Source organism: Prionailurus bengalensis, chromosome A1 (assembly GCF_016509475.1).
Source record: "Prionailurus bengalensis isolate Pbe53 chromosome A1, Fcat_Pben_1.1_paternal_pri, whole genome shotgun sequence".
NCBI lineage: Eukaryota > Metazoa > Chordata > Mammalia > Carnivora > Felidae > Prionailurus > Prionailurus bengalensis.
The window spans coordinates 78961948-80115380 of record NC_057343.1 but is presented as its reverse complement, the minus strand read 5'-3'; the positions used below and the strand labels follow the sequence as shown (position 1 = coordinate 80115380).

The following is a 1153433-nucleotide window of genomic DNA, read 5'->3' as shown; positions in this document are numbered from 1 at the left end:
GAAACGGAGCAGCAGAGCCTTTCTTACCTGTAGATCAATGTAAGTAAAACTTTTAATTTGAAAAAGAAAATGCGACATCAAAATGAGCCAAGTACATTTGGTTTTATGTGCATATATGCTAATGTTTTATGGTTAAGAACCACAGCCAGAACACAAATTCCATCCGGACAGTTTTACTGATATTTTTGTTATAAATTTAGAAGCGTAGGGCATACTATACTTTTCATAAACGTCACAGCTTATAAAGTCACTGGAAAGCTGGCGACAGTCCACAGCTCTTCCGTATTTCAGTAATAATTCCCATGCTGTTCTTTTGTGTTTCCCCTTCTGCTGCCAAATGCCTCCACCAAACAATTCATTTATTTTGCATTAACTTCAGTCGTGCTCGGCTTGTTACTTTATCCACAACCTTAAAATATGCAGTTCGGCTCGCCAAGTATGTTTGCATGTTTCTGCTTTTTATGGCTTATCTCCTCGGTTCTCCAGCTTTTGATTCCAGATGTAAGTAACACAAGAAACTAACTCTCAGCTGCGCACTTAATACATGTTCTCTACAGACTGTCTCTTTGGAGGGGTGTCCTGCCCATACAGAATTCTTCTCTGACGGGGTTATTGAAAAGTCTTCCCGATCAGGAAAATTGTTTCCCCAGGGAAATCACAGCTTTGTGCCAATAGATCCGACATACAGCCTGGAGGGTCCCTATCTGTGATTCAGGAGTAACGTTTGATGTTTACAAAAGTGGCTTCATTTGGCCATAAGCCTACCATGCCCTGAAATTGCCAGAATATTACTAAGGATGATGTCTTGGTAGGAAATCCTGTGACTTTTCGCAAGAAACACGCTAAAATCACAGTATCTTCTACCTGCCAGAAATATAATTAATTAGCTTTAAAGTTACAACGTGTACCTTTTTGTCAGAAATTGTACTCACGAAGGAATGAGAGTTGATGGCTTTTCATGTCAGCCTGAGGATCTATGAGCAAGTCATGGCCCCCAGAGTGTTTGCAAGACATCGGTCTAAATACCATCCTAATTAACATCGCTAGACAAAGATTAATTAGTTTACCATGGATTCACAGGGCACCTGGAATATGATTGTTCATTATGAAGGGGGGAAAATTCCACTACATTTAGATGAAGTGCTAATTCTGGAGTTTATATAAGACCTGACAAAGCTCAAACAAGCTAATAATATTTTAACAAAGATTTTAATAACCCAGTGATGAATAAGGCCAATGGGAGAGCGTTTTCAATTATGGTATGACACACTCTTGTCCCTCGGACTATAAATACGAGGGTCACGGACAGTCACTCACCCTGTGGTGTGCCGGAATTATTTACTGACTGAGGTCACTAATGCTCATTCTGAATCACAGGTTAATGACCCAACATTTTTTTCTAGAAGGAATGAGGAGAGTGTGTCTGTGTGTGTGTGGGTATGTGTGTGCTAATTATTATGTCAGTTGCTAATTCGGTTTCTCTCTTCGTTAGGTCTGAGTCTATTTTCAGCAAATGATATCAATAAAGTTGATAGAAAGGGCACCCAGCATCGCCCATGACACCTGCATGTGAGCAGGCTGTTTGCGGTTTTCTGTGCCAAGCAAAGGACTTTGGCCTTGGTAATGAGAAATACACAATGACTTACAGCAACACAAGGGAAGCCCACTTATTAAGCACCAATGACCTAAGAGAAGCCAAGCAAACATGCTGTGAGACAGGCCTTAGAGGGCCACGAAATTCAGAAAAATCCAGCTGTATCATGGCAACCTACCAAAGTCAGTCATAGTTTAATTTTACGTTCCCTTGGAGGCTAACGACAGATAGTGCCTCTACGTGGAGACAGGGAGACGTCACAGAAGGGGACGGTCAACGCTCGTCTTTCCTAATAACGCCTTTCCCATTCTGGAGGAATTTTAAGGAACGTGGAAAATTTTAGAAGAGCATAATGGCTTAGTGACACGGCATCCTTCAAAACTTTCCTTCTTCCTGAATTGTTTGCAAGGCAAAATGTAGCTCCGATGGTGGGGAAATCTGAAATTGTCACACGTTGATACTGACACTCACCTCGAACCTCTGAAGCGCCACAAACTTTACTGGCAGTATGTTGTCATTTAAACCTCCTAGCAACACACATGTGCCATTACTGTCTCTATGAAACATGCTACTCGTTGAAAAAAGTACCAGGTCCAAACAGTTTCACGGGTGAATGCCTCCCAAACTTCAAGGATAGTGTCAGTGCTATTTAAAACCATTACCAGGTTTTAAAAAGTGTTCCTTTTTATAAAGGCAGCAATGCTACAATCCCAAAATGTGATGAAGATATCACCCTGATACACACACACACACACACACACACACACACACACAGAGCTCAGCCTAATCTAAATCCATAAAAACCCTACTTGAAACAATAGCAAACAGAATGAAGCAGCGTGGAAAATGTAGTTCTCTGTGACCAAGTGTGATATGCCGGACATACAAAGAAAACTTTCAGCTAAAACATAAATAATATACATATTCAGGTGCGGGAGTGAGGAAGAGTGCTCCAGCTCACGTTTTGAGTTTAGCTCTTCATATCTTTTGTTTAAAGAAAAAATATGTTTATGTATATTTATACTGCATAAACATACAATAAATGAATGTTTCCATCTCAATATTAAGAAGATAATCAACCCAACAGAAAACACCAGATTTGGGGCACCTGCCTGGCCCAGCTGTTTGGGTGTCCAATTCCAGCTTGGATCACGATCTTATAGCTTGTGAGTTCAAGCCCTGCGTTGGTCTCTGTGTTGACGGTGGGGAGCCTGCTTGGGATTCTCTCTCTGCCCCTACCCTCCCCCCAAATAAATAAATAAATAAACTTTTCTTTACTGTAAATACTGCATGAATGTGGTTCTTGTTTAGAAAGAGCAGAATCCGGGGATGCGTGGGTGGCTCAGTCGGTTAAGCCTCTGACTTTGGCTCAGGTCATGATCTCATGGTTCGTGAGTTTGAGTCCCGTGTTGGGCTCTGTGCTGACAGCTCAGAGCCTCGAGCCTGTTCAGATTCTGTCTCTGTCTCTCTCTCACTGCCCCTCCCCTGCTCACATCCATGTTGTTAACATGTCCCCTTTTATCGGGGAGTGGTGCTCTGGGGTACGGTAAGTCTATGTTTGTTTGTCCTGCTGGGAGGTATCTCAGTTGTTTCCAGTTCAGAGCTTATACAGATGAAGTTGCTGGAACATTTGTGTGCAGGTGTTTGTGGGGGCTTTTCACTTCTGGTGGATAAATATCTGGGAGGGAATAGCTGGGTTGCATGAGAGAGATACTTACAACTTTTGGAGAAACTGTTACAGTTTTGCAAGGTGTAGGGTTGAATGAAGCCAATTGAAATGTTTTCACCCAATGAAGTTCGACCTCTCTTGAACTGCTTAAACAAGCTCTCATTCCCAACACTTGAAGTTGTCTTGTCGAGACATCTGTGCTGACAGCTTTAACGTGTGATCCTTGGGGCCTCTGGGGGGCTCCATTGGTTAAGCGTCCCACTCTTGATTTGGGCTCAGGTCGTGATCTCACGGCTCGTGGGTTCAAGCCCCGCGTGGGGCTCTGCGCTGATGTGCGGAGGCTGCTTGGGATTCTCTCTCTCCCTCTCTCTCTGCCCCTCCCCTGCTCGTGTGTGCTCTCTCTCTGTCAAATAAATAAACATTAAAATAAATAAATAAATAAATAAATAAAGGGCGATCCTCATACTTTATCTGACTCCATCCATCAGATGTCTCTGATGCAAATGATGCCGCCTTTGCTTTTGCCCCTCTTTTCCTTCCTCCCAAGACCCTTCCTTTCTTCTTCCTTCCTCTTGCTGTCCTGTTTATTTATTGCCAGTCTGCCCAGCAGGATCCCCCTCCTCTTCTAAAGGTCCAAATTCAGACCGCAATAGGACTGGAGGCTTGGAGCTCTGGCCTCCACATCTATCATGTGGTGGTTTTCTCACCCATCCCTGTGCCTTTAAATGCTGTGGCTTCTGTGATCTGTCTATGCCCTCCTCCATCTGGCTATGTATCCACCTCTCCTCCCCCTCCTTCATTTTTTACCTTTTCTGTCTGTCTCCAGGCTTAATCTCTTCATTTCAGCCCCAGAGTCATCTACCCATGTGCCTATTCAATCGGTATCCAGAGGGAACATCTAGGAGAAGGTGGGTATTCAAAGAACACTGGATTTCTCCCCCCACTCTAGACCCCCAAACCTGTTCCAGTCTAGACCCTCCCTTACTTTCAAAAATCACAGCTCCATCCACAAAGTTGGTTAGATCCAGAAACTACAAGCTGGTATTGATTTCTCATTTCTCCCCACACCCTAGAGCCAAGGGGTCAGCAAGTCTTTCAAGTTCAAAATAGAGTCGGGGGTGCGGTGCTTCTTACCATCTCCACCTGCTCCTCTACTTCACAGCATTGCTGACATCCAGAAGGGTCTCCCGGGCCTTCTCGTGCATTTTTGCTCCTGGCTGGGTGTCCTCCACCCAGTGGTAGGACTGATGTCCTCACGATATAATTGGGTCACCCCACTCCCCAGCATAACAAGCACAAGTCACTCAAAATCTCCACTGTTGTGGAACCAGGTCCTGCGTGACCTGCCCGCCTCTTGGGCCCCATCTGGTCCCGGACGTGTCCCCAGCCTTGGTTTGCTGGCTGTCATCTGCCCCTCAAGGAAACCATGCCTGTCTGGCTGCTGGGGGTTTGCACCTGCCCTTCTCCATTCCTGGAATGCTGGACTTGAACCTCCTCATGAACCATCTTTCTTGTCTTCCTTCAGACATCTGGACTCTTGAATAGACACTCCCCTACGTCACCTACTCAGCTCTCCTTGAAGCTTTCCTTCAGGGCATTCTCCCACATGAAGTGACCCAACACTTGGCCGATTCTTTCTTGTCCATCTCTTGCTGGGACGTACACCCATGTGGCCATGGACCTCATCTGTGGTTTCGGGCAGATGGTCTAGGCCCTGCCTACAAATCACCTGAAGACCCATGCCCTTGATGACACACACACTTGTCTCTCCCTCACGACGAGCTCACCGTGGTCCCGATGTTCTTGGGGCCGCAGTCCTGTGTGCGTGGATGCAGCCGTCCCAGCTGTCAAGACTCTGGAAGAAACCCAATGGAGGATTATGCACTCGATCTCGAACACTTTTGCCTAGAACTGACACAAGTTACTTCTGCTCAGACCTCATTTGCAAAACGTGCCCTGTGACCACATCCAGCTCCAGGGCGTGCGGGCCGGAGAAGGAATGGAAGCACACCTGGGCTCAGACCTCAGACCCTCTGTTTCACCTGTGCCCTCCTGTTCCTGCCACCCCGGCACCTGGGCCTTGGCAAGCGGTGCTTGGCTTAGAGCAGATGCCTCCACAGACGTGTGTTCAGGGAGATGAGCCACGCTCACGTCCTGGTTCCTCTTGCCGTGGTCGAGGGCCCTAAGAAAACAAACGACCTTGTGGCCGCACCTGTGGTCTGCCCCAGCTCCCCACTTCCGGCCTCCTCCGTCAGACACGCAGTTCTCTCGTGTGCACTCACCTCCTGGGAGGGCCCTGGTCGCTGATTCATTAACACGGTGGTGTGGGTTAGTTGTGGACCCTCCCGCCAAGGAGAGTGGACGTTACGTGCCTCCAGTCTGGGAAGAGTGCTTTTTGTGGGGAACACTCTTCGCTGCTTCCAAACTGCAAAACAGCGGCAACTCCCTATGTCTACCAGGATCGCTTTCTCCAATGCTTCTTGTCCTGTTAGTTTTAATTGCTGATCATGCCACCTACTGATACTGTGCAGTTTATCAGAGCTCAGCACGACGACTCAAGTTAAAAAAAACAAACTCACCTGTTTCTGAATGCTCCTTAATTCTTATTGTCATCAAACGGGTCTCGTCTGTGCACGGAATGAGGGACTCTGCATGCTGGAGGCCCGAGAGATCGTCTACTCTACTTACAGACCAGCGAGGCGGGAGCAGGGGTGCTGGCGGGGGGCTGCCTAGGGTCTCACAGCTCATCAGGAGAGTTATGCATGAGAAGTTCGAGTCCATTTCTAGCCAAGAGCCAAATGGTACAAAACACAAACAAAACACCATATAATTTTCTGTGTACTGATCCTTTTTTTTTTTTTTTTTACTAATTCTTTTTTTCTTCTTTTTTTCTAAATTCTTCTTCAAAGGCCATTACACTGTTGATAGCATTATCTGCTTAAGCAACACACTCCAGACAAAAGCAGTCATGTGTGCAGCATGGGGGATGCGTTCCGCAACCAGACTGTACGTGTGGATCCCACCAGCTCTTACCAGCTGTGAGGCCCCCACAAGCCGCTCTGTGCCTGCTTCCCCACCTGTAAAATCAGGATGCTAGAAATAAGGACACCTCCCCGCAGTGTTGTTCGGAGGTGAGGCTAGGGGTCAGACCCCTGCCTGCCACTGGTCAGGGCTCTGGCAGCTTTCTGTAGTCTCTGGAGCCACTTGACACTGCTCGCGTCCCATAAAGCCCTGCCGGCAGGGCCACCCCGTGTTCTGTGGCAGGAATAGAATGGCCATCCTCCCAATAAATGGCATTGGGTGCCCACAGCCACCATCACTGGGTGGTGAAGCCTGGCATCTCAGGCTTCAATTTCATGCACGTGATTTCATGCCGGCTAATGTTCAGTGAGCACAGAGGTCATGGGGGCCACCCCCTGCCAGAATCCTGAAAACCCATGGTGTCTAAAGTGGAGTGTGTGTTATTTCCTTAGAAATGTCCTCATGCTCTGTCCTCTGTGCTCCCTGGACGCCTGGCCTATCTGACACGTGCCCCTGGTGCTGCCTTGTCTGCAGTTCTCAGCATCTACGTGGATGAGTGTAGAAGTCCCTCCACCAACAAGGTCCATGTGCCCCAAGTCCAAACACCAGCAGGGCTGAGCACACCTGCACAGATGTAAAACAAGGTAAGATCATGGGGCGCCTGGGGGGCTCAGTCAGCAAAGCGTCCGACTTCGGCTCAGGTCACAATCTCACAGTCTGTGAGTTCGAGCCCCGCATTGGTCTCTGTGCTGACAGCTCGGAGCCTGCAGTCTGCTTCGTATTCTGTGTCTCCCTCTCTCTCTGACCCTCCCCTGTTCACGCTGTCTCTCTCTCAAAAATAAATACACATTACAAAATTAATAAAAAACCAGATAGGATCATGAAAGGCTCCCCATTTTCCCCAGGTTAAGGCCTTTTGCCCTCCAGCCCTGGCATGGCTGACCTGCCCACCCCCTTCACAGGGGATTGTCCGTGATCCTGCAAACCTGGGCTGCAGCCTGACGCACACTCTGTCTGCCACTTGGAACACCCCATCCGCTGCCGTTCCCCGGTTCCTGCGGAGCCCTGAGGAACGGATACCTCTTGTTTTCAGCCGTTCGGTTGGCGCCACGGCCCTGGGCTCACAGCTCTGCAGGCACAGGCCATGCTGCCTCCTTCCCCAGTCAACTGGGAGCTGCTTGACAGAAGCCAGCACGTGTTCACCGTCGTGTCCCCGGGGTCAAAGCTGACACACTCTGAAGCCTCAGTCGACATTGTTAACGGGACCATCATCACGGAGTCAGGCCGGAAGCAGCCCTCACTCCAGGGCCTCTGCTCACCAGACTGCCCCAAGAGCCCCAGCCGAGCCGACCCTTTGTTTCAGGGGTTTGTCATCCTCAAGTGCGGCAGGAAGTGCGGCCTTCGGAGTCGGGCTGGCCGGCGGCACTCTTGCCGTTTGCTGACCCCCAGGGAAAGCCCTGCTCAAGTACAAGCACGTAGTACAGACAGGCTGGCCTACAGAGAACGTTCCAGCACTGCTTCCCAAGCTGGTCTGCACGTTGAGGTCATCTGGGGGCTCCCGCAAGCCCTGGGCTGCCGCCTGCAGTCTGATGGAATCCCCGTGCGTTCTGACTGGCACACATTTCAGACCGGCTGGGGTAGTTACTTATTGTTGCTGCTGCTGCCATGATGATTGCTTTAATAGTATATATCAATTTCGCATAAAATAGGTTTAATATACATGATACGATCTAATTGTGTCCAGAGACCTCAGATGTGTTTAATGCAGATTTTGCTTGGAAAGACGGATTTATTAAGGCAGTTGTATTATTTGTACGAGTCTGGATTAGCACATAAGATTGTTTCTATCCTCTCTGAGGGAGAAGGATCTAGGCTGCATAAACTGCACCGAGTGAAGGGAAGAGAAAGATCTAGGCTGAGTAAACCACACCGAGTGAAGGGAAGGGAAGGATCTAGGCTGAGTAAACCACACTGAGTGAAGGGAAGGGAAGGATCTAGGCTGAGTAAACCACACTGAGCGAAGGAAAGGTCAGAGCTGGGGCACAGGGTGGCCTGCAGCCCATGTCCTCTGGCAGTGGTAGGCTCATCTAACAAGGGCCAGGGGACCACAGGATCTGCAAGCAGAAAACAACAGATACTGAGGGAGAACACAGGTTTCCAAAGTGTCGCTTCAGTTCTGTTTGCCCCACAGTTCTTTTTTAATTTTATTTGAGAGAGAAAGAGAGAGAGAGAGAGAGGGAAGGCGTTGAGGGTGCGGGGGAGGGGAGATGGATAGAGGGAGAGAGAGAGGATCCCAACCAGGCTCTACACTCAGCACAGAACCCGACACGGGGCTTGATCTCATGACCCTGGGATCATGATCTGAGTAGAAATTAAGAGTCAGGTGCTCAACTGAGTGAGCCACCCAGGCGCCCCACCCCTCAGATCTTTACAATCAGACGGCAGAGTGTTGGTGTGGAACAGCTGAAACCAGGCCAGCCTTTTGCTGAAGCGCCATGCTAAAATGCGTGTGGTTTATACCCAAGAGATGAGTTCCAATCCTTCCGGTGCATCCCAGCTGAACCCCTGACCAGGCTGAACTTTTGAGTTCTTGTGTTTGAAACGGCTTCCTTTCCTTTCCTATCACCCCCCTTTGTACAGATTGTATGTTATCCGTCTTTTATGAGCAGAAAGCTTTCCCCATCTTCCAGCCATCGTGCTGGCTATATTAGTTGGACCATCTTCATTAGAAAAGAACCCACACTAAGTATTTATTGTTCTTTAAAAGGGTAGAATATTAGTATTTATAATTGTAGGAAGAAGCACCTACATACATGTTTTGTTTACATAATTATAGTTTCCAGACATATCTTCTATAGAATAAACAGAATTGCTATGGTTTTTCTGTCAGTGTGCTTGTCAACCTAAATTATGTGATAGGCAATTTTGAAAATCTCACAATAATAACAGTAAAATCCCAGAGAAACTGAGAAGCATTCAACAATCAGTTGATAAAATGTTTGTCTTGGAAAACATTTGTGAAAAAGAGGTATAGTGGGGCCATTAAATGCACAGCCAAACTCCAGGTACAACCGGGTGGAAATGTCACGTTTCAATGGGTTTTGTCTAATGAGACACAGAAGTGGGGGAGGGCAGGTCTGGAAGTGGAGTGTCCCCACCCTGTGAAGCCTGGCCTGGGGCAGGGAGCAGGAGTCGTCTCGTGCATACGAAGATGTCCCCACTTCCGGATTCCCGAGAACCTGATAAGTAGGAGGATGTGTAGGCTGGAATCCTTCTTTAAAAAAAATTAAATATCTATTTGGAACAACACGAACTGGCAAGGCTGCTGGGAGGACACGATCTATAAATAGTGCCTCTATTCTTGCTCCCCACCACATCCTATCTGTGACATTTGGATGCCTCTTAGGGACAGAGCACTGGCCGTGGCTGCCTTCTTGGTCACATGCAGGGCTGGGGGCGTGTCCGGGGCAGCCCAGGGGTGCCCCCATGACACCAACACCGCAGAGTAAGGACTCGCTCCCCTGTCTGGCTGTGTTGACATTTGCTGCCCCAAAAGTCTTCATGGCGAAGACACAAACCTCAGACCAGCTTCTCATGCTCTTGCTGTAACCTCCGTGCCCCTTCGTGACAACAGCGAACTCAAGATATCAAAATCGTCTGCTACTGAGTGTCCCTTGAGGGCAGGGACTGGGTCTTGTCTCTCTCGGTGTGGCTGGCTCTGAGCTTGGCACCAGGGGGCACAATGAGTGGGCGATCTGTGTTTCTCGAACACATAAATCCTTTCAAGGCTTTATTTCTCAACCCATGTGAGGGCACTGGCATCCCCTGAACTTGTTAGAAATGCAGAATCCCAAGCAGAACCCCAGTGCAGAGCTATGGACTCAGTCTACGTGTTGGCCACATCCCCGGGGACATTGGAGAAGCACTTTCCTAGAAGCGTGAGGGGTTAGCCGGACCGCACCAGGTGAACCCTGTTCAGGAAGGTCTTTGCTCCCCCGGCACATTTTAGATAACGGACTCCCAGGGGGGCATGAGGACAAACAGTAAATCCGTGAATCTCTTGTTCCTGCCTCTGATGTCACCCTACCATCAGCTGAGAAACGAGGTGTCCTGACGTGAGCGCAGCTATTTCTGTCCACGTCACTGAGCGTTTCCATTTCAAAGAAAGGACACCAAGCTTCCGTGTGTCCCCCTCTTCAGCTGACTGTTGTGTTCAGTGCTAAGCCTGAGTCTCATGAAGGGAAGGGAAGGACTATTCTCTCCTCCGATGGGAAGGGACAACAGAAAACTGGCCACGCGGCCTCGGCTGCGAATTTCACTTGCAACTTGACCCACTTTCCGGACCCGTGACCTCCAGTTCTGCTGATTTGTTCGCTCACACTTGACACCATCCCAAACTGCATTTGGGTGGTCTTACACACACACGTACACACTCACAAGTGCGTTCTCACCACACGTTCGGACAAAAACTAAGGATGCGATACCGTCCACTGTGTGTGGTACTGGTCTGGAACGATTCAATTTTGCTACAACTGTTTGCGAAATTGGAGCTGCATTTCAAGCTAAACCCCTAGGGAGGCCAAGCGGTGCGATTGTTTGTGTTGTCCTTGGAATGTCTCACGTTCCATGACCAGGCGGGACCTGCTGGCATCCAGTGTGCAATTCTGCACACACCTGGCCATGCCTAAATGTGACACGTGGGAGTGTGAGGACCAACACGCCCCGTAACCCTGCCCTTCATGCGGAGAAGAGGAGCCGTCACACGGGGGTCTCAGTTACCTGCGGTCACCTGAAGCCCCAAACAGATGATCATCCTTCTGACATGTTCTCAGGTCACTAAGAGCCTGATGCAACATACTATTTGGAACCTTGATGTCAAATGTCAGTGCAGGTGAAGAGGAGAGACCTGGTTTAATTAAGAACAGGACCAGGGGTGCCGGGGCAGCTCAGTCAGTTGGGCATCCGACTTTGGCTCAGGTCATGATTTTGTGGTTCATGAGTTTGAGCCCCACGTCGGGCTCTGTGTGGACAGCTTGGAGCCTGGAGCCTACTTTGGATTCTGTCTCCTTCTCTCTCTGCCCGTCCCCACTTGTGCTCTCTTTGTCTCTCAAAAATAAATAAATGTTAAAAAAAAAAAAAAAAGAAGCAGGACCAGGAAGAACAGGTCTTAAAATACTGAAAACATTGAAGGGATGAGTTTTTGAATTTTATTTAAACATGCCTAAAATTTCATTCTTATTTTTTAAAGTTTATTTATTTACTGAGAGAGAGAGAGAGAGAGAGAGAGAGAACACACTCATGTATGCAAGTGTGGGAGGGGCAGAGAGAGGGAGAGAGAATCCCATGCAGGCTCAGCTTTGTCAGCTTGGAACTGGATACGGGGCTCGAATTCACAAACTGTGAGATGGTGACCTGAGCCAAAATCAAGAGTTGGATGCTCGGGGCACCTGATGGCTCAGTTGGTTAAGCACCCAGCTTCAGCTCAGGTCATGATCTCACGGTTTGTGAGTTCAAGCCCCATGTCGGGCTCTGTGCCGACAGCTCAGAACCTGGAGCTTGCTTCGGGTTCTGTGTCTCCCTCTCTCTCAGCCCCTCCCCTGCTCACAGCCCATCTCTCTGTCTCTCTCTGTCTCTCAAAAGTAAATAAGGATTAAAAGAAAAGAGTTGGACGTTTAACCGACGGAGCTCCCCAAGTGCCCCTAAAATTCCACTCGTAGGAAGCATGACACCTGCTTCCTGACGTGGTAGGTAGGCACCAGGTATGTTTCACCTGCCAGCATCCATGAGGTCAGGAGCCCTGTGACCCCTGCTCCTCTTTCTTGGGGAGGATAATTAGGAAACAAGCATTAAACTAATTTTACTCAAAATCCAACTCATTCTTTTAACCTCTGACCCTCTGACCTCTGGGACGGCTGAAGTGACCCACCCCCTTATGGGGGCCTGTCTTTGGCCTCCTCACCTGCCTACCTTGTCTGGTGTCTGGGGCAGGGCCTCCCTCCCAGTGACCCTGGGCTCTGCGTGAAGGTGGTCCTCTCCCAGACCGGAATTCTGTGGCCACGAAGGAAGCTGGAGGGGCGCCTGAGCTGAGCCGTGTCTCTCCAGTGCCCCCACACATGGATAAATAAATACACACCTATTTTAAAGCCTTTTAGGCATGAGCAGTAAATCACAGACCTCGCCCTTTTTCCGTGACCTGCGTTTGGAATCACGTAAACGGCCTGCTTCCTGCTTCGGGTGGAGGGTCCTTCCCACCACTTGCACCCTGGGCCCTGACTTTGACATCGACCAGCCTGTCCCGTGACACCCCCTTCTGGCCGTTCTGGGATGTCGTAGCTCCCGTGAGCTCCCACAGCCGAGCGGCTTCCACAGCCCTGGCGTGGTGTGTCCCCGTGAGCCACGTGCTGGGACGGGTGGGCGCCTTCTGTCCGTGTCTCGCCTGGACGAGCCCGTTTCACACGTGCGTGCGGTCTCTGTCCACCTCGCATGTGGCAGTGGCAGCAGACGGCCTGCATCCCACTGTCTGGGTGTCACTGTCAGGTGTACCTTAGCCCTGGAAGAGGCCTGCGGTCTGAGGTTAGACCCGGAAGGACACCTCAGATCCATCTCACTGACCCTTCCCTTCACAGCCCAGTTGGCTTCCAACCGTCACAGCCAAACCTCAGCTCAGACCTGCTCGCCCTTTATCCAAGAGTGACTGAATATGACATAAATACCGGGGGTCAACTACGTCACGCCACAGTAGCAGAGTAGAATGGTAGCAAAATGCAGCAGAAGGAAGCATATCTGTGTTCTTGGTTTTGTTCCATAACTTAGTCGCTGTGATCTTTGAGCAAATGTCTTCGTGCTTCTGACACACGGTTGCCCCCTTGGGCAGATGAATCTAATCTCCCCTTACCTGCCTGTAAGGGCAGAGCTGGATCCATCGATGTGTTTCGGTTGCGTGTGACTCAGACTGATGACTCATGGAAAAGGGCGTTCTCTGCTGCGTCCAGACAGAGCTCCTGGCCAGCGGGTGTGCGCTCGTGCCACATGCTGGCCAGCCTCCTTCCTGAACGCTCAGGATTTGTTAACTATTTGGGTATACTTGTCCCCTCCAAAGTGCCTCACACTTCCTGTGCTTTCCTTTAAAGGTGTGTGAATTTGAGGGAAAGAGTTTCCCTTCTAATTAATTTGATCGGAAGCCTTAAGCAGCTTCTTTTTTGGGTAGTTCCGGGACTCTCGCGAGTAACGTCTGCTATAGAAGATCATCAGCTTGTTACATCTGTTTTATTTCTTACTTCTCTCCAGCAATATCCTAGATCTCTGTCCAGATTTTTCCAAGATGCATCCTAAAGCTTTTCCAATCCATACATTTCCCTGTTTGTGCTACATTCCTTCAGAAAAGGAATAATGCTAAAGTCACTCCATACATGTGCTTTTTTGATTTTCTGGATTTTAAAAATATTCTTGAATTGTCTGCTGTGAGAATTTCATCTTTAACTGGAACAAAAAGTATTTAACCTTTATAGAAATACATTTCTGCAGAATAGGAAATGTCATAAAATTTAGTTGGTTTAATAATAGAAATACACTGCCCCCAAAAAAGAATTTAAAATTCTAATTATTTCAAGAAAAGATGATAAGTAGCGTATTGAGTGTTTGAAATACCTAATGTGTGTTCTCAAGTAAGCGAATAGCCAGACTTCGGTAGGCTGTATATTCCAAAGATGGCGACACTGACATGTTTCCCAACCCCCATGGCTTCGCTGTGTGATGTTGATAGCCTTCCCCTGAGGCGTGGGCCCTGTGCCTTCCCACACTTGTAACTGCTTCAGGCAGTAGGGGGCGGTAGAAGTGATGGTTTTTAAGGCTACCGTGGGAAAAAGCAATATGGCCTCTTTCTCTTTCTTTTTCTCAATGGTGGCCCTTGGAATCCGGCCACCATATGGTGAGGAAGCCCTGACCACACAGCGAGTCCATGTGTGCAGAAAAGGGCTCTGCCTCATCTATCCTGCATCTGAGGGGGTAGTCCTCTGGGGATTCCAGCTCCTGCCTTGGGGTGTCCCGGACGACCTCCACATATCCAGGATCTGAGATATGCCACACCCCCTGTGTCCTGTCTGAATCCCTGACCACAGAAAGCATGGCGGGTACCTGATTACTGTTGTATCAAATCACTAAATTTGGAGTAATGTAGTGTTATAGATGGCAATAGATAACTACAACAGGCTTTAAGCGTTCCTTCCCGAAGTATGTCAGTTACAAGTGAATGTAATGTGTATGTAATTAAATGTGAAATACCTACAAACTCCAAGTATGTAGATTCCTTATGGTCACAGAGGTCGGGATAAACATAGAATTTGCTTATTTACACACCAGTTTGTTTCATGTCATTGTAATTCCAGTTCTAAAATACGTGTGTATTTAAACACAATTACGAAGTTTTAAAATTTAAACACAATTTGGGGGAGCATTTGTCTTATTGATGCTTTTGTTTATAAATTAACCTTGTTCTTTATTTTGCATTTGCATGTCAAATGGCTAAACATCTAATTAACTAAAAATTCGTACCTGACACTGATAAAACGTGCACTCCAAGGATAAATAAATATTCATGCTGTGGGAGCCTCGTGTGGTTTCTTGAAGATTTATTATGTCCATGCTTAATTAGGGTTTAGTGTGATTTTTGTTTCACATGGACTTTATACATATAAAATATACAAATATATTTATACTATATATAATATCTATGTAAAATACGCTATATAGATTATACTTACATACATAAACTATATGTAAAATAAAATGTATGTACATATGTGTGTGTGTGTGTTTATATCCATGTGAAATGTGGAGGGTAACCAGGTTATCGCTAACCAAATAATGATCCAATAGAATGACATATATTGTCATATATACTAACATAATGTCGTTATTTATTGTAAAATTCAACCCACAGAGATTTCCAATATATATGTAAATTTAAACCACAGATGATGGTCAGAAATTGATTTCTAACATGGCTAATTCAAATTAACTTTGCAAAAATGTTGACCAAAATGTAGGGTTATTTTTTGATGAGTCTGGGCCTCAGACACATTCTGAGATTCCATGGAGCTGAGGACACATATCCTTCTTATATTTATGCTTTTTGTGTGTGTGAAATCTAACTCTCAAAACAGTATTTTACTTAGTTTCTATGGGTAAAGTATTTCTATTTCTTCTAAAATAATTCCTTTGAAAAATGTTTATTTATTTTGAGAGAGAGAGCAGGGGAGGGGCAGAGAGACAGAGAGAATCCCAAGCAGAATCTGAGCTGTCAGCACAGAACCTGACACAGGGCTTGAACCCACGAATTGTGAGATGATGACCTGAGCCGAAGTCAAGAGTTGGACACTTAACCAAGTGAGGCGTCCAGTGCCCCTAAAATAATTAAGTTGATGAAAATTTAAGGATCCAATCGGAATAAATTTCAAGACCCTGGTATGACTGCGTGACTGATATGCACTGTGAAAACCTCAAGCCCCCAAACCATGCCTGTGTAACACGGGTTATTCCACTAGCACGTGGGCTCCACTTCTGGGCCACAGGTCCACCCTGAGACTTGTACTATTTTAAAAATTAGTATGTCCCAGAGGCTCTCAAAATTTTGTTTTGGGTTAGTTCGGGACACTGTTGTTTATCCCGGAAAGAAACTAGGAAAGTCACAGGTGCTCTGCTTCAAAGCTCAGCTTTCTTCTATTTCTCTACCTAAAGACCCTGTCCCTGCAGAGCCTGGGGTCCTGGGAGGAGATATGGATTCGGAAACCCCGAGCAGGAGCATGGAGGCCACCATGTGGCAACCACTCTGCTCCAGGGTCCTCACAAGAAGCCCTTCAGGTGACTTTGCAGGGCTGTCCTTCCAGACGGGGTGGGAGGGTCGAGCGCTGCCAGGGGCGGGGACCCCCACTCATGGATCAAAGATGGGAACCCCCAGCTCAGGGGTTGGGTCGCCTGGGTTCGGGAAAGGATACTGCTAGGTCACTATTCAGAAAGACAACGTGGCATCCCCTCCCCTGAATCTCACAGGAATCCCGTTTGCACACGAAAAATAAAAAGTGATGGAATTAATGACAAAATGCACTATTAACCAGAAAAAGATCTGTTAATTCTCTGCCAGTTGGTAGATACTTGGGCTGGAGAGGGGCCTGGAAACACACAGAGAACCCAGTCTGGCCCCCAGTCCTGGCCTCTTGCATGGCCACTCTTGCTCTGCACCAGGATGTCCCGAGGCAGGCATCCCCGGGTACCCCTCACCCTGTGGGACACGGTGGCTGTGCATGTGGGAGCGCTTGCAAGCTCAAGAATGACAAATGTGAGCCTTCTGTTTGGAAACCCAAATGTCCATTCTTAGTGATCAAATCCTGGCACCTGTCCCAAAGGGAAGCGACCTGAAGGAAGGGAACTAACTTCCTGCCTCCCTCCCTCCCTTCCTTCCTTCCTCCCTTCCTTCCTTCCTTCTTCCCTTTCCTTGCCTTCCACCCTTCCTTCCTTCCTTCCTTCCTTCCTTCCTTCCTTCCTTCTTTCCTTCCTTCTTCCCCTTCCTTCTCTCCTTCCTCCCTGCCTCCCTTCCTTCCTTCTTTCCTTCCTTCCTTTCTTCATTCTTCCCCTTCCTTCTCTCCTTCCTTCCTCCCTCCCTCCCTTCCTTCCTTCCTTCCTTCCTTCCTTCCTTCTTTCTTTCCTTCCTTCCTTCCTTCCTTCCTTCCTTCCTTCCTTCCTTCCTTCTTTCCCTTCCTTCCCTCCTTCCTTTTTCCCTCCCTGCCTTCCTTCCTCCCTTCCTCCCTTCTTCCCTTCCTTCCTTCCTTCCTTCCTTCCCTCCTTTATTCTTTCCCTTCCTTCCCTCCTTCCTTCCTCCTTTCCTTCCTTCCTTTTCATGCTCCCTCCCTCCTCTCTCCCTCTGTCTCTCTCTGTCTTTCTGCTTTGCTTCCTTTTCTCTTTTTTATTATCTTTTTAGTCAAAGCGCTCACTGTCTCCATTAAATGCATTCCAAAAATGTTATTTTGCGACGCACGATGCATTAACTCAGCTCTGGTCTCTAACTAGGGCAGGCTGTCCTGTGCCACCAGCATTAGGTTTCTGCTCAGCAGGCCACCGCAAAATGAAAAGGCTGTCCGCAGACAATAGTCTTCATTTACTGGTGTAGAGATGAACCGGTCTCTCTTTTTGACATCTGTCAAAACCTTGCCAGAAACCAAGGACAATCAGGCCTGTTGTGGTTTTATTTTATCCATGAATCAGTATCGAAAAGTACTGGTGTGGTTGACTCTTGAGTTTCTTGGATTTTTGAGATGTTTCTCATACCAGTTAAAAAGATTATTTTATCAGTGACCTTTGTAGACTAGCTCTGTAGTAAACAGGAAAATATTCAGCCACTATGAATTATGTAATACTTTGAAATTGTCTAGACAGTGTTAGGAGGGTAACAGATGGAGTAAATTCTTGGAAATGAAATGCGATTTAGCAACAGAATTCCAAAGCGAGACGATGTCCACCTCTCCCTCGGCACCTCTCATCTCCACATTTGCTCCTCAACCCTCTGGCCCCAGAACACAGAAGGATTTATTTGGAGTCAGCCACACTCTACCCTTTCCACTGACTTAGTAACGGGTACAATGTCAGCTATGTGCTCATCTGCCCTATTTCTTTCCAGTCCTCTCGCTGCCTGGTGAAGTCGTAAGTGGACAAGAGCAGGGTTTTACACATGGTAGAATCCACAGCCGCGGAAGTGACAGCCATGAGCCTTATGTGCATCATGGGAAGACAAGGGAAGACGGCGGCGGGTGACTGCTTCGGGTCATGTTGCTGTTTTAACAGGAACATCCTCCTCCTCGCTCCAGTGCTTTACTCTTCTTGTTATAGAAGATGGAGTGTGTTGGTGGCTTGTCTTTGAGAAAATTTACGTGATGGGAGTAAATTAAAAGATAAGAAAAAGTCAGACCTGGGGCATATGGGTGGCTCCGTTGGTTGAGCATCAACTGTTGATTTCAGCTCAGGTCATGGTCCCCGGCTCGTGGGATAGAGCTGCGCATTGGGTTCTGCATTGAGTGTGGAACCTGCTGGGATTCTCTCTCTTCCTCTGTCCTGCTCTCATTCTCTCGAAAGAAAGAAAGAAAGAAAGAAAGAAAGACGTAAGAGATCAAGTTCCCTCTGTGCCCAGGTTGTTAGAGGGAGACTTGTGGCCAGTTGGAATGGAAACTGAGCTGGCCACTGAAAGAGGTAAAGTCTATGAGCACATTAATGAAGAAGTGCCCAGCTTTGAGACTAGGACAGAGATCTGAAGGTAGGAGATGATGGTCAACAGGAAGGAGGAAGGATGGCAGAGGAGAGGGGGTGAGGGCAGGCTGGGATCAGAGCCCCGGCAGAGCCAGGGTAAAGGGTACGGACCAGTGTCCCGTGAGGACACCCCCCGGGATTGCTACACAAGCTGTGTGAGCTCACGTGTGCAGGGTGTGGGGTCGGTACCCCTGTGGTCCCCTCCCTCTTCGTAGCCGCCTGGAAGGCAGTGTCTCCCGAGGCTGTCCCTAAGCGGACCAGGAGACGGGCGTTTGTGTGCAGATAGTTTCAGTGGAAACACGACAGCAGCTGGGGGTAAACAGTGGATTCTCCAGGGACTGAGGCTCATTTCTACACATGGCCAGGGTGTCATGGCCTCAGTGGGTCAGGAAGACAGTTATATCCCGCAGGCTGGGGACTAGAGGGCCACCACATACCCACTCCGTTCTCTAGGCTCCTGTGCTGTCAGGGGGCCTCTGTGCAGTGACAGCCTGCGGGATGGAGGTCGGTCTGCAGGTGCTCTGGGGGAAAGGCCCCGAAAGCCGAGTCCGGACATGAACGGGCTGGGAGTCCCACGCCCCTCACACAGTACGGGCTGCAGGAATCTGGCAGTGTCCCCCAGTGAGTGACTGTGGCTTTGCCCGCAGCAGTATTCTTCCTCCTGATGGAAGCAAAACAACACACGGCAAAATCACCATTTCTATAGAGCTTCTCTTCTGGAATTTTTTCCCCCAACTGAGTATCCCTGAGGTTTGCCACCGGCTGGCACCACGGACTACCCGTGCCCTGGGGTCGGCGGCTGGAGGTCGGCCCCTCTGTGGGTGGTGCCACCGTCTCCCCCTGCCTGAGGGAGTCTGAGTCAGAGCAGGGGCAGAGGGAGGCGAGCAGGGCCTGCCCTGTTCCTTGTTCCCAGTTCTCCCCCAGAGGCGGTAACGAGAGTTGGGTATGAAAATAGCTGACAAGTGTGCAGGAGGTGACCGGGGATGGGACTGGAAAACTGAGTCTTTGGGTAACTGTCTCTCTCGGAAACCTTCGTAAGAAACGTAATGACATATTACCTCCAGGTAAGCTCTGTCTCCACCAGGAGGAAACTCACAGTTTTTGTTTTGCTTTGTTTTATTTTGTTTTGTTTGTTTGTTTCAGGAAACATACGACTTGATGCTGATACGCTGTGAGAATGGACAGCGTCATTTCCATGCCCCTTCTGAAACGATGTGGGTGATCCCATCCATGGAGTCAATTAAAAGGGACCGAGAAGCCCCAGGCACTGCAGGTTCAGATGTCTTTCCAGCCTCTCACCTTTCCTGGACTGGAAATCAGCCTCCTTGGGGCTGTAGTGCCAGAAACATTAGCAGGGTCTTTATGCCATCATTGGAGGGAACAAACGCCACCAGTTTTTTCCATCGGCCTTTAAAAAAACAACCTTCCCTCTTAGCGTCTTCAAACCAGGCAGTGCATCCCCTCCCGGTAAATTGCTTTTTTGTCAAAGCTGTGACTGAGCCAACGGCATTCAAACAAGGCTGCACGTGGGACAGACGCCGAGGAAAAGGAGGTGAAGGGGTCGCCTCATCCTCTCTGGTTACCTCTTAGTCCTGACTTTCAGGGATATGTGAGTGTTCCCCAGGCAGGATGCTGATTTACATACACAGCTACAATTCACCTTGCTGACCTCAGAATAGCAGTTAAGAGAAAAATGGGGGCGTGTATTTCTGATCTCCTCTCTTGGCCGTTTTGAATATAAATCTGCAAGGTGTCTTATTGTTGCAAATGGCCATCGCGTTCAGGATTGCTGCCCTTCACCCTTCTCGGTGCCAACCCGTGACACACCTGGCAGGTTGATTTTGCACCTCAGTCCCCACGTCGAGGGCCTGGACCGATGGAGGATGCGATCCACATCTTCTCCTTGGTGTCCCAGATTGCGGTCGCGAGCGTTGCCACGGGACGGCTGGCCATCCACACTCCCTGCTCTTTTGCAGGAAGGACTTTTGAATCTGAGCTACAAAATGAACAGGAAGAAGGAGTCTCTCCTGGGGCCCTCTCAGCCATGCTGTATGCACCCCTGCAGCTGCACCCAGGGTTCATTTAACCACTTGCTGACTGCTCGCCACAGGCCGAGAGGCAGGACAGATGAACACAGTTGGCTTTCTTGAGCGGCTCAGGGTCCACCGGAGGGGACACCAGACTGTACCCAGGCTCTTCCCTCGAGTCCCCTCCTCCACCGTCACCTGGTTTGGGGGGTCTTATGTGAGGCATCACTTCTCCTGGAGCCCCTTTGGTTCTCATGACGCACACATGTCTCCTCGTGTTCTTGGGATCGCCCTTGACCTGTCCAAATTCCTGTCCTACTTCCTTCACTGAGCAGGGGGCGGGGGGGAGGGTCTATCCTGTCCTGTACCCGGCCCATCGCAGAAAACCCATACGTGTTTCATGACAGGGAATGAAATCAGCAAGCACAGCTCGCTGTGTCAAGCCACGGGATGGGGTGTGCGTGCCGTGGAGATTTCCAAGCCCAAAGCAGCACAGAGTTTTGAGGCTAAGTAAGAGTTTGTCCCACAAAGAGCAGAGAATGGCCCCAAAGGCAGAAAACCGCTATACGCAGAGACACTACCCTGCCACACTGCCTGCCGTGGACGCCATGGGCCCCTGAGCAAGACAGCAAGGTGGGCGAGGAGGGCTGGCGGAGGGGGAGTGAAAGGGTGTGGCAGGGTGGGGTGCGGGGCGGAGGTCCTACTTCTAAGGCGGTCACCGATGAGTGGAGAGACTTCGGGCAGTTCGCGTGATCCAGAGCTTCTGAAATGAGAGTCTGGAGCGCTGTTCCCTCAGGGTCTCCTGGGGGCTCTTTCTACAGCGGACATGCAGGTGGCCCCCCACGCAGTCAGTGCACTGACCAAGCAGTTACTAGCTCTCGGGCGCCGTTTAGCCCCTTGTCGCAATATTCAGTTTAGCCCTCCCGACTTCCCTGGGCGGTGGTTCTGTGCCATACGGTGTCCAGTCGGGGAGACTGAGGCCCAGGGGTGATGTGGCTTCTATGAGGTCGTGGAGATGCTGAGTGGGCTGGCACCTGCCAGGGCACCTCGAGGTCATTCCCAGCAGCAGCCGGGTTTGGGGACAACGGTGACCCGTGGCTCTTCCTCCAGGGCACAGGCAGTGCGGTGAGGGGCACGGACGGAAAGATCCCCACTCTTTCCTTTCCCTGCAGACGCCTGCTGACGCGGTATCACTTGTATGAAGCGTCACAGTTGTGCACCTGCTGATAGTTCCCTACTGGGTGGAGTCATGTGGGACCCTGGGGAGTGAAAGGAGACATTCTGGTTCCACTCAGCCCAGCCCTTCCTTTCTCGTTCCAGCAGATACTTCCTGGTGTCTCTCGTCCGGCTTCTTCTTCATGCAGTGTCTCAGAGTTTGTAATTTACTCTCTAAGAGCAAAGAAAGGCCTCCTGGAGACCAATGAGAGATGGCAGTCCCTGCTTTGCGGGCCTCCCTCTGGGGCCACACCTCTGTCCTCATCTCTGTCCTCCCCTCGTCCACGCCTCTGTCCACGCCTCTGTCCAACCTCGGTCCGCACCTAGGTCCATGCCAGGCCAGAGAGATGACAGAGTAACTCTTGAGATGCCCGTCTTCTCCTTCGTGGCTTTTCTTCACCCGGCGGTCTATGTGCCGCAGACAGCTTATGTGGGGCTGATGCCTGATTGTTTTTCAAGTGACCGTTCATTTCCAGAAACGTGGCCTTTCTCCTTCCATCTGGAAGGAGACCGCAAGGCCTGCCTCGGGGAATGAACGAGAGGAGAGGCTTCAGAAGAATGGCATTTTCCTCGGCTTCTCGGTGACAGAGGCCATTGGGCAGATGTGTCCCCCTGTCTGCCCCGCGTCCTGCACCGAGCCTCCCTGACTAATGGGGACACGGGGTGAACGGGACAAGCCCGGGCTGGGGTTTCATAGAAGTTGTGATGGTAACTGGATTTTTTCCTCGTGTGTCTTCAACAGGTGCTCACGTGACAGTCCATCCAGCGGGCTGACAGGGGTCAGCCTAAAGCCAGAACGCTGCTTCTGTGGGGGTGACCATGGTTTCTCAGGATTTGTAATCCTTTGCTCCAGTATTATCAAGGCAATACGAGGTACGTCTGAAATCCGATGACCTAAAGAGTCACAATTCCTTCTGGGAATTTTCTGAGCCATATGATCTTGGGCAGGTAATAACACTGAGAGTCACTGTAAGGTCACCACAGAGAGGAACGCCGTCTGTGTGCCCAGCACGGTGCTAAGTGCATCCAGGGACCGGCAGGTTCAAACCTCACATTGAACGTTGGGAGGCACGTGAGCCACTCCCCTTCTCTCTCTTTTTTTAATGTTTTTTTTTTGTTTGTTTGTTTTTGAGAGAGAGACAGAGCACAAGTGGGGAGGGCAGAGAGCGAGGGCGACGCAGAATCCGAAGCAGGCTTCAGGCTCCGAGCTGTCAGCACAGGGCCCGACGCAGGGCTGGAACTCACGAACCGCGAGATCTTGACCTGAGCTGAAGTCGGACGCTCAACCGACAGAGCCCCCCAGGCGCCCCTCCCCTTATCTCTTTAATGCATTTCAATACAGGGATGACGAAAGGGTCCTACTAAACCAGGAGAATGTCCTAGAGACCAAAACAAATGGCCTGTGTGAAAGCTTTGTTCTCTCCAAAGCACCTGCAGACGTGACCTGCCCTGGGTCCCATCCGGACGCGTCACTGACGCACCATCCGTGGTTCCAGGACACAAGGGGATGCTGCTGACAGCAGGGCAACGTCGATGCTACAGAACCAAGCACACGCTCCTTGTGGGGTCTGTGCACCCCTGGGACCATGAACCAAGCAGGCAGCTTGGGGCACGAAGGGAGCATGGTCACCCTCGAACCGGTACCGCGAAGACCCGCGGCCGCGAATCAGAAATTCCACCGCCCGTGGCCCATCCAAAGCATTGATTCCAGCAATGTTTTCTCAGTTTTTAATCAAACGCTGGCACGTCTCTGTAAAACTATGTCTGAAACAGCGATGGAATCAAATTATAATTTCTACCAGTGACACCATTTCCTCCACTGAGTAATTTTTGATTAAGGACCAATAATTCCACTCAAAAAATTATGTTGGACCATTTTCAACGTTTTAGTCATACATCTAGAGCTAAATTAGCGTGGCTGCATTTTTTTTATTGTCCCAGGTTGTGTGTTAAACACAAAATGTATATGTATTCTGAACTGAGCTGTAAAAATTTGCCAGTATGTGTTGGAATAAAATCGTATTTTCCACGAACAAGCTTTGATCAAAAGGCAGGATTTCTTTAAAGGACTGCAGATATTTTATAACATTCTTAGGTGTGTGCCTACGTGTGTATGTGTATCCACACAGATAGGTAGTGTTACTGGCTGAATGATGCTTCCCCCCAATTCAGATGTTGAAATCCCTACTCCCAGAACCTCAGAATGTGACCTTATTTGGAAATACGGTCTTCACAGATGCAGTCAAGGCAGGATGAGGTCATCACGGTGGGCTCTAATTCACTGTGACTGTGTCCTTATAAAAAGGGGAAACTTGGACACAGAAGCACATGCACCGAGAACACCGTGTGACCAGGGTGATGTGTCTACATGCCAAGAAACACCCCAGATCGCCAGCAAGCCACCAGAAATGAGAGAAGAGGGATAGATTCTCTCCCAGCCGCAGAGGGAACCAATGTGCCCACGCCTGGATCTCACTTCTGCCTCCGGACCCTGAGAGGACAAGTTCCTACTGTCTCAGCCACCCAGGCGGTGGTGCTTTGCTGTGGTAGCTCTAGGGAACTAATGTGAGTTTATAGATGATGCAGAGACAATCGAGAGAGGGAAAGATAAACGATAGACGATGGCCGGATGACAGGTGCAACAACACATTTTATATCCACAATCTTTTTCTTATCTGTTTTAAAATATATTTTTCTTTTTTTCTCTTTATTAAAAATTTTTTTAATGTTTATTTTTGAGAGAGAGAGAGCACGCACACAAGCACACGTGCAAGAGTAGGGGAGGGGCAGAGAGAGAGGGAGACACAGAATCTGAAGCAGCTCCAGACTCCGAGCTGTCTGCACAAAGCCTGACTCAGGGCTTGAACTCATGAACCGTGAGATCATGACCTGAGCTGAAGTCGGACGTTTAACCGACTGTGCCACCCAGGCACCCCTAAAAAAATTTGTTTTAATGTTTATTTTTGAGAGAGAGAGAGAGAGAGAGTGGGAGAGGGTCAAAGAGAGAGGGAGACACAGAATCCGAAGCAGGCTCAAGGCTCTGAGCTGTCAGCACAGGGCCCGATGCGGGGCTCGAACTCACAAACCGTGAGATCATGACCTGAGTCAAAGTCAGACACTCAACTGACTGAGTCACCCAGGCGCCCTTATATATTTTTATTCTTGAAGTTAATATACATTCTGACAACCGCATATATCACAAATGCACAGACTGATAACTTTCCCAAACTGCACACACTTGTCTCCCCCTATCCAGACTGAGGAATAGAACATGGGCAGCCCCTCAAGAGGCCGTTTTCTTCCCCCCCACCCCACTCACTAATCTTCCCCCTTCCCAAAGGCCACCACTAACCTGATCTCTATCAACATTAGATTAATTTACTGGCCTGGAAAGTTATAAATATGGAATCATATAAAATGTAACAGTGCGTGTCTGACATTTTCTCTAATATCATGCTGTGAAAGGCATCCAGGGTATTGGGCATGCCTCCCTTCCATCCACTTTCATTGTAGGTAGTGTTCTGTCGTGTGTCTACATCACAATTCATTTATCATTTTACTATTGAAGGACACAGGAGTTGTTTGCAGTTTGGGACTCTTACAAATAATATGGTTAGAGATATTTTCATTGAAGGCTTTGGTGCACATTTGTATGCATTTGGGGTGAACGTATATAAGGAGTAGAATTGTGGGATTGTGGAAGACACAGTGTTGAGGTTTAGAAGATATCACCAGCTCACGGGAGCCCCAGCCCTCCTGCACGCTCCCCAACATCGCAACTGCCATTTGTTTTTTCTTTCTCTCTCTTTTTCTTCTTTGCTTACTACTTTCCTTCTCTTTTCTCTGTCTCTTTTTTCCTTTCCTTCTTTCTTTTCCATGTTTTATAACTGTAGCCACTCCGGTGACTAGGAACTGACATCTTACTTAATTTTATTTTCATTTCTCTGCTGAGTTGAGCACCTTCTTATGTGCTTATTGGCTATGTGGACAGACTCTTCCAGGAAAGACCATTTCACGTGCCAGCTTTTTTTTTTTTTTAATTTTTAAAAATCTTTTTTCCTGATAGATACATAGGGATTTTTCTTTAATTCTGACAAGTCTCTTGTTAGCTATGTGTATTTCAAAGCCTCTACCCACTGGGCAGTTTGCATTTTTTGAGTTGTTAATTGTGTTTTTTCATGAGCAGAAGTTGTTAACTTTAATGAAGGAAAGTTTATCTTTCTCCCTCCTTTCCAGGCAGCACATTTTCATTCTGTTTAAGAAATATTTGCCAGGGCGCCTGGGTGGCTCAGTCCGTTAAGCGTCCGACGTCAGCTCAGGTCATGATCTCATGGTTCGTGAGTTCGAGCCCCATATCGGGCTCTATGCTGATGGCTCAGAGCCTGGAGCCTGCTTCAAATTCTATGTCTCCCTCTCTCTCTGCTCCTCCCCCGCTCATGCTCTGTCTCTCTTTCCTTCAAAAATAAATAAAAACATTTAAAAAATTTAAAAAAAAAGAAATATTTGCCTACTCCAAGGTCATAAAGGCGACTTACATTTTATGTTCAGATCTACAACCCACGTAGAATTGACTTCTGAGTACGGTGTGCGGTAGGAGTCAAATGGCTTTGCACAGCAGGGGTGTGCCATGGATTCTCAACGTTTATTGACAAGAATATACTTCTCCCACTGCAATATGACCTCCCCAATTTTGTGTTCAACAGATGCACGTGAGTGGGTCTATTTATTTATCCTGTGATGGCAACACACTCTGCTCATAATTGTGGTGTAGTACGTCTTGATATCTTTTAGTAGTTCTCCATTTTTTATTATGAAATATAATCACCAGTGTTCTCTTAGTGTCAGGTGTACAACTTCGTGGTTGGACAATTCTGTCAACTGCTCAGCACTCATCACCGTAAGTGTAGCCGCCATCTGTCACCAGACAACACTATTACAATATTATTGATGGACTTCCTATGCTGTACTTTTTGTCTCTGTGATTTATTTATTCTACAACTGGAAGTTTGTACCTTGTAATCCCCTTCACCTATCTCACCCCACCCCCCACCCCTCTCCCCTGAGGCAACCACCAGTTGTTCTGTTTGTTTTTGTTTGCTCGGTTGCTCTGTGTTTCAGATTCCACATGTAAGTGAGATCATATGTTATTTGTCTTTCCCCATCTGATTTATCTCATTTAGCATCATACCCTCTGGGTCCACTCATGTTGTCACAAGTAGCGAGATGTCATTGTTTTATGGCTGAGTGATATTCCATTGTGTATATAAATCACATCTTTATCCATTCATCTATTAACAGATGGTCGGCTTGCTTCCCTGTTCTATATTCCATGGCTATTGTAAATAATGCTGCAATAAACATATATGCATATATTTTTTCAAATTCATGTTTTCATTTTCCTTGGGTAAATATCCAGTAGAGGAATTACTGGATCATATGGCATTTCTGTTTCTAATCCTTTGAGGAACCTCCATACTGTTTTCCACAGTGGTTGAACCAATTTACATTCCCACGAACAGTGTACGAGGGTTCCCTTTTTCCATATCCTTGCCAACACTTGTTGTTTCTTGTCTTTTTAATACTAACCATTCTGACAAGGGTGAGGTGATATCTCACTGTGGTTTTGATTTGCATTTCCCTGAGGATTAGTAATGTTGAGCACCTTTTCGCCTGTCTGATGACTAGCCATCTGTATGTCTTCCTTGGAAAAGTGTCTGTTCATGTCTTCTGCACATTTTTTAATCTGAGTGTTTGGGGTTTTCCATTTGTCTGTTTGTTTAGTGTGTTTTGTTTTTTTTTTTTTTTTGGTCTTGAGTTGTATAAGTTCTTTGTTTATTTTGGATGTTAACTCCTTACTGGATATATCATTTGCAAGTATCTTCTCCCATTCACTAGGTTGCCTTTTTGTTTTGTTGGTAATTTGCTTGGCTGCACAAAACTTTTTTTTTTTGGTGAAATCCCAATAGTTTACTTGGCTTTTGTGTCCCTTGCAGGAGGAGAAATATTCATAAATACATTGCAAAGACCAGGGTCCAAGAGATTACTGCCTAAGTTTTCTTTTAGGAGTTTTATGGTTTCAGGTCTCACATTTATGTCTTTAATCCATCTTGAGTTTAGTTTTGGGTATGGTGTAAGAAAGTGGTCTTGTAAGAAAGTTGTTTTGCATATAGCTCCAGTTTTCCCAATACCATTTATTGAAAAGACTGTCTTTTCCCCATCGTATATTCTTGCTTTCTTTGTTGTAGATTGACTATATATATGTGTGTGTATATATACATATATATACATATATATATATACTGTATATATTCCTAAAATATACATATACATATACATATACATACACATAAAATTACATATATATACATCTATACATATATACTGTATATATTCCTAAAATTTGTATGGAGCCAAAAAAGACGGCTAGTAGCCAATGCAATCTTAAGAAAGATGTATGTCTATGTATATATGTATTATATGTATGTGTATATACATGTATAAGTTTATTCCTGTTCCATAGATTACTATAGTTTTGTAGTATATCTTGAAATCTGGGATTGTGATACTGCCAGCTTTGTTCTTTCTTAAGATTGCAGTGGCTACTCGAGATCTTTTTTGGCTCCATACAAATTTTAGGATTATTTGTTCTAGTTCTGTGAAATATGGTATTGGTATTTTGATAAGGATTGTATTGAATCTTTAGATTGCTTTCAGTAGTATGGACATTTTAACAATATTAATTCTTCCAATCCATGAGCATGGTATATCTTTCATTTATTTGTGTCATCTGCAATTTCTTTCACTGTTGTTTTATAGTTGACAGAGTATGGGTCTTTCTTCTCCTTGGTTAAATTTATTCCTAGGTATTTTATTCTTCTGGTGCAATTATAAATGGGATTGTTTTCTTAAAAAGACTTTTTGATGTTTATTTATTTTTGAGAGAGAGACAGAGCATGAGCAGGGGAGGGGCAGAGAGAGAGGGAGACACAGAATCCGAAGCAGCCTCCAGGCTCTGAGCTGTCAGCCCAGTCAGCCCAGAGCCGGATGTGAGGCTTGAACCCATGAACTGTGAGATCATGACCTGAGCTGCAGTCAGACACTTAACCGACTGAGCCACCCAGGTGCCCCAAATGGGATTGTTTTCTTAACCTCTTTTTTTGCTACTTTGTTATTAGTGTATAAAAACTCAACAGATTTCTGTATGTTAATTTTGTATCCTGCACAAGTTCTCCAATTTTGTAATTCTTTTTAAAGATTGTTGTAAGTATTCGTATTTTTTGAAACACCTGAGGGTAATTTTGATTGTAGAATCTATAGATCAAACCACAGATCACATGAACCTAGTGTATGCCTCTATTTACATAGATATTCTTTGATTTACTTCTATAAAATTTTTAACTTAATTACTTTTGTTAGATTAATTCTTAGTTGATGTTTTTTAATGCTATTATATTTTGTATCATGTCCTATTTGTTTATTCCCAGTATATAGATATACAACTGATTTTTGTATGTGAACTTTGTTACCAGTGGACTTACTAAATTGGGCATTAACTTTAGTCATTTGTCTGTAGACCCTTTTGGATTCTCTACACGTATAATCATGGTGTCTGTGAATAAGTACAGTTTTATTTCTTCTTTTCTAATCTTCATATATTTTCTTCCTTTCCTTACCTTAAAACGTTGATTAGGAACTCAAGCAGAATATTCAATAGAAGTGGTGATAGCAGGCATACTTTCTCATTTCTGGTCTTGGGAGAAATATTTCAATATTTTATAATGAAAAACGATGTTTTCTGTAGATTTTACTTGTAGTTCATTTTTATCAGGTGGAAGAAGTTTTTTTTTTTTTCCATTCTTAGTGACTTTAAAATCCTGTATAGATGTTGGATTTTATCAAGCAATTTATTTGTGTCTATTAGGATGACCTGATTTTTCTTAATATAGTGAATTACCATGATCGATTTTTGAATGTTAAACCAACCTTCCATCCCAGGAGTAAATCACAGCTTACTTGATGGATTATACACTTCATACATTGACTGATTCAGTTTTCTAATATACTGTTCAGGATTTTTGCATCTATATGAAAGAGATAGCTTCTGATTATCCTTGTTTGTAATGTCTTCATCAGATTTAGTATTATGATTATGTTGGTTTCATAAAAAGTTGAGAAGTACTCCATATATTTCTATGACCTGGAGTAGTATGTCCAAGATTGGTGTTTTTCCTTCCTTAAAAGTTTGAAGATTTTTGCCAGTGAAGCCACATGGCCTGGATTTGTGTGCCCGTGGTGGGGAGGGGAGATGAGCGTTTCTAATTAACAAATTTATTTGTAAGATATAGGATTCCTCAAATTTTCTGTTTATTTTTGTCTTCATTTTGGTAGACTGTGCTCTCTAAGGACTTCATCATTTTTTACATAAATTTTCAAATTACTGGCAAAAGAGTGATACATAATATCTCTTACAATCTTCTCAATACCTGTAAGGTCTAAAGTGATTTTCCTTCTTTTATTCCTAATTTTGGTAATGCTAGTCTTGTCTTTCTCTTGCTTTCCTATTCTCTCGATCTTTTCAAAAGCTTAACAATTTTATTATTCCTATGAAAACACTGACTTTTTGACTTCCTGCCATCTTCACTTGGTTCTTATTCATTAATTTCTACTCTTATTGATATTATTTCTTTTCTTCTCTTTTTTTGGGGGGGCAGGGTGGGTAATTGGTTTGGGTTCTCAAACTCCTTGAGAGTTTACAGAGACTATTTAATACTTAGCCTTTTTTTCTTATCTAATATACAAATTCAAAGGCATAAATTTCCTCCTAAGTACTGTTTTCACTTCACCCCACAAGTTTTATTATGTTGTATTTTCATTATAATTAGCCAAAAATATTTTCACATTCCCTTTGAGACTGCTTATTCAACTCATAGGTGTTCTACAAGCATATTGCTTAATTCCCAATAGCTGGAAATTCCTGGTTATATTTTTTATTGATTTCTGGCTTATTTCCATTTTGGCCTCAGAAGATAAGCTTCATAATTTCAGTGTTTGAAGTTTGTTGAGACACGTTTTATGGCTCAGCGTATTTTTGGTTTTGGTAAATGTTTATATTTGCTAAAAAAAAATTTTTTTTTATTCCTCACATTCCTCATTTGTTGGTTGGTGACTGCTAATTTATTTTTGGTGCAATTAAAGAACACCTGTGTTCCTTAATTTACTCCCTTGGCTTCCTGGAGAAGAAGAAAAGAAGTTTGAAGTTCTGAAAGCGGAATTGGCCATCAGCTAACAGACATGCTCTTCTAACGGGACATGATGGTGGCCAAGCAAGGTGGTGGCCCCATGTGTGGACCATCGGTTTGCTGGTCACTGGAGGTGCTGTACATCACCGAGGGGCATACAGTTTGAGACAGACTTTCTCTTTGTGGAAGAGTGCAGAAATATCCCAGGGTATTCGAAACGTGTGCTCTCTCTCTTGTGTTCCAAAGACTTTCCATGTATCCTTCCTCTCTTTCCCTTTTGCCTTCATGTTCTTTGTTCAGATGCTCATCAACCCTTCTCAGAAAGGACAAGCTCAATGCCCATAGCTCTATTTTTCACCTCTGCAAATAAGATTGTTCTTAAAATCCAGGTAGGGAAGCATCACCCCTAGCCTTACGCTCCTTCAAGTGGCTTTGTTCAATCTACACAATAAAGTCGAAACACATTATCATGCATATGATGCCCCATGGCCTGGCCCTACCCTTATGTCCTACCTCATCTCCTTGTGCACAACTCTGCCTGGACGCTAAATATTTAACACAGCTCATGCGCTCTTATGGTTTCATGGTTATTCCTCCAGCTTGTGAAATGCTTGTCCCTTCTCACCAAGCCTATTTCTTCTTTATGCTTCAGCTCAGTCTTAGCATCCTTTCTGAAAAATTTCCTAAATCCCTTCACAATCTCATATTCTGTCCCTGCTCTGAGATCCTATCCCATTTTGTCCCTATTGTTCTGGTTTCTTTTCGTGCCCAGTGTCTTGTGTCTTTCTCTACCTGACTCCCTGGAGGTACAGTTTCTAAAATACAGAGCCCTTGCGTAAAGCATTTTTGGTATCCCCACCAGTATTTTACATGGGTCTTTGCCGACTCACTCAGTAAATGAATGTGGAGTTGAATCCCCCAGAGTCTTATGGGAACTTGTAAAATATATGCACTTCTTAGAACCAGTTTTTCAAGTGAACTGAGTCATCTGAAGGTCAGCCTCTATCAGTGTGATATTTTGTAAGTAAATCTAAAGCAGGAAGCATTAAGAAGGCAGCAACTCAGAGTTGGGGATAAACAAGATTAAGTAGAGAGGGAGGCATGGGTCGCCTTCTAACTCAGAAGATTAGAATTTCCACTTTCTGTGCATTAAAAATAAACCTACCATCTGAAATCAGAGGATGTGGTCGAGAAGTGTTCCCTTTCTGCTCTCCTCGAGGGGCTGTACTTCCCGACGGCCAGTGTCAGATGTGCCCCCAAAGTCCTGAGTTCAGATAGATCAGCTGTAGCTTGGGTTTCTTGAGATGGGAGTTATTGCATTGCCAAGAAATATTAAAACCAAGAAAGACTTGAGAAGATTCTCCTGATTATATGTCATGTTCTTAACTCTTTGTGGAGGGAGAGGGAGAAAACTATTCTACTGCATATTGCATGTTGCATACCATCATTCAGTGGGCTTCTCATCAGCCCAGCACCTTGCCTATGTGGTTATTTCTTCCTCTGTAATGGACCTCAAATTGTTTATTTTCTTCCTGTTCTGTCCCTTCTAATCCCTCCCACCCCCGCACCTGCACTGTTTCCTGCTGGTTCTCTCGCCTCTCAAACTGTGTGTCTGCACTTATCTTCTTTAATTAGGCTTTAATTGGGTCATTCTGTTCCAAAGAGCACATAATGGATCCGTATCACCTGTGCAACCATATTCTGTTTCCTCTGCCTGTCAAATCCACTTCTCACCTGGGTCCGCCTCACTCATCCAGCTCTTGTCTCCAAAACACAAAATCTAGTTCAGACATCGCAGGACATAATGGTTGCAAATGTGAATTTGGCTCCATCACTTACAGCTGGGACACCTACATACCCTCTACCTGCCTCAGTTTGCTCACAGGTAAAGTGGGTATAATCGTATTGCCTTACAAAAGCATGGTGAACATTAAGCAATTCCTTATATGAGTAAGGAACTGAGGATAGTGTTTGTCAACGTTACCAAAATGAAGAAGATGGTATGCACTACAATCCAGTAGGTCTACTTACTTTTATCTGCCCTGAATTTGCTCCTCTCTCTCCTTTTTTTCTTTCTTTTTTCTTTTCTTTTCTTTTCTCCTTTCTTTTCTTTTTCATTAAGTAAGCTTCACACCCATGAACTCACAACCTTGAGATCAAGAGCCACATGCTCCAATGACGGAGCCAGCCAGGAGCCCACTGCCCCACCTCCCCTTTTCTACAGAACTTCTCCTTGTCTAGAACCTACCCTTTGGAGACTGACCACCGCCCACAACACGCTGCTTCACTTTTCCATTTTGGTGTTGGCATCAACTCTTCAGAGACAGACACACCACCAGATTCTTTTGTTAAGGGTTCATTTTATGTGTCAACCTTGCCAGATGTGAGCCGCCCAGCCTAAACATTGTTTCTGGGTGAGACCTTGAGAGCGGTTCTGGATGACATTAGCAGATCTTGGAACTTCTCAGCCTCCATAATCACATGAGCCAGTTCCTTGTCTATCTGTCTGTCATCTTGCTGGTCGTTTCTCTGGAAAATCCCAACTACTACATCTTTCAGTAGGTTATGTTGATCTCCTCAGTTAAATTTTTATCTCCATTCACTCATTTATTAATCTATTTTATTAAGAAATATTTTTGAGACCATGTGCCTGACTTCACAACCTTCTGTTCAATAAATACGTCCTTGCTTTACCTGTCATCTGTGACTTTATGATATGACAAGAAGCCACTTTGTAAAATGTATTGTTGCCATTTTTATTCTAGCAAATATTTACAAGCATTAGATATGCAAAGACAAGACAAGGTCCTGCCCTCAAAGAGCCCACAGTTGAGCATGAGATACAAACTTATAAACTTATCATTTTAATATCATGTCTTCAGAACTTAAATTTAATTATGCCCTGGGAATGTTTGAATTTGTATATGCTTTCTTTTTTTTGTAAAATATCCTGTGTGTGTGTGTGTGTGTGTATTCATCCACATATAAATTCCTTAGTTATATAGCTCTGTCATGTATTTTAGGCTTTCCCACATATTCCTTCCAGTGAAAAATGCTCATTGGCTAATCCTGTACTGTTTTAGAGTGCAAGGAGGGGCTCCCATTCAAAGAAGTTTTCGACTAGTAGCCTCTTTGAAATTTACAAGGATCATCAGTAAGTCAAAGTTCTAAGCAAGGCTTCAGGAAGAAAAAATGATTAACTATGTTTAACCTAACATCTTCCACACTTAGACGACCTTAGACAGTTTTTTTCCTGGGAAAGGGAGTGCTAGAGTAATTATGACTAAAATGTTATCTGCTAATGAGGAGTTATCATGTGATTTCGTAGAATTGAATGTACTCACAATGGACTGAAAAGATCAGATATTAAATGAATACCCATGCTACCGTGGTAATTAGACTGTTTGTGTAAACATATGCATGCATCTATGAAAGTTAATTATCTGATTAAGCTTTTTATCTAATATTCTGTTTATTCATTACCTAGCTGATAGAAGTTAAAACCACAATGGTGTGTTAAAATACATTCCTCGAATATCCAAGTTTACCTTTTTTACTATCTGTCTTTTCTGAAAATGTTAGGAGCCTATCTGATTTGGCTGTAATTGAATTTGAACGGCTAATAATTCACCCCAAAGTGTCCATCGTTCCCCCGTGGTAGCTCTAGTTATATTTTACTTTGAATTCTTATAGGAAGTGAAGAGCCCATCCTTGGATTTTTAGCTGATTAAAGTAATCTACAGGCTTTTACCATAAATTCGTACACAAAAAAATGGCCTTTGAGAGGTGTGGAAGTTTGGAAAGACCACTTTCTTAGGAAATACTTAAGTAGCGGGCAGAATAGTGGACCCCCAAAACATCTCTGTCTCCAGAACGTGGGAGTAAGTTACATTACATGGTGATGTAAGGGGAAAGGGAGTCGGGGTTACAGCTGGAATTAGGGGTGGGGAGGGTATCCCACGTTACCCAGGTGGGCTCAGTGTGACTGGGAATCTCTTTAGGCCAAACGGGGACTCGAAATTCAGAGTCTCAGCGATGCCACCACAAGCCAGGGAATGTGGCCCTGCTGGCTTCTTGACTGGGCCCATTTTGGACTTCTAGCCTGCAGCACAGTGAGGTGAAACCAGGTTTGGATGGTTTCTTACAGCAGCGAGAAGAAAGGGGGAGGCTCTCGGTGATCTGTGGGAGGGTGGTTGGAGGACAGCGATTCTCCCAATGGTCCCTTCCCTGTTCACACAGAAGGTTCCCGAGGCTCTGTGCTTATTAAAGCGAGGGAAATACCCGTACGGGAGGCCAGGAAGTGCGTTCAGGCAGGACTGGCCCTACAACCAGGCCGCACACCTGAGCTGCTCAGGCACAGTCGGGGCATCCTGTTCCCACCACGCAGCCGCCTTCCCACCTCAGTCTGGGAGACCTGAACCACCTGCGGAAACTCAGGGAACCCCCCCAAATCCCACCTGCTCCTGTTCAGCACCCTCAGCCAGGTGCAAAGAGGTCGCGGACTTACTTTGTGAGCCCACCTCTGCGTTTACAAGGTGACTGCGGAGGCCTGTGTCATCCGCCTCAGTGGGGTCATCCCTCCCAGCGCTCCGGCTCCATCCCTGACGGTGGCCTTCACCCTCCCGCGAGCCCTCTGGACGCAAACACCCGACCAGGTGTCCCACCAGCCTGCCTGCGCCCTTCCGTGTCACTGGGGCCTATGGCCAAGCTGTCTGCCCGAAGTTCCAGTTGGCCCTGCAGCTGGGGATTGCCTTTGACAATTCGCTTTTCCTAACCTGCAACCCTGACCCCAACCCTCCACTTTCTCCGGGATCCAAACGTCTTCTTCCTAGCAGCTGCCCCCTACTCCCTCACCAAGGAAGTGTGCACCTGACCGCTGAACCCTCTCACTGCTCAGAAAGCTTCATCTCCCAGCTGATGGCTGTGAACCCACGTCTCCCTCCTTCCTCCATCCCTGCAGACCCATCAGGCTGTTCCACTGCCCCTCCTGCACAGGTCATGGCCCTGGGACTTTTCTGGGTCTCTTGATTTTTCTTTTTGAAGAGGGGATTTTTTTCTGTACATTCTTCCTTTTTAAATTTTTGTATTATTTAAAATTTTTTAAAATTTATTTTGAGAGAGAGACAGAGTACAAGCAGGGAAGGGGCAGGGAGGGAAGGAGACAGATCCCAAGCCAGCTCTGAACCATCAGAGAAGAGTCCGACATGGGGCTTGAACTCATGAACCTGACATGGGGCTTGAACTCATGAACCGTGAGATCATCACCTGAGCTGAAGTCAAGAGTCAGAGGCTCAACCAACTGAGCCACCCAGGTGCCCCTTTGTCTTTTTTTCCTCACTAATGTTTATTGGAGTAAAATATATATAACATAACGTTTGTAATTTCAACCATTTTTAAGAGTGCAGTTCAGTGGCATTAAGGGCATTCAGTGTTGTGTGGACGTGTGCATTTTTACAAGACCCCAGGTCCTGTTCTATGCACATCAAAGTTCAAGAAGCATGGTGCTATGGGATTTTAGCCCATGGACAGCCTTTCTTTCCCGCAGCAATCTTGCCCCTGGGCGTTTCCAAACACCATCCTCTTGGGACACACATCCTGAATCTCTGCGTGCTGCTCTGTACGTGTTTGCTTTGTATCCTCCTGGGTTCTGTTCTCAGCTTTCTTCCTCCCAAACTCTAGTCTTCTTCCAACATCATGGCTTCCTTCCACTGTCCCTACATGGCCATGAACCCTGATGCTGTGTGTCCAGCTCAGGGCTCTTTCTTGAGCTCCAGGTCTGCCAGCCGGAGCTCTCCAGCCTCACACTGTGCGGAGCTCACAGGGCAGAATCACGCCCATCACCAGGCTGTCACTGCCCCTTCTGAAGGGACATTACTGTCTCCCCAGGCACCCTCCAGTCCCCTGCAAGCCTTTGTTACCTTATTGCGGTTAGTAACCAGGGCCCGTCGGTTCTAACAACCTGATCCTGTCAGACTACCCAGAGAGCTCCAAACCTCCTCCCTCCCCACCTAAGCTGCATGGTTTCCGAGGGCCCTCTGGGACCCTTCCCCACCCGAGGAGTGTCTCTCGTGCCTTATCATCTCCTGGAGCCAGAAGGCACTGCTGTGGTGCAGTCACCTTCTGTTATCCCTAACTGGATTCTCGCCTCTAGTATGTCCATTGCTATCTGCTGTTTTTCAAAAATATATATAATCCTGTAATTCCCTTAATTAAAAACATGCAGTGCCTCCCTATGACCTATCAACCAAGGTCCAGCTTCTTAAGAAAGACACTCACGGTCCTTCACAATCTATTGAAATCCCATAATTTTTCTTGGCCTTGTCCCCCAGGTCTGTTCTGGATCGGCGATCCTCAGTGCTGTCTGTCTGTTAGAATCACCTGTGGAAATTTAAAACACCAAAGCGTCAATGCCCGAGACCCGCCATAAATCAGAAACTCCGGAGTGTTTCCTCCAGGCGCTGGCGGTATGAATATGAGAACGGGAGCCAGAGTTCCTGAGTTTCAAAGACGTGCTGCTTCCCGTGGCCTTCTGGCAGATGGCATCTTCAATCCCACCCGATGGCAAAGAGCCACCTCTATTTGTGGGAAAAACAAAAGAGAGAGAGAGAGAGAAAGAGAACGTTCTTCCTTTTGCAAAGGCAGCCCTTCTTGTAATGTCCATAATGGGTTTCACCTCATTCCACTTGAGTAAAGAGGAAAGCAAATGTAAGAAGTCCAGTAAAATACGATCTTCCAGGAATTAAGACCTGCCAGGGGATGCATTAACTTCATTGGTCTATATTAATAGAATAAATGAAAGTAACAAATGGTCTTCATGATGTATCATAAAACATAGCTGTTGTCTAGATTTAAGAGAAAATCTTACGGCGTGTGTGTGTGTGTGTGTGTGCACATGGGCATGAACATGTGAGCGTGGCAGTCTGTGAGCATGTGTGAGTGCACATGCATGAGTGTGTGAGCATCGGTCTCAAGCTCCCTTTTTTAAATTTATTTTGTCTCTCAACGCTGACGCCACTGATGTTTTAACTTGGAAGTTTTCAAATCTTTAGTGTTACTAAGACTTAACTGATGTTCTCAATGGTGAAGATCATTTAAAAAAAAATCCCAGGGGCGCCTGGGTGGCTCATTTGGTTGAGCGTCCGACTTCAGCTCGGGTCATGATCTCATGGCTTGTGAGTTCAAGCCCCACATTGGGCTCTGTGCTGACAGCTCGGAGCCTGGAGCCTGCTTCCGATTCTGTGTCTCCTTCTCTCTCTGCCCCTCCCCCATTCATGGTCTGTCTCTCTCTCCTTCAAAAATAAAAATAAACAAGAAAAAAAATTTTTTAATCCCAAACAAGTAAAAACAAACAAGAAACAAGTTTTGCCTGATAATTAAGGTCATCTTTAATTTTGCAAGATGTACTATTGCCTTTTCCATCATATTTTATATGATGATTTTTTTGACTCTTTCAAATGGTAAAGTATGTTACGTTCAGTATTACCATTTTGCTAGATTACCATCTACCCCAATAAACCAGCGGCTGGCTGAAAAAATATTCCTTAGCCTTTTATTCCAAAGGGGGGTGTGTGTGTGTGTGTGTGCGTACATATATATGAATGTGTATAATGTATGTGTATACACACACGTATATTCCAAAACATTTCAAAATGATTCTTTTGGAAGATGGTTGTGGCAGTATAGTTAGTGAATCATCTGAATTTCTACCCACTCCCTGGAGAAAACTCCCAATACAAAGCTCCCAGTACCACATAACAGAAATTATACAATGTTCACCACAAACTAGGACTCCCATGCCTCTCAACATGCCAGAGCGGGAGAGACCAAAGACAGCCCCAGACCTGGGTGGAACCAAAGTCTGTTTGGGGCAGGTGGGGGGGAAGCAGAGGACAGAAGACAGACGTGAAAACAGGACAGCCAGCAGCAGCCTCGGGGTCCTCAGTGGAAGCACAGGGGCGGGTCTGAGGGCAGCTGAGCACACAGGAGACGCTCTGCAAACTTCCCCTGATGGGCCAGCACAAGGGGTCTACTCTCAGACTGACTAGCCAAGGTCCCTTCTAGGACAATGTCCCACGTAGAGGACAATGTTCTGGGCATAGAATCCAGAATGAGCAGGACAGAGACAACCAGAGAGAAGGGGAGAGGGGATGGTAGTGAACGCGGCCAGGACCAGCCACCCTGGTGGGTCCGGAAGGCAACAGAGGGAGCTCTAGAGGGAGCAAGCCGGAACAGCTCTCGGAACCCTCTCCCTCCCCAAACCCAGATAACCTCATCTCAGGTAAAAATAAGCAACAGCCCAATGCTGTACAAAGTTACTCCCAGAAGAAAGAGAATAAGGGACAGAGTGAAGTTCCTGCAGTCATGAGGCTGTACCTGAAAGTCACGTCCACGGACGCGCCACTGCACGTGAACTAAAAGAAACCGGGGCAAGTAAAAAAGGACGTTAAAGATCAACACAATCAGAATGCAGAACATCCAGGAGTGTGGTGACGGTATTCAGGGAGGGATTATAATCAAGAGGAACATTATTTTAGAAATGAGATCCAAATGAGAAGAACGGCGATGACGTCACAGAAGATGAAAAGGAGGAAAAGTGTGGCATCGAAAGAAAGAGATCCAAGAGAAGGTGGGGGAATGTGGACCACAGGCAAAGAAGTTTCTAACGGAATTTCCCAAAGAAGGAAGCAATGCGAGGCTAAAAACCATCGCTCCATCCATCTTTCCTAGAATAAAAACAAAGACTCAGCTGAATGGAGAGTTGGGCACCACAGCCCTGAGCACAGGGAACCAGCAGGACAAAACGGGCAGGCAGGGAGAGAGCGGGTGGCTGTCCGTGTGTCTGACCCCGTGTGTGAGGACACTAGAATTTGAAAACCAACGAAGAGAATTAAAACAGCAAAAACCTACTTTGTTTTGAAATGAGGAAGCGTAAGGTTCCTGTGGTTTCTATCCTTAGGAATTCATCCAGACCCTCCATCCAGGAAAGAAATCACGGCGATAAGTCGGTATTGCCCATTGAGCACATTCACTTTCCAAAAGCGGTGTCCAAAGACCCATCAGGAGAGGAAACAGACACGGTAAGATGGGCTGGCTCCCACGGCAGTAAATTAAGAAGCTCCCAGGGCAAGCCCGGCTGAGTGGTAAGACTATTTTCCTCCCTTAATTAAAAGAAAACAAAACTGTGTGGGTTGAAGTGTTTACTTATGGCTATTGACATTTATTTCCTGTTTGGAAATGTCATCGGATTCAGGGAATCGATAACACTCTCACCTACCCTCCTTTCCTGTGACAGCTATTTGACAGCCTGGTAACAAGTAAGAGCATTTCCAGGTCACAGCCACGTTCACTACAGCACTTGAGAACGTTCCCTCATCCTTTAAAACAAAAACAAAAACAAAAACAAAAAACAGTAGAACCAAGGGATCCAGTCGGTGCAGAATTGCAAATTTCTTTCGGGTGCGAAAAATAAAGAATGGGGATGTTTTGAAAAGTGCCTTGCAGGCACAGTTTCTCTAAAAACAGGGAAGACACTGAGGCCGGTCACTTAGTGAGCTCTCTCTGTGCAACACCAAACAACAAATGAATTGATAAGGACAATCAAAAATGGTAGAAAAATAAGTTTTCCACCTGTTAGATCAGAAAATAGACAAGGTCTAACTGTATGCATGTTTCAGTATAAAATTCCCCCAAGAAGGGAACTTAACAAGAGAAATAACTTTTTCATACTAGAAATAAGATTGGGAAGAAATACACAAGATTTATTTACTTTATTACCTAACAAGTAAGCAAACTCTGAACCCTACAGGTAACTTTCCAGAAAGGACATTCTAGGTAAGAGGATTACCAGAGAGGATAGTACAACTAAACCAAATGAGGAAGGATTTGGTAAAGAGGGTGTGTAAAATTTTCCCACGACTTACTAGTCCACAGAACATAAATGGGTTCTTATGAAATGATATAATGTATCTCACTGAAGTCATATACTAATACTGATTTTAAAAATTTTGTAAATGTTTTATTTATTTTTGAATGAGGGGGGAGGGGCAGAGAGAGAGGGAGACACAGAATCCAAAGCAAGCTCCAGGCTCCGAGCTTTCAGCACAGAACCCAACACGGGGCTCGAACCCACGAACTGTGAGATCATGGCCTGAGCCAAAGTTGGACGCTTAACCAACTGAGCCCCCCAGGTGTCCCCTAATATCGATTTTTAAATATTAGATTTAACTTTAAAAAAAAAAATTTTTAACGTTTATTCATTTTTTTTTTCAACGTTTATTTATTTTTGGGACAGAGAGAGACAGAGCATGAACGGGGGAGGGGCAGAGAGAGAGAGGCAGACACAGAATCGGAAACAGGCTCCAGGCTCCGAGCCATCAGCCCAGAGCCCGACGCGGGGCTCGAACTCACGGACCGCGAGATCGTGACCTGGCTGAAGTCGGACGCTCAACCGACTGCGCCACCCAGGCGCCCCTAACGTTTATTCATTTTTGAGAGACAGAGAGAGTATGAGCGAGGAATGGGCAGAGAGAAAGGGAGACACAGAATCCGAAGTAGGCTCCAGGCTCTGAGCTGTCAGCACAGAGCCCGACGTGGGGCTCGAACTCATGAACTACAAGATCATGACCTGAGCCGAAGTCTGACGCTCAACTGACTGAGTTGATATTGATTTTTAAATATTAGTTTTAACTTTTGAACTTTGTAGGTAGATGCTAAGTTTTAGCACTATCATAATGACTGATGTTGCTTTTATGGAAATGGAAGAATAGGAAATAAGGAACTGTTTTTCATGAATACCCATGGGAGGAACAGTCTGATGCCTTCTCATTAATACTGTCTTTGCGATTGGGGCGCCTAGATGGCTCAGTCGGTTGAGCATCTGACTTCAGCTCAAGTCATGATCTCGTGGTTGACGAGTTCCAGCCCCGCGTCAGGCTCTCTGCTGACAGCTCAGAGCCTGGAGCCTGCTTCGGATTCTGTGTCTCCCTCTCTCTCTGACCCTTCCCTGCTCATGCTCTGTTTCTCTCTGTCTCAAAAATAAATAAACATTAAAAAAAATTTTTTTAAACACTGTCTTTATGATCTCGGGGCACCTGGGGTAGGGGGGGCTCAGTCGGTGAAGTGTCCAACTCTTGGGTTTGGATCAGGTCATGATCTCACAACTCGTGAGTTCGAGCCCTGCATCAGGCTTGCTGCTGTCAGCACAGAGCCTGCTTCAGATCCTCTGTCCCCCTCTCTCTGCCCTGCCCCCGCTGGTGCTCTGTCTCTGTCTCTGTCTCTCTCTCTTTCAAAAAAAAAAAATAATAATTAAATAAACATTAAAAAAAATGCTGTCTTTCTGATCTCACCACCATCCATCCAGTTGTGGGGGGGGGGGTGATTAACCCCCAGGACAACTCTGTTTGTCTTCTCAATGGGCCATATTCACCTGGCTGTGTCCCTCCCCCTCCAACCACGTGTGCTACTCTGTGGCCGGACCCATCTTTTGTCAGGAGACCTGAGAATCTGCATCCCACTCAGGTTTGTATCCGTCGGGGTGCATCATGGCATTTCAGCCTTTTTCTAGAGCTATTTGAGGAAACATAGCTGGGTCTTGAAGATCATCCGCTGAGTGAGATGTCAGGCAGGCACACCATAGGCTCTCACATGTGGAATCCAAAAGAGCCGAGCTCGTAGCAAGCAAGACTGGGATGCTGGTCCCCTGGGTGGAGGTGGGAGAGATGAGGAATGTTCGTCAAGGGGGCCAAATGTGCCACCAGCAGATGAGTTAGTCCTGGAGATGCAGCGCACAGCACAGAGGCTACAGTCAACCATGATGTGCTAGAAACTTCCGAGTTGCTAAGAGACTAGATCTTAATTGTTCTTGCCACGGAACAGAAATGTGACAGAGGCGTTAGCTAACACTCTGGCGGTAAAATCATTGCGACACATAAACATATCAAATTGGCTCTTATACACCTGAAACGTACAGTGTCCTCTGTCAGGTCTATCGCAATAGAAATAAACAAAGACAGCGAGTGGCTTCTGTCCTGGAAGTTACACCCAGGTTGATCCATCCGTTACCTCCCGAGAGAAATGATGACGTTTCAGTAAAAGGTGTCTGTTTTTACTAAAGAATGTGGAGCCGGGTCTTTGCATCTGGAAATTACCTGCTGCTTGGCAGGATGCTTCCCGCGGAAGGATCACCCACACCTGTGACCTCGGGGCTGCTGCCCATGTGGGGTAACTAACCCTTGGAGCGCCCGGCTGGGCTTAGATGCGCTGAGTTTCAGTGGTTATCTACCAGGGGACTTTTGTTTCAGTCGCAAAGGGAACCCATAACTTAAATTGGGGAGCGTCCTACACCGCCTTGGACCCACCAAAAAAACACCAGGGTTGAACAAGAGGGCAAGAACAGGTGCTACGAAATGTGTTCTCAGCTGGCACACCGCAGAAGCAATTAGATGGTAAAGAATTCTTGGTATTTCAGGGAACACTTGTGCGGTTTGAAAATTTTGTTTGGTTTTCTTTTGCTGCCTGAGTTTGCCATCCCTGAGATCGTTCTGCCCTTTGGCCAAACATTCAGAACAACAGGGGGAAAAAGTTGCGGTTCTGGCCTTTTTCTTCTTTTTTTTGTAAGAGATTTGCTCTAGGTTAGACGCACTGTAATAATGGGCTATCACGAGGCTGTGCGGGGCCTGGAAAAGAGAGCAGATTGTGGGCCAACAAGCCTGGATTGAAATTGCAACGCTGGCGTTTATTGGCTGTGCCACCTTCAGTGGGTTAATCGACCTCTCTGAGCTGCGATCTCGTTCTCTGGAAAAACAGGGGTGGCTGCAGCCCCCTGCCGATTCGGAGACGGAGAGCACCCAGGGAGACGCAGGAAGTCTTGGTTTCCTTAAGCTCGGCACCTTTCACTCAGCCTTGCTGCCTCATTACCACAGGCAATTAAACGTGGGCTGGGGTTTTATTTATTTGAAGACTTTCATGGCCCTGCATGACTCTCTGGTCAAATATCAACTCCCTCAAAATCTTCTCGCTCAGGAATGCGCGGCCGTGGCACCTCGCACGGTGGGGCTGGGGGGCCGGGCCCGGGCTTCACCCCTCGAGGCCCGCTGGACCAACCTGCTCCGCCGAGTCAACAGGTGCTGGGGGAACCGCGCTCCTTCCTGCTATCCCCCTCCCCCCAGGTTCCTGAGCCCCGCCACCTGCCCAGTTTCCCCACTGCGGAAGGTTTCTCTCTTCCTGCCTTGGGTTTCATGCCTGTCAGCCGGGGTGGGCCCTCAACCACCCAGTGGTTTCCCTCCGGGCACCACGCATAACTCACGTCCTTCCCGAATATGGCAAAGGCTGAATTCCTTCCAAAGCTCCGGTGCCGGCTCATTCTGGTATAATTGGCACATGTTTTGTGCCCGTTTTGTCCCTTATGAACTAGCTGGCTAGCATTCACTAGATGAATTTCATTCAAGTGGCTTTTACCAAGGGCCCTGGCTTTTTTTTTTTTTTTTGTTCTTAAATAACAGAACAGAGTATTGGACATTTTAAACTACGAACCTAACACGAGATAGAAAGTGGCTGAGGGCTGGCCGGGTAGGTGCAGAAACCGGATGTTACTGAGCAAGCCCCTGAGGGCACCTCGGTGTCTGAGATTTCTTTAGGGGCTACAGTTGTGTCTGTGTAACTTTAGGCCTCGTGTCATTGGGGGGGATGGGGTGAACGGAACGATTCCAGCGATTTATGCCCTGGAGCCCCTGTGCTCAATGAAAAGCAGCAATTAGAGGTAGTGTTCCAAGCCGTCCCTGCGAGAGAGCAGTTGGGACCTCACTCACCACACTATTTTTAATAAATGAGGTCACAGAGTATTTATACGCACTCTTGGGGCAGGCCCCGGATTGAAGCAGAAACCAACAGCCTTATACTTTAGTGACCCCGCCACTCATGAACTTTCGGTCCCATGACATTCAGAACATTGTGCTATCTGGGGGCAAGGCAGTGCAGAAATGAGGCAAGACTGAGAAAATTAATGGCCAAAGAAAGCGTTTTCTCTTTGCCTTCCTCCAAGAGTGTCGTTTTCTTCACTTAAAAAGAGAAGGCAGACAAGCAAACTGTGGTATATCCAGGCAATGGAATATTATTCGGGGATAAAAAGGAATTAGCGATCCGCCCCCCCAAAAGACACACGGGACCCTTAAATGCACATCACTGAGTGGAAGAAGCCAGCTTGGAAAGGCCACATGATGTATGATTCCAGCTATGGGACGTTCCGGAAAAGGCGACATTATGCAGCCAGTAAAAGATCAGGGGGTGCTGGGGCTCGGAGAAGAGCTAGGGATGGATGGGTGGAGCACAGAGGACTTTCAAGGCTGTGCAAGATGCTGTTTGCAGCCATCATGGTGGATACATGTTATCTTGCATCCGTCGAAACAGAAGGCCCGGCACTCGGAGTGAACCTTAATGCACGTTACGCGCGTTAGCTGATGGTAAAGTATCAACATCAGCTCATCAACTGCCACCAACAGTCCAAGATGCTGCCCATAGGGAGAGGTACGGGGACTGTAGGGCGGTCGGGGGATGTATGGGAACTCTCTCTCTGGTTTCCAGACAGTTTTTCTATAGACCTAAAAATGCAATCCATTAAGTTTTTGAAAACAAAGACAGCTATTGGCAATTTTGGAATTTCTCAGGGCCGTCCTCTGTGCTCTGAAGGGCAGCCCTGGGGCCTTTGGCTTCTGCCCCCCACGCCTGATCCCCCATGTCCCGGCCCCAGGCTCCCTGCAGCCAGTCCCGGGGAACCGCGATGCGCTGAACTTAGCAGCACCTTGGCTCCTGGGTGATTGCTTGCCTGGTCCAGTGCTCACCAGGAAGACGAGGGCCAGGCCGGAGCTCAAACCCGCTCGGGGAGCTTCAGGCCCCTTCTCCACTTGGCTTTCTAGTGAGAACGTGCTCCCCTTTCTGGCGACTTTGGTGGAAAAGCAACATCGTCTGCTGCGAGTGGAGCACGGGCTGTTTCTGTTTTCCTTCGAGAAGACGCGCCCTGGGATGGGTGTGAAGCACGGGTGTTTCCCACTGCTGTGTCTGTGCTGTTGTGTCCTCGGCCCTGGCGGCAGGTGCGTGATAAGCACCTCTGGCTGCGCTCTGGTGGGCACAGCCTGGCTGACACCGACAGGGCCCCAGGGCAGGAGTGCTTCCTGCCATCTTCAAAGTGCAAGCCCCGTGCCAGGCAGGGGACGGACACACGGGGAGTTAAGATCTACCCCCGGGAAACTGGGTAGAAAGGATGAATCCAGGGGCACGGGAAGGGCTACCCAGAGAAAGGGGGTCTGCATGCAGGGGTGAGCGGGGCCAGCCCTGGGGGCATGGGAGGAGCCAGCCAGCCCCAGGGAGCGGCACAGATGGAAGCTCCGGCCCCTCAGATGCTCCCCCTGCAGCACTCACGGCAACAGGTAGCTGTTCTCCCGTTCCGCCTGCTCCCCCAGCTCAGACCAGATGCCCCGGCAGGACCTCGGGGGACACTTCCCAGCAGGCGAGGACACTGCTTTGCCCTCTGGTCCCCGCCCTCTGAGATCTTCCATGGAATATTCTTCAAGGGACCTTTTCAAAGCTCTTCGGGGTGGTCACATTACATTCCCACTTGTAACTCATCTCCTCTCGTAGTAGTAAAGCTGGAAGGAATCTCTGGAAACTTCCTCACACCTAAGGCTTAGGGGACGGAAGCCGAAAGAGGGTAAGGGTGGGTAGGGTTTTCCCTATGCCACAGACACATTTCTCAGAAGCACGGCAGGAACAGAGAGGAGCTGTGGAAGCATTACCTCACTGGGGCACATGAGCCTTGAGCGAAGATGTATTTATCATGTGGAGGGCACAGATCCTCTATTGGGACAAGCCCACAAGCTACCACATATGCACATGAGCCCAGACATCCTCCAGATGCTGTCCACACTTCCTTATTCCTGATTCCCCTGGGCAGAGAGCGCAGGTCCGGGGGCTTTTCCTGGCAGGGGACATTTCCCACACAAGTGACTCTAGGCAGGTCACCACCCCTGCCCCATCAGCAACGAGATTCAGTGGTGCTGGCCAGAATCCCAGGGGCCGGTTCCAATCGTCCAGCAATTATGGGAGCAGTGTCCACTGAATCAAGCCTTATTTTGCCTGGATTTGCCTCTTGGGCTCCAGCCGTTGCTTTCTGTTTGTTTCGTTAGCTTCCACTTTTCTTAACTGAAGATCAGTGCGTCACAGCCCTGAAGACATGGGGAAAGGCTGTGCCGCGTGGCTGTAGCAGGAGCAAAGCTGAGAAAAAATACCGGTCATCACATCCCGGGGTGGGTGGGACAGTACAACCTCTTCAAGCAAAAGGGTCTACAGAGGGCAGATCTAAATGGTTTTTTCCAAGACAGAAAAACCAACAACAACAAAAAAACCCTGTCATGTAAAAAATATAAGTTTTATGATTCCAAACTTTTAGTTTTTCTAATGTTTATTTATTTTTCAGAGAGACAGATAGACACAGCATGAACAGGGGAGAGGCAGAGAGCGAGGGAGACACAGAATCGGAAGCAGGCTCCAGGCTCCGAGCTGTCAGCACAGAGCCCGACGCGGAGCTCAAACTCACGGACCGTGAGATCGTGACCTAAGCTAAAGTCGGACATTCAACCGACTGAACCACCCAGGCACCCCTATGATTCCAAAATTTTCAATTAATTTTGTAATTGTGAGAAAGGGAAGTTCTATCGTGCTCTGTGTGTGTGTGTGTGTGTGCACCAAGCTTGCTATCACTAATGTCATATTTTGGCAATAAATTCCATGGGTTCTTGATCTTGCCTGACTCATTCTAGTAACATTCAGAAAGGGTTTGCACAGCCAGTGGGAAGCAGGAGCCGGGCGGCCGTGCTGGGCAGGCCTGACTTACACCCCTGGGGACTCCCGAGCCACCAAGTGCCCAGGCCAGCTGCGCATCTCAAGTTACAGCCGTGAAGCGGCTGTGGTGTAAACGTCACCACCCAGAGGAATCAGGGACTTTTCTGGAGAAAGTGAGACAAAACAGGAGGCCGTTGTCTCCACGGACACCAGATTTGCAAACAGGTGTGTGTGCAGCCGAGGTGGCCCTCATGTGCAGGCTCGCTCCTGCTCTTTGGCCTCCGGGAGGCCCTTCCCAAATGGTGACGATCACCTTTTTGAGAAGAAAGTGGGGCGAGGGGCTGGTGAAGCCTCAGGGGTGCGGCTCAGTCATCCCGGAGACGAGGCTCAGCGTCTGTACTTGTCTTCTGTCCTCTGGAGTGGAAAGGACAGACGCGCCACGTGGGGTCACTTGGCGTCTGCTGCAGTCTGACTTTCCCCAGACTGGCCTTGCCTCTGCTTGCCGGGACGCGCAGTTCCCCTTTCTGGGAGTCAGCTGGGATGCGGGCTGTGGGAAACACGTCTATCCCTAAGACACCCTGTGTGCTATTCCCTCCGTGAGCCCCAAACCTTCCTGCAGGGTGGCGACATCACCATGGGTGTCTGACCTGTCTGTGCCGCCACACCTGAGCCCTGGAGAGCAGAGATCGGGTCCCACGTCCCCGTGTCCCCAGCACCAGCACGAGCCTGCTGCATCTACAGGTCCAAATAAATACCCTTCTTCACGAGGTTCATCTGACACAAACAAGAGCCCGCGGACCATTATCAGGGTATCTGTGCTGACAGCCAGCGCCTGGCCTCACGCTCGCTCTCGGGCCCCCCGTGAGGCTCCAACTCCCAGACCACAGGAAGCAGCTCCCAGGCACGAGGGTGGCTTTATTGGCTCCACTCTTAGACTAATCATCCCTAAACATTCTTCCTGTTTCCCCTTATACGCTTCTTGTCTTCCCCAATTATATTTTTTAAGATGCTTCCTGCGTCTTTGTTCTATTGACATCAGTTCTCTTGATCACAAAAGGAGGCTGCCTTTTTAGATTAAGTTTTGTATTAGCCTGTATGGTGTCTGAGTTACAGAGCGGATATTGTTTGAAATTAAATGGCAATGGAGGTTTGCCCCCGCTGAATTTCATGTTATACCACAGGCCATTTGCTCAGGTTAACTGATCCACGGTTCAGTTACTTATTCAGGACAAATGCACAAGTTTGTATTTTGGTCTCTCATGATTTCAGTAAAATGTCTTTTATTTTAGTGTATTCCCTTCCCAAAATGGATATGTTAGGCTCCAGCCACTAAGGAAGGATATCGTAGAACAATACCTAATCACATAGGAAAAAGCTGGCCTTACATTGTCCATGAAATAGATTCTCTTCCACATTATGATCCCAAATGTGAAAAAATTAGCAGTGATCCTGGGTTGGTAGGATTATGGATGATTTTAACTTTCTTTAGGTTTCTCTGGATTAGGGAGGTTTTTTGTTTTTGTTTTTGATGAACAGAAAATTCTTTGTGTTGAGGCAGAGAGAAATTTAAAAAAATTTTTTTTAATATTTATTTATTTTTGACAAAGAGAGAGACAGAGCATGAGCGGGGGAGGGGCAGAGAGAGAGGGAGACACAGAACCCGAAGCAGGCTCCAGGCTCTGAGCTGTCGGCACAGAGCCTGACGTAGGGTTCGAACTCACAAACCATGAGATCATGCCCTGAGCCGAAGTCAGACGTTCAACCGACTGAGCCACCCAGGTGCCCCGAGGCAGAGATAACTTTTAAGAAACCTTTGGCATTTTAGAAAGTATAAGCTCTCCTTTTCCTTGACTACCCAAAGTGTGGGGTCCCTGATTCGCAGAGAGACGAGAAGATTCCTGCTGGTCTCCAGGGGTGTGGGACATCGCAGGTGTCACCGGGGTCGGAAGGCTTGTGAACTTGGATTTGGGAAAGACAAGAGCTTGAGAAGTGGTCTGAGGTTTTGGCTCAGGAGGCAAGAGCGTGAGAAATGAGTTCGTGATAGCTTCCAACCCAGCAAGGTGACAAGCAAAATTCTGTGACTAGACAGGTCACTGATGAGCAGGAGAGTCCATTCACGGGTTCAACCGTGGGCCAGGAACTCACCCATCCAGTTGAATCTAGGGGATCAGCCCTCCAGGAGCAGTGGCTGGGCCAGTCCTGGCCTGTCAGCCCCCTCCTGGTGGTCACCTGCTACCTCACTCACTGGGTTCTGAGCTCACCACATGTGACGGTGCTGGGGTCATCCAGGGGAGGGTGACACAGCTGGTTGGTACAATAGGGCGATTGGAGGTTGAAGCCAGGTAGACTGTCCATCACACGTGTCAGCTCAAGATGCCTTTAGAAAAGGAGAAAATAACATTTCCATGTATCTCCTTCTATAAACCGGGCATTTTACCCACAGCATTCTGTTTAACGTCTGTGAAATAATCTCTTCCCTCTGCCGATGGGGAGGTGGGGGGTGACACCCTTAGAGCTAGAAGGAGGCGATTATACTTCACACCTGGGTTCCAAGTCCATCCAAATTCCATGCTTCCCCCGATCTCGTGCCCCAACGAGATGAGGTGAACCCCTTGAACACAACAGCGTCTCTGAGCTTCAGTTTCTGTCTGTAAAATGCGGTGAGTGAGTTGAGTGGATTTTGAGGTCTTCTTGGGCCCTTGCATTTTATGATTCTTTCCCGATTTTACTCATACTAGAGCGACAGCTTAGTACAGTTTTTAATGAAGTGCCACATTCTTTCTGGCATCAACTTCACACAGTCCTAAGAGCAAAGCGCATCAAAGTTAGGTGTTCAGAAACATGGAGGGTTCTAGAAAGGTCACAGTTAGAACTGCGTTCCAGGGGCACCTGGGTGGCTCAGTCGGTTCAGCCTCCGACCCTTGATTTTGGCTCAGGTCATGATCCCAGGGTCATAGAATCGAGCCCCACATTCGGTTCCACACTGAGTGCGGAGCCTGCTTAAGATTCTCTCTCTCTTTCCTTCTGCTCCTTTTCCCTGCTCTCTCTCTCTCTCTCTCTCTCTCTCTCTCTCTCAGATACAAACAAAAAAGGACAAACTGCATTCTGGAGACCTGTGCCCTCCTCTGCCATGCAAGATAAAAGCATTGGTGAAATGGAGTGTTCCCTACGGTGCTGGGAAGGAAGTCTGTGGGTCTACAGTTCATCAGGCACGTTTACCACCCCTTCTCTCCCCTTGTAACTTTCACCGGCTGTGTCCAACCTGCGAGACACATATGAACTTTTCATTTGGAAATACTAATTTCCTCGAGGTTTTGACACACGACTTCCCAAAGGCAAACGGAATCACGCACATCTCCACGCTGACACGAAGCTATGACCAAAAGGAATGTGTCGGTCCCACAACCACCAAATAACAAGTGATTCCACGAGCTGCCGGGTCTGGGTCTGTGACACTGGGGCCACCCCAGCAAGGTGACAAAGGTGACGCTTCAGGGAAATTTGCTCAGTAAGTGCCCTTTTAGGCTTTTGTTGTTCAAGTTCTGCATTTCTGTGGACTCGAGTTTCTCTGCTTGTTGTCACTACTAGTGTGTGAAAAGAAGGCTTGGGTGCAAAGATGTCAAGAGAGGTTTTGTTTTTTGTGGATCCAACAACAGAAAAGGGAAGTTCGGTTCATAATTCTTTTTGAAACTGTGTTTTTAAAGGCATACAAACTATTTTAACCAATTGCTGAGTATTGTTGAGAAATAGAGCAGATTTGGCTTTTCCGGGTGAAGACGGTGAGGCAGAGTTTGTAGACCGTATTGTGATCCGGGGTCTCCAGAAAGTACCTGGTCTGCTGGAGCCTTCGATGGCCAGAGGGTTGGTCTGGGGGCGGGGGAGGCTCTGTGGTGACCCCAGAGGTCGTGGGGAGAGGCCATCTGGGGGATTGTTTGGAATCCAGCTCTGGGCTCAGACGGACCCCGGTTTTCACTGGTTCTGCCCCTTATTTGGGTTCTATGACCACAGATGTTGCAGACGCCAGAACCTCCATTTCCACTTCCGCGAGGCTGGATCACTGACTCTGCATCTTGGTGAGGTGGGAGTGTGGACATCATTGGTCAAGGTAGGCTGCCTGGCAGGGGGCGAGCGTCCAACAAATGCTGGCGTTGGTGAGGACCAAAGGGGACGCGGCATGAGTGTCCCTGTCCTGGGAAGCAGGGTGAGAGCAGAAGCCCTGAGGCTGGAACGCAGGGGTGCAGGGGGGAGGAGCAGGACGCAGAAGACTGCGCTGCTCAGAAGGTGGCTGAGATGTGAGGCATGGAGCTGGGCTTTGCCGGTAACACGGCTCTCTCACTTTCTCGCTCTCTCGCTCTCTCGCGTGGGTCATTTGATGGCTCTTGCCGATTGCTCATTCTCACCTCAAGAAGTAACTCATTTTCTTTCCTTGGTTGAATCAGTCCTTGGTCTGGGGTTTGCAGGAAATCAGGTTTAATAGAAGCCTCTCTCCACCTGCTACAGGTCAAAGGTGCTGTGTCTTCCTTGGTCTGGGCCAGGGACACGTACAGGCTGGAAGAGTTTAATGGACCAGCTGAGGCTATTAGCCCAAAAGGCTGCTGCTGTGGTTAAGGCAGGCCTGTGGCTGTGAGGAGGCCCAAAGCCCAAGAAGCTGCATGGGCTCCTGGGCTCAACAGGCCATGGGGTAGAGCTGAGAGAGCAGTGGTCACCAACGACACGGCAGAGGGCATGCTGAGTCCCATGGCCAGCCCTGCCCAATTACAATTTAATCTCTCTTTCCCACCACTGGGTCACGGCTCTTCCCTGATTGGATGGCTAATCTTTGATGGCTGTCAGGAAGCTTCTAGAACGATTTTGTCACTTATAAATCTGAAATAACACACATGACACCAAAGATACTCTTTATAATTTGAGGGAGGAAGAGGATGGATATAATTGCGAAATTCCTTTAACAGTGTCAGACTGGATTAGATTGTGAGTTCCATCATCCACAGATGGGCTCAGAAGGTGGACAGAGGAATTTTGGTAAAAGGTCTGAAGTCTTGCAATACTAATGAAAGGAGGTTAGTTTGCAAAATTCTGCTTTTACAAGGGTGGAATGGTCATGGAAAGCCATAAAGCAACAACTTATGAGTCTAAAAAGTTAATCATTTTAGAGCATCCGAAGACGTCTCCCCAAACCCATTTCCTATTTATTTATTTATTTATTTATACTTGAGAGAGAGGGCTAGAGTGTGAGCAGGGAAGGGGCAGAGAGAGAGGGAGACACAGAATCTGAAACAGGCTCCAGGCTCTGAGCTGTCAGCACAGAGCCCAATGCGGCGCTTGAACTCACGGACCGCAAGATCATGACCTGAGCCAAAGTCCAACACTTAACGGACTGAGCCCCCTGGGCACCCCATCCCCTGAACCTATTTCTTATTGAAGATAAGCAAAAGGACAGATGGGCAATGTGTTTTTCTGACTGGTTGTGCCATAATTTCACTTTCAGTGAACGTTCAGGTCAGGATCAAAGGCTCACCTGGTAAAAATAAAGCGATCAGGTGGGTACTTTCTTAGAATGGTTCCATTAACTGATTTCCCTGGCCGTAGTATTTTCCCGTTGATTTATTCCTGGGGCGAGAGTGTTATGTGGAATCTGAACTATCACAGAAGAGCTCTCATAAGACATACAACCATATGATCCATTATCCAGGGAGTGTGCCTGATTTATAAATCTCATTATAACATCAGAGATATAATTTTTAATATTATGTATGCCTCGGATTCTGTTAAAAATATAACATCCAGAACAATTTGGATTAAACTGTGCTTTGGTATTTTGTCCTCAGGAGTATGATGAGTTTTTGATGACAATGGGGAAAAAAGTGTGGATTTTGGAGTAAATTGCCCCAAAAGCCTAGTTAAAAAAAAAACTTCTTGAAATGATTAGGCATATGGCTCATTTCCACCGCATCAGCAAACAAGGAAACTGAGCTGCAGGAGGGGCCCAAGCTGTTCCATTCTGTTTAAGAAAAGAAAGAAAGACCCAGGTGTTGATGTGAACAGTGCCGGGGAGTCGGGGGACACAGGCCCCGTCCTGCAGAATGAGACGGTGGGTCGAAAGAGCGTTCCGTCAACCGCTCGTTTGTTAATGAATTTGACAGAAAGCCGGTGAAGTTTCCTTACCCTGAGCAGCCATGGCCGTTCCTCATTCTGCCGCCCCCTGACGTGGGGGGTTTTTCAAAACCCAAATCTTGGATGCTTCTTGACTGTTCATTCAAGCTCTTCGTAGTTGGACGCCATTGATTTGAACCGCAGCTCCCGTTGGTCAATAGGCCTTCACTTCCTTGTGATGGGAGTTTTGCCTTCCACCCCAGTGAGATCTGCAAGCAGGGAAGAAGAGGCCAGAGTGTTGCCACCAGGAGCGGAGAACCCATGGAGGAGGCGTGAGCTGGAGTGTCTACTGGGCCATCTTTAAAAGCCTGGGGAATCCCAGTGTTCTGGTTGGGAACCCTGCCCTGCGGCAAAGAGAGTCACATGCTCGTAAAATTGTCCTGTGTGTTGGATAATATTTCAAAATTTTTCTTTCTTTTCCCAAAACTGTTTATTTATTTATTTTTGAGAGCAAGAGAGAGACCGAGGGAGAGAGAGAGAGAAGAGAGAGAGAGACAGAATCCCAAGCAGGCTCTGAACTGTCGGCACAGAGCCGGACGCAGGGCTCGAACCCACGAACTCAAGACCTGAACTGAAGTCAGATGCTTAACCGACTGAGCCACCCAGGTGCCCTCGTTTTCAAAATATTTCTTATCAGCAGGGCTTGCCCTCAAACAAAGTCCTAGACAGGTCTCTAATGCTACAAAACAAACAGTGAAGTTACAGGAAGTCCTGCTCTAGTGAGAAGGGTAGGGAGCCCAGGGGGGCTCCATCAAGACGGTTCTAGATGCCTCTCGGTCAGCGTCGCACCCTCAAACAGCAAGGAGGTTGCTAAAGCACTATTTTGTGGTCTAGCTCATTGGAAGCAAAAGTGCTCCTACAACCCAGTTCCTTTTACAAACTCATGGGGGTGATGTTCTTACGGGGACACATTGTGTGAGGAAAAACAGGTTCAGTTACCCATGGGGTATATAGTGTATAAGAGGCCGGGAGCTCTGCATTTCAATTTAGAAAACTTTCCAGTAAGTGGCAGGAGTAATACACCAGAGGCTGAAGGATGCATTTTTACTTACTCAGACAACTTATTCTCACGTGGGGAAAACCTCACTTACTGATGCTGGGTAATATGTAATTTGGTACACGTGTTGATAAAAATACAAATGGATTTGCTTGTGTTTTTTTTTTTTCCAGGGGCTGGAAACCCCCAACCAACTGAAAGCTCCCTTTCCCCATATCCTCCCCACCAGCACCACGGCTGCCTCTCGTGGGCATCCCTGGGAAGCCTCCCGTATTGAAGGTCCTGTGTTCAAGCCGATGCATCACCCACCAGCTTCTCTGCAGGTAGGGAGACTTCTCTGTATGATTTTTGCAATGCGATGCCTTGATTCTCTCTATAATTACGTCAAAAAAAAAATTTTTTTTTTTAAAGAGCCCAGGAGTCTTCTAGTTGGGATTTGCCTCTTGTCTCCACCTTTCTCAGGGACCCCCACCTCCACAGCCCAGGTGGGCTGGCAGCGGTCGCCAGCTCTGCGGGGAGCAGCCTGGGTCATACTGGAGCCCAGAGAAGCCCGGGGTGGCCAGAGGCACTCTGTCCCTGCACGTCAACCATATGGCCGGGACACCCAGGACTTCACAACATCTTTTGCCATTTTGCATGCGGTACCCATGTTCAAGTACGTATGTGACAGACCTCTTGAGATGGATTTCTTGTTTTTTTATCAGAGATTACCTTGGAGCAGAAGCTTACAGTATTCCGGCTTTTAAAACAACATGGCTTTCTAGGTACTTTGCAGTGTGGCACACGGGGCCCTGTCGCGATAACACAGCTAATCAGGGGACGCTCCTTGGGTTCACGGTGCGGCTACGGGCGGGAGCTGGTGCCCCTCCTTCCTCATCCATTTGATTGGAGGTGTAGGAAATCCAGGTACTTTTTTCCACTAGCACTAAAGTCCTGTGCAAAATAAGCAAAATCACATGACAGTGGGAAAACCCAACCAGAAATTTTCAAGTGTTTTCCTAAACACTACTCCTCCATAAAGTATTTGCTGACAGTGGTCACATTGATTAGAATATTTGTGCCCATGCAGCGGTGTGCACACAGAGCTCTTCCCTCTGAGACACGCGGGCCAGGAGTGTGCAACCTCAAAGCGGGGCGAGAGCCTCGTCCACACTGCAAGGAAGACACGGCAGGTCTGACAAGTGGTCACAGCCACTGTTACTTCTAACCCTGTGGTCCTTCTCATCATTGTCAGATCTGCTACTTAGAAAGGTTCAGCATTGGTGCCTGGGGGGCTCAGTTGGGTAAGCATCCGACTTCGGCTCAGGTCGCTGTCTCGCGGTTTGTGAGTTCGAGCCCCGCATTGGGCTTTGTGCAGACAGCTCGGAGCCTGGAGCCTGCTTTGGATTCTGTGTCCCCCTCTCTCTCTGCCCCTCCCCTGCTTGTACTCTGTCTCTCTCTCTCAAAAATAAATAAACGTTAAAAAAAATTAGAAAGGCTCAGCATTAAAACTGTTTTGGAAAACAGTGCTTTTAAAATTCTTAAACCCCCATTGGAAATGAAGTACATTTGAAATTTTCTTGCAGGGTGTGGGGGGCACCTGGGTGGCTCAGTCGGTTGGGCGTCCGACTCTTGATCTCTGGCTCAGGTCATGATCTCTTAGTTTGTGGGTTTAAGCCCCGAGTTGGGCTCTGTGCTGACAGCATGGAGCCTGCTTGGGATTCCCTCTCTGCCTCTCTCTCTGCCCCACCCCTGCTCATGCTCTGTCTCTCTCTCTCCCTCTCAAAACAAATAAACATTTTTAAAAAATAAAAATGTCTTGGGGATTTGAGTAAATTATTACTGGAGAATTGAGAGTAAAGGGAAATGACTAATCCTGGCCTTTGAAGTCCATTTGAAATTTAATTGACCGCTAGGCCAACAGCTGTATTGGCAGAGGACCGCTTAATAATGAGAAGCTCAACCTCACATTAGGAAAGGGAGTGATGTGATCCATCAGAAGCTACACACCATTTACAGTGTTTTCCATGGAGGTTTCTTGGGGAAAGTGCAGAACGCACAGTCTTAAGTGATTTATGGGCTTCTTAGTACTATTACAGCAATCGAGTTCTGGCAATAATGAAAATGTTTGTCAACAAGTTTGCTTAAATTTTATTTGACTCAGGCCATAATGGTACCTTGTCTCCTGCCTCAGAAGCTCAGGCTCCAATTAATGAAGTCACGGGGGGGAATGTTTTGTAAATATTTAGTAATACAGATAAACGTAAACATCGTAGGTGTTTAAACCAGGATAAAACTACCATCTTGTATGCAAACAAAACTAATTTGTTAAATTGCGTTGCTATTCTGACAAATCTCATTTGATCCGTATGGACCCAGTTATTAAAAATATCAACTTAACAGTTAATTTTCAGACTTGAAAATTACTCTCACATTAACCCTATGATGTGCTTACAGTAAAAAGTAGGATCGATGCCGTTGTTCGAAGTTTGGATCTGAGAACGACCATGACCCTGATCACCAGTGGGCTCTCTATGGCAAGGACACTGAATCGATTCCCCAATCCTCTGCTCTGAGAGGCCCAGTGAGATACAGCAAAGTGGGGATTCTGCAGGCTGGACACTGACCTTCCCTCTGAGGAATGCCGTATGTCCTTGGCTGATACATACATGTCATTGGGACTTGTGGTAAGTTTACGTGTAATGCAGTAATCACAATACCATCTGAAAATTCTGAGATTACCATCGGACATATACGAGAAATGGAATTTATTCAGTCTATAAAACCATAAGAGCTTTGGCTTACTGAGAACGTAAGGGGTAGGCATTGTGTTAGTTATGTGCTTGATGTTATAAAGGTACACTATTAACACACTTATTTTACAGATGAAGGGACTGAGGCTTTGAGAGATTAATTAACTTACCCAAAGTCACAGAGCTAGGAAGATGTGGACACACTGAGCCCTTGCAGATTACCCCAGACTCCCGGACCCCCACACGCCCAGCCCACGTGTTGGTGTGGCCTCAGAGGACAATTCCAAGTTCCATCATTCCATTAGTATGCTTGACTGTAATCCCTCTTCCAATCGCCATGTCAGATGACAAGACCATGCCTGTTTTATTTATTCCAAAGCATTTACTTGGTTTGGTGCAACGACAGATTCTGGATATAAACACGACATAAGACATCAGCAGTTTATTAAGTGCATAGGGGAGCCTGTCATTGGCCCGTAACGTGTTTCTACCCGATTCTGTGTCTTGCGCAGAACACTTTGGATGAAAATTTTTTGGAGAAACTGGCTTCAGGTGAACAAGCAAAGATGTCTTGAAACTTCTTATCACGGATGCTCCTCTATTATTTATCAAGTGGTGCGAGTGCTCAAATTTAAGGAGCTTTCCAAGGAAAACAAGAGCCAAGTCTTCCCGCTTGCCCTAACATTCAACAAGACATTTCCCGTGGATTCTAAGTTATGGGCATGTTGTCCTCCCACAACCACGCGAGTATACTCACGGTGATGTAATTAAACACGTCTGATATGATTTTAAATGCCTCTTTAGGACAGAGGCTTATTTTCTGCTGTAAGCATTGGACAGAGGGAAGACACTGCTCTTAAACTTATACCAAGAGAAACACCCTCCCTCTGATAATGTTTGTGTCATAACTGGAGCTCTGTTCCCTTGAAGCAGGTTTGTACTTGATCGATCCCACCTATGACTCAACAGGACTGTTTTAACTACCGGGTTAAGTGTTGTGTTGGTGGGGGGAGGGGGCAACAACCACAAATACAAATAAACCAAAGGCATGTGTTTGACCTCATTGCTATTCAAGGTTGACCCTTTGTCTGATCAGTCAATGCCTTCCTAATACCTACGCATAGAATGGTTTTCTAGACTGAAAAGTCTCCGCGCACACATCATCCTCACTATGAATAATATTAAATCGTTCCAACTTGGAATATTTTAAGGTACTTATATAAATCTACTTATGGAAGTTATTTGCATATGGAATGTTATTTAAAAGAAATTGTCATTCCTAGTTATTTTTGCAACCACATCCTTTATTTGTTAAATTGAATATTTACTTCAAATGGCCCACAGAGACACATTTTCCCTACGGGAATCCACGCACTCTGGAATACTTTCATGTGATAGAATCTTCGATGCCGAGAGCTCCCCATTTCCCAAGTTCTATTTCCTATTTGAAATCTGACCAACAAATATTTACTGCCACTTCATGTAATTTAACGCGCTACAGAAATTTTCCTAACTATGCCTTTAATGAGCGGGAATATTGTCTCAATGGTACTCAGATTGAAAAATTGATAAATGCTTGAGGAAAGTGTCTTGAGATGCATGAATATTAGTGACTTCACTGAAAACACAGCAACAAAGCCCCTCAACCCCGTGTGTTGTTTCTAGGGACAAAAAAAAAAAGAGTAAAATGTACCTTTAAAACTTTTGAATAACTCCATATTTCACTTGCAAATTTTACTAATGAAATCCATCAACTCTTTTACTCTTGACCAAAATAATACATTCTCAACATTTTACATGTATGTTATTATACACACATGCACACACACACACATACATATTTTCGAAGTGCTATACTTAACTTGTGGCTCATTACATCATTTTGAACAAAAATAGAAACCAATAATTTTTTCCAAGGGGGTAGGTCCTCCAAAGTTTTTGATCAATTCCAAGAAATGTTGGAACGAGTTGCCAAGTACATTGGTAAGTTACATGGCTACTGAAGGCCACTAGACTCCAGACAATCAGCGAGTTGGTGAGCACAAAAGATGTGGAGTCTCTCTTCCCCGTGGGAATGCACGGCCAACAGTAGAGATCATCAATAAACATATATTACAAGGTACAAGGTGACCTGTGTTACGAAAGACAGAGCAGAAGATGGTACAGAGAATCAGCGAAGGTGGAATTCTGTCAAAGCTTTCAAGGAGACAGGAAGATGTCAGGGTAGGGTCAGCAAGGCGCAGTCATGGCCCCCCGGGGTGCCAAGACACCAAGTCTGTGGATGTAGCAGGAGCAGAGAGGGGAAGAGTTAGAAGACATGGGGGAAGAGGTCCTTGTAGGCTACTGCGTAGCCCTTGGATTTTCTCCCCAGAATGAAAGAGAGAGCCAAGTGGAGATCTGAAAATAGTCTATGCAGGAGGAACAAAAAGGCACCATCTTGCTTGTAGGGGATTGAATTGTGTCCCTCAAAAAGATACGAGGAAGTTCCACCCCCCAGTACCTATGAATAGGACCTTATTTGGAAATAGGATCTTGGCAGATGTGATCAGGTTAAGGTGAAGTCATTAGGGCGGACCCCAGTCCAGTGTGACCAATCACCTTCCAGGAAGAGACACGCAGGGAGAACTTCACGTGAAGACAGGCAGGGGTTGGGACACTGGATCTTCACACCAAGGATGGTGGCAGGAAGGATCCTCCTCTGGAGCCTTCAGAGGGAGCCATGGCCCTCCCCTCATCCTGATGCAGACTTTTGGCCTCTAGACTGCGAGAGAACACACGTCTTTTGTTCTAAGTCCCCCCGATGGCAGTGTGTTGGCACCACAGGCCTGGGGAAACTCACACATGATCCAAGAGTGAGGGTGGTGGAGGGGTGTTGGGGGTGGGCGGAGGGGACCTGGATCACAGGGACACCGGACAGCTAGCGGTGCAGCCGCCGGGGCTCCCGTGCTGTCCGTGCTGGGGAAGTTGGTGAGAGACCCGGCAGTGTGGTCTGTGTGTTCTCTGGACGCCCTTAGCTATCGGGTGGAGCTTCCCAAGGGTGGGGAATTGCACATATGCACAGGTGGGTGTGTTACGGGAATTGCATGTATGTACAAGCGAGTGAGGGACAGGGCACAAGGCGGTGGGCAGTAGGTGCGAGGCCGTGCTGGTCTTATGTTGACTGCAATTTTCCAGTTGGGTGCAGAAGCCATGGCTTGAGTGATGATGAGGACCTGGGAGCAGCAGTGAATGCTGAGCCCCACTAAGTTGCTTTTCATTTTCCAATTCCTGGCAGAGTACCCCACGTATAATTTTTGCCTAGTAACTCTGAAATGGAAATAATAACAGACCCAAAGCTACAATTTCTTACAAAATTAGAGCTCTGGGTTTGAACACTTTAGGGGAATGTAATTTTCCCGACCAGGAAAAAGCCTTCGCCAGCGTCTGTGCGTGTGTTTAGATGAGGAAATACTTAGCGTGAGCGTGCTGCCTGTAACCACACAGCCGTTAGATCGCAGAAGCAAAAGTAGAATTCACGGCCTTGCTTGTTGGCTGGTGTCGTGCCACATCTCTGACTCGCTGGACCTCAGCATCTGTCACACACGTGATGGAGACATATACATCCCCATTTGAAATGCAGCTCCTTTAAGGCGTCTGTGATCGGTTGTTGGGACGGTTTGCTTCCCAGAACACATTTTAATAACCAAATAATATTAGAATGAAAAGGAACCATATTGTTGTATCTACGTTCTATTTTGACCTATTTGCTTTTCCCACTAAGTCACACCTTTATACAGAAGGGGAAAGACAACCATCATGATTGCGTCTTCCGGTAATATCCGCAAACGCAGAGCTGCGAGGTGGTTTCTGGAAGCAGGATGGGTGTGGGCAAAAGGGCTGTATCTCATGTAGTCATTTGCATTAAAATGTATGCCAGCTGCCTGGTGATAATTTATGGACCGTGCGTTCCCTTGCGTTCCCTGGGCTGCCGCACACGGAAGAAAAATATTCGTCATATGTGGGGAAATCTGCACTATTGGCCATAGAGAGTGCACGGTTCTGTTTCAGTAAGCGACTTTGGAGTGGGCTGGAATTTCCAGCCTGGCTGAGCACCTGTATTGTCGACCTTCAGTTCACTGTTCTGGGCAGTTTACCTATTTTGAGAATGTTAACGTAAACTCAGTACTTCTAGTTGCCCCCCGTCGGCATCTGTCAGCTCCAGGCTCCATGGTTCCCAGACTGGAGAGGTGGGAGCTCATTTCTGCTCCAGTGACGATGGCGGTCACATTGAATCTGGAGCCTCTTGTGTCCTGTGACCTCAGACTGCTCCCGTGGCACTCTGCTTAGGCCCAACTGTGCTTTCACCCACCAGCTCTCCAAACAGGGGACAACTGTTATTTCGTTGGCCCTCACATGTCTCTTTCTACTGGATGGTTAACTCTGGGGCCACAGTCCCCGGCCACTGACTGAGGCTGGCCGTCCTGGTGTCTCACTTGCCCTCTGCAAGGACGGGTTCAAGGGGCAGAGACAACACCAGGCAGGTCCAGGGAGAGTTCTTGTGTGACAAATGGCGCACACGTGGGAAGAGAGAGGCGCCTCCCCCTTAGAATCACCAGCCTTAAAGGCAGGAGGCTGTTGGGACCTATCCTTCCTACACTGGGAGAGCCTCTTTGCAGCAGGAGACAATAGAGCCAACCAGAAAAAATGAGAGGAGCGGGGAGGGAGGCAAGAAGAGAGAGCAGATTGTACCATGCCACGCAAGCTCCAGATTCCAAACGTGTGCTTAGTCCGTTCTAGCGCTGGGCTTAGAGCCGGAGGCCAGGCAATCCTGCTGCTCATTAAGCCAGTGCGGTCAGGGGTACCGCTGATCTTGAACACCTTCTACATCTTTTCCCATCTCTGCCTCCTAAAGATACCTTAACCAGGTCCCATGTCTCTTCTGTCACTCTTGGTGATTGGAAGGCTCCCATTCGCAGACATCAAAAGTCTTACCCCTGGTCTAAAACCAAACCTTACTGTGCCTTCCTGTTCAGACACTTCAGCTTCCCAACGCAGGGACCCCTAAAATGCTGGGCTCGGCACTTGTCCCTCCACTCCTGGGGTTCTGTCTGTCTTGCCCCTTGCTACTCTGGCTGCTTTGGAAGAGAAGGGGGAAGTCCTACTTGGACATAGTTCATAATCTGGTTGCTTACTCTTTCTGTCTCCGGGTGTCTCTCTGGATTCTGGATTTAGGAGAACCCACCCTCCGCTGAAGACGGTCTCCTGGCACTGCTTTTCCTTTGCGGTCCTCCTGGGAGAAGTCTTTTAGTCGGGCTCCAGCTCAGTGACTGACCCTGGTATATCCATCTGGACAAGGAGGAAACTCGGCTCACTCCCCCAGCCACCACCAAATCTGGGAAAAGCAAGTGTCTCCCACATCTGCTCCCGCCATCATGGGCTGCTCTAAGCATTCTGCCTTCCTGCTTGTTGAGTTAAGAGTTGACCTCTTTGTTCGAATACGCCCGCCAGTTCAAGGCGATGGTTCTCAGCCCCCCAGAAGATCCTGGCAAGCACCTCTTAATGCCACGCCCACCTGTGAGATTTCACAGAAAGCCTCCCCTTCCTGAAAGTTCATCTTGTTGCTTAAAGACTCCTCACTGGACTTGGGGGAACAAAGGCGGTAAAACCCAAACCAGACCAACCACTCTCTTCCAGGAAAGCAAGCTCCCTAGCCAGTCCTCGAATGTCCTGTCTTCTTTTACAGTGGCTGGCGGTGGGCAACGGGCAAAGGATCTCAGAAAGGACTTTTGGCAAGTCCTGTGGTTTTTCCCATTAGCAATGAAGGCAACCCTGCCCGGCCGCCCTGAATCTCCAAGACCCTGGGGAAGTTCCGTTTCATATTCCATTCCAGTGACTTCAGCTCGAGTTGGGTCAGCCGCAAGCCAAGGAGTCGTGACGTGCACACCTCCTGTTTCTCATTCATTTCCAAGACCTTGGGGTCTGCTGTTTAGAGAAACTTGCGCCTGCCCTGGTACGTTCCTGTAAATGCCAGGCTTATTACCGCTGTTTCAATTCCTTCCCATTCATTTGGCAACCCCTAGGAATTCCCCTCCGCTTACACAGAGGCCCTGAATATTCTCTTTCCCATTCCCTGGCAACAAGTGCTTGATGAATGCGCACACAAGCAAGTGAGCACAGGAACCCATGCACCGCCATCATCCTGATGTACTCAGGCCAGCAACTTTCCACGTGAAAATTCATGACCCATTTTCAGTACTACCGACTGGGGAGACCGTTTTCCCACCCACCGAGAAAAGTGTGCACCTGTCTCTATGGACACAGAAAGGTAAACTCTATCGTATGGTCAAAAAGACAATAGGACTCTCCAAGACAGCATAGTGAGTTTCCACCAGCTTGAAAATAACAAGAAAATCAGAGCATCCTTTGGGACAAGCCCACAAAATGGGTGCCAGCACACCGCACAAATATAGAGCTCTGTGAATTGTAAAGCCAGCCCGTTTGTCACAGCAGCCAGGTCGATGCCCACAGCTGTGTCAGCCTCCGCAGAAGCCCTGGGTATGTCCTTATCCCAATCATAGACTCTGGCCCACTCCAAAGTCACCAATATCCTGACTTTGAGAGAGAGAGAGAGAGAGTGCGCGTGAGCGTGGGAGGGGCAGAGGGAGAGACAGGGAGAGACAGAATCCCAAGTGGGCTCCAGGCCCAGTGCAGACCACGATGTGGGGCTCCATCCCATGACCGTGAGAAATCCCATGACCTGAGCCGAAATCAAGAGTCAGATGCTCCGTGGACTGAGCCACCCCAGCGCCCCAATCCTGACTTTTATATTAATTACTTCCTTGCACTTTTTATTGTTGTACTGAACTTGATATGTCCTAAAACCTACGTGCTCCCCTCACCCGTCTCATTCTTCTTCTTACGGTGCACCTGTTGAAGAATGTGGGCCAACTGTCCTGTAGATTTTCCCGCAGACTAGGTCTTCCTGACTGTTGACTGCACATGGCAGTTACCTGTGTCTTCTGTGTGAGGCTGGATTGGGAGGTTTGATCAGATTTGGGTCTGATTCCTATGGAAAGACCCCAGGTGGTATTGTCCTCTATCATCAGGAGGCACTTTCTGTCTGGTTTTTGCTCCTTTTCAACAAAAACAGCCATTAGCGCTCAGTGCCTCGGTCCATAGAGCCTTTGGGGCCTGGAAAATAGTTACCTTCCTCTATCATTTTGTTTTCATTTATCGGCTGGAATAAACCTCTGAGAAGCCCTTTCCCTTCATCTGATTTTTAGTTAGGTATATACAGTTGATTAGGATAAGCACAAGACGTGCTTGATTCTTTCCTTTTATTTACCGAGGTTTCAACATGATGGGTGCGTTAATCGGTCTCTTCAAAAAGTGACCAATTTGGTTTTTAAAAATACCATTATAATCACAAAGAGGTAAGGCCGTGTGATACATGTCAATTTTTGCCATTTCTACCCATTGAAACCCAAATTGCACCCTTCTGGACGGTGGGAGATCTGTCAAGCTGGCTTCGTCAGTTCTTCTGAAATCAGCCTTCACTGCCTCCTAATTTTCTGGCATTACAACATGTTTCAGGCCAACTGTATGCATTTCCCAGGGCTTCCACAACGCAGCATCATAAACTGATGGTTTGGAGCAACAGACATTTATTCTCTGAGCTCTGGAGCCCAGAAGTCTAAAGTCAGGCATCGGCAGGGCCGCCCTTTCTCCGAAAGTTCTAGGCGACAATCAGTTCCATGCTGTTCTCTCAGCTTCCGGTGTGGCTGGCCATCACCCCAACGTCTGCCTCACTGTCCTGTGGTTTGTCCCTGGGGGCTCACATCACCTTCCTTCTGTCAGTGTCCGTCTCTGTGTCTCCTTTCCTCTGGAAGGACACAAGTCGTGCTGCGTTCACCCAGCTGATACTCTACGACCTGGACTGTGGTTTCAAAGGGAGAGGCGTGTACCCACCTGTTCTCACCCTCCATGGCTTGGGAGTTGCCACAAGGTACGCTGACGCCCTTGAACATCCAGGGGGTACAGGCATGAGTGTGAGGAAGACATTTCCTTGTGTCTTCAGTCTCAGCAGAGTCCAGGGAGAGAACAAGAGGGGAGTGGGGCGCCGTCAGCGCGAGAAGGCTGCAGCCTCACTGCACTGACAGTGCCGCTGTGGCTGGGGTCAGAGATGAGGCTGGGGGCTGAGAGGCTGAGAAGCTGAGAGACTGGGAGGCTGGAGGTTGGGAGGCTGGGAGGCTGGGAGGCTGGAAGGCTGGGAGGTTGGGAGACTGGGAGGCTGGAGGCTGGGAGGCTGGGAGACTGGGAAGCTGGGAGGCTGGGAGGCTGGGAAGCTGGGAGGCTGGGAGTCTGGGAAGCTGGGAGGCTGGGAGGCTGGGAAGCTGAGAGGCTGGGAGGCTGGGAGGCTGAGAGGCTGGGAGGTTGGGAGGCTGGGAAGCTGGGAGGTTTAGAGGCTGGGAGGCTGGGAGGTTGAGAGGCTGGGAGGTTGGGAGGCTGGGAGGCTGGGAAGATGGGAGACTGGGAAGCTGGGAGTTTGGGAGGCTGGGAGGTTGGGAGGCTGGGAGGCTGGGAAGCTGGGAGGCTGGAGGTTGGCAGGCTAAAAGGGTGGGAGGCTGGGAGGCTGAGACACTGGGAGGCCTGGAGGCTGGGAGGCTGGGAGTCCGGGAAGCTGAAAGGCTGAGAGGTTGGGAGACTGGGAAGCTGGGAGGTTTGGAGGCTGCGAGGCTGAGAGGCTGTGAGGTTGGGAGGCTGGGAAGCTGGGAGGTTTGGAGGCTGGGAGGCTGGGAGGCTGGGAGGCTGGTAGACTGGTAGACTGGGAGGCTGGGAGGCTGGGAGGCTAGGAGGCGTACCCACAGCAGGGGCCCAAGATGGACTCTGGGTCAACCCAGAAGTAGGTGGTGAGGCACCAGGGAGGGCAGCTCTACCGTCTTCACCACAAACCTTTCACCTTCATTTCACTGCGGTTCCTCCGGCTGCCGAAGTCTGGGAGTACATGTCCACTCCCTGCAAAGGTGCGTCTGGAGAGTGGCAGCCGTCACATCCCGTCAGCTGGCACTGAGTGACTCACATGCAGATTGGAAAGTCCTTAGTGGACTCGGTCAGCTGGCCCAAAGCTTCCCCCAGTCACCATGAGGGGAGGAAGAACGGAGAAGGGATACGGGGGACACAAGTGGCAGGACCTGTGGAGAAGCAAGACGGAGGAGCCGGGCTGGACAGGGGAGCCGGCCCTCCTTTTTCTCATGTGCCAACCTCTTCCCCGGGGGCTCCCTTCCCCTCTTGGCCAGCACTCCTGTTGGGCTCGTCCAGGATGGCATGGTAACTCTCTCCCAAAGGGCCCAAGGCGAAGTAGACAACCACTGCTCCCAAGCTTTCCAGACAGAGAACAGAAACTTAAAGACAGTTATCCCCGGGCCAAGTTTGCAGATAAATTTGCAGGCAGGTATCCCAGGAGCAGCCTCAGCCTCGTCACATTGGCGGGCGACACTGGGAGCCCAGAGCTCTGCTCCGGGGCATATTCGATGATATAGGGAGGGTCGTTCAAGTCTGTATTTGCAGTCAGATTCCAGATACAGGACAGGCTTTTCCCCGGAGCGCCTTCACCAGGAGCCCATTGGAAGCAAGCAGCCACCTGTGGACGGGAGAGGCAAGCTAAGATCTGGGGTCTCCCTGGGGGGTTACGCGAATCGCTCTGCTGGCAGAAGGGTAGATAGGTCATTCTCTGAAACTCAGAGTCTTCCACCAACGAAACCAGTTCCTTCAGGAATTTTAAGGTGCACAGTGGCCTCAGGGCCGCTAGTAACTGCTCTGTCCCGTGTGTCTCCGGGGGTGGGGGTGGGGGCGTGGGGATGGAGGCAGGTGCAAACCCAAGGATGCTAACCTGAGCTCCTGGTGCATAGTAAAAGCCTAGTAAATGTAGCCATTCCAATTTTGTCTGTTTCCTCTCTAATTTGTTTTAAATAAGATTCCCCAGGGCAGAGCCCACAGGACAGGCTTCATCGCTCCTCCCCACCCAGCTGGAGGCACAACGCTTCGTGCACAGGGAACCTTACACAGTGCTTTTTGCTTAGCTGATGAAAGGAGCTTACAGAGGTGCACAGACACACAATTTATAGATGAGGGAATCAAAGTGAGAAGCAAGGTGACTGTTTTTGAGCAAGGACCCAGATTCTGTCCATCCCGAGCCAGGCTGCCCGGGGCTGTCTCTCTCCGAAGGGCCTCTTTGCCCCTCTGCTGCACGTGCTGTGCTCTCCCAAGCTTTGCACAAGTCGCTCCTTGGGCCTGGGGTGTGATTCCAGATACCCCTCGCTTACGTTGATCCAGGCTCCGACAGGTTTGTCCTCACGACACAGAGAGCCCTTCTCTGGGAAGCGCGTTGAGCCCCCTAAATGCTGGCGAGGACTCCCCCTTCGCTATCCACAGCCCCCTCCTAAAATAGAAAAGCCCACACTGATGTGCGTTCATGCATTAACTTCTCTACAATCTCAAACCAGTCAGAGGCCGCGCCTGTTTGCTCACTGGCAGCCTGTGGCCTGGCCCCAGCACCTGCCCTCGGCGGCCGTCCCGTGGGTGTTTGCAGATCGAATGCACGAAATATTACAGCTTCCTTTTAGTAAGTGCTTCTCAAGTGCCAACTTCTGCGCCTGCCTCTTCACAGAAGGACCCCAATTCTGAAGACAAATTTATAAGGTAGATAGTAATCATGTCATATTTAAAGAACAGGAAAACATCTTTGAGTCTAGAGCGATGTAAGATCTAAGATTTAAGATTTAAAATTTAAAAACATCCTTTGTTTAAAAAAATGTTTTTTAATGTTTATTTTTGAGAGAGCAAGTGAGACAGAGCGTGAGCGGGGAGGGGCAGAGACAGAGGGAGACACAGAATCAGAAGCAGCCTCCAGCTCTGAGCTGTCAGCACGGAGCTTGACGCGGGGCTCGAACTGACAAACGACCTGAGCCGAAGGCGGACGCTCAACCGACAGAGCCACCCAGGCGCCTCCAAATGTAAAAGCGTCCTTAATCCTAGAGAGATTAAAAACTGACCTAAAGTCCCACAGGCAAGAAATGGTGGAGACTTGGTCTCACGCCACCAGCTACGGGCCGCTACGCAGAGAGCACATTGTGCGCGGCCGAGATGCTGCCCTGGGAGGCGGGCCTGGGCCGCCCGCAGTCCAGCTGAGGCTCCCGGAACGTGGACAGGGAGTTGAAGGAGGCCCAGGGCTCACATCGTATCCTCCATGAAGCCGTTCCGGGCCCTCGCAAAGCACACTGGTTTCTCTCTTTTTGAGTGTTGGTAATTGACCTTCCTCGACTCCTGGTTTTGCAATTGGTTGTGTCCTGTGCTAACTGGGCTACACCCATTTCTAACTCACAGAGCTCACATCCACCGGGCGTGGCCGGCCGCCTCCTGTCCCCTGTGACTCAGGCACCCAGCGGGCTGGTGGGGACCCAGGGTCGAGTGCGCACAGTAAGCAACCAGGCAGCCGCCCAGCTTTCTCCCACCCCACCCCTCCCGCCAGCCCCCGCATTACGTTTAATCCTTCTGCAAATGATTCAGTTTGCCTTCTTCACATGCACTTTGGGCTGCACTTTGGGCTGGAGGAAGGGATCCCCGAGGAGAAAGAAGGTCTGAACCAGAAAAGAGCCCCTGTGCTTGGGCTCCCTGGCTGTTCAGGGAAGGGGCAGCCGCAGGCGGCACCAGAGCTCTCCTTCTGGGGCAACCGTGGGTCAGGGACGTCTCAGGAGCCTGAGCGCCTAACAGGGAGCCTGTGGCCGCGACCCAGGCCAGCCAGGGTGGGACGTGCTGGGCTCCTGGGAATCCCGCCGAGGGCCGTGCACGCTGCCTTCAGCATCACACTGTCCCCGGGGGATGCCAGGCGTGTCTACCGTGGGGGCTTCTGAACAACCCTCTGAGGTAGGAAACAGGATTCCAAAGATTCAAATTTCACCTGTTTCTATTCAACACATATCTGTTTAATACCAAGCAGCCAAAGGCAACCTACCTTCCCCAGATCTGACCCTTCCACTGCCTTTCTGCCAACCATGAGCTCCTGGCCTGTGCATTGACCTTGGAGGTGGAGGGCCCGGTGGCCACGCACTTGAGGCAGGAAGGGAAGGGACTCTTGATGCCCGTGCGTGAACACCTTCCAGCACCCAGTTAGGATCCACAGAGGTGCTAACCTGCCTGGATTGCAGGAAAGGTCCGGATGGTACACACTCTGGGCTTTGTGGGCCCTGTGGTTTCTGCCGTGACTACAGGCAGGAAGGTTGGAGCCAGGATACGAACTGAAGGTTATCTGAACCTAAAGCCCCTGGGCTTTTCCCTCGCCTCCCCCCCAAAAAAGTGACTGCTTACACTGACATGTGCACTAATGCCAGACCTTGCTTCCGCATGTTTTGAAATGATCATATGTGGGGACACCAGGGTGGCTCAGTTGGGTTGAGCATCAGACTCTTGATTTCCACTCAGGTCATGGTCCCAGGGTTGTGGGATTGAGCCCTCCAGTGGTGCTCTGTGCTGAGATTCCCTCTCTCCAGGGTGCTTTCTTGGTTCAGTCGGTTAAGCGTCTGACTTCGGCTCAGGTCACGATTTCATGGTTTGTGGGTTCAAGCCCCGCATCGGGCTCTGTGCTGACAGCTCAGAGTCTAGAGCCTGCTTCTGATTCCGTGTCTCCCTCTCTCTCTGCCCCTCCCCAACTGGCGCTCTCTCAAAAAAAGAAAGATTCTCTCTCTCCTTCTGCCCTCCTCCCCCACTCATATGCCCTCTCTCTCTGAAATAAAATAATAAACAATTTTAAAAAAACAATTAACTATTTGATCCCCACATGTCAAGAGTGTAACTTATTTGACCCTCCCTATGCTGTAAGAATTACCTTTACCTCCAGTTTAGAAATGAGGAAACCAAAGCACAGAGAGTACTAGTTACTTGCCTGGGTAACACAGCTGACCAGGGGAGCTGGGATTTGAACCCAGGCAGGCCGCTCAGAGAGTCTGGGCTCCTTAACTGCGATGTTAAAATACAGGTGAACCCAACAGCCGTCATCAAGATGTTGTGTAAGTCAGCATTAGCTTGGGTGATAAGGACCCAGCGACCTCAGAGTTTAGCGGAAACCCCATGAGGGACAGAGCTGTCAATGCAGTCCTCTTGAATGAGGGGGCAGGTGTGGGGGTGGAGGGCAGCAGGGGACAGGGACAGGCTCTGTGGAACTGAGTCATTCGTTCCTGATCCAGACACCTTCTGTCTACCCATAACCAAAATTTATTGAGCACTTACAAAGTGACTTACCTCATTAAGCACTTTCACTGTCCTAAAAGACAAATTAATCTGCTTTACTACTTAGATGATCCGAGAATATGAAAACTAAGCATGGCTTGAAAAACCACCCAGAGAGTTCCAGCTGCCGTTCCTGAAGGAAAGGCTGGCTCAGGATGCCGCAGGAAGCCTGACATCTGGTCTCCCACGCTGTACTGTCATTTTCTGGGACGCTTAACAGGCAAGACTTTTCCTTGTTCAGGTGGCAGAGCATCCCATTCAAAGTGGCCCAGGCCACGAAAGGAGAGCTTACTGGCCTCGCACTGGAAGGTCTAGAGCCATTCCCCCAAAGCGAAGTCAGCCCTCTCCATGAGGTGGGAACAGGCACTGACGTCCTGAGGGCAAGTGTGTCCGCCCTTCTCAAAGGTCCTGGGTAGGTGCCTCATCCTTAATTGCCACCATTTCCTCATTACCTCTGCCCCAAATGACTTAGCGCCCCGATGCAGTGAGTGTAAATCCTCTAAAGTGAGTAGTACTTTTATCCCCCACCTGAGAACTCACATTCCCGCCACCAGCTCCGGCAGGGGAGTCCTTCTGGACCCGGCCCAGAACCTCAGAGGGCCTCCCTGTCAGCTCGGGCTGAGCGGCATACCCCTGAGATCTGCACGCCCCCTTTTCAAATGTGTTCCAAAGACTCTGGTCTTGGCGGCCAGGGTGGGGTGAGGGGCAGGGGGCGAGGGGCAGGTGCACAGGGCTGCCTAGTGCTGGGAGGGGGTGTCCGCCTCACGTGCACACGCGAGGCCCTCCGGGTGCAAGACAGAGCCCGGGTGGGAGAAGGCGGGGGGCCCGCTGCAGGCCAGGCGCGGGGACCCAGTCTCCCCTAGGGCTGACACGCACACTGAGAAGTCTGGGAATCCTGAATCTGAACCTGGACGTGTACCCCCTAATAAAGGTACATTTGTTTCCAGGGGCAGGGGGACAGAATTGACTGTATTTGACCACTTTTTGGCTTGGTTTCTCCCTGTGGTGTTCGAGGCTCTGTGCTCTTCGATGAATGCAGTAACCACTTCTTCCTTGCGAAACGTGGAGACAGTCCACAGAGCAAAGACCAAGCAGGTGTATATGGGAAAGAAACAGACCCAAATCTTGAAAGAATGAGACATGTTGGTAGAGAAGGAACCAGAATGGAAGAGAGGAAGGAGGGAGGAGGCGAGCGGTCATGGATGAAGGGTTGGGGGTGGCAGAGAGGACCAGGGACCAGAGTGGGGAGGGGGCTTCCACATCACCATGGGGGGGGACAGGTGGTACACCGCTTCTGATGTTCCCTGGGAAGCACAAGAAAATTTAACACTCACTGTGAATGTCATGTGGTTAATATTCTGTTTTCTTTGAGGGCTAGTCCAGTGGTTTCCAAGCTGTGGATCCCTGCCCATTGGTATTTACGTTAATAAATAACTACTGTTTCCAATAGACAGGATAGATCTGTAAAGAACAGACAATAGCCCATGGTAAGTATTGCTTCAAGAGATTTATTTCCGTCAGGTGCATGTATATGTATATATATGGGGTCATGATGTAAAATGTTTTTCTTCCTTGGGGCTATTGTCAAAAAGCTTGGAAGTTGCTGGGCTCTCCTAGATGACACAGTCATGTTTATGTGTGTTGCATGAACATTAAGTGGAATAATATGCCCAGAATGGTAGTCATGCCCGGCATACAGCTGGCACTCATGTCATTTGCACCCCCACCTACACGATGTGGAAATGGCGTCTTAGAGGTTAATTCTCAAGGACAGATAGCAGCAGAGATAAGCCTGGAATCCAGATCCCTGTTCTCGGTCTGAAGCGATGTACCCCTCTGAGGGAGGTATGACCAGCTAAGAAGAAGCTGACACTACATCCTGTGTGATTTTAAAGGTTTACCTCAGTACGTGGCACACAGCAGAAAAATAGTTCTAAGCTCTAAATGATTCCATATAGGAACACTTTTCACTTTTTTATTGAGGCATAAAGTGCAAACCTTTTAAGTAGACAGCTGGATGAATGTTTGCTTTTACAGACTGCTGCATAGCCACCACCCGGATCTGTCAAATCTAGAAGCATCTCTGATGCCCCTTTCAGTCAATGCGCTTTACTACCAAAGTTCAGTCTTGCCTGCTTGTAGCTTTACATGCGCGGATTCACACCGTATGAGCTTTTTCACTCAACGTTTTGTTTCTGAAATTCATTTGCGCCATGGTCTTGCACAGTGCTTCCTTCTTTTTCATTGCTGTCTACTGTTCCATTTCATGAATACAACCTAATTTATTATCCATTATCACCTTGATGGATATCTCGTTGGTTTCTAGTCTTTGCTACTATTTATCTAGTCTTTCCTACTAAAAGAGCTTCCAAGAATGTTCTTGTACCCATGTTTTGGTGGAAACGAGTACCCACTTCTATTGGGTATTTACCCATGTCTGTAGAAGAATTGATATAATTACAGCTTTATATATAACAGAGTTCATCAATGTATTATTTGCAATACAGAAAAAGAAACAACAGAAATCAACAGGGAATAAACAGATCATTAAATATGTAGTCTTGGGCTTCTAGGTGGCTCGTCGGTTAAGCATCTGACTTCGGCTCAGGTCATGATCTCACGGTTCAGTTCATGGGTTGGAGCCTCGTGTCAGGCTCTGTGCTGACAGCTGGGAGCCTGGAGCGTAATTCAGATTCTGTGTCTCCCTCCCTCTCTGTCCCTCCCTGCCTCATGTTCTTTCTCTCTCTCTCAAAAATAAACTATTAAAATAAATAAATAAATAAATAAATACATACATACTACATACATACATAGTCTTGGAAACCAATACTTATATATGGATAAGTGTCAATTTTTATTTTTATTCACACCATTTACAAAATGAAAGCATCAAATCAATAAATAAAACCATAGCAGAGTACAAGAAAACATAAGCAAATACTTATGTCTGGGCAAGAAAAGAATTCTTAAATATGAATACTGTTTCTTAAATAAGCCACAATGGAAAATAAAGAAAATGTCTGGGCACATGGCAATTTTAAACTTCTTAAGATCTATTTGATTCCCGGTCAGTGAGCCAAACCAAACAAAAACAAAACAAACAGACAAACAAAACTTCTTAAGATCCAGAGACATAATGAACTAAATTAAACTCACATAATAATTCAGAAAAAAACATGTATACATGTATACATGTGGTATACATCACAAATGGGATAACCTTACTATAAATAGTTCACATAAAGTTTGGTGAGAAAACATTAGCAACCCAAGAAAAAAGTTAGCAAAACCGGAGGAATGGATTTATAAGATAAAATACATGTTTTTTTTTTAAGTTTATTTATTTGCTTTGGGGGGGGGGGTAGAGAGAGCCCAGGGGAGGAGCAGAGAGAGAAGATGTAAGGCTTGATCTCACTACCCTGGGATCATGACCTGAGCCAAAATCAAGAGTCTGTTGCTCAAGCAACTGAGCCACCCAGGCGCCCCAAAACACATGTGTTTAATGAACATGAAGACATTCCAACCTTACCAGGAATCAAAAGAGCAAATTAAACCATGGGGACATCATTTTTCACATACCACAAGGTACAAATACTTAGCAATCTTAACACTGAGAGCTGGAGAGAAAGCAGAGAGAGAGGCATTCTTGGAAGCTATCAGGACGGCTTCTCCGGGAAGCAACTCAGCACCAAACTTTAAAACATTTAGTCCCTTTGGACTTGCATTTCCACATTCAGGAATCCATCCCTTGGGAATAATGCAAAATGGAAACAAAAATATATGCATAACACGTTCATCAGAAGATTGTTTATCATGGCAAAATACAAGGGGAGAAGTGATACCTGTCAATCGGAAACAGAGAAAAAGGACTGTATGACCTTATGGTGACTTCATGGAGGATGAGGCAGCCATTAAGTGACACTGTCATGCAGAGGTAGGGCAACTGGCCCAGTGGCACTTCCATCACACCCTGAGGACCAGTGTGAGTAGCCTCACTGGGCAGGACAGACTCAGGACAGCAGGTGCAGTGCAGGGCCCCACCATCCATCCATCACCCTCCAGAGCAGAAGCAGCCGTCTGACCCACGCGGATGGTGGCCGCAGGACCTGTAGACCACGGGACTGGAGAATCACCACTGTGGAGTCTTCAGGACCCTGGATAGTCCCAGGGTGGTGCTGAGGGTGGAGCGAGGAAACAGCCGGGTGTGGTCCTGCCCCCTGCACTTGACACAAGGAAGTTTCTCATGGCCCCCAGGCAGTGAAGGTTGCTGTGGGTTCATCAAGCTGAGTTCCCGATGGAGGTCTGGGGGTCACACTTGCTGGGGGACAGGAAGAGCTGGAGAAAGACACAGTACATATCAACAGATAAACGAAAGTCCTTAAGGGACCCCCCCCCCAAAAAAAAGTGTCGGACCAAACACAGCAAAGGGCTAGACATTGTTCTTTGGCAGGTGGGAGACCAAAGTGAAGTGAAGTGAAGGGTGGTCACTGTTCCTGCACTCCTCTCTTGAACTTGGTGTTGTGCTGAGCTAAGAAAATGCTCTTGGTACCCAGGAGAAAGAGGATGGAAAAAATGACGCTCCCTAGCTCACGGTCAGACGAAAGGGAACAGCAGGAAACCAGCTTGCTCTTGTCCGCGGGTGCCCTCAGCTCGAACCCGGCTGTTTGCGTGACATGATACCGTCACTTGAAGTTCTTCACAGAGTTGAGTCGACGGCAGAAATCTGGCAGACTTCCCTTGCAGCAGCTTTGTACGTTCTCCCAAAGATGTGCCCAGAGGTAGCAATAACGTGTGTGGAGTCACTTCGTGCGTGTTACCATCTTTATCCACGGCATGAGCCCTATCATCACGGCTCGCATTTCACCGGTGAGTCGCTACATGCTCAGGGATGTCATCTGCCACAAGACCAGAGCCACCATTCTGCCCGAATCCAGGGACAGTGGTCCTGATGTTGTGTGTGGGCCTCTGCGGTAGTTTCCACCAACCAGAAGTGGATGGTAAAAAGTGGATGCACCTTCTAGATTTTCCACACATCAAACCTACGTTCTTTGTCAGCTTATTCCAGAGCGTCACCTGTACTTAAATCTGGAAGGGAAGGCAGATTTCTGTTCTATCCTCTGTCTTCCCACATCACAAAATATAATTTATGTGGCAAGTAAGTTTCCTTTCATGTACATGCTCAAGCAATAAGTCATTCTTTGAAAGTTTTGTTTATCATTATTTACTTTTGAGGGAGAGAAAGAGAGAGCATGAGCAGGGGAGGGGCAGAGAGAGAGAGGGAGACACAGAATCGGAAGCAGGCTCCAGGCTCCGAGCTGTCAGCACAGAGCCTGACGCAAGCCCTCAAACCCACGAACCGCAAGATCATGCGTGACCTGAGCCGAAGTTGGGCACTTAACCGACTGAGCCACCCAGGGCGCCCCTTAAGGCTTTACTTTTTTTTAGAGCACTTTTATGCTTATAACAGCACTGCACACACAGCCTCACCATTATTACCATCACTCACCAGAATGGTACACTTCCTATCCAGGATGCATCTTGCAAAGGAGATTTCAAAATATGAGAAGTATGTTTGCATCGAAATAAGAGCTATCTGCTACAAAGACACCGAGATGACTCTACCGCAGGAGAGTGACAGGGCAGGGGTGGGGGGGGGGCGGGGGCGGTTAACCTCTCTCTACCTGTTGACCCCCAGATGGCAGATTTGTCCCTAGCTCTAAAAAATACACAGGCTCTAGCTACCTGGACTTTAAATAAAAACTTAACAAACACATACACGCTTCGTCCTGAGCGGTTTCTGGAATTAAGAATTAGAATAAACAAATCCTACATTGCCGTAATAGCACATGAGAAATAGACTAAGATTTTATCTATTAATCCCCTTTTTTGCAAAATTACATTTTGGCCCCTAGAGATCCTCAGCTTTTTCTTTCTGATTGGCTCCATTCATTTTTGCCCCTCTAGCGATGGTTAGAAAATAAACCATCACTTTTCTGGAACTATACATAGAAATATTTATTAAAAACCTACTAATTTGTACTATATACCCACTTCATGCATGTTTTTCCAGAATGCACAATATAGCACAAGAAGTAGCGAGGGTTTAGTCGTAAACTTTGACTCCTCCTCCAGAAGACTCAGATTCGCCAGCCTCACCCCAATCCCTTCATCAGGAGGTGCTGGGATGGATTCTTCTAGAAACCTTGAGGTCAGTGAGTTCCTCTACAGCTCATAGCCTTGTAACTTGGGGTCGCACTCAGAATGTAGGTTTCCCGGATCACCTCTTTCTCCTCCTCACTCCACCCCCTCCCGGCACCCAAATCCACTGCTCCCCTTCCTGGGTCATTTGATGCCCCTTCTAGATTTTCCACACGTCGACCTAGAGAAACAAGCCTGTGTATATCCTCAGGTGTCAGCCCTCCACTCCCTAGACAGAAGGTCCACAAGGTCTCTGAGTCTGTGGCCCACAGATGGTATGACACAGAATACAAAGTCATAACAAACCTTAATGACTATGTATAATGTGCCGGCCCTTTCCCAGGTCATGATCTCACAGTTCATGGGTTCGAGCCCCGCGTCGGGCTCTGTGCTGACAGCCCGGAGCCTGGAGCCTGCTTTGAATTCTGTGTCTCCCTCTCTCTCCGCCCCTCCCCTACTCACACTCTGTCTCTTTCTGTCTCTCAAAAATAAATAAACATTGAAAAAAAAATGTGCCCGCCCTTTATGATTCAAAGGGCTTAATGTATCCGTTCATTTGCGCCTTCCTATAATCGCAAAAATGTTCCAGTAGAGGAAAAAGTATGCAAGTATAGCCCAAAAAGGTAGAATAGGCGGGACAAGAATGTGTCGAGCATCAACCGTGTGGTTCCTTGACAAAGCGGATGCAGGGTAAAGCGGGAATCAACAGCGGCCCAAGGCAGGATGGAGGGGCCACGAACGGAGGTGCTCTGAGGCCATGGGTTGAAGAAAGCCAGCCAGCCTGCAGCGGCGAGGACGGGAGGAAAGGTCGGGCACCAGTTTCCATGCCTGTTCCAGAATAACCTCGACATTAATCACGCGTGATTGGGGCCACCTGACAGTTGTCTAACGGCACGACCTCTGGAAATTCTTGACCTGAGCACTCAAAGGGACCTGCTGGTATAAACAAGTTGCATCCGCCACAGGTACTATGTGAACAAGTTCTAACAAGCTGTCAGCTTGAGTCGAGGAAAGGGATTCTGACCCATGTTCCTCTCTGCCCCTCCCCCACTCGCACTCTGTCTGTATGTCTGTCTCTCTCTCAAAAATAAATAAACATTAAAAAAAAAGAAAGAGCAAGACGACGTTGACTTTGGGGGAGGGTCGGTAATGGGGGCTCTAAGATTCACAACAAGACAGCCATGAGACGGAGGGGACAACGGAGACCCATGTCCAGACATGACAGAGGCCCACACACAACCATCAGGGGCACACACGGATCTCTCTCCGTCCCTGTCCCCCACGAGGTACCTCCTGGCTGGTGCCTCTCTGTGCACCCATGACAGCTCGTGCCGCACCCATCGTGGGTGCCAAGCAGAAGCAAAACCAAGAGAAGGGGACTCAGGTGCCCTCCCAGAGGCCAAGCCTCACTCCCGGCCACACAGTTCAATAAGCATCTTCACAGACACTACAAAAACTCAACCTGTCATGCATCCCACCCCTCCCACCATCCACCTGCTCCCACGGAGTCATGCTAAGTGGTCCTTGCTTTTTGACCAGCCCCATTTTCCTCCTTTGTTTCCCGAACACTTCTAGTCCATCCTTCTAAGAGTCACCCCACTGTAAACCTGAGTGTGTGTCCTATGGGAACCCAAGCTCTTGCCCTTGGTCCCCAGCTCAGCTCTCCCGCATCTGCACCTGCTGTCCTTGTTGACGCCCATGGCTTTGGCCGCACAGACCTTCCAACGCAGAAGGGAAGTGTTCTGTCCCTTGCATTTCCTCCTCAGGGACCCTGGCCCGTTTTACGTGCGTCTCTGGATTCCAACCCCTCCCTCTCCACAGATGTCCAGGACGAGATCCAGGCCTACCTCACCGGATGACTCCTCGTGGTTGTCATGACTGTGCCTGCTGCCACCCCCCGCTCCCGCTCTGCTCACACCCGTGACCCCCATCCTGCTGGTCCCCCGCCTCCCGTTCAAAGACTGCTTCTTCCCTGGGCCCCCAGTGGGCTCCTCCTTCTGCCCTTCCCAATGCCAGTGTGATCTGGGCAGCTGGGCCTTCCTCTCACTCACCCTCTTGGCATGGCTCTAGCAGCCTGCCCGGGCCCCCAAACTCATCTCCTATCCAAACCCCTCCGACAGTCTGCCAACATCTTCCCTTGGGTGGATGGGTCACCTCTCCATTCTCCCTCTGCCACCTTCTCTCAGGAGAGGGCTCTGTGGGTCCCAGTCGCCCCGCAAGACTTTCCAGTAGCCATTTCTGACTCTGCCCCTCCTCCCACATGCCCAAACTCTCACCAAGGTCTACTGAGCCCTTAGTTAAAACTAAAATTAATTATTTTCACCCCTTTGACCATTGAACAGATTCTTGTGTTACAAAATTCAGAAAACCTGTCTTCCACCCTGCCCCAGCCCAGATCCGCACTGGGACTTACATGCCCACCTTACAGCATATCCTCAAATGTGATTATGGGTCACTGTAAACAGAGCTGACACGTTCCTGTTCCCGTCACATATATCCTGCTATTCATTTACACCACTCTTACACCTACTGGGTTTTAGATGGGTGTGCCTTGTTTATAAAAGGGGCACTTGGTTGTTAGCACTATAATGTTTTAATTATTTAATTTAATGTTTGAAATTGTAATCCAGGGGCGCCTGGGTGGCTCAGTCGGTTGAACGCCTGACTCTTGATTTCAGTCATGATCCCAGGGTCATGGGATCGAATCCTGAACTGTGTCTCTCTCTCTCTTTCTCTCTCTCTCTCTCTCTATCTTTTTCTCTCTCTCCCTTTGCCCCTACCCCCTCCCTCTCCCGCTCTCTCTAAAAAAGCAAAACAAAATAAATGCTTTGAAATTGTAATCCAGTCATGATTCGGAGCACCATCTGTATATTTCCTTACAGGCTAAGATGGATAGATAGGTAGGCAGGTAGCTGGAGGCATAGATAAAATTTGATCAGTTCCAAATTGTTGGCATTCAACTTGCTTCCACATTTTTCTTATTCCAGGCAAGACTGAAATGAAGATACTTCAATACATATCGTTTCACATATGAGTATTTGTCTCTATTGCAATCATCAATGCGATAAATACCCTCATAAAGAAATCACTTCGCACATGCACAAGTAATTCCTAGAAGCTAAATCATGGGTCCAGGCATGTGGGCATTTGCCACTCTGATAGATACAGTCAAGCTGCTCAGCACACGTGTTTCTGTTGGTACCACCACAGCCCTGTGTGGGAACCTTGCCCAACATTCTGGCAACCACACTGTGTTATCAAATTCTCAATCTGAGCCAATCTGATAGGTGAATGATTGTACCACTTTGTGGTTTTAATTTGCATTTATCTTATTATGTGAAAGGTTAAGCAAACTTTCATATATTTAAGACTTTCTTGCATGTACTTATGTTATCATGACATCTGTGCTCAGTTCCTTCACCCATTTTTACACTACGATTTTGGATTCTTTATTAAATTGTCTTACAGGAGCCCTTAAGGTATTATACAAAGACATAAGAATTAGCACTTTATCTGTGATGCTGGCTATGCTTTCTTCCCAGTTCACTTTCTGCACTTTGACTTTGCTTTTACTGTATTTTCTCCCTGCAGGATTGTTTCAGAAAGTCAAAGTCATCAATATTTCTTTCATTTTCTCCTACATTTTATGGTTTTGTGTTTTAATGCTTAAATCCTCAATTCAACTGACGTTTTAGTGAAAGGAGACAGGCATTCAAATTTAATGTGTCTGCAGGGGCGCCTGGGTGGCTCAGTTGGTTGAGCGTCCGACTCTTGATTTCAGCTCAGGTCATGATCTCACGGTTCGTGAGTCGGAAGCCCGCGTTGGGCTCTGTGCTGATGGCTCAGAGCCCGGAGCCTGCTTCGGATTCTGTGTCTCCCTCTCTCTCTACCCCTCCCCCATTCATGCTCTGTCTCTCTCTGTCTGAAAAATAAATAAACCTTAACGTGTCTTCAGATATATTTTCCAGGTATGCAAACCCTGTTTGTTGGATAATCTGTCTTCTCCCCCAGTGAGGTAAAATGCCAGCCTTGTAACGCACTCACTCATTTCCCCTGTGTCATTGGATCTTTCTGCACTTAGTTGGCCCTTTGATTTAGCCATTTGCATGTAGTTTCTCTTCTTCGGTGAGCTTCCAGAGGGCGCTGTCGGGTCTGAAAGTGCATTTCCTCTTCCTGATGAGCTCATTGGTTAGCCTCCCCCGTGCCATGCGTGCCGGCAGAGGATGGGGGCTGCTAGGGTCAGAGACTCGTGACACAGACAACAGTGTGACTGGCTTCTTGTTCCTTCCCCAAGTACCACGGGGGTGCCATGGAGAAGCCCGGTGCATGCTACCTGTGCAGAAGGTTGTCACAGCTCACTCAACGGGCTGGGGGAACCCACCTCTTTTGTAGCAGGAAAGAAGCAAGCCTGCCGATTGTCCTGGAAGGCGCCATCGCTTCGTATCTCAGGGCGGCTGTCTGCAAACACACTCCTAGAAATGGCTTGAGGGAAGGGAGGTCGCCATGTTTATTTCTCTAACCCAGCCAGCGGTGTGGGAGCCCAAGAGACCCAGGGAACGAGCAGGCACCACCGGGTGGCTGGTGTGGGCTTGCACTTTTGTGCCCACGGGACCACACACGGTATCTGGCACAAAGGAAATGCTTGAAATATATTGATAACGTTGCTCGAATCAAATATTTCACCGGGTTAGTATGAATTGGGCACCAGATAGCATAACCAGAAAGCACGTACCCGTGTTATTTCATACTATGCAAACAGTTCCTTAGCCCACAGACTGAGGTGGGATCAGAACATGGGCTTTTTAAAAAATCAACCTAACACTGGACTTAACAGAATTAGTAATGTTTGACTAATTACAACTGATTTCCATGGAAAGAAATTTGGAGAGTGTGTTTACTAGTTTAATTCCCTAGGATGTGTTCAGTTTGGAACAGGAGGGTAGGAGGGTAGCTTTGAAAGGCATGTGCCGGTTTCAGTGCCCTTAATTTATTTTAAACGGATGGGCCTTATTTGTAAGATGGGCTCTTGGTGCTTATGGCCAAAACGTTTTAATCATGCATTTTCACGTTTGAAATTGTAATCCAATCATAACGGGGAACACCATCCGGTAAACAAAGCTGGGGAAACAAAAAGGGGTTTGGCCTCCTATGGAATGAGCTCGAGACTGCAAACACCATTCAGAAGGCGGAAAAGGGAACTGGGTTAAGAATTCAAAGGGAAGAGAAGGACCAAGGGGACTGGCAGCGAGATGCCACCGCACACCAGCTCACTGTATTTAAGGAGCAGTTTGAGACGGGGACTTGCACGCAGGGACCATGGGGCTATGGCTCTCTACCTGAGCACTGAATCAGAACGGGGGCAGGGCAGACATGCTTCTGTGGGAGCGAGGGGAACTCCTGATGGTACAGGTGCAGGAACCAGAGGCCCTGGGAGCTGTGGTCTTGACCAACTCTCTCAGGGTCACGTGCAAAGCTATTCCCATGTTAACTGCGCAACGCCTAACATCAGTGGAACCAAATCAAATCAAATCAAAAGACACCTTAAAAAAGATTCATTTTAAAGTTGCCTCGATTCACCTTGTACTTTTCTGATGCATCCCTCCTTCCTCTGAGTGCAAACAAAATTACAATTGGAAGATCGTTTTATTTACCAAGGTGAAGTTCCGTTCTTGTTTTCTTATTTCCATATCCGCTTGTCCCGCAATTTTCCTGAACATGTAATTTGATGTGAGACCGTTGGTAAAAGTTTTGTGCTCGGAGATGAAAATCACTTTCTCCGGCACATATTCTTGGCAAGTAGAGGCTAAGATAGCAGCCTTAAGAATTAATATAAACCACTAAGAAAATGCTGGATGATGGTCATAATAACATCTAACAATTTTTGTGTCCAAGTTGTGAGACAATATTGAATAAAAGCTACAAGAGAAAAAAGAAACTTAAATGTTAATCACTTAAGGAAACAGTGCCGTATTATTTAGATAGAAAACGAAGGGCAAAGACTTACATTCTAGGTAATTCCTAAAATACATTTGATGCTTAACAAATACTGGACACATGCTTAGTAACTTGGTGATTTTTGTATTTTGGATTGAGGAAGATATCAATTCACCTGAGCAGTGAAGGATATTCCTATTTTTCTATTACTTTATAATGAAAACATAGAGTGAGTTTACCCAACGAGGTTAAGTTACTGCATGCATATTGGTTTCCTTTCTAACTCATACTATAAGGGATGTTGGTGTCATCTTGAAATTGTAATACACCTCTACGGTGTAGAAATTTTAAAGTCAGGTACCAGTTTCCCAAAATAAAAACAGAAAAATGTCAACTCTCAAAATAGCAATATATTCCATTGTCCGTTTGCTTTTCAACAGCAGCCGTAAATATGGCTTTTTAATTCTTAGTATTTGCTACATAAAAAGGAAGTCTTGCAGTACAACAAGTAATTTTAACAACATTTTTAGGGGCACCTGGGTGGCTCAGTTGGTTAAGCGGACGGCTTCAGCTCAGGTCATGATCTCATAGTTTGTGAGTTCGAGCCCTGTTGTCGGGCTCTGTGCTGGCAGTTCGGAGCCTGGAGCCTGCTTCGGATTCTGTGTCTCCCTCTCTCTCTCTCTCTCTCTCTGCCCTTCCCCTGGTCATGCTCGGTTGTCTCTCAAAAATAAATATAAAAATTTTTAAAAAGAAAATTTTTATATGGAATTCTTATTTTTGTCCTCTTTTAGCAAGAGGCTGGGCTGACATGTAAAAAAGACCTGGCAGCTGCGGAACACTGGCTGGTGTTTGCAGTGGTCATTCTGAGAACCAGCTTATCTAAACTGACTATCTGCAATTAACACCCATCCGGGAGCAGAAAACGGCACTAAACGCACCTGCATTATTTTCTTGTGAACCTCACTAATTCGTATTTCCTCAAGCTAGTGCAGTCGATATCCTCTGCTATACATGATCTAAACAAGGTAAACAGTACAATAATAATATATAAGAAGTTAATCGTGCTTCTGAAACATTGTATGTGGGTGCACAGGACAGGTTAGTGAAGCTTGCCCAGGGGGGGAATGAAAAGAACAAGATTCTATTTCCACTTGCAATGGAATCATGTATTTACAGTATCAGCATCATGGGAGATTTGTGTATATTTTACTCGTCCCACAGACTGGTGCGGATCGCATTACATAACATACGTGAGTATAGGGATGAGCTATCCTTACTAGTTATTATTATTGTTGTTTTACATATCACCACCTTTTGTCCAACCACAGAGAAAGGCACCAGAAAGGCTTGCTTGGCAGTAAAGAAAGCAAATCTTCTCATTTCACTCTACGTAGATAACTCACCTCTAAACGCCATTTCCTACCTTGAGTACCTCTAGTACTTACCTTCCCTAAAGACGATGAAAACAAGTAAAAAGAAAATGTAATTTTTACATTTAGAGTTGGTAAGTAAGTCGTGAGTGCGTAAGTTCACGTTATCTTAATAAAAAATAGCCACATTTGACATTTATTCACTGCCACTTATTATTTGCAGTTTAAAAATGATTTTGTTATTCTTGGCTTTTAAGATACATTTTCTTTCCCATCCGTACTTTTTCAAACGTTGCTTTTCAATATCCCTCAAGACGACTGGCTTATTCTAAAAACAAAAATTTGAGACTGACAAGTCGACCTAGTGAAGAAATGCCATAAAAAGCTTGCTTGCAAGACAAACCAATCTTGACTGTAACTCACGTTTACTCCACAATAATCCTGACTTCAGATCCTTGTTTGTTTTCATTGTGTTGCCTACGAAGTTTTCCAAAGTCTTAAACGAACATTGATACTCAGTTTCATACAGTAACTGCTCTTGGTAAGTAAATATGCAAATTGAGCTAAAATATATCAGAAAATGTGAACATATGAGCTTGATACTTACCCAATCGTAAAAAATAAGCTTTTAAACTGAATGTGTCCTTTCATTTGTCCTCTGATTGTGCCCTGAGTCGCTCATTGTCAGATTTATCCCAAACTGCTTCTACCCACCTATTTAGAGATTTGTGCACAGCAAGTGTAAGGTAGGTTAGGTTGTAACCAACTTTCGGCCACCTCCCTGGCTGCAGCGTCTTGCAAAAAAGGCTGTTCTGCCTTAGGAAGAAGCACGGCCGGGTGGTGGCACTCTTCACAAGAACGGGTCACATTTCGCTGTTATCTTTAGGTTGGATTTCAAAACAACTCTAGAAAACAGACTCAAAGGCAAGCCTGGGACAGCACGTGAGCTGCAGCAAAGGGGAAGGTTTGTGACTACAATCCAGTTCCACAAAACGCCGGAGCAGCTGGCAAAAAGCAGGGTGGCTTGTGTCCTGCTCACCACCCCCCCACCCCCGCAGCAGTTTACAAACAGGGCGAAAGCTCGCTCCTAGAGCAAACAGTGGGATCAATGAACACGGGCGGATCTTTCCTCCCTAACATTTGCTCTGTTCAAGGACACATGGCTCTCCTCACCGCTCATGCCCCCTCCCTTCTAGAAAATATAGCTGTGTCATTTTAGAGACTCTTTTTTTTAATGTCATCTGCTTGTGATCAACACATTGAGAGGCAGACAATTTTGCTTTGCTCTGACAGAAAACCACAGTAACACCAACCAAACAACGTTTTAACCCAGCAGCTAGAACGCGGACAGCCAATACCTACCCAGGGCACCAATCTGGTCGTGCAAAACGTGAGTTTTGTTATAGGGCCAAGCATCCCAAGAGGGTTATTCTAAGAAGAAACCCTTTTGGTTTGTTTTTGTTTGTTTTACGCTTCAGTAATGTTAGGCAGTCATTCATGTAAAATTTTAATTTCTATCATGGAAAGTCTGTGGGGGGAAGGTCTGTTTCGTTTTGAATTTAGAAATATAGTCTCAAAATTCAAACACCACAAAATCCAGAGGTGAATTAATAAAAATGTTAAGTTACTAACCATAGTCACTTTATAATTGCTGGTTTATACATTTCTTCAACATATTTAAAATGAAAATGTTGCGAGTATTGGGTTAGCTGTGCTACTACATGAGCATTTTCTCCAAGGAGTTTTGATTCAGTGCATACATTTTCCAGAAGAATTCTCATGTTTAAAGTTATAGTAGTTTGCTTCACCTTACGTGTACATGAAATAGTCATTTATTTGAGAAAATCCCTTCTCCCCAGTGAATATTTCAGAAAGACACAAATTAAGATACACAAGTACTTACAATGAGCAAAATAAATACTAAAGTGGAAACCTTCACAATGTCCAAGGAACCAATACAATCCATTAAATCTTGGTGCTTTAGATATTTGAAAAGTCATGCACAGGTAGTAAGGTATCCAAACAGCAGTTACATTCTCTCTTGTAAATCATTCTGTTGCACAGAATTAGCATGTTACAAAATTCTTGTGAAATTTCAGTTGAAACATATTAGCAAATATATTTGTGAAAAAAAAAAAAACCAGCTTTGAAAGTGCAGGAAGTCCCCTTATGAATTCTAGATGGGGAAAAGTCTGTCTCTTCCTGGTTCATTCATCAGAGAAAGAGAAATTTATTAAATGAGCTACTGAACCACATTATTTAATACGGCAAAATGTGATGAAATGCTCTACTTTTTAAAAAGACTGAACATGTCCTCCGACATAAGCCTCTGAACTTAAAATCTGTACCTTCTAAAGCACATTTTATTTTACTTTATTTTTTTCCTCATAAAGCACATTTTAAATTAAATTTAAATTTAAAAGGACATTTTAAATTGAAGCTATTCTAACTGGTCGTATAGTATGCCACTTAACTATCTGCTCAGTTAGTTTTTAGATACAGTTCATCTAGATAGAAAATACTGTCAAACAGTTACACAGGGTTAAGAATTAAAAAGAAAAAAAAACTCACAAGCACTAAAACGTTATCTACTTTTCTCCTCCTTACGTGTGCCTTTGTTACAGGAAACAGAAAAGAGAATTAACAATGCTTACTATTATTTGCATTGTGGATTTGTGGTGCGTTTTCAACATCTACATTTTAATGAAATTGACTGCTTTATAATAGGTAATTAAATTATTCCAGTAAGGACTTTTTGTTTTAATAAAAGAGTCCTCGTGTACGATTTTATGTAAAGAAAGCAAAACAAGCAAACAGTAAAACACTCCTTGCTAAAAGATACGGCCAGTTAGTTATCTGTAAAACCAAAGAGAACTTCCAAGGGAAGGTCTTGGACCCTGAGAAAAACTTTCATCCAGGCTGCTTGTTGGCAACAGACCATGCGTGGAGAGCAGCTTGGCAGATGTTATTAGCTGACTTTTGCTGAAAAAGTATGGGGGAACAGTTGGAAAATCACAAGGTGTCGAACAAGCTTTAAATAAATAAAGCGCTTATTTGGCAATGGGAAGGGAGGAAGGCAGGGATACCTCTAATGACAGAGTTCCTTACTGTCGGTTTCATGGGCTGACTTCTTAATGAGAATGGAAATTGTACCTCCCACACTTGTATTTCGAGGTTCTAGGACTTCAGAATGACAATTAGTTTGCAATTTTGTACGAAAAGCCACAACCAAAAAGGAAAGAACGGAACAATTGCAAGAAGTACTTTCTTCGAGGAGCTCAGTGGAGCTCAGTATCCCGTTAGGCTGAGTTAGAGGTTGTGCCACGTCCCCGTCTGCTAGTTAGGGTTCCTGGACACACAGGCAGACCCATTCAGACCCTTCCTGTGGGGAGGCGGAAATCATCACAAAGCCAATAAAACTGGGCCACATTTCCCTTCCACTCCCAGATAAGAATTCCTTCATCCCTCCTTTCCCAGTAGACCTATTGCTAGGCAACATTTGCTAACGGAGGAAGGACAAGATCTGAAAGGAACAGGAAGCCGGACTACCATGTTCACGAAGGTGCGCCCAACAGGTGCACACACAGGACACACACATGCATGCAGGCACACACGTGAAACGACATTCCCACAGGTATTATTTTTTAAAGCATGACTGAAAATGGAAGATGGACTCTAAATATACTTTTTATATATCAAACCCTCCTATATGCCTCACCGATTATTCTTCCCAAATTTATGCGACTCATCGAGAATCATAACGGTGTACGTGCTGAAGAGTAAAAACGCTGTTTTTTGGGGGCACATAACATTAACTAGCAGGATCTTTAAGTCACATGCCTACAAGTATGTTAACATATTTATCACCGTTTCAAAACCTACATTTTCCTTAGACTTAAGACTTCATTGCATTTGAAATAAAGACTCTTATAAACTATAGAGGGCATTCAAAGGCAAACTTCCAGGACTTAATAAAAAATAACCAACGTTATTGTTTCCAATTATCTCATGAAGACACACGAATTAAAGAAAGAAAACAGATGAGGGCCTGTTTTGTTAGCCTTCTCAGTTCCTGCGAGACCCGGAGCCGGCTGCGGTCTGAACTCAGGGACACACATCCTCACCAGCTGCCCCCACTGTGACATTTGGGAGACGCGACCACGTGGGTTCTTATTTGCAATCGACTTTGAAAGTCACAAAAGCCGTCACAAAAGCCATGGAGACGGGGATATCGGAAGCACTTCTTCAAGGGCATCTTCAACGGCAGCGACTGCCGGCGAAGGGCGCGCAGGTCTGGAGCCGCCCACCGCCGTCCGCGCCAACGCGCGCGGGGGCCCGGAGGGTCGGGTGGGAGGCGGGCACCCGCCGCGGGCACCCGGGCTGCGGGCTGTTTTCTCGCTGGAGCCCGCCCTCTTTCCGGCACTATGGAAACTGCATTTTTGTACGCCCGCTCGTCCTCCTTCTCTTTCTCTGGTTCCATCCCAAACAGACGATTTCAACTTCCCGAGAACCTGACAAGTGAATGGCGCTGATGACGCCCCGGAAGAGCCCACGACCTGGGTGCGGGGGAAGGGCGCCCCCGAGCGGGTGGGACCCTGGGAGCCGCCCGAGGCGAGCGCGGCCCCGGATCGGGGGCGGCGGGGAGGGAGGGGGCGCCGCGCCCCTCCCCTCCTTCCAGGAAAGGGCACCGAGCTGCTATCGATCCGGCGCTCACCGGTGACTAATGTGATGCTCGTAAACAAGGCGCGGGCCGGGCACCCGGGAACCACCCAGGCGCAAACCCGCCGCGGCGGGGCGGGCGCGCGCCCACCCCGAGTTTGGGCGCCAGATCCGCTCGCCCAAGCGTGCGTGTGGGTGGGAGGGGGTTACGAGAGGGCGGCCAAACTCATTGCCCCTTCTTGCCCCCGCGAGTGGAGCGGCAGCAGGGCGACGCGGGGCCCGAGGGAAGGGTGCTGCCGCCCCCCTCGCCGGCGCCCGGCCCCCGGCTCGGCGGTCTCGGCCCTTGATCTCCGCCGGCCCCCCGCCCCCTGGAGTGTCCCCTCCCCCGGTCTCCTCCCCGGCGGAAGCTGCGAGCCCAATTAATTGAGTCAAAGGCGGGAGGGAAGGGCCCTCCGCGCGGCGGCCGGCCCCCGCCCCTCGTGCGCGCCCCTTTTCCCGCCCTGGGTGGCATCTCCTCCGCCGGCATCCACAACGAGCCTCTGATTAATGAGGCCGGGGCCGGCCCCCACCCCGCCCGGGCCCTGGCCTCCGCGGGAGGGGGAGGGGACGGCGGGAAACGCAGCCCGGGGAGAAAGGGGGGCGGGGCGGGGGCGCGCGGCCCGCCCCCCCGCGGCCCGCGCCCATTGGCCGCGCCGGCCGTCCGTCGGGGGGCGCGGCGCCAATGCGGGCGGCGGGGCGGGGCGGCCGCGCCGTGTGTGCCTGCGTCACGCCGAGTCACATGTTGTTTTGCTCTTAGTTCAGTCACTCGGTGCGCGATGTGTTACTCGCTGTGCGGCGGGGACCGCGACGATCCCGGGTCGCCGTTGGCAGCGGCGGCGGCGGCGGCAGCAGCAGCAGCAGCAGCAGCCCGGGTGGCGGCGCGGACCCCGAGTGCCCGGGCGCACCCCGGCACCCCGGAGCGCGGCGCGGCGGCGGGACCGGTGCGGCCGCGCGCGCCTTAAGCTCGGCCCCGCGGCTCGGGGACCCCGACTCCCGGCCCAGCCAGCGAGTCCCCAGGCGCCGCCCGAGAGCCCGGGAGGCAAGCGGCCGCGGGGAGCCGGGCCAGGGGGCGGCCACCGCCCGCGCCGGGCATCCTCTGGGGCCCGGGAGCGCGGAGGGCGCTGCGCCACCGCGCGGTGCCGGCCCCCGCGGGCCTCCCCCGACCTTCCCCACCTCCTGGGCCCGAGGGACGCGGGCTCGGGCGGGCGAGCAGGGGGTAGGGTGGGGGGGCGGGGAGGGAGCCGCCCCCGCCCGCGCCCCCTCCGCTGTCCCGCGGCTCCTCCACGGCGGGCCGGGCGGCGCGGCCTGAGACGCCGGCGATGGCGAGCCCGCCGCTGCACGGGCCCCCCGGGCCGGCGGGTGGCGACGGCCCCAACCTCAACAACAACAACAACAACAACAACCACAGCGTGCGCAAGTGCGGTTACCTGCGCAAGCAGAAGCACGGCCACAAGCGCTTCTTCGTGCTGCGCGGGCCCGGCGACGAGGCGGCGGCGGCGGGCGGGGGGCCGGCGCCGCAGCCGCCGCGGCTCGAGTACTACGAGAGCGAGAAGAAGTGGCGGAGCAAGGCGGGCGCCCCGAAGCGGGTCATCGCGCTCGACTGCTGCCTGAACATCAACAAGCGCGCCGACGCCAAGCACAAGTACCTGATCGCGCTCTACACCAAGGACGAGTACTTCGCCGTGGCGGCCGAGAACGAGCAGGAGCAGGAGGGCTGGTACCGCGCGCTCACCGACCTGGTCAGCGAGGGCCGCGCGGGCGCCGGCGACGCGCCCCCCGCCGCCGCCGCCACCGCCGCGTCCTGCAGCGCCTCCCTGCCCGGCGCCCTGGGCGGCTCGGCCGGCGCCGCCGCGGCCGATGACAGCTACGGGCTGGTGGCGCCCGCCTCGGCCGCCTACCGCGAGGTGTGGCAGGTGAACCTGAAGCCCAAGGGCCTGGGCCAGAGCAGGAACCTGACGGGCGTGTACCGCCTGTGCCTGTCGGCGCGCACCATCGGCTTTGTGAAACTTAACTGTGAGCAGCCGTCGGTGACGCTGCAGCTCATGAACATTCGCCGCTGCGGCCACTCGGACAGCTTCTTCTTCATCGAGGTGGGCCGGTCGGCCGTCACGGGCCCAGGTGAGCTGTGGATGCAGGCCGACGACTCGGTGGTGGCGCAGAACATCCACGAGACCATCTTGGAGGCCATGAAGGCGCTCAAGGAGCTCTTCGAGTTCCGGCCGCGCAGCAAGAGCCAGTCGTCGGGCTCGTCCTCCACACACCCCATCAGCGTCCCCGGCGCGCGCCGCCACCACCACCTGGTCAACCTGCCCCCCAGCCAGACGGGCCTGGTGCGCCGCTCGCGCACCGACAGCCTGGCCGCCACCCCGCCGGCAGCCAAGTGCAGCTCGTGCCGGGTGCGCACGGCCAGCGAGGGCGACGGCGGCGCGGCGGCGGCGGGGGCCGGGGCGGCGGGCGGCAGGCCCGTGTCGGTGGCCGGGAGTCCCCTGAGCCCCGGGCCGGTGCGAACGCCCCTGAGCCGCTCACACACCCTGAGCGGCGGCGGCGGCGGCGGCGGCGGCCGCGCGGGCAAGGTGGCGCTGGCGCCGGCAGGGGGCGCCCTGCAACACAGCCGCTCCATGTCCATGCCCGTGGCGCACTCTCCCCCAGCAGCCACCAGCCCTAGCAGCCTGTCGTCCAGCAGCGGGCACGGCTCCGGCTCCTACCCACCGCCTCCGGGCCCGCACCCGCACCTGCAGCACCCCCTGCACCAGCCCGCGAGCCAGCGGCCCTCCAGCGGCAGCGCCTCGGCCTCAGGGTCCCCCAGCGACCCCGGCTTCATGTCTCTGGACGAGTACGGCTCCAGCCCTGGGGACCTGAGAGCCTTCTGCAGCCACCGGAGCAACACGCCCGAGTCCATTGCCGAGACGCCCCCGGCCCGGGACGGCAGCGGGGGCGAGCTGTACGGGTACATGACCATGGACAGGCCCCTGAGCCACTGTGGCCGCCCCTACCGCAGAGTCTCCGGGGACGGGGCCCAGGACGTGGACAGAGGCCTGAGGAAGCGGACGTACTCCCTGACCACACCTGCCCGGCAGCGGCCCGTGCCCCAGCCCTCCTCTGCGTCCCTGGACGAATACACCCTGATGCGGGTCTCCTTCTCTGGCAGCTCCGGCCGCCTCTGCCCGTCCTGCCCCGCCTCATCTCCCAAAGCGGCCTACCACCCCTACCCCGAGGACTACGGGGACGTCGAGATCGGCTCCCACAGGAGCTCCAGCAGTAACCTGGGTACGGACGACGGCTACATGCCCATGACCCCCGGCGCGGCCCTCACGGGGGGTGGCAGTGGCAGCTGTAGGAGTGACGACTACATGCCTATGAGCCCCACCAGCGTGTCTGCCCCAAAGCAGATCCTGCAGCCTCGGGCTGCCGCTGCGGCCTTGCCCCCCGCGGGAGCGCCGGTGTCCACACCCGCAGCCAGCAGGGCCTTCCCGGCCAGCGGGGGCAGCTACAAGGCGAGCTCCCCGGCGGAGAGCTCCCCCGAGGACAGCGGGTACATGCGTATGTGGTGTGGCTCCAAGCTGTCCATGGAGAACGCAGACAGCAAGCTGCTGCCCAACGGGGACTACCTCAACATGTCCCCCAGCGACGCGGGCGCCTCGGGGACCCCTCCCGACTTCTTCTCGGCCGCCTTGCATGGCAGCGGGGAGACGCTCAGGGGAGTGCCCGGCTATTGCCACAGCTCCCTGCCCCGCTCCTACAAGGCTCCCTACACCTGCAACGGGGACAACAACGACCAGTATGTACTCATGAGCTCTCCGGTGGGGCGCATCCTGGAAGAGGAGAGGCTGGAGCCGCTGGCCAGCCCGGGGACGGCGCCGTCCAGCGGCTGCGGCGGTGGCGGCCACGCCCAGCCTCCTCACCCAGCAGTGCCTTCGCCTGGCAGGCCAGGTGGCAGCGTTGGCGGCCGCCCAGAGGGCTTCCTGAACCAGCGCTGCCGGGCCGTGCGGCCCACGCGCCTGTCCCTGGAGGGGCTTCAGACCCTGCCCAGCATGCACGAATACCCGCTGCCGCCCGAGCCCAAGAGCCCCGGCGAGTACATCAACATTGACTTCGGCGACGCGGGAGCTCGCCTGTCGCCTCCCGCGCCCCCGCTGCTGGCCTCGGCCGCCTCGTCGTCCTCGCTGCTGTCCGCCAGCAGCCCGGCCTCCTCCCTGGGCTCGGGCACCCCGGGCACGAGCGGCGACAGCCGACAGCGCTCCCCGCTGTCCGACTACATGAACCTCGACTTCAGCTCGCCCAAGTCACCCAAGCCGGGCCCCCAGGGCGGGGACCCTGTGGGCTCGCTGGACGCCCTCCTGTCCCCCGAGGCCTCCTCCCCCTATCCGCCGCTGCCCCCGCGCCCTGCGGCGTCTGCCTCCGCCCTGCAGCCGCAGCCGCTGCCGCCGCCCCCTCCAGGCGAGCTGTACCGCCTGCCCCCCGCCCCCGCCGCCCAGGGCCCCAGCGCTGCCTCCTCGTCGTCCTCGGAGACTGGGGACAATGGTGACTACACCGAGATGGCCTTCGGCGTGGCTGCCACCCCGCCGCAACCCATCGCCGCCCCCCCGAAGCCGGAAGGTGCCCGCGTGACCAGCCCCACGTCCGGCCTCAAGAGGCTGAGTCTCAGGGATCAAGTGTCGGGAGTGGAGGCCTTCCTGCAGGCCAGCCAGCCCCCGGACCCGCACCGGGGGGCCAAGGTCATCCGCGCAGACCCGCAGGGGGGCCGCCGCCGCCACAGCTCCGAGACCTTCTCCTCGACCACCACTGTGACCCCCGTGTCCCCGTCCTTCGCCCACAACCCGAAGCGCCACAACTCGGCCTCCGTGGAAAACGTCTCTCTCAGGAAAAGCAGCGAAGGGGCGGGCGGCGGTGGCCTGGCTGGGGGCGACGAGCGCCCCACGTCCCCCCGCCAGCTGCAGCCACCGCCCCCCCAGCAGGCACGGCCGTGGCTACCGAGTCAGCCGGGGGGCTTGGTCGGGTGCCCCGGGGGCAGCGGCTCTCCGATGCGCAGGGAGACCTCTGCCGGCTTCCAGAACGGCCTCAACTACATCGCCATCGACGTGAGGGACGAACCTGGGCTGTCGCCCGGCCCGCAGCAGCTTCCGCATCCGCAGCCGGGAGACAAGAGCGCCTGGGGCCGGACCCGTAGCCTGGGGGGTCTCCTCAGCGCGGTGGGGGGCGGCAGCACCGGTGGGGTGTGCGGGGGGCCCGGCCCCGGCGCCCTGCCCTCCGCCAACACCTATGCCAGCATTGACTTCCTGTCGCATCACCTGAAGGAGGCCACCATTGTGAAAGGTGAGGCCCTTGGAATCTTGCTGATGGTCAGCGGGAGGCAGGGTGGGATGGCCCAGGAGAGGGCCGCTCTGGCTTCACCACCATCCGCTCCTTTGGTACCTGGACACAAGCGCCAAAATACTGGACGAGCCGCCTTGTTTTGCTTTCCTCTTGGCTCCCCCCGGCTTCCTTCTTCGCCAAACAGCCGCAGCGGCCCAGTGGTCTTTGAGTTGAATGTGCAGCTTCGCACCCAGGAGGCTGGGATTCGTTGTTTGGGCCCCGCCCCCTTGTTCTTTTCCCACCGCCTCTCTCCTCCTCCTTCACAGGGCAGGGCCAGTCCCGCCCCCCCCCCCCCCCCCGCCCAGAGTGCCCGCTGGCGGTTCTTGACCTGGAGTCCTGACTGCTCCCTCACCTTTCTCTTTGTTTTCCTGAAACCAGGTCCCCCCTGATTTCTGCTGAGCCTCAGAGTTTGCAAAAACAAGTCTGAAAGTCATTTGGAAAATGAGCATCCATTTTGGTGGCTGCAACAGGGAACAGTTAGTTAACTGTTTCAGTTTTACAAGTAAACTGCAGGGCTTTTCCTTAAGGGAGACTCTCTCTCCTGAGGGTCTGCAACGGTGACAGTGTTTAAATACCACACCAAGGCAGTGGTTCTCAAACTTGAGCCTGCCCGGGGGTCACCTGGTCTGTGTTTGCTAGAAACCTGGAGGGCTGGGCCATGTCAAGCCCCAGAGATTCTGATGCAGCAGGTCTAGGGTGTGGCTTAGAATGTGCATTTTTAAGAAATTGCCAGGCTATGCGGATGCTGTTGGGGGGATGCTGTGTGTGTGTGTGGGGGGGGCGTCCTCTGAGAACTCTGTTCCGTGTTCGACTCACCTGAGGAGGTTCAAGGAATGGGCCTCACCCAGGGCGCACTCAAGCAAAGCACCCAGTGGGCAGAGCCCAGGCACCAGTTCTCAGAGTTTGCCCAGGGGATGTTACCCTGCAGTCGGGCTTCAGAATCAGTGCTTTAGAGAAAACGGGCGGGAGACAACAGCACTGGTGTTTTCAAGTCCGAGAGCCTGGTGTCCCGTGGTGTTCACAGTCCATTAAATATCCATGAGGAGAGAGCGGTGTGTTTGCTCTGCTGCTGGTGGTGTAGACTGGGCTGGGGGCAGAGGGGGTGAATGTTCAATTCACAAGTTTCTAGTTATGGATCTTTCTGCAGGGCGGGGAGGTTGCTGCTAGGAAGGTGGAAGCTGTGTGGGAACCCGGGAACCAAAAGCCGTGAGAGTGGTGTTAGGTAGATGCTGGCCTGAGGTCAGCAGTCTGCAGCGGATCCAGGGTGATGGTCGAGGTGGCTTGGGAATCCGTACACCTTTTGTCGGTAAAGTACACAGACCGGCCGAATGCTAAGTCCGCCATAAGGCTTGTAACATGCCTGGGACCTGTAGTCCATGGGATTTAACAGCACGGCTACGGAGTAAATAGCCTGTTCTAATATAAAAGGAAGAGCTCTTTACTTTTTTGTTAAAACCATAGAATGAAAGGTGGAAAGAGTCCTAGAGAATTGTCAGGAATATGGTGCTTGAGCGTGGAATTAAATCAGTTGGAACTTGTCAGACTGTGCCCCGTCAACGACGACTCTCAACTAAAGGTCACTTTGTTCGCAGTTCAGTTAGGCAGTCCAGGTACTTCTGAAAAATTGCTACTGTGCCCTGAAGTTGGAGGACGAGTAAAGTCTAGGACCCAGACCATAGAAACACACCAGCGTGACCGGAATTGAGTGGAAAAAAGAGACAAACACACAAAAGTTATTGTCGTGTGCCCAAATGGGTCTATGCCTTAGTGAACACGAAAGCACATTTTGCTGAAATCTGATTCTCATCAGAAAAGCAGCCTGAGAACCTAACACCTTTTACTGCTTTGGGTGAAGTAGGCGTCCAAAACCCGGCCTGGAGTCGGAGGGCCCCGGAGCGGGCTTCTGCAGAAGCAGGAGTGAGCAGGGGGTTTGTGTCTGCAAGCTGAAAAGGATTCAAGGCCTTTCTGATAAAGGAGATACATTCAGAAACGTGATTCATGTATGATATAATGCCCTTTCCAGACTCGGGATCATTTTAAACTGTGGGAGATAAGTCAAGCCAGAGACCTGATTTTAGCTTCTTCTGTGTTCCCACCAGTATAAAATTCCTTTCAACCTATAGGATTCAGGACTGAAGCCAGAACCGCAGTTCAGATACCCCGGAGTGGCTGAGCAAAGATGAGATCCTATTTGGTTGCTGGTTTTCCAGAGTCTCTGTGAGCACTGTGGTCAACACCCTTTTAAGAAGGAAAAGGACTATTTTTAAGCAAAATCGAGAGCTGCAGTTGACCCATTGTGCCCAAACCGGTCTGTGAGGAGCACCCCATGATAAATGGATTTCTAGTAAGCTCCTTTGACACAGAGAACAGGAGGCTAGGAAAGACAAAGATGTGGGCTTAATTCACGTGGAACCTGAACTGTGGTCTGCAGAGCCAGGAGGGAAACGTTTAGAAACTCCAGATGAACGTCCACTGTTATTTAACTCACGTGTGGCTGTAGAAATTTTGTGCGTGGTGCTCATAAATACGAAGTTCACGGGGGATAAGCGTCCTTTGGGAGAATGATTTATAGCAGGAGGACTTGGAAAGCATTTCTTTGAAGATGAAGTGGGAAAAGAGCTCCCGGGTCATCGCATGAGCTGGCCGGGCTCTGGGAAGTGGTGTGTGTGTCCCTGCCGAGTTCCTGGAGCTCCACACGGAGACACGTCGTTAATTATGCCAGAGCAGAATAGTCTGGGGTCATTTGCATAGGGGTTGGCATTTGCATGAGTGGTAACAAAGAGGTAAGGTTCCTGCAGCCAGCCTTTGGTAGTTGTTTACCATAGAATTGAGGATGGGGGGATTATAGTGCTAGAACCAAAGACACTGTTAATGCACCCTCGGGGTATGTGTGTGTGTGTGTGTGTGTGTGTGCATGTGTGCATGTTCTGCATTAACACATAATGATAGCATGTATAATACAATCGTTGTGTATTGATCCAGAGCAAGTAAAAACTGAACTCTAAATTCTGCGTCTCACTAGGGAGCAAGGGAGGGTACTTACCGTGTGTTTTGTGTGTGTATGTGCAGGAAAGTCTAACCAATCTGTCAGAGTGTTGTTGTTTGGGACCTGGAAATGTAATACTGAATCTATGCTTTAAAACAGCATGTAAAAACTCATTTTATACATTTTTGTGCTATGATGATAGATTGGTGTGTATTATGAAAGGTGCTGTCTTAGTGTTCCTCTTTAGCGGGATTTTTATTCTAAAATTGGTTTTTATGTACGAGTAAGGCAGATTAGACAAGAATGACCACTGAAAGCATCTGCCATTTAAATTTTGTTTGATATAAGGACCATATATTCATGTCCTAGGGTCAGAGAAGTTGGGGGTAAGAGGAAGGTTTCCAAAGGTACAGTACAGTCCCAATTTATGTTTAAAAAGATTGCCTGTTGAAGTCTTAAAACAAAGAACTTGAATATTTTTAGCACTCCAGTGAGATTGCTTGACCACATGCCCTTTATTTTTCTGTCGGGCGTGCTTTCCCTGCTTCGGTCGGCCAGCTCTTGTCGAAATAAGATAATAAGGAGCACCGCTCCTGCCCTGTTCCCAGGAACAGACAGCCAAGGTGCTTATGAAAACACACAGGCTTTCGTGAATGAAAGTCACGTGACTTGTTCTATTTCCTTTATTGAAAGAGAAACCTTTACGAAAATAGTACTTCGTAGAAGGAAGCATAGTATGTGGAACATTAAACCAGGAATCAGGAAACCAGGTTTCTGGTTGCTGATCTTAATGAGTCATTGTGTGACAGAGGGAAACCATTTAATCCCTGGTTCTCACTTTCTCTGTCTGTAAAATGGGGCAATTATAGCCCTCTCCCTCCTGTGTCCTTGGCTCCTGGGAGGTCCAGGAGATCATAAAAATCAGGAACAGTTAAAATGCTCTTCCAAAGGATCGTGCTGGTAAATCCAATGATGTTGTTGGTGCTACCTTGAAACCATGAGTATTTATAGGAAACTCACTTTTGTCAATGAGTGTTCTTAAAAAAACAACAACAAACAACAACTCCTAGTCCTCTGAAAATGGAGCAAATACCTTTTTAAGAATTGCATGCCTTTTCTGCTTGACTGCCGCTTCCACTCCAGTCTCCAAGAACCACGTTTTCGCCCTCTTTATTTAACTTGAGATTTTGTTCGCAGATAATTATCAATTGCAATGGAGTGGCGTTTTAAATTACATCGCAGAATAACAACTGAGGAAAATAGCATCCTCCTGCTGAAACTCCATGAAGACCGTACTTTTGATTACCTTCTTTCTATGACTTGTTTACATACCAAGACATACTGTCACCATGAAAATTGAGAACTAGAATGAACCTAGTGTTTTAATTGATAGTGTGGGCTCTTCGCGCGGGATGTATCAAAAGAAACACAGAACCCGTCAACTTGCAGCTGCTGAATCCAGTGCTGGGCCTGGGGCTTCGGTTTTCCGGTTGATTCGGTTAGGGTGGCCACTGCTGTGTGCTTTGGATTCGTTTGGTCGTCAGACACGGTGGGAACACCTCCACTGTTTGATTCGTTTACTCTTCTGCGGCCTGTGCCTCCTGAAGAGGAATTTTAATAGAGAACTAACGTGCTGTTTTCTTTAGAGTTCTCTGTATCAAGTGAATCTGTGTCTCTTTTTCTGAAGAGGAGAACTTCAGCAGTTTTAGTCACAGCATGGGCAAAGTGGGCTTTCTGTTAGAATTCCCACTAATGCGTTTTCTGTAGAGGGTAGTTCCAGGAGCTAGTTAACTAGGGTATCAGAGTTGGCAAGTGGAGAGGGTTTTGTTGTTGTTGTTGTTTTGGTTTTGGGGGTAGTGCAGAATCCAGTCGTCCTGTCTCACCTCAGAAACTTAAGGGAAAATGTAACTTTACTCTTTTATCTTTACTCTTTTAACTTTACTCTTTTACTCTTGGCCCTGCCAAGTAGAGTGGGGGAAAAACTCAGAGGGAAATAACACGGGCCAGGTCTTGAGCAAGTCCACGAATAATAGGGGAATTCTCTGTAGATTTTCTCTCCTGCAGACATGAATAGAATGCATATTTCTGGACAAACTGAGCAAGGCGTTGTCACGTTGGCATTTTAATGAGCAAATGAAAACAAAGTGTTCTGAACCTCTAAAGTGATCAGTTACAAGCAAGCATGTTTATTGATCAGGTGGTCGGTTTCGTGAAAACAGCACCAGCGGAATCTAAAGGGGGAGGCGCCGTGTTTGTTTTATTCACCCGAATGCGTCCTTCCAGATTGCAGTGTTCTTGGTTTTGTTTTGTTTTGTTTTGTTAGTAGTTGTTCAAGGTAGATCGGTGGAGACCGGGTTCAGTGGTTGGTTCTTTTCTGACAACCGTTGAAGGGAAATGCTTCGGTCGGTAATTGCTATGACGATTCGAGTTCTTTCTAGAGAGCCCCAGAGACGTGTGTGTTGACTGCACTGAAACAAGAGGCTCAGAGGGAAGTTTGAGGAGAGGCAGCTGAACTGCATGTTGTACGCTGGCATCTCGCTCCGTGAGTGTGGATGACACAGGACCCTTCTGTGCGCGGTGCTTTCGCTGCTTGATTGAATTCATCGCATGCGGACGCTGAGATGGAGTTGGGCTAAAATTTCAAGGCTGCGTGTTTACCAGAGATAAAATACAGTCCGGTCAGCGGTTCCGATTTCTTGGACTAGAAAATTATAAAATTGGCACGAGGTTGCTTTTACGTGCGCGGGGACATTGTGAAACTTGACGGCGTAAATGTGCCTTCAGATGTGGCCCTGTTTTCTTGTGCCGCACGTGATATTCGTGCCCCACAGACAAGATTTAAAAAACACTCCTTCCTTATTGTGTTTTTACTGAAATTTGCAATATCTGGTCAGATACTGGGGTACATCATATACTTTCAAGATAAATGACCACATGTGTAGCACTTTGTAAATACTCGCGGGTTTCTTAGTATTGATTGTAAGGAGTATCAAATTTTCCAGAAGTAAATATTGGGGGGGGGGGGTCCATTTCTCATGTAGTCATGTTCCAAGAGGCTTGGCGTGAATTTTTTTTTTAATTGAGATTCAACTACTGAATAGTGATGTGTACTCTAATCGTGTTAAAACTTTATAACCTGAAGTATAATTATAATCTTACTGCTGCTTTGATCCATCCATATGGTAGTGGTATAAACGCTTGAGTGGATTGTTAGAGTCTAGTATTAAATTTCAGTGTTTTCAATGGCTAAAAATGGGGATTATGGCAGATTCCGTTACATTATGTGATTTTAATTGTTACCTTAGGTTCCATGTTTAGCTGAGGATGATTTATGCTTTTACATGGTATTAATGCATAATCTTTAATACTTATGAACGTGATACCGAGCTCCCTCTATGCAGATTTAAAAGGAGTTACTTAAATCAGATCATCTTTTGGCTCCAAATTGCGTGTAACGATACCAAAACTGATGGACAATGAATGAATTTGAAAGAAGGTAGCTGGGGTTGGAGATGCTGAATTGAAAATGTATCCGTTGTCGTGATCAATACCGAAAGATTAATGCGTGCCCCATCCCCTTTTAGGTCAAAAGAATTGTGTAAAATCCAGAAAGTGTTTTTCTTCGCTTCATAGCATGGAGACATTTTCTTACCTATGTTACCACATGGTATTTCATAACCCGGTGACGTGGGCTGGGCCACTTCTTGGGAATGCGGAATGTGCAGCTTCGAGAGGCCGGGGGACTCACCCAAAGGTTCCCTGAGCCACAAGGTGAACCGCGGAAGGGTTCTGATGGACCAGCATTGTCTTGCGTTCTGCCTGGGAGCACCTGATCCCCAGCCAGTGCTGTTTACATGAGGTCAGGTTGTCTCCAAGTCCTACACCCCCGGCTGTGCTTTGGAAGCTCCCAGCAATTGTTACATTCGGGTTTTATGTAGACCAGCCTCAGCGCAACTTTCAAGGTAACATTTTGTTTCTGATTGCACTTGGGTGATAGTTACTTAATTTCTCTCTTCTTTCCTCGGGGCATTTATCCATCTGGAGTACAATGCTGGCAGTCAGGCAGGAAGGGCATGGAAGGAAAGCCCCCTAATTGTTTTAAACCAGTTTTAACACCTGGCGGTGAGAAGCGCTTAGAATTGGATAGGACTTTGACGGCTGTCATTGTGTCTGTGGATTCTCGAGTTGTTGCCAGTCGTTGGCCGCTCTTCTGTTCTGGGGGTTTCCAGTCTCCCTTTCTCGTCGTCTGCACCCACAAGACTCCTGTTCCTCTAGCTGATTTCATTTCAGCAAAGCCAACTGTGGATTATGCTTGATAAGATCCCGCCCCGCCCTGCCCTCCAACCAAATATGTTAAAAGTCTTTCCATGCAGTGTGGACACAATCAGAAGAAAATACAAGGACGCTTTGAGTGAGGGAGAAGGGCTGGGAACCATGAGTATCCTGTAACTCCCTTAAGGTTGTGAGCACAGAGGCCGAGGGAGGTCAGACGTCTTCTCCAAGGTCACCATTTAATTGGTTGGTAGAAATGTGTGTAAATATTATCAAGAAAGAACAGAGTATGCTCTGTGTCTGTGGTCCTTTGTGTGCTGATGAATAACTTTCTCCCAAGATACATCCCATTCCCTCCAGAACAACCCAGCCTCTATGGAAGTGGTATTCTGTCTTTTTTACTTTAGGACGTCTTAGTAAACTGCTTCATACACAGCCTAACGGGTCCACAGGCAGACAGAGAGACAGGCTGAGGCACCTAAATAAGGAAGTGTGGTGGAAATTAGGGAAACACCGCGGCTCATGGCCATGTGGGCAGTGTTTACTGGTGAGGTAGAAGGAGCGAAGGTTTGGCAAACATTCAAGATCATGTGCTTGCTTGTTAAAAAAAAGAAAGAAAGAAAAGAGAAGAAGAAAATTCTTGGGGTGGTTCAAATGGAGAAGCCTCTATTATCTGGGAAAATGTAAGTTGCTCTTTGTGTTTGGTCCCGCCTGGCCCCGCGGATCCCGTCACCGCTTGAGATGTCTTTGTGATGTATTTATTCTAGAAGTGAAATATCATGTACTCCTCATCATGAACGAGTCCATTAGTGGTTTTCTGAGAAACGGGCCATGAACCTACTTGATGAGTGTGGATGAAAACTAACCGGTGTAGAATTTGCCTAAGGACGGACACGTCAGCCCCTCGGGTGTTGCGAGGTGGTCGGTAATCTTCCGGGCACTGGATACTTTCACCAGTGCCCCTCTTGTTTTTCTCAGAAAAAAAAAAACCATGTAACTGGATTTTTATACGAGGAGAAAGGGTTCTTCTGCCTTCCTCACGAGGCGACTGTAACCCCGCTTTCAAAGGCATGAAGGGAAGGTGTAGACAGACAAAAATTCGTAAGCTGTGCGTGTTTTTTAAAAAAATGTCATCGGGATCCGCGGGCTTGTGCTCTAGCGGGTGACTCAGGGTTTTGTTGACGTGAGCCGTCAGTCTCTCCGGCATCCTCGGAGAGACGACTTCCTTCCTAGCAGATGGCAGCCCCGGGGCCACGCGCCTGCCACTGTGAGCGGCGGTGCATCCGTACTCCACCCGGCCTCGCGGGATCCGGGCCACCTGCTGCCCCGGGGCCGGCCAGACCGGGAGACGCTGCTTCCTTCCTTGCCGGGTTCAGGGGGGAGCAGGGTCAGAGCGCCCGGTGTCCGGCTTCTGGCCCTGCGGAGCGCTTTCGGGGTCGAATGAAGAGCTGGGAAGCAAGATCCTGATGTTCCGATGTTGCTTGTAGGGAGTCCTGGTGAAGGAAGCCAGCGGTCTTTCCCCGGGGGCCAGGTTTGGATCCCTTCCGCAGCGCAGCCTGCCCGGTGCGGGTGGAGGGAAGCCACCCAAAGCGGGGACGACTGTCAGTGGCCCAGGCCTGCCGTGGAGGCCACGCCCACGCGCCCCGGGTGAAGGGTGAAGGGTGGGCGGCGAGTGGGGGGAGATTGAGACGTGGGGGAGAGGTTTTGGAAATAGGCCAGGATGTTCTTACTCAGTCTGAAAACTCTGCAAATCATGCTTTAGAAACTCTGAGCAATAAACGGGATTAAACAAGGCAGGGATTAGCGGGCGCACGGCACTTTGATTTTGTGCGAAGAAAATGCGTGGAGGAACCGGGGCTTGGGGAAACCGACAGCGTTCTGGAGCTCCTGTGCTCCTGAGAGGACAGAAATTGCTAGAAAGGGAGAGTCCGGTGGTCAGTTTCTTACACTACAGCCTGGATGCTTTTTTTTTTAATTAAAAAAAATTTTTTAATGTTTATTTGTACTTGAGAGGGAGAGAGAGAGAGACAGAGACAGAGACAGAGACAGAGTGTGAGCAGGGGAGGGGCAGAGAGAAAGAGAGAGAGGGAGACACAGGCTCCCAGCTCTGAGCTGCCAGCACAGAGCCTGACGTGGGGCTCGAACTCACGAACCATGAGATCATGACCTGAGCCGAAGTCAGACGCTCAACTGACTGAGCCTCCCAGACACCCCTCACTAGTATTTTTTTAATGTTTAATTATTTTTGAGAGAGAGAGAGAGAGAGAGCACGCGAGCACGAGTGGGGGAAGGGCAGAGAGAGAGGGAGACACAGAATCTGAAGCAGGCTCCAGGCTCTGAGCTGTCAGCACAGAGCCCGACGCGGGGGGCTCGAACTCATGAACCCTGAGATCATAACCTGAGCCGAAGTCGGACGCTTAACCAACAGAGCCTCCCAGGCGCCCGTGGATGCATTTTTTTAAAAGATAAATTACTCAGGTGATTTGTGGCAATGCGTGCTTCTGTTTTGTTTTTATACGACAGTAGGGTTTTCATAAGTTGTTTTCTGGCATAAAAGTGACCTAAAATAGCACTTTGCGATGCAAATGAAACAGAAAACAAATCCGTTAGCTACTCATACTCTCTGCCAGTTAGATTTATGAAGTAAGTTTGATCAACACTTTTCCGAAGCCCGTTTCATTAGTTTGCTCAATCAACTTCTAATGCACATACAGTTCAGTTGCAAACCTTTAGGTATGATTTTGCTATTACTTGCAAAACTGAGAATTCAATATTTCTTCCCCCTGTAGGATTATAGGGGAATGTTAGTTTACACTCAGCATCAGAAAACTAACTTCAGCTGGGTCAGTAAAAAAGTTAAAACTTGAATAACGCGTGTTGTGGAAATACTAGATAGGAAAGCCTGACAAAGTTACAAACATTAATGAATCTGAAAACATTCTTCAGAGTTTTACCTACTTAGACATTTCTTTCCAAATGAGCATTGTCGTTGAAAGTTTATGCAGGTTCCAAATGCAATGACGTTTTGGTATGGAGGGTCGTAGCAGAATTTTAAAGATACAGTAGAACTGACTCACCTTAATTCCATTTTACTTCTTATCATTATTTGTAGCTTCGCTTATCAGTACGGCCGGTTTATTAGCAGTCTTTGTTCCAAATGAAATAACCACAGCAGTAAAATACCCGAGTTTCTCCAGCTTGAAGGATTTAATTAAGTTCCTAGAATAACTCTGGGTGATACGCACCCAATCCCCACGACTCTGGAGTCTGTCTTGTGTTGCTGGAATGTTCAGAATTTTTCGGGTCTTAAGCCATTTCCTAAGGTTGAAGACGGTTCAGCCAGTCTGACAGAGGTTCCGTGTGTACCAACCCCCCAGCAGCCACAGGGGCCATCTGAACCCCTCACAAAGGCTGTCTCTGGGTGGGGCCGGGGGGTGTTGTGCCCACCCTTCACAGTGGGGTGGCCTTGCTGGAAGATTCTGAAGGAGCCGTTCCAGCGTTGAGTCCCGTCCCTCCCACACTCTTGGGGTACGTCCCATCAGGCACCATTTCTGGATCAGTTTACTTCTCAGAAACTATAGGTTTGGTTTTGCTGGATGCAAAACCCACCCAGCTCCTGGATGCGGCTCTCTAGCCTGCCCTGTAACCGTCCTGGGATTTCTCTTTGTGCCCAGTCTTTGCGTTCAGGGGTAGTCTTCCAGAAACTTCCCAACACGAGGTTATGACCTCCCTTTCCTGTGCCATCTGATTCTTCTTGGCTCACCATCCACTCCTGCTTAACAAAGATGTTGTCTCTTATTTAAAAATGTTTATTTATTTTGAGAAGGAGAGAGTGAGAGTGGGGGAGGGGCAAAGAGAGAGAGGGAGAGTGAGAATCCCAAGCAGGCTCCATGCTGCCAGCGCAGAGCCCGATGCGGGGCTCAAACTCCTGACCGTGAGATCATGCCCTGAGCTGAAATCAAGTTGGACACTTAAGCGACTGAGCCTCCCAGGTGCCCCAAGATGCTCTCTCTTTGATTGTCTGAAGCGAGTTCTTGCCATGAACTCATTCTTTCTTCAACAACCCCGGAGCTTTCTTTTTTTTTTTTTTTTTTAATTTTTTTTTTTCAACGTTTATTTATTTTTGGGACAGAGAGAGACAGAGCATGAACGAGGGAGGGACAGAGAGAGAGGGAGACACAGAATCGGAAACAGTCTCCAGGCTCTGAGCCATCAGCCCAGAGCCCGACGCGGGGCTCGAACTCACGGACCTCGAGATCGTGACCTGAGCTGAAGTCGGACGCTTAACCGACTGCGCCACCCAGGCGCCCCCTCCCCGGAGCTTTCTTAGCTGCCTGTAGGAAGCTCACATTTGAGATGTTGACTGCTGCTGCTTGTCTGCCGGTGGCCCCTCCGTAAAAAGTGAACATGTAGATTTTAGTCCCAGTCCTAACAATTTCCAACTAGCGCTGTATTTTCTTACGATACACCTTTAATGGTGTGCAGGAGGATCTGAAGCCCTTTTGAAAGCATAGATCCCGTCCTTTTATAAATACCCATGACCTAGCCAGGGATGCCCCCTCCCCTGGTTACCAGCGGCTTCCTGGGAAGTTTTCTGTCCTTCTTACATCTTCCTGCCTTTTAACTGTTCTTTCCGGAAAAAACAAACACACACCAATAGGAACTTCGCTTAATGGCTGCTTGGGAGAGTGGAAAGATGGGCTGTGGGCAGGAGAGACCGAGGCAGAAAGGTTAGGTCTCCCTTCAACTTTCAGATTTAATCAGACTGCTAAATATGTTTTCATCACAAAGATGCCAGTTGTCAGTTGTTAAATACTTATCAAATGTTTCGCTCCTTTGAAAAATATTAGAGTGTAGGCCAGAAAGAGAGAGGTTTGGTTTCCAAGCTAAAAAGAAACACAAAAGGTACTCAGTTCAAATACAAATGTAACTTCAGGTTTATATTTGAAACCTAGGAAATACATTTAATTTTTAAATGTGTTCAGATCAGCAAGTTTTGTAGGTGGTGATAAATGCTCCAGAAAATATAGCTGGGAAGGGAGAGAGGGAAAAGGTGCTGACTTGAACGTGATGAGGAAGCAGGTCTTGTAGATATTTAGGGGGAGAATCCATTTGGCAAAGGGAATGAATAGCCGTGCAAAGGCCCTGGGGCAGAAGTTTTGCTAGTATGGTCCAGAATAAGAAGTGGATCAGTGTGACTGATGACAAGGGACATAGGGAGAGTAGTAGGTGAAGAGAGGGACATGACCAGGGACAGTGACCTGTAGAGTCCAGTCAGCCATTGTAAAGACTTCATGTCATATTTAACAGGCATGAAGTGGAACAGTCTTTGAAACGATATATAGAGCATTTAAAAGCTTTTTGACTGGAGTCATCTAATTCTGCCATTGTGTCTTTTTCTGCCTGCCACTCCTGAGTTTCCTTCTCAAAAGTAGCATGTAGACTGAGCAGCCCTGCAGGTGGGTTGAGGCACTGAGATGTGATGGGGGGAGGGGCACCGGCAGATGATGAACAAGATAAAAGCACCCGCCTATTGGCGGAATTGCATACTTGATTACACAGACATTTGTAAGGCACTTTGTAATCTCTAAAACGTTTCTAAATGTTATCGAGTCCTCAGAATCTCCTTTTGGGGGCGGGGGGGGGGGGTGGTTAAAGGAAACCCCTTATGTTTTAAAGGAAAAAACACCTGAGGGGGCTCCTGGGTGGCTCAGTCATTTAAGCGTCCAAGTCTTTTTTTTTTTTTAACGTTTATTCATTTTTGAGAGACAGAACATGAGCGGGGGGAGGGGCAGAGAGAGGGAGACACAGAATCCGAAGCAGGCTGTAGGCTCTAAGCTGTCAGCACAGAGCCCGACGCGGGGCTCAAACTCATGAACCGTGAGATCATGACCTGAGCCGAAGTCAGACGCTTAACCGACTGAGCCACCCAGGCACCCCTAAGCGTCCAAGTCTTGGTTTTGGCTCGGGTCATGCTCTCACAGTTTCTTGGATTTGAGCCCTGCTGACGGCATGGAGACTGCTCGGGATTCTCTCTCTCTCTCTCTGTCTGCCCCTCTCCTGCTCATGCTGCCTCTCTCTCTCTCTCTCTCTCTCCCTCTCCCTCTCCCTCTCTCTCTCTCTGTCAAAAATAAATAAACAAACTTAAGAAGCAAACCAGCCTGAGGCTGGAGAGACTGTCTGGGCCTGGGGGGAGCTGTTGGCCTGGTAGGTTTGCTCCTGCCTGGTTCTGTGTCTTCCTGGTGAGGCCGCACCTTCTTTGGGGGGATAAAGGCCCTCAGCCTGGATGAGCCGTGGGTGCGTCTGGACCTGGGTCAGTGTGCACGCGGCCACTTACCCCCGAGCCCTGGTCCCTTGACAGGAAGGCGCTAATGGAGTGAGCCAGTAGCCAAGGCTTCCAGAACGTGAGAAAAGCTGGCGTGCCGCCCGCGTCCAGGGACCCTGCCTCCTTTGCTGTGTGTGTGAGAAGCATGGCCATCTGGCAGATGGCCTTGTGGGCAGTTCTTTGTAGCTGATGTGGTCTTAAGAACTTGGCACGGTGTTTGGGTCTGTCCTCAGGATTCAGGGTTAGTTTTACTTAGTTTTTCTGAAATAATGTGGGGGAAAAAAAAAGTCAACATACATAAACTGGTCCATTTTACCAGGACCGGTGACCTCACCTAACTACCTGCTTACCTGTCCTGGCCATCGTCGCTCCTGCTGCTCAGGGGTCCCTCCTGCCTCTTCCAGACCAGAGATGGAACATTTAGATTCTCCAAGCGCGTGTTCTAGAAAATATGCGTGTGCCTGTTGGCCTCCTTGATGTCTCTGTTTCCTAAGGTAACTCTAGAAGCTTGATGGGTGAGGCCTGGTGGCAGCCAGCAGGAGTGGGGGCAGCGGGTCTGGGGTGGGGAGGGTCCGGGCTCGCATCTGGGCCTTCGTGGGGTCCGCCCTTGTCCGTGCAGCCCCCAAGGTTCCCACACCCCGACTCACCGGCGGTCCTGCGCTCCCCGTGCACAGCGGAGCGAATGGACTCACCCTGTTCCCCTTTGCGTAGGTCGCTTGGAAGCCCCCCTCGTGTCGCCCCAGTACATCAAGTAGAAATTACAAAACGGCCTGTTGTTGTGTGAGGAAAATGGAGAAACTAAGAATTACTCTCAATGAATTCCTATGTGCTGAGTGTCACAAGGTGACAGAACCGGTAGCTGTTACCTGGTGGAAACGATTCCCTGGATGTGACACCCTGCTGGCGGCCGCACTCTGGAAGGGAGAGCACGGAGCCTGTGCTGTGCAGGGGTGGGGGGGAGGGGGTGATGCTGTGTGTGCAGCTTACGTCTGCTGTCGTCTTCTGGCCTGGTGGTTCCAGAGAGGTGGTCAGGGAGGCCCGTCTCTTCTAAATCCATTCTTTTTTAAAAGTTTGTTTTTAAAGTCTATTTATTTTTGAGAGACAGAGCATGAGCAGGGAGGGGCGAGAGAGACAGACACACACAGAGTCGGAAGCAGGCTCCAGGCTCTGAGCTGTCAGCACAGAGCCTGACACAAGGCTCGAACCCACAAACCTGTAAGATCGTGACCTGAGCTGAAGCCGGACGCTTCACAGACTGAGCCCCCGGGCGCCCCTCTTTTAAAGCCATTCTTAAAAGCCCTAGAAGATTCTGTCCGGGAAATGTGACGGGCCGGTGAGGCTGACAGTGCAGCCTTCTTTGAGTGCCACGAGTGATGTCTTCATACCGATTTGACTGTTTCCCCCTCCCGGGCGTCAGCAGCTGGGGAAGTTTGTCTTTCTGTGGTTGGATATTTTGCCCCTTCGTGCTTTCTTCTCTCGGGAGACAGGGAAGGGTGACGCACGTGTGTGATCACATGTGTCTCAGTGGTGTCTCCCTGGACCTCCAGGAGGGGTGGGGGGGCCAAGGTGTCCAACTCACCTGCTCTGTCCAATCTCCCAGGAGGCCTTGGGAAATCCCAGGTTGGGAGCCTGACCCAGGCATCCTGGGGTCCAGAGCCGCTGGTGCGTGAGGTCCCCCCCAGCACTTGAGCCTTTGAAATGTCTGCCAGGTGCTGCCACTAAGTTCTGCCAAGTCCGCAGAGGGGAGTCGGCAGCCTTACTCTGTTGAGACTCCAGTCGTGAGTGACCGGGAGACCCCTTGTCGTTCTGGCTGGAAAAGTGCCTGTAGGTGTTTGTCCTGCCCCGGGTGCTGTCTGGTTGTGAAGTGGGGGCTGGGGGGGCGGTTGAGGCGGGAGCAGCGCCCTGCTGTCTTACTCGGTTTTCTTTTCCAGCAGCTGAACTTTATAAAGACGGTTTGTAGCTCAGCACTTCGCGTTTGTCATTACTGGAAGGTTAACCAACAGCGTTTCACTTGGATGTGGATCTTAACTCGGGGGCAAGGGAGTTTGCACGTTGCTCTGTAGGCAGGTGCACTTGCGTGCGTGAGGCCGCGAGAACGGAACCCAGCCCAGCTGGCTGGTGGCATCGTGCTTGCGGGCACATTCGGCGCGGAGGGGCATTTGTGCCCTGGTGACGGGGCAGCTGTCTGCACCGGGCGCACGCGGCCCCTGCCCGGGCGTCCTGTCCCGCCGGCAGGACATGAAGAAAGCAGCCAGGCCAGGCGTGCTGTGCCGCCTTTGGGAGCTATTAGCTTTAAATGGCCCGGAGTTACCCCCGGAAAAACAATTCTGCTTCTGTTCCGCTTCTGTCCAATTAAAACGAGCTGATTCATTTCATTCCAGGAGCTGTTTGCCGTTGTGTTTGTGCCTTCATCGGTTGTTTATTTGCTGCTTCAAGTCGCACTTGCTCGTGACGTCATTCGCGGGTATAGTTTTGAATGAAGAAAGGGCCGCGATGGCAGGCGCGCTGGGCGATGCCACAGCCGTGGCCACGCACATTAGCCCGGGGAGGGGGCGGGAGGAGTCAGGCTTCCTCTGGCAGCGAAGGGCCGCCCGGGCTCATTAAGACGAAGCCTTTGTAGTTCAAAACGAAACATGTGGCTACGTGTATACATCATTTAAAGGAGCTGGAAGAAAGTGGGGGGGGGGGGGACCCAGCTGCCTGGGGGCAAGCGGTGCAGGAAGCAGGTGTCCCTGTGCATGAGAAAAGTCCCGTGTGTCTCTAGAAGGTGTTCCACTTCCTGGTTTATAACTCCCGTACATAGAGCCTCCTTGGGTGGTTTCACGGTGGCCCAGGGAGCAACGCCAGGCGAGGCGAATGACATGCCCATTTCTGGAAGGAACAGATAGGTAAATGTTGGCTCCTGGGCCCCAGGACCCCTACTCCTGCGGGGAGGGCCAGTGACCGTCCTCACTCACATCGCAGTGAGCCCTTGAAATGGCGTTTGGCTTAAGGCACAGGGACGGCTTCACCTGAGTCATTCCTGAGCTCCTGGGATGCCTTCGAGATGAGTGACCGTGGCGGGAAGTTGCTGGGGGTGGGCAGGGTGCGACACCCAGCCTTGGCTTTGCCGGCTGTCCCTTCTCACAAGGGCTGTTCAGTGAGATCGATTCTGACCCCCCAGTGGACAATGTGGACATCCTGTACGATGTGGACATTCTAGACAGGGAGGGGGTGGCCTGTAGTTCAGGAGCAGGGACTGGTCAGGCCACCAAGCGCTTATGCACAGTGGACACTCTACCTGAAAAAGAGGTGGCTGGGCAGGGATGGGGTGGGGGAGGGGGGGACATGGTGGGTTCCAGAATTTCCCCCTGTTCTCTTTAAACATTTTTTTTCTTGTGATGAAAGACAAGCACTTTATTGATTATTACGCTCTATTTTTAACACATTTCCAAATTATTGTATGTTAAATGTGAAAAACAGAGTATATTTTAGAATTCTGAAGGCGTACCGTTTTAACTATACTCACGGGTCTGTTTCCTATTCAGTGATATTATAGTGGGATTTGAGCTGTATTTGGCTTAATTTCAGACTTCCAGAAAATGCCTATTTCGATTTCAATAATAAAAACAAAGGAACGAAGTCATAAAACTAAAATAACCCCAGTAGCAAGTCTTAAATATTTAGATATTTAAAAGAAAGAAAGGTGCATTCGAAGTGGTCTGTAACAATAGGGTTTTGGGAGGTGGATATATTTTGAATAAATTCTTATACATTCCTTAATTCTGCAGGAAAAACACAATATTTAGGTTTGAGAACATCAGATACAAACAATATAACATTGTTATAGGATACGTAAAATACGTATTTTTTACATCAGTGTAAACTCCTAAGCGTAATAATGCATGAAATCCGAGGAACGAATCGCACTGCTTGTAGGATATTTGCAATTTTACTGCACGTCCTATCGCCTGGCTCAAGTATCCGTACTGTTTCTCGGTGCAGAAACATAACACTTACATTCACATTCGTAAGCGACCCGAGAAAGAGAAAAGGGTTATTTGGACCCCTCTTGGATTTCAGGTCCAGTGTATTATAACTTCACCTCTGTTAATGTTGAAAGAGTCGTGCCACAGGATGTAGTAATAATCATACGTGCTTAGTACTTTTGCGTTCCGTATGAAACACCGAGTAAAAGAGCCGTAGGTGAGGGAAATTACTCCCCAAAGGGTGCTGGCTTCCTAAATGATTTGATGGCTTCCTTCCTCGTTTTCAGTAGGGCCTGTAACAGGAGAGCATGGTTTTCAGCAGACAGCGTTGCATTTCTAAAGGATGCAAGTTCACAGATAATCTTCCCGGGGACTCGATGAGTCTCCGGGTGTAACCCACAGATGTTGATATGTGGCCCTGTCTTGACCACTTCAACCTTCTTCCTTCTCCTGGGTGCCTTCCCCATGCTGGGGGTGGGTGGGGGGGAAGGTTGCTGCCCAACCACAGGCCTCTGCTATTGAAATGCAGAAGCATCATATGCGAGTGAATGAGCCTGGGTGCCAATAAAACTTTATTTACAGAAACAGGCAACAGGTCGGATTTGGCCCTACCTTGTTGACCTCTGGCTTAGAACCCACTCTGTTGTGAGGTGAGAAGGGTTTTCTTTTCACTTGGGCCTCAGACAGTTCTAAAGTTGCCTCCTCCTTTAGAAGATTTTTTTTTTTTTTAAGCGTTTCTGCCTGTGAGACATGGCATCAACCACATGGGTTTTTATTTCAATTTAATTCATCAAAGCTTTAGAAAGGCTCTAACAAGCATTGTGCCAGATGCTGGGGACGGGCAGGGTTCGAGTCCTCAGCTCACTGGGGAGACAGGTGCATGTGGCAGTGAGCCATTGCCTGTGTGGTATTTTGTGTCACTGGGGAGTTTTGTAATGAGTTAATGGCGGTAAAGTGTAAACTCCCGGGGCCCAAGTGAAAGTCAGAGACCTCCTGTCCCCCTTCCCAGCCCCACCCCTCTCTTGTTACTTGTAGAAATGGACAGTGATGGCCCTAGTGGAGGGGTGCGTGCAGAGCCCTGGGGGACGGGCTGTCCTTTGCTGCTGACCTGTCACTGATGCTCCCTCACCTGGTTTCTACCTGGGAGGGTCCAACATTTCATAACTTAAGAGCAGGGTCCCCCAGCAATGCAGGGAGCACTTTTTTCCTTCAGGGGTCTGGGCTGAAGAATAATCAGTAATATTTCTCCTATGCTGTTGGACGTTGCTGCTACAGGGATGATGGAAAACTCTCACCATAGAAGCATAGCTTGTGGGATGGGCGCGTCCGGCTTTTTAATAACAAGCACAGAAAAGAAAGGAAGGCTGGAGGGTCGGGTGGAGGTCTGCTGAGGCCAGGCATTGGAGAATTCACGCAGGCCCCCGTGGGAGGCTTGGCTCAGTGGAGGGAAGGTTCAGTGCAGTAGCTCACAGGCCAGGACACCCGACGGCTCTGATGTTCGGTGATTAAGACAAGGTCTTTCGTGAAGGATTAAACAGGAGCTGAAGGAGGACAGCTACCTTTTATGAACCCCAGCCCCATACCAGGACTCGACCTTTTCCCTCTGACCCCCTGTCCCCTCCCCCCACCCCCTCCCGTCTCCTGCTGCGTCATTGCCATCAAATTGCAACTTGGTGCTGGGAAATTTCTTCAACAGCGAGCACTCAGGATGAAATGACTTCACTTGTCAGAGGAAAGGGTGATCTCAGGGCGCCTGGGTGACTCAGTCAGTTGAGTGTCCGACTTGATTTTGGCTCAGGTCGTGATCCCAGGGTCGTGGGATCAGGCTCTGAGTCAGGCCCTGCACTGAGTGTGGAGCCTGCATGGGATTTTCTCTCTCTCCCCCTTTCCCTCTCTCTCCTCTCTCTCTCTCTCAACCCCTTCCCCACTCACTCACTCTCTCAAAAAAAAAATTAGAAAGTGGGATCTCCTATAAAAGACATTTTTACGTCTTTCACAAGGAGAGTCGGTAAAGTAATTTACTGCCGGGAACTTCTTCCCTGTCTCTTATTTATTTTTTTCCTATTTAAATGAAAAGTTCGAGTAACCGTTTTTCTTAGAATCTCTGGCTTGTTGGTTATCACACTTAACCTTACTTTATTACTTTTTTTTTTTTTTTTGGGTGTATTCACGAGTGTTTTGCTTTTAGTCAAGTAAGGAGATACTGAATTATCAGGTTTATTTTTCTAGAAATTTCTCACGTAACTGAAAAGTTTATTTTCTTTAGTAATCCTATGTTTAACATCAAAGGTTTAAGTGGGCCACAGAGTGACGTGTCTGGGCTCGCCGCGGGTCTCTTTCTTCCTAAGCGTAGTTTCCACTAGAAATAGAAATTTCGATTTGAGAAGCATGTTGTTTTATTTGTCATGCGGCTCGGTACCCGCAGCACCCCTAACTCCCATGTGCCTGAAAATGTTATGTCGTTTTTACCTGCTAAGTACGGATATGCTTTCTTCGGTCGGGGGGCTGGTCACCAGTGGAGGGGGGGAGGCTGTTCTGTGCAGCTGTGTTGGGAGCACCCTTCCCCCCCCCCCAACACACACCGTAGAGTCTGCAAAGTCCTGGGGCTTGCGTGGAGCCCTGAGTGAGGCCTTGCGGGGCCTTACGCAGATTTCCACATACGGCCCTTCCTGGGGCTCCACGTGGAATCTTGGGGGGCACCCCACGAGGCTCTCTGCAGAGAGAGAACCAGGGGTCTCTGTGGACAGCATTGTGCCCTGAATTCTGGCCACTCAAATATTGACCATAAAGCCAAGCACGTCCAAACCCACATATTCATGAGAAATCAGAACGAGGAAGCAATGGGTCAGAATGTGTATCTAAAACGTTGCTTGAATTTATTTGCCCTGCTGCCGATTTCCCTGATTTGTCTCTAAAACATTCTAGACCTGATGCTCACTGTCCTTTCCACAAATGTGTTTGTAATCACGGAGCCCAGCTCACCAGTGGCATGACGGGACCGTGTTCCAACATCTGTGCTGTCCATGGCAAAGATGTTCTGCAACTTGTTTAGTGATGTACTATTTAGTGATTTGTTTTCTATGTCTTTCCCTTTTTTTTTTTTCGTAAAGTAGCCCAGATTGAATTGAAGGTGGGGCCTTTAATGAGGGTGCTTTGCTCATTTGCATTCCGATGCTCTTTTAAATGGAAGAGAACAGGCAGGGAGCCACAGGCCCCCACCCCCCCATCCTCAGGAGTGGTGGTAACCAGTGCATGGAACTGTGTCCTTCCTGTGAACATCATTTGTCATGTGTGATAGAGCAAAAACAAGATGGAGAAGACGTGGCCAGTGTGGCATGTCATATGGAACGAGTGTGAGAGTATTTTTCCCTTAAATCAACGACTTAAAAAAATTTTTTTTAACGTTTATTTATTTTTTTAGGCGGGGGAGGGGCAGAGAGAGGGAGACACAGAATCCCCGGCAGGCTCCAGGCTCCGAGCTGTCAGCACAGAGCCTGACGTGGGGCTCAAACTCACAAACTGTGAGATCGTGACCTGAGCCCAAGGTCACTTAACCGACCGATTCATCCAAACATCCCTCACTAGTATTTTTTTAATGTTTAGTTATTTTTGAGAGAGAGAGAGAGAGAGAGCGAGCACAAGTGGGGGAAGGGCAGGGAGAGAGGGAGACACAGAATCCGAAGCAGGCTCCAGGCTCCGAGCTGTCAGCACAGAGCCTGACGTGGGGCTCAAACTCACAAACTGTGAGATCGTGACCTGAGCCCAAGGTCACTTAACCGACCGATTCATCCAAACATCCCTCACTAGTATTTTTTTAATGTTTAGTTATTTTTGAGAGAGAGAGAGAGAGAGAGCGAGCACAAGTGGGGGAAGGGCAGGGAGAGAGGGAGACACAGAATCCGAAGCAGGCTCCAGGCTCTGAGCTGTCAGCACCGAGCCCGACGCGGGGCTTGAACTCACGAACCGTGAGATCATGACCTGAGCCGAAGTCGGACACTTAACTGACCGAGCCACTCAGGTGCCCCTCAATCAACTACTTTAGATCAATGCTGCTGTGAGTGGGTTTCTTTACAAAGTAGTGTCTAAGCTACAGAATAGCACAGCGTGTGATCATATGACAAATTCAGTGAAGGCCGATAAGTTTAGGCTCTCTTTAGATGCGTTACCTCCGGAATCCGGCATCCGGGTACGTTGGTAACGCCTGCACAAGCAACACGTGGGTCCTCATGTATTTTGTTTTGTTTTGCCACTACACTTGACACATTCAAGGAATATCTCCCATTTTCACAAATGTTCAGGGTGGATTGATGGTACAATGAATAATTTGTACTTTGCTTCTACTAGAATTAACACAGATCATACGGTATGGAAATTTTGCTGGAATCACCATTAGGAAGCATAAATATTTAAAAGCGAGGATGTCAGGGGGCACCTGCGGGGCTCAGTTGGTTAAGCATCTGACTCTTTGATTTCTGCCCAGGTTGTGATCTCACAGTTCCTGGGATCGAGTCCCACTTCCAGCTCTGTGCTGACAGCACGGAGCCTGCTTGGAATTCTCTCTCTGCCCTTCTCCCATTTGAACTCTCTCTCAAAATAAACAAACATTTAACATAGAGTAAAAGTCAGTAAACAAATGGAAAGGCAAGTGTGCTCGGCTCTCAGGCTCTAGCTCCTGCTTCCCCTTCCTCCAGGGCTGGGGGAGCAGGGTGGAGGGGGTGGGCGGGTTCTGGCTGGGGCTCGGGGAGCGGGGGGGGGGGGGGGGGCGGGTTCTAGCCCTTCCTCTGGGGCTAGGGGAAGCAGGGCAGAGAGAGGGGGTTCCAGTCCTTTCTCTGGGGCTAGGGGAGCAGGGCGGAAAGAGGGGGTTCCAGCCCTTCCTCTGGGCCTGGGGGAGCAGGGTGGAGAAAGAGGGGGTTCCAGCCCTTCTTCTGGGGCTGAGAGAGCAGGGCGAGGGGCAGGGATTTCCAGGTGGCCTGCTGGCCTGGGCTCCATGTCTGGAGCTTGCTGCCTGTGGACCCTGCAAGCCCCAGCCTCCTTCCAAGGCGACCTTCAGGTGGCCACCTGTTCCTTTGACTGCTTCCCTCCCGAGACCGTGGTTCGGGGCCCCCACTAGCTTTGGGCAGCAGCCTCAGGTTGGGAGGGTGTCTCGGGTCTCAGTTGAGGCAGAGGGCTTCTGCCCAGGCCTTCTTTCCATAACAAATTAAAACTTACAATTAGATTTCTCAAACCGATCCCCTTTTTCGAAACTGTGTGTGTTCTTGGTGGCACTTGCCTCTGGTCCATTTTGTCCGTATCCTTTTCCTCAGCAAGCCATGGGCCTTGTGACCTGATTGGGGGTGTCCCCAGCCTGCTCTCCGCTTCCCTTCCTTCTCCTGCATCCGAACAAGGATGCTAGATGAAACCAAGCTGTTTTGTTGGGCACGAGGCCTCCGCCGGCTCCTGGGACCGCAGCGGGTGGTGGGGGACCCAGGCATGAAGGTGGTACACCGAGGGGTGGGTGTTTGGAGCGATGCTGGGTGGCCGCGTGGACCCGGGGTCCTCAGCCGTGGGGCCCTCAGTCTCAGCCCTCCTGCTACCCCACCGGGGTGTGTGTGCACGTGTTTGCTCTCGTGCACATCTGTGTGCGTAAACGTGCTCGGAGCTCTGCGTACTTCGTGCCGACCTCGGTCTCTGCGCTGGTGGCTGGTGTCTCTCCTCTTCCTGCAGTTCCCGCATCCTTCCCATGGCCAACAGCAGATACCTGTCGCTGTGACGGTGTGTGTGTGCGCTCGGGGTCACCTCTGCAGTCGTCAGGGGCCCTCCCAGCCCAAGTGTGGGATCACAGGGGGCAGCCCAGGGCCTCAGTGTCCGAGGGAATCGTGTTCCTTGCCACCCCCACCCCGCCTGGCATGCCCCCAGCTCTCTCCCTGCCGGTGACCGCGGCCTGGCCACCCTTCGGCGCCAGGCACAAAAGCTGCTTCCTCTCCCTGCCCCGGGAGGTCAGAGGCCCATGGGGGCTCCCCTCCACCCATCAGCACCCGGGGGCCTCAGGGAGGCCCCGGCCCCGGAGAAATCGCCGTGCGCCCAAACGCGCGAGCCAGGATCGCCCTGCCTGTATCCAAACTTGCCCGCGACGCTCAAGCATAAAAGTGAGGTTTTGATACTTGCACGTCACAAAGAGACAGTTACCTGTTCGCCCCGATTCGGGTGCACGGCGATCTCATGGTAGGAGTTGTTTCATGACGGCGAAGCGTCCTGACGCACGGGGTGAGCTCGGCGGCTGCCCCACAAGCCTGCTGGTCGCAGTGGAAGGTGTGTTTCTCAGTAACTGTCACCTGCATTTCTAGGACTGCACTGAAGTCTGGGAAAGTGAGGAATTTACTGGCTTAGCTGTTTTCAAGATAATGGATGTAAGGCTAACAGGGGGATTCAGCCGTGTTTAACTAATCATTAGTGTAAAAAAATAAATAAACTGTGTTCGGTCAGCAGACTGACTGCATCTTGGCCACGTGCTCTGGGGTGGCTGGGGGTCCGCCTGGCACTCGGCCTCGGCGACGAAACGCATACTCATTTGGGGAGACGTAAGTCCGGGGTGGATTGTAGCAAACAGCCACTCTTTAAAGGACTCAAGCAGCTGGGTGTGGGTTCTCACGCGGTCTCTCACGGGGACAAGGACGAAATAGCCAGCTACAGGGCGCATCTTTCCCCAGGACAGAGTTTGGCCCCTGTTTCCACTTTAGGGAAGAGTTTACCTGTTTTTTAAAGGCCATAGGGCTTTGTGAAAATAGTAAAATATGGTAGCACTGCCCCAAAAGATCACATTGTAGGGCATGTTTAAAAACACGGTCATGAAAAAGATACGTGGATGTTGGGCGTTGAATGTTGGCAGTTGACAGTGGCCTGTGTGTCCAGGCCTTTGTTTTTTGGCTGCACTCAGGACACGACTCTGGGAGCTGGTTCCAGGCCTCCAGGGCTCACTCCTGGCCACAGGGTGCGCTGGGAGTTTCCTCTTGCTGGGATCAGCCCTCTGCACTCAAGGTGAACAGAGAAGAATTAGAGCCCCCCAAAAGTAAACTGAGAGTCTGGGAGGGGCTGTAATGATTTTAGAGCAGCGTTCCAAGTGCAAGTGGGTTAGTACAACCGCAGGGCAAGGTGTGGCCAGCAGGGCCTGTGGGTGACCCTGGGGGTGGTGCACAGGGCCACTTGGCATTTTGATCAAAAACCCAAGAAGCCTTGAGGCGTCTGGGTGACTCAGTGGGTTAAGTGTTTGACTCCTGCTTTCGGCTCAGGTCATGATCTCACGGTTCATGGGTTTGAGCCCTGTGTCTGACTCTGTGCTGACAGCTCAGAGCCTAGAGCCTGCTTGGGATTCTCTCTCTCTCTCTCTCTCTCTCTCTCTCTGTCCCTCCCCTGCTCATTCTCTCTCTCTCTCTCTCCTCTGTCTCAAAATAAATAATCTTAAAAAAGCAACTAAGAAGCTTAAGAAGACAATTTGCTATGAAATGTCAAAGTCTCCCAAGTTGGTCATTTTCTTAAAGAGGAACATGTTAAGTAAGAATATGCTGGAAATGATAGAAATGGGGAACAGGTTACAGAAGCTTGATCCTCGGGCCTGGAAGGGAGTGCGCAGTTAGAGCTGTTGGCGGGTCCTAACACCCTGTCGCCCACGGGGCTCCTGGGAGCACATGGCGTAACCTGGACCCGGCCGCCTGGCCAGGAGGGTTTGCGGTCAGGGTGTCTCTGCAGGAGCTCGTGCAGCGTGGTCGTTTCCGGGACAGGCGATCCTGTGCCAGGGTCCCCCGAGGCGGAGTTCAGCTCCCTTTCTCTCCCCAAGGGCAAGGGCGAGGGGGCCCCCCTGCCTCCGCCTCCCACTCGGCCCAGGGCCTCACGAAAGCACACTCACAGTCACCCTAACCTGGCTGTTCCCCTTCCTCGGACACTTGGTGGGGGGCCAGGGGTTGGGGGGGTTCCCCCTCCAAGTTGTTTCTGGAAAATGGAGTTGTGTTTGCCAGAGACACGGGCGGTGAAGGCGGCTTGAGAGGGACCTTTTCTCTCACTGGAGATTGCACTGTGCCCTCGACAGTCACCGCTGACTCTTTTCCTTTCTTTTCCAGAGTGAGGATCTGTCTGGCTTTATCACCGTGACGTCACGCATCAGAGAATGACTTTCAAAGAAGATGCTCACTATTTTGTTTTTGTTCTTGTTTTTTTAAAATCTGAAGCTGCTTACAAATTTTCTTTTGGATCTGAGCAATGACTACATTTTGGAACATCTACGACTGTATTAGACTCTGAACCCCCCAGGCGAGGACACCTGCCTCTCCCCCTGGTTCCCACAGGGGGCATTCGTCATTCTGCTGCTCGTGCTGTGTTTCGTTTGTTTTTTTAACAAAATTTGCCGAAGAAGGTATTCTCAAGAAAATCGGATGTTTCCATTGGCCCTTTAAATTGTGGCCGGTGTCTTAATTTCTTCTCACTTTCGTTTTGGCAAAGCAGATTTATCCCTCAGCATGCTGGGAGATGCTACCAACACCCATGGAAGTGGGGCAATCTGGTATTTACTGGCATGCACTCAAAACTACCACAGTCCTACCTCAGTTCCAGGTGAAGCCGGATTTGTGTGGCCGGGGGCCGGCAGGACCTCCTGTACATAGATGTCTGCTGAGTGTCTCGAGTGCGGCCTTCAGCCTTATTTAACTGGTCCCAGGAAACAGCGGCTCCGTGGATCCAGTCCAGGTACCTGCGTGTTTACTCAGCCAGAGCCCAGCGTGGGACTGACACTTCTCAACGGAAATGCAATTTGGGATTGGACTTTGAAGATGGATTCATAAATAATAATAATAATAATTATATGTAACTGAAGCAACCTACTTTTGAAAATCATCAACTGTATTGGGTAGCGGGGGGGTGGGGAGGGGTTTGGGGAGGGGGTGAATATATCTTTTTACCTTTAACAGACTTGTTTAATCTTCTCTGCGTAGACGTTTATGTAGGTACATCAGATTGCAAAAGCCTTTGATCCTATTTATAAGCTCAAATGTCTCTGCTACCCTGACTCTCGAGCCTGCGTTTCCTTAACCAAAAATTCACGTAGGCATGCTAGCGATTCACGGGTGGTCGCGGCTTTGGCAGATTTTACAAAAATGTGTTATCTTTACTCCACGCTACCGTGTCGGCCAACGAGGCTGCCCTGAGCAACAATACAAAAAAAAAAAAAAAGAAAAAAAAAAAAGAAAAAAATTAAAAAACGAAAGGGAAGGAAAGAAATTGATAAAAGAGGTATTCCGGCCCCTGTGTCGTTAAGGGAAGAAGAAAGAAAAGACGACAGAGAACGTCACGTTTCATGTGACTTGTCGAGAAAACTTCCTGACGAGACTACCCTCATTTTATATTTTCAGTGTTCTGAAAAGATCGGTGTTGCGGTAATCATTGCAGGGGTCATCCGAAACTGCTAACCTTGACCGGCAGAATGTCCCGTCGTCTTGCTGCCCCACGTGACAGAGGGCTATAGACCTTCCTCCCGCGGGCACGTCCGTGTCCGTGCTCCCCGTCTGCTCGGATGGTCCCGGAGAGGCTACACTAATTCATTGGAGATGTGAGCTTTTTTTTTTTTTTTTTCTTTTTGGAGAAAAATATATATAAATATATAGATATATATCACTATAGAATAATGCATTAATAAAATGAGGCTTTTTTAGAGGAAGACCAAAAAATTCAATGTCTTAAAAATATATTTAATGGCAATGCAAAAGTCTTCCTGCTTCCGTGCTGAACTTTTAGAACAGAGGATTGTATTGCAAGACAAAGTTGAATGTAAAGTGACCCCCCCGAACATTTTTAAAGTTTTACTTTTCTAAAATTACACATCACAACAGTGTATAGACCATACGATGTTAGTTTGAAGGTCAATTTCAGTGTATAATACAGATACTTTATTAAAATGTATAAAAACGCCCCAAAGTTTGGATTTCGTTTTGGGACTCGGGATCGATGGGTGGTATTTGCTATGTAACCCGCCCCCCTCCACCCCACCCCCTCCCCCGGGTACAGTGGGACTGACTCTGGACCCTGCTGGATACAGTGTATGATGTGTATTTAAGTAGTCCTCTATACTTAGAGTAGTCACGCCTCTATACAAATGGTTCACGTTCAGACTGCCGCTTACAACAAGCAAAATAAAAAGTTGATAATATACTAAATTTTCCTCCATCCTGTACATTTCAAAAAGAAAAAAGGCATATGCAATATTTACACTTTTAATTTAGTTTACAGAATGGAACCAAAATGTATAAATGTTATGTTTGCTAAAACTTCGCAATGTATATTGGGTCTTTGTACATTTTGCCTGACTTACCTTAAATTTAAAATATTTTTTGCTATATAAACTTTAACAGTTATTAAACAGTGTTTTCTTTTTGGGTACGTATTGTTTCTGGATATCAAGATGTTAAATATATTTCTTGCTATTGTGATATGACAAAAGACTTAACCTTGGTCTGTCTTCCATTGTACACGCTGTATATAAGGGTCGATGTGACGTTGCTGGAGACAGCAATAAATGGAATTAGAATAGTGCACTGTATTTAGTCTGTCTTGATCATGGATGCTCTCCTTAACAGCCATATGCAATAAAATAAAATACGTTATTTATGAAACGGAGAAGGCCTCGAGGAGGTTTTTTTCCCGCGGGAGGATTCTGAGTTCAACATAAAGCCACTCACCTCCTGGTGTTTCAGAGTACAAACATGAAGCTCTTGAGATACTTGGACGCCTCCTCTCATTTAAATATTTTCATTCTGGCAAGCCGAGAATATTCCCCAAGTCACAGAATTAATGAAAAGTAAGCGTACGAAGGAAACATTGTACAGGATGTAGGATGCTCGCGGTTGCTGGACGGGCGCTGTCCCCAGCGCTGTGCTGACGCGAGCTCCTTTACCGTGGGCAACAACCGCGGGCGGTGGGAATCGCCCTCCAAAGGGTACAGATGGGGCGGCCGGGGCGCAAGAGATGAAATGACTTTGCCAGAGGGCACATGGCTCTGAGCGGCAGGAGCCAGCGTCCAAGCCGACCCGCAGCCCCCCAGGGGTGCACACAAACCATCCACACAGAGTCATCACGGCCGGGAGGTGCGCTTCCGGGGGCAGCAAATAATGGAAATGATGACTGTAGACTTTCATCAAGGATTGCTTCCCCTCCTTGTTAGAGATAATTCCTCTGCGCCTGCACTTTATCCTAAAATTAAAGTAGCGCCATAACATGGGTGTCCCCTCTTTTGAACAAATGAAGCCAGAGCAGTTTGGAAGATGGTTTTCAATGTCGGCTTTTTGTTTGTTTTTTTAACATTTATTTGAGAGAGAGAGAGAGAGAGACAGAGTGCGAGTGGAGGAGGGGCAGAAAGGAGACAGAATCCGAAGCAGGTTCCAGGCTCCAAGCTGTCAGCACAGACCTGACATGGGGCTCGAACCCACAAACTGTGAGGTCATGACCTGAGCTGAAGTCGGACGCTTAACCGACTGAGCCACCCAGGTGCCCCTCAATGTTGGCTTTTAAGGCATGAGACTGGCAAAAGTTGTGTGGTATCGGGGGGGGGCCACACAGCCTGGTCGTGCCAGGACAGATTCCCCTCAGGGGTCCTGTTGGACACAGAGGAGGAGAAAGGCCTCCAGGCTGGATACCCCTGAAATCTAACTATTTTAATGGAAGGGCAGCTAAAAGCTGCCATTCTAGGGGAGTCGTACAAGGCAGAAATCAGCAAATGTCTTTACCCAAAAGCCAGTTGGAAACGAAGAAGTGTGGAGTTGTCGCAAAGGTCCACAAATGCCACGAATGTTCGCCCGAGCACCATTTGGAAACTTTGAAGAGAAGGCTGAGTCCCATATGACCCAACGATGGGGAGGGTGGGGATCCCCCTCTGTTGATCTTGGAAGAGTGCAGTTCTCACCTATGGATGGTCTCAGTAGCCAACTTGGAGGACACAGACTGGCTTCCGGCCTCTTGCTGTGCCCAGTGTGTGAGCTGTCCTGCAGGACCTGGGGTCCCCGGTCCCACATCCCTGAACGGGTTTCCCAGCGGGCCCCGGCAGATGGGCCACTCGCTTATGCGTGGATATTGGACGGGGCGTGCTAGCTTCTGAGTGGAGCTGGCGTGCCACGTTTATCACAGCCACGCTTGGCCCCCCGTTGAAGGGCGGAGGGGTCATAACTGCTCCTTTGAAATGGGTGGTGTGTCTTTTCCACCACGTTCCCTGTGCGGGTCTCCCACATTTCTTTGATTTCTACGACTCACTGTGGGGTGGAGATGGTCCTTGACACAGACCTGTGTGGCCTCGTGCCCTTGGGCAACGCCAAACGTCCCTCCAGGATCTGGTTGGGTTTTCTCTCCTCTGGCCGGTGTCTCTTCTGCTACTCGGCTGGCTTGCACTGCTCCATAGGGTGCTGTTTAACTCTTGGGTGGTTCCGCACCTGCTTGCCGTTAGTACCTCCTTGATTTGGGGCTAAAATGATTTCCTTGAATCCAGCTCAACTCTCAAGTGACCCATGGCCTTGGCCACTACACATAGAGAAAGTTCTGGGCTCTTATGGGCACTGGCTCCCCTGACCTGAGCTGTACCTGCTGGGTTTTCTTTTTCTCTATTCCAGAATCGCCTCCTTTCATCTGGGACAGGAACTCTAAAACCTCTAAATTGTCACAAAATCCCTTGCACCTTAAGGAACCTACCTTGAGCCAAGCAGCCTGCCTGAGCTCAGCCCTCCCTTCTGAGACACTGCAAGTTCCCGGATGACTCCCACATGAGACATAAGACAAAAAGATCAAATGGACCGATAGCGTTTCCCGGAAAATGCGCATATTCATCAGGATGGTGTTGGCTGCAAACAGTAGTCCAATTCAGTGGTTTAAACCAGTCCTCCAGAGTGCAGGCTGATCAGAATCTTCTGGAATGCTTCTTAGGCCAGATCGCTGGACTGTCCCCAGACTTCCTTTTCGGTGATCTGCGGTGGGGCTCAAGAATTTGTGTTTCTAGCAATGTCCCAGGGGATGCTAAGGCTACCGGTCTGGGACCAAACTCTGAGAGCCTCTGGACAGTAAAGGCATTTATGATGTCACAAACAAGAGTTCAGGGCGGGGTTATGTAGGCAGCTAAATGGCATCATCAGGGCCCCAGGACCTTGTCACCTTCTATCAGCTGCCCTCAGCAGCTTGGCTTTTCTCTCTCAGACCTGTCTCCTCATGTTTATAAGATGGCCGTCGCGGTCCCCAAAGGCATATCGTCCCATAATAATATCCCATAAGACAATCTGTCCTCTTTGGGGACTTTCTGAAGGGACACAAACGGTCCCAGAGCCACCCACGCCCAGCCAGCTGGGCCTCACTCCCACTGACCGAGTCTGGGTCCCTGCCCACGGGGATCCTGGTCACTGGAGAGTCTGTGGTTGGTTTGCACTGAACGAGGCTCGCCCTCTGGGCCTGGGAGCCCTCAGCATCCTGTGAAGTGTGAAGCTGCAAGACGGTGAGCGGAGCCGGGTGCTGGTGACAAACACTGAGGTGGGGTCGTGTCTCGCAGGGAGGGGCCGACAGTGGCTGTACCAGCAGCAGGCAAGGGACTCGTGATTGGAACCCTTGCAAACGCCAAGTACGGGAAAATCTCGGCTTGCGAGCATAATTCGTTCCAGAAACACGCTTGTAATCCAAAGCACTTGAATATCAAAGGGAATTTCCCCATGAGAAATCATGGAAACTCAGATGGTTCGTTCCACAACCCCCAAATATTCATATAAAAATGATTACAATTGTAATCTAATACAAAATGAAAGAGAGAACACAAAATATAAAGAAAAATAAAGTAACCCGCACTTACCTTTGAAAACCTTTGTGGCTGGTGCGAGGGAGACAAGAGAGAGGAGGGTTATTGCGTAGGACGACTTTCACTGTCACCAGTGGATGTTGACTATGGTTCAGTATTATTAAACGCTTGTCATATGCTGTATTGAATGTAAGTGGCAATAAGGCAGCAGAGGAGAGGGTCTGTATCTGCAGGCAGCCTGACCTGGAAGGAGGGAAACGTTCCTAAGCTTATTCTTGTCTGGAAAAGCAAAGGACTGTCCCTGGGTGCCTCTGAAGTGACAAAAAACACACCAGTGCCAGTTGGGGGCACCTTCCAACGTCCTGAAAAATCACGGATTTCTGCCAAACACTGCGCCCTGAGACCGAGCATCCGAGCATGGGAGACGATCACCCACAATCTTGCAGAGAGAGAGAGAGAGAGAGAGAGAGGAGAACCATTGGCTCGGTTGTGATCGTGTGACTTTCAGCATCACGTACGACTCGTATTGCAAGACATCCTTCTTTTTCCAAGTTAAAATTTACAAGAAATGTTTGCTCGTCTTGCAGAACACCCGCAGGACAAGTTACTCGCGATCTTGGGTTTTCCTGTGTACCTCAAATGAGCTATCTCCACTCCCGTTACACATCCCCCCACCTCCAGGGACTTCGAAAAGGGGTTCCTAATAAAGCACAAGTGGAATGAAGTGACAAATTTCACATGATCAAAAACATAACAGCGAAGCCGGCCTATATTTACAGAATTGTTGTGGCCAAGAGCCTGGACATAACTCCAACACCATGTTCTTTGAGTATGTTTGTTTTTGGTACTGATTTCGGTCACACTGGAAGCTATTTCATGCAAGATCAACATACAGAGGATGGAAAATTGGACCTTTGAAGGGGCATTAAAAGCAAACACTGTTTAGGTTGCAAAAGAGACAGCTGCAGTGATTTATCCCCATTGGTTACATTAGAGGCTATGATAAGAAAAGAGATTTGTCACCGACCTTCCTGAAAGAAGGCAGAACCGGAAAAAGGGACGGAAGGCTATGGAAAAACTACGTTCATTTTCCACAAGGAATAATTTGATAATGGTGAGGATTATTGAATGCCAATATTGACGTCAGAAGAATTTTCGATTACACCGTACGGAGGCCTGAAAAAATAAGACTTTTCGGGGAGAAGGGCAGGTGGGCCGTACAAACTCAACCGGCCCTTCCTGCCGGGGCCCGGCCGTCCTCAGCTCGGGGAGGGCGGGGGCGCCCCCCACGCCGGCGCCCTCGTCAGCAGCGCCCTGGACCCGTGGGCACAGCTTGCAAGCCCCTGGAGCCTCCTTCCTTCTTTTGTCTGGCGTCTCTGAAGATTAGGACACGAGTTAGCACCGGATGTAAGCAGGACATAGAGAACGATTGTGCCCAGTGTAGTTTGTGGCGAAAGCACGAAGCCGAGTGGCGTTTAAGGATCTGACATAAAGATCTAGAGACCCGAGGGGAGGATCAGGATCTTAGGGGGGTCCCGACCATCACCCACCTTTGTCAGGCCATGCTGAGGGAGCCCCTCCAGTGGCAGGCCATGCTGAGGGAGCACTTCCGGTCGACGGGTTATAAAACTCGGTGTAGCCAAAGTGACGGAGGGATCCTTACAAAATCCACACGGGACCTTATCTCCGCCTTGGCGGAAAAAAAAAAAAAAAAATCCCCGGCCCCTCCCCCACCCCACTATCTCATAGGAAAAGTCAAACCTCCTCAGCCTGGCGGACACATGCGCTTCATGCTGTGGCTTCTTTGGCCTTCCTGAGGCTCATCGTGGCCCCCGGGCCATGCCCAAGCCTTAGCCAAAGTCTGGGAGCTGCACCCAGCTCACGCACAGACAGACACATAAAGACACCGAAGATCAGAATGGCTGGGCTGGAAATAAATGTTTAGTTGCCAAAAGATGTTACTTCCTAAAATATTAGAAGTCAGAAGAATTTTTAAAGACATACATACATGAGGCATCACACTTTAGTCCTTCACATCCTTTGAAATCTGAGACCATTCTGAACCTCATTTCCTCCCAATGACCCTGTCTTCTTCCCCTCCCCCCTCCCCTCCTCTTCCCTCCCCTTCCTGTCTTTTTGGTTTTTATGATACTTTATTGGTTTTACACTCTCAACATGAAGAGATTACATTTCCTCCGTAATATAATTCGCATGACTTTTAAAATATTCAACCTTTCTGTAAACTGATTTTCTGCCACTGGACCTTTGGGCATGCTTATGTTTTAATCCATTTGTTAATTATCTGGATTTGGGACTTAAACAGAAAACTCAAAAATTTCTTCAAGAAACCTTTTCATTTGCTATGTTGCCTGAGTTTTCTCGTATAGGAGAATATTTGCCTCTTGTCTTTACAGATGAACAACAAATTGGGTCAGGTAGAATGTTTTCAAGTCTTTTCTCAAGGACTTTATATGCATTTCTCCACTGCCTCCTGGCATTAAATGCCGGTGCATAGAACTCTTGCCTAACCTAATTTCTTACTCTTCCAGTGTTTTTCTTTCTGTTTTGATGCCTGAAAAGCTGTCTTTATCCTTGAAATTCAGAAGCCTCACCAGTATTGAGCATTGTTTTTCAAATGCTCTGGGCAGTTCAGTGAACTCTGCATTTTCAGACACTGATCTTTCTTTATGTCAAGAAAACATTCTTGTATTATGCTGTTAAAGACTCTTTATTCTGAGCGTATTGAGTTCTACTTTAAGGGCAGCGATTATGGGACGGGCCTTACTTCTGACACATGTCCGTATTCAGATCATTAGCTTCGCTGTACATGTCTTCATTTCTCCTTTTTATCTGTGTGTGTTCACTGTGGTTGGTCGGACTTTCCTCCATGTCGGCAACTCCCAGTTCACCCACGTCCAACCTGCCGTGTATGTTCCTAACACGTTCGTGCTGTGTTAGTGCCGCTTTAGGCCTTCATTCCCCTTTTGATCGGATTCTGATTTCTGTTTACAGAATCATTTCTGAGCTCTTAACTTATTGAATCCAGAATGTTTCTGAGTTTGAATCACTTCTGGGGAATTGGCCTTGTACAAGTTGGCTTATACAGTCTGCCCCCACACGCGTCTTTGTCCACGCTCCCCGTGCCGGGGAACAGTCAACACTGAACTCGTTACTGACGTGAAGCCTTTTACGCCTCTGTGGCCCTTGCATAAGAAATTCCCTTGGCCCGAGAGCGTTGAGGGCTCCTTCTTTACCTGGACACCTGTACTCGGTCTTCAAGACAGGTAGCATCACCTGGATCAGTCAGGATAAGTTAGGTGACGTTGCCATGATGAGCAAGCCCCACATCTAAGAGACCTATTTCTCACAGTAACATCTCCAGTGTGAGCGGGGGGGAGGGCGGAGGGAGGAAATCCAGAAACACGCGGTGAGCTGTCTTAAGGACAACACGACCCATTTTCCATTCGCCTCACTTCGCATTCACTTCTCTGGATTCCAAGGCTCACTGCTCTACTCTGCCACCTTCCACACTCCACCGCGGCACCTGCTTATGTGCGTTTTTCTCCCACGAGGGAGCTCCCCGAAGGACAGGACCACACTGAGGACATAGGGGCTGTCAAAACTCCGTTTCTGTGACTGCCAAGCCACTGTCCTAGGACATTTGCCTCCATTTTCACATTCACCTGTCACATTCACAAACCCCAAGGGTTAGGTGTCATCCAGAGCGCCGAAGCTCAGAGATCACACATCTTGCTCGGGGTCACGCGGCTAATAAATAACGCATCAGAATTCAAAGCGCTTGTTCCGAGTGTCGGCGCGCTCCCCCTGTGCTTTGGGAGGGCTAAGACAACACACGGCACATAGTAGGTACTCAACAAATGTTTGCTGAGTGTTTTGAATGGACGCACTTGTCTTGCGTACTACTCTAACCACCAGTCTACGTGAGTTCATTGTTTTGAAGATTGTACCATAGACTTACATACCTCTCAATGTTTGCCTCGTTTATTGGCTTTATGAGTGCATAACATTACTCAGGGGATTAAAGTACATCTTCTGAATTATAATAAGTGACTGACATCCAATCCCAGTGCTTCATCAATACCAAGCAGATTACATGTAGCTCCCTATAACAGAAAAGCCAAAACAACAATGGTTCAAACATAGAAGGGTTTATTCTCTCAGGTAAAATGAGACCAAATGTGGACACCTCGAGGCCAGTACAGTGTCTTCACGAAGTTTCTCAGGACCGAGGCTCGCTCTGTCATTAGGCTTTGCCATCCTCCGTGCACGTCTTCTGTCCTCAAGTTTTCTTCATGGCGCAACGTGGCTTCTGCAGCTCCAGCCATCACACGTGCTTTCCCAACCAGGAAGTGAAGGGGACGTACGAAACAAATCAGCTGCTTTATAAGTGAACTTTCTGTGTAGGTCGCACGGGCTGGACTTTAGACACTTGTAAAAAGTTCCAGGAGAAGCTGGGAAACAGACTTTGAAGTGGAAGCTTGCCCCCCACCCCCCCTCCAGAACGGAAGCAGGCTCTCGGTCTAAGAAAGAGGGGCAGACACATCACGTTTGGAGATCTGATTTCAAACACAGCTGCTTCTTTTGCATTCACGTGATCCTTATGTTTTGACTTTTAAAATCTATACCTTTTACTGGACTTCCTTTTATCTCAAGGGTTTTTAAAACAGCATGACTCTGAACTAAACGGAGGACTGAGTGCAAAGGCTCACGGTGCCCGTGGACAAGTGCCAGAAGCATCACACACAGCAGAGTGACGGCTTAAGGAGCGCATATTTACTGTGGTGCATGCGATGCTGGAAAGGAGGTACCTGCGTGGATATGTCTGTTAAAAATCGCACGGTGACCACACCCCAGCTTTCTCCGGGAAAAGCGCGCACGTTTAAAAAGACTAAGATCCCATGTGAGCCCCCGTTCTGGCGGACGCCCTTAGTTCCGGTCCCTCCCTCAGCTCCCTGGAGGCAATGGGGAGTTTGCTCGACACCAATTCACGGCGAGAGTCCCTGGACCTTCCAGAATTCGCTCCGTTTTTCCCACTCAGAAGATGTAGGCGAGCCCAACCATCCCTGTCCGATGGTGACAGTGATGGTATAGGCCTTGGAGCAACTGAAAAAGCAAGAGGCTATTTGTGCTTGAGTTTTTAAAAAATGTTTAAAGTTTATTTATTTTGAGAGAGAGAGAGCAAGAATGAGAGAGAGAGAGAGAGAGAGAGAGAATCCCAAGCAGGCTCTGCATTGTCAGTACAGAGCCCAATGTGGGGCTCGAACTCACAGACCGCAGGATCATGACCTGAGCTGATACCTAGAGTCAGAAGCTCAACCGACTGAGCCGCCCAGGGACCCCGTATGTGGCTGCATATCTGAGACAAGTCACTGAGCATCTTTCCTCTTTTCCCGCTTTGTTTTTTCGACAGCGTTTATTGTGTATCTCTCTCCTCCACGTCGGGCAATCTTACAGGTGCCGGGGACAGTGTGGTGAGGGAACACGCATCCTGGCACTCACAGAACTTCTTCCGTTGCAAAGAAGTCAACACACACAAAACGTGACATGAGACAAACAGGACAGGGAGTCCTAGAGAGAGGGCTAGGTTGGGGGAAATGGCGGGACCATGGCATTCTATGGTGGTCAGGAAAGGCCTCTGTGTGGAGGAGATTCAGAGAAAGAGCATTGAAGGCCTAGGGACCAGCATATGCAAAGGCCCTGCGGCAGAAACATACTTGACAAATTGGAGAAACAAGGAGGCCATAGTGTCAGTTCCTGCTCTACTATTTCACTTTCTCAACTGACTATTGAAGTCTAATGTTTATTTTTATTTTATTTTATTTTATTTTATTTTATTTTATTATTTTAGAGAGAGACAGAGAGAGGGAGACAGAGAGAGTATGTGCACAAGCAGGGGAGGGGCAGAGGGAGAAGGGACAGGGATGTTAAGCAGGCTCCACGCCCAGCCTGGAGCCTGACTTGGCGCTCGATCCCACCACCCTGGGATCATGACCGGAGACAAAATCAAGAGCTGGATGTTTGGGGCGCCTGGGTGACTCAGTCGGGTAAGCGTCTGACTCTTGGTTTCAGCCCAGGTCATGATCTCGCAGTTTCGTGGGTTCAAGCCCAGTGTCTTGAACTGGAATTCTCCCTCCCTCTCTCTCCGCCCCTCCCCTGCTCATGCTGTCTCTGCCTCTCTCAAAATAAATAAATAAACTTTAAAAAAGGAAAAGTGTCTGATGCTCAACTGACTGAGCCCCCCAGGCGCCCCTTAACTCCCATGTTTCAATGAGAATCAATTATGCAAATTGCCCAGCAAAGTTTATTGTGTTTCTTGAAAGCTTTGCTTTACTGCCTGATACACAGAACGGGTGGAACAGGAGGATGAACAGCATTAAGCAAACGGCGGAAACTTCCATCGGCTTCCAAGGGCTGTTCGTTGGGGGTGACGGGCCGCTCCAAGTGAAAGGGAGGGACATTTCCGGAAACAGCAGGTCGCCGCGGGTGGGTGCGTGCTGATGCTCTGTTGTCTCAGCCCGGGCTCTGCCACGGGCACATGTGACATCTCCTCCCCAGGCGGTCACCCGGGGGCCTCCAGGGAGGCCCAAAGTGGACCTGAGGCGGGCGCCACGCCTGCCGGGCGTTGGTGCTGTGTCCATCACCCCACGTTGAAGGTGGTTAATTTCACGAGTAGGCGCAGTCAGAAATCGCCGGGCGTGTAGTGTCTTTATCCACTGATGTAATTACTGTCATCGCATTACCATCATCAGTGACATCTGTTGCAAACGTCCGTGCTGCCCAGAGAAAGCAAAGCCCAGAACACCGTCACGATTCCGTTCTCAAGGGGCGGCGGGCATTTGCTGACACGCCGAGCCACGGGGGCCGGTATGTCCGGCTCAGCTGAGCGAGGATGGGGTGTTGGGAAGATGCCCTCTCCCCAGCTGTGTTTCCTTACGGGGAGTCTCACTCCACCATCCGGTGCCGCCTGAGGCCGCCCAGAAAGAGTCACTCCCACGGCAACTTTGTAAGGTTAGAGGTTTGGTGTTCAGCTGCGTGGTGCTGGGTGGGGGCGAGCAGGCTTCCCCGGAAAAGCGACAGAGGCCGGTTAACTTGCGCACACGGGTGTCCATCTCCGCAAAGCTCTCTCCTCCTTGGAAGAGGTGTTGGTGCGCCTCTCACACTCCTTGCAAAGGAGGAGGGGGGCCCTGGGATGAGAGCCCGGGTGGTGAGGGGACCCAGGCGAGGAGGGGTCGGCGCCCGCTGGCCAGAGCTGGGGACGCTGCCGCCTGGCTCTGCTCTGCTTCCCCGTCTCTGCTAGGGCTGCGTGCCACGTCTGGTTTACCCCAAACCGGACCCGCCCTGGCCGCTACCTCCCCACGGGGCCCGGGAAGGGGAGGGATGCCCACCGCCGGCTCCCCTCAGCTGCCGGAGCTTTCGAGGACCTGCCGGAGACATCTCCTCCCAGGCAGGCAGCCCAGACGTTGTTTACGGCTCTCAGAGCAAACTCGCACTCCTTTCTGCCGTCCGGTCTATTCTCTGGAAACACGAAGCTCTTGGCTCCAAGGTCTTGCTTCCTGCTCTCATCTGAACCCACGACATCCGGCCAGCACCAGAGCCAGCCCCCTTTGCGGGCAGTGCCACTGTCCCGGCCGCCGGTGCCCAGAGGCTGCGGCTCAGCAAGGGCGGGCTTGGCCTTCAAGGAGCTGTGTGCTCCCTTTGCCCATTACAATCCACCAGGACTTCCTCAAAGTCTTTTTTAATGTTTATTTATTTTTGAGAAAGAGACAGAGAGACAGCGTGAGCGGGGAAGGAGCAGAGAGGGAGACACAAGATCTGAAGCGGGCTCCAGGCTCCGAGCGGCCAGCACAGAGCCCGAGGCGGGGCTCGAACTCACGAACCGCGACATCATGACCCAAGCGGAAGTCGGACGCTCAAACGACTGAGCCCCCCAGGCGCCCCAAAGCGAGTACACTTTTGAAGACTCAGGATGAAGGCAGTGTGTCTAACTCGGACCCTGGTGACAGATAATAACACATCTGTCTCCAGTTTAATCGTGTTATCCAATCCTGGGTCCCAGCATGCTTGCAAGGTAGCCTTGTCCCTGGGATTTGTCCCCCAAGATCTCCTGGATGCTGGCTCTGGTGAAGGAGCCTTCTTTCCAGCCTCCTCGAGAGCTAACTGAATACAGCAGGCAGCAGGCACGGGGGCCTTCGGTGTCCCCTCCTCCTTTCCAGTGTGCACCTGTCCAACCAGAAGCCAAGCTGCTCCATTCCAAAGACAGTAAGTAATCGCCTCCCTCTGCGTACACATTCCGATTATTCACAGGTATGCGGTTTCCCTGCCACTGAGAGTTTTCTCCCGGTTACCTGCAGGCATCCAGGTGTGGCTGAAAACATACTCAGGCCAGGGAGTAAATATCTACACCCGAGGGCAGCCATGGGCAGAGCAAGGAGGCTTGTGCCCCAGGCTGATGCCCGCAGCACCTGCCGCTATTACCTGGTGACTCAGGCAGGATGCAGGGGCTGGACGGGGGGCCAGACGGCACGCTGCACTTGAGTTTGATTGCTGGAGAGCAGGTTCACCAGAAAGGGGACCTCGTGCCATCACCCTTCCTGCAGTCCCAGAGTCCGCAACACTGCTCTCTAGGCTGCTCTCTTGAGGGAGAAAACAAAACGTTTAATTGTGTTTCTCTTGCATCCAAGGTCAGGTAGCAAGGTGTGGCTGTAATTTTTGAACTGCACCAAAGCGCAGTAAGTTCAAAGTAGCTACTGAAGTCGTTTTTGTTTCGTTTCCTATAAAATCGCTTCTCAACTTTGTCGCTGTAGACTGAACGTGTGTGTCCCACCCCTGTGCCCCCCACCCCCACAGATTAATTTGTTGAAACCTCAGCCTCGAGGTGATGGGACGGGAGGTGAAGAGGTCCTGAGTGGGACTAGTGCCCTTAGGAAACAGGCGGAGGGGGCGCCCTGGCCGCACTCCCTGCATGGAGACCTGCCTAGTCTGCACCCCACGAGAGACCCTCGGCCGAGCCTGGCTATGCCGGTGACCCAGTCTTGGAGCACCAGCCTCCAGAAGCGTGGGGAGTAGATGTCTGCCGTGGGGAGACCACTTGGTTCCCAGCGACTTTGCTCTAGCCACACGAACAGACCGTGACATTTGTAAGTGTCCACCTGGGACCAGTGTGCACAGGTGCTGAGAGGAGGCACACAGTGGCTCACAACTGGGACACAGAGATGATAGGGAACGACCCAAGAGCGCAAGGCATGAACCCGAAGCCTCTGTCCGCGCCCTGCACTGCTGGCTTTGACAGGTGCCACCACCTTCCCGAGCAGTAGGCAGAGGGGAAGAGCCCCAAGGTCCCTGCTGTGCCCACACACAGTGATGGTGCCCGAAGCCACTCTTTAAAGGGTGAACGAAGCCACGTCGGCCACTAAGGTCACGGTCAGCATCTGCACAGCTTCCCTTTGAGTCTTCAGGGCACCCTCAAAATAAGTCAAGCGAGCCTTTTATGAAAAGGGAGGAGTCTCATTAGTTCCTCCAAAAGCTTTTCTTTGGAAAACCTCTAGCGAACGTCATTTAACAATGTATGATAATGCTTCCCAAATGTTAACGTGCACACAGAGTCTCCGGGGATCGTGTTAAAATGCAGATTCTGGGGGCGGCTGGGGGAATCAGTCGGTTGAGTGTCCGACTTCGGCTCAGGTCACGATCTCGCGGTTTGTGAGTTCGAGCCCCGCGTCGGGCTCTGTGCCGACAGCTTGGAGCCTGGAGCCTGTTTCCGATTCTGTGTCTCCTTCTGTCTCTGCCCCTCCCCTGTTCACGCTCTGTCTCTTAATGATAAATAAACGTTAAAATTTTGGTTCTGCCGTCAGCCTGTGGCTCTGCGGGTCTCACAGGCTCCCAGGTAAGGCTGATGCTGTGGGTGCAGGGACCATACTTTGGGTGCAAGGGCAGATAATGTGTGAGCGGGAGTGGGACATACATGCTGGCAAGAGGAACGAACCCTTGAGTAATCTCTACCCCCAACATGGGGCGCAAACTCACGGCCCCAAGATCAAGGGTCCGATGCTCCACCAGCCGAGCCAGCCAGGCGTCCCAAGGGGCTAACTCTTAAAAGTCGTGGTCCCCCACATTTCCATTCTCCCTCAAGCCCTGCTGTCCTTAGGAACAGGGCTAGCGAACAGAGTAAGAGGGTCAGTCATGACGTGGTCGTTGGCTCTCCAAGTGTCCTTGCCCGGAGACTGAGGTGAGGAGGGCCGTGGTCCCTCCGGACAGCTTCCAAGGTGGGATAGCCTGGATCCTCCTGGCAGGAATCATTCGGTTGTCCCACCAGTGCCACCGCATAGCGGGAATGACCTCTGTCCAGCCCTGAAATAGGACGAGGTCCTGTTATTTTGGAACGCGTGGGGACCAGCATTCCCGTGTTGGGTAAGGAAGGACAGCGACACTCACCCAGATGTGAGGAAGCTCTCCCTCCAGGTTAGACTTTTGTGATGCGGCTCCTTTCACAAGTGCGTCTCCTCTCCCCGTCCTCGAACTCCGTGTTCCTCTCCGTCCCGATGCTCGTCACCTCGACCCCTTTGCCTGGACACCTGCACGCGCCCTCATCACTGCAGGTGCACACCTGTGTGCTGGGCACTGACCTCCCCTACCTCAACTTCTTGGACACGACTTCCGGCTGGGACACCTCACCGGACGTGCCTCGGGCACCCGTGCTCAGTGCCTCGGAAGAGAATCTTCCTGCCGAGGCCTGCGGATCCCCTTGCGTCCCCCATGCAGCCGTTCTTGTCAAACACTCTCTCCGTCCTCCTCACTGCCACCTCCCTCCAAAGCAGGAAATCTGGGATGGCAATCTCACAAGATCACAGGGCCCCACATCCAGTCTACATTCCAGTGACTCACACCCACTGAAGCTCTCCACCCGGATGTCTAGCACCTGCCTTCAAATCAACACGATCAAAGAAAGACCTCTTGGTTTACCGCAGCCCGCCCGGCCCACCCGCGTTACCCAAGAGCAGCCCTGCCCCCTGAACACCGGGGCCAACAAGCTGGGAGCCCTACCCCGCATTCCATCCTTCAGCAAATCCTGGTGTTTTCACCTGCCTCTAAGCCAACACCTTCTCACGGTCCCCTCATAGCAGCATCCACGTCCCTTTCAGTGGCTGACGAATGGCGGGGCCTCCCACACGCCCATCCGTACGAGCACAGGTCAGCATCCCGATACGTTCACTCCCCTCGAAAGGTTTTGGAGTTACGGAAGCAACTGAAAAAGAGAAAGGAAAAAGTAAGTATCTAACCACTATTAATTAGTATTTACCCATTAATTTGAATTAAAAACACATACATAGACGTGCATCTGAATGTCCACACAGACACGAAAGTTTTAAATACAATCAGTAGATGAATTTATATAATCGACACAGAAGAACGGGATCCTTTATTGGGTAAATAGGATCCGTGTGTTCCCTTATAATGTGATGCCTGTGGGTCCTGTTCCAGCTGTCACATGCTGATCGCTCCTGCTAGATGCCACAGGTGTCCCCGAGTCAGTAGTCAGATCACTCGGGGACCAGGCACTTCTTTGTTTTGGTGTCCCAGCCTGTGTCTGGGCCACCTGCTGCAGCCCGACTGTGCTCTGAAATTGTTCTTAGCCGAGGGCACAGTTTGGGAATGGCATCCTCACTTGTTTCTTTTTTTTTAATCCTTATTTATTTTTGAGAGAGAGAGAGAGAGAGAGAGAGAGACAGATCACAAGCAAGAGAGGGCAGACAGAGTGAGGGAGACAGAATCCAAAGCAGGCTCCAGGCTCTGAGCTGTCAGCACAGAGCCCGACGTGGGGCTCCAACCCACGAACCGCGAGATCGTGACCTGAGCCCAAGTCGGACGCCCCTCCCCACTTGGTTCCCGACAAAGGAAAATACTGACAAACAGGTGAAGAGTAAAATCGCAAGAATCCTCTTTTAGTGAAGTCCTTCTTGAATGCTGGAACCTGACGATAAGACCCGAAGTAAACATGGCATTCTGAGGCTGAAATAAATCATGTGTGAAAAAAGAAACGAACAGCATTGTGGGGTTGGAGTTCCCAATCCATGGTGCCAAGTCCCTGCATAGTATCCACCTCCTTATATCACAGGCGAATCCATTTCATACCATATTATAGGTCAGGGAGCCACAGTACTTTGGGGGGAAGGTAAGTTAAATAAAGAATAATAAATAATTAATACGTGACTTAATGTTACTGTGTCTTCAATCAGTTTCTTTTCTCCATCACTTATAAAGAAAAAGAACTATAACAAAGAATGAAAAGGAGAAAGGACAGACAGACTAGGGTTCAAGGAGATCCTTCTCCTGTGTGATGTGGGGTGAATTGTCTTACCTCTCTGGGCCGCGCCTTCCTTATATGGGGAGTATCTCATTGAATTAGATTCATTCAGCAAATGCCCTCTACTAATCACCTCGACTCAGGCACAGGCCCCTCATTACACTCATTGATTTTATCAGAAGTGACAGGGGCACTGAAGATCCCGTCCCCGGTTCACGACGCGACATTCCGAATGACAGAGGACAGGGTAACTAGCGCTTTAGGAGCCACTCGTGAGACCCTATCAGGAGACGGAACTGGTCCCGGGTCGGGATCTCCAGTGTCGAAGTCCCCTGCCTGGCCCTGCCATGGCCCTGCCACCATCCTTCCTTGTCCCCTTCCTGTCCTCCGGCCTCCAGCGGGCCGGCGAGGGACACGCGGGACAGACACCGGCCAGTCCCAAGATACGACAGACCCCGGTCCCGATGAGGAGTCGGCCGAGTGACTCACGAGCTCCGAGCAATCCGCTTGGAGCAAAGGTGAAGCTTTACTGTCGTCTGCCATTGCGATGCTGCAGCTGTCACCTTGCAGCCTTCTGTGGCCACGGGTGCGCCCCTGAACCTGTCTTTCAGCCAGCGGGACCCTCTCTCTGGTGTCCTGGGCCCTCTTCCCCATTCTGTGGTCTCACCTGCCTCCCAGCCACGGTTGATTACCCTAAAGCAGACGGTGTGAACCTGAGCAGGGTCAGGAGACCAGCCAAGAAAGGCCCAGCAGATTTCAAAGCCCAGGCCCCGGGTGGCCCTGTGGTCAGGCGTCTTGCTGACTGCCCCCAAGCTAACCCCCAAGTCAAATCTGTAGTTTCGAATCTCAGTCGAGGCCTCACTGATGCTTTGTTGGTCCCCTCTCTCTTGTTGACACCCCAGCACGTGTGTGACTTGCGCCTCCTCGGCCCGCACTCCCGCCCAGCCCTAAGCGGGACCCTGGCTCCGTGCAGCGGGTCCCCGCCTCTACATGCCTGCGCCCCTCTCCACTCCCATGACTGGCCCCAGCTTCCCTCCCGCCGCGTCCACAGCGGTTCAGCTGTGGGTCCGGCACCGGCCTGCACCTGTCACGGCACAAGGACGTCTTCCTGCCTGAGGCTCCGCCTGGTGCTGCGGGCCAGCAGGTGGAAAAGGAGCCTGCGAGCAAGTCGATGGCTGGACTGCGTCCCCGGGGCCCGACAGAAAGAGCAAAGACCACGGAGATACCGGGGGCTGGGGCCCCTCATTCTGTTTGGAAGAGTCAAGGAAAGCTTTGGGGAGATGCGCCGCCAGCTACAGCCTGGAAGGAGGCAGAAAGATGTTTTCCAGGTCGAGAGGGGCATCGCTCTGTTTCCTCCCCGTCGCTCTCGCTCTCTCCCCCTCTGCAATCTGGCCTCCGCCCTGAGATGGCTGTAGTGACAGCCTCTGAGTCACCCACACAGTAACTCATGCCCCCCCCCCCCACCCCACCCGGAGCAGGGGGAAGGAAGAGACCCCTCCCCTCTCAGGAGGTTCGAGAAGCTTTTCGGAGCGCCAGCGAGGGCCAGGGCTTGCCCCTAACACCCGGCGTGCCATTTCTCCCGGAGACGCCTCCCAGTGACCGCACGGTGGGCGGGGGGAGGAAGGGGAACGAGCCCAAGAGCTGCCCCGATGGCCCAGGACATGGAGCACAGTGGAGAGGACGGGCTCAGGGCTGAGTCTGCCCGCTCGGTGCCCTGGCCTCCTCTTGTGGCCTCTGGGGGCCGAGCCACTGTCATCCTTCGCCCCTTGCTGCCTCCGCTCCTGAAACCTCATGCACCCCGGGCTCCAGCAAGGACCTGCTGAGCCCTTCATTTCCTTCCCTGCGACCTCCTTCTCTGGCTTGTGCTTGTCTCTCTTCAGCTGCCTCTCAGGTCCTCAAGCCTCCACGTCGCACTTGCTCCAGCCTGCAGGACGCATCGATTTGGTTTCCCTTCCGCATCTTGGATCCAACGCGCCCAAAAACGGACCGCTGTCCTCTCAGAGTCAGTGAGGCCACAGCTTGGAGAGGGCGGCCTCTTTCTGCAGCCCCCTGGGCCTTCCCACACGCAGTCCGTTCTGTCTTCGAGGCGTCACGGGGACCCTTCCCTTCCTTGCCATTCCCGCTGGCAACACGCGGGACGTGGCAACGTCACGTGGGGCTTTCTGTCCTACTCTCCCTCACGGCTGGTCCACCTCTGCCGCGTGGCCAGATGAATCCTTCTGGTGCTCGGCTTGGATTAGGTCACCGCTCCAAACACTAAACCTTAACAGACCCCCTTATTACTGACATGAAGTCCAAACGCTACGTTTGAGTGATGCTACGGCACGGCCCCTGAGCTGCAGCAGCCAGCCTTCACGCACACTTACGACCCCGTGTCGCCAGGCTCCTGTGTCTCCAGTCCCCTAGCTGTGCCTGGTTGAAGCTGGCCCATCCTCAGGGGCCCTTCTCCACCGTTGCCTCCACCATGAAGACTTCCCCCATCCCCTCTCAAACCCGTCGCTGACACGCTGCCCTTCTTTTGGCCCCAATTTGCCTCCGTATCGGGGTACCCGTGTTACCCCTCTACTTTGAGAGCAGGGTGAGCGACAGCCCCACCTGCCGTGAAGCTTGACTCTCATGGATGGTACACATCTAGAGAATTGACTCAAAATAATAAGTTACGATTATGAGTAGGGTGGTAACTATGTTTTTATAACTCGGGGCTAATCCTTTTAGAAATGTGCAAATACCCTAAAAGAGAAGACCGGAGAGGTGTGCCGTGTGGTTGCTAAGGAGCAAACAGCTTTTAGGGAGCTTAAGTCTGGCGGGATGGCGTCGTCTCACCGATTAAAGTGTTTGCACCAACCCTGCAGGGTTTCGCAAAGAACGTGAATGTTTGGGCGTTCGAAACCGCTGTTTGTGGAACGGTGGGTTGGTATGAAGAGGCAGTGCCGTGGGGAACTAACTTCGGATTTTGATAAATGACTTTTGCGGCCAGTTTGGGGAGCCCAGCTGTCCCCTGTTCAGTGTGTTTTGGCGGCTCTGTTCTTCAAAGATACGATTGTGGTGACACGCGCAAAGCTAGCAAAGCGTGGGTCACTTTTTTCTCGCCTCTCGGATTTAATAAACCTGTTCGTCAGAGGAGCCTTGGAGGTGTCCCTCGAAGATCCAACCAACTGATGCCGCAGGCACTTTGAGAAACCCGCACCTGCATTCCCTGGCTCACTGAAAATTATGGCGCGCCCATGATACGCGCACGCATTTATTTTTCACACGTGAAGAGTTTGTTGACAAGAAATAAAGTAAACAGTTTAAGTCTGGGGAGGCAGGCCCGGCTTTCCCTCCTCAGGGCCAAACATCGTCAGGAAAAGGAAAATTAGCCCCCAAGCCCACCCTCCCCAACAGCGGCAGCTACAAAGGTGCCCTCCCTCCAGTGAGGGGTGTGGCTCCCCTGCTGCCTTGAAGGTCTGATTTGGTGTCATAAAGGCAAACACAAGGGGATTTGTTTGTGCTTCCTTTTCCTCTTTTGCCCCTCCCCTCATCCCCCTCCCTTCCCCCCCCCATCTCTCCCCATCTCTGTCCTGTCTCCCATCTCTCCCCCTTCTCCTCTGTCTCTCCTGTCTCCCTCCATCTCGCTCCCGCCCGCCCGTGGGGTTCCCTCCAGGCAATGTCCTAGTCAGGTAGATTAGACCTGGTGGCCTTCTCTGACGCCACTTGGTCTTTCCTCCTTACGCAAGTCTGCGCTTGCTTTCCAGAATACCCTCGCGGCTGTCTCTGCTTCGCCCCTGCCCACTGTGTTTAGTCTCTTGGGCTGGTCCCTTCACTGACCACACCTCTGCAGGCCGCTGGCCTCGGCTGAATTTGTGATCTGGGTGCACCCGCCAGCGCGGCTCCCTGCGGACTCCTTGAACACGCGCTGGGGTGGCAGGCGAGCACTGAAGTTCAATGTGCCCAGAACCGAGCCCCTGCCCTCCAGCTCTCTGTCCTGCCATCACCCCTGCCCACTCGATGGCAGTCCGGTTCTTCTTGGTGCTTGGGACAGCAGAGGTGGGGGGCCTCCCGCTGGCCCTCCCCCAGGCAGGACGCTGTGGTGGGGCTCCTTTGCCACCGCCTGGCTTCCTTCCTCACGGGTCTCCCTCCCCTGCCTTCCTTCCCTTCCGATGATTCTCTATTCAGAAGCGCCGTGATCCTTTAAGAAAGTAGGTCAGATGTGTCCCAACTTCACTCGGAGCAGAAGTCTGTGTCCTGAAAACCGACCTGGTTTGTTTCCCGCTGCCTCTCTGGAAACGCCTCCTGGCCACGCCTGGGTCCACTGTGGACAGGGTTTCCCCGGTCCCCCCGTGGCCCACAGCCCGGTGTCACCTACCCACATCGCCACTGCATTGCCACCAAGCGTGGCTCCCCGTGCGTGGCCACACTGCCTCCCCGCATCCTGGGGAGCCCTGGGCTGTGCTCCCCACGGCTGACCCTCCCCTGGGTGCTCAGTCACGTGCAGCAGCCCGGCCCCCCATGCTCCCTCACTCACCCACACACCTGCCCTTGCATTTCTCTGCCTGGTCTGCCTCCTGCTTCCCCTGGGCTTTGGAGCTGCATCCCACATAAAGGCTGTGAACCCCAGTCCCTGCTGTGTGGACTGTCACAGGGGGAGGAGGGCATCCTCTGTCGTGACAAAATGGGACATTCCTTTTCTGTCGTAAACAGGACTCGTGTTACAGAATCTTGCAGGGGGAAGCGGCCCCCCCATGGGGCTGCCCCCCATCCCCTTCTCAGAGCCGAGCTCCCCGAGGACACTCCTACAGGCCATCACTTCCCTCTCCTTGAGCTAGTCTTGCCTTGCTGTCTTGTGACTGTAGGAGCCAGGCTCTCTGGCAGAGGTTAGAGAAACATCTCTAGGAGAATGCCGATTCTGGCGCGAAAGATGGACAGAACCCCAAACTGAAGCTATCAGTGGCCCGAGTCCCCCAGCGCTGAAGCCAACTCTATATCTCAGGACGCACCGTAGCAGACACGTTTCCTTGTCATGAAACTACTTGGGTCCCGGACTCCTGCCCTCCTAGTTAAACACACAGGCTCGCGCACACGATATTCAGGAGGGACGTCCCGTAGACATGTCTCCAAGGAACAAGGCAGCCCTGATGATGTTTCTGATGACACAGTGACCGATGGTGTGGAGGCCACACCTTTCACAGCACCCGAAACCCTCCTTGCGCTGAATCCTGGCCTTCCCTGATCTCTCCTGAATTTTACAAATGCTAAGTAGGGGAAGAAAGTAGCTGGATTTTATTCTCAGTGACTCAGCCGATTCCTTTACGAATTTATGAATTTACTTATTTATACTGCTATCTACTTCCATGTGTAAGTGGTGGGGTAATCTACCCTTTGGTGGAGAAACATAATCGCCTTCATCAGAGATTACCAATCGTCGCTATATTTTGCGTTTCATAGGTTAAGCCCCTATACACTTGAATTTACAGGAAACAAATGGATTTCCTAAAATCATAAAGAAATATGTTTATTTAACATAATCCAAGAAGTTCATGGATACAGTCCAAATTATAATTGAAAACTGAAACGGAAGCTTTGAACTAAAATGTCCATGAAACCAAGGAGGTAACTATGACTTAACTCTATTATTTTGGGTCTCAGATGCATTAACCGTATGTACTTACCCAGAAAATTAATCTTGGCCTTAGTGAATATCTTAAATACCACTACGATTCGTTTTATTTTTATTTTTGTGGGGGAGACAGAGTATGAGTGGGGGAGGGGCAGAGAGAGTGGGAGACAGACTCTGAAGCAGGCTCCAGGCTCCCAGCTGTCAGCACAGAGTCCCATTCGGGGCTCGAACCCACAAGCCATGAGATCATGACCTGAGCCAGTCAGACGCTTACTTAACCCACTGAGCCCCCCAGGCGCCCCTCTGATTCTTCAATTTTTTTTTTTTCAACATTTATTTATTTTTGGGACAGAGAGAGACAGAGCATGAACCGGGGAGGGGCAGAGAGAGAGGGAGACACAGAATCGGAAACAGGCTCCAGGCTCCGAGCCATCAGCCCAGAGCCCGACGCGGGGCTCGAACTCCCGGACCGCGAGATCGTGACCTGGCTGAAGTCGGACGCTTAACCGACTGCGCCACCCAGGCGCCCCTGATTCTTCAATTTTTAAAAACGAAATTCAAAGTTGTGAATCAGGGTCCCACGTGGGAACCCTCGGCAGCATGATCTTTGGTGGCCTTCAACTTTCGGCCACCATGATTCTGCAAAAATATATGAATTAAAACAAGTCTCAGCGTGTGAGTTGTTTGCACTTGTTCTCAGCACGGTGAGGGGTGGGGGTGGGAGTGGGAGGCGGGACGAGAAGAGAAAGGAACAGGTTCCGGATGGAGGTAAGGAGGGAGGAGGAGATAGTGGGACCTTGTCCTCCGTGATGTCTTCTATCCCACACGACCTCCCTAGATCAGCTCCGCACAGTCGTTTGGGGGGAAGAAGCCACGACTTCTTAAAGGCCTTATGAAAGTGTGCGTCCGTATAACAGAGCCGGTGGACGGGGGAGAGTGGCTGCAGGCCTGGGGAGACTGGAATCCTTGAACTCTGTGCCACTGTGGCCGGGGAGGGGGCGGGGGATGGGGAACGCGGGGCCTTTGCAGAACCCAGCCAGCCGGCAGGCATTCCTGAATCCGAGGAAAACACTTTAATTAATATGTAAAACAGCAGTGGGAAGAAAAGCTAGGTTAATTTCCAAACCACATCACTCCGGGCAGCAGCGTTCAGGTTATGAAACCCTGGGACACTTACAGGAGTTCCTGTTTAAAGGCACAGAGGTGCTTTTGTGTGTGACCGGCTCCTGAGGTGCTCCGAGGCCCCTTTATCTGCCCCCCACGGTGGGACTCCTCTTCCTGTGCTTCAAAACACTGCCTTTGCCTGGCAGGCTGTTGTTTTTTAATTTGCAATGCACCCTCCGCTCTGTGAAACCACCACAGGGGCTCCTGGGGCTGCCCTGCTGTTGTTTGGGACTGGCTGAAAGCAGCTGAAAGCGGGTGTAGACTGGGGGGTGGGGGGCGGCTGCTGGCTGGCTGGCTGTCTTCTGCTCCCCTGTGTTCCCTCTGCCCACCACCTTCGGAAGGTGGGGAGCAGGCCCTCTCACTGCTCGGGAAGCTTGCTCTGTGTTTGCCTGAGGTGAGACCTGGGCTCATGTCAAACCCTGGCCCCGGGCAGGCCGGGTCGCGTTCCCACTGTGCCAACACCACCAGCTTCTGGCCGAGAGAAGGATCCTCCAAGGGGATGGAAGGCTGACAAGCCTTCCCTAGACTGGACTCAAACAGAGTCATTCAGTGCTTGAACGGTTAACCCAACTAAAGCTGCTCAAGGACCGGCCAATCGGTGAGGGACTCCCGCTGTCTCCGTGGCCCAGAACTCCGCCCCCCCCCCCCAACCCGTGTCCCTCAACTGGTCCATAGACACCCTGTGTGGGTGGTGGGGGGGGCAGCCAGGAGCTTGGAGTGCTGCTGCGGCCTTCCTACTCCTCGGGGCATCCAATAAGGACATGTTCTTGGGTCACGCACTCAAACGTGTCCCAGAGGAAAGCACGTTTGCACACACACGCAAAGTTTGCACGTGTTTCCAGGATTTCTCGCACGCCCGGCCCAGCTCCGGTGTCTCCCCTCGACTCTGCCCCTCACTGCCTCTTGCCCCGATCATCTCTGTAAACCCCCCAGCATCCAACACTGCTTCCTGCCCACCCACCATGCTGGTGGGCTTGCCCTTCTGCTTTCCCGAGCGAGGGCTTCCACCCGGCCACAGGAGGAAGGCCCAGACACAGGCTTGGCATCGCATCCCTGGGGAGCGTGTGCCTTGCTCCGGGCCTGCCCAACGCTGTGGGTTTTCCTGAGCCCATGCCCCTTGCTTCTGCCCATTCACCCTCCTCTCACACCCTCTGGGAACACTCCCTGATCCTTCCATGGAATGTTCTACCTCCAGGAATCTGCCAGGAGCCCCCGCGTTTCCCTTCCTGAGCACTGGATCCGGCTCAGGGCCTCACCTGACTCTGAGCTTTTGCAACGACAGTTTCCACCTCCTGTGTCCTTGTGTCTAAACCCCCAACACAGTGGCAGTCCCCGGTTTCCACAGGGAGGGCGCCTGTTTGAAGCCGGGTTTCAGAGAGTACAGTGTTCGAACCTCATTAGACACGTGGGTGGGGGGTGGTTTGAAGGGTTGGCGGAGCAGGTGCAGGGCGGGAGCTACAGGGGGGTGCCCCTCCCCCCCACCCCCGGGAGGTGCCCCCATCCCAAGGACCGCGGCTTTCCCATCAATGTCCTCACTTTCCAGCTTAGCTAGGCCCCCGTGGCCCCCGTGGCCCCCTGTGCAAGAGCGACTCGGCAGCCTCTGGATCAGCAGGTCCAAAGGACACTGGTAAGCCCACAGCCCGTGACCTCTGGGCAGTGCCTTAAACTGCTGGCCACGTCCTGCTTCTCTGGGAATGCCACGAGGTGGACCACTGGGGGAGTGAGCAGGACCCTGTCCTCTGTTCCCTTCACTCTGGTCTCCGGGGCGTCTCTCTGGGGCCTTGGCTCATTGAGGATAGGTCTCATTTCCAACCCTTCTTCAAACACCTCACTTTCTATCATTTTCTTTTTGCTGGAGTTTCATGTCATTTCTTTTTTTTTAATGTTTATTTATTGTTTTGAGAGAGAGAGCAGGGGAGGGAGAGAGTGAGTGAGAGAGAGAGAGAGAGAGAGAGAATCCTAAGCAGGCTCCTCACTGTCAGCCCAGAGCCCAATGCGGGGCTCGAACCCACAAACCGCGAGATCATGCCCTGGGCCGAAATCAACAGTCGGACGCTCAACCAGCTCAGCCCCTGGGTGCCCCTGAAGTTTTATGTTGTTTCCGTGATGGAATCATCCGACGGCCAGACCAGTTCTGCCCGCTTCTCTGTGGCCCAGGCTCCTCGATGGCCGTCTTCTGGGAGTGCTCCCGTGTATATGCAGGCAGTGGGCACTGCACATGCCGTGGGCCCCACCATGCCACCCCCACGGGGTCTGACAGTGCCTCCACCTGCATGGCTTCCGGCCGCCTCTTTCTTGCAAGCATCGAGGGCATGCCTTGCCTCCCATATAAACAAAACAAACCTGGACACAGTCTCAAAGGAACCCCTGCACTGAAAACGTATCATTATGAAATAATTAACTTCCCTTGCAACTTATAAAAAGCCTTTAAGCTCATTTTGTTTTTCATGAAAGTGACTCAAAACTATCTTGGTTTTTTCTTTTTTCTTTCTTTCTTTTTTAATGTTTATTTTTGAGAAAGAGACAGAGGGCACGATCAGGGAAGGGGCAGAGAGAGAGGGAGACACAGAATCCCAAGCAGGCTCCAGGCTCCGAGCTGTCAGCACAGAGCCCAACATGGGTCTCAAACTCATGAACTGTGAGATCACGATCTGAGCCAAAGCCTGACGCTCAGCAGACTGAGCCACCCGGGTGCCCCTGTTTTTCTTTTCTTTTTCTTTTTCTTTTTTTAATTCCAGAGAAAGAGAGAGTGCTAGTAGGGGGAGAGGCAGAAGGAGAGAGTGAGAGAATCTCAAGCAGTCTCCACACTCAGCACGAGGCTCGACGCAGGGCTCGATCCCGGGACCCTGGGATCATGACCTGAGCTGAAATCAAGAGTCAGACACTCAATCAACTGAGCCACCTTAGCGCCCCTTGTTTTTCTTATTATAATCAGAGTCTAAGCAAAAAAATAAAAAATGAGGAGTTCGTTGGCTCATGAAACAAAAGCTCCATGGATAGGTCTAGAGTGGCCGTCTTTCAAACACTGTGAGTCGAACTCCCCTGGAAGGCTCAGGAAGAGACGTGGCTGAGTCCCGTCCACAGACTTTCTCATTCAGTGAACCTGGGGTGGCCAGGAATTTGCCCTCCCAACGAGGTCCCTGCTGTGCTGCGTTACCTGCTCCCGGGACCCCCACCTCGCCATCCAGGCCCTGCCGGACGCCCCGTCCCATGATAATCCCAGGAACTGCTCTGCCCTCTTCCCCTCTCCACGTGGGGCTCCTCAGTGCTGATGTCCTGACCAGTAAATTCCAGGCCGTCCTGGCCCTACGTCTCCTTCAGAGTTCACAATTTCAGGAAGAGATTTCCCCGGCATCCATATGAAATTTCCCAGAATGACACTGGCTGTGTGTGGATCACACGCTCATTCTGGGAGCAGTCGCTTGGGCACCCTGGGGGGTAACCTGACTCTGCAGCTTGGCCCCAAGTCTATGCTGAGGCGACAGCTTCCTTCCTGGCAGCTCTCAAGTGCACCCGCATTCGGAAGCCTGTTTACGGGAGAGAGTGTAGAGCAAACAAAACGTGCTAAGCACCAATGCATACTGAGCTGGGCAAGGTACTCGTCTCTCGGAACTGCCTTTCCCTTCTCCAGGCAACTGGTTCGATAATACCCACATTTCAGGATCCTTTGTGGGGAATAGAAATATCACGTGCTTGGGGTGCCTGGGGGGCTCAGTCGGTTAAGCATCCAACTTCTGCTCAGGTCATGGTCTCATGGTTCGTGAGTTCGAGCCCCGTGTCGGGCTCTGGGCTGATGGCTCAGAGCCTGGAGCCTACTTCGTAATCTGTGTCTCCCTCTCTCTGACCCTTCCTCATGCACGCTCTGTCTCTCTCTGTCTCAAAAATAAATGAACGTGAAAAAAATTAAAAAAAAAATCACATGCTTAAAGCAGCCAGCGTGCTGCCTGCCACATAAAATATACGGAATAAAGGAAGTTAGATGTTAATGGAAAATGGCTCTGTCCCGGACTCCCACCTCTCCCAGGAAAGGAGGTCCATTAGATGCCTGGTAACAGACGGTGGGGTGGGGTGGGAGGGGGGGAGGATGATTGAGGAAACCCCCCTGTCATTGGTCTTCACCCATCTGTCACTCCCCGAGCGTTGACCATGCCCTCTGCGACCATGCGTGTGAGGGCTGGGGTTCTCCACTGGAAAAGAATTCAGGGGTTTGAGAAACACTCCTTCGGTTAACACCTGTCAAGTATCTGCGTCCCTTTGGCCAGAGATGCTGGGGTCACAAAGGGGCTGCCGCCTGCTGCTAAGGTCCATTTTTGTGCGGCTCTCACCAGCTTTTCCTTGCTGAAATTTCTGCGTGCCTTCGGGTGTTCACGCACGTCCTGGGGTGCTGCGAGGGGAAACCTTCCCTCCTGTGTCAGCTGATCATTACAGCTCTAGAAATCTTTCTTCCAGACCTCTCCACTGAGCTCCAACATGGAGAGCTCCCCCGTGGGGCTTAGACTCTGGTCATTAGGGCACCCAGCTGTGGGGTGCAGGGATGTGTCCCCTACCTCCATAGCCTTTGCTTCTCAGTTATGAACTCCCATCTGTCGCAGGCAGCGGACTGGAGGAGGGTGACGGCCATACCTGCTGTTTACTGAGCACTTACTGTGTGCCGGCACTGAACCCGGGCAAAGCCTATGAGGTAGGTGCTCAGATTCAGATGAAGAAGCTAAGGCTTGGTGGGGATGCCGCCTCCTCGGTGAAGCCCACCTCGCAAGGTGCAGTTTGGAGCTGGAGACCCAGGGGCTCCCTCTGGGAGGCGCTGGGCTGGGTCCGTGAATGCCCACCTCGTGCCCCCAGAGCTGGGGCGTCAGCTAGCTCCAGCCCCGGGCTGGGTCTCTCTCTCTCTCTCTCTCTCTGTCTGTCTCTGTCTCTCTCTCGTGAAGACCTTGGAACATGACGTTGTTGATGTTGTTGTTCTGAATTGGGTAACATGTAAATTCCCTCTCCCTCCAATATTCACAGAGCTTTCTGGCAGGCGCCGGGGACTCACTGCCTGGTTGTTGCCATGGGTGATTTCCTCAGATCCCTGCTCTGGGCCCAGGGCCATCGCCCGATTCACCACACTCAAGAGATGCCTTTGTTAGCGCAGAGGCAACCTCAGGTGATCCCCGTGTTGGCCCACCTCTGATGCTAAGCACCAAAGTAATTTTAGAAGTTGCATAGGGGAAGGCCCACCCGTCTGTTTTCTTTGGGAGTGACGGTGGGCAGCTGGGTGGGGGCCCTGCTTCACCCCCCTCTGCTCTCATCAGACTGGAGGTACGTTTGCCTGGATGGGGGGTCCCGCCAGATGTCATTGGTAAGCACGTGACTTAGAAGAGCCTGAAGATTTAATAGTGGCCTTCAAAGCCGGGAGACCCGCCATTGCTAATCGGAATCCGTCAGGAAACTCAGAACACCACTTCCTCTCCTGGAAGATGTATTTATGTGCTTGAGTTCCAGGTTGATGCCTTAGAAAAGTTAAAAAAAAAAAAAAAAAAGCAAGTCACAATGCGGGGGGCCCTCCGTGGTTTCATGCCTTCCCTGAAATTCTGCTATGGCTCTGTGTATGACTCCGAACCAAGGGAATGAATGAACGCGTGATCCGATCTTGATAAAATCAAACACTCGAGAAGAAAAATGACAGTCCGTATGCAATCGGATTTCTATCCGGGGCCAATCTGAGCTTCTTAAAATTGGGGGACTAATTGGAAAACCTTCGCAATGTAAGGAGAAAGTAAATCACAAAGTTTTGGGTTTCTGAGCCCACCGCGGAGGCAGCACATTACCCGCCTGGGAAGACTCCAAACGCTAGCTCTTCTGCAACCAGTGCCTGCGTGACCCACGGAGGTCGAGGCCCCGTCTGGACCTGATGGGTTCAGGTGAGTGACGGCCGATCGGCTGACGCTTCGCTGGACACCCGCGGGGGAGAACAAGGCCCGCCTTACACCGCCACCGCAGACCGTCTCCTTAGGCCACCTTCCTTCCTTCCTTCCTTCCTTCCTTCCTTCCTTCCTTCCTTCTTTTCCCTTTCCCTTTTCCTTTTTGGGAAGTATCCCCGAGGAGGGGAGAGAGCCCACTGCCATTTGACGGGGTGTTGAATTTAAGGAAGCCTGGACAGACTAGTGGAAGCCTTGTGATTGAATCTTGCCTATTAATGAAAGACCATATAAATCAAGGCTCACCCGGCTCTTTTATGAATAAAATATTACACCTGGAGGCAGAAGGAAGGTGCTATATTTTACTATCTTCATTAATTTGCAAGTTTGCTGTTCAAGGCAGAGGCCAGCCATCGCCGCCAAGAGCGGACGTTTCCTTCTGGAGTGCTGTTTTTCTCAGATCAAGAGGATGTTCTTTCTTTCCTACAAAGAGACTCTTTTCTCTGATAAACACCTGACTTCACGTTTTTGCGCATTTACAAACCTACTTAAGCATACTGAGGCTCAGGGGTTGGCTGAGTGCCTGCACCCTACCGTCAGGCGCTCCGTATTTTATCACGATTATGTTTTCGTCAGTCGTCGTCAGGTCAGCCACGTCGTCATGAGAAAGACCATCGTGGGGTCCTTGTAGCAGCTGGCCAGGTCCACAGGCACACTGCCCAGGCTACTTGTCACGGTCCCAGGCCAGGCTTTATAAACAAAGGGATGAAAGAGACATCGGGCGTGAGGTCCGGGCTGCTGTGGCCGTAGTTGTTGTAAACTCTGGGAAATTCAATTCGTTAAATATTTTGGCACGGTCCAATCAAACATGGTTCCTGACCTAGTTTGACAGTCGTTCAGGATGTGATGTGCAGTAAGGTGATTTCTCTTTTAAACTATCTTATCATCCAAGCAGATTCTTCCATGTGGCCATCTGCACGGTTTTGCAGTTCTCAGCTGTTCTCGGAGCTGAAAAAAAAGTCCTGCTGTAAAAAAAAAAATCAATGTACTTCTCTCACAGAGACATAGATTTAACACGTCACCCGAATAGAGGCCACAGAAATACCTAAATTGATAACACTGATTATATCTCCATTTGACTGAGAGATCTTCGGGTAAATAAAACATGGCCCGATGTAGGGTCAGGTGACTGTTTGAATAACAAACTCAGCAATTTTTGCAAGTAGAGTAAGAAATAGCATTTTCTTACTGAAAAAGATTTTAGACCTCTTTCCTATAGTAACGTCTCATTGGGACGATTCTCCTGGTGTTTCTGAAACCGTGGTTCTGTTCATAGTTTCAAAAATAAAAGCTCTGAATTTGGGTCTGCTTGGGGCTCTGCAGATCAGCGCAGTGTGTTTTGGTTTGTATTTGAGGTTCCGTCTGGTACGTGCCCCGGGAGTTGGTGCCACGTCTGTGGGCAGGACCCACGTTCATCGGAGCAGGGGAACAACAGGAAAGGCTGGAGTGGGGCACGCCCACCATGCTGGCATCCACACCGCTGACCCTGCCTCGGTGGCTGGAGAGGAGAGCAGGGTTCTCCACTCCTCATTTTCGGGGGGAACCTAATGAGAGGCAGTGTCAGGCGGTGGAATAAATACGGGGATCAAGACACCGACCTTCACTCCCAGCCTCAGACACACCTGCACATGGGCCTAGACATACACCTGTCACTGCGTGCTCAGCCCTGGAGCAGTGTGGGGGCTTCCCACGGGTGAGGGGCTGACCGGGCTCAGCTCAGTGTCTGCCTCCAGCCAGGCAGCCCTTCCGTGTCCGTCCTCCGTCCGTGAGCTCAGCAGTCACGAGAGCTCTGGTGTTGGGTGTATTGTCCCCTGTGTCCGCATATGGGGAAAATCAGACTCAGAAAGAACTCTGATTTGAAAGTCTTACTACGACGATAACAGGTGGAGTTCATTCAAATGCTCCTGGGTTCCCAAGGGGCTCTTCTGCTTTCCATCTTGAGGCCTCCGTAAACACAGGTAGAAGGTAGCATATAAAGTGTAAGCGTCAGCATTTTTACAGGCCAAACATCTGTAAAAAACACAGCAGTGTAATCACAAAAATCTCCTGTAAATCAAATATTTTGATGCGGTGAAACCAATTAACAGCAACCCTTTTTCTTCTGAAGACAGCCACGTTGTTGGCCTATCAACACAATCATACCCAAGAAACATGTTCTTTCTTGAAAACGTGTTTCCTCATTGGTCCTCCAAGAATGGTTCTTTTTTTTTCCCCTGGATGAAAAACAGACTCCGGGGCCACTCTAGTTTTTTTCACGGGAAGTGGGGTGACCCAGAGGAAAGGGGAAATGGGTTCATCCAATCAAGTAAATCCCAAGTGCGAATGGAGACTCCATCATGATCTATGGATAAAACGAAATTTCTCTAAGTCTGCACTTTTCATCGGCTCTGGATTAGTTAAATCAAGCAGGGGACTGCTTTAAGCTGTCAATGCCAACCGATGAAGAAAATAAACAAAGGAAGTAATGAAAACTGCAGAGATTTAGAGGATGATAACACTCTTAAGAACGTAGTTCGCTGTAGAATTTTTTGGTGTTTCGCTTTTGCTTTTAGACGTTCTGTTTTGGCTTCTTCATTGTTTCTTAATCAATAAAATTAAATAAATTTAAACATTCAATCACTTTTAATCATGCTTTGATCTCTCTCTCTCTCTCTTTGTATTTTGCAGTGTATTTTGCTACCAGTTGGACCCACGGTTCTGACTCACCTTCCTTAGCCACATCTTCATGGATCATCACAGTGATGCCTTAAGTGAACAAAATGGTCCCTTTGAACCGTGGCATAGGTGAACGGCCTTTTGAAATAAACACACACTCTGGCACAAGTGCAGCCAGAAATAAACCAAATGAATTGACAGCCAAATAAAAAGTGATTGGTTCAATTGAGGTACATTTGCCAAATCAAGACTGCCAGCTGGGAAATTCTTACACGTTTTCCGAAGTGACTGTTCTATAACATGTTGAGGCTGTGTGGATCTGTAAGTAACCATTGCTCTGATATTTAAAGAGGCTTGTTCTTTTATTTTTCCTTCCTGGAACAGAGGATCAAGAGCCCAGGGTTTACAGACTGAAAACGAGAAACCAAATCAAACAGTGGCTTATTCTTTAAAGTAAACAGAGCAAAGGCTATCGGTGGCGGATGGAACCAAGAACTAGTTCCACACAAAGAGGAGATTATGAAAACAAAAATCTCTCCCACTGAAAGAGTTACCTTTAATTACTGAACTGCTTTTAATGTTTTTTATTCGCACAGAATTTTAAGAGTCCATGGTGCTGACAAGTGCTAATAAGAAAACGGGAAAGACGGATGTATAGATTTGGGGACGCCCTGAAAGTCAGCCCTATTTCCCCCTCAGAGGAAACCCTGCTGAGAGCCCTCCTCTTCAGGGTAGCCCCCATCCCTCCCCGGCCATCCCTACCCTCCTCTCCTCTGTATCCCTGAAACCCACCAGGACGTGCGGTCAGTGCAACATGATGCCGCTCAGTGTAGCTCTTTCTCTTTAGCTGATAACTTGACGGACAAAGACAGGGTTCATATTTGAAAAAAATGAAATAACAAAAACCAGAACAATATAAATACATTTTATAATGTTTACCCATTTTTGAAGGAGAGAGAGAGAGAAACAGAGTGTGAGCAGGAGAGGGGCAGAGAGCGAAGGAGACACAGAATCCGAAGCAGGCTCCAGGCTCTGAGCTGTCAGCACAGAGCCTGACATGGGGCTCGAACTCACCAGCTGCGAGTTCATGACCTGAGCCGAAGTCGGACGCCCACCTGACTGAGCCCCCGAGGCGCCCGAACCGGAACAATTTTGATGAGCTGTGTTCTGTTTTGTGTGTTGTCCCCGTCGCCCCATCTGGGCTGAAGGGAGCGGGGCGGGTTGGGGGGGGCTTTCTGGCTGTGTCCTTCCCCATAGCCCCCAGCGCCATGCTGAGTCAATAGTGAACGACGGATGGATGGTTGTGGAAATGTGTCCAGGTGATTGCACTCTGGCTTTAAAAGTTTATTCAGGTATTTGGAACAAGATCACAGGCTATCTCCAACAGGTAGTAAAATTTGATCCTTGAGCCAACTAGCCAAGGGTGAGCAGGCTGTCAGAGTCATGCCTGCGGGCCAGTTGTCAGAGAACGTGAACCCTGTTCTGGGTTACTGTGTGTTTCAGATGCTAGGGCTGATCTCTGAGTGTTGTGAGTCTGACTCTGGCTGGAGCCCTTCTGGGTCTTATCAGGTTCTGAGCTCTCCAGCACAGGATCCGTGAAACATGGCGGAAGTGTGTTGCAACGGGGACTGGGGGTTTTCTGGTGAGATCCCGTTGACTGTCCCTTACCAGAAGTCCTTAAACGAGTATGGCCGAGGAGCTGATGACCCTTTGTTAACAAAGGTACTGCTGACTCACTGTTCACCCTAAAAGCAAATTCTCGCTTTGAAGTCCAACAACATTTCTCGTAAATATCATGCAACCTACTAACTTTCTTCCTGTTCGAAAGCAGTAGTCTCTCTCTTTTACTGTTTTTTTAATGAAATTCTAGTGACATACTCAATTTCAGTTGTACATGGGAGACCAGCTATGAATTCTAAGTGTAAAGCTGAACTTTCATGTAATATAAGCATAGTCTTTGGGCCCTGGCGATAAGCACCAGGATAATACATCCCCATTAGATGATGGCCACGTGAGGGTGGTATCACAGCATTAGAAAATAGATTTGCGGGGCGCCTAGGTGGCGCAGTCGGTGAAGCGTCCGACTTCAGTCAGGTCACGATCTCGCGGTCCGTGAGTTCGAGCCCCGTATCAGGCTCTGGGCTGATGGCTCAGAGCCTGGAGCCTGTTTCCGATTCTGTGTCTCCCTCTCTCTCTGCCCCTCCCCCGTTCATGCTCTGTCTCTCTCTGTCCCAAAAATAAATAAAAAACGTTGAAAAAAAAATCTAAAAAATGAAAATAGATTTGCTATAAATACTTATTATTTGTGTATATATTACATGTATTTAGTGTATATGTGTGATACAAGGTATATGTCATACATGATATTATATACGTAATTATTATATTGTTATATATGACTATTACTATATAAGTATATATATATGTGAATGTACATATGCACACACACGTCTATTTCAGTCTGTTCAAATCAAACGCAAATGGAGAACAGATCTGAAAGTTCTCCGAGCAGACAGAAGCAGTTCAGTTCTATAAGCAAAGCTTCATTTATTGTATTTTACAAGAAAAGTGAGGCTAACTTGACTTGGGTCTTGGTTATGGTCTGCAATTATAAGCACAACTTAAATTGTTCCCCCAAACTGGTATGAACTAACCACTAACTGATTTCCGCTGACTTAAGAAAATGCTAAGTTTGCAACCAGTCCCTGTGAAGAATAAACACCGCCTGCACTCTGGATGAGCTGCTTCATAACGAAATCCCTCGAGCCTCACCCCGTGTTTTGGTTTGAGGGTTGTGTGCACAATAAACTTTTACTGATTACTGTGTCAGTGATTCCCTGGTTTTACTTTTTTTCTTTGCTGAACTTTGCACAAGTCCTGTTGGATATATTCCTTTTTTTTTTTTTTGATGTTTATTCATTTATTTTTTTGAGAGAGAGAGAGAGAGAGAGAGAGAGAGAGAAATTGCAAGTGGGGACGGGGCAGAGAGAGGGAGGCAGAGAATCCTAAGCAGGCTCTTCGCGGTTAACACAAAGCCCAACTTGGGTCCCGAACTCACAAATTGTGAAATCAAAGTTGGACACTTAACCGGCTGAGCTACCCAGGAGCCCCGGATATATTCATTTCTTTGGAAAATACGTGAGTTTTTCATCCCCCCAAAACATTGGCCTCACACAAGTGCCCTTGAAATATTTAGGTTGTTGATTAAAAAATAATGAGCCGTGAAAAAAGCACGATTTGTGTTCAGTTTCTCAGTTGTCTTTAATTCCTTTCTGTGTCTTAAAGAATTCGATTTTAAAACATTTCCTCCTTCTACCCCTCCCATAAGTCACCATCAGCTGTGAATCAGGTTCCAGGAACAAGAGAGGCTGTGTTATCAAGTCAATAGGAGACTTTCACTGTCTTTTTTGCTGGGTTTCTTTACTTTCTCCTTTTCCAAAGTCCTGCCGGGGAATCTCTTGTAACAATCAGTCAGAGTCCGGGTATAAGTGATCTGTTCCCCTGAGTGTGCTGTTTGCCCAGAAGAATTTCCAGGAATTCCTTCAAAAAATAAAAAGAAAAGCTGATTTTGTAGGGAGCAGAAGTAGCTCTTGGGCCACATACAATCATATTTCCAATCAGCACGTGGTATTGGCTACCTTGAATTGGATTGTGTGTGCATGTGCGTGTGTGTGTGTGTGTGTGTGTGTGCGTGTCCCATTGATGTTATAAAAAGACATTCTGATTTCTCATTTTTTGAGTGGTAATTCGATCATAGCTGGCTAATAGGTGTGTATGAAATAATAGGTTCTTAGGAAAATGGGTTTGGCCTTCAAAATACAGCAGCTTCTCTTGCATTAAAATCAAACAACATAGGACACAAACAATGTTCTAAGCATGACCAGGTGTCCACAGAGTGTCTCCCACCCCCATGAAGCTTCTGTTCCCCCATGTGGCTATGCACATGGCGACAACGTAACCTGATTCAAAACCGATGGTTTCCTCCGGGTCCTCAGGAGGTCCTGAGGAGGGGAGTGCCTACAGCAAGGTTGGGTCCTACATGGTCAGGTGGCTTTTCAGCCTTCTCAGGGAGAAGCGCCCATCTCCTGCAGGTCCCTAGAATGCCAGGGGATGTCCCCAAGGGTCCAGAATCATGCCTGGGACTCCACACAACTGCAAGAAGCAGAACACCTTAACGCTTTCCTTATGCATACGATGTGTGGGCTCTGAGCAGGGTTCTTTAGGTACATTACCCCACTGAGTCTTTATTCCAGCTCCAGAACATTCAGCCTTGGCCAACCTTGAGCTTCAGAGAGGTTTTAAGCTGGCATATGGGGGAGATGGGAAGGGAACCCAAGTCAGTATCTGTAACTTGCCTTCTGAGCTTAATTCCTCCGTGACTGAAGTCCTTGCTTTGTCGTCGCATTCCCATGGGGCTGGCCTGGGGACTATTGACGGATTCTCTTGTTCACACCTGCAATTTACTCCCTTCCTCGCACCCCCCCCCCCCCCCCCGCAAGGGGCTGGGAGCTCTGTCAGCCCAGCCCTGCTGGGTACCAGCCCTTAGCAATACTTATACCCTGCCCAGCATTCATGCATTCGCTCCTGCACATTCCCTCTCCCCCCGTAAGTCACCTGTTACCCTCAAAGATGTCATGCACTTCCTTGTAGTGAATGACCTCTGCTCCAAAAATAGTCACAATAATAATGGTAATAATAACAATTGCTATTATTATTTATGGCATCAGTGTTATGGGTTGAATTGTGTTCTTTCCAAATTTGTATGTTAAAGTCCTAACATAGGAGATAGGGTCTTTGTGGAGGGAATCAAGGTGAAATGAAATGGAGGGTGGGCTCTGATCCAGTATGGCCGATGTCCTTGTAAAAAGGGGAAATTTGGGCGCAGAAGCTGCACAGAGGAAACACGATGCGGAGAGATGGGGAGAAGACGGCCGTCTGCACGCTAAGGACAGAGGCCGGTGACACATTCTCCCTCTCAGCCCTCATCACAAACCAACCCAACCCAGCACCTTGATTTCGGACACTGAGCATCTCAAAATGTGAGTGAACATATTTTTGCTGTGTAAGCCTCTTGTCTGTGAGGCTTTGTTACCATAGCCCTGGCAATGTAATAACAACAGCAATAACTAAAAACGTTGTATGTATGTATGTATACGGATGTGTGCACACACATATATATGCATATGCCATGTACTCTACATCTGTAGTGCAAGGTGCTGGGCAAGATTCTTTTTATTTTTTAATGTTCATTTATTTTTGAGAGAGAGAGAGAGACAGAGCAGGAGTGGGGACAGAGAGAGAGGGAGGCACAGAATCCGAAGCAGGCTCCAGGCTCTGAGCTGGCAGCACAGAGCCCGACGTGGGGCTCGAACTCACAAGCCGAAGTTGGCCCCTCAACCGACTGAGCCCCCCAGGCACACGCCTGTGCAAGATTATTTTAATGCAGCATCTCCTGAAATCCCCCCAATGATCTAATGCCCTAGGTGATGTGGAGATTTAGAGTTTAGGAAACTCGCCCAAGACCACACAACCAGTAGGCGGGCAATCAGGCCAAGCCCGCAGTTTGCATTCGAGAATGCTGCCTGTCACCAGCATGGCGGGCCATTCTCTGTTTGCCGGATCTGAGCCCCGGGTGTCCCCACCGTGAACTGCTCCTCTGTCTCAAATGTCAACAATGTCGTCAAAACAACAATGATTTTTTTCAAATCACTAATGTTCAGAGGACATTAAATTAAGTAGGGGTTCTCATATTCCCGGTCTCCACATAGCATAAAAATCTGTTAGGATGAAGAAGGTAATCTCATTAGTAAGCCGTTACCTTGGAACCGAAGGGCAAGTGTGGTTGCTGTTGTTTCTGGAAACAGAGGGGTTTGGTCCTGAACAAAAGCTAGCCTGGTACAATGTAGTATAGATGCTTTATGAATAGGTCACTGTTTACAACGCACAACTCAGTGTTGCTTCAGAATCGGCCTGGTTTCCCGTCCTGCAGGCCGGGGTTGGCAGTGGGAAATTTGCGTGTGACAGATCTCGGGGAGTTCATGTTGAAGTGGAGGGTTTCAGCCCCCAGTCCTCATGGGGGCAACTGAAAAACAGCTTTTTCTCTTGGCAGGTCAGCCTAGAAATCGCTGTGGGGGCAGAAGGAGACAGAGGCTTTGACCATCAGAGGCTACAGATTATACATCATATATTTTGATCGGCACGTGTCGGCAACATACCTTCCAAACACACCCGTGTGGGGTTGAACCGTGTCCTTGGTAAGTGGGTCTTCCTACTGTTCCACATTTATGGCTTTCTGTAAGACTTACTGATCTCATACACACAGATTTTGATGCAGAGATTCGGGGAAATCAGAGTAGATTTATAGTATTTATACAGCTAGCTAATAGAACCTCCTCTAAAGTCTTACAGCGAAATCTTACAGCAAGAGATTACTTCTCATTTTCGGTGGCTTTCATCAAACCAGATCAATTGAATTATGATTCTTGTTGGTTTTGTGAAATTCTGGTACCAGCAGGGTAAAGCGGTGAGACCACGGGTTGCGCTGGTCCTCAGAACATACGTATTTCCCTTGCCTGACGTAATATTTTGAAATTTTTTACATAATGAGAAGTCGAGCCCCCCTAAAATATGGCTGGTTTCACCAACTGGTTTATGCATCTGAAAAATTATTCTTTCCCAGCAGTTAAGATTCCACAGTGAGGCCTTTGGGCAGAGAGAGGACCTGGTGGAAAGGCGCGGAGCATTGTGGGAGAAACATGCCCAGGGCGGGGAGGGGCGGGGATTTCTGTGATGGATGTTACCCCTCTGGCAAGTGAGAGGAGCACCAGCCATAAATGCTGCTTCCTCCTCAACGGATGTGAGCCTCCTGGGCAATCAGACAACCCCGGGTAGAAAGGAACCATTTCACTGGGGCCAAAGGTCACATTCTGTGGGAGAGAAACCAACGAGAGAGACTGCGATTGGTCCAAGGCCACACGACCAGTAAACAGCGACACAGAGATTCTACATCAGGTTTCCTGATCATCAGTTCCGTGTTTTCAACAGAATGCCACCGTCACTAGTCAGTTCCTAGTCAGAGCCGGTGAGCGAGTGCCACAGGACGCCATCTTGAAGGGCGGTGGGCGGTGCCTGACCGCCGTCATCTTGTCCCCAGTGCCTGCCGTAGGGTGGGAGCCCCACCACGTCTGTCAAATTAAAGCTCGAAAGAGTAAACACATTTTCTCTTCATGATTATTTTTAAGTAATTCTGATATTCCTTTAACAGTACTAGTAATTTTGGCCTTCCTGTTGTTCGTGAATAAGGTCGCCCCAAGTAGAAAATAAGGAAAACGAAGCAAAACCCACCTATATTTGGCTCCTTGTTATTCGTGAGATGAAAGTTTTGTGGCAGCGGAAGACACAAATCTGTGGGGAAATGGAGTTGGGAGGTCACCCTGATGTCTCCTCTCTGTGCCGTCAGGGCTGTCCATCAGCACAGATGAAGTGGTAATATTAACAAAAAAACAGGTATTTACAAAGCCCATACTCAGCAACTTTTGAAAATCTTTTTAGAAAAATGTTTATTTATTTTGAGAGAGAGAGAGAGAGAGAGAGAGCAGGGGAGGGGCAGAGAGAGAGAGGGAGAGAGAATCCCAAGCAGGCTCCGTGCGATCAGTGCAGAGCCTGATGTGGAGCTCGAACTCACAAACCATGAGATCATGACCTGAGCTGAAATCAAGAGTCAAATGCTTAACCGATTGAACTACCCAGGTGCCCCTTCTACTTTTGAAAATCTTTTTTCTCTTTGAATGTTTATTTACTTTTGAGAGAGGGAGAGAGAGTATGAGTGAGGGAGGGGCATGGAGGGGCAGAAAGAGAGGGAGACACAGCATCCAAAGCGGGCTCCAGGCTCTGAGCTGTCAGCACAGAGCCAATGTGAGGCTTGAACCCACCAATGGTGAGATCATGACCTGAGCTGAAGTTGGACGCTCGACTGACCGAGCCACCCAGGCACCCCTACTTTTGAAATTCTTTTTTTTATTTAAAAAAATTTTTTTTTCAACGTTTTTATTTATTTTTGGGACAGAGAGAGACAGAGCATGAACGGGGGAGGGGCAGAGAGAGAGGGAGACACAGAATCGGAACCAGGCTCCAGGCTCTGAGCCATCAGCCCAGAGCCCAACGCAGGGCTCGAACTCACAGACGGCGAGATCGTGACCTGGCTGAAGTCGGATGCTCAACCGACTGCGCCACCCAGGCGCCCCTACTTTTGAAATTCTTAAAGCCGTTAGGATCTACCAATATCCTTACAGACCCAAAGAGGCAATTAAATTTTGAAAGGTTTGTTCAACCCAATTGCCTCTGAGAAGTCAAAAAGGCAAACATGAAAGAAAACGAAACTGAAGAAAAAAACCCAACAAATTATTTTTTCTGTGTGGTTTTTGTTCCAAGAAAGCAGCGAGACAGGTTTCTGTTCCAAATTGATCAATATAAGTAGATACTTGAGGGTAATAAATAAATACTACATCTGGGGCAGTGACAAACATTAAAAAATAGAACTCTGGGGGTGCCTGGGGGCTGAGTCAGTTGAGCATCCGGCTCTTGATTTCAGCTCAGGTCATGATCTCATGGTTCGCGAGTTCAAGTCCCAAGTCAGCTTCTGCGTGGACAGCGTGGAGCCTGCTTGGGATTCTCTCTCTCCTTCTCTCTCTCTCTCTCTCTCTCTCTCTCTCTCTCTCTGCTCCCCCCCACCCCAAATAAATAAGTAAACATTAAAAAGAAAAAAACAAGTCTGGAAACATGAGGATGTGCCATGCAGTGTTGTGACTGGGGTTCCTGTCACTGCATTGCGTGTTTGAAAGTTGCTAAGAGAGTAGACCTTACAAGTCCACGTCATCATGAAAAAAAAATATGTTTGTAACTACATAAAAAAAGAAAAAAATAGACTCCTGAGGCAGAAGAGAAGGCGATTTCTCTATTCCTGCATCAGTGCGGTTTTGTGGGGGGTCTTAGCTGTGTCACTGGAAGCGTGAGGGGTTTTCAGCGGGCAGATTTCTGTTGACCGCATCCCTCACCTTAAGACGAGCTTCCCGTTCTGTCAAAATCCGACCTCAAGGGCACAGACGCCCTTCAGGGATGGTCTAAATGGGTTTGAAGCAAAAAGTCAATAATTCTCAACGGTGTTCGGGTTAATTTTGTTTCCCTCCCCTCCCCCCACGCTCATTCAAATTGCTGCCAAGATGGGATAGGAGATTGCATTGAAGTGGTTAATGGACCAACTGGGGAGCCAACGTTTGTCTTCTTGGTCCAGTGATGGCGGCACCCAAGGTCGGGAGCGTCACAATGAGTCAGGAGTAGGTGAATAAGTTGGTGGTGAGCTAATCAACAGATGGGTGGCCTGGTTAACCTTTCTCCCCCAGGCCCGGGCACTTCTGCCGAGCCCTTCTCCCTCTCCCGGGCTGTCTGCTGCTCCCTCAGCAAGTGTTAGCTGATAACTTAAGCTGTGACCACTCCCAGGAGTATTGCCTTTCAAAAGCGGCCTCCAAGATAGAAAATGCTTCAGTTAAAGGAGCAGGAGAAGGGAGGACCGGTTGTTATTTTCTAACTTGCTTGCAGGTAGAGTTCCAGGCCATTTAGCGCCATTTTTAGCCAGAGCCCCTGCGCATAATTCCCTCCAAATCCGGAGAGCCAATGACTCCGAAGTGGTGTTTCCTCCCTTTCAAGCATCACGTTACAATCGTTTCAGCCACACATCTCCTCTTCTCGCCTGTGTCTTAGCTACAGATGGTACCTGAGTGGGGCTGATCTCATCCAGAACAGAAACAGTAAACCTATTCAGTTCTGAACAACATCTTAACAGCATGTGAACGAAATAATTCGTATTTCCAGGACCCCGAACCCGCTGCAGCTCACACGTTCATAGACATACTGATGTATTTTGGGCTTTGAATTTAAAATGCAATTACGAATCTGGTTCCCTCCCTCCTGATATCTGAGCACGCCGACACGTGTGTGCCAGGGGGTTACTCGTTATGGTCATTTTCTGCCCTTGTCTGTATGAACGATACGTATATGATATGTCACAACGCGTGTTGATACGTATGTAGGATGGGCCCATATTTCCAACTTATTCTCCTCTAATGAGAGCTGCAAGAACTGATTTCTGTGCTCAAGAGCAAACATTTCTGGAGTTCCTTCCATGGGACGCTGACACGAGACACGGGATATACAACTGGGAAAGTGCATATAAAACGTTACATATCATCTATCAAAAATAGCGAATGATAAAAAGAAGACACACAACCTTGCTTCTGACTTAGGGAGCTAGGCTCAGTTCTAAGTTTCCGGAAGACCTGAGAGTTACGACTGTCTCCTTTTGATTTGGATTGGCCGAGGACTACAGCCAGCAACATGAGAATTTGCCTCGTCATGTGGTCTTGTCTCCTGTATTTAATATTCACATGCACGTGTGTACTGTAGATGTGCAGACACAGAGGGTCAGCTTTACGGAAGGCACCGGACGGAGCGAGGGCGTTCACAGGGCACTGCGTTCCCAGCCTGCTCCTGCTAATTGGTGTCTGTCATCTGTGTCCATGGGTGAATCTGAGCAAAAGCAAAATCAGTACTCGTGATTTGTAAAATTTAGTGCCTGCTTCCTACGAGTTTAGTTTGCAGATGGCCTCTGGACGTTTCTTTCATCTTTTCTGAATCACAGTATTGTTTTAGGGTTTGGGTTAAAAAAATGGCTTTCTCCCTGCAACAAGACAGCTATCTGTGTAGCAGACAGTTGTGCCACAGGGTAGAACGTATTGCTGTCTCTTCCTGCTCCTGGGTAAGGTCATCAGTTGGCAAAATACCTAGGGTGGTTCCTGCTCCTGGACACCTGCCGCCATCTGCTAGCAATCAATGCTAAAGGTGGCCTTTTCACCCAGATTTCACTTCCCATTGTTTTCTTCTGAATGTTACTCGGTAAGCTGATCTTGAAGGACACCTTCACTGGTGGAGGGATATTATCTTTCCACTGTCACTTAAGAAATAGTTTTTAGTTGGAAATATTTAAGAATTTACCAAGGTAGAGAGCACGGTATAAGGAATAGTCACGGACTCATCACCTACTTTCTTTCTTTTTTTAAAAAAAATTTTTTTTAATGTTTATTTATTTTTGAGACAGAGAGAGACAGAGCATGAACAGGGGAGGGTCAGAGAGAGAGGGAGACACAGAATTTGAAACAGGCTCCAGGCTCTGAGCCGTCAGCACAGAGCCCGACGCGGGGCTCGAATTCATGGACCGCGAGATCATGACCTGAGCTGAAGTCGGACGCTCAACCAACTGAGCCACCCAGGAGCCCCATCATCACGTACCTTCAGTGATGACACAGTCCTGACCTATCTTGCTTCATATATATCCCTCGGCCCAGGGCTAGAGCCGACAAAGTGCCTGGAAACGTGGAGAATTAATGAATTAATTGTCTTGGAGAGCAATTAGTGGGGGTGGGGGGGGAAGGGTATTTTTAGGATTAGTGCTTTATACTCTCTTTATTTGTATAGGTAATAATGTAGTTTGTAGACCTTTTTTTTTTTAAGTTTATTTATCTGAGAGAGAGAGAGAGAGAGACAGGGTGAGTGGGGGAGGGGCAGAGAGAGGGAGAGAGAATACCAAGCAGGCTCCTCACTGCCAGTGGAGAGCCTGACATGGGGCTCGAACCCACGAAACCGTGAGATCAGGACCTGAGCCGAAACCAAGAGTCGGATGCCTAACTGACTGAGCCACTCAGGCGCCCCAGCCTGTAGACCTTTGTAACATGAGTCTCAAAAGTATGGCTTCAGAAAGCGTTAGGCTACATTTTAATTTTAAACTTTAAGGACTTAATGCATGTATTTGCAAGACGTGCATGTGTAAACAGAAACCGAGCCTGCTTTCTGGAAGTTCACGTATCCCGATAGCGATCTTTGCGTAAAACATCTGGGTTAGGTTGAACAATGAATGAGGCGAGAATGGGTTCTGGTCAGGGACGATCAGAGAACCCAGGGTCTGGTCGCTGCAGGGTGACCTTAGACAAGCCACTCAACCCGTTACTCTGGGCCATACTTTCATTTCATGAATGAAAGGCCATATTCCTTTCATTTTTTTTTTTTTTAATTTTTTTTTTTTTAACATTTATTTATTTTTGAGACAGAGAGAGACAGAGCATGAACGGGGGAGGGTCAGAGAGAGGGAGACACAGAATCTGAAACAGGCTCCAGGCTCCGAGCTGTCAGCACAGAGCCCGACGCGGGGCTTGAACCTGAGATCTTGGACCGCGAGATCATGACCTGAGCCGAAGTCGGCCGCCCAACCGACTGAGCCACCCAGGCGCCCCTCCTTTCATTTTTAAACTAAACCTGGACTGAGCAATTACCTTCTACCAGACACTGGGGACATGGGGGTGACATAAATCACCATTCTGGCCTTGAAGGGGCTGGAGTCTGGCTGGATATTCTCTGGGGACCTTTCCAGTTCTCACAGTATGCTTTTAATTATTTGTTTTATGTTGATATTTTTTCCCCCAGGCATTCACTATCCCTCCTTATTTACAGGATACACCACCGAGTCTAACACTTGAGAATCACCACACTCTGACCCAAATCTGCCATTCTAAGTTACATTCCTACTTCTTCCCAACTAACATCGTTCTCTCCAGTTACAACCATCTCTGTCATTATCGTCACCTGGCCATTGGATCACCAAGGTGTCCCCTCTGCTTCCCTCTGAGCATCCAATTCCCACCTGTTGTCTCACAGCCAACATGCATCTTACCTTGTCTGTGGATCCTCCTCGCCACTCCCATCCGTCCTGTGCATTCCCAGCAATCACAGTGTCCCTTCTGATTCAGTACGGAACCAGGTCCCCCCGAAGACTCCCTGAGCAGCTCTGGGTTCCCCCGGCCACCACTGCCCTCCTCCTCCTCACCTCGCCTTCCCACCAGGAAGCTTGCAGACAGGAAGTTCTCCCTTTCATCTTTTTTTTTTTTTAATGTTTATTCATTTTTGACAGAGCATGAGTGGGGGAGGGGCAGAGAGAGAGGGAGACACAGAATCTGAAGCAGACTCCAGGCTCGGAGCCATCAGCACAGAGCCCGATGCGGGGCTCGACCCCATGGACCATGAGATCATGACCTGAGCCGAAGTCGGATGCTTAAGCGACGGAGCCCCCCCAGGCGCCCCCTCCCTTTCATCTTTGAATCCCAAACGCCTAACAAGCGCGACACTTGGCCGGGGGTACAAGTTCGGTGAATGAGTGGCGGTGAGGATTGGACACCTCTGCCCAGCCTCATCGGGTTGTTTCACCTTGGGTGTGTGCAGAAGAGAACCACAGAGCCGTCCTCTCTCCGGCACCCAGGGTGTCACTCACATGGAAGGACTTCAATCAACCGGAGCCCATTTTCAAATTACAAAAGCTACATTTTTAGGTTTTCCTTAGGGGAGAATAATTTTCAAACATAACTGATTCCTTTGCTGATGATTCTATCAGTCATGATAAAGGCTTTCCGTGGCACATTCTAAAAAAATTTTTTTTAACGTTTATTTATTTTTGAGACAGAGAGAGACAGAGCATGAATGGGGGAGGGTCAGAGAGAGACAGAGACACAGAATCTGAAACAAGCTCCAGGCTCTGAGCTGTAAGCACAGAGCCCGACGCGGGGCTCGAACTCACATACCGCCCGATCGTGACCTGAGCCAAAGTCGGAGGCTTAACCGACTGAGCTACCCAGGCGCCCCGGTGGCACATTCTAATTACACACAATTGCGAATGGTTAGCTCTCTGGGAACACCTGGATGTCCTTGGTAAGCACGCCCAATTTGTTTCACGATGTTTTTGCGGTCTTCCGGGAGAAAAATTTCCCCGAAAAAAAATTTTTTTTAACGTTTATTTATTTTTGAGACAGAGAGAGACAGAGCATGAACGGGGGAGGGGCAGAGAGAGAGGGAGACACAGAATCGGAAGCAGGCTCCAGGTTCTGAGCCATCAGCCCAGAGCCCGACGAGGGGCTCGAACTCATGGACCGCGAGATCGTGACCTGAGCTGAAGTCAGACGCTTAACCGACTGAGCCACCCAGGCGCCCCATTCCCGAAAATTTTTAAAAAGAGTATTATTATTTTTTACTGAGTCTGCTTCAACTGAAATCAAATCTTGAAAAAAGAAAAAAAAAACCCAAATGATGGTAACCTTTGGGTTCAGAGCCCCTGAAAGGCATTCAGAGCACATCACGGATCCTGTCTTGTTTGGGCTTTAACGAGCAAATCACGGATCCTGTTTTGTTTGGGCTTTGACGTGAACAGTGAGCGAGGAGGCTTCCCAGTGTGGATGTTCTGTCGGGTTCAGTGACGAGACAAACGGGCAGACACCGTCTCCGAAGTGCTGTATGGAGGGCGTCAAACAAGCCACAGCTGGTTCATTCGGGCTAAACTGGTACCCACATAGCCTCAAAGCTTGAACGCATCTGGAACGTACATCATCTGAACGAGACAAAAGGAAAAGCGAGTGTGACCGCCAAGGAAGGAGAGGGATTCTGGTAGCTGTGACCGGCTGCATGCTGCCCAGAGCCCTAGACGCCGAGGCCCCGCCCTGTGCCCTGGGAGCTCGCAGCTGCACCTACTGCCTGACTCCCGGCCTCAGCCTCCTCTTCCGTGAAATGGGCGTAACGTGTGGGTCCACACGCTTCGATGCCCGGGACGCTCCTAGGTTAGTGCCTGGTGCACCTGCATGGTCTGTGCTTGCTTGTTTTTCGTCCACAGCAAAAATGTGATGGGCGCTGCACGTGTGTGAGCCAGAGAACCCGTCCTCCACCCGGACCCGGCAGAATCGTGGGCGGGCCCTCCAGCCTCACCAAGACCTCTCTGGGGGCTGCGAGCTGGTACCCGCCCCCTGCCCCCCTCACCCCCACCCCCACCCCCAGAGGAGGCACCAGCACCGAGGGACACACTCTCTTCTCACTGTCACTCCCGCTGGCCTCGGCGTGACTCTCACCAGGCTGCCCCTGCTCCTTGGGAAGCAGGGAAGCAGGAGAAGATTCTCCCAGCCTGGAGAGGGCCACCAAGGACCACTGGTCCCCTCCTAGTGGATGCTCTTTCCATGAATGCCCTGGAAGCTTCCGCCTGCCACAGGTGGACTGCTCACAGCCGGTCTGAGATGAGCACTGCCTTTTCACCCAGGGACGTGTGTCCTGATGTTTTGCCTGCAATTATTTCCACTCTTTTCTTCAATGGCTCGGAAACAGCATGTTTCCCACTCTCCCCCAAGGACCCTGCCTCTCTGTGACGGCTCTGCTCCCCCTGCCCGGGGGTCTCTGGAGACTTCCATCACCAGCTGCAGAACTGCTCCCTCCTGGCTGACCTTCTCCTGTGACAAGATGCCTATCGCTCTGCGCCATGTTGCATCATATGATGTCAGCAAGCTGGAGGAAAACAAAGTCCCTTCCCCGGGGAGCGGCTTCTGCGACAGCACAGTGGAGACCTGGGAAGGGGGTGGGGGTGTCTTGGGTTTCGGTTCAAGAGCATCTCCCTCTGCTTTAAAGGATCATCCTTCAGACCCACCTTCTCTATTGTGGTTTTCATGGGCGTTAAAAACACATTCTTAGTTCTTACGTGTTTTCTGAGCCCTGAAATGCCTTCTGCTTGTGTAACAGCATTCAGGGTTCAGTACACTCCTTGATTTCGTGTTCATTCTAGTCCAGGCCTCGGTGATTAAAACATCATCAACGACATAGGGGCACCTGGTGGAAAACTTCGCTCCAGAACTAATATCCTATTGATGACTGTCCTGATTTGCTAAAAAATCACTTACTGTGAACGACTTCCTTGGGATCAGATGTTTTGAACTAAAAATTTGTATGCGAAGACCGTGTGTTGTTATTGTGTTTAAAACAGAGGCAATGGTGGAATTTGAATTCTACTTATTATTATTTTTTTTTATCATGACGTCTTCTGCTGGTGCATTTTAACTAAACTTCGGAAAAGGGCCTTGAACTCGTATCGTTACTGACTTTTCCTCTAAGGGGACCCCGGTGCACAAGCCAAGGTGAGATTTGCAGGGGTGCGGGCCCTGCGGGGAATTGGCGGGATCCGATCCCCGGGACTGAGGCCATGGACCTGCCCCACCACACGTGTGGGGGTCAGTCCACGGGAAGGCTTTGCCGTGTTAAACTTCTCTGATGACCAGAAATGCACAGATGTGGGAAAATACATTACACGCCATGAGTCGTGCCTCTCAGGGTTCTAGGGTGAGGATAAGTGAGGTAAGATTAGCTTACTTTCCTTCCCTGCCCATAATTTCTCCACTGGAGAAGGCGGGACGGGGTCCTTGAAGCCCCTGGGGCTGTGGTCACCGGAATGCCTTCCCTTCCTTTCCCTTCCTACCTTGAGGGACAGTCTGGAGGCAGAAGGCCAGGAAAGTGTGGAACTGGGAATTCTCTATTCTGCAATGTTCTCCCAAGAGTTTTGCACTGTGTTTGAGCACATTTTCTCTGCTGCATTTCAGACACGGGGGAGCTGGGGGAGAACCACGGAAGGTCCACGGAGTAGAAGTGGTTGTGGATGATACTGTCACCTTGCTCGCTTTGGTCTGACCATGTCTTCGAGAGTTTAGCTCCCCGGCTGGGGTGGTGCCGTGTGGAAGACCCGGGGGGCAGGGCGGGGAGCATTTACGAGGACCCCAGTGACCCAGGCTCTCCTTTCTTGCCCTCTTCATTCTTCGGATGATCAGTGAGCCTACCAGGGTCAGAGCACAGACCCTTCCAGAGATGGGATGATTCTGTGTGCTCCATACTGGGGCTGTGTAGTCAGGTCTTGCCCACTGCCCGCACTCCTCCCATCTCTGTCCTCTCCGTGCTCCCGCAAAGCGTGCACCTTCGGTCCCGGCGCTGCTGCAGCTGTGGAGCAGCCTGGGGTGCCTGTGCCCCTCACCTGTCATCTCCTTCTCTGTTCTCCGGCCACACAGACTTCCTTCACCTGCCTGAGCCCACCATGCTCTGGCCGCCCCCCGTTCTCTGCACATGCCAGTCCCCCTGCTGGAAACTCTTCATTTCCTCTTTGACCAGCCGACCGTGGGTCCTTCAGAACTCACCTGTTTCCCACTCCCTCCCAGATTAGGCAACCCCCCCCCCCCCCGCCGTTTTACAAGGTCACAGTGCCATGAACTTCTTCAACGGTTACAAAAGAGGCATGTATGTTTGAGATACACTGATGTGACCTTATGCTTGGTGCTTCCTGGCCTATGGCCCCCTTTCTCCCCAGCCTGGGCGGCAGGGGTTGGGGCGGGGGGGGTCAGTCACCTGCCCTGGATGGAGGAGGGTGTCAGCAATAATGCCGAGAACACATTTATTCACAGACGTGAGGGTGAGCCCCTCCAGGCCCGCCAACTAGGATATGGGGGCACACGGAAACACACGGAGCCTGAAGGCCCAACTTCACGGAGAGAAAGACCTTTCCCAAGCATGGCTTCTCGTCTTCCGACAGATTCCAAACTAGGTAAAAGTGCATTTGACCCTGGAGTTTTGTGCAAGGTGTTGACGACACAGAGAAGGAGGGTGGTGGGTCTGGTGCCTGCAGACAGTGGGGCAGAGAAGGTAGGGGTGAGTGACAAGAGGCCCCGCCCCCCTCACCCCGATCCTCAGCCGGGCCGATTCGCACACACAACAGGGATGAGCACGTATTTGTCAGACAGGCGTGTAAGTGAATGGCGGTAGAGCTTTAAGCTAGAACAGGGTGAGTTTTAAAAATGCCACGTATCTGTGCTCCTACCAAGGGAGAATACCAAAGGGAGAAAACAAGAGAACAGAACGATTCCCAAGTATTATCACTCACTCACCACACACGTACGAAGGGCACAAAAGGGATTGAACACCTATCAAAAAAAGATAAGATTCTCATATTAAATTTTACACACACGCATGTTCTAAAACAAAGTGACAGAGAAAGAATGCAAATAAACGGGCGAACAAAGAAATGTAAGACAAATAAAAAGTGAAAAAAACCCCAAATAACAATATCATTATCAGATGAAAAGGAAAAATAAACAGTAGGGGATAAAGTGGACTACCTTAAAATTTGGTTTTGGGGGCGCCTGGGTGGCTCAGTTGGTTAAGCATCTGAGCGTCTGGCTCAGGTCCTGATCTCCCGGTTTGTGAGTTCAAGCCCCACGTCAGGTTCTGTCCTGCCAATGAAGAGCCTGCTTGGGATTCTCTCTCTCCCTCTCTCTCTCTCTCAAAATAAACAAATAAACATTAAAATAGTAAAAATTGACTTAGGAAAGTATAATTCATTACAAGAATATAATGGCCAGGAATACTTGTGAGCCCAATAATATAGCCTCAAAATACATCAGATACAAGCTGCGAGAAATACAATAAGAACTTGGCAAAGCACCCTCTCGTGGTACATTAATAATATGTTAAGTAGAAAAATGTTAAGGAGAAAAATTAAATAATGTAATTAATACATTTTATTTACTCAATATTTGTGTCAAATTATGTTCTCTTCAAATGTCCACGGTACAGGTACACTGACCATAGTCTGTGTCTCATAAAAGAGGCCAATAACTTTCACAGGCCGTATACGTTTTCTGACAACGACAAATAGAATTAAAGTAATAACAAAAGTTCAGCATAAAAACAACGCGGAAATTAGCAATACTTCCTACGTAGCTCTTCAGTGGCAAAGAAAATTAAAACTAGATAGATCGTTTAGAAAATGGTAATGGTGAACGTGTCATGTACCGTAATATTTGGGACACCAGAACCAGGACTGGGCTAGGAAAGACTGTAACTCTTTTTTTTTTTTTAATGTTTATTTATTTTGAAGAAGAGAGAGAGAGAGAGGCAGACTGCGAACAGGGGAGGGGAAGAGAGAGAAGGAGACACAGAATCCGAAGAAGGCTCCAGGCTCCGAGCTGTCAGTACAGAGCCCGATGCAGGGCTCGAACCCACGAACCGTGAGATCGTGACCCGAGCCGAAGTCGGACGCTCAACTGACTGAGCCACCCAGGTGCCCCGAGACTATAAGTATTAAAGATTTTTATCTTCAAATAAGAAAGAACGGAAATAAACTATCCCCTCCACTCAGAACCCAGACAGCCACCACGAGAACAGACAACAACCAGGCGTCATGACCCGTAACAGAAGCATGAGTACAAAAGTAAAAAATAGACAGTAGAAATTAAGGAACAAAACCTGAAAAAATAGCGTGAATAAAATAACTCAAAACCTGATTCTTTGGAATGAAATGTCAACATTGACAGATCTTGGGTGAGGCTATGGAAGAAGAGAGAACGGGCAAATGGTGGGCCCGAGAAGGAGAGCTTGGCGGGGAGGTGCCCATAGCAGGGAGGGCACGGAGCTGACTGTCCGCCCGGACCCCAAGATGGTCACCTAACCTTCTGGGCCTCGGACCCCCTTCTTCACAGTCAGTTACCATTTGTAAGGTACTCAGAAGGGGATTTTTAAAGGAAAATCTACGTTAAGCAAGCAAAGCATATGGACGCCAAAAGTTAAATGATACCATTCACAGCCACGTGATACTACATCTTGAAATCTAGCTGAAATGAATGAATTCTTAGGGAAATCTATTTGGTAAATGTCACTTACAAGAGACAGGACACTTGAATTTATCAGTGCTGCAGGAGACAGGAGAGGCATTCCAATGGGAATACTCTTCTGCTGGTAGAAAATATGGTTTTCTTCACTCTTTTGTTTAAGAAATACTGATTAATTATCTACGATGGGCCTCCTGCTGCTTTCATTCTAGGGATGGTACCATAATTTCCTTATCTCCATTTTTAAAAAATGTCAAAAGTAACCTGTGCTTCTTAATAAAAAGAGAGAGAGAGAAAGACTATCTACTGGTAGAGACAAACCTCCAAGGGCGTCAGGTGTTCCCCTGGTCCCACCTGTCTGCCCTGTGTCCTTATAAAGGTTTACCCACTTATCTATGTGTCTGTCATCTCTCTGTGTCCCATTTCTGTGTGTGTGTGTGTGTGTGTGTGTGTGTGTGTTTAGTTCCCATAGGATAAAATTATCCATTGTTCTGGCTGCTTATCTTCCACAGTATGGACGTTCCTCCGCGGTGGCACACAGTGCCCTAATTATGCAAGTTTTACTGTTCTCCACACAAGGTGTGTGACTGAACCACCCCAGAGGAAAGGTAATCCCAGGTCGCTCGCTCCTACCGCTTGGAGAACAGCGGTCCAAGGTCAAGGTTGTGTAGAAGGCCAGGGTGGCGTTTCAATTGCACGCTGATTACGCAATGCTACTTGAACCGCCGGTGCCCCTTTCTGCTCCCGGAGTGTTGTTTCCTCCTCTTAGCTGCTCTCCGACTTCCTTCTTCTAATGCACGGGTTCTAATGTCACGGGTGCCAACTCTGGAGCCTGTCAGGAGCCTGCTGGGTTATTGTTGTTATTATTATTCCGGTGTTCTCTGAGGGGGAGCTGTTCTAGCCGGCCCTCATCACCATTATCGTCCACGCTGGCGGCTCCCTTCTGTCTCGGGTGGCCCCTGGCTTGGTTCATTTTTATGAATGAAGGCCTGGGTTGGGTTACGTGGGCGCTGATTGTGGGTTTCCTCTGCAGCGCACATCTGTTTCCTGAACAGGCCTCTCCCTTGAATGGCTAACTACAGGCCCCGCCAAAGTGGGGGAGGCATCGACAGCAGGAAGAGTGGGGCGGGCATCCTGGGGACCTCCTCCTTCCCACGCCCCTCCCGGGCCGAGTGCCAACCGGGGAGGCTTTTCCTTGCGAGCTGATAACCCGGCACAGACACTTCCTAGATTCTGGGTTCCTGGCTCCTGTGCCGGCTCGGTGATTCTCCCGCGGCGCCCCTAAGCCAAGAGACCTCCTAACGGTCCTGTCTGGAAGCAGTCAGGGCGCTGCAGCTTATTAACTCTTTGCGTCCTTTTTGTAAAACTAGTGTCTAGGCATTAAAGGAGGAGGCAGGGTTTCTCCCTCGTGCTTGAAGAACCCCGCTGGTGAGTAGTAGGCTGCCCGTGGCTGTCGGGAGCATCGCAAAGTCTCGGGTACCTCTTCCCATGGTTCCTGGCCCACCTGGGTTTTCCAGGAGCTGCTGAGCATCTCTCTTCTCGAAGATAAGCCGCACGGGAAGGAACACAGCGCGCTATCAAGGTGAAGTGGTAAAGTGCCCGGAGCAGGCGTGTCTCTTGGCACGTGTTAGCTGCACAGGCCCCCTGAACTGTGAAAGCTCCACCCAGGCCCCAGGAGGGTGCTCCGGCGGCCCGGGGTCCCTGCTGAGCAATCCCACGCAGGTGTGAGGGTCTGGGGTTGCTTGGGTCTGATCTGCACCTTTTATGCATCAAAACCTCCCCGGGAAATTTGTTTCCTTTAGGAAACAGTGTTTGGGCTCTACCCTTGGGAGGAAAGTTTCCTCTGACTGCCGCTTATAGACTCTATTTCTGGATGAGTGACGGGGGCGAACTGACACCTGCCCCCCCCATAGTTGGCTCGGGACAAACTGTCTATGCCCTGGACTGTGAGCGCGGACCTTCCCCGAGGCTCACGTGGGCACGTCTCAACACGTCTCTTCCACTGCCCCTCCGCGTTTTCTTTTCCCGCACAGTGATATTTTCACATCAGTGTTTATATCTATCGTTTGTTTAAACACAGACATTTGAGAAATAGGAAACATAGACAAATTGGAAGCACTCTATCACTCTATTTAGTGTGCCTGTTGAATTGCTTCGAGATTCTGATGGGACTGCCCAGCAGTTAAAATTTCTTAGAATTTTATTTGAATGAGAACAGAGGATTTTGCATCCTAGTGGGTCTTTTTATATTCCACACCGTCTGCTATTATTTAGCTTGAGCCAAAATTGCCAAAAAATCACAACCCCTTTGGTTTCTACATCTTTAAAGAAAGATGTTTGAGGTTCAAAGGTAGCCAATAACACGATATATTTAGGAGTTAGTGAGAATGGACATGGGAAAATTACCCTTTTCTGGTTTAGGGATGATCCAAGCAGAACCGCAAAGAGCAGGTTTTCTCTAAAACGAGCTCCATTTTGGTGCCTGGGTGGCGCAGTCGATCGAGCGTCCGACTTCGGCTCAGGTCATGATCTCACGGTTCGTGCGTTCGAGCCTCGTATCGGGCTCTGGGCTGACAGCTCGGAGCCTAGAGCCTGCTTCAGATTCTGTGTCTCCCCCTTTCTCTGCCCCTCCCCTGCTCACACACTCTCTCTCTCTCAAAAATGAATATTTAAAAAAATGGAAAAGGGGCGCCTGGGTGGCGCAGTCGGTTAAGCGTCTGACTTCAGCCAGGTCACGATCTCGCGGTCCGTGAGTTCGAGCCCCGCGTCGGGCTCTGGGCTGATGGCTCAGAGCCTGGAGCCTGTTTCCGATTCTGTGTCTCCCTCTCTCTCTGCCCCTACCCCGTTCATGCTCTGTCTCTCTCTGTCCCAAAAATAAAAATAAACGTTGAAAAAAAAATTTAAAAAAAAATGGAAAAAATATGAGCTCTGTTTTAAATGAGAAAAGAGCAACACACCCTCATTCTTCCCCACTGTCCCGAACATGATTTTATTCCCTTTAAGAGTCTACACCTTCAGCTCTAGACCATTTATTCTTTTGCTGCATTTTTGGAGGCACTATGCCCCCTCTTTCAAAATTTACTAAGCAAAATACATTTTTTTTTCATTTTTATTTATTTAGTTTGAGGGGGGTGGGCCGAGAGAGAGGGAAAAAGAGAGAATCCCAAGCAGAGCCCGATATGGAGCTTGATCCCACGACCCTGGGATCATGACCTGAGCCGAAATCAAGGGTCAGATGCTCAACCAACTGAGAAACCCAGATGCCCTGCAAAATACAATTCTTAAGAAATCTATAAACCAGGGAGCAAGTTTGGCATATATATATATATATATACACACACACACACATATATATGTATATACACATATATACGTATATATATATGTATATATATGTATATATACACACACATATATATACGTATATATGTGTATAATATATATACGTATATATGTGTATATATACGTATATATATTCTTATATACTCTTTCTTTCTGGCGTATATATATATATTTCTTTCTTTCTTTCTTTCTTTCTTTTGTTTTTCATTTGCTGAGATTTACCTAGAAGGAATTGAGGGAGCTGCAAATCTGAGGCTCTCATGCCTGGCAATTGGACCCTGGAAATAATAATTTCAGTTGCACACTAGATTAGCTGTACATTTTTGAAACATGTATTATAGGGGGATAGTTTTCAAGTGGTTGGAAGGCTTGGATAAGGGACCTCAGTTTGTAGAGAATCTCCTGTGGGTCAGGGTTTTGCCATACTCTGGCCGGATATCAAGCGGCCCACTGTTTTGGGAAGGAAAAGGGAAAAGTCAAGGCTGGGATGAAATGAATTCGGTTCATCAAAGGCAGCTTCATCCCATGTGTAAATTCAACCACCAGATTGTCACTATTCGCTCAGACCTCTTTCCGGAGTCTCTGACTCCTGTCTTCAGTGCCCTGGAGACGTTTTTGCTTCAATGTCCCGTAAATGTCTCTACCTCAGTATGTCCAGAGCTGAATTAATTATCCCTTGTCCTTAATTGATCTCTCTTGCAATGGAATACTAATTCTCTTCGTTGTAACCCTCTTGGACCACTCTTCCATACCGTCTGCAGAATGATCCCAGTAAAACCCAAACCTAATCGTGTTTCTCTCATGATTAAAAATCTTTAATTTCCCCATTGCATTTGAAATTCATTTAAAGTCCCTTCGAGTTTTTCACCGTCCCATCTTTGCCTACTTTTCTACCACTCAGGCCTTTCAGCCACATACTTAGGGTGACGTTTTCTTTTGGTGTGCCATTCTATCTGTTGTCACATGTGTCTAGACTCTTGGGACCACCCCAAACACTCCCCCAGCTGTCCCCTCTCCCTGGCCACCGCTAATCTATTCTCCACCCTGAGGGTTTGTCTTTTCCTTAATGCCCTACAAATGTAATCCTACAGAATACAAGCTTTCAATATTGGCTCCATTCGTTCATCACAACGCCTTTACGATTCATCCACGTTGGTGGGGGCGCTGACTTCGGCTCAGGTCATGATCTCATGGTTCGTGGGTTCAAGCCCTGCATCGGGCTCTCTGCTGTCAGCACAGGGTCTGCTTTGAATTCTCTGTCTCCTTCTCTCTCTGCTCCTCCCCAGCTTGTGCTGTCTCAAAAATAAATGAACATTAAAAAAAAATTAACCCATATTGGTGAGTGTGTCAAGTTCCTTCTTTCTATGGCTGACTTAGATTCCATTGTACCCAGGTGCTGCTGTATTCACTCCCCTGTTGGGGGACATTTTGGGTGTTTCCAGTCTGGGACAACTATGAGTGGAACTGTTATAAACAGTCATGCACAGGTTTTTGTGTGGACACACATTTTTATTTCTTTAGGGCTAATGCCCCGGAGTAGGATTGCTGGGTCATATGATAAGGGCATGTTTAACTTTATAAGACTTGTAGTTGCTTCTGATGTAGTCTTAGTCATGTGGGCTGTTATAATAAATAAACCCCAGAGGCTGGAGGGCTTATAAATGACACAAGCTTATTTCTTGAAAAAAAAATTTTTTTTTAATGTTTATTTTTAGTTTGGAGAGAGAGAGAGAGAGAGAGAGCGTGAGCAGAGGAGGGGCAGAGAAACAGAGACAAAAACCAAAGTAGGATCCAGGCTCCGAGCTGTCAGCACAGAGCCGGACGCGACGCTCGAACTTGTGAACCGCGAGATCATGACGTGAGCTGAAGTCGGGTACTTAACCAACTGAGCCCCCCAGGCGCCCCCGCAAGCTTATTTCTTACAGTTCTGGAGGCTGGGAAGTTTCAGATTGGATGTCTGGTGAGGAGGGGCCACTTCCTGGTTCACGGACAGCCTTCTTCTCCCAGGGTCCTCACCTGGCATGGGGGGGCGGGGGGGGGGTGGGGGGCTTGTGTGAGGACACTCATGCCATTCATGGGGGCTGCCCTCTCCCAATCCAGTCACCTCCCCAAGGTGTGATTTCCTGACCCCATCACGCTGGAGGCTAGGTGTCAACATACGAACCTGGGAGGAGACCCAAGTGTTCCGTCCACGGCACACACACAGCCAGGTTTGGAAAGCGTGACTGTGCGTATCATCATCTCCATGTTAGTGTCTCCCATAAACGACAGGCTGCTTGCAGACAGAGACTACACGTGTTACTTTTGTAACCTCTGTATCCCTAAAACCTGAGTGCCACCATGTGCTTCTTTACAGTCACATAGATAAGAGATGTCCTCCACGGGGCTGATACGTGGGGCGTCTGCAGGCTGCCCCCCTCAGCGGCACCCCCAGAATATTCGACACACCTGCAAGGTGATTCTAACCCCCCCTCCTCCATGCAACACAATTATTTTTAGTGACAATCGTGTAACAATTGGTAATAATCGTGTATTCTTGATTTGTTCTTTAATCTTAAAACAAACAAAAAATAGCAGTTAAGCAGTACAGACTCAGTAAAATATTTCATGAACTAGAATTTGCATCTGCCACACAAAAAAATATTCCGTCTTGCAATTTGCTCTGTCTCACTGTTTTAGATTTGAACCATAAATAAAAGCTCAAAAACGATCACCTTGAAAGACAGCATGGAAATAACTCAAGCCGTGCTTGCTTCTATAGTTACTGGACTGTTGGTCCCTATTTAGAACCTAGGGTTCAAATGCAAGCATCTGTCTTAGCACAGAGGCCGGAGAAGTACCCGGTGCACGCTTGAACAGGTGGGTACCACCAGGATCCCCCCTCCAAACGGAGGCAGGTAGCTGAGCCTGGAGCAGGGTCCCCCCTACCCCTAACCTGAGTTCTCTGGATGAAAGTCCAGGTAGCATCCGATGTTTACTAAATATAAATGTATTAACTGACGCGGGCATACCTGCACTGGTCCCCTAGGGCTGTAGGAACAAAGGTCCCACACACCGAGCAGTTGAAGGCAACAGGGTTTTATTCTGCCCCTGTTCAGGGAAGACGGAAGTCCAAGATTAGGGTTCTGGAGGCCTGGGTTCCTTCTGGAGCTGCACCGGAGAATCTACTCCAAGCCCCACTCGTGGCTGTCAGGCTTCCGGGCTGTCATAGCCGCAGCCGCTGGCCTTGCCTGGCTTGTGGGGATGCGGCTCACCCTCCCGCATCCATCCTGCAAACTTCTCCCTGCCGGTCTGTTTCCCTTCCCATAAGGACACCGGTCAGACTGGATTAAGGGTCCACCCAATTTAGCCTGAATACATCTGCAAAGACGCTCTTTCCGAATAGTCACATTCACAGGTACCAGTGGTTAGGACTTGAATGTCAGCTTTTGGGGGGACACACAGTTCAACACAAAAGCACGCCAAACTCAACCGTGAAGCAGCCGCTGTTTGGAACTTGGATCAGCGAATGCTTTCCTGTGCTTGGATTTCATCACTGGGTTTACGGTGGTTAGCTTTGGTGACAATAAAGGCAGATGTATTTTAGTGGGTTTTGTGGTTGTGCTTAAGTTCCTTACTAAGGGGACTTAGTGCGTTTGTCCCCAGCCCAGCCCTTGGGAATCCTGTGCTTGAAATTCCTGACAATGGTCCTTCTGCCTTAAGGCCCTGCTTTCTAAACAGAGGTAGGACACCAGGAAGGCAACATGATGGCCTATTGTTACAGGGTCCTTGAAGCTCTGGAATAAACATCACTTTGCTTCCAGAACGAGTGTCACTGGGTGGCAAGCCATTTTAATATAATCATGAATACGGTGTAAACTAGGTTGTGAATTCTTTGTAGACTTTAAAAATTAGGTCAAAGACAACCAAACAGACCATAATCCCAAATAGAGCCCACAGTTGCTTTCCTGTGTCATTAGGTGAAACTAAGACACGGCGGGACGTGTCATCTCACACGGATCAGACACGGAGCGTTTCTAAGCATGACTCTACCACCTCTTTGCTCTAACTCCTAAATGGCAACGGAAATAATCCCACCTTCTCATTATCTCAGTAAACAGTTTGTGAGCACGCATCACACGGGGAAAGAGCTTCTGAGTCCTTGGAGACGTGTTTCCCAAGGGCTTGGAGCCGGCTCACGGCAGGGTGGGTGTTCTCCACCTCCTGCATGGAGTCAGGTAGTAAATATTCTAGGCTTGTGGGTCAGACCTCTCTGCCCTAACTGCTTAGCCCTGCCATTGTAGCCTGCAAACGTCCATAGATAACACAGAAACCAGTGAGCATGGCCCTGTTCCAACACGACTCTACAAAAACAGGCGTTGGCCAGATTTGGTCCCTGGGCCGCGGATTGCCGACCTGTGACTTAGAGGAGACATCGCTGGGCGGACAGAGCAAGCAGTGACAGCGTGGAGAGGGCAGGGGAGTTTTCTACGTGTTAATCTTCCATCTTTACAGAAACTTGGGGTTTTTTATGCTCTCACAAAACAAAATTGCCGTGGAGTCTACAAGTGAGGCTTTGATTTCGGCAGCTCTGACCCTTCACGCACGTGCTGCCTGTCCTCTGAGATGCTGAGACGTCACCCAGCGATGGGGGACAGGGAAAGGGTGGGGTGTCCTCTCCATCCCTCACCCCTGTGCTGAGCTGGAAGTTTTGGAACCAGGGTTCCCCAGGCTGTGGGGTCCTGACTCTCTGCAGGTCATTACAATCAACTCAGTGGGTCATAAGCCACATTTAAAAACAGATCTGGGGGCGCCTGGGGGGGGGGGTTGAGTCGGTTGTGTCTGACTCTTGGTTTGGGTCATGATCTCACGGTCGGTGAGATTGAGTCCCAGGTCCGGCTTTGCGCTGGGAGCTCAGAGCCTGCTTGGGATTCCCTCTCTCCCTCTCTGTGTCCCTCCCTCCTCTCGTGCACACGCTTTGTCTCTTTCTCTAAATAAATAAATAAAATAAAACTTAAAAAAAAAATAAAAATAAGAAACAGACCGGGTTTGACAGTGTGCGGCCAGCGTGGAAAATAACGAGGCGCGTCATTTACAGGGCACAGCGTTTCGTGACTGCGGCTCACCTGAGCTCAGGTGCGAGAGGCTTCGCCCGTCATCACGCGGAACGAGCGGTAGGAAAAGAAAGTCGTTCCTGTGAAGTGAAAGCTTTGCAAGGGGACAGCCAAGTCACTGACGGTTTTGCTGTTCCGTTCCAGGTGGGGGTGGCAGTGGTGAAAAATACAGAAACCCGCGGAGAAAGATCTCGCCCTTGGATGGCTTCCCGAGGGCTTCTTAAGTACTTTAAAGAAGTCCTGGGGAGAATTAGGGAGAGGCACTAAGGTGCTGTTTGCTTTCTCTTGAGAAATGCTCCGGTCCATCTGCAAGATCTGCCTCTGTCTCCGAGCACACATTGGCCCAGGAGAGTGTAACGTACGCACAGGGGACGTTGTGACTGCTGCTCACACCGGGCAGGTGGCGGGTCCCAGCTCCTGTCTGTGGAGACGCTTCTCCATTGGCAGGGGCCCTCCCCTCCTACCTGGGGGCTGATGTCAAGGTAAGAACCACGTTAGGAGAATGATAAATGGTTGGCTTTTTTTTTTTTTTATGTTTATTTTTGAGAGACAGAGAGAGAGAGAACACGGTCAGCTCGGAGCCTGATGTGGGGCTTGAACCCACAAACTGTGAGATCACGATCTGAGCCCAAATCAAGTCAGATCCTTAACTGACTGAGCCCCTCAGGCGCCCCAAGAATGGTTGGCTTTGGTCTCCCCTTTCCACTGTCCCCTGGTCACTGCCAGGACCGACTTGTGGTGCAGGGCACAGAAGACTTCAAGGACAAGCCCCCGGCCTCCCCACGGCCTCCTTCTTGGCAGCCAAGCGCCGCCCTCCCGCACTAGCTCTGCAAGGACTGATGGACCTGTGCTCGCAGAGGCCTCTGCTCACCTGCCCTGGTGGGAGCTGGGGCTCTAGCAGCATCAGCCGGCCTCACTGCTCCAGCAGGGCTGGGAGAAGCCAGCAGAGGGTAATTCACACAGCGGCAGGTGGCCTCAGTGGTCATGCTAAAGGCAGGGGAAAAAATCAACGTTCGGAAGAGCACACCACAACCCAGAATTCTGCTTGCAATGTTGAGGCAAGCAAGGATTTACACTGAGCGCACAGAAGATGATAGAAATAACAAGGCAGGAAATGCCAGGCACCTGACTCGTGCCCTGATGTCTGAGGCCTGAGCAGTGCCTGCAACCCAGGCCAGGCTTCCAGCAGCTCTCAGCCACGGGGCCTGGGGCCTGGAGGCTGGGGGCTGGGGGCTGGGGGCTGGGGCCTGGGGGCTGGGTCCGGGGCCTGGGGCTGGGACTTGGGCCTGGGTCTGGGGACTGGGGGCTGGAGGCTGGGGGGCTGGGGGCTGGGGGCTGGGGCTGGTGGTTAGGGCTGGGGCCTGGGACCTGGGGCTGGGGCCTAGGGGCTGGATCTGGGACTCGGGGCCTGGGGCTGGGACCTGGGTCATGGAGGCTGGGGCCTGGGGCCTGGGAGCTGGAGGCTGTGGCTGGGGCCTGGGGCCTGGGGGCTGGGGGCTGGGGGCTGGGCCCTGGGATCTGGTGACTGGGGCTGGGGGCTAGGGCTGGGGCCTGGGGGCTGGGGCTTGGTTTGGGGGCTGGGTCTGGGGGCTGGTGTCTGGGGCCTGGGGGCTGAGGGTTGGGGGCTGGGGCTGGGGGCTAGGGCTGGGGCCTGGGACCTGGGGGCTGGGGCCTGGGGGCTGGGGGCTTCGTTTGGGAGCTGGGGCCTGGGGGCTGGGTCTGGGGCCAGGGACCTGGGGGTTGGGGGCTGGGGCTGGGGGCTAGGCCTGGGGCCTGGGACCTGGAGGCTGGGGCCTGGGGGCTGGGTCTGGGGCCTGGGGTTTGGGGCTGGGACCTGGGGCCTGGGGCCTGGGGCTGGGGGCTGGGGCCTGGGGCCTGAGGGCTGGGGTCCGGGGCCTGTGAGCACATGTCTGCACCACTGGCGAATTCTAGCGCAGAGGAAGAAATGTCTTCTCCCAGAAGGGTGGTGGGTTGGGATGGCACTCTGGAACTTTTAGTTACCTTCTCTTCTAATATCCATTTATGAGAAATCAACGCAGTGACTGAGGTTGTATGTTGTCTGCTTTTCGAGATCCCCTGGGCAGAGAAGGGAGGGGTCTGCATATTCACCCCAAACGCTGTAGATCAACAAATGCTCAGACAGCTTAGCCACCTGAAGGAGTGAGCTCAAAGCACCTGGCGGTCTTTTATCAATGTATTTCATTGTTACTATCACTCACTATTTATTATATTGTAATTATTAGATACATATTTTATTAAAAGTATACACATGAAAGATTAGTACTACAAGCACTCATATCCTCACCACCCAGCCTCGCATTTCCCCCCCCGCACTGCTTTGGATATTTTTTTTAAAGATTTAATACATCCAGGTCCGTGGGGGCCCATCCTCCTTACCATCCCCTCTAACGTACTGTGAGCGACCGTTTCTGTCGGGCAGCAGGGGTGAAGGCCTGGCTGTGCTGCCTGTCACTTTCCCTGTGCGAGCGACGCACAAGCGACAGGTCACAGGGTGTGAGGGAGGAGAGTTCCAGAATAACGCCCCGTCTGCATCAGCCTTGGTGTTGGTTTTGCGGCGGAGAAGACATACCTTCTACTATAGGGGTCCGTTCTTCCCCGGGCAGCAGTTTCCGTGGCGGGGAGCCGGGACGCCCGGTCGTGGAGTAAACACGCGGCTATAGGGTGAGGTGGGAGCCCCGTACCTGCCTCAGTGTCAAGGTTGGCACTCTCTCAGCTGCACGGGGAATTACGGTTATGTTTTCCGCATTTCTGCACAAAGGTAGCTTTCTAGTAATGGCCACGGACTGCTTCTGGTTATGAGGACAGAGGGAGTTTTTCCGTTGTGGTGCAGGGGTCGGTGCCCTGCTGTTAGTGAAACTTCCACGAGCGTGCGATCCCCGACAGACTGAGGCCTGGCCTGGGACAGGGCGAGGTTCCTCCTTGCCATTCCCAGTGAGCGAGGACAAGCATTCTGGAGAAGCTGTTCCAGAAAGGGATCGGGTGGGACCAGGAGGCCAAAGGCAGGGTGTAAACCTTTTGCGAGAGGGGCTTGGGGGGAAGGTGGGTTTTCCCGGGGCCAGTCACCCTGGGCAGGTGCCTGGGATGTTGCCAGTGCCGTGGACGCCAGGCCTTCTGCGGAGAAGCCCACGGGCAGGTGTTCTGAGTGCAACGGAACCACGACCCTGCTCCCCTTCATTTACGTGCGTTCCTGGCGCTGGTTTCAAGGGAGCCTAGGTGAGGCCGGGAAGCTCTGTGACAGTTGTCGGGGCGGCAGGAGCAAGATACCTTCTCGACACAGACGTGCTGCACCTCTGCGGTCTCTGAGCTTTCCAGCCGCCAAGCAGTGCACGTCAGTCAGTGGAAACCATACAAGAGATGCCAGAAGCCTGCGTCTGAGGCTGCCCATGAGGCATGTCTGGTGGGAACAGCATGGGGATTCCGGAAAGACAGAAATGCAATCCTAAGGACTTTGACTTTATACTCATCTCAGAAGGGAAGCCATTTGGAGGCTGTGGAAATGTATAAAGCTCCAAAGGCTTTGGACCCAACATTCCAGGGGGGTTCAAGTCCGGCCCCCGGCTGGACACCTGCCAGCCCTTCCCGCCATGCCCTTGTCCCAGGTAGCACATGCCCTACCCTGGGTTTTCCTTTCAGTTCCCTGTTTAAACGTCACCTTATCTTCGTGTCTTCCCTGCCCGCCTAGGCAAGCCCTCCCTCTCCATTCCCGATGTCCTGCTTGTTTTCCGCCATTGTCCTCGCTGCCATCTGCCACACCGGATTACCAAGTGCAGCCTCATGGCCTCCTGTTTCTCCCTCCCGAATGTCGGTCAGTTCCGTGGGAACAGGTACTCGGTGTATTTGACGTCCTGCATTATTACTGGCCTGGAGCAGCATCTGGCACAGACAGAATAAGTCCCCACAAACCGGTCGCTGAATGGATGAAAGATTGACGGGTGGCTCCACTCTGGATTCCTGGACACCAAAATCCGTGTCTTCCCTCATTTGTTTCTGTTTGTGTTTCATCTAAATAACTCGTTTATATCTCTTCCAAAAATGATGTACAGTGTCTCACAAATGCACAGGGAAAAGGTAAAAAATAGGTAATGAGATCAGAGCCAGGTGAGAAATCAGGGTGGCCTCCCTCTTGCAGGCAGACAGTGCTTATTCTGAAAGGTACATTCTAGCATATCCTCAGACAGAACGCAGGAAGTGGGGGATGTCTGAGGACAATGGTTCCCCAACCTCTTTGGTGGCCACTGCACGTTCTATGGGCCCGACCAAGGTCCTTCCACTGTGGCTAGAAAACAAGGACGACTCCCACTGCACACATGTAGTTGAGAAAATGGATACAATCTTCTCGATTGGAAAAGTTCCCTCGTAACTTTTTCTTAAATCTTTGGCACATTCTACTGCTGATCTACCACAAAGCACAGAAACTGATGAGAGGTGAGTGGCCAGTACTAAGCCCTCGGAATACCTCGGAGACAGCTGGCGTACTGGTGTGAGGGAGGGATCCGCAAGGATATGTGTCCTTTACTGGTCGTGACCTTGTATCAGCTGCTCTCAATCTTGACACACTAACAAGAAAAATCCTGGTTTTGAAAGTAGAGTTACATATCAGCGTTTTATTATGTTTCTTAATTGTAACATTCTGATGTTTCACCTAAATTTAAGAACCCGTGCTTAGACCTGATGGTTCAGTTGGATTGTCAAAATCGTGAGGTGAAGCATTTTCCCAAGACCATTTATGCCCAGAGATGGGTTACTGCAAATGAGGAGGGATGGGTTTTACTCGATTTTGTTTTTGTTTTTCTCTGTGTATTGAAGATTCACTTTTTCCATTGATCAAAGTGCCCCAAATAATTGTTCAATGCTTCAGCTGGTGTTGGCTGTTCTGTCACACCCCAAAATGTCAGCTACGACATTACCCTTTAAATACAGAAGTTGGGATTTGCCCCAGTGCCTTTGGTCCAACATCTCTTATATTTGGCCTCAAATAGTTCAGTTTGCTCCAAGAGATTTATAAAGACCTGGCTGCAATTATTTAACAAACAGCAAATATCAGGAGCATAAACTAAAGGAACGTAGGAAATGCACTGATCACCCTTATAATAGCATGTGGATTTATCTATACGGCCGTCCTCCCCTCCCTCCTCCCCTCCCTCCTCCCCTCCCTCCTCCCCTCCCTCCTCCTCCCCTCCCCTCCTCTCCTTCCCTCTTACCCTCCCTCCTACCCCTTCTCCTTACCCCTCCTCCCCATCCTCCCTCCTCCCCTCCCCACTCCTCCCTCCTCCCCTCCCCTCTCCTCCCTCCTCCCCTCCCCCTTCCCCCTCCTTCTCTGCTCCACCCCCCCCCATTCCCCCTCCCTTTCTTGGTCCCTCCCTCTCCTCTTTCCCTTTCTCCCCTCCTCCCAAGGTCATGAGATACTGCCCTGGGTATTCATTCCCAGTGGATTCCAGCATATTTAACCAACACAGAAGGCGAATCTAAGCCAGTGGGACCCCTTCTCAAGGAGGGACTTTCGGGCAGCCCTGCCTGGTCTATTTTCTCAACCCTTCCCTTCATTTTCTCCTGTTGACACAGGCTCCGTGGGCTCCAGATATTAATCTTCTATTTTCTCAGATGCTTGCCTAACTTTTCCCTTTGGCCTAAAGGTAGCAGAGCCGTCCTGCGGGGTGATGGCAGGGGCTCTGAGCAGTCCGCTGCGCTTCCAGCCCCCAAGGAGCAGAAAACTCACGGTCCCCACCGGAGCCTTGCAGTAAACATCACCTTTTCCCCAGTCGACCTGCTGGCTGTCTCGCTGGAAGCACACCCGCCCCTTCCTGCTCCTGTTACAAACTTAGACTTGACGGCGGGCCAAGCGCCCTTTCACACAGGAGCAATTTCTCTGTGCACTCGGTTTTCCACCCGGCGGGAGGGGGGGGGGGTACTGAGGCCCACAGGGGCAGTACCCAAGCCCCTTTATCCGCAGGCTTCTATCCTGAGTAAGTGAAATCTAATGCGAGGACGGCACATTGTGCCCCATGTTCTGAAAGCTGTTGGGTTTCTCTCCAGCCCCACGTCCCTCTCTTCAGGCAGCTTTCTGAGATCTGACGAGGTTGCTCAACCCTCACGTGTTCTGGGATGTTCCGTGTCCCAAGAAGCCTCAGCATGTGGGGGTGCTCGCAGGTTTGTGCCGCAGTGGGCCCTGTCCCAGAGCTGGATTCTCCCCGTTGCTGGCAAAGTGAGAAAAGTCTGGTGCTAACGGGTTCGTTATGCCCTGGAACCTATTAGAGAACGTTTTTGACACAGAGTAAAAACACAGCGGAGACAAAGCTGCTGGGTGGGGCTCAAGTGTTCTGGGAATAGGGTCAAGTCATCTTACCTATTCGCCAGATTTTCTATAGTTCGAACTGACGAATCTTGTTTGCTTTACGGAGCAAAACCTCCCAACTGCATTGTTCCTCCGGCGCTGACCCCGCCCCCCATGCATCACTAGACAGCCCACGGGGATCACTGGGGGGCTGGTGACCTGGGTGGGCTGCTTGCAGTCAGGACAGCAGCACCTGCTGGGGAAGAGCCTCCCTCTCAGCCCCCGGCCTCTCCCCCGCCTCTCCGGGCTCCCCCGGAGCTCCCTGGAAACCGTACAAGGACGTGAGGGGCTGTGGCTGTGACGGATGGTGTTCAAGCAGCCGGGCGCCGGTGCCCCCTCCCCGTTCTTCTCAGGGGTCACTTTAAACCCATAGTGATTCTCCCCCTGTCCCTTCCCCGACCTCCACACCAAGCAGCTAAGCTTGACTTCGACTTTCCAAGAAAACAGAAATCATCAGGCCAAAGTCCTCAACTTGTGGGTCACTTCGCCCCCAGATCTGCCTCCACCTGTTCCTGTTCCTCTGTCATGGACTCAGTGTTTGTGTCCCCCAAACCGATCTGTCGAAGCCCTAACCCTCAGTGTGGTGGTATCGGGAGGGGGGACTTTGGGAGCCCACGAGGGTCGGATTAGGTGACGAGGAGGACACGTGGTGCTCTGCTCGGCCAGCGAGGAGGCAGCGAGGAGAAGGGAAGAGTTTCCTCTCAGAACCGCCCCTGGGGCACCCTGGTCCCCAGCCTCCAGCCCCTGGACCCGAGGAACACGTCCCAGCTGCACACCCGGCGCCCGGTGGTGTTTTGTTAGCACAGCCCGGGCTAAGACAGACAGATGGAACTCTTCATGGAAACTCTCAGGCTGGCCTTTTTTTTCATCGGCTGGTCATCAAGAGGGGAGATGACGTCCCTTGTGTCTCTGCCGTCTCTTCACCACTGTGTAAGACAGACTAGAGCCAGCCTTCTGTGCACCCCCAGTACTGACTTTTCCTGCCAGCCTCCCCTTGTTTTCTCCCCGCCTGCCTCTTGTGCTTCTATAGGGGGCCCCCGTGACCACGGTCATGACCCATGCAACAGATTTATCGGGGATGCCCTTTATGTCAGAAACTAGGTTGGCTGGGGAGGAGTAGAAAAGAAAAGCTACCTACGACGTGACGCCCCCATCATTCTCAGAAACAAAGCTGCTGGTTTATTAGGCACCAAAATTCCGGAACCTGTGCCTTCATGCTGCACGCCTGGCCTGGTGAATGCCTGCTGTGCGAGAGGGCTGAGTGAATGGCTTTGCATGAGCGACCGAGGCTCCCTCCAGGAGGTGACAGAGCTGGGCCCAAGAGGAGCAGATCACAGCACAGCCGTGCCTGTGAGGCAGCCTCACGGACGTCCTCAGGGTGTGCAGTGCCAGAGAGGGCTCCCAATTCTGGCTGGGGGGGGGGGGACGCGTTCCGTGAGCTGTGTCCAAGGATGAAAAAGAATGGGTCAGACGAAGGAGGAGGGACAGGGTGGGAATGTTCTGGGCAGAAACAGAAGGCAGCCCAGGGAGGAACAGAGGCTGAGAACAGGTCCAAGGACTTCATGGAGATCCTGGCAGAGAGTTTCAGAGGACAAGACCGACCAGGTGCACTCTGGAGGGCAGGGAGGTCACCGAGGTGAGTGGGGGCGCTTCGTAGGGGTCGCCTGCCTGGGGAGAGTCACCCAGAGGGGATGCTCCAACTGACGTTTCTAAAGAGCCTTGACTGTGGGGCGAGGCAAGGCGGGAGCAGAGAGGCCTTTCTAGAGACCCAGGTGAGGACTGCCTAGGGCAAAGAAAGGATGCTCACGCGTGGGGGAGGGGAGACATCTGGCAAGTTCTCCGTGGGCTTAGGACACGTTTTGCTTCACCATCAGTTGATCCTGCACTATTTTGCATTCAGTTTCCTCAAAACTCAGCTGCTGTGCTGTAGACTCGGAAGACCGAGTCCCCTACGACACGAGGGGCTGGTGTGAGGGCCCAGAGCCCCAGGTGCCGGCACGGGGCCTCCCCTTTGTCCGGCTGCCCATGTTCCGGTTCCGAGGCCCGGTCCGCTGGCTGCTGCTGTTGCTCAACGTGCCACTGTCTTCCTCCTTAGCTGGCGTGGCTCCCGGGCTCTGGCAGCGGGCTGGCGGGCAGTCCTGTATTCTGTGCTGCGTTTTTATCTTTTTCTGTGTTTTCATAGGTATTCTTGTAGGAAATTGGAAGTGTATGAGTCAGGCTCAGTTCTAAAGATACCCTTTTAAATCCTGTAGAACCCTGTGCTTGAAATCCCTGCTTGGGGGGAAAAAGTAACTTTTTGGAAAGGAAAAAAAAAAAAAAAAAAAAAAAAGAACAGTGAAAAAAAACTACTTGGTATTCAGAACTTTCCAGGCAGTGCCTGTGTGTGCGTGTGCGCGTGTGCACGTACTTGTCTGTGTGCGCAAGCTCTAGGAGGGTTCTGGAAAAAGCTTAGAAGTTGGAATCACACATCACAAGCTGTGTGACCTTAGATGCTCTTTAACCCCCCCTGGACTTCATTTTCATCACCTGAAAAATAACTAATAAACCATCAGCCCTGGAATTCTGTGAAGAATAACCAACATAATTAGTACACGGTGCGTGTTTCCTTCAGCGGAAGATGATCATGACGTAGGATTACAGAAAAGGCTCTTCCCGCAAGAAAGCCCCAAAGATACGTTGTTATAATATGAGCCTGCTTCCTATGTTCCGTATGGGTTTATTGTAAAGAAGCAATTTGGACATGCTTTTCTTTTTTTTTTTTTTAAATTTTTTTTTTCAATGTTTATTTATTTTTGGGACAGAGAGAGACAGAGCATGAACGGGGTAGGGGCAGAGAGAGAGGGAGACACAGAATCGGAAACAGGCTCCAGGCTCTGAGCCATCAGCCCAGAGCCTGACGCGGGGCTCGAACTCACGGACCGCGAGACCGTGACCTGGCTGAAGTCGGACGCTTAACCGACTGCGCCGCCCAGGCGCCCCTGGACATGCTTTTCAAATTAGAGGTATTTCTGTGATTTTGTAGCTCCATTAAAAAAGATTTTTTTAAATGTTTATTTTTGAAGGAGAGAAACAGAGTGTGAGTGGGGGAGGGGCAGAGAGAGAAGGAGACACAGAATCCGAAGAAGGTTCCAGGCTCTGAGCTGTCAGCACAGAGCCTGACATGGGGCTTGAACTCATGAACTTCGAGGTCATGACCTGAGCCAAAGTTGGGTGCTTAACCGACTGAGCCACCCAGGTACCCCTCCCTAGACCTCCATATTTTCTAGCTACCAGCGCACCATCTCAGCTCTTCATGAGTCTTTACTTGGCCTCCACATGCTCATTATCTGGGCCCACAGCACCTCTGCCCTTCTCTCCGCAGCCCTGCCTCACGAGGCAAGCACAGCTCCCATCCCAGCCCTGCAACCACAGCGGGGTCTCCCGCAGAAAGCCCCATTCCGGTGCCGAAGTCCCAGGCCCCGTCCACAAGGCTCCCCTCTTGGGTGGAGAATTATGGAACTATAACCTCCATACGTTGTCTGGCAGTGGCCAGTTCCTGGTCGGCTGGGTCATCACTGGCAGATGTGATTTTGCACCCCTGTGAGACTGGACACTACTAAGGACGTGGCCATCTCTTGGCCACATTTTAACCCCTTCCTGCATGCATCACAATATTCTGCCCACAGTCGCTGATCAGTATACTGCTGCAGGACGGAAGGTGACCCCGCTGTCCTTGCCTCGGTTCGGGGTCTCGCCACGTGTCTATGTCCATGCAGCAATGCCCACAAGAACAGACCTTTCTTTCTCTTTTCTGCCTCCACCCCAAAAGTTTGGAGTGAAAATTGCACCATTGAATGCTTATAATTCATTGATTCAATAAACAAATATTTACTGTGCCCTCACTGTGTTCCAGTTACATCAATATACACCCTTCCCATTCCCCAGAAATCCCTGTTCTCATTAAAGCTTCTTTTCTGGAAGGGAGAAGGCAGATAACAAACTAGAGATACAATAAGTGTGTTACAATATAATATGTTAGGATATGGTAACTGTGGTAGAAATAACACATAAGTAAAGGTAGGTGTGGGGGCAGGGAATGTACCCGGGGGGGTTGAGAGTCTGCAGTTTTATAAAGGGTGGTCAGGGTGACCCTTATTAGGACAATGTAAAGACAGTCTGACAATTCAGAGAGAGACAAGTTAACCAAGTTTGCATTTAATGTTACAATTGTTCAGGGGAATGATAATTTCTATTTTTAAAAGATTTATTTAATTTAAAAATCTTTAATGTTTATTTATTTTTGAGAAAGAGAGCAGGGAGGGGCAGAGAGAGAGGGAGACACAGAATAGGAAGCAGGCTCCAGGCTCTGAGCTCTCAGCACAGAGCCCGACGCGAGGCTCGAACTCATGAACCGCGAGATCATGACCTGAGCCGGAGTTGGATGCTTAACCTACTGAGCCACCCAGGCACCTCAGATTATTTTATTTTTTACGGAGAGAGGACAGGGGAAAGGGGCAGAGGGAGAGAGAGAACCCCAAACAGCCTCCACACTCAGCATGGAACCCACTTCAGGGCTTGATCCCATGACCCTCGGATCACATGATCTGAACCCAAATCAAGAGTTGGTCGGTCAACCGACTGAACCACCCAGTTGCCCCAAGAATTTCTATTTGTGATGTAATTAATCAATAAAGCTTGTGTAGATTTTGAACACAATTTAACTGTATTTTTAGCTCTACATTACAGCTCTCCTAGAGATGGTGAAGAAATTAATTGAATAATGTAGTAGGGTTTTTATTATAACACTGAAAATAAAGGGCTTTGAACCAATCTTAATTTTCAAGCAAGGATCCAAGTACCTAACATTAATCTAATATATGTGTCTGGATGGATTCTCCTTTTTTAAAGTCATCTTTCTCATTCATTAGCTCATCCATCTGGATGTTGTTTTGCTATTTTAATTTCACTAATTTTCCCTTTGACTTATCCTTCTAACTGCTTGTCTTTGTGGTGACTAATTAATGTGTTAGGAAATGGCATTTATATTCATTGCATTGGATACGGCCACAGCTCTGTAGTTAAAAGTATAAAAATTTGATTTTCAAAACAAATAAATTTAAAAATATGGAAAGCCACGACTTTCCAGATCACTATTTCTCATTGCCACTTTTATGCAGACAATTATAGATTCCACGCAATTAATTGTATGAAGTAACACGGAGAGACCCTGCAGACCCTCTACCTCGATTCCTGCAGTGGCGACGTTTTGCAAACCTGTAGCACAGTATCAACCAGGATGTCAGCGTGGACGCAATCCACCGAGAATGTTCAGATTGTCCGTTTTGCTTGTGCCCCTCTGGACAGCACACAAAGAGACTATTTTGCAAATATCTATAGTTAGTCTCAGGACCAACAGACTGTGAACACCATTCATTCACTACTGAATTTGTGGTAGCCTTCTGTTATATGTTCTCTCAAAGATTTTTAATTTTTTTAATGTTTATTTATTTTTGAGACAGAGTGACAGAGCGGAAGCGGGGAGGGGCAGAGAGAGAGGGAGACACAGAATCTGAAGCAGGCTTCAGGCTCTGATCTGTCAGCACAGAGCCCGACGCAGGGCTTGAACTCACAGACCACGAGATTGTGACCTGAGCCAAAGTTGGACGCTCAACCGACTGAGCCACCCAGACACCCCTCACTAGTATTTTTTAATGTTTATTTATTTTTGAGACAGAGAGAGACAGAGCATGAATGGGGGAGGGGCAGAGAGAGAGGGAGACACAGAATCAGAAGCAGGCCCCAGGCTCTGAGCCATCAGCACAGAGCCTGATGCGGGGCTCGAACTCACAGACCACGAGGTCATGATCTGAGCCGAAGTTGGATGCTCAACCGAGTGAACCACCCAGGTGCCCCTCAAAGATTTTTTTGCAAACAGAAAGATTCCCCCTCCCTCATCTCACACCCACTCTCACACCCACATGCACACACGTACACCCACACCACACACACACACTTATACACACACGAGTTATCCCGCGCTGAGATGCTGACTCAGCGGGTCTGGGTCAGGGCCTGATCACCTGTGTTCCAACAGTTTCCCAGCTGATGCTCTGGTCTGTGGAACACACTTTGAGGACCAGGGCAGTTCGGAACCACAGACCCACATTCTGCTTCTTGACGTCCACTCATCCCACGTTGTTCTCCTGAGCGTCAGCGTCACTGAGGACCACTCGGCTGCCTGATCTGAAGGCCTGTCCTTCGTCCTGCTGTCCTGCAGCACTGACCCAGGGACAGCTCCGACCTTCTGGAAGTCCCCTGACCCGGCGGTTCCTGATAATCTGAGCTCACCAGGGAGATCACTTGGTTCCAGTGATCCCCCCCAATCCTGGCCCCCAGCTGTAGTTGTCCTCCTGGGCTCCCCCTGTGACCCTTGTCCCTCACTCTTTCCCTCCTGGACATCACATCCATTCTTAGGGTCTCATCCTTCATTTCCTTCTGGTTTGATATCTCTGACTGCTGAATCTAACCCGCTTTTTCAAGGGCAACGCATCCACCTCCACCTGAACATGGGCTCTTTCCTGTGACATGAACCGCTCAAAACATGAGTCTGATCCTGCTTTCCGATGATGATGAGCTCCCCACTTTCCCAGTTATGCCCCCTGCCTGGTTTGGAATCTGAGCCCTCCTAGAAGCCTCTTTGCCCTGACCCTTCCTGACTCTGTACTGAGCCCTGTTCCTCCCTTCTCTCCCTCCCACGTGCTGAGCTCTGTTCCTCCCTTCTCTCCCTTCTGACCTTGTGCTGAGCCCTATTCCTCCCTTCTCTCCCTCCCACATGCTGAGCCCTGTTCCTCCCTTCTCTCCTTCCTGACGCTGTACTGAGCCCTGTTCCTCCCTTCTCTCCCTCCTGACCCTGTACTGAGCCCTGTTCCTCCCTTCTCCCCCTCCCATGTGCTGAACCCTGTTCCTCCCTAGTTTCCCTCCCCAACCTTGTGCTGAGCCCTATTCCTCCCTTCTCTCCCTCCCATGTGCTGAGCCCTGTTCCTCCCTTCTCTCCCTCCATGTCACCTGGGGCTGGTCACTGTCACTGCCTCCTTGGGCCTCCTGGATCCTCAGAGGGATGGAACTGTCCACCCAGAAATCTTATCTGCCTTCAGGTGTGTGTGTCTTCACTGCACCTCTGCCAGGCTGGCTTCCTGAAGGCACCTCACCTCACGATACTCCCCTTCCAAACCTTGGCTTTGAGCCTGAACTTCCGGTTCCAGACCTCTCCTTCCAGATCCGGTAAGATTGTACCCCACGCGCTCTGGGCAGGCAGACCTATGCAATCCGCCTCTTCTCAGCTTGCTGCTTTCCCAGGCTCGTCCTTTCTCCAGCCCAAAATTGCCACAAGAATTTACGGTTAATTGACAAACACCTTTAGGGCCCTTTATCATAAGTCAGACACTCTCTGAAGCACGCAGCAAGTACCAATTCATTAATGTTCACAGCTCTCCATCAGCCTACATCAGCCCTCTGTCGCAGAGAACACGACGGGTCAGAGAGGCCAAGGACTCGGTCGAGGTCATCCAGCTCGTAAACGGCAAAGCTGATGTTCGAGAGGCGAGCCCGTGTCCGTGGGCACGGCCGTGATGGAGGTTAGCTTTGGCGTTTACTCTGCCTGAGGCATTAAAGGCTCAACATGCTGGAGTGTGTAAGAAAAAACTTTCCCCCTAACTTGCCATGTCTGACAGCTGTGCTGGGTTTACTGGGGCAGCGGTTGAAGAAGGGGGGAGATCACCTCGCTGGGGGGGGGGGGGCGGGGGGGGGAGGGGAGCGGCGTGAGGCCGGGAAGGAGCTGCACCTGTACGTGGCATAAACACATTTGTGATCATCGTTGCCCGGCCTTCAGTCTCGCGAACCAGATCACTGGGCAAAGTACAGGGAATAAAATAAAGTGAACGCATTTTGCTTATAATTTTACAAAAATATTTGAAGTTATTATTCCCACTGTGAGTCAAGTCTGTTTCCCTGGTGTGCTTGCGGTCTTGCTGTATTTTATTTTATTTTTTAAATGTTTATTCATTTTTGAGAGACAGAGAGAGAGCGGGGGGAGGGGCAGAGAGAGAGGGAGACACAGAATACGAAGCAGGCTCCAGGCTCTGAGCTGTCAGCACAGAGCCTGACGCGGGGCTCGAACTCGCAGACCACCAGGTCTTGACCTGAGCCAAAGTCGGACGCTCAACCGACTGAGCCACCCAGGCACCCCGTAGTCTTGCTGTTTTAATATCACGTAGCATTCCCTTCTTTACTTTTAATTTTGTAATCGGGATCCGTGGACTTGGATTGCCAATAGTCTTTACCATGGCATCGTGAGCTTTCTGGAAGTAATCTGGGGATTTCTGAGACGCCCCAGTAGAGAACCATAGCTGGATTATATACACGGGGATTTTTGTTAATTCCATTTATGCTGGAATGGCAGGGGCCATGGCTTCCCTGGCACACGATCCTGAAACACTTTTTTAAAATGTTTTCAAAGTTTATTTATTTGTTTTTGGGGGAGAGGGGCAGAAAGAAGGAGAGACAGGAGGCCAAGCAGTCTCCACGCTGTCAGCGCACAGCCCGATGCAGGGCTCGAACTCATAAAACTGTGAGATCATGACCCGAGTCGAGATCAAGAGGCACATGTTTAACAGACTGAGCCACCCAGGCGCCCCCCGTCCTGAAATCCTTTTACCAAGTAAGATGTGATTTTGAACAGGAGACCAGTGACACTAAAGGGGCTGACTCAGACTCTGCTCTTTTCAGATGGTCTTGGAAGTTCAGTTCACTTGAGAGGTTGCTGGCCACAGGCTGCCTGCTACGTGCCTGGTGGGGGTGGGGAGGTGGGGGACACCTGTGATGGGAGGGGCTCAAGCTGGGCTGGAGAAGCCAGGCTCACAAGGAGACCATGTCCTCGGAGCATGGGGAGTACACACCCTTCCCTCGGGAAGAGCTCACCCCACTGTCCCTTGTTTTCTGCGCACCTTTGCACACCCCCTCTTAAATCCCTTGTCTGTTCTACCTCCCCTTGTCTGATCCCTTCCCTTAATGCCCAACAATCTCGGCTTTAGAGACGGCATCCCCTGCTGGGACAAGCCGCCTATTCCTGGCAGACGAGGCTACAAGCCCAGATCTCCCGACTCCCTGCCACGGGGACACCATCGTGGGGGGATCACGGGCATCAGAAGAGGCCACAGTTCTTGGCATTTAAGAAGCTTGGGGCCTACAATTTAATTTTAGGGAAGTCTCAGATTTAAGCTTTAAAATGCTGTCAACCTTCACTCGTTTCTTTGGCACGCACGTGTTACATTTCTACTGTCTGGCAGGTGGTTTTTCTAGGTCCTTGAACTTCGGGGAGGGGAGGAATGGACCCTCAGAGACGGCCGAGATACAGATTGGCCAACCAACCAAACAAGGAGCGAGCGGAACCCTCCACCAGTCCACACTGTTCTTGTCGTTTCTCTCAGGGGTTGTCATGCGAGTAACTTCTGTGGTTTTGGTCAACAGGATGGGGGTGGGGGGAATTCCTTTGTTTCCTCTAGGGTCTGAGTGTTGACAATCAGCTCCTCTGAGAGGCACGTTGGGAGCGAACAGGGCAACGTGCTGGGTGAGCACAGTCAGTAGGGACAGGTGAGGAGGAGAGACACAGGCCTGAAGTGAAGAGGGCCGTGCGCAGGGATCACGGGGTGAGGACAGCAGACGCTTGTGTGAATAACACGAAACCAGGGGTCTGACTGAGTTCTAACACGGCACTGTGGCCCTAGCTACTGTGTTTTTGTTTCTGCCACTGTAGAGTGGGGTCCCCTGAAATGTCGGAGGACCGGGGAGAATGGGGTCTCGTCTCCTTTCGGTCCACTTCACGTCTTCAAGATCTGTGGTTAGGGGGATGCCATGCCATTTCCCCTGTATGTCTGTCCTTGGAGTCGAAGCAATTAAGAAATAGAATTTCTTGCTCAACATTTGCTGATGTGGAAACTGGGGATCCGAGCCAGGGGGGGTGTGGGGAATGTGCAGAATGGAAGACAGACTTAGCCTACCTGGGTTGGGAAATCAGCTTGCCTACAAATCCAGCTCAAGCTGGCAAGGAAGCCCTCTCCCGTACACGGCAAAGTGGGTGAAAATCCCCAATCCCCGGACACTAGTTAACTGGAGACTCATTTCATTGAGTTTGGGACCTGTAATGAAACAGACGAATGTGCTTGGTTTCCAGGCCAAAGTTATTCAAGTAGGCTAAGGTCTTGCCCAAGTTGGCCGTTCCTTCCAGATGCCTCTTCACTCCTCTGCAGGTTCATGAAAACTGAAACTCAAAAGGGACATGTGTGTTGGCCAGGACGCTGAGCAAACTAGGTCCTCTAGAAAGTTTTATTGTGACACAAGGTACTTGTCCAAATCTGGGACCTTTGCCCCGAAAAGGATTATTGCACAAACGTGGTGTGGTGTTTCAGCCTTGTGTGAAGGTGTGATGCACAGGGGGAGTCATTTCTGTTTCCACCTGCCATTGGCTCTCATTTTTTAGTTGATCTCTTTCGATACATAATTCAGATATCATAATATCCACCCTTTTAAATTGTGCAAGTCCGTTGTTTTGTTTTGAAGTTTATTTATTTATTTTGAGAGAGACAGAGGCAGCACCGGCGGGGAGGGGCAAGAGAGAGGGAGACGGAGAATCCCAAGCAAGCTCTGTGCTGCCAGCACAGAACAGGACGCGGGGCCGAAATCCACAAACCCGCCAGATCATGACCTGAGCCCAAACCAAGAGTCGGACGTTTAACCGACTGAGCCGCCCAAGTGCCCCTAAGCCCATTGTTTTCAGTATGATCACAGAGTTGTGCGTCCATCACCAGTATCTAATTCCAGGATATTTACATCATCCTAAAAAGAGGCCCATTTGGCTCACCTCCCTGTTCCTCCATACCCCCACCTCCTGGCGCTCATCTGCGTTCTGTTTCTATTAATTTGGGTCTTCTGGGTTACTTCAAGTAAATGGCACTATACGCTATGTGGCCCTTGTGTCTGGCTTCTTTTCCCCGGGTTCCTCCATGTTGTAGTACGTATCTAGACTTCACTCCTTGTTTTTAACAGTTGGGTAATATTCTAGCGTACAGTATACCACAGCGTGTTTGTTCATTTTTATAATAAGGAGAACTGGTTTAAGCATACAGATGCAACGTACTGTTTTTTAACGTACTAAATCCTAAGTCAGTAATGCCTGGGACTCGCCCACCAGTGCTCCTGTGTTTCTTTGGTGATTCATCTACTTACTCAATACTCCGTGCTACCCTGCTGTGTCTCATCCTGCCCCGTTCTGTCTGTTCCGTTGGCTTGAAAATGGCTTTGACCGTGCCTTTGCGATGGGTGCCTGCCCGTGTGAGGGCGAGGGGTTCTCACTTGGGCACGGGGCTCAACGGGACCTACTCAGGGCATCCTCCCTGCGGGAGATGATCACAGCACATCATCGAAGGGGGTGAGCACGGGGAGGGTTGTGTCGGGTAAGAAGAGGCAGGCACGTCAGAGCCACTGTGTCAGTCGCAGCTGGCAGAGGTCCCGTCACCCGTCAGTTGGAGGACGCGTCACCATGGACTGCAAGGTGAGGGCTCTCAGGGGGTTTACGCAGGAGCAAAGTGTCCACCTTCCGCCCCCAGAGTGATGCCCCAGCTGGCTCCGCAGGCCTCCTGACGCAGCCCGAAGCAGGGAACTGGGAAGGAGAGTGGAGGTCTGCGAGGTGGACAGCAACCTACCCAAACAGCATAAAGGAAAACCCGTCCCCTTACGGGCCCGGGTTTGGGCTGCATGGAGACGCTGCTGACCCAGTGAAGAAACAGCCAACTAGCGTTTGGCCTCGGATGGCCTTGCGGAGGCTCTCTGGCACAGTTTCGGATGTGAACTCCCCCCTCGATTTCTGGGTTTATTTGGGATAGATAACTGGCTTGGGGAGGGTCACAAGAAGCTGAGTCTGGCCCGTCCCGGAGATTCCAGCAGCTGCCAGACAGATACAATTGGGGCTTGCACCCACCCCAGACCCTGGTCTCCCCGGGAGAGGGAAGGAGGGAGGAAAGGCCAGCCAAGCCACTATTATCCAATCCTTCAACAAATCCTAGACGTAGGAGTGTAGGAGTGTTCGCAGCCTCCCTGACCCCCAGCAGGGCCGAGCAGGTGGGCTGAGGTGGGGGCGTCTGGTCGGTGGACCTTTACCCGAGCTTCGAGGAAGGACGGCATTGAGCACAAGTAGAACATCCGTTGAAGATCTGTCCTTGGGAGGGAGCCCTTTCGAACTTTCCGATACGGGCAGCACAGCTTGGACACGTGGACCCAGTGGAGAAGCCAGTACTGTTCCCTGAGCCCCGAGGAACAGCATCTCGGAACCGGCAGGGGCCTGTCTGCCCCTCAGAAATGGAGGTGCAGGTCTGGACCCCTCCCATCTGCTCTGATTCCGCAGCAGTCCAGGGGGGCTGTGACAGCACCCCGGAAGGCCCCTAGGCAGCAGCAGGTGCTGTCCTAGGTCACAGAGGGCAACAAGCCCGGAGGGGCCGGGGGGGGGGGGGGTAGTTAGCTCACTCAGGAAACGTTCCTGGGGCCCTTTCTACGTGAGGACATGTTCTCACCAGCCGTTTTACTACGTAAAAGTGTTGCACTTCCCGAAGAAATTAGGAAAGCACATGCCCAACAAGGCTCTCCTCTGCCAGGAAGGGGTGGGGAGGAGGGGCTGTTTCCCTTATTCCCGCACCCCTGCTTAGCCCCTCCTGCCTGAGCGGAGGAGTGCGGGGGGCTCGGGAGACAGGGGGGCGCCAGGGCCTCCGCCGAACGGAGGAGGAGGGGTCTCCCGTAACTCGCTGCAGATCTCGGGTGTAATTAAAAATTGAATTACAACCTTTCGTGCAAAAGCACTGGAAAACCGGATCCAAATACTTCATCTGCTACTTGCAGGGCCTAATTTTACCTGACAGCTTTAAGCCATTTGAAAAAAAAAAAAAATCTCAAAAGGGAAAAGGGAGGGTTCTGTTTCTAACGCCGCCGCCGCCGCCGCCGGGAAGGCTCGGGTAAGGAAGGTGGATTCTGTCCCGAATGCCTTGATAAGGTCTGCTGCGTCCCACCTTCCTGCTCCCGGGAACTGTGTGTTTTCAAAGGATCACACACTTCTTTTTGTTTTAAACTGTCAGAAGCTGCTGTTTTATTCCCAAAGGTAAAATTCTAGCTTCAAAGGGAAGACCTGGCCAATCACCACCGCATAAGGCAGACCAACCCAAAACAAGAAACAAACCCTCACCAACCCCGGATTGCAGGGGCTTCTAATCCCCGTCAGCAACTCCAGTAAAAACGGGCATTCCTAACATATTCCAGGCAGCCCTGACCTCCAGGCGTCGGCATCCTGCAGCCTTTTGAATTCGCTTAAAACTATTAAGAAGTGATTAAGTTGTTACAGGGTCTTTTCCAGCCTGGCTTGCCGCTGGGGCGGTGAGGGAGAGGAGAGAAAAGCAGTCACGGGCCTGTCTTCCTTTCGGCTGACCTTGCACGCTAATAAATCCATCCTGTATTTTCTGCCACTGCCCATTTACGGCCTACAGGAAACTAATCTTGTACAATAACTACCTTCCTGTACTTAGTGCCTAAATAGAGCCAAATGGATTTGGCGGCTCCGGGTCCTAGGCGGTTCCTGTGGAGCGAGGCCCAGCCCGCGGAGCAGAGTCAGGCCCCGGATGCGGGGCCTCCCGCGGGGTCCTGGGGCTCGGGTTGGGGCTGCCGGCCTGCTTCACAGCAGAAAATCAAAAGCAATCCTCTGTGCCACGCGCCCAACAGCGATCCCAGCTGCAAACTGGAGGGCAGATGGGTATCTGACACCAGCCGGATAGACTCCAGGTTAAGGTGGCGAATTTAGGGACTGAGACAGGCGCAGATCAGCATGGCACTGAGGTCCTGGATAAGGGAGACAGTACCATCCGCTCAGCAGGTTTTAAAAAGTCATCACAAAGGAGCGAATTTCATAATGAGGTGATGGAAGAATTTTGTTCTCATTTCAAAGTCAAATGTGTTACTTAGGAGAAGGGGGGTGGGAGGGAGAGAGGGAGGGAGAGCAATGGGAAGGAGGGAGACGGAGGAAGATGATGGGAGGGAGGCAGGGAGAGGGAGGAGGAGGGAAGGGGAGGAGAAGAAGGAGTGGGGAAGGAGGGGGAGGGGGAGGGGAAGAAGGGTGGGAGAGGGAGGGAGGGGGAGGGAAGGGGAGGGGGATTGGAAGAGGGGTGGGGGAGGGAGGCAGGAGGAGGTGGGGAGGGTGGGAAGGGGAGAGGTGCAGGTAAAGGGCTGAATTCACACTTAGCCCCATACCCAGCAGTGGTCTCCCCGCAGCACTAAAAGGGGTGAATGTTGCCGAAAGGCAGGAGGGCCCAGTGGTGTCTTCTCAGAGCCGCCAATAAGGGAGCTGGGAAGATTCAGAGTCTGTCCTGTAAAGAGTCCAAAAGCACTTCCTCTTTGACAGGCCAGGGGCTCTGCAGGGGTGCTATCTAGACCTCCATCCACGCTGATCTGCTGACTGTGTGTGCACATCGATCAGCCGTGCTGGGTGGACAAAGTCCACTTCCTGGGCTAATGTGGAAGGTTCTGGAACCGCAAAGAAGCCGCTAATGGGAAGGGAAGTGGAGCCTTCCGCACAGGCTGGAAAACATCACTGACCCAGAGGGAGGGTGGAGGAGGGTATAAATTCTCCCTGCCTGGGGTGGAGGGCTCTGGACCCCAGAGAGCAGGCTCCCCACTGAGAAGGACAGGATGGGATCCCCTGGGGCCGCCTGGGGCCTGTCTCTCCAGGAAGTGGGAACACTGGAGGGTGGGAAGGATCACCCTCGCCCTTAAAGATTTCGGATGTGGGAAGTGACCTGTGGCTTCTGCGGAAACTCTTGTAGGGATAGGGGAATGTGAATGACAAGTGACAAAAGTGCCTGTTATATATAAACAAGATGGCATCTTTATTGCGGTCACTCGCCAGTATTGTCACCATCACCGTTGCTAATATCAGGAGGGGCTGTATGATTCCAGGGCTGCCTGGGAGCTGTGGCCGTCCCTAGGGGTTGTGGGGGAGCTCAGAGGACTGCAGGTTCCAGAAGGCCTGAAATGACCCCAAAGGGTTACTGGAAGTGGCTACTGTGGGGATGAAAGTAACTTTGCTCCTGATTATTTATTCCCCTTCATGCTCCTGCAAGTAACTAGGGTAATAGTATTTATTTGGGTACTGTAGAGCTTATATATTCCTTTATATGCCTCCTCTACTTCTAGCATCTGAGCCTAAACATGTGGAAGGACCCCTTCCGCTCCCCGGAGGCCACCATCGGAAAGAGAGAAGCATGGAGACGTGGTTCTGCTCCCTCTGGAAGGCTGCACTGGGAGGAGGCCGGGGCGTCGGGTGGACCAGGGCTCCAGAACCCTGGAGTGCTGGGCTCCAGGCTGGGTGTGCAGGCTGCAGACTGGCCCGTCCGTCCCTTCTCATCTTCGTCTTTCAGTCCCTGTCCTAAGACAAGTGAAAGGACAGAAGGCAGCCCCTTGCAGAGGCCGTGGGCCTGGGCCCCCTGCCTCCTTCCCTGTCACACTCGTGGGGGACAGGAGAACATGGTGGGGCTGTCCCCAGGACCCCAGCCCTCCCCAGGCCCACGTGCGTGGGACAAGGAGGCCTGATGTAAGCCCACAGCCCAGAGCCCCTGATCCGAGGGTCCAGATGGGACTGTGCCTGCTGGCCCTGGCCATCCCTAGTCCCCTGTGCCAGGGAAGGGCGGTGGGGACCTGGGGGGACAGGAAGGAGGCTGTCTGCTTCCAGGAGGAGCAGAGAGGGGAGGATTGTGCAGGTGGCTGTGAGCCCCACGCTGAGCCAAGAGCCTGTCCTGCCACCTTGGGCCACTAACAGTAACTAGTGCCTGTGGTTCATCCTCAACCGATGCTGTGGCTCCCACATCCGGGAGAAGTGTGTCCGTGACCTTGGCCCTCAAGGACCCAGGCCGTGGGGCTCAGGCAGGCAGGAATGGATGTTCCAGAAGGCCCAGCTTTGGGCTTTCGGTGGGGGTCCAAGTCTGGCCCGGAGCCCGTGTGTCTCAGCTCCCTGGGCTGCCGGCCAGAGAACCGTCCCCTTCCTGTGCGGGTGAGGGCCGGACCGCGCACCTTTGCCATGTTGTTTATTTGTTATTTATTTACACTTTATTTTTTTTATTGAGGTGTAATGGACACACCATGTTATATTAGCTCCAGGCATAGAACACAGACGCGGCATTTGTGTGCACTGCAAAGTGACCATGTGGGGGACATCGGTCACCACAGGCCCTGTCGTGTGACTTTTCTGGGCCTCAGTTTCCGCCTGTCCCACGGGGGCACTAACTGCCCTCGCCCCACGGGGCGGTTGTGACAGTCACGAGAGAGAATGTGAGGAGAGGATTTCACGCACAGAGTAAACGGCAGCTCTGGTTATTTTTAGCCTCGCCACCATCCCAGGTCCTCAGATTCTCTGATGTCCTCCCACAGGGTGTCAGTTGGACTAGAGTCCCAGGACACACATCTCCTGGCCCTCCCCACGGGAGCCGGTCAGCCTGCCCCATCCCCCTGTATTGGCATCATCTGAGGTCTCCCTGTCCTTTATTTAGGATGCTGGCACACCACACCGGCCTTCTAGAACGTGCCTGTGTCACTGCAGCTGCCACACCTGTGACCTGGAACCCCTCCAGTGGTAGAGAGAGCAAGAACAGTACTCCCCAGGTGGATACACCTGCTTCCTCGGAAGCTCCCATCCCCCTACTGCAGGGAGGCACCCCCCCCCCCCCAGGAAGTTGGAGAGACTTTGTAATCAAGTATAATCTACCTACAGGAAAACTACAAGCGCAGCACAAATAAATCTTTCCTGGAACCTTGGAGAATAAGTTGCCCAAATGATGTTCCATACCCCTAAATATTTCAGGGTGTATTTTCTTTTCTTTTTTTAAGTTTATTTATTTTTGAGAGAGAGAGAGAGAGAGAGGAGAGCTGAAGAGGGGCAGAGAGAGAGGGAGACACAGAATCCGAAACAGGTTCCAGGCTCTGAGCTGTCAGCACAGAGCCCGATGCAGGGCTCGAACCCACGTATGATGAGATCGTGACCTGAGCCGAAGTCAGACACGCAACCGACTGAACCCCCCAGGTGCCCCAGCCTCTCATCTGACTCCTGATGTATTGATTCTTGTAGTTATTTCTCTCAGTGTGGACTCTTGGTTGTCACTTCACTCAGTGGATCCCCATCCGTTACCATCGTCACCTCTCCTGATGCTCAGAGGTTTCCAGATGTCCTCAGATTTGGGAGCTTCTGACAGTGGAGCCCTTCAACGGGCCTGTGTGTCACCACTGCTCATCTGCCGGCTCTCGGTGGCTTCAGGCTCACCTCAGCCAGTCTCTGAGGAGTGCCGTCTCTGCAGGGAGAAAGGATTTAGAAACCAAGGTCCAGGCAAGGATCTCAGGGATGAAGCCAGAGGGCACGCACACATGCACACACACACACACACACACACACACACCCCTCTATTCATCGAAAGCCACCAGGTCAAGCCAGCATCCCCAACTCAAATCCAGGACCACAGTCTTAGCTTTCACCCCATCTGCATTCGTGACTTCCGTCCCCAGCCCTGAGCCTCCTAGCTGCCTCCTCTCACCCTTGTACTGAGTTCCCAAATGCTGCCGGCCTCTCACCAGACCCCACCCCCACACTGCCTTCCTCCCTCCTCTCGGTAGGTGCTCTGGCATCGGTTTCTGGACTGCCCCCTCCTTGCCTCCCTGCCACCCTGACTCCACTCCCTCACCCTGCCCAGGCTGCCAGTCCCAGACACACACCCCCACACCTCAGTCCCCATCCCACTGGGCTCTGACGTTATGGCTGCACCACACCCCCTTGGATGCTCCCCCCACCCCCGCCACCTGCTTGGGCTCCGGGAGACCCCCCAGATGCCACACTCACCTACTGTGCTCCTCCGTGGTGCCTTCCTCCTGGCATGGACATCCACCTTGCTTCAACCCACTCCGTGGCTTCAGGATGGAATTTCTGGGGAAGGAAAGAGTAGCAAAGAAGCCTCCATTTATGGGTATCCGTGATTGGACGCAGGCTACCGCGTCCCACTATTCTGTGGTCCCCTGGCTTCTTTCCTGCCCTTCTCACCGAGCCATCAGGTGCATTCTGGAAGCCCGCCTGGGCAGCTGAAGGCAGTCTGTCAGTCAGGGCCCAGAGCCATCTCTCAGGACTCTTGCAGAGTCCCGTTGTATCTAGAGGCTGGACCCCCTGTGTTGGGGGTGTTTGCTCTGGCCCAGGCTGTGCCTTTGCCCAATACTCCAATATGCAGCCGCTTGTTTAGTAAGCTGTAGTGGGGATTAAGGTTTACTCAGGAAGGGCCAGTGAACCAGCAAAGGAACCCTGGGCCCAGCACCTATTAGCAAAGAGTCAGTGCCCAGCCAGGGCTAGGGGGCAGCCGTGGGAAAGCCTGGTCCCCCAGTCATTGCCTCGATCCCTGTCCAAGCCTGGGAGTTCTCCACATTTTCTACCTGATCTGTGCACCTTTCAATCATTTAATGGGCAATTTCAGGAAAGACTACCTGTAGACGAAGTTTATTAACCAAGTGATCAAGCCTTCATTTCAAGCAAAAAACAAAACAAAAACCCCCTACATTTTAAATAAAGAATGCTGGGATATAAGCTGATATTTGTAAAAAAAAACACAGCAAAGCAATAGACAAAAATAGTTAGATTTGTACGTCAAATCAAATAAAAAAAAAATCCAGATGGATTAGAGAGTTAGGAAAAAAGGATCTAAATTCAAACATCAGTAGAATTATAACCAACCTCAGAAGGCTGTTTTCTAAGCATAAATCGACTGAAGAAACTATAGAGGGAATAGCCATGGATTCGATTATGTAAAAATGAAGCGAGGGGCCCCTGGTGGGGCTCAGGAGGTTAAGCGTCCGACTTCGGCTCAGGTCATGATCTTGCTTTTCGTGAGTTCGAGCCCTGCATTGGGCTCTGTGCTGACAGCTTGGAGCTTGGAGCCTGCTTCAGTTTCTGTCTCTCTGTATCTCTGTCTCTCTGTCTCTGCCCCTCCCCCGCTCATTCTCTCCCTGTCTCTCTTTCAAATAAACATTTAAAAAATTTAAACGAAATGCAACAAGGTTAAAGGAATACACACCCAAAGCAGGAACATTAAAAGGCAAATACAGATAGGGTAGACTGTTGACAAATGGTTACTGAATTTAATTTATGTAGATCTTTGCTAATCATAAAAAGAAAGAAAGAAAGAAAGAAAGAAAGAAAAAAAGATGACCCCAAAAGAGAAAACTCCCAGGGTGAGAACGACAAAAACACACTTGGAAGCGACCTCCATGAATTTTGCTCACCTGCAGAACCAGAGAAGGGATGGACTGAGCTGCTGTACCAGGCTGGGGTGAGGGCACCTTGGGGTGATGCGGCTCTTTGCGACATGTGCTAGGATGACTGACCAATGAGGCTGAGGACGCTGTTCCAGAACAATGTGCAAGAAACGTTCTTGGGTCCAAGAAGAGTTTTGCTAACCATCCCCCCCACTGGACCCCCCCTCCCCCCCGCCCCCCGCCGGCAGGCTGTGGAAACACAAGGACTCCACTAAGGAATCCGAATTATATTTCGTTTCATGACCGCACCGAGTTATTCTTGGGTAAAACGTATCATAAATTTTTCCAATTAGTTTTCTACCACAGGTGTTCCTTCCCTATCTATCTCATAAACATAAAAAGAATACTAAAAACGGACTAGTTAACATTTACTAAGTGCATCCCAGGCACGGTGCTACATATACACAATTTCATTCGATTGTCACAATAAAGCCTGGGAGTTAGGTTTGAGTGTTTATGAGGAGGAGGGCCCCCACTTATGAATGAGGACATTAAGGGGTAGGGGCCTGACCCTGGGCCTTGCAAGAGTACTTGTGCAGTAAGGTTTGCCGGATTTCTGCCATGCACGCTGGGCTGTGAGACCTGTGCATGCATTGATCTTGGAAAGAGATCACGCTTCGAAGAAACGGGTAATCTCTTAACAATGAGGTCCCTTCAAGAGAAGAGTCACCCAGATGATCTGATCATTTTGCCACCTTTAGGAAGTTTTAGTAAAACCTTTCGCTTCCCAGTGCCAGAAACTACTGGCCTCTGGACAGTCAGCCTGGTAAGAAGGGCAGAGCATCTGGGGGCCTCGGCTGGCTGCAGAATGGAGGCAGAGCACCCCCCCCCCCCGCCCCCGGGTCAGCAGCGGCGGCTCCCCCGGGACGCATCCCACCGCTGCAATGTCCCGGCAGGCCGTTGCCTACTCCTGGGCCAGCTGCATACTGTTCCCCAGGCCCCAAATTTCCCCAGCCCCTTGACTCTCGACCTCACCCTTTGGCTGATGAAAGAGGTTTTTCTCTCAAGGCGCCTACCAAGAGCCCCGTCTCTACAGACCTTCTCCCAAGCTCCATACCTTCAGTGCCGCTGAATGGATCTGCCCTTGTATTTCCTCCTGTCACTCCCCTGGGGCTGCCTCACAGAGCCCCTTAAACCCGGAGGCTAATACAGCAGGAGGGCCCTCCTGGCTCCGGAGGCCCGAAGTCCAGCATCAAAGTGCTGGCGGGACTCAGAGGGAGGGTCTGCTCCTGCCCGCGTCCGAGCTTCTGCTGGGCGAGCCTCACCGTCCTTGGCTGGTAGATGCGTCACTACAGCCTCTGCCTCCTTCCCCACGCTCTCCCTGTGCCCCCGCTCTCCCCTCTTCTTATACAGACCCCAGGCATTGGGTGAGGACCCACCCCGATCTAACTTGACCTTGTTTTAAAGTTTCATCTGCCAAGAAGACCCTTTCTCCAAATCAGGTCACCTTCTGCGGTTCTGGGTAGACCTGTATTTGGGGGGGGGGACGCTGTCCAACCCCACACAGGCCCCACTCACACTTACCCAGGAACGTCATCCTGTCCTGGTGCCAGGTCCTTGTGTCGAGAAATGCTTACGAACCCCAGGCGAGATGGGAAGATGATGAGTACCCTGGACTTTGAGAATGATGGGAAGACAGAATGATGGGTCCGAGGAGCTCTCTTGGCCAGGACTGTTCTCTATTCTGAGATGATGTTCTTCCTGGCTTTTTTCATATTAAAAAATATTTTGTTTTGTTTTGTTTTGTTTTTAATGAGATGATGGTAGGATTTGGCAAGAAGGGTATAGGGAATTGTTATTTTGAAAATTGTCCTTAACTGGCACCTGGAAATCTATCCCCCTTTTTTGGTCTTTATTGTCTGTCCCTCACCCCATTTTGGTTCACTCACCTGTGAAACCCAGGTCTGGGAATCACACTGCCTGGAAGAATTTATTTGCAATCTGCCCCCCTCTACCTGATCAGAATTCCTTATTTGAACAGACCTGAGCCCAGGGCCAGCGGACATTGGATCTGACGTATGAAGTTCTCCAGAGAGGAGTGGGCAGCCTGAGTCCAGAGGGTCATTTCTTCAGGGACGGTGCTCAGAAATCAGGCGTAATGCACCCAAGCGTGCCAGCTTGCTGCTGCTGGGGACTTGGGCCGCGACAGGGCATCTGGAGAGAGCGAGACCCTGGTTACTAACTTGGTCATTTGTGCCCCAAAGTATTTTTCCTAAACAATTGACTCAGTCTTTTTTTTTTCTCCTAAGTATGTTTTTTTTTTTTTTTTTTTTTTAATTTCCCCGAAGAACTCGCTGGTTATACAAAGAACTCTCACGGGTCCCTGGTAGCTTTTAGAATGAAACTTTCTCTTTCTCCACACCGAAAAGGCAGAAGGAAGAGAGGAGTGAAGGGCTGAACCAACCTGGCTGATGGGGTGCCGTGTCCCAGAACCATAAGCTGCAGGTGTAAGTAAGGGACTCCTGGAGAGCCAGGATCCATGACGGAGGTCTGCCTGGAGGAGGGGATTGTCCTTCATCGGCACATCCTCCCTGAGGATGTCCTTCAGAAGAGAAAGAGTCTCGTGGTTTTCACTTCAACTTCTGCAATTTTCTCTGTTTTTAGAGGCTCACTGGGAGATCTTCAGCTGCTGTCCTGGGAGCAAGCTGCCCCCGGCCTGGCTCCCACCCTGAAGGCACACTGACGCTCCTCAAAACTCCAGACCCTTCTTCTTATGAAACATGTCACTTAGAGACAATACACATCAAGCACAAAATGCAGAAACCTAAAGGAAGGAAAAAACATTCCGTAATTCCCCTGCCCAGGGATAATCACAGCTAAATGTGATTATCGGTTCAGTGTTTCTTCTGCACACTTATTTTTATAAAAAGACAATCATACTTTGCAACCTGATTTTCTTATCTTCACTTAATATCATTTGGGGAACATCTTTCCCCTCATCAAATACAGAGCCACCAGGCCACCCCAAGACTATTTAAATGAGCTCTGTAAAGTCACTCCTTTCAATTTTTGGCAAATGTTTGACCTTTGTATTTGGTTGTGTGTGTGTGTATATATATATATAGAGAGAGAGAGAGAGAGAGACATATGATGTAAATTTAAGAAATTTGGGGGCACCTGGGTAGCTCAGTTGGTTGAGCGTCTGACTTCAGCACAGGTCATGATCTTGTGGTTTGTGAGTTCGAACCCTGCATCGGGCTCTGTGCTGACAGCTCAGAGCCTGGAGCCTGCTTTGGATTCTGTGTCTCCCTCTCTCTGCCCCTCTCCTGTTTTCATTCTCTCTCTCAAAAATAAATAAACATTAAAAAAATTAAAAATATTATAGTTCAGTCTCGCTTGGAGTTCCAGCACTATAAAAGACGGCAGGTTATGGGTACGTAGAAACATTGCACATCCTTCCTATATTTGTATCAAATAATTTGGTTACGTACTTGAATTGGATGAACCCCTTCCGGCCCTGGATGCTCCTTCTGGCCCCACGATTTACCACGCAAACTGCAGCCACCCCCACTGGGCTCAAGATTGCAGCATCCCTTTTGCAACCAAGATGGTTGATATTTGATATCTAAAATGGACTGATCGCTTGGGGGAGAAAAAAAATCTAAGTATATTTATTAGATTCTCTCCATTTTGTCTGGAATTTGACTCTTTTTCATATGCCCTTTACTGAAAAGGTCAAACACTAAGTATGCTTTAGAGATCTGTCTCCTCAGAGTAGTGAGCGAGGCTTCTGAGCTGTGGCCATCATTGTTTTCGAGCTAGTCATTGGAAGCGGACGTGTTTATCTGCACCAGCGCTCATCAGGGACAAATACCAGATACACTTGTGATTTTTTTCCCCTACTGTTGGCAAGGCATTATCAAAATCAAAATTGAGCTGAAGTGAATATATATATATATATATACACACACATATATACACACACACATATATATATGTATATACATATATATATGTGTGTGTGTATATATATATATATATATATTTGTTTTAAAATGATGTTCTAAAATCATAGCTGAAATGTATGGGCACTGGTCCCAGAGCACATTCCCTTCCAGGACAGCACTGCTAGAGAGAAAATGTGTTTGCTCTCGTAAGATTTGCTTTTAGGATTTCTGAATCTGTAGCTCACAAGAGCCCATCCAGAAAGATGAACAGCTTTTAATCCAGTCTACCCCAGTAAGCAAATATATATACCACTGCGTTTGGAACAGATTGATATTGCCAACTTAGATAGATGCCCATAAATATGAAAGGAAAAGCTTTTGTTTACACTCTTTGATACAGGGTTGAAGATAAGAGAGATTAGAGGAAATGTGCCAAGCCCTGCCTGCTTCCCTCTGAATCTCCTGAGACTCATTTCTTTGTCAAATTAAATAATTTCATCTTTAACAGAAACGCTTTCATGGGGTTCAGTTCTTTTAAAAGCACAAACCAAAGCTTAGCCTTGCACATCTGAGACTCAGGGCCCTGTGAGAACGCGGTGTTTGGATGCCGACTGCACAACAGCATCAGGCATGGGCCACAAGCCACATGCACCTCTTGGATGTTCGACTCCACGGGCGTCTGATGACACACTGGGAGACAAAGGCTTTGCTGGTACGTTCTGGTTGTCACCAGTAAACGTGGACAGCCATCTGTCCTGGGTGGTTTTCCTACAAAGATGGGAGAGTGGGAAGGAGGGAGAAGAGGCAGAAGAGGAGAGGTCATCACCTCACCCGGTGGTGGGGGGGGGTTGGGGGACTCCAAGACCCCGCCAGGTGAGGTGGTGACCTCGAAGGGAAGCCTGCATAAGACACGGGGCAGCTGAACTTGCAGAGGACGTATTCTCTGTGGATGTGAGCTTCCATGCAGCTCGCGTGGGGTGGAGGGGAGGACAGGATTATCAGATCACAACTAGCGAAGACGGGACCCAATGGCAGAGGGAATTTTATCACTAGACCAGCTTCTTGTTCCTGTTGTCTAGATTAGCAGAAGTCTCTCCAGACACATTTCAGCCTCCACAGTCTGAAAGAAAATGCAAAAATAACATAAAAACAGAGAGGGAGACAAACCATAAGAGACTCAAATACAGAGAACAAACTGAGGGCAGCTAGAGGGGCTGTGGGTGGGGGGACGGGCTAGATGGGTGACGGGCACTGAGGAGGGCACGTGTTGGGATGAGCACTGGGTGTCATATGGAAGTGGTGAACCACGGGCTTCTACTCCTGAAGCCAAGACTACACTGTAGCTTAGCTAACTTGGATTTAAATAAATAAATTTTTAAAAGTAATAGAAAATGCGGAAGAGAAAGTATGAGTGCTTGGGAACAGCCACGTCCCCTGTCCTGTCTGGATTTTGGAGAAGTCTGGTGAACTCTGGGTTTCTGAGTGGACATCCATGGTAACCTGCTACCTCCCGCCCTCTTCCACAGTGGACACTCACCCTCTGCCATCCACCTTGCTCTCTTCTTCCCCTCAAGGGACGCACAAGCCCCCTGGCTGACAAAACTCCGGCCCCGGCTTCCTTCTGAGAGGTTTAGATGGACTGTGTGATCCATCACAAGGCACTTGTTAGTTTTCCTAAGTGCTAAGCTCTGCCCTAAGCTTTTCCATTCAATTCCTTATGTGTTCCTCACAATTGCTCTGTTTATCCCCCTTTTATAAATGAGGTAAGTCCTAGAAGGGTCAAAATTTACCCAGCTCTCTCCGTGGGAGCAGCCAAGACTCACACCGCAGAGCTCAGTCTGAGCCAAGTGAGCGGTCTTGAACATTCCGCGAGCAGGTCTTCTGAGTTATGGTGAAGCGGTTCCCACACACCAAGCCTGGCATCCCAGAGCACCTGCCCCAGAACTACCTGGGTCCCCAGGACCCACCCACCGCCTATGATACCCCTGATTCTCATGCTGTCTCCAGCCCGTGGCAGGGCCTGGGATCCAGGGGTCCCCAGTGGACCCTCAAAGGGGTTGTTTGGAAGGCCCGCATGGCTGAGTGGTGATGCCTCAGATTACACCCATGGAAGCTTCTGCAGGGTTGCTGTGGGAGTTGTTCCCACCCTTCCTACCCCTGATGCTTGCCTTCCTCCTGTTAACCATCACTGCTTTGGGAGAATCCATTGAGAAATCCCTGTCTGTGATTCGATTGCTTGCTATTTCTAAATTCAGGAGGAAGAGGAGGAGAGAAAGAGAAATGAAGACATCCTTGCTCTAGAATTTAACTCTTCCCCTGAAATGGAAAACAAGCATGTCATGTATGCTGAAACTCCAGCCTGGCTCAGCTCACAAAACACCATCTATCAAAATTCCTAGCTCACAGAGTCACGGCGTCAGACTCAATTATAGAGTTAATTCCACTCTGACTGGAAACGGGGTTCTGGTTCATTTCCTCCAAAATCTCTGGGATGCCTTTCGTACAATTCCAGTGTGTCCAAGTTCAAGCCAGTTCAGTTCGAATCAATGGACACTTTCTGGCTCGTCTTCTATGAATGTAGAAACCCACACGCACACATGCTCTCCCCCCAACCCCACCCCAGCACAGGCGCACGCACGCACACACAGCGTCCCACGGTCCCTTCTAACACTCGGTCAGCACGGCACATCTTCAAGAAGATATGTTCTTATTCTCCCTCAACATAAATGTTTACTTCTTGGCGTTGGCTCTCATAAATTATTTTCGCAGCTTGCTACCTCCATGCTCGTTCTCATTGCAAAAGTTACATTTAGCCGAACAGGAAGTGACAAGAACAGAACATTGTGTCTTAAGAGAACTCACCACAGACTGTATTACAACATTGCTATCATCAGATCGCTTCCTTGGACTAGAACTCCTGCCAGTTCTGATATGCAACCGAATTGTGGCTTTCACTCTTTATGCTCAGAATACCACGGGCAATGCGTCCTTGTAGATCTACTCAGACGCATTCAGAAAAATATGCTTTTGCACAAATACAGAAAATGCGACTCCAGCACGCGCATTACTTCTCATTCCTTAGCTTCAAGGTCATATTTGCAAAGCTTTCTGGTTTGCGCTCAACCCGAGACGTTGGGTGAAATTGTATAAAATTATCACTTCAGCTTGTATCAAGCTATCATTTCAGTAGGTGAAAACGGTTGAATGTCGTCAGCTTTGTATCTCATCACTAAAGATAAGTTTACGTGATTGGAAAGTTCAGATATGAGAAGAGTCTGACTTTTGACATTATTGTAAGATTGCGACTAGTAGCTTAAGACAAAGCGCGAAACTTCAAAATGTATTAATTAATGCTTGCTTCAGCAGCACGGACACTAAAATTAGAAAGATAAAGACAGGACTGGCTTGGCCCCCGGCACAAGGATGCCATACAAATTTGTGAGGCGTTCTGTAAAAAATTACAAACTATTAATTAGTGAATGAAGCTATGGTAATTTTCAAACACAAGAATTCATAAATACCTGGACTTTCGAAACAAAAGCCTATGTTTAATGACAACCCTTTGCATATGGCACAGGTAAGCATGTACCTCAGTGGAAAAATACAAAAGTACAGGATGTAATTTGAGAAGAGAGTCGCCTTTAGTGAAATGGGGGTATAGTTAATTTTATTAGGTGCTTAAGATATTAACAAAAACAATCGCAATGTGGTCATAGAAGGCCAGCGCAGGAAAAGTACTTTTGTAAATTATATATAGTGTTACCATCACAGACCCAGAAAAGTGGATTAAATCAGAACCACGGACAAAGCAGATGCATATACCTATAATTTGATAGAGAAAATTGTTAGTTTTTCTAACAAGAAGATGAACCACTTTGATTTTAGATGTAGCTCCATTACCAAATCTCATGTGAATTTTTTTTCACATTTATTTATTTTTGAGAGAGAGAGAGACAGAGAGACAGAGACAGAGAGAGCTAATGGGGGAGGAGCAAAGAGGGAGACACAGAAGGCGAAGCAGTCTCCAGGCTCTGAGCTGTGAGCACAGAGTCTGATGTGGAGCTCGAACTCATGAACTGTGAGATCGTGACCTGAGCTGAAGTCGGATGCTCAACCTACTGAGCCAGCCAGGCGCCCCTAAATCCCATGTGAGTTTTGCTTGTAATTGGGAATTATGGAACATTTTTTAACCCTGGTTTCCAAATGGCTGGCTGTTTGTGAGGTCAAGTCATGAGGAAACACCCAGTGCTCAGAGCTGGCTGTTCTGAGACGGGCCAGTTGGCTACTGACCACACCCGAGGGATCCCGTGGGTCAGAGGAACCCCAGGCCTCAGCTTTCGAGGATGGTGCTGAATAAACCCTACATTCGTCTTAGTCCTAATTTCATTTCTGAGGAGGAAGGTAGGCAGGCCCCTTCTGGACACTAATTGTGGCCATTCACACCCCTTGTGTTCCGGTTCCAGGTGGGGTGTTAGTGGTTAAGAGTGTGGACCTTGGTGTCTGGGGCCCTTTTTAGAGGAATGACCCCGGGGCAGGTTATTTCCCATGAGAGTCAGTTTCCTCCGGCGTCAAGTTGGGGTAATAGCACTCTCCCCATCACAGAGTCCACGTGGGGGTTAAACCAGGAAAGATCTGTGGCCTGTCACACGTGGTCAGTGTTTTCTGGGGCAAGCCACGAGCCCTTGAATTACTTTTGGTACTGGGACTTGTAACTCCGTATCTCAGGCCCTTGGCGATCAGGAAACACTTCATTTCCAGCTCGGGAGAGAAGAGCCTGACTGATGGAATGGCAGGAAGTACAATCCAAACAACACCATTGCCCCCCTAAACTCACATCTCCTTCTGGGGGACCCCACAGGTGCCTTTCCTGAATCACCGTGGCTGCTGTAACGGTTTCCGAAGGCTGGACCCTGAAGAAGCCCTATGCATTTCAGCACATGGATGAGCTCAGAGTCACCTTGCCCAAATACCCGAGCAGGGACCTCTGCTGGAGGAGACGTCCCTGAGGCGTCAAAGGGAGCGTCTGCATGCCAGAGGTCCCTGCCCCCCCCGCCCCCAGGACCTGAAATCTCCGAGTTGAAGTTCACTGTTGTTATTCCAGGCCCTTCAACTTTCAGGGGGCGGAAGTGAGACCGAGACAGAGGGGGCAGACGTGTGTGGTTGCTGAGGGGTTTACCAGATGGCCTGGATCTCTGAGACACGGCAAGTGGTGATAGGCTGGTCTTTAGTGCGGTGGGTCCTTGCAAGGGGAGGCGGCCCACCTGCCACGGTCAAGCCCATAAGTGTGGACGTTTCCTTAGCGAGAAAAGGGGAGGCGTATCTTCCTTCTTTGTGCAATTGACAAAATGAAAATACCCCCGCCCTCCCCACCCCGGGACTCGGCGGAATCCGCACCCATGGGCTTCTGCTTCCCGCTCAGTGCGGTTGCCTGGGCCTCCTCCGTCTGACCGGCTGGGGGGCAGGTGGGAGCTCCCCTGTTCCGTGAGCCCCCTGTGCCGAGTTTCCTTCCCACTTCGGCCTTTTGAAGTGTCTGGCTCCCAGTCATCCAGAACACCGTCTGAACGCAGCGTGATCTTTCTGTCCGAGTTATAAACAAGTTCTCTCTGATCTGGTGTCACAAAGCAGCCGAAACCCAGACTGGCCCCCAGCCTGGGTAATTCGGGTTGACTCTAGGTTAATGTCTTCCTGGTGCTCAGATCTGGAAGGCATCCAACGGAGGAGACCTACTACCCGTGTGAGCAGCAGATGTTCAAAGATGTTTTTTAACTTCTCCTCTCATAAATACTTTAAGGAAGTATTCATTTCATACTTCTTGGTTTTTTTTTTTTTTTAATCTTCCTCTGGGAAGATTAAAAATGAAACCCTTTATTTGTTTAGTCTCTGAATTAGCTGTTACCCATGTATTTAGAGGCATTTAGACTTACCTGTCCACAATACCCTTGGAAGAATCTTCTATTCTACTTCCTTTACTTTAAAAAAAAATGTGTATTTATTTCTTTTGGGGAGGGGGGGTAGGGACAGAGAGAGAGAATCCAAAGCAGGCTCTGAGCTGTCGGCACAGAGCCCCACGCAGGGCTCAACCCCACAGACCATGAGGTCGTGACCTGAGCTGAAGTCGGACGCTTAACTGACTGAGGCCCCCAGGTGCCCCCTCCTTCCTTTACTTTTGATATCATTATCCGTGTCAGAAATATTTTTACAGGTTCCAACATTTAGCTTGGATGCAATTACCAAAATTAGGAAAGCATGCTGATGTTTATCTGTATTTATGCAAAAGAGGCTTTTTGGGGGGAGGTGGGGTGCCGGTGCAAGTTCTTAAACGCTTGTTGGATAAATGAATGGATGACTCAGAGCCACATCGCTCCTCAGTTTGGAGATAGACTTCATTTTACGTTCCGAATGCTTACGTCGAATGTCTATCCACGGAGACTCTTTCTTTAACTTTATTTATTTATTTTTATTTATTTATTTTTTAATTCTGGAGTAGTTTTAGAATTTGAGAACGGTTGCATGGATAGTACAGAGAAACCCCCTCCTGTTAGCATTCTAAGTAACCACCTTGCGAAGACCCTGAAATTAACATTGCTGTATTTCTTCCTACAGAAGCTACGTAGACTCCGTTCAGCTTTCACCCGGTTTTCAGTTAATGCTCCTTTTCTGTCCAGGATCCAACGCAGGAGACCACACGGCATTTAGAACGGGTCGTTTCTTTTCTCTCATGAAACTCAAAGAGAAAAGCTGCCCCGTGAAAAATAACGGTTGATGAACTTTTTCAGGAGTTGGCAGGATCGTTCTACCAAGGGCCAGTCTTACAGTCAGTCTTACAGGATTTGTGTCCAGATGCCGTGAGTTGTAGTTGCCTTGGTTGTACCAAAGCAGCCATCGATGATAAGTAAACAAATGGGCTATAATACTATTTCAATGTTACTGTCTTTGCAGAAACACGTGGCGGGCCATATTTGAGCCTTAGGCAATAGTTTGCGAACCTCTGATTTTATTGAACTATGCTCCAACATCAAGCCTGGTGTAACAGCACTAAAATCTACCTTCTCTCATTGTTACCAAAGCTTTTAGGGCCTTTCTAGGCCCCGGCGTGAGCAGGCTGTGTGCTGAAGTGCGGGCCTTTAAAAGGGCCCCCTCCTACTGTCTACACAGGAGGTGACAGAATTGTCTTGACTGAAGATTTTTCTGTCTACTTTTGTCTACACCAGAAACTCTCATCGGTGACAATGATAGAATAATCACCATATGGTGATTGGCCAATCACCATATGGCCAATTTAGGCCAATTTAGGACTATTGTCATATGATAAGGGGATGAGCTAATACCTGTTCTGGGTGGGACGCTTTTGAACAATTGTCTGGTAAATCTAGCTAATCAATTCCTTTGTTTTTGTAAGATTCATTCCCCTTCCATATAGTCAGAAGTTACTTGTTTGAAAAGTGTGCTGTTCATTCTGAGGTATTAGTCGTTTTAAAAAATACGGATATTAGGGGCCCCTGGCTCAGTCAGTTGAGGGTCCCACTCATGGTTTCAGCTCAGGTCATGATCTCACGGTTCCTGGGTTCGAGCCCCATAATGAACCCCTGCTGACTGCACGGAGCCTGCTTGGGATTCTCTCTTTCCCCTCTCTCTCTGTCCCCTCCCCCACTCATGCTTGCTGTCTCTCCTTCTCTCAAAATAAATAGATAAACTTAAAAAAAATACAGATTTTACCTTTTAGAGCAGTTTTGGGTTAACAGAAAAATTGAGCAGAAGGCACAAACAGTCCCCAGATACTTCGTGCCCTCACAAGCGTACCGATGGCCTCAACATGATGGCTGCTTTTGTGTGTCAACTTGCCTGGGCCAGAGTGTCCAGATATTTGGTCAAACGTTGTTTTGGGGATTTCTGTGAGGGTGTTTTAGGATGAGATTAACAATTAAGTCAGTACACTGAGTAAAGTGATTGCCCTACAGAATGTGTGGGGCTCATCCAATCAGTTGAAGGCTTGACTAGAACAAAGGCTGACCTTCTCCCAAGTAGGAAAGAATCCATTCTGCCCAACTGCTTTTGAACAGGGATATTGGCTTTTCCTGGGTCTCAAGTCTGCCATCCTTTGGACTGGAATTTACGGCATCTGCACTCCTGGGTCTCTAGCTTGTAGACTTCAGGTCCTGTGATTGTCAACTTCTGTAACCATGTGAGTCTATTCCTTATAATAAATCTATCTATCCACCTGTATCTGTATCTGTATATACACACATTCTATTGGTCTCTATTGGTCTTGTTTATCTGGGGAATCCTGGCCAAATACACCTGCCATCGGAATCCTCCACCAGAATGATCAATTTGTTACATTTGATGAACCTACATTGACCCATCATAATCACTCAAAGTCCATACTTTACATGAGGGGTCAATCTAGGTGTTGTACGTTAATGGGTTGGGACAAATGTATAATGGCATGTCTCCATCATTATACTATCAGACAGAGTAGTTTCACTACCCTAAATATCCTCGGGGCTCCACCTTTTCATCCCCACCCCCCCACTCCCCAACCACTAGCAACCATTGATCTCTTTACTGTCTCCATGGTTTTGCCTTTTTCCAGAATGTCACAGTTGCAATCATATAGTATAGAGCCTTTCCAAATTACCTTCTTTCGCTAAGTAATACACATTTAAGTTTCCTCCTTGTCTTTTTGTGTCTTAATAGAGTAGGTTTTGTTTGTTTGTTTGTTTTTTACGACCTTATAGTCCATTGTCTGGATGCACCACAGTTTATCCACTCATCTACTGAAGGACACTTTGGTTGCTTCCAAATTTGGGCAATTAAGAATAAAGCTGCTGTAAACCTCTGTGTGCAGGTTTTTGCATGGACCTAACTTTTCATCTCATTTGGGTAAATACCAAGGAGTGTGAGTACTGGGTCATGTGGCAAGAGTATATTTAATTTTATAAGAAACTGTCAAACCATCTCCCAAAGTGGCTGTGCCATTTGCATTCCCTCCAGCCATGAACGAGAGTTCCTGTGGCTCCACCTCCTCCTCACTGACATCCGGTGATGTCAGTGTTCTGGTTGGGCCATTCTCATAGGCGTGCAGTGGTTTCTCCTTGTTTTAATTTGCAATTCCCCGATGATGTATGATGCTGACCATCTTTTCATATGTTTATTTGCCTCCTGTAAATCTTCGGTGAGGTGTTGGTTCGGGTCTTTTGTCCATTTGTTAAGTAGGGTGGTTCATTTTCTTATTGAGTTTTAAGAGTTCTTTGTATATTTTGGATACCAGTCATTTGTCAGATGTATCTTTTGCAAATACCTTCTCACAATCTGCCATGGTTTGTCTTGTTCTCTTGACAGTGCTTTTACAGAGTAGAAACTTTTTTATTTTTATTTATTTTTAATTTTTTTAACGTTTATTTATGTATTTATTTTTTGAGACAGAGAGAGACAGAGCATGAACGGGGCAGGGGCAGAGAGAGAGGGAGACACAGAATCCGAAGCAGGCTCCAGGCTCTGAGCCATCAGCCCAGAGCCTGACGCGGGGCTCAAACTCATGGACCGCGAGATCGTGACCTGAGCTGAAGTCAGACGCTTAACCGACTGAGCCACCCAGGCACCCCCAGAGTAGAAACTTTTAACTTTAATGAAGTCCAGCTTGTTTGTTATTTCTTCCATGGATCATGGTTTTGATGTTGTGTCTAAACATTCATCACCAAATCCAAATCATCTGGAGTTGCTCTGATGTCATCTTCTGGGAACTTTATAGTTTTCCCTTTTACATTTAGTTCTATGCTCTATTGTGAGTTAATTTTTGTGAAGGGTATAAAGTAAATGTCTGGATTCTTCTTCTTTTTTTTCTTTGCGTGTCGATGTCCAGTTGTTCCTGTGTTGTTTGTTGAAATGACTACCCTATTTTCGTTGATTTGCCTTCTCTTCTTTGTCAAAGATCGTTTGGCGATATTTGTGTGGGTCTCCTTCTGAGCTCTCTCTTCCGTTCCACTGATCTAGTTGTCAATTCTGTCACCAATACCACACTGTCTTGATGCCTGCGGCTCCACAACAAGTCTTGAAATCAGTGTCAGTCTTCCAAGTTTTCTTCTTAATATTGTGTTGGGCATTCTTTGTTCATCTTTAAAAATTTTCAAGTTTTTGAGATATGGATTTTTTTTTGGAGATATGGATTCCTTAACCCTATCTCTGTTTTTGTGACAAATCAAAATACAGATGGCTTTTAATTAAGCTTTTATATATAAATTCTTTCAAAATCTTTACTTGTAGACCTTAAGGCTTTCCTCTATTTGGAGACTCTTTGACATTCAGCTAGCCCTTGGTTGTGTTTTATTTTTCCTATTGGGGTAATCATGTGCACAATGTTGGTTTTTGTTTTTTAAAGTTTTTTTTCTGTAAGTTTTCAAAGCCCCAGTTTCATCTGTAGAAGTCATAGTTTGGGGATTAGAGACCTCCTCTACATAGCTGAGGAAAATGAATTTCCCAGAGTTACAAGGTGTGGTTTTTGGCATATTCAGTAAAAAAAAAAAACAGGCAGTAAAAAGGAATTCCTAAGAACATTTCCCTACCTATGAGTAATCTGGTTTTGCTTCCTGCTTGACCTGTCTGAAGGGAACTGATCCTCCTGGGAATACCCCTGGGTTTCATGAGACCTTGACAGAATTGCGGTTTATGGGCAGAGCTAAAAAGAGTTGCTATTACGGAAGGAGGAACTGACAGCTTTGCTTTGTGACGAAAGACTGCTTGCCTTCTCTATCCCTTGACTCATCCGTGAAGTTTTTTGGGTTCAGGAATGTGAGTTGGGAATGACAAGAAAATGGCATCACTAATGGTTCAACACAGGCTCCTCTGGATGAGTGTTTGATACAGAAAATGACACAATCGTTAATAGAAACAAAACTGGAAATTGTCCATTTGAGACCGATGTTTACTCTTAAGCCCATGGTTTTTTAGTCTTTATTGTTAGTTTTGAATACTTTGGGAACATCTGAGCAGTTATGGATTGGGTCCCCTAGAGAAAGAGATACACCAAATTTTTCTTATGGTTTTCAAGGGATTCAAAGACTGTGTGCCTTAGAATGGAAACCTGTGGTTTAAAATTCTACTGTAGAACTTACATTTTGAAAGGCACACCTCATATGTACTATATAAGTTCTTCTGAGTCCTATTTCATGGATGAACCCTTTGCCGACCATGACAGTTTTGTTTCAATGCTATAATGCAAGAGTGAGTAAACTGTGGTCTGGGGCCCTGATACAGCCAGCCACCTGCTTTTGTAAATAAAGTTTTATTAGAACACGGCCACGACCATTTGTCTATGCGTTCTTTATGGCTGCTTTCAAGCTACAAAAACCAAGTGGATAGTTGAGAGAGAGACTGTATGACCCACAAAACTGGAAATGATATTTATCATTAGAAAAAGTTGTCTGACTCTTGCTATAGAAATGGCATTTGGGAAAATGGCATTTATGGCTTTATATATATATTTTTTTATTAAAAAAATTTTTTTTTAACGTTTATTTATTTTTGAGACAGAGAGAGACAGAGCATGAACGGGGGAGGGGCAGAGAGAGAGGGAGACACAGAATCGGAATCAGGCTCCAGGCTCTGAGCCGTCAGCCCAGAGCCCGACGCGGGGCTCGAACTCGCGGACCGCGAGATCGTGACCTGAGCCGAAGTCGGACGCTTAACTGACTGAGCCACCCAGGCGCCCCTATGGCTTTATATTTAATACATGTCAATAATTAACGATATTTGAGACATTCTCCAAATCACATGATCCTGGCAACCATGTGGCAGGAGGCTCCACCGGCCCTTCCCTGTTACCTGGGAATGTGGTCCAAGGCTCCAAGTGGAGGATGATTCTCACCCCCAGGGTGGCGACAAGGCCCTCCCAGGCCCCAGCCTGCCTCTGCAACGTCATCCCTGCACCACCGGTCACCTGGCATTGCACAGGCCGGCCTTGCCTGGCTGGTTCCTTCCTATACTCCAAGCTCTTGAGCACACTGGTGCCTAAATGCATGTAGGAAACTCCAAAGGTCACCGTTTATTTCATATTAATGAGGTGTGAGGTCTGCTTGCCCTCCTCGAGCAGCCAATGCCCAGCCCTTGCTCCTTGCCAATGTTGCCACTTCTATTTCCTGTAAAAAAAAGTTACAAACTCTGAGGCCTTGAGTTCCACGGGGATAACACAAGGTGGTTTTGAGCACCTCATCCATTCCTTCCCTCCGCCAGCTTCCCCCGCTGGCAGGTATGAACACCAGGCGGGAAAGAGAGACAACGCCTCGGGTGCTGAAGGCGGGGCCCCTGGTGGCAGAGACAGGCTCCAGTTCCCGCCCCGTCGGCCTGCGAGGGTTGGGTCCTTCCTCTTCCTCCCGACCGAGCACCAGGATGGTGCTGCCCTGCTCCCTGGGTTTGTGCCAGTCTAGGAAAGAAGAAAAGATCTCACAGAAGTCGTGTGAGATCTGCCAATCTTCGTCGAGGGTAAATACAATCCGATGAGCGGGGCCTAAATGGGAACCCAATTTGGCACATAGGCCAGGCTGCGCACTCATCATGGGAGAGGCCTGGAAAGGCAAGACAGTCCAGGTCCAGAGCCCCGCTTCATGGCGGGAAGCGCCTGAGGGGGTCTGTCACCCCCCACCGCCCACGCCAAGAAGGAGCCGGGTGTGGGAGGGAGGCAGACTGCACCTGCTTGGGCGCGTGCACCTGTTTTGGGCGCGTGCACCTGCTCTGTGCGCATGCACCTGGTTTGGGCGCATGCACCTGTTTGGGCACGGGCACCTGCTTGGGCGGGTGCACCTGCTCTGGGCGCGTGCACCTGTCCGGGGCGCGTGCTGGGAAGGGCCGTCTCGGGGCGGGGAGGGGGTTCCACAAGGCTGAGCCTTCCTCCAGCCCCACGGGGCGCGCGAGCCGCACGCAGGGGGAGCTTCGAGGGCCTCGTCTGGCCCGCACAAAAGGCTGCCTGCTCTGATTAATGCTCAGAGGCCGCGCCTGTACCTGTTACCGGACATATGCTTGTCGTTACAGCCATCTGCCACGCTGGCATCTGGCCCGCTCGCGCACGTTGGTGCCAAACGCCGACTTGAGAGGCGCGGACCGAAGGTAGGCTGCCCTGGGCCGGCTGCTGGCTGGCGTCCTCCGGGGCACCAGCCAAGTGGGACCTGCTCGCTCCTGCAGAAGGCCGGGCCCCTCCTCATCATGCGGGGTGTGCAGGCACTTCCGTTTGTGATATATAATAATACATTTTCTCTTTCCTACTCATAACCCCTAAGACATTTGAATATTCTCCCAATGCGCTGGGTAGCGCGGTTCCCTTCTTGCCTGTGATGCAGACCCCTCCCTGGGAGTACTTGTCACCTGGCGTCCCTTCAACATCACATTTCCTGCCCGGTCGCCTCCCTCGCTCAGTCCCCGGTGACCTCAAAGGGAGACACAGTGGGTGGGACAGCATCTCTCAAAACCCTCCGTGGGAAGAAGCTGTCACTTCTACACGTGGGGCAGTGCCTGCGAGTATCGGCTTTAAGGTCAGGATGGCCATATGTTAAGAAAACGCAAAAAAGATTTCAAAAGCCACAGCCGCCCTCTCTGCAGGGAGTGTTTCCTAAAAACGGGGCGGGGGAGTCACGGGATATGCGGAAATGCGTTCTCAGCAGCGCGAATCCTCTTGAGGAGGTGACCGCAGATCCTTGGCGGTCCCCAAGCCCTTGGCTAGGACAACAGTCTGTGTGCCTTCAAATGGCCGCAGGACACACAGGTCTACAGTGTGTGTGACATAAAAGTTTTATGGGAAAGGATCAAGAAAGAAACGTCAGGAAGGCTCTGGAAGGGGCAGTCATAGCGAAAGTCCGAGGGTTACTGAGGTGGGGAAGGGGGTGGCCCACGGATGCTGGGGCCACACGCACGGCTGCAGTGACATCGCAGGATGGGCTGGGCAGGAGACAAAGGTGGTAGCGGTTTACAACGGCGAGCTCCCTGCTCTGGCCCTGAGCCCGCTGCCCAGTGAGGCACACCCCAGTCTACCCCCAAGGAGATCACCTTCCAACTGGAAAAAGGAGACAAAATAACAAGCCAAATATCAATTGAGATCCAGAAGGACCCACTCAAATAGGTGACGGGGACGTCTTCTCTGAAGAAGGGCCATTTCGGTCAAAACCTGAGCAATGAGAAGGAGCCAGCGCCCCAGACGGAGGAGGCTGCAAACATGTTGAGGGGGGCAGTGGGCAGAGGGGACCGAGAGGGGCCCAGTGCACCCCAGGACTGTGAGGGGGGTTTGCATGCGACTCTGAGATGGGCGGGTGCTGTGCTTGTTTGAACAGTTTCCCAGGAACTCATGTCCCTCCAGAACCTGAGAACGTGGCCTTATTTGGAGATAGGGTCATTGCTGAGGTCATCAGGTTAAGACCAGGTGGGTTAAGATGGGCCCTAATCAGTGACCGGCCTCCTGTAAGAAGCAGGAGGTAACACACACACACACACACACGCACGCACACACACACGGACAGGGAGTGGCCATGGGAGGACAGGGGCGGGGGAGCTCTGAGTGCACCTGGGGGTCCCTGCTGCCACCAGAGTCAGGAAGAGGCAGGAGGGTGTGGCCCTGTTGACACCCATGATTTTGGACTTCCAGCCAGAGGGAATGTGGGAGAACACTCTGTGGCTGGGAGGCAGCCCAGGAAAAGCAGGTGCCAGTCAGCAGCTCAGCCGGGGCCTGGGTGCCATGGGGGAGAGTTTGGGTTTCACTCAGCAGGGAAAGAGGAGCGGGTACGATCTGCCGGTAGTGTGGTCCTATGATGGGGTTTCCACATAAAAAGGCGTCCACGCTGGGTGGCAGCTGCGAGGACAGCAGGCGGGTGGTGGCCGTGGAGGTTCCGGCGAGGTCCAGGGGTCCCGGCCAGGGGGCCGCAGTGGGACAGGTGGGCCACAGAGACGGGGACAGCCCAGCGTGAAGCCGGTGGCGGGAAGGTGGCATCCAGGCCACTGGGGAAGTGGTGGCAGTGGAGGGAGGGGTGGGGTGGGGGAGCTGGGCTGCAGGGGGTGAGCCGGAGGGAGGGCATTCCTGGGTTCTGGCTACAGACGCTGAGATGGGAACGAAGGGTGAGGCCAGGTTGCAGGGAGGGACAGAGCCCTGCTCTGGGCAACTGTTTCAGACGCCTGCAAAGTCTGACTGGAGAGGTGACCTTTCTTTCTCCCTCAGCCCTCCATTTCCGATCCTTTTTTTTTTTTTTTTTTTTAGTTTCCTGGAGAAAGTAACTTTTCTCTTTGGCCCAGCATGTGCATCTGGTGGGTTATATTTGCTTTTCAAGGCCGGGAACATCTTTCTGTGATCTCAACCCTGGGGAAGACACTCATGCTGGCGTCCTGGTGACATATGTTGGACTCCGGAGCCTCCCCGCTCTGAAGCTCCCCCTGGAGCAAGTCAGTAGGTCAGGGAGACCTTCCAGCTGCAGAAGGTGCTGGTGATCTTGGTCCCCGTTCCAGCGGGTCCCGAGAACCGCCGTGCCTCCCTACGTCCCTGCCAGGGCCAGACCCCGGGCTCTGCTCACCTCCTCTGGCTCATAATCACTTCTGTGTCCCCTGGGTCCCCTGCCACCGCTCCGTCTCAGAGGGGCTGGGGCCTGTGTCCTGCCAGCCTCCTAACCCTGGGGAGCTTTCCAAATGGGGCTTGCTCTTTTCTTCCCTGACACTTTAGTGTGACACAGGGGATTTAATTTTATTTCCCTTGTAGTGTCTTCTAGTTCTCTGTCTCAAGGGACTTGGGCCACTTGACCAGATGCTTGTTTTGGGGGGATGTTTGAAGAATCCACTTGTAGCACCCCAACACCTGCTTCCCGGTGACGTCAGCCCAATCCCAGGGTGGGCGCTAACCCGGGAACCTCCTGTGCTCCAGACCTTCAGAGGCTGTAAATAAACTGTTCCCTTCTGTTTCAAAAATCCCGGCTTCAGCTGCCTTTTCACGCTTGCGCTGTGCGGCCTGGCCGCCTGACTCCGGGCCTTTCCTTGTCAAGTGAGGATTTGCGTGCAGGACATAATCACCAGGAGGACCCTTCCAGAATCTTCCTGATGCCTACCAACATGTTTCAACTCTCTCGTCACAATTGATATTCTTCTGTGTGGAGGCAAATAAAGAAAATTTATGGCTCCTGATACACGGATTTTCTCCAGAAATTTACCGATGACATAAAAGGAAGTCGAGCAAAACCTGTTGCATTTTACAACTCTTTTTAATATCTTCGTGAAATCTTCCTCTTTAAAGAGATGGGAACGTTTTAGGGCTGAGGCATTCTGCAAGGTGCCAGGTCCCAATTCCCATGTTGGTGTGACACAGGTCTCACAGCGCACCTGTCCTCCGGAGATCGTCGTTTTCCACGTGGAGCAAAAGCCTGGAAATGTCAGAAAATGAAGGGTCTTCTCACTTTCTGACCAGGAAGGCTGATCCAGACTCATTTGTAGTGACTTGAGTTGGGTAAGTTGGCGTGTAAACAGAGTGTTCAGAAGTGTTTAGCCTGGTGGCTATTGCGCAATCAAAACCACAGTATCCCCACAAGCAAATGGATAAAAATACTGTTTTGGGGCTTGTGGGAACCTAAGACACGATTTGAATTCGTTGCCCTTATCATACAATTGGTTGTGAGGGCCCCTGAGGCAAAGACGCCGGGGTGGGTGGGGGGCGTGGCCACAAAACAAACAGATTCTGGCTTCTGCATGACGTCGCTTTGCGTGTTTCTCCCAAAGACTTGTTCATTTGGACAAACGATGTCCCCAGTGTGCAAAACCTGAGTTTGCAAAGTCACCGGAACTAACAAAGATGAACGGTTGGAGGAGACAGAAAGCCTAAATCAATTCAACAAAGTGAAGAGGTGGGAAAAAGGACCAGCGATGGGAAAAATGTGAATTTTTCAATGTGACGGTGAATTTCAGTGTCGACGTGAGAAATAATGACATGGGAGACCCCCCCCCCCCCCCCCCCCCCCCCCCGCCTTGGTCAGAACGCGACAAGTGCCCTGGACATAGGAGGCTGAAATGCGGCAAATTGTACCCTGCCTTGTCTCTGCTTCTGAACGGCACGGACTTTTTGTTTATGATGGAAATCAGTATGTGAAAAGAAATCAATCTGCCAGCATGTTCTTGTTTTTCTCCCCCAGCAAGGAGCTCAGCTTATTTTGAAAAGCCAAAAGGAACACAGGCTGCCTCTTATAATTAAGTCCCCCCAGGAAGCCTTAGCCTCTGGAAGTCACACTTTCTCAAGGGACAGTCGGAACTACTTGGCTTGTATGACCTTGCAGGGACTTGAAAGCAAGCCTGTGAGATGATGTGCCCTTTCGGAGGTGCCTAGGGAGACACGCTGTGGAGAGTGGGTCGGGCAGGGGGATCCACAGGGCCCCGTGTGGTGGGGACGAATGTAAACCCCGGCACAGTATGGGAGGCCCTTCTGCATTAAGGGGCTGCCTGCCAGCAGAGATCCGGGCACCTTCCTAAACTCCTGCACGGAGCGCTGTGACTGCCACCTGGCTTACCTACACAAGTCCTCTTTTCAACAGGTACCAAGACCCCGAGAGTTTAGGGAGCAGAGGGATGACAGGCTACTCTAACTCCCACGTAGTGGCTTATCTAAAAAAAAAATGTGGCCTTAATCTGTCTTCTGCCTATGATCCCCTCTCCTCCTGAGTCCGATTCCACCCTGGCCTTCTCATCTTGAAGGAAGGAAAAAATAAATTTATATCAATCTTAGGATATTTTTGCCAGGCCTACTCAAGGCGATTGTTCAAAGCTCTTGGATTTGTGTGTGTATACACACACACACACACACACACAGCAAAGCCCAAAACCTCAAACAATTTGAAATACACAGTTAAATGAGTGACAATATTTATCTTTTGGAAACGGCCTTTAAATAAAGACTCAGAGGAAAAACAAAAGAAAAATAATCATTTGGTATATTTCCCCAACATATTGGCTTTTTAATTGTCAGTGTATGTATTGCAGCTTCCGCCAAGAAATCTGCACCCGTGCTTATTACTAAGGATTGAGCATCACCAGGAAATTCTGTTACTATGGCAAACGCTTTTATGGGAAGAGTAATGAAATGAGTGTAACTCACAAAATGTGCGGCTGAAACCCGAAGACAGGAAGACGCTCTTTGCTCTTGGGCTTTAGCGTTTTGGAGGAAATGGCAACAATTAAATCAAAGATTTAGCAATCACTTGCTAGGTAAATAACGCTATTTTGAGAGCCGTGCGAGAAACAAAGGCAGATGCGAAGTCGGTTTCCTGGTCTCGAGGACCTTTCTTTCTAATGGGGAAAGGCAGACGTAATCACAGGAGAAGTTCAAGATAAGCTCCAAGCAACAAGCAGATGCTTACCTTAACATAAGACATGCGTGTTTAACGGAGAAATAGATTAGACAGTGGCTTCGAAGGGAGTCCAGGTGAGGGAGACAGGACGGGCAATGTTTGCTCAAGGAAGGCCTCGCTGGGGAAGGGGTCTGGGAATTGACTTTAATGGCGGAAGGTGTTGGGACAGGTCAGAGAGAGTAAGGATTGTGGAAAGTTAAATTATATATTTGAGGGCTTAGAGGATTGACTAAAATAGGGCATCCATAAAGTTAGAGGTTGAGATCCTGGATTAAAAAGATGAATGAGTCTACATTCTGCAAGGGAGGGAGGTTCTTTTTGAAATGCTAAGGGATCTGGATATTATCCTAGGGGAGTGGAACGGAGGCACAAGATTTTTGATGGGTTTTGGTTTCCTTCTTCTTCCCAAAAGATGACAGCTGTCCAGTGATGGCAGTCAGTCTTGGCGGTGGGGAGCAGAGGAAGTCCTAATCCGGTAGTTTGTTCGCTCGCCCTCGAGTCTCGCTCTAGTTCCTGCTCTGAGGTTGGCAAACATGTTCCTGAAGTGTGTTACACTTTGCGTTTCCAGGCTTTGCGTTTCCTCCCCAGAGTTTGGGCTTTCTGCCAACAAGCCCCAGTCTGTCCATGAATCAACTTTGAGCATCTACAGCAGCGTCTCCCCAAAGCTTACTGCCCACCTTCTTGAACCCGCTGGTTTCCAGGGATACAGACGCCGCCCGCCCCTGCTCCCACCAGGCTGCCGCCTGTCATGGGCAGTTCCGGGCTTTTGTGTAGAGAGCATACACACTCCCCACATCCTTGACCATCTTCAGACAGTTTCCTGGTTGCCACTCACCTCTCCAGACTCACGTTCCCACATGCTTATCGCTAGAAAGTCAAGTCTTGTCTTGATTATGCCGCCGTAGCTGGATGCTTAGACCTAAGGAGTCCTCTATTTCCACCCGGGACTGTGGCTCAGTACTCGCCCACCCAGTGCCTCCCATAGCTAGCCAGGCCAGGCCAAGGAATAGAGGTATAGAGCCAGGCGTTAAGAGTATTAAATTTGCTATTGTGTAATATATATTAGAAAGTAAAAAAAATGGTAGGAGGGGAACTAGTCAAGATGAGTTAATTGTACCATGAAGGAGAAGGACCTGGGCTCTGGAGGTCAAAAAGGGACAGAAAAAGAAGTGAGAGAAATGAAAGAGGGGAAAAAAAAAATAGGGAAGGGGCTGGGAGCTTCCTGGCCCCGAAGAAGAGGGAAGAAGGGTGTCAAAGGGGACTGGAGAGCTTCTTGTGTGGAGGACCGAGGGAGGGAACGAGGGCACCACCAGCAGAGTTGGGGAAGTGGAAGGGACATTGAGCATTCGGACGTTGAATTTAATTCCACAACATCGTAAAAATGGGACTTTTCCTCAATGCCTTACAGTGAGAGAGGTTGCTAGTGGGTGGTTTTGTCAGTGAAGAGAACATAGGAACAAATCAGTAAGAGACAAAAGAATGAGTTTAGAGAGCTGTTACTATTTAAGTAGAAGTGGAGGGAGGGAGAGGAAGAAACGCCAATAAAGAGAGAAGCAAAAGCCAAAGAAGGTTGCAATTGAACCAAGTTGTTTTAGGGTCACAGAAGTAAAAAAAAAAAAAAGGCTGAAAACTTAAAAGGAGATATTGCTACTGTCAAATGCTCTCGAGAGGTCACTGTGAATGCAGAAAACACAGAACACGGCAGTGAGGAACTCACTCATGCTCACTGGTGCAATCCCTCTCCAGCGGTGGAGACAGAAGTGAGACTATGCTACCCAAGAAGTCAGCAATTATGAACAGTCCTGCAAGTTTGCAGCTAGGTTTGGGTAAGGATAAGTAGTAATCATTGGGAGATTTGGTGGTGAAAAGCGTGAGAATTTCTGCTCTGTGTGTGAGGACAGAGAAACCAGTCCCTACATTTGTAAAGGCTGGAAAGACACGGGATAAAGGAAGCACCTATTTAGAAAGGGGGAAAAAGAAGATAGAGTGAAGCCCTCCTGCCTCTTGACCTGTTTTGTAAATCGCAGTGAAATCATTTATGGGGGAGGGGGGAATATGAAAGATTGAGTACTTAAGGAGAGGAGAAATGATGGGGACGGTCATTACAGATTATGAGTTAGGGGGGAAAAAAACAAGGTGGGAAAGAAACCCTGAAGAAATCATAGGGGTACAGCGAGAAGGGCCAATTAAGAGTAGAGAATATATACGTTCACCGTGAGCTCAGGCAGCTTTGCGAGAGCAAGGCTGTGGAGCCCAACTCCAGGGGAAGAAAGAAACGGATGAAGATGAGCTCAAGGCAGATTCTGCCCGGTAGAGGTGGCTGAGGTTCAGACGGTGAAGGGAGTCTGTGTCAGTACAAGTTGAAGTTGCTGACCATTGAGTCTAGTCCGGACCAATTTTGAAGTTCAGCGTTATCCACGGGGGTGTGGAGAGTGAGTTGAGAGAAGGCACAGGTGCACAGATCGGCTGTGGGGTAGACGGCAGGGAGGAGGAACCAGTGGAGGTGAGGGTGGTTCGGGGGAGGGTGCGCTGTTTCTTGGCTGGTGTGGTCCGTGGAATCACGAAGCAAAGAGACACATAGGATAAGGCACTAAATAATCCAATTTAAAATAGGGATCTTCTAGATAGGATTTCTGGACTCTGAATTACGACAGTCTGGGCTGGATCATTCTCTGTTGTGGGGCTGTCCCGTGAAGCATCCCCGGTCTCCACCCGCCAGGGGCAACAGCGTCACCCTCCGTTTGGGCAACAAGAAAGTCACCGGACATTCCCAAGTGTCCCCTGTGGGGAAGGGGGTGTGCAAAATCGCTCCGAGGTTGAGAGCCTTTGGGGTAGATGGTAGCAGATTTTAAGGAACAAGAGAAAAATAGCAAAGAAGTCCTCTGAATATGAGAAGGGAGTTAACAAAGACAAGTGGCTCGCTGAATGGTTGCATATGTAATGGGATGTTATTCAGCTTTAAAAAAGGACTTTCTGATACATGTTACAACAGGGATAAACTTGAAGACTTTCTGCTAAATGAAAAAAGCCAGACCCAAAAAGACAAACATCGTAGGTTCCATTTATATGAGGTCCCCGGAGCCATCAAATTCATACAGACAGCCAGTAGAACAGAGGTCACCAGGAGCTGGGGGAGAGGAAGAGGGCGAGTTAGTGTTTCCTGGGGACAGAGTTCCAGCCAAGGATGATGGAACCGTTCCTGGAGAGGATGGTGGTGATGGGTGGCCCACGACAGTGCACTTAGTGCTGCTGAACTGAACACTGAGAAATTGTTAAAGTGGTAAATGTTGTGTGGTGTATATTTTACAATACAGAACGGTATCCACACATAGTGGTCAGGCACAGTGCGTGCTGGTGGTGACCTCCGGTTTTCATTGGCTCCAGAAGGGCATTTAACAACCATAGCGGTGATTGAAAGAGAGAACAGAGGGGCGCTGGGGCAGGGGAGGGGCTCAGTGAGTTGAGTGTCAGACTTCGGCTCAGGTCGTGAGCTCACAGTTCGTGGGTTCGAGCCCCGCGTCGGGCTCCGTGCTGACAGCTCGGAGCCTGGAGCCTGCTTCCGATTCTGTGTCTCCCTCTCTCTCTGCCCCTCCCCCATGCTCTGTCTCTCTCTCTCTCTCTCTCTCTCTCTCTCTCTCTCATGCTCTGTCTCGTGCTGGCCTGAGCAGTAAGTGGCAAGCAGGCACGTGTATTCGCTCGGGTGCGTAACATACCGCCACGGACTGGGGGTTTCAAACAAGAGAAACCCGTGTTCTCAGAGTCCTCTAGGCTGGAATGTGAGATCAAGTGCCTCGCGGTCACTTTGTGGCGAGGACTGTCCTCCTGGCTTGCAGACGGCCGGCTCTTTGCTCATCATCCTCACATGGCCTCCTCCCTGTGCACGCTGACTCCTGGTGTCTCCTTCTCTTCTTATAGAATCCAGTTCTATGGGATTAGATCCTCATACGTGTGGCCTCTTTTATCCTTGACTGCCTTCCAAAACGCCCTGTCTCCAAATACAGTCACACAGGGTTAGGGCTTCAACAGGTGTCTTTTGAGGGGGGGGCAGAGTTGGGTCCACACCGCTTCCTTCTTTCCCACTTAGATGGGGCGGTGGGCGAGGCCTACGTGAGAGGACAGGGAGGCAATGGCTTCGGCGTGATCCCCACCCAGGCACAGGCTTTCCTCCAGGCCAGGAGACGCCAGAAAGCAGTGATGGAGAGGAGCGCCCCGCAAGGAAAAGCGGCAGCCGTCTATGGGTGCAGACACAGCAGACTTGGACGGGAGCAGTCCTGAGGACTCAATGTCACTAGTAAAAGACACACATGGTTTATGGCCTCGGGAATAAATGACGGCCATTGCACTTGTTTACAAGGCAGAGAACCGCTTAAAACCATGGATATTTACAACACTCTAAATATATAATTCCTTCGAGGAGAGCAAAATAACCCACTATTTTCCAAGGCTATTAAATATTCATAAGGAGGAGATGGCCTTCCCTTTAAAAGCACTCACGGAGTTTTCTGTAGAGCAGGTGACAGACTTGCGTTAATCTCTGACCAGGGAGACCAAGAGCATTTAAAGTAACAGGCTTTCCTGGTCCAGTGCTTTCCCCCTATTTATTTCTAAAGGCCTCACCTCTCCGTGCTTATGTTCTCACGCAGCTACGGCCAGGTAAGTGGCATTTAGCTGTTCAACATGATGAAACGCTAAATATGGTTTATGCCGGACCTAATTGCCTCTACAAACGGCATGGAGACTCTGTGCCTGCGAATGGAATTGGACTGCAGCTCGGCTGATCTGTCCTTGGCCACTCCTCTGACGGATGCAGATTGCTGCAAGATTGATTTGCCCATTGGATGGTGGGGAGAGCTCGAGTGAGCAGGCGGGTGGCACCAAAGTCCAGTTCAGAGGGCCCATGTAGATACAGCCCCGGTCTAAATGCACGTTTAAAAATGCAAATTACAAAAGGGAGAGAACAACTAACTAGGGGAGCGCATGGTCTAGAAAAGCCTACGCAGGTCAGATAGGTTGTAGCAGATCAACATTCTAGAATGTGCAGGACCTTCTCCAGTGAGAGACTTGCAACCAGGAACTCTCCTTTCTTCATTCCATCATGAAACGAGCTTTGGTGATCCACCTTGGACATTTCCTCTTTCTTTTTTTTTTTTTTTTTTTAACGTTTATTTATTTTTGAGAGACACAGAGAGACAGAGCGTGAGCAGGGGAGGGGCAGAGAGAGAGGGAGACACAGAATCGGAAGCAGGCTCCAGGCTCTGAGCTGTCAGCAAAGAGTCCGATGCGGGCCTCAAACCCACGGACCGTGAGATCATGACCTGAGCCGAAGTCAGTTTCTCAAATGACTGAGCCACCTAGGCGCCCCTCCTCTTTCTTAAATAAGCTACGAAAGCTTGTGTGTGAGACAGTTGGTCTGGCTTCTCCCACTGTCTCCCCTGCCTGCACCCCAGGGTCTTCCCCCCTCCCCCGCCCCTCTTCCTCCGGTCAGCCTTTTGGCCACGTGTCTGTAGACTTGTTCCCATTCAGGTCGTCTTCCACAACTCGTTGCTCACTGACTCAGGAACATCCTCTTCCCTCACTCTTCACGCCTGTGCATCCTGAACGCTGGATTCTCGGAGCTGAAGACCCGTGTCTCCTGGCCTGTGACCCCAGAGAACAACAGTTACCTACGCCGCACCTGACTGTTGGCTTTCCAGACTTCTTCGTTTCGTCAGACAAGCACGTCTCCACAGCCTTGCTACCGTCCTTCTGTGTTCCTTAACTCTGATGCTGGGAACACAGTCAAGGTACGGATCCCTGGGGAAACCTGTTGGTGACACAACTATAAGCTCGCTGTAAGCACAACATAACCGCGCTAGCTTATTCACTCTCTCTTCCTAGCAAATCACATCGTGATGAGCCAGGAGCTTCTACCTTCGTCGTGACATCATTTACGCCTTGTGCAGTGGGGGTGAAGGGCAGCAGCCATGTGAGCCCACGGGCACGGGCCGTCACATCGGCCCAGTGCTCCCCCGGGTGCCTCTCCCGCGGGCTTGGCTAGGACACAAGACAAGGCTGGTGCGTTCCTCAAGTTCTAGATCTGTGTTTGTCTTCCGGTTTAAACCCATCAAATCCATCAGAACTTTCATAGAGAACTGCTTTTCGTCGCTAGTGTGCCATTGAGATCAGTCGGTTGCCATCATCCCTCCGGAGGGAGCGCCCGGTGCCACTGCGATCCACGAGGACTGTGGCTGTCAGGCGGTTGTTGGCTTGAGAGGAACGTGGTAAAGAGTCAGCAGGAGCATTTCACATACCTGACCCCCCCTCCTGCCCGTTTATGTTCTCTTTCCTGCCTCCCATGTTCTCCTGCAAAGAGGAACCATATCCAAAAGGAGCCAGCTGGTACGAAGGACACACTATCAAGGAATTCTTGAGGGTCATTGCACAGTTTTGGAAGTTGGCCTTGAGGCCATGCTGGCCCCTAACGACAACCTGTCGCCCTGTGGTCTCGCTTCCGCCCGGACACTGCTACCTGCTGGGCCATGGGCGGGGAGCCCCCAGGCACGCAGACCCGCAGCTTGAATGCTTAAGGGACAGCGGAGAGAACAGAGGTCGGATGTGCAATAAGAACGGTGATGAACCCAGGTAGGAGGAGACGACACGATGGCGGCATCGTCCAGAGGTCCCTAAGCCAGCTGGAGCGGCCAGAGAAAGCCGTCCCCGGGAAGGGGCTTCCCAGTGGCCCTCGGAGCGCCGGAAGGGGCTAGCTGGGTGAAAGGGGCAGGGGGCTGGTGGACACGGGGAACCATAGCGCCTGCCGATCTGAGACCTGAAACGCTGTGGAGCTCAGTTTCAGGACAGTTAAAAAAAAAAACAAAACACACACGATTGCTTGACGCAGCTAGAAAAGGAGAGGCGTGAGATCGCAGGACAGAGGAGTTGGGCCCAAGATCCTGTGGGGACACGGCAGCCAGACTACATGTGCCAGGTGTTAGTCACCCGGGGACGCCTGGGAAGAGTCTCAAGCAAGTCACACTTGCATTTCACAAAGACAACTGCAGGCAGGGAAGCTGGCCGGCCAGGCAGGCAGGCAGGCGGGCAGGACGCAGTTGCCAGGCAGGAACAGCAGATGCCAGTGGTGTGGTGTGGGTGGGACAGTGTTGCCCACTAACGAATCCTGGTGGGCGGGTGCCAGGCACCTTGTGTCCAGTCAGGGTCGTGGCCGTGGAGTCCCAGCGACACGGACACAGCTGGCTGCGTGAGGTGCTCCAGCAGGCTCGATCTGTCGGCGCCGGTGCAGATGGGCTGGAGATTTTGAGTCCTGCCCCCTCTTGTTTCTAGACAGACCCGCTGGACCGAAACGGGCAAGGGCCTAGGTTATTTGGAAGAGAGCCGCTGAAGTTATCGACAAGAGCTTGTATGCTGGGAAAGTGGGTAAGCACAGAGGGAGAGAGATGATGTGAGGAGAAGAAGGGCGGAGGGACTGATGGGGTCAAAGTGAGGCTGAGATCAGAGAATAATGTCTGATTTTCATGGTAGAGCCTTTTCTGGTGGGAACTGGTAAAAACAGAAACCATTAGGGATGAGTGAAGAGACCGAGTGGCCCAAATACGACGGTGCGTCTGCACAGACGCCGAGCCCTGCGGACCACGGCAAGGTTAGTTGTGCAGAAGACTGACTGGATCAGAGACAGCAGCTCCAATGGACCCGTCAGGGTGCCACCAGAACCAGGGTAAGTTGCCATGGCAACCATGACAGGTGCGCTTCTGGGAGCTATGAGCAGGCTCAGAGCAAGGCAGCCACATCCTAGGCTCCATTCCCATGGGGAAGGTGCTTGGTGCTCAGTATGCTACGTGCAGAGCAGCACAGACTGGTGGGAAACTCTTGTACCCGGAAGTTGTCAGCCTTCTCTCAGGCTGAGCTGCCCCTTCAAACTGTGGGGAGCTTGGCTTGTAGCCGTTCCTCTCCCACATCAGGACGTCCCTGATGGGGACTCCTGATATGTCACCGGGGCTTAGCACCTTATTGGCCCAGATCTTCCGTGTGCAGATGACCCCTACCACCAGGCCCGACCTCACACCTGAGAGCAGGAAGGGGACTCTGGTCATCCCTCTCCATGTCCTTCGTCCTCTGGTAAAATGGGCTAGAAAATAGGTCCAGGATAAAAACGGCAATGGCAACCTGCGTGTGTACTTAGATACTCACCACTTTCGAGTATCTAAAAAGATCCTTTCTGAGAGTCAAAAAAAAAAAGTGCAGGTGTAGATTTTATTCATCATCCCGTTAAGCGTTATCTTTCTAGAAAGTAAATCTAACTCCGTTGCATCCTTACTGATTATAGCACCAAGTCCCACCCCCACAGCATGGCATCTCCAAAATCTCTGGCAGGTCCCATAAATCTTCCAACTACTTCTTACCATGGACCCTAAACCACTAGCAGTCCAAGTGCACATCAGGGCTCAACATCTAGTCGATGAATTAGGAAATCTGGCCCCATGGCTGGGCTACACACTCCTCTCTCCCTTCTAGTGAATAGAACTCATCCTTTCGAATGAACTGGAACATCACAGCCTCTTGGGAGCCTCCTCTAGACCCTTCTGCAGTTTACTGTGTCCTCACTACTCTTCTCCATATACACAGTCCTGTATCACATCATGCGTCAAAGACCACTCATAAGATGACTACATGTAACTGATTTTTTATAGAGCAAAAACTGTCAAATATCAGCAGTTTCATACAGTTCAACCAAATGGTTGTCCCTCATTGTATGTGTGTGTGTGTGTGTGTGTGTGTGTATTTAATAGAAATATAACCCTGCATTATATATCTGGGCCAGTTGCTGCTGATAAGTAAGATTATATCTCGCAAGTGTGGTCATCTGACTGAGTTCTGGCCAATGAAATGTAAGCAGATGTACTGACCGACAGCTTCTAGGAAACTTACTTAATAGATAACTTGTGTATACCCTTTGTGATTTCTTCATACTCCTTCATCCATCCTGCTTACTGGAATGTACTTAAGATTGCTGGACCTCTTGCAACTCTTCGGGAATACGAGGATAAGGGATGCACCCTAGAGTTTATGGAGTGGTGAACTTCAAGTAGGTTGAACCTTTGATGGCAAATTGACCACATCAGCTCTGAACAGCTAGAGAATTTCTACTTTAGTAGGCCATGTTATCTGCAGCAGAACTTTCTTCTTGCTGATGCTTAATGATTTGAATTATTATTATATGCTCGCTTTCTCACTAGACTGTGAGTTCCTCAAAGGCAGGGGTTATACTGGTAAATCTGTGTCCTCAAGCATTCAGTAGCAAGCACTGGGCCTGGAATATGCTCAATAATCTTTGCAAAGTATTTTGGTGTTGTTTTGAACAGAGTGATTCAGGAATTGCTTATGTGAACAAAAGGCAACATTTAAATATTATCAAAGTTAAAGGCAAAACAGACTCCCTCCAAGCATATCAGTAAATGAACAGGAAAATAGATGTAAGTATGATCCAGAGGCGTTTTTCACAGAAACAATGTCAGTGCATGGCAAGCCTGTATTGCTATGTCAAAACATGACAATATGTATCCAATTTGTGGAGAAAAACTCACGTCAGGCACCTGACACACTATGGGATTCAAAGGGTTGAGACCAATGAATAATAACCAAAGCAAATGGTCAGTAGACACATTTGAAGAAAAATGGAGGAAGGGAAGGAATGATAATTGGCAGAACGTGGAACTTCCTCCAATAATTGGCTTGCATGGGCTTAAACCCAAGTAAGAGCTGCACACCTAGCTTCGGTGGGAATCCGATCTGAATTTAGAGAGAGCCAACCCCCCTTTCCAAAATTGAAAAGTTAGAAACTCTAAATCTTCCCTCTGTAAATTATGGCTTTCCGTTTAACTGCCAGGAACAATATAAAGTGTGCAAATAGCAGGCTATGAAATTGTTATAAATCAGAAATCAAGCACCCAGCTTCTCCATGACAACATGTGATTGTATGTTGCACTCTGCTCTCAATGCGGTCCACCGGGCACAGGCTTCGTAATGAGATCATGGCAAGCGTATTTTCACTCGATGTGAAAAGTTTATTAGTACAACTCCAGCTATCAAAATAATCGATTTCTAAATCTAAACAAGCCGTTAGGGTGAGGGAGTCCTAGTAGATACAAGGGTCAATGTCTAAATCAATAAAATTGTACAAGTCCAGTGACAAGTCAGATGTGCACAAGAGCGTCAGTTTTGCTGTTGCAAATGAATCACTAGCAATCAAATATAATTTTGCGTCATAAAGACATGTGGCCGGAATCATAGATCTAATTCCCCTCCTCTGATCCAGGAAGAGACGGGAGTTCAACGATTGCTCTGCTCCCCAGAAAACAACTTGCTAAAGGAAGGACATTTTCTGGGCTCCTGGGTGGCTCAGCTGGTTAAGAGTCCAACTCTTTTTTTTTTTTTAATGTTTATTTTTGAGAGAGAGAGGCAGAGTGTGAGCTGGGGATGGGCAGAGAGAGAGAGAGAGAGACATAGAATATGAAGCAGGCTCCAGCCTCCACAAGATAAACATAGAACCCAACGCAGGGCTCGAACCCATGAACTCTGAGATCATGACCTGAGCTGAAGTCGGACACTCAATCGACTGAGCCCCCCGGGCACCCCAAGCGTCTGACTCTTGATCTCAGCTCAGGTCATGATCTCAAGACCATGAGACCAAGCCCCGTGTTGGGCTCTGTGCATAAAATGTAGATCCTGCTTGGGATTCTCTCTTCCTCTCTCTCTGCCCTGCCCCATTCGTGTGCTCGTTCTTGCTCTCAAAATAAATAAATAAACTAAAAAAAAAAAAAAAAAAGACATTTTCACCACAAAGGAGACAGAAATGCAGAGGGCACAGTGGCAGTGCAACCTGATGGAAGCAGCAGTTGATGAAGGCAGGGATTTCCGGGATTATAATGTGGCCCCTGGTTCCCCCCAGCTGGCTGAGCTTGTCCGGGGTTTAGCGTCTTCCTGTGTAAAATCAGAGTAGTGGTTTAAGGGCAGGGAGAGTGCGATGAGCTGTAACATGGTTGGGGAAGTGGTCAATTTGGAATCGTGGGGAGAGGGGAAAGGTGGTGTAGACAGATTCCACGGCACAAGCAGTCAGTGGAAATGGACACCTGGTTTTGGACAGCAGGAAGTAAACCAAACTGGTGGGGGAACAGGCTGGGCCCTGGGGCGGGGGGGTGGAGCCGCTGGGACCCATCGCAGATTTCTCACCGGCAGCCACCTGCTCCGCACAGTCCTCAGGTGGCTTCGAGAATCTGTGGGCAGCCAACCCGCAGTCCCCATGTGGGGTCCTCATCATGTCTGTGATTTTCCTAGACCTCTGCTGTAACTCCAGATCGGGCAGGGGTGGACCAAAGCCTCTCTGCCTCCCCCTAGCTTCTGGCATGGGGGCAGTTGGGAGTCTGGGCTCTAGAGACCCCCCCGTGGAGTCTGCCCCCTGTCTCCATGCTGCTTCCCCTCTGTGTCTGTGTCCTCTTCTTATCAGGACACTTTGGTCTAGGGCCCGTCCTCCCCGCTATGACCCATCTTCTTCTACCTAATTCCATCTGCAAAGATGCTATTTCCAAATAAGGGCACATTCTGAGGCTACCGGTGGATGTGAATTTTGTAGAGACACCGTTCCCCCATGACATCACGTACTTCTTTCCTGCCCAGGGGCTTCTCTGACTCGCGTGGGGTGCCCTCAGGAGTCCCGGCAGTCACGTGTGCGGGTGGCAGGTGACCCGCCAGATCCCGAACACGTGGACCACAGATTCCTGCTTGTGCCCCAGCAGAGGCGACAGATCGCAGGGGCCACCAGGGCGAAGCTGTGTGTGGAACCGAGCTTTTTTCTGAGGCCTGAAATTCTCAGGTTGTGGCTGCCTTGGGTGCCCGTGAATACCTCCACTTGGCTCTTTTTTGGCAATTTATTCAGCACTGGTGGCTGTTCTTGGAAGAGTTGCGCCCGCAGAAGCTCCTCTTGCAGCTGAGAGCTGAAGTCCGCTCGCTCTCCATGCTCCTGTCAGTCACCTGCTCCCTCCTGGTGGGAGAGAAAGCAGCAGGGTATTAAATGTGCCGTCTCTCCTCCCGCTACCATCATCTCAGCACTATTTCTAATCTACGAAATCTGGTCGTTTAAAAAGCTCCTTCAAAAAAAAAAAAAGCTCCTTCATACATGCCATCCTCACAACCAACTCTGTGAAGTCATTAATGTGGATATTATGTCCCCACTTCACATATGGATAAATTGCGACACAGAGAGTTGGATGATCATCCCAGGGGTGTATCTAGTGAATGACTGGAAGGACAGGCACACACACGTGTTTCCTAACCCCAAACGTGGTACTGTGGGGAGGGGGGAGGATTGTTAAATGACCTTGTCAGGTGCCAAATGAGGACCGGACCCTACAGACAGATCCTAATACAGGCTTTATGGGAAATAAGTTAATCACATGTGCTTCTCCTGTGGCCTTTCTTCTGTGCCTATGCGTTTCTATTTTGTGTAGGAAGCATGTGAACTAATTAAGTAATATTCATCCCTTCAGTTAACTTTCGGGATATGAGCTTCCATTGCAAATCCTGATTTATTCCTCTCAATAATTGCATTGATTTAAGTCTCATTTACGGTGTAAGGAATCCGGCGTGTGCTGGGCTCATGGCGCCAGCATGAGCCTACGGTTCCCGCCACGTTTGCACATGTCCTCCCAGCAAAGTGCAACATCAGCCATTCGGCCTTTTTTGCCTCAGTTACTTGCAAAATAGTGATAATAAGGCCTTTATTAGAAAAGAAGAAAGAAAGGAGGGAGGGAAGTCGACAGAATATTTAGCATTTTGATCGTTTAAGTTAGTATTGGTTAACGTTAACTGAAGGCACACAGAGTTTTGCGGTGTACTTGTCTTTTAAATTCTATTTTTGCTGTTTGTCTTGCTATAGTGGAGAGCCAAAAACTGTGCTGGGAGTCTTCCTTATATTTTTTCCCTCAAGAGTGCTGTTTCTTCACTAATACCCAACGAGCCAGGTTTACCACCTGTGTTATCGATCTTGTGTACTGAATTATGGAATGTACTGGTAATGGAGATATAAAATAAATGAAAAACATAAAATATATGAAAACAATGAAAAAGTTTGTGCATTCGGTGTGCATAAGCTGCTTTTGGATTAATGTGCAAATAGACACCAGGAAAAGTGACACATCATCACTGGATTCAATACCAAGTTGTGTGAGGAAGCTTCAAGGCTATAGAGAAGAACTTGGGTTGTATTCAATGGGAAAGTCCTACTGCAGGGAACAGAATGAAGCTAGTGTGCATTTATTTATTTATCTATTTTTAACTGTTTTTCATTTAAATAATTTCTACTCCCCACGTGGGGCTTGAACTTACAACCCTGAGATCGAGATTCTCATACTCTTCTGACTGAGCCAACCAGGTGCCCCCAGAATGAAGCTAGTATTTAAATGCACGCGTTTAATTTGGTAGATGCTGTGAGCAAAGAATTTGAGCAATAAAATTGCTCAGGGAAAGAGCAGGATGTCTGGGTGTGACAGTACTGTTTTTGAAGGTCCCTTTTTGAAAATTGTTAGAGGAAACCTTTTAGAAGAGACGTGTCATCCTAAGGGGTTCCTGCTGCCAGATTGAGGGCTTAGATCCGCATGGTTGACAAGAAAGACTGGATCTTTACTGTACAGGTATTTTCTGATAGGTGATACCGATCTTACTGCAGAGAATGTGGAAAGCTCAGGAAGGTGTAACGGAGAAAAAAGACACTTGTGATCTTGCTACTGGGAGAAGGCATATAAGTCTTTGTGTGTGGTTATGTTGGCCTTGTAGGGGGCTGCAAAGAGATACATATTTTTCTGCATAAAAATGGAATTATTCTCCATAGTCTGTTATTATCCTGATTGTAATTTTAATTTTTAATTTTTTATAATTTTTAAAGTTTATTTATTTTGAGAGAGACAGAGAGAGTGCAAGCTGAGGAGGGGCAGAGAGAGATGGAGAGAGAGAGAGAGAGACAGAGACAGAGACAGAGGATCCTAAGCGGGCTTGGCAGAGTCAGTGCAGAGCCCGACGTGAGGCTCAAACCCACGAAACTGTGAGATCATGACCTGAACCGAAATCAAGAATCGGATGCTTAACTGACTGAGCCACCCAGGTGCCCCGATATTTTGATTTTTAAAATTGATATTATCTTAGAGTTATTTTCAAGTTGTCACTCTTTGAAACATGTTCAATAGTATTGATATGGTCCCTAATATTAAACAATTCTTGTATTCTTGGAATAAATTTTACTTGATGATGTGTTACTGGATTAAATAATACTAATTTTTTTAAACTTTATTTTTAATGTTTATTTATTTTTAAGAGAGAGAGAGAGACAAAGTGTGAGCAGGGAAGGGGCAGAGAGAGAGGGAGATACAGAATTGGAAGCAGGCTTCAGGTTCTGAGCTGTCAGCACAGAGCCTGATGCAGGGTTTGAACCCACAAACTGTGAGATCATGATCTGAGACAAAGTTGGACGCTCAACCAACTGAATCACCCAAGCACCCCTAAATACTAATAATTTTTGAAAAAATCTCTATTCATAGGGAAAATTGGCCCTGTTTTGTGACTACAATTTTATTTTTTAATACACCAAGCTTATATAAGTGTCACTGAATTAATTGGGAAGCTTCTTATATTCTGCCATGCTCTGGAAAAATTTAAATACTAGCTAGACAGACATTGCTGCTTCTGGGACTTCTGGTTCCAGCAACGTGTTTGGCAAAATAGGAGTGTAGAACACTCCTATTACAAATACCTAGATGTGCTAGGTAAAAATAAAAAGGAGAACAAAAATTAAATAGACAGCCAACCTCCTGAGAAAAATAAAACTCTGAAGGTTCCAGAACAAGTCAGTGTTGAAAAGCTTGAGCATTGAGAGGGTGGGCCCATGCCCTGTGGTTGTTAACAGAGGCAGGGGCTCTAAGGCCTGGCCTTCGTGTAAATACAGGGATCTGAGATGGGAGGAAGGGCGGTCAGGGTCAGGGTTTGAAGTTGTTTGTCTCCTGTAGCACTGGGGCCATGCAGTACTGGTACCCTCGTGGAAAGGACAGCAGAAAAATCACGTAACCCTGGACTTCAGGTTCAAGTTATACAGCCAGAGGAATGACAGAAGTACTTCCGTTGTATCAGCAGTAATAATGGGAGGAAGATAATGGAATGTCTTCAATGTTTTGGGGGAACGAATACTGCCAGCCTGTAATTCTGATCCAACAAAACGTCTTAAGATTATAAAGACAAAATAAATATATTTTTAGAAAAACAAATGCTGAAAGATTTTGACTCCAAGACGCTCTAATTAAGGGAAACTCCAACAGATATACTTTAAGCAGCAGGGAAGGTATTCCAGATGGTATGTCTGAGATTAAGGAAGGAATAAAGAGCAGAAAGTGGTAGAACAAATAGGTTAGAAGGTACGGGTTAACCTAGACACATACGGCATATATAAAACGATAAAGATGGTTTCTTAGGGGGTTCAGGACACGAAGAAAAGTTGCTCGGTCAACTTCAGATGGAGGGTAAAAAACTCACTGTTTTGAGGTCTGTATATGATCCGAATATTTTAGTTAACTTTGAACTTGAATAGATGAACCCTACCTGGTGCAATTGCTAGAGTATCAGGAAAAGAATGGAGAATGCGTAATTCCAGACGAGAGGAGAAAAAAATGGAGGGAAGTAGAAGACAAGGAGAAGACAAGACATAAAATTAAATAATAAGTATACATCAAAACACATCAGCCCTTCCACTAACTATAAAGGGATGACATGCCTGGTTAAACCAGGATGATTTCAGTCTGAATGCAAAAAATAAATCTAACAGATAACAGGTAAGCATTCCGAGAGATTTAATGTTAAAAGTTGGAAATGATACTTTGAGAGATTTCACCAAAGAAAGATGATGCTGGGGTGCCTGGGTGGCTCGGTCGGTTAAGCCTCCGACTTCCGCTCAGGTCATGATCTCACAGTTCGTGAGTTCGAGCCCTGTGTCGACAGCTCAGAGCCTGGAACCTGCTTCGGACTCTGTGTCTCCCTCTCTCTCTGCCCCTCCCCTGCTCATGCTCTGTCTCTCTCTCAAAAATAAACATTAAAAAAAAAAAAGAAAGATGATGTTGCAATATTAAAATGAGATAAAATACATTTTAAAACAAAAAACATTAACAGACATAGAGGTTACGTGTGGTGATAAAGAGTTAAATACATCTGCCCACTCCCCAAAAAACCTACCCAGGATTTGCACATGCCTAATGATTTGTATGTACCAAAATCTGTAGAGCAAAAATTGATAAAAACAGATAATCACAGTGGGTGACTTTTAACACATGTGTCACAGTAACTGTGATGAAGCAGACAGGTAAACACGGATAAAATGATACAGAAATTCTGGACAACATGGAGAGGAAAACAGGCTCAGCAGTCACATGCAGAACACCACATCCCTGAGCCACAGAATATAGATGAGATATTGATAAAAAGTGGATCAGGTTCTGGGCCATTAAGCCAATTTTCCTACATGTCAGAGGACTGAAGTCACACCGGGTGTGTTCACTGAACACAGTGCAGTTAAGCTAGAAACCAGCAACTGAAGAAAACTCAGGCAGGTTCAGAAGTGATCAAGTACATTACGAAAGAACTCACGAGTCAAATGAACTATCTGAGTTGGATAAGAGACAGTACGATACTTGCAAACACTGGTGAAAAACACTAAACGCTAGTGAAGGGGGAAGAAAAGACCCAGACAAAGCTATCAGGAATGAAATGGGGGTTTATAACCATGGCTGGTGTAGACATTAAAAAAAAACATACTAAAACAATAAGAGAATCTTATGAATAACTTTATGACATTACTTTTTTTTTTTGGTTGAAGAATGATTGACATATAACATCATATCGGTTTCAGGCGTATAACATAGTGATTTGGTATTGATATACATTATGAAATGGTCACCCCAGTAACTGTAGCTACCACCTGTCACCATGCACAGTTGTGACAATAATACTGACCATATTCCCTACACTATACTATACATTGCGTGCGACTTACTTATTTTCTAACTGGCAGTTTGTAGCTCTTAACCTTCATCAGCTCTTTCGTACTTCCCCCCACCCCTTTCCCTTCCTACAATCACCAGTTTATTCCCTGTATTTATGAGTCTGTTCCCATGTTTGTTTGCTTGTTTGTTTAGTTTTTTAGATTTCACATACAAGTGAGATCATAGGGTATTTGTCTTTCTCTGTCTGACTTGCTTCACTTAATATAATGCCTCCAGGTCCAATCTTGTGAATGGCAAGACTTCATTCTCATGGCTGAGTAATATTCCATGGTGTGTATGGATTTATATATCGTGTTTGTGCATGAGGATTCACTTTGAAAGATGTGTACAAAGCAGTGTTTTTTTATAAAAGCAAAACTTGGAAATAACTTGGATGTCCACCAACTGTAAATGGATAAAGTTATTTAGATATGCACAATGGAATTCTAGACAACAATCTAAAAGTGCTTCTGGCAGATTGGGCAAACTCCACAAATATAATATTAGGGTGGGGGAAACTTTACAAAAGAATGTGTTACGGGCTGAATTGAATTCCCCACCCCCTCACCATTCATATGTTGAAGTGTTACCCACCCTGCCCCCGGTGTGACTGTATTTGGAAGTAGGGCCTGTAAAGAGATAATGAAAGTAAATTGAAATCATTAGGGTGGGCCCTAATCCCACATGACTGGTGTCCTTATAAAAACAGGAAAAGACACAGAATGTGCACAGAAAAAAGGCTGCGTGAGGAACCCGCCAGAGGTGACCACATGCACCCCGGGAGAAACCAAACCCACCAATACCTCCATCGGGGATTTCCAGCCTCCAGAACCTCGGGAGGGTGGGGGGAGAGGAATTCTGTTGGTTAAGCTGTCCAGCCTGTCATATTTTCTTAGGGCAACCCTACCACACGAATATAGAATATTCACTTGAAATAAATGATTCCATTTATGCAAGTGTCAAGGACAGGCAAAATTAAACCGTATACATGATGGAATATACACGAAGATGATAAGACTGTAAAGAAAAGCAAGAAAATGATTTTCATGAGAAGTCTAGACCGTGGTTGTCTGTAGAGGAGGGGGCCGAATGCCACGAGGGAAGGTTCTGGAGAATACTTCTAGGGATCGACACTGATCACATTCTTGCCTGGGTGGTGGCTCTACAGGTCTCTCTGTGTAATTCCTTATACTGCACGTGTGTTTTATGTATTACTGGGTGTAGATAGAGCACTAAGGTGGCGTGTGATAGGAGGAGCCTGGGGCGGGGCGGGGGGTGGATGGGGAAGGCAGAAGGGGCTTCCCAAGTTATGGGGAGTATTCTTACCCTGCTAACTGGTGAGCATGAGGGCATTCATTCACCACCGTTCTTTGTAACCTACTACATATACTTTGGAGTCACCTTGTGTCTACTCAATATTTTAGAAGAGCAATTTTTTTTAAAGGTAAAAACCAATAGCAGTACGTGGCAGCTTCAGAAATTCCACTAGTATTTTGCTTGTAAAGGTGCCTAACAGGGTTGTTAGAAAAAATACAGGATACCCAGTTAAATTGGGAAGTCAGATAAACAACGAAACATTTTTAGAATAGATTGTCCTAAATATTGTGTGGGATACGTTTATACTAAAAAAAAAAAAAAGAAATGTTCACTGTTTATAGGCAAATTCAGATTTAACTAGATGCCCTCCATTTTTATTCACAAAATCTGACAACCCTGTTCATATCACTGCCGGAACAATACCCTCAGGAACACCCCCTCCTAGAACTTTATTTCAATGAAAAGCATCAGTACCCAGCCTAAGATTTATATCCATTTTTCATATCATTGATTCCTCTCTGTCTTAGCAAAGGGCTGTTATACAAATTTCTTCATTCCTCGGGCATCTCCAAGGAATGTATCCAAGAACAAGCTAATTATCTTGTCTCTAAAACAAGATAATGATTCACCCCTGAACTTTCCTGTTTATGTTAAGGATGCTGTCTTAGGATTCTTTGTTGTAAGTGGCAGAAACTCAATGGGGCCAAATGTAGTCAAATGGCAGTTGATGGCCTCCTGGGGTTGACCTGCTTGGAGGGCAGGACACCACTGGGCCCCAAGGCCAAGGGGCCCAGGACTGGGACTGCCTCAGCGCCCCCTCTCTACAGGGTGGCCCCGTTCCCTCTCAGCTCTCAGAGCTTCTCCCTGGACAGCCTGGGCTGGATTTGGGCTGTCGCTTGAGAGCTGGGCTCTTGCGATGCCTGTGTTCTTGGCTAGAGTAATGGTTGTCTGCTCCTGTGGGGGCTTCTGGAAAGTGGACTGCGGTACAATGTGGGTCCCAGCTGGAGGCCCGGAGCTGGCCTGTGTGCCCCTGTGTGGCTGGCTGCAGGCTACAGACTGCCTCACTGGGAGGCAGGGGCAGGAAGGAATAACCTGTGGCTCCCAATTGGTCAAGGCCAGTTGAGGCGCAGGGCCCACCCCTGGGCCATTCCCAGCTGTGATGCCTGCCAGTAAAGGCGGCCGGGGTGGGACACCAGCATCTTCCACTGCACAAGCAACCACATCTTGCTGTCAGTGGGACCCACCTCAGGGGTCTGTGTGTGGCCGAGTGGATGGACGCATGTGGCGTGCGTATCCCAATAGCTGGCGTGCTATAGGCACTCCACGCATGTGCTGTTAGGATTATAGTTAATTTTGTTTTTACTAGTGGCTCACAAGGGGTATTATTTTGGGGGAAAAAATAGAAAAAAATACAGATACCAGTTTTTTTTCCCCCAGGAGTCCAGAATCCGAAATTTGAAAATATCATTGTTTCCATCTTCTTTGTCTATCAGACCCTCTGGCTGGATCTGGAATGTTCGGCGTAGGAACCCCGTGTGGTGTCTGGGCCCTCACTGCTGAAACAGTCTGACAGACTTTTCTCTCAACAACACCCTCCCCCAAATACATGATGTATTTCTCTTGTGAGTCTGTCTCTCTCTCCCTCTTCCTCTTTCTCCCTCTGTTGTTTTTTTATTTTTTCTGTCACAGGTAGGCCTCGATGTCTGTTCTAAATGTTTATTTGTACTCAAATAATACCTGCATATTTAAACCAAATCAAATAGGAGGAAAGATGTATAACAAACCCCAGAAACTCTCTGCCTCACCCTTCCTGGCCGGTCTGTCCAGTCCCCAGAGCCAACCTTCCAGCCCTTATAGATATGTTTCATCTGGGTTTTTTCTTATCTCCTCCATAGGTTTGTAATCATGATAATCATTTATCAATTTTAAGCCCGATCATTTTCTTTCTGGTAGGATGAATGCATGCCACAAGGAGCCCTTCACTGACATGGCGTCCCCACGTCCGGCTTGTCCCCGCACTGACACTGTGTCCCATGTCCGGCTCGTCCCCACACTGATGTTATGTCCCCAGGTTTGGGTAGGCGGGAACCACTGTTGACATCTGCACATATACATCCTTTGCAAAGCCAGGAAGTGTGTTATGATTGCATTTCCTGGTGTATTAATCCCTTTAACTGGACAATGCATGCTTCGTTTTCTTCCTCGTATGCGTTGAATTCTGTCCCCAGGCCTTCTCATGTCTTAAAAGGTCATTCCTCTTCCCTCCCACTTGATATTTTGACTGATGTTAGAATTCTAAATTGAAAATGTCACTTTGTGTTCTGTCATACCCAACGTTGTAGTTGGGAAGCCTCGTGGTTTCTGATTTCTATTTCCTGGTGTGTGTCCAGTATTGTTTAGTTTTGTGTTAGACTTCACCCACATAGGCACGTTATGAAGTGAGGTGACTGATCACGGAAGACATTGTTCCCTCACTGGACACACACTCACTACAACAGGGACCTTTCCTAAGCCACTCACACTAGAGTTTCTCTCTTACTTCCCTCTCTGCCCTGAAAGTCTTGGCCGTTTCTTCCCTTGTCCCCAGAGCATGTGTTATATTTCACTTTGAGTCACTTCTTAGCGACTGCCTCCAAGACATCAATTAGACTGTCCTCAGTTAGAGCTCCAAGGGCACACGCCATGCTTCTTCATATCAGAGCTTTTACACAACTTTTAGTTTTTGCTCAGGAAACTGTGGTTGATGATCTGTAGTCCTATCAATTTTTGGCACGATTTCTGAAATTCCAGATATTCAACAAGGTCAATACGTGTGACAATCTTTTGACTGTTGATTTTTAAACAGATATTCAACTCAGACTCAAAGGTCATTTTTGTTGTTGTTTTTGTAAGTTAGGGTTTAAATATGGAGTGAGAAGACAGTACTGTCTGTTCCTACTCGTTTACTAGCACGTTCTGCCTGGTTTCTGTTCTAGTGATGGTCCCGATGTACACAAATGGATTTTGCAAGTGGGATTTTGTGCAATACTGTATCAAATGTATTTTAATTGTCATTCTAGACATATTACATCAACTACATTGCTTTCATCTTTAAATCTTGTAATTCCATCAAAAAAGCAATCAGGTTGTCTATAGAATGATTTGCTCCTCACAAACACCTGGTTGATTATGGCTCCTGGTTCTATTATCCTATGGATGCCTTCAGATTTCCACCTCCCTTTCCTCTATTACTTACTGGAGATTCAAGATGTATGCAGATAATTCAAATTTACCATGTTTCGCTGATTATTTTATAATGCCATTAAGTAGAAACATGGTACTGTATCTCACAAGTGAAGAAGTTAAAACAAAGACATGCATGAATTGAGGTGCAAAGATGCAAACGAGATTTTCCCTGGAACTGAAAATTGAGTTTTGTCAGAGACAGCTTTGCCTGTCAGTTCCTTTGAGGCCTCTCAAGCCCTCCCAAATCTGTAAGGTTGTAAGTGACCACCACACCTTATCTGCCCACCTAACACCAAATCCTTGGGAGTAAGCTTCTCTCAGTATACTCACTTAATTCACACCTTTTTTTGGTTTTTGTTTTTGTTTTTACGCTTTCTCCACCTTGCACAATTTGAGTACACATCCAAATATTGTAATTTGCATGATCACGGCACCAAAATGTATCCATGAACATGGGATATGTGTAGCTCTCGGTCCAGACTGTAAAGACCATCAAGCTGCTGACCAAAGCAGACACTCCATGTGGCCAGCTGTGCTATCCTTGCCCAGGGGCAGAGCACTCTGAGCCATGCACACCCACTCCTCCCCTGACAGATAATCAGGCAGTTTTACTGGGGCTAAGAAAAGAAAATAAGGGGAAAGGGATGGGGGAAAGAAGTGGTCAAAATATTTTTTGGCTTGAGTGGGAAGTGGCAAGCAGGATGTGCACATAGCAGTGGCTGTCAAATGGTGTGGACACTGAGAGGTGTCCGAGAGGAACAGAAGTGTTGAGTTGTACTAGTAAATGCAGTTTTGAGATATCATTCAGAGGCTAATGGTGAAATTTTAGCCAGAGCAATTCTACAAAACTATTGGCACAATTGCTGTATGATGTATTTTCTTGAAAGATAAAGGAGAGTCTGGGGACTCTGCAAAGACATCTAAGAAACTGGGGGATTGGGGAACGTTACCTCCATCCACCGGCAAGGCAGCTCTCCCCCTTTTGGCGCCAGAATCGGTGAGAGGGAAGTACAGCGTCTTGCTGCTGGGCTCAGGTCTCGCAAGGTGTCAGTTTCTGAAGACAAGGCAGAGCATACACAGGACCTGGTGTTCATTGGCAAGGAGAAGTGAGCAAGGCTCCTTGGTCGTGTTGTTTTTACATTTGGTGACTGCATTTGCAAGTCAAACATTTGACTTGAATCCCAGAGGAGGTTTATAACTGGAGTTTATAGATATATATTTGACCTCATTTGCCTTTGGTCTTGTAGAATGATGCCCCGTAATTTATCTCATCTACACATTGGTCACCAGACACATGTGCCATTTGTGAATTGAGAACAGAGCAGAGTTCCAAACACACTGGATGAAAGAGACACCATGAATAAATACTTTGTGTATGGATGCCAGTGAGGTTGCACCAAAAACTCTGCCATCTGTTGGGTTTTATTGGCGCATTAATGGTGACCTGTGGGTCACATAAACACTTCATATATTTATAATACAAATGCTTTGGACCAAATATGCCACATTTACTGTGGGGCCAAATATTTCCAGCTGTATGCACTCCACAGCCTGTACTTTCCACATAATTTAAGCCATGTGCTTTGTAGTGTGTATAAAGTATAACATATTTATTCTCAAAAACAAGTAAGACTTGCTCCTCTTTACTACGATTCACCGAAGGACAAGTTAAAGATTGTGAAACTGGATGTTCCAGATTCACCCTTTCCCATCCACAGGGATGACAGTCCTGCTGAAATGGAAGCTCTCTTCCAGAGAGTGGAGGGCTGTGGGTTGAGCACAGATGCCTTCTCTGACGGTGTCTAGGCAAACCTAGGAGGCTGCCCAAGGCTTGCATATGGAGTCTCCTGCTCTTAGGATAAAACAATGGCTGTCACTGGCAATAAAACTCCCAGCAACTAACTGCCACCGAGAATGGGGAGGCCAATTGGTTTTGTTCTGTGTCTGCCCTCAGGGTATCACAGATTGTATGGGATTGGGAAGTCCTCATGAAGGATATGAAATGTTGCCTTGTTTGCTATAACTACAGTTTATGGAAACCATTCTCCATGTATTTCCCTAACCCCACTCCTTCATGAATAACACAGTAAAGTGAAAATAGTACGACTTTGAAGTTCAATAGATTTGAGCTTTAATCCTAGATTTGCCTCTGTATGATTTTAGGCTGCTCTTAATTTGTGTGAATACTCAGTTTCCTTCTGTGGAAAATGGCAGTCATGATCTACGTTGCAAGATCATCAAAGACTTTATCACTGATGTATAGAAGCAGTCGGCAGAGAGTGGCCATTCTAGACACTGTACTCGCCCTTACTTTCTTTATCACAGCAGGTAAATAAATGAGACAGAGCTTAGATCTTCCGGATCTTTTCTGCTTTGCTTTGATCTTTAGCACTGGGTACAGATTATCCCGAACAGCAAAGACATGGAAATGGCTTTGCAAAGCTGAACAAGTTTGTATTACTTATAAAACCATCTAATCAAGAGGCTGTAGATTAGCTCTGATGACAAATGACCTCTGATTTCCAAATCAGCATGCTCTGCCTCATTTCTTTATCAAGATTTCAGTTCTTTGGCCAAGGTCAAGCATGAAAGGGAGAAAATATTTCTTTAGTGGAAGGTAATAGGGAAACGTTTATTTATATAGAAAATTAATGTTTATTTTCTTTTTGAGAGAGAGAGAGAGAGAGAGAGAGAGAGCCAGTGGGGGAAAGGCAGAGAGAGAGGGAGACACAGAATCTGAAACAGGCTCCAGGCTCTGAGCTGTCAGCACAGGGCCCAACGCAGGGCTCAAAATCACAAATGGTGAGATCGTGACCTCGGCTGAGGTCAGACCCTTAACCAACTGAGCCACCAAGGCACCCCAACAGGAAAACATTTAAATTAATGCTCCTAAAATATATATATATATATATATATATATATATATATATATATAAAAGAAAAGTAGAAGTTGTCCCAAATACATACAGGATAATTAGAAATTCCAGAACATAGGAACACTGTGGCTATTAGGCTATTAGGTCATTGATCAGGATCTAAAACTTTACCTGCTAAATTTCTCTTCCATTTCACTAGTGCTAGGATGATAATAACAGCCATGATCTGGTAGATGTGTACATTTCATCTGTGACTCAATTCGAACATCTAATTATGAGATGTCTACTGGTAACATTGGGTAGTTTTAGTCTACACAAATGTGTCTGTAAGAAACAAAAAGCATCCATGCTTTCTTGAGTTCATGTGGCTTTACCATTGGATAAGGGGGAATCTCACAGCAACCAACTACGGGCAGCAGAGCTACAGTGCACGGGGATAAGAAAGTGAGGAGCAAGAAGTTTCCTATGCACATGGTCCTCTCCCTTAGATTTCAGTTCCTCACCTACCCCCTCCATGAACAGCTGCTCCTTAGCACACCTTGCAGACCATGTGGCCTTGCTTCAACCTGGCCTGGCCAGACACTGAAGATCTTGGTGCCCTGTTAATCGTTGATTCTGATTATTCTTGGTGGTTATGTTCTATGAAAACACCACAAACACTGAACTGGTAAACACTGACCCCTTGCTCCTAGAGGAAAGACAGAGTTAGGTTCCTGTGAGCTCCTAGTGACCACATTTTCATCAACTGGTCATAACCTTGCTTTGTGTGTGTTTCTGTTTAAGGATAACTTCTTTAATCTGTTGATTCATCAACAGTCCATCAACTGTTCATTCATCAACTGTTGACTCATCAACATTGGATGCATGGCCATCAGCTCTACAACACATGCCTGGAGGAAGCTCATCTGAGAACCACAACCCAGACTTCCTGAAGTTAGAAACAGCACATCACTTCATCACCATATGTGGGAGCCATTTTAATTCTTAAAAAAATTTTTTTTAATTCTTTATTTATTTTTGAGATTGAGACAGAGTGTAAGCAGGGGAGGGGCAGAGAGAGAGGGAGATACAGAATCCGAAGCAGGCTCCAGGCTGTGAGCTGCTGGCACAGAACCTGACATGGGGCTCTAACTCACGAACCGTGAGGTCATGATCTGAGATGAAGTTGGACACTCAGCTGACTGAGCCACCCAGGCGCCCCATGTGGAAGACGTTTTAAACACTGAAATCACCAACAAAAAGCATAGAAAGGCATAAAACACAGCACTAAATGGATTGCAAAAAGGCACTTACAGTATGAGAGATGAACCAGGAAGGCAAAGTGTGGCCTTGTTGGACTCATGTGGGTCAAGAGACTCAGAGATTTGCTCTGTGCACGTCTGTGCATGACTGCAGAAGCACCACTCGTACTGATTTGGGGGTTACACATAAATTTGCACACACAAATCTCTGAATAATGAGGATCAACCATCTATGACTTTGTAGGTTTAGCAGCCCTTGGCCTCTGTATTTTGACACCAGTCTTGTGGGAGAAAGACAGTTGGGATCAGGCAGCTGTGCCCTGCTCTAGTCCCCTGTCTGGCTGCGCACCAGGACAGGGGCAGGGGACCTCCCATTTTCCTTCCAGTGCACTTGACACGTGGGCTCCTAGTAACATCCTTTGTCTCCTTTGTATTGCTGCAAAGAGGAACTTAGCATCCCTAAATTCAGTGAATGTTTCAGGCCAGAAGTGCAAGGCTATATTTATGTAACTGACTGTCCTCTTCTCACTTCTTGTTCCATATGTTGTCACGGCGTCCCACAGAAAGGAGGACCGGACCAGCTGAGTGGGGGCGGGGGAGGACTTCTGTGGCCCGCAAGTGGATGGGCTGCACTTCACTCAACCTCTTTGGGCTCTAAGTCCCAAGTCCCTAAGATGATGATGCTGTTGCCACTCAGGATTACTGCTGTGATGATCAACCCAGAGCCCTACACTGTTCAAGTTATACCAAAATAATACATGGCACTTTGGAATCTTGGGCATATGACCGTGTGACTGTGCTCATCATGTCTGCTTGTGCCTATGGCCCAGCAAACAAAGATACTGAGGATGCTTCCACCCTGACTCTACCAGATACTTTCATAGACAGGAGGACAGCCAGGCCATACTGTGTCTGACCCTGTCTTCCTTCATGGGAGTGTGGTTGATGGCCTCCAGGGTACACTCTGAACCCGGAGGGTGGGGTGATGCATGAGTCACCTCTTAACACAAAGTCACACAAACACAAGCCTTTCTTTCACTTTCATGGGCAAAGGGCCAGGAGTCACTCCATCTTGCACGTATGTCTTTGTCTTCGACCAGGAATAAAGAGGTTTTTGCATTTGTAGAATCTCTTTCTTTTCTTTTAATGTTTTTATTTATTTTTGAGACAGAGAGAGACAGAGCATGAATGGGGGAGGGTCAGAGAGAGAGGGAGACACAGAATCTGAAACAGGCTCCAGGCTCTGAGCTGTCAGCACAGAGCCCGATGCGGGGCTCGAACTCATGGACTGTGAGATCATGACCTGAGCCGAAGTTGGATGCTCAACCGACTGAGCCACCCAGGCGCCCCAGAATCTCTTCATAGACTGGGAAGGTAGCAGTGGAATGAAGGGTCTTCCTGGGGATCCCCCAAGTCCTCAGTTCTGATTTGAGCACATGGGCACAGATATAAACACACACAGATGAGAGAAGTCAACCACAGTGGCTGTCTGCCAGCTTGTGTGCAGGTGGGTGGTCTGAGGCAGGAGCCCTGTTGGGGGTGGGGTGGGGTGCTCAGCTGCTCGCTGAGGTGCTAAAGTGGTGGGTTTGCAGCGGAATTTCGTTCCAGCACTGAGAGCCACCCCCCCCCCCCCCACCTCAGATGAAGTCATAAACGACAGCAATAACATACCGACCTAGACATAAGTCAACAGGATTGTGTTCATTTTACTTATTTGAGTCAAATACTGGTCTCACCAAAATCTGAGATAGGGCAACAAAGGGAATCAAAGAACTCAATTCAGATAGCTGTTCAAAATCTGGAAGGTGGCACCAACTGTTATTTCCCCCCTGGTGATGGGGACAGTCTTCTAGTTCATATGCGATGTCTTGTCCAAAACTGTGTTTGATGGTTGCTTATCCAAATGTCGACTAGACCAATATGTTATCATCAGCAAGAGGGCCCATTTTCACAGAGCGAACGCTGTTTGTTTTCTTCTCTCAGGCCCTAGGCGGCCCCATTGCTGCACCAGGGGGGAGCCCAGATTCCCTTGTCTCCCCACCCAGGTGGCCACCGTCTCTGTCTCTCTTGGGAGACCAGTCAGGCACCTGCATTTTCCAGAGACTCTTGCTTCTCCCTCAGTTCCTGCTAATGTTGGCTTAGCTTCTAAATTCTAAACTTTCCTTCCAAAATCACTAGATACCTGAATTAAGAGCGCATTTTTTTTTTCTTTCAAAATGCAAAGTTCATGCTTGGGCTCCAAAAATCCCTACAGGTCGGCAGCCCACAGCCCACAGCCCACAGCACGCTACTGAGAGCAAGGACAGTCTGCACAGCTGGGTATGGAAAGACTCTGTGGCTTGATAAACACCGGCCCCCACCTTGTTCAGGAGTCTCAGTGAGAAAACAATTTCTAGCCCAGGATTGAGTCAGTTAAGAGGCTAGAGAAGAGGGCAATGGATGCTGATGAGGCCAAGAGAGCCAGTGACAGCCTTTCCTGCCACTGAGAAAAGCACTGTCCCCACGTGTCTTGTGTCCCTCACTGCCGTGTCTCCGTGTTCTCTCTCCTTCCCCAGAGTCTCTGGAAAACCACGATCCAGTAAGTAAGGGGTTAACAGGGATGCGGCAGGGCCCGCCTCCTTCTCATTGGTCTCCTGGGCATTACCAGTTAACTATTTTGGATATTGCCCTGGCGTCCTGCACAGCACTGCTTTGGAGGGAAGAGGTATCTGTTTCACCCGGGTCGTAGAAAGAGAATTGTCCTAAGTCAAAGGAAGACAAGGCTGGAAATAAAGGAGGATCAGGGACACCATGGGGATGGGAGTGTGGCATCGCCCTAATTGAGATGCCATCTCAGCTTCCCCTTCCCCCACGGTCCTGCTTAGGGGACTGTCCCCTTGTGAACAGAATGGGAAACAGGGTGGAGGCACCTCGAGTGCTTGGCAAGGAAGGGAGGTGGAGGGAGCAGGAGTGATTTATAAATCCTCCTTAGAGCGGAGAAGCACCTTGCTATCAGTTTTATAGCTGACTCTCCCAGCGCTTACAGACAGACCTGTGATATCTGCATTATTACAGCTTCCCCACACCCATCCTTCGCACTTTTGTAATGTAGGGAAGAGAGAGATTAATTGTATGGTGAAACTCTTCAACAATCTGCGGAAGCTCTGCATTCCTGACATTAATCTTTCCCCAAGTGCCCTGTCATTAACTTGAAAAATCAACCGGGCAAAACCTTAAAGAAGGTTCATGCAAATGGAAACACATAAATAGTGTGCAGGATGAGATGGGGCAGGGCTGTCTGGCTGCCTGAGGACCTAGCAAGATGATGCATAAAGCTTTTTTCCAGAATGCTCCATCCATGGAACATGTCATTTATCCACAACCCTGGACTGTTGAGTTAGAATCGCTTATTTTGGGCTTGGGCCTGGTAAGAGCATGAAAAACATTTCCATCTTCAAGTTGGTTTTTTTTTTTTTTCAAATTATGCAAATAAAAAATCACTTTTCTCCCTCAGTCTCCAAAAGAAAATCTCATTCCCCTCTCCATTTGTGGAACCAACCAGCTGCCTTTACCTAAATTGTCTCCGATGTGAAAAGAGAACAAGCAGAATGCGTTCATTTGGAGATTTTCCCCTATGATAAGTGTTCCGTGATGCCAAATTTGATTAGTTTGATCGTATGTAAAATTGGCTGGGGCGCTCTATTGATGTATTAATTTTGGAACTTTCGGATCTGCTTTTCCCGATAAGACTCTTCCACTCGTGAATGTGCTCTTATGTAAATAGAGCTCTCCATGCTGGCAAAATCATGATGACAAGCCAGACGAAAAAAAAAAAAGAAGTTTCTACCCAGGAGAAATGGTCCTCAAGTGGGGTTTGGTGGGTATGGATTTCACCACAGAGGCAGTCCGGGGTGGCGGGTGCAGATTGTACGTCTCTGAACCGGCCACTCCTCTGTGTGTTCACACTTTAAGTTTCTTGCTGCAGAGTTTGACGTGACACGTTGGTGGCTTGAAGATGAGAAGTACGGAGGCACCACTATTTCATCTGCTGCTTGCAAGGCATCTCTGGTGTTTGCAGGGAGCCGAATCTCCCCAGCGCGGAGTGCACTCTTCCAAGGTCATGTTGACCAGTCACCTGACGTAGGCAGAGCCAAGGATACACGACTGAAATACAACCAGGCTAAATGAACAGACATAACTAGAGATTCTTAAAAAGGGAAACTTAGGGATTTGCTCAGTTTCTCTAGGTTTAGTGGAAAGCTAACTACATACATCGCATCAAACCTGTCATGTGTGTGATTGAAACCCAGAATAGAGTAGAATTTAAGATAAGAAGTGACTCAGCACTGACTAGATTTTGCCCTTTGTGAATGGTAAGTGATCACAAAAGTTAAAACTTAGCAGAGGCTTAGATTTAAGGGTTTGTTTTCAATTACTCATTCAATTAATGTTTATTGAGAGTCTCTGGGATGTGGATGTCACTATTAAATGAGGCAAATGGTCAAGAAGCTTATAATTTCAACAGCCTAAGAAAAATACTGGGATAACAGATAATTTAATCACATATAAACAGGTCACATGTGGACTCTCCCGAAAAAACCCTCTTGTCTCTGGTCTAGTAATGTCTGTAGCTGGGAAGAATAAAAGAATGATTTGACGTCATGATTAGGGATTTGTTTGGACTTTGATTACTAACTAAATTCATAGTTTATTTTTATTTATTTTTACTTTGTTGTAAGTGTATTTATTTATTTTGAGAGAGACAGCGTGAGCGGGGAAGGGGCAGCGAGAGAGGGAGAGAGAATCCTAAGCAGGCTCCCCACTGTGGGCATGCAGCCCGATGGGGGCAGGAACTCAAGAGACAAGTGAAATAGTGACCTGAGCCTCCAAAACCAAGAATTGTACGTTTAACCTACTGAGGCACCCAGGTGCCCCAATAATTTATTTTTACAAACTAGATGTTCAACCGAAGTCAAAGTCATTTGTGCGCAAAGTAAACATGTTTGAGTTTTCACACTTTTTACAAAGAATGTCAGGAAGGCAGGTTGGACTAAAATTTGGTGGAACTTTACCTATTCCGATCATTTCCTTAAACTAAAAGTAGTAATTAACACTTGTGTAGCACTTATTAAATGCCAGGCCCTGTTCTAAGACACAGACACGCACACACTTCATTGATTTCTCTAAAGCAACCGTATGAGGGGCATATAGCCATCATCTGCATAAATGAATGAGGGGCGGCAGAACGTGTCACCTGAAAACAGGACGCTTTGGTGTAAGGGTTATTTTGAGCACAAGGCAGTTGAAAACAGCAGGTGCAGGAAGGATGCTTACCCCTCCTCTTTCTTCCTAAAGCAAGAGCTAACCCCCCTGTGAAATGTGCCCTCCCTGAACCGGGAAGAAAGAAACATTCTCAATACCAGGGATGAGAGTTGAGGTGGACAGAAATCCTTACAACCAGACCTTGTTATGATAACCACTTCCTTTGGTCTCCCCTTAGTTTTTAGTCACTGTCCCTCAGTTGCCTTTGTTCAACCTACCCTATGGCTTTGCCACTTCTTTGGGTCTTCATTTTCCTGTAGGGCCTCCTGTGTACGTGTCCGTATACAAACCCGTGTGTGCTTCTCCTCTTAACCTGTTTCAGGTCATCTTAAATCTCAGGAGCAGCCATAATAGAATACTTCATTAGGCACAGGACTCAGGATGATGGTGGTCAACCCCACAGATGGTCCCACATTCATCAAATTCATACCACAGACCCTGGAGATAGAAAAACAGCCAAGACCTGACCCTTGCCCCATGGCATACCTTCTAGAAAATGGATACCGTACGGACACAGAGGAGCCCGGGGTGGTGGCCTCCTTTCATGGAGGATGAAAGGCCCCGATGGTGGGCGGGGCGTACGATTCTGCCTGGAGCCTTCACCAAGCATTCGACACATTGAATTCTTGGGTTGTCAGTTCCTGCAAGGTGGCTTGGGCAAGCTGAAGTCATGTGTAAAGATTCCCCAAATTCTGACCATGGACTTGAGGCAATACAGTGGTTCCAGCTGTGATCTTTTTCCAAACAGAGCAAGAATCAAGGTTACAGTATCCTTAGAAGTAAGAAAGTGCATTGCTAGGTTTATTGCATCTAATGTGAAGATCTTGGTCAGCACCAGGAGGAGGGAGTGGAGATAATGTCCTTCGTGTAAAAGTAGAAGAGATTACAGGTCTCTGGGGATTGCCTGAGACCCCCCACTCCCCCACATGCCCCTATTCTGTTCATGAGACAGTTCATCAGCAACAGTCCCTGACCTCGACTCCATATCCGGAGTAATAACAGTATGAAAGGTAACAATAAAAGGAAATTAATACTTTTGAGAATTGCAGAATCGAGTGGTTTTAGCAGCAACTTTACATTACTTCGCAAACATTTTTCAGGGCCAGGGCTCACAAAGAACTTCATGACAGCAGTGTATTGGTAGCACGTTTGCTTGGATGGTGTGGTACAATAATATGTGTGTGCTTGTGTGTGTCTGTACGTGGTTTACCAGTCTCAAACAGCCGTGTGTAATGTGTACATCCCAACAAAAGCCACCTGAGACCCTTCACCTAATCTGGTTAGATCAATCTCACTTTCACGTTCACCGCTGTGTCTAAAAGAATCATGCACATTCTACGGTTATTTACGTATGCTGGCTCCATAAAGGGTAAGGTTGAACTCTTTTCCTAAAGCACCCTGTACATTTTCACATGCTAGCACTGTAATAGAATTTCAAGTATTTTCCGGTCACTAGCAATCTGTTCTAACTTCTAAAAGGTGAGGAAATTGAACGTGGTATTCAAATCAGGAATTCCTGAAGGCTCGCTGAATTGGCTGCTCCTGGCTGTCGTCTTGCGGCCATGCTGTGCACCTTAATTTTGCTTCAAGAATGTGCCTAAGGGAAGCATTTAGCCACTGACACTTCGAAACCTTTATCGGATGACTGGGCACTGGCTTCATGAAAGATACATGGTAATCATAAGAAAAGTCAAAAGTTCCAATTAGAAAGTATAAATCATCTCTACAGCATGAGAGGCAAACCATGAGTCAACGCTTGGAGTTCACAGCCTTGAAAAACAATGCTCTCAGCCTGCACACTATAGTTTGTCTGCGTTAGGGAGATGCTGAAGTGATGCTCCTTCCTCCACCAGGGTAACGGCCAAGTCCCTCAGCACTCAGCACTGTGGTTGTGAGGGATTCACTTCCCAGAATCGTGGAATCCTGGCAAACAGAGGCACAGGGATTCTAGAAGCCGTCAGTGTGAGAGAAAGTCAGCATTCTCACCTCCTCTAAAGAAGATTGTCACAGTGTGCTTTCATCATATTCTTTGTTTTATTTTATTTTTTTTAAAGTTTATTTACTCTGAGAGAGAGAGAGGGAGCAAGAGGGGCAGAGAGAGAGAGAGGGAGAGAGAGAGAATCCCAAGCAGGCTCAGTGCTGGCAGCACAGAGCCCAACACGGGGCTCACCCCCACGAACAATGAGATCATGACCTGAGCCGAAATCAAGAGCCAGATGCCCGACCAACTGAGGGGCCCAGGTGCCCCTTTCATCATATTCTTTGAAAGGGAATATGAGAAATGAAGACACTTTATTTGCATGCGACTGCAAAAGTCTTTCTGAAAGAAGCGTTGGTGAGGGTGTGGAGAAATTAGAATTCCCATCATTGCTGGTGGGAATGCCACACGGTGTGGTCCTTTCGGAAAACGCTTGGACACTTCCTCAAAATGTTAAATGTAGAGTTACCATATGATGGGGAGGTTCTACCCAGACCTACACACCAAGAGAATCGAAAACTCACGTCTCTGTGAAAACCTGTGTACCGAAGTTCTCACTGGCATTTTTTCATAATAGCCAAATTGGAAATAGCCCAAATGTTCATCAACAGATGGATGAGTAAACAGAATGTGGGTTTTTGCGCAGTGGGCTATTTGATATTTTGTTAAAAAAAAGAATGAAGTTCTGATATACTTTACAACATGGACGACCCTTGAAAACACTGTGCTCAGTGAAAGAAGCAGTAACAATAGGCCACATATTGTGTGATTTCTTGACACGCAATGTCCACTCGAGGCCAATCCAGAACCATAGACGATGGATCAGTGGTTTCCAGAACCTGGGGTGGGGAGGCCTGGAGGGCAGAGCTGAGTCACCTGAAGTGTTTGTTTTGGGGTGATGCCGATGACACAGTGGTGATGTTTCACAACTCTGTGAATACATTAAAAACCACTGAACTTTAAAGAGTGAATGCTATGTGGATTATAGTTCAGGAAAGCTGTTATAAAATTTTTATTTTGAGCTGCGTTAGATGGTCCAAGCCTCTGTCCCTGCAAATTCCTGTAGATGATCAAGATTTAGCTGGTTATTTCAAGACGTATTATAGCCTGAAGATAAAATAAAGCCGCCTTTGAAGATAAACAAAGACAACAAAGCAACAAGAAGTTATTTTTTTCACATGTGCTAGGATTTCATGTTTTCAAACATCTGAAGGGAATCATCCATAAAATGAATCAGAATGATAATAGATATGTTTTTGCAATACTTTCCCAGATGGTTTATTCAAACACATTCCGGGCGATGATAAATACAGAAGCTTGTGGAGTTTCGTACTACGAGACTCAGTTGGAGATGAGGCCAGAGAGCAAGTCCTCGGAGGGAGCATTTCCTACTCGTATTTTCTAGGCTGTGGAGCATGTGTTAGTTGAGGGAAGGATTAAATGGTTTATTATTTTACGGTTGTTCCTCGATGGAGGAAGTAGTAAACTCACGAGTGGATAAATATGGGATACGTACAAGCGGGTGTCATTGTGGAGCCCTGACTGTACTTCCGAAGTCGGCTTCTTCCTTTGGCTCCAAGAAGAACTTTGGAATTTTGAAGCGCTTTCAAGAAATGAAATGATCCTAAAATATTTGTGGTCTGGTTTATGTGCAGAATGCGTCCCAGAGGGTTCTCTGGTTTCCTAACTACATGAGCAGCGACGTTAAGAACTTTGAGCATAATGACACAACACGCCATAGTTCTCCAAACCAAAATGAGAACAATGTTTCCTGAAAAGTGTCCTGAAGAGTAATTATTTTGGAGTGAAACCTCATTCTCAGTTACATCATGTAATCCTAAAATACTTTCAAAGGAATTAAAGCAATATTGAGACGACACAGGACTTTTCATCAATCTTTAACTATTGGTTTTCCCTCCTGAGCCCAGGAAAACCAAGACTCCCTATGAATACATGTGCTGTAAAATGTCCCCAGTAGAGAACCCACAACCCCAAGGTCAGGAGTATGTTCTACTGACTGAGCCAGCCAGGTGCACCTAAGCATTTGAAAAGTTAAAATAAAATAAAATAAAATAAAATAAAATAAAATAAAAAAGTAAAAATAAAATAAAATATACCCAATAGAAAAACAATTTATAAACATACTGTTTGCCAAGGGTGAAGGGAACCGAAGAGAATACTGTTTCTGAATGTTATCACACTCTTTGAGTCCTTTCACATGGGGTCACTTGCCATTTTTGAAAACATTTTTAAGCAAGAGTTAGCAGTCTTCCCTCAACAAACAATCAAATTGGCAGAGTTTATAGTTGTTAGAATGTGATAATTTATTGATTGAAACAACATTTTTGTTGTTGATGTTGTTGATGATGTTGATGATGAAGGTCATCATTGGACTTTCTCTAGAATGCCATTGCTTCCATCAACGTCTCCTTATGAGGTTAAGAGCTCACAACCCAGGAGGGCAGAAACCTCAGGTCCAATCATTGATGTTTAAACATTTTGAGAATTCCTTACTGATTTATTAACATGAACTTGCACACTCTTGAGACCACGTAAGAAGTAAGTCCATCAGAATTCTCCTGGGGAAATTCTTTGGTTAAAGAAAATGCTATGAAAATATTAGTCAATATCACGGTGTTTTACACATGGAAAAATGTGACGCAGTCTGCCAACTCTCTTAATTCTGGAGTTTGAACAGTTATTCTAGTTTCCTTGATTAAAGGGCTCCTTCTTCCCACCCTCTGACAGCTGTTATAACTCATACAAAATAGAAGACCTCCATGACATTCATTGGCAGTCACATGTCCACCGCCCCTGTTCAGAGACCAAGCCCCCTCCCATCTAGCCAAAGTCTCTAGATGAATTCTTGACTCCTTGGCTTCCCTGCCTCTCCTTCCTCTTCCTGGCATTTTCTTCTTATCAACATCTTGCTAGCCATTCCTTCACCCCAAATCTATTTATTCTGTAAAATGGTCTCTGAATGACAGGTTAACAGACTACAAGTATATAGCCCTACTCCCAACCCTTATCAGTGATCATCTGTATCAGACTCGTGGCACACACATTTACAACTTTGTTTTTAAGTTAATTCGGGCACATTATGACCAGTGCAGATTGTGCCGTCTCGGAACCCACAGACCACCCTGACTTGATTTTTGCAAGGTACCTCACACAGCCAGCCTTGCAATGAATGTCCGTCGACCGCACGAGCAAAGCGGGGAGAGACGAAGACTCAGGCAGACGCTCATCAAAGAAGCATCTAAACGGTGAATGATTACCAGTGCAACAACACGCCGTTCTTCCTCTGACCTGTGACATTGTTCTGGAAGTCAAGATCCTCTGGTCACTGAGTAATCAGATGTATGGATTTACTCCCTTGAGCTGTACTTGAGAAGAACTTTGATCGTTACACTCACAGCAGAGACGAAAACAGATTTGACTCCAGCTCACTCCAGTAGTTTGCAAAGAGGCAGGCTTCACAGACACACTTTGGTCACAAAAGTGGGCATCGTTGCTCAAAATAGTGTTTAAATTTTCACTTCAGAGTGCTTAGAAGTAACCCAGGGTGAGTATGTTTATCTCAGGGTGACAATTGGATTTTGTAAATGGAACTGTGCTTTTGGTCTCTCTTACGTGGCAGGATGTTATAGGAACAGAGCCATAGGATTTCAGTGAGTGCTGTTCGCACGTTCAGCCAGCTAGATTGTTCTTGAGTGGCTCCAACACAGACCACTTGGGTACAAAGGGTCAAACACAGTCCAAATAAATGCTTGACAATAATAGGTACAAAGGGCCTCGTGTCCTTGGTGAATGATTAATCATAAGCTATCATAAACAAAAGTGTTCTATACATTTGATAAACAGGTTTGTAAAAGAGTACAGGAAATACAGAAGAAAGTCACAGCTTTCAAAATTCAGTGCCAGCCATAGGTAGCTGGGCGATATTTGGGGGCATTAATCTTTTTGAGGATTCTCATTAACACTTTGAGTCAGGCTAGGGTGACTACGTCTGCGGCCCCAAGTGGGTAACATAAATGCGTCCGTAGTCAACAAGCACCCTGAGCATTTTCACGTAATTCTTTCTTTCTGTTCTCCATTCAGCAGATTATTTTATGCATATTCACTCCCAGAAGCCGCTGTAAGGGGACATCACTTTTTTGCGCCTATATATTTCATCTGCTTGTGAGAATCAGGGAGCAATTAGCCATGACCACCACCAAGATGAAAAGGCTGCTAAACCCTTCTCACAAAAATAAAAGGGAAACATTGCCACGTATTGAGAACAGTAGAAGGATAAAATGAGACTGTAAAAAAAAAGAAAAAAGAAAAAAGGGAAAAGATGGATGTTTTTTTGCAGATGTGTAGAATGTATAGAGCCAAACACACGTGGCCCTCCCAAGTGGCCTGCTTGGAAGATTGCACAAATCTTTTCCAACTTCCCAATAACTTGCTGTAGCTCAGAACACTTCTGAAGTTTACCCGCTAGAGCTTATACTGAGGCTCACTTTGTAAGTCACGTAAGAAAACGGTTTGCTCCCTCAGCGAGAGGGTCAACCTCGGTAGGGGCAGGGTTATGAACACCTTTCTTGGTCCAGAAGAGTGGGAAGTGAGCCCACTGTACTGGCAAAGAAATGATTGCAGAAGGAAATCACAGGCCAACCAGGAGCTGGGCAGGCCTCAGGGACTAACGGAAATTATAGCGAAAATGCGAAAGGAATGGGGTCAGTCCGTCCAATGGAAACGCTTGAGAAATGGCTCTGAGCCTCCTCAGTCCCTGGGGGAAGAGAGGACAGGTGCATCTGTCAGCTCCTTCTCCTGCCACACTTCCCTCTCCCCCAATACCACGGCCCACGCCTCACGCTTGTATGGACAATAAAACCAAACAACACAACACATTAATTCCAGAACCTTTTGGTCGTGAAGGGCAGCATGGCTGGTTGACCCACAGAAAGCAAAGGGAAGGCAGAAAATATAGCCCCAAATGTCTTCTACGTTCTTTCTTTCGTATGTCACAACCATTTAAAAAAATTCTAGAACCTTTATTCTCTTCCCTCTCCTCTCAAGAAGATAGGTCTGTAGGATCCATAAACGAAGTTTCTCATGGATTCATGTTGTCTATACTTTATGTCATGGCCCCTTCTGTAGGCAAGAGCCCTGAGTGAGTATGTCCCCCCCAGCCTGTCCCAGGATGCTCCACTCCTGCACTGGCCTCCTCCCGTGTCCCCAGTCTCTGGGGGTCCCTACTAGTGATGGTGCTTGGTTCTCTTCTGCACTCTAGGGCAAGGTCATGGAGACCATAGCCCAGGGATATTACACATTCTATGATTTTATTACCATTTTGTATCAAATTCACTTTATCCTATTCCTTTAAGAGGGCGTCCAATCCTCTGGAATTCTGTTGGAGAGAAATCTCAACCCCCCAAAGTGGTATAAGGATTAAAGGAGGTAATGTGTGGAACTTGTATGTGCGGGGCTGGGGCATGGTGGCAACTCATTTGATGAATTATTTGTCCTTCAGAAAGCTCCGGCAAGCATCGAGCGGTGGACCTCACTGATCAGAAGTTTGTCCCTATAACTTCTACCCACCGATTCCAGATGTATTGCGGCAACCACATGAAACCAGGATGACCCTTGAACATCTCTCCGTGTCTACTTTTATCCATGCCCAACAGCCTTATTTTTGACGGTTTTTCCTAAGAGGTGAGTGTTCTTCTCCTCTTATGTTCCAGTTTCTTTTTACGTGCCAGACGAGTATTTTGAAATGACCTTTCTGCTGGATATGCTAGAGTACACGTTCGTCAAATCATCAAGCTGTAAGCCTTAAATATATACAGCTTTCTGACTGTCAACTCTATCTCAATAAGGCTGGGAAATAATTTTTACATCCGTCTCCTACGGCGACACTGTTTTATAATTTATTTTTTATAAATGCATGCTTCCCTTTCTTTTTTTTTTAATTTTTTTTTCAACGTTTATTTATTTTTGGGACAGAGAGAGAGCATGGACGGGGGAGGGGCAGAGAGAGAGGGAGACACAGAATCGGAATCAGGCTCCAGGCTCTGAGCCGTCAGCCCAGAGCCCGACGCGGGGCTCGAACTCACGGACTGCGAGATCGTGACCTGGCTGAAGTCGGACGCTTAACCGACTGCGCCACCCGGGCGCCCCATGCTTCCCTTTCTTAAACGTTCTCAAGCTAAACTTTATCCTAATTGGTGTTGGCGATAGGAGCAAATCTGTACTGAACTCTCGTTGCCGGCCACACGCTGTCGCGTAGCCTGTTTCCCTCCCATCAGTCTCTGAGGTAGCACACTTAGCGCCAGCAGTTTGCAAACGAAAATCGCAATCAAGTTCCCCCGAAGGCACGTCCGAAATCCCCCCAAGGTCACCTGGAAGGAGAAGGATAAAGCCAGATTCAAATCCAGATTCAGACCCAGACCTGCCAGAGCCCACACTCCCTTCTCCATTCCTCTCTGTCTTTCTGGCTCTCCTTTAGATTTTGAATATGGCTGCAAGGTCCTTTGTGTTGCCTGTTTACACTCTGTGAGTCTAGCTCGTTGGAAGTTCAGCCTCGTGGCAGTACTTTTGGAGCCCCACCTCTCTCTGCTATCCTTATCTTTGGTTAGATGCCCATCTTTTAAAATTATGTCCGGGAACTTCGAAGCACCCATGCCTGTAGATTATCTCTCTGACCACACCAGTCAGTCAAACCTCCTGTTGTCAGGTATGTTCCCTTTTCTTCATCTGAATTGGGATTCCCTTTCGAGGGATCTCCTTACCTTTCCTCAGAAAGTTTGAATTGCCTTGTTGATGCCAAGGTTGTATGTGTGACTTTGGAAAGCCTTTGCTCTTTGTCTCTGTCCCCCAGCGTACCTGTTTCTTCCCCCTTTTCCATTAGTTGTCAACATCAAAGCCTTTTCCATTTCAAGCTCCCAGGTCGTATGGTCTCTGTCACAGCTGCTCAAATCTGCTGTTGTGTTGCAAAAGCAGCCAGAAGCAACGTGTAAATGAATGGGCAAGCCGTGTTCCGGTAAAACTTTATTCATAAAAGTGTTCGGCATGCAGGATTTGCCGGTAGGCTAGAGTTGGACCCCCCTGCCTTAGACTATAAAATTTCCGTTGGAAAATCAAAGCTTTGATCTAATATGAAACCATTGTGGATTTATGATTAAGTTCACCGTAAAAACCAAACTCCTTTCCCATTAAAATAGCTCCTTTCCTAGATTTCCCTATTTCTGGCAACAACGGCCACATTTTCCTACTCATACACATTTAAAAATGTAGAGCTGAATATTTGATTCCTCCTTTCTGTTCACTGCCATATATCCCACATCTGTGTGTTTCCATTCTCCTAGCTGCTGGGACTTTATCACTTCGCATCTGTATTTGTACTCTTGGCTTCGAACCGATAGACCTGCCTTCAGTTTTTCTCCCCAACTCGTCCTTACCATGGCTTTTGGATAATTATTTTGAAAATATTGCTTTTAACAATCCTTTACTCTTCGTCCTTGAAAACCTACCAGACTCTGACCTCAGTCTGCCTTTTTCCTTCTCTTACTCTGCACAGACACACTAATGCTGCTGCTTGCTTTCTCGTTCAACGCTCTGTTGAGGTGGGGCTGACATTTAAAAAAGCTATGTTTATGTAATGTATAGAACTCTGAGCAAAACCATTGTCACCGTGTCACCACCAGGGCCATAGACAGATACATCATCTCCCAAATTTCCCTTCTGTCTCCATTAGTATTCTTATCATCATCATCATCATCAGTGTGTGTGTATGTGTGTGTGTGTGTGTGTGTGTGTGTGTGTGTGTGTGTCTAGTAAGAACGCTTAAAATAGGAGCTACCCTCTTAGCAAATTTTAAGTATACAGAACAGTATTGTCAACCACAGGCACCATGCTGGACAGTAGCTCACCAGAGCTTTTTATATTGCAGAACTGAAGCTTCATACCTTTGACCCTCACCTGCCCATTTCCCCCGCCCCCAGCCCTTGTCAACCACCTTTCTGTTCTCTGCTTCTCTGAGTTTGATTGCATAAAATTTGTCTTTTATTTTTTTTGTGTGTTTTTGTTTTAGAGACAGAGCACAAACAGGGGAGAGAGGCAGAGGGGGAGAGAGAGAATCTGAAGCAGGCTCCATGCCCAGTGCCCAGACCAACACGGGGCTCAGTCTCCCGACCTGGGGATCGTGACCTGCGCCAAAACCAAGAGTTGGATGCTCAAGCAACTGAGCCACCCAGGTGCCCTGAGTTTGATTATTTTAGATTCAACCTGTAAGTGAGCTCACGTGCTATTGGCCTTTCTGTGTCTGGCTTATTTCACTCAGCCGACTGTTCTCCACGTCCCTTTCTGTTGTTGGGAATGGTAGGATTTTTTTAAACCAACGGCTGAGTAACATTCCATTGAATGTGCACGCCACAGTTTTTAATCCATTCCTCCGTGGATGTACACTTAGGTAATTTCCACGTCTCGGCCCTGGTGGATAACGTGGCAGCGAACTTAAGTGCAGATGTTTCAAGATCGGGATTTCACCACAAAATAAAAAGACAACATACAATCGGGGAAAATATTTGCAATGCGTATATCTGGCAAGGGGTTGATATACAAATTATAAAAGGACCTCACACAACTCAGTAGCAGGGGAACAAATGCTATTTTCCTCTGCTAGGGAGCCTGCCTTGATGCATTCTCCTGCTCCTGTTCTTTCGCCCACTCTATTTCCTCTGTTCAGAATACCATTTTATCTGGGAAACACCCATCCACATTGTCTCTGCTTTCAAAAGGAAAGCTCGGCTCTTACCTTTTCCATGACGCCTTCTTTGTCTCCTCTATCCCATAACGCTGTCTCCAGCGTTCCTTGTAGGGCAGGCTGTCTCTAAGGATCATCTGTCGCCTAGTCATACCCTGCTTTGCATCGTTTTCTACTGTTTTGGAAGAGTTTGCTTTCTCTCTCTAATTAAAGCCCCATTTGCGAAGGTCAGCGGTGTGTCCGACCATGCCGGATGTCATATTGATGGGGGAGTCACTCGACATCTTTGTTGAATATATGAATGAATAGATGAATGAATGAATGGATAGATGCATGAATGAATGAATACTGATATTCTTTCCTGCCCCCAGTCTCCTGTCTTATCTCTTATCAGCTATTGGATTTCAATGTGAGGTAGCTCGAGAAAAGAAAGTTAAATGAATTAATCCTTATAGGCCATCCCCAATTTTCAAATTAGCTGTGTTTTAGATGTTCATTTGTCAACAGAGAGCCAAAATTCAAAGGACTTTATCATAGAGACGCTATTCAAACCAGAGGTTATAATAGGATCCCAGATTGCTACATCCAAGGCCATTGTTTTGTAAGTGGTTTGAAATCCAGGCAGATGAAAAGGCACACATAACAAAACAGTGCTGTGCAAGGCCCCTGATTAAAACAAAAACGAATTAGAGTATTTCCCTCTCTATTTTGGGGGGGGGATGGGGTTGGAGAAGGAATAATCATGCTTAGGATAAAGCAGATTTTATTATAGGAAAATAAAATGATAGGCAATTTCATGGATTTGCTAAAGGGGGCCTTTATGTTGCTTTAAAGATACTAGATGTTGATAAAAAAAAGTGTTTTTCCCCCAAATATACAATTTCCTTCGAAATTAATGGCTTTCATTTTCTTTTAGACGTAGGATTATCGTCGCCACGGCTTTTATGTGTATCAGCTCTAACTGAAATCTTTTTGTTCTGGATCAGAAACAGAATGAAAATGTTCATGAAGCATAGAATGCATAAACGAACGCCGTCTGCTTCTTACAGCCTGTAAAACATTTTTAATGTAAAATATTTTGAAAAAAATAAAAGAAGAGAAACGTTTCATATCATGGGAAAAGATACCGAACTTGAATTTCAGTGCCCATAAACCAAGTTGTATCAGAACATGACCAGGATCACGTGTTGACAGACCGGCTGCGGCTGCCTTTCCCGCCACGATGCCAGAGTCGAGGAGTCAGACAGGGACCCGTATGGCCTTTTTTACAGAAATGTTTGCGGACCCCTGCTGTGTGGCCATGGGGTTGGTGAACAAGGAGACTTTCATAAATACAATGTGGAGAGAAAAGAGCTAGCCTCCAGAGTGCTTGCCTGTAACCCACGCAAAATTAATCTATGGGGAGAGGAGTCTGAAGGCAGTGACCTCCGTTGGGGGGGCGGTGAATGGGTTTCCTGAACTAGGGGGCATTTTCTGGGTGCTGGAAGGATCTGCTTCTTGATGTAGGCTCTGGATACACAGATGTGTTCCCCAAAATTCACTGGACACTTAAACGATTTGTTCTCTTTCCTGCATCCGTGTTAGACCTCGATATTAAAAGTTTACTTTAAAATTTAAAGAAAGAGGGGTGTCTGGGGGGCTCAGTTAAGCGTCAGCCTTTTGACTTCAGCTCAGGTCATGATCTTATGGTTTGAGGGTTCAAGCCCTGCATCTGGCTCTGCACTGACAGTGCAGAGCCTGCTTGGTATACTCTCTCTCTCTCCCTCTCTCTCTTCCTCTCCCCCACTGGTGCTCTCTCAAAATAAATAAACAAACTTCAAAAAAAAGCTTTAAAAAAATGAAACAGGAACACCTGGGTGGCTCAGTCGGTTAAGCGTCCAACTTTGGCTCAGGTCATGGTCTCACGGTTCGTGGGTTCGAGCCCTGTGTTGGGCTCTGTGCTGATAGCTTGGAGCCTGGATTCTGCTTCGGATTCTGTGTCTCCCTCTCTCTCTGCCCCTCCCCTATTCATGCTGTTTCTCTCTCTCTCTCTCAAAAATAAAACATGAAAAAAATAAAAAAAATATGGGGCGCCTGGGTGGCTCAGTCGATTAAGCGTCTGACTTCGGCTCAGGGCACAATCTCGTGGTCCATGAGTTTGAGCCCCGCGTCGGGCTCTGTGCTGATAGATCAGAGCCTGGAGCCTGTTTCCGATTCTGTATCTCCCTCTCTCTCTGACCCTCCCCCGTTCATGCCCTGTCTCTCTCTCTCTGTCAAAAATAAATAAACGTTAAAAAATAAAATAAAATTTAAGGAAAGAGTCAAGGCAGAGCAAACAACAACAAAAAAGAACGATAAGACAAAAGTGAAAGCAGAGGGAGGAGCAGAAGGGCAGCCCCCCCTTGGTGTGGCCATCGCTGTCACCCCAGGGCCAGGGGCAGGTGATCCTGTCTCTGTTTGATCGGAAAGGAAACCGAGGCTGAGAAAGACCCAGCATCCTGCCCAAGGTCTTCTAACTGATGTAGACAGCACCTATTTTAATTCAATAAGAAACCGCTGTTGGTCCCTCCTTTTTCTGAAGAGAAGGAACGACTCCCCCAGCCACAGCCAGAAACCTGAACTGGCTTTTTCCCACCTGGGGATGGGGAGGCTGGAGAGTCCTGAGGGGGGGGGGGGAGCCATGGGACCAGAGCTTTGGAGGACAGAGACCCTGGCTGTGTCTGCATGCTTATATCACTCCTGGGCACTTGAAAATATACAGTTTCTCATTTCTTCCACATTTGGTACCGCTGCCTTTCCAGTCTGGAGGTGAGATGCTTTATCCATATGTAATATCCAGATGTAAGCTGCACAACCCTTTCAATGGCCTATAACGTGAAGACCAGTTTTCAGCAAGATGAAATATACTGCTGAAAACCCGTGGCGTGCAGATATTTAAAATTATCGACAGAAGAAGCAAGGAAAGTTTTGCTCTCCTGGAATGGGATACGGTCTCCAAAATTCCATTTCAGGATCACGTCTGTGTGGGCCTGGATGTATGCTGCTAAGTTGAGTGAGTGAGCAGGTGAGGAGCGAGTCTCAACGCGATGCTGATTCTGATTTGGCTTCTAGGAAATGCAAGTGGTTGCACGGAATTCAGTGTCATAAAAACAAAACGAACAAATAAACGTCTGGGTAGGTGACTGCTGTCTGTGGGTGAGTCTACAGTGACCGTTTACGTTTATTTCTTGCTCTTCACGCGTGTGTGGTCCTTTTCGGCGTGGGGCTTGGACTTGCGTTTGGTACAAAGCCCCTGTGGGGATTTGTGCCCTCAGAGCCAGCTCGGAAAAGAGTCCCAGCAGCCCGTGGATGTCCAAGCATATCTTCTCATTGCAAGGACAGGTAAGGTGCACTAGCCCAGTGGAGCCCTCCTCGGATGCTGGCTTTAAGTCCCTTGACTCTGAGGCACCTGGTGGCTAAGTCCATTGAGCGTCCAACTCTTGACCATGACCTCACAGTCATGAGAGATCAAGCCCTACATCGGGGTCCGTGCTGAGCACAGAGACTGCTTAGGGTTCTTTCTCTCTCTTTCTGTCCCTCTGCCCTTCTCCCTCGTTTGATCACGCTCTCTCCAAAATAAACAGTCCCTTGACTTTATTAGGAAACAACACAACAGAACGCTCTCCTTCATTTACTCTTCTGCTCATCCTCCTTCTGTTTCTTTCCTTCCTAAGCTATTGGGTATGGCGTGCTTACCACATGGCGTGCTTACCACATGGCAAGACTCAGAGCCATCCCCGGGTTATCCGTCCCAGTTCTGATCTCCTCACCTCCTTCCTGCGGGCAACCTCACGTCTGCACGCATGGTCTACACATGCAATGCCTTCATGATTCTTCACTCACTGCTCTGAGGATGTCGCAGTGGATGCAACACAACCCATCTCATTTACCACGCATCCACAACGTTCCATTGTTCCCCTCCTGGGAGATCAGTCACACAAATCCAAAATGTTATTTCTTCCCCTTGGAAAACAGTTCCGTAACTCTGTATTATGGAAGGACACGCTCCCAGGCACCTCTGAAGACAGACCCGAGAACCAGATGAGGAAGTGGCATTAAGCTCACCGGGGCCGGCTCTTCCGGAGATGGAGAAAATCTTACCTGTGCGCTGGCAGGCGGCATTCATCCACCAGCTGCGACACTGGCCAGGGACAGACTCGTGAAGATGTGTGTCTATTATTGCTGAAGGGCGGCCAGCACTGACTGTAACCGGAAAGACCTTTCCTTTGATCCCAAGTAGGTCAATGCAGCAACCACACCGTGGTGACAGTGACAAGTGAATGGCAAATTACTGGTTCCAGACGTGAGTACCCAGGAAGTGACCTCCGAAAGGAGGCAGAACCTTCCAAAATCAATAAACTAATGCCAGAAACGCCACACGTTTTTCTCTATATTGCACATATCAATGATAAAGTGCTATTCTGGTGAGAAAGATCCGTAGGTATCACACATTCAGGCTCACATACCAACTTTTTCTAGCACTGGAAGATGACAGTATGGACGTCAATGAACTCAAGGGTCCGGGGATGTCTCCGAGGCACCTGCAGCCCTAACAGGTTACAGGGGCAGCGGCGAGAGCTAGTATCTGCAGAGTTCAGTTGTCGCATGACTCTGACTCACATTTTCAGCAGAAAATGGACTCTACCCCGCACCCCCCCCCCCCAAACAGGTGTTCTGGGTACAGAGTGAGGCGTAGCATAGTAATGATTGACCTTCGTGTGGGAGATTAGACTGAATGCATTTCAATCCAAATTGGTTATTAAGATGTAGACACAGGAACATTGAAAAAGAGAGAGGCCACAGAGTATTAAACGGCTGGCTCATCCAAATCAACACTCTCTCCTCTGCAGTAATAGAGCATTTGATTTAGAACCTACCCACACATCCACCTCTGCTACAGGCCTACCCCCACCCCAGCCCACCCCACCCCTACCCCACTCTGTTCCACCCACCCCACCCCACTCCACCCCTATCCACACCCCAAACCTACCCCACCCTACCGCACTCTGTTCCACCCCACCCCACACAACCCCTACCCCACTAAGTTCCACCCCATCTCACGCACCCCACCCCACCTCTACCCCATTCCGTTCTACCCTACACCACCCCACCCCTACTGCACTCTGTTCCACCCCACCCCACTCCACCCCACCCCCCACCCTACCCCTACCCCACTCTGTTCTACCCCAACCTCCACCTCACCCCACCCCACCCCTACCCCACTCCGTTCCACCCCAACCCACACGACCCCTACCCCACTAAGTTCCACACCTACCCCCACCCCACCCCACTTTACCCCTATCCCCACCCCACACCTACCCCACCCCTACCCCACTCAGTTCCACCCCAACCTCCACCTCACCCCACCCCACCCCTACCCCACTCTGTTCCACCCTACCCCACCCTTATCCCACTCTGTTCCACTCTACACCACTCTGCTCCATCCTACCCCACCCACCCTTACCTCCACCCCACCACACCCACCCTTACCCCTACCCCCAATCATTGTCTCCGGCTCCGGTGTTGCCTGTCAGGTTGCTCCATTCTTCACTGTTTTTTCTCTATGTGCTTTCCTTGTAGGCTTACTCCATTCTTAGACAAGAACAAGCTTTCTTTTTATTTTTTAAAATGTTTTTTATTTTTGAGAGAGAGAGAAACAGAGCACGAGTGGGGGAGGGGCAGAGAGAGAGGGAGACACAGAGTCCGAAGCAGCTCCAGGCTCGGAACTGTCAACACAGAGCCCGACTCAGGGCTTGAACTCACAAACTGTGAGACCATGACCTGAGTTGAAGTTGGATGCTTAACTGACTGAGCCACCCAGGCGCCCCTCTTTTTTAAAGTTTATTTATTTATTTTGAGAAAGAGAGACCGAGAGAGAGAGAGAGTGGGGGAGGGGCAGAGAGAGAGGGAGGGAGAGACAGAATCCCAAGCAGACTCTGCACTGTCAGCGCAGAGCCCAATGTGGGGCTTAACTCATGACCCTGAGATCATGACCTGAGCCGAGATCAAGAGTCGGGCACTTAACCGACTGAGCCACTCAGGTGCCCCAACAACAGGCTTTCATAAATAAGAGGTAGTTTGTTATATTGAACAAAAGCTTTACTCAGAAGAGGGTGAAGGTCCTTGGGGTCTCATCAGGTCCTCATCAGGTCAGGGACCATCAGACAAGATGTCAGACAAAGGATGGGGGAATGCACGGCCCCTGGGAGGTCACGGTGGTCTGTCCGCGCCCGGGCCCTGGACTGGGGAAGGTGGCAGACTGTTCCAGGGCAGCTGAAGAAGGGAGGTCACACATTAGACTGATCCACTAGACCCCTGTGCACGAGGGGTCTTTGTGTGTAATTTTGAGTTATCACTGAGTTTGGAGCAAAACGAGCCAGAGAAAAATCACTTTTCTCTGGCATCTCCCGAAAATTCCTACGACCCCCACTTTCTAACGACAATCTCCTGTTTGTCCTCATCCCCTGATAGGACAGGGCCGGGGTGGAGGCGGGATCTGCTCTACTGCCCCCACTGACCCTGATGTTAAACTCGTCCACAAACACCCTCACAGACACCCCAGAAGAAGCTTTGGCCAAATGTCCGGGCACTCCGTGGCCCAGACAAGTTGACACATAAAATTAACCATCACGCATCCCAACAACCCCAATTCCTGGCCCCTGTAAAGATATTTTAATAGTGGAAAAAGAGGGTTCCCCCCGCCCCCAGCCTCTTGAAGCATCTTAGGTGTGTGAGGGAGTGGGTGATAACCATCCGCAGTGTAACAGTGTGAGTCGCAGTGCATAATGTGTGTGTGTGAGATGAATGGAATCTGTAATGTCGACAAACAAGGTGACAACAGGCTTTCACAGTGTTTCGCACACTAACTAGCTGCTAGCACATCACATGTAATTTGCTTTTCCAAATAAGCTGACACACAGGTCTCCATGCAACCCGAACGCACAGATTTCTCTCTGAAACAGCCTTGGGCACATTCTAAAATCTCAGCGAGCCAAGTGGTGTTGAAATTATTCTTCATACCGGCTTTCCTTTCTGGGAGTCAGTATCAGAGGGGAAGGTGATTTGCAATTAAATGTCTGTCCATCTTCCCAAGACAAACCTCAGATGTTCCAAAAGAGGGATGGGTCTAGTATTGGAAGGTGCTTGCTTCAACTCTCCAGCCGATGAAGGTCATGGCCTACATTTATGAAGGATTTTTCATGGAGGCACACACACATATGCACGCACATGCACACATGCACGCACACAGGAACACACGCACACACATGCACATGGACACACATGCACACATGTGCACACATGTGCACAACGCACACACACTTCCGTATACACGCAGGCACACGATGCCTGCGCGTGCACACACACATGTACACACACGCACGTGGACACGCATCACACACACAGGCACACACATGCATGCACATGCATGTGGACACACATGCACGCATATACACGCATGCACACACGTGCACACGTCCACCCACATTCACACACGTGCACACATGCACACGCACATGCACACAAAGCATACACATGTACACATGCACGTGTACACACACATTCCCACACACACATGCACACGCACACAGGGCAACTAAAACACGAGAAGCAAAGGGAAAGGAATGAGTTGAAGAGGGAGGTACCCCCGGGATTTCTATATTTCTTGGGCAATTTTCATGTTGATGGGAAAATAGGAAATGTGAACAAGAGCTTGTTTCCTGAGGGAAGATTCTGCCTTTACCCCCAATTCCAGCGTGTACTTGGTGAGAGCCGCCAATTTGGGTGAGCTTTCAAAGCGAGACTCCCGGCTCACCCTTCCTTCTGGTGGGGGAAGCCTCCCCATCACCTACATAACAGGATGTCCCTGTCCCCGTATCTTCAGAGCTATAGAAGTCTATGGCACTCTTATCTTAAAGTTAGAACTGCTACCCCAAACTCAACCTTTTTCTGCAGATAAAACAAGTTCTCGGTCTCATTCTGACAATTGCTTTTCTCATCCCTGCATCTGATTAGAGGGATCCCCCGGGATTGTACTAACTTAAATTAATTCTTTTGTACCGAGAGATATTGGCCAGGTTCTTCCTCTTCATCATTTCAATGGTTTCTAAATTTTACTTCTCCCTCAGCCTCTAGTGGCCACCAGCCAGCTTCGAGGCAGAGACTCCTCACCCACTTACATGAGGCGAGAATGGCCACCCGGGGCCCTCTGGGGTCCTCCCCTGCCTCCAATGCCCCCCCTCAAATTGTGTCCATGTTACGGAAGTTGGCTTTATATTTTATGATCTGGGATTACTCCGAGCTGGGGGGGGAGGGGTTCTGTTTCCACATGTACCTTTATTCTGCATTCCCGAAAGTTCTGTTTTACATGGGGAGTTTCCGGGGTGGACCTTGACTCACCACTTTGAGCAATGGCTTTCATTGGAGTCACAGAGCCCCCTCTAATATTTCCAATAAATGTCGATTATAGTAAAATGGAATTTTGAAGCGAGCTTCGGCTTAACAGACATCCACCCAAGTTGTCAGCAAAGGTTGTAGTATCACATTCAACCACGAACTCAGTCATTACTTGAACGAATTGTTGTGATATGTGGCTATGATTCCCGCTTAATATCAGGCAGTGGGTGCAGTGACGTCACAGCATGCACACGGCTCCTGCTCACAACAGCAGATGTGCCCTGGAAATAGTTCTCCGTGTGCCCTCTCCCACGGGGTCTGCAGGTATGGAATTGGGGTACTCTGCACAACAAGGAGGGGGGCTTCTTCATCAAGCTGTTAGCAGCTTTGGGATTTCTCCACTGGGTTGGTTTAAGCGATTGCTTTGCTTGGTTCCCTTCTTTCCTGCGCAGCCCCACTCAGACTCTCTGTGTTCGTGAACGTGGTGGTGATGGGGGTGTGGAGGGAGACGCTATTTCCTCGCTAACTGTTGTAAAAAAGATTGCCATTGTCACCAGCCAAAATGCATGGCACCCATGCAACAATGGAGCTAACCTGTCAGCCTGTCAGGAGAGGTGCTTAGGGGAGGTGCAATACTCCCATCAGCAAGGCACGTCTCTCTGGACAGACATCTTCCGGTCATTTCCAACGCGAACCCCTTTCTGTGTTAATTATGCTTCCTTTAACATTATAAGCAATATGATTTCGCTTCAGAAGTCATCACATTCGCTGGAGAGCCTCAAAATATTTATTGTTTCCCCAAATCAAGCCTCCCTCAACGCTTGAGGATTTCACTCACTCAGGTTATTCTGGAGTCCCTGAAAGAGATTCTTTGCGTCCCCGAAAGAGATTTTTTTTTTTTTTTTAATGAGCACCAGGAAATGTTTTGAACAAACGAAGGACTTCAGTGAATCACAAGCATGGTGTACCAGGTCATCACAGGGCTGTTGACCCACGAGGTTGGAAGTGTCCGAACTTCTAGGTTTATATTTTAAAAAAAAGATATTCTACTCCGTGCAACTGGACACAAGGTGTGTAAGGAGACACAGATTGGTAGCCAGCACCTGAGATCCTCCTTGAATCATCCACCCTCCTCTGTGGCTTGAAAAGGCACATGTGACTTTCACCATCCTGCGCTGTCATGGCCGCTACAGAAAGATCCAGAGCCCGAATCTGAGTGCCTGCCTCCTCCCCAGTGTTCATACATGGAAGGAAAAATAAACCACAAGCCTTCTGGGGTAGCCTCTCTGCGGCGGTTACCATAAACACTAACACGAGGGCCGCCTGGGTGGCTCAGTCAGTTAAATGTCCAACTTTGGCCCAGGTCATGATCTCGTGGCTTGTGGGTTCGAGCCCCATGTCGGGCTCTGTGCTGACAGCTCAGAGCCTGGAGTCTGCTTCAGATTCTGTGTGTGTGTCTCTCTCTCCCCTGATCCCCACCCCCCCAAATAAATAAACATTTAAAAATTAAAAAAAAAAACATGAATGGATAAAGAAAATGTGGTATATATATCATGGAATATTACTCCGTGATCAAAAAGAATGAAATCTTGCCATTTGCAAGACGTGGATGGAACTGGAGGGTATTATGTTACGCGAAATATATCCCTCAGAGGGACAGATATCATATGATTTCACCCATGTGTGGGATTTGAGAAACTCAACAGATGAACGTAGGGGAAGGGAAGGAAAAATAAGATAAAAACAGACAGGGCGACAAACCATAAGAGACTCTTAAACACGGAGAACAAACTGAGGGCAGCTGGAGGGAGGCGGGTGGGGGATGGGCTGGATGGGCAACGGGCACTGAGGAGGGCACCTGTTGGCAGGAGCCCTGGGTGTCGTATGGAAGTGATGAATCACTTGAATTAAAAAAAAAAAAATCTAGCACATGCTTCCGTAAGGCTGTGAATGAAGTCAGTTTGGCTTAAGTAGGAGCAAACACAGTGACCCTTGAGGAATCGTATATCCTCTCCCGCCCTTGTTTTCCTTTTGGCACGTTTTCATGGGAATCTGTGTATTTGCTGAGGGCAGGTTTTTGTGCTCAGAGTTGAAAAGGAGGAGGAAGAAGCAGGGGACTCGAGTAGCAAGTCTCATTGACGAATGTGGTCGCGTCCAAAACAAATTCTGATTTTTTTTTTTTTTTTAACTTGTGGACTCGAAGCCCTTTCAAAAATAATTTTTAATCTCATCGGGCTTTTCAACTCCTGCTAATAATAATAATACGACGATGCTGCTGCTGGTAAATCCAGGCCCAGAACGTCAGGATGATCACTTTCAAAGCGGGCTGCCAATTCACGCCTTTGTATGTCTTCCCTTGGCTTTTCAGACTTGGGTGCGGTCGGGGCACAGCTGCTCACTTTCAACACAGGACGGGGAGGAGAAGGTGGGACACCTATTCCCTGACCGAAGAAGGAAACAGACTCAGAATCTCAAGGACTTGCCCGAGACCTCCGGGCTGAGAGCTGGGTCTGCAAGACGAATCATGGCCACGTGGCCTCTGTTCTCTGGAGACAGAGGTCACCTCGTGGGCTTTGCCAAGTGGAATTTCCTAAATGACTCTGGTCCGCACACAGATGCACTATGTCAAGTCAATGACGTGTTTTTCTTTTAAAACAGAACAATGAACCTCACAGTTGTCCCCTTGTGCGTAGATGGTGGCAAATTATTGTTTGCCAAGCCTTCTATCTCCTCCCTTTCTGTGTTCCATTGAGATCATGGAAATGCAAAGTAAATAACCATGGAGTAAAATGCCTCGGAGAGTATTTATTTAAGAGTATTGTTCCAGGATGTGCACAAAGATAAAGACTTTGTGTAATGAATGAGTGACTCCAGAGGCCAAATAGCAAGAAGTTATATTCTGTACCCAGTGCGTCCTGGCCTGGGTGAGGTCACCACGGGCTCCCCGAGGACATGCCCTTACAAAGGGGGTCACCTTGTCCCGTGAAAACCAGTCCTCGGAATCCGCAGGGGCAGGCAGGAAAATTCTCGGCCGTTGTCAGTGTGTCAAAATGTCAAGGTGGAAAGAGGCCCACCGAACGATACGGGTTCGAGAGTGGGGAACAGGCAGCGTGGGCCCCCAGAGCCAACTGTGCGGCACGCAGACATCAGAGAGAGGCCATCCGGAGAGGGCAGGCCGGGCCCCGGGAAGGAGGTCTGGGCCACGCACAGTGGGCAGCGTTCTCTTCCCCCGTCCTTCAAGGGCCCAACGGGGAAAGAGCAGTTTTCATGTAACGTCTGCAAGGGAGGCGGGGGCGGGGGGGGGGAACCATCGGCGTTGGGGGATCCAGCATAATTGATTTTGACATCACCCCGTTCCCCACAGATGCAGCAAACAAACAGACAGACAGACAAAACACGGATGGCCTAATTTGGAATGAAATACGACGCAGGAAGCACACAGATGTCTCTGCATATTTAATGATTATTGACTTTTTAAATTGGTTTTAAAATAAAAGCTTTCTAGATGAAATACAGATTTGGAAGGATTACTAGAAAGAGTGGCTTGAGCACCCACAAATTTTACATTAATTTCTTGCCCGTATGCATTAAAGCTCCACCATTTGCCTAATTTCCCGTAAGCGTGTATCTGCTGTGCAAATTGTTTCGCCGTTGAAAATGCCATCCAGGCAATCTAGTGATGTGATGAACAGACTTTTCAGAAACAGACCTGTTTATTCACTAATTGCGTACGAAGTAAGCTGTAAGGTATCCCCGAAAAAGCACAACACAACAAAACAAAAACCCACAGCAGGGCAAGGCGCTGTCTTCTTCGGGGAGCAGGGTGTATTGATTTACATAATAAGAACATAGAGAATTGAGTTTTATTGATATGGGAACACATTTTATTGCTTTCTCTGATGTAGTGGGTTGGATTCCCCATTTCATTAAAGCCAGATTACTGGCCCTGTTTCATTATCACTGTTCTGATTCTCAGGGAAAGTAATCTTCCCCATAGCTTTTTGTTACTTAATTATTATAGTGCGTAACAATCATAAAATTTACACAGAGCAGTCTTTGTAGAAATACGCGGAAAGCACGGTCTTTATGTGAGCGGTATGGAGAAAATACCTTTGGTCTTTTTCTTTTTCTTTTTTAAATTAGACCGTCCTAGTGGGAGAACCCCCCAGAAGCTCACACACCTTTCTCGAGATTTTACACTCGGTGTGCGTTATATGATGGCTCCTATCACACAGAGTCTCAGGTCAGATGGATACCAAAGAAATTCCCCTTTCATAGATGGAAAGACTGAGAACATCAGCATCAGTAACTCGCCCGGGAAGAGGACAGGTGAGAGTTCAAAAGTCAGGAGGAGAATTCGAGATGCCCCAGCATCAACTCCTCAATCCAAGACACACACACAAAAAATGACCACAAGTTGCAACCAAAGTTTTTGCTAAGTGACGGCACATCCAGTCTTTTCAGCTTCCCCTGTCTTGTGCTAGACCCAAGCAAACCCCTTGTCTCTCTCTTGACTATTCTGTTCCACTAGGACGCTTGCCTGTTTCCAGTAGATGACCCCCCACCTGCAGGTGCCGGTTCTGAAGCAACCCCAGTCGCTCCCGGCCGCCAACAAAACCCCCAGGCCCTACTGCTAGGAGCACAGATTGATAGATACCAGCACGAGAGGGCACTTGGTCTCCAACCTTGGGCTCTTGAGCAGGAGGTCGGCCGGGAAGCTTCACGAACACTGAAGCCTGGCTTTGCTGGCATACATTCTGACTCCGCTGGGGTGGGGTCTGACCCAGGCAGAACCTCCCAGATGATTGTGAGAGGCAGCCTAGTTTAAGAACCACTGCTCCCATCCCTGGGGCGGAAACGATTTGTCCCCTAATTTCCAGAGGTGAACACAGAGGCCCAGAGATGTGGACTCATGTGTCGAAAGTCACACAGCAGGGTGTTGGAGTCCTAGGTTTTCTGAGCCCAAAGCTGATACCCTCCAGACAGTCACCTCAGACGTGGGCTGAGCCTGGGGATCATGGAAGAAGATTTTATAAGGACTGATGCCTAGACCCCATCTGGCAACCAACCCCCTTATCGTCAGAGTTCCCTGGAGGAATCTAGCATGAAACATGGATCTGGAGACAATTTTACTAACCTGAAAGTGAACCCCTGTAGGTAGGTTCCCTGCAGGGCGTGTGAGCCGGGTCGGTTCCAGGACGCCAGCCCAGGTCCCCCAGGACGCCAGCCCCGGGTTTCCCAGGTCAGAAGACACGGGGTGAGGGACAAGGATCTGGGTTCAAATTGACATAAAACTTCCCTGACAATGTTTTTTACAGACAGGATTTTGGGAACTAGTGCCATCCATTATGCACCACGGGTTTACATTCAGCTGGATCTCCCTGCTCGTCCCTCCCTCTCTCCTCCCCACCTCCTGCCCTCCCTCTCTGTCCCTCTTCTCTTCCCCACCATCTCCGCTTTCGGTTCCTATTGTAATAATATGAAAAATAATTTCTAAATTATGCTTTATTCTACCATTGCAGCCTGCAAGTATTTTTTAGTCAACAGTAGTTTACGGAAAAAGATTTCACGCATACACGCGTGCGTGTGTCCTCGGCACTTGGTCTGTGTATTAACAGGAAATGAATCTAGCTTCTTAGGATAAGCTTATTTTACTTAAAAAAAAATTTTTTTTTAATTATCTAGTTTTGAGAGAGAGAGAGAGAGAGCACGAACGGAAGAGGGGCTTAGAGAGGGAGACAGGGAATCCGAAGCAGACTCCAGGCTCCGAGCTGTCAGCTCAGAGCCTGATGCAGGGCTTGAACTCACGAACTGTGAGATCATGATCTGAGTTGAAGTCGGCTGCTTAACCTGCTGAGCCACCCAGATGCCCCAGGATAAGCTTACTTTAGGCTGAAAACATTTAGTGCACCTGGGTGGCTCTGTCGGTTGAGATTCGATTCTTGGTTTAGGCCCAGGTCACGATCTCATGGCGGGTGAGATCAAGCCCCGCATCGAGCTGCTCGCTGACAGTGTGGAGCCCGCTTCGGGTTCTTTCTCTCCCTGTCTCTCTCTCTGTCCCTCCCCCACTCGTATTCTCTCTCTTAAAAAAAAAATAAAAATAAAAAAAACAAATAGACTGAAAACGCCGAGCAGAAAGTCACACACAATTCTCTCATCTCTCAGCAAAGTTATCGGAGCGGTACAGTCTCGTCCTTCATTGTCTCTAGCAGGCAGTGATCGTGTGTATGTTAGGAACATTTCTAATTTAGATGCATCTGGTTCTAGCCCTGTTTTCTTGCCAACGAGGGTGAAATGGTAAGGTAAGCTTTTGTTGACATTTTCTGAATTCCCTGGTACAGAGGAGAGAGAAAGAGAACACAAAAATAGAGACAGAAGGGAGAAAAGCTGGTAAAAGGAGAAACTGAAGGCAATAAGGGATCACTGGTGAGGACAGAGCGGAGGAGAGCTGGGCAAAAGTAGCTGGGGAAAGATCTAGAAGAAATGGAGTCGCAAAGAGCGGACGAGCCCCAGGCAATCCTTTCAGAGTTCCGTCAAGTGCTTTCTTAGGGGATCCTCAAACACCCTGCGGGGGGCAAACCCATCTGGCGCTAAGGGGACTCTGAGGTTCAAAGCGGTCAGGGAGGAGGTGGCAGGAAGCCAGAACCTTCTTCTGATCACTATTCCCGCCTTGCCCGCAGGCCCCCTGTGTCTTCCCGCCAGGCAGGAGGGGGCGAGCGCAGAGCAGACCAGGCCCAGGCTCCCCCCCTGCACCTGCATTGCCCGGGAGGGACCTCCTGACTCAAAGCACGAGTCAGATGTACGGGTGGGTATTTTGTTTTCCTTCTCTGCCTAACGGGGGCCAGTTCCGGTCAGATGCTGGGCCTACAATTTCCTTCCAGGGAGCTGGTTGATCCCACTGCCCCGAAGCTTGTGGGTGCCCCTGCATCACGACAGCAACTACACCTGCACAGTTGTGGGGTGACGGCCAAGCTCCCCACGGTGTCAGTGCACACTGAGGCCTCGCTGAGCCGCATGACCCGTAGGACATTGGTGCTCCATACTTACCACTCGCCAACAATGCCTTTTTCTTTTCCAAGCTTGAAGGGAGAGGTGTTTAAACGTCACTGGCCCTTATCTCTCCTTTACTGCATAGAAATGCAGGGACTGGGCCTTCTAGCTGATTTGCATGGCAAACCCTCCACGCGGTTGTGTTCCTACGAGTAGAGGCTAGGGAGCAGGTTCCTGTCTTTCCACTGGAAGATGTGGCCACCTGCGTTTAGAGCTCAGAGCAGGTGGCCGGCTGGGAGATAAGGGGACAGTAATTTTAATCAACCGGAGCAGAGGCAGAAGACTCCAGCAGGGAGCCAGCACCCAGCAGAGGATGAACTGAGCAGTTGGAGGGAGCCGCTAGGAAGAAAACAGGAAGAAGTTGCCAATGGCTGGTATAAATGTATCCAAATGTAACAGGCTGGCAGGTCCCGGCAGGCCAGATACACAGGGCAGAGACACCTCTGGGAGCCGGCAGGGTGGGGGATTTTAAGCGTCTCTGTCCCTCGTTGCTGGGTCAGTTTACATGCCTGCCCTTGTCCTCTGCTGGGGACGGTGTGTCGCTGGAAAAGACCTCACAAGATTATCATGTTTTTCTCCGTTTGCCTCGCGTGCATGTTTCATGGGCCAAAAGTCACGTCGTCTGAGCCACAGAGGAGTAAAAACAGGGGCACAAGGATCCTGCTCTGAGCGCAGGGGTTGGGAATCTGTTTTCTCAGACAAACAAGTTAGCCTGAAGGAACAAAGTCTGAAAGTGAATCATAAACTCTTGTTTTGTTCGAGAACAGAAACTGTTCTCGAAAACATCTCTGTTGGATTTGGGGGCACAGACCGGCGCTGGGGGGCCAAAAGTAAACTAGAAACTTCTAAGAAGGAGCAGACCAGCTGAAAAGTCCGTTCCGTCTTTTTTTTTTTCTTTAATAATCGAAAGGCAAATATAACACACATTTTTCAACACACTGAAAACATGATAGCCTGTTTGAGCATTCAACAGCTTTTGTTAACTGTCACATAAGTGAATTTAATAAATGAAAAAAACAAAACAAAACAAAACAAAACAAAACAAAACATCCTTACCATAAAAGCTTTGTCAGAGGCCCAAAATGAATTTTGAACGTGGCTTTACAAGAATTAATGTAAGCAATCTGGTGATGACTCTTTCTTTTAAAATAAATCCTGAGGCATTTATGAATTATTGAAAATTATGTAGTTGAAATAATTCCTCCGAATTGTATTACTTTCTTTACTGGAAGATGGTTAACGCTCTTTTGAATGGGAAAGCAAGCAATATTAAATTTAAAAATCCACATACGTGACCTTGAGGCAATACATTCAGATTACTTTCTCTTCAGGACATTAACACACGTATTGGGACAGCTCTGGGCATCTGCAGAAAATGTATACGGCTCCTTAGAAGGTAGACCTACTTGTTGAGACTTCGAAAACTACTTAAAATTTATCCTTAACATTATGATCTGAGGAGGAAGCCCGACGTGTGCAGCTTCTATTTATATGCACACTGTGCCTGGGGGATGTTCGTCCATTTGTAAAAGCCGACTGACTTTGAAAATGTCCGAGATTCCAGCAAAAATAAAATATCAATCAGCTTAAGCATTAGGCAAATTATTTCACAAGCTGAACCGAGGAGATTTTCCCAAGTTTAACGATGAGTAGATTAAGAAAAGTTTCCCGTTTGGGGATAATACATTAAAAACCAGGGCACTTTGATTGTTTGGAAATACCTGAATGAAGGTCTCCGTTCCTGTCCTCCGGCAGAGGGGAGGACTGGATTTGACTCGAATGAATGAATAAAAGTATGAATTCTCCCCTCTGACCATCTGCCATTTTTATTTTTTTACCGATTTCCAAAATACTTGATCAATGTTGTTTCCCATTCTCGGGTATGGCCGTAATTCAAGGTCAAGGTCATGAAAATGCAATCTTAGTTCAGTACATGCTGAGTTTTCAGAGTTATTTTTTATCAGTTTCTCATTTGGTCTCGATCTACCAGTGTAAGCTTAGGGAAATTATTTCTTTTGCTTCACACTACTGAGAACCCAGAATGTTCTAGAGAGCAGGGGCCAGGGTCCTGGCAAACATTTGCGGAATGCCCGGGCCCTGCCCTGGCCAGGGCTGGCTTGCAGGCACACAGCCCTTTAGAACATACCGTTTAGGTGCGGCACGGATGCGATTTTGTTTACAGGGCAATGGTCCTCCCGGTTACCCTCTGCCAGGAATCCAGGCTCTTTTCCCAGAAATAATGCTCTTCCAAAGGGTAGATAAATATCCCCTCCCATTATATGGAGAGTTAATAAGATAACCTGAGAACTGCAGGCACACACCCAAGGGCAGCGCATGGCTGGAGCATGACCCTGTCACGGGAAGACTGAGGGCGTGGACGACACCAGACAGGTGACCCGAGAGCAGCGTACAGACCTCGGCGCCAACCGGGACTGGCTGTGGCACAGGCGGAGGAGGGAGGAGCAAGGAGGCACCTGTGAGTTTCCCCCGGGAGACTGGAGGAGGCCAGACTCCGGATGGGGTCTGTAAGAGTGGCAGAGGGTAGGAAGCTGTCTCACGTGCAGCCTTCAGCTGACAGGTTGAGGCGTATGACAGACAGTAGAGGAGACGTCGTTAACAAAATAGGTGATGTTTCCTTAGAACGCAGCCCCAAGGAGGAGCCGGAACGGTCAGCCAGCACCTGAGCACAGGTATGAGTGGGGAGAGGGCACAGATGAGAGGGAGCGGCTAACTGTGCCCTGAGACCGTGGGGCGTCCCTGCTGAGGGACACACTTGGAGCTGTGTCAGTGGAGAAGAAATAATTTTCTAGATGTAAATTTAAAAGTTAAGTGTATTCTTGGCACAAATCAATGAAGGGAAAACGCACGCCCGAGGCATAATGGGGATTTGAGGGCCGCTGAAGCACAGGTGTGATGTGGGGAAGGAGAGAGGGAGGGAAGGGATCCAGGAGAGGTGACAGGCACAGGGACTTCGGGGCAAGAGCATAGCGGGCAAAATGAATGGGGATCACGGTGTGTGTGTGTGTGTGTGTGCGTGTGTGTGTGTGTGCGTGTTGTGTGCACACACACGCACACACATGCTGGCATGCATGTGACCATATCCACATTTATTTCATTACCCGGTGTAGACACCGGGGAGCGTGGGGGAAGACAACGGTTTCCATTTGGGGCGTCTTCCGCGTGCGGTGATGGCCAGAATGCAGACAGACTTACAAGAGTAAGGAAATCTTTCACAAAATAACGGGCACAGGCAGGATAGTATCCCCGTGAGGAGGGCAGCCCGAGCCGAGGACTTCGTGACTGTCCCCTCAGGGAGAAGCAGAAACAAACATTCCATCTTGTTTTTCTTTTAAGTTTATTTATTCATTTTTGAGAGAGAGAGGGAGAGAGGGAGAGGGAGGGAGACAGAATCCCAGGCAGGTTTCACACCGTCAGGGCAGAACCTGAAAGGGGTTCAAACTCACGAACCGTGAGATGATGACCTGAGCCCAAACCAAGAGTCGGTCGCTTACCTGACTGAGCCTTTCAGGCGCCCCGCCCCCCACCTACCACCTTTAACAGTGTGCCCAAATCGATACTTTGCCTCTATCACGTCACTGTATAGCACTGCTGAAAAGAGTTTGGACTGTCGAAACAGCAACCCAAGGTGAATGAAGACTTGCCAGAGAACATTCCTGCGAGATTTCCGTTAAAAAGAATCAGTTTCACAACCGCCCTGTAATGTCCGTGTATCACCAGTTCTAAGCATACATTGATGTTGTGCATTGTAACATCCCTGAAATCCCTATGCACCTGCTAAGCACAGGTGGCCAATCTGCCATTGCCCTAATGACATGTGACTTAGCTGTAAATCCTACAGCATGAGGGGGTAGTGAGAACCCCTCGATATTTCAGTCAACAAAACACTTACAGGATAAGAAAGTTCATTGGATAAAGGCAAAGGAATCGATTCGCCAAGAGAATACAGCATTTCTGAAGGTTTATGCACCAAAAAGAGCTTGTAAATACCTGAGATAAGAACCGAGAGATGTGCAAGAAGAAGCAGAAAACCCAGAGATTTCAATACCTGTCTCTCAGTAATTGATACAAAAAGATAAAGAGATAGTCTGGATGGCTCAGTTGATTAAACATCCAACTTTTGATTTCAGCCCAGGTCAGAATAATCTCACAGTTCATGGGATTGAGCCCTGCATCAGGCTCTGTGTTGATGGTGTGGAGCCTGCTTGAGATTCTCTCTCTCTCTCTCTCTCTCTCTCTCTGTCCCTCCACTCCCCCCCCTCAAAAATAAAGAAAGAAACATTAAAAAAGATAGAAAACCGATAAGAACATAGAAGATTTGAACAACGCTCCCAACCAACTTGACCTGACAATTGTAGACAAAGCAGAATACACAGTGTTTTCAAATGCACACAGAATATTTACCAAGATAGGCTGTATTTTTGGTCATAAAACCAAAGAAATGAAAGCATATTTTCACATAAGGAATGAACGAAAGTATTTATAGCAGGTTATTTTGTAATATCCAAAAGGTGGAGACAACCCCAACCCCCATGAAAGGTGACCAGATAAACAAACCAGTCTATTCACACAATGGAACACCATTCGGCACTAAATAAATGAACTGGTGATATTTATTCTAAGTAGATGACTCTTAACTCTGCTGCAAGGAAGAAGTAGGATACAAAGAAGAATCTGTACAATTTCACGTAAATGGAATTCTAGCAAAATGTTGTGTAGAGACAGGAATCGGATCGGCATTTCCCTGGGGAGAAGGGTGGAGGTGGGAGGGAGGGATAAGGATGTACGACGAAGGGGCAGGAGGAGACATCTGGACGTGGCGGGTGAGTTCATTTTCTTGATAGTGGCCATGGCATCGCAGGTAAACACACACAAAAACTGAACAGTAGATATGCAGTTTGTTGAGTGTCAGTTATGCCTCAATAAGATATTGAAAACCTCAATCGGTAGAAATCAGAAATCTGAAATGAGAAGAAAGCCTTGTCTCACAGTTTTATGGGCATTATTTTTCTTCCTGTCCTGGTGGCACATGAAACAACGGTGCATCTTACAATGAAGAACACACAAGACTCAGTACGTTACAAGTATACCTTCCCCCGCCCCCAAATCCCCTGTAACAAGTGTCTCCGAGAAGACGAGGGGCTTTGCAACCTATTTGCCCGGGGAATGGATTTTTCAAGTAACAGGTAGAAGCCATGGGCAAGAGGGATAGATAACCAAGGATCTGCGCGGAGAAGTAAGGATCTAGATAACCCACATTACAGAGTAGAGCTTTCTATCAAGGCACATGGGTACTATCCCAACTTGTGCTTTTTCGTCTTCCTTGAGAACAGTGAACTCTCCAAATGCAATCTCATGCTCTCGACGTGTGTAGTATTTACCCACTTTCACAACAGTAGCAGGGTGTTATTTGGTTGTGGCGGGTTCCGGAACTTGAAGAGATTCTGTAGCTGGAAGTTTGGGTTGAGAGCCGTGGGCTCAGAGGCAGGTGAAACCTGCCAAGAGGTGAATCCATGAACTCAGGTGGGGAGAAGTTGGAAGAGGGCAGCTCAGAACTCCACAGAGGATGAATAGGAGAACCTTCTGGGTCCCTTCTGAGAGAAGAGGGTGGGGAGGAAAGGACGGACGTGAGCAGTACAAGCCGGGCAGTGGCCGCGGGGGCCACACACGAGGATCGTTCGTGGTTACCATGGGCGACTATTTCATCGTGTTCATCGTAATAACCGATAATAAAGTAACATTGCACACATTTGCTGTTTATCACAGTAACACTGTGACTTCGCGGGAACCCCTATCTGTCCTCTCTCTAAAAGGGAGTTCAGGCATCTTGCAAACAAAACAGAAGAAAACAAACAAACACCATGTGAAAAATTCAGTGCATCAGAAACAAAGCAGGCTACAGTGGCGAGGTGCATAAAATAAACCCAAACTTTGAGCTTCCTGGCAGCCCCGGGGAGCAGGAAACATAGCACGTGAGAGGTAGCAGCTCCCGGTAACTCACAGAAGGGAAGATCGCTCTCCGCGTGGCCTACGCCCGGCTGGCAAGATTCAGACACTACACTGCAGTCTTATCACCACCATTTCACGGCAAGTACATCGATAGTATTCATTTACGTATAGCTTGGGGCAACTTTTAGTAAAAATCAGACATGATATTGAGGTATAATTTCATGAACACGTTTATTTTTTCCGGCCATTAATTGGGTCCAAAGATGGAACTTAGCATATCTACATCACAGCCTCCCTTAGATTATCTTCCCCAGTATTATTTCCCCGAAAGCAGGCTGTGGATGGCAGCTGGACGGCCGGAGATAACAGTGACGGTCGTTAGCATGGAAACGGATCGCCTTAATTGCTGAGTGGGGACGGACACAGGAACCTTGGTGGCCAGATAAACAGGGACAGAGTTAATTCTTCCCTTAAAAAATCAAGAAACCCGAAGGGAAGGCTACCCCACTCGGCACAGAGCGGGGCTGTAGGGACAGCTGCATGTAAAGTTGTAGTCTTTCTCAGGAAGCAGTTTGGGGTCTGTGCCAGAGCTTGAACCTGTGCTCCTGGGAGCCGGCGGTTCTCTGTCCCTGTTGATCCCCGGGCCACCCCCATCACTGGTACCCAAGTCTTGTGAGGAGGGCAGAGTCCCAGCCCCCACTCCGGACCTGCTGAATAGGAATGTTAACAGCGGGTGACGGAAAGACTCCGGGGTCTGTGGTTTAACAAGCTGCTACCCACGGACCCTCTGAAGTTCGGGAACCCTTGCCCACAAAGGTCAGAGCCTGAAAAAAGTCTCAGAGTTGGCGTTGCCACTTAGGCAGGGCGGGAAGCAGACCCTCTGGGTTCATGCCTGATTTCCATTCCTTCTCTTCTTTCCTTTATTACATTTCTTTCTTCCCCGTGCATTTATTGAGCAACTACTATATTTGAGGCCCTGCATGAAGGCCTTAGGCTCAGAGACGGATGGAATTTCTAACAGTACACGAAGCCCTAGGAACGTACCGGAATAAACCGGTCTGTGGGTTTTTTTTTTTTTTTTTTGAAGCTTTTTAATTAAATGTTGGAGATCATTGCTTTGGTGTGGTGAATGTTCAGCCCATCCTTCTGAAAATAGATGGAAAATAGAACTGTATGTCTTCTATGACCCTTGCTGGTCCCCGATAATAAAACTCTGGGCTGTTTCTGATTCAAGTTCGAGTTTAAAGGCCTTAATGTAATACAGGCTGTATCAAAATAATTTAAAAAAATTTTTTTATGTTTGTTTATTCTTGAGAGACAGAGAGACACAAAGCGCTAGTGGGAGAGGGGCAGAGAGGGAGGGAGACACAGAATCCAAAGCAGGCTCCAGGCTCCCAGCTGTCAGCACAGAGCCTGACACGGGGCTCAAACCCACCAACTGCAAGATTATGACCTGAGCTGAAGTCGGACGCTTCACCGACTGAGCCACCCAGGCGCCCCAAAATAATTTTTTTCCAAAAAAAAAAAAACAGTACCTGGGAGAGGTGAACCGCACTCACTGAGTCATCTAGAAATTCTGCCTATTTGGTATAAAAAAAAAGGAGGGGGGAACAAAACTGAAGCTCCAGGACATGGCAGGCGTGGTGAGAGCTTAATGCAGAACTTGTGGAAGGTATAGAGAATCAGTCAACTGCAGGCATTTCTTGCACACCTGTTATGTTCCAGGCAGGGTGGGAAGCTCCGAGAATTCAAAGATGGGAAACACAGAATTTCTTCCCTAGCGCTGCTGAGGACCCAGCGGGGAAGGCAGGTGTGCTCTGGCCAAATAGATACAAACGTGGCTCTTCTGCGATCCCCGTAGGTTGTGACCGCATAGGAGTGTTTGTTTTCTATTTACAGATCAATTCTGGTTTCTTGACCTCATCTTGCTTTCTGCTCCCTGCCTGCACCTGTCGCCCCTCCAGAGTGAGAGAAGCCCTCGCCGCTTTTGGAGCGGAGGACAGGTTTAGGCAGGAGCCCCTTTGTGAGGGGTGGTCATGATCACTGTTCTGTCTTCCTGTTTTCAGCGGGGCGTGGGAATACCATAAGGCCAGCCTCACTTTCTGGCTAGATTCTGGGATTTCTCTTTGAATTTGCAAAGGAAGCATTGAGATTTCGGAAGCAGAGCCTCAAATTGTTAACCAAATGTGTAAAAGTTGGCCATGGTTATAACCAGACAGCACTCAACGTAAACAGGCGGAACCCCCGGCCTGCTTAAGATCCTGTCGCTTCGTAGGGACAAAATGCCTGGTGGTCAAGTCCAGAGAGGAAAGCTCACCTTCCTTGGGAGGTGGATTTCTTTTCCTCCAGTTACCCCACTTCCGAGACCCTTCCCCAAACTGCCACGTCTTTGCTGATGCACCTGTCTGCCTTTATGGCAAGCATGGCTTTCTCTTCATTTTTCCTGCCTTCATTCATTCGCTCATCACCCACTTAATAAATATTCTGAGGGCCTTACAGGTGCCAGGCAAATGTGGTCATCAGCTGGCTCCCGATGGCATGGCTGGACAGTTGTTCAAGTCGCCCCTTTCTTACTTCAGCCGGTGCCCAGCTCCTGGTCAGCTACCGTGGCTGTTAGTGTGGTCTCGGGCAGCCCAGAACCCTAAATAGCTCATCGGGGAGCACGGTGCGATCCCCAGAATTCCTTCTCCGCACCCATCGCTATGACCTTGACATGAGAGGTGACTAAATGGGGGAAGGCTTGCGTTGAGCCACCAGCATGGAAGGTGGGGGCTGGGTGTCAGCTCAGAGGGAGTGTGAGTCAGAAAGACTGAGGTAAAAGAAAAGACAAATTAATTAGCTTGTCAAACCCTTCTTCTCAGAGAGCATGGATGCTACAGACTCTTGCATAATCAAGTGTCACTTCCCAACAACGGGGAGATTCCACACCTCGCTTCTCTTCAGGTATCAGTTTTTGTTTCAAAGGTGTTTGTGAATTAGTGCAGATTTCACAAAGGTGGAGAAAGATGCAGAGAGGAACATTTTGCAACATTGAATAAGTCCAGTTGGATCTTAAATCTGTATACATGTAGGTCTAGATGTTACAAGATTGAACATGATACTCATTTTTTTACATGGGAACTCAGTGGTTATTGAACACAAAATTGTGAATTGTTTTAATAAAAGTAGTTAATGAGGGGCTCCTGGGTAGCTCAGTCGGTTGAGCGTCCGACTTCGGCTCGGGTCATGATCTCACGGTCCGTGGGTTCGAGCCCCGCGTCGGGCTCTGTGCTGACAGCTCAGAGCCTGGAGCCTGTTTCCGATTCTGTGTCTCCCTCTCTCTCTGACCCTCCCCCGTTCATGCTTTGTCTCTCTCTGTCTCAAAAATAAATAAAACATTAAACAAAAATTAAAAAAAAAAAAAGTAGTTAATGAGACTTCTATGACATTTTCAAAAGCACTTTTCAGCTTGTTTGAATATTTCTATGTGCTTTCTTGCCATTCATTAATGTATGGTTTGTATTTTGCAGGACTAACATAAGGAAAATTCCTGGGTACATCACCCCCAGTTGAATGTCTAAGGAGATTGTTCTGACCATGAACGACATATTCCAATTTGGGGTTTTATTTAAAATTTCCCTGCATTGAAAAACCTGAAAGACTCAAGAGATACTTTGTGGGTCCAGCTACTGATTAAAGAGAAAATTGCTATGTTAATAATAGTCATTTATATGACAAAATTATAATATTTCAATATTTTCTGCAATAATGATTCATCCCATACAGCCGCATTGGAATGTTCAGATATGACATGTAGAGCTCATGCTTTATTTTCCAACCTGTGAATTGCCTTAAGAATTTTATTTATCAGGGATGCCTGGGTGGCTCAGTCGGTTAAGCACCCAAATTTGACTCAAGTCATGATCTCATAGTTCGTGGGTTCCAGCCCCACATAAGGCTCTCTGCTGTCAGCACAGAGTCTGCTTCGGATCCTCTGTCCCCCTCTCTCTGCCCCTCCCCTGCTTACATTCTCCTCCCCACCCCCGCTCTCTCTCTCTCTCTCTCTCTCACAAAAATAAATATTAAAAGTGTTTTTAAAAATATTGTATGTATCATTTCCACTTCCGTTGCTTCGGCGGCGTGATATTTTTCCAAATTGAAATAACAAAACCTTGCCTACAAAGCTCTTAAAACCATGACCCAAGAAAGATTGCTTAACCTGCCATTTTCATCAGTAGAACACAAATATGTGAAAAATATCCTCATTATACGACCATAATCAGTGATTTTTATTCAAATAAAGGCAAGGAAAATTGCATGAAATAAATACATGATAATTTATTAATTTTGTGTGTGAATATTTTATTGCCTCCCCAAACATGTCTACCCCACCATCAGAACATCTAGACCTAGGCACGTTTAATTTATTTTGTAATTATGAAGATCCATTTGTCAAGGCAGAAGACAGAGTGCATTTTACTCAGCAGTTTGCTAGCGTCTAAGTTGTTTGGGCTGCTCGAACTGGATACGCCAGGCGGAGCGGCTTGTAAACAGCACGGCGTTATCACTCACAGTTCTGGGGCTGGATATCTGGGACTGGGGTGGCAGGCTGGGCGGGTGAGGGGTCTTTCCCGGCTGCAGGCTTGTCACTTTATGTCCCCACAGGGTGGAAGGGGCGAGGGAGCTCTGTGGGTTCTCTTTTCAAAGGGCACTAATCCTGGGCACCTGGGGTGCTCAGTCGGTTGGGTGTCTGCCTCTTGATTTTGGCTCAGGTCATGATCTCACAGGCATGGGATTGAGCCCTGCGTCCGGCTCCAAGCTGATAGTGTAGAGTCTGCCTGGGATTCTCTCTCTCCCTCTCTCTCTGCCCCTCCCTCTGTTGAGTGCTCTCTCTCTCTCTCTCTCTCTCAAAATAAATAAATAAACATTAAAAAAAAATTTAAAAAAGGGGCTCTAATCCTAATTAGGAGGGCTCTGCCCTTATGACCTGATCATTCCCCAGTGGCCTTACCTCCCCATACCATCATCTTGGGGGGTTAGGATTCCAACACATGAATTTGGTGGGGGGCACACACATTCAGTGGTGCCTCCCATTGGCAGGGGCGAGTTTGGAAGAAGGCACAGCCTTCCACGAGATGTTGGCATCAGTCTTTGGCTTGTTTCGGGGGAATTATCAGAGAGGGTGCTTGAAGAACCCGTAAGTCTGTTGAACTTTCCAATGGAGGACTTAGTTCTGTTGTTGCAGGAAATGTTGGGCGTCCCACAGTCTTTACCACCCCTTCTCGGGTCATGGTCCGCTGTTCTCTTGGTGAGTTTACAGGTGTTCTAGTGTTGCAGGCAAACCAAAACAGCACGCCTCTAGACAGCTATTATCCACAGAACAGGTGCCCAAATGCTGAGCTTCCCCTTTCCCCATTTTTATAGAAAGAAATCAGGTTGTCAAAGGCAAGGCCCACTTAGCAATTAAGCCTCAGAAACTTGACCTGAGAAATACAGTGTGGGTAGAAAGGAGAAACACACTTCCCCAGCCTTCAAGGAGGAACCCTCTCACACACCAGCCCTACCACAGGGCACAGTATCTGGGCACACAGTAGGTGTTCAATGGAGGAGAAAGGAATGGGTGAAGTTATGTGTGTTAAGTTATGTGTACGAAGTATGTGTGTTAAACTCATTCAGTAACTAGAATAAATTATGACAAGAGCTTGAAATCAGCTTCATGTTAAAAGTCAAGGGAGAAGCTATGTACTCAGGGCAATTTGGCAACTCTCAAAATAACAAATGTTTCTTTTGGACCAACCGATAAGAATAACCCCTTCCTCCCAACAGTTACTGGTGCTGGATGGCCACAAAACTCCTGAAACAGAGGAGTTGGTGATGCACCTACAATTTTTTTTTTCATTCTTTTTTCTGTACCTTCTTAGAGTATTTGGTTGTTACCCATACCTATGTGGCCATGTTTAAATTTTTTTTTAATGTTTATTTATTTTGAGAGGGGGGAGGGGCAGAGAGAGAGGGAGACACAGAATCTGAAGCAGGCTCCAGGCTCCGAGCTATCAGCATAGAGCCTGACACGGGGCTCGAACCCATGAACCCTGAGATCATGACCTGAGCCGAAGTTGGCGGCCACCTGGGCGCTCCCCTATGTGGCCATGTTTAAATACTTTAAATACTACTTTGATTCTGTGAGTCACGTGTTCCAGAATTCAAAGGCAAAAAGAGAGGGATCTGCACTGTTCTGTTTGGGCCTCGTCAGTTTACAACAGTGCAACAGTGGACGCAGAGTAAAATTTGCCCAGATTTTCCAGCGACTAAGCGTTTCTGGTCTGAGGAATGCTCTTTAGAAAGCCTCCTTTCTAGGCTTCAGATCACGGGGATTCTACGTAGCACCCTGGCTTGCAAAGTTGCAGAGTCATTTACAAACGAACTCTGCTAACTTGCAAAAACTTCAGTGGACTAGGAACAAGGAGAATTCAAATTTTATTTTTTGAAACCACTGAAATGGGCATACCTACGTGACCAGCACTCATTAGTGTTAATAAAGGGTAACCTGTTAAACTTTAAAAAGGGGAAGCTCAATTGTGCACGGGCAGGGGGCAGGGGGCAGGGGTGCTATCAGCATAGTCATCACCCAGCATCCTTAGAATCAAAGCCGCCCTGGCGTTTACTCCAGGGTCCCTGAATCCGCATCTCTTCAGCTTTGTCCTGTGCTCAAGGGCGCTGCGCTGCCCCAAAGTCTTTTTCCTTCAACTGGTTCCTTTGCCCGGTATTTTCGTTGCCCCCTTAGAAAGTTCTAGAACAATTTTGACAAATCCCTCTACTTAAGAAAGGAGTTGTAGTGTGGTATTTCCATACTGTGTGAAAGAAAAAAAAAAGTGCCAGAGTAGCAAATTGATGACTGAAACGAGTATAAACCCAGGAAGCCTCGTGCCAGTGGCAGGACCAGATTCTGAGCGCTTCTGTGAGCTCCCAGCCCTCTTGGTCTCCTCTCACGTGCGGCTCGGTCGCTGCTGAGTCTTTCCTTCGTCTTAAAAACAAAACTACTCTACGGGGTCTGAAGCCTTGATGAACATTTACTAACGAGCTTATATCCCAAAAAGTAGATTTCAAACTTTAATCTTGACTGACTTCTAAATGGAACCTAAGCCCAATAAGGATCCCTATTAAAAAAAAAAAATACAATTGAAAGCCTTACGAAGCTCTGGAATAGTGGGGGAAAGTGCTGATTTCCTATGCCATTATGAGCTCCCATCCCCCCCTTCTTTCAGAGAATTAACATATTATGCAAATTATTTTACAAATATGGTGCAGATGTCATTAATAAAACATGGCAGTGGATCTGAGCCTCCCATTAGCATTTTCATTGTGTTTCCGTCCACTCGGCTGCCTACAGCTTTCTCTGCCTTGTGAAAAGCTCTGTTGCTGTCATCAGAAGGTTCTGTTCGAAAGAGCATCAGAAGCCTGTGTGCTCCAGAGCTGGTGGAGCTCCGCGGACCAAGAAGGGGACAGAGGGAGGGAAGCCCGGGTGGAGTCAGCCCCACGCCTGCTAGCCGAGCACCTACGCTCTTCACAAAGCCATACTCCCTGCCTTCCACCTGTTTTCCTGGGGATGACATCATAGGCTCCTCTATGGATGCCCTCGACGCAGAAGGTCAGATTAGACACGGTCAAGTTTACAAGTTTGCTCTCTTCCATTAGGTGGAAATATTGTTTGAGGGCTGGATCCAGAGCCGTCAGCACAGCACGGTTTGACCTTCAGTGATTTGTTCTTTGATGTTTGTTCTGACTGGGAGATGCAAGGTCTCTGCGTCTGTGCTGAGGTTTCTGAGTGGCCATTTCTGAGCAAGCATTCATTTCTGCCATGGTGGACATCGAAAGCCCAACACACTTTAAAGCAACCCCCATCTCTCATTCGATGGGCACGTGCTATTTGCAAGGAAAAGAATTTTTTTAAACGTCAGTAGTGTAGTAATTGCCATCAGTCTTCATAAGGTGTCAGGGAGAGGTAGCAGTGCTGATAGCCAGCTTAGAAACCATCCGAGGAAAATTACCCTGGAAGTTATGTCCCAAGCACACACTCTAAAATTAATTCCTCGGCCGACTGGAAACTAATACTGCTAATAATGAAAAGGGTGTGTGTTGTCAGGGGGCCAGATAGGAAAGGCATTTACATCTCTTAGCTCGGATCAACTCAGGTGAAATCATGTAGATGATTCAGCAAGAAAGGGACCCTGCTGTTGCCTCAGTGAATCAGATTGGGGGCAGGGAATGTGGTGACCCCCCAAGTGAGTGAACTAAAGCTGGGGGACGGATAACCCCGCGGCTGAGCTGACTGCGTACGGGGAGTGCCCGCACTCTCTCTCTCTCTCTCTCTCGGAGCTGAGTGGGCCCAGCCGCTGATAACAGGTACACATCCTCCTGTGTTTCAGAATCCTCGTTTCTACCATCAATCTCAGGTAACGGGACGCTGGCAGCCGCTCAGAGGTTGGCATGCACGCGTGGGTACCCACGTCGCTTGCCCCACAGGGAAGATCCAAGCAAAGGACACATCTGGCCCACAGAGGCCACCAGCACCCGTCACCGCACGTTACAAATGCTACCAGGAGGCAGCCGCACTAGGGCGCCTCGCCTGGACCTTCTCTGAGGGACTTGAGCTGCCCCGAGTTTTCAAATATTTAACTTTAACCTGTTTAATATTTAGCAAGGCTAAAGAAATAAAAGATGAATTATTGAAGAGACTGATGTTTTTAAAACAAAAAAAAAAGTCACAGGCACACGGCTTTGTATCAAAAACTCATTTCACAGGCATTAATTTTTTAATAAAACGCTGATTGCATGATGAAGTGGTGTTTCTAAGGAGCCCAGTAGCCACCAGGAAGCGTGTCCTTGTATTCTCGGGTTACACGCACTCTGAGTTGAATTCTGTCTGAGGTGGGTTCTAGAAACTGTTGAAAGGAATCAGGAAGGATAGGACCCTTGATTTTTCTCCTGATTTGTGACCTGAACCAGCACTGGAAACCTAGCCCGGGACGAAGGGGGGGGGGGGGGCAGCGCGCCTTTTCAGATCATGACTCTGTAGACAAAGGGATCAGCATTAGGGAATCGTGTTTTCTGGGGGCACAAAGAGAGGGAGGGGGGCCGGGGTGGTGAATTCAAGCAGAATCACTAGGTGGGGCTTTGTTAATAGAGAAATCTAGTGCCAGAGCCAGCACAGATGGTGGCATGGGGGAGGGGCGGGCATCTGGGAGGGGCAGAGGAAGGACAGTGGCTAATTTCTCCCTCTACCTTTTTTTGGGGGGGTGGTAGACGTAATTTGCAATATCACTTTGCATCTCTCTATTGTATCTGTAGTTGAGAAAATGCAGGAGCCTTACATCTATTGTTAACAGCTCACAGAAACTCCTCAGTAATGCTTGGCCGGGAGCAGATATTTGCAGGGGTGTATGAAAGTCATGCCGCGGACAACCCTGCGTTGCGAACTGTCTTACGATGAATATTGTAGACAGAGGCATAAACGGAATGTAGGTGAACGGACTGGGGTCTGGGGAACATTGACAGGATGTAGGCTAAAAGATAAACAAACAAACAAACAAAAAACCACACTGTCACCAGGAGAAAATTTCCAAGGTCATAAAATCAAATTGGAAAAGAGGGAGAGAGAATCTCAGACTCCAAAAACAAAAACAAAAACAAACACAAAACGTTAAGTTGTTTTAATTGGAGAAGCAGAAAAGAGTCGGTCTTCGTGGCAAGCACTGTAAAATTTACTTTCTGCATGGCGACAGTTTATGGGGATTTATGTCTGCCCCACCGCAGGGATGCATTTGTAAATGCATATTTATAAGTCCTCCTGAAGCTCAGAAGCAAAGCAGTGTGACAGTGACGCTCCGTTCAGGAAGTGACTGATTCCTGCACCCCTGGGCTGAGGGAGGCTCCAATGATCAGAGACCGGGGCCCCTCTGTTCCCTCTGTTCCCCGGGGGAGGCCAAGCCTGCACTGCATTTAAGGATCTTTCAGAAGCTCTAGAACCAAGTGCGTTATTCCAAAGACAGCACGGCTTTGGGCGTTGATGGCCACATGGGTCGGGGGAGAGAGAAAAGACGGGGTGCCTCTAAAATAAGTGGGAAGGCACCCCCAGGAGACGCTCTTTCAACAGGCTGGATGCATTCCTTTTGTGTTTTATTCTTTTGAAGGAATGGAAACTTGATTCCATGGTGAGGGCAGTTGTCACTGTAGACAGAAGCACACTTAGCTTTTCACCGAGAAAATGCAAGACAGTGAACAGCCCTCTGTAAAAACATCAATACTTTCTATTTATAGAGCTGGTAAAAATGGTTTGAGGTCAAACGCAGTGATGGCCAACGCTTTCAAATTCTACACATGCAAACCACACTCACAAAGATCTTTAAAAACGTCAGGTCAAAGGTCCAGAAATGCGACTCTGAGTCTGCCATGTTGATTTCATTTCCAACACACAGAGGTGGGTGTTTAAACTAATTCCAGAAAGAGGGTTTTAGGGCCGCTCTTACCATGTGATCTGACGTACCCTGCACGTTTGCTGGGGATAGATTTCTTTTTGGAGGTTTGTCTGATGGTTTTTGTAAGGTCGCATGTCCCGAGGTACAACGGAGGAGTCATTCATTGCCAGTGCGGGGGACTGACCAGATTTGGGTCTGCATAAAGGTTTCCAAGCAGCATCACTGAACTTGGAGATTCTCTAGCCTTTCAACCAAATAAAAACTTTTCCCAGTTTTGGCGGGGAAGAAGGGTGGAAAGATTGGGGGGAGATAATCCACATACAGCCCTTTTTACATCACACACGCACCTGCACACACACCTGCTTGTTTTTGTAAAATACTTGATTTAAGAAACTCTTTGGGAAGCCTTAAGGTGCCTTCTCTGGATGAGCCCTCTCTGAACGTGCTCGTCAGCCCTGTGCTCAGGAGCTGGTGCTCATCCGCAGAGCCCTGAGGGTCTTTGCCAGAGACACAGAGACCCCCGCATGCTTCCCCTCCCGCAGGCTCTCCACCTAAACCCTGAGCTCTCAGCAGCTGGCCTCGGAATTTGCGAGACGAACACACCGGGTTACTGGCTATTCGCGGTCCTCCCCCACTGGTGTTCGTCTTCCTTGCTTGCCCCCACTTCCCCTGCCTTCCTGTGCTCTCCGGTGACTTTCTCCTGCAGGACTGCGTGCCTCTTATCTTCAGAGGGGGGCACTGCGACCCCCAGCCCCACACGTGATCGTCGATGTGCGTGAAATCCTCCGTGCTCTTTCCCTCTGTCTTTCCTCCGGCCCCGGGATCCCTGGCTGCCCCCACAGCTTCCCTGAAGCCTCTCAGGGCCCCAGAAGCAGCGGCCCCTGTATGACAGGTGCCCAGGGCTGGGAGCGGGCAAGGAGCGGGACACACAGAGGCCCGGGGTGGTCCCCCCACACCTGCCAGCAGCTGTCTCGGGATGCTCACGTCCACAGGGCTCGTTCAGTCTGCTGGCCCTCCCTGGACCATAACCATGAGTGCTCCTGGGACTTCACCCCTCGCTCCTCAAGCTGCAGGTTCTCGGCCATCGATGAGGAGCTGCTAACCGCAGGGCACTTGCTGGGCCTGATGCTGATGTGGGACACGTGGAGCGGGGGGGCAAAGTGTGCACTGAGGCCACCCAGGACAGTGTGGTCGCTCACTGCAGAAAGATGGCACGGCTGCAGCGAGAGGGGACAGGGCACCCAGGAACCCCAAGCCGGTACCGCCGAGGGGGAAAGGACAGGGAGACAGAAAAGCACAGTCTTCCCAGATCTGCAGGTGGCTGGGTGCGGCTGGAGCAGGAGCACGGGTGGCTTGTTCAAGGCTCCAGCCGGTGCACACAGACCGGGGTGCACTTTACAAACCTCCGGGACCTGGCACTTTAGCCTGGGGCCCTGAAGTTTCTTAAGCAAAAGAGTAAAAACAATCATTTGCACTTTAGAAGCCGACTGTGACAGCTGTGTGGGGAGCAGGCTGGAGCCCGCCAGGGAGAAAGCAGGCGGACCAGTTAAGGGTTTGTGGCAGAGCCGAGGGAGATGGTTTACGTGAAGGAGCATCTCGGCAGCCCGGACGGGCAGAGGCCAAGATTACTGGCAGGCGGGAGGCCCCGCATCAGTTGTGACTCACTACTAGCTTACCAGTGCTCGCAAAATTGGTCAGCCTGGTAGCTTCGGTATTAAAGTCCTTGCACACACTCTGGTCTGCCCGCACTTGGCCCGGAGGCAAGGGTGTGGGTTGCATTGATGGGATATCGTGTGACAGCGGTACCTTCGCATTGAAAACGGCGGACGCTTTCACTGTTCGGAGCAGGACGTCTCTGACTTCCGAGGTCCTTCTAGAAACATAGACCTCTTTCTCTCCAATCTCTTCCACCTTTAGATGAGAACGTTACCTTCATCAGCCCTTAGCCATCCTGTTATGTTTTGTGATTTGCTTTGTAAGTTCCCAAACCTGTACACAGGGTAACCGCGGAGGGAGTACGCGGAAAGAAGGGGAGAAATCTTCGCGAACAACGGTTGTCTGCAGGTGTGAGCTTACGGCGGTGGTGGCTTACCTTCAGTCCCCCAGGAAGAACGAGCCCCCCGTCTGTTCCTGCACCGCCGAGGCTCCGGCAGAAACTGGTCGGAGCTCACCTGCTGTTGTGAACCTCACGTCTAGGGAGACAAATCTATCCATTCCTGATGAGGGTGCCTTATGTCAAGTGCTTTGGCAGAGCACCTAGAAAGAAAAAGAGCCTATGAAAAGTGTTGGCAAGCCTCAATCCAGAAATCTGTTTACTATCCACATCATTTTGTGCCGTGGGAGAAAAAGCAGCAGAAGGTATTTCAAAGAAAAGTATAATACTATCTTACATTATGTGGGGGACCGATTATTTTAAATTAACCTGTTTCATCTGGTTGGTGCAGGTGTGAGAAAGGACAGCTTTGGTGGCCGTCACTGGCCGATTCACTCACTTCCCATATCTGCCACTGGGACAGATGTTGATATGACAGGAAAGCATCGGTTGTGATTTGTGCCATCTGAGAGAGCACAGCTGAGACAGAGAGAGAGACAGAGAGAGAGAGTTAAAAAACTCATAACACAATGTAACATGTATGGGGACAGACAAGTGCAGGAACGTCCTGGGCCCCAAAGGGGAGAGCGCCTGCCTTTGTTTACAGACACGGAGAAGATGCTCCAGTGACGTCTGACCTCAAAGACGGAGTTACTGTTTACCAAATGCTGCCTCGGCTTGAACAGGGGGAACACAGGCCTGACACCAGAAAACACCAGGACCCACCTTTTGTGGAGACTCGATGGATGAGAAATCTTCAGATACGGGGACCTCCAAACACATCAGCTGAGAACATGCTAGTTTTCTGATCATTTTAATTTGAAAGCAGATCTTCATTTCAACCATATTTATGAAGCAGAAGTTTCCAGAAATTTGGGGTGGGCCTCAGAGGCAGGTTTTATTCTTGCCCTGGCCGCCTGGAGAATCCCTGCCGGGGTTGCCGGGCTCATGAGTGTCTACACCCAAGAGCAAATGAATATTACTTTACAAACAGCGGGCACCCCTTCGACGCCAACCCCCACCCCCGGCCTCCGATGTCTGGTGAATGCTCGGTTCAACAGTTTGGGTTAATGACAAAGCCAGGTTACAGGACCTAAGCCTTATGCTCCCTTCTCCTTCCTCCGTGGCCTCTGCGTGGACTCTGTGAGGCCACCGCCACCTAGGGCATCACAGCCATTTGGGTGGGGAGACTGGGGTCCGTCGGCACAGTATGGGTCTTCTCGTCTGTCGATGCCCAGCCATCCAGCCACCTTTCAGGACTTCACAGAAGACAGGAGGCAGAGGAGTGGCTGACGGCTGGCTGTGTGCTGCTCTAAGATGCCGTAGCCCCGCCCACCAGAAGACCCAGGTCCAGGGGTCTAACCCCTGGGATAGTGTCCTCCAACTGTGGCACGAGGTAAGGTGGCTCGGAGGGGCGTGTGTGCGTACGTGTGCATGGGCGTGTGCCGCAGAGACAGAGAGAGAGGGACAGTTTTGAGCCAGGGTTTCATACCCTTCTGGGCGGGCCCAGAGCAAAAGCCTCAAGCCACGCTGTGGCCACGGATGATGGGGAAGAAGGAGATAGCATGAGAGCCGGATTCCTTCCAACACGTTACTCTCCTGCCAGGGATCTCACAGTCTCCGCAGGAGCAGTGATTCCCAAGCAAAACTGCTCAGGAATGATTACACACTAGCCCTATAGACGAATTGGAGAGGTTCCAACAAGATCTGCTCGAGTTCCCCGAGCTGGCGTCTCTTTGGAAGGTTTTAACTAAAATTTGGATGATGGATTCTGTTCCAATAAATGAAGTGATGGTAGCATTTTATTTATTTATTTACTTACTTACTTACTGAGACAGAGAGGGAGAGGGCACAAGCAGGGGGAGGGGCAGAGAGAGAGAGAGAGAGAGAGAGAGAATCTTAGGCAGGGGCTTGATTCCGCGACCCTGGGATCATGACCTGAGCCAAAATCAAGAGTTGAACACTCAACTGACTGCACCACTCAGGCATCCCAGGAGTGGCCTTTTGTTTATTTGTTTGTTTGTTTGCTTATTTGTTTGTTTATATTTATATAGACAGAGAGAGAGTGCACAAGGGGAGGGGTGAGGGAGAGAGAGAGAATTCCAAGCTGGTGCCACACTCAGCACGGAGCCCATTGTGGGGCTTGATCCCACGACCCTGGGATCCTGACCTGAGCCAAAATCGAGTCAGACGCTCAGCTGAGCCACACAGGCGCCCCAGAGTGGCATTTTAGATAGATGAGCCAAAAGCAATATCAAACGTCCAATTTCTTGACTAGTTATTCAGTAAATCCTTTGAGTTTGACATTACAAAGTGGTGGCAATGACCAGGTAGCCTGATAATTTCACATCAAACACTCGTTCCTGTTTTACAGACAAAAAAATGTAGCTTTTACGGACGCGACCAGGGAACCGGCCCTCACCCAGGGCTCCTCCTCCTCCACGTGACGGCTCTGTACGTGACAAGTCACGGCCAGCACGTCAGCCGCTGCACACTAGTGAACACTTCCCGTGTCTTCAATCACTTTACTTCCTGGAGGTGAGGCTGGGACCGCAGGTGCAAAGTAACGGTGCCCCCAGCACTGGAAGACTCACCCACGGAGGGGACACGCTTGCCCTTCGGAGCTGGGTCCCCTTGTCCCACTTCAGGTAGGGCAGTTGCTGATGCGCTAGAGCCTGGGGGGATCGGGTCCTGTCGCACAGCGCACAACGCGATCCCGCAGCCAAGATTCTCATCCATCGCCAAGACTGCCGGCACGGCTTTGGGACTGTCCTCGCGTCACAGCAATGCCTGGGAGCTGCGTCCAACTCGCCTCCCGAACTTCCTCTCCTCCCTGATTTGTGATCCTGATATTTCTGGTGGAGATACTGACATCTTTATGGAGCTTTGGGAAAAACGCTTTCCCAGAAATCAGTTATTAAGAAACCGTCGTCCAGATATCCCCAGACTTCTCTCAGCCCCGGCTTCTCCGTCCGCACACCCTGGGAATAATAACATTTATCCACTTATCCGGCATGGCATTTTGAGGATGTGTAGGTGGATTGCTTCAACACGCATTTTCCAACGCACTGGTCTACAGATCAAACCTATTTACAGAGTGCCTAGTGTGGACCGGGAATAATGCGAGCCGAGGCGTGAGGGTGAACACAACCCACGTTCTTTGTCTCTCACGGAGCTCAATTAAGTAGAGGAGATGCACACTGTGCTTTTACACGGCCGCACAACACAGGCACGTTGTGAATGGGGCGTATGGAGGAAGTTCAGCACGAGCGTCGCATCTGATTTTCATCCTCAGGATACTGAGGACGCTGAGAAAGTAACCTTTAAGCCGAGATCCGAAGGGTGGTTTGAATGAATCCAAGCACAGCACGTCCCAGAGAGATGGGAACTGTGTGTGGTCGACGCGGAGCAAGGGCAGGTATGGGTGTGATGCCTATCCTGAGGGGTCACGAGGAGAGGACGCGTTTTCGTTTTAGAAGCAAAGGGAAGCCACTTAATGATCCTGGTGTGGCCTCACATGTCTCTCCTACCAGACCATCAACTCTTTAAGGCCAGAAACCCAGATGAACCTGTCGTGCCTCCCCCACAGCAGCAGATACTGTGACTCGTTGACTAAATATTCACTAAGGACAATGTCCCACGTTACAAAGGTAGCAAAAGTGCTTCAGGAGGTAGTTTCCTCCAGCTTTGCCGCCACTTGAAAGGTCCTCATGCCGCATGAAGAGCGGAATGTGAGCTGTGTTCCATGGAGCAGGGTAGGTTTTAAAATTAGAGGTAAGTACCGCACCCCGTACCCTCCACACGTATGTGTGGGTGACGACGAGTACCTCAACACGTTACACTTCCTTTCTTCTGAAGAGGTTCGGGGTGACCTTTGCTTGTTCCCTTTGGGGCTTTCAGGCTATTACAGGGAAGCTGGGGAAGGTTTCACACAGCTCTTGGCTGACACTTCCCGGAAGGAAACACACATGGAAAGACCTCGGGGTACGCGTCCCGATGCTCTGGATGAGGACCAGCAGCCTCGTCTAGCAGGTGGGCGTCCCCTCCCGTGGCTCAGGTGGGAACAGAGGGGCGTCCCCCCAAACGGTTCTGATGCCCTTGCCTGGCCACCTGCACATTCAACATTTGACACTCGGGAAGGGAGACATGCTATCTCCTTCCACAGAAGGTTCCATAAAAGGGAAAAACTCAAGTTCTCATCATGTTTTCCGTGTGCCTCCCAAGGTGTTTCTTGACGTACACTTCCTTTTGTAAATTCATTATTGTAACAATTAGGGATAAAAATGGGTTGGACTTAAATGCTCTCTGAACAGTCTGAGTCTGTTCTCTGTCTTGAGTTAAAAATGCTGAGGGGTTTGTTTTGTTTTTGCCCCCAGGGGAGAAATGCCTTATTATACATCTGTATTGAGGGGCTCCTGGGTGGCTCAGCTGGTTGAGTGTCTGGCTCTTGATTTCGGCTCAGGTCACGATCTCATGGTTCGTGAGTTCGAGCCCTGCATTGGGCTCTGTGCTGACTTCGTGGAGCCTGCTTGGGATTCTCTCTCTCTCTCTCTCTCTCTCTCTCTCTCTTTCTCATTCTTTCTCTCTCTTTATCCAAATAAATGAACATTTCTTTAAAAAGACTATTTTTAGCATTATCATTTGGGGAAGCAAACATTAGGGTGATATCAAAGAAGGGGCGCCTGGTGGCTCAGTCGGTTGGGCATCTGACTTCGGCTCAGGTCATGATCTCGCGGTCTGTGGGTTCGAGCCCCGTGTCGGGCTCTGTGCTGACAGCTTGGAGCCTGGAACCTGCTTTGGACTCTGCGTCTCCCTCTCTCTCTGCCCCACCCCCACTGATGCTCTGTCTCTCTCTGTCTCAAAAATAAATAAACATTAAAAATTAAAAAGAAAACAAAGAAAACTGATCCTTCTACGGTGCTAGGAATCCAGTTGACACACAGACCCTTCTGTGTCGAGAGAGCACAAGGCAGAGCATTGTTCATGTCCTAGGGATGGACAGGAAGGTGATGAAGCCGCAGCAACAAGCATGTCCTAACGGGTGGTCAGCCTCTGTGTATGGACGCTGGGACCCCTATGAACGATTTTAAGGCATTTTGGCTGTTCAGCTTGTCAGGTTCTTACAGTGACCAGACTGGGGCTTCCTCCCCAGCGATATCACCACCAGGGACACGGCAGCAAGAAAGCAACTTGCGGGCCTAATGGAAACTTTTCTTCTCTGGTAGGCACAGAAAGCAGCGATACAGTCTTTTCTGTGCATCCGGGGTTCTCTTCAGGCGACCCCGCGGGACTTGTGCGTGGAGAGCAAGCTGCTCCAGCATCTGAGGACAGGATCAGAGAACCTGGAGGCTGCACACATCTCTGGTCCTGTGGCTCCTCAAGGAATGTGGGACAGCGTGTACACGTTTAAGTTGAAAACGAGCATTGTATCATGTTTCACAGCTGCATGGATTCACTTTCCGTTAGAATGTGCATTGCGGTGTATTTGTTCCAGAGGTAGTTTTGTAAACAGTTTGGAGTTGAAGGGGCACCTGGGTGGCTCAGTCGGTTGAGCATCTGACTCTCGGTTTCGGCTCAGGTCATGATCTCACGGTGGGCGAGTTCGAGTCCCACGGTAAGCTCTGCACTGACAGCACAGAACCTGCTTGGGATTCTCTCTCTCTGCCCCTCCCCTGCTCCATTCTCTCTCTCTCTCTCTCTGAAAATAAACAAACAAACAAGCAAACAAAAACTATGGAGTTGAAGGTTCCCCCCCCCACACTCACGTAAAATGAGTATCGCATACTCCAACAGGATGAGCCAATCTCCAAGGTCAAACCAGTTGGCGAACGTGGGCTTATTTTTGACAGACTAAGTCTATCTTGGTTTCATACTTTGACTAAACACGCTCCTGTGACAACCGTGTTGTTCTGAGTCCATCACAGGTGGGCTGGCAGGTGCAGCCAGCACAGAGCCGCCATGAGTTGTCACCCACCTAACTCGGGGCGCTGCCCCTCGGCGCCTCCTTCCTAGGCTTCCTCTGCTTGTGGTCAAGGACTCTGGCTGCCCTGCGCCTGGGGGTTCTCCCTCCCAGCCCAGCACCAACGCAGTCAGGGCAGGCGTGTGTGCACCTCCAGTGCAGTGGGAGAGGAGACGGGCAAATGTGAGGGGGTGATTATGGAGAGGGGCTTCCAGGGTGCCATTTTGAGCCAGAGGAAAGAGTCCATGCAAAGCAAGGATTTGGGAAATTACTCCATTACGATCAGTCCTCCCCACGGACTCCTGGTCCCTCTTTCCACCCAGGGCACGTGCCCTCCTAGCTGATGTTGCCTGCCAACCATGGCTCTGGTGGGGATGGTGAGAAGGCATCTTGGTGAATGACAAGACCCAGCAAATGCACGAGAGGGGGTGGAGTCGAGAAAAATGATTGAGGATGAGTTTGATTTTTGCTATAATTTTCATATGTGACTTTCACCGCTGGAGGGGAGACGTTCTTTTGCTCCTGGATGCTGGGCTTGGCCTCCTTTCCCACCTGAGCCTCCTCCCTGCTGCCTCCGCGGTGACTTCCAGCCCCCTCGTGACTCTCAGCCCTCTCCCCCTTCTTCCCAGGGCCTCCCCGGCAGCTTCCCACGGTCTCCATCACCCCACGGTCTCCATCACCAGCTTACTCCTCTCCACTGCACCAGTCCCATCGCCATGGAAACATGCAGGCATCTCTCTGGTCTTAAGCTGACCGTCTCCTGACTCCATTTCCCCTCTGGCTTTGCTTTGCAGCAAAACTCTTCGCAAGAGCTGCCTCTGCTTTCTGGGTAAACTCCCCCCGCCCGTCCTCTCCCAAACACGGCCAGATCGTGCCCACAGGTCAGTTTCTGCACGAAGCTGCTCGTACCAAGACCCCCAGGACCACCCCAGTCTCAGTCTTCGGCTCTCTTGACCCGAATACGTAACACATTTGGTCTTTGTCTCCACCTTGCTCGTTCCAGGACACTGCACCTTCTCATCTGTCTTCCGATGGCACTGGCTGTCCCTTCTCTGTCTCTTCTGCTGGCAATGTCTCATCTGCCTGCCTTCCTAGAGTTTGAGTGTCCAAGGACGGATGTCTGGCCCTTCTTCTCTCCCAGATCACCACGCATTTTCCTGGGGATGCTCCTCCAGTCTCGGGGCCTTAATTATCCACCCCCAGTGTGCTCGGGGCTCACACGTGTACGGGCCTGACTCAGACCACATTCCCGAGGCCCACCCTCGCCCGGCCACCTCACTTCCCACCATCTCCACTTGTCTGTCTGGTAGCACCTCAGACTCAACACAGCCAACTCTGACTTCTGGTCTGTCCGTCCTCAGCTGCCACACAGCCTTCCCCATCTTACCGTGGTGGCAGCGACATTTTTTTCCTGATCGTTCAGGCCACACAACCATCTGTCACATTGGGTTCTGCTCTCAGAGGACTACATACCCAGTATCCAATTGCTTCTCCCCCTGTTCTGCTGTCCCTGCTCTGAGCATTTGTAAGCTCTTGCCTGGACCACCGTAATAGTCTCCTGACCGCTCTGCCTCAGTTTCCTCTTCTTCTCTTTATTCTCAACCCGAAAATTAGAATGACCTTTTGAAAACAAGGCACATTAGGCCCTTCAATTCCTTAAAACCTGCAGCACTTTGCCATTTTAGTCGGAATAAAAACCAGAGTTCTTTTATAATGGCCACAAGACCCTAAATCTGACTTCATTCCAACAACACTCTCCCTCCTGCTCTGTCTGCACTGACTTCCTCCTTTTTCTTTAAACATACCCAGAGTTACTTGCCACAGGGCATTTGCACTGCAGGGCTCTTAGGCCCGAATACTCTTCCACCAGATTTCCTTCACATCTTTGCCCAAATCTTACCTTCTCAAGGTCACCTATTCAGATAAGTCCGTGTAACATTATGATTTGCTGTTAGTATTTCTGGGTCCCTTTTGTTCTGTTCTCCATTTTTTTTCCACTGTATTTCTTAGCACTGTATAACATGCTCTATCATTTAGTTACCCATTATGTTTGGTACTGATTGTTTGCCTGCCTTGGGATAGAAGGTCAGCTCTGTGAGGGCAGGGCGCTGCGTTGATTTTGTTCAGTAGTGTTTATCCCAAGAAGCTAAAATAGTGCCTGGCTTATGGGCAATTAAATAAAGCAGTCATCAGCATCAAAATGAGCACCAGGGTAGGGACTACAAGAGGAAAAGGTGAAGGCTTAACTGTGGAAACAGACCTGTTAGATGTTGGATGGAGAGGGCATGCTGTGGTTAACAATGGAAAAGCAGTTCTCTGCTTCAAGTGGGTAAGAAGGCCTTGGAAGGAGTTTCTGGGGCTCCACAGAATCAGCCACGTCTAGGAGCAACGGGAGAGCTGGGGAAGGAGATGTGACGCATGGCAGGGAGACTCCGAGCCTCTCAGAGAGTTAAGTGCAGACCCGAATGAGGGTTACGGCACAGGCCGGCTCTCTAAAGAGCAGAACACAATCTGGAAACCAAGAGTTGGAAATGAACACAACTGGGTTGTCAGTTTCTAGAATGAGGGACTTTGCCCCTCTCTGCCGCATGTTCCCAATGGGTACAGCGGGAGTGCTCTTGGTTTCTGATGGCTTCCGGAGGACACCGAGTTTGAGAGTGACAGAGAGCAGTGTGGTGTCTGTCCCCACGTGAGGAGCCCTAGAAACAGTTTTGTTCTGACGCTGGCCGCGCCTGCCTGTCAGGCCTGTTTTCGCTTTGACCCATCACAAAGCCTAACCATCAGCAGAACCTTCTCTATTGCCCTGTGTCTGCCGATTTGCATCTTATAATGTCACTGTCCCTCTTACGACAGACTGCCAAGCAATTAGAAAGCTTAATGTGGAAAAATCTCAGATGCGGTCAAGACCTAGCTTGAATTCAGAAAGTTCTTGAAGATTTTTTTTTAAGTTTGTTTGTTTATTTATTAATTTATTTTGAGAGAGAAAGCATGAGCAGGGGAGGAGCAGAGAGCGAGGGACAGAGAGAGAATCCCAAGCAGACTCCTCACTGTCAGCGTGGAGCCCCCTCCCCCCTCCCGGACGCAGGGCTCAAACCCACAAACCATGAAATCATGACCTGAGCTTCAGTCAGACTGAGCCACCCCGGCGCCCCTGATGATTTTATATTCCAGAAGAATCTTGAGGGTAAGACTGAGGAAAGTGTTTTTCTTCCTACAGGGGAAAAGAAGGCAGAACTTTCCCCAGATTCTTAGTGTTAATGCCTCCTGAGCTATTCTATGTAAAATGCTACTGGGTTAAGAAGAGTTGCATATTTGCAAATATTTAAATACTGCTCCTTTTCCATTTTCAAACAAGTTTTGTTGCCATCTGATTGTTGATAGGTATCTGCTGAATTTCTAGCCTTTCTTGTCCAGTTGGAGATGAAAATGCCAGGAGACAACTCTTTCCACACCAGGGTTTATGTTTTACTAGAGAGACAAGGACGATTCCTTAGTATTTTCCTCTGGCATCAATTCATCAATTTGCTGTTATCAAAAGCCCTACCATATGCAGGATGTTTTCTCAGTGCCCTGGGCACTTTAGGGAGGGCAAACTCTTGTGCTGTCTCCGGAGGTGGTAAAGAAATTACGGGAACAACTTTGAGGAGACATCAGAGGGCAAGACACAGGCTCCTGGACAAACCAGAGGAGGCTTCCTGGAGGAAGGGAGACCGTCACTGCTCATGCATCTGAAAGCCATCACATAGGAAGTCCCCGAAGTGGAGAGAAGGTAAAGGATTTACCCAAAACGGAGTGAATAGAATCAGGAGAGATGTGCGGAAAACTTTCAGCGTGCCTTGTTTTTTTTTTTTTTTTTTTTTTTTTTTTAATGCTATTGAAAACTAAGAGATTGAGAAGAACCAAAAAGGAGCAGCTAAGGTCATGTCCTCTAACAGCCCAAGTGAAGGCGTGAAGGTCAAACGGGCAGGTGGGCCCGGCACCACCTCTCTCTCTGATCCGAAGTGTCAGGGTTTTCTGTATTTTTCTTCCAACCGTTCGCCTACCTAGATTCCCTTTTCTCTTTTCATCCACTTTTGTCAAGATTCTACGGCCCTTTGAGCCACGACACAGGCGGCCGCCTCCTCCGGGACCCTCCCTGCATCCCTGCCTCCCTCAGAAGCATGACGGACTGTACTCGTACCCGTGTTGCTGTTGGCCGCTGAACACAGCCACCCTGCACGGGGACTGCACCTTAACTAATCTCGGGGACCACCCCGGAGGTGGCCGTACTGACACAGCACGTAGGCCCCCAGTGGAGAAGTGCTGGAAAGACTGATTAAGCGAACAAGAAAGGCGCCCCTCCTGTGCTCCTGCCTCACAGGGCAAAGGGGACTCCGGGGGGAAGGAGGGGCCCCGTGAGGGGGATTCGGGTCCTCCTGTGTCATGTCGCCCTGGATCCAGGCGCACTTGTCCTGAGGACTAGGCTTCCATAACAGTGCGATGGCTCAAAAGTGTGTTGTTCTTTCTTCTGGACACAAACTTGCAAAATGGAAGCCTTTATTATTTTTAAAAAAAATTTAAAATATTTATTTTTGAGAGACAGAGTGCAAACAGGGGAGGGGCAGAGACAGAGGGAAACACAGAATCGAAAGCAGGATCTGGGCTCCGAGCTGTCAGCACGGAGCCCGATGCGGGGCTCGAACCTACGAACCATGACACCTGAGCTGAAATCAGACGTCTGACAGAGCCACCCAGGCATCCCTATTAATCTTTTGTAAATCCATTTCAAGGCAGGAAAAAGAACCACTTTTTCACTGATTTTTTAAAAACTTTCTTTTTAAAACCTGCGTCAAGAGTTCTAATTGTGGTATAGAAAAAGGGCACGAAAAGAGCTTGTGATAGCCCAAGGTAACACCCCCACGTTTCACGGCCGCTACCACGTTTCACGGCAGATGCCGGTGACTGGCCTTGCCTTTACCAGTCAGTAGCAAAGAACATGAGTCAAAACCACGCTGGAAAGGAACCAAATGTTCTATCACTGGAAATCACCTTTTCCATGAAAAAAGAAAATAAAAGCGTATGGGTAAATGCATTCCTCATCTCAAGAACTAGAAATCCAGCTTCAAATAGACTCGGTAGTTTCCTGCTCTGCTGAGCCAGAGCTATCCCATTAATTATGGATGACATTATGTTTTAAACAAATACAAATTGTTTCGCTCTCACCTTTAGAACCTCCTGAAGGAAATGTTTTATTCCCACTGAGAATCATTTTGCACAGCTCAGGTCCTTGGATTATTAGAAAAGCTGCAGTAATATAATGCCATCCAAAAATATAATGTCTTGTTGATACCTGACTTCCGTTGTGCTGTGTCGTTTCATGGGAGGAGGCAGAGGAGAGGAAGACGCAGTCCTCTCTCCGGTTACCGGTGATGACTCACTCACTCAATAGGCAGGATGAAGGGGGAGACTCCATCCCCAGGCCGAGGACAGTGCACATTCCGAAGTTGTCCCCTATTTTCGGCTCGTGGCAGACATCACTGATGGGTGGAAGTTTTCCACGTGGTCCAAATGCAAAGTTAGAATTTGTTCTGGCCCAGGGCTCCAGTTACCCAATGATGGAAGAGGCTGGCGTGACCTTATCTAAGTCAGTAAGTCTTTCTTTGGGTCACTATGGACTTAGAGGGCTTGATCTCTCCTCTCCTCTCCTCTCTCCTCTCCTCTCCTCTCCTCTCCTCTCCTGTCCCCTCCTTCTAGTCCCCTCCTTCAAGTCAGTGTTTGGAAACCTTTTCTAGACCTTCCTTGCTGGACTGGCATGTGGCCTGCAGACAGCAAGACTCCAAGGGTCATCCTTTCCTACAACCCAGTGTCCGTTCTGTGTGACAGCTGCCCAGTATGGGTCTGAAATACCAACGTTCAGGGGCTGCCCCACAGGAAGGAATGTGTTTTTCCAGCCAATTGTTCACATGAGATATCACCAGATCAGAGGCTCCATTTGGGGAAGTGAGGCGGAGTCATTTACCCATTGCCTACATGGGGTCAGCTGACCCGGCTTCTGGTTTCACTCCTTGTCACCCACCTTTGGGTCTTCTCCACTGGACTCGCAAATCTCTCTTGACCACCTCTAGACGGAGAACATGTTTTCATAAAAAAGGATACCGGCTCTGGAATCAGATCCTAGATTCAAATCCAGTGTTTTATTTATCTTTAAACAAACACCCAGTGAGAGTTTACTTTGCTTTAGGCGCTGAGGTCCAGCCTTTTGCATTCATAATCTCGTTTGACTTCACAACACCTCTAATGCAGATTCATTCCTTATCCACCTTTACCACCATGAAAATGGAGAAGCTGGGGAAGAGGGGAGGATTTGAATCCTGTTCTCCTCCACCCCGGAGAGGATGTCCTCAAACCAACTGCCTGCCCCTGGACAAGTAAAGCATCTCAGACCCAGGATTTTCCCACCTGAGCTTTACCTTTGCCATGTGAAAGAGTGAGGGTGAAAATAAGGGTGAAAATAAGGGTGAAAATAAGGGTGAAAGTGTGGCACCACTGTGTTTGCCAAAAGAGATGTGAACGTTCTCGTAGGCATTCGTACCCTGTAAGAAGGTTTGGTGCTATTCTTATAAAGGAGAAAGAAGAACACAGTTTGCAAGTAGGGAATTGGTGAGAAATAAGGAAGCCTTCACTGTGCCTGTCCTGAAAGCATCCCTACTGACATAGAAGCAGCAGCGAGAGCTCAAGTTTTCTCTCCATTTCTGGGCCCTGTGCATATGTGGCCGTCTGGCAGAGCTGCGGTGAGAGGAACTCAGCTTTAAAATATATAAAACTGACGTTAGAAGAGAGAAATTTGGGTCCCATATAAGCGACTACATAAACCAGAAAGAAAGGAAGAAAGAAAGAAAAAAGAAGAAGGGAAGAGAGAAAGGGAAGTCTTCAGTTTCCTTTAGTAGCAGATTATATTCATTGTAGTAACAGACGGTATGAACATGAAGACTTAAAGGAAAAGTTTTATCAGTCCCTTATTCATTATGCCGATGGGGAAAGGCATATAGAGTGAGGATTTAGGCTTCAAAAATTCATCTGATTTTTTAAAACAGGTTTACAAATGCACGTAGAAGACAAATTGGGTAAAATCAAGAGTTTTGGTGACCAGAACAAAGAAGAAAATAGGACAAGGTAAGGAGAGGACCCAGAAAGGCAGACATTATGGCCCATATGGGTGGGCCTCCACGTAGCCAAATCAAAGACAGAGAAGTGATTCACAGTGTGTTGAGACTAAGCGGACAACAAAGAAACATCCAGGCAGGTGCAACACATCTTCTGAAAGTTATATACGAGTAGGGGATTTTTCCTACTGGTCCTCAAAACCAGTACCTGTGAACATATGAACATTTACACATTAAATAGCTTAAGTTTGGGGAGGGTGGTTCTTAACACATCCATCAATGAAGTTCTGTAAAAAATCAAAGTGTTCTGTGTCGGGTTCCGTGCTGAGCGTGGGTCCTGCTCTCTGTGCCCCTCCCTCATGTGTGTGTGCACCCGCTCTCTCTCTCTCTTTTAAGATAAATAAATAAATATAAAAATAAAAATAATCAAAGCCACATGGGCCAGATGTAGAGCCCTTGGTGGTGCGACTCGATCCATGTGGGCAACTAAAACCGTAGACTTTCCGGCATATCAGGGAAGTGAGTCAAGGGTGTCACTGCCTGTTCCTGTGCACCTGGTGATGGGAAGGTGGGAGCAAAGGTGAGTCCTAATGATCAAACTTGGAGTCAGAATGCACGGGGCTCAGGGGCCCTGACAGAGCTCGGAGCCAGACCCCCAGCAACAGCAATGACCCCCCTCCCACCCCACTGCCATAGTGCCACCATCCTGCTGGGTCGGGTTCCACAGGGGCCACTTGGACACGGATGCGGAGACCATGAGCTGACCTCAGGTACAAAACAAAGCCAGGTTGAACCAAGATGAAGCTCGTACAGCAGAAAGACTGCTGCTCCTTCCTCCGATCTTCAATACTCTGTTGGCTGGAAGGGCATCTGGCCAATTAACTATTCACGCAAGTCTTCCGCAAATCTGTCCTGATCACGCTTTGTCCCAGGAACCACGCTACATGCCTGGTTATGAAATAATCCCTAACCTCATGGGACTTCTTCGGTCACAAAGAAACTCGACACAGTGCGTAATCCTATCGGGTCGGGAAGCAAAGTTTGCCGGGAACGGAGGGCTGAGGACCATTTCCCAGGGCTGGGCCATTCCAATGAGTGTCAAAGATGGGTCTGAAGTCCAGCAAAGGCACCGAGAAGGACGTGAGAGGAGAGGGTGCCAGACGGAAGGCTGGAGAGAACATGCGGCTTTCATGGAAGGAACAGTCGTGCTGGCTGGAATGTACTGGGTGGGGGGAAACCGGGGAATGGAGACGAAGGTGTACAATCTAAGAACGGGCACAGAAAACAAGATAATTGATATGGAGCTGCTATTCCTTTTACAAAATGTAACAGGGGTGGTTTAAAACGCCTTATGAACAGGTAAACTAGCTCAGATTTTCCGTATACAGAGGAGTAAACTCCAACCATCTGTCACTAAGTCTAAAAATAGGGAAGTGGAAAACACATACCTGGGAAAGCGGGCAGAGGAAGGCTGGAGGGAGGAAGGGAGGAAAAGGAAAGAAGGGGCATAAAGAATACTCAGCCAAGGTGGGATTCCAGGTGTACAGGGACAAGAAAACAGACTTGAAACCTGGGCCCGTAACAGGAAGATCAAACGTCGTAGACGTTCCGAATGTATTCTTGCCCCCAGTCCTGCGGGGGGACGGCGACCTGGTGCCCAGTTCACACCCACCAGTCCCATGCCTTCGGGCGTCAGAGGTGATGCTTCTGGTTTCGTGTCACTGGTGCCACTGCAGTGGTGGCGGCCATCCAGCCTGGGGGATTTCTGTGCGGCGCCCTCCCACATGCACACAGGCAGGATACCTGACGGCCCAGATGAGCGAAGGTGTTTGTAAAAAATACGACGTAGTCAGAAGTCTTCCTTACGCTCACTGAAGCCACAGGACCTAGAAAGGTGCTGGGGACTCCCCGCTTGGTTGTCTGGAGAGGCGACGTAGCCGCTCCTATGGGGTCCTCTGCGGACACCTTGATCGTTGTGGATGCATTCCGCTGACTGGAAGCCGGTGTGACGATGTGGGAATTATATGGGGGCAGGGAGAGCGTTTCCATCAGGAAGACGGAGGGCGAGTCAAGCGGAGATGATTCACGCTGGGAGAACAGAGGCGACACCAGTGAGGGGGAGCGTGACGGTGACTCAGTCGTAAAAGGTGAAAAAGTGGGCATGGTGTGGGTGGGATCAGCTTGTGACCCACGCTCCACCTCATGGTGTTCCCATGGGGGCACATTCACACACACAGCTCAGAAGAGAGCAGAGCTCAGGACGGTCGAGGTGTTGTGTGAAGAGGTTGTCTTGTGGGACAGATAGTAATGAGCAGGCCAGGCAGGTCCGTGCAGGCGGACGGACAGCACCACGCTGGGCCAGGCGCCTGAGAGCAATATGGTGGCAGGAGAAACAGCAGCCGGAACAGTCGGCCGTCCGTGCAGCTGTGTGACCCTGGGCTCGGTGTCCCCATGTGTCCCCAGGCATCGGTGGCCTGGAATGGCGAGTTGGTTCCAGTCTCCTGCCATGCACGGAGAGCAAGCATCCCCTCTGGTCTTTGTACGAGGGGTGGGGGGTTCTGCTGGTTCCATCCAGTGCCAGTTGCACACCACGTATGGATCTCTGCCCCGCACGCCAGAAGCGAGGATGTGAGTGCATTTACAGGGGGCTCAGGACGGAGACAGACAAGGGCCCCCCAGCCATGCAAGGAGACTCAGATTCCACTCCCCACCCAGGCAGGCGGCTCCAAAGGGATCCAGAAAGCTGTCCCATTTTATGCCCTGATGGAAAGCTCTTCCATGGCTTCCCAATTGCCTTACAATTGATGAGGTGAATGAGAAAGTCTTGGTCTTGGTCGCTGGCTTTTCATGCTCCTTCTTACCTCAGGGACAGGGCAAACTCTAGTCCTTCCCACTGGGAGGATCTCAGCATCTCCTTCACCCCCAGCGGTTGTGAACTCTATTCCCCTTTGAAGGCAGCTCAACTGTCTCTAACCTGGGAGGCCATGCTTGCCCCGTTTCCCCCAGATTGAGCACTAATAAACTAATGGGTGCTCTATCTGTCGTTACAGACTAGTTATACACAAACACGTGCCATTATGTATTCCTCTTTCTCGCTGTGCTGGAATCACCGTGAGGCAGGTACCGACTTTACTTCCAGATGGATTCCCAGTATCCAGCCCGAGACTGTACATAATAGGCATGCGAGCCTGTGTTACATAAATGGATCTATGCAATCCAGACATCACTGTATTTGAAGGGCTCTCTAGCCTCCTGTTACGGATCGAATGATGTTCCCCGAAAAGGTGTGTTGAAATTCTAACCCCCCAGTACCTGTGGACGTGATCTTATTTGATGAAGTGTTGTTGCAGATATAATGGAGTTAAGATGAGGTCACTAAGGAGGGGCCCTGATCCAGTATGACTGGTGTCATTACAGGAAGAGGAAATGCCATGTGAAGACAGCCCCACGGGGAGATGACCACGAGGACACAGAGGCAGGGGATAGAGGGACGCAGCCACAATCCCAGGAATGCTGAGGATGGTCACCGCCACCACCATGAGCCAGAAGAGACAAGGGAGTGCTCAACCCGGGGTTTCAGGGAGAGCACGCCTTGCTGATGCGGTGACTTAGGACTTCTGCCCCCAGAATTGCGAAGTTCAGAGCTAGATTTCCATTGCTTCAAGCCACTGGGGTTGTGGTGCTGTGTTTCAGCAGTCCCGGGGAACAGGTACACCTCCCAGCGCGTATGTACAGGGAACACCTTCAGGTGAAGAGTCTTAGGAAAGACTCCCTGAATCAAACAAAGTCATTTGAATGACAAATGCCAAAGTGACAGGAATGTTCTCTTCAAGTTTGAAACCGCTGACGGAGACATGATCTGGAAAGCAGACCAACACGTCCACGGTGCAAATATTTCAGTTCCTTCAAAGTGTGCCTGTTGGTGAGGAGAGAAAAGATGCTACCGTGGCATCAGAATTTCTAGAAAGCTTCCACTTCTAAATGCCATCCCGTGTTTTTGTTTTCAGTCGTACAAAGAAAGAGGACATCTAAGTGTTAATATATGTTCTGAAATTGGTCACTTATTAACAGGAATGCCCTTGGAAAAGTTATTTACCATGGCTCTGTTCCCATTTCATCACATGTAAGCGGAAATAATCAAGCCCATTTATAGCTTATTAGCATCAAATGAGATAATATGTGAACAATTCTTAGAAGAGTGTCCAACATATATTAAACCCACTCTTATTTGATTGCTAATTATATTGCTAAGCGCTCGACTCCAGAATCCGGTTTGGCATTTCCTTTTTCCCTGCCTGTTCTGTGTTCTGGTGTTTTCATCCTGTGGTTTGGTCCTCTCACAGGTTCTTGCTGGAGCCCTGACGTGACCCTTCACATGTATTCTGGGCTTTGCACTCTGTCTAATCAGTAACGTCCAGCAGCCATATGTTCCCCCCCAAAGAAAGACAATTTATATAAATATATAAAACTTACAACTAGAAGAAATTTGTCCTGGCTCTTTCCAGACTGGGAGGGAGGTACCAGTGGGACTGCGGTGCCTGAGACTATGTGACAAGGAGACTCAGAAGGCTCTGCCCCCTCACGCCCCACCCCAAAGAGTCTGGAGAGCAGCAGAGAGTGGCCGGTCACTGGGGGTCCATCCGGCACAGGCTGTTGAAGGCTGAGCATTCCTGGGGCCCTGCCCGTGGATCCCTCCTGTGCTCTGGGCTGCCGCGGTCAGGGAATCCGGGGGGCCACAGGCGCCCCCCCACCAGCCCCTGGGCTCTCTGACACGCATGGGCCTCTGGGGGCTGGTTTCCCACAAGTTGAGTGCAGGCTGAAATGCAACAGAAGAGAGAAAAGCAAAGCAGTGTTGAGCAGGACTAGGGAGTAAAGAACTTGGCAACGTAAAACACTGAGTTTTTTCAGTTCCTTGTCGAGTATAATAACCCCCTGAATATTCATATGTAACCTTTTCTAGCGCTGTGTTCGGTGCTTATTCATGCACCGAGAGTGGGTGCTGGTGACTCACGGAGCCTGTTCCGGGCTGTTGATGTTCGTCTCCAAGCCCCCACCCCACGCTTACCCCACTGTCAATTCTGCACAGAAGGCTTTGTTGGTTGGAGCTGTGGCTGTTGTTGCTATGTTATTTCTCTAGGACTTTGAAAAGACATGCATCCGCCCGCACCCCAGCCCTGGACCGGCTCATCTGCAGGCGCCTGTGGTGCCCAGAATGCCCTCTCTCCACCCCTAAAATCCGTGTCCTGGTCCGCAGAACCTGTGAACGAGTGAACTCACATGGCAGAGTCTCCTTTGAGTAGGTCCAGATCTTCAGGTGGGAGATGATTTGGGATCATCTGAACAGGCTCAGTATCACCACAGGGGTCCCCGTGAGCACAAGGGGGAGGTACGAGGTACAATGTCACAGTGGTGAAATGGGGAACACCCCCAACTGGCCACTGCCGGCTTTCAAGGCGGAGGAAGGGGCTGTGAGCCAAGGAACACGGTAGCCTGTAGAAGCTGGGAAAGACGAGGGCTGGGATCCTCCAGAAGGAACCAGCCTGCCCACGGCTTGGTTGCAGCCTGGGGAGATCTGTTTCGGACTCCCAACAATTGCAAGTGTAATTGGATGAATTTTCGTTGTTTTCTGAGCTTCGGATTGTGGCAGTCGGCTACAGCAGCAACCGGAAATGAACATATCCCCCCGCCATCTTGAAATGCTGCAGCTTAAGTGGGCTTTTCTTCACAGCTGAGGAAGTATACAGCCAGTGTCATGATACAATTTCTCAGGCAGACCAGGACCCTTTCTTGGGAGTGAAAGAAAGTGGCATTAATGAATACAGGGAAACAACGGGCATGACTGAGAATATCTGCCCCAGCCGTAATGTGGTGTTGTCTTCTGAGCATGCGAGACAAACATCCTGACTCCGTTGCTGATCGGTTCTGAGCTGAAGGAAGTGGCCAGCCGGGAAGCAGTCAATGTGGGTGGGTGGTCTTTCCTCCTGCAAAGTCGTGTCTCCACACAGGGACCAGGGACGCTTGTGATTCTAAAACCAGATTTCTTTGTCCCCGCCTGTTTTTCTCCTTCTGGTACCCTCTTCCTGATACCCGCCTGCACGTGCCGGGGGAAGTGACATGCAGTTTGGGGCAGAGGTGGGAGGAAGGGAGTCGAGGAGGTGCACGGAAGATTCGAGGGAGAATTATGACGTTTAAGGGGGAGGCATTCCCCACAGCTCCAGATCCACACTATCTCATCCCTCATCGCCTCCCCTGCCTATTATTCTGGAATTCCACATTCTTTCTTTCCTCTTTTTGTTCAGGTCAATAATTTAAACAGGAAAATAAAGCATCAGTAGATGCCTTACAAGAAAAGAAGGATAATTAACTGGGGATGCTCTCTCTGAATCCACCCTGGGCCACAGCAGAGAAGTCAGAGTATCAATGGAAATCAGAAGTCAACAAGGTGAGAAGCCCCAGGTGGTTAAGAAGCTGATTGTGTGTTCGTTGGATATGTGTTCCCAGAAAAACCAGGCATCTGACCACTGGCACCCAGTGGGAGAAAAAACAGGGACTGAATAACTTTTTGAAAGGAGAGTAGACTTAATGGATGATGCAGAGGTTAACTTAAAATAATACTAATTGCAAGGACGTGGAGAAAGAGGAACCCTCGTGCACTGTTGGTGGGGATGCAAACTGGTGCAGCCGCTGTGGAGAACAGTGTGGAGGCTCCTTGAGAAGTTGAAGATGAAACTACCCAACAATCCTGTAATTGCACTACTGGGTATTAACCCAAAGGATACAGAAACACTAACTTAAGGGGATACACGCACTCCTCTGTTTATAACAGCATTATCAACAATAGCCAAATTATGGAAAGAGCCCACATTGTACACCGACTGATAAATGCATAAAAAAGGGGTGATATATAGCACCTCTTTATATATATCTACATATATGCATGTATATATATCCATGTAGATACATACACAATGGAATATTACTCAGCCATAAGAATGGAATCTTGCCATTTGCAGTGACGTGGAAGGAGCTAGAGAGTATAACACTAGTGAAATTCATCAGACAGAGAAAGACAAATACCTTAGGATCTCACGCATATGTGGAATTTAAGAAACAAAACAAAGGGGCAAAGAGATAAAAAAAAAAGCCAAGAGAGAGGAAAACCAAGAAACAGACCCTTAACTGTAGAGAATAAACTGATAGTTGCCAGAGGGGAGGTGGGGAAGGCAAGTAGGGGATGTGGATTAAGGAGCGAACTTGTCGTGATGAGCACCGGGTGATGTATGGAAGTGTTGAGAACTGTATCCTGCACCTGAAATGAATATAACACTGTATCTTAACCAACTGGAATTTGAATGAAAGCTAATATTAATAATAATCGCTCACATTTATTGAGCAGCTAAAATGCATCAAGAACTGTTCTAAGCAGCTTTCCGACTTTATCTCACTTGCTCTTCCCCATGTCACCATTTACCTCTATTCTAAAGCAAAGGGCAGTTTAGCATCTTGCTGAAAACCACACAGTAGGAGGCGGAGTTCAATTCAGACCAGCCCAGTACCGGAGCCCATAGACTTGAATTCAGATACAGGAGAACGTAACGGAAGTCTGAGCTGGGAGCAAGCCATCACCATGTAAAGCAAATGGAAATATTTTGTACGGAAGATACACTAATAAAAACAATGAAGTTAAGAGACATGGAGGAAAGAAGTTGAACAGGAGAAAGACCCGTAATGTAGATGGACGAGTAGGAGAAAAATAAGGAACAGAGAAGGTGAGATACTTTAATAGACAAAGACGGAGGCCTCCCGGTATTAAAGGGAGATTAAGACCAAAGGCTGAAAGGATGCGTAAGGCACCCAGCAGAGCAGAGAAGAGAAAACCCACACCTGCTTATGTGAGAAGAGATTTAAGAACATGAAGAACAGAGAACACTGTCAGAGAGAATAAGCACGTCACCCACAGAGGAAAGAGTCAGGCTGGTGGGCGGCCAGCTAACGGCAAACCGAATACAGGAAGACAACAGTCAGATTTCCCCATGTTGGAGTGAAGAGAGCCACAGGCGTCCATCTGTGTCCACATAAACACACGAGGTAGATAAGCTCTCTGGCACAAAGGACCACAGGACGTTTGCACTCAAATTCGTCTTTGGAAACATATTTGGAGGCTGTGAACTTCTACAGAGCAGACGTAAACTCAGGAGCACACTATGACATACGGGCAGCAAGGGAAGTCAATAAATTAGTACATTATGTTGTTTTCTCAGTCAGCGGTGACCCAAACCCACACCGCACGGGTGACCACAGCAAGAAGGAGAAGCAAGCCTGTAGGAATCTAAAACCCCAACTGTGGGTGACAGCCGCGTGGTGGGGGGCATGGGCGGGTGCCTAGACAGGTGGAGGGGTAGCTGGAGAGAGGACAGTGCTCAGTAAGAAAGGAGTAAAAAAGTAAAATTACAGGTCTTAATAAAATAAAGAGAAATATAACAAATTTAAAGGTAGAATAAATCACATTATAAGGCACCAGAAAAAAAAAACAAACACCTACCCAGTTAGAAATAATGAGGAGGAAAAAAGAAATAAAAATAAAATTTAGCAAAGACAATAAAAAGAAGGTATCAGTAATGTCTGTAAGGGTAAACAAATTAGCTCACCAACGGGCAGGCTGCTCAGATTTGCTAGATGAGGAAAAGGCAAACACGGGAAGTGATCCTGCGATGAGATGTTACAAAAGACGCATTGAAAACAAGTATATGCTGCATTTTCTGAAAACAGATAAGCCATCAAATATACGCCAATAAGAAACTTAAGATAGTGATTTTGTCAGTAGGCAAAAGAAAATTCAAGGCAAAATACTTATAAAGGATATAAAGGGGACACTTCATTTGACAAAGTAGGGAACAGTGATGCTGGGCATGACACGACCCCATAGACAGAAGACATACTGTCCAGGACGCAGGGGCCAGTGGTGGGGACCCACCCTGATTTCCTCTATGAATACAACCTCAGGGAATTCTCAGCTGCCTCCGGACATGATTCTCTGTCCATAATTCATTAAAATTGTAACCCAATAAAAGAATAGTTTAAAATTTAAAAATATTTTTTAAAATGTTTATTTATTTTTGAGAGGGAGAGAGAAAGAGACAGAGCACGAGCTGGGGAGAGTCAGAGAGAGGGAGACACAGAATCCGAAGCAGGCTCCAGGCTCTGGGCTGTCAGCACAGAGCCCGACGCGGGGCTCAAACCTCATGAGATCATGACCTGAGATGAAGTTGGAAGCTTAAACTTGACTGGGCCACCCAGGCATCCCGGGAAAGAGTAGTTTTAAAATTCCACAGATGAAGAAACAAACAAAAAAATGTTAAACAAGTCTTTTGTTAAGACAAATACAGAATGAATTCGGGAAATGCTTACGAATGAGTAACAGTGAGAGCAGATCATGTCAGATTTTGTGGAAAACTGCTAACGTGCCTGAGGAAGTTTATAGCTGTGATCACATTTATTAGACAAACAAAATTTAAAAAAAACTTAAAAAGACAGGAGAAATCAGCATGCAAATCAAAAAGCTGGACAAAAACAAATAAGAACATAAAAATAGGCAGAATCAATGCAACTCAGCAACAATCGATAACACAAACATCAACAAATTTTCCTCCTCTGAAATGTTAGTACAAAGATACGCTCTGGCAAAAGAAAATTCAAAATAATGTTGGAAGTAAAGGGGGGAAATAATAGCAGATATAATTGATTTAAAAATAAAAAGAATATTGGGAATAATACACCTTAAAACCTGTTGAAAGGGTGAATTCCTGGGGAAAAAAAAAATCATAAAATGTCCAAATGGTCAGAAGTAATAGAAAAATTGAGTAGTCAGATCACCATTAAAGAAATTAAAATGATAATCAAAGAGTTTCTCAGGCCAAATAAAAAGTGGGGGGGAGCTATGAGTAAAGTGAGTTCCATCCGACTCTCGAGAACATCTCTGTCCTCCCAGGAGACCCCCCAGTGTTCAAGAAGGTCAGGAGAGCTGAGAGCCAGGGGCCGCCATGAAAGGAGGCTGCAGGTATCTCCCACACCCGCCTCTGAGTTGTTCCCCTCTCGCTGCAGATTTTCACCCTCAAGGTCAAAGTCTAGCTTTGTCATTGCCAACAAATGCCATTTCACCTTCATCTCAAATCTGTGTCTGCTGTACTCTGACCACCACCTCCCCTCTTTCCAGAACCCTCTCCCTGGTTCCCTGACCCTCCCCCACCCCCCATGGGCATGGGTCCACCTGCAACCACACTCCGTGGCCTCATTTACTCATCCCTCTGTCCGCAGAGGCCCTCTCTTTCCTCACTATCCCACAGAATTTCCATGGCCAACCACAACTGCCACGCCCTTGAGTACATGTCAGCCCCTCTCCCCTTTCTTGTTCCTTGATGCTCACTTGTCAAAATCACAGACTAACTAGGACTTTCCACCGAATCCTTGCTGACATCAATTCAGCCTAAATTGGGGTAGAGAAAAAACAACCGTGATTCTGGTCTTGTGTTAAAGGTCACAGACCTCGAGGGGGTCCTTGATGCTTCCGGCATTTGCCCTGTATTTCTGTAGTTCATCTGTTTGTTGGCTCACCTCAGTGGCTGTTCCTTCCTACCTGTCTCTGTTGCCACCCAAGTCCACACCCTTTGCATGGCCCCATCTCCCAGATAGTGTCCCAGCCTGGACTCCTCTTTCCCATACCCCTGAGTTTTCCCTCTCCTGGACCAGTTCTGTCACCACATCAATGTTACAAGTTTCCCTGTCTGAAAAAATAATGTACAAAACACTGGGATCTCGGGCACCTGGGGGGCTCAGTCGGTTGAGCGTCCGACTTCGACTCAGGTCATGATCTCGCGGTTTGTGAGTTCAAGCCCCGCATCGGGCCCTGTGCTGACAGCTCGGAGCCTGGTGGCTGCTTCGGATTCTGTGTCTCCTCCTCTCTCTGCCCCTCCCCTGCTCATGCTCTGTTTCTCTCTGTTCCTCAATAATAAATAAATGTTAAAAAAAATTAAAAAAAAAAACACTGGGACCTCTCTATCCTCACAGACATGGCTTTGAAAGTAAAGTGTCTTAAAAACATGGTCTATATTGTCTCCCATTTTCACTTGAACCCAATCCTACAATATAGATGCTTGGCGCCCCGAGCAGCTCCCGTCCACTAGTCACCGATGGCCTCCTTCTAGCTATTCCAGGCGGCGGGTATCTTCATTCTCATGCTTGACCTTCCAAATTTACTGAGCAAAGCACATTCCTCCCCCCTCCTTGATATACGTTCTTCTTTTGACTTCCAGGGTGACTTTTCTGTCTTCTCGGATCTTTGCGTCTCTGGCCTCGTCTTCCTCCCGCATCTCGTCCTCGTGCGATGATTGCAGCTGCAACAATTTTAGGGTCTCGGTTCCGGTTACTTGAGTTCCCCTGCTCCCCGTCTCTCTCACACCCCTAACTGGTTCTGCTGGAAATGCTTTTGAGGTCCACTTTCAGAATATACCCATAATCTTGTTTCTTACCCCTTCCTTGCTAGTGCTTGGTCCAAACCTGATCCCTAGTCCTTCTACTAATTATGAAACAGCAAATGGGCTCCCTGATTCCTTGTAGGGAGAGAAGTCAGATTCACTCATCCTGGAGAGCTTCCTGTGGTGTTCGTGAAAGGCAAGTAAGTATGCATGTACCCCATGAATCGGAGGAGTTCACACAGGTCCATATGGAGATGTGTGTGTGTGTTATTTGTGGAAGGAGGGTTTGGAAGAAACACAGGTGCCCATCACTAGGTTAACAGAGAAGTGCATTTGATGAAAGCATATGGTTGCGTTTTACGCCACATTGTGAAGCAAAATTTAGCAACGTGGAGAGATCTTGAAAACATAGCATTGAGTGGAGAAACAAAGCAGGATCTGTACCACAAAATTATTTGTGTGCTTTAAGATCACATTTATACTGTGTGTCTTTCAAGGATGCATTTGTATCCAAGGACATTTAATAAGCACATCTGAGTTAGTGCCTTGGTGTGGAAATGGTTGTGTCCATGGTGAACAATGAAGAAAATAAAGCGGAGGGTCCTTGGATAGACCAGGAATTACAGTGTGCTGTGACTCACCTGAATCTCTTCCCTGGTGGGAGAGAGAGGAAATTAGGCAAAAAGTTTTCTCAATTACCTTAACCTAATCTCTGCTTTAGATACACGTGTGCTATCATATCTTGTCCTAACAGTGCTTCAGACATTCTCTAGAAAGTAGAAACTTAAGGGAATCTGATTGTCAAAACTCCTCTTTTACAGAAGAACACATTTTCCAAAATGTCATCATCCTGAATAAGTTACAAAAAAAAAATACCTGTTGCTCACCACACATATGCACGTATGCACACACACACACACACACACACACACACACACATGGACACCCAGACACACACATCCCAGAACTCTTTAAGGGCTAGAAAAAAAAAACAATGGATAAAATGAAGCCAGAGCCCAGTCAAAGTAAGTCAATGTGACACATTGACGGAAGTCAATGTGACAAAGTTGAAGACAAATACCAAAGTGGTAGCCTAGTTCTGGGATTAATGGGGTCACTTAGTGGGAAGAGGTTGGGCTTTGGGAATGCTTGAGAAGTGTCCTCCTTGAATTCCAGCCGCTATCCAGAGCTAGGGCGACTGAAGGAATTGTAGCTCAGAGAAGTGAAAAAAAAAAAAGCCTGATCACCTTTCTGCAAGGAAACCCCAAACAACATCTCTAACCCTGTTCTTTTCCAGAAGGAAACAGTGCCCTCTGAGAATATGGGGGCAGAAGCTTGGTCTCATGTGGATCGGGAGTCTAACTGTACACAACCCTGTACTCAAGGAAACTCCAGGCTACGGCATTTATGTGAACATCCTTCTGGAAGGTGGCATCTAATATATTTTAGGGCAAATCCCCTCTGGAGCAAACAACCCTCAACCTTGTTCCCTAGAGATTTCTATACATCACACTTGGCCAAGTATTAGCTCACAATAAAAAAGGAAATAACCAGGGGCGCCTGGGTGGCGCAGTCGGTTAAGCGTCCGACTTCGGCCAGGTCACGATCTCGCGGTCCGGGAGTTCGAGCCCCGCGTCGGGCTCTGGGCTGATGGCTCAGAGCCTGGAGCCTGTTTCCGATTCTGTGTCTCCCTCTCTCTCTGCCCCTCGCCTGTTCATGTTCTGTCTCTCTCTGTCCCAAAAATAAAAAAAATTAAAAAAAAAAAAAAGGAAATAACCATACTGTAAGGAAACAAGTCTCTACAAGGGAGACTAAACAGAAGCCACAAGTAACTTACTGCTATTCTCAAAGATTTCACATACCATAAGAATCAGACTCAAAATGTAAGATGGGCGAGAAAATAGAAGATGAGGGAGGGAATAAAAAAGAGTTGATAACTGGGAATTTTTCAGAGCTGATTAAAATAAATGAAATCAGAAGAAAGTAGAGTGACACCTTTAAAGAAATGAGAAAAGTAAATGTCAGTCTAGATTGCTGTACATGACAAAATCATCTCTCAAGATCAAGAATGAAATAAGATTTTTCGGACAAAACGAAACCTGTAAGCTCACATTTATACTGTCTGTCTTTCATATAGTAAGAACGCCCAAGCCCAGATCTATCCTAAAGGATCTTTGGCAGGAATACTTCAGAAAGAATAAAAAGCACCCTCCAAAAAAGTGCACCAAGCCATTGGCCTTGGGAGCGCGTGGGAGCACCTAGCTAACATTGGCTTGTGACAGAGTAATTGAAATGTCTCATCAGTTGGGGTAAAATTAATACTGAGATCGTATGGCCAACATAGCACATAAGCATCATGGGGTAAGAGGAGAGATGCCAAGGTCTTTGTCTCATTCATGAGAAGAGTAGATATACTGAATTAACGTTAGGCTTATTATTTTAAATGGAAGTATACAAAATGCATACAAAATTATATATATATATGTATATGATATTTTATCATATACATGAATTAAGTGAAAGGAGAAAAACAAAGCGATATGGAAAACAGAAGAACAAACAGCACGCAGGGCGATGGTGGAAATAAATCCAAATATATTAGTAATCACAAGGAATACGTTTGTGAAGTGAAAGAGATTTCCAGATGAGACTTTAAAAATCAAATTATAAGCCCTTTGCAAGAGATAAGCCTAGAGCACAAGAGCATAGAAATGCTCAGGTAATTAACTGAGAACTGTGTGCCAGGCAAACAGCGGCCAAAAGAAATCTGACATAGTCATATCAATATAAGGGGAAAAAAGGCTGAAAGGCAAAAACCATTATTACAGATGAAGAGGGTCATTATATCTTAATTTAAGTTTAAATTGCCCAGGAGGGCATAAAAATTCTAAATATTTATGGATGTAATAAAACAGCTGCAAATATAATAGCAAACAATAGACAGAATCCCGTGGAGACGTGGGCAAAGCCTTCGGTGGAATGAGACCCACTCACCTAACTTGGTGAGCGACTGACGGGTCAGGCGGAAAATGTGTGGCTCAGGGCGGGAGATTTCAAGAACACAATTAACAGGCTGGATGTAATGGGTACATAATGAAACTTCTGGTCAACAATTGAGAATTCTGTTATTTTCATTACTATAAGGAATATTGACGTAACTCTCATGCACTGTGCTGCAAGGTAAGTCTAAATGAATTTCAAAGAAGCAAAATAGAGCAGGCCGCGTTCTCAGATTACAGTGCAACCGACTTATAAATCAGAAAGGGGAAGAGTACTTGAAAAAACAGAATATATTGAGAAACTTTTAGAACTTCTAATTCACGGGGCGCCTGGGTGGCTCGGTCAGTTAAGCCACCGACTTCGGCTCAGGTCACCATCTCACGGTTGGTTTGGGAGTTCGAGCTCCACATCGGGCTCTGTGCTGATGGCTCAGAGCCTGGAGCCTGTTTCGGATTCTGTGTCTCCCTCTCTCTCTGCTCCTCCTCCACTCCTGCTCTGTCTCTCTCTGTCTCTCAAAAATAAATAAACCTTAAAAAAATTAAAAAAAAAATAAAACTTCTAATGCATATACCAAACAGGAACTAAAGAGACGCCAGATGCAAAGGGACAGAGCACCAATAAGCGTTAACAAAAGTTGCACGGATCCGTGCACGTGGGGCAGCATAGGAAGGCTGGAAGGGACATTCCGGGCTTTATACTAGAAAATAAAATCAATGAAATATGAATAAAATAAGCTTGACATTTAAGAAATTAGGAAAAATAGTTTCAAGCAGAGAGGGAGGCAAAGCATAAGAGACTCTTGAATGCGGAGAACAAACTGAGGGTTGATGTGGGGGTTGGGTGATGGGCATTGAAGAGGGCACTTGTGTGTAGACAATGAATCATGGGAGTCTACCCCCAAAACCAAGAGCACCCTGTACACACTGTATGATAGCTAACTTGACAATGAATTTTATTTATTCATATTTACTTATTCATATTTATTCATATATATATTAAGTTAAGAAAAGCAAAACAAGAGAAGTCTAGAAAGTGGAAGGACAGATGTGATAAAGGTGGGAAGAAAGAAACAAAATAGCAAACATAAATGGAGAAGGTCAACAATATCAAAACAAAATGGCAGTGTTCTTGGACAAAATGGCAAGTTAACCACCAGCAAGACTGATCAAGAAAAATGGTGGTCAAGGGTGGGGGGCACGGGGCACAGATGGTCCCCACTGGAGCTGCAAAGGGAGCAAAAGTAGAGACTTGGAAGGTTTTTTAGAATTATAAAAATCTAAACAAAATGGACAGATGCCTAGAGATCTACTGAAGTTGGCCTTTGAAAATCTGAGATTATCTCTATTTGAATTAGAAGGCTTGAACAATCTCATAAGCATTAGACAAATTGAGTAAGTATTTGAAAATCTTTCCTCAAAGAACACATCAGCCTTGTGCAATTCTACAGGTGAATTCTTGCAATTTTCAAGGAAAACACAGTTACAAATTCTTCTTGAAAAGAAACAAACAAAAAGACTGAGGCTCTTGGGTGGCTCAGTCCATTGAGTGTCCGACTCTTGATTTCAGCTCAGGTCACGATCTCGCTGTTAGTTTGTGGGTTTGAGCCCTGAATTTGGCTCCATGCTGTCCGTGTGGAGCCTGCCGAGAATTCTCTGTCTCTCCCTCTCTCTCTGCCCCTTCCCTGCTCATGGTATCTCTTTCTCTCTCTCTCAAAATAAATAAACATTAAATAAAAAGAGAGAAGAGAGAAAATCCCTCCACTCATTCTTGATATCAGAATGAAACAAGCAAAGTATGAAAAAATAACAAGGAAGGATAAATATGTTTCAGGAGCAAAGGTAGAAACCCTTGGCCGTGACGGTGGTAATAATGGCAACACTGGGGCATCAGTCCCCACTCTGCCTCCTTGGTGGGCTCCACACCTGTGCCTCCAGGCTCCCTGGCCATCACCTTCCTCCTCACTTCTCACGGTGAGGGGAGGAGATCCTGGCAGAGGTAGAAGGTCCCTGTGAGTGACAGTGGGGACCTTGAGGAAGGAAGGCAGTCGCTTCAGCATGCTGTGGATAATGAGGATTTACCTGATGCCATGGGTTCCTGCCTTTGTTCTGTGTTCCCTGAAACTTCGCTGAGAACCAGCTGGAGAGGGGTTTCTCTGTCTTGATGCTGACAAGGAGCAAAACAGCCTGCATCCTTGTCCTCATGGAGCTTCGAATCTCCTCAGAAAGACAGAGTTCCTAGAGGAAGAAGGAAGAAAATGCAGTCCCAGGGTGCTAAGAGCCTGACTTTGCCCGGTGGTTACGGAAGGCCATGCCAGGGAGATGATATTTGGTCTGAGATTTAAACCGGGGTGAAGAGTCAGGCAGTCAAGGAAAGGAAGAGAAGATCCAGGTAGGCGGAGGGAACTGTGTGTCCATGCATCTGCCCACGGGAGGGAACATGTGGCCTAAGGATCCAGAGTCTAGTAAAGGAGAGGGGAGGAGCAGGGCTCGGTCAACCAGGTCCAGCAGTCTCCAAGAAAGATCGGGCTTGAACTCAGGACTTCAGTCACTCTAAAGGAAGGACACAACCAAGTTAGTCTTTTTCTAAAGCTGTTTCTGTCTGTGCATAAAGGCAAGGAGCAGGGAGCAGTAATTAGGAGACCATTGCATCAGTGCAGAGCAGGGTTGGATGCAGCCTGGACAGGGTCGGTGGGGGGGGGGGGTGCTCTGAGATTTGGAAGGTAACCACTGAACTTGAGGAGCAGGTGTGGGGAGTGAGGAAGACAAAGGTATCAGGGGATGGGTTGATAGAAGGTGGCACGGCCACTCACAGGGAGGAAACAGAGAGAAGGACCAAGGAAGGGTGAGGCGTAGACGCGCGTGAGGTGGACGTGCTTTGGAGACAGCCAGGTGGGGACCTCATGGGAAACACAAGTCTGTAACCTGGAGGTGAGCTCTGGGTACAGACTGGAAGTTACAAGGCATCCAGCGCAGGTGGGAATTTGGAGCCCATGGGCTGTCGGTCACGAGCAGTGGAAGACTGCAGAGAGCAGGGCACAGAGTTCAGGATCGAGGAACTCCCACCCTGAGATTTGGACAGATGACGAAGAAGGAGCCCCAGAGAAAGAGAAGGAAAAGTGGGAAGACTCAGCACACAGAGAAACGTGTGCCCAGGAAGTCGCGATCGACCAGGTCAGAGGCTGCTCTTGGATCGTAACCCAAGAGCTGAAGGAGTCTCCTGGACCAGACACGGGCATGCTGTGGATGTCGGTGGGGTGGTTCTCAGCCCAGTTCAAGCGGTGACGTAAAGGTGGATCGTGAGAAATTGGGGCAGCCGTTCTCATTCCCAGTCGATGCCGTGATGCCTTCGCCTGCTCGCTGTGTCAGTCATTTCCCACTTCTCTCCCGCATAGCTTTTTGGGTAACACGTTGAGAGGAGACTCGAGCATCAAAGAGAAGATACACGATCAGTATATAATCAGAGCGACACCGTGCTACAGGGACCCTCCAATGTGTCGATCAATACGCTGGGGTCTTGTGCATCTTGGTTTTACAACAAAAAAGCATGACCCCATCACTATACTACATGCTGCCAATTATCAGGAGTGGTTCTAAGTCACAGAATTCGTGTCCCACCCCAGGATCGTCAGGGCCTCGGGGTGGCCTCCTACTCCCTACACCGTGGTCTCCCTGTACTGTAACATTCCTTGGACTCCAGAAACATATGCTTATGTGCTGTGCGACACTCAGTCACTTGTTCCAGGGCATAAGAAATGCCAGGGACTCAGTAAAATGAAGTTCTTATGCCCCCCCGCCCCGCTCCGCCCCGCCCCGTGACATCAATTCTGATTTATTGCTTCTTTGGGGGAACTCTGAAATCTCTCTCCAGGCTGTGCCGATAGAGTCGGCCCAGGGTTGGGACTCAGAGGAAGCCCGCCCTTTATGTCATCCTGCTGCACGTGGGATTCGGAATAACTATGCTCATCGTAGGATTATTCGCCATCAAACAGTCTAAATGATACCATGAGGTTTTGTTCACTGAGAGAGGGTACACTCACCAAGTACCGAAGGAAGAAAGGAGAGCTGGCGAAGTTTGAGTTGACCAACAGACACCTTTGTCTCCCCTGGGCCCTGGAGAGCTCCCTGTCCTGCTGGCCACAGACACACAGGACCAGTGGAATCCTTTGGGGGGGACAGCGGCTGCCCTTTGCCAGTGATACGGGCCCTACCACTAAGCCAAGGCTGGCCACAACCGTGTCTATACAGGGACAAAGAAGGAAGAGGTGAAATCTTAGATACAAACTTAGATTTTTTGGAATTTAGATTTTTTTTTTCCCCTTTCCTCAAATCTTTGAGGCTTCAGGCCAAATGATAGCTGAGAAAAACGAAGAGGGGGGAAAAAAAACCTGGGCATATACGTTCAAAATCCTATTTTTAAATTGTTCATAATTTGATTACTGTTTGCTGAGCTCTATTAATCTCCAGAAGAGTAGCTACATGCAAATGTAAGCATTTTAAGGCATTAAAAATTATGCAGAATAAATCTGAGTAAAATTCCAAGAATATGTATGTATATGCAACATATAAATTATAATTTAAGGGCCTTTCCAAGAACATTTGCTTAATAAATAGGAATGAGAATAGGGGTTTTTGCATTGCTAATTATTACACTGCTTTCTCTTTCCAGATCTCACAAGATGCTAGCACATATGATACAGGTATTCATCTGGATGAAAAGGCATCTTTAACACCGATTTCATGAGAAGAAAGGAAGGTTCAAGAAAGGCAAGGCCTGTGGTTCAGAAAGGGTGTTCCGGAATACTGTAGATATTAAATGGTGCTTGTGTAGTAACAGAAAGAAGTCATATTTACTCCAAGGTAACAAAAGATGGTCATAGCTCCCATCCAGGAAATAGATTGGAATAAGTCCATGCAGTTCAAAAATAGAATATGGAGAGGCTTGGTTTGGACCAAGATTGCTTAAACTACTCTTTCATTAAGGAAGAGGGTATTATAACAGAAGGACAAGTTTGCTCAGTTACCTCTAGAGTATTGGCACTCTCAGACCAATAAAGTTGTCAGTGATGTTTTGGCACCAACCAGCTGGGTTTGTGAAAAGCAGAGGTCACGCGGGATCCAGGGCCGCGAGCGAGCTCACAAGTCTCTCACCTCTGGCGCCCTGTACCTTGGGCTGCTCTCCTCCAGTTACTGTCTAGAACTCTTCTCCCTTCTCCAGATTTTAGCCAGTTCAGTTCCGAAACACAGAGACCAGTCACCGAGGGCTCAGGAAGAGTAATAAGAAACAAGCTGGTGAGCAACGCTGGATGTTGCCAAGGAAACTGCATGAAGGTCTCTCCTCGATCAAAATATTTATCCCGATCTGTGCCTGTTTGTTGTTGTGATTCTTTCCTGCTGGACTTAACATTTTCACAGCACTGACCACAGGGATGTGCCCAGTGAGTTCTGACTCTTTGGAACAGGAGCCATGAAAAACTCAGAACGTGGACACAATGTCGCTGTTCAGCACCCGTGCCCTCTGCCCCTAAAATCCTGTGTAGGTAGGTGGTGGGAAACACGGGCTTCTCTGCTCTGATTATTGGGAACTGATGTGTCTTGCAACCACATGACTTATGTGATGTCATGATGCAACGCTTTCACTGTGAGCCCACAGTGAGAATCAGTGACCACCAAGAAGATAGTCATAGGGTCCTGGCTGCGTGGTAGAGGGAACCCCCTGCATAAAGCTTGTGTGAAGTTCAACACTGGGAAGCAAAAGTATTGGAAGCGGAAGCCAATCATTGGTCCCATCTCGTAAGTCTCATTTTCCCCTTAAAGACAGCAGACTGTGTCACGCTTTGTTTAAAATGGCAAGTGAAATTACAGATTTTTAGGCACATAACCTTATCGTTACATCCAAGGTGAAGAGCGACCACATAGGGTACAGCTGGAAGGGTCCCTAAGCTGTGTCAGGTTCTCAGACGTGTTTAGAACCACTTTCTCACATCCCTCCCCTGCCCCCTGCCATGCACCTGCTCCCACTCATTCCTAATGCCGTCACTCTTGAACATTGAAGTGGAAAGAGGAGAGGACTGTTGTCACCTCGGTGACACTCCAGAGCAAGGGTTAAAGTACATTCTGGATTTCCCCCTCCACTGCCTCTCATTTTTGGGGTATGATGGGAGAATTGACATTGTCTCCAAAATGGCAGCTCAGAAGACAGATTTGGTTAATTGAACTGGGCAGGCAAGTTTCTGGGGTTCCAAGCAGCGAAACAGGCTTCTTTGATTTTATATTTGTTTTTCTTTTATGCTGTGTTATCAATTTTGATTTGTAAAGAAAATAACATAATTACTTATTTGCTGTACTGTACATTGTATATATATTTAATGCTTGCCAGCAAAAGAATAGCAATGTTCTTATTAAATAGTATGATTTTGGAAAGAGCTTAATGTTTTTATATTTTGTTTCTAGTGTTTAGACCTTTTTGTCCTTCCATTTTCTGACACGGAGAAGGCACATTGAAATTACTGCTTAAAAGTCACTTGAAGGGGGGCGCCTGGGTGGCTTAGTCGGTTAAGCAGCCGACTTCGGCTCAGGTCATGATCTCGCGGTCCGTGAGTTCGAGCCCCACGTCGGGCTCTGTGCTGACAGCTCAGAGCCTGGAGCCTGTTTCAGATTCTGTGTCTCCCTCTCTCTGCCCCTCCCCCGTTCATTCTCTGTCTCTCTCTGTCTCAAAAATAAATAAACGTTAAAAAAAAAGTCACTTGAAGGAACTCCTCTTTGTGTGACTATGTATGCCTCCATCTCAATATACTGTCGGTTCATTTACCCCATTCTCTTTAGTTTTCAGGGACTGCTTTTGTAAAATTATGTATAATTACATAAAACATTTACATAATTTCAAAATTAAATCTAAAAAATGTAGTATAGGCAAAGAAGCTTAACCTCCAGTCCCCTGGACCTTATTCTCTTTCCCTCTCTCCACTTCTGAATTGCCTCGTTTGGATATTTTGATGGATAGATGTATGTGGACATATGTATGTCTCATACACATGCATATATTTAATACGTTCTGTTCAGCTCTTTATTGGTTACATTTAGTTCGGTTAATCATATTAGGTTAATAATATTTGGTTAATAGCATTTATTTGGTTAATAATCCAGAATTATTGGTTATTCCTGTCAGAAGACTAAATGAGTTAAAAGTAACAACAATCAGGGAGGTCTGGGTGGCTCAGTGGGGTAAGAATCCAACTCCTGATTTTGGTTCAGGTCCTGATCTCACTGTTCGTGGGATCGAGCCCCCCATGGGGCTCTGTGCTGAACAGCAGAACCTGCTTGGGATTCTTGCCCTCCCTCTCTGCCCCTCCCACACTCACACTCTGTCTCTCAAAAATAAATAAATAAATATTTTTTAAAAAGTAGCAACAATAATTTGAGTGCCTCGGTTTCTGTGGTTCAGAAACTCTGCAGACTAGCTGGAGGGCACAGTGGGGAGGGGCTCAGTTGAGCTGAGAGACTCTGGCGGTGAGAGGCAGATACCGCCTGGCTCCGAAGCCAGGACAGGGCCACCGGGGGCAGCAGGACAGCTATCTGAGATCACAGGAGTAATGGAGGTAGACGTGGGGGCCCATCTGAAATCACCCCCATTGGCCAACGGGCAATGTGAACATCAGTAAGAGTAACTGCATTGAAACACATCAAATATGTTCCAATCTACTGGTTCATAATGAAGGAAAAACCCAACTCATTGGCTTTCTTGCCTGCTTAGAAGATGCTAGAGAAACAGCTCCCTATTTGGAAAACTGGAAGAAAGGGGGGAAACTCAAGTATTTATCCTGCCTTTCAAGTTTCATCTTATGGAAGTATTCTGGCTCTTGAATGAAAAAAAGTAATGACAGATTCAGAACATCACCGTGTCACTACTGCCGATGGAATAATGGATTGACATCAGTTAGCATCACGGGTACTTTCAGTTCCTAGAAAATATGGCAGGAAAGCACATTAGACAGCACCTGAGGAAGGCAGTCAGCAAGATTCTTCAACAAATACATTGTCACAAACAAAAAAAGGAAAAAATGACCTAAAAGTTAAAAGGGTCTTAAAAGACATAGTATATCATTGCAGTGTGTGTTTTGTCTGAATTCTGATTTAAGAAAATAGATAGCTAATTTGGGACATTAAAATATTGACATTTAATAAAATTAAGAAATAACTATTTCTATTTTTTATATATGATAATCACATTGTTATTATTTACATTTTGAAGTCATTGTCTTTTAGCCATTTATAATAAAATATTTACAAATCATGTGACCTCATGACTGAAATAACCAGCTGGCGTCTGCAGCAGGGGAAAGTGTAAGGGGGGATATACGTGGAACAAAATTGACTGAACTGACCATCCGTACAGCCCAGTGAATGGGCATATTTGAATGTATTACACTATTTTCTCTGCTTGGTGTAGATTACAAATTTCCCATAATAAAACTTTATGAACATTTTATATGTATATTTCTTTTTATTATTTAAGATTCTTTTATTATTTTTTTTAATTATTTTTTTTTAAATTTATTTTTGGGACAGAGAGAGACAGAGCATGAACGGGGGAGGGGCAGAGAGAGAGGGAGACACAGAATCGGAAACAGGCTCCAGGCTCCGAGCCATCAGCCCAGAGCCTGACGCGGGGCTCGAACTCACGGACCGCGAGATCGTGACCTGGCTGAAGTCGGACCCTTAACCGACTGCGCCACCCAGGCGCCCCTAAGATTCTTTTAAATGGCTCAGTTGGTTGAGCGCCAAACTTCGGCTCAAGTCATGATCTCGCGGTTTGTGGGTTTGAGCCCCACATCAGGCTCTGTGCCGACAGCTCAGAGCCTGAAGCCTGCTTCGGATTCTGTGTCTCCCTCTCTCTCTGCCCCTCCCCCACTCATGCTGTGTCTCCCTCTCAAAAATAAATACATATTAAATTTTTTTTAATTAAAAAGAAGATTTTTTTTAATTATTTTTTAGACAGCGTAAGTTGGGGAGTGGAAGAGAGAGAGGAAGACAGAGAATCTGAAGCAGGCTCTGCACTGCCAGCACAGAGCCCAACATGGGACTCAAACTCACCAACCCTGAGATCATGACCCGAGCTGAAGTCTGACACTCAGCTGGTTGAGTCATCCATACACCCCATATGTATATTTCTTTTCTCTTTCTATTCACACATATACACATGTAGATATTCTTTATATAATAGGAATTATATTGTTTTTTAAATTTAACTTATACTCCTAAAAATAGACTCATTTTTTTCTGTAATTAAATGCAACATGACTTAATGGTGGACATTTGTGTCCAGTTCTTTCACTCTCCACTCTGCTTACCACTGTGGTTAAATCTTTGTGCTCATTCTTGTTAATTTTCATTTTACTTTAAGTTTGTTTGTTTATTTCTTTATTTAGAGGCAGAGAGAGAGAGAGGGAGAGAGAGAATCCCAAGCAGGCTCCATGCTCAGCGTGGTGCCGAATGAGAGGCTCAAAACCACAAACTTGACATCATGACCTGAGCGGAAATCAAGAGGCAGATGCTTAAGCAACTGAGCCCCCCAGGCACTCTTTTTGTTAAGTTTCTTAAGTGTACTTGTTGGATATGATATGCACCTGTTTTTAGTATTTTTGCTACTGGTTGTCAACCCGCCCTCCCACAAAGTCTTGACATTGCTAATAGCTGGTTCAAGGTGCATTCTTGTCCAAAGGTTCCATACGTTTTCCTAGTTTGTTACTTTGATAGGCAAAATTGGAACCTAATTTTTTTTTGCATCTCCATGGCTTATGGTCAAAGGCCTGGATGGGAAAGGCTCAGGATTATACACCTGGAATCTTTTTATAGGAATTAGGATTGAATGCATATTTGAAAAGAAAAGGTATAGGTTTGATATTGATCATCATGAAATCTCAGGATATAAGGAGTGATGTCACTTCCACATCTATAAGAATATATTTCTTTCAAGATCATTTCCCCAAGAACAACCTATATCCAAATAAAACAATTGACATATGAAATTAAAAAAAACAATTTTTATTTATTGTTGTTTTTATTTATTTTTTACTTTTTAAATGCTTATTTATTTTTGAAAGAGACAGAGCATGAACGGGGGAGGGGCAGAGAGAGAGGGAGACGCAGAATCTGAAGCAGGCTCCAGGCTCTGAGCTCTCAGCACAGAGCCCGATGTGGGGCTCAAACTCACAAACCACGAGATCATGACTGAGCTGAAGTTGGACGCTTAAATGACTGAGCCACCGAGGTGCCCCTGAAATCTAAAAGGCAACAAAGCTAACATATTAACAAATGAAAAAGAAATAGAATTCATTAATTTTTTCATGTTGACTCTTACATATATTATTTGAAAATCATGGTAGTAGTTTGCTCCTATCCTGTGATCTGTGTGGATTCCAAGAAGGAAGCAATTAATAATTCTTTTGACCCTGACTTATTCAAAAATGTTCTTTTTCCAGAAGTGAAGGCTTTGATTTTGCCCCCACAGGACAAGTCCGGATCAATCTTTTCCAGGCAGCTAAGAAAGCCCAGGAAAGTCGAGAACACCCTACCATCTCTGAGCCTCCCCTCCCATGGTGGCCACTGACCTTCAGGATGGGACATATCTGTCTGGGCATGCCCGACACCTGGCTCACGCTCGGGAGCTTCCCATCATACCTGCTGCCCACCCTACATGAAGCAGTTGTCTTTTTTGGTGTTTCCATAGAAATCCTGCAGAAATGAAACATACTTACCAGGCCCCCAGAAGATATCCTGGCATCTCTCTTATTTTGGTGATGGGTTGACCACACTTTGAGAAAGAAAACGCCAATGTATTATCTCAGAAGATGGTGATCAGAACGTTGGTATGGTTCTCACCTGGTCCTTGCAGTGATGGGGAGTTGTTGTTACCTCTCAAGATGGCTGCCTCAGTGAGCTACAACTGGTTCTGTCTCAGTCCACCCTTCCCTTCACCCTGCACCCAGGAAACCATTCCGGTTAATTCTTTTCTCATGAGACAATCATTCCGATGTTTCACATCATTTCGTGTTCTTCAATCTTCAGGAGAAAACACCCCTTGTCTTCCAATTGTGACTCACATTTTGTGGTTTTGGGTTCTTTCTCCGTCTTTCTCCATGGTGGCTTCCCTGCAGGGACAAGCAGAGCTATATTCTGTCTTTCCGTCTGTGTCAGACTGACACCAGTTCCCACAGCCCATGAGTTTCTCTCAGCTTATCGTCTATGAAACTCCTAACCGGTTTTTATGCCAACTGCTGCCCTCTATCTTGGGTACATACAATTTGATTTTTTAAGACCCAGGCAAAGAGTTAAATTTCATTTTGTTAGAGTTCGTCATTGCAGTAGGCACCATCAAATCTTCTTTGGGTCTTGGTTCTGGCGTCCGTTGAGGCACCTCTAGGAACAAGCAGCAGACAGCCTGAGTAGGCAGTTTAAGTATCATATATCCCAAGTGTCATATATTAAGCTCAGATAGGACGCTCCAAAGTCTGGAACCTGGGAAGGTTCACACCTCCCTCTCCAGCATCCCCGTCTGTGCACACTGCCTGCCCACAGAGTGTGGACGGGACAGGGCGTCACTGGCCCTACCACTGAGAACCACCAACTCTGACTCCCCAGGTCCTGGGCCACTGTCTGGGCATGTATATAAGCACTGACCCTCCTGATACGAATATAGACTATGGACTGTATAACTACTTAAAGTGGGATACTGTTGTAAACTCAATAAGGGTAGCTATTCTGGTTCTCCTCTATTATCTCCTGTAACACCTTCTAAATGAGTAGGAGTGCTGTAGGCATTTAATTACTAATTCAAGAATAATGGGTGAAGCAATCCTAAACTTTCATGTTCTTTGCCATTTTCAAGAGGTTGTTCTACTAAAATTAGGTGGATCTTGCTGAAGTTATTTTTTAAGTGGTTTTTTTTTTTGCATTTTTAAATGTTTATCTATTTTTGAGAGAGAGAGACAGAGACAGAGACAGAGAGAGAGTGCAAGAGGGGGAGGGGCAGAGAGAGAGGGGACAGAGAACCCAAAGCAGGCTCCAGGCTCCAAGCTGTCAGCGGAGCCTGACGTGGGGCTTGAACTCAACAGTGACATTGTGACCTGAGTCGAAGTCAGATGTTTAACCAACTGAGCCACCCAGGTGCCCTTCTTTATTAATTCTGAGAGAGAGAGACAGAGAGAGAGAGAGAGAGAGAGAGCATCTGTGTGTGCTCATGCACGTGCATGCATTCGGATGAGGGAGGGCGGGGGGGTGGGAAGAGAAAATCTGAAGCAGGGTCCACACTGTCAGAGCAGAGCCCAACTCAGGGCTCCATCCCATGACTGTGAGGTCATGACCCGAGCCAAAATCAACAAACGCTCAATTGACTGAGCCACTCGGGCATCCCTGAAATTACTTTTCTTCACTGTTCCAATTTGCTTTTTTCACCAATGAACTGAGGTTCATTCACACCTAAGATTATCGAGTGTGATTCTATCAAATCACAAGACTTCCCGTTTGTCCATTTTTATAAATGAAAAGAAGCTCTTTCAACCACATTATGACCATTCTCAGGCTTTTACGATCTTCATCCATTTGCGTATATGGCTGGGGGGTCATGTACAGTGAGTCCTCCTCATTCACAGATTCCGTATTTGCAAATTAACCTACAGGTGGAAGTTTATTTGTGACCCCAGCTCCTCCCCCACGGGGCTCGTGCGGTCATTTGCAGACATGTGCTGAGCGGCCAAATGTTGGAGTTGCTCCTGGTGCACATTCCCGGCCGAGGCTGAGCAGATGGAGCCCTGACTTCCTGTCTCAGCTCTCACAGAGTGAACAAGCATAGTTTTTGCAGTGTCTTTAGTGCCACGTTTGTCACATTTTTTGTGTGTGACTTCACTGTTTTACAATGTCCCAGGCATAGTGCTGAAGGGCTGTCCACTAGGGGAAAAACACAGGTCTTAGATGAGCTTTTTCCAGCATGAACCACAGCGCTGTTGGGCCTGAGTTCAGTGTTAGTGAATCAACAATCTATACCAAATAAGGCATCTTTAAAGAGAAAAGCATATAAGTCAAGGCTACGTATTGATCAGTTGATGGAAATATGGTGACCGGAGGCAGGTAGGAACTTCACCCTGTATTTCCTGGAGAACTCCAGGTAGACCAGAACTATGCGAATAATCGACTATACTTCATCCATACACCAATATCTGTCCCCCTCCGATTCTTCCCTTCCTCACACAGCTTTTTCAGGTGTGTAATTGTGTTCCTTAAATGGGACAACAGAGATAAATTCACAGCTGCCAATATCCAAGCTGGAAGGGCGGGCAGCTGAGCCTGACATCAGAGAAGTGGAGACACAAAATGACCTGCCGTTGATTGAGTGGCTGTTGTGTGCCAGGCCCCGTGGAGAGCACGTGGACGCATTAGCTCCTTACATGCTCACAGAAACTGCCTGATCCGGTGGAAATTGCCGTCCTCCACGATTTATGTTTGAAAACACTGACACTTGGACAGGTTATTTAGATTGTCAGGGTGACATAGAGAAGACATCAGAATTAGATTTTAAACCCTAGTCTGTCTAACTCAAAGTATACACCCTAAACTAGCCACATCCTCTCCAACGTCTGAACAAATTAAAGCAATTTTCTTCCTGGGGAGGACCCCTCCCATTGGCTAATACCTCCATGACGCTAGGCTCCAACTTGAAAAGCTGGATATTTTCATAAAGTAAATTATGTGAACATTTCAGCTCGCTTAACGGCCTGAAGTCTGGGAAGTCATGTGTGTGCATGTGTGCGTGTGTGCGTACGTGTGCGTGCATGTGTGTGTGTGTGTGTGTGTGTGTGTGTGTGCCGGGTGGAACAGAAGCTCCAGGAGAGCTTGACTTTTTACACCGTTCCCGCCTCTACTGAGTTTGGCACTTGGCAGATGCTTGATAAGTATTTGTGGAATGAATGATTCTTGCAAACAAACGCGTGTCTGGTAGAAAACACTGAAGCGATGGCCTGTTTCAGTGCGTACTCTAGAAGAGACTCCAGAGTCCAGCCTGCCTGTCAGCTTGCTGTGGCAGTGCCAGCAGGTAACCGATTTCAGCCTCGGATGGGCTGGGTATAAACTAAGCCATTTAATAATTTAGTCCTATCTACCTTAAAAGAGAAGTGTGAAAAATGCTTCACTGGTCTGGACACTTACCTGGGGAAACCTCTGTTCATTTCTGGTAATGGCTGATGTGATAAGGGATTCCAGAAAGCTGGTGGATAATGTTATACGAAGTCTCCTATGACTCGTTCAGACCCACATTTAGGTTGACTTGTATGAAAAAAGAACCATATCATCTTCTTTCTTAACGTCAGGTAATAATCTCATGACGAAATATGGGGGGAAATCAATTAACCATACACAGTCTCAGTAGAATTAGTAGGTAGCATGAGGAATGAGACGCAGAGACTTCCTTAGAAGGAACAATATTATTCTGCCTGTTGTGTACTTTGTCATTGCCACGATTAGATACTCTTTTAAAATGAATCACATAGTAAATCATTCCATAAGGGCCTGTCATTAAAATGAGGAGCATTTATTACATTCAAATGTAGCTAATACTCGTCTACTCGGTAACATATCAGCAGCTTCACCTCCTTTCCCTTTACAGTATGAGTAGAGAGAAATGAAAGAAAGAAGAGGAAATAACATATCAGATCCTGTACTTTATCCTTCACCCCGCAGGACGAATCTAAGATCTTATAATGAATATGTATAAGATAATGTGGCCTCGTTTTTTACAAGGTGAGTAAACATCACCGGTGCACTTACATCCTCCTGGTAATACGTTAGTTTTATGCTGGCTTTTAATGTTGGTGGCGAAAATCAAGTTTATATTTCTGCACAAACACAGCAGTCTATGCCATCAGCTTTATGAGGTAACTGACGTCAATCTGCCGCTGATTAATAGCCAGTGATTGAAAATAAATTGTTGTTGAATGGCATGCCATTAAAATAACATCGAAAATATCCCCAGAAATCATAAACAGGGGCAGCCAGTGCCAGTATCTGTTTGTGATGAGGCATCTCTTCGTCACCCTTCCCGATCCCCAAAGCCTTCTAGAAAACACAATTTCTGTGAAATCTAGGTTGTCAGCATGAAAAGAAAGTTGGCAGAACACTGGGTTCCGTTGCTAAGCGATCCTTGGCAAATAAGATACGTGTACATTATGGCATTTGATGACACCTTCGGGAGAGAGGAGACTCCAACTGGATGGGAACACACGATTTCCTGGAGATGGGTGAAAGGCCACGGGAGCCCAGAGTGGGGGGGTCTGCCCTGCTACCGAGGACCCCGAACCAGAGGCCACCTCAGTTGGGAGATAAAATTAAGTTCTACTGAATATTTAGAGTCTAAGTACTTTCTTCCTGTAGCTACCCTTGGTTAGCCTTTGAGAGGGAGAGAGTGATGGTTCCACTGTTCATTGATCACTGTGTGAAAGAGGCATTAGTCTTTGAGGATCATAGGACCTTAATTGATTATCTCCATAATTCTAGTGAAAGTTACCCATAAAGATCCAGCAAGGACATGTTCCAAACTAAGAGAAACATGAACGAGACCTTTGACTGGACCATTGTTAGCTTGCTTCCTGGGGTTTCCAGAAATACTTTCAAGTGCTCTGTAGCCTCCAGTGGCTTGGTTGTGGAGGTTTCCTCCTGCTTTTGGTAAATAAGTCACATTTTCCGGGCCTGTTGTTCTCTGTGAGATGTGACAGCTTTCTCCAGATGTTCCCAACGCTTCAGCCTGACAGATCAACCCACAATAACATGGCAGCTCATCCGGTCTCTTTTGTATGAACATTGTATTCCGAGTCATATCCACTCCCCTGAAGGTGTTCCATGCACGCGCTGTGGGATGTTCACCAGGATGGTCAGCAACCAGGCGCCTTGACAAGAGTAATCAGAAATTTGCAGCCCCGAGGGGAGAGAACATTTCAGAGCAGTATGTTATTCTGAAACTGAGACATCCTCTGGTGAAACAACATGGGCCAGACAGTTAAAAATGACTCGACGAGGTGGATGTTCAAAGTTCATTTCATTTCAGTGGAAGCTGCGTTAGCAGACATAAAAGAACAGCATTGACTCGCAGGCCTCATGTGTTTCTTAATCCTTCACAGGCCACGTTCTTAAAACGTGCTGTTAACAAGGAGGGAGATCCCCAGTGCAAGGACTGTCAAGGTTGCATCAGAGACGCATTTGGGGGCCTTGACACTTACAAGCTCATTCTCTGGGGACCTTTGGACATAACTTTGTTGGAAGCCTGGTTGTTACCCACCAGCTGGAAAACTGGACAAGTGACGGTCTCCACACTTCTGTCTCCTCACCTGTGAAATGTGGAAACTAGAGCTATCCACCTTTCAGGGTTGTTACAAGAATTAAACGACCTGGGTGGCTCAGTTGGTTGAGCGTCTGACTTCAGCTCAGGTCACGATCTCGCAGTTCCTGAGTTCAAGCTCCGCATCGGGCTCCGTGCTGACAGCTTGGAGCCTGGATCCTGGTTCTGATTCTGTGTCTCCTTCTCTCTCTCTGCCCCTCCCCCACTTGCACTCTGTGTGTGTCTCTCTCTCTCTAAAAATAAAAAAAATTTTTTAGAAGACTTACCAAAGAGATTTCTAGAAGATAAATGTTCCTCGCTCGAAAATATATATTCAGCAGTGTCCACCTTGTGGGCCTTATGGGCCTTCCTGAGGCCCTTAGATCTGTCTCTGGGCCCTCCCACATGAGCATGTTGCCCATGCTGTCCATTTCTATCAACAAAAAAGCGTGCCCTATCTTAACAGCATGATCTGTCTCCTGTGGGCAGGCCAATGGGAATTAGAGTATCATATGGTTTCCAAGTCCAACGCTTTACTTTAGCAAAAGAAAACAGTCGTTGGAATTAATTTGTTTACCACTATTTTCAGTTCACACACGATCTACATTATCAAAACGTATAAAGATTATTTAGCTGGATTTACTATCAAATGAGAAAAATCAGGTCTGTCATCCCAAAATCACTGGTTTAATGTTCTTACGCTTGGGAAAACAACTGTAAATTAGCACCCAATTACTTGCTGCTAATTCAAAATTTCACAACCAAAATTTGAAAGTCCACCAGATTTTAGAACAGTGGATATTTGGTAAGTAATTACCACTTTTTGTATTTTGTACAATTGTTTCAAGCAAGGTGTTACTCTGTTTTAAAGTACTATGGTCTGGGGGTGCCTGGGTGGCTCAGTTGATTAAGCGTCCAACTTCGGCTCAGGTCATGATCTCACAGTTTGGGAGATACATTGGAAATAATGATAATAAAATACAATCTATGCAAATCTGTGCCACACAGCTGAAACAACACTCGAAAGGATGATTAATAGGCTTAAGTATTTATTTATACTAATAAACAAGGCGTGAAAACCAAATAGATAAACACAAAATTCAGTAAGTTAGAAAAGAACGATAAAGTTCACCTAATGCAGCATATGGGAAGCACTAACAAATATACAAATAAAAATGTCAGAGTCAAAAAAGAAAGAATAGTAGTAGCAATTGTTCAAGAATTAAAAAAAAACTTAAAACCAGATTCTCTCATAACTAAGTCATTGATAGGGACAAAAGGGCTAACCCACAAATACACACATTTCTCAAGGATTCAGTAAGGGAAGACAGAACTACAAAAAAAGATCACATCAACTATCAGACACTGTTTTGATCCAATCTATGCACACAAATTGGAGAATCAGGATAAATGGGTGATTTGGAAGCAGTCATGGAACTGACCCCAGATGACAGGAATAAACAGAGCAGACAAATAGGCAACAGTTGACAAATTGTAACCCTTAAAATGTAGCAGATAAGCTCCACTGGGAATTTCCCTGCAATCTTTCTTTTATTTTTAAATTTTTTTTAATGTTTTTTATTTATTTTTGAGACAGAGAGAGACAGAGCATGAGCAGGGGAGGGGCAGAGAGAGAGGGAAACACAGAATTCAAAGCAGGCTCTGGGCTCTGAGCTGTCAGCACAGAGCCTGATGCAGGGCTCGAACTCACAGACCATGAGATCATGACCTGAGCCGAAGTCGGGCGCTCAACCGACTGAGCGACCAATATTCCGGTAACCTCCATGCCATTTAAACTGCTTCAGAACAGAGAAAATAATTTTGAATTTTTTTTTAATGTTAGCATGGATAGTAAAAAGGAAAAGAAAGAGAAACCACAGGTCAGTCTCACTGAGGAATAATGAAGCAGAAATACTAAACCAAATATTAGCTTACAAAATCCAAATTTATATGAAAAAACACCCTATGAAGAAGTAGGGACGTCTTGTTTAAGAATACAAAAACGATTTAATATTAGAGAACTTATCAATGTAATTTTTATAAGAAAGTAGTAAAAGAAAAAAGTCATAGGCTTATCTCCATCGAAGCTGAAAAGGCATTTAATAAAATTTAACATCTGGGGTGCCTGGGTGGCTCAGTTGGTTGAGTGTCCGACTTTGGCTCAGGCCACAATCTCACGATTCATGAGTTCAAGCCCTGCATCGGTCTCTGTGCTGACAGCTCAGAGCCTGGTACTTGCTTGGGATTCTGGGTCTCCCTCTCTCTCTCCCCCTCCCCACTCGTGCTCTGTCTCTGTCTCTCAAAAATAAATAAATGTTAAAAAATTTTTTAAATTTAACATTTATTCTTAATTTAACAGAATATCTTATCAAAATAGGAATAAATAGATAATAACTAGATACGAATGCTTCTACATATCAACCCCAAAGCCAGCATAGTATCATGCTGAGCAGGCAAACATTAGTAACATTCCCATTAACATCAGCCGCAAGCAGTGATGTTTATCGTCACTGCCCACCCCCTTCCCCTTGTAACATGGGTTTGGAGAAACTCGCGGCATCATTAGATAGGAGGGAGGAATAAGAGACTCAAATTTAGGAAAGAAGGGGAAAAAGTAAGTAAATTCATAAACAAATTTAATATATACATGACTTTAATAGAAATAGTAGTTATAGTCCTTCAGGGGAAAACCGGTTTGATTATTTAATAAATGGTGTTGGAACAATTGAATCTCCATCTGCAGGAAAAAATAACGAAGTGACATTCCCTTCCTCGTTGCCAACTCCAAAATAACTTTCAGCTGGGTTAAACATTTGTTAAAATCAATAACAAAAATAAACCCTTATAAACATACAAATAATACAGATTCCCACAAAGACCTCTCTCACAATTATTCAGGAAGGAGAAAGCTTTCTTAAGAACACTAAAAACTCAAAGAACGGGCTGATAAACTTGTTACATTATACTTTTTAGGACCCTTCATTAATAAAAACACTTAAAAAACAGAGTAATGGCATAGTTAGAAAAAAACAGAACACAAATTCCTGTGCTAGAAATTGAAAACATCAGACTAGCTAACCTCTCAATTCGGTCCAGCTTTAAATTTCCACTAACTTAATGCATTTAATATAATTCACATGCACTGAGCCATAGACACAGGCTTCCCGGGGCACATAAAACCAAAGATCTGTGTTGAGGTCCTTACCCCTGAAGGACTCAAGAATGCAGTTGAAGCAGCAACATAAACACATGAGATAATCAGAAGACTTTGAAAGAATGATTATTGGTCATGGTGATGATGGTACCAAGATGGTTTTGAACCTCCCCAAATACGTAGATGGAAACAGCACTTACAGGATCAAAGAAAAAATCCACTGACAACATTTATAATAAAATGAAATAACAAGGGTCTTCTAGCAAGCCTGAACACAAGTTGCTAGAATGAGGGGTCCCCCCACACAGGCCTGCACACTCTCTGTGTCTGTGTGGGAAGCAGTGTGAGCAGCGGTAGGGGTGGTATATGGAAGAAACCCCAAAGAGCCAGGAGAGGAAGTGGGGGGTGCTAATCTGTGGTGTTCGTTCTGACTGACTGCGAAGGGTCTGTGGTCAGATCTAGAGACACGATCTAGATTATTTTATTTTATTTTATTTTATTTTATTTTATTTTATTTTATTTTTGAGAGAAAGAGAGAGAGATAGTGGTGGAGAGGGTCAGAGAGAGAGGGAGACACAGACTCCGAAGCAGGCTCCAGGCTCCGAGCTGTCAACACAGGGCCCGACATGGGGCTCGAACTCACGGAACCTCGAGATCATGACCTGAGCCGACGTCGGACGCTTAACTGACTGAGCCACCCAGGTGCCCCGCCATGTTTTCTAAAACTGTACAGATCAGCACAAGAAGGAGTTCTTCATAAGTTGACAGACTTATAAATATATAAATGTTATAAATAACATGGACAAATCTGGAGACTTTTCTTCCCTGCTCTCTTCTTGCAGAATCTACAAAAGAACTAGCTCCAGGCAGCCAAAGCAATTACAGAAAAATTGACGGAAGTCCCAGTAGTGACGATGGAGTCTGTGATCACTGAGGGGAGCCAGACCAAGCGAGGGATCGGGAGCTGACACAAAATGCCTCCAGAGCAGAGGACAAGAAAGGACAGAGAGAGAATATGGATACATATGTGGATTTTAACTATTTTTAATCATCAAAATTGGGACTGGTCATTTAATGTTACTACTATTCTGAGACTCTTATGTCTGTGATGTGGGAAAGTGATCGGTAGTTAAAGGATGTTATAAGCTTTTCACCATCTTCCTCTTTCAGAGCCAGGATTCTTAGTCTGAAAGAAGTAGGCATATATTTAATATAGAATTGGTCTAATATAAATTCTTTCAACCTGGATTTAAATTGAAAACATTGAGGGAAGAAAACGGGGGTGGGGGGCGCCTCAGTGGCTCAATTGGTTAAGTGGCCAACTTCAGCTCAGGTCATGATCTCATGGTTCGTGGGCTCAAGCCCCGCGTCAGGCTCTGTGCTGACAGTTCGGAGCCTGGAGCCTGCTTCGGATTCTGTGTCTCCCTCTCTCTCAGCCCCTCATTTGCTCTGTTTCTCTCTCTCAAAAATAAATAAGCATTAAAAAAAATTAAAAAATAATTGAAAACGTTGATATATACTTAAAATATTTTTATGATTAAATGGATAATTAATCACCTCTCTCAATCTATTTAGTATCTAGTTGAAAACTCTTTTTACCGAAAAGCATCAAAACAATAATCCATCAGGTAGCAATGAAGGGTCCCAATGCCTAGACCGTGGCCTTGTTTTGAAAGAAAACTGGCCTTCTCAGAGAAATGGCTGACTCCAGATCCGCAGAAGGAGACCTTCAGGGTAGAGTTGGAGCACCTTGCAATACCAGACCTCGAGGAGGCTATCAAGGTTAGCAGAATCAAGTCAAAAGACTCAGGAGCCAATTTCAGAAGACTTCCACTGGCCAAAATAGAAAAATCTGAACTTCAAAAAGAATAAAAAACTCAATGAATTACAACCCTCATCGAGTAGATTTAAATTCATAAGTTCAAAACGATATTAAAAAATAATAATTGCATTTTGGAGATGTCTTTACAACTGCATAAGTATAAGGGAAGAATGAAGCATTTGTCCTGGTTTTTAAAATATGAAATGTAGCATTGGCTAACCAAATAAGAGATGAGAGAACGTTTCTTGCTTTAAACTTATTCCACATTATTTTTGAAATGATAGAATTGAAATAGCATCAGTTTGCAACCCCAGTGAAGGAACGGACTTAGGCTGTGGGCATAAACAACAGCTACCCAGCGAAAAGGAAGAACATTCCAGATATTCTGTGCCTTGTGATGAAACAATCTGACATCGCCCGTGCTCCTGCCAAAGGCATCAATCTGGACTCAGCTGTCAGTTCTCGGGAAAAACAAAGGACAGACGAGCTCGTTGAACGGCACAAAGAAAATGCAGTCGGCGAAATCCAGACTGTGGGAGGCTCTGCGGGCCAAATAACGTATCCCAGATCTTCTGAACAGTGTAATTGTAAGGGAAATAAAAGATGGGAAAGGTAACGTGACCAAAAAGAGACTTTTAAAAAACATGAATTCTTTTTTTGACGAGCAAACCTGAATAATTGCATGCAGGGATGCCCAGCTGGATGCATAAACTGTCAAGAAATGCAAGGAAGTAATTGCCACAAAAGTCGTTGAGGACGGAGAGACTTTGAGGGGCACAGGCCCCACGGAAAAGCTTCTATCCTGTTCGTGAATGCTGGTGTGGGCCTTACAACGTTTCACTAAGCTGTATCTTTGTTCTGGGTGTTTTTCTGCATGTGGGCTTTATTTTACAATAAAAAAAAATATTCTTTTTAGTCTATAATGCAAAACTAAAAGAGAATTTACTATGAAATGTAATTTACGTTCATCTCTGTATTTATTCAGCAAATATATAAAGAGCACTTTGAATGTGCCAGGCACAGACTCTACTGAATGTTGTCCAAAGGGAGCCAAAGGTGGGCAGACAGATTAAACCTTGGGAGATTTCAGAAACCTGGGATCACATCCAGTGGAATGGTTTTCTAAAATCTTGCTCAGAATTCCAACCAATGTGAAAGTAGAGGTAAAACCCTCAAAGATGTGTGTCGCTGAAGCGGGGACGTGACAGAAAGGATCGCCACTCGCAGGTGTAATGAAACTAACTCCGGACCTGGTCGCCAGTGAGGCAGCGATGGGGGGAGGGGACTGTGACAATCCCCTGTCCCACAGGTTTTTAACCGGTCAAATCATCAATTACAATGCAGCAGAAGATGTCAAATGGCCAAAAGTCTGGCCAGAACATTCCCTAACAGCATTGGCAAGAAAAGAACTTTGTAGAAGACCCTTGAACCAAATCTAGATGCCTTAAACTTGTATTAGGAGTGCTTTTAAGACAAACCACAAAAATAAAACCTGTGCCTGGTTCCAGCTCGTATCCATGACATAAGACAAAAGGCTGTCTTTGTGAACAGATATTAACAGATATTAACTGTCTTTGTGAACCGATATTTGTCACCTCTGGCAAAGGATTTGGTCACTGGGAAGATATCTTTATTTAGCAACATTTGATTCCTTTGTTGGAAGCTATTTTATGTTGCATTTGTGTGTGAAAAAGGAAAGTTTCTAAGCAACCGTATTGTATGCTGACTGTCTAATCCCAGGAAAATCAGAGTGGGTTTTTTTTTTTTCTAGAAAAAGGCTATGTATCTATTTCTTATAAACGAAACCCTTCAAGCCTGTGTTGCTTGGTTATCAGAACTGTTTGGAAATGGATAATATTTTTGACATCAAAGTTTCCAGGTGAGGGAAAAGATAAAGCCAAAGGGATCACAGACAGAGCCCGGCTTGTTTCCCTCAGCCCACAAATGAGATGCCTACAGCTTATTCCCGTTTAATCCCTTATCCTTGCCAATAAATAGAAAAACCAAATGAGTTTTCTCTGCCCCCGACAAACCCACTGGTAAATATGATGGTGAACCCGATGGCCCGTACTCCGTCCAGTGGAAGAATAATGGTTTTGGTCTTCATAACCAGTGCTTCACCAGAAGAGAGGTTTTCTCAAAACAGGGCCGTGTGGCCAATTTCTGTCTACATTTGTTAACGAACAAAGAACTTTTTTTCCCCCTAAGCCTTCCAGTGAAGCTAGCTTTATCCCTCAGCTTGGGGAGTTAATTTAGATGATTGTCTTTGCCTTTTCAAATGCTCTCTTCCTGATAGATGGTATCTGCTTGCTCCTGACATAACAGTGCTCAGCTCATTATATCATGCTTACAAAGCAACATTATAGGACAATAATTACGGACCGATAATAAACAGTGGTTCTTTTCTTAGCTCCCTAGAGTGGGGTGTTAAATGCTGAGAGGCTATATTTTTGTAGTTAAGCATGCAGACGGGCAAGACAAACTGGGTTTGTATCACGGACCCATTCACTATGCCTGCTTCCAGACAGGTTAGTTAGCCTGTGTGTGTCTCCATTTCCTCTTGGCAAAATGGAGCAAAGCGTATCTCTGGGACATAAATGCTCAATAAACGTCACCTACTAGGAGAGGTTCGGTGCTCAGTGTTGCAATTTCCCCACAAAATGGATATTTATGTAGAAATCGAAGTGTGTTTTCTACATTTCTAAATTTTTTCGAATTTTCTAGAAAATACATATGTAAGGAATGACAGATTTGAGCATGCTAACATCTGAGAATCAGTCTTTGATCTTATTGAAGTGTTCTTTTGGGGTGTTTGGGTAGCTCAGTCGGGTAAGTGTCTCTCTCTCTTTTTTTTAAATGTTTATTTGAAAGAGAGAGAGAAAGGGAGACAGAGAGAGAAAGACAGCGTGAGTGGGGGAGGGGGAGACAGAGAGGGAGACACAGACTCCGAAGCAGGCTCCAGGCTCTGAGCTGTCAGCACAGAGCCCGACGTGGGGCTCGAACCCACAAGCCACAAGATCTGACCTGAGCCGAAGTCAGATGCTCAACCGACAGAGCCACCAGGCGCCCCAAGCATCTAACTCTTGATTTTGGCTCAGGTCATGATCTCACGGTTCATGGGTTCAAGCCCCGCATGGAGCTCTGTGCTGACAGCTTGGAACCTGCTTGAGATTCTCTCTCTCTCTCTCTCTCTCTCTCTCTTTTTCTCCCTGCCCTCCCCTGTTCTCTCTCTCTCTGCCTCTAAAAATAAATAAACTTTAAAATAAAAATATGTATATATAAATAAACATATTTTTTATTTTTTATATATGTATATATAAATAAATATATTTTTAAAATAAATATTTTTATTTTAAAAAGCATTCTTTGAACCACCTACTTTGAGAAGAATTTGGAAAGTGAAAACTCCCGGACCCTGCTTCGGACTTAGAGGGGGTGTGGCTGACCTGACGAGATTTCGTAATTGGCGTGAACAAAATAACTCCAACGCTTTTGCACATTTTGAGGCAGAACGGTTTGTCAACATCCTTTCCATGGTGCCCCTGTTTCTCCGGGCTTCTCTTTCACTGGAACCTTCTCCACCAGGAGCAGAGTAACCAAGGAGAGACCGGGATGGAATACTAAATAGAAAATGGCCAGAGGATTCAACCTGGGTTCGCTGCCAGGTCAGCTGGAAGCAGGAGAGGGAAAAAAGGAGCCAAGAGAATAATGAAGCTGGAAAGGGTGGAGCTTGGAACACGGGCAGCCCTGAGCGGACGTGGGCCAGCAAGCGTCCGAGTCTGCACCGTGCATGCGTGTGCCCCCGGGAAGGGGGAGCAGGGTGACCTCACCATCCGGCGTCCCCTGCAGAGCGCTGGCACTGCGACGGACTCCCTGGGATGCTATATTTATCTCTGTGTGCATCCGATTTTTTTTTTTTTTCCAACTTGGGCAGCGCGAAATGCAGCCCAGTGAAATGCAGAAACGCCCCCCACCCCACACCTCTCCTGCACCCTCTACCTGCAGCGTGGACATTGCCTTCTGGGGAACAGTGGGCCTCGGGCAAGGGGCGGGGGTGTGCAGAAGGGAGACATCCTCCTGACCCAGAAGAGCAGCACCGGAGTCAACACCACACCTGTGTCCTCTGACTTTGTGTCAGGTCCTGGGGGGACCTCGGGCGTTTCCAATTCTGCCTGTGGCACTGGGGGAGGGGCACAAGAGCCAGCCATCGGTGTGTTCCTCAGAGCAGGCTGGGGTAGGAGCACGAGAGGAAGGCTCCTTTATTTGCACGACGTCCCGGGTGCCCTCGGCGGAGGGGAGGCTCAGCTGTCCCCTCGGCTACAATCACTGCAGCCCTGGGTAATCACTTATGGCCCGAGAGAAGGCCCAGTTCCATGGCTGCAGTTATCCCTGTAGGAGATAGTGGAGGCCCCGGAAAGAGGAGAATGTTGGGGTGGAGATCCCTGGCCCCCCTGCCCTCAGCTGCAGCACTGGGGCTGGATGCACCGGTTCCTTCCTCCCACCTGCTCCTCCCCGGCCTCCCCTCCTCTTCCCCCCTAAGACCGGCACTTCCTGCAACCGAGAGCTCCCTCCCCTTGAGGCCACCAGGCCTCCTGCTCCCCCGGGGCCAGCCCCCTGGCCCAGCAGAAGCCACCAAAGGGTGATGTCCACGGACTGCTGGCCTCTGTCCCTCGCACGGGGCACCCATGTCTGTTTCTGCTCAGACCCTGGTCCACCTGTCTAAGGCTGTGGAGTCATTTTAGTTGGTCGTGATCCTTATGGTCTTAACTGAATGGAATAGAGAAAGAGCCAGCGTTCATCACAGCTGATAAAGACGGGTGTTACTCAAACCTCCCTTCAGCGGTGTGTAAGCTGGGGGTGTGTGCACACACGTGTTCTCCTGTGGGGGACGTGTTCCTGCCGTGAGTCACGGTGCAGTGGGAGGTCCTGCCCCACCTGACACCAGTCCACACCCGGTGTGCACACATGGGGGCTGGCCCGTCTCGATGCTGCAAATGAATTTGGGCCACAACTCTCCTCACATCACCCCTGGACCAGTTGTTGAGGGCTCCAGATGCGTTTCCAATCCTCACTCTTTCATTTGATGTTTGATGAGTGCCCCATTCCTGACCGGACTCTGGGTTCCCCACTTGGTGTTTCCTCGTGCCCTTTGCTCTCGTCCTCTGCCCACCCCCTAATACCAGGGCAGAGACTTGGAGCCCTCATTTCACGACAGACGCGTCTGTGAGCGACAGGGTCAAACCAGCCTCCGTGGACTTGGGTGTTGGAAATTCTCCATTTTGATGACGCTGTTAGACTTCTCTTACTTAACATAAGTTTTTTCTCATGAACTTCATGGCAGGGGGTGGACACATTGCATGTGACTCTAGAGTTTTTGTAATTATGGAATTCATCATTCCAACGTTCATTACACATATATGTCTCCATGGAAAATTAGTGAGAAGGAATACTCGCTCATCAGTATAATGCACACACGTACGGTAACGGCATGTCGCACGGCACATGTCACAGGCCAATGTGCTGTTTGTGACGATGCACAACACAACAAGAATGCAATTACAGCAACAATACTGGTCCCTTCTGTGTGGAGGCTTTCCAGGAAGTGACGGTGTCTGGAGTTGATGGCTGGCCAGCCTGAGGTCCTGCCCAATCACCTGACCCTCTCTGCCGGGGAGTCTTTAACGCACCAGCCTGGCTGTCTGCAGCGGTCGTGCAGGACAATTAAAACTTGTTTCCACGCTGCGTGTCCTGCTTTCAAAATTATTCACACCATCCAGAAATCCTCTCCCAGTCAGCCTTTTCTTGCAGGCTTCACCATGCAATTTTCTATACCTCTTGCTGCTCCTAATTCTATAGCTAAATTGATCTTCTGCACCACACTCGGAAGAGGGAAATGAAGCTTTTAAAGCTTGCTACAGATTCAGAGAGCTCCTCTCTTGGGTGTTGTCTATGGTCTCAGCAATTATATTTTTTTGGTGAAGGCATTTTTATGTGAATAAAATAATCTCAGTTTCTTAAATGAGACAATTAAACTCCATTTTACCTTGCTTCCCCAGGGCCGTGAGGTCCTTACTCTGCGAGAACATCTTTGTTCAAGTCCCTGATAGACTTTTACTCTCTTTATTGACTGACATCTATGTTCTGAATTTTTCATGCCTGCGTTACATGGACAAGACAGGGTAGGAGTTGAATGCTGCCCTGCGGGTGTCAGGCGGGATAGTTGAGACCCATGTGGTAACAGCCAGTGCTAGAATTCAGCTTCCCACACTCTTGCTCATATGATCTTTGGGTTGATAGCCCTTCCCACCCTGAAAGTAGTCTTTCTACATGCTGATGGGAGCAATGACTTGGTTACTCAACACCAATTCTCGCAGCTCTGTATGTTCCAGAGTGTTTTGCCACCGTGCCCAGGGTCTTGCAATTTGTAGATCCGCTCTTGCTGGGAAAAGGCCGGGCTGACTGAGTACTTGAAGTCAAGGGAGAAGTGTGGTGCAACAGGGAAAGCCCAATGTCTTGGGGGTGGATTTTATTATTGTTCGAAATACTCATTTTCCTTCCCTGGGGACATGATACTTCTTTGCCCATAGATATCAGGCTTGTCCAAGGAGCGGCAACTGTTCCTTCAGAGAGAAGATTTGGAAGGATTGTGAAAGCCCGGCCCCCACTTTGCTGAGTGCAAGTCACTTGTGCTGACGTTGGGAAGTGAGACAAAGTGGCATGTGTCATCCCTGAGCAGAGGCTTCATAAGCTAGCTCAGGCCCTCTTATCTCCCTTTTCCTTCTGCATCAAGATCTATAGCATCCCAGATGGCAACTCCATTAGACTGGACCCCAGACGGAAGATAACACTGAACAGAGCCAAGGCTGGCCCCAAATGACGTGGAACACCAGCAGGGAATCAACCTGTGCTGTTATAGTGCCCGAGAAGGGAAGAGTGTTTGTTAGCAAGCACTGCACCCTGACTGATACACTTTCTAGTCTGTGAGTGCTTCTTTTGTAGTCACCATGCCTCAGAGCCTGGAGCTGCTACAGATCCTTCTGTCCTCAGTACCTTCTTTTGTTACAAAGTTGTGCAATGACTTTGAAAGAAAAGTTTCCAGTTCAGAGATAAGGCTGGTGGTGGAAAACACTGTCCCAGGAGAGGGGCTGAGGTGGGCTGGAGAAGGGGGTGTGCCCACAAGGCAGAAGCACACGGCCAAGAAGACATCTGCTGGGCCTGGGGGTCAGCTGATCAGTGGAGGCTCAGTGCGGGGGGAGGGGGTGCTGAGCTCAACAGCAGGATGTGTGAGCCTCTCAAACACAAAAGCCATAAACAGTTTGCTCGTCTACATTGTACCCAAGGTTTATATTCCATCCACAACTGTGGCCTGTACAAATTTACATCAAAGCTTAAAAGACATGGAATGATGAGTGAAATCCATGGACACCATTGCCTGGGGAATCATCCAACTTCCACACATCACGTTCAACAGTGCCGGACATGGACTGAGGGAACTCGGCTGTGTGGAACTTGATCTCTTAAAAAACATATTCTGAACTGAACCACTACATGAAATTTGTGGACATATGATGTTTGTCTGTCTGTGTATTTACGCATGAAGTACATTGATTTTGACAAGGCGCATTGAGTCCAAACAGCTCATGAAGCACACGGAAAAGAGGAAACTTCTCGTTGTTGTCTAACGTGTGAGGACACTGTAGAACCGATGCTGAAGGTTTCCAGATGAGAATCTTCAGAGAGGTCAGGGATGTGTGCCTGCAGGTGTGGAGACAGTGTGGGAATATACGATTTCATAAAGATGCACGGCCTTGTTTCACGACTGTGCTGGCCTTGAGAAAGAAACCAGGATGTGTTTATTGGTCCTCAGTGCTCTTTGGCTGAGCACAACTGCCATAGACCGTAGACATGCCCTAGGCACCTCAAGCCTCTCTGTGCGTCATCTGGACGATGATCACCTCCTCTTTCTGGCTTTCCTGCCCCCACCTAGGGCACTTTGATCTATTCTGTTTTCCCACCACACACAGAATCCCTGGTGGCCAGTTCTGATGTCCCTGCACCTATGTCCCTGCACAAGGTGGGCACATGTATATGCCACTCTTCCTTCCACAGGAACTCACATCACCATTGTGGTTTTCACATTACTGCTCCTGATGGGCTCACCTTTCCCTCGTGGCCGGTGATAGACGTTGAGAGATCACAAGTAACCTTAACTATACTTAGTGTTGGGTCTTTAGGGATCGCTGTCTTCTGTCCTTGGACACGACACGTGTTATTTCACAAGAAGTCTTTACATTTGTGCTTCCTTCACCTGGAAACACCCCCCCTCCCACCCTACCCCATGCACCTGGAAATGCACCCCCCCAACCCGTGCACCTGGAAACACACCTCCACGACCCCTCACCCCGTGCACTTCCCGGGACTGCGGGCTGTTTGTTCTTCAAGACTCAGCTGAACTGTGAACTGGCCTCCCTACATCCCCTGGACTCCACTGTCCGTCTGCATCACAGTGTCATTTCTTTCCTTCCAAACCCAGTAGGGCCAGTTGGGACGGAATGGTCTCTTCCTCTTTCCCTCTGATCTGTGAGAAACAGTGGGAGGAACCATGAAGGCCAAGGTGTATCCTAGTCATGAGCCATGATGCCTATAGCCCATGAGGGAAAAGTCCAGACAACGGCCCTCTCTGCACCTCCTGGAGCCACAATGGAAACAGTTCGGGGTCACGGTGGCACCTTGATCCCTCACAGAGCCCCAACATGCTAGCTCGCAGGGCCTCCTGGGGGCTGCAGGGCTGCCTGTGTCTTAGAAGGGTTTTTTATAAGTAAATAAAGTTGCTTTAAAACTGAAAAGACAAGGATGGGACTTGTTGTTCCTGGAATTATTCCCAGGACACACTATATAACAGAATGAATGTGTTTATGAGTTAAATGGAAGAGCCATGAAAGTCTTGGATAAAAAGAGAGCATGTTTTGGTCTCAGAAAAGGGCAACATACCCTTTTCATGGTGCCGGAAAGGAATAAACTTTTTGTGTAAAAATAAATTGTAGTCATTAGGGTGTACAGAAAAATATGTGCTATTAGTATACTTAGGAAAAGGCCATCAGTGAAAGAAATTTTCAGACACTTCTGATTTTAAACATAATACAGAATGATTCTGTTATGGGGGGCAGTAATTGGGTAATGACAGAGGGTGCTAGGTGGGTGACCTAGTTTGCATTAATTAGAAATTAGGGATTATAAGAAGACATTATTATAAACAAAGTACTACTTTAAAAATAATTCAGTCATATAACTCCTTATTTCACTACAGTTTAGGAAGTATTTTCATTGCATGTATGTGCTTCTGGACGTGGATAATAGATACATCTTTGGTTTCGTAAATTGTATTAGAATATTTCATCTGTCAATTCTGTTCTATTACATTCAACATAGAGAAATACACTGAACAACTTTATGCATTTGGACAGCCTGCTGTCAAGCCTCTTTTCTTCTGTAAGAAGCATTTAAATATGCTTGCCTTCCTGTCTCCTTCCTTCCTTCCTTCCTTCCTTCCTTCCTTCCTTCCTTCCTTCCTTCCCTCTTTCCTTCCTTCCTTCCTTCCTTCCTTCCTTCCTTCCTTCCTTCTCTCCTTCCTTCCTTCCTTCCTTCCCTCTTTCCTTCCTTCCTTGCTTCCTTCCTTCCTTCCTTCTCTCTTTCCTGCCTTCCTTCCTTCCTTCCTTCTCTCCTTCCTTCCTTCCTTCCTTCCCTCTTTCCTTCCTTCCTTCCTTCTCTCCTTCCTTCCTTCCTTCTTCCCTTTCTTCCCTCCCTCCTTCCTTTCCTCCTTCCCTCCTTTCCTCTGTCCATTCTTTCCTCCCTCCCTTCTTTCCTCCCACCTTCCTTCCTTTTTTCCTTCCATCCTTCTCTCTTCTTTCTTTTCTTCTCCTTCTTTCCTTCCTTCCTCCCTTCATCTTTCTTTCTTTCTTTCTTTCTTTCTTTCTTTCTTTCTTTCTACCTCCTTCCCTCCTTTCCTTTCTTCCCTCTCTCAAATTTGTCCTCCTCTGTAGTGAAATGATGTAGAAACATTTAGATAGATAGCTTCAAAAACACAAAGCAATTTATCTTGGAAGCAGATGTGTGAAGGCACAGCCTTCCCTGTGCTGAGGAATTCTTTGAAATAGAAAGGAAAACCCCAAGTGAAAAGGGTTTATTTAACTGTAAATTTAATCAAGAATAAAGATGAATAGGGGTGAATGTAACAAAGGAAAAATCACTTATTACTTATAATTTACGAAACTGCAACAGAAGAAGCATATTAACAAGACCCCTAGTAAAGTAATACTGAAAAACCATGAAAGAGATTTTTAGATCCTATGAAATCCCTAATTGGTTAATCCCTGGGTGTTTCAGGCTGTTTTTCCAAGTCATACAGATGAGGAAATTGAGGGATTCTGTGGCTGAAGGCCATGGAAGGAGCCAGTAAAAGAGTAAAGCTTGGAATCAACAGCTCTGAGCTCAGACCGCAGACAGAAACAGCTTCTCCAGTTTACAGAAAACAAACTGTTCCACAGACCCCCGCTGTCTGGGGAATATGGGGGCTCAGGGGGCTCCTCACATTTGGGGGGAAAAATGAGTCCTGCCCCCGTCCTCTCCCACATAGAGCTCCGTGCTTGGCCCTGCAGGGAATGAGGAGAACAGATAGGCAAATAGGCCTTTGAGACAACAGCCCTGTGTGTGCTGGAGACCCAGTTACCAAATGTTCCCAGAGAGAACCTGGTCTCACAGGCAGGACAGGGCTCTGACAGATCAGCCCTGGGGTCCATTAGAACCATCACTTTTCATACAAAGCCAGAAGCCCTGAAGTAGGCTTCTCCGTCTTCCGTGCTCTACGTAATTAAGATCCTTTCATTTTCCATTTATGCACTCAGCAGTAATACTGTTAAATAGCAAACATTGCCCATTTGTTTCTTTTTTCAGCCTCGTGGAAGGACGCGGGCGACCAGGAGTCCAGGGTCTCCTCCACTTGTGTCTATGGGATTTGTGGTTGAGGCTGGGGCATGGGAAGTTCAGGTGAACATCAGAGGTTTAGTGATCGACTCGGCTGCTCCCCTGCTCCCTTCGCCCGACCTTCCCACATACTGAGGGGACGTGGCCAGGTACGCTGAACACCCGCATTTAGCACAACATCATTCTGTCGCTGGTGAGAAAGGAGCTCCCCAGAGACAGCAGCCATGCCCCAGATGTGTCAGAGAGAACGTGGTGTTGACCTGGTGGTCTCCATCCCCCCGAATACCACTCTGCAGAGAGGATCAGCAGTTGGACCACAACTCAGTAGCCCCGGAGAAACGGGACGAACAGGTGCACGCTGGTTCTGGGCGCTGGCCTCCTGTTTAAGCTTCAGAGGGTGAGACCAAGGAAATGGCCAAAGGGCATCCTTCCTCAACATCTCTGGAGGAAGTACTTTGAATAAGGAAACCCTTACGGTCGGTCACAAGGTAGAACGTGCATGTGGAGGGCAACAGAAAAGCCAGCGGTGGGGTGGGCCAGGGAGCTCGGAGCATCACCACAAATCTCACCAAAGTGAACCATCCCCCCCCAACCCCCAAGGCCTTTCACTTCCTTTATTAAGCTTGAGAGTTCATTACCTAGGAAGATCCGGAAGAAAAGCTTCAGCTACAGGTCGGTTTGGCTTCCAGAAAAATAGGCAAAGAGAGAAAAACTTGAGAAAGTTGGGAAAGATAGTGCTTTTCTGGGCTGAAAGGGCACAACATTACTGAGGGGGGTTCATTGCATTTAAAAAGTTGGCCAGGTGTGCATAGGAAACTGCCAGCCTATCAGCTCAAACTGTTCTGTTCTGTTCTGTTTATTTACAGCAGGCATTAAATTGGTACATTAGTGATTTTCATTTTTGCTTTGCAATAATACAGCACACGTCTAATTACATTTATTGTAAATATCTCAATCTATGGCAATTAAAATATATTTTCATGCTCGTTGATATTTTTTTTAATGTTTATTTTTGAGAGAGAAAGAACACAAGCACAGAAGTGACAGAGACAGAATCCCAAGCAGGCTCCATGCTGTCGGCACAGAGCCCAACATGGGACTCGATCTCACAAACTGAGAGATCATGACCTGAACAGAAATCAGGAGTCGGACGCTTAACTGACTGAGCCACCCAGGAACCCCATGCCCTTTAATGTTTTAAAAATCCACTCAACCTTGATGCAAGAGATTTCTGCAGGGGGGAGAGGATGCTGAAAACACAATGAGAGGATAATCCAGCCCTAAAGGCTTGTGAGTCATAGTCCTGGATTTTCCCCTGAACTTTCCTCCACAGCCTTCCCTTCATCCCTGAGCCCCTGACTTCAGAAATACACCATCATCTGTGACAAGAACAGCTTACGAAAACCTGTCCAAATTTCCAGCATTCTTCCCAACTGTTTTGACCTTTCCCCCTGTGACTCCACACACGAGAGTGCATCCCCGTCCTGGGAGCTCATCTGGCAAATGGGCCAATCCCAGCACAGCCACGGCAGGTGTTTGAGGATTCCGTCTACGAGATCCGTTTGAGTTGGATGGGCACTGAGCTCTTGTCTCATGTAGGGACTCCTGTTTCTACAGATCTGGGCTTGTGTTTGGACCTTTCTTCCCTGGTCTCAGCCAACTTCATCAATCACCAGTGATCACTGAGTACACGTAAGGCTTCTCTCTTCACATCCAGAAGCAACAGCTGGGTAATTAGTTTTTACCCCACAGCAAATGGGGCTGGAAAATAGTTGTTTTCTGTGTCCAGTCTGGGGGCCGAAGCACCATGCAGAGACCCGTGAGAAAGTCTCATTTATCCAGGAACAGAATGTCTGAGGCTTTTGTCTTCCTGGTTCTTCAGAGCCCTGTGGGACTGTCCTTGCTTCATTGTCTTTTTTTTTTTTTTTTCAGTACAAATTGGTTAATCTCTAAAAAACTTAAGTGCTGGACATGTCAACATCTGACTTGTTGTAGATACCAGATTATCAAACAGGATTAAAAAAAAAAAAAAAGAAAAAAGATGCTTTGCTAGAGCCCACACTGTGACTTGGGGGTCCAAAAGCAACATTCATTTTCTCCCTTTTATAGCCAAATGGAGGACTCCATGGTACCACGAGCTTCAGCCATGGTGTCCATGGTACCATTTTAAACACTGCAACATTTTGGGGGAACAGCCTTGGTCTCTCAAGATATCTTTTTACCTCGTTTCAGTTTTATGCACTATGAAAATTCTCCCCAAAAGGCTAAGAGGAAAGAAAACAAGAGAGATACCAGAATACTCTGGGCTATGGAAACAGAACGCTGAATGAGTGTATGTGGTGGATCCCATCTGCTGAGTATCCAAAACTCGGACAAAGGGTCAGGGATTTGTCTGTTTTGTTTAGTGCTGTAATGCCAAAACCTATTATGGTGACTGGCATAATCAATAAAGATTTGTTGAATGGATGATATGCATTTTACAAGAGGGCAAGCCAGCCTTGGGGACATCTTTTAAAAGCAGGATTCAATATTGCCTGAGTCTGATCTTCAGGTTAACAATGCATTAATTACTGGAGATATACTCCTTAAATCTTTTTTTTTTAAACAAACAAAAACTGATCTATTTTTTTGTTTTTACGATTTCTATTTTCATGCTCAAGTTTGGCATTTTGGAACACCATCTGAATGAAGTCACCATCACATTTAAAGGGCAAGGTCAGATGAACCGAGAAAACAACATGGCAATCATCATAAAAGGAAATAGCAATAATCATATCCATAAAAGCAAATTTTAATCCAGTTAACTAAAAAGAGAGTGAGAAAGACAACGGCTATATTGTGGCTAATGGACAATTCCTATCTTTATTCTGTGCTGAAAAAAAATGCATGGAAGCATTCATCATTTTTTTTTTCTCAAAAATGAAAGCAATAAAACAAATGAGAGTCCTAATCTTTATTTCAAATAAATGAAAAGAAATGGGCTGAAATCTCCTTAGTTCTCTGAGAAAAAAGAAAGAATACAAATGAGGTTTACTCTGAGGCTTTTGGAAGCTAATGATGGAAAGTTAGCTGTAGGAACACACTCTTTGACAGCGTGTAGGTCATGAGTGCAGAAATCTCAGTCTTGCGTTAAGTTTCAACCGGGCCTAAAAGGGTGTGTGTTTGCTGCGGAGATTTGAATGTGCTGCCCGCTGAGTAACAGTGTGAGTATTTTCAGCTACGTGTAGCTGTACCCTCTCCCCACTCCAGACGTGCGTAGAACATCTCTGAGCCACCATGTTGGTTCGGTTGGATCAGCTGCTGTGTATAAGGGCTGACGGTCCTTGGGACTGTAAGTGCACCTTTGATGCCATCCAAGTGCCTGCACATCCCCACAAGGATGTGTGTGCAAGTCCAGGAAGGTATCAACCAGCAGATATCAAGAAAATAACAATTGACAAAACTCGACCTAAAAGAACGTCAGACTACTATTGTCATCTTTGACTTCTTCTGAAGTCTAGATGGAAAGAAAACCTCCAGTCGAGCCTTTATAATTTCCTTCCCTACGCCTCCCCTGTGCCTTTACCAGACTGAGACTTTCACTTCCTATGGTTAAGGACAAGTCATGTTGTTAGGGATCACATTCCTCATTCCACAGCATTGAGTAGGATGACTATCTTGTGTACAAAGAGAAGCTACCCCAACTCCATGTATCATTCACATAAATTCCATGCTACATGCTCTCGACGCTTTACAGAACACATTGATTCAGAGGACTTTATGCAGCCTCACACAAAACGGGGCCATTGAGGTCCATAAATGTTCATGCACACACCCTAATTCCTAAGATTCGCATGTGCCCTCCTTCCTAGATTTCCAGACATCCCTGCCCAGGGACTGATCTCATGATATTGTTTGAACACAAAACAGCACCTCAGTATTTTGCAAGTGTTATCATAGCTCTGAATTGGAAGGAGCTGGACCAAGGTTTATCTGTAGTTAGCTGTTTTTAAAGTCATTATGTAGGCAAAAATCACACAGAGAAAATTATTTAAAACCACAAAGTATATCATATCAAAAGAACATTTGGCCAAGAGCTAAAAATCAACCAAGAATTTATGAAAAACCAGGAAAAAGAATGGAAAACAAAATACTTATCACAATTTCGGAAAAAGTATGCCAGACAAGAAATGAAATCATGAAAGAAATGGTTGACAGATTTTTGCCATTAAAGTGTTAATCATATAAAAGAAGAAAAGAAGCCCAAATGAAAGAAATATGAAAACAATAATAGGGAAGATATTTGCATCAAATAAACCATATAGAGAATTAATACCTATAATAAATAAAATTGTTTGCAGACAAAAATAACATTATAAGGACTATAATAAGTGAAAGAGCCTGGGAAATGAATGGAAAATTTACAATGGAATGTAACTACTAGGGATAAAATGTCTATGTTCCTAGTTATCAAAGAAACGGAAATTAAAACAAGGCTTGCAACCATCGTATCCCTGCTAATACTTTTGTAAACGCTAGTACTCCCCACTCTTCAGCCTTTTGGAAATTTGCCATAAAAAATAGGTGGTGCTATAAACAGATACAGTTCTTCTTGGTGAAAGCAGTTTGAGGATGTTCCAGTGCCATGATGTTTCAGTCACTCTCTCATTCATTCAAGAAATATTTGTTGATCGTCTACGTATGCCAGTGACGCTAACATCCGTTGGGAATTCAATCATGGGCATGGCAGGCATATTATTGCTTTCATAGTTCATACAGTTGTTCTAAGGAAATAGGCATTAAAAAATAAAATAATACGTATATTCAATAGTTGGGATACTTTTGATGAAACACGAGTAACTGTAACTGAGTAGATTACAGGTTGGGGGGCAGATTAAATCAGTGAATGAGAGGGTTCAATAACCTGGATGGTCCCAGGGAAGTCAGGACACACCGTCACCTTTATTATAGAGGATTCAACCTCTCTGGTTATCTGCCCGATTTTCCCAAGAAAGCAAAATGTCAGCAGAAAATCTGAAATTTGAATAGAACGCCGCAGGTAAAAAGGGAAGGAGGAAAGAATATTCTAGAAGGAAGACAGTGAAAGAGACACTACGTTGGAAGGGAGGGAGCTGCAGGTCGGGGGCGGGGGGCTCCTCTGCAGGGAATGCAAGGGACACTGCGGAGTCCTGGAGGGTCCGGGTGCTGCATAGCCAGTAAGCCTTGCTGAGAATTTGTTTCTTTATCCCAAGAACAATGGGAATCCAGCTGGAGAGGATTAGCGGAGAAGAGGCGTGGCTTCCATTCTTAAAATGCCCCTCCGGCTGCAATCAGTGTCTGAGGAAAGTGTCTACAGAACTCCAGGAGGGATCATGTGGCGATAGTCCAGGTGAGACGTGATAAAGACAGGTGTTCTTTATACTGGGGTATAAATACCCTGGGAGGTACACAAAGTTTCTGCATGTGGTTTGGGACAAACGGGCAGCTTTGAAAGACTCACCTTCAAGATCCCTGAATTCCTCACCTAATCTCTCTTAAAGCTGACTAGCCTGAAAGCAGGCCCACAGTTTGTAGGGAACAGAACCTAGTTCTCTCACATTGCCCTTCAGCCAAGACCGTTTCCCCGAGTAGAAGTTGGCTGGGGTGCTGCTGGCAGGTGGGGAAACACTCACTCTGCCCTGAAGGGGGCCTGGGAGACGCGCTGCGTCCCCCGCTGAGCCCCCCGCTGCCGCCCCCCAACCTGTGTTCCTCGTCCCACCTGTCACCCCTCCAAGGTCTGGGCTGGCCTTGCCTTGGGGACCCATCAAGAATCAGGCTAGTGTTACAAAATGCGGACCCATCGCTGCAGCTGCTCACAGAACTTCAAAGGATTCAAGTCGCTTCACTCCTTCCACTACTCTGTTTAGATCGCCTTCTGTCTTGGTCAGCATCGCTGCTGGTCCAGGCAGCTTATCTGTGGACCCATTCGTTCTCCCTAAGGTACCCCAGTTCCTGTTCCTCATTCCTTTCCCAGGCTGTGGCCACTGCCTTTATTCGGTTACCCTCAAAATTGGACAGGGGCCCGTGAAGAGATGCCCCCCTGGGTCACCTGGGTACCACATCTATTTTTTACCTGTTCCTATTTATGATAGGAGCCCAAGTTCTTCCTGATGATTGCAGTCAATTATGCTTGTAAAGATGGCCTCTCTTTCTTGTCTGCCAGTCTCTTGGCATAAGGACTTTGAAGCCACTGGCCAGGAGGTGTAGCTGACAGTTTATGGGACTCTGTGTATCATGATGGAATTGTTTCACTCTTAAACCCTAGAATTTTGGAGACAAGAGGGACAAATTTACAAAGGAAGTCACTGGGGGTGAAGAAAATGGGGCTACTCTAACTTTCACACCTGGGACCTATATATTCTACCCATTATGGACACAACACTTTATAGTGGTATTTGATTTGGGGTATATGATATGTAATAGAGAATGGCGTCCCATTATCATATGGTATCACCCCCAAGCTTGCACCTTAGCTCTGCCTTCAAGAGGCCACCCCATTACCCTATCAGGTCGGTAACCTTGGGGGTAGTGTGGTATGGGAGAGGATCACTGGATTCCATGGTGGGTGCTCACTCCTCAGGACTTCTGCTGTGATGTGGGTCGCTCCATCCAACATGACATGGTTCAGACAACTGAACTCCAGTGGGTCCTGGAGGAGAGGTGCTGGCCCAGGTACTACAAGGCAGGAAAAGCAAACCCATAATGAACATACGTATCAAGGCCAGGCGAGGGAAGTTGTTGTCGATTCCAGGGGAATCAACTTGCTACTGAGAGGCTAGTTGACCTCCTCAAGTGTTGGTGTTTTACCAGGGGGGCTCAGCATTGGTCTTCATTGTTTTCAGGCTGGATGTTCTGCAGCACCAGTAGTGAATTAGCCATGGAGAAGGGGAAACTTTGCTGTTGGGCCCAACTAGCCTTAATCCTTGACACCGTGGTACTCTGTTTATGTGCTCATTGTTCCAGAGCCAGGGTAACCCAAGAGGGCAGCCAGCTGACATCGCCTGGTCTAGCCTTTTTGTTTAAATGGCTACTCGGTATTTTTTCCACGGTGGGTGGTCTCCGAGGGACATTAATCCATGGCGGACGGTCTCTGGGGCATATTAATGTGTGATATGAAGACTTGCTTGCTTTTGACCATCCCCATAGATGTCTCTTCTTGCATAGGCCCCGGACCTCTTTGTACACAATATTCCAATCTTTTTCATCCAGGCCCCTAAGTAGCCAAGCCATTTGTCACTGCCAATGAGTCCTTATACGTCTTGCCTTGCTTACTTCTCTTTGTATACAATATGGATAAGCAGGTGAGACACCTGGCACTCTGCCCAGTTAGAGGACTTCCCCTCACTACAGGCTTGCGGGGCCAACCCGACGAGGCTGTGATTCAGTAGCAGCTTATTCTTATCCTGCACCCGTGCACTGAGTGGACCCAACTGCATCCAAAACAAGTTCTCGAACATTCACAAGTTTTTAGTGTGCAGTTGTTGAAGTTCCTTTGTCGGCCAAGCCTTTGTTAACTTCTTTCTTGTGCATGTATCAGGCGATGATAAAACTTTACACCTTGAAAATTCTGTAATTCATATTTTGAACCTATTTTTGTGTTTATAATTCACCAGAGGCTTCACATTCTGTTCAAGTATGGTGTCTTCTGGTCAATGTCCAGGAAGCAAAGTGAGTTCATCCAGATCTTCCTAGATGCAGACACCAAGACAGGACTAGACATGCAGGAGAATGATAGCGCTGGGTGCTGGTATGGAGTAGGGCATGTGGGTCACGTGTGGATCTGACACCTGTGAAGGGCGGGGGGAGGGAGGGAGAGCTGGGTAGGAGGAATCTTGGGCCACGGGGAAGACCCTTCCAAGAGAAGACTTGAACTAAAGTTGCCAATGACTGCGTGTTGCGTGTTATGGGGAGAGCCAGCCAGGCTTGGTGGTTGTCTCTGAATAACCTGTGGGTGGCGATTGTGGTCATGGATACAGAAGCTGGAGCACCAGCCATTTATGCTTCTGTAGTAGGAAGTCTGAGGGGGGCATTCTCATGGCAACTGCACCAAGGTCCTGTGTGGAGCCTCTCTTCCAGCACATGGATGGACACCAGAAGAAACAGCCATGCTGGAGGCAGATTTCAAAATCAGATGCACCAAGGCTTTGCAGATTACAGTAACGCTTTCTTACTCTTACCAAAAAATTAAACGGAAGCCATAAAATGTCATTTCAATGAGTGTAAGAGTTCAGGGAAGACTTTCTCCAAATCATGTGATGCAGAACCTAGTCCCATGTTTTGCCGGTGCTGATAGGCAATATCAGCACAAAATATCTGCCTAATTTCTGAAAGATTCCTAGCTCTCCATGAGTTATTTGTGTAAACCCACATCTGCTCTGCATGAATATAGGAACTTTGCTACATACCCCCCAGATTCTCCTCCCGAGAGCTGATCAAAGCGTCCCGTGATTGGAGAAAGTTGATGCCCTGGGTTTTGTTGACTTCAAAGGGGTGAGGTTAGACTCTAATCACTGTGGTGTCTGTTAAAGATTCATTAGGAGTAAACACTCATGAATGTACCTTGGCATGTCAGTTGCTATTTTTAGCCTAAAGTGAGTTTTTCTCTTGTTTTGTTTGTTTGTGTTTTAGAAACTCTCACTGTGTTGCACACATTTTAAGCACGGGAAAATTATTTTTGTGATTGATTATTCGGAAAAAAAATCAGGATTTTCACATGTCCTTTTGGCATGGAGGTGCTGTGGCTTCTTATGTGCTGCTTTAGGGCATTTGTACTGTGCTTATGAAGTCTCTTACTGCTTGGCTCACAATCTTCCAGTGGATGGTAATGGAAAGTCTTCCTATGTTTTAAGTGGAGACTAAGTGCTTCCTTTGAATAGGTAATCACAGTGGAAGATGAAAAAGAAGAATTATGCCCACAATAAGACGCTAATAAGCCTCAGGAACTACTTGCCATTGCTTTTTCAACTTGAAATCGCCTTTTCGCATCAAATAGCTAAGGGCAGGATACACAGTTTATTTAAGCTTGAAATAAAAATAATAAAGAACTACAGAAGTTTATAAACATATTTAGAAAAGTCAGCATAAATTCCAACATGAATCCAAAAATAAGCAGACCAGAAAAATAAATAAATAAACTAGCCCCAAACTGACGTTTCTTTATTTGAAGCTCTAGCTTCTCGCGGAAACAGTACATGTGATGGATGCTGAAAAATTAGCTGTGGGAAGGAGGTCCTCGCACTTTTCTAACACTTTTCATGAATTGTAACTAAGCCTTGAAATAGTACTAAATTCTGTTGGATGTTGTGCAACCCAAGCATGAAGGCGATGATTTGGACGTCATGTAGAAAGGAGCGTTGGTGCGATGAATAATTGGCTCACCTTATCCCTGAGGGACTTGGAATACTCCTCCACTTGGAATGCCTTGACTGTATCAGACCTTACACTTCTCGAATCCCTTGGGGGCAGCAGCAGGGGGTCGCCTGCCTTCTCGCAGTGTCCAGTTCTCCTTTGTGGGAAAGCACATACTCTCGTCAGCGTGGCCACAACCTAGGGTACCATAGGGCCAAACCCACTTCTGGGGATGGCTCTTTCTTAACTTAAGCCAACCCTAGGGACTGATCCTTCTCTCTAGAGTTGAGTTTGGGCAAGGGTGTGTGGTGCGAATGCAGCCAAGGACGTTAAAGAGAAGATTCGCTGGGTATTTGGGAACTGTTTCTTTGCTTTTACAAAACCCCTCCAGGAGGTAAAGAACGAGTAAAGTCGTGCTGTGATGCTTGGATTCAGGACAGCTACCTTGCAACTGGGAATATTAGGATGAAAAGCAAAACAAAGAATGGGAAAAGCCACCGTGTTGTTTTGACCTTGAAGAACTTGCTGGACTGTTGAGCTATGGTTTTCATATCAAAAACAAGGGTCAACACTGCAGGTCAATGAACCAGACTTCGATGTGTCCTGCTTCAACAGTGGGAGGCATTGCTGACTCCTGATGACAAAACATCTTGGGGGGGGGGGGGCTGAGACACCGTTACGGTTTCTGAGAGTACAGACCTACTTTTTCCAGCAATTGCAATACGAGATATTTATCCAAAGGAGACAAAAATGCTGATTCAAAGGGACACACATACCCCAATGTTTATAGCAGCACTATCAACAATAGCCAAGTTATGGAAAGACCCCAATGTCCGTCAACTGACAAATGGATAAAGAAGATGTGAGGCCCGGGGCGCCTGGGTGGCGCAGTCGGTTAAGCGTCCGACTTCAGCCAGGTCACGATCTCGCGGTCCGTGAGTTCGAGCCCCGCGTCGGGCTTTGGGCTGATGGCTCGGGAGCCTGGAGCCTGCTTCCGATTCTGTGTCTCCCTCTCTCTCTGCCCCTCCCCCGTTCATGCTCTGTCTCTCTCTGTCCCAAAAATAAATAAACGTTGAAAAAAAAATTAAAAAAAAAGATGTGGTATATATATATATATATATGGTGAGATATTATATATTATTATAATATATATTATATATGTATTATATACAACGGAATGGAAAGAATGAAATCTTGCCATTTGCAACAACGTGGATGATACTCGATGGTATTATGCTAAGCAAAATAAGTCAGGCAGAGAAAGATAAATGTCGTATGATTTCTCTCATATGTGGAATTTAAGACACAAAACAGATGAGCATAGGGGAAGGAAAGGAAAGATAAGATAAAAACAGAGATGGAGGTAAAACATAAGAGACTCTTAAATACAGAGAACAAACTGAGGGTTGTTGGAGAGGAGGCAGGTGGGGGGTGGGCTACATGGGGGATGGGCATTAAGGAGGGCACTTGTTAGGATGAGTACTGGATGTCATGTATAAAGGAGGGATCGCTGGGTTCTGTTCCTGAAACTAAGACTGTATGGTATGTTAACTCACTTGAACTTAAATTTAAGAAAAGAAGAAAAACCCACAGGTTTTGCATTAATCTTACAATATCATTTGCCTTTTTACTCTCTTTGTTGCTAGGTGTTTTCCAAAGTTTCCATGACCTTTGATATAATAACAGACTCATTTAGGAGCAGATATAAGAATCCAATTTCTTTTTATTCAGCCAGGCATTAAAAGAATGTTTTAAAATGTCAAACAATGGCCATCTTAGCAAGAAATGTTTTGTTTTTTCGTTATTTTTCATAGGCATATGTTATTTATGCTACCATGTAATAGATGTCTTATTAATTGCAAATAACTTCATAAATATTTACAATCTTTTCTATGCTCTATTATCTAACACTGAAGGTACTAGTAGATAGAATCGACATAAACGAGAGCTTTTTGGAATTATCAGTGATTTTGTAAGGGTATAAAAGTGACCTGAGACCCAAATATTTGGGCATTGTAGACCAAATATATACTTTTTAAGTGAAAAAAAAATCTTAACATTCATTTACAATAGCTCGAGATCCTCATTTGACAACAAAAAATTCATACCAAAATTAAGGCATTTGTCCAAGTTTCCATGGGTTCTTGGTGCTATCTGGGACCCAAAGCGTGCCGATCCGACTTCCAAGTCTACATCCTACCAGGTACCACTGTTATTGGTGATAAAGATGTTGGCATTAGAGTCTACTGTAGTTAGGTGGACATTGGTTGAACTTTACCCAATGTCCTGGTCATTCAGAGAACCTGCTGTGTCATTGTTCCAACATAGGATGGTCACTTCTGTGTCTCATAAATCCAAACCCTGTAAGACTTTAGATAATTGACTTCATTTCACTGGACTGCTCAGAATATGGTGATGATTCTTCTTTTATTGTTATTTTTTCTTTAAGGTTTGGCCTCCAGATCTGTCCCAATTTGATCTCGAGCATTTGAGGCTGTCTTAAAGGTGACAGCGCTCAGAAGGCAGAAAGCATGCCATTGCCAGCAGTTAACCTCCTTCTGCAGCTCGACTTGACCTGAAACCTGCATCATTATAAAATTCATATTCATTTATTCCTCACTATGAAGCTAATATTGAGCTGTAACTTGGAGAAGTTACCTGCTATTTTTTTTTAATGTTTAATGTTTATTTATTTTTGAGAGAGAGAGAGACAGAGCATGAGCAGGGGGGAGGGTGAGAGAGAGAGGGAGACACAGAATTGGAAGCAGGCTCCAGGCTATGAGCTGGCAGCACAGAGCCCGACGGGGGGCTCTAACTCACAAACCGTGAGATCGTGACCTGAGCCAAAGTCGTATGCTTAACCGACTGAGCCACCCAGGCGCCCTGAGAAGTTACCTGCTATTAATCAAACCGATTAATGTGATTATTAGACTCAGTTAAAAATACTTTTTAATTTTACAACAGTGTGACTTCCTACAGATTTAGAAAACAAGAAAGAACAAAACGATTAACACATAGGGAAAAACAAGAAGGGTGCAGTGGTCCAAAGTAACTACCAGTTTGCATTCCCCACTGTGTACTCAGCACATCTCCACCTTTGCTTTGCAGGACTTGGAGAACTGATCTTTGGTGGAGAAGAACGCTTAAGACTGCAACAGATACAGATACAAGAAGGAAGATGCGGGAGAAGCCCGGGAAGAGGGCTGGACCCAGTGGACAGAGCGAGTGTTGGGTGAACACAGAGACCCTGTCTCTTATCTGAGCTAGTTAGTATTTGCTTTGATTGTGACTATGTAAAGCATGATCCGTTATTTCAGTATTAGAAATAGACCACTATTTACTCTAGAAATAGAAATAGAATATTTCAGTATTCTATTCATCTGCTCAGCTGTATTGAACACACCTTGGGTATTCAAGAAACTTTTTTTTTTGAAAGAATAAATCAATGCTGGGGCACATGGGTGGCTCAGTTGGATTTCAGTGTCCGACTCTGGATTTCGGCTCAGATCATGATCCCAGGGTCCTGGGATCGAGCCCTGCGTTGATATCCCTGCTAAGCGAGGAGCCTGCTTAAGGTTCTGTTTCTCTTTCTCTCACGTTTTCCCCAGCTCGCTCTCTCTCTCTCTCTCTCTCTCTCTAAAAAAGAAGGAGGAGGAGGATGAGGAGGAAGAGAAGGAGGAGGGGGAGGGAGAGGGGGAGGACGAGGAGAAAACAATGCTACTGGAGGCAGAACAGTTTCCCAAGCATCCACATGTATCCATGGACCAAACTCCAGGACCTATGGGTTGTTATCTTCATGGCAAATGAGGCTTTGTGGATGCAATCAAATTAATCTCCCTGAGATGGGGAGATTATCCTGGATTATCTAGGTGGGCCCAGGGTAATCACAAGAGTCCTCATAAGAGGGAGAGGTGACGATGGCAGAGGTCCAAGCGTGATGTGAGAAGGACCCAATTCGTCATTGCTGGCTTTGCAGGTGGAGGAAGGGAGCCATGAGCCGTGGGAGGCGGAAGCCTCCGGAAACAGCAGAGATAAGACACAAGGTTCTTCCCTAGAGCCTCCCAAAGCAGCCATCCCAGAGCAGCAGGGACACTCCTAGTGTGGCCCAGCGGGTCCCTGTCAGACTCTGACTTACTGAACAGTTAGATGGTAAATTTATGTTCTTTCGAGCCACTAAGTTTGTAGCAATTTGCTATAGCAGCCGCAGGAAAAGGATACAGTGTTTAATAAATATTTATTGAAATTGAACCCCAAAAGCTTGCAAATATACAATATGCGATGCACTAAACATCCCTAGGAGGAGAAGAGTTTTAATGCCAGAGGCTCTAGTCATTAATTTCCTGAACGTCACGTTTCAGGGTAGAAGAGGAAAGGTAGGGCTCAATTTAAGATTCAGAAGGGAGAAAATTTCCCAATTAGGAGACATGGCAGCCAAGCTGAAGAATCAATTTCCTTGAAGCATCTCCTGGAATAATGTTCGGAAAAGACAAAATGTTAGGCAGGACATAAAAGTTACTGCGTTTCCATTGCCTTAATACCTTCTTTCAACTCATGTCTCTGCAGTGCGTTAAAAAGTGGCTTAAAGCCCATTTAGTTAGTGGCTTTCCTTCTGTGATGTATTCCTTGGGAAGCCTCACTACCCTTTTCTGGTTCGTGACTCCTCTGACCAGGTAAGCCTCTGCTTTCAAGAGCTCTGCATAATAAATAGTATTTCGTTTTGTTTTGTTTTTTTTAACGTTTGTTTAGTTTTGAGAGACAGAGACAGAGCAGGGGAGGGGCAGAGAGAGAGGGAGACACAGAATCCGAAACAGGCTCCAGGCTCCAGGCTGTCAGCAGAGAGCCCAATGGCAGGACTCGAACTCATGAACCCTGAGATCATGACCTGAGCCAAAGTCAGCAGTTAACCAACTGAGCCACCCAGACGCCCCAAAAGATAGTGATTTTTATTAAAAAAGTATTTTGCAACATAGAAGGCATGTTTGTTCTCCTGATTTAAGTGTCTGATGAGAAAATTGAAGGATGCTACATTGTTTCCAGCCAAGATTACTTTTATGAATCTAATTCTGATACATGGTCACAGTAACTTGATTTAACACTGAAATCTATGTCATTGTAAATGCTTTTCTTAAACCTCCAAGAATAGTGTATTACTAAAAACCCTTAATTTTTGCTAATAGCCATATAGATCTAATGTTCTATAACTAGATTTGGAAAAATAGTACAATTCTTTCTTTCTGGTCAAAAAAAAGGTATGTTACTTTATTATCTTTTGGTTTCTAAAAATAGGCTGGAATTAAATGTCATGTACCTTTGGAATTCATTTTATAAATATACTTGGTAACTAGGAAACTCACATTGTCATTATTTATAATCTAGGAATTCTTTCCATGGTAACTGTTATAAGGTCACAATTATGAAGCCACATGGAGGCTCAGAGGCTATTTGAGAATTCACCAAAAAAAGCCTATTCATAGGAGGTGGCAATGTCTGATGTTCGGATCACTAGATTAATGAGGTGAGGGCTTACGGACTTACATGAGTGGTTGCACCTATGGTTCAGCCTGGTCTTCTCTGCCTTGGACCTTCTTCTTCTTCTCCTTCTTTTTTAATATTTACGCATTTTTGAGACACAGAGAGAGACAGAGCATGAGCAGGGGAGGGGCAGAGAGAGAGGGAGACACAGAATCCGAAGCAGGCTCCAGGCTCTGAGCTGTCAGCACAGAGCCCGATGTGGGGCTCGAACTCACGAACTGTGAGATCATGACCTGATCTGAAGATGGATGCTTAAAGAACTGAGCCCCTACCTTGGACCTTCTTTTGGCCAGGAAATATTGCCAGTGGTACCAAGGCTCATTCTGCAGCCTTGGAGATGCCATGTGCCATTTATAGCATTTTCTCCTTCTTGTGACATCACGTGTAGGTTAATCAAATTGCTACATACTGGGGCTGCCAGAGCCCAAGATTTGAAGCAGAAGTCCGTCTGAGGGCTCGGTCTACACAACTTCAAGTATGGTCTTCGGAGTACGTCCCAGAGCCTTGCTAGGCAGCTCCCTAGGGAGCCCCAAGCAACAAGTGCCCGTGGTCAGCTTTGCTCCAATCCCACTAGAGCTGGGGCCGGGCCCTTCACGAACCACACAGATAACACTTGCTCTGAGATGCCTTCGTGGTTTGTCCATCCCCATGGGAGACCCAGCTTCCTGTCACAAACCCATCAACCCTTGCAGAGCCAACATCAACCTGAGCCCCCTGAGTCATGGGAAGGAGGCTGTACCTGGACTGTACAGGGACATCAGAAGATCCAGGGGTCTAAACGTGATGGAAGGGTGTTGCTGTTCTTAGAACCAGATTGGCTAAGGAGGACTTAACACCCATTTTGTATATGACAGGAAGGAAAAACATTGGTGTCATCAAACACTACAAAGAAAAATGATGTGAATTAAGAATTTAGGGAATGACATCTATTAAAATCAAGCTCCCATAAATGGCAGAAAGCCATACAACTTCGGCAACGTCTTCTTGAGGGTAAATCACACCCTTCACGAGATTCGTTCACAAGGTTTCATACAATTCTCTGTAGCTGCCTGACCCAGCTTGGCCCGCAAAAGTTTATTATTCAAAGGCCATCAAAAAGCAGCTTAAATAAATACCAATATGAAGAAAGGGGAGTAGGCAATACCTTACTTATAATTAAGTAACAATAAATAGAAGGGAGATGCTATATTATTTTAGTCTTTCAGATCAGCAAAGACTGAGAAGTCGATATTTCACAATGTATAAGGATGTGGGACAAGCGTCTTACCTGCCTTGGGTGGGTGTGAAACTCGGCAGACTCTGTTGGGAGAGCGTTTTGGGGAATACCTAACAATATGAAAGACAGATTTCCTTTGACCTGGCAGTTTCACGTTGTGACCTTGTATATTTGTTTTATTTATTTATTTATTTTTTTAGTTTTTAACATTTTTATTTACTTTTGAGAGAGGGAGACAGAGTGTGAGTGGGGGAGGAGCAGACAGAGAGGGAGACACAGAATCGGAAGCAGGCTCCAGGCTCCGAGCTGTCAGTACAGAGCCGGATGCGGGGCTCGAACTCACCAACCGTGAGATCATGACCTGAGCCGAACTTGCACGCTTAACCCACTGAGCCACCCAGGCACCTTGTGACCTTGTGTATTTGTATGAAGGGTTTACTTTGTAGCATTGTTTGAAATCCTGAAAGTGCAAACTCGGTAAATGTCCATCCACATGAATTCCTTAGTTAAATGATGGCACATCTAGAAAGTAGAGCTGTTTTTTAAAAAAATAAGATAGATAAATCTGTGCAAGTATGGAAATTTATTCAAGATATGGTGTAACTTTTAAAAGATGCACAACAATGCAAAGGATAAACTCTCATCTGTACCATAAAACAAAGAGAAAAAATATGTATATGTATAGGTGTTCACAGACGTAGAAACCTCCGAAACACACGTAAAAAACTGTTCGTGCTAGTTTCTTCCAAAGATAGTGAATGAGACTAGGTGGCTTTTTCATTAAACTACTTGACTCTTTAGGGGGAAAAACATACCATGCACACCTGTTGCTTTCAATTGCAAAACTAATTAACTAAAGTTTCCCATTTACTGGAAGCATGCCAGGATGCAGCTGAAAGAAACGGTAACATTAGGAGACCAATTTCAAAAACTATATACTAGTTAGTGTTACTACTTTCAGTAAGCAGCCAAATAAAATACAAAGAGCTACATACGCATCCACTGAAGATTTGTAGTAGCAGAATGATTTTATAAGTAAAAGAAGACAAGGACTTTCGGCTGCCACACAGTAACTGGTAGAAGTAACTACGAAGCTGCACAAAATCGCAGAGGCAACTATTTCCAGCTGCAGCGGACAGCGCAAGTGCAGAATGGGGTTCCCCCAGAAAAGAGACACACCGTGGTCCTGGGTCAACCACCTTTCTGCCCACAGCCCCTTGGTGGACCAAAGGCAAGGAAGGGAGCCCCAGGAGATGAGGGTGGGGGGGGGCTGCTTCCGCGTGGCTGGAATTTGGGGACAGGACCCAGGGGAAGGAGCGTGTGCAGTGTAAGAGCTCCAGAAAGTGCCCAGGATCCTTGCACGTCTGTGGGCAAAGGCAAAGTGATGCTGTTGAGCGGGGGGTGGAGGGGTGGCTGGGTCTGGGAAAGGGCAGCTCCGGGAAGCTGTTGGCGGTGGGGGATGCTGCAGGCAGAGAGAAAGTGCCCCACACTGGCCCCGGGGCACTCGGCCACCACCCAGGCCAGGGTGCTGCCTTAGCCAGCCAGAGCCTCTATCCCAAAGTCCCACCGATTGGATGGCTTCAACAACCATCATTTGTCTCTCATGGCTCCGGACGCTGGAAGTCTGAGCTCAGGTGCCAGCATGGTCTGGTTCTAGTGGGGGCTTTTGGGTCCTGTCCCCACATGGCCCCCTCCTTGGTGCGTGCAAGCAGAGAGGGGGCTCTCCCGTCGCACCCGCTTGACCTCATCTAAACCTAATTACCTCCCAAGGGCCTCATACCCCAACGCCCTCACATTGGGAGGTAGGGCTCCAACATACTAATTTGGAAAGGACCTATTCAGTCCCTAACAGATATTCCCCGTGTTACATTAAATGAAACGTGTGTGTATGTGAGAGAGACAGAGAGCGATCTGGAAATAAACCACCTGAAATGCTAGTAATGTTTACGCCTGGATGTTCTCTAAGATCAGGTACAGGAATTTTCCAAAAGGCACCTCCTTTCTGCGTTGGGGACTTCACAAGTGCTGTTTCTTCTGCCTGGGATGCTGTGTCCTCATTAGTCATTAGAAAATGATACTCAAACCGCGGTGAGATGCCACCTCACAACCAATAGCACAGCTCTTCTAAAAGTCTGTCAATAAATCATTGTGAGGGTGTTGATTCACAGAAACTCTTGCATTTCTGGCTGGAGCCTAAAATGGTAGGGCACAGTGGAGAATGACTTGGGAGTTTCTTAAAAGTTGAACAAATATCTACTGTACCGGCCAACAATTCTGCTCCTCAAAGAAAGGAAACCAATGACCACAGTAAGTTTTCTACAAAAATGTTTGCAAAAGATGTATCCTTAATCACCCAGACCTGCAAATACGCATCAACATCTGGGGATCACATCAGCATCCAGGGAGGCAGAACTCTGAAGGGCTGGGGGCTCCAAGGTTGGTGATTACCTGACTTTCCGCCCGATTAAAATTGTTTACCGTGTGCACGTATTTGATTTGAAAATGTTCAACTAAATATAAATTGCCCACAGCACGGAGCAAGCCAGGGTTTAAATAAGGAAAATCTTACAATATCATACTATGTTTTCAAGCCAATTTTGGATTCTCTTTGAATCAGCAAATTCATGTTTAGAAATGTATCTGTGGGATAACAAGAATGTTCTTTTAGAGGACTATTCACAATAGCAAAAAATTAGAGGCTATTTCAATATCCCGAAGCAGGGGTCTGGGTGTATCGATGACAGCATATCCTTACAAGCACAGTTTTGCAAGCCACTCCGGTCACGTTGAAGAAGAATGTTCAACCATACGCAACTACTCTCCCCACGTTGTAAGTAAACGATGTGCATTCGTGTGTGAGGTCAGGAAGGGTGTGTTGTGAAATGCTAATAATGAACACGCCCCCATTTTCTCTATAAGCGTGTCTGGATTTTCCAACAGGTCTCCTTTCTGCCTTAGTTCTTGGAAAGCTGAGTCCTGATGATGCAAGCTCACAGGACGGACTCCTCTTCAACCTTCAAACCCCCAGGCTCAGTTACCTACAGCCAGACCTCTTCCCGACTGGCCCCCAGCCCGGCCTGCCCCCAACACCACCCTGAATCAGGGCTCTGTGTTCTTGACTCACATACCACTTTCCTGCATTTCTAATTCTGCAGTTATTTAGTCTGGGTCTGATGCCCTCCTCACTCTCTTTCGTCAGAGGCTGGGGATCCGTGTTGACCACCACTGTGTACCCAGCAGGCAGGTCACGCCTGGCACATGATAAGGACGCCGCACATACTTCCCCAACGAGGGAAGGAAGAGACAAGCAAGCCAAGTCACACACAGCGAGGGCAGGTGAGGGCAAGTGAGGGCTGGTCACAAAGTCACCAGCACTGAACCCACAGGTGCAGGACCAAAAGCAACCTCTATTTCTAGCAAATCCGTGTTTTCACAAGTTCTCTCTAGGTTGGATGTGGGAGCAACGTAATCAAATTTGTCATACTCGGCAGGATTCGACCAGCCTCTTGGGCACCCGATGCCCCTAGAACAGTGTCTGGCATGTCCTTGGCATTCAATGAACGTTCTTTGGAAAACTGAAGTTGGTCTGTTTAGAGCAATTGCTCAGTCTTTCATGTTCCCTCCCCTTCCCCTGGTGGACTCCCCAGGAGATGCTGGGATGCTCACTGAGTCGAGTTTGGTAAGGATGCTGGTCTTTACACTGCCTCCTCTTCCTCTGGTTTCTAGAGGGATGTCGCTTGTACCTCCGGGTGATGGGACCTCTACTGCCCAGCCACAGGCTGGTCAACTCCTGCTTTGTTCTCCCCCAGCTCAGTTCTGAGTCCGCGTGAATGAGTCGTCTTGACTTTTGCTGGGCCTGCAGGGTCCCCAGGGACCCACAGTGCTGTGCGCGGAGCCCTAGGCTGGAGGTCTACGGGGAGGTCCCCCTGCAGGCTTAGCTCCCCTCAGGGCAGGCTCCTCAGCTGACTCAACTTTCTCAACACCACCTGGCAGCATCTAGGAACTGTTGGTCCCTTCCTTTCCTGGGACTGCTCTTGGGAGAGCCCAGCTTCTGACTGGCTCACCGTGGCAGAACCCCATTGAGATATATTATTCCCTGGGACGCAGTGTGTAATACCTCAGAGAATAAAGTCCTTACAATGGTCCTTTTCCAAGAAAGAAAGAAAGAAAGAAAGAAAGAAAGAAAGAAAGAAAGAAGAATGGGTGTGTTGAAGGGGGAAAAACAGATGTTAGAACATATACATTTTTTTGTCCGTAAGTTATGCGTCAAATTTAGATTAGAAACTATACGTGAAGCACAAATCCCAATGGCATGGATGCTATGATAAGGTCAAGGCTGAAGTCTCTCTTACGGCTAAAGTGTATTTGGATAAAATGAATGGAAAGAAAGATGAACCGACCTCTCCGTCTCCGTGTGTGTGCACGTATGAGTGTGCATGAGTGTGCATGTGTGGGCTGTGGTGTGGCTGAGACCTCCCCACAGCTATGGAACCAGATGAGAGGGACATTTTGAGATGCTTACTTTTTAAAGCCCTCCTTTAATGAAGGCCACAAAACACCTGAACACAAAATACCAAGCAGCAGAAAATTAAAGTAATCCAGCAGGCAAGACACTAGTGTTGCCCCAACAACAAAAAAAGGTCAGAAAAGGCCATTTAGAATACATTTCACAAATAAACCATAATTTCTCTGTTTTTAATTTTTGTTTATTTATTTTGAGAGAGAGAGAGAGAGAGCAAGGGAGGGGGCAGAGAGAGAGGGAGAGGCAGGGAATCCCAAGCAGGTTCCACACTCTCAGCACAGAGCCCAATGCGGGGCTCGAACTCCCAAACTCTGAGCTCATGACTTGAGTCGAAACCAAGAGATGGACGCTCCGCTGACTGAGCCACCCAGGTCCCCCCATAAACCCTGATTTCCATTTGTATTTACAGATTTATCTTCTAGGAGGCAAAGCTACTGGAGACATTAAGGCAAATGGCGCTGCTGTTCAGAGGTGCCCGGCTGCTTTATTTAATCAGCTTATCTAATGAAACTGAAGAATTGATTGGTGGCATGCAGAGGTGACAGATAATGCTGGTGGTCAGCCACGTAAGGAGACCTTCCCACGCGCCCCTGGCCATGAATCCCAGCTCCTGTCAACACAGCTCCATTGGCCTTATTTCCGGTGCCACCTCTGTTTGCTGGGACGGATAAGTTACAGAAGGATGAGAACTCAAGCCCGGAACAGAAGCAAAGAATGACAGTGTTTCTTTTGTTGTTGCTGTTGCACTTTCGTGGGTAATCTCTCCTCCCTCTCCCTTGTTCTCAGTATGTACCCACGCACCCATACGTATGTCCATGTGTTATGCATACATAATGTATACGCATTATATATAGCTGTATATATAATGTGCCTTACAATTCCAAAATATTTTCACATACATTACTTATTTATTTTGTATTTTTGCAAATGCTTGCTTTGGAAGATAAGGCAGGGATCAATTTATTTGTTATTTATAATTAACCAACTAGTAAGAACAAAAACACGAGGACAAGTTGCACAGCATTCAAAATTAAGTAGTGGGGCGCCTGGGGGGCTCAGTGGATTAAGCGTCTGTCTTCCGCTCAGGTCACGATCTTGCGGTTCGTGGGTTCGAGCCCAGTGTCGGGCTCTGTGCTGACAGCTTGGAGCCTGGAGCCTGCTTCGGATTCTGTGTCTCCCTCTCTGTCTGCCCCTCCCCTGCTTGAGCTCTCTCTCTCTATCTCTCTTTCAAAAATAAGTAAACATGAAAAAATAAAAAAAGTCAGTAGTAATAAGGCTGAAAGGAATAGCACAGAATGAAAGGAAAATTAAAAATTGATTCAGATAAACAAGACTGAGGATGTCAAAAAGTTTGAATAGAAAATGTAATATTACCTAAGAATTCTAAGGTTTTAAAAATTCTCACTGCGTAATGAGAGGAAACCGTAGGAGATATCGGTTGTGTTTTCCGTACAGAAAACCAACACACAGGGGGACTTAGAGCTATTTTAAGGTTGCATGACCAGCAGGCATCTGACTCTCCGCTCAGACCTGGGTCTCTGGATTGGGACATTCATACTCTTTCCAACAGACTCTGTAGTGAGGCTCTGTGCTAAACAACTAGCTATTGGTGTAGGTGAGTCTACTCCACAAAAAAAGAAACGAGCTGAGTCTTGATAACCCAGTGCACCGTTGCAATAATGTAGAATGTCTTCTAGCTCAAAGCAAACCTATGTGACTGAGTTGCATACAATGGAGTTGGTCAGGGTGACAGGCATTGCTTTGGACAATGGCCAATGTGATTGGGTTGGGACAGCCACGTTCTGATTCATGGTAGACCAGTGGACAATGCACAGAGGAAAACTGAAATGTTTCAATGGCAAGAAATGCTCATCGTCTCTGGGCGTCATTGATGTCCTAGGCATGGAAGCATTCATGAGCAAACTACAGACACCTGCCCGACAGACTGATGATTTGTCCACCCAGAACAATGCGAACGTGGCCTTAGGAAACATGGTCCTGCTGTCCCACACTTGCCTTAGAGCATCCCCACTGGAGCATGTCACTGTGCAAACCCTGGGGTAGGTGATCGGAGGCTGTGGTTTGCCCTAAAATAGCAGGTGCTTCTTCGGACGTGGCCAGACACAGAAAACTTAGTGCACTTGCCCAAAGGCTGAGCGTTTCCAGACTGGGATGAATCCACAACATGAAGGCAAGCTTCCAGCTCATTCTCCTTCTGCTCCTGGCACTCCAAAGACCACACGCTTTCAACGGCTGGTGACGGCTGATGACAGGAATGATCAGGACTCACGTTCTCCGCTGTCAAAGAGTTTCCCCAAGCTCTTGTCAGCAGTCCTAGCTCAGCCCTCTTTCCAGGTGTCTTCTCATCTTTCAGTTAACTCCAACCCAACTCCTCCTGGAACAGCGGACACAAACGGATCCATGCGAGGGCCCTTTTTTCTCTGAAAATATGTTGTTTTTTTTTTTATTCCCAGCCCCCTGGAAGTCCATTCTTATTTGGTTTGTTATTTTGTTGAACATGGATTAGCAGGAGTCCTTGCGTGCACGAGACTGGTCTCTGCTGGATAAGGGGTCCTTTTCTTCAAGAGGCATCTTCCAAGAAGGGTTTCAGCAGCCAGGATGTGCCCTCTGGAAAGGAGTGCCTATTGTTGTGAAATTCTCTCTTTTTATGCCTTTTAAGAATTCCGTCATTTTTTCCATCTACACAGATATGTGGACTTATTCATTGTGCATTTCTTTCCATGTCGTTTAATAGCATTGAAAATCAGACTTCAGCTTAGGTCATGATCTCACAGTTTGTGGTTTCGAGCCCCGTGTCGGGCTCTGTGCTGACAGCTCGGAGCCTGGAGCTGCTCATACTGTGTCTCTAAAAAATAAATAAATGTAAAAAAATTTTTTTTTAAATATTTATTGTAGTGAAGTAAAAATTTAACTCACTAGGTTGATATGCTTTTAAATACCAATAGCTTTCCCTCTCTCTCTGCCCCTCCCCCATTCATGCTGTGTCTCTAAAAAATAAATAAATATAAAAAAAGTAAAAAAAAAATATTTATCTTAACGTAGTAAGAATTTAATTCACTACGTTGATACGCTTTTAAATACGAATAGCTTTATGATAATCCAGTGTTAATTTTCTAAAGAAAGGCAGACACTTGATTGATAAAGTATGTATAGCAATTTACACGGTATGCTCACTACAGCAGGGCACATGAGAAAAGCAGTGAAATGGGGCCACAACTCTGAAAAGAAAACCAGAAAGGAAAATCCAGAGGGAAATAACCCAAAAAGTAACCTCTGTGGGGTCACATGGTGTGAATACTACCTGACTTGTTTTCTTTTGTCCCTTCTAGTTTTTTGGTGAGAGGATACTGTGCCGTGAGAGAAAAGTCTCATTAACAATTACGCTCGATTTGTCACCGATGAGGACGTGTCAGCAGATCAGGACAGCATAAACCTGCCAGTACGGATCGGGAAGCCCCCTCACTGACGTAGCCGTAATTATTCAGACCACTTTGCGTTACAGGTTATGTGTCCACACGTTTATGCTCTTAGGTCCCAGCTGCCAGCTGTCAGGGAGTCGGGAGCCCTGTTCGCGACCTCTAGCCTGTCCTCCCCAGTCACCTCGGCTGCACCTGCACCCGGCGGGGGACGGGAGCCTCGGACAGCCTGGCCCTGGGCTTTGCCTCCTGTCCTGGACTCCAGCCTCCCTGCCTGTGTCCGTTTTGTGTCTATGTGGCCCCAGGAAACAAGTCCAAGTCAGCTCTTCAGAGAGGCTGACGTATCTGAAGACAGTTCTCGAAACATTCTGAATTTCCTCTTTGCCTGGTCCTTCCTCCCCGGAAATGGGATGATTCAAAACTTCCCCACCACACTTCGGTCTCTAGCAGGGACCCGCATCTGGAGGGGGGTCTAATGCAGGAAGGCCCCCCTTTCCACTTCCGCTGGCAGGCAAAGGTGCCTGTGGGTTCTGTCTCTGCCGACCAGCTGTGGCCACCTGGGGTCTGACCTGGAGGCAGGGGATGGGAGGCCGTCTTTCTCTGTCCCTACTCCTTCCTCAATGTCTCTCTGCCTCTCTCTGTCTTTGTCTCTATCTCTCTCTGCAGAGGCAGCGCTGACCTTCCAGCAACGAGAATCTCCATGGAGCTGCTGTTCTGACAAGTTCTGGAAGGTGTGGTTTGAGGCGTTGTTCCTGGACTCTTAGCTCCAAGCCTGGGCTTAAAGCTGTTTCACTGGTTCTGTGAACGCCACAATACGCTGTCCACAAATTCATTTATTTTAGGGACACCAGCAGGAACCAGTTTCTACTGTTTGCAAGTAAGGACTCCAACTAGTAATTCGCTGTAAGGAAGAGCCTCCCAAACCTTCTCTATTCAAAGCATCCGAAATGCCGTAGTGTTTTTCACAGCATGCTGAGGCCAAAAGAAATGTCTGACAGTATGTATTTGTTAAACTCATATGGGTACTTAAAATGTATTAAACAGGTTCAAACATCTTAATGAGTATTTACACCCTAACAACTTAGTCGTCATATGAAAAATAATGTAGCTATACTGAAAGCAAAAGTATGGATTTCGCTCTTACCTAAGCACAGTCACTTACCACGGGACGCGCGCACCTGTTGGCCACTGAACAACCCGTTTAATCTTGGACTGGATTGAGTGCAGTCCCCTCCTTTCCCATTGGCGTTGATGTTCCTGTACAACCTTTTTATCCTCGTGAGAGCCAAAAATCTGGTTTACTGAGGTATGACGTCATCCCCTGAAAAGGAACGTGATGTAATGTTGAGACGAATTACTTGGAGCTGGTAGTTCATGAGATGGCCCACTGATGTGGAACGTGGCTGTGCCCCCCTCAAGTGTGCAAGATATCCCGTGTTCCCCTGTGTTTCCTGAGCCTCCCTGGGGGTATCTCAGCACGCAGTTTAAGAATCAGGGCTCTAGGATAATATAAAGTGTTATAGACGTACAGGATACAAACTAATACACCAAGGAGGGCCCCTTCACTTATTCAATAAGCATGAATTGAGCGCAGCCCAGGATGTAAAGATACACAATTCCTCACTCAAGAACCTTAGAGGCTACTGAGAAAATAACTATCTGCAGTAGCTAAAATACAGTCAAATTTTAATTTTCAGGGAGGTATGTGAAAAATGCATTGGGAACACAGGAAAAAAAGAGCCACACTCTGCATGAGTTTTATCAGAAGAGATTTATCAGAAGAAATTTATCAGATTTATCAGAAGAGATTTATCAGCAGGTCAATACTTGCAAAGAGACACAAAGAATGGGCAGAAAGGGGCACCTGGGCGGCTCAGGCAGTTGAGTGTCCGACTTCGGCTCAGGTCGTGATCTCGCAGTCCGTGAGTTCGAGCCCCGTGTCGGGCTCTGTGCCAACAGCTCAGAGCCTGGAGCTTCTTTGGATTCTGTGTCTCCCTCTCTCTCTGCCCCTCTCCTTCTCTGTCTCTGTCTCTGTCTCTCTCTGTCAAAAATAAACAAACATTAAAAAAAAAAAAGAATGGGCAGAAAGATGGAAGGAGGGCATTTGGGGTGAGGAGGAAAGATGTTGTAAGAAAATACAGTGACACGTGCTGGGATCGAGGGAGAGACAGCATCTGAGGCTGAAAACGTCAAACGGGGTGAGCCGGCAGGAAGGGGACCTAACAGGCCTCCAATGATCAGCTGTGGATATGTGTGTGATGAGAAACTGTGCACAGGACATTGCTATCTCGTCTTCTTGACTGAATGATGACTGTAGACGTTTGGGGATCTGGGAGTTAGAGTTGGGGGAAAGAGGGGGGCGCTGTAGCAAAGCCAAGAAGAGACTAGTAAGGAGGCCCCATATGGATAAACCACCGGAAACAGAGACACAAATGGGACTTGCGTTTGTTAATGGGGAGGAGCTACAGATAAACAAGTAAGGGGGGTGGGGTAAGTGCTAGGGAGTAAATCCAGTGAGCGGGAGAAGCTCGTGGGAGTCCAGCCTGGGTGCAGGTGGGTGGATTTGCCACAGGATGGCCACGCATGGCCTCCCCAACACTGTGACATGTCATAGAACACCTGAGGGAGGCAGGTGAGCAGAACACGCGTGGACCTTAGAAAGAGCGTCGCAGCAGCTCTTAACTGGGCACCATTTTGTCCCCAAGAGGCCTTTTGACTGTGTCTGCAGACATTTTTGTTCATCACAAAAGGGGGTGGCTGCTGATAACTCACGGGTAGACCCCGAGTCTACCTCCTAAAATGCACAGGACACCACTGTCAACAAGGAAATCACCAGCCCAGGTTGTAATTCGTGCCCAGGCTGAGAGACCCCGGATGGAGGGAGAGACTGGTGTCACGTCCTGAGTCATGACAATAGTTGAGAGGGTGGGTCTGCGTTGACAATATGTCGGCAGAGAAAGAAAAGCAATGGACGCATTTGCAAAAATGTTTAAGGGACAGAATCCAGAAAATTAGGATTAGACGGCCGCTCTAGGGAGAAGGCCGCCTCTAGGAAGACGCTCGGGTCTCTGGGTGGCCCGTCACAGCGGGGAGCGCTTCGAGATGACCTGGGATGACGTGTGAATGAAGCCAGTCCTCTCACAATTCCCTGCACCTGGTAGGCGCTCAATACTTGCTAAATGACTGCAAATTGATTCTGAAGGTGTTTGAAAGTCCCGGGAACAGAGATGGGGCCGCGCCTGCCCTAGGCATCCATCACTCATCTGTTTTCTTTCCTTCATGTCCATGATTAAAAGAGAGTTTCTATGTATACAGTTGCTTACTTGTCTACCACCTGTCTCTTCCCTCCAAAATGTTAGCTCTACAGCGGCAGGGATCTTGTCCACCTTCTTGGGTGCCATGTCCCCAGATCCTGGAACTGCGCTCACCCCGGGATAGGTGCTCGCCACACAACTGTAGAATGTGGGACACAGGCAGCACACATGGGCGAAGCCGTGTATGGAACCCGGCCAGGTTCTAGGACAGAAAAAGAAATCCTCGAACAGGTGTCTGGGCAAGGTGTGCTGGGCAAGGGAATCCTGGGGGAAATATTAGCTCTTAGGAGAGAAGAGAACCGATCCTGGAAACCAAACTAAACTTGAGAAATAACCTAGGTTAAGCATTTGGAGTCAGGGAAAGGGAAAGTCTGGAAAGGAATTAAAGAAGGAGGGGCTCCTGGGTGCCTCAGTCGGTTAAGCGTCTGACTTCGGCTCAGGTCATGATCTCATGATTTGTGGGTTCGGGCCCAGCCTCAGGCTCTATGCTGACAGCTCAGAACCTGCTTCAGATTCTGTGTCTTTCTCTCTCTCTGCCCCTCCCCTGCTCATGCTCTGTCTGTTTCTCAAAAATAAATAAAAATTTAAAAAATAAAAAAATATAGCAGTTAAAGAAGGAGTAGTTGGAGGTAAGGATAAAAACAAAAAGCAAACAAACATCAGCTGGGAAGGAGGAAGTTTGGCAGAGGAGTGACCACAGTTCCCGGGACCCCCAGGGACACAGCACAGCACAAGGATGCTGTTCAACCTGCCAGGGCGAGACCACCGGCCGCAGGCGGAAAGGTTATTCTAAGCCTGAGACTCTCTTGTCCATCACGGGGGTCACCTGGCCAGCCCCGACACTACAGGACCCCACCCAACTACAGCCCCGTACAGCACCCCATCCCCACTCTCCCCAGGAGTCTCAGCCTCCTGGGCCCCCAGCCCTGATCCAGAGCATCCATGCAGGGTCCTTCCTCCAACTGGGGTGCTGCCCCTTTGCCTGGAGGTCCCTTCAGTTCCTGCAGCCTCTGTCTGCAGGGGCAACCACACGGAGACTCAAGGACCGTCCAGCTCTGGGGCTCAGCAGAGTCCCAGAACCCAGATCCTGGGGGTTATGGAAGAGAAGGCGAGGAAGGGATTAGAGACATGTAAACCAGTCTTCCTGGGAGTGTGATTATTTCAGCAAATGAAAGAGTGAAGACATGGAATTCTCCCAAATATGTTACCCTACAGTCCATAGTCCTCTGTCTTGTCCTCAGAGAGAAGCATCAAGAAATCCTACAAAATTGCTCTAATGCTTTACCCAGCCCAGATACTATTAAAGACCAGGGGTTAAGAGCATACAGTCTGGGCACTTGTCACATGTAGGGCAATGTGCCTCCCCCAGCAATGCAGTGGCAACCCCGGGGGCTGGGCGCACCCCACAGAGGGCCCAGTCCCCTGTAGTATTTAATGGGAACCCTTCGAAAGAAAAACGAAGGACATTTGCAATGAAGAGAGTGACTTTCAAGAGATCCAGGAACTTACCAGAGGCCTCCCAGCCACTGGGTATGAGAGCCGGTGTCTGTCCCCATCTCTGAGACCCTCCTGGCCCTGCGGGCTGTTGGTGGTCCAGGCACCACAGCTCCCTGCGGGAGGGCTCACCACCCACCCGGTTCAGAGCATGGCTTAGGGTTTCAGTCAGAATCGCCTACCCATCCTCCAGTCTTGGGTATGGTAGGACATGCTTGTTTTCTCTGTGGGTGACATTTGGGCAGCTGAAGCTTGATGGCTCAGGTGCTGAGGTCTTCAGGAGGAGAAAGTGGGCCCGCCCTCTTTCCCGGCTGCCTCTTCTGTCCTTTCTTAAGAATCCTGGGCTCAAGAATTGAAGGAAGCCATCTCCCACCCACACCGCTTTTCACCTTCTCACAGATAAGAGATTATTTCCTGGGTCTATTGATTTCCTGATTCTTGAGAACAGAACACACGTCCCCAGGAGTGTGGGAGTGTGAAACAACAGGGTTGGGGGGAGAGTTTCAAGTGTACTTGAAAATACGGACATCCACGGTTTTCATATATGCCCGGCGAGCGTCAGCTCCGTATTAAAATTTCAGAGCTCACACAGCTAAGATCAAAGATCCCGTGTCATTTAATCATCGTAAAGCTCCTGTCCACGCAGCTAATGAGAGCACGTCATGCCCTAAGCCTGTTAAAAATGATATAAACGAAGTATAGAAAATGCTTTGCAGGGAACAGTCTCAAGCTGGTCCCTTTAGGGATGACTGAGACGAACTAATCGGTCTCTTTCATGTCTAATTTATAGGATTCTAATTATAGAGGCACGCCATTCCTGTGGCTTTATCCCCAGCTGCCAGCATCCGTGTGCCTGGGACCCTGCCATCCTGCCTCCGCTCTGTGACTCTCTCCGGCGTCTTCTCTCCAGCTCTGATATCCATCCATTCAGGAGACGTTTGCCGAATTGCCAACTTCTCCACGGCAGCCCTGTGCATTTAACAGAGAAGGAAGAAACTCAAGAGAAAACTCTGTTTCTGTGCGGAGCAGAAAAAAAACTTAGTGGGGGTCAATAGCGAGGAATGATATAGAACCTCACCCCAAAGGAATGTGTGACTTCTCCATGGAATCTGTGGTCTTGCTCTTTGGTTGTGACTGGATCTGACGTAGCACATTCGCATTAAATATTGATGCAAACAGCTCGTATTATTGAAAAGAGGAGGGAGCGTGCGTCTAAGACTTGGCGGCCTTGGCCGCTACTGAAATTCGCCAGATTTCAGAACGACCGAGGAAGAGCTCCAGAAAGAGCCACGCACACCACAGAATCCTCTGCCTTGCGCCTAGGTTTAGACGAGCACTTGGGGAACGCACTTGGAAATTTAAGATGCTCTAGGGCAGATGTGCTTAGCGCGGGACAGCACGCTCCGAAAGTACTTTGGAAGCCTGTGGACTTTGCTGTTTGCTCCGACCCAACCAAACAGCAAAGGAGACAACCTGGGAGACAGAGAAAACAGCTTGGGGCAGGAGGCAGACCCCTCCTGGATGCCTTCTTCCAGATGCCGGATCCCTAGGAATGTGCTTCTCCATGTCCTGGGGGACCGTGTGGCAGACCGATGTGTCGGGGGGAGGGCAGGGAGGGTGGCCGGACAGGCGCGGGGGCATTTCTGCACTGTGGTTACCCTGTCTTTGTCCTATTTTACGTGATGGGGTTTTGCGACCCATTGTCAAGGGGACCACGCGTGTATTTCACCGGCACGTCTTTGTTTTCACAGCTCTCACCCAGGCTGATTTCCTCCGAAGGTGGGAGTAGCACAGTCGTGGCTGGCAGACATAAATATTCAGCCCCTGGAAATGCACACTAATCAAACAATTTCCTGATGTCGTTTGCATATTTTGGTTAGTCGCAGATGAAATTAACTCACCAGGCGATGTTTACATGCGCACTGTCATCACCGGCGAATTTATCAAGAGTATGCGGGGTGAAATACTTTTTATCACACAAAGACACCACCTCCAGATGGGTATTTTTGTCTAAAGTGTAGCCTGACCAGCTGAGAAAGGAAAGACGACAAAACGCTCCCGCGAAACAGTTTTGAGTGTGTTTTAAGTGTGGTGTGGCTCCTTGGGCCCATGAAAGCGGCCTGTCTCGGCAACAAAAGTCGGAGCCACCACAGGACGGGATTGGAATTATGCGTGTCCCTTATAATGAACCTCATTATGCAAGGTGGCCTTGTTCTATTATGAAGCAGGGCAGTTTACGGTCTTAACTGCTATTCAGCTTCGAACAATGACAAAGAAAAAAATCCCCTACCCCATGTCACAGCTAATCCTTTGTCATGCTCACAATTTTGTGTCGTTTGTATGTGTCCCTCAAAGAGAACTTCCCTGCCGTGTTCCTTGCGCCCAGCAGCCTGGATCCCTCACCGCAGCCCCGTTTCACATCTCACTTTCACTTCTCCTGAGAAAAGCTACCGAATTCCATATGCCGTTTTGCTTCGAAGAAGTTATAACACAACGGTCCCCTCCACAGTCTAATCTGACATTATATTTATAAACAATAAGGCCCATTTACCATTCCGTGTGAGCCCCTAATTCCAGCGGCGGTTTATGTGCGCTCCTGGACAGAATTATAGCTGGGGGCACGTTATGTGGCCCAACGCTACGTCGTGGCTGTTTGCATGGCTCCTATGTTTAATAAGACTATTCACCATCAAATCCCTTTTCTGCACGTTTTTATGACCCCACAATAAATACAGAGGGAGATCCTGTTTGGTGCCTGCATATTTTGAGGTATTTGGGGGCCATTATTTTTAAGCACCAACCCATAAATCCCAGAATATTGTTTTAAATGCCCGAGCATTTCATCCTGGTGTGGCTCCCATTTCCAATATAACACCCCAGAGGCTCCACACGTGTATTGGGAACTGCTCACCTGGGGTACTTGTCAACGTCATGTATTTACCTGCACCGAGAAGAGGGTCCTGTTAGGGCCGTGCAGAGATGGGGGAAAAAAAAAAAACCAGAAAAAAAAATCGTTTTAGAAGAGGTATTTGCCTGTCGCACATTTTGAAGGAGGCAGAGGAACTGCCTGTCCCTGTCACGCAAGGACACTGAAAAGACTGCAATTAACTGACGATGAGTGCAGTCAACAGGGGGTCTAGATCTTTCCTTCTGTTCTCTCTCCTGCCCCTCTTCCTCCCTCTCCCTCCCTCTCCCTCCTGCTCCTTCTCAGGCAGAGAGTCTGTGATATGGAGGTTTGGAATTCAGCTCCACGACTTACTAGCTGACTTTGGGCAAAGGGTATTTAATATCGCGGAGTCTCATTTTCCCCAGCTGGGGGAGAAAGACAATAACAGCCCCCACCTCATATGGATGTCATTAAATTTATTCACACGAGATGTGTCCATACGTCCCGGGCTTTGATGTGTCATAACCACTCAGTAAGTGTTGGCCCCTACTTACCTTACAGCTTTGCTTTTGAACCTATATCATTGTGATGAAATAAATGAGAGCACTGATTTGGAAAGTGTGTTTTGTCTTAAGCAAGGCAAAAAGGCAAACCGTGCGTTTCTAGGGCTCTGATTATCTGAGTGATTATTGCGACAGTGATCAGAGACAACGATCATGATCAAGCATGAGGTATCACTACACAGGCCACCACGTAGAGGAACCTTGAAAACGTCGTGCTGAGTGAAAGGTGCCCGTCACAAAAGACCACATATCGCATGATTCCATTTTTATGAAGTGTCCAGAGTCAGGACATCCATAGACAAAAGTCGACTTGCGGTGGCCAGGGGCTGAAGACAGGGGACTGAGGAGTGGATGGTAATAGGGTCACACAACCCAGCGACTATCCTAAGAACACAAATTTTCCACTTCAGTGGGGTTCGGAGTATGTGAATTATACCTCAATAAACCTTTTACGGAAAATGGGTATCAGACAGAGCAGAGCCAAGTTCAGAATTCTGAGGTTCTTACTGAGGGTCCTTTCATGGTTTGATAACTAATGAATTACTGAGCGTGTTGGGGGGGGGCGGGGATTTGTTCAACAGACATAAATCCAAATACCATCCAGCACGTGCACATACACAAGATGAGAGGCTGTGATATTTCTAAAATTGCACAAAGTGTCTGCTAATCTAAAGGTAGTCTGTCACTGCAGGGGACAGGTGAACGAAGTCAGAGATTGGAGAAGCCCACCATTCTCTCAGAAGTGACCCTTCACCCTAATTCTCCAGCAAAAGTCTCGCAGGGAAGCAAGACACCTAAATAAAGAATATTAAGATAACATCATGGATCATTTTGATACTATCAAGTTTTGGCATAATAAAAACTCCCAAGGGGCGCCTGCGTGGCTCAGTCGGTTAAGCGTCCGACTTCGGCTCAGGTCACGATCTCACGGCCCGTGAGTTCGAGCCCCGCGTCGGGCTCTGTGCTGACAGCTCAGAGCCTGGAGCTTGTTTCAGATTCTGTGTCTCCCTGTCTCTCTCTGGCCCTCCCCCGTTCATGCTCTGTCTCTCTCTGTCTCAAAAATAAACGTTAAAAAAAATTAAAAATAAAAAAATAAAAACTCCCAAAAATACATATCAAAAAAGTGTTGATAAAGGAGAGGAAAATATACAGAATGAACCACCAGGATTTTTACCATTATTTAATTGTTAGAAACTGTTGAGTATTTTAGATGGTAAATGTTAACCACAACTTAAAAAAAAATTAATATCAATAAGCGTGTTTCACTGCAAATTAAAATTATGAGGTTTGACACCACAGCACTTTTTTTCTATTCAAGTAAGACAGCACCTTTTTGGAAAAACATAAACATTGAGGTAGTAAAATTTCAATTTTTATTGATGAAAAACATTTCGCACAAAACTGTTTTAATAATTTCGAGTGAAAATCAGTTATTTTTGAACTTAGTGATGTTTGTTTCCCGGCACCTCCAAGAAATGTCATCTGAAAAATAAAATTAAGCCTCAAAGTCTCAAAAATCAAGTGTACATGGGAAAAAAATATATATCTTTAATTTCTGAGAGAATGAGAGTGTGTGCGCATGAGCAGAACAGAGGCAGAGAGAGAGGGAGACAGAGAATCCCAAGCAGGCTCCACATTCAAAACAGAGCCCAACACAGGGCTCAATCCCATGACCCTGGGATCATGACCTGAGCCGAAATCAAGAGTTGGACACTCAACTGACCGAGCCGTCCAGGTGTCCCTCTTTTTTTTGTTTTTTGGTACAAGGGAAAATATTTTAAAGTGAAAGATTTACAATAAAATTTTACTGGATTCTGTACAGATGCAATCCAGATTACTTTATGGAGAAAATCTGAAGTTGCCACCAAAATTTAGACACATTTCTACACATTTAAATTTGCAACACCAGAGCCGGGATAAGTTAACTACATCCGAATGTGTTCTAAAAGAGACAAATTAAATAAGCACTTCATTTACCACCTGCACAGGCAATCTCATGTTTCTACTGTGCACCAAATAAAACCGGAGAAGTTAAATAATGTATCTGAAAAGATAGGGCTTCAATGAAAGAATAACTGGAAGACTTTTGGGGTATCACTTGTAGCAGAGGAGTGCGGGAGTTGCAAAAACGGGTTGAAAATTCCATCACACTTGGTAAATCACTTTAATAGTAACTGAATGTGGAAACAGGAAAACATTAGTAAATAATCCCTTTTTTTTTTTTAATTTTTTTTTCAACGTTTATTTATTTTTGGGACAGAGAGAGACAGAGCATGAATGGGGGAGGGGCAGAGAGAGAGGGAGACACAGAATCGGAAACAGGCTCCAGGCTCCGAGCCATCAGCCCAGAGCCCGACGCGGGGCTCGAACTCGCCGACCGCGAGATCGTGACCTGGCTGAAGCCGGACGCTTAACCGACTGCGCCACCCAGGCGCCCCAGTAAATAATCCCTTTTGAAATCTGACTTCAGCAAAACTCTTTCGGAAACAGTCGTTACTCTCTCTGGCTTGAAAATACGCCCATGTCCTCAGTCAGTAAGGCTGCTGATGTTCCTGAAAATCTCCTTGGATCGAAAGCGACCTAATGAGCAAGGGTAAGTCAACAAATACACAGAACACGCCAAAATAAATGATGTTTGCCACTTTGATAACAGAGAAAGTATAAAGAAACTATGGACCTGGAAATGATTGGAAATTTAACTGCCGCTTGTGCACAAGAGTTTATTCAGTAGCAGTTTGAAAATGTGGGTGAGGATATAAAGTGTCTCCTTGGTTAGATGACAAGGTACCTCGTGACTGTCCATTCAATAGGATTCCCGTCTTCCGGGCGCCTGAGTGGCTCAGTCGGTTAAATGTCCAATTTCGGCTTAGGTCATGATCTCATGGTTCATGAGTTCGAGCCGCACATCAGGCTCTGTGCTGACAGCTCAGAGGCTGAAGCCTGCTTCGGATTCTGTGTCTCCCTCTGTCTCTGTCCCTTCCCTACTCACACTCTATTTCGGTCTCTGTCTCTCTCTAAAAAATAAATAAATAATTTTGTTTTAAAAATAGGGTTGTCTTTGGAAGACTCTGAAGCACTTGCCTATGTCAGTCATGACATAGACTGGATCACCATTTAAACGGTGATAGCAGTATCCAAAATATTACAGAAACAATTTCCAAACAATCCACAAATAATTTGGAACTTTTAGAGAAAGTTATGCTAAGCATATCACATGGTAAACATTTAAAAATATGTGTAGTTTAATTCAACTAGTTAATGCACAAAGGAGGACGTATTTTTACTCTGTGGCACATACATCGATTCATATATACTTCTATTTTAATAACAGTTGTTAAAATTTTTAATTTCATAAAACTACCACTTTTCCCAAAGGTACATAAAAATACTTAAATAAATAAGAGCTAAAAACGTACTCAGGAAACTGAATAAAAATCTTTTTTTCCTCTCAGAGTCATCCTATATTGTATGTCTAGTACAAATTCAATCAAAATCCCTGTGGGAAATTTTGGAGGTGGGGGTTATAGGCACATTCATCCTGAAGATTACCCGGAATATCACCCATAAGAAATCGAAGAGAAAAATTTTGAGAAAGAAGAGTAATGAGGGACATTTTCCAACAGACTTAAAGCCTTGAGAGACGAATCACTTTGGTCTTGGTGAACGGGTGGATGGGTTGAAAAGATGAATTAGAGACATATTGACATATTGCAAAAACAGCAAATAATAATAAAAGCAACATGAAGTGAAGAAAGACAGGATTCCATATTACATTTTTACGAAGCAACGTATTATTCTTTGAGAGAGAAAAAAAAACAAATCAGGCTATCGTTACACATGACAGACAATACTGGGGACTATTTTTCTTTTCTCAAGATGGCGACGAACCTTATGCTCATGAAGTGATGGGGCGATCGATACAGTCAACCACATAAGAAGCTCCCCTATTTCATAAATCAGCATAAATAATATTAAAAGGCAAACAACTACCTAGGAAGAACTGAAACAAATACGGCAGACAATAGATGAATGTCCTTCATGCATGAAAATGGGGCACAAATCAATAGATGAGACAATAATACAGCTAGGAGAGAAGTTTGCAAAGAATGTGAACGGGCCATTTACTAAAGAAAAAGCATTTAACCAGCGTATGTTACATGTAGTATCTTTTCTTTCACATTAAACAACTTTTTAAGATCATATGAGTAACATTTTTTCCTCGAGAAGGCTTACGAAAATATGTCGCGGTTTGTTGTGTTTTCCCCTCATAAAGTTACTATTTTCCCTCTTTGTAATTAATGAGTATCACATAGAGAGATAATTTGAGATTATGTAAAAACTTTGTTTCTCATCATATTTTGGGTACTACTTTTAGCATCCAGGGATGATTTTGCCTGAAACAATGTTTACGGAGGTGTTTGCCAAATGGGGGTTTTCTATGTTCATCATTCTTTCTATATTTATTCGCTGGAATGCTACCAAAGGTCAGGTTTCTCTATTGGTGGAGAAACCTGGCAGACAACACCACCTATGGTGTCTACCAAATGGCGATTTTCTATTTCTGTCTTTCCTTCAACACATATTAATTGGGATTCTACTGTGAAGACAGATTTTTCCCTTAGTGGACAAACCAGGCAGAAGCCACATTAACCGAATGATCCCAGCAAACATCGGTAGGGGCAGGCACATCGCCTCGCATTTCCAGGTGTATATGCCAAGAACCCAACACCTTCTCTGTCAAGAACACAACACTGGAATTTAGTTATGAGGAAGTTTCAGACAAACCAAAATAAAGGACGTTATGTGAAGTAACTGGCCAGTTATCCTCCAAGTGTCAAGGTCTTAAAAGACAGGCTGAGGCTATGGCTTGGAAATTAAGAAGACATAGCCGTGAGTGCAACCAACACTCGATCTCGAGTGACATCCTGGACCAGAAAATGGACGTGAGTGGGGGGGGCACTTGATGAAATTTGGATGAAATATACAAGTTAGATAATAGTAATATACCAGTGTTATTTTTTTGCCCTAATTTTTATATTCTGTGTTCTGGCTAGTCAAGATGTTATCGTGGGCAGAATTGCAGTGAAGGATATACAGGAATTCTTTGTAGTACTTTTGTAACTTTTAAAGTCAACATACTTTTGCTAAATGAAAAGTTAAAAAGAAACAAAGAATTAAAGATGAAAAGGATTATTGAGGAGGGCACCTTTTGGGATGAGGGCTGGGTGTTGTATGGAAATCAATTTGACAATAAATTTCATATATTGAAAAAAAAGTAAATGTTAAAAAAATAAAATAAAGATGAAAAGGATGTATCCTTTCAAATCCTTTTGAAAATCATTTATTGATACACTTGAGGACACCATTTCACCATTTCCCACTTTGTACTTCTGGAGAACAACTCTAAAGAAATAATCAGAGTTGTGGGCAAAAAAAAAAAAAACCCATACATTATAAAAATTTTCATAACATTTTAATTTTCATATATATGCAATATACTTATAGAAAGACTGCTGTGGAAAGAACAAAAAAGTTTATTTAAATATTTTCTGATGACATGGTTTTTTGAAAGCTTGATGGAGGTTTTATACACAGGGAAATCCCAAGCCTTGCCAAGATCCCCAGAAGAATTCGTATCCAAGGATAAGAATCAGTTGAGAGAGTTCAGGTACATTTCATTAGTAAATAGATCTACAATGATGATGTGTTCAGATGTGTCTTGCTACTTTAAAAAATATAACACTCCTGGAAGAGAGGCAGAGAAACTGCACAGATCTCGTGGTGACTATTTGAGCTTCTAGGACTTCTCCAAATGTTGTAAAGACTGGTGTAAGACACACACACACACACACACACACACACACACACACCAAAAACCCTCTGTACAAATAGCCTCTAAGCAAAGTACATGGCTGCTGGTGCCTTCGCTGTCCAAGACACTAACTACTCATAGCCACTACACGTGGAAAAGTTATGTGATACCAATACAGGCTACAATATACAATGTCCTTACAAATTTTGCATGGTATACAAATAGAAGGATAGAAAGATGAGAGACAGAGACAGACCCAGACACAGGGAGAGACGGAGGGAGACAGAGAGATGGACTGATTGTTAACAGAGGCAGCCACCCCACGCTGCATCAGGGATAAGGGATCTAGGCAAGCTTGGGAGTAAAAACTAATTCTTATGGTGGTGGGAGTCCAATCCTTTGACCTCTTATCTAGATGCTGTGGACCATGGGTTTTCTGCATACGGGTCTCTTTCAAGAAGTTCATTCAAGAAGGCAGGTAGGATCTGTCTATCTTTGATGTCCCCCACTTTCCAATTACATTGCCTCCTCCGAAGAATTCACATTTGGTAGGGAAAATTGGGACCCAGGTGTCTGTTCTGGGTAGGTCAAGATCTCTTCCAAGAAACAAAGGGCTTGCTCAAATTTCGTTAAGTTAAACCGTGTTTACCAGAGTAACTATTTCAGGGGCACCTGAATGGCTCACTCGGTTCAGTGTTTGACTTCAGCTCAGGTCAGGGTCTCACAGTTCACGAGTTTGACCCCCGCGTCGGGCACTGTGCTGACAGCTCAGAGCCTGGAGCCTGCCTCGGATTCTCTGCTTCCCTCTCTCTGCCCCTCCCCTGCTCATGCTGTCTCTAAAATAAGTAAACAGCAAATAAAACTTAAAGGATAAAAAAATAGAGTAACTATTTCAAGCATGAGGCATGAAACATGTTGGTCTGGAGACACAGCCCCAGGGTGGAAAGCCGTGGAGCTAGCAACTGCAGAATGCCTTTGTGGTCGCTAAATTGATGGGCCAACAGGGAGGAGTGGTGTCGAGCACCCGAGACTCCAAGAAGCTGATGGGAGCAGTGGTCTGCTGTGGAGGGATGCCCCAATGCCCAGAGATTGGCAGGTGAGCGCCCAGAGCGTGGGTTATGCCTCTGGCCCCCTCTCTCCGTTCCCACCACTCCAGCAGCAAGTAGGGTGGAGGGAGAGAGGTGGAGAGGAAGTGTCCAGCTCAAGCCTGCACTCATTTCTTAACCTTTGGATTTTCCATGCTGCCTACTCCCACCAGAAAGACAGCTCCCACCTTTTCTTTCCTCATGATCTGGAGCTCCATCCAGTAAAAACCTGGACTCTGAGTCACCAAGCCTGGCCCTTGACGTGTTAAAGGAGCAGACGGTGGAAGTTAGAAAAATCTCAGGGCAGAACGATACGAAAATGTCCCATGAACCTAGAAGGGTGAATCACTGACCCCTCTGAGCCTGCGATGAAAAGAAACGATTCTTTCTCAGCCGTGTCTTACAGGGAAAACTCCCATTTGAATGCAAAAAGCGGAACCTTCTCTGGGCACTTTTGGTCTAAAATCTCAATTTCCCCAAAGCAGTTGTGTATGTGGGAAACTGCAGACAGACTGTCTCTTGAATAAAAGCGAAAGATCCCCCAACACATTTATATTCACGTTTTTCACACGATTTCTCCTCTTTCCTTAGCCTAGAAAAAAAAAAAAAACTAGAAGAAATTATGACAGATTAACATTGTTTCTGCCGAGGTAATAACAGGGTGAGAAATTCTTTCTTTTTTCTTACTTTCACTTTTCCCCCCCAAATTTTCACCAGGAATATTACTTACTTTTGTAATCAGGACAAAAATTCCCCCCTTTTCAAAGCGATCAGAGTCAAAGAGGTGACATAACACTGAGTGAAAGGGGTTGTGTGCGGGCAAGGTGAGGCAGCTCCAAGCGCATCCTTCTGTAGGTAGCCAGCATCCTTTTCTTTGATAAATTTTGATCCTTAGAGGCACACATCATTATCTCGTATTAGCTTTTTGCCGAATTCGCCTTTTCCCAATTCTGTTTTAGCCCTGCTTCTTACCCAATGCTGCTGTTCTTTGACAATTTATGAGATTTCACGTGCATATGTTAAAAGATACCTTATAAAATCGTTCCTTTCTCTGGAACATCTGTCTTCCTTATGTGGCAGATATACAGCAATTTCCTGGGAAATTTATTATTAAAACAGGAGAAAGAAGAGAGATCTCAGGATAAACTGTGACGATTATGATGGCAAGGCACGATTAAGAGATCAGATGCCCTCTGACACTGGAATTCTGAGGGGGTAATTTTGTTTTCAAATGTTCTTGCTTTTATGCAAATGATTTGCGCTCACTTTTTGCCTCAGTTTCTCAGGATGCAAAATTAGGTTGAACACATGTTCTAGTCAGCCAAGCACGAGATAATATTTGGAAAACTTAAAATATTATGATATCCACTTTCTTTTAAAAACTGTCAGTTAAATTGGTATTTTCTTTGAGATACCGTACCAGGTGGCAAAATAAAAGGCAGTTTCTGTAAGAAACTGCTCTGTGGATCCTTGGGTTTTCATTTTATTAGACAGGAATTATAGCAGCTCCCCAAGAATTCACTACTTGGAAGCAGCGAGTGTCCTGGCCAACAATTGTTGTTAAAAATCCTTCCTTCCTTCCTTCCTTCCTTCCTTCCTTCCTTCCTTCCTTCCTTCCTTCCTTCTTCCCTGCCTCCCTCCCTCCTTCTTTCCCTCCCTCCTTCCCTTCCTTCCATTTCTCTCTCTGTATTTCTCTCCCTTTCTCTCTCTCTCTCTCTCTCTCTCTCTCTCACACACACACACACACACACACACTCACACACACACACAATTTAATGCCCTTAAAAGTGCAAGGTGCTATTCAAGATAAGAATTATGCTATCTAATATGCTTATCATTCAGATTTGATAAAAGCAAGGATGTAAAAGTTTAGGGTCTGAGGTAAGAGTTAAATATTTTCCCCACATGTGTGCTCTTTGAGTACTAGCCTACATGTCTCTGTGTTACTACTATCATCAGTCAGACGGAAGCAAAAAAAAAACCACACAACTTCACTTTAGGGTCTGCAAGGCTCAAATATTTAATAAATGTGGACTACGTGGTCATACCTAGGGCAACACATGTGCCTTAGTGGAGGGAGATGCTAACAGGACGAGAAAAATGGTGGGTCAGCTGTGGGGGCATGCGTGTCCTGTGACTGGGGGTGGAGAATGAGATTTAACTCTATCCCCAGGAACCCCTAGCGAAGCCAGTCTGAATTTTCCAAGTTAATTTTGCAAATGTAGATAATTTTATACTCTGCTCACATAGAGGAATATAGTTAGCTCTTTTTTCTTAAAAAAAAAAGATATCTCTTTAAAATTTATCTTCTGAGGAAATAAATGAGTTCTATGTACAGTTGTAGGGTTTTATTTTTAGTTCACTACGAGCTATCATAAGACGTCTTATGCAAAACATCTCTTCAAAAAGTACCTTTTAGGGAATATTAGTTAGTTCTTTGAAATGGGAATTTATGATTAGTTCAAAGGGAACTAAACGATGCTTCGGGAACTGAGCAACGCTTTAAAAAGCCCGAGCAACGGAATTCTGGATTTTCGTCCAAGAACAATGAAAAACAAAATAAAACTTCTTTCACTAGGTACAATCAAAAAATGCAAGTTATTTGTCCCACGGTGTCTGATCTGGAAAATCTGATAGCCACAGGGCATTTGAGTTCTTTGAAGGTTTCATTAGAGCAAGGAGAATAACACAGGACAGAAAGAATGCACGCACGATATGGAGAGCACCCAGCATATAAACTTTTATGGAGCTAATTCCCCTCATTAAATAGGAGAAGCCACTTTGAACCGCTGGGTTAACACCTGCAGAGCAGTAGGCTTCGCGTGGATTATAACATTTCCATTTGATGTTGAACGTTTCTTGGAATCACCGTGCACGTCCAAGATTTTGACTTCTGAGGTTAAAGCGAGTGCGTTTATGGCGAGGCCTAATTGGGAGCTGGGAAGGGCCGAGCTGTTTGAGAGCAACCGTGTTTTTTAAACCGGCCGTCTTTCTGGCTGGTCAGGCTCCCTCTCCTTCCCAACAAGGGACGCTGTGCTCATCATTTGCAAGCAAAGTGCTCTCTTTCACAGAGAGCTGCTGCGGCTGGGAGAGCCACGCCTGCAGCTGGTGGCTCCCCACCGGAGAGGGTAAACCGCCCTGCACACTCGGGGGCACACGCAAAGCCACTGAGCCCAACTTTGACCTTGCGGCATCTTCAGGAGGAGCGCTCGTGGATTTCAAACATTTTGAAAGGCAGCCTCATCACAGAGCTGCCTTGGGTGCTGTCGGCCTTGAGAATAAAAACCAGAACATACGGTCTCTCCCTGTCTAGACAGAATGGTACTGTCCCAGACAGAAAGGTCTCCACAGGCCAGACAGTCTGGGCGCCACTGCAGTGCTGAGCGCCCCACGATGCCCCCGTGTGAGGGAGCGAAACACGAAAACAGCCGCAGTGTCTGCTGGATAATTAGCAGGACCCGGTTCAGCAGCAGCTCGTGCTGTGTGTGTGTGTGTGTGCAGATCTCCGCGTGAGGCTCCTGTTATCATACACGAATTTAGACACAGGCCAGATGCAAAAGCAGTCCACATGGGTTTGCTTGGTTTTTTGTTTTAATGATATAACCACAAAGAGTAAATTATGTTGAGTCTGAGATCGCTTATAAAGGAAAAACGAAATTTTGTTTCGGTATTTTATCTTAAAATCCGTTTTCAAACCCCGGAATTAAGAAGCTCCGAATTCAAACAGTTCCGTAGGCAACACCTAGATTTCCTTGGATTTGGTGTCGAAGAGAAAAATGATTGAGGGAAATGTTATTGGGAAGGCATGTGTTTTTAAATCTTGGTGAATTTCACACTTAAAAAAAAAAACAAAACACTTCTCCTCAGTTTACACCTGGGTTCACAGCTATAAAAGATGGCAATTACCTGGCTGCCCTGTCTCTCCTGTGACACATGTGTCAGTGCAAGGAGCAGCTCTTGGCCATTAGTGGATCCAAGACAAAAGTCTGGGTGACTTTTGAGGTACATTTCATTCTGAAGGGTCTTACTTTGCTCTTAGACCCTTATTGAATACCTCAGAGGATAGCAGTTTAATCTCTCTTCCAATATTTTCTGCTCTAAGGAACGCAGCAAAATGTACGTGGCTTTGAGCAACTTGTACTCTGTGCTGATGGGGACAGGGAGGAAAGAAGTCCCAGTGTATCTCAGGGTGCATGCTGACCGGTACCCGTTCAATGATGAACACTACTTCTTCTGCTCACAGACTGGTGCAATGTCTTGCCTTTGGATGTAAATGATATAGATTCAAGACACCTTGTGAGATAAAGCCACGGCCAGAGTCCCAAAGATGTTCCTGCCTCACTAGAAACGTTGCATCTTAAAAGGTAAGGATGTAGATGTTTCCGTCACTGTTATTTCAAGGTGCGATTTTTAAACTCCCTGGGTAGGTGAGTTTTCTGAAAGATACCTCGCAGGGAATTTTTCAGGGCTTGTCCTGGTTTAAAAGAGTTATTCTGTTGGCAGAGGAAGGTGTGACCGGGATCAGAGCGGGCATTGTGCCATTGGGTTGCTCAGGGCTTTGTGTGCCAGGGCAGGACACGGACTCAAGCCCGGGGATCCGGGAGGGTTGTGTCCTTGCCCGCAGTCCCCGAGTCAAGACTGAGCTCATCTTCGGGTGAGCCTGGGTTATGCAGGACAATGCGTGGAGACACTGATCACTGCAGCCTGGAACCAAGTGGGTCCCACCAGCCTCTAGCCCAGCAGCGAGGTGGCCTCTCGAGGTTCTGGAGGGAGTGAGCCCAGTCCATGCCATCTGCCCCAAAGCTGCCTCAGCTATACCTTAGTCCTGAGGACAGTTTCCTGTTCTTCCCTTGATGCTCTTCCACTCCCACCCACGTGGCAATCCATGGTTTCCTGTGCATTGTGGCTGCAAGCCTGCCTCTCCAGTCTGTGGTGTCCCCTCTTTAGCATCCAGCCAAGGAGAAGCTGAGAATTTGCTTGCACACGGCCAGACACAATGAAGGCTCCTCAAGCCTCAGGTGGCCACGAACAGCTGAGCATTTGTTTTAGTCTGGTTTGTGGACTCTGGACATGTGGGCCAGCACTTAAATCTATCCCTGATGTAGAATCTAAAATTGTTCTGGAAAAAATGCCTACGGTTAGGCAATCAGAATAGAGAAGAATGTAAAAGCAAACAAAAATGGCGAAATCAATGGAAGATCCCAAAGAGCAGCTACATTACTCAACAAAGAGCAGCTACAACTCAACAAAGAGCAGCTACATTACTCAACAAAGAGCAGCTACATTACTCAAGTCACAGGAAGAAGCTACTGTATGGAAACTGGTCCCTCCAGATACTTGTTTGAAAAGTATACGAAGGTTTTACCTGACTTAGAAAAGCTGAAATTTGGTTTCTTAAAATTTTGGTCTGCAAAATTTAAATGTATGTTTTTTGAGTTTATATATTTAAGAAGGCTATGTTAAAATATTTTAATTGAAAAATTCCCACCGTAAGAATAATTTTCTGCAGATAGGATACAGCTCATCGATACATAGTTCTGTGGAAATGTTTATCAGTTCTCTATGTTTGAGGCTAAAACAATAAATGCATTTCCCTCAAAATGAAAGGGTGTATCATTATATGTCGAAGTGTAGAAGTCAACTGCAAAAAACAAAAAAGCAAATTCTTTCTTCACTTGGAACTTTTTGTGTTTTTTTTTTCTTGAGAAAGAGAGAGAGAGAGAGAGAGATAGCAGGGTAAGGGTAGAGAGAGAGGGAGAGATCCCAAGCAGGTTTCCAGCTGTCAGTGCAGAGCCTGATGCAGGGCTCGAACTCATGAACCATGAGATCATGACCTGAGCCGAACCCAAGACTCGTATGCTTAACCTACTGAGCCACCAGGTGTCCCTATATATATATTTTTTTAAGGTGGCAGTAGTTTAAGTGATGCATATAATTGAAAAGGGTGAAAAGTGGTCTTTCCAGAAGGATGGGATTATGGGAAACTGTATTTTTATATATACAAGTGTATATTTTCCAAGCTTTAAACAACGAACCGTGATAATTTAAAAATAATCAGAGTAATCCTTTTAAGTAAACAAGGAGACGTTACATGTTGCTGGACTAGAAAGAATGCAAACTCCCTCCCCAACTGCTCCTTTTCCAGTTCCTTCTCAGGCTCCACGTTCTCTGCAGCCCAGTGATGGCTGTTCTCTGGGGCCTCTGGCGTCTTCCTGTCACGCCCTTCGTCCCACCTCACACGTGGCCTTCCAGCCCCCCTGACTTCCGGGTTATGCTCTGATTGCCTCCACAGCTGAATCTCCAGTCCCAGACCCCAGTCACCTCCAGGCAGGCCCCAGGCTATGTCACATAAGCACCTGCACCTTCAGCTCTGAGCCGGAGTCATCTGCTCCACTCCCCTTCTCCCCATCCCACATTCCCAGTCCGCCATGGCGGGGCTGCCATTCTGTGGGACCTCCATGGAAGCCTCAGGCTTTCCTTCGTCTTCCTCCTGCCTCTGCCCAATGCAGTGCCCTCTGTCCCAACCTGGTGCTCGCCCTCCTCACCCTCGCCATCACCAGGAGCCTCTCCATGGGTTTTCTTAGACGTCGCCCTCATCCTCCTCCTCTACCAATTCATCTTCTCATAGCTGCCGGAATGACTTCGTTTCCTAAACCAAGTCTTGTCACCTTGTTTCTCTGCTCCAGATTGCCCTGAGGTGAATTCAGACTTGCTTGCTGGGCCAGCAGTTCCATAATCTGCCACTCCTCTCCTAACACAAAAATACTTGCTCTTTCTTTAAGGAGCCCCTTTTGTTCAAGTGTCCCTGACAATGAACTTGCAGCCCTTGTTTCCCAGAGGCTCTGCTCCCATGACCTGCCCAACCAAAGCCCTACTTCTTATTTCAAACTGGGATCTAAGGTCACCTCCTCCAAAAAGACTCCATTGAGCTCTACAAAACTGAGTTAGGAACTTATCCAGGGTTCTCGCACGGTACGTATTTGTCTCCGCCACTGTTTTCTGCCCTACATTTTGAGCTCTTTCAAGGCAGCCATGTCTCATTTCAGGGTGGTGTTCCCAGCCTCCTGCACAGTGCCTGGCACATAGTAGAACTCAATAAATATTGTCGGGTGAGTGAATGCATAGAGGCTCTCTCAGCAAATGTTTATGATTATTTGTAAATAGGTGTTGGAGCCATTCAGGTGCCAGATATGATTCATCACTGTCAAGGACAAGATGCGCCATATCTTTACTGATGTTTGGCCTTTCAAACCTGGTCCTGTATTAAGCATCTCCGGTGTGAGATAATAAGGGACATGGAAATGCACTCGAATCTCAGGGTTGCTGGATAAGGAGGCTTCCCAGTGACAGATTGGCAGCCTGGCCTGAGCAGAGGACTCTAGTGTCATGGTCTGACCTCTCTAAGCCTGTGTCCCCATGTTTACATCAAATTCCTACCCCGTGTGGGGGTGGGGAGAGCTTTAAAGAAATCAACATCCAATTATGGGTGTCAAAGCTTACAATTGACTACCTCATTCCCAACAAATAGTCCGTCAGATCTCAACTTTTTCTTCAGATTCCGTTTCATTGAGGATGTTGGGTGTCAGTCTTTAAATAGCTCAGCATCTGTGTGTCTCTCTTACTTTTTCTTTAAATCCAGCAAAGTTTTAGACTATTATGGTAAGTATTTTATCTTCAACTTGACATTAGTTATCTATGATTCCTAGATACACATTTTAAAACTAAATCAATGTTGGGGCGCCTGGGTGGCGCAGTCGGTTAAGTGTCCGACTTCAGCCAGGTCACGATCTCGCGGTCCGTAAGTTCGAGCCCCGCGTCAGGCTCTGGGCTGATGGCTCAGAGCCTGGAGCCTGTTTCTGATTCTGTGTCTCCCTCTCTCTCTGCCCCTCCCCCGTTCATGCTCTGTCTCTCTCTGTCCCAAAAATAAATAAACGTTGAAAAAAAAAAACAAAAAAAAACCTAAATCAATGTTTAGAAACAGTAACCAATAATATCGAACTAGTGAGTGTCTCTTAAAATGTTAATATTCACGGAAGCAGTCACCAACGTATCTGAAATGTCTCAGTCTAACAATTTCACATTTCTTCTCCTTTGAGGCTGACCTTCTATACATTTAATTACCAATAATTGTCCACTAGGTATAATATTATAAGAAGTAAATATCAATAATTAGTAATTGTGTAAGACAGTTTAATTTTTTTCTTTGGAGATATTTATTTTTAACTGTCTCAAGTGTGCAGCAGTTGAAATATTAGATAATGGATTTTTATTGATTTTTAGCTGAACATTGAAGACGTACAAAATACATTTCCATAACTTTGATGCTCATGAGTTTCAAAGTGTATTGATTAGATTGATGTAATATGTCTGTTTGTTTAGAATATTAACGTCATGAGAAAAGTGCGTTCCAGCAGATAGATGTGACATGTTGTATTGAAGAGGAAGGAGGGGGAGAGGGAGGAGGGGCGAGGAGGGGTGGAGAGGAAGGAGGTAGGAGAGGAGGAGGAGGAGAGAGGATGGAGAAGAGGGGGGAGGGAGGGGGAAGGCGAAGGGGGAAGGGAGAAGAAATGTCCTTCGGATACCAGGCATCAGCTGATCTGTGGATCAGAGAACCACTTACCTAACATCCTGCTGCACATGTCCAGGTAACGGGACCGCCTCATGCAAATGCTGAACAGCCATAGCCTCCTTTCCTCTTAAATGACTGAGACCATAAAGCAGCCACTGCCCCTTAATATGTTTGTGGAACGAGGGTTTAGGAAAACACAAGATAGAGCTCTGATTTTCACAACAATTAGGGAAGTGATGCTTTTTCATCAGGGTCACTCTCAGATAAACGATTCTTGGAAGTGAGTTGCTGAAGGCTCCCAGCGGCTGAGTAACTTATGGAGTCCTCTTTTCTTCCAGAGAGAGGTCTCTGAAAAGTTCATTCAAATGCAAATGACGCTAGTGACAAATGCCGTGTTAATTTATTTATCAGAGTGAGCTACATAATTTTAACCTCGGGACTGTCTTTCTCTCTGAAATAACTGGGCCACAGCAGAATCAATCCAGTTCCTGAAGCCATCATAGAAAATAAATCAAAATGAATATAGTCAATCCAATCAGTTGCCCGTCTATTGATCTGGAGGGTCAGAAACACAAAACTGATGGTGCACAGGCCCATGTGACTGGATCTCGTGGTCTTGGTGGAAGTAAGCTGTAAACTTAAACCCCCGTGAATGATCTCTGCCTGTTTCCCTTACTTTGTGCTTAGGGAGCAGTGATAAAGCAAGGGTTTGGGTCAGATAAGATGTGACTGAATCCTTCCTCTTGCATTTATTAAACATATGACTGTGGGCGAACTGGTTTATTTCTCGTATAATCATCATCTATAGAGTGGGAATAAATAGACCTAGCTTGCAGCATCACTCTGAGTAACAAGTGTGCAGAGCATATGTGACTGCTGTGTAATCCGTGGTGGCCCTGCCCCCTCTCCCCTGACCAAGGGCTCTTCTCAGCTGACTGTTGTTTCGTCGGAAAGAATCGTTGTCTTTGAGGACAGAGGTGGCAGTACAGATTTCTAAAATTATTTTCCAGTGATTTGTTTGGGGATCTTAAAAAGTGGCCAGACAATCCTGACCTGTACATCCCATTATCTATAAAAATCAATCCCTGTTGGATGACGCACCGAAATGTGAAAGGTAAAATAATACACTTGTTAGAATAAAGCATACGAGAATATCCTGGTGACTCTGAATACAAAAACACATCTTAACTAAAACCCCCAAAACACTAATCATTAAAAACTGATAAATTAGGCCACATTAAAGTCAATAAATTCAGTTCACAAAAAAAGACCATTAAGAGACTGAAAATATAAGCTGGACAGCAGAGAAAGATATTTGCAGGTACATCTATTAGACGAAAGACTTGTATCTGCAAGGTACAAACAGCTCCCATAAATCAATAAGACACAGACAAATAATGCAAGAGGAAGACTGGTTTACAAGGCTAGAAAATTCACATCACAGAGAGGATATCCAACTGGCTGTTAGACGTCTGAAAAGGTGCATACCTTCATGATGCGTGAGGGAAATGCAAACTGAAGCCTCTAAAATGGCTAAGGGTCAGTGAGGATGTGTGACAACCAGGACATATGGACAGTTAGTGAGAGGGTAAAAGGCATGGTCACTTGGAAAGACTCTGAAACACCCACTGAAGGAGAGCTTGTGCATCACACATGGTCAGCGGGGCACCCGGGAGGCTCAGTTGGTTGAGCGTTGGACTCTTGATTTCGGCTCAGGTCATGATCCCAGGGCTGTGGGATTGAGCATTGTGTCAGGTTCTGTGCTGAGCACAGAAGCTGCTTGAGATTCTCTCTCTCTCTCTCTCTCTCTCTTTAAAATAATATATATATATATGGCCCAGCAATTCCACTCTTAAAGATGTACCCAAAGAAATGCACTCACATGTTGACCAAAAAGTATACTTGAGAGTGTTCAGAGCAACACTGTTGCAAACAGCTCCAACACGGAGACAATCTCAAGGCAGCGTTCTCACGCACTGAATATGATGTGGCACAGAGAACGGAAAACCGTTGCTACGTACAAGAGTGTGGATGGTTTCTCATAAGCTGGTGTTACTCTAAATAAGCCAAATGCATTCCACTCCACTTATATAAAATTCAAAAAGAAACAACTTTTCTGTGGTGTTAGAATTTATGATTAAAAGGTGGTGATGGTTGGAGGAGCATGAGAGAAGCTTCTGGAAATGTTGGTAATGTTCTCTTTCTTGATCTGGGTGCTGGTTACATGAAGGTGTCTACCTGGGGCGCTTAACCAGCTTACCATTATGATTTGTGTACTTTTATTGGTGTATATCTCAATAAAAAAGATGCTTTTGTAAGTTTCTTATGACAACTTTTTTTTAATGTTTGTTTGTTTATTTATTTATTTACTTATTTATTTATTTATTCATTCATTTATGTAGAGAGAGAACAGGGGTGGTCCAGAAAGGGATAGAGAGAGAGAATCCCAAGCAGGCTCCACACTGATGCTGTCAGTGCAGAGCCCAATGTGAAGCTCAATCCCAGGAACCATGAGATCATGACCTGAGTTGAAATCAAGAGTTGGATGCTTAACTGACTGAGCCACCCAGGTGCGTTCCCTCTTGTGACATTATCTCTTGAAGAAAATAATTCTTTTTTTTTTAAGTAAGGTCTACCCCCACCTTGGGGCTCAAACTCACGACCCCGGGATCAAGAGTCACGTGCTCTACTGACTGGGCCAGCCAGGTGCCCCGAAAATAATTCTTTAGTGTAAAATGCAATACATGTTCATTATTGAGAATTTTGAAAATACAGAAAAGTTAACGTTACCTGTAAATCTGCTATTCTGTTTGTGTACATACACCATTTTTGTTTTGACACATTCTATTCCAGCATTTTCCCTTCTAGTCATACTGTGTGTGTGTGTGTGTGTGACTATAAAACACATTATCCAATATACAGCATATCAATTTTTCAGCCTGCTTTTCTCACTCAACAGTGTATCCAGAGCACTCTCTTCTGCCATTAAATACACTTCAGGACACTTCAAAGCCTCCCTCCTCCAGATGAAGCCCGCTGCTGTGGTTAGCCCGTGGCCTTGACCATATGTACTTTCATCTCAGCATTGCTTAAACTACACATTTGCTGGAGCCTGCAGCTAAGTAAAACCAGATCATTAAAAACAGATCAATTGAGACCTAACAGGATCTTAGCCACAGTCTTTGGCAGTGGGCGGCCCTGAACCCAGTGTTACTTCATGTCGTCATTGTTGACCTGGGTTAGGAAGCCCTTGCCACCATCGTCAGCAAGAAGGGCACCGATCGCACGCCGACTCGACCCTCGCCCGGGTCCAGTCGCCGGCTCTGAGCTTGGTGGTCGGCAAGCTTGAACAACAAGAAGACTCCAGGCTCTTCGACACCTCGGTCAGGGAGCCAGCTCCGCGGCTGCCCCTGTGTGACTCTGGGCGAGGGGCCGGGGAGTAGCAGGAAAATGAGGGTAGTAACTCCTACCTCGTAGCACAACGCACACATTTATAAGATGACCGAGCAGGGCAGGAGTGTAATAGATGCTGGAGACATTTAAAGAGGCAACGATAGAGTCACTTCCGTGCTTACAAACCTTTGGGTCCGCGCCTTAGCATGACCATGAGATCCTCGCGCTGTGTATTCTGCCTCTAATGGGATGTCAGGTCACACCCTGTGTGCTATCCACTCGGGGCGACGCACAGCTTCCTGACCCCAAAATGCCTTACACACTTTTCTGTACCTGGAAGCCACTTTTGCCTCATTCTTCTCCCCATGTTACCAATCTTCACCCATGTACCCTAGTAACTCATGCCCCACCCCGCCTCCCGGACATTTTCATGCAGATCTGCTATGTCATCATAGAAACGTTCTCTGAAGCTCACCTGCGCTCTCGACCTCTATGGCCCCTGGATTGACCACGTGGCAGGATTACCCCTGAAGTAGCCTATTCCCCCTGCTGGGACTCTTTCAGATGGCGAGCTCCCTGAGGGTAACACGGGGTTTGCTTGTCCGTCTATCCCCAAGGACCGGCATAGAAGCTGAGAAATAGCAGCTGTGCACAGCTGGGACTTCCGGTACGATGCTGAACAGAAGTGGTGACAGTGGGCACCGCTGTCTTGTTCCCGGTCTTGGAGGAAAAGCTTTCAACCTTCAACCTCTTCACCACTGAAGAGGATGTTAGCTGTGGGCTTGTCATGCATGGCCTTTGTCCTGTTGAGGTAAGTTCGTTCTATGCCCAGTCTGTTGAGGGATTTTATTATGAATGGGTGTTGTGCTTTGTCAAACGTCTTTTTCTGCATCGATTGAGATGATCGTGTTTTTACAAATCCTTTATTCTATTCATGCAATGTATCACGATGATGGATTTGTGCATGTTGAACCCATCCTTCTATCCTAGGGATGAGTCCCACTTGGTCATGATGTATGATCCTTTTAATGTGTTTCTGAATTCAGTTTCCTAACATTTCCATGAGAATATTTGCATCTATATTCAGATCGGAGTCTACAGTTTTCTTTTCATGTAGTGTCCTTATCTATCTTTGATATCAGGGGAATGCAGGCTTCATAAAATGAGTTTGGATGTGTTCTTTCCTCTTCGATTTTTCGGAAGAGTTTGAGAAGGACTGGCATTAGTTCTGTAAATAAAATGTCTTTGCTCATGGGGAAAAGAACACTTTGAGGTATTTGGCACAAAAATCTGACTCCATAAACGCTAGGGAAGCAATGTCTACCTTTGTGTCAGTTGTTAAAATTTTGTCAGTGTGTGCATGGCCCCACCCCTCTCCTTCAACCCCCTGACAATGTTTTTCTTTTTTTTCAGTCATGATGCTGAAGTTAAGTTTTGTAGACATGAGAGCCTGTCTGTTTCTCTAAGTTGATTTTCTATCTCTGCTCTGATACACGTTTATTTCAGAGCTGGGCTCTCTAAAATAAATCTCAATTCTTAATGTCCAAGCAATTGACAGGCACCTTCCTGAAAGGCCTTCATTACAGACTACAGCTTATCACTGACTTGGTAACACAAATATTAAATGATACGGTGATGACATATGATAGGGTCCCCAGCCTGAAGAACTTGCAATCTGATTAGGGTCTAAAAAATAGCTGTAATTTATCATATAAATAATCTTGAAGCAAGGAGTTATTATAAAGATATTTGTTGTAGTGTTAGTTATTTTAGTTGAAAATCGAGAAATAACGAGGACTCGAATTTTTTAATTATAATGAATTATATTGCTGCTACTGAAATTATACTTTCAAAGGTACTTAATAATGTTTCCAAGGATAATTCATCTAGAGAAGAAAAGTAAAGAGAACAAATTCCAAATAGCTCATTATCTGCTATCCTATGGGAGAAGAGTGATGCGGGTGTGGGAAAGGAAGGTGTGCTTAAGCCAGCAAAATTATGTTTAAAAAAAATTAATTACAGATCTCTTCTCATTTTATTTACTATCCCTATAAAAGTTTGTCTTCTGCCTTTAATACTGGTGAGATTTCTCCTCACCTGTTTTGTCTAATTGCGGGCTCTCTGGCAGATCAAGAATTTGGAACCAATTTAGAGAAGGGCCAGCATGGCAAGTGAAAAAGCAGGCTGTATATTCCCATTTTCTACAGGTCTCAAACAGATGACTCTATATTTGGTTTACTTATGTCATGGTCTTAAGTTTGATCTTGTCTCATATATGAAGACACCAGGCTCATGCATTGCCTACTTGTGAATCTCTTCTTAAAAAAAGGTGCTTTCTAGGCAATTGCCAGAAGGCACTAAACAATAATGGGTTTTAGTTTCGCAAAGAACCTTGAAGATCTGTTGCAACCCTTCTCTTTATGAGGAGGGAAACTGCGGTTCAGAGTCTAGGGCACTTGTTGGTACTTAATGGCGAGATCTTCTTCCTCGGTGTCATTTTTTGCTTGTCTCTGCTGGATGACTTCCCTTGTAATTAGCACATAACTCTGCAGGGCTACTGGGGATGAAGCTGGGCCATTTTCTGCCTCTTTGCTGAGTAATGCTGGAAGGCCTAGCAGGGTCGAGCAGCCCAGAGCACAGTGCCGTGCGCAAATTCAGGAAGCAGTAGAAAAAAACATCACGGCAAGTGTATGCGGTCCTTAATGCATCATGTTTAGCTACGACTTGCCTACGTTTTGATGATGTTTATTTTCTCAGAATTTTGTTTATTAATTTGGAAACCTTTAGGAGATAACATAATAAGGAGAAAGAGACTCAAATATTTAGAAACATAAACTGACCCAATATGATCATGTTTTAGCCATTTCAGAGGAATATTTCCAAGAAATTTAGTTTGCGAATTAAATCTGGGAAATGAAAGAGTAACCTAAAGACTGTTGGTTGACCAGGGGATATGATATGATTGAGACAATTCTACTACAGAGAGATTATCTCTGCTTTGTTTTGTATGACATGGGTCACGTTTGACGTTTTTCCTTAGGGTCCTCTAAATCACAGTGCACATCATAAAACAGGTGTCTAGCGCTGTCCCACGTTGGTACTCTTCTCTCACCATTAATAAAATAAAACACACAGCCGCCTCTTTGACCTTCAAAGGCCAGGTGTGAATATTGGGTGAAACTGAATGTCGTGTTATTTGTGGGAGAAAAAATCGCCATTTTCTTAAAGAACTCTCGGGCAGCACTCTGTCGCATGTGCAATGGGGCCAGTGGGCGGCAGGCACCCAAGCCCCTAGAGGTTTGCTGGGCTCTGGATCAGTGTGCTGCCTGGGGCACCCTCCCTGCCTCACGTTTCCCTTTCTTTCTCCCCAAATCCCCTCTCAGAGGAGTTCAAATGATTGGGCCATTTTCCAAAGCACAAAGGAAGCGAAGCAGGCACAACTTTGCTTTGTTACCGCATGAAAGATCCACACGTTCACCTGTCCATCAAGCATGATGGGCCCTAATGCGTTCCACTCAAACCAAAGATTAGAAAAAAATCTGTTGGAGTCATTCCCTTGGCCTTTCTTCAGTTTTCATGTTTAAGGAGTGGAAAAATCAATAGAGCTGAGGGCAGCAGGATGGGATTATAACTCATCTACCCTCCTTCGCTCTATGCCTATGCAATATGACCTCTCTCTTTGCTTTGCAATTTCCTATCATTAATCATCGATTCCTTGTTTGCGCGACTTCCCCTCCCATCGGCGATGATCCATGGCATTGGAAGCTGTCTGTTGTTTTCTATCTGAGTTGCCTTAAGTGAATAATCAGAAGACAAATTGCTGCTTAATATTGTGTCAAGATGAACTAAGGATGAGCATCTGCAAAGTATCTTCCATGGTGTGGCCGAGGTATCTCCCACACGGCCCTGCCTGTGTGTGTGTGTGAGTCCTTCACGCGGAGGCCGATACCCAGGGTTGTTTAAACAAGTTACTCTGAACCTGTTAGTCTTTCTACAACGAGACCCCGTGCAATTTTTTTTTGTTTGTTTCTCTGCCCTGTGCTCACAGCACTGCCTATTTGCAGGGACGTTTAAATTTCCAGCGCTGCCCTTTTCCTTTGTTTCATTTACGTTTTTGCGGCATCTTTTTTTCAATGTGTTTTTTAAAAAAAAATTTTTTTTTAACGTTTATTTATTTTTGGGACAGAGAGAGACAGAGCATGAATGGGGGAGGGGCAGAGAGAGAGGGAGACACAGAATTGGAAACAGGGTCCAGGCTCTGAGCCATCAGCCCCCAGCCTGACTCGGGGCTCGAACTCACGGACCGCGAGATTGTGACCTGGCTGAAGTCGGACGCTTAACTGACTGCGCCACCCAGGCGCCCCTCAATGTGTTTTAGTCTGCTACATACTGTTTGTCCACTGAGCTCTTTCATTGTAACATGATTGCAAGAGGTCTCACCATATTCTCGCCTTTCTTTTCTCAGCGCATACTATTTTCAGTTTCCTTGACAGAGCTTTCCCTGGTGCCCAGGACGGTCCTAGTTCTCTATCTGTTGGGCTGTGGCCCTTGCCAACAGTCCCTCCTTTCATGCTGAAGAGCAAAGGCATCAGAGGGAAAATTGTGATGGTCTCTTTACCCAGGAAGTTGTTACTTCTCTCAGATTTTATAGCCCTCTTCCAGGCATCTTTATTCCTGGGAAAAAGTGATTCAGTAGGCATTTAATTTAGATCCACCTTTTCTTGTCATGAAAAAAATCATAAAACTGTGCCAGAGAGTCATTGGTATACAGATTGGTTAAAGTCAGTGGACAGAAATGGGGTAATCTGGAAAGAAAGGATGGGGAAAGAGTCCCACCCAGACTCCACGCCAAGGGGACTGTGATGTGGGGCAAATATTGGAGATGGGGTTCTGGAGGCCGAGAGAAGACATGTTTCAATAGGTGAAGCATATTTCTGTGTGCTCAGAGGCCTGGAGAGTTGGGGGGGGGCAGTGAGACCTTAGGGCCAGCAGCATGACCACCAGTCGTCCCCCGGGAAAGGACACCCTCTGGGAAGAGACCAGCCCAGAGGGGAGAGGGTCTGGCCAGAGTGAGAGGTGAAGAAAGTGAAGAGGAGGGCTCAGATCCTTTCGGGAAGCTTTGTCATCCAAGGGAGCCAAGACATTGGATGTTATCGGACAGAAACAAGAAATCAAGAGGTTTCTATTTTTTTAATAAAAGAAGCCAAACACATTTGTATGCAGGTAGAAACAAGCCAGTGCAGAGAAAGCGGAGATGTGGCAGGGGGAGGAGGTATCTATCTGCAGGAGGAGAGGAGGCATGGTGTGGGGGATACCAACGGGTGACCATCGGTGTGAAGAAGATCGCCTCATCACTGGAAGCTGAGGAGGGAGAGAGACATGGGAGCACCACGCTGTCTGGCTGGTGGCAGTGAGTGAGCTCCTCCCCCATTCTGTCTTCTTAATGAAATATGAGGCAAGTGCAGGGCTTGGGAAGATGCTACAGGGTGGAGGTCCCGTGGGAATGATTTCCATGTGTGACCTGTGTGCTCTGGGATGAATTTATGCCCGTACACCGACACTGCTTGAGACCGGTGCCCTGCATACGCCCCTCACAGCCAGGACGTGCCTCCACTCTCTAAACAATGCTCTGCAATCTTGGCCCCGTCTACATTTCTGATATTTTCTTACATTTCTCCACTTTTCTGTGTCTTTCTTACTTTTCCTCCCTCTTCTTTTGAGGCTGCCTCTTTCTGGGCCCTTATTCCCATCATTGTTCTGGCTGGAAGTTTCATATCCTACCTCTGCAAGGGCAACGGATCAACTCTTTTATTCCAGTCCAAGTAATACCCTCAAGATGACACTTCCCATTCACTTCCCTTGCTCCCTCCAATCTGAATGGAGTTAAGTTCTGTCTCTGGAAAGCCATAAAGCTTTCATTCACCCATCCATCCATCCATCCATCCATCTATCCATCCATCCGTCCATCAATATTTTTGGATCATCTAGGATGTACTGGAAGTATGCCAGGTGGGCTCCAGGGAGACAGTAGTGAGTAAAGTGATCTGGTCTTGTCCTCATGGAGTTTACAATCTAGAGAAAGTGCTATGAAGGAGAAGACACCCCTAGTAGCTTTATCCTCTGTCTACCCTTATTATTGGCTGGGCACTGGCCATCTGTTGTTGACAATATTTTTAGACTTCTTTGCAGCTAGGTGTGACAGGTGAATCAGTTCAAGCCAATGGTTTGTAAACGGAAGTGTCATGTACAGTTTATGGAAAGTATTCCTTTTTTTAAAATCTTTTTATTTATTTTTGAGACAGAGAGAGACAAAGGATGAGCAGGGGAGGAGCAGAGAGAGAGGCAGACCCAGAATCCCAAGCAGGCTCCAGTCTCTGAGCTGTCAGCACAGAGCCCGACGTGGGGCTTGAACTCACGGACCGTGAGATCATGACCTGAGCCGAAGTCAGACGCCCAACCGACTGAGCCACCCAGGCACCCCTGGAATGTATTCTTAAAGTAAGGGTGCATGGCTCTCCTTTCCCTATTTCCTCATCATGCTGCTTGGAATGCAGTTTGGACTCGGGAGCTTGGTTGACCATCACGGACAATATGGTGGAAGCCAAACGTTGAGCCTCATCAGGGTAAGGTTCTGGAAGGACCCTGGGTCCCTGGCACCTTCAGAGCTTCATCTGGCTCTATCTGGCACTGAACTGTTTAGATAAGAAAGTATAGGATTGCTTTAAGCCATTGGTATTTCAACTCTTCTGTCACACACAGTCGGGTCTAATTAAAATAAGGGCAAATAATAACCCCCCCAAAAATGCAGGATGCTCTAAGAATGTATAATCTAATCTAGTCTAGTGACATAAAGGAGTTTTTTGAGGGGTACTCGACATGTAGCTGAGGTCAGCAGGAAGACGTGGAATTTTAGACACCGTGGAATGAGGCTATTCCAGGTGTGGGGAGTGGTATCGCAAAGACCCTAAAACGGGAGAGGATGTAGCACATTCAGAGATCCCCAAACTGTGGCTCTAGCAGCATAGAAGAGGGGGCGTGACACAGCATGAGCCTGGAGAGGTGGGAGGGGCCGGCCGTCCACGTCAGCACCCATGACGGGGTGGGCCATGGTGAGAATTTCAGTCTTTATTCTACAATGTAATGGGAAGCTATGTAAGGTTTTATGCAGCTATTTCAGTGATGAGATCTGGGCTTTTAAACTATACTTACTGCAGTAGGGGGGAACTTAATGGAAGTGAACAAGGGCAGGTGCTCAGGGCCACCTAGGAGGCTGGCATGGTGCCATTTACTCCAAGGAGAAACAGAAGGAGGAGGAAATTGTCAGGCACAGACAGAATAGAATATGGAGGGTCCAGGAGAGGGTGGGGTTTCTGGCTTTTTCTGGGTTTCCCTTAGATGGGCATTACCTTGGGGCTCCTGGGCGGCTCAGTCGGTTGAGTGTCCAACTTCAGCTCAGGCTATGAGCTCGCGGTTCATGGGTTCGAGCCCTGCGTCGGACTCTGTGCTGACAGCTCAGAGCCTGAAGCCTGCTTGGGATTCTGGGTCTCCCTCTCTCTCTGCCCCTCCCTTGCTCTCTGTCTCAAAAATAAATAAACATTAAAAGAGACATTTTTTTAAATAAAAAGAAAAGACGGGAATTACCTTCTCTCTCTTATTTTTTAGGTATCTGCATATATAATTTACCTCCTCTATGACATTCCAGTCTGTCTTTTGTGCCTCTGTGTGTCTCCCCTCCCACCTAGCACAGTGCACTGCTCACAGTAGGTTTGCAAAGCATATTTAGTGTTTTCGTTAACAGATGAGTGAATAAACAGTATAATTCTTCCCAAGGGAATCCAAGTTAGCAGAACTTGCTAGAAAGCTCCTTTGAGACTTGTTTATTTGCTGACTTTGTTGATATTTGTAGCTAAGGCAGCATAATCTGGAAGATGAGGTCTGATTTTGCAAATTTATTTGCCTCTGAAAACAGCCCATATTACGGAGTTATCAGTACGAGCCACAGAAATGGTGCAGTCTGTGTTCTCCGGCAAATAGAGTTTTTTTTTTTTTTTATATGTGAAATTTGTTGTCAAATTAGTTTCCATACAACACCCAGTGCTCATCCCAAAAGATGCCCTCTTCAATGCCCATCACCCACCCCCATCAACCCTCAGTTTGTTCTCAGTTTTTAAGAGCCTCTTATGAGTTTCTGAAGAAAAATAAAATAACAACTTTAACCCACTGAGCTTTTGCAATCATGTAGCAATAACTGGAGAAGGCCAGTGGCTTTTCCTCCTTTGTAATCATGCAGGTTTGAGTAACAAGTTTTCAGTGGCAAATGATTTCACTGCGCCCGGTGACTTATTAGGGGTGGTTTATCCATTGTTTTAATGCCCTTTCTAAGTATCAGGAAGTGAGCACAGAAACACACGTATTCTGGGAATTGATGACGAGCAGAGAATCAAATGTTCTGTGCTTAGCAACGCTCCTGAGCTGTGGCCTCATTTCTGCGGGAAGCATTCCACGGCGGCTCAGAGGCCCAGGGCAAGACAGGGCCACCCTGAGCCCGGGGCTCCGATGTCAGCAGGGCCTGGGGGACAAGTGGAGACAAGAACGCACGCAGACCACAGTTCAGGGGCTGCTGGAAACAATGTTCCTTAAAAGAATTCAGACTGTTCCTGATTTTAAGAGCTCATTCAGCAGTTTGAAGGGTAGTGTCCCCACCGCCCCCTTCGCAAAGGAGAGGGAGAGCCAGGGAGCCCACGGAAGATCCACGGCAACCGCACAGATGTGCATGAGCTGCCCAACGCCAAGTTAAGAGCTCAGGAGGGGGGTGGGGCTTAAGCTCACACCAGCAGGTCTCCTGGGAGGCACCAAAGGACGGCGTTTTCCCGGCAGGTCACTTTAGTGTCCACTTACATGTAATTGTTGATAGCCCATCACAAATCAATCTGTCGTAAAAACCCCTGCATGGGGCAAAATACACCTTTGAGAAGAAAATACGTGGATGTACGCATGCGGTCTCTCTCTCTCTCTCTCTCACACGCACACACACACAAAATCCCAATAAATAAATTTTGGAAAGGCAAAACTCTCTTAACCAGTAAGCTCCCGGGTAGTAATCAGTAGATTTAAATAACTCAAAAAAATTTCAGAACAATTAAGTCAATCAGTAAAGCTAATAACAACTACCTTTGAAAGAAAAGTTCACACTGGAGGTTAAAGCATGGGTTTTATTTTTACCGCATGACAGCTTCAGTCCTCTGTCTCATTTGTGAATATGAGAATGAAATCTTCACTGTTTTTTTTAATTTTTTTCGCTTTTTTTTTAAATGTTTATTTTTTTGAGAGAGAGAGAGAATGAACAAGGGAGGGTCAGAGAGAGGGACAGAGGATTCGAAGTGGGCTCCATGTTGACAGCAGAGAGCCTGACACAGGGCTTGAACCCATGAACTGTGAGATCATGACCTGAGCTGAAACCAAGAGTCGGATGCTCAACCGACTGAGCCCCCAGGCGCCCCAAATCTTTGCTGTTGTTTCAAAAATGCGTGGCCATGCACATATAGTTCCCCCCCTTTCTGTAAATAATTTCGTTTTAATTATATTATAAAATCACTGCACACAATTTAGAAAATGCACAAGGATATAAAAAATGAAATTACCAGAAATCCTGTTCTGAAGGCTGTGTTCCATAGCCTGACTTTTTTTCTAGTGTCCAGGTGTGCATTGGTTGAGGTGATTATGAGCATTGATTGGGCATCAGTCAGGCACCGTGGTGTATACTGGGTCAGCATCAGCTGATTTATTCAATTAATTCTGCACGAATGTCACTAATTTTTAACACTCTACTGTATAGTCTTTTCCATATCACTAAAATTTCTTAGTAAATGTTTTTAACATCTACACATTTTATAAGATGGACACATCAATAGCAGGTTTATATAACTCAAAGATTGGCTTTTTCCAATTTTCATTAATGTAAATAATGTAAATATTCTCACTGTAATTTACTACAAATATTAGCATAATAAAATTTTAACAATTAAATCATTTATGTAAATCCTTATATGTGTTTCTTTTTCTTTCTTTCTTTTTTTTCCTATTTTATTTATTTTGAGACTTTTAAAATGAGCAGAGGAGGGGCAGAGAGAGACGGGGACAGAGGATCCGAAGCGGGCTCTGCACTGACAGCAGAGACCCTGACACGGGGCTCGAACTCAGGAACCATGAGATCACAACCTAAGCTGAAGTCAGATGCTTAACTGACTGAGCCACACAGGTACCCCCTTCATGTGTGTTTCTGATTGCAGCATTCAGATGGACCCCCCCACCCACCCAGTAGTGAAATGCTAGGTCGAATACTTAGAACATTTTCAAGACATAGCATTTTTTAAAAGAGAATTTTTATAACAAAAGATATTCTACTTTGACCAGATTTGCCTCGTTGAAGTACAAGTTAAGGGCTGAAAATCAGTCAATCATTTGGACATCTCTACACAGGCAAGCTGAGTGATCGGAACCGTTAGTCAATTGGATAGTTGCTTGTAATCCGGTTCTGGCTTAATTCAAATTCCTTGTGGAAAGTGGGAAAGATCACAGCGAGTGTTCACTGTCCTGACCACCTCTGGGGACCGAGGCACACGGATGCTTTGGGGTCAGGAGCTGAGTGGTGCTGAGCTAGGTCCTGCTGCCCCAGGGGCGACTTGGGTGCTGTCAGGGCCCCTCTGATGAGGGGGCCGCTGGAGCCCAGAGTGGGTGTCTGACAGCCAGAGTGGGTGCCCGGTGCCTAATAATACTCTCTGCCTGCTCTCACTATTCCAAGAACAATGATTCCAGGATCATCCCCAGCAGAGCAAACAAATACCAGCAGTCGGACCAGTACCATTCCAACTCGCCCACACCTTGAAATCCCACGAGCGCCTTCCATGCAGAGAGTCGATTTGGGGCCACACGCAAAGCCCCCAGCTTAGCAAATTCCTGACAGCATCATCTTCCTTCTCTTCCTGTCCTCCTGGAAAGCAAAGGCTGCCGGACGAAGTAAGCCTCCACGAGGAAAACCAAAGAGCAGGAAGTCAGATCGTCATAAGGAAACACATTGGGATCGTTTTATCCCGCTTCATGCTGACAAAAAGCACCTAGGATAGTGAAGTCAGAGTGAGGATATACCGCTGAACCAGGAATCCAGCTGACGTAACGACAAGGAAGAAGAAAATGGTTCGGCGATTTGTGAAGCCTGAAAAGCTATAAGGAAAAGTGCTGGAAAATTTACTCTGATAATTAAGTGAAAGGAGAAATAGTAACCTGATTTTGGATTTGGTAGAATACACATTTGGTGCAATATGCAAACAGGTCAGAGCAACCCCCAACTCATTCTAGGAGAAAAACGATATGGATTTAATTGTAACAGCTTTATTGAAGAACGGCTGGCAATCATAAAATGCACATACTGGGGCACCTGGATGGCTCAGTCCGTTAAGCATCTGAGTCTTGATCTTGGCTCCAGTCATGATCTCACAGTTCGAGAGAGGGAGCCCTGAGTCGGGCTGTCTGCTGGCAGCATGGAACCTGCTTGGGGCTCTCTCTCTCTCTCTCTCTCTCTCTCTCTCTCTCCCTCTCTCTCTGCCCCTCCCCTGCTCACACTCCATCTCTCTGTTGAAAAAAATAAATAAACTTAACAAAATATAAAGCGCACGTATTTAGGGTGCACAACTTCCAGACCTGGCATGTGCCACACCCGTAACCCGCGTCCCAAGGGTGACGCGTGCACCTGTCTCCCCCACCTGTCTCCCCTGGGATGCCCCCACCCATGCCCCTCAGACCTCTCTTCGGACAAATCCTGCTCCACTCCCTGGGTCCACCTGTTTGCTGGGACGTTACGGGAAAGACAACCATTCGTCCACTGCGGTCAGAGTAGGTGCTGCCCGAAGCGAGAGGCGCAGCGACCTAGTGGAGCCACCGCCTCTAAGGGCACGCGGAGGAGCCTCCTTGCGCTCTGTGTTGGTGTGCAATAGCGTGTTGTTTTCATCCCATTTCCCTCCAAACTCTCCTCCACACGCCTCCGTTTCACAATGTGCCCACTTCCCTTGTCGTCTGACCGTTTGCAGTGTCGTAGACTGAGGAAACACGTAAGGAACGACATCACGGGCAGCGCTGTGGCTAGGAATCAGAATTTTCAGTTTTTTAGGATCTCTGGTAGCACACCTATGGGTCCCATTAAGGTGAAAACGGAGGGACCGGTTTTGGAGAAATGTGGCCCAGAGAATGCAAGCCGAGGAGAGGACACAGGGCCACCCGACTCATCGGGCCCTCTTACGCGAGGTCACGAAACACTCCGAGCCGCTGAGAAATGCACTCATTTGGATGCCCTCTCCAGCACGAGGGTCCAGATTTAGCCTGAGCCCACGGCGGAATCTTTTTGCGAAGCTGCTCTGTGCGGACAGGAGCCCCGGGGAAGCGACGCTCTGAGGACATCCGAGGCCCAGATTCCCGCCAGCGTTGCCTTGCTAATTATTCCAACTTCTTATCTTAACCCCTGAGTCATGAACTCACCAAGGCTGAGAACAGACATTTCCATATTTGGAGGCCTGAGCAGGCCCTGAGCTCCTCGATCTTCTTGTGTTTGTTTTATTTTGCTTTATCTCAGTGCTGGGAGCGTCCACCCAGCTGTCTAAATTTTCGCCCTCGGAGCCACAGAGTTTGTCTGGCCTAACTTCCTATTTTCCCGGAGCACCTGTCTCTCCCTGAAGTTTCCCTTCCCTTCCCTGTGCCAGTCACTCCCCCACCTCCCGCCCCTTCTCAGAGGCAGGGTCTGGGAGCCTCTCACAGCCCCGCACTGGAGCCTGATGCCCCCTGGTCCCCACCCGGTAGGAGCACCATCCCTGCTCAGGACTGGGACGTCACACCCCCTCTCCCTAAACTGCAGCTTTTGCCTGCAGGGCATTGAGAGGAGTTTTGGATTCGGACCCTGCCGTCCATTGTATTTGCCGTCCCCGGGTCCCTTGTGCCTCTGGGACTCACGGGTGTGAGGAAACATCTCCCACCTCGGCACTGAGTCACTGAGAAAAACACCCAAGAGCACAAACGGAAGACTGCACGCTTCTCTCCGTAATGACACCGATGCATCGGTCAGGGGGCTCCACGTGTGGCTGTTACCTTGTCCCCGATTCTCTTCTCTGAGCCGAAGCGTCACCAGCACGGCATGGGGGCCAGGTCTTCCCATCTGCGTAGCCCAGGCTGCCAAGCAACAAGGCAGGTGTTTACAAAACACATTGGCTAGATAAGATGCTTGTCCGAATGCCATATTTCGAACTTTCGTCTCCTCTGGAAGGACGTAATACCCTGTGACGGAAGTCCACATAATTGCCCATTAAAACGTTGGCGTGAAGTCTGAGTCTAGGAATCCTGTCAAGGAAAGAAACGATCCTCTCCCCCCTTCCTGGGTCCTAGTTACCATGGTTTCCTCTTCAGACTGTTATCTTAGCAACCTGTTCTAGACTCTTCGCAGGGATCTACTTCAAATTCACCAGTCTGTAGTTGGCCTCAAAGGGAACTTCCGTTTCACGTGGTTATTGAAACGCCACTTAATCACTTCTGGGATCTGTGTTCTTTTCTTCTGCTCTGTTTGTCGAAGATCACCAAGATGTCCCCCATTCACAGAAGCTCCAGCCTCTGAGGTCTCCCTCAAGGTGCTGTCAGGTTGTCCACAGTTCCACCCACGTTGGCTTTCTACTCCCCTGGTGTCTTCCCTGAGCTGACTTTCCATCTGTACCGGCACAGCGTTATGTCTGAGATTGTCCAAGAGGGAGACACAGAGACAGAGGAGAGGAGAGAGGAAGGGAAGGAGGGAGAAAAGAGGGAGGGAGGGAGGAGGCTGTGCATTAAATCCATTACAGCGCAATCCCGTGAAATCCTTGAGACCCTACGAGCCATGCTGAGGCCGAGTCCAAGCCACGCATTAATATGTTTTCCAGCTTTTCTCTCTGGCCAGCTTTTCTTGGATTTCTCTTTTCTAATGGACGTTTAATCAGATCTCCACGCATGGCAGCTTTTGCCGCAACTGCGTTCTTTTTGCCTTTTCCCGCAGAAGCACTAAGCCGCTTTCATGGCTCTGGTCTGCAGGCCGTGGTGGCGCCCACAACTTTCCTGTGCAGCATCGGGAACGCTTTCAACTCCCACACAGCCCATTTGCCTGAGCGTCGTCCTGACCCGGAAAACGGAAGAGCGTGTCGGAGTGAGTATGGCTCACAGTGAGGGAAGGGCCTGCCGGGAGCCAGGAGGGCAGCCAGGCCAGGTGTTGGGGGCATCTGGGCACAGAAGCCAGGACAGTATGTGGCCAGTGTCAGCCTCCTCCTCCGGGGACGGGACAGGTTTCAAGTTCCAGAGGGAGGCGTGCAACAAAGGCCGCATTCTTCTGGTTGCATGCGCGCCCTTGAAAGCCCACGGTACCTCCTACCGCAGCCACCCGAGCAATCTGGGATCCCACACAAGCGTGCCGTGCCTTCTGGAGAGGAAGTGTTTAGGAATATTTTAGAAACAACAACAACGAAAACAAGAACAAAAACAAAACCGGCTGCCAGAGGCTGAAACTCAGAAATCTCAAAATTCTTATGCATCCCCAGACCTTCTAAACAATACGAATATTCTCCTTGGGTAAGTCCATAAGAGAAGTCATCTCTGAAACAATAATACTCTGTTTCGCTCAACCTGGGGCACCGAAATAATAGAGAAAGTCTCTGCTCTTAATTTCTCTAACTGGAGGAGATCTGAAGAGCTTGTGGCCGGAGTTTGAGTTGGGTAAACACAAGCGGGACAGTGGGACACAGGAACCTCCCACTAGCTGGGCACTGACAGATTTCCCTTCATTCCCTAAAGAATTGCTAAAACCAGCAGTTAACAGTAAACATCATTACTTTGCCTTGAGGGGCACTCAAGTTAAAATAAGAGATTCGAAATCTGTACTTAAATACAGCCTTGGTCTTAAAAGTCCATAATCCTTCTTTTGTTCCTAACTTTGCTGCAGTAACTTCCTTCTGAAGTACTCTGCCTCTGTTTACCTGTTGAGCTTTCGTAAGTAATAATCTCCAGAAACAACTCCTTGGTCAAGTGCTCTTGGGTTGTGTTTCCGGTTTTCTTCGTTGGAAGACATTAACATAGGACTTGGATTTAACCTCTTTTTCCTTGGGCTCAAAACCAAAGGGGATTAACATTATTTACATATGCATGCATTTGCTTATTTTCAAATTTTTAAATGTTTATTGATTTTTGAGAGAGAGAGAGACAGAGCACCAGCAGGGGAGGGGCAGAGAGAGAGAGGGAAACAGTGAATGGGAAGCAGGCTCCAGGCTCCGAGCTGTCAGCACAGAGCCCGGTGCAGGGCTTGAACTCACGAACCACGAGATCATGACCTGAGCTGAAGTCAAATGCTTAACTGACTGAGCCACCTACATTTGATTATTTTCAATCCCAAGGGCCTCATTAACATGAGGTGAAGGTTGAGCAATGTGGGAAAAAAATATCCTCCCCTTTGCTGCACCTCAAGTCAATGGTAGAGCAAAAATGAAAGTGGAGTAATGATATTTTGGGTGGTATTGTTTCTACTGAGAAGTTGATCATAGTTGTATTTTGGACCGAGGCAGTTACTAAAATGTTTTGCTGAAAATTTCTTATAGTACAGCTAATTCTCATTATTAGCAGGGATTAAATTCCATAAAGCCACCATGAACACAGGATGAGCAAAGGCTGAGCCATTGTTCCTAGGGGAAATACTGGGTCGGGTTCCTCCAAGCTCTGGTTACAACACTTTCACCAACCAATCAGTCCATACTTTTGTCCTATATGTGTTTCTCTTTGAAGACATCTGGCATGAGCAAACATTATCTAACGTGCATTTTCCCTGTAAGTCTCCTCCCAGCCTTCTTGCATTTAGGAACAACTGGAAACTCTGCAGGACTACACGTGGGGGCTATTTTGAACAGTGAAATTACCAATAGGAAGCACAAAATGTGGAAGGCGTGACGCTAAATACCACAAAGATGACCGTTGTCCCAGCCCAGGGAACTGAGACGCAGAGGCAGCGTGTGGCCTGTTTCCACCTCAGCTGGGCACATGCACGACGGGCCACACAAATTTGGGGGCACTCTGTGCGTGTGCGTGAGTGAGAGGAAAAACCGTCTTGAGTCTTGTTTTGGAGGGGTGGGGGCTTACAAATAAATGTTAATGAACAGATGGGTGTGCCAATACAGGATCTATACATAACGAGGATTGACTGGACTTCTGAAAGAAGCACGTAAATTATCTACATTCTAAGATATCTATATTCTAAGATATTCTTTTGCCAATACGAATATTGACACTTCTGAATATTCCCAGCTCTCTTTACCTTACTGTCTCTTCTTAGAAAATCTCTTGGAATTAAAAATATTTCCCCAGGTTATGACCCTCCACACCACCCTCAAATTCACTAAGGATGATGTTGTGCTGGTGTGCTGTTACACGTGGACTCACTGACGGGAAGGGACGTGGCGGATGCTGTCAACACCTCCACGCTTATGCCCTCAGCTACCCCACATGCCATGTTCCGCCATGTTTTAGGTGTTCTGGACATTCTGACTGAGGATATTCTCCGTCCCACAGAGGGCAGACCAGAAGTGAGGCCGAGTAACTGAATCCCCCTCTTTTGGATGACTCTGGGCGGCCTCCCAGCAGGAAGGTGCCCCATTGACCCCAACACTCTCCTGAACTATTGACCACCCCACCTTTCCTGTATCCACACCCCTGCTATGGACAGCCTCTCATGTTAACAACTCATGCAAATCTGCAACTCAGGTTCTGCTTTTATAGTAACTCACACCAAAGTAGAAATCACTTTCTCTCAGAAGGTTGGTCAAACCGTTTGCTTCTCTGCAGAATTGTTTGAGCTTCCAGCTTAACGACACAGCGGGGTCTGGCTGATGCGGCCTCTCTTTGCACTAATTCCTTGGTGCCCAGGTCAACTTCCTATGGCTGCTGTTACAGATTACTACAAACTGGGTCACTTGAAACAAAGAGGTGTATTCTTTCACCGTTGTGGAGGCCAGGAGTCTGAAAGCCAGGTGTCTACACGGCCATGTCCCTGAACTCGCTAAGGGAGAATCTGTTCTGGGTTTCTCAGTCCCCAGTGTTGCTAGCAGTCTTTGTCTGGTAGAGCCATCACTCTGGTCTCTGTCTCCATCATTACGTGTGTTTTTTTTTTTTTTTCTCTTCTTATAAGGACACGGATCGGTGGGTTAGGGTATACCCTAACATCGCATCTTAACTGCATTACATTTGCAAAGACCCTGTCTGAGCAAGGTTACATGCACAGGGGCTTGCTTGGGGCTTGAACATGTCATTCTGGGGACACAACTCAACCCACAACAGTGAACGTTACTGTAGGTGCTATTTGTCTTTTCCTCTTGACTCTCTTACTTTCCTATTATTGCCACAGTGTAAGTCCAGTTGTCGTTCGCCTAAAAAGAAATACACGTATCATGCATATTAAAATATAGAGAAAATAAGGGCACCTGGGGGGCTCAGTAGGTGAAGAGTCTGACTCTCAGTTTTGGCTCAGGTCATGGTCTCGCGGTTGGTGGGTTCGAGCCCCATGTCATGCTCTGTGCTGACAGTGCTGAGCCTGCTTGGGATTCTCTCTCTCTCTCTCTCTCTCTCCTCCTCCTCCTCTCCTGCTCTCCATCTCTCTCTCTCTCTCTCAAAAATAAATTAATAAACATTAAAAAAAATAGAAAATAAAGCATATATCAAGTTGATGTCTCTTAAAATAATTACATTCTCAACCTTAAGCATTAAACATTTAACATTCTAATTCAACCGGAGATACTCATTTAACATTTGCAAAATATTTTGAAAGCCCTGGGTGAAAGTAACAATTAACAGCGGCATGGCTGTTCAGGGACGATCAAATAAAACATTGAGGTCAGAACTGTATCTGCCCAGGACTAGATGGGGGTTTGCAAAATTCCGGGTGTCCTGCACAGTCTTACTTTCTCCTGCCAGGGCACGGGCATTAACAGAGCCGACAGTATTTTATGTTTCTTCCAGCTATAATGTATTCTACACGAGCACAGTGCTGTGGACCACGGATAAAACAACAGGTATAAATCACAGCATTCACCCTGAGGAGCAAAGCTTGAGAAGGTCCGCTCTCCTTGAAGGTTGTTTTATTTCTGATTGCTTATTTTGTACGATTTTTACTTTTTTTTTTTTAATGTTCTGTTGATGTTATAGCAGCCAATGGAAATGAAGGCGAGTTACCCCGGAAGGAAGGTGTGCAGGGAGTTGGCAGTGTTGTGCCCAGAGCCACAGGCGCATCCTCCAAAAGGCAAGTGATGCCTGGCCCCCGAAGTGCGGCTTGGAGTGGAGCTGGGCCCGTGGGTCTGCCTCCCCTCCTCGCCCCCCCAAGCAGAGTCTGTTGGGCTTTAGTGACAGGAAGTCACAGTGGTGTCATTTTCAGCCGGAGAGAGAGACAGATGCGCCCAGATCGGTATCACTGTCCCGGATCAATGACACATTGTTGCCTCCCCAGGCTTTTTCAACCATGGCGAACAACCGACTTTTTCACTCCGTCTGAGGGTCTTCTTGGTCAACGTGGTGCAAAAAGGCTGCGTTAGCAACAGATTGAGATTCCTGTATTTGGCAACCTTCTTCCGAGAAACATTATTATCATTTTGGTCCAAATCACACTGCTGGTTGGTGTCAGTGTCGTCTGTAGGTGAGCTGATGACAGCAATCCCCCTCCCAACCTCTCCTGACTGTAGAGAAGAGGGGACAGCCTGCGTGTTCTCCGTGCTGGTGAAGAAGCTTGCCAGTACCCCAGGCCCTCTGTGCACACTTTCTTTTGTTTTTAATGTTTATTTATTTTTGAGAGAGACAGAACATGAGCGGAGGAGGGGCAGAGAGAGAGAGGGAGACACAGAATCGGAAGCGGGCTCCAGGCTCCGAGCTGGCAGCACAGAGCCCGACGTGGGGCTCAAACTCACAGACCGCGAGATAGTGACCTGAGCCGAAGTCGGATGCCTCACCGACCAAGCCCCCCAGGTACCCCTCTGCGCGCACTTCCGAAGCGTTGCTGAACCGCTTTCCCAGGTGAACAGGTGAGCAGGACTCTCTGATGTCGTGGAGAAGGGGTGGCGGGTGGGGCTCTGCTCTCAGCAGGTACCTGGGCACCGAGCAGAGAATCAAGGTGCTCTACTTGGAAAGAACAGGAGAGACTTTGTTTCCTCTTTGCCTTCGCAGGATAATTGGCCCACTTTCCCCTTGGCACCTGGGTGAACTTGGTTACACACCCTACAGAAACGCTTCCTTGGCTGTCCTGTCCTCACCGGGGGGACTTCTAGCAGACCATGTGGCACTCATAGGTGCACGCAGCAGGAGCAGGTCGGCATAAGATCGTGTCACGGTTCTTCTGATGCCACATTCTACACGTACGTCCACAGGTGGTGGGAAGGGGTCTTAGGGCCATATTTCTGGGCGGTGAGGAAGTGTATGCACTTGTCATATGCATTTTAACAGCTGGAGATCACATGGTGTCACTGAGGTCATCCCAGGGCAGGAACGGCGGAGAGAGAACATTTCTAAGTCCCGGGTCACTGCTGGCTCCACTCTACATACTGAGCCAAAAAGCTATGGTCACAATGTGTCTAGATTCAGGTAGAGATGACAGTGGGCTCCTGGGGCGGGGAAGGGGACGGGGAGCGGAGCCCCAGAGCCAAAAATAGGCCTGCTTTTCTGATGCAACTGGAAACTCTTCGGTCACTCAGATTATGTTCCTAATATGTATCTTCTCATTACCTGCCTCCACTGCTGACTTGTTTTGGTGAGGACAAATTCAGAAGGCCAAAACTCCGCAGGAAACATCGCGAGCCAGAGAAGGATACACCGTGTGCCGTGTTAATGGCGTTTAGCGCCATCTCCCCTGGTATCATCAAGGAGCACAGACGGCTATTATCATCGTGTTTTCATTTTCCTACAAGACGTAGTTTTGGTAAGAGAAAACAGGCCAACAGTGTATTTAGTAAGCAATAAAAATACATTCTTAAGGACTGACTTTGACTTTGAGTAGTTCGTGTTTTCCAACCTGAGCTGGAAAATGGGCTTCCTTCCAGCACCTGTTAATCGTGTCCCGAATCCCTAGGGCTCCAGCGAGCACATAAATTTGGGCGCCCATTAAAATATCTCACATTCCCCAAATCTGGCGTTTAATCGTTTGCATGTTCTCGTATCACACCGCCTGCCCAGCGATTTCTTCTTCAGAGAGCCTTTAGATGCTAATTAATTAGATAATGTGTTCAGGCTGTACCTTTAAGTCCAATTCACAATTGCATCTGGCAGATGGAGCCAAAGGAATCTGTCCCAAGACACCACTGAAAGACACACAGCCGCGCGGCGGCCCCCCTCCCACGTGGCCGCTCTCCCTGCAGGAATTAGCACAGGCGCAGAGGGAGACAGCGCTGTCTAGAGCGGAAAGATGCCAGGCGGGCCTCTAAGCTCGGGAGAGGCTTCACAAAAGGAGAAAACATGTTTTTCATCTCTCATAATTAGCCTTGGTAAATATGTAAGGAGTTGTTTTATTTTGCTTGGAAAAAGGAAAAAATACAACCACCCTGCTGTTAATTGGTTCATTCACTTGTTGATGAAGCAAACATAAACTGCGTTGGACAAGGGCGGGGGTCCTCCGGGTGGCCCGGAGCCCAGGGCAGGGAGCACCGCCCGCCTGCCAAGAGGAAGTCGGCCCCGGGGGTCATCTGCACAAAGGGGGGTTTAGGGTAACAGGCCTCACATGGTTAGGTGTCTGGGTCCCCGATGTCGCGGGGAGCTGCCCAGAGAACGCTGAAGGAGGGGCGCACATGCCCCTGTGGCCTGATCCCCCCTAGGGAACCGCCTGAGCCAGAGTGAGCTACTCCGGCCGGGGCCAGGCCTTCTGCGGCCACCTCTGTCTTAGCCCGTTTTGGCTGCTGTAACAAAAACACCATAGAACGGGGGCTTAAAGAGCCAATGCTTACTTCTCATACTCCTGGAGACCGGAAGCTAGTCCGAGATCAGGGTACTGGCACGGAGGGGCTCTGGCGAGGACCCTCCTCTGACCAGCTTCCCCCTGTGTCCTCATGTGGAGGAAAGAGGGTAAGTGAGCTCTCTGGGGTCCCTTTAACAAGAGCATCGAGCCCACTCACGAGAGCTTTGTGACCTAATTGCCTTCCCCAGGCCCCACCTCTTGACACCATCACACTGAGGGCTGGGATTGCAGCACATGTATGAGGAGGGCACGCAACTCTCACTCCGTTGCACCTCTGTCTTTCCAGTGACAGAGAAAAACTCAGCCCCTTTGCCGTGACTCCCAGCACCATCAGGGACCATCCCAGAGCCACAAGCCCCTGTGAGCTCCGGGAGGCGTCTGTCATGCCTGAACTGCCATTCTGTTCGTGCACAGTCCTGCTTCCTGACCCCCGCGGCCGCCTGTCCCAGCCACCAGCCCCAACGCACTTTCTGTGTGCCTCCGCGTCGGCCTCTGGGGACTTGCCCCATTTAAGCCGCCACCGAAGTTGTCACTTGTGGTGCTCAGAGCCCAGACAGCCTCCAGCGCACGGGGGTGTGCAAAACATCCGTTCCAGGAGATCCACGCTGCGGTGGGGGTGGAAAGGGACTCAGGCTGATGTGTTGTCTTGGGTGTTTCACAGGCTCCAGGGAGTAGTAATTATAAGGATGATGGAATGCAGTGTTTCTTGCGAGGGTTCTTGTTATGTCAAAGCAATGGATCCCATCAAGGGGACAGTTTGCTCCCCAGGGGATTTGTGGTGAAGAGATGTCACAGCTGAGGGGGGGAAGAGTTGTTCTGACTGACATTTGGTCGGCAGAATCCAAAAAGGTGCTCACCCCTTACGGTACACAAGGCGGTCCCCCCAGACAAAGAGTGATCCAGTCTCAAATGTCAATGGCGCCCAACTGGAGAAAACCTGCTTCAGAGAAAATCAACGTAGGCAAGAGTGGTGAGTTTAAGACAAGCATGGGAGTCAGAATGCTATAGGCCGAATGTTTGTGTCCCCCAGTTTCACTAGTTGAAGCCCTCACGCCCAGTGAGATGGTATTAAAAAGTGGGGGCATTGGGAGGGGCGCCTGGGTGGCTCAGTCGGTGAAGCATCCGACTTTGGCTCAGGTCATGATCTCATGATTCCTGAGTTCCAGCCCTGTGTCGGGCTCTGTGCTGACAGCTCAGGGCCTGGAGCCTGCTTTGGATTCTGTGTCTCCCTCTTTCTCTGCCCCTCCCCCACTCACACTCTGTCTCTCTCTCTCTCTCTTTCAAAAATAAGTAAACATTTAAAAACATTTTTTTTTTAAAACTGGAGACATTAGGAGGTGATTAGGTTTGGACAAAGCCCAGAGTATGGAGCCACCATGGATGTAGCACCCTTGTAAGAGCAGGAAGAGACACCACATGGGGACACAGGGAGAAGGTGGCCCCCTGCAAGCCCAGAAGGGGGTTCTCACCAGGAATTGAGTCTGCCGTCATTTGATGTTGGGTTTTCCAGCCTCCAGAGCTGTGAGAAAGAAGTGTCTGTCGTGTGAGCCCTTCCCTACCCGCCATCTACCTATCGTTACAGCACACTGAGCCGACTAAGACGGCTTCTGGCAAAATATAAAGAGATCACCCTGGTCTTCAGCTGGAGGGCAGAAGAAGCTGAGAATCCAGAGTCAGATAGCACTCCATTGTTCCTAGAGTGGCGGGTCCCAGAGGGGACTGTTCGCAACCCCAGTAAATTTGCTATGCTGTCCTCAAGACTCTGATTTCGAAATAGAAACTGACCCTGAAAATCGGGTCAATGAACTTGAATCCTGAATCCCTGGACAAACGGACAGCCGTCAGCCCTCTGCACCTGCCGAGGGGGACTACGTGTCCCTGTTACAGGCCGGCACTGTCGCCCTTGCTTGAAGATCACGTGACGTTCTCTGCCTTGCAGTCACACCTGTCCCCACCCATCCTCCACGTCAGAACATCGCCCCACTGGGGAAGGGCAGCACCTGCCCAGGGAAGAAATGCACTTCACATGGGATCTCGCAGATATTTCCGGAAGCCAGGAGACTGTGTGGGGATGAATTCCAAGGGCATTAATCACAGTGGGGAAGAACACCGCATGGGAGAAGGGAAGGAATGTGCAGATAGGAAACTCGGGGATATAAGACTTGGCACCTTAGGACTGTGGGAGACGGTGGGAAGGTCGTGAGGACTCTCGGATGCTTGGAGAAAGTCGTGGCTCACACCAAGTTGAGCTCGAAATGTTGGAGCCTCCATGGCAGTTGAAGGGAGAAGGGAAGAAAGTTCAGAGAAGCGGCCATGCTCCCTGGAAACCAGGTGTCAGAAGTATGAGTGACCGGCTTCCCACCCTCCCCGCTGAGCCCCTGTGTTCCATGTTTGCAACATGCAACATGGTGGAGTCTCGACACCCTTGACCTCAGAGGGAGTGTTTCTGCTCAAAGAGGGTCCCTTACAGGTTTTGTCTGTCCAGCTTCCCATGCCAAGACACCAGGACAAAGGTATCGCTGTGCTGGTGGGAGCCACGGCCCTGATGTTCAGAGACAGGGGCCACAGTGGGGACACATGTGTGTGGGAACCCAGGGCTGGGGGCACACGTCATCCTGGGGACTCTGCGGAGTGGGGGTGGTTGGCCATAGATGAGGCAGTGGTAGATACGCAAACTCATCACAAAATGAAAGCGTTTCACCCAGATTTTTCAGACGTTTTTCAGTTCCTCCTTGTTAGACACAAAGTGAAAATACCACCAGTGAGCAAACATCTCAGAAGATACTCAGGTTCCTGCATTGAGTAAATGAAAACAAACAGCAAGCAACTTTTTTTTTTTTCTCACTGATCAAATGGCAAAAAATATTCTAAATGGTAATAGGTACCGATGCTAGTTCTGTTAAAACAGACTTCTCACCCTCGGGTGGGAGTATGATGGCTACAGCCTTCTAGGTAGTGATTAAGTAACGATAGCCTTTGGTCCAGTGCATACTTCTCTGGGAATGCATCCTAAGGCAGTACATCTAACTAGGAAAATAAAGCTTGATGAAGAAGTTATGTTTAATGGAGTGATTTATAAGATGGAACGGGAAAAAAGTAGAGGAACAGTTGAAACCACAATTATGTAGCTCTTCGGCAGAATACCGTGCTGTCTGCTCAATGATTATGCGCACCTCACAATACGATGTAACTATAGGCAGAATAATATTGAAATTATATGGTAAATGCTCGAAATGCAATACTAAGTGTAAAACTCGATACCTTCCAGAGAACATGATCAAAACATATAAAATATTTGCTTAAAGATGTGAAACTTGTATCAAAGCAGACACTTTTTCCGTTAGGCTGGAACGTTGGAATGGTTTTATGTGCAGAGCAGTTCGATATGGCCCTGCATGCAACTGACCCAATAAACCACTGTGTCTAAAATATTTTTCTTAATAAAATAGGAGTATAAACGTATAAGTACCTTACCCCTAGCCACATCTGTGATTTATACAGTTCTATGCCCTGCCGTCCACTGATATCCAGCCCAGGGGTTGAGAAGTACCTGATTCGAATTCCTCCTGCCCAGTGAGGGGAATTTTCTAGAGAGTAGGTGGGCACAGGTGTCCTGGGAAGGAAAACAGAGAGGTTTTTCAGGCTGCTACCCGCCAAGGGGACAGCCCTGCCTTTATTTGCTTTGCAAAGGAATTTCCCAGATGAGTGATTTAACCCCTGCCCTCAGAGGACTTTAGAGTCAGACAAATCAGCCTCTCCTGGATATGGAGCTTGAGGAACTTCCTTTCTGTAAAATTGGGATGTGTAAAGTCCCTAGCACAGGGCAGAGGATAGCTTTCCAGGTGGCCCTTTCTGTCTCTTCTCCCCACCCCACCCCCGCCTTTCTAGCAAAGGCCCCGTTTCCCAGGCCAGTTCTTGGGCTCTTGTGAACAGATGCTAGGGACAGATGCTGGGAAGACGGTGGCGTGCCTCGTCCCAGGTGCCTTGACTCTTGAGAGCATGGAATGGGGAAGAACAGGACGCACTCGTGTTGAGACTACGTGTCTGCCTGCCTCTCTGGAGAAAGAAAGAAAAGCCCCTGCAGGCGTAGCCCTGCCTGTGGGAGACACAGCTGGATGACACGGGAACAGGACATCGGTGTCATGGGGTCCATCTCATGGACGGCTGGAAACGGTGCACGTGGCACCTGCTAGGTGCTCCACATATGTGCGTTTCCTCCTCCATCCCCGGTATAAGAGATGGAGAGAACACGGAGAAATGGGGTAGACTGTCGTGAGCGGGGAAACTGACTGTAGGAGGGGGTCTAGCTGGGGAGGCTAGGTTAGGAAATGGTGGGTGAGGATGCGGAGGAAAAGGTGGAGGTTTACAACAGCAGCCCCAGGAACTGGGAGAGGCCGCTGTCCAGGGGCAGGGACAGGGAGGGCAGGGGGACAGCATCCTTCCCTCGAGGGTCTCCCTGTGGGACCGCTGCATTGGCTCGTGTCTGTGCACTGCACTGGGTTTGCTTTTTTCTTCTTGGACAAGGGGCTCCTCATTAAGGAGGTGACAGAGGGGGTCCTGAGCCAGCCTCTGGCTTGCACACTGACGTGTCATTTCAGCCAGGAGTCGAATAAGCAAGACCAAGTGCGGTTCAAGTGCCAGCTGGGGACCGAAGGAGCAAGAAAAAGCACGAGCTTCTCCCTCCGGGTTTGGAGAGGAGCAGGGAGCCCCGGAGAGACCTTTTTCAGGCTGGCATGTCCTGTGCTTCAGCAACTCTTGTCCTGGGTTCGGGTGCCTGGAAGAGATGGGCTCCCCCGTCCTGGCTGAGGTGGCACCATTCAGGTCTCCCTCACAGGGGATCTGCCTGTCCCCTCCCTTCAGCCGACTCCAGTTTGGGGGCTGTCGGACTGGGGACCCACATGCTTCAAATGGATTTTTCTATTTTTGCCACTGCCTCTTGCTGCCACTGGCAGATGCGAGCATTTTCTGCACTTCTTACCCCCCTCGCTGCCCGGGTGCAGAGGGAAACATAATGCACCAGGGCCAAGGCTGTTCAGAATCCAGGCACCAGAGGAATTGGAACAAAGACAGAAACAGCAGGTGTTTGCGCTGGACCACCTTTCCTCCGCCTGCCCGTGGCACTTTGTGACGTCACTGGGGGCGGGTATCCACCGTCAGTTAGCATTCTGGTGCCTTGTTACCACGTTAGGGGTCTTTAACACATTAGCCTGCCTCTTGTGGTGACACATCGGCCGTAGAGGTTTTGGATATGGGATGACGTACGCGAAAGACGTACACAGATGCACACACACTGGAGGGAGGGCTTTCCTTTCCTGGCGGTGATATTAATATGCACCGGGGTTGATTTAATGGTGGAATGTTGACATCTCACAGCAAAGCTTAGAACAGCCCAAGGGGGTGGAAACCCAGGACATTATCAGATGAATTCAACCAAGGTGGATAAAGAGTCGAGGTCATTCTTCAGTGGGAACTTGTGTCACGGGGCCTGTCCCAAACGTCACATCAGGACCAGGATGGCACTCCCTTCAGCGGACGCAGGTCAGCTCCTCCAGAGGGCATCTCAGCATCTCTTCCGTCTCAGGGGAGCTGCTCTGTGTCTGAGGCCACTGGGGAGTAAAGTGATTGAGGACAGGAAACAGATCGGAAGCACTCAACTTAGAATGTGTCGTTTTCTCCTGCCCTCAATTCCTGGCGTGATATCTGGCCAAAAATATGTCCTCCTCCTGTGAGTGGTTAAAGCCAGTGCATACATTTCATTGCCTTTTCTCGTCTTTCCTTCTTTTTCAGTCCAGCTTGTCTTTTTGTGACAGGTGAGTCATCTGTGAGGGCTTTCTTTTTCCCTTGATCTTTATGTCACCTCGGACCCAGCTGGAAAGACCCACTGTTGCTACAGATCTGTTCACTGGAGTCCCCCCCTCCTCCTTTTTTTTAAAGTTTATTTATTTTGAGAGAGACAGAGAGAAAAAACATGAGCAGACGAGAGGCAGAGAGGGAGGCAGAGAGAGAATTCCAGGCAGGTTCCACAGTCACAGCACAGAGCCCAACCTGGGGCTTGAACCCATGAACGATGAGCTCATAACCTGAGCTGCAGTCAAGAGTCAAAGGCTTAATCGACTGAGCCAGCCAAGTGCCCCTCATGCGAGACCTTCTAATTTTATTTAATATGTTCAGTATCTAACTAAGAAGCTGAAGGTAAAGTCTGCAGCCAACAGGTCATGAAAAGGGCCCATTTGGAGGCCAAATCTGAGGAGATGTACTCTCCTTAATTGCTCATGCCGGGATAGACACGTGGGGTTTGGGAGGCCTCTAACATGGGGAGAGGGGTCAGAGGGTTCAAGGGGTTGATTCAGAATGAGTTTGGCCCTCAATTCCAGATCCCCGGCCAGTGGCCAATAAGCAGAAATGCCGAGCTGGTGTTTCCCGGCTGCTGTGGCAAAATAACCACCAAGGGAAGATCAGACACAAGGGAAGTTTATTCTCTGTTGGTTCTAGAGGACAGAGGTCTGCGGCCAGCGTGTGGACAAGCCTGGCTCCTCCCAAGGCTGAGAGGGGAACCTGGCCTTCTCGCGTCCACCTGCCCACGTGTGGCGCGCCCAGCCACCATGGTGATCGCCTGGGGGCGCATCTGGGTCCAACATCTCCTTTCACACATCCATCCTGTTGGATTAGGGCGCACCCTAATGACCGCATCTTAACTCGATTACCTTCAACTAAGATCACTTTCTGTGGTTTAGAGGACTTCAACATGTCTTTTTTTTTTTTAATGTTTGTTTATTTATTTATTGAGAGAGAGTGACAGACAGAGTGTGCACAAGTGGGGGAGGGGCAGAGAGAGAGGGAGACACAGAATCCGAAGCAGGCTCCAGGCTCTGAGCTGTCAACACAGAGCCCAATGCGGGGCTCAAACTCATGGATTGTGAGATCATGACCTGAGCCGAAGTTGGGACGCTTCACCGAATGAGCCACCCAGGCGCCCCTCAACATGTCTTTTTCGAGGGAGACACAATTCGGCCCCTAACAGGTGCCAGTGAAAACTCTACCAACTCAGGTTTTGTCCTAGTGACGTGTTCTATGTCACTCGTTTACGGTGCAGGAGCTTCTAAGGCCCCTCCACAGAGCTTCCTGTGTGATCAGGGAAAGCTTAAAAACAGCATTAAAATTAAATATTTATCCTGATCTTTCATAACCCTACTTAGATAAGGGGCAGCTATTGCCATGCTAATTAGTTTTACCCGCGTACGGTTCTTGGCAATAAAAGGCCCTTGCACATAATTAGTTTGCATGAAGAAACAACCTTGGCAAACATTAAATATTTAGTAACGAATATCTAATAACTGAAAATACTACGTATCATAGCTGACCATAGAACATACGGTTCTGGGTTCACAGTGTGCCAGTGGATAGAGGCTTCATAAAGCACGTGGGTCTGTCCCCTTAACTTCACCTGGGGAAGCTGACCTCTGGTCCTCTGCATCTCCACACACAGAGCCCCCTGGGCAGGTGTGAGACCCACATGTACAAATCTTACTGTGATCTTTCGCTTTATTCAGGGCTCTTGAGACCCAGGCTGTATGTTTCACTAAAAGTCCAATTTCTTAGAACTTATCTTTCAGAAAGTCCTCTGTGCACTTTACTTTTTTTAATTTTTTAATTTTTATTTATTTTTGAGAGAGAGAGACACAGAGTGTGAGCAGGGGAGGGGAAAAGAGAGAGGGAGACACAGAATCCAAAGCAGCTTCAGGCTCTGAGCTGTCAGCACAGAGCGTGACGTGGGGCTCGAACTCACGAACCGTGGGATCATGACCTGAGCCGAAGTCGGACGCTTCACCAACTGACCCCCCCATCCCCCTCTGTGCACTTTAAATGGAGATGTGAGGAAGACTAGGGTGTTTCCTCATCACGGTCATCACTGTGATTGTTTCTGCCAGCACTACCTTCTCGGGTCCCGATACAGCCTGGCCCCTCAGCTGGAGGGTGGGCAGCTAGGTGCAGCTCCCCCACATGGGCCCCTGTGATGTCTGGGTTCAGGCCTTCTGTAGTACCCTGTCACCCCAACTGTGGTTGGACTCAGTCTCCCTCCTGGTGAGCAGGGCATGTGTTGCAGAGGTGCAGCAGGCCAGCCCCGAGGTTGGGTGGCAGGGTTGTGGTGCTGCATGCTGCCCAGCTCTCTTCTCTCTCTCCTCCAGGGCTTGCTCTGATGTAGCCAGAGGGGCTCCCAGGACAGGGGCCGAGGCCCTCAACCCCACTCCCTGGGAGCATACTTATGTGTGAATGAGCTCAGAAGAGAGCTTGGTGGTGGAGTGTGGGGTGACTGTGTCCCTGGGTGACATCCTGATGGCAGCCTAAGAGAGCCTGAGCCAGAGGACTGGCCCATTAGGTCCAGGGTCCTGATGCACAGGAATCATGAGTAGTAAATGGTGTTCAAGACTGTTGGAGACCGAGCTGTGTTCCCCACCCCAGATTCACAGTTTGCAGCCCTGACCCCAAAGAGACTGTACTGGGAAATGGGGCCTTTAAGGAGAGGTGATTAATGGGGTCATAAAGGAGAGGACCTGAGCTGAGAGGCCCAGTGTCCTCGTAAGAAGAGGGAAGAGCAGTGTGTGCACAGAGGAAGTGCAAGGACCCAGCAAGAAGCAAAGTAGCCTATACCTTGACCTTGGACGTCTGGCCTCCAGAACAATGAGACAGTACATGTCCTCTGTTTAAGCCACCCAATCTATGGCACTTTATTAGGGAAGCTGCTAAATTTGGGGATAATTTGTTATGCGGCAATAGATAACTAATACACCAGCCAACACGTGTGAGGTTCCCGTTACTCTGGGCTGGGAACAAGATAGGACAAGATGAAGTCTCTGGCCGTTCAGATTCTCACAGTCTATGAAGGGTACACCAGCAAGGGGAATAAAGTAATGGGACTCAGCAACAACAAACCGTCACGATGCTGGACAGATGGTCAAAGTGTCATTGGGGATTTGGGTGGGGGGCCCTTCACTGTGCTATGGAGGAGGCAAGGGGGCACAAATCCCACCTCTCTGAAGACCGGCAGCCGAGGGGGCCCATAAAGGATGAGTAGGAGTCCCACAGCTGATAGGGGTGGAAGGGGAGGGCAGTTCATGAAGAAGGAAGCCCTGGACACAACATGGAGCACCCCACGTGCTTGCCCCGTGTTCTGGAACACACTCAGCAGTCCTCAGGCTTTGTCTCTGTCATCCTCGTGGTAGCCCACTGAGGTTGGTTCTGAAATGACCCATTTTGTCATGGAGTCTGTGGTGGCTGAAAGAGGTGAGTAAGTTGCCTGTGGCCATATGGCCCTCCCTCTGGTTGCCAGGTTTCACACCCTGCCTGCAAGGGGAGGAGAGAAGAGGTCCTTGATGTACAGCAGCTTCTAGGGGGTCAGACAGAGCAATCATCTAGGAGAGCAACTGAGAAGGAGCAGGATGAGTGATAAAAGGAAAATTAATATTGTCCAGAATCAAAGACAGAGTCTTCATAGGTTGGAATAGTGTTCCCTGCCAAAGGCAGCAGAATGATCATGTCAACTATAGGCTTTGGGGAAGTGACAAGTGTCAATGGCTTAACAAGAACAGAGACAAGACTCCCATCCAATGCGGGGGGCGGGGGGGCCGGGACAAGGGTGAGGAGGTGGGAGCTAAGACCTCTCCCTCAAGAAGTCTGACTGCAAAGTGAAGGAGAGAAACTAGGGCACCGTTCAATCTCATGATAAATTATGGTGGGCGGACCCTTGCTTCCTTGATTCCTTTCTCATCTGATTCTAGAAATTTCTTCAAGTCAGTTGGGTTTTGGATGTCCAGACATCTGCTTATGGCTCTCTTTGAACATTGTCTTCCTCTTTTAATCAATCTGGAGTATCCCTGTTAAGGACACCTTCAGATGGTGACTGGTAACTGGCCTATAGTGGGGAAAGCGCTGGACTTCAACAGGATGCGTGAAGAGGTCAGATGACAGTCTACTGGCAAGTAGAAAGGAGACCTCAGAAAGAAAGCTTTCTTCGGTGAACTTCCCCCCAGCCCCGCCAGGCCTGTGAGTATGGGGTCTTCGAACTCTTGTGCCAGAGAGAAGGTTGAATTGGAAAAATACAAACTTTAGAATTTCTTGAAATGTTGATTTTTACAAAACCCTGGGAAGCCACTCTCTGAACCAGGCTGGGCCCAGGATATTACCTAAATCCCACAGCATGGAGAAAGGTTGCAAAGGTGACACACTTTCCTAGATTCTCCAAGTTGACATCATCTTTGTTTTTAATTTGCCTTACCTTGCTAACGCAGAGGGTCACGCTTATCAGGGGCAGTGATTTCTGGAAAGCTGCACACGCACACACACACAAACTCAGTTTGCTGGACAGTGAGGGACTGGATTTGTGCGTGAAGCCACCGCTGAGGCAAGATCTTGAAAGAGTTGAAGCAAGCTAACGGATAGAGCAGGAGGCATAACCAGCCTTGGAGAGGAAGCAGCAGGTCAGAAACCTCATGAAAAGGAGGACCGTGGATGCAGAGCAGGTCACAGCTGGGGTCCGACTTCATCCCCATTGCATAAAACACATGGATGTACGTGATGTTGAGTTCAGTTGTGAATTTCCCAGACTTAACAGTGTGGAAGTTCAGCCAGGGTCCCGGAGCAGACCCCACAGTTCTGCAGTAGAATGTGGCTCGGCGGGGGGGGGGGGGGGGGGGGGGGACTACAACCCAAATGCCGTGCAAGCTTGGGTGGGCGTTGTTGGTGTGGACAGCGGGATCCACATGGGGCTCTGTGTAACGTAATGCTGAGGTCATAGTGGGGCTTCTGAATTTTTAAGTCTCTTATGGTTTGCCTCCCTCCCTCTCTAACTTTTTTTTTTTCTCCTTTCCCTCCCCCATGGTCTTCTGTTAAGTTTCTCAGGATCCACCTAAGAGTGAAAACATATGGTATCTGCCTTTCTCTGCCTGACTTATTTCACTTAGCATAACACTTTCCAGTTCCATCCACGTTGGTACAAATTTCATATTAAAAAAAATAGTAATAATAAAAAAAAAAAAACATAGTGGGGCTTCTGTAACTGTCCAAACGGTCATGAGATCCTCCACTTGTAAACTGTGACATGTCAGACTAGTAAATGCCCTGAGGAAACTGCAGTTTCTGCCTGCTGGAGGGACCCACCCTGAGCCCGTCCACTCTGCCCACCTGCTGGAGGGGCCCACCCTGAGCCCATCCACTCTGTCCAGGGTAGAGGAACCACTATACATGCCCAATCTCAGAAGCTATTACTTCTCTACAGAGTACTTATTATGAACCAACACTTCTCTATTAATTCATACTTCTTATTGTCCAATGGGCTGGCCGTTTGCTCTGTTGGTCTCCATAGCCAAGAAAATGTCACCTATGTGATATCGGAGCCACTGTCCCTCTCGTTCTTTCCATCATCCCTCCCTCACCCGACCTCTGCCTGAACTGATGGCACAGGGCTGTGGTTGCTTAGTATTGCAAACTGCGTGGACATGCCCACCATCGCTCTCCCACGTTCCTATCCCCAGATACATTTCCTGCGCAGAGGGTGTAAGAATAATAAGGTGAGAAATGAAGGCTCTGATCACAAGCCGTGGTTTGCTTCAGTGCTGTAGAGAAGCGTCCTGCGTTGAATTCTGTTTCCCCCAAAGAGATAGGTTACAAGGCATAATCCTCAGTACTCCGGAGGGTGACTTTAATTGGACACGAGGTTGTCGCAGATATGATTAGTCCAGGTGAGATGAGGTCACGCTGGAGTAGGGTGACTCCTAATCCAGTAACGATGGATAAGAAGTTATACAAGACGATGGCTGTGCGAAAACAGACACAGAAGCCACACGAAGACCAAGACAGACACGGAACCGAGCAGGCGCTGAGCAGGGAGCACCTGGGGCTTCTAGAGCTGGAAGGGGCAAAGGAGTCGCCCCCACCCTGGGTGGCAAAGGGCTCAAGACCCTACTGACACCTTGATGTGGGACCTCTGGCCTCCAGATGCGAGGGAGAAGTAAGTTCTGTTGTTTGCAGCAACCCATTCGTGGAGCCTTGTCACAGCAGCCCCAGGACTCTCCCCCAGCCATCTCCCGGGGCATCTCCACGCCTAATGCTTCTCATCTCAACAGTGCGAATCCCAACCGAGAGACGTAAGGAGAACAATCAACAAAAATCTGAAAAGACCTTCATCGGGTTAACGCACAGACTATGCTATGTCTGGTGGGTAAAGTCCAGGCACTTTGCCTCTGAAAACAGGGGTAGACCCATCCTGGCTACGATTCTGCCGCTAAGTCATGCTCAGTTCTGTTGTCTTCAAAACTGGTGCAGGGACATGGGCACCACTCATCTTCATTCAGCCACACAAAAACGCAACGGCTCTTACATATTTCATTGACTTTTGATTGATATCCCTCCCGCTTCCAGCACGGAAGTGAGGCAGCAGACCATCAAAACACGGACCCGAGTTTTATGCATTCCAAGCATGGTAACCCTGCAAAGACCAGACAGTAAAATACATGATAATATATGGTTATGTGGTCTAGTACATGCTGAAAGGGTGATAAATTTTTGTGACTCGTGTATGAAGATGTATCTTTCTAATACCGTGGGACTCGGGTTATTCCATTTATTTATTTCATCAATTTTGTTCTTTTGTTTTCCTAGCGATTTCTAGGAATGACAAACTGATCATGGTTTAATACAAACTGTGAATCTTGCCGTCCCCTGTGTGTGACTTACAGGGTAATGAATGGTGGGGGTGGGTGCGTTTTGAAGATGCTCTCGGTTTTCTCTGTCTTCGGGCAGTATTTGGCTTGATCGATTGGTCGCAGGTCAGACATCAATTTCTGTTTGGTGACGCAGACAGCGTGCGTAGCCGTGTCTGTGGGTTGGCTCCCCAGCACCGCCTGGGAAGCAAGTCAGGGGGAGGCTGATAATTGAGAGATCTGGCTCAAGGAGTGAGGGCATCTCCCACTTTTTCTACTAATTTCTTCAAGGTCAAGTTCAAGTCAATTGTCACTTAGCATTTCACCTATTTTTTCCTTCAGTGTTCAACTAATTAACCAAATGTTACTTTATGTTGTAAAACACCATAAAGTTTATAAAATACTTTCATCTTAAAATAATTATCTTTTCCTTATTTTTCCTCTTTCTCCCCTGCCTCCCTCCCTCCCTCCTTTCCTTCCTCCCTTCCTTTCTCCCTCCCTCTCCCTTCTCTTCTTTCTTTCTTTCTTTCTTTCTTTCTTTTTCCCTCGCTGCCTCCCTCCCTCTCTTCCTCCCTCCTTCTCTCCCTCCCCCTCTCTCCCTTTCTTTCTTGTGTGTGTTTGTGTGGTTTGTCATTCTAATAAGAAGATCACCTGACCCACCTGACCTCTCCCAGGTCCCTCTTTCAGGAATAGGAAAGGCTGACCCAGAAGGCCCATGTCTGACATCATCTACTCTTTCCATGACACCAGAACCTGCTGGTCAATGTCTCCAGATTTTCCTTAGGACCTGCCGTGATGTGGAACACAGCAGACACCTCACACACGTCTGCCCTGCCAATCAGGGTTGGGGCTGGTCTGGGGGGCAAACATGAGAAGCAGAGATCTCTTATGTGCTCCTTGCCTTCAGAAGACAACCCCGTCCAGTAAGCTGAACATTCACCTAAATGCACTATCTTTTCATCAATAATATTTGTAGAAATGCATCAAAGGACCCCAGAAAACCACACGTGTGTCTGTTCCCGGGAAGACGGATTTGTACTGGGCGACAGAGAGGCAGTGTAAACCTTCCCCTGAGGACAGGAGGAGTGAGACAGTGTGGGGGGTGACCACGGCTCTTCTTCGGATGAGGATTGCAAAGTTGTGATTGGACCCTTCCCTCCCGTTTCTCCAGAGTCCACAGATTTTATGGCCTGTTTGTCACCGGTAGACACTCCTCAATGATTCCATTGAACAAAATAAGAAACACAGAACAAAATAAGAAAGATGGGGGGATGGGAAAGTGATCTGCCTGCATGCTGAATTATCTTTGATTTCTGCTTCTCCGTCCTGAACGCTTGGTCCTCCTGGTGTTCACCTTCCTACACTGTCTCCCATACATCTTTCTTTCATCCTGTGATGGAAGCACCAGACATGCTTTCCCATTTTGGGGGCGTGAGAGGATTGATTATTCTTGCCACCACAGGCCTTGTGTCTACTGCTTGGGGGAACGTGGATCCCAGACTGGCCTTGTAACATTGGCCTTGTCCCTACCACTTCGTGTGAAATACTGACTTCATGGGTCCGGGCACAAATAGGAGCCCAGGCAAGCTAACAATTGAAACAGGGCTCAGGGACAAGGCCATGGGAAAATTACGCTCAGTAAGTATCTGACACGAGAGGGGATATTTTGTAACTAACGTTAAACTTCCCTTTCTTCTGTCACTACAGGACCTCAAAACTGCTCTTTCTTCTGTGACTATGTCGATATGTCATGGGGCCTGGTGGGAGCGTGTCTATACATCAGTACATCCTGAATGATTGGGAGAACGGAGTATCACCTCTCATAGTTACTTTTCCCATGTACATTACTAGTGCATTTCAACTGGCTATACAGATATGAACGCCATGAAGTTTGTGCCTTAAGTAGTAATATTTTGCCTATTGGGCATGGCTGTAGTTATTTCTTACGGTCAAGCAGATTAGATCTACGAATAAAGGAGAAAATTCAGACAGACCTGGGTCATGTCAATTATGTAGAACGCAAGATCTAAAACCTCTACTGAAAGTGTATTAGAATTTTGTGACCAGGTAAGTAGTTTGGGTTGGAGGATATGACAAGACGGTCTGTAATGAAAAGTGAATTAAGGAACCAGTGGCCTCTCACAAAGATGAAGAATTATGTAAAGCAGAAATGTAAGAAGGATTATGGAAGTAATTGAATTTCTCTTTTTAGTTTTCTTGACACCTCTGTGTTATATGGTCATCACAGCACTCCTCATTTATCCCCCTCTGAGTAGACAGAGGGATCTGGAAATACCTAAATACAGTAGCGATACAGACGTATTAACAAGCCATCTATTTGCCAGCTAGTGAGTCAGTCATATCTCATCCGTCTCATGTAATCAGGGGCTACAAAATTTAATCAAGGGCTACAATATTTCATGCTTGTGAGGCCATTACTTTGAAATATTGTTGTTGTTGTTGTTTTTAAGTACAAGAAAAGACCAGTACTTGCATTGGGCTTTAAAGCAATACTATTGAAATATTTACAAGAACTTCGATGAAACTTGGAATACGGAGCTCACATGATTGGGAATCTTAATCTTTTTTTTTAATTTTTAAAAAAAATTTTTTTTCAATGTTTTATTTATTTTTGAGACAGAGAGAGACAGAGCATGAACGGGGGAGGGGCAGAGAGAGAGGGAGACACAGAATCAGAAACAGGCTCCAGGCTCTGAGCCATCAGCCCAGAGCCTGACGCGGGGCTCGAACTCACGGACCGCGAGATCATGACCTGGCTGAAGTCGGACGCTTAACCGACTGCGCCACCCAGGCGCCCCGGGAATCTTAATCTTAAAGATGAAAAAAATTTTCCAGATGACAGACAAAGAGCAAAGTTCTCAACTGTTTATTTCCCCACCTCCTTTCTCTACATCTTTCAAATCGATGCCTAATGGGTGGTGAATACAGAGGAAGATTTTGAGGACAATTGTTGCCTGAATATTATCTCTCTTTTTTTTCCGAATGGTTTTAAAGCCAAAATATCAGAGGGATACTAGATTTAGTGGAAGGTCCCGAGGCATGATAAAACTGCCCAATACCCCTCATTGTGTTTACTTTGTCACATTTTCCAGTTTAGTGCCTATAGCCCTGGTCTTTGTGAGAGAGAACACGTGATCAGGTGATCTGGGGAAACATGACATCCTATGTCTGATCTGCCTTTCAGAAAGTCACTAGATATATTTGCCAGTTGAAGACTAGTAACTCTTGGAGGAAAGAGACATTAACAGTGGAATCATGGCAATCAGGTCGCCATCAGATGAAAGGCCAAAGACGTCTATATGCATTTCTTTATTCTGAAACCTGAAGTGGTACACAGATTATAGAACTGTATTGTAAAAGGAAACAAAATGTCCTACAGATATTCAGAAAATAACAGCTCTGTGATCATCTGAAGTGGAACTACTTATATATATTGAAGCAATTTCACCCCCGTAATCATAGAGAAGTCTTAGACTTGCATTTATTTATTTATTTATGTTTAAAGTTTATTTAAACAGTCTCTACACTCAATACGGGGCTCAAACTCACAGCCCCGAGACCAAGAGCCGCACGCTCTACTGACAGAGCCAGCCAGGCGCCCCAACATTGCCTTTACAACAACCTCTTGGGTTGATAATAAAATCCAGAATTTTTAGGTATGACATTTCCATGGTGTATGATTTGATACTCTTCAAAACTGGATTGCTTTTCCCCATTGAGATATTTCTTCAGATGACAAAGCAGCGTGTTCAATGTCAGGACAGTAATGCGAGGCGGTGGGTTTCTCTTTAATCACTACCTCACCGGACACCCCATGATCTCAGGGAGCAAGGGTGTGAGTCCTGGAGCTCCCTGTTAGGCCGGAGTTTCTTCCACCTTCGTGAGTCTCTAATGGGGAGAGAAGAAGGAAGGAAGTGAGGAAGAAGGTGGAAAGCACTCAGACTTTATATTCCTTGACTTCATGAATAACGATAGTGTCACAGGTTGACACAACGGCCCTGTGCAAGTCCTAATCGTTGGTGCCTGTGCATGCGGCCTTATTTAGAAATAGGTCTTTGCAGATGCAATCAGGTTAGGATCAGGTCATTAGGGAAGATCTTAATCAATGACCTTTGTCCTTATAGACGCAGAAACCCAGGGAGAACACCATGGTGGCCGTAGAGGTGAGGCAGTTGTATACCAAGAGACACCAAAGCCTTCTGGAAAGAACCAGATGTAGGACAGGGCCCTGCAAACAGCTTGACCACAGATTTCTGCCTCCAGAGCTGAGAAAATACAGATCATCATGATAAGCCACTCAGTCCTCAGTACTTTGTTATGGCTGCCCCAGGAAACTAGCATAGATAGCAAACAATTCCTTTCTTTTGACCACTTCAGGCCTGATGTGAGGCCATTTACATACTTTATTCTTTACATCCGCTCTGGTATTCGGCTGTTACCTTCCACCCTAGCGGTGACAGGACATTTGGTGGTCTTGGAGCACAGAGCTGGCCTCATTACGGAAGCTGCCAGAAATTCAGCTTCTCAGGCCCATCCCGGACTTGAATGAATCAGAAACTCTGGGGGTGGGTCCAGCTGATGCTGAAACATGATCAGGCATAAGCACCAATCATGTAATCATCCTGGGAAGGATGGAGGGGAGATTTGGATCCAAATCTCTGGGGCTCAGAAGCTCCCATCCCACTTGACAAACAGGGTACACACATACCCACTCACACACACAGCAAAACACACACAACTGCACATTCACCCATAAACATGCGCACACATACACACGCACACACAGCTTTGGAGAATTAGTCCAAACAGCAGAAAGCCCAGGCTGCCCTCCCCTGGATTCTGTTACCTCCCTGGGGGTCAGGCATTCTTTCATTGCTTCAGGAGTTTGAGGGATGCCTGGGAGGCCCAGTTGGTTAAGCGTCTTGATTTTGGCTCAGGTCGTGATGCCAGGGTGGTAGGATCAAGTCCCACGTTGGGCTCCACATTGAGTGTAGAGCCTGCTTGGGATTCTCTCTCTCTCTCTCTCTCCTTCTGTCCCTTCCCCCTGCTTGTGCTCTCTCTCTCTCTCTCTCTCTAAAATAATATTAAAAATAAATAAATAAAAAGAGTTTGCAATGATGATGGCTGTTTCTGCTGGTATTTCTCCAAAGGTCGAATGACAGAAGGCCACACGGTCTCCTCACCAGGAAGAAAAAAGAGTGAACTCATCTCAAACAATGCCTTTGCTTGCCTTTATCTCTGCAAAGATCATTTTTTGTTAACGTACTAACTTGACTTTGCCCTATACAAGATTTCTTCCAGAATATTCTCACCTACTCAGGGTGAAATCTTTAACGACCCTGACTCCAGCTTGTGACGTTCAAAGCATTTGCAAGACAGGGGCGCCTGGGTGGCTCAGTCAGTTAAGTGTCCGACGTTGGCTCAGGTCACAGTCTCATGGTTCGTGGGTTCGAGGCCCACATTGGTCTCTGTGCTGACAGCTCAGAGCCTGGAGCCTACTTCAGATTCTGTGTCTCCCTCTCTCTCTCTGCCCCTTCCCTGCTTGTGCTCTGTCTCTCTTTCTTTCTTGGAAAAAAAATTAACAAATTTTTAAACAAGTCCCATTTTCTAAAGACTTAAGCACCAAGGCAAAGCAGCCCATCTCAGTGGCAGCCCTGGGGATAGAATTGTAGGGTAGAGAGTAGTTTGTGATTCCAGTAAGTCCTTTTTTGTTCTGTCATGGGCATTAGCTAACAGTCTTCTGCTACTACATTAGACTTTGGTACAAAGTTATATTGGAGATATAATAATTACATCAGCATTTCCAGTTCTCTCCCCTGGGAAAGACCTGAGCCCTGCTCAGAAGTGTTCCTACCTCAGTGGGAGCGTCCAGGGACCCAGGGCAGCCCCAGCTTTATCTGGTTTACAGGTTCCCCTCTGCTTAGATGTATTTGTAGTTCAAAAGTACGCTTTTCAATACCCCTCGACGGGATGATTTCTAAGCTTTCTTCCAGCCCTTAGTGCTTTAGATTTCTGTTCTGCTAATCAGGGGACTTTGAGGCACCAGAGTGCTGTTTTTCTAGCTTTGGGCTTTGCCAGTATCTTCCCCAGCCAACCCCATCTAAGAGGCATGTCTTTGGTGGAACTATTTCAAGAAGGACGTGTTTTTGTACAGATTCCCTTTGACAATACATTGACCCAAAGCATACAAATTCCTTTGACTCTGAAGTTGAATGAAAACCACACCTCCTTGCCTCCCACCTCGGGACTGTCTTCACAGGGTTCCACATGCTGTCTAGGAGTGGGTCCCTGAAGTGCACGGCGTAACTGTCTTTAAATAGCTGCTGATCTTTGTATCATTAATTTCCCGCTCTGAACACTGAAAGGCCTTGTAATTATCCAGCTGTAGGAACACATAAGATGGTACTAAATTTTGCTTAAGTACAGCCTATGGCGAAGACGGAAGCCAAAATATATAATTAGGTTGGCATTAACATGCGATAGCTGTGCTAGCTCAGGGGCACAATGGCTGGGATGCGTGTGAAGGGCAGGCTGTCTGGGTAACGTGGCAGAAACACTTACCTAACAGCGTGGCCTCCGGTGGCCCTGTCACAGCACAGCACTGGAGTGCGGGTACCGCTGTGCGCAGACAGTAGGATTGCACCTTGTGGCCCCTGCGGAGAGGAAGAAACAGCCTTCCCTGTCCAGGGAGCAAAGTCTACACACATAAGTGAAACGCAGAGTAATTAGATTATACCGTCTCAGGCTGATCCCAGTGCAAGAAAACAGTTGCTCTGCCCCCTTACATGAAGATCCATCCCGCTGTTCCCAGGCAATGTTGACAGGGCGAGGGTCACGATTTTCCATAATGAATTCTAAGAGAACCCTTTAGACGAGGGAAGGAAAGTGGCTGCTTTGACCTATTGCCTGCCTATAATCATGATTAAAAGTCATTGGTGGTTCTGTGACAAGCACGTTGTTTCCCTGTCCAGCCGTGGTTTGTAGAAATCTGCAGTGTGGCTGTGTCAGGCCAATTTAAGACATTCAGGCAAGAACATAAACATTTTCTGCTTAGAAGTCTATTGAAGCATGTAACATATTCTTTAAGGGACAAAATGGTGCTGTCAGTTGTTCAGGAGCTGTCCAAGGTGTAAGCTTGTTTGACCTATAAAAGCAAGGGTATCAGCCATGGAAGCTTGGGAGAAAGAAATCCTAATTACTATTAATGAGATTCATTATAATATGGAGTCTCCCTGTGATGAATTTTAAATGTCCCTTGTCAGTTTTTCTATCAACATGGCGCAGAAGAAAACATCTGCTCCTGAGTGCCATGTTGCTGCATTCTTATGAGCTGATATGGATAATCTATTTATTGTTGGACTTGTCATGTTGGTGGAGGGGGGATCAATCCTGCCCTCAAATCAATTTTTCCACCAAAAGTGAAAAGCTGAGGTGCTTGTGTGGTATGTTTTTAAAATCACATATTACAAATAATTGAGAAGAATTAAACTCTGTGTTTTCCTTCCCTTTTTCTGTCCCCCCGCCCCCTCCCCCCTCCCCCCCCCCCCATTTGGATTAGTACAAATTACTTTAGCTGTTTCTCGTTATCAGATGGAGGGAATTATTGTCAACATAGAAGCAACATAAAAATTGTGAATAACCTATTTTATTTTCTTTTTTCATATTCCACACTCATAGCACACCAATACCATATTTCAAGACCCCAACAGACTGCTATGTCTTCTATGCTGGGCAATACTGTTCCTGAGAGAGTATTTTTCTCTGATTCTTACTTGAAAAACTGGAAGACGATTTAAAAATCTCTTTGCAATTTAACTTCTTTAGGTAAAATGTTGTTTGCAACTCTACTTCTCTAGCATAGATTAAATACCTTATAGCCGTTGAGCCTTACTTTTCTAAAATGTGGCGATGTTTCATTGCTAAAATACAAACTTCTGAGGGAGATTTGTTTTCATTTTTGTAACTTTTTATTTTTTAGAAAGAGACAGAGGTCACGTGCACACGTACAAGCGGGGCAGGGGCAGAGAGAAAGAGAGGGAAAGAGAGAATCTCAGGCAGGTTCCACACTTAACACCGAGCCCTACCTGGGGCTCAATCTCAGAACCCTGAAATCATGCCCTGAGCAGAAATCAAGAGTCAGACGCTTAAGGGACTGAGCCACCAGGCACCCCAAACTTCTGTTTCTTAAAGGTAAGACTTAACTGAATACATTAGGGATAAATTCCACTCAGGATGGTATTGGTTCTTTAGAAATACTTGCATCTGGCGGTAAAACAATACAAAATTTCCACATATAGACACAAATGATTTCTCACTGTTTATATTGCATATAAAAATTAAAAAATTAAACCAGTCACGTGAAGTTTTTATAGTACTTTTAATTAGCCAAACATATCTAAAAATGTTTCTAAAAAAGTGTAAAAATTTTTACTAATCTTTATTTCCATCTAAATCCAGCCTAATGTTTCAGTCTTATTTCCATCGACTATCAGAAACATTGCCTACCCCACTTTACCTGACAACTTCACTATATCTGGTTCTTGTTGATGACTGCCAACCATTTATGCAACCAAAGGAAGCATTTTTAATCAGCATAAAAATTTCGGCACCTTGTCTGTGCTTTGTCTTCTTCCCAGCTACAGGGGAGTCAAGAGTATATTGGATGTAAAGGAAACTGTGACGACCTACCTGGAGACGTAAGGGGCATGAGGAATTGATTTTTACTAGAAGGCAGAGAAGAGCTGGTCTCCGAGCAGATCATACCATCAGCACTGGGGTGGGGGTGCTCCTTGGGGGAGCGATCTTTTCCTGGGCAGGTCCTTAAGGACTTCTGGGGAGCAAATGTGATTAAATGATGAATGGGACTTAGCAACCTGGAAAGGAACACAACATTCCAGGCAAGGGGAATATTTGAGGAAAAGCACGATGAACAGGGGTCGGCACGCAATTTTAGTAAAAACAAAAATAAGGTAAAGCAGTGGTAGCCCCATTACGGTATAAAGTCATGGGACATTTTCGTGTCGTTATTTAAGCAGTAACACAGTAACGGTACTGGTTCCGAGGGATGGTCAGGTGACCCCTCACCAGGATGACCGGAGATTGAAAGAGTAATCAAAGACAGGGGGCAGAGGAGTTGCGAAAGCTGAAAAATCTTCATCCTACGTCTTTAAAACAGGGGTCCTTGGCATGGTGAAGTGCGAACTTCAGATATTTAAGACAAACATTCAATAACTTCCAGGCATTATTTTTTTTTTTTATCTCCAACACCTTGATGATTTTAAAGCACACACAGAAAGGAGGAGTGTAGTGATGTAGTTTTTAACAATGGAAATAAATGTCAGTTTTCACTTTGTACCGACCAGTGTGTGCGGGCCCTGAGCTGGCTAGGTGAGTTTGAAGCTCATTCCTGCCACTTACGTGGTTGGCGAGCCCAGGAGAGAGGCCGGTCATCCCTGTGGCTCTTCTCATCTGTAAAACAAGGATGATCACAGGACCTAACTCAGGGCTTTTCCAAATAGACTTGATTTTTTTTCGGGAAGCCTCAGGTTCACAGCAGTATTAAGCAGAGAGTACAGAGAGTTCCCCGATGCCCCTGGTGGCCCCCTGATACTGCCTCCCCGCTACAAAAGAGGAGACATCAACTGCAATCCACGAACCTACGTGGATACGTGTTCATCCCCCAGGTGCCGATACTTTAGATAGTCTACATCAAGTCACTCCTGGTGTTGCACACTCTACAGGTTTGGAAGGTGTACATAGGCTCTTTTGTGTTTTTTTGTTTTTGTTTTTGTTTTTTTTTTTTATTTTTGAGATAGAGAGTGGGAGCGGGGAGGGGCAGAGAGAGAGGGAGACCCAGAATCTGCAGTTGTCTCCAGGTTCTGAGCTGCCAGGACAGAGCCCGACGCAGGGCTTGAACTCATGAACCGTGAGATCATGACCTGAGCTGAAGTCAGACGCTTAACTGACTAAGCCATGCAGGCGCCCCCAAAAGAAGTAATTTTTAAGAGTTCTGAAACCAATGTAGGCTGTCAGGGAAAGCATGAGATCAGCTTCTAGACAGTTCTGGAAAACGTTCATTCTAGGAGGTACTTGGCTTCTTTCATTCACGTAAATTATTACTTTAACGAGAATTTATCTAAGGATCTATTGTGCACTAGGCACTGTCTTAACACCTAGTAGAGAATTAGAATCTTGTTAGTAATGATTCTAACATATTTTTTCAAGTGAATGAAACTACAATAGCAATGAAAATGTAAAAGCATTGAGAACAGTGATTATATCTCAAATGCGTTATAAACAAAATCTTTGAGAGTTAGAATTTGAATCAGTAGATTTGCCATTCATTTCCCTTCTTATTTGGAGGTGAGGTATTTGATCTGTATAGCTATTTATCTACCAATAGCTATATCTATATGTAACTATCTATGCATTTATTTGAAGCAAAAAATCACTTGTGACCTTATGAATTATTCAGAACTTCCACTTTGACACAAGTGGTAATCTTTCCATGTATTTTAACTCAGATTTCTTTGAACAAACATCCCGTCTAATTTTTTCTTTTACATAAAGCAGATTTGATTCCAGTGAAAGTAAACACTTCAAAAACTTTGATGATAAAATTAGTAGATGCCAATATTCAAGATGTCTATTTAGCATTTTTCTTCCCTCACACATTTCATTGCCTACATGAGGTATGATCTTTGCCACTCCTAAGGGTGAGCCAACTTAGCTCTAGCAGAGATTTTCAAGCTACAGCATCCGGAAAAAATCCTCCTTGGAGATGTTCACATAGATCAATACTCAGAGATTAAAGTAACTCCAAGAAATGTTAACGGGTAACAAATCTGTTCCCTTTCTACAGATTTATAATAATTATTGATTAGGCTCATTATCCTCCAAAGCTCTAAAGTTAGTTGAGAACAAATAGTTAAAAGTTTTAGAAGAATGGCCTTGTTGGGGCGCCTGGGTGGCGCAGTCGGTTAAGCGTCCGACTTCAGCCAGGTCACGATCTCGCGTTCCGTGAGTTCGAGCCCCGCGTCGGGCTCTGGGCTGATGGCTCGGAGCCTGGAGCCTGTTTCTGATTCTGTGTCTCCCTCTCTCTCTGCCCCTCCCCCGTTCATGCTCTGTCTCTCTCTGTCCCAAAAATAAATAAACATTGAAAAAAAAAATTTGTTAAAAAGAAGAATGGCCTTGTCAAGATTTCCCTTTTTGTGTATTTCATGCTGATGTGGGGAACAAATCTTAATGTGATACATCTGAGCACAACCTTTGCTGATTTTTTTTTACTGGTGTTTCCATTTCCTGATAACTGATTTGGAAGACGTTTCGGTATGTTAACAAATCTTTAGCAAGCTGGTATCATTATTAAATTAATGCCTAAGAATATCCACCTGGCAGCAGAGGGCAGACGTAATGTCAAGGAAACTGGCACAAAACATGTTGAACTAGTAAGAAGGAGAAATGCCAAGAAATAGTGAAAGATGGTAGCCAGAGAGATGAAGGGAAGGAGGGAGACTCAGCAACTTTATGAAGGCGAGATCAGCAGAAATTGGTCGTTCTATGGGATACACGGAGAAGAGGAAACTCATGGTCAGAGACTCGAAACGAAGCATCCATTTGAGACAGATATATAATATTTAAAAAGTCCTCATTATATCCCTGGTGAGTTTGGCAAGAAAGAAAATTGCGGACGCTGATCATAAAACCATGCCTCTAAAGAGTTCAAGATTGTAAAAAGCCAGGCACAAAAAGTCCAAACAGGCACACACAATCGAGAACTTCTAGAAAGGTAGCAGCCAGCTATCACTATCAGGAGAGGGAAGCTGATGTCAGGGAGAGTGTGCCCATTAGAACGCCTTAGATATTGACCACGACAATGACTCAGCTCATTTTGAGGCTGAGCTGCAGGTGGCCGGCACTATTCTGAGTTACGTGAAATGTATCATCTCCGTCCTTGAAGGGGACTCTCAGGTCGCGCTGTGATTCTCCCCATTTAAAAGGAGAAATGATTTGCCAAAGGGCCAGTAACAGAGGAGCTTTGGGAGGATGCTCAGAACAAGAAGTGCCATCAAGAACTGCGTGGCCCACAGTTTGGGTTCAGGGTTAATAGATGACCATCAAAATTGCTCCTCTGCTATTTGTCCCCCCCCCTCCCCCGCCGACCTTCCCTGTTAGCAAGATCCGTCTTTCAGGGGCGGTCAGGGGCGTTCTCCTGGGGACTGGAGTCCCGGATTGCTGAGCAGATGATCAGACAGTGCCAGCTTCTTGACAGGGTTGGGGTCTCCAGGTCCCCTGTGCAGAACATAAATGTGTGATTGCAAAACCAGTTTCAGCTATCTTTGGAGAATCGCAAAGGGAGTGAGAGGGCAAAGCCAGGAGCGCCCGAAACTTCAGAAGCACCCACTCGATGACAGGCCAGTTTGTGGTTCGATCGTGGAGTGGATTGTGGAGTGATGAGGCAATAGATTCGCGAGGCCTATTTGAAAAAGGGGTAATAATTTCGAGGAGCCAGGGGGGTTCACTGCCAACAAGTCGTACCTCACTTGTCCTCCGACACTCTTACAAGACTGGCGGCTCGCGGGATGACATCGACGGGGTGTATCTGGGTCTCATCAAAGCTTGTGACAGAACCTTCTGTCAAATGTCCATGGAAACAGCAGGATGACTGAGCTGGCTGATAGTAAAACTGAATGCAATGTAAAGTAGCAAATAACTGTAAAAAAAAAAAGTGGTGATTAATGTAGTGATAGCAACCCGAAAGGAAGTTATTAGCAGCAAAGCCAAAAGGTTCTGATATGATTAAGTCCAGTCAAATGCTATTACCATTCACTTACTCGAAGCCATAGAAAACATGCTTCTCAAATTAGTGAGCAATCTAATGATCTGGGAGGGAGGGGGCGTATAAATCTCCTACAGCAGGTGACTGCATTGTGATTCAAATTATCCAGACATGCCTTCGTGAAGCTAAAAAGAAACTGTCACAAAAAATCTTTCAGAATGAGGTAGATACCTATCAGTTCAGAGTTGGTAAGGATTTCTGCTTTTACTGTGGTGGCGTGAGGCTGGATTCCTCCTCTGGAGATTAAGGTAAGCAAAATGGAAGTAAATAAAGCTCACCTTTGATGAGACAAACAAAAAAAGAGGAAGGAAGGGGGGAGGGAGGGAGGGAGGGAGGGAGGGAGGAAGGAAGGGGAAAACCCTTGTAACCTCCCGTGCTGCTGAAACTGTCGCTTCCATATCTTACTGGGGGAAGTAAAAATGTGAACAACATTTAAGGCAAGCCATTCGGCCATTTACCTAAATTTGAATGTATGTAATCTTTGATTCAGCGACTTCACTTCTAGAAGTTTGTTCTACTGACGGATCTCCATGTTGGAAAGATGATGTGAAACACGTAACATATAAAGTATTACTATAACGTAGCCCCAATATAAATATCCATTAGCCCATCTATTATAAAAAAATAAATAAGTAAACAAATAAGAATAGGCCATTCCTCCAGCAGAAGAATTTCAAATAAGTTATACAGATTCCTCACCCTGGGGGAGTCATGCTGGTAATAAGGACCCCTGATAGAGTCTGATGAAAATGGCACTTTATCTCTGGGGTGGTCTTCCGAGAAACCCAAGCCCCCAGTCTAACCATGAGAAAACCATCAGACAAATTCTATGCACGAGCTTTCTGCAGGAGACCCGGCCAATCCTCATAATTGTCACATGCAGGGAGAGCCCAGGAAACTGTCACAGGCAAGCAGAGCCTCAGGTGACATGGCAGGGAAATGTAATGTGGGACCCTGGGTGGGATTCCCAAGTAGAAAAAGGCATTAAGTGAGATGAAGCAGATCTGAATATACTATGGGCAGAATTTAGTAATTAAGAATCGATCAATATTGACTCATCACTTATAACAAGTGCACCCTACTTGTTAATAACAAGGGAAGCTGAGTGTATCACTAGAGAGGAGCTCTTTCTAGCATCTTCTTAATTTTTCTGTATTTCTAAGGCTGTTAAATATATAACACTTATTAAATTAAGGGGATGGGGAAAAATGGAAATCACGATATAGAAAGCCTTAAGGTGTAGCCAAAACAATGCTTACAAGGAAATTTTTAGCTTTATTTATTTATTTTTTCAATATATGAAATTTATTGTCAAATTGGTTTCCATACTATACCCAGTGCTCATCCCAAAATGTTCCCTCCTCAATACCCATCACCCACCCTCCCCTCCCTCCCACCCCCCATCAACCCTCAGTTTGTTCTCAGTTTTTAAGAGTCTCTTATGCTTTGGCTCTCTCCCACTCTAACCTCTTTTTTTTTTCCTTCCCCTTCCCGATGGGTTTCTGTTAAGTTTCTCAGGATCCACATAAGAGTGAAAACATACGGTATCTGTCTTTCTCTGTATGGCTTATTTCACTTAGCATAACACTCTCCAGTTCCATCCACGTTTCTACAAAGGGTCATATTTCACTCTTTCTCATTGCCATGTAGTACTCCATTGTGTATATAAACCACAATTTCTTTATCCATTCATCAGTTGATGGACATTTAGGCTCTTTCCATAATTTGGCTATTGTTGAGAGTGCTGCTATAAACATTGGGGTACAAGTGCCCCTATGCATCAGTACTCCTGTATCCCTTGGGTAAATTCCTAGCAGTGCTATTGCTGGGTCATAGGGTAGGTCTATTTTTAGTTTTTTGAGGAACCTCCACACTGTTTTCCAGAGTGCTGAAATCAGTTGCATTCTTATACACTAATAATGAAGCAACAGAAAGACAAATAAAGAAACTGATCCCATTCACAATTGCACCAAGAAGCATCAAATACCTAGGAATAAATCTAACCAAAGATGTAAAAGATCTGTATGCTGAAAACTATAGAAAGCTTATGAAGGAAATTGAAGAAGATATAAAGAAATGGAAAAACATTCCATGCTCATGGATTGGAAGAATAAATATTGTCAAAATGTCAATACTACCCAAAGCTATCTACACATTCAATGCAATCCCAATCAAAATTGCACTAGCATTCTTCTCGAAACTAGAACAAGCAATCCTAAAATTCATATGGAACCACAAAAGGCCCCGAATAGCCAAAGTAATTTTGAAGAAGAAGACCAAAGCAGGAGGCATCACAATCCCAGACTTTAGCCTCTACTACAAAGCTGTCATCATCAAGACAGCATGGTATTGGCACAAAAACAGACACATAGACCAATGGAATAGAATAGAAACCCCAGAACTAGACCCACAAATGTATGGCCAGCTAATCTTTGACAAAGCAGGAAAGAACATCCAATGGAAGAAAGACAGTCTCTTTAACAAATGGTGCTGGGAGAACTGGACAGCAACATGCAGAAGATTGAAACTAGACCACTTTCTTACGCCATTCACAAAAATAAACTCAAAATGGATAAAGGACCTGAATATGAGACAGGAAACCATCAAAACCCTAGAGGAGAAAGCAGGAAAAGACCTCTCTGACCTCAGCTGTAGCAATTTCCTACTTGACACATCCCCAAAGGCAAGGGAATTAAAAGCAAAAATGAACTACTGGTACCTTATGAAGATAAAAAGCTTCTGCACAGCAAAGGAAACAACCAACAAAACTAAAAGGCAACCAACGGAATGGGAAAAGATATTTGCAAATGACATATCAGACAAAGGGCTAGTATCCAAAATCTATAAAGAGCTCACCAAACTCCACACCCAGAAAACAAATAACCCAGTGAAGAAATGGGCAGAAAACATGAATAGACACTTCTCTAAAGAAGACATCCGGATGGCCAACAGGCACATGAAAAGATGCTCAACGTTGCTCCTCATCGGGGAAATACAAATCAAAACCACACTCAGATATCACCTCATGCCAGTCAGAGTGGCCAAAATGAACAAATCAGGAGACTGTAGATGCTGGAGAGGATGTGGAGAAATGGGAACCCTCTTGTTGGTGGAAATTTTTAGCTTTAAAAGCCTACCTATGAAGGGAAGAAAGTTTCCAAATCAGTGATCTAGACTTTCACCTTAAGATCACAGAAAGAAGAACAAATCAAAACCAAAAAAGAAATAAGGAAAAAGAGAGAAGGGAAATCAATAAAATACAAAAAGAACAAGTGATAAAAAAATTATCATGGAAACTTAAGCTGGTTTTATGAAAAGATAGACATTATCAACAGACTTCCAGCTAGATTAAAAGAGAGAGAGAGAGAGACAGAGAGAGGTCTGTTCATATCTATTCTTACATTTATCTATTTTACCCTTTGTCTCTCAAATTTTAAGAGATGTTTATATGTGAAAGGTATCAGCTCTTTGTCTGAATTATTTGTTTTGTATATTTTCTCCCAGTTTCAATTGCCTTTTGCTTATGAGTTTTCAACATACAGTTTTTATATATTTTAAATAGTCGAATTTATCAATCTTTTCTTTTATTGCATCTGAATTTTGAGCCATGGTTAGGAAGCTTTCCTTTACACCAGGTTAGAGAGAATGTAACCATTTTTCTTTTAGCACTTGTATGATTTATTTAATTATATTTAGTTCCCTAATCAGTGGAGTATATTCTTAAGTATAGACTGAGATATGCATCTAATTTTGTCTTTTCCCAGGTGCCTGTGTGGCTCAGTCAGTTAAGCGTCCGACTTCAGCCCAGGTCATGATCTCGTGGTTCGTGGGTTTGTTGAGCCCCACGTCGGGCTCTGTGCTGAGCCTGGAGCTCGGAGCCTGGAGCCTGCTTCAGATTCTGTGTCTCCCTCTCCCTCTGCCCTTCCCCCACTCGTGCTTTGTCTCTCTCTCTCTCTCAAAAAAAAAAAATTAAAAAATTAAAAAAAATAATTTAATCTTTTCCCAAATGGCTGCTTATTTGTTCTTCTGCTATTTATCAACAAAGTCATCTTTTCTCCAGTGGGTCAAGAAACTATTGTAAACTTGTAAATCTCCATAGGTGCCTATGATTCTGTACTTTATATATTTATCCCCCACTGGTCTATTGTCTATGCCCATGTCAGTACTGCGCTGTGTTCATTACAGAGGTCGTGTTATAGGTCTTAATCTCTGATAGAGTGAGCCCATCCTTAGTTTTTGTCTCTCAGACTCTTCATGAGTATATTTGCATGTTAGTTTCTCGTATGAATTTTATCCAGTTGTCTAACATTGCAACATGGTTTGTTGGCATGTTCATTGACATGACATTCATTTTGTAAATCAACTGGAGACAACACACATCTTTACAACGTTGAGTCTTTGAATCCAGAACACAGAACTGATTTTCCATTTGGTCAAGTTGACTTTTGCAATTTTCATGAACACTTTCAAATTTTCCTCCTAGGGGTTGTGCACAGTTCTTGTTACGTACGTTTCTAAAGGACTAAATTTTTTATTGCGATTGCAAGTGGAACTTTCTCTCCCTGCTTGTTGTTTGTACATACAGAAGTTGTTGATGTTTGTGGGCTAATGCTATATTCTGATACATCACAGAATTCTCTGGTTGAGATTTTACAAGTACGCTATCTTACCATCTGTAAATAGAGAAAAACAGTCTTACTTTTTTACTCATTCTCATGCCTAATCAATTTATCTTGTATGATTGAATTGGCTAATACCTCTACTGAATGTTGAGCAGTAGCAGACATCAGTGATGTTCTTGCTTTGCCCCTAACCCTAAGGGAAATGTCTCTAGTATCTCTACAATTTCCCTCATTAAATAATATGGTGGAGGGATTAAGGAGTGCCCTTGTTGTTATGAGCACCGGCTGATGTATGGAATTGTTGAAACACTATATTGTACACCTAAAACTAATATAACACTGTATGTTACCTATGATGGAAATGAAATGAAATGAAATGAAATGAAATGAAATGAAATGAAATGAAATAAAATATGGTAGATTGGACACTATGTATCTATCTGTGTATATATGGTATGTGCATATGGTAGGTATATTTTTATTAAGAAAGCATTCTATTTTCTTGAGTGTTCTTTTTTTAATCATGAACAGATGTTGAATTTTGATAAAGGCTTTTTCCCATCTATGGGGATTGAGAGAAATAGGAATGAAGCTATTTTTTTACTGAAAACATCTCAGATCTTTTCATTGGGAAAGAATCACAGAAAATCTTTAAGAAAATACACTGTATAGTATTTCCTAATTTAAGAAATGTGAATTATTTTTTTCAAAAGCAAACTTTCAGAACTTGCGTACCGATGAACACACTTTGGGGGGCAAAGACCTTGCTGATCCCCATCTGCCCTCCTCTGTTTTGTGGAAGGATAAAAGTGGTCCTGCAGAGGTTAGCACAAATACTAGATAGTGTTAGAGTCAGAACGGAAGCTGGCATCTCAGGACCCTTCTTCCTGTGGTGGGGTAACTCTCACAGCCATTTTCAAGAACTTTATTAGAGGATCTTAAGAGAACTCTTATATAATATGCCCAGCCAACTGGTGTGGCGATCTTCAAACTCAAACTAGTTGAGAAGGCAGCACATCTTTATGGAGATGATGTGAGTAAGGGCTCACGTGAAAGAAAGACTTTGGGCAAGAGAGTCTTCTGACACCCTGGCAAATTATTTTGTATGTGTTTATTTCTTGTGAATTACCAAGTTAGAAATCCAAGAGCAGGAATCGTTTGGTTTGTTTCTTTCTTTCCCCTGTCCAGTGTATAAAGGAAGCAGCACAGAGGATAAGAATCCCATGGTCAAGATCATGACTTTTCATGAATGTGAATTCTAAGAACAGACTCACTGCAACAAGGAGAAACAGCAAAGGCGTGCCTGTGAAACCAGTGGGTCCATCAATATGTCTGGGCGTCTAGCCCACGAGCTGGCTCACCTTCAAGGCCAACTTGACACAGCCTTAAACCCAACAGGTGTGTTGAAGCTACAAGCACCATCATTTGTCTCTTCCTGGGACGATTTGATTATGTTGTCCTTCGCTCTCCAAATGGGCCTAGACATTTCCACTGTCAAGACTGAAAACCCAGTTTTTCTTGTCACTTGGTGGCTTCCCCCAGCTTTATTGGCTGTCTTCAGGGATTCCACTAAAAATCACCAGGCGTGTACTAACAACCACTCTCGGATGAAGCCAAAGCCGCTCAAGAGATGACTGTTTTGCCCTTTGCTCTGTGCTACTGACATTTTCATGCACCCAGAAATAAATTAAATCCAAATTTGATCTTTCTCTATTTGCCAGAGCTCCTGGACTTGAATAGTGACTATGAGCCACCATGCACAAAGGGCATATTGTTTACAGAGGTATAAAGATAATGTATTTATCTCGTTATGGCCCATAAATTGCCCTTTTATAGTGTGGGCTTTCTACCATTTTTACTCCCGCGAAACTAAGCATCTTTTGAAGCATCTGCCTCAAAAGTTTGGCTCATCACTCCTCTGTGTGGAGACCTGTCTGCTGTCATAGAACCTTTTGCACTGGGCTCAAGACCCCCAAGTTTCCCCCAAAACCTCAGACTTCGGGCTCCAGCGCAGTCTTGTAGGCTTGGCCTCTAGATCCTTCAGGTCTCTTTGGCTCTGGCAGACAGTGGATTTACTCTAACCGTTAGGCTTAAATGCATTTTCTCAGGAGAAGTCGGCCATAGTGTTGCATTGATAACACTACTCGTTTGGGTTACATGGTGTCTTTCTCTTCCGTGGACGCTCAGGGTTACTTCCCATTAACATGAGTTACGTGGACACATTGACGTAGGAGCAGATCCCCTGGGCGCTATGTATACTGCACAGTTGTTAGTGGGGAAGTACTTTAAGCAAATACCCCACACATCAGAAAATGATTAAAATTACTTTCGAAAGAAAGAGGAAAACTCTTTGGCTGACCTGGGAAGGGCTCAGTTCGAGAAGATGGCAAACTCTAATTCCCCAGCGTTCCCCAGTATGAAGCATCCAGAAAGCATCCCACCATTGACTATTCCAGCCTCCTGTTCCTTCTTGACGTCATCTGCTCGGGTACAATTCACTCTTTGTGTAGCTGCCCTGCCTGCGGTGGTGGCTTCGCCGGCCGGCAGCGCACCCCTTTGCAGATAGAGATGTGCAGGACCGGTCAGCTCACGGCCGTGGAGCCTCCAATCAGAAGCCTTTCTCCTGAGGTCCTCAACGGATTCCAGCAACTGTCCCAAGGATCTTCGCTAATTTAAGACCCTTGACCTCGGTATTTCCTAAAACCTGTTAGTTCCCAGCAAGTGGCCAAGCCTCCTGAGGTCCCCCAAGCAACTTGAGTGCCTGTCCCCTGTAGTCTCATGGTGACTATGGTGAACTTGACTTGCACGCGAGGGGTTCACCTAGCACCGAACACACAATACAGAATCAGCATTCGAGCGGTGCCCATTCCAGATCATTCCATTCCTCGCATAGCACATGGCGCCCCAGTGTGGTTTGTTTATTTCCTGGGCTCCCGGTCGGACTGAGACACGTGAGTCTTTTCCATCACAAAGTGAATGAGCGCTACAAAGGAGTCAGGTCTGCTCCGGGAATGCGCTGGTCTCACCGAGCCTCCCTCAGGACCAGACAACCTGAGCTAGTTTGACATCCTGCACAGATGGTGTTGGCAGCTGTGGGGACCAGGTGCACATTTGGACCTGCTTCAGGAGGTCGATCGTATTGTTGTGCCGCTGTCCACACTCTCTAGAGAGGGACGCGGAAGAAAAGGGGAGTGGGCAGGAGTGCCAGCTGTCTCTCTGGTCTGCCTGGGTTGGCACACCCTCGTGTGACCTTCATGTCACCTACATACAAGCCTGGCTCTGTCACCCCCTCTCCCAGCCATGAGATGTCACAGGAAGACAGTGGGGATAGAGAGAAAGTTAAATGCTCATCAGAAGCACAGGAAATAGTAAACAAATGCTCTCCTCTCCCCTTCCCTCCCCTGTTTCAATTAGAGATGTAAATATATTCAAATGCCTCCTACACCCTAGGGTGGTGCTGAGAATTTGCTGCCCTCGGCAAGATGGGGGAAAAAGAGCCACAAAAGCGCCCACCCCCTCACAGCTTACAGACCCTCCCATCACAGACTCAAGGAAATATTGTGCTGCCCTAGGCAGCCTCCTGCTCTTCCTGAAAATCCCTCCCCGGTGCGACTTAATTCATCTCTGCCGGGCGGATCCATATCACACATAGACAATCTAAGGTCAGGGTGGAAAAACCATTCAAATGCATTCTAATATAAAAGGGAACATCTACTCCCAGACCAGACTGTCTTCATGTTGTCATTAAACCATGGATATTTAGCTCTGTGTATTGCTGTCATATTTTCCTCTGGGATTACAAATTTTAGATAGCTGGATAGAAAGAAGGAAAGAAGGAAACTTGAATGAGGTTGTTACCAGGAATGAATTTTAACTCTCTCTCTCTCCCTCCCTTCTGACCCCTTTTCCAATTTTATCACCATGTGTATAACACATCCATTCCAATGTTGCCTGGCCAATCGTTGTAGTTTTGTTTTGTTTTGTTTTGTTTTGTTTTACAAAACCTTTAAACACACACACACACACACACACACACACACACACAAAGTGATTGCCGCATAGAACAGTCTCTTGGCATTAATGTACATGCTGTGCCTATGTGTGATGTATACCCTGTGCGTGTGAACACCGTCGTGGATGGCTGCAGGACCCAACGCAACATGCAAATGGCGCCTTCACACCATTTGTATAAATATTATGAAGCCGTAGATCCAACCAGCAAACAGTTAAATAAGATACATTCTGTCTACTTGGACACACGTATTGAGATAATGTCCGGAAAGACCAGGTTTGCACTGGGAATGCTCAGACTTCCATTTCAGAGCCAGACCCGGGAGAGGCAGGGAATGGCCCAACCCCCTCACACCCCTGGGGTGTGTGGGTAGGCACCCAGCCTGTCCAATTCCACCCACCCCTCTGACCCCCAACACACAGCCCCCCGTGGGCTACCTGGAGCTGCAGAAACCTTCACGAGGACAGTCCGGAGTGTGCTCACAGGCCTGGGAAGCAAACTCAAGACTGTTTCCCTGCGTCCCCTTGGCCCATTCAACATCTTGTCCCTTTAGGGGAGCAAGGCCAGGCGAGGACCTGTGTAAGGCCCATGACGGGACCTCCCTTGCCTGAGCCTAAGCGGTCAGTCATCTTTGTTGGGCTCTTACAATCCTGCCTCTAGGAACAGCTCTGCCCCAAGTCCCCACTCCAGTCACACACGTCAGGTTCATTATCTGACTTAATTCCTCCAGGGTGGGTGTTGTTCCAAGCAGGGAAAGGGACTCTGAAGGAATTAGCTCAGGGAGCTGGTATGTGAGGAGCAAGGACTCGGCCGAGCCACGCCCGAGCCATGCCTGTTGGCCCCCTGCTCTCCACCTCACCCAGCGGCTCAGGGCCTCCTGACACATGACAGGACGACTTAAGAGGCACCATTGGAAGCTTGCAGTTGACGATTTGGTAACAGCGTCAGAGGGAAAATCAAGTAGTGGTGAGTTGGGAATGACAGATGGCCGGGGAGCGGGGGGGGGGGGGGGGGCTGTCAGTGAAGACAGAAGAATCCAAGATTTGCTGCAGGCACTCCTGTAGGACAGTGAGGCTCCCTGGCCAGGGTGCAGAGACACCCAGGCCCCATTTTTGCCTACATACAAGTCTGTCGCCCCATCAAGCTTTCCTCAAAGGGGCCCTTACTCCAGCCTGGACACAGTTGGGCTTGACCTGTCCTCTGTTTTGCTTCTCAAACCCCTCCAGGCCTGTGCTTTCAAGAGGTTTTGAAAGCTGAGGTCAGACACCTGTTCTACAAATTTCAAACTGCTCCAGAAAGTGGCTCTGTGCGCCCTCTGTGATGAGCTGATGCATGCAGGACGTCTCTAAACCGTTTCTGGAAACATAACACCCGAGCTCCATGCCCTTCTGGAAACCCTGGTTCTTGTATTCTGATATGTCTGTTTAGAGTCATGTTCCAAACCCGACGAGTCAGGGTTGAAATGACAATGTTTCCCAGCCCACAAGCCTCCTTCCTTGGCGGTTTGGGTAGCGTTGCTATGGTAACCCCCAGCCTGTTTCAAGACACGCTGATGGTTTCCCAGCGCATGACAATGGGGAAGAGATCAGGTTGCCAGGCCAGCAGCCGCTGTGGAACATCCCCTGTGATGAACACCCAGTGCAGGGGGGAAGGTGGGGAGCTGCACGAAGTCACAATACAACCCAGGTTTGCAAATACTGGCTGCAAACATCATCAAACCATGCTGTTTGCATTGTGCTTTCATCTTCCTGAGGCCTCCAGTCAGTTCTGTGTTCTTCTCAGCTATTATCCTAACCTGTAAATGCCGGACAGAACAGACAGTCTGGGAAACCATTCTTTTGTGTTTAGGGGGAGAAATAGACATTGGGGATGAAAAACAGCGCCTTCGTTTTCCGGCTGCCTTTCCGCGTGGCGGTCTCCAGCCGCAGTTACATGGCACCTGTTGGTCTGGCTGTGCACCTGCGGAGGGGGCGGGGCCAGGACGTGCAGGCCGAGGTGCCCAGGGTGCAGCGGTCCCCACACAGCATTTCACTGCCGCTGCCAACATGTGGATCCAAGAAAAGGTTATGCGGTACTTCTTACAAAATTGAATTGACCCAGAAAATGCAAGAACGTCACACCTAACGGTTGAATCACTGGGCTCTGAAATAGATCCGTTCTCTGACTTTTAAAAGACCATGATCGCGGTACGTGAAGTGCGATGTTTGTGCCATTATTACTGACGTGGACAACACAAGCCTGATTCCATGCAGTGTCTGCGTCTCTTGCTTCGTTATCCCATCAGCGGTGGGTCGCCTCACAAGATGAATGATTGTGTGTGTCCGAGAAAATCCAGGATGGCTGAGAAAGCAAGGTGATCGTTAATTAAGGGCTGGAGCACTAGCAAAGATGCCTGCTTATGACTCATGCAGGCCCCAAACGGATCGTGAATCTTGAAGACGATGCATCGATGATTTGATTTTACACGATAACACAGCACGCGTTTTCCTTGATTCCGCGTGAGGCTCACTGTGCTGTGGGCATGGGGCCCTGGTGGTCTCTGGGCCAGCTCAGGGCGTGGGCCCCTCAGCCTCTCCCCCTCCTCTGGCTCACCAGCAAAAGGAGGGGCTGGGCTTCCTTGATTTTCAGCCTCCACTGCACAAACACCAGCCCCTGGGAAGCATTTTTAAAAACACGATGCCAGAGTCCTGTCCCCGGCAAATTGAATTGGAGCGTGACCAGGACATGTGTATTTTTTTTTTTAATAAGCTCTCCAGATATTTCTAATTTCACCCAGGATTTAGAACTACTATAGGAGATAAACTCCAAAAATCTCAGTTAATCCAAAAATAATGTGTTTTAGGGCACTGGTTCTCACCTGAGCGTGTGCCAGAATCATCTATAGGGCAAACACGAGGTGCACAGGCTGCCCCCCCGCTCCCCGGGGTTGAGTTTCTGGTTCAGTAGGCTGGGGCCGTGGCCTGGCAATCTGCCTTTCTAGCAAGTGTCTGAGTAGCACTGAAACTGCTCCTAGGGACCAGACTTTGAGAACTTCTGCACTAGGGTGTATTTACACAAAAATGCACACCTTTTTGTCGTTGTTGTTCTTGTTGGTTATTTATTTTGAGAGAGAGAGACAGAGACAGAGAGCAAGCAGAGAAGGGGCAGAGACAGAGAGAGGGAGACAGAGAATCCAAGCAGACTCCGTTCAGTCAGCACAGAGCCCCATGTGGGGCTTGAACTCACGAACTGTGAGATCATGACCTGAGTCCAAATCAAGAGTCAGAGGCTTAACCGACTGAGCCACCCAGGTGCCCACACCCCCGGAAAAAAAAAAGACACAATTTTTAACGACATGTGTGACAGCTTGGTGTTGTAATTTTGCATCACAGATGCAAAATTGATCTTTAAATGATCAGTCTTCAAATGATCGCATTCCTGTAGTTGGTGAATGGTGAGATGGCCCTGCCAGTAGGAAGGTGTTAGGGTCTCTGGAGGTGTCTGATGGGCAGTCCCTAGCTTCCTTGCTCTGCCTTCAATTTCTGATCAACTCTGGAACATGCCCAGTGAGTGACAATGCTGGGAGCAGTACGAGCCACACCAGGGTGATCCCCATACTCTAAGCAAACCATCGTTAACTCTGTTTTGTCGTTGTGACGTTTGCCCAGGACTGACGTATCTGTGACGGGCCCGAGGCACTGGGGTCCTTTCAGTTCCCGCGTGCTGCTCGGCCCACATCACCTCCCCAAAAGAGAAGTCACCCAGATCTTTCCTGTAGAGCCTGCAGATCTTTCCTCTGATGCCCAGGACGTGTCCCTACACTGGGACTTTGCATCGTGATTACTCAAGTCTCAACCAAAAACTTGGTTTTCCTGCCAAGGTCTCTGTGCTTGCCCCCAGCTTGCCCATCTGTTTGCAGCAGTGGCCTTGAGGCCAGCGTGATCGTACTCAGGAAAGGGGCTTCAGCCTTATTTGAGCTGTTTGCTAAATCTCCCCTGTCCCCCGCTTGTGGGGACCTGGAAGGGTCCCCATGGTGGAGTTAGGGCCACCTGGCAGCTGTGGTCAGTGAGTTATGAGAGACATGTCCTTGTCCTTGCCGGGCCAGGAGTTCAGTTGTCGTTAAGAAAGACCTAGAAGGATGCATACCTTTCCTTGGGTCACGAGCACAGACTAGCCTCCTCCGCTGCAGTCAAAACGGGCTGGCCAAAGCAGGGAGCCCCCGGTGGCCTGAAATGGACAAGGAGAAGGAGGAACAAGCCTCAGAGACCCAGGTGGCTGCTGTCACAGAACCAAGCGTGTCCTGATGACGCTGTTTCCTAGGAAACCTCCTACACTGTCAGTACCTCTGCTCTCTTCTCTTTTTTCAGTACGAATTCCCACCCTTGGGAAGGCCTAGGCCTTAGGTATTCACGGATTACTAATCGGAATTCTTTAGCTTTCAAACTATCTCATGTCCACAAGTGAGCATGCAGCTGAAGCACTGAAGTTCTGGGTCCTTGGAGTTCACAGTTAATTCTTCTTCAAGACCAGGTCACACGACAAATGCGGAAGAGGCCTTGAGAAGATTGGTGACCTTGTCTGTAAGAGTTTCAGCGGACTCCCTGATTCCAGATCGGCCTGTGTCCTGACTCCATGCTTTCCACGTTTTGTGGTACGTGATGAAGAGTCCTTCTCATACTGGTGGATATTCCCCTGCAGCAACTTTGTGTAAGGCCACCTCACTTTCTGTGGCTAGTTCTCTGAAGAAGACTAGTTTGGAAGGAAGAACTAAGGGTTTTTATTTTGATGCATTGAGAAGAAAACAGATACATTACAAAAAAACATTTTTAATGTTTATTTATTTTTGAGAGAGAGAGAGCACGGCGGGGGGAGGGTTGGAGAGAGAGGGAGACACAGAATCCGAAGCAGGCTCCAGGCTCCAAGCTGGCAGCCCAGAGCCCGATGCGGGGCTCGAACTCATGAACCACGAGATGATGACCTGAGCTGAGACAGACACTCAACCGACTGAGCCACCCAGGCACCGCAAAAACAGGTACTTTGTATGTGAGGTTTCTCCAAATATACTGATGGGTGGAATCATTTCCTGAGTGGCTCCTATGGGCTAGGCATCGAAGTAAGAGCCTTCCATGGCCATCGAACCTTCACAACACTCTGAGACAAGAGTATTAATCCCTATTTTATGGACGAAGGGACTGAGCCTCAGAAAAGAGCATGCTGCCCAAGGTTACTCAGCAGGGCTAGGCTTGGAATCCGGGCCCATCAGAACAGAATCGGTGGCTTTTCCAAGGACTTGCATGGTGACCTGACACTTCAGGGACGTGAGAAAGTTGTCCCACCTGGAGGTCTCACCGTTTGGAGAGTTTTTGTAGTTATCCAGCCCAGACTGCAAGTGTCTCTGCTCCCCAGGAACTTTCCTTCAGAGATAATGATGGGGGAGGATATGACCGGGTGGAGAGAAGAAACGCTAATCTGATTGCTTCTACATTCAAATGGTTTATGATAGATGTTGGGGGAGGGACGGACACACTGCCCTGCTGCTGTGAGGCACACAGAGTCCTTTCCTTTCGGACATACACATATTGAACAAACACCTCCCCTATCTTCCTCTGTTTCTGAATCTGAAGGTGCACATACATAGCTAACGTTCAAGCCACATTCTTGTGGTTTTCTTCTTTCATCAAGGGTTTGAGTTTTTCTCATAAATGTACAAATAAATGGAGAATTCTCAACAAACGATACAACCTGATTTCTGCCAGGGTTCTAAGGTGCAAACTACAGCCCTGGGTGTGGGAAGTTAGTGTTCTTTCCAAAGGCCAGAATGATTCAGACTCACCCCAAGCAGTTCTCAAAACTAATAGCCCATGTGACTATTCTTGTTAGTGACCATCAGGGGCATATTATTTTCTCCGAAGTCGTTCTGTCTAACTCACTTCTGGCATCAGGAATGGGCACTTTCGAGCTGTAGCCCAAATGACAATGATGGTCCACTCAGCCGTGCGGCAGTGGAAGCCATTTAGAGCAGCCTGGTGAAAGTACAATTATCTTAATACCCTCCTGAGCCCAGACTAATTTGCAGGGACACATGTCTGTTTTCATTTTCTCCTGAGATAATCCCATAAGACGAAGCTTCTACACTGGAGGAAGATTCTACAGTGGAGCAGGAAGGGCCTGGCTCCACACTGAGGATTCACATCTGGGGGACAGGCTCCGTGGGGCTCCGTGGGGCTCTGCTCTCCTAAGACCCCAAATCCCACCTAGGAGACAATGAAGCCCAGACATTCTTTACGTCATTCCACTCAAAGTGGAGACATCCAGCTAATTATCAGCTTCCATTTGACTAATTCATTAGCTAAACAAAATTAATGCTTGGGAAATTTGAGAAGCAGCTTTGTTAGGCTCTAAGAGGACTTGCTCATCAAAACTTAATTTCTATGAAATAGAAATAAATACAGATGAAATGAAGACTTTCAAACCCACACACACACACACATACACACACACACACAATGATTGGTGTAGGGGTTTGGAGAAAGGAGAAGAGATCAATTCATTTTTACCGAACCAAAGTGGATCATAAAAATTGTTTTGAATTTTCGTCTATGAAGAGTCAAATTTTCCATAACAGGTTTGGTATATTTGGGGAAAGGAATCGCTTTGCAAGCTTCTACTATATTCTGGAAGTGAAGGACACAACCTTCAGTGAGAGAGCGACTTTCATCTGTGTGCATGATAACAACTGGCCATCAGTTGTGTGAGAGAAAAGCGATCTCTACTGAGTCTCCAGTTGACTAACTAGACACAAGGTTGGGAACACACCACATTTTTCTCACTAAAATATGTTGCAATTTAAAATTATACTCAGTGATGCAGGAGTGAAACCCAAGGAAAGTATGAACCAACTAGGTTAGAGGAGAAAACATGGCAATGTCCATTTGCAGGGCCAGATGGCCATGCCTGGGCCACGTCTGCTAAATGTTCTATGCCTTTGGATTGACTTCTTTAGGGAGCAGAGTGGCGAAAAGTGAGCATCCCTTGCACCAAGCTTGGTGGGGGGATTTGTCATTTGGGCTGATAATTTAGGCCATGTCAGCTATCTGTACAGCCTGGAACCAACTTCCATGTAGCAACCACTTTTTGCTCTATCATTTGAACAGATAATGGTTTCCAAATGTATAGAAATTTGACTTCTGTACCTTTTACTAACAGAATATATGCAGCACAGACATACCCCACTTTTAACCTCTATCTCCCTCCCTCTCTCTCTCCCCCCACACACACACATTGACAAATTACAGTCCATCACAATTTCCTTTGCTTTTTAAATAGTTCCATTTAGTAATTTTTTTTTCCTATTTCAACACAAGCAAAGGAAGAGACATCATTAACAAGTCGTTACTGCCTTGCCTCCCCCTAGAACTCATATGCACCCAGTTCCGGTGGTAATACCAGAGTCTGGGAGGGGGCGGGGGGTAGTTGGAGATCAGTTAAGCAGGGGTGATATTCCACCCTCCTTGGCCATAGCTAACACCTCACTTTGTAAGTGTGGGTGTTCTAAGTGAATGGTCTCCTGGTATATTGAAATGGAATCTGACGAACCGATCAATGCTTCTCCCCAACTCTCCTTCTTTTTGGCAATGAATGAAGCCCTACATGGCAATCCACGAGACTGACTCCACATGACAGCAAACAAGTTTTGAAGCATCACTTTCCAGACAAACCATGGTGTTCCGACGCGGAATACAGGCATGCCTTCTATTTTCTCCCTTGCTTTCAGAACATTGGTTTCTACCAATTAGAAAAGAGTTTGGGTTTTTTATCCCCTTTTATTAGCCACTCGTGGAATAGTACCAGGATGGCTTCTTTTGGTCGTTTTGGTTGCTTCTGTGTCATCATGCGAAATGCCTTCCTCAGTGATAGGTATGAAGACCGCTTAAGGAACAGAGAAAAAAAAACACCAAGTGAAAATCGTCTTTATTGGGATGGCCTCTTGATTCCACATGACTCTAAATAACTGATTTGGTCCATTATTTTCTCAAATTTACTGAATTTCGTCCTGAATTAGCCAACCATTTTCAAGTTCTCCAGAGACCGCCTGTTCACCATAACTGCCAAGAAATTAATATTCATCAGTATCCTCCTTTGCTAACCAGGAAGCAGCCCACCTGTTATGACTTGTTATGAACTTTGAGACTAACAGAATAGCCATTTGATGTCCTAGAGAGAGTGGGGCAGGGATTTATTTTAAGGGGTTGGCTCACACGATTATGGTGGGTCTAGTCCAGAGTCCACAGGGTGGGCCAGCAGGCTGGAGACCCAGAGAAGAGATTCACCCGTGGTTATTTCTGATTCTAGAAGCATCAGTCTTGTCATTGCCCGATAGGAGGATCATCACAAACACAGCTTTCGTGGCCCCTCAAGCAGATCCTGAACAGATGCTGAGGGTCCCCCTGGGGGGCACACACCATGCGTCCCACCACCACGTGGGGAGGGGCCGCTCAAGAAGAGCTCTCCAGCCCCAGGACCCAGCTGTGCCGGGATCCAAAGCCTGATTTCCAGCAAGAATCTCAGCTGATCGTCTCCTGGTGGGGTGAACTGAACATTCATTCCTGTAGGGTCCAGGACACTGGCAGTCCTACCTGTATGAGATGTTAAAGTCCTTCATTAACTTTCTCCACAGGACATGCGAGAGGTCAGAAACATCCCAGATACACTCTTCCTTGCCCCCACTGTGTAGAAACAACCCAATTCCCCTTAATAATCAAGACGGATCACTCTAGCCAGTACAGTAACCCTCTTCTTTGACTGCTGGTTCACTGGCATGAGATATGACGCCGGCCAGAGGACATCTTGCCTTCTGTTTATGGAACCATTGTGGTCCCCGGTGAAGGCATTCCTCTTTGGGAACAAAGACCTATAAATTGTCAGAGTCCAGGGGTGCCTGGGTGGCTCAATCTTTTAAGCGTCTGACTTCGGCTCAGGTCATGATCTCACAGTCCGTGGGTTCAAGCCCCACATCGGGCTCTGTGCTGACAGCTCAGAGCCTGGAGCCTGCCTTGCATTCTGTGTCTTCCTCTCTCTGTGCCCCTCCCCGGTTGCACTGTCTCTGTCTCTCTCAAAAATAAATGAACGTCAAAAAAATTAAAAAAATAAATAACTTGTCAGAGTCCAAAACTGCAAAGACAGGAAAGCAAAATTTTATCAGCTACATATTAGTGAGATCGGTCTGTTGGCAGAGTGGGCACACAGCAATGGCTAAAGTCAGATTAATCCCAGTGAGGGAAAGTCCATAGAGCTGAACCCATGCATAACCTCCATCCCTACTGTCATGGTCACTTTGTTCATGAGTCTATTGAGTAAGAGTGAGAGTAGCTGGGGAGACAGGTTGACTGATATGCCCAAATGGATCACATCATCTGTCCACCTGATTCCTTAAGATCTCTTCTTCTAACAATGATCTTTGTTGAGCATTCACATGGACACAAATATCTTCATAATCTACGATTGTCTGGAGAGTCATTTTCTGATCCCTCCTTGCACTTTGGATGATTAATAGAAGGGTTGGAGTATCATGTCCAATGATTATATAGGTGGCTGACTCTGGAGGGTAAACAGAAGTCAATTAGTTGATTAATAGGTATATTTGTCAGCACCCTTTTTGTGCCGGACACTTATTATTTCTTGGGTAAGAAAAACTAAACAAATTTTAATCAATAAATGCAACTTGAACTGACTGAAACAAACCAACAAAAAGAGTATTCCATTTATATCATTGTAAAGTCTTCAGGAATGGCTGGATCCAGAAGCTCAATCCAAGTCATTGAGTCTCCCTTTTGCATGTTGGCTTTACCGTTGCATGTTTGACTCTCGGCATAGCAAGGAAAATGTCTTGGGACTGGGATTACATCATTTCCTTCTGCGAAAAGCAAGCGACATTTTCTGAAAACGTTACTGAGAGGGGGCTGCATCGATTACTATTTTTTTTTAAGTTTTTAATGTTTATTTATTTTTGAGAGAGAGAGGGAGACAGAGCACAAGTGGGGGAGAGGCAGAGAGAGAGGGAGACACAGAATCTGAGGCAGGTTCCAGGCTCTGGGCTGTCAGCACAGAGCCCGACGCAGGGCTTGAACCCATGGACTGTGAGATCATGACCTGAGCCGAAGTCGGACGCTTAACGGACTGAGACACCCAGGCGCCCCTGTATTGATTACTTGTATTGATTATATTATCCACGTATTTGCCCAAACTTCATTTAACTTAGTGCAGTGTAAACAGAGTCCCAGGATACAGGGCACATAGCGAATCATCACCCGGGTCAGTGTGAAGCTCCAAGAAATGTTCATACCCATAGCAACCGCTCTGCCTTTACTACTGGCCCTACAGGCAGGGTTTCAGATCAATTACAGATGAACAACTCCAACTTTTCACCTGACTTCTCAATTATCTCAGGGTGGGCGAGGCCGACAGGCAAATTGCTGTCCCCTTCCTCTGAAATGCAGACCTACATTGTCCAACAGTGAGACGCTGAATAGAGACTTGAACAGTGACCATGGAAATCTCGCGTAGACCTGCAACCTGTCAGCCCCAAACCTTCCAGAAGAGAAGCCTTCTCCTTTTGGTGGAGGCTTGGCTATGGGGGAGACAAGAAAGTAGGGCGAGATCTCAATACCTGGATGAGCAGGAGATCTTGGAAGATCTCAATACCTGAATGAGCAGATTTATGGACAGGAAGTAATTGCAGAACAATACAATTTGCCAGAGAGTCAAGCACTTAACTGGCTATAAACACAACCAAAATTATGAGAGGAGGTGTTTAATGAGTGCTGGTGAAGAGAATAGCGTTTTTGAAAGAAGGCAAAAACTGAGCTGAATTTGAAATACTTTTATCCCACATATGTTAATTTTTTACAAAGCTGCATATATTTTTAATATTTAACACATATATATGTGTGTGTGTGGCTTTGCCAAAAATGACTTACGAACAAAATGCCACAGAATATAATACATACACACCTTACCATGCAACGTACTTGTTACACACACACACACACACACACACACCACCACCACCACCACTATATGCTCCAACAACACCAAACTATGTGAGCACTCAAAAAAAAAAACAAAACAAAAAAACAAAACAAAACAAAACAAAACAAAACAAAAACAAAAAACACCTAGCAGGTTGATTCAAAGTTTGATTGTACTGATCCTTAACCTTGACCACACAGATAAATCACCAAGGAGCTTGAAAAATTACCACTGTTTCAAATACTCAAATCTCGGATTTGGGTGGTGGGGACCTGCATTTTTAGGGCTTCTGGCTGATTCTAAGGTGCAACGAGGGTTGGAACACATTGCTTCCAGCAAGCTATGCTCTCTGTCAAATTCCCTCTATCAAAGTTTTGTCTTTCAGGCAAACTTCTATGGACACTTCAAAGCCCTTCACTGGGTTAATCTTTGCAGTCAAGTCTCTGCTCTTTCCATCTTCCAAACTGCTAGTGAAGAGAGTCACTCTTCCCTCTGTATCTTGAACTAGGAGAGATAGGTGCACAGATCGCCACCACGAAGACAAAGTAGGTGACATCCACAGAGCGCTGTTGTCTGAGAGCCGTGTTTCGTGCTCCACAGTCCCTCCTGGGACCAGACTGAATAACCCATTGTGGGACTTTCTACAATCGAAATCCTGCTTGCTATCTTGTCCAACTCTGTCTCGCTCTCATGGGAGCACACCCTCAATAAACCACATGCATCCAAATCCTTGACTCAGCATTGATCCTGCAAGAACTTGACCAAAGACACACATTCATAATAAGTATTCCTTGCTCCAGGGCTGTGCTGGAGCTGGCTTTCACCAGATTACAAGAGCTGCCCTCCCTTATTATTTCAGTTTTTCATTCAAGGAAGTCATTTTGGTAGCTTGAGGCCAGCCACGGTTGGAGTAGTTCCACCGAAGAAATTAGCAGCTACTACAAATCAGGGCTTTTGACTTTTCTGGAGAACCGTTTGTTAACCATGTATTAGCACTGGTTATTACTCTGGCTTTCTTAGCCACGAATGAGTGAATAAAGCATATTTGACCTGGATTTCCTCCAATTTTCCTAACATACCCTTGCCTCCTTTCAACAAGTCTTTTGTTCTATACCAAGTTCCTAGACAATTTTCGTCTTCCAAGCTTATCTCATTTTCTTCACAGACTCTATCTCCATGGTTCCCTCCATTTTTCCCATACCCATGACGTCCCGTGGGCTCCAGCTTCTAATATTTGGCTATCTCCATCGGTCCTCAGGAATATCAGATAAGACTGAGTTAGCCTCCAGGACGCCTAGGACTCGATTACACTCTGCAAACGCCTAGCCGGAGGAAGGTATCCCTGGCAGCTTGGGCCATGCCTCAGACCCTTGCCATGGGACCCTGTAGACCTGGCTAAGGACAAAGAAGTCTCATTAAGAGCATTTCTAGCCTCCCTCCTGCCACACGATTTCAACCAGTGCTACCCCGACCCACGCCCTGGGGAGACCAGAGTCAGCTCCTCCTTAGGTTGGCTACGTATCCGAGTATTGGATCCCCAGAAAGGAAAGGTTCTTGTGCTCCTATTGAGTGTAGGGTCATAGTGGCCTGAGCGTGACAGAGAGGGGATGAAACTGTGTCTGAATTTGTCTGGAAAGTCAGGTATATTCAGAAAATCAAAGGGTTAAACAACTCAGCCATCTGCAAGCTCAGATAGCAGCAATGATCTGCACATGTCTCCATAAATCATATGCCACATTCTCCCGATAGAACTTCCCAACACCTGCAGCCCACTTTTCTGCACCCTACGCTATAGAGCTTCCAGTAAGTTCTTCAGGACAATGGGCTGTGGATGGTCCAAAGAGAGGGAAGGGGCTAGAGAAATCATGTGAGTAGAAGCCATGAGAGCGGGTGTTGGGTAAAGACATTTTATGAATAATTTTAAAACAACCCTGAATGAGTGCAGTGAGCGGTTTGGTCCCATTCCTGGCAGTAGGTGTAAGCAGAAATGCAATTCGAGAATCCAGAAAATAAACCAGAGCCCCCACGTCAGAGGTCAGGCTCAGTACAGAGGGTCAGGGCCAGGGCTGGAAAGATGCTTGTATCATGGGGTGGGGACTCTGGGACTGTTCAAGACGCCCAAAGCCTTCTTCAAAGGCCGGAAGTAGCTCATTAAAAGCAGATGTCGGCCTATTTCCTCAGACCTTCCCATAACTCATCACACATTTGTTTCTCCGCATCATCCTTTCTTGTTTTCCAGGGGACCAGCCTCACCACCATCCAGACGCGCCTTTCCCTTGCCGCGTATCCTGGCCACAACTTCTCCAGTCTGTCCTCCTCCTGCATGTTCTGTGTTGTCATCTTTCGTGGCCCCTTTGTTCCCCCATGACCCCTCTTCCATGGGGCTCTCGCCCACCACCCCCTGAAAACGCTCCCGGAGGGGGCAGGTGGCTTCACCGCTGCTGCCCACAAAGAGCCACGGGGCCCGGTTTCCAGCAGCCCCCGACACCCCCCTTTACTCCATGTTTGTGGAAAAGACATTCCGGGTTTTCTCCTACTTCTCAGTGTCCTTTGCTGGGTATCCCACATCACGCCAGCTCCACCTTCCGCACACGGAGTGTTGTTCAGGACCCCATTCGTGGTCCCCTTCTCTTCTTTACAGACATTACCTCCGTGGCTCTCCCAGAGCCCCGGTCACACTCCACTCAGGGTTTCCATTTGGACTCCTAAGAGGACACTGGCTCCAACACACCCCACGCAGGGCCTCTGCCTTCCAGCGCACACAAACATGCGTGCACACGCCCTTCCTCTGGCCTCTCCCATCTCAGACCTCCTTCCTTCTACTTTCTCACCTTTGACCCCTCCTTTTTTGTCCATCCCACACCTAATGCATTAGGAAGTCAATCTGACTCTACCTTCAAAATATATCCAGCATCTGACCCCGTGGTCTCCCCTGGGAGCGCCCTGGCCCATCACAGGAGGATCATCCCAGCCACCGTCCCCTGCCGGGGCTCCCCACTACCTTTCTTACCCCCATACCATTGTCCGCCTCCACCGGTTGGTCAGTGCACTGGCCGCTCCTCTTCCCAGAGTCCTTTGGTACTCTCTAGTTCTCCGTGAAACCAAAGTCCCCACAACGGTTGTCAAAGCCTTGTGTAGTCCGGCCCCTGCCTTTCTCTGACCTTAGGTGTCTCCCTGGAGCATATGATACCTCACCAGCCTCCTCACAAGTTCTCAAACCAGCTGGAGGCTCCCTCCTGAAGCTCTTGCCCTAGTCCCCGTCTGCTTGGAACTTCTCCTGAGTATCACCTTTCCAGCGAGGCTCTCTACACTAGCTCATGTTGCAATCCCTTCCCCCTCCGGGCTGTCACTGCCACTCTCCCTGGGTCACTTTTCTCCCCGGCCTTTATCCCCTTCTGACAAGTTGTATAAAACTTGCCTTCACTGCTTGGTTCTATTTGGTTCCCGAGTTGGGGTGTTGAGTTTTAACACTGAGAGATAATGCGTTATCTGAATCTATTCGCTGCCTGAATTCCAGATAGCAAGTAACAAGAATTTGGATGACAAGAGATTTGTCCAGATATTTTGGTGGGGGGTGGGCAACAAGGAGTGTAGTCAGAGTAGATAACACCTCATGTGTCCTCCAGCCCTCGGATCCTGGGCTTCGGTGATTCTGGCCCTATTATCTCCAAGAACAAACAGCAGCTCTGGTCCCGAGATCAGGCACGAAGCACAGGTGTCATTTGCGACCACGGTCCGTTCTGCACAGCCCCAGACATCTTGCTGGGTTCCCGTACAAGAGTCCGGTCTTCTGAAAGGACACGTGGCTCTTCTGCAGCCCCCTGGACACAGCAGTGCCTCTGTGTGCCTCGTCTTCCATAAGATGCACCTGTCGGAGACCCTGCCCGCGAAGCCTGCCAAGGGAGCAAAGTCCCCCACACAGCGCTCCTCCCTCCCGAGAATGACGGAGGCCGCGTCCCTGGTCCCCAGCTACCCTGGCGCCGTACCAGCGGTTCCTGAGACGTGCATCCCTGCGGTTCTAGGAAGCCCAGCGCTGTCCTCACAACAGTTTTTCGAGCTCCCCAATGTTCTGTAATCGTCTTTCTTTGGGGCTGAAAATAGACAGAGTGGGATTCGATGTTTGCAAGTTAGGACCAGATCTGGAGAGAGAGGTTTTCGTGTCTGTGACAGCTCCTGTTTGCTCTGCTAGAAACGGAGGGGAACAAAGTTCCTGGTAGTTTGGTCTTTTAATTCCGACTTGAAACTTTTAAAGCCGCAATGCTTGACCTCCTTCATAAATTATTTGACTGCAAAAACAGTCACCTGGGCTGGGATTTCCCAACCTCAGCACCACCGACACCTTGGGCCGGGCCGTTGTCTGCCGCGTGCTGCCCTGTGCCGTGAAGCGTGCCTGTGGCGTCCCCCTCTACCCACGGGGCCCAACAGCACGCGAGCTCCAGCCGTGACGACCAGGACATCTCCAGGGCACGTCCAGTGTCCCCCCCCAGAGCGGGAGAACCACCGATCCTGAGGCAGGTGGGAGTGTCCTGTGTATTTCGTTGTCATACGAGGAATCCAGGGGACAGACAGAAGCCCGGATTTTATTCTTTGGATGTGAAATTCCGAAAGAATGGTTTCAGTCCGATGCATTCTTCCTTGCTGCACTAAAAAGAAGACGGAACGCCTGCATAAATATTCTAAATTGTTTTATTGCCTAAATATGTATAATTTAGTCACCTCTCCGTTACGAGAAATCCTCACTTAAACATTATGTGTTATTTCTTGAAATGACAGTAGGCTGTGTCGGGCTAAAACCAGGGGTGATACACTTGGAAAACTTTGCAATTGTGAATAAGTGGTTATATTTTATGTTTTGCCCCCTCAAATCAAACTCTGTTTTCTGTCCACCTGTTCTTACTGAGGACAAACGTTCTGTTATTTTCGCATTCATGTTGTGCTTTCTAATATTGATTACTTCCTAGATTACATTGTTGTAGAAGTGTCACTAAAGCCATTTATTTAGCAATAATAAGGTAGATGCGATATTTATAGCTGTTGCATTTTTTTAAAATGCTATAAACACATTTCACAAATCTCATAGACCATAACTAGAATTTTGACATGTGGAAAATCTATTCTTAACACAACAGAATTAGTAATTTTCCAGCACAACTGCTAAAATACGCTATGGCAATTTCTAACGGTAAAAAATAAATAAATAAATAAATAAATAAATAAGCAAACTGTTGTTAATATGATAAATAATTGATTATCATTTATTACAAAATAATTACCTTTGAGCAATTATCACAGTTAACAAGTGATTGCTCTGGGATTATTGCTTAATTACTATTAAACAGCAAAGTACATATGGCATATGAAATTCATTGTTTATTATTATTTTTACAAGCACAGATGGCTTTAGTGCAATCAGCAAGACTAATGGAGAGTAATCTTTTTTTAATGTAATTACCACATGAGTATGTCAAATCATTTTTTCTTTTTGCTAACACAATAATGCAATTTTATTTTTTTTTTTTTTAAATTTTTTTTCCAACGTTTATTTATTTTTGGGACAGAGAGAGACAAAGCATGAACGGGGGAGGGGCAGAGAGAGAGGGAGACACAGAATCGGAAACAAGCTCCAGGCTCGGAGCCATCAGCCCAGAGCCCGACGCGGGGCTCGAACTCACGGACCGCAAGATCGTGACCTGGCTGAAGTCGGACACTTAACCGACTGCGCCACCCAGGCGCCCCACAATAATGCAATTTTAATTAAGATGCTAAGGACAGTAATTTTTTCCACCTAACTAGACCAAAAGGAAAAGGATATATATTCAAGATATTTTAAAGACTTTATTACAAAAAATCACATTTCGTAAATATGAATCACACTGGTGCCTCTAACCTTGCTTTTATCTTCGCTGAAAAAAAAAAACATCTAAAAAATCTTATGACTCAGAGACAGTTCAATATACCATCAAACTTTAGTGGTCTGTAACAAAGTAATAAATTGTACATTTGGGTATGTGTGTAGTTTTGGAAAGAATGTTGATGGAAGGAAAGAGCGTAAGGTAAAGGAGATCATTCAGGTTTCTGTGGGTCTTTATTAGACCAAGGGGACTCTTCCTAAAGAACATACAGGGTTTTCATTATTCTGTAAATAGAGAAGGGATAATGTAGAAATACAGTTGTCAGATGTGCAGATGTCTTTCTAAATCTCCACCAATATCTCCCTCCCAGAGACTCTGACCCACCGTCCGTTCCCCATGACAAACCCAACATGAGCATTGTCCTTAGATCCCAGCCAAAGCAAATGTGCACGGAAAATCCACCTGTGCAGGCATGGGGCCTGGGGCTCTCAGGAGGACCAGGGTCTCTGGGCACATCTCTTCCTGAGGCCTGGGGACACGGGGACTCAGAGCACACCTGGTTCAAAATGGCTGTGTGTGAAATGCCAATGGTCAGCTGACTTCCTGTCGGTTGTAGGACAATTCTGGGTCAAGTCTGTACGAGATCGTGTCTGGTCGGGATCACTGCTTTCGGCCCCAGATGGTCGCAAGATGATGGCACAGGTGGTTATTTCCACCTGATGGTAATGTCATCTCCAAATATGAGACTCAGATCACAAACATACCTTTCATGACTCCCCAGTCGGACCCTGGATGGCTGCCGAGGTGACCCCCGGGGGCCACGCACCATCCGCCCCATCACACAGGGAGGGGCCGCTCAAGACGAGCTCTCCAGTCCCAGGGCCCAGCTGTGCTGGGATCCCCAGCCTGGTTTCCTCGGTCCACTTGCATCTTGTTTGGATTTCGAGAAGCTCTTCTCTTCCGGTGGACACATGTACTCTCCTCTACTAAGGCAACGCCCAGTGCAGGCAGGTCACGGGGATCTACCTGCTTCTTCTCTTTCTTCCACACTCGCATGAGAATAAACTCTCAAAAGTGCATCTGAGAGGCCAGCCCTTCAGCACACCCCCACGCTGCTCACGGTGAATCTCAGACCCCGTGGCACAGTCATCTGGCGGACCCTGAGAAACTACTACGTCAGGTCATCCGCACTTTCCTGCACACCCAAGGAGAGGACAGCCTTCATTCTGCCAAACACGAAGCCCTGTGGTTTGTTCAGAAAGGCCCACGAAATAAATAAAACTTTTTCAAACCTGGGCTTGTCCATCAGAGAAATGATGAAGAAGGACTGGGTGGAATAACCGAGGCTCTTTAATTGACTCAAGATATAAAAAAACAGGGGCGCCTGGGTGGCGCAGTCGGTTAAGCGTCCGACTTCAGCCAGGTCACGATCTCGCGGTCCGTGAGTTCGAGCCCCGCGTCGGGCTCTGGGCTGATGGCTCAGAGCCTGGAGCCTGTTTCCGATTCTGTGTCTCCCTCTCTCTCTGCCCCTCCCCCGTTCATGCTCTGTCTCTCTCTGTCCCCAAAATAAATAAACGTTGAAAAAAAAATTAAAAAAAAAAAAAAAAAAGATATAAAAAAACAAAGCGGGGAGGGGGGAGCAACTGGGTGGCTCAGTCAGTTGAGCATCCAACTTTGGCTCAGGTCGTGATCTCACAGCTCATGGGTTTAAGCCCTGTGTCAGGATCTGTGCTGACAGCTTAGAGCTCAGAGCCCGGAGCCCGCTTCGGATTCTGTGTCTCCCTCTCTCTCTGCCCCTCCCCTGCTCGCACTCTGTCTCTCTCTCAAAAATAAATAAATATTAAAAAAAAGTTAAAAAAGAGAGAAATAAAATGAAGGAAGGAGAGACAGACAGAGACAGACAGAGCCAGGCAGACAGACAGAGACAGAGCTACTAATGACCGCTGGGTCGTTTAGGCTGTTCTGCCACCAATCATCCATTCCAAATAAGCAACTTGTATTGTATTCTAAAGAGAATTATGAATCGCTAACTTTAATAATGTAAAAAGGCCTTCAAATAGACAATCTTTGGTGGAAAGCAATAACTGACAAGTTACGTTTGCCAGACCTCACCCGGCTTCGGCTGTCAAATGAGGGTGCGGGTACTTTTGCACCCAAGCGTTGGTAGCGTGCAAGTAACGCACCCACTAGGTAGACGTGAGCTCACGTTCAAAGCGTTTCCAGCTAATTTTGCAAGTTTTTGAGAGACTGCCATCCAGAAGCAGCCTCCCCACTACCCACCCTGTGGCCCTCTCCGCCAGCTTCTCCTGTCACCTGTGTCTGCTTCAGTGACTAATGGCTCTCTGACTGCTTCTGTTCCGCTCCCGGCTGTGAGCCCAGGGGCCAGTGTGGTCCCACAGAAACTCAAACGGCATATCTCTCTGCCGTAGGTGACAAATGCGTGTCTTTTCTTTTTAAATTTTTTTTAATCTTTATTTTTGAGAGAGAGAGAGCAAGCAGGGGAGCAACAGAGAGAGAGGGAGACACAGAATCTGAAACAGACTCCAGGCTCTGAGCTGTCAGCACAGAGCCCGACGTGGGGCTTGAACTCACTGACTGTGAGATCATGAGCTGAGCCGAAGTCGGACGCTCAACCGACTGAGCCACCCAGGCGCCCTCTAACGTGTGTCTTTATTGCCAAGTCAATTGCACGAAGCCGTTCAGCACTCAGCTGTGGGCAACCCAAGGCTGGGAGTCTCCTCCACTGTTGCCTGGACCCCGCCATCCTCCACGATGCCTGGCTCACAGAGCTGCCTGTACAGGTCCCAGCTAATGCCTACAGCAGCAGCACGGACCTGGGCCTAGCACTTACCCCCAGTCGGAGCCACAAGGTCGGGAAAAACACCCCAAAACACCCCACGGCTTCCCTCGTTTCCTACTGAGAAATTGTCACAAATTTTTAGAACCATTGAGGAAGACGCTTTGACCCTGAGTACAGAATGTTATTAAATTGCACGTTTTGCAAAGTGCCATCGGCACGCTGCATGGGGCACTTCCTGTGATCAGGGAAGTGTCCTATGTCTGCGCTGTCCAGTGCGAGGACAGCTAGCCACGTGTGGACGTTGAGTGCTCGAAATGTGGCGAGTGTGGCCGACAAACCGTTTTAATTCAATTTAATTTTAATTTATTGAAATTTAAACGTCCTCCAGTGGCTAGCGGCTGCTACACCGCCGACAGCTCAGGCCTAGACTTTTCCGCGATCACCTTTTCACAGGCAGCTTATTTGCCTTTTATAACATCAGGATCATCAGATCAAACCCATCACGCAAACATGTGCTAGAACGATCTCTCTAAACCCTGGATCTGATTATCATCAGATCGCCTTCATAGTTTTCCTCACCTTCTGCACTGGGCCCTCCTCTGTGTCGTCCATATGTCCTGGCCGGACTGTCAAGGCCTCCTCGGGCTGGCCCCAGCCCTTCTCACCCACCTCACTTCCCAAGATTCAGCTACACAACACTGCAAATTAAATTGTTGCGTGAGTGGACCCTGAGTTACGGCGAATCATCTTCCATCCGTCCGTTTCCTGGGGGTAAGTTCATAATAATTCCCACTTATTGAGCTATTTTCCTGTGCCAGACACGGGACTAAGCAAGTCACTATGTTCTTTCTTGAGATCCTCATAGGAACTCTACAAACTATGCACTCACATCCCTCTCTTACTGCTAAGGATAAACTGACCCTCAGAAAAACAACCTTCTTCTAATTTCCACCTTGGATTGATGGGCCCACTAGACGGTAGAGAGGAAGTCCTGCCTTGCCCACACCGTCATCTCATACCTGGAGTAGAACCTGACCGAGTGGACACCGCATTGATGTTCCTTGAATGAATCCATGAGTCAGCTTTTATATCCAGGTCCGTCTACCTCTGACGCATGCACACCTTCCTGACCACAGCTATGCTGCCCGGCAATCGATTATTCCAAACCATTTGGAATTGAAGTCTCAGAGAACGTGGGTGGGCAAAACTTTTCTGTGAAGGGGCCAGACACCAAATGCTGCCTGTGGACTTGGCACCTGGTAAGGTCTCCGTCGCGAATGGGCAGCTGTACTGTGTGTGCCCGGCTGGCACGCACAGCAGGTCAGTGAGTGGGGAAGGTGGCAGTGCCACAACACGTTACTTGCAGAAACAGGCAGTGGCCAGATTTGACCCACAGACCCAAGTTTGCGGACTCCCACTAACTATCAGCAAGTAGTAAGTTTTCACCATTTAATTACCACAGAGCTGCTCACGTGCTTTGGAAAGTCACATCCAATAATCTCGTGTGGCAGCTTTAGCTCGAATTTCTTCCCCAGTTGTCATCAAAATGTCAGTAAAGTACTCTGTATTATTTCTTCTTCATTTGGATTACTAGAATAAGGATCTTTTATTCTCCTTCGCAATTCCCTTGCCGTTGGTGATAAATACCCCAGAGGCCAGGCTGAAAGTCACATCCACTAATAAGGGTAATCATGTCGAAGAGAAGCTCTGATTCATCTCCCAGATGCAGGCACATAAACGGAATTTCTGCTTCCTCCAGCTCTCAGATGCATGCACTCAACAGTGCCAAAGTATTTTGCCAGCGAGAGAAATAAATGATACCCAGGCTTTAGAAATATAGAATCCAAGGGTGACTTTAAGGTTAATTGGCAAATGAATAAAGACCCAAAGTCTACCCTGGATATAGGCGAAAGCAAGGGGCGTGTTTCCCAGTGTGGTTCGATGCTGAGATCATATCAACTAGGTCTTACTCTGGAGCGAACATTCCGTTCCTGTGTTATTTTATTTGTGCTGTTAGGGTTGACTCTGTCTTTACGGGAAGTAAGCTCAGGTTTTGAAAATAAATTCAGTTGTTAGCATGCTTTTGTTGCAGCCCCGTGAACTCTGCTGGGATCTGTCCACATGTCTGAGTAACTATGCACGTGTTGTCTACACATGTGTATCGTCACCGTCCAGGAATCAGGCAGAAATCATAGAATTCCAGCTGAAGGACCCCAGGCACAGAGGCCAGGTTGCCCAGAGGCCACTCTCCCGCCAGCTCGCTCTGTGTCTAGTCTGTGCGTGCAAGCTCGGATGCCCCGGTCAGGCAGCAGATGTGAGTAACCCAGCCTTCGAAGAACAACCAAAGAAGAAAGGCCATGAAGGGCCACTGCCTCGGTCTCTGGGATAAGGGAGCAGTGGGGTCCTGGAGGTACGGCAGCCTTCATGTCTGACAGAGACTACCTGCCAAGGTTGCCTTGAAGAAACGCAGGCCCTGGGGTTTCAGATCTAATTTCGGGGAGCCGGTGAGCACATTCCCAACGTGTAAATATCAGCGACTCCTAGTTTTTCCCTCCATGAGGAAGGGGCCAAGCTTCCCATATATGTCAGTTGGTCATCACTTATGACCTCTGCTTTGGTGCTCTGAAGACTGTTGAAGTTTTAAGGATCTCCCTCAATAACAAATGAAATAATCTGGAGGGGTACTAAGGTCATTGTCAACCGTTGTCTTCGTGGAAAAGCGAGTCGAGAGTTTCTACTAACAAACACTGGAGGCAGAGAGGTAGGAAAGCCCCAGTGATGAACATCACTGTCCTCACAGGTCGGCCTTGCTGATCCAGGGAGAACAGACCAATGGGCCCATGTTTCCTATGTCTCGATATCGGCAAGTTCTGCACCAAAAAGGCATCGAATGAAAAGTGTTCCATCCCTGCTGCTTCCCTCACAGATGTACCTGCGTGATGACAACATACACAACGCACGCAGATTTTTGGTGTAAGGATGGAATGTCAGCAAGCTATGAAAAAGGAGGTGGTTCATATTGAGAATGTCTGGGTGTGCTCTTCACGGACAGCAATACTTAGGGGAGTACTAAAATATGAACGCAGAATGTGACGATCAGGCAGAGATTTTAAGTTTTTAATATTGCAGAAATATTCTTCTGCAGCTGTTGTGGGCGCCAAGCTGCCTTCAGACCCACAAATGGACAGGAAGGGAGCCGGAGGACAGAGGGCCTGAGCTCCTGGAAAGGAGAACTTGGCCACACCCAGGCTACCCCACCCCGCCTCCAAGAGAGGGCTGCATGGCATGCTGACTTGCCCTTTCTCTTGCCACCGAAATTATTCTGCCCATCTGGCAGAGCCTATCTCTTACACCACATTGGCTCAACCCAAAACCTTCTTTGCATTTGGACAAAGTAGGTTGCCATTTTAAAGATATTAGGGAAAGAGCTGTGGAAATATTTTGCTTCGGGTCTGAGGGCCTTGGTCATGAGAACAATGTTTCAGGTAATGGAAAATGTATGCCAGCACAGGGTGCTGGGTCTTGAGTGACCCAGGGACCCACGCACTCTTAAATAATTTCCATGCATGAGAGAGAGAGAGAGAGATCGGAGGTGCTTTGAAACGCAGGATCCAAAGCACTCCATCTGCTTGGATTCTTAGAGTATTTCCTGACTCAGACCACATTTGTCCTACGAGGGTTAAGAAATCTGAACCCACCATCCTGCCTCTTTTCTTGGCTTATAGTATTAGGCTTATCCCACATAAAGTCTACGAAACAGAGGACACTTTTTATTACACGTGGAACCTGACCGGTGTCAGGGAAGAACATCCTCTGTTCCGTGGCTGGGGTCCACGGAACAAACTGGTGGAAAGATTCACTAGAGAAAAAACAATTCAAGGAGAGTTTTACAAAGACAGAGGAAGCCAGACGGTCCAGGCCTGTATACACGGTCCAGGCCTCCCACACAAAGGGAGAGGGGCTTTGAGCTCCCGGGAAGGGTCACAAGTCATGGGAAGGTGAGGGACAAAAGACGGGGAAAATAAGGATTATTTTGCCACCTAGCAGAGAGCCTCTCAGGCCATCAGACTTGTTTCCCAGAGTAACTTCCTTCCTCGTATGGAAACACCTTAACCAGTGGAAATTTCCTTTACACAAGGGGAAATTTATTCTCTGTTTTGCAGCAGTTGGCAGGAGGTAAGTCGCTTTTCTTGTGTCCGCCTTTAATGTAAAGTACTCCAGAAGCCAGAGAGGCACATTTTGTGGTGGTGTCTTCTGATACCCATGAGTGATGTCAGCCCAGGTTGTTTTGGGGGGCAGAATATGGCCCTAACAGACTCCTTCAAATCATTATAACTGAAGGGTTAAGGGTGGTTTACAACAGGATTCTAAATAGAACAGTCAATATAGTTTAATGTTAAAGCACTGCTCTCTAACTATTATACCTGCAAAGGATAAAGTAAGTAGGAGTGGGAGATGTGGAGGGCGTGGTAGAGTTTTGGGGTGTGCCTAACTGGGCGCCACGGCCCCCCATGTGGTGTCACAGTGGTGCATTTACCACAGCGGATTCGTCCCAGTCCGGGCACTGGCTGCTGCTTGCCGGGGGCCCGAAGAGGGAGGCTGGTGACACACACACTCACAAAACTGATAGCCATGCTTTGTGGGCGGAGGGGGCCCTTGCTGGTGGGGAGACTGAGGGAAAGGAAAAGTGCCCCCTTTGTCGGATTTTGGCACTTGGTGAGTTAATTGTCTATTTTATGGATAACTAATGGACGGACTGGAAAAGTGGCTAAAGGAGAGCAGGCCCAGCAAAGACAACGAGGCACAGCAAGAAGCCTATTTATTGTCCGGCCTGGAGGCCCAGAAGCCACACCCAGGTCACCGCATCCCGCGTGCCCCCTTGCAGTCACAGGAGACAGAATTGCCAGCAACTTCCACTAATAGATCCTCCTCCTTCTTAGACCTGCGACCTGACCCCGCCGTGATCGCCTCTGAGCTGGTCTTCTGGCCAGTGCGCACGCCCAGTGCTTCCTGGTCCCCCGGCCGGCGGGTGTGACTTCGGGAAATCAGGTGTCCACCCCTCACCATCAGACTGCTTTCCCGGCAATTTCAACTGTGGAGTTTAATGGGCTATTGTGAGATTTAATACAGTGAAACAGAAGCGTAACTAGATCATCACGTCTACGAAAATCCAAAGTTACCTGGAAGAATTCGATAAAAGCAACTTTGTGTTTTACTTTGTTTTGAAATCACTTTTCCGAACGGGTGTAGATGAGGTAGCTGTAAATTTCAAGGCAAAAACTCAAGAGCTAAGTTATCTGAATTTAACTGCTGCATAGGGGTTAATAAGTTCTTGCTCTGACATCAAGGAATACAAACCGGAGGAGACAATCCATTATTTATCCTCTGCGTGTATTAATGCAAGAAATACCATGGCAAGTCTGATTAGCAGAAGCATTAGCAAGAACATCAACATGGGTGAATGGGTATTTATATATTTTAAGACATTCAACCAAAATATTTAAGATGTGAATGGTTCATTTGTGTATTTCTGTGCATTAATCTTTTTTTTTTCCTATTAATCAGCAGCCAGTCCCAATCACGGAGGGTAGTAGGATTTCTTTTTCTCTTTTTTAATGTTTATTTTTGAGAAAGAGATGGGGGGCGGGGAGAGGCAGAGGAGGGGCAGAGAAAGAGGGAGACACAGAATCCGAAGCAGGCTCCAGGCTCTGAGCTGTCAGCACAGAGCCAGATGCCAGGCTTGAACCCATGAGCCATGAGATCATGACCTGAGCTGAAGTCGGACGCTCAACCCGCTGAGCCACACAGGAGCCACAGGTAGTAGGACTTCTACTGGGTAATCTTAAGCTTGCGTAGTGAGCACTTAATGGGAAAAGAAGCCTCTGCTAGACCACTCCAGAGGTTGAAAGGGACAGGCTTCCCACACAGGAAACGAACTCGTTCCCCAGATGGGGCCGGGCCAGTCACACAGGGCCACTCTGCCTTCCTACTTTTCTTCAACCATTCCTGCGTTCTCTCCCTTTTTGAAAAGACACATTCTTTCTCCAGATAATCGACTTCTTTCCATGAAGTCAGTTAAATGTAAAGTTAGCCTGTGAGCTCCTCCATTTTCTTAGAGTAACCTTGCACTGATTCTGCTCTGAACCATTCAGTTGGTTTATGATTTCACTCCCAACGGACAGTCTTAGGCTCATTCGTTGGTTGCGTTCCTGGAGACGAACCTCAAACAAGCTTTCATGCATCCCACGGGCGCCAGTCAGTGCACGGAATGACAGGCAGATGTCGGTAGCTTGTTGTGAAGATGTCCTTCATGCTGCCTTTCCTATATATTTCACCTCTCTTTTCCTAGCCTACTTTTTTGAGTTTAACAGCACAATTATCTTAATCTTAAAAAACCACCAATATCCAATATGTTATCCCTTAACCTTCAGAAATCTTGCAAGACTTAGGACTCTATGTGGCGCTTGGGCCTGATTTCAAAGCTGTAGAGGAAAGAAAGCAAACAGACCTGTATCAACCGAATAGCTTTCTATTGTCATCGTCAGAACAGGGTGCTTCCTGTTACAAAGCCTTCTCAGATGCTGAACCCCTTTTCTGAGCCTGTGACAGTGCAGAATTCCTTCTCAGCCCCGTGTTCCTGGTCACCAGTGATGGTTAAAAATTACCCCCTGCTTGGGATTCTCTCTCTCCCTTTCTCTCTCCCTCCCACGGGCCCATGCTCTTGCCCTCTGCCTGTCAAAGTAAATAAATGAACATTAAAAACAAAAACAAAAACAAAAACCCTATTCCCATCTTTTTTTGTTCTGGAAAACCACTAACTGCAAATGACCACCCATTCTTACTGGTCTGGGATAAGACTCAGCTTCACACTTCCACAATGACCAGAGAAGACCTTCTCCTTCCTTCTACAGACCCGTGGGCGACTCTGTGGTCCACTTGCCCTCGTAGACCGGCCCCTATGAAACCCCAGGTCCCTCCCTTTTCTCCGAGGTATTAGTCATCAGTGAAGGTCCCCCCTATTGCAATCACCTGAAGGAACTTGTCTCTGATGCACATTGTCTTCCACGTCTGTCCATGTTTCCATATGTTAAGTGTTAATTTGACAACAACTACTACTCGCTTCCTTACCGGGTTGTTGTAAGGCTTAAACGCAGTTAGCACTTAAGTGCTTAGCAAGATATTTACACACAATCACAGTTATTTTTACCGGTAGCAATACATTGCATAGTCATTTATGCTTGTATAATCATTGCAATAACTACTGTCAAGACAGACATTATTTATTCCCATTCTACAGATTAGGAAACTGAGAAACGTCCATCCGTTCATCCAAATCCCTCACCTAACGGCCAAACCTGGGATTCAAACCCATAGCGTTTTCAATAGTAAGCAGCCTAGAGACAGAACTGAGTAGTCAAATCTGACGTCGTGGAAAAGATAGACTGCCATGCTGATCTGCCCTGTTCCTCCTCCCAGGGCACTGTCACACGTGCTTGGCACCCTGGGCGGCTGTTCCTGAACAGGCCACGGCATCTCTGACCCCCCACTAATCTCAATCTCGCAAAACCTCTGAGTAGTGGAATCATCTTTGCTGAACCCCAGGAGCTGGCCTGGCAAGTTGCCCCACAACCGAGCTGCCTCCAGTGTATCCACTTGGAACAGAAAAGCTGCCTGCCTCCCGCAGGAAGCTGGGTGCCCCTTGCAATGCTGCCGGTCCCTTGCCTCCACCTCCGAAATGTGCCTGGAGTTTAGACTATTGAGTGACAAAAATAACTAGCCATCAGAATGGATTTGAAAACTTGCTTTTCACGAAATCAATTCATTGAAGGGATTTATTTATGAGCATGTCTACCCTGGCGTTCTTTTTTTTTTTTTTTTTTTTTTTTTTTACTATAATATCAATTTCAATCCATTGTTAATCCAACGAGCACTAAAAAACGTACTCAATTGAGCAGACGTTTTATTGATGACTTTGCTCTCTGCCGGCGGGCTGCAGGTGCCGCACAGAATGGCAGGATCTTTCAAACAGCAGCCAGTCTAGTGTGGGAGGTGTGGGAAGTGTCATTGGGTAAGGGCGCTAATTCCTCCCTCCTTCTCTCCTCCCTCCCTCCTTCCCGCCCTCCTTCCCCTTCTCCTCCCTCTCCACCCTCTCCTCCTTCCTTCAGCTATTGGCTTAGTATCTGCTGTGCAGCAAACACAGAGTATATACTGCTGAATATATTAGACATCCCTTCTGTTTCCTGGAGTTTACAATAAGAAGAGACAAACGGTAAGTGAACAACATTTAAAAGGGCATTTTCAGGCTCTCACACACAGGGACAGTATTGAATGGTGGCAGAACCAGGCTACATCTGCCTGGCCCATACGGCCCGCACAGGAGCTGAACGTCACGTGTGTCCCCTTCACCTTTGTGAGCTGGCCTCGGATCCCTCTTAGCCTGAAGCGTGGCCCATTGCCATGGCTCCTTGGTGTGGCTCCCTCGACACTTTCTCTTACATACTCTGTGGCTTCAAACAGAAACACTATCTTTCTCGCCCCCTTGGGAGGGAGTTCTTTTCTCATCTGACCCTCCAAGGCATTCTGTTCTGTGCAGATGTTGGTGGCAGAGGGTGTTAGAGAGTCAGTCCCCTGGCAGACGAACAAGTCTGTCTTTCTAACAAAAATAAACAGACAGCCAAATGTGACGGAGCGGCAGGGTTGAAAATAGCTTGAGATATTAGGCTTTCTGGCTTTTATTAGAAACACAGCCTTGCTCTGGGAGTGGAGTCCTGGTTGTGACACGTTGGAACGCAGCAAGGAAGTGGCCTTTCTCTTTGGGCCGTCACAGCTCTGGGGGCACAGCAACTTTTCTTTGGGACACGGGGCCCTCGGGGGCCCTCGGGGGCCTTTCAACAGTGTGAGGCAGAAACGGGCACAATCTGAGAACCAATCCTGCATGTTAGACTCTACAAGGCTGTTCTAGTTGGTTTTTCTCTGCGGCACAACCTCAGAAACCACGCAAATCCAGACGCCGATCCAGAAGAGATTTGGCAAGCCGTATGAAAATGCTCACCCCCTTCCACTTCGATAGGAAAGAGAAACACACGCAGCCGTGCTCATTGAAACCGCAATGACATACGAGCCCGAGATGTATTCGGAACGAGCCAGGTCTTAAGGGGCGGGGCAAGGGAGCCATCCTGCTATCACCTGTCATCACAGGGAAACCGAGAGATCTTTGGCACTTGCTTCCTAGAATTAGCATATGGACTATTTCATCATGTGCTGCGACGTGAATTTAGACAGGTGTTGTTGGTGACATATATTCACAATTCACATTCAATTTAAGAGACAATCCAGGCTGAACCTCCCTGGCAGATAGGGTCCCTCTCTTTGCTCACCCACTCTTTCTTCTTCTCTCCCCTCCTTCTTTTTCAAGTGATGACACTGTTACCTTCTTTTAGGACAAACCAATAGTCAATAGTAGGGTGAGGGTTCTGGGACCTGGGGCTAACGCCATCTCTCCAGACCACACAGAACTGGGCGATAACGTCAGGACAGGGGCACGGTAAAAGGTAGACCCTGAGTTTTCCAAGGTGAAAAGAGCTTATTTCATTACATATATGATAACATGACCACTGGGGGAAAAACAGATAATACTATAAGTGACAAAGAAGAGAAAATCTCTAGTAATCCTTTAGGGAAAACCGCCGCTGATATTTAGATATTTATTCCCAGAAGTTTCTCCGTGTTTGCATATTTGTGTTGCACTGTAGGTTGCATTATATGGTTTCGTCCTTTGTAACAGACACATGTTGCATGTATGTGCCATAACGTATTTAATAATTCCCCTATTAATGGTCATTGGTTTCTGACACCTGTTCTCGAAAAGCAATGCTCTGAACATTCTCTACGTGTATCTGTGCATCTGTCTGTATTTTATCAGATCAATTTCTGCCAGTAAGTTTGCTGGGTCAAAAGTTGCTGGCATCTGAATGTTGATTCCTATGCTCAGAGGGCCATGGGAGAAGTTGACAACATAGAACCCCATAACAAGAGCCTGCCCTGTGTTGACCCCAGGCAGAAGGGAGAAGACGGCACGGATTGAAGCTGAAAGATGAAAAAAGGAAGATGAAAAAAGGAAGTGCCCTTTTGACTCAGTGGCCCTTCTTCCGCACTCTCGAAAACATCTCGAACAAGTTTCCCTTCAAGACCAGCTTCACCCAGAGTTGTCACCATTGAAAGAAGTCCACTCTACAGCCCCCAAATGTCCCAGATTTCATAATTAATGAGAAGAGACTGCCGAGAGAGACAAAGGTGGCAGAGAGGTAGGCAAGACACTTGCCCGTGTGTGCACGTGAGCAGGGAGAGGGTCATGGGAGGGATGAGGTTAAAATGGGAAGCCAAGAGGGGAGAAGTCAGGACAGGGACTTGGGGGTGTGAGACCGAGCAACCACTGATCAGACAGGATTTCGTCCTTTTTGTGTGTGAAATCGTTCACTTCATTTCAAGCAACAGTCACAATCATCTCTCAAACAACCACTCTTTTATTCGGCTCATACTATTTGCACCGAAAAAGAAATCTGGAAAGATCCACCCTGAGCATAATGATTTTCTTCTGGAGGGTGGAACTGGAGGGGCAAGGGTAAAATATCTTACGTCGTATAGCTTTGAAAGTATTTTCTGAAGCATCTGAACATTTATTTTGAATTTTATGGTTTCTACATATCAAAATAAATGTGCACTGGCTGAATAGGCGGAATTTTAGATGGTGGGTTTTTTCTAAGTCTACCACAGGGAAACTTTGTGTTGGAAAGAAGAGGAATACAGACGCAAAGAATCGCTTTTGTTGAAAAGATCGGGAATAAAAATAAGTCAGCGAGGTAGGGATGAGCACGCTGTGCCTATTTTCTCCCTCACCTATTCCACACGAACAAAGACATGATAAGCGCCAGGCCAGGCCAGGTATTATGCTGAGCACTAGGGACAAAGGGAACAACAGATGCGGTTCTTGCGGGGTGGCTAGGAATACTGATCAATGCCTGTGTGCCAGACATCCCTGTTTCCAGTGCTTTGTGTGATCATCTTTCCTGATTTATCACAAGGGCCAAAGCTTTGGGTATCGCCACACTGCACAGATGAAAGAGCTTGGGCAGTGCAAGGTTAAGTAATTTGCCCAAGGTCGCATGATGCTGTTCATCAAATCTGAGATATTATCAAGTGCAAGATAATACCATGATTTTATGTGCTATAAAAAAAAGTTGGGGCTGGGGCGCCTGGGTGGCTCAGTCCCTTAAGCTTCTGACTTCAGATCTCTTGGTTTGTGGGTTGAGCCCCACGTCGGGTTCGGTGCTGACAGCTCTGAGGGTGGAACCTGCTTCGGATTCTGTCTGTCTGTCTGTCTCTCTCTGATCCTCACCTGCTCACGCTCTGTCTCTCTTTCTCTCTCACAAATAAACATTAAAAAAAAGGTGTGGCTTATTAACAATATAAAATGCCATTGAATAAATGCCAATATGAACAGGATTGCAAGACTGATTTTAGGGATATTAACCTGTGAAAAATGTGCATCTTTTGTTTACGAAATATGGGAGTTAGCAGTTGGAACACCAGGGCTTCCCCCTGCACTATACAGGCTCTGACACTATGCTGTTGGACAGGGGACAGCCACCCTGGGAGTGCCTAGTAGGGTTCTTATACAGAAACACACCCTGATGGTGGGGCAGGGAGGGGGCTGGGCTCAGAGAGGGACAGACACCTGCCAGGATCGAGCTCCACCTAAAAGCCACAGATTGGGTACAGTGCACCAGGAAGAAAGATAAACAGTGTTCTCTTTATGGATGGGACATGGTGCTTTAGAAGAAACATGTAATCCAGAAAGGGGAAAGCTGACAAATGGGGTGGGGGTGAGGGAGTCGCCCCAGGGGATTGGTGGGACTGGGGTGGGGGTGGAGGAGTCGCCCCAGGGGATTGTGGGACTGGGGTGGGATGGAGGAGTCGCCCCAGGGGATTATGGGAGAAGATTTGGGAGAAGGTGGGTCAGGGAAGCCATGTTAGGATATAGCCCTGCCCCTATGTACAGGAAAGGTGTTCACGTCCCGGGATGACATAATCAGGCTTATGTGTGAGCCTGGTCACCCGCACTAAGTGGTCACGTGACTGTAGGGCTGGAGTGATGCGGTCAGAGCAGTGAGCACCCTTGTGTCGCTAGCTCACAGCCTCAGCTGGCAGTGGCTCGGTGACCCCATTTGGGGGACCGGGGAGGACCAAGTGGGAAGAATGAAGACACATAGGGAGGGTTTAGACATTGTTCACTGTGCCCGCAGCAGCAAGAGTCCTCCGGAAACCATGGAGGGGAGGCCACGGAGACAAGACATCTTGGCCCGCGGCACCTGTGAGCCTGCACACCTGTGTAAGCGACCTTTCCTGTCCCCGGTGAAGCTACCCCCTCCAGGGTGCTGCTGCAGGAGCTCTGCCATCAGCCCTGCAGGGCCGGATGGGAGCACCGGATGGGAGCACTGTGCTGAGTGAAGGGACGGGGGGCATGTGGATGAGACGGAGGAGGACCAGCCTTGCAGGGCTGGATGGGAGCACTGGATGGGAGCACGGCACTGAGTGAGCGGAGGGGGAGCACGTGGAGGGGACAGAGGAGGACTGGCCGGGAAGTCCAAGGAATCCCAGAGGAGCGTCCCGTCCTAGAAGTTACCAGAACATATCTGAAGAAGAGAAGGTCGCTGGCTTCCTAGGCTTCCCAGGTGGATGGCACTGGAGGGCCCTCCCTTGGGAAGAGTGGAGATGGTGGGAGTAGCAGAAACCAAGAGAGGCCACTTTGGCGTGGCTGGATGTCGTCTCCCCTGACCACGGTGGGGGCCATTCCATGAGGCCGGGTTGCAGGGTCTCCCTGGCCTCTGAACTTTTCTGTGGATTTTAAGGGTCACACTTGACCTTGGCCCCTGGCTCACCCCCTCCTTCCTACCTGGAAGCCAGGCCAGTGGCCGCCAGAGGAGCAACGAAGGATCTTGCAACCGTCAGAAGACGAAAGTGACGCGCTAAGTTCGCTTCGCATGGTGATGGACTGTCCGGGCCCTGGGCTTCCCGTTACGTGGAAATCATTGCGTCTATGTGGCGATTCGCTTACTCGGGTTTCTGCTCTTGTCAGCCCAGCTCCGCCTGCAGTGAGGCCCTCACCTTAGAGCCCTGCTCTGTTGTGGGCAGGAGGCCTGCCTGGCCGACTGAAGGGTGGGCCCGGTGGGGGGGAGCATGTTCATGGCGCGAGGGTCACAAAGAAAGAGCTGGGCAACCGAGGAGCCAAGGCAGCCTTAGGAGGATTCTTTCGTTTTAATGAAAAAGATGGGTGTATTGACATGGTGCAAAGGGCCCAGGAGTGAGTCAAAGGCCTGACACGGACAAGAGAACTGAAGGCATAGTCTGTGGTCTCTAGCCAGGTGACATGAGAGGCCCCCCCACCCCCCGGGGGGAAGATGTGACTTTCAAGTCAGTAGGGCAGTTCTGGAAAGGGGAGAGAAGGAGGAGTGGGTGCAGTGCCTACAGCGGCCTCCGTGAGCTCGTGGCACGTCAGGAGCACCCCGGGAGCAGGGGGGACGCGAGGTCACCGGCCGCGCTCTGCGCGGGGAGGCCCTCAGGTCCGGTGGCGGTGGTCCAGAGGCAGAGGAGTTCCTGCAGGCAGCAGGTGGTAGGTAAGTGCCCGGACCAGCGTGATCCCGGAGTGGCCAGAGAGGCGGAAGAATGGAATTTTAAGAAATTGTAACTTTATGACCTACTTCTGCTGACCTCCTTCTTCACCCCCCCCCCAAAACTCAGCCGAAAGCGACCACTCTTGGCTCTCTCCCCCGTCTTGCGCTCCGTGCACGGAGTCCGCCCCTCGTTCTGTCGGTTCTGAGTCTGGCCGGTTCCGGCTCCCAGGCTGCCTCCTTCTGTCTCAGCCACTTGGAGGTGAGCGTGTGCTGCTCGGAGAGCCCTCACCGGGTCAGCAAGGATCTGAGTTACGTTCCCTCTCTTGTGCCCCTGTCATTTCTTACCTTGACTCCTAATGATCTACGTCCTGGTTTCATCTCCATGAGATTATAAAACCATCACATCTGGACATTCTTGCTCTTCCCGTCACGGTGCCCGCAGGTCAAAGCGCAGTGTGGTCTGGCCAGATTAGCGCTGTTCCCCCATTGCACGTTGGCCTTCCAAAGGACATGGCTGGAGCCTGGCTTCGATGGGACAGCCAGAGAGAAATGACCAAAGATGACTGCTAGGTGTTGAAACCGGGAGACCAGAACGCAGGGGGGCACCACTGGCAAGGTGGGAAGAGTTGAGAGGGGTGGGTTGTGGAGGGAAGATCATGAATTTCTTTTTGGCTTGCTTGAGTTTGGGAAGACGCCAAGCAGGGGACCGGATTCTGACACCGTGTTGGGTGATGCAGGCTGCGGACCTCGCCCCGGCGGGCAGAGCATCCAGTAGCAGCCAGACGTCACCCCTGCAAATGCGGGCGAGGCCAGGCTGGCCCTCCACCTCTCCCTGGCTGCTCTCCCTCATCCCGACGCTGGAGATAGTGCGGACGGGAGGAGAAAGGACGTCTCATCTCACAGGCGGTGACGAAGGAAAAACGAGAGGAGTTCTCTGGAAACACTTTTTAAAGCTTCCTAGGACGTTTTGTGGTGTATGTCAGTTGTTATTATTCTGACATGTCCCAAACAATGCTTTCTCATGGGAAACAGAGTGAGCTCTGAAGCCAGATGCCATCTGGAGAGCCTGCCTCCTAGGGTCGTTGTTAAGATTAGATTAAGTTAACGCATGGAAATTTCTCAAGCAGTCTCTGGTCCATGGTGAATGCTTGATAAGTCAGAATAAAACACTTCCTATCAGGGTCACCACTACTCTTCTGTGTGCCTGGAAATAGGTGAGAACACAGGGGAGGGTCATCTGTATGAAGTCTTCCTGATAACGTAAGACAGGAGTGGAGAACTGACTGGGGACATTTCCTCAGCTGGGTTATTTGGGAGGAAACAGACTTTGCCCCACAAGAGCCACAGCTCTGGGCAGAGTTCAGACACTCCCATTACCATCTTGCTGGGAAAGATCAGGGAAATATGGCCCCGTTGTCTCTCTCTGGAAGCTAAGGATGAAGTTCTTCTCAATCTCCAAAGAAGGCAAAGAAAACAAAGCCTGGAGTGTGTCAGATGCTCTCCAACCGTTCAACCTCCTCGTTTCTCATCGAGGACAGAGTTTAGGGGAAAGGGCTTTGCTTTTGAGTTCTGACTGTTTTCTCCAGAATGGATTCCGAGGACACCTTGTAGGAGCTGTGAGCCTCGTGGGCACGGGCAGAGGACCGGAGAGGAGGCTGCCGGAAAGCGAACACGGGGAATTCTTGGCCGGCCCTGAGCTCACCAAGCCCCGTCCCCAGGCGACATTTAATCCACAGAAATCTTCTGTCTTCACATGGAGGGTTTCTGCAGATTCTAAATCATCAAAATAATAATATTTAGATGCCTTCACCATGAAGTCTCTTGGAGGGATACAGTCGTCAAAGTCAACCTGGACTAAGGCTATCTGTGTGGGCTCTCACCTTCACACAGGAGGGCTGGCTGAGCTAAATTTAACCTTTGGAGGGAAGGCCAACCAAGTGCCTCTGTGGCCAAACGAGTAAGAGTTGGCTATGGTGCGCTCTGGAAAGCAGTGTGGAGGTTCCTCAGAAAATTAAAAATAGACCTACCCTATGACCCAGCAATAGCACTGCTAGGAATTTACCCAAGGGATACAGGAGTACTGATGCATAGGGGCACTTGTACCCCAATGTTTATAGCAGCACTCTCAACAATAGCCAAATTATGGAAAGAGCCTAAATGTCCATCAACTGATGAATGGATAAAGAAATTGTGGTTTATATACACAATGGAATACTACGTGGCAATGAGAAAAAATGAAATATGGCCTTTTGTAGCAACGTGGATGGAACTGGAGAGTGTGATGCTAAGTGAAATAAGCCATACAGAGAAAGACAGATACCATATGGTTTCACTCTTATGTGGATCCTGAGAAACTTAACAGGAACCCATGGGGGAGGGGAAGGAAAAAAAAAAAGAGGTTAGAGTGGGAGAGAGCCAAAGGATAAGAGACTCTTAAAAACTGAGAACAAACTGAGGGTTGATGGGGGGTGGGAGGGAGGGGAGGGTGGATGATGGGTATTGAGGAGGGCACCTTTTGGGATGAGCACTGGGTCTTGTATGGAAACCAATTTGTCAATAAATTTCATATATATATATATTAAAAAAAAGGGCGCCTGGGTGGCGCAGTCGGTTAAGCGTCCGACTTCAGCCGGGTCACGATCTCCCGGTCCGTTGAGTTCGAGCCCCGCGTCGGGCTCTGGGCTGATGGCTCAGAGCCTGGATCCTGTTTCCGATTCTGTGTCTCCCTCTCTCTCTGCCCCTCCCCCGTTCATGCTCTGTCTCTCTCTGTCCCAAAAATAAATAAATACATAAATAATAAAAAAAAAAGAGTTGGCTATGGTGACTCCTTGTCTGTAGCCATCCAGAGAGACTTCAGATTTCAGTAGGCTCCAGAGCGCCCGCCCTTTCAAACTCACTACTTTTCCCTCACAGCCGTTTCGTTGTGAGCAGGAGATAAAAGAAATAGTAGCCTGTGCTTCCTTTCATCTGAGAATCAGTGTTGTAAAAGAAGAAGGAGGAGAAGGAAGAAGGAGGAAGGATGAAGGTGGAAGGAAGAAGGAGAAAGGGAGGAAGGAAGGAAGGACGGAAGGAAAGAAGGAAGGAAGGAGAAGGAAAAGAAGAAGAAGAAGAAGAAGAAAAAAAAGGCAAAACAAAACGGAACATCTCTAGGTGACCAACTGTTAAAGAAAGATTTCTTCAGACAGATGCCCAGAACCCTTTTGATAGTTGCGATGTATGTGTTCGCTGTTTTGCTTTATGACTCAACACTTCTGGGATTAGATTGCCATGAATGTGTCGTCAATTGCTTCACATTCGCTAGATTTTCAAATACAGTGTTCAGTTGGTTGTCTTTCGTATCATGATAATTATTTAGTGCCCAGCTTAGCTGTGCTACACTGCCCAGATCTTTGGTCAAGGATTGTTCTAGATGTGTCTATGAAGGTACTTTTTAGATGAGATTAGCATTTGCATTAGTAGACTTTGAGGAAAGCTGATTACCTTCCATGAGGTGGGTGGGCCTCATCTAATCAGTAGAAGGCCCTAACAGGAAAAAAAGCCTAACCTCTCCAGAGGAGGAAGGAATTCTGCCAGCAGGCGGCATTTGGACTCAAGTTGGAACATCAGCAGCTGTGGGACACGCCCACCCCACAGGATCACAATCTCTCTCAAGCTCTCAGGGTTGATGGTAACACGTCAGGGTTCTCCAGGGACACAGAGCTAATCGCATGGTGTAAGTACCCCACATGCTTACCCTAAAAACTCATTGGTTGTGCATCTGAAACTCACACTTATGTGGCTGTCCTCTATGTTACCTAGCGGCCTTCATAGGAGGGGCCAGCTCATTCCTTCCTGGGGTTCTCTAAGCCCTGCTCTTTCCTCCACTCGTGCAATCCTTTCTCCAGCCTTCACCCCTGGTTTGTGAAGCCATCCCTCGCTCGTCACCCCCTCGGTGCCCATCCACCCTGGTCACGGCGACAGAACGAAGCTTTGAAAACCTTTCATCACACGTTTCATAAATTACATCCTTTGCAAAGATCAGGGCCACATCCCTTCTGATGCGGTTGGGGACCAGCCGTCACCGCATTACTGAACCTGGGGAACACAGCCCTCTGCGGTATCGCTCTGCTTTCTCTGTTTGACAGCCCACCCTCGCTAGTCCTGCCTCGTCTGACTGACAGGTCTGTTTCCTGTCTCTAGGAGCATCCGGGGTGTTTTCCTGGTAGCAAAGTAATAACACAAGAGAAAATAGGACCAAGATCCATCAGTACAGTCAACCCTTCTCATCCTAAACACCCACTGTTTGCAGAATGAATAAACGATGGTATTACTTAATACCGTAGGTCAAGACAATGCTGAAATCTTACAGATAAAAAGTCCTGGATCACCGTTTGTAACTACTTGTCTAACGTGCTGCCCTTTCACTATCCTGTCATCTGAGTGGTAGGGAGCCATTAAGGATAATTAGTAATGATGGCAGTTAATGTCAGTTCGTACTTACCACGTTCGAGGCACAGCAACATTAAGAAGGAGGTACTGATGTCCTCCCCGGCACCTCGGTAGCGGCTACGTTGGTGAAGTGTCCGACTCTCGATTTCAGCTCAGATCGTGATCTCAAGGTTCGTGAGTTCGAGCCCCACGTCAGGCTCTGCGCTGACACACAGATCCTGCTTGGGATTCTCTCTCTCTTTCTCTCTCTCTGCCCCACCCCCGCTCATGCTCTGCTCCCCTCCCCAAAATAAATAAATAAGTAAACTTTAAAAAAAAAAAGGAGGTACTGATGTCATGGCAAGTTTACAGATGAACAAACTGGTGTGCACATGACTCAGAGCTTTTGGGGGCGCACTTAGGGAGTCTTGGGCACTGGGCCCAGGCCATTTGGGCTCCAAGTCACCTGCTCAAACACTTTCAGACCTGAGAAATCCTTATTCATGGGCAACGTTTTTCATTTTTATAGGTCTTTATGAAAAGTGGCTCTCAGATTTTCCTTATTCACAGAGTGGAGCCTGGAGAGCTGGAACAGTTTTCTCCAGTGGGCGCATAGGGGAGGGGACAGCGCCCAACAGCACCACACGGAGGGGACAGTGTCCAGCAACGCATACACGGGAGGGGACAGAGTCTAGTAGCACGTACACAGGAGGGGACAGTGTCCAGTGTCTAGAGCAGGACATGGCAATGTTTTCCTCGACCCTGTTGGGGGCCTGGCTGACAAAGACAGACTCACTGGAAAAGCACACACACTTATTTCATATTAAGTAAAGGGGGCCTTCCTGGGGGAAGGAGGAGGTGAGGCAGCGGAGGGAGTGCTTAGCTGGGTCAGATGAGGGGCAGGCCGTCCCGGAGAAACAGGACAGGCCCAGGGCAGGAGGGGCAGGTGCAAACAGCACAGCCTGCTTGTTCCGATTCTTCTGGAGCCCTTGTGTCTTCCAAGATAAGGACGTGCCTTCCCTCTGGGAACAGGAAGACCACCTTCCGGGGAAGTTCTGCACCTGTCTCAGGGCTGGGCGGTGGAGCGGGGAGGCAGTCAGAATGACTATCCTGCTTCAAACTCCGTCAGTAGCCTCAGGGCCATATATATATATATATTTTAATATATGCAATTTATTGTCAAATTGGTTTCCATACAACACCCAGTGCTCATCCCAAAAGGTGCCCTCCTCAATACCCATCACCCACCCTCCCCTCCCTCCCACCCCCCATCAACCCTCAGTTTGTTCTCAGTTTTTAACAGTCTCTTATGGGTATCAAGTCAGGGACTTGACGCTGCTTGGATGTGGGAGGATTCTGTTTCCCTTTTCCCATTGTTGCTGGTCTGCAACCGGCCAGGGAGAAAAGGGAAGACATGGAAGGAGGCTAGAGAGCAGAAAAGAGAAGGCCGGGGGGATAGGATCCAGAGACCCTGGGAGGGCCTGGCTGCTGTCGAAGCGCAGAGGACTCTTGTGTTCGCATCTGCACCCCACACGCTGACCTATTGGACGCAGCTTCCTCGAGAGTTTTGTTGTTGTTATGTAAATCTTCAAATCTGTATTCTCTGGTCTGGCTGAGCTGGAAGGAGGGAGGGAACACTGACATGTGGCTTCAGATCCTCTCTTGGAAAGTCAACCCTCCCTCAGGAATCTCTGCGGGGTGGGGGGCGCTTCCTGTGGGCTGGTCTGGCAAGGCCTCCTTTACCCTAAACAGGCAGGTGCACCTCCCTCCTCGGCCCCAACTCCTGACAGGCTTTGGCAGCCCAAGACTGGAAAATTCCAGGATGAGAGAGAGAAAGCCAAGCAACCCCCAGCTCTGTGTTCTTACTGCCGGTGGTAGTAGTCCTGAAAAGTGAGACTTTTCTCTCGGGAGAGCTCTCCGGTGTGGACAGAGAACGTTCCCCCTGGAGAGGGTAGTGTCAGGACCGGGGTCTAGTCCTCCAGAGATCTGTCCATCCTTACCGCAGTGTGTGTCTTCCCCGTGGGGATGGTGGAATAATGCACATCTACAAGGAGCTGCCTTCTGGGACCAGAGTCTCTGGATAAATGGGTAGAAAAGGTCACACTTCCGTTCTGGACCGGGCTTCTCCGGCTGTGTTCTCCAGCCCGGCTTCAGGGATGGCTTGCCCTTGCCTTCCTCTGACCATGTGGTCCTTCCTTTCCTCGGAAGGGGCATGCTGGACTGCAGGGCTCTCTCAGGGTGAGCCATGCCAGGAATATGCTTCTCACACCCCTGTCTGTACTGAGCACCGTTCAAACAGGCTGTTCCGTAGACACTGGTCTGGACTTTAAGTGCATCTGACCACCTTCCCACTCTGGGCTCCCCTGGGGAGGGAGGTGGGAGCCTGCCCAGGGGTGCCGTGCTCTGGACCTTTATCCCCTTGGTCATCATGGAGAAATCCACCCTCCAAAGATACCTGCCTTCGATAAAAAGACAAATATCTCATTTCCATCCATAACTTTCCCAACTGGTTTGTATTCCTCTGGGCTTCTCTTGCAAAGCTGGCTGTGCTTTGAAAATTCCAGGAGATCTGCTTCATTCTGCCCTGTGCCCTTTCACAGCTGTCCCTTCCCTGGCCGGCCCAGGACTCCTCTAGGATGCTCCCAGCGCCTTGTTCTTTTGGTTTCCTGTGAGACTCCTTATTTGAGTGTGTCTGAGTGTGCGTTAGTGTGTGTGAGGATGTGAGCATGTGGGTGTGCGTGTGAACGAGTGAGTGCACATGTGAGTGTGTGTGTGTGTGTGTGTGTGTGTGACTGAGGGCTCACCATCCACCGCGGCTTGAGTACCAGACGGAACCCTTCCACGAAAAGATTACCGAAGGACCGCTGATTAGCTTGTCCTCTTCCTTTTTGATTATGTGTTTTCAAGAATTTTTGTGTCTGACATAGCAAGAATTGGAAGATTTCATGTTTCATTGGAAAAGAGATGATGCAAGCTCCAAACTCCTTGCTTCCGGTTTCCAAAAGGTGCCAGAAAGGGCCCCCGAGAGTTAGGCTGGCGCTTCGGGAGCCCAGCCCTCCTTCGGAACAAAGGAGCCCTCGATTTACTCCTCTCTAGGCCGATTTGAGCAAGTTCAATCTTTCCATTAACCCCCGGTAGCCAAAATGACTTCCTAATACCAGTTAATTAACAAATGCTGGTGTGCCAGCAAATGGACTCCCGCGAGGGTCTTTGGTGTGGTCCCGGCCTGCTACAATGAAGTGTGAGCCCCCCTTTGTTCTCCAGTCACTCTTCCAGTGGGCTCACAGCACTCAGAATCTCAAATGAGCTGCCTAATTAATCCCGGGGACTCTCCTGGGGGAGGGAAGGGCCTGTCCATTATCGCCACTTTGCAGATAGTAACAATTTATAGGGCTTGGCGGAGGTCACGGGAGAATTAGCATCTGAGCCGGAATAAAATTCCCAGGTCCCAAACCCCTCTCCTCTCATCCCGTTCCCAAGACAACACGGCTTCCTCCTCTTGCGGTGAAACCAGTAAATGTGCAGGCAGGCCTTGAGTCCAAACGAATGACTGTTCTGTACGTGCGGCCTGGCGGGCATCCCACGGTCAGAAAAGGTACGGAAACGTCGTTAGTTTGGGCACGTATCTTACTGAAGGGCTTTTAGGCCCCACGCGCGAATCTGTGGCCACGAAAGCAAGGCCGCTCACGTGAGCCGGGGAGCCTCTCCTGCTCGGGTATTCCCGTGCGGGGTCCCCGAGAACAGGGGCTCCCGGGTGCCGCCTGCCCACGACGGGTGGGTGGCGTGTTTCCGTCTCTCTCTCCGCGTGGGTCACGGTTGTGCTATGGCCACAGCCACCTCCCGCCACAGCAGAGCAGGAAACGTCTTAACGGCATCGCAGGGCTGAAGTGCAGGCCTCTGCTTTTCCAGAACCAGATGTCTGACTGGAAGGAATAGACACCCGAGGTGAATTCATTCAATTCAACAAGCATTCATTACGCACCGTCTAAGGACGAGCCAGTGCCGGGAGCCGTGAATGGGATCACAGGCAGGCAAATTTCCCAGAGTGACTTTGGGGCGACCTTTCTGGTGTGCTCCTGTGGAAAGTCAGAAAGGCCCTGATGATCTCTTGATTCCCTCCAGCTCAAGTGTTCGGGAACACTGTGGTCACGTCAGACATGTTTATCTTAGTTTGGAGGTTCAATTGTCAGAGATTCCTAAGGCTAGACTCCCCACCCTCTCCGTTAACATAAACAAGTTCTTAAAGAGATTGTGGGAACTAACTAATGAGTAATTAGATGCCTTCCGTAAAGTCACTAGGATGAAATTCCAGCAGGGACCCTTTGGTAAAGCAGAGTTCTTTGATAATGCAAACACATTCTTTGCATTCCAGATTCCAGCTGGCCTTCAGGGTGGCTGGGGTGGGGGGGTGGTGCTTGCTTTGGGGAGCTGACGGGAGGAGGGCCTGTCTGACCCTGCTAGCGGTTATCCGGAGGACTCTGGGGAAGGTGGCTGGAAGCAGGAGGATAATTCTGGGTTTTGTTGTATCTGCTACGAGAAAGAAAAAGAAAAAAAAAAAACAACCTTGAATATAGAGATCACACTATTCTACACTCACAGGTTATTACCAACCTGCTGTGCTGAAAAGCTTTACAGTAATTATTAATGTATTTGAGGTGATTATCAAAGAAATAGGCATTCTTTACATTTAGAAAATTGCAACCAATAAGAGGCATGCCATTGGTCATGCATTTAACTTCTGAGATAATGAATCATTCTCCTGATCGTTATCAAACCTGAATGTTTATGGAAGAAACACCCTCTCCATAAATCTTAAAAATTGCATGCCCTTATAAGCGCGTCACATCTCAAAATTTGGAAGTCATTACAAACATTTATGGACTATTTAAAGCTGACAAATGGTAAACAGAAATGTCATTTCCTTCATTAGCACCGAAAAAAGCACCTTCTTCCCACCTCCCGCCCCTCCCCAAGTCTGCTGTTCCCTTTGATGAATTGGTCGATTATTTCAAACAATATCGTTGCACAAATAGACATTAACAGGAGTGATGGGCGGCCTGGCGCTTCTTCCGAATTGCATTCCGGAGGAGCACGAATGACAGCTCACACGTGGTCTGCAGGCCCGTATTTATGCAATGAGGAAGGACTTGTTCCTTGGATCACCTCACCACAGGTGGCTCACCTACCTGAGAGACATCTTAGCCTCAGAACTGGCAGGCTTTCTCATGCATAACTCACCTATATTTCCATGGCAACTGAAAGATGACTAATCAGATGAAAAGAGTTAATTTGTTTCCTTTGTCAAACTCAAGAAGAAGCCTCAAGGTTTAAGTTTTACAGGAGGCTGCGCCTTTTGACATTGGAAAGAAAACCAAGAAAGTGAAGAGAGAAGAAAGTCAGTGAGAGTCTCACCAAAAGACTCAGAGATGAAGAAGTCTGAGAAATTCAAAGGTAACCCACTCTTTGACATACTGTCAAAGCCAAGCCCAGAGGTGACACAATTTGGCAAGTTTAAAGAAGGGGGGGAAAGGCATCTGGTAGACCTCAGTACTGCTTGCTGGTGCCCGGGACCCTCTGGTGGGGGTACATGGTCACCCCCGCAGCCTTGAGGCATCAGAGGGTGTCTTGATTTTGTTAGAATATGAGAATGTTGAAGGATGTTGCTGGAAAAAGACACCGCTGCCCTGTACTGGGAAATGTCATAAATATGCTGGTCGGAATACAAACTGTCCCTGCAACCTGTCCCCGGAGCTGTGGTCCCTCAGTGGCCGCTCAGCCCTGAGCCTGCTCCTGGCCGGAAGGTATAAGGGTAGGACCTGCCCAGCCCCCAAGGCCACGAGCCCCTATGGCAGGCTGGCCTAGGATTCCTGGTGGTGGCTGCCCGGAGGCAAAGAGCTTCCGCAAGTTATTCGGTGGGTTGCACTTTCTTCCACATGTGATTTCTCGGTTATGGCTGTCGAGGCATCTTACCAAAGATGTAAGTAAAATACTTTAAAACTGACCTTACCTTGGAGTAATTTTCAGCGACCTAGACTTACTGCTTTCCTCACTTTTTAAAACTCTGTACAAGCACTGAAAAAGTTTGTGTATTGGCCATAGTTTTCTTTTTCCCTTCCTTCCTTCCTCCCTCCCTTCTTTCCTCCCTCCCTCCCTCCCTCCCTTCCTTCCTTCTGGAATTTAGAGAATGTTAACTTTTGACTATCTTTTTACCAAGAGATTTATTATATTTCTATAGATATAAAACTTTTTTTCTTTAAACTAATATCAGTGCTAAAGCATTTTTAAAGACATTACTTTACATTTTTTATGGTGGAAATTTCAAACCTGTAGGAATTAGAGGATAATATAAGTTTATGTACTAATCACCCAGCTTCGAAAGTTCACTTGAAGACAGTTTTGCTCCATCTATAATCCTACCTTGTGCCCCTCCTCCCTGAGAATCTTGAAGCAAATTCCACAGGTCATATTGAAACCGTTTAAAAGTATAAAGTTGAAGAAAAATCAAAACAGCTGCACGAATGCTTCAGTGAAGCTGGATTTTAAAGAAACCTTTATAAGGGGCACCTGTGTGGCTCAGTGGGTTAAGTGTTGGACTTTGGTCCAGGTCATGATCTCATAGTTTGTGAGTTCGAACCCCAGGTCGGGCTCTGTGATGACAGCTTGGAGCCTGGAGCCTGCTTCGGATTCTGAGTCTCTGTCCCTCCCGTGCTCATGCTCTGTCTCTCTCTGTCTCTCAAAAATAAATATTAAAAAACATTTTAAATAAAGTAGTCTTATAACATAAAATAAAGTAAAATAAAATAATAAAAGAAAAGTAAAATAAAGTAACAGGTTTCCTCTCTTCCTCATACCTCCCGTCTTCCCTTCTTAACCTTCTGTTTCAGGAACTTGGTACCACCCTGAAAACATGTTCAGGGAGGCTGTCAGCACATACACAACCCCTGTGGAAACCGTCTGGATCCTGTATTTCCTGCAAAACCCCTCAGCCCCTTCCTTGGGGGTACGGCGGTGGGGGGGTGCTCACAGTTTTCTGAAAACCATTGTCTGCCCAACAAAGCAACAAAACCACTGTTTCTCTTTATCCCAAACTCTGTCTTCATGGCATATTTTGTCATGGACTATGGTTTTCAGGAACAATATCATTTCTTCCATAAATATTTTAATGCCTCTCTGAAAGATAAGGCTTCCTCCCACATGTCACCTCAACACCATTATCACACTCCGAGATTAACAATCACTCTTATTACTAAATATCCACTCAGTGTGACATTTTCCTGATCTTTTTTTCCTTTCTTCTGGTTTGCTTGATTCGGGAATCTCATAGAGGTCCGTTCGCTGCAAATGGCTGACCTGTCTCTCGGATCTCTTTTAATAAATACGTAGCTTCTGTTGTTTTCCTTACAGTTTCTTTGTTGAAGGAATTTGGTTGTTTGTTCACAGTTTGCTGTGTGCCTGTTGTGTAATTCCTTTGCGTCCTGTATTTTCTGTAAATTGGTAGCTAGATCTAAAGATTTGATGAGATTTGAGTTATAATTTTATTTTATTTTATTTTACTTTTTATGTAAAAATTCCTTATAGGCAGTATAAGGGTTTCTATTAAGAAGTTCATGATGGGGGCGCCTGGGTGGCGCAGTCGGTTGAGCGTCCGACTTCAGCCAGGTCACGATCTCGCGGTCCGGGAGTTCGAGCCCCACGTCAGGCTCTGGGCTGATGGCTCAGAGCCTGGAGCCTGTTTCCGATTCTGTGTCTCCCTCTCTCTCTGCCCCTCCCCCATTCATGCTCTGTCTCTCTCTGTCCCAAAAATAAATAAACGTTGAAAAAAAATTTAAAAAAATAAAAAAAAATTAAAAAAAAAATAAAAAAAAATAAAAAGAAGTTCATGATGTTTGGCCATCCTTCTCTTTGTAAAGATAGCTTCCATTATTAATAATAGGCCCAGAATAGATTAAAAATAATTTAGGGCTTGTGAAATGGTGATATATTAATTTGATCATTCCTCTTTAATTTATTGTCTATAATGTGCCTATAAAGAATATCTTTCCCTCACATATTATTGAATTACCCTGAGGTAGAATTCTTTTTTATTTATTTATATTAATGTTTATTTATTTTTGAGAGAGAGACAGAGCACAAGTTGGGGATGGTCAGAGAGAGAGGGAGACACAGAATCTGAAGCAGGCTCCAGGCTCCGAGCTGTCAGCACAGAGCCCGATGCGGGGCTCCAAAGCACAAACTGTGAGATCGTGACCTGAGCTGAAGTCGTTGCTCAACCCACTGAGCCACCCAGGTGCCCCCCTGAGGTAGAATTCTAACAGAAAATTTACAGAAAATATTATATGTGCTTGATTATACCTTATTATTTACTAGTTTTCAAAACAGCGAGCTGGTTTCCTAGTATGCTCTAAATATGATTTATGAGATGTAAGTATCATGCTAAATACATAAATTAGCATCTTTGATGTACTTCAGTTCATTGTATTTATTAACCTTAAATTTCTCCATTGTTGGCTAGCGGGAGTCTCTCGAAAGTGGTTCCTGAATTCTAGTGGTCTTTGCTAGCTCCCTGCTTTCCAGAATGACTGGATATTGCGGACTTACCTTGACCATTTTCTTCCTCAAGCTGGAAGCAGTCGTGTCACCAAGTGTCCTGGTTCGTTTTAGTGGGAAATAGGATTTAGAGACCATAGTCTTGGTACTAGGGTTGCTAATCCCTAGAATCACTAGACATTTTCAGAGGTCAGAGCTAAACACACACACATCCATAAAGATGAGATACAATGTGAGTTCATACTGATTGATAAAAGCACATTACATTCAGGACTACAGTCATATTCGTCTCAACAGCCTTAATTCTGTACCTTTCTCCATGTTCAATGACAACATAATTGCTCATTTGAGTTATCTCACACTAGTTACTCATTACACACACAGTGTGATAGTATTGTCTCAGAATGGCTACCTCAATCTAGTCACTAGCAATTTGATTATTTAAGAATATAATATCTCCCTCCAGTTCTGTTTTAGCATCCAAACCACTAGGGAAGCACAGATAATTAATATTCTTTAAAGTTACTTGGAATTTTTCCTCTCCATGTGGATATGCCCTTAACTTGATAAACAGTTAGGGTCATTGGTTTTATTTTGCTTTTGCTTTTTAAAAATCACCTATCTGACATGACTTTTGTTTAAGTATTTGTGTGGGCTTTTTGTTAAATATACAAAATGAACCACATTGAGGGAAGACTGGCTTCTATGGTTGTCTCTCCTACAGATTCCTTCTATCCCTCTATAGCTACTGTTTTTGAAGATTGTTGTATGGAAAATACTCCTGGGCTTTTTCTCTTCTCTACTGCTCATACTGAACACTTCTATGACCAGAGGTGAGTAAGCTTTTCTTCATACGAGTCAGTTCTCCGACTCTGCAGCCGACACTGACTGGGTGTCCTTCCTACGTTAGCTCATTTCTGACACTATCTCCCAGGAGATGGACTCAGATCCTACAGGTAAGGAGCTCAATCCTACAAGGTTTGTTAACTCCTTCACTTATCCAGTCATCAAGTTTGGAGTCCCTGTTATGGGCCAGTGTTGTGGGCATCATGTTAATTGGCAGAGACAGGAGTTAACAAAGTGGATGCAGTTACGACCCACACGAAGCTTATGATCTGAGTGGGGAGAGGGCCATTAAAGAGAAAATACACAATGCTTTTGTCACAGTTGTGATAAGCTTTGCTGACCTTGGATCTTCTAGTGTTTTGTATTCAGAAACCTGTATAAAAGGAGATGAGTCCAGCACTATTTTACGTACTTACAAACATTAACGCTAAGGAATACTGTCTGAATTAAGTTATAGATAACCAATCAGTAAGGAAGAAAGATTAATGCATCTTCTCAAGTCAGGTTCTGTCTTTCTCTCCTTTGTTAGTCTCTTATATGCACTGACTCATTTCTTTCTTCCATTTATGCCCCAATACTCTGAAAACTCAGTTCTGCTTTCTCTGCTATTACTGAACATACTTTTTCTGAGAGCCCTCATGAGATTTCTGACTCAGAACAAACTGTAGTAGCTGCTACTGGACTAGCCTTCTAGCAATAGACAGCTAGAAAAATGTTAGAAAATATATGTTTGCAGATATCAACAAAAGAAAGATATAACAAAAGAAAGTATGGGAACATAATCCACAACAGGAAAGACACAAATGAGGTGATCCCTCGATGCCTTGGCTTTCTGCCTGGCTTATTCTTCTGGATTATGGCCCAGGAAGTGGGGGCCCAAGCAGAGCCTGGGGCCTCACTGAGATGAGGCGATAGAGATCAGAACTCAGGGAGGCTGAGGTTTCTGGTTCAAAGGTAACTTCACAGGGAATGCACATTTGGAATTTGGGGGGCAGAGTACTTGAGAGCAAGGGGCCACACAGAGAAAGAAATCCAGAGTCTACTGTGAATTTCCTTTGAGTCTTGGTCTGAACATTCTGAAATAGCAGTAAAGTCAAGAACAACTATCAAGGAAAGATAACTACCAGGGGAGTACAAGCTAAAGCAAAACAAAACAAACCAAAACAAAACAAAATAAGCAACAACAACAACAACAACAACAAAAATGACTGAGGTTCATATAGAGCTGGGAGACACTTGCCTTCTATCTAGCTTGAACATCCAGGGCATTCAGTAGAGCTTCTAGAAAGGCCATACTGCAAAAGTAAGACTAAACTAGCCTTACCCCAAGTCTACTCTAACAGAGCATAAAAACAACCCATCAAAGAATTATGAAGGGGGAGCTGATGTTCAAATAAATTAGCAGGCTTCCAGAACAAAGCCCAGTGCTCTGAAAGGAAGGCAGGAATCCAGACACTGAACGATACGGATGAAGTCAAGTGTCCAGCTGAAATTACTAGACATAAGGAGAAGCGGGACACGTGGCCCACGACCAGGAGAAATATCAGGTAATAGAAGCAGAGCTGTGCCATGCCTTCCTCATGATCATATTTAAAGATTTCAGTTTCATTGTGATCTTCCTACTTGCCTGTTGTATGACGCCTGGGACTGCTTCTCTGGGTCTGTGTATAAACAGACACGCCTGTCGGCGTCATTTCCAGCATCCCTGCTGGCTCTCCTTTGCCTGCTCTTGGGCAGGCCTTCTTCCTAAGCATTAGTCTCCATCACAGCTCTTATTTCTTTGGTCTCTTCCTGACTGGCCCTGCAAGTTTTCTTGGACAGTTTTATTTACTCCTATATCTTCAACTAAAACTTCATTCAGAATAAATTTCAACAGCCACTGCTTTTATTACAATAAAATACGATCGGAACTATTATCTTGTTTCTGTGCGTGAGACTTCATCAGATGTTACACTCATTATTTTCTTTTCATTGTCACTTAACTCCGGTGTGATGAAAAGCGTGGGCACTCCTTAACAAAGAAGGAAAGGACAGCTCAGTGAAATTAAGGTACTTGCTCAAGGTCACCTGTCTGGGAAGTGGTTTGGCACAATCTAGAATCTAGGATTTCTGCCCTTTGTAACATGCTCTTTCCAGATCTGTAGTTTCCTAGAGGAGGAGTTTCATATCCCACGAAGGCTGAACACATGGTGGATTATCTCATATTCAGTACGCGTGACACCTGCCACTGAGAAATTAGCTGCGGGTTTCCTTGCATTTTGAAAGGGAAAAGTCTCCTTTTTGGGCAGTGATGTGTAGATGGAGTTCCTTTGAATAATGTCTTTAAATGGACTGAGGCAAAGCCTCTCAGGTGATTCATGCATCACACTGACATTCCAAAGAGTCGGATTGCACAACGCACTTTTGACTCTCTCCCTCTGAGCAATTTCAACTATGTGTGCTCACATGTCCTGTCGTGGAGTTCTGTGCCGATGTGGATGTTTGGTTTCATTCTAGACTAGGATTCTTATCTGTGTGGAAACAGGCAGGAAAGTCCAGGCTAACTCCAATAACAGGCCTTGGGTTGCTTACATTTTTAATTCATTGGTATTCGATTTCTTTATGGGGTGTTCAGTGCCTTACATAACAAGCATCTGTCAGTGGTGATGATAGCTTCCTTATATAGTTCATGCCCCATCACAGCAGTGAGGAATGCTACACACAGTTTCTTCCCTTAACTCAGGCATCTCTAATATGCTCTTTGATGTCATCCCATAGTATTTGGTTTGATAGCTGACCTGGAAAGTCAAGTGGTTGGACACATTTTGACTTTTCGCAGTTTGCCTTAGCACATTCAAGTATGGGTCAAACTCAGTAGCCCGTAGGAAACAACTGTCTTTCCCCCACCTACCACGCACCCCCACACAGACCCGCCCACACATATACAGTCAAGCAACAACAGAAACTAAAAGCACAAACACACAGATAAACAAAAACACTCTGAGAAAACCAAATTTTCACTGAAGCTCTTTTCTGTCCAGATCCATGTTACCATTCAAAATTTAAAGTATTAAAGCAAAACTTCTTCTAAAATAAGCTAAGCGTGTTTTACATTAGTGCCTTTGTTCGATGTGTGCCTCTAACATGTATCTCTTATATTCCTCAGAATTGCACATGTGATTGCATATCTAAACTCTGCATACTAACAAAGCTAAACTTGTGTTGTTCTCAAAGAGGAAACAAATTTCATATTTATAGGCATTAGCATTTTCAAATGCTCTGAGATTTATGTCTTAGCGCCCCGTGCGTATAGAGTCTCTTTCAGTGGGGGGATGCAGTAGTATTTTGTAGCTTTGTATTTTTCTTTCTATCTAACACATACGTGCTTGTCAGTAGAAGGTGGAAGTGAGGATTAAATGAGTAGGGTCAGAGAGAGAGTTCACGGTGTGCTTTCTGAGCCCCTTTGCCCAAGTGCCCATGTCTGTGTGACAGGGAAGTGTTGGTTTCTCTTGGTTGCTGAGTTCTGTGTTGAATTCGTCTCACACTTCATCATACCGGGGGTATGCTCGATGCTACACAATTTGAAGCGTTTCTGTTTCCCGAAAGTGCAGCCACACATCACATCCACAGAATGTGCTTGGCGACCAACTGTATTTCCTCTCGCAAGTAGCCTAAACAAATAAAGTTCTAGACGCTTCTTGCCACCTTGAAACAATCAGGTTTAAAATGGAATTGTAGAGCTAGCTAGCTGTGGCAATTAAATTGGCATGGGAGCAAGAAAGGGTTTTGTTGACTTGTGTTTCTAGGAAATATACAGTGTAGATGTCACTGGAAAATGTATTTACACCAGTGGTTTAATAAATAGAGGATTGCGGGACTGTTGGCCAGGGTGCACACAATTTAAAGTTGAAACAGGTGATAAAATAGCACTATGTGAGCCCCCAGATCTTAAATTGAGGGCTTGCAAGACTTTTAGCAGCACCAACGTGCACGGAACCTTGATTCTGCTATACAGTAAGGACTGTACTATTTGGTAGAGACTGCTTAGAGCTAAGGACCGATGGCTGCCCCAGGAACTCTGCAGGGATCGTTATTACCCCATTTTATAAGCGAGGAAACTGAGGCTCATATCATGTCAGAAATTTAGCCAAAGTCAGAAAGGTAGAAAGCAGTAGAGACGAGATTTGAACCAAATCTTCAAAATCCATTCTATATTTTAATAATCCCTCTCTCATTAGGTTATTCTACATTTAAAACAAAGATGTTTTCCTTTGTTCATTAGTGACTAGAATGCATAGTCTAAGTCCCATAAGTATCGACATCAGATTTCTAATAAGTCAGTTTCTTTAGAATCTGCAAATTGTATTCAGATGATGTTCCTTTCAAAGGCAGACAAGAAGGGCTCAGAACCAGGACTCGGAAAATTGGGCACAGAGCTGCAGTGGCCTGTGTTCTGTCTTCGGACCTCTTGGGTTTTTTGTGACTTAGTTCCTTCATCTGTGCCAAAAAGGACTCAGCTCTCAATCTTTATGATCTCCCATTGCTCAGTTTCTGTGATTCTGTGATTCTATGTTGTATCATTGGGCGAAAAAGCATGTTCCCCTTCAGTCTCTATGGCTCATCTGCTCCGTAACCAACGAGATAGACTAGAAACAGGTTTTGGTTCAATCATGTAACATGGTCTGTGGGGACTGGCCCCTGGCAGGCATGAGAACTGACCTTTAACGGTGGCCCCAGAGAGAATGCTACCTGTCCCACACAATTCCTTTAGAGATGACAAATGGCCCTGGGTCATAAGGGGGTCGCCCTGTTGCCTCTCAAATCCACCAAAGTGGATTACGTGACTTCTTTCTGATTTGGGGGAGAACTTGTACAATGAAAAGTTGGTGTTAGCCGTCTGGGTCAGCGTGCAGATTATTTGGCTGAAAAGTCCCCTCAATGCGGGAAAATAAGTACACTCAAATCAAACACTGAGCTGAGCTGTATTCTTCTCTGCTGATTTGGTATCAGCCAAAAGAGTGGTGGCCTCTCTTTCCAGTACCCATTTTATTTCCTTTCAGTATATTGATTTCCTATAAATACGTAGGTTTTTTTTTAAGGTTTATTTATATTTGGGTGGGGGGAGAGAGCAGAGGAGAGGCAGAGAGAGACAGAGACAGAATCCGAAGCAGACGCCAGGCTCCAGGCTCTGAGCTGTCAGCACAGAGCCCGATGCAGGGCCCGAACTCACAAGCAGGGAGATCACGACCTGAGCCGAAGTTGGACGCTTGACCAACTGAGCCACCCAGGCTCTGAGCCCCTAACTACTGAGCCCCTAAATATGTAGGCTTTAAAGTAAATATGACTGAAAATACTTAAGTATTTCATTGTTTTCTTTAAAAAATGTGCAACCTTACAGCCTCTCTATATTGTTCAATCTCAAAATCTGTTTTTAATTCACTTATTTAACAAATATATGAATAAATAAGTGAATATATTATGAAAGTGGGAGTTTCACCGAGTTAGGGTTTTTGTAGTGTTCTCATCTAGACTGCAAACAATGTACAGGCACAGCTCACAGATACTCCGCTTCCGGACTGCTGCGATAAAGCAAATATCACAATAAAGCGAGCTGAATGAATGTTTTTGTTTCCCGGTGCATATAAAAGTTATGTCTACACTATGCTGTAGTCTATTAAGTGTGCAATAGCATTGTGTCCACAAAAGCAATGTACATACCTAAACCAAAAAATACGTCATTGCTAAAAAACGCTAACCATCACCTGAACTTTCAGCGAGCCATAACCACAGATCACTGATCACCATAACAAATGCAAGAATGACGAAAAATCTCTAAAATATGTGACAATTACTAAAGCATGACCCCGAGACACCAAGTTAGCAGACTATTGGTAACCACAAAACCTTCCGTTTGTGAAAAACACAACGTCAGCGAAACCCAGTAACGCCAAGTGCAATAAAACGAGGTCTGCCTGCACTTACCTCTGGGTCCCCAAATTCTGGTGAGGACAGATGAAGCTAGACTGTGCTCTGGTGATGGACCCGAAATCTCAGTGGGCGTGACACAAAGTTCTACGTCCCCCTTATGGCCCAGACTTAGGTGGGTCAGGCGGCTGTCTCCCGAGTGTAGATGAGAGACCCGGGATCCTGCCATTTTAAACATGTGGCAGAGGGATCACAGAAAAACGCACACAAGTTTGGGTTTTTTTCGGTCATGAGATGAGATTTGGTGACAACACAGCATCATGTCTGTCACGATCCCTGACACACCTTTAGCATGATACTTTCTTCTTTTGAGAAATCGGGCAAATCCATTTCCACACGCCTCAACACCAAAGGAAAGCAACAGACTTGAAATTGTCTAATAGGATGGCAAGAATTCCCTAAAACATACTCATTCGATGACAGTGAAAATTGGTTTGAAATATTTACTCTTCGTGAACGCAAACAGATCTGGCTCCTACGATTCAACAGAGGGCATGGACGCTGATTCCTCAGGTTTGCTACTTGGAGAAAAGGGTTATGCTTCAGACAAGGGGAAACTCGAGAAGGCACACGACTTAGTTCCTTCAAAATACAGCTGACAAGGAAAAACGAACAGACAGAGGGGAACCGATATGTCATAAAATGCTTAAGTGATTTATCAACCAATTGCAGTTGTGGGCCTTATTTGGATTCCGATTCAAACAAACCATAAAAAAATAATGGGACATTTATGAGACAATTAGAAGTTTGTACACTAACCAGGTATTTGATCACATAAGAAATTATTAATTTTTAGATGTGATAACAAGATTGTGATTCTTTCATTTAAATAAGCTTTCGTACATTTTAGAGATACCTACTGAAATATTTAAAAATTAAATGATGTGAGGGGTGCCTGGGTGGTGCAGTCGGTTAAGCGTCCGACTTCAGCTAGGTCACGATCTCACGGTCCGTGAGTTCGAGCTCCGCATCAGGCTCTGGGCTGATGGCTCAGAGCCTGGAGCCTGTTTCCGATTCTGTGTCTCCCTCTCTCTCTGCCCATCCCCCGTTCATGCTCTGTCTCTCTCTGTCCCAAAAATAAATAAACGTTGAAAAAAAAATTTAAAAATAAAAAAAAAAATTAAATGATGTGATGTCTGGGATTTTTTTTTTTCTCTCAAAATAAGGAGGGAGGGGAGTGGATGGGGTAGGAATATAACCAAACTAACTTCTTTGGTTTGGCGGTCTTTTTGTCATTTTTTTGAGTTTATTTATTTATTTTGAGAGAGAGAGAGTGAGAGGGAGAATCCCAAGCAGGCTCCACACTGTGAGTGCAGAGCCCGAAGGGAGGCTCAAACTCACGAACCATGAGCTTATGACCTGAGCTGAAGTTGGATTCTCAACCGATTGAGCCACCCAGGCGCCCTTGGGTTGCTAAATTTTGAAGCAGGGGTCTGGGTACATACGGATTTATCATTCTGTCTACTTTGCTTATGTGTATTATAACTCACAATAAAAATTTTACAACTCCCCATAACACAGTATTTTATTTAGGGGATTAATTTTTTCACTCTTGATTAATTGCCTCTTTTTTAATATCTCGATTTCTCTTCCTGCTTCCTTCTTTATTTTACAAAAAGCGTTCACCTGCTTCACCTTGTCTGTGGTTCTATCAGAGTCATCTTTAACTGTCTGGGCAGAGAACAAAGATGTGGGTGCTTGAGCAGAACACAAAGATAGGTTTTGCCCATCCTACAGCTGTCCTGGGTATGGATTCGATGCCATCCTGGGCACCTCGGGATGCAGAAGTGGTGTGTGAGCTCCTTGCCACAATCACATTCTGTAGAAGTGGCCTGTGAAGGAATCTTTCCTGCTCTCATCATTTCCCAAGCATCTGCCTTGAATTTGAACAATGGCTCGAAAAAGATTATGTTCCGAAGAAATTGACAGAGCATTGGTACCAAAAAACAAATGAAAACCCCTTTTATTCCTGACCTAACAAATTGTGCTGATTCAGTAGTGCTGAAAAATATTCTTCTCAAGACATTTGGGGTCTTGTTTCCAGTCCTGAAGCTCTTGAGATTCAGCTACTGACTATTACCTAGAACGTTCTCAGTACAGAATTCAGGGATCTCGAGAGTAAGCTCTGTGGTTCCAGTTAGGACCAACTATTGACTTTCTAGAGAAATAACATTGCTTTTTAATTTTTTTTTCTTTGTCTTCAGAACTCTTTATCAAAGGAATGAAGCTTTATTTTTAGTACTTGGAGTAAACAAGGTAGGAAAAAGATTTATAAAGTTACAGTTCATAGTTTAAAATAAGACCAAATGCCACCCATTTTCCCTGCCAAGCTGAGAACTGGATCCCTCTTAAACCTGATCAGGTTCCTGATAGAGAGCACCTAATCATTGTATTGCATTTCAGGCCCTTTAATTGAACTTCAAATTACACATTTAATATGGTGACACTTATTCTGATGACACTTCAGTATAGAGAATATGTCTTTCGGTGTTCTTCAATCCTTTCCAACTGGGTTTCCATTGTATCTTCAATATGATTTAAAAAAAAAAAACCTGTTGTCAGAGAAGAAAATCTCCATGATCTGTTCATTTGGAATGTTCTGGCTCTTCTTGTTACACCCCTACACTCATCTAAAAGACCTTGAATGTGGTACACTTATTTGATGTCATGTAATGGGCTCATTAAATGCCTTTCTGAACTATTAAGCTTAGGGTTTCACTTGGAAACTGTCAGTATTAATTCAAGGAACTTAGAAGAAACCAATTAGCTTCCTCAAATCAACAATTCAGACTTCCAGGTGGTGTTCAGGGGATTCTTGATAATGAACACTTAGCAATATCGATCTAGAAAACACCCTCTATTACTTTAAATAAATCCCACTGGCTCCATAGATAGGGAAGTCAAACTAAATTTGGGTATTGCTCAAATGACAATAGGGAAGAAGGTTGCTCTGTAAACCCAACTAGACTTTTCAGAACCTTTGCCAATCAGTAAGATAAAAAGTGTCTCTGAGCTTTCACCTAAACAAACACCGGAAATAAAAAGATATAGTTCTAGTTCCACAGTTCTAGCCCCATAAGCATTGCTACATAGCATCTAAAAATTTGCCAAATCATTACAGTGCGCCTGGTTGTTTCCATGCTCAGGGAGCATTAAAGCTTGCCTCTGGAAGAGCTGCGAATAATCAGTGATGAGAAAATGAGTGGAGTAGAAGACACAAGCTGAGTAGTAATAAGATAGACATTTTGATGGATGAGAGATTTTTTACAACTTTTAAAGTGCCACCAAAATGAATGTGTGTTGAAGACCATCTTTATCACCTTTCTTTTTTTTTTCTGTACCACAAAGGGGTGAGTTTCTCCCAAAGGACATCCGCATCATTAAAGCTGGAGGATTGGAGGCCGTGAGAAAGGGAAAGATTCCAGCCTCCCCTTGTGGGGTTTCCCACTCTGGCTGAGTCAGTACGTCCTGTCTTCCCCACTCCATTGCCTTTCCTGTCTGCTCTGTTGACCTCAAGCTGCAGCCCTAGAACTCAGGGAGATAGTTTCCCACTGAGTGTTCCCCCAGCTCCTACAGCTGCCTGAGGTTAAATATCTCAAACAAACCTTTGTTAAATATGATGGTCTATCACATCTTAGTGACTCTGTTTCCTTGACCGAACACATACTCAGTGAATCCTCTGCTCTGTTCACAACCCTGCATTTGTTGTCCACCTGGCATTGTCTCATGACCTTGGAGACCACTGGAGATGAAGCACTGATTTATTGAGCCAATCAGTCAGTTAAAAGAGTTAACTGAGCAACTGTCATGTGATAGCCACTCTACAAGCCATAGGGATACAAACTTGCATCGTTAGAGGGCTCTAGTGTGGGGCACCTGGCTGGCGCAGTCAGTTAAGCGTCCGACTTCAGCCAGGTCACGATCTCGCGGTCCGTGAGTTCGAGCCCCGCGTCAGGCTCTGGGCTGATGGCTCAGAGCCTGGAGCCTGTTTCTGATTCTGTGTCTCCCTCTCTCTCTGCCCTCCCCCGTTCATGCTCTGTCTCTCTCTGTCCCAAAAATAAATAAACGTTGAAAAAAAATTTTTTTTAAAAATTAAGGGCTCTAGTGAGAGAGACCGACATAAAGAAGACTATTTACTGTGAAGCCCCTAAAGCTTGAGCATTTGACTCAAAGGGCCTCTTCCAAAATCCCATGGCTAATGCTTCTCCTTTCTTGTTGAAACAGCTTTTCTTAGGTAAAACTGACATGTATTAAATTGTATATATTCGGTGTATAACCTGATAAGTGCTGACGTGTGTGGATGCCTATGAAACCATCAAAACCAACATAACAAGTACATCCATCAGCCCTCCAAGTATCCTCATGTTCCGTTGCATGGCTTTGTCACTGTGGATTAGTTTGCATTTTCTAAAAACGTATATAAATAGGATCACATGCTTTGTACTATTTTGTCCATCTTTCTCCCCAGCATAGTTACGTTGAGAGTCACCCATGTGGTAGGTAGCGTGTGTCCCGTTCACCCATCATTATTGCTGAGCAGCTTTTCCTGGTACAGATGCCCTGTGTTGTGTTTATCCATTCACATGTTGATGGACATTTGGATGGTGTCTAGTTTGGGTTTGGGTCTATTACAAATAACGCTGCTGTGAATACCCATCTAGAAGTCTCTGTGTGGACCTCTGCTCTCACTTCTCCTGGGCAGACAGAGCGGAGTGGAATGGTTGGATCATATGAGAAACTTACATCCCCAGTTTTCAGAAACTTGTTGAGTGTTTTCCAAACTGGTTATATCATTCCACATCCTCACCAGCACTTGTCATTATCAGTCTTTGGCATTTTAGCTATGGAAATTGGGATGTAGTAGCATTCGTACCGTGGTTTCACTTTTCCACATGACTGGTGATGCGGAGCATCTTTTCACGTGCTCATTTGTCATTCATACACCTTCTTTGGTGCAGCGTCTGGGTAAATACTTTTTGCCTGTTTTTTTGTATTGAGGTGTTTGGTTTCTGATTATCCTGTCTTAGACATTCTGGATATACATCCTTTATCAGTATGTGATTTGTGCTTCTTGTGTATTTATAATCTCTAATGTTATGTGCATAAACTTTTAGAATTATTATATACTCTTTTTTTAAAAAAAATTCTACTTTAAGTAACCTCTACGCTTCACGTGAGGCTCGAACTTACAACCCCAAGATCAAGAGTCACACGCTCCACTGACTGAGCCAGCCAGGTACCCCAAGAATTATTATATACTCTTAATGAAATGAGTCTTTCATGAAATGACTTTAGCTTTGGTATTTTTTGCTCTATTTTGTGTGATATTCATGCAGTAACTCTAGTATTACTTCTATTAGTTTTAGCATAATGTACTTCCATAGTTTTAACTTTTTTGTGTGACTACTTTTTTAAATTGTTTTCATGTTTATTAATTTTTGAAAAAGAGAGAGAGAGAGAGAGAGACAGAGAGACAGAGCACAAGTGGGGGAGGGACAGAGAGAGAGAGAGAGGCAGGCTCCAGGCCCTGAGCTGTCAGCACAGAGCCCTGCACAAGCTTAAACTCACAACCCATGAGATCATGACCTCAGCCGAAGTCAGACACTTAACCGACTGAGCCACCCAGGTGCCCCTTGTGTGACTACTTTTAAAGTGAATTTTTTTCAAATGCAGTATAAATTTGAGTCTCAGTTTTTTATTTAATGTGACAATCTTTCTCTTTTAATTCGGGTATTTAGAGCATTTACATGTAGTATGATTATTGACAGGGTAAGGTTTAAGCTAACCATCCCTCTATTTATTTTCTGTTTGTCTCATCTGTTCTTTATTCATTTCTCCTTTTTTCCCTGCCTTCTTTTGAGTGGGGTATTTTTTATACTTCTACTTCATCTCTTATGTTGGCCTACTGGATGTAACCTTTATCTATTTTGTTTGTTTTTTTTTTTTTAGATTTTTGGATATAACATTTATATCTAATGTGTTATTTTAGTGGTTTCCTTAGTGTGTATAGCATACATTTTAACCTTAAAGTCAAATGTCCATGGTATTATTATGCCATTTTACAGGTAGTACAAGAATCTCACAATAATATACTTCTAAATAAACGTAGTCATGTATGGGTCGGCATCTTTGTCGGGTCAAAGGGAAGGGTAGAGGAGACAGTCCACTTTAATTCAATGTGAATTAATTCAACTACATTAATTATTAATTACTTATTTTATTATTCTATATTATATACAATATGTTAATTGCACTAGTAAAACTATTCATATCTTATGGTAGTATATGTTATTATTCATTGTTACACATTGAATTCACTCATTGAATTCAAATCTTGAAATTGGAAAGGTTATCTTGAATTAATGTTATGCAGCAGGTGACGACTACTTAACTCCTATCTCATAGCAGTGAGAGGAAAAAAAAGAGGAGAAAAGGAGAAAGATGAAGAAGAGAAGGATGAGAAGGAGAGAATCTAGAGCACAATCGTGAAAGTCCATTTTAAGAGATTATTTTTAAATGTTTGTTTATTTTTGAGAGACAGAGAGAAAGTGAGTAAGCAGGGCAGGGGCAGAGAGAGAAGGAGACAGAGAATCCCAAGCAGGCTCCACGCTGTCAGCACAGAGCCCGACTCGGGGGTCAGTCTCAGGAGCCACGAGATCTGAAACCAAGAGTGGGACGCTTAACTGACTGAGCCATCCGGGTGTCCCAGAAACTCCTTTTTAAATATGAGAATTATTTTTCTCGAGAACCAGCTTTCCCACAGCCCTTCTCCGAGTTGTGAACACACACCAGGCTTGCTTCCCTCGGCCTTACCTGTCTGCTGGCTCATCCCCGGATTCCACCTGGGCTGCTGTCAGGAGCATTATTTATTCTCCCTGTCATGCTCTGCCTCTCAAGACTCCGCTCATGTTCCCTGAGCTCGAAATCGGACCCCCTGCAACAAGTTCCCGTCGACTGCCCACGTTCTCTTCCTCACTCCCGTTGCTGTAACTGATCTATGGCTGCGACAGATTTTCACTTTCCTCTTGACGGACAAATTCTTCTTGTTCTCCTGATGCTGATTTAGGCGATGCTTGCTGTGTGCTCACTCTTTTTATAGAAGCAGAAACAGAAGGAAACGGGGGGTGGGGGTGGGGGGTGGAGAATGGTAGGGAAGAAGCTCCCAGGAGCGTGCGATCACCTGGCCCCTCTCCATGCTGTCTCCTCTTCATGCTCCTGGTCTCCTGGTATCTAAGGTCCAGAGGAAAACGCAGACACAGATGTCTCAGCCTTCCTCACTTCAGAAAAAAAGTCCCAGGGAGTCACAGAGAAATACTAGGTCTTATTTTTCCGTAACATGAAGAAGGCCCACGGTGAGAGATCCTGAATGTAAAATAGATTCGGGTGGTGGCTGCTTTTTGAAAAGCTGAAACTCAAAAGATAGGTTAGAGTAGGCAAACGGTACAGATGGACAAAGGGTGGAAGAAAATAGGAGGGAAGGGGACAGACAGATGGCCAACTCCACGCTTCCTGTCTGCTTTTCCTCCAAGACGATTCTTCTGGGTAAGGACCCCAGGACATTCTAGAAGGGATTTCTCTCTCTTGTTTTGGTTCCATTAGCTTGTTTGTATTTAATCAGGGTTTGCTGTAAACAGTATAGCCAAGCTTCTCTTAATCATGCCTGCCATTCAGGGGGTTAAATACCAAACTCCTGCTTAAAATTACAGCTACACTTTGATGAAAAACCTTGCCAACCCATCCCGTTTTACATTCTTCCCATTGGTTTTCTAAAACAGGACTAGAAAGTGCTAGTAGAGTGTTTTGGAACTCCGCGTTCTTTGTGGTTTTCTAAGTCACTTAAAATTTGGTTGTACTTACTGCCTTATCACCACTAATCAGGGCTTATGTGCGACTGGAAAATTAGAACCTTCACACGTGGCAGGCAGGAGACAGAGGCAATGGCCTCAGAAAGCAAACATCTAAACACCGATGTGATTACTAAGGACAGAATATCCCCCTGTGCCTGCGCGGTTCTGGAAGCCACCCAAGTTATTAATAGCTATGGTGACAGGCCCGTACATTATATTGTTTCCTCATCGTCGAGAACGGAATGTCAGGCTGTGGGGAGTGTGACTATGTGCGTTGGCCCTGTTGGGGCTGATTTTCTCCTTTTGAGGGCTTTCTGTCCTTTGTGCTCTGCCCACTGCTGGCAGGCAGTCATCTCTGTGGACGATGAACAAGAAATGACCTCACAGAACCAGTCCGGTGATGACCCACCACCCGTTCCAAGTAGGGGCAGACACCGGGGCCACTATCCAATGTATACAGAGGGGCATGAAGCCACGTGGTTTGTCCCCGTGCCGGGAAGATCCACTGCACAGGATAATTCTGCACCTGTTACCTGAGTCCCCTCGCCACAGTGCTTGCCCCCTCCTAGGCTGGCCCCAGGTTCCCATCCAGTGTTTTTGTGGCTTTGCGGGCACACAGATCGGGGTGACTGCGGGCCCCCTCCCAGGTGGTTCCGACAAAAACCAGGTCCGGGCACAATACGCAGTTGGTGCCCAGGGGTGGGGGTGTGGGGGTAAAAGGAAGAAGTGGCTGGAAACTCCCAAGGGGACACTAAAAACAAAAAAGCCCAAGATGATGCCCCCCCCATCAGTTAATGTTAATGCATTTCCTCAGTTGCTTATTCAGAGGGGCGTATTTTACATCCACCGTACAACATCTCACGAGTTTTGCAGGCTTTCCACACAGCCCTTTACACGGAAGGATGACATCAGTTCTCATTCCTTCCTGCCCCCTCCCAGTTTTGATGGCACATGGTGAATTGGGGAGACACCCTCCCCTGCTCCAGCTTTTATAATGAATTTACTATCCTCTCCAATCAACCTGTTCTTGTAACGGCAAGATTGTGATGCTTTAAAAGCATTATTGCTGCTGTTCTTTTACTCAACCATCCAGATTTTCATATACTTGAGAACCTGGGGCTCTGGAATTTGTGCACAATTTTTTTTTTTTTTTTTTTTTTTGGTAAGCCCTGGGACCACTGTAAGCCTACTCCTTCACAGGTGCTCAGAAATATTGGTTGGTCGTATCAATGAGCTAAGGTACTCCCTTTGGAAATCTGACATGGGAACCCATTCACTTCGGTTTCTGCCCCTTCAGGATAATCGGTGGGGGATGGGAGGAGAGATTACCCAGACCAAACAAACACACAACAGATTAATCTGAAAAAACAAGGTGTACCGTCGGTCTAGTTCAGTGTCGGTTTTGGTGGTATTCTATGTATTTAACACGTGCAAGGGGACAGCAGCTTGGAGCCTTTTTAGCTGCTTTGGTTTCAGGATCCTCCTAGATTTTCTGCAGACCCACACACCAATTCTTTCCACTTCCACTTTACGGTTCTTGCCAGTTTTAGGTTCCCATGTGTCCTTTAGCACCATCAAAGGCGAAAGAAGTGTGCAGTTCGGAGTTTTTCGCGTTGCTCCTGAATCCTCCACTTGGTCAGGTTAGATGCTCTTTCCTATGAAGTCATTCTTGCAACCTTCCTTGCTATTTTGAAAAGATACTGTTTTGACTTTGATAAGCTTTGGCACCCTGAATTCCTTGTGTTTCTTTGTCTTTTTCCTTGGGCTTGCCCAAGGCAAGGTCTAACACTGTCACGTCAGTAGGGGAGGGCTTGATTTCCAATTCCAAATCATTTTTATTTTTACCACTCAAAAAGAAACGCCATGTCTGGGGGATAAGTGTCAGTGGCCACTTTGAAGACAGTGGGCTCATGTTTCTAGCACAGTTAATCCTTGAAGTCATTTTTCTGTTTTTTTTTTCTGTAACATGTATATATTCTTAAAATTTACTTTGTTACCTTGAATGAGTCTCTAACTAGAGATATGTTTTCCCTTCCTTTGGGATCTATCATCGTTTTTATACTTACTGGTTGGGGCAAAGCAATCTCTTAGCTATTCTTTCTCTCTCTTTTTTTTTTCTTCAAAATGTCAGTTATCTTATGATACAAATCATAGCATCTTAGAATAATCACTTAGGAATTTGTTATACATCCTTTTCCTTCCCTGTCCCCAACAGATACACACACACACACACACACACACACCTCCTATTACAAAAAAAAAAATGCAAGCTAGGGTGCCTGGGTGGCTCAGTCAGTTGAGCGTCAGACTCTTGATTTCAGCTCAAGTCATGATCTCACAGTTCATGGGATCAAACCCTGCATCAGGCTCTGCGCTGACAGCACAGAGCCTGCTTAGGATTCTGTCTCTCTGCCACTCCACCCTCCCTGAAAATAAATAAGTAAACTTAAAAAAAATGGCAGGCTAACTACTAAGCTAGGACAGAACCTAGATTCCTAAGTCCTGCCCAGTGCTCTCTGTGGGTGATGAATGGATACCGGGCTCCTATGCTCGGCACATTATGGTAGCTGGCCATTAGTTCTGTCTTTCCTGAGGCAAAAATAGAATAACAAATAGGACACATATTTATTCTTTTTCTTCCTTTACCTCAGAGCTTTGTGAGATCAACTAAGAAAAGCAAAAGTCAAGTATTCTTTTGCTATTTAAACATCCACAGAGTTAACTAATAAAGCAGTAACTCTAGATAACCAATGTTAGCACAGTTCACAAACGACCTTCACGCGTATCATCTCATTTAATAGTTGACTGTATATGGTAGACGTAAATGTTACACCTCTTCTATTGTTGAGCATGTGGAGGCTCAGGTGAATGAATTTTTTTACGTTCTAATACTCATCCGCAGGAAGGCAATATATTCTGACACCAAATCCATTTTTTGTCCATTGTAGGCTGTGGGTTCCTTTCCAAATCCCATTGTCAGTCTGTTCTACACTTCAATAATTTTCTCACTTTGCGCAAGTCTTATATCATGGTTTAAGTATTAAAATGTTTATATGTTATTCTGGGGGATTTAGGAAGGAGCAGAAGGATATCAGGGGCTACAGGCTGACACCCTGAAAAACGGCTTCATTGGCATTCTTTCATTCGCGCATCATTTCGTTTATTGATCCATTAGTAGTGGGTTGCTGCATCCTCTGCGCCAAAGACAATTGTAGAGTCTGAGGGATACCAACGTCTCTTAAACTTCACAGTTTAGAGGGAAGGTTAGAAATTGTGATACCAGCTGGCAGGTGCCAGAGTGAGGGTATGCGCAGAGGACGTTGAGCACTTGGACAGGAAGAGTCACTTAGCGGGAAGCCGCCATCTTGTCTCTACTTTCCACGTGGTGTCTGACTGACGCACTCTTCTTCGCATCCTCTGGCTGCCCAGTTAGGTTCCAATATAAGTACTGTTTTCAAAAATAATTCCATCACTCCTTTACGTAAATTAGATTTTCCTTTAGAGTTTCGTGATGCTCCGCACTTTGCCTTCACAGAACTTGACAACATTGGTTTTAAATAGTTATATGTGGAATTACTTGTCTGCCTTTCTTCCCCAAACTGTAGCCTCCTAGGAGCAGGAACTGTATCTGTTTGATTTGAAAAGGACATTCGAGGCCAAATATGCAGAGGAGAAATTTTAGAAATATGTTTTACTTTCAATAAGTGAACTTGCTTCAGGTGTACCATACATAAAATTAAAGCATCTTCATAGAGAAAATTTCAATGGGCTTCTTGATGAATTTGGTACCAAAATGTAAGTTCTGCTTCCCAGTTAAAAATGTAGGTGGAGTTCATTAACTACCCCGTGTCTTTCTCACGTTCCACCCCCCTGCCCCCCTACTAACCCAAGACGAGAGTGCAATGACACTCCCTTTCCACAGCTCCTGGATCCCTCTCCCCCCCCCCCCCCTTGCTCCAGAAGAACAAGGAACCCAGGCTTCTGCCCAGCAGGTCCCAGCCTGTCCTACCCACCCTGTGGCAGGGGGTGAGGATGTTACTGGCCACACACTACAGCCACTGCTGTCAAATGAAGGACCCACTCCACAGTTTGGACGAGTGACCTGTCCTCTCATATAGAGAGTAAAGTGGGGAGACTACAAAGAGGCCATAGGTTGAGGCAAACTAAGAAACCATAGAACATAAGAAAATACTCAAGAAGTAAAATTTCGGAGGGTCTGCTATTTGGAAAGGCAGTTAAAAATGTTTGGAACATTTCTCACATTGACTTATTTTCCAGGGGCACCCGTCTCCGGGTAAAAGAGTCTAGTATGTTTTCCTATTTAGAGATGATACGGAAAGCATAGACTACACATGAATTGGAATCATCGAGAGCAAATTTGTTTTTGCTTCATTTCACCTGGCGTTAATGGCTCGGCAGGAACCATGGGAAGGCTTATTCTTGATTTAAGAGATGGAAATCCAAACCAATTCAATGTTAAGTATGATGTAAAAACCTATAAACAAATTGCAGATGGAAACTTTGAAACAGGAATAGTTATAAATGAAAATATCAGTGTGACTCAAAGCATAAAGCCAACTCTAGTTGACCCGTGAAGAACACAGGTTTGAACTGTGTGGCCCCCTTGTGTGCAGATGGTTTTTGATAAATAGAGTACAGTATTATTAATGCATTTTCTCTTAGGATTTTCTTTTTTTTTTAAGTTTACTTATTTTTGAGAGAGAGAGAGAGAGAGAGAGAGAGAGACAGTGCACAAAGGAGGAGGGGCAGAGAGAGAGGGAGACACAGCATCTGAAGCAGGCTCCAAGCTCCGAGCTGTCAGCACAGAGCCTGGCACAGGGCTCGAACCCACGAACTGCTGGATTCTGACCTGAGCTGAAGTCGAATGCTTAACCAACTGAGCCACACAAGTGCCCTTCTTATGATTTTCTTAATAACATTTTCTTTTCTCTACTTAATTGTAAGAATACAGTATATAATACATATGACATACAAGATATGTTAATTGACTGTTATCGGTAAGGCTTCTGGTCAACAGCAGGGTTCAGTTTTTGGCGAATCAAGAATTATGCATGGAGGGGTGGGTCCTTAGCCTCTTTGTTGTTCAGCTGTACTATCTGAACATTGAAATTGTGCTAAAAACCCAAAACTCTTGACCTGAGTTATACCCGTAAGAATCAGCTGTGAGGGTGTCATGGCACCCCAGATCGGAGTGGAAGTGCAGGCATAAGGGACAGATGACAGGAAACACTCCTGCAATAAATAATCAATTTGGAACCTCTCCTCTTGTTACGGACCCTCTCCAAAGCCAGACTTGAACGAGCACATTTGTAGAAAATTTTGGTGAGTACTTGCACCTCCAAAGACACGTGGAGTTAAGAATGGTGTGCTTCCTAGGATGGCAGAGGGAGTGAGTTATGGGGTTGGATTCTTAGTCTAGCACAAATTATAACTCTCAGCGCTCAGTTTTACCTGGAGGAAACCTTTGGTGACATCGCTCTTCCAATGAGTATAGAAGATGGTTTGATATGTGTGTGAGTCACAATTTCCTTAGCTTCAGAATGATAAAAATGGAGATGGTCCCACAGAGGGAGCCAGCGTGAAGGAGTCCAGGGCATGTGGTCAGTCTTTCCGGACCACACAAATCACCTGCAGGTCTTGTGAAAATGCAGACTCTGATTCAGCGGGTCTGGGGGTAGTGCTCCTGGTGATGTCATCGCTTGCTGATCCTTAGACAGACACTTTGAGAGGCCAAGAGCACCATCTGATGGGAGTCTCTTGTGGAGATGAGGGGGACCTCAGCGAAGAGAGGCATTTCTCCCAATGCCCATGGGCTCAGCAGGTGTTGTCGGCAGCACTGGGAGTAGAATTGCATCGATGTGCCCAGGACTCAGTGAGAGAGAACATCCGCTGGGAATCGCCTGTAAGAGAAAGGTGGCTTTGTCCACAGCCAGACCCAGAGCGGGAGCCACCGGGCCAGCAAGAATGTTCCCATCTCTTCTCTCAACTCTGACCCATCCTCACTACGTGAGCTTCCAGGGTGGCCGAGGACAATTTACTCTGGGACACTGGGAAAGGTGGGTGGGTGGCAGCTGGATGTAGGCGGGTCCTGCACTCATGGCTGGTGGAAGGTGAGCTGCCCTAGGCACCTATTGCACGCAAAAGGCAATAGAAAACAGATTTGAAGATATTTGTTCCAGGAGTTCCCTGCCTCATGTAGTGTGACAGATACTGGCTAATTGTTCACTGGGTGACTTCCCCTTCCTCTGGGTCATAGAGCAGGGCCATTTCCCAGCTTGCCTTCCAGTTGTGTCATCACACAACCGAGTCCTGGCCATTGCGATACGAGAAGTGACACGAGCCAGTCTTAGGCAGGCTGTGACTCCCCCCTGCCCTGTCTTCTGCACTCCAGTCCCCACCTGCTGGCTGAACGGGGGAGCCCTCCACAGACCATGAGGAGGTTGGAGACATGAGAAGGGAGGACCGTTGGTCTCTGGATGACTGGGGTCAACAGACTGTGTCATAAGGGAGAAAACTAGAATAGGAGCACAGGTTTATTGTGTGGAGCTACTAGCCCCTGTGATTGTTGGTTAAAATGTCTAGCCTACTAGAGGATAAACACGGGTGGGGTTGGAGACTCACTAGGGCCAAACACCAACCACTGGGAGTAAAACTGGGTGATGTAGCAGCTTGTACCTTTAACGAGGTCTTTGTTTGAGTCACTGTGGGCAAATGTTTGGCTTGTGACTGCCCTTGGCACCGAGTCTTCTGTCTTTGTAGGCTTTGCCTTTTCATCCGGGGCTGAAAGGGGTAATGGTCCCTGGCAATCAGCAATGAGACATTGCCACTTCAAATTCCCTACTTTCCGACGCTTGACAACCTTCAGGAGCTGAGGCCATTTACTATATTGGATTTCCCAAGGCTTCTCTTCTCTTCATCCAGGGAACTTCTCTTGCTTTTTAAAATATGGGATGTTATCTTTTTATAACAGCTTCAAAGCCCAAGAGAATGACAACTGTCCACCAATTGCAAAGTTGTCCGGAGAACTATTTTCCCCAACAATGCACACGTATGTACAATCTACTTACCTACAAAGGTATCAAAAAAGTCACTTTTGTAATACTAGGATTGGTTATTTTATTCAACAGTAATGTTGATGAACCACAATAGGGACCATTGGGTGAAATGGTTTTTCTTGTTATCACACAAGACCCAGTTAGACTGAAATCAGTTTAACAGATTCCCAAAAATAGGTTCAGCAAAGAAAACTGTTCTCCAGCATGTGACAGAATTTATACACATTTCAACCAATCGTTTGAGATCATGGCCCTCCAGCCCCTTTGTTTGCTGAAATCTTAAAAGATCAAAACCTCAAATTGAATTTGGTTTCATTTCATTTTTCTCCAGAGCTTTGATCTCCCCCTTGGAATTTATCAATAGTTTCATTCTCTTTCATTTTCTTTAGACTTTGGACACTAAGTGGTGACATCAGGAAAATGTCACCTGGGCAGGCTCACGCACCTTTCTTTGAAGCAGTGCATGTTCCCTGGGGCTGTCGGAAAGGCAAGCCCGCAGGTATGCCAGCGATCTGCTCAGGACTAATTCAAAGCAAAGCAAAGGCACATTTGAGGCATTCCTATTGTGAAACAGCAATGGAAATGAATGCATAGATTTATTCGCCTTTACTATTTTCTATGAGAAGACACCTAGATCTGCTTCTGCCATTGTAACAATCAGGGAAACCACAGAAAATCCAGATTGCATTGTGCTGAAGTCAAAGCATACAAAAAAACGTGATTGGTATAAGTAGGCTTTTTAAAAATCTGAAAATGATCTGAGAAATTAGAACAGGTAATAGGAATGTATTATAGGCATCTAATGAGACCTAGCCTTTGAAAAGCTCATCTTTAAAGTTTTACAAAGCATCTTGAATTTTAGAGAAACTTCCTGGGTCCACAATAATGGAGCAGCCCAGGGGGCTACAGTACTTAGGGAAAGTGAACGAACTACAAAGGTAATTCTTTCCAGTCTGTAACCGCGCAGGCTACAACCCGGTGCTATATGGGGATCTTTGTAACTCACATGGGTAGAACATTGTACTAGAATTTGTTTGATAAAGTCATTGCTTATGAATAAGATGTAAAGGGAGTAGAATGGGGGGAGAGAATATATTTTTAGGTTTTGAAAGCAGTGCTACTGTGTTGGGAAACCGTGAGCGTTCCAGAGAATTTACCATTGCACCATAAATAGAAATATAATTGCTTTCATCTTCATTACACGGGTTTTTATGTGCAGCTAAAAACAATTTGAAAACTGTAATGAAATTATACTAAACTTTTACTTGGAACAGCGTTGTTGTTTTTCCAGCTAATTTGATGATTTTTTTGTTGTTGTTCTTATTGTTGTTGTTGAAAATTTCCTGATGAGACTAAAAATAAAAATAAATCCTATTAACTTCTAGATAAAGATATACATTTAAAAGTTGGAGGGGGGGGGGGCGGAATCAGTAGTGCAGAGTAATAGCCAGGGGTGAAATATGTCCCATCGCAGAATGTTATTATAAAATAACATTATGCTCTTTACTGTGACATGAGTTGAGTTGGTTGCTGGAAACTGACGGCAATAGAATTTTGACAGAAACTTATCCCTCTTTGTAGATTGTGGGATTTGTAACATACTTTTTGTCCAGCTTATGTAATGTTCATATGTGATACTCATTTACAAATGTCAGATTTTAATTGGTTGTTGCTTTTATTGGGTAGATTTATGTAAGCATAATTCTGCTAAATTAGGTACCACAATTTGAGAATAGTAATAATATATTTTTCCACTCGAGAAAATACATTTTAAATCATTTTAACCCACTATAAACATTTTGATAGTAGTTTTTAGAGACCACTCGTAAAGCATTTTTAAAAAAAGCAATAATATTGGGCAGTGTTTGAACACAGAGTCATAATTCATACCAATTACTTTGCTAAACATAAGGTCTCAGGCCCAATAATATATCATAATTCATACCTTATGGGCTGATAGCAATTAAAATACCGTCATGAAGTATATTGCAAACATACATAACTGTTGAAATCTTGCTTATGTGGAATAACATTTGGTGTTTTATTAACCAGAATAGTACCTCTGTTTATTTTGTTGACAATGTTGTAATCATTAGAGAACCATTCCGGGAGTACCTTTAATATACACACAGACTCGGACTTTATGTCATATTATTATGACTCTTAATACTGTTTCTATTGTCACGGCTATTAACGCTTTTGAGTCTGCTGACTATCCAGTCATGTCAGAACAGGTACAACGAGATGGTTCTAAAGTGAGGTCAACACACACCCGAACTCTCCCTCCAACTGTGAAGAAAACAAACCAACTGAACAGAAAGGCCTACTTATTGACGGGAAAATGTGTTCTAGAAAGTCTCCGAGGGGTTTGGCCTCTGCCTCTAGAAAGTCAACAAACATTAGATGAGACAAAAGGGATTACTAGATTGAGTACATATAAACTATCCCGGGATGCCCACGGTACCTCTAGCAGGTGGCAGTTGGGTCACCTTACACCTACGCAAGCCCTAACATGAGACCAGGTTAACAGAATAGACAGTGGTGTCGTCTGGACCCACACGTGTTCAGGACGGCCTACTTCCTGTAAGCTTTCCCTTGAAGTCTTACCTCACAGTTTCATACAACACCGTATCCCCAGTCATTGAGTTGGAAGATTTTAAAGACACATTTTGATATAATAAATAGAAAATTTCTGCACCTCAAGTTAAAATGATGTAGACCTTGGAACCATAAAGTTGAGGGTTTATGGTCTGACAGCCCACTTAACGCTCTGAGCTTCAAATCCAGGATGAGTGTGCGTACATGAGACTTGCCATGCGGTAGGTATATATCTGTGTTAGGAATCGTGTGTGCGAAGCACCCAGAGCCATCATAGCAAGTGTTAGGAGCACATTTGAAACAGGTTCTGGAAAGGTGCAATGCTTGAACAGTTTACTTTTCACTCTAGTCCAAATAAATATACTGTGTGTGGAGGGGAGGGGGGGAATCAGTTCAAACGTTTGATCCAGTGTAAACATTAAGTGTCTACAGTAGGCAAGGAATGGGCAAGGAACCATGTACATCAAGGAAAGGTGGCTTCTTTCAGTTGCTTGGTGGCTGAGATTAGGAAGTCAGGCATCGGGGAGTGAGAGGAGAGAGGCAGCGTGTGGGGCTTGGTTGCTGTTAAGCTGGAGGTCAAGCAGAATGCTTTACTGTTAGATACCTCTGTAACGTTATTCGCTTAACTGCACGTTAACTTCGCCTTTCCGGTTTTCTGTCTTCTGATGCTTTAACCCCTGCGCCTTGCCAATCCTGGAGGAGCTGCCCCTGGGGACTAGTCACATTTTACAGAAAGTAAGCAACTCCCACCACTGCAGAGCCCACACTCAACAACCTCCCTCTCCAGCCACTGATCCTTCCTCCCTTTGCCCCTGCCTGGGGCCAGGTACCAGATAACTAGGGACCACCCCGCACATGAAGCCCTCTGAAATGATTCAAACTTACCAGATTCTATGCCTGCATACCCTGCATCGCCCAGCCCTTCCCAAGGGCATCATAATAAAAGCTTCGGCTCCGAAGTTCTGTGGCCGCCTTTGCTGCCTAGCCGACCCTGAGCTTCTCCCCCTGGCAGGTAAGAAACTGTCTGTTTTAATGGAAACTGTCTCCAGATCTGGCGGCCTCATTATTATTCCTAAATGACAATTATTCTTAAAAACTGACATATGCCTACATGGCGGTTACGTCTGAGTAATCCATAAAATCCTTATTTTAAACCACTAGGGCCTGTAGCCTGCAAAATGCCATAAGAACAGAAGAAGGTGGGCAGCAGAGACGGGATGGCCTGTCATTGCCCCTGCTGGTCGCGCCAGGGACACGGCAGCAGCAACAAATAAACACAACCAGAAGAACACAGCTGCACCTTTTATTGGTACGGTGACTTCGCAGAGGCTGGTCTGAATACAGAGTTCCTAGTAGCGACACAGCGCGGTCTGACGGCACGGCTGAGGACGTCCCCGCAGCCACAGAAGCACATGGATAAACGGGGTGGTCGTGTTACAGGGGGGTTGAGCACATACAGCAGGTGAGCCATGCAGCGCAGCTCCGAGGGGACGGCCACCCGGGGACGCAGCATCTCTGCCCCAGGCGGCAAGTCTCAGCGAGCTCCTCTGGATCGCGTAGACCTCTCACTGGAGCGACCCTGTCACCCCACCAGCTACGGATGTGAAGCCACACGTGTCTGAGCTCCTGTGACCGATGGTGGCGCCAGGAGAGGCCACGACGGACGGAAGGGGCTCGCGAGGCACGTAAGCAGAGACACGGCGCAGGGAGGAGCGGCCTCCTCATCAGGGAAATGAAAAACTCGGGACTCCGTGCATGCGTGTACAGGCTTGGCGCTGGCGGGGCTGAAGCAGGGGCACAGTCTCGAGGGCTTTAGGTCCTCTAGGAGAAACAAAGAAAAGCATGTGGAGGAAAGAAAATTCTAGAAACGAGCTCTTTCAAACGGGTGTTTCAAGGGAGCACCACCAATTGCATAAAGTTATAAAACAGGGTAGTAAACATGTACATCATGATCAGGTTTGTAAAGTCCAAGGAAACACGACACCTACAAAGAAACGGAACGTGTGTCCCGCACAGCGTGTTCTAGAAAAGCGACGGGCCAGCAAGGAACACGTGGGCGGCGCTACTCTACAGTGGGCGCGCCCTTCCTCCCCCCACGCTTTTCCAGGCCCTTCTCTCGCCACGTAGGGGAAACACGGCCCCAAGGCCGTGGAGCCCAGGAGCCAGAACGGACGGATTCCGCCTGAACGGCGGAAAGAACGCGCACGCGCACGGCACACGCACGCACGTGCGCGCATGCGCACAAGTACAGGCGGGCCCTGGTGGCCTCTGCTGGCGCGTCCTGGGTGGCTCTGCGTCCACGCCGCGGGAAGCACCGGGGACGGGGCAGCCTCGGCGGCGGCCACCACCGGGCAGTGTCGCTGCGTCCACCTGCTGTGCGGCCCTCACATGGTGGAGTCCCACAGCTCGGAAGGCAGCCGGCCGCAGGAGGCCCCGTCGGGCTTCTTCACCAGCGTGGGCTTCTTGCAGGGAGGAGGGGGCGGCGCCCTGGGCTCCGAGGGCTGCAGGAGGTGCTGCCAGTCTCCTCTCCCCTCGCAGAGCTTCCGCCTCCAGTCCAGAAGCTCCTGCAGGGCCACGCTTTCGTTCTCCGAGAGCCTCAGCTGATGGATGACCTGGGGTGTGGGGGGAGGGGAGGAACAGCAAACACAGTGAGCGAGTGGAGAGAGGAAAAGAGGCACACCGGGGCCGGGCTGGGTGTGAGGGGGGCTCAGGCGCTGCTCGGAGCCCTCCAGGCACTGCTGTCAAGAAACTGTACGGCTGCTGGGCAGGGGGCCGCTGAAGTAAGATGGCAGACAACATAGTATGTACGACAGGTGCACCGGCCCAGGAGATGAACCTCCAGGCGATTCCAGAAACACTCAAACGTGTGTATGCCCTTCGCCCTCTGTCATTATACATGTTCTTACGACATCTCACACTTTCCCCTCATTTATCACAATTGTAACCCTGTTTGTAATGGGTGCTTTTGGGTTCTTCGAGGCTTGCCACATGCTAGGGTTCAGCCCTCCCATCTGTGGGAACGTGACCCTACTCCTGACTACAGAGGGATAACCCAAGGATGGAGCCCTGCTCCAGAGGGCCCCTTCACGGTCCGTGTTAACAGAGGACCATACTAATATAGAAGTGGTTTCCAAGAGTTGGGTGTGGCAAGGGACAGCCACTGCAATATCCAACGGGCTAGTATGACCCGGGCACCTGCAACCCCAATGGAGAATCAGCACATACTCCTTTGCAGCAGCAACTCAAAGCAGCGAGCTCAACTAGCAGCTATGTGCTCTCTGACCTTGCGCCTACAGAGACAGACTAGGAGAGCATCGTGCGGTGCAATTCCCTCTTGCTTCCTCAGGATACCATTTTTTCTGGCCATTCTAAAGTGAGTATGCCAGACATCACAGTGGGAACACAGGAAAATTCAGAAGAAACAAGAAGTCTCAACCCACTTCCAAAATGCCTACTGCTCTGTTCTGGTGCCCCTTCCGGCCTCCCCAACAAAACAAAAGAGAATACAGGAAAGCAGGACATGGCAGTTGGCTCCTGGGTAGAAGCAGTCACTCAAAAGCAGCAAGCACAGTCAGTGCTCCAGGATGGTTCTAGAGTGAACACCTTTAACCTGGACACGTGAGCCTACTGTCTACCCGCAAAAGAAGAATTAAAGCTAGAATAAAAAGAAAAAAAAGATGGCAGAAGGTGGAGATGTGGTAAACCACAGAATCTGGGAATTCAAACCCATACTGGGAGTGCAGAACTAGATTTCTGGAGCTGGTTACTAGCAAAAATAGATCCCTCAGACTGGATGTACATATAATCAGAAAAAAACACCCCCCCCCCCCAAAAAAAAAAACCCTAAGTGTGGGAAACAGGACTGTGATGGTCTGATCCCTGAAGCTACCTCCAGGAATCAATGCCGAAGTAGTATCCCCCCACCCCTTAAAAGGGTATTTTTCTCCAGTGTCCAGGAAAGCACCAGAACAACCTGGAAATGAGGCATCCTCCTGCTGGGAAGGCTTTTGTGGAAGCCAGACTGCCCCTACAGTCACAAAAGTGAGCCAAGAAAGAGAGGATGTAAAAATTATTATTATTGTTTATTTATTTTGAGAGAGAGAGAGTAAGCTGGGAGGGGCAGAGAGGGAGAGAGAATCCCAAGCAGGCCCCATGCTTTCAGTGCAGAGCCTGATGCGGGGCTGGAACTCACAAACTGTGAGATCATGACCTGAGCGGAAACCAAGAGCCGGATGCTTCACTGACGGAGCCACCCAGGTGCCCCCAAACTATTTTTCAGTAATTATTTGGGGTGCTAAATATGTACCAGGTCCTTTTCTAAGCACCTTAGAAACATTAACTCAGCAGTCGTCCTGAGAATTGTATAAAGCAGTGCCACCCTTTTGCAGATGAGGAAATTGAGGCCCAAAAATGTAAAGTGTAATTTGCCCAAAGTTCCATGGGAAATGGTGTAACCAACCAGTCAAGCTCTAGAGTCTGTCTTTTTAAGTATTACTTTATGCTGCTTATCACTGACTGAATAGCTGTGGGGCAGAGTTTGATGTATGCTAACGACCAGCATCCCTATGCCATGGTCTTCTTTGTTCCTTTCCTCAGTGGGGTTCATGTGGAATCTGTATGCTTCCTCCACCAATATATTTTAACCCCTCTATTCCCTTCACCAGTGTATGCTCGGCAATTACATTTAGCCTCAATCCTGTTCACTCTATGGTTTTTAAGCATCGTATACATGTTCCTTGACCCATGGTTAGCACATAGTAGCGATCTCTGGAAAATACTGTCATGGGATTTATTCTTGTGAGAGAACATTTAATTCTACCAGTCTCAGCTGATTTTTTCCCGCCAAGTGTCCTTGAGAGATCATCTTTCTTAAGTAACTTAGCTTGAGGATGATCTAATTAGAAACAAAACAAAACTTTCCTATCTGCATGGGATTTGATAGGTCATGGCAGTTTACTTACTAGAAGGAAAAAAAAAAGAGATAAATTGCCCAAATCATATATTTAAAGCATCAGATAGCTCTGGCAAACTGAGAACCAGAAAAACTGAAATTCTGGATGGGGAGACTCTTTCTGAACAGATCATTACCAGCTGCTTTCCCCACCCCCTCACCCCCCCTCCTGGGACATTTGCCAATTCTGAGTTCTTTTGTAGGTCTAGAGAGCCTTTTCTAGAAGAGAGAGGAACCATACAATGTGTTGCAGTTGTATGAGACTAGAGGCACAAATTGGGAAATTGAGGACCCTCAAAGGATGGCCATTTTCCCCAAGGGACATCTGTTACATTCTTCAGCTGCATGCACGCGTGGTGACTTAAGCCAAAGGCTTATGAAAAGCAGCGTGAAATTCCCCTGCATGGTTGGAGGCGCTTCCGAAGCAAGTATCTGACCGGGGAGATAGGAGCCTCAAGCCCCTGACTGGTCTGCAGATTTTGCAGCTGAGTGGGGCACGTGGGCCTGGGAACTCTGAAATGCACAGCTGGAACACATCTGCACTCCATCGGGGCTAAGGAGCACAGACACCTGGCAGGCTCTGGGCCAAAGCATGGCAGGCGGTGCTGCCTGGAGATCAGGGATGGAGTAGACGCAGGCTGGTTCTCCGCTGCAGCTCTGTGACTGGATTCTGGAGGTCCTCCCTGCCTCAGCTTCCTAGCGCGATGGTGGAATCTCTGGGGTAGAAAACATCGTCTGCAGGGGCGCCTGGGCGGCGCAGTCCGTTAGGTGTCAGACCGAGGCCCAGGGCATGATCTCACAGGGTGTGAGTTCGAGCCCTGTGTCGGGCTCTGTGCTGACAGCTCAGAGCCTGCTTGGGATTCTCTGTCTCCCTCCCTCTCTCCTTCTCCACCCCTTGTGCTTTCTCTCTCCGTCTCAAAAGTAAATAAGCCAAAAAATAATAATAAACATAAATAAATAAGTAAATAAATAAAACCATGGTCCACAGCATCTACAGTTTGTTAACACACATGCTTACTGTGCGATCAGAAATTACATGCAGAGACAAGGAAATTTACCCGAGAGTCAAAAGATAAAATGGATTCACAGATGATCCAGATGTAGGGCTAGCTGATAACAACTTTAAAGTACTTATGATGAAATGCCTAGGGGAGAGGAAAAGATGGACAAATCGAGGAGATAGCGGAATATACCCACATAAAAGGAGCCCCAGAAGGAAGAGGTGTACAAAGAACGTGGCAAGGCAATATCCCAACAGATAAGTCCCCCAACTTGCAAATGGAATCAATGCACACACTTCAGAGGCTCAGCAAACCACACAGAAGGCAGACCACACGCAGACCACCACCACCAATAAGAAAACACGAGGCGGATCCTAGGAAAGCAAAGGCAAAGGAGAAAAGCTTTAAAACCCTAAAAAAAGACACGTCGCCTTCAGAGGAACAACAGCGAGAGGCAAAACGAACTTCTAAGCAGAAGCCAGGAAACCGCAAATCACAGGTGACGGTACCGGGAGAAAGGAATTCAGCCTAAGACTCTGTTCTCGAATAAAAATACCCCTCAGAAATAAAAATGAAGTAAAGTTGTTTTTAGACAACAAAAAGGAGGATATTTGCCGTCAGAAGTCTTTAATTTTTTTTTTTTTTAAGTGAAAGAAAATGATCCCGGACGGAAAAATGGAAATTTAAGAGAGAATTAAAGACACCGAAATTAAATCCAGGGGTAAATAGGAGTAACATGCTTGGAACGTCTTGCAGACTATAAATTTTCTGCGGAACAAGAATGCATGCCAACAGCAACGGCGGGAGCCCCGAGGGGTTACATGGAGTTTAGAGGTTCTAAGGTTCTAGCAATATGAGGAAGATAGCCAAAGTAACAGAATCCCTTAAGAGTCAGTAAGTCAAAAATGCAGGCTTTCTTCTCTAGTGAGACTACAGGAACGACAGGGGAAGAATGTATAATGAGCCACTTATATGCAGAAAATGTGAAATAAGAAATACTGCATTAATTAAAAGAAATCAAGGAGGGTACAGAAAGAATATAAAAATGGAGGCCCAGTCTAACAAAACAGAGAAGAACCTAAAAACTAGACAAACAGAATCCAAATCTCTACCCAGCTGCTGGCATCGCTCTTCCGTGGCGTGAGGGCCCCGGCTAGATCATGTCCTTGCCAGTGCATCTGATAAGCATCCAGCCCTGTCCACTCACCAGAAGCCGAGTACCACCACTCTGCGTGTCTTCTCAGTCCTAGACTCTCTCTAGCAGAGCCCTTCCTAATGATCAAAGATATATGCGAGATGCGACGCTCCGCAAAGTCCTTCATGATAGGAACACATTTGCAGATTGAGCCACTGGATGGCAGTCTGTGGAGAGTGCCTTTTCGTGGCCGCCAATCTGAGGCTTGTGGGGAGGGGTCTTGACATAAAATGCCCCAATCCCCCGAGTTACTGCTTCCCTTTTTTGAAAAAATAAATAAACGCACTTTCTCAGAGCTTCTCAGTGTTTACTAAAAATATGTGTATTCCTAAGTATATTATAAAAGGTGAAACTCCTATGCCCAAACCATTAGAAAGCATTTTCTTAATGAGGATATTGATGTCTTGAATAATGGAGTAAGTAAAAAAGACAGCCATCTTTGAATCAACAACCAAGAGCTTTCTGTGCTTCCTTGATAAGCAAAAATTTGACTGATGTTTGCAATAATCAACTAATGCTCAGAATAAACCCTTTCATTGAGAGATCCCATGGAACTTTATTGTCTATTATGGAGATTAATAGGTATTGAGTAAAGTCTAATAGGCACATAAGGATAGTTGCCAGAATGGTATAAATGAGATGTTAAAATACTAACATTATTGATCGTCGTTTAAGAAAGAAAAACAAAGAATTTTCACAGTTTATTCCTTAGATGAAGGTTAAAATTCCAGGTAAGGATACACTTTCAACGTCACTACTTTCAACGTAACAAAGTTCAGAGGGCATTTTAAAATTATCATCTGTGAGACCATACATAGAAGATCTGGAGATGAGCGCGGTATGCCCGGATGAATGATGTTCAATCTGCTTTATTTAGATTTATTACATTTATTAGACTGTGAGGCAAAAAATCATATTTGTTACAGGCAGAAAAGGAGCTTTAGTATTTTAGAATAGCAAACAAATGCAACTACGGATGTCATTTAAGTGGTAGTCAAGGAGGGACACCCGGGTGGCTCAGTCGGTTAAGCGTCCGACTCTTGGTTTCAGCTCAGGTCATGGGTTCGTGGGTTTGAGCCCTGTGTCGGGCTCTGTGGTAACAGCATGGAGCCTGCTTGGGATGCTCTCTCTCTCTCTCTCTCTCTCTCTCTCTCCCTCTTTGCCCCTCCCCTGCCCTCTCTTTAAAAATAAATAAATAAACTTAAAAAAAATGGTGGTCAGCGCACCTGGGTGGCTCAGGGAGTTAAGCGTCTGACTCTTCGTTTGAGCTCAGGTCATGATCTCAAGGCTTCATGGGTTCGAGTCCCACATCGGGCTCTGTGCTGGCAGCATGGAGCCTGCCTGGGATTCTCTCTCTTCCTCTCTCTCTGCCCCTCCCCTTCTCACCTCGTCTCTCTCAAAATAAATAAATAAACTTTAAGAATAATGGTGGTCAAGTACTATACAAGCACCCCAAAGTATTCACCATATTATTCAGCACTATAAACACATCTGGGTCAATGTTTCTCCATTCTTTTTTTTTTTTTAATTTTTTTTTCAACGTTTATTTTTTTATTTTTGGGACAGAGAGAGACAGAGCATGAACGGGGGAGGGGCAGAGAGAGAGGGAGACACAGAATCGGAAACAGGCTCCAGGCTCTGAGCCATCAGCCCAGAGCCCGACGCGGGGCTCGAACTCACAGACCGCGAGATCGTGACCTGGCTGAAGTCGGACGCTTAACCGACTGCGCCACCCAGGCGCCCCAATGTTTCTCCATTCTTTAAATTTCCTGCCCTCTTGGTAACAACAATAACCCTCTTCCTCTACCATTATTTCGAGTTTCATGATAAATTAAGTATTATCATGAAAAAAGAAATAATGGACTTTTTAACAAAAACTTTAGTTTTGAAAACAGACTTGTAACTACAGAGAACACACTGATGGCTTCCAGAAAGGGAAGGGATGGGGGGAAGGGAGAAATAGGGGCTGGGAATGAAAGAGAACACTATCATGATGAAAATAATTGTTTGAATTTAGTTTTGGTATTGGGGGGGAACCATTTCTTTTCAGGAAGAGAAGAAATGATGCCAGGGATCAGGGATGCAACTGGAAATGAGTGCCTAGCATCTGCTGGCTTGACACCCAGGTTTCACTTACTGATTTGTTGTTTGGCTAAAGGATGCCATATGGGTATCTTTTAGCTTCAAGCTTGTTTACCGTTGCTTCAAAGATTTATCTCCACCCCATGTCACTTCAGACAGCTAGTCACTTATTTATTTTCTTTTCTGGCATGTTTTATATTATAGTGTTTGGACACAAAATCATCATCTTTCGGAACCAGGAAGCAAGTGTTATAACTGGGAACTTAGAAATTGTCCCATACCTATGATGCTGGACGTCCACACTCTATCACCTCTGTGCCACACGAATATTACAAATGCTCTGCTATGTAAAAATTTTTTTTTAATATTTATTTATTTTTGAGAGAGGGAGAGAGAGATTGCAAACTGGGGAGGGGCAGAGAGAGAGGGAAACACAGAATCTGAAGCAGGCTCCAGGCTCTGAGTCATCAGCACAGAGCCTGATGCGGGGCTTGAACTCAAGAACTGTGAGATCATGACCTGAGCCACCCAGGCGCCCCGCAAATGCCCTGCTTTTAAAGGAACCATGCTTAAAAGTGTATTAACGTGTTGCACATGGCGTAGGGATGGAGTTGCTCAAAAAGGAGTTTTTTTAAAACTTCTTTCCCCCATTTACCTGGGAAAGGGGACTTATGGAGGACGGTCTGGAGAAACTTCACAGAGGAGGAAGTACCATTTGATATGAATGTTGAAAGTTGAGGTTGCCACCTTTTGGAAAAGGGGGAAAGAATAGGCAAGAAGAGGCCTCTCCACAGGACCTGAGGTAGACAAGTGTCAGTAGTGACCCTGGACTCCCATCCTTTCTCAGAGGACCACCAGTCCATGAGCAGATGGGTGCAGGCTGGAGGCAGCATGGTGGAAGATCCAGGGTCTACAGCAGTGCTTGATTCAAATCTGAAATCTGCCACCCAGTGACAGTCTGTGACCCAACTCATCATCCTCATCTGTAAGGTGGGACCACAGTAACAATCTACCTCCCCAAAATGAGTGAGGATTTACATGAGTAATGTGTGTGGGCCACATAAAAGAGTATGTGAAAATAGTGAGTGCCCTATAAATGTAGGGCATTATGATCTCATCATCATTCGCTCTTTGACTTGAGAAAATCCCTAAACATTGCTGAATGGTGATTATCTTGATGAGTCAATTGGACAACATTAAATGAAAACACTTCTCACAACTTAGGGCCTTAAATAAAGATAAAGATAAAAATTAAAATAAAAATAAAAATAGGGCACCTGGGTGGCTCAGTCGGTTAAGCAACTGACTTCGGCTCAGGTCATGATCTCACGGTTCGTGGGTTTGAGCCCTGTGTCAGGCTCTGTGCTGATGGCTCAGAGCCTGGAGCCTGTTTCAGACTCTGTCTCCCTCTCTCTCTGCCCCTCCCCTGCTTATGCTCTGTCTCTCAAAACTAAATAAAAACTTCAAAAAAATAAGTAAAAATAAATACAAATACAAATAAGTCTCTTCCTTAGCAACACGAAGCTGTCAAAATACTGAGCAACATACTGCATTTATAAAATAACTATGATTTCTGCACATATGATTTAAAACTAAAGAAAGTTGTACAGAAAGAAATGAAAGGTCCGGAGTTCCTTTGAATTTCAGGAGTAAGATAAAAAAGGGTATAAATAGATTTTAGTTGAGTAATTTAAACTGTTAAGTGTAATGTTGTGGAAATTGAGATTTGTATATGTACTTTTTCAGGGGTCCTCAAGTTCTCTGGATGATCTAATATATTTCGCATTTTTATTTTCATGATATTTTTTCAAAAGTAATACAATCGTGCCTTGGATCATCTGAATGCCTACTTTTAAAGCCAGTGCTCAGTGAGACTTTATTCTCTAACTTCTTATTTTATTTACAAGCAGGATGCCACACGGAATATCACTGATATTGTTGCAGGCTAACCAGAAGAGAGTAGTTGTGTTTAATATGCAAATAAGGCATCTCCCCCAAGAAAGCACTAAGTGATATTTCAGCATGGGTGAGATTAATAGTTTCCCAGCAGTTCAAGCAGAGAAAAGCGGTAGGGCCTTGGGTTAACCAACAGCACAAGACAGTAGAAAGGTAGTTCTTGGAATCTGAGTCAATGCCACGTCCATATTTTCACCAGGACTCTCATTCCAGCTAAACGCACTCATACCTACCATGAATGTGATACATTTTAATTGTTTGCTTTGGTAGGTTTTTGCCATGTTGAATTTATAAATTTGCTTCAGTTTTATAGCTGTAATGAGAACAAAGAGGATGAAGACATTTTATGGAACAATGTGTGTGTCTACACTTAATCACCATTATAATAAGTTAACTTCAGAAATGTTAAGGGTTTAGGGGGATTTTTTTTTTTCGTTTAAAAAGGGTCATATGTAATATGTAAGTGAGAAAATGTTGATCAATGTGGGTGGAATTCCCTGGAGGTAGAATCTGTTGCTTGATCAGATCATGGGTGTCCTTTAGGGTCCCAAATGAGTAAATTAATCTCTGCTCAGCAAGCACAATGCACCCAATGTACTTCGAGAGCTTAAACAGAGTTCGTGTCTGAATGTCTGCATGCAAAGGTTTAAGGGAAGGGAGAGAGTTTTTATCATAATTGACAACCAAGAAAGAATTTACTAAAAATCCAAGCAAACGGACATTTAGTTGGGCAATTTGAATTGCAATGTGGGAGACAGATTCACGTGGAAACCTGACTCATGCTCCAAGGAAGACAGGGCAGTTACAAAGGCGGAAGGGCGTGAGTGCAGTTCTCAGGTCCTCCAGATAAAAGAGGGGTGGAGAGGAGCGTAACTCAGGTTGGTTGGGTTAAGATGCAAATTAGGGGCTGAAACTTGTCCAACAAATCGCACTGGCTCCTCTGAAAGTGAAGGCGAACAGCTCCTGGTGTCCTGGTGAGGAAGGACTCAAGTCCGGGGGAGGGCTTGCAGCTGGCAAAGAGCTCAGAGGCCCATGAGAACGTGCAGAAATCCCCCCTCCCTGGTGGCCTCCTGATGCTGTTTTCAGAGACGCTTGCAGCCAGGCTTACTTGCTCTATATTGAAATCTTCTTTCACACAGTCTATCAGATTTGTGTTTTCATTTTTTTAAAAAATAAACTTAGGGCCAATTGGGCACCTCACCCCCATCAGGGACAGGGAAGGAAAGGAGGAGAGTGCCTTCAAGCAATGGCGGACTGACCCCTATCTTCCACTTGAGATGTAGTTCACATGTCACAGATTCAGATAAGACCCTTTCAAACACCATACAGCCCTGGGAACTTATTCAAAATGCTCCGTTGCTCTGAAGTCACATAGGGTGTGGGTGGTCCCAGACCCATTAGTTACTCGGAATTCAGACATGGCTAGATGGCTCTGAATGGCTAGTGAGTGGGGCCATTGAAAGACAGTGGGACAGTCACTGCAGACTTCAGGGTGGCCAGAGAGTGCAATGCCTTAGACGATCAGACAAGCTTACCCTATGCAGTGGTCGGAGAGTTTGTATTTCTCCCACCCCAGATTCTCATGTTGGGATCCTAACCCTCAGTGTGGTGCTATCTATAGCTGGGACTTTGGGGAGGTGATGAGGTCGTGAGGGTAGAGCCTCAGTGAATGGGATTAATGGTTTTATAAAAGAGACGTCCCACAGAGCCCCCTCACCCCTTCTGCCTCTGAGGACACAGAGAGAAGTCTGCGACCTGGAAGAGACCCCTATCCTGACCGTGCAGGTACCCCGACCTTGGACTTCTGGCCTCAGAACTGTGAGAAATACATTTCTGTTGTTTATAAGCCACCCAGTCTGTGGCATTTTGTTATAGCGGCCTGAGCAGACTAAGACATCCCATGCCCAGAATTATTATTTTTGGATGGCGTGGGGAAAAAAATGATACTATGGTGTAAGAGGTACAACTCCCAGACTTCTAGAAAATGGAGCAGGCCATCTGTCCATTTAAATGCCTTTGAAAACAAAGTCAGTACAGGATCTAATAATATACCTGGAAATTATTCTGTGATTTTTATTTTAAAATTTGACATTCGAAAGAAGTAGGAAAGCTTCAAAGCTTAGGGGCCAGTTGTTATTTGGAGTGGGAAAGCCGAAAGTCACAGTTCATGGGGAGTTGGGACAATCTGGCCCTCAAAGGAACAGACAGATGGAGCCACCTCGCAGCCATGCAAGGCCTGGCAGCATCATCGGAGTGTCCCAACCTCCCCCCACCCCCCCACCAAGTGGGCTGCACGGGATGGGGTGGCGTTTGTGATCTACAACCTCTGGTCAGTTTCGACCTCCTCAAACCTGTAGCCTCACGTTCTCCTCTCTGTTCTCAAGGACAGATCAGGGAAGGCAAAGACAAGCCATCCACACTCAACAAACCGGTGCCTCGGAACACCTCCTTTCGAGCTCCTAGCGGGCGCGAGCAGATATACATGAACCACATGGTCCAGGCGTTTCCCTGTGGGCTGCAGTACTCATCCTCAAGCAAAATCCCCTCCTTTCTGCAGGGTCTTAACAGGAAGATTACTTCATCGATAGTGTAATCCTTAGAAAATAGTGCCACTTATAACACCTGCTATTACTACGTCAACGACTCACTATAGGGATTAAAAAAAAGGGTTTCATCCTGTTTTTGAGAAAATCTTGCTGATTTGATATTTAAAGTTCAAGACATGAGTCTAGTTCTCATTTCCCCGCCTGGACTTGTAAAGTATTTTGTGTCTTCTAAAGTCCAGAGGTAGCAGGCAGACATGAAGACAGAATTTGCTAAAAGGATGTAAAGACTGAGTTCATGGAAGGTCTACATCTCAAATGGGTCATTTTCACTAGGTTCCTCCCTTTCCAGGGTCAATGACTCTCTCACAAGCCAGAGAAAACCACAACGTGGTGTAAAGGCTTAATGAGGTTTATTACTTGTATATCTTTTTCATTAATTTTCAATAGATTTCTATTGTGTCATTAATAGAATTCTCGGAGATGAACTAATTAAAAAATGAGATATAAATTTCTTTACTTCCTGTGGATATGCACTTCTATGAATAATATTAATAAATGTAAATTAATAATTTGCTACTGATGTTTTACCTTAAGTCTTTCCCTTCCAGGATAAAAATAGACTTTGTTAAATAATTCATATGTAAAATCATGTTGCTGTTCATTTGTCGCAGAATTGATTTTTCTATTGACTATTCACCCAAAGGTGAAAAGAGGCATTTACTGACATTTATGGAAATTAAAACAAGGAAGCTTCTTGGCTGACTGAATAGTGAATATTAGTGTTTCAAATGCAAATCCCATTCCTACTTGATGCTAACAAGATGTTGGAGGAGAAACCATTAAAAAGTGAAATTTGAAAATCACAGTTTCCAAAGCCAAAGTCTACCTAAATAGAACTGAAAGATGTGGCATAAAATAACATGTGATTCAAAAAAAAACTTTGATGAAAGGGTTGTATATTTTCATTCTTTGAAAAAAAAATTAAGAAAATGATCTGAACGTCAAAGTAGCATTTCTGGTTTAGGCAAAAAAGAGTTGATCCTTCTAACTCAGAAATAGGTATTTATACAGGATTTCAATTGAGTTCATTCTTGATCTTTTGTTTCTCCTGTTGCCATTTTGTTTCCTTTGTTGCCAAGGGGCCAAATAAAGGGGAAAATATCTTTTTAAAGGCACTTTACGAATTCTATTGTAAGCAATGGGCAACCAGGCAGTGAGGGAGGAGAGAGAGAATTTGAGCTTTTTACCTTATCTTTCAGTTTGATTTCTTAAAAAAGTTACTAACTGTTCTTGACTTTTATAAGTAGTATTATACTGGAACACGTTTAATATCATTGAAATGGACATTTATTTGCATTTGGTAGGTGATTTTAGGTTAATAGCTATGAATGAAAATGGACTCTGATGAGTGAATGTATAGTTCTTCTATTAATGGACAGTTATAAAATAGAAATTTATGATTGTACTATACATCATGCAATGTAATTAATTTGTGACATGCTGGGATATGGATTTTATATGAGCTCTGGTCTTTCACCTCAATTCATTAAAAAAAAAAAACCATGGCAGCATCAGTATGAGTGACTAGATTGTAACAAATTGATAACCTATATTTAGGGTATGTTTGTAGTAATGACGTATGATAGTAATGGGGTTGGAATCCAGAGAATATACAGAAAAACATAAATCTATTATACTGGAAACACGGAAAGTAAGAACATTACAATTTTTTTTTAAAAACGTGTTTCTTGGGATTATATGGGAGACTCGCCGCCAACAACAGGAGGTATTATTGAGGATAATTAATCTACTAGGTTTGATCTCTCCAAAGAATAAATCTATTCATGTAATTGCTGTGTTCAAAACGCTGCAGTGCCGCCATTTTGCCTGGCCTAAACCATCAAGTCTCCACTCTTTAGCAGGTTATGGAAAGTCCAGTATTTTCTGGCCACGCTGATTATTACTGCTTCGTCACCATCCATTCTCCCATGGACTCTCTCTGTCAGCCCATCAGATGTAGCCAGAATACACCTGAAGTTCTGTTTCTCTGCAGTGGTCCCATCTGTACGCCCAAACATGGGATCCTTTGAGGCTTCTAAGGCCCTATGTCTAACATCGTCTTCATGCTATTATTTTATATTCTTAAAGCATTTTTCACATGTGATTATTCTAGTTTCTCATAACCATGTGAAGTAAGCAGGTTCTGTATTATTAGCCTCATTTCAGAGATGCTGAAACTCATCTTTAGAGCTCAAACTCACTTGGCTAGTACCTGATGCATGCAAGTTCAAGCACACTGAGTTTAGCTGGTCTTCTCGGGTACAAACAAAAGGTCGTCCTTGTGTGTGAACCAGCAGGTCAAACCATGGCAGTGAAGTCTCCAGAGCCTTTGGAGGCTGCATGTAGAAGGATCCTCTCTCTTGTCTGGTTGTTCCGCTCACCAGGATCCTCATTTGCGTTAGTATGTAGGACACAGTCTATCTGTTAATTTATTGATATCACAATTTTTTTTTTCTGGAAACAACCACAATCTGTGTGTTATGGCAATAAATATAATTAAACAAGAATGAGAAAAGACACTTCAGGAAACTGGATATTAATAAAATAACCTAATCCGAGTTGATTTTTGAAAATCAGATAATTAGGAGAAGGGCATAGTTTAGCAACTCCATTAGCCATGGGATACACTGTGTTGGGGAAAGTTATTCTTTGTCATTAACTTTGATCTTTCCGTCCAAAATGGAGTTACTGGAGTTCAAGTTTCCACTTGAAAACTGGAGGTAAGAGAGGCCCTTCTTTACAATCATTACATGCACAAAAAGGTCCTATAAGTATTAAAACATTTCTCAAGGTGCCCAAGTTGTTATACAGGATTAACTTTGTGCCTGGGAAAAATTAAGTCCACAGGTTTTAAGGAATTTCTGAGAGACCAGTTGTCAAGAGTTATAAGCTTTCCTCTCTCTCTCTCTCTCTCTCTCTCTATATATATATATATATATATTCATTTAAATATATTGGAATATTGCTTACATCCATATATATATGCACATATATATGTATCCATATATATGTATATATATGGATATAAGCAATATATATACATATATATACATATATATGTATACATATATATGTGCATATATATATGGATGTAAGCAATATTCCAATAATTCTATCATTAGAAGATATAATTTTTGATATCATAAATACTACAGGGGCACCTGGGTGGTTCAGTTAGTTAAGCGTCTGACTCCTGATTTCCACTCAGGTCATGATCTCACTGTTCATGAGTTCGAGCCCATGTCAGGCTCTCTGCTGGAGGCACGAAGCCTGCTTGGGATTCTCTCTCTCCTCTCTCCTCTCATTGCCCTTCCCCCTGCTCATGTGCACATGCTCTCTCTCTCAAAATAAATACTTAAACTTTGAAAAACAGACTTCTTTCCAAAAATATATAATAAAAATCACCTGGAAGTGTATAAAATTAATTTGAATCCACTTGGGCTTTAAGATCCAGGCTTTCTATATCATTGACTTCATGAAACTTCTTCCCAATATCACAGTTCAGTTGCTTTAGAACCTATTTCTGACAGAGTCAGTTTTTTTTTTTCATAAAATAAATTCTTTCACCATAATTAGCTGGTTACAATTTCAGCACAATTGAAAACTTTCTGTTCTTTCAGTCTGAATTTTGCATTTAAAAAATGTTAGGCCACATTCGTGTCCAGAGCACCACATGTAACAAGTCAGGGAATGAGCGACACAGGTTCCCAAGTGACTCTCTTCCAGTTCTCTTTACCTTGAGTGGAAATAGAGCTGTTTGTCTACATTTTCTCCTTACAGAAAAGGCAAGCGATTACCTTTCACTTAGATTCAGAGCAGACCCAAATTTTCAAACCTGGCAAATGGTTCTCAAGAAAGACAGTACAATAAGAGTCCTAATTGATATTTTACATCCATATATATATGCAATGAGAAAGTTTACAATGAGAAAGTCTCCCTTTTCTAGACTTAACACTTACCACGGATGCCGATTCCAACTTGTGTTCATTTAAACATCTAGTAATACATAGAGTTCACGCCCCTTCAGCCACACTGGCCACCTTGCAACTCAGGCAAGGTCCTATTTCAGGGCCTTTGCTCTCCCCCCACCTAGAATGTTCCACCCTGACATCAGCATGGCACACTCCCTACTTCTTTGCTCTGTCTTTGCTCAATGAAGCTTTTGTTGACTTTCTTAGAACTTGCTACTCAACCCAACCTCCTTCCATACCTGCTCTTGTCACTCCCAAGCTTGCTTATCCTGTTTACCTTTCCTCATATGTTTTATTACCTTTTAGCATTTTATACATCTCACTTAAATATCATTCATTGTTTGCTTTCCAATGCTAGAATTTAACTCCCAGGAGGGCAAGGACGTTTGTTTTATAGACCAAGGTGCCTAGATCTGTGCTGGGCACAAGTTGGTACCCTGTAAATATTTGTGGAATGAATAAATGAATCTCTGAAAATTCAGTTCTGTGCCACCCACTTCCTTAGAATCCAAAACACTGTATGTATCTTATTATATGCTTTAAGTTGTTTTATGCATTACGCATAAATATGTGCAGAGTTGTATACAAGAAAAGCACACTGTTTTATACATAAAACATATAAAGGCATATTGTTCTTTATAGCCAATATAAGGGATGTTCCAGAGTCTTTTCTGTTGCATGTGACTTTTACATAAAACGCCAGCTTTAGAGCCTAATCACCATATAAAATGTGACTTTAATATCCTCCAACCAGTAATGCAACTGCCTGTGATTCTATTTACCAAGTTTATTGGTACATTTTTAACATGAGACTGAATTTAAATATTTGAATACATTTAGGAAATATTCTATCAGTCTGCTTCTCTTAATTCATCGAAAGCTGCTACCAGATGACAATTACACTGAGTTGGCAATTTATTGAGCGTTTGTGTTGGAATGCAAAAATAATTAAGATACAGTCAATGCATTCTCTATGTGCTCAAAGTCCCAGGGTCTACACACATGTGCATAATTCTAATACAACAAAATAGGTCATATAAAGAAGATATGCACTGTAGAATTACAGGGACCAATTTATAAAGGTAAATGATGACTTTGCTTAGAAGGAGTGCTCAAGGAAAGCCATCAGGAGGCAAGTAATATTAAAGAAGAGTCTAGAAGGTCAGAGATGAATACAGAAAACAGTCCATTTCAGGCAATGTACTCAGCATTGAGAGGAAGTGGGAAACATGGCCTTATATTGTAAAAGGCAGGGGAAAATCGTTATTGGCACAGAAAAATGTATAACTACATTGTCAATTTACACCATTCTCAAAAATAAAGTCCAGGTAGTTTAAATTCCTAAATGCAAAGAAAAAGAAAAAAAAATGTAAAAACAACAATAAACCACACACACACACACACACACACACACACACACACACACCCTAAACTTTAAAACATATATGGAGAGAGAGATCTTTATGGCTGCAGGGTAAGAGAACTTTTGGGGGAGGGCTTTCTCAATGAGAAAGATTTTTTAAACAGTACAACAAAAGCACAATCTATAAAGATAAGGGTTAATCAGTTTGACTATATTAACACTATAAATTTATGTGTGGTAAATGCATCAGCTGGGCCACAATGAAAGAAGCTCACCTCTGCCTATTTCTCTCAGTAATTATAACTAAACTTTGGACAAAATGCACATCTATCTGAGGACCAGAAAAGTAAACCAAAACAAGTGAACTGTGGAGGGAAATCCAAATTTGGAGAATGCACGCAGAATAAAGACACACTTGGATTAAGGAAAACTAGGAAGTTCTTTAGGCTGATGGAAATGGAACTAGAAGGAGTGAAGCTATAGAAATGGTAAGTACTGGGATAATAAAAAAAAGATTTTTCTCTACTGAAGTTGTCTGAAGCATGCATGACAGTTTAAGGCAAAACTTATAACACCTCCTAGGAGAATGTGTTCAACGTATGCAGATACAACGTTTCTGACAACAATTAAGTAGACGTAAAATATGTGACAACTATAAAGAATGTAGATGTAATATATTTACAACTGTGTAAATGTATGTAGATGTAGCATATGTGGTGACGATAAAGATCAGCGAAAGAGGTTAAAAGGAATGATACGGTTGACTGCAAATAGAGTGACAGGTGTGTATATATTACAATTGCTAAATCAACTACCAAGAAAACACATACAAAGACATATAGCTGAAATGCCAACAGATAAATTAAAATAGAGGACTTAAAAATACTCAAATAATCTAAAAGAAAGCATCACTGGGAAATAGAAGAACAAAAACGGTGGTGAGAAACAGAAAAACATAAAATGGACAGACCAAAATCCAATCACATCCATAATTACATTAAATGTAAATGGTCTGAACACACCAAATAAAATACAAAGACTATCAGACTGGATAAAAATAAACAAGACACATCTATATTTTATTTATAAAAATCACAAGTTAAATATAGAGACATAAATAGGTTAAAAGTAAAGGCATGGATTTTCATTGGGATGGTGAGGGGGTTAATAGTTGTGATAATAGTTGCAGAACCCTAACAGCTTACTAAAGAACACTGGATTGTATAGTTTAAAGGTGTGAACTGTATGGTATGTGAATTATATCTTAATAAAGCTGTTTAAAAGTAATTAAATGAATGGAAAAACATACCTTGCACACAATGATCAAAAGAATGCTTATTTTAATTTCAGTCAAAGAAGACCTCAGGAAAATGAATATTAATTATCAGAAGTACAAATGATAAACAGATCTATTCATCAAAAATATGCAATACTCTTCAAGGTCTACACACCTAATGACAAAACTTCCAAATATATAAGGTAAAACTGATTAACCTGAAAGGAAAAGTAGCCACAATCTCAATTATAGTTGGAGACTCAGGGTACTCTTCTCTCAGTATTCAGTGGAAGAAGTGGACAGAAAATCAGTCACAATACAGAAGCCCCACACAACACTGTCAATCAACTTGACCCAATAGACATTTCCAGATCACTATATGACAATAGCAGGATACTCCTTTTCATGGAAATTCCACCCAGATAGACCCTATTCTGGGCCATAAAGTAATTCCTGATAAATTGAAGAGAACTGAAATTATGGAAAGTATATATTCTGAGATCATAATGCAACAAACTAGAAATAAAAAACCAGAAAGATATCTGGAAAGTCCTCAAATGTTTGGAAGGCAACAACATTAGTCAAAGAGGAAACCCTAAGAGAAATCAGAAAGCATGAATTGAATGAAAATAAAAGCAAAACTATCAGAATTTTCAGAACACAGGTAACATAGCCAGAGATGGGAGTGTACTACATTAAATACTATTAGAAAAAACAGAAGGCATGAAATCAACGTTCTACACTTGCTATTTAAGAAACTAGAAATAGAACCAATTATACCAAAGCAAGCAAAAGGAAGGAAATATTAAAGAGCACAGAAATCAATGAAGCAGAAAAATAATAGAGAATATCAATACAACCAAAAGCTGTTTTTAAAAGATCAATCAAGTTGACAAACTTCTGGTTAGACTAAGAAAACACTATAACCAGGGGCACCTGGGTGGCTCAGTCGGTTAAGCGTCCGACTTTGGCTCAGGTCATGATCTCACAGTCTGTGGGTTCGAGCCCCGCATCGGGCTCTGTGCTGACAGCTCAGAGCCTGGAGCCTGCTTCCGATTCTGTGTCTCCCTCTCTCTCTGCCCCTCCCCTGCTCATGCTCTGTCTCTCTCTGTCACAAAAATAAATAAAAACATTAAAAAAATTAAAAAAAAAAAAAAAGAAAACACTATAACCAAAGTGTTTGCCATGCAAGTGACTGACGAGGAATATTATTCAGAATATGTAAAGAATTCTTTCAAGTCATCTAGAAACTCATGCAAACCAGTTCGGAAATAGGAAAAGGATATCTTTGGGCTACTAGGTCTGAGGACATATGAAAACGCTCGACGGCAACCAGGGAAATGTAAAACAAAGCCATAATAAGATCTGTTTTACACTTACCACATCAGTAAAAAAAATAAAATTAAATTGAAAAGTTAAAAAAGAAAGATTAATTAAACCAAGCGACTTTCAGGAAAAAAAGTTGGGGGAGAAACATTCCCTTTTAGAGGTGTGTTCAACTATTTTGGGGAATTATTGGCAGTAACTCCTATGGTTGAAAATGTGCACCCTCAGAAATGCAGTATTTCCATTTCTAGGGGAAACCTTTGGATTTTTTCCCCCCTAAATTACAAGTTAGGGACACAGTCTATGATCTTCACCGTAGCACTGTTTGTAACAGTAATAATTTGGAAACTTGCTTTTGATCAAGTTTTCCACTCCACTTTGTCAAACTGCAAACATGTTGTTTTTAAGAAATGTCATGAATATATCTATGGAAACCCTCTTTCTGGGAAAAGTTTAAAGTGGAGGAGGCATATTGACACCTACAGTTATGTTTTTAATTAAAAAAATTTTTTTTGGTGTTGAAAGGGAGCTTCTAGAGGCACCAGTAAGGATCTGTGCCAAAGCTCTGGTTGTAGCCCTCTGGCAAATGTTTGTGCATCTAAGTCCGTGCTGCCATATTGTCACTGGACATTCAGTACATCCCCGTGCATCTTTCATAGAGCTCACTGGATTAAGAGTCTCAGGACCCCGAGAGACACGTCCAACCACCTTGTGAGGATCTGGAGGAAGACAGTCTGGCTGCCAGAGGCACTGCTGTCCCCTGAGGCTGGAGGTGGCAGCAAGGCGAGACCCACCCTTCCCGCTGGGGCCGGGTGTTCCTAAGGCCTTGCCTCTTCCAATGGACTTGCTCTCTCCCGAGCTTGCTGAGGGAACTTGAACGCAAAGTTGTGCTCAGAGCCTGTGAGTGTGTCCCCTGTAATCTCCCTTCTTACTGCCTCTCTCCTACCGCTCCACGTTAAGGCTTTACATTTAACCTTGAGCTAATACTCAGAATGAAACAGCAAATGAGAGCACCATGCATCCAAATGGGGAGAAAAAACACCTCAACAACTAGAAAATAATCCGCAAATCAGTTCAGAGTGACACCTTTATGTACACTGTAAAAGCATACGAATCATCCATTTTTACTTACGGACATGATATAATTTATGGGTACATTCATATTAGTAAAAGTGCAAACATGGATGGAGGGTTATGCCCTAATTTCCGGATGGGATTCACCCCGGCGTGGCAGGTGGGCATGGGATATAGAAAATATATGGTGCCAGAGCAGATATGGTGAAATGTAATGATTTATTGAAGTTGGGTGTTTTACTCATCACTGTGACCCCCCCCCCCCGCCAAATATATAGTATTCCATAGCAAAATGTTTTTGAAAATCACATACATGCCAGCCACATTTTATCAAAATCCCAGAGAAGTGCTGTGTCATGCTGATTCTGTCTAACCCCCTACATATTTTAGATAGCGTCTACTATGTTAGAATCAGAATTGATGTTCAGAATACTGACCTTGAAAAAAAAAAGAACACCAAGATAACATAGCAAACATTGTTTATACGCACTTGTTATATGGCAGGCTGCAGGCTTGACATGTTACAGGTATTTTCTTTAATCAATTTGAAAACTAACTGCTACTTTCTGTACCTACCTGCTAAATAACTGTTATGGGATTTATACCCATAAATTTTGTTTTTTCTTTTTCTTTTTAGTTTTGTTTTTCTTTTTCTTTTAGTTTTTTCTTTTCTTTTAATTTTAAAAATTAAATCCTTTTAAGGGAATAGTGCAGTTCCTAAGTTAACTAGAATTTGTACTCAACCATATTTTCTCAGATGCAATGTTATTTCCTCCCTCATACAATGGTATTGACTCACTACAGCCTTCCCATCTGTAAGGTGAGCATGGAGAGATATCACAAGACCTTCTTATATTTTGCATTCTTCTCATATTTCTTAAAACTGAATTATCTCCTCATTGATAATAGTCAACGTGTTCACTAGAAAAAATATGCATTTGAATGCATTTGGGAGAGACACAGGGTGCAATTTTATGGAGGAAAAATACAAAATAGGAGATTTGCTTTTGTCTTTAATTTTGCAAGTTTCTCTATAACTATACAGGATTCTTCCCTTCTCTTTTGAAAATGCTGCCACTCTGGGGCGCCTGGGTGGCGCAGTCGGTTAAGCGTCCGACTTCAGCCAGGTCACGATCTCGCGGTCCGGGAGTTCGAGCCCCGCGTCGGGCTCTGGGCTGATGGCTCAGAGCCTGGAGCCTGTTTCCGATTCTGTGTCTGCCTCTCTCTCTGCCCCTCCCCCGTTCATGCTCTGTCTCTCTCTGTCCCAAAAATAAATAAATGTTGAAAAAAAAAATTAGAAAAAAAAAAAAAAAAGAAAATGCTGCCACTCAACTCATACCATCAAATTAATTTACTGCCTTCATTTCTGGCACGTACTATGGAAGTCACGAGGGGTGCGTGCCGATTCCCTGAAACCTCAGCTGTGTGAACGAGCCTCCCATGCTATGTCTCGTCTCGTGTTTGCAGCTTATAAATGAAATATTTATACCTTGCCTTTTGAAACAGTTATCTAATTTCTATTTCCCACCATGTGCTTTAGAATCCTCCCTTAATGATTGAGTGTGTCTACATTTTGTTATTTTATCTAGCACTGTTTCTCTGCCATGATACCTATCAGGCATTCACGTGACAAATACGATGAAATACTGAGAAGGCCCTGGCTTTATTTAGTGCCCCCACCAGTCTTCACTTTGTTGATATGTGACATTACAAAAAGGTTTCTTTGCTGGTTCAGTAAAACAAACCACATAACAATTTGTCTCTTGACTGTGGATCAATTGACATTGATTATGTTTCTGCTTATCTTTGGTGGCGGTGGTCTGAGTGGGCTAAATACTCATGAAGCTCTTGGGTGCTGGACTGCCACTCTTTTATCCGAGCCCACCAATGATTTCTTACGATGGATATTTGAATATGACAGATATTAATGATAACTTTTTACGCTCTTTAAAAAATCGTAACAAAAAGTTTGGTAAGTAATATGATAACTGCCCACGATGAAATTCAAAGATCATGAACCACACAATGTCGTCGAGGAGAACAAAACCTGAGAGGAATCAATGGTGAGAAGTGGACGGTAGTAAAGGTAAAATGAGAATGTACATACATAAGGTACGCTCAAGTGAAAAAAGAAAGTGGCCCATTTGTCAATAGCAGGTGTAGAGCCCTAAACAGGTGTATAAATCGACTTCAGGCTGAGGGCAAGAACTGAGAATTCTATTTTATCCCTTCCCTCCTTGTACCCTCCTGCCTTTGGGTCCCTCCCCCACGGGGTTCATGATTTTGCTCTATTTATAATCCACGGGGTTCCTGTGTCAGGTTACCCGGCCTTCTGAGTCAGCAGAGGATTGCAATCACGACGAAAAGAGCTAAGTCACTCTGGGTTGGAAGGTGCTCTCAGTGTTTCCCTCACTGCTGAGTCTCCTGCTGCTGCGTTACTTCGGACGGATCTTTTCATGCCAAATGGCACACACTCTTTTAAAAAAGCTACTATACATCTCATAAAATAGCCAGTAGATAAATGGCATATTATTTTTATAAACACCATCTAATTTCAAAACCGACCTGGATCTCTGGGATTGCAGAGTTGAGCGCTGGGAAGTGCCACAAAGCCCCCATCAGGGCCAGCGTGCGGGATTGCAAGGTATCACACACTCACTGCTGGCTGTGTAAGGTCATGGCTATTCTATTTCGCTCCACAGCAAGGACCTACAGAGCCTTCGCTATAAGGAGCAACAACGAACACAGCCACATTCACGATATGGCTAAGGTCCCAGCTTTCATTATTTTCAAATATTTCAAGGGCAATATATTTTCACTACTTTTTAAAAATTGTTTATTTTTGAGAAAGAGAGAGAGACAGAATGCGAGCAAGGGAGGGGTAGACAGAGGGGGAGAGGCAGAATCCGAAACAGGCTCCAGGCTCTGAGCTGTCAGCACAGAGCACAACGTGGGGCTCGAACCCACGAAGTGTGAGATCATGACCTGAGCTGAAGTTGGATGCTTAACCGACGGAGCCACCCAGGCGTCCCTATTTTTACTACATTTCTGTGAAGTCATTATGTTTTGCAAATTGTAAGAAATGTTATGATGGAAAAGAACATAAACTACATTGTCTCTCGCCTGCACCTTGAGGAAAGAGACTACTAGTCTTTGCTGAGGCACTACCCTCATGAGAAAACGTTCCACGTTTATATCGGTATCAGTGAAAATTCTTATTTGCGAGCCATGAAAAGTAATTCTGGACATCTGAACAGGTCAGACCTTCACTGGAAGGTGAGAGAGAGAGACTGGAGTGAGAAGGAAAGTGTGTGGCAAGTGGGCAGGAATCCAAGTGGATTCAGTGCCCGGAGGTCATCGTAACACTGCCTGACAGCTGCCCCAGAGGGAAGTCACCTCTGCCACATGTCACTTCCTTGGTGACATCTACTCTTCTCATCCCTTCCATCATATGTCTCTCACGCCATAATCCACGGTTGACAGATTGGCTGAGCCCCCCTCACACGTATCGTCTACCTCACAAAGGAGGGAAGGAAGGATGAGCCTCTCCCTTTCTGTTTTCATCGTGAGAAATCTCAGCATGTGACTGGCAGCTAAAAAGCCAAGTCATAAATGTCCACCATGGCTACTTAGGTTTTTGTCCTGACCAAAAAGTTTTCAAACTGTGTGAAAAAGTTGGATGACTCCTGCAGTCCTTTTAATGGGTTTTGGTCACGTTCATTCTCAGAAACAGGACATTTGATCTTGATACCCATTCAAACCATACACTCCGAATTTTCCCTATGATCTTTGGCAAATGACTGAATCTGTTTCCTGTTTTCTTTATCTACAATAATGCACACGCATTTTATCTTTCTTAAAGGGATTTCACTAAAATCCTTGATGATGCCAATTAAACTCTAGACCTCCACAAAGAGAAATTCAATTTGTAGTCAACATTTAATTTTACTGCTACATACCCAATCAGTCGAGGGCTGATTTTATAGAATTCTTATCTAATTGCATTAGTAGAAAATTTAAAATGCGATGTGCCTGTATGTGTCCGTATTTCCTGTGGAATATGTCACACAAGAGTCGTTTTCGCAGAAAGACGTGTGGCCATTAAATGCGCAATTTCACATAACTCTTACAGCTTTTCAACAGCGAGAAACGTGTCCTAGCATGAGAATCCCCCGCACTTTACAGGGAAGACAATGAGCCTGGTTTCCTGCTCCCTTGAAGAAAGGCACTGTGAGATGACTGCCAGCCAAGACTGTTTGCATCTGAACAAAAAGTCCCCGCTGACAGGTAGGAATGGACACTAATTCCTCATGATCTTTCCCATCTCTGTTTGCTTCTTAGCCAAACCCATGCAAGACCAGGGAAGAAGTTACCTTCTTTCAAAATTAACCCTTTCTCTATGAACCACGTTATAGTGGGAGCCCCGGAAAGGGTGTCAGGTGGCCGGCATCTGTGCTCTGAAGTATAGGAGTCAGTCTTCTAATAAAAATCAAACCAGTGTTCCTTACAAGTAGGCTCCCCCTGTGAATTCTCTCAGATAAAGCATCTGTAAAGGCTTACAAAGTAAAGTCAATACACCTCTAAGGACCAGAGGGGAGATAGGACGATCCGTTATTGTAGCCTATCAGCATTTTCTTTCTATTTCAGTACCTATACATCAGTGCAAGTGATTTGAGCCGACTGCATACTGTAAGATTTATTTTTAAGATTAAAGTTATTGATTTTTCTCACTACCTCACCAGTGTTATTTGGAAAAAATCTCAGCTGATGCCAATAGACTTATCTATATAATGCCAAGTATGCAGAGGAAAACAGATCAGTGGCTGGGTTGTCGACTTTATGGAAGCATCTGGATACTCCACTGAGTTTTTTAAAAAGATTTTGATGTAGATATTTGACATCATCAAAGTGGTACTATAGCTCCATACAAAATAAGAACCCTGTTGCTAAAGCAATAATTTTGACCCTGTTGATAACAAGCTCTTTGATACATTGTTGGGCATGTTTCACCTTGAAATGCAAAGTCATCTTTTTGAAGATAATGACCAAAAACAGTATTTTAAATATTTTAAAATTCAGCATTCAAAGAACACTAAATTATATGATATAAATCCTTTTTCTTTCTAAACACACTAGTGGTGTCGTTGGTTTTTTTTTTTTTTGTTTGCTTTTTTCTTGAAGCGATAATCTTCTTTAGTTTGGTGAACTTTTTAAAGCCAAACACATTAAGCATATACACAAAATCACTGAAACATGTCAAAAACGGTTTTGTGAACTGTAATCTCATTTTGGCTTTATAGTGTCCTGATCATACGATACATTTTATTTACCTATTTTTTTACATTTATGCATTTTGAGAGAGAGAGACAGAGAGACAGACAGAGAGAGAGAGAGAGAGAGAGGGAGGGAGAAAACACAAGTGGGGGATGGGCAGAGAGAGAAAGAGGGAGAATCCCAAGCAGTATCCCTGCGGTCAGTGCACAGCCCGATGTGGGCTTGATCCCAGGAACTGTGAGATCATGATCTGAGCCGGAATCAAGAGTCAAACGCTTAACCAACTGAGCCACCCAGGTGCCCCTAGAGTAGGCTCTATGCCCACGTGGGGCCTGAACTCACGACCCCAAGATCCAGAGTCGTGTGCTTGACCATGTGCCCCGATATGCTATATTTTACATCAATCTGGGCTATGTGGAATTTAGAGGCAGTCAACGAGATAGGATGGCATGCCGTAACACCACAGGTGCCTCAAGCATTTTATTTCTGTGCTCTTTGCCCTCAGAGTCCTATTTTAGCGGAAGTCAAATGCGGAAACTATGTTAGCATCACTCAGTGGACATAACATCGTCTTCATCTGACAGTGATTTTTTAAAGACCACAACATAAATTATGTCTACACTATTCAATTTAAAAGTATTACATTTTGTTTGTTTTGGGCATTCTTCTTCTTCCCCTTCTAACCAGCAGAGAGCTGGAGTCTGCTGACAGAGAGAGAGAGGGATGTTGAGCTGGAGATACTTAGGGCCAGAGTGAGAGCAACCGTGTGGTCTAGTCCAGGAGGAACGTACATTCTTGGTCATGCCACACCAAGTCTCTGGTTGTAACTTATTTCCAGCTGTCACTCCAAATGTGAATATCTGAGGGTCCTTACCTGAGTGGTGTGGGTCTCTCTCTGTCTCTGAAATGATGAGGTCGTGAAGGTGCTCACAGAAAATCTGGGGAACCCCTCTTCTTCAGGTAAACCTGTTGAGGTCAACACCAAGTCGAGGTTAAGTTGGGTGTCCTTCCCCCAAATAAAAAAAGCTGCGTACTTACTGCAAAAAAGTCGACTTTTTACATCTCGTGGATGGAAATGATGGTCAGCAAATACTCATTGGATAAAAATTTCCTAAGGAAACATGGGAACACAAAATACTGTTGCAATTCCATTAAATAAAAGAGGCAAGATGTTGAAAAAAGCAATGAAGGGATGGTGAGGAAATGTTCCATAATGGCACAAAGTGAGCAGAGAAGTACTGTAGGGGAAACTGAGGATAGTTTGGTGAAGCAGCGACAGCAGCGGGAGGAGCCTAAAGGCCTCAGAGAGTGAACGGGTACCTTGGGCCACTACAGTGGAAAGTTGGCATCTCATTTGGGCCGCAGGGAGGCGAAGAGGGGAGTGGAGGACAGACCAGACATTATCGACTCTACGCGTCACACGAACTCTATTGGCTGGTGTTCACACACAATGGGGAGGAAGGGCTTGGTGGACTCCTATGAGGAAAAGGCCACGGTAGCTGCCCACCCCCAGCAGACCAATTCATCACCAGCCTTGCAGGACAAATAGAGGGTTCAAGGACATGGATAGCCCCCACTGAAATACTACAGAAGTCCCCATAGGCACCAAAGGATTTTATCAGTGATCCCTCACGATAGAAACAGGGTTTCTCCACCTCAGCGCAGCTGGCGCTTTGGGCTGGAAGTTTCTCCGTTGTGGGGTTGCCCTGTGCACTGTGGGATGGTTAGCAGCATCTCTGGTCTCTGCCCTATATGGTAGTAGCACCTCACAACTGAGGTAGCCAAAAAATGTCCCCCTGGTGGCAAAACCACCACTGACTCAGCACCAACAGGAGACAGGGGTTGAGAGTCACAAGTGACTTGTTCATAAAGATAAAAGCAAAAATGAACGACTGGGACCTCATGAAGATAAAAAGCTTCTGCACTGCAAAGGAAACAGTCAACAAAACTAAAAGGCAACTGAAAGAATGGGAAAAGGTGTTTGCAAATGACATATCAGACAAAGGGCTAGTATCCAAAATTTATAAAGAACTCACCAAACTCCACACCCAAAAAACAAATAATCCAGTGAAGAAATGGGCAAAAGACATGAATAGACACTTCTCTAAAGAAGACATCCAGATGGCCAACAGGACATGAAAAGATGCTCAACGTCACTCCTCATCAGGGAAATACAAATCAAAACCACACTGAGAGGGGCGCCTGGGTGGCGCAGTCGGTTAAGCGTCCGACTTCAGCCAGGTCACGATCTCGCGGTCCGTGAGTTCGAGCCCCGCATCAGGCTCTGGGCTGATGGCTCGGAGCCTGGAGCCTGTTTCCGATTCTGTGTCTCCCTCTCTCTCTGCCCCTCCCCCGTTCATGCTCTGTCTCTCTCTGTCCCAAAAATAAATAAAAACGTTGAAAAAAAATTAAAAAAAAAAAACAAAACCACACTGAGATAACACCTCATTCTAGTCAGAGTGGCTAAAATGAACAAATCAGGAGACTATAGATGCTGGCAAGGATGTGGAGAAACAGGAACCCTCTTGCACTGTTGGTGGGAATGCAAACTGGTGCAGACACTCTGGAAAACAGTGTGGAGGTTCCTTAAAAAATTAAAAATAGATCTACCCTATGACCCAGAAATAGCACTGCTAGGAATTTACCCAAGGGATACAGGAGTACTGATGCATAGGGGCACTTGTACCCCAATGTTTATAGCAGCACTTTCAACAATAGCCAAATTATGGAAAGAGCCTAAATGTCCAACTGACAAATGGAGAAAGAAGATGTGGTTTATATACACAATGGAATACTACTTGGCAATGAGAAAGAATGACCATTTGCAGTAACGTGGATAGAACTGGAAGGTATTATGTTAAGTGAAATAAGTCAGGCAGAGAAAGACAGACACCATATGTTTTCACTCTTATGTGGATCCTGAGAAACCTAACAGAAGACCATGGGGGAGGGGAAGGAAAAAAAAAGTTGGAGAGGGAGGGAGCCAAACCATAAAAGACTCTTTAAAACTGAGAACAAACTGAGGGTTGATGGGGGGTGGGAGGGAGGGGAAAGTGGGTGATGGGCACTGAGGAGGGCACCAGTTGGGATGAGCACTGGGTGTTGCATGGAAACCAATTTGACAATAAATTTCATATTAAAAAAAAAGATGGAAACATGAAAAGAGGAAAATTACCTGATGGAATGAGCTCAATCCAGGGGCCTTAAATTATGAAGTGATAGCTGCTCTTCTCTAAAATTGTAATTAACCAGTATGGTATAATTGATCAGACATATACCGGCTTCCCAAATTCAAGATCATTAGGAAATCACAGCACGCCTTTTCAGATCAGGAGTGAGTGAGCTCCCCAGGAAGTCCACAGAACCCTATCAGCACATAACAAGCCCCCCTACCCCCAGTCAATCTTCCTGTTACAGATACAAAGGCCTTGGCATGGAAAGGTTAGCTTCATCGAGACCAGGCACACTGGGGCCAGCACCTGGAAAGGGACAGGCCTACACATGGAAGTCATGGGGCAAGATGGGTCCTGGCCACAAGCAACAGCAATGTCTGAAGTTGGCCAGGGGAAATTATATTAGAGACTGGCATAGCAGGTGTGGGAAAGGGGCCAATCAATCAGTGTTTGAGTGATCTGGAAACTAAACCAGGAGGGAGGAATGATGGACATCTGAGATCAGTCATAAATTGGAATCCCAGGCATCCAAATAAGCAGGGAGTCAGCAAAAACTGGGTGTCCAGGCAGGAGGGCACAGCCGAGTCCGGGATTCATGTGTATCAGGAGTGTCAGAGGTGTGGGGGCTGGTGGGGGAAACAGGGAGCTGACTGACAAGCAAGGACAGACGTCCACCTTCTGGAGCACTGGGTTCCAGGAATTGGACGGTGGGGGAGAAAGGTGTCATCCATTTTCCAAAACTAAATTATAAATCAGAAGTTTGCGCCCCAAATAAAACAGAAACTCAGTGTGCCGAGGATACAAACTCAGAGCCAAATCAATAGCATAATGTGCTATATATCACGTCATAAAGAAAGTTAAGAAGTATTTGTGGTCATTGTCTGAATAAGGCACTGGGAAATACGATGACTAAAGGAAAGTCCTGCCATTGCACAGGAGTGGCCTTCCACCAGAACACACGGCAGGGTGATTTGTGGGTTAGTCAGCATCCTGGAGAGAGCAGGGATGAATTATGATGGAGGGGATTAGGGGAATGTGATGGTGGGGACGCCAAAGGGTCTGGGCATTCCGGGATGAGAAGGCTCCGAATGGTCAAGAAGGTGAGATGGACCTCCTTGGGAGAGCTCCAGGGAAGAAGTTCCAGATGGTTCCATGCCTCAAGAAAGGACCACTGAGAGGGTGTGGTCAGTGGGGGCCCCTGCAGAATGTGCTGGAAGGTAGAGAGATCAAGGGCAAGCACTTCACATGCCATCTCACAGACGTCTGACAGTAGCCTGTAAGCCACAGACAACACTGTGGGTTTCCAGAGGGGACGGGATGTGACGCCATTTTACCTGAGTGGTGAGTGAAGAGGCATTTCTTACCTGTTGACTAAAGAAATCACTGATCCCAGAACCTGTGGCAGGGTCACCAGGGTAGGGACAGAGGGTGTCAGTGTGGGGCAGGTGAATGTGTGGGGACCCCGGTGTGGAGGGGGGGGGTCAGGGAGAAGAAAGCAGTGCTGGAAACCTTGGCATGGATGGTATCTCCTCCCCTTGGGCAGGTGCAGGTTGGGGGAGAAGCTGAGACTGACCAGTCTGGGGTGCAGAAAACCCTGCCTGGATGTCTGTAGCAAACAGGTGGGAGAACCCCACTTGGGCCAATATACCCAGCAAGTGGAAGCAGCAGATAAAGTAATAGCCAGGCAGCCCTGGAGGTGCAGACGATGTTAGAAGGCAGAGTTTTGTTCCGCTTTGTTTTTGACCAAAAAGATTTCTATCTTATTGTCATATTGGAAGCAGCACGTGTTAAAGGCAAATAATCTAAAAGTGACACCAGAAGAAAAAAAAATGTGGAGGAAATTGTATTACTATCTCTATTTGAACATTTAAAAATAAACATATGCCAAAAATCATAAAAATTTATACATATACAAATATTTTACATAAATTTTATATATAAATATAAAATATTAAAAAATGAAAAAGAATACAGAATATTTAAATACACTAAATAAAAGGCTCTATTGTTCTTAAAACATCCTACAAACCAAAATAAAGGACCTACAGGCAGATTTTAAAATATGGGAAAAGAATATGTATAGAGAGGAAAGAGAGTATACGGCCCCTAAATGATGAACATGTTCATTTTCATTAAGTACCCAAAGAAATGCACATAAAGGTACAATAACTTAGCCACCTTATTGGTCAAGATAACAAATATTTCAAAACTTTTTGTTACTGAAATTTCATACACATATAAGAGTCAAGAGAATACACAAGAAAAGTCCACGTGCCCATGACCAAGCTTTGGGATGTTCGTTATTTCAATTTTGTTTCATTTACTTCTCATTAGCTTTGAAAAAAAGAAAGAAAAGATGTAGCAATTGTGTCATTACACCTGTCAGCTAGCCAAAGACCCCAGAAAAGGCCCCAAGTCTTGGGGTAAAGAATTCTACTGTGTTCCTACCAAGTTAAAGGTTCTTGATCAGTGTTGGGGCCATCGAAGGTCAATCTGGAACCTTTATTTGTTGACTTCTATTGAAGGCTTCTACCACGGACAATTGCTCGCACATACTCATGAACGTGCTTTTGTTTTCTTGCAGCCACAGCCTTGTCCCCAGACCCCATTCTGTGGTGATAATTCCCAGTGGATGTAGTTCTGTGTCCTCAACACATTCTTACTACAGTGGCAACAGTGGGCCTCAAAATGCTAAGCATGTCCATTTGATATGAAACCATCCGTTTAAGGAGCCATGCTTGTCCAAATTAGAGCAAGGGCTAAGATCTTCTGAAACTGTCCCTGTCCTACCCTCCAGATACCCAGCTCTTCTGTTCAAAGAAAGCATGCAGAGACTTCAAGAAGGCATTCCCCACCTGCTGATCTGGGCCAAGTAATAGATGGCAGCACTCTGTACAACATGCTGTTTGGCACTGGGGCTTGGCAGGGGGGAGTCAGGAAGTCATCAGCCTTGATCCAGGGGCCAGGTAGAGGGAGGAGGCTCCCTGCTCCTCTCCCTGAGCAGTGGGTGCTGCTCAGAGCTTTGTCAATTCATCCTTCCCCGGAGCATCCCGGTATTTAGGACACTCTCCTCATCATGTGCAGTGTGGATCCAGGCCCTGGACTTCCCTGAGTTTGTAAGGTGATTTTGAAAAGGGAGAGACTCTGCGGCGGTGAAGTCTACGCATAAAACCCCGTGGGTTTATGTAGAGCCTTCTAAGAAGAGAAGAATAGGGCAGGCTGGAGAGGTTGGTGTGGCTCTGAGTCTTAAGTAATGAACCCCTTAGAATCTGCCAGCCACAATCCCTGAGGCTCTGTTGGGACCCAAGTATGTTTAGTTGATAGCAATATATGATTCTCCTTGCGTGTCCTCCCAGCTTACCAAATACCTCCGATCTCAAAGTCATGATTCTCCTGGTTTTTGTGAAACTGCATGCTGGCGTTCCCGTCTCTGATCATTTATTCCGTATCTCCACGCCGGTCCTTCTCAAAGTACGTTTCTCAAAGCTTGGCACTCCACATGGTTTTGTGGTCAGATTTTTTCCTCATTTCTCTTTAAAACTTTTCCTCTGATGCTGCAAATGATCCCCATTTCTCCAGCTCCCGTGAAAATCCTGCCTTCCCTATCTTTCCCTCCTGGAGCTCCCCTTAGACTCCCGAATTATCACCAGCATTTATGTCACGACTGTCTACCGCCAGAAGTCCTTCTCATCGCTTGAACTCCAAACCCAACCCACAATATAAACCTCTCAGAACTCCGTTTCTTCTGTGAAAGAGTGCGCTGTTCTCTCCCTCCTATCCCAGTCCATCCTGGAACATTCTCCTTGGTGTTAACAGGACCAACACACACGTGCTGTTCCCAACCTCAGGTTTTGTTCCACTCTTCACCCTGAGTAACACAATCAGGGAGGTTTCTCCAAAAGAGCCGATGTATGGTGCCCCACCCTCTCCAAGCAAAGACCAGTCTTCCAGAGACACTCTTTGAACTGGCATTCAACACCATCTTATTCACTGACCTACGCCATCAAAGTAGCTCACTCCCATCCCGCCACGGAGATAGATTTTCTTCCCTGGAAGGTGTGCCCTTCTAGTCTGAATCTCCTTCATTTTAAAAATCCCAATCCTCACCAGGAGCATCTGTAAAATCCCAGCCCTCGTGAATCTCTTCCTCCACGTGGTGGCAACACCAGAGCACTCCTTTTTTGTGTGGTTGACCTGACACTTGTCACTGGCTGCCCTGTTCTGTGATCTCTCTTGACACACAATGCTAATGCGCTACATATGCTCTGCTTATACCCAAAGAGCACCTCGTGATTTGCTTAGACTTCCTACTGCTCTGCACGCGTTGCACAATGCCTGCATGCAACTGGTGCTTAATAAATGCTTTGTGACTGATGTGCACCTGCCTCTCACTAGGCTTCTTCAGGCCATTCTGTCCTTTATATTATTTTGAATCTTCGAACCCTCCAAGGGATTAAACAGAACTTTTCCTGGAACGCTCCCATAAATCCCGACATCCATTCATTCCACCAAAATGATATGCGAGTTTGACTCTATGCATGTGTGTATTGGGGTCGATGTCATTAGCATAGATTCTAGCATTACAGTCTGTCTGGTCTTGGACAAATTAATTCGCGGCCTTGTGCCTTATCGACATCATGCATTTTTGTTTTTATTGGACACATTTTTCAGTGATCTTCCAGCTCCAAGAAACCTAAGCTTTTCTGATATCTGTGTATTATGTATGTAGGTAATGTATATAGAGCACTATTTGGGGTGGCATCATTGTACCAGATCCTCATAACAATCCCATACGGCAGGTCCCTTGATTATCCCCATTTTTAAGATGAGAAAACAGAGGACCAGAAAGGTTAAGTAATTTGCTCACAGCCATGGAATCAATGAACCTCAGAGCTGGGGCCTGAGCACAGGCAAACAGGAACAATGCAGCGTTGCCAGGAAAGAACAGTCAGCCTTTGAATCCAGCTGTTTTTAATCGGGACTTCTTAACTACAGTGGAGGAGATTTAATTAAATGGAGTCCAAATTAGCAATTATTCAATATGACTTCAAAATATTTTTAGCCAGAAGGAGTGGGGCAGGGCTTTCTACATGCCCGAGAAGCTGGCTTTCTTTGCAAAGCTACCTTCTGCTGCTGAAAATAGATAATTGCACAATATTCCAGATTGTCAAGTGAAGGCTTGCTTCCTCCTGGCAGTCAGCTTTTGAGTCAGACAACAGTATGAGTTCCAAAGAATCTATACAATTCCCATAAACAAAGTGATGTTGTAAAACGTATATGCGAATGTTTTTCACGGGCTCCAACCAGAGGAGCCCTGCCAGCATTCCACATCTACCTCGAGCAGGGCTGATGAAAGCCGTTTTTAGATGTTTCCAGAATCACTGGGGTTTGGTGCTCCAGTGGCGCTCGGTTCAATACGGAATCTACAAAAAATGCAGAGTTCCAGGTCCCAGAGCGTCCCATCCAGTCCGTCCCCACGGAAAGCCCTTTACACCCAGATAACCCTTACTGCGCACCGACGATAAACATAACGCAAATAAAAAGAGAGATAGTCTTCACAGAATGACAAATGTAAAATCAAATGTAATGACTGTGTTCTTTAGTTGCCATTTGTTTCCTGATGCCCAGCAATAAAATGTATATTCACTGAGCAGCAAGCAAGCAAATCATACTGAACATAAAATGGCCTGGCTGGAACTTCTTTATGTCTTTATGTCCCCCACGAAATAAACATCTTTATACTCACAATATTTTGTGTGATACAACGAAAATGTCCTAACACTGAAAACTGTTCTTTAATCTAATGATAAATAACCACAAGTCCAGGGAATAATTAAGTATACCAAAAAAGATCTAAGTCTGTGTTCACATCAATAAAAGGATGGCAATTAAAGTAAATGATAGCTATAATTACCCACACATAACTATATTTCAGCAAACGAACAAACAGAATTATTTCTGGGAAGCAGAGGTAGCATGCAGATCCTGGCATTCAAGATAAATCATTTCCTAGAAAAATAACACTATTTCTGATTCAATTAGAATTCCAAGTTATTTTAAACATTTATTTCCATCTTGTGTCTTTATTTGGAAAGCACACTGACCATCCCTGGTGAATTAGGAATCGGTACCAGTAACCGCTTTCAGAGCGAGGATGGGTCACACCTACATCAGGCGTGGCACAGGTGTCATATCGGGTCAGTTCTTATCATACTGATGGGCAGAAGTTTTCTGACTCCACACCCTGCACAGAACTCACTGGTCCCTGCGTAACATGCAACATGGCCCCGGTCGGTAAGTGCTTACCCAGTGCTAAGTATCCACGGCACGGTGCCCGATGCTGTAATGATGATGAGAAGGTGGCAGGAGCTGGGACATCCATGGTGTTCACGAAAGTAGAACCACATAAACGTGGCAAGTGGCTTTGAAAGACTGAAATCCCAACTAAAATAATTTTCCTTTTGTGCATGTGGCTCCTGATTATTTCCAAGGGATCATCAATTAATGACAACTCAGAACTAGCTTTATTTTAAACTCTGGTCCCTATGAGATTTAAGGGGTAGTGTGTTCTAGGGCCTGAACATTTGTCAGATGCTGAAGTTGAGAAGCCCGAGAGCCCTACATATTTAATGTGATACTATTAATTTCAGGCAATGTATTCCACAAAAATTTCCATCTGGGGCTAGAGGATTTTTTGTTTGTTCCATTGGTTTTTGACTTTACTTTGATTTTTAGAGTAAAACTCACAGATTTTTGTATGAGGTTTTCCAGGATTATTGTCCAAGCCATAACATTTGGCTTTTGACTCAAGACACAGACAAATTAAATAATTTGGTGACAAGAAGTTTCTATTTTCTTTTTCTTTATGGTAGGATAAACTTCACCCAAGGAGCTAGGGAGAAGGACATTGGGTGAAATTTTAGCAAAAACGAATGAGAATAAGGTCATCTTTCTTAAATAGATGTGTATTCAGTTTTGGTCATTCTAACATATTTTAAATTCCTTTTTTTTTTTGTTTAGTGGTAATCTTTAAATCCTCCAAAATTGCAAGTAAAACAGGTATTAATTACTTTCTTAATAGGTACGTGTAGTCCTTGTGAAATATACTTCTATCGCATACTTGCTGGCTATTATTGTCACTCAAATTCCATTTTTATTATATTAGGGCTATTTAAGTTCAATATAAGGGCATGCAATTGTTTTTGTTATCTTTACCTCCTCTCAAAGGAATTACTTCTCCCATCAGAGATTTCAGAAAGTAACCATCTTAATTTTTCTTAATTTAAAAAATTTTTACTTTATGTATGTATGTGTGTATGTATGTATGTATGTATTAATTTATTCAGAGAGAGCGAGTGCATGTGCGGTCGGGGGTGGGGCCAGAGAAAGAGGAAAAGACAGAATCTTAAACAGGACTCACACCCAGTGTGCCTGATGTAGGGCTAAATCTCAGGACCGTGAGATCATGACCTGAGAGGAAATCAAGAGGTGAATGCTTCACAGACTGAGCCACCCTAACTCCCCAGAAATTCACCATCTTAAAAGAAAGATTGTATCTCAAAAAAAAAAAAAAAAAAAAAAAGGAAGATCGTATCTGTATACGTCCAGCTAAACAGATGCACATAGATGTGAACGTCAAACATTGACATGGGGAGTTTTACAAAATTCTTCTTTTAATTAAGATGTTGTCTCAAGGGTGGAAAAGTGGGAGATAATCTTGCTGTCTGACAGCTTATTTACTGTAAATCCTGGCAGCCCTAAAGGATGGAGTGCATGTACTGAACACACGTATGGCTATCTGTAATCAACTCAGATTTGTAGTTGTTGACACAGAGATATACCACGGTATTCCAAATGGGGGGAGCAGAACAGTAAAACTACATCCATGTATAACTCAAACTTTATAAAAATAACCCCAAATATACGATGTAGATACACACATTTGTGTGAAAAAATAAAACTCAACACAGTGGAATAATAGACATTTTTGGAGTATTTCTAGGTAATAGGATTGATGGTAGTTTTTATTCTTTATTATTCTTCCCTAAAAGAATTGTTCTTCGCACTATTCTAAAACATGTATAATTTTCATAACATGCATGAAATTATAAATGCCACATTAATAATATGTTATTTTTAAAAGCTGTGAAATTCAGTCAGGAGACAATGTTTAGAAAGGTCAAAACTGGGGCACCTGGGTGTCTCAGCTGGTTAAGTGTTTGACTCTTGACTTCAGCTCAGGTCATGATCTCCCGGGATCGGGATCGAGCCCTGCGTTGGGCTCTGTGCTGACAGGGCAGAGCCTGCTTGGGATTCTGTCTCTCCCTCTTTCTCTGCCCCCTCTCCCCCACGTTGCTTGTGCTGTCCCTCTCTCAAAATAAATAAAGAAACGTGTTTTTTTTTAAAGGCAGGACAATACTATGGGGTCCCGAGAGCCTGCATCAGTCTTTGCTGAACTTTGGTCTGTTCGCGGTGGCAATACAATTCGGTCAGTGGTTTCCTTTTTCTAGCGGTCTTTCTTGCTGGTAGAAAAATCCTTCTGTATCTTACTGATGTAAGATACTTACTGCCACCTCCCACCCCACACCTCCATTGCACCAAAAAGCCTCTGCCTTGTGATCTGCCTACTTTTGATCATTATTCATTATCCTTGCTTAATATGGTGGGTGAGATTCCTAAACACATTTGGGTTTTTCTCCTTGCATGTGATTCCAACAATCTTTTTTCCGAGTGTCAACAGAGAATCCCCACACTGCTCTGGAGACCTTAATGCTCTGTCCCCACCGACTACCTACCTCTGGTCCCTCCAGGTAACCTGTGACTTGTCACTGCAATGCCCTGCCTGGTTTTCATCCTACACCCGCTGTCCTCCTCCTGCTCTGGAGCCTGGCGGAGAGCACACGTGGGCGGGCAATGTACTAGGCCTAGAAGCTGCACCCCCAGCCTCCTTATGTTCTCCTGGACCTAGAGGGACTTCTGACACAGGATGGGGACATCCCTATGGGGGATGCATAGAGTCCCTCCCTCCTGGAGCCCCTCCCCCCAGCCCCTCCCTCGCCAAACCCCCTCCTCCTTTCCAGAGTCCCACCCCCCTGGAGCCCTTCCTCCCCAGCACCCCCCTCCCGGAGCCCCTCCTCCTCAGATACCCTCCCCTATCTCTCAACCCCGCTCCCCCACCAGCTCCCCTTCCTAGGAGCCCCTCCTCCCGCAGCCCCTCCTCCCCTGCGCTCAGTACTCCCATTCTGCAGGTTGTGTTGTGTTGTGTGTCATTCTCCTGTGCTTTTCACGTGCATTTTCTCTAATTACCAACGAAGTTGGGCTCTGAAAAATGTTTGTGCTTATTAATGTCCCCAAACAATTTCCTATTCAATAGTCTTGTTTATAAGTAAACTCTGAATATGAGTCTTCATTAGTTAAATGTGTTGAATACATGTGTATACTTATACACACACACACACACACACACACAGTTTTTCCCCTTTGTGGTTAGCACTCTTTTGTGGCCTGTGTAAGAAGTTCTTCTTTCTTTTCTTAACTCTGAAGTTAAAAAAATCATCCTATATTTTCTACTACAAATTTTATTTTATGTTTGACACTTGGATGTCTAATCCACCAGAAATCTTTTGTGTGTAGGGCACCAAGTAGGGGTCAAGTTCACTGTTTTCCTCACATGGGTAGCCATCGATTATCCTTCCCCCAGCGCCCTGCAATGCCAAGTTCGTCATAAATTAAGTGGTTATTTATGCAAGCTGGGAAGCTTTTCTTTATTCCCCCCTTCTTCTGTATCCCTAGTCTCTGGAAGAGTTTGTGTAATATTGGCATTGTTTCGTCCTTTTTAAAATTTTGAGGCAACTCACTGGAAAAGTCATTTGGGCCTAGTGTTTTCCTCATAGAAAAGTGTTCAATTACAAATTCAATTAATTTAATATTTATGTTACTGTTTAGCCTTTTTTTTGGGGTCCATTTTGGTTAGTTGTATTTGTTTTTTAATGTGTCTCCTCATCTAAATCCACAAATTAAAAATAAATAAGTAAATTCGCAAAACTGTCTTGGCACAAACAGTTTGTACAATACTCAGTATTATTTTTCATTTCTGTAAGATCTGTGGCAGGTCTCTTTGTCCCCAGAGTTGGCCTTCTGGGTCCCCTTCTTTATTTCCCTGTCACCCTTGCAGGAAACTTGGCAATTTTATTCATGCTGCAAAGATTGTTTTTGTTTGAAAACTTTTGGGTTTGTTATTTGTTACCTATTTGTTATAAATTTCAGTGACACAGTTCTTACCTTTGTCACATCTTTCCTCCTACTTGCTTGGTGTTTAATTTGTGGTTCTGTTTCAAACTTGTTGACATTTAAAAACCCCAATTTTTGGCCTTTCTTCTTTTGTAATGTATGGGTTTACAGACGTACATTTCCACTGATTAAGACACTAGCAGTATCCTGTGCGTTCTGTTATGTTTTCATTGGCATTCGTTACAATATTCTGTATTTTCCCCTCACATTTAAATGTTAAGCATCATGTTTTACATGGTTTTCAGAAATTTTAGGCTTTAAAATATTGTATTAATCAATTCACTTTTTTAAAAAAAGTATAGCATGTTTTTAAAAAATATTTAATGTTTATTTATTTTTAAGAGACAGAGCATGAGTGGGGCAGGGGCAGAAAGAGAGGGAGACAGAATCTGAAGCAGGTTCCAGGCTCTGAGCTGTCAGCACAGAGCCTGACGGAGGGCTCAAACCCATGAACTGTGAGATCATGACCTGAGCCGAAGTCAGATGTTTAACCGACTGAGCCACCCAGGCACCCCAATCAACTCATCTATAATGGAAATTCACATTAAATGGGTCTCTTAAAATTTCATGGAATTCGAGTTTATTTATTTTCAAAGGGGCTTTTGTGTCTACCATCTACGACCTTTCTATTTGGCCTGTTTTCCAGAAATCTCCGGTTTACCTCTTTTTTGCCAACTTTTGGGTGGACTGGCCTTTATTAGTCTGCTTTACCCTCTCTGTTAGTTTGGAAATTATATACTCCACTATTATTCCTTCTGTGGTGGCCTTTGAAATTACAGCTAGTTTGAGTTATCTGTGCTTAATCTTGACTTCACTTTTTTTTCCATTCTTTTTCCTGTTTGTATCTCTGAGAATTTGGGTATGCCTGGGCTTCATCTCCCAGTTCTTACCTTTTTCTAAAACTATCTTTAGCTCCTTTTCATTCTTACAGAAGTTTTTTGTTGCTTATAAAAATCTAGGGACACTAGGGTGGCTCAGTCCATTAAACAGCCGACTCTGGCTCAGGTCATGATCTCAGGGTTCGTGGGTTCAAGCTCCGTGTGGGGCTCTGTGCTGACAGCTCGGACCCTGGAGCTGCTTTGGATTCTGCGTCCGTCCCCCCCCCCCCTCTCCTGCTTGCACTCTGTCTCTCTCAAAAATAAACATTAATTTTGTTTTTTTTTTAACGTTTATTTATTTTTGAGACAGAGAAAGACAGAGCATGAACGGGGGAGGGTCAGAGAGAGAGGGAGACACAGAATCTGAAACAGGCTCCAGGCTCCGAGCTGTCAGCACAGAGCCCGATGCGGGGCTCGAACTCACGGACTGTGAGATCGTGACCTGAGCCGAAGTCGGCCGCTCAACCGACTGAGCCACCCAGGCGCCCCTAACTTTGTTTTTTTAATTCTAGCTTGGCAATTATTTTATTTGAGCACATGACATACGTGACTTTGGTGTCTTTGGACTTCCATTGTTGCTCTTTGGAACTTGTCTTTTTTTTTAACTTCTGGCTGCTTTTAAGATTCACTCTTAGTTACCCGTGGTTCACTATGATATGCCTAGGAGCAGTTTTGTTTTTATTTATTCTACTCAGGCTTTGTTTGTTTCAAGAAAAGTCACATTTATAGACAGAAAGATATCTATAAATTTCGAGGAACATGTACATTCTTGTTTGTCAACAGCAATTCATGGCCTTCTGCAGTCTGCTATGGTCTGAGCGTCTGTGCCCCCTCCTCCCAAATGTTTATTTTGGAATCCCAGCCTTCAAGGTGATGGCTTTAGGAGGGAGGGCCTCTCAGAGGATGTTAGGTCATGAGGCTGGAGCCCTCACGACTGGGGTTCATGCACTTCTGAAAGAGACCCCAGAGACCTGGCTCATTCCTTCCATTCTTGTGAGGACACAGAGAGACTGGCAATCAGCCAGGTGGAGGAGGGCCCACATCGGCACCGACTGCACCGGCCCTGCTGATCGTGATCGTGGACATCCGGGACTGTGAGCAAATACTTCTGCTGTTGATGAGCCGCCAGGTCTGGGTATTTTGCTACAGCTGCCTGGATGGAACTAGACAGCAGACCATCCCCTGCCACTCACGCAGCCTTGGGCAATGTCAGATTCCTTCTGCACTTAGCGCAACGTGCTTGAGAGGCACCCATTTCGTGGCGTGTAAGGTTAGTGCCCCCACCAAACTTTTTTGGCTGTTTATCCACGTGCCAGGCAGCCTATACAATGGCCCCCAGTGAGCCCACCACCAGGCACTCACAACTCATCTAACCCCCTCCCATCGGGTAGCGGGCATGGATGACCTACAGACAGAATGTGGCAGACGTGCTGGGCGTCGCCTGCAGGGGTGGGCTAGGTAAGGACCACGGCCCCCATCCAGATGCTCTTTCTTGCTCTCTCATGGCCAGCTGCCCTGGTTCGAGGCCACCCTTATGGCGAAGGCCGTGTGAGTGGGCTGGTGAGGCCTGCCAGCGGCCATGTAAGTGATCCTGAAATTGGGCCACCTTTCCATCAAGCGTCAAGATGACTAGGGTTTTGGCCAACAGTCAGTTGACAGCCGCCTCACAGGGGACCTTGCAACAAAGGCACTCCCCTCAGCCACAGCCAGATTCCTGACCCACAGAAGGTATGAAAACATAGCCTTTTGTTGAATTAAGCCTCTGAGTTCTGGAAGGCAGTAGTTTTTACACAGGAGGAGATAACGAACATGACCCGGTCACCAGTTGAAGGCATCCATTTTAAATATGTGTATTTTTTAATGCTGATTTATTCTTGAGAGAGAGAGAGAACACAAGTGGTGGAGGGGCAGAGAGAGGGGGAGACACAGAATCCGAAACAGGCTCCAGGCTCTGAGCTGTCAGCACAGAGCCCAACACGGGGCTCGAACTCACGGACTGTGAGATCTTGACCTGAGCCAAAGTCGGACGCTTAACAGACTGAGCCCCCCTAGGCTCCTGGAAGGATATCCATTGTAGGTGATTATCAATAATCATTTGCACACAGGCATTCACATGGACACAGTCTTCTCCGCTGCCTGCATAATCTCTCTCTTTCTCTAGAATTCCGATGACTCTCTCACCAAGACTTCACGTCTCCAAACACTTTCTGGAATCCTTAATCTTCTCTTCGCTTCTTTGTGTTTCATTCCAGATATCCTCTGATTTATCTCCCACTTCCCCAGGTTGTTTTTTTTTTTTCCCCTTCTCCCAAATGACTGTGTCTAATTAACTTTAAACCCATCCTCTGTTGTACTTAATTTTATGACTATTTCTCAATTTCAGAATTTCCATTTGACACGTTTTTATAGTTTCCCATTGTTTCTGGTGATTCCTTCTTTTATCTCCTTGGGCAGAGTGTAAACATACTTATTTTAAAGTATGTGCGTTTGAACTCCAATCTTTCGGGACCCCATGGATGTAACGGCAATCGACGGATATTTCTGCTTGTTCATTTTTCATCTTGCTTTCTGTCCTCATGTGCTCGGGTTTTTTTTGACTATGTGTTGAATTATTTGAAAAATGGTCTGTTAGAGCAGTTTGAAGCCTCAGATGCTGTAATTGTCCTTTGGGACACACACACACACACACACACACACACACTGCCTCCCAGGCACCGGTGGGCCCTGTCAGTCCGGGAGGACCTCCGTCCAACATCAGGGATTGAAATGATCCATAACTGTGCTGTGGCTTCTAGTTGGGTCCACCTGACCTTTGGACACTTCAAGGCTCCAGCCCATGGCCTTGGCAGGCCCTGGACTTAGTCTCCCCACAATCCTTGGAAGCAGTCAGAAGTCCCTCCCGGCTTCTGAGTTGCCTTCTGGGGACGAGGAAAGTGCCCTGGACGTCCCTCAGAGAAAAGCCTAGAATGTCGGCCTCCTGGCTTGGCCTCTATACATTCCATACCACCTTCCTCAGTGTCTTCTCAGGATCTCACTGTCTTAATAGTTTCCTAGTGCCTTTAATCAGATTAAACAACAAAGACAGTTTTGGCCAGCTTTTCTGCATGTTCTCAGGAAAAGATTGGTCTGAATCTTCCCAAGATTCAAGTGGCTTTGTCTAAGCCGCTATTTTGGATACACACAGTCTAGCCAAGTTCTAGATGATGCATTCATTGATACACTCCAATTAAATGCTTAAGGCCTGTTTGGTGTTTACCATGACTTCAATATTATTTCCCTTCACACCATTCAGAGATGAGAAGAAAAAGGCATGTTTTTTTTTTTTTTTTTAAATTAAAACTATTGTTAAAGCACCTATCTCCTCCTTTGGTCCTGTATAATCTCATTTTATATTGGTTCCCACATATGAGATACTCTGTAACAATCTCTGAAAAGTCAACTAACACCAAATGCAACTGTAATTCTTTAACCTAACCAATAAAATGCTATAATACACCCTACAGTAAAGTTTATGATCTATGTTCCAGTTTTTAAGCCTACTTCATTTTTATGTCTCAAATCCATTCTCCCTAGAAAGTTGATAGAGCTTAATACTTTCATCTATTTACTTCCGAGTTTAAAAAGCACTTACCATTTGAGACAGAATTCCCATTTTCAGCCGTGATAGCACTTGAGAGGGAATTAGATAATTGAATTCCATGGTTATTTGCATTTCTGTCTTGAGTCTCGGATACAATTTCTGCTCTACCAGGATCATCTCGGCCAGTTAGGTTCATGTTAGTCTCAAAACCTAAAACAAATTTCAGAAAAGATTATTCTTTACTGATAAAATGGACCGAATAATTTAATAAAATAGTAAAAGAAAATAATAAAACTTACCAAATGAAACCTTAATTGTATGCTAAATTCATAATCACCATTAATTAACTTTACGGCCTACAAAATATTCACCGAATTTTGCCACAACACTCTAACACATCATAGGAAATATTAAGTGGTGATAATGAATTTCATGATTTGTTAATTTCAAGCATATCTATACAGAAAGTTTGATGTCGTAGTCTAATAACCTGTTACTGTAGCCCTGTGTGTCTTGAGAGCACTATTTCCTATAAGAAGCATGGAAATAAATTCAGAAGTCTTCTCAATTATTAAATTAAGCAGAGCTGAGCCAACCCTCTAGGTTGCAAAAAAATCACAAATATATTTTCAGCATCATTACAAAATTAGTTCTTATCCATTTAGGAAGATTAAACTTTACAAACCCACTTCTGGATTCTGTACACTAACCACATTACTTAATTGTTCACTGTCCATCCCCTCTCGGGGGCTTGGAGATCTATGAACATGGAAACTGTTGTCCATATTAGGCCAAAGAGCCAAATGAAGATTTTTTTTTTTAATTATGTAGGAATAATAAAGTAAAACACAGCAAGTGCCATAGACCAGAGCATGTCAAGCAAGCACAACTGGCCATCACGGGGTCAGGTGTGGCCCTCGCCACCTCTCATTCCCCCAATCGGGGACCCCTCTGTTGGACTGGCCAGGTGAGCCGTGATTGGCTCTTGCTTCCCCAGGGACCTCAAAAAGCTCCAACGTACTGGGGGATTTTTGTTCACCCCAGAATAAGCATGCTGTTTCTGATCTTTGTGTGCTGGGACACAGTGGATTGTGACTGCTGTTAGGTTGGCCTTTCTCAAGTTTTAGGCTAACAAATTATTCTAAAAGGATAAAAAGCATAATTCGCTTTATTATACTTTACATGTGGCAGAACAGTTCATCTCCAGTGATCCCAAAGGAGGGAGGGAGGAAGGGAAGAAGGGGGAAGTTTGGATGGAAGAAGGAAGGATGGGAGGAGGGAGAAAAGGAAGGAGGGAGAAGGATGGAGGGAGGGAGGGAGGATGGAGGGAGGGAGGGAAAGAAAAAAGGGAGAAGGCCAGCAGTCCAGAGCTGTGCCTCCAGGCTGCACCTGCCATGACCCTTTTTAACTCTTCCCTCTAGACATGATCTCCCCTTGCCCTTGACCTTACATTCAAGGGGCGCTGCATATCCAGGCACATCCAGAGCTCCTTACTGACCCGTGTTTCTGTGCTTTGCTGTATGCACTCCCCGGACCTAGAGCACCCCGTCCTCACCAGCCCTGCCTCTTCCTGCCCACCAGTGGGACTCCTGGTCAGAGGACCCACAGTGGCCTGTCATTTACAAGTGGAGTCTGGCCCCAAAGCACAGAGAGGAGCTAGGTCTGCCCAGATGGGAAGGGGTTTTTAGGTAGCAAATGCTAGATGAAGGCAAAATGGACAGAGCTTTGAAAACCGTGCAGGGGAGTTGAGATTCCAGGGACCGAGGGAGCCAGTGCAGCTCCTGACAGGTCGCATTTAGGAACCAGGCAGAAAGGCTTTGGCCCAGCCAGTGTGCATAAGAACAGTGGTGAACGTGAGGTCCGGGGGTCAGAACCATGTGAGGTCGCGACAATGAGCAGTTATCGAACAGGCTGGCGGCACTAAATGAGTATCTATTTCATTCGGTTGACTGTAGTTTGCCATTTAAAAAAATCTGAAAGTCAGTAAAACTGGTTTGGATTTAAAGCCATCTCCAGGGTGCCTGGGTGGCTCAGTCAGTTGAGCATCTGACTTTGGCTCAGGTCACGATCTTGTGGACTGAGGTCGAGCCCTGCGTCGGGCTCTGTGCTGACAGCTCGGAGCCTGGAGCCTGCTTCGGATTCTGTGTCTCCCTCTCTCTCTCTGCCCCTCCCCTGCTTGAGCTCTGTCTCTCAAAAATAAATAAACGTTAAAAAAAATTTTAAAGCCATCTCAAGACATATTTATCTGCCTCTATTCAAGCTATTTTTTTTTTCATTCTTTAATTCACTTGCCTGCTGAATGCCTACTAGGTGACACTCTTCGGATGCTCCAGATGCAATTATGATGCTCACCTCCCAGTAGGACAACCAAGAGGTAAACAAACGAGCAGATCATTAAAAGTGGCAGCCTCCAGGCTGGGTACAAAGCTGAAGGGCAGCGGGGGTGAGAGTTACCGTGTCAGGCAGTTTGGTCAGGGAAGCATATTTAGGGGGTCGCACTGGGGCTCAGAGAAGGAGGGAAAAAAGTGACTGTGGAGAAAGACGATGTCCCACGCGCATGAACACGTAAGGCAGGAACCAGGATGTAGGGTCCTAATGGGTTGGGCATGTGAAAGGAAGGGGCAGGTGGGACCGGGGACAGGCTATGGCCTGGGGCCTGGGAGGCCACCGCAGGAAGGAGCTTACGAAGGGTGTGAGCCAGAAAGCCCCTCACTGGGTAACTCGGGACAGTCCCCTTCCATCTGGCGGGACAAAACTCAACCCTCCGAGATACTGCTTACACTCTTGGTACCAACGCTCAATGCTAGTTTCCCTCATAACTGATTCCCAGCTCGTAAACAACCCACGTATTTGTAGTCAACACCTCCCATTTTGCTATGAGTGTTTTAAAAATATTTCCAATCAGGTTAAACTGTAGCCAAGGACTGATTTTAAATTTGTCCTACACGTGAGGCTGGGATCCTTACACGACCTACTAACATTTTCTTTATAGTTTTACCTCAAAAGCACATGTCTACCCAAGGATGGCTTTGGACTGGAAAGAGGATTTAAGTCCTTCTTCATGTAAAAGGCAAGCGCTCACGGCCAATCTGACGGTGATCATTCACTTTGCTCTGACAAGAATTACCATGGCCTGGGGGTTTATGCTGGGCCACGGCTCTGCTAGAGGTGACATCTGGTTTTTCTGATTCTGAGCAGCCGTCTCTTCCATGCCCGTTTTCGAGATGAGCTCACTGAGGTTTGGGGAGGTTACCCACACGCAAACTTTTCTCAATTAGTAGGTGTTGCAGCCGGGTTCAGACCGGGGCGGGCCGGCTCCGCCATCCACCCACATTCACTCCTCCGCTTGGCCCTTCTATGCAAAGTCTTCCATCATTTCATTTGCTGATCGAAAGGATAAGGCAGCTGTTTTCCTGTGGCTTTATTGGATCACCGTGCCTCGGTGGTAATGAACTGGGAACCGTAGGGTAAGCATTATATTCCAGCCACTGAAAGAGTTGCAACATCGATATAGACGTCTCCACTTTGGCGTTATCCAATATTCATTAATATTAATTGCGGGGATGGTTCTTGGCTTACTAAATTCTGTGTCAGCCTCTGCTCATAAACGCCTTTGCTCCAAGTTAAATCCAAACACACAAAGACGTCTGTGCCCCAACTTGTTAATGCCTGATTCAACTACAGTGAGGGTCAAACGCAGAAACGCTCAACACTTTGATTTTGCTGTAAAGGGGCAGTTCGGTACACGAGTGGTTACAACATTCCTCGTGGAGAGTGTGCCTGGACCCTGCACTTAGGCAGTGAAGGAACTCCAGCAGTGAAAAATCAAGAGGACAGCGGCATGAAGCCTGGAGAAGCCTTACTTATAATTGTGCAAATACGAGTGCATCCTTTAGGGAGAATTCTAAGAGGAATCATCCAGAGCAAACCAAGCCGCGAAGCCTGTTCACGCCTCCAAGCGGTGGCCGCTGGGGTTTTGAGGGTGAAGAAAAGGCGGTCACAGTCACAGCAAAAGAAAATATCTGAGACTCTCAGGAAATCTAAGCAAACAAATACAGGAGTGTGTGCTGTAAAATCCTGTATAACGATTCGAGGTATGTCTGAATCACTTTTGTATCTGCGCGTGTTGTGTAATCAGTGGTTTATGCAATTCAGTGGCACCTCTGGTTGGCTGCTTCACCACACGAGTTAATTTGAATACCTGTGCTGTTTTCTCCCAGCCTGTAAACAGGACTGCTCTGTGACCCCTGCCTGGTGCTGTTGTTACAGGTACGGGAGAAATGAATCACCCTGGGATCTGACTCAAAGATAAAGCCTTGGCCTTTCCACTGGGATACGATTGTTAAACACAAGCATGCAACGTGGACACAGTTGAGTTGAATCTTAATCTAGGGGGAGAGTTCTAGCAAATCTCAGAAAACAGAAATTCAGTTTTGCTGTGTTCGTTTTTATGTAACGAAAATATCACACTGGGTGGGTGTGATCCTTTGAACACTGGGTTTCAAGAGAAGGTGATATTGCCCACCAGGAGACACGTGGCAGTGTCTGGAGACGTTTCTAGTCCTCACACTGGAGGAGGGGGTGGCTGCTGGTATCTAGTGGGTAGAGGTCAGCAATGCTGCAACGCCTCCAGCAATGCACAGCCAGCCAGCCCACCCCTGCGGTGAGGAATGGTCCTGCCCAGGATGTCCGTGGGGCTGAGGCTGAGAAGCCTAGGTCAGACGGTGCCATTTGCCCAGTAGAGTCTCTCCACTCATTTCTTATTTCATTTAGATTGAGATCCAAAGGCTTCCTGTGGCTGAGACCATCCACCACCTGATTCCCGGCTCGTCCTGGACCTCATTTCCAACTACGCCCTTGCCACTTAAGCCTGGGGCCCCTCTGCTAACACATCCCCCTGTCCGGAGAGAGCATGGACAGAGCTCTGTGTGTAGCTTAGGCTCTGCTCAAATCTGCCCTGAGCAGACAGGCTTTCTGGACCACCTTCTAGAAGATAGCACCTCTCTCCACCTCAGGTCAGTTTCTTTCCTTACTCCCAGTTTTAGTGCCCTGGGTGGTCCTTCTCACGGCAGGCACATTCCACTCCCATCATTTGTTTTCCGCCTGCCCCTTGTGGAGTGCAAGTATGGGCACAGAGTAGGTGCTCGATAAAATATTTTGCTGAAAGAAAGAAAAAATAGATGGGGCGCCCGGGTGGCTGAGACGGGTAAGCGTCTGACTTTGGCTCAGGTCGTAATCTCACGGTTCGTGGGTTTGAGCCCCGCGTTGGGCTCTGTGCTGATGGCTCGGAGCCCGGAGCCTGCTTCGGATTCTGTGTCTCCCTCCCTCTCTCTCTGCCCCTCCCCTGCTCGCACTCTGTCTCTCAAAATAAATAAACGTTAAAATTTTTTTTTAAAAAAAGAAAGAAAAAATAGAATAAAGAATAAACGAATTGCTATGACAAAATTGCTATAGAGACTTTGTTTTCTAAAAGGAAACTACGTGTTGTGTAATTGGAAGAACTGACGAAGTTACTGGCTGAAGAATTCATGTGAACGATGAGGGAGAAAAGTCAGGAACAGTTTCTCCTCGTTCATAAGAGATTACTGGAATCGTGAAAAGACTTCCACTGTTTTTACACGTTTGAGTTCTAATCTCTACTTATTTAAAATTACGAGGTGAAGAAAATTTCACGTTGTGTGAGGGGGATGTTTTCTCCATATTCAAAGGGCCAGAGCTGGTTGTTTTCCACCTGCTTGTTAACTTGAGTGGAGGAAAGGGCTTTGGGATCTTTGAAATCTGTTCCTGACCCACAGTAAGCATTCAGGTTTCTACTACTGTGCTACCAATCAGCAAGGCTTATGCATGGTCAGGTTTTTTAAGACCTTAGTTTACATGGTTTTAGGAACTTTAATGTCAGAGAACTGCAAGGAGCGTGACAGATGTTGGCTCTGGAATCTTGGTGCCTGAACAGGGGCAGAGGGGGGTTGACCAGGAGTCTCGGCCGTGAGGGTCCCAGACTCACACTCACTTGCAAAGGCCAAGTCGGAAACCCAAGGGTCAGTCGGTCAATGCGTGTAGTTATCGCCTGCATGAGACAGCTTTGCTTTATTTCCTCATTTTAAATAAACCTTCAATTCACTCCCTAAATTGTTGTCATTTTTATTCTTTTTCTTTTTAAAAAAATTTTGTAGTCCTTATTTATTTTTGAGAGAGAGAGAGAGAGAGAGACAGAGTGTGATCGGGGGAGGGGCAGAGAGAGAGGGAGACACAGAATCGGAAGCAGGCTCCAGGCTCCAAGCCGTCAGCACAGAGCCCGACACTGGGCTCGAACTCGTCAACTGAGAGATCGTGACCTGAGCTGAAGTCAGACACTCAACCGAGCCACCAGGCGCCCCATCATTTTTATTCTTTTTCTTAAAGACACCTCCACACCTGTCCCCCACCATGGTATAATCTTCAATGTCTGGAAAAAATGACTGTCTGGAAAGCCTTTCTGCCCACAGACGAGGGGAAAGGAGGGGAGGGAGGAGAGAAGAGAGAGGAGAGGGGAAGGGCAGAGAGAACTGGGCATAAGTTTGCAACTTACGCACCGTCACCAGAGTGGGGTCTAGCACGTTCTTAGGTAAAGAAGGGCATAACATAAAGACTGTATTTGGGGGGGGAGGGGCAGAGGGAGGAAGAGAGAATCTTAAGCTGTCTCCACGCTCAGCACAGAGCCCAACACCAGGCTTGATCCCATGACCCTGGGATCATGACTGGAGCCAAAATTGAGAGTCGGACCGTCAATGGACTGAGCCATCCAGGTGCCCCAAGACTGTAATTTTAAAATGTTATTAATCTAGCAAAAATGTGTCCAGCTGGATGAGGCTGGAGGAAAGTTCAGAGAGAAGAGCACAGAGTATTTAGGCTTGGGCAGGGTCAGAAGGACCGGCTGGGCAGGGAGGTCTGAGTTACAGGTCCCTTGGAGCTGAGGGACCTCAGTAAGTCAGCACCAGCCGAGGTGAGTGGACACAGGACAAGTCTGGGGCTGTGCACGTCGACCTTCAAGGGACAGCCACATGCCCAAGGCCTAAACAGAGTGGCAATGATTTGAAGCAGAGCATTTATTAGGACTGAGAAGACCGTGTGTGGGAGAGACTCCAGCATCCCTCAGCAGGGAGGGTCTCTTGCAGGAGAGTGATGCCACCCCCCCCCCCCCGATGGGCAGCAGAAGGTGAGGCCCAGTGACGGTGGACATAAGCAGGCAGGTGTGGGCTGGGAGACAGGGCGGAGGGACAAAGGGGGGCTGAGGGCACCCATGCCACTGAAAGGTCGTACAGAACAAGTAAGGAATGAGCCACGGTGTGTTTCTTTAAGATGAATGCTAAGCACGTCATTTCGTTCTTAGTTACCTGAACTGGAGATAATTTTAGAGTGTATTTTGGAAACATAGGAGATAGGATCCAGGTTTCAGTAACGCAGGAGAGAAAAACAAACTATAGCCGTTTGACTGATTTAATACCGAGAGTGCTATGCAAGGCAGAAAAAATGTGAAAATACATTTTCAACTCATTACTCATGCTGGCTGGGATTCATTCCGCAACTCTATAGGAAAATTCCTCTTCTAGAAAGGCTATGCGCAAAGGGAATGTGCTTGCTTTTTCCTCTTTGGCATTAAGGAAAGGTACAAACGGCGAGAGACGTGGCTGGCATAGTCCTGCTACTTCTCTAGTTCTCGTTCCTAAAATTTAGGAGTTACGGCTGGATTGTGCTTACAGATACACATAGATGGTGTGTAATTAAATTTGGATGGGATCACTTAGCCCAAGTCGGCATCTAGTTTGTATTACAAGGAACAATGTCTTTTACGCCTCTGATTTTTCTAAAATCTTAGAGGAAGAAATACAAATAAGGGTTTAGCACTCCCAAATTGCCCTGCGTTCTGCTATAACAAGTTTCTAGGAAGTGAATTAAACTCTAAAAAAAAAAAAATACACGATAGCACAACCCAAACATATGGCTTATTGCCTCAGAGAAAGACAAATGTCAAGTGTAAGGATTCCCACAGACAGTGTCTGATCCTAACCTCAAATAAGCAGACAGACCTCATGTGCAGGCTTGCGTAACAAGACATGAGATGTATGCAGACTGGGGTCTTCCCTACAGGGGGTGCGTCTGCTCACACTGAGGGGTGCACACTCAGTCTCTATAGCTTTTGTACAGCACAGGTGTAACGGACCCTAAGCCATGTGAATCTGACTTTATCGCCCCTTTGCTCCTATTTGCAGAAAGGTGTCAAGGGAGGGCTGCAGGGTCTAACAGTATCAGGGCACTGGAGACGGAAAACCGGATTCCCATGCGATTACCCATGGGACGCACCTGCGTCCCACAATCCAGTTGTATTTCCATAGGAACTTGATTGCTTAGGAAAACAGAAAACAAAAAATAGAGCACTGTAGCAGTTGCAAAGGCTGCGTGGGTTGAGAAAACATAATTTCCCGACGCTACTGATCTTAAAAGGCTAACTCCGGCCCCCAGTGCACCTTCCTACTCTTTAATAACTCTTATGAAATCGCCGTTCTTGAGTAGATCAAAATCCCCCCTTGAACTTATGTTTTAAGCATTCTTCTGTGCCAGCAAGTGCCCCAGACACTGACCCTCCAGGCTAAGTAGGTTGGAACGGCAATGCTTCCTTGTCCCCCGCTCCGAACTCCTGCCACCCTCTCCCCTGCTAAGTGCAAGGAGGGGGTTGCACTAGAAAACACCAACTGAGTCAGGAAATAGAGTGATATCTTCAACAACATATGTGCTGAGCCGGGGAAGAATAGTAAAGCTAAAAAATGCCTGTGGGTATAAATAGGGCTTTTAGAACCCAGAAATGCACAGAAAATTATGTCGTGCCAATTTTCCTTTAAATTTAACTAGCTGGATCCTTTTGTGCCCATCTATCCATTCTGTCCCTGCCATAATGGGAAACAAATCACGCCAATCCCTTCCCTTTCCGTGTGCTTGGGTAGCTCGCCTCTCCTATAATTAGCTGAATATGCAACATCTAAACAACACGCTGGCCTGGCCCGGAGACCCATTCCTCATGTGTAATTTCATAGGTCACGCGGTTATTTATATTGCTGTTATTTTTACATTTCCCAAGTGCCAGGTGGTAATGTAAATCCAGGAGTCATGGAATGCAGCTCTGTGGGCCCTGGCAGGGGGGGCGCTTTGGTTTAGGGAAATGGGTCCCCCTCACTTTCCAAGGCGAGGAGGATAATATTCTGCTCTTTTATCAGGAACATGTAGTCTTTGTGACACCCGTGGGGCATCGCGTGATGGTACCCAGAGGAGTCCCATGCCCTTCTACCAGCACACGCATCCTTTCTTACGTCAACGCCCATCCCTGGGTCTGATAGAACCTCGGAGGGCATTTATTTAATTTTTGTGAGAACTGAATGCAGTCTATTTTGTCTCCCGGTATTTGGTCGCTTTTATATGTAGCTAGTAATAGAGCCCTGCTTGGATCCTTAATAGATAATCTGCTTTAAGAATAACTACTTTGGGGGCGCCTGGGTGGCTCAGTAGGTTAAGCGTCCAACTCTTGATCTGGGCTCAGGTCATGATCTCACAGTTTGTGGGATGGAGCCCTGCGTCGGGCTCTGTGCTGACAGCACGGAGCCTTCTTGGGATTCTCTGTCTCTCCCTTTCTCTGCCCGTTCCCCACTTGCTCTCTATCTCTCTCTCAAAATAAATAAATAAGCATTAAAAAGAAGTTCATATACATAAAAAAAAGGATAACAGCTTTGGTCCTTAAGAATAATATAATCTATGTTCCTCCATTTCAGGGACATTGGCTCACATTCCAGTCCTACCCTGATGTTCTGAGCCCTCCAGCCAGCCCTGATCTCCATCACATAGACTTAAGCATGACTAGAGGTTTACTGATCCACATGCCTGTCATTCCGGACAGGAGAGCTCTCTACTTGCAGACATTAATTTCAACCGTGTGACTGCAGCAGGTGAGACAGAACCAGTAAAATCAGCAAGAGTTAAAAAAAAAATCGCAGTGATGTATGCTGAGTCTTTTCAAACTCCTTGTTCAGGAGTAATCACAAAATTTGCCCACCTCAACAAGTTAAACCTAAAGGGCACGGGCCAACACCAACCGATTAAGCACAAGCCATTTACCTCAAGCCCGCTGTGTCAACATCTAACCAAGAAGAAACTGGACAGGCCTAGGGCCAGAACACCCAAGCCGGGATGGGGTGGGTGCTGGGCTTGGGGACCCCACAGGCCCTGAATGACAGTCACTTCCAACTGGTACAGAGATGTTTCAATATTTTAACAACAGCAAGGTGGCACTGTGCTCGTCTCTTGAGGAACAGCCCCACCTGCCTACATTGGCTGGTTGGCATTGCTAATTCCTTAGGCCTCTAAAATCATGTGCGCCTGTGCTTGGATTTCCCTTGAGCTGCCGCAGTGACATGTCACAGTGTAGATATCAGTTACTCAGAGGGAGGACACTGGGACCCTGTAGGGCAAGGCTGCCCCTGTGTCTCAAATGGGTTCTCCTTTCTTCCAGGAGAGAAGGAAGAAACCACCAAATGGCCGGTTGGCAGGTGCGATCCCCTTTCCGCATGCCCCACAACTAAGCATTTCTCATGAATCCTTGCTAAAGTTATATGTTTACATTGACATGAATATAGAGAAATCAGAGAGAGAGAGACATCTATCCTACCCACACGGCCTCGTGTAGGTACCCCTAAACCTAACTTGACCATGTCACCATGCCCTTGTATAAAACCCTATGACCATAGTGCGTGACAGAGCACAGACTGGCCCCTAGCATGAGGGCCGGGGTCCACTTGTCCTGGAGCTCTCTCTCCTCATGTTTGGTCTAACACCTCCCCCCCACTCCTGTCCCTCCATATAAACCCCACCTTCTAGACCAGTGCTCCAAAAGACATATTTACAGGTTGGGAAATCAACTTAATGGGTCATGGTAAGCACCTAAAGATGAAGAAGAATGGAATGAACTGAATAAAAATGCTGCATTGCACACGCATGGAGGGGAAGTGGCGTTCTGTGACACCCAAATGGTGTTTTCACACAAGCCGTTTCCCACCGCCTGGATCCATTGGATTTTTCATGTTTCCCTGCTGTCTGCTGCTTCTGAACAGTCCCCACATTTGACCTGAAAAATCCATACAACTTAGTACAATGCCTGACACAAAACAGATCCTCAATGCATTTTTTAAATAAATGAACAAAACTTGGGGCAAATAGCAATACAAAATATCATTGCCAGTTTAATCATCTTGCCCGGTGTTAGTGTCTAATTTTTTTTTTTTTTTTTTTTTTTTTTTTTTGTGCCTAAAAAGAACTGCATGTTTTGGGGCCATGTCATAGAATTATTTTGTTACCTGAATTTAAAAAAAAAAAAAAAAAGGACATTTCTCCTAAAATCATTACAAAGGGTTCCCAGGACAGATTCAATGAAAATGCTCTCTGACTAGCAGCTGGACCACATCGCTGGGTTTTCTAATGACCATCGGATTAAAAAGACATTTTTATGATCCCTCATCACCATACATAAGCCCAGCGCCTCTTGCGTTGTGCTGCTCTTTAGTCTCTGTAAATTAGGCACGATTTCAAGGATCGGTAAACGAACGGAGACCCCTGCACATCACAACTGCACCAGTGAAATTAATGTTAACAATTAGAGTTTTACTGTCTTGTATGACACATAAGTGATTCAATCGGCCTCTAGTTGGGCTAAGGTTTACGTGGACACGAGCGGTGGCCCGAAGGCGCTCGAACAGCATGGTAACACCGGAAGGCGAGCCAATGTCTGGGAAATGGAGCATCGTAGACTATTTTTTTCCTTAAGGATTGCAGTCGTTATTTTGAAAGCAATTTATCCATTAAAAAATCTGAGAAGGACTCCATCACCGGATATATGTAAAGGTACCAAAATACCAAGAGACGAAACAGAGTCAATGCAATTCTCATGAAAATAAAATACATTAAAAAATACTCTTTTGCTGCACAGTGTCTGGGGGCTGGGCGCTGGCTGGGTACCTAAGAAAGGACGTGGGAGGGGGCTCCCCCATATCACAGCAGTTGTTTGCACATTGCTGCGTCCCCTCCATTCTGCTGCGAAAACCAGCCTGCCTCCATCCAACCAGTGATCTCACCTGAGAACAAGATCAAGTAAACGTAGCTCCAGCGAACGGATCTGGCGTGACGTCAGAAGGTAATTTAAAAGCTTGGAGCTCAGCTTCACTTTCTGGTAACATGGAGATGCCTTTTTGGGGATCCTAGTTTTCCCCCGAGGCTTTGTCTCCATCTCAGACTTACTTCTTCCTGGATTGTCCATCTTTCCACATCAAAGAATAGTAAGACCAAAATCCAAAACAGGCACATTTGCCTGGGAAATTCCCTCACGTACCCACTGTGTATACGTCAGTTCTCTGATTCTTTAAAAGGAAACTTTCCTTGGCAAAATTAGGTTTGGTGATGAGCTAGACTTTTGGGTGTGAGGAAGCTGTTTTGTAGGTTTCTCAGCAATTCCGGGGAATGCACCAATTCTCAGGCATCATGGTACAGGGTGGGGTTTTCTGTAAAGCTGTGTAATGTCAGATGCAGCTCATGCCTGCCATTGTCTGGGCCCTGCATCCTTGAGGACCTAGGCACCTGAGTGCGGACCAAAAGAAACGAGATTGTTGTTTACTGTCTTATTACAATTACCATGTGTGACTGCGATAGGCCAGTGATTTGCAAATGTACAGAGGACGGGTATGAACGTTACAGATTTCAAGGAGAAACCAGAAAAAAGATGGAAGTAAAGCCAGAGCAGAAAGCACCCCGTGAAGCTTCGCACACGGCAGATGCCAGGTGACCGTTGTGGACCCATGGAACCGAGCGCTGGATAAAGTGATATTGGATAGAGCCGGCTTTCAGGTAGTGTGAGATTTTCTAGGCTAATCTGAGGATTAATCATAAAAATGATTCAAGTCGGCATAAAGGACCTGAACACTGGTAGGCAATTAAGAAATAGGTTCTCCTCTGCCAACGCTCTTAAGGAGAGACAGACCATGGCACCGATCCAGCCCGTCTTTAGGAAAACATTCCATGCACCGTGTCGCTTTTAAGCATTTCTTCACAGAAGGAAGAAAACCCCAGGATGTTGTATTATGTGGCAATAATGAGATGCAGATTGTCAGGAAGGTCTTTATTAACTTGCTTAAGGAGAGCTGCTGAGAGCCTCCGAAGATAAAGCCCTGGGCTTCTCTTTGGAGCCCCCAGTGGGAGTTTAATTCACAATCCAGTAGAGAGTCCCACAATTCACAATAGCTGCTTGCTTTAACGGGTTGATAGCATGAAAAATATTTACTGGTTATGAAAGATAATCCACTTCTGAAAAGACGACCTCTTTTTTTTTTTTTCTTCAGAATTCCAGGTACAATAGATTCTTCTCCCGCTGACAGTGCATCACAGAACATCCCAGTGGTGATGGCTGCTCAGCTGCCTTTGGCTCATTGCAGAAGTGACGAGCTATTCATGCAAGATACATGTCTCTGGGAAGACTGGTGGCTACAGACCCACAGCCAATATGTTCAGGTAATTTCCCATGATTCCCACTACTCAAAGGTAACTTCTTGATTGGGCTGATCTACATATTTAACTGCCACACCTCTCTTCTTGGTTTTGCTACCGGGTTTCAAAGGATAACGAAACACCACGGTCTAGTGAGCATACCATGGCTGTGAGACCTGTGAGCTTAATATTTCCCCAACAAATCCTTACTGAGGGGCCCTGAATGGAGGCCTGACGCTAGATTTTTGTCCAGACCTATTTCTAACTTCCGGCCATTACCTTCACCTGTTTCTAGGTTGCCATAATTCAGAAACTACTGAATTGCTGCTGCTTGTTTTCATTTCTTTTGTCTAGAACGGCACCAAGAGGCGAGTGATGGAGGCTTTTCTGGGTGTCTTTCTCCTATCCCAATCATGGGGGCAGCTGAAAAAAAATCACCGGAAAGGAAAAGTATTCCCGTCTCTTTTCCTGGTCATGAGTTCCTGTGTAACTTTCAAAAGTAATTATCCTCTCAGACGGGGACTCCGCATCTTTTCAAAATCTCAATTGGTTTTCGAGGCTGACAATGGCCTCACAGAACAGAAATAGAAATCTCTCCCTGGTTTTGGAGAAAGGAGCCTTGTTTGATTCCTGACTCTGGGGCCCGTTAGTTCCTGTGATTATGGGAGAATCACTTAATCCCTCCAGGTCTTGGATTGCTCATTAGCAGAGGGGAATGCTGACACCTGCTTCACTGGCCTCACACAGGGCTGAGGATCTGGGGACAGAAGAGACTGTGCGTGCTCGGGGCAACAGGAAAGAACCGTCCACAAACACTGGCTATTAATATTATTAGCAGAATACCATTAACAGATGTTCCACAGCATTTCTGAGTATTTCCAGTTACACAAGGTCACATGCCCATACCTAGAACTGCTATTATCCGTCTGGTTCGTTTCCCTCCCCTGGCTCTTCGCACTCTTGTGGGGAAGATCCTAAGCGTTCCTGCTGAACTGCCACATGACCAAGAGAGATGATGGAGACCGTTCAGGACCTTGTCACGGAACTTCCAGGTGGAAAGCTCATCCTGCCTTCATCCCACGTGAGGCGACTAGTGCTTGCTGTTCCATCTCTGTACATTCTTTGCCCTTCACGACTATGCTCTGATGGGACCATGTACCCCAGGCTCACGTGTCTCCGCACACAGCGGGTCCCCTGGCTGCCATGCCTACTCCCCCACTTGTGCACCTGGATGGCCCCATCCTCTCCGGGTTGGGTACCACTCTCCCTGTTCGCAGGGCAGCCCTGGGGTGAGGCTCTCGCAAGCCTCTCCGCCAGCCACTCACCAAGCACACCGTGCGACGTGTAATGAGAATCTGAGGAGGTCCAGGACCTCTCTCCACCAACAAGGTGCGAGCACAACCCTGGGGCTCACCGGCCACTGGGAGCTCAGTTATGGACCCACCAATGGTTTATGACCTTCAGGCTAAAGCCTCTCTCTTCTCCTAGACTTTGACTCACTGAATTGGATGGGCCTGGCTGCCTCCGACAGTTGGTGAGAGGGCAGGGGCCAGATTTCTCCATTTCTTGACTCCCCGTAGCAAGCCCTGTACTTGCATTAAGTAAATGGGTTAGGGAATTAGCTCTACAAGTTAATGCAAGTCCCTTACGGGCCCCCGGTTGCACAATTTCCCTGTGTGAATTCTCGGGCATTTATAAAGAGAAGGTGCTCTAAATGGTGGGAAGAATGTCACAGCCATTCACAACACACATTAGGCTTTTTAAAAAGTGTCCAACTGATACAGAGGACAAACAGCCCTGTGCTCGTCACACAGGTGGGTTGGCTGCTGACCAATTTATTAACACTGAAAGCTCATTTTTAAGCAGAGGTGAACCAAGTATTATCTGGGAAATTAGAAACACTGCAAACAGGTCCCAAACACAGAGGCCGCCTGTTCCTTCAGAAGGGCCAAGAACTTGGTGGAAAACATCCTTTTCTCCCAGAGAGGGATCTTCTTCTTAAGTCAAAGGTCGGCTCCCCGGCACTGGGAGAAACCTAGATGGCTCTTCCTTGCCTAATATCCACTTGCTTCTCGGGGATGCTAAGCTCATCTTTCCAAAGGACTTACTCATTTGGAAAATCAGGGACATTTAGTGTTAACTCCAGATGGTTCCAGAACGCGGAGGAATGCCTTGTTTCACGGGAAGGAGGCTCTTACGTGATGCAGGAAGGCAGACAGCAACGCATCAGTAAACTATGTCCCTGTCTGTCCACGCCCTTCATGGCTGTCAGGATGCCTCAGGCCACTCCCCTGCCCCCAGGAAGTCACCATGGAGAGAAAGTGTGCAGGGAGGGAGGAAGGCGAATGGCCCTGCACTGGACTGTGCTAGAAGTGTCTGCGTAGAGGCAGGAAGCCTAGGGGAGGCCAAGCCCTGCATCCCGTCACGGGAGGCAGAGACATGCGTAAGGCGCACCCATTTCTTGTGCTGTGATCTCACCAGAACGCGTCAGAGATGAAATGAAGAAAGTGTCCCCAAATGGCAGCTCCCAGACACCGTCCTCGAGCAAGTCACAGATCTCTGCCAGGAAGTGCACGACATTTCTGTGATTTCAAAGCATTCTTCTTGTTACTAAACAATGACGGAGTAGCTGTCCCTAACGTGGCCTAGAAGCATCGAAACCTCATAAAATACTGATTTCAGAAGCACCTGTAGCTTGTCTTTTGGAACAGTGGTCTTTCACCCTTAGTCTAGGTATAATATTTAGAGACCCACACCTGTGTGTGTGTGTGTGTGTGTGTGTGTGTGTGGTAGTAGAAGGGGCTCCCTGAGCCAGCTGCCCTCCTCAGGGGTTTCCCTCGAAGCTCCTGGGGAAGATCTCACAGGCCAGTAGTGTATTTTCGGTGGAAATCTAACCCCAGAGAATTATTCTGTCTCTGTCATGAAAACTGATGCCATGCTTTCCGGAAGCAGGTTTCTCTTACTCTTAGGAGCAGTGGATCATGCCTGTGAAGGCTGAAGTGGGCCAAGTGGTCTGTACTAATTAAAGTGATTTAAAAATACATCTTTCATTTTTTTCTAAAGCACTTTCTAGAATAAATCTTTTAGTTTTTCTAAAGGACTTCAATAATAAAATATTTATACATATGTATTGATAAATTGATTTGACATTGGAATGTACTTCAAAATCATCCAGTAACGGTGGAGGGACCCCGGGCGGGATTAGAGACGAAGCGAGACTGGCCGTGGAGAGAGTCCATTAATCTGTCCCCTCTGCTTTTGCATATGCTTGATGCCTTCCATACGGCCAACTTTAAAAAGAACTCCTTTTCAAACAAATGGCCCAATGGGATAATATATTAAACGGTGAAAATTCATCTAACACTCTGATCGGAAAACTCAAAATACTCTTTACTCAGAATGTTCCTGCAGGAAAATAAAGTATTTGAGATGAACAAGAATTTCCATTTGGCTTAGGTGATTCTCTTTAAGTAAAACTGCCTCGAGGGCTGCTTTTTTTCAGGGAGGCTTTTCACCAAATAGGTATTTAATAAACACCGACTTATATGCAACGAGACGTACAGTTTTTGTTGTTCTTTACATCATTTTTGACTACCTATTTATATCTTGTAAACTATGGATGCACTATATCAAAAGTAATAAAACAATTTTTGTAAGAACATTCTGCAGATCGGACCCTTCCTTATTCAGCCTGGCTCTCCTCCTTTCTTCTCCAGATATGCTACATTTTTGCCCAACTCCTATCATCCTGGTCTTTTCAATGGGTGGAGAGAACAGCATGCTGACTTTATTTCATGTTCTAAAATAAACCCAACTAGACGCTGGACACCATTTGGCGCAATGGAGCACCCTAGTGGCCTACACCAGCCGATGACTCTCTCCCTTCATTTGAATTAGGTCTCATAATTTTTGAAACTGAGCAACTAGAAATAATTGGCATAATAATATTAGTCATATTATGACATCAGATGAAAAACATTTTGGGACCAAACGGGGTAATTGCGTCTAGAAAGGCACAGATAATTAAACATCCAGTCATTCTCAATGTCAAGGGCCAAGTGGCCCACATATGGTATTCCAAAATTGTATATACACCCCAATAGCCGTAAAGTGCACGTTTGGCATTTTTAAACTTACGTAACCACTTTCTCTACCCCAACCATATGGCTCCCACCTGCTGCGCCTCAGGTAAGCAAATGTGAACTTTCAAAACCTGTCTTAAAGACAAGAGGTAGGTAAGAGAATTGCCCTGGTGGGTGATGGGGGTGGTGGTGGTGCAGAATCGCTGTGTGCTCAAGGCATGTCGATGTCTCTCTCCCAGATGGATGGGCGCAGGGCAAGGGGGTTCCTCTCTGTGCCTTAAGTTTCCCATCTGTGCAATGGAGATAATAGCAGCAGACATCTCTTCATCTCCGGAAAATTAACTGGGTTATTAAAACGGTAACTACAGGGCAAGCACTACAACCACTCACTGCTAATATCATTCCTCTCGGGCTATGGGTTCATCGCCACCCCCACCCTTCTGTCTGGATGTGCATCCTGCTCTCTTAGCGTCTGAGTGACTTTGCACATCTCAGATCGCACGCCCACTAGTCAACAGAACGTGAACTGTTTTGAGGAAGATCATGTTTGTGAAATCCTACATCTAAGTCTGCGGAGCAGTGATGGAGCAGAATTATACACGGTAGGACTTCGTTACTACACAGGACTCATTGTACTTGATATTTTAACTGGAGATGCCCAGAGCGGGGTACTAATGACTACTAATGTAATCTCCTCAAGGTCACTTTCCAAAGAAGCGAGGGGAATATTTCCAACGCTTCTGCAAAATCGGCGGAACAATTTCCCCAGACCACAACCGCAAGAGATGAGGGTAATTAATTCAGGTGCCTGGAGGGTGAATTAGCCACCCACTGGATTATCTGGTAAGAAAGCCATTTCAGGTGAAAATACGGATATCTTTAAATATAAAGAGGGTAAAGGAAAAGATTTAAAACCTTAAAGGGAAGAAGTCCCAAGACTATAGTAAATCATTAATAACAGCCATTCAATTCATTCAGAAGAAAATGGATTACTGACTTCAGGATCAAATTGTGTAAACCTTAATCATCACGTAGCAGCTCTAGTGATTAGTGCCAGCACGAAAAACTTTTCTCTTCCGCATCTTATCTTTTGTCTCTTTTATTCTGCAAGAATAACCTGTAAGATCCCATGAGGACATGCCATGCAAACGTGCCAAGCTATTTCCCACATCACAGACCATCAAGAACTACCCAGTTCTCAACCGTTGTAGGTGGAACTCCTGGAATCTGGTGTGAGGGGATGACCTGATCTCATATTGCTAAATTTTCGGTTATGAAAACTATGGTGTTTGCACAGAAGCTGCCAATTCATGTGTTTATGAGAAAGTCGTAAATGGCTCAAGCTATTTTTTTTTTCAAATTAAGAGTGTTTTGTAAAAGCGCACGGTAGAAAAATAGATATTTTGTAACTTTAGGCTTGCACTAACAGTGTTGTACTTGAGGGTTTTTGAATTTTTTTTAATGCTTTTATTTCTTTTTGAGAGAGGGAGACCACAGAATCCAAAGCAGGCTCCAGGTTCCGAGCTGTCAGCACAGAGGCTGACGTGGGGCTCAAACCCACAAGCCGTGAGATCATGACTTGAGCTGAAGTTGGACGCTTAACCGACTGAGCCACCCAGGTGCCCCATACTTGAGGTTTTGATATGTGTTCTCAAATACTGGTTCATGCCACCGCAGGGAAATGTAATTAGCAAATTCACACACCACGCTGGAGGCCTCACTATACCTCTCACTATGCTGAGTCCTCAGCTCAGAGATTTCCAGAAGACCAATTCTGTCTAGAAATCCATTCACTTCACTTTTGTCAATCAAGTCAAGAAGAATTCACCCAATTCCTAACTCCAGTAAAATGAGCTGTATGTGGTTTTAATTAACTTTTAGTTCTAAAAGCAAATATTAATTTGTTCCTTTAATGCTTTGCTCTTAGATTCCATTTTGTTCCTTCGAATACAATATATGACTCATGAAATTCAAACATTCCTCTACCTACAAGGATAATTTCATTTTTTAATGGGCCTATCCTTAAATTGTTAGCAAAACAATTTGCATATTTTTTTTGAAAAATGAAGAGGGAGTAACTTATTGAGTCATTTGCTAAGTATTCCTACCTTGATCTACTTGTCACTTACTCAGATTGCTTTCTAAATATTTTAGAGTTTTTGTAATATTCCTGAACAGAAAAGTAATTTTCCTAATCAAATGATGAAAGCTAACATGTTTATATATTTTCTTTTGGAGACACAGCAGGTTCGCGTGTCCATAAAATGTCAATATTTTATTCCCACTCCTACCACTTGACCCGAAGAAGGCATTTAACCTCTTCACCTTGAAGTTTCCCATCTCAGTCTGTAAAGCTAGGATGTTAATGGTTTGCCATTTACCTGGAGGGGTGGGTATCGATGGCATTATGACAAAAGGGACCTGTTACAACTTCCTTAGACAGAAGATATGAACGTATTTCTTCCTTAAGATACAACACATTGGGAAATATTTTGGTTTTGTATAAAAGCCTTAGAATGTTTTTTGGAAGATGAATACATTAGTTGCGATTATTATGAGATCTGTTCCTCGGGGGGAGGGGGGCCTGGGTGGCTCAGTCCTTTAAACATCCAACTTTCGACTTGGGCTCAGGTCAGGTGTTGTGCCCGCCAGAGTGCATGGATGGTCAGTGCAAACCCCCCTCTAGGCTGAGTTACTCAATGAGAAGATACAGGTGTTAACAGAACCGCGTTAAGATGTCCCTGGGGTGGTACTCGAACCGAAGAAAAATGATTCATCTGAAGCAATACACAGGTGAGCAGTATGCAGTCTAAGGTTGTGAATGGACAGGTGGTCACGTGGAGTCACCTCCGCCCAGGACACTCGGGCACTCGTGGTGAGCTGTGAATGCAGCGGGAATCGGCAATGTGATGCTACAAAAATACCACTTCCGGGTTATCATGCAGCATATTATTAGAGAAAAGAGCACCAGCTCAAGCTCAGTCTTGCTCTAACACCTTGAAGTCACTAGACTTTGCTGAGCCCAGTTTTGGCACTATGTATTTTCATATCACAAGGCTTTATGTGCAGAATGGAAATATTCTTACCCCCTTGACCACATTGGCTGCACAAAATGTTTTTAAGTGGGCATCTGCTCGGAATGGCCACTCGGTCCCCCGAAGCCGTGTTTAAGCAACAGACAAGGATGTGCGCGTGTGCAGGCACGCGGACCCCGAGGCGGAGATGCACACCCGTGTGCTACGCACCCCGGCACGGGTTCCTCTTTTGCCTGCCTTCGGGGTCCCCGATTCTCCTCCCTGCGGGTTCCTCTCCGCCTACCTCCGGGGTCCCCGATTCTCCTCCCCGCCTACCTCCGGGGTCCCCGATTCTCCTCTCCGCCTACCTTCGGGGTCCCTGATTCTCCTCCCAGCCGCCGACTTGCGTAGCAAGCTCCTTCCGGAGTTGAAGAGGCTGGTCAGCTCGTCCAGGGGGCTGCTGAGGGCTCTGCAGTTCGGGGGGCTGTAGGGCACCGGGGAGGACGGGCTGGCGCTGGCTTTGCGGTGCTCGGGCCTGGCGGCCCTCCCGGGGGAGTAGGGGGCCTTGGGGAGAGAGCTGCACGCGCCCCCCGCGGGCGCAGAGTGGGGCGGCTGGTGCGCCCTGGGCGCGTCTGGGACGGCTGTCGCTCGGGCCGCGGCGCCCACGGGCTCCGGGGGGAAGGCGAAGTGCGTGGGCGGCCGGGGGGCCGGGGGCGCGGGGGAGGCGGCGGCGTGGGGGGCGAGCCGCCGGGCGCGGGCGGGCCGGGGGACGCGGGCCCATCCCCGTCGCTCTTGGGGTTCCTGGCGTGCTGCGGGGACAGCGGGCTAGAGCCTTCGGCTTGCACGGGGTACTTGAGGTTGGTCTCCAGCACCGGCAGCTTCTTCACCTCCAGCGGCGTCAAGGGCGACTCGTCGGATGCCGGGGAGCAGGTGACGGGGGTCGGGGGGAACACCAGGAGCGGGGGGCGGTGAGGGAGCAGGTTGGGGAAAGGGGCCGGGATGTCGCACGCGTCTCTGCAGGACCCGGCGGCCGGGCAGCCCCCGTCGCCCTCCTCCCCGGGGACGGGGTTCCGACTGTCACTGGGCAGAGCTGGGGGCGACGCAGACGCCTCGGGGGGCGCGAAGTACTTCATCTCCTCGTACACGGCCTCGGCCTGCTCAGGGCTGCCGGCGCGGCCCAGCATCTCGATGTACACGGGCTCGGGCTCGGGCTCGGGCGGGGCGCGCGCGGGGGGCGCGGGGGGCGCGGGGACCCCGAGCGCGCACCTCGGGCCGCCTCTGCGCCGCGCGCCCGCGATCTCCTCGGAGGAGCCGCTGAGCTTGGTGTTGGGGCTGCGCTTGGGCTTGCGGGGAGGAATCTTCTTCATGGTGCTGTAGTCGTCGCTGTGCGGCCTGGGCCGGGTCAGAGCTGGAGGGGGCACAGGAGAGGGACGCAGGTGTCAGCCAGGCCCCCTCCTTGCCCCGGGGTCCCACCGCGAGCACCCCGCCTGCCTCCCTCCGCCCTCCAGAGCCCTGGACTCCCAGCGAGGAGACCTATCCAGACCCCGCAGCTGGAGGCCAAGTGTACTGGTTGAGGAAGGCGTCAGGTGGGCAGCGAGGTGGCCCGGGATGGTCAGCCACCTGCACAGGGGAAGGGTGAAGCCCTGGGGAGGGCCTTTCAGATCTGCTTTCTGGAACATACTCTGCCTGCACTCCTCGGGCTTGATACAGCTGTGAAGTAAGTATGGACTGAACCGACCCTCCCCAGGGCCGGCAGGGACCTTGGCTAGTTAGTGGCATATGGATGCTTCCTGTAGGAAAGGCCTCGGCTCCTTGTGAATGGTATACTGGCGACAAAACACCAACATGTCCTGGGGAGATTACTTTCTTAGAAAGGACTTTCTAAAAAAGATGCCAAGGGTGAGTTTTACAATTAACTGGTATATTTGAATCCTTAACAGAAGCACGTATTTATCGGGAATCAAGATACAACATTTCACTAGGAACTTCTAAGTGGAAGGGGGTGCCGGGCTGGCTCAAGAAGAGCCTGGGCCTCTTGATCTCAGGGGTCAGGGTTTGGGCCCCACGCTGGGCTTAGAGATCACTTAAAAAAAAATAGAAGGTAAAAACACAAAAACAAAAACAACATCTAAGATGGAAACTTCTTATTTTTTAAAATTATTTCAATATTTTTTAACATTTATTTTTGAGGGGTGAGGGGAGACAGCATGAGCAGGAGAGGGGCAGAGAGAGAGGGAGACACAGAATCCAAAGCAGGTTCCGGACTCTGAGCTGTCAGCACAGAGCCCTACACGGGGCTCAAACCCACGAACTGCGAGATCATGACCTGAGCCCAAGTCATAAGCCCAACCACTGAGCCACCCAGGCGCCCCGCCCCCTGAGGCAGAAACTTTTTGTTGAAACAGGAGATATTTAGAAAAACAATGAACGAAGAAGAAAAACTATTTAAATATGACCCCAACATTTATTAAAGGCTAATTTTTAAAAATTCCAGGGGTGCCTGGGTGGTTCAGTCAGTTCAGCACCCGTCTGGATCTTCCCTCAGATTTGTGAGTTCTCACAGTTTGTGAGTTCCAGGCTCACATCTGCCTCTGTACTCACGGCGTGGAGCCTGTTTGGGATTCTGTCCCTCCTCTCTGCCCCTCCCCCGCTTATGCGTGCATGTGTGTGTGCACCCGCTCTCTCTCTCTCAGAAAAAATAAATAGACCTAAAAGAAACGAAAAACTTCCCAAAAAAACTTTTTAAAACATATTTTTACTATACATTGTAATCGTGTTCTTGTTCACTATAATGGCTCTGGAAACCGAGATGTTAATTTTAAAAAAAACTGCGGACAGTGTTGCTGAAATAGCAAAAGTTCTCAAAAATCTTGAACTATTTGGTTAATGTGGTCTTTTATTCCCCTGAAGGAATCCTTCATAGAAGCACAGCTAATTCTGCTGAGTTCCTGAGCTGTTCAAAGCAGCCAGGTTTTCTGTCACATGCACGTATGGACAGTGGATTTAGGTCCCGGTGTGTTCTCTCCTTCCTGCAGTCATTCAATTTGTCCTGCATTCCAGCAGCACTGACTGAGACACACTTGTGAACACGGACAAAATGTTCCCTACCTTCTTCTGCCCTGGTGGGAGGTGCAGACAACACAAACAGTAGAAACAGACAAGTAAATATGCTCACACGTTGGAATGTGCTACATGCCAGGACCAGGAACAACAGGTCGCAATAAGTGGTCAGAGAACTGTGTGTGTGTGTGCGCACGTGCATGTGTGTGTACGTGTGTGTGTGGGGGGGGGGGGGGGATGGCAAGGTGCCAGCTGTGAACTTCAAGGAGGTCATGGGCAAGTCTCTCTAAGCCCCAGTAGAGTCACACACACAATGATGATGTCAGTAATTATCTCAGAGGAATAAAAAGGAGAGATATTGTATGTGAAGTGGCCAGCTCGTGCTCTGGCACACTGTAATCATGGACCAAATTGGGGGGGGGGGAATCGAAATGAGAAAGGAAAAGAACAAAATTAATTTTCCAACCCACTGGACATGTTTGTAAGCCAGTATTATACAGGGTTCCCCAAAGCAGCCAACTTTTAAGAGCAGAAAATACCAAACATGCGTAACTCCGTAATTCGTGAGCATTATTCCAAAGGCTTTCAATGTGCTAAAACACAGCAGCTCATAAGCTTCTAGAAAGCTAATGAACCAAACACATTTTTAACATTAGTATTACAGAATCGTTCCGAAGATTTGAATAATTTAAAGGATTTGTGGCAGATTGTATTTGCCAAAACTGGCTTCAGTGGTATTTTCAACCCCACATGCTCTTCCAGAACCTGGAAGCCAGGAGGGCCTCTGTGACTGCCTGCCCCTGATGAATAAACTATGACAAAGGGGAAGCCACCTGCCTTGTGAGGCTGGATCATGGGCAGTACAGCTTCTGTCTGGCTCTTGCGCCCTTGGGACACATCTTGGGGGCCCTGATCTTTATGCATGACATCTGTCTACCCTGGAGCAGCCCTGCTGTGGAGCACATGTGTGGAGAGGCCACAGAGATGAAAGAAATACCACGGGACCCCATCCGCTGGGTCCCTCAGCTGTCTGGGTTTCCCCAGCCTAGACACCAGAAATATCTAGTGAACTGAGTCTTCTGATGATTCCACACCAGCCACCATCTCACCACAGCTGTGGCAGAACCAGGAGGTGGCTTTGCTGAGCCCAGCCAGCTGCTGAGAGAGAACAACATCATGCTTGTTATTTTAAGCCACTGGATTTTGGAGAGGTTTGTTATATGGCAATAGAAAGCTAATGTAGATATCGGTACCTGGAGGGTGCTACTATGAAATTACTTGAAAAGTGTGCCAGTGGCTTTGGAAAATTGGAGGATCCTTGAAGAGCATGTTAGCAGAAGCATGGTGATCCTTAAGAGTGCTCTTGGTGAGGCTTCAAGGGGAGGGAGAAATTCTGGAACCTGGAGGAAGCACAGCCCTTTTTATGCCACCACGGAAGGGTCAGCAGCACTGTCACCTGTGGTGGTGTGGAAAATAGAAACCATGCTCTGGGAGGTGGGTGATCTAGCGAAGGAGGGCTGCAGGCAGAGTGCGAAAGCTGCCTTCTGGATTATTCTAGCTTCCTCTAGTAAAATGTGAGAGTAAAGACATAAGCTAAAGAAAGAACTAGTAACTATAAAGGAGCCAGGGCTTTCTGGGCTTGAAAATAACATGGCTCTTCACTGCCAGGCTGTCCAGATGGCAAATAATTCCCAAGTGAAGAAGTAACTTCCAAGCAGAGATGAAATCTGGGCCGTTTCCAGGAAAAACAAACATGGGGCCAAGATCATGGCTTTGTGACCCTTTGTTAAGACCTCAGAAAGATTTAAATTAGGGCCTCACGCACCCTTCCAAAGCAGCAAGACCACAGGACTTGTAAGAACACTGAGAGCTTTGCCCCACAGAACTCCTGGAGAGAGCACAGAGTAGAGAAGAGATTGTCTCAAAAAAGTTAGTGGCTGTGGCTTTTCACTAGTGGAGTGGATTAGAAACCGACTCATAAGAAACTCACAAAGCTTTTAAGGGAATTGTATCAGCGTGCACTGAAAGGAGCAGAGGCGTTACAAAATGGAAAGTTCTGGTGCCTCAAAATTTTATGAGCAGAAAGCAGGCTGAGAGCCCCAAATAAGATGCCTCTTGTGGATCAGGAATTATAAATCGAAGGTGAGCCAAGACTGTAGAACATGGACCTAAGAGTCACAAAAAATCATTTCCAGGCATAGGACTAAATTCTATAGGCACATCACATGCCCAGGTGTCATGCAGAAGTGCCTCGTGCCTCCCAAACTCCCCGCTCCAGTCAAGGGCATCCACACCCATCCCTCCAGGTACTCCCCGTAAGGAATAGAGAACCTGTCTTCAGATAGAAGGGGGCATCCTGGAAGAGCTGCCTGGCTAAGCAGCTGTCCCTGAGCCCAGGACACCAGGGTCTGGCAGAGATGGATGAGGTGGGGACTTTGGGTCTGGCCCTGGTAGGGGTGAGGGGATGAGGCTTTTGGGAGTTTGGAGGAGGAGTGAGTGCATTTCAGATGCGGGAAGGGTGTGAATTGTTTTGTCCAGTGGGTGGAATGGAACTGAATTTCCCCCAAATTGGCCACAATAGTGTTTCTAGTCCTATCAAGACTCGGAGACTGTTTCTCCTTCTTCAACCCGGATGCACCCTCGGGACTGCCTGACAGGTGGAAGCTGGTGAACACGAGATGCACGACCACCAGGGCTGCCTGGTGCTCTCTTCCTGGAGCCTATGAGCCTTTGCCACACTGATTCTCTACATATGACATCCAGGTACCCTCAAGCCGTCATGCTGCACACACCACGTGGAGAGACCATCTTGAGACAGAGATGCCCAAGGAGTCCTAGTCCTTAACACGGCAGAGGCACCAGAAGTGCAAGTGACCGGCTTTCGGGTGATTCCAGCCACCAGCCACGACCTGCAGCTGCACAAGGGACCTTGACTGAGAACCACCCAGAGGAGCCCAGTGAACACCCACAATCCAAGCACTAGCATTAAATGACTGCATTGTATATAAATCCCTATGTTTTGGATGAGCTGTTAAACAACAACAGATAACTGATACATTCCCTCAAGGTTTGCTTTTGATGCAGATAGAATGTTGGGTTTTTTTTTGTTTCATTTTGTTTTTGTATTAAACTGTTATAAATAGAAGTAGCATGGCTTATTTGGAGGCAATAGAAAGGCTGGCCTCCAAGGCCCCACTGCCTGGGTCCAGAGCATGGATGTGTGACAAGGGACAGGTTATATTACCACCGCTCCCCGACTCAATGTTCTCAACCACAAAAGGGTCACAGTGATGGCGCCACTCCACTGGGTAGCTGTGAAGATTGAAGATGCTTAGAATAATGCCCAGCACCTAATAGACACTGAGTAAGGGCCAGCTTCTATGGTCATCGTCTTCTTACTTGCTACACAACCAGAAATTAACCATGAGTGACCGGCCGGCTTCCGTGGAGTGTAGGCTGGGCTTCGGCAGCACCAGATGACCTGGGGTGCTTTACTGAGAATGCAGACAATGCATTTACCCGCCCCACCCCGTAACTACTGAATTTGATTCTTTGGGGGTGAGACCTGGAAAGCTTTGGTCTTCATAAACTATAATTAGAAATCCACAGTTGGAGTATTAAAGTCTCATTTGATTTTATGGCTGTGTGTGTGTGTGTGTGTGTGCGCGCGCGTGTTCACACAAAGGCTTGCTAATAGTTCGTTTGCAAATATGGATGTAAGGATTATGAAAAGTGAATTTCTGTTAAGAATTTTGTTTAAAAAAAGAATTTTCTTAACAATTGTTTAGTCTTAAGATCTATGGAGAAAACACCTGTGACTCCATCAAGATGCGGTCAGGGAGTAATATTTCACGGTCAAAGGACACCTGTAGGGCAAATCCTGGTGTCCTAACAGTAGCTTAAGTGTTAAACCCTGCATTCTCAAACTTGACTCTTATCTGAGCTACTGTGCAGTGATCTAGGGACTTATGTCATTTTTAGGTTCCGTTAGGAGATAAGAATGATCGTAGACAGAATACTTGCCCTTTGAGGGTTTGCTAAGGCATGTCGGTGGCTTTTAAGTTGCCATTTTGCCCAGGACACAAGTTATTTGGCTCTATTCTCACTGAAAGCCAAGGACCTACATATTTAATCTATGAGAAAAAATGAACGAGAAGCTTGTTCATCAAGAAAATATTTGCCTCTGTGTGTGTGTACATATCCACTGTATTCCAATCCTTCCAGTGTGATTTTGCCTAGGGTCAGAGGAAACTTAATGCTTAGTACGGGACCTTGGACCTAAAAGATGTCCAGACTAGCTGCATACATGAGGGAATGTAGCATCAATTTACAACCAGCTACAAATTGGAAAAAGGAAAAAACAAAAAACAAAAACAAACGGGGCCTCCCCTGAGCCGTGATATATTGTGACCTTGCTATAACATTTTTTTTCAGTGGGAGGAGTCCGTAACCTTTGCCGTTAACCCATCTTACCCATTGGTCTGCACCCCACATGCGTAATGCCACTTAAGGCCCTTCCCGACCCCTCCCCACTCTCCAGCAAGGGTCAGCCCCCTTGCTTCGCACTCCACACCATCTGCTGTTTTTGCTGTTACTCTATCTCATAATCTGTTTGTTCATTTATCTCCCCCACTGGTCTCTGTGGCCCTCTGGGGGAGCCAGATCATGGAATATACTGAATTACTATGTGTTGAATGGACAAATGTGTCCATAAATTGTGAAATCCGCAATCCCGTTCTTCTATATCCAGTGACATATTCTCAGGATGGCGTTCACGGAATACCTGATTTCTGTCAAATTTCATGGAACAGCAAAACAGAATCAAGGGGCTTCTGTGAAAAATACACTGATAGTCCGAATTCAACAAATCCCAAGGGTAAAATTTGAACCTGGCCAAATTGTGCTCATTTTGATTTATCAATAAGAATCAAATTGTTCACTGAGTACGTATTCAGTGCCTAATGTGTGCCAAGGGCTATTCTAGAATAAAGATGTAAACAAGATAGTGAAAAAAGAAAATTGATAAAATGTTACTTCCAAGTTAAGTCAAAGATGAACTCTTATATCTATGCATATAAGTTGCCTTGTTGAGAATGGAGTTAGGCAGGATTTGCTTTTAAAAATTATGGATTCCTCAAGGTATTATTTCTAAGGAATGGGCTGCTGTTTTCCTTCCTAGTTACTGTTTGCAAAGAACAACCCCAGGGTTTTAAAAAATAGCACAGTTGAACAATGCAGGCAGGTAGGACTACCACACCCCCTCACCCCCCACCCCCCGTGCAGTTGAAAATCTGCATATAACTTTTGACTGTCCCTAAACTTTACTCCTAAATAGCATACTGTTGCAGCCGCCTTACTGATAACATAAACATTCGACTAACACATATTTTGCAAATGTCTTACAATAAAGCAAGCTAGCGAAAAAGAAACATTACTAAGCAGTTTGAATTTTATACCAATGTTAATCTTATCCTCTTGTTATAAAATAATCTGAGAATTCAGCCTAATGGTTTTCCTTCACCTAAAGTAAGCTAATAACATTTTTCTCTATTATGACTACTTAAAAGACAAGTGAAAAAAAAAAACGTTAGTAAGAAAATCAGAAGGAAGAGAAAATACATTTTCAGGGTTGTACTGTACGGAAAAACATTCCACGCATAAGTGGACCCACGCAGCTCCAAACTGCGTTGTCTCAAGGTCAACTTGACTTGCAAATAGTTGGCTCGAGCTTGCTAATAGCTTGTGCACAGGTGTCAACATTTCCTGGGCTTATCAAACTGCTTCATGCTTTCCAGGCACAAAGGTGGTGAAAAAAGTGAGCCCTCTCCAGTGCCTCCCTGTATATTGGCTGTGGTGACTGGGGGCAAACCTATAGGAGAGGCATGTGTTAATAAGAACAGGCCTGGGGGGGCACCTGGGTGGCACAGTCGGTTAAGCGTCCGACTTCAGCCAGGTCACGATCTCGCGGTCCGGGAGTTCGAGCCCCGCGTCGGGCTCTGGGCTGATGGCTCGGAGCCTGGAGCCTGTTTCCGATTCTGTGTCTCCCTCTCTCTCTGCCCCTCCCCCGTTCATGCTCTGTCTCTCTCTGTCCCAAAAATAAATAAACGTTGAAAAAAAAAAATTAAAAAAAAAAAAAAGAACAGGCCTGGGCACAAGCTTGAATGTAACCTGATCATTCGTTTCTCTAAGATTCTTGGCTCTCATTTTCCAGCAGTTCCCCTTTACCAAAGGACCCTCTGAGCTGACTTGTCGAGTTTTTGGTAGGCCAAAAGGAATGACTCGGGTAAGAACGTGACTAGTTGTGGTCCTTTTCTTGTGAAACCAAGGTTCACAGAGCGTTTTATATAGCAATCCGAGTTCCTTCCTGTCTTCTGCAGAAAGATGATTTTGTGACATATTATTAGGTGCAAAAGAGCCCAGCGTTGTCCTCATGGTACACACACGAGGCGCGTGGAATCAATGCTGTCTGACAGAAGTTTCTATGATGATGGGAGAATCCACACCGTGCAGTGTGACTCATGACTGAGGAACTGAGTTTGAAATTTCACTGAATTTAAATGGAAAGAGCCACAAAGAGCTAGGGGCGTCTGGACTGGCCCCCTCCAGCTCCTGTCACAAATGCATAAACGGGGCCAGAACCCCTGTGCGCGGCAGGTTTATCTCTGGAGGGTGTGGCCACCATTACAGTTACGGACTGGAGACCCAGGTGCCTGGGCCCCCGCACTGGCCCCTGACTCCTGATCCTACAAAAACCAGCCGGCACACCTGGCCAATCCAATCAGCAGGTTCGATGAAAGGAGTTCATCTTCAACCGCAGGAGATGAGCGGCGGTCATAAAGTCCACTTTAAGAATCTTGTAAGAGGGGACAAATAATGTGACAGCCATCAAAACACTGCCTTAGGGGGTGGCCTCCAAAATGCCAGTTCATGGGGATGTGATCAGCGGGGGAGACCCGGACAAGTGCCTTAGTCACATGCCCACTGGAATTGGGATCCAAGGACTTAACGTTTTACATAAAAATCCTGCAATCTCTTAAGTGAGACTTAAGAGCCTGGTGACTCCCACAGGAGTAGGAATTTCAGAGGCTGACCATGTGGCCTTTCTCTTTCCTCTCCATTAATCTTTTATTCTGTCATCTTCTTTTTTATATATTTTTCTCTCCTATGGTTCTTGAGTAACCATTTTTTAATAGACATTTTTTTACCCCATCCCCAACATTTTCTCACCCTTCATGGCGATGTGCCTGGTGGGCACCTGACGACTCCAGACCCTGAAGCGCAGAGCAGTGGTTTGTAATGTGCACGCACAGAACTTTCTAGAGGTTACAGACTACTCTGCAGCTGACTTACTCAGAGTCACAGAACCTGTGTGCGGTGTTGGAATCTGGGCAGGGAGCCGTCTCACATACACGGCAGTGTTCAACCTCGTTTCGTGTTGCTTCGAACTTCTGATGCTATCCTAGTCTATTTCCCTTTCTCCTTGTCTCGTTAGTGTTAGTTTGTTGGGCGCTAATCTTCCTCTTCCAATAAAGCCAAAGGGATCCTTCTTCTCATCTCAGCATACCTGTTTCAGCTCCACCCTGTAAATCCTGCGCAGAGGTCCCCAAGTAAGGACGGAAACGGGATGTGTTCCCCTTTTCCAGGGAATGCGTTCACCATGTGCTCAGTCTACAGCCACTTCCAGCCCGTGGGCTACATCAGAGGCCAGTGGCCCTTCACCTCCTGTTCTAACACCGTGTCTGCGCTCACATCTGCATCCACCGAAGCCTGACCTCCTGAGGCCCTCTGGAGCGCTATTTTCACCTTTTGTGGCTGTTCTTGCCACATGGACGTGAGAAACACACCTGCACTCCTCTCCCCAGACTTAGGAATTTCTCCCACATCGCTGACGCCTACGTAGGATCATGGCATGACTCATACAGTACAATAGTAATGGGATTAGGCTTTAATAAAAATTCTCTTAAAGATCTATTCTTTCTTAAAGCGACCGAAAAAAAAAAAAGTCATCTGGGAAGATAACTGGGGCCTTCTCATTGCTCGTGGCCGCCGACCCACGGTCTTCCCACCATGGCGTCACCCACCTGCTCCCACACATGAGCGTGTGGTTTTGCTGTGCCTTTGAATCCTGGGCTCATTTGTTAACAGAAGGAATTGTGATCCATCCTGTGTTCAGGTGATACTTCTTAGTGAAATCTAACTCGCTATTTCATGCAGAATCTCACACCCCACCCCACCCCGGGCACTATCACCTCTTACCCTGTTTATTTTTCTCTGCAGCGGTGATCTGCTAACAGACTTTATCTATTTACTTGTTTATTGCGCTGAGCATGTGTCTTCCCATGCTAGAACGTAAACCCCACAAGGAAAGATAATTGTTTGTTTCCTTTATTACGTATCCCCATGGGCCGACGACGGGCCTAACTTTCGGTAGGTGATACATAAACTCTGTGGAATTAGTACCTGTTCTGTCAAGGGGTGCTGCCTCTATGCTTCACTATTGTAAAAATTAATCATCAGGCAACAGTAGGCCCATGAACTAGTCGACGAGAGATTGCACTGAGAAAAGACCGTGGCTTCCTCCTTTCTTTGCATAAATATTTCTAGGCCACCAACGTAGAAACTTCCCTCAGCTAGACCCCCCAAGTTCTGCCTACTGAATTCTGCCGTGGTGGGATTCTCCTCTGCCTGAATGTTTCACTCTCCACATGATAAAACAGACTTAATTTTTGATTAGATTGTGGTCATAGGGAAGCCTGATGAATTTTTTGAGGATTGTGGTCAGTGAACATCTACGCAGACTAGGACAGACACTCCGGTCAGAGCCCCGACGTCGAGGATGCTGACGTGGGGCCGGGAAGTAAGGAAATGATATCTAAGTGGCTTTTCCCTAAGACGCTTAGAGAACTGAATACATATTATTTATATTTAATGATGAAGAAGCTGCTGGCAAGCCAACAGCTGGACGGATTTCTATTAAAAATATATTAGGGCAATGATACTGCTGTGGGCACTCAGACACCGGAAGGCAGAACATCGGGGCCCCAAACAGGCACTCCCCTCCTCTCCGCCACTGACCTTCACTGGCCGACTCCCTTGCTGCTGCCCATAGGCAGGCGCTCACGGCCTCGTAGGAGGCGCTCAGCCGCGTGGTGGGGTCCCTCTTTGGCTTGGGTGGAGGCTGTTTCCGCGGCGACGGGAGGCCACTGCTGTCATCCAGGCTGGACACCGAGTGCAGGGAAGGAGACCGGGTGGACGGGCCGGCCAGAGACTGGATCAGGCCATCCACCGCCATGGGTACCGGGATGGAGGTGTACTGGAAATGCCTGGGTCCACCCTTGTCTTCGGCTCTTGGGGGAACAACACACAAACAGCACCCCACCAGAGGGGCCCAGATGCATTATTCAGATGGTAACAATGAACCCGCTCAAGCAGACACAATCACACCGCGGCCGGAGGATTCACGGGTAGCACTCTGGTTAACCCGGCATCCAGAGAGGGTGGCCCAGCCTTCCGGCCCCAGCTCTATGATGAATGAGCACGGGGGAGATGCATCACGGTGACTTTTTCAAAATCTCACACAAACGCAACCCTTCTGAAGGAGCGCCCCGTTTTCTATCAGGCACTCCCTGAATGAATTTTTCACACTCTGATTATTAAGCAAGTCAGAAAACCAGAATTTCAATCTGAATGATAATTTCGGGGATGATAATATCCATCTTAATAGAGAGTTACTGATGCATCAAATGCAAGGAGTTCATCATCGCCCGTGGGCAAAAAGCAGATACTTGACTTAAAACTGTCAAAAGTTTACATTCCTCTCGCGCGCCCTCTCTCCCCTTCCTTCTTCTCCCCTCATGTAAACTCCGTGAACAAATCATTTCATTATGCGCAGAATTATTATTTTTGTTCTGTTACTTCATCTGGTTGTCCAATGCCAAGCGAACCGCCGCTGGGATCCAGTAACTCAAGAGAAAAAAAAATTCCTTCTTCCCTTAATTTTACATCAGGCGAATGAACACGTAATCAAATTGGGAAATTGGGGTGGCGGTTTAGTGCCTGCCGTGAAAATAATAAATATTATTCTGGGAGTCAGATGAAATGAATAGTTATCTGGTCTAAAAAAAAAAAAATTCCTTCTGGCTTCACATGTCAATGTAATCATGTACTAGTGAGATGTCAATGCATTCATTTTACAAGGAGTCTCCGAGCATTTGTTCTTGTAATTATATCTTTGTGTGGCAGAGCACCAGCCGGGCTGGGATCTACCACAAGGCAGAGCCAGACACCCATGTAGAAAATGAACTAGCTGAAGATGAAAGCTAGCACTCAGTGGCACTCAGTGAATAATTTGTTTTCCCTGTAATGTTTAATTACAGTTTTCTGTACAAAGGGAATTTTTTTCAGTATTTAATCACTGAGATATTTGAAGCTAATTAGCGAGAGACACATCACCATTTCATCTTTAATAAAAAATCATTTGACATAGGCATTGAAGACGAAGGGGAGTCGTTTTCGACGGGAAACAACCAGATAGCGCCAAGTTCCTGCAGAAAAACAAACATCTGCCCGACGGCGAGTTAGGACCCAGGTCCCTGCCCTCCCAGGGAGGGCGACTGAGGGCCACGAGTGTCCTCGTCATTCACAGACAGGCAAGAGTGACAAACTGGAGGAGGACCAGGTTGCCTCCACATTTCTATTTCGAGCTCAGCATCCGAAGTGAACTTTAAAATCAAAAGCTTTCCCCCAAGCCTTCCGTATTGGCGAAGAAAATGTGACAGATTACTAAGGGCAATATAATACATACAACCATTGATTTCACTACTTTTCTGCTTTCAGAAAACAGAATATACCATTATGCCCATTTGGGGGGTCAGATTTCCAGAAGTTTCTACGAGTCACCCTTATAAACATAAGACTTGTATAGGGGCACCTGGGTGGCTCAGTCGGTTAAGCGTCCGACTTGAGCTCAGGTCATGATCTCACAGTCTCGAAGTCCATGAGTTCAAGCCCTGCATCAGGCTCTGTGCTGACAGCTCAGGGCCTGGAACCTGCTTCGGATTCTGTGTCTCCGTCTCTCTCTGCCCCTCCCCCACTCACGCTGTGTTTCTCTCTGCCTCTCAAAAATGAGTAAATGTTAAAAAGAAATTTAAAAAAAAAATGGACTTAGATAAAGATGCCAAGCACCAAGTTATATATTTTTGCTAAGACAGAAACGTTAGCTGCCTTAAAACTTTGGCCTTGAGATGGTAAGTGATACAAGCATCATAGGGGAGGCGGTGATTATTTCCTCTGGCAAAACTAACACATATAGCACCTATTGCAAGAAAAGAAACCACAAGAGGGGACCCTTTTAGATCGCGAGGAGGTTTCAGATAGCAAACTGTGCGTGTATCCTCTCTTCTTCCCGTAACCGCTGTCATGTTTGACTGAACTTTGCATGAAGGGCTATCGGAATTTTCTTGGCTCCACGGATCAATTACAAAGGTAATTAAAGTTGCATTCTATCTGCCTTTACCTTTTGGCTCCTTCCTCTGGCTTGTTTCTGGCTTCCGCCTTCTCTTGATGGTGAGCAGCCTTCATTTCGTTCCGGAGCCGGTCATTTTCACGTGCAATGTCGGAAGCGTTCTGAATGACCAGGGCATCGTAGGTCTTCAACCCCATGTCCTCTGTGATCTGCAGGAAGCTGTTGATGGACGTGACCTCTCGCTGTCTGATGCTCCTTTTCTGAAGCAAGTGCTGGCGTGCTAGAAATCCTCTTATAACTTCCATAAAAGAACACAATCAGGGGTCAGCCAGAGGAGCAGAAGTGAAACCCCAGACGTGCAACAAACAAAAGTCACAACACATTTATGTTTGAGCAGCTATAAAATAAGACCCGTTTGACTCAGAATAAGAGTTCACAAAACATTCTAATCTCGTATTTGAAAAGATATCGAAACCCAGCAATGATAACACTAGACGCAAATTCCTTAATTCGAGTCCTGACACGTCCACAATTCTTTCCCTAACACAGGCTGGACGTGATGGACTGGACTAAAGTCAGAGGGCAGGAAGTAGGTTCAAACCCCAGAGAATTCTGCAGTGGGGCTCCAACTGGACCATTTTAGGACCATTATATCAGAAATGTCTGAGGCTTATGGAAGTAGTCTTCTGACATATCACGTGATGTGTTAACCAGGCCGTGATTAAACTCCTAGAAAAGCTAACACTGCATTTAAGACGTTGGTTTTCCCTTGAAATCATAGATCTTAGAATTCAAGCAGTTCCTTCTAACCGTAGAAACTTAGAAGTGGAAGGGACAGCATCCTAAGGTCACAGGGCCCACACGGGAATCCCTGCACCTGTCCACAGCATCCAGGGGAAGGGGTCATCTAAATCCTCCCAAACACACGGGCTCCCTCTCTCACTTAAATGCAGAGTCTGCATTTAAGACTCTGGAAAGAGATTGTGTAGAAATTTAGGATGTCCTTTCTGCTTTCCGGGGATATGGAGCTAGAAAAATGTGTGAGAACCGGGAGGAATAAGTGGGTGAACATACTTTGAAATCGTCAGCCTGTCACTAACTAATGGTAAGACTTGCAAATAAAGGTAGTCATGCCCACCATTTTAAAGGTACTTTCATATGTTAGACCTTCCATCGTCAAATGCCAAACCCCGGTGATAATTAATACGCCATTAGGTCCATTTTGCACCCAAAGAGCGAGCTTAGTGAAGTCAAGAAAACTTCTCTGGGTAAACACAACCAATGAACGGGAGAGCCAGGGTTCAGCTCTCCGTGCTTACGTGACAAACTCACTCCTCTCCCTTTGACCATACAGACGTTGCCTTAGCTCTCCAGAGAGCAGAGCCCCAACGGAGGAGTCATAGCGAAGCATGTTTGTGATTCATGTGAGAAGGTGCGTTCTAGCAATGGGCACAGGGTGTAAATGGAGAAGGGCGTCTCGTGAGAGAGGGAGCCCGTGTGCTTGGGAGGATTTAGATGACCCCTTCCCCTGGATGCTGTGGACAGGTGCAGGGATTCCTGTGTGGGCCTTGTGACCTCAGGACGCTGTCCCTTCCAATTCTAAGTTTCTACGGTTAGAAGGAGCTGCTTGAATTCTAAGATGTATAATTTCAAGGGAAAACCAATGTATGTAACAAAGATGCTTTATTTTTCTTTATAGTGCATGTCGGGAGTGGGGAAGGCCGTAAAACATGAAGTGTTTTAAAGTATTCCCTGGCCATAGAAGAATAAATGTGTGGGTTTTTTATGATACTCATTTTGATACCTTTACTTGATTCGAAGGTGGAAGGAAAGCTGGACACGACTTTCCACAATTATAGCTGCAGAGGCAAATAATGAGCAGACATCCAAAGTGCTTAAGCTAGGGCTCCTGGGTGGCTCAGGTGGCTAAGTGTCTGACTTCAGCTCAGGTCATGATCTCACAGTCTGTGAGTTTGAGCCCTGAATTGGGCTCTGCACCTACAGTTCAGAGCCTGGAGCCTGCTTCTGATTCCATGTCTCCCACTCTCTCTGCTTCTCCCCTGCTTGCACTCTCTTTCTCTCAAAAATAAATAAACATTAAATAAAAGTAAAATGCTTAAGGCTTTTTTTTCTCCCCCAAATGGCAATACTAAATGTTTACCTACTCTCGAATGCAGTTGTATTAAGTGCAAAACAGTCATTCTGAACTAATCTAAAGGGGAATAATATTAAGCCATAAAAGGTACTATCAGACTTTCAGGATTATGAAATGCACAAGTGTTAACCACGCGACGGGCACGTTTGAGAGAGAGAAGGACAAGAATTCAAACTGGTCAGTTTGCTCGCTCATTCCTGTTCTATTAAAACAATTTGAGACATTGACTTTCGAAGGGTGAAGGTGAGGGTATATTCCAGATGTTTAATCTTGTGGAATAAAGGGAAGAATTAATGTGGCTCGGCTAGACTTCTTCTGCCCCAGGGAACAGCAGCACTATTCTCTGCACGCACATTCACCGGGGGTCTATCACTCTGCCTCCGGGGGACACCATGTTCTCACACTTCATACTGGTGGCCTTTAAAAACCCTTTAAACATGATATAACAGTTGCTCAAAATTGGTGTCTTTAATAAGAGGCAACTAGGAAAAATGAATTTGCCACAAATCAATATTGGTCCTCTTGCTGACAATTTAAAAGACTGCTTTTCTATACACTTAACAGCATGGAGATCTTCACAGACAGCTTTCCTCCAGGACAGAAGGAACACAGAGGGTCCAAAAGAAGCTTCCATGAGGAATAATTTAATATTAAAATGATTAACATTACAGCTTTCTCCCCAACAACCCCCCCCCCGCAACATTTACAAAAGAAAAATGAGAACGCTTGAAAAACTGGAAATAACTCTAAATTACATACATTTCGAGTAAATTTCACACTAGCAAAAAGTATGGAAGGGGCTGTTCCAAGAGATGTAAAAGTAAAAATCAATAATTAATGCTTTGCATTTAAGAGCCTGTAATTTTAAAGCTGCTTTTATATCCATTAATTCATTTATGTAATCTGGAATTACAGTTTTTATCTTGGTGCCATTTTTTTTAAAGACCTGTCTCAATTTTGATCCTTAAAGGTGAAGGAGTGTCTAGATTTCTGCTTGTTTCTTCAGTTTTGGGTCAGGGGGGGTCAGCTTAATCTTTGCCGTTAAATACAGGAGACCTTTCTAGTGAGCATCCCTGATGGAGGAAGATGCGTGTTCTTCTAATTGTGATGTAGGAAACTTTCCAGGAGAATCTGAGACCCTGCTCTATGGACGAATACCATGCCAGCATAGGGACCTCCAATGACTCCACAGCTCAGGTATTAGGGCACTGGTCTGGTCCATGGGGCCTCCCAGCCCGGTTCTAGCTGAGGCTGCAAATGCAGATTCCGATTCTCAAGGTGGTGGGAGCCCTAGCCTCTGCATTTCTAACCGGCTCGCAGGTGATGCTGACGCGGCAGGGGCTCAGATCGCCCGGCAGGTGGCCATGTGGGGCTCACTGGCCTGGGGCCCCGGCCTTTCCCTACACGGATAAAGGATGACCAGACTGTCATAACCCAGAGAGGAGCCAGACTTGCCCAGAGCTGGGGGGAGGGTCTGCCTCCGTCACCTGGGGCTCCCCACGCCGCTTGGCTGACCTCCAGGCTGGTGAAAGTGGCTTCGGGAGACCACACAGAGAACCAGCCACTCGACCCTGCAGTTTGGAGGACACGGGGGCCGTGGGCCTGACGTGGGTGCTGGCAGGCACTGACTGCCTAATGGCTCTGCTGGGAGGGGACGTACCTGTCGGGGTCCCAGCCTGTGTTTCTCAAGCACCAGCCTGCTTGTCAAGAAAGAGATGCCTGCTTGGAGTCGTCTAGAGAGGCTTGTTTTAAAGCACTGTCTGTGGTGACTGGGGCTGAGGGAGAATTACAGGTGACTGTCCCGAGGGGAGCTCATGTCACTTCTCAGGGAGGCAGTGCACAGGAGTGCTGAGATGCTCCCCTGGGCTCCAACAGCCTTTCAACGCCTGCAGCCCTTCCAGAGAGACCCTGTGCCGGACCGCACAGGTGCCGCTCCGACAGAAGAGCAGCCCCGTCCCCTCACTCTTCCCTCTCTGTCGCCAGCCCCAAGGGTCCACACACACCTGCCCGGACAGGCTGAGAGCCATGCCCACACCCCACCTGTGGGGCCTGAGCTGGCCAAGAGGGATGGTTTCACCTGGAAGGGAATTCTGAGCTTCGAACGTTACTTGCACTCGACCTGCCAAACTCTGATAGTTCAGGGCACCAGCGTGTGGCAGGGCTTTTTCTCATCAGAAAATGATGGGACCCCTTGGAGATTTCAAGCAGGGGCTCCATGGACAGAGGCTCGGACAGAATAAAACCAGTTTCGGACTGAGTTATGCTTGTGCTGGACATTTCCAAAGATAGCAGACAGCCAAGCTCATGTCAGCAGGTCCACCAAAAGCTAGCATGTCATTTCTCCTTCTTCAGCCTTTCTTTAAATATTTAGTCATGATATATAGTATAATATAATCATTAAGCAAATTAAAAACTAGTATCTAGTAAGTACATATGTTTTATGGGAAGCATAGTGAAGATTTTTCCAATGTACCCATTTTCAATGGTCACTTGGGTTTTTATAGGAAAAAAAATCTTTTAAGTTTTTAAAATTAAATTTATTTGTTTGTTTTGAGGGAGAGGGAGAGAGAGCGAGCACAAGAGGGGGGCAGAGAGCAGGAGAGACAGAATTCCAAGCAGACTCTGAACCGTCAGCGCAGAGCTTGAACTCACGAACTCATGAGATCACGACCTGGGCCGAGATCAAAAGTTGGACGCTCAACCCAGTCGGCCACCCAAGCGCCCCTATAGGTACAAAATTCTACATGGAATCTCCCCTAAAGCTAAAACGATGCTGTCTGCCATCAAAGGTAACACTCCAATATCCTTGTCACTTCCTAAAGGAAGCTAAGTGTCAGGGATTTCACCAAGGCATATGTAGAATTATGTAAAATGTGGTTTGGTGAATTTGTCTGTTCTGGTCCTCCAAACTCCAGCAGCATATACCAGTGGTGCTGATGGAAATGAGCTAGGACTCTGCCTCATATCTGCACCTAAGTGCCACACGGGGGATCCCAGTGTGGATTCAGAGGTACATCTTCCTGTCCTGTGCTTTTTGAACAGATCAACAAGCATGAATATTTGCCAGGGGGCGGACATGTAAATTGCAAGAAATGAACACTCTCTCTTCCAAATTCCGATCGAGGTGAAAATTTGCTGTAAGATTTCAGATGAAATGACCACCACATAAAGTATGTGCAGTGCATACAAGTGCTGGTAGAGAGCTGCCTGAGCCTGACTGTTTGCCCGGCTCCTCGAAACTGCCCACGCACAGTGTCACGGAAGGGGATCCCGTGTGGATCCCACCGACGTTTAACTCGAGGCGCACTAAGTGATTTTGTATCTCATGACTCAAAGACATTCAGAAAGGTTAGTGTGTAATTGTTACCTTTTTGGCAGGTTATAATTTTCCTCTGCAGCTGTAGGCACAAATCATTGAGCTGGCCGGCGTGCCAGTATTTTAGAAACACTTTTCGGACTCCCATCTGAAACACAAACAGCAGGGAGACATTAAACAGCATGAAGATGCCAAAAATAATGATGGAAAACAGTCAGGCAAGAGATTTTTCCAGGAGAGGATTAGAAGGAACAAAGCTAACAAAATTAATGCCAGTACATCTTCCTTAATTTTTTTTTTAAATGCGATTGCATTCACTCGCAATCCCAAAGGTTTTATTTTAATAAGTGTGTTTGCTGTGTGCACACAGGGTCCCTAATGTTTCCCAATGGCCGCACACTGCAGTTGGGACGGCTGCCCCACGCGGTGCCTGTGAGAAACACTGGCCTCGGTTCCAGCAGGAGAGAAGACCGTTCCTGTCAATGGTCGATGAACGCTCAGTTCACAGAGTCAGAGCCTTGTCCTCCCTTTACGATTATTTTCCTTTTTCAACTCAAAGCAGGTTGAGTCTGTGAAAAAGGAAAACAATGAAACAAAAAGACCAAAACAAAACAAAACAAACCCAAAAAACAAACAAAAAAACCCCAAAACCCCGTAACACTGACATACAGAATTGTTGCCACTCTTTGTTTCCACCACCCCCTATGTGATTATAAAGTGGATGTGTAGATGACCACGGTTGTAGAGATGTAGCACAAAGGTAAAAGTCTCCACAAAGCCATCGATTGGCAAGGATCTTCTAGGTGATCGTGTGAACAGTAACACAACGAACACTTCTCGCCAGAGCTTTGAAAAAGAGTGTCGCCAAGTCGGCTTCTACAAAAGCCTTAGCGGTCTGCAAGCTGGTCTGGATGCGCTGCGATGGAGGAAGGCAGCTGTCAGAGAAAAGTCTTTAAAACCACAGAACAATCAACCACATCCATCCATTTTTAAAGACATCTTCTTGTGTGTTGTGCGTGTTTTCTACAAATTCGCAGAATTGCGGTAGGTGTGAGGAATCCCTTCACGACGTAAATTCCCACAGCCTCTTAGGGGAAGCAGGTGTGAATAATTGCAGAAGAGCCTAGTAAGGGCTAACATGAAATGCCGCAGAAGCTTGGAGGGGATCTTCTGCTAGATTAAGACAAAAACACCGCTTAGGCAAACCTTGTGATATGTTCATAATCACATTCTCAGCACTGGAGACAAATACCGGCGCGATGAGAAGACTAACACGTGTGCTCCCAAGCATGAGCTGGGGACATTAAAATGCTAACACCCTCCAGCCCCAGCATACATCACAATGACACCCGAGGCTTGCACGTATGCACACACCATTAGGTACTGGAAGGGTTTATAGGTCAGACTTGTCTCCAGAACGCTTGGCCAGAGGTGGTTTGCGAAGCTTTTCATATGGAAACGGAGTTATTCCAAACAGATGTTGTCACCCGCCCCCCCCCCCCATCCTTCCATCTAGCTGTCCCCTTTGCCATGATCTGTTGTCTTAATGAAACACGCAGTTGTGCAAGAGACTGGGGCCTGAATCTTGCATTGTGGCGGTCAGGGGGGTTATCAGATCAATGGGGAAAGTTCTCAACTACTGTCTGGTTTCAGAGGCTTCTGGTTGACTGGGTGCTATTCTTTGTTTAGTTTTCTTTTAGTTGGTTGAAATCTGAGAGAGTCACCTGGGTGGGGAGCTACAGAGAGTTGTTACTTCCCCCCCCCCCCATTGTATTGCCATTCTCTCTCCCTAGTTATTTTCCATAATTCATCATCTTTTTTTTTCCCCCTTCCCAACTGCTGACTTATTTTGGCAGTCAAGAGGAAAAGCAGTTGGTACTGTCTGTGGGCACTGCGGAACAAATCTGTGAGACAGGCACTGGGAAGGAGGGAGTATGGCAGCTTTCCGTTCAGCGCTGACTGCGGTATGCAACTCATTGTGGGAAACTTCATCCCAAAGGCAAAATTCATGCAAACTTGGGTCCCCGAATGAAACTCCAAAAGACTGATAGCCTGCAATGCTACGCAATGGGGGGAGGAGTCAGTAATGATCACTGGGGGAACTAATTTATGGTGGTGGGGGGTTCAACATGGGCAAAAGACCTATGGAATGGAATTAAGAGAACTGGATTCCACTCTCTTAACTAAAAGGAGACCCTGGCTGGACAGGAAGGGAGTTGGGTGGGATGACAAAGATCTCTTATAGTGACATTTCTAACAGCCATTCAAAACACCAAAGGAGGTTTATTTTAAGATTTCTGCTAGATTGGAGGAGGGGGGCAAAGGAGGATGGTCTCCTCAAGGGGCTCACAGCGAAGCTTTTGGGGAAGATCAGAAGTAAGAAAAAATGACAGAGTTGTGTCCCAAGGACACCAAAGAAGAAGAAGTGATCAAGATGGCATTAGGTGGGATTCAATGAGAACCAAGTTATCTAAGCCATGTAGTCCTGAAGGATGGGCAGGTACTCTCCAGGGTGTCTAGGGATAGTGGGAGAAGATGAATGTGGGACAGAAAAACCAGCTGTTCCTTTCCTGTGAACAGCAAGGGTCAGAAAACTATCTTGGGGTACAACTGCATTTATGGTGATAAAGGAAGAGGCCATGCATTGTAAACAGTGGCCACCTCATGAAGAGTCTTCCAGGGACAATTGGACATTTTCCTAGGAACAGTGAGGATGCATTGGGAGATTTACAGAGGTTCCTAGCTAAATTGCATAAAAATAGATTTTTTACATTTTTAAAAAATGTTTTTATTTATTTTTGAGACAGAGAGAGACAGAGCATGAGCAGGGCAGGGACAGAGAGAGAGGGAGACACAGAATCCGAAGCAGGCTCCAGGCTCCGAGCTGTCAGCACAGAGCCCGACATGGGGCTCGAACTCATGGACTGTGAGATCATGACTTAAGTTGAAGTTGGATGCTTAACCGACTGAGCCACCCAGGTGCCCCTCATAAAAATAATTTTTCAGATTGTATTAGAAATGTATAAAGTTCCTTCTTAAAACTGTCTGGAGAATGGGTTGTCAGACTTGGCTTTGGGAGGTCCCTGGTGAAGTGGGGCAATATAAGGTCATCAACAATTTGGATTTGTTGGGGGTCTGTTGGCCAACTCTTACTTATCCTTCACGACTGAAATCAAACCCCACCTCCATTTTGATATCCATGCATCCACTTCTAGTAGGGCTTTGATGACTTCCATTTGCATTCCCATAATATCCTACAGATGATTCTTTGTTTCTCTTATTATATTGCATTGCATATTTGCCATTATGCACATATATTTAATCTCCTGAAGAATATGAAGATATATTCTTGAACTTCACAAGTGGTAAGGATGTGGGGAGGGTTAGATTCAGATTAGAAACAGAACATAAGGAATTGTGAAGTCTTGGTATAAGATGAGTCATAGCAATGGATGATAATGTCTTCAAGGATGAAAATAAGGTATGATGGACAATGAAGGCAGAAGCCGACCCAAAGTTATTGAGTAAGCTGGAGATAAGTCATGGAAGCCAGTAGGTGACAGAACACATGATGGGGGGGGGGAATAAAGGGAAAAAGAAAAGTGGGGTGAAAGCAGTCCACAAAAGGTGTAGATGTAAGACAGAAGGTTGGGGAGCAATGAGTCAGCTGGCCCCGTTCCTCCACTGAGACAAAGGAAGTGAAAAAAACCTGAATCCTTGTAACAGAGTATTTTCAAGAATGTCCAGGTGTCAGTTCACACAAGGAGGCTAAATTAGAAGAGGAGTAAATATGGATGCGGTAGGCTTTTCTCTCAATGTATTAGAGATGTCCCAGGACCCGACAGTGGCTAGTTAAAGAGGGGTCTGAGTGCTTCACAGGGCAGATCTGCATGTCTCCAGGCATAACAAAAGGAGTCCTTGTTGAGATCCACGGATTGGGATGATGGCAAGGGAGGAACTGGGCGGGAATGCGAGCACGGGGCATGTGAGAGGAGCAATGCTAGACAGACAGATGCTCCTCTGGGAGCCAGAAGGACAGTCCAGCCCCCAAAGCTCCTGGTGAGTGGGTATAGTTATGCCCATGAAAATTCTCCAGAGGTAGAGCCAAGGGCTTTGTAAGTGAGGGAAGCTTCTGTGCTTTCGGTTCAGTGGGAGGAGGCGAGGACGGAAGGCTGAATTCACATCACAAGTATCCCGCTAAGGCAGAGCTGAAGACTTGTGAACGTGGCTGTGTACTGTGCTACCATCACATTTAGATGGGCTAGAAAATTCTTCTTTCAGCTGTTTGGGTACACTTTACACATATCCAATGGGACCACCTGCCCACCTGCCCTTCCTTCCTTCCTTTCCTTCCTTCCTTCCTTCCTTCCTTCCTTGTCCTTCCCTCCTTCCTTCCCTTCTTTCTTTCTTCCCTTCCTCCCATCCTTTATTTTTTCCTTTCTTTCTCTCTTTTTTCCTATATATATATTTTTTACCATGTAATTTATTTGTGGTTTGGCATTATTTAGAGACACTCATTGGTATTTTAGTATTTGTTTGAATTTGCTGGTATTTTAGAGATGTCACGTTTATAGTAAATGCCTCTTCTCTCCTTAAAGAATGAAATTAGCCATTTAGTAGTATTTTGGATTTCTTTGTCAGAAACTGTTTTGAATAACACATTTTAGTATTAAGTCCTCTGCTATCGCTGATGCTAAGAATTAGTAGGACATACATCTAGGATTCTTTTTTTTTTTTAATCAGGAGAATCTAGACAAGATCACATGAGTTCTAAACCTTCATTGTCTATTAATGATGTTGACTAGGAGAAAAGCGTTGGTCTTTTTTATTTTTTCTATGGAATAAGTTCACGTAAAGTTACTCTGTGATCAGCGCATTAGTGTGCTACACCAAATCCAACAAATTAGGCTTCGTTTGAATGCAACCAAATGTCCAGATCACCTACATTTTTAATTTTGGTTACATTCTCCTAAAAGAAGGTGTTTCTTAGAGAACCAGAGAAACAGAGAGGTTAAAACATTCTCCTACAGAGCCCTTTCCCTGTGTGCTCCCCAGACGCAGACTGTTCTGATCTGAGATTAAAATGTTAATGTCATTCTGACTCCTGTAAAAGTAAACCATCTGTGAATTATAGTCATTGCTATTTTTATTAGAAAACCATTAGGTTTTTTCTTTTTCTTTTTGAAGTGACAGATTTTCAAAGATTAAGCACAATTGTCATTGATGACTTCGAAAGCTTCAATTACTGTTACCGTTCTCAGGGAGTTTTTAGAGGTGTTGGCTGTGGGAGCTCAGACAGCTGCTGGAATGGCACTTCCATGGAGTGTGGGTGGCCTTGAGGCTGCACGGAGAGAGGTCAAGGGAACCTCTGAGGATGGCCTTCCCCCTTTTCTCCTTGTCCTCCTTCTCCTCGTCACTGAATGCTGCCTCCTAGCACAGAGGTGCGGGAAAGCAGAGAGGAGCCAAGCTTGGTGGCAGAGGCTGCCCTCCAGTGTAGTAGAGGGACAGGCACCCACGGTTTCCATGGCAACCCTGCATCCTACTGGCCTTGCCCTTTTAGGAATGTCCCGCATTCACTGACTGGGAGACCCACCGGCAAAACTATCTTCAGAGCGATCTTTCTACACATCAAGCTCATGTTACATTCATGCTTAGAATTACTTAAGAGTAGGTCATGATTTTCAGGATAACGTTCAAACTCTCGATATGTTTATTAAACTTCTCATAGTATGGCTTTACTCAACGCATTCAGATTTGTCTACTCTCAAACTACATCCTGTTGCTTGCTGTTTCAAAACGGGAACGTGTTTTTCTGCTCTGGTTTCACGTATGTGATTTCTTTTTCCTTCAACGTGTTTCTCTAAAGCGTCTACTGGATAAGCCCCTATTCATCCTTTAAAACACAGATGACTTGGTGAACTCTAAGTTTAGTGTGTCCCTTACAACAATGAACTCATTCTAACAGCGATCCACATCACTAATGCACCTTGTATCTATCTCTGTAATACTACCGAGTTCCTGTTTTTGTCATTATTTGTATACCTGTCTGAATATTCCACGTGACTGTGAGATATGGGTGGGCTAGGATAATGTCAGAAAAATATAAAGGTCATGAGTTACATCTATTAAGGTGAGAGATAAAAGTAAATGGAATATGAAAATGAAGAAAGTAGAATTTCAAGAGTGATTTTAATGGACACTAACTGTAACATGAACTCAGATATTAAAAATATAGTTCATTTAAAATATGTTAAAAAAACCTAAGTCCATTTAAACTATTTAAATGCATTCGTTTTGTAAAAACGCATCTAATGCAAAGAGCAAGACACAAAGACTCTACCTTGCACATTTCTGGTGCCACCACATTTCTCATAGATGATTATCTCAAACCGAAATCTAGATTTTATCTCATAATTCTAGATTCAGTAGTAGTTTATAAATAAATAGTAGGTCGGGGCTCACGGGTGGCTCAGTTGGTTAAACATCCCACTTCGTCTCAGGTCATGATCTCGCAGTTCGTGAGTTTGAGCCCCGTGTCGAGCTCTGTGCTGACAGCCCAGAGCCTGGAGCCTGCTTCGGATTCTCTGTCTCCCTCGCTCTGCCCCTCCCCCGCTCACCCTCTGTCTCTCTCTCTCTCTCTCTCAAAAATAAAATGAAACATTAAAAAAGTTAAATAAATAAATAAAGTAGGTGTTTATCAATAGAGAATTAATTATTTCCCTGCCTTCTGGCCACCTTCCTGACTGTCTCCAATTTATTAATCTTCCAGAAGCCTTCAATGACTCCATATTGCCTAGAAACTAAAATGCCTATCTTTGGGTTTGGCATTCAAAGTCCTCCATAATATGATATTTGTTCATCTCTGAAGAGCTCACACTTTTTACTCTTCTACAACAGATGTTACTGACAGTTATTTTAACTTTTCACACACTCTGTGAGAGCAGAAATCCAACGGGAGACTTCTGTAGACACTATCAAGGGCCAATAGCATTCTTATGCTTGGAATTTGTATTGAATAATGTTACTACTGCTGTCAGCATTATGGTAGACATTGTCCCTCTACATCTATGTCTATAATTCTTGAAATAGCTTTATTAATAATTACCATAAATTATGTTTTAATAATAGTTTATGTGAATGCTTATTTTTTTGCTACAAACATGCTTTATTTTCATTATTACTGACAAAGAATTAATCCTTAAAAATTTTAATCTCCCTTACTTTAAAAGCATTAGCATTATTCTAATAAATATTTGTCCCATTTAAAGGCAAGACATATAATGTTATAGTTGCATCAACAGTGGTCATCTTTCACTGTGATATTAGCATTCCGAAAAAGAAAAATGCCTGGTATCTCTCCAAGTGCCTACCAAGTAGGTCTGTTCCCAGACTTAAAACGGGTTTCTAGACAGCATGATGAACACCACACTCTTCCCTTTATGTGTTTTGATGTCTGCATCACTCTCCCATCAGCCTGGTTTTCCTTCCTGCTGATCTGAGGATGTCATTGTGTTCCTCTAAAACACACTTCTTCCTACTTTTACCATGCAAAGCACTTTCTGTGCTTACCACGTAATCCCTTTCAAACAGAAACAGCTTCAAACTCCAACACTTCCACATGCACACCATGACCAGTCCTGCACATATTCGTGGTTCTGTGTCATTTTCACATACTCTCAGGCACATGGTATCTTGTAGCTTTCCCAATTTTTCTTTCTCTTATTTATTCATCCGTCCTACCAAGTGTCTGTCCTCCCCATCTATTTAATCATTTATTCATCCATCCCTAACTCCATCACCCATCCACACATCCATCCGTCCCTCCATCCAATCACCCACCCACTTATCTATCCCTCTGTTCATCCATCCAGCCACCCATCTATCCATCCATCCACCCATCCATCCATCCACCCATCCATCCCTCCACTCACCTACCCATCTATCCTTCCTTCCTTCCATCCATCCATCCATTCATCCAGCCATCCTTCCACCCACCCATCCATCCATCCATCCATCCACCCACCTACCCATCTATCCTTCCTTCCTTCCTTCCTTCCTACCTTCCTTCCTTCCTTCCTTCCATCCATTCATCCACCTATCCTTCCATCCATCCATCCATCCATCCACCCACCCATCCATCTGTCCATCCGAACATTTGCCAGGGGCTTTCCCGATACCAGTCACCTTGCCAGGCTCCAGGACCACAAGGACAAATAGAATATAGTCTATCCTTTCAAGAAGTTCAATAAAACAACCATTTAACTAAAATTCATCTTCTCCGGGCTAAATTCACACATTTCCCTGATTTGCTTCTTGGATTCATTATATTTATAAGGATGGGCATTATTTTATGTGTGTATATTTTATTATTAATATTTCAGTATTTTACATTTTTCATGGTAGCTTTGAACAACTACCAAATGGAAATATTCTAATGTTCAGCCTGGCTCTGAATGTATTTTTAAACATCCTCAGAGGATACATTTATACTAAAATACAAGTTCTCTTTGTTATAAATAGACTATTCTTGAAGTTTAACTTCAACACAGAGAAGATAATTACAGCCACACACATCTAACAGAGTACTGTATCTTCTGGTATTTGAGGAAGGTGGTTTGGCTCGAATTACACATAATTACAGGCTAAGAAAATTAATTACTCTCACCTAGAACAGTATGACCTGTACAGCAAGCAGTGATGAATAAAAACTACTATTTTGAGCTTCCTGGTGAATAACTTACTATGCGATTCTGTATATTATTTCATTATAGAAAGCATGTCGACGTGGTCAAGAGCACTTACAAAAATAAACCTCTTCGTCTCAAAGTCACACATGGTGAAAAGCAAACCAAAGCCAAACCCAAACAAAGCAGACCAGCTTCAAAAGCAGAGAGGAAAGTGCATCGGATAAGTTAATGTATTCATTTCAAGAGTGCCGCCAGTCTTCCTTTGTAACAAGATGGCCTCAAGAACACCACTAGGAATTACCTGCCTCATGGAACATACACGTTATAAACGATTAAGAGCAGCAAATACAGTCACAGCCCGTCATGCTGCCTGCGGCACAGACGCCCTGGCAGGGGCCTCCGCCACCAGTGTCCAACAAGGCACTGCCCTTTGCATCTTCTGATGCTTGCTTTACTTCCAAAAAACAGGAACCCTCCCGGTCCTTCATCGCGGGCACCGGCCCTTATCTTGCTCATCCTTAAGAGTGCTTTTAGATATAATAAAAAATACATAGCTTTCCTAATTGCCCCAAAAACGTGTTCTGTGGTTGTGTTCATGGGTTCTTTGAGATTCACCTGCATGTATTCTTTCAGCCCCTGGAGGGCCGCGTGCTTCCATCGTTCAGAGCTCCGCACGTATTTTGTGCAGCAAATTCACGCTTGTTAGAGATGCCGGTTTGAAAAGAGATCTCGCTCTTCAAGTGATTTAACGGGCCTATCTGTGGAAGGTCACCGTGAGTCCTCTCCCGCCCCTTCTCCGCTCTTGGTCTCGCCCACCACAGCTCCATGTGCACGGGCTACGACACCCGTTTGTTAACTGGCTTCCTGGCTCTGCGCTTGCCGTCCAACAACACATTTTTTTCACGTTTAAAGCATAAATCATGTCATGTTACCACCCTCTTTGAAGCTCATCGGTGGTTTCAAAGGGAACTTAAAACAGAATGCTGTGTTTTGATGCAACCAAGGTCCCAGGGGCTTGGCCACCGCTCACCGCGAAGCACCGACCTCAAGACGGTGAAACTGCTTCCTGATCTGCACAAAAACCCTTTGTTATTACAAGGCTTCGGGCATGTAGCAGGTGCTTAATAAAGGCTTACTGCAGGACTAAATAAACCTGGAGCTGGGGAAAATTAGATCGACACACACGAGATGGAACTGGATTAGGCACGGTCGAAACTGCCGCGTTTTAGAAGCTGTCAAGCAGTTGTCAATTACCGTCCAGGAAGACTGAGCTTTGGAGGGCCACCAACCAGTGTAATCGCTACGGTTTTCTACCCTTCCCAGCAATAAGGTCGTCAGTCACTCACATTCATTTTCCTCCCTAGGGCGGCGATAATGAAACAAAGGAGGCTGAGAAAACACTGCCCCAATGCACGGTTCTCTCCCCTCGTCTCCTTGTTCCTGGGGCTCTGTCACCTGCCCCAGCAGCTCTCAGCCGGCACCCTCTGTCCCCGCCCCGCCCCTACCTCCTGCTCCTCAGCCTTCAGATCTCAGCCCCCGGGTGTTCTTCTTACAGATGCCCTTCATGACACCTAGCTGTCTATACCGGGTCCTCACAAGTTGCCCCCCCCAGAGTGGATCCCAGCCTGTGCTTATTCGGTAGTTTAGTGTTGTTCCCCCTTAGCCAGTAAGCCCGCAGAAGAGGGATATCACAGTCCTTCTTTACATCACACCCCCTTCTTTATAATCACCCTGGTGCAACTACAGGGACATCAGTGGTGCTCTATAAATGCTCCTTGACTCGATCAACCAGGAAGCCTGAGCTAGAGGAAATTCGGTTGGTCTCCAGGAGATGAAAGCTGGGTCAGGAACAGGCACAACTAGCTCTCACTTGGCAATTATTAAGTGCCCGATTTTGGACTTAGTCTTTTGTGTAAGGAAGTTGAGAGAACAATATGAGATTACTTCCAAGGAGAAACTATCACACATGTCGGTAAGGCTTGACGGTGGATGCCTTCATTTCCAAAGAGAGAATGTCGCAGTAAGTAGGTTCATTCATTCAGTCGACAAACACCGGTTCCGTGTCGACTCTGTGCCAGACCCTGTAGGGGATGTAACGGTGAACCACAAACACGCATGCACACGGTGCCTGAGGACATACGTGAAAAAAGAGAGACATACTATGTTTCCTCAATGGAGTTCAGAGTGAAATAGGAGAGAGAGGCACTGACCGAGAATCCAATTCTGTAATATTATTTTTAAAAACTGCGTCGGTGAAGACACAGAAGACATTTGGGGCAGTTATCTCTAGGTAGTTCAACTGCAGGTGATCTGTACTTTCTTCTTTAATTTTCTCTATTTTTCAAGTTTCTTATCAGAAATAAATACTACTTTCATAATAAAAATGTGTCTGTATATATGGATGCGTGTGTATTTAGTACAAGAGAAAAAGGGAAATAAATATATGTGCATATATATAGTAATTCCCAGTTTATAATGCACACAGTACCAAGAGATACACTAGGATCCCTAACGCTTATTATTTTCAACATTAATAATTCTAGAGGAAGGGAAGGGATATGAGAGAAAGAATAATTTTATGGGCTATTTTCTGGCTTGTACTTACAGTTGATTTATGAAGTGCTCCTTGAGTAATAAAACAAAGGTTATAAACCATTAATTTATTGTGCTAATAAGAGCCAAGGGCTCCAATACCATTGTCTTGTCTTAGAAGATGTAAAAAAAAAAGTGGAAGGTGCTTAAAACTTTAACAGTTTCTTGCTTTTACTTTTATTATCTTTTCTCTACCGTACTATTTTAGATTAATGAAATAATAAATCCTTCATCCAACTGATTTTATTTAATGTTATGGTAAAATGTTAATCTTGCAATTCTCAGCACTGTTAAGAGTGGCTCCTTCAAAGATCATATATTTTACAAAGACACACCACGAAATCTAGGCCATTCCTTGAAAATTACATTAGAAGATGACGATAAAGAACATAATTACTGTAATTTTTTTTGGTTAGTGAGCACACACAAATAGGAAAAGTGCATTTCGTTAAGATTTGGGGTTTGCCCTTTGTGACAGCCTTTTGTGACTTCTTTCAGAATCTCAGTCCCTCTCGCTCTCTCTCATACACACACACATACACAGACATGTACATGCGCACACACACGTACACACATCACACAGGAGAACGAGCAAGTATCATCTCATCTGGGTCGTTGGGACGGAGCTGACGCTCTCATTTTGTGGCTCACTTTCTGTCTGTAGGATCTTGAATAAGTCACCGGAAGTCTTCCTGGGTCTGACTTCTCGTCCTCAATATGTCTGAGGCCATGTAAAATCTGTCTCAATTTCTCCTTCCACAGTTTCCAGTCACAGTGACCATGAGCACCTGCTTCAAGGGAACCTCACCTCACAGGACTCTTTCTTTTGCCTGTCCACAAAGCTACCCCCACCCCAAAGTTTCAAAATCCGCTTGAAAGGACAATGACACTTCTCTGGGAAAGCTCCCCTACATGGGGGCCAGCCAGTCCCCGGCGCTGACTTCCCCTGCGCTCTGAGCTTCTGTGTTCTGAAGCAGCACCCCTGGCGCCGCGTGGACCGACTCTGACAGATTTGTTTCTCCCTTCGTCATCCCACCAGATGGCTTTAAAATGAATATAGCATTCAAATAACTACACAGAAAAAAATCGTCCTATAACCAGTTGATTCATATAAAATGTGTGAAAACCAGATTATACCATTTATTTTTCCACTTAGAATTAGTAGTTTCAAAAGTTTTCACTTTACATAAATGACATAACATTGCAAAACAAGCATGTTCTGCATTGGGGCTGAGTGCCTGCCAGTCGCTGTCGCATGGCTTGGGGAAATCGGGGCAGAAAGTGGTTGATTAAACATGCAGAGTTTCGGAGGGATTATTTTCAAAGGCACCTTAAAGTAGGACGGGACTAAAACTGTATATATTTGAATAGAGAAAATATCTGAATAATTTTGAAAAACAAACAGAAAGTTAATAACTAGTGGCATCGTTTAACTTGTTTCCAAACTATGACTTAATTCAAACTATCTGTATTTTTCCCCCCCACAAATGAAGTGATCTGAAGACTCTGTTTCATAAGGAAAAATACATCTGGTGAGACACAGAAAACACTACTGGAAGTGGGCCAGAGTGAGTCTGCTCAGATTAGCTCAAGAACCCTCCATATTCCCCCTTAAACAACTGACTTAAATTCTGCCATGAAATGAGGATCAACCTCTGACTGGTCCACCATGTTTTTCAAACATATCATTTAATTGGAAACAGGGCCAAGAAACCGCGAGCAAGGAGGACTCCTTTGCGGCCGATGCTATATCCTTCCTTTTTGTTCAAAATAAAAGCACCTTACGTGAAAGCGGCGATGTTGACGATGTTGAGAGAATAAGATCATGAATGAGTTTGTCAAAACTCATGGTTACTGCTTGGAGTCATGGGAAAGAAGGCTGGCGTGAGGGCCAGTGATGTAACATACACAATAGGTCACTTTTTGTTTCAAGGCCAAAATGCTTTAGAGCAAAACATGGTCAATGGGACTACATGTTTTCATAAATGCTTAAGATCATTAATTTGGCCCTATGCACTATTCTACATAAATTGTACTTATGAGGTGGCAACCCATTTGAAAAATACTTTTTAATTACAGAAGGACTTTATGAACATATTGATCATAGATCCAAGCTAAAATTCTACTTGGCCATCGTCTCAAAACAATTCCCCAGATATGACCATTGTCAGGTTTGGGTTGTGAATTATTCCGGATTGTAAAAACTCTTGCACGTCTGTGGCATCTGTATAAGATGTATCCTGTGGCTTGGCCACTTCTTATGGACAAAGACTCATTCGCTGGCCACGCGCAAAGGCGTGGATGTCTACCCCGTGCCCGCTCCTTCTCCGTGTGGCAGGGACGCGGGGGCAGACTCAGCACACGCGCATCCCTTCTGATGGAGACGCAGTCAGCAACCCCATAGAAGGTGTGCGGCCTGAGGGGCAAGAGGAAAGCAGAGAAGAGAAAGCAAGTGTCACGGAGAGGTGCAGAACGCTGGGAAGTTAGAATATGGCCCAGCCAACTGCAAACTGGGTAGATTTACCAAAATGGCTTTTTATGACCGTTCCCAGACTGCCTTTGCTCAGCTCCAGTCGTGAACTGGAAACCAGTGTTACCCTGACGCCCAATTTCAGGACCATCACCCACAAGCATCTGCCCCCCGGGACCGCCCAGGGAATGGCCAGCGTAGCAGCCGGGTCTCAGCTCAGAGCCAGGACTGGTTAGAGTCACACCCTTCCTGAAAGCTCTCTCTTGATTCAGTCCTTCTCCATCTTCCACTTCTTTTCTTTCTCTCCCCTTTCTCCTTCCTCTCCTTTTCTGTCCAAGATGCAGTTAGGAACGAGAGTCCAAAAGCACCGGGTCTTGAGGGTCACTGGCTGATGGTTTGCGTAAGAAAGATTGGGATCAGAATCGGCCCGCGACGGGACGCACTCTGTGTGGTTCTCCTTCATCTACCAGGTGAATGATCAACATAAAAAAGACACGAACCGCAAGAAGCAATCTGCTCAGACTAATAAAGGAATCTGTAAGTGCCTTTGATCAAAGCTCACACTACGGTGCATAATCTATGCCTTTCAAGTTCTCTAATCTGAATAAAAGGGCTTCAGATGGTTACACTGAAAGATATAGATCGAGTTCAATGCAGTGGAAAGAACACAGCATAGCAAGACTTAGATGCTGGGCTCGGCAAAGCAGCCTTGCCACTGAAACTAAGCACGAACCGCACCGAATGCCTTGATGAGTATGTTGACCCTCAAGACTCTATTTCCTCGTGTCCCACACGAGGCCATTACCGTTCGCCCTGCTGACTTTCCTTTTTTGCGTACAGTTGTTCTTCGGAGTTGTTATTAGGTTTAGATCAAATGGAGTCAAAGCTCTGAATAGTTGTAGCACATTCTGCGGATGGGAGGAATCATTGTGTGTGAAACATTAAAAATTCCCATGCCTCATGCACTGACCCCAGACCCCCAACTACATAGGGAATAAACATGCGTGGATCGGTGAACAAACCCAGTGGCTCCGAAAGGAAGATGTCCACCGCACCGGAAACAGAAGGAGGTGCTGGGGTCCACCACCGCCACGGAGGCGGTTCCGGGGGTGGGAGCCAATGTTCAATGGGAGAAAATGGAGCTAGAAGCCCCCTACTGATGCCTCTGAGACTTTCCTGCACAGAGTCTGGTTAATGTAAAGGACTGAAGCAATCTCACAATGTCTCCAAGACAAATCAGAGCGACAATAAGGGGATCATCGTATTTTTAGTTAAGAGAATTGAATTTCTGGCGAATATTCTATGCAGTTTCACGCAGCAAAAGATGGCTCTGATCTCTGTTGTCTGCTAGCGTGGCTTTTAAAACTATGGAAAAGAACGGCGATTAATTCCTGGTAACCGTTCACAGCCAAATGATGAACACTGACTTCTTAATAGAAACATACGCTGTGACTCTTAGCGATTTGGGAACCATGCCACGGAAACAACAGCCATCCATTAGGAACTTACTGTTGTTTCAACAGCTCCTCATTCGATTTGTCCTGATTAACCACCCGAAAGAGAGACAGGCCAACCCTTCCTGCAACTACCAACACATTTCAAACCAATGCTTTGCTTCTGAAACTGAGGAGTCTGGCTTTCCAGGTCAGGAATAAACGATGGTTTAAAAACCCTTTTGCTCTCTGACTAGCATGAAAGGGAAGTATGAATGTGCTTTATTGCTAGGGAGTTAAAGATTGGTCTTCTGGTATAAAGTATATGAAAAGTTACATCTTGGAGAAGCCGAAGAAAGCGGTCTTTCCCGACGATTCAATATGGAACACACAAGCAAGCATGCAGCGAATAAATGAATTCATTTATTTTTTCGTCCTGTATTTTTAGCCTCCTTTGGGGAGTTAAAGAGTGAGGAAAATAGACCGGTGTGATGTGATGGGAACCCGTTCCCATTTTGGCTTCGGATGCGCTTCTTCCAAAGTCCCAACGCGTGCTCCGATTTAAGAGCCTCCCTGCTGCAATGTCAAGTGTCCCGGCGCACGCACGAGTGCAGGAGGAACAGTGGCTGCAGGTGAGCCACCAGGTGAGCCACCTGCCTCCCGGGCACCGCCACACGTCACCCCAGGCTCTCCGCATGCGTATCAGAGGACCGGCGCTCGTCACCCGCCGTGGTTACCATCTGCTGGTAAAATAACTGTTTTGGATTCCCTCACCTGTTCTCTACGACTCCCAGCTTCTTTTCACCACGAATAAAACACATTATACTTATCTGCGAGTGTTTGTGAAGGGAAGAAAATACAGAAAATCTCAGTGACATATTCCTGAACCGCTACTACCCAAGTACTTAAGCTTAAAGATGCCGGCAATGATTCAGCGGAAATGACCTCCGTTACCTGTGAGTCTGTCGGACAATTCCGTATGGGCACCCACATCTCCTGTCAATGTGCCTGTGATCAGTGCCACAGTGGTGAGCAGACACCCCCTGTGTTAGTGATTCCTCCTTGCTCCCTTTCTAATCCGGTCTCCTGGCACGGATGTGTGTCCATGACTATACAGACTGTGTGTGCTGCCTCCTTCAGACTCTATTTAAGGTTCATCTCCATTATTAGTTTAAGACAAAGAAAAGGGAAAGAACGATGATAAAGGAAGAGACCGGGTGGTACAGTTAAGTCATCACTCACGAATGCTCAAATTCTAGGCTCCTTGTCCTTTGCCACGGGTGACGCGTGCGCCTCCGTCAGCCCAGCAGGGCTCCTCCTGTGTCCCGGAAAGTGGGCATTTCCAGACACAGCTAGCAATTCTGAACCATCTGAAGGAAGGTCCTCCTCTTTGGCCTGGTCCATGATCTGACGTTGCCTCTTGGAAATGCTCCACTACTTTTTTTTTTTTAAGTTCATTTACTTACTTTGAGGAGAGAGAGAGTGAGCATGAGCAGGGGAGGGACAGAGAGAGGGGGAGAGAATCCCAAGCAGGCTCCGCACACTCAGCGCACAGCCCTGTGCGGGGCTCGAATTCACGAACCATGAGATCACGTCCTGAGCTGAAACCAAGAGTTGGAATCTTAAGCAACTGAGCCCCCCAGACCCACTACTATTTAAAAATGAGATTTATGTCCGGGCGCCTGGGGGGCTCAGTTAGGTGACCGACTTCAGCTCAGGTCATGATCTCGCGGTTCGTGGGTTCAAGCCCCACGTCGGGCTCTGTGCTGAACACTTGCTTGGAGTCTGGAGCCTGTTTCGGATTCTGTGTCTCCTTCTCTCTCTGCCCCTCCCCTGCTTGTACTCTATCTCGCTCTGTCTCTTAAAAATAAATAAATGTAAAAAAAAAAAACAAAACACATTTAAAAAAACGAGACTTGTGCCTGCTTTTTGGTAATTGTTGGGTTTTGCCAAAGCCGCTAGCTGCCATGATCTTTGCTGCCCATGCAAACCTTTGGTTGTTTTATAGCTAGAAACATCCAGGAACTCCTGGTGTCTTGGGCTCTATTCTGTTTCCTACTCCTGCATCACAATGACCTTCTCAATTCTTTTAAGTTTCAAACCTCCTGTTCTCAACACTTGTCACGGATCGCATTCTGATGTTTAATACCTAAAAGCGTGCCCCACTGCTTCTGGGGAGCCCCTCCCGGGCTATTCTGTCTCCCTAATGTTCCCCCCTTCTGGAAGGAGGGGCTGGGTCCCCACCGTGCCCTGGGACTTCGCCAACTTAGAGGGTCACAGAAAAGAATTAAACGTTTCCAGTTATGTATGTGAGGTTGAAGGGACAGTGACGTTGTCAGTGTGTGGCAGTTGAGAAGCAGCGAAGAGAAGCAGTAAACAGACACTGGACGACCCCAGAGGGGCCAGGAAGTGGGTCTCCAGAATGCGGATGACCTACCCACCAGAAGCCGAGAAATCAAGGTCCTCAAACTGCCTTCTCTGACTTCTGCTCTCTTTCTGATCCCTCAGGAAGCCTGAATGACAAGGCTGCACCCCGAGACATAGGCAAACAAGGAGGCTTCAGGAACCCCACGCCACGCACCCCCCCCCAAGAGGAGCCCGCTGGCTCCCCCCCTGTTTGTTGCCATGCTGCTGACACCAGTAAATCAGAAAGAGTGATGTGTTTCCAGGGAAGACGCTTAGTGTCCCCTCTTGCCAAACACACCAGAGTTCATGCCACTGAGACCGGTGGCTCCCACAATGACTCAGCTCACTTATTTAAAAGTCCTGAACTGCGACGTTAGTAGCTTGCTGGTCACTAACCTGCCAGCCTTGCAATTTACACTGTTGGAGAACAAGGCGACATTTCTCCTCAGCAGACAGCTGTTTCTTCTCAACCGGGAGCGTGTCGGCCAATGGCTTGTACCTGTGAAAAAGCAGCGGGAACACTGAGAGCCATGACTGAGTTCGTCAAGCAAGTGCTTCTGTTCAACAGGATTGTCTTTGTCACACTGTTTCTTAAATTCTCCCCGGTTCTTACTTTACCCTACGAGTCCCCACATCTCCGTCCGCCGTGCACGTAACACTGTACAACCGTGAAATAACCCTCATCTGTTGCGTGGAGAATGAGTTTTAAAATGAGCCAAATATGTATTTCAATCCTTTAATGTGTGCTCAACACTATGATCAAGGGTGGATGAAAACCACTTAACAAGAGAAAATTGGAGAGAGAGGAAATGAATGGTTTTCACTGAGATAGTTAGAATGCTCTTAAAAACATACCTTTTAAGAAATCTCAGAATTCTTTATCCCCATTTGAAAGCGAAATCTAGATGTAGTTGGAATCCGTAAGAAAGGAATATCAAAACCTCCAGAAGTTTTATCTCAGCGAGAGGTAGAGAAGCTCTTTCCCCACTTACTACATATCGAGCACTTCCCATCTTCTAGAAGGATATTTATTTATTTATTTACTTAGTTACTTATTTATTTATTTGCAGCTTCCTCTGAACCACCGGCTGTCATTCCCTAGCCGAAATCCATGGCAACATAATGCTTTTCTATGGATTTTTTTAAAACGCCTTTCAAAATTACATAAGCCACTTAAAAAATCTATATGAAATTTCCGTTGCATGCAGGGTATCTAACCTGATGTGTAAGTAAAACTGTATTAAGGGAAGAAGGAGGGGGAGGAAGAGGAGGAAGAAATAGGCAAGGATTTGCGTAACTGTATCCACTTGCGTGGGTTTACGATTCCCGTGTCGAGCTGCTCTGGGAACTTAACGCCAAGAGGTAAATCACGGAAGTTCCCTGTTATTTCCTGCAAAATATCTTAGCTTTCCATCAAAGTTGGTTGCAGCAAATCTGGCAACTTCTACAATGAGTTCTTTGTTTCCTTAGAACAACGGAGGAAGGAAGTGCCTTGCCCCCGGGTCTGTATCCACCAGGCTCCCTCGAGCAAGCTCTGAGAGGCGTGCCCCCCCCACACCCCCCACCCCCGACACCACACCAGAGGGGCCCACACGTCTTTCCGTCTGCAGGTGCTGCAGAGCAGGGAGGTTCCCCGCATCACGGGGGCAATGCTGCAGTCACGGCGGGGCTCGCTCATGTGGAGCGCACACTGAGAAACCATACCTAGTTTGGATTTTTTGGTAGCAGACATTTATTTCCTTTCTTACATCCTTAGCACTGTCACTGAAAACGGAGTTATACTGGTTGCCCTGGGTGGTAGCCATGCGTCAGACAAAATAAATACATCAACATCAGCAACAACCCTTCCTTCTCGTAATACAGATTTTTGCTCGTGCATCAAACTCACGGTGCAGGAGGGTGCAAAAATAGCGGGTAACAGAGACGGAACGTAAAAATCGTAGTGCCAGAGGCAAGGATATGAAAAATCTCGCACATCATTTTGATCCCACTGAGTGCACTGAAATGGTCTGTGGAAGAAGTCGACCATTTTTGTTTTGTTTTGTTTTTCTTTTACTGGTCATAGTGTGGTTGCTGCAGAAGAGATAAGGTACCTCCAGGGTAGAACAGAACAGAGAAAACGGGTAAAATGAGGTATGTGTGGGGAGGGCCGGGATTGGCAGTCAAGTGTGAGGCAGGTAGCGGGGGAGACCCTCTAAAAGGGATGCCCATCTCCCCACGTGCCGGGGTATGTCGTGTGCACAGCAGTGAGCAAACACGGGTTACGTCGCACCAAGTCTGAACGGGTCAAAAGCGACAGATGATGACCCACACGATGGGTCTGAACAGGAGACAAACTGGAGGGGGGACGAAACACAGCCTCGGGTTCTAACTCTGCAGGGAGTTGTTAGGAGACCCTTGGGCAGCCATCTCACCGGTAATCCCCCCTCTTGGGTCTGCCTGCGTGTGTTTTCAGGACGTGGCAGAAATTCTATACTGCATTTAAAGCATCAGTCTAGGGGCGCCCGGGTGGCTCAGTCAGGGAAGCGTCCGGCTTCAGCTCAGGTCATGGTCTCACGGTCCGTGGGTTCGAGCCCCGCGTCGGGCTCTGTGCTGACAGCTCAGAGCCTGGAGCCTGCTTTGGATTCTGTGTCTCCCCCTCTCTCTGCCCCTCCCCTGCTCATGCTCTGTCTCTCTCTCTCTATAAAATAAACAGTAAAAAACCTTAAAATAAACAAATAAATAAAAAGCTTCAGTCTAATCCCTGTGTGTTGTGTCCTCAAAGTGTGCGAGCTTCCCCAGGGGATGGGCCATCTTTGTGCATTCCCTCGTGTCTGTTAAATTGCTTTTGTATGCACCAAGCACAAATAATGATGAGGGGTCAAGAACATGGGCTGGGGGATGGGGGGTGGCAAGGGACATTTCTCCTGCATGGAAAGAGAGCAGGGGGCTTTTCGTATGTTGCCTCTCTTACTCCCCACAGAGGCAGGAGGCCTGCATGGTCATCTTTTGACACTGAGAAAGCCTACGATCACAGAAATCCAGTCACTCCCCTGGGTTCACACAGATGATCTTATGGGTTGAACTGCGTCCCCCCAAAAGGTGATGTGACTTTATTTGAAGATAGAGTCTTTGTGGGGCGCCTGGGTGGCTCAGTCGGTTAAGTGTCAGACTTTGGCTCAGGTCACCATCTCATAGTTCATGAGTTTAAGCCCCACATCAGGCTCTGTGCTGACAGCTCAGAGCCTGGAGCCTGCTTCAGATTCTGTGTCTCCCTCTCTCTCTCTGTTCCTCCCTGGTTCACACACACTCTCTCTCTCTCCCTCTCTCTCAAAAATAAACATTAAAAATTTAAAAAAAAAATAAAAAGAAAATAGAGTCTTTGCAGATGTCACACGGTTAGGATGAGGTCGTTAAGGTGGGCCAGGATCCAATATGGCGGGTGTCCTGATAGAGAGAGGAGGATGCCACGTGAAGACAGGGATAGGCAAGGAGAAGGCCTTGTGACGAGGGGGCGTAGGCTGAGGGGATGTGGCTACAAGCCACGAGCGCCAAGGGTTGCCGACCGTACCGGCAGCTGGAAAGAGGCCAGGAAGGATTCCGCTCAAAGTCTCAGAAGGGCATTGCCCTGCTGACACCTTAATGTGAGACTTCCTGGCCTCAGGAACTGCGAGAGAATGGATTTCTGCTGCTTTAAGCCACCCGGTTTGTGGAACTTTGTCACGACAGCCCCAGGACACTGACAGAGGTGGTAACCATGGCTGAGCGGGGATCTGAACCCAGGGCAGCACGACTCCAGAGCAGTCCCTGTGCTGCCACTGCCACACTTTCGGCAGGAACTTACAAGCCCCAGCCCCAGAGGGCTCTAGGGTGGAAACTTGGAGCACGAGAGACAGAAAAGATGGACCCCGGCATAGCAACAGCACACTGCACACCCAGAGACGACAACTCTCGCTCCTCTGACCTTTGGGTGACTGGGCCTCTTTGATGGTAAACTCGAGCTCATAATGAAATACAGACCCATTCAAGCACTCAGGAAAGCCGGCACGTCCCTACCATTTAGCCAGAGTCACACAATGAAATGAAATCACTCAAATTATCTTTTTATTCCCTTACAATTGTCTCATTCTGGAGCTCTGCTAATTATCGCTGAGAACTGAATTGACATAATTCAAGTATCTGAATACAGTATTAACAAGTCAGAACAAAGATCTTACACTGGGTGCTTTTTCTCCCCTCCTTTTCTATTGTTCTTTTGACACCTAAAATGGTATAATTCTGACATTTCAACTGAAAAGACAAAGACGTCATCTCAGACACGGCGAGGTACTCTATTTTAGTGTAATTAAAAACATCTTGTCTTTTGGAATGTTGAGCGTCATCTATAGGTGGTGTCACTGGTCTATCTCACAGAAACTTCAACCTGAGACCAAGTGGTAATAATGAGCCTAGGGACAGAGCATGAGTCCTGAGCACAGGTGTGATGGAGCTGGGACTTCCATTCCCTAAACCCTCCTCTGCCTCTGTGGTCCCAGGCAAGGTCACCTCGACCCACTGAAGATCTCTGTATTCAGGCTGGCACCTTTCCTGGGTCCGAGGTAATCAGTTGGCTCTAAGAGGCCAATGTCCAGTCTCCTAAATGACCCACTCTTGTCTCGTCCTTCCTGGTTCAGGTTGAGGTGAATGACAGGGATCTAATTCTAGTCCAGAGTCCAAGCCCCAGGGCTCATTCATTCGGGCTCATTCAGTCAATCAACCAATACTAACAGCAATATTGACTGAATACAAAATTTGGACATGGAACGCAGCAGGGAGCAAATCAGATGAAAATTCTCAACATTCCCTGAGAAAGAGAGAACAGAAACATACATGAGGAAGGATGGCCGATATGATGAGAGAGATGGAGAAAAATGGGGCAGAAAAGGTTTCGCGGAGAGCAAGTACCTGACGGTGAGCTGGGGAGCTCTCTGGGGAAGAGGAATCCAAGTTAAGGGACAGAGCAGCAAATCCAGATGCCCCGAACGGGGTCATGCATGTGTCTGTTCAAGGAACACCAGGGCAGCGCATGTGACTGGGGCAGAGCATATAGAGGAAAGGTGCAGGAGAGAGGCTCACAGAGGTGAGGATGCGACCATGTAGGGGACTCTGGCTTGGATTCTGAGAGCCCTGGGGAGCTGCAGTTTGGGCACATGGGTCCTGCCATTTGACCCCAGAAGAGTCACTGAAGCTGCTGGCCTGGGAGGGGGGGGAGCCAGGGAGACTAATTAGAGACTCTTCTCACAGCCCGGGAGGGAAGCAGCATACGTGGGAGGAAGTGGGTGAGCCCTGTCTAGGGTGGGGGGACGTGGGAGGGGTTCCTGATGGATGGACGTGGGTGCAAAGGGAGGAGCGGACCACCCAGACTCGGGGAGGAAACTGACATCCACAGCGGGGGAGCAGGCGGACAAGAGTAGCTGTCTGCCCGACATAGCACAAACAGGAAGGAGCTGGTCAGCACACCCGAGGGGGGCCACAAGAAGCATTCTTCTGGAACGAAGGATGGGGGGACCAAACCTCAGTCAACACCCCGAAACACGCCCACTGCCTCCCGGCTGCCAGTTGTTCAGCTGTTGTCAGTTTCATGTGTCCCGACCCTCTGCCTGACTGGTGGGAACGGTGCTGACCATCTAGTCGACGGTCGTCACAGTGCTGAGTGCTCCTGTGCCCGTGCACCTGCAGCCGAAAGCTGTGTTCAATGCCCCGTTTGCCTCAGGAACATGACTGCTGACCTTCGATGTCCCTTCTTCTAGTCAGCCCATAGCTTGAACGGTCAATATTCAAGTGTGGGGTTTCACGGCAAGTTCTATCACAGTGACCGAAAAATTCTCCAACTTGCACACTCTTCATTGAGTACTTTCTCTACTTCAAGGATTCGAGTACAAGAGGCTCCCAACACACTCGCACCATCAGACACAGGGTGACACCGAAATAATACCAGGCGTCACGATGCCTGCCAAAATCGTCGGTGGAAGAACCACCTAGTAGGTTGTATTCACTGGGGGGTCTCTGTATTCTAAGAGGGATACACTGAAGTCAGAGAGGCAGACGAGAGCCAGCTAATTAGAGGCATACAGCAAACCCTCAGGAATGAGGTATCTACTTGTCTTTTCCAAAGTGATTGTTCCTTCCCCATTTAAGGAGAACTTTCACATCCTATGTCTTGTGAACCTGGTGACAAAAGAGAGCTTATAGAGTGATCACAGAGGTCAGGTTAAACCAAGTAGTGACTCTCAATTGACTACTTTAGGAAAGGTACCATGAAATCCTAGAACTGTTTCCTCAGAAAAATACAAAGTATGTGTATCAAAGCTAATGCTTAACAAACAAACAAACAAACACCTCAGGTGCAATTTCTCTGAAACTGATTGTCTGCTTTATATCGACTTCATCTCGTCATTGCCAAACACAATTCTCTTGTGAAAGTTTCAGTCCCCAAATATTTAATTCTATTCAGCAAATACTTATTGAGCACCTATTATGAACAAGATGCTCTGCCAAGAAATGCATAGGTTAACAAGACGGGCAAAGCAATGTTCTCATATTACGGCCTATGCTCCAATATAAAGCATGATGTTTGGGGCCAAAATTATATATCAGAAAAGATGTGGTTTTCTTATTTCAAGACCTCATGAAATTTTCTACTAATGGACATATTTTACTAACTTAATCAGGAACAACAAAATAACGTTTGGGGAGCACCATTAACCTCATCCCTCAAGAATGGGCTGGATAATCCACAGAGAGAGGAACGGGGTGTTTTGGGAGCCCTGGAGTGGAGGTTGGTAGAAAGAGGCAGCTGGCAAGGGCAGAGGAGGGAGGGGAGGGGCAGGAAGCAAGGCTGGGGCCGAGTAATTTCAGAGGAGCCCAGGGAAGGCAGAGTTGGAACTGCGGTCAGAGTGTAAATGTTAAAGCATGTCAACACTGAGAAAGCGTGTGGGTGGGTGACCGGGGAATCCGGGGCCCTGCCAGAGACACGGAAGAAGACTGAGACGGTACCAGACATGAGCAGATGGCGGGGGGGACACAAGTTCTGGTTCGCAGCGAAAATAGAAGAAAAGGTCAGTAACTTGAGGGTGAAATAGAACCAAGCGAAGTTTCTTGGGCGTTTTGTTTCTCAGGGGGCAAGGAAGAACAACAGAGCTCGTAGGCAACATTTACAGAAATATACAAAGCCTGCATCCTATTCATGCTTATTTTGGGGTCCGGCTGTTTTGCTCCAGATCATTTTGGTCATTCATTTTTAGCTCTGATGGGACGAGGTTGCGGTTTCTTCTAGAACCACTCCCTTGATGTTTCCCCACAGTGCACTCCACCTAGCAGGTGCTCCAGACGCGTGGCTCTGTCTGTGGCTACGTAGGGATGCATTTTGCTTGTTCCCCGCACTTGCTGGGACTGTTCATTTTGTTCTACATATGCATGCTCTCACAGCAAACACAGTGCAGGTGCGGAGGGGTGATTTTCTAGCTATTTGGGGCTAATTTCCAGCATTCAGAATGCTGAGTGGTGGGTTGAGTGTAACAGCTGCCTAGCAACGGGCTTGGGGGAGAAATAAAATCTATCTCAGCGTGGGGGGAGCGGACCAGAGAGCAAAATGAGACAGACCGGGACTGGGTTTGCAGAGGTGCTTTTCAACCAAAGAGGAGCACTTTTTTTTCCTCTCTCTCTCTCTCTAAAACACATGAAAGCAAATAGATAAAGTTGTTAAAAATCGTCATTCACACAAAAACGTATGGTGCTCCCTAAGCGTGCACATTCTGTCTCACCTTCCCATGACTTGGGGTCTAATAGCCCTATCTCCCATCGCAGGCTTGTCCAGGCTCTGCCCAACCCCCTGCACTGTCCGTCCTGAGCTGTCTGTCCTGTGCTCACACGACTGTACAGCAAGGGCCCTGCTCAGCAGCCCCAACGGATCCTTTATCACGTGCACCTGCCCGTCACTCTGTCTTCTCCCAGCTCCTCACGGGGCCTTTGCATCAAGGCTTACACACCGCTTCCGGTCCTCCCACATTTCTCTGCACTTGCTGTGCCCTCTGCCTGATCTGCGCCCCAGTGCGTCCGTCACCTATCTCCACCCCTCAGTACCCACGGCTCTTCCTGTATATTTACCAGAAGGACAGGAAGGGGGCAGTAGTTGTGCTTGGCAACAGCTTTTTGGGTCTCTTGGATTGTGCAGGCCGGGCATTTGGACTTGAGCTTATTTTTACATCTACTGGGGTCCACTCTGGGCTTATCAGTGCGCATCATGATCTGCATATGACTTGATGAAGAGAAAAAGACACTACGACAATCCTGGGCCTCCTGTTGATGCCACTGGTCAAGACTGACTTCCCTTTTCTTTCCAAATTATGGTGAAGAGGCCACTGTCACCTTTAGAAACATGGGCACACCATTCAAAGGCATGGTGGCATTTCACATCCCCATGTGCTTCCAGGCTCAAGAGTCCCCAGGAATGAAGTCCTTGGGAAGAGTGGGGAGGCTATGGGAGCAGCTTCCCCCAGACGTCACCCCACACCCACCCCGGCTCTGGCTGGCAGGATTAGGGGCATCCCTCCCTCCCATGCCTGGTTCTCCAGGATTGGAGATGGAGCAGCGGGGAGGGAGGGAGAGACGGAGGGAGGGAGGCAGGGAGATTAACAAAGTGCCTATAAATTCCCGGTGTGATGACAGGTTACCGCACGCCAACACTGAATTCTCACAACAACCCCAGGGTGACATTTAAAGAGGCTGCGGGACACCTTCAGAGTTCGTTTATAGCAGAGCTAAGGGCTAATCTGGCTTCCACGAAGTTTCAGTGGGAGACGAGATAAAAGCAAACACATGCCCCTTTTGTTTCTGAGCTTGAAAGGTCAAAGGTGACCATCGTACAGGATAATGTATAAATGAGTTTTAATATGACACAACGTGGAAAAGCAAGACTTTAGGCTATAGTCCCTTCAATTCCAAGATGTTGTTCTCTCTCTCCCGACTCACTGCACAGGTGGCTGTTGCTTCCGTTACTATTATTTTAACAACACGATTATGTTATTATTTTCATGTCATCACATCCATGACGATGAGGCACTTATCTGTCACAATCCTAAAACACAGCACCGCAAATTCACACGCAACGTCTGGCTTCTACACCACTGCTGGTAGAGACCCTGGGAAGAGGGAGGGGGCAGCATGGAGGAGGGACGGAGTCCTGGATTCCTGAGTGTTTACTGGACCAGCCCAGAGGCTTCCATGGAGCCCCCCCTTCACCCCCAAGTCCCCAAGCTGACTGCAGCTCTCAGGCTGTGAGTTCTACCAAAGGTGTTTTTGGTTTTTGTTTTTTGTTTTTGCTACACCTGCTGCTGTGTGAACTAGTGTGATGCATTGCTGGCCGGCGGGGCAAAGGTGGTGACTGTGAATGACCACGGCAAGACCCATCCACTTCTACTGTCACCTCGTCCTGGAAAGCATCCCGTGCCAAAGCAGACCGCCCTCCCAGAGACGCGGCCTTATCCCAGGGCACTCATTTATGCCCTGTAATTAAGCCAGGGGGCTCTCCCCTCCAGACAATATGGAGGTGAGTAATAAAAAAGAATGCTAAACTCGACCTCAGCTCCTGGGATTCGCCAGTGCTGCTAGGCAGATAAAAAAAATGAATTCAGAGCATCTGCTAAGAATTTCCATGACAATACTCTCAAGTTCTCTTACTTAAAGCCAGTCTCACTATTTCATTTTAATTGTGCGATGTAACAACGTTCTGTGTGTTCAATAAACGGATGAAAGGGAAACGCTACAATAGAAGTGGCCCGGTGTGAAACATACACCACGTTCCTTTTCCCCCCGCAGCCGTCGCAGCCGGTGACATTTACCTTAGCCAGGTTTATACTCGCTTCGGATACAGCCCTTGGGATTTTCCTGCACACAAGCCCCATCCGGGCACGCACAGCACTCCAGAGCCATCTACCACAGGGGACCCTGAAGACTGCGCCCTTCTGGTGGACTGAGGTTGCAAAGGGGCTGAAATAAATGGTCACAGGCAAACCACCTGATCCTGCAGCTTCTGCTCTCGTGACACACGCCCAGGAGGCTGAGCGCCCCCAGTGCGTACACTGAAACTGATGTGCTGGCGTCTTTCCCCCTCTGGGCTTTGCAGAATTTACTGGCTCAGTCAGAGCTTGTATTTATCAGGTACAAGAACAGCTTGTGTAGTTAAACTGAAAAGAACAGATGTTCATTGGTTGTTCAAGCCTTTAAATGAGAGACCTCTTCAAGCTATGTGGTTTAAGTAAAATTATCCCATTTCTAAAGCAATTTGCTTCTTCACCGAATATTCGCCAGGGTCAGTCTGACCACCTAGCTTCCGAGTAGGGACACGAAACCAAGGCAGGTCATTTGTTGGAAATGTTTGTTATTCCAGCGTTTTCTCTCCCTACGAAACAGAAGGCAATTCTTTTCCTTGGGAATGGCTGAAACATTTTACGGAGATCAGTAGCTGATGCCAGTTTTATTATTTCAATAAGTTTATGCCTATTTCGGACATCGAACTGAGATGCTTACTACCATATGAATCTGCTGTGGAGAATGTCATTGTCGTCATGACTGGTTAGCAGATCATGAAGAAGTAGTAGGATCGTCACAGGAACAGTCTTGTCCTGCAACTAGATCTGACTATTTCAATAGTAATGAAACTTTCTTTCAAATATCTGCTTTGAAAGCACGTGACAGGCTTGAATGATGATTTGGAGATCAGTGTCTGAACCCAATTGCGTTTGTTAATTTCAGAGAGCACCACAATTACCCAGAACAACATGGGTTTGAACTGAGTGGATCCACTTCTATGTGGATTTTTTACAACACACCACATAAATGTTTGTTCTCTTCCTTACGGTTTTTTAAATAACATTTTCTTTTCTCTGGCTTACTTCATCCTAATAATATAGTATATAATACATGTAACATACAAAATATGTGTAAATCAACTGTTTATGTTGTCGGCAAGGCTTCCAGTCAACAGAAGGGTCCTAGTGGTTACGTTTTTGGGGAGTTGAAAGTTATACTCTGATTTTCAACCGCAGGGGGGTTCCAGGCCTATAACCCCCACCCTGAGCATGTTCAAGGGTGAACTATAGTTATATTTTTAGAAACCACTTTGCTGAGGTATGGTTGACAAAAGCTGTACGTATTTAATATATTGAACTGGATGAGTTTGGAAATAAAGGAAAACCTGTGAACTCATCCCCACGATCAATGCCATAAACATACCCATCGCCTCTGAAAATTCCTCCCACCCTCTTTGGTTTTATTTGTTTGTTTATTTATTTGTGGTAAGAATACATAATATAAGATCTATCCTCTTAGAAAAATTTTAAGTAGACAGTGTTGTCATCTGTGGGCACAATGATGTACAGTAGATCTCTGGGACCTATTCATCTTATAGAACTGAAACTTTGTACCCTTTGACCTTCACCTCCCTATTCCTCACACCCTCAGCCCCAGGCAGCCCCCATTCTGCTCCTGCTTCTATGCATCTGACTTATTTTGCATTCCACATATAAGTCAGCTCATACAGTATCTGTCTTTTTGTGTTTCTATGAACCTCCAGGTTCATCCATGTTGTTACAAATGGCAGAATTTCCTTCACTTTTAAGGCTGAATAATATTCCATTGTATGCTGATACTGCATGGAAAGTATTAACTTTAAAATACAGCCAACCAATACTTATATAAAAGCCAAAACAGATATTCCTGTGGTGAGTCATCAAAAATGAGCAGTAATAAATTCTAACATTAATTGACTGAATTAAGTCATCTTGAGCTAAGAAATGCTAGAAGCATACAGTTTTTTAATTTTAATTTATTTTTTTAATTTTTTTTTATGTTTATTTGTTTTTGAGAGAGAGAGAGACAGAGTGTGAGCAGGGGAGGAACAGAGAGAGAGGGAGACACAGAATGCCTGAGCTGTCAGCATGGAGCCTGATGCAGGGCTCGAACCCACGAACTGTGAGATCATGACCTGAGCCAAAGTCGGACGCTCAACTGACAGAGCCACCCAGGTGCCCCAAGAAGCATACAGTTTTAAGAGCATATGATCAAAATGATAAATTTCAAATAAGGAACAGAATTTTTTTTCTTTTCCATGAGACACTTTAAATTGACATGACTTTTAAACAAAATAACAGAGATGCTTTGGTAAGAGTGAGGGGTAAAACACTAAGCATTAGGATCCAGTACAGTTATATTTTGAGGGAAAATTAAATGAGCACCTAGTTGTCATATCAAATTGTAATTACTTATCGTCACTTATTGTCAGTTTGCAATTATTTAGTGGATAGGTTCAAATGATAAAAGATGCATGATATTTGAGGTAGCTTCATAATGCATGTTTATTATCATTCACTGATAGGTACTAATATTCCTAATTAAAGTTTTAAATAAAAAAAGACATGATTAAAATTGGCATTAACTAGAACCCTAAGGGAATTGGTAACACACAAAATGCCCTGATTCTTCATGTCCATTAACATATCACACACCTTTGACATAGCACACACTTAAAAGTGTTGGTGTGTATGGTTTTTACTTCTTACATTACTTCCTTTGATAATTACCCATTAAAATGAACACACTGGGTGGCTCAGTTGGTTAACTGTCTAATTCTTGATTTTGGCTCAGGTCATAATATCATCGTTCATGAATTCAAGCCCTGCATCGGGCTCCTCCCAGATGTCACGGAGCCCGCTTGGGATTCTCTCTCTCCCTCTCTCTCTGTCCCTCCCCTGCTTGTGCACACGCATCCGTGTGCATATACACACCCCCCCTCTCAAAAGTAAATAAAAACTTAAAAATTAGTAAGTAAATAAAAAATAATACAAAAAAATTGACACATTGTACAACATTCTGCTTGATACTGGAGGCAATGGTGAATAAGACATTGCCTTGCCTTTGGGTATCGTCTCAATAAGATGCTGGACATTGTCCACTGGACCCCTGGAAATCACTTAACTTTACGGAGGTGTGATTTCATTGCTTTTGACTAAGCTATTGTACAACCCTGCAGGACTAGGACGTAAGCCATGAGAAACTGATCCCGATGCAGATGGTTCCCCTCCAAAGCAATGCAAATGGTGTTTGCCTGGGCAGCGCAGACAAAATTTGTCAGTAGAGAAGATAGATCTCCGTAAATCAGATTTTCATTCGAACTGTTTTTTAACATCTTATTAGCTTCCTCTTTTCATACGGAGCTCAACAAAATCTGATATGCTTTATATTTGTAGGATAGTCATGATTTCGCCGTTTTGAAAAATGATGCTTAACCACAATACGTCCGGGGGTTAAGGATCGGCAGGGATGGGTGTGCGTTCTAGCAACAGTCAAATCCAAGTCAGCTCTTCATCCCCGCATACTCTCCAATGTCTGCAATTCACGTTCCATTCGCATACACATCGCTTTACTGAAACGTTGTGTGTCAAGATAGCTAACATCTTCTATGTCAAATCCAGTAACTATTTCCGGCTTTTCCTCCCTCCACACTTTTCTGTTTTCATTACAACCTGATTGCTCTGCAGCACGTGACACTACCGACTTCTCCCTCCTCGAAACGGCCTCCCCGGCGGACCTGCTTCCAGAGTGTCCCTCCCATGGTCCGGCCACACCCCAGTGTCCCTTTACAGCCAGTTCCTCCGACCGGTTGGTCTGTTTTTCAGCACTCGCTTCTGGCTGTCCTGGAAAAGTCTTCCCCGAGCAATCTCAAACACACTCAAGGCTGTAACCAGCACTTAGGAACTAATGATCTGAAATGTATGCGTCTGTAAAACACAATAGTCACTTTCCTGAGCTGCAAACCAGTCTGTGGAACTGCCTGCCAGGCGGCACGACATGGATCGCCCAAGTACTCCGGAAGCCTTACGCAGTCCACACCCCACTCCTCCCACAGACTCCCCATTGATCCAACTCCACGGGATCCACCATGTGTCCCCCTCCCCACTTGCCACCAGGAGTCTGCTGAGTCTGCTGAGATGTTGGTCTTGCTTGTGCTACATCCTAAACATCTCTGATGTTTATGCCCTCTCTTTCATCTCATTTAAATTCTCTCTGTAAAGCCTCAACCGTTTCTTTCTCAATTACTGTAATCAACAGTGCTCTGAGACACCTGCTTTGCCCTGTCTACTCAAGTTTTCACACCGTTTTGCCCAACATCCTTTAGGGACCTCCCATCTTCAGCATTCACACTACGGGGTCCTTCATGATGCCTTTCTTACTCTATCTTTGTCTAAACACCTCCCAGCCGTTAGGGTCTTGCACTCCAGCCACACTAGACTGTACTGAACTCACCCTTCTTCCTCATTGTGGTGCTTCCACATATGCTTATGTGAACAACTGACCCTTTGATTCTTCTTCTGGTTCATTCTAAGTGGTCTTCAAACCTTAGCTCAATGCCATCTACTCCAGATGAATCCCTTCCCTGGAAACCTACACTGCCTGGTCCACACACTGTCTGCATTCCCTTGTATCACATCGCTCCACATTGTCATTTTCTATGCCCCTGGCTTCTGAGACAGAATGTTCTACGCATTCCATATGTTGACCTCTAAAGTACGCTGCAGTGCCTGGCATGTTGAAAACATTCAACAAGCTGTTGTTGAGTGAGTAGACAAAGGAACAAGAAGAAGAAAAGAGAAATGAGGTAGAATTTTAATGACTATTTAAATATTGTTTTATATAGGAATATAATGAAACCTGTAACATTCATGCATAAATAAGTATATTTATCTATAAGGCAGATATAATTAAATACTTTCTAAAATATTTACTATTATTGTAATGATCACTCAGGGATATATTTCTTTCTGGTGACCATCCCCTTCTACCAACATATAAAAACCAGTGACCACGCTATCGCGCAGTGGATTTTATGAGTCACCAAGATAAAGTGCAGAATTCCAGAGCCAGCCACTTCTTTTTTTTTTTTTTAATTTTTTTTTCAACGTTTATTTATTTTTGGGACAGAGAGAGACAGAGCATGAACGGGGGAGGGGCAGAGAGAGAGGGAGACACAGAATCAGAAACAGGCTCCAGCCTCTGAGCCATCAGCCCAGAGCCTGACGCGGGGCTCGAACTCACGGACTGCGAGATCGTGACCTGGCTGAAGTCGGACGCTTAACCGACTGCGCCACCCAGGCGCGCCAAGAGCCAGCCACTTCTTACTTGTATTTCTAACATATTGAGGGGTTTGACCACTTTTGTCTGTCTGGCGCCTGGTCACCCTCTGCAGCTGGAGGTGACTATCTGGTTTGTCGCCTGCTGTCCCGGAGGCGGTGAGGAGGCGCGGCTGTGTGGGTTCCAGCAGCACAAGGAGCAGGTGCACAAGGAGCGAGGAGGAATCTGCAATGCAGACCTTCTTTCCCCCCGGCCCCTGTGTCCCGCCAGCTCTTCCCTCCCAGGACTCTCTTCTCTTATTCACTGCTTAAAAAGTTTTTTAGAGATTCCTTTTTCTTCAGATGCTACACATGCATATTGAATGATATTTTTTTAAAAGTCTGTGGCCAATCCATCAAAGAAACAATTTTAAACCGTCTACAGCCAGGACTGCCGAGTAGGTGAGCTTCAGTGAAAGTGACAGAACAGACCAACTTCAAGCCTACGTTGACAGGTAGCAGGTAACATGTATGCTGCTCAGAATGGTATATCCTGCGTGACAGCAGGGGTCTCTATTAGAGACAGGAAAAGATGAAGGCTTCAGCTTCACGGACTCAATCCCAGACCCTCCACTTCTTCCACAGATTGATGCAAATATTTGCTGTAATGACGGTGCCCTCGGAAACGCCTGCTGCCCGAATCACCACCTCCCAGGCGCGACGTCCACACAGGCACAGGGTTTACAAGAAACCCGCCCTTGTGAAACATTTAAGCTAAGTATCTTGCTCACCTATGCTATTCTTGGAAATGTTTCTGGCCAGCATTATGTGCTGACTGTCCTTACAGCATTCTTCAGAGGGCACGGAGTTCTTGACCGCAGTCTCTTCTCTTCCTCTTTTCCCTCATCTCATTATATCTTTCAAAAGTTCTTCATTAGCAACATGCCTTGATCTACACGGATTTTTCTTCTCCCCAGCACCCTCGGTGAGTCAGTCCCTAATTTAGAGATACAGTGGACAATCTGTACTCCTTATGTCTGGCTCTTTCTTCTGCAGAAACTCTTTTGGTCCCAGTTTCCATCGACTTCATATTCCTGTGGCTTTTCTGACGCTGCGCTCTTTGGTTTGCATCCACAGCCCCGGTTATAAGCCGCTGACATTCAAATATACATATTCAGTAGCCATCAGCTCTCGGTACCTGAACCCACCACATCCAAACCAGCCCCATTCTCTTCCCTCTGACACCTGCTTCTCCTCTGCTATTCCTTACTTCAGTTATGGGTGCCGTTACCCAGTCTGTAACCCAAGCTAGACCTCTAGAAGCCATCCCCAATCCTCCTCTGTCGGAAGCCCCGTGCTCATAGTCACTAAGGGATGCTACCTTCGTGTTCACAATATCTGGTTTCTTACATCTGTCTTTCCCGTCCATTCAGTGTCCCACTGTTTTGATTTCAGCTATGATCACATTCACTTAAAACCAACCCCCCACATAGCTGCTCAATGTAGTTCTTAACCAGGGGTGGGAGGGGGAGTATTTTTCCCTCCTGGGGAACATCTTGGCAGTGTCTGGAGACATTGTGGGGCATCATGATGGGGATGGGGGTGCTCCTTAGAATCTGGCAGGTAGACCCTAGGTATGCTGCTGATATTCTACAATGCAGAGGTCAGACCACACCAACAGAAAATCATCTGTCCCAGAGCATTAAGGGTCAAGGTTGAGAAATGCTCTGCTCACAGATCTAGCTCAGCCGTTAGCAATTTTTTTTTCTATAAAGAGCCAGATACTACATGTTTTAGGCTTTCTTGGCCATAAATTCTGCATCATAATGACTCAACTCTGCCTTTGTAACATGGAAGTGGCCAAGGACAAGGTGCAAATGAGCAGGTGTGCTCCATGCCAGTGACACTCTATTTAATAAACAAGCAGCTAATTAGGTTTGGTCTCTGAACCATAGTCTGTTGTCCCCTGATCTTGCTTAAAGGAAAATAAAACTACATTGTTTTACTGCTTTTAAACACTTAATGCTTATTAGCCGCAGGATAAGTGCCCCATTTTGGATCCTAAAATACACAGGTCTTGGCTTTCTTTCTGCTCTCATTTTCTTGGCTTGTTCCTACGTTACTGCAGTAAGAATGTCTTTCCTCATACACCTTATGATGTTTCTCATCTCTTTCCTTTATTGATATTAACTTTACCCAATCTCACCCTGAGGTCTCATTCCAAGTCTGAGGTTTCCCCCCATCACCCCCTTCAACAAGCTTACTTCTAATCATTGCTCAAGACCCTTCTAGAAGAGTCTTCTAGACTCTTCTAGAAACTTCTTAGGATCACTGCTCTCTGCTGAGACAACAGGCTTTACTTCCAGGCTCTGATGACACACCACAGCACCCTGAGGAGTCCATCCCCCCAACTCAACAGGGAGATACCCTAGACTTAGGCAACACTTACTCATCTTTGTATCCCCAAACTCAGATCTGCTGCAGGTAGTCCGCAGGAGCTTAGTCTTAAATCGAGCGCATAACTTTTATAAGCAACTTTTTGAGCTTTCAAGCTTCCAGGGTTTTAGAAACACTTGAGCAAGATTTAGGGCAAGAAATAAAATAACTTTTTGAGGCTAACAAAGTATACTATGCATAATATAACATCTAACTTAGTTCAATTTTATTTATGATTGCAACTTTTCTTAATATTAAATACTTGAATAAATAAGTAATGTGTGCGAATCCCAAGGAGAGAATGTAGAATAAATAAAATGGAATGGAATGGCAATAAAATGTAGTAAGGGCCAGAGGTATTTGCTTAAATCTTAATTTTTGATTTATAAATGTCTGATTAAATGGCTATAGCAATATTTGCATGTAATGCTTGCTGTAAAGATTTCTGAGATAAAGGTACTTTAAAAAAAAAGCATATCCCCCTATTGTCATTACTTATTAATTTATTGGAATGTCTTAAGAATTTGTTGAAGTCTCAGGGTTTAACTGTGTTAAAGCACTAGTATATTATCAATAAGAGAACAGGAGATTTCCTGCTAAGTCTTAAAATTCTACTGTGGGCAAGGCAGGTGGCACTTTTTTCTTGAGCCAAAGCATTTTTTGGCATGGGATTGAGGGCAGAATGTTCATAAGCCTGTTCAGAATCCCATACATAAATATGCATTTCTGACCATTTTGGTCATAGAAACGTCCAACCCATGAATTCCCTAAGAATAAGAATGAAAGTCATCAGCTTCCTGGACAATTTCTAACGTGCTTAATTTTAGCTTAATTAAAATCCCATGCACGTTCAAACAAATATAGTATTCGCCTCCACTTCCTATCCAAAACTCTTGTCTAGCATCATCATTTCATAAAATACCAGCTGCTCTATGTTAATTTTTATACAGAGATACAAGTCTGTTTAGAAAAAATTAGTATACATAATCTGAATAATCAAGGGAGAAAAGTGTGCCATTATCTAAACTATCAAAATTATCTTTAAAAAAATACAAGTTTTCAAATTATACCATCATTTCAGGAAGTTCTCTGTTTTAAGAATAGATTATAGGTGCTCATAAGATAGCCTAGGAACAACTTAATAGATAAAATTCCCATCTAGTAGGAACCAAACATACAAAAAAACACAAATTTACAGATATCTGCTTTCATATCTGGATAGGGGAATAGTGCCTGTTCTTACCCTCCATCCACAAACAACTTAAAACCTGATAACACATGTGAGGCAATGGTTCTCAGAGCACTGAGAACCACACAGCAAAGGTAGTGATCCCTAAGAGACAAGAAACAAAGGAGGTAAGCCTTAAGGCCTCCAAGATTACTTCATGAGGGAAGATTGCAGACTGTGGCTTAAAGAGTGATCCCAAGTGAAGCTTGATGATGTCCTCGAATTGAGGACATGGCCTGGGAAGATCAGGTATGCCAAGGTAGCTTGAGTTCACAGAGAAGATAGTCTGAGAAGAGAGAGCTACACCAAGAGAAGATTCCACAGACCTTCAGTGTCCCACTCAAGTCTCCAACAGAATACTGTTAGCACATGCATGTGAATAAACTATCTAAGTCCCATAAAAGACTTATCCAAATGGAAGAGAGGGAACCATCCCAGGGCAAAGATAAAAAGAAGTAAGGCTGTTCCCATCAGCCAGAGTGAAAAATCCCATAATTTATGAGGCACTGAATAGAGAAGTCAATTATTTTGCATAATTAGTATGAAATAATGAGCCCTAGGCTATGTACTGGCGTGGTCCCCCCTAGAAAAACATGAGAGCAAACCGTCAAAACAAAAAACTGTTTCCAAGCGATTTCATTATTTTCCAGACCAGATTCAAAAATATTTGTAGAAATACAATAATACGTACCACCTGAAAAAGTAACATTCATAATGTCTGGTATTCAATAAAAAATTACCAGGCAGGCAAAGAAGCAGAACTATCCGATCTATAATAAAGAGAAAAATGAATCAACCAACACTGACCCAGAAATGACAGAGAATGGAATTAGTAGACAAATAGATACTAAAAGAAAGGCAAAATATGATAAAGATTGAAAGATTTTTGAAAAATCCAAATTGGACTTCTATAGGTGAAAGCTATAGTATCTGAGGCAAAAGATGCATTGGGTTGGATTAAGTGTGGATTAGACATCGCAGAAGAAACGCTTAGTGAACCTGAAGACATAGCAATAGAAACTATCCAAATTGAAACTGAGAAACAAGGCTAAAAAAATGATGAGCATCAGTGATCTGCACTCATCAGTGATGTCGCAAGTGATGGGACAACTTTATGTATCTAATAAACATGTAATTAATTGTAGTATCTAAATTAGAGGAGATAAAAGGGTAGACAGAAAAAATACTTGAGGGAATTATGGACACAAATTTTCCAGATTTGATGAAAACTGTAAACTCATAGATCCAAGAAACTTATAGATCCAGGAAACTCATAGATCCAAGCACCCTGATGAACCCTAAGCACAAGAAAACATGAAGAAACATGCACCACAATGCATCATAGTCAAATTACTCAAAAGTAGTAAAAAAGAGAAAATCCTAAAAGCACACAAAAAGAAAAAAGGCAAATCTTGTACAGAACAGCAAAATTATGAATGACAGCCAATTTCTTCTTGGAAAGAGTACAACACAGAGAAGTAATATCTTCAAAATACTAGAAGAAAAACGTGTCAACCTAAAATACTTTACCTCATATAAATACCTTTCAGAAATGAAGGTCAGAATGTACCATGTAAAGAATGAACTGTCATGTAAACTACGGAATATGAATGACGATGAAGTGTCAATGCAGGTTCACTGATTGTGACAAGAAATGTGCCAATAAATTATATTCACACTCAAGAATTCAGAGAAACTTAACAAAACTCTGCTGGGGGCTGCTGATAATGGAGGAGGCTGTCCCGGTGTGGGGGCAGGGGTGTGGGGGAGAAACTCTATTTTCTAATCAGTTTTGCTGTAAACTTAAGAGTACTGTAAAATATGGTGTATAAAAATAAATTAAACTGTAAAAAAATGAAGGTGAAATCTGTATATCATCCATATACATACAGCTTGGAGGTGAGCTGTGGGTCCATATAAAATTTTATTGTGTCTCTTTCCAGAACTCCTCCTCCTACCCAGCCTCACTAGGGCTTTTGTGTTGCCCGGACATCCTGTTTCCTGCCCTCTAGCCTGATGTCTGGGGTTTTCTTTACCCCTCTTCTCTGGGCACTCCTGTGAGTGAGTCTGCATCTGGGGCCGAGCTGCAGGTGCCAGGGAGGGGGGATCAAAGGGGTTCACCCTGGCTTCTTGGGACCACTAGTCTTTTGACTGGGGAAGAAGGCTCCCTTCATCAGAGGCCCCTGCCATGGGACTACTCAGGATGGGGCGCAAGAGAAGGGAGGGAATTAAAAACACTGTATTTCCACACATTTGGAGCTTTATGAGTTTTATATCCTGTCTCTTGAGCCTGAAGTAGGGCTTCTCCTGGAGCTGTTTCTGTTTGTGCCAGTGCTGACTTCTGGGTTTAGAGATGCCTGGATTTAAGTCCAGGGGATACTGGAGAAAAATGGTAAACTCAAAATCAGCTCGAAGGTGCTGTTTAGATAAAGGTAAGTTTATATTAATTGCTTATAATTAGAAAAGAAAAAAAAGTTTCATATTGCTAATCTAGAACTTCCACCTTAGAAATGGGAAAAGAAGATCTAACTAAACCTAAAGCAAGCAGAAGCAAAGACACAATAAAGGTAAGAACTGAAATCGGGAAGGTGCCCGGATGTCGGAGTCAGTTAAATGTCTGACTCTTGATTTCAGCTGAGGTCATGATTTCATGATCTTGAGACCCAATCCCTGCTTGGGATTCTTTCTCTCACTTTCTTTGCCCCTCCTCCACACACTCTCTCTCTCTGTCAAAATAAATAAATGAACCTCAAAAAAAGAAGAGAAACCAATGAAATTACTTGAACATAAAGCAATAGAGATAATCAGAATCAAAAACTGGCTTCTTGAATAAATGAATAAAATTGATAAAACCCTAGACTCATAAAGAAAAAAAAAAAACCAACCCAGAACATACAATTATCAGTATTAGGAACAAAGGAAAGGATGTTGTCACGGACACTGTAGATATTAAAAGTATATAAGAGAATGATATAAACAACTCCATATAGATAAATTTGTCAATTTGGATGAAATAGAACTACTCCTCAAAACCCACAAATTACTAAAATCCAACCAAGATAAAATAGGTAACATGAATAGCCCTAGAATAATATTTTAATTTTTTTAATGTTTATTTTTGAGAGAGAGAGAGAGAGAGAGAGAGAGAGAGAGAGAGAGAGACTGTGTGAGCAGGAGAGGGGCAGAGAGAGAAGGGAGACATAGAATCTGAAGCAGATTCCAGGCTCTAAGCTGTCAGCACAGAGCCTGACGTGGGGCTTGAACTCACAAACTATGAGATCATGACCTGAGCCAAAGTCGGATGCTTAACAGACTGAGCCACCCAGGTGCCCCAAATAGCCCTGGAATATTAAAGAAATTGAATTCAGACTTAAAATCTCTCAAAATAAGAAATCTCCACACTTAAATGGCGTCACTAAGCAAATTCTACCAAATACGGAAAGAAAAATTAATGCCTATTCTACACAATCTTTTCCACAACATAGAGGATAGGACACAATCTTGGGAAAAATGTTTGCCAATTAGATATTTAATTCATATGTGTCTTCAGGATCTACAAAGAACTCTAAAAAACAATTAAGCCCAATGAAATGTTAGGCAAGATATTTGAATAGGAACTTCAGCAAAGAAGACCTATGGATGGTAAATAAGCCTACGGAAAGATGCTCAATATCATTAGTCACTAGGAAAAAGCAAAATGAGGCACCTGGGTGGCTCAGTCAGTTGAGTGTTTGACTCTTGATTTCGACTCAGGTCACGATCTTAGCATTGTGGGATCAAGTACTGTGTCTAGCTCTACACTGAGTGTAAAACCTTAGGATTCTCCCTCTCCTCTGCCCCTATCTCCCCTGAGTGTGTGTGTGTGTGCTCTCTCTCTCTCTCTATCAAAAAAGAAAGAAGAAAGAAAGAAAGAAAGAAAGAAAGAAAGAAAGAAAGAAAGAAAGAAAAAGAAAAGAAAGGAAAGAAAGTAAAGTCACGATGAGATATCAGCACATATCCAGTAGAACGCCAAAACTGAAATGGCTGATAAAACCAAGTGCTAAAGACTGTGTGAGTAATTGAGTTCCCATACCCTACCAGCAGGAATACAAAATGCTATGCCCACTTTGGAAGGCAGTTTGGCAGTTTCTTAAAAAGTTAAATGTATACTAACCATATGTCTCAGCCATTCCACTCTTATATTTTCACCCTTGACTCCACCCCCAAAATGAAAACATGACCGTACAAAGACTTGTACACAAAATGTCATACTGGCTCCACTTGTCATCACCAAATGCTGGGGATGACCTAACTATCTGTCAACAGGTGCATAACATACAAAAGCAACACCACTCTGTGAACTATGGATACATACAACTCTATGTCTGAGCATCAACAATACTGTGCTGAGTGAAAGAAGCTAGAGCGAAAAAAGTACATACTTTATGACTGTGTTTGTATGATATCTCCAAAATGAAACTAATTGATAGTAAACAAAAGCATACCAATGCTTGTTTGGGGCTGGAGAAGCAGGGGTGGGTGGGAAGGCCAGAGTACCAAGGACGAGAAGTAATCTTTAGTGGGACGTCAGGTTTGTGGAATGGTTTCCAGGATGTAGGTTGATATCAAAACCTGTCATTTTTTAAAAACCAAAAAAACAGGGGCGCCTGGGTGGCTCAGTCTGTTAAGCATCCAACTTCAGCTCAGGTCATGATCTCGATGTTCGTGGGTTGGAGCCCCACGTCAGGCTCTGTGCTGACAGCTCAGAGCCTGGAGCCTGCTTCAGATTCTGTGTCTCCCTCTCTCTCTGCCCCTCCCCTGCTCACACTCTGTCTCTCAAAAATAAATAAATGTTAAAAAAATTTTTAAAAACAGATGTATTTGATCGCATGTCAATTGTATTTCATTAAAACTGTTAAAAATTTTAGAAATGAATGAACATCCATACAAAGAACTCAGAGAAATGTAACAAAGAAAATATGTTCTGGATGTTTACAATAGGAACCAAAGTACTCACTCCTTTTGATGTTCAGTTTGCATGTAAGTAAACACCAGAAGAATATCTCCTCTGGGTGGAAGAAAGCAAGGAAAATGGATTCAGAGGAAGCGAGTGGTCTGAGATGTTGATGAAAAGGTAGCTCACGTAACTGCTGGAGGAGTAGCATACATAACACACGTTCTGACAGTGTGATCAACAGCAAAACCATTAAATGTCAGTCACTGGTATTTGATGTGTTGCATTTTTGATGTTATAAGTGTATTTAATGGATAAGGATTATTCCCAATGGGATATGCTGAAAGGTAGAAAAAAAAAACAGGTTATTTTTTCATGTGCCTGTAAGTTTTACAGAGTAATTTGGTCATAATACGGTTTAGTCTGTTAGTGAGAGTTAATGGACTCTCCACGTCCTCAATGGCCACATTTACTGTACATGACTGCAGTTGTGCTAAAAGTATATGGAAATACATATCTGTATAGGAAAATATGTATCTCTATATTTTTATGTTGGTGTAAGTGGATACTTCTTATCTCAGAAGAAGAGGACCCAGTTTAAAATGTACACTAAAGAAAATAATTTTTTTCTTAGTATTTTTGAATAATTGGAGTAGAGATCATCAAATTTAGACTCCATAGTATGATATAAAGATGTCCCATTCTTTCACTCAACACTCTTACTCAATATTTAGCAATCATTAATGTGAAACAAATAGAAAATGGAAACCTATCTTATACAAATAATGGATTTGAATATCATAGTCTACAAGAATTGCAAAAGCCTTCAATTAGCTAGTGTAGCTACAAGTTTCCTCTATATAGGAGATGATCCACAGCTATCTATGAAAGTAAAGAAGGTCAGAGTATGGAGAGAAGGTAAGGGGAGGGAAAAGAGAGAGTAGTGTTTAAAACTAGGATCCCAGGAACATGGCATCCCTAAGACGCCATCATTTTTGTCAATTTTCAACATTTGTTGTTTATCTGAAATTTTAATTTAACTAGGTATCCTGTGTCTTACCTGGCAATCCTCCCTACTGCCCAGGCCTCAACCCAGCCATCCAAAAATTTTTTTTGAACTAAGTGAGTCTACTGAGCTAGTATGGTTGAGAGGCACTGATTTAAAGAATTTGCTCTAGGGATGCCTGGATGGCTCAGTTGGCTAAGCATCTGACTCTTGATTTCAGCTCAGGTCATGATTTTAGGGTCTTGTGATCAAGCCCCACATCGGGCTCCTCACTGGGTGTAGAGCCTGCGTGAGACTCTCTCTTTCTCTCTTTGCTCCTCCACCCCCTTAAAAAAAAGAATTTGGTCTGAAAAATGTTTGGTGTGTGTGTGAAGCGCACGTGTGTGCACTTAATAACACGTCTACACACATTAGGAGAGGCGTAAGGAGTTAAGAGCATTCCCTGGAAAATTCCCAGCGATAACCTGAATATTTTGTTAATTATTTCAAAAATAGCAACGTAATTATTAGGCCTTGTACCAGGCCCCATGTTAGGTGTTGGGGACACGGTCTAAAATAGGAGACTGGTATGTGTCATTAAAGTGGTACCTAAATAAGACCATGAGAATATATTATGGTATAATGGGAAGAGAAAACTCTTCTTTATTTCAAATCTTTCTATTCCAATAATAAAGAGCCAGAATAGGAAAAATGCCTTTAACACTGCATTTCTAAGGTACACTGTAGCATGTCTTGTAGAAACTAACCATTCTCAGTGCACATGCATCACAAGAGTATTCACTAAGATTGGTTCACTAAGAGGGACCAATCTGTAGTGTAACGCTAGAGCACCTGTGAAGCAGGACACATGACTGGAACACAGACCTGCAATCAACCACCATGAATGAGGGCACTGGGTTGGGGCTAGGGATGGTGCATGTCCTGTATCAGAATGTTTACGCTTCATTTGGAACAATGGCCAAGGCATAATAAAGAACTAGAAGTCAACACATAAAAGTATCTAATGACACAGTGCTGAACTATTTAATTCTGGTGTGGGAAGATGATTATGGTGTCAATGTTGATCTTGACTGTGGGGAGTAGCGGGCATAGAGAACAGATTATTCTGAATCTACACTTGCTCCAAATACACCTCTCTCTCACTGGGACGAGACCAGTCAAATTTTTAATAGACCATGTAATGACTCCTTTTAAAAGGTTTTTTCTTGACAATTCTATAAAAGCCACACTTGAAATGATGTGTAGGACATCTCTCATGGATGTCATGATGATCAGATTGGGAAAATGTCACATCGCCCCTTATCTCTAACCATCTGTCTGCTGAGACACTTCAAATTATTCCTATTAATGTATTTTCCTCTTGAATCCCTCACTAGGCGCATTGATAATTTTCAGGTCATTCTGTAGGGCTCCTTTTTCTGCAGATTTCATTGTTTTGAATATACTATGAGTTCCTTCCTAATATAACTTCTCCTATCTCTGCGGTTATGGAGAGAGTAGACGAGGCACTATACAGAAATATGTTGGGACTTTGTGTCATAAATGGAGAGATCTGTAAGAATACTGAAGTTTAAAAATATGTTATCATCACCATCTTTTGAAAACTATTAATTCCTTAAAACTATGGGTTTCCGAACAATAAGACAAATTTGCTTTTATTCTGAAGTTAAATACATTCTGCTCAAGGTAGAAATATTTATTTCATATAATATAAATATTTGCTTACTGAAATGCCACAAAAGTAAGTTTTCAAGTTTAGTAATTGGGTCTTGCAATAACATAGGTATAGTATATTCAAGTGAGTATATTGTGGAAAGACCACAAAGTGGGTCAGCTTTAACTGTAAGTTACTTCGTTAAAAATAGCGTCTCCCCTAAACATAGATCATCTGTAGAGTCTACTGTGATTTGGTATTTTTATTCCTAAATACATTCCTACTGCATAAATTGATTCTCCACCCGTATGGTATCGCAGAAATTGCCTTTAGTTAAAGCATTTCAAAGAACAGGAAAAAAAAAATCAAATGAAGCTATTTCTTAAATCAATATGGGAGTACAAATCCAGTCACTGTTGTATAGTTATCAAATAACTCGAAATTTTGGAGAATGGCTCATGGTATTTTGGAGGGAGTGAGAGAGAATAGTATTAAACTGTGGCCAAGGCAAGCCGGAATCACTGTCTCATACTAAAGTCTATAAGGTTGCCCTAAAATGGAAATATCTTGGCATAATTAAAACACACATTTTCAGATGGTTAGATACTGACAACTCTTTCGGCCCACTAATCAACCTTGTATAGGATACCATTGAATACTACAACTTGGACACAAAATTCAGAGCTCAAGTATAAAACTATACAGAAAACTGAAACAGTATTCATTCATGTCTTAGTTTATTCAACGCCTAGTGGCTGGCCACCTGTTACGTGCACACAATAAAAGGTTTTCCTTAAGAGGGCTTGCATCTCCTGGGCACGGCAGAGGTTAAAGCATCCTGGCAATGTGCCGAGACTCATGAAAAGGTGGGTGCAGGGGTGCTAGGGGGGCAGTGTCCTGGTTTGCCAGGGGGCAGTCCCAGTTTATACCTGTATTCCTGTCAAAATTATTAATTGTTCCCCATTTCACTATAAAACATGCCTAGGTTTGATCAAGAGGCTATGCGGTCACCCTTGTCATTGGCAACAGCAAATATTAGATTTTAGAATAATTCTGCTTGTGGTATCCTGCTCCATAGACTAGGGGTAGGTTTCTACATTTAGTGTGTATGATGACGTTCGAATAACCTCATGTCCACTATTTACTCATCAGACCCTCAATGTGAAGGTGAGAGGAGTCATGGTGCTGAGTCAACACAACATTTGAGGTTGAATTACTCATATCCAGAAGGATGACTACTTATGGACTGAATGTGTTGCCCCACCCTCCAAAATTCACATTTTCAAGCCCTGATAACCAGTATTTGATGACTGTATCTGTCAAGAGAGCCTTTAGGAAGGAATTAAGGTTAGACGAGGTCATAAGGGTGGAGTCCTAATTCAATAGGACTTGTGTCCTTATGAGTAAAGACACCAGAGAGCATTCTTCCTGTTTCTTTTTCTCTGTGCCTGATTCTCACTGTCTCGTTCTGTTTGTGTGCACGCTTCCTGGAAAGGCATTGGGAGTTCACAGCAAGAAGGCAGCTGTCTGCCATCTTAGGGGAGAGCCCTCACCAGACACCCACCCCGCTGCCATCTTGATCTTGGATTTCCAGTCTCCAGCACTGTGAGAAAATCTGTATCTGTCGTTTAAGCCACCAGCCTGTGGTTTTCTGTGATGGGAGCTCCACAGACCACTGCAGTGACCGATTGCTTGCACGGTTATGCTGAAGGGTCCCCAGCTCAACCAAGGTATCTGGAATCTCTTTAGCTAGTCTCAGCCAAGCAAGAAAATGGAAAGAATAGTTGAGAAATAGAAATTTAACTTATACATATGGAATTCTGGGCATTTAACTCAGCAAGGCAAGATAATCAGATTTGGGATTTCAATTCCTTTGGAATTGAGTATCTCTGGACTTCAATTTACAGACACATTAATCTTTGAACTTTTATTTCTCCCTGGGAACTTAATAATGGAAGAAAATGTAGAGTCAAATTTGGGGAATATCTAGGCTACTGGGGTTTTATTGTCTGAGTCACTCTTTTGTTTTATTTTGATATTTTCATCTAGTCCAGTTGTAGCATCTCTGGGAGACTCAGTTGGGCACCGTGTCTAGACAGGGTTTGCAACAGAAAATAAAATGCACTTTCAGCCATGAATATAGAGTGCCCTTGAAGTCAATTAAAATAATGCACTCTTGGCCCACTTCAGAATCTTTGGGTGCAAAATCTATACTGCTTATCAGGTGCCACAGAAGTGGACCCAGAGAACCAGTGGGGTGCTCATGATGATGGGAGAGAGGATGGGTTGAAGGACTGGATGTCCCCTCAGGGGAACAGCCACACCCCAGGTTGGTGACAGGCTCACTGGAGGAGTCCAACGTCCCAGCACACAAAATGCCACAGAGATTCACGGAGGAAGCTTCCTCTTCTTTTCTGCTGTCTCCTTACGGATCGAGGTGGGATGATCCTCTGGCCACCCAATCCTGCACACTTCCTGAGGGAGGTGCAGTGACAGACCAATCGGACTGGCAATTTTGGTGAGAAAAACACATAGCATCCTCAGCTGCTAACGAGCAAACTGCTCGCAAAGACCGTTGGTGGTTTTCCTCAGTTTCTCCAAGCAGCCAGCCTTCCCTGAACAGCCTCCCTCATGGGAGAGTCCAACTGGGCCCACGCTGTCTCTAACTGAAGGGTCAGGCTGCTAATCCTGGGTTGGCCCTATTAGTGGGCACGTCTGTCTCTTTCACCTAGCGCCGTCTACGAAAAGTGATATTTTGACCATTTTCTCTTCTCATCTCGGTCAAAAATTGGATAAGGAAAACGATGCTATTGATTGGGTCCCCTCAAAGATCCCAATGATGCCCTGAGGTTCTCTGTAGACTCCTGAATTGTTGAGGTCGCTCAGATATAATCAGTGAAAACTATACATACTAATGGTCACATTAAAAAACCACTGTTGTTGTATAAACAGAATTAAATAGTTTATTAAGTAATGTAACGAGCACCTTGTAAGTAAATATTTAAAACTGGTTTGGCCCTGGAAGGCAACGTCACCTTGTGATTATGCTCTGTCTGACATCACTTACAACTAAAAACATTAAGATATATCAGTGGAGGGAACTGGGGAAGCCCAGGTAAATCAAGTCATAAATAACAAGATTCAGAATTCTGGGACTGAATTTTTTACTGCACTCCCCAAATTGTATTAGAGATGTAACAGAATTGTCAAAACATTGAATGCATGCCGAATGTAGCTTCGTGTCTATTTTCCCGAAGCAGCAATAATGACTCTGATCCCATCGGTTTCTTATTGGATGCTTCCTCAAGTGGAAATGTTTGGTAGATTATTTTAGGCTGGTCGGTTGGGGGTATTGTTTCCAAGGTCTTGTTAGAAAGTTGTAAAATGTTCCTGTTTTTGCTTTTTTGCTCTTTTATTTACTTACTTATTTATTTGCTATTTATTTATTTATTTATTTATTATTTGTGAGAGAGAGAGAGAGAGCGCGTGCACACGAGAAGGGGAGGGGGGCAGAGGGAGGGAGAGAGAGTCTCAAGCAGGCTCTATGCTCAGTGCAGACCCCCGCTCAGGGCTTGATCCCATGACCCTGGGATCATGACCGGGGAAGAAACCAAGAGTCAGATGCTAAACTGATTGTGCCACCCGGGTGCCCCACTCTTTTGTTATTTTAAGTGAGACTGTGCAGTTCTCCGTTTCCAAGGAGAAACGGAGCTTCCAAGGAGCTTTCCTACTGTCTCGGAGCTCCTTTTCCAGAGGCCCTGACTGATGCTCCCATACTGCCTCCACCAGCCGCATGCTGCCGTTGCATGGATACGCAAGGTCGCTGGGGAGGGTGGGAAACTCGGTGAAATTAACTGGATCAGTTTTCAGGAAACAGAGCAAAGAAAATCCAGAGTGCGGGGCTCTCTGCAGGGCTGAATTTTAGAAATCTCCAGGGATTTATTCTCCCTACTGAGGTAGAGGTGCTTCTGCCTGTGACTGCTGATGACAATGAAGCACGAAGAGGATGCACAGCACGCGGTAGTGGAAGACGTGGATGGGAACACCGCCAATGTCAGTACAAGACGGGTACCGGGGAGAGGCTAAAAACAGTGTCAGGGACGAGAGGTGCGAGGCGGCCCCTAACTCTTGGGACCTGAATTTTCTCGGCTACAAATCAGGATGCGACCACCAGTGCGAGTCACAGGGGTGTGGTGAGGATGTGCTTGGTGATGGCCCGTGCCTACTCAGGGCTGATGAACGCCCTCCAGGCACATTTACATCAAAGCCGGAAATTAGCAATGGCATAATGACTAATATCTGTGTGATGAGAGGAGTTGTCTCAAAAGGTTATTATGAGGAGCAGAATAATGAGTGCAAAGTGTAGATCTGGAGCTTGACCCATTGGGCACCAGTCACACGCGGGGAGGATGCCCATGCTGCCACTGGTGACAGTGACTTCCCATCCTGATGACATCGATGCAGTAAAATGCTCCAATAACACAAAAATGGGAGGTTATATAAGGAAGAGATAAAAATGAATGAACGGGTGAATGAATGCTGTCCTGGGAGAACACGTGATGCACAAGAGCAGAATTACAGATCTGAGCCAGATTACAGAAGCAGCAAAGCAAACATCAGGCACCTCTCCCTACCTGCTGCCTTTCTATAGAAACTTTCCCCCAGCTCCACCGGAAGGGGGTGCATGGGACTAGATAAAGGGTCAGCTGCCTTTGGGCACAAGCCACTCACCCCATTTCCTGCCAGCACGGTTGTCTGGAACAGCCCCCCTCACCCATTTGTGCCCACGCAGTCTGGGGTTGTGTGGGGCCGCATGCAGGGCTGAGCTGTCACAGCAGTGACCGTGTGGCCTGCATGCCTAAGACAGTTACATTTGGTCCTTTATAGAAAAAGTCTGCAGGTGCCCAGAGTAGATTACGGGAGACGTTACCATTCATAATCCACTGAGGAGCACAACAGACTCCCCGCAAGAATATAGACTGAAATGGCTTCTAGAACCTGTGACTTCCGCTTCCCTTTCCTGATTCACATTTCACTGAAGAACAACACATCCCCTCCTCCCAAACTTCGCAAAGCCAACCCTGTGGATCGGCTTTAGCAGGAAGAACACAGTAAGCCTTGGCAAAATTAAGCCTGAAGAAAAGATGTCTTTTGCCAGTTAAAGCTTTGGGGACATTGAATAGCTCACGTTTCTATTAAAGCCCATCGACAGTAACCGGCAGCACTTGGCGGAACAAGGGGAACTTTTACAAGATTCCCGACTCAGACCCACAGTTCTCGTGCCTGTTCACTGGGCAGCCGCCACCCGTGAGTTTAATCCAAGAAACTGAAGTGTGGCTCGCTTCATCCCTCTCCCTGCACCCGATTTCGTATCACGGCCGTGTTCCTTCACAGCCTGACTGTTGGGCAACGACGGGGTCATTTAAACAAGTAAATGATTCAGACTATTTCTAAGAGGGATCTCATCCAGCCCCAGTGTCAGAGCACAGATCCGAGGGCGTGCTTCTCGCCGACAAGTCCTTCTGAGTCTTTTCCAAATAAAGTCACCTCTTCAAACGGCCAACCCTGGAGTGATGCCGTCCCACTGTCCCCTGCTGACCACAAACGAGTCCACAGATGAATGAGGGGCTACAGCCCTCAAGCTTGCCACCCCGCATCCAGAGCTAGATTCCAACACATTTCCCTGCTGTATCTGGAAGAAGATGAAAACATAGAGGCTAGTGCTCCGAGGAGAGCAGAGATTCATGCCACTAAGGTCTGGCATGCGCCTGGATTTCTGCTGGGCAGCGGGGTTAGTTGCAATGTCACCAGCACACAGGGCATTAAAGAAAGCTCTGGAGAATGATGGCAGGGCACCTGAGAAGGTACAAGGTACCATTGCTCTAAGGACTCCTCAAAACAATTTCCTCAGCATTGCCTCATAGTATTCTTTCCTCGATTCTAGAATTTGGAAAATAAAAATGATGGTATTATATTATTCAACGCACTGAACTCACATATACTTACTGGGGAGAGAGGAGATAATAGAAGTTCATACGCACAGGCAGAGCTATGAAAGATTCTTTTTTTTTAACTTTTTAATTAATTTTTAAATGTTTATTTCTGAGGGGTGGGGCATGAGCTGGGGAGGGAGAGATGGAGAGGGAGACACAGAATCTGAAGCAGGCTCCAGGCTCTGAGCTGTCAGCACAGAGCTCGACGCGGGGTTTGAACCCACAGACAGGTGGGATCATGACCTGAGCTGGAGCCGGATCCTTGCACGTTCTCCCTTTAAGAGTATATGGGCGTCGTTCTGGCACTGGCTACTATCAATGGCTTCTCCCAGGGGGAAAGATCTGGGTTGGTTGGCAACTGTTTGACCAAAAAAATGCAAGGGCAGGGATGTGCCCCTAGTTCCAGTCCCCGCTGCTAGGATGACTTCAAGCTTCCTTTCCTGCCCCAGGAAGTGTGAGCTATTGACTAAGAGGTCTGAATGGTTCTGCTGGAGAAGCAGCGAGGCCCTAGACATGGGAGTGAAGAAGCTGTCAGCCTGGCTAACACGATCATCTTCTACCTGGCAGTAGCTTCTAGAAAGACCCCTAGCAAGAACTGCCCAACTGAGCCCAGTTAACCCACAGAACCAGGAGAAATAATGAACTGTCGTTCTATGCCACGAAGCTTTGGGGCGGTCTGATACACCGCAACAGATAAACCGAGCAGGAAGTGCACACATTCGGGGTGCCTGGGTGGCTCAGTCGGTTAAGCATCTGACTTCGGCTCGGGTCATGATCGCACGGCTTGTGAGTTCGAGCCCCACGTCAGGCTCCAGAGCCTGGAGCTTACTTCAGATTCTGTGTCTCCCTCTCTCTCTGCCCCTCCCCTGCTCACGTTGTCTCTCAAAAATAAATGTTAAAAAAATGTTTTTTAATAAAAAAAAAGTAGACACATTCCCACTCTTTGTCGTGTGTTTTATAGTACCTCCTATAAGCAGAACAATTCTCCACTGTATTCCTTGCTCCACCTTGGCTTTGGCCAAGGGACTGACTGAAAGCAAGGAATATAAGGTAGTGACAAAAACCACAGCTGGACAGAAGCTGTAACAGCCACTTAGACCTTTTCTCTTCCTCCTCTGACACAGAAAGGGGACACCCTATGTCTCAGCTCTTCCTGGGGCCCATCATGAAAAGGAGCCCCCGGTCAGAGCTGGTCAGAGCTCAGGTGTGCTCCGTCTAAATCACAGTCAGAGGAGGGCAAGAGAAAGATAAACCTTTGCTGTTGCAAGCCACGGACGTGGGGTTTTATCTTCTACAGAATCGAGTGCTGAGAGTGAGCCCTTTGTAATGCCATCTGAACAGTCTCACAAACCAGAGAATCAGACGAACATCAGGGAAAGTCACTGAGACAGAAAAGCACACGAGATCTTTCCCGTTCAGTTTCACAGAGGGTGACTGGCATTCTGCTAGATCCCAGGCACACAGTGACACCGGTGCCCCATCCAAGGAGCCTATGGCCTGGTGAGGGCTCACTACTTAAGTGTTTTCTGTAAAGGGTCAGAGAGTAAATGTTTTAGGCTGTTGTTTGCCAAGAGACAAGATTGAGGATAGTACGTGGCTATGCATGGAACCATTTAAAATGTAAAGGACACTTTTAGCTCTCAGGCCATATGAAAGTAGGGGACACGATCTGGCATAGGAGCTGCAGTTTGTTGGCCTCTGGTCTAGTGGTTGACGTTGGCTACATGAGGGGCTATTTCCAGGGTGCATATAATAAGTGTATTACACGAGCCCTTCCTGAAGCTTAGAGAAGAGACACAAACCAATCTGAGATTTTATGAACCATTTTCTGAAGGAAAGAAAGCCTGAATGGATCTTGAATATCCACTAAATGCTGCTGAGTAAATGTACAAAAAGGTAGGAAGGATGAGTTTTTGAAACCACAGGTTATGTGCACATAAACTGTATTTCCTCCCATTAACACAAGAGCATTTTATGAGAAGAACAAGCACCCAAAACTTCCCAACATAACTTATCCAGGTTTGCTACATATAGACACCGTAGGGACACTCTACAAACACAGATAGCCTAGCCAGCCTCGACTGCCATCAAAAAATACCACAGACTGGGCAGCTAACCAAACAAAACAAAACAAAACAAAACAAAACAAAACAAAACAAAGTTTATTTTCTCATAGTTCTAGAGTCTGGGAAGTCCAAGATCAAGGTGTCAGCCAACTTAGTTTCTACTGAGGTCTCCTCTTGGCTTGCAGAAAGCCGCCTTCTTACTGTGTCCACCAAGAGTATCCTCTCTGATGACTCTTCTTATAAGGACACTAATCCTATCAGATCAGGGCCCCAATGCCAGTTTCATTCTGAAAACACTGATTAGATACTTGTAATGCACAGGAACTGTTACTGAATATGAGATGGTCCCTATCTAGAAGCCCTGGGACATGTGAAATGCTGTACTTTATTTTATTTTAATTTTTTAAATGTTTTTATTTATTTTTGAGAAAGAGAGACAGAGCATGAGCAGGGGACGAGCAGAGAGAGAGAGGGAGACACAGAATCTGAAGCAGATTCCAGGCTGTGAGCTGTCAGCATAGAGCCTGATGCGGGGCTCAAACTCACAGACTGTGAGATCGTGACCTGAGCCAAAGTCAGACGCCCAGCCAACTAAGCCACCTAGGCGCCCCTGTACTTAATTTTAAAAGATATTCATCTCCTATTCTTTTATGCTCTTTTCATAGAGATAAACTCAACTCCTGGTTGAGTCTATATGTCAAACTAGACTTGGGAGAATACAAAGAACAGAGGTAAAAACCATTTTCCAATCATTCTCTTATATGCTATAGTCTACACACACACTCACACGCACACGCATGCACACACACATTCACACACACACACACACACACACACACACACACACAGAGCCATGGTCACCACCTTCCTCTGGGGGGTAGGGCAATTCAAATACCCGCTTATTTTAGTCAGCAGCCTCCTCACGTTGGTGGCTCAAGTGGAAATTCTGGACAACAAAGTGTCACATCGCTTTTCTTAAATGAATGTTTTGTCAAATAGATTTTCCATACTAGTTGCATGGTTGGTTTAAAACATAAATGCTAGATTTTATTCTTGTAATATTGATAATAGTTTATGCCAATGTCATTTAAAAATTTCACCTTTTTTATACAAGATTACCGATTTCCCTTCCTTCCTTCCTTCCTTCCTTCCTGTCTTTATTTCTTTCTCTCTCTCTCCCTTTCTTTTCTTTCCTTTTCTTTCTTTCTCTTTCTTTTTCTTTCTTTCTTTCTTTCTTTCTTTCTTTCTTTCTTTCTTTCTTTCTTTCTCTCTATTATTTTTTAACTGCCTAAAAACAAACATAGTCCTTATTTCACCAGTGGCTGTGTTCCAATAAAACTTTATTTACAAAAATAGGTGGTGGGCTAGATTTGGCCCATGAGTGTAGTCGGCCAACCCCTGATCTAAAAAATATTTTGTTCATAGACATAGAGGAGAAAATAATCACACATATACGTTCTTTTAAGTAAAAATTGTTAGGTAAACATTATACACAACAATTTTAGAAATTTTTAACGGCAAGGAAATCCCCTAATTTAAAGTTTGTGGTTTGTGGAAACCATGAAAATGGTTTCCAAGGTATCAAAGTTTAGTAACTTTTACAAAAGCTTGGTCAGTGTATTTCATTGTTTCCCGGAGTGTTTTGTTTACTCAAGCTGGAAGAATATACTTAAACCTTGAACAAGACAGGTTTGACCTGTGTGGGTCCACTTACATGCAGATTGTTTTAGATAAATACGGTACAGAAATGTAAATGTGTTTTCCCTTCCTTATGGTTTTTCTCAATAACATTTTCTCTTTGCTACCTTACCTTATTGTAAGAATATATTATATAATGCATATGACTAACAAAATACGTGTTAATCCACTGTTTCTGTTATTAGTAAGGCTTCTGGTCAACAGTAGGCTGTTAGTAGGTAGGTTGTGGAGGAATCAAAAGTTACATGTGGGGTTCCAAGTGCTTGGGTAGAGGCATTCCTAACCCAATCCCCCACTGTTCAAAGAGTCAACTTATATCGGGGCGCCTGGGTGGCTCAGTCAGTTAAGCGTCTGACTTCGACTCAGGTCATGATCTCACGGTCCGTGAGTTCGAGCCCTGCATTGGGCTCTGTGCTGACAGCTCAGAGCCTGGAGCCTGCGTCAGATTCTGTGTCTCCCTCTCCTTCTGCCCCTCCTCTGCTCATACTCTATCTCTCTCTGTCTCTCAAAAATAAATAAACAAAAAAAATTAAAAAAAAAAAAGAGTCAACTGTATAAACAGTAAAATCAATGCCCGAAAAAGAGAACAAAACAGAAGATTCTTGCCACAGTCTGGTCAGAATGCAGGGCTAAGCAGTACATACAATGTCTCAAGAGCAGAATTTACCTTGACAGGAAATCCGAGAAGGAAAGGCGAACAGGGTATCCATATCGGATAATCTTCACCATGTCCAGGACTCCGATATATTGTAGTTGAGCAGATACATAAAAATTATCAAAGGTATCTGGCAGCCTTGAGTTATTGGGCTTGATGCAATGAACAAAGTGGGGCGTGCGCTTCTGAAGTTTTCCGATAATATCTGCTAGAGATTTCTAAGGAGAGAAGCAAAACACAACTGATTCTCCAAAGAAGACACCGCCTGAAAATGTAAAGAGTTTATCTTCAACCCACGCCTCTTTTATTTAGTCTGAATTCTCCGTGTGTGAGTGCTTACTGGTTTCCAAGCGGTCAAAAACGGGGGAAAATGATGCAGAAACCCTCTACAGTTGACAAGATCTAAATCTAAATTTTGGAAAACCGAAAAGTCCACTAACCCTGAGTTGTGATGCAATCGTGACTGGACCTCCCCATTCTAGTCTTTGAAGAAACGAAGAAGTTCCTTTCTTTTTTAATAACTGTAATGAAAATAAAAAGAAAGAAAGGGTGAGCGGATTTATTTATGTAAGTATGTATCGACTGATTTTTAATTGTAGTTGACATTAGTTTCAGGTGTACAACATAGGGAGCCATCTTAGTAGTATTTTACTAAATTGCATTTACAAGAAAAAATTTACCCTCCCATCCACATAAATTCACTCAGACTGTAAAAATCAGTACCAAATGATTTTTCTGCGACGGTACTATGAATCAGGGAAATTGAAACTGCGCGTAGAAGAACACCATTCCTGCCAGCCTTTCAAGTACACAGAAGTTGCCGTCCTGTATCTATTTTAATTTTGAGAGTAGACATCGACCCTGCCTTGCTGGGTAGCACAGTCTGAGCACCTGGGAGCCCTGGGTGTATCATCACCATGCGTGTTTATCACGAAGCAGCAGGCTTACCACCAGGCCAAAGGATACTATTTTATGCTATAAAGGTTTGATGTTCTAACAAGCGCTGGTTTATTCCCTTAAGTTTAACCACAATCAATTTCTTCCCATTCCTCCTCTTTTTTTTTAACTACTAAAAGGAGTTAGTAAATTATCTGTCTGAAAAATGGCAACAATTTGTGTTTTCCTGGATGAGTAATTATATACGGTTCTTAAAAGAAAAAAAATCATATGTAGCAAAGATTAAATGATAATGGAGATAAAAGAAGTCAGTGGAAATGGAGCCAGTGGGTAAAGAAATAAAGGGCAGAAGGTAATTAATTAAACTCCACCAGGGGTTAAAAGGAACCGCAGCCACTAATGTACCATTTGCATGTCACAAAATCACGCAGACTCAGACCAACGTATCTATAGATCCCAAATCATTTATGTTACAATAAAGAGGTCTTGGTAGGAGAAGAGAGCCTGATAAAAGACTCTTGTCAATGTGGTGCTATTGCTACCATGACAGCAGCTGATTTCTTCCCGTTGACATGAACTGTCAGGCTGGAATGACCCATTGTAACTGACAAGGGAATGTAAAAGGAAGCAATTGGTCCAAAATCAACCGGTTTTCTCCAAACACAAAGCCAAGTGTGATGCTCAGTTAAACAGTGGTAGAGCCCTACGCTGCCAGTCACAGGGCTGGCCGTGCAGAGATGCAGCCAGTATGAAGGGAAGTGAGGAATGGAACACTTAAGGAAGAATCGTAATAAATAAATCTCCATCCCTTGAAACTGAACGCTCAATTTCCCTTTCTGGGTGGAGGAACCACTGTGAATTATCTTCATTTTGCAGTCCTTTAGGGAAAAGACTAATGGCATCTATGCCTGGTAATGTTTAATAATTAAGGTTAAAAATTACAGTGTAGAGGTGGGTGGTGATTTCTTGCTCTCGATTTCCAGCATGATTGAGGAAGGAAGGGCCAGAAGGTTCAGTGAAACCCTCAGGAGTAGAGATCTTCCTTACAAAGAGTAACCCTTTGTCTTTTTTATGTAAAAAATGCCATTTTGTGTGCAGTGAGATTGAATTCCTGTGATCACACAGGGCAGAAATGACTATATCAGAGGATCTCTAATTGTAGGGTCCACTGGCTAAACACACACACACACACACACACACACACACACACACACACTTATTTCTAATATGTTATATACATCTTGCCAATCTTCTAAAATAGAGCTGATTCTAATTATGCTTTCATTTTAATTGGTAAGCTAAAATGCATTCTAACAACCTACAACAACCGAATTTCTAAAACCGATTGTCCTGGACAGCTTCCCAAACAGATTTCCCCTCTCTGCAGTTTTGATGGAGACAAGCAAAACAAACCAGGCTACCGTCAGGCACTGAGTCCTTAAAGTTGCCACATTTCCTACCTGTTTCCTATCCGTTTGAAACACCCCTGCTGAATTTTTACTTCCATGGTACAAACAGTCAGAACCTTTATGTTGTGAGTGTAACTGCACGTGTGGAGGGCAAGTCCACACTGGAAGTGAGGGTGATAAGAAAGTACGTTTGAAATCTACAAAGTCTACAAACATTCTAACACCTGAGAAATACACAAGGTCTGTAAGAGAAACCACAATGTACTGTTTGGAGACCTGAAGCCTCAGCAGTGATTAATGTCAACAGAATAAGGTAGCTAAGTTTCTTCCCCGGAAGGCTAACGTTGCTGCAGTCACTCCCCATTCATCAGAGGGACAGTCACAGAGACGAGGCATAAACAGGATGTTGCAGAGACAACCAATAAAATTACTAACGCTCTATTTGCTATCGAACTTTCCCTCTGCTGGACTCTCCCATCATGTTTCCCCTGTCTGCTGGTTCTATGTCAGGCAGGCAACCTGTCTTTCATTTTAAAAATCAAATGATTTATTCCCATCAGTTTTCAAGACTGCATTAAAAAAAAAAAGAAGTAAACGTACTGAGCAAACTTCAAAACAACCAAAAAAGAATCATAGGAACTCCTACCTTACTAAGTTCTAGATAATTCCTGTTTTCTCCAATAACTGAAGAAGCCGTCATCTTCTTACTGAGCAGGGCACATTTATGTCCTCTGAACTTAAAAGAAGGATAGGAAGATACGAGGGATCCTGTCTGTGACAGTTTCGACTGGAACAAGTGATTGATCACGACATTTTCACTGGCTAGGAAATACATAAGAGCATATCATGAGTGGCATTAAAATCAGTATTTTTTTAAAAAAAATTGTTAACGTTTGTTTTTGAGACAGAGAGAGACAGAGCGTGAGTGGGGGAGGGGCGCAGAGAGAGGGAGACACAGAATCCAAAGCAGGCTCCAGGCTCTGAGCTGTCAGCACAGAGACCCATGCGGGGCTCGAACTCACGGACAGTGAGATCATGACCTGAGCCAAAGCCGGACGCCCAACCGACTGAGCCCCCCAGGGGCTCCCAAATCAGCATTTACATGAGCAGTAAACACCCCAGTGCTGCTGCCACTACAACTTTCCGAGTGCAAGATGTCACTGAGGGCGTCTGTCTTCCCCTTTGCCCCTATTTTGTTTTCCCCACCGTTCATCGTAACACTTGATGAATTCTGATCTTCCTCTTGCCCTTGGCCAGAAGTCTTAAACCCGGGTCTCCTGTCCTGTACTTGAGCACCTGGCCCTTGGTTCTCTGAGCCACACTCGCTGCTCTCGTAGCCGTGGGAGCCACACCTCACCTTCTAGGGTCTCCGGGCCTTCGGTGCCCTTGGCCAAGACCTGAAGACCTGTGGCTTCGGCCAGCTGCTCCCCATCCCCAGAAACACACTTCCTCGGATGTAACTCGTCTCCAGGTGGTATTTAAACACCTGTGGGAGACCCTGTCTCATTTGGTTGTACCAGGTGTCAGGGGAAAGAAATGCCCTCTTTTTTCTGATCCAGTTAAGCTATACATGTAAAACGCTGATATATTTCAGATGTTACGTTATACAAATTCTAATACATTCTGGCTACAAATTGGAATAGCACAGTGAAAACTGTATGCAGCAATTGGAAATCTAAAAGGCACGTTTCTCATGTCCCCTATGTCTGTATGTAGACAATCCTCACGCTTCAGTTTCCTTTTCTACAAAGTGACCATCACATACCCACCTTGAGGATTATACAGGATTAAAGGGTGAAATAATGTGCATATCATTTGGGATCCTGCTTACCTATCAGCTAGCGAGCAGTGGCCAGTGGCAAAGCAGTGTTCCTAACTTTTCCACATCCAGATTATTCTGCTTGCTCAGGCTAACATACTTAGTGGCAATTCGTACAAAGGAAAGTCACTACATTAATAAACAAACAGGGAACCAGGGAGAAGTGTCAGAGAGGAGGGAGAAACAATTATGGGATGCAGGAAGCAAAAAGGGGCTCTGTGGTACTGGATGAAAATTAGAGCTCTCAGGATAAATTCATGATTGTTAAAAATTTTTTTTAAAATGTTTATTTATTTTTGAGAGAGACAGAGACAGAATGTGAGTGCGTTAGGGGGAGAGAGAGAGGGAGACACAGAATCCGAAGCAGGCTCCAGGCTCTGAGCTGTCAGCACAGGGCCCGATGCGGGGCTCAAACTCACCAGCCGTGAGATCATGACCTGAGCCAAAGTCGGACGCTCAACCGACTGAGTCACCCAGGCACCCCAAAATTCATGATTTTTAATATAGGGCTGCATCTCTGTCTGTTACCTGTATATCTTTAATTGTCTAGTTCAGAAGGAGCCTAAAAGCAAGGACAATCCAGTAGCAATGAGCTCACAAGCTCCCAGCCCTCAGTGTTCCTTAATACCATTCTTCTCTATGATAAACCTAAGAGTGTCAGGCACACAGCTGATTCTGAGGCGTAGAAGATGATCCCAGAACATTTTGGAAGGCAGGACTATAAGACAGTGCTAACAAAGATCATGAGAACCTGAAAAAGAACGTAGGGGCTGGCTTGAGGGGATTCTCACTGGCCATGTCTTGAGAATTTTAGCATCAAAATAAAGATAGTCATAGACTGTGATTCATTGAATGAAAAAGAATCCATGAGTCCATACTGATAGCAGTCTAATTCATCAATGAATGACAAAGGGGAGATCATACAGTTGAATGTTACTATTGATGGGAAAATTGGTGGGGGGAGCAGAAAATCACAATAGCGCGACCATAAGAGGCATCATTGATTTAGGCAAGAATCATTCCTGCACCCCAGCCAGCGGATGACGGTCTGACAATATTTCCTTGCCTCACCTCCCTCACAAGCTACTTATCAACTACAGAGTGAAACAGCAGCTTTCAATTACGGAAGCCGGAAGGATGCCCCCTTAACAAGGCCGTGCCACCAGTAGGGTCTCAGACTGTCACTGTGTTCTCCAAACAGGAGGGGCTGAGGACCCGCCAGCACCTCTGTGGGGTTCCCACCGAGCAGGGACGGGCTTGACACCCACGTGAGGAAACTGCAAATAAATCCAGATTGAGGGACAGCCTTCAAAATAACTGGCCTTTAGGTTTTAAATGTTAGTCACGAAAGAAGAAGAAAAGCAGAGAAAATGTCCCCGATGAAAGAAGACAGGAGGGAAATGGCACTCAGTGCAGTGACTGGCCTTGAACTGGGGGGAAATCATTATGAAAGACATGGCGGGGGTAAGCGGCACAGAGATAGGAACTGGGGGTTAGACATTAGGATCGTGTCAAGGTTCAGAACTCTGATAGTATTGATGTTTTGTAAGATACCGTCCTTGATCTCAGGATGCATACCAAGGTGTGTCGGCAGAAAGATGCCTGCGGCTTACTCTCAAATGGTTCAGAAAATACATGCACGTGCACACGCACACACACACGCACACACACATGCACAGGCACACAGAGGGAAGGGACGGGGGAGTAGAAGACAGGGTGGGAAGATGGGAGAAGGTAGAGGAAGAGAAATGAAGAGAGGAAAGTACATCTGGGGAAGGGCATTTGGGTGTTCTTGGTACTAATTTTGTAATTTTAAACTTGAAATCGTTTCAACGTCACCAGTTTTCGTTGGACTGGAAGCATCCCCTGCAGGCGTCTACAGACATTATCACATCGAGTGTCTTCCTGCCAGCAAATCGGGATAAGCTAACTTTGGTGTGCCGTTTATGAGCAGGTTTGCGGAGACGCTCAGAGGTAAAAGACACAATAGCTGTTGACCAGGTATCACACAAACAAAGGTATATTTGTTCAGATGCTGCAACAGACCCTACCACCTTCCCAATGTGTGAGCTTTTTGATAATATGAAGACTGAATTAGATACTACAAACAAAGTACCTTGCAAGGTACTCGAAAATAAAAAAAAAAAAACAACAACAGTATCTATAAATTACACTTGCTTTTAACAATTATTTACGACATCAAAACATTTTACAGATTAATAAAATACTATCATAACCATGCCTCTTTTGTTTACATGATAGAATAGGTGAGCAATCATGGCCTGTGGGTCAAATCTGGCTCGTGGCCTATTTCTGTAAACAAAGTTTTACTGGAACGCAGACCTGTCCAATTGTGCTGTCTACACCTGCTCCCTCATTATAACAGCAGAGTTGAGTAGTTGTAACAGAGACCTACAGCTTGCAAAGCCTAAAGTGTTTATTCTCTTGTCCTTTATAGAAAACATCTCCCATTTGCCTATAACAAGACACTGTAAATTTCATCCTCTTGTTCAGATGTACCTGCAGCTGAAGGCATTTGGAATAAAACAAGACTCACTTCCTTTTTCTTGGAGCTTATTAGCAAGTGTACACAACAGAATGACTTCAAAATACAGGGACAGTGTGAAGATAAGCAGATAATCACAATATCACTAGCCGCCAGGGGCGCCTGGGTGGCTCAGTCAGTTGAGCCTCCGACTTCAGCTCAGGTCATGATCTCACAGTTTGTGAGTTTGAGCCCCCTGTGGGGCTCTGTGCTGATCGCTCAGAGCCTGAAGCCTGCTTCGCATTCTTGTGTCTCCCCCTCTCTCTGCCCCTTCCCTGCTCATGCTCAGTGTCTGTCCCTCAATAATAAATAAACGTTAAAAAAAATAAAAATAATTTGATATCACTAACCGCCACATTCTCTTTCAAAATATATATTCTATTGCCTGAAATACAAAAATAAAGAAGGCACGGCACCGACTTCAAAAAACACGCTATAGATTAGATCTTCAAAAAATATATGACTTGAAAGGTCATTTATTTATATGACTCCAAATGGAAGTTGACATCATTAAAAACTAGAAGGAATATATTTGCAATGATAATTAGTAGGGTCACCTATTTCAATTCTTTCTTTCTACATGATACTCTTCCAATCTCACGCCTTCCCCACCGGTCTCTGTTTCAGGAGAGCTCGGTAAGCAAAGGTCTGAGAGACAAGCAGAGTAATTCCCTGTGAAAAACTACATTGTGCATCTGCTCTGCTTGATTGGAGGTAAGTATGTGCCTCAAACCAGCGGTGACACGGATGTCTTGTTTCCAGCTCGGAGGCACTTAACTATCTCATGAAGGTCTATCGCTATCAGGGACTCCGTTAATTTAGAGCAACTTACAGCACAAAAGATGATATATTTTGATCCACTGAACAGGTTGTTTGGAAAATGAGAAGCCCTGCAGAACTGCTAATAAGAAAAGAATTGCTAGAGGAGGCAGAAGATACATACTGGTACACACAAACGCACCACATGTAAATGCCATATAGTAACTTACATGTTGTGTAGAAACAGATACATGCGCCTAAAGGGCTAAGATTCACTGAGTAGATGGGGCCTATAAATTTGCACTGATACATGCATCCACGCACGTATGTGTGTGTATATAAATTCGTACACTCCCTCTGCTCCGTGGGCTTTAATTCTTTATAACTGAAAGTACGTAAGAATAAAATACCACCCTTAGGTGTGCTCCAGAGTCATCTTAAGTAATGGAATTCACCCTGCTGTGGCCTAAATAATTTTGGAAGCTGTATTCGTCTTCATTAGTCGTCACAAAAGAGCTTTTTTATATTCATATCGCTAGAGTGGTAAAGGTATTTTATATTTCTATCTGCTAAAAGCTTCGTTAAATTATGGTTTCTACTAGACTCCAAATTAAATTGTAGCCAATGTCCAGTGTGGCAAGATCCATTCTTTAATATTCTGGGCTTTAGGATGTAAGAGATATTTCAATTATTCTGTAGCTGGTGGCATATTACCAAGGACAATGTTCAGAGACGGAGAGACGGAGAAATAAAGAATGTGTGGCATTTTAACCATAGGGGGAAAACTTACTTTTCATTACAAATAGAAGATTCTGTGAAAGGGAGTCTTTATTTTTTTCAATTGCTCCGACAATTTCATACGTTACCTATAATAAAAGAAAATGGCATAGTTACTAATGTTTAAACATGGCCACCAAAATAATTTCCTTTAAAGAATAATTTGACTCAGAGGATGTTTTCAATTATTCATTAGAGAGGCGTGTCAGGTCTTCAAGTTCACGTTACACACAAGTTCAAAGCTCCCATCCAGGTGCCGTCTTTCTGCACCTGAAAAAAGGGACACCCCTCCTGCTCTAATTTTCCAACTCCCCCTTCTGACTGCGAGTTCAAGAGAACATGGTGGTGGCTCCCATTCATGCAGGCCCCCTTTATTCTCGAGGACCCTACCCTACTCAGAAAACTCACTAAACCAGGAAGGAGGACTCCACCATGCCTGGGGAAGGAGGAGTGATTTCGGTTTGATAAATTCAATGGTCTCTTTATTGAAAAGGTCATTTGGGATCATTTAAACACTTAATCTGAAGTCTTTAAAATCAAGAAAACATGGGGCACCTGGCTGGCCAGGTCAGTAGAGCACGAGACTCTAGATCTCTGGATTGTGGGTTCGAGCCCCATGTTGGATGTAGACATTATTCAAAAATAAAGTCTCTTAAAAAAATGAAGAAAACGTAATGATTCTGAATTAAACATATAAACACGGACCCTCCCCGCCCCCCCCCACTAGATTACCTGATTTTCTTTAACAACATTCCTTGCTGTTTTTGCTCCTGTTCTGGCCTTGTTTTGAAATGGCCATTTCTACATCCTGCAGTAAAATTCCTGCCGTACCTTGAGGGTAGTTACTACAGACTGTTCAGCTCTGTCTGCCCCCCATACTTAGCAAAATGCCCTGTCGATTGGGCACATTTATTCATTTGTTTTTGTTTCAAGTTTTTATTTAAATTCACATTAGTTAACATACAGTGTAGTATTGGTTTCCAGAGTAGAAGTGATTCATCAATTCATCAGTGATTCATCACTTCCATACGACACCCAGTGCTCACCCAACAGGTGCCCTCCTTGGTGCCCATCCCCCATCTAGCCCATCCCCCCCCCACCTTCCCTCCAGCAACCTTCGGTTTGTTCTCTACAGTTAATAGTTTCTTATGGTTTGCCTCCCTCTCTTTTTTTTCTCTTCCTCCCCCTACGTTCATCTGTTTTGTTTCTTAAATTCCACAGATGAGTGAAATCATAGGATATTTGTCTTTCTCTGACTGATCTATTTCACTTAGCATAATACACTCTAGCTCCATCCATGTCATTGCAAATGGCAAGATTTGAGAAGATATTTTCAAATGATATATCTGATAAGGGGTTAGTATCCAAAATGTATAAATAATTTTTCAAACTCAACATCCAAATAATAAACAATTCAGTTAACAAATGGGCAGAAGACATGAATAGACATTTTTCCAAAGAAGACATCCAGATGGCCAACAGACACGTGAAAAGATGCTCAACATCACGGACCATCAGGGAAATACAAATCAAAACTATGATAAGATACGACCTCACACCTGTGAGAATGGCTAAAATTAACAACTCAGGCAACAACAGATGTTGGCAAGGATACAGAGAAAGAGGATCTCTTTTGCATCGTTGGTGGGAATGCAAACGGATGCAGTCACTCTGGAAAACAGTATGGAAGCTCCTCAAAAAGTTAAAGATAAGGGTGCCTGGGTGGCTCAGCTGATTAAGTTCAGGTCATGCTCTCATGGTTCATGAGTTCAAGCCCCACGTCAGGCTCTGTGCTGACAGCTCAGAGCCTGGAGCCTGCTTCAGATTCTGTGTCTCTCTCTGCCCCTGCCCCGCTCACGCTCTGTCTCTCTATGTCTCTCTCAAAAATAAATATTAAAAAAAAATTTTAAGTTAAAAATAGAACTACCCTACGATCCAGCATGGGGCACATTTAGTAAATATTTGGTGAAATGAACAAAAAGGTTGTGTTATATTATGACCAACTATAGCAAAATGTTGTGCTGTCCATTTCATTCAAGATTGTGCTGTTGAGTCTTTCATTTTCACAAGATCATGTGCTCTGGAAAGTTTTCACAAATGGCCCCAGGACGTGGATACATGGAGAAAAAGCTAAAGGCCTCCTGTTAAAACTAAAGTTCAAAACTTCTCAGTTGGGAGACTCCAGTTGGTCAAGTTCCCTGGAAAACAACATCTAGTACACACATCCAAGTACAAGTAAATGCTCATCGAGGGCAGTCTGATGCTCATAGGAAGCGTGGGGGTTAGCACAACTTCATACTCTGTGTAACATAAGCAAATCTTGAATTACTTTGTGCTAATTATTTTGTGACGATGTCACTCTCAGGGTCTTTCTTCGTGTATGAAATAATACTCTGAAGGGCACTCCAAGTCTGAGAGCGTCTGACTAGGGTTGGTTGACCACCATATGGACAGGGTTTCCGTGTACAGCTCAACACAAGTATTAGACACTTCCCACAACAGCATATTCCTTTATCATCAGAATATAATAATGCAAATGACTGAGAACATGTGACGTAAAATTGGCATTACTGGAGTGTTAACACATCGTTCTAAACAATATTTTTTTCTGGGTCCCAAATCTGGAACGAAATACTTCCTCAAGAAGCCCTTGCGTACTTGAGGAGAAAATCAAATGAGACTCCCTCCTGAACCCTGGAGGTGATTAGCAGCACATTATTGGGGGGGACTCAATGTGTCTAGTTTTCAGTGGATGGATCCAAGAAGTATACACACCCAACAAACACATAGGTGAGGGTTTAATTTTTTTTTTTTAATCTCAACAATAAAATACAACCAGATTCCAAATTTGGTCTCTTAACCATGACAATTTCTTTACGTCAGTGACATTTAGTATTGGCTTTGTCAAAGGCAATCTGAAAATCTAAATAAATGATACCCACTTGTGCCCATTTATTACGTCCATATATAACCTGCTACCAACAGCTTAAAATATTTCTGACTTAAGCTTTTAATTTTGAGATACTTGCAGATCCCCATGCGGTTGTAAGAAATAAAACAGACAGATCCTGTAGACCTCTCACCCAGTTTCCTCCAATGGTGACATCTTGCACAGCTATCACAACCAGGGTAGTGGCATTAATGCAATGACATTAATGCAGGACATTTACCTCAGCGCACAGATCCCACGTGCTGCCCACTTATGGCACACTTACCTCCCCCAAATCTGTTGAACATGTTGGTATGAGTCTGCTTCTGGGCCCTTTACTCTGTTCCATTGATCTGTGTGTCAATCCCCCCACCACTGTCTTGATTACTGAAGTTTTATAATAAGACACTAAATTAAATGGATGAATTCTTCCCCAATTATTCTTTATAAAAATTGTGTAACCTATTCTAATTTAGTCACCATTCTGTATAAACTTCAGAAAAACACTGCCTATCTCTATCTCTATGCCTGGACAAATTTTTGCTATGATTTTGATCGGCATTGCATTAAACCTGGGTTGCGATTTGGGGAGAAGGGTTACTATGTTGACTACTATGTAAGTTACTATGTAACTTACATACTATGTATGTTACTATGTAAGACTACTGCCCATACTGTCTTCTAAGCCGTGAACATGATGCGCCTCCTTCTATGCAGCTCTCTGGGTTCTTTCATCAGTGTTTTGTGGGTTTCAGCAAACGTATCGTCTGCATGCTTTGTTAGATTTATACCTCTTCACATTTTTTAATGAGCGACTGTAAATGTTATTGTATTTTTAATTCCACTGCTCTTTATTAGAATATAAAAGTACAATTGATTATTTGGTGTTTATGTTGTATCCTGTGACCTTGCTGAACTCACTTATCGGTTCTATGAGGCTTTTTTCCTTTTTTAGTAGATTCCTTGGGATTTCATACACAATCACATCATCTATAAAGAGGGACAGAGTTATTTCTTCCTTTCCAATATATCTGCCTTTTCTTTCATTTCTTGCCTTACTGCACTTGCTAGGACTTCCAGCATTGTGTTTAATAACAGTGGTGAGAATGGGCGTCCCTCCCTTCTTTCTGATCTTGTGAGCAAAACACTCAGCTTTTCACCATCAAATACTATGTTAACTGTAGGATATTCGTAGATGCTCTTTATCAAATTGAGTTTGTGTGTCCTCTATCCCTATTTTCTGAGTGTTTTTATCATGAATGAATGCTGAATTGCCAAATGCTTTTTCTGCATCAAATTGATATGATCATGTGACTCTTCTCTTGTTTAGCTTATTAACATGGTGGGTTATCTTGACCGATTTCAAATATCAGACCAGCTTTGCATCTCCAGAAAAAGAAACAAATTATTCACAGTGGATCATTCTTTTCATACGTTGTTACATTGCAGTTGTTAATAATAATAGTCTTTTTGCATATGTGTTCATGAGGGATACTGGTCTTCAGTTTCCTGTGTCTGTGTGGGTGTGAGCGTGGTTGTGTGTACTGTCTTTGTCTGGGTTTAGTACTGGGCACTACTAGCTTCATAAGATGAACTTAGAAGTGCTCTCTCTTCTATTTTCTAGATAAGACTATGTAGTTACTGTTAATTTTCCTTTAAACGTTTGGTAGAATTCTCCTGTGAAACCACCAGGGATTCGAACTTTCCTTTGGGGAAGATTTAAATTACAAATCCATTTCCTTGATGCTTATGGGGACATTCAGTGATCTCTTGCATTGGGTCAACTGAGGTGGTTTGTGTTTTTTGAGAAATTGGTCCATTTCATCTAAGTCGTTTGTGACAGTTGGGTGTCATATCCCTTCTGATCTTTCTGATGTCTGCAGGGTGTGTGGTGACATTTCTGATACATTGCAGCTTGTGTCTTTTCTCCTTTTTCTGTCATTCTTTCTACAGGCTTGCCATTATTTTGGTTATCTTCAAACAACCAGCTCTTTGTTTCATTGATTTCCTTTAACTTGTTTCAATTTCATTGATCCCTGGTCTTGTTACTGCCTTCTCTTTGCTTGCTTTGGGTTTACTTTGCTCTCACTTCTCCAGGTTCTTGAGGTAGGAGCTTAGATCACTAAGACTTTCCTCTTCTCTCACATGTGCATTTAGTGATATAAATTTTCCTCTCGGCAATGTTCCTGCCGTGTCTCACACAGTCGGTATGTAGTCCATATTTTCATTTTCATTCAGTTCAGCACATTTTTTTCCATTACCTGGAGACTTCCTTTTTGATCCATGGATTATACAGAAGGGCACTGTTTGGCTTCCAAGTATTTGGAAATTCTCGTGGCATCTTTCTGGTATTGGTTTTTTAGTTTGGTTCCGTCGTGGGAGGTAAACCCACTCTATATAATTCCATTCTTTCTGAACTTCTTTTTATTTTTAATTTTTTTCCAACGTTTATTTATTTTTGGGACAGAGAGAGACAGAGCATGAACGGGCGAGGGGCAGAGAGAGAGGGAGACACAGAATCGGAAACAGGCTCCAGGCTCTGAGCCATCAGCCCGGAGCCTGACGCGGGGCTCAAACCCCCGGACCGCGAGATCATGACCTGGCTGAAGTCGGACGCTTAATCGACTGCGCCACCCAGGCGCCCCAGAACATCTTTATTTTTTTATTTACGACCCTGCGTGTGGTCTTTCTTGATACGTGTTCTGTTGGAACTTAAAAAGCAGGCATATGCTGCTCTCATCGTCGTAAATGTTCTGTAAACGAGTAGAGCCTGTTGGCTGACTGTGCTGCTGAGTTCTTCTCTGTCCTTGCAGAGATCCTGCGTAGATGTCCGGGCACGTGTCCAGAGCAGGGCGTCAAAGTCCCTAGCTTAACCTTCTGTTTCAGCTGGCTTCCTCTCATGCCACTCAACAGCCTTGTTGCTGCCACGTGGGAGAAGTCAGGCTCCCCATTCAACCATCTCTGACAAAGAAGAGGAGGGCACTCTCGTCTCTGTCACTGCTGGGCAGAGAGGTGCTCTGGTCTCCTGTGCCCCTCGTCCTCCCTCCCTGGCTTCAGGGTGAGCAGGTGGGAGGGGCTGGTATGCCCCTTCACTGCTTCCTACGTGGGCTCCACCGAGGAGGTTTGGGAGAGGGGAGCTGTGGCCAGGTTAGCTCTGGGTGGTGGCGAAAGTCCCGGCCCCCAACAAGGCCTCCTCTGACATCCCCCTCCAGTAGGGAGGTGGGGGGATAACACAAATTCAGAAACTTAGCACAATACTAACATCTGACCTATGCCTAGCCACCTCAGAATTGCATGCCTTACAAGGAAACTGTATTTTAACAAATGTAACTAAATGGCTGTGTTTGTTTTTGCTTTAAAAAAAAATCAAAGAAAACAAGGTGGTCACAATGAAAACTATATAATCGAGACTAAAACAACACAGATTTACTTTACTTTTGTCCTAAATGGACGCGAGAATGTGAAGTTAATTTTGAGAACAAATGGAATATAAGAACAATGATCACTCACATCGGATCCTAATCAATCCTCACCATCTGCAGGAAGACATCCATGTCATCCAACAGTATCTCTGATCAATCCTCACCGTCTACAGGAAGATGTCCACCTTGCCCAACAAGATCACCAGTCGGTATTCACCATCTGCAGGAAGACATCCATCTCACCCGATGAGATCTCCAATCAATCCTCACCGTCTACAGGAAGACGTTCACCTCATCCAACGAGATCCCTGATCAATCCTCACCGTCTACAGGAAGACGTCCACGTCATCCAACGATATCTCTGATCAATCCTCACCATCTACAGGAAGACGTCCACCTCACCCGATGAGATCCCCTATCAATCCTCACCATCTACAGGAAGACGTTCACCTCATCCAACAAGATCCCCGATCAATCCTCACCGTCTACAGGAAGACGTTCACTTCATCTAATGAGATCCCTGATCAATCCTCACCGTCTACAGGAAGACGTCCACCTCACCTGATGAGATCCCCTATCAATCCTCACCATCTTGCAGGAAGATGTGCACTTTGCCCAAGGAGATCCCTGATCAATCTTCACCATCTACAGAAAGATGTCCCCCTCATCCAGCAAGATCCTCCCACATGTGACACATTTTCTTTGCATCGTCCTCCTTTCGGCCACACTGCTGCCAAATCCCTCCCTTGGCACCCATCCCGCCTTTCTCTTTAGCAAACTCTCCAGCTCCTCCAGCTGCCAACAGCCAGTCTGGTGCTCAGGCCCGACGCCTGGCATGCTGCAGGGGAGAAAGACGCAGTCTTCCAGGACAGCATGCCTGCTGAGTTCCAGCTTCCACAAGTCACGACGCCTGGAGGGTAAGCAGGTCAAGACGCTGGGCCTTCACGACTTCTCGTCTATAGAACACGGACGGTAATGTCAACCTCTCTCCGCGTCCTTCTCCATCTCTGTCTGGCTCTCTCAAGGTGATTTTGAAGACAAGTGAAAGAGGTTGTTTGCACTTAGCTTTGCACCATATCTATGGTTTTCTAATCAACACCCCCCATACCTGCTTCTAACGATCGCCTGTACCTTCTTCTCAGACCCGTTCCAGAACTTTTTACCATATAGACCTGAGAAAAACTCATGAGTCCTGGATGTTATCTGCTCAGTGGGCTGTCCATCCCGTAGCTGTAATTTCGTCAGCCAGAATCCACGTATCACTTCACAAAGGAATTGCTTCTAAAGAAAGCAAGAGTGTGCAGAGCACGTCAGCCACGTACAGCTGGGCATCTGGGCCTCTAGGAGGCAGAGGGGCAACAAGTGCATAGAAGGGAAACCACAGAAACCGGAAGATCTTAGTGGGACAAACACCCCTGGCTCCCAGAATCCAAAGGGAGGCGAGTCTCCAAGCCTGGTTAAATGGACAGAGAAATGTCTATGAGAGGGAGATGACCAAGGAGAGACTCTATCTGTCCTGGAAATCACACATGGCTTTCTGGGATTGTGATGTCACAAGGACAGATCAAGGTCTGCCCTCTCAGCTGTGTCCCCGAGGCAGAGGGACTGATGGACAGGTGCTGCGGGGGCCGCAGAAAGCAGGTGGGAGGCAGAGGCCTTTCTAGGTCACTCAGGATGGGTGGCTGTCTCTCAGCCGTGCCTTGCCTCTCCTTGCTGGTTTATTATTCGGGGATGAAAAGAGAAAAACATCAAAGTAGCAAAAGATAGAGGCCAGTCTATCCTTTCAAATACATTTTTTTTTCCTTTTTCCCCTCTGTCTTTACATAACTGGACCTCCGACTTTATTTTTTTTTCCTCTTAAGGATTGGGAGATAGGATTCATGCTTTAAGTGGCGGCGTCCCTCATGCATGTAATAGAGACATTTATATGCATACGGCCCAATACAAATCTTTAAGGAAGCTGTCACGTCTTTAAAGATCTCCTTTGGAAGGAGTCCGCTCAATGAAACGACTCCGGAAGACCTAGCATTTTGCTTCTGTTTCAGCAGTGAGCAAGGCTCCTGCAAATGCTTCGGTGTGGGGGGCTGAAGGAGGGGGTGCGGTGGGAACCAGGGAGCAGGGGCCGTGAGCCGCTGTCTGGAAAGTACTTGCTGTAACACTCCGGCACTACACTACACACAATTAAGAGACAAATTACGTTAGCTATATATGTAAAAGAATAAAGCTTTCACCATGGCTACGAATCACGCCTCATCCAGCTACCTCGTTTCCTGGGTCCACAAAGAAGACTTAGGAAACGCCAACCACATGCACTCTCTTCCCGACTGAAGGCTGCCAGGCTCATTGCTTGGTGAAATCGCCAAGGAACCCGAAGCCAAAGGTGGGAGGGGTCCTGAGCACCTACCATGCACTAATACCCCCAGTGTCTCTGCAAACATGCTTCGCAGATTGCCCACAGGAGGACATTCTCTGGGGCTGAATACACACCACATACTTTAGACTCCCTCCCGGGCCTCTTTACTCATCACTTGTGGGAGTGGAACCAAGGAACCTGCATTTCTCACTCGCTCCCAGTTGATTTCTGGTGCACCTTCAAGTAGGAGAATCACGGCTCCGGGGATCGGTGGCCTAGGCTGCTCTGGGAATCTCCATGCGATGCCGGCAACGAGCAAGGGGGCCCAGGGATGGGGTTTGCAGAGAAGTGTTTCCTGGGCATTTTAGATATAGAACAGTGATTCCAGTAGATATTGGCATATTTTAAAATTGCCGATCAGTTGAAAATGAGACTTACGCTATAATTATATGCGATGCCAACCTTTCCCCTCCCCCCCGCCCCCCACTTAGGAGAGTTAGCATTTTGTAAACAGCTGTGAGCTCCAGAGACAGGAGTTTCAATTATTTTTATCTGAGAGAGTAGTGAGAGAGCTCGGTGCTTTTCAACTGATTGTCGTGGTACCCGACGGAAGCCACAGCCCGTGCTGGCAGTTTGGGGAAATGAGAATAAAAAGAGCGTGCTACAGCAGAAGGGGGGGACGGGCCCAGGGTCTTAAAGAAGACTTCTCACTCTAGTTTCTACCCGCCGACCTAAAACACGCTTATGGGATGCACGGATCCTTCGCTGCGGGCACGGCAGCTTCTCTGAAAATCAGTTCCTTCTTCATTCAATTTAATGTTCACTGGGGCCAGTTCACACTGAAGTTTGGTGATTTTACCAGCATAGCCCACGATACAGAAAATTATTTTAAGGGAATGGGAACGGGTTATGCATGAACAGAGTAAATGGGCACAAGTAGATAGCACCTACCTACACTTTCAGATTGCCTCCGATGGGGCTAAGAGCCAAGGTGACTACATGCAGTCCCCATCAGATTGAGGACATTGTCAGGGTTCAAAGACTACATTTGGAAAAACAAATCAAGGAAAACAGCTAGGGGCAAGTCTTTTTATAATCTTTTATATTTTACAAACACCTTATAAAATGCAACACACGTGTGTTTATAAAATGGGGAAAATGATAAAAATAATGAAGTGAAAATAAAGTAAAAAAATCCCTTTTCTCAGAGAAAGCCAATATTAATAATCTGTCTGTCATCTAGCAAATCGATTCTTGTTTATGCAGGCTCTTCAAGAAAAAAAAAAGGACTGGCCACACATTGTGAAGTGACTGGGGATGCCCTGTCCTATTTACTTGCACAGTCTGCTGGCCGGGGAACTGCCCTCGTCTGCCCAGCGATGGTCAGACCCAGGCCTGTAGCCAGGCTGCAGCAGGAGCCACAGGCTGGAGAAAAGAGGGGAGAACCCTCAGAAAGACTGTTCCGTCCCAGCACAGTCATTCCGTTCTTAACCCCAGAGCCCTCTCTCCCAGGCCCCAGTTCTCCTGGGGCACGTTGCCCTCAGCGACAGCATCCGGGGTATCTCTTCTTCCCTTCCTTTTCTGGTCTTGGAGGCGGTAGTCGCATCCCCTGGGACAAGTCTCTGGTCACCTCGATGTCACTTGTCTGTCTCCATGTTGCCTATGGAAGCTATTCTCCGTACTCTGCTCCTTGACTATTTGGTGCAGTTTCCCCTCCAGACTGCACCCCGACTGACTCCCCGCCCCCAGCCCCCCTGTTCCCAGGTGCTCACTCTGGCTATTCCTGTTTTGGTGCCAATGGCTCCGATGCACCCACCTGTTCTGAAGCTCAGGAAACGACAGGGATAGATAACCACGTTCATCACTGTGCAAAGCACCGCAAGAAAGAGAACGAAACTCTCGAAGGTGAAAAGAAAAGCAAAGAGAATGATGCAGGGCCTGGCAGGGCTGAGAGAAGGCAGTGGAACAAAGCGCTAAGAACTAGTCATTCCCGAAGGACCGTGTGTGCCAGGGCATCTCATGTGTGCCCTTACGTGAACCCTGTGGAGTGAGCACAGTGGACCTCAGCACCCCGACAGGGACGTGCAGCCTCACGGGTGAGAGGAAGAGGAATGAACACAAGCAGACAGCGCACTGTAGGCTGGACACGTAACTCCCAGGCTTTACTGCAGGCGGGATCAGGAGTGAGCAGACAAGCATCTAGGCACCAGGCCACCGTGGAAAATTCTCGGGGGACCTTTCAGGGCCTCGCTCAGAGGTTCGCTACTGAGACTGCTGGTGTGTTCATTTCCCTCCACCGTCACTCTTATCTAGCTAAGACATCGTCCACAGCCTGCACAAACACACCGCATTAGAATGGGGCAGTTTTCAACAGCAAGCACATTCTCCTTAGGAAGGCAGTGAGCTAAGGACAGACCAAACTGTTAATTAGATTATCATATACATAAAGTACTCCTTTTAAAATTTTTTAATGTTTATTTATTTTTGAGAGAGAGAGAGAGAGAGAGAGGGACAAAACACAAGTGGGGAAAGGGCAGAGAGAGAGAGAGACACAGAATCCGAAGCAGGCTCCAGGCTCTGAGCTATCAGCTGACGCGGGGCTTGAACTCACGAACTGCGAGATCATGACCTGAGCTGAAGTCGGAGGCTCAACTGACTGAGCCACCCAGGCGTCCTGAAACAATGTATTTCTAATATGAAAATCTGCATTCCCACAAAGTTGAAGTGTTAGAAGCTAAAGTTTCTGTAAGGGAGCCACCTTCAGTGACAATTCAGGCATTTCAGGATACCCAGATTAGAGCATGGACAGCTTTTGTGAGTTTCTGGCGGCACTGGTATTCGTTTATGTGTATGTGTGCATTTACTTTGTCTGTCTATCTATCTATGTATCTATCTATCATCATCTATCCAGTGTAACTGATTTATATATCTAGGTCTACCTCTCTGGATGTATTGATCTCTTGCTCTCGTTCACAGTAATAATTGCATTAGCACCATGCAAATATGGCCGTAAATGCTTTTACAGTTTCTCCCCCTGCCCGCTAAGCTTCAGGGGAGAAGCACAAAAACAGAAACGGGCAGGTGATGGGGGCGAAGGAACAGCCCCTGCTTCGGGGACAGGAGCTCTTGTCTGCTCTCGAACGTGGAGAGCACAGAACATATTATATATATTTTTTAATTTTTTAATATTTATTTATTTTGGAGAGACAGACAGAGTGCAAGCAGGGGAGAGGCAGAGAGAGAGAGAGAGAGAGAGAGAGATACAGAATTTGAAGCAGGCTCCAGGCTCCGAGCTGTCAGCACGGAGCCCAATGCGAGGCTCAAACCCACAAAGTGCGGGATCATGACCTGAGCCAAAGTCGGACGCTTAACCAACTGAGCCACCCAGGCACCCCAAACATATTATATTTCTGATGATCTACAAAGGACATGTGGTCCATAAGCCCAAGTCACGTGACATCCTGGCCAAGGGGACGCGAGCTGGGGCTGGAAATCATGGAGCCCAGGGCAGACAGCCTGTGTGAATGAACACCAGAGAGCAGGGCCAGGTGGGGGCAGGCAGCCCAAGGGCTCAGCAGCACCTAGTGCCCGGGGAGGGTGTCAGAGGTCCCCAGTGGCCGAGCGTCTCAGAGACACGTGAAAGCACGGGGGCAGGGCCAGCCCCGAACCCTGAAAGGTATGGTGATGGTAGGAGACCACGCAGCACAAAGAAGGAGACAAGACAGGACTCCCGTGGCGGCCACTGCACAAACCGTCCTCTGTGGCCGAGGCTGGAGGGGCCTAACCTTTCTGATTACGATAACTAAAAAGGACTACCAGCTCTGCGTTACCGAACCTGGTCTGTGGGTGCCAGTGAAAGCCAGTGAAGGGCGTCCTGTTACTGGACAGAGACCAGAAATCTCCCTGGAGCTGCCTGGGTTTTTATCTGCTTCCAAGGAAAAGACTGTTTCTGCCGAACGTATTTTCAAATGTGGCCTGAGCCAGACTTCACATGGAATCTGATCACATCCCGAGTTGCGTGTGCTCAACTACGAGGTACAGGAAGAGCAAGAGTGGTGGAATGATCGGGAAGATCTGGTTTTTTAAAGGAAAAGCAGACTTTCTTCTTCCAGCAGGGAGACACCAGCTCGGTGGTGAAAAGGCTTACAACACCGGTTCAAGAAAAGCTGATGAGGACGAGCAGCCATCACTGCCACGAGCCTGTCTGTTATTAACACGCGGAAGCAGAGGAACCACATTTAGCTCTGAAGAGTGCCACCAGAGGAACAAAGAGAGGAACGAAATAGCAGCCGTGAACCCACTTTTAAGGAAAACTCCTCATTCAGTGCTTTACTGGTAAACTAGAGCGTCTTCCGTCAGTCGGTGGCAGGGGACGGGGGCAGTGGGTACGTACGTGGCCGTGAACCAGGGTACTGGAGCAAGAAGGGATTTGGATCCACATTTGGATTCTAGAGTGAGCAGCGGAGACAGGGGCGGGGGGCTCTGTATTTGGCAATTAAATGGGCTTCTGATTTTACCATGAGTCGACAAGTGAGGCAAATATGGAAAATCAGTTTTACTGTGTTATGTTTTTGAAGTGGGTTGAGAGGGAGGGGGGTGTGGGAGGTGGCTAGGGAATCTAGTGCAGTCGCTTCTGGATCGGCTCGACTGAAGACGCCAGCCAAGGAGAGGTCCTAACTCGCACATACGCAGGAGTGAAGCCCGCAGACAAACAGACGGGAGTTTCGGGAGTCACCTCATGCACGACACTGAATCATGAGGGTATATAAAGTCCTAGAAGGAGACAGAAAACACTCTCCTGGGAAACACTGGTATTTGCGGAATGCAAGCAAATCCACTTCTCAAATTTACAATCCCTTTCTCTACCATGTTATTTACATGATGCAAAATATAATTTCCAGAGAAGACGTGGTTGGGATTACCAAGTGACAAAAATGCGCAACTTTGGAATATACTCTTGAATCCAGTACGTCACATCAGAATGGACGTAAAGATTGGGTTTTAGGAAAAGAAAGTAAAGATCATCTTCAGGCAGATACAAATGGGTCTGATAATTTCTCATGTGTGGTTTCAGCTTTCTATCTGAGGTTTGCTGAAAAGAGTCTCGATTTCACGTGTAGCGGTAAATTGATCTCTCTATGGCCATCAATATTTATAGGCAGAGGCTTCTGTTTTTTACTTTTCCATTAAGTGATTCTCTCTAACAGTAATGCTTGCTTACATTCTGATTGACTTTAAGTCATAAATACTAGTAAAGAAAGTTAGGAGCACATAGTAGAATCGTTAAGGGTCCTTATCTAGAATCTGAATATAGACATTGCCTTGAAATTTCTATACCTGAAACTTACAAATAAGCCTCAATTGTTTCTTTCAAGGAAAAAAAAAAAACAATCAACAAATGACTAGACGTCAATAGTCTAAGAAACCTAAAGTTACTTATTTATAACTTTCTGTCAGTCCAGGAAGATAGCAAAACCTATCAAATCTTTGAAGAAACAGTAAGATTCCCTAAATGAGATCCTGCATTTTCTCTTCCAGACAAAACCCTGGATCAGGAAACGTTTATCATGTCTCCTACAAAAATTTATGCCGAAGGCAAAACTGATACGAACAACAGAGCACCAGGAGTCTTGTGGAGTTAATTTTTATTTTTCCACAAGGCTGCCCCAGAGGTGAACAAACACAGATGTAAATTACGTTCATCCTGTGTCGCTCAAGATACCTTTGTCAAATATCCTTCAACAGCACCAGTTTGGCTTGGACCAGACAGATTTCATTGTTATGTCTGGGGATTCTGCCTGGAGAAAAGAAAGGGAGATGAATGGATGGCTCCCTATTGATTAGTTCACCTCCTTTTTCTTTTGATTTAAAGGTTCACTTTCCGAGCCTTCTGGGGCACATGGTGTCTCCCACAAATCTCTGGGGTGAAGGCCAGCTGACAAGCTACAGAAGGTGTTCCTGGTACAGGTGGAATGGGAAAATCGAACAGGCTAAGATTTCCCCTGCATACATGTTACGTAAATATGTCTAAGGGCAAGGAGGCTGGCTGTCATCACTCCAGCACCTGGAGTCTCCTGCAGTGTCCCTGAGACAAAGATCTTGACTTCCCAGAGATCTGAGTAACAGCATCCATTTACCTGATACATTTCAATTTTAGTTTATTCAATGACAGGGGTAGCTCTTCTTCAAGGAGAAGGAAAAAAAAGAAAACACTCAGATGCTTTATAGACTGGCCACAAATCAGTAACATCATCATTCCCTCACATCACTTCCATCAGCAATGTTTTAGTAATATGGTTCTCATAAAGCTTCTCATAAAGGCCTGTAGAAATCAGTGACACGAACACTAATGATCAAGGTCTACGTGTCTGGGATTACAATTTTACCTGCAGGGATGCAGTTTAGGGGATGGAAAAAGAATCCGGATGAAAATAATCAAAATCTACCCACAGAAAGACACATCTGCCAGCACATTATATAAGGGGGCAATACATTTTCAATCTGTCATAAAATTACATCATATAATATGTAGCATACAAGTTGCAGAGAATGCTTTAATTTCCTTAAGGCAGATAATATGGAGAGGATCTTCTAACATCTGCAGTAAAACTTCACATGCCTCTTTGCTCCATTAAAATATTAGTCATAAAGCTAAATGATATAGAACATAATTTTTTACAAAAAATTCTGAGATCAAGGTAGAGCTACTTATGAAAATAACCTGTATATTCAGAGAAAACCAGGATGTCGCATTAATGTAAGTGAAAACATTATCTAGGGGCTCAGTTGGTTAAGCATCCGACTTCAGCTCAGGTCACGATCTCACGGTTCGTGAGTTCAAGGCCCACGTCGGGCTCTGTGCTGACAGCTCAGAGCCTGGAGCCTGCTTCGGGTTCTGTGTCTCCCTCTCTCTCTGCCCCTCCCCCCGCCCATGCTCTGTCTCTCTGTCAAAAGTAAATAAACATTAAAAAAAACTAAAAAATAAAATCAACATTAAATTAAAAAACATTATCTAAAAGTTTTCTCTTCTACTACAATTTTCACAGAGAGAGAAATAGCTCTATTTCTGCACTTACTTGCCACTAATGTTTTTCAAGCACGATAGGAAGAGCAAGAAAATACCATAATAGAATTTTGGTTACATTTTCCCCTATCATCTGCTTTAGTGATACTAATTACACCATAATAAATAAAAATAAATAATCTAACATGACTTGCAAAACATTGCTTTATGCACCGAGTACATTACTAAGATATAAAAATTAACAAATGTACTTTTTAACCACTGAAAGACATTTTATCATTCACTTTATTTGAGCCAGTCAGTTGGGCTCCTAATAGTCTCATCTGAAAATATACCCAGTTGATGAGAAGATCCAGGAACTATTTTCTCTTCATTATCTGTTATTGAGGAGTTCAAAATTCTGCTAAATACAGTGGCACTCTTTCACGGGGAGACCTTCAGCTATTGGTGGGGAAATATGACTCATGTTTGATGCAACATCTCAAAGTAATCACACGTGCATTGATTTCTTGCCCAACACGTGACCTTCAGAACAGGTTTATGAGATTCACAGTGATATTCTCTTTAATTACAAACTTTGTGAATGTGGCAGCTGAGGGTCGGTGTCTGTCCTCCTCAAAGTCCTGGCCACGGAGTCCCCATGTACCTCGGGTATCTTCTCTACCACACCACATGGATTCTATGACTACAGACAACGAACACTTTAAGAAATTCATACACACCATGGTGGAGATGGGGAAACACGTGGTCCTGGAAATGGGAAGTGAAATACGGTGTTGTGACCCCCACCCCATGGTGGGTTGAGTCGTGCACCCTCAAGACCTGTGTCCACCCAGAACCCCACAACGTGACCTTGACTGGAAATAAGGTCTTTCAAAGGTGTGATTACATCATAAGATGGGGTGGGCCCTAAATCCAACACTTGGCATCTTTAAAGAAGAGGAGAGGAAGCCACGTGAAGACAGAGGCAGAGATTGGGAGTTGTGTCTACAAGCCAAGCCCCGTTGACTGCTGGCAACCACCAGAAGCCAGGAGAGAAGCCTGGAACATATTTCTCTTGGACTCTGCCAAAGGAGCCAACCCTGCTGACCCTTGATTTTGGATTCTGGCCTCTGGAACAGTGGGGATCAATTTCTGCTGTGTCAGGCCACCTGGCGTGTAGGACTTTGTTAAGGAAACCCCAGGAGACTCATGCAAAGCTGTTCAACCCTTGATGAACCTCTGAACTTCACCAAGGCTTACTTACCTCGAAAACTGACACAGCAATGTTTATACACGAGGTTGTGGTGATAATGTCTCAGGAGCACGTTATCATCAGAAAATGCTATGCAAGCATCAGACATCACTATTGATTAGGGAAGGGAGAGATCAATGACATCTGGATTAGGCTAAGAACTTGCTCCTAAGACGGATAAGGTTTGGAAAGATAGGAAAGGGGCATCTCAGGTGAAGAAAACCGCATGAGCAAAAAGAGAGGTGGAGAAAGGTAGGGCTCACTTTCAAATGAATCAAATGTGGTAAAGAAATTCCACCTTTTCTAGCTTCTGATGGCCCTGAAGTTCCCGGCCCTGTGCTGGCAACTCTCCATTCCCTGCCTCCACATCTACATGGCCTCCTTTTCTCTGTCAAGTCTCTCTGCCTCATAAGCATACTTGTCCTTGGACTTAGAGTTCCCCCAGATAATCCAGGTTAATTTCCTCACCTCAAGATCCTGTATTTCATTACATAAGCAAAGATTTTTTTTTTTCCAAATAAGATTCCATTCACAGATCCTAGGGATGAGCACATGGCCATATCTTTTGGGGGCTGCTGTTCAGCCCACTACAATATTTAAGGAAGAGAAGGAGGCTGAAACGCAGACACATCATCTCAGGCAAGAACAGTATCACCAACTTGATTTGTATAAACCAGGCCACTCACATAATAGGACACTTATCTGGGATCCAAAGACAATCACTTTGTCATACAATAAATTATCACAATAAACAACTTTCAGACAGAGGCCTTATGAGCAGACAACAAAGGTCAGATAGGCAGGTATCATACATTTTATAACTATTACTTTGACCTGTATTTTCATTAATTTAATTTTTATTACTTCAGATTGCTTTAGTATCTCCTAATCTATTCACTTTTCTTACATTAAAATTTAGGACCTTCAAAATACTATTTCCCATTAGAGTTAGTTCAGAATCACCTTAATGGAAATTCAAATTTCCTGAGAGCCAATGCCTTCTTCCAAATCATAATTCTTCTTTCTTTCAAGATTCTTAATTTTAAAAGCCAATAAAATTAGACACACTTCTGGATTTAATGCTTATCCATCATTTAAATCACCAGTGGAAATTCAAGAGCAATTCCTAAAACAGCTAATCCATATATGATTTAAAATTTGCTAAAACAAATAACAACAAAAAACCCCTCTGCCTTCTTTAATTCAGATTCATGCTCCTTAATGAGACCCTGTTAATATTTCATGTGCAACCTCTTCCCATTTACTTTAAAATATTTCTGTAATGGAGATTGGAAAATACACCAGGCTCCTATGAGTAATGAAAAATTCAAATGTGTTTAGGAAAGATCTTCAGCTATAATTCAAATAGTGTTTCTTAAACATTTCTAAAAGGACCTATGAGCCTCTGCTCCAGACAAGATTCAGAAGCATGGCAGCATCTTGTACTTAAAAGTAGAACAGTCAGATGGGTGAGTCCACCCTGGGGGGCTAGATGTCAATATCATTACCAGCCTTAATGATCATCCTTCTCGTGAGGGGCAAGTTTCCACTAACAAAACCAGGTAAACCAGTCATGGAAGGGCAGGTGGTGATGGGAGAGATGCTCTAGCCCACCCATCTGGCCGGAGAAGAGGCCGCCAAGAAATTCAAGACCCCAGAACCACTGAGCTCCTCCTTGGGGTCAGCTTGATCACCAAAGGGCTGCTTAGGAACGCCCATACTACCGTCCAAAACAGACCTTGCATACGGTCTCTAAACCAATGAGCTCTTCGCGACGTCTCTTGATTTATAAAATGTGGAATATGCTGCTTTTCTTGAAAATGCAATAGCTCAAAATTAAGTATATGTAGCTACATCTGATGATTAGAATGGCATATGGCTTGACATATTGCCACAAATTACATATAATCTATACTGCAACATGTGAACAAGTCCTTAGGGAGTCCTTGGGCTAAGACTCATTAGGAGATCTCAGTGAAATGAGAGATTTTTATAAAACCACAAAATTGACTCCAATTGTGGAAAATCCTGCTTAAAACATAAAGGCACTTTTACAGAAAAATGCATGATTCCACGGGGTTCGGCCCTGTGGCGGCTAATCGATTGATTTGCTCTGCTTTGCTTTATTGCTATCAGAGCTCAATGAAATAACTGTACTTACTCAAACTATTCATTGTTTGTTTCCCCAATTTTTAAAACACAATTGAAACTGAAATTCTATTAAGAGCTTGTAGAATAATATTTAGAGGCAAACATAAAATAATTAACAAAATATTATTCCAAAGCTTGGTCTTGTTCAGTCTAATGCAGTTGGCGTTTATCAAACAATCTAATACATCTCCAAGATTCTATACATACAGACTTAGGAGGCTGGTCAGGTATAGACTGACTTAAGATAGGTTCCATGACACTTGGAAGAAAACAGGAAAATAATTTTCCAAAATCACTAGTTATATCTTATTGTAGCATTTCATTTAAAGCTTATGAATTCAATAAATGCTAGATATGAAGAAAATATATATTAGAGAATTCAAATACGGGACTAGAAGATTGCTACTGTTCTAAAAAAAAAAAAAATTAGGGCCGCCTGGGTGGCTCAGTCGGTTGAGTATCCGACATTTGATTTCGGCCCAGGTCATGATCCCAGTGTTGTGGGGATCAAGCCCTGAGTCAAGCTCCACACCAAGCAAGGATCCTGCTTGGGATTTTCTCTCTCCACCTGCCCCTTCCCTGCTTGTGCCTGTGTGCATGCATACACGCACTCTTTCTCTCTCCAAAAAAATAAAATAAAATAAATTTTAAAGGCTAACTCTCTCAAATATAAAAGATAGTGAATAAGTTAATAACACTCTGGGAATATGTGTGTGTGTGTGTGTGTGTGTGTGTAAAATCTCGGTTCATCACACCTTGCCATGCTGCTACAACGTCCCCCCAGGGTGCTCCTGGCCCACCTGGCCTGTTCAGGTGTATTTCTTGTTGACCCCATTCCCCCTCCTTTTCTCTCGGTCTTCAGGATTCTCTTTCCTACTACGTTTCTTCTTTTCCATACTCTTCTTGAGTGAAATTTTCAAGATACACATTTCCAAAACTATGCCTAGGTTTCTAAAAACAGCCAACCCCTTTTATTTTATTTGTGGCATCCTATTGACATTGCTATTAAAAACTTCAAATTCGAAACATCTGCCCTGAATAGCTTTCCTTCCAGGCTGCCCCTCGATTCCCCAGGGTTTCCTCTCGTGGTCGGCACTAGAACTGTCCGTGCATCAGTGGGGGGAGAGACCTCTGTCACTTCAAGCGATGGCTCCTCTCCTGCTTTGGACATCTTGTCAGCCAGCATCCCGCTGTCCCCTAGAGAACACCACCTGTGTGTGCCTCTGCTATCATCTGATGCGGTCCTTGCTTGAGCGTTTCCATAGCCCCCTTCCTTTCCCCCAAAATCTGTCACATATCGTGTTCTCTGTTGTCCTTTCTTCATCCCCCACGCTGTCTGAAAGTATCTGGGGAGTTAACACTGCCAAGAGGACGGAGTCCTGAGAAGTACATGCATGTTTTTTCATGATTTGGCTAAAAGCGGCCAATCTCTACAGACTTAACTGCACTTCTTACACCATTTCCCAAATGCAGCGTGTGTGGACATGGCAGAATGGCCCCCGGCACTCTCGGGAATAGCTTCCTTCTTGTACTGCACACATTAGAAGGCGGGAAAAGTCCCAGACTTCTTTGCAGCTAGTGTCTGATTGCTCGTTAGCCTCCCCCGGCCTGGCACAGCACGGTTCCAACAGACTCAGAAAGTAGACGCGCTGGGGCTCATGCTCCCTCTCTGTTGTGCCCGATGAGCATACCACGGAGCGTGGAGATCTCCAGGCCCGGTCCCTGGGTCACCGGATTCTTCCACGTTCAAGTGCCAGAGGACGGGCACTTGACTGGTGTCAGCGGTAGCAGGAACTGAGAGTCAGTTCCCATAGCAGCAGGTTCTCAGTTTGGCTGGAAGCTTCCTGATCGAAGACGAGGCCACGGCCATGCTGGAAGGCCCGTCCTGTGCCGGGGTTTTGAGTCATTCCTCAAGGTCCCACTGAGAGTCTCATGGCAACTGTTTTGCTACACCACATGATTTTCCACTTGAGTGCTACAGTGGGTTCTGCCCCTCTGCCACCGAATCCTAGGGGACGCACCTGTCATCCTCCTTCGAAAGTCTGTGTCTCCACTGCACTCCTCCTTCCTGTTATCCTTACTGAACTGTAACGCATCCCCGAAGGCCTGGGTCACATTTTCCCCCCTCTGGGAAATATTTCTGCACTTTCTTTGGGAGCCAAATGATTACTTCCTCCTCCAGGGTAATGCAGAACGTTGTTACTGTTACCAGGGTTGTTATAAGCAAATTCTATCATAATTATTGGTTACTTTACCTTCTCCTTATTTATGGAGACTAAGATGTTTGGGGGCAAGGAATATGGTTTATTCGTCTTTGGTTCTCTAATACTCTGGGTTTGGCACATAGTAGCATCTCAGTGAAAACACTGGCTGAAATGATCCGAAATACACTGTGGTTACTGAAATAGTAACCACAGATGGGGGCTGGATCAGAGGTAAGGGGAAGTAGATTTAAGTTTCAAAAGGTGGCTACAATGTGACCTTATGAAGAAGACAAGGAGGATAGTTCAAGCTTGTGCAGAAGGAGTGTAAGCCGGGAGGCACGCGGAGGAAACAGTGAGTGGATTGGAGAAAGTCAACTGAACAGAGGTTTTGCACAGGGGGGTTGTGACGGATAAGCCATGGCTCAAATGACTGGCATCAGCTCAGAGGAGCCTGGGATATTAGCCCAGCCTAAGCGGGGAGGTTTTTCTAGACAGGTAGGAGGAGGTCCTTGAAGGTGTTTAAGAGAGAAGAGCGTGAGGGCATCTTTCTTTACTCAGGGTGATGTGTGCTTTAAGAAAAATAATACAATGCTAAAAACTATATTGAAGATAAGTCAACTCAGAAAACCAATATTTGTTTGGATAATGAAAGGATCCCACAGTTCAGAGCAGACCTCTCTGTATTGAATCCAAGGCCCTTGTGCTCACATTATGTTACAATCTGGGGAACATTACGGAAGGATCTGACTGCCTGCTTTATCACCCACATTCTGAAGACGCAACGTCCTCATCAGGTTAAAATAAAATAGCTTAGAAGAGTAAAACTGTGTGGGTTGTTCACCCAACTTTCATTCCTTGAAATAATAAACTCTAAAATATCTAAAACTTTAAAGCTTGTCCTCAAGACGTTTGGTCCATTACCGCATGTGATAACATCGTGCCTCCACTCGACTTACCCTTCCCGCATAGTGCGTGACTCTGAACGCTGCACCCCGATCTTTGAGCGCAACGTTACCATTCCCATCCTTCATGGGGGAATAGACTGCATTTGTGTTTGAAGATTCTAGGAGACTTTGTAGCTTCTTGGGAAGATTTGGTTCCATCGACCACATCATTTGACTTTCTTCATCCAACAAAGAGAGAAATCCAGATGGCTTCTGGAAATCAAGAAGAGATAGTTATGTTTTGTCTTTTACTCAATTTTATGATTTTGTTATTGTTCACGTACGCTCGTTTGGAGTTTCATTATGTTCACATAAACTTTTAATACACACTTGTGTTTGCTCACTATTGTAACCCTGACGCCTAACAAAACTCTTGATGTAATGTAGGCCCTAAACAGTATTGATTGATTAATAATTGATTGATACTGAATAAATAAATTAAAAAGTGTGTTATAATGTCCTTAAAACACTGAAGTTATTAAAAAGTATTTCTCATCTCAATAAGAAACATAAAATTACTAACTAAAGGAGAGGTATTTTTTCTTGACCTATACCCCATATCCACCACTTCATATTTATGGTGGGTCAGGTAACTTATCCAGAAACAGAACCTACAATCATGTTGAGTCATAAAAATTGTAGAAAACTCCTATTCAGCAGGAACTAGAAGTGACTATAATATTAAGACCTAGAAAAAGTAAATATGGAAGCTGTACCTCGTAAAATTCAAATTAGAAGTCTGATAGCTTGTAGCTGTCAAACAAGGAAACTAAAGTCATGCCCAAGCAACCACTTAAAATTAATCTCACGTGAAGGAAAAGGCTGCTTGAAAGAACTTCTGAAGCCCTAACAGTTTGTTCCCTGCACAACAGAACACCGTTGTGCCCACATGGTTTACACATCAGGTGAAGAACTTTTACCCTGGGCTGTGCTGTTTATCTTTTCTTTCCTAGGAGAGTTTTCTGTTCACATGTCAAATCAACCTTTAAAAACAAGGCAATTTATATTGTTTATTTACCTTATTCTGTCATATATTTTAATTCTTCACATCAACTCACTATGCTCTTGGAAACGTGAATACCATAAAAATAATTCTTCCCAGGAAGTGAAGGGATCAATACTGACCCCTCTAGCGATTCAGTTTGCATTTTTACCTGAGGTCACCAAACCGTAGCATCACAGGCCTTTCGTGATGCTATTGATTTGGCCAACAGAAAGCCATTTTTTTGTAGCTGGAATAGTTTAGTTGTCCTAAGCCTCTTGGAGTTGCCTGTTCATGGTAAAGGAAATGTAAAAACTATATATAGATATCTGAGGGCTGCAAAAGTTGAGATCCTTCCAAGGCCACCTAGAGAAGAAAGTTTGGAAGTGGCAGCCATAAGGAGGCTTGGTGGGGGCTCACACACCAGGGGGAACCCTTCAGGAACCCTTTGGCAACTAAAGCACCATCTCTGGAACAAGCAGATAGATAGCTTCCCTGGGAAAGGAGGAGAGAAAGAACTAATTGAGAAAGAGGCCTGGGAAGAAACTAGGAAGGCGAACTCCCTGGGTCACTAACACGTTGAGAGACTTGTTACCAACAGAAAAATGTATTTGATGAGGAGATTTGGAGAAGGAAGTCCACTGTGTAGTACATGACAAGATTCTCAGAGAGCCAGCGACCCCAGCAAGAGCCCCGAGATGACAAAAATACACAGGTACACAAAGTGGATGGATAGACACCCTAAAAGAAAAGTCAACGTGGAGTTGGCAGAGGACTGGTCCTGCCCGGGATATACTAAGAAGATCAGAGATTCTCCATTTCAATTTATTTGCTGAAGAGTAAGATGTTGATATGTAAGATCAGAAGCTGCTTCTTTACCTATGCTTCTGAGCATCACGCCATGATTCCCCTCCACGTGCTGTTACACTCCCCTCCTTGTTCCCCACCCCCAGCCCCCGTCACGAGTCCACACGGACACACAGTGGGAGTGTAAATGGACTAGTTAAGGATGTTGCAAGTGCATGCATATTTCAGGGCCAGTGACAGACCTTCTCTGTGGAGGCTAGAATTTAAAGCTTTAATGGGTGTTTCAGCAACTCAGAGTCAAGGCCCCAAGGGAAGTGATCAATTCCCAAAGGGCCAGACCACTCTATTTCAAAAGCAAGATGATATTTTCCAAGGATCAGATGATTGGATACCAAGACAATTTGTATTGTCGCCAGAAATTTCAAAATGTGTATGTGTTATGTTTTCTGAACGTTTAATATAAAACCATGAAAGAATGGTGGTAAACAGACTTACAGACTTGGAAACTTGCTCGAGTGTCTAAAGAAGAAAATAGAACATGGAGAAAAAGTCCTAAAAACGACCCTCAATTCCTTCAGCAGTGAGGGTTCAGGAGAGACTGAACTGTTCTCCTGAAGGATATGCCATTTTGCCTCAACAACAGAAGGTGTCGAGCACGGACAGTGTGGTAAAATGCACCTGACTTGTGGAGCGTTGGGTAAGAATCTGGATCTACCCCCACACTTCCTGGGTACAAGACAAATACATGTTTGTTGAAATAGGAATATGGTCTGTGCAAATATTTCAGATATTTGTGAGCAGTAGAGGATTATGGGTACTAAGAAAGAAACAATAAGCTTCCTTGGTATTATTGTAGGGTTTGCTTGTCTGCCACACAGACACCCAAGTTTCACCCTATACTTGCTATGTCTTTTCATTTTTATGGGCATCAAAGAGAAGTAGCAGTCAGAAATGTCCCTTCTCATTTCCCCCTCATACTGATGAGGGTCCTCCTATTGAAATAATCACTCCAAGGTGAAATCTCAAGGATGGTCGTCAAAGAGACAGAATTAATGTCATTCTGCTGACCACTGGTTAGCAGTCAAGGATGCAGAAGCGAGAAAGAGGGTGGCGGGTACCTGCAGCTTCCCATACCTGGTTCACTACATGTTACTGTCACTTTGAGGACATTCTTTAACCTTACATACAGAAGTTATGTACTTTATGTGTCACGATGAGGGAGGGCTTTCTGGAAGAAGAGGGCTTCTTCTATAATTAAAAAAAAATGTTGACAGGTTGGTAATAGAAACGAGAATATTTTACATATTAGACAGATGTATAAATTTGTAAGTCTCCGTTTATACAAATAAAGAGTAGAAAATCACATTCTGTGCTCTCCAATAGCTGAATGCTGTCAGTTTTCAACAAAGTTTGAGTGTCTTAGAGATATTATTTATAGATGTATATAATATCTTCTTATATTAGTAGGTAGGATATGGTAGATTTGTGTTAGGCAAAGATCCACACCTGCGTAGATCCTGAGGTTAGGTGGATATATATTTTTTCTTCCAATGTTTTTCCATATTTTAATTTAGAATCTTTGAAGATAAGCTGAAAAGATTCTATTGAATTTGTTTCATGATCTCGTTAGCCTTAGTATTGTTTTATAAAATACTAATTTTGCACATTGGGCATTTGTAACTGTGCCACAGGAGAGTTTTGGTGACATAACCAAGGCTGAATATCTTCATAACAATACAATCTGGTATTTCCAGTCCTTTCAATGAATTGAGAATCCTTCAAATGCCTCTTCAGAAAAAGCTAACTTGTGCTCCTCATTTGACTGAAAAATCATAAATACAATGAAGCCTCATATACAAAGAGATCTCAAAAATAAGGCCCACTGAAAGAAAATTCTTTGTCTCTAGCATATTTGAATCCTGTAAAGTATCTAATTATATTATGTGAATACCTGGAAAAAAAAATCCAAAACTCCAGTCTGGTTACCAGGAGAATAAGCTGTTTCCATGGCAACTCCCTCTTGTACACATTCTGTTTGCTCGTGTAGAAAAAGCACTTCATTGATATAGTGGTGCATCTTCTCATTGGTCATGTTGACACAAAGCTATTGTGGGGAAGAAGAAAACAATTCACAAGATAAGTACGGCCATGCAGATCCACTCCTTCTGTGACCATTTCAGATCGGTGGCATATTGACTCACGAACGTTCCACACCAATCAGTCTATTGCAATAAAGCATTATGGTACGGCTTGAGAAGCCAAAGCAGAAAGTTTCACTTCATATTGTTGACTTCATACGGTCTGATCATTCCATTTTGAATACATTAAAAACCACAAGAAGTCCGCGTCAGACTCTGGGCTGATGGCTCAGAGCCTGGAGCCTGTTTCCGATTCTGTGTCTCCCTCTCTCTCTGCCCCTCCCCCGTTCATGCTCTGTCTCTCTCTGTCCCAAATAAATAAATAAACGTTGAAAAAAAAAAAAGGGGCGCCTGGGTGGCGCAGTCGGTTAAGCGTCCAACTTCAGCCAGGTCACGATCTCGCGGTCCGTGAGTTCGAGCCCCGCGTCAGGCTCTGGGCTGATGGCTCAGAGCCTGGAGCCTGTTTCCGATTCTGTGTCTCCCTCTCTCTCTGCCCCTCTCCCGTTCATGCTCTGTCTCTCTCTGTCCCAAATAAATAAATAAACGTTGGAAAAAAAAAAAAAAACAAGAAGTGTAATGTACAACACTAACTAACAAGTTGGGGGGCTATATTTGAGTATTTTTTAAAAAATCCAATTGCCTCTAGTCAACAACTGAGGATAAAAGTTGGATTTACATGAAAGCCCAGAGAGGGGAGCAACATCTCCTGCCTCCTCACTTCTGTTCCGTACCCACGATGGGCAAGAGAACGTGAGTCTCCTTCAGAAAGAAGAACTTCTCTACGCATTGCTGCCGAAACTATTTTCTTTATCAGAAAGTTTTTTATACTCCTCCAACTGTCAATTCTTCTGTCCATCGAGAAACAAATATGTTACTTCTTAATCTGAAAAATTATCTTAAGTACTAAAAAGACACAAAATACCCCAAATCTTACAAAAATGAAGGCTTACTTCCTCTCTAGGCTATCCTGTCACTTCTCTGCTTTCTTTTATAACAAGAAAGCCTCCAAAGAGTTGTCTTTCCTTATTATCTCAAATTCTTCTCCAGCACCCCCCCCCCCCCACTGTTGAAGCTACTCCGATAAACTTTTGCCCCCAGCGTTCCACCAGAACACCACCAGAACCACGTGAGCATTCCAAAATCCAATGTTCAATTCTTGGTGTTCATTTTCCTTGACCTCCCAGTGATATCTCACAGGGATTCCTCTGCCTCTGCTCTCTTCCAGGACACTACAGGCTCGTGGCCTCCTGCCCCTTGGGCCACTGCTTCTCTAATTCCTTTTCTACCTCTACCTGGAGTGGCCTAGGGCTCAGTCTTCTCTGTCTACACCCACATCCTTCATGAGCTCATTTAGTCTCGCAGACCATGTGCATGCGAGCAATTATATTACATCAGATAAAATCCAGAAATCACTAGAACTATTGAGAATTAAGTCATTGAAAATAATGACAGATGAACAATTTACATAAATCAAAGTAACTGGGAAAAAAAGCTTTTAAAAGAAAATCAGGGGTGCCTGGGTGGCTCAGTCGGCTGAGCATCCAACTTTGGTTCAGGTCATGGTTTTGTGATTCATGAGTTTGAGTCCCATATCAGGCTCTGTGCTGACCGCTCAGAGCCTGGAGCCTGCTTCAGATTCTGTGTCTCCCTCTCTCTCTCTCTGCCCTCCCCTGCTCTCTCTCTCTCTCTCTCTCAAAAATAAGTAAACATTAAAAAATTTTAAAAGTTAAAAAATAAAAGAAAATCAGATCTCATCTTCAAAGGAAATAATATCTAGGATTATATTTAATATGAATGTGCTATAGTTATATAGTGAAAATGTCAAAGATTTTGTAGGCCATAGAGACTGAAATAGTCACTGGAGAAAAGAAAGACCACCCTACGTCCCTCTTTCCACATATCCACATTCTTCTGCAAGTCTGGTATCATCATGACACCTGCTAAGTGGGAACTCCTCCTAAACATTCCTGTCTCTCTACTGGGAGCTCATGGCTTCTCTCCTAGACATATAAGAACAACCCTTATGTTTCAGCTTCCTTCTTATCAGCAGGCCAAGCCTCCTCTGCAAATGACCAACACCAAGAATTCTTTAATTCTCCATATGGGTGTCTACACATGCAGATAAAGGTGTGGGTATTCATGAATTAAGAATAACCTGAGAATAGGGGTGCCTGGGTGGCTCAGTTGGTTGAGCATCCAACTCTTGATTTCGGCTCAGGTCATGATCACATGGCCATGAGATCAAGTCCCGAGTTGAGCGCCATACTGAGAATGGAGCCTGCTTAAGATTCTCTCTCTCCCTCTCTCTCTACCCCTCCTTGACTCATGCTCTCTTGCTTTCTCTCTCTCTCTCTCTCTCTCTCTCTCTCTCTCTCTCTCAAACAAAAAGAAGAAGAAGAAGAAGAACAACAACAACAACAACATGAACATAGAAAAGAAAAAGCCGTTTTCTCACAAATCCAGCTATTGGGGAGGCTGGGAGTTTAAGGGATTCTATGGACATGGAATCTCAGAGGAAGAGGTTTCAGGGAAGAAACAAACCAATCAGTACAGGGCATTGGTCAGAACACACAGTTTGTCCTGAGACCAATGGTTTGCTGCCGGGTTCCATTCCTTACTTCTTACCAAGACCAGAATTTCGCAAGTAGACACAACTCAAATGTCTTTAGGGACAGTGACATGGTGACAGGACTGAAGGCATGGGGCTAGGCTGACCCAAGTGTGTTTGGAGAGCTGAAAATGGGGAGGCTCAGACCTAATCCAGTCCAATTACTTCAATGATGAATGTACATCGATGTTTTGTTAGAAATGTACCAGGTGGAGAATAATCGACACAGAATTATACCAAAAAAAATGTTTGACTAATAATAATTACATTAACAATAAGATCTAAATGCCATGCATTGACACTCGGAGAATAACAAAAGCAATTCCTATTAACTCTGGGCCAGAAAGGGGCGCCTGGGTGGCGCAGTCGGTTAAGCGTCCGACTTCAGCCAGGTCACGATCTCGCGGTCCGTGAGTTCGAGCCCCGCGTCGGGCTCTGGGCTGATGGCTCAGAGCCTGGAGCCTGTTTCCGATTCTGTGTCTCCCTCTCTCTCTGCCCCTCCCCCGTTCATGCTCTGTCTCTCTCTGTCCCAAAAATAAATAAACGTTGAAAAAAAAAATTAAAAAAAAAACAAAAAAACAAAAAAAACTCTGGGCCAGAAAACGATGGTCCCGGACTACTGCCCTCATTTCCAGTCGCTGTTCTTGCAGCTCTGACTTCACAGTAAAAACAAAAAATCGTTTTTATAAACTTGGCCATCAAATGAGTGTCTTCAGACTGAAAAAGCTTTCCTATTGCATTCTACTACAAAACAAGATGTAGGTTAAAAGGAAAATAACCAGCCGCATCGCTGCTGTGTTGAAATTACTTTGAAACCTAAAGAACTGAGACCATTTGTTTAAACTCAGCCTTGACCTTTGCATCGTCTTCTTTCTCCCGCTACCCCAGCCGTGGTCTCTGGGATTTCCTGAGTTTTCTCCCTTCTATCTGATTTGGCCAGTAGTTGCTAGGACTTCTTCTCTCTGTGCCTTGACAACTAGAGTCCCTGAGATACACGCGAGGTTGGAAGTTCTTTGTAAAGTACAAGTATCTTAGATAAAGCCTCACTGTCACCCATCAATTCTCTTAATGTATATAAAAAAAATTACAACCACAGTCGCTTGGGGTGACAACATACCGCATAAGACATCTCACGTTACATGTTTGGACATAGACCTATCAGGTTAGCACATTATCGTTGGCAAAGGGAGAGATGGAACTCATTATTTAAAGGCCGAATGAAAAATATTTCCTTCCTTGGTGCTGACACAGCCTAGCACACCCTTCCGCTTGCTGTCCTCCATCAAACCTGCCACCAGCCGACCAAGATCTGTGCCTTTCTTACCCTCCAGTATATGAATCTCCAGAAGTGATTCTGGAAACACAAACCCTTCTCTAACATTGCATAGCATCTGTCCACAGTAGGGGCCCCACTAGGAAAGTCATACATTTATTTGTCTCTCTCATTTTACCATAAAAAAGAAACCGAAATCTCTGAAAATTGTTGTTAGAGAAGAAAAATGAAGAAAGAAAAAACCGTTCTAAAAACGATTTCACTTTGTTTAAAAAAATAAGATTTTGAGATGTTCCCCAATCTAATAATGTGTTATACTCCTGTAACACTGAAGTAATTTTGTTACTAAAGACGAATAAATGCTGTAAAAGGTTATTAAAATTTGAAATAGTTGCAGTAAGTGAACAGAAAATAAATGACTCCATTATGGAATGAGAGCGTTGGAAAATATTCTCTTTAATTATATGATATACACAATTGTAATGTTTCAAACATTTTGATATCAAAACAGACATTAAATCATTTAAGAAAACAGAAATAGGTTCTGTATCTCAGCAGTCTGATCTTATGCCAAAGAAGTGGTTTAAAAGTGGGGAGTGTGCCTCGATGCAATATATTTTAGGAAACAGATTGCTCAGGAAACAAATATTGAGGCCATCAAAAATAAGATGATGTCTGTTACCGTGTGAAGTGGTAAAAAGAAGTCTGATAGAGGATATCAAAGTATAACATCAGTGGCTGATTCTCTCTTGTGCAAGAAATACCCAAATTATACGACGTTTACCTTTCCCCTCATTTCGAGACCCTCTAATTGAAAATACTTGGATGTGGATGTCTCAAACACACGGAAGAGAATTCTCTTATCATTTTGTGATCATGATGGACGGCAGGTCTGTGGTTGCAAAAATTACTTTGGATGACAATCTGACTAAATCCTCATTGCCCCTGACTGTCTCATGGCTGATCATCTCTCTATATACCTGGCTGTTGTCACTGATGTAAGCTTTTTTATAATACAAACAGATATTTCATTTGCTACTATTTAACTAATATTTTATTGAACTGAGTATTGGCTTCACCGAATCGGTCCGCTGTTCGGGTCAAAATGGTGATACCAAGTGGGAATGTGGTCGAAGCCACGGTAAAATTGGAAAGAGCTGGAGGGGGTCCAAGTACAAGTTTTTATTCCTTTTTTTTTTTTATTTTTTATTTTTTTTTGCCCCAAGGAAGGCCTGAAGCAACCTGCCAAACTTCAGCTAACAGAAAAAGGATTTGGCCAGTGCTTCTGGATACAACTCAATTTCTCAGTCTCCTGGTCAAGACAACTCATAAAACATACAGCTTCTGTACCCAGCTTCAGCATTCAGAAGCTGCAGTACCAGATGGGGTTTTGTGACATGGGGCGATCCGAACAATAAATCTGAACCTTTTATTGTACATCATGTTCTTTGTATTTGCAGGGGGGGTGGGGGGAGAAGTAATTTATGAAAATCCCATAGGGAAAATTCCAGCTCGGTGTGGAAAACTGAGTAGGCTGGGGAGTGATTTTTGACTTGTAGTCTTTACTACAGTGGCGCTTTCTGAACTGGAATATATTTGTATTTCGAACAGAGGAGAGCAGTCCTCAGCGGTAAAGTGTATCACTGGGAGCGCGCACGGTCCAAAGCAGAACGGTTTTCAAACTCACTTTCAAGTAATGCGGACATGATAGTTTTTTACCAAGACAGTTTGCCTGTCCCTATTCTATATTGTTTAAAGCCCTCACTGGTTGAGCCAAAGCTAAAATATAAAAGAATTGCTGTAGCATGAACTTCCAAACTGCCAGCAAACATAGCTAAGGGCGCTGATATGAATATACCAGCCTGTGTCAGATACCCAGCTGAAACCTGAAAAAAATGCATCCTCCCCACCAACGGTGGCCCCAAATTCCTGGCCAGAACCTGCTTATTCCGGATTTATTGTCACTAAACTGTCTTTGTTGTCTGTACGTATGTGGGTACGTATTAAACACAGTGAGAGAAATAGACAGTGAAAGATTTTTATAGGCAAAGTAGTTTACGTGTTGGTCTGCATCAATAATTGAGAATACGATCGTTTTCAATGCAAAGCAATCATTTTTACTTTTTGACTTCATCCATCAGAATCGTAATTGGGTCCCTTTAAATTTCCGGGTATTCCTTAGAGTAGCCTGCATGCGAGTGCAGGTGAGTATTCATAGATGAAAATGAGCAATTATTAAGTACTGCTTAATTAGCACATACCCTTCTCTGATTAAAATACAGCCTTTGTACATTAAGTGCCGTTGCTAACTGGTTTAATAATAAAAATTATGCACCCCTTGAAAACACTCTTTGGTAACAGAACATTATTGCTTATCCAGATGGCCTATCATTTGTATTAATGACAAACTTAATTTCTTGAGTAAATTTTCACCAACTGTTCTCCCTTTATTTTCATTACTCAGTGAAATATCTCTGAAGCAAAAATATAATAGAGCATGACATTTACATCACAGAATTAAAGTAGGAGGTTAATTAAAGCCGACTCCAGTTGAAGGCACAGCCCCAGGCGTTAGATGCAAGTCACATCCCTAACTGCACGCTGGAAATGACCGGGAGCTTTCACAAAATGCTGATGTCTGGGCCTGACCCCGAACCAATGAAGTCAGAGTGAGGCTTGATACATTTTAAAAGCCTTCCAGGTGATTTTTTTAATGCTTATTTATTTTTGAAGGAGAGACAGACAGAGTGTGAGTGGAGGAGGGGCAGAGAGAGAGGGAGACACAGAATCCAAAGCAGGCTCCAGGCTCCAAGCTGTCAGCACAGAGCCCGATGCAGGGCTCGAACCTAACCGCGAGATCATGACCTGAGCTGAAGTCAGATGTTTAATTGACAGTTGGACACCTAACTGACTGAGCCACCCAGGCGCCCCAAGTGATTTTAATATGCAGACCTGCCTGGTGAACACACTGAAATAGAAGAGGGCACGGAGCATACACTATCTATTAACTGGTTTGTTCATCAATTAGCATAGATACGGATATATAATACACTTACGGAATGCAGTTAGATTGTGCAGGAACGATGTTAGATTTCAGATATTCTGCATTTTCTGTATGTGCTTAGCGGAACACTAATCGAAGGAAATGTCAATTTATATTATCTAAAAAATGCTAAATCAGAACCCTGTTGGAGAAACCTTGAGTTAAGCTAAGTTAATGGGCTTCTCTGCAGGACTTCTCAGGGCCTTTCCTGTCCCGGGTATACCATGAATCTCTACCTTCCTTTTTGGAAGAATGCCTTGGGGCTTTCCAGATTGCTATATGTTCTTTCCCCAATAAATCAATCGTTTCTGATGTTGACACATTATCTGTAAAACAGCAGGTGCAGGGGTTGGTGAGGGAATAGCATGTCTCTGTTTCAGCTTTTAAATTCTGTAATTTATTTTGCCTTTTTGAATGTCGTGCAGGGGCCTTTCTTCTCTCTGTCCTTGTCTGGGAAGGCCTGTTTCCTTTCTCTCAACCCCATCTGTCTCAACCTGATAGACAACAGTGGCTTGGCCAACACTGATGTCACGTAAATCCAGGAGCATGAAACACCGTGTAGACGCGGTGTGCTGGGCCCCTTCCCCCAGGAGCCTCAGGTGGCAAGCAGGAGCTGGGCACCCCCCCACACCAGGCACCCGCTGCTGCCGTGCAATCTTCCCTGGAATTGCCTGGCTTTCGCCTTTCCCGTCGCCCCGGCCGTCCGCCCCTCTCTGGTGGATTACTCTTTCCTAAACCAAACCTCCTTGCCTCCTCCACTGCCCTCTGAGATTTCAAAGTCAAACTCTGCAGTCTAGGTTTTAAGCAAATGGAGATGGAAGTTACTTCTAGGCACAAAAATATAGTTTTTATACAGGCGAAAAACACGTTCTCTCCCAACATTTATTTTAGTGACTCTCTCACTTAGAACAATACAGCTCTAATATATATATAATATATATATACATATATATATTATATATATATTATATATATGTAAAAATATATATACATATAATTAAATATTTTAATGGGCCTAATTCATACCTGTGTTCTCCTTTAATAGGAATAATTACCACTTGGGGATTTGAGCGAAGGACTGAAGGGGTTCAGCCAATAATAAACCTATTGGCTACACTGACTGCCATATTCTACATAATAATCTTCTAACATCACAACTGGAAAATACAAGTGAAAGGAAAAAAATATTTTTAGATATTTTGTTTGATACCTTGTCCATAAAATATACCCTTCTGTTTCCACACAAGCCATGCCCAGGTGTTGGAAACATAACTTCTGGTAAAAATTCTCATATTTTAAACCTTCGGGCACTGCACTTTTCATGTTTTCAACAAAACGCGTGTGTGTGTGTGTGTGTGTGTGTGTGTGTGTGTGTGAGTGTGTGTGTGTTTGGCAACAAATCTCAGCTTAATCAATATGCCTTCCCTTTTCAGAGCACCTGGGTGATTCAGTCAGTTAAGTTTCCAACTCTTGGCTTCGGCTCAGGTCATGATCTCCTGGTTCATGAGCTTGAAGCCCCACATTGGGCTCTGTCCTGACAGTGCGGAGCCTGCTTGGGATTCTCTCTGTCTCTCTCTCTCTCTTTTTCTCTCTTTCTCTTTTTCTCTCTGAGGGCTCTTTCCCATAAGGCTGCCTCAGGAGTTAGAGATCACACAGGAGAAGCGGCTGACACAGTGGGGGCTCGAGAACTTGTAGTCATTATTGATTATTAGCAAGAAAGTAAATGAATCTACATTCCTGGCTAGCACATCTGGACGTTATATCTAAACAGCCACTATTGTAAATTGAAGCATTTTCTTGGTTAGTCATCACTAAAAAAAACCCCTCAATTCACTCTTGTCTGGAGGGACCTGATGTATATTTCCAAACCCATTCATTCTTCTCACTACGTCCTGTAACATTTCCTCTTGATCACGCTGGGATTCTCCAATAAAGAAGACGTGCCTGCATTCTCTAAATTACGTACGCATAGTAAAAGGATGGGGAGAAACACTCCACGATGGGAAAAAATGATGGCAAATAAAATTTATTGAAAGTTTCTTGTTCGGGTTCATTCCCCAGCACCTCCACCAAAAAAGCCAACCAAACAAAAACAAAAACAAAAACAGAAAAACAAGTTCTTTTTCTACATTTAATAGAGTAAATAATGTTTTGTCCTAAGAGAAATACAAACAAATATACTCCTCAGCAGGCAGCAGCTTCGAAAAGGTACACTAATACCACACAGTTAAGTCTAGATTCAAAGAATCTTTGGACCTGAAAACAGCACAGATCATGACTCCTGAATCCACAGTCTCATGCTAGGACCTTCTTTTTTTTTCAATTCTTTTAATGTTTTATTTATTCTTGAGAGAAAGAGAGACAGAACATGAGTGAGGGAGGGGCACAGCGAGAGAGGGACACGGAATCCGAAGCAGGCTCCAGGCTCTGAGCTGTCAGCACAGAGCCCAAGGTGGGGCTCGAACTCACGAGCCGTGAGATCATGACCTGAGCCGCAAGTCGGACGCTCAACCGACTGAGCCACCAGGCAGCTCCTCATGCTGTGACCTTCTATGAGTTACTTAAATTATCTGAGCTTGCTTCCCTTAATGCTAACATGGCGACAGTATCTAAGGGATAGGTTTGGAGGGGAAAAGGTCATTAAATGTACTACACTTCACACAATTAAAATTGCTTTTCCCTGCCTCATTTTGTTTCCTCAGAATAACTTTTCTAAAAGTGTTACCTGAAGAAGACTTACTTTTTAAGCTTTATTTTCTGTTTATTTATTTATTTTAAGCAGGCTCCACGTCCACAGTGGGGCTTGAACTCTGAAATCAAGAGTCACATGCTCCACTCGCTGAGCCAGCTGGGCGCCCCCACCCCCGCCAACGACTTCTAACCGTACTGTTTTTTAAAAGTAGGACCCAATATTATTGCAGGAAGTACATTAAAATAACATCTCGTTATTTAATTGCTCTTTGCTTCTCTATAGAAACTGAGTGGCCCGCCCTACACTAGCATTCTGCTATGTAAGGAAACTAAACTTTCTTAAATTGTGTTGTATCAGTAGCTTGGTGAGTTGTTGAAATGACTTCGGAAAACCCAACATCCTAGAGCAGAAAATGGTTTAAGATAGAGTTGGATATTTAACGTATGCATGATTTTGGAATCTAAATGTGATGCAATGTAACGATAGAATATTTTTTGTTTTTATAGATCCATTGGGTGGTAAGCGGATCAATACTGAAGCCTAATAGCTATCAGGACATTCGACAGGATGAGGATTACACAGGTACTATCAGACTTGGAGCTAACATAGCAACGTGTTGCTCACGAAGGCTTCCCAGTCTTTCTCCCCTGGTGTCTGATTAGAATTGGCCCTTCTTGGGGTGCCTCGGTGGCTCGGTTGGTTAAGCATCTGACTTCGGCTCAGGTCATGATCTCGCGGCTCGTGGGTTCGAGCCCCGCGTCGGGCTCTGTGCTGACGGCTCGGAGCCTGGAGCTTGTTCCGATTCTGTGTCTCCCTCTCTCTCTGCCCCGCCCTGCTCTCTCTCTCTCTCGCTCTCTCTCTCTCTCTCTCTCTCTCTCAAAAATAAATAAAACATAAAACAAAATTAAAAAATAAAGGATTGGCCCTTCTTCTATTTGCATCCTGTTGACCACACATGGCACCTGCATCTGGAACAGGACCTAGAACTTCATTCACATGCCAGCACTGCTGAATGAATGAACTGTAAACTTCATGCACATAAGCCAGAAAAAATTCCCTGCAGGTAATGCTAATACTCTGTCACAGAGCAGAAACTGTAACACCCACAGGTATCCCTTTTGTAAAATGGGATACTCCATGTGAAAGGTGATGATTTTATCTTAGTATCATTTCCAGAACAGCGATTCCACAACTAAGGATTTTATGGAATTCTTTTTTTTTTTTTTTTGAGTTCGATGTTGCCAAACTATGTAATCTCATTTCATAAAATTTTAGAAGTCAAGGTATCTGGCATTTTCCAAAGTCTTTAAACACTTAGCCCAAGCCGGATTGAATTATTGTTCATCCAGTAAATCTCACCTTTTAGAAAAGAGTTTGTAACCCGGGAAACGTTTCAGATCTTTGACAACCCTTCCGAAATCAGCTTAGATGGAGCCTGACGTAAAGATAGGTCATATATCATAATTTTATCTTCTGCCACAGAAGCTTTAAGTTTCACAAATGTATTCTCTCTTCAAATTCTCTATGTTTGTACAGTAGGTTGTTGCTATGCAATTTTACTAGACTCCATAGCTGTAAGTGTTTCATTATATATAGTTGCATGTTATGAGTGTAGTGGGAAATTTAGGAAAATTATTGAACATTAAATCATTAGTTTCCACAACTTTGTTCTTTGTGCCTCTGGTAAAGATTTATAGCATGTAGAGCTTTGCAATACCATTTGTTAGGTGTGGAAATATTCTAGTATTTATGGAAATAATATTTATATAATCTCAAAATATTCTCATTTCTTAGAATAGTATGTTATGGACAGTTTTAAACATAGTCAACAGCAACCAACATAATGAACCCCCATCTGCCATCAATAAGCCTGAAGAATTATCAACAATGACCAACTCATGACCAATTCTGCTTTACATTTTTCTATTACCCTCAAAACTAGACCCATTTAAAGTAATTCTTAGGGTGTCTGGGTGGCTCAGTAGGTTAGGCATCTGACTTCGGCTCAGGTCATGATCTCATAGTTCATGAGTTTGAGCCCTGTGTTGAGCTCTGTGCTGACAGCTCAGAGCCTGGAGCCTGTTTTGGATTCCATGTCTGCCTCTCTCACTGCTCCTTCCCAAATCATGCTCGCTCACTCTCTCTCTCTCTCTCTCTCTCTCTCAAAAATAAACATTAAAAAAAAGAAAAAATACTAAAGTAACTTTCAGACACCATGTCATTTAATTGGCAAGTATTTTAGTATAATTCTCTAAGATATAAGAACTTAAAAACACGTCCACAGTACCTTTATCACACACAATTTTTATCAATAATAACTCCTTCATTTCATCAGCTATCCAGATTTTAAATTATATTAGTTAAGTGGCAATTTTTAGACTTCGTTAAACAAATAAGGATCCACGCCATGTCCACATATTTAACTGCTTTCTATGTCTCTTACATCTCTTTGAATCTGCAGACTACCCTTGCATTTTTATATGTTGAAGAAATCAGGCCATTTGCTCCACGCAGTTTCCCACACACTGGATCTTGCAGAGCGTATCCCCATGGTTTGCTTCATCATGTTCCTCGGTCCCCCGTCCCTGTTAATTAGCGGTTGGCTCGGGAAACTTCATTACATTAAGGTTTTCTCTCTCCCTTCCCCTCCCCCCTCCTTCCCCATCTTTCCTTCTTGGCAAGAACACTCGACGGGCATCTTGCCTATGTCTCTTTCTGCAGCGTTAGCAGATACTCCCTGCCTTGATTCATTACTTCCCAGGAGTTGCAGGAAGGGGCTGCTCTAATTCTGCCATCTGTCTTTCCAGTTATTTGTAGCGGGACCGCTCTCGCCTCCACGAGTCGGGCGGCCTAGGCAGGACCGGCATCTCGAGACACCAAGCCCTTCTGGCTGAGTGTCCAGCAAGTCTCGCTACCTGCTTACGTGTAATCGTGTGACTTTAGGAGCCCTCTACCCACTCCCTCGCCTAGGCGACCTGCTTCATTTCAACACACTTTGTCTTCCTTTCCATCATGCTCTGGCAAGCTACTTTTAAAGCACCTAAGCGTTATTGGTTTTGTGTGTTCGTGTTGCCCCCTGGCTTCTCTGTCAAGTTCTCTCATTGTTGGTGGCGAGGTTCTCGTTCGCTCTTCTCCCTTTTCCAAACACACAATTGCATCTGGAAGGAGCAATGTCTTTGCCTCTCTCTTCCACTTTCCACAGTCAGGAAGGGGACTGCTTTCTCCTCTCCAACATCACTGGCACTGTGATGTGCAAGGGACAGCCTTGTCTGGCTCACTACCTTTCTGTTTATTGAGCATTCCACACTTGGGATTGACTGACTGCGTGATGTCGGAGAGTCGCCTGGAGGGGCTTCTTCCCCGGTGTGTGAGGAGATATTTTTACAGAGCGAGAGAGGAATTTCACATGATAAAGGAGAGGAGGGTTTATAAAATTCAGGATTACATAACAGAGAGTGAGCTGGCAATACTGTAATTATTTAAATAATGAGGGTGGTAGATTCAGATCCTCCTGAATTATACTTCGGGACTCCAATTATTTACACGACCTCCTTCTCCTGATGCATCAAACTACTGCCGAGTTTCTATACATATTATGCCGTATGTATATAATTTTATATATATAGTACATATATAATACATAAATATATAAATGGATAACCATGCAGAGTATAGAATTTTATATATATATACACATAGAATTATATATATATATACATATATATATAAAAATACATATGTTCTATTTTTTACTCTATATATGGTCTTTATTATAATATATAAAATAGTTCTAGTAGAAACGATTCATTAAAAGTCAAAGAAAACAGGATTAGCATTTCCTATTTACTGAAATAAATTCATATCTAAGGAACCACAAAGGCCCATCTTTTAGAGCTGCTTGGGGACACTGAGGTTGGAGATGCTGAGGTTTTGAAATGCTTTTTAGTATCTGCTCCGATTGTCCCTGTTCTAAACATTTGTCAGGCTGCTTATGGAGGAACAATTGACATACATACATTTATTCCTGAGTAAGAAAACCGCTAGGAGATCCACTCTGAAGATGTCTTCTTTTGAATTTATTCTTAAGATTTCAATTGAAAACATATTTACTAAGTCTCTGTTATATACAAAACGCTGTACCAGACACAATTTCAATGCCGCAGGAGTTGACATTCTAGCAAATAGCTGATAGATGGGTCAAAAAGCTCAAAAGAGAATAAAATACATAGTTATAAAGGCACTAATATTCTTCCGGGTTTGATTCTGAACACAATATTGATTTGTTAAACATTTTGTTGAAAGTTTGCAATGGAATATAAAATGAAGAAGTTCACGTTGTCTTAGCAACTCAAGAATCTAGAATGTAGCATTCAAACCAAAGCTTTTAATATAAGTTCACATTCAGATTTAGAAATCTGCTAAATCCACTATGAGAAGAGATTTGAAATCATCACAAAGAAAATAATTTTATTCTTCTGAATGGCTCCCAGTTGCAATTGTATACCACAGCCCAACAAACCTAGGAAAAAGGTACATTTTTCTAAAGAAAAAAATATTTTTTTTCCCTAACTTAAATCTAAGAATTGGTTTTGAGATTTTACCCAGCCGTGCCTCAAACTACCTCTTGGTATTTAATAGAGACTCATTCTTTAGATCTGAAAACATGCCGTGTCTTGCGATAGGAAAATATCAGGCTACGAATACGTTCTAAAATATGTAATTAAAATAGCTACCAGAAAGAAAACATAAGGAAGGGGTACATATACTTGTAGTAAAACAAATAAGTTTTAATAAGGAAACAACTTAAATACTTTGTACATCTCGGTCATCAGCACAGACTGGATGGATAACTATGTGGGGTGTAGAGAAGGGAGTTGGGAGTGTGGCCCCACAGAGACTGTGAGAGGACACCACCCCACCTGTGGTTTCTGCATGTTGCTTACCAGGAGGTGGAGAAACCAGGGAGTGTCATTAAGGGACGTGGCAGCTTGCATGTTTTCTAAGGCAAAAATGTCGAGAATCAATACCACCTCCAGACTGCGGTCAACTACTCGTGTTGAGAGATGCATCCCAGTCATGGCCTGCGGACCCACGATCTTACCAGTCAGTCCTTCAACTGCCCTGTTCCCCTGTGCATCGCTAGTCTCCTTACAGTGAGTGACGAATAAATAAAACCACAGTCCCCCTCACCCTGCTTAGCCGTGGATACAGAAGTCCGAAAGGACAAGAAGTCTATGGTCTTATTTCATAGCAGACTTTTGTGAAGTTTTGTAAAGAATATGATTCATGGTGACTCACCCTGGATTAGGTGAGTCAACATGATTTAGTCTCTATTCACAAGATGCCGCACCAGTGTTTCAGGGGGGGGGGGGGGGAAGGCTGAATTTTAAAAGGTTTTCAAGTGTTCCCATTTACAACAGTAACAGTGGCCCTCCGCTATTTCTTACACATGGACATGAGTTAGAAGAATGATGCCAGAACCTCTATGCCAGTAACCAGCTTAAACCCCACAGCTCTGTAAGTCTTTTGTAAAGGAGACCAAGGTTCGTTATAGATTTCTTCCTCTTGACCAAGACAGCTCACAGAATGGGGTTTCAAATTCACATCTGGTGTCATTAACCACCACATCATCTGCCTTGAGAAAATAAACCCAGGGGCACCTGGGTGGCTCAGTCAGTTGAGCGTCTGACTCTCGGTTTCGGCTCAGGTCGTGATCTCAGGGTTCGTGAGTTTGAGCCCCGAATGGGGTTCTATGCTGACAGTGCGGAGCCTGCTTGGGATTCTCTCCCTCTCTCTGTCCCTCCCTGACTCATGCACTCTCTCTCTAAATAAATAAATAAATAAACTTAAAGAAACCTGAACAAATGACATAATATTCAAAGCTCTCCCTAAACACGGCCCACTTGTGATTCTTCCCATGATGTAGCACAGCCTGGTTTTCTCTCTTTTCACCAATACCTCCTTATTTGTTTATCTCTCCTTCTCTGCTGCCCTGGACAAGTTCTCTTTCTACTCTCTTCTTTAACAACTAAAGTTTAGATATGCTTACTTTGATTTCATGAATCATACATTACTAAGGAGATACTTAAAAAACAAGAAAAGACACTAGTACTTTTGAAAGTGCCCTAAATTGTAAGTGGATTAAAAACAATCAGTGCCTCTTTAATCTGTTTCGTTTTTTTTTTTTTTTTTTTTACGAGTTTCTGACAGGCATATGTATGAATGTCACACAGAGCCGAACCTACAAGTAACAGTATTTAGCATGATGGAGTATTTCCATTTTGATTTTTGGCCAAGGTTTTTGAAGACCTTTGCCTTGATTCCACAAAGCGACACCCTCTGTCTCTCAAACCTTGTTGAAACAACATCTCTGTAAGCACAACTCAGCTCAACACTGTCTTTTAAAACAAGTACTTCAGTTTAAAAAAAAAAATATGCCCGTTGTTTACAGGCCACGTAAAGAGGATGGACACGCCCATGAACTAGGGATACAAATTTTAAAACGGGATAGCAAAGGTCTTATTTTAATTCTGTATTTGCAAGCAATCATGCAGATAGTCTCTACTGAATAAAGGAGTCAATTTATTAGCTGAAAAAAAAAACACATGAAAGTGATAAAGTTTCAAAAGAAATGCACTTACTTGTTCAAATTCATTCTTTTGAAATTCTTCAAAACCAAAGATGTCCAATATTCCAATATCCAACGTCTGTGTGCTGAAAGGAAACAGCGAATCAGTGACCAAGCACACGTAGAGCCCTTACGTGACCCCTGGCCCCATCCCCCCTCCAGGTCAGAGACATCGCGACACTTTGCATATCACCTTCCAGTAGAACTAAAAACAGCCAACAATTATCTCAGAGTCTCATACAAAAGCTCCGAAAAAGAAAAGTGTTCTTTTAAGGCTTTAATTTAAACACAGATACAGGAGTACCACACACTGATTTCTAAGCTTAGGATGCGACGGTATATGGGTGGCCCCGTATTTGCTCCTCTGAAACAGTCTTTGTGTCTCTACTTCAACTGCACGCGCTTTCCCTGGAAAGGAAGTCAACCTGCCGACGTGCCCTCAGCAGCTCCTTCTCCTCCTTGTCTCTTGTTAGACCACACGAGCAGTAAGTCCCGCAGTTTCTTTCTTCATCACGTGTCAATGCGGTACAAGCCACGATGAAGCTGTGGGCACCTTCTCTGATAGACCGAACTGTGCCACGTCAAAAAGTACAGAGCGACCTTCCTAAAGAAGTCCTCATAAACAAAGAAGAACAAAGGAGATGATCCGTGGGCGTACAACTGGAAGAAAGCGGCGTGAGCACCTTACCATACTGCTGTTTTCGGTGAAAACTCTCTCTCCTGGAGTTTGCTGGCATCTTGGAAGGTCCAGCCACAGATGAGGAACCTCATGTGAGTGAAGAAAGCGGGGAGGAGAACCTAGGGGTGGTGGGAGCCCCGACATCCTGGACTCTGCGGGGAGCGGGGGCACCACGGGGACAGGGCATGAGGTGGCTTCTTACACAGAAAGCCCCGGGTGATTCTGGAATGCTGGTCAGCAGGCGGGCACATACCCAGCCTTCCCACTGCCCTGCTCTGGAGTATCATCAGGAGGACCGCTGTCCTGATTCTCTGCCAATGGCTGTGATATTTGATCATCGTGGATTGTTTCAATCCCTTAGTTGATGCACCTTCAACCACCTTAGTTGATACACACGCTGGTGTTGTTTTCTGTCCACTTGACTGGTCCAAACCGCACAACTGGAAAATAACTTTCTTTTTGTGCCTGTATTTTGTTTGCACAATCAGTGCAGAACCGTCATGCTTTAGGGTCTGTAAGATGTCACTTAAATGACCAATTTCTCATAAAAAGGCAAGGTAATGATTCTCTGATATCTTGTCACAGAGTAATGATTCTATGATATCTTGTCTCTAGGATTAGTTCTTGTAGATGGTACCAATATGAGCTTCGTAAGCAGGAAAGACAGTATTTTAAAAGCCCTTAACACAAATTTCACACGGCAGAGAATATAAAGCAGCGAGGGAAAGAGACAGTCATTAAATGGATGTAACAGGTCACTGATTTAACTTTCCAGAGGGAAAAATAGTTGGCTTTGTACCTCACCCTGTGTGTCCAGATAAACTTTACCTGGATTAGAGAGATAAACGTTAGAGCAAGAAGCTCTGAAAATGTGCAAGTAAACAAAGGTGATCGTTTTTTCTGCTTTCGGTTCTGAGAGAAATCAAAAGAAAATGGTTAAAAGGACGATGACACAAAGACCAGATTCTTTTGTATTTGTAGAAATAAAATTAAAAATGATTAGAGGAAAGTGTTTTTTTAAAACGTGTTTTCTCATTTATCTTCATAGATTTTTTTTTTCCTGATTGGTTGACCCACGTGTCCAGTCACACGTCATCTTGCCTCCTTCCACCCTGATGACTTTACAGTGTGACAGGGGGACACCGGGTGATGCTCACTCAGTGGTGGTGGTGCTGAGGTGTAAGATGAGCTGCTGTGTTAGGGTGTGTGTGTGTGTGTGTGTGTGTGTGTGTGTGCGCACGTTTCACATAATGAGCTGCACTGTTTCCGTTGTAGGCGCTGGGTGACAAGGGTGACAAAGCTTGCCAGTTTTGGAGATGTTCAGCCTTGGGTAGGAATCCTGGTTGAGACACTTTTTAGTTGGACAACTGTAGGCAAGTTACTAGAATTTTCTGTGCCACAGGCTCATCATCTATGAAACTAAGGCAGCGAGTATTATCTGTCCACCCAGATGGTTGTTACAATTGTCAATAAAATCCTAGGACAAGAGCCTGTAGACAGTGCGTCTCTAATCACTGCAAGTTGCTTTTAAAAAAAACACTTCGGGGTGCCTGGGTGGCTCAGTCGGTTGAGCGTCCGACTCTTGATCTCGGCTCAGGTCATGATCTCACAGTTTGTGAGTTTGAGCCCTGTGTCAGGCTCTGCATTGATGCCACTGAGCCTGCCTGGGATTCTCTCTCTCCCTCTCTCTTTGCCCCTTCCTTGCTTGTGCTTGTGTATGCTCTCACTCTGTCTCAAAATAAATAAAGTTAAAAAGAAAAAAAAAAACATTTCCACCTGCTATAAAAATGAACAGGAGGGCTCACAGAAGAAACATAAAGGGCTAATAGGTAGATCACAAATGTCAATCTCATTACAATTACAAAAGAAATAAAATTTTCAAAATTAGGATGAGAACAATATTCCCACACACTTTTGCTGGGAGCTTAAATTGGTAGAGTCTTAAATAACAATTGGTTATGTGGCATAAAGCTTTGGCACCCTCGTATCATTCGAACCAGGATTTCCATAGACAGGAGCCTATACTCAGATGATTATCAGAAATGCAACTAAAGACCTACAAACAAGGGTGTCCACCATTATCTTCATTATAGTAACAACAACGAAAAGAAGTAACAAAGACCCCACATAGAGACATGATTAGTTAAATACCATGCATCTTCTCATGGGTTAATTTGGTGAATCTATCAAGTTAATAGAAAGCACTATGTAAGTTCTACATAAAGAATAAGGCCAATTATATATTCAGAAGACCTATGACCTCTTCAGCCCAAGACGAGAAATGGAGATGCTTTTGTTTACTTCTTTTTATTGTTCTGCATTTTCTAAGGTTTTTATACTGAAATACTATATTTTTATGACCAGTTAATATTTGATGTTTACAAAGACACTGTAAAAACATGGGAAATGTTCTTGAACAGCAATAAGCTATAAAACTAAAACTAAAACTAAAAAAAAAAAAACCTAAGCTGGAAACAGAATTTATACCATTTGTATACTGAGCGCATCGTAGTATAATTTCACCCATGTTAAAAAGTAAATCTGTGGCATAACACAAGTAAAGCACCTGTTATCAATAGATGTCTTCACTGGTAGGCCTACAGGTGATGTCTTAATTTTAAAATGTTTACTGGGGGCGCCTGGGGGGCTCCGTTGGTTAAGATCCCACGTTTTGATTTCAGCTCAGGTCATGATCTCACGGTTCACGAGTTCAAGCCTTGCGTTGGGCTCTGTGCTGACAGCACGGAGCCTGCTTGGGATTCTCTCATTTTCCCTCTCTTTCTCTGCCCCTCCTCCACTCTCTCTCTCTCTCTCTCAAAATAAATAAACTAAAATAAATAAATAGAATGTTCTATACTGGATATTAGATTCCTCATCATCATCAACTTTTATTAAAAATATATATCTGATGGAACACATTTTGGGCATTTTATGAGTTGGTGGAGGAAAGAACAACAATTACCTCAGGGCAGAGAGAGGGGTGGAGCCCAACAGTGAGGGCAGAGAAGGGCATCTGGCTTCCCAGGACGGGGAGAAGCAGCAGGGAGCCCGGGGTCGGGGAGAGAGAGCAGGGCTGTGCTCTGAAGGCCACGTGTTGGTCTCTTGTGTGGATATTTCATGCCAACTTATACCAGAATCTCCCACTCAGGCCTTGACTCCTTGCCCGATTCCCCGCTGGCTTGGGCAACAGCGGTACCATATTTATAGTGCATGGTGTTGAGGGAGACTGGGAAAAAGGGAGAGAGCTATCAGTGACCCGATGTCACCACCTATGCCCTTCCCCTTCTCATAGGGAAGGTGACTTTCTGTTGGCATGCAGAGGAAGGATGTGGGGGCCACCCAGGTGTGTTTGGGCGAGCAAAATGTGTTAGAGATTCCAATTCAGCTTCGGGTCGGTAGATGATTAATTCGCAACTTAGAGTAGCATAGATGTGGTTGAAAGAGCACTCCTTCTAAGCGTTTTTCCCCATACTTCATAGATACTGGATTCCAAACTAAATTTGGCTGCAAAAGAAAAACATTATGAAAGAAAAAGATAGGAAGGAAGAAAAAAACCCAACTCGGGGCGGGGGGAATTAATGCATCTTAAGGATCCATTTTGCAACTACTGACAGACCTAATGTGTTCATTTTTTTTTCAAAAATCTATTTCAACCTTTATGATTGAATGAAATATGGGTCTGTTACTGCAATAGCAACGCAGGCAGAAAGGTCACAAGAACTTGTAGCCAGCAAAGTGCCCATGCCGCGTGGCAGTCAGCATTACTGTCATTTTTCTTATTGATATCTTGACTCATATTACACAGGCATTTAACCCAACATCCTATTTCTAGCCGGGAGGAGCAGACAGAGGTCATCTGATCCACCAGGATTCGATCCCACAGGCAGAATTAACATATTAATGAGATGGTCTCTTCACATTCAGCCTTAGGATTCTACTGAAGGCTTTCCCTACGGTTAACAAAACTGCCTCGCTTGCAGTAACTTATTAGTAAAATACAATCCCTTTTATATCAGAGGTGACATCAAACGCCAAGGCAATTGTCTGGTTTTGTTCTTGCCTTTCACGTGTGCAAGAATAGGAAGGGAGGAAGGTCCGGATTCAAGAAAATGTCTGCCCTGAAACATGGATGAACTAAGTTTATTTGGGCAGAGAGGTCCAGTGGTTTGCACAAGCCAGGTGCCGTCCTCGATCATCCCTTGAAAGGTTAACTACAGAGTGATCTTAGGTATTTAGCCATTTTAGGAAACAGCTCAATCCTGTCTGATGCAAAACCCTTAGATGCAGCCGGAACTAAATCAGTCTCTTTAGCTGATCATTGACCTATAGGACCCCAGATGGAGGGGGGGAAGACTGGAATCTAGAATCACTGCAGACTAGAGCAATCCGCCTGTCCAGACACCCCACCCTGGGGATCAGATGCACTTACACGGAGGTGATGGGTGCGAAGTTCCTGAAGATGTTGGGCCACAATCTGGCCTTCCCCAAGTCTACCACCCAAATGCTGGAGAATTTAGTTAACCTAACCCACAAGGTGCCTCGTTGTGGAGACCACTCACTAGTCCTGCAGCCTATCTGAATCTCGCAAGGTGTTCGCTCATCTGTGCCAGGAGGCAAGGGTGGGACTCCGGGGTGCTTGCTTTGGGGAGTCCCTCCTTTTTATTCTTTGACCGAAGCAAAGTACATGAGGTTTATTGTTTTCTGAAAACATGTCAGAAATTAGGGAAAGAGTGTGCAGTTGCTGACAAGCTGAACTGGAGCCGGGTGATGGGTGGGGACACTGTCACCAAAGCAGCTGTCTGCCGCCTACTAGCCCACGGGTATCACGCACGCCTACATGGTTCCAGTCCTTCTTTGCACTCCTTCCACTAGAAAGAGAAGTTAGGGAGTCAAAAGCTGAGACCTCTTGAGATGAAAATGGCAGTTAATTAGCCTGGATATACAAGGAAATCTTGGGCTGGGAGTAAAAATCTGAGCTACCGTTTTATGGAGTCGTGTTTGTCAAGCACCGTTAAAACATTTAAAATGCTTTATTTCATTTGGCCTTAACGACTAGCCTGTGAGGTAAGTACAGTGATCACCCCATTCTACAGAAAAGAATACTGAGACAGAGGACAGTGAAGGTCTAAGTTGCCCAACGGCACCCATCAGGATTAGACAGACCCAGGACTTGAACCCAGGCTGTCCAAGACTAGCCCCGCCTCCCAGACTAGCCCTGTGAATTACCGCGGAAATCGACTGCCAGCTGCTGGTCCTAGAACCCAGCCTGATTCTGGCCTACAGGAGCTGGGAAAGGAACCCTCCCCACATATAAGAAGAGCAGAAATAATAAAAGATCACTTAAACCCTCCCTCTCAGGGAAAGCTACAACTCACAGCTGGAAAGCATTAACTAGGAGAGGTGAGAAGGGACTCCCGAACACCGCTTTGCAGATGGAAGGAAAAGCCTGGATAGTTCTTGACGATTTCAATCTGTAATTGACAAGTACAGGGAAGCCTCGCCGCGTCCTTCAGCGCGTCAACAGCTCAGAGTAGAGGACTTGGTGGTGCCCATCCCCAAGCAGCTTGCAGCGAACCTGCGGAACAGTGAGCCGGGAGAGGTCAGCCTCAATTTCAGACCACGGTGACTTCTTTGCGTACTAACACCTGCCGAAGATCGGTGTCTGTGAAGGCAGGTAGCTTCGGGCTCTAGGGCTCCCTCCGTTTCTTACATGGGCCATTGAGGAGATTCTCCAGTGTGTCCTCTGTCCTGTGGCCATCTGAACCTGCACGCTCTTAGCTCGAGTTCAGAGCTCTCCAGCTCGCTGTGCTCTCTGCCTCCCCAAGAGAATGGGTAACTCTTTCTTGACCATAAAAACAAAAACAAAAACAAAAACAACCCTTTCTTGAAAAATTGTATTTGTTTTATGAGCTTCTCGGACACTGTCCTAGTGCCAATTTCCTGGTTCTTTCTGTGGTTCTGATCTAAGTAAGGCTCAGGTGGAGACAGAAGATGCAAGGAGATGGAGGAGGAAGGAGAGAGGCAGAATGGAGAAAACAAGCCAACGGTGTATCTGATGCCTGTTTCCATCCTTCAAACCAGTTTAGATCATCACAAATTAGGTAATTAGAATTGTTGTGATGTAGTCTTTGGTCTTGAGACACACACAGTTTTAATAAAAGTGCAACTATTACATAGGCCATCTATACAGGGCTATCCATGGAAAAGTGTTTTTTTTTTTTAATTGTCAAAACAAAAATCAAATAACATGTGACATAAAATCATTTTGACTTTAGCCACCCCAATCAGGAAACGATGTGTCCCGAGGTCCTGCAACTCACGGATGGCTGCAATCTATCCAGCAAAACATATTTTAAGAGCTACCAAATATTTGGGTGTAACTGTTGTTTGCCAACTCACCCTGACTGGGAATCACAGACTCAGAGGTCTTGAAACCAAAAACAAGCCAGAGGCTTGCAAACGCCAAGCCTCCATCTACAGGCAAATGGAATATGAACCTTACAATTTTGGGGACTGACATAATTAAGTTTCACGAGGCATAACTGTCTTACTAGAGCTTTCTTTAAAGTTAAGTGTCAGGCTCAGAATAGAAATCCTGGTCTCTTGCTTCCTTTAACACTTTAAAAAAAAATTAAAACCCAGATAAAAGATAAAATTACTGTACTCAACGTAACACTTCAATCCACTGGCTACAGACCACAGGAAAAAGCGATGTTCCATTTTCTCCTTTCCACGCTTTCCTGTTTTCCGCTGGTTCACCAAGATGTAACCGACACACAGCACTGCACCTTTAATGGTCCCATGTGCTGATCTGATACACGCATATACCGCAAAATGATCGTGCTCTTTTAACAGAGCTCCTTTTCTCCCTTAAGAGTGATTCTCTTTGCACCCATGCCCTCCTGTTTATGAGAGCTGGCTACTTAAGGTTTTAAAGAGCAAATCTGGATGTTTCTGGGAAATTTAATAGGAAGTTTTGAGGAACCTAAGTCTTCCTCACCCCAAGGTTTGAGATTTGGGTACCCAGATGAGGGAAGCAAGCGTTTGGGAACACTGGGAAGTGGGGAGGTATGTCAGCATCTGTCACATCATCCCTAAGATAGCTGTCTTTCCAACAATCGCCTTCGAATGAATCAAATACAATCTGTGGCTCAAAGTAGGTGCTGTGAAATTTAAATTGATTAGACAGTGATTTGTAGCAAGCAGCTGTTCCTGGATAACCACCTGTCCCAAAACTCAGTAAACGAAAACATTAAGTATTTATTATGACCCCTCAGCCCTGCCATCAGGTTGAGGCTGATCTCACCCGAGGGCCTGAGGTTGGCTGGGGACTGGATGGCTAACAGACTATTTCTTATTTTCCACAAGCAAGCCCCCAGACGTAAGCACATAGCAGTGACAGGGATCTGAGAAAACAGATCTGCATAAGGGCTCAGAATTGGCATATAGTTATCTTTGCTGTATTCTTTTTTTTTTAATTTTTTCAAAAATTTTTTGACATTTATTTATTTTTGAGAGAGATGGAGCATGAATGGGGGAGGAGCAGAGAGAGAGGGAGACACAGAATCGAAAGCAGACTCCCGGCTCTGAGCTGTCAGCACAGAACCTGATGTGGGGCTCCAACCCACGAGCCGTGAGATCATGACCTGAGCCGAAGTCGGACACCCAACCGACTGAGCCACCCAGGTGCCCCAGTTTTAAATTTTTTTTTAATGTTTGTATTTATTCTTGAGACAGAAAGAGACAGAACATGAGCAGGGGAGGGGCAAAGAGAGAGGGAGACACAGAATCCAAAGCAGGCTTTGGACTGCCTGTCAGCACAGAGTCCGTCGCGGGGCTTGAACTCATCAACCACAAGATCATGACCTGAGCCGAAGTCGGACACTCAACCGACTGAGCCACCAGGCTCCCCTTTGCTGTATTGTCTTGGCTGGAGCAAGTCACAAGTGCAGCTCAAGTTCAAAGAGAGGGGAAATAGACTTAACTCTCGATAAGAGAAGTGTTGAAAGTCCTACTATATTCCCAGAAGGACTGGGACCACTCAATCTACCAAAGCCTCTTCTCTTGAGAAGGGCTTCTAACTAATTCATTTTTTAGTTCAGTCACCTTTTCAGTGAATATATACAGAACACTTAGTTTTGCAAAGCCCTGTTCAAGATGTCAGAAGTCCACCTACAAAAAAAAGCAGAGAACAACCTTGCTCTCGGGTCATGTCCATATAAAAATATCTGAAACTTTACATAACGATTTTATGGGAAATGAAGACACCATCTATATTTGAAAAGGTTAATTTAAAATTTTAGTTTTAAAACTATGCTTTCTTATCATTCTTCTGGCAGTCTTCAATGTGGGAGGTGTTTGGGGGAAAACTTGGGTTTCGATCCCAACATACTTGGGGTTCGTATGTGAAATCCATCATTGCCAGACAGACTGTGTGACTAAGGCCCCTTACTAAACCTGAATTCCAGTTTCTTTATTTAAAACAGGCCCCTTACTAAACCTGAATTCCAGTTTCTTTATTTAAAACAGGGAGTCCACAATACTCACCTCATGGCTAATGTCAATATTAACTTCAGTAATCCTTGGCACAAAGCCCAGCTCATTTATAGGTAATGTCTAATAAATGATAACCACGATAATTGCATATTTTTCTTATAAGTACACCTTTATCACGTATTAACATCTGCACAGTAGCCAGGCTTAGAAATGTATTTTTAATTTTTTTTAACGTTTATTTGTTATTGAGAGACAGAGAGACACAGAGCGTGAGCAGGGGAGGGGTAGAAAGAGGGTGAGACATAGAATCTGAAGTAGGCTCCAGGCTCCAAGCTGTCAGCACAGAGCCCGATGCGGGGCTCAAACTCACAAACTGTGAGATCATGACCTGAGCCAGAGTCGGTCACCCAACCAACCGAGCCACCCAGGCGCCCCGGAAATGTATTTTTAATGAGATGGTATATGAAGCAAAAAAAGTTGAAAAACCTGGAGCTGACAGAACCCAAAAATGTTGAAAAGCACATCCTCCTCAATTAGAAAATTGTAATAGAAACAGGCAAATAATCTTTAAGCTTGCGGTACTGACGTTTCCTCCCTGGTGTTTTCTTCAGGGAGAGACAGGGTCACCAAGAGCCAGATTGGGACATTGTGCTCTCATTTCTGAACGGCACTGCAGCATTATTTATTCTGGCAGAACAGCCACTGTGCTCAAATGACAGGCACAGAGGAGCATAATAAATACAGATTTGGTTAACTCTATTGAGCAGGACAGGTTATCAAGGGGTGGAAAAGAGGCCAAATGCATTTCCCGAGTTAGAAGTAAAACAAGACAGTGGGCATGGCCAGCAGCGCGATGAATTTTATCCTTTGGATAAAATATACAAGCTCTAACCTCTGCAAACTGGGCTCAAAAAAGAACCGGAGAAGGAGAAGGCTGGGAGGTTTTTCATTAGCCTTCTAAATCACCGAGTTTCTTACACATTTTGTTGAATCTGTTTGAGTCTCCAAAAAATATTTGCAACTTATATGATGGTCGTTACCGAAAACGAAAAGCAACCCCTGTTTGATACGAAAAATGTCATATTCTCATAGTTATGACAAATCTCTTTTTCCATCTCCTGAAAACATGTACTTAAGGGAAAAGTACATGGTTATTTATTGGTTCAATAATCCGCACTGTTCTTCAAACAATTTATCGCACAATCATGATTAATATTTAAATGTATCCGTTATTGTGTCCATAGTATTTGGTAATGCTTATAACAAGGGTGGTAAAAATTTAACCATTATTTTGTATGTATTATGTGGCAATTTAAAATTTTGTCTGAGCATTACAATAAATGCTGCTTTGGTAAAACTCTAATATTTTTCATTCCTCTCGATCCTTCTATTGGAAAAAAAAAATGGATCTCCCAAAATAATGAAAAACAAATGTACAATTACAGAGAAAAGGTTCTTAGCTCTTCAGGAAATCATTATACATATGGGTGTTTTGGTAAGGAAACGGAGCAGAAGGAGAATTATTTAGAAAGCAGGTTTGTCTCAGATAGTTTGCTAAATTGTGTAGTTCTGGTTGTCATGGCGATAGCACCATGATTTAAATAAGTCTACACAGAAATAGAAGCCACTCATACTATATTCATAAGAATCAAAGAAATCTCATTATTTAATGGGGAAAAAACTTCCCAGTTTGGGTGAAGGGAGAGAAAAACATGGTGTGTCAAATTTATTTTTCTGACAAACTGTTTGTTATTTTATCTCTGAAACAGCATAAAGACAAAATATTTAGAACTAAACAACAAAGGGAGCGCTACATGGTAAGCGTCTGGAAGGCACTAGGTCCTTGGGAGATACTTTACAGACTCAGGGTCAACAAAATCATCGAAAAATAGGAGACAAACATTCCACTTAGGAAGTAGGGGAAAAAAAACAAAAACAAAAAAGCAAAATTCAAAGGAAGTGAAAACAGGGATATAATGAAACTGCAGGACCTAATAAAAGGAATAACATTAACGTGAGAAATGAAAACAAAAAAGATTTTTTAAGACAAATAATTTTCAGAGGCAGGTTTCAAGCAAGATTCCTCAGTGATACTGGGGCAAAGGCATAAATAAACAACCAGGAATGTCAATGTTGCCAAACTACAGCTACAGGAGAGATCGAAGGACTGTAAAGCAAAGCTATGATTTAGTTGGTGAATACATTTAAAACTAAAGTGGACAGTTTTCTACAAAATATGAATGACTTAAAAAAGAAACAAAACAATCTGATTAGACCTATAAACTTTAAAATAATGAGTAGTTGGGGCACCTGAGTGGTTCAGTTGGTTAAGCGTCCAACTTTGGCTCAGGTGGTGATCTCACAGTTCGAGCCCCACGTCGGGCTCTGTGCTGACAGCTCAGAGCCTGGAGCCTGCTTCGGAATCTGTATCTTCCCGTATCTCCACCCCTCCCCTGTTCATGCTCTGTCTCTCTCTGTCTCCCAAAACTAAATAAATGTTAAAAAATAAATTAAATAAAATCATAAAATAATTAGTATTCAAAAGGCAATCCACCCTCCACCACCCGAAAAGATTTTAGAAAGGCTTTCACCAGGCATTCAGGGCACGTACCATCTTCCTTTAGCACACACCGTTTTAGAGAGGCGAGAAACAGAGAAAGCTACGCAATTTTCTCTTTCACATAAACCTGAGAGCAAAGGATTGGGTAAGAAGGAAAAAAAAATAGAATCTCTTCTCACTAGTGAAAATAAATGTAAACATCTTTAATAGACACTAGAAAATTGAATCTAGGACATTATGACCAAACAGAATTCACACTCTAAATGAAGAATTTTTCAACATAAAATATATATATATATATATATATATATATATATATATATACGTCAACATAGCTTGCTACATGAGCAAAGAAAAGGAGAGAGTCACAGTACTCTCAATGTGTACAGGAAAAAAGCTTTACATTAAGCTTTATATTGAAAACACTTAGGAAAGATTATCTCTGAAATCCTAAGTAAGCAGATTACTTAATGGCAGATATTTAGAGGTATTACATTAATTTGGAAACAAGAGAAGAATATCCACTATCGCCACAAATTATCAACATTATACTGGCCGTGCTAGCCAATGCAATAAAGGAAGAAGAAATAAAAGACATAAGACACAAAGAAGAGAAAAAAAAGTAATTATGATCATTTACATTAGAAAATACTAAGCTATTCCACAGGAAAATTATTAGAACTAATAAGAAAAGTCAGCAGGGTTTCTAGATAGAAGATCAACATATGAAATGCAAGATTGAGAGTTCCCAATAAACAAATTAAAATGTAATAGAAAAATGGCAACAAAAAGTACAAGTGCATAGAAAAAAATCAAGATGTGCAAGAAATTGACAAAAATACAAGGATATTTAAGAAAAAAATACATGAACAAATAGAAATAAAGATCATATTTATGGCAGAAAAGAATCTAAACAAACCAATTCTCTCCATATTAATCTATAAATGTATTTCTAGTTGAAATCCCCAAAGAATTTTTTTTTTTATGGACCGAGTCAAAGTGATTGTAAAATTCATATGCAAACGTAAAGATCCAGGGATAACCAAAACGGAGAGGAAAATAAAAAGTTATTATATGAGGACTTACTTATTAAAACAATATGTTATTGATACAGTTTTAGCGAAACAGATTAAAAATCAGGAGGGGAAAAAAAGCATTTCTAATAATGGGGGATAAGTGGGGGAGGGATCGTGGAAAATTTGACTAAAAATATAAAATGTTATCAATCCGTCATATAAACAGAAGTAAATTCCTGATGTTTTGAAAATCTAAGGGTTTCAGGAACAAATGGAAGGGGACTTTGAGGTAGGAAAAGGCTGTCTACCAGGGGCCTGAAGTCAGACCACCGCGTCCCAGCACAAGATAGCATTTCTTCTTCTTCTTCTTCTTCTTTTTTTTTTTAACATTTATTCATTTTTGAGAGACAGAGAGAGGCAGAACATGAGCGGGGCAAGGGCAGATAGAGAGGAAGACACAGAATCCAAAGCAGGCTCCAGGCTCCAAGCTGTCAGCATGGAGCCCGACACGGGGCTCGAACTCACAAACCGCGAGATCATGACCTGAGCTGAAGTCGGACGCTTAACCAACTGAACCACCCAGGCGCCCCAGCATGTCTTCAACTCTTAATGTCTCACAATGTTATACAGATTTGCAACAACAACATCTAAACAAATAAAAAAAAAAAAAACCTGTGGGAAATTTACCCAGGATTGATGATATTGCTGTATCTGGGGCGGAAGAGGAAAAGAAAGAATCTTTGTTGGCAAATAAAAGGAACTTGAGCTTTTACTTGTAATCTCCCTTCCTCTATGTGAAAAGTCTGAAGAGGAAGTGGTGAGTGTTGGCAGTGTTCCTTCTAGATAGGAGGTGAGTGACTGACCTGGCCACACCCTCCATACCCTTCCTGATTCGTACATCTCCCCCCACCTCCACAAAAAGACCCTTCATGAAGACAGATATCATATGTTAAACAGATAAAGAAAAAACTGGGTAAGTCTGTTTTCTTTTTCCCATAAATGCACAGCAGGTGTTTGAGTATTTCTATGAGGCATTTGGGAATGAATAATATAAATTCATTTATTAAAGAATTAAGTGCATTGTAATTGATAAAGTCATGTACAAAATAACATTTTGCCAACTCTTAATGACTTAGGAACCGATGGTCTGGATTTTTAGATTATCTCTCTTGCAGATGTCTTTTTGATTTGTACTATCCATCAAAGAGTTTAAATCTTGATAATCATTTTAATAAACTGTTAAGGGAGAAAATTAAAACTAATAAGTAAATATTTGGTTTTTAATTGGATTCATTTACACCTTCGATCCTTACTTCAGAAGCAAGTTTCACTTCGTTCCCAGTTTTGTGTCTCTAATTGAGGACAGATAATGTCTCTGACCGTTTTTGAACTTTTAACCAGAATTTATAAAATGCATATCAAATGAGACAGAGAGAGAGAGAGAGAGGGATGAGGGAATGAGATTTTACTTAGGATTTTCAAGTGAGGTTCAATACATCATACGGTCAGATGTTTTCTTGGGGAAATTAATTACCAATTTATCAGAATAACGGTGAAAAAGCATTTACTATCTAGACATTTTTTTCTTACTCCACTTGCCTATCACTTAGCTTACCATTTAGACTGCTACTTCACTTATTTCATCCCCAAAAAGACGGGGGGGCGGATTTCAAATTCTCTATTCCTTAAGTGTTACGGGGAAGATGTGTGTGATTTGGCAAAAAGATACTTTTAAGTTTACTTATTTTGAGAGAGTGAGCACACAAGCAGGGGAGGGGCAGAGAGAGAAAGAGAGAATCCCAAATAGGCTCCAAGCTGTCAGCCCAGAGCCCCACACGGGGCTCCAACTCATGAACCATGACATCATGACCTGAGCCGAAACCAGCTGTCAGATGCTCAGCCGACTGAGCCACCCAGGCGCCCCACCAGCAAAAAGATTTAAGTTATTTTTAATATCCCTTTGCTTTGTGATGGTCACCAAGCCCTGCCCTACCCCACACTGTTGACAATCACTACAGATTGCCCAATCAGCGACATGGGTAGTTCCCAAGGAGAAGAAGGCACTTAAATCTGGAGTCAGGAGATAATCGTACAAGTTCTCTCCCTACTTGGGAGGATGATGGAGCACAGATATTCTGAAAAATCCCGTTCCTCCTTTTCAAGAAAATCTTTCCTCCTCATCTGGCTCAGGAAGGAGTAAAACACAGCCCACTTAAAGCCTCCAGCTGGAGGGAATGATGGCAAGCCCTCAGCTAACACAGAGGCGATGCATCTGTGGGTAGCATTTGGCAGGGTAATGATGCTGTTGCACCCTTTTGAGATATTCAAGTCACAGTGATGGACCACTCTCATCCCCAGGGACACTCCCAATGGCTGCCACCTTGGAGAAGACGAAACAGCACACTTGTAGCTCAAAGACTTAACCTGCCCAAACTGGCCTCGTTTCTTGGCAAAAGATAAAACAAAAGGTACTTTCTTAAGAACGTGTATAAATGTTATGGCCACATTGCATAGCCTTTTAAAAGTCTTTTTAAAAAGTCAGAGGTTGCACCTGACATTTCAAAGAAAAAAGAAGAGCCTTCTGGTTAAATAATTTAAGAACAATATAGTCACACACACACACACACACACACACGCACACACACACACCCGATTTGGATTAAGGTCTATGCATCCTGTGGAACCCAAGAAGCAGGTATATAAGTAATGACAAATCCTCCTCAAGAAGGCAAACAAACAGCCTGGAGACGGGATTTGACACAGTCATAAGGCGGTAGGTAAAGTAGAGATGATCTGTGCAAACAGTCCAGGTATGAACCGTAATCCAAAAGATATTTTTAATGGCTGCTGGAAGTACAGCACAAAGATGCTGTCTCCTTAGCACCATCAGGCCCCCCAGCACATTATAAACCACCTTTCTGACTTCCTGGCCCTGACAGACGAGATCCTTGCCCCATACTCGGTTATAGCTAAAAATCTAACCTACCAAATATAATCTCACAGACTAGGTTAACATGCTTACTGCCCTATTTGAAAAATCGTTATTCACCTACTAGAAGGTATGTCAGGGTATGTTGTTAAAAATCACGGAGGTTTTCTGAAACTGTTGACAATAATTTTTTTAATTAAAAAAACATCTCGAGATAGCCACAAAATCATTACCAAAAATACTTTGACTTAGAAATCCTCAAGAACTATCAGGACACCATCAACCACACTGATAGTATAAGTTCAGAAGTATTAAATTCATTAATAAACAAATTTAAAGAGCGTTACAGCCCAGGTACATGGGTTTTGTTCGGGTGGGTTTGGTCTATTCATCCCCAGAAATTACGTGAGGGACTCTATGTGCACGTCTGTGTTTATGCCCTTCACCGGATTCTCAAACTAAACTCTGACCTAACAAAAGACACTATAACATTTCGTAAGTACATTAAGCCCTACATGATTGCCTCAGGGAGAGATAAATGAGTGATCACAACAAACTTGCCTACATAATCCAATATAAACGGGAAAAATATTACTTTCTACTTAAAATCCTTGGAACTCCCACAAACGTGTGCCTATGTGCAAGTAAATATTCAAAATGATTAGTATATGAACTGAATTCACAGCAGAATAAAACTGAGGAGACTTCCCAGATCAACATAAGCCACATATCCGGCTGACCCGGTTAATCCGCTGTATTTTCATTTCGGAGCACCAAGGTCGAGATAGGCCCCCTCCCCCGTTCAGCGAGACAGTCTTCAGACCAAATACACATTACCCAAAATGCTGACACAGGTTCCTTTTGTAACCCAGCCTGCAGAGCTCTCCAAAGCTATGCTTCCATTTTCCCTCCAGGAAATATTTGTTCTCTCTAATTAAGAGAAAAGAGCAAGTCTCATCTAAGGAAGGAGGGCAATTTTTCTGAGGTTTGAACATTAACTTGTTTCCTCCAATCCTACCACGAAGTCTCCACGTTCATTTAGACACTCACAACCCTTCCAGGGGTGTCAGATGCTGGACAGGAGTGGGTTCACCTGCCTCGGTGACAGCACCTGAAATTTATGTCCCCCGGGACGTGTTTCTGTTTTCTCGTTTCAGCAAGTGAGTCATCGTCTGTGGCACGCGGGCTGACACCGCCGTCCCCTGCCAAGACCCCAGCCAGACTGCTGGTTGCCATTTGGTGACTGTGCCGATGGGAATCTTTCTGGATATCTAGGATGTTCCATGCTAACTTGCAAAATGATTTTTCTTTATTATCAGAATATATGCATTCAGAAGCAGGGCCAAATACAGAAAACATCCTGCTGATGATTTCAGGAACCAAATCACTGAATTGATATGTTGAATTAAAAGAAAAAGAAAAAGAAAAAAAACAAGAAAAGAACTGAAGAAAACTTCAACTCCTCTCTAAAACGGTCTGGCTCTCTTTCTCACTGGTGTATCTGTTTAACACTTCTGTCTGTTATTTATTTTAAACAATTTTTAACGTTTATTCATTTTTGAGAGAGACAGACAGACTGTGAGTGGGGGCGGGGCAGAGAGAGAGAGAGAGAGAGAGAGAGAGAGAGAATCCAAAGCAGGTTCCAGGCTCTAAGCTGTCAGCACAGAGCCCAATGTGGGGCTTGAATTCACGAACCATGAGATCATGACCTGAGCCAAAGTCAGATGCTCAACCGACTGAGCCATCCAGGTGGCCCTTCTGTCTATTATTTTAACCCCACACTACAGTTTTCCTGGGTCGGAGAGGCAGCATTGAAGAGTGAGAAATTTCACACGTGATATCTTTTCAACAGCCTTCTTTTCTCTTTCCATAATCAATCTTAGTCTGCGGATCGAAGGACAGAGACTCTACACGTTTGCTGGGGTGGTGACCCCCTACCTCCCGTGAAAGACAGCGTCACTTTCATATTGAAAACCTGGAGCCTTCATTCCAATTTGACCTCATTCTCCCACCTGTCTCCAGGTGCTCAGAGGGCCCCCCAGCCCTGAGAGCACCAGCTCTCTGCTCAAGTCACAGCCAGAACATAGTCCAGGCACTGCCTACTCACCTGTCCACAGCTAGGAGCTGGCATCCCGCCACGTGAGTTTTTCCTCAAGGACCCCCTAACTGAGTGGGAAATATCACGGTTTCTAGCCCACGTAGACCTCATCTGTGCAATAATCAAGGACCACACACTGCGCTCTGGACTAGTCGGGCAAGGGAGTCATGGGCGTGTCCAAACAGAAAGGACAGAATATGGAAACTGATCAGGGCACATCCATTGTCATTGCTCACTGCAAAGACAACGGAGCAAACAGAAAATGTCCCTGCCATCCGGGAGTGTACGTGAACAGCAACATCCCTATTTCTAGGGAGCAACACAGTTCCCCTACTTGCCACTCCCCAAAACAAACAAGGTCACCAAATCCAAATTCGGTGGAAGAGACTGGACCGCATCTCAGGTTTTCAACATGCCGCCCATCTGCACTTCTTCAGAACCTTCCCTCTCCACAGACAGACTGCCATAAGCCAGGAACATTCTTTCCAGCCATACCCGCCACAATTTTACAGTCACAGCCACTCCCGCCACATCAGGTGCCACGCGGACAACTTTGTGTGCGTCCTTTCATTATCCTCAGATAACCCCGGGCAGCAACCGAGGTTCTTGGAGGAACCAGGGGGAACGGGTGTGGATACATGAGGACTCAGGATGAAAATGAGGAAGATGAACTGTCAGTTTTGGTGTCTGAAGACACTTTTGGGGAACTCGTCCAAAGTTTCTATAAGTCACTGAAGCCGAATGTAATTAATCATAAAGTTTTTAAATGTTTATGTTTAGCTCAACTAAAATATTGTAAGAACGTAATACAGTGTAAGCATATTTAAGAAACCAAAGGCTCAGTACAAACCCCCAAATCTCCATATGTATGCTTGAAACTCAAGTTTATTTACCGCATATATTTGCATGCCAAATCGTGCTGCCCAAAAAATGTGGATTTCAGAACAGGCAGACAGAAATGAATGAGTGCACAAAGGAACGAAGGGATGAACCAATAAGTAAGTTCATAAATAAATGAAGCATACTGGGGCGCCTGGGTGGCGCAGTCGGTTAAGCGTCCGACTTCAGCCAGATCACGATCTCATGGTCCGTGAGTTCGAGCCCCGCGTCGGGCTCTGGGCTGATGGCTCAGAGCCTGGAGCCTGTTTCCGATTCTGTGTCTCCCTCTCTCTCTGCCCCTCCCCCGTTCATGCTCTGTCTCTCTCTGTCCCAAAAATAAATAAACGTTGAAAAAAAAAATTTAAAAATAAATAAATAAATAAATAAATAAATAAATAAATAAATAAAAAATAAATGAAGCATATGGTCGATCTCACTCTACCTCGTTGGTCTCTTAACCTCCGTATGCTAACCTTCTATAACTTTCAGTCTATTTATTCTTAGGGTGTGTTTAATGGTGAAACAGAAAATGCTGCACAGGTTCGACTTCTCAGGTGTCCTCAGGAATGTAAACCATTGTACTCAGAACACATGAAGAACGTGAGTGAAATTTGGGGAACATTTGGGGGACTCTCCCAAGGTTCCCACAACCCCTCTGAGGTTCAAGAACCTCCTGGCCCATGGGGGTCTCTGCAGGGGCCAAGTTTGCACCAGAACTCTGGGGAAGGTGTCACTTCAGGGAAAAGTGATCGTTACAAAAAAAATTTTTTTAATGTTTATTTATTTTTGACAGAGAGAAAGAGAGAGAGCAGGGGAGGGGCAGGGAGAGAAGGAGACACAGAATCCGAAGAGACAGGCTCTGAGCTGTCAGCACAAAGCCCAACACGGGGCTTGAACTCACAGACTGTGACATCGTGACCTGAGCTCAACTGACTGAGCCACCCAGGCGCCCCGAAAAGTGATCATTTTAAATGTAACATTGCCAATTCAACTGCCGGGATGGAAGTGTTGCACTGTGAGACGAGTCCAAGTGTAGGAGTGGCAAAAATTATTTTATCATTTTTTTTAAATTATGCTATTCATGATACTTTCGTTTGGCTCTCCGACATTTATCTCATTTTAGAATCACACGCATGATATCCTTTAGAAAAAGTTCATTGCAGTTCAGAGCATGTATTTTGTTTACAAGTTATAAAAAGTGAATAATGAAAATGCTTGTGACTTCTCAAGGTGCTGTCCCATTCCCAAGCCCTCCTCTACCTTCGACCCAGAGAAACCCAAGACGCACACCTGGGGAAGTGTCGGGGCTAGATCGTCTGTGCTGTGAGCCTGCCCTGAGGGGGCTTCCCCAGCACGGGTGGCATGTGGGCAATGAAGGAAGGAAGAAATACCCTTCTCACACCCTGAGGACTACAGGGGGAAACGTGTGAGGAGCCAGGAAAAGGTCGACCATGACCATTGTCCAGCTACAGGAAACTACATCTCCCATGGGAGCCCTTCCCTTCCTAGAAGGCCATCAGCTACCACACAGAAAGGACTCCCACCTTGGGACACTTTTAATTCCTGTCTCAACGCTGGATATTTGGGGACACAAAGAGTTCACAGAACAGTGATTTGGGAGCAGAGCAGCCTTGGGACCTACCTCTGTGTTCCCCAGGGTCATAAACATTGTCCTCAGACCACACTCTTTAAGGGAAGGTGAGGCATAAGAACACATGTTTTCATTACGCCACAAATAACACTTATTTACTAGAGTGGTTACACCAAGACACCTAGTAATACCACAGATTTGAAGAGCTGTGGACAAGTCTACTTATGTTGACACAACAGAAGAAACATTTTCTCGTGGCCAACATAGTGTGGTCCATCATGCTGCCTTTTCCGATCAGAGATAAATTTAATGTCTCCCTAGTATCTTTTTCAAAAGGTTTGTAATTTTATTAAGTAAAAGAACAACAAATACTTAAGAGCAAGACTTTCTCTTGTGACCGTTACACTAAAAATAGCCAACCAATATCGCGAAATGGAGAAGGATTTCTACAATGATGAGGGAAAATAAATCATGGAAGTAGGGAGGTATTAAGGAAATGTATCCAGAATCCTCTCTATGTCACAAACTTTGTTCATAAGATGATGTTCTGGAACACAGCGGGTGGGGCCCGGAAAGAAACCTACTTAGAGCTACAGGAAGACTCGTGGACAGGAATATAGGAGATGACAGTCCCCAAGTGTTTGCACATCGCATCTGCTATCACAAGGCAGACAGGGGATTGAGTCCACTTGGGAAGCGGGGAATCTTCAAGCTGCCGGATACTGCTGTTTCCCAGTCAGGTAAGCTACCTCCGTGGGGAAAAGAGACCCTGGAAATCATCTTAAAGACTCCTGAGAAGAGTAAGCAGACCTCAACGTTGGTCTGACTGCAGTGAACAAAGTGTCCGAGGGAAGACTTCTCTTTGGGGAAAAGGGCTATTTCCCCAGGAAGGACCTGGACAATACAGCTTCGGATTTGCTGAGAAAAAACTGGCCAGTGGAGAACGGACTAGAAGGCCAGTGTTTCCAGTATTCTTGGTGGTGGCCAATTGTCTACATACGAAGTTATCGGAATCCACATATGGATGCCCACGCGGTTTCAACATGGAATTTGTCTATGGCTCCATCAGTCACTAGATGTCAGCTGACAACATGCAGTAGAGTCGAGGCCGAGTAATACTAGAAAAGTCACATACAAGGTAACTACTTTATGAGTGTTTCTATAGAAACCATTCTGTATTACTTTAAAATCACACTTTCATTGTTGAAGATTGTCAACTCAATGTGAACAAGCAGCAAGTTATGAGTAAACTGTAAGGGCCTCCTGCATATCTAGTGACCACACCTTGAGGCCTGCAGGAGCGCAGGCCCGTCACACCGTAAGACAGATGGGTTCAGCTGTATCCTTTGGGAAATCCAAGGAAAAGCGACCCAGCTCACTCAGCACAGGAGTCCCAAAGCCTACGTGCCTTCTGGCATCAGATCGGCCTTTGGTCTTTCAAGCCGATCAGCTCCTAAATGAGCACTCACATCTTGTTAAGTAGAGATGCTTCCTCCTGGTCCTGGGGTTTCCTCTCACGGGGGGACGTTCCACCAGCTGTAAGTCTCCTGGGCTCTGCGGGAGCACCATCCCCCACTGCGACGTGAAGGAAGAGGCCCTGGCAGGAGGCTGGGGGCTCTCCTCCTGGGGTCCCTGCTGGTCTGCTCCCAGTGCTACCTCCGAAAGGCCAACCGGGACCACCGGGCAAGCCGGGCCTCGGGAGGGCAGAGGTCAGAAGCAGCTTGCTCACCGTTGGCAGGCATCTCTCGGCTCTGTTGTCTCCTTCACAGACTCCATGTCTTGGCTCTTAATGCCCTACTCGACTGTCTTACTTCTTGGTTGAGGATCAGACATGAAGGTGAGTGCTATTATATCCTCATGCCCTCCAAAGACCATGAAAGCATTGAGTGAAGAGATGACATTCTCACAGATTGACAGGCTATAGGACTCCTTTCACTCTACAGGTCAAAGTTATAGTTTAGAAAAAGAAATGTCTTGGAAAGTGGATTAAACACCGACACTCTGATCTGTGTAGGCATTCTCAAAGGCAGGTGCATCGGAAGGGGGGATAAAGAAGCTGGCCGTCCACGCATCACAACTTTCCAGAGCTGACATTGCTTCCACAATAACATGTTGTTCTTGCCTATTTCACGGGATTTCTTCTTTTTCCTTTTTTTAAGTGTGTATTTATTTTTGAGAGAGAGACTGCACGAGCAGGGGAGGGGTTGGGGGAGGGCGTTGACAGAGGATCCAAAGCAGGCTCTGTGCTGACAACAGAGAGCCCAATGTGGGGCTCGAACTCGTGAACCGTGAGATCATGATCTGAGCCAAGGTCAAGCGCTTAACTGACTGAGCCACCCAAGCGCCCTGACAGGATTTCTGCTGAAGCTGATTGATACATATGCACCTTGTGAACACAAAAGTTTTAAACTGACAGAGGTATTATATTATTACACCATATGTCATACTATACATCATATATAATATATACATCATGTAATAACATATATAATACATTATGTATATTGTCTTTGTTGCTATTTTTATCATTATTCCTTTTTGCCTACTTGAACCAAATCATTTTCAACTAATCCCAATAAATAAAGCTTTAGCGTGTTTCAGTTTCTGGAGTGCCCTGACCACAGAGCATGACCCCTGGACGAAAGCTGCCCCAGCCGGGTGGGTCCCTGGTGCGGGTAGCCTACGAAGACATGAATACCATAGCACCCCGCAGGTGGGGAAGGGTCTTCACTGTAATCTTACTGACTCGATACTAGCCAAGCAGGTACTGCGAAGGCTGCCGTTCATCCTAATTAACTAATCATCAGCATCTCCCACATCATACCCCAGGATTTCAACTTAGAAGCGGCGTTATTTTGAATCTGGGTAGAGAAAGTAATTTTTTTTTGCTGTTCTTCTGTAATCCAGGAAATGGGTCCAGCATTCCAAGAACAAAAATGTCATCTGCTTCAATTCTGCTTGACTTCTCTTAATAACTTGTTACAGTACATCTTATTTACAGGGATTCTTTCTTGCAGAATTCACCAAAAAAAAAAAAAAAATGTGGTGTGAAAAATACTCCCCTTCAGCATGAAGGGCACTCACCAACTTTAACCATGGGATACACATTTCTTATATAATGTTTCTGACATGATTACACATATCCAAAAAGTGGGGGATTCATAAATAATTGAAACCTAAGTTTATCCCAGTGTTGAGACCTCTCTGAGACTTAGGAAATGGGTCTGTAAATCTACAAATCCTTAGGCTTTGCATGAATTTCAATGAGTTAGAAACACTGCAAACATAACCTTTCTTTGCAGTGTTTTGAGATTTAAATTTAGGTTTGGGTGACCCAGGGGAGAAATGAGAGGGAAAAAAATGCGAAATTTGACTCATCTGAGAATAGTATGTCTTCTAAGTTAAACTTGTAATACATTAAATCACTTCTAATTTCCCACTAATCCCTGTCTTCATTTGCTTAGTAAAGAATTTTAAAAGATAGCACTAACACCACAAATTTACATATTGACACAGCAGCAATATTCCTACTGAAAGGGAAATATGCTTTCCAAGGTTCGTGTGTATATATTTTTCTGTGTGTGTGTATGTAGTCAAACATCAAGACTACGTATAAGTTTTTCCAATTATATACATTTAAGGCTCTGTTAGATTTAAATGTCAAATGGAAATTTTCTAGAAGTTTCTTTGTGCGGCCGGATTGATAATATTAATTTTTTCAATGTCAATTTCAGCAGCGTTGCCAATAATTTTATACAAGATTAATTTGCAAGACTTAGCATATTAGTATCATGCTGTGAATAATCTCCATATTTAAAGAAAAATTACAAATTAACTGATAATAAATAATTAAAAACCAAGAATCCTCACCATACCAAACTCTAAGGTAGAGCCGCTAAAATACAGATAACAACCCCCACCCTGCACTCCCACACTGTGCTGTGCACGTGCGGATCAGTGTGCGGTGGGATTTCTAAGTGTACATTTTAACGAGGACTTCGGTACCCCTTTGTCCGTGACTCTTCTGAGAGGTCCATGTTTCTTTAAGAAGCATCCATTAATACATGTTGGTTCTAGTGTTTTCCAAGAAACCGCTAAAGGCAGCAATTTTTAGGAAACTGGTGGAGAACTCTATATGGGCAACAAAGACATTCTCAAGGGGTTTCATTCAAAGACGAGCACACGTGTGAATTCTGCTTTCAATGCTGCTCAAAGTCATTGTTAGTGACAAGAATATTAACCAAGTATGCCATGGATGACTATAATTTTTAGACCATAAATAGTTCTGAAAAGCTACCGCTTACGGGCAAGTAAGGCTATGAGTCAAAATGATAACCAGAGAGACCTTTCGTCAAATAATCCACAAAGTGAAGAAAATAGGAAGCATCACTAATCTGAAACACATCATCTAACTGGTCCTAAGACAGACAGGAACTCCTCAACAAATGTAAGTGCTTTATATATTCCTTAACAGTATTCTTGCCAGATTTATCTTTTTTTTTTTTTTTTACATTTCTCGTGCTCAAAAGGCCATAATATACCTTCAGTCCAGAGAGAATGCATTTGTATCTCCATGCATGAGATATGATTTGATTAATTCATCAATGGGTGCCAGTCCGGGGAGAGGGTTTAAATCTCTCAGAAAGAGCCAATAAAACGCTTTAGGTAAAGTCACTTGTTCAAATGAAATGTTTTAATGATAGTGTAACTTGGGTGCCATGCTGGGTTACAAAGCATCTGTAAGAAGGGAGCCTTTTAGGTCGGCTCAGGACTAAGAGTGCAGACCTGTGTCCGTCCATCCTACCTGCTGTGCTCCTCTTGGCTCTGGAGGCAACAGTTCACGGTATTCACCAAAAAGCTAAACAAACGACCGAACAGCGATTTGGCCAAGAGATCTCGGTAAAATTCAGCCATCTGTACTGTGTGTCGTCGAATGATGGTGTCTCCTAGGACAGCAGAAGGGAGAGGAGAGAGAAGAACAAGGTTCCCCTCATTTAGAAGCAAACAGCACCGTGCACGTCACATAGCCTCACACACCAAAAGATGTTCAAAACACGTGATAACTCTTATAAATGAGGTCTCTTAAAATGTTTCCCCAAACGAGTGCCATGTACGTTGCAATCTTACTTGCTACAAACACTGAGCACAGCTTCCGACCCCCATGCAGGCTGTGTAATTTCCTTTCTGTTAGGGAACCAAGGGTTGGCAGGGCCCCTCTTAACAAGCATTCTGATAACAGCTCACTGGTTTGACTATGAATCCTCCCCAAGGCATCTGGAAACCTGGCCATCGGGGAAATCAGTCCTATTTTAAATATTTTCAAAGACATGGTCCAGCTAGCCAAAATGCGAGTGTGGAGTTTGGGAACAAGTTTGGGCCTTCGGGCAGAAATGTTTATGTCATTCTCTAAGACATGGGAATCCAAATCTTGAGTGATAAGGCTTTTAGAAGAGAGTAGACTAGAGAAGAAACCAAGAAAAAAAGGAATCAGTGAGGAAGATGTGGGGCTGAGCCTATGATAGCTTCTGTGCTGGAGCGCAGAGAGGAGCAGGGGGTCCAGCATTCAGACCGTGTGGCCGTGGCCAGCCTGGCTAACTTGTGCCACTAGGCTGATGAGGGAGTTAAGTAATAGGACGAGGGCTGTGTGAAATGACAGCCGAGTGTTTGATCGGTGGAGATGCAGACTCAGGAGGAGAGCTGCTTCTGAGATAGGCTGAGATAAAAGAAAATAAAAGGGGGGGGGCACCTGGGTGGCTCAGTTGGTTAAGCGTCCGACTCCGGCTCAGGTCATGATCTCACAGTTGGTGAGTTCAAGCCCCGCATCAGGCTCAGCGTTCGGCGCAGAGCCTGCTTGTGCTTCTCTCTCTCTCCCCTTCTCTCTGCCCCTGCCCTACTCACGCTCTCTCTTTCCCTCAAAAATAAATATACTTTCAAAAAAATTACAAAAGAAAAAAAAAGAAACAAAACAGCAGGTAAGGAAGACTCAAGGACCTACAGGTTCAAGGCCACCAAGATCAACAAACTAAGTGGCTACGAGAGCAGGTGTGCCCTTGCTGATATCATAGAATTAAGGTCCCTGGAGTCAACATGATGGAGGGTGCTGGAAGGTGAGTAAGGACAGGAGGACAGTGTAAGCAGAAAAACCTGCCTGTAGTAAATTCTAGATACTAATGGTGAGTTCAAATTTTCTTTAAAAAGTCACGAGAAATGATGAATTTGGAGAAGTTCAAGAAACTTAATGTAATTGGATGCAAGGGCTGGTACAAAATGGCTCAGAATACAGCCTAAGTTTGGTGGGCCCGAATCATAAAGGGCCTCCTAGGCCAACCCACAGAGATGAGGTTCGCTCTGGAAGGCCTGGGAGCATCTTTGAAGGGCTGATGTCTATGGATGAAAACCCTACTTGCAGAATACGATTCAGAAAGACTATTCCTGAAGCAGCGTGGAAGGAAGCCAAATGAGATGAGACCAGACAAAAGATGAGAGACAATGTCATTCAGTGATCAAGGGAAGGAAAGATATATTGAGGCAGCGGTGATAGAAATAAAGAGAAGGCAACGAGAACGGGAGGGATTTGTGGAGTAGAGCCGGCTTGTGTCTGGTCTAGTCAGTGGAGGAGGAGAAGGAAGAGGTAACTGAGTGGACAATGGGCAGATCCATACAGTTCCGGAACACGGGGGGAACTCTCTGAAGACAAGGCACAACTGATAAGCCACATACCTAAATACCTCCAAGGTAGGTCCAAGAGGAGAAGCAGGTAAAGACAGTGGTGATTAGAGGAAAAAAAAGACCAGCTGGAGGGTGAGTCCTTAAACTTTCAATATGAGGAAGGGGGGGAAGGTGCTGATGTACGGGGAATAACCAAAGGGCATATAGGAAGACCACTGTGTTTGCCCACTGCATAGACACGCATATGGCACGGAGATTCCCCGTGTCCACACGTGACACGTAGGCATGGCAGCACTGGGTTCTAATCCCCAACAGGCCGTTTACTAGTGATTTGAGGTGCAAAGCTATTCATCCTCTTTGGATCTCAGTTTTCTCATCTGTTAAAGAAGGAAATGGCGAGGCCCCCTTGGCAGCCATTTGTGAGAATTTTACAAGTCTGGCATTTACGGCCCGTGGCACATTTCCCATCAGTTTGTAAGTGTCCCATAAATCGGAGCGATGATTAGGACTTAAAACGTAGAGGGTATCGTGGCATGACATACACAAATGGTTCCGACGACTCAACTGAATAGATCCTCTTGGGCTGATGACTGGACTTGTCTAAAATGACTGACCGGCGAGAAAAGGTGACTGTTTCATCAGAATGGTCTCTCAAGAGCTTCACGAGCTTACAAGGCAGAGTCATAACTGCGTGAACAGATGAGTTCATAAGGCTTTCCGCATTTGGCATTCAGTCCGTGGGGGCAGTCACCGGAGGTGGGGAAAGGCAAGGCGGCATTGGCTTTCTGTGCCTCCAAGATGGCCACAAACTGGACGGAATGAACGATCAGAGGACGGTAAAGCTTACCTTTAAAATACTGGATATCCGTTGTTAAGGCAGATACCAATTCATCAGGTGACACTTGCAACAAACCAGCCACTGAAATGAAAGCAGCGTTGAAAAAAATCAAGTTAGAACGTATATATTTTTGATGGCGAGAACACCGTACTTTAGGGCCATCGTTAATAAGTTTTACAACTGTGAGTATTAAACTGTGGGTATTAAAGAAAACTGAACGGCCACTTTAATTATCAAAGTAAATGAGAGCAATCGCTTGGAGTTATCAAAACATTACTGAGTTGGTTGGGCTCCTGTATTAAATCACAACAGGTTTTTTTTTTTTCCCTCCTCGCCCTCACAGATGGCCCTGAATCGTTCTCCCAGTCCCTGGTTAAATTACTTTGATATGAGATGAAGATATGATGTTCACTGACAATCTGTGGTTTTAAGGTATTTTGAAAAAACCTGGGAGTGACTAACGAGGCTACTTCAAAGGGGAGAGAGAGGTTTTTGGCAGGACCTCTGAAGGGAAGTAATTATATTGTTTAAAATGTGTGGTTAATAACATGCCCCCAAAATACACTGGGCGGCAGGGTGGGGGTGGAAAATATTCAGAACGACATAAATAAACCCCAGGATGCACCTAAAAATCAGCTCTGTAAACATGGTGGGAAGCCTGAGAACATAATGTGCCCACTGCTCTTCCTTCCCAAAACCATTGAAAAGAAAGAACAAAGTGGATACGGCTCTTTTATGATTTTTATTATTTTTTTTTCCTGCTCTATTCTACTCCCGAAGAAAGCCTTCTTCCCCCTGCTTTTCTGTACTGTGTCTCCATCTACTGGCCGGTCTGCAAAACTGCACACCCACGAGGTTAGAGAGAGATGTGCTCCACTGACCTTGTTCCAGAAGCTGGAGGTCAGAGACAAATGCGGAGTTGGTCTCGGTCAGAGCAGTGAATCGAATGTCTCCAATGTGCAAAATTGCTGCTAGGATCACAAACAGATTCTCTACCTCCTACGCGTTTTAGAAAAAACAGAAAGCGGAGAGAATTGCTTACAAGAAAAGATAAGACAAATCCTTGAAAAACCTAATAGGTTAAAAAAAAAAAAGAAATCAATGCTGTGAACTCCGTTAGTGGAGCTGGGATTTTTCAGATCCCGGGGGTCTGGCGAGAGAACTACCAACCTTCCGCTCAAAACCAAAACCTCACAATTCAGTGCACATTTTGTCTACATCAATGTCTCTGTTCCTTAAACAAAAAAAAAGGGGGGGGGGAGGAAGTGACGTTCTGATATAAATCCACAGCTTCTTGACAAATCTCATAATGAAAACTGGATCACCGTGTCCTGAGTCTGGCTGGCTGGACCTCACCGGGGCGGTCAGATCGCCCGCATCCTCCCAGAGCTGGACGCGGAGGCGGCTTCCTTCCAGGATGCCTGCTATATGGTGCGTATCTCCCAGTTACCTCCCCTCTGAGATGAACCGAGGCTATGATGACAGAACTTTTCACTCCTGCTGGAAAATTCAGGAAGGCACAACACAAATATCTATGCCTAGATAAAAAAAAATGCTAATTGTGTTTTTAAGGTATTTTGAGGAAAACAGAAAGAAATGGATGTTTGGCCAGAGCCACCTTTGAGCAGAAGGTAGAAGGGAGTAAGAGAACATTTGTTGAAAGACGGTATCTGAGAATGTGGAACTCTGCATAAAGAAAGAAATCAGACCTTAAATCTGGCTCGTGGACCGCCATTTCGTGGCAAGAATGAAAAATCAAGGGAAAGCTGTAGGCTTAACAAATACACTTCTCTAGAAGAACAAATATTTAGTATAACGACATCAATAGTAAAGCTGGTTGGGTTCCACATTGGGTGACATAGTCTTCAAATCCCCATTTTTCTATTCTGTAATTTCGAAATAAAGAGCTGCTCCCTGTGAAAAGTTACTAAGAATAGCTCTTATTCACTTTATAAATATATAGGTGAACATACAGCCCTGGGGACTTCCATGAATTTCCTCCAGAACTTCTGGTTTTCACCACAAAGTATAATTCTATCATCTTGAAAGTGAGAACACGGACAAGGACGGTCTCTAAGTAATTTTTCGGGTATGATACCGTAGGATGGTGGCAATACTTAAAAATGGGCTTGGTAACCCACAAATTACAGATGATGGTTTCGAGTTTTATTCAGTTATGCTCGTTACAACAACATTTTACTTCTTACGCGACCTGACAACTGCTTCCTCCCTTTTCTAATAAATCCAGTAACTTCTCAGTAGCTTTTCCAGCGCCCTGTGAGGTAGGGGCTCTGCAGACGGGGACAGGAAGGCTTTGTCCTGACCTCAAAGATCTCACAGCTCAGCAGTGGAGACATAGTGCGACAGTCGGCCACACTACGGATTACCGTGTGCGGAATCTTCTGCCCTGTGAGCAGAGGCCAGGGACGCTGCCCTGTGTCTGCCTGGACCCAACACCAATCCCCCGCCGTCCCGCTGGCCGGCGATGGCGGTGATGACAGAGGTCGCAGGTGGAGGCACCTTAAAGGACAAGTCTGGATTCAAGGACCAGAAATACCTTTCTTCTAGCCTTACTGAACATGATCTATCCTCACAAGTGCACTAAAATGTCCCCATACCAGACATCCTAAAGGATCACAGTGAAACAATTACTTTCATGTCTTTGTTAAAAGGCACACATTTCTTTTACCAAAGAGGCTGTTAAATTCTCTCTTAGCTACCTCAGGTGGAAAGCACATTTTGGTTGCCCTGCCTTTGAGAATCAATCATGGATTTTTAAAGCCCTGTTTCCAGGCAACGGGCACTTTGGTAGAATGGTTCCTTACCCACCTGTCTATGCCAGTTTCCTATAAGGAAGCAGACATTTTAGGCACAGAAGAAGGGGAAAAAATAACCTAAAAGTACAACCGTAGCAAGTCCAAGGACAGAAACCTGCAAATAGGTTAGGACTTGCTAAAAGAAATATACAGATCGTAAAATTAGGAAAAAACAAAAAACAAAAAGCAAAAGCAACAAAAAGATACCATTATGATTTATGTTGCTAGAATTCCCATCTCGGAAAGGGGCAAGGGTGAAGTGGCCAGAGCTGTTTCATTTAGGGAGAGTCCCCATTTCCTTATCCCTCCCTCCCCACCCCTTCCTAGACCTCCGTGCCCTGTGGGCTGTGTCTATGTGGACTAGGGTGAAAAAGAAAAGAAGCAAAGACCCAAAGCCATCAACGTACTGCCCTAAGAAAAAGGACATATTTAAATCTATGACTAAATCTGGGTTTGGCCACTCCAAAGTTACCCATGCAATCTGACATTCCTTGCTAGTGAGGAAGTCCCCATAATTCAAAATTACACCAAACTGAACGAGGAAGGCACAGCTACTGTGTAAGGGAAAGACAAATTTGAGGGAATTTTGAGGGCACTCCAGGCTTAGCTCGTTTCACATCTCTTGTCCAGGAGACCTGTGCTGTCCAATTCAGTAACCACTGACCACACAGGCTACTTAAATTTAAATGAATTAAAACCAAGAAAAATTAAAAATCCGTTTCCTCATTCACACTAGCCACATTTCAAATGCCCACTAGCCACACATGCACCTGCCATATATCGTGAAGCACAGATCGAGAACATTTCCATGACTACAGAAATTTCTACTGTAGAGTGGCGGTTTGAACCTTTTAAATTGTATTTTTCAGCCTCATAATACCTGCAGGTATAACTCTTTAAGAATAAGAACAAGCTTTATGTTGCACAGAAAACTTTAATGAGAGATTAGGTTACTTTTCAAAGTGATTCTTAGTAGCAAACAGTTCCTTGCCTTTGTTTTCTCTAGAACTGGTCAATGCAAAGTTCTTTGATCTGTTTTGCTCTCAGGGTTCATCTGGTCAAAGGTCTCCTTGACCACCTTCTTGAAAACAGACGCTCCTCCTCTAGTTGTCTAAACAGTACCTATGACCCTGGACCCCGCGTTCATGTCTACCTCCCCCCCCCCCGCCCCCAAGAATGTACATTCTAGGAGGCACAGACTGAGTTCTGCCCTCTGCTGAATCATGAGTATTTGCAACAATATCCGGAATATAATAGGGACTCAGTAAATGTTTTTGAATGAAAGACTTGTGTAAATTAGGACAAGGTTGGTTTTCTCAGTGAAATATTTTATGATACGACTCACCATGTTACTGAAGCCAACTACATTCAGGGCTTGTTTCAAAAGAGCAAATTTCTCCCTGTTCACAGAATGCTCTGCTGTTGATACGTCTTCTGGTAGGGACTGGTTCAAATACCTGTTAGGATAAAAAAAAAAGCACACAGCCTTATAGCTTGGCTTGTGGTCAAACTCCAGTGGTTAAAAGTCACTTCTGCCATATTTGGTCTCCAGAATAATAGAAGTCACCTGGACGTTGCGTGTGTTTACAAGGCTTTGATACATAATAGCACATGATGTTTCAGGAAGGAAAAAAAAAGTTCTTGCTGTACCAGAACCTATTTACACTGTTTCACTTGGTTCTCACCTTACCTGCACCCTTCCTACCGAAAGGAGAAGGTCACAGGTATTTTAGGCATTTCATATAGAAATCTGGTGGGTCCTATCACATGCTTTGTAATTAATACTTTTATTAAAGATTTTTAATTTCGAGTAATTTATTATTTCTTCTGGCCAATATCCTTTAATCATGCAGTGGCTGAGTAATTTGTTGATTTATTGCTCTCATGCAACAAACACATAGGAATGATTTCCCAAATACACAGCTGCTGGGGATATAGGTATAAAGGACACGTATAAAGTTAAAGGGCTCATCCCTGGACACTCAGCAACAACAAAAGCAAATGTATCCCTGTGCTCAGGAAAGAGAGAATATAATATACAATATACAGTATGCAAGTAGAATAATGGCGATGAACAAGAGGTGTTTGTAAGTGTTCAGAAAAAGGACGGAACCCAGAGTGGATAAAAGTCTACAAGACAGGAAGAGGCTTCCTTTCCAAGAGCCAATACCTGAATAAGAATTTTCCAAGCAAATTCAGGACTTAAGGGTGCCCCTGGAATACTTAGCGACATGTACAAAGGTACCCAGCGTTGACTGTGCCTGTGGTGTATACAGGAACTCAGGTATGTTGGCAAAATGGTAGCCACGGGTGAGAGAAGCAGAAATTGGTGAGGTTGGAGAAGTAGTCAGAGTTTTGTCTCTCTTGCAAAAGAGCTTCCCTTAGGTCTTAGAAATGATGGGCAGTCCTAAACGTCTTAAAACGAAGAAATGGCATGATCAGATCAGTGTTTGAAAAAGTGTTCTGATAGCCCAGGAAAGATTACCTGGAAAGGGCAAGGGTGCTGGGTGATCCAGGGAGACCAGCAGTGGTGAAGAGGAGGGGAGACGGGTGCCCTGGAGGCAGGACTGGCAGGATGAAGGGATAGACTGGAGACAGAGGAAAGAGAAGAGAGAGGCATTAACGAGGTTTTGCAAGATTATGTCTCAGGAAACAGCGTAGAGCGTGAGCTCATTGAACCAGAGTGTTCTCAACACGAAGGATATGTTTTTGAGAAAGTCTTATATTTTATATTGGTCAGGTTGACTTTGAACACCTTGTTGGGATTCCAGTAGAATTCCAAAAAATAATTGGCTGTAAGGACCTGACATTCAGAAGAGACTAGAAAATAAGATCTGGAAGTCATCAACATGCAGATGACCAAACCCTTGTGACTGGATGAGCTCACCCCAAAGAAGATGCTAACATTTTCGGGATGAAGAAAGAACTGAATGTTCAGGAAGGGAGTAGGAAAATTAAAACAAGCCAGAGCCGTCCAAACAAAAGGGTAACATTTTCAAGAATGATTGATAGTGACAGAAAAGAGACCATAGACACAAGGAAATGGGTGGTGGTGTGGGGAAAGACACAGACTGCTGTTGATGGTGGGGCTGTGAAGACTTCTCTTCCCTCAGTGCTAACTCTGAAGCATGCAAGTGAGGGAGTCCAGCCTCCTGCGGTGGGGACTGGGAGAGCCTTCAGAAGATTTCCATGCTGAGTTGGAAGCCCACAGAAGATCCTGGATGGAAGGCTGACAGAAAGGGAGGTGTAGGGGGTCTGAAGAGCAGAAAGTTGCTAGAAGAGGGGCGCCTGGGTGGCTCAGTCAGTTGAGCATCCGACTCCGGGTTTTGGCTCTGGTCATGATCTCACGGTCATGAGATCGAGCCCCAGATTGGGCTCTACTCTGATGGAGTTAGCTTAGGGTTCTCTCCCTCCCTCTATTTCTGCCTCTCTCTCTCTCTCTCTCTCTCTCTCTCTCTCTCTCTCAACATAAATACATAAAAACATTAAAAATAAAGTTGCTAGAAGGGAAGAGGGTTTGGGACTGGAGCACGGTGGGAGGGCATGCCTTCCACCACAGAAGGGACACGGCCCCTCGATATGCCAGCTGAAGTGACAAACACGGGTCCAAAGGCTGCTGGCGTCTCAGAGCAGCAAAGAAACCAGCGCTTTGAGGCTTCAGTGTTTCGAGGAAAGGAAGAGGTTGGGTCTAGATGACTAGGCGCCGCTGGCTGGCGGAAGCTGTAAGAATCTGAGGTATTTGCTGTGGAGACAGACATGACTGCCAAGCTGGGAGGCCCCAGAAGCCGAGTGGACGCTGTGCTGGGCCCGGAGGGAGCTGGAGCCCAGCTCACGTGGTGCACGCCCCTTCTCCAGGGATGATCTCTGCTGTCTGACCTGGGATGGCTGGGTTGGGGCTGGGGCAGTAGAACAAAAGGTCAAGGTCAAGGTCATACTAGTGAGGAATTGGGGGAATGGTCAGTCATTTTGCCCAAAACGTGCACAACTTTAGTGACTATAAAGGCTTGATTAAAGATAGGAAATTGCGACCACTGTCGACTCTTCTGGTTCCCACCACAGTTTTCCATCCATCTTCCTGATGCCCTCTTTTCTCTCCCACTTACTTGTTGATCATCACAGAGGCTACTACTCCACTGTTCCACAAAAGAGACCAATGAACCTCCTTCAGAGAACTATGGGCTCCTGTTGACATTATAGAGTCAAATGTGTGAAATACCACCATTTTAAGATTCTTAAAAAATAATCAGTTAACAAGCCCTACCTATGGGCATTTCAGTATTTCTTTAAGCCACCCCATCCCCCATTTTTCGTGTCCTTATGGTAGAGAATTTACAGCGGCTACGACCTGCTCCGTGAAGCAGTGAGAAGAACCAGCATTTTCACTTCTGCTGAATTCTGGATGGAGGAAGCCAAGTGAAATTAATCTTAGTAGCTGCAGACTGGGCTGTTAGGAATGCAATGGTCCAGGAGAAACTCAATCAAAATCGGATTGTAGAGGACAGTTTGCCTGATGGAGGAATGATGCTCTAAGTTCGGTTGTATGTTCCTCTGTGGCTTGAAAACTCGATGGCATGAAAATGACCAAAAGAAAACTAGAACTCAATGTCTTCTATATGACTTCAAACTTTCTCCCACTATTCAATCATGTCCAGGATGATTTCACCAGAAATATAGTTCTTAGCTGTTTACAAAACTGTATCTTAAAATGGAAAAGTACGGGGTGGCTCAGTCGGTTGAGTGTCCAACTCTTGATTTCGGCTCAGGTCATGATCTCAGGGTTCATGGGATGGAGCCCCACACAGGGCTCTGCACTCACAGCACAGAGCTTGCTTGGCATTCTCTCTATCCTTCGCACTATGCCCCTCCCCCACACTCTCTCTCTCTCTCTCTCTCTCTCTCTCTCTCTCTCTCTCACACACACACACACACACACACACACACTCTCTCTCTCTCTTTCTCAAAATAAATAAACTTTATTCTTTTAAGTTTATTTATTTTGAAAGAGAGCTCAAGCGTTAATAGGGGAGGGGCAGAGAGAGAGGGAGAGGCAGACTCTCCTGTCAGCACAGAGCCTGATACGGGGCTCAAACCCACAAACCATGGGATCATGACCTGAGCCTAAATCAAGAGTTGGACGCTCAACCGACTGAGCCACTGAGGCGCCCCTCAAAATAAATACACTTTAAAAGATTAAATAAAATAAAATGGAAATGTTGCTATCAGAAAAAAAAATTAAGGTTTATTTTTTGAAGATTAAAAGTACTCACCTTCCCTTTGACATGATTTGTTAATGAAGCCACACACAAGCAAAGAGAAATACTTGAAAAATACGTCCAGGAATATATTACAACCAAGAATCTGGAGGTTTAGAATCAACTCTTATTTGACCCTTTATGATAACATTTTTTTTTAAGTTTTTGTTTATTTATTTTGAGAGACAAAGAGAGAGGAGGTGGGGAGGGGCAGCTCCTTCACACTGTCAACACAGAGCCTGATGTGGCACGCCATGAAAGTGTCTGATTCAACTTTTTATGCTCGGACTCCAGGCACGGTGCGTGTGTACACACGCACACATCTGTTTGACACATATGTGCACACGCCTAAGCCTATTTGACTTTAATTTATGAAACGTCATGAATACATACGAAAACTCTGTAATCATGAGAACACATTTAGCTCTCAATAGGACTGCAGATAATTCTACTAACAGTCCCGCAGAAAGGCAAATGACTAAATGAGGCCAAGTTAGAGGTTACACATCTTGAGTAACACTCTATGCTAGCTCCACTGTTCAATGGTGGGGGAAAGAAGTGAAAAGACATATTAAACAAGGGAGATGAAGGAAAACAGGAAAAGATTACCCTTATTTTTACCATGTGTTTAAATGTGGATTATTTAGTAGATAACTCCATTGTCTCTGAAGCAGGTAGGGACAAGCCGATTTTGCAGGTCAGTTATGTCCAAAAGTATAGAATTAAGTTATATGGCAGGCAAGTTGTATCCAGCCTGATTTCTGGAAATAGCAGAAATATCCCGCCAAGGAACAGATCAAGGCACCAAGTTTTTCTGAAGATGCACTTCCTCAGAAAAGTCTGTCTTTACTAAATGCACTTAGGTTTCATTAACAGCAAAAGGACAAAAGCACGGAGGAAATTAGGTAGTCCCATTTTGTGGAAATTTTGATAACACTGTTATCAACTATATGAAGTGATATTTTTCAATAACTTTAGGTCCTCGATCATAGGTGTTGTCTGAATTGGTAACTACAAGGAGACTTGTGAACTACTGCTTCTCAGCAGACCTTGACTCTGCCACTGTCCCTATTCATTTCTTCCCCCCAAATTTCTTTTAAATGTTTGAGAGAGTGAGAGCGAGAGCACTCAAGTGAGAGGAGCGACAGAGAAAGAGGGAGAAAGAGAATCCCAAGCAGGCTCTGAGCTAATCAGCCCAGAGCCCAAAGCGAGGCTCGATTCCACACACCAGGAGATCATGACCCCAGACACAATCAAGAGCTGGGCGCTTAACCACCAGAACCACCCAGGCGCCCCCCTTCTCTCCGAATTTTAATAGCTAGTTAACCGCGGCCAATCCTTCTCAAGGCAAATTCTAGGAAAACTAACTTTCTAGGTTCCTCATTGATGAATCATACAAAAGTCCTAATTGGTGTGAAATGTGTTACTTGATAATGTTCTATTAAACAGGACTTTAAAAGTAGGTCAGGTACCATATGTTTTCACTCTTATGTGGATCCTGAGAAACTTAACAGGAACTCATGGGGGCGGGGAAGGAAAAAAAAAGAGGTTAGAGAGGGAGAGAACCAAAGCATAAGAGACTCTTAAAAACTGAGAACAAACTGAGGGCTGATGGGGGGTGGGAGGGAGCGGAGGGTGGGTGATGGGTATTGAAGAGGGCATCTTTTGGGATGAGCACTGGGTGTTGTATGGAAACAACAATAAATTTCATATGTTTAAAAAAATAAATAAAAAATAATAAAAGTAGGTCAGGACAGAGAAGCAAGCAACCCCCAGTTCTTGTCTTCACAAAGCTCAGCATCCAGACCCCAATGCCATTGCGTGCTCCATAACTTCCATGACCGATACACAATTTTACTTTCCCTTGGATAACTTTAAATCACGAAGATGTGGTATTTTTTCTCTCTCCATTAGTTTAATAGCCTCAGGAAAACAAAGTGGAAAGACAGAGGGATAGATGGCAGATTGAAGGTATGTTTTTTCTCTTTTCTTTTTTTTTTTTTTGTTTGTTTCATATTCTCCAGTTTTCCAAGAATCAATGGCTGTTATGCGTAACCAGGAAAAAATATCTCTATAAAACCATGAATTAAAAAAAAAGGAGCATAATTCTGTAGGGATTCATCCGGTTTGTTGTGTATATCAATAATTTGCTTCATTTTATTGCTGAGTAGTATTCCACAGTATGAATGTACCACAGTCTGCCAGACCAGTTGGTCATTTGAGGAAAATCCAGGTTGTTTCTAGTTTGGAACTATTATGAATAAAGCTGCTATGAACACTCCCATGCAGGTTTTGGGGTAAATGTAAGTCTTTGTTTTTCTGGGCTAAATGCCAACGAGTCCAAGAGCTCAGTCATAGGGTAGTTTCGTCTTTAGACTTACAGAAGAGTGTCAATGGCATCGCTCTGACATGGAGACCGCGAATTCAAGGTGGTGGTGACATGATCTGAATATCAAATACAAACAGTGACTGTTTGCAAACAACCCACCATGGAATTTCAAGGGCCTGTGTCCCCGCTCTGGGACCCGGTACCTCCTGTCTCCCGCTGGTGCCAGGCACATTAAAATAGCAAATGTGCGACTCGTAAATGAAAGCATTCTGGAGATGCCATGCAGGGTATAGTGATCACGGAACTTCAAAACTTCACAGTTGCTAAGAGACTAGATGTTAATTGTTTTCACCACAGAAAAGAAATACGTAGATGACAGAACACAGGTATTACTATATAATATATATAACGTATATGTTACATACATATATATGGACATGTACACATATGTACATGTATACATACATATATTTGTATGTACGTAATATATACATTACATACATTATACAGTAATATGTAGTACCATATATATTTAATATATATGTATACACATACAGTACATATATATACATATACATATACACACACACACACACACACATATCAAACCAACACTTGGTACACCTTAAACTTACACAACATTATATGTCAACCATATCTCAACATAAATTTAACAAACTAACAAATAAAACACAGCTGTCCTGCCAGTGCTCGCCAGGCTCCACCATTCCTTGACACAAAATAACTCTGTGGCTGCATGTGTCCCCAGGATACACTGGGAGGGAAGACTCAAATACAAATAAAAGATATTACTACTTAAAGCCATGTGCAAAGATATCGCTACTTAAAGCCACGTGCACAGCCCATTCACCAAGTCAGAAGCTCACAGACTACAAACATGATGTTTTTTGCTCAGGGTTTTATCTGCCCCTTAAATACAAAAGAACAATGTCTTCTCTATTGTGGGCAGAGCTGCTTTTTACTTGGGGATGTTTAGTAAGTAAACAGAAACCAGGTAAGGCAAAAGCAAATACTTGGCATCAGCACAGACAACACGGCTTACGAGGTTTTTAAAATTTTTTAAATGTTTATTTATTGACAGAGAGAGAGAGAGGGAGGGAGGGAGCGGAGACTGAACAGGGGAGGGGCAGAGAGAGAGAGGGAGACACAGAATCCGAAGCAGGCTCCAGGCTCCGAGCTGTCAGCACAGAGCCTGACGCGGGGCTCGAACTCACGTACCGTGAGATCATGACCTGAGCCAAAGTCAACGCTCAACTGACTGAGCCACCCAGGCACTCCGTTTACTAGTTTTCTAGTGAAGGTGGTAAACAACACCTTCTTGCCCACACACCCCCACCTTGCTCCTAAAAATGAAATTCTTTTCTTTATTGTTTCCAAGCTATCTGGAAAGTATTAATGAATTTTAAATCCCGCCCCCCCTTCAACGGGATATGAATAAAGTTTTTATTAACCACAGGTTCGGACACATAAATCTCCAGCAATGAAAATATTAATATATTAGCCTCAAACTATTTTGTTTGGAAAGAGGAAACCCTGGCCAGTGGTCTTCAGGAAAAAAACAGAATCCATTTAATAAATTATGTATTCAGAAAGACTCTGGGTCTTGTGACATTCCCAGAATAGTTTGTCCATATTTTTCTAATCAGTCAGAGTATTTCTTCAAAACATCTGGTGAAACAAATTCTCAACTCTTACCATCTTTCAAATAGTGAATGCTTATGGGCCATCTCACTTGTTTCTTGAAACCATCTAATTCGAAGAGCTGGGGGTGGAGACCCTAGAACAGAGCGGCCCCACCTCTTGCACAAAGACTCAGGGCCAGTGTCTGGGGGGCCCGAGTCCCAGTGTGCAGCCAGTCCCCCAGCCTTGCGACCAGCACGGGCCCTTCTGCCAGAGGAGGGGGCGTCCTTCCTTTGCCCTGAAGCCCTCACAGAGAACCATCAATATTAAAATGGTGAGATGAGGGGGGCACCTGGGTGGCTCAGTCGGTTGAGCGTCTGACATCGGCTCCAGTCGTGATATCACGGTTCGTGAGATCGAGTCCTGCATCGGGTTCTGTGCTGACAGCTCAGAGCCTGGAGCCTGCTTCAGATTCTGTGTCTCCCTCTCTCTCTGCCCCTCCCCTGCTCATATTCTGTCTCTCTCTCTCTCTCTCTGTGTCAAAAATAAATAAATATTTTTAAAAAATTAAAAAATGTGAGATGGGGAGAGACAGAAGTTGCTGCTCAGAACATGGGCTTGGTCTGGCCTTCACGAATGGCCAAGGGGCTGCATCTGTGGGGGGTGGAGGAGGGGCTCTCTGCGGTTCACGTCGTCTCCCCCCACCCCGGCCTGCCCAGGATGGCCCCAGCCGCACAGAAGGGCAGTGCAGAGATCTATATAAATACACAAATATGCTTCGGGCAAGGCTGAACGGGCGCTGAGATCCTCCTCAGGGAAAATGGTCATGAAAAAGCACTGTGCAAGGTCATGGCCATGACGCTCTTGTGCAGGACCCAGTGCACCATAACCCTGGGTTTGAAACACTGACCAGGTAGCACCTGCAGTGACACTCCTCTCACACGTCAGTGTGACAGAACGTGCGACGCAGACACGTTATTGTTGAGCAACACGCTTCTTCGGGGTCTCCACGGGGACCTACCCACGAACTTGTCTCAAGTGTTCCCTCGGTGCTAACTCCGTGAAAGCATCCTGCTGACCATGGCTCACAAACACATCAAGCAACCGCTTCAGACTTCGTAGATCCAACAGGGAGTTCTGCTTGCCTCTCAAATGAATTACAGGAAAACCCAGGATCGCCAGCAACTTGTTCCGTGAGGCTTCCACAAGATGAGCAAATGTCTCTAATACATTATGACTTGATACATGAGCGATGTCTTGCAATACGAGTCGTACGTGATGCTGAAAGTCACATGATCACAACTGAGCCAATGGTTCTCCTCTCTCTCTCTCTCTCTCTCTCTCTCTCTCTACAGGATTGTGGGTGATCGTCTCGCATGCTTGGATGCTCGGTCTCAGGCCACAGTGTTCGGCAGAAATCCGTGATTTTTCAGGACGTTGGAAGGTGCCCCCAACTGGCACTGGTGTATTTTTTGTCACTTCAGAGCACCCAGGGATAGTCCTTTGCTTTTCCAGACAAGAGTGAGCTAAGAATGCTTTGCTCCATTCTAGGTCATTGGATAGGTGCCTTGTTAAACTTGCACAAAAAGAAAGATTCCATGGAGTCAATACATAGCAGTGATTCCATTAGTGATCCTGAAAGCCTCCCTACACAATAACCCTCCTCTCTCTTGTCTCCTTCGCACCAGCTGTAAGGGTTTTCAAAGGGAAGTGCAGCTTAATTTGTTTATTTTTCTTTATATTTTGTACTTTCTTTATTATTTCGTATTAGATAACAGTATTGTAATCATTTTCATATGAATATTTTTGGGTTGAACAAATCATCTGAGTTTCTATTATTCCTTACGGGGAAATTTGCTTTGATATGCAAGTGCTTTGGATTACAAGTGTGTTTCTGAAATGAATTACGCTCACAAACCAAGGTTTTATTGTACTTCTTTTATATATATATATATACATATATATTTTTTAATTTTAATATTTATTTTTGAGTGAGACAGAGACAGAGCACGATTGGGGGAGGGTCAAAGAGAGAAGGAGACACAGAATCCGAAGCAAGCTCCAGGCCCCGAGCTGTCAGCACTGAGCCTGACACGGGACTCAAACCCATGGACTGTCAGATCATGACCCGAGCCAAAGTTGGACACTTAAGCAACTGAGCCACCCAGGCACCCCTACTGTATTTCTATTACCCACCCTAATTCAGTCTCCCAGGCTGACGGATAAGAATATTTGCAACATTCAAACTTCTTTCTCCTCCTATACTGTGTAGAACTTCCCTCAGCCAGGTTGATTCTGCATGCACCGTGAATCCAACAGGAGGACCTCCATGTTCCCTGTTCCCCACAGCCGTCAGTCTCTCAATGGACACCCAGGGACTGTAGTATTCTCTGTCTCCCTCTGTTCAAATCTCCCCAAACACTACAGAAGCTGGTCTCCTGGACCCATGCCTGCTCACCCCCAACCTAGTTTCTGCACTAAAGGCAAAGTTCTCTTTTCAGAATGTAAATGTAGTGAATGCACTTCCCAAGTCCAAACCTTAAATCCTTCCCATTGGTCTTATTTTTTTTAATGTTCATTTATTTTTGAAAGAGAGAGAGAGAGAGAGAGAGAGAGAGAATGAGCAGAGGAGGGGCAGAGAGAGGGAGACACAGAATTCGAAGCAGGCTCTAGGCCCTGAGCTGTCAGCACAGAGCCCAACATGGCGCTTGAACCATGAACTGTGAGGTCATGACCTGAGCCAAAGTCGGACGCTTACCGACTGAGCCCCGCGGCGTCCCTTTCCATTGCTCTTAAAACACGAATTCCCTAGCGTGGTTCCCAAAGGCCCACCCCATCGGATGCCATCCGTTCTCCAAGCCTCTTCATGCCCTCTGAGCTCTTGCTACATGGAACTTCCTTTGGTCCCTCACACAGACCTAAGTCTAGTCCACCTCTGGGCCCTCACTCATCCTGCTTTCTCCACTGGGAACATAACCCACACATACTCCCCATGGAACATTCTGGATGAATTCCATTGCTCTTGGCAGCCCACTTTCTCTGGGAAGTCTTGTAGGTTTGGATGTCCTCTGTACGAACTCCCCAAAACTGTGTGTTTCCTCCACAAGAGTGCTTTATCAGACTCCTATCAAAATTGCCTGGACGTGTATCCCCATAACAAAGCAAGACGGGCCTTGACAAGTAGTTTTCATTCTGGATCAAAGAGAATAAGTGTGTGTCCAAGCCTCTATCTGATTCATCTTCCCAATGTGTACAGCCATCTAATCACTGTCCTACTCATAAACATTTCACCCAAACAATAAATTCTCTTACATGTTTCGCAAGACTCCCCACAACACGGCTCTTCCCCATCAAACTATTATTATTTGGTTGTAGTCTGCACATGTCATTGCCCTCCCTGCTGTGGCTGCCACCGTGTGACTTCATATTGACCCTTGCTCTTTCTCACTCTCTCACCAGGATTCTCTTCCTGACCAGCCAGACCTGGCACCAGACCAGAAGCAGCTCTCCTGGGTCTCCAGCTTGTGGATGTAGATCTCGGGACTTCTCAGCCTCCATCATGTGAGTCAATTCTGTAAATGCACATGTACATGCATATGTATATGTATACTATGAATATGTTTATGTATATATGTGTATGTGTATATGTATATGTATATGTATGTGTATATGTGTGCGTATATGTATATGCATGTGTATGCATATGCATATGTATATATATGTGTGTACGTACACGTATATGTGTATATTCATATGCATCTGTGTATATGTGTGTATGCACATGCATATGCGTATGTAGATGTACGCATGCATGTATGTATATGTATGTGCATATATGTATGTGTACGTGTATGCATATATGTGTGTGTGTGCATATGCATATGTATGTATATGTATATGTATATATGTATATACACATACCTGCATCTATATTTCTCCTCTTGGTTTTCTCTAGAGAATCCTAATACACTCTCCTTTCTCCACTTTACTTATTCATATATTTAAATATTTACTAGTTCTTATTTAATATATAGAAATTAAATGTCACCAATGTTATTCTTCTTAGAGGTCATGCCTGAAAGTTTCCCATGGATTTTCATAAAACCTAAGTCATTACTGATTAAATAGTAGGTTTTATAAACACCTGAAAGCTTCCAAATATATCTCAAAGTTTCCATATATACCTGGTCAGTTCCATTTATACCTGGTAGGTTCTCAATATACCTAGAAGGTGCCATATGCAGCTGGCTGATATATAAACAGTGAACATAAGTTCTACCCTTCTCCTTGGGCCAAAGATTGGCAAAAGTAAATGAAAATCCAATGGCATAAAAATCAATCATTCTTTTGTCAAAGCAAACAAAAACCCGTAAATGCTACAGTGAAGAATTAATTTAGAAAAGGTTTTAGTGAAGAAAGGTTAGTATAAGAAACAAACATTCAGTAAATCATCAGAGGCAGAAACTTGCCTAAGTCCTATTAGAAGTACTAGGAAAGAAGTATGACAATATGGGAGGCGGGTGAGGAAACCAGAAATGAGCTTTAAAAAGAAATAAACATAGTTCACCAGATAGTTTAATGGCCTTTACTGATAAGATACTTACACAACCAGCAACCCTAACCTTCAGCAAGAAAACTGCATGTGCACACACTTGTGCAAAGACGTGCATCCCACATACAAAACCTTAAGGCCTGGCTTCGTGATAGCACCCAAATTATGTTAAAAATGTTTGTCATGTGACTAAGAAACATCAGCCCCTCCATTTTAACAAATGGGGAATTTTATGGAGAAGTTAAGACAATTAAAATAAAAATGTACTACATTATTTTTAAAAGATTTTAAAAATACATTAAGGAAAACCTTTTCAAGCACAAGAGCTTATTAAAATGTAGGCTGTCCCTGGGATGCCTGGGTGACTCAGTTAGTTGAGCGTCTGACTCCTGGTTGCAGCTCAGGTTATGATCTCTCGGCTCATGAGTTCGAGCCCCGCATCTGGCTCTGAGCTGACAGCACAGAGCCTGCTTGGGATTCTCTCTCTCCTTCTCTTTCTGCTCTTCTCTTGCGGGTTCTCTCCCTCTTCTCTCTTGCAAAAATAAATAAATAAACTTAAAAAAAAATGTAGATTGTCCCTAGTAAAGCAATGTAGCCCAAAACCAAGTATCTAACAAGATGATGTCAGACATGGAATATAAGAACTGGTTGTTTCAGGATAGATTCATGAAGTCAACTAAATACTTTATTTCTCATTTTTGCTAAATCTCAGTTATTTTCTTAAAAAATAATATATTTTTAATGTTTATTTTATTTTTGAGAGAGAGAGAGTGGGGGGGTTGCAGAGAGAGAGAGGGGGGCAGAGGATCTGAAGTGGGCTCCATATGACATCAGAGAGCCTGATGTGGCGCTCAAACTCATGAACCATGAGATCATGCCCTGAGCTGAAGTCACTTAACCGACTGAGCCACCCAGGCACCACAGCTAAATATCAGTTCTCATTTAAAACCTGAATAAAAATGATTATGTTAGCACAGACAAAAACACTCGTTGCCCATAACTGTTCCTAATAAAATCAAGAAGACAAGGATGGAACATGTGAGCTCTACTTTGACACTTTCTATCTACTGTACCCCTTGTTGCTCCTATTTTCTTAAGTTTATTTATTTATTTTGGTGGGGGGAGGGGCAGAGAGAAAGAGGGAGAGAGAATCCCAAGGAGGCTCTGCACTGTCAGCACAGAGCTTGATGTGCGGCTCGGTCTCACGAGCTGTGAGACCATGACTTGGGCCGAAATCAAGAGTCAGGTGTTCAACTGCCTGAGCCACCCAGGCGCCCCTTGCACCTGTTTTTAATAATTTCTAGTAAGGAATGGCTGTGGACTTATCGTTATCTTTATAAACATGCTACATATGTTCAATAAAGTTATACAGAAATATCATCCACAGATGATATTACTATATAGAATATTTCAAAATAGAGCCGGGGTAATCTAAAAGACAAATGATAGAAGGAGGTTGTTAGCACTCAAAGTAAGCTCTGCTGCTTCTTGGTTTTGTTCCAAACTTTGAAATAATACAGTGTTCACGCCTCAGTGCCAAAGGCAAGCTACTTACTAATAACAAGAAAACACTTTTCATGAAGTAAAAATCCTGTTGTATTGTGCATTTACGTCAAAATCCTTCCACATAGGGGAGCCCGGGTGGCTCAGTCAGTTAAGCATCTGACTCTTGATCTCAGCTCAGGTCTTGATCCCCAGGGTCATGGGATCAAGCCCCAGGCTGGGCTCTGCACTGAGCTCTCTCTCTCTCCCCCTCTGGCCCTCTCCCATACTTGCACACACACACACACACACACACACACACACACACACTCTAAAATAAAAAAAGAAAAATCACAATATGTGAGAGAATATTTGGAGAAAAGACTCAAGCATGTTGCCTAAAAGTCATTATCTAGACATTTAAAAACTAACTGAAAGGCAAAAAAGTCTAAAAACTTACTCATATCCAAATGATGTGTTTTCACTCCAGATGTGATCTCTAACTTTCAGATGTTCATATGAGAAAAGTAGGTAAGTTACACAAGAATATTGAAAAGTAATCACTTAGCTAGAAAGGTACTAAATCAAGAAAAGACTAGTTTTTCCAAGGATGGGTTCTGGAGCCTTCAAGACCAATAGACACAGCTATTCTGGGCTTAAAATGTTTGTCAGTCCCGAGGAATAATTAGCATTCTGCCTTAATTTGCCTTCAGACCCTGAGGTAGTGAAATGATATTCCAACCTAGCAGAATCAGGTCACCCGTTTACTAATACCTACTACTGTTATCACAACATGATTCTGTATGGAAATAACTTCGTAGTGTCTCTAAACCAGTTCTACCCATTAGAAATGTTTATAAAATAAAATCATAAAGATAAATACAATGAAACTCAAAAGCATCTTCACGGTCAAAAAAAAAAAAAACCAAAGAAATTTAAATGGATTTTTTGGGGGGGGAGTGTGCTGTAGATTCTTTAAACTTGATAGAAATCCCTCTTTGCTTCTTTCAGCCCAATCTGCTGCTCTAATAACTGCAGTATTTATATTTTAGGTATCACACGCTTCAAAGAGTTAACCTTGAATCTCAACTTTGATGAAAATAAAAGCTCCTAAAATTAGAAAGGCTAAAATCAGGAGATATTTACGTCTGATTTGTTAGGGAATCTGAGGCTTAGAACTGAATTACACACGTAAACTGATGAGGTTAAAAACCATAGACCATAATGACAAAGAAATGACCGCTCATGCCTTGTTTCCATTTCCTCCCTGGCTCAAACAGATGATGGTCTCAGGAAAGTTTTATTTAAGAATACGAGGTGGGGGGCTGGCCCCCTTGCACCCTCGATCTCTGTCTCCTTCCCGGGAATGGTGCTTTTGCCAGGAGCACTGATGCATGCAGGAGCCTTCCGTGTGGTGGCAGGGGAGGGAGGAGAAATCCAGAGCAGGTGGGGGACGAAGAGGAGTGGTTACATCCCATCCTTGGTCCTGCTTTGTTTTCATTACCCAGGCTCGGAGCCTTCTGCAGCTGATTGTATTGCAAACAATACTAATATATATTGTAGCAATGAATAATTGTTAATTATGAGAAGGAAAACTGATATTTTGTAAGGTCAATTTTGGGTTTTTTTTAAACTTATTTTTTATTATTTTATTTTATTTTAATATAATTTCTTGTCAAGTTAGCTAACATAGCTAACATAGAGGGTATATAGTGTGCTCTTTGCTTTGGGAGTGAATTCCCATGATTCATCATTTACATACATTTCAGAAAGAGAGAGAGAGAGCGAGCGCACGCAGGGGGAGGGGCAGACAGAGAGAGAGAGAGAGAGAGAGAGAGAGAGAGAGAAACTCAAGCAGGCTCCACACTTGCTGCAGAGCCCAACATGGGGCTCAATCCCACAACTGTGGGATCACGAACTGAGTCGAAATCAAAAGCTGGAGGCTCAACCGACTGAGCCTGTTTTTTATTTATTTATTTACTTACTTACTTACTTTTAAATACTAAAATTCTGGTGCCTGTTTCCATCAACAACTGGCTTGATCAGAAACTCTAGATGTGCATTTCAATGAGTTAACAGAATAAAATGTTACCAGTTCCATAAACACACTCCCTGTCATCAGCATATAGTCTAAGAAGCTTTATGATCTTGGGGACTCTTTAAACATCACACAAACTCCCTTGTCTAAGGGAAATGAATGTAGAAGTCATGCAGATATGTAGAGGAAATATGTCTGTAACCGTAACTATAGTGTTTAAGACAGAGAAGCGATAATCAAATAACAGAGTTATTATTTAAAACAATGAACTGGAATTTAAAATCCAAGGTCTAATCAAACAAGAGGTGAAATCAAGTGCCTTCCCTGACATGCAGATCTTTTGGTCTCTCTGGTACTTTCTGGAAGTGAAAAATTGGGTATGTTAACAAACTCAAAATGTGGTACGTTTATGCCAATTAAGTCACATAATAGATTGTTAAATGTCTGCATAATAAAACTGGCTTCTAGATACTAAAAAAAATTCAAAGTTAATTAAGCAAAATGACTTCTCTTTGCAACCAGGAGGGGAACGTGCCTGTAATACCCAAAACAGTAAAACATGACAGTGAACTTCCCTTGCTGCAGTGAGCTTTTCGTTCGGATACCAAAAGGAAGGGACGTTTCTCTCAATTAATCAGTGTTGGGGAACACTGTCTAAGAAAACAAAGGAACAAAGGGTCATGGAGGTCTATTTTCTGGTTCCTTTGTGCATTTTCATAGCTCATCTTTTCAAGGTAATGCTGTCACATCTGGTAAGATCCTTCTCCCCAGGACTCTATGAAACAGGGAGGGACAGGGAACCCAGACTCAAGCGGAGGGGAGGGGAGGGCAGGGTGCAGCAGGGCTCCACAGGCAGAGCCCCGCACTGACGCGCAGTGACCTCTCCTTGCTGGCTTCTTCTTCCTTGAAGTGGCTCCATGCTGCAGATCCCACCAGGCGTGTTCACCAGGCACCGTCCGCAGGCTCATCCAGAGCCCGTTCTCCTGGGAAGCTGAGTGCTTCCAGCCCACCATCCCCGTGGGGGCAGAAACATGACAGGCAGGTGGTCCAAGTTCAGCAAAACGTACTACGAGTATGCCTTCTGATGAAATCGAAGTAGAAGCAGTCTACTGTGCCACACAGGACAAAACACCTTAATCTTAAGGGCTTCTCTGTGAAGAACTACTGCGTGTGGTATCAGAACCTTGCCACCTTGCAGGTGTCCCCTGCTGTTTATGGTGTTTAGGGTCTCTTTATTACTAATTTGTTTTGCAGAGGTCATCAGTCGGCAGGGATTTCACAGTGAGGGTTTATAGGTACAACAGGGGGACTATTGTACCAAGCTCATGCATCTGGTGTAAGAGACAATTGAGAAATAAAGTCAGTCATCACCGCGTGATGTGCTGTTTACCATGAAATATTTAAACAGGTGAGATACTTCGATGGAACTGGAGGGTGTGATGCTGAGTGAAGTAAGTCAGGCAGAGAAGGACAGATACCCTATGTTTTCACTCATATGTGAAACTTCAGAAACTCAACAGAAGACCGGGGGGGAGGGGAAGGGGAAAAAGTAGTTACAAACAGAGAGGGAGGCAAACCATAAGACACTCTTAAATACAAAGAACAAACAGGGTGGATGGGGGGTGGGGGGGAGGAGAAAGTAGGTGGTGGGCACTGAGGAGAGCACCTGTTGGGATGAGCACTGGGTTTTGTATGGAAGTGATGAACCACGGGAATCTACCCCCAAAACGAAGAACGCACTGTCTACACAGTATGTTACCCAACTTGACAATAAATTACATAAAAAAATAAAATAGAAATAAAATAAACAGGTGAGATACTGTAGTGTGCCTAGGACAAACCATTTTGTGCCTGGATATTGTGTTCTCCCTCTCTCTCTCTCTCTCTCTCACACTCACACACACACACACACACACACACACACACGCATACACACACACACAATGCATGACCCAACAGGACATCAACAACAGCATGACCTCACTGTGCATAACATCACCCAGTCCTTTCCATTGATACTTATATTTTGAGCGCATTGTTTCAGATAAAGGGTGGGATTCATCTAAGTATCTAACAGCTAAGGCTCTGGATTAGCTCTCTCGAATACTATTCCCAAAATAAGTACAGAACTGTTTAGAATTTATTTTTTTAGAAATGTTTAGAATTTGTCAAAATATCGAGCTGTAATCACATTTAGTAACATCCATTTCCTGGGTGGATGTAGAGATGCTTAATTACACACACGTGTGCACACACACACACACACACACACACACACACCCATCATGATCTACCCTACATATATAGATAGCTGATGTATCTGAAAATAGCTTAAGACTACTATTTACTCTGGATTTACAATGAAGAGAAACAATCTCTTCATTTCTTTAAACGGGAAACGTTATCATTAGTGAAGAATACCTTGCTTATTAGTAAACTTCTGTGGACCAAGTAGACCATGCCTTTCAAAGGGAGAGCTGATCCCGCTGAGTAGGGAACAGTCCCTGTGCCATCCAGAGGGACATCGGGCTAAATCTCGCAGTTCGTGGGAACTTAGACTTATTCTATTAACCAAGGCGCTAAGGGCCACAGGGAAGGAGAACACCCTGTTGGCCCTAGAAATTACATAAAGCCAGACAATCACAAGGCTACCACCTCGGTGGAGGGAACACCCTAAAGTCTGCCTACAGACGGACAGGCCACAGGGAAACTTACCTGGGCAGATTCTGGGTGGGCAAGTGTCTCCCCTCAGAGAAATCATAATCCTAGCCAGTCTTCTCTTGGTTTTAGTGGTTTAAAGTTAGACTCTGTATATGCTCTTAGGATATTTTAACTAAAGAATTAACCTAAAAATGGCCCCAGGACGGTAATACTCCTGGAGCATTTCACCGAAGCAAAAAGACAACAAATGTCTCTACAAGACTAAGCCTCCATTCGGGCCACTCAGGAGTCTCCCAGCCTGGCCACCACAGGACACCAAATCAACACTCCAATGGACAAAGACACAGAGAAATCATTATCTCTGGGCAGACATAATAAATACCACTAGCAGAGCCTTGAGACCTTCAGATGATGCAACGATCGGTTATGTATGGCATAAGGAGCATGTTTAAAACAGCGAAAAGAAAGGGAAATATAATAGGAGAAAAGAACAAGAAACAATATTTAAGAAGAAGCAGATGTGAAACAGAACAAAGAACTCTTAGACATGGAAAAACAGGTCATTGAAATTCAAATGCAACGCACGCGTTAAATATCACATTAATCACTGCTCAAAAACGGGTTAGTAAATTATAAGAAAGCAGTGGAGAAATTGCCCAGAATGAACCACAGAGAGACAGAGATGGAAAACATAAAAGAGAAGTTAGGAGAGGAAACAGAAGGAACAGCAGGCACCCGAACGAGTTCTGGAAGAAAAGAAAAGGCGTAAGAAGGAGGAAGTAGGAACATTCACAGGGATAACGGCCGAGCAATTTTCAAATTTCAGTGAACTTTTCAGGTTTGGTGACATAAAGGCAGCTGATGATTTGCAGATGAAAGTCTCAAGCAGAATAAATAAAACAGAATTCAAATGTAGAATCATTGTAGCAAAACCACAAATCTATACGGATGCACATGTGCTCACACATAGAACAATGTTTGTTTATTGATCCATTTTATCCCATAACTCCTATGTGCTAATGATGGTGCCAGGGTCTAGGGCATGAAGTTCAATGAGTCATTGAGTCATGGTCTCAAATCCTAAGATACTTGCTCTCTGAATGAAGACAGTACCATAAATAAACACTACATAGGCCATGATGAGTTCCACAGTAGAGAGATACACAGAGCACATGGGAGTTAGGAACATGGACAGACTCCCGGTGACGATAAAGGACAGAGGAAGGAGTCAGGAAAGCGTCAAAGGACAGAGGAACCCTAAGACGAACTTTTAGAATGAAAATGTTTTCTAGGTGGAGGAGAATCCATGCAAAAGGAAAAGTGTGAAGGCATTCATTCATTCATTCATTCATCCATTCATCCATTGAACATGTTTGACCACATTCACGATGTGTGTTCTTACTGGAGGACAGAGGGCTGGGGGAATTTGGTAGGTGGTTACCTTGGACAAGAGAAGCCAGACCTATGGATAAATAGCTTTTAGGCAGGCTGGAATGCCTGAGAGCAATGGTTTCAGAACTTTTTCCATCATGAAAACTTTGAATCTGAACCTTCAGTAATTCCAGTACATAAAACAGGTTAAAAAAACAAAAACAAAAACAAAAACAGACGCTCACATGGAAGGGGAGATGTGTTTGCAAACGTGTCTGTGTGTGTAAGTGCGTGTGTGCGCATGGCTGGAGCCCTGTGAGTCACAAGTCCTCTCCTAACCGCATATAATTTGTGAGTGTCTTTGTTAGGTCCATCCCACGCACAGATATTTCATATGTTAGCAGCACTGACCAAAGAACCAGTGTCTCCATTTGTCTAGTCTAAGCGGCTTTGGCTGGTGCACACGTCGTCTTTCTATTTTTGCACACATTTGTTTTCTAATTCAAAACGTTATTGACATATAATATTAGAGAAAATATTTTGCTACTGATGTGTCAGATTTTCTAGGTGGATAATCATTATCTATCAATAATAGTGATTTTGTGTAATCCTTCTCGATACTGTTTGTTCCTTTTTATTTTCTTCCCTTATCACAATCCTTCCAGCTTTAGGATCAATGTTAAAAAAAAGCCTGAATCTATTTCACAAGTAAATATCACGTCCACTTAGGACTTAAGATAATTTGTGTGTGTGTGTGTGTGTGTGTGTGTGTGTGTGTGTGTGTGAAGACTCCTTTAAGTTTGGGGCTCCCACAGACTTGGGAGTTGGGATTTGGGAGTTGACCATTACTGTCTTTTGGCACCTTCTAAAATAGTCAATTGATTTTTCCCTTTTTTCTTATTGATGTGGTGTATACTAATAATTAAAAGCTCTTAATCTTGATCATTGAGTATCTTTTAATGGACTGCTAGCTTCTACTTGCTAATGTGTTACTCATGCCTCTGTATATCTACAAGTCAGATAATGGTCTATATATTTTTGGTATTGGTAGATCTTTGGATGTGTTACTGGTATAGATATGCTAGATTTTTAATTTTTCCGTAAATTTTTGACAATGAGAAAAGTCTTAAAAGAAGAACATAGAGACAGCCAATACATCATTCTCCCAACAATGTGAAAAAAGCAATTGTGTGATATATTTATTTCAGATCACCGTTTTTAACAAATAAATTTCACAGATAAAGTAGCATCCCCACATTGGTACATTATTTTACTTCTTTATCAGATGGAATAAGTATGATCAACTTTGTGTTTACCTTTTCCTTCTACTTTAATTTTTTTTTTAATTTTAACATTTATTTATTTTTGAGAGACAGAGAGATACAGAGTGCAAGCCAGGGAGGGGCAGGGAGGGAGGGAGACACAGAATCCGAAGCAGGCTCCAGGCTCTGAGCTGTCAGCCCAGAGCCCGACGCGGGGCTCGAACTCGTGAACTGTGAGATCATGACCTGAGCTGAAGCGGTACACTTTGACTGAGCCACCCAGGCGCCCCTGTACAAAGGATTCTTATTCACATAGTGTTACTACCTCTGTGTTTACACATACTTCTTTTTTGTCACGAAGGATCAATACTTTGTTTTCTAGTAAAGTTTCTATTTGCCTTTACTTCCGGATTTAGTTTCTAAATTTATTACATTGTTTACAGAGAATATAGTCTGTACGTTTTCTTAAGTTGAGAATTTATTCAAGTGTAAATCTATGGCCTAAGACAGGATCAAAATTTTTTTTTATCATTTTGTTTATTGTATCCATCGTAAGTGTACTTTTTAATCTTTATTCCTTATTCCCCCCATCCCCCCACCCACCTCCCCCCTGCGAACATCAGCTTGTTCTCTACAGTTAAGAGTGTTTCTTGGTTTGTCTCTCTCTTTTTTTCCCCTTTACTCATTTATTTTGTTTCTTAAATTCCACAGATGAGTGAGATCATATAGTATTTGTCTTTCTCTGACTTATTGCACTCAGAATTATACTCTTTAGCTCCTTCCATGCCATTGCAAAGAGCAAGATGTCACTCTTTTTTATGGCTGAATACTTTTCCATTGGACACTTGGGCTGCTTCCATTATGTTGGCTATTGTAAATCATGCTGCACTAAACATAGGGGTGCATATATATTTTCAAATTAGTGTTTTCATATTCTTTGGGCAAACACCCAGCAGTGGAATTACTGGATCCTATGGTAATTCTATTTTTAACTTTTTGAGGAACCTCCATGCTGTTTTCCACAGTGGCTGCACCAGTTTGCATTCCCACCAACAGTACATGAGAGAACCTTTTCTCCACATCCTCGTGAACACTTACTGTTTCTTGTGTTTTTTATTTTAGCCATTCTTACACAGGTGTGAGGTGGTGTCTCATTGTGGTTTTGATTTGCATTTCCCTGGTGATGAGTGATGTTGAGCATATTTTCATGTGTCTCCTGGCCATCTGGATGTCTTCTTTGGAGAAATGCCTGTTCCTGTCTTCTGCCCATTTTTAATTGGATCATTTGGGGTTTGGGTGCTGAATTGTAGAAATTCTTTATATATTTTGAACACTAACCTTTTCTTGGATATGTCGTTTGCAAATATCTTCTCCCATTCAGTAGGATGACTTTTAGTTTTGTTGGTTGTTCCCTTTGCTGTGCAGAAGCTTTTTATTTTGATACAGTCCCAGTAGTTTATTTCTGCTTTTATTTCCCTTGCCTCAGGGGTTCATATCTAGAAAGATGTTGCTACAGCTCATGTCAGAGAGATCATTGCCTATGTTCTTGTCAATGATTTTTATGGTTTCAGGCCTCACATTTTGCTATTTAATCCATTTGGAATTTATTTTTAGATATGGTCAATTTTTTAGTAAGTCTCTGAAATGCAGTATTAATATGGAAAGCTATCATTTGCTTAGCTGACATACCTTTGCTCATTATCTTGCTTATAGGAAATTTCAGCTCAAAAGCAAATACACCTTTAGGCCCGTTCACTTTCTATGACTTTTACTTTAGGGCACTACTATTTGTGAGGCCTCTCGCGTTACACATCTGCCTACATACACTCCTTCTCCCTAACAAATTACTCCATTCTCCTTTTCAGTTATTCGTATGTTCATGTCTTTATATGGATCACAAGTTTTTCTTGTATGTTAACGTCCACTCAAGGTGACCTACCCAAATGCAAGACTTCCCCTATTTCTGGATGAGTGCCACATGGCTGCTCAGATATAAAACATGTGGGATTAGGTCTATTAATAATATAGTATGCGTAATAATATGTAGTGCTTCCTATAACATTTATACGGAAGATGGTATGCCATATAGCACATGATGGAATCATGTAGTAATATAGCTTGTTATTAATAACTACATGACTGCATTTATTTTGTTTTTAATTTTTTCCTAATGTTTATTTTTGAGACAGAGAGAGACAGAGCGTGAGCGGGGGAGGGGCAGAGAGAGAGGGAGCCACAGAATCTGAAGCAGGCTCCAGGCTCCGAGCTGTCAGCACAGAGCCCGACCCAGGGCTTGGACCCAGGAACGTGAGATCATGACCTGAGCCGAAGTCAGATACTCAACCAACTGAGCCACCCCAGTGCATTTATTGATGCATTTATTGATGTGCATTTATTGCATTGCATTTATTAATGCATTTATTTACTGCATTTATTGATGTGACATACGAGGAAGCGTCTGGCTCCTGCCCTTCTGCCTTTGCCCTCAGAGTCTTCCAGGTTGGTCCCATCATGTTGTCACTTGTTGTCCTGAAAGCCTCAGGAATTCATCCTCATTTCTTCTCCTTTGCAAGCTCTCTGTCCTCCCCGCCGTCCCTGCCCTCCAAGACCAGGGAGAGGAGAAAGCCTGGAGGACAGGCTCACGACACCTGTCTGCAAGAGTTGGGCTGAACACAGCTGAGAAGAGATGGGCTGGAGGACTAGCAGGGGGATGTCTAAAACACATGTGGGAGGATAGAAAGTTCTAGAAATCTCACAGAGATATTTCAGGCAGAGCCTCTCCGGAGCAAGTCTTGGCCACTGGACCGAGAAATGGGTCTGGTGGAAAGCAGCATGGCGTGGAAAGACAGCATAGCATTGAGAGCTCGTTGGGTTCTGAGTCTCACTGATGCCTTCGGACTTTCCAGAACTTAGTTCTCTCTGCATTCTGTTTGTTTCTTATCGGTGGAGATGGCGGGAAAGGCAGCCTTGTGGGGCAGCTGTGAGGACTCAGGTTGGCTGGAATTTCCGTGATGTGCTCAACACTTGGCCATCGTGGCTCCAGGGAAATGTTCTGTCCATCTCTTAGGTCTGTTTCCACATAGCGCAACATTTGCCCTGCCTGACTGTACCTTGTCCAGAGGAAAATCTGCAAACTTTCAAAAATCTTGTAAAGTACAAATACATTTCCAGGTCAGAAGGCCTTATCTGAGAATCATTCAACGAGCTGGGGTTCTCTTTAGGGGTCTCGGGGAACCTCTGAAGGTCGGCGCCTGCAGGGACCACACCACATGACCCGCCAGAGAACGTGGTTCTCATTAGAGCATGTCAGAATCCTGCAGAGGTGAGTCCCGATGCCCAGGTCGTGCCCTTGTCCCATTACACCGCAATCTCTGGGAAGTGGGAGGCACCAATGGGCTCAACAGTCCTTGAGAGATGTTGGAAATCACTAACTCAGAGAGAATTCTCTTGCTGCTCTCTGGAGGAAGGCATAAGACAGAAAAGATGCTAAAATGCAAATCTAACTCATCATAGCTACCTCCGCAGCCAGGAATACTGTGGGTATTTGGACATAACGCTCATTTTCTCCAAGTGTCCTATTGCTCTGTCCCCTCTCCATCTGGAGAATTCTTCATACTTGGTGAACACCTTCCCCTGCAGGCAAGGGGTGGACGCTAAAGCGACTGAGCCCCCCAGGGGCCCCCCGAGTGTTTCTCTCAGCGGGACCCTGGAAACTCAGCCCGGGTTATCTTGCACCCTGGTGTTGGTTGCTGCCGACACAGTGCCCTTCACCTAAACAGAGCTGCAATCTGAAATAACTTATTTCCGTGGGGGCTATGTGCTTATCTTACTTATCACCTGCAGTTCACAAGGCGTACTGATGACGAGCCGGGTACGGTGCGTTAGCATTCGTCACTGTGAAGTGCTTATTCTCCAGGGAGGAGGGAGACCGCCATCAGCGTGCGTCACTTACGGCTTTGCTCCTACAGCTCTCCATCACCAGAAACTGCATTAGAAAGCACAACTCCTGTTTCTCTCTGGTGTGGCTGGTGGCCTCTGGGTACTTGCTGCATGTGCGCCCCCCTGTCCCCGTGGACGCTGACGCTCAGCTGGTGTCTCTGCTTCTCTAGTCCTGATGCCTTCGCCTATGTGGCGTTCATCTGTCTGCTAGGGCTCCTGCCTCTCCCCTCCCCCGCAGCACAAAGTCTTCTCACCTGCTCCTGGGGCCCCTAGTCAGATGTTCAGGACACTTCTCACACTGTAACTGAGAAGGCTACCTGCTGATTGCCCAGATTTTGAACATTTTGAGCGGCTTCCGAGTAGCGACCGTCTCTTTTTCTACAGCCTTGCAAAAGCGCACTGTGTCTGGGGTAAAGGAGATAATGCCTTCTTTTGAATGAGGGAAGGACAAGGGCGGACTTGAGGACTTGAGTCTCCTGGCTGCCCACAGCCTCTGGATGGCTGGTCTTCCAGGGTGCCCCTTGTCTGCCCAGCAGGCCGTCAGACTCCTTGGCCCATTTCAGCTTGCAAGACCTCGACCATGTGTTGCCACGGTTTAGGCCGGGGTGACAAGGAAGATTGAGGGATGAGCCTTCCAAGCAGGTGGCTGAGTGTGGGCTTCAGAGCATGGGTCCTGTAGCGGCCCAGCCACAGCGGCAGGGACTGGACTAGACATCACGCGGGCGAAGCCAGGAGATCGGAACCTGCTCCATGCGCTGAGGGGGTTTAGGCAGGGTGGACAGCGAGGATCTGACTTTTCTTTAGAAAGAGCACCTGACTGCGGAGCAGGGTGTGGGTTGTAGTGGGGCCAGTCAGTGGTGGGAAACCCAGAAGGCAGGCTTGAAGGATTTCAGGTGGGTGACAATGGGCACCCAGCCCAGGACTGTAGTAGGAAGATGGGGAGAGGGGGCCGAATCTGCTGTGTAGGCAGCAGGCATGGCCGGGACGTGTCCACAGGCGAGCGTGGGAAGGGGGAGAGTTAAGGACAACATTTCAGGTGATGTCATGGGAGGGGAGACTTGGAGGGGAGTTAGATGTGTTGGGGAGAGAAGCAAAATGATGACCCCAAAGCTATTAGAAACTCACAATTACAGTTTTAACACTATTTTTATGACTCCTGTATGTAAGTCACCTTGTGTACGCCCAATCCCTGTCCCCACCAACCACTGGTCAAAGTGATTAATACCACCTCTGCATGTAAGCAAAAGGCAGGGATGGGAGAGAGGCCATAACGACCCACGGAGTTCCCATAGCCATTGAATGGCTTAACTCCGGTGCATCTGTCCACCATACTCTCCCTTCACTGCATCGTTATTTCTGAAAACAGATGCCCAGTAAGAACTTCATTGTTTTAAAGATGGGTCAAACACCTTAGAAGATACCACAGAAAGTCCAGTACTGGTGGGGGCACTGCCATTTCAGAATCGAGGGCACCCCGTTCATCATATGTTAAATGTCCTTACGCTCTGGGGAACCTCTCTCCGGCTGATGCCCAGCTAACTCTCGCAAAGGACACTGTGCACTTAATTCTGAACAACACGATGTCAGGAGGACACGGGAACTCAAACCCCCTTGCTGGAATGAGCTTTCTTAGATGCCAAGAGTCAAGAGACGAGATCTCGCATTCAGTGCAACAGAACTCGGGAATCATTCACTTGCTGCTAAGAGTGAACATGCAAAAGTTAAGCTGAACACCTCAGGGTGTGACAACTAGATTAAAATAGACTCGAGGCGCTGAGCAAGATCCCACCAGCCCTCATGCGCGGCAGAAGGTGTGAAACCAGAAGCCCACTCGCGCGCTGTGCCACACTGCTGGAGACGACCCACTGACCCACCTATGTGGCGCCCACTGACTGCTTTTGTGCGACGAGGAAACATTCGAGGTTCTGCGATGCAGAACACTGAAACAATGGGAGAAACGCAGCAGCTATAAACCAGTAAGTGAGGACAGTTTGGAATATCCGTCCATGAAATGTGACTCCATGGCATTCTGCTGAGACACAGCTGACCCGAACAAGGAGACTCTCGCCCTAGAAAGTTCAGCACCATCGACCCACAGACAAGGGGGTGAGCAACGCTGTGAGGCAGTGGTTAGGAATCATCACTGGGCGGTTTGTATTTGCAAAGAGGGAGACATCTGTGGAGCTGGGGTGACAGCCCGATGAATGACCTTCCCCAGGCCTCAGCCAAAGCACAGGCTGGGCTCTGCTGTGTTTCTGGAGCTCTGTTGAGATCGGTGTTGCTGGAAGGAGCCATACAATGGTGGGGATACAGCTCACAGCATCTGAGGTCGGTCCACCCGGCCAGGAGTTCCCATGACTCTCCCCAGTCTCATCTCTGGGCAGGTTAACGCAGCCAACAGAAGTAGCCAGACGAAGTAGTTTTTTTTTTTTTTTTTTAACGATTTTATTTATTTCTGAGAGACAGAGAACGACAGAGTGCGAGCAGGGGAGGGGCAGAGAGAGAGGGAGACACAGAATCTGAAGCAGGTTCCCGACATGGGGCTTGAACTCGTGAACTGTGAGATCATGACCTGAGCCAAAGTCAGACGCTCAATGGACTGCACCGCCCAGGCGCCCCAGAAGAAGTTTTTATGTGTATACCCACAGAGGTTACTGAGTATATTTTAACATATGTTTTGACTCGATGGCCCTAATCTAACAGTGGAAGGCAACAGAAATCCTGCTTCCTCCAGGATTCCGTAAGGAGTTTCACATGGTTGTCAGAGTTCAGTAACAAAGAGACCTCAGTGTCAGAACAGATAAAACTGGCCAACTCTGAAAATAAACACCCCCAGAGCAACGCTGGAAAGCCCCAGGTTATGGCAAATAATAAACAAGGAACGTCGTGACATCATCCTGAAGGTTTTTTTTTTTTTTCTCTTTGGCACAAGCAATGCTTTGGGGAGATAAGAGTAAACATAGCCCATCATCAGTGTGCATTTACTCAGAAGCTATTTTGTGCCGAGAACGATTCCGGTCGTTTTCAAGTTACCAGTGATCCAGACAAGTAAGTATCCATGACCTTGTGCAGCTTAACTTCCCACTGCAGGGACACACAAGGTGCAGCAGGGGCATTCAACCAGTAAATTCCAGAGCCTGTTAAGGTGCTGCGTGCTCTGGACAGAAGAAGCAGAGCCTGCTAAGAGTGATTGGGAATGCGGTGTTTGGGGTTCAGGTGGGGGTTCTACTGGGGGCTCACTGAGATGGGCACAAGTGAGCGAACTCTTGAAGACGTAAGGAGGTTAGCCAAGGCGGAGTGGGAGGAAGAACATCCAGGAGGAGGGAAGGGCTAGAGCAAACCTAGGATGGGAAGCTACCCGGGTGTCCCCGGAGCAACATGGGAGGCCTTAGCGGCTGAGTGGGGAGCCACGGAGGACTAGAAGGGAGGTCAGCGCCAAGAGGGACCAGATCACACAGAGCCTTGGAGGCTGTCAAGGGTTGCGACCCTCAGGGAAATGAGGAAAAAGTGCAGGGTCGGCAGAAGAGTGCATTGAAGAATCGTGCTGACTGTTGCATTGAGGACTGGTAACTTGTGGGGACAAAGGGAGCCCAGCGGGACAGGGACAGGTGGGTGATCACCCCAGGGCAGTGGCAGAGCATGACAGGTCACCCGTGGCTCAGGAAGGAAGGCATGTGGAGGCTCAGGGGCGCTCTGGCTGGGGCGGTGGGAGGCTGGGGAGGATGGGGCAGGTGTGGGTGGGGCGGGCTGAGCAGGATCCCAGGCTGGGGGCGGTCAAGGACAGGGTTCTGCTATTTAGGAAGTGCCTCGGGGGCTGCACAAATGTATCTTCACAGAGGCAGTCGCTTTAAGTATGAGCCCCAGCATGCACCTGTCTTGGCAAGCTAACTCCTCCCAAGGCCACTTAAGGGGCCATAAGTTGCCAGCAGAAGGAAGAAGGCGGGATCACTTTACTTCCCCCAACAGCCCATGGGGAAGCCTCTGCGGCGGAGAGAGCTCACTCACAAAAGATGCCGCTGTCAGAACAAAGCCAACAAAATGACCTGTGACCACACAGCAGTGCCCACACCTACGTCCCCAAGCCTTAGCACAAATGCAGGCGGGGAAAGATCTGGCTGAGGAAGAATTCATGAAAAACACCAGGTCTCTGCGTGCCCATCCACGATAAGGTGAACGGGAAGTCCTGCTGTGCCAGAATCCCCAAACAAGAGAAAAACAAAGAAGCCCAAAGAGCCTGGCCCGAATTCTGAAAATTCTGAATCTACAGGAAAGCAGGGGTGAAGAGGGCAGGGGGTGAGGGAAAGCGTGTGGGCAGAAGGCTTGCGGCAAGAAGGGGAAGTGAAAGTGGGGCAGTTTGGGGTCACGATATGGGGAGAGGGGCCAGACGGTGGGGGCAGTGGAGCAAGGTGAGGGGTGGAGAGAGGTAGGAGGGCAGGGGTTGGTGGAGTGGGAGGTTGAAGAGGGGTGGGGGTGGGGAGGGGTGAAGTGGGGGGTGGATAATGGGGGAGGGGGAGGGGTGGGTGGAGGGGAGGGAGAAGGGGTGGGGGGCAGAGAGGGGTAAAGTGGGGGATAAAGTGGGGAGGAAGGGGTGGGTGGAGGGGGCTGAAGAGGGGCCGGGGAGAGGTGAAGTGGGGGGTGGAGTGAGGTGGGGGACAGGGGTGGGCGGGGTGGGAAGTGACGAGGGAGGACAGCAGGGGTGGGTGGAGTGAGGGTGGGGGGCAGGGGGTGGGGCGGGGGCGTGGAGAGGGACCGGCTAGTGGTCAGGCTCTGTCTCCTCTCCATCCTCACCGTAAGTGACTGGAACCAGAACGTGAGATGAACAGCTGACATCGGTGCCCTTGGGCTCCAGCCTCTCCTTGTGTGCGGGGACATTTCTCCGTGAGCTGCCATCACCCTGTGGCTCTTTTTCAAACACTTCCCTGAAATCTTCCGCCTGTCATTTGGAGACCAGGGTTTGAGAGGCAGACGTGGGGTGTATCTAGGGCCTGGCCACCGCCGTGGCTCCTGAGCCGTCAGCACGTGCCATTGGGTAACTCAGTCAACCCTGGCTTGTGTCAGGCCGAGCCGCAGATGAGGGGAGGTGACATATGTCAAGTTCTCAGCACAAACGAATGTTGGTTGTTAGGGTTTTAACTGCACTGACAGGCTGCAGATTTACAGGAGCAAATGGCATTCACTTCAAAGAGCCCAGGGAACATCACTTTGGGTCTGCGTGCACACACGTGAACACATGTGTCATCACAGGGGTCTATGTAAACCCCTCATCATGTTATCGGTTTCAGAACCCAGCCTGTAAGATACACAGTGCGTGTCTGGTTCAAACCGGACACAATCCTCTTGAGGAGAACACACAATCGGTAACAAATCATGCATTCCAGAATCTTACTGAGGTCATCATCTCTTGTGATTAAGTGAATGCAGGTTTAGACTTAAAGGAAATCTTTACTTTTTTTTTAATGTTTATTTATTATTGAGAGACAGAGAGACAAAAAGCGTCAGCAGGGGGAGGGGCAGAGAGAGAGAGAAAGACACAGAATCCGAAGCAGGCTCCAGGCTCTGAGCCGTCCGCACAGAGCCTGACGCGGGGCTCGAACCCAAGAACTGCGAGATCATGACCTGAGCCGAAGTTGGACGCTCAATGGACTGAGCCACCAGGTGGCACCCCTCCCTTTTCTTTTTCCCACTCTGGCTGATACACAATGACAAAGCATTTGAAGCATTCAAATTGATTTTTTGCCCCAGGGAAAACATGAAACAGGAAGTTTTCCAGAAGTGTACAGGTTCTGCTTTAGGTTGTAATACGACATGCTCTGTTCGCCTGCTGTAAGGGGGGACCCACGGAGAAGTCAGCGTGGGGTCCCGAGAGCCAGCCCGCCTGTCACCACCCGGCCACCCTCCTCTCCGCACCTGCCCTCATCACCCTCACTGCCTCAAAGGGCTGTGCTGATTGCCATCCAAAGATCCGACTAAATTTCCACCGCGGGGAGATGTCACAGTGACACGTTCCTGTGTGGCACTGCCCCGAGGTCACACCTACACGAGGAGAAGCCTTGCCAAGGTTGCAATTATTCCACGTGAGCTAAAGCTCTAACAGGAACTCATGGTCTTTGGCATCACGGTGATTAGTTATTCACATATGGCTCCGATGGAAAAGAGCCTTCCATTCTAGCAGTAACGACAGAACTGACTCTTCTCTAGGCTCCGGCAGCCGGCCACCCACCCTGACCACATGCACGACAGCGCTGAGGGCGGTCCCGCTTCACGGAGGACCGAGGGGAGGCACGGAGAGGTTGCGCGATTTCCCGAAACGACCTAGGCAAGGAGAGGAGGGTCCCACAGAAGCTGCGTGCTTTCCGCTGATAAGCTCACTGCCGACAGCAGGCCACATGCCTTTGTCATCGAATACTGACAAGGTACAAAGCGGTCAGCCCACTGCAAGGACAAAAGCCCCTTAAACGTCAGCAAGAGCAGAAGTGGACTTGACAGGCCACGTCGACGTGCAGTCTTGCTAACAGTTATTCGTGGGCCTTGATTTCGGGACCAGGAAGAGCACCGTGTCTTCCCCTGTACTGTCCGTCTGATGGCTCCCGCGAACCGCAATCAGGGACCGAAGACCATCGGGGAAAGAGCATGTGGAAAACAAGGAGGAGTATGTGTATGTGTCATGGTCATTGACTCGGCAAGGGGATGAAACGAGGCTGGGGCAGACGTGGGCTGGGGTGATGGGGACGGCTCACCCAGGCTCGCCTGTCACAGGGAGATGGCCACTCTACCTCTGCCCCAGGGGAAGGCCATATGGGGCTGCTGGGTGCCCGCAGTGGAGGACACTGGCAAGCAGGGCTGGGAGATAGAGAAGTGGCACCCACTGCATTAGCCTGACATATATGGTGGGTGGCACACACGTGAGCATGGGACGCTGTTGCTACAGCTGCATGGGTAGGTTTTGTGAAGGAGACCAACTCTCTCTTTCTCTCTCTCTCTCTCTCTCACACACACACACACACACGGAACTGTGAGAGTCTTTCTAAAGTAATAGGGAGTCACCAAGCCAACCCCTGAGCATGCTCTGTGGTTCTTCTCTACAAGCTTCAGGAGCCTACCTGAGCCTCACGTCCAAAACAGATGATATCACCCCCACTGGCGGAGGGGCTCCCGCCCGCCATCTTGATATAGCATGATTTAGAATGCAATAAAATAATTTTTATTCATAAAGGGGAAATAATTCAAACGGAGAGAGACAGAGATGAGAGAGACAAAGAGAGACCGAGAGGGAAGGAGGCTCTTGGAAATGGAAGGGACCCTGCTGTGAGACACCGAGGCAGATGTGGAGGTCATTTTCAGTGAGTGTCTGCCTTAGGTAGGTAAGGTGGGGCTTCCCTTTGGCGAGAAACATCATTACTACCACGGTTCACACCTACACAAACTGGGGGACGCCAGCCACAACTCTTTATCCTTAACTTTTGGACCCAGACATGTTCTGTTATGCAGATGATTTTTCTTTACTTTTGTAAGTTAATGTAGTGTTTATATTCCCAGCAAGATTGGCAGGATGCTTTAATCAAACATTTTAATTCTGGGAAAAACCATACGAATATTCCTAACAAGTGAGAGATACGTGTCAATTCAGGTTTAGATTCTGCTTCAGACGAGTTCAGGTTGTGTCAGTCCTTTTACCAGCATGAGTCAGAAATAAACGGTCGGTTTTCAGAACAATTGTGTCTTTGGGGACTACGAAGAATCAAGTGGAGATCTATAGTCCAGATTATTACATCTAATTTGCTGACCGGAAAAGCGAGACTCAGAACATTGAGCTCTCCTAACACAAGAGTGGATTTCTTTTTTCATAACTGAAAGGTAAACGTGGTCACTGCTCATCGAATGTCACCCGAGTTTATTTCCTCACTCGCCTGATGCTCAGCTCCAGTCTGAGGCTCTCGGAGACAGAAGTAGAGAGAATCTCCAAGTACATGTTAATAATCCCTTCCTTCAAATTCCTTAAGGCCTCACCAGCTCTGTTTCCTTGTATCATCAAGAAGATTTTATCTGATGTGACAGAAAAGCAATACTTATTAGATACTTCGGAGCTAGGAGGTTTCCAATTTGCTAAATTGGAATTTACCAAATATTATTCTGACATGAATGTAAAGAGCAAGAATTAAAGAGGCGGGAAAACAATAATCTGTGTAGACGGGATGGGGGTTAGGCCAGGCCTGGCCAAGCAAGAGTGAGGACATCAAATCAGCACTTGGTGATGCATTTGAAGAACCAAGATGTGAGGATATGTGGGGATCCCGGTATCTCCTCTCGCATTGGTGCCTGGGAAAATAAAGACAACCAAACTGGAATTTCAAGGAACAGAAGCAGAACTCTGAAAAGAGTTATAGTAAGAGTAATAGTCTGGTGATGCTGAGAAAAGGTATATATTTTCATCGGTTTTCTCCAAATCATGAAGGTGCAGACAGTGGAATTAATGTCTGTATGTCAGGACAGAGTGTCAGTTTCCAAGTTCTAAGGCTGGCCATCACACTTTCCCAGGGGACAAACAGCAATCAGGGGCAACCAGTTGAGCGCTTGGGTCCTGGGGGACAGATCACCGGGTTTGAAATCACGGTGCCCCCCGCCTGGGTGGCGCAGTCGGTTAAGCGTCCGACTTCAGCCAGGTCACGATCTCGCGGTCCGCGAGTTCGAGCCCCGCGTCGGGCTCTGGGCTGATGGCTCAGAGCCTGGAGCCTGTTTCCGATTCTGTGTCTCCCTCTCTCTCTGCCCCTCCCCCGTTCATGCTCTGTCTCTCTCTGTCCCAAAAATAAATAAAAAACGTTGAAAAAAAAATTGAAATCACGGTGCCCCCATTTCCTTCCTGCACAGCCCTGGGCAAGTTACATATCTGGTAGGTCTCAGTGTGCCCATTTGTAGAACAGGAGGAGTATTAAGATCTATCTCATAGAGATGCTAAAAGATTTAAATGATGGGGCACCTGAGTGGCTCAGTCAATTAAACATCTGACTTCAGCTCAGGTCATGATCTCATGGTTCGTGAGTTCGAGACCCACGTCGGGCTCTGTGCTGACAGCTCAGAGCCTGGATCCTGCTTTGGATTCTGTGTCTCTCCTTTTTTCTGCCCCTCCCCTGCTCACGCTCTGTCTCTCTCAAAATAAATAAATGTTAATTTTTTTTTTTTAAAAAAGAGAAAAAGATAAAAAATAATACTGTCGATCAGATGGATCACAGAATTGCTTCACCTTCAACCCCAAAAACTATTTTTAGGGGGAAACAGACATAACAGAGAAATTACATGGAAACGTGCCACAACTTGTATCTGCAGTTCTCCTGAAATACATTTGCCTTATTAATGGTCCTGTATATGGGTAGCTGTGGGGCCCAGCTACCTGGCAAATCAGCAGGGTGAGCTGTGCCTGCCCCCCAGGCCTCTCCACAGCCGCATCTTCACACGGGGGCTGGCACCCTTCTGGGTGGCTGGGGATCAGTCTGGCTGTTGGAGCAGAACAGAGTGGAAGGAACCTGCTTCACGTGGCTGTTTATTTGTGCCCAGCTCCCCTGTCCTCCTCTTTGGTTAAACAGCTCCCATCCTCCACCCTTTCGGAATGACTCAGGGACCAGGGAGGGCCTGAGACCTAAGCTGGGCTGCCAAGGTGGCCTCTTAGAGAGGGAAAGAGGAACTTTGGCTTCCTCTCCAGGGTTCCTAAGATGTGGAAGGTTAGGGCTGTGTGTATTATGTTCCTCCCCATGTTGGAAAACACAAGCAAAGTAAAACAGAGAGGTGTGTGTGTGTGTGTGTGTGTGTGTGTGTGTGAGAGAGAGAGAGAGAGAGACAGAGAGACAGAGACACAGAGAGACAGAGACAGACAGCATCTAGTTCCAGGATCTAGTTATATATGACTTCTTTCTTCTCCAATTAGTTATGTGATTCTCTGAATCCTTCCTCTTTTTCTTTTCTTCTCTTTTTCTTCTTTTTTTTTAAATTTTTTTTAAATTTTTTTTTAACATTTTATTTATTTTTGAGACACAGAGAGAGAGAGCATGAACAGGGGAGGGTCAGAGAAAGAGGGAGACACAGAATCCGAAATAGGCTCCAGGCTCTGAGCTGTCAGCACAGAGCCCGACGTGGGGCTCGAAACCACGGACCGCGAGATCATGACCTGAGCCGAAGTCGGATGCTCAACCGACTGAGCCACCCAGGCGCCCTTCTTCTCTTTTTCGTCTTAAATGTGTTCATGTTGGGTATCTGACACCAGCAATCAAAGAGTGCTAATGAACATAAAACTTGAAGCCACACATACCTGGGTTTGGATTCTGGCTTTTTCATTAACTAAACTTACTAGCTAAATGTCTTTGATTAAGTTATGTATCTGTGCTTCAGTCTCATGATAAAAACAATTTAGGGGCGCCTGGGTGGCTCAGTCGGTTGAGCATCCAACTTCGGCTCAGGTCATGATCTCACGGTCCGTGGGTCTGAGCCCCGTGTCGGGCTCTGTGCTGACAGCTCAGGGCCTGGAACCTGCTTCGGATTCTGTATCTCCCTCTCTCTCTGCCCCTTCCTTGCTCACGTTCTGTCTGTCTCTGTCTCTCTGTCTCTCTCTCTCAAAAATAAAAATAAAAACATTTAAAAACAATTTTTAGATAAAAAAATAAAAACAATTTAGAATGCTCACAACTCTCCCATAGGATTCTGAAGACTAATTAAAGAGGTAGAACATGTCCCTCATATCAGTGTGGTTTGTTGTTTTCTTTTCCCCTCACTCTCCTCATCTGGGTGCACGTGACTCAAAAATGGAAAGAAGGAAGAAACCCCTGACCCTGAATCCTCGCTACTGGCTTTTCACAAGTGAAATTTACCTGGCCATTTACAGAGGTGACCCAACCCTTTCCATTATTTTCAATATTCTAACCCTCAGCGAGGATAATGCAATCTCTTATGGCTTAAAATTTTAATTTTTCTACCTGAGAAAGAAGTAACCCAGAATTGCTTTTTACGATAGAGGTGACAGACTCCACAATGTCCGGACTTAGTTTTGCTTAACTAATTCTAAATAAAAACCTGTACACAAGCATCGATCTCGAGCTTTCACTTTCATTTTCCTTAAAGATGTCCCTGACGCAAAGTGGCAAAGCCAGTGGTTGCCAATTAACAGGATTCAAAGAGACAGGGAAGAGAATAGTAGGACGGGGTCTGGACGATGATGGGCGCTGCTCTCTTAAGTTGTCGGTATCACAGTTGTGATTATCATGTAGATAACTCATAATAGAGTCAGGTAGAGATACATTTTGATTCCTCTTATCTTGAAACTGTGTCTTGGGAGCACCTTCAAGATTTGCTTGCCTAAAATATGTAGCCAAATGAAGAGTCATCCTCAAATAATAACTTAAGTTTACCCTTACCTATTTTTCAATTATGTGAAACTTTCTCAAGCCAAGTTAAATGTGCATAAGAAACCCTGAGCGAAAGAAATGAAGTCTCAGTGAGCGTTAACTGCCACAGCGTCCTCGGCGACAGGTGCACTCCCAGGCAGCAATCACAAGTTCAAATACTGGATGAGTCAGAGTTTCCTAACACACAAGGTTAGAAACAGGTCACAAGCTCTGAGTCAAGGGCTGCTTGCTCTCAGCTTGTAATTCACAATCTGACCTTTTCTGAAAATGTTACTATGCAGTGCGGCAATAATTTACGACGCTCATCAGAATGAAGGCAGATTAGGAATAACTTCTTTGCATTTTGGAGCCCAACTGTTCTGGGATGAAAACCTGTAAACGCTGTTTAAAGCACACCGAAGATAAGCAATTAACGACTGTGTCTAACTTTCATTAAAACCCAATCCCACGAACGTGGACTATATTTATCCTGAGATGCAAGGTTAGGAATACGTACAAAGGAGTTTGAAATAGAACTTGAAAAACAAACAGCCAGGAAAAAGAAGTAAATCATAGGAAGAACCATAAATCAAAAAGAAACCTTTAGTGATGAGCCTTTTTTTTTCTTAGCTCCTGACTTTGTGGAGATGGCACCATCTAGTGGAAATTCTTGGTAAATGCAATCTTATTTTCCCTGCTTTAAATGTTAGTGACCCAGAGACTTGTTTTTCCTTAACATCATTGTTGTTGTTGTTTTAACAATCTGTACAGAAAAATCCTTATGCAAAGTGTTATAAATATTGTCTCCATGCAGTTCAGCTATAGGAACTCATGGCTGTACCATTTTTATTCCATGGTTAAGCAGCAGTGCTATCTGCTTGTTTTAGGTATTGTTCCAATTTTACAAGCAGGAAAGTATTTTTAGGGGCATTTAACACTGAAATAAACCTTCATAAATTTTCATGTGAGACTCTGAAAACTTTTAATTCCAAAAACAGAGTCAAAGTTTAAAAAAAGACACTTACGTAGCTTTAATTATAAAGCATTAGCTCCAGCAATGTTTCCTTCTCTTTGGAGTTCAATTACATAAGAACATATGACGGATACCGAGTATGTCTGCAGCCCCCAGTTACTGTTCCATGTCTATTTTATGTTCCACGCAGGCAGTGAGTTGTTATTAAAGAAGGAAAGAGGTACATTTGCAGGAAGCAGGCTCGCAATTCTTGGTATTATTTGCCTTAAGACTCAACATACTTCATCAACATTTCAGTTCAAGCTGCACTGTGGGATGAACATTGGGTAAGAAAAGGCACATCTGGATGGTCTATTTTTAAAAAAAAATTTTTTTAATGTTTATTTTTGAGAGAGGAAGAGAGCTCAAGCAGGGGAGGGGCAGAAAGAGAGGGAGACACAGAATCCGAAGCAGGCTCCAGGCTCTGAGCTGTCAGCACAGAGCCCGAAGTGGGGCTCAAACCCATGAACCGTGAGATCATGACCTGAGCCGAAGTCTGACACTTAACCAACTGAGCCACCCAGGTGCCCCTGGATGGTCTATGTAACAGATACCTCAACATCTCTGTAAAGAAAATCAGATCAGTAGATGTGATGGTAACAACAGCACTCTTCCTAATAGTCTATTTATACATCGTGATTTTTCCCATACCTGTTGGGTGCTGATTTTAAGGGGGAAACTCAGAAGGGCCACTGGTCTGTGAAAGGTCAGAAAGCTAGCAAGTTGAGATTTACACCGCCGATTGCAAATGACCCAAACAATTTCAAAAATTATGGTCCTTGAGATACATCATTACTCCATAAAGATTAGACCCCAACCCCAATTCAAACGTCAGACAAATACGAACTCCCCGAGCCTTGCCAGCACCATAAAAGGGAGAAGACCCACGCCACAGAAACCCCAGAAACAATGTGATGCACATGATGCATTGTAACTTGCAAAACACCCTGTTTTATTATTAAAGAACATTATGTCTGTGTTATTCTCATTGTACAAACGTCCCAACTGATATTTTTATGAATCTGGAGTGGTGGTGTGTGTTTTTATTGAGGAATGTTGTTTTGTTCCCATTAGATATTTATCATACATTTTAATAAAATAACCTCTTTGTTCAGGGGAATTGAATGATTCATGATTTTGCTGACTTCTTTCCTGTTGGAGCTTCTCACAAAGGAACCCCTGACTGTTTGACTTTCTAAATAGCCTGAGTGATTCCAAACTCTCTTTTGCAAAGAGGGATGAATGCCGGGGCGGGCTCCCCCATAAAGGAGACCTTGTTTTCTCTCCCCCACGCCCACACGTTCGGAAAGGCGGGTCCAAACCCCAGACCCAGAAGTTAAATTGTTTCTTTGAATGGTAGAAAAGATTCCGGTCCTTTACTCTTGAGTGGCTCTCAGTCCGAAATGCCAGGCACACACGTGCAAACAGATACAGACAACCCCCTAAACCAATTACCTGCTGTCTACATTGACTTTGTACTCCTAAGCATGATTCGGAACACAGAAATCCGTAAGACTTTTCTCCCTCGCTTCTACTCCTGAACACCTGACGTGGGGTTGCCCATCCGATGCGTTTCCTCCCAAGGACAACGTCTCCCATTAGAGACACTCAATGTAGCAAAACAAAGGCTCGTTCCAGGGAACAGGTCTTTCAGTGCTGCGGATACATGACATATTCCCTTTGGCACAAACCTCCTTATGGTTCTGGGTTTGAGTTCCTCCTTCATGAAATGAGGAGATTTGGTAAAAAATATTTTCAGTGTCCTAGGAGCTTAACATTTCCATACTTTTTTTTAAAAAAAATCACTTTTACCTAGGCTACCATGCTCCAAAAGGAGTATTTTTTTTTCTTTTTCTTCTGAATTTCTGTTGTTTGAGAACACAGTAAACCCCCAAAGTCCTTCAGTAAATAAAACACAATTCTGATAAGGCCTTAACTTTTTGATTACTTCTCTCCTGCTCTTCATGACCCATGGTGCCTATACTCCTGGATGTAATATTTTCAAAGAAATTGACTGAGAGTGGTTGGTAACGTCGTGGTAAGTTAGGACAGGGCCGTTCATCTCCTTCAAGTGGCCCTGTGCCCCACTTTCAGTAACGCCTCACGGCAGTGGCCACAGCAGAGGCTGCCCCATTGTCCCTCCAATCCATTCCAGGAGCCCCGTAGACCCTATCACCCCGGAAAAGCTCCATCTTTCACACTTGGCATCTCGACCCTGCAGCCCCAGAGGCTTCTCTGCCTTCATGCCTCAACCAGCAAGACAGGTCCTCCTCCTCAGGCATTCTTTCACTTGTCTCCAAGGGTTCTCAAAAATTATGAAACACACGCCACTCTTCTTGAATCCAGTAACAAACACCCAGTAACTCCAAGTCAGATGTTAGCAGGCATCTGAAATAAATCCGTATCTCTTTCGGAGTCTAGTGCCTCTGCCCTGTCCCAGATTTACTAGTGAGCTTGGTCGGCACGCCCAGCTCCCTCTGCTCCCTTCTTGCACCTGTTTTTCTCCCCTGAAAGGGGCTCACTCTGCCCACTGTTTTCTTCTCATCCCAATCCAAATCTGGACCAATCCGCATGGGGAGACACATCGGATCGGGCAGGTGGCAGAAATACTCTCAGCGTGAAGACATTCCTCAGCTCATATCTTTAGGAGTCCCTCACCTCCATCCTGTCCTATGACCAATGCATCTGCATTTGAACAAATGCTTTCTGCCTCCAGGGCAGAAAATGAGCTCCTCGGTTTATGTGCCGTTTGTCTTCATCCCTTATGCAATTTCATCTGTTACTAATGAACGGTGATTGCCACATAATACTGCCCATTATTTCAAAAGACTGCCAAAGATTAGGAATGCATAACTAATGTTATATCCAAAATACCCAAAGGAACAGAAAGGTTTATATAGATGCTCACTTATTAATTCTGATCTGAAAATTAGGAAAACAGAAACACAACTTAATACACACACAAACCTCAACACTCTAAAAAAAAAAACTGTTGCAATCCTTTTACAGGTGGTTGTAACCTAACAGTACCCAATTTTTCTCTTTGACCCACCCACCACTTCTCTGAAAAATCAGGAGAAAATTTAAGACTGCTTAAATGCCACCACGACTTCAGGACGGAATTACCACGTAGAAAAAATGCAGTCACTTACCGGTGTGCACATAAATTATTAAGGTGAAGCCCGTATTTTTCTTCAGCAGATAACCCATCCATCAACAAGTAGAAAATGAGAAAATTGCTCTGGCCAAGAGGTTGTGAAACAAGTCTGGATTTCTCGAGCATGTATGTATAAATTCTGGCTGGTTAAGAAAAAAAAAGGGGGGGGGATTCTGTTAAATGGCATTACTAGTCTCATTCCCATAGATTTACACACGCTAATGAATTGCACGAGATAATAATGCAACTGTTTTCAAATACAGACCTTTTGAAAAATAGCTGAGGCTTTATTTTCTAGAGCGGTTTGTAGGATTCCAGGAAGATTAAGCAGAAAATACCAAGAGCTCCATCATACCTTCTCTCTCCTACCCAGCACACCGTGTCCCCTATCATTAACCTCTCGTGTTAGTGTAGTAAATTGGTTAGAATTGATGAGCCAATATTGATGCTTAATATTAAATTTTTTTTTTCAACTTTTTATTTATTTTTGGGACAGAGAGAGACAGAGCATGAACGGGGGAGGGGCAGAGAGAGAGGGAGACACAGAATCGGAAACAGGCTCCAGGCTCTGAGCCATCAGCCCAGAGCCCGACGCGGGGCTCGAACTCACGGACCGCGAGATCGTGACCTGAGCCGAAGTCGGACGCTTAACCGACTGCGCCACCCAGGCGCCCCTTGATGCTTAATATTAATTAAGTATATAAATGTGTGTTGGTATTCACTCTTTGTACACTCCACCGGCGTTAAGACGTTCATAATACCATGTTCTCTCAGCACAGTAACACTGCCCTTAAAAGCCCATGCTCCAGTATTTATCCCTTCCTCTCTCCCTAAGCCCTGATGCCCACTGCTCTTAGTACTGTCTCTACAGATTCACCTCGCCCAGAATGTCATATCATTGGAATCATACAGTATGCAAACTTCTCAGGTTGTAATCACTTCAGTTTCCTTCATTCAAAGATATACATTTAAGGTTCTCTGTCTTTTCATGGCTTGAGAGCTCACTTCCTAAATCATCGGATAAGAGCCCACCCTACGAATGCACCAGCTGATTTATCCACTCACCTATTAAAGGATATCTTGGTTGCTTACGGTTTTTGCAAATTACGAATAAAGCTGCAATAAACATTTGCATCCACATTATGTGTGGACATAAGTTTTCAGCTCAGTTGGGTAAATACTGAGGAGTGTGATTCCTGGATCGTATGGTAAGACTATGTTTAGCTTTGTAAAATATCACCAAACTGTCTTCCAAAGTGGCCATGCCATTTTGCATTCCCACAAGCAATTAATCAGAGTTCCTGGTGCTCCACGTCCTTGCCAATATTTGGCATTGTCAGTGTTTTGAATTTTAGACATTCTAATGCATTTGTAGTGGTATTTCATTTTTATTTTAATTCACGTTTCCTACATGACCTGTAATGTGGAGCATCTTTTCATTTTTGTATTTTCCAGTTGTGTATCTTCTTTCATGGGGTGTCCAGATATTCTGTCCATTTTGTAAATTGGGTTGTTTTCCTATTGCCGAGTATTAAGTGTTCATTGCATGTTTTAGTTAGCAGTCCATTATCAGATGTGTTTTTCTTGTTTTGCAAATATTTACCTCTATCTGTGGCTCATCCTTTCATTCTCTTAGTGGTGTCTTTCATAGGACGGTCATTTTTAATTTTAATGAAGTCCAGCTTATCAATTATTTATTTCACGGATTGCTGTTTTTAGTGTTATATGAAAAACTCATTGCCAAACCCAAGGTCACCTACAATTTCTCTTATGTTATTGTTTAAAAAGTTTTATACTTTTTTTTAAAGTTTATTTATTTTGAGAGAGAGAGAGAGAGAGAGAGAGAGAGCAAGTTGGGGAGGGGCAGAGAGAGAGGGGGAGAGAGAGAATCCCAAGCAGGCTCCACACCACCAGTGCAGAGCCTGATGTGGGGGTAGTACTCAACAAACAGCAAGATCATGACCTGAGCCAAAGTCGGATGCTTAACCAACTGAGCCACTCAGGAGTTCCTATAGTTTTGTTTTTACATTTAGATTTATGATCCCTTTCAAGTCATTTTTTTTTTTGCATGAGGAAGTCCTGCTATTTTAGTATAATTTGTTGAAAGAACTGTCATTTCTCTATAAAACTTTGCTCTTTGTCAAAGATCAGTTAACTATATTTACCTGGGTCTACCTGGGCTCTCTATTCTGTTCCATTGATCTACTGGTCTGTTCTCTCACCAGTACCATGCTGTCTTGGTTCCTGCCACTTTAGAGTAAGTCTTGAATTTGGGTAGCACCAATCCTCCAACTTTGTTCTTCTTTTTAAACGTTGTGTTGGCTTTTCTGGATCTTTTAACTCTCCACATAAACTTTATGTCAATACCCACAAAGTAACCTGCTGGGATTTCTATTAGGATTGTACTGAATCTATAGATCATATTGGGAAAAACTGACATTTTAACAATATCGAGCCTTCCTATCTGCAAACATTGAATATCTCTCCATGTATTTATATCTTCTTTGATTTTTTTCATCAGGGTTTTTATAGTGTTCCTCACAAAGATCTTGTAAATATTTTGTTAGATTTATACCTAAGTGTTTTATTTTTTGGTAGTGGTGGAAATATTGTGTTTTTAATGTCAAATTCCAATTGTTCATTGCTGATATTTGGAAAGCAATTGACTTTTGTATATTAAGCATGTGTCCTACAACATTGCTATAATGGCTTACTAGTTCCAGGAAATTTTTGTTGCTGATCCTTTCCAATTTTCTACAGAGATAATCATGTCATCTGTTAACAAAGACAGTTTCATTTCTTTCTTTCCAATCTGTGTATATTTTTTCTTGTCTTATTGCATTAGCTAGGGCTTCCAGTACAATGTTGGAAGCAAGTGATGAGAGGAGACATTCTTATTTTGTTCTTGGCCCAACACAGAACTTTCATGCACAAATACGATCTGAAACAAGACATGTCCCTGGGTATAACAAAGGCACCAAAGTAAGTTTTAGAACTTTCTTCATTAATGTTTTACAATTTGAAAGCACAAGTCATATTGCTATGGTATATATAAACAGATACTGATTATAAAGAGCTCTGCTATAGATGCTAGCAAGTATTACTATCAACTAGATCAGAAGTATATACAGCTACACTATACAAAGACCAGATATATAGACAATAGTGTCTCACTGCTGAAAATCATGGAAGAAACCCACTGTAGCAAAGGCAAATATAACTTGAATTTATGCAGGTACAATTTGATATACAGAAAGTATACTGGGCAAGTTTCAACATCTATATCAAAATTATAAAAAGGAGCCAAACGATGGTTTATAGCTTAGTGTCAAGATAATGAAACAGATGCTTCAATAATAAAGTTTACTTCCCAGTTAAGGAGGAAGACAGGTGATGTGTCTATAAAAGCACATGCCCAGTTTGAAGAGGGTCTACCCATCTGCCTAGTTCACTGTGACCTCACATATCCAGTAGCAAAATACCTAATATTCATTATTTGGAGCTTCTGCTGCTAAAGATTACAAAAATACAAACAAAAACAACCCACATCACAAAAACATGTTGTTGGACAATGGTGGGAGAACGCAGCATGGAGATCACAATCCTGATTTTGCTTCCAGACAGGACTGGCAATACAGAAGCTACTGTCAATCAACATTTATGGCTGGGGCGCCTGAGTGGCTCAGTCAGTTAAGTGTCCGACTTCAGCTCAGGTCATGATCTCGTGGTTCGCGAGTTTGAGCCCCATATCAGGCTCTTGCCGACAGCTTGGAGCCTGGAACCTGCTTCGGATTCTGTGTCTCCCTCTCTCTCTGGCCCTCCCCTGCTCATGCTTGCGTGCGCTCTCTCTCTCTCTCTCTCAAAAATAAAATTAAAAGGTAAACATTAAAAAAATTAAAAAAACATTTATGGCTATATGTTTGGCAGGCTGAAACTTGTAGTTTTTCTGAACTATTCTTTTTATTGGAATTTAGGTTTATTCTTATCATTATGAATGGTCAGTAAACAATGAAGCATTTCAATTTCAAATGCACCTGTGAATTATTGTAGGTTTCCACTTTGAAGTAAAGATTCACAGTCAATAATTGTTTTGGATCAAAAGGTGACAGTTGTTAGGGAGTCAAATGGACATAGTTATTTCCTACATTTGAACTAGAAACATCATCTTGTATAATGAGTCTGCGTATAATTATTCTAGAGTCCAGCCTCTAAAAGTAAAAAAAAAAAAATGTGAGGTCTCCTGATTTTGGTTTTATATAGCAAATCTACTTGAACCAATGGAAAGACTATTACGTGCTTTCCCTCTGGTAAAGTTCAGTTAAGTGGCCCATTCAGCCTGTCATAATGGTTATAAATGCAAAAAGAAAAAAAAACCCTCAAAATCAGTACTTCTTATTAAGAAAAGTTGTCTTATTAGAAACCTTTTAGAAAAGTTGTCGTAAGTGCATAAAGGTTCTTTCAAAATATCCCTTTAATTAGTTGCCGAAAGGTGATGCTAAAATTAGAACAGGGAAGTGTTGTTTCTTTTCCATTTCTCTTGGAGTATTAAATCAGGTGATAATTTCAAGAAGAGATCTTAATTACTACACTTTATTTCCTCTCTTTTTTCCCTCTCTTAAATTATTTGCTAAGAACATTTTCCACTTAACATTAGCAATATTAACTCTGCTCAGGAGGATATTTTTAAAAATCTGTGCATGTAAGGAATAAGCTTCTATAGTTGTTCCTTTCCATTATTTTTTAGTCATCAACTACAGGAATATCAGAGGCCATAGAGTACTGGCCATCACGCTTCTGTATTCAGAGAAAAGGGTGACCCTACGCCCATTTGTCCCAGCCAACATCCAAGCTTCCTTTCGAGGAGCATTCAAAACTAATCAAATTCCACCTCACAGAGTGATTTCAATACCTTTAATCTAAATTCAAAAACAGCGTAATTAGCAATCATCCCAGTTAGCTCATCTCCCGCAGAGAATAAAATTGCTGTGGGTTAGCAGGATTCTGATCGGTAGGATTTTGAGAAAAAAGTATCTTAAAAGAGGCTCTTAGAAGAAAACACAAAACAACCCAAGATTCTAATTTCTCTGAGACTCTCATATTCTTCCAAATGGAGAAAATGTCAGCCTTTTGTTGTGTCTGAAGTGACACTAAAATAATGGAAGGAAAACAATAGGTGTGGAGTTAACGGGGTTTGGCTCATTCATATAAATGTCCGCACACAGAAAGAGACTTCCTGCTAATGGGTTTTTTGACTTCTCAAGACCTGTATGTTTTAAAAGATATTTTATTTCAGGAACATTCCTGACTAAAATACACCTGTGATCCTCTGTCTTACCAGAAATCTATATATGAATATGTTTCTCAGAAAGTTGTGGCACAAATGTAGATGTTTGTTGATTATATATGACATAGTACTCAGTAAAATATTTTATAGAGCTATGCCAACTTCTGTTCAATTATAAAAGAAAATGGAGGGAATAAATATCCTCTCCTTCAAAAAAGACAAATACCTGCCCTCGATGCCCTTCCCACTGACTTCCAGAAACTTCCAGCACTCACTGTCACCATGCCCCGCCCTTCTGGTTATAAATCATGACCAGTTAGGATCTCTTCCCAGAGGCATATCATGTCTTCATGACCATCATGTCTCCAATTAAAGGTCACCAAAAGCACACTCTTGCTTCATTAAAATATCCAAATATTCTCTCTTTCCTGAGAAACGCTTATGCATTTCTTTTGACTTCATTATTCAAGGTTAATACAAGGGGTGGTATAAGGAAAGGTGCCTCAACTACGAGCCCAAGTGTGGCTCCTGGTCCTGACTCTGGCCTTGTCAATTTTCACGTTTCTCTTTACCCCATACGAATGTGGGGACGAGGAGGTATAAAGGTCCCGGGCTTCCTGTGGCCTCCAAGAGGAAGGGACTGCTATTCCATGTACCTGTGGTGTACCAGGCTCTGTGCTGGGGCTTTTCAGACGGTGCCTCATTTAAACTCTCTTGGAGGCCTTGTCACGTTGAAACCCAAGTGGCTGATCACCACTAAAAGATGCTGCTCCTCAACGGAGCTAAGATCACTTAAAGCACTCTGAAACTTCTAAAAGAATGTCCAGTTGACAGGACAAGCCTAAGGCTCAGTTATGATGCTAATAACGAAGATGGAGACGGTCTTCTGGTTCGTTTTCCAAAGGACACAAGCAAAAGCCCTAACAGACTGTCCATTTCATTGGTTTCAACTGTAAGTTTAAAAGTTTCCCAAGCAGATACTACGGCCCTGGAATATATATTGGGAGACATTTCTGATTGTTAGAAAATTTCAGTTTCCATTTTTTTAACCTTTATTTATTATGAGAGAGAGAGAGAGGGAGAGAGAGAGCGCACACAGGGATGGGGTAGGGGCAGAGAGACAGAGAGAGACAGAGCCCCAAGCACGTGCCGTGGTCTCAGCACAGAGCCCAACTCGGGGCTCGATCCCTCAAACCGTGAGATCATGACCTGAGCCGAAACCAAGAGGCAGACGCCTAAGCCACTGAGCCCCCCAGGAGTCCCGATTTCGGTTTCCACTTACGTGGATGTAGGTGTCTTCAGGATGCAGGCAGGACAGGAGCCAAATGCCCTTTACGCCCCACATGTGGACTCTGCGTCCCCCCCGCCCAAACCCCCGCAGACTCTTCCCCAATCCCTACAGGATGGAGTGGGCACTAAGAAAGAGAACGTGGTTCCATTCTTACCAGACACAAACTGTCCTTATGAAGAAAAACAATCTCTAATTAAAAAAGAGCCAGAGTTAAGTGTCGGTAACTTCTGCTATCGATTTACATTCTCAATAATACGCATTCTCTGTGGTCATGAATGAGTTCATGCGGCCTTCACACCACGTCCTCCCTGAAAGGAGGAACACAGCTGCTGCTTCGTTTTATTGGCTCTTTACATCCATTCCTTAGATTCATCAACCCAACAAAAGTCAGGGACTGACCACTCGGCCTGACAGACCAGACCAGTGCCACCAACAGGCTCATATCCCAACAGGAGACACAGACAGCAACGAACCAGACAGACCAGGAAAAGGACACTTCCAGATATCAACAGGTGCTATGAAAGAAATGAGGAAAGAGCCAGATCCACAGTGAACAGAGCTGGGATCCAGCGGACACATTAGAAAGAGAGTTCGGGGAAGAAGTGACCCAAAAGGACACCAGTGCAGTAAGAATTGCCTGCACTTTGCAGGAGAGGGAAGCGTCCCCATCCCCTAGGCAGCAAAGAGGAGAAACTAAGCCGTGGTCTCACCACCAAGGAACTTAAATAGTCCAGTGAGGCTGGAGGATGTGAATGGGGTGGGAGGACCCGGGCACAGGGGGCCCCGTGGGCTGTCCTCTGAGAGCCCAGAGTCCAGTCCTGGACTTGACGTTTGGTGAGACCAGCGAGGGGCTACGCAGATTCAGAGGGAAATGGCTGAGGCCTCCTCGCAGCCTGACGGTAATGGCTGATTTCAATTTCCACTGAGCCACAAAGTGGGCTATCTTCTTAATTCACATTTATGCATTTAAATGAGGCAGTGACTTAGAAAAAAAGAAAAACGAGGCTGAAAACCACAAAGTGGGCTGGCTTTGTGTCTTTAGGAGGGACGGGTGTTCTAAACAAGGTTAAATTGAGAAAACATGGGGACAAAGAACCTCGGTGGGGGCACCCAGGCAGTAGAAGCCAGAGTGGAAAGGCTCTCTGCTCACTGACAAGCAGGAAGTTACCACTGCGGAGCCACCAAAGGCCACCAGGATGGGAGACCATCTGGGCAACAGCTCCGGGCCCGGAGAGATGGCTGGGAATACCAAGGTGGGTGTCAGAAGTGGGGCGACGCAGGAATGAGCCAGCATATCTCACTTCTATGACAGTGACTCACCTGCGCGCACAGACCGGGGTGTCCTGGGAGAGCCTGAATATATCGCAACTTGCAAACAGTCATATTGGTTTGTGCTGGGTTATAAATGACCAAATGACAGGATAGGTGAAGCGGGTTGAAACTATTGGCAAAACGGGAAGAGGCAGACTTTATGGGGAGCTACAGCACATCAAAGCGAAATCAGACCATGCGTTCCAAAGAAAACGTTAATTTATACGAAGCATGCAGAAGAAAGCACTAGAGATAGGTAAAAGCTTATTTCAAAAGAAATCACAACAGAAAAATAATTTGCCTGAATTTCAGTGTAATAAGGCTTAAAAATTAAAAAAAAAGAGAAAGAACAGACAAAATCACAACAGAAAAATAATTTGCCTGAATTTCAATGTAATAAGGCTTAAACATTTTAAAAAAGAGAAAAAACAGGCGAAACCACAACAGAAAAATAATTTGCCTGAATTTCAATGTAATAAGGCTTAAACATTTTAACGTTTATTTATTTTTGAGACAGAGAGAGACAGAGCATGAACGGGGGAGGGCCACAGAGAGAGGGAGACACAGAATCTGAAACAGGCTCCAGGCTCTGAGCTGTCAGCACAGAGCCCGACGCGGGGCTCGAACCCACGGACCGTGAGATCATGACCTGAGCTGAAGTCGGACGCTTAACCGACCGAGCCACCCAGGCGCCCCAAGGCTTAAACATTTTAAAAAAGATAAAAAACAGACGAAATCACTACAGAAAAATAATTTGCCTGAATTTCAATGTAATAAGGCTTAAAAATTAAAAAAAAGAGAAAAAGCAGATCTCAGGAGTCTCCAAAGTTTCCAAATTTAAGCTCATACTCCTCTTATTAGACAGCCTGATACTTTGCAAACCACAGCTTGTTTTGTTATCCTGATGAGTGTGCAATTCCACAAGGAAGCGGTTAGGAAATAAATGCACCAGAACCCCGTGTTTCCTGGGATGTGTGAACTTCCAAAAGTCTTCCCGTCAGCGTTTACCCACCAGCATCCTCCTCAATCGTGAATGTCCCAGAGGAAGAGACCACCTCATCACCCAAGGAAGGATCTGGTGGGTAGATAGGTTTGCCCGGGACAGGTGGACCATTTCGGCTTTGCATGTCTAGTTGACGGAGGAGGTCTGAGCCTGCGAGCTGGGCTCCAATGCGTCACCTGCAGCAGGGACCACTGACTGAGCTGAGCACAGGGGTGTGGTGGCGCTCACCCAGCTCCCCACCGCGGTCTCAGCTCTGCCTGCCCTTTCCACGGTGACCAGCAGTGACCGCAAACCGTTCGTAGCCTCCATTGGAACCTTAGAAACGTTCAACTTCACAAGGAGATTCTCTCTAATTAAGTGAAACAAAGCTGGGGACACCTAGGGGGAGCTCAGTGTGTTAAGTATCTGATTCTTGGTTCCGACTCAGGTCATGATCTCACGGTTCGTGGGTTCGAGCCCTGAGTCGGGCTCTGGGCTGACAGCCCAGAGCCTGCTTGGGATTCTCTCTCTCTGCCCCCCCCCCCACTCGCTTGCTCTCTCTCTCAAAAAATAAATAAACATTTTTTTAAAAAGTGAAACAATGCTGAAAGGAACACAGGAGAGAATGGTCTGGTGTCTAATTTTATAGTTGGGGAAAGATGGTAAGGACACTCGCCCCATGTGCACACACAGATCCAGCCTGGAGCCCCCTGCACTGTGCCAAGCGGCCCCACTGAAGAATGCTGTGTGCTTTGTGACCTGTACTTCCAAAGACGGCAGAGGTCTGTATCACATTTTTTTTTAATGTTTGTTTACTTATTTTGAGAGACACAGAGGTAGGGGGGAGCGGGGAGAGAGAGAGAGAGAGAGAAAGAGAGAGAGAGAGAGAGAGAGAGAGAGAGAGAGAGAATCCCAAGGAGGCTCCAAGGGCAGCTCAGAGCCCAACGTGGGGCTCAATCCCCGAACCGTGACATCATGACATGAGCCGAAATCAAGAGTCAGATGGTCAACCAACTGACCCACCCAGGTGCCCAGGTATCGTGTAATTTTGAAGATTTATAAGCCAGAAAATGATCCACTGGGGAAAAGATTGAAAGTATACCTTATCATATGTCAAAAGATGGCACACACTTTAAAATGAATGGCAACTTTAAAAGTTGCCCTAAAAAACCTTTAAAAGACCCTAAAAAAAGACCAGCTATGATCTTGATCATGAGAGAAAAGCTGGGAATATGGCATCAATATATTCTCCGCCATTATTTTCATTGGTGCCTTTGAACCTCACACACGGAAAACCTCTCAGCACTCTTGAATGAAAAATATAAATCATTAGGGATTCAGCAACTACCTCAAGTCCCAAGTGAAAGGTACTGGATGAGTGAAAACAAACCATCACTGACAAAGTTTTCCCAATATTTGTACGTTACATCCTTACCTATGGGACGACGGTAAGAGGTTTTACACATCACTTCGTCCCGAGCATGCTGATGCATATACCAGGGAACCCAGAATAATTGTATTGTTAAATAAGTAATCAGACGGGAGAAAATATTGGGCTGAAAGCCAGACCACAATGCTATTTATTAATTAAATCTTCTTCAAAACAAGGAACATTCCCTACTTTTCTATAGCTGGTGTTTCATAAAACTAAGCATCATACTTTCTGTTATATATATATATACGTATATATATATATATATATACGTATATATATATATACACACATATACATATATATATACATATACACACACATATATACACACACACACACACACACATATATATATATATATATACACACCCACACTCTGATTAGGGAGCTGGCATTAAACTACAAAAGCATGGGGCGACTGGGTGGCTCAGTCAGGCTCAGGTCATGTTCTCACAGTTCATGGGTTCGAGCCCCACACTGGGCTCTGTGCTGACGGCTCACAGCCTGGAGCCTGCTTTGGATTCTGTCTCTGTCTCTCTCTTCCCCTCTCCTGCTCACGCTCTCTCTCTCTCAAAAATAAACATTAAAAAATTAAAAAAAATTAAACTAGAAGCAATAGATCAATGAAGGAAACATGCAACGTCCACTCCACCTGAAAATTTGTAAGATAATGCTCCCTGTCCAATAAAACCCTTACCATTCTTTTAGAAATGTTGATAATTTAAGGGAACCCAGACTACCATAAAGTACAAAATCAACCTGTAACCTACATTTATTTGACCTAGTTTGAGGTGCAATAACCTTACTCAAATTTGATTTACTATTTTAGTGAACACTTAAAATTCAGAAGGCTTTTCCAGGGAACCCATTTGAATAATTCAGCTCTCTTTAAAATTTGTGTAAAGTAGTTTCAATTAATATGTCTTTTATTGTTCTTTCAGAAAAGGAGTCTGGATAACAGATGTAATTGTTCAAAGGTATCACACTGGCTAGTAGCTTCTTCAAGTGCTTGGTGCCTCCTGTTTGGAGGTAACAATGAGGTTCCTTTTTTTTTTTAAGTTTATTTATTTATCTTGAAAGAGAGAGTGTGTGAGCAGGAGAGGGGCAGACAGAGAAGGAGAGAAAGAGAGAATTCCAAGCAAGCTCTGCACTGTCAGCACAGACCCTGGTTCGGGGCTTGATCTCACAGACCATGAACTCGTGACCCGAGCCAAAATCAAGAGTCGGGAGCTTAACCGACTAAGCCACCCAGGCGCTCCAACCATGAGGTTCGTAACCTGAAAATCAGTTTAAGAAGTAAAGACAACATAACAGACCCCCTCTAAGGTGGTCTGGATTGTGCCCCACAGACGATATGTCTATGTCCTAACCCCAGGACTTGGGGATGTGACCTTGCCTGAAAGCGGGGCACCTGTCGATAGTCTTCAAGTTCAGGTGAGGTCCTGCTGGAGGGCACGGTGCTTCCAGACTGGCGCGGCCCCCACTGTCTTGCACATCCTGCTTCATTCAGGTACATGTTCTGCTGGTCTCCGTGGTCTACACTTTCTAGTTTATAAATAAGCCTTAGAGAGTCTCCGTGACTCGATCAAGGTCATAGGAGCAGTGCTAAGGTTGGACCTAAGACCCAGGACTTGTGGAGTCTGATCTCAGTGTGGAAACATCAGCTGCATGGGCTCTTTGGAGTCCACGGCCCCTTTACAGTTCTTACTACTTCTTACCCCCCCCCCCATAGAGTTAGTTAGAGTTAGAGTTACTCCCCTAGAATCAGCCAGCCCTTCATCCATTTATTCTCTTGGCATTTATTGAACATTAACTCCACCAGACACTGTGCTGGACCCTGGAGATACAGCAGGGAACGCAGATTTACACTCTGGTGGGGAAGAGAGGCAGACAGACAGGTCTTAGCTCCTCGACTATCCTGCAAGCCTTCAGCGGCAGGACCCAGTCAAATTTACTTCTGAACTAACAACACAGCAGTATGGACACCTACATGTCCAATAAAACATCAAATAGATTTTTTTAGAAAAGATGAAATCGTATTGGAGCAGCACAGGTCCCGCTTCATTAAGACTGGTGTTTACCAGGGGAAGAGGAGAGAGGCGGGGCCAGAGCGCCTGTGACCAGCCAGGCAGAGACCGGAGTGCGGGAGCCAGGAGCCAGCAAACACCAAGATCTGGCAGGAACCGTCAGCGGCTGGCCAAGGCGAGGAAGGACTGACTCCTAGCGACATCCGAGAGAGTACCATCCCGCGGATCCCAGACGTCCGTTCGAAGTCACCGAGCCTGTCATGTTTTGTTAGAGTGGGTCCTGCATGGCCAAGCACTCTACAGAACCCCTTCCATGCTGACAGGCACCAGGAGGCGACACACACTATGAAGTCACTCCTCGGGGTGCCAGAACCCTGCTCATCAGTTAGCAGGTGCTTCGTGGGCAGGCTCTAGAACGTGCAGAATCAGGCAGTGTCTCTAGAACAACGTCGCCCAGGTCCCCACGAGACTGACTGTTGGGAGCTCTGGAGGGGTCTGCGCCTTCCCCTCCTGGAGCACCCCCAGCATGGGGCGAGAAGGTGGGGTGCATCACGAGGAAGGCGGGTGGGAGGGCCTCGTGATCAGGAAACGTTACTTCCTCTCTGTCACATCCACCAACTCTGCGGAGCTCGCATACAGACCTTTGTTCTCCAGACCCTCTCCACCTGGTAGCAAATACCTAAAGGTACTTGGCCACGCTTCCCGAGACTTCTCCTTTTCAGTCTTGCATTTCTTCACGTGCGCCCCAAAGGGCTTGAACTTTCTGTCACTTTCTGTCTCCCGAGGCACATCCTCTGCACACATGGCTCACGGTTCCCCTTCCACACAGGGAACAAGGAGCTGAGCTCCCGCCTGCCCGCTCCGAGCCTCCCTGCTCCTTGTCATGCAGTCTCAGCCGGCACTGGCTCTGTTTGTCTAGCAGTACGTGTTGTGTTCTTAAAATCAATCAAAAAGGAACACAGAACCAGCAGAACAATCATTCTGCCAGATTTTTAACGGAACAGAGCAGGAAGCTACCAGACTAACAAGCTGGGGCGCCAGGGAGCAAACCAAGGATGCTAATGAGAAGCGGATGAGTGGGAAAACAAAACGGGGGTGCAGAGAGGCGGGGGTGCACCTCCTTCCACGGAGGTCTGGCCTGCTGCTTTCCCAGGGGGCACCACACCTGGGCACCATTCTGCCGAAGGCACCCCACGTCTGCACGCACAGTCCTGCACCATGCAGTGGACTTTTGGGTCGGGGAGGGCCCTGGTTCCCCCTGTGAATCGCACTCCTCCACGTCACTGCTGCCTCCAAGAAGCCCTGAGAGTGGTACCGTGGATGTGACGATGCTGGAGCGTCCTGGGACCCCGCTAACAGGCGGCCGGTTAGTGCACTGCAGCGGTCCTGCTTCCCCTGCACATGCGCATATATATAGAATAATTTTCTAAACTAACACTCCTGAAGGGGACATATTAGATTCCAGCCAGGAAGGAAAAAAAAAAAAGTCAACAAAATTAGTAATGGGCAACACCTGCAAAAGCCCCTTAGTGCCTCTCCACTTTGGTAAGGGGAATGCCGAATCCAGAAAACACAAGGTCATGGGAGTGATGTCCGGACAAGTGGTTTCTCCTCCAAGCCCCATGTGCATAAAAGCATGGCCAGCTCGACTCAGGCTGGAAGAAATGCCTCTCAAACTTGGGTGTTCATACGCACCACTGGGAATCTTGTTAAATACAGAGGCCCAGTCGGTAGGCCTGTGTTTACGATGAGCTCCCAAGTACCCTGGAGTCACACACGGAGTGGACAGGGGCCGCCCGCAGCACCGGGGACTTCCTCCACCCCCAGCTCCAACCGCTGGGCCCCAAAAGCTCAGGGTTTATGCTCAGCATTGAAGAGGTCAGGCCGGGGGGCGGGGGGACACTCTCACTGCGGTGGGATAAAACCAAGACCTGAAAACCAGACTTTGAGGCTCAAGATATTTCTTGGCTGAGGTCTTCCTCAAATGGTGGACCTTCAAATATAGCTCTTTGTCACAGATTTTTCAAGACACAACATTCCTATTGCAGAACTGAAGCTGCTAACTTCAACATCTAAAGTTATCTTTTGTTACGTCTTTTATACATTTTTTTCTTACCAAATTTCATTTACTAATAATGGATTTTGGCACTTACTGCAAAATGCAGGCTTTTTCTTTCTTTTTAAACAATGTTTATTTTTGAGAGAGAGAGAGAGAGACAGAGCACAAGCAGGGGAGGGGCAGAGAGAGAGGGAGACACAGAATCCGAAGCAGGCTCCAGGCTCCGAGCTGTCAGCACAGAGCCCAATGCGGGGCTCAAACCCAGGAACAGTGAGATCATGACCTGAGCCGAAGTCGGAGGCTTAACGGACTGAGCCCCCCAGGTGCCCGAGCTTTTTGTTTCTAAGTCATGGTCCAAACCAACGTTTGTTTCTTGAAGCATACTTGAAAACACCAAATAGGACTGATCTCTTTCTAAAATGATTACACTTAGCAATTAATTGGTTGCTAATGGCTGTTATTAATGTTTTTACAATACTTGATTCTTCCAAGTGCATGGGCTCCCCACCTACAATTCTCTTAATTTGCCTGGATAATCTGTTTTCATTAGAAAACTGTAACATCTCAGGTGAATTCTAAATCAGTTTAATTTTAAATAAGGGCTTTTCATCAAGTACACATTAAATATTGAAGCCAAAAAATAAATAGTGTTCTTTGGCTTTAGTTGGGTGCTTATTTTGATGTTTTGATTTAATCTACTCATTTTAAAAATATACATTCACTTTTATTTAAAATAGACTTCAGTGTCTGTTTTATGAAGGAATTATTTACTCCAGTCATAATTTATTATAATTGGGTGTGTGAGTCATTTCTGTGTTCAGCAATTACGATTCATTTCAGCTATTTTTCGTTGGGTTCCCGATTAGATAGTTTACACAAGAATCATCTTGAAAAAGTTCCCCTCACATTTCTGATATCCCTCAATTCACAAGAAGTTTTGAACTCATAACCTGACATTTCAGGTGTGCAAATAGCCACACACACGCACGCACACACATGTGCACACACACGCACACTGTTGTCACCATGCCTGGAGTTTCTCTGCCCCCTGCTGGCAGCTCCTGAGATCTGCCTTTGTTAATGTTCTACTTACCTCCTGTTAGGTGCTTTCTCCTCTCGCAGAATTGTAGTTCAAAATACTTTATGAAACAACTGGACAGATCATTCAGAGTTGTCCTGGCGTGCCCAAAGGCTTCCAAGATGCATATGACCTGCAGCAAAATGGAAACATTTACTGAGCAACTCGTTTTTAAAAATAAAACAGGAATAGTAGCAAAGATCCAGGAATAGTCCATCATCCAGGAGGTTCTCTGCTGTTGGTATGATACTGTGTTGAATTTTTAAAGTCACTCTTTCTTCAACTGCAAACTACTGCCTCCTTCTGTCTCAGAATGTAGCTAATTTTAAGAAGGTAATGATACACAGAGGGTTTCATTTGGCTTTGCTATCTCTTCACACAAACATAATCAACTCAACACATGTTATTTGAGCTTTGAGACTTAATAAAACAGTAGAAATGCTTTTGTGGTTTTTGAGGGAAAGAATTGGATTTAATATTGGTTCTTTTAAAACCAACAAATTAGGGGTGCCTGGCTGGCTCAGTTGTTTAAGTGTCTGACTTCAGCTCAGGTCATGATCTCACAGTTCATGAGTTCAAGCCTCATGTCGGCTCTGTGCTGACAGCTCAGAGCCTGGAGCCTGCTTGGGATTCTGTGTCTCCTCTCTCTGCCCCTCCCCTTCTCTCTCTCTCTCTCTCTCTCCCAAAAATGAATAAACTTAAAAAAATGCTGTTAACAAAGATCTTCAGATCAACCCTAACATCTGAAATTCTTAACATGTTTCCTTAAACCTTGGCTACAGGAAAATAAAACACCATTTCTTCTCGCAATTGATTGTGTCTATGATAATGATGATGACCAAGTAATCCTCTAAAAAGTATGAAAATTTGGAAGTTTCAAAGGTATTTTTCTGTATCTTTCAAGTCATGGATGTTAAAAGCAGTTTCTGCATCAGCCGTACGAAGGAGCACACTAATTAATACATTACTTTATTGATACAGGGGGTTCTTTATAGTTTCTGGTGATTGTATTTTTTGAGAATTGTATTCTAAGTTTAAAAAAAACCCAACTTTGCTGCTACTTTTTAACTTTCTGAATGCTGATCTACTAATGCATTCGGTTCACCTGGAAGCATTTCATATACTGAAAGATTATGAAATAATACTTTGAGCCTAATCACAAATCCAAAGTGCTAAAAGTTGTGGTAATAGTAAAATCTTCCAAAATATCTACCAAATATTGAACTTTTGGAGGAAACATGTTGATTTCAGTCTCTTAGTAATAACCTAGTTTTAAAGATCATAACAGTTAATTGATAGTAGTGATGCCAGAAATGTATTCTGAAAAATAATCTGAAATGGTATTTATAAAGGCCCTGTTTTGTTTTGTTTGCTGCTTTTCCAGTAATTCAATATTAAACAAGCATATCATGGAATTGATAGTGTAAGTAAATCGCATTTTCAACATGAATGCTATATCTAGTTTCTCTTCAGATTGAATAAATCTTTAACCCTTTACATTAAATAATTATTTAAAAATTCATAAAGAGGGTTAAAATGAATTTTTAAAAGTATTCTGGATTCTAGTTATTTTGGTGCTATAACTGAAAATAAACTGCTTTTTTGCTATTCGTACAGAGACATAAAAGATAATAACATTTGCCCAAACAGGAAATACAGGGTAATGGTTCAATACACGTTCTTTGTAGTAACAAGTAGATGTGTCCACATTTCACCTCTGCTAATGATAAATTATATGACATTAAGCAAGTTTCACGAACTCCCAAGAACTGCATTTTCCTTTATTCCATCACAGGAATAACTCCTTCAGTGCTTATCAATGTCGGGTATACAAAGTTCTCAGCATTCAACAAATAACAAAGATGAATTTTATTTTTGTTGATAGTAGTAGAAAACATTCATTTTGTGCCAAGAATTATCCTAAAGTTTTATATATATAACATGTAATATATAATATAAACAAAGTTATATATAAAATTATGTATACCATATACATGCACACATACAGGTACACATGTATGTTTATGCAGATATTTCTTTTAATGCTTATAACTATTGTCTTGGGGCGCCCGGGTGGCTCAGTCGATTAAGTGTCCACCTTCAGCTCAGGTCAGGGTCTCACAGTTCTTGAGTTTGAGCCCTGCGTCGGGCTCTGTGCTGACAGCTCAGGGCCTGGAGCCTGCTTCAGATTCTGTGTCCCCCTCTCTTTCTGTCCCTCCCTGACTTGTGCTCTGTCTTTCTTGCTCTCAAAAATAAATAAAACATACCAAAAAAAAAAATCTAGTGTCTCCATTTTATATAAAAGGCCACTGAGAGATTAAATAACTTCCCCAAGGTTCAGAGATTACAGATAGTGGAGCTGGAATTCGAACCCAGGCAATCTCTCTGCAAAATCAGCATGCTTAATAAGTGCATCACCAGGCTATGAGTGCTGGAATAACAATAAGGGAATATAAGGCATAATGTTATATACATCTAAAACTATTGAACAAAATGCAAAAGCTCTTATGGCAATCTTTCATTGTGTGCTGTTGGTCCATAATTCAAGCCTAAGATATTATTGGTTACACTGAAAAAAATTTTTTTTTATTCTCAAGTTAGTTAACATGGAGTGTAGTCTTGGCTTCAGGAGTAGAAGCCAGTGATTCATCAGTTAAATACGACACCCAGTGCTCATCCCAACAAGTGCCCTCCTTAATGCCCATCACCCGTTTAGCCCATCCCCCACCCCTTCCCCTCCAGGAACCCTTGGTTTGTTCTCTGTATTTAAGAGTCTCCTATGGTTTGCCTCCCTCCCTGTTTTTATCTTATTTTTCCTTCCCTTTTGCTATGTTCTTCTGTTTAGTTTCTCAGTTTCCACATGAGTGAAAACATAGGATACCTGTCCTTCTCTGACTGACTTATTTCACTTAGCATAATACCCTCCAGTTCTTTCCACGTCCTTGGAAGTGGCAAGATTTCATTCTTTTTCATTCCTGAGGAGTAAATAACGCTTTTTATCTTCAATTATCCACTTGGCCAATAGGTGGCACTAAGTAAATGTGTTAAGAGAAATACCAAAACACACACACACACACACACACACACACACACACACACACACCAGGAAAACTGATTATTGTTCCACTGCTCACCTTAACTCTCAAAGAAAATCATGAAAATATGGCACAATAACAAAACTTTAAACAAAAATATAGGCAAAAGGATGTATGTATATATTTCCTCAGTGGTCACTGATTCAAATTTTACTGGTATGATTTTTTTTGACTTACGACTGTGTGGGTTTTTTGGTTTTTTTCTCTAAGATTTTAATAGCTTTGCCACTAAAAGTTATGCACTATTATTATGATAGTAGTTAACCTATTGTATTTTCTAAGAGTAAAAACCTGTGTCTTCCTCAATAAAAAAAAAAGGCTTACTCATGTGTACCACACCACTGTGCTCTGTAAAAAGCAGTTATTCAATAAATGTGTATTTAAACAACATAAATGGAATTGAATGTCCCTTAAAGCTCAAAGTCATTTGGGGCAGAATTAGTGAAAAGTCCCAGGCAGTTGTTTTTTTCCCCCCAAACATGATTTTTACGTTCCAAAAACCTATTGCCAGGGAAAAATCTCCTGCTTGTACAGCTTGCAATTCAAATACAGGGATTAAAAACAACAGTCTGAACTGATGGTAGCTGTTTTGAAGCTGTACAGGGGAACCAGAGCAATCTCCATGGTTGTAGGGTTCAAACCCGTTGCGTAAAACACAACCCGAACCATGTTGCCAGGGCAGAAGGTAAACCCGCGTAGACCTTTCAGGCAGGACAACTGAAGGAGGAGATTAAAATTCAGAAACATGACAGCTGTGTGTCCCTTACAAACACGTGTATGGCCTGTATGAAAGTATCCAGTCCTCTCTGGAGCTCAGTGCCAGCTCTCTAGCTCTCCGGACCCCACCTAAACCTGGTTCTTCCCTCTGTGCCCTCATGGGTCAGCAGGGAGCCAGCTCAGACGCCTTCACTTTGCTCTCTTCCTCCCCATACTCCAGGTTCTAATCTTCAATTATGTCATTGATGGAAACCACAAGGAAGATGCTCGCTTTTCTTCAGCTTTACATGACTCTGCTGACACCATCCCCCTGCGCCCTTCTTTTTACGTCCCGTGTTCCCTATTTTTCAGTAACTGCTGATCCGAATAACCTCTAGTGACTGCTTTTCTTTTGCAGTATACTGCGATCCAGGGCAAAATTGTGTGGGCTAGACTCCCCAGGGGAGATGCCCTGTGTGTGTCTATTGCACACGCAGCCCCACGTGGCCGCATCGTGGATAGTGGCTGCCAGCGTGGGAACCCACAGCAACGTCACACCACCCAGTGTGGCCGAACTGCGTTCCTATTCAACTCACCCACCTCTCTCCTTTCAGGCTTCCTAAGGAAGTTTCCTTTCATCCCACCTTGGATTGAACTTTAAGCCTTCTACTGAATCTCAGCTCCGCAATCAAGGATGCTCTTTTCTATTCATCTCCTTAATCAGACTTTTCTTTCCCACAAGAAGTACTGGCCCATCCCCGAAATGTACAAAGTTTCACTGAACCCCTGTGATGTTATATTTACAGTCGATTCATATACATTCATTAAATACTTGTATTTAATTCCCACTTGTACACCAGGGCGCTGTGCAAGAACTGTGGGTAAGTTTTGAGAATGCTTTGAACCCCAAATGATATTCATCTGGATTGTAATTTAAAGGGAAGCCAAAAACAAAAAACAAAACAAAACAAAAAAAACACCCAGCATAACTGATACGAAGTTTAAGCCATACTTAATCCTGGGCGATGTTACCTTATGAGGCTAGGAATCACTTATTTATGACATCCTTAATTTGCATGAGAAATGAATAAAACAACAAACAAGTGAATTAGAAATGGTTTTCCTTGAAATTTGCATGGATATCATAATATTGATTCCCAGACGCTAACTGATTTGGAAGAGTTATATCTATCTAAAGAAATGCAACTTAGAATGTATTTACTTAAGCTAAACTGCGAAGCCAATTTACATAAAGTAATCTAGAATGCACTTTAGAAATTGCACAGCCTGCTCTTTCCAGAAGGATCATTTTAATAAATGATTGCTTTAGTCTATAACTTACAGTGAGGACCACTGTTCCTTGTCATTACACTTAGGCCAACAGCTCCTGGTATTCTGTTAGTTAACCTGAGTCTATTTGATAACTGTTCTTTAGAAATTCTCTAACTCTGCTATGTGAACATAGATAATTATGGTATCCTACCCAAGTCAACCCAAAATGTTAAATTATTTTGAGCTGTGCTGTACAATTATGCAGGTTCTCAGTATATGGTTTGAGCTTAATAAATGGTTATGAGTTAGTCATTAATGAACACATATGTCACCATAGATATTCTTCACAAAGAAAGAAATCTCCAGAATCAGGTGTAGGTTTGGGAATCCGTAAGAGTGGATTTAATTTCTTAAGAACGTCTTTTTCAGAAGTCGAAAATATGAAAAAAATTACATGGACCTATCAATTAAATATACATTCCTCTCATTTCTTTTAAAACTATTTTTTTTTATTTATTTGTTTCGAGATAGAGAGAGAGAGCAAGGAGGGGAGACACAGAGAGAGAGGGACAGAGAGAGAATCCCAAGCAGGCTCTCTGCTGTCAGTGCAGAGCCTGATGTGGGGCTTGATCTCAGGAACCATGAGATCATGATCCTGACCTGAGCCAAGATCAAGACTTGGGTGCTTAACCAACTGAGCCACCCTGGCAACCCAAGTTCCTCTCATTTCTAAATGAGGAATCAGATACTAAAATTTCTAGAATATTGGGGCACCTGGGTGGCTCAGATGGTTACATGTCTGACTCTTGATCTCAGTCAGCTCAGATCTTGATCTCAGGGTCATGAGTTCAAGCCCCGTATCGGGTTCTGCGCTGGATGTGGAGTGTACTTAAAAATAATCAATCAATCAATCAATCAACCAATAAATAATAGATAGATAGATTTTTAAAAATTTTTAATGTTTTATCTATTTTTGAGCAAGAACACGCAGGGAGGGGCAGAGAGAAAGGGGAAAGAGGATCCAAATCGGGCTCTGCACTGACAGAAGTGAGACCGACGTGGGACTTGAACTCTTGAACAGCAAGATCATGACCTGAGCTCAAGTCAGGTGCTCAACCGACTGAGCCACCCAGGTGGTCCAAAACAAAAATTTATTTAACAAATAAGATTTCCAGAGTATTCTCACGTGCATGCCACCATGGCAGATATCCCTTGGCCCACAGCAATAAGTTGAAAGGGCAGTGACAGAAAACCAAATACAAACAGCACAATTCTCACAGGGTGATGGGTTTCTACATCTTTATATAATGTGTGAACTTTTTATTTATTTATTTTAAATGTTTATTTATTTTTTAAGAGAAAGAAAGTGGGAGAGAGGCACAGAGGGAGGGAGATGCAGAATCTGAAGCAGGCTCCAGGCTCTGAGCTGTCAGCACAGAGTCCTACGCGGGGCTCGAACTCACAGACCGTGAGATCATGACCTGAGCCGAAGTTGGATGCTTAACCGACTGAGCCACCCAGGAGCCCCAAACGTTTCAACTTTCAGATGGTTTTGTTTTAGGGAATAATCTAAGATAACAGCAGCTAAGTTTTTACTCCAATGTAATCAGACACTTTCAATATCAAGTCGCAGAATGAACTGGCAGGTATCTTTCTGCAAATACGTGCCTGGCAAGACCGGTGCAGGGGTGATTGTGGAGGGGGAGGCGTGCACCTGTCAGGTGACACCAGCACACTTCCCACACCTTGCTATGAAATGTGCACCAAGAGAGAGGGGACTGGAACCACACTGCCCATCATGTGCATGGCACACAGCACACGCAGCAAAACCTATGGGGTCCCGATGCCGGACAAATGGTTTATCCATGTTAAGTTCATTTGCTATGTTTAAGTAAATGAATTGAGGTGACTTGGGATAATTAACTGTGTCTTAGGTATGCTGAAAATACTTCTAGGTATCTTAAGCATGTACTCTTTCACGTGCCACATAGTACTTGAGCTCCAACTGTGTGACGGGCTTTAAGACGGTGTCTCTGAATTCAAGGGACATGCACATGTCAGCCACTTAAGACATTGTTGAATAAATGAATGAGGGACAGAGGCCACATGGCCCAGCCTGGAGGGATATGTGTTCAAAGGTGGCTCTGGCAAGAATAGGAACAGGGAAACTCTATGAGGCTGGAGAACAGTGTTACCAGGTCAGATTGACGGGATACTGTGATCATGGGTGAAGCAGGGAGAGGCTGGCATCGAGGCCAAAGCCAGGTTTCCAGTGGGGCAATGAGAAAGTGATGGTGCCACTTATTTGATGGGTGGCCTGGGAGGAGAATGCTGAAGAAACCTGGGAGTCCCTGCGTCCAGCTCTGGACGTCTTAGGGATGCACACTGTGGGATATCCCGGAGGGCTGCTGGGCAGGGGTCTATGTGGGAAGAAGGGGAGCTGGTGGGGTTAGGATGAAGCGTGACAGCACATGGATGGGACGGAATCGTGGGATCGGACAGCATGAAGAAGCACAGAGCATAAGGCCCCGAGGCCCCTAAAGTAACAGGGCACACGTAAGGGAATCTTATTTTTGTCTCAAGCATAGAATAATCATCATGAACTTGGGTTATTCTAGTTATTTCCTCTACAGTAATGAAATTGGAAGGCTAGCCCTGCAGGTGGAGACCCCCAGGGTAGCACACTTTTGGGTTCTGATCATGTCCCGATTGGTTATTGATGGGCTGTCTTTCCACCCACTAGGGCGTCTGCCTAGCATACGTGTTCCCTGCAGGATCCTTCTAGCAACTCTTGAGTTTGCACTTCCCCTCTACTGTGGCCAGAGAAAACCTGCTAAAAATACCTACCCGGACTGTGTAAAAACAAGACACAGTCAGTGGTGAGCACCCTACAGGTGTATCCTTGGGTAAAATTTCCGAGCTTTATTGTGTGAAATTTCTGACCTTTATCTTCACGGCTAATAGGCCTTTCTGGTTCCTCCTTGAACCCAGGAGATATTTTAGGTGGATGAAGTATCACCACAAGGAGTCTTCAAATAAAAGCAGGTGTTACTGAATATAACTTAAAGTCAGTTTTAATTGCGTGAAGGAAGTCAAAAGTACAAACTCCCAGTTACAAGGTAAGTCAGTCCTGCAGCTGTAACGCACAGCATGGTGGCCACAGTTGGGAAAACTGCAGATTTGAAAGATGCCAAGCAAGTAAATCTTAAAAGTTCTCATCACAAGACAAAAAAATTTAACTATGTGGAGCGATGGATGTTAATTAAGAAACTATAGTGATGATCATTTCGCAATACATGCACATATCAAGTCACTATGTTGCATACCTAAAAATACCACAACGTACATCAAACAAGTCAATATTGGAGATGAACTTTTATTACCTGCCCCTCAATAGCATTAAGCTTTCTTGTTATCAGTTCTTTTTTTTTTTTAAATGTTTACTTATTCTTGTAAGAGAGAGAGAGAGAGAGAGAGAGAGAGAGAGAGACAGAACACGAGCAGGGGAGGGGCAGAGAGAGAGGCAGACACAGAGTCGGAAGCAGGCTCCAGGCTCCGAGCTGTCAGGACAGAGCCCGACGTGGGGCTCGAACTCATGAGCCGTGAGATCATGACCTGAGCTGAAGTCAGACGCTTAACTGACTGAGCCACCCAGGTGCCCCTCTTGTTATCAATTCTTTTACATACTTTGAAACTTCACTATCACCTCTCAATAGTCCCCCACAAAACGTGCTAATCGGGCCAATCCCCCAAAAGTGTCTACACACCGAGTGGCACTTTCTATGTGAACAACAGTAATCTCTAAGTATATTACATGTTTTCAATCCAACTATTCTGAGCAACTATAAAAAAAGAGTATGTATGTTCAAAATATTTTAAAATAAATCTTGAATGGCATTAATTTGCACCAGGCCTCAATCTTCTTTTCTTTCCTTTATTTCCACAAACTTGGACCAATTAATGGTCAAGCTTATGGTCTATTATGATGTTCCCTTTTATTCACAAACTACAGGTGTCCCAGCTCAACATATTCTCTGACCCAAACAAGAAACTTACGTGCTTAAATTTGGAATCAAACATAGGCCTGCTGAAGCCAGATCTGCACATCAGGTGTCTCGTTATTTGTTTGCTGGCTTCAGACTTCCCCGATCCTCTCTCTCCACTGCCAGAAAACAGAGAGAAAACTCAAGTTTAGCATCTTGGAGAATGTAGCCAACAATTCAATGAGCAGCCATGATCCTGATACAAAGGTGGTGAGGGAAGGAGGGAAGAACCTTTCCTGAGTGTATGGTATCATCTAACTCTTAGCTTTGATTTGCTCATCCGAAATATTTAGTACATGTGTACTCGGTCACGTGCCCTCTGTCGTTCCGGACGCTGAGGCAGCATATGAATTTGATGAACGTCTGCCATCCAATGTTTTGTGCTCAGCTTTGTAAATGAACGTAAGTGAGCGGGACCCCAAGGGACGGCCTCTACAGTGAGGATGAATGTGTCCTGGAGCAAATGGCCTTGTAAAAGCTTTCTGAGCCTCCCAGGAAAGACATTACACCTTCCTTGGCCAGAGTTGACCAGGAGAGTAAGGTGCCTGGCACACGGCAGATCCTAAAATGGCCACTTGCATCTTGAGGCTTCTGTCAGTCTGACGTTTCACGTTCTCCATTTTCCTTGAATCCAGGAAATAATAGTAACCAAACTTGTTATCTGTAGTGACATTTTTGATGTTTCTCAAAACTCATCCAATTTCTATAAATAATTGTACTATATTCCTGACATGAGAGGATAGAGGATTATATAAAATTCCAACACAGTTATTACTTACTAAATACCAAAGTGGTCTAATACAAAATAAAGTGGTTAGTGCTTCCAGATAGAATGCTCAGGAAAAGTCTTTACTCATCTGATAGCTTAAAAAGTAAAATATATATATATGTATACACACACACACACACACACACACACACACACATATATCTTTACTAGTGCTTTTTGGGCTTCTCCCCTGATTATTTGTACTAATGAATTGGAGGAAAGGGTGTTTGCCAGAAAAGAAGCTGAAATGTATTTTTTTATCCAAGTCTCCAGCTGCTAACAAAATACTTCCCTTCCCCGCATCCGCGCCGACCATGAATATTTTAATGACTTTCAGAACCACCACTCTGGCAGCCTGAGGGGAGCAGGTGCCAGAGGCCCACGCAAGATAAGGAGCTCCTTTTCTAGGTTCAAGGACATTTGCTTGTAACCTTCTAATTTCAGAGCAGAAACAATTTAGATCACTCGTGTTTGAAATTTCACTTCTACCCTTGTATTCGCTGTTATAAATTGGATGGTTTATAAATCTTGATTTTGTAGAGATTCTGCTCACATTTACGCAGGGTTGGATCTTGAAAACACCATTTTCCTTTTAAAAATGGCGCTCCTTCTTTCAGATGAAATTTACTAAGGGCCTACTATGTGCCGGAGTCTAGGCCAGGCTGCAGAGCTCAAGAGGTGCATCCGTGGGCAATCCGGGGGGCATCATCCATCATCCGGGGTGCTCTCCAATGAACACCAAGCACATCACGAATGCATACTCAAACTGCAGTGGAGCACAGCAAACAATGTGCCAGCAGGTGGAAGAAACCAGGGAGGACTTTGGGGGGTAGGCTCATTCTTGGAGAAAGGGTAGCAAAGGCAGCCTTCACCCAACATGAAACACTCAACCGGTTCTTCCGCAGCATCTATTCTGAAACCGGAAACAGGTGGTGCATGGACGATGGTGAACGCAGCCGGCAGTCTGCACAGCTGGGAGGGTGTGCGGCTGCACTGGAGGTCACGTGAGTGCCTTCCCCGCTCTCGCCACTGCGCATGCTCTGTCACTCCACGTGGGGGTAGACAGAATGATCAATTCTCTTACCTGGCCAAAATCACTAGCAATTTCAACCATCTCATAAAATCTCAAAATGGGCATATTTTGTTGAAACTCTGAGTAAAATACAAGGAAATTAAAAAAAAAAAGGATACAGCACAGGGCAGGGTAGGATATCATATTGCAACTAAATATCCTAGCATGATGTGTTCAAGAAATATCCCTTGATCTGAAAACCCAGTATATGATTAAACTAGAAACTGACGGAGGATTTTGGGCAGTGCCCATCATGGACCCATAGAAATCTGAAAGCTTATTTGAATAGCCTTGTCTGCAAAACCTGCACGTGACAGAGGCTGACCTTATTCTGCTAACTTCACAAGTTACTTCTATGTTCAGCTTATAACATTAATTTGGATTTGCTCAACACACTGTTAGGATAATGGATTTTTGTCACATGTGCTCTGACAATTAATTAAAACCATCTATCAAGGCCTTCAGAAAATTAAAGATAAGATTGATTATGGTGAACACCAGACTCTCAGTTATAACCCACGATAAAGATCTGAAAATTATTAAAAACTGTTTCTCAATATGAAGCTTTGTGTGCTAGAGAGGCCTATAATTATCAATCAAGTGAAAAATAAAATAGAAATTTGAAAATAAAAGTTAGAAATTCCTGCTCCAGTCCTAAGTTATAGGACATGTATTCCAGGAATATTTGCATTTTGATCTCCAAATCTTAAATTATCCTTTGTAAATGCTGGTTATGAGACACAATAGACTCTTGGCTGTGATCTTTTCTTTCTTTTTTAATTTATTGTCAAGTTAGCTAACATACAGTGTAGTCTTGGCTTCAGGAGTAGATTCTCATGATTCATCACTTACATACAACACCCAGTGCTCATCCCAACAAGTCCCCTCCTCAATGCCCATCACCCATTTTCCCCACCCCACCAACCCCTCCACCCACACCAACCCTGCTTGTTCTCTGTATTTAAGGGTCTCTAATGGTTTGTGTTCCTCTCTGTTTGCATCTTATTTTTCCTTCCCTTTCCCTGTGGTCTTCTGTTAGGTTTCTCAAACTCCACATATGACTGAAATCATGTGATACCTGTCTTTCTCCAGCTGACTTATTTCACTTAGCCTAATACTCTGCAGTTCTATCCACGTTGTTGCAAAGGGCAACATTTCATTCTTTTTCATTGCTGAGTAGTATTCCATTGTGTGTGTGTGTGTGTGTGTGTGTGTGTGTGTGTGTGTGTGTGTATGCCACATCTTTATTCATTCATCAGTTGATGGACATTTGGGCTCTTTCCATAATTTGGCTATTATTGATAGTGCTTCCCTGATCTTTTAAACAATGTATTTAGTTGAGTTCTAAACTTACTAATTTTAATGAATTAGTATAATAAATGCAGAAAGCCTTTATCGTAGTCAAGACAATCAAGGAAGTAGAGAAGCCATATAAAAACATCAATCCTGAAAGAAGAGGATGACTAAAATAGTAAGTCCCTGTGATCACACATTTGTTCTTCACTTCTTGAAACCTGAACAAGAGTGCCTGGGTGGCTCCGTTGGTTGTGTGTCCAACTTTTGATTTTGGCTCAGGTCACGATCTCATGGTTCATGAGCTCGAGCCCTGCATTGACCATGGTAGACCATGCTTGGGATTCTCTCTCTCCCTCCCTGTCTGCCCCTCCTCTGCTCTCTCTCTCTCTCTCTCTGAAAAATAAGTAAATAAATAACCAAACAAACATTAAAAAAGAAAAAAACCTGAACGAGGAAAAAAAGTTTTTTTCAGAAAGACTGAAAGACACATGGCGTTATTAGCCTTTAAAAATGTCCCAAAGAGGGGCACCTGGGTGGCTCAGTCAGTTAAGCGTCCGACTTCAGCTCAGGTCATGATCTTGCAGTCCATGAGTTCGAGCCCCGCATTGGGTTCTGTGCAGACAGCTCAGAGCCTGGAGCCTGTTTCAGATTCTGTGTCTCCCTCTCTCTCTGCCCCTCCCCTGCTCATGCTCTGTCTCTCTCTCTGTCTCAGAAATAAATAAATGCTAAATTTTTTTTTAAAAATAAATAAAAAATAAAAATAAATAAATAAATAAAAATGTCCCAAAGAAATACTAATTCTGCAGAATATTAGCAAGTCCAACTGGAAAAGCAATCCCATGAGCAAATTCATGTAGAAAGCACTGGGTTAAAGATAAATGGGTTTTTATTGAGAAGGGCACCTTTGGCGATGAGCACTGGGTGTTGTATGGAAACCGATTTGACAATAAATTTCATATTAAAAAAACGATAAACGGGTTTCTTTACTAAAAGAACTTGCTAGATATTATGAAATCTGTAGCAGGCAGACTCCCAAAGGATATGATTCTTTGGCTCCTCAGAGCTTCGCTAAGACCTATGCGTTTCAAAAGAATTAAGCAGATTCAATAAGAACTTAGGAAAACCCACGGATTTGTGCCCAGCATTTTAGGGAAGGCTGGGTGGGCTGCCAGAAGCCTCCTTGAGCAGGCTGCAGGGGGCAAGCCACGCACTGGTGTCTGGCTTGGAGAGTGGGGAAGCTTTGTTCACGCCCAGAAGCCAGACTATGGGTTCACATCCCACATATGGCATCCACTGGACCCTAGACTAATTACTCACCATTTACTAATTCACACTATTGGGCTCACATCCCAGATTCACTATTTACTGATCACGAGGCCCTAGACTAGTTACTCCTTATAATACACAGTCACCTGACCCATAAAATAGTGATGCTAAAGCTATGGGTAAGGCAATACACAGAAAGTACCCAATGGAGGGTCTGGCACTATGTTCTCAATACGTATCAGTTGTTACTACTGCCCACACTATTATATACTCCCCATAATCTCATGGGTTTTTAAAAGTGTTCCCCTTTTCATCAAAGTTACACTAGAAAACCCAACAGAGCAGATAAAAATAGAGTTGCTTGATTGGAGGATGGCGGAGGCCTCCCCTGCTGCCGGTGCCCCTCCCATCTGGGGACACTTCAGCACAAGTGTGAAAAAACTACTTGTATGCTACTTTGAAAATCAGAACATTGAAGTTTGCAACCACCAATCATACCCTCCACTGAACCAAAGTGATAATGTAAAAGTACATAAATAAGTGCTTACTTAAGTATTTAGATGTCTTTCGGGTTCTATGCAGTTGTCCATCTTTACTCACTTTCATTTCACTTTGAGGAGTTATGGAAAGCTTTATTCACACATTTGTTTCCAGTCAACACTACTGATTATAACTCAGGCAAAGCCATGAAGGTTACAGAAGTCCCCTCTGGTAGAATTTTCTCCTAATAAGAAATGTATTTCTTGGGACACCTGGGCAGCTCAGTCAGTTGAGCAACTGACTTTGGCTCAGGTCATGATCTCACGGTTCATGAGTTTGAGCCCTGCATCGGGCTCTGTGCTGACAGCTCAGAGCCTGGAGCCTGCTTCTGATTCTGTGTGTCCCTCTCTCTCTGTTCCTCCCCCACTCACACTCTGTCTCTCTCTCTCTCAAAAATAAATAAAGGTTAAACAATTTTTAAAAAGAAACATAATTCTCAATGCAGATCTTGTTTTAATACCTAAATAATTTTAAATCATTTATCAGTACATAATCACATTTCACCTCTACTCTCTACTTCTTGTGGTACTTGTGTGTATGGAAGAGTGGGGGGAAGAATTTTTGCTGTGATGTAAATCACTGTCATGAGCATCTGGTAATTTATGAGCTAATGCTACCATTATGTTTCAGTATAAAATACTTCCGGGTATATACTTTGGGTAAAATACAAGCAAACATAAATACCCAGAGTGTGTGGGAAAGCCCACATTTGTAAGGTAATAATTTGTGCTTTGTATTTGAGCAGCACCACATTTTGTGAACCATGGTTCGCTAACAGCAGGTGCATTTCCTTCCCCAGGGTTTCTAAGGCTTGAAAGCAAAAACACCCTGGTTCTAAGTAGTAAATCTTCCAAATGAATTGAGTTTCAGGTTAAGTTTGTTGGTATTGATTCAGCCACACTTGGGGCTATTTCTAATAACAACAATGTCTCTCCTTTGTAACGAGTCAAATGTACTTATTGCCAAGACATACTGGACTGCCGGGTGCTGAGGAAGTAAATAAACAGAAACCACGAGAAATGAGGACAGCTTGACCGCCAAGCCTCCAGCATGACGCCGAGCATCCATTTGGCCAGGCGCGGGGTGCACTCACCTGAGAATGAAGCACTGGGACCGCTGCTCCTGGAAAAGCTGGTGGAAGGCCCTCTCTGCACAGGAGAAGATGTGGGGCGGCAGGGAGGAGCAGGGCTGCCCCGAGCTGCTGAGATAAAGCTGGGAGACCTGCAAAATGTGTGGGACACAGATGTCTGTGAGAAGGCTCCAGCTCATCTACCTCAGGACACAGTGGACTTCTTTCCAATACACAAATGTGACACAGTCTATTTTTGAATCTCATTTGTAACTACAAAACGTCTGGGAAATTATGCTCTTTCAGCACGTTTTAAGGGTTCACCATGATAAAACAGGGGCATATCCTTGATCCTGAATTACTTGGTCCACAGGCTTGAAATTATTCTGCTGTCCTTAAGCAGAGCAACTGACACAAATCCAGTTTAATAGACACCCACGGAGTAAGCTGAACCTGGGCTAATTTACATCAAATGCAATATCTCTCGGCGACATTTCATTTCCGTAACATAAGATAGAAAGGGTTTTTAATCCGAATAGAAAGCAGTTGCAGTTGAAACACAGAAGAATCTACAAATCTCTCAGAAAAACAAAAATTAACTTAATTTCAGTGACACAGTGATTGATGAGGATTGCCATGGTTCCAGTGTTTTTAGTCCTTTTGAGTTTCTAGTAAATTCTGCTACATTAGAATTAATCATGAAATGACAGGGAGGTGTATGAGCTATGAAGAAATAGCACACTTACTTTTTTTTTTACTTATTTTTTTACAAAGTAACTTCCCTGTAGCCTCAAGGATGTCAAGGTTGGGAAGTTCAGAAGAAGATAGAGGGATGAATCCAGACAAGACAAAAGGGCCTAGAGGCTCAGTGTGCCTGTCCTGTGATGGTGGCCTGGGTCTTGGGCTCTGTGGGCATTATGTGGTGATGGGAAAGACCTGAATGAGGCACCCTGACTCGATGGTCACACTGCATCAGGAGCAATTTCCCGATTCCAATGGTGGTATGCGGATTACACAGGTGAATGCCTTGGTTTGCACAATGTTTGAAAATGCACAAGGCATATACTCAAGGTTGATGGGACACCATGCCAGCAAATCATTTGAAAATGGTTGGGGAGAAAAAGTTGTTTGTGCTATTTATCTGCAAATTTTTCATATGTCTGAAATTATTTAAAACCATAAGGGAAATAATTTTTTTAAATGGACTAAATGATCTACAGCTATAAGAAATAATTGGATGAATCGCACAAACACGATGTTGAGTGCAATCTATCAGACACAGAGAGAACACTCTCGATGATAAAGTATAAAAACAGGTGGAACTAATCTACACTGTTAAGAAGTCACATGCCCTTGGCAAGCTACTAGTGATTGCAGAAGAGTGAGAGTGTGGCTTCTGGAGAGCCAGAAATGTTCTGGATCTGAGGGCTCATGAAAATGTATCCATCTGGACACTTATAAATCCATGAGTACTATATCTCAATAAAAACTCCAAAAAACCCAAAATCTGTAAACACTGGTTCTGGTGCAGAGACCAGAAAAAGAGATCAGTGGAACAGACTAGAGAACTCAACCCAAGCCCACACATGGGTGGGGATTTAGGGCACAAAATGGGCTGTTTCATGCATCAGTCATACAGGATGGTGTTCAAAAAACCGATATTAGTAAAGGAAATAAACACTGATCTCTAGCTCATGTGATATGTAAACATGAATTCCAAATGCATTTAAGTCCCAAATATAAACAGCAAAACATAAAACATTTACACAAGTAAAGAGAATAATACTGTCATGATTTTGGAATAAGTAAATACAGTTCCCAAGTACAAATTATAATGGGAAGGATGACTTAATATCACAACAGCACATGTGACAACTGCTTTTCTACCACAAACATCAAACATACAGTAATGATGATAAAAGTCAAAGACAGAGAGGAGATTAAGCTGTGCATAGAATCCATATATTATCCATGTCTTATAAATAACTCCTACAAATATATGCCTACAAAGAAAAACTGGAAATAAAATTGAAAATTGGACAAAGAATATGAACAGAAGAGAATAACTAATAAGCATGAGAAAAGATCAGTAACGCTGTTATCCAAGGAAATCCCATTTCAAACAGCAGGGTAATAGATACAAAATACTGGTAACTTTATCAATGGCACAGTAATAATAATAATAATAATAATAATAATAATAATAATAGGGGTGTCTAAGTGCCTCAGTCGGTTAAGCCTCCAACTCTTGATTTTGGCTCAGGTCACCATCTCTCGGTTGTGAATTCGAGCCCTGCATCGGGCTCTGTGCTGACACCTAGCAGAACCTGCTTGGATCTCCTTCTCCCTCTATCTCTCCCCCCCCCCCAAATAAATAAATAAACATTCAAAACAATAATCATAATAATAACAGTAATAATGGCTTACACTTGATGTGTGCTTGCTACTGTTCTAAGCACTTCATACTTATTCATCTAATTCTTGTAGAAATTTACAAGTGGGGTATGAGAATCCTCTCCCTTTTTACAGGTGAGGAAACTGAAGCAAAGAAGTTAGCGACTGGTGCAAGGTCACATGTCTAATTAGCGGTGGGGTTGGTTTCAAAAGGAAGTTTTCGCCAGCACTAGAAAAATGCATCTGCAGTACTGAGGGTTGTTCTTGCTAACTGGAACAGTGATTTAGCAACAACTTCTAAACTGAAGAAGGTAGGCTTGACCGCGAATCTCTCTGAAGAAACTCTTGCACGTCGGCAAAAAAGCACACACAAAACAGTTCTTAGCACTCTTTTGTAAGAGCAGAAAACATGGCAATAATTAAAAATGGGTATAGGGTTTAATGGATGAATATAAGTGATTGTGTTTTAATGTGATAAAATACTATAGGACATTTAGAATAAATTATCTAGACCTAAAACTATCAATATAAAATATTTTTGAAAGCACAGTGACTAATGAAAATTTTCTTTCTTTCTTTTTTTTTTTTTGGTAAATGGATATGGTTTGTATGTCCTCTGAATGAATTAAAACAGAAAATAATGAAAAAAATAAAAAATGAAACAGAAAAAAAATGGTATATGCAGTTTTTTCTTGCATGTGTACAACAGGACCCCCCTTATCCACCAGTTATATGTTCCAGGACCCCCAGGGGACACCAAAAACCACAGAGAATACCAAACCCTATATACACTTTTTTTCCTCTATGTACAGAAATATGATAAGGTTTAATGTATAAATTAGGCACAGTAAGATTACCAACAACAACTAAGAATGAAATGGAACACTTATAACAATATGCTATAATAAAAGTTGGCGGGCGCCTGGATAGCTCAGTCAGTTAAGCTTCTAAGTTTGACTGAGGTCACGATCTTGCAGTTCGTGGGTTCAAGCCCCGTGTCGGGCTCTGTGCTGACATCTCAGAGCCTGGAGCCTGTTCTGGGTTGTGTCTCCCTCTCTGCCCCTCTCCCACTCCTGCTCTCTCTCTCTCTCTCTCAAAATAAATAAACATTTTAAAAATTTTAATAAATAAATAAATAAATAAATAAATGTTGTATGAGTATGGTCCCTCTCTCAAAATAACTTCTTGTCTTGTACTCACGCTTCTTCTTGGGATGATGAGAGATGATCAAATGCCTATGTGATGAGACAAAGTACAGTGAGTATCGCAGGCACGTGATGTAGCATCAGGCCACTACTGACTTTCTTTTTTTTTTCTTAATTTTTTAATATGTTTTTATTTACTTTTGAAGGAGAGAGAGAGAGACAGAGCATGAGCAGGGGAGGAGCAGAGAGAGAGGGAGACACAGAATGGGAAGCAGGCTCCAACCTCTGAGCTGTCAGCACAGAGCCCGACATGGGGCTCGAACCCACGAACTGCGAGATCGTGACCTGAGCCCAAGTCGGACGCCCAACCAACTGAGCCACCCAGGCGCCCAAGGCCACTACTGACTTTCTGATGCTACATTAGAAGGAAGATCAGTCCCTGGCTGACCGTGGGTAAGTGAGACCATGGAAAGCGAAAGCTCAGATAAGAGGGGGTGATTATATGTGTGTATGTATAAAGATTAGATGAAAGGATAATAGTTTCAGGGAAGTGGTTGTCATTGCTCATGAAAAGGAATTTGCCTCTGTTGATAGCACACTACACCATCTGATCTAAGACACCATATAATTAAAACATAGCTTTATTTTCTGTACTGCACAGACAATAAACGTTACAGTTAAACCAAGGCACGATGTGTTCTTACCACTTCTTTATAGCTGCATCCCAATCTCAGGAGAGCATTTGAACAAATATGACTTCTTTATTTGAAATAGTTTTCAAATTTTTGTATTTTTGGTTATTCCAGAATTTAAAATGGCTATCAAAATAATTAATGATAGCAATGTATACACTATAACTCATAAACTGACCAGGGAGTATTAGCCTAGCTGTATTTTCTTGTAGGACAAATATCTGTTCTTTTTGAACACTTGTACTAACACCATTTCACATCCCAAGTCCAACATGGGCCTGATCAAACTCTAACAGAATGCTTTCAAACTCAATCTGTAAAATCTTGCTGAGAATTTCATTAAACGTTACAAACAAAGCCAGACAGAAAAGAGCCAGGAGCATATATGACTCCTACGCCATTTCTTCAAACTACTTAGTGTCACATCTTCTATTTAGGCAAAGTTTTACGAGGCATTAAAGGCGTAATGGATCTTGGGTATCTAAGTTTTTTCATGATTAACTAATAACCTTTCTCAGATCTCTTTTCTTATAAGCCTTCTCCTTTCCATGCAGTGTTAGAGTTTACACTGTAGAATATTCCACAGCTACCACCTGCTAAGACTTAGCTTGATGCTGATTCTATGCTTTATATGTAATGTCAGAACAAAATAATAATGTCAATAATAATAATGCCAATAACTTAATAATAATATTAAATAGATAATAATTAATTCTATTTTTTCCTAGTGAAGCTTGAAGATTTTCACTGACACAGTTCTCGTTTTCTGACAAGCCATGTAACCTTTAGATTGGCTACCATTGCCTTCAGCATTAATAACATTATTGCGTATTCTCATGTGGTCCAGCAAATATCATCAGCGTCAGCCACTCTCTTTCGCGCGTGCCTTCTCTCTCCGCTTCACCTCATTCTCTCCCCGTCTGCATCATCTGGAAACCAGAGGATTCTGGTCGGCGGAAATTTTAAGTGCTCTGTTGTAGCTCATGGGGGACATGGCATCACGTCAGCCTCACTCATGGGTACCTCCCTGTGCTGGACTCTCTAGTTCCAATGAATAAGGTCTTTCTTTTTTAAAGAATCTTCCCTCCCTCTTTCCACCATGCACGACCCCTCTCAGTAAACTGCTGGGAGACTGAAGAATCCTGCCCCATTCGGATGTTTGAAGCCAACCACGCAGTCCCACAGCGGATGAGAGGGCCAGGCCCAGGCCCCCCAGCTGTCCGGATCCCATAACCCGTGGAACCTTCCTGACGTCAACAGCATGACTCATAGGGGCTGTTGGCGTCACAGTATGGTATGAATAGGTCACTCTACTTGTGTGAGTGGGTTACCTACTCATTGTCTACATATCTATATATAGATGACATATTCTGAAAAAAAGGTGTTTTACAAAGGAGCACATATAATAATTTAAAAAATTGCCTGAGGGCTTGGCATTTGTGCTGAGAGAAGAGTCCGTCACGCATTTTGCTCTGGGGTTAGGTGACCTGGATTTAAATTCTGTCCCTACCATCGTGGAAGGCTTTAGAAAATTTGCTAAATCCACATGAGGCTTTTATCACCTCCAAATGGAAATAACAATTCTTATACTGATTGCGTTGCCTTTTGTGATTATGTGACGACATACGTGATGGCTTTTGCAGCAGGCCTGCCACGTGATGAGCCCTAGACAGCACCAGGTCTCTTTCCAGCCCCACTCGTCCAGAGGCAATGAGCTCTGCTCAGTCCCTCCAGCTCCGTGCCAAACTCGAACACGCAATGGGAATATTAGGAGACCGACAGTAATCAGAATCTGAAAGCTAATGAAGCCCTAAGCCAGGCGTCCCACACTAATGCCACTTTACACAGTGGGACAGCTTAATCTCATTGCCAGTAGCAGCTGAAAATGGGTACGATCATTTTTGTGCCCTTGTGTACGCAAAACCATAATTTTGAGAGATAATCTCCAGGTAGTTTATCTGGAATGGTGTCATCATTTCGTACAGGGGAAATGTCCAGGTGGTAGATCTTTGGTTTATGAAGTCCATGGTAACGGTCATGGTGAGGAATACCTGAGAAAAGCCTGATGTTGTTGCTTGAGGGGATAATTGTGTATCTGTTGCTGACGTGTTCCCCCTCAGGACGTTCACTTGTTCACTGGTTTCCGCAATGATACAAACACCAAGATGTTCATCCTTTCTGATTACTACCTCGACAATGTGTTAGATCTGGTTCTTTAGTGGCCGCCATCTGTCTCGTCACTGTTGTCTCTCCATCCCTCCTCCCTCCTGTTCCTCCTCCCCCTTTAACTCTCCTCCTTCTTCATTGCTTTCTATTATTTTTCTCCCTCATTCCTTTTTTAAAATGTTTATCATTTTGAGAGAGAGGGAGAGAGCACAAGCAGGGGAGGGGCAGAGAAGGAGGGAAAGAGAGAATCCCAAGCAGGTTCTGCCCGGTCACAGAGCTTGCCACGGGGCTCAAACTCACAAACCATGAGGTCATAACCTGAGCCAAAATCAAGAGTTGCTTAACCAACTGAGCCACCCAGGTGCCCCTCCACCTCATTCTTAAATGTGGTATGAGTCTTAGAAATCTTACAAAATGAAATACTCATGTGAATTATTCCTAATCTTGCATCCGATGTCAAATCTCAACATTATTTCAATTTAACCTCCAAAAACTTCACATATTCACCTGAATCTGGTTTTTCCTCAAAATTTTTTCTTTTCCTCCATGTTCTTTTTTGTTATGCATCCTTCTAGACCCACAAATTAAAAACCTGTGTCTCCAACAGATGCCCTTCTCTTTATTTTTTCCTCAAGCTTTTTATCAGTGCATATTTTACCTAAATAGATTTATTTTCCTCTTACTTTCTATGCCAGCGTCTGTTGGAAATGATAGATATAAAGGATAATACATATAAGTTATATGTTGCATTCACCATTTTAAGTTTTAATGAACTGTTCCTGCAAAAATCTCAATATATCATATCTTGTTCCTACAATAATATAGAAATAAGTTTCTTTTTTTTAATTTTTTTTATTAACGTTTATTTATTTTTGAGACAGAGACAGAGCATGAACGGGGGAGGGTCAGAGAGAGAGGGAGACACAGAATCGGAAGCAGGCTCCAGGCTCTGAGCCATCAGCCCAGAGCCCAACACGGGGCTCGAACTCACGGACCGTGAGATCATGACCTTAGCCGAAGTCGGACGTTCAACCGACTGAGCCACCCAGGAGCCCCTAGAAATATGTTTCTTGATGTGTCTCTCCTTTCTCTGTTAATGTGTATTTCTGAAAGAACTGAAAATACAGCTTGATATTTGAAGGTGTAAAACTGCCACACTGTTAACACCGTAAAAACAAACCACAAAGTCACAGGCTTGTTTCATTTGAGATACACTATATATTATAACATGATAAATAATGCCATACTAAAATAATTTATTATGTTAAATTTTCCCTAATACTTAGAATTTGACCTCTAGGTCTATAGAAGCATTTAAATAAAATATATGTATCTATATATTTTATTCAATTAGTTAAAACTAGCTTTTGTCTCACCAGAAGATTCTTACTGAGTCTAAGATCAAATGTAAAAACATAAATGTAAGCCAGGAACAACACACTAAATGTCAACGTTAAATAGCAGGGGTTCTCTCTCTCTCTGTCTCTTAAATTGAATAATAATGAACTTATGAAAAACCAAAGATGAAGAATTCTGTAAAGCTTGTGTAAGGCAAAGTAAAAAGCCCCAAATACTTATAAAAGGAAAAAGTTCAAAATATAATGTTATAATTTAAAACAACTACCCAAATTAAACTCCAAGAACTTAGAAAGAAGGAGACAACAGAAATAAAGAAGCAGAAATCAATTATATAGAGAATAAATATACACTAGAAAAAAATTAAAAGTCAAGAGATGCTTTTCTTTGAAAAGAATAATACAATCAATAAATTCCTAGCAAACGGATTTTAAAAAGTCAGAGAAGGCCCAAATTACCAACATATGGAATGAAAATAAATCACTCAAATTCTACACACATTAAAAAAATAGGATCATGAATAATTATATGCCAAAAACTTTTGAAGATTAAATGTAAGAAACAGAATCCTTGAAAAACAAAATTACTAAAAACTGACATCAAAAGAAATAAAAACACGAGTAGTCCATATGTCTATCTAATAATCACAGGTTAATGTTACTCCTCTGGCAGAACTGCTGATCCCTCTTGTCCTGGGCTATCATGCGCCCACACAGTCAGACTGCCCAGGGCTAAGGCTGGGATTGGGCCGAGTGGAATAAGGACAGTAGGCAAGGGGCAGTGGTTTCAAAGCAACAGTGGAAGGGACTTTGGGAAGAAGGGTGGAGTTTGGGGTAGTTAGGGTGCACTCTCTTTCTCAGGAGGTGTTTCTGTAAGAATGCTTCAATGATTCCTTGGGAGCTTCAAGAAGGTGATGTCTCTATCCTTTCCCCTCTCCCTCTCCCTCTTGTCCACACTTCCTCTTGCCACCTCCCTCTTCAACTTCTCTGAGCATGTCCCTGTTTCAAGAACCTGTATCTACTCCTCTCTCCTGTTTGTCATGTTCCTGCTCCCTATGAGGGATTCTGCTTTAACTGGAAACTGCCTTGTGAACAAAAGAGAGAGAGAAAGAGAGAGAGAGAGAGAGAGAGAGAGAGCTTGCACAATGATATTTTGATCTCTTACTACTCAAAAATCATACTGTGTTTTCAGTTGCCTGGAATAATTTTCCAAAAGCAATTGCTCTTTTAATTTTGAAAGTCTCATAATTTAAAGTAGAAAGTCATTTGGAAAAATGTATAAATGCAATAATATCCTTTCTTATTCTCACGGTTCTAACATCATAGAACTTTTCTGAAAGAGGTCATGATGTTAAAATAAATACTTTACACCAACTGACCTTGAATTAGTCAGGAAGGAATGGAAAACAGAGTAACGCATTATTTAATTTTAGAAGTCTGTCTAGTGACTACAATTATAGGAAAATTACACATTATAAGTGCAAAGGAATCTTTTGATAAAAATAACATCCCGTTCCATTTTTGTCTCAGGACAAATTAAAGTCACTATTACGCAAATATTCAGTTTAGAGTTTTCTGAGAAGTTTCTGACTTTACTTATTGTTTGCAGGTTTCTTCTCAATCGATCATTTGATATGGATAGGTACGTCTAGTGGGTGTTACCCTACATTATTAAAAGGTATTCAAAATTTTATACTCACCATGGTGGAATAAATTGGAAGCTCTTTGAATGGGTTAACAAGCAAGAGGATGTCTCCAATAAAAGTCTGTTAAAAGAAAAGGATACAAGGGGTCAGTGGACTATATAAATAGGACACTTAAAATTAAAAATTATAGAATTTTTAAATCATTGTGCAAAATACAGAGAACAAATAAAAGCCATATTTTAACATTTTGTGATCCTATGGAGAGTTTGTAAATAAAGAAACACAAAAATGTAATTCAAATAAAATAAAACTGATAGGCTTGTTCCACCGACCACATAACAACTCAAATAACTGGATTCTAAGAATTTCTTTTCTTAAAGGGGCTTTGTGAGAACCAGAGTGAATAAAAAATATAACATTAAAACACATGGCAAAAAATGCTGAAGGTAATAAAGTAATGAGTTCTATGCTGCTACAGAACAATAATAAGATGCATAACGCAAATTTAAAGTACAAAAAAGCAAATATAAATAATTTGCGATTAAAAAAGGACAAGTAATGAGATATAAAGGCACAAAGAACAGATGGAATAAATAGAAACCAAATAATAAAATGACAGATTTAAACCCCAAAACATCAGTAATTACATCAAAGGCAAAACTACTAAATACTCTAATTAAATGACAAAGATTATGAACTGGATTAAAGTACTTTAAATATATAGATTAAGAAAATTAGAAAGTAAAAAGATAAAACAAGATATACCTGCAAACAATAATAACAAAAATGTGATTTAGCAATACTCAATTCATGAAAAAATAAATAAAAGTGATGAAAAGGGACATTGCACAATGATAACATGTTAAACCAATCAGGAATATATGGCAATTTAAAATTTCTATGAGACTAAAATTTAGCACAAAATGCATGAAGCAAAAACAGCTGTAAAGAGAAAAATTCAACACAGTAGTGGGGATTTGCAACCATTTGTTTTAGTAACTCATGGAATAAGCAATGTTGAAATAATTACCACGTTGACTGACTTATACACAACACTGTTAGCAAACAATTGCAGAATATACATTCTTTGAAATTGATCACAGACCAGTTCCATTGTATTTAAAGGACTTGAATCACACAGAGTATGTACTCTGATTATGGCAGAAATAAGACAGAGATTATCAATCGATATCTAGAAAATTACAAAATGTCTAGGAATTATACAATACATCTGCAAATAACCTATGAGCCTAAAAAGGAGCTACAATGAAAATGAGAAAATATTTTGGTTATCTCCTAATTTGTGAGATGCAACTGAAGGTATATTTAGTATGGAAATTATTGCTTGATATGGTATTTATAATGCTAGAAAAGAAGAAAAGCTGGTAATTAACGATCTAAATGTCCTTTTCAAGGAGCACATCCGATTACATTAAATTATACAGAAATAAATAATCAGTATAATAGTAGAAATTAAAAGACTAGAAACAAAAGTCAGAAGGTGGCCTTTGGTGAGTACACTAACAAGACTTCGGAAACAAGAGAAAATGCACAAGCTACTAGTATCCAAAATACGACATTACTACAGACAGTATAGACATGAAAACAGATGAAGAGATATTAGGAATCATACTTTAGTCACTGTGGCTGGATATTTAGATAATGTGATAATGTGACAACAATCCACCATCTTACCAAAACGAACACAGTAAGATATAGAATGTCTCACGACTTTATTTTTCTGAAAAAGAACTTTGAATCTCTAAGAAACCTTTCCACCAAGAAAATTTAAACTTCACTGGTGAATTCTTCCCAACATCAATGCACAAGATAAATGTTACACAAATTATTTTAGAATATAACAGAAAAGGAACGCCATTACATTTAAGAGGCCTGCCTAAACTTGGTATTACACACCTAACTAGTATATTCAAAGAAAGGAAATTTACAGGTTTCTCTTTCATTAAGTACATGCAAAAATCGTGAACAAAATATTGACAAATTAAATCCAGTAATACATTCAGCAGATAATCTGTTTCAACCAAGTAGGCTTTATTCTAGTAATGCAAGGTTGGCTTCATACTAGAAAACCAACTGTTACAATTTATAATGCTAAAGAGTAGGGATGTCTGGGTGGCTCAGTCAGTTGGGCAGCTGAATTCAGCTCGGGTCATGATCTCACAGTCTGAGTTTAAGCCTTGCGTCGGGCTCTGGGCTGACAGCTTGGAGCCTGGAGCCTGCTTCAGATTCTGTGTCTCCCTCTCTCTCTGCCCCTCCCCTGCTTATTCTCTGTCTCTTTCTTAAAAAATAATACATACTAAAAAAAATTTTCCAATACTAAAGAGTAAAGAATAAAAGCCATATGATCATCTCAATACATGTCAGAAAACATTTAATAGCATTCGATGCCCACTCCTGACTGAAGATAATAATAACTTCGAAAAGTATTAATATAAGGAAGTTAATCAAATAACATTCAACTAGATCTATGGCAGGGTTACTGCAAACAACGTGCTTAATGATAAAACATCGAAAGCTTTGCCCTGGGATCCAAAACGAGGTAGGGATGCCTAATATTGTCACTTCCAGTCATCTTTCTATTAAGAGTATCATCCCATGAAATAAAATAAGAAAAGAAAGCAAGGACGCTATCAAGATTTAAAAGAAAAAAACAAAAGCCATTATCTACATACCATATAATGGTATGTGCTGAAAATCCCAAAGAATCTCCATATAAATCCATGTTTACATATGAATTTAGCAAGATTGGCAGATAAAATATGCATATTACAATCGAATTATATCTCCATATTTGTCATAAACAATAAGAAAATGAAATTCCCTTGTAATTTTCAATAAGAAAATAACATTTATTATAGCATTATAGCATCAAAACTTGAAAAATGCCCAGAAACAGGTATAATATAAAGGGTCCAGAGTTCTACACCAAACGTTTAAAAATGTTCCAGAGAAATGAAACACAACCAAAAGAGGGATATTAACCTTCCATGATATATAGAAGACTTCCATGTGTTAAGATCTATCATACTGCCATAGCTATTAAGATCTTTCGGTCCTGGTTTAGACACAAATGGATCCATTCATACAACAGAATATGTATTCTCCTCCCCATGGTCATCTTGTTATGACTGTGGGGGAACACTTCTCTTGCACCACTGTGAAATCACTTCCACCCTAGTAACATACCTTAAATGTTAAAGTTAACACAATCAAACTACCAGAAGAAATACAGGAAACTAGCCTCGGCCAAATTTTATGACCAAGGCCAAATTTTCTTAAGTGGGACACAAAAAAACACTCAACGTAAAGAATTTTGTGAAAATTGCAAACTTCTATTCTGCACACCTATTCCATAGAGCTATTCGCAGACGAAAATGGAAGCCGCCAACTGGGAGAAAATGCTCACAACATGTACATCTAACAAAGAAAGAGTATTCTGAATATATACAAATCCCTACATAGTGATAAGAAAAAGTAACACGACCCATTCATGTTTAAATGCCAATATAACTGAACGGTCATGTCCTGAGCCAAAATGGCCAAGTGAGCAATACACATCTACAGGTCACCATCACCAGGGAGTGGGAAGACGTGCGCTCAAACCACAATGAGATAGCAGACACCTGCCAAGAAGGCCGGAATCCGTAAAAACTAACAGTACAACAGATAAGACTGACTATGCTGTGGGTGGGCAGGGTGTGGAATCCTGAGCTGTGTGGTGGGTAAGCACTCTGAAAAAGTATTTGGGTGTGTCTACGAGGCTGAATGTCCCTGTGATGCTGCCATTCCCGTGCTGGGTTCACGCCCTGCGAACAAAGCTCTACGTGCCCCCCACAGAAATACGTACTCATATTCGCACATTGCCAAAAAAGGCATCAGGATGGTTTCTAACAGTGTGATCCACCCAAGTCACATAATTGTAATGGTATATTTCGAAACCAAAAAGTGGAGACAACTCAAGGGTTCCTCAACCGTAGAGTAAATACATAAATTAGGATATATTCATACAGCAGCTTATTTTACAGAAATATGGGTAGCTATTGCCGCCAGCAACAAGATAGATGATTATCGGAAACATAACAATGAATGAAAGTTGACAGAGGCAGAAGAGAACACCCTGGATGATTCCCTTTAGAGAAAGAGAGAAAAAAAATACAAAATGAATCTGTAGCTATATATACGCCGAAATCTTTTTTTTTTAATTTTTTTAATGTTTATTTACTCTTGAGAGAGAGAGGGAGACACAGAATCTGAAGCAGGCTCCAGGCTCCGAGCTGTCAGCACAGAGCCCGACGCGGGGCTCGAACTCACAAACCGTGAGATCATGACTTGAGCCGATGTCAGACGTTTAACCAACTGAGCCACCCAGGAGCCCCGATACACACTAAAATCTTTTTAATGATTAGGGTCAACTGGGGAAGGTGCTGCTTATATTTCATTTCTTTATGAAGCTGCTGGTTACTTGAGCCTGTTCACCAGCTGAAAATTCATGATGCCATACACCCGTGACAAGTTGTGCCCTATTCTCTCTACGTGCTGTGATGCAATCCAACATTGACTTAGAAGGCTTGGCCACTGTGTTAGAGCCACGTACAGGAGAAAAGAAAAGGGAAATGATTGCCCCAAAGGGGAAGCTTTACAGTGAAGTATCTGAAAATTTCTCAGAAAAATGAAGAATAAGAGATCGAGGGAGAATCGGGAAATGTGCTAGGGAAAGAAAAATGAGGAACTAAAAAAAAAATCGAAACACTTCTAAGTTGCATTTTTCTATTGATATATAATTTTTACTTTGGTCTGATTATTGAATGTATTTGAGACTGCCTTTGCAAATATATTTTGTGATAAACAAAAACATTGTTTTTGATTCCCAGAGTATGAGCTTGTATAAACCTAAGCCATATTCTCAAGAGGCTCTGTTGATGGAAGGGAATGTTATAAAATGTTTTGTTAATTTAGAAACCTACAGATTTCCTTTACCTCACCTTTCTAAAATATCACTTTTTCTTTTTAAGAGAAAGAGTGTGAGCAGGGGAGAGGGGCAGAGGGAGAAGAGAAGAGAGAATCTAAAGCAGGCTCCAGCTCAGCACAGAGCCCAACAGGAGCTTGATCCCATAACCTTGGGATCATGGCCTGAGCTGAAATCAAGAGTCGGATGCTCAACCTACTGAGCCACACAGGTGCCCCTTACTTTTTTTTTTTTAATAGCTCACTTCTAGTGCACCTGAGTGGCTCAGTTGGTTAAGCGCCCAACTTCGGCTCAGGTCACGATCTCATGGTTTGTGGGTTCAAGTCCCGCGTTGGGCTCTGTGCTGACAGCTCAGAGTCTGGTTCCTGCTTCGGATTCTGTGTCTCCCTCTCTCTCTGCCCTTCCCCTGGCTCGTGCTCTGTCTCTGTCTCAAAAATAAATAAAACATTAAAATAATAAAAAAATAAATAAATAGGTCACTTCTGTTAAGTGTTCAGAAGGATCCATAATAGATTGAGTGGAAGGACATGGAACAACATGGTAGGTACTGCATATGGTGGGTGAGGCTTCAGATACAGGCTGGGGGGCAGTGCCAGCTTGGGGAAAACGAGTCTGTCTACAGAATTTCCAATGTCTTCCAAGCTAGACAGACTTCGACTTCTGACACAAGCTAGCCTCTTGAGCTGCTCTTACAAAAAAAAAAAGCCTGCTATATCCCACGGGGTTGCCTAGAGGGGAATGTTCAGTCAGTGGCTCAGGTGAGCCAGGTGCCTACCTGGCTAACCAGATGTTACAGGAGCCTGTGTTTATTTTGTGGAGTTCTTTCGTTATGAGTCTTGAGTCCTACCAGTGTGTTTATAAAAAGAATAAAGAGAATATTGCTTCCATGTTTATCTGCCATCCACAAAGAAATATGATCGCATAGTCTATTCTCTCTGTTCCAGTTGACCGTAATCATTCAGAGAATGAAATGCCTTTATTCTCTGCATTTCCTAGCAAGCAAACACCTCATCGCTTGCAATTAATTTTGTTTGATGGTTTGGGCACGTCCTACTGCTACGGGCTATATGGAACCTTCCCAATCTGATATCCAAATGGAATGCTATGCACTTAGTTAAAAGAGTCAGTTACGTTTGCTCCTGGGTTTTGGCGCGCGCACACACACACACACACACACACACACGACAAAGAAAGAGAGAAAAAGGAAAGAAATAAGGAAAGAAAGAAAGAAAGAAAGAAAGAAAGAAAGAAAGAAAGAAGAGAGAGAAAGAAAGAAAAAAAGAAAGAAAGAAAGAAAGAAAGAAAAAAGAAAAGAGAAACCTACAGATTGTTTTGAAAGATCACCTTATATAACCAGTCAGACTACAGCAAAAAGAGGAAACTCCTGGTTAAACAATTAATTCTTCTGACATGTGTTATGTTGGCACTGATGGGCCAGTGGCAGCAGTGGGGGTCCATTCTGCATATATTTTGAAAGGAAGGTTGCTGAGATTTGCATGAAAGCGTGACTTGGGACATGGAAGAAAGACTAGAACCAACACCGAAACTAGGCACTTTGGGCTGAAAGCTGGGGGAGGAATAAAAGGGGCAGGGAGGGGGGAGGCATGCAGGGAGCGTGGTGGGGGTATGTGCGGGGGGGGGCAGGTCACATGACCAACTCTGAATACAACATCCGCTGAAACCAGGGTTTCTGTATTTGTGGCAAGGAAACTTCCATTTCCAATTCATCATGGACTGATACTTTTGTAAAACGTAATAAAAATGAATTCCTGTAAATGTGACATTGGAAAAGACAAAGACATACAAAGCACAAGCCTGGATTCTTTTCAGATTCAACAGAAGGAAATGAAACCATCAAATTGCTATAAGAGGTTCTAAATGCTTACTCTCCCTGCAGAACGGTAATAAAAAGCTCATACACCCAATGGTTCACAGGATACTTTGAAAATCACTTGTTATTATTCAATCAATAATGTTGAAATTGCGTGTCTACCCATTAAAGGAGAGTTCCAATAACATAACTTAGAGCACTCATCACAAAATTGATCCCAGACGATTTAGCTCTTCAATATTTCAGGTATGGAAAGGAAGAAAATCACATCTCACACGGTGGCAAGTTTATATTTTATGTGAGCTGGAACAAAGCAGGGAATTTTAATTCTGATGGTCCAGAGAGAAAGAGAAACCCAGTGAGCAGAGAGAGTCTAAGAAGAGGGTCCCGTGTCGGGAGGAGCTGATAAACAGCAGGAAATACCTGTCACTTGCGATTGTAAAGTGCTTGACCAGGCCTCACGGTGAGTAAAATCAGCATGGGTCCTATTCTCACTGAGCCAGAGCCCCGCACAGCACCCAAAGATCAATCAAGGGACCGGTAAGGTATAAAATCACAAGCAGTCACAAGAAAGATCCATCACAACTTTATCTGGGCAGGTTTCCTTGAAGACTGAAGAACTTTTGAGGGGCAGTTTGTGAAGCTAAGTGTTTATTTCATGGGGTAGACAGAGAAACTTAGGGGAAAGCAAAACAGGCCGAGAAAAATCCTTGGTGTAGACAGGAAGGCAGCTGCCGGAGGCCGAGAGCATCAACGCTTAGTGTCCGGGGGCCAGATCGTGAATGAAGATTGTGACTGTCCTCCCATGAAAAACGAGAAGCCACAGAGAAGTCAAAGAACGGGGGTTTCAAGATTACACTGGTTCATTACAAAAATTACTCTAGCTCCTTGGGAGGTCAGGTGGAGAGGGAACAAGTTTGTCTCTGGACGGCTGGGAGGCGGTTGGGGAAGAGAGGACAGTGGCCTTGATGAGAACGGTGACTGCCAGGAAGTAGACTAGGTGGGTATCGGGGAGACAGAGGCACTTGAGAAGCATGAAGGAAACACAGAAATCCAAAACAGTTCAAGCAATGGTCTTCTGGCAATATAATTAAGAAGTCAAAAGGAGGAAGTTGTGGTAGAAGAGAAGAAATCAACACAATGCTAGAAAAGGTGAGGGAACGGAATAACAACAATACACAAATCACAAGAGTAACAGGGGCCAAGGTCATCAGGTTTCCCCACTTTATGCCAATGATGTAATTCCCTTCATTTTGATAGAAGCATTTAATTTTACGTGTATTTGCAGAGGCGGCCGATTCATCCAAGCGTTAAGAGGCTGTGCTGAATTTGCGTAGGTTAATCAGCACCTGGCGATTTATGACTGGTAAGGAAATCTCAGGCTTCACATTTACATGAAAATTACTTAATCAATTTCTCGGTAGACCAGGAGAAAAAGGGGGTTATCAAAAAGGGATAGCAGATATGGGCATAATCAGATTTCCCTACAGACATTCTGATTGAATTGCTATGAGTTGAACATAACAAATTCAAGGACAGAGAGAGTCGGACAGAGCCAGAGACTGAGATTACATGGGGTCTAAATTGTTCTGTGTATTGGAAGAAATAACACATATAAACCAGGGCAGAACCACAGCAAATTAATTCTCCATGCCGTTTGTCAACTGTGTCATATATTCATATCCTGTTATCAGAGATGGGCGTATAAAGTATTTACTTTACAGACAAAGCGTTTCCTGATAACTGAGAGGGACAATAGTTTCTCTTTTCACACACACTGACCTGAGGAGTCAACTCTACCTCCTCAGCTTTCTTTTCCAGATCGGGCAGGCTATGTAGAACACAGGAAACAAACGGCATTTTGATAAGTGACTTGAAGATCCTTCTGTTTCTAGCAAGATCTTCTTCCACAGCAAACTTGACAACCGGAAAGCTGTCTACCCACAGGGTATTACCTTTCACTTAACAACTCTGAAATCTGGATCTCTGCTGAACCTGCCTTGGAACTCAATCAGAATGAACCCGAACTCAGAGAAATCCACCTTAAGCTGTCAGCATGCCCAGAGACAACATTAAGCCCTTTACCTGTAATATCTGCAGCACTGAAGGGTAAACACTGGCAGCAAGACAAAGGCAGTGCAAAAGGCAATTTCAAGGGCACTTACATATATCTGATTGTTCCCAAAGCGCTTCTGAATTTCATAAAGCAGGCTGCCATCGTTCAGCTCACTGAGAGTCGCTAGGTCATCACTGGGAGCAGGAGGCATCAGCTTGACCTGGGGAAAAACATAAGTGAGATCAATTCTAATTGCTTTCCAATCAACTTTCTTCACAGCTGGATGTCCCAGTTTCAATTACATGTCAAAGGTTTAAAGGCCACGTGAGCCTGAAACCGCTATTAAAAGATGAAATGGTTCACTTCCAAGGAAGAAAAAATTCAACAGCCACAGAGAAATGTATTCAGATGAGAATTTCGGTCCTGTGCCCGTGAGTGTGCACGCACGCTCACACACACGCACTGATACGAGCACCCCCCGTGTTAACCTTACGTCCCGCAAAGGCATTAGTCTGTCAAAATTATTTCAGCATGTTGATTTTAAATGTAGACACCTGAGTCCTCTGTAAGACAAGCAGCTAAAAAGCTCACATATTTGCAGCGTTTTCCAAAGCTAAAGCAAAAATTTTCATATTACCGTTGTTGGCGTGGTGAAGGAAGCAGTGTGCCTGGAATTTACTTTCTGCATGCATGTAGGAGGAGGCCAGATTTTGAAAGAAGACTCCAGAATCTTGGCTTGGGATCTTTATTCTTTTCTACGTTACACTTACAATGAAAGTAGCTGTGAGATTAAGATAATTCTGCCATCAAGAAAAAAATGCCTCCCTATTCAATTTCATGGAAAGTGACAGAGTTAAAAAAAAAAACAAATACCTGGGAAACATTTCAGTTAAAAAAGAGATGAATTTGAATTTGGATTAAATGTAAATCTATCATTTACGAGTTAAGAATGGACAATTTTTTTTGTAATGTTTATTTATTTATTTTAAGAGACAGAGAGAAGGGGCATGTGTGAACAGCGGAGAGGGAGAGAGAGAGAGAATCCCAAGCAAGCTCCACACTCAGTGGGAAGCCCAGCACAGGGCTTGATCTCAGGACTGTGAGATCACGACCTGAGCCGAGATCAAGAGTCAGACCCTCAAGTGACTGAGCCACCCAGGTGCCCCACGAATGGACAATGTTAGACACTCGATCTACTATGACAGCTTTGGTTTTCTTATGTCAAAACACAGGGGAGCCAAAGAACAAGAATATTGTGATTAACGCCTCTGTGGGCTCGTGGGTGCCCATAGCGAATTTTTAACAGCAGCAAGTTTACTTCTCTTATTTGTGTTCGTGTTTGTATTCTCTAATTGCATTTGCAGTTTGTATTTATAATTGCATTACAAATTTTATTATCGTATGCACCACTGTTACATAATTTGAACTTAAATATTACTGCTTATCAGCTAAATGTCTATGGCACTGACAATTACAAGTCACTGCCCTCCCAGACTGCTTATAATACTAACGTATTAATAATGGAAACTCAAATTCTTTACTGGGAATCTCAAATGGTCAGAAGAGTGGTTTGTTTTTTCTTCCAGTTAGGAGGGTGTCATGGCCGTGGGCTCTGGTATTTGAGACACCACCATTTGGGAAAATAGCAAATACCCTATCCAATATGTATTAAAAATGTATTAAAAATTAATTTGTGGGGCGCCTGGGTGGCTCAGTCGGTTAAGCGTCCGACTTCAGCTAGGGTCATGATCTCACGGTGTGTGAGTTTGAGCCCTGCGTCGGGCTCTGTGCTGACATCTCGGAGCCTGGAGCCTGCTTCGGATTCTGTGTCTCCTTCTCTCTCTGCCCCTCCCCCACTTGTGCTCTGTCTCTTTCTGTCTCTCAAAACTAAATAAATGTACAAAAAAATAATTTGTAAAATATTCCAGACCTCATAAATGTCAAGAACAAGCCTCTCCCTGCCCCCAATATGCACACACAGAGCCAACACCTTGGGTTTATTTTCTCTGCTTTTCTAGCATTTAAAAGAAATATGCCTCAAAATACCTTTCAGAATTAACCTGTAATTAAGGTGCATATAACATAGTCTTATTCAACTTAGTTGACTAGTTAATTTTAATTGGTTAGAGGCATAGCTTTAAGACTTTGATACTTTCACAAGTACTTACTTAAATAGTTGAGTGGCATCCAAAAGCTGGTACTTGTGCTGATAAAAATAGAAGTCATAATGTTCCACAACCCCCAGTATTTTCTGGGTTGTCAAAATCAGTTTTGGGATTGTGTGATATCTGTATTTTTTTTTTTTAAACACGATACACTTAGTTCTACTTTGAAGAGTCTCATAATCCGAAAGTGCTGCCAGGTAAGTAACTAGAAGCGTGCTTGACGTACGCTGTGTTTGATTCGGTGTTTCTTATCAGTCAGGCTCATTTGGGTAAAAATCTTACTGATTTGAGCTTCCCCACCTTAAATGCTGGAAACTGAAGCACATTAAGAGATCGACTGTGTGTGTGTGTGTGTGTGTGTGTGTGTGTGTGTGTTGCCTTAAGTTTTTATTTATTTTGAGAGAGAGAGAAAGCACGCACAAGCTGGGGAGGGACAGAGAGAGAAGAAGAGACTGAGGATCACAAGCAGGCGCCTTGCTGTCTCTGCAGAGCCTGACGTGGGGCTCAGAGTCATGAATCATGAGCTCATGACCTGAGTTGAAACCAAGAGTTGGATGCTTAACCAACTGAGCCACCCAGGCTCCCCTACATTGATTATTTTTGTATTCAATGGGATGAATGGGTTGAAATCTCAGTGGTGTAACTTCCTGGTTGTGGGAATGTGAACATTTTTCTTCCCTAACATTACTAAGTCACTTTCAATCCTCTTTCGTACTAGGAAAGATAATGATGGGTCCCTCATTGGAGGCTGTGAGAATTAGTTTGCATGAAGGCCCAGCAAGGTGCCTGTTCTGTGGATAAGTGCAGGTGGGGGGTACATTGTTACACAGTTAGTAAAACATCTAGAGAGGGCCGTGAGCCCCAAAGATAAACTTTCTGCCAACTTCCCTGAGGACTGCCTTTGGAGGGAGGAGGGAGGAGGGAGGAGGCATTTGTAGAGGGCTCCGGGCCAATCTCTGTGGCTCTCAGCAAAGACACTCATCTTTCATCTGCTTTAAAAATTGGAGTTCTTTTTCATATATCCCTTTATGGGGAAGGATCTACTGTGAAATAATAATTTTAAAAAGTTTGAAATTCAGTGATGTGTTCCTTAATCAGTAGAAATAGAACTTAAGGCCCAGAGAAGTCACACGGTTCCCCTGGGGTCACACAACTGAGAGGTCAGAAGTGGAAACCGGGACAATAACCATTAGGTAACAGCAGAGAAAGTCTAGCAGATAATGAATCAATCTGACAACATATATTCAATAGTTTGCCTTTCGTTTTCTTGCTCCCTGGCCCGTAGCCAGGCACATTGTTCGAGGTTTAGTACAAAGAGGGAGATAAGGGATGAGGTCTTTTACCTCAGTGTTTACAGTTTGCAGGGGGAAAAGTGAGGATGGTAAGTAAGAAATCACAATGAGGAAAAGCACTAGGAGGGAAAACAGGATGCTCTGAAAAGTGACCAAGTGTACTTTGGCTCAGATGGTCTCAGAAGTCCTCTCTGAGGAAAGTGCAGCAAAGCTGAAACAGGACATAACTGCGGGAGGCCGTCCCATGGGGTGTGGGAGAAGACGGACAGGGAGAGGGGAGAAGGTGGTAAGAGTCATAACGTCAGAAAGCCCCCTGGAGGGCGCCTGTGGGCTGCAGGGTGGGAGGAAACAGGGCAGGTGGTGGTGCAGGAGGAGAGGGGGGCATGGGACAGGGATGGGTGGCAGAGGAGGGGAGCCGCAGAACTGCACTGGATTTATTACCTGGGACCCGTGTACAAAAGATCAAAGGTTTAGGGGCGCCTGGGTGGCACAGTCGGTTAAGCGTCTGACTTCAGCTCATGGTTCACGGGTTCGAGCCCCGTGTCAGGCTCTGTGCTGACAGCTCAGAGACCGGAGCCTGCTTCAGATTCTGTGTCTTCCTCTCTCTCTGCCCCTCCCCTGCTCGCACTCTGTCTCTCTCTGTCTCAAAAATAAACACTAAAAAAAAACAAAAAAAACAAATTTCAAAAGATCAAAGGTTTGCTTATACTGAAAGATACCTGCACTGGGTTACAGGGTCACCGGCTCAAGTGTTTGCCCTTAGACATGAAAGGAACTCAGAAAATAACTACAAATGGACAAGTATGTGTTTCCAAGAAATAAAGACTCCTGGCAAAAGTCTTTATATAGAGAGAAGCATAAAAGGAAACTTGCATTATCAACTTAGGGATGGAGGTAAATATCTTTTCTTTCCAGTGATTTTGCAATCATTTCCTAAAAGTATCATAATGCACACATGTACATAGACACAGATATTCACCCCCCAAAACAGGTATGTATGTGTGTGTATATAGACACACTTTATACACACACACGAACACACACATATATACGTATTCATGCATCTACATGATATGATACAAGACAATAATGGGTTGCAATAACTTTGGACAATGCAAAAATAAGACCAAAGTCTCCATCAAGTTAGCATCCATATTTAACTCCCACACCATCATAAAAAGGAGACAAATCAAAAGCGAGATTTTTTTTCTTTAGAAGAAATGGTTTACGTTTCTAAGATAAGAAACTTCCTCTTACAGCCATAGCTCTACCAAGCTCAATGCGGACTTCTGGGTGTATGTTTAGAAAGCGCATGCAGAGTATGAACGGAAGCCCGACATTTGTTCTGACAAGCCCGAGAGAGCTATTGCAGACATCCGTTGGTATTTTTGTGGATTTCCATCCACAGTGGCACAGCTGTTTCACGGGGTTAAGGAAAGTACTAGGCTGACAGTAAAAATGTGGAGACGCCTGAGCCTGTCTGCGGTAATGAAATGTGACAAATACAGTGTGAGAGCAGATCAAGGGAAGAATTCCTTGCATTCATCACATCAGGAGCCCAAAATGATCAGGAAGGAGGCTTTGGTGATGGATTGTAAGCAAGGTTATCAGAGGGACACGTTCTTTATAAAGATTTCAAAGGCACCGGGGCAGCTGCAAGTAGAAAGAACTAGAAAAACACATCTCTGAATATTTTTATGTTACAGTGGCAGGCTTGATAAGGTCTACTGTCAAAGTCTGCCAAACAATTATAACACAAGATAAAAGCGAGGCGGGAAAATATGTAAAAAAAAAAATCCTCTCTGAGATTGGCCACTCTGATTTCCATGAAGATATATATCCCTATCTATCTGTGTAAAAGGGGAGATCTAGAACATAAAGTAAATAGAGCTCAGGATAGAAGGTCAGGAAGAACTTCAGAGAAACGCTTTGAGAAATGTTTCGAGATCCAAAGGGAACTTAAGTTTGGGAAACAGTCTGATTTCCCTGACTCCAGGTCGTCCACACTTGCCTGGAGTGGCGTCACCTTTCCTGTTTTGTTCGTTTGTTTGTGACTTTTCATCCCTGGGAGATTAGCAGTACATGTGCAGAAACCATAAGTCCAGGGGACAGAGGAGGTGGTTTGACAAACAGGAGAAAACCATCAGGATCTTGAGGAGGGGAAAAGGACCGAGTATTCATGAATGAAGAGGAGAGAGGAAGTTAGGAAAAAAAAGAGGTGGCCAAGAGGTCATAACAGGGAAAAGGGTGATAATCTGACAAAATACTAAGTTTTCCAAAGCTTAAGCCCACCACCGCGCCTAGATAGCATTTTAATTATTTCCCCTTGTTTTCGCTATTCTGTCAGATGTTTCTTTTAATTTTCTTAATGTTTTTATTCATTTTTGAGAAAGATTGAGACAGTGAATGAGCCGGGGAGGGGCAGAGAGAGACAGGGAGAGACACAGAATCCGAAGCAGGCTCCAGGCTCCGAGCTGTCAGCATAGAGCCTGACGCGGGGCTGGAACCCACGAACTATGAGATCACAACTTGAGCTGAAATCAGACGCTGAACCGACTGAGCCACTCAGGCGCCCCTGTTAGATGTTTCTAAGACAACAAAATGTATCAGGTTCTTTCACTTCCTATTGCTTCGCCTGGCCAAGGGTTTACATTTTTGCATATGCAAATATGGGTATTTCTTGGACCACAGAAAGAATTCTCGTCAATTGTCAAAAGCCCTGTAGTGCACAGGCAGCCGTGGCATGCCGACCCCTCGCCTATTGATGGTACCATCGCAAGTCGACAGGGCTCTGCCAGGTGAATGGGGAGCTCCTTGGGGGTGTCCCCGATGAAGAACCAGATCCAGAGTAAAGAAGTACTTGTGACTCTTGGCAATTCGCTTCAGGTTCTGGAATTTGGTCATTTTCAAACTGAATCGGTAACATGAGTGTAAGTTAAGTAATGAAAAAGGATAATAACTTGCCCATGGTGGGATTTTGAGGATTAGGATAATGCAGGTGAATGCATGGTTAAGCACTGAAATGTTAATACAAACTATGATTTTGTATTATTATTATCTAAAGTAATCTACATTTGCATTGAAAAAAAAAATAAAGCCTGGTGGATGTGTTGACTGGAATTAGATCAATTAAGAGCAGATACATTTAGTGGTAGAGAACTCAGCCATTCTGGCAAAACCGAACATACAGTGAATCTATACAAATAATAACAATAAAAATATAAATAGATCTTACTGCATTTTTTTTAATTTAATGTTTATTTATTTATTTTGAGAGAAAGAGAGCAGGAGAGGGGCAGAGAGGGGGTGGGGGAGAGGATCCCAAGCAGGCTCCATGTGGTCAGTACAGAGCCCTACCTGGGGATCGATCCCAGAACTGTGGGATCACAACCTGAGCTGAAATCAAGAGCTGGACACTCAGCCGACGAAGCCAGCCAGATGCCCCCATCTTACTGCATTTTTACTCTGTTCTTGGTAATTGTGTTATAACCTTATAGCCCTCTTTTTTTGTCAGCTCTGTAAAAACCCTGTGAAGACTATACTATGTACCCATTTTATAGATAGGTCTTATGAGCTCAAGGAGCCTAGAGTCTAAGCAGCAGACCTGAACCAGGGCATCAGTCTTCTCTGCACTCCCAGGCTACCGTGCCTTCACTAAATGGGATAAAAATTGGACCCAAATTTCAAGTGTGAACTAAATTTTTTTTTTTTTAATTTTTTTTTTCAACGTTTATTTATTTTGGGGACAGAGAGAGACAGAGCATGAACGGGGGAGGGGCAGAGAGACAGAGGGAGACACAGAATCAGAAACAGGCTCCAGGCTCTGAGCCATCAGCCCAGAGCCTGACGCGGGGCTCGAACTCCGGGACCGCGAGATCGTGACCTGGCTGAAGTCGGACGCTTAACCGACTGCGCCACCCAGGCGCCCCAAGTGTGAACTAAATTTTTATAAATATATTCAGAAAGGAAGGAAGCAGAAGAAGGGAGAGAGGGTAAAGTTAGGAAGTCAGGAAGTTAGAGAAGGACAGAAGGAGGCAGGGAGAGGAGAAAGGGAGGGAAAGGCAGAATGAAAAGGAAAGAAAAGGAAGAACGTATTACACACTTTGAAAGAACTTAAGAGGAATTCTCTCTCCATTCTCAGAGATAATACGTGTTCGTTTTGGTGATTACCAGAACCGAAAAAGTTTCAATCAAGCCTTGAATATTCATTCACACAGTTACCATTTGATAAAACCTACATTTTAGAAAAACCAGGAAGGAGAGATACAGTGGTTTTTGTTTCAATTTTTAAAGAAATTTTCCACATTCCACGTTTCCCTTTAAAATGCTATTCAGAAGGCTCTTGCTTCCACAAGCCTTTTCTGAAGCTCTCCTGTGAAACGTAAAAGTATAATCCAGCCAGTGGGTGACGTCGATCTTCCTCGGGAGAGAATCAGGGCCAAGGAGGGATGACAGCGGTGCCTTAAATCTTACCTAACATTCAATCTGTCTACTGTTACAAACTGAATTGCATTCCTCCAAATTCATATGTTGAGGCTCTCGATGTGAGCATTTGGCGATAGGGCCTTAAGGAGGTAATAAAAGTTAAATGAGGTCACAGGGGTGGGGCCCTGATCCTATAGGATTGGTGTCCTTATAAGAGACACCAGACAGTTCTTTCCTTCTCTCTGTCTCTTTCCTCCCCACCACCACCACCTCCCAGATGAGGACACAGGGAGAAATCAGCCAGGATGAGGACCTTTATCAGAAGAAACCTCATCAGTTGGTACCTTGACCTTGTACTTCAAGTCTCTAGGACTGTGAAAAATAAATTTCTGTTGCTTAAGCCACCCAGTTTGTAGTATTTTGTCATGGCAGCCTAAGCTGACAAATACACCTACTAAAGTTGGTTAAGTGTCTGACTTCGACTCAGGTCATGATCTCACCATTCATGCATGGGTTCAAGCCCCACATTGGGCTCTGTGCTGACATCTCAGAGCCTGGAGCCTGCTTCCAATTCCGTGTCTCCCTCTCTGTCTGCCCCTCCCCACTCACTCTTTCTCTCTCTCTCTCTCTCTCTCTCTCTCTCTCTCTCTCAAAAGCAAATAAATAATAATTTTTAAAGTATCTCAAAATTACAAAAACCATTTATTAGTTATTTTGACATAACAAAAATTAATGAAACTAAAATTAAATTTTGAAAAGATGGCCTTTGGAAAACCTAGCTAAGATGTCTTTAAATTATCTGAAATTAGAGTGAAATAAAACAGTTTCAAGGATTACTCTGACATTTATAAAATTACTCTGCCACTTATAAAACATGAAGCATGTAAAAATCATTTATTTCTGTAGGAATGGTAACAGAAAATACACTAATTTCTATATCTCCCAGCTCATCAAAGTGATCGCCCATAACCTAGGCACTGCGGGACACACACACACACACACACACACACACACACACAGTACACCACCACAGTTACTTTCCATAAATGACTCTTAGTGGTTGATTTTTCTTTCTTCTTGTTATATAAAATAGTTGGATCTTTGAAGGAAACAAAAAGCATACTCCATGTAATAATCAAAATGATGACCAAACACATAACTGTTATTCAGGAATATTCAGGAATCAGCATACTGGCTGAGCTCACGTTCCTGATATAGAAGTCAAGAGTATAAAATTAAATCCTTCTACAGAACAATAGCAGCTATGTTTAATGGTCAGTATAATGCCATGACAGTGTGTATATGGGAATTTTAAACCAAGTATTAACCTTTAGGTCATGAATTTTTCCTTGAATGGAAATTTGTGGGTGTTTGGTTTTGAAACGTTGGATTTTAAAGCATGATGCACTAAGCAGACCCACAGTAAAGACGTGTTACCTGTTCAGGTTTGGTGGGGACGTTCACCGTGGCATCTTCAGGGACGCTGTCCTGAGACTGTCGCTTGCATAGACCTTTTCTTGCATCTTTGAACATAATGTCTTTTTCCAACATACTGTCTTGCTTGGCAATCGGCAACACCAGGGGACTGCTACAGAAAATAATCAACATTGTAATTAGTCTTCTCCGGACACTGTCGTATTAATCAAAAAAGACCATAACAAAACTGGGCAGTTATAGAAAGGTGTTTTACTCAGATAAGAAACTGCTTCTCGACACGGAAGGGAAGAAAACAATCAACGGGAAATAAACTTTTCTATTCTAAATTTCACTCAATTTCAACCTTAAAAGAAAAAAATATATTCAACTTGAGAAGAAAATGTTTACAAATGTATATATGACATAAAAGAAAATCAATAAGCAATTTATAAGCAAATTATAAGCTAAGGTTGATGCATGGTTGAACTAAGTAAGAGATTTAAGTGGGAAAGTGAATTGCAAACATGTAAAGGCCAAAATTACACAATTAATTAAAATATTGTTCATATGCAATTTAAAATATGTTATAGAGGGGCGCCTTGGTGGCTCAGTTGGTTGAGCGTCCAACGTTGGCTCAGGTCATGATCTCGCACGGTCTGTGAGTTGGAGCCCCATGTTGGGCTCTGTGCTGACGGCTCAGAGCCTGGAGCCTGCTTCAGATTTTGTGTCTCCCTCTCTCTGTGCCCCTCCCCTGCTCATGCTCTGTCTCTCAAAAATAAACAAACATTGAAAAAAAAGTAAAATATGTTATAGAATCATGGGCAATATTTAGAGTTTGTAATGAAATATTAATAGGGGAATCAGAGAAGAATGATGTGCTCAAAGGTTGAAATATCACAAACAATAAGTTTCATTACTTCATATGGCTCAAACTAGGCAAAAAAAGAAAATCAAAGCCACTTCATTTTATTTTGTTCCAAAGACATCATTGCCAAAAGAAAGCCATTATTATATAATGTTCATTAAAAATTAACACAATCTAAATGTTTAATTTGCATTGTAACATTTTATGATAGCGAGATTTAAAACTGCATTTCCCTAAATGTTACCATAAAAGCAAAAATATATACCTATTTAATCAAGCACGATATATATAAACATATTTATTTCATGTATTCTGTTATAGCACTTGTAATTCTAATTAACGCTTAAATGCACTTTTTGGTTTGCAAAAAATTCAGGTTTATTGAGGTATTATTTACATAGAGTAAAACTGACTATGACTCACTTTTTGTAGATGTACATGCATTTGTAGATGTATGTGTTGAATATATATATAGTTGTAAATGGTTAAATATATGTATTTGTGTAGCCCACATAACCAGTGCTATATAGGATTTTTATCATTCCCAACCATCTCTTTGTGCCTGTTCTTTGTTTGTTTGTGTTTTAATTTCTTTAAGTAATCTCTACACCCCGTTGGGACTTGAACTCACAGCTCTGAGATCAAGAGTCACACTCTCCTCCGACTGGGCCAGCCAGATGCCCATATTTGTGCTTGCTCTTTGGAGCCAGTCATGTCCACTCACCTCCTGCCCCTTGCAACCATTGATAATTACTTCTTTCACTATAGTTTTGCCTTTTCTAAAATGTCAGAAAGGGATCATAGAGCACGTAGCTGCCTGCGTCTGCCTTCACTTACTTTAGCATAATGTTTTTGAGGTTGGTCAGTGGCTTGTTTTTTAGTGCCGACTGGTAGTCTGCTGTGGAACATGCGACACTCGGGCTATCCATGCACCAAATGTTTGGGTTTGTCCAGATGTTGTCAAGTGTAAACGAAATTTCTACACGCAGCTGTGTACAGGTGTTTGGGCAGACACATGCTCTCATTTATCTTGTTTAAAAACCTAGATGAAACTCCACAAACTGCTTCTGACGTGGTGCTCCCCCCAGCAGTGCCTTGGCAATTCCTTTGCCTCACGGTCTTGCCAATGCTTCTCTCTCTTTTTATTTTTTTTAATTAAAAACTTTTTTTTAATGTTTTATTTTTGAGAGACAGAGAGAGACAGCATGATTTGGGGAGGAGCAGAGAGACAGGGAGACACAGAATCCGAAGCAGGCTCCAGGCTCTGAGCTGTCAGCACAGAGCCCGACACGGGGCTCGAACCCACAAACTGTGAGATCGTGACCTGAGCCAAAGTTGGACGCCTAACCGACTGAGCCACCCAGGCGCCCCACTTCTCTCTCTTTTTAAAATCCACTCTAGGGGCGCCTGGGTGGCGCAGTCCGTTAAGCGTCCGACTTCAGCCAGGTCATGATCTCGCGGTCCGGGAGTTCAAGCCCCGCGTCAGGCTCTGGGCTGATGGCTCAGAGCATGGAGCCAGTTTCCGATTCTGTGTCTCCCTCTCTCTCTGCCCCTCCCCCGTTCATGCTCTGCCTCTCTCTGTCCCAAAAATAAATAAACATTGAAAAAAAATTTTTTTTAAATCCACTCTAGTAGGTATATTAGTGGTTTTTCGCTGTGGTTTCAATCTGTATTTTAATGTGCTTATTCAATATAAAAAGCTCTTCTCTGGTAAAGTGGGTGTTCAAATCTTTGTTGCTTGAGTACTGGCTTTATATATTCTGGTTCCCAGTCCTTTATCAGATGCATACATGGCAAGTATTTTCTCCCGGTCTGGGTTTTATCTTTTCATTTTCTTTATGGTGTGTTTCAAAATATGTTGTTCCTTTTTTTTTTTTCCTCTTATGACTTGTGTTTCTTGTGTCTTATCTAAGAATTCTTTTCTTAACCCAAGATCAAAAAGGTTTTCTCCCAGGTTATATTCCAGAAACGTTATAGTTTTGTGCTTTACATTTGAGTCTATAATCCATCGTGAGTGGGTTTCGTATATGGTGTTGTACACGTGTCAGGTTTCATTATTTTTTTCCTATGGCTGGCTGTCCAAGTGTTCTAGCCAATTATCTGGATACCTTTGTTAAGATTCGGTTACCATATATGTGTGGGTCTATCTGGGGGTACTCCAGTATGTTCCACTGATATAACAGTCTAGTCTCACACCAATATTGCACTGTCTTGCTTTAATACACCTTCACAGTAAGACTCAAAATCAAGTACTAGGATTCATCCAACTTCGCTCTTTTGTTTTGGCTATTCAAGATCATTAACATTTTCATATAGACTTTACAATCTATTTGTCAAAGTTTATAAACACGCCCATTGGGACTTTGATTAGCATTGTGCTCAACCGGTAAATCAATTTGGGGGAGGGTTTACATATTAACGGTGTTGAATTCTGTCATCCATAAGCACAGTATCTTTATTTATTCTGATCATTAATTTTCCTCAGTATTCTTGTAACTTTTGGTATTAAAACCTTCCAAATATCTGTTAGATTTATTCTGTTGTATTGCATGTTTTCGCGCCATTACAAGTGAATTTTTTATTTCAATCTCCTCTTGCTGTATAGAGAAAAGCAAATGATTTTGTAGATTAGCAGTGCTAGGGGTGGAGGAAAGCATCCTGAAGGGCTTCTTTTAGTAACCACAATGTCGCATTGTTTTACAGCCTGTCTCTGTGCCCTATCTTCCAAATGTACAACAGAGTCTAGAAAAGTGTGGAAAAACAACAACAACAGTAAATGGGCTGCATTAATGCCAGGCCTGAGGGAAAGGCCCGAGGAACACTTTTACAGAAATGTGAGGTCGGTTATGCATCCCTTGAGCTCCGGATGATGATGGTTTACTCAATGAAGACATATTTAAGTAGGTGAGGCGACAGGGGAGCACACTAACGAGGCAGCCTGGTGCAGAACAGTGACAAGTGTACTGTGTCTGTGTCATAAAAGCACAACGTTTGATGCTCACTCTGCCATCCTGGGCAAGCTATATACACATTCTCTAAAACCAATCTGTAAAAAAAGACCGGTGTTGGATTTCCAACATAATGCATACAAAGGGCTTAGCACAACGACTACAGGAATAAGCAGGCAGTGAAATTAGCTATTGTTAGTTGCATGTGCCCAGCGCTGTGAAGTTTTCTCTGCTTACAAACTAACAGGTCAGCTTGGCACTATTTCATGGAGAAGCGTGGGAGACAAGAGATTCCCAGATCTGAGATGGAGGATGTTGTTACTCACAGACGGCACACACAGAGTTGCATGTTTGCGCCATGTCCCACGATGGGCCCACACAGATAGACCTCCACGGACACCTGCACCCACAGTGTGTTGTGTTGTAGGACAGAGTTCCGGGCAAGAGTCAAATACTTTTTGAGCGAGCAGCGAACACTGCACCAAGTAGCTGGTAAGCCAGTGCCCCTCCCCTCAAGTGAGTTCTGTGGTCTCCTTGAGCTGCTTGGTGGCCTGTATTTCTAACTACACAGGCCTTGCAGTCTGAAAAACTGAGCAACAATGTTCAGGGTGCTCAAAGCCCATGGCAGACTATCCTTCCCAAGAGTACAGTTATTAATTTTAAAAATTCTTGGGGCGCCTGGGTGGCCCAGTCGGTTAAGCATCTGACTTCAGCTCAGATCATAATCTCCTAGTTCGTGGGTTCAAGCCCCGTGTTGGCCTCTGTGCTGACAGCTCAGAGTCTGGAGCCTGCTTTGGATTCTGTGTCTCCCTCTCTCTCTTCCCCTCCCCTGCTTGCACTCTGTCTCTCAAAAATGAATAAACATTAAACATTTTTTTTTAATTCACTATATGATGGGGATGATTTTAATGCTTATAAAAATTTCATATCCAGATCTGCTTGAATACCATCGAGTGGTAAGGTATCCACAACTGCAAAGGGGCCCTATTTCTTCCGTGAACAACTGGGCAACACTGCCCGCTGCCCTAACTGGTATTCATCCTCCCTGAGCTTCCGAGGGGTGCCCCATGCTTCTCTGACATGAGAACCCTTCAGGCATTTGAAGACCATTGCAGCTTCCCTATATTTTCTTTAATCTGAGTGGACCACCCACAAAACATTTTGATAATTACATGGGATTTAAGGCATGGTCATCTCCATTCTAAGTACTCCATCCATACTAACTATGGAACAACAACATTATAAAGACACATCTACTATTCCACCTATTTTATAGATGAGTACACTGGGGGACAGAGAGACGGACTGGCTGTGGACACACAGGGAGGCAGGACTACAGCTGGGACCTGAGGTCCAGAGCTTGTGTTCTTAGCCACCAGTCACACTGGCCACATCCACAATCCACCCTCACACCTACCAAAATGTGTCCTTACTTATCTGGCCTTGTATATCAGCCATCTCTTTCTTTCTGCTTTGTCAGGAAGTTTTAAAAGAAAAAGAGAAAAGAAAAAAAAGAAACTAAAGAGAGGTTTTGCCTATACTGTGCCAAGTGTTCTGAGTATAAAGTGATGAATAAAGCCGTGGTTTGACAAGTCAGGTAGAAACCACAGAAAGTCACCAGTTAGAAAGGATTTCTATGTTTCTGTTGTAAAATGTATTTATTTATTTTGAGCACAGAGAGAGAGAATTATTTATTTTGGGCACAGAGAGAGAGAATCCCAGGCAGGCTCCAGACTGTCAGTGCAGAGCCCAGTGCAGGGCTCAAACTCAGGAACCGTGAGATCAAGACCTGAGCCAAAGTCAGCCGCTGAACCGACTGAGCCACCCAAGCGCCCCACAAAGGATTTCTGAAAGGGAGAAACAGTGAGTTTACTAACACAGCCAAACAACCCCTTTCTTATCTCAAATCTAATCACAGTGTTACTAGCGGGTTCTATCGTATTTCCAACTGAGAGGTATACTCAGAAAGAAGATTGATCCAGGAATACAGTGACCTCATTCTAAGTCGGTTTCTGCCTCACGTTGGCAATCACCTGACCTTCTAAGCCTTCACAATCTCTGGGCCACAGCTGCGCCCTTGCAAATGCAGGAGTTAGACGAGGCAGTATCTAAGTGTATGCTAAGCCCTACAGTTCTGTGATGCCAACACGTGCTCCCTCCTCCGACGCATTTTCACCTACGTCTTTAAAAATCACTTCCACACTCAATAACTTAATATCATAGGTCTACTACTAACAATAATTGTAAGTAACTAGTTAAAAATACTCTTATTCATATAAGAAAAACAATGATTCTAAATAATACAGTTGGATCACATGGTAACATATTTGTCATATGCATATTTTCTATAAGAAAATGCAAAGCATGAGGCACGTGGGTGGCTCTGTGGGTTAAGGGTCTGACTCTTGATTTCAGCTCAGGTCACGATCTCACGGTTGGTGGGTTCCAGCCCCGTGTTGGACTCTGAGCTGAAAACTCAGAGCCTGCTTAGGATTCTCTCTCTACTCTCTCTCTGCTCCTCCCTTGATTGCATGCTCGCTCTCTCTGTCTCTCTCAAAATAAATAAATAAACATTAAATAAATGCAAAGCATGTACCTTGGCTGCCGGCATATGGTAATGTTTTGAATGTCCATGGAACAACTCTTCTTTAAGTTTCCATTCCACTTGTAAAATGAAGGATATTTCATCCATAATCATTGTGATTACCTGCGGCATTCATCTAAGCTCACTTCTATATATTTAAATTTTCACTATTATCCATTTGTACACTGTGAAAATGTATGAAAATGATATTTTTCTAGAAAAAGGAATAATAATGTTTCAGTACTCACTGCTGTTTGTTTCAATACACGTTAAATGTTTATCAATCCAAAATATTTATGATATGAGATGGATTTTTAGAAAAATAAGATGTAATTATATAGACAGAACAAGAATTCAATAAAGAAAAAGAAACACATAAAGGATAAGAAGGAATGGACCAAATTAATAGGAGTTTCATTAAAAAGGTAGACTACTGTGGGGGGTGCCTGGGTGGCTCAATTAAGTGTCTGACATGATCTCACTGTGGTGAGATCGAGCTCCATGTGGGGCTCCACACTGGGCATGGGGCCTGCTTGGGGTTCTCTCTCTCTCTCTCTCTCTCTCTCTCTCTCTCTCTCAAAGGTGGACTACTGATGCAGATGGACTTCACAGTCTCCTCTCTCAGCTCACCTTCAGGACAGCTTCTCTCCAGCTCTAGACTGCCTCCCTCCCTTTCCTTAGAGAACGTTCCAGTGTAAATTCGCCCTTTGTCCCTCTGAGCTGTAAATATTCTACAACTGGCAACATCCTTCCCCAGGACCTGGGAGCTATTCTCTAGAAATGTAACCATGAGGCTCGTTGAGGGAAGGAGCCCCAATCTCCTGGTCTCTGTGGGAGGGTAGGAGCCTCACTTCCTTAAGCACCAACCAGTGAACTGTGGATGGCCTCCTCACAAGGACCAGCCTTCCTGCTTTTTCAGGCTTTTCCACACACTCATCCCAGCGCTTAAAAGCTCTCTGACCTTTTGTATCAAGAGTCAAGTTCAGTCTCTCTCCCTCTAGTGCAAGAGTCTTGAATAAGTTCTTCCTTTCACCTTTAACTTCTCTAGTATAAACTTTTCTTTTGACATTAATGAGTGCATTTTTTCATGCTTCTATATGTTTTCCTGGACTTTCCGATTTTTCCTCCATGAGAAAATTTTAATTTTATAAAAAAGGTGTCAGGAATAGAAGTCTATCAGTGAAAACCAGAAAAAAATAGGAAGGAAAATAGTAAAAGAAGGCTTAAGTAAGGCAGATTCCACACACGTAAAGAAAATGAAACAGCTATTATCCAAGAGAAGTTTAGATTAAAAGGGTGAGAGATCACTTTAACCTGACCGTGGAAAAAACCACATGACACTATTCCGGCAGACAATCAATTTCTGAACTCTATTGGATTTAGTCAAGACTTAGTTATTTCTAGAAACATAAAAGGCATTTCATGCAGAGCAAATGTGCCTGTAGGAACTGGGATTTTGTTTCTGAAAATGGAAACAGGAAGGTAATAAAACAAAACTAACAAAAGCAACAATCATTGCCCATTCTGACACCAGCAATTTTAGAAAAATATAGAAAACAAACAAAATTGGCTATATTGAGATATAGTAGGCCAACAAAAAAATCTCATCAAAATAAATGTAAAGAAATGGCATATATGGGGTGCCTGGGTGGCTCAGTCGGTTAAGCATCCTACTCCAGCTCAGGTCACGCGTTCATGAGTTCAAGCCCCACATCGGGCTCTGTGCTGACAGCTCGGAGCCTGGAGCCTGCTTCGGATTCTGTGCCTCCTTCTCTCTCTGCCCCTACCCCCACTCTCAAAAATAAATAAACATTAAAAAAAAAAGGAAATGGCATATGTGACTCAGTTATTGTGGTGGTGATGTACTGAATAGATCTCGGGGCGCCTGGGTGGCGCAGTCGGTTAAGCGTCCGACTTCAGCCAGGTCACGATCTCGCGGTCCGTGAGTTCGAGCCCCGCGTCAGGCTCTGGGCTGATGGCTCAGAGCCTGGAGCCTGTTTCCAATTCTGTGTCTCCCTCTAAGTGTATGCTATTCACTCCCTCATTCATGCTCTGTCTCTCTCTGTCCCAAAAATAAATAAAAACGTTAAAAAAAATTAAAAAAAAAAAAAAGATGAATAGATCTCAATTTTAATCCTAACAACACAGCTACATAAATGACTTACCACAGGGAATTGGGTTTTTCTGCATTTACAAAATAATTATCTAAAGGTTAATTTTGAAGGAAACAGTTCCTGGACAGCTTTGAATTAATCGCTATCTTTGCTCAACACCATCCCCCCCCCAAATAACTTTAGTTTGTTTCATTAAAAAACTACAATGAAAGAAAAAGCACTTTGATAAAATATTCCTTGTGTTTAGGAAACAAAAATGTCAATGTGTCTCATGGTTAAACGGGAAATGACACTGTTGTTAAGATATTTGATATTCATCTTGTAGTTCTCAACCGATACCTGCAAAGAAATTTTCAGACTCTATAATAAAGTGAGTCGAATGCGTCCACTCTGGGAATACATGAAGGGAATTTCTGGATAGGCCATATTATACTGTTATGCTGTGTAGCATGCGTTTATGTTTCTGGATAGGTATTTAATGAATGATATTTATACGAAACAACATGACTATCATTCACTTGAATCAAGGAAACACTTAATAATCTGCATTTCTCCATCATTTTTAGCAAGTACATTTGATAGAATGTGGTAAAACTTAAGTCACCAGCATGGGTGTGCCGAGTGAGTGAGTGTGTATACACACGGTGTATAATATAAAAAGAGAAGAGAATGAGGTGTGTGTGTGTGGTAGCTTATGGAATAAATGCTCTGAAAGGTAGTGAGCCCCATCTCTGGGGCAGTTTCAGGTGTAGGGGAAAGAACTGACTAGAAAGGGAAATGCTGACCCCGTCCCTCTACCTTCATGAGTTAGGCAATGTGTCTTCTAGACCTCAGTAAAAACCAGAGACTCACGGCAGTGTGGTTTGCAACCAACTTCAGAAGACTGACTAGTTATCCAACCACGTTTGAGGGATAGTGTAAGTGGTTTAAACTTGGAAATCAGATTAAATAATTCTCCGTGTCTCATCGTGTCCCTGGATTGTGTGACATTTCTCTCCATCCCCCACTAGACCATGGAAGCCATTCCTACCTGTAAGTTCACGTGGAACTGACCGACAGCTTTGTCAAGACTGTGTGATGCAAAGCTTCCAAAGACTCCGAAGAATCCAGGGCTGGGAGTGTGGTCCGACTTTATCTCAGGTGAATTTATTTTACTGCAAAATGGTCACGGGAAGCTGCGCTGATTTTGAAAACGTTCAGGTCATTCAGGGAGAGTAGTAAATGTACAACAACAACCGCCTTAGAGGAGAAACCAGAGATGTGGTGTTCCCCCATCAGGGGCAAGGCCACTAATGGCTGTAGCACAGGTGTGTCTAAGGGTCCAAGAGTAAAAATGCACTTTTCAGTATTGCTTATCCTGAATTACTCGGAGACATTTCTGCAAAGAAAGCCCCATGTGTGGTGTTGAGACATAGGTCGAAGGCTATGTCCTTCATTTGCAACATAATTTTTCTAATACACTGCATGACAAGACTGCAACCATGAGCCCAGGGAGATACTCAAGGCAATCTTCTTGAGCCTGTTCCCAGTCAGGCTCAATAATCATTGAAACTGCTTTGATATGCAAATCGTATTTATTGTCAATTGAGCAAGAAAGGCTGTAGAAGAAATCTTGTGTGGCCACAGTTGGCCTGCTTTTGAATGAATGCATGATGGGCCTCTCTCAGAAAATGTGGCCTCTTCAAGGCTTTCCATAACATCTACTCTAAGACCGTCGTGGGTCTCAGGTTTTATTGAGCTCAAAGACACATTGCACAACCCATACTCTGCCCTTTGAAAAATCACCACAGGGTATTTCTTCTCATCAACGGCCACTTGGCTGATGCACCCTGGGGCCTGCGCACCCCCAGCCCCTTGTGCTTTCTTCGTCCTTGGCCCTGCTCAGGTCTGCCTCTTTCCAGACTTCTCCCTGTCACATCTTTTCTCCATCCCAAGTGCTACAGGACTCAGAAACCCTGCAGACCCAGCCCCGAAGCAACCTAATCAGAGGACGCACCCGCCCAAAGCTGGTCTTCTCCGAGATTGGATGTTTCTTTCCAGCTTCTTAGAAAACAAGTCTTTCTCTAAATGGTTCATATTCAGTTCGACAGCACCAAACGGCAAGCTGAATTCTATTGTCTCCGCGTATAACTACAAGGCCTTTCTTCTTTAGATGATTACGCTGACAATTCACAGACGGATGGAAAAACATCTGGTTTTCCTTTCATCGTTTCTCAAGCATGTATGTCGAATCACAGTGAGCGAGACGCTGCGCTCTAAGTGTTTCAGAAAGATTGTCACTGAGTTATCAAGAGCACGTTCAAGAGACATCTGTCACCTCCATCATCATCACTGGGTGGCCTCCTGCAGTGCAGTTCTGACACTGACTGTCCACAGCACAGACCCCACAAATGAAGGGCACTGTTTCCAGCAAGGCTGCTGCCCCTACGTCAGACACGGCCACGAGTTTGGGGGTCTCCATGCCCACCCACACTTCCGACCAAGCGCCTACCAATGTACAACTCCCTGGCGTTTGATGACTCACTAGAACAACTCACAGCGCTCGGGGATGCACCACATTTACTACTACGGCTTTATTGCGGAGGGCACAGGTCAGGACCTGCAGTGCACATGCTCTCCCTGGGTGCGGTCCGGAGGGCCCTCCCCGTGGAATCAGGGCATATCACCCGCCAAGCCTACAGAGGTGCTCCCCAACCAGCAAGCTCCACCGGGTCCTCCCTGAGGTTTTGTTACCTAAGCTTGATGGACTCGATCACCGGACTCAGAGTCCAGGCCTCCTCCCGTCCTGGAGGCCAGGCTGACTCAGTGCTCAGTCACTTACTCCCATCGCTGGATATTCCGGTGTGACCATCCCCCGGCCCTGAGGCACCCTGGCGGCATAAATTCAAGTGTGACCCCCGGGATCTTTGACATCGGAGACAGTCCCATGACTTGGGAATTTCAAGCTTCTAGCATCTCTCCTCCCAAGAAGCAGGGAGAAAGGCCTGGACTAAGTCTTAACTAAACAACACCCACATTTTACACTTGAGGAGAAAGGTGGCAAAGACTTTGACCAAACTGCCTGAGTCAAGAGCCAGCAGGTGCCGAGCCAGCACCGGAACCAGGATGTATGGCTCTGGGGTCTCTGTCCATAATGGCCACACAGCGCAGGGCCTCACAGGCCACCTCTGGGAGTCAGTGTAGACGCTCAGACCAAGCAAGACCAAGGGTGTGATAGATAACACGACAGAGAGAGGTAATGGCCCCATGTTGTTCCATTTCACCGGTAGCTTTATCTTGAAAGCAGATCAGCAGCACTCGGTATCGCAAGTGGCCTTCACGCTTATGGTTTCTGCAGAAGGGAAAGGTCTCCCCAGTCGCAGACTATCTTTTAAGCGGTCACACGAAACACTTCTGCTAAACTGGCAGTGGCCCACAGCCAAAGCGGACTGACCACAACAGCCAAATTCACATCAGCAATTTCCTCTTTCAAGCCAAATCAGAGGTTTTAGCATTGCCAATAAAAATGACCTCCTCCCTGAACCAGTAGAAGACTGAGTACCTGTGTATGACACGGGTCACCTCCCTTAAGTTCTGAGTGTCAGACTGGGATTTATAACGTGGGGATACAGGAGGAAGCATTTGTGTTGTGTGTGTTAAGATATTTAGCAATCAAGATAAAAAAAACGTCACGGGAATACAAGACAGCACAGGGAAGACAACCAGTGATATTGCAATGGTGTTGTAGGGTGATGCACGGGAGCTACTCTTGTGGTGAGGACAGCACACAGTGATGCCGAATCACTACGCTGTCCGCCCGAGACTAATGTGCCATTGTGTGTCATCGGTACTCAAATTTAAAAATTAACAACAAAAGGGGCGCCTGTGCCGCTCAGCCAATTAAGTGTCTGACTCTTGGATTCGGCTCAGGACATCATCCTACGGCCGTGAGACCGAGCCCCATGTTGGGCTCTGTGCTGACTGCAAAGCCTGCTTGGGATTCTCTCTCTTTCTCTCTGCCCCTCCTGTTCTCTCTCTCTCAAAATACATAAGCTTCTAAAAACAATAAAACCAAATAAATAAAACTTAACAACAACAAATGAGAGACAGTACTTGTGCTCTTCTGAGGATCAAATGCAGTGACCCACACAAACCACTCCGCACAAGTCCTGATGTCCGGCGGCTGCACAGGAACTGTCAGCTGTTGTCACTGTTGTTACTGCTTGGTGAAAACCCACAACTGGTTGGTGAACCACTCCGCCCACTAGGTACTATGCAGAATTGTTGCAAATTCCAACTCAAGGACCCCGTGAAATAGCATATTAGAAGCAAACGTTGGCACGTATCAAACTTTTCAGTGACTAAAGACCCTAGGAGAGGGGCGTCTGGGAGGCTCAGTCGGTTGAGCATCTGACTTCAGCTCAGGTCATGATCTTGCGATTGGTGAGTCTGAGCCCAGCATCAGGTTCTGTGCTGACTGCTTGGAGCCTGGAGCTGCTTCAGATCTGTGTCTCCCTCTCTCTCTGCCCCTCCCCTGCTCACGCTCTGTCTGCCTCTCTCTTTCTCAAAAATAAATAAGCACTAAAATTGTTTTTAAATACCCCGGGAGAGCACTTCCATGTTCAAACACCAAAGGGTGCATTCTGGCCACGGCTGTTCCATTAGTGGCAATAACTGGACATGAGACCCTGGGATCCATCTCAGGACAGGAAAGACAACACAGGGAGGAGGCACCCAGTCAGAAGTCAAGAAAGAACAGAGGGGGAATAGCAGTCGAGTATGATAACAGTGGTTGCGAATTTCTGGCAGAGAGGAAGCCTGCAAGTTAAACAGATAAGGAACATCGTAGCTGGGAAGGCTTCTGAGTTCAATCTAACACGCTCATTTTGAGACACGAACTTGAAAGTCAGGCAACAAATATACACCTCATCACGTTCACTTAAATAGGAGATATCTTAGAAACGTCGAATGTGGAACAGTTCAACAGTATAGGAATTTCCTATTGATTAAATGTTTCGCCACCATTAGGGGTCCAGCTAACAGTGAACCACAGCAGAAGTGTCGTTCTTATCCTATCCATGGGTGAGCACACACATCCTCACGGGACGGTCAACAAGATCTGACATTTGGAAAGGGAATTTGACTTGTGTGCTGAGGTAGCAGATTCAACCGCTCAATCGTTTTCTTAAAATTTTAAGCAAAACATATCCTAGGAAAATGTAAACGGAGCCAGTCAACTGTAGAACGCAAAGGAATGGGAAGCGGGACTTAAAACCAAAAGATGGGCCATGATAATTCAGAGGAGGTAATGCGTCATAAGTTCTCGGAATGAGGGCTGCTGATAAAAGGTGGGTGAAGAGACTTTCTGAAGAAAAACAACAGATTACACGGAGGAGAGAAGAAGGCTGTTGTCGTTTTTTTTTTCTAATTGTACGCTTCAAGCACTATCTTTTCTGGGGCAAAATAAGGAAATGAAAGGAGCAGTGAGCTTCATTCATTCCAATGCTTGTTCTTGCCTGGAGCAGAGGAAAACTGACCACGAGGTCCCCCTTTGCTCTTTCCCCTTCTTCCTGGATTTTCATTTTGTTCTAATTCCTTCTTCACCTCCCTAAAGCTGAGGGACTTCTGGAAATACCTGAAGATCAGGCTTCACAGTTAAAATTCAGGTTATCAAACCACTCGAGGATGCGCTTGGTTTAAATGAGGGAAACTTGGATTGTCACAGAACAATGGCGTTTGTTTATTTTAATGGAGGGAACAGCTAGAAAGCGTTTGCAGAAAACCCAGCAATACTGAGGTAGGAGAGAGAGACACAAGATCAAACCCTCCTGGACACCAGGGCTAAACCATGGACGCTCCAACAACTGGTATGTGAACAAATGCTGCTTTGTAAATGACATGTAAGAGATCTGCAAAAGAATTACACTTATATTTTCTGTTACTCACACCAGTGCTCTGATCCTTTTCATATATGTTCTCTATTACAAGAGCAGTGTGTTAAAAATATGCTACACATTTCAGTAAGTTTCTTGTCCCAATCAATCACCATTGTGCTATAAAATACACTCAAAGCAAGAAGAATGCACACATTTACCACTTTAGAAAAAGTTTTGACCTTTACAATGTTTGTGAATTTATTTATGGAAGAAATTTGAGTGTCCATATTTGTCCTGCTCACACAAAAGCACAGCTCAGAAGAGCAGTTATGGAAAGTAAAATTTCAGGGTGCCTGGGTGGCTCAGTAGGTTAAGTGTCCGACTTTGGCTGAGGTCATGACCTCATGGTCTGTGAGTTCGAGCCCCACATCAGGCTCTGTGCTGACAGCTCGGAGCCTGGAGCCTTCTTCGGATTCTGTGTCTCCCTCTCTCTCTGCCTCTCCCCGCTCATGCTCTGTCTTTCTCTCTCAAAAATAAGTAACCATTTAAAAATTAAGAAAAAAAAGGAAGTAAAATTTCTGCCCTAAAATATAACTGTACCTAGTTGGTATACTATCTCATCTATTTGCTGCTGCTTCGTATTTATTAATAACACTACAAAGACAATGAAAAACAGATAACATGTATCACAATCATAAATTATAAAAGACAATTTAAAAATGTACTTATTACCCTTAAACTAGTCAAGTCTATTTGTGATTTTTTTCAGATTAAAAAAAAGTAAAACTATGATTTGTTCTTCGATTTAATTTTCAATTCTCTCTCTGAACAAAAAGAACAATGGACTGCAGTGAAAACATCGGTCGAAATTCAATATAAACTTATTGCAAAGTTTCCAAGCTCCAAGTCAGTAAGAAACAATGTAATCAAAACAATTATATTGAATTGGGTAGAATAAATAGGCCGCTTAATAATCTGTTCAAAACGTGTTGCTGAATCAAAAATATAAAAAAATATATAGAAGTATCTTTGGGGGCAAATTGGCTGTTATCAGTTTCTTTTATTTTTTTAAAGGGAGAAGACATAAACGAAGCTATAGATGCATGGATAAGTTGATATTTATCCCAAATAACTTATTATGAAAGAATTTGGTTTTAACGCAAACTTGGGATCTGCTTACAGTTTAACAACTCTTTAACTGGAAAGCCCATACATAATTCTAATAGTAAAACAGAATCTGTTGGGTATTGATTTTACTCTCACCATATGAAAAGAAAAATTCTTCCATAGCAAATGTTTGTATTACTCCTCTCATTCCAGGGCTATCAATAGTATAATCGCGTGAACATGATGTCAAACTATTCCACCTGTTCATTTGGGGTCACTTGATATTTATCTTCTTAACCGTTCCTAACTGGACTCTAACTTCTAGTTCTATGGCTTTTTTTTGTTCTTTTTTCTCCCACATCCATGTCATGGTATTTTTCTTCCACCTGTGAAAACAGGGTGCGGAAGATCTAGGGTAGGAGTGCTGGGCTGTAAATCCTGATGTGTCCTATCCCAGCTCTGTGATCTTGGGAAAATAAGAGACGCTTAATTGCGCTTTGAAGATGGAAGAAGAGAATCCATGAAATTCTTCGCAGAGCGTCTGATATAAAAACAAGCTCTTTTCTAACACAGTTAAAAAGTCCAATCCAATGATGAATACGTGCCAGCATTAAGTGGAGAATTAAGTAAACGTATGCATTCGCACACAACTGTAGCCTCTTGAATTATCAAGAGTAACTTGAAATTAAAAGTATTATTGAATGGCTGTGATGGCATCTGTGCTGAAATGCGTGTTTCCCTCTGACCTTTCTTATTCAGCACACACACCCCCCCCCCCCCACCTTGTGAGAAGGCAACTGGAAGCATCTCCTCTATTCCCCGGGAAAGGAGATCAAGTCATGCTAAGTCTGGGCATCCATCATCTCTGATGGATGAATCTGGGAAGAGCATCTCCTTAGCTCCCTTCTCTTTATTCGTAGAGCGAGCCTGCTTGTCCCGTCCTGTTATGAGCTTTGTCTGGAAGCTCCTCATTTGGGAGACCTGATCTAGTTCACAGGTGCCTTGGACGTGGTCGGTAAAGCTGCCCAATAATGGGATCCATTTAGGGGCGCACAGGTGGCTCAGTCAGTTGAGCGCCTGACTCTTGATTTCGACTCAGGTCATGATCCCCGGGTTGTGAGATTCAGCCCCACGTCATGCTCCACGCTGAGTGTGGAGCCGGCTTAAGATTTCAGTTATGCCCTCCAAAGCATCCCCTATCAGTGATCAGGTGTAATTTGGTCTCCATCATTACAGCTGGATTACTTTTCAGTCTGTCTGAACCCAAACTGTGTTATTTATTCAGGGCACCCTCAAATATTCCAGTAGGAGACAGATTCGCTATTGCCAGAAAAGAAACAATTTCATAGAAAGAACTTTCCCAAGGTCCCGCTGCTTGTAAATACCAGATTTTGTTTTTCAAAGCGAAATATTTTTTCCTTACGTAGATTCTTCTTTTGTTAAGATATGATTCACATAGCACAAAATCCACACTTTTAAAGTGTATAATTCAGCACTTTTTTTTAGCCTATTCATAAATTTGTGTAACCATCACATCTGCTTCTAGAACATTTTCCACTATCCCCAAAAGGAAACTCCATATCCATTAAGAGTCATTCCCCTTTACCCCGTCCCCACTCCTGTAATCCACTAATACACTTTCTGTTTCTATGGATTAGCCAATTCTGGATGTCTTATCTAAATGGGATTGTACAATACGCAGTTTTTTGTGCCTGGCTTCACTCACTTCACATAACATTTTTGAGGTCCATCCTTGCTATAGTATGTATCAGTATTTAGGAGATATTTTAGACAACAAGAAATCATTAAGCTTTGTACTTTAGAGAGAAAAAGTGAACATCTCTATTTCCTACTTTAGGAATTCAGTCATTTTAACAGTCACAGGAAATCTTACGTATCAGTTCAGCTAAAAATGTGGAGTGTGTTTAAAATCTGACCTTTGGTCCCATGGTGACAAATTGAAACACTAACTAAAATAATAATGTTTAAGAGAATCAGCCAGTTTTCCAAAAACTTTGCTAAACTCACGACTGTCAACAGTATTTTGTGGTAAGTATGTTGACAGATAGCTTCAATTTTCTAATTCTTTTCATTAAAAGTCCATCTTGACATGGACTGTAAAATGGTGGTTAACAGGGACGGCAAACAAAATAATCAATCTTCAGCGAGCAAGGGCTAGGACATCAGCATTCTACACTAAAGGCACTTACAGCTTGCTGGAAAGTGCTGGAAGGTCGTGGAGAATCTCCTCATATGGCTCCTCAGAGGCCAAGGCAGGAACAGATAAACGTTCTTTAACCCTTTCTTCCCAGGCGATTTCAGCTTTCAGCAGCATTTCCTCAATAAACTCAGAGGCAGCAATATCTACAAAAGACAATACAAGACACAGAAGTAGGAGGCAAGATCACAGAAAAGGATTCACTTGGAATAATTCCGATGTGCTTAAAATGCTAAAATTTATCAACACATAGAGCAAAATGAAAAACATTAAAAGTTTATGGTAGGAATAAAATTGCAGTATTGCCATTTTATTTATTTATTTATTTTTAAAACTTTAAAGTTTGTTTATTTATTTTGACAGAGACAGAGACAGCATGAGCAGGGGAGGGCCAGAGAGAGAGAGAGAGAGAGAGAGAGAGAGAGAGAGAGAAGCCCAAGCAGGCTCTGCACTGTCAGAGCAGAGCCCAACATGGGGCTTGAACTCACAAAACTGTGAGATCATGACCTGAGCTGAAACTAAGAGTTGGACACTTAACCGACTGAGCCACCCAGGCGCCCCATGCCATTTTAAAAGGCTATCTTGTTTTATATCAGTGGCATATTTAATTAGAAATGAAATGAAAAATATAAAAACAATAGTCACCAAGTGGTGATGCGTAAGATGTAAAATCACGGAGAAGCTAAGCTTGAAGGAACTTAATGTCATTTTATTCTCTGCAACTCTTCCTTCAGCTTGATGAATGAAAAAGATGAAAATAGTTATACCTTCCCGAAGACTGGGTTAGTATAAAACTTGTCGTAGGCATTCTACAAACATCCTACTAAATGGGTAGATGGACAATAGTCGTGTTATGAGAACAGTAAGTCTAGCCTTTCTCTGTGATCTGTGTTTTTCAATCTGAAATATAATTATATTATAAGTTACAGGTTGACAGTAACATCTGAATATCTTTAGGTGGTCGTATCGATGTGCCTTAATCAAATTTGCACTTACTAACAATCAAAACCGGAAGTCAGTCAATCCTGAAGAAAAGTTTGCATTCATAACAATTAGGAATCTAATGGGGGCAACTCTTCTTTTTCAATCCTCATGACTGAACTTCCTGGGATCATGACCTGAGCTGAAATCAAGAGTTGGATGTTCAACTGACTGAGCCACCCAGGCGCCCCAAGAAAGAAGTATTTTCATTCAATCAACAAAGATTACTGAGAGTCTTTTATCGGCCCATCACTGTGTCACTCATGACCAATAAAGTATGGAAAATGGATTATATTGATGGTAGACTCAGCATGACCCACATGGGCAAAACTGTGTAAGACAGCCATCATATCCTGAGGTGGCCAGGGTTGAGGCCAGACCAGACATTTAGTCATGCCCTGGGCTCTAGGGCTGTGGGTTGCCTTGGGTGTCTATTTGGGCACATTTAGGTCTAGCTGACGCTAGACCTAAAAGGTAGAAGTGTGACAGATGGGAGTCTAGATACTCAAGGGTCAATCATATATTCTCTTCTCTGGGAAAGAAGCCAGGGATATAAACTTGAAAAATGTGATCTGTTGGAACTACAGTAAACAGAGGATGTGACATATTTCACAATACATATTTTAAAGAATAGGAAAAAAAAACTATACATTTCTATTTACTCTTTACCATTTTGAATTTTTTTATGTTTAGTTTTGACAGAGAGAGAGAGAGAGAGAGAGCGCAAGGGAGGAGGGGCAGAGACAGAGGGAGGCATAGAATCCAAAGCAGGCTCCAAGCTCCACGCTGTCAGCACGGAGCTCGACGTGGGGCTTGAACTCATGAACTGCATCCTCATGACCTGAGTCGAGGTCAGATGCTTAACCGACTGAGCCACCCAGGTGCTCCCTTTTTAAAAAACAAAACAAAACAAAACAAACCACATGCTTTTGTAGTTAATGGTAAGATTACTACACTATCATTAATATTAGCCTGATTCTAAAGTTAGAAACTATAAAGCAATCTTAGAGTTTTGTTCGTTAAGTCTTCAGTTTATTTGAGCTATTTGAGATAAGATGGACTAGGGGCGCCAGGGTGGCTCAGTTGGTTAAGCATCTGACTCTGGATTTTGGCTCAGGTCATGATCTCACAGTTCCTGGGATCGAGCCCCACCTTGGGCTCCACACTAATGATGGGGAGCCTGCTTGGGATTCTCTCTCTCCTTTTCTCTCTGTCACTCTCCAGCTTATGCTCTTCATCTCTCAAAAAAAAAAATAAACATTAAAAAAAGATGGATACACTTAAACAACATTTAACTCCAAAAAAATAAGAAATAGAGAAAAACTCTCATTTTGTCATAAGCTGGTGGTTAGTCATGTAATCATACACCTGTAAGTATATCCACTGACAAATCTCAGGCATAAAGTGCTTTTAGATTATTAAAGTATAGCAATAAGAAGAAACTGAATTAAGTTATTTAGATCAATTACTACCTTCAAAATTTTATATCATTTTATTACTTATGCTATACTTTTCCTAGATTTTTATTTTTATTTTTTATTTTATTTTAATTTTTTAATTATTTTTTAAATGTTTATTTATTTTTGAGACAGAGAGAGACAGAGCATGAACGGGGGAGGGTCAGAGAGAGAGGGAGACACAGAATCTGAAACGGGCTCCAGGCTCTGAGCAGTCAGCACAGAGACCCGACGCGGGGCTCGAACTCACGGACCGCGAGATCTTGACCTGAGCCAAAGTCGCCGCCTAACCGACTGAGCCACCCAGGCGCCCCCTAGATTTTTATTTTTAACAAACAAATAACTGATTAGTATATTTGTCAAATTTTAAAAGCTAGAAAATGAATAAGCATCTATTTTTTAAATTAGTGTATGTACATATGCAATAACTGTGGTAAAAAGAGCTCTAGAAATATTCAAAAAGATACTTATTAAAAATAGTAACATTAAGATTTTCAAAGTTTTAAATTAGCCTGAGAAAGTCCGTCTTGATTTCTACAGTATACCTATCTGTGCAGAAGAAAACATTATTATTGTTTTAAATTACTCTAGCAAGGGGACACCTGGGTGGTACAGTCGGTTAAGCATCCAGGACTTTTGATCTTGGCTCAGGTCATGATACCACAGTTCGTGAGTTCGAGCCCCATGTCAGACTCTGCACTGACCACAGGGAGCCTGCTTAGGATTTTCTGTCTCCCTCTCTCAATGCCTCTCCCCTGCTGTCTCTCTCTCTCTCTCTCTCTCTCTCTCTCTCTCTCTCTCTCAAAATAAATAAATAAGCATTTTTAAAATATTACTCTAGTGAACAAGTGTATATTTGAAACGATAAGAAACTAGTTAAATAACAGCAAAATATTTTAAAGTAATTGACATTGAAGGAATCAATGCCTAGGAAATTAAAGCTCAAAAGCAGATTGCACCCAAGTCCAAGGGCACCCTATACACGGAGCCCCTCTGGAATGTCTTCTTGTAAAGGTGCGGCGGGGGGGGGGGGGGGTGCACAGGAGTTTGTGAACAGTGCTTGGACCCGAGCGTGTGCACAGAACTTGCCAGGAGAGGCTGACTCTGGTGATGGTGGATGAACAACTCTGGTAGGAAAGAAAGGAGACAGTAACTGCCGGTGGTCCCAGGATGCTGATCACCTACCTGAGGCCTTCTCTTCATTGCAGTTCAGAAGGTTTGGATTCGCCTGATGCATCAGAAGAAGTTTCACCAGGTTTGTCTGAAACATTAAAGATCACGGAAATAAGAAACAGTGTGGTGGATACTGAGGATTCGTGAGTAGGTGCTATGCAGTCCTGGCCTCCAGGGCACTTAGAGTCTGGTGGTGTGAGAAGGTATAAATATATCCTACGCTAAACGTTTCTTACCCCCTCCACTGCCAGTTTTTTTTCCGTTTCTTATATAAAAAAAGTGACAGACACTCCGACAAAAAATTACCTATCAAATGAGGTATAAATCGCTGAGGCTTTGAAAAGGCTCACTTAACGCCTTTCAGGTTTATTTTAGGGCATCTTTTGGGAGGAATCGCATATTCTAGGTTTTAAGTCTTTGTTTTAATTTAGCAACTCTAAATTAAATATGGCCTAATCACGGCAGCCCCACAGGTAATATGAACTAAAGTCACGTGGGAAGATAGGGAAACGTACTCCCAGGCTTTAAGAAGAATACAACTTGATGAGAGATTAATCTATGTTTTAAATCTTATTATAAAATAGAAATTCAAGGAATACATATAATGTACATGTATCACCGACAGAGGGGAAATGAAATAATTTCCAGTGGGTCCAACTTTTTAAAATGGGTCATTCATGGTATCTTTCTGTGTTTCTTCCCCAAATTATCCCTATTTCCTGGAGTTGACCACTGTCGTGAATTTTGGGCTATTGCTATGTTTTCCTTATAGGTTTAACCCTTACGTACAGAAGTATGTCCAAACTACATACTGCCCGGTTGTATCTGTTTGTGACATTTATAGAAGTGAAATCCCAGTGTCTATATTCATAGATGCCCTGCTCTCGTGACTTAACACTGCGTTTTGGAGAATCACCAGAGGCAATGGATGTGAACAAGATTTTTCCATTTTCTTGGCTGCATGTAACTGCACTGTACAAATGTATCACGATTGGTCTGCCCTCCTCAGTGGACATTCAAGTCATTTTCAGTCACTTACTTTCACAAATAATGTTGCTACAGATACTCTCATTTATTTCTCTTGGGACACAGGTGCAAGGATCTCTTCTGGATACAGCACTTTAGGGGACAGAAATTGCAAGGCAAAGGTCTGGACATCATCAAAGTGGTCAGAGAGCTCCAATTTTTTTTTTTCTTTTTTTTGCCGAGAGCTCAAATCCACACTCCCATCCCCAACAAGAGTTTCTGTTGCCCCATATTCTATGTAATAATTTTGTAATTGTACATCTACATATTGCTAGATTCACATGCTCTCCAACACTTGTTTTTGTCTTCTTTTTTAAGCTTAGCTATCATACTAGGAATGAAGTCCTATTTTGGTCCAGTTTTACTGATTTCCATGACAGCGAAGGACACTGAACACCTTTTCATGCGTTTAGTAGCCAATCTTAGATTTTCTTTTGTGGAGTGTCTATGCAAGACTTTTTCACCCACTTATTACTGGAGTGTTTGTCTTTTTATTAGTGATCTGTGTTCTTTGTACGTTCTAGATACACTTGTCAGATATGCATATCCCAAATATTTCCTCCCATTCTATGGCTCGCCTATTCATATTCTTGAAAATGTTTTTTTTTTTAAGAACCGAAGGTTATTTTCACTTTGTTTTGCTTTTGTTAAAGTGCAACATCTCTAGTTTTTCTCTCTAGAGGTTAGCACTCTTTATGTTCAATAGCTCTTTGCCTAATAGAAGGTCATGACAATATCATGCTATATTTTCTTCTAAAGGCTCTATCATTTTAATGTTTATACTTATGGACCACCTCAAGTGAGTTTTCACAAATGGCACATAAAAGCTCAAATTTATTTTGGTCCAGCACAAATGTGTTGTTTTTCGGCCATATTTCTTAAAAAACAAAACAAAACAGGGGCGCCTGGGTGGCGCAGTCGGTTAAGCGTCCGACTTCAGCCAGGTCACGATCTCGCGGTCCGTGAGTTCGAGCCCCGCGTCGGGCTCTGGGCTGATGGCTCAGAGCCTGGAGCCTGTTTCCGATTCTGTGTCTCCCTCTCTCTCTGCCCCTCCCCCGTTCATGCTCTGTCTCTCTCTGTCTCAAAAATAAATAAACGTTAAAAAAAAAATTAAAAAAAAACCAAAACAAAACAAAAAACAAAGCAAACAAAAAACCTTTTTTTCCTCTCATATTGAACTGCTTTGCTACCTTTGTAGAAAATTAATGGAATACATCTGTCCCTGCCCACTTTTGGACTCTGGTCTATGTTTCATTGATCTATTTGTCTGCCCTTATCTCATTCCCTAACTACCTTGATTAGTGTAGCTTTATAGACAGTATTGAAATCACATAAGTGAAAGACTTACAGTGAGTCTTGAAAAAAATCTGTCATTTTCTTACTTTTTAAGATAAGTTTGTCCATGTGGGTACTTTGTGTCGCCATATAAATTTTAGAATGAACTTTTCAATTTCTAAAAGAAAGGGTTTAGGATTTTGACGGGAATGGCTTTAAATAGATACTGTATTAATTTTCTATGGCTGTGGGGCACCTGGGTGGCACAGTCGGTTAAGCGTCCGACTTCAGCCAGGTCACGATCTCGCGGTCTGTGAGTTTGAGCCCCACGTCAGGCTCTGGGCTGATGGCTCAGAGCCTGGAGCCTGCTTCCGATTCTGTGTCTCCCTCTCTCTCTGCCCCTCCCCCATTCATGCTCTCTCTCTCTCTGTCCCAAAAATAAATAAAAGTTGAAAAAAAAAATTTTCTATGGCTGTTAAAAATATCACAAATGTAATGCTTTAAAGAAAAACAAATTATCTTACAATTCAGCAGCCTGACACACGTCTCACAAGGTTGAAATAAGGGTATTGGCGACAGGATGTTCCCTCGTGGCTCTCGGGGAAGATCTGTTTCTCGACTTTTACAGCCTCTACAGGCAACTCATTCCTTCCCTCACCTTTGAACCTGCATCTCTCCGACCATCTCTGCAGAGCCACACCTCTCGCAGACCCTCAGCCAGGAAGAAATGCTTCTCTGCTTTTAAGGACCCATCTGGGTAATCCCCGAAAATCTTTCCATCTCAAAATCCTTAATCAACCACAACTGCAAAGTTCTTCTGCCTTGCCAGGTAACAAATGTATTGACAGGAACCGGGTTATTAGGGTGTGGGCATCTTTGGGGGATAATATTCAGCCTTCCACAGCTAGCGCAAAAATATTCACTGTCTCTACACATGAATGTGGCTTTGCCTCTCCATTTATTTAGCTCTTTTCTCATTTCTCACTGCAGTGTTTCATCGTCGCCAGTGTAGAAATCTTCTGTTAAAATATTTTATTAAATATATTATTATATATTTTGTGTTTTCAATGCTGCTGTGAACAACTTGACGTATGCACTTAACGTTTCTGGTTTTTCCATTTTTTCCTGATTCCTTTGGCATTCTTACCTTCCTTTCTCCTTCCCCATCTGTGTCTTTTGTTTCCATTTCTTGCTTTATACTGATTCGAATGAGACTGGCTTTTCCAGTCTTGGGTTTTGCTTTTGTAACATGTGCTGTGATGTTCTCCCCACATGGGGAGCTTCACATCCAGGCACACTGAGGCATCTCCCCACCCACCAATGATAGCTCCTCTTAGCACTCTCATTAAAAAATTAATTAGATTTTAAACAGTCTGCTCATTGTTCGCTTTCCCAAAGCCAATTCAAAAATCAGTGTTTGGTTTTCCAGGACACAAACTACATCAATAACATTTAAATTACGTTACAGTAAAGAGATTATATTTAGAAGTTTATTTTTACTTCCAAGTACACAGTTTACTAAAGAAAGAATCTCTTGAAATCTGAAAGATAGAATACATACAGCAGATGCCCAGGACATTAAAATATGTACAGAAGAGAGTTTGGTTATATTAAAGATCAGAGAGATTTGCTTGCGTTTAAACCAAATGGAAGGGGAGAAGGAAAAGAAAGACGGAGAGCAGGAGAGAGGGAAGGACAAAGGAAGAAAAGGAAGGAGAAAAGACAGAAGAAGAAGGGAAAAAATCCAAAATTTAGCTAAGATTGCCTTTGGTTTCCACAAATCTGAAAAAATAGTTAATAAACCTAAAAGCTTTCATATCTCTGCAAAAACATCAGACCATCACAGAGTCTAACAATTAACTTCACATTTCTAAATTCAATTCACGGTTTCCAGAACTCCAGAGAGAAACTTGCGCAATCTCTCAGCAAACCACTCCTCATCCCCAGCTTCAACTAGCTGCAGAAAGCATTTAAGTAATCAAAGCAAAATGCTTCCTACATAAAAATCTGCAACAATAAAAGTAACTCCATTTTATTTCAGGCCCATAAAAATAAGCATCCGTGTGTGGAAGGAGGAAGCTTTTCTCATTTGGGAAATTCCTTTATTTTTTTAGAGATGGTATTTCCCATGCACTTCCAATTAGAAATCAGAGAAGCACATCACAGAACTAAATTAAACAGGCCAGTGCTAATTTCAATTACTCTCCTCCAAAACATTTGTTTTATCCTCACAAAAGATCTTTAGGTAAATTGCTTCATGTGTGAATAGGTCGAGCGTGCAACCCAATAAGAATTCATCTACACTAGTACAAGACCGTTATAATCACCAAAAGCACCGGGGGATAAGGTGACTGTGCGTGTATTGGGGTGGGCGGGGGGGGGGGGGTGAGTGTGTAAAAGGAGACCATAATGGCTAATAGAAAATACACATTTAAGCTGAAATTTAAATCCATCCAAGATTCACTGGATATGGACTTCATTCGTTGGAGAGTTGTCCTTCAGACTGGATGAATTTAGCAAAATTAATTGCTTGATGGTCATTTAAATTCCCTCTTTGAAGAGTCAAACAGTAGCAATCAGTGGCTATAGCTGGTTTCTGTCTGAGACACTAAAAGGGATCGTTTCACAACCTAAGGAGAAGACACTGAAACCTTAAAGGTCTGGAACGCACAGTGTGTGCCTCCTACCTCACTGGTGTCTGCTCTACACTGTAATGAGCCATTGCCTCCCACTCAGAACCCCCTGGAGGATTTCAGATCCAACATACAAAACCAGCTAATAAATCGTTGCCCCCCGCCCCCCGCCATGTGTGGTCCCGCTACGATTTCACATGAAGCACAGATCCTGTGTCCGTCCTTCAGAACACAAGCTCTCCAACTGCTCCAGTTATCTGTGCATCCTTCCCGAGTGGGTCCCTTCTCCCCCCATGTGGCAGCCTCTTTGCCCCATGACCTTCCTGGTCCTGCTCCTCAATTAATGCCTATGCTACCCCACAGGTGTTGCCCATGCCATCTGCCCCTGGCTGGACTCCCTTTGCCCGTGCGCTGTTTTCCTGGGGTGCCCATCACAGACGTGTGCGCCTGGTCCCTGCTGCCCCCAGGGCATCCATCCCGCAGCCCGCTGTGCAGGTGCACGCACAGAGGGCTGGAAGGACAAGCACCTGCCACCCGAGGACCATTGCGGGCCCCCTCATTTGTGGGCAGAACTGCGCGTTCTGGGTCAGGCCCTGTGCTGATGAGAAACATCGCTGTCTGCCCACCCCGTTGGCACGCATTAGGCACCAGAGGGCAGTGGGGACAAATGCAACCCTCCATGGTAAGTGACATGGTTCAGAGATACGGGTGCCACAGCCAATGCAGCCACTGAAGCATCGTCTCCTCATGGTCTACCATGTCAGTAAGACAGAACCACTTAACAATCTCAGGAAAAGCAAAGAACATGAGAGGATGCACATGGTGGCATGTTCCAGAAACTGGAAGTGGTTGGGTATGGTCACCTGTTCCAACCTGGTGGGGGAGGCTGGGGAATGAAGCCGGAGAACAAAGCGGACTCCCAGGCACAGGGGCTTGCAAAGTGCACTGTGGAGTGGTGTTTCCTGTCCGGGCACAGCAAAGGATGCTATGTGCTGACACTGGATGATACCTTCGTTGACAAGGCTTACATGTGCAGAAGGGTGGGACAGTGCTGGTGGGCTGGTGGGTCAGGCCCCGCATAAGGATACTGCTCCTGGACAGGGTGGGGGCAGTGGTTACATCTCACATAGCCTCACACCATTCCCAGGTGGGAACTCATGGACTCGGGTTTATTAGGCACCGGAGAGGGGAAGAGGGGGGAGGAAGGATGATGCCCAGTTTTGTGGTCAATAAATGATGACCCATAGAGACAGCAACTCATTGGGGCTGGAGAAAGGAGCTGATGATTCCCTTCCCATATGAGTGGAGGTGGAGGGCAGGTTGGTAGAGATTACCCAGTGGGCACTGGTCCTTGGGGGGTCTGCACAGTGAGAGGGAAACAAGGCAGTTTGGGGAGCCATAGACAGGTAGAGCACTGGGAGCTTCAGGTGAGGAGATTCCCTAAAGACGTATAAACATGTCTTTATATAGCCTGCACAGAGCACTGAGCCTGTCAATACTGAGTGCTCAGAGGGGTGGGAGGAAAACCAGGGAGTGACTTTATGTTTTCCCACAGCAAAGAAGAAATATCTGAAAAACAAACACAACAAAAACAAAACTCTCTGAGAATATCTTAATTCCTATGAACCTGGGAAAAAAATGTTTCTGGCAATACAAATGACTCCTTTGAACATCAATATACACAGGCTGTGTGATACAAAGTACTTTGGAAGGGAAGGATATTTAGGATGTAGCATTTGTGCGGTTACTTTCTGATGATTTGCTGTAGCATCACCAATCCTACTGTGGGCACTAAAAACACATCAAGGCTAGAATCAAATTTTATTTTATGTACGACTCATAAAAGAACTATAAAACCAAAAGACATCAGTCACATAAACGATTCAGTTCCCAGTTTTAGACAAGAACAAGCCATCTCTTTTTTTCTCACTGGAAAGGTCATATAAAGGGGGAGTTTTAAAATATATATGCCATCCCAGGGGTGCCTGGGTGGCTCAGTCAGTTAAGCATCCGACTTCGGCTCAGGTCGTGATCTCATACTCTGTGAGTTCGAGCCCCACATCGGGCTCTGTGCTGACAGCTCGGAGCCTGGAGCCTGCTTCAGATTCTGTGTCTCCCTCTCTCTGACCCTCCCCCATTCACACTCTTTCTCTGTCTCAAAAGGAAATAAACATTAAAAATTTTTTTTTAAATATATCCCATCCCAGTATAAATTTCAATAAGAAAAACTGTTACAAATTATGAGTTACCTTCTCCATAAAGGTATTTATATTTGTAAGGTATTTATAAGAAAGTGAAAGTGCTATGAATGTCTCTAAAAATGCCATCAGTCTTTAAAAATGTTAGCATTTCTAAAGCTTTTTTCTTTTCCTGAATGGAGATATATTTACAGTAAATTCCTTTAGAGTTCTAAATCTCCCATACACATAACTTGATATTCAAATAAAACCTATTTCTAAAATATTATCTCCAAAATGAATATTAAGTGGTATTTTTACAGATGAACAAATTTTAAATATAATCCTCTATATTGTACGGTATTTTCTTGACAAAATAAAAGAAACACAATTTATCCAAAATCTATTAATATAAATTTCTTAGTTGTTGTTTTTTTTTCTCTAGTCTGAATCAACACATATTTTGGTTATGATGTCATGCATTCTAACAGAAAAGCCCCCTCTGCCTCTGAGTGTTAGTGCTTTGCTTCAAGTTCTTGGTTGATTGATCTGTCTTTCAATTCCTTGGGTTAGTCTGCTGGACACAGAGATAGCATGGAGGGCAAGCAAAAGTCTTCACTGCTTGGAGCTTACATTTGGGTGGAGACCCCACCTGGATAGGTATAAGGGAGCAAAATGGAAAAGCCACCTAGGATCTTTAGATCTATCCTTGGTGCTGAAATGTGTAAGGGTTTAGAAAATAGTGAATTAATGACTAGTCATTTTCTAGAGAAGCTGAGGATAAATGTCACATTACTTTTTAAACCTGCCTCATTTGAAGACTATAACTGGGCAATTCTGGAAACCTTTATGTCGGATGTTTGTCTGTACAAATTTAGCAACTGAATCAATTGACTAGGACACACCCCAAATGCTGTCTCATGCATTTGCCTCTGCCATTCCCCCAGAATCTCCTGAGCTACAGAAAAATCCCCGTTTTAACTGAGGTTGATGGTTGCCATTGATTGAAGACCTTGGGGCCAGACTCTATGGAGGAAAAATTAGTGAGGCTTGTTATGTTCACACAGCCAGTGAGTGGTTGAGCTGGGTTCAGAGCCAGGGAGGAGGCCAGGGAGTCCTCAGAACAAAACTGGCTTAATCGCTTGGATGGGAAGAATGAAATATAGGTGCTTGTGCAGGGAAGTGTCCAGGAAATACAGGCAAGAACAAAAAATATATACATCTTTTTTAAAAGTTGGGGTCAAATATTTTTCAGCTGGTTTTGAAAGAATAAATTGAGCAATTGGAAACTGTTTCTCCATTCATTTATCACTAGTAAATGACGAGTGTTGGGAAAATCACTGGGGCACCGGAGAAGTAGGAATAAAAACATCAAGCTGAATTACTCTGCATCTTGCAAAGGAAATGTAGCTTTGAATCATATTTCCCACATTAAGTTCGTAACTGTTTCTCTAGGCTGAAAACAAAGACTCATAAAACCCAAAGTTTGACAAATTGTTCAAATATGGCAGATAATGGGGTGAGAGCACTAATACCCATGAACTCTCCCTGCCTTATTCGCCAGCCATCCCGTTATCTTACAGCTTGCGTGTGACAGAAATCACTGGCAAGCTTTATGAAGGCAGCGGTAATTGTGCCGGGCTCGTGTTTCTTAAATCACCAAGGCACACAAGGTATCATGCTATGTATCTTATACCGAACATATGTATATAGGTTAATCATTATTTTGTATATATGTTGATATATACCAAATGGTATATCTGTTAGCCATTATTTCTTTTTGTTAAAGGTAACTGTGTAAATTAACATTTAAAAGAATCTACTTTCAATTACTAAAACCAAATGCCAATCTGCTTACCACATGGCCAACCTGTTTTATCAGTTTAACATATTCACTAGTCTTGTATCAAGGTTATAGAAAACATGTCTTTCTCCATGATACAAATTTTATCTGACTCTTATCCTGTTTTTTACCACCTTATCATCAAATAAAGCTTAATTGTAGGCCCTTTAAAAATGTAGTTTCTTGGGGGGTGCCTGGGTGGCTCAGTCGGTTGGGCGTCCGACTTCGGCTCAGGTCACAATCTCACAGTCCGGGAGTTCGAGTCCCACATCGGGCTCTGGGCTGACAGCTCGGAGCCTGGAGCCTGCCTCGGATTCTGTGTCTCCCTCTCTCTCTGCCCCTCCCCTGCTCATGCTCTGTCTCTCTCTCAAAAATAAATAAGGACATTAAAAAATTTTTTTAAAAAAGGAGTTTCTTGGGCAGAACTTCCCCCTTTCTGCAGTGGAGGGTTTCCCATGAACCCCTGAAATGTCAGTTCCTTATTTTCATACAAACTCTTGGCCTCTGAAATTGCAGGCCCATAACTGAGAAAAGTATCAGGAGCTACATCTGATTGCCTGAGGGATATAATTTCTGAAAGCTACGCATTCTTTCTGCCTTAATCATATAGCTTCCAGGAAGTGGAACAGAAATGTCTAGATGTTCTTACCAAATAGATCTTGGAGTCAGAAATTGGTCACATTGAGACATACTCAACATGTAGAACCAAAGATCCCCACAGACACCTTATAATGGAAGTTATACAAATGCACCTTCATTTCTCTTCTGCCCACAGATGGGTTTCATGTGAAAACAATCATAAATTAACTTCTTCATCACTTTAAAACATACCAACTTAGGGGCACCTGGGTGGCTCAGTCGGTTAAGCGCTTGATGCCTGGTTTCAGCTCTGGTCGTGGTCTCACAGTTCCATGAATTCAAGCCCCACATCAGGCTTCCTGCAGACACTGTGGAGCCTGCCTGGGATTCTCTCTCTGTTTCTTTCTCTCTCACTGCCCCTCCCTCTCTCTCTCTCTCTCTCTCTCTCTCACTCAAAATCAATAAACTTAAAAAAAAAAGACTTCAAAAAAGATTTAAAAAAATACCAACTTAGCCTGGTTTCTTCCACATCCTCCCTGCCAATTACAATAACCCCTGGGAGGGGCGCCTGGGTGGCCCAGTCAGTTGAGCATCCGACTCTTGATTTAGGCTCACATCATGATCTCACAATTCATGGGGGCTCCCGTGCTGACAGTGTGGAGTATGCTTGGGATTCTCTCTCTCTCTCTCTCTCTCTCTCTCTCTCTCTCTAAGATAAATAAACATTAAAAAATTAAAAAAAAATAACCCCTGGAAATAACAAGCAACCCAGGAAGAGGTCTGAATAGGCAAGGAGACAGGAAAACTGGCTCAGGGCCTGCGGAAGGGAGGAATCCCAGGTAACCGAAGGCTAGCCCAGACCCAGTGTTTCCCAGCCCGACTTAGGGACAGAGAGGGGCCTGGGTAGATGCATCCCTCCCACATTCCAACTGTGTCACTCCAGCAACAGCAGGTGAGTCCAGAACCATGATCTGCTAACATGTAGTGTCAGATCAAGCACTTTTTCTTCCAACCTGCTGAGACTCCCCTCCCCAATGAGAGGCAAACACAGCTGGGAGGGGGTGCCTGCAAGAGGGAGAATGCCCCAACAGGCCCCCAGTCCTGAAAGTCTTCTGTCCCTGTGGACATCCACCTACCTCACCCAGAGACATGAGGTAGCCCGGCTTGGGAAAACCTCTTACACCCTTTGGGAGAATTAGAAGAAAGCAGTGAGAACACCAGGGGCATCAGATAAGCCAAGTGGACTAAAATGACAACTCAAGGGGTCTGAAAATGAAACTGGAACTGGAACCACAACCCACTCAAGTAGACCAGGCCTTGCAGGCTGAACTTAAACAGGCTGACTAAAACAGAAGATTTACATAGGACCAAGATTCTCCTAACATAATAGCTGAAGTGTCCAAAATGCAATTAAAAACCCCTCACCATGCCAAGATCAGGACATCACAACTTGAAAGAGACAAGATGATGAATTGGCAACAAGAGCAAGGTGGATGGTGTGGGAACCATCTGATGATGATGGCAAGGCAGCTCTCATAAGAATGCTTCAACAGGCAACTACAAATCCTCTTGAAACAAATTGAAGTCCATCAAAGACACGGAAGTTACAATGAAAAAAAAAAAAGCCAAATGGAAATCACAGAACTGAGAAATACAATAACAAATAAAATACCCCAACTCCTACCAAATATTTCATTTGACCCACAATGAAGTAAAACAAAAACCACACACTGGGTTCTGATAAAAACAATTTAAATGTCCAATAACAGAAGAGGTGATGTAGTTAGTCTGAGGCATGTCTTTAAGAAAAAAAACTTGCTAATTGGGCACCTCGGTGGCTCAGTCAGTGAAGCATCTGACTCTTGATTTCAACACAGGTTTCCTGAGATTGAGCCCTGTGCCGACAGCAGGGAGCCTGCTTGGGATTCATTTTCTCTCTCAGTCTCTCTGCCCCTCCCCCACTCGCTCGCTCTCTAAATAAAGAAACTATAAATAAATAAATAAATAAATAAATAAATAAATAAATAAATAAACTTGTTAAATCTAGTCCTATTGCCCCAGAGTACATTATCCAATAAAAGCACTTGAAGGAAAACAATGTATTATTCCTTGAAATGATACCTGATCTAAATGTCCAATCAGAAAAGTTGAAAAACTGGGTAAAATGAAAGCCTTAATTAATTAAGTTGTGGTAGCATTCTGTTACATTTTACCAAGCTATCAATCCCTCACTTCTGGATTTAGCTCCTTCCAGAGGGATCCCTGACTACAATAAGCACGTTTTGATAATTCACTGATTACCATTTCTTCAGCTCAGAGCAACAGGTAGTGTTCTAGGAAATAGCACTTGCTTATATGTTCGCTTCTCTACGTTTTACTAAAGACAAAACCTCTCACCCAGCGTTTTCCAGTGTGCCACGGTGCTAGAAATGAAGCACGGGTGTATTCATGGTGTGCTGAGGTTATTGATCCCCCAGTGCTCCTATGATCTACAGGGGGATCTAGGGGACCTGGGGCCCCTGGGCCCAATGGCTTCACCATCTACAGCCTCGGGTCCCTTAATCTATCCATTTATTTACACGAACATTCACTTGCTAAAAGCACAGTTTGAAGTACTTAATAAATAGCCTGTTAGAAATATTTATTGAATGAATGAACCTTTTCATACAGAAAATGTTGTCAAAGCAAATGATGTTTTCATTAATTTGACTTTCCCTAAGCAATGTGCTTTTTCTAAAATGATTGAAATGCAAATGTTTTCCATTATTTCAATAACTGCAGTACTCAAATTTTATGATCGCTATTTTTCATACCCTTTAGGATCTAAGAGACTCAACTTGGTATGAACTTAACTTAAGGGGTGTGACTGTCACCCTAGACCAATGTTTGGGAATCAACAAGTTTAACCTCAACTTCCCTATTTATGTAAAATTGAATTATCTTCCCAAAGAGTAGTACTCAGGCTTTCTCTAACACAAAATATGGTGTATTTTATAAACAGATTTTGATATTATTATGAACACTGCTGTCATATTCACCCACATAAGTCATTTATTTTTTTTTTAATTTTTTTAAATTTTTATTCATTTTTTGAGAGACACAGGGTGTGAGTGGGGAAGGAGCAGAGAGCGAGGGAGACACAGAATCAGAAGCAGTCTCCAGGCTCTGAGCTGTCAGCACAGAGCCCGACGTGGGGCTCGAACTCACAGGCAGTGAGATCATGACCTGAGCCGAAGTCGGACACTTAACCGACTGAGCCACCCAGGCGCCCCCACATAAGTCATTTAAAAGTCAGTTTGCTTCATGATATAATGGTACCTGGTTAGAAAGTAATTTGTGCACTGGTGACTCAGGTTGTATTAGCTGTAGCCAAAAATCAATTCAAAGAAAAAAATATCTGATAGTCTTTCTTCATTCATTAAGATGAAATGTAATTCATATGAAAAATAAAAACCAAAATGCAAATTTGCTGTACTTCTAACTGTAGAGAACAAATAGAATTTTTAACGATTCATGAAACTGTGAGCTATTAAAAGGACTATGAAATGTTAAGAAAATAACAAGTCCACTCTACGCAAAACGTTTACAATTGTGCATCATTTATCCAACAGTTTTGACTACAACACGCAGAATCCCGAGAATGTATGCTTTATGTATCCTTCCAAAAGACAATGTTTTCTTTGAACCATAAAACTATTCGTTTCCTAATATGATGCCATTAAAAGTCACATACCTAGTACACAATTTGAAATGAAAAAATTACATACGAAATGATATATTAATTATAGGTTTTTTCAAAGTAATTTAGGAAATCACTTCACCTGGCCATACTTTGCTGCCAAATGGAGCGGGGTCCAGTACTGATTGTCTACTATATTGAGGTCCCCGCCATGTTCGAGGAGAAGAGACACCACTTCCTTGTAGCCACTGGCACACGCCATATGTAACTGCAATGAAGAAATATTTTGTTATGCCACTTTAAAAAAAAAAGCAATGACGTCAAAACAATTTATTCAGTGGCTTGAAGAGAGCTAATAAAATACTAAATCCAAAATACGTTTTAAAAAAGAACATACATGCGGTTTTATTTACTTGATATCAGCGGACATCATCCTTCTTTGCAAAAAGGCTTACAGGTGAGTTATTTATTCTTCACCTTCTGATCCGGACAATGTGTGCATTTTCATATAATTCCCATTTCCCCTTTTAGTGTCGCCTTCTACTATAATCTGAATACTTTTATTTATTTTTTTTATTACTTATTTTTGATAGAGACAGAGCACAAGTGGGGGAGGGGCAGAGAGAGAAGGAGACACAGAATCCGAAGCAGGCTTCAGGCTCCGAGCTGTCAGCACAGAGCCCGACGCGGGGCTCAAAGTCACAAACCGTGAGATCATAACCTGAGCCGAAGTCGGACACCCAACCGACTGAGCCACCCAGGCGCCCCTGAATACTTTTAAATATAAAATACAATCATTGAACGCTTTAATACTTCCTGCCCATAAGTCACACTCGCTCTGAAATTCAACCCCTGTACTTGGTGTGACCAGAGGAGATTCGAAGATATAAATGACAATAGCAAATGTGACGGGATCATTTTAATGCTGATGAGCAGGTAAAAGGGGTGGGGACACCAGAAAGGATGAGTTAATCCTGACAGACCTTAAAATGATGATGCAGCTCTCATCTGAACGTGCTCCCCATTTAGTTTCTGAAAGCAACCTGATTTAGAAATGAAGGCTCAGGAGCCACAATGAGGAGATCAGGGTTTGCAGAAGGATTCAAACTTCCAGATGTGGTAAGTCCTGTTTCCAATGCTGCAGGCTTTATTTATAAGCCAACTATCATCACACTCCAATTTATTCCTTTTTTAAAAATTTTTAAATGTTTGATTATTTTTGAGAGAGAGAGAGAGCACGCAAGCAAGGGAGGGCAGAGAGAGAGGGAAATCTAAAGCGGGCTCCATGCTAACAGCCCAGACCCTGATGAGGGGCTTGAACCCATGAACTGTGAGATCGTGCCCTGAGCCGAAGTTGGAATAACGAACTGAACCACCCAGGCGCCCCCAATTCTTTTTTTAATGTTTATTTTTATTTTTGAGAGAGACAGCATGAGCAGGGGAGGTGCAGAGAGAGAGAGGGTCAGAGGATCTGAAGCAGGCTCTAAGCTGTCATCACAGAGCTGGACACAGGGCTTGAACTCACAAACTGCAAGATCATGACCTCAGTCAAAGTCAGATGCTCAACTGACTTAAAGTGGTTCTCAATTTAAATGAGGTTATTAAGTAACCACGTGACTGATTTCCTGAACGTAATATTAAGGAACTATGAGGAAAGGAAAAATAAAAGTAATATAAAAGTAGTAAAAACAATGAGTTCTTCCTGTTTTTGTAGCATGGGATTTTATAGCTGTTTTTATTACAAAGACAAAATTGCAATAAAGTCAAAAGGACTTATTAAATACATGTACATATATATTGCAAAAACATTTGCTTTTCTACCTCTGGTCCTAGTTATGCTCTTTAATGTACGATATGTAGTTATATGCTTATTTCTTGTACTTGACTGTACCAAAAGAGCAAATATATCCATCCAATTTAAAGCATGAACATTAAGAGCTCACATTTCACATCAATCTTCCCATACTTTATTACATATAGAACTTACCTCATTAATATTCTAGCAAACAGTCCCCCAAATAAAATATCCACAAGTATTTTAGAGAAACATAATTTTATATATTTGTTCTCCAAAAAATATCAATCTTTCACCTGCCCCTAAATTTATTCTACATTATTGAATAATCAGTTAATTCGGAGGTTACTCTGAACTATGTGCACTAAGATCGGGATCTCAGAAGGTTTTCATTTTTAATATAAAATGCACCAAGAACTGTCCATTTGTTGGTCAGCCCCTGATACTAATGATGTCAAGTTCACAGGATGAACTGCTTACGAGTAGATTTGCTTTCGACTCAGCAAAACTGGGTTCTGCCATATCAAACTCAGCCCAGCTCTCAGCCTGTCATGTCAGGCACTGCTCAAGGAAAAGACTAGAAGAAAAGTCTTGGCTCACTCGGCAGAAACACTATCAAAAGCATGAGCTCCCAGTGACCTCTCTGGAGACAGACAAATTTAATCCTAGGCAATCGCAAAATGGAAGTAAAAAACCCTGACTTTGAATACTTTCACACCATCACAAGAGATGACAGAATTTTAAAAATTCATCATCGTAAAATATCAAGAGCTTAGAGCCTTTACCTCGATTCTCCTGGCAACCAAATTCTGAATCCATAAGCAAGCCTACAGACCCTACAGGGACACTCTCATCATTAAGTCAGAGTGTAAAAAATGGCTATTTTCTGAAGTGTAAAAAATGGTTATACCCCTACCTTGCCGCTATTGCTGGAAGCCATCGGGTGCCAAAATGTGAAAGTGTTTACCACTATGGCGTCTCAGAATACTCCTCTCCCGCTATTATATGGGGTCTTAGGAGAGACACAGAGGTGGTTGTTGTTTCGGTTGACAACTGGCAACAGCCTCTTGGCAGGACAACTGGAAAAGGACGACCTTGGAAAATTACGGCAAGTTGGAAATTACTCTTCTAACAGACTGCTCTTCAGGAAAGCACAGTGCACCGTCACCTGGAGCATATAATCCGCCTGACCAATCCCTAATTAACGGGCATTTCTGTGTTTGCCACACTTCTGATCTTATACAAGATTGTTCTGTTGATAATCACTATGTTTGCATCTCTGACCATTTCCTTCTGACACATTCCCAGAAATAGAATTGGGATTCTAAAACAATGAACGTTTTTTCAAGTTATTTCTGTAGGCTGCCACACTGAGTTCCAGAATGTTGGTGCCAACTCACACCCCAACCAGGGCTGTAGGCAGGGACTCAGCTTTCTGTGTGCACAGACCCTGTGTGCATAGACCTTATGTGCATAGACCTGTGTGTGTGCAGACTCCGAGTACATAGACCTGCATGTGCATAGACCTGTGTGTGCACAGACCTGTGGGTGCACAGACCCCGTGTACATAGACCTACGTATGCATAGACCTGTGTGTGCATAGACCCTGTGTGCATAGACCTGTGTGCAGACCCCATGTACATAGGCCTGTGTGTGCATAGACCTGTGTGTGCACAGGCCCCATGTGTGCACAGTCCTTATGTACATAGACCGTGTGCATAGACATGTGTGTGCACAGACCGTGTGTGCACAGACCCTGTGTGCATAGACCTGTGTGTGCATAGACCTGTGTGTGTGCAGACCCCGTGTACATAGGCCTGTGTGTGCATAGACCTGTGTGTGCACAGACCTGTGTGTGCACAGACCCTGTGTGCATAGACCTGTATGCGCATAGATCTGTGTGTGCACAGACCCCATGTGTGCACAGTCCCTATGTGCACAGACCGTGCGCATAGACCTGTGTGTGCATAGATTCTTACTTAGGTTTCTGATCTTTGCTGTTAATTTCTAAAACAACTATAAATAATTCCAGTGTACTCAACTTCTAACAATGGGTCTCTTTTAATATATTTACAGGATAGTTATATTTCCTTTAGTGAAATGACTCTTACTTGTTTCACTACCGAGAGAGGGTCATCTTTTTCATTCATTTCTATGAACACTGCATATTTGATAAATATCAACACTTTGGAAGAGCCAGTGTAAGCATTATTCCTGGTTTATTATCTGCCTCTTAATTCTGCTCTTGTTGGATGCATAAATGTTCACTTTAATTTTTGTTGTAGTCAATGATATCAGGGTTTCCCTTTGTGTTTTCTCCCCCTATTTGTATAGCGGAAGGGATTCCACCACTCAGAATTAAGTCCTTTTTATTGCATAACATGGAAAATGGGCATCACTGTTGTCTCTCAGTCTTGTATTTGTGCACCTAAGTTTTAAAAAGAAGCTGTGTGTGAGATTTGAAATATATGCCCACTGAATGTGGCCTTATTTAAGGTCTGTGACCTCTGCCGCCCTACATCGGGAAGGTCACTCTAAGGTTAATGCCAAATTTTGATGAACATGATGTTGGGAGTAAATAAAAATCAGTCTTGAGGAATAGCTATTCAAACACCTACAGAAATGAGTCCAGGTTTTGAACCAATAATTTCACATCTTCTCCTATTCTACTTTTATGTCAGAATATTAACAGAGGATTTTTCCTACCATAGTTTTGACTGAGTGTGAATATAATATATATCCTATCTCAAAGTAAGACCATATATATATACATATATATATACACACACATATATATGTATATGTATACATATGTATGTATATATGTGTATATATATGTATATGTACATATGTATGTGTGTATATATATACATATATATATATGTATATATATATATATATATATATATATATATTTGAAAATGGTTGTCCAAAAACTGCCTAGATTACTTTTGACCCCAACCTCAAGAGATAAAAGGACAGCGTACATGTGGGTGTACCTGTGCTGGCAGGGTGGGGCCTGGGTTCCTTCCTAATTCACGTCAGGAGAGCCTGGCTATGGTGACCGCCCACGGAAGCCATGTGTCCTCAGCGGCACGGCGAAGACACTGCCACTTAGGTTTTGATTCCTGCCTAGAAAAAGTAAAGGGCAGCGATGGGCTGGCTCTCCGCTCGGTGGGCTGCAAGGGGAGGTCGCAGACACCCTGGCATCCACTGGCCCTCATGAGTTCACAGGGGCAAAAACAATGCGGGCAGATTTTTCCAGGGACAAGCTGTGTTTGTTTTCAGTTCTGTGTCAGGGGGGTGCCTGAGGGGGCGAGAGAGACAGGCTGGAGCACCTCAGATTCCCTAGAACTGAGGCAGGTGTAAAGGACCATCTGGAGATCCCCAGTGATGATGGTGAGGAGGTGATATCTGAAGAACCTCCACATCCTCACAAGGGAAGGGGTCCGCTTCTAGCCCAGAGAGCAGGACATTCTCTCAAGGAAGGTCAAGTCAAAGCCCTCCACCCCCTACTGCATCACCTCCTGCCCATCTGTCTCCTCCCGTCCTCTCCCTCAACTTCTGCGACACTGAAGAGAAGGCAGTGGCAGAAGGGGAAACAGGTGATCACGTCTACCCTCCCTTCTACGGACTTCCTGATATACCAGGAACAGGTTCAAGATGTAGCTGAACTTGAGGTCCTTAATGCCTGAACCCACCAGCCCCTGTAGGAACTGTGCATAGTTTCAGGGGGTTTGCAAACTTGGTGGGAAAACAGTTTTACTTTTTTCTAACCCCGACTGAAATGTAGCAAATTCTTCAATGGTGAACATAGGGTACACAGCTGTGATGCTCTCTACCATCACAAGAAATATTGTCATATCACACTGCTGTCCTAGCAGAAATGTCCAAATATCACCCCGGTTCAAATCTACTCTAAAATCATGGTAATGGTTAAAGCTGTTACCCGGTGCATTAATAATGGAGCATGTGCATTAATATCACAAAGTTAATTTTAATATTATGATTATGATGTTTTGATAGAACTGTCTTTCCTTGTAATTCTGGGTACCATTTTTCTTACATTAAAAGCACAATTTTGACAAGGAATCCACAGTTACACCAGGGGGGTTAGAAGGTAATAGGACATAAAAAGACCAGTGAGCCCTGACTTCATGCCAGCAGGGAGTTTTCACTGTCATAAAGGACCGCACATTCTAATCTCTAAATTGAGGCTACGCATCGTCATATAAACTGTGGCCAGAAAGCTGATAGCATTGGCTAAGTCTTCACCCAGAAGTAAGGGATAAACCAGCACTACTGACATAATAAAGGGAGTCAGAAATAAAATTGTTTGATGTTTGCATCTCATGAATAATTCTTTTCCAACAGACCAAGTAAATACGTCCCAAGGCCAGATGGTATATATCAAAGTCTGTGACAAAAGAGTGAAGAACCAGCATCTTTATAATGTATCTGAAAGTCATTACTGTAGATGTTCAAAGAGCATCTATGCACTCAAACTCAGGAATGCATTTCCATATCCTCTGTAACAAGGCTTTTTGGGGGGGGGAGGGGTTGTATCCTTTTCTCAGGTTTTGTTTTCTTTTAAAAAGGGTATCCTTGTACAGCAAGAGATCTTTTTAAGAGAGCTACAGTAAGTTTGGTAATTTTGTCGCATGTTCTAACAAAGGAGAAAAAGGTATTGAGCCTTTCACTGATAGCTTCGTCTTCTTTTGTACAATTTGACAGTGTGGGAAATGATTCTGAACCACAACCGACAGTCCAACTCAGGATATGGAAATCTGTGGACTGGCATCTTCTTACTGTCGACCAACAACAGACAGGAACACACAATCCGGAGGAGAGCTCTGGGAAGGCAGTCATTAACATGATAGACTGATTGATTCCGACCGAAGACTCAAACTACATTACCGCTTGCTAAACACTGTGATCTTCAAGGGACAACTTCCTAGCCTCCCGATCACTACTAATTTCCTTGTGAAAAGCTCAATGATCAAAGATGATCATTTAGTTATTATACAACAATTATTTGCAATGTTTATGCTCTCTGCTCAATAGAAAAAAGTCACAAAGAATGTCAAAATTGAAGATGGTGGAACTCGATCGCAATTTATTGTTCTGTGTTGATTGATTCTTTCAATAGCTTCACTACCAAAGTACGTGGGTCCTTTGATTTGACGATATTTGAAACACTTATACAATTTTTATTTAGCAGTGATTTTTTTAGAGGCATATAAATCTGCAATATCTTAAGCCAAACAAAGACACAAAGGTCTACTGGGTTTCTGCGCTGTGTTAGGCATTGATGCGTTACACGCATTAAAAGAAGTATCACCCACCACAGTTTGGATTTTGAGCCCACCACTCCACTGCATCTTCCCTCGGTGAAAAGACCAGTGACCTCCCAATACACAGTCCAAAGGTCAATTCACCACCTCCAGTCACTTGACCTCTCAGTGGTTATCTGATAGTCAACCGTTTCCCCCCACACACACCCCCTCCTTCTCCCCCTCCTCCTCCTCCTCCTCCTCCTCATCATCATCATACTTCCTTTCCTTGGCTCCTGGGACATCTCATTCTCTTGGTTTTCCTCCTACCTTGAGAGTTTCTCCTTCCAGTCTTATTTCTGGATCTTCCTCTCCTTCCTAAGCATCGTGGCTCGGTCCTCAATTCTCTCTTCTTCTGTGTCAGAAGTGTGATTTTATCCAGGGTCAAGGCTTTCAACGTCACGTTTATGCTAGTGTTCCCAAAAGTGATTCTGCAGTCCAGACGCCTCCTGAGTCCCAGACTCCAATATCCAACCACAAACCCAGCGTCTCCATGAAGAAGGTTCAGAGTCACATCTAGCTCTGTGTTTCCCAAGCTGTCCTTGTCTTTTCTGCTCCAAGCTCATTTGGTCCTCAGCCCTCTCGGTCTCACTGGACGCCAACTCCATCGCTGCAGGTGCTGAGGCTAAAAGTACGTGGAGTCCTTCTGCAATCATCCTTTCTCCTACACCACCTGGCCATCAGGAAAACGCAGCGCATCTTCTTTTCACGCGGACACAAGTCAGCCACTTCCCACAGCCTCAGCTTCCTGTAGCTTTGAGCTCCACCACCAACCACACCTCTCACCTGAACCCTCAGTGTCAGCCCTGCCCTTTGACAGTCCATCCTTAACACAGCAGTCAGAGTGAGTGATGCTTTTAGAAGTGAAGCAGGGCTGTGCTCTCCTCAGGGCCCTCCCACGTGTTCCCGTCTCACTCAGAGTAAGTGCAGGGTCCTCACACAGGCACACAAACCCTGCAGGATCCGGTCCAGCTACCTCACTCCTTTCCTTTACTCTGCTTAGCTTCACAGGCCTCTGTGCTGTTTCTAAATCTTAATACACCCACTCCGGCCTCAGGGCCTTTGCACGTACCACTCTTCAGTCTGGAATGCTCCTAGGCACCCCTGCAGTGTGTGCAGACTTCTCTCAGGTCATTACTCAAACTTCCTCGTCAGTGAGATCTTACCTGTGTACCTCCCAGCACGTCCTTATCTTATTCTTTTCTCCTTTGCGTTTGTCATTATTAGCATGTTACACATTTAGCTCATTTATATGGTATATTATGTATCTTCCCCAAAGAAATGTAAGCCCATGATAAAAGGGCATTTGTGGCTTTGTTCATTATTATTTTGTTCACAGGTTGGGGTTAATAAATTACTTCCTCAATAGATTAATTCGAGTATTTTTCCACTTGAATGTGATTTTTCAATAAACTGTAAGCACGCTTTGTTCTCTTTGCTTATAACTTGGAGTTATGTTCTTGACAGTCTTTAGAAAACCTACAGTCCAAAGTCCGAAATCAGTATCTAGGAAGATTATTCTATCCAGAGGTCTCAGGGTGTTCGATTTGCATTTAATAAATCTAAAACCGTATCGGGTCTCACACAACTTTTATCCACTTAGACAAGCCATTTCTCCCATCGCTGTGTTCAACCCCACACCTCCGGAAAAATGCAGAGTAGAACCTGAATCACTGGCTCCAGAGGCTTCTGTGCATCCCACGCTCCGAGCGTCATACCCCCTTCTGCTAATTTACTTTCTCTCAATGCTTCCCCGAGCCTCAGTACATTTACTTCCACGACAGTTAACTTTAACACAGGCATGCTCAGTGCAAGTCAATAGTGCCAAATGTTTCTTATTTTCATGACTAGACATTATGCTTATATGAGAATTAATCCAAATTTAATTGTACTGGTTTTTCATTACTGCCACTGTGCCCGATAGCTGTGGAAAAAAAGCAATGACAGGATTTCACTTGGATTTAGAAAGTCATTCCTCAGAGTGACCTGTAATTTCTTTTACGTAAAATGAAAAACGAAAGCATTCTCCCATAAGTTCCATCTCAACGAATCACATGGACAAAGTAATGCCTAAAAGTTATTCCAGGGGCGCCTGGGTGGCTCAGTCAGTTAAGCGTCCGATTCTTGATTTTGGCTCAGGTCGTGATCTCACGGGTTCGTAAGTTCCAGCCCCAAGGAGACTCCAAGGTGACAGTGAGGTGCCTCCTTGGGATTCTCTACATCTCCTTCTCTCTCTGCCCCTCTCCCGCTCTCTCAAAATAAATAAATACACTTTAAAAAATTACTGTAAATTTTTTAACAAAATGGAAGGGAGGCTTGAAGAAAATACATCAGCCTACAAACACTGGTTTTTCTCTGAGTGGCGACATAAGTGATTTCTGTTTCCGTCTTTGCGCACTTAACGCGTTTTCAAGATTTTTACAATAAATATGTAGAACCTTTATGATCAGAAATAAAGGACATTTGTAAACGTTAATTGCATCCAATTCCAGGCTTTAGAAATCAACTTAAATCCTCTACATCAGCAATATTTCTGAGCCAGTTATATTAACTTACCAGCGTCACCCCATCATCATTTTTCTCATTGACATTTCCGCCATCGGACAAGAAGTGTTTGACATCTGTTAGCATGCTCACGGGTCTCTGCACCTTCAGCTGGCACAGTGAGGTCAGGTCCACGCCTACGGGGAAAACAGCCTTTGAAACAGAAGGCAGAGATGCTTCTCAGCCGCTGGGGGTCAAGCCTTAATTTTATCTCACTGTTCTTTCAACGTGTTCCTCTTTGAAGCCCCTCTTCTGCCTTGAATTCAAAGTCCGCATAATGGTTTCTCTCGGCCCGCCTTCTATTTACCGCTAGAAAATAGTCTGGAATAATTTTCCTCTGATTCTATCCCAAAGATGTGACATGACACCTCATCCACGGCAGGCTCTCAACGTTCGACTGTCTTAGTATGGATCATCAATGTGCACTGCCCAAAGTAGTTTAAACCATTTGAATGGAACTGAAATGAGTTCTAAAACATGGTTTTTGCTCTCTATAATTTTCAGGCCAAAATAGTTGTCCTAAAAGCAATAGAATAGAATAGAATAGAATAGAATAGAATAGAATAGAAATCTCTGGAATAGAAAACCACCTTTGGTGGGAAACCTGGAAAAATGTGAACAAAGTCTGTAGTTTAGTGAGTAGCATCATACCTGAGCTAACTCCGTACTCTGGATAAACGTACCACGTCTGTGTGGGGTGTTGGCATGGGGGAGCGGGGAGAAGGTATACGGGAACTCTCAGGGATGTTTTGACAACTTCCCTGCAGATCTCAAATGTTTTCAAATTAAATGTAAAAAGATTCTCCAATCAAACATTTCATGGCTGTTCGCGTTAATAAAGAGAAATGAACTGAAGCTGAGGGAAGTCTGGAAGTCAGCCTTGCCGAGGAGGGGGATGGGCCATGGAAAGGTCAGGTCTGCTCCCCTCCTGTTAGCACCTGTTGTCAGCATTTATTCTCACCCAAGCTTTCGTGTGAATCTCCACGGTAGCTCGAACCTTCACATTTATGCATCCCGTTCCCAGGATTGGTTCCTGGACATAACAGGTGTTTACTAAGGAGAAATAATCCACCTTATTCTCAGTGAAAAGTATGATGATGATGATGATGATGATGATGATGATGGTGGTGATGATTAACACCTGCCTCTCAGCCAGTGGCTGCTAGAAATCAGCCACCTCCCTGATTCTCTCTCTCTCATGTGACTCAGTCCTTGCCACAAACAGAGAGGCTGGGTCGGCACAGGGGACCCAAGCACCAATGCCAAAGTGTTCCTTCTGTCCATGCCAGCCTGTGCCTGACCTCTCCGGGCTGACTTTGGGAAAGGTATGTAACCTCTCTGGTCTTCTGCATCCACGGTCACTCAGGGAATGATATATATCCCAAAGAAGTGCAGCTACACTCACTACTTACGAGATCTGTCCACGGGGCAGAGATCATTCAAGCCGTTGCACATCTGCCTTCATTTTCCCCTTAGAGCCTGGAACCTCTGCCCCCTGGTCCAGCTCTCTCTCAGATGCTGGATGAACACTGGGGGTCAGGCTTCCTGGATTTTATTCGTGTCTTCTATTCGTGTCTTTATTCGTGTCTTCTATTACTACTAGTCTTCTATTCGTGTCTTCTATTCGTGTCTTTATTCGTGTCTCCTATTACTACTAGTAATAATAGTAGTAATAAGTATAATATATTATGTATTCCACATATATTATATGTATTTTATTAACATAATATAATAAGTATAATAGTATAATAGGTCTATTTTATACTAGTGCCAATGGGAACAGGTAACTCATCTTCTGCCTCAGTTCCTCCATCTGCAAAATGGGGCTGATAGTTTTTGCTTCACCAGTGGTTATGAGGACAAATGACAACACATCGAGCACCTAACACAGTATTTGTCTTGCTGAATCGAGCAAGTACTCGCTAGACGTGAGCTGTCCTTTGTAGTCAGCTTTCTATTACCTGGGCTGTACGCCATGCATCCGTTGTTTTTCTTTGCAATAAGGAGGCAGGCAAGACCCAAACAGAATAAAGTAAAATGCGCTATTTGAATAATGTGGTTTGTTTCAAATACTCTGTCCAAAGCAAACCCATTTCACTAGGGGGATGGGAGGGGGGAAACCAATTACCAGCTTTGAAATTTCCACACGCCATTTCGGAAGAACTAACAGATTTCCCTAAGAGTTGCTTTGAGGTTTGTTAAGAACCAACTAAAACTATCACTCTATTCTCATTTTTAGGATTGTCGAATTTGACGTGTGAGTTAATTTTGGAAAATACTATTTCTCAAATGTCAGTGTTCAATTTTGCACACTGAAGTCGAAGAATCTGATGGCTACGTTATTCTAAGTTCTATAACACTGCAGTGTTTACTGGAGTGGTACGTATCTTTTAGAGAATCATTTGCACACATCATTAAAATTGAGCTGTAGAAGAATAGAGCTCAGTGATAAAAGACACATTAAAGCAGATTAGAGATCACTCATTTACCACATGTCATGAGAAAACAATCTATTTCAGCCACTGTTGTGAAGGTATCAGAGGGGAATATTATGATATTGTATCTTACTATTGTAAAACTTCATTTTGAGTCAAATATGATACCACGTAAGATGCGATTTTAGATTTTTGTTATATGTTTAGGAAACAGGCAGAAGTCTATTTTCAGCAAGACAATGGAACAGAAATTCCCTCTCTTCTTGCTCAAAAGTCTTAAGCTACTCCAGGAAAAATATAACCAACAGACCATAATAAACCTATTTTATAATAGAAAATAGGCCAAGCCTGTCTTTTTAAAAAGAAATTAAGTTTTATTTTCATCCTGTTCTCTGAAAAAAAAAAAAAAAAACTAATACAGGTCCTGATTGGATTTATTATTTTGACAGGAATTCATTAATTTTTTTTGAAATGAACACATTTAGGAAATATTTAGGAAATAAGAAAAAAATCATTTGCTTGAAATTTACAAGTTATTACATGTGATACTAATTACTATTGCCTGAGTACATTTGATAACATCAGGTGATATGTAAAACTGAAATCACATTGACATATCAAGTCAGTCTAAACCCTATCTTAACTTTCCTTAACTGTCTCTCTCAAGACAATATTGGTTTTTTTTTGTAACAATTCAACTTTTCTTTTTCTCCATTATCCATTTTGTATTGGGGGTAGTCTGTCACTCTGATGTGACCCGCCCCGTGACTATAGCACATCATTTTCTTAGTTTCTAGAATTGGAACTAAGGATGCTCTGAGTAAGCAAATAAAGGGAGCTGATTCTAGAAAAAAGAAAAAAACATGTTCAAGCCAAAAGGCTGTTATAACCCTCTACACCATCCCTTCCATCAGTCCTACCAGACGCACAACGTAGGACCGTCCCCAGCAAACTGGGATACACTCCCACCTTGACAATGGGTGACTCTGAAGAGGGTGGTGCAGGATTGGCATTTCAAATTAATTTTACTAAGTGGAAGAAATATACAAGGTCACTATGGACTGATTAATCCAGGAGTCTCTTAAGGAATTACCAGGAATACTACTCAGCGGTGAAAACGAATGAAATGTTGCCATATGCAATAACATGGATGGAACTAGAGGGTATTATGCTAATTGAAATAAGTCAGAGAAAGATAAATATGTGATTTCACTCATATGTGGAATTTAAGAAACACAACAGATGAACACAGGGGAAGGGAAGGAAAAATAAGATAAAAACAGAGAGGGAGGCAAACCATAAGAGAAGTTTAAATACAGAGAACAAACTGAAGGTTGCTGGAGGGGAGGTGGGTTGGGGGATGGGCTAAATGGGGGATGGGCATTAAGGAGGACACTAGTTGAGATGAGCACTGGGTGTTACATTGAAGTGATGAATCACTGGGTTCTACTCCTGAATCCAATACTACACTGTATGTTAACTTACTCTATTTTAAATTTAAAAAAAAAAAAAAAAAAGAACAATCAGGGAAGGCTAAGCCAGTTTCTGAGGCTGTTTCCACAACAGAAAGCCTAGGGTTTTAACGAAGGCAGCAACGGCACAGTGGGTGAGGGATGCAGACATATTACGGGGATGTCAAGGAAGGAGAATCCATAAAATTTGGTGACAATTCGATGTGAGGGATTTAGGAAAAGAGAAGTGACATTCAGATGCTTGGATTCCTGGTCATAAGGGTAAAATGGACTCTTGGTAGGGCATGAAACTTCAATATCGGGTATGTTATCCCAAACCGCCTGATATCCAAGGCAAGATATTTAAGAACAGTGCACACGACAAGGCAGAAGGTCTTCTAAGAGATCTGAGCCACAGGAGTAATCTTGGGAGCAGGCAGGCGGTCACAACACAAGGAACAAGGTGAGATGAACCAGAGAACATTCTGGCATCTGCCTGTGTGGTCACACTTCCAAAGGAAGTAAGTGGGAGCTCAAAGAGAATGGAGGACGGTATGGAATGATCACTGCAGGTGAGCGAGGTTTTGTGGGAGAGTGTGATGGAAGTCAAGGGAACACTACAGAGGGATGAGGGAACACAGGCGGGAGAACGGAAGGGTGATCAGCCAATAGAGAGCCAAGCAGGCAATGGCCATCTTTGGAAGGACATTTCCGGCAGAGGCTGAACTTCAGTGGGCTAAGGAGAGGAGATTAGGAGCTCAGGAGAATAAGTGTGAGCTTTTTTTTCTAAAGGATGAATTTCGAAGGAAGGAGAAAGGGCATGCACAGCAAAGTGAAAAGAATCCATGTATATATCTTTACCCGTGCATCTGTCCTGGACCACCTTGTGCCTCCCCCCGTCCCCCCTGCAGTGCTTTCTTCCCTCGCTCGATCATTGTGCAATCAGTTGCCTTCTCTGAAAGCTAACTGGCTCGCCTCGCTCTGCGGATCCAATATGCATCAAGTCCTCAACCAGCCCTCTGTGGCTGTCTCGTTTTCCAGCCCAGGAAGCCCAGGCGGTGAGCTGAGGTTAATTGCTGTGCTCGGGTGTATGCTGTATGTCGGTGGTGACAGTACAATTAGAACCTGTGACCAGCGATTTGCCATGTAATCAACTTCCTCACAACCTCGCCTGCCTCCTGCCGCACGCGTCCTGATGGGACAGCGTGCTAAGTACTCAGCCTGGAAACTGTATGGTGCGCAGAGAATATTCGAGGATGACAGCCACCTGGTTCTGAGAATGTGGTTCTGAAACACTGAGCGCCAAACGGTAATACGCATCAAGTCAGGGAATCTTAGAAATGTCTAAGGATGTCAGCCCACACTATCATGGCAGATAACCCTGAAAGCACGCCAGCGAGGAGGCCAGAGAATAAATCGAATGGGTGTGGCAGCTGACACAGACACGTAGGAGGGACCCAGGCAGAATAGGAGCACACCATGCACGAGGCGAGGGAGGGGCAGATGGTCGTGAGGCACAGGCCAGCACACCAGCAGTGACAAACGGAAAACAGAATTAAAAATTTAGGGGATATTAAGTTGAATCTGTTCCAGCAAACATGTATTTTACAAACTGATTGTGACAGCCATCGTCATGACAGATTTTCTCCTAACCATCGAGAATCTGTGCCACCCTCTCTTTCTTTGCCCTCAGTCACGTTCAAAATCACTTATTTTTCTTTGCATAAGATAGATAGTACTGCCTTTGTAAATATCAAATTTTCTTATTGAACAAAATCCTTGAATGAGTGGGAAAGGTTTATAAGTCAGGTTAGTTCTTTTGCAAATAAAGGTAACTTCATTTCAGTTTTCAAAAGAGAACTATTTACTACCGTGGCTATTAGAAACTCAGAGTAAGGAAGGAAGAAATCTGCTAATAGAAGTGGCTCAGCTAATAACACAACTGAGCTGTTTGTGCAAATTCAGAAGCGTGCATGGTGAAGTCCAAGTTTCACAAATGCCGAAACAATAAACTTCACAGCAGTGGGGTGTGCAAACATAACTTCAAGTCTCAATCTCCTTAGCAATAATGGAACCTGTCCCCAGCAAGTTGCCGCTGACAAGAGGTTCAGAGATCTGAATGTGACCCTCACATAAGGAGCAGATACAAGGAGTGAGGGAGGTGCCTCCATCACCCCGGCCGGGACTCGGTGACCTTCCGTAGGACAGCTGGGCTCATGGCTCACATTGTCCCTAATGAAGATAACAGTACTTAACCCACTCTCAGAATTCATGAGATTATTTTTTTAAGAACCCCTGGCTGTGAAGTGCTAATTATTATTATTATTCTAAGCCATCCTCAGAATAAACCTTTTGATACGAGAGATCTGGAGGAGGCAAAGAGCACAGGGAAAAAAGAGGCAGATGTGAGGGCTTTTCTTAGAATCGAGAAAGACAGAGTGACAAGCACTGTGTGGCTCTTAAAACTTTTAAACTTCTCTGACAAAAGATCATACTTGAAGGGTCTGGAATTTCTTTGTTGTTGTTTATACCTAAACAAAAAGAGGGGGCGGGGAAGTGGCAAACTTCTTCAGTCGCATACCATACCGTATAGGGCTCAGGATTTCAAACACCTCCCACTTTGCCAATGCTGAATTTGCTCCTGAAATTATACGTTTAGTCTGTGCAATTAAATATTCTTTGGGAGGGAATCTATCTGGGAGCTCTACTCATCTTTTCAGGCTAGCAACATGACCAGGGCGCTTCCTTCTGACATTTGTGTTTCCACGTGTCACCAACAGTGAATGCTGTGCAAGCTGCCCTTGACTTAAGTCCTCCCTCACTGGCACTCACGAGGACTACCCGCTCCTAAGAGAATACACTTCAGATGACCTCGCTCTCGTTAACTCAGAATTCAGTTATGCTGGTTCACTTCCCTTGCCCTCCCAGTGGAGAATAGATTATAATTACAAACCCAGTCCCACTAATTATGGACTTTAGATGCTTGTTAAAATGTTCCTTCATTCTTGGCCTCTAGATTTCTGCTGCCTTGCAAAACTGCCTTGACTAAACCAACGAGGCATCGCGGGGGAACAATGAAATTCTATATAGAGAAAAAACACTTCATTTTACACAATCTAGGGAAACCACATCGATCTGAAACCGTGTGTGCGTGCCTAAAAAATAGATAAAATACACATTTGTAATTCTACCATAGATTTAAATCTATCTCTCTATAGTTTTTCACAGCAACTGCCTACCATTTTCATCCAGATAGGTCAACAGGATGGAACTAGATTCTGTCCCTTCCATGGCATAATCCAAGGGGATATTTCCATTGACATCCTGGAGAAGGACATTGGCTCCAGCCTGTAAGCGAAAAAGAACAAATATAACATTATGTATACTGGTAACAAAGAAAGCGGGTTTCGCTTCTGCATTAGTTGGGAAACAGATCCAGAAAAGTCTGTCTTAGATAAAACCCTGTAGAAGCATGTGGGGCACTGTAATTACTTTTTAAGACAAATATAATAAATACTTTGTGAGAAACTCCAATAGGCTAAGAATGTCCAACTGACGTTGGCAAGGCCTTAGCCCCGGCTTCTTCCTCCCACCCCTCTTGCTACACCCAAGATATCCGATCCTTGCCGTGGAGCCAACCACACCTCTGCGTTGGCTGCCTTGATTCTAACACAGCAGAAGGTCCCCATGCCTTTGGAGGGTCTCCATAGAGAACTCTTCCGTGAACTTTGATCTTCCCCCCAAACTATCCTATAAGCTCTTCAAGCACTTTGCTCTCTACAGAAAGTCATCGGAGAGCTGTATTAAAACTACCATGTTTTAATAAAGGTCTGGGCTAGTGGCTTCTGGTTGTTTTTCTTTTCTCTTTACAGAAACTATTTTTTTTAAAAAGCACAATCTGTAGATATTAATGAAATATATTAAATATGGCCATTACATAGCTTTTTGCTTCAAAGCACCCTTCATCAAGCACCTCTGAGGATGCATGTTTCCCTCCCGCCCATCCCAGCTTAAACACAATGACGGTTTTACTTTCCCTTTTCTCCAAGGACATGGCACAAGCACGTACCACTGACCAAGGGATGAGTTCACTGAACTCAGGCCAGACGAATGAATGTCTTCCCCTATTCTTTTTACTGAATACAAGTCTGTGACGCCATATTTATAAAGTTCATATACTGTCCAAGTGCACGTTACATAAAAAGGTATATAACATTCATAATCTTATATACTACAATGTGGGATTTTGCCCTCTGTGATTCTAGATGTATATTCAATAAACAACCTTCCTATACATTACCAAGTCCACACAGGTTTTCCAAAGGGCTGCTCTGGAGACACTGTAAACACGGAAGTAAAAATAGGCCAAAGTTGGGGCACCTGGGTGGCTCAGTCGGTTAAGCGTCCGACTTCGGCTCAGGTCATGATCTCGCGGTCCGTGAGTTTGAGCCCCGCGTCGGGCTCTGTGCTGACAGCTCAGAACCTGAAGCCTGTTTCAGATTCTGTGTCTCCCTCTCTCTGACCCTCCCCCGTTCATGCTCTGTCTCTCTCTGTCTCAAAAATAAATAAACGTTAAAAAAAATTTTTTAAAAAATAGGCCAAAGTGGCAAAATAGCGTACCTCTTAATATCTGCCCTGAATAAACTATGCCACTCACCTCACCATCTTGAGTGTGCCACGTTATATTTTCTGTAACCACATGAAGATACTCCTCTATTTGAACAATTTAGTTATATATTTCAGATTTTCACTTTGGTAAGGAAGCATGTGCTTTTAAGGTCCTGAAAACTTCAAACTAAGTCTTCGTAGTGCATTTAATATTTTTAGTTATTCAGAGTTTGAAAAGAAATTATTCGAGGCAACATTGTTCAGTAGACTTTGCTAATGATTCCTTTCCTTTAGTGGCCAACCAGAAGAATAAGATTTTGCATACCTACCCAAAAATCAATTGTTAAAGAGCCAATTAAGAGAGAACTACAGGGTCTCATTATTGATTTCAATACTAATAGACAGAAGTAAATCTAGTTATTCTCTTTTCCCAATGCATAAATGTTTCCAATATAACCTTATCTACGCCAAACATCTGGACCCAAGGCAACAGCGAATATACGTATCATTATGTATCGTCAATAACAACAGAAATAAATAGGACACAACCTGGTGCTGAGGGAGACTGTGCACTTCGAGAGAATACGTTCTACTCTACAAGAAGTAATGAGGCTCTTTCAAAACAAGTCTGAAGGTGACCTCTGATGCTGAATATAGTCGCAGGGCTCATTCGCTTCAATTCCCACCCACTTGTCACTCAGCAGTCTGCATCGCTGAACTCTCAGGGGTTCCCTGTACAGAAGCCCATCTTCCCGGGGGGCAGGAACTTCCCTCATCAAAATCGGAGTTTAGTCCCCATTATCTGCACCCCCTCCCCCAACCTGCCTCAGTGCCTGGCACATACAAGGCACTGAAAAAAGACTGAGTGACACAAACTGAAAAATAAGGAGCCAAAAACTGAACTTAAGCTAATTATTACAAATTAAGGCAGAGAACTATAATTTTTAGCTAAATTCTTTTTAACTAAATTTCCTGACCTTTATTTTCAAGGGTGCATGAATACAATTACAAAATCACTATATGCATACTTAAATTTCCTGCCTTCACTCTTTTTTTTTCAATGTATGAAATTTATTGTCAAATTGGTTTCCATACAACACTCAGTGCTCATCCCAAAAGGTGCCCTCCTCAATACCTATCACCCACCCTCCCCTCCCTCCCACCCCCCATCAACCCTCAGTTTGTTCTCAGTTTTTAAGAGTCTCTTATGCTTTGGCTCTCTCCCACTCTAACCTCTTTTTTTTTCCTTTCCCTCCCCCATGGGTTTCTGTTAAGTTTCTCAGGATCCACATAAGAGTGAAACCATATGGTATCTGTCTTTCTCTGCCTGACTTCTTTCACTTAGCATCACACTCTCCAGTTCCATCCACGTTGCTACAAAGGGCCATATTTCATTCTTTCTCATTGTCACGTAGTACTCCATTGTGTATATAAACCACAATTTCTTTATCCATTCATCAGTTGATGGACATTTAGGCTCTTTCCATAATTTGGCTATTGTTGAGAGTGCTGCTATAAACATTGGGGTACAAGTGCCCCTGTGTGTCAGTACTCCTGTATCCCTTGGGTAAATTCCTAGCAGTGCTATTGCTGGGTCATAGGGTAGGTCTAGTTTTAATTTTCTGAGGAACCTCCACACTGTTTTCCAGAGTGGCTGCACCAATTTGCATTCCCACCAACAGTGCAAGAGGGTTCCCGTTTCTCCACATCCTCTCGAGCATCTACAGTCTCCTGATTTGTTCATTTTGGCCACTCTGACTGGTTTTGATTTGTATCTGAGTGTGGTTTTGATTTGTATCTCCCTGATAAGGAGCGATGTTGAGCATTTTTTCATGTGCCTGTTGGCCATCCGGATGTCTTCTTTAGAGAAGTGTCTATTCATGTTTTCTGCCCATTTCTTCACTGGGTTATTTGTTTTTCGGGTGTGGAGTTTGGTAAGCTCTTTATAGATTTTGGATACTAGCCCTTTGTCCGATATGTCATTTGCAAGTATCTTTTCCCATTCCGTTGGTTGCCTTTTAGTTTTGTTGGTTGTTTCCTTTGCTGTGCAGAAGCTTTTTATCTTCATAAGGTCCCAGTAATTCATTTTTGCTTTTAATTCCCTTGCCTTTGGGGATGTGTCAAGTAAGAGATTGCTACGGCTGAGGTCAGAGAGGTCTTTTCCTGCTTTCTCCTCGATGGTTTCCTGTCTCACATTCAGGTCCTTTATCCATTTTGAGTTTATTTTTGTGAATGGTGTGAGAAAGTGGTCTACTTTCAACCTTCTGCATGTTGCTGTCCAGTTCTCCCAGCACCATTTGTTAAAGAGACTGTCTTTTTTCCATTGGATGTTCTTTCCTGCTTTGTCAAAGATTAGTTGGCCATACATTTGTGGGTCTAGTTCTGGGGTTTCTATTCTATTCCATTGGTCTATGTGTCTGTTTTTGTGCCAATACCATGCTGTCTTGATGATGACAGCTTTGTAGTAGAGGCTAAAGTCTGGGATTGTGATGCCTCCTGCTTTGGTCTTCTTCAAAATTACTTTGGCTATTCGGGGCCTTTTGTGGTTCCATATGAATTTTAGGATTGCTTGTTCTAGTTTCGAGAAGAATGCCGGTGCAATTTTGATTGGGATTGCATTGAATGTGTAGATAGCTTTGGGTAGTATTGACATTTTGACAATATTTATTCTTCCAATCCATGAGCACGGAATGTCTTTCCATTTCTTTATATCTTCTTCAATTACCTTCATAAGCTTTCTATAGTTTTCAGCATACAGATCTTTTACATCTTTGGTTAGATTTATTCCTAGGTATTTTATGCTTCTTGGTGCAATTGTGAATGGGATCCCATTCACAACTGCCTTCACTCTTTTAGATGGACGTTTGTGACTTCCTTCCTTCCTTCCTCCCTCTCCCTCTTCCCCTCCCTCTCTCTCCCTTTCTCCTTCTCTCTTTCTCCCCTTCCCTCTCATTCTTCCCTCCTCTTCTTCTTTCTAACACTGGACAGGGTGAGCGCCCCACCTGCATCAGGGGTCCTGATGCTGGGTATATCTTGAATTACACTTCTGAAATCTTACCTCTGTTAAAAAAAAAAAAAACAAACAAGAACAGGGAAAAAAACCCACCGTTGAGAAGATTCATGACTGGTTATTACTCTTAGTGTGAATGGGTCAAGTGTTAATGTGCACTTTTAGTTATTAATGGATCCCACTGGAACTGAAGGGTGAGGGCTTGAAAAATAGGACTTCTCAAAATGTCAGAGACTTGCCACCATACCATCAGGATGGTCTAATGTCCAGAAAACAGAAAGGGAAGTGAGGTTGGGAATTAGCAACATTTATAAGGTATTGTGTTAGTACTTGTTTTTCTTAAAAAATAAACTTTGAGCCACTCAGTAATATAGGATGAACTTTTCTCAGTTTTGCAAAGCGAGAGCCATTAAGTGATTCAATAAAAGTATCAGTCTGACATTGTCCATTTTTAATATGGAAATTTCAAAACACATGTATTCTAAAATATATTTATTTTTTTTCTCTTCCGGACATGATATTCCTCAATGCTTTTTAGAAATGTTCCTTTTACATTTCAAATTTCGTTCCACTGATGCTGAATCCACCAAGTGGTTTTCCAGCTAGGAGGATAAAAGCCGGGGAAAAGTGCTCATGAACTGGTGCACATATTAATTACAGTGTTTCCGTGGATACGGGGCTCACTATTTTCAGTACAGAATGTGGGTAACAACAGCAAACTTTAATTGCCCCACGTGTTGGTGTGGGTATCCCACTGTAAGCACACTCTTTTATTTCAGGGCATGAGAAGCAGGACGAGGGGAAGGTGTTAGACTAGATTTTCAAATACAGCACAAAGAATGCCCAAGGTTGGGGTGCCTGGGTGGCTCAGTCGGTTGGGCGTCCGACTTTGGCTCAGGTCATGGACTCGCGGTCCGTGGGTTCGAGACCCGCGTCGGGCTCTGTGCTGACAGCTCGGAGCCTGGAGCCTGCTTCGGATTCTGTGTCTTCACCTCTCTCTGCCCCTCCCATACTCATGCTCTGTCTCTCAATAATAAATAAACGTTTAAAAAAATGCCCAAGGCGGCACCCATTCTATTATACAAGAACAACAGCCTTAGCCATCACCACACATTTTATAAAGCTTAAACAATATTTTTAAATAACCGAATGCTGTACTTTATAAAAACATACGGCTTAGGAGACGGCTGCGTTAAAAGGCTGGTGAGAGCGAGACTAGATGGAAGAGATAGATACTTTCTCGTTTATATTCGGTGCCCATGAACACCCTAAGTCCCGGGGCGTGTGTGCGTGTGCGTGCGTGTGAAGCATCTTCTTAGTTTTACATTCCTACGCCTAATCACCAGATGTCAGATTTCTTATCCTGATGGTAGTTATTATCCTTTAATGAAAGAAGGCATTCCAAATTAAGAAAAACGTGCATCAGTGGGAACAGCTCAACCAAGATGTCATATTCGTGCGATACAGACTGTGAGGCAAGTCCTTCGGTTTGGTTTTGAGACCATCAGTCATACGGTGATCGGTTTCCATCGGGCAAGTGAAAGCAGTCGATGTTATCTATGCCAAAGCCCACTCCTCACATACTTTCTGCAGTTGCGGCCTGAACAGTTCCCACAGGGAGCCCTGAGGACATTTTCTCTAAGGAAGGCCACCCCACCTCCAGTTGTCCTCACCTATGTCCCTAGAGTGTTGGAAATGGAACTCAAATACATCAACCCCCCACCCCTCCTCCCAGACCGGAATCTCACCTCTTGCCTATCAGATAACCTATGAACGCATAAGTGCACCTTTCTTGTAAGCAACATTTTCCTGGTTTGCTTTCTGTAACAATTTAATGTCAGTGAATATCTTGCCAATTCGTTCATTGAGTAGTGATTCTCTAACACATGAATACTGAAATTGATGGCATCTGAATATTTGCTTAATTGGCTTCAGCAAATACCACTTTTTATACGCCAACACTTTCTGGCAACTTTTTATCTTGGTATGATTTCAAATTCAGTTAAAGCTGCAAGAGTAATGCCAAGAAACCCTGTGTACCTGTTATGAGTTGAATTGCGTCCCCCTACCAAGAAATGTGGACGTCCCAGGGGCCTAGTACCTGTGAATGTGGACTCATGTGGAAACAGGACAGGTGCAGATGTCATCAGGTGAGTTAAGAGGAGGCCATGTTGCAGTAACTAGTGGGACAAGTATTCTTATAGGGAGAGGGGCTTCGGGGGGACGCACACACACACAGAGAAGGCAGCCTGGTGAAGACAGAGGCAGATATGGGGGGCGATGCAGCCACCAGCCAAGGACCAGCAGGTGCCCCCGGGAAATGGACCAGACAACTCCTGCAGGTTTCAGAGGGGGCGCGGCTTTGCGGACCTTGACTCCAGCCTCCAGAACTGTGGAATGACCAATTTCCGTGGCTTTAAGCCCTCACACCAGTTTGTGGTAGTTTATTACGGCAACCCCAGGAAACCAATACTCTGCCCTCTACCCAAATTCGCCAATGTATACTTTCCTCCTACTTTTGCACTATTTTCCCCAAATCTCTTAAAAGTGAGTCAACAGGCACCACACATCCCTTTAACTCTAATATTTTAGTGTATATTTCATAAGAATAAGGATAAGTCTCATGCATACAAGTTATCAAAATCAGAAAATTTAGCATTACTAACTACTATTACCTAAACCACCCTGCACACCCAAATTGGCGTTACCTTTTCCAACTGTATTGTTGACCGCTATTTCCCCAGCCCGGGAGGTAACCCACGATCCCCCGGCACATGTACTTGTCCTTTTTCTTTAGTTCCACCCAATTTGGGACACCTCTTCAGTCTTCTCAAGACCTTCTCTCATATGTGTTACGAGGTTTTTTGGCAGGGAAACCAGAGAGGGGATAGCATATTCTTCCCATCATACCCTATCAGACGGCACAGGATGTCCCTTGGTCCCATCAGTGATGAAGTGAACCTTGATCACTGGCAGGGGTGAGGTTTGCCAGGTGTTTGCAGGGCAGAACTGAAACTAGGAACCCATGCGTGCATGCCCATATCGACAGACACATGAACGCCTGAATACAGGTCTTCCTTACAAGAGAATACCAACTCACCCAGGCAGACGGCATGTCAAAGTTAGAATCCGGCATTCGTTAGAGTAATAACTGATTTCAATGGGAGTCAGTAAGGGATGGTAACACTACATTCCTGTGTGCTGGAAAGGCAGACATTTGAACGAAACCTTGATGAGGAACAGAATATTTACACAGTCTTCAAATATCCTGCCACAAAATATTCCACTTACATATAAAAATGTTGGCATCTAACCTGATAGGAAAAATAGAAAATTCTGTGAGTGAATGTTTTGTGCTTTTGAATTGCAGATGGGTTCTCTTCTTTCTATAGAAACTTCTGCATTATGTGCTAGCAGGATAAGATGAAGGCTGTCCCAGAGGAATGTATAATGCGCAAGCAATTATTTTGGGTCACAGCACATGATATTAGGAGTTTGCAAATGTTCAGTTTAAGGATACGGGGAACTGTATGGTGAGATCACCCCAACTTTTTCTCAAGACTTCAAGGGCCTGTGTCATCCAGACCCCAACCCCTTAAACGTCCAAATGTTCTGAATTCACTTGACCAAAAATACTGTATTTGGGAAGCGCGACAATATTCACTGCTGAACTATTCATGGAGTCTCATATTAACTGAACAATAAAAGTTGCTATCCAACAAGAAATGCACATTCAAAACAAAGAAACACAGATTTAGATAAGAACAAGAAGTCTAAATGGGGTTTCTGAAATAGAAGAAGCCTATACATTTTTAATGACGTATTTCCGCTATCTTGCATTCATTGAGATGGTAAGTTTAGTGACACTATTCAAAAATGGAGAGTGGTGAGGCGCCTGGGTGGCTCAGCCACCCAGCTTCTGGGCATCTGACTTAGGCTCAGGTCATGATCTCATAGTTCATGGGTTTGAGCCTCACATCGGGCTCTATGCTGACAGTTCAGAACCTGGATCCCGCTTCAGATTCTGTATCTCCCTCTTTCTCTACCCCTCCCCTGCTCGTGCCCTGTCTCTCTCTGTCTCTCAATAAGTAAATGTTAAAAAAAAAAATTAATGAAAGTGGAGTATCAGCCTTCAGAGAGCTGCAAAACAGGGACACATCTGTCAAGGAGTGTTTGAGTGAGAGGTAGCAGGAAACAGGAGAAGGGGAGGGAAGTTCTCCTGGTGTCACAGAAGCCACGCTCTGAGTTCTGGGTTACTGTTTGCCGATTTCAGGACCAAGGACAAAACACCTAATTCTGTCCATCAGCTTGCAAGGTGGAGCCAACTCTTACTACTTAATGTAGATGCCAGTTAACCTCGGTATAAATGTATGCAGTACCCAGCACAGTGCTGACCTACAGCAGCCACTCAATAAACTGTACCTGCACTAATAAAGGTAATCAAAAAAGAAAGAGTATCTTATTAAATACAACATTTGTGGGTGGGATGCCGTGGTGGCTCAACTGGTTAAGCGTCCGACTTCGGCTCAGGTCATGATCTTGAAGTTCTTCAGTTCGAGCCCCGCGTGGGGCTCTGTGCTGACAGCTCAGAGCCTGGAGCCTGCTTCGGATTCTGTGTCTCCCTCTCTCTCTGCTCTTCCCCCGCTCATGCTCTGTCTCTCTCTCTCTCTCAAAAATAAATGAACATTGGGGCGCCTGGGTGGCTCAGTCGGTTGAGTGTCCGACTTCAGCCAGGTCACGATCTCGCGGTCTGTGAGTTCGAGCCCCGCGTCAGGCTCTGGGCTGATGGCTCAGAGCCTGGAGCCTGCTTCCGATTCTGTGTCTCCCTCTCTCTCTGCCCCTCCCCCGTTCATACTCTGTCTCTCTCTGTCTCAAAAATAAATAAATGTTAAAAAAAAATTAAAAAAAAAATAAATAAATGAACATTAATTTTTTTTTTAATTTTTAAAAGTACAGTATTTGTAAAACCACCATGGGCTAGCGTCTGATACGTCACCCACCCCTCTCTGCGTGCAGTATTTGGCGGGGCCCTGAATGCAAGCTCCAAACAGCATGGGCAGAATGCAGTGGCTGAAGGAGAGAAGGAAGGGCAGTTCGGCCCCAGCTCCTTGAAATGCTGAGGGTGGCAGATCCGGTCTGACTCCTTCCCTTCTTCCCCTCACTCTTACCATACGATACATTTGACAAAAGCAGCAATGAGGAAGCAAAATGATTTCAAAGGCAAGAAATGGTTCTAAAGCTCCATGCCCAGACTATGCAGCCCAACGGTGGTAACAGCTTCAAGTATAGCATCTGAGGCAAACCAGAAAAAATGCCAGAATGCCCTGTCTTATGACCGTTACTGACAAAAAGGCAATGTGCCCTGAGGTATATGTGAGAACTCTTTGCAAATCTGTTCCTTAAAGAGAACCCACATGGAACAAAATACTTTGGTGAAAGATTGAGTAGAAACTTACAGGCACTTCTGAAAGAGATCTCCAAAAAATCCATCCGCTTCGCTTATTTCCAGGTAACTTACCACTTAGTTTCTTTGAAAGTGGCCCCGCAAAGCACAACAGACCCTTCACTATTGCTTAGGAGCCATTATTTGCAAACGAAAAGAAAACTTCCTCACAATTCTGCCCCATCTTCAAGGACAAACTCCAAAGAACTGCTAAAGCTTCAAACAAATCAGAGCGAAGATAGCAAACCATTTTTATAAAAAGATAAGCAAAACTGTAAGAGTCCCCCCAAAATGAAACTTAACATCACTGAACAAAAAGAATAACAGATACTGATCCAAAGGGCAATCAAATGCAAACAGGAATAAGACACACATGTTCTCATGAAACACCTACTCTCTATGCCCTGCATCATTTTACATTTATCATTGCTGTTGGATTGGGAAATCGCGCAGAGATGCTATTTTATGAGGTACGTTCAGCAAGCAACCCCTCTCCTTCTGAAGGAAACAGGTGAAGAAACTTAAACCTCAAAACCTCAACACATTCAATTGCCATCTCTCTTCCCAAAGCTCAGCTGAGACATCATTGTTGAAAGCCCTGTGGCAGCCAGGAAGGAGGATGTCAGGTGGGGTGTGCACCAGCAGAAACCTGTAACAGAGCGGATTACCCCGGATGACCGCCAGTGAACGAGGCCACGAAGGAAGAACCCATCATCTTGCCACAGGACATCCCTCCTGTACTTGAGTCGGACCAACCAAGGGACCGTGGGGCTTCTATCCGCCCACAATCACTAGAACTTAGGGAACTGAACCAGAAGATTCATGCATCTCTGGTCTCAAGCAAAGACTTTCCCATGGGTTCCCACTGTTTAAGCAGAGAGAGAAAACTAAAAGCATTTAACTTTCTCCAGATGCTAGAATGTTGGCAGATAATGCAGGAGGCGATACCATCGGGGAATCCATTCATTCATTAGGAACTATGTATTAAGCCTTTATTATAATTAAAATGTACTTTGATTTTTAAATGATGGTAAATCTTTATGGTAATAAAAATCTCAAAACCTGTATTACAACCATTTAAAATTTTATAACAGTTGAGATGATACTGGAACACATTTTTACAGCTCCCGCTGTAAGCATTCTGAGGTCAATAATTATTACGCTGGGAGCACATAAATGTTTATTGTGGCCCTGCTGTCATGCGAAGTTACCACCCATGTCAAGAAAACAAAACATGTAAGAAAGAAAGGGTAGTTGTAAAATGCCACGTAAACTGGTGTGGATGGCATTTACAGTCATGCTGGAGAAGTCTGTACATGTTTCCACATATGACAGCGGTTTAAAGGGACACAGGGGAGGACGGGCACCTAGCAGTGGGCAGACCTGTTAGGGCCTGGGTCTGTGGCACCAAGAGCTGAATCCCCATCTGCCAGACAAAAGATGAAAAGCCCAAGTGTAGCGATATAAACATAGTTATTTAACACGAAATAGATATTGCCATGACCGTGAATAATAGTGTTGTAAAAACAGAGAAAGTAACGAAAATTTGGATAAAATGTCTAAAGTAGGAGAATACTTGGGGCGCCTGGGTGGCTCCGTCAGTTAAGCATCCGATTTTAGCTTAGGCCATGATGGCAAGGTTCATGGGATCAAACCCCACATCGGGCTCAGTGTTGGAAGTGCAGAGCCTGCCTGGAACTCTCTCTCTCTCCCTCTCTCTCTCTCTGCCCCTCCCCGGCTTGTTCTCTCTCTCTCTGTCAAAAATAAATCAACATTAAAAATAAAATAAAATAGGGGCACCTGGGTGGCTCAGTCAGTTAAGCATCTGACTTCGGCTCAGGTCATGATCTCACGGTCTGTGAGTTCGAGCCCCGCATCGGGCTCTGTGCTGACAGCTCAGAGCCTGGAGCCTGTTTCAGATTCTGTGTCTCCCTCTCCCTCTGCCCCTCCCCCACTTGTGCTGTGTCTCCCTCTGTCTCAAAAATAAATAAAAATTTTTAAAAATTAAAAAAAAAAAAATAGGGGGCGCCTGGGTGGCGCAGTCGGTTAAGCGTCCGACTTCAGCCAGGTCACGATCTCGCCGTCCGGGAGTTCGAGCCCCGCGTCAGGCTCTGGGCTGATGGCTCAGAGCCTGGAGCCTGTTTCCAATTCTGTGTCTCCCTCTCTCTCTGCCCCTCCCCCATTCATGCTCTGTCTCTCTCTGTCCCAAAAATAAATAAATGTTAAAAAAAAAAAATTAAAAAAAATAATAAAATAAAAAATAAAAGAGGAGAATACTTAAATAAGGACATTTATATGACACAACTGCGTATTACTAAACCACCATGTAGAAGAAAATTTTAGGACCTGGGGATGTGCAGAAAGTGTATATAAAAAGAAAAGCTACCAATACATACATGTACACATCATATCAGGTAAATTCTGTGTAAATTCTGACATGTGGGGAGGGGAGACACAGAGGACAGAACACATCAAAACATACTCAGTGATTAGCTCTATGCAATGGAATTATTAGTGATTTTTAATTTTCTTCTTTACATGTATGGGTTTCCTTCAATTTTCTACAATAAATGTGTGACATTTATATTGAGAAAAGTATTCTTCAAAATAAACAATGAACAACACTCTGAAACAAGATGAAAACACAGGACTGTTCTCTTGGGTCCCGGATGAGTTTCAAATCTACTAAAGTCAAAGGTGAACAGTAAAACTTTAGACAAGTCAATGATTATCTGGCAAGCAAACCTGAGTAACGTTTGAATCAATGAGTGGCCACGATATAATTAAAGGTCAACCATCCAATTAAAAGATACAATTTCATAAGGAACCACGGTGAATGAGTGTTTCCGAGAAAAAGCTGAGACAAGAAATCATGGGTTCCACGTTAGTAAAGAGCCCCCTATGGTGAGGGTAAATTGAACATAATTTGAAGGTATTGTGCAATTTGCTTATATTACATGTCCTACTAAGCCACTCATTTATTTCCATTCATATCATGGTTTTGTGTGAACCACACAATATTCATTGACAAAGACCTTGCACGAAATGAGGCAGTGTCTTTCTACCTCACTGATTTTCATTTAATTATTCTCTAATACCAGTCAGTGTTCCCTGCTTTTTAAAAGGCTTATTTTCACTGAGATATCACCTCACACCAGTCAGAGTGGCTAAAATGAACAAATCAGGAGACTACAGATGCTGGAGAGGATGTGAAGAAATGGGAACCCTCTTGCCCTGTTGGTGGGAATGCAAACTGGTGCAGCTGCTCTGGAAAACAGCGTGGAGGTTCCTCAAACAGTTAAAAATAGACCTACCCTATGACCCAGCAATAGCACTGCTAGGAATTTACCCAAGGGATACAGGAGTGCTGATGCATAGGGGCACTTGTACCCCAATGTTTATAGCAGCACTTTCAACAATGGCCGAATTATGCAAAGAGCCTAAATGTCCATCAATTGACGAATGGATAAAGAAGATGTGGTTTATATACACAATGGAATACTACTTGGCAATGAGAAAGAATGAAATATGGCCATTTGCAGCAACGTGGATGGAACTGGAGGGTATTATGCTAAGTGAAAGAAGTCAGGCAGAGAAAGACAGATACCATATGTTTTCACTCTTATGTGGATCCTGAGAAGCTTAACAGAAGACCATGGGGGAGGGGAAGGGGAAAAAAAAGTTACAGAGAGGAAGGAAGGCAAACCATAAGAGACTCTTAAAAACCGAGAATAAACTGAGGGTTGATGGGGGGTGTGAGGGAGGGGAGGGTGGGTGATGGGCATCGAGGAGGGCACCTGTTGGGATGAGCACTGGTTGTTGTATGGAAACCAATCTGACAATAAATTTCATTAAAAAAATAAATACATAAAATAAAAGGCTTATTTTGTTCATCCGAACACTCCATACTTTGCTCAGAGAAAATACAGCCTTTTCTGGTTTTGTTTACCGGCAAACTGTGAATACGGACAATTGATATTTTCTGTCCCTAAATACCTTGCGTTAATGGTCCTCATGTGTGATTTATCTCTGGTGCCTTATGGTATCAGCTCCTCTCTTTCTTTTTCTTTCTTTAGTCTAGCATATTCTATTACAGTTTTTTTTTTAATTTTTTTTTCAATGTTTATTTATTTTTTGGGGGACAGAGAGAGACAGAGCATGAACGGGGGAGGGGCAGAGAGAGAGGGAGACACAGAATCAGAAACAGGCTCCAGGCTCTGAGCCATCAGCCCAGAGCCCGACGCGGGGCTCGAACTCCCGGACCGCGAGATCGTGACCTGGCTGAAGTCGGACGCTTAACCGACTGCGCCACCCAGGCGCCCCTCTATTACAGTTTTAATGTTCCACACTGCGATATTTATACACATACGAAAGGGAAATGACACAGAGTGTATATGTGCTTGCATTTGAGCTTGGGACACAATTTGAAACTTTCCTAGCATTTACTTCCCCACGTTTGAATGACTAGCTTCTCCCATTAATTCCCACTCCGCCATCCACAAGGAAACTCTCCAGCCATGTTTCCCCTGGACACTCACGACAGCACCAGCTTCTGGTTTGCCTTCTAAATCTGGCTCCTCTCTTCCAGTTTTCTCTGCAGCCTCCTGTTTCTCTAACAGTCTTTTAATTGGTATACTTTGGACCATCTTTCAAATGTTTTTTCACTTTTTTTCATTTCTTTTTATTTAAAATTTTTTTTAATGTTTATTTATTTTTGAGAGAAACAGAGACGAATGCGAGTGGGTTCGGGGGAGAGAGAGAGAGGGAGACACAGAATCCGAAGCAGGCTCCAGGCTCCGAGCCATCAGCACAGAGCCCGACGCAGGGCTCGTACTCACGAGCTGTGAGATCATGACCTGAGCCGAAGTAGGACGCTCAACCAACTGAGCCACCCCAGGCACTCTAAATGTTCTTTCATTTTGACTGGGTGACCTGATTTACTCGAGGGCTTCTGTTCCCATGTGTGTAGATGAGACTCTCTCTCTTGAGTTCCAGAAACAATGCCTCCTGGACATCCCCCGGTGGATCTTTCATGGATTCTGACCTTGACATGTTCAAAAAGGAATGCATAGCCCTCCCACAGAAAACTTTTTTTCTCTGATGGTCTTTGCACCACCCCTTCCAATTTCCCAAACACAGATGGCTTGGAGTCATTTTTAAATTCCCTCTCCTTCTTTGATGTTAAACGACCCACATTACTACTGATTTCACCTTCAAAATATAACATCAGTATTTCCTTCACTCTCATCACCACATCCTAAGCCCAGAGTGACTCACCACCATTTCAGGTCATGTTCTTGCAAAGGCATTGCTTCCACTGAGGGGCCTCTTCTGTCTTAGTCCACGTGTGCGCATGGCCACGGGGGTGAGGTCCACACACAGCCTTACCCCATCCCAACCCTCACCCGAAGCTGAGATTTGATGTGAGGCACGCATAAAAATATTGATGTAAATATATTAATATGTATACACTAAGAAACAAATTAGTGTTTATGCTCAGTTTCACCTTCTTTCCTACACAGTATCCACGTTTAAGGCCAAAGACGCTTTGGTTGCTCTGTTGCTCATGTATCCTTAGGAGCCAGCCTAGCACACAGCACACAGTGGTCCCTCAATAAAAAATGTATTTAATGAATGAATGAATGAATGAATGCACATAATTCGCCAGAGATATTTTTGAAAATAGTGTTTCCATTTTTATCCTGAGTTTGAGGAGAAGACTCCCTTGCAGCTTATTGAGAATGGCTTTTTTTTAGGGGCGCCTGGGTGGCGCAGTCGGTTGAGCGTCCGACTTCAGCCAGGTCACGATCTCGCGGTCCGGGAGTTCGAGCCCCGCGTCGGGCTCTGGGCTGATGGCTCGGAGCCTGGAGCCTGTTTCCGATTCTGTGTCTCCCTCTGTCTCTGCCCGTCCCCCGTTCATGCTCTGTCTCTCTCTGTCCCAAAAATAAATAAACGTTGGAGAATGGCTTTTTTTGTTCTAAAATATCATCAGAATTTGTACTAATCCAGAGCATAGTACGTGCGAGAAGAAGCAGGTGAATCTGACTGCCGTAGGAAAGGTTAAACCCGTCAGGATTCAAGGATCCCTGAGCAGATCCATCAATGGCGTTGTGCCAGGTGGAGAGGTGGCTTCCTCTCCAAACCCAGCCCCAGACCCCTGGGACAGTTCAAATAAGTCTTTCGATGAGATGATGTGACAAGGTCCCTGCCAGACTCTGCAATCCCATAACCCTATTCCATGTTTTGAGGTCTCTTTCGCATCTTCGTATCTGCAGTTCTCAGATGAGGGTGCAGAAGTGGTATAAAAATTATAAGGCAAAGAAGCTATTTTCACGGTATTTACAGTTTATTTAAAGGGTCCAGTTAAATTTATGAAATAATCCCCACTCTCATCAAAGCCCAAGAAAGGCAGTAGATACAGAAGCGTGGCAGAAATGGGACGGACATGAATTTTGGAAACAAACCCCAGGTGGATCCTCACCTGGTTGTGTCGCTGGCTGTGAAAACCCCGGGCAATGACGTCATTAAGACCGACTGTCATCTCACTCGGAGAGGAGACGGAAGTGAAGTCTCTTAAACTATTCTATTGTTGAGAATTTCTCGTTATCAGCGACCTTCCAATTAACTCTCCCCAATCTCAGACTGATGCTCTCAAAGTTCTGTCCCTGCACATTTTCACTGCCAACTAAACTCTGCTCAGAGGAGGTAACAGAGGTGAGGGCACTGGATCCTGGTGGAACCAGCCCCTCACACATCAATGTCCTTTCTCCTCTCCAGCTTCACTGAGGAATGTATATATAAATATATATACATATATGCGTATATGCATATATATATGCATATATGTATATATATGTATATATATGATACCATAGAAAATTATAGATAGAAATTATATATATTAGATATCATAGAAAATTATAGATAGAAATTATATATATATTAGATATCAGAAAATTATAGATAGAAATTATATATATATTAGATATCAGAAAATTATAGATAGAAATTATATATATATATATATATATATATATATATATATATCTCATAATATCTTCACTGAAAATGAAAAAAAATCTAAAGACTAAATTACCTAACATCATATTTCTGTGAATATTAAAATACCCAGATCTGGTTGTTGTAACAGATATAATATTGAAAAAGAAATGAGGGTGTCAAGAATCATGAATGACAACAATGGTATTACAGGAAAGCATCACCAGAAATATGCACTGTTCTGGGTCTGTGTTTACGAGCCCTCCCAACACGAGCAAGCAGTGAGCAGGATCCTGGTACGATAATGTGCTTTTCCAATGCGGTTTAAGGACTGAATGTTTCTTTAAATTTGACTGTGAAGGAATTTCTTATCTTGTGGAGCTTGATTTATTAATAAACATTGCATCCAAGTCCCCGGGATGAGTTCGGAATTAAGTAAAAAACACTCTGTCACCCACAGCTAGCAGCCAGTATGGCGGTCAGGCATGCTCTTCCAATGGAGGTAAAGAGGGAGCTGTAATGACCGGGATCAGAAGACCAATGTTTCTCTATGCTCATGGGAATGTCTTGACCCTTTTCTCTTCTCTTTAGCTGAACAGACTGTATGAAAATCTAACCACCTCAGAACTACAGGGTCGTCGAAACAGTGATCACTTACAGAAGTGGTTCAGTGCAAGTCATTGCTAATAAAATATAAACTCCTAAGCAATGCTACATAGAGGGCACACAGTAGGGGAAAATCTGCATGGGATACTGATCATCGGCCTACAGGGAATGAACATTGAGAAAAACACAACTTGAACCAAAAGTCAAGGCATATGATAGCAGGTTATTTTCTTTCACTGCTCTATACACAATCCAGCGCTACCTACGTAGAAGGCACATTCCAAATCGAAAGGCAGTCATATTGTATAAGGACTCCCGGGCTATGACACCCACAAAGGGGTGATATTTCATCATCCCAAAGCCGTTCTTGAGATGTAACCTTGAACACAAGGTCGGGGGGCAGGGGGTGAGAAACGAAGCAGAGCAGAAATGCCACATGATGCTTCTAAGTAAGTACTTCCAGGCATCTCTGACCCTACAGTAGCCCACGTCCCACACAAACTTGCTGTGGGGCACGATAGCACAGCCCTTCTCATGCAGGGTTCTGGACTTGGCTACTTTGTCAGTCTTCCAAGGACTGAACTATTAGATGCACTCCAGAGGTACAGGCCAGCCATTTCACATGAGGAGTGTCTTAGAGCATCACGGTGTAATTCTTATGCTGAAATTCAGTTGGCAACAGCTAGGAAAAACTCAGTTACGTGCTTCTAGTTTAGAAAGAGCCAGATGCGTAGACATCCGTATCCGTCCTCAGAGCTCTCTTTAGTTGAACTTCTTCCACTCAGTCATGGAGGAAATAAAACTGATGATTATGTTCCATTGTAAATAGCAGCTCTTTTAAGTTACAAATTACTCATCATTTTTAAGCATGAGAAACTCGAAACAGCTGAAATTCCCCAAAAGTATTACAGCATCTAAACTCTAGAACACTGTGCAGCCTCTAAATACACGTTTCACAAAATACTTAAAAACATGGAATAATTTTGCGATATTGCAAAGAAACTGTATGGACTAAGTGGGTGCTACGCTCACCCCCACAAAGAACCAGGAAGCTGTGCATTGAAATGATAACGTTGACTTTCTCTGAGCTGTGGGATTGTGGGGGACTTTTATGTTCTTTTGGTTTTTCTATATTTTTCAATGCTTCTGAAATAAATGTGAATTGCTTCTGTGATTAGAAAAATACCACATCTTGGGGTGCCCGGGTGGCTCAATTGGTTAAGTGTCCGACTTCAGCTCAGATCATGATCTTGTGGTTCGTGGATTTGAACCCCACATCGGGCTCTCTGCTGACAGCTCGGAGCCTGGAGCCTGCTTCGGATTCTGTGTCTCCCTCTCTCTCTGCTCCTCCCCTGCTCACGCTCTCTCTCTCAAAAATAAATAAACATTAAAAAAATTTTTTTAAAAAGAAAAACAATATGTCTTACTAAAAGGACATTCAGAAATTAAATCTAAATGCTTTACAATATTAAATTATTAAATTTTTTAAATTGTCTTAAATGTAGATGAAAAAAGGTTATAATGGAAAGCACTTTTGAAGAAGAAGTATAATTTACCAAAAATGGGAGCTTACATAAATGAACAGGGAAGCCTAAGGAAGTTTTCCTTATGCCTTAGACGTGGACACATGTGTGTCTCAAACTTTCCAAGCCTGGGAAAAACCAAAAGGACTCATGTTTCTGCCAGATGCCTATGAAAGTGTATTTCTCTGTCCTTCAAAGAATTTTATGTCAAGTCATAGAAAAATCACGAAGCACACACTATTGCCCGTTTTCTGAAATCCCTTTCATGGTCTTAGTCTCAGTGAATATTGAGTGAGAATTTTCACCGTAAAGTCAGGATGGATTTTCACTGTAGATTTTAGTGATGGGAAGGTTTAGGCCATGGTAGGACGTACAACAAACAGACGTCAAACTCTTAGAAACACAGAGGAGAAGGGTGGTCACCAGGGGCTGGGGTCGGGGAGATGGGGAGCTACTGGGCAGAGAACCAGCCTCCAGTTACAGATGGATGGATGTGCTTTCAGGATCTAACATACAGCATGGTGACTTTTGTACACTTGAGTTTTGCTAAGACAGTAGATCTTCCTACCACATTCTTACCACAACAGAAAAAGAATTACTGGCCACTACGTGAGTTGGTAGATGTATATTAATTAATCTGAATGTGGTAATCGTTTCACAAAGTATGCTTATATCAGATCATCACGTTGTACACTTAAAAAATATACAATCATGGGGCGCCTGGGTGGCTCAGTAGGTTAAGCATCCGACTTTGGCTCAGGTCATGATCTCACGGTGTGTGGGTTCGAGTCTCGCGTCAGGCTCTGTGCTGACGGCTCGGAGCCTGGAGCCTGCTTCCGATTCTGTGTCTCCTTGTATCTCTGCCCCTGCCCTGCTCACCCTCTGTCTCTCTCTCTTTCAAAAATAAGCATTAAAAAAATTTAAAATATATGTATACACAATCATGTTTATCAAGCATACCTCAATAAAGCAAAGAGGCTCTTGGGGTTAATGGCCACGAACAGGGGCTAAAAACCTGGATGTCTGCCCAAGTTCCTTTTTTGACCCACTTGCCTTCAGATCTAGTGAGATAAATTAAGTAGGGTAAACAATAAAATGTGCCTCCCGAGTCCATCACAGCGATGCCAACCGTGTTCTTGGCAAGGGCCACGCTGTGGTCCTTGCATGGACAGCAGCCAGCCTGGCCGCACCGAAGCGTGGCCGAGAGGTGATAAGTGGGTCAGCAAATGCACACTGCTCTTCAGAGAAGCTTGACTATAAAAATGAGAGAGACACTGAGGTGACAATTACAGGAAATACATTTGATCAGGGTTTTCCTTATTTTCTGAATTAATGGAAGATCCTGGGACCTAACTATGAATTTAAAAGAAGAGTCCAATAGAAAGACCATGGAAATGAGAGATGAAAAAGTGAGGAAGAAATCCTTCAAAGGGTGGAAATTAGTTGAATCTAGAGAGGACGGATGAGCACATAGTGTAGAGAGAACGAACACACACCTTTTGGAATGGAACAAAGGCTGTGAATAAATGTTGGGGGGGGAGGAATCAACAGTTTGTTGGGTGAAGCCAAACACATTCAAGCCTGAAAACTTATTTTGTCAGTGGAGTTGAAGGCAAGATAAACTGTTAAGAAAGAGGTCGAATATCATATGTAGGGTCATTTACATAAAAAGATGGGGCACCTTGGTGGCTCAATCGGTTGAATGTCCGACTTTGGCCAGGTCCTGATCTCATGGTTCATGAGTTCAAGCCCCACGTCGGGCTCTGTGCTGACAGCTCAGAGCCTGGAACCTGCTTCAGATTCTGTGTCTCCCTCTCTCTGCTCCTCCCCCACTCAAGTTGTCTCTCTCTCTCTCTCTCTCTCTCTCTCTCTCTCTCTCAAAATAAAACGAATAAATATTAAGAAAAAAAATTTTTTAAGTTGATAAAGACATCAGCTCTGCCACAGGTCTTGGAGAATCAGACTTACCCTGAACCATCTGGAATTATAGCTCATTTTCTAGGGAGAAATATAATCTTAAACAGCAGGGTGCCCCATGTCTTAATATTTAAATCAAAGTGATGGGAAAGATAAATTGTAACGAAACAATATAAAAACTCCATACTAGTATAGAATGGTCCAAGCAACTAACGAGTAAAGTCTGGGAATGAGTTAATTTTGACCTCTCAGTTGAAGCCACTAACACAAAGCAAGCAACATGCTTTTGAAATATCATTTACTGTTTTAGTTATGACAGAATTGTTAGTTCCCAGAAACTAACACCCATTAAATGCGGCACCCATTAAAATGATCTGGTTCCACACTGCCCACCAGACACGGTCCATGACACCCTCTATCCAACAGGCAAAAAAATCGCGAACATCAGACGTTCAAACACAAAAAGCCAAGGATCGAAAAAACCTTCCGTGTGCGTTGTTGCGGCCAATGGTAAAGATACTGCTGAGCTCCCCTTAGTAAATGATTGTCCACCTGCTAACATTTTCCCTGCACCTGATTTCAAGGAGTGAAAAGCCCTTGAAATATCTCCTGGGAGCATGTAACAGAAAAAATTCACCATTACCCTGGGGCACCTGGGGGGCTCAGCTGGGTTAACTGTCTGGCTCTTGACTTTGGCTCAGGTCATGATCTCGCAGTTCTGTGCTGGCACTGCAGAGCCTGCTTGGGGTTCTCTCTCTTTCACTCTCTGCCCAGCCCCTGCCTATGTGGTCTGTCTCTCTCGTTCTCAAAATAAATAAATACATTTTTAAAAAATAATAAGCAAATAAATAAAACTAATTAAAATGACACTGTATCCTTCAATTGTCTATTACTCACTTCTTGTAATTATGTATCAGAGCTACCCTTTATAGAGTAAGATTTATTAAATAATGCCAGGACATGTGGAATATCAAATTATAGCCTCCCAAGTTTTTCAACAGGAAAAGAGAAAAAGCCCGAGATGATCTGTCAGTAACACGGGTGAATCATTTTCTCCAGTATAAATAAGCACCCCGCAGTGTTTGACTCAATTAAATTATTCTCCTTTCAAAATAATGAGCTCCAAATGAAAGGGATTTGTTTCATATGGTTCCAAATGCCACGGGCTGTTACAGTGTTCACATTTGCCCCGGCTTTGGAAGGGGCCGCACTGCGCCATCAGATGTGAAAATTCAGAAAACCGCAATAAATGCAAATCTTTTATCCAAAGTCACATGAGGAAAGAGGGGAGAAGAGAGCAAGTGGACCCAGAGACCACCCTGAGCGCAGTCCCGTGGCACCTGATGGCAGAGGGAAGCCGGCTGGTGAGCCAAGTGCCTGAGCAAGTTCTGAGCGTATCCTATAAGCGCTCACTCATCGTGTGCTTCCAGACATGACGCAGACACATACATGTATAAACATGTTGGAATAAATGTGAAATCGAGATTTTCAAGAGAATAAATCCTGACATGACTGGAGTTCATCAATTATCAGCTTTTGAGATTTATTCCTAATAGAAAAGCTTCTTAAAATCTGGGAAATGGCAAATTACCTTGAAATTATTAAAAAAAAAAAAAACCAAGGTGAAATATTGAGCTATAGAACATTAGTGTTCGAATATGGTGCAAATCAGAAAATATTTTCAAAAAATCAGATAATGTAAGATGAAAAATAAAAATGTACATATGGGAGATGCTCAACAATCACTAAAATAAGGTAAGTAAAAGAAAATTCTCAGTGGACAAACTATTATGATATATATTGTTATATATATAATTAAATGCATGTATTTATATATAACATAAATATATATGTATATATATATTTATATATAAATATAAAAAATATAGTGCATTATTTTATTGGGACCCAAAACATTTAGATTTGAGATTTTATTCTATTATATAACCTCTCTGATATCGGATTCTTTGCATAAAAATAGAGATTATATATTAAGTGTGTTACTCACATCATAGAAATACTCTATTTTCCCAGTGAGGTATTTGTAAAACTTCGAGGAAACTGCAAAGCCCTATTTACTACGTGCTCGAAATTGTAAAAATCATATTTCTTTTTGGTCTAAGTTTTGAAAAGTTACTGCAGAAACCCATCATTTTCTTGGACCCACCCCAATTCCGAAAATATACTGGGTTTAAATGATTTCCATTTCATACTTAAAATTCCAGAAAGTATCAATTGTCTTGCTTAGTAATAAACACAGTGGGTCCTCATTATTCCTGTTTGCCGAATTATTTTGTAACACCAAGATGAGCACTTCGGGTACACGTCCATGGCCATTCGCGCACATGCACGAACATTCCAGTCACCCAGTGCACATGCTGGGAGCCGAGCTTGTGTGAGACGATGCTGCGTCTTCTTGGTTCAGGGTCATAGTGAAAAAAAGTCTTACTGTAGTCTATTTGGTGCCATGTTTTTCACACTTTTGTCCTTTTGTTGGTGATTCTGTTGCTTAAAATGAGCCCCAAGCATGGTGCTGAAGTCCTATCTACTGCTTCTAAGCGCAAGGAAGCTATGATGAGCCTTATGGGGAAAATATGTGGGTGGATACACTTCCTTCAGGCATGAGTTACAGTGTCACTGGCCGTGAGTTCGATGATGTTTATTAATTATCAGTATATATTTAAAATGTGTCTTTATGGGGTGCCTGAGTGGCTCAGTTGGTTGAGTGCCCGGCCCTCGATTTTGATTCAGGTCAAGATCCCAGGGTCGTGGGATCAAGCCCTGTGTCAGGCTCTGCGCTGGGCTTGGAGCCTGCTTATGATTCTCTCTCTCCCTCTGCCCCTCTACCCATCTCCCCCGCTCACACTCTCCCTCTCTCTCTCTAAAAATAAAAATTAAATAAAATAAAATAATAAAATGGTGTCTTTAAAATGAAAGACATCGAAAACAAGGTTCATACGAGGGCGCCTGGGTGGCTCAGAAGGTTAAGTATCTGAGTCTTGGTTTAGGCTCAGGTCATATTCTCAGTTTCATGGGTTCGAGCCCAGTGTTGGGTTCTATGCTGACAGCTCGGAGCCTGGAGCCTGCTTAGGATTCTGTGTCTCCCTCTCTCTCTGCCCCTCTCCCACTCATGCTCTGTCTCTCTCTCTCTCTCAAAAATAAATACATATTTTAAAAAATTATAAAAAACAACAATGGGAATGACGGCCTTAGTAGTCCACTCTGGGGACTTCTGGCTCTGTATGAATTCTAGCATTAGCCATATGACAACAGATCACAAGGACTGGGGTTCAGATTAGGACACCAAACCTGGTCTCAGACACTATGTTCCGGCCTGCAACATTTGCACTGCCCTCTCTGAGCACCCGTCCCTCACCTATCCAAGGCAGGTGAAAGCTAGCACATATGTAGTAGGGTGAATTAATCCCTATGAAGCCTGTAGAAAAATACCAGGAACATATGAAGTGCTGTATAAAAGTCAAGTATTAGTATCTTCTAGAATTTTGTAGATCATTTGGCAAGAATACTGACAATATTCACAGTACCTAAACCTACTCCATAATAAACACAAACCACTTGTGATCCAATTAAAGTAGGAATGTTCTAATGCTGTTCAGGATACGACAGCAACACACACATTCACACATCTCTACTTAACAAAAACCCACAATACGTAATTATCTCAACTCACCGAAATCTTTTTTTTTATGTTTATTTATTTACTTTTGAGGGGGTGGAAGAAGGCAGAGAGAGAGGAAGAGAGAGAATCCCAAGCAGGGTCCACGATATCACAGCAGAGGGCTCGAACCCACGAACCATGAGATCACGACCCTGAGCCGAAACCAAGAGTCAGACACGTAACCAACTGAGCCACCCAGGTGACCGCCCCCTTTATAAAAATATGTTTATTTATTTATTTTTGAGAGAGAGAGAGAGATGGAATTGTTTCTCTAGACAACGATTTCCTGACAATCTTGAAAAAGATGATTCAGATGCTTTTAACACAAATTCCAACCCTCTCGTCTTCGCACCAAAAGGGGCAGGCCATCTGTGACTCGTGTCCCTTCTCTCAAGCGCTAAATCCAATCCCACACCAAACACGGACAGCCTGACCTTGCACACGTGCAGATGCCAGTCACGTCCCACCACCCCACCGGGGCTAGCCTGGCGGCTGACAGCAGGGTGCTAAGTGCCCCCCATCCTTCCCCTCCGCTTGTTTGTTCACAACACAGCAGGCAGTGACCTTCTCAGACATAAGTCCGATTGCATCATTTCTCCACCCAAACTCTCCAAAGGATCCCCGAGTCACCTGGGGTGAAAGGAGATTCCAATGTCCCACCCACTGGTGCCAGCAGATCCACCGCCTGTGTCTCCGACACTGGCCCCCCCGCCCCCACCCGCCGCACTCCAGCTGCACTGGTTTCCTTGCTGTTCCACAAATACAAGGCCCTTGCTATCCCCCCACACCCTGCTCACCTCGTGACTACCCCTCCATGTGGCTCATGGTTCACGTGTCACCTTCTCCATGAGGCCACCCCTTAATACTCTCTACTCCTCTCTTCTTGTCCTTCCAACGGTTCTCTGTGGGTGACATCCTGTGTATTTGACTCATTTGCGTGTTTGTCCTTCTCCCCGGTAGAATGTAAGCCCCACGAGGCAGGGATTTCTGCAGGGATTTCGGCTACTTTTGTTCACTGCTGACCCTCTTGGTACAGAACAAAAGGCACTCAAATATTTACGCAGTCTCTTACGCATCAATAATCTTTGGAAAACAGAGAGAATATTGGACAATGCGGTGCTAAACTAAGTACAATGGCATTTAATACTGGAAACAAAATAAATCTCTCGTTTGGGGTTGTTGATGGGTACACGTTTCTATAGAAATTACAATTTTTAGGACAATGTGTTTCATCCATATTTATTTAAAAGTAAATTATTCCCGTGGATGGCTGGCTGGGCTGGCTCTTAGATGGTGGCAGACTATTCAGACTGGCTTAAGCCACTAATCAAATTTCTCAGTCTCACTTTACTTGCTTTCGTTTGTTTTTGCCACGCTCTATAACATCCAATGTCTTTTTGCCCACTGTGTAGCACCTAGAACATAGTGGTTATTCAACAATGATTTGCTGAATGAATGAATAAACTGTAATTTCTTCAAAGGCAGGAACTGTGTTGAAAGTGATAAGCAATAAATATTAATTAAATGCTCGGTAAATGAAGGTCACTAAGATAACTATCAGAAATAGAACTATGCATACAATGTGAGAAAAGGGAACTGCAGAACCAGGAAAATGTTAATTCGAAAACTACAGATTTGACCTCCAGCTCATACATGCAGTAAAGTCAAATTCTGTTGCTCAGTTCTGTCTGTTAAAGACACACAATGTCATCAGACATTGAGAGGCACATGTTTTCAAAAAAATCCTGCACAACTTCTTAAAACCTTTGTTAGAGCTAAACTCACCAGAAAAAAAAATCCCCAATCCTAATTCCAAAATAATTAAAGTGTGGTGTGAGAGTCAATGTCAGCGTCTAAGCTCTACCCGAAAACAAGAGTGACAAGTAAATCTAGTGATTGTTATACTTAACGTTTTCATTTCCTCATAAAGAAATGTTGCAGATACTTCTTTACTAGATGTCACCAAGAGGATAAGATTTAATAGATACCGTGTGTCTAGTTGGCTAAAAATTAAGAACAGAATGGACTGTGGACTTAATGAAACAACACTTCTCAAACCATTTTAGTTAAGACTGATCTGCAAATATTAAGGCTTATAATTTCCCAGAAAAGGCAGCATAGCTTCACATGACATCTGTGCAATTTGTTTTATGAACTATGTGACCCACAACCTTAGTCTCTAATTATCTGGTAATTCCAGGAAAACAAACGATCACACTCACACACACACACACACACACACACACACACACATTTTTTTTATCAACCAAAGTATTACATATTGTGAAATGTTACTAGTTAAATACACAGCCTTTTATATGCCATCGAATCATCAAATGGTAATAAACCACATTGCTTTACTTACTAATATAAGCAGCAGGACGATGTCAGGGTTATCACAAGCACAGGCGATGTGCATTGGTGTCCAAAAGTCTTCATCCTGGTGGTTGACATTGACCCCTCTGTCAATCAGGATCTCTGCAATGAAGGCATTATCATACCGAGCGCACTGAAAGAAAGAAGAAAAAAGGAAACATATTTCAAACAGTGATAAGGTTTATTGCAAATGTCCATGAAAAAAACCCCACTGGCAATCTAGAGTTTGAGAGATGGGGCTAAATGGAGAAAGAATGTATTCATGTTCTCCAGCTCACGTAAGGGGCACGTGGAAGGCTCAAGGGGAAATTACATCCATACACAGTAGAAAGAAAAATAAGAAAATAAGGACAGACATTAGGAAGGGGGGGAGATTTTCACTATTTGGGTCCTCTTCTCGTGTGTGTGTGTGTGTGTGTGTGTGTGTGTGTGTGAACAAACTTTATTATTTTTTATATGAAATTTATTGTCAAATTGGCTTCCATATAACACCCAGTGCTCATCCCAACAGATGCCCTCCTCGATGCCCATCACCCACCTTCCCTTCTCTCCCACCCCCCATCAACCCTGAGTTTGTTCTCACTTTTTAAGATTCTCTTGTGTTTTGGTTCCCTCCCTCTTTAACCTTTTTTTCTTCCTTCCCCTCCCCCCATGGTCTTCTGGTAAGTTTCTCAGGATCCACATAAGAGTGAAAACATATGGTATCTGTCTTTCTCTGTATGACTTATTTCACTTAACATAACACTCTCTAGTTCCATCCACATTGCTACAAAAGGCCATATTTCATTCTTTCTCTTGCCATGTAGTATTCCATTGTGTATATAAACCACATCTTCTTTATCCATTCGTCAGTTGATGGACATTTAGGCTCTTTCCATAATTTGGCTATTGAAAGTGCTACTATAAACATTGGGGTACAAGTGCCCCTATGCATCAGCACTCCTGTATCCCTTGGGTAAATTCCTAGCAGTGCTTTTCATTTGTAGATAAGATTATCAGAAAATCTTGGACAATTTACCATAATTATCTTTCTGAAATACACATTTCATCACATGATGTTTCTGCTTTAAAATGTACAGAGTTTGTCACTGACCAAAGAATAAAGCTTCACTACTGTACTGTATCCAAGGCAGACATGACCCTTCACGGTCCTTCAGAATTCATCCCCCATCATACTCAAATGCAACCCTCACACCAGTTGCATAGCACAACTAAAAACTCCACAGTGCCAACTTGTAACAGCAAACTATTATAATTTCGAAATCTTCTAACATAAATTTTAATCACTGTATAATACTTGGCTTTTTGGAAATTTCATAGACTACTAAATGAAACTCTTCAGGAAATTGTTTTGCTTCTTTTATTTACTATTTATAGGTAAAACTCATAAAAATATGCTGGTCAGTGCTGGCTTTGCGGGTGCACGATCTCTGCAGTCATGCGTAGATGGGTCCTGGACTGGGTTTAATGCTCTGTGGCCATCATGAATTTCCCATAATTTTTGAAGAGTCCCACATATTCATTTTGCCCTGGACCTTATGAATTATCTGGTCTACAGAAGTCTGATTTTTTATATTTATATCTAAAAGGCTACATTAATATCAAATGCATATTAGTTAATTAGTTTAAAAAAGGACGTAAGCCAATAAATCAGCTAAATATCTATTAGTAAGATTTATGGATTGAAAGATATATGTTTTTTATAAGATTTCGATGCATAAAACAAGTTTCCGTCCCAAAAGAAACAGTAACCATACCACCACCAGAAGTATTGCCATGTCAACTTTCCAACCTATTCACTGGATAGTAGAATTTTAAAAGACCACAGGAGCACTTCCGTTATGAGTAACAGGAACCAGACTTACATTCCTGCCTGAATCAGCTGAAACAAAAACAAAACCACTCAGAAAAAATATGACTTCTGAGAGCTGGGAAGAAAAGGAGGCGGTTACATTGTTGCTGTCGCTCCAGCTCACAGCCTTGAAGGCATTCCCAAGCTGTAGCACAGAAAGAATCTGTGTCACCCAGGGCCACTCAAGAGGAGACTGAACCAAAAGTCTAGAGACCGAGCTTGCCAGTGCGCACAGGACGGAGTCTGTGCACACACATGTCTTGCTTCAGTGCAGGTGTAGAAGGGGAGATAGGAACCCTGGGCTGGAAGCTACTCTATTCCCACCAAGAAGTATTAAATTCAAGTTCTGAAAGGATAACACTGTTTCCAAATAACTCCAATGCCCCCCCAAACAGAGCTCAAGATTATTTACAGAAATACAAAAATATTCAGTAACCAACAAGGCAACATTCACTATGTCCAACATCCAAGAAGAAATGACCAGATATAAGAAAGCAGGCAAATAAGACCCACAAGGAGGAGAAAGAATGATCAATGGGGAACCAGCTCAGAAGTGATACACCTAACAAAGGACCAAATCTGTGTGTTAAACTGTTACAATAAGCCGCATTCTGTGTGTTCAAAACACTGGGAAACCTTTGAACACAGTAAGTAGAGACATGGAAGATAGCAGTAAGACTCAAATTTTACTCCTGGAGATGAGAACTACCATGCCTGAGATAAAAACTATACCAATGAATGGAACCAACAATGAACAAGATGTTGTGGAAGACAAGACTGGTGAACCAGTAACGTAGATTCCACAAAGGGCGTGCGAGCAAAAAATGACTTTAAATAAGTGAACAGAGCATTGGTGAGCTGTGGGACATCTCCAGACAGTAACCACACAGATTGAAATGGGGAGTATGTGGATTGATTTATGTTTTTTCCTTCGTATTTAATTCTCATTAAAATTAGTAATTAGAAGATAGCCCAATTGTTAACTGATATTTCAAAGAAAGAACAAAAGAAAGAAAGAAAGAAAGAAAGAAAGAAAGAAAGAAAGAAAGAAAGAAAGAAAGAAAGAAAGAAAGAAAGAAGAGAAAAGAAGAAAGAAAGAAAGAAAGGAAGAGAGAGAGAAAGGAAGGAAGAAAGAAAAAGGAAGGAAGGAAGGAAGGAAGGAAGGAAGGAAGGAAGGAAGGAAGGAAGAGGAAGGAAGGAAGGAACGAAGGAAGGAAGGAAGGAAAAGAAAGGAAGGAAGGAAGAAAGGAAGGAAGCAAGGAAGGAACAAAGAAAGAAAGAAGTATGAACTGTGGTTCACAAGCATAATACAGTCATGGAAAACATTCATATTTCCCTCCTTGAGGCCTGGAGGTCTCAAGAACATAGTCAATGTAATGCAAAATCATGGCACACTTCCCATAGAAAGGAAGATAGAAGCAGACATCAGTATTGGGATGTGTGGACGCATGTGGGGCAATGGCGGATGTGAAATCTGAGGGATTAGTTTCAGGTCTGAACCAAGATCTCTGCACATGTGATGTACCGTGTCATGTGTAACCGTAATGAAGACGGTATGAATCGTGGCCCCACCGACAGTGGCTGCAGGTTTGGATACGATGACTAATAAGATACGGATCAGAGTATAAAGGCTCAATAAATAGGTTTTAGAATTGGGGCCTGGATCCAATTTATTTTAGGAAATGCACATGCAGGTAATTCCTGTTCTGTTCTCTTTATCATTTTGATAACTCACTGCATAATCAACGGTGATGCGACTCCTCCTTCCGTGTGTCTGTCAAGATATCCTCATCCTGCACCTCGGGAATCTGCATTTACAATTCAGAGATACCTACAGTTTGCCTTTGCGGTGTCTTTTACCAAAAAAAAAGACTTAATTAGATACAGTGCTGAAAATGGTATCAGCCTCTCTCAAGTAAGGTAATTTTTAGATCCACATTTCCACGGATCATGAATAATAATTTGACAGCAATAAATACCTTCTAATCACACTTGTCTGAAAAGATTATGATGGTTGAACATTCCTGTTACAATGTTCTTACAACATTATCGTTAGATAGTAAAGCTAATTCTCGCTAGAAAGAATTTTCTTCAAGCAAATCTTCCTCCCAGTTCAGGCTCCTTTCATCACTTCAGCCAGTTTCTGGCAACAGCTTACAGCACCAAGAAGGTGGCTGAACAGCCACTCTGTCACCTTCAGAGAGCTCTGACAGCACCAGTCCACCTTGACTGCCTGGAACCAAGTCTCTGGCTCCTCCTGTCCTCTTCCCTTGCCTCTCTAAGGTCCAGGCAACACTGGTTGCATAATTTGTGGGACCCAGTGCAAAAGGGAACAGTGAAGCCCCTTATTCAAAAATGGCTAAGAATTTCAAGATGGCGACAGCACAACATGAAACCAAGCACGGGCCCTGCGGAGCACAGCTCCCGTGTGACTGAGCGGACCATGTGCCCGTGAAGCCCTCGCTGAACTGCCAAACCTCTCAACCAGCCTGCCCCCAACCAGGTCCTCAAGTCCACACACTGCACTGCCTTCCAGCCAACTTCTGGTTCATTCCCTCACCTGGAAATGTCCACAGAACCTCAGTGGAAATCGATCTCTCTGGAAACACTGTCTCTCCTGCAGCCTTCTTTGGTGTAGAGAAACTTTTCTCCTATCAGGCCCTGAAAAGGCTTGGCCATTTTCTGAGCTTATTGATTTTTTTTTTTTTAAGTAAGCTTTACACCCAACATGGGGTTTGAAGTCATGACCTGAGATCAAGAATCGCATGCTCCACTGACTAAACCAGTCAGGCGCCCCTTAGCTGATTGATTCTTTTAGAATCATTGTCTGTTCACCTTAAAGTGCTTCTGTCTAAGATTCACTCTATCCTTACATACTACCCCTCTTCTCCCAACCGGGTCACTCTCCTCTTTCATCAAAGTTAGGGACTAAGATCACAGTCGTCCCCATGGTCTGAGGACATCAGCAACACTGGGTTACCCCCCTCTCTGAAAGCGTGAAGTGCCTTGACTCCAGGACCCCACAAACCTCCACCACGTTTTACTGGAGTTACCGCCCCTGGTTTACCGCCACCAAGACTGGCTCCACGCTAAGTCATAAGTCCTAACATCACAGCCCGTGATGACAAAAACATCGTGTTCTACCTCCTAAAGCATACTTAGAGAGCAACAAGGCAAATAAGTCTTCCTCCAAGACTGTTTATTGAGTTGGCCAGGATTAGTGACAGGGAACACTCTCCACACCAAGTCGGCAGTCCACAGCTTCTCGGCTTCTCGGTGATGCATGTTTCCACTCTTTGGAACTGTTTCTAAACAACGGTAACATTTCGCAAGGTTCAAACCCCATGCAACACGTATTCCTGATTCCACTGAAAAGACCCGAGAAATCATAGAAACCAAATAAACAAATACAGACAATTTTAAACGTAAGATGTTCTGCCTTCTCCCCACATCTTGTCATAAGGGATATCTTATGTATTTTAGTCCTTCTGGTTAGCTAAGGAGTATGTCTTGAACAACCCTGAAATCTATCACTCAGAAAATCGAAAGATTTCTCCAAACATTGAATTCACACATTCATCGTGCATACATGAAAGTTATCACTTGCAAGTTTTTGGCTGTTTTTTTTTTTTTAACATGAGTTGGATATACTGTGATATTAGCTTTCTCATTCTCGATGTCTATACATTTTCAGCACACACTTCCCTTTTTACTTCGCAGTGTTGATTTCAAAGCCGCTGGGGCAGAGGAGACAAGCAAAAAGTCACCGGGACAACATCTAATTTGATCCAGGTATCAGTTATTGAGTGGATATCATGTGCTGAGCACAAGTCTACTATTAAACAAAAAAATTATGTCTGAACTCTCTGGAAGGGGTGGGGGGAGGGGAAGCAATATGATTTATACAATCAATTTGTTTTCATCATTGCCCATTTTTCCTGTCTTATCTGTATGAGTTCTCAGCGATTCAAAACATTTCTACAACCAGACACAGATGGACAGAGACAGGGGCACACACGTATAGAGATTTCTATCAGTAGCAAAATGAATTTGAATCTGTTGCAATTTTTAAATTTTTTGAAATCTCTCTAGAACTTCCATATGGCCCTTTGTACTGAATACCAATCCCACCAGCCAGCCTCTCCAGCCAGTGCCTGGATCTGCACAAAATCACTTCGACTTATCTGCCACTATCTCACATTGAGGAACTGTACTCATTACATGCTCTTGACCATACCTCTCACCATTTTTGCTTTTCACGTGCAGATGGTCTCGGACTTAACCATGGTTCAACTTAATGATATTTAGACGTTACGGAGGTGTGAAAGAATTTTGAATTTGGATCATGTCCAGGGCTGGCGACACGCAGTTCACCCTCTTGTGATGCTGGGGCAGCAGACGCAGCCCCCACGCAGCCACGCCATCGTGAGCAGAGACAACCGAGATGCTGACAACCATTCTGCACCCAGGTAACCATTCTGTGCGTGTCATTTTCGGTAGAGAATTCAATAAATTACAGGAGGTAGTCAACATTAGGAAATGAGCTTTGCGTTCAATGAGTTTTGCCCAACTGTAGGCTAATGTCCATGTTCTGAGCACATTTAAGGCAGGCTAGACTCAGCTATAATGTTCAGTAGGTTAGATGTATCAAATGCATTTTGACTTAATGATATTTTCAACTTCCGTGGTTTATCCAGACATAACCCCATCGTAAGTCAAAGAAGATCTGTATCTTCTCCCTGGTAAATACTTGTACTGCAGATTACCTTGCCATACAGAAATGACCCAGAACATCTAGAGTTGAATTATGGTTATTATTATTGCCACCTGCCTTCCAAACACACATATCTTCCAGCCAATTGAACCAAACTCTAATTATAAAACCGGCTATTTCTAAAGAGATTCAGATGTACCATTGATGCATTTCCAGAAAATTTTAAATCCTAATCAAACTTTTATCCTTTTAAGTGAATGTAAACTCTGCCCCTTCGGCTGCAATATTGGTTTGCTTCACTTTGGATCACCAAGATTTTGTTAGGCAACACTCTATTCCAGGTACTGTGCTTGGAAATGTACATGTAATGTTTAATGACATAGTAACTACACTTGTTTAATGTAATTTAATTAAACATGTAATGTTTAATAACATAGTACCAGACAACCCACTTAAATGAGATTGAGGGTGTTCAGAGCATTCTATAGAGTCATGGTGGGGGCTACCAACAGCCTGAATAGAACTGGAATAGTACTCCAATATGGGGTACTCAGAACAGGATCTGAGTCTTGAAGGATTGTGGGGGGAAGTGGGCTGAGACATTAATCATAATCGATTAATTATTCACTGAAGATCTACCATACGCCCAGGGTGGTGCCATGCCAGAGTTGGTCTATGAACTAGATACTGTCCCCAGTCAATAGCCAAATTCAAGAGGGTAATGCAGTCAAAAGAGAAGTATGATGGGGAAGTCCAGTGAGCTGTGGGGCCATCTCAGAGAAGCACCCCAAAGTAGGAAACAGCATGAACAATCTGGAGGAGGAATGAAAATAGCTCTTTGGGGAATTACACATCATTTGGCATGGAAGGCCTTTCTGAGCAGGAGAGTTTCAAGCTGATACCTCAGGGAAAACCTTTCTGGGTGCAACATCCAAGTTCCAGTTGGGAAGGCTCTGTCCCAGTGCTCTCCATACTGATTGGCTGGGATTTTTCTCAGAGGGGCTCACAGATCAAAGGCATCTGAAAAGAATTCCTCACCCATCTGCCTTCACCCTGTCATGAAAGATTCTGATTCATTATAAATTGGGTTCTATTATTGCAGAAGCAAAACAAAACAACAAAACAAAAAACCTCGCTGGTAACTTTACTACCGAATTTTTTAGAATTTTTGAATGAACCAGTCCTGTGTGGTACATTTGCTCAAAAATGAAAACTCACTCCCTTCGGTTTCTGGTGACCTTCTGAGAAATGCCACAATGTGCACTTTTACCCCCTAAGCCATGCACGCAGGCACTCCAAATAAAAATATACTCGCAGTATAGATCAAGGTTGAGATTTTCATTCAAGATTCAGATGGATACTCTATTAATGATAAAAAATGCTGGACTCAGACTTTCCAGTTATGGATAACATGATTCTCACAGACAAAAGAAATGTTGGATTTTACCATGCAAAGTTGGGCCACACGTTTGACTTTTGGGGCACCCGGGTGGCTCAGTCGGTTAAACATCCGACTTTGGCTCAGGTCATGATTTCACTGCTCATGAGTTCAAGCCCCGCGTCGGGCTCTGTACTGACAGCTCAGAGCCTGGAGCCTGCTTCGGATTCTGTGTCTCCCTCTCTCTGCCCCTCCCCTGCTCACGCTCAGTCTCTCTCTGTCTCTCAAAAATAGGTAAAACATTTTTAAAAAATTGAATTAATTACATCCTTGGAAAAATTTAAAGGAGTCATGGTTTCCAGGCAACAGAAACTCTACTTCTAGCACTTTCTAGCATCGTCCTCAGACTGCAGAATGGTTGGGCTCTCCTCCTCAATGACATGATCACTTGGGTCCATCTTGCTCATTCAATCGCCTCTGCTTCCTGGTTTACCATCCTGTATCAATGTCCCCTGTTCCCCATCACCCAAGAAACTCCAGGGACAGTCCCTGGAGAGGGCACATTTTCTTCTGCTATGATTCATTTCTTGCCAGCACTTGGCCTTACAGCTTTCCCCTTATACCTTCCAGGAAAGCAAAGGAGGGTAGAGTAACCTGGTGGATGCCCAGACGCTCTGGAGTGGGTGGTCAGGGAAAGTGTAGACAACTTCCACATATCTATCCACCATGTTTGCTCTTTAATGCCTAAATCAGTTTTAAAATAAAATCTTCCTTGGGGCGCCTGGGTCTCAGCTGGTTAAGCGTCTGACTCTGGAATTTGGCTCAGGTCACAATCTCAGGGTTCATGAGATCGAGCCCTGCACCGGGCTCTGTGCTGACAGTGCAGAGCCTGCCTGAAATTCTCTCTCTCCCTCTCTCTCTCTGCACCACCCTCTCAAAATAAGTAAATAAACTTTAAAATAAAATGAAATCTTTCTTTAGACGTTTCCTCCACAGTCCTAATATACACATCACAACAAATACTCTGAGCACAAGAGCCCAGATAATATGCCCATTTCACAGATGGGAAAAATGAGTCTCCGTGAGCTTCAGCATCTCCTCAAATTTAATGAAAGGAATAAGTGTACATGAAGTTACATATGAGAGGAAAAGACCAACAACAGCTGGCCTGTGACTCTTTTCAAAATACACTGTTTTCTCCTCAATTTAAAAGATACTAAGATGTTGAAAAGCTGCTACTGTGGTTATTTTCTAATTACTACTGCTTCTCCCAGCTCCTGAAACTTGAAAGACGTGTATAGTGAAGTCCAATGAACAGCCAATTCAGACACCAGACTTTCTCGTAAGAGCAGGAAGTGATTAAAATTTAAGCTTCTAATAAAAACGCAGCCGTAACCACTTTGATTAATTTCTTCTATTATGTGAAAGATACATGCTGATTACTGTAAATGATCGAGCAATATGTAAAAAGACAGAGTAAAAATGAAAAGACTTTGTCTCCTTTCCCCAACCTGAGTCACTGTTAAAAATTTTTCTCTAGCCATCAAGATTTTCTCTGCTTTTGAAAAAGTTTCTCTCTTTCCCTCGTCTCATCTATCTACCTGACTGTACTAAATACACTACACTCTAACCTACTTTTGGTATTTACCAATATGTCGTGAACAGATTTCCGTATCTGCTGTGGCTCAGTATTTTTGATAGCTACCTGATGTCCACCATGCAAAGACCTGTCTTTATGTCAAACTAGAATCCACCAGGTCAAAGAAAGTATTGCCCATTTCTAACGTATTTCACTTAAGCTTCACTGGGGTCTGCTGCTGTCACATTAAAAGAATTTGGATTTCATACCCCATTCAAGACGGTTTGGTTATCATCACGAGCTCCTTCTCAAGAGCTCATTTATTAGCAGTCAGAACATAAACCCTGGACAGTATTTTAGCAAAACCTATGTGATTCTGTTTCCGAATCCATAAATACCATAATTTATTTTTTCAAGTTTATTTATTTATTTTGAGTGAGAGAGAGTATGAGCAGGGGAGGGGCAGAGAGAGAGGGAGAGAGAGAATCCCAAGCAGACTCTGAACCATCAGCACAGAGACCAATGTGGGAGTTGAATTCACAAACTCTGAGACCATGACCCTGAGCCGAAATCAGGAGTCAGACGTTTAAACGACTGAGCCACTCAGGAGTTAAATCTGAGTTTTCATCTATTTGCCCTCCCAAGACTAAATGCCTGGGGTGCAGATACAGTTACCTGCTGTCAATATTTCCCCCCTGTCTCTCACAGGAGTTGACACCTGCCATATGTTTGATACGTGAATTATTTAATGAAGGGCAGGTAAACAAGCTAATGGGAGGCATTGATTGAAAGTGTGAAAATTAGATAAAACTAAAGATTTTATATGATAAAATACACTAAAACCTTCTTTGCAAATATCTACCTGTAATCCAATGGCATTTGTTCATCTCCAACGTCAAAATTCTCCTGGCACTTCTGAGAGAAATGTACCGAAATCTACACTTGGAATGAGTTCACTCAGCGTTAACTAAGTTAAACGAACAAAACTCCGGAAATCTCAACAATCTCCGCAGCTTATTCTCGGTGGCCCACACAAACATATGCTGCCTTTTTTCCCCAAAGACGTTGATCTGAGCATCTATAATTAGAGCTTCGGTGCTGATAACACATCAGGCTTCCTAACACAGGATGCCCCCAAGGTGGGGCGAACAGCAGACAGGCTCAGTTGACATTTCAGATGCCTAAATTGCCTTTTTCAATACCTACGGCATGTTGAAACCCTGTAATTTTCTCCCTCTGGCAACCTGCAATTTTTCATTTGCTTTTATTTACTCGGGAACCCCAGCAAAAGGGGACTCAGCACCATGCCTGTAGCCGGTTAGCTGTCACCGGGCTTTCTCATGCGCACTCCTCCTGCGCCTGCCCTTTATCTGAGGCTCACAGCCCTGCCTCACGGTAGAGAAACGCTACATACGTGCACTGAGTGTGAAGTTGATGCACCATTTCCCTCTATCTTATCGCTTTAATCCTCTCCTTTCTTTTTTCCTTCTGATTCCACCATTTCTGAATCTTTATACTCTGTGACCTGGGCCTCAAATAACTAATTTCACATTAGCCAAAGAGATCCTCACGTCCTTGGAGCCCAGGCATGCATGCATGCATGCATTCGTTCATTCATGGATAATGGATTGAGTATTTCCTATACATCACACGCCAAGGACATGAAAGTATCTAAGACAGTCACAGGTTTTGAAAATTCAGGCTAGCAGAGAGAAAAGGCATATCATCCATTAATGAGAACCCATCGTGACAAGATCGCTAGAAGCCAGGATGGTGCGCTAGGAGATCTTCGATAAAAGGGTAATTAAGTCTGATCAGGAGGGTGGACAAAGATGTCAGAATGTTCTCCCCAGGCAGGCGTGGCCTCCTTATCTTTCTCTTTCACTGTTGTCTGGTTACCCGTATTCTGGGTCTTCTCCAATTGGTGTTTGTTTTTTCTCTCTCCCTCAGAAAACTAAACTCCATATGGGCACAGAATGTGTTCTGAACCTTCGCACCCCTAATACCTATCACAGCATCAGTTATTAATTAAGTAGTTAAGGCATCAACTTTCCTACTCAACAAACCTGCTGAGCGTCGTCTGCATGCTGGGCACCCCCCAGGCCCGGCAGATAAAATAGGCTGAGGAGAATATGCCCAGTGCCTGCTCTCAGGGAGCACACAGTCTAATAAACAGAACATGATCGTCGGGTCCGTAGTCTGTTTGGTGGCACCAGAAAGAAACCAGCAGCCAGCTGAAAGTCAAGTTGGTCGTGGAGTCATGACGGCAGGCTGCTACATCCTCCAGGGCAAGCCAGGGGAGCCTGTTGTGTTAGAGGACTTCTGAATAGAGACCCAAGCAAATGAAGGCATGGGCTGCGTGGACACCTGTGGAGCAATGTTCCAGGTGGAAAGGACTGGGGCGGGGAGCACCTGTGAACATGGTGGGCACACCAAGGAGCCACGAGAACAAGAGGGGAGTAGCTGGGGTGGGGCCACAGCGAGGGCAGGTCACGGGATGGCTCTACATAGGACTTTGGGTTTTTCTTGGAGCAGGAAGGAAAGCGTCTGGGATATTCGGATGGATGAGTGACACTGATTGGGCTTCTGCGTGGGAACGGACTTCAGGGTAGGCGAGGAGGGTTGGGGAGAGGAGAGATGATGCTCCCTACCCAGGGAAGGGATGATGGTTTAAGAGAGGGTGGCCGTGGTCCGGGGGAAGGGAGACAATGGCATCTGGCTGTGTGTCAGATGTCCAGAAAGCAACCGCTGATTTGCCGAAGGCTAGGATGCACTTTCATGGGCTCGTTACCCTCAAGTGCATAACATATATAAAGAAGTGGCTATTTCTTTCTCTCTCTCACAAAGACACACACTCAGTAATAATGCATTCTTGGCAATATTAACAATGCATTGACGTGATTTGTTCGCAGAACAGGTCTTCCAGCACTCGGATTAGAATAATGGTGTGTTCTCTGAAAACTTAAATGAACAGCTTGCAGGTGTTATTGGAAAACACATGACAAGAATGTTGTATTTGTCCTCAGAGGCCAGAGGGGAAGCTCTGTACTGTCTGCTACTATGTGACCCTGGCCAAAGTGTTTCATTCTCCTGTTTTCTCATTCCAACTAGGAAGGTAATAGAGGCATATTCCCAACCACACTGAGAATGAAAAATTAATTCATATGAAAATGCACCATAAATGATACAATATAATGTATATGTTGACCAATATCTAACATATCAGAGGCACGTCGTGGCTTAAAAGTTATTTTCGTATCTATTTGATCATCACGACGCACGCAGCGGTAGGTACACATCACAACAAACACTCTGAGCACAAGAGCCCAGATAATATGCCCATTTCACAGATGGGAAAAATGAGTCTCCATGACTTCAGCATCTCCTCAAATTTAATAAAAGGAGTAAGTGTACATGAAGTTAGATAGGAGAGGAAAAGACCAGAAGCATCTGGCCTGGGATCTAATCCTCTCCCGATCATCTTTTGATGTGGGACATAGAGACAGGGGTAGACACTCCCGAGGAAAGAGCGTAGAGCCTGGCCTGGTCTCTTTTGAACATGCTGATCACTGCACCTCCTGGTAGAGAGATAATCGTATCGGCCAAGGGGAGGATGCTTGTCTACAGAAAGCTGTTAGCAGCACGTCCCTGGCCTAGGATTATCATCACCATCAGACCCGGGACCCAGGGATTAATGAGGCAGGGCCCCACAGAAACATCACACAAGCCACGTAATGATCTGAGTATAAAATGGAGAGATTTCAAGACCAAAACACTGCAGAGAAGGAAAAAGTAATCTAGACATCTGTCTCAACCAACGCTGGAGAGAAACAGTTTACATTTCTTCTACAGACTGTCACCTATCAACAGTCTGAGTTATTTTTCCATGCTGCTGAGTGCATAAGAGGACTGTCTGTATCCCAGATATCCTGAGTCTTCTGTGGGTACAAGTTTCTCTTCTATGCACCGGTTCTCAACCTAGGCTGTAAATTAGAATCAGCCGGGGGAGCCCAGAATGGCTACATCCCAGAAAAATTAAGTCAGAATCTCCAGGCATGGGGCTACGGTTGGGAGGCGGGTGTCGGTCTTTTACAGCTCCTGCGTGATTCTAACGTGCAGTCAAGGCTGAGAACCCGTGCCGAGTCCTGAAGCTTCTGGCTGTTTGATGTATCACCTTCTTTCACATAGTTCACAGTACCGTGAAGAAATACAGCTGATCTCTGACCTTGGTAGATGATCCTACGTGAGGTTTTTCACATTATGTCAATTTTGATATTTTCCAAAATGAAGTCTTGAAGACCAGTGAATTGAAACCTTTCACGTAATTTTGACCCGAATCAGTAACAATTTCTTGCACAGGAACCTAATATTCTTGTGTTCATGCAATTATTTATTTGTTGATTGACTTATTCACTGCTTGGTCCCCCAAAGAATGTAGGTAAGCTTTATTCACATTTATGTGAACCTGGTCGCCAGCAGAGTATTGAGAAAGTTCACGGCAGCAATAAAGGCAACTTGTAGAGCAAGAGAATGATTGCCTAGGAGTCTCCAATGGATACAATACCATCTACTTCTTTTTCTACAGCATCTTCTTGAGGGCAGGAGTTCTGACTCCATGTATCAAAGATTAATTACAAACGTCAGTGCAGAAGTAAACACTGCAGGTCAATATCTGAGCCTGATCATTTGGAAACATCATGTGTTGACCAGCCTCTGGCACGTGTACATTTGGCAACTGAGCTTGGAACCCAGGAGTGATTCTCCCCCCTGCATCCCCCCAGGCCTGCCCAGGGCATACGGTTCTCACCAGATGGAGCAGGGACCCTCCTGAGGAAACGGGGGTGTGCGGATCCGCGCCCTCCTTCAGGAGCCGGAGCGCTGCAGGACGGAAAGAGGAGAAGGCGGTTAGAGCACGTCTTTTATCCACCCCGTGAATACAAAACCTGTAGCGGTTCATTCAGCTCTAAACTGCAAACAGCCACAAAAGCGAAAGAAGACACACTGATCGCCATCTGACCTCAACTTCGTGTATGTAGGGCTGAGGGCATCTATCTGCACATTCAAACTTAATCCTCTATTTGTCCATATAATTTCCTATCACAGCTGTGGAAATTATTCAGAAAAAGGAACACTTTTTTTAAAAAAAAATTGTATTTACTTCAATTCAAGTTAGTCAACATACAGAGTAGTCTTGGTTTCAGGAGCAGAACCCCGTGATTCATCACTTCCATACGACACCCAGGGCTCATGCCAACAGGTGCCCTCCTCAGGGCCCGTCACCCATCTAGCCCACCCCCACCCCTTCCAGCAACCCTCAGTTTGTTCTCTGTGTTTAAGAGTCTCTTATGGTTTGCCTCCTTCTCTGTTTTTATCTTATTTTTCCTTCCCTTCCCCTACATTCATCTGTTGTGTTGCTTGAATTCCACATATGAGTGAAATCACGTGATATTTATCTTTCTCTGACTGACATTTCATTCAGCACAATACATTCGAGTTCCATCCATGTTGTTGCAAATGGCAAGATTTCATTCTTTTCGATCGCCGAGTAATACTCCATTGCATATATATACCACATCTTCTTTATGTATTCACCAGGGGATAGACATCTGGGCTCTTTCCGTACTTTGGCTATTGTTGATAGTGCTGCTATGAACATTGGGGTACATGTGCCTCTTTGAATCAACACTCCTGTATCCTTTGGATAAATACCTAGTAGTGCAACTGCTGGGTCATACGGTAGTTTTATTTTTAATTTTTTGAGGAACCTCCATACTGTTTTCCAGAAAGAGGAAAACACTTTTGCATTTTATTGTTTCAAAGTGTCCAGTCTGGATACCCTCTGTAGGGCCAAATAATAAAAAGAAATTACTTCACTAGGCTCATGTAGGCACTGGTTCAGTTAACTTTATTTTTTAATCTCCTTAGGACCCATTGGTTTAAAACAAAGCTTATACTTTGCATGTTAAACCTCCTTTCATGTGACAGTAGTGTACCCATCATTCCAAGAAGCACTATGGGACAAGGCCATTTCTATCTAAATTACTAATGCCGGGGGTGCCTGGGTGGCTCAGTCAGTTAAGCGTCTGGCTTCGGCTCAGGTCATGATCTTGTGGTCTGTGGGTTCGAGCCCCACGTCGGGCTCTGTGCTGACAGCTCGGAGCCTGGAGCCTGCTTTGGATTCTGTGTCTCCCTCTCTCTCTGCCTCTCCCCTGCTCGCACTCTGTTTGTCTCTCTCTCAAAAATAAAACATTAAAAAAATTAAAAAAGAATAATGCCAAATAGGTCAAAACATATACCAATTATCACACTAAATGCACAGTTGGAAGGTGACCTGTGTTTCCACTTAACAGCAAAGGTGAATTCATTAGTACAAGGAACGCCCCGGGGAATAAAGAGACCTCTGCTTTTTCCACTGGCTCCAGGGCCAGCCTCGCAGAAAGGTTCATCAGCTCCCCAAAGCACTCTCATGGTTTCCACAGTTAACAGCAGTATCACAGTCTCAATAAAAAGCCGTTAGTGCATTTTCCACAAAAACTATAATTAAAGCAACAGTGACTCTTTTTTTCTATTGTAACATAGAACTGAATGAAATGGCTCAGATTCAAACTCATGCCTCACTGAACACACTCTCTTTCCATGAAGGTTCTTGGCAGTCTGGAGTGCTACCTGCATGTACCTTCTTTGCTATGGCACCCCAATTCTTTTATGTGTTCCAATCCCCAGTGTGTCCCCATCTTCCCCAAAGCGGACTGCACGTCAGAAGGGGCACCACGGGTCCTGGCGGACACGGTTACTCCAGCAGTCCCCTCTCCAGAAAGGCCATCCCTTTGATGGCATGTGCACTGGAGGTGAACAGGGAAGCAGAACAGCCTGTCCAAAATGAGGGTAAGGTGGTGACAGCAGAGGCCATCCACACCCAGCCCCGCGTGCCCTCCAGACAGCCCTTCCTGAAATCAGAGTGCCTTTGTCCAAATGTCTCTTCCCAGGGAACTCAGACACATTCCTGTGCTCAGTCCACAGCAGTCACATGTGGCTTCTTGGATCTGTACCTGTTCACGCCCGTCTGCACCCTGAGAGCATCCTTAGTAGGAGAGCATCCACACCTGTTCATCTTCCAAATGGCTTCCTCTTGGGATGCTCTTTCTCCAGTGAAGAATTTAATTCTCCTCGTAAGACAAATTCTCCAAATGTGGGTAGTTTGTTACAACACAACTTGCCCAAGATGGCTGTCTCATGGGATCGAGAGTAACCTGACAGCACGTGGGGCATCCATTTACTTCCTTGGGCATCCTGCCCCTTGGCCATCAGGACAACATCTAGGAAGGCATTGCCTTTCCTGTCCTCTCTGTATTTCTAGGAGCGGTCCCGCATGGCACAACAGATGCCCTTTTGCCCCCCTGTTCCTGGCTCTCTCTGTGCACACGAATTGCAAACGGACACACTTTCTGTTCCCTCACATCTTCTTACCCTTAATTTTTAAGTATTTTTAAATGTTAATTTATTTACTTTTGAGAAAGAGAGAGAGAATGAATGAATGAATGAATGAATGAATGAATGGATGAATAGGGGAGAGGCAGAGAGAGAGGATCCCCAGCAGGCTCTGTTCTGTACCATCAGCGCAGAGCCTGATGTTCCTTGAACTCAGGAATCGTGAGATCATGACCTGAGCCGAAATCAAGGGTCAGACACTTAACCGACGGAGCCACCCCAGCGCCCCTTCTTACCCTTAATTTTGAAAAGTCCATTGCCGACAACAGAACGTGAATTCAACATGTGTATCAATGCTTTCCTCAGAAGATGAATAGCACTTTTCCCCGAATGTTTATTTTTTTAACAAATGTACGTATTCATCTTGAACTAACTAATATCTATAGAGTGCTTTTACAGCTTCTACAGCCAAGCTCTTGAACTACAAATACAGTAGGAGGCAGATTATATCACTTATGACATGTGTAAAACGCCATCAGATTTCTTGAATCGAATCCACCTTGCACATGTGTAGTGAGTTACACATAATAGGAGCCGGTGACACCCTGGCCTTGGGGTTCCACAGACTTGGCTCTGGGGCCTGGCCCCAATGGGAGAGCGACTGAATCCTCTGTCCCTCCGTGTCCTGTCAGATCAAAATAACGGACAGTCACTGGACTGAGGTCATGGGGGCCCTGAGAGAACGGAAAGAGGACAACAGTACCGCATATTCATTGTGCCCCCGGCACTGGGTACCGATCTCCAAAGGATTCCTATTAGTATAATTATTCTAAGTCACAAAACCCCATAATAACAGACTTTAGAATCCATAACTGAAGGTTTGTTCTCAATTTTCTCAAAACCTTCTGATTTTTAAACGTCGAATGTAAGCGTAGGACATAAAGAACCCCAGTCTTGCAGCATTCACCCGGAGGATGCGTGTGTGATGTGCCAACCCTGAAAGGGGTGAAAAGGATAAGGCAGGAGACCCTACAGGATTCGGACACCAGTTTGTGGGCAACAAAGTAGATGACAGGGTTTCAAGCAAAGGATTTGAAAAGATTCATGAGCTAAGCATAATATGGGCTGAATGTGTGTGTGCTTCCCGAATTCCTGTGTTGAAGCCTCAGCCCCCAAGGTGACCAGATCAGGAAGGGGGCTGCCGGGGGCTGATGAGATGGGAATGAGGGAGGTAATGAGGACCGAGACCTCCTGGTGGGATTAGTGCCTTTATTCGGGTACCAAGAGACCACAGCTCACCCTCTCTGTCCTGTGGGGACACAGTGAGAAGGAGGCCATCCATAAACGAGGAAGCTGCCCTCAGCAGCGGCCATGTCTGCTGGCACCTTGATCTTGGACTTTCTGGCCTCCAGAACCGCGAGGAATAAGTGTCTGTTGTTTAAGGCCCTGGTCTACAGCATGTCTGTTACAGCGGCTGCTGGAGGGCGACACAAAGGCCTGAAGGGGTCTCTTGCTCCCACCCTCTGTGTAAGTACTGAATGCAGGGTGCCTAAGTGGCTCAGTTGGTTAAGCATTCTACTTCGGCTCAGGTCATGATCTCATGGTTCATGAGTTCAAGCCCCACATCGGGCTCTGTGCTGTCAGCGCAGGGCCAGCTTCAGATCCTGTGACCCACCCCCCTCCCGCCCCACTCACACTCACACTTTCTCTCTCGCTCCCTCTCTCTCTCAAAAATAACCATTTAAAAAATAGATGAATTCTGAAAGCAGATTCACGATCAGGCAGTGGGGTGGCAGTCACAGCAGTGAGCGTGCACAGCTTTGTTGTGGAAGATAGAGAACACACTAGGCAGGCGGGGACACAGCGGGAGTCTGAGCTACATGGCATGGGGGGGGGGTCTATGGAGCACTGACACCACAACCAGGGAGAGCAGTCTGTAGGGTGCAGAACATGGATGAGTAATCAAGAAGCAGGGGGAGCCGCACCGGCGTACTGGGATGGATGGGGATGGAGATCTGGGTGGATGCAGGGATGGAGGGAGGGAGGGAGGGAGGCAGGGAGGAATGGGTGGGTGGAGGGAGGGATGGATGGATGGATGAATGGATGGATGGATGGATGCAGGGATGCAGGGATGGATGGATGAAGGGAGGGAAGGATGGATAGAGTGATGGAGGGAGGGATGGATGGAGGGAAGGAGGGATGGAAAGCTGGACAGACAGATATGCCTTTACGTGTTTACTACACATTTTACTGATACAAAGGCTGTGTAACCCACAACTTAGAAATAATTAAATATACAACGCTGAATGTTGTAAATGCCATATAGCCAATTGGTCTCACAGAATAATTTTGATGCTTTTTGTTGAACTGTTATATCCACAGCCAGTCTGTGGCTATAATTAGTGCATATGACCTTGACATTTGGGTAGATATTCTCACTGACACGGGTGAGTAGAGCTGGGGGTGGGGGGTGGGGTGTAAAGCTATGGCTGGCAGGCCAAATCCAGCTGTAGATTTTGTAAGACTTTGAATTAAAAATGATTTTTACATTTTCAAGGCATACATAAGAAAAGAAATAAAAAATTAAAAAAAACAACCAAAAAATCAAAGAAGACTGGGCAACATAGACTTTATGTGACCTATAAAGTCTGACATATTTTCTATCTGGCCCTTTCCAGAAAGTTCACTGACTCCCCTGAAGTATGTCAGATATCACTCACTTATCAAGGACCTGAGAAACATCTGTGGAAGTAAGACCAGGGTTTTTAGACAATGTATCATATTTTGTCACATTTTTGGTGCTGACATAACACATTTATTTTTAATTTTTTAATTTTTATTTTTGAGAGACACAGAGATAGAGCATGAGCAGTAGATGGGCAGAGAGAGAGGGAGACACAGAATCCAAAGCAGGCTCCAGGCTCTGAGCTGTCAGCACAGAGCCCAACGCGGGGCTCAAACTCAGGAATCATGAGATCATGACCTGAGCCGAAGTCGGACGCTTAACTGACTGAGCCACCTGGGTGCCCCTGACATAATGTATTTGTAAGTGTAGCCCTGAATGAACACATCCTCCAAAACTTCTTAATTCTAGACGATCAGTAAGACAGTAAATGACGCCGACTTTCGTGGTGTAATTCTCTCATCTCAGGCCCCCAACAAGATGTCACCGAACCCAGGGTTGGAAAAAGATGTGACACATGAGACAGCACATGATTGGGGGGCACTTCCAGCACTCACCGCAAGACACAAACGTGACTTCAAGGGCCTAAGTGAACTAGTTAGGAAGTGATGAGTGTTGCGTATTACCCTTGGTTTTATTACCATCTACCTAACTGTAAGTTTGTATGCTTTCACTTTCTATAGGCTTTGTTTCCCTGCTGTACAACCAACTGGCAAATTCCTGAAAATTTAACAGTGGGCTCTCAGGGGCTAGGAAGGTAAACTCAGCCCACCACGGGGTGGGGGAAGCCCGAGGTCAAGAAGGAGGGGGGCCAAGAAGGTCCAGGATGAGGCAGGCACAACACCCACGAGATCCAGAACTTTGTGCCACAGTGACAGACAAGGAAGTCCCACCCCTCTCGTTTGGGCCACACATCAGCCTACGGAGAAAAGAGGTGGGGACCATTTGAGCATGGTTTTTCTCCCTGCATAGAATTTGAGCTATTGTCCCAAAGGGCTGATTTACAGCCCTGAATTCAAACCACGGACTGCACGCTAAGCGGGTTGCCCGTGGAGACCAAGGTGGGGACTCAGCTATTGACAAAATAAACATGTTTTCATATAAACACACACACACAAATGGTAGAGTGAGCTAAATTCTAGGTCTCTGCGAAGGGTTAAAACCAGACATTGTAAAGAACTTAGATGCTAAGACATAATGAAGAAAATGCCACGTGCATCCTGATTATTTCATCACAAAGAATTTCAAAAGAGGAGAGGGTCCATGTTTCCAATGCCAACATAGCGGAGCACTTTTCTAAGTACTTGGGGTCTGACAGGCCAAGAGCAGCAGCAGGATAGAGAAATTCCAAAACCAAGACACGAGTCAAAATCCATTTTCAGGCCCTCCAATTACTCCTTTTGGGTAAACCTACCAAATGTAGGTTAAAATACTTTCTCCCAAAAGGTACACGTTCACGGCAGCCTCGTAATAACGAGACTCCAATCGCCAGTCGAGTGAAATGGCAGTGTCTTTCTGTGACAATAAAATCCGCAGGAAAACAGCCTGAGGAAAAACAGCCATCTGGGGACCAAACAGAATAATGAAGCTGAGGCTTCCTTTTATAGTGTCGCCGCTTGGAACTGATTCAGCATTTATTGTATATTTGTGGCTTCGTCATCAAGCTGCCACAGAGCTCCGCCGAGATGTCTGTGTGCGGGGCATGATTTGATATTTAAAAAGACACATTCGGTCTTTAAATCTTCAGCCATAGGGGTAAAAAAATGGATGAAAAGACATCATAAAATTTTGCTAAGGAGCTTTACTTGAATATGCATAGGCTGTCCCCACTCCACGTCCCCACCATCACCAACAATCCCCAAACCCAAGAGTTCAGCTGGTAATTAGCACTTGTTCCGAGTCTCCAGCTATTACTGTGACTTATCTGGGTGGATGCCACACAGCACATTTAGGATGGTTACTGGACAGCAACTGGGGACAGTAACTGCTTTGGGGATCCTGTGAACTGATATGGATACCTCACTACAGCAGCAATCAATGCTCGTGTGATTTTCATGATGAGAGCGGGTCTACACTCACAAAGATTTTATGTGTAAAATCAATGCCTGGGTGGCTCAGTGGGTTGAGCGTCTGACTTCGGCTCAGGTCATGATCTCACAGTTCGTGGGTTCAAGGCCCACGTCAGGCTCTGTGGTGACAGCTAGGAGCCTGGAGCCTGCTTCTGATTCTGTGTCTCCCTATCTCTCTGCCCCTCCCCTGCTCGTGCTCTGTCTCTGTCTTTCAAAAATAAATACCATTTAATTTTTTTTTTTAATCAACAGAGGGAAGGATACATGAAACACACCATAATCTGGGGTTCCAGTTGGAAGTCCGGTGAAGGCATTTTCTAGAGAGAGGAAAAGACAACTCTTAGGTGATAAAATGTCAGCAAGTGGAAGGCTTGGTTGGGGGGGTGGGGAGGTGTACAGGAGTTTTTGATTTATTTGCTCAACTCTTCTGCGAGTTTAATTTAATTTCTAAATAAAAAGTTACAAAGAACGACCACAAAAAATCAAGGCAGGGTCCTTTTGCCCCTGAAAGGATGGTAGAAACATCAATTTAAGACTTCCAAAAAGGTTGGGGAGCCTGGATGGCTCCATTGGTTCAGCGTCGGACATCGGCTCAGGTCGTCATCTCGCGGTCTGTGAGTTCGAGCCCCGCATCGGGCTCTGTGCTGATGGCTCGGAGCCTGGAACCTGCTTTGGATTCTGTGTCTCCCTCTCTGTCTCTGCCCCTCCCCCGCTCATGCTCTGTCTGTCCCTGTCTCAAAAATAAATAAACATTAAAAAAATTTAAAAAATAAATTTTAAAGATTTCCAAAAAGGTAGATGTGAGAATTTCCGTAACAATGGATAGTCTTCTAAGAAATGCTTTAAAAGGTTTATCTTATCAATATGTCAACAAGGAAGGGAAGCAGAAAGCAGGAACATAGAGATTAGGTTATTAACACCACAGGCATGTGTACTTGCACAGCAGGAAGGATTCCCCGCCCTAAGTAGAACTCAAATTTTAGGATGTCTAACAATGACTTTTTTTTTTTTTTATAGATTTTTCCAGTTCAGTGATTCTCAACCTACTTTTCATTATCACTTCTTCTCTGTCAACGTCTACCATGAAATTGTAGTACCACAGGCATTCTGTCCATCTGTTCAGGTGCTGTGACCTCTGGAGGGCAATAGCCCACTGGTAAAGTTAACACTTTTCTCCCCCCAGAAAGACTTAGGGCCATGTCTCCCCAACCCTTCAGAATCACGCCCTAGTCCTACGTCCAGATACTGATTCAGGCATCCAGGGATGGGATCCAAAACTCTGCATTTCAAACACACACTCCAGGAGATTCTGGTGCAGATGGCCACCTAAATTCACTTTGAGACAAAGTGCTAGGATTTTATAATCTTGGAAAATTACCTCCAAACACCTTACTTGGAGCAAGAGAATTCATGGCAATGTTAAGAACTCACGGCAGATCCTTTCCCATTAATCGGTCATTGAGAACGTGGCCCCTGGCACTGCTTGAACCACGGGAACCGTCAGAACACACTATTTATTCTCAATAAATGAATACTTAGCCAAACCTGTCTGAGCGGAATCTTGGTTTAGGGGGCGATCTGAGAGGTCAAGGTCCGAGTCAATGGGGAGGCCTCAGGTGGTGCTGGAGTCCAAGTCTGGGGCAATGATGCTCAACCCTCATTATGCTTAGAACGTCTCCCAGAACTTAAAAATAAATTAATCCCCCGGTTCTGTCACCAGATTCTTAAAATCAGGAAGTGCCCAATTATGTATATGTTTTTAAGGTCAAAGTACCTTGATGATTATGATACTGGGAAGGGTGGGAAGCAGTGGAAATCAGCATCCAAAGGGCTGGCTGGCCTATTTGCACCCAGCCCACAGCAATCTGAAGAGGGTCTAGCAGGTTCTGAAGCTCGCCTTGAGGACTTGCTTGGGTTCTATATTGAGGGCAGGTGCTCAGTCACACATTAAGTGGTTGCTTCTGATTTGGATCAGGTCTACCTATGATAGAAGATAGGATCCAGTAGGCAGAGAGGGAAAGATTAGGACCTGAGGTCCCTGGGTGGGGAAAAACACCTATTTGGGAACAATGCTGGGGGTGTGTGACCACAGCAAACCCCCACAGGCTTAAGGTTCCTCTTAACAATGGAACAGACCCCACCTACTCCCCCTCGGGGTTCCCTCGGGAATTTGATGAAAGACATACTTATGGCCAGAGACCACCCCTCCTACAATGGAAAGGAGCCCATCAGGAATGGACAACCCAGCACCTAGAGCGATCCAGCCAGTAAGCGTAGAGCCTGAAAAGGACCAAGGGGGAAGGGATGGCAGAGGGGGAGGGCTGACCAGAACCTTATAAAGCAAGGACCCTCCCCTACAGTCCTCGGCGTTCACTTTCCAATGTCCCCTCTCAGGAAAGAGAGCTTTGCTACTACTCTTCCCTTCTGATCTTACACTTTTAATAAACTTCTGCCCGATGCTCATTCTGTGTCCCCCTCTTCCTTCTTCAAAGGGGCGAGACAACGAACCCCGGGTATTGTGGTGAAAAATCCTGCAACAACCCGCATCAACAGGACATTCAAGAATGCCACCAGCCACTCTCCTGGAAGCGGAGACCCAGGTGGTCAGGGACGAGTTCGGGTTCTAGGCTTAGCAAGAGAACTACAGACAAATCAATCACGTGCACTGAGGACCACCTTAGTCATACTGACCTACTGAGCTTCTGGTAATTAAGGCTAATTTCGTATTACTTTGCAATGAGTTTTTGCTGTTGTTGTTTTTTCCTTTTTGTTTTTGTTTTACTTTGCAATTAGTTTAAGAGTTCTGCTTTCCTACTAAACTTGGTCAAAACTGGATCTGATTAAAATCTGGAAGTTGTGAGACTGAGATCCAAGATCACCATGGCCAGGCTGATTCAAAGCCCCACCTAACCTGCTTGTGCAGCTGTGACTAATGCAACAAATGTCCAGTGCGTGTCTTTTATGCGCTAAGCACTGTTTCAGGAGTTGGAGGTATAGCAGAGAGAAAAAATAGAACAAATCCTGCTTTCATACAGTTTATAATGTTGTGGGCAACAACACATGAAGACAGAAGGCAAACAAGCAATTATTGTATATTAGAAGGATCTGTAGTTCTCGAACACTGGCTGGATATGGTGACTCTTTTTGGAAAATGATTTGCCATTTCTCTCTTCAAATGTTGCTTGTAACCCCTTTCCTCCCTTCCCCACCTTCAAGGTCATCACTGTCAAGGAGCTGAAAAAAGTATTAAAAAAAAAAAGGCTTCTATCAAATTCACCTGTTCTGTAGAATTTCAACATATATTACTGTGCTTGTATGCTTGGCAGGAATGAGGAGTGGCCTCTGTACCTAAACCAATCCTAAATCATTACCTCTCTGAATATTCCAGAACAGACCCATAGTGACGGTTTTACAACCACACACAGTTAACTGCACCCTATTTGTTCAGACTGCGATGGAGGTATAGTAAATCCAGAATGTACACAATATAAATACATGCTTTGCTTTTTATTTTTTCTCTATAATCCTCTGTCAATTTACAACACATAACTTCAAAATGGGCTTTATAGTTCAAATTTTAGCAGTAGCCTTAGCTTAAAAAAAAAAAGGATTCATTTTCCAAAAATGGTAAAACAAATGACGTACATAATTGACATTGCTACTAATCTAGAATTCTCTTTACATCTTATGGTAAAAAATGGTAAAAAAAAAAATGGTAAAAACATGAGGTACACAATTGACGTTGCTACTAATCTAGAATTCTCTTTACTTCTTAGGGCAGTAAAAAAAAAAACAGAAACAATAATATAAACAACATCCTTCAAAGTTACTAAAATGTGATTTACTTGAAATGAAAAGCAAAACAAATATTTACCCTCTTTTAAAAGTAAGGTAAAGGGGAATGGTGGGGGGGGGGCGAGCAAAATAGGGGAAGGGCAGTAAGACTACCGTCCCCTGAGGAGCCCTGGAGTAACACACAGAATTGTTGCATCATTACATTGCATACCTGAAGCTAATATCACATTGTATGTTACTTTTACTTGAATAAAAACAAATCATGACAAGCCAGTTTCAAAAAACTAAATCTTAAAAAAAAAAGAAAAAAAAATAAGGCAAAGGGAAGAGAAATATCTGAGTATTTATGCCACTGACCACGACCTAAAGATAAACTCAGGGGCGCCTGGGTGGCGCAGTCGGTTAAGCGTCCGACTTCAGCCAGGTCACGATCTCACGGTCCGTGAGTTCGAGCCCCGCATCAGGCTCTGGGCTGATGGCTCAGAGCCTGGAGCCTGTTTCTGATTCTGTGTCTCCCTCTCTCTCTGCTCCTCCCCCATTCATGCTCTGTCTCTCTCTGTCCCAAAAATAAATAAACGTTGAAAAAAAATATTATAAAAAATAAAAATAAAAAAAAAATAAAGATAAACTCAGACAGAAGAGAGAGGTAGAAAGCATCCTAGGCTAATCCTTGATTTATTGGTAGTTGGGTAGATGTAGTCTTTTATTCTTTCTTATTTCCCCTCCAGTCTTCCTCACCAGGTAACTGACAGACATAACACTGAGTGCAGGGTATTTTGTGAATTCCAAGGGTCTCACAGATATTCTTGAGTTTTAAACTCATTTTAAAAGTGAAATTTCAGGGCACCTGGGTGGCTCAGTCGGTTAAGCCTCCGACTTCGGCTCAGGTCATGATCTCATGGTCCGTGAGTTCGAGCCCCGCATTGGGCTCTGTGCTGATAGCTCAGAGCGTGGAGCCTGCTTCGGATTCTGTGTCTCCCTCTCTCTCTGCCCCTCCCCCATTCATGCTCTGTCTCTCTCTGTCTCAAAAATAAATAAACCTTAAAAAAAATTTTTTAAAAAAGTGAAATTTCAGGGGCGCCTGGGTGGCTCAGTCGGTTGGGCGTCCGACTTCAGCCAGGTCACGATCTCGCGGTCCATGAGTTCGAGCCCCGCGTCGGGCTCTGGGCTGATGGCTCAGAGCCTGGAGCCTGTTTCCGATTCTGTGTCTCCCTCTCTCTCTGCCCCTCCCCCACTCATGCTCTGTCTCTCTCTGTCCCAAAAATAAATAAACATTGAAAAAAAAAAAGTGAAATTTCATATGAGCAAAGTTTGCTCTGCCAACCTGCACAAATTGGAGCAACAGACTCCCTGAAGAAAACTGGAAAGGCTCAACATTTTTTTTTTCAATGCTTTAATTCTTCAATGAGCTAAAAATAGAGTGAAGTATTACACGGAAAGACACCGGGTACCTTAAAGCGATCACAAATGCAAACACTTGAGAATTGGTCCAAGAATAGGCGATGTATGAAAGAATAAAATGTCTACCACTGGAATGTTTCCAGGTTTGGTCGATTATGAATACAGCTGTTCCCAACATTCTTGCACAAGTCTTTTTGTAAAATAATGTGTTCATTTTTACAGGGCACATACCCGGAAGTGGGAGTTGTAGAATACAAAGTATGCACGGATTTGAATGTACTAGGAATTGTCAGAGCTTTCACAAGTGGGTTATACCATTTTACACTCCCACCGGCAATACACCATGTTCAAATTGTTCCACGTTCTCATCAACGCTGGATACTGGGTATTTAATGGAGCCATACTTATGGGGAGGACGACCTCTCTCCACGTGGTTTTCATTCGCAGCACCCTCATGGGTTTTAAGGTTGAGAATCCTTACACAAGTATTAGTCATTGGGAGATCCTTTTCTGTGGTTCCCCAGTCTCCTATCCAATATTTTATAGTGGATTTTAGTATGTTTTCTTACCGGTTTACAGCAGTTCTGTATCTATTGCATATCATTGCTGTTCCTTTGTTTGGCTAATGTAGAAAACCACAGTACTTTTCAAATGATAAAGTAACCTTGCATTCGGGGGTACAGACAACGGTCTACTTTGTTTGCTCGGTGGTGATTCCATGAAACTCACTTTTGATAAATCACAGGTGCACCTTTATTGCCAAATTTTACTGTGCGTTCTGTTTCACACTAAAAGATTAGAAATGAAAAAAAGGTGCGACAGTACTGTTAAAATAATGAGTGCTAACGTTTCAAAATCCTGGATACTAAATAAGAACCATTCTTTGGTAAGTCTACCTACAGCAGCTAACATCAGTGAGAACAAAAATGCTCTCCAGAAACAAAAAATCTTGTGTGCCACGAGATGGCACGTTTCTCCTTCATTTCCCAGGACATTCTTCATATCAAGGAAGCCATGATATATCCCTATGAAAACCCCAATGCCCCCTTTTTTGAAAACATGGAAAGCTTATCCTAAAATTCACATGGAATTACAGGGGGCCCTGAATAGCCAAAACAATATTGAAAAAGAATGAGAGAAAAGAAAAAGAAAGTTGGATGCCTCACGTTTTCTGATTTCAACCCGTAATAAAACACTACAGTAATCAAACCAGTGCGGTACTGGCATAGGATAGATGTACAGACCAATGAAATAGAATTGAGAATCCAGAACCCGTAAACCCATACGCAGATGTTTAACAGATTGTCAATGACTATTCCACATCATTCAATGGGGGAAGGAATCGTCTCTTCAACAAATGTGTTTGCGGGGACAACTGGATGGCCACCTACAAAAGCATGAAGTTGAACCATTATTCACAACATATAAAAAAATTAACCCAGCAGACCCATAAATACGGAGAACAAACGTTAAAAGATTTAAGTGGACGCTCCTCCAGAGACGATATACACACATGACCACGAAGCACATAAAAATGCTGAACATCATTAATCATTAGGGAAACACAAATCAAATGAAAACCACAATGGTACCACTTCACACTCAATAGTATGACTACAGTAAATTTTAAAAATAAGAATAACAAGTGTCGGCAAGGATGTGGAGAACCTGGAACCCACCCACACTGCAAGTGGCAATGTAACTTTGATGGTTCTTCAAGATGTTAAATACGGATTACCATGCTAACCTTCCTACTCCTAGGTATAAACCCCAAAGAGCTGAAAACGGGTACTTGAACAACTACTTGTTCATGAACGTTTATAGCAGGGCTATTCACAACAGCCAAAAGGTGGAAACAACTCAAATGTCCCTCGAATGACTGATGGATAAACCAAATGATTATATCTACAGCATGGAATAGTATTCGTCCATGAACAGGAATGAAGTGCTACACGTACAACACAAATTAACCTTAAAAGTGTTATGCTAAGTGAAAACAACCAGACAACAGGCCACGTACTGTGTGATTTCACTTACTTGAAATATCAGCAATAGGAAACCCACGGAGATGGGAAGCAGATTAGCAGTTATTAGGGTTGGGGGAGGGGTAAATGGAGGGTGACTGCTTAATGGGTATGGTTCCCATTTGGCCGGGGAGGGGTGGGGGGTGAAAATGTCCAGGAACGAGATGGTCCTGATGGATGCACAACATTGTGAAGGTTCTCACTGCCACTAAACTATACACTTTAAAGCAGGCAGTCGGTCAAGTGTCCAACTTCAGCTCAGGTCATGATCTAACAGTCCGTGAGTTGGAGCCCCGCATCAAGCTCTGTGCTGACAGCTCAGAGCCTGCAGCCTCTTTCAGATTCTGTGTCTCCCTCTCCCTCTGCCCCTCCACTGCTCATGCTCTGTCTCTCAAAAATGAATAAACATTATTTTTTTTAATAGTTAAAATGAGACGTTTTATTTAAGATGTATTTTACCACAATTAAAAAGTCCTCATCCCCCTGTTGTAATGTCTTGAACTTTATAACCTTCTTAAGCCACGTACATTTTATTACAATTAAGTTTTATAAAGCTATATTTACAGAGAATCTAATGTCACGTAACTTTATTTATATAACTCCCATTTGTGTTTTTCAATAATTCTGAGGTAGAAAGGGAACAACTTTGGGACCTAATTAAGTCTTCTTATCTGCATAATATTCATTTAGAAATTTTTTCTCCAACGTGCTAAACGTCTGCACACTTTAGTCCCCGTAACAATCTCAGCAGAATAGTTTTGAATTCATAGGTATCGTTTCTGGTCACACAGAGCTAGTCTGGTCAGCACCATGGACACCAGTTTTTACAATTTTTCAACTCAGCCTCAAATTAACCACAGGCTCTTAGCTGTTCCTTGACCCACCTACCCTGCTATTTCCCGGGTTCCTATTTCAACCACTTACTTCCTTTTGGAGTCTCATTAATCATTACATTTTTCTTTTCTATACTCAGACATATGCCCCATTAAGCATTTATAACTGTTGTCCCCAGAGAAGCTCATGTAGAAAAATATGTACCGTGTGACGCATTAAGGCAGAGAGATTAATGCCGCCCCCTAGGAAATTATCAATTCCAATTTCAGTACTTGCCAGAGGCTTCAGCATTCAACAAAACTGAGGGAGCCCGCCCCTTCCCGGGATGCTGATGACCACAGAAGCCGCCAGACCAATCTATCTAGCGGTGTTAGGTCTTCCCATGGAAGGACTACCTGACAAACACAAAATCAACAGTATTTAATGTCCCTGCACGTGGAATAATTTACTTTGGATTCACCAATTTGCAGTGTGTGTCTTAAACATTTTTGGAAGTCCAATATTATGCACACTGATGAAGTTACACTGGTGAGTGGTAAGCACCTCGGCTCGTCCCCGAGGTACCAAGCACACTTCTGTTCCTTGAAACACCAAGGCAATATAAGGCATGCATGGTGGAAACCATTCTTGAAAGAGCAGCCTTTTCCTGGTGTCCACGTCTGACTTAGCCAGACCCCATATTGAGCGTTTACGTGTGATTCGTGATGTTCTTTGTTTAAGGATTCGTTACCAAATGTGAAGAGAAGGCCAAAAACGTCAGCGGCAAGGGTAAAAATGAGTTAAGCTGCAGGGAGATTTCAAACTGTTGTCCCTGGAAGTGGTGTCTCTGATGGAGAGACACTAGAGACAAATGGGCTTTTGTCCTGAGGTGCCACGTGGTCAGCCTCCAAACCAAGGTCTGGTGCCCTGCTCTCCTGAAGCTCACGTCTGCGGCAGTGGGGTTAGTCTGGGCTGTTTTCCAGCCTGTTTGTTGACAGTCATCGAATACACAACCAACCAGTGTCGTGGATCATAAAAGTCATCTCTCTTCAACCCAAAACTCCGTAAAACAACAACAGAACACTGGTTTAGCCAGAAACTGGAATGATGAAGTAAATGACAGAGATCACTGAATAAGTACATCTTCCATCAGTCTGGACTCGACACGAAGTAAACACAAACAGCAAAACCCAAATGATCTCTCCTCCTCCTCTTCTTCCCCCTCCTCCTCCCCCTCCCCTCCCCCTCCTCCTCCTCCTCTCCCTCTCTCTCTCTGCCTCCCCTTAACTTTTCTGTACGACCCAACCAGACCACGCTTATTCTCTGGTTTTCCTTGTGTTATTCAAGCTACAACAACCTAATAGGCAACACATGGACAGACCACATACAAAAAGCGGATCCTTTCTGAAAGGAAGAAATTTGAAGTAGGCGTCACACACTTCCCCGAGCCTCACACTTATTTAGGGGATACAACGACCCAGCTGTTACCTGAAAACATGTTGGACACAGAATCAGGCCAATGTTTCTCAAGTCCACATAGGTCAACATTAGAGCCTGACTCTGATTCGGACACGTAAAAAAAAAAAAAATTGAAAAGTCTATATAAATAATAATCTGTTAATACCTCGGCATGTGAAAACTAATAAAAACCTACAATAAGAATCGTGATTTTACAAATGAGGGAATGGGGACTGAAGACACACAACAATGTTCAGTTCCATTAGAGGATAGCGGTGACTCAGGCTTTGATCCCTAGCAACGTGAAGAGTTAATTCCAGAACTGAAGTTCCCCTCGTCTCCCTACTTCCATGCCTTTCTGAGAATGTGTCCTTGGGGGCTATATTATGTGTTATATAGTGTTTCCTTAAAAAAAAATTCCAAGAAAAGTTTTACATATTTTCAGAAATGTTTTATATTACAAACGTTAATTTGCTACTAACACAAAAGTGCCATGAGTTGACATTTGGTCACATAGATGTTGTGTTCCCCAACAGAGTCCTGGAGGCAAACAGCCATGTAACTCTGAGATTTATGGCCACCTTTAAGACAGGAACTTAAATTAAGTAAATACATGGCACTTGATTTATTTTAGGAAGACTTTGCTCTTCTGGAAATCAGTTGAACACCTAACTATATTCAATGTATTTTTTTGAGTTTATTTATTTATTTTGAGAGAGAGAGAGAGAGCATGCAGAGGAGGGGCAGAGAGAGAGAGAGAGAGAGAGAGAGAGAGAGAATCCCAAGCTGGCTCTACACTGCCAGCACAGAGCCCAACACGGGGCTCAAACTCACAAACCATGAGATCATGACCTGAGCCAAAATCAAGAGTCAGACGCTCAACCGACTGAGCCCCCCAGGTGCCCCTGAAATGTATTTTCTAAGCTTATGAATCCAGCGGCCACTTGATTGTTCCCAAGACATGAAATGAAATTCCCTGTGGCCCGCACGGTCTTCCTGCCCCAGAGCAGTGGCACCACTGGTGAGATGCCTCGTGCAACACAAAACCCCACAATCCCATCCCATTTTCCTTAGATTGTAAGTTCTCTATCATAGTTCTAACAACACCATTTTATAATAATTATGTACACAATGTTCAGACTTAAGGCCTGGCCCCACCTACTGCTCATCGTTGCATCAAATTTTGGTCTGGCGCATTCAGACTCTGGCTTCTGAAGTTTTAAGAAGTTTACTTTTTGTACCAGGCTACAATCTTGTATTTTCTAATCATCAAAACAAAATTCAGATCATTATCACATACCCGAGGTTCTGAAAAAAGGATTTATCATGAACATTTCTCTAGGGTTTCTACCTGTGTAATTAGAAAAAAAAAAAAAAAACACTGAAGCCCCAAACTAAGAAAAAGATATATTTTTATTTTCATTGGATCAAAAGATTAGCCCCTTTGAAGCCTCTGGAATATACTGGAAGTTATAGTCCAGAGTAGAGCTGACAGCGAAGATAGGCGGCTAGCCAGAAGATTAAGGGATTAACGATAGAGTTGAAAGGCACAGATAAGTCACATGCCTCCAGAACGAAATGGCTGAGACATCATCAGGGAAGCAGTGATGTACAGAGATAGCGGGAATGCAAAATGGTGCAGCAGTGGAGAAAGCCCAGAACCACCAGATTATACCACGGAGACGCTAAAGAAATGGACGGCCCATCAGCAAGTCCAAGCACAGGTGGCCACAGGCAGGAAGGAAAGAACACTCTGAAAATAAAGCCTCCTAGGCGCAAAAGTCCAAACGTGCATGGTTATTTTACAGCATGATTACGTGCGCGCACGCGTGTGTGTGTGTGTGCACGCGAAATCCAGTATTTTGTGCAAATGTGATCAGCTTAATTTCACTGATGACAATCACTCTCAACTATCAGAGCAGTCAGTTCAAGCAGCCTAATTAAGAAATTGGTGTAACTATGGAGACGGAACAAAGTTTATAGAACATATCTAGGAAAAAAAATTAGTAGACAAAAAATGATTATACAGATCTACTATTTGGTTCAATATCTTTCGTGGTAAGGTGATACCTGGCATAAATGTGTAATATTCTAGTCTTGTCTAACTTGCCTACCCTTTAAAATATTCTTTTTTAATTTTGCTTTTTCCTCCCAAAGGAGTTCTTGTTTAATCTAACTTGATCATACAATCTAGTTGTTACTTTCAATAGACCTTTTTACTCTGGTTTTGTAATAAAGATCTACAAAAGTAAGAAGGTGATTTAAAATCAACACTGAAAGAACTAGTATTTGAGAAATAAGAATATAACTCAAAGTGTGAATTTAAAAAAGTATATTCCGAGGCACCTGGGTCGCTCAGTTGGTTCAGCATCTGACTTGGGCTCAGGTCGTGATCTCACGGTTCGTGAGTTCGAGCCCCACACTGGACTCTGTGCTGACAGCTTGGAGCCTGGAGCCTGTTTTAGATTCTGTGTCTTCCTCTCTCTCTCTGACCTTCCCATGCTCATACTCTGTCTCTCTCTGTCTCTTAAAGGTAAATAAATGTTAAAAAAAAATTTTAAAGCATATTTGTAAATCCTTTGTCATGAGTTGATTTTTTTTAAGTTTATTTATTTATTTTGAGAGACAGAAAGTGTAATCAGGGTAGGGACACAGAGACAGGGTAGAGAGAGAATTCCAGGGAGGTTTCATGCCATAAGCGCAGAGCCCAGTGTGGGGCTTGAACTCATGAACTGTGAGATCACGACCCAAACCGCAACCGAGTCAGACACTTAACCGATTGAGCCACCCACACGTCCCGAGTCGTCTTATTTTATATGTTTCAAATTACATACACTACTAAAACAAGGAAAAAAATATGCAGTGAGGAGAATGATTTTGCACTCTGGGAGTGGCATATATCAGCAGGAGAACTTTCCTTCAAGGCTGACACTGTAAACATTTTATAAAAAGAGTTTTAAGTGTTCTGAATGGTATTTAATTCACTTAATTCTGCAAAGGCCTTTACAACTGTTTCAGGGTTAACCCCATGTATTACAAAAGATATTTTTTAAACTTTATGTTAAACAGAAAGTTTAGCTTAACGAAATAAATTTTGAATTAATCTCTTTAGAGATGTGGAATTCAAATGACTAACAGAGAGCAGTGTGCATAAATGTGTGTGCATGCGTGTCACAGAAATGGAGAGAGACAAAGAGAGAGCTCCGAACATGAGTATTTATTACCAAGTTCTAATCATGAAAAAGACAGAGCAGATGGTCAGTGGGCATGCTCTAGGGTGATCCCCAGAATCTTCGCTTTCTGGTGTTCATGGTCTTTTATGACTCCCTGGGAAAATAAAACAGGGGTTTTAATCATTTGCAAAAAGCAGAAACAAGAGAAAAGAAGGAAAAGGTGAGGGAAAGACAGACACAGAGGACAGCTGAGAAACTGACACACCCCATGTCCCAAGCCTTCCCCGGAGCCGGAGGCATTCACAGAAGGTCCTCTGAGAGGGTATTTTCCTCTCGCGTTGTATCATCCTACAGAGGGGCCCCAGGTTTCACCTTTATAGTAAAAGGATTTGAGTGTATCTTGTAGAAGGCACTGGACTTCCTATCTGAAAAGTGAGGGTTTTAAACAAGACACAGAGAAAGCTGTGGAGGGTGAGCCGAGAGCCAGTTCATATGCAGACCGCGTAACTGACAAAGGCACGTACATAATTCATTATATTCTGTGAAAATACAGGTGCCATTCTCAGCCCCCACTGCAAGGTGTTAGATGTAGAGTCTCATTTTGAAGACTGTTTATGTATTCTACTGTTTTCTCTGTTCCTCAGTTCATTGGTTCTTTTCCGCCAGAAATGAAGTAACTAGAAATACGTTGGCTGACATGGTTTTGAAATCCAGTTTGGTATTGGATGAGCTTTTCTGCTTTGGCTTCTTTGCTGCTATTAGGTTTTTATCTTTCGCATTTCAAAGGCTCTCTCAGGGCACTTGGGTGGCTCAGTCGGTTGAGCATCTGACTTCGGCTCACGTCATGATCTCATGGCTGCCCAGGTCATGATCTCTTGGCTCCTGTGTTCGAGACCCAGGACGGGCTCTGTGCTGACAGCCCGGAGCCTGGAGCCTGCTTCGGATCCTCTGTCTTCCTCTCTCTCTCTGACCCTCCCCCACTACTGCTCTGTCTCTCTCTCTCTCTCTCAAAAATAAATACTAAAAAATTATTTTAAATATTAAAAAAATTAAAAAACTCTCTGTGCTTGTTCATGCATTCACTTTTTTAAGAAATAGCAGTTAATAAAAACAGAATAGGCAAGAAAATAGGTTATTTGTCTCGGTTTAAGTTAGATAAGCTTTGACAATAAAAGTTTGGTCCATCCTTACCAAACATAAACATTGAAAAAATAATCAAAAAATGTCTACTACTCGCATAGAGATCTTTACAGGTCATTCAAGTAAAACGATTCATTTTGACTACTGTAATACAGCCTCATGATAAAATTTTGTGCCTTTAAAATTATCAATTCAATTAGCTACTAGGATCTTTTTAAATGTCTGATTGTGACATTTAAAAGCAAATATACATACACTAGGATAACTAAATTTACAGTTATCCACAATATATTTTTAAAGGTTCCTCACGATAAAAATTGTGGTATAATATAAATTTAAAAAATCACATTACCAATTCACATGCCAATGATTGATTCCAAAACTTACTATCTTTGCTAAAATTTATTTTCATGAAGCACTTTAATAAAGTCATACAATTTTATATCCCCTCCCCACGCCCCATCCAGTGCCCCCCTGCACAGAACATTCAGGAGACGGGAGATGAAATTTGTTAGGAGGCTGTTCTTTGTCTGCATCAGTTTCTACTTCTGCACTGAAAATAATTTATACTTGAAGTTAAATCTTATGAGAAATTTGATCCTGAGATTTTCAAGAATTCTAAGGCAATTCTGTGGCAGCTGCCAGTTGTGATGGGAGCATGTAATTATTCTGGTATAAAGACCTGGAGAATCACACTATGATAATATTGTGGGAAACTCTAAAAATCAGGCAATCCAAGTATGTACAAAATAATAGTAAATTCATAATAGCAGTAATTGTAACTTACACTTACAAAACTGTGAATTCATATTCATATATTTACAGAGTAGGCACCATTATTTTAGATGAGTAAACCAGACACTGACAGATTAGTTAACTTGCCTAACTTGCATACCACCTCCCAAGGCAGACCGCTATGAATACATGAAATCACTTCCTTATGTAAAGCTAAAAAAATTATGTTTCCATGCAATGGCAACCCCCTGGATTTCTCTACCCATTGGATTCCGCTTAGAACAAGTCTAAGTCACAAGAAAAAAATAAAATAACTAAATAAAAAAATAAATAAAACGAATAAATGAATAAATAAGGAGTAAGTTCTACATGGCAGTTCTTCAAATGCTCAGAGCCATTCATCCCTGTTTGAGCCTTCTCTCCCCTCAGCCAAACACGCGTTTCTCTTTGTCTCTTCCTCCCTAAAATGGTTTTAGGCCCTTCACTGTTCTCACAGTCCTGGTGAACTACTCAATCCTTATGTACCAAGGCCCCCGTGTTAATTTACATTACCCCCTGACTTCTGCTTCTCTTGGTTTAGAAACTGTACTTCCATCAGTACAGCTTTTGATTTTCCTAATTGGGGAAGGTTGAACACGAGTATCACAGCAAATCGCATCTCCCAAAGTGAGTCATCGTTATTTTAGAATTTACATTTGCCCCAATTAATTTTCCCGTTGGTGGATTAAGTACACGGTTCAAATCCATAAAGATTTTTTTTAGATTCTCTTTCTACATTCAGCGTGTTTTCAACTCATCCCAGCTACGCATTTAGGAAATGCATGCAGGCCACAAATAACAGGTTTCAAATGGACAAAAAGCCAAAATCCCAGAGGCGGCAGGAATTCTGAAACTGAGGCTGATGTGTTCTGCATTTGGAAGATCAGCTCTGACCAGTCTAGTGTGGCTCAACGTGAAGAAAACATCCACGTGGAATACACAGGAGAGTCTGTGATAATTGTTATCTAGGGCATCAAAAACTTGACACCAAAGCCAGGCCAGGGACTTGCCCATGACCTTACCTTTGCGATAACTGTTACCAAAACATTGCAGTTAGTCTACTAATTAACAGAGGAGGTGGGCTTATGTTCTAGTTATACTTGGTTGTGTATATACCTACACTTAAGGTAACTCCTTAGTTAACTGCATAGTATTCTTCCATAGCATAGAATCAGTCATTATAGAGGTGCCTGGGTGGCTCAGTCAGTTGAGCATCGGACTTCAGCTCAGGTCATGATGTTAGAGTTTGTGAGTTCAAGCCCCACATCGGGCTCTGTGCTGACGGCTCAGAGTCTGAGGCCTGCTGCAGATTCTGTGTCTCCCTCTGTCTCTGCTCCTCCCCCATTCATGCTCTGTCTCTGTCTCTCAAAAATAAATAAATACTAGAAAATTACAAAAAAAAAACTCAGTCATTAAAAATCAATCTTTTTTAAGGGGCAAGGTCCAAAAATGGTAAGTCTCCTTTTACAATTCCATTTACAATGGCACCAAAAAGAATAAAATACCTAGGAATACACTTGACCAAGGAGGTGAAGGACCCCTACTCTGTAAGCCATAAAACACTGATAAGTTGAAAATGGCACAAACAAATGGAAAGATATTCTATGCTCGTGGACTGGAAGAACAAATATCGTTAAAATGTCTGTGTTGCCCGAAGCAATCTACAGATTTAATACAATCCCTGTCAAAATACCAACAACAATTCTCACAGAAGTAGAACAAATAATCCTAAAATGTGTATGGAATCACAGAAGACCGTAAATAACCAAAGCAATCGAGAAAGAAGAACGAAGCCAGCGATAGCACGATCCCAGATTTCAAGATATACTTCAAAGCTGTGGCAATCAAACCAGTCTGGTCCTGGCACAAAAACAGATGATCTTAGCAACTTTCTCCTAGACATGACTCCTGAGGCAAGTAAAACAAAAGCAAAAATAAACTATAGGCACTACACCCGAATAAAAAGAGTCTGCACAGTGAAAGAAACATCAACAAAAGGGTAAGGCAACCCTGTGAATGGGAGAAGATATTTGCAAATGATATAACTAATAAGGAGTTAATATCCAAAATATATGAAGAACTTATACAGCTCAACACTAAAAACAAAAAAAAGAAAACCCAAACAATCCAATTAAAAAATGGGCAGAGGACCTGGAAAGACATTTCTTCAAAGAAGTCATCCAAATGGCCAACAGACACATGGAAATAAGCTCAGTATTACTAACCATCAGGGAAAGGCAAACCAAAACCACAATGAGACAGCACCTCACACCTGTCAGAATGGCTAAAATCAAAAAGACCAAAAACAACATTGTTGGTGAGGATTGTGGTGAAAAAGGAAACCTTATGTACTGTTAGTGGGAATGCAAACAGGTGCAGTCACTGTGTAAAACAGTATGGAGGTTCCTCAAAATACTTAAAATAGAAACAACATATAATCCAGTAATTACACTACTGGTTATTTATCCAAAGAAAAAGAAAAGATTATTTCCAAAAGATATATGTATTCCTATGTTTACTGCAGTATTATATAATATATATCACATAATAATATATTACATATATATGTATATGTATATATATATGTATATGTACATATATACATATACACACACACACACACACACACACGTATATACTGAAATACTACATGGTCATAAAAAAGGTCGAGATCTTGGAATTTGCAACAACATGGATGGACCTACAGGGTATTATGCTAAGTGAAGTAGGTTGGACTGAAAAAGATAAATACCATATGATTTTGCTCATATGCGGAATCTAAACCACAAAACAAATGGGGCGCCTGGGTGGCTCAGCCGGTGAAGCGTCAAACTTGATTTTTGGCTCAGGTCACGATCTCTTGGTTCATGGGATCGGAGCCCCAAGAAGGGCTCCACTTGGAATTCTCTCTCCCTCTCTCCTGTACCTCCCCCCCTTGCATGCTTTCTCTCTCTCTCCCTCTCAAAATAAATAAATTTTTAAAAATTTAAAATTAAAATCAAAATTAATTTAAAAACCAAAACAAATGAATAAACAAAAAGCAGAATCGGACCCATAAACATAGAGAATAAACTGATGGTTGCCAGAGGGCAGAGGTGGGGGGGATGAGCAAAATGGGTGAAGGGGAGTAGGAGATACAGGCTTTCAGTTATGGAACCAATAAGTGATGGGGATAAAAGGCACAGCACGGGGGACACAGTCAATGATACTATAATCGCATCGTATGGTGACAAAATGGTAGTTACACTTGTGGTGAGCGCACATGACATATGGAGATGTTGAATCACTATGATGTACACCTGAAACTAATGTAACATTGTGTGCCAACTATATTCAAATACAGTATTAGAAAAAATTAATAAAATAGGGGTGCCTGGGTGGCTCAATCGTTTAAGTGTCCAACTCTTGATTTCAGCTCAGGTCTTGATCTCGAGGTTTGTGAGTTCAAGCCCCGTGTCAGGATCTGTGCTGACATCTCAGAGTCTGCTTGGGACTCTCTCTCTCTCCATCTCTCTCTGCTCCTCCCCCACTCATCCTTGCTCTCTCTCTCTCCAAATAAACATTTTACAAAAGTAACTTTCAGAAAAATACAATAAAATAAATTTTGAGAATAAGCAACTAAACCAAAATTGGATCATATAAACTTGGTAACTATTCTTGGCCCAAAATGGTTGCGTATTGGAATGTCATAGCATCAATCTGCAGCAGCGGCCAGCTGTGAGATCCAAAGGGAAGATCAAAGGGACTGAGGTGGGCACATGTGGCAGAAAGCCATTTCTACAGGACATCATGTGCCCCTAGATGCCCCTGTCTGTTTATCACCCACTACACATGGCTCCATTTCCCTCTGATCAGATCAGATCAGAAATAGTGTTTGCGATCTTCATTTTATGAGAACAAGAAGGTAACTTTGTTTAGTTATAGAATCATCTCCAATCATGAAGGAAACGAAGGCCACTGTCAAATCTACGTTGCCCCAGGGTGTTCACCAAAGGCTTCTAGGATTGCACAGCTGGAATGAGCCGGGATTACGGCTTCTTGTATCATGCACCAATTCTATGCGAAGCAGTTCATTTGTCAGAGGCAGGCTTCTTGCTTGCAGACGCTTCCTGCGAGAGTTTGGTCGTGGACTGCAAAGGTGTTTCCTTTTTTATCTTTCTCCTATCTCCACACACCTCGAAGTCAATCAGTGGTGCTCTGTGTTTCTAGCATTGTGGGCCGCTACAGTGCAAGGGGTTGGGAGGGAAAAGTGGTTTCTGCTACGAGCCTCTCACAGGCCAGCCACTCTGCTGGGGACAGAAAAGACACAATCCTGTCCTGAGCTGTGCAGTGTAGGGAAGAGGAGACAGTTCTATCAAGAACTATAGTAGAAGGCAAAGACAAATAAGCACATTCCAGATCCACGGACAAAATGCCAGCGGGCACACGCAGAAGTTTTATTCTTTCAGTCGAGGCAGTCAGGGAAGATTCCTGAAGCAGGTACTGTTTAATTCAGGCCGTGAAAGATGAAGACAACAGGGACATTTTGGGATAGGAATCAGGGTAAGAAATGGAAGGAGGAAACACAGAAGGGAGGGAGATCAGCCATAGCATTCCAAGCACCACAACATTTCTGCTAGACCAGGTTCATCCTGTTGTCCAGAGGGATGGCTGGGTCACTGGAGACAGGACAGTTATTTTGTTTGTCACTGTCCTACAGGTTGTACAACATTTAGCATCTCTGCCCCCTGGGCAAAGAATTTCAGTAGACCCCAAGAGTATGACACACCTGCCCAGCTGAGAAGCTCTAGAATCCAACTAAAACTTCAGGATCCCCTGGAGGGTGTCTTAAAACACCGATCCCTGCCACATTCCCAGTAACTGATTCAGCAGGTGTGGGATGGGGCCCGTGAATCTGCATTTCTAACAAGCTCCCAGGTGATGGTGACCCTGGTCCTTGGGGAGGCGTATGTATGATGCACAAAATAGAGACACAGAAAGTAATACTGGCATGAAAGTCCGGAACGGCATGCAGATTATAGGGAGAAAGCATTTCTGAAGGCAAATGCCTCCCTACATTCCTACTATTCCATTCAAAACTTAGACCAGAAAGCAGCTGTGTGTTTCAGAAATTGTCTTAGGAGAAAACAAGACATATGTTGATCTCTTATCCCTTTGAAGCAGCATTCCATCTGCCAGCTGAGCAAGAATTCACATTCCTGATGAGAGAGAGAGAGAGAGAGAGCGCGCGCGCGAGTGGAGGAAGAGAAGAAAACCATACCGGGGGGGGGGGGGGGGGCTTCTCATTCTGGGCTGTAATGCACACCGGCTAAGGACCGCACCTGCCTGTGCCCGTGATTACCCTCCCTAGCATATAACCCCCTCCTGGGCACAAATATGCACTGAGAAGATACATTTGGGGACTTCAAGAGTGAACGGGTGGAGGAGAGCTGATAAAACATCAGAAACAGAGACACAACAAGACAAAGGGTGAGCACTAGAGAAGTTTCCAACAGCCTTTCAGGCAACAGGGAGCAAAACGCAGGGTGGGGGTCGGGTCTGTGACTGAGACTCACTAGTGGGATCTGCAAGGGAGGCGTTCAAGGCCCACGATCGGTTCAGACAAAAAAAATATCAAAAGTAACTACTAGGTTTCAAACTGGAGTTGCTGGGGGGAAAAAATCACCCTATACTGACAAAGAGCGTGCAGGAGGAAATTTCTGTAAAGAAAGGAGAGTGGGGGTATAGGAAACAGCCGCTTTAGGCACAGTTTCAGATGCCTGTGTGGTTTTTGGAGAAAAATACAAGAGGAAAGATTAGAGTCATGCCCGGACTTCGGAAAATTAAATTTAGAAATTACCCCAAGGCCATGAGAAGGACATTCGACATTTTTTACTCAAAAATCACACTGACAACTGTTCTGCATATAAGACCATGGAGATATTTTTTTTTAATTTTTTAAATGTTTACTTATTTTTTTAGAGAGAGAGAGACACACACAGAGTGAGCGGGGGAGGGGCAGAGAGAGAGGGAGACACAGAATCTGAAGCAGGCTCCAGGCTCTGAGCTGTCAGCACAGAGCCCGATGCAGGGCTTGAACTCACAGACCATGAGATCATGACCTGAGCCAAAGTCGGACGCTTAACCAACTGAGCCCCGCCAGGTGCCCCAAGACCATGGAGATTTTAATAAAATCACTGTCATTATGGAATGTCACACGAAATCCCTACACAAAGGTATAATATAGGCGACAACACCATCATCCACACATAATCTGGGACCTCGATGAAGCATGAACTTCCCTCCTACAGTGAGGTTACAACATCAGGGGTGAACCCTCTCACTGCACATGGTGGGATCCAGTCCACGGCGGTGGGAGGGGGGTGTGTAATGAGAGTGTTAGGGGTATTCCCAAAACTAGGCCTTCTCCTCCCAGGTCATCTTAGGAAAGTCCAATTCCCGATATGGACGTAACTGCTGGAAACACGAGAGACAGATCAAAATGCTTCAAGGTGTAGGAAAACAAGGATAGTTTTGATTGTACTCATAGCAGGAATTAGGCTCTCTCTCTACTTCCATGAGAAAACAAACAAAGAAGGCAGCAAGTCTAGACACAGCCTGCATTCCAGAGGGCTGGTGAGGTTAACCCAGAGACCACACACTGACCTTGGGTGTTTCGGTAAATACTAGACACAGGACGCATTCAGTTCGGTGAGAAGAGCTGTTGAGTTCGTTGCACTGTAGAAACAATGTGTAGCTGTGTGGAGGTGTTTTATGTTAACTTGCAAAATGAAGATACAAAACATAACGTGCATGGCTGAACGCCTACGCTGCCTTAGGTGCCGGCATCCAGGGGGAGAGGTGACATCCAGGTCCTGCCCCCCGTGGAGCCCACTGCGAGGGCCAGATGAAGAGAAGCAAATGAGCCATGTCATACATCCAGTGACCCACACTGCAACAGGGACATCTCAGGGCACCCTGGGAGCCGACCTGGGGACACAGGACTGGCTTCTGCGTGGAGGTGCCCCAGGCTTGAAGCTTCGAGGTAGACGGAGACCTAAGAGTGAATGGGAACCATCCGTGGGGAAAGGGCTGGGGTGTGGACCGCTGTGTAACGTTCCAGGGACGAGACAGTACGAGATGCTGGGGACCCAGGATGAGGAGCCAGGCTGCGTGTAGGGTGGGGTGGAGGAAGGTCGTGCATCAAGGAATCACTCTGGAAAGATCAATACAACTGATCACTGGGAAAGGAGTTAGGAAACTAATATTATTAGTAAGAGTTCTTCATAGAGGAGACAAAATTTCTGTTTGTGTTTTGGAAAGACTGTAATGTTCAGCATGTAAAGAATGAGCCAGGGGAAGACCAAACTGAAGGCAGGTGATTGGTTTATGGACAAAGGCAGTTGTCCCTAAGTGGAGGTGACAGTGGCCACAACAGGCAGTGGGGATTTCCAAGAGTGATGCATTTGTGGTAGGGTCCCCACCCTAAGAAAAAAAAAAGGCAACCTGGCTGTACATGTACGTGACATCCCTCACGACCTTGTAACGTGAGACCACCTAAGCGGACTGTGTGTTTGTGTGTTACCATATATGGGAGACAAAGAAGTAAAAATGTATAAAAAACTGTGCCATCTTCGGGGCTCAGTTCTTTGGGTACGAACCCAACTAAGCATCACCGGCAGGAATAAAGTTGCTTCCTGGAGAGAAAAGCCTCAGTGTCAGGACTCTGTGTGAGAATCCGGCTACATGTTCAAAGATGCTTAGGAAGAGACTGCATCCCTGTCTGTATTCACTAAACACATGCTATGGTTACCTACTTCCTGCAAGCATTGTTCTAGAAGCTGTGAAGGGACAGCATTGAAGGAAACAAAGCTGTTGCTCTTGTAGACCTGCATTCTCCTGGGAGATCACACACACATACACACACACACACACACACACACACACACGAATGAGGGATTGGCTGTACAGCGAGAAGTGCAATGAAAACAAGAATCCAGGGTGGATGGAGAGGGAGAGGGGGCTGGGGAGAAGCCGGCTCACCCAGGAGTCAGAGAAAGCGTCTCCGATCAGGTGACATTCCAGCAGAGAGCTCAGGAGGTGAATCTATGCCCTTGTAGGCTCTAGAGCCAAAGGTGCAAAGGCCCTAAGGCAGGAGCGGGTGTGGCAATGGTGAGGAAACATAAGAAGGCCAGAGAGGCTCAGGAAGAGTGTGCATGAAGTTGCGATCAGGAAATTGGCTGGAGTGAGGCAGGACAGAGGGCAGATGCCATGGTGTCTTCTTGCCCCGGCAAGGACGCAGATGCCACGGTTGGTGAGCCCAGAAGCCACTGAAGATGTGGAGGCAGAGAGGGGGTGCTGTGGGAGGCTGTTGCCATAATCCAAGCAAGACATGGTGATGGCATATGGGACAGTGGCCACAGAAGCAGTTGGAGGTGGTCAGATTTGGAATCCCTCCAGAGGCAGAGGGAACAGAATGTGTGCCTGGATCAGACAGCGTGAGGGAGAGAGAGGGGGGAGTCAAGAAAGCGTCTAAGGCATTTGGTGCGAGCAGAGAGAATTCACGGAGTGGGAAAGACACGCATCCGGTGTTGTCAGGGGTCGGGGTGGGGAGCCCGGAGTGTGCGGAGGGCAGGTGTGCACATTGTGCTACAGGGAAGTCTGACGTCCAGGAAGAGATCTCGTCTGGGAATAGACAGTGGGATTCACAGCATCCACATGGCCTGGAATGTCATTTCCTAGAGGGTGGAGGGTAGACAGAAGAGAGCCCTGAAGTTCAAAGTTTGAAGACTGAGAGTAGCTGCCCAAAAGACGGAGAAGCAGAGACTGGCAAGGCCGACAGGGAATCGAGGAGAGAAAGGTCCAGAAGCCAACTGAGCAGGAGACATGACCTGCGACGTCACCCAGAGGATGCCGCTTCCAGCTGACAGTGAAGGGGACAGGGAAATAAATCCCAACTGGCACCGAGGAGGTCATGGGCAAGTGCCGGGAGAAATCCCGGCAGCGGTGTTTTCGTGGAAACAACAGACGACAGAGAACAGGACACAGAGTTCTTCTGGCCCTAAAGGATCAGCGAATGAAGGGGCGGGGGCTTGGTTTAGTCTAGAGCTCTTTCCCTTTCCACTCTGGACAACGTGAAGTATTTTGCTTCCATGGAATGACCCTACGCAATGGACGATGATGGGGCAGCTGGAAGAATGGCAATCTTGAGAAGCCCGAGACACAGGGGTCCAGCGGGTAAGTTTGACCTTGATGCCAACAGGATGCTTTACAAAACAGCCCTTATAAATTTCAATTTCCGGGGTGCCTGGGTGGATCAGTTGGTTGTGCATCCCACTTTGGCTCAGGTCATGAATTTGTGGTCTGTGAGTTCGAGCCCCGCATTGGGCTCTGTGCTGACAGCTCAGAGCCTGGAACCTGCTTCAGATTCTGTGTCTCTCTCTCTGCCCCTCCTCTGCTCCCTCTCTCTCTCTCTCTCTCTCTCTCTCTCTCTCTCTCTCTTTCTCTCAAAAATAAAACGTCAAAAAAATAAAAATAAAAATAAAAATAAATAAATGTCAATTGCCTAGAAATTGTGTGTTGAAAACCCTCAGATAATCCCTGATGGTCTATTCTGCTCTGTCCATTCCCGCACACACTAAACGACTTGTCTCATCTCATAAATGGCAAATCTACAATCTGCCTGCAGAACATTCTTCCTTTGGACTGTCGCAGCTGCACTGTCAAAGGCAAATGCGATCTACAGACTGTTCTGGGGCTGCACTGGTACACCGAGCAGCAGTCCGGGCCTCCGACAGATTGTGTCTTTTTCCTCCAAAAATTACAAGTCTCTTTTTCTTCTTTTTTTCAGAGGCTGTTCTGAGCACAATGAATCAGAAAACTCTTGGTTTATATCTACAGCAGCAACAATGCCTGAAATTTGACGGGTCAGAGACCTTAGCTGCAGTGTTAATTTGGTGACCTAAAAAGTTTGTTTTTCAATGGAGTCAAAACTAGAGGGGCGCCTGGGTGGCTCAGTGGGTGAAGCATCCAGCTTCAGCTTAGGTCATGATCTCACAGTTCACGAGTTCGAGCCCCGCGTGGGGCTCTGTGCTGACAGCTCAGAACCTGGAGCCTGCTTCGGTTTCTGTGTCTCCCTCTCTCTCTGCCTCCCCGCCCAACTTGCACTCTCTCTCTCTCTCTCTCTCTCTCTCTCAAAATTAAAAAAAAAAAATTAAAAAAATAACTTAGGAATGTACAGAGTTACAACACACAGATTTCATATTCTGCCATTAATTCTCACTCGACATTTACGTTTGAAGACAGCAGGTCCAAGAAGTAATATCGTTTGAACAAGAAAGTGAGAGCAGCAAGAATACAAAACCAGGAGACAATATGTTATTGTGCCAGTATCCACCATCTGCCCCCCTACCCCATGAAATATGAAAACTTACTAGGTTAAAAGTTTTCAATGTGTTTTTTCCATCCGATGTTTCCCTCCCACACTTTTCCTGCCATTCACATGAGAAAACGCTTAGCAAGTAAGGAAAGAGACCTAAAGGACTAGTTTCTGCCTTCATATTCTTGTTGCCATGTTGCCATTCCTTTTGGAAAACCAGAAAGAGCCTTAAATCACTATCCCAGGCAGGTTAGGGGCTGTGATGTCCACGTTGAGAGTATGAAGATTCATAACTGTCTAGAGTTATGAACTCACTGAACACACTTGGGTAAAACCAATCTTCTTTCTCTCCTCTGTTCCAAATGCCCAGCTCCCTGCACGGCACTGAAGGCCTCCAGAGACCAGCCCCATATCATAGCCCCCAACCTCCCCCAGCCCCAATCATATCCAAGTGCCTGCAGTTCTGGAACATTCCATCCTTCCAGGACCTCAGGCCTTTGACCAACTTTAGCTTTGCCTCAGTGTCCTGACTCAGAAGAGCCGAGAGATGCCAGTCCCCTTTGCCTCACACTCCCCCTTGACCCACTGCCCTCACCGTCCATGTTCCTTCTCCCATAGATGTTAAGTACTGTCGGCCTTTGTCTGCTGCAGCTGTCCCTCCTGCCAGGCTGCTGAGAGCAAGCTCTACTTCTCTCGGTGCTCCCCATCCCTAGCCCAGTGTTGGGCACACTTGAAAACATGAGCCCTTAATTCTGAATGAATGAATGAATGAATGAATGAATGAACTCAACACCGATCCACTCATGTTGCCCCGCACTAGGTGCTATCAGAATCTATTTGGAAAAACTACAAGAAGCAAATATTCACCAACGATGGGGAGGCTATAGTCCATGAATACTAGTTTCAACAAGAAGCAAAATGTCCTGACTTTTTACATAGACTATCATACAGTATCATTAGGGAAAGTATTTTGCTCTTTAGCTAATTAATTCCAAACACTTGTACCGACCGCCTGGAGAGTTTAGATTTCATGCACATGATTATGACGGAGAACTCTCACAATGGCCTGCTATCTACCTAGTGACTGGGCTTGCCCAAGCCCCTCTGCCCAGGCCCCTGGACTCAGGCAGCCTCCTGTGGAAGCAAGCAGTAAGGGGCCAAACACCTTCCCTTAACAGCTCATTCCAAAAATAAGCTGTCCACAGGGAGACAAATGTCCCACTAACACACTCAGTCCTGCCGCATGCCAGCCCGACCTCCCGGCCCCCCTCCCCAACGTTCCTGCTGGTCCTGCTAAGCCCTCCCCAGAAAAGCAAAGCTTCTTCCGCCTTGATTTCGAGATGCTTACAGATCTAAGGTCAGTGTCCCACCACCCCCCCCCCCCCCATTGCAACAGGCTTCATATAAGCCTCCTGACAAATCCAGACTTGTTTCTATCGGTCAGGAGGCTCTGGGGCTTCACTGCCTGGCTTTCAATCTGGGTTTCCATCCGGGTCTACCATAACTAGCGATGCGGGCTGTGACGAGTCCCTTCATGGGTCGAGTCTGTGCGTAGGCCTGTTCTGGGATCACAGGGCCACGACGGGGAGGAAAGGAGTGAAGACATTTTAAACCCTTAGAACAGTGCCTGAACCATGGTAAATACTCAATAAACCCAACTCGCATTAGTCCCCTGTGAACGCCTGTGACGGTGAATTATACACGTTAACATACCTAAGCCACGGTGCCCAGCTCTCTGGCTAAACACGAGTCTAAATGTTGCTGTGAAGGTATTTTTTTCAGATGTGACTTAACTCTTCAGTCAATTGACTCTGATTAAAGCAGACGGCCCTCCACACTGCGGGTGGACCCCAACCCATCGGTGGAGGATCTCAACAGCAAAGGTGGAGGTTTCCAAGAGAAAACGGAATTCTGCCTCGAGACGGCAACACGGAGCCCTGCCTGAGTCTCCAGCCTGCAGATTTCAAATGTGAGACTGCGACCCCGACTTCCACTTGAATTCTCCGCCTCCCAGCCCACAGATTTCAGACTCGCCAGCCACCACAACCCTGGGGGCCAACCCTTTAAAATAAATCTTCCCCACCCCGTGTGTGTGTGTGTGTGTGTGTGTGTGTGTGTGTGTGTGTGTGTGTCTCCTATCAGTCCTATTTCTCTCCAGAACCTTGACCAACACAGACATCCTCTATGCTGGGAACAGGGGCAGGAATATCACAGCGTTTAATAGGGCAGGAAAAGAAAATACACTTTCTGATCGTACCTCTGCTCTGTCTTTTCTTTTTGCCCAGAACCCATTCTCCCCTTTTTGTCTATTTCTAGCCCCGAACATGGTGCACGGCAGATGGCAGGAGGTCAGTAAATATGAACTAAGTAATGGAATGGATGCTGAACAAGGAATGACCGTTTTCTTACATGGCAACCCTTCCAGTAAAAGATACAACCGTGGAACACCGTGGAAACCTCAAGGAATCATCACAGGCAACACAATGGAGAAAAAGATTAGTGCTGCCTGAGAATGTCAGAGAAAGCTCCCCCAGGGAGAAAGAGGTTCATGTGGAACAAAAAGGTGGAAGAAGGTTCTAGGCAGAGGACAGAGCTTAAGTAAAGACCCCAGGGACACAGAAGTGAGAAAGTACATTTCCCATGCTGGGAACTGCAGACCACGGACACAGCAGAGTCCAGACAAATTTCTATGAATTCATTCTCTCCCCCCACCTATTTATTGCCTGGGATCAATGGAAAGTAGTTGGCCTGGGGCAAGAACAAGCAGCAGATGCAGAATAATGAGGAAAGAGACAACTTTCCCCCCAATCACCAGAGAAGGAAAATGGCCTCAGCATAGGTAAAGAAGAGATTGATTCTCCTTAAAATGCTTTAGAAAATTCTGGAAGAGAGGTTCCAAACTGAGGATTTGGGACTAGATGCTTTCCCAGTGTCTTGTAACAACATAATTCAACTCTCCCCTTCTCCGGAGGCCTGGATATCAGGACCATGGGGCTGCAGAGGAGGTCACGGGAATTGCAGGGGCGAGTTGTAGGGGAGGAAGGGAGCAGGGGACTCGGGGCCTGGGGGCGGGCAGCACCAGGCTAGAAGAGGAGGGAGCGGGGCTTCGCAGTTCACCCAGAGCAGCCCTGCAGAATGAGTGGAAATGAATGGCAGAAGGACCTCCCTCCCACGGAGATAGAGTCCTGGCCCTGAGCCCTACCTGCACGGCCCCACGCGGCTCTGGGCTGTATCCCAGAACCCAGCCACAGAGGGGCCACACTTGCCCTCAAACATCTGCTTAATGGCAACGTGTGTCCCAGAGGGAACAGAGTGTCAGACATCCCACCGACAATCAGAGTCAGAGGATGGAGGAAAAGGATGTCTGGTAACCGTGAACTTTCCATGGCTCGCAGGTGGCTCTCTGCTGGACAGAGCGCCCATATTCTCGTGCTGCTCTGCGAATGGCCTCCTTTCCTCACCTGACCGTCGGGTTAAAGCAACTGGCTCAAACAGTTCAGAGTCACAGAGCCACAGAGCTGGAAGAGCTCACACACAGGGACGCGGGACCAGCCCGGAGCCACCATCAGAGCTGCTATGGCAGGCAATCTGAGGCAGCACAGGGCAGCGCTGAACGCCAGGTTCACTCGCAGGTGGGTCTGAATCCCCCCTCTGTCCCTGATTAGTGCCCTCATCCTGAGCAATTTGTTTAACCTCTTTAAATCCAAGTAGCTAATCCATAAAGCTGGACAGTATTTGCATATGCTTGCATTGATTCCAAGGGCTGCTCTACGAAGCCCCACAAACGGGGCCAGGAAACAGGAACCTCTTGTCTCATGGTCCTGGAGGCTGCAGTCTGGAACCCAGGAGTCAGGAAGGCCTCCCTCCCTCTGAGGCCCTGAGGGAAACCCTTCCCTGCCTCTCTCCTCGCTTCTCAGGGCCACCAGCCATCTGTGGAGTCTGACATCTGCCTTCGTATTTGCATGGCCACCTTCCCTCTGTGTGTTTCTGTGCCCAAACTCTCTCCTTTCATAAGGGCACGAGCCCTTGCTGTAAGACCTACCCTCATCGAGTGTGACATCATCTTAGCCTCAGTGCATCTGTAAGACTCTAATGAGGTCACATTTGCAGGTTCTGGGCGCGCAGGAATTAAGGAGATCACTATTTCACCCAGCACAGTGCCTCACAGGGTTATTTTGAGGGTTAAATGAAACAATGCATTTAAAGTATTCGGGGCACCTGGGTGGCTCAGTCAATTAAGCGTCTGATTTCGGCTCAGGTCACGATCTCAAGGTTCGTGAGTTCGAGCCCCTCATCAGGCTCTGTGCTGACAGCTCAGAGCCTGGAGCCTGCTTTGGATTCTGTGTGTGTGTCTCTCTCTCCCCTTCTCCCCGCTCTGCCTCAAAAATTAAAAAAAAAATTAATAAAGTATTGAGACAGATGATGGTCACATATTATGCTCTCTATATAAAACTATATATACATATAATACATGTGTGCATATATAAAAACATACATTATATGTAATATTTCATATAAAAACATGCATTGCCCCAGCAGAAAAGAATGATGAAGACAATGCTCAGCTTAATAATGTGGATTTTTCCCTTTCTATCCATTTCCGAAGGTTCTATCCATCTGCTGTTTCTCATTAACTCATGTTTACAACTATGCCCTGAGCTTATCTGTCTATCTTGCCTTTTTTTCTATTTCATTATAATTTATAATATGGTTGCCCAAAACCTTCCTAATGCTACGCTTTTATTCCTGTACATTAACACCCGCTGCCATTGTCTTTGAACCCCACACCAGTCAGGGTCATTACCAGCCACTCGTGACTGTTGTAACACTATCTCCTAATTCTCTTCTGAGCCCAAACAGTGGCCAACACACTGACTGTGCATGTAATAAGACATGACAGATGTCACCTGAAGTCCTCTGCGTGAGTTACCTAACTAATCCTCACAGCCACTTCTGAGAGGTTCGCTCTGCCTCTCAACCTTATTTTCAGGGCACAGAAAATGCCCTGGCCAGGCTCACACAGCTCATTGTGTCAGGGGAGGAAATGACCCGCCCTCCTGACTGCAGGGTTAGGATCACTGATGCTAATCCCCGATGATGCTTCCCTCAAGATGCTCTCCGTCAGACACCTGCCTTTCTCTGCCTCTATCCCTGCATTCCAGCTGTTTTTTGCAGCCAAAGCGTCCTTCTATCCCCTTCTACGAAATGAAAATCTTCCCACAGAGCAGTTTCAGATTCATCTCATCCGAACCTCACCCCAGTGAATGCCCTCTGTGATTCCTTTTAAAGAGATCAATTTCAGTTTGTTTGTTAAAGGACAGTGTATCTTTCCATTAAGATTATAAAAGCCTATGCAGCACGCTTCTTTCTCTCTTTTTCCCCCCAATTATTTTCACAGTACCTGGTGAAGTTACGGCTACAAAGCAGGCGGTTAAAATAATTAATACTTGTCAGGAATATGAATTCAGTGTTGGCGAAATACTAAGCTACTCATTAAATTCATACGGAATCCCTCAGATTTTAAATGCACTTAATTTCCAGCTCTTTATGATTCTATAACTCGTTCTGAAATGGGTCCCTTATTACCTAGCCACTGTTACCTATTAATTGGAAGCATCATAGTCCAGTGAAGATCACTCTGGAAAATTCTCTGTGAAACTCGCAAATGCCCTGGGCTTCTGGATTCAGCATGTCCACAAGCAATATTCATTTAGCCTTCCAGATTTCTGATGTGAACATATGCCTGGAGCCAAAAAACGCATCCTTTTACTTAAATTCTAGAAGTGGTCCCTTGGTTCCTGTGTCTGCCCCACGTAATATCTTACCTGAGCTACCTCTTCCAAAATGCTGGCCCTCCTCTGCCAAATGAGAAGAACAGGTTCATTCATAGTTTCTGTTCCCAGATCACTGAGAAATCAACAAGATGGAAATGGTTCTAATAAAGCTGTCATTTCTCTCCCTCTGCCCACATGTGGTACCATTCTAGATCATGGAAGGTAGAGACAGCAGTATACCGCTCATCTTTTCGCTGAGAATGTTCCTTTCCCCAACCTCTTCCTTAAAGACGGGATGATGCTTTATATTTCCAATCCCAAGTATCCAATACGTAAGACATTCGTATTGGCTGAATCCCACCCTTTCGGGGAGGGTCTATCTACATTCAATGCCAAATATATACTCCTAATTTTGAGTTCTAGAAGTACGTATTCTTGTAGTAGTTAACACATCACACTCAATTATGTTCATAGTAAATGCATATAGAGGACCAGGATTGGATATCTGTTGGGTGGCTCTGACCCCACTCTAAAGGTGGAAGAGTCTTGGTTTCAATTTCTCTAGGGGTCAAATTAAATCCATTTATTGGCTGTCACATTTTCTCATTGCCTACTTGTGCAGCTGGATATGGGGAGGTTAGGGAGACAGAATGAGGTTGCATTCCGTAGAAATCCAAAGCCACCACTGGGAACCAGGGCCATGGCAGAAGGGTCATCTTCACAAAGATAGGATGGTAGCAGCAAAATATTATCATTGGTTCCTTTTACATATATACTCTAGACATTAAAATATAAATAGAAAATAAATTTTAAAAAATAAATAAATTTATGTAGTAATCACCCGCTTTATCATTTTAACCTCTGCATCAGTCCTAGCAAATACAAGGAGAGGGCTCATCTAAGTACCCACCAGTGCTAAGTCAAAGGGAAGCCTCATTTCAAGTTTCATGTGTGAAACACTTAAGAAATATGTGAAGTTTATTCTCTGACCCAAGACTACACATTGGGGGTATGGGTGGGAAGGGGAGAGAAAACTTGGTCCTAATGATTTACTTATAAATGTCTAAGTAAGCTGTCCACCCATCAATAGATAATTCAATACATATTGGACTAATGTATCTGCTACATTCTAGGTATATTCTTAGAGGGCTCTGGATAATATGCAAGCAGATAATACTTCTGTGAATAATTCAGGGGCGGTACAGGCATCAGTGTTTTACAAATTTGTATGTAAATCAACACAACTTTGGGGAGCTTGAGTGGCTCAGTCGCTTGAGTGTTCAGTTCTTGGTTTCTGCTCAGGTCATGATCTCATGGTTCGTGAGTTTAAGCCCCATGTCAGGCTCTGTGCTGACAGTGCAGAGCCTGCTTGGGATTCTTTCTCTCTCTCTCTCTCTCTCTCTCTCTCTCTCTCAGCCACTCTCCCTCCCATGTTCCCCTGCCAGTCTCTCTCTCTCTCTCTCTCTCTCTCTCTCTCTCTCTCTCTCTCTCAAAATAAATAAATTTTTAAAAATCAACACAACTTCAAGATTTTGGGGCCAGAAGTGAATGAAGGTGACATTAACTGAAGTAGAGAATAGAAGAAGAAATTTTGGTTTGGCAGGAGACAGGGAAGGCTATTCAAAGGTGAAGGTGACAAGTAAGGAATGTAAGGATCTGGAGCTCAGCAGAAAGGTCTGAATGCAGATTTGGGAATCACTGGAGTGGGGGACAGGGAATGAAATGAGAAAAGGTAACGCCTTCTAGGAAAAACAAGTGGAAAGAGGAGAGTTACAGTCAGAGCATTACACCACGGCCCTTAACCTCAGCCCTCCATGGAAACTGGGGCCAGCATCTGAGGGGTAAGAGAAGGAAACAGAGTTTCACATTGTTATAATTTGATTCTTCCTAAGAGTCGACTTCTGATCTAAGTGAAGCTGGACATTACAAATCTGCAACTACACTTCGAAGTTCTCTTGTGGCTGGAATAAAAGGGACTCTCAGAAAATATCTGGCATATAAGTTAATAAGTCTTCTTAAATTGTAACCAAAAAGGGGGGCATGGGGAAGGGTCTGAGAAGAAAAGGAGGGAAAACATCACAGCATATAGAATGTCTGTCCCCATCCCTGTCCATTCCTTTGACAGTGAGGAGAATTCAACTAGACAAGAGGAAGAAAGGATTCCAAATGGCAGTGGAGGCAAACCCACTTGTGTGGTTGATAGTTTAGTTCACTTACCATCCAAGGCCAACCTGAGAGGTGATGTGTTAAATGTTCTCACCACCAAAGAAGAAACCATTTAATTTTTTTTTTAAATAAAGGGACTGGTAAGTTTATGACCATTCTGGTGATGCCTTCACAAGTGTATACTTCTCTCCAAACTCATCAAGTTGTACACACTAAATGTATACAGCTGTTTGTATGCCAATTATACCTCAGCAAAGTTGTTAAACAGACAACAACAACAAAAAAAAGAAGCCGACTTGAAAGACAGGATGCTGTTGTGGACAAAAAGATGGTTTTTTAACTCAGGTAGACCTGAGAGAGCAATTATTTCTTGTAAGGCTCAATATCTGCACTCATACCACAGGAAGAAAATCCAACCTACTGCATATGTTCATCAGGACAGTGAAGTGACAAAAGTCATTTAAAGTATAGACATGCACAGAGTAAGCCTGCAAAGTGCTAGATACTAAAAGCATAATAAAGTCACTCCGTTGCATTTATTCTGCATTTAGTAAGAACATATTGTGGATTAGTTAGTAAAAGCTGACTGATATTTGGGAGGAGAAATTCTAACAGAGGAACTGCATTCCATTTACATTTTCTCTACGTAGGCACTTCCTCTCTGTGTCCTTAGCTCTCCCACTCTTTCTCTTTGTGTCTCCCTCTCCCTTTCTATTTTCCTTTTGCATGGTATATGTCAAAGAAAGTGAATTAAAAACCCTAAAACAAAATGTATAACATTTTTTTAGATGGAAAAGAATGTCGAACACATTTTACATTGATGTAGTACATTAAATTGACAAATTAACACTGAAGTATCACCAACTCTCAGAAGAGAACAGTAAAGCATTGAAGATACTAAATTTGAAATTACAAAAATGCAACATTTAGAAAATAAAACAAAAATTCTGAATTGCTTCTCAATGATATAATACAAACCTTAGCATGAACAATATGTTGTCCTTTGAAAAAGTATATTTGATTCTTTACACTCAGCCTTGGAATTATGGTAGAAAATGTATTTGTTTACACAAAGGTAGAACTATAAAGTTTGAAATAATAATTTAAATGGAAAAAGTTGGTTCTCATGGCAATATTTTTATGTCTCAATTTCATAAACATGTACATTTCACTATTTGAGTAGTTTCAAGATAATTGAAAATATGACTACCATAATTGAATAAATACTTTTTCCTGACTACCTTTCTAGAAGTACAACATATGCTAGAGAGATTATACTGCCTCTAAAGAAATTGCTTACCTTTTTCAATGCAATTAAATTTTTTAATTTGCAGAAATTAATACTTTTCCTGTGAAACTGTGAAGTCTATTGGTACTCATATAGGAGTTTCCAAGGTACATGAGAAACTCAAAAAAAAGTACTATTTCATTTGTTCATACTTAGGCCAGGTCCAAGGACAGAATTAGTATGTCATCTGCGATAGACTGAGTTTTTGTGCCCCCCCCCACCCCGCTAAGTCATATATGAAAGCCCTAAAACTCAGTGTGATGATATCAGGAGTTGGGGCCTTTGGGAGGAAAATAGGGCTAGATGAAACCATGAGGTGTAGCCTCCCTGACGGGATTAGTGCCTTTACAATAAGAGGAAAAGACCAGAGCTACCTGTCTCCACCACCTGAGGATACAACGAGTAGGTGGCCATCTACCAGGAGGTAGCCAGGAGTACCCCTCTCACTGATGATACCCCCTCCCATTCTGGCTTCCTAGATGCACCCCTAACTCTTCTAAGAACACATCATTCTCCTAGTTGTTTGGGCCAGGACAAACTTGCTGTTATCCTGGAGTCTGTTACTCCCTGTGGCAGGTAGGACTTGTGTTCCATAATTTTGCCTTCGGTGCTATGCCTGTGAATATGGTATAGTATCTGGGGAAAGGAATTAAGGCGGCTAATGAGCTGAGCTTAAAACAGGGAGATTGTTCTAGATGATCCAAGTGAGCCCATGGCCCTGAAAACACATGCACCTTGGAAGTGGAAGAAGGTGGCAAAAGATTCAGTCAGAGAGACGCAAGGACAGAAAAAGAAAAAGGAGAAATTCCAAGCAGGAGATGGAAACTTCAGCGCCCCTTCCTGACTCTGAAGATGGAAGAGGGGCTATGACTGATGGAACACGATGGCGGCTGGAGACTGGGAAAGTCAAGGAAAGCGATCCTCCCTTGGAACCTCCACAGAAAGCACTGCGGCCTGATGACACCTGGATTTCAGCCCAGTGGGACCGGTCCTGGATTTCTGACCCTTGGAACTATAAGATGAGGCACTCACACCCTCTTCAACCACGTACTGAAGCAGTGGTCATTCGTTATGGCAGCAGTGTGAACTGATACACTCCACATCAGCATTTCCTGTCCACTCTACCCTGAAAGTACATCCCCAAGGGACCATTTCTCAGCACACCCTCACTCCACTTTGGTCCAAGCCACCCATTCGTGCCCAGCTCACTGACAAAGCTTCAAACAGATTTCTCTGCTTCTGCCCTCACGATTCCTCATTAAAGTCAGAGTGCAGCAGCCAGGTTGATTCTGTTAATTCCTATGTGCTACCAGGTCTCTCTTCTGCTCAAGATCCCCCAGTGGCTTCAGAACTCACTGAGCGCAAAAGCCAAAATGCTTTCCCTGACCTTTGCAGTCCCTACCTGCTGGCTTCTTGCTTTCCATCGTCTTCATTTATTTTTCTGTTCCCACCACACTGGTTCCCACCGCCCCTGCCCCCGCCCCAGGCTGGGATGCTCTCCCTCATGGCTCTGCATTCACACGAAATGCTCCTCCTCAGATATCCATATGCCCAACTCCCCACCTCCTTCTGGTCTTCCTCCCTCCATATTCCTCGTTGTCCACCATATTGTATACCTAACTCTACCTCATTATTTATGGTCACACACACTAGACAGTTGGGCATCCCAGAGCCAGATTTTGTCTGCTTCCTTTGCAGTTGCCTGCTGCATAATAAAGACTCAATAAATATTTGATAAATTAATACACTTTTCCTATGAAATACAGCTTCTGAGTTAGTTCTTTGGTTCCTATGCCCACTGCTACTATCCCAACCCAGCTCACTCTAACACTGACTTGCCATCCCTGGATTCTCAGTCGGTGTCTTTACCCATACTTCTTACCCTTACCCTTCAATCCATCCTACAGGTAAACACCCCTGATTAATATTTGCTAAACGCTATTTGCAGCATGTGAGTTTTCTTCTTTGGAACATACAATGGCTCCCATTGTGTTCTGCTTCAGGGTGTGAAGTATCCACAATAATCCTATCTCCTGGAAACCAGTTTAGCAGCCGCCCTCTTCACCCCTGCCCCTTTCTGACAAATCTCCATGCCTAGAACTCATGCTGGCAGCTGTTGGCCACACTGCCCAAGTGTGGTTTCGGCTTTCCTTCCTTCAGAGCCCCCGAAAAAACACCTTCTACCACCAACCACTCCCATTCTACCAGACTTCATTTCTACTGATCGTTTTCTACTTTATTACGAGGACTTTTCCCCTCTCTACTGAGATTAGAGGTTTTCTAAAGACAAGATTTACATCTCTTCCTGTTCTTGACCACCCAAGTGACATGCCTACCTCAGCATTAATTCAGATTTTATGTCTTCAATGTCTTCCCCTAATATTATATCTTATTATAAGTGTTACATATTATACATAGACTAGTTCCTCTTGTTCTCTGGGTTTATTATTTTACTATTCTTAACTTTTTTAACCCAAACTGAGGCATTATTTGCCCTGTTGATACTTTACACAAGACACTTTATAACTTTGCCAAGAAACTTTGTGGTTGCATTCCTTTTAAATCAATATAGGGCTTATGTCTACCTGCATTCTAATTTAGACCTGTTCCAACAACCACTGCTTGGTGAACTTGAACAAACTGCTTCAATTTTTCACTCAACAGCACTGGAAGGTACCAGCACCAGCAGAAGGACCCAGTGAACCTGGCTGAGAGAGCCAATGCCCCTCGAGGTGCTTCCAGCTCCACAGAGAAGATGACTGTTACATGAAGAGCTATAAGTGAAATATGAATAACAAAAAAGGAGTTACCTCCTACTCCTCTGGTATTCCTACCCATGAAGGAGACAATAACGAATTTTGCAACACAATCTCATCCTCAAAGGAAACAATTTCATTGGGGGGGGGGGGGAAGAAAAAGGTTCATTAAAAATTAGGGAAATCACATGCTTTCCAGGTAGGCAGTTCTTTAAAAAAATATATACACAATAATTTCACCAAAAGTTTGCATTTTGTTCATTTTACTAAGAGACTTGGAGGTCTTAACTGTGTTCATTAGAAAGAGGATTTTCCCTGGACGATTTCAGACCTTCAGTAAAAAGCCCCAAATATTTAGAAGAAATGTTACCCTTCCTCTTCCCACCAGGAAACCCACACCAGAAAACGTGTGTGCCCTGTACCTTCTTTGTCATCGTGGTGGATAATTGCATCCTGTATCATGTCAGCGAGGTTAAAATGAACTTTTTGATTCTTCCCATGCTTCAGCTTTTTCAGGAACCCTTCCTGCTTCTGAAAAGCCTTCTCTCTTTCATAGTAGGCTTTGATCTGCTCACAGCGCATGCGTTTCACCAGCCGCTGCCGTTGGCCAAGGGGAAGGGACTCCAGCAGGCACTGGTCAATTTCCATCTCATGGGTTCGAAACACGTTACATAGCTGAAAGCAACCTACGAGACACACGGTGAGAAAGTCAGTGGACCCACTGTCACGACAATACAGCAGCACCACAGAGCACGCTCGATTTCCCATTACCCACCCCAGAGGTCAGAAACTCACTCACTCCCCTTTGTGCTTGGCACGCAAGCACGCAGGCCAGCTTACAGACCAGAGCAGAAGCGAAGGGAACTGGTGTCACACTCAACATTGCATGGTGATAAAACAAATAAGAAAATTAGAGACAGATGTGTGGCTTTGCACAACGCAATTACTGGCAAACCATCCTTACTGTTTTTGTAAAGGCCTAAAAGTTTTACCGATGCATTAAAGCCCCTTCGTTGAATAATGCCAACTAAACTGTGTGTGAAATTCTGGCAGAGAGCCATTCCCAGTCTTTGAGCACAGCCTAATAACACTGGTTTTGTATATCCCGATGACTCTGTGTATCTAATGGAATAGAACCTATGTAGCCTAGCAACTGTTCATGTGACACCCTGGATATTTTCCACCGACATATTGCTAAATACTTTTCTTAGTGATTGGTAATATCCCTTTCTAAGAGACCTAATAATGGTTAAGCAATGAAACAGATTTTTCTCTTGGCAATTCAAAATCCTGGATAGAACTGTTGCCGTTGTGGTCTCTGTCTTATTAACATAGTGATTAACAAAGTGAGCTCTCCATCTTGAAGCTGAAAACCTTCCCTTTCTTTCGCTAGGATATTCCTTATTAATGCCACTCAAAACACGTGTAACGGAATCATACAGGCCCGTATGTTTACCACTAGAATAAATGTTACTCTTGGCAGAAAATTAACACTGAAAATTCTAGAATGTAATGCACAGGCTCAGATAAGCGTTGCATGTTCTTCCATTCAGATATCTATGACCTTAAGTCTCAAGCAAGTAAAAGTAGCAACACATGCCCCAAAGTGTGGTTGATCATACACTATATCTGGAAAGATCACTCAGAAAGGGGTCTGTTTCTTCGTCTTTGGAGATGTGCCCAATTCCTCTGAAAGGGCACCAAGTTGTGACAGTGCAAATTCCATTTCTGTCTCGCTTGAGGCTTTGCAAAGTGTCATTCTCACAACCGCCAGGCAAGACCATCTCTCTTCTGCAAGTAAGGAAAGCGAAGTTGAGCGAGGCTGTGATTTGTCCAAGACCAAAAAGAGGACTCCGTGACAGCCACAAATGTTCCATAAAGGCTCAAGAAAAGGACAGAATAAGAGCCGGGGATTCCCGACAGCCAGATACTTAACATCCATAAGGGGGACAGGGGAGAGGCAGAGTTGGGAAATTTTGTTTTGGTCGTTTTTTAGCATTTGACAACATTTTAGAATCGTATTAATTTCATACACATCTCCATCGTTGTGAGTATTTGTAAGTGTGGTGTTGGAAAAAACACTATACATAAAGCATTCCCTTTCCAGTGACCTAACCACAGAGAGACAGCAGCAGTTCTGAAATACCGACAAATCACTCTGAAGTCTGTGTGATAAAAGCCAGGATCACCGTCACAAACAGATCCTCTGGGACAGCTCATTAATAACGGCAGGAAAGATTCTCTGCTTTGCAACCTGTACCGAAAACTGTACGTGGGTTCCCGGGACGGTGTGACTCCCGTGACCTTCCTGATTTGTCAGCAGGTGCCCAGGGAATCAGCAGAACCACGGGAAAACCCAGAGGGTCAGATCAGTGACCTCACAGAGTATTACGTGCTGATCAGCAGGCAGTCGAAGGTGCAGGATAACCCAATCAACACAACAGTCCTCTAGTGTTCCGCTCATGAGAAAAACCTTCCTGTGAAATTTTCAATTAACTCTGAAGGAGTCTGTAGTGTCAGCTCACGATTTATTGAGCAGCCCTCTCGGTCTGTCAGAAAGGAGCGCTGAGGGATGTTCATAAATTAATTCTCTTACGATTCGGAAAATCGGAGGCCGAGGCTGTGAACTTCCACGTCCATCCATGTATAAAATGTTAATTTTTCACATATTTTCTTGTCAAATAATTCCCCATGCTTTGACTTTAAATGGTCTGAACTTTGAGATTTATTTTACGTTCTACAAGCACAGCGGGCATTGTGACTTTCTTTTTGTCTAATTCTGGATGGACCAGCTGCATCATGTATATGTGCTGTAGTCAGTCTGTAAGACACCACACTAAAAATGACATAGTAATGGTAAATGGAGTTTTGAGGCAGGCTACCCAGAACTTGTGGAACTTGGTCACCAGGGCACTAAGAATAGCAGTCATTAGCACCTCAGGTGACAGTCTGGGCAGGCCAGGCGGGCAGGGGGGTGCTGAAGAGGAACTACTGTGTCTGAGCTGGACAAGGCTGGCTGGCCTCCCCGGGCGGGGGGTCCCGGGCAGGCACTGGGTCTCAATTGTCCTGTAGCAGAGTTGACCTGGTTCTGCCTGCCCAGCGGCTGGACTGAGTGAGGGCTCTTCCCCGGAAAAGGCTTTAATTCTTTCCCGCTATTTTGGCGCTCTTCACCCACCAAAGGCTACGCGTGCACTAACACCATTTCCACTTCACACAAACCACCTTCTCACAATAATACGTGAGTTCCTTAGGATACAGGGCACGTGCTGTAGTAAAACAGAGCATATTTTCACTGTTGCGGCAGAGACTGACTAGGGAAACCCGTTCTCTTTCCTCCTTAAACACGTAAGTTGACGTCAGTTTTGACCTTCCCAGGGCTGGCTCATAAAACGGAAAAAAAAAAAGCCCACATGCACTTTAACGTGTTCTAAACCTCCTACAGCCTATGGCTATGGCAGCGTGGACACCACATAGCAAAGATGGTCCCAGGTAAGGAGCCTCGGTCCCCCCCCCATGGCTCCCTGGAGCACCTGCCACGAACCAGCCCCTGTCCTAACTTTTCATCGGACAAAGAAATTCACTTCGATTGTAGTTAGGCGCTGCTATTTTGGGTTTTAACTCTTCCAGAAATTAACATCACCCTAGCTAGAGAGTGCCGTGGTTCAGAAGTTTGTTTGGTTTTCTCCGACCGTGTTAAATGGTGATCAAGGGAACATCCAAAGCTCTGCAGAATTTTGAATGACAGGACTGGACCATTGCTACCTACCAAGTGGGGTTCTAGCAAATTTGTAACAGTCAGTAGGGGTGGAGTGGGAATGAAATCGTTGACTTGTCACGTCTGCCTATTACCACGGTGCACAGTTCACAGTCAATTCCAAGCTACCACTGTCACATTACTAAACAGAGAGAAGAGAATACGTACTCTCTCCACCTCAGTGTGGGGGCCAGCTTCCACACAACCACTGCATCAAGCCCACCATGGAGACTCATGGCTTCATTCTTGCATCGGAATCACAAATACTCAGGAAAAGATATTCCAGAAAGACCCCCAAGGTGTAAGAGAAGCAGCATCAAGAATTACCCACATCTAGGGGCGCCTGGGTGGCGCAGTCGGTTAAGCGTCCGACTTCAGCCAGGTCACGATCTCGCGGTCCGTGAGTTCGAGCCCCGCGTCGGGCTCTGGGCTGATGGCTCGGAGCCTGGAGCCTGTTTCCGATTCTGTGTCTCCCTCTCTCTGCCCCTCCCCCGTTCATGCTCTGTCTCTCTCTGTCCCAAAAATAAATAAAAAAACGTTGAAAAAAAAAATTAAAAAAAAAAAAAGAATTACCCACATCTCAAGAGAAAATAACTATAAAATTAAGCATAACTGTGTGTGTGTATGTGTGTGCTACCCATTAAATATATATATACATTTCATATATATATATATATATAATATATATATATTTGAGTCTGAGTCATCATAGGAAGCAGACAAGAGACCATATGCTTTAAATTCCTAATCATCAAAATTATTCACTTGCAGAAGGTAATGTTAAATAACAGAAAAACTAGAAAAACTAAAACTGAGTTCCAATTGTAGGTATCACATTTTCTACTTATGACCTGGGGTGAAATTTTCAACATTTCTAAGATGCTTGAAATAAATAAAAAAGAGCTGGTGTTTGAAGTTTGCTGGGATACTTAAAAAATAAGAGATAGTTTGCAAAAAAAAAAAATGTCTGACACAAAGTAAATACTCAATGAACGGTAATTATTTTTATGAGGAATATATCATGAGGATCTGTGTGTATACATGGAATACGTTAAGAGAACTGAAGAAAAGGGAATGTGTTATATGGAGAGTTCTCTCTCCCTTTTTTGCTCTTTCTGGTTCTATCATGTGCCAAGAATGTTCCCGGCACAAGGTCTTTGCACCTGCTGTTCCCAGTGCCTGGAACATTCATCTGATGGAGGGAGGCTAAATGGTTAGCATCCTTCCCTTCTCCTGGTCTTAGCTCAAAATCTCCAACCTCGTGATGCTTTCACAGGCCCCTTTATTTCTATTTGCAGCTGTTCCCTAACAATATTTCCAATTCCTATTTCTTGCTTTTTCTCTTTAAGTTTTTATCGCCCTGAAATATATTTCTACAGCATCAATCATCACACTTAGACTGTATATTATACTCATACCAATGCTGTTTGTAAAATACACCATATATTTTATTTATCTATAAGCCCCCCCACCAGAAAGCACGAACTTGGACTGTTTTATCAGCAGTTGGAAGAGCAGATATTAAATATTTTTGTTGTTAATTAAATCACTGGCAGAAATATCATATGCATTACTACAACCTGACCCAGCACTGACATATAGTAGGTAGCAAATGCTTATGACTTGACCTACCCTTCTTTTGGCATGGGGGTTATATACATGGCTAGTCTGAAATTCTAGATAAAAATTCAGAGACGTTTGGTGTGCCTGGGTCGTTCAGTTGGTTCAGCATCTGACTCTTGGTTTTGGCTCAGGTCCTGATCTTGTGGTTCATGAGTTCAAGCCCCACATCAGGCTCCAAGCCAACAGTGCGGAGCCTGCTTGGGATTTCCTCTCTCTCATTCTCTCTCTCTCTCTCTCTCTCTCTCTCCCTCTCTCAAAATAAATAAACTTCTAAAAAATATTTACAGACATTTACCATAGGCAGAAATCCCTGCTCAGCAAATATGCATCTCCATAAAATAAAACTTGAGAGCCGGCAAATTAAATACATGAAGGAAACAGCAAAGATCTATGTTCAGAAATCATTATGGAACGTCTAGTAAAAACTAGCAGCTTTGGTCTTGGAGACACCATGCCATGATCTCAGGATGCTGTGTTGTAGCAAGCCAGAAATACACAGAATAAAGTTAAGGAAAAGGCAACTAGGAAAATGAGGAAATTATTCTGGGGATTCAACTGCCAGAAATGCCTTCCTCTCCATTAGACTCAGAACCGTCATGTGGTGGGGCGCCTGGGAGGCTCAGTCGGTTGAAGCATCCGACTTCAGCTCAGGTCATGATCTCATGGTTTGTGAGTTTGAGCCTCGCGGCAGCCTCTCCACTCTCAGCACAGAGCTTGATTCAGATCCTGTCTTCCTCTCTACCTCTCCCCTGCTCACTCTTGCTCACACTCTCTCTCTCTCAAAAATAAATACACATTAATTTTTTTTAATATTTAAACAAAATCTTCATGTAGCCACAGCACACTCACTGCGGGAGAGTTTTTGCAAAGTTATCCATAAGTGCTAGTTAAATGGGATAAGAAAAAATGGTAAAAACAAGGACATTTCCAGAAACTTGGACCCACTTTCAGGGGAGCAGACATTCGTGGATGGTTTATGAAGTTAACTCTGTCTTAGGGCACAAAGCAAAGCAAATTTCAAAAAATGCTTTAGAACTGAAATTATACGGACACCTTCTTAACACACTGGAGAACTGGATTTCAACTACAGATGTGGAACCACACCTGCCAATTTGTTCAGAAACTTACAAAGTCGATTCAAAATAAAGCATTTATAAGGAAGAAAGCATAATGGAAATAATACTTTTTTAGAACCAATCATTGATCATAATTTCACGGATGAAACTAAAACCGTTCACAGAAATAAATCTACGGCTTTAAATGTATATATTAGAAAAGACTGTATTCTTAGCATCAGTGACCAACACATGTGATTCATAGAAAAGAACAATAAAGGAAGCCCAGCAAGAAAGAAGAAAATAATAAAATCACGGTACAAATGGACAGAAACGAAATAAGGACCGAGCAAAGATGAAGAGATGAGAAACAGAAAATATCCAGAAAAATATATCTTACCAAAAACGACTCAAGAAGCAAAAACTTGAATAGATTTATAATCATTACATGAATTAAATTAATTGTCCTAACGCGGGTAAAAGGAGGAAAAATCAGTTACGTTGTAAACACCTTTATCCTTGTAAGAAACCAAACACATTCTATGACTCAGCCGTTAGAATTGATATCAACACAAGTCAATACACACACACAAGAAGAAAGTTACATTTTCAAACCTACAATTGACGTGCACCCTTACTAAGGTCTAAAAAAAAATTTAAACCTATCATTTCACACTCATTTGATTGACAGTGTTGTCCCATTACTATGAAAGAGAAAATTGGAAGTACTTTACTAAACTGAAGATGTATCTCTCCCACAACCGCTGTAAATACGCTAGAAACCTTTCGATACATGTTGCAGATAAAAATAAACACACACAGGGGCGCCTGGGTGGCGCAGTCGGTTAAGCGTCCGACTTCAGCCAGGTCACGATCTCGCGGTCCGTGAGTTCGAGCCCCGCGTCAGGCTCTGGGCTGATGGCTCAGAGCCTGGAGCCTGTTTCCGATTCTGTGTCTCCCTCTCTCTCTGCCCTCCCCCGTTCATGCTCGGTCTCTCTCTGTCCCAAAAATAAATAAACGTTGAAAAAAAAATTTAAAAAAAAGTAAATAAATAAACACACACAGGGCCACCTCGGTGGCTCAGTTGGTTAAATGCCTGACTCTTGATCTCGACTCAGGTTATGATCTCAGCTCAGGTCATGATCTCATGGTTCGTGGGTTCGAGCCCTGCATCGGGCTGTGTGCTGACAGTGTGGAGCCTGCTTGGGATTCTCTCTCTGCCTCTCTCTCTCTGTCTCTCTGCCCCTTCCCTGCTCATGAGCACATGCACTCTCCCTCAAAATAAATACACTTCAAAAAAATAAAAATTAAACAAATAAAAATAATACGTAATGAAAGAGATTAGAGGTACCAAAAGTCAACTTTGAAAACAACCCCTTCTCTGATTTTTGGAGGAAGTCTATTTTGCCACATGTACCTGTCGGGATTTTCTGCTATTGGTACTGGCAGGAGGGACACCTAGATCAATGGCACCTGAAAAGAACAACCTGCAAAGACTTCCGCACACAGGCGGCCCGCGGTCCGTGACAAGGTGCAGGTGCAAGCCAGAGAGGAGAGTCTTCCCAAAGCGAAGGTGGGGCCCCTGGACACCCTTAGGGAGAAACGAACCTCGACCCAAACCTCACACCTCACACAGAAATGAACCCGAAACGGATCACGGATCTGAATGTAAAACAAAACTGCAGTGCATCCTGAAGACCGCAGGATGGAACCGCTGAGCCCTGCCTTAGACTTGACCTGAAAACACGGCCCATAAAAGAAAAGGAAAGAATGAATTGGATTTCATCTGAAAACACAACACGGCTGTGTCAAAGCCACGTTCAGGGTGGCAAAGTGGGGAAAAGCAGTTGTTTTTTTTGTTTGTTTGTTTTTATGTTTATTTATTTACTTTGAGAGAGATAAAGAGTACAAGCAGGGTAGGGGCAGAGAGAGAGGGAGAGACAATTCCGAGTAGGCTCTGCGCTGTCCTCGGGGCTCAGACTCCTTAACTGTGACATCAGGACCCGAGCCGAGATCACGAGTCGATGTTGAACCCACTATGCCATCCTGGCACCTCTGGGGAAAAGTACTTGTAACCACCTGTCTCACAAAGAATCACCTCTAGGGGCACCTGGTGGCTCAGTCGGTCAAGTGTCTGACTTTGGCTGGGGTCATGATCTCACCGTTCGTGAGTTCAAGCCCCACGTTGGACTCTGTGCCAGCAGCTGGGAGCCGGGAGCTGCTTCGGATTCTGTGTCTCCCTCTCTCTCTCTCTCTGCCCCTCCCCTGCTCTCGCTCTCTCTCTCTTTCTCAAAAGTAAATAGATATTAAAAACAAAAAGAAAAAAGAAAAGAATCACCTCTACAACACACACACACACACACACACACACACACACACGCACGCGCGCGCCTTAACTTTCAGCAGCAAAAAGGCAGGTGGTCCAACTGGAGAATGGGAGAAGAGTGATGGATGTTTCAGGGGCACAGATGGATGATGGCCAAGCACAGGAAGAGACCTCTGACAGCACCAGCCATTAGGGAGATGCCCACCGGAAGCAGTGACCCATCACTACGCATGTATCAGAAGAGCTGAAACAAACATAAAACTAGTGGGGGGCCCCGTGGGGGGCTCAGTCGGTTAAGTGTCCACCCTTGGCTCAGGTCATGATCTCACAGTCCGTGGGTTCGAACCCCACACTGGGCTCTGTGCTGTCGGTGTGGAGCCCACTTCAGATCTTCTGCCTCTGTTTCTCTCTGCCCCTCCCCAGCTTGTGCGCTCTCTCTCTTTCAAAAAATAAACAAGCATTAAAAAAACTTAAAAAAATAAAACTAGTGACAATACCAAATACTGGCAAGGATGTGGAGAAAAAGGACCTCTCCACCTTGATGCTGGGAATGTAAAATAGTGCAGGCATTCAGAAAACTGGTTGGCATTTTCTTTAACCACATTCTGTGGCAACATGTCGAGGTGAGATTACGTGGCTCATCAAGACCACTCAGGATGGACTCTGACATGCTGCGGTCAGGGCAGGTTCCAAATTCCAGGAACCAGCATGAGAACGGTCCCTTCTTAGAACACTGCCCACCTACTGTTTGGTGCAGGACAGCTGTCACCACAGGGCACCAACAAGGCGAGGAAGTTAGCAAATGGTGCCCATTTTGCTGGACTCATTTTATTATTATTATTATTATTATTATTATTATTATTATTATTAATTAATGAACTAGATATTGGTGGATATGCTTTTGTCTTCCAGGAATAGACCTCAAAAGGCTGAGAATAGACTGGATTCTGGCCAAAGGTCCAACATATTGTGGGCACACTTATAAAGAAACACTTATCACCCTGTTTTTCCATGAGGATAATGAATCATCAGAATGAAATAAAAATAAAAATAAGTGCTCCAATTTCTCCCGTGAAAAGAACGAAAATACATTTTATCGTTTGTAGGTAAGAATGCGCATTTATCTGAATTTACAGGTACAAATTCGACTTCAATTCCACCAGCTTATGTTTGCAATTTGGGGGGTGCCTCCTCTCAAAGACCTCAAATGTATACAATTTCTGTTCTATGCCTTGCTTCCCTCACTCCCTATGGGATTTCCTTGATGAGCATTCCCTCTGCATATTGCCGTGTGCTCCTGAAGCCCTCTCCCAAGACTCTGCTTCTAGGGAACACAAACTAATACAAGTAAGATTATATATTTTTTTTCTCTCATTTTCTATTAACTTTCACGGTTTACACCAAAAAGAAGACATTTTTTTGGAGATGTGAAATGTATGTCTATAGGCTGAACATACCTAATGATGTAGGTTTCCAAACTCTACAAGTCATAGCAGCACAAGAAATAATAAGACACACCTGCAAAAGAATAAAATTGGGGGGCGCCTGGATGGCTCAGTCAGTTGAGCATCGGACTCTTGATTTCGGCTCAGGTCATGATCTCACGGCTCATGGGTTCAAGCCCCACGCTGGGCTCTACACTGACAGTGCAGAGCCTGCTTAGCATTCTCTCTCTCTCTCTCTCTCTCTCTCTCTCTCTCTCTCTCTCATCCCCTCCCCTGTTTTCACTCTCTGTCTCTCTCTCAAAATAAGGAAATAAACTTAAAACAAATTAAAAAAAGAATAAAGTTGGGCCCTAACCTTCTATCATATGCAAAAATTAACAAAAATTTATTAAAGCTGTAAACATAAGACCCAAAAGTACAAAACTCATAGAAGAAAACAGAAGTTTTAGGACACTGCACCTGGCAATGATTTCTCGGATAGGACACCACAAACACAGCCGACAGAAGCAAAAATTGACAAAATGGATGAATATGCAAATTTTTGTGCATCGAAGGACACAACACAGTAAAAAGGCAACCTGAGGAAGGGAGGAAGATACTTGTAAATTATATATCTGATAAGGGGTTAATACCCAAAATATAAAAAAACACCCTTACAACTCAATACTCTAAAAATTAAACAAGCAAATTTAAAAATGGGCAAAGGACTTAAACAGACATTTCCCCAAAGATGATACGCAAATTTCCAACAAGCGTATTTGTTAAGAAGATTAAGAAGCTCACAATTCTCAGTGAACCGCACATCACAACTGCAATAAATCATCACCTCATACCCATTAGAATGGCTCTTTTACCCATCACCCACCCCTGAAAAAAGGGCGGGGCAGAAAATAAGTGTTGGCAAGGATGTGGAGAGATTGAAACCCTGGTGCGCTCTTGGTAGGAATGTAAAATGGTTTACGACGGAAAACAGTTTGGAGTTTCCACAGTAAATTAAAAATGGAACTGCCAGAGCGTCCAGCAATCCCACTTCCGGGTATATCCAAAACACCGAAAGCAGGATCTCTAAAGATACACTTAAACACCTCTGTTCACTGCAGCATAGCTCACAATGGCCAAGAGATGGAGGCAACCGAAATGTCACTAATGGGTGAATGGATAAATAAATGTGGTCTATCCGTACGATGGAATATTACACAGCCTGAAAAAGGAAAGGAATCCTACCACATGCTATAAAATGGATGAACCCTGACGATATGCTATATGAAGTAAACCAGGCACAAAATGACAGACACTGTGTGATATATGAGAATAAGAAATGAGAACGCTGGTTACCAGAAATAAATGAGAATGCTGGTTACCAGGGGCTGGAAAGAGGGAGACAGGGAGAGTTGTTGTTTGATGAGCCCAAAGTATCAGATCTTAAAGATGAAAAACTTCTAGAGCCCTTGTGTCACAACAGCGTGAATATGCTTAACTAGTGAATGATACACTTAAAATGGTTAAGCTAGTAAATTTTATTTTATGTGTTTTACCACCATTAAAAAAAAAGTGGGGGGAAAAAGAGAATAAGACACAAGGGGCTGTATCACAGGAGTTTAAAAAATATATAGAGTTTAGGGGCCCCTGGGTGGCTCAGTTGGTTAAGCATCTGACTCTGGATTTTGGCTCAGGATCAATCCCCACATTGGGCTCTGCACTGAGCATGCAGCCTGCTTAAGATTCTCTCTCTCTCTCTCTCTCTCTCTCTCTCTCCCTCCCTCCCTCCATCCCTCTCCCCTGTTCACATGCTCTCTCCCTCTCTCTAAAAATTTTTTTTCTAAAATAAATAAAATGGTTTAAGTATTTCATGAAAATAGTTGCAAACTTGCTTATCCCACTTTATAAAACGTTTGTTATGAAGTCTGAGAAGCATAAGTCAGTTGTCCGGGGTGGAAATTAGCATATGTGCACACACAGGTGTTGAGCATGCCCGTGTGTGTGTGTGTGTGTGTGCGCGTGCGCACACGCACTCACGTCTATGTTCCCAACCATTGTCCTTGCAGAAGCTTTATTCTCAGAATCTATTGTTATAACGTGCTTCCAGAGTTATTTTTACTGCATATACAATGACAACGAAACAAAGGAACAGTGAGGATTTTCAAAGACAAGAGTATAATCAATTTCAACATACTCCCCCAGAGCCTTAAAAAAGAAAACTTCTTCTGAAGGGTTGAAGTCTTTAAAAAGTGCTAGATTTTAACATCTTTGTAATCAAGCTGCAGGTTCATATTCCTCTTCGTGGAGTGAAAAATAGTAAAAAGAAATTACATTTGGCAAAGAAGATATAGATGCTGTGCCCTAAAATATCTCGGGATGTAGGTCTACAACGCCTGTTTTGTAGAATCCTGCACTGAAACGTTTCTCTGAAAAATGGAGAGACAGACTCAAATAATTTAAATTCTTTTTAAGAAAATCAACAATGCTTTTCATCTCACTACTGGCTGTCTTTAAATTTTTTCATTTACATATCAAGGGATCACTTCTTCGGTTTCTGTGCAATTATTAGGGCATGCTTTTCTAATGAGAGAATGTGAAAAATGTTCTCTCTTTAAATTAAATTGGAAATAAAACAAATACAGAGGACATAAAAATTGCTGCATACTCTGGAGTATATTTTTTTACACATCAACCTATATTTTTCTACATTTAATATTTCCTTATTAACAAGTGATTTGATTATGATAAACAGCTTTTTGGTAGACTTATAGTCCTAATTCTTTCCAGAATTTGTTTCAGGGTAGCAATAAATCTGACGGTTATCACCTTGAGGTAATGTTTCCGGTTCATTATCCAAGTGGACCCACATGTCTAATCAAATCTATGGTTGATGGAAGGTCATGTCATGACCGCTCTACACTGTGTCATAGGTGGTTCCAAAATCATGCCCGTGTGCTAATGCCCAGAACCAAGATTTACCTTGATATGTAGAGCACTGAATGACCCTGCTCCTTTTCAGAAGACAACTCAACGACATTTAGGATCCCCAGAGTCTGGTCATTTGGAGCCCCACCTCTAAATATCAACTAGCTATTATATCAGATATACACTCAATGAGAACCTGTCTGGAGAAGTCTGGACCCTTTAAGATCAGAACTGCCTACTACTGGCTGTTCTCAGACACTTCTGATGGCATGCCATATTGCTAAAATCAAGTCCTGACTTTTCCTGAATGCCCTGCCTTTCTAAACACCATGGTCCCACTACTGGGTGTCACCAAGATGGCTGTGATCACTTCCCTATCCATCCAAGAGACGGCGATGCTCTGGAATTAAACAGTCTCAGACAAGCTCGAATTCCTGGGGAGCTCAAAAGAGAACCTCTCTTTTGGTTCATTCTCAATAAAACAGATTTAGACCCTCTACCCCAAATATACATGTTTGGGCCCCCAAACTTTAAACAATTTTCCGTTCTTAATCCACATCCGCACATTTCACCTTTCCTAGACACACATCTTTAATTCTGGCCAGAAGAGACTCTGCTCACTCTATTCCTGCCGGGCAATGTTTCTAATAGGCAAATTCCCTAGTGTTCCCGACTGTCTCAGAATGGGATACCTGCCAGTTTCAACCCACTGGTTCCTCTTTAGGAAGCTGAGCCCTGACTGGCTCCATGACCCCACCAGTCAATCATGCAGCTTCCTGGATGCCTTTAGCCTAAGTCCTGAAGCAACACTATAAAACAAGCATTGCAAATAAAAAGTAGACAGCAATGACCAAATGCTGTGCATTAACAGCTCGTCTCGAAATGTATTTACTTTTATTTGAAAGCTTGTGTGTATGTGTCAGTGCAACTGTAATTTCATGGCCATAAGTAATTTTTTTTATCTCATCATTTCCCTAAGCCCTGCAAAGATTTTTGTTTCAAATGTTACTTTCATATAAAATATTTGATAACTGACACTATTTTGATATAAAATATTTTCAGTCCTGAAATGAGCTGAAACAAAACGGAACTGCACATTTAATATTTAATTTTGGCTTTATAGACTCTGGTTCCCCCCGCCTTTCCTTGTAATAGGATAAATTTAGGGGAAAACATCATATGCTAAAATGTCTATCACCGTTTCTAGGTTAAAAGAGAATTTCTAGTTTATAGTTTGTGTTTTTAAACGATTTCCACTGTCCTTTGCAGCAATTTATAAGGTACATTCAGATAAAAGAAATTCTTCAAGGTCAACTTAAAACACAAGGTCAAAACACAGACTATGATTCACAGATAAACATCCCCATGTCCAGCAGAAGGACCCTCCTCATCTCAAGTCGTAATTATTGCATTAAACATCCTTGGTTTCTTTCACCACTCTGCTCTGCTCGTGGTGAAAAAGAAAAAAGAGAAAGCCTGCCTTAATATTAACCTAAAATAATGGTATAAGAAACAAAGCTCATCAAAGTCCTCAAGCCCTTCACCCCTGGGTTCCACCTTGCCCGCTGAATATTATTATTAATTAGTGCACCATACAAACCAACCAGTCTTTTCCATGCCTTGCATCTTTACTCATGACTTTCTGCTACTCTGGTACAGAATCTGAGACTATCAGTGAGCCCCATTATTTCTTCTGGGAGAACCTTCCTTCTGGAAATCACCTCCCCTCTCTCCCTGCACGTGGTCCTAGTGGGGTTATTACAAAGGCTACTCAACTCAACTTGCAGGGCTGGAAAGATGACCTAGGTTGGGCCCATCACAATGGCCTGTACATTGAAGATCGATGACTGGTCCCAGTACGGGATATGATCATAGTGTGGACAATTCAGGACTCTTCCATGAGATTTAATAGATGAACATAAGGAGATTTAAAAAAAAAAAGACCCTGTCTTATTTTTTATTATCAATCCACTAGGATGTAGATATGTGCTATCAAGGCTCCTATCTTCTGACTCAGAGAAAGAGAAAAATAGAGGCAGAAACAGAAAGAGAAGAAAAAGAGACAGACAGGACAGAAAAAATAATATAAGTTAAAGCCCCCAGATTCCAAATGCATTAGTATATGAAGCCAACTGAATTGGACTTTCCAGGTACAAGGGCCATTTGCCACATATGAAAGCCAATAAATTCCCTTCTGTGCTTAAACCTTAAACCCTTATAAGTTGATTTTCTGTCAATGGGAACCAGGTGACTCATATAACATAGAAGTTCATGATGATCTTTTCTTTTTTTCCTGCTAAAGGATACATCCCTTTAGAGCACGGACTTCTTTTCTCTTCTGCCATGAAAATGTAGGTTATTCCCACTAGTAGAAGGAAGGTTTAAACTTCTATATCATAGTGAATATTTATTGTTATAATTATAGTGAATATTTATTATTATATATTACTTATTTTAAAATAATACATTTGTAACTTTCAGGAAGCATCCACCCTCTGCTCCTATATGCTGTGCGCGAACATTCCCGTCAGTTAGTCAGTCCTCAGTAAACAAAGTGAGGGCCTTCAGTGCACGTGGCTATGAACCAAGACATAAAAAGGTAGAAGCAAATGTCCCTGGTCACAAAGATGTAACCACACAGTTGAGCATTCATACACATGAGGGAAAGTTCCGGCACAGTAACAGTACTCTGTGCTTCTCACGGGGCACATGCCAACATGGCTGACCACCCGCAGAAGGTGTTGACCCGCCGGACCAGAGAGCACACTCCTGGAGCAGGGAGGTTCAGTGTCCCCCCTCGGACGCTAGCACAGACCAAGGAATCCAATTCTTGCATTTTAATTTTTCCATCTCCACGTACCTGACATGGGTGTGAAGCAGTTTCCCGTACAACCCTATTCCCACGACTAACTGGACACTTCAGTGAACACGCTTCCCTTCTCTCCGCCCCCCCACAGACCACGCACCCCTTTAGGGAAGGACCGCCTCTAGTTTTGCCCACAGGTACATCCACAGAGCACCCCAAGGGGCCTGCCATGCAAGGGACTCGACCTTTCATTCACTCGTTCAAATATACTATGAAGAGCCTGCTACATGCAAAGTTCAGCAGACACACATTGGATGGCTACAAGTGTCATCAGTCACCACACTGCACACCTAATGCTTATTCCCCAGGGTAAAGAGGACAGTCCTAAACATTTTCCTAAAGAAAAACAGATAAAGTGCTACGTTAATTCCGATGTAAGGACAACTGAGTACTTGGAGGCCGAGTACAACTCCGCGGCATGTGACCTGAACGCTGATAACAAGCAAAATCTGGAAATTCAAAGACAAGAAGACATTTCTCCATTTCAAATGGGGGGGGGGGGGCAAAAACAGAAGAAAGGCAGCAATCACAGAAAAACTGAAATCATTCTCAGAGTTCATTTGGACCAACCCAAACACACATTAAGGCGAAAAGTCGAAAATGAGACTACAACAAGTGGAATCAGAACATTTCCAAGGGAGGAAACAGACCTCCATTTTTCGCTCTGCCACAGGGAGCCAGTGAGGTCCTGTCAACAGCATGTCCAATCACAGCAGTGGGATCTGTGGAGAATCAGGAAGCTGATGGAGGAGCTCGTAGGGCAGACGGGGTGGGAGCACGCTTTCTCGGAGCTGAGGCGTCAGGGTCCCAGCCTCACCGGAGCAGGACCTCCGTGGAGAGCATGGGAGGTGGGAGCATTAGGAGAAGAAAGACTCAGGGCTCGAACTCATGAACCGTGAGATCACGACCTGAGCCGAAATCAAGAGTTGGACACTCAACCGACCGAGCGACCCAGCCCAAGACAATTTAATCCCACGCCTTATAAGGATTTCTTTCTCACACTGTCTTTATAAGCAGCACGGTATGTGTGCACCACAGTCACCATTGGTTAAGAACTGCCATGAAGCCTTTCCCCCAAGAGTCCACGTAGACCAGTGAGACGGTGCTCCTTACTCTGTGGGAGGTCTGATGGGGAGGGGAGCAAGGAGGTCTGCACGAGACTGATGTCTCTGCACGTCCAGAAACAACCTGGGGCCTTAAGAAGGGGCCAAGAAACAGAGTATGTACTAAACGTTACAAGGTTCAGAGGTCACTTGCAACACAAAAAAATTATTGTAGATACCAGGGAAATAGAGAGCAACACTGTTGAAAAGATGGTTTCATTAAAGCATATTAATGATGGTTATTATGTGAACTAATTACTATTGATGACTTATTTTCATTTATCAAATATTACTGTGTCATTAACATATGCCCGATATTTTTTTTAGAAAATTTTTTTTAGAAATTTTTTAAAATTTCTTTTAATGTTTATTTATTTTTGAGACAGAGGGAGACAGAGCATGAGTTAGGAAGGGGCAGAGAGAGAAGGAGACACAGAATCTGAAACAGGCTCCAGGCTCTGAGCAGTCAGCACAGAGCCCAACGTGGGGCTCGAACCCACAAACCGTGAGATCATGACCTGAGCCGAAGTCAGACGCGTAACCGACTAAGCCACCCAGGCGCTCCATGTGCCTGATATTATTAATGTGAATTTGGTTCTAACACCAAACCAGGTTCATTGGATGGATGATTGCTCTTTCTTTGCCTGAGGGGCTCCATACCCTGCCAGACCGGGTGCAGCCTCAGCATTAGCAGGTGATTCAGGGAAGACCCGGTCCTGAATACAGAGACGGAGGGATGCATGGTGGGTAAACGGAGTGGAGGGGGAGAGTAATGAACTTCCTGACTTCCACATATACCAGCAAAGTGAATAAGGATGGTGTTATTGGCTACACTTTTCAAACCAGGACATCAAGAACCAAGCCCTAGAGAAATTAAGTGAAATACTAAAGATTAAACAGAAAAAACGGGGCAGTAGTTAAAACATGCTAAGACTGGCCCAAGTAGTCCTATAAGTAACAGGTGGCTGTGGAAGACACAAGTTGCCTCCATCACCCACGGGGCCATGCTTGTGACCTCGGTTCACCTGGACAGAGAGTGCCATGACACTTTGCTGGGCCCATCGTCAACTGGCTTCGTGGCCCACCACACACGTTTCTACTCCATGGATTCCAGGTGAGAAAACAAAGAGGTTAACACTTGACCAGGATCAATCTAGCACCGTATGTTAATTATACTGGAATTTTTTTTAATGTTTTAAAAAAGACTTGTCCAGGATCTCCCAAGATGAGAAAAGGCAAAGTGACATGTGATTCTAGGCACGAGTGCTCTGTGGGAAGGGTTTCAGTCAGTCCCCAGAGCTGAACCTCACAGGTAAAGTTGTTCAGAGGAGAGCATAATGAACCAGATATTTAGGAAACATTCAACCTTCAAATGATTTTCTCCTCTCAAAGATACTCCGCAGAATTGGCTCTTATGTGCTTAAAATACGAGGCTCCAAGAGGCATATCCCTCATCCATGTCAGATGTGTTTTCAGCCACTTAGATAAGTGTCTTCCTCTTCTGCTAAAAGCCTGAATGAAAAAGAATGGCCAATTGATTTCCACAAAACCATTCATTCATTTATGTCTGTCTCTGCTGTCACTCCTCCCCTCCAGATAATAAATAATTCAAGCCTCTTCTATCTTCTCCTTACTCAGAGGACCCTGAAGCTTTCGCCTTTTACTTATTCCTCCCTTGACCACTTCCTATGAGCCAAAGACCTTTTTTATGCTGAATCAAACAAAACTGGGAGCAGTACTGAGAACGTACCATTGATTCATGCAGTGTCGTAATTCCCCTTTGGCTTTGTATCATCCTGTTTCTAAGTGGAGCGCGGCTCCCAACTCACTTTTTTTAACGACATCTATCTGCAGAGATGACATGTTTACTGAACTGTCCACAATGACCTCTAGAGAGTTTTCGAAAGATATGTCAATACGAATCATTCCAACAGACTCGGTGCGTGTATGACACTTTCTCCTTAGAAGGGAAAAGATAACCCTACTGTGGATTGGAACAGAAGTTTTCAAAGCATGGCACAAGAGGGTCGTTTCCATATAACGACCGCTCTTAGAACATGATGTTAGAGGTACTGATCTCGCATGAGTTTATTTGTGGCAATTGGTGAAAACCTGTTTCCTCTACGTCAAGGCTCTTCTGAAACTTCAAGGTCATCACCGTTATTGCCATTGTTTTGTCATTATTTTAATTTCTCCAGCAATTGGACAATGCTCAAAGGGTTTTTTGTTTGTTTGTTTGTTTTAAGTCCCAACACATAGCCTAGAATGACAACAAGTGGAAGCATAGATGGGTTTGAGTTTTCAAAGATGAGGAAGTAGATACAGTGAATTAAAAACCCAAGTATTTCCTAGCTTAAAAAAAGAAAAACTTTTTTTGAGAACCACATCTCCACCCACCAATTGACCTTAATCTCCTTTTTCTTTTAGAAACCAAAGCACATAGTTGGGGCGCCTGAGTGGCTCAGTGGGTTGAGCATCCAAATTTGGCTCAGGTCATGATCTCGCGGTTCGTGGGTTCAAGCCCCACATTGGGCTCTGTGCTGACAGCTCAGAGCCTAGAGCCTGCTTCCGGCTCTGTGTCTCCCTCTCTCTCTGCCCCTCCCCTGCTCCTGCTCTGTCTCTCAAAAATTAAAATAAAACATTAAAAAAAAGCACACAGTGGTCTTCAACTCCTCTCCGATGATGGCTCAAGACACTGCAGTCTGAATGCCACTCACTCTTGTCCATTGACACTGCTCCTTGTCTGTTGTCCCAGTAGATCCTTCTCAAACATGTGCCCTAATCTTGTCACATCACACCGGCTGCTCAGCAGACCCTGCCTCTGACACTGTGATGCTCGTGTTCTTGACCAAAGACCTCCTCCTCCCTTTGTGAACGCCTTTTGTCTATCTGCTTCCCAGAAGTGTCTGACCTGAGCCATGTATCCCCGTTGCCTAGCTCCTCCTGTAGCACGGCTTAAATAAAACCAGTATGTTCATTACCCCGTGTCTCTAAATAGACATCTCCAGCCTGACGTCAGACCCATATATACAATTGTATCCTGGGCAGCTCTCCTTGGACATCACGGGACCCAACGTGTCCTGGCCTGTCTCTCTTTCTCTGGGGCACATCTGAGCTTAATGAAAACACCATACACATAGTCGTTCAAGTGAAAATATTAAGTGCCAGTCCTGAATATTCCCTCTCTTTCATCCTCTGCAACTCCCAAATCAGTCCTATAGCCTAAGATTCCTTAGTACTCAAGTCTCCTTCAAATTCATCCACTGTTCTCCATTCTGAGGTCAATGACCAACACAGACTTCCCTCCACCTGGGTGTGGACTGCCACAAGAGCCTCCTAGCTGGTCTCCCCCACCCCACTCCTGCTCCCCTCCTCTGGTTCTCCATAGTCAACCCCACTAACACCAAGCTTTGCTCTCCACTCTAATGGGTGAAAGATTTTAATGGATTCCAATTACTCTTAGGAAAGATCTAAACATAGTTATATAGTGTATTGGGCCTTCACGATCTGGACGTTCAGGCTTAGGAAGGAAGAGTGTGGACCGAATTCGGACGTTCCAAGTTTGAAGAGCTGATAAGATACAGTGGCCTGCTTGGGTCTCTGACCATAGAGACCCTGATAGAAGTGGAGCCACAGATGTTTTCCTGGAATCTATCCACAAAGATGCTGGAAATGAAATAACCAAAATAAGACACATTTAAAGAAAAAGAGCAAAGCAAAGCACAGAAATTTTCACTAATCAGACAGCAAGTTCTGTTAATTCTTTCCCATAAATACTTCTCAAATCAGACTATGCCTCATCATCCCTATGGCCACCATTCTGATTTCAGCTTATTCTCCTGTCTGTTCCCCTTTCCAATCTCCCTTTTAATCCACCCACCATATCGCTACAGAATGACAGTCCTGAACGCAAACCCTATCACATCGCATACTCTTCAAAAATCACCCCGTGAACTCTCTCATGTGATGAATACCATAAAAATGCATCCTATCTGTCCAAATATTGCACATTTGTTCTCCCCCCTCCCCAACGTGGGACTCTGTCTGTTTGTTCTTTGAATGCACCATGCACTCTCCATGATGTATGTCACAGAGAGCGTCTCCTCTGCCCAGGTTCCTCACCCGTCCATCATCAGTAGATGCCACCCCACCCCCTTCCTTCAATGCCTGCTGGCTCACTTTGAGAAGACTGGCCCTCTCCTCACACGCCTTCCCCGGAGCAGAACCAGGCACCTTGCTCTGCATTCTCCCCTAACTCCGACTTACAGAAACATGAGTGCTCACTTTCCAATCTCCCCTCTAGACTGTGAATTTCCCGCACCAAAGAAACCTACCTGCCCATAGAAGCTGGGTGTCCCGCATCATGTCTGGGCATAAGTGAATGATGGAGACATTTGAAAGCAACAGGTGTGAAGTAGGGAGACAAGCAAGGAATCTGGAAGAAAATGAGTCAAAGAGTTCCACCAGCACTTTTTTCAGGCAAGGAAAAAGTTAAGAAATTAGAGATGATCACAGAGTCAAAGTAGGTAAACATTTGGAGGTAAATGAGGCACATAAAAGGGTTTGATGTTTCAACGCAATAAGGAAGCGGGAGCTAAAACGTAGTCATTAGGTAGGAAGACATTTGAGGGGCGTATATAAATACCTATTTAAAGAAGTTTGGAAGGTAGAGAGGGAGGGAGCCAAACCATAAGAGACTCTGAAAAACCGAGAATAAACTGAGAGTTGATGGGGGGTGGAAGGGAGGGGAGGGTGGGTGATGGGCATCGAGGAGGGCACCTGTGGGGAGAAGCACTGGCTGTTGTATGGAAACCAATTTGAGAATAAATTTCATATTAAAAAAAGGTAACCTTCAATTTAAAGAAAGAAAGAAAGAAAGAAAGAAAGAAGTTTGGAAGTAAAGGTAAGTGGACTTACAGACCCTTAGCTTGAACAGATAAGAGCAATGAAATAAAAAATAATATTTATCTATGAGTTTGGAAAGTATTAAAAAAGAGTTTTAAAAAAAAGTTAGCTTCCAAGAGCCTAGATTCTCTGAATTAGCAACATGTCCATCCCGGCCTCAGGGCCTTTGCACTTACTACTCACTCTGCCTGGCACACCCTTCCCACAGATAGTCACATCCTGGTTCTTTCACTTCATTCAGTCACTTAGAGGTCATCCTTTTATAAACTATTTAAAATGGACTTTCATACCATTCTGCTGCCAGATCACTTACTAAATCTTTAAACTTCTTTGTTTTCTTCACATCGGTTGCTGCCACCAAAATTTTTTTTTATCTACTTCTGCTTGTTGACTAGCTTGCTCTGTCTCACCACTGTAATCGGAATTTCAAGGCGGGAGTGATGTTAGCTGCCTTGATTGCCCTTGGATTCTTAGCCCGCAGACCAGTCCTTGGAAAAGAACAGGAATTCAGTATATATTTACCGAATTCATAAATATAGGAATGAATGGGATAAAAGAAAAAATGTAATCAACTTAATCTATTCAACTCAGTTAAGTTACCGTGGCATGTTTATGTCTCTAAAGTGACATGAGGTGTGAGCCAACCACTGGGAGCATAAAAAGCCCCCTTTCATTCAGCAAACAATCTACAGAAAGAGAGGGCATCACATTAGACTAACAGATGTTGAGTGAGACCACAGGTATGGAACCCTCCGTACACAATGATAAGCCTTGAATAATGTAAGGCCAAAACTGCAGCAACACACAAAGAGACGGGCATTGGATGCACCCCTGGGACACAGCAGCCATGACATTCCCGAGTCTGTATAAAAAATGAAATATACGAACAATGCCATCAAATGTTGAATAACAGACATATCACTGTACTGATATTCTTCAGCTTTTCACTTTACGACTGATAACAGAAATATATATACATATATATACATGAAGTATTTCTATATTTCTATATTGTTATATAGAGAGATATAGATTAGATTTGGAGTTGTACATAGATATAGACATGTGACGTTAAACATAAAGATCTTTATGGATGCCTGGGTAGCTCAGTCGGCTAAGCGTCTGACTTTGGCTCAGGTCATGATCTCACAGTTCGTGGGTTCAAGCCCCACATCAGGCTCTGTGCTGACAGTTCAGAGCCTGGAGCCTGCTTCAGTCTGTGTCTCCCTCTCTCTGTCTCTATGCCCCTTCCCTACTCATGCTCTGGCTCTCTCTCTCTCTCAAATAAATAAACATTGGGAAAAAAAAGATTTACCTTCAGCAGCATATTTAATTTCTATCTTTTTCTTAATTGTGTTAGGTTGAGGGGTCTTAGATTATCACTAGTATGAGAGCTTTATTCATGTTTTCTTTCATTTCTATAACATTCAATAAAGCAGTGTTCACAAGATATTAAATCATTGTTATAATTCTTATATAAATACTTTTTTATCAATGCTGTTATAAATTATCAATTTATATTATTATCAATGCTGTTATAAAGAGAAGTATCCACTTAGAACAGTTGTGCTATGTATTAAAACTAATTTTAGTAGAATCATAGGTGCTATTGATCTACAGATCTTATTCTAAGATTACAAAATTTGGGGCACCTGGGTGGCTCAGTCGGTTAGGCATCCGGCTTCCGCTCAGGTCATGATCTCGCGGTCCGTGAGTTCAAGTCCCGCGTCGAGCTCTGTGCTGACAGCTCAGAGCCTGGAGCCTGTTTCAGATTCTGTGTCTCCCTCTCTCTCTGACCCTCCCCCATTCATGCTCTGTCTCTCCGTGCCTCAAAAATAAATAAACATTAAAAAAAACCCTAAGATTACAAAATTTAAATTGCAAGGTATGGGGCACCTGGGTGGCTCAGTAGGTTATGCGTCCAACTTCGGCTCAGGTCACGATCTCGTGGTCCCTGAGTTCGAGCCCCGCATCGGGCTCTGTGCTGACAGCTCGGAGCCTGGAGCTTGCTTCAGATTCTGTGTCTCCCTCTCTCTCTGCCCCTCCCCTGTTCTCTGTCTCTCTCAAAAATAAATAAACATTTAAAATAATAAGTAAATAAATCAATAAATAAATAAATTGCAAGATGATTTTTTTTAAACCTGGTTGAGAATTTTTTTTCACTTCAGATTAGTTGAACAATTTAATACTGAATGAAAACATAAGTATTTGAGAACACCTAACAAAATATTTTAAAAATCAGAACAGTATGCTCGTGAACGAAGCAAGTAGATCAGTGTAACTGAACAGAAACTAGAAATTTATGCAAGGACATTTTGGAATTAAAATATGACAAAAATGGAATTAGAATTCAGTGGATGCGATGCATATAGAAATAGAAGGGGGTGACTTTCATCTCACACCACACCATACATTAACTTTTACAAGGATCAGAACTTAAAATATAAAAATAAAAGCTTAAATAAGACAACGACTAACCATTTAACACTAAAACAGACAACCAAAAGCAATAAATAAAACCAAAATCCATAGGAGATATTGTTTCTATAAATTATTACAATTTTAGATGCCAACCAACACCCAAAACAAAAACACAAGAGAAAAAGAGGAGAGCTCTCTTCAGCACACGCTCAAGGAAATATTGGTATTTCCTAATGTAAAAGATAACATACGGTTGATAATGAAAAGTATAAACCATCCAATCAACAAATGAGAACAAGTATGAAGAAATAGGGCTCATACAAAATGGGGGAACCTCCTTCATTAGTAGTAGAATAAAATTACACCTTTGGGAGAAGGTGCTGACAGCATCTGAAGAAGGACCACATTCCGGGATGCCAGAGATGCAGGGATGGGCTTTCTCTGCTGATGGTGAGAATCTGAAGTGCCACAGCCTATTGGAGAGAAATCTGGCAGTTTCTACGCCACTTAAAATGGCACAGACCATTTGATTCAACAACACTGCCCTTGTGAATCAATACTTTAGTAATAGAAGCCCAAATCCTAAAACATAGTGTTTTATTTCCTATCAAAAAGGGACGTCTAGGGGCACCTGGGTGGCCGAGTCGTTGAAGTGTCTGACTTGTGGTTTTGGCAGTTCACAAGTTCAAGCCCCACTTTGGGCTCCGCACTGATGGCATGGGACCTGCTTGGGATTCTCTCTTCTTCTCTGTCTGCCCCTCCTCTGCTCATGCGCTCGCTCTCTCTCTCTCTCTCTCTCTCTCTCTCAAAATAAGATAATAAACATTTTTTTTACAAAAGAGAAGTCTATAAATAAATGGCTTAATAAATAATTCACACGCTATGGAATATTACTTACCAATCAAAACAAAAACAGTTAGACATATTTACCAGCCAGAAAAGATGCCCATGTGGTTAAGAGAGAAGGGGACACATCTGAGTTAAAGGTAGTTATTTGGGAAAATACAGATGAGGTTTAAAGCCACAGGAATGGATGAGTCAACCAGGGACTTTGCAAAGTGTCAGGACCAAGCTCTAAGAAGAGAAGCCCTCAAGGATTCAAAGGAAGAGCTGCCACTGAAACAGGAGAAAGTCCCAAGGATTGCCAAAGAAGAGGCAGAAGTGGAGTGAGAAATTAACGAACATAAGGAAGGACCATTGTCCACCGGATTTCGCCACATAAAGAGGGTTTAACTAATACGGATTCGGTGGCGTGGTCAGTGGAACAATCTGTAGAGTCAAGAGGGGGAGTGTGTAGGCAATTTTTCCAAGAGTGACCATGAAAGCAAAGAAATGCATTGGCAGCCAGGAAGGTCAAAGGAAACTGATTACCCAAAGTAGGTATATTGGGCCCTGTATGTACAAAACACATTCCGAGGAGAAGCGACTGAGGGAGCAGAAAGCAGGGGTAACTGAAGGAGGGAGGCAAGAGCGGGTAGGGTCTAGAGCACCGTGTCTTTCTTTGGACACACACGGAGCAGCAACTCACGGCGGGCAGAGGGAAATTCACACACCAGCACCTTCACAGACTTATCGGTGGGAAGATGCCCAAGTTGCATCTGATGGCTGTTTTCTTGGGCGGGAAATTTAAGGATCTTCTAGGTGTGAGCAACCACACGCAGCACAGGAGGAGCGAGGGGGAGGTTACCGTCCGACAAGGACATGAAACGAGCCTGCGTTCGCCCGGACCTCGCCTTCAGGGATCATCCAGCAGCTAGGTGTGCGCACACACAGGCCGGGCTCAGCTGGGTTAGGCATGCGTTGCTTGAGTTCAAGGGGGAGATGAGGCCAAAGGAGTGGTTTCGTGGAAGGACCACAGGCCTGACCCGGGCACAGGGTGCGCCCAGGGGGTGAGGCGTTCCCAGGACGTGCCGGTGGGCTTGCAGCATTGCAGCGGGGGGGGGGGGGGTGGGGGGGGTGGGAAAGGGGGGCTCTCAACACCTGAACAGCAGGCACAACCAGTGAAAACGAGCAGGGAGGACCTTTCGGTGGAACGAGCGAGGAGAGGAAAACTAAGGTGACCTTGGTATTGTGAAATTTTTTTAATATGCAAAATAGCAGCCTTTGTTGTAGAATTCATCCTTGGGTGCCGGGAGTGAACTAACGGTTCTGGAGTATATTCATGTGAAGTAGCTTCCGCTCCCTTCCTACTGCAAACAGTGCTGTCCGGCCCCACAGACTCGGAGAAGTAAAACCGGGAGAGACACCGGCCAGGCACAGGTCCTGTTCCCGAGGCACTGAAGAGGCCGGAGCAGGGCGGACCTCACGCTTGTGCCCGTGGTGAACAGTAAGTCCAAGGCCAGCTCCGGGCCTTCATGTGGCCCAGAACTCTCATTCCTCCCTCCTGCTCCTGCCTGCACCTCACTGAGGCACCTGCCGGGTTCGCTCGCCACCCACCAGGCGTGACTCAGACAGAATCGCACGACAGACCCGTCCAAACGCACTTCCTGGCCACAGAGATCCCGGAAGCATCAGCACTTTCTGTGGTGGTGCTCCAGAGCTTTCCAGCGATATCGTGCTTCCATGGGAAATTCTTATACTCTAGTTTTCGACTCTTCTGTATAAGAGATATGGAACATGCAGAATTAGGCCAGAGCCCACGCCATGAGAAAGGAATGTGGGTGGAGATGTGGGTCCAAGCGATTTCTTCCTCTATATATTCTCTCTCTGACATGCTCTTAAAGTTTTCTTTCCGACTATAAAAGTAAAACATGCCGGCGCACCCAGGTGGCTCAGTCGGGTGAGCATCAGACTCTTGATTTCGGCTCAGGTCATGATCTCACAGTTGGTGGGACTGGGCCTCAGCACAGAGTCTGCTTGGGATTCTCTCTCTCCCTCTTTCTCTGCCCCTCCCCTGCTTGCCCTCTCTTTTTCTCTTTCTCAAAATAAATATACTTAAAAGCAATTTTTTGAAAAATAAAACATGCCCACTATAGACAATTTAGGCTCATTCATAAAAGTAACAGAGAATTCCATAGTTATAATTAATTACACAAATAATTATATTCAGTATATAGTCATAATTAATATTTAATACTTATGTTTTCTATTTATATATGAATAATTATAATTATAACTAAAATAATTATGATTATACAATTATACTTATAAAAACTGATTATTGCATCAGTTAGACTTCCACTGTTAGAATTTGAGTTTAGACCTTTCAGTATTTTTTTTAATGTTTTTATTTATTTTTGAGAGAGAGACAGACAGACAAACCTTGAGGGGAGGGACAGAGAAAGAGGGGTACAGAGGATCCAAAATGGCCTCTGGACAGACAGCCAAGCCTGATGTGGGGCTTGAACTCACAAACCGTAAGATCATGACCTGAGCCAAATTCAGACCCTCAACCGACTGAGCCCCCCAGGTGCCCCTAGACCCTTCAGTACATACATGCTTTAACACTGAATAATGAGTATTTCCCCAGATGAAGTTAAAAGTTCCATGTAAGCATTCTTGATTGGTCTCCCGACACCCAGACATAAGGCTCCCTTACTAGGCCCACAGGGGACTCTTTCTCGAAAGTTCTTACTCCTGCCCTGGAATTCGACCACTTCCTGCATTGCTACCTGGTTGCAAGCGGGCACAGCGTGGCGACAAACCAGGGCCACAATGAAAAGACGGGCATGTGGACGCTGATGCCAGGAAGAGATGACGCGAGGAACACAGGCCAATTCGCCTTGTCAATAGATCATTCCCAATATGAGGATCAAGGGAACACAATACGGAAACACCCGATCCACTGAGAACAACAACAAAGCTGTGGATTATGATCCTTATCGACAAACCCTCTGGGCGACAAACCCGCATCGACATGCCCCCACTTTTCCTTCTATATTCTCTTCATCCTCCAAGATCCAGCCCAATTGTGAAGTGCCCTTGACCAGTGGCACACAATGAAATACAGTTTCTGACCTCCATTAGCACACCATACCAGTCCGCCACGGAAGTCCGTTCTTGACATTTCCCTGCTTCTTTTCCATTTTATAGATATTACCAAACACCGAGCGTAGGACGTGGTCCGATCTTTTGTAAGCGGTATGCAATTACTTTGATAAATTCATCAGGAGCGTTTTCCCCAGGTATTTGAAACATTTCACTGTTCTTTCATTTTACATATCATCTAGGCTGCAAGAATTAACTCCAGTCACTACCATTGACCAGACATCATCGCTTCTTTTAATTTTCTGAAATTCTAAACTCAAATCATGCAGCTGAAACAAAAGTAGCATAAGGCAGGAAGGGGCAGCTTCACGTTGTATTTGGTGACTAACTGCTCTCGGAACGGCCCCAATTCATGCCCCTCTGTCCCTCTGTGCTTCTGCCCAGCTCTCCCGGCTACCTTCCACCAGGTGTGTTCACTCTGACCGGCGATCACCCAGGTTCCTTGTAGAAATGGTGCAGAGAGTTGAAGGAATTTCCTCTGCAGAGGCACAGGAAGGAGAAATAATGGCACTGTGCTAATGCAGTGCTATCCTACATATATTTCACCAAGACAATAACCCCAGGATTTCAGGCATTAAAACAAAAAACTATGCCCATAATTCCTAAAGCTGCTGCACATCCCCAATTGTATCAATGAAAGAGTTAATCTTCAAACTTACAAGCTGATCAATGAATTCCTTTTGGAACTAAAATTATCCTGCAAGCCAGACACATGCCTCTTTGGGGTCTGGTGAAGAGCGAGACGTTTTTTGTTCTCATTAATCATAGATTCTTTCTCATTCCTATATACATCTCCCACAGAAGACAAAAGAAAGGTAGGGATTTTTTTCCTTCTCAGTTATCATTATCTTTCACTCTCCTTTAGCGCAAAACTCAAGATCCGTTCAAAATGTGTTCCCTTGAACAACGTTACTTTACATGGAACATGTAATGAATGTCCTTTGCCAACCAAACCCTCGTCCTAAGAGGAAACCATTTTCTACTAATGTCATCTGTCACTTTAAGACGAGGACATACATGTGCAGAAGTTTTCAGAAGTGCCACAGGAGAAAGCATGTGTGTCTGGCAAGCCATTTTTGCTATAAATATGTTTCCCTCTTCATGATTATCTTCCAGAGAAGGTTCAGATGCAGCTTATTATCTAGCTCAGAAAATCGTTAAAAAAATCAGGCATTGAAGAGAGCCTTTGTGGACTCATCAGAAAAGCCAGTGACAAACTGTTTTCATCATGCTAGCGTCCATGCAGAGCATTTGGTACAGATGTCACTCGAGTCCCTGAGCACTCCAAGGTAAACGATGCAAGGACAAAAGTTTACAGTCAAGGATAATGGGAAAGATCAAGCTGACAAGTTGAGCTTTGAAGCAGGAAGAAGCAGTAAAATTTGAAAGAAACACAGTAACCAAATGGTTTCAGCCCTACATTCGTGAACTAAGTTTTTCTGCAAACACTGTATTATCATAGGCTGATACCCAGAAATATCCTAACAATCCCTTTTCACGAATTGCTAGTTGTTGTTGTTGTTGTTGTTTTAATTGCTGTGTGTATGTTTCCTGAAAAGGTCAAGTTTTAAAGATTTCTGTACCGTCAGTATTTGGATCACAGTGTAACAATTTCTGAACCTGAAATTAAGAGGCAATACATTCAAGCATGTAACACATCTTTCAAAGTCACCGTTCCATGCCCCCCTTCTGCATGTGGCATGCCGGAAGACCAGCCCTGATGCTGGCACCTGCACAGAATAATATTTCAAGAAGACACCCATATGAGCAAAATGTCAAGCTTACTTACAGCACTTGATAAAATGATAGTGAGACATCTTTCCAGCTCAGACAGCAATCTCGCTCCGGGTTCCAGCATTGTCTTCAGCTACAACTGGAGTCCCCAGGCAATGCATTATTCAGAGCCCTTCCTCAGGTAACAGTTTACCCCGGGATGGATTATCGAACCGAGGCTCTGTTCCATGATCCTGCAGAAAGCTTCAAACTCATTCGCATGCCGCAGCTGGAGTTCGGAGAAGCCCCTCCCGGGTGGATCTGGGGCCACCACTGCTGCACGTGCTATTGTAAGCGCCGATGATTGACAGGGCTCCGAGTGCCACAGTCCCGGGGATCGTCCGCTCTAATTGGTGCGCACACGCAGCCACATTCTGCCCGCACAGAGGTGCTGCAGTGCGGCTCGCCTGGTCCTGCCTGTTAATGGCTTTTCAATAGCTTGCAAATGGCAGCAAACTAGCTGATGAGTGGGCTGGAGGCAAGAAACCCAACCAGGGATCCTAAATCTTATTCGTGCACATTGTCCGTGAGCCCAATGTGACCAGATTCCTAGCCGGTGGCACAGCACACTATTTTTAGTTACCACCAGTTGCTGTGTGTGAACACGAAACGGAGAGCAGGACCTCAAAATACCACCTCGTAGAATCGGAGGTCGTAGGGTCCGCCTCTTCGTAATGAGGAAATGACATTCCATTTCACAACACATCTTTTCGGTTTTCTACACGCAGAATGTCAAACTTCAGTTAGCCCCCAAAAAAGCTTTTGGTTTGCGAAGCTTTACAAATTTAGGATTCTGCTACCTCTGCAGAGTGTGATGGATATCACTGTACGACCGGATGAACGGAGTCTGACTGAATCGGAATCAGAAAGAGAGAGATATGTGGTCTTCAAGGATTACTGCAATAAGAATAAATAACATGCTTATCCTGCAATAGCCACGTTAGCAGAAGATGAAGGTCATGTTTAAGTCACTTACAGAGGCAAATTAATTGTTCTTACAAATTGAGACTTTTTATCATGATCTCTGCAGGTGATTTGACACAGTCTAGAATTTGTGTTTCAGATTTTGAGGGCATCAGAAAGACAAATATGAACAAGTAGGTTAAAAGTGTACATCCTTTTATGGCAAAAGCTTAGGTGTGGGATTCCCTTACTAAGCAAAACTTTAAGAGAAACACCTCCATTAAGCAGAAAGATTATAAAATGCAAACCTATGCAACAAAGGGTCGTGACTTAAGTTTTCAATGAGAAATCATTCCAGCCATTAATTTTTTTTTCTTAATGTTTATTTATTCTTGACAGAGAGAGACAGAGTGCGAGTGAGGGAGGGGCAGAGAGAGACAGGGAGACACAGAATCCAAAGCAGGCTCCAGGCTCTGAGCTGTCACCACAGAGCCCGACGCAGGGCTTGAACTCATGAACCTCGAGATCATGACCTGAGCCGAAGTCGGATGCTTAACCTACTGAGCCATCCAGGCACCCCCGTTTCAGCCATTTAAATAGTATGATGTCTAGAAGAACAAGTTCAAGGTCTGGGTCAGGACGACCCAAGTTCAGATCCAGATTCGATCACTTACTGGAGTACCAACTTGAACAAGTTATTTTATCTAGAGCCTCAGTTTCCTCACGGACACATGGGAAGTACAATTCCTAACCTTTGTTCCCAAGATCAGAAAAACATCTACAGAGATTCTGGTTTGTACTGTCGGCATGCACTAAAAGGCTACCATCAGCATTAACAAGGAAACGGCAGCATATACTGAATGACTGCAGTGGACACAGTAACTTGTTTTCCCAGGAACTGGAATGAGGATTTTGAACTGTCACCAGTCATACGTATTCTTCATTCATTCTCTCATTCATTCATTCATTCATTCATTCTACAATTAACTATTGCCTTTATATACAAGGAAGATACAGCCTACTATTTAAGATTTCCTGTCTGTTTCAGGAACACGCATGTCTGTTACCCAACAGAGAGCCAGGCTCTCACCTCGTGACAAGTCTTCATATACACACAGACAGGAATTATGTATATGAATGTGGCCCAACATCGCTGGGGAAGGTGCTATCTACCTAGATATCACTACGCCCTCCTTTACACAAAGGTATGTTGTCCACCTACCTTCCTCAAATATACAGATTTCTTACTGTTCTGCAGGTTGCATGTCTTCACATAATACATTCTCGACAAACGGCATAAGACAACTGAGCTCTATCACACCATTTTCCTCTTCGAAAGGAAAAATTAATGTAGGAGACTCAGATAAAGCATGGTGTGCACTTTGCAAAGAAAATATGTTATTGAAACTAAGATTGGGGCCCAAAAATCTGTTATTAACGAACCCAAAACGCCCTCAAGTCAGAACTCTGAACAAAATCCCCCGGGAACACTAACATCTCTCCCCATACTTGAGGGGCTTGTTACCAAATGCGTTTGTGATTCTCTGTTTCATTTATTCCACAGATATCTGGCAAGTCATTGTCCACTGAGACACCGGGAAGGTTGGTGTCATTCCTCCCCTCATAGCGCTTGTCACCTGGTGAAATCTAGACAGTCATGCAGGGCAGCGCAGGGCAGTGCGCTAGAAATTACAAGATGGGAAACGTGGATCTCCGACCCAAAGGAGTAATATACGATCCACTTAGAGCTGAAGGAGGCTACCCTAAGAGATGTATTCTACCTTTATTATAATACTCGGGATCTGCTTCTTACGCATGAGCTGGATATATAGATAACCCCCCCAGATTAAGAAGTTCTCTCCTCTCTTTTATCTCTGAAAACCACATACTTGTATTCAAAACACTAGTAGAAGTACGTTCAACCACAGAGAAACACAGCTTTATGTTAATCTTCATTAGCAAACAAAAAAAATGTATGTAGGCATTAATAAAAACAGAAAATAATTCTGGCTCTCTTCACTTCACGTCCTTTTATAAAATAGAAAACTACTGTTCATTTACAACTGGTTAATATTTCGTGATCTCTGCCCACCCCTAAGAAGCACAAACTCGGTGTTAGGAGATCAGACTGAAAGGTTCAGGATTCTTTGGATCTGATACAGTAAACATAACATCAGCGATGGTGATGGTGGTCAGGAAAGACTTCGATGGATTAGCTGCATTATTAGTAACTTCTCTTGCCGACTGTGCTCAGCAAGCACATTAAAAGAAGTTGCTTTTCTCAGTCACAAAAGTTACACCCTCACAAAACATTTCATTATCTTTCAGAATTATCACAATGACCCATTGTTCTCTTTGAATGTCACACATAATATTTCAAAAGCAATTTGGAATAACAGAGAAATTATTTTTTTCTCTTTTATGCGCCCAACAGCTGCTCACTATTCACACTATTTCTGATGAAAACACATGATTTCTTCCTTTCAAATGTTAGCATCATTATACACCAGATTTTTTTTCAAATAATTTCCTGGTCCCCCAAAAAAAATATATGAAAGGAGAATGATTCTTGTGCCAGACAAGCATTTGAAAATTACGCACTTATTATTAAATATCTTTTTTTATTTTATTTTTTATTTTTTAAAATTTACATCCAAATTATTACTAAATATCTTTTAAAGTGGGATGTGTGAAATACACCAGTTTCAAAACAGTTTTCCTAATGAAAGCTCACGGGTGAGATAGCATTCTGCTTAGTCCTCTATTGGGACAGATCTATTATGCCAGTCTTTTCACAGACAATTTCTAAATCTAATAGTCCTGTAAGTTTCACACTTTATCAAACGATGGGAGTAAAACTCAAGTTTACAAACACCACTAGTTTATGTAGGGTTCGTGTATGTAGTAAATTACTATAAAAATGCCAAGTGAGGCTATAAATCCATGCACAAATTGTAATTCAAATTCAAGCTCTATGATGTAGGTATCTTTGCCTCTGCTCTGGGAATAGGTGGGGGCAGAGAAATATTGGGGTTTGGTGAAACAAATCACACACAGGTTTTGCTCCATACGTAACCCCCACAAAATGGCTGGGAATTAAATTTACAGTATCACCTGTCATGCATACTGAATGCTTTTAGTCTAGTAGATGGGAGCCACCGCCTTCTCTCCTGAGAATAATGCTGGTTTAGTAAGTGGGGGCCCTATAAGACTTAAGGGGGCTTTTTCTGAAGAGTGCAGAGAAAGAACAACGTGTGCTGTCAAAAAAGAAGAGCATCACCAAACTCAGTATTTGCTAGAAAATCGGTCTCATTGGTCATCCCACAGATGCCTCAGGACCAGGATCAAGCCTGCCTTGCCTGACTGATCACACCCCCGCCTTTCTAACCGGCTCCCTCTTCATAGTCTGCCACCTGTTGGGACTGATCTATATTTCAGCCAGTATGTTAAATCACTGGCTCCCCACCTTCAAACAGTCCCACAAATCTCCTATCAGAACAAGCAGACACTTAACTTAGATGCAGGCAATCATGGGGGAACAGAGGAAGGAATTTACAACCTGGATATGCATGGCTGGAAAGACAGGACAGGTGAACACGGACCACCCTTTCTATAACAGCAGAGCAGTTGATGATGCTAACCCAGCTGAGCACTGCTTAATGCCTGAATGTGAACATGTAATATAAAGGCTGGAAAATATTCATCAGTATTAGCACTAATATTTTCATAGAAGAGCAATGCAAAGTAAAAAAGAATGCAATTTTAAAATTGTTCTGGAGCACCTGGGTAGCTCAGTCAGCTCAGCACCCGACTTCGGCTCAAGTCATGATCTCACAGTTCGTGAGGTCGAGCCTAGCATTGGGCTCTGTGCTGACAGCTCAGAGCCTGGAGCTGCTTCAGATTCTGTGTCTCCCTCTGTCTCTCTCTGCCCCTCTCCCACTCTCTATGTCTCTCTCTCAAAAATAAATAAAAACATTTAAAACTTTTTTTAAAAAATTGTTCCACAAAAGAGAAGATGCTCTTTATGTAATGCAATATAGAGTAATATAACATATGCATATACATGCACTGAAATGGATATGTATATATATCGATTTATACACACACACACACACACACACACACACACACACACACAAAGGCTATATGTGATTCTCCAGTTGTTCCATAGAGGCATCTGGTTACTCACACTCCCTTTGTGATTTCTATCTCCCTAATGAAAATGAAATGCGTTGGATTCTAATGAGCATGAATTAAATGAGCTATCTAGGAGAGGACACCTGCAAACCTTTGCAAATGGATTTACCTGAACATTACCAGCACTTTGAAATCTTCTCCAGCGTGTGTGGAGCAACCATCCAGGATGACCCGCCCACTTTCAGACATTGCTCTAATTCACCAAAATTTCACAGTGAACACGAGTTTGCATCCCTACCCGTAAATGAGACATGGACAGTGTTAATGTCTGTACGACTGCAGTAGGTTTGTGTGTGTGTGTGTGTGTGTGTGTGTGTGTGTGTGTATGCAGGTACAGGTGTGCAAAAGAGGAAGTAAGCATTCTCTGCCTTGTTTTTCAATCCATTTGCGGGAGTGCACAGCTTTCTGCAAGTGGCGGGCAGCCAGAAGGGACTTTCCATGACAACAAAGGTAACTGCAGAGATCAGCGATGGCCTAAGTAACGAGGCTCAACTAAGTGGGCAGACATATTCACAACTGTCACTAAGAAGACAATTCCAGGGCAGTATTTTGAGGATGTAAAAGATCATCTCAATTTTCCTGAAAAATATGAAAGGAATTTTGAGGAAACTGACTTTGGACCCTCTCCTTCCATCTTCAGTAATGGAGGCAGCTCTCCATAACTATTTCCACATACCTTTAGTCGGGGCTGTCCAGTCAAGGAGAACTGTCAGCCTTGGGCTAATGGTCAACATGCCCAAGGATACAATCACACCTTAGAAGGTAAAGGTAGAGCATAACTCTGGGGAGATTTGGGGAGTAACCACCCCAGACTCATTTGCTTATATTATATATTATTATATTTTAGGGTGTTATAACTGGAAACTTTTCTTCTTGCTGGAGAAGAGTTGTTAACATATTCTCTCTCTCTCTCTTTCTCTCTCTCTCTCTCTCTCTCTCTCTGTCTCTCTTAACAACCCCCACTTTTCTGTCCCAGGGATAACTGGAGGAACTTCTCAGAGTGAAGCTATACACACAGGTAAAACTCCGCCGGCAAAATGAAGCCCCAAGAGCAGATGGCACCTCCTTTCTATTACCAAGGCTCCTCCAGTGGGTGGCCCCTTCTTACACTGACCTGCGGGAACAGGCTTAGATCCGAATCCTGTCTCTGCCACTCCCTAAAGGTCACACTACCTCTTTGAGGTTCAAATTCCTCAGATGAAAACTGGAGATGATGATACATACTACACAGAATTCTTACGCACAGGCTGGCTACGCACTGGACCTTCCCAGCCATTATTTTCAAAACGACGTGTACACGCCTGAGTTTCACTGACCTAGTGCTATCTTTATATTATTGAAAATATTTATTATGTGATCTGCCCCGAAGAAGACATCACCACCCTTTGGTATGGCCGTGCAGACATCCATGACTAGTGAAACCCAATCTCCATAAACATTTATTCCATGTGTGTTATGAGCCAGGCACCAAATACATGGCTCAGCTTCACAGAATTCCATCAATCCTGGAAACACGTGCATGCACGATGCATGTGACAGTTACAAATTGGGCCTAGACCCTGCCCTAGGGAGCTTACCAAGATTGTAGACCAGGAAGTAGGAATTATTGAAAGACTCTGCACGGTATCTTGAATGCACAGTCTTATGAAGCTGATCACCAAAGCTTGAGGGTCTGGATAATACTCCTGAAGAAGTGGCGTCTCATCAGACACCTGAGCGTGAGTGGAAAGAAATCTGGCCAAGGAGGTGGGCAGACAGGGTGACATGGAGACATTCAAGACAGGCTCAGACTAAAAAACAAAACAGTTGGGTGTGACTGCAGGAGAAGTTCCTGGAACGGCCAGATGACAGGTGAACCCAGGGAAGTCAGCAGAGTCCAGGCTGGAGACAGGGGTGAGGTGATTCTATTCCTTCACGTGGGTGCTGGAAGAGGGTGGTGAGAGGTACAATTTATGAGCACCACTGGCTGGAGGGAGACGTGGCAGCAGGAGACAACAAGCGGGGCGGTGGGGGGGAGGTCATCTCAATGGGCACCTGTGCAGGGAACACACGGCAGGGGGGCTGGAGGCCGGAGCAAAGGTAGTGGGGCGTGGGGAGAGCAGACGGCACATCCGTCAACCAAACCGGAAGCCCCTTCACCTGTGTCAAAGTCCCCTCCCTGAGTCTGTTTTCTTCTTTATAAGCCCTCCTTTTCCGACTTTCCCAGCATCCTCAGAAAGGGCAGACTTAATCTGATCTAATGTGCCATTTTCACTGACCTCCCGTCACCAATTCTAGAATGATCTCTAGGAGCCCAAACTCCACAAGTTCTGCTCCTAGAAATGTCATCAGAAGAGAGTCAGGGGTGCCAGAAACAGTCACCCGAATTGTTCCTCCCCCTGTTTTTCACCCCTCCCCTGTTGCCTTCAGGGTGGCTTGGGTCCCAGATATCAGAATCGTCCTGAAACCCAGGTAGTCAAAAATATAAATACACACAGTGTCGTTCCCTTTAGCACTTCCAGAATAAATATTCAAATCAGTCGTACAGAATAAGTAAATCATGAATAAGCTTCTCGGTGAACAGTTTTAGGAAGTGACTTCAAATTTCTTCTGAAGGCTTAATTTCGTACAGCAATTAAAATGTGCTTAGCATGTAGCAGGCACTATTCTCATCACTATCACGCACCAAGTTACCTAATCGTCATAACCGACCTCCAGAGTAGGTACTATCATCTTTTTCTTTTTTTTGAACAAAAGAAGAAACTGAGTCACAAAGACTAAGCAAGATGTCCAAAATCACACAACAGCGAGAGCACATGATGACCCACCAAGACGCTCAGGCCACAGTATAAGTCACACCCTCTTTCAAAGCTTGGGGATCAAGCCTTCCTTTCAGATTCTAGAGCACATCAGAAACTCTCAACCCTGAGCACATACTTCTTCCGTGTGGAACGTTCCTTACTGCCTTTCGCACCAACAACCACCTTTGTTTGATTAACTCAGCCCTACCTATTATGTACCTATAGAGAGAGAAGAGAGAGTGAGGGAAGCTGCCCATAGAAAGGACCTACAGAGAAGGAAAAGGTGAAGAAGGCAAGAAGGTGGGGAACAGAAGGTAGAAAACAAGCAGCTGGGGATCAAACATGGGTGAATCACCTCCCCTTTCTCTGTCCCCCACCCCTTGGTTCTTTGCCTGGGTGAACTATAGTTACTTACGAGGGCCATACCTTCTGCTTCTGCATCCCATTATGGATTATTTATGTCCTATGTGGGCTTTCTCTCAAAATGCTAATATGATGCTAATACAATGATGTTTACTCTTAAGCCCTAGCATATCCATCACGGCAGCACTGCGGTGTGCAGGGTCAGTCAACCATGAGCCCAAACGGAAGGGAAGTGTTAAGAAAAAATCTACAGATAAGTAGTAGGACTCACTAGAGGGAAGAGGGATAGATTTTTATATACAGGATTTAAGAGGCAGAGAGGTAGGGAATTTTAAATTCTTATAAAGTAGCTAAGCCATAACAACTTTAATAGACTTTTCTTTCAATTTAACATAGTATAGCTGCTAGCAATCATAGGCAGGCTGTTAATATTACAGAATTATTTTCAGAGCACGGAGGATGTTGATACACATCTCTAGACCCCAATAGGGAGGTGTTAATTAAGTGGTTTAAGGTAGGATGTAATGCCATGGGCGCGAAGAAATATCACCAAAATAAAAGTCTCACATGAACCTGACGGGATATTTTGAGGGTGTCAAATGCATAACTCTTCATTTACATGAAGTTCAAGACCATGTAAAACTAATTTGTGAGGACAGAAGTTTTAAAAGTGGACTATTGCAGAATGATGGAAAGGTTTCATATTTTGATCAGGCATGTTTTGACACAAATATAAATATAGAGAGATATAAAGATATACGAAGCTTTGAGCGGTAAGATCCACGCTTTTTACCGTATCAAAATTACATCTAAAATTTTTTAAGGGTTGCAAAAAGTAACATAATTCCAAACACAGCAGCAAGAGGTATATATACCAAAAGAGATTTCCAAGGGGGTATAAAACAAAGGTAGTTCATCTTACATTTATCGTTTCGACAACCACTGGCCGACAGGCTCCACAGATTTACACAGATGCATACACTTATAAACACAGACTAGTCACTGCCCTTAGAGTGATTTCCTAGCATGGTAAACTGGCAATTATAATAGAATACGGTCAATGCAAAAGCAAACTATAAACACAGTGTCATGGAAGCAAAGCGGTAAGTGTCATTCAGGAAGAATGGTGCTCACAAGAGGTAAGAAAAGACGGTTTCCAGGACAGGGCACCAAGCAAAGGCACAGCGCCTCAAGACTCCTATACGCCAGCTGGATTTCGGGGACATGGGCACTGAGGCTTAAGAAGGGGTTAGAGTTGAACCTGAACAGACAGACAAGAGCACATTACTACGGATGCTGCATGTGGCCACAAAATGCTTCATCATCTCGGCCATCTTTATTTAATCTCGAATCCCACAGCCTTCCACAGACTCTTGCCAGAGGGCCCACAGATTTCCAAAGGGATCCCTGACCCAGTTAAGACCCTTCTTGAAGTTGATGGAGAGTGGCTAGCAGATTTTAAACAAATGGGTTAAATCGTGAGACTCTGTGAAGGAGAGCTCCCAGGGAGACAGGACGGGCAGAAGGGAAGTAAATTAAAAGCTCTGACAAAAGTCCAAGCCAGACATCGTGAGGCCTAGAAAGAGAGCCGTGGAGGTGGGGACAAGGCAGCCGGGACAAATTCTCAGGAAGGAAGCAATGACTGTGAGCCTGCCAGGGCGAGAGCGGAGATGCAGAAGGGAGAAAAGGAGTGGTGCCCCATTTGCTTGGTGAGGTCATCGGTGGGACAGAGGAGCAGAAAAGCAAGGGGTGGTTTGGGGAAAGGCAATACGGGATTCTGTGCGGCTGGGAAGTCTAAGTAATGTCCCCAATAGAATACAAAGTACATACAGGAGGTGTTCAAAAGGTCCTCTCCTTCACTGGGGCGCCCGGGAGGCTCAGTGGGTTAAGCATCTTACTCTTGATCTCAGCTCAGGTCGTCACCTCACAGTTCGTGAGTTCGAGCCCCTCGCTGGGCTCTGCACGGGCAGCATGGAGCCTGCTTGGGACTCTCTGTCTCCCTGTCTCTCTGCCCCTCCCCTGCTCAGCTGCCTCTGTCTCTGAAAAAATAAGTAAATAAACCTAAAAAAATGTCTTGTCCTTCAATCCTTGTAAAACCGTCGTTTGTCAATTCAACCAATAATTACAGTGCCTCTGCCATGCACAGGGCCTGTGCTGCTGCTGGGTTTTGGTCTCCATTCACTCCTTCTTCTACTTAGCCATTAGTAGCTTTTTATGGCGTCCATACTGCGAGGCAGGGTGGCGGGTCCTGCGGCAGAGCCGGGGGACAGATAGAGACGCTGCCTATGACCAGCTCTCAGACAGAGAAAACGAAATGATATGCTTTTCTGGATTCTTTAAATTCATACTTAATAAATAAAATAAAAAGGAGGAAACGAGGCAGTCTCTAATCTATTGAGGAAGCAGATTTTACAGAATCTGGGGGCAATTCATCATCAGGGTTTGAGAGACTGCAGACGACCAGACCACCCAGGGCACTGAGGACCAGGGTGGGGGGTTACGGACATCAAGAGCTCAGCTTAGAGACAGTGAGTTAGGGTTGCTTCTTGAATGTTAGGGAAACGTTCTAGCAGAGAGTGGGTTATTTGGTCTACGTAGCTCTTAGGAGGCAATGGATTGACAACGGGCACTTGAAATCCATAGTTCATAGATACTTTGGGTCCCTGGACCCATTCCAATGTGGGGGTTGTGGGCTGTGCTTCTCATACAACACCAAACAATTCTCTGGAGACCAACAGGCGTCCTACACCATTCAACTCAACTCAACCCAACTCTGACACGGTCCACTTGGAGACAGTGTCAGATCCACAGGTTAAGCGCTGAGTCCCTCATGACTGCTTCTTCCCCCTCCCCTGCCCCACTTCGGATGCCAGTCACCAGTCCCCGTAACCCTTGCCTGTACTTCTGACCCACTGGCTATAAGTCAGAGCTTCCAACAATCCCCCCCTTCATTTGCTATATAGCTGCTCACAAAACTCAGAGAACACAGTACTTGTAAGATCACCAATTCGCTGTGAGGGGACAGAACTCGAGAAAGGCCAGATGGGAGAGACGTGTAGGACCAGGTATGAGAAAGAGGCGAGGAGCTTCCAAGCCCTCTCCAACGGAGCGCACCAGCGTCCCCAACTCAGAAGCTCTCTGAGCGCTGTCCTTTTGGGTTCTTATAGAGGCTTCCTTCTATATGCATAATTGATTAAATCACTGCCCAAAGGCGGCTGATTGAAACAGCCCGCCCCCTCCCCTCCCCTCAGGTGACAGTGGGACTGAAAGTTACAACCCTCCAATCACATGGTTGGTTCTCCTGGCAACCGGCCCCCACTACAGGTGCCTTCCAAAAGCCACCTAATAAACGCAACGAAGGACATCTTCCTGGCTCTCACCACTTAGGAAATTCCAAGGGTTTTAGGGGCTCTGTCGCAGAAACAGGGATAAAGACCAAATATATACAGCGGACCCTGAATAACCTGGGCTTGATCTGCCGTGTGCACTTACACAGGGAACATTTGCAGCACAGCACTGTAAAGTATTTCCTCTTCCTTATGATTTTCTTTACCATTTTCTTGTTCCCTGGCTTTCTTTACCATAAGAACACAGTATATGATACACAGCATACAAAATATGTGTTGATCGACTGTTTATGTTACTGCCAAGGCTTCTGGTCAACAGTAGGCTGTGAGTAGTCAAGTTTGGGGCAGTCAAAAGTTATACACAGATTTTCAACTCTGTAGGGGGGAGGTCGGCGCCCCTCCACCCCTATGTCATATAAGGGTCAACTGTATTTCTTATGAATCACAGGTATGAAAGCCTCGGGTGTGAGAAGATCACCAGGGAGAGAAAAATCTGAGGGGCGGGGGGAAGCCTTAGCACTGACGCCAGAAATGGAGATAGCACATGCACAAAAAGAGGAGGAAAATAATATACAGCAGGAAAGATGTGAGCAGGGAGAGGTATCTCCCTCCTACTCAGCTAGTTTGCTCTGCTTCTATTAGATTTTGTACACTGTAAGTCTTCCATGTCCTATTTTTCCTGCACTAACCTACGAACGCAAGCCTGGCCTTAGTTGTCTTTGAATCCTCCCTGCCTAGCAGTCGGTTAAGCGTCCGACTTCAGCCAGGTCACGATCTCGCGGTCCGTGAGTTCGAGCCCCGCATTGGGCTCTGGGCTGATGGCTCGGAGCCTGGAGCCTGTTTCCGATTCTGTGTCTCCCTCTCACTCTGCCCCTCCCCGTTCATGCTCTGTCTCTCTCTGTCCCAAAAATAAATAAACGTTGAATCCTCCCTGCCTAGCACATGGTTGTTTGATCAACACACTAAAAAAAAACAATGTGTACCTGGTATAGTTAGGATACAGTAATGGTGGTGTTTTCATTAGTAATAAACGTCTACCTAGGCCATTCTTTATCTTTGCTCTGACGCTCTCCTGGGTCCCCCGCATCCAACTGTAAGGAGAGAGCTGATTAGGTTCTAACAGCTTTCTCCTCTGCCTTTGGTCTCTCGCACTGAGTTTCTGATAGATTCTGATACATTTCTCAAAAAAAAAAAGTTCCTAAAATAATATGGCATTTAAACGGCTTAGAGTAGTAAGGAAGGAATTCAGATCCTGCACTAAAAACCTTCACAGTTCCCTTAGGGGCAAGGAGAAGAATCTTCAGTTTAACTCACTCAGAGACCGGTTTACACACAAAGGGAAGAAACCACACCAGCTGCCTGAGGACCGATTCCGCGTCAGTATCATCCTATGCTCCATCACCAACAGGCTAAGGGGCAACTAAAAGAGAAAATGACACAGGGACTGTCCACTGTTTTCGCAAATACCAAAAGCACATACAGTAACAGCGAAGATATTAGAATTCACGAGACAAATTAGGATTGCACTTAGTTCAAAACATTTCATTTGGTTCCGAATGCCTGCTAATCGGCTTTGTTACTTGGGCGTATAAGATATTGAGAAAGGGAACAGACTTTCTCCTTCATGTCTATTACATATTCAATTTTCATTTGAACACGTTACTCTTCAAATACTCAATTTAATAACAGTCATTGAAAGACTACTGGGCACAAAACCCCTTCCCTAGAGGCTAATTTGGCCAAGATGACCGACAAAAATGCATGGGTCCCATCCTCAAGGGACCTACAGTGTCTTGGGGAAAGGAGGGTATGCATGAACGTCGTTAGCTAAATCTGGCACAACTGTTTAGGCCAAATAAGTGCTTCATGCTGTGCTATGGGAGCCCCGAAGACAGAGTGACTCATTCTAATTTGGGATAGAAGGGGATGGAGTTGAGCTGAGCAAAGAAAATGGATAAGAAAGTCGGGATCGCAGAAAGGTACAGTCAGCTCCGGAAAGAGGGAAGTTCGTGCTTTATTTGTGTAACAATAGATTTTGTAGTAAGGAGGTAGATAATTGTAAGTCAGGTTGTTTGGGAAACTAAACCTAGAATAACCTGAATGCCTCTGGCAACCGCTCATCTACTTTCTGTCTCTTTAGATTTGCGGATTCTGGACTTTTCATAAATGGAATCAAAACCGTATGTGACCTCCGTGTCTGGCTTCTTTCACTTAGTGTAATGTGTTCAAGGTTCAAACGTTTTGTAGCACAGATCAATACTTTGTTCTTCTTTATGGTAGAATTAATATTATATCATATGGATATACCGCATTTTGTTGATCTATTTCAAATGATGGATATTTGGGTTGTTTTTACTTTTTGGCTATTATAAATAATGCTGCTACGAATACTTATGTAGAGGTTTCTGTGTGGAGATATGTTTTAAGTTCTCATGTTATATATCCAGCGATGGCATTTCTGGGCCATATGATAACTCTGTAGTTACAACTTTGCACAGCTACCAAACCATTTTTCCAAAATGCGTGCACCATTTTATAATGCTATCAGCAGCATACCAGACTTCCGATTTCCTCACCTCCTCGCAAAAACGGGATATTGTCTGATTGTCTGCCATTTTTAACTATCCTAGTGCATATGAAGTGTATATCACTGTAGTTTTGGGGTTGCATTTCCTTAATTATTAACGATGTTAAGCATCTTTTCATGTGCTTATTGGTCATCTGTGTATCTTATTTGGAGAAATGCCTATTGAAGTTCTTTGCCCATTTTTTAACTGGGTTATTTATTGTCTTTTTATTGTTGAGTTATAAGAGTATATATTCTGGAAAAAAAGTCTCTCATTAGATACATAATTTTCAAATATCTTCTCCCATCCTGTGGGTTTTATTTTCATTGTCTTAAAGGTATCCTTCCTACCCCATACATATTAACTTTGATGTAGTTTATCCTTTTTTTTCCACTCGTGACTTTGGTGTCATAATCTAAGAACTCATCGCCTAATCCAAGGTCACAGATGTTGACTCCTATGCAAGCCAGCCACGGACAGACTAGTAGTCTACGATCTCATTCTTATGTGAATCTAAACACTGCAACCCCAGAAGCAGAAAGTAGGTTGGCAGTTGCCTAGGGGAGGGGGGAAATGAGGAGATCTTCATCAAAGGGCACAGGCTTTAAGTTGTGAGATGAATAAGATCTGGGGATCAGATGTCCAGCATCGTGACGGCGGTCAATAACACTCTACAATACACTTGAAATTCCCTAAGTGTAAGTCTTAACCGTTCTCACCACAATAAATAAACACACGAAAAGATACCCCTGTGAGGTGATGGATATAGTGCTCAGCTTGGTGTGGTGCCCACTTCACAATGTTTGCATGAATCAAGTCAACCCACCGTACACCTCAAAATATACACAACTTTATTTGTCACTTATACCTCGGTAAGCTTGGGGAGAAAAGAAATTAAACTTTATTTTTCCTGTATTTAAAAAAAAAAAAAAGGAGGCACCTGGGTGGCTCCGTCGGTTAAGCATCCAACTTCAGCTCAGGTCATGATCTCACAGTTCGGGGGTTCGAGTCCCGCATCGGGCTCTGTGCTGACAGCTCGGAGCCTGGAGCCTGCTTCGGATTCTGTGATTCCCTCTCTCTGCCACTCCCCTGCTCACATTCTGTCCCTTTCTCTTTCTCAAAAATAAATAAACATTAATTTTTTTTAATTAAAAAAAAAAGATTTACTGGGGCACTTGGGTGGCTCAGTCGGTTAAGCCTCCGACTCTTGATTTCCGCTCAGGTCATGATCTCATGGTTCATGAGAGCCAGCCCCACTGGCAGTGCAGAGCTTGCTTTGGATTCTTTCTCTCCCTTTCTGTCTGCACCTCCCCAACTCACGCATGCATTCACACACACGCACATGCTCTCTCTCAAAATAAATAAACTTTTCTTTTTAAAAAAAGATTTACTCCCGTGCTTCCTGCTAAAAATGTTATAGTTGTAGCTCTTACACTTAGGTCTACGATCCAGTTTAAGTTCATTTTTATGTATTTTATGAAGGACAAGCTCAACTTCATGTCTCTGCATAGGGATATTCTGTTGTCCTGGCGCCATTTGCTGAAAAGCCTACAAATTCCCTTTGAATGGTCTTGACCACCTTGTCAAAAATTGACTGACCACAAAGGTAAGTAAGGGTTTATTTTTAGACTCTTAATTCTATTACATGTATCTCTATATCTAGCCTTATGTCAGCACCACGCTGTCTTGATTGCTGTAGTTTTGTGGGAATTTTGAAACCGGGAAGCATCAATCCTATAATTTGGTTCTTCTTCAAGATGGTTTTTGGGGCACCTGGGTGGCTCAGTCGGTGGAGTGTCCGACTTCGGCTCAGGTCATGATCTCGCGGTCTGTGAGTTCGAGCCCTGCATCAGGCTCTGTGCTGACAGCTCTGAGCCTGGAGCTGCTTCGGATTCTGTGTCTCCCTCTCTCTGCCCCTCCCCTGCTCATGCTCTGTCTCTCTCTGTCTCAAAAATAAATAAACATTTAAAAATTTTTTAAAAATATATGGTTTTGGCTCTATGTATTCCTTGTACTTACATATTGATTTCAAGTTTAGATCGTTTATTGAAAAACACCACCTGTAATTTTATTTCATTTTATTTTTAAGTTTATTTATTTATTTTGAGAGAGAGAGAGAGAGTGGGGTAAGGGGCAGAGAGAGAGGGAGAGAGAGAGAGAACACCAAGCAGGCTCCACACCATTACTGTGGAGGTCAATGCAGCGCTCAAACCCACAAACCATGAGATCATGACCCAGACCGAAGTTATGAGTGAGCCATCCAGGGGCCCCCAAAAAGACCAGGGATAATTTCAATAAGAATTGCATTATTTATTTATTTATTTATTTATTTATTTATTTATTTATTGGTTTTTTAAATATTTATTTATTTTGAGAGAGAGAGAGAGAGAGCGTGTGAGCAGAAGAGGAGCAGAAAGAGAGAGAGGGAAAGAGAGAATGCCAACCAAGCTCCACGCTGTCAGTGCAGAGCCCAAATTGGGGCTCGATCTCAAATCGTGAGATCAGGACCTGAGCTGAAATCAAGAGTTGGACCCTTAAGCCACCCAGGGGCCCCAGAATTGCATTTAATCTGTAGACCAGTTTGGGGAACACTGCCATCTTTCCAACATTAAGTCTTTCAATCCATAAATGTGCAGTGCATTTCCATTTACCTAGGACTTCTTTAATTTCTCCTAACAACTCTTTATAGCTTTACAGGCACAAGCATTGTATTTCTTTTGTTAAATGTATTCCTAAGTATTTTATTCTTCCTGATGCTATTTTTAAGTGGAATTATTTTCTTAAATTCATTATCAGGTTGTTCATTACTAGTTAATAGAAATACAACGGAGTTTTGTGCACTGATCTTGTATTCTGTAAAACTGCAGAATTCGTTTATTACTTACATTTGTGTGGTAGGGGAGGGGGGCCCCTAGGACTTTCCATATGCAAGATCATATTACCTTACAACAGATCATGTTACTGCTTCCTTTGCAATCTCAATCCTTATTTCATTTTTCTCGCCGTATTTCCCTGGCTAGACCCTCCAGTTCGTTGCTGAATTGAAATGATGAGAGCAGACATCCTTGTCTTGTTACTAATCTTAGGAATAAACCTTTCACTCTTTCACTATTACATGTCATTTAAGGTGTGGGTTCTTCATGGATGCAGTTTATCAAATTGAGCAACTTTCCTTCTATTCCCAGTTTATTAAGTGATGCATCCTGAAAGACTGTTGGATTTTGTCACATGGTTTTTTTCTAGGTCTATTGAGATGATCTTGTAGTTTCTGTCTTCTTTTCCATTAATATGATGCATTACCTTGATTGACTTGCACATGTTAAACCAACCTTGCATTCCTGGGATTCATTCCACTCGGTCATGCTGTATAATCCTTTTATATGTTTCTGGATTTGGTTTATGAGTATTTTATTGAGGAATCCTTTTCTTTGTATATTCACAAAAGGCACCTGTGCATCATTTTCTGGGAACAGCTTTGTCTGGTTTCAGTATCGGGGAAACACTGGCCACATGGAATGAGTTGGGAACTGTTCCTTCCTCTTCTGTTGTGATGTTAAGTTTTGACCATGTTTTGTTACACAGTAAAGCTAACTTACATGAGCATGATCAGGAGACATGCTAATTGAGTGTCAGGAATTAAAGAGAGGGAAGGAGTGAAGACGAATTTGAAAATGTCTCAAGCATATCCAGAAACGAGGGCACATTTGGATGCAATCCCTCATTCACACACTCTCAACGTTTCTACAGGCAGAATGTCAAATCCAGAAAGGTTATGTAGATTTTCCCAGACACAGAAATGTGTCCTGCTATATCTAGAAAAAGCTGAAAGCAAGTATTTTCACATTTTCCTCAAGTCTAATTGAACTTTAGCCATCCTCAGACAATGTGTCTCAAGTGCTTTCTGGACATTTACATATGTTCACAATGAACCCCACCTTTCCAAGCTGGAAAATTACTTTAGAACTTCAGTCAAGGTGACTTCTTGTTCCTTTAATCTGGGGCTCAATGACCTACACACACTCTCACTTTCAGACGGGCAGTGCTATTTCTTGATTCAGAGTCTGCCTTGGAATAACCCCCTGTCCTCATCCTGGCTCACACATTGCATCCTGGTTGAATTTCAAGACCTCACTCAAAGAAGAACTAACCTTTCTTGGTTTCTAGGCTCATTCGACAGGGAAGACATGGTCTACAAACGGAGATGCAAGAACACGAGACAGGTGCCACTTCTGATGACCTACATGACATTGCCCACAGCCTGAAAGGCAGGAGTGAGCGCGTAATTATACGAAGAGCCATCCGGGCTCAGCCCCCACCACCTCTGTTCTCACCCAGACAAGGTCACTGCCTCACACCAGCTGGTGCTTCTTCCTCTGAGCTGCTCTGTATGTGACGTACATGGGATCTTAGCATCTATCGTACTGTCTCACTTATTGTACGTCTTCCCTGCACTCCTCGTGGGCAAGAACCATGTCTTATTGGACATTTTAACCTAGGCACATGGCACACATTAAATATTAAATCAGTACACAGTGAATTTGAATTCTCAAAAGTGAAGGCATTCATCTGTCAAGAGTGTGCAGATATGAACTAGACCCTTCTCATTAGTGTCAACTGCCCAAATACGCCATCATATGTAGAATCTTTTATTACAATGATCAGCTCCAGGGGCTCCTGGGTGGCTCCGTCGGTTAAGCGTCCAACTTCAGCTCAGGTCACGATCTCACAGTGTGGGAGTTCGAGCCCCGCGTCAGGCTCTGTGCTGACAGCTGGGAGCCTGGAATCTGCTTCAGATTCTGTGTCCCTCTCTTACTCTGTCCCTCCCCCACTCATGCGCTCTCTCTCTCTCTCTCTCTCTCTCTCTCTCTCTCTCTATCTGTCTCTCTCTCAAGCATAAACAAACATTAAAAAAATGTATAATAATCAGCTCCAGTAAAACCTTGATTCAAGCATATTACCACTTCTTTCACTGGCACCTTTTCTCGGCACCTTATCCCTGTTTTCTTTTGTCTTCTTGAAGATTCCTCTCTCTTTAGACACTCATTCACTTCTTGACCAGGCCATGCGTAAGACACAGGACGGTAAGATGTGTAAGCCCCAATGACCATCTGTGGAAGCCTCTGCAGAAGCAACTGAATGGGAAATGTAGCCATTATAATGGTTACAACTTATCCATGAACTAAAGCTTGCAGTTGATTACAATCTCCACAAAGATGTACACATATGCCTGCGTGTTCGGGGGCGGGGGGGGGGGGGGAAGTAAAGCACGTACTTTATCGGCACATATCACCTACTTTCTATCTAGCTCACCTTCGTTTACAACCAGAAGGTGAAAACTGGGCAGGCACGGTTAATTTCTGGGTCATGCCTCTTGTCTATTTTGTTACGCCTCAAACCACAAGTTTAGACTTGGAGGCTTCCATTGCGGTTCTCCTCCATTTGCAAGGGAGAGGAATACACCCCAGGTCCTTGCCTTCTCTGGGCCTCCATTTACTCATCTGTTACATGGAACAGAAGACCCTTTGCTGGGATTCTGTGAGGTTTTGTAGACGACAGACCTTCTCATGCAAGGTCTGAGTCCCTCAATCACAGACGCAATTCATCTTTTCAGTAATCACTAATTACTAACTCGATTCCCGGACAAACACCAACATTATTTATCCTGGTTTTGTGTTCTTTAAAGAGCCTTCAAAAATCTGTCCTCATATGGGGATCTCTAAAGTCTGTAGTATTCAAATTTTATAGGGCTCTTGGTGAGGCAGATGGTAGAACATAAAAGTTGTTCCGATTTTAAATTGAACGGAATCCAGTTCTGGCTCTGTGTCATTTTTCTGGTGGTTCCAAATTAATTCCTTTCTCATTTGTTTCAGTGTGACTTCCAACTTGGAATTTTTTAAATGATTAATTTGATTCATTGAATAGGTGCTTTTTCAAGGTCTTCCCCCCCCCCCTTTTCTTTCTTCCTTGGTCTCTTTTTTGTGATCTCATGCAGGTGGAGACAAAAGTCAAGGTTCAGCCGCCAGTCTTGGAAACTAGAAGACTATCAGATATTCCTACAGCAGTGTCTCCTTACATGTTATGCTGATTTTTTCTTACTCACGGATAGCTAAATTATATGGACTTCTTGATCACTGAAGTGGTACTTCTTTCAAATTTAGACAGAAGATATGACATCATTTTACAAATGATATATGCAATACCTAATGGGTATTTTTAATTTTTAAAGTTCGTGTAAGAATTCATCATTCCATACATACGGCTTTTGTGTCACTGAAGGCTTTCCTATCATCTCTTTATTAAACTTAGTTTTTTTACTGAAGCATCTGGAAATGAACTTGCAGCAGACCTCTGTTTATCCAGAAGGGGCAAACAATACTCTCATACAGTCAAGGTGAAAGAAAAGGCAGGGGGAGCCTGGGTGCCTCAGTCGGTTAGGCATCTGACTTCGGCTCAGGTCATGGTCTAGCGGTCCGTGAGTCTGAGCCCCACGTCGGGGTCTGTGTTGACAGCTCAGAGCCTGGAGTCTCCTTCAGCTTCTGTGTCTCCTCTCTCTCTCTCTGCTCTCCCCCCTTGCTGACGCTCTGTCCCTCTCTCTCTCTCAAAAGTTAAAAAAGAAAAAAGATTAAAAGAAAGAAAAGGCAGATGCTCCTGGGGCACCTGGGTGGCTCCGTCAGTTAAGCGTTTGACTCTTTTTTTGTTTTTAAGTTTATTCATTTTGAGAGAGAAAGAGAGAAAGGGGAAGGGGCAGAGAGGGAGGGAGAAAGACAATCCCAAGCAGGCTCCACCCTGTCAGTACACAGCCCCACAATGGACTCGAACTCACAAACTGTGAGATCATGACCTGAGCCAAAATCAGGAGTCAGTCTCCCAACCGACTGAGCCACCCAGATGCCCCAAGTGTCCGTCCGGCTCTTGATTCCAGCTCAGGTCATGATCTTACGGTATGTGGGATCAAACCCCTTATCAGGCTCTGCACTGATGGAGTGGAGCCTGCTCGGCTTCTCTCTCTCCTGCCCCTTCCCTGCCTGTGCACAGGCACATACTTGCCCCCCCCCCCTCGCTCTTCTCTCTCTCTCAAAAATAAACACCTAAAAAAGGCAAACTCTCCTTTGTCAACCATGCCCAGCTCTGTGCTCTCTCCTCAACCTCAAGGTCCCCGGTCCCTGTGCTTAGCTCCTGCCGTTTGCTTCGCAGAGCCTCTGCCACATCCAACAATACAGAAGCCAAAGGGAATCCAAGATACAGACGAGGATTTACTGGGAGCCGCAGGGTGACTGCAGCAGAAAGGGAACGCTCACAGGACTTCTTCCCAGACCACTCCCATCGGCATCTCCCCAGGCACGTCAGACACCTTCCTGAGGACACCTCTGTGCCCAAACCAGGGCCAGATCTGTCCGTGCCACCAGACGCACCAGCATCCAGAGGGATCACAAAAATCACGGAAGAGTGCTCCTCCCCACAAAGCACTCACATGCCCAAACATTTTGGGCAACAGTCTCAAGAAAAATAAATTCTAGCACAGCACAATCATTAAAAGGGAGGCCGGGGCGCCTGGCTGGCTCTGTCGGTAGAGCTTATCACTCTTGATGTCAATGTCATGGGTTCAAGCCCCACGTTCAGCACGGAGCCTCCTGAATAATAATAATTTAAAAAAAGGGAGTCAAAGAGAGGAAATGACTGAAGCAGGCAAATGTTAGGAAGGAAATCGGGTACATTAACATAAAGGCCTCCATCTGGCACCACCCAAGAGTAAGCGTGTACGTTACGTCCTTACTAGGCAGGGGCCTCTCGCTCTGCGTGCTTACTTTCCTTTACACATCACCAAATCCCTGTGAAACACGTACTGTCACTCCCTCCACTTTACAGATGAAGAAATGGTGCGTGCCGAGGTTACTGTTCAAGGTCAAACAGAGAGGATGCCCTGGGCACCTGTTTCAGGCAGGGTGGTCTGTCCCAGAGGGTCACATGACCTTACTTCTGCTCCTACTAAGTCATTTCCTGATTCTCTGGAGTATTTGATGAATTACATTAATGACTATTTGTTTTGGGGTTTTTTTTTTTAATTTTTGTAAACGTTTATCTATTTTTGAGAGACAGAGAGAGACAGAGCACGAGCGGGAGAGGGGCAGAGAGAGAGGGAGACACAGAATCCGAAGCAGGCTCCAGGTTCCCAGCTGTCAGCACAGAGCCCCACGCGGGGCTCGAACCCACGAACTGTGAGACCATGACCTGAGCCGAACTTAGAAGCTTAACCGACGGAGCCCCCCAGGCGCCCCTGGTTAATGGCCATTTGCCAGCACCCGGGCGAATCCTCTCATGTAATACACACACTTTCTGGGTGCTGCACAAGCTCGGCTGAGCATGTGTCTCTGTCCATCAACCCTTGTGTCTATCGTTTATCACCTCCGATCTCTACTGGTGGTGTCAACTCTAGCCCATCTGCTGAATGATACGGTGCAATTTCGTGAGACTTCTACTCCGATCAGGATCCTAGAATGTCGATCAGCGTTCCTACACTTTTTTGCTACAGATGGTAGAGGCCATCGTGGCCTGTACTAAAAACAGAGAAAGCATTTGTATCCGATTCAGTTCAGATTTCACACCATTTTTTTTTTTTTAATTTAAGACAAGGAGGGAGAAGTGAAGTTTCCATCCTAGCAAACACAGCTGAACCGACTTCTGTTCCACCCCGCGGTGTGGAAGTCCTCCCTTCTCCCTCTAGCGTCCCCACTTTATTACTGCACCGCACCCAGCAGCCCAGGGGCGCCCCTCCGCCGCTGCTCCTCCACTGCTGTGCTCAGCCTGCGCCATTGAGGGCCTCCTGTGGGCTCAGCACCGCGATGGGGAAATGCGCCCATGAACCACACCGAGGGGGCCCCTGCGCTGGGGACCGCGGTGACAGGCCTCAGGGTCACCCAGAGGCCTGGGAGCATTCCTGCCACCTCCCCTGGCTCCACAGCCTCCCTCTGAATTACATCACCTCCAGCACCTTCTCCCCAGGGGCGACCCCCGCGCCTCTCCGTCTACACCGCAAGACCAGAATGGCCAGCCCTTCTGGAGAAGGACACAGAGGAGGGAGGACGATGTCCCGAGCGGTGCCACAGCACTTTGCCAAGAAGAAACAGATACGGGCCTGACAGGCAGAGTCCGTCTGAATGTCCAGATATGATGGGCAAGGCCCAGGGGGACGGTCAACATTGTCCAGCAAGTGAGAAGGCCTGAAGCTGCTTTCCGGGAATGTCAGGAAAAATCAGGCAACCAAGAAAACAGCTTGTAAGGAGTGTCCCTGGGGACCACACGCTCCACCCCTTTCACTGCCCCTCAGTAAATGGGGACAAGGAATCTCTTACACCGAGTACACTCCTCACGTCGACATGGGGTACGAGGGCGTCATTTTTTAAATGTCAGTCCCTGCGCAGAGTAGGCAGATGGGTTCAACATGCACTCAGGCTACACAGACCTGTACGTATGTAGATAAAATCTGTGAACAACACAGTGAAGGTCAGGAGTGGGAGAACGTGACAGAAAAGACAACAGAAGAAGAGGGACTTGGTCGGGGGTTTGGAGAAAGGTGGGTTGGAGCACACGTGAGGCACAGGTGTGCAGGAGGAGGGCCTGGCCGGTGTGAGGCCCGAGCCCTGCCGTCCCTGGTGTAGGGGGGACAATGGCAGATCACTAACCAATGAGCTGGAAAAGCACCGTGGCTACCATGGGTGAGGACGTGGGAGTTTCTGGGAGCAGCAGCAGTTAAGTGACAAAGGGCATCTAACATGTCCTGTAAACACAGGTCACAGGGAAACACTGCCTTGGCCGCTCTGTGTGACGGAGACGTTAATACAAACCTTCCAAAACAGGGATGGGGGCTAACGTCAGAGTTTCCAGAAATCTGCACAGCTGAAAGTGGTAATTATCGATCATTAAAGTCACAAAATGCTGTGGGAAAGCGATCCTGACCAGCTAAGAAAATCCAGGAAAGCTTAATGGTGTTTGCAAGGCCTATTTAAAATGGGAGGTTCTCAGGCAAGCTGTGGCTGACTGAGGAAGAGCGGTGGGGGACCAGGAACCGTGGGGGAGGCCGAAGGGAGGGGGAAGCCCACACACAAACAGCCAGGAGTCCAAGTTCAGCAGTGGTGTTGAGTTACAAGGACAAGCTCACAGCAAGCTGTGTGGTAGCTGGAGACACCCCCGCATGCGGGGTTCAGTCCCACGATGTTCCCCGAGGGACAGTAAGGGCAGGCAGGTTCCCTCCCTTCCATACCAGCACCATCCATCCAGGAGTTTGGGGACCAGTCTTTCATCAGATGTCAGAACGGGGTGGTGCATTTGGACATCGTGGGGCATCAGGACACGGTGGGGCATCAGAACACAGTAGGGCATCAGGACACGGTGGGGCATCAGAAGAGCAAGGGGCATCAGGACATTGTGGGGTTTTAGGACATCATGGGGCATCAGAACATCATGGTTATTAGGACATTATGGGGCATTAGGTCATTGTGGGGCATTACAAACTGTGGGATACTGGAATATCCTAAAGGATTTTTTTTTTCTTCACACAGAATAAGTCAGATTGTAGTCCCGCTAGATAAAAGGAAACACTCCTAGATACGTTAGGAAGACAGGCTCCTTAGAAACACTGGTTCTTGGCACTCAAGGCTATATTTAGCCCCAAGGTGCAGTTGTTTGTTTTTTTTTTTTTTTTTCCACGGGAGTCCATACTGTGCCAATGAGCTAGTCCTTCAAAAATGAGGTTAACACGTGACTGTGAGAAAGGATACGAGGGCTTGGCTTATAATCAGAATCCGATCCCTACTCCCAGATAGAACGTGTTTCCTACAGAACAGCTGCTGCAGAAGCAGAAATGTTCACACGAGGATCACACATTGCAAAAGTGCAGCGTCCTACTGGAACATTCCAAATCTACTCATCCCTCCAGACGTCCACCCAACCACCCCTCCACATTACCTTCCTGTCTTTGGCTTCTTACTGTATTCTTTCTCCCCCTGTTACAGTTTATACATTTTAATCCCTCCCTGGCTTTCCCAGTAGGGAGTCCCAGAGTTAGATTGCTGGTACAGGGATCTTTTCTACCAAAATATCCTTAGTATCCCTTAAAATGCTACACAGAATCCAGAAGGGGAGTCAATACATTCACTGGCTGTATTTGTTATAGCAATCAAAGATCACTCACAATTAAGGGGGGGGAAATATTGGGAAAAAGGGAATCTACTGAGGCTTGTCTTAAAAACAAAATCGCATCAGAACATAGGTGAAATTAGTCGATTAACTGCTTTTGTCCCTTTTATCTAGTATGATCATAGCCATAGAACAGATAAATATAACTAAATAAGTTCAGTTCTATGAAAAATCAGCTACGGAAGTGAATTTAGTCACAGAAAATTAACAAATTAATCTGAAGAAGTTAATAGTATAATTTAAAAGAAATGAATAAGTAGTTTTAATTTAAATTTAAAAACACTGACCGTTTCAAACATCAGAAGCTACTGGTAATAATTCAAATATTTTAAATCAGGGGCACCTGGGTGGCTCAGTTGGTTAAGAGTCTGACTCTTGATTTTGACTCAGGTCATGGTGTCACAGTTTGTGGGATCAAGCCCTGTGTCGGGACTGAGCCATGGGTCAGGCTCCCAGCTGAGAGCACAGAGACTGCTTGGGATACTCTCTCTCTCTCTCTCTCTCTCTCTCTCTCTGTCTCTGCCCCTCCCCTGCTTTCAAAACAAACTAAAACAACATGTTTAAAATTCTTCAAATATTTTAAGGTTCAACACCTCAAATCAAGAAAAGAACACCAAGGTTTTATACCAAATAAAAGAATAATATTTTAGAGTAAGCCCATAAATGTTTGCTACCCTTGGCTCATTTTGGAATCAAATATAACTAATCTCAATTAGCAATTCAGAACACATACATTACCCTTGTTAGGCAAAGTAGACCGTTTAATGCTTCACAAACTGATCACAACATTTTAGGATGATGTAAATATGTCCAGGATTTTCTGTAATTAGTAAAACTGGCTGTTTCCCCGACCTCTTCATTCCCAGCATGGTCAAGACACAGAACAAATCTAAATCAGTCCACTAGATTTTTTTTTTAACATTCTGCATGTTTATTCCTTTCTGAGAGAGAGAGTGAGAGAGAAAGCATGAGCGGGGGGAGGGGCAGAGAGAGAGGGAGACACAGAATCCGAAGCAGGCTCCAGGCTCCGAGCTGTCAGCACAGAGACTGAGGCAGGGCTTGAACTCACGAACTGTGAGATCATGATCTGAGCCTAAGTTGGACACTAAACCCACTGAGCCACCCAGGCGCCCCCCCCCCAACCCACTAGATTTCAAGCAAGAGGTTTCATGATATTTCACAAAAACTCCTACCAAAATCTTAAAATCTAAACGTGGTGTTTCAAGATTGCAATTACATATAAAATGACTACCAAGTGTAGTCATTGAACGCATGCCTAGACCGGAAAGATCCCAAATGAGTCTAAAGTCACCGATACAACACTGTGTGCCTGTGTAATTAGGAAGGGTCAAGACCACCAATGAAAAGATCACACTTTCTCAAAATCACTTCAAGTCCGAGGAACCAATTACTTAGCAGTGTTAACCTAGTTCCTGGCTAGGTTAACTTGTTTTTGTTTTTTTTTTTTAAGTTTTAATTTATTTTGAGAGAGAGAAAGACAGCACATGCTCACATATGTAAGCTGGGCAGGGGCAGAGAGAGGGAGAGAGAGAGAGAGATTGAGTCTCAAGCAGGCTTCTCACTCTCAGCACAGAGCCTGACGCGGGGCTCATTCCCACGAACCATGAAGTCATGACCAAAGCCAAGATCAAGAGTCTAACACTTAGCCCACTGAGCACCCAGGCATCCCTTGCCTGGGTTTTTCTAAATGGTGAGGGAAATACAAAGGATAGACTGGGGGCAGGCTGGGGGAGTGGGGCCACAGTCGGGGGTACTCAAGGACATGCTCTAAGCCTCTGGGTCTTTGGGATATTCTCATAATTTCTCTCATACACAATCTCCAAATACTATACAGAAGAGCTTAGAATCATCTCAAAATTTGAAAAAATTACTTTTATTATCATTAATAACAAGCCAATAAGACTAGCATACCAAGTTTTAGGTGACCATATGTTTACAATTCTCTAAACAGGGAAGAATTATTTTTTCCCCTTTTTTTCCCTATGTGACAAAAAATGATGTACCTTCTCATTTAAAAAAAAAGTCTGTCGGGATAGAACCTACTGAAATTTCCAATAATTTACTCTTATGATGCAGTGTAGCTACAATAAATAGCAGAAAATTCTGTAACGTGGGTTTTAGGAAGCTTTCTAATTTTCCACTTTTCCACAACACGGTCCAAAGTCCATCAAATACTCGTTTCCACAGCCTATATTTCAGTGCTCCATGGGATCCGCATCTCCAAAGGAAACAAGTGTGCTGAACGGAGGCACTCAGTTACAATCATCTCTGACCTTCCTCTCAGAAAAGTGCTCTTTTTTTCTGCAAGGTTGTTATATGGGTCTAAACACTCTACACGCTGAGTTCAAAGTCATCTAAGAACCACTCAAGTAAAAGGGACTTCGAATTACATGTTTTTTTCCTCTGTCCATATTTCTTTCTGTAAAGGAAAAAAAAGAGGAGGAAGAAGAAAGAAAAAGAAAGAAAGAAAGAAAGAAAGAAAGAAAGAAAGAAAGAAAGAAAGAAAGAAAGAAAAGAAAGAAAGAAAGAAAAAATCCTCATGGTGAAAAATGTGTCTCTGATATTTCCCCAGTAGTCAAAAAGTCCTGCTTTTTAATAAGACCTGCTGGAAAATGGAAAGTTGAGAAAACTAATTTACTTATAAAAACCATGGTGCCATGAGTTCAGGCAGGACTGATTTCACCATCAGAGACCTGTCACGGGCTACCTGTCCTAAATGCCCCAAAGCGACAGTAAAATGAAAGAAGAAAAAGGTGCTGCGGCTGATATAGCGGTTGCTAAGTTTCAAAGTATTTTCACTTCAAAGTACTAGAATTTCTAACAGAAAGTCAAATGGTCCCGTCATGACAGTGAGTCTAATGTACCATTTCTTCCCCCCCCCCCCACCTTCTCCTGTGCATTTTCAGTTTGGCTTGACTCCCTCCTAGTAGGCTATTTTTAAATGTACTAAGTTTCATAGTAGCAGAAATTTCTAAAGATGATGGACACGCCCTCTGGGTGTGGAAGGGTCCACAGCACTTACTCACAGGGTATCAACACCTATGAGTCGCCTACCAGGGTTGGACACGGGTCTATGCACCTTGCACGGGGTTCGGTTTGCAGCTCGCTGAAGCAGGTAAAATGTTCCGAACATGCACGTTGCACGCTGCACTGGAGGAGATCGAAGCTTAGAGAAGTTTGGCAAATGAGCCAATATCCGAGATCCGCAAGTATGAGAGCTGAAATGCAAAGCCAGTTGTCTTACATCGTCACCCGCACCCCCCCCCCTGCAGCCAGCTCCCCCTGCCATGTCACACCCTCTCAGAGCCTTACTGCCACATACTTTGCATTAGAATCAGAGTACTAGAAAATGTAGCCTTAAAAAGTCAAGAGTTAGGGGAAACAGCAGTAATCAGGAGTGCTGGCTTTGCTCAGCTGAATAATTTTGTTTGTAGAAATAGGTGTTAGAAGTGCATCCAGGGAGAGGAGGCTGTGCAAGTGGATGGCCCGGTCGCTGCACATAAAGACTGAGGACATTTCCCAAATGTCGAATAAAAGTCTGGTACCATCACAAATGGATTTTCCTCTTCTCTTTTTTAATGCTGAATTATTTTTGAGAGAGAGAGAGGGGAGGGGAGGGGCAGAGAGAGAGGGAGACACAGAATCCGAAGCAGGCTCCAGGCTCTGAGCTGTCAGCACAGAGCCTGACGCGGGGCTTGAACTCACAAAGCGTGAGATCATGACCTGAGCCAGTTGGACGCTTGACTGACTGAGGCACCCAGGCGCCCCACAAATGGATTTTCTTTTGTTGATTTGTCCTTCCATCAACTAAGAGGATGCAAAACCAAAGAACCCCATTTAGTTTCTGAACTCACTCAGTACAAAGCTGGGAGAGCACGGACAGCTCTGTGAGACAATCTGAACATTTTTATAACTGATGTAAGGAGCAATTCTGAGCCAAAAGGAACCATAACACTGGAACCCACCCCACCAGGAATTCCCAGAAATTTCAAAGGCATTTGAATTTTTTTTTAATGTTTATTTATTTCCGAGAGAGAGAGAGAGATTGAGTCAGAGCATGATCTGGGGAAGGACAGAGAGAGAGAGAGAGGGAAACAAAGAATCCAAGGCAGGCTCCTGGCTCTGAGCTGTCAATGCACAGCCCGACACGGGGCTCGAACCCACCAATCGTGAGATCATGACCTGAGCTGAAGTCAGAAGCTAAACCAACTGAGCCCCCCAGGTGCCCCCTCAAGAAGGCATTTGAGTTTTTAGGTCATTGAGTGGGGTGTCAGTTAACTACATTCACTGATTCCAAACATAATTAGGGGGCATGCACTGTACATGAGATGCTCCACCTAGTGTGTCGAGGGTCTCTGTCACGGATAGAAGTGCACTGTGGCCTCTGACTAGCACTGGGTTACAAATTAATGGCCTAAGTGAGCACAACCCTTGCTGTTTTCCCATGATATTTGTGAAAAGGAAATGCCTACATGAGGAGCAATTTAAACCACACATAACTTCGCTCAATATTTCCCTTGTTCCAGGGCACCTGGGGGGCTCAGTCAGTTGAGCGTCCGACTTCGGCTCAGGTCATGATCTCGCGATCTGTGAGTTCGAGCCCCGCATCCGGCTCTGTGCTGACAGCTCAGAGACTGGAGCCTGCTTTGGATTCTGTGTCTCCCTCTCTCTCTGCTCCTCCCCTGCTTGCACTCCATCGTTCTCTCTCTCAAAAATTAATAAACACTGAGCCAATACCATACCGTCTTGATGATTAGAGCTTTGTAGCAGAGGCTAAAGTCTGGGATTGTGATGCCTACTGCTTTGGTTTTCTTCTTCAATATCACTTTGGCTATTCGGGGTCTTTTGTGGTTCCATACAAATTTTAGGATTGCTTATTCTAGCTTTGAGAAGAATGCCGGTGCAATTTTGATTAGGATTGCATTGAATGTGTAGATTGCTTTCGGTAGTATTGACATTTTAACAGTATTTATTCTTCTAATCCATGAGCACATAATATTTTTCCATTTCTGTGTATCTTCTTCAATTTCCTTCATAAGCTTTCTATGGTTTTCAGCATACAGATCTTTTACATCTTTGGTCAGGTTTATTCCTAGGTATTTTATGATTCTTGGTGCAATTGTGAATGGGATCATTTTCTTTATTTCTCTTTCTGCTGCTTCATTATTGGTGTATAAAAATGCAACCAATGTCTGTACATTAATTTTGTACCCTGCAACTTTTCTGAATTCATATATCAGTTCTAATAGAGACCCCAGAATTGGACCCACAAATATATGGCCAACTAATCTTTGACGAAGCAGGAAAGAGTATCCAATGGAAAAAAGTCTCTTTAACAAATGGTGCTGGGAGAACTGGACAGCAACGTGCAAAAGAATGAAACTAGACCACTTTATTACACCACGCACAAAAATAAACTCAAACTGGATGAAGGACCTGAATGTGAGACAGGAAACCATCAAAACCCTAAAGAAGAGAGCAGGAAAAAACCTCTCTGACCTCAGCTGCAGCAATTTCTTACTCGACACACCTCCAAAGGCAAGGGAATTAAAAGCAAAAATGAACTATCGGGACCTCATGAAGATAAAAAGCTTCTGCACTGCAAAGGAAACAATCAACAAAACTAAAAGAATGGAATGGGAAAAGATATTTGCAAATGACATATCAGACAAAGGGCTAGTATCCAAAATCTATAAAGAAACCACCAAACTCCACACCTGAAAAACATATAATCCAGTGAAGAAATGGGCAGAAGATATGAATAGACACTTTTCCAAAAAAGACATCCAGATGGCCAACAGACTCATGAAAAGATGTTCAATGTCACTTCTCATCAGGGAAATACAAATCAAAACCACACTGAGATATCACCTCATCCCAGTCAGAGTGGCTAAAATGAACAAGTCAGGAGACTATAGATTCTGGTGAGGATGTGGAGAAACGGGAACCCTCTTGCACTGCTGGTGGGAATGCAAATTGGTGCAGCCGCTCTGGAAAACAGTGTGGACCTTCCTCAAAAAATTAAAAGTAGAACTTCCCTATGACCCAGCAATAGCACTGCTGGGAATTTACCCAAGGGATTCAGGAGTGCTGATGCACAGGGGACTCGTACCCCAATGTTTATAGCAGCACTCTCAACAATAGCCAAATTATGGAAAGAACCTAAATGTCCATCAACTGACGAATGGATAAAGAAGATGTGGTTTATATATACAATGGAATACTACTTGGAAATGAGAAAGAATGAAATCATGCCATTTGCAGCAACGTGGATGGAACTGGAAGGTATTATGCTAAGTGAAATAAGTCATACAGAGAATGAGAAAGAATGAAATCCTGTCATTTGCAGCAACATGGATGGAACTGGAGGGTATTATGCTAAGTGAAATAAGTCAGGCAGAGAAAGACAGATACCATATGTTTTCACTCATATGTGGATCCCAAGAAACTTAACAGAAGACCAGCGGGGAGGGGAAGGGGGAAAAAATTTACAGAGAGGGAGGGAGGCAAACCATAAGAGACTCTGAAGGACTGAGAACAAATCGAAGGTAGATGGGGGGTGGAGGGAGGGGAAAGTGGGTGATGGGCACGGACAAGGGTACCTGTTGGGATGAGCACTGGGTGTTGTATAGAATCCAATTTAACAATACATTATATTTAATATAAAAAAGAAAAATAAATAAACATTGAAAAAAAAATTTTAAAGGATTTCCCTTGTTCCTGCACACTTTGTTCTTCTGTTCTCAAGGCAGAGGACAAGTCAGGCCAGAAATCTGCTTTAGGTTCCAGTGAGTAATCATATAAAAAATCAACGCTTATGGGTCAATTCCTCCCTAGTTTGCCGTTAAAACCATTTAATGGAACAGCAACAAATAAATGGATAATTTCAACTCCTATAACACAGGAACACTTTAGAAAAAAACACAGGGGCTCCTGGGTGGCCCAGTCGGTTGAGTGTCCAATTCTTGATTTCAGCTCAGATCATGATCTCATGGTTCGTGAGTTTGAGTTCTGTGCTGGGCTCTGTGCTGGCAGCTCAGAGCCTGGAGACTGCTTCGAATTCTGTGTCTCCCTCTCTCTCTCTGTCCCTCCCCCTGCTTGTACTCTCCCTCTCTCTCAAAAATAAACATTAATAAAAAATTTTAGGGGTGCCTGGGTGGCTCAGTCAGTTAAGCATCCAACTTCAACCCAGGTCATGATCTCATGGTTTATGAGTTCAAGCCCCGCATCAGGCTCTGTGCTGTCAGCTCAGAGCCTGGAGCCTGCTTTGGATTCTGTGTCTCCCTCTCTCTTTGTCACTACCCACTCACACTCTGTGTCTCTTTCTCTCTCTGTCTCTCAAAAATAAACATTAGAATTTTTCTTAAATTTTTTTAAACAGAAAAAAACAAACAAAATATAATAATCTTTAAGAGCAGCCTTCAAAAAATGTTTTTAACCATGAAAAGGCCATTCATTTGTTAATATCAATTTGGAATTTAATTTTAAAAATTATGGAAACATAAAATCTTTCCAGACCAGTTGATACAAATGAAAGTTTTACTATCCCTTTTGGAGATGAGAAAACTAACTATGGGTAAATTGGAGTAAAAAAAAAAACTTACGTGTATTTTATCAGCATTTGGTAAACAACAACAACAACAACAACAACAACAACAAACCAAGTTTCCAATCACAAGGAAATCTGAAGCTCTAAAATCTCAGTGAATTTGGGCAGAATCCTAGCCTAGGTAACACACACACACACACACACACACACACACACACATACTCCCAATCAGTCCAGTTTATTTTGTAGCAAACCATAAAACAACTAACAGTAGGGTATCATCTCCTTGAAGCCAGGCACCTGTGTCTCATGTATTCTTCTACAAAATGTCAGTGTCTGGCATAAAGTAGGTAACCAACAAATACCTGCAGAATCAATAAATGGAAGGAACACTGATACTGGTCACTGCCCACCTTCGTCATTTCTCTCCCGAATCCAGCCATCTACAAAAGGCTAACGACTACGATACTACAAGCAGCACTGAGTACATGTCTGGTACTTTCCAAGGTGCAGCAACGGTGTCTCTCAATAAGAAAATGGTGGCCTGTTCAAAAGGACAATACACGCTCAAGTAAAGAAGGTACGTGGCCCATAAAGGAGGAGGCCCATAAACTCCTTTATGTTTCTAAACATAATATGTATATTTAGAAACATATACACATGTTTCTACACATATGTATATGTGTATGTTTCTAAAAATACACATATAGTCATTACATTATCAATAATATTCACTGGATTTCCATTTTATTTATTTATTTATTTTTTTAATTTTGTTTTTCAACGTTTATTTATTTTTGGGACAGAGAGAGACAGAGCATGAACGGGGGAGGGGCAGAGAGAGAGGGAGACACAGAATCGGAAACAGGCTCCAGGCTCTGAGCCATCAGCCCAGAGCCCGACGCGGGGCTCGAACTCACGGACCGCGAGATCGTGACCTGGCTGAAGTCGGACGCTTAACCGACTGCGCCACCCAGGCGCCCCCGGATTTCCATTTTAAAACCATCCCATAGAGGTGGAAAACTTAACAGTGGTTACGAAAGGCAATGTACCGTATGTCTACCATGAACACGCCATTTTTGTCGACCAAAAGCAACTGCCTATTGGCAACTTCATATACTTCAAGCTGATCAAAATCAAGGTATGGCGGACAGAGACTGGAAAACAGAGGAGAGAAAGAACTTCAGGAAAACACGGGGGAGCGAACAACAGCAGGTTGCAAAACGGGGAGATAAAAAATATCATGTGTATCGACAGAATAATAAACAAAGGTTTAGGTATGGTTTTGAGGTGACACAGGTGACTGACCAGGAAAAACTAACAATAATAGTACATGTACATTAAGCTGAGTGGGGGGAAGGCAGATCGACGGAGGACAGCAAAAATGATGGCGTAGGATGAGCTAAATCCTCACCCCAAGGAGCAGGTGCCCAGCAGACGGTGCCCAAATAAAGTAAGTGCAGTCGTGGCATATTGTTAGGAGTCTGGAGGTATCTCCCCCAAGAATTAAAAACAGAAATAAATGTACCTCTTTCCTGTGCAAAACTAGGTGAACACATTATGGGCGAGATCACAGATTTTTATCATGAGCCCCTCGGTATCATGTGGTTTATTTTAACTATGGTATGTTCCATTGTGATATACATGCATTTCAAGTAACAAAAATGCCTAACGGATAAGTCTGTTGTAAGTGTATAATGAGACGATGCATATAAAGGACCAACAGTGCTGGGCACCGTCAATAAATGGTGGCTCTTACCTTTTTTTAAAAGCCATTGTCAACTGAGAACAAACTGAGGGCTGATGGGGGGTGGGAGGGAGGGGAGGGTGGGTGATGGGTATTGAGGAGGGCGCCTGTTGGGATGAGCACTGGGGGTTGTATGGAAACCAATTTGACAATAAATTTCATATATTTAAAATAAAAAATAAAGTAAAATTAAATTAAATTAAATTAAATTAAATTAAACTAAATTAAATTAAATTTAAAAAAGCCATTGTCAAGGTTGAGCAATTCAATCACATACTATGATCTAAACACACATCCTGTTTTGTGGAAACAAAGGCAAATGTGTGCAGTTTTAAGTATATTATAGACATTATAAAGGTACTTAAAATGTTTATGTGTTCTCGAAGAAGAAAAGTGTCTTCCTTCCACGGCAAGCTTCAATTTTAGGTCATACATAAGAATTTGCTGAAGCGCGTAGAATTGAGAAAATCACCTTCTTTCCTTCTTCGTCTTTTAGAACTTTGCCAGTGTTTCCTTTGTCTAATGTAGGAGTTCCTCAGGAAGATTTTCAGAATTTAGATTTACTTTATTTTTGTTTTTAATTAGAACTATGAATTTAAGAGAGACTGAGCTAAATCTATCAAAAAGCCAAAGCAGAAAGAGAGAACCAAAAACAAAACAAAACAAAAAAGTAAAAAAAACAAAACAAAACCAAAAAAGTTTGATAGTGAAACACACACATCCTAAGGTTAAAATAAGGAAATTAAAATTAGCTAGTGGAAAATGCAGGGTTAATTCTGCATGGGGCAGGGGAGGGGGGTTCCCTCCTCCTAAAAGAAAGTGTGACCCGGAGCTGACCCACTTACCACCGCGTGGATGTGGATGAGAGGCTCAACCAGAAGGAAAATAAAACCTCTGGAAATCTCTTCCCTGCATTTCCTTAGTCTCTCCTTGCAGCTCTGGTCCACACTGGGCATCTGAGACATCCCTCTCCCTCCCCTACCGCTGCCACCCCCCTCCAGGCAGCTGATGGGGATTCCAGTAAGTCAAAATCTGACTTTTTTTTTTTTTTAAAGTCATTCTAGAAAACAAAGACGCTCAGGTCGACCTAAGGGCAGCCCTACATTCAGCCCCACAGCAGTGGGCTCCTGTTGTCTGGTGAGCAGTGCAGATCTTTAATTAACAAGAAGGGGAGGTTAAGTCTACTCAAGGTAAGGGGGAAAAGCAAAACAAAACAAAACAAAACAAAACAAAACAAAACAAAACAAAACAAAACAAAACAAAACAAAACTGAAGACTTGAATCTGTAAAGAACTCTGACTTGTGTGCTACTTTTTAGCTCCAGAAACACCCAGAGACTCCAGCCTGATGCACATCAAAGTCGACACAGTAAATCAAGTTTAAAGGTTTACCAGCCAGAGGAGCCCGCCAGAATGGAGTGGAGGGGGTCAGGGGAGGGGAGAGGAGGTGTGACCATCGGCAGCTTTGTTTATTGGAGGGATCAGAGGCTGCTTGCTGCTTGGGGCCAAGTCCTTGTCTTGTGTCCAAACAGCCCAGCAGGTGGAGCAGGGCTCTGCCCGCATCGTGATTAGAGAGACCAGAGGCTGGCCGAGAGTCCAGGGAGCAGGGTGAGCAGAGGCCGACTAGCCTTCCGCTAAAAGCATGTCACCACCTTAACTGTGGTCCTTGTTGAGCCCTTGGGAGTGTAATCTTGTGGGATATTCAAAACTGTCTTTGAGAAAACCTAAAAAAAAAAGAGAGAGCGGGAGCCAGAAAGGAAAAGCCCAATTGGGGCTCCGAGTCAAACCCCTCGTAACCCACGTGAGACCCAGACTTTTTTCTAGTCACGTTGGGGTTGGTTCATCTGGCTTGGTTCCATTACTCCATTCAACTTCGTGGAATAAATTAAACAAGCCTAATACTCCTATGAAGAGCCAATACAGGAAATGTGAACTGTGATTTTCTGATGTGACAGTCCAGGCTTCTGCGACTGGCCACTGAAAGAAATAAAGCTCTACATGTAAAACAACTAAAGTTAACTAAAAAGGAGAGGAGATGGGCAGGAAGAACAAATTCGCAAGAGAAGTCAGGACTTGCGTATTTATATTTCAGAATTATTCAGGCAGCCAAAATGCCCATGAAATATATAGATTTAATCTATTTAAAAGAGTTCAGGGGCCCCTAGGGTGGCTCAGTCGGTTGAGTGTCTGACTTTGGCTCAGGTCATGATCTCACGGTTCATGGGTTCAAGCCCTGCATTGGGCTCTGTGCTGATGGCTCAGAGCCTGGAGCCTGCTTCAGATTCTGTGTCTCCCTCTCTCTCTGCCTCTCTCTGTCTCTCTGTCTCTCTGTCTCTCTACCTATCTCTCTCAAAAATAAACCCGAAAAAAAAGAGTTCAAAGTCTAGGGGTGCCTAGGTGGCTCAGTGGGTTAAGCGTCCAACTTTGGCTCAGGTCATGATCTCACAGTCCGTGAGTTCAAGCTCCACGTCGGGCTCTGTGCTGACAGCTTGGAGCCCAGAGCCTGCTTCGGATTCTGTGTCTCCCTCTCTCTCTGCCTCTCTCTGTCTCTCTCTCTGTCTCTGTCTATCTACCTCTCTCTCTCAAAAATAAGCATTAAAAAGAAAAAGAGTTCAAAGTCTAGGGGTGCCTAGGTGGCATCTGACTTTCGCTCAGGACATGATCTTGAGGTCTGTGAGTTTGAGCCCTGCATCGGGCTCTGAGCTGACAGCTCAGAGCCTGAAGCCTGTTTCAGATTCTGTGTCTCTCTCTCTGCCCCACCCCCACTCGCACCCTGCCTTTCTCTCTCAAAAATAAGTATTAAAAAAAATTTTTTTTTGAGTTCCAAGTCCAGAAAGGAATACACTACTTTTTTGATCTATATGAACCAGAAGTCATCGTGGCTTATCTTTCAGCAAATGCAATCCATAACTGATCATAAAGAATCAAGAAAATATCCGTCTTAACTCCTCTGCCTCATATTACAGAAATTTTGATTTAGAACAATGCTCACTAATGACGGCTTCAGCCTCCTTCTTGCACAAGGATCCCACACAGCGCATGCCTGAGTATTTCCAAGGAGCTCACCAGAATCATTTATATCAGGCCAGTGCTGCTGCAAACCTATCATTTGTTCAGCAACTGGGCTGGGAGTGCCTAAGAAAATTAATCCAGTGACGGGGACTGTGCCAAAGAACACTACGAGATGCATTAAGTTCTAGAGTTCTCTGGAAGAGTGTTCGGTCTCCAAGTATCCCATCGGGGGACAGGTACAGGTAAATCGGAGCCAATCACCCAGTGACGGATTCCAACACATTTGTTAAAAGATGGCAGGGTGTCTCAGCCGTAGCAATCTCTTACTTGACACATCCCCAAAGGCAAGGGAATTAAAAGCAAAAATGAATTACTGGGACCTTATGAAGATAAAAAGCTTCTGCACAGCGAAGGAAACAACCAACAAAACTAAAAGGCAACCAACGGAATGGGAAAAGATATTTGCAAATGACATATCGGACAAAGGGCTAGTATCCAAAATCTATAAAGAGCTCACCAAACTCCACACCCGAAAAACAAATAACCCAGTGAATAAATGGGCAGAAAACATGAATAGACACTTCTCTAAAGAAGACACCCGGATGGCCAACAGGCACATGAAAAGATGCTCAACGTCACTCCTCATCAGGGAAATACAAATCAAAACCACACTCAGATATCACCTCACGTCAGTCAGAGTGGCCAAAATGAACAAATCAGGAGACTATAGATGCTGGAGAGGATGTGGAGAAACGGGAACCCTCTTGCACTGTTGGTGGGAATGCAAATTGGTGCAGCCGCTCTGGAAAGCAGTGTGGAGGTTCCTCAGAAAATTAAAAATAGACCTACCCTATGACCCAGCAATAGCACTGCTAGGAATTTACCCAAGGGATACAGGAGTACTGATGCATAGGGGCACTTGTACCCCAATGTTTATAGCAGCACTCTCAACAATAGCCAAATGATGGAAAGAGCCTAAATGTCCATCAACTGATGAATGGATAAAGAAATTGTGGTTTATATACACAATGGAATACTATGTGGCAATGAGAAAAAATGAAATATGGCCTTTTGTAGCAACGTGGATGGAACTGGAGAGTGTGATGCTAAGTGAAATAAGCCATACAGGGAAAGACAGATACCATATGGTTTCACTCTTATGTGGATCCTGAGAAACTTAACAGAAACCCATGGGGGAGGGGAAGGAAAAGAAAAAAAAGAGGTTAGAGTGGGAGAGAGCCAAAGCATAAGAGACTCTTAAAAACTGAAAACAAACTGAGGGTTGATGGGGGGTGGGAGGGAGGGGAGGGTGGGTGATGGGTATTGAGGAGGGCACCTTTTGGGATGAGCACTGGGTGTTGTATGGAAACCAATTTGACAATAAATTGCATATATTGAAAATAATAATAAAAAAAAGAAAAAAAGATGGCAGGATGTTAATCATCTGCCTAGGAGGTGTGTGGCAAGAAGAGAACTAGCCAGCTGGGGTCCAAGAAGTGGCTTAATTCTTCGGGGGCTGAGGGAAAAGCACACATGAGTGTCCATTCCCTCCAACAGAGACCCCCAGAAGCACTCCTGAGGTTGGGCAAGTTTCGGTCAACGCTCATGCACTCCAGGGGACTGTGCGGCATCTCAGTGATGGAGACTTAGCAGGACTGGGGCGGTGCCAGATGGCTTGGGGGAGGGTACAAGGATGCAGGGTTTTCTCTGGAGCAGATGACATTAGGACACTGGGTTAATGCTAAGGGTGTTTGGGGGGTCCACACATCTTATCTCTTAGGAGGGAAAAGGAGAGAGAGACTAAAGCTGGAGCTGATGTGAGCATCTCTCATATCCTATCGTGGGGGAAGTTCATATCTGAAGCTTGAATAAGGTCCATGTTTCTGTCTGTGTTCACAAGGATAACGGAGGGATCTCGTGTTTGTCTTGATCCTTCACAGACACAGAGTGTCTGATGTTGGTGTTTGGTGAAATTGTCTATGTTCGGCAGAAGAACAGAGACGTAGAACACAGAACATGCCCATGTGTGTGCTGGGCAGGACCTGCGTGGAAGGGCCGCCGTGGTGTCCTCAGAGTAAGCGGAAGAGACACTTCCATGGGACAGGAGATGTGACCCGCTGCCCAGGACCTGGGAGCACGTGGGAACATAGCAAACATCCCATGTGGTAACATCCTAAGTGCCACTTCATCACAGCTGTTTGAGGGGTGGTGACCCCGCTCCTGAGGGGAGGGGGGGGGGGTTCCCTGGATTCACAGTAGGCTCTGAGGAAGGCAAGGCTGGGGCTGGGGCTACCAGCACCCTCACTAGCTAGTCCGGCCCACCCTTGTCCGGTGTTCTCAGTAACACTGTCCCACGCCATAGGTCAAAATATAGGATGCAAACCATAGTCTGTATTCCTCACTGTTAAAATACAGGGGAGCTATTTATGCGTCAAGCTGCAGATTCGAAAGCAGACAGTACCATTCTGTCCTTAACAGTATCTCAGATGCGTCCAGATCAAGGAAGCTACACCTGCTTGTTAGCAGCTCACGCCTGTCCCTATAACTCTGTTCCCAGGCAATTTATTCCCCAAATCCGTGACTGGGATTCTCCTGTCTGTTGGATTCACCCAACCCCAGGGCTCCCTCTGCACTTTCCACGCAGCTTAACTCAGACTAGCACTGAATCTTCTGTTTTCCTCGTAAGCTACTCTGGAACAGTTCCTTGAGTATTCTAGTTTATGTGAATCTCCTTATATGTTGTGTTGATACTAAGCAATGGCTAATGCATTTTCCCCCGTCGCTAAAAGCTATCAGCCCATTTCGTAAGCATTTCATTCAGCCCCACTTAACCTCTCTTCATTTATTCACAGATTTCAAGAGACAAAAATATTACCCTCTTAGGTAACATTGAAATGATAGTGTGTGAATCTCCTTATGCTATAAGGTAGGCAACACTGCATTCCATCCAAGTTCACCAGAACTAACAACGGAGTTCATCAAAAGAGTTCAGTTTAGGGGCGCCTGGGTTGCTCAGTCGGTTAAGCGTCCGGCTCTTGATTTTGGCTCAGGTCATGATCTCATGGTTTGTGGGTTCAAGCCCCACGTCAGGCTCTGTGCTGAGAGCACAAGGCCTGCTTGGGATTCTCTCTCTCTCACTCTCTCTCTCTCTCTGTTCCTCCCCCAGTCATGCTCTCTCTCTCTCTCTCTCAAAATAAATAAATAAACTTAAAAAAAAAAGAGTTCAGTTTACATATAACTCCATAGACAAAGGGATTTTTTTATTTAGAGGGAACTATAGTTACTATTTTCTTTGGAAAGGAAACAATGGCTTACAAATTCAAGTAAATTAAAAATTATTAAAAGTCTTCCATTTCAACAGCAGCTCACATTTAAAAAAAAATTGTAACATTTATTTATTTTTTGAGAGACGGAGTGTGAGCGGGGGAGGAGCAGAGAGAGAGGGAGTCACAGAATCTGAAGCAGGCTCCAGGCTCTGAGCTACCAGCACAGAACCCAACGTGGGGCTTGAACCCACGGACCGAAAGATCATGACCTAAGCCAAAGTCGGACACTTAACCAACCGAGCCACCCAGGCGCCCCTCACTTTGTTTTTTTAATTAAAAACAAAAAACAAAGACAACCTTCAGCTATCAAATCCTATTAAGAGGGGTGCCTGGGTGGCGCAGTCGGTTAAGCGTCCGACTTCAGCCAGGTCACGATCTCGAGGTCCGCGAGTTTGAGCCCCGCATCAGGCTCTGGGCTGATGGCTCAGAGCCTGGAGCCTGTTTCCGGTTCTGTGTCTCCCTCTCTCTCTGCCCCTCCCCCATTCATGCTCTGTCTCTCTCTGTCTCCAAAAAAATAAACGTTGAAAAAAAAAAATTAAAAAAAAAAAATCCTATTAAGAATGACCCCACGCTGGTACCAAAGCATTTAAGATAGAATGAATCCTACGTAATGAAGGGTAGCAGAATGTGCCCCCCCAAAATATGCCACTTTGCTATGCTGTTTCAAGCTGTAGACACCTGCAGAGACAGCCCTTCTCTGAGGGCCTGTCCCTGCCCAAAGACAAAAGAACTCAGTTGTCATAAATCCCCGCCCCAAGAGTTTCATCAACCTGGGAAGACTGACTCTTGTCACAGGCGAGGGGACGAGAAGTTGACCCCCCACCCAGACAAACTTTGTCACAAGCTTTCGTACCTACCACCTGTTCTTCTAAAGCCCCATTCATCCTTCCTAAAAATCATTTCCTCTCCCTCTGTATCCCCCTCCACTTCCCCTATTAAGATGGCATTCGGTCCCGAATTCTTGGTCACCTCTTAGACTTACTCATTTTTTCCTGCATATCTACCACGCATGCACGCGATATACATGTTCCAAAACTTCCCTTTGCTTTTCTCTTGTTAATCTGCCTTGTGTCACAGAAGTCCCACCTAAGAACCCAAAAGGGAGGAGGGAAAATTCTTGTCCATCCCTACAGTAGCTAACATACCGCACCACACACACACACAATGTGCTCCCTTACAGAGTTGTTATATCTCAAAAAGTGGGTGAAATCTTTTTCACCTTACTTTTGATTTTATTTTTAACTCAAATTGTTGCTATTCATGGACTGCAAATATTGGCAAGTCTCCTGCTCTCCCTCAGAGCAGGAAAAGTCCTGGGAGTGTAGCAGTAAAAAGAGGGAAGACAGGATAAGCTCTTTCTTTTCTCTCTACACTCAGCCATGTTATACTCAAAGTCAGGACCTTTTCCAAATTTGCTAGAAAAAGACAGAATCAAGAGCCAAATAAAAGCCTATTTAACTTCTTTTTATTTGAAACTTCAAAGTAGGTCATTACACAGTGGAGAGGACAAGGAAGAAGAAAGAGAAAGCAGTTAACATACAAACGAAGGCTCAACAACAGTAAAACCCAAATCCAAATGCTTTTTCTTCTAAAGCACATCATCCAGTATTGTCAGGAAAAATAAGTCATGAAACTGGCTTTTGTTGTAATGTTCCCTTCCGATCATTATGAAAGGCCACTAACTGTAAGCTAAAAATGAAAAAGAAAAAAAATGTAGCTCAGCACGCAAACTGAAAGGATGCAGACATTAACCATTTATGAACCTGAGAGCCAATTTTTTTTCTTCTAAAAACAAGTGAGGGCAGCCCGGGAGGCTCAGTCAGTTGAGCATCTGACTCTTGATATTGGCTCAGGTCGTGATCTCACCGTCATGAGATCGAACCCCGTGTCAGGCAATGTGGGGCCTGCTTGGGATCCTCTCTCTCCCTCTCTCTGCCCCTTCCCTCTCTCTCAGAATAAACAAATACATGTTAAAAAATAAAATAAAAAAATAAAAACAAGTGAATTCCTATTTTCTGCTGAGCCCAATTTTCAGCTATGTTTTCAAATACCTGATGTCCTTCCTCTGTGTTTAGCAAAATACTTCTGCTCTTTGCAACTAACCAAATTGCATGAATGACTGAAGCTCTAACTCATCTCAAAAATTATTTCTTGGCTGTGGCAACCAAGCTCATGCTTTGGGGTGCCTCATTATGCCCTTGAGACAAGGCTTCTCAAACTGCAATGTCACATGTATCACATGGGCTCTTGTTCATATGCAGACTGGATTCAGGACCCGTGACTGCTTTTCCACCAAGTTCCAGGGAATATTAACAAGGCTGGCCCATGGATCAGAGAACTGGGCTTAGAGAACTCAGTAAACATTCGGCAACCCATGATCCACATAGACTTAGATAGCAGGGCCTGAACCTCTTTATTCTTAATGAACTCAATAAATGACCTGAAGCCATTCTATCAACATCGTAGGGTTCCTGTAACCAAGGAGCATGGCTGGGTGGCCCACAACCACAGAAAGACATTCTCCCAGTGCTGGAGGCTTAGAAAGCCAACAAAATCAAGGTTCCGGCAGGGTTATGCTGTCTCCAAAAGTTCCAGAGAACAATCCTCCCTCACCTCTTCCGTGTTCTGTGTGGTCGAGAGGCCTTGGTGGTCCCTGGGTGGTAGATGCCCACCTCACCTTCACCTCCATGCCCACACAGCCTTCTCTCTTTTGTGTCTCCTCTGAATCTATGTCATCACATGGCGCTTCCCTCTCTGTGTGTCTCCTGTCCAAACTTCCCTCTTCTTGTAAGGACACCAATCATTAGATTAGGGCCACCCTGCTCCAGCGTGACCTCATTTTAACCAATCATGACTGCAAAACTCTGTTTCCAAACAAGGCCACATTCACAGGGACCAGGCATTATAACTTCACAACGTATCTTCTTGGATACAAAATTCGACCCAAAATGTGGGAGCCCCAGAGTTTAGGATCCACTAAAACTGTGTTTCTCCACACTGATGACCCATTAGGATTCCTGTGGAACCTTCAAAATCCCAGCAATGCTGGGTCCCAACCCAGTAAATCAGACCTCACAGGGATGAAGCCAGGCATCACTCTTCTTTAAAATTTCAGGTAGTTCGAGTGCGCTATAAGAGTTCAGAACCCCTGTGCAAGACTCAGATTGTACAGTTTCCTTGTGAAACTGTGGACTGTTTTTAAATGCAGTGTTTGTAGTTTTTTTTTTTTTTTCGTGAGCATGAATTGGGAGAAAAATACACCAGTAATTTAGCCTATGCTAAAAACATGCTGTTTAGAAAACAGAGGTTTTTTGAAAATGCTCTTCAAGAACCCAAAGGTTTCTCATCAATATGACGACAGATGTTCAATTATTTCTTCAAGGTGAGCATAATATGGGTAATGAGATGGCTACTCTTACATATATCCATCACAGACATTTGGAAATAAAGGTCAGGAAGAAAGTGCATGTGAAAGAATTAAATCCAAGAAACTTGAACTTGGGAAGTTAATCTGCTGAAGTTTGTGATTTCAACGCTGTTTTCAAGTCTTTCTCACGGTCTTCTCTAATTTTGCTCCAAAGGACTACAATATAGGATTACATTTGGACTATTCTTGCCAAATTGTCCCCAGTTTTTCCAGAGTCGTGATTTCAGAAAACACTTGGAATGGTTTCTAAATTTTTAAAATAGAGAGATGTAATTTCTGGGTAAAAATGAAAAAAGAAAAAAAAAGAACAAGGTGTTCAATACATACAGTCAGCCTGGAGTTCTTAGAAAATACTTTGAAAAAATTTAAATGAGTAATATTGGGTGTCACTTTCCTTCTGGATTGACAATAATTCTATATTGGCATTTGCCTTGCTGTTACAGTGATAACTGGCTAAATAATCACAACAACTTTATGAAATAATAAACTTCGTTGTGTTTGTTACAAGATGGTGAGAAGTCAGGAGCTACAGAAATACTAGTGTATTATAAAGCAGAACAAAAGGCATGGTACATTAATGAAAATACCAGGTCCATCGAGAGATACAGTATAATAAAACACAAGAAGTAAAATACTAATATGGAAGTGTACCAAACATATTGATCAGGTTAATAACAATAAATAAATCACACAACCTGTTCAATAGGAAAGGATAAGAATAAAGAGGTCAAAATGTTGTTCTTTTGTAGAGCTACCACATAATTCACCATCCAAAGGGAGAGAAGTTACTGTTAATAATTATACAAGGATGACAGGTGCATTTAGGGACCATCCCCAAAGCCTGAGATGTGTGGTAACTGCATTTTGGTCTTGGTTTCCCTTCCCCTGCCACTGCCTTAGCCTGTGAAACATCTTTCTAATGTCTTTTCCGTGATAAAATACAAAAGAGCGAATATGTAAGTCAATACCGATTCCAAAATGCTGGACACAAAATCCATAGATGCCAAACCATTTTATGAGTAAGAACGAGTTAAATTATGCTGTGATGAAATCAACCCCAAATCGCAGCGGCTGAAAACAGCCAAAGTTTCTTTGTCTTTCGTGCTACATGCTCATCAGATGTGGGCAAGGAAGAGGGGGGGTGCTCTATTCAGCTTAAGCTTGCACATTGCCAGTCACCCTGCGGGAGGAAGGTTTCCAAGGTCTCACACCAACCAGTGACTGGCATGCCTGGAAAAGACACAGAACACCTCCTCACACCTCCTGTGGCCGAATTCGTCACATGAGGCCACCCAACCACGACAGGCCTAGAAAGTGCAATCCTACCTCGCCTCTGAAAGAGGTGAAGTAGAGAAATTTGCAAATATAATTCACGAGTACTCTAAATGCACCTTCCTCATTCAGTGTCTTCTCAAGCCTTGCTCTTACTCCAAAGACCTTTCTAGCTCTCTTGGGTGTACTGTTGTTTTAGAAGGGTGGCAGTCTACCATTATTCTTTATTCTTCGGTATGGTTTTCTCCCTGATTTCTGTCCTGCTCTGCGCTGTTCTTACAACTTTCTACTGAGTGTATCTAAGGCTGCTGCTACAAAGACGCTGCAGAGCAAGTCACATTTTACATACGTCACTTTCTATACTGAGTCCTTAACTTTTAGCAGGCAACGATGCATGTCTTTCTTTGCCCAATCTCCATGATCAGTACACTCTGGAAAATAGCCACATTCATCAAAGTAAAATTAGGTGAACTTCCTTTCCCAAACAGACAGGGCAGTGATTGTAACACACAGGTAATGTCCCTTTCAAGACATAAATATTTGAGTAGATGGCACTTAGCGCTTCGACAAGCAGAGAGCGCACACAAAATCCCATACACAGGATGATCCCCACCATGGAAACTTAATATGGGTATATGATACACAAGCTCAGAAAAAAGGATCTTAAAGGATGTTATTCCTTAGCAATGGGATTGCAGGCCATTTAAACATATGTATTTCCTTCTTTAGATAGTTTTTTTGTTTTCTAAATACTGTGCAGTAAATTTGTATTTATTTAGATTGTTATTTGGGGGGGGGGATTGTGTGTCCTTCAAGTCTTGGCTATATTCAGATGTATTTGTTGCTCTCTGAGAAGGTTGATTTATGGCCCAGATATTAATCTCTACTTACGGGCGTGTTATGGCTTTGAGCTATTTTTAGAACACTGTTTGACTGTATGGTTATAATAACCCAGGGCTTTACAAATAGAGTCAGATGCTATGGGAAGTCATCCCAGTATAATATTTCAAGTCCACTATGCTTACTTGTGCTGTTCATATTGAAATATGAGGTTGAAGTCTATAAGATACTAACATTTTACATTTTAGTAACCCAAAAGAATATTATAATTAAGGATCAGGAAAACCTTTCCGTCTAAATCAACACTCTTCTAGAGCCCTTTGCGTCTGAATACAGGAAGTCCGAGGGAATAATGCCATCAACCCCGTCCACTTGATGTCTGGGTCCTTTTTCCACCCCAGGATGATTTACGAATATGCTCCTAAAAGTAGTTCTTATATAACCTCCTACATAGCTTCCTTGATTGAAAATATGAAGAAACTAAATGTGTACAAAAGACAAATCCTACTTACATGTTTTTAAGAAAGCAGATATAAAAACAAGAAATCATTAGTGCTCCTACCATTTTGTTTAGAATGTAACAGCCAAAACACGCAACATGCAATTTTACAAATCCTCAAATGTTATTGTTCTTTGAAGGTTTTCATTAATATCCCCACATTTACTTATAAATGTGACCTACAAATCTTTTGAATGTAAAATACCAATGTTAAAGTTCAGGATTATAATAACTTTTGCAATTTGTATTTTTTTAAATCCTTTTCTACACAGGATCCTATTTGAAGTGGATGACCCCATAATCCTGGGAGGTCACTCGTCACCTGCCAAAATCGTTCATAAACGTTGAGGCAATGACTCCGTGTACCCTAATGTTGCTTAATGCAAGCCTGTCTTCCTTATGTACAAAGGAGTCCTCAGTTCCCCCCAAGCCTCCCTAGCCCCATTCCCCCCCCGACACACACTCACAATCCTTTATTTGGCCAATCTCTATTTATCCCCCAAGGTTAAACTCACTCTTGACAACCCACTCGTGACACAGAAGAAGCCATCTCTAAATTGGCTTGCCAACTGTCTCTGCTGTCTGTTCCCACAACACTACTTTCCGATATTGACACTGTGAATTGAAATGTGCTGCCTAGGCATCATCCATGGTCCGCTGGCCAGGTCTGGGTGTGCTGGGTGCTGGGTAGGGGTATGTCACCTCCCTCCCCTGGTCAGAACATCCTCCTCCTCCTTGTCGACCTGCAAGTTTAGAAATGTTGTGTATTTCCCTTTGTGCTTCCGGTATCTGTGAGACAGACCGGATTTATAAACGTGGACCTAGACAGAACAGGGCCAGACTGAGATGTGAGGTCAAGAGTCAGGCATAAATACTCTGCGGTGCTATAGCACGGAGTACAATGTAGTTTCTCGGCATCCTCTCACCTCTTTGAATCTGAAATAGTTCATCACCATCAAGAGAAGGTCCTGAAAACCAACCCCTCCTGATGAAAAAGACTGGGGAATCAGAACGGACTTGCAAGAAAAATGTGTTCCAATGAGGAAAAATTTCAGGTCTTCAGCTCGCCCTAAAAGGGCTTTAATGATATGCAGAAAATTCATTACTGAATGAATCTAAATACTCTATACTCTCAAACAGAGACAATGAACATGGTTAGTTCCATAAACTCGTTGGAAATGCCGGCAGGATCCAAGCAACCCCCTGTGATTATAACACTGTTGACACACTTTGCCCACTTGATAACAATGCCTGGGGCTGCCCTTGGGGAAGCAGTGGCCAGTAAACCCCAGTGGGCCCATGGCGATAAGAAACGCAGGCAGTGTATCTAAATAGACCAGAAGAAGGGTGGAGGTTTACAGGGAGGAAAAGACAACGCCCTCAATTTCTGAAGCCATCTTCGAACAAGAATTTGACAGTAATAGAGTCTGAATATTTTGTTCAATTTAGCTTGCATATTGTATGTATATATCACACGTATAAGATTGAGGATGCTGACAGTCGAAAAGAGTTTCAAGCTAGAATCATTAATAACAGTCACATTACTAAGGTGTGATTCTAGAAATTTGTATTAGATAACACATACACTTCACCATTTTGCTATATGATTTTAGTGGATCATAATAAGCTCCTATGTTGCTTTTTGCTCACCTGAAATACTCAAACCGTGACACCCTAAAATGTTTACACTTATTGTATTAATTATTTGCATCCATACGGCATTATATATTCATTCAATATAAAGTTAATTTAATTAAAATACCACTCACATCTTCTGCCATACAGAAAAAAAAAGAATTCAACATTTCATTTTAGAAAGAAACATGTGAGTTAAAGCCTTAGGAAACAATTTATATACATTTATTTTCCTCAATATTCTTAGATTCTCTCTGCAGTCTAAATGTTGTTATATAGGGGCGCCTGGGTGGCTCAGTCAGTTAAGAGTCCGACTTTGGCTTAGGTCATGATCTCACGGTTTCATGGGTTCGAGACCCGCGTTGGGCTCTGTGCTGACAGCTGGGAGCCTGGAGCCTGCTTCGGATTCTGTGTCTCCCTCTCTCTCTGCCCCTCCCCCACTCCTCTCTCTCTCTCTCTCTCTCTCAAATAAACATTAAAAAAACTAAATGTTAAATACATTTATATAGTATTTTCTGGGTTGCTAAATTGTTCAAAACCAGCGGCTACTCTAGGAAGAAGTCTGTAACTGATTTTCCTTCACTGGATCTCCTCCATCCTGATCAATGTTGGTAATGCCCTGGGCACACACTGCCTCTAGACTAGTCTCCAGTTAGCCTGGAGACTTCCATTCCCATCTGTAGAAATGTAAGCTTTACCAAGTTCCTACCCAAAATCTAGGGGGTCCCAGCTGCGTCCTGTAGTTACTACCTCTGTTTTACACCTTACTATTTCCTTTGTATCGTTTCAATCCTTGACATCTAATTATCAATTCTTTTTTTAAGTTTATTTATTTATTGGCAGGGGAGGGGCAGAGAGAGGGGGAGAGAGAAAATCCCAAGCAGACTCTGCTCTGTCAGCACAGAGCCCAATGTAGAGCTCGAACCCACGAACCGTGAGATCAGGACTGGAGCAGAAGTCAAGAGTCTGTCGCTCAACCGAAAGAGCCACCCAGGTGCCCCTAATTATTAATTCTTAACATCGAATTCTATTGATACAACAACTAGTGTAACTCTGTCTCCTGTCAGGCTGACACACCCACCTCCTCCTGTCCCCTCCATTTACATCGTGAGGTTGGAGGGGGGCTTGATGGCAAATTCTCCTGCCCTTACACCTGTGGGCTGGGGCAGAGGAGAAAGCTCAGCATGTTTCAGCAGGGGCTGAGTTATTACAGAACCAGAAGGTTAAAAGCAGGATTATATCAGAGGAGACGTGCTAACGAGTAAGGAAATGAGTAAAAGACATTCAAGAATGAGTAAAGACATTCAAGAAAGTCGTCAAAGCCAAGGCACGAGGCAAACCTTGATGGGCACTGGATGGATCTCAGAAAGCCCTGTGCTCCATGTGTCAGGAACTACAACACCCAGGAAGTTGAGGGATTGAGGTTTTCAAAGACTAGGAAACATTCAGGAGGTCATCCTTCCCCAAGAACTTGTATTTAGGAGGCAGGGAGTACAGAGCGGTGATGCCCAGGATAGGTAGTGTTGGAGTTGAGGAGCCAGGGGAGATCACAGGTGGATATGCCACCACCGTTAGAGAGGACACGGGAGGAAGACTGAGATCCCCGAGGTGGCCCACACCCCACCTAGTTTTTTATTTGTACTTAAGACTGCATACCCTTATTGGTGTGGATGTAGTCTGTATCTTTTGCCTACATCTTTGGGGTCCATCAATCACCACGGCCTTGGGACAAGCTCACTGACTAAAATTAGAAGCCATTAGAAGTTTCGTATCAAGAAGGATAATGCCGAAGGGCAGTGGGTTGGCGCCTGGAAGAGAAGCCAGTCTGTATGTCGTAGGACTTTAAAGACATGATTCCTCAGCAGCTATGCTTACAACATTCTCATGTCAGAGCAATGAAATACACACGAGAGCTACAAAGGTATACTCAACATACCACACACAGGATTACGTCATGATTTGGGACCAAGAAAGAAAGCAAAGGAGCAAGGACGTGAAAATATCCCATAAAAAGGGTCATGGTGCTCTTAGTGATGTATATCCCGCCCAGGACTGTCCGTATTCTGAACTTGTACATGAAAAACCAAGTGGGCATCAGGATGCCAGAGGCTTAGTTACAACCAGACATCTCGATGGGGAAGCTGACCCACAGATGGGTGGGTGTGCGTGAGCTCTGGTAAGACCACTGCAGCTCTCTTAGAAAAGAGATGCTTTCGGGGCACCTGGGTGGCTCAGTCAGTTGAGTCTCAGACTCTTGATTTCGGCTCAGGTCATGATCTCACGGTTTATGAGTTCAAGCCCTGCGTTGGGCTCTGTGCTGATAATGTGGAGCCTGCTTGGAATTCTCTCTCTCTCTCTCTCTCTCTCTCTCTCTCTCTCTCTCTCCCTCTGCCCCTTTCTCCCAATAGCATTCTACTTAAAAAACAAAAAGAAAGAAAGAAAAAAGATGCTTTCTAAACATGCAGAACCAACCCAACAAAGAGAGATACAGAATCATAGGCCGTGTGCCTCTCTGATAACATGTCTTTTCTAAGTGGTCATTTCTAGTCTTCCAAGACTTCAAGTGGGCGTCCAGTCCTGGCAGCTATCTGGATCTTTTACTTTCTAAAATAATTCCCACTTGAGTCTATTCTGTGAAATGGATTGCAGTTAGAAATTTTGTTATATAAACAAGTTCCTCAGTAGCTAGTTTTCACCTTTCAAATGGCAGTTATAGGGAGCATTTTTAGTATTTTAATTCTTGAGCTAAACGTCTCTGGTCGTAGACATTAACACCTGTTGTGATTACAGACCATGTTGAACAACCTGGAGAGGAAGGAATTCTTGGTAAGGAAAGAACCTCTCTTTCTCTCTTACTGTCCATCTGTCTTTCTCTCTCTCTCTCTTTCTCCCTCAGTAATACTTATCAGGGCCCCAGCTGCAGAAAGGGAGAAAAATTTAAATTGAAGTCTGCTTCAAAAATAGTGCTGATTTCCTGGCACTGGACATCTGAAGTCCCTGAATTGAAACTTTATTGAGAATCAATGTGCTATGGGCCTTTCTGTGATATAAGAGTTAATAGAAAAGCCATCAGGGCTGCCAGAATTTTCATCCAGTAGCAGAGGAAACACTGTCATCACAGAACACGTTCGATGGTTCATAGGAGAGAAAGTTTAAAGTTTATTTCATGACTCCCCATCAAGGAACGTGCGTGCTCAGCAGACTACTGGTAATATGAGAGTACTTGGTTCTTGCAGCTACAACATTCCCCAGCTTGCTGAGAGAGAAGACTTAGAAAAACGATGCAAAAAAAAAAAAACAACAAAATATAAGCAGGTGAAATCCAGATACATATAAAAGGGATTATACACCATGACCAAGTAGGATTTATACCGGGGATGCAAACAGGCTTAACACGTGAAAAGCAATCAGTGCAAAACACCATATTCATAGTAGAAGCACAAAAAAACAAAAAACCCACATGACCATTTCAAGAGACGAAGAAGAACATTTGATAAAATCCAACAACATCCTTTGCTAGAAACACAGCAAAACAGGAAGACAAGGGAACTTCCTCAACCTGCTAAAGGGGCATCTACAAAACCCGTGCTAGCATCACACTTAGTGATGGAAACCAGCAAGTTTTCCCACAGAGGTCTGTACAAGACAAGGATGCCTGCTCTCACCACTTCTCAACACCGCAATGGAGGTTCTAGCTGGGAAACGACGGTGAAAAGAAATGGAAACCATCCAGACCAGAAAGGAAGAAGTAAACCTCTCTCTACTGAAAAGGATGTGATGTCGTGTATAGAAAGCCTGAGCAATTCACACACAAAATCTATTACAACTAACAACTGAGTTCAGCAAGTGTGAAGAATACAAGATCAACATACAGAAACCGACTGTTTCCTGTACGCTCATGGATAAATCAAAATAAAAATTTTAAATTTTCTTTACAGTAGCCACAAAAGTCATGACAATACTTAGGAATAAAGTTTTGAAAGTCCAAGATTTATACGCTGAAACCTACAAAACATTTTTTAAAAATTAAGGATCCAAATAAATGGAAAGATATTTCATGCCGATGGGTCAGAATCTATCATCTTAAGATGGAGATATTCTCCAGAATGATACACAAATTCAACGCAAACTCTCTTAACATTCTAACTGGATTTGTGAAGAAATTGGCAAGCTAATCGTAAAATTTATATGAAAAGGCCAAGGACCCAGACTAGCCAAGACAATCTTGAAAGAAAGGATAATATTGGCAGGCTCACATTTGCCAATCTCAAAACTTACAGAACAGCGACAGTAATCAAAACAACATGGTACAGGAAGGTACGGCTCAATGGAGTAGTATTCCCTTGCATTTATGGTCAACTGAATTTTGACAAATGAGGTGCAAATGAGAAAAAGACCAGTTTTTGAACAAAAGAGGCTGGCACAACTTGGTAGCCACACGCAAAAGAATAAGGTTGGACCCTTCTTAAAACCAGACACAAAAATTAATCCAAAATGGATCATAGACATAAATGTAAGACACAAAAATACAGAAGCCTTAGAAGAAAATGCAGGGATACATCTTTGTGGCCTTGGATTAGGCAATTTTTTTTTTTAGATATGAAACCAAAAGCACAAGTGCCAAAAAAAAAAAAAAGAGAGATTATTTGGACTACAGCAAAATTTTACACTTTTGTCATGCAGTTGATAACCATCCACAAAATGAAAAGACAACTATATAGGATGGAGAGTATTTGAAAAGCATATGCTTTAAGGGACTGGTATTCAGAATATATAAGGGCATTTACAACTCAATAAAAAGACAACCCAAGTCCTCAAAACCCTTGTTCATGACCACTCATGACCACATTATTCATAACAGCCAAAGAAGGGAACAACAGAAATGCCTATCAACTGATCAATGGAAAAATCCAATGTGGTATATCCAAACAAAGGAAGACTAGCCAGTGTAGACAATGGAGTTTTGATGCATGCTACAGGGCTATATTATAACCTTACGTTAAGTGAACTGAGCCAGTCACAAAAGGCCACACATACATGATTCCATTTATAAGAAATGTCCAGGAGAAGCAAGAAATCTATAAAGGCAGAAAAATGTATCTGTGGTTGCTTGAGTTAGAGGTAGGTGGGTTGGAATGGTAACTGCCTACTAATAGATATGGGGTTATTTTGGGGGGTAAGTGATGAAAATTTTCTGGAATCAATTGTGAGGATGATTGCATAACTGTGACCATACTACAAATTGTTGAACTGTACACTTTGAAGGGGTGAGTCCTACGTTTTGAGAACTGTATCTTAGTGAAGATGGCAAGAGTTGACTTACCATGTCTGTTCATGTTTTACTGTGGCCCGTGACATAAATTCATACACCCTGTTTCATTCACCCAGAGTTCTTCACGTTACCACGTGTAGCTTGTAGGCATTCGGACTATCTTTGTGGTTCTCCTTAGTGGTTTTCAGGGAATCAGAAGATGTCTTTACATGCTTTTCCATGCCCAAATTTTGTTTTCACATCTTCAAATGTCTACTGGCCATTTTTATTTACGGTTTTTGCTGTATCTCAATGCAGGGAACAAATCAGCCTGGTCCCCTGGGCTGATGCAGTTACTACCCTTTACCAACTGCCCACAAGCAGTCAAGAAACCTTCTTTTCTCCAGGGTACCCGGCTGCAAACTCTGGAGGTAGTATCCGCAATCCCCCTCGCCTTTCATACTCACTCGTCACATGATGTCAAAATTCCCTTGATCCCTCTCTTCATCATCCTTCCCTTTCTCCTGCTGCCACCATCCTGACTCTTTATCTTCTAGCCACAAGGCCAGATTATTTCGTATCCTCCTTATCCTTTCTCCTGCCCATAGTTTCCTTTCACCCAACTCGTATTAAAATGATTACTAAAATATCTTTCTCTGTGGAACCCTTTTGGCTCAAAAATAATTATTTCCCCATTGCCAAGGTTAAATTCAATCTTCTGGCACTGAAATGCCTCCGTAAACTGCCACATCCCATTTTCCCCATGTTAGTTTATAGTTTTCCACATCAACTAGTCTTCTACCCTGGTCAAGTTGTTCCCATTACCAATCTGAGCAAACCTGACAGCCTTCAACCCCCACATCTGCAAGATAACATTTTGCTTCTGCTTAGAAATTCTCCCTGCCTGTCTCCACTCATCTATTTTATATCAAGTTAAGTGTCCATTCCGTTAAATATTTTTCTCATCTGTGTAGTGAGGAGAACCTGAGGTTTAGAAAAATATTTGAATCCCACATCCACCATTTGTGATAACAAAACCACTCTCTGTATTTTTATTTCCTCATGTCTAAAATGAAAATAATATCACCTACTTTAGGGGGTATCTTAAGAATTAAGTAATATAACGAAGGTGAAAATCCCTGCATGATGCGCAAAATATGTTCAGTACTCAGCAAGTGGCAGGTGTTTTGTTGTCATTATTCTTGTTTTTCACCATCAGAATCAGAACTGTTTTCACTTCCAGACAAAAACATTCTGGATCAAATATGTTAGAGTTCATATTTATCAAATTATGTCATTGGATCTTTTGAAATAAATAAGCCCTTGGTCTACACCAATGTTTCTTACATGATCTGTGTGTGTAAACTTTTTTTTTTAATTAATTGTGGAAACATACGTGGTACTGCCACTGAAATCAGGATCTTGAAGAGATACCCGAACTCCCATGTTTTTTGCAACATTATTCACAAGAGCCAATATACGGAAACAACTTAAGTGTTCATCAGCAGGTGAATGAATAAAGAAAACACCACGGACTATCCCCCAGTGTTTGCAAGAACACAGCAGGATGGACCTAGAGAACACGATGCTAAGTGAAATAAGCCAGGCACAGAAAGAGATTTACTACGTAACTCACCTACATGTGGAATCTAAAAGCGTCAAACTCATAAAAGCAGAGAGCAGAAAAGTGGTGGACAAGGGCTGGGGGCAGAGGCGAGGGTCAAAGGTACGAAGCTTCAGTTTCACAAGATAAAAAGCTCTGGCGAGTTAGTGTCCAGCATGGTGCCTGTGGTTGACAATACTGTTCTGTATACTTAAAATTTGCTAAGAGGGTAGTTCTTATTTTAAGCGTTCTTACTAGACACACACGCACACGCGCACACACACACACACACACACACACACACACACACACAGGACGGCAATAATAACAAAGAGGGCATGAGGAAACTTTGGGGGGAGATGCATACACCTGTGGCCTGTGGCCTTGATTTTGGTGATGGTTTCACAGGGGTACACTTCTCCCCAAACTCACTGAGTTATAGACATGAAGTATCTACAGCTTTTTGCATGTCTATTATACCTCAACAAAGCGGTAAAAGGAAATGTGTGGTCCTGCTCAAGTATGAAGCTCACACCACCTGCAATACACCCTACCTGGTCGACATCCATCCCATGAATCCCCGGAGCAGGCAGCCGGATGTTGCAGCAACACCACATTGGTCTACACACTTCTAAGGACGTTCTGTCAATGACTGTACTTGATATAGAACAGCACTGGGTCACACAGGCATGCCAAAATACTATCACAGTTGCCTATGAAGCCATTTTTATGTTACTGTTTTTTTTTATTTTCTTTTTTTTTATTTTTGAGAGAGAGAGAGAGAGAGAGAGCGCAAACACAAGTGGGGGAGGGGCAGAGAGAGAGGGAGACACAGAACCCAGAGCAGGCCCCGGGCTGCAAGATGTCAGCACAGAACCTGACGCGGGGCCCGAACCCACAAACCGTGAGATCATGACCTGAGCCGAAATCAGACGCTTAACGGACCGAGCCACCCAGGCGCCCCTATGAAGCCATTTTTAAATGCCAGTACCCTAAGCGGTATACGTAGTAAGTTTCCTAGAAATGGAGCTCATCAATACATCGTGAGACGCTTAACGTCAACGTCAATGGTGTTCCAGCATGTGCTGTAGCAGTGATTTTAAAATGGATAATGCCTGTTTCTCCACTTCCTGCCTTTTCTTACGTCCTCTAACAGCTAGGTACCTTCCGTGGGAAAGCTTCCTTGGGCAGGTAGAACCTGAAGGTCTAGTTGATTACGGAGTGGATATTCCGTGCACTGGTAACACACTGAGGGCGTGAGGTTGTATCTAGAAATACTTTCCTTGTCTCCTGAGTTCCCGTTTTGAATAGGCTTACTGTCTTCACACAAGAACGTGCACCATGACTCCAGAAGTGCCTTTGTCCCAGAAGATTTGTTTGATTTACTTGCTTGTGTGGCTTCTCGTGTTTGGCTATTTCCTGGACACAATTTTCCATGAGTTTGGGTGTCCGCAGCCCTCCACTGGTTTACACGTAGGCAACAGTTAACACCGCCTGCACAGGAATGGATACTTGTGTGGCTGAGTTCAAAGGACCATCTCATCTACCCCATCATGTTAGGGTGCTAGCGCTTCCAAATAAATATCAGGGTACGAACAGCTTGGAGTCACGAAACAAAAAGAAACACATTGCACCATACCTCAGCCCAGTCTCAGTTCAAACCATCTGTACCCTTTCGTAAGAAACGTCCGCGGATCCACATGCGACTATTAGAAAGTCATAAAAGCATTCAGGCAGCGCTGCTCTGGTTTAGAGAGCTCCGCTTCTCCTCCCAAGGAGAAATGCATCGTCAGCAAGCATTTTGCCAGGATCTGGCAAACGTTGCCCTTGGAAGTCTATGCCAAGAGAATAAGAGAGAGCAAATATTGGTTTCTGTTATGTAAACAAGGTATGCCCTTCTGTTCTCCAAGCTGAACTAACAGGAAGGTAGACCGCTCTTAGCATGCGCGGGCCCCTGGTACGAGACGGGCTCTAACTTCACAGTGATTATTCCTTACAAATACATCTGGTGAACAGAAACTATAGAAACTACACTGCATATCAGACAGAGGTAGGGCAGTACCTGCCACATCACAGATAGAACCTTCTCCTCCCTCCAGTGTTTTCAGTAACCTCACGGGATAGACAAAGCCTAGTGTAGGCATTATAAGTAAGACAAGAAAGGAAGCAAAACATATCCATTATATCAGATTACTTTAAATAAACCACTTATTATAAAGGATTACAACAATCAAGGCTTCCTACCTAGAATAACACTGTATAATGACTGCATGCTGAAAATGAGTTCTGAACACGATAATATATCATGGGAATAAATTATTTTCATAAGGCCTGACCACAGGCTGCATAAATATCTTTTAATGTTTATTTTTGAGAGAGAGAGAGACAGGGCATGAGTGGAGGAGGAGCAGAGGCAGAGAGGGAGACACAGAATCTGAAACAGGCTCCAGGCTCTGAGCTGTCAGCACGGAGCCCGATGTGGGGCTCGAACTCCAGAACGTTGAGATCATGACCTGAGCCAAAATCGAACACTCAACTGACTGAGCCACCAAGGTTCCCCAGGCTGCTTAAATACTAAAATATTAAAACTTGTTTATTTTATTTTTTAAGGTTTATATCTGAGAGAGACAGAGTGTGATGGGGGGAGAGACTGAGAGAGAGGAAGACACAGAATCTGAAGCAGGCTCCAGGCCCTGAGCTGTCAGCACAGAGCCTGACGTGGGGCTTGAACTCGCAAACCGAAGTTGGACCCTTAATCGACTAAGCCACCCAGGTGCCCCAAGACTCATTTAATTTTTGATTGATGTGTACTACTGATTATATTTTGCACTATTTTCAAATACCATTTTATTAGAATATCCAAACTAAGTCTTTAATACCATATCCATCGTGCCTATGTAACTAAAAATGCAGTTTCCTCCCAGAAATTTCATCCTGAGAAATTTGGCTTGAGCGTATTCCTGAGTACAACTGAATCAATTTCACACTTACTCACCTCCCTGTCTCTGGGAGGTGGTCCATTCATTGGTTTGCCATCGCCATGGCAACTGTGCATCATGGTAACAGGCCAGCCAAGCTCTGCTGTTCACGTCCCAGCGTATGGCGAACTGCCTCATGCAAACAGAAACCCTGCACCTTTGCAGACAAGCCATTCTACTCATTCTTCGCCTGATATTTTAACCTTGATGTTTTAATTCCAATTCAACACTAGAAAAGCAAATCTAAGATTAATTTTTGATTGCGAATCATGATGAGTTTGGCGGTACGACACCTTGGTTTCTCTCATAGAATCTTCCTGGTATAGTGACAGATGTCTGTATTCGTTTCTTAGAGCTGCCAGAACAACGTACCACAAACAAAGTGGTTTAAAACAACACAAAACTAGTGTCTCAGGGTTCTGGAGGCCAGGAGTCCAGAATCAAGGTGTGGGCTCGGCCATGCTCTAGGGACAATCTGTTCCATGCCTTCCCCTCTGCTGGTGGCTGTCACCAATCACTGGCAATTCTTGGTTTGTAGCTGTACTTCCTCTGCCATCACAGGGCTGTCTTCTCTCTGTGCCCAAGTCTGTTTCTGTGTCCCCAGGAAGGACACCAGTCCCATTGGATTCTGGCTGCTCCAAGAACCGATCTTAACTAAGTATTTCTGCAAAAACCCTATCTCCAAATAAAGTCACCTTCCGAGTTATGGGGGTTAGGACTTCAACACTGCTATTGAGGGAACACGTATACAAAAATGAAGAAGAATCAAACGTCTCACGGGCGCACTGTGTCATTCATCTGTGAGGAGCGGCTGCCGCAGGCACATGGTGGGCTCAGAACAGTGGTGGTCGAGCAGGAGCCGAGGGGCAAGCTGGGACACGTGCCTACGAGTTAGCGCTGCTCTGTCATTCATCCCTGCACTCGGGGTATGGCCAGGGGCCTCCAGCAGGTCCCCCATCGCTGTGGGGGCGCATCAGGAACAAGAGGGAGGGGCCAGCTCTGCCAGGGGGTCCAGGGGCACCTGCATTTCCAGCCTTCCGAGGAAGCTGGATGGGTGGATGACCTCGGCCACACGACAAGGATGCCTCCCTTGTGGCCACAGCGTTTCACACAGATGTCATCTGCAAACACTTCACAGAGCCTCCGCCCTGCACTTCTCTCCACAGCTATAGATCTTGTGCGAGAAGACCCCAGCTGAGAGCCACTCGCTCAGGGGACCCGGGCGGCAGGCAGCAGCTTCGCCGTGGACTCAAGGGCGCATCGCACAGGAAGCCCCACTCATGCTCTCAAATGGGAGAGACCGGAGAGCAGGAGGCAATCCAAGCTCTTGGTGGAAAATGTTTTTTCCACAATGGGTTTTTTTTTTTCACTGCAAAGCTCCTAATATTTGGAATCCTTTTATAAAATTAAAAATGAGATTTTAATAAAAGAGTACCTTAATTACTCTCAAAGGATGCTTACTGTTGGTGCCTTAACTCAATCTAACGTGTAGCCCCACTGTGCAATGACGTATGGGCATATATGCATGTACATCTATCATCTACCTCTTTACCTCCCTACCAATTCATATCTACATATATATGTGAATATATATGTATATATGTTGTACAAATATATGTACAAATGCTTTTTGTTACTATGTAACAATAAAATTAGAGAAAATGCACGTGCGGTCCCTGAGTTTCTATTTGCGTAATCCCCTTCGCCTTTCTAAAGGTTTATTTATTTTTGGGACAGAGAGAGACAGAGCATGAACGGGGGAGGGGCAGAGAGAGAGGGAGACACAGAATCGGAAACAGGCTCCAGGCTCTGAGCCATCAGCCCAGAGCCTGACGCGGGGCTCGAACTCATGGACCGCGAGATCGTGACCTGGCTGAAGTCAGACGCTTAACCGACTGTGCCACCCAGGCGCCCCACCCCCTTTGCCTTTCTAAGTGCTAAGTACGCATTCCAACTCTTTCTTTTGAATAACTTATTTACCTATTTTCATCCATTCCATTTGTACAATTGAAAATTTTGCTTCTCTTCTAAGGTTGTAAAGTAAACATGCCATTTCCCACTTTGAGCTAGAAATCAACAGCAATCGTCCCCAGCTTCCAGTAAACCATGGTGGTTTTGTTCACAGTGTGGTTTTGATACAAACTTAGTGGGTAGTAACTGGCATTATTTCTAGACTTGAAACTATCAGAGTCTATCTCGTATGGTAACAAACGCTGTTCAGGAAACTTTTGCTTCAATTATAATTTATAGTTATGTCTCAGTTATAAATTGTGTGTGTGTGTGTGTGTGTGTGTGCGTGGTGTATAAATATGCTTGGCTTAGCATTCCTTCAGGGAACGTTCTCATTCTGCTTATTACACTGGCCAACGTAATGTGAGTTCAGTTTACCCGTGTGCCTGTGACTCCCTTTGTCCCCTTACAGAGTTATAGTGCATGAGTACTTGATGAAAACTTGTTGAAGGATTGGAAAAAATGAATAATTGGCTTAAGGAATACACACAGATCCAAACATTCCATGATCTTCTTTTAAGAAGCACCTGTTGGGGCGCCTGGGTGGCGCAGTCGGTTAAGCGGCCGACTTCAGCCAGGTCACGATCTCGCGGTCCTCGAGTTCGAGCCCCGCGTCGGGCTCTGGGCTGATGGCTCAGAGGCTGGAGCCTGTTTCCGATTCTGTGTCTCCCTCTCTCTCTGCCCCTCCCCCGTTCATGCTCTATCTCTCTCTGTCCCAAAAATAAATAAACGTTGAAAAAAAAAAAAAAAGCACCTGTTAATGAACAATTACTTAATAAACACCTGCTAGGTGTTCAATGCCAGCAAATAAAAATAAATGCACGGATTAGATTTCTGTGTGGTCTGAGAACTTTGCATTTGTTAGATACCATCCAGCTCTCTAACACATTCATGAGAGACCATCACCGAAAGAGGGAGTGGAAACGCTCCACTTTTGGATGAAAGATGATAAATGTAGATTTGATTTGGGAAGCTAGTATAATCTGGAAAAACGAACCTCCAGCCCACAAGCACCACTCACTAGACAGTAATGAGAACATGATTCGTACTCAGTTAAGATGGCTGCAAGGGTGAAATCAGAATTGTGAACCAAAACCATAAAGGTAGCAACTCGAGGCAAAAGCAGGCTGAACACTCTGAGACAGGTATTTTTAGAAAAGTTTGTGAGCTGAGCGCTGACCTCAGGTTTCTGCCTTGGGTTGAAAAACAACCAAAGAAATGACCCAAAAGGCCAAGAAAGGAAAAAAAAAATTTAAGATGGTCAGAGACACAGGAGAGTATCACAGAAGCCAGACCAGAAGAATTTCAAGAAGGACAGGTATTATTGCCATGGTAGACCATTTCGGTTATTGTTGGCAAGTCAACACAGCATTGATGTGGGGGATCCGTGAACAGCATATAGAACAAGGAGAGATTATTTGTGCCCAAATGCAGAGAACTCTCCCCAAGGGGCTTCACAGGGCCCATCAAGGAAAAGCCAGTGCTGCTGCAATCCCGGGAGAGCACAGCGGCTTTGGCAGTGTGCCGGCCGTGGGGCAACTCCAGGTCAGAACCAGCACCAAGAGATGCACTTTGAAACCACTTCTCACCTCTGTCCCCGGAGCCCTGGTGTCGCCAGCAGCAGAGCACGTGAGGAAGGAGACGAGGACAGACACACAGCACACCCCACGGGGCGGCCTAGAAGACTGTGCGATGGGCACACGGAGGGTGGGGGAGGCACTACCATGAAGTGGAACCAGAATGTATGCAACTGGGGGTGGAAACAAAACTACACACATGCTACACACACGCTGTCGTCAACACCATCCCCTCCCCTTCCCGCCGTGGGAACAGCGCAGCCCAGAACACCCACAGATAAAACACAAGATCTTCCCCCAAAGTGGTTCCCGGGGTAATGAGAGCGAATGGAACAGTACGTGTGCACTTAGGGTAAACTAGGATCAAAGACCATGACCAGTGTAGACAAAGGCTCCCTCTAGGGCTTCTGATCCAGACTGGTAAGCTCACGGAAGCTTCCTGGGGAGGAGAAGCAAGGACCAGTCCCTGAAGGGTGAATGAAAACGCCTGGCTGGCTCAGTCGGCAGAAGGGTCGACTCTTGATCTTGGGCTCCTGAGTACAACCCTGTGTTGGGTGTGGAGACTACTTAAAATAAAATTTTAAAAAACTTAACAACAAAGCAATGACAAGGAGGAAGGAGGCTGGGCCATGGGGCACAGCCGGTGTCCAGCCGCCACACAGGTGCACACTGGACATTGTGCATTTGAGAGCGTGTTTCACATTTCATTCTGCTGTAAGGACGAGATACAACCGGGCCGGATGGACGCTTGAAAAGCGTTCAGAGTAAACTGTCGGTAAGCTGGTAGTGTGTGAGGCGAAGGCAGCAAGCACCTGATCTCCTAAGTGCAGGTACAGGGCTCAGAGGAGGCCAGGCAGAACGGAGACGAGAGTGAGCAAGCCGTGAGACAGGCCAAAGACAGATGGAATAAATAAAAATAAAATATGCTCCAGCAAACAAGACTGTGTCTCTAGGTGGCAACGACGGCAGAACTAAGCCATTAACTTGTCACTTCCGGGCTGACAGCTCTGTCATCCAAATGTGGTCACCCACTGGTGACACGTGGTGCTGGCCCCACATGTGCTTGACCCAAGGAAAGTGACAGCAGCCTAACGAACAAGCGACAGCTGTAGCCAGATGGCCGTGCTCTCCAATTCAGGAAGCACGTGGCATTGACCCAGGACACCTTCTACCCCTGGGCTGCTGGACTAAACCTCACTCTGGATCCTCATAACCGCATCAGCAGTGTCCTAGGACTCAAACAGTATGGGCTTCTGCCTCCTTGCGTTCCCTCCTTAGACATCAACTCAGTCAAATTTTCCCTTGCTCTTTGTGTGTGTTTCAAACTGAGTCGGGAAACAGAATGATACAGGCATTTTACTGTAGTGCATGAGCTCTTTTGTTCTGCCATCTTGGGGACCCGCTGGCTGGTATGGCCCTTGGAAGCAAGGGCTTCCTTGCTTTAGGATCATTCCCCACACGACAATAGCCACGAGGAAAGCACAGGAAATGTGGTGTGGTTAGAATGACAGACGATACTTGTGGAGTCATGAGAGAGAGGTGGAGAAAAATAGTCAGGGGTCGAATCATAAAAGGCCTTTCCTTCAAAGCTTAGGGGTGAAGAAGGAATTCATCCCCTAGGCAATGCAGAATCACGGGAAGATGTACAGAGCAAAAAAAAAAAAAATAGTAGGATGTGTGGGAAAATTCTGGACTAACTATGGAGAATGCACTGGGGGGAGCCAGACTAGAAGACAGTACTGCTCAATTCCAGAGGGAAATGAGGAAGACTTGAGTGAGAGTCTCAACCAGAGGACTGATGAGAAGGAAATAGTCAAGAGCCAGCAAAGTGGGCAAGACCGGGTGACAAGAGAATTAAGAAGGAGGCACTGGAGTCAGAGCCAGGTAGGGCCGGCCACTCATACATGGGACAAAGGGGCAGAAGGCGGGGGGTGGGCCATGAGTTCAATCTCAGACCGAGGCAGCTGGCCACAGAAAGGGGTCTACTAGATGGTTGGGCAGAGGAGTTGAAAACAGGAGACAGATGTGGCTGAAACCTAGGGAAGGAAATTTCCAGGTATGATTTGCAAGATGAAGCAAGGGAAAAGATGAAATTACTCCAGGGGATTGTGTGGAGTGAAAACAGATAAAGACGGATTCTTTGAAATCCCAATATTAAAAAAAAAAAAAAAAAGAATGGATAAAAATGAGTGTGTGAAGGAAAGCGAGGAGGACGTGTTCATCAAGGTGTCGATGTGATTTCGATATTACAAAAGGCAAGGAAGAAGCTTCCGTAAAAAGACACAGGCACGATGCCCAGTACCAACGCATAATTAGTTTTTATCAAATGCCTAAGATATCAGGTGCATTTTCAGCCATGCATTATTCCTGTGGAAAGAGTATTTCTCTTTGAGATGCATTCTCAGAGAGCAAGAGGCAAAGAGGAAAAGAGAAGAATAATGCAATGCTTTCTCCCAAATGCAGTAATGCATTTTCAAAGCATTAGCAGGGAGGGATCCGATGAATGTGTTTTAATTGAAAAAGCATATTTGGAAGAAAGGCAGAGCTCAGGGAAGGATAATGAAATAAAGACAAACAATGATCGTTACTTTCCTCTTTCAATCTGGTTCATTTCTATTACAGACCCACAGACATTATGACTTGAATAATCTCAACGTGCTATAAACGATTCCCTATTATTTGCCTTAGTTAAAAGTCACGGTGGAACACACCCGGCAAATGTGACATTGCCAGCTTGCTTTTCTATTTCAAACTCTGTTTGTACTCTAGCAGGTGAGAGGAAAGCTATTTTTCTACTTTCTTTAAGGAACAAAAGACCCCATCTTTAGGTCCAAGGTGTTAAGTCGAAGTAAAGAGTCGGTATCACTTGGCGACTCATTTTCTAATATTATCGAGCACACACACGCTCTGTGTCTTTACCCACAGGCGATATTTGAGTTCAAAGCTCGGGGTTCAGTGGGGCTGGACGACCAGGCAACTGCAAAGACTCTGTTCTTTCTGAGAGCCCTGTGCACAGCTGCCAGGGGGCTGACCCTGCTGGAAAGAGCAGCCCAGCAGCTCTGGGGCTCAGCAGATGGGGGAGGGGCCGTGTCGCCAGTGGCTAACCGGCCCCCAGGCCTGCTGTCGCCCCTCGTTGCTCACATGCTCCACCTCTCCCTGCCCACTGGCAATCTAAGCCGTGGGGGCCCAAAGACAGTGAGCTGGCCCGCCAGCCAGCTGGCCCTGTCACCGTCATGGATGTGGACCAGAGCTGGATCCGGCTCCAGCCGTGCGGGCGATCACCGAAGACAGAAGCCCAGACTATCCAGCCCACGGAGGGGCCAGAGAGCCTGCACCCAAGTCCACTGCAGGGAATCTGGGCGCACGGTTTCCCCTTCTGCTTGGCGTTATTACCAAAATCGCTGTTTTTCAAATTTGTTAAGATGTTTGTTTGTTTTTTTCCAGACTTATTTTTTAGAGCAGTTTTAGGTGCACAGTAAAGTTGGGGGGAAGGAACAGAGGTTCCCCATATTCCACCCCCCCCGGCCTCCACAGTGCACAGGTTACCCCATTATCAACAGCCCCCTCCACAGTGGTACATTGGTTACAGTTGATCAACCCGCACTGACACACCATCATCACCCAGAGTCCATAGTTCATATTAGGTTCACTCTTGGTGTTGTCCATTCTGCGGGTGTGGCCAGATGGACGGTGGCCTGTGTCCACCATTACAGTATCACACAGAGCCCTTTCACTGCCCCCCAAATCCTCCATGATCCGCCTACTCATCCCTTCTCCCTGCCCCTCCTCCCCCTGCCAACCCTTAGCAGCCACCCGTCTTTTGACTGTCTCCATACTATTGCCTTTTCCAGAATGTCACAGAGTTGGACCCATTCGGTATATGGCCTTTTCAGATTGGTTTCTTTCACTTAGTCCTCTGCATATCTTCTCATGATTTCATAGCTCGTTTCTTTTTAGCACCGAGTAACTGTCCATTGCCTGGACGTGCCACAGTTTATTTCCCCATGTGCCTACTGGAGGACACCTTGGTTGCTTCCAAGTGTTGGCCGCTATGAATAAAGCTGCTACAAACATCCACGTGCAGGTTTTCGTGTGGACGTAAAATTCTGACACGTTTGGGTAAACAGCAAGGAGCACAAAGGCTGGATCCTGTGGGAAGAGACAGTCTGGTTTTGGAAGAAACCACTAAACCATCTTCCAAGGAGGCTGCACAAGTTTGCATTCCCACCAGCCATGAATGAGAGTTCCTGTTGCTCTGCGGGCTGATATTTCTTAACCCTGAATCACTTTCTGATGCCTCCCGGTGTCCTGGGAGTGGTATTGTTTGTTTGGTTTTTCCTTTCCACAGTGTTTTAAATTGTTTCCGTTATTTCAATCTTCTAAAAGTTGGATCCCAGACATCTACCAATGCCAGCCCTCCCCCCTCCCCACAGACACCACACACTAATGCAATGCTCCAATGTTCTTTGTCTTCCTAAGACTGATGTCTCCTCATGTACTTGACATAAAATGCAATATGCCCCTTCACATGCTCCATTCTGTCAGTCATTGCTGACACATCAAATATTCACTCTCTCCTCTACATGTTTTGTATTGATTCCTCATTGCCACTCTAAGAAATTCCTACAAATTTACAACAAAAATTTATTATTTTATAGTTCGGGTATTGAGAGGTCCAAAATGGGTTTTCACTGGGGGGGGGGGGGGGACTCCGCCTGTCAGTAGTACTGTATTCATTCTTTTTCTTTTTTTAATTTTTTTAATGTTTATTTATTTTTGAGAGGTGGAGAGGGGCAGAGAGAGAGTGAGACCCAGAATCCGAAGCAGGCTCCAGGCTCTGAGCTGTCAATGCAGAGCCTGACGCGGGTCTCGAACTCACGAACCATGATCTCACGCCTTAAGCTGAAGTCGGACGCTCAAACAACTGAGCCATGCAGGCGCCCCAGTACTGTGTTCATTCTAAAGGACCCGGAGGAAAATCTGCCCCCTTGCTTCTCCAGCTTCTAGAGGCCGTCTGCATTTCTTGATTTCTGTCTGGCCCCTTTTCCATTTTCAAAACCAGCAGGGCACCGTCTTCAAATCTCTCACTCACTCTGACACTCTTGCTTCTTTTTATAAAGACCTTTGGATTATAATGGAACCACCCACATAATCCAAGATCTCCAGATCCTTAATTTACCCACATCTGCAAGGGACGTATTTGCAGGTTCTGGGATTAAGACATGGATATATCCTTGGGGGAGCATTTTTCTGCTTGCCTCATCTGGGACTCTAGCCACCAATAAGGCACCGCTGTGATACATATATGAGATATACATATATATGATTTTTTCAGAATCGTGAGAACGAAGCCCAGAATTCAAGTTGGAAAGAGGCATGGCAGGGTAGTCAGACCTTTTTGGATAATGGGATACACACCTTGATTGTCAATGGGTGAGGAATAATCAATTGCATAATGGGTAGGATCGATGATAGAGAAAGTGCAGGGGGGAGGGAAGCCAGACAGAAGATCGGCCGGTGGCTACTTGCTCTCTTTTCATTGCAGAGTAAGGAAGGTGGAATCGAAGGAGAATGGAGAGTCGCCAAAGGCTTGAGGCAGGAGAATGATCTGTCCTTAGAGTCAATTATTGTGACAGCTAAGTGGTGGGTGGATGTGAAACCAAGATAGAAGAAGTAGCTGGGGGCCTCTGCCTCGGTGAGGTACAAGATAGAGGTCTGACCTGAGGCGGTCACGGGTAGAGTGAGGAGCCGTGTGGAAGCACACGTCTGCAAGGAAGCTTCCAGCACGAAGCCAGGGCACCCAACGGGAGAAATGGCCCCAGGCGGAGGCCAAGGAGAGGGATGCGAACTGTTCACGGACCGCTGTATGACTCTCGTCAGTCTCAAATCCAGGCGAATGAGGACAAGGCTGGAGACAAAGATTAAAGACCCTGATTGTCAGGGCACCGGATTGGCTCAGTCGGTTAAGTGTCCGACTCTTGATTTCTGCGCAGGTCATGATCTCACGGTTTGTGGGATTGAGCCCCACATCAGCCTCCGTGCTGAAAGCGTGGAGTCTGCTTGGGATTCTCTGTCTCCCTCTCTCTCTGCTCCTCCCCTGCTTGCATACAACTCTCTCTCTCTCTCAAAATAAATAAACTTTAGAAAAATAATAAAAATAAAGCCCCAGATCATACAGGATATTTCACAGAGGTTCCCTGCATTGTGTTCAGAAGCACATGGGCCACACCGGACCCTCTGCTCTCACGTGTGTGGTTTCAGGCACACAACGCACACCCCCTTTTCCCGGGCACCCAGGTGAGACTCCGGTTCCATGGAAAAGTTGCCAGGCCCATCTGTTCGTGGTTAAATTCAAACTTGCCTTCTCTCTATGCCTTCCCACCTAGGCTTTCCCTGCACCTTCAGCCTGTCCAGGCTGCTCTCGTTTGAAAAGCTCGTACCACGGACAAAATCATCAGTGATGTGACCCATACGTTTACCACGATATATCGCCTTTTCAGAATCAAAATGCCTCTCCTATCGGCCTCTCTTATCACAGAATCAGCAGCAGCGTCTCTTGATTGAGCGTATTTTATTTTATTTTATTTCCGGGAATTTCCCTCCATGTGGAGGGAATTATGTCGGGTACTGAGAATATAAAGAGGCACAACAAATACATGTTTCTGAGTTGATTCGTGAGAGTCAAGAGTCAATCTCAAGGTTTTCAGAAGACAAAGCACCCACTAATTTTAGAAGTAAGACAATCAGTTGCCCTTGCTTACGTTATTAAGCCACCACTAAGCATAAGGAGGTGTTTGGAAATCTGCCTGGGAAAGGGATCTAGGGTGTGTTGTGCTGTTTTGTCTTGCTGGGATTTTTTTTTTTTTCTTCAGGAGCACAGAGACAGGAGGCCTGCCCTCTGGGGTCACTGTGAGAATTAACTGAGGTAACATTCCGAGAATCACCTGACCCCCGGCAGGCTCTCAATTTAAGCCAGTTCCTCTTTGTTTTGTGTAAACACCCAGCTCACTGGATCAGACAGAAAATGCAAACGCTTTCCGAGGCCAGAACCCATGAACGATTAGTGCAAGAATCCAGGCGAAGGGTCACACAAGAGGAGACGTCAGGGCTGCGACGTGCCTGGGCCGCCCGCAGGAAGCACCTGGTGTCATGTGGTCACGCACCTGGGAGGCTTGGGGCCACCAGCTCCGCCAGCCTACCCAGGGAAGTTGGGGAGATCACCGGCTTCGTGCAGGTACCACCTACCTAGAAAAGACATATATGCACCTCGTTCAGGGAAGGATCAAAGACGTCTGCCGAATTTGCCGTAAGTTACCAGTCTGCAATTTCTGCTCTAGAATTTATTTGCTCAAGGTTAATTATAATAAACTTCCCTTAAATATAAGTAAAGACCAATTGTGGAGATACCTAAGACCCTGCCCGAAGGTAGGGGTATGCTTGGGAGGGGTGGCAGGGAGGGAGGAAGCTGATGTGTACCTTCTTTTATGGATGCCACGAGTACAGCTGCAGTATTTATTGTGTGCCATGGGCTGTGAACAGCACTGGGGATCCAACACTGAACAAAACAAGTTCTCCCTTCAGACTATAATTTTTAGGGAGAGAAATAGATAATAAAGAAATGTACCGTGTTTCAGAATTATAGAAAAAAAGTGTTTCACAAAGGTGTGAATGCCCATATATGTACACATATATATACATACATATATATAACATATATATATATATATATATATATATATATATATATATACACACACACACACACACATATATAACAACAAATTTCCAAAACCTATATGAGGAAAATTGTAACACACTCCCGGAAGACATAAAAGTAAGCCTGAACAGATGGGGATACATGCCATGTTCCGGGAATTTCAGTATTGTAAATACTCTCTAGCATTAAAATAGCATTTTAAAAAAAGCATAAAAATGCACAGGTTTAGATACTATAAATTATATGAAATGATAAGAGAAAGTACTATGGTATTTAAAAGATTACATGAAATATAATTCACCATGAGTTAGCTTATGCCTCAAAATATAAACAAACTTTTCAAGGTCTTCTTGGACAAAAGAAATTTTTTTTATATGCTAAACGTTTTTAAGGTAAATCGATGAGCTAAAATTCATAATTAGATTATGCAGTAGTTATTTTTTTATTAACAGCTATAAAACTCCTGATTGATATAAACCCAGAAAGACATATCAAAATTTATAACCATACATGTTAGGCAATATTAATCTCTGAAAAGGAGCACAGACTTCACCAGCAAGACTGGAAATCTGCGTGAGGAGAATGTAAAATCTGACCAAACAAAAACCAGTTGACAGCAAATAAATTGGAACCAATAAGTAATCATCATACCTTATCATTTAATCTTGGCGAGAAAAAAAGACAGATATTCTGGACCATTCCTAGCCAACAAAAAAACCATTTAAAACCCTGATTTCTATTATAGGGTGTACTTGGCATTGGGATGTACTGTCATGGTGTCACAGTTATTCTGATTGATTACCCTCTTTACCATTTTCTCCTAAACGAAATGACTCACCGTTGATAAAGTGCATGTATGTGCGCATTCGCACACGTGCGCGCACACGCAAACATCATATTCACCCATCCCCGACAGCCCCGTGTAACTTGTGGAAATAACAAGGACACAATTTAGTCTTTTTAAAATTTGTACTGGAAAAAGACAGATTTTTAAATTTTTCTCATTTTTAAGTGATACAGTGACAGGGAATGAAAATGAAGCACAATTATAGCATCGATTAAAGTGTAAACAAAGTTCCTATATGGTAAGAAAGACATGTGCAGCTCTCCACAGACACAGACACACAGCCAGGTTCCGTTTGTCTAATATCCCTTACGTCAGGCGTGGAACCACATCAGGGGCGGTGAGCAGGACATTTGTAAACGTCAGGCAACTTTTCTTTCCCGCACGGCCATAGTTTTCTATATAGAACACGATCTCTTCCCTAATAATTTCTTTTTCTTTCTTTTTCACCTGATGGGAGTGTTACAACACACAAAAGTCAACTAAGGGGAAGAGAGACCACACGGTACGTTAGTAAATCTCTGATTGCTGGAGGGAATGCTGCTGCCGTCAGCGCCTCTGCGCCGTGATGTGGAACAGGGCCTCGGAGACTGCGCCAAGGAGGGCCACCTGTGTCAGGATTCCTTGCCCCTGTTGTTCTACAAACTCGTTCAAGTGCACCTAGAGACTTGATTTGCTACTTTTGAACCTGAAAGACCGGTGGGCAGTTGAAGCAAGAGTATTTATGAAGAGCCTGCCATCGGCAGCAGCACTGCAGGCACCACCACTATGCCATCGCCATTGTCATCACCACCATCACCACCAGTGCCTGTAGTATCAACACCATCCTGCCACCACCACCATCATCACCACCATCACCACCACCGGCACCACTACCATCATCATCATCATCATCACCACCATTGCCTGTATCATCACCATCACTATGCCATCGCCATCGTCATCACCACCATCACCACCACCATCATCACCACCATCACCGTCACCACTACCATCATCATCATCATCATCATCACCACCACTATGCCATCGCCATCGTCATCACCACCATCACCACCACCATCATCACCACCATCCCTGTCACCACTACCATCATCATCATCATCATCATCACCACCATCACCACCGGTGCCTGTATTATCAACACCATCCTGCCACCACCACCATCATCACCACCATCACCATCACTGTCACCACTACCATCATCATCATCATCACCACCACCACTGCCCGTATTATCAACACCACCAACACTACCAGCGTCTGTATTATCAACACCACCATGCCATCATCATCGTCGCCACCACCATCACCGCCATCAGCCCCACCAACATCATTGTATCTGCACTAACGGACGCGGCCGCAGCATTACAGCATGGTACACTTGTGAGCTGATTTTTGTCATTGGGGTACCTTGTTTGTCCTCCAAACAAGCTTGGGAAGTAAGCCACAACTTTTCTAAAGGACTACACCTGTTTCATATGCAAAGAAAAGTTGGATTCAGACAAGTGAAGACATTTAGGGACTTGCCCAACACCTTCTATCTGAAGGTCACGAATCAGCTCTTTCACCCAGACCTTCTGGGGACTCCGCACTCTTTCCTCAAAACTACACGGTCCCTTGGAAAGTACAAATGAAGTAGTATCTGAACTACAAGGTCCAATGACAAGTTTGAAAGAATGATCCAGATTAGGGGCACCTGGGTGGCTCAGTTAGTTAAGCGTCCGACTTCGGCTCAGGTCACGATCTTGCGGTCCGTGAGTTCGAGCCCCGCATCAGGCTCTGGGCTGATGGCTCAGAGCCTGGAGCCTGTTTCAGATTCTGTGTCTCCCTCTCTCTCGGCCCCTCCCCTGCTCATGCTCTGTCTCTCTGTCTTAGAAATAAATAAACATTAAAAAAAATTAAAAAAAAAAAAGAAAGAATGATCCAGATTAGAAAAGGAGGGCGGGGACTGCCCTCGTGACTCCATCTGCACACTGCAGATTTCTACTTATTTCAATTCCAGGTTTAGTCCAAACCCTGCTCATCCAGCCTTAAGTGATCTCAGCCACCTGGCATTTGTATAGCAACCGCTAGACAACCGGTGCCTAACTCCAGCATGGTGCACCCCTTGACGCATACCATGTATCTATTTTATTGACAGACCCCGTACACCCTACTTCTTGTACACCATGTTGCTCTTGGAAATGACCCGATAAAGATTCAGGGAACGACCAGCTAACGATCCAGAAAGGTTTACTCTTGGGTTTAAGGAATATTATGTGGCAGCCATCTTGCATCAGCCCTCGAGAGTCAATGGTACACATCTCTCCCCAACTCTGTGTTCAGGAACATCATGTTGGTAGCTTGGAACCAGCCATGGGGGAAGTAAGCATCCTTCAGAAACCAGGAAATGCTACCATCAGGGTTCCTTCTCCCCAGTCAGTTGTTGAGCGTCATGCATACGACTGCTTGCAGTCACGGGTAAACTGGCAGGGAGCTCGGGGCTCACCAGTCCTGCATTTTCTTCAGAGTCCTCGTCTGAGCTATGCTAAGTGACTCTGGGCCAGCTCTGACTTCTTTTCTCTGACTATATCCTGAAGGAGGGATAACAGCTACCACTTACCAAGCTCACTCAGGGCTCTTTCTTGAGTGCTCTAAAAGTCAGTTCTGAAACGCGTTCTACAAACACAAAACTCCATTATTTTGATCATACCGAGAAACAAGCGTGAGGTGGGAGTGGATACACCTCCATCGGGCGTCTGTTTGTATCAGTGTTGTACTGGGAGGAATGGAGTCCACGCCATCTTGTACAGTGAAGCTTCCCCGGGGCTTAGTTATCAGTCCAGTGCTATTGTGGTGACTATTTTCTCAGTTAAACTTTCAGAAAGCAAATGGGGGAAAATAAACATTTAACACTGGTAAAGTGCCAGCCAAGCTTTATAATTAGCTACATTCAGGGCTGTGTGGTGTGTGTGTGTGTGTGTGTGTGTGTGTGTGTGAGAGAGAGAGAGAGAGAGAGAGAGAGAGAGAGAGAGAGATTACACTTCCATGCCACACACTTCAAAGTTCTTAGATGTACCTTCAAGGTCCCCTTGATACATTTCAAGACCCCTAAAACTGGCTCCCCTAGGAGAGCCTATCTTCAGAAGAACCCCCCTCCCCCCTGCAAAGAGGGCAGTTTCTGCTTTCTCATAAAAAGAAACCAGAATAAAAGACAGGTACTGCCCCCTGAGAAGTGTGCTCAGGATACAGTCCGTAGGGTTTCTGGCCAGAAGCGACCACTGCTGCCTCCCAAACCCTCTGTCATCCAAATGCCATTCCTCTCAGCCATGTCCAGGCAGTCCCTGGCCTCACTGGCCTCGGTACCTGCATGTCACACAGTCAGAACACACGCAGACCTGGGCAGTTTGTAACCATGAGGTGCCACACTCACGAAAGAAATGGTGGCACAGCATAGCGAGAAAGAGGGTCCATCACGGCCAATGGTCACAGTCTCACTATCAAGGCAAACGTTACCACCAAGTCCTAGTGTCCACTGGGAGTTTATGACGTGGCAGATGATATCTACACATGTTTAGGTGGGAACCTCATGGAAACTTTGAGGCAAATGCTAGAAGGGGGTCTAAGCACCCACAAAGTGGTGAAACCAGAACCCACACGTAGTCCTGACTCAAGGTGTCCACGTCTTGGTCACACCCCATGGTGTGAACCAAACTCCGCCCCCTTCCGCTGTTCCTTTTATCTAAGATGTGACTCAACATGTCCTTTTTCCTCATGTAATATCTAAGGTTTTGCACAGCTGGGAAGCCCCTGGAGCCTTGTTCCTCACGCAGAGGACTGATCTCCACATTCTTCCTCTAATAAGTTAGATCACAAACTGGAATATTAATTTAAACATATGAATACATTTTAATGCTTGAAAACCATTAAAATCTAACACTGCATATAGTAGGGGATGGGAAAAACAACTAGAAAAAGTATCGCCGCTCTCTTTTAACAAAGTGTATCATCAAAAGCATTCATTGAGGGGCGCCTGGGTGGCTCAGTCGGCTCAGGGTCCGACTTTGGCTTAGGTCATGATCTCACGGTTTTGTGGGTTCGAGCCCCACGTCGGGCTCTGTGCTGACAGCTTGGAGCCTGGAATCTGCTTCGGACTCTGTGTCTCCCTCTCTCTCTGCTCTTCCCCCACTTGCGCTCTGTTTCTCTCTCTCTCTCTCTCAAAAATAAATAAACATAAAAAGATGTGTATTTCCACAATGGAGTATTATGTGGCAATGAGGAAGAATTAAATATGGCCCTTTGTAGCAACATGGATGGAACTGGAGAGTGTGATGCTAAGTGAAATAAGCCATACAGAGAAAGATAGATACCATATGGTTTCACTCTTATGTGGATCCTGAGAAACTTAACAGAAACCCATGGGGGAGGGGAAGGAAAAAAAAAGAGGTTAGAGTGGGAAAGAGCCAAAGCATAAGAGACTCTTAAAAACTGAGAACAAACTGAGGGTTGATGGGGGGTGGGAAGGAGGGGAGGGTGGGTGATGGGTATTGAGGAGCGCACCTTTTGGGATGAGCACTGGGTGTTGTATGGAAACCAATTTGACAGTAAACTTCATATATTGAAAAAAAAAGATGTGTATTAGTTTTAAAAAAAAGCATCTATTGAAAGCAATTAGTTCGCCTAGTACATTTACTTGGGTCCAATAAGAAAACTGTGGATTCCATTTTGCTAAAATCAGGTCTTAGGTCATTAATGTATATCAAGCCTTAAAATATGGTGGAATCACTATTATCCTGCATTTTACAATCACAATAAACACAGATTATTGTAATTAAACTTTAATTAAGTACTTTAAAATTTCTTCAAACGAAGCTTCCTGAGGAATCATCCTTTATTCACTCAATAATACATTTTCTTATCCTTTCCTAATATCCGTTTGCTACCTTCCATAGAGAGAGGCATGTGTACTCGATACTGAAGAATGTTTTTTTCTTAAAACAAGCAAGCATGGCCATTGAGGATGAAATCAAACATCTGATTTCTGCAGAACACGAGACAATGTTTTATCTGCTCCCATCCGTCTTCAGGTTGATGTTGATGTGCTTACAAAGAAAACACCACATCTGTTACAGAGCAATAAAATCTTAATGTAACGATTAAAGGCGTACTTAAAAATCGGTAACGGCATAAAATGCAGATGACCTCATCATAATTTTCCCTGATCCAGTTATAGAAAATTGTTTCAGAAGAATATTATTAAAAATATTATTAAGAATAATCCATTTTCTTTACTGTTATTACAAAAAATGTTCCAATACTTAGTCAAACTATCAATAGTAATATTTATATGATCGGCAGGGCATTTCTACTTTCTGGGAATTTGTTTTGTTTTCATTTTTTTAATGTTTATTTTTGAGAGAGAGACAGACAGAGCATGAGTGGGGGAGGGACAGAGACAGAGGGAGACCCAGAATCCGAAGCAGGCTCCAGGCTCCCAGCCATCGGCACAGAGCCCAACACGGGGTTCGAACTCATGAACTACGAGATCATGACCTGAGCCAAAGTCGGATGCTCAACCGACTGAGCCACCCAGGCACCCCTACTTTCTGGGAATTTGTAGATAAGATTTCAAAGTGAAGACATTCCATGGATAAATGAGCATATTTAACCCATTTCAAGAAATAGTACAGGATTCAAGATCCTGAATAAAGTCACAGGACCAAAAATCCCAATAACTTTTGTTAAGAAATAAATGTGCATTGTTGAATATAGAGTATCTGAAGGTTTGCTATACTAGTATCTTTATTTTCAAGTATGCTGAAAAATTTTCAGGTAAAATGTTCAAAGAAAGAGGAGAGAAAAAGTTGAACCCATGACCTTTAAAGCAGAAAATGAAAAGTTTGGAGTGCAACAGCCACGTGGTTAAATCAATCATCTAATGAATGTTGCAGTGCATTAAATGATGCATTCCTTATAGAATAATGTACGTACACCTATCTTCATTTTAGTATTTTTAAAATTTTTTTAATGTTTATTTGTTTTTGAGAGAGAGAGAGAGAGAGAGAGAGAGAGAGAGAAAAAGCGTGAGTGGGGGAGGGGCAGAGAGAAGGGGAGACACAGAATCTGAAGCAGGCTCCAGCTCGGAGCTGTCAGCACAGAGCCTGATGCAGGGCTCAAACCCATGAACTGTGAGATCACGACCTGAGCCAAAGCCGGAAGCTTAACCCACTGAGCCACCCAGGTGCCCCTTCATTTTAGTATTTATACAAATATACATAAAGATGTAAAATGAATAAATATACATAGCAGAAGTCTTTAAAATCACTTCTAAGAAATATGTACATGTTTATTTTGGTTCCCTAACTCTGATTTAAATAACACCGTGGCAAACAGCCCATAGTAATGGGTCGCCCAAGGTTGTTGAGAAATTCTCAGTGATGCACATTCGATCATGTCAACTGCCCTTCAGAGTCTTCTTAGCAAGTCCAATCTCAGGCCATGTCGAGTAAAGAACACCCACTTGATCTCAATATTTATCTCACCTAAAACTTTCCTAATCTTCAAGTGTCCACTTGTCACGTGTGGTCTAAGTAATACAATTAAGCTTTATCATTTTTAACATGCGGAGAATTAAAATGTTGCTATCACTCTGTAAGTACAATTCCTTGCTTGGCTAATTGACTTTGAGGCCACGGTCTTAAATTTTTTTTTTTCAACGTTTATTTATTTTTGGGACAGAGAGAGACAGAGCATGAATGGGGGAGGGGCAGAGAGAGAGGGAGACACAGAATCGGAAACAGGCTCCAGGCTCTGAGCCATCAGCCCAGAGCCTGACGCGGGGCTCGAACTCACGGACCGCGAGATCGTGACCTGGCTGAAGTCGGACGCTTAACCGACTGCGCCACCCAGGCGCCCCGAGGCCACGGTCTTAGAATAGTTCCGGTTCTGGAAAAATATAAAGCCTTACATTTCTGATCTAAGCCGATCCACTTTGATTTCTAAGAGTAGCTCTTTGGGACCTGCCTCTGAGTTTGGAAATGGGTGCAGGGATGAAGATTGGGCATTCCTAACTAGGAAGGTATACCCCAACACCAAACTTAATACAGGTCTCTTTTCCCTAAGTAGCAAAAAAGTCTCCAGTTTTCTAGCCTTTAACAAAAATGAGGCTTGAACATAACAGCTCAGAATCACACAAGAGCTAAATAATCTCTTGTAGAGAGAACTGTCACTGACACCGCCCACCAGCCTCCTTCAAGGTGCTCCCTGCTCATGCCAGGCTCACTTCTTTTGGATGACATCTTCAAGTGCCATCGTTGATGAAATAAGGGCTTTTTCCGAAGGGACAAAAGAAAAATTTTTCAATATCTTCCTTTCACACAAGAGCTATTGCTATTTAATTGTTCTACAAAATGCTGGCTTTGCCACAAAGTAAAATCCATAAAAACACGGCATTTAAAATGCAGGCCACAGGGGGGCCTGGGTGGCTCAGTCGGTTACGCATCCAACTGTGGCTAAGATCCTGGTCTCCTGGTTCGTGAGTTAGAGCCCCGCATCAGGCTGTCAGGGTGGAGCCCTCTTCAGACCCTCTGTCTCCGTCTCTCTGCCCCTCCCCCAATTGTGTGCACAAGCACGCACGCACTCTCTCTCTCTTTAAAAATAAACATGTAAGAAAATTAAAATATTTTAAAAATACATAAATAATAGAAATGAAAATTAAATTCATACTGCCTACCACTTGGCATTCCCACCATTAGGCTGACCACTGCATACCTCTGCATATGTTAATATGAGAGCAAATATCTTCCCACCTGTGGCCTTCGTTACGGTCCAGTGTATGTAGAATCTAATTCATGCATTGTATCAGTAAAGGGATGAAGCTAGTTCCATAATTATAGCAATAAGCTGATCATTGCCCCTAAAATTTCAAGTCTATTTTCTTAAGGTTCTGTCGATGGTGCATGCATCCTCTGTTATGGAGCCGTTAACGTGAAGTTTAGTGGCAAACACTCGTTGCGTACTCTCAGCATGTAACTGTCATCTTGCAATGACCAAATGAGCGAATACTCTTTACCACCCTCACCCCTCTTCTGCACCCCGTTGAAAATCATACAAGTGTAGAACGAAACAGAAATCAAGGAGGACATGTGTGTATTTCCTCCCATTAGATTACTCATGACCAAAGACCAAATAAAATATCGATCTAGTCTTTTGATTGAGTTTTCTGAGGTCTGCCGCCATTCCCTTCTTAGCTATGGGGAGAGCAAAGACAAAAATTGATTATCACTCATTTCTGGATCTGAGCCTCATGGATCTTCAAAGGCTGACTAGTTAATTAAATACGGTAACAGAATCCCTGATTAGAACTTTCTTCATAAGCATGCCATTAATAAACCCATTTTTCAATGTAAGAAACATCTGCGCATAACCAGCATAATATTACCCCTTAACCACAGCATTTCATTCACCGCATGACAGATCGTAAGTTATCTGACCCACAGGGAGGCAGATCATCAATTTATAATTCCTTGCTCGGGTTTCCTGGACAAACCATGAAGTATAATACACGTTGTAGGTCATTCATCCTTCATTTGCTCAAACGATAAAATGCCAGCTCTCCAAACACCGAAAACTGAAAGAGGAGGGGTCCGTACAGATTGTTATTCAACTGATCCCACCAACACAGGCCTGTTCTGCTCTGCCGTGTACCATGGCGAGGGCACAGACTCATAAAACAGTTTATGCTTCTGCAAAACAGATATTGAACATGATCTGCCTGTGCGCCCCGTAAATTACCGATGTTAAGAAGGGTGTTTTCTTAGAAAGAATCTTTGGCGAACACCGATCGGATCCATTTCTCTTAACTCAAGTACCGAACATGAAACACTGGCAATTTTTCTGATAAATGACAACTCAGCGTGGTATGTTGTTAAATCTGAGCGTAGCCAGAAAGCTGGAGGTGATGCATCTAGGCTGGGAAAAACACACGGGTGGAAAAAAAAAACACAGTGGCGCAAGACGCAGGCAGGAGCAATGAGATGTGACTTAGTGACGTGCCCTTTACAGTTGAAGAAACTAGAAAATGAAAGTTGAAAACGTATGTCCATTCTGCGTGGAATTTAGATAGAATGTTCTTACAGGCAGTGGAGAACGCATCCAAGTTTGGGACTGGTACCCAGGATAGCACAGAAACCAGCCACATGAGACATTCTTATTTATTCCACAAAGAGAGTTGGAGTGTTCTACCCACTGTGCTAAGCACTAGAGACAAAGAGAAAAACAAAAGAAAGCGCCTCTCCCTTAAGACCTTAGACTGGGGTTGGGCGGAGCCAGATATGTGCATATGGACCCCTCCAATTCTTAAACCCACAATGATAGGCTTCTCTGGAAGATACCGCCTTACTCGCTCCAGCTCCTGCCATTTTCTTCTATTCAGAGCGCTCCAAAGCCTCCATGAGCCACAAATTTTATCTGCTGTCTCCACTTCATGATGGACATTCACTCTTCCACCCACTTTGTCTCCCTTATAGTTGTTCTGTCCTCTCCACCTTTAAATAATTACTTCCAATCTTACCGTTGCCCTTCTCTCTCTGACACTGCCTACATTAATCTATCTATCTTCATGGATCAGGTTATCTCCCATAGATAAGGATATTTGGAGCAATTAGAAAGAGGAAACACATCAGATTTAATATCAGAAATTTCAGGCTTTACTTTCAGGAATGTCAACCATTGTATTAGTGATGATGGACCAGGGACTGAATTTTCTTGGGACCTGTTCCATTCACCAACCCCCCCCCCACCCGCCCCTCAGTTTCCTAGCAGCAAAAGGAAAGGTTTAGGTTTTAAATATGTCTTACTTCCTTTAGTTTTTCTCATTAGTCATCAAGGCATTCAGTTATTGATAAATAGAACAGAAAAAGTGAAAGTAAGAAATGAGAAAGTCACAAAGCCTAGGTCATATTACAAGCTTTAGATTTCCGTTCATCAATTCCTCTTCCAAAATTATTGCCAATGAGTTAAATCAGTTGCATTGCATCCCAGATCCTCATTACGAATGAGGCGCTGGATAATACATTTCTTTTCTCCATCTGTGGATGAGAAAACCAAGACACGGAGAGGTTGTGTGACTTTCCCAAGGCTGTACAGTTTGCTATGGTTACTGGTGAGATCCCAACCCTATACCTTGACTCTGTAAAGTCACAGGATGCATCTTCAAGAAACACAAGGATTCAATGCATTTTATAGCCTAAGCTATTTGCCATCTTTTGGAACATTATTTGCAAAAGTTTTCTCCTCCTCTGCTTTCATAAATTCGTAAACTTCTCCTGCTGTGGAAGTCCAACATGTGGCTGCAAAACTAAATCTCTGAGCTAGAACAAGTTAGTTGTAATCTGTTGTCCACTGGACCCAAAGAGGTTACGTTAAGACTCTATTCTCGGAGTAACCCACGAGAGGCAAAGCTGAAGCAGATCACTAGGGAGTGAATATGTAACTACTCTCACTTGACCTGAACTATGTATTCTGATGCCATCGGTCTTTGTGAACTGCCAAATCTGGCGATGTGCCTCTACTCAACAAAAGTATACATACACTTGATAAATGTGGCTGAGTTCCACAAAAGTGAGGTTTTCTTGGACCAGCTTGACAGCTCCAAAAAATTCCTATTCCAAATTTTCTGGACAGAGGGTATCAAGGCAAATCAAACCATTAATCCATCATTAAGTAAAACCTTGGAATGTGTTTGGCTTTTGCAAGGAGCAACGGGAAATGTAGAAAAAGAATAAGGCGTGCTTCTTGCCTTCAAAAACTGAAACTGGCAAAGTAATACAAGTGTGGAATACTAGCTTGACCAGGATCCCCTAGAGTAGAGACTATACACCCCAGCCAGGTTCTGTAGCAAGGGGAAGCCACCGAGTAAATTTCACCCACCGGAATGTAAGAGAAAACAACAAATACAATTTTGAAGACGTTCCCTGGAAAGGAACTTTTCCTCCCCTTTCCTTCACCATGACAGCTGAAATACAAGAACTATCAGCAGGGCTGGCGCTCCCATCTTGGACCATGAGAAGCCACCAGATAGGGATCCCAGTCCATGATGAGGCCACCACGCCCGCCCCATGCTGTGCATCCTAATACATTAGAGAGAAAAATAAACATCTCTATTATTCAGGCCACTGCAATTTTGGATGCTTTTGCTTCTTTGGCTAAGCCTGTATATACTTACATAACACCAATGAAGAGAACTGAGGTCTCTTGATGCTTGGAGGGTCCTTTCCCCACACTTCCTGTTCCCTCTTTGCAAGGAAATAAGAAAAAGTTAAGAACTGCCAAGTGTGTTTACTTATACCTACAGAGGCTTGTCAGCTGCCGTTCGTGAGCCGGTGAGGGGCAGAGGCTTCTCCTTCCAAAAGTCCTCACCCACTAGTACGACAAGTATGGATTCCACTTCCCCCACTTCACCCTCCCTGAGGGAAAACCGGAAAAATGACTGTTCCCTACATGAAGGGTTAAGTACCTCTGAGTGTACAATCAAGGGGAGGACCAGATGCCAGCAGCTCCAAGAGCCAGCAAGAGAGTGTGGGATGTTCTAAGCACTGCACTTCTGGAGATGATGAACATTAAATCGACAGTACAGAACTCCTTCCCCGGAAGCTACAGGATGGTCAAGATGAAACCATCCGCTTTTAACAACATGTATAAAGGGTGGCCCAAGGGAGATAAATGGTATCCAATTACAACCCGGAAGGTTACCACTAAAACAGCATTCTTGTTTGGGGGCCCTCTCCCGAATCCCCCATTAGTGTAGGTGAAGCAGTAACTACCCTCATTAGGCACATGCACAACTTACAGACATAGGAAATGTAAAGCCAGAGCAGAAATGCAAAAACACAACAACAACAACAAAAAAAACAAAGCAAAACAAAAACCTTAAAGTCAGAACAGGCAACATTTCAATTATTACACAATGATTATGATAATTAGTCCGAGTTCTAACACTTTCAGGAATACCCAGCCTACCTGAGCAAACATAAATAAAATATGCTTTTACAGTCACACAAAACTAAGGAGGTGGAGGAAAGCCATGTGAAGAGTCCAGTACAAAGTCCCAGTCCAAAAATCAGAGACCCGTTTTCCAGGTGCTATGTGTATTCAGTTGAATACAGGCCGTTGGACTAACCACCCAAAAAAAAACTTGCATCTTTTTATTCAGGGCAATTTTTAATTCAAGGAAATATGGATTCATTTCTATGGGAAACAAATGGAAACCTTTGTTTTGTTTCCAACTCATTGTTATTCATCAGAAAATGCTCTGGACACAGACTATACATGAATCTACACAGCTATCCACCCTGGCAAAGACCCCAAGGGTAGAAGAGGTGGCCCAGGATGGTATTCCAGCAACCCTGTGCCTGTGCCTGAGAATCTCATTTAGTCGGCTGCATTTATTTTGAGAGAGAGAGAGACAGCAGGGGAGGGGCAGAGAGAGAGAGAAGGAGAGAGAGAATCCCAAGCAGGCTCTGCCCTGTCGGCACAGAGCCTGATGGGGGCTTGAACTCACGAACCGTGAGATCATGATCTGAATCAAAGTCAAGAGTCAGGCGCTTAAGTGACTGAGCCATCCAGGCGCCCCAACCTCTGACTGTCCTTCTAATTCTGTTATCACACATCCTCCCGGACCCAGAACTTTTCAGTCTCAGCTGGCTTTTTCTACTTCCTTGAAACTGCCTCAACGGGCCACCTCTAGGTCTGCACAAGTGGCCCACCCCCACCCAGCAAGGCTGAACTGTGTAGGACTCATGATTCTGCACTTAAGACAGTGAAAGAGACCACCAAAGAAAAGATCCATAACTATGAAGATAAATTAAAATATGTCCGTTTCAAAAAGGTATCATACACAAAAGTAAAAAAGAAAAGAAATCTGGAAAACATTGAAATACTCACAGAAAAAGAGTGAACTGCATCACATAAATAAAAAAGCTAAGACCCAAATGATAACTGGGTAAAGACAATCTTCCAGAAAGGAAGCATAATGATTAACAGTCATTAACAAATGTCAGCCTTGCTAGTATTTAGAAGTGCAGCATCACAAATATGTGATATACTTTTTTATTATACTTTGAAGATAAACCTAAAAGTTAACGTTTTGCCTTAAGCGAGACACCTAACTCATACTCAGGATATGGTGGCAATCGACTAGATACACCCTCTGCCTCCACAGAGCCTGTACTCCAGCAAAGTGGAGACTTACTAACCAAACAATCACATATAATTAATGTGCTCATGACACAATGAAACTAAAAATCTATTTTTGAAAATCAGGGTCTCATGATTAAATGTGCGTGTGCTCCGCCCAGCTAATACCATCCTAAGACTGGTTCTGTTGAATCAAGGATCATCAAAAGAGGTGTTTGGCATTCCCACAGCGTTACAAATGAGAACCCTGGTGGCTCATCAAATCAGCATTAATTAAATAAACATTATTCAGGATGGAGCTGTATTATTTTTTTCAGGATCAACTGTAACTTACCCAGCTAATTTAGTAATGTACTCCACAAGTGGGTATCAGGTTCATGGAAAAAAAAAAAAAAAAAAAAAAAAAAAAAAAAAAAAAAAACGCCTTGAAGATGACTTTCCTGGGGTATATAGACTGTCTCTGATGTCCCCGATGATCCATTTGGTTTTACCCAACATGTTTAGTCCATGTGTGTGCGAAACATTGCTGGCTGTAGTAGGGCAAGGGGCTGGCCCTGATGGGTTTTTAATAGAGGAGATACAAATCCAAAATAAACAACAGAGATTTTGTTTCTTCCCCAGTAGAATATCTGTGAGCTTCCAAAAGAGGGCACTTTATTAAGTTATAAAAATGGGCTTAAGGTGGAAATATGTGAGATTTCCAGATTGACAGTTCAACACATGAAAAAGTAACATATTTAATGAAGAATGTATTCTCTCCAAGGGTCATGGTAGAGGTCTTCAGTGAAAAAAAAAAAAGTGCATGAAACTCTCCCTGCCCTAAATACCTCCGTAGTCCTCGTGACCTAAAATTAAAGAACAGAACAAGATACACAAGGAGATATAGGTAACAGTGAAATCAATACAATGCAACACATAGTTACTTGACAGTTAAACTGCAGGCATCATTGGTGGCTGATCCTGGGGTTTGGAAGTGAGGAGATCATTGCAAATTGGGGCAAATTAGTAAGGAAGGCTTTCTGGGGGAAACTGTATTTAAGTTATGACGAATTGAAGGATTTGAGTATTTAAGTTTTGAAAGATTTGTAAAGGTAAAAAGAAAAACATAAAGAGATTTTTTTTTAAATATGGCGGCTTCCTTGGGGACAAAGAAACAACGAGTTCTGTGAAGCAAATCCAATCCCTTGGGTTTTAAGTTAAGGAAACACAGACTGAGACTAGTTAAGTGCATCCTCCCACAGCTGGTTAGCACACCCCTGGACTCAAAGCCTGTTTCCTAGACAGAAGCTGTATCTGTTCTGCCACTGTGTTCCAGTGAAGACCTGGCCCGGCCAGCATCTCAAGGGTAAGTCTCTACTTCCACTCTGCTGATCTTCTCTTTGGTCTCAGAGTTTTCTTGGACTTGAGACATTGCTATTAAACTATCTGTTGTGACCTGGCACCCTAGACTGGTTTAAACACTTGACCTGTCTTCTTTCCTCTTTACCTTACTTTCTTATCATTTGGGTAAGGCACTGTCATTTCTTTCCAGCCCACATCTTCTTAGAAGAAAGTGTAGAGAAGAAGGAAGGAAGAAGGAAGGAAGGAAGGAAGGAAGGAAGGAAGGAAGGAAGGAAGGAAGACAGGCAGGCAACAGAGAGAAAGAGGAAGGGTGGGAGGAGAGAGAGGGGGAGGGGGAGGAGGGAAAGGAAAGAAAAGGAAGGAAGGAAAAGGAAGGAAGGAAAGAAGGGAAGGAGAGAGGAAGGAAGAATACAGAGAGAGATGGGGAAGAAAAGAAAAAAAGAAGAGGAAATAAAATGAAAAAAAAAAAAAAAGACTCCACACTGTCGCCAAAATGTATGTTCACTTTTGCCCAATTCCCATCCCCAGTCCCAACTCCTCCTGACCGTGGAATACAATTTAAGGAACTAGGTGGATTTCCTAGTTAATACAAGAAGCTGCACTTTAAACACTGCTGTATTTATTCAAGCGGGATAAAGCCATGTCTCCTCACTGTTAGTTTCCTGTCTTATTCTTGGCATTGGACCTCATGTTTCTTGTCCCAAATTCTACCCTCAGATCTTGATAAATAGCCTCAAGTTGTGCCATCTGGCCAAGAGGTTAACTATTTGTTGTAGGGCCTGTCCCGTTATGGGATTTTGCCCTTCATCTCATTCACAGTGCTTTCACTTAAAATAAAATAACACGTAAACAAAAAGCTGTCCGATGTGGTAAATACGGATGCTAATCTGGCTCCATGAAGCAGTTCCCCGTAAATGCTTAAAGCTCCACGTCTGTACACGCTCATCACTTTTTTTCCGCTCGTCTTGTTTACTGTAATCTTACTTCCTCGTGTCTCAGCGGATGCTCGGGTATCCTACGGTTACCAACGCCCCATGTGTTCAACTTAATGGGATCAGGTTCCAGGCAGTGAACTGACACCGTGGAGACGCGTTTACTCCCCAGACACAGGAAACATGAGGGAATCCTAAAACACGGAGCATATTTTGGAAGTCCATTCATAATGATTGTAGGGCACTGCCATTAGGAATATCGTAGGAGAATTCTTGTAAGGGTGTATTGTAACACCCTGGGTTTCAAAGAATTCCCTCATTAGCATACCTGTGAACACAGAGATGTGAGAAAGGCTAATTTAAAAAGAACTTAGAAGAAAAAAGCAGGCAACACACAACAGGATTATTACTGAATTAAGATTCCCATATTCATGATCCTTAAAAAAGAAATAAGTGAGTTGGGAACCTACCCTCTCACATTCAGAGAATCCTGTTATTGGCATACACTGTTTGCTGAGAAGCTTGAAGTCCCCTCTACCCAGAAAAACTCATATACAATAAGTTCAAATCGCCATGCAGTTTTGAGCACCTACAGGCATCTGTGCTAAATGATTTCTTCAATGAGTGTGTATGGAAACACTCTTTGCTTCAGTCTTGACTCAAAACTATCACTGAAGCCAGAGGCTATAAGCTTTAATTAACAGTCTAATAAGGAAGCGTGAAAAGAATTGAGAGACTATTAATGTAAGTAATTTGATGAATTGAAGCGTGCATTTATCTATTGTATCTTCTTCATAAATAAAAAAATGTATGTCCAAATTCACTTACCAGCGACCATCAAACTCAGGTTGGCTCTACACGTGATCTGTCGCTTACTGTAAACTTTAATTTGTATGGAAATTCAGTTTCTTTGTAAACTAAAAAAAAATTTTCTACAAATACCAAAAGAAGTTTAAATAATTTAAATGTTCCAAGGACCATATTTAGGACTGCTTGTTTTAAGAAGCTACATTTGTCGGAAGTTTGTCTTTGAAAACTGTGCTTGCTCACCTAGCAGTACAAGCCATTTTGTCATAGAAGGTTGATTTGATCCACCAACCTCATGACAATTAGCTCGCCATCTGTGATCCCAGTATTTGGCAACTTCATCCAAATTTAATAACTTGACCTTAATTGACAGGGAGATAACAAGATAGCACCTCACAGTGGCTTTTTCCAAGTCAGACGGTTGCAGAACAAAGATTCGAACCTCGGCAGCTGGACAGTAAGTTTGTGCTTTTAACCCTGACATTGTAGTGCTTCTTCACAAAAGGAAGTGACAGACAGAAATATTGACAGTGACAGCATCTGGTGTCTAGGAAAGAAAGGCAGAAAGGAGATAGAAAATTCATGGGAGGTTCCAACAGACCAGTTAAAGAAACACTGTGACCTAAAGTCACATTTAGGGGTTGAGGAATAAATGCAAAGCAAGATATTCGAGACAGTGTGTAGACTCTATTTGTGAGACTAAGAGCCTTCCTTCCAACCATATAGCTTAAATTGATTTATATAAATTAATGTATGTCACTTATAAGATTTATTAATGCAGTAATATTAGGTCAGTAGTGGCCCTGAAGTTCTTCTAAAGACTCTGTTTCAATGCAATTAAACCATTAACTTATCGGGGTTTGGGAGCAGGATGTGTCTCCCCCAGAATTGTTGCCATGAACAGAACACACACATTTCAAGAATTTAAGAATCACTTAAATGAGGCTGAGATCACTGTTTTTCCAATCCAATATAAGCAGAAAAACCATTCTTCACATATCTGAGAGTTTTGTACTTTTAAGACCTATATGCTTTAATTCTGAGACTGTATTTTTTGGAAACGTATTTATTTGCACATTTGTATTTAACGGAAAAGCAAGTATTACCAGAAAGTTAGTGATTGAATAAACTGTGGAACGAATGCCTGAGGCAATGGCTGGTGCCGTCTTAAATTCTCATCAGATGTGGCATCTGTAACCAAGCTCCTAGTGTCCAAATCCCCCCAAAATTGCAACATATGCTTCCAAGAAAAAGAATAAAGTGTCTGTCCAGTTACTGGTAATCTTAATAGAGCCAAACAGCTGCCAAAATCATTAGAGGTTGGTGACCCACGTGTGCCTTTTTTGAGGGAAACAATCTGTAATTAATTCCGCATTCACCAGCTGGTATCATTCCTGCTCCCTTACCCCCCCCCGTGCCCCCCCAAATAAGCAAACCAAACGTAGAAAGATGGAGAACAGCATCTATTGCCAGACTTAAAAGAAGAAAAAAAATTGGCAGTATTTGCTCAAGCAATACACATGACAGAGCATAAAATGAGTAAAATGCAATTAATTTCATATCATTTCAGTTACGTGCAATCCACTGATTGAAGGAATCATAAATGTACGGGTTCTCCTTTTGGGATTTTCGCTAAAGCCCCATTAATAAGATAATAAGTCTACCTGGCTGACGCAGCGACTCACAGAGTAGTTGTTCTCCGGTAAATATACGGCCCCTCGATGTGATGAAAAATACGATTATGGCACTGGGGCTGATATCTAGATCACTGGTTTTCACCTGGAGGTGATTCTGCTCCCTACACACTCTGGCAATGTCTGGATATGTTTTTAGTTGTCAAAACCATGAGGGGGCGCTGCTTCTAGCATATAGGGTAGAGGCCAAGGATGCTGCTAAACATCCCACATGCACAAGACAGTGTCCAAAACAAAGAATGACCTGGTCCAAAAGGTCACTAGTGCCGAGGCTGGGAAACCCTGATCTAGACATCTATATGCTAATGAATCCACCATTTCCATGTCTAGATTGATGCTTCTAAAGAATCAGAACATACCAGTTGGATCAGGAAATGCGTAGACATTACACAGCAGCCACCCGACGGCCGGTATTGGAGGCTGGGGGCTCAGAACTCACTTCTCATATGGACCCTGCCTCTTCACATGGGAAGTACAAACCATAAAAGGCTACTGCAAAACAGGGCCATCCAAACGCACATACAAATGAAATTACAAAACGAGGCACTGTCACGCTATGGTCCAAGAATGTGAATAGACCATACCTTTCACAAGACTTGGTAAACAGTATCCGTTATTTCATTAATTTGATTATTTCCATTGTAGATTCCAAGTGGCTAACACCAGACGACCATTTCAAAAGTGGCAGCTCGAAATAATCTAGCTATGCTTTTGCTTCCGAATACGTGTATTAAGTAAGGTTATTTTTGAGGCAGTAAAGCGCCACTGTAAAACATACCGATGAGAGAAACAGACGAAGGGAGGGAGGGCCCCATGCACCGTCTGCACTCGGTCACATCTTGTCTAACGGCGCACTAGGGTGATTTTGACTCTTGCTCCCACTGGGACCCGGAGGGGGATCTCTGTGCCTGTTATGTGTAGACCCTCAGTCCTCACACTCTGGACATGGACTAGCCATATCACAGTAGTTTGGGGTTTTTTTCTTAAGTTTTAAAAACATAGGGGTGCCTGGGTGGCTCAGTCGGTTGAGCATCCAACTGTGGCTCAGGTCATGATCTCGCGGTTCGTGAGTTGGAGCCCTGCGTCGGGCTCTGTGCTGACAGCTCAGAGCCTGGAGCCTGCTTTGGATTCTGTGTCTCCCTCTGTCTCTCTGCCCCTCCCCCACTCATGCTCGCTCTCTCTCTCTCTCTCTCTCTCTCTCTCTCTCTCTCTCAAAACTAAACATTAAAAAATTTAAAATATATATATAAACCACAGAGCAATCATTTTAACTTGAAATCAGAAATAATATCCACTAGGCAAGCGGATTTTAAAGTCATCTTCATATTTGCAAAAATTAATTTCACATGAAATACCCATCTTCCTCACACCCTTCGACAGAAGCCTTTACATCCACCTTCCACTTACATCTTTTTCTCTCTTATATTCTGCTACCACCTCAATCTGGATTTCATCATTTCACTCATATTTGTCCCTGTCCCTGTCAGCACAGCACAATCCTTCATTCACGTGTTCTCATCTGAGAGCCACAGTTTCCATAGCACAGGTGGTAGCACGCAAGCCAGGTCTTGAATGATGGGGGGGTAGGGGGGGCGGGGAGGATGTGGGCGAGGGTGAAGACGTCTCAGAAGAAGATGACATAATAGCAGCACAAAGATGCACAAGTGAGAAAGCACGCTGGCGAGCTTGAAATGGTCGTGACCACAGGTCATGTGTGTGACAGGGAAAGCTCCTGGACGCTGGGGCAGACATAAGACATGACCACTTAGCTGAGATGTGGCTGATGGATTCATGCACTTGGTAGAGACATCAACCGGGTGACTTCTGAAGTCCATCCTCAAGATGAGATTCTTTAACTGTACCGAATGTTGACATGAGAAGCGTAGGTTGAAAACACAGGCTATGAGGAGATTTGGGGTAGAGAGCTTGATTAGGATTGGTGGGCGGTCAGAAGATACTGAAGTCCTGGGACCTGCAGAGCAGTGACCACAGAGGCATTATGGAGGTAAACTGGGTAGTGACATGCAGGACAGAGGACGAAGGAAGGATGAAAAATTCAGGGATATCACAGAAAACCGTCAGCCGTGTCTTTGGCATTCTGGAAGGAAGCTCTGACATGGGGCAGCAGTGGTCCAAATGTAACAGAGGGAAAGGATACAGCAATTTTGTGAGGAGAGAAGAGAGGACATTCCCGATCTAAACGGATCTGATGGAGGAGGCAGAAGACTCCGATTCCGCTGGTTCCGTTAATAGAACCAATTCGATTCAACTGATTCAAGGGAAAGGACAAGTTTAGTTAGAAAAATTGAGTTCCCTTTAAGACAAATTAAATTGGAGGTTCACGTTCACCAAATGTCTACACCTCTTTCAATGCTCAAGCCCCACTCCACTGCGAAGCCTTCCCTGATTTAGCGCAACTAGAGTTGACAGCGGTGTCTTCACTACTATCTCTGCCCTTGAGACCTCTTCTCATCCCGCTATTCCCCTTACTGAGTCTGTTATATCGCACAGTCTGTATTTAATCTCATGCTCTGTCCAGATAGCTCCGGTATAGAAAGGACGGGGGACTTTCTTTGACATTCTATACTGGGTTGAATTCTGTACTGCTTCACCCAAGCCAGAAATAACATATGCTGGAGCCCTAACTCCAGTACCTCCGAATTTGATCTTCTTTGGAAACAGGGTCATTGCAGATGTAATTAGCCACAATGCCAAAGACCACAGGCTAAGCGCCAGGAGATAGGGGAGAAGTGTGGCATAGATCGTTCCTTACCACCCCACCCCCAGAAGGAACGGACCCTGCAGATACCTTGACCTTGACCTCTCAGTCCCTGAACTGTGAGACAATGAATGTCTGCTGTCGAAGCCTCCTAGTCTGCGGTACCCTTGTTATGTCAGCCCTAGCAAACTGATACACGTGTGAAAAAATTAGATACTGGTATGTTCTTAGGAATTATGGGATCCAATAAGTAGATTCTCCTGAAATACAATTTTAAATCCATGTGGAAAAGAAGGAACAGATACTAAATAGCATTTACTTCTGTTCATTTGTTCATTCATTCAGTAGTCGAACAGGAATACACTTGCCAGAGATTTGCTTTCTGGCACATTACTGGATCACATAAATCATAGAAGTCATTACTTTCTGAACAGGGAGGAATTTGCGTATCTCCGAACTTCTGGCCCCGTTCTGGACAATGCCAGAGCACATGAGAAAGACGATCTTTTCTAGTACATCATCAGTACCTATGCAAAATAGTCTCTGTACTTAAGTTTCTTTTCTTCCTCCCTTTATGACTTCGATTCCGCTTCAACATGTGGAAAATAACTGATAACTAGTTAGCACCCTTCGTACACGATACCAGCTGTATTATATTGGGGAGAACTGTGTAAAAATTGCAAAGGAGCATTTATATAAATCTGCAACATATTTATGTTGCTTGAAATTAATAGTAATGGAATTGTGCTTAATGTAAATCTAGAGTAATGTATAATATATGCACAATAAGAGCAGTATTTTCTGAAATGTATAATGCTCACATTTCCTTATTTTTTTCCACATTAGGATTCAGTTGACGACCCACAAAAAGGAAAAACCATTGTATTTACAAAACAGATCATTAAATATAATTACATTTACAGGCAAGACTACTTAAGGTCCCAAATACCAGGCTCAGCGGCAGATTATCAGACATAAGGAGAACAGTTATCAGTTTGAATAGTGCCATTTACCACGCAGCTGCACAGAGGTGAGGCAGAAAGCAGGCACCTAATACATTTATATTACAGCAAATTAAGTCTGAGAAAAAAAAAAACAAAAAGCAAGACTCTCCTCCTGTAACAGACACCCGTGTGAGAAAAAGTCTTTGTAGATAATTAAACTAAGTTGGATTCTATTTTAAAAGCAATATGGTTTGCCCTACTTGTCGCCTAGCACTGAATCGCAGAAAATCATTCATAAACGACAAGATCTTATCATGGAACCTTGACTTAAGTATCCACAGAACATCACAGTTTTTGTCCTGCAGGCATCGCACAAGACCCACTATGTATCGTCCGTGAAGTCTCCCGACCTGTTCCCTGTCTCACTGACCCACCCTCTCCCCTAGTGCCACTGGCACTCGCTGTCTCTCTGCTCCTCTCTTGCAGGGACAGACAGACACTGGCTCTCACTCTGCCTCCGTTCCTGTGCTCACCTGCCTCTCTCCACCTGGACGGCAGACCTCGCTAGGTCAGAGGACATGTCTTGTGCTGTTTTTGCCTTGCACTTGGCACAACAGGGCTACAGATGCCAAGTTCAAGGAGAAAGGGAAGGAAAGAGAGAAACTGGAGGAAAGGAATGGAGAGAGAGGGGAGGGGAGCTGGGGGAGAAAAAAGGAGGAGGAGGAGGTTAGGAGGGAGAGGACACAGAGAAGATGGGTCTTGCCCATCACAAGGAGTAATCTGAGTTCTCTGGGGAACCCGCTTAAATGACAGTCCCCTGCTCCTGGAGGGCGGGTGTCAGGGCACCTGCTGGAGGCTTTGCTGGGAGAAACGAGGCTAAGAGCCACTGCAACAGCTTTGCTTCTGATGACACACACCCACGGAAGGCATTTAAATTGCCTGTATCCACGCTACAAAGAATGGGAAAAGCTTATGGACTCACACACCTCTGAGACTGAAGAGAATTTCAATGCATATTATCATTTGATAGAACTGTAAAAATATATCAGATCATCAACAGATTTTTACCAGCCAATTTTCCCCTTGACAAGTACCAATTTTGTTCTACGTGTCATATTTTTACTAATTCAAGGTATCACAATCAGTAACTCCCCCAAACAAGTAGTTATTTACAAAGCGTTTTTTTAATGAGAAATTCAATTCCATAACGTTGACCTAAACACTGATTTCTAATATCCAAATAACAGATAGAGTCTGACTACATCTATTCATTCACACATACAAACTGCGGGGTTTTTTTTTCATGTAAAATGACCTGTGGTTTCATTATGATTGTAATTTTTGCTCACATATATATAACTGTTTAGATAGTTGATTGATAGAGATAGATAAGTGATAGATAGATAGATAGATAGATAGATAGATAGATAGATAGATGATAGTTATGTGTTTACAGAGTGTATACTATAGTTTTGAAAAGGACTTCCACATACATCGTTTCACTTGATTCTCATTAAAGCTGAAGCGACCCAAAGATCTCATGATGCACACTGTATAATTCAGACACTGTCAGACAGTGGTGTTAAATGACTTGCCACAGATCACGGGGAGGGAGGGGGACAAGGAAGAAAGACAAGGGAGAAGGCAAGAGAAATGAGAAGTCAGAGAAAACAAGTATGTTGGAAGTTTTATCTTCATTTTGCTCATTTCCTCACTGACCATACACTTAAAATTCTGGTAAGCTGCTACCTTGGAAACTGCTGGTCCCAGGGTCACAGTCTCGGGTCATAGTCTCAAGGACGAAAGGTAGCCTTCCTTTCAATGTGGCTTTGTTACATCAAATTTCTCATTAAAACAGATACAGTATGAAAGTGCACACGTGCTTAACTTTTCAAAACTCATATCTTGAATTCGTTTATATAATGCCAGGAACTTCAGGTCCTTCTTTTCGGGGGAAGAGGTGACAGGAAAGCCACTCCCTGGCACATTTACTCGTCCCACATTTTTACATGCTGTCCTTTTATGAGACCACTTCTGTAAACTCTTAAGAAAACATAGGATTTTGGATGAAAGTTGTATTCCCCCCCCCCCGAAATACGTGTATGCGTGTGTGTGTGTGTGTGTGTGTGTGTGTGTGTGTGTGTGAGACATTTTGCATATGGCTTATTGTGGTCAAGTAAATCTCATTCTTATTTACATTGTTCAAATTTGTTTATATCTATTTAAATATCCAACTTGCTTCTATTTGCAGTACTTTTACACAAACAGGAGAGTGCCTGAGTAGAGTTCAACCCATACTTTGGAAGAAAGAGAGAAAGGAAAAGAGGGAGAGCAGGAAGGGGAGAGATTTCTCTGCTACAGAAAGTCACCAGCCGGTTTTATTTTTATAAAGCAGGTTACACTCCAAGGAAAGAGCTGGCTGCCTTATATTATCATCGGTGTGTTACAAATTGTTGTTGGCCACTGACCTGGAGCCATCTGCTATGCAAGATGAAACTATTCTGTGCTCACCTGTGTGAAATCTGGACTTCTTGCCTCTGGTAAGACGATCTTGATGCAGATTTAAGAAATTTATTATGCTACTGATCTGTAGAGAATGTGCAAAATCATCTAAGCACCAGGAATTCTTTCTTCTATTTTCTTCAACACTTTAAAAACAGCACCTATTCCAAGATGCTTAGGGATTTTTTTTTCTTTTTTTTTTAGGTGTATCAGTGTAGGTCGCATCACTGAATTTATGTCTCTTCTTCGGCCTGGTAGAGGTTTTCAATTCTATTACATTATTTTAGAAAGTTAAAATCATCATTGACTTTTTTCCAAAGCATCTTGAATTCTGACATTCTCTTTTCTCACTGAGAGATGCCTGCATCGTAATTCCTGCTGCTATAGGTCAAGACTGTTCTGAAACAAGCAAGCCAGAACCTCAAAGAACACCCATATGAGGTTATTAACTATGGAATGCGATTTTGTACATCTTTTACATATTTATCCTTAGGGATTAATTGTCCCTTTGTTTTGACTTTATCCCTTTTTTCAAGTAGTAACTATTATTATGGAAAACAGGTGCAGTTGTCTAAGTCACATTATATATGGCGAGTGGAAGCTGTAATTTTAGGACTAAGAAATGCCTCTCTGTTCAAGACACAGAGAAATGCTTTGCACAGGACACTGAAGGTTATCCAGCATTTCCCTGGTTGGGGCTGTGAATTTTTCCTGCCTTGCCTGCAAGGGAGATATACTGAGAAGACTAAAGTTATCACCTAGACCCAGGACATCTAGACATCTCAGGAATATGGTTTTCCCATTTCTGTTTGAAACATCTTTGATAATGAGCTCTCTATATTTTAAGATCATCCCTTCCTTTATTAGAGGCCACATTCGTATTAAAATATGAGGAATTTCTTTGTGTCCTTTTCAATTTCTTTCCTAAGTGTTCTATGGTTTTCCAAGTATAGATCTTTTACCTCTTTAATTAGGCTTATTCCTAGGTTTCTTACTGTTTTTGGTGCAATTGCAAATGGGAAAAGTATGGAGGTTCCTTAAGAAACTAAAAATAGAACTACCCTAAGGTCAAGCAATTGCACTATTTTGTATCCAAAGGATACAAAAGTACAGATTCAAAGGGGTATATGCACCCGAATGTTTATAGCAGCATTATCAACAACAGCCAAATTATGGAGAGCACCCAAATGTCCATCAACTGATGAACGGATAAAGAAGATGTAGTGTATGTGTGTACACACACATACACACATACACACACACATACTGACAAGATTTCACTCTTTTTGAGTGATATATATATATATATATATATATATATATATAGCCATCAAAAAGTGTGAAATCTTGTCATTTGCAATGAAGTGGATGGAGCTAGAATGTATTGAAATAAGTCAATCAGAGAAAGGCAAATATCATATGATTTCACTGATGTGGAATTTAAGAAACAAAACAGATGAACATATGGGAAGGGGAGGGCAAGAAGAGAGAGAAACAAACCACAAGAGACTCTTTATGACAGAAAACAAACCATGGGTTGATGGAGGGACATGGGTGGGAGGTGGGCCAGATGGGTAATGGGTATTAAGGAGGGTACTTGTGATGAGCCTTGGTTGTTGTATGTAAGTGAGGAATCACTGAATTCTACTCCTGAACCAGTATCATGCTGTATGTTAACTAAAATTTAAATTAAAAAAATACAAAATATATGAGGCTAATGAAGCATTCCTTGTACAATCTTCTCCCACCCACCCACTGGTCCAAGGCCGACCATACAGAGATAACAAAATAGGTGTAATGATTTTCTACATGAAAGGTACAACATGCTCTCTACCATTTTCTAGGGTAGACCCTCCCAGGACAAACTTTCCACATTGCTCTTTCTAGACTTTAACCATTCTGGCTTATTTTCTCTGTATATACTCCAGATATACACCTCCTCCAAATGAATACAGTACTCTAAATGTGAACTCATCCACTTAAGATATTAGATACTAGGTTTCCATATTGATCACCTATCTGCATTTATGATGGCTCATGACGCTAAGCATTAATCACCTAATACCCACAAATTTATTCCAAATGCTCTGTTGTCATGATAGGTCTTGATTTTCTGGACTTGTGCATAACATTAATATTTTTAATCAGCCAACAAGGCTTAAAATTCTCCCTAATAAAGCCTTCCCTGTTATTCTTAACCCCAGATATCAGCCTGCCAAGATCTTTAAAGTGCTGATCCAAATCATCTAAAGTATTTGTTTTCATAACCCAGCCCTTGCCTTCTAGGTATACACCACACCTACATATGTATACATGCATCCCAGGACTTCACAGAGTAGCATCATTTGTACTCAAACTGCAAATGCAAACCCCCAAGCCCAGCAACAGCAGAATGGATAACTACATTCTGGTATACTCAGAAGAAGAAATATCCAGCAATGAAACTGAATAACCTACATCTCATGCAACAAATATTCAGCGATTCCATTCACACAAAGTTCACAATCAGTCTGAACAAAACTCCATCCCTGCGTGTTCAGGGATGCAAAAATAATAACACTATACAGACAATAAAAAGAAATAAATACTATAAAAGTAAAGACAGTGACTAGTGGAGCTGCTTACAGGGGTTTATTTCTTGATACATGTGTTTACCTTATAATAATTCGTTAAAGGGGCGCCTGGGTGGCGCAGTCGGTTAAGCGTCCGACTTCAGCCAGGTCACGATCTCACGGTCCGTGATTTCGAGCCCCGCGTCGGGCTCTGGGCTGATGGCTCGGAGCCTGGAGCCTGTTTCCGATTCTGTGTCTCCCTCTCTCTCTGCCCCTCCCCCGTTCATGCTCTGTCTCTCTCTGTCCCAAAAATAAATAAACGTTGAAAAAAAAAATTCGTTAAAGTTGCTGTGTATGTTACATGCATTTTTTCTCTTTTGAGTGTCATAGTTGTCAATAAAAAAGACGAAAATTAACTTAAGAGAATTAATGAGAATGACTGTCCTTCTACAACCCACAAAATTAGAATCAGAAGTAGTTTGCATGGGGGAGTGTGTCGATGTGATCTGATTACCATGTTAGCACCTTTCTTTTCTCATTCGCCTTCTACCGTGTCTCATGGTAGTTTTCCTCAGAGGCCAGTTTTTGTCATGACAGCAACATGGCTGCAGCAGGACAATGTAAAGAGGGAGAAAAGGGGGAGAGAGGGAGGGAGGGAGGGATAGACAGACAGACATATAGACAGATAGATAGATGGATACAGACTCAATAATGGAAGAACCATTTGGTTGGATCAGTTCTTAACCCTGAAAAATCACCAGAGCAACAGATTACTAGTATGCTGATAAACCTGAGCTAAATCATGGTCTACTTCCAAAGTCTGATTTGGTTCAATTTCATCCAAACCATTTGGGTACTAAGTAATGGGGAAAACAGGAAAATGAATGGTGACTGATACACATTCACACAAATACCCATATACATAATCATGCATAATGTTACACATCCATACATACAGATACTGTTATGAAGGAATATACACCAAGGTGTAAAAGGTATATTCCCACAGAGTAGTGGAAATGTGAACTATTTCACTTTCTGTTTTGGTTCATATGTACTTTGCAATGTTTCTATAACAATCAATACTCCATCTCTAGTGTGTGTGTGTGTGTGTGTGTGTGTGTGTGCAACTTCCACTCACGAAGTGCCTTCATGCTGTACATGTATCTTACTGGTCTCGAAGATCACTTGGAATCCCATTTCAGTCTTCTGTTCCTCAATGTTTTGACCTTGATCAATCCTCTACTTACATTTCTTCCTATAATTGTCACACCTCTCTGCCTATTCTTTCAGCTATGTCTCATTAAAGTTGATCTTTGATTGCCCAAGACTGACACCAGTCAATTAAATACTTTTCCCTAAAGGCAACTTGGCTCAATTAACCTCTCTCACCTCACCCAGAGTCTCCTATCCACAGACGTGGGTCACAGCTGATCAAGGCAATGATGCCGTCGGTCAAATCCAAAAAAGTTGGAAGACTTCCTTGTTAAAATCAAACTAAACTCCAGCCTATGGAGTGGCATCAGCAAGATGATGGAATGAGAAGCCCCATCTCTGGTTCTCCCACAGATCCACTGACTTGACAAAAATAATAAATAGACCAAAATGCCCCACAGTAGTTACTGTAGCCCAGGCAGGCCCAATGCCAAGAATAGCTGCACTGAAATGAATAAGAAAAGCCTTTGGTTTCTATCCACAACTGCCCTGCCCCCAAGTTGGCACAGCCCCTCATGATTGGGAGAAAATTCCCAAGCCATACCTTCAACCTCAGGAAGGAAAAAAGAAGAGAGGAACATGCATGGAACATTCCAGCTTTTGTAGGCTGCCTGGGGGACTAGTTTCTGTCTAGCCTGACGTGGGGCACTGACTGAACCAGCACACCCTGGATGCCTGGGAACCACTGAGAATGGAAGAGAGCTCTGTGACTTCCTCCAGCACCAGAGAGCCTGCCACATCACAGACACCAGAGGGAGGGGGAGGTTACAAGCTCCTGAGAAAGAAACTGGTAAACCTGTCCAACTGGAAGATCACACAGAGAAGACATATCCCCATAAAGGTTTAGGGGACTCCCAGAGTCTCTAACTAGGTTGATCGGTGAAGGTTTGACCCTGTACATAGCCAGACTATGAAAAGTAGGGTAGGTGGCTGTTTTTTCATAATCCCAAGTCCCAGGAAGGAAGGAAGGAAGGAAGGAAGGAAGGAAGGAAGGAAGGAAAGAAAGAGAGGAGGGAAGGAAGGAAAGAGGGAAGGAAGGGGAAAAAGAAAAACATGACACAATCAAAGGAAAACCAAGTCTCCAAAATCAATCTTAAAGAAATGAAAAATCAATGAAATATCTGACAACAAATTCAGAATAGCCCCATTAAATAAGACATTAAAAAGAGATCAATATACTCAAATGGGATTCCTAGAAGAAAGACAAAAAAAGAGAGTTTCTTTGAATAAATACTGGCTAAAAATTTTCCATGTCTAAGGAAGGAAATGGACATCATATTTAAGAGTCTCAATGTATTCCTATTAGGATGAACCCAGAAGACCCACATTGAGACACATGATCAAACTGTCAAAAGTCAAAGATGAAAAGAGAATCCTGAGAATGGTAAAAGAAAAGTGACTCATCATGTACTAGGGAGCTCTCATAATGTTATCAGCAGATTTCCCAGGATAAATCTTTCAGGTCTGAAAGGAGTGGGATAATATATTCAAAGTACTAAAAGAAAAAAAAAACTCACCAATTGAGAATATACCTGGGCACCTGGTGGCTCAGTCGGTTAAGCATTTGACTCTTCATTTTGTCTCATGTCATGATCTCTCGGTTCATAAGATCAAGACCTGCATGGGGCTCTGCAGTGATGTCAGGGATCCTGCTTGGGATTCTCTCTTCCCCTCTCTTTCTGTCTCTAATCCTCACTCAAAATGAATAAAATAAAACATTTTAAAAAACAGAATATACCCAACTGTCCTGCAAATATGAAAGAGAAATAGACTTTCCCAGATAAGCAGAAGTTGAGAGACACAGTACCACGAGAACTGCATTACAAGAAATGCTAATCAGAGTCCTTCAAACTGAAGTGGAAAATGCTCACATAAAAAAGAAAGCATGCAAAAATGTAAAACTCTCTGGTAAAGGCAAGTATGTACTCAAACACAGAATCCTATAATACTGTAATGATAGTGCTTACATCACTTTTAATTACAATATAAAATTCAAAAGACCAAAGCGTAAGAAATAACTATAAAGTTATGCTAATGGATACACAGTATAAAAATGTAATACGTGACATCAAGAACATAAAATGGCAGGGGGTGTAAAGGAGTAGAGATTTTCTATAAAGTTATTATCAGCTTAAAATAGATCTTTATATGATTTTTTTAATCCCCACATAGTTAACATACAATGTTATATTAGTTTCAGGTGTACAATATAGTGATTCAGCACTTCCATACATCACCCGCGGCTCATCACAACAGGTGCACTCCTTAGTCCCCATCCCCTAATTCCACCATTTCCCTGCTCACCTTCCTTCTGGTAATTCTCAGTGTGTTCTCTGTAGTTAAAAGTCTGTTTCTTGGTTTGCCCTTCTCTCTCTCTTTAATCTTTTTAATTTTATTTATTGGGAGAGAGAGAGAGAGAGAGAGAGCAAGGGAGGGGCAGAGAGAATCCCAAGCACACTCTGCACGGTCAGCACAGAGCCCAATGTGAGACTCGAACACACAAACCACGAGACTGTGATCTGAGCCAAAATCAAGAGTCGAACACTTAACCAAGTGAGTCACCCAGGCACCCCCCCCCTTTTTTTCCATTGCTCATTTGTATTGTTTCTTAATTTCCACATATGAGTGAAATCATACGGTATTTATCTTTCTTTGATTAATTTGTTTTGCTTAGCACTGTACTCTCTAGCTCCATCCATGTCCTTGCAAAGGGCAAAATTTCATTCTTTTTATGGCTGAATATTCTACCTCTTCGTTAGTCATCCTTCTATTAATGGACACTTAGGCTGCTTCCATATTTAGCTATTGTAAATAATGTCACAATAAACTTAAGGGTGCATGTATCCCTTTGAACTTTGTGTTTTTGGGGGTGGAGGTAAATCAGTAGTGTGATTACTGGATCCAAAGGTAATTAATTTTTTTTTAATTTTTTTGAGGAAACTTCATACTGTTTTCCACAGTGGATATACCAGTGGGCATCCCCAACAACAATGCAAGAGAGATCCTTTGTCTCCACACCCTTTCCAAAACGTGGCTATTTCCTGTGTGTTGGTGGTGTTGTTGTTTTTAATTTTAGCCATTCTGACAGATGTGAGGTGATATCTACTACAGTTTTGATTTGCATTCTCCTGATGATGAGTGATGTTGAGCATCTTTTCATGTGTCTGTTGGTCATCTGTATGTCTTCACTGGAGAAATGTCTGTTCATGTCTTCTGCCCATTTTTAATTGGACTATTTGTTTTCTGAGTACTGAGTTGTATAAGTTCTTTATATATTTTGAGTACTAATCCTTTATCAGATAACATCATTTGCAAATGTCTTCTCCCATTCCATATGCTGCCTTTTAGTTTTATTGATTGTTCCCTTCACAGTGCAGAACTTTTTTAGTTTGCTGTAGTCCCAATAGTTTATTCTGCTCTCATTTCCCTTGTCTCAGGAGACATATCTAGACAGATGTTGCTATGGCTAGTGTCACAGAAATTACTGCCTGTGCTCTCTTCTAGGATTTTTATGGATTCAGGTCTCACATTTAGGTCTTTCATCCATTTTGAGTTTATTTTTGTGTATGGTTTAAGAAAGTGGTCCAGTTTCATTGTTTTGCATGTAGCTGACCAGTTTTTCCAATATCATTTGTTGAAGAGACAGTCTTTTTCCCATTAGTCTTTCCTGCTTTGTCAAAGATTAATTCACCATTTAATTATGGGTTTGTTTCTAGGTTTTCTGTTATGTTCCATTGATCTGTGTGTCTATTTTTGTGCCACTATCTACTGTTTCAACTACAGTTTTGTAATATAACTTGATGTCTAGAATTGTGATACCTCCAGCTTTGCTTTTCTTTCTCAAGATTGCTTTGCTTACGCAGGGTTTTTTGTGGTTCCATATAAATTTTAGGATTGTTTGTTATAGTTCTGTGGAAAATGCTGTCAATATTTTGATAGGGATGGCATTAACTTTTTAGATCGCTTTGATAGTATAGACGTGAACAAATTTTTCTTCCAATCCATGAGAACGGACTGTCTTTCCATTTTCTTTGTGCCCTCTTCAATTTCTTTGATCAATGTTTAATAGTTTTCCTAGTATAGGTCTTTATCCTCTTTGGCTAGGTTTATTCTTAGGTAGTGTATTATTTTTGGTGCAATTGTAAATGAGATCATTTTCTTAATTTCTCTTTCTGCAGCTTCCTTATTAGAGTGTAGAAATGCAACAGATATCTGTACATTGACTTTGTGTTCTGCAACTTTACTGAATTTATTTATCAGTTCTAGTACTTTTTGGTGGACTCTTTCAGGTTTTCTATATACAGTATCCATGTCATGTGAAAATATTACTTCTTCCTTACCAATTTGAATGCCTTTTATTTCTGTTTGTCTGACTGCTGTGGGTAGGACTTCCAGTTCATTGTTATACAAGAGTGATGAGAGTGGACATCCTGGTCTTGTTCCTGATCTTAGAGAGAAATCTTTCAGTTTTTCCCCCACTGACTATGATGTTGGCATGGGTTTTTCACAAACAGCCTTTATTATCTTGGGGTATGTTCCCTCTGAACCTACTTTGTTGAGGCTTTTATTATGAATTAATGTACTTTGTCAAGTGGTTTTTCTGCATCTATTTCAATGATCATACGCTTTTTATCCTTTCTGTTGTTGATGTCATGCATCACATTGACTGATTTGCAAATATTGAATGACTCCTGCATCCCAGGAATAAATTCCACTTGATTATGGTGGGGGTTTTTTGTTTGGTTTGTTTGTTTGTTAGTTTGTTTGTTTGTTTGTTTTTTAATGTATTGTTGGATTTGACTTGCTGGTATTCTGTTGAGGATTTTTTTTATCTATGTTCATTAGGGACGTTGTTCTGTAGTTTTCTGTGTGTGTGTGTGCGTGTGTGTGTGTGTGTGTGTGTGTGTGTGTGTGTGTGGTGTCTTTATCTAGTTTGGTATCAGGATGATACTGGCCTCATAAAATAAATTTGGAAGTTTTCCTTCCTCTTATATTTATTGGAATAGTTTGAGAAGAATAGGTATTAACTCTTCTTAAAATGTTTGGTAGAATTCACCTGTGAAGCCTTTGGGTCCTGGACTTTTGTTTGTTGGGAGTTTCTTGATTACTGATTCAATCTCCTCTGCTGGTAATCAATCTGTTCAAATGTTCAATTTCTTCCTGCTTCAGTTTTGGTAGGTTATACATTTGCAGGAATTTATCCATTTCTTCTGGGCTGTCTAATTTGTTGGCATAGAGTTTTTCAAAATATTCTCTTAAAATTGTATTTCATGGTGCTCTTTTGTTATTTTTCCTCTTTCATTTGTGATTTTTTAAGTCTTTCCTGCTTTTTATGAGTCTGCCTAGAGAGATTTATCAATTTTGTTGATCTTTTCAAAGAAACAGGCCCTGGTTTCACCGATCTGTTCTATTGTTTTTTTAGCTTCTATGTCATTTATTTCTGCTCTAATCTTTATTGTTCCCTTCCTTCTGCTGGTGATGGCTTCTGTTTGCTTTTCTAGCTCCCTTAGGGGGAACACTCAGTTGTTTATTTGAGATTTTTCTTTCTTCTTGAGGGAGACTTGTGTTGCTATAAACTTTCCTCTCAGAACTGCTTTTGCTGCATCACAACAGTTTTGGACAGTTGTGTTTTCATATTTGTTTCATATTTGTTTGCTTCCATATTTGTTTGATTTATTAATTGACCCATTCATTCTTTAGTAGCATGATATTTAATGCCCAAGTATTTGTTTTCCCTCCAGATTTTGTTGTTGTTGTTGTTGATTCTTAGTCTCCCAGCATTGTGGTCAGAAAAGATACATATGACTTCAATCTTTTTTAATTTCTTGAGGCTTGTTTTGTGGCCTAATACGTGATTTATCCTGGAGAAAGTTCCATGTGCACTTGAAAAAAATGTGTACTCTGCTGTTTTAGGATGGAATGTCCTGAATATATCTGCTAAATCCATCTGGCCCAGAGTGTCATTCAAAGCCACTGTTTCCTTGTTGATTTTCTGTTTGGATGATCTTTCCATTGATGTACTTGATTTGTTAAAGTCTCCTACCATTGTTGTATTACTATCAATTCAGTTCCTTTATGTCTGTTATTGTTTTATGTATTTGGGTGTTCCCATGTTGGATACAAAAATATTTACAATTGTTATTTCTTGTTGGATTGTCCCATTTATTATTATATGGCGTCCCTCTCTGTCTCTTGTGTAGTCTTTGTTTTAAAGTCTATTTTATCTGATATAAGTATTGCTACTTCTTTTGATATATCCCTTTGCATGATAAATGTTTCTTCATTCCATCACTTTCAATCTAGAGATGTGTTTAGGTCTCAAATTAGTCTCTTGTAGGCAGCATACGGATAGGTCTTATTTTTCTTTATCCACTCTGTCACCCCATGTCTTTTGATTGGAGCACTTAGTGCATTGACCCTCAAAGTAACTACTGATAGATAGGTATTGCCATTTTCTTACTTGCTTTGTGGTTGTTTTTGTAGTTTTTCTCTGATCCTTTCTTCTCTTACTGTCTCTCACGGTTTGCTGGTTTTCTTTAGTGATATACTTGGATTCCTTTTTATTCTTTGTATGTTAGTGGCTTTTGATTTTTGATTAGTGGCTTTTTTTACCATTAGGATTGTGTATGACATCTTCTATAGCTGTCTATATTAAGTTGATAGTCACTTAAGTTCAAACACATTCTTTACTCCTCCCTCCCCAACATTTTAGATATATGGTGTCATACTTTATATCCTTTTATCTTGTGAATCCCTTAACTATTTTTTATAGAAATACTTATTTAAACTGTTTTGTGTCTTCTACCTTTCATACTCTCACTTATAGTCTTTTCTTTCCACTCAGAGTCCCCTTTAATATTTCTTATAGGGCTGGTTTAGTGGTCATGAACTCCTTTAGTTTTTGTTTGTCTGGGAAACTTACCTCTTCTTTTTTTAAGACTTTATTTTTAAGTAATTGTTACACTCAATGTGGGGCTCAAACTCACAACCCCAATATCAAGAGTCATATTCTTTACCAACTAAACCAGTCAGGTGCCCCTTATCTCCCCTTCTATTCTGAATGACAGCGAAATAGGGGATTCTTGGCTGGAGATGTTTCCCTTTACACCTTGAATATATCATGCCACTGCCTTCTGTCCTGCACAGTTTCTGCTGAAAAATCCACTGATAGACTTATGGGGATTTCCCTGGTATGTAACTGCCTTCTTTTCTCTTGCTGCTTTTAATTTTTTTTTTATTTATCACTACTTTGTTTACCATTTTGATTACTATGTGTCTTTATGGGAACCCCCCCTTGGGTTGATTTTTGTTCTGTTTCATTTTTTCAAGAGAGTGCACATGCAAGTAGTGGAGGGGCAGAGGGAGAGGGAGAGAGAGGATCTTAAGCAGGCTCCATGCCCAACGTGGAGCCCGACAAGGGGCTCAATCTCATGACTGTGAGATCATGATCTGAGCTGAAATGAACAGTCAGGCATTTAACTGACTGAGTCACCCAGGCACCCCCTCCTTAGGTTGATTTTTAGGAGATCTCTGTGCCTTCTGGGTCTGGATATCTATTTCATTCCCTGGGTTAAGGAAGTTTTCAGCTACTATTTATTCAACTAAATTGTCTGCCCCATTTGCTCTCTCTCCTCCTTCTGGGATCCCTATAATGCAAATGTGACTATACTCGATGAAGTCACGGAGTTCCCTAAGTCTATTCTCATTTTGCATAATTCTTTTTCCTCTCATTTGTTCAGCTTGATTACTTTCCATTATTCTGATTTCTAGTTCATTAATTTGTTTCTCTGCTTCTTACAGCGTCCTATTTATTCCATCAAGTATATTTTTAATTTCATTTATTATGTTCTTCATCTCTGATTGGTTCTTTCTTATATAACTATAAGACATTTTATGTAATCCCCATGGAAACCACAAAGAAAAACAACAACAGAAGATCTACAAAAGAAAATAAGGAAGCTAAGTATGTCACTACAAAAGATTGACAAAACGTAAAGGAAGGCAGCAAGAAGGGGAAAAAAAGAACAAAACAACTATAAGATAAACAGGAAACAATGAACAAAATGTCATTAGTAAGTCCTTCCCTGTCAATAATTACTTTATATGTAAATGGTTTAAACTTTCCAAACAAAAAACATAAAGTAGTTGAATGGAAGTAAAAAAAGAGACTCCCTTTTTTTTTTTAATTTTTTAAATCTTTATCTTTGAGAGAGACAGACAGAGCATGAGCAGGGGAGGAACAGAGAGAGAGGGAGACACAGAATCTGAAGCAGGTTCCAGGCTCCAAGCTGTCAGCACAGAGCCAAACCCGGGACCGAACTCACAAACTGCGAAATCAGGACCTGAGTCAAAGTCGGACACTCAACCCACTGAGCCACCCAGGCACTCCAAAAAGAGACTCACTTTAGATGTAATGGCACACACAGGCTGAAGGTGAAAACATAGGAAAACATATTCCATCTAAAGAGTCACCAAAAGAGAGCAGAAATAGATATATTTATAGCAGATAAAATGCATGTGAAGTCAAACACTGTCAAAAAAGACAGAGAAGACATTATATGATGACAAAAGGGTCAATTCACCAGAAATACATAACAATGATAAATATGTATACACCTCATGTCAGAGCCCAAATACTTGAAAAAACTGCCATAATTTAAAGCAGAAATAGATCGTAATACAACAGTGGCAGGAGATTTCAAAAGCTCATGTGATGGTTCATTCTGTGTTCATTTGGATGGGCCATGGGGTTCCCAGATTAAACATGGTTTCCGGTTGTTTCTATCAAAGTGTTTCCAGATAAGATGAGAATTTTAAGTGGTGAACTCAGAAAGTAGATTGCCCTACCCAGTGTGGTTGGGCATCATCCAATCCACTAAGGTCCTGAAGAAAACAAAAGGCAGAAGGAGGAGGAATCTGTCCCTTTATCCATGCCTCACTGAGCTGGAACATTTCACTTCATCTTCCGCCCTTGGAGTAGGATTGATACCATAGTTCTCCTGCTTCTCAGGCTACAGGACTCAGAATGAATTACATCACAAGCTTTCTATCCTAGGCCTCTGGTTTGCAGAAAGCATACCATGGGACTTCTCAGCTTCTAAAATCACATGATCCAATTCCTGACAAAAAATTTCCTTTTCTTTCCTTAACCCTGACTAACATAGCCCATTTTCAATAATGACGAGAACAGCCAGACAGAAGATCAATAAATGAAGAGAGGACTTGAACACGACTGACCAATTCATCCTAACAGACATACACGGAACACTCTACCCAACAACGACAACATACACACCGTTCTCCAAGTGAATGCAGACATTCTCCAGGGTAGATGACGTATTAGGACATATTAGCCACAAAACAAGATGTAAAAATTTAAGAATATTGAAAAACAATTAAGAATATTGGTAGGCGATCATACCAGGTATCTTTTTTTTACCACAACAGAAAGAAACTAAATATCAGGAACAAGAGAATAAAGTGGAACATTCGTAGGTATGTGGAAAAAACACACTCCTAAAAAACAATGAGTCTAAGAAAACATCACAAAGGAAACTAGAAAATATCTTGAGACAAGTAAAAATGAGAACACAACATAGCAAACCTATGAGACACAGTAAATCAGTAGCAAGAAGGAAGTTTAGAGCAGTAAACACTGACATTCAAAAAGAAGAAAGACCTGAAATTAATAACCTAACTTTACACATGAAGGAACTGGAAAAGAAAGTGAGCCCAAAATTAGAAAGAAGGAAATAGTAAAGATTAGAACAGAAATAGATAAAATGGAGAATAGAAAAAAATACAGTGAATGAAACTAAGAGGGGAGCTTTGAAAAGATAGACAAAACTGAGAAATCCTTAGCTAGACTAAGAGAAAAATGACTCAAATAAGTCAGAAATGAAGAAGATATATGACAACTGAGGCCAAAGAAATAAAAAGATTTATAAGAGACTAGTATGAACAACTGTATGCCAACATTGGATAACCTAGTAGAAATGGATACATTCCTCAAATATACCAAATACACCAAAATATACCAAAAATACATCAAAAAATCTGAGCTGAACTATACCCAGTAAGGAGATCTAATCAGTAATCATAACTTCCCAACAAAGAAAAGCCCAGAACCAGATGGCATCACTGGAGAATTCTACCAAACATTTAAAGAAGAATTAATGCTAATCCTTCTCAAATTCTTCCAAAAAGTTGAAGAAGAAACACTTCCAATCTCATTTTATGATGCTAGGATTAACCTGATACCAAGACAAAGATACTACATGAAAAGAACACTACAGACCAATATCCATGGTAAATATTGATGAAAAATCCTCAACAAAATAGTAGCAAACTAAATTCAAAGCACATTAAAATCAATATATACCATGACCAAGTGGGATTTACTCCTGAGAAGCAGGAATATTTCAGTATTTGAAAATCTATTAATACAATACATCCCATTAATAGAACAAAGGGCAGTGACACCTGGGTAGCTCAGTCCATTAAGCATCCAACTTCAGCTCAGGTCATGATCTCACGGTCCGTGAGTTTGAGCCCCACATCAGGATTTGGCTGACACCTTAGAGCCTGGAGCCTGCTTCAGATTCTGTGTCTCTGTCTCTGTCTCTTCCCCTCCCCTCCTCATGCTCGCTCTCTCTCTCTCTCTCTCTCTCTCTCTCTCTCTCAAAAATAAATAAACATTAAAAAAAAACAAATTTAATAGAACAAAGGGCAAAATGTACATGACCATCTCAAATGACACGGAAAAAGCATCTGACAAAACTCAACACAATATCCTTCCATAATAAAAATGTTCAACAAGGTAGAAATAGGAGGAAATTATCATAATATTTTTTAAAAGCCATATATGAAAATGGCTAATATAGCCATATAGCTATAGCTAAAATAGCTAAAATAGCCATATATGGCTAACATCATACTCAATGGTGAAAAACTGAAAGCTTTTCCTGTAAGACCAGGAAGAAGGAAAGGATACCCATTCTTACCACTCTTATTCAACAACATACTGGAAGTCCTAGCCAAAGCAATTAGGCAAGAAAATCAAAAACATCCAAACTGGAAAGGAAGAAGTAAAATTATCTCTGTTCACAGGCAACATGCCCTTATATGTAGAAAATCCTAAAAACTCCACCTAAATAACTATTAGAATAAGCAAATACAGCGAATTTTCAGGATGCAAAATCAACACACAAAAATCAGTTGTGTTTCTGTATACCAGGAATGACAAATTTTTTTGAGTGAACAGTTTTAAAAGAAAATTAAGAAAACTATCCCATTTACAATAGCATCAAAAAGAATAAAATACTCAGGAATAAACTTTACCAAGGGAGTGAAAGATTTGTACTCCGGAAACTACAAAATATTGTTGAAAATGTTTAAAAAGCCATAAATAGGGGTGCCTGGGCGGCTCAGTCGATTGGGCATCTGACTTTGGCTCAGATCAAGATCTCACAGTTTATGGGTTCAAGCCCTGTGTCAGGCTTTGTGCTGCCAGCTCAGAGCCTGGAGCCTGCTTTGGATTCTGTGTTTCCCTCTCACTCTGTTCCTCCCCCACTCATGCTCGCTCTCTTTCTCTTTCTCTCTCTCTCAAAATTAAATAAAAATTTAAAAAAATTAAAAATAAAATAAAATAAAATAAAATGAAATAAAATAAAAAGACACAAATAAATAGAAAGACAACCCACGTTGATGGATTGGAAGACTTAGTATTATAAAATGCCCATACTTCCCAAAGTGATCTATAGATGTAATTCAATCTCTATTGAAATCTCAATGGCATTTTTTGCACAAATAAAAAAGTCTATCCTAAAATTTACGTAATGCCAAAGGACCCCATATAGTGAAAACAATCCTGACAAAGGACAAACTGGAAGTTTCATGCTTAGTCTCTTGAGCAAAGATGCTGGGAAAACTGAATGCCCACATACAAAAGAATGAAGTTGGATCCTTACTTTATACCACATACAAAAACCAACTCAAAATAGACTGAAGACCTAAGCATAAGCCTTGAAACTATAAAGCTCCCAGAAGAAAATACAGGAGATCAGCTTCATGGCACTGAATTGAGCAGTGGTATCTTGCCTATTCCACCAAAAACATAGACACCAGGAAGCAAAAATAAACAAATGAGACTAAAGCAAACTTTAAAATGCCTGTACAGCAAAGGAAGCAATCATCAGGGTGAAAAGGCAATCTAGAGAATAAGAGAAAATATTTGCAAAACCTATATATGGTAAGGGGTTAACATCCAAAATATTTAAAAATCTCCTACAACTCAACAAGAAAAACAATATTATTTAAAATGAGCAAAGATCATTTCCAAAGATGATATACGACCAACAAGTATATGGAAGGATGCTCAACATCACTAACACAAATCAAAACCACAACGAGTTATCACTTCACCTGAGTTATGATGGCCACTATCAAGAAAACAAAAACTAACAGGCTTTGGCAAGGATGTGGAGAAACTGGAACCCTTATGAACTGTTGGTAGGAATGTAAAATGATGCAGCATTATGGATGATAGTATGGAGATTCTCAGAAAAAATCATATTCCATTATAATAATATTCCATTATATATATATATACACACACACACACAAAAATGGATGTATATGACATGTATATGTCATGTATATGTATATATGGCATGTATATGACAAATGGATGAATCTTGAGGTCTTTAGGCTAAGTGAAGCAAGTCAGACAGAGGAAGACAAATACTGTACGGTCTCACTTATATGTTAAAACAAAATTTTAAAACAATCTTGTAGAAACAGAGAACAAATGGGGGTGGTCGGGGTGGGCAGTGGGAGCTGGGAAGTAGGGAGATGACTAGTGGTGGGCAAAGGTCAACTTCCAATTACAAAATGAATAAGTTCTGGGATGCCTGGGTGGCTCAATCTGTTAAACGGCTGACATCGGCTCAGGTCATGATCTCATGGTTTGTGGGTTCGAGCCCCATGTCAGGCTCTGTGCTGACAGCTTGGAGCCTGCTTCAGATTCTGTGTCTCCCTTCCACTCTGCCCCTCCCTGGCACTCCCTCTCTCTCTCTCTCTCTTTCTCTCAAAACATTAAACATTAAAACATTTTTAAAAATTGTAAAGTGAATAAGTTCTGTGATGTAACATACAGCATGGCGACTATGGTTAACCATGTTATGTTATATGTAAGTAATAAGTATAAACTGTAATATATAAGCAAGAGATGGATATTTAAAGTGCTCACCACACAGGCACATGCGAAACTGTAACTATGTAAGGTGATGGATGTGTTAACTACACTGAGGTAATCATTTTGCAATATATACTTGTATAGAGTCCCTTCCTTGGGCACCTTACATTTACAGTTATGTCAATTACATCTCCATAAAGCTGGAAAAAAATTAAAATAGGATTATCAGACAATTTAGTAATCCCACTTTGAGATATATGTCAAAAAGGAATCGAAAACAGGATGTCAAAGGGATATTTGTACACCCATATTCATCGCAGCATTATTCACAGTTGCTAAAAGGAGAAAGAAAGCGAACTGTCCGTTGATGGATGACTAGATAAGGAAAAGACAGTGCATACACACAATGGAATATTATTCAGCGTTGGGGGGAAAAAAGCAAGTCCCGTCATACGCTACAAAACGGACACTACGCTAAGTGAAAAAGGCAAAACAAAAAGATGAATAAGTACAGCATGCTTCCGTTTATATGAGGAATCTAAAGCAGCCAAACTCTGAGATGGAAAGTGGGGTGTGGTTGCAGGGGATGCCGGCAGGGGAGGGAAACTGGAAATTGTCATTCAAGGAGTATAAGATTCCAGTTGTGCAAAGGGAAAAACTAGAGACCTGTATGCTTAAAAATGATTGTGATGGTAAACTTTCTGTTAGGTGCGTTTTGCCACAATGAGAAAAAAAAAAGCTGGATAACAAAGAAAAAAAATCAAACTAAACTCTACCATAAATTCTTATAAATAGGAACGTTAGAAATTAATTCACCTAATTTTATACATGAGCTAAATGCGGATTAATTGTAATTCGCTTTTCAACTAAGCAGTCAGGTTACTTTGTAATGACTTACTTTTGTGAACTATTCCGGTTCCTTGTGTTTCTCTAATGGCTTAAAAATTATCTGTGATGAGGGTGTGTACCTAATACATATAATGTACTATTTGGGATTGGAACCTCTATACCAATTTATAGTCTCTAGGATACTTTATGAAGCTTGGGACATCGGACCTGCCTAGTTCTCTGGGATCTCTGTCATTCTCCATCATGTTCCAGGATTGCCAAGAGCACCCCCAATCACACCTGATGTCCTTTCAGTAACCTGGCATTGGACTCACCTGAGCCTCACCTGAGTTTATTTAAAAGAAATACATAGGGGTCCCTGGGTGGCCAGTCAGTTAAGCGTCCAACTTCAGCTCAGGTCATGATCTCACAGTTCGTGGGTTCGAGCCCTGCATCGGGCTCTGTGCTGACAGCTCAGAACCTGGAGCCGGCTTCGGATTCTTTATCTCCCTCTCTCTCTGCACCTCCCCTGCTCATGCTGTCTCTCTCTCTCTCAAAATTAAAAACAAATCTTCAATAAAAGAAATACATACATAAATTTTTGTTTTAATTTCCTCACCTATCCTGGGCTTTCACCCAAGATTCTGGTTTGTTTTCCTCGTGTAAGCTCATTGTCTTTGATGAAGAAGATGGGGACCAAAATTACAATGAGGAGACCCATCTTTACGTGACCTTTACTTTTTACATCATCAGTCCCTAGCAGAGGCGACCATGGCCTTGGCCTTCTTGCCCTACACACTGCGAAAATAAGCCTGTTTATGATCTCCAGCATTTTTTTTCAAACCTGCACTGGTGATGAGAGTTAGCCCTGACATTCTTCATGTGGGTTCACATTACTCTTTGTCGATTTGGGTGGACATTTGCTCCTTCTCCACCTCGTCGGCACGTGCTCACCAAATGTCACCTCACGGGTGGGCCCTCGAGAGTGATGTGCCGTTTCTACGTGACTTCTTTGGCTTCCCCATAATGACAGTGTGACTGCAGAGCCGTGAGGCTGCTTTGTGTCCCCCATGCCATCTACACCCCACCTGATCTTCCGGTCTCTGTCCCCGGGGCTCTTTCCTCCCAGCATCTCAAACCCCCCTGCCCTTGGGTCCACTATGCACCAGACTATCTCAACGTAGTACGGGATGGTGTGATCATTTTCTTCCAATGGTTTCACCAAGTTTCTGTCACCAACGAGCAGGCTCAGATCCCTCACAGCACTTCCTCCCAGGGTCCTGCCGCTCAGGAAGAGCTTCTTAATAAGCACCCCAACTTGTTCAAGGAACCCAGACGTGCGCAGAACAACACTTCAGCGGAAGTCCTAGCACACCGACGTCTCCTCCAGGCAGGATAACACGACCTGACCTTCAAAGAGCTCCTGTGCAGTGACAAATCCCAAGCTAAGCGGGTCCAAGCAGGTTTATCTCCCTGAACCCCACATTTGGCCCCAGAAGGCGGCCACTTTGTGGACTCCGTGTCACAGAAGAGGTCTAGAAAGGTTTTTCCCCGTATTCGTGGTGCCGGAGAAGTGAGAAGCAGACCTGGAATTCCAACATGCGCTGTCCACTTCAAGTTCACCTCCTCACTGACCATTTACAGTGCACTGAGCATTCACGCTTCATTTCACATGTACGCTGTATTGCACACTCAGCGTACCGCACACTCACCGTGTCGCACATTTATACTGTCCTGCATCCTCACCGTATGGCACACCTATGCTGTCCTGCACACTCGCCATGTCGCACACTTACACTGCACTGTAATTTCTTGCCCCAATGCCCCTTTTATCACCTACATTAGGAAAATTCTACTCATCATCCTTATGTGAATTCTCACGCGTGTGTAGCTTCAGCAAATAGCATGCTTCATTCCACTCCAGAAAACGGTGACTTGCTCCTTTCTACACACTAGAAAATGAACGCAGTAAGCTCAAACCTATATAAAATGCCTTTCGCAGTATTCCATTCTACTAAATTCCTCTGTTTCTTATGCCAAAGTTCTTTTGTCTTGCTCTTGCATTTAGTTTTAAATCACTGAAATGAATGTAAAGTTAATGACTCACTGTCCCAAATCATAAAGATAAAAGGCATATTAATAGACTTTTTAAAAGAAGATTTGAGAGCTCATGGAATGATTTCTACCCAGGGACTCTCGAACCACGTATAACTGAACTGCTTATAACCAAGAATCTAAATTAAAAAGAAAATGAGCACACCCAGAGAAGACTTTATCATTCTTAAAGGAATTATTTAATATTTCAAATGTGTTCATTAAAGGCATACAGTGCCACATGCTAGCGGCTGTAACCCAAGTTCATTTTTAAAACACTAATTCTAGTAATAGTAAAAAAGAAGGCATTCAACACTTCAGTTGTAGAAAAGGAATATATTCAAATGCCTATTTTTATGTGTAATTCAATTTAGCTTATGAGAATTTGAACATCAAACTCACCTTTATACCTACCTTCAAACATTATTTTTTGTAACCAAAAACGTCCTCCGCGATTTTGAGGGACACAACTGACTTACTTTACTTACATTACTTTAATAGTGATGCCGTCTATCATAGGAATCACGTGTGGGTAAAGGAGAAGCATAAAAAAACTTAAGAAATGAATATAAGCTATCAAGCATTTGAATGAAATACGGGCTCTGCCTTCATGTTTTTTCCTCTTAAAATTCAGCTACAACTGAATTACAACTTAAAAATAAGCTACAACTCATTTTTTACATGTCCTTTTTGGGGGGATGATGATGATTTACCAAACTCAGGTTCCACGTAAATTACACTGAACGTGACCTTCAGGCCCCACCGTTTCTCCTCATCGACTCAGCAGACATCTTCCGGAAGGGGAAGATAGCAAGTATTTGAGGCTACGAGGACCACGAGGTCCCGGTGGGTCACACATGCTCTGCCGTGCTGTGCTGTGCTGCGTGGCTTCTCCTGTCCTTTAAAAATGTAAACACCACATGTAGCTTCCAGGCTACAACACAACACAAAGAAGTCACAGGTCACTCCTGCCCCCAGCCTCCAGTGTGTTGCCATTGGCTGCTGACGGTTTTCCGTGGGGCACTTGTCGTCAAAGAAGCCAAAAACAAAAAAATGTTTTTCTCTTAAAAAGAAAGAGCCAGGGGCGCCTGGGTGGCGCAGTCGGTTAAGCGTCCGACTTCAGCCAGGTCACGATCTCGCGGTCCATGAGTTCGAGCCCCGCGTCAGGCTCTGGGCTGATGGCTCGGAGCCTGGAGCCTGTTTCCGATTCTGTGTCTCCTTCTCTCTCTGCCCCTCCCCCGTTCATGCTCTGTCTCTCTCTGTCCCAAAAATAAATAAACGTTGAAAAAAAAAATTTAAAAAAAAAAAAAAAGAAAGAGCCAGATTTTTGCCTAGTGATAAGAGCACAGAATTAATAACCAGACCTTTATGCAAGTCCTGATCTATCCTGAGCTAGCAGGTGTGATTCTGAATACATTACTCCATCGTCTCTCTAGGTTTCTTTTCCTTATCTGTAACATAAGGGGATGATTTTCACTGGAGGGAGAAGGACACAGTGGGAGAGATCCGTGGGGTAGGGTCTGGGCTGGTGGCAGAGAGGAGAGGCACGGTGAAGTGAGACGGACTCCACGTGGATGAAACACACACAGCGGTCAGTGCTGGAGTCTCCAAAAGGCATTTCCAGGGCTCTGAGTCACCTGCCTTTTGCAGGGATTCTATGCATTCATGTAACACCTACCAAGCCACACGCGAACACAGAGACACTCGAGGAAGGAGAGCGGAAGTCAGGCATTCAAACACAGCAGGCAGCACTACGGACAGGCACAAGCCGTGCATGGAGTCGGAAGGGACATCTATGGGGTGTGGGTATTCCAGGAAGATGCTATGGATCTGACCCCAGCTGGACAGAGTGAGAAGCAGGTTCGCGGCACACAGAATGAATAAAGTCTGCGCATTCGGAACTGCTGAATTCTGGGTGGGGGCCGACAGGCAACTCCGTGCCGTCCAAGGTAGCAGACATGAGTCGGGACCGTGGGGAGGCCAGAGGGTGGACGGGACGGGGTCAGGAGCCACACAGGCTGTGTGCAGAGCGGCACGGGCTCGGTGCCGTGGGTAATGGGAAATCACCGAAGCCTTTTCAGCCACAGGCCTCCTGGCCAAATTGGCATTTCAGATAAATCACTCTGGCATCTGTGATCGGATCTGAGGGCACAGCCTAGCCCAGCAAGTTGAATTAGGAACTCAGCCCTCAGCCCCACAAGGAGATGAAGACTTGACCAAGCATAGCCGGTAAAGGTCAGAACAAAGAAGGCTCCTCTCAGCAGTGTTTGCAAGATCAACCTTGAGGACCTGGGGACCAAGAGAAGCAGGAAGCAGGGGTCGAGGAGGTGGGAAGGGCGGGTGAAGAGTGCTGCAGAGGCGGCTTCCGATGCTGGGGCAGGGGAGAGAGGGGCAGGAATAAGGGAGGTGACCTGGAGAGAGGAAGAGACATTCCGAGCTCTGCTTGAAGTCAGACAGGCAGGCATGGGGCCTCCAGGTAAGGGGCCCTGCAGGCAGATTTGGGCCTTAGAAGCACCCAAAGAGGAAGCCGTGGAGGTGCAGGTCTGGAGCTGGGGCTGGGCCACATGCAAGCAGAGAACGTGACAGGGAGGAGAGGAGAAACAGGGCCCACAGGGAGAGCCAGCTGGAGGAGATTCAAGGGAAGAAAGGCCACGGAAGGAGACAAAGGAGCCAGGAGCTGCTAGGGGTGAGAGGTCTGCTGTCCACGCTGTTCAGCAGCAAGGATGAGGGCGGGGGACCGTCTCTCTAGCAGGGTCTGAGAGGAAGCCGCACTGCAAGGGGCTGAGCAACCCTAATGAAGGGGGGTGGTCTAGACAACTCTATCCCGGCTTCCTCCATATCCAGGGACACAAGTGCACTGCAGGAATTATAAAGACCGGGTCATTTAAAATCGTTCTTGTTAACACAATCATACAGAAAGAATTGCAACCCAGCAGAGAATACAAATCAGCTTGATGTGACGGTGCCACTTGAAATTTACCATCTATTAGAAAACGGCAACCCTTTGTCTACGCGCACGTTTAGTTACAGGCGGATAATGTGAAGCGAAACTTCCTGAGACCCTCCTGATTTACTGTCAGGTCTTCCCAGTTACTGTAATCAAACGGGAGAATAACCAAGTTATCTGTGCACACTACTATCTGTGTTGGGAAAGCCAGGTAATTCTAGCTGGTGGGAGCTGGCAAAATGTGAACTCCCGAGCGCCCTCTGCACAGAGCTTCTAAAATGCAGTGTTCACGGAAATCACTCAGGGTTGGCTGAAGGGACAGTCCTGTGTCCCACCCAGATTCTCGTGGGTTCAGGAAACCCACTCTTACCAGGCTCCTCCAGGGGACCTAGATCAGGCAGCCCAGGCAGCACATACTTAGTCCCTGGAGATGTGCGACCTTCTTTCCTAGGTCAAGTGCCTGTGTACTTGAGTGACTGCCCATTCTCAGGAAATATCACAACAAAAATGTTAATGAATTTGTATCACTTTCCATGGGCTAAAACTCATCAGCATATTTCCCTGAAAAAAGAAAGTCGCTGCTTCAAGAAAGAGGCCAGTGAGTCCAAGTGCCTGATTTCAGTGAATGCATTAGTTTGATATTCTAGAAGCATAGCCTGAATCCATACTGAGGGTCCCATCCCAGGCTGGAGATTGCAAGAGCACGGCTGGAAACAGACTTGAGACAGAACAGAATGTGATAATCACCCACCACAGGGAAGTTCTGGAAGAGCCCTGAATTTTGCCTGGGTGGGTCTACAGAAGGAGAAGGAACAGAATTCAGTGACAGGAAATTGGGAATGTGGAATGAGTGACCATGTCCACTCTCACCTTCCAGGGGCGGCTGAGAGGATTGGAAGAGAACCCAGGTGGGAAAACAACTTAGAAATGGCCCCAGTGTTGCTTCTCAAGTTCTAACGGTAAAGACGCTTGACTTCCTATGACTGCTTCCTCGCCTCGGTGCACCCTGTGTGAAAAGCATCTTTTTTTTATTACCTGGCCTTTTTTTTTAATCCATAAAGGTAAATTACATATGCATTTCTAAATGAAATAAGTAATTTTCATTTAAAGGTCTCCTGTTCCCTTGACAGCCTCACCCTTTGCTCTGCAAAACTCTTCCAGAGTGATGTGTTATTCCTAGTACAGAAAGGAACAGAACAGCGGAATGGCCAGAAGGCTTGGAGAAAAGGGACAACAGGAGAAAAGGGTGAGGATAGAAGAGATCAGTCACTGCTATTAAAATGCACCATCTCAGGACCTCGTCAAGATAAAAAGCTTCTGCACAGCGAAGGAAACAATCGGCAAAACTAAAAGCAACTGACAGAATGGGAGAAGATATTTGCCAACGACATATCAGATGAAGGGTTAGTATCCAAAATCTATAAAGAACTTATCAAGCTCAACACCCAAAAAAACAGTCCAGTGAAGAAATGGGCAAAAGACATGAATAGACACTTCTCCAAAGAAGACATCCAGATGGCTAATAGACACATGAAGAAATGTTAACATCACTGGACGCTGCTGTTTGGTAGAAAGACGAAGTCCCAGTAACCTTTCCAAGACCTAGCTCTCTGACCTTGAAAAAATGACCTAAGTCCTCTGAGTCCTGTGCCCTGGTGAGAAGATCCCAAAAAGGCAGGTACATGTTTGAGGTGCTCAACTCACCACAGGTCAAATATAAAGAAGTATCATTTTCAAACATCCTGGTTCCAATGAAATATATTTTCTCACTTAGGCAAATGTTTTAACACATTACACGACCCGCAAGTTATGTACACACATACACATATACATGATCGCAAATGCAGTGTATATCATGGTTTGACTCCACACGTTTTATCTCCTGATTGCTTAACGGGGAGGAAATGCTTCTTTTCTTCAAGAACGTTCATGATCTGCAGTGAGCTCACATTTGCCGGGCAATCTTCTTTATCTGCAGGAGTACTGACTTATCCACAGATCCTATTAATGGCCTGGAGCTTGTATGTTGAAGCATTCTCAGATCAGAGGGTATGGGGGGGGGGGCGTATTTAAAGTATTATTTCACATGCAAAATAAAACACTTTAGTTTTTTTAGTATGCACTGAACAAATTTCATTCCCCCAGTTCTCAAAGGACACAGATAAACAGAAACATAGCTTTATGCCTTCTAGATGAAATCATATTGATTAAACTTAATTCTCCTTTGGTAAGTAAATATCACACTCTGGATGATTTTTACAGCAAGTAACATCACAGGGGGGCGTATTAACACTATCGCGAAAGCAATGCCATATATTCTGGTTTCCAAAAAGTCTATCACACATAAACCTCCTCTGCTCACACAGGTTGGTTACACGGGGCAAGGGGCCATAGCTGTTAGTTAGCTACACTACACAGGCTTGCGTAATTTCAATAAACTAAACAGCTTCAAACAGACAAATTGTTCTGGAGGACCCTTAACCCACGGTTGCCAAATTACCTTCAAAGCCTTTTAAAATACCAAGAGCGAAATGTAATTTATTCTGGCAGCTACGCAGTGATCCCCTAGATAGGAAACCTGATGGCCCAAGAGGTCTGCTCTTTCCCTGGCCTCAGTCATGTGGCTTCGGTTTGGGGAGCTCCGCGGTGACTCTGGGGTCTCTTGTTGTTAGTCTCCCTTCGAAGTGTAAGTCACCAGGAGATGCATGGATGGACTGCATCCCCAAGAACCCAGGGCAAACTTGAGCGAGGCATATTAACCCTCATCGGAACAGAGACCCCAAACATTTCACCAGATCTTCAAAGCAAGCCAGGACTGAAACAGGAGAGCGCGCCCCGGAGCTTCTGCGCTGGGCAGGATGGAGATCGCCTGTTCTCCAGCCTTGCTGCTCAAGGACTCTCCTCCCGCCGGTTCAGAGCCGCTAAGTTTTACTCGGCCCTGCTTAGCAAAAGCCAACCCCTTCTCCTCCAGGGGCGAAATAATTCTACCAGGTGGCAAAGGATGGACACACAATTTACACGTATTGGCTCACTCCCCAAACAGAGAGCTGAAACGAGCGAGTGGCTCCAGCTTTTCAGTGTGACACAGATACGCCCGGAGAACTTGATGAAGATCACCCCCATTACCTGTCGGGGGCGTACAAGGCACCGGCCAAACCCAGCACTTGCACCCAGCCTGTGGGTCCTCCCCAGCCCCGGGGAGGTGGGCGGCGCCCGCGGGAGCGGGGGCCAAGAAGAGCCCCGGATGGGTACCACCGCTGCCCCGCCACTTGGCCCGGGCCCTCCCAGACAATGGGGCGGACGCTGTCCGGCGGGGGTCGCGGCCAGGGGTCAGTGGGATCAGTGGGAGAGGCGACGGCCAGGGAGCCCTCCTTCACCCCTACATCTTTGTTCTCTCAAGTAGTGGCCCCTTCTCATCCCCAAAGAGAAGAGGAGGACGGCCCCCTGCTGCCTTCCGGGGAGGAGTGGGGGTCCCCTAGGTGCCCGCGCCGCTGCCCTCACCTCCCGCCGCAACCACAGGCTTCCAGGTCCCTGCAAACTGCCAGTTTCGCCTCCTCTCCTGGGCTACGTCCAGAGTTGGGAGGCTTCCGCGGTCACACACCTCCCCGCGTCCCCTTCCCCGGAAAGGACCGCCAACCTCCTCTCCACGCCCCCCTCTCCACGCCGGCTCTCGGGCCGGGCACCCCGCGACCTCGGCGCGAGCACCCCCGCGCCCTCCCGGAGTCGCCACCGGCGCCTCAGGGCAGGGGTGCCTCTGCGCCTCGCCGGCCTCCAGACCCGGACGAGGCTGCTCGGCCAACCGCCCCGCGGCGGGGACCGCGCCCCGCGCCCCGAGCCCCGCCGCCGCCCCGCCGCCGCCCCGCCGCCGTCCTACCTGCCGAGAAAGGTCCGCGAGAGACGCGTGCAGCCGGGGGCGCGAACGCGGGATCAGCTCCGGGCGCGGCGCGAACGCGGGGATCCGCTCCGGGCGCGGCGCTGCGCGTGTGCGCCGGGCGCGCGTGCGGCGGGTGCGCGGGGCCCCTGCGCCCAGGGCCGCGGCGCGCTCGGGGCGGGCGCGGTGCGCGCAGCCGGGCCGGCGGGAGGCTGGCCGCGGCCGCTCGGAGCCCGCCTCCGGGACCCGCGGCCGCCCTCGCCCCTCCCCGCGCGCCCCGCCGGCCGCGGGGCTAGGCTCCAGGC

The 1153433-nt window shown here is 45.3% G+C and overlaps 2 protein-coding genes and 4 long non-coding RNA genes across 6 annotated transcripts; 2 read left to right on the top strand and 4 right to left on the bottom strand.

Annotated features, from left to right (window-relative positions):
• Positions 1-89981: 89981 nt before the first annotated feature.
• Positions 89982-122766, top strand: IRS2 (insulin receptor substrate 2). Its single transcript, XM_043582932.1, has 2 exons — positions 89982-94541; positions 120222-122766. The coding sequence occupies exons 1-2, from the start codon at positions 90548-90550 to the stop codon at positions 120224-120226; spliced, it is 3999 nt and encodes a 1332-aa protein (XP_043438867.1). The 5' UTR covers positions 89982-90547; the 3' UTR covers positions 120227-122766.
• A 34072-nt stretch (positions 122767-156838) lies between these two features.
• Positions 156839-160809, bottom strand: LOC122468516. Its single transcript, XR_006293271.1, has 2 exons — positions 159421-160809; positions 156839-157142 (listed from the first exon to the last, which is right to left on the bottom strand). It is a non-coding gene; the product is annotated as an uncharacterized LOC122468516 (long non-coding RNA).
• Positions 160810-205880: 45071 nt separating this feature from the next.
• Positions 205881-210081, bottom strand: LOC122468469. Its single transcript, XR_006293260.1, has 4 exons — positions 209742-210081; positions 208862-209491; positions 207305-207423; positions 205881-205964 (listed from the first exon to the last, which is right to left on the bottom strand). It is a non-coding gene; the product is annotated as an uncharacterized LOC122468469 (long non-coding RNA).
• Positions 210082-283171: 73090 nt separating this feature from the next.
• LOC122468426 lies at positions 283172-285096 on the bottom strand. Its single transcript, XR_006293246.1, has 2 exons — positions 284868-285096; positions 283172-284738 (listed from the first exon to the last, which is right to left on the bottom strand). It is a non-coding gene; the product is annotated as an uncharacterized LOC122468426 (long non-coding RNA).
• A 3871-nt stretch (positions 285097-288967) lies between these two features.
• Positions 288968-296517, top strand: LOC122484869. Its single transcript, XR_006297730.1, has 2 exons — positions 288968-289256; positions 296257-296517. It is a non-coding gene; the product is annotated as an uncharacterized LOC122484869 (long non-coding RNA).
• A 246966-nt stretch (positions 296518-543483) lies between these two features.
• MYO16 (myosin XVI) lies at positions 543484-1153233 on the bottom strand. Its single transcript, XM_043582911.1, is given in 36 exon segments — positions 543484-544806; positions 571144-571235; positions 588242-588400; positions 609206-609553; positions 609556-610245; positions 620973-621244; positions 623413-623659; positions 628884-628980; positions 646817-646919; positions 683224-683429; positions 683652-683732; positions 686164-686339; positions 691431-691506; positions 713691-713891; positions 717419-717571; positions 733863-733935; positions 758902-759043; positions 761614-761685; positions 762486-762603; positions 765766-765877; positions 806478-806625; positions 821965-822082; positions 831069-831174; positions 837092-837219; positions 846520-846585; positions 855449-855559; positions 864659-864809; positions 882321-882474; positions 885952-886027; positions 899294-899419; positions 908836-908960; positions 915949-916057; positions 942860-943003; positions 957201-957271; positions 1001915-1002178; positions 1153132-1153233. Coding segments are annotated over 35 exon segments (5505 nt in total). The 5' UTR covers positions 1002141-1002178; positions 1153132-1153233; the 3' UTR covers positions 543484-544578.
• Positions 1153234-1153433: the final 200 nt, after the last annotated feature.

What these genes read in the sequence shown, in the direction of transcription:
- IRS2 (XM_043582932.1), top strand. Translation starts at nt 90,548, where the DNA reads ATGGCGAGCCCGCCGCTGCACGGGCCCCCCGGGCCGGCGGGTGGCGAC.